Source organism: Ambystoma mexicanum, chromosome 12, assembly GCF_040938575.1.
Source record: "Ambystoma mexicanum isolate Mex_15411 chromosome 12, UKY_AmexF1_1, whole genome shotgun sequence".
NCBI lineage: Eukaryota > Metazoa > Chordata > Amphibia > Caudata > Ambystomatidae > Ambystoma > Ambystoma mexicanum.
In genome coordinates this window covers 1,217,575,644-1,218,606,818 of record NC_090936.1, presented here as the reverse complement: position 1 = coordinate 1,218,606,818, position 1,031,175 = coordinate 1,217,575,644, and the positions used below count along the sequence as shown (strand labels likewise).

At 46.7% G+C, this 1,031,175-nt stretch overlaps 1 protein-coding gene across 1 annotated transcript; it reads left to right on the top strand.

Annotated features, from left to right (window-relative positions):
• The first annotated feature begins 117,980 nt into the window (after positions 1-117,980).
• Positions 117,981-1,010,180, top strand: LOC138514393 (sodium-coupled monocarboxylate transporter 1-like). Its single transcript, XM_069629875.1, has 15 exons — positions 117,981-118,331; positions 271,449-271,514; positions 294,126-294,177; positions 401,901-401,968; positions 511,850-512,004; positions 539,595-539,735; positions 597,696-597,825; positions 661,965-662,053; positions 663,110-663,222; positions 663,311-663,378; positions 765,483-765,569; positions 892,458-892,660; positions 919,532-919,635; positions 1,008,430-1,008,524; positions 1,009,338-1,010,180. The coding sequence occupies exons 1-15, from the start codon at positions 117,981-117,983 to the stop codon at positions 1,009,467-1,009,469; spliced, it is 1,854 nt and encodes a 617-aa protein (XP_069485976.1). The 3' UTR covers positions 1,009,470-1,010,180.
• Positions 1,010,181-1,031,175: the final 20,995 nt, after the last annotated feature.

Here is a 1,031,175-nt window from a genome sequence, read left to right as displayed (position 1 = left end):
ATCCCAAACGTGCCTTGGGATAACCAGTGGCGTAACACAAGATGTGGGGGCCCCCCTGCAAGCCATGCTGACTCCCCCAACTCAGCAACAATCAAGGGTCACGCCACACTCTGGACCAGCCTAGATTATCACACTTGCGCAATACGCACAAACGTGCTGCTGAACGGATATGCCGCACACTGCACTAGGAGAAAGATATACATATGTCTTTTAATATAACATACAGCACACTGTCTCAGAAAAATTGGCTAAAAAGCCAGAGTGTTTGCAATTGTTTTGTAGGGTAACACCAATCCAATAGGTGCAAGTCACCAACAGAGCACAGGAACATTAAAGCTTTGCTATTAAAAATGCCATGCCACAATGAAATCATGTCCAACTGGCTGCACAAGGTAGACCAGTGTCGACATGTAATAACAATATAGTAAAGCTTGCCAGGCCACATTTAGACATATCTAGACTGGTTGCACCAAAATGGCAGTCGAAGCAATAACACTCATCAAGAATAGAACACACACATTCAAGCCTGTGTCTCTGTGGCCTCTAACAACACGGCCAAACGCTTTAAAATCTGAAAAGAACTGGGCAATCCTGTTGAGGTCTTTACATCTCCTGTTCCCTCCCAGGCCCTCTGTATGGCTCTGTCATCTCACTTCTCTGCTAAAACTCAGGACATCCTGTCCTCCATCTCCTCTTCCTCTCCCTCTTCCTCTCTCGGCCCCCTTTGGCCATCTCTACCTCTCTTCCTCCTTTCTCCTCTTTCTCTCCGACAACACCTGACGAGGTTTCTAGACAAGTCCGATCTATGAAAGTGTCATCCAAACAGGTGCTCTCCTGCTCCACCAGAACCATCAAGAACCATATTGACACCCTCGCTCCAGCCTTGACCGATTTCTGATCTCTTTCCCCTCTCCCGTTAAGCACTCCCTTATGCACCCACTCCTCAAGAAGCTTTCTGCCAATCCTGCCTGCCCGACAAACTATCGCCCAATCTCCATTACCCCTTTCCTGGGCAAACTGTTGAAAAAGCTTGCCATCTCCCAGCTTACTCTCCACACGGAATCTGTTGGTTGTCTCCATGACCATCAGTCTGGCTTCAGTGCCAGAGACACGGAAACTGCTCTCCTGAACACCTGTGTAGTTCTGCTCTCTAACCTTGATTCCAGCATTCCTTCTGTCCTCATCCTCCTTGATCTTTCCTGTGCTTTCGACGCGGTCAACCATGCCATCCTGATCAATCCTGATCAATCGACTCCATGAGAACCTGGGCATCACGGATCAGGCCCTTGAGTGGCTGACTTCATTCCTCTTGGACTGCCCCTCCCAGGTCCAACTTGGTCCCTTTCTCCCCGCTCCATCCTCTCACTCTGGTTTTTCAACCTCTATGTGGCCCCTTTGACCCACCTGATCTCTACATTCTCCTCTAACTTTCAGTGTTATGCGGATGACACTCCGCTTTCCTTCAGGCTCCCCTCAGACTCCTCTCATCTCTCGCTCATTCCCGACTGTCTATCCGCGATTCAGGATTGGTGTGCCTCCAACTATCTCTGCCTTAATGTCAGTAAGCTGGAGATCCTTCTCATTTGGACTCCTGTCCCTGCTTTCCCTCTCTCACTCTGGCTGCCCGCCTTGGGCCCTCTTCCTTCGCCTTCCTGTGAGGCAAACAACAATGGTGTCATCTTTGACTCCACTCTCTTTCTCTCCTCACATCTCAAACGTCACCAAGAAGTCCCACTACCAGCTGCTCCTCCTCAAAGGGACTCTTTCCTTTCTCACTTTCCCCCAGAAGCTCACTGTCTGCAGAGCCCTGGTTCTCTCTAGGTTGGACTACTGCAACAGCCTCTTTCTCAATCTGCCATCCTCTACTATCCAGCCCCTGCAACTAATCCAGAAAAGGACTGCAAGACTTATCCTTGGCCTCAAGCACAGGGATCGTATCTCTCCAGCCCCGAAATCTCTCCACTGGCTCCCAGTTGCTGCAAGTATCAAGTTCAAGACCCTTTGCATTGTCCACAAGGCTTTCTGGGCCCAGGGCCCGCACTACATCCAACGCTCTCTTCCAAAATATCTTCCTTCTCAAGACCTTCGCTCAGCTACCTACAACTCTCTAAGGGTTAGACGCTTCTCCAGGAAGAGAGTGGGGGGTAGATCTCTCTCCTCTACAGGTGCCTCCCTCTGTAATAGCCTCCCTGCCCCTCTCAAGCTTTAGCAGACCACCTGAAGTTCTGGTAGCAGCTCAAAACTTTCCTCTTCTCCTCTGCTTTCTCCATCTCCCTCCCCTGCTGACCTACCTGTCTGCTGTACCGACTGGTTGCTTGGCTACCCTCAGAGTCTCACTGAGCCGAGACTCTTTCTTGATCAGTCACCATTGCACTGCCTCTGGTCCTACCATGCACTTAGGGGCTGTAACTGTAACCCTACAGTCCCTTGTTCTCCTTGCACTACCCAGAGGTGTCTTGCACTGACAGCACTTACTCAGAGCATTGCTGCCCTGTTTTTCCCCTCCCCCTTGCACTTCCCCCGTTCCTTTCCCCTTGCGCTTCTCGTTATCGCACTTGCACGATCTAAATGACACCAGGCCTAGTAAGATCGTTTGTCTTGTCCTCCCTCTATCTTCCATCCCTTGTCTTGTCGCGCTGTGGGATGTATTTACCCATGCATCCGAGCCCTACCTCAAAACTGTGCAGTACTGACATGAAAACATCATGATGGCCAGAGCTTCCCAGAAAATGCACAGGGAAATGCATGAAGAATAGGCTGCCACTCATTTTTTGCCGATGTTATGGGCACAGAAGGACACTGCCTAAAACCACCAGTGGACTACCCACACAGTAGTCTGAAACCATTGGGAGTGACAATGCTGATTGCCAAAAGCAAACCCATAACTGTTGGGAATTCATTTTCTTAAATCCCAAAAAGGGGTGCAGTACCAGTACTCACCACTATCAGAAAGCCGGCGTTTTAAAACCACCAGATTTTACTTTTTTGTAGAAAACTGAATAAATGAACCCAAAACAGGCCAAAGAAAGACTTACTGAGAGGTGGATCCAATGTAAAGTTATATTCTGAAGTGACTTGAAGGTTTATAACAAGACTGGCTGAGCTGTGGATTTCAGCAGTTTAAGTAAATTTGGACTGAAAGACACTACAAATCTAAATGTTTAAAAGAAATGAGTGACCTACTTTGAGTGTCACATAGGTTGCAATTGTTTAAATGTCATAGTTTTAAACTTAGAATCAGCATTCTAGCTGCATATGTGAAAATGTTTAGTTTTATTTGAATGCAGAAACTGGGGAACAAAAAGTGACATTTTATCTGAAACTTGGCTTAAGGAACTGAATTCTGCCTGGCAACTACCCGCATCAGGAGTGAAACTTGAGTCACAGCTGTGTTCCCAGGCCTATCTGCCTTTTGCTGGCCACACTAAGGATATGCCATCTCTCTGATAATTGAATTAAGGGGAGCCCCACAGAATACAGGAGCTCTGAACAAAGCCCTGTCCTGACTCAGGCAAATGTTTTATTGGCGGGAGTCGTAAATGGAGCTTCCTCTTGGCAGAAGCTGGGAGGGGCAGGGTCTCTGAGCTTGGCAGAAACTGGAAAGACTGGTTTCTGTACCATGTGACATGAAAAGACACACCTCTATAGCCAGAATATGGTTTTAGAAAAAGATGAATAACTCATAGAGCGGACTTGTGAAAATTTTATAAATGACACCATAATTCTTGTGATTTTTCTGCCCACATTTTAAGAGGTTTTTAGAACCGGTGGCATGTTCAGGGGGGTTTTAGCGGAAAAGAGGATATTACTCAAAATGTGTGCATGTGAAAAATCTGACACTTCATCAACTAATGTCCATACTCCTTGCGCACATGTGTGTAAATTTGGGGTAATGTCCGGGATTGCAAACCAGTTAAAAAGTGCAAAATATCGCTATTTCTGAATGCAAGCCCCCAGGAAGAGCAGAGTTTGAACAGGGTATACCTCCTGTGATATGTGATGGGTGCATGTAATTTCAAACCACTGTGTAGCTATGAAATATGTATTTGGTTCAAATCTAGATTTGTGTGCAAGTTGACAGGAGGAGTGGACTTTCTGCAGGCTGTAAAATGACATCACTCTGACACAACTTAGCTCCCCCAATCAGGGGAGAAATGAAAGCTTGGCCAATGATAAGTGGAGAGGGGCTGGCTAGTGATGCTGCTCACACACACCCATTTTCAAAACACATAAAAGCAGAGAGACAGGACAGATAGGGACCTTCAAATCCATTTGCAGCTGGAAGCTCTGCCGGGAAAATCCATACTTTACCTCCATCAACTTCAGAGACCCAGACCAGACCAGCAGAGTAGAGCTGACCTGTTAGCAGAACCAGAGAGAGCTGACCCAGATCACTGTGAAGTGCAGAGTCCAGTCTAAAACCTGACCAGATCCGTGGCGAGGCCCATTTCACTCAAGAATATAGTGTGAGTACCTAGAAAACTGTGCAGAACCAATCTCTTAGTTAAAATAATATAATCCAAGCTATTTTAATCTAAGTAGAACTGCCTCCTGTCACCTGTCATTTGTAAAGCTGTCACCTGTCATTTTCTAGTTGCAAGCTGCACTTGTCTTTTTGAACTTTAAAATTTCAAATCTGAAAAACGACCTTTATTCAATCGCTCATATCTCCGCGACCGTTTGTGCTAGAGACTTGCAGTAACTTTCATCTGGAAGCTGAGATCCTAGGCTTTCCTAGGACCTCAAAACGATATTGCTACCCCAGCCAGGGGTACTACCAAAAGAAGGGATAGCTACCCTTCCGGGGATCAGCCCAGGGGAGAAAACAGGGCCCGTATCAGCCTGAGCGGGTTTCCCAGCTAGAGCGCCAGGTCCAAAATATGGCACGGGATCTGGGTCAAATACTGAGGGCTCAGCAGAACCCTCAGATCGGCATGCCGGCGCAGAACGCACCCAACTTTGGACCTGGTGCTCCAGAACAATGACGGGGGCAGCACCCCGATAACACACCGGTTCCCAGGGAGGAGGCACAAGGGGAAGGGGGGTGTAAAGCCTTGGAGGAAGCTTCCTTCCTCACTTGTAAACAGCCCCTGGAAACCCAGGAACCGGAAACAAAATCTCTTGCCCCTGAAAGTCTGCCTCCTAAGGAGCAGAGGGGGGGTAGGAGAAACAAAAGACCCAAACAGACACAGTTTGAGGAGGAGGTACAGATCTTCCAATTTGAGGTAGAGGGATCCTCAGAGGATCCTGGGAAAAGGATCTTCTCCTTCAGAGAGGGGGGGAACTCCTCCCAAAGAAAAATGGGTCCCTAGGGATGCAAGTCCAGACTGGGGAGATGTGGAGACTGAGCTACCGCCGCCCACCATCTCATCCCAGAACCAACAGCAAGAAAATCCCCTGGTTCAAACCCATCCTGGTGACTGCCTCCAAAAAGGGGGGGGCGGCCCAGAACTGGAGCCAGGGGAACCCACAATGGCTCTGATCTCCAGTTGCCAACTTTTTCTTTCAGATTCCCAAGGCTCTCCACAGAATTCTGCCCAAATCTCTTCGCTAGCGATGTCCAAAACCAGAAAATTAGCCCACCAGTTGTCCAAAAATGTACATTATCTGTGCCCCCTTGAGGAGAAGGAGGGAAGATACTATGCCCCGGTACAAGTACAGGGGCAGGGTACAATTTTGGCACTGGTGGACACTGGATCTCAAGCTACCCTTCTGTCCAGAAGGGCCTTTGACGAACTGAATGCAGGAAGGGGAGAGAATTACCAAATTCCTCTCACCTCTCTTCCTGGACAACTCCAGAACTTTGACGGGAAGGAAATTCCCGTTGAGGGGACTGCAGATTTGGACATTAAAATTGGGCGACACAAGTTGAAACACCCGGTCATAGTAGTGACTCCAGAGGGCACCTCTTGTTTACTGGGGAATGACCTCCTGAGGAGGTTGTCACCCTTAATAGATTGCGTAAACAAGGTCCTCTGGACCCAGACTAGCCGACCCATAAAATTAAAACAGAGTGTCAACCATGTTAGTTTAAACGGCACCTGCCACATGGTTGAACAAAAATCTGACCAAGTAGAATTTCACTTCCAGAACAGCCAAATTCCTGACGTGACAGTAATAGCAGTAGGACAACAGACTGGTGATGGGGGGTCCTCTCTATTTCTGAAAATCAACCTTCCTTCCAGTTTAAGGTGGTATTCCACACTGGAAGGAAACACCCTGAAATTCTTTACTAATCCACAATCAGAAACTCCCACTCCTATAGTCCAGAAAGATGTGAAATCAGCTCAGAGCCTGGCTGAGATTCAGCAAATTGGAGAGCAGTTGTTCATCCCTGTTCAGTTAAATGATGGGAAGGACTCTGTTCTCGCTCGAGTGTGTGTGAACAACGGTAAGAGCTTCATCAGCGAAGCCATGTTTTGCCAACTCCCAAAAGATCCAGCCATTCCCACCTTCAAACTGATAGACAAATGGGAAATGGACCTGGAAGCACCTAATTCCAAACATCTCCTGCCAAGCAGGTGTATGCTCAAAATCTCCATTGGCAACAAGAGCATAGTCCATAATTGTTGGGTCGTGCGAGACGTCACTGCCGCCTTTTACTTAGGCAGTGACATTCTCAATCGCTTTGCCATTAGTTTGGACCTAATAAACTTCAAAGCTTGGTCCCGATTAGCGGATAATCCCATGGGCTTTGATGATCCAGAAAAAGCATTTAGGTCAGCTCAATTGCTACCTTATGCAGTTGAAATTCAGATTAAAGAGGAAGTCACCATCCCAGAAAGGACCCGACAATTCTCCCTGGAAGTGAAAGTTAAAAGGGGACAAGAGTTGAAAAACCCTGATGCTTACATACATCTAAACGCTTCTCTCCAACAGCAAGGGTTGGGGGTAAACCCAACTCCATTAGTCAACATAGAACATGACACCATTCCAATAGAGGTGGATAACAGCGACTTAAAGAGTATTACTCTAGCCGCAGGCACCATTATTGGAATGGCGGTTGATGACCGACATTTCTCCATTGATCTTGGAAATGAACTGTTAGGACCAATCCCCAAGGACTGCATTGACAGTGACAGTGAGGACCATACAACACCAGACAGGATTTTTACCCGGCATGGGGGGAACTTCCTGGTGTACACTTCCTGCCCCTATGGTAAGGAAGATGTGACTTGTGACTTCAGGAGGGATGAGGTGATTTTCCAGGTGCATGAGGGCTGCCTTTCCCACCTGAAGCCTCCAGTCCAAATCAGCACTCTGACCAGGGACTTCTCCACCCAGCTGGAGGAGGCCGCTGAAATAGCCAAACCAGAAGTCTTTCCAGGCTTCAGGCAGATGGTGGAAGAGAGAGTCAACCTAGCTGATGCCTGTGTGACTCTGGAACAAAAGCAAAAGTTGAAACAAGTTTTCTTGGATTTCCGAGATCTCTTTGCGGTAGACTCATATGACTGTGGTCGCACCGACATCCACACAAAACAATCCCCACGGACCCTGGCATGACTCCTGTGTTTGTGAAGCAATATCGCTTGCCTCTCGCATCAATGGAGTCCCTTACTGAAATAATTAAGAACCTTGAGTCCCGGGGAATAATCCGTCCAGTCCACAGCACCTTCAATAATCCGGTGCTGGGAATATTGAAGCCGAACGGCCAGTGGAGACTCTGCGCTGACCTCAGGGAGCTCAACAAACGGGTCCATACTTCCCGATGGCCTCTGCCCTACATTGACCAAGGGCTGGCCCAGATCCAGGGGTCACAGGTATTCACAGCAATAGACCTGACCAATGGATACTGGACTGTGCCTGTCAGCAGGGAGGACCAATACAAGCTGGCTTTTACCTTTGGGGGCCAGCAGTATACATGGACCCGGACTCCCTTCGGATACCTCAACTCCGGCAATGAATTCAACATTTTTCTACATAAGGCCATGCCCGACCTGGGTGCGAGGGGTAACCTGGCTTATGTAGATGATGTCCTCATCAAAAGTTCATCTGTGGAGGAACACATAGCGGAGATCCGTTATGTTCTGACCCAGTTGAGGGCCGCCGGAGCAAAACTTTCCTTTCAGAAAGCACAGTGGTGTAGAACCCGTGTTAATTTCTTGGGGCATGAGATTACTCCTCAGGGTCTCTGTCCCCAGGAAAAGAAAGTGGAAGCACTTCAGAAATTGAAAGACCCCACAACTCTGCGGGAACTAAGGAGCCTCCTTGGACTGACTAATTACAGCAGAAAGTTCATTGAGGGCTACGCAGAGATCACCAGACCCCTGATTCATCTCCTGAAGGGGGGGGTCAAGTGGGAATGGGGTCCAGAACAATCCGAGGCAGTAAGACAACTCAAAAGAAGCCTCTCACAAGCGCCTTGCCTAGCTTACCCTGTCAGAAACAAGGAGTTCTTCCTGGAGACGGGGTTCTCTAATACGTGCTTGACGGCAGTATTATACCAAAAGCATGACAAGGTCAATAAAGTAATCTCCTATGCGAGCAAAACTTTATCCTCTGTGGAGGAAAAATTCAACGATTGTGAGAAGGCACTCCTGGCAACGGTGTGGGCATTGAAGAATTACCGCCCGTTTATCCAGGGGGAACACATCATAGTGGAGACTCCACACCAGCCTCTGCAATATCTCCAAAGTGACAGAATCCGGGCCGGAAATGTGAGTAATTCCCGAATTACTTCCTGGATTCTGTCAATGCAAGGCTTTCCTGTGGAGGTCAGATATGGCCAAAACAAGAAGAGTCCCCTCGCGCAAGGTCTGGCTGACTTGCATGATTGTGCCAGAGAAAACTGTCTCGAGGACAAAAGTCTAAAAATCAAGGACAACACGGAGGCATACCTTAATTCCCCACACAAAGTCTTTGAAGAGGACAAGTGTGAGGGAATGCCCACTGTCTATGTGGATGGATGCTCTTACCATGTTGACAACGGGGAGAAAGAACTGGTGGCTGGCGTAGGGAATGCATGGGTGAATGAGTCCCCAGAACCCTCCGCTGGATACAAAATTGGTCCCCGAAGTAGTCAGGTGGCAGAATTGATGGCTGTGCATCAGGCCATCCTCACTGCTGTCCAGCATCAACTCCACGAACTGGTCATAATCACAGATTCGGATTATGTACGGAACGGGTTCGTGGAGCACCTGGTTAATTGGAAAGCCAGAGGCATGTTATGTGCTAACAACAAACCCTTGAAACATGGGAAGTTGATCCAAAACATTGATGATCTGGTCACCTCGAATGAGATGACCATCCACTGGAAAAAGATCAAGGGTCATTCCAAAGTAGAGGGACCAGACAAAACTGGAAATGACTTAGCTGATCAGCTGGCCAAAACCGGGGCCATCCAAGGGGGTCTAATTGAGATTGAGTCCCTGTTGGGGGAAATCCAGGTCACTGCTATCACTAGGTCCCAGACAAATGCTCACAACGACCTTTCAATTGCACAATGGAGTAAGGAGACCCCTGATGCTGATTTAATTACCGCTCAGAAGGGGGATCCAATAATTGGTAAATTTTACCAACACCTTGAGGACCCTGAGAACTTTCCCCTGACGGATACCGATTACATTGGGAAAGAGGACCTAAGAGTGTTGATGAAATGTCCAAAAATGTTCCGAATCCAAGACGGTTTGCTGGTAAGGAAATCCAAAGCTGGCCACGATCAGTGGGTGGTTCCTACCTCATTCCGAAGCCTGATGTTAAGTCATGCCCATGATGCGGCCACCGCCGGTCATAGGGGGTTTCACACAACATTGGAAATCTTAAGAGAGGTTGCATACTGGCCACACATGGGGCAGGACCTCGACCAATACTTGAAGGGGTGTCTTGTGTGTACACAATTTCAGCCATCATCCCTCACGCACCGCGCGCCTCTCCAAAAGAGGGGGATGACACTGCCATGGTCAGATTTACAAATCGACTTTGTAGGCCCCGTGATTCGCTCGGCTAGGGGGAATAAGTACATGTTGACTGTGACATGCTTGTTTACCAAGTGGGTGGAATGTCTCCCAGCCCCAAATTGCAAGGCAGAAACGGCAGCTGCCTTGATGATTAACCACATCTTTTCCCGTTTTGGTCTACCTCAAAGGATTGAGTCAGACAGAGGTATCCACTTCACCAGTGAAGTGATGACAAAGATGTGGGAGATACTGGGGGTCAAGAGAAAGCTACACATTGCTTACAGGCCAGCTTCTTCTGGGGCAGTGGAGAGATATAACCGAACCATTGTGAGCATCTTAAAAAAGTTTGTGGCAGATTCTGGGCCAAGTTGGGATATCCGATTACCTCTGGTCCTAATGGCCATCAGATCTACCCCTTCATCTGCAACCAAAATGTCACCATTTGAGTTGGGCGCAAGATGGTTCTTCCGCAGCATTTGCTCTACAGGACCCAAGAGCAGACACTGATAAATGCCTCCACTACTCATGAGTATGTGGAGAATTTAAGGAAACACCTCCAACATGCTTTTGCTTATGCTCAGCGGAATCTAGAAAGATCAGCTGATAGCATGAAGACCCACTATGACCTGAAAACTTCCAGGAAGGAATATCAGGTGGGGGACCGGGTCTATCTATACAACTTCCAAAGGAACCAGGCCACGCAGCGCAAATTTTTGCCTACATGGAAGGGACCCTTTGAGATCATCGACAAGATCTCCCCTGTGGCCTACAAAATCCACATCCCCAAAGGTCCTTTGGCAGAGGGGGAAGACAAGTGGGTCCACATAAACCAGTTGAAATGTTGCCATCCCAGGCACACTCTGCAACAACTGGAGGAATCCTCTGGAATCCTAGCGGGTACTGTCCCAGACTAATTCAGTTCCAACCATAAAACATACCACATCTAGTCTCTAAAATATTGTGATTTGCATGAAACTGTCTCTTAGTTATACTGTTTTTTTTTCAAAATAAGAATGTAATGTTTCGTTATGATGAAATGCATATGCTGCCCCACTATATCAATGGTGGGGGAAAAATGTCTATGGATAGGTATTGCCGCTCTTCCTTTGTCGTCCTAGGAGAAAGAAAACCTGGAGACGGGCCAAGGAGGACGATCCGGAGACCGGGAGCAGAGACGCAATGGGCCCGGGGTACCGCCCAATATTCCCATCAGGATCGGCGAGGAGAACCGATCGATCAGTACCGGATGGAGGAAAAGATGCTGAACTGTGCCATCTACCGGAAGAAGATGAGAACTACATCCCAGATCTTGCGGGTCCCACCAGTGAAGGATCAGATGGCCACCGCAAGAAGGGGGGCTTGTGGGATGTATTTACCCATGCATCCGAGCCCTACCTCAAAACTGTGCAGTACTGACATGAAAACATCATGATGGCCAGAGCTTCCCAGAAAATGCACAGGGAAATGCATGAAGAATAGGCTGCCACTAATTTTTTGCCGATGTTATGGGCACAGAAGGACACTGCCTAAAACCACCAGTGGACTACCCACACAGTAGTCTGACACCATTGGTAGTGACAATGCTGATTGCCAAAAGCAAACCCATAACTGTTGGGAATTCATTTTCTTAAATCCCAAAAAGGGGTGCAGTACCAGTACTCACCACTATCAGAAAGCCGGCGTTTTAAAACCACCAGATTTTACTTTTTTGTAGAAAACTGAATAAATGAACCCAAAACAGGCCAAAGAAAGACTTACTGAGAGGTGGATCCAATGTAAAGTTATATTCTGAAGTGACTTGAAGGTTTATAACAAGACTGGCTGAGCTGTGGATTTCAGCAGTTTAAGTAAATTTGGACTGAAAGACACTACAAATCTAAATGTTTAAAAGAAATGAGTGACCTACTTTGAGTGTCACATAGGTTGCAATTGTTTAAATGTCATAGTTTTAAACTTAGAATCAGCATTCTAGCTGCATATGTGAAAATGTTTAGTTTTATTTGAATGCAGAAACTGGGGAACAAAAAGTGACATTTTATCTGAAACTTGGCTTAAGGAACTGAATTCTGCCTGGCAACTACCCCCATCAGGAGTGAAACTTGAGTCACAGCTGTGTTCCCAGGCCTATCTGCCTTTTGCTGGCCACACTAAGGATATGCCATCTCTCTGATAATTGAATTAAGGGGAGCCCCACAGAATACAGGAGCTCTGAACAAAGCCCTGTCCTGACTCAGGCAAATGTTTTATTGGCGGGAGTCGTAAATGGAGCTTCCTCTTGGCAGAAGCTGGGAGGGGCAGGGTCTCTGAGCTTGGCAGAAACTGGAAAGACTGGTTTCTGTACCATGTGACATGAAAAGACACACCTCTATAGCCAGAATATGGTTTTAGAAAAAGATGAATAACTCATAGAGCGGACTTGTGAAAATTTTATAAATCACACCATAATTCTTGTGATTTTTCTGCCCACATTTTAAGAGGTTTTTAGAACCGGTGGCATGTTCAGGGGGGTTTTAGCGGAAAAGAGGATATTACTCAAAATGTGTGCATGTGAAAAATCTGACACTTCATCAACTAATGTCCATACTCCTTGCGCACATGTGTGTAAATTTGGGGTAATGTCCGGGATTGCAAACCAGTTAAAAAGTGCAAAATATCGCTATTTCTGAATGCAAGCCCCCAGGAAGAGCAGAGTTTGAACAGGGTATACCTCCTGTGATATGTGATGGGTGCATGTAATTTCAAACCACTGTGTAGCTATGAAATATGTATTTGGTTCAAATCTAGATTTGTGTGCAAGTTGACAGGAGGAGTGGACTTTCTGCAGGCTGTAAAATGACATCACTCTGACACAACTTAGCTCCCCCAATCGGGGGAGAAATGAAAGCTTGGCCAATGATAAGTGGAGAGGGGCTGGCTAGTGATGCTGCTCACACACACCCATTTTCAAAACACATAAAAGCAGAGAGACAGGACAGATAGGGACCTTCAAATCCATTTGCAGCTGGAAGCTCTGCCGGGAAAATCCATACTTTACCTCCATCAACTTCAGAGACCCAGACCAGACCAGCAGAGTAGAGCTGACCGGTTAGCAGAACCAGAGAGAGCTGACCCAGATCACTGTGAAGTGCAGAGTCCAGTCTAAAACCTGACCAGATCCGTGGCGAGGCCCATTTCACTCAAGAATATAGTGTGAGTACCTAGAAAACTGTGCAGAACCAATCTCTTAGTTAAAATAATATAATCCAAGCTATTTTAATCTAAGTAGAACTGCCTCCTAACTGTCACCTGTCATTTGTAAAGCTGTCACCTGTCATTTTCTAGTTGCAAGCTGCACTTGTCTTTTTGAACTTTAAAATTTCAAATCTGAAAAACGACCTTTATTCAATCGCTCATATCTCCGCGACCGTTTGTGCTAGAGACTTGCAGTAACTTTCATCTGGAAGCTGAGATCCTAGGCTTTCCTAGGACCCCAAAGCGATATTGCTAGCCCTTGTAGTTCCTCTGTAATCGTGCCAGACGCATTCGCGAATTTTGCCGCGATTTGAAAATTTCTCCACTTGCAAAAAGATAGCTGCTTTTGCTTTCCTCTGAAAAAAATCGTTTGCCTCATAAAAACTATCCCTGCATCACTGCTAGAGTGAGCCTGAGCTAATAGTAACTTGATTTCACTCACCCTGAACCTCCTAGAGGGAATTAAAAGCATTTTAGCATATTTTTTTTCTTCATTGCCAGCACATTTAAAAGCATTTGGGCCTGTGTTTTCAACTTCTGTAGTCTAAGTTGCTGGGTGAACTGAATCACATTTGATTGCATTTCTGAGAACTGTGTGCTTCCCTCCATTTCCTTGCATTGCATAAAAGGGGGGGGGTGAATTGTACAAGAAAGTGATTACATTGTTTTTGCTGAAATCCTATCAAGTTATTTTCTGTACTGCATTTCATTCCACATTGCATCCATTGGAAACCATAAAAGTATTGTTGCTATCTTATCCATTTCATGTCAACTCCTTAGTGATTATCAAGAAGTGTGCTAGTGCCAGATTCTCCGTTGTTAATCTTTATCATATCAGATTAAGTGTGATATTCAATTATTAATTTATTATAAAGCGTGATATAATATATATTGTTTAAGTTATCAAATAAACCTTTAAACTTGCAAAACAGAACTACTTCTTGGCTCAGTGGGGTCAGGGGGATTCCAAGGGAGGGGTGTTATATAGGGGTAGTCATCCAGAACGCATGAACTGGACATAAAGATATATCAATAAGGGTTTTCATTCAGTATTCTAGACTAGGCGTTGACTTGGCTGTAGTGCTGAATTGAATCCTCTTACAGCGCCTAGAAACACTTGTGTGCAGGTGCGTTATAAATGATTTATATCATATCATTTGATCACAGATGCCCAGAAAAATATACAATGCTGCATTAAGAAACGGTTGACTGGCAGCACCCAAATGGCAGTCTAGCCAGGTAATTCACTTAGCAGGACTGCTTTATCATAAATGCCCCATTAAAAAAAGTCATACCAAACTGAGGAATGACTAGACTGGCTGCACCAAAATGCCTCTATAGCCACTAATACCACATATCATGCCTGCTTAGCCTGGACATGGGCAGCCATTATAATTTGTCGAATAATCCTGCCCCCCACCACTCATCCCCTCTCCCTCCCACCCCAACCTCCAAAATCAGCTCCTTGGCCCAGAATTACCTCCACGTCCCTCTTCCTTGCCCCAGAGTTTACAGTTGAGGCTCCTTGCCTCATAGGTAAGTATTGGGATGAGGAAGAGTGGGACTAGGAGTAATGAAGATTACAGGTAGCTAAATCAGGCATTACTTCCATGTACCTCTACCTCATCCCAGTACTTGTGTATGAGGCAGAGTGCCTTACACACAAGTACTGTCTCATACACACGGGGACAAGGAAGAATAGGGCTAGGAGTAATGAAGATTACCAATAAGTAATCCAGGCATTAAACACAAGTATTGGTGCAACACCATTGAGTTGACTGGGATGCAGCACTCCCCCCCCCCCCTGAAATGTTGGGCTATGTTGACCAGACCTGGCTGACCTTCAGCAGTTGCCGGACAGAACAGGACACAGATGTTAAAGGCACCTGGGTTTCTCTGTTAACAAGAACCCACCAATTACTAACATAAACAATTCACTGTTAGTACCTGCATTCAAATGCCAAATGTTTTAGGCAATTGAAATCGTGATGTGGGTTTAATACTTGCATGCCAGGGGAGTGATTGGAAGGGTAGAGAGGGAACTGGAGACCACTCATTCTCACAGCAGTCCATAAGTGGGTGCTTTAAACCTTAAAGGAGAGAGTTAACTGCGTGTAACATTGAAGCTGCACTAGAATAGTCTCATAAAAATACATAAAGAAATTAGATGACCCAAACAAATAAGTTTGCCCCTCCCCCACCGCCCATGAAGTTGGCACCCCTCCCAACATTTGAAGGGTTAGCCCCCGAAATGTAGGTTTTGTTGCGCCCCTGAACGCAAGCACACACACCATTCACCATATACACACACGCACACCCAGCCATCCACACATTTAAGTGTGCACCCTTTCACCATACAGGCACACCCAGGCAGCCACCCATAAAATTACGTGTGCACCCTTTCACCATACAGGCACACCCAGGCAGCCACCCATAAAATTACGTGTGCACCCTTTCACCATACAGGCACACCCAGGCAGCCACCCGTATATTAAAGTGTGCACCCTTTCACCATACACTCGCACACGCACACATCATGGGGTTGAGGGGAGCCCTAACACTTAAAAAAGAAATTGGGCCTCATTACAATTATGCCGGACTGTAAACAATGGTGCTGGTAAACTCACCTGCACTGTTTCCGGTCCGGCATATTACAGCTCTGCGGGCGGTTGCCGTCCTGCCCGGCAGGTCAGACCTGCCGGGCAGAACGGCACCCACCCGCATAATTTTCACGGAAGGACTGGCACCGTTATTAACGGTGCCGGTGCTTCTATGGTCCCCATTCCCATAGAGTCCGAAAGGACTTTATGGAAATGGGGACTTACCATTTGCCGGCGCCTGACTTCCCAGACCGCCGTGGCTGTAATCCCCCGGTGTTACCGGGAAGTTGGGCGCCGGTAAATCATTACGGGTCTGGCAGCAACCTGCTGGTAGCAATGGCATGGTTCCCGCCAAACCCGTAATGAGGCCCATCGTTTCTTTTTGAAGTCACTCTGACTTCATAAAGAAATTATTTCTCTTACAGAAATAATTTCTTTATAAATGCAGAGGGAATTCAAAAAGAAAAAAAAAACATTTTTGTTGCAAATTTTTTTTTTTTTTTTTTTAAAGTCTAGAAGTGGGGACCCCTCCCAGAATATGTGCTGGCGGGGCCCCCCGCAACGCGGGGGCTGCGGGGGCCCCTGTTACACCAGTGGGGATAACCAGGGGGAGAGCTTTCCTCTTCCTGGAACTCTCTGTCCTCACCTCTATGGCAGTGGACCTTGAAATAGACTGTATCCCCAACAGATTTCCAGGAGAATTGTTCTTTTCTTGAAGTCCAAAGATGAATCAACTAAAAGATGGGGTTCCTTCCCTTTTAAACGCAAAATGTTACAGGGGATCGCTCCAATCCAAGCCTGTTGCTACGGCTCACGTTATGACTGCTGTAACAAGTGTCCTTTTCCTTCTGACATCTTAACTGGATGGCTTTGTCTACAGGAAGTGGAGAAGTACAGGAAGTTGTAGGAAGCCCTAGCAGGCACCAAGATGGTAGAACTTCTTCCCCATTTCTCCCCCTCCTCCCCTGGTCTACCCTTGCATCTGAGCTTCTCCAACTCCATCCCTTCCTGTGTCTGCTGTGTTATATCAGGTCTGCCTCTGAATTACTGATGGCCAAGGAACCTTGCAGGGGTCTTTCCTGTGCCCTGGGAGGAAAGCGTTGGCCTTCCTCCAGGGGGATCAAAAGAGCAGCTTCCAGGGCTTTCTCCCACATGCTGGAGACACACAGGCCATATGGCTAATACATATCAGCCCTGTCCGAGCCGAGGTACTGTTGACACCGATATGATATCCAAATGTTCTGGCTGTAACATTGTGTGACCCCAGTAGCCATCATGCCCTAATCATGTACGACTTATATTTACAATTTAACGTGCAACCATGCTGACTAGGATAAACAACTATTATAGTTTTAATCAGTAGTGTAAATGATTAAAATCCACCTCTGTCTATTGGACCTGTAGGTTTCAGCAACTGTCAGGAATGTGCAGGTGACCTTTGAACCTGCGCCAGCTGCCGCTAGGGATGCCAGAAAAGGCACATGGGTGAACTATAATTTTTCCATGGAGAATTATGAAAGGGGGGTCTCATTAGAAAGCCTCCCTTTCAGAAACAGAATTACCCATATCATTTTATTACTTAAAAATCAAAAAGGCTAAGCCTTTTACACAGTCGCAGGCAGCATTCTGAAATAGAAAGTCTTCCAATTTTACTAGATGAGCATAGCTATCTATGTCCTATAAGAGGGTATCGGGTAATAATGTTGTGGGTAAAACAAATTGCTGCATACATGCTGTGGTTTGACCCGGTAAAGGTGTACCCCAGTATATCCTTTAAAGGGAGCGGGGGCTGCAGGGGTGTCCCCCGCTACCCTTAAATGGTATCATGGGTCCGGGGTTGCGGGGATGTCCCCCGCATCCTTTACATGATTGTGGCGGTAAAACCACAGCATTTTTGCCCTGATATTTTGTATTCACAGCCATTTTTGCTGTGATTGTAAGACATGGAACCCTATAAGAGTCCGCAAAATTGTTCTTCCTCTCACAGAGATTTACCTTCCTGCAAGAGGTCTCTTATGCAGGGGCATATTACTCTGCATGACCTAACTGACTAACTCAGCACTACTTCTTAGGAATTCTTAACGTTTGTCCATAGGCATTTCCCATAGAAACACACCATGCGGTCACCTCTCCTTAACTCTGATAAAAAAAACATATGCACCCGAGTCTAATATTTTATCAGCAATGTTGTCAGACGATAGAGTGTAAATACTCTCTGTCTTGTAAAACTTGTGAATTCCACCTGCAAACTACGCTATGCAGACGTCATTCACAGTGGATGCCTTTGGAATATCTCTGCTTTTAGTGGGTGGTACGTGCAGGCGGATTCCGTAGGAATCCATCAGTTAAACACAGGTGGATATACATTCTGGCTTTAACCATTCACTATATCAAGGCACAGAAGGAATCCACAGCGGAAAGGTTATTCCTGCGTTGTGTGCCTTTTGCACCTTCAAAGGAAATCAATGTGTCCCAAAGTGTAAAAGTGAGGCGTAAAAGACTTATGCTGTGCATTTACCCCTCTCGCTTGCACTGTTGGGACTTTGGAAATGAGGCCAGCATTTTAAATCCATTCTCTTTTGCAAACTGCCCCCCACTGAGCCCTCTGGCCCTCCAAACAGCGCGATTCCAGCACCACTTCCACACCATCCTTGTGCCCTTTGAAGAACTCCCCTCACTTCCATCCAACCTCCCATGCTCACCTGTCACTCAAAGTCCACAGGCACCCAACCCCCCGTACCTCTCCTCAACCTGTCTCAACCACCCCGAATGTTCCTACCACAGCCACCAGCCTTCCGGGCACTCATGACCGCCAAGCTCCCTCTATGATGAGCATCACGAAAACCACCTCCCCTCACTAAGTCAAATGCATCCTTTTTAACGTCAGCTCTGTAGCAAGAAACAGACACAGCATCTTTGACCTATCCTCTGACAAGCCCAACCTCATTTCTATCACCGAAACCTGGTTCTAAGATGACTTTGCGCCAGTAGCACCCAAAGCCTTCCCCCCTGGCTTCACGCTCATCGCCCACAACAGACCCTCGAGAGGTGGCAGAGTCGCAGTCCTCTTCAATCCTCATTTCTCCGTCTCACTCGTCGAATCGCAAACATGCATCGCATCCTGTGAATCCTGACCTAGCCGAAGCCCTGATTCTTCATCCCCCTGCATCGCTGCCCCCCGATAGACCGATAACCGTCGATTCCTTCGACTCCTGGCTTAAAGATGCCCTAATTACTCTCACCCCCTCCCGCCCCGCATCCTCACGGAAAGGACCGTCACCCAAATGGTTCACGCCCCACATGAGGAATTCCAATAAACAAAATTACTCTCTTGAACGCAAATGGCGAGCATCTAAAACAGACCTCAGCAGATCCATGTCCGCCCAGTACCACTGTAACTACAAATCCGAAAGGCCAAAAAAGCCTATTACAATAAACAAATTCTCAACTGTAGTACCCACAGCAAATAACTCCACATGACCATATCAGAATTTGTGAAACCCCTGTGCACCTCTACCCAATCCACCCCCACACAATCTCTCTGCGACTCCCTCTACCTACATTTCAACAACACTGCACTTGACAGGACGGCAACCCTTAACACCAAACTCTCCTTCCTCTCCCCCTTCCCATTACCGACCCCTCCTGATCCCATTGCCCCTACTCCCAATTTCCCTACGTTCAACTCCTTCAAACCCATCTCCTGAGACAAGCTCCTTGACCTACTATCTGCCAGCAAACCCTCCGGTCGCCCCTTGACCCCTGCCATGCCTCTGTCCTGAAAGAAATATTCTCGTCTATCCGCGCAGGAGAACATGCGAGAGCCATACTAAACGATTCCCTCACCTCTCGCATCTTCCCGGATACCTTCAAAATAGCGCATGTCAAGCCACTTCTAAAAAAGGCATCCCTTGACCAACTAGACCCCAAGAATTACAACGCACTCTCCAACACCAGATTTCTCACAAAACACATTGACCGGACAGCATACTTCCAGCTCAACTCCTTTGTAGAATCCAACTGTCTCCTCGATCCCACACAATCAGGCTTCAGATTGCGACATGGTACAGAAACCACTCTGATCTCGATCTGGGATGATCTCAAGGTCACTGAGGACTCCAAAGTCTGCGCTGCACTGATTCTCCTCGATCTCTCTGCTTCCTTTGACACAGTTAACCACTCAATCCTCCTTGACCGCCTTCACGCCCTAGGAATCCGTGGCACTGCCCTCAAATGAATTGCCTCCTTCCTCAGCAACAGGAAACAAATAACTCTCCTCTCCCCTTTTGTCTCAACTTCTAGCTCGGTGACGACTGGAGCACCCCAAGGCGCATGCCTATCTGCTCTCCTGTTCAACCTCTATATGACCACTCTACCTGGAATCATCTGCATGTACAACATCTCCTGTTACAACTATGCTGACGATACCCAAATTATCCTAAGAATTCCCAAGTCAAGAACCAACCCCCATTCCGACATTGAAGCTTGTCTCCACAATATTGACCGCTGGATGACAATAAACCACCTAGTTTTGAACCCTGACAAAACTGAAATCATGGTGTGTGACAATACTGCCCTTCTGCCACATCCGCTCCCATCGCCCCCGTCCCTCAGCCCCCCCACCCGACATAGTGAGAAACGTAGGCTGCACCATGGACTCTGGCCTAACCCTCTTCCGTCAGATCAACAACATGTCAAAATGCTGTCACTACCACCTCAAACTTCTCAGACGCATTTTTCCCTACCACTCCTTCCCGAACAGACTTGCCACAGTTATGTCTATTGTGATGCCGAGACTGGACTATGCCAACTCCCTATACCTAGGTGCTCCTGCATACCAACTCAACAAACTCCAAACAGCCCAAAATGCTGCCGCAAAACTACTCCTGGTCCTGGATCTAAGACCACATCTCTCCAGCTCTCCGGACCCTCCACTGGCTCCCAGTCGGACGAAGGGCCACCTTCAAGACCCTATGTATCACTCACCGAGCAGTGCACAAGACCGGCCCAATTTACCTTCAAGAAAAGATAAAACCCTACCTCCCATCTCGCACCCTAAGATCGAGCACTGCCCTCCTTCTAGTGATTCCAACTTCTAACGCTGTCAGGACAGGAGGTTCCGCTTTCTCAACCTTGGCCCCAACTCTGTGCAACTCACTCCCCCCACATATTTGACACACCCAAGACTATATGACCTTCCGCAAATCTCTAAAAACGTGGCTCTTCCCGTAATACTGACCACAACCAACTGAGGCGACGGTGCCCTCGCAACCCGATGACAGATTCTCAATGAGTTCCCGAACAATGACGCCACTAAATACGCTTATGAAATCGAAATTATGCAAACGCACGCTTGAAATCCAGAAAAGCAAACTCTTTAGATCATAACTCTGCAGAAACACTCACCTCCCATATCACTATGTTTACTCTCTACTCTACAGCAACACACATTTAAAGTGCAGCTACACCTCTCGATCAATTTCAGCCTAGCTGCTCACATACGATCATTACCTCATGAACACCTCATCATTCGAATAAAACACAGCTATATCCCATGACATACCGGCTTAGCTGCACACATAAGCATCGTACACAGGCCTAACGCAGCCAGAACCCAGTCTTGGTGTCCAACCGCCAAACTGCACACATTCAACTGATAACAATATCACCACACCTAATGCTAGAACTCCATCAGCTGCACAGATAACTGGTGCACCCAAGCACCCTGTGACACATTACTCTCTAAACTGACATGGACTACGGTCCCAGAGGGCATTCAACCTACCAGCACTTTGAGGTCATACCAATGATATACAGAGCGCTATATAAATGCCAAATAACATAACATGTTAGGCTCGAGAGCTGTTAAATTGCATTCAAATGAGAAGACAAATAGTGGAATTTATTGGGGTAGGATGGGGCAAATATTGACATGACAATGCGTAACACCAGGCACACTAAATCCATCAAAGAAACATCTGGATATGCATTATGTTTCAGGAAACAGCTGTTACTTTCTTGGTGGTGTACCTCTTACCTGGGTATGAACCAAACTCCCAGCAACAGTGGCCGGACCTGTTAACCAACACCTTACATACCACAAATAAGGTTAAATCCTGCGGGGCTGACAGAAACAGTGCTTTCACTGGCAGGCGGAAGAGCCAGCGGCCTCATTCAAGGCCTCTATAAGGCCTACAGCCCCGTTTGCCCCTTCCCATAGCACCACCGTTGTCGAGAGCGCAGGAGCTCCCACACTCTTCAGGATCCAGCCTCGTGGGCATCGTGGACATCGCCGACCACCAGGACCCCAGCATCGACGAAGGAATTCTCCCCTGCCCTGCATGGGCATCAGCCTGCACGCCGTGCCTGTGTAGCGTACCAGGATCCCCTTATTTGTGTGCCTCTAGCTGCATTCGGGACCGCACGCGCCGACAAATTAGGATTCCAAAATGTCAGGCACGATGCGGCCTGAAAACGAGGCTATGCATCTGCCTGGTTACTTAGCAACTAGTGTTTGTGTTTGATATCAACACTCACTTCCGCCGGCAGGCGGAAGTGCCGGCGGCCTCATTCAAGGCCTCTATAAGGCCTACAGCCCTGTTTGCCCCTGCTCGCTCCGGGAGCACCCAACCCTGCTACCCGATATCCTTGCCTCATCTACCGGATATATCAGCCCGCAGAACATTGGCAATGCGACACGACCGACCGGTCTCTCAAGTACTGATGTGCTAATCCATGCGAGTACATGCATTGGCCACATCATTGCTACTACACCTTTATCGGTGGGAACATTGCAAAGCTGATTACTGTACAGTATTAGGTCTCCTGCATATATGCTCCGTGTTACATTTGCTAGACCCACCTTACCTGTATGCAAGCTTGCACCTATATATAATTTTACCATGTGTGGTATTTGCTTAGCTCCCACTGTCTAGCACCAGGTTTCTATGCACCCCATTGTGTCAGAACTGCTAGATTCACGCTGCCACTTACGCTAGTTGCCCTATAACTTCAGCATGTGTGGTATTTGCTTAGCTCCCACAGTATAGCACCAGGTTTCTATGCACTCTATTGTGTCAGATCTGCTAGACTCACGTATGCAAATAGACGGCAGCTTCACACTGCATAATTCCTAACTAGCTCCACGTACACAATGTATCTCCCACTGCCTCACACTGTTCTTAGTAGAACACTTTTATATATTATCAGTCTACAGGATCTTACTATGCTACTAAATTCACTTCCACTTGCGCCGGCGCATAACTTCCTTAAACAGGTTGACATGATCACTACACCCTGCACTGTATTACAGAGAAACCTCAAATTACGTGCCAGACTCCCAAGGCTCTATGACCCTTTATCCAAATGAGTCCAAAGCAATGCTACTATTAGTCTGCGCAACACTAGCCACTCCCAGCACCCTCTTCAACTTAACAGCAGACTCTTCCGAGAGCCTATCCTCGCCCCAAAAGGCAATCATAAAACTCAGCCATCACTCTTGAAACCAGTACAGTCTGGGATAAAGTGTGCACTTATAAACGCCCGCTTTATGGTAGCCCACGCAACAAATATAGCCGACTTACTACATAATGAAGATTTAGACTTCCTAGCTGTTACCAAATCCTGGTTGCCCCCGGCAGCTGGTCCAGCAATTATGCTAGCCTTATCTGACGATTATACCCTTCTAAGACTTGATCGTACCACCTCTCGAGTTGGAGGTCTAGCCATAATAGCCAAAACTAATCTAACATTGAAACTTTCTCCACCCCACAACACAGGCTCATGTGAATCCCTAACTGCCAAGTTAACCTTATCTAATACGCAGTCTGTATCTATTCACCTCATATCCCAACATCCTGGCCCTCTAGGATCCTTTGAAGAGGACATAACAAACATCCTATCAAATAATCTCAAGAACTCCTCCCAAAGCATCATATTAGGAGACTTTAACCTTGGTCTCAGCGACCCTCTAGTTGCTAATGTCACTCTAATTAATAACACCCTGGAGGAACTAGGCTTTACCCAGAAGATCACAGATCCCACCCACATCAAAGGTAGAGCCCTTGATTGGTTAGCTGTGCATAATTGCCCAATTATGGTCTCTTCTATTATGCCACAGCCTTGGTCTGATCACTACTCTATCGCGTTCTCATTAGAGGCTGTATTACACTCGCAACCTGACAGCATTGCTCCAGCTGTCCCGACCAGAAACAAAAGAAACATTACTCCTGAAAACCTTATCCCTTTGATCCTACCTACTCTTAACGCCATTTCGGACCACACAGATCCTTCCACTATGGTAGACTTGTACAATAAAGTAATTCTTTCATCCCTTGATGCCATAGCACCACTGAAGATGAGAAAGAGTAAACCCTGCAAACGTGAATACCTGGTTCTCTCCCCACCTTAAGGCTATCAGACAGGAGAAACGACGTTGTGAAAAAATCTGGAGGTCAGATCCCTCAGAAAATAATAAAAAAAACCTGAGCAAACTAGCTTCCCAGTATAAAAAAGAAATCATCCTTGCTAAACAAACCTCCTATAACCTTCGAATTTCTCAAGCCAAATCCAACACCAAAGAGCTTTTTGCAATTCTGAAAGAGGTAGAATCCCCTGTCCAGACACCTGACTCTTGCCTCAAGTTTAAAAATTGGTGCACAGGTTTACAAAATGCTCTATCTAATAAAATTACCTCCTTGCAAACCAAGATTAGCAATAAAAAAAGACTCCTTTCTCTCCATCTCCAAATCTAGCAACACTAGCTCCTCACAATCCATCCTGACGCCTCCACCTGCGCTTATCCCCCACTTTAACCTTCTTAAAGTATCCACCAAAGAGGTTGAAAAAGTCATTCTTAATCTCAAACCCTCGAATTGCCATGGGGACGTATGCCCTGCACAATTGATAAAAGATGCAGCTCGTGAACTTTCACCGTTTATTACCAAACTAATCAACGCATCCTTTACGTCAGGCACCATACCCAACAATTTGAAACAATCTTGGGTGCTCCCACTCCTTAAAAAACCTAATCTAGATCCCTCCATGCCCACCAACTACCATCCCATCACCACAGTGCCGTTCCTACTCAAAATCCTTGATAAAATAGCGTACTGACAAATCCAACACTACCTTAAACACAACCACCTTCTAGGAGTCCGACAGTCAGGCTTCAGACCCCAGCACAGAACTGAGACTGCGCTTATAGATCTTCAGGCACAGACAGATGAGCTGAGAGACGAGGGTAGGACAGCATTACTGCTACTTCTTGACCTCTCAGCTGCATTCGATCTGGTCGACCATGAGATCCTCTGCAATCACTTACAGTCGGCAGCCCACTTCTCCCAAGAGGCAGCCGACTGGATTCAATCCTTTCTTAACAACCGCACTATGCAAGTCTTCTCCCCACTAGCAGCTGCTGACCCTGCGCCCATTACCTGCGGCGTGCCACATGGCTCTTGTGTCTCCCCTACACTGTACAACATTTTCAAGAAAGCCCTTTTCGATGATCTCGATGGTCTGGGTATCACCTACACTAACTATGCTGATGATACCCAGATCCTCATCCCGCTGACGGGGGATTATGACAAGGATTTGGCCTTTGTAAATAGAGTGTACCTCATCATCCAGGCATGGATGGCTTCTCATGGTCTATGCCTGAATGATGACAAAACAGAACTCCTCGTCCTAGGCACCACACCTAACCTTAATAAACTAGGCCAAAACTACTCTTCTTTTGTAATTGACAATAACAACATCGCTGTAGCCAAAGAGGTTAAAACCCTCGGCTTCTATTTAGACTCCACACTCACCTTCAAAAAACAAGTCAATGCCGTGGCATCCGCCACATCCTATACATGCAAACCTATTAGAGCAGCCAAACCGTTCCTTTCACCGAATAACTGTATCACTTTAGCCAGAGCGCTGATCCTGTCCAAGCTGGACTATTGTAACGCTCTCTATGTAGGCAGTAATAAATACATCATGACCAAAATTCACATTTTACAAAATAATGCTTTAACAGCAGCCCTTAACATCCCGAAGAAAGCCCACATCTCAGAGACTAGAAGATCGGTCAACTGGCTCTCAACGAAAGACAACATTTTCCTTAAATCTGTCTCTCCGACTCACAAATGCCTGCACCAAGCTGCCCCTCAATACTTGATAATGAGATTCACTAGACCGGTTTCCTCCCGCGCTTCTAGAAAGGCCAACTCTAACCTCCTTCTAGTGCCAAGATTCAAACGTACCACGTGTGGAAGTAACAGCTTTCCTGTTAAAGCAGCACAATTTTGGAACTCGCTACCACCATCCCTCAGGGAAGACCTTCCCTACCTACAATTCAGATCCAATACCATCCTCTGGATCAAAGAGCATGACACTTAATGCACGTCCTTGCTGCGCTACACTATAAATATTGTAAATTGTCTATAAATTGTGTATAGCCACCGATCCTCTATGTTTAGACATGTTATATAACCTGTAAACTATGTATATCTCCTTGTAACTATAACTTGCTGTATCGGTTCTCAATATTTTTGATGTCTCCAGCAATGTAACCTCAGCTGGATTCCATCTATTGTGCTCTCTGTAACCTAAACTTTACAATCCTCTCGTTTCTTTTGCGCCCTGCTACCCCTGGGTTAGGTGTGCACTACAAATAATAAAACAAACAAACAAACAAACTGGTATGGTTCACCTGTGTCTTCTTGCGCGATTGCTTTCCGGGGTCGTTTCCTTTGTGAGATTTCTGCTTAGTGTGGGTTTTATGGAGGAATGTGCGAGCCGCCCCAGATACCACCCTGCCTGGTAGCAGAAAACCCAGGCCAAGTCCCCCCTCGGAGAACTGACAAAAGAAGTAGGAAAAACCTTCCAAGGAAGGAAAAAACCTGTGTGTTGATAGCCAGAACAACGATCCTTGAATAGCAGTCAGCCGATGTGCCAAACAACAAATAGCAATCACAGAAGGGCAGGAGTCAGGATCCAATAGAACGGAGGAAGGCAACAGAAGGGAAAGGAGTCAGAAGTATTGAAAGGAGTAAGGTAACGATCAATGTACTGAAGCGCTGAGCCGGACACGGAATGTACCAGCTTTGAGACGCAGCAAGCTCCAGTCAGCGTCTGAATTAGTATTCGCAGGATTCCGAGCCGATGAGGGAGGTCTGAGGACTAGACTGCACAATCCGCTTCCTGGAGGATAAATGGAGCGCCATATTGGTGGTCAAAATGGTAACCGTGATCGGAGATTCCATGAAGACCATAAGGACCATGGTCGGTAAGGTATGACAGAGGCAACAGTTTATGATTCAACCAGGACATCAGTTTAGTTCTTTCACAGAGAACCTACATTTTGAATCCGTGTCTCCTAACTCACCCACAATGATGGATATGCAGAACACCTAATGTTGACCGTGGCATCAAGTTCTGGGTCTGACCGCTTGATAATGCTGAGTTATTAGTCTTACCAAATAAGAGCTAATTACAACAAAATGGAAAATCTGACAAGACAATCCCCACAAGTTCAAAGAAGAAGGTGAACCAGGTCAACCTCCACCAGATCTTTGACCAAAGGACTCTCGAACACCTGTCTTCTCAGCGTCCCCCAAAAAACAAAGAGTCTTTCCACCAGGAAAGGTTTCACTCCCCACTGGTGTTGAGGAGTTTCCAAAAAACTAGACAATGCAGATTGCTGCTCCAAACAGACCCCATTACATCAATGTTCTAGATCAAAAGACGGGGTGGACTACATAGTATTCCACCCAGTCTTTTGATGTAGAACACTGATGTAATGGGGTCTGTTTGGAGCAGCAACCTGTAACCTGGGGTCCAGGGAAGGAAAGCTTTGAGGGCATAGCAGGTTCTGCTGATTTTGGGCATTCCACTAATTGTTGAGCATGAGAGGATCCATTGCTGCTTCCCACTCATAAAGCGAGGAGTTTTTCATTATTGAGGTGCATTCCAGCTCCCGAGAGGGGACTCCTGAGCTCATTGAACCACAACTCCACGTCCTCCCTGACCAACAGAGGAAATAGAGAGGATGGGTGTGTGGGAGGAGGTGCTAGTGGTAACATTTTCTGACATTTACTATGGTCTAAGAATTGCTGGAAATTCCATACAAGTGTTAAGGAAGGATGTGATTATCCTCCCGCACTGGACTACTGTGACTGCAACAGACACTCACATTTTGGGCATAGGGTTGGGCGAGCAGCAAATCTGGTAAAAGCTTTTTCTTTGTTTCTTTGCGACTTTCTGCGCTACAATATAAGTCTTGACGTTCCTTTCGGACCCGAGATCCAAAAGGCCTACATGGAGTGTGATTGCTCCCCTAGGACTCGGGTATTGAGATGGCAGTACCAGCATGGTTCTTGATCTTAGTCAATCATCAGTGAAGCTATGAAATAGCTGTAGGCGATAAGATGGCAAGCCTAACCCCTTATCTTGTTCACACAGAAGTCATTTCTTAGACAAGGGTTCATTACTCCTCTGGGTGGACTCGTAAATCGTGTACCACAATTGTAAGCCATAATGATGGTAATTGGTAAACTTGGAATTCTCCGCATGTGGTGCGATTTGACGTATGCGCAGTAAGAGGTTTGTTGCTGCATCACTGGTGTTGGGCAACCTTTCCTTTATGGTGTGCCGAAACACCTCCGAGACTAGGGCACTGGGCTTGGAGGACCATTGTTTAGACTCCAAGAAGACTCCAGAGGAATTCCTAGAAGGACCAGCCAGGATGTTAGCTGGGAGTATGTTCTCAGCCATTAGGCCACTTTCATACTACCTAGGCAGAACCTCAGGTCGTGACCCAGCGCCAGGCCCAAAGGACACCTTGGCACTAATGCCAGACTTCAGACTACAAGTCACCCCAGAGTCTCTCTTGTTTAGCTTTTGGGCACACCTGGAACTGAACATCCTGTCCTATTGCCCAATCTGTTGGCAACTGATCACTGAGTTGAAAGGCATCTGTGAAAATAAAGGTTTACTTGTCTGGCTCGTGCTTTCCACAAAGGTCTTGAAGTCTCCTGGAGCAGGTTAGTGCATAGCTCATTGGGCTAAGGAGCCCAGCGTGGCTCCAGCCCAGACACTCAAGACAAGAGTGATGGGGGTCGCTCACGCGATAGGCACTTTTTGCATTCCTACATGCGGTGCATGCAGTGTTGAGCTGGGTGGGGGGACTTGAGAAGAAGACTGGAGGGTAGTGCTGAATCCATACGGAAAGAGGGCGTGGGCGCGTTCCGTCATGGGCCCTGGTGCGTTGTTCAAAATGCATGCTGCCAAATAGAGTGCTCCGGTCTCGCCCTCTTCCAGGGAGTGAAGTCCAAAATGTATCGAGGAAAGGGGGTAGAATATAGAAGAACGAAGGTAGCTGATTTTATTGACTAAGTGTGACAGAATCCCATCTGGTGAGCGTGTGATAGCCCGAGGTTTTCGTTTTTCATTGTATAACATGTTGTGGGTAATTCTGATTCTGAAATTGATTTTGCTGATACGGGGCCTCATTACGACCCTGGCGCTAAGTGTTTAACGGCGCCGTAAAAGGCTGTGGCGCCGTTAAACACTTAGCGCCTGATTACAAGGTCCCTTTGCGGGACCCGACCTTAACGGCTGGTTTTACCAGCCGTTAAAGTAGGGACCCGTAAAGGGACCTTGGTGCTAAGTACGGTACCGCAATTTGCGGTACCGTACTTAGCGCCTTCCCTATTCCCATTGAGCCCTATGGGGCAAAAATGGGAATGGGGAAGGGCAATGGTGGAAGGGGGAATTACCGCCCCGCCAACCTTGTAATGGGGTGGTAACTCCCCCTTTCTCCATGGCGGAGGCGGTAAGTTACCGGCATGGACCATGGTGCTATTAGCACTATGGTCCTCCGCCTGGTTTGTAATGAGGCCCATAGCATCCTGTTACCCTCAGCAACAGCCCTGTAGCGGCACAGAGCAGTTTCAAGGGTCTCATGTACATTCCTGACAGCCGCTGTAACACAAGGTTCCTGCTGTCAGAGGTGCCTTTTCAACTGTCTGATTTAAATTCTAATAATCCTAGTCAGCCTATAAATATAAAACATTTAGGAAACAGCTGAAAACCACGCTATTCAAGTAAGATACCCCTTATCACTTACTATTCTGTGCTCATGTCGAGCCTGGTCCTCGCTTTTCTTACTGTCTGTCCTATCATTCTTCTGTCCTAGTGTCTTTGTCGCGCCCTGATGCCTGCGGGCTTTTGGCGCGTTATAAATATATAAATAAATAAAATAAAATAAGACCTGCCTTGTTTGTCATGGTGACTGCTACGATCACACAATGATATAGTACCAGCAATATGATACATGCTAGTGTCAGCTCTGTGAGTAGGGCCCAGACATGACAGGACTGATGCAGGTTACTGTCTGGCCTGACTGCCTTCATGGCGACAATGGCCAGTAAGCTGCCCTTTGATCCACCTACGGGGAGAGCAATACTTTCCAGCCAAGGCCCAAGAACATTCCCCAGGAGATTGCCTGGGAACTAGCGCTTCAAAGGCAGCACTGACATAACTAAGCCACTCTCACACCAAGGTGCTGACCACTAGAGTCCCTTTGAAGCCAGCAGGCATGGGCAGGCAGCAGGGTTAGAGTAGAAAGAAGGGGAAAGGGGACTTTCTGACCTCCCCTATTTCCTGCAGACAAGGCACCCTTAGTATGATATAATGAGGCAAATGGCACTTGCTACAACCACCTGGTTTTAACCCTTTGCAGCAGGCTTGTTTTGATCCAAATCCTCTGTGACATTTTGTCTTTAAAAATAAGCGTGCACCCCTCCTATTTTGATTTATCTTAGGACTCCAACAAGAACAATACAGATTAATTATACCCCTATTAGGAGCATAGCTTGCTCCAAAGGTGCAGCTTGGAATCCTTTTTCAACACCTCAAGGTGTCTTCGAGCCAGATCGACTGCACTCAGTGCACTTTGAGCAGCCACAGGAATGGTGGTGATGCTTTTGGCACTCTACGAACCTTAAAACCACTTGCTGCATTTTGAGCCATCCAGGTGCCGGCTCGACCCATTGAAGCATGCTGGGCTTGACACTCGTCAGAGCAACTTACTAGAGTGCTGATTCAACTGCAGAACAATCGTCTCACCACAGACTCGACTGCTGCCATGAAGTACTGGAAGTCATTGTCGACCCATTGCAAGTCCACACCTTCAAACCCATTTTATGGCAACTGTCAGTGGGACTGCGCCAATGTCTTAAATCTGGCTCTGGCTTAGCAGCTGCAGAGCACCAAAAACAAGAATAAAGGTACTGTGAAGAGTCCCCGTGCCGCTGGCCCTCTTTCTGGCACCATAGTGACTTTTAAGCCCAAACCATTCTACCTTTTTCTTCAAAGACAAATCCTTGAACAGTGACATTGTTGCCAATCTGCTGCCTAAACACCCCTGCTTATCAACATACCACACAAGCCTCCTAGTGTTTTCTAAGTAGTTTGTTTGCATTTTATGTTATAGGACCTTGATGGGGAATTATTTTATTTGGGACCATTGTACTAAAGTTGTTTGGGTAGCTACAGTCATCAGCTCACCCCCCTCCCCTGACAATATGGCCTGCCCTGGCCTGTGCTACCAAACAAGGCAAAGGAGGCGTACCTTTCGTGCTGTGCCCGTTTTACCTTTATGATTGGGATCACTGCTGGTTTAGTAGTACTGTGGGGCTGAGAAGGCGATTTAGACACTACTCATCCCTGTACTCCAGCAAAGCTCTATGCTCCTATCCTATGGCTGCCTTCGCTTGCAATTCATGTTTAGCCATTCAGGAAAACCTGAGTTTTCGGATGAAAAGCCACCCTTTTGATATCTTCTTTGGTGAGACTCTTCGGACTAGCGCAGATTCTTTGGTCTAGCGCTGTGATACCTCGCTTTGGTAACCAATATCACAATAAAGGAAGAAAAAAAATAAGGAAAAAAGATAGCTAAGAAAGTCTGCTATCTCTCCACCTTATCCTAAATCAGCACCCAGCCAATCATTAAGTTCTAAGGATGGGCCTCATGTCTCAGTGTAAGCCAGGTTTCTCAGCTGGCTTGACTGTTGGCCTCTCGCTTCGCACCCCCTAGTGGGGCTCACCCGCCAGCTCCTTCTTTTCTGCTGCGAAGCATCCCACTGTATTCTCATTTGCAGTTATTCTGAACATACCTGTATAGCAGCCACGTTACCCTCAGCACGGCTGTAACTCTCCTTTTTTCTGTCTACCACCAATGAAAGAGAAAAGGGACCTGTTGGTTCCCGAACAGGTTCCCTTTTTTCTGTACTCAGCCGGATTGTATTAATAGCTTCTTTTTACCCTTTTGGATGAGGTTGGTGCCAGGGCTTTAAGTGGGCTGGGGTCAGCCAGGGAATAGCCTTGGCAGTATATCCAAAATGTGCTTCTGAGACATGGCTCTCCCCAACTAGTCCTAGAAGCGCAACCTCCTTAGGCAGGAGCATGGCCAAAGGGCTGCCTGTGGGGTCGGGGCTTCTGATTTTAAAAAACGAGGTGGGGTCACCAGAACGTATGATAGCAGTGCCACTGCCTCTACTTGCGTTTCTTAATCAAAGGCACTGAGCCTTTTAACCAGGTTAAGGGGCTGCCTGAGGGGACTGGCATCTCATACGAATAAACAAAAACAGAGGCTTCTTGCGGTAGTCGGAGCCTGTGGATAAGAGATAAAAGGAGAAGCAGGGTGCACCAGAAGGAATGATAGCAGTGCGTCCCTCCCCTCCTTCTGCTTGGTTCCCCCTGCCTGCGAGCAAAGCAATTGCCAGGCCCCCCTCCAACACTTTCCCCTGTGCTTAGGTCAACCTTCTCCCCCGCACCCAAATCTTCCTCTCACCTAAAGCACTGGTTGTTGCACAAGGAGCATACCCTTTCCCCAAAATGAAAGGTGCGAATAGCAATAATGACTGCAGTTGTGAGCTGCATTCGGTGGTAAGTGCTCTGCCCACCTTTGCTAATGCTCTAGCATCGCACAGGCCTATTCATTTAGGCAGGTGGCTGCTATCACTTGCTATCACTTGGTTGGGCCCGTCACCATTGGCATTATTGCCTAATTGTTCCCTTTTGCATCTGGCTAGAGAGGTAGAATTCTCTTCTCTTGAAAGAGATTTTGAAACCGGGAAGAGAAATACACGAGCTTCAGCACAGCACAGAAATACACAGCTTCAAGCACAGAACACAGCTTTTATGTGGATGATTTGATGGATGGCGAGGCATGGATGCAAGGTATGCAGTGTGTGGTATGTGAAAGGAATCTCCTCACAGCGGCCATGTTAGAATCAGGCACTTGTAATTACATGGTGTGCAGCATACTGCAGTTCCTGACTCGAAGATGGCCGCCACCGCTTATGATTGCTGATCTGATCTTCCTTCCTGCTCGGGCCCCTGGCCTGCAGTACAGTGCCATACGACCCAGGACACAGATAACGAGCACTGGCAATGCTGGAGACAGAGCTGCTTCTAAAGGCCAATGCTGTTAGCTCTGTCACACTGTCTGAACCTCCACTCTGCAACGGGGCACAGGCAGAAATAGTAGTGAAGACACTGCCGGAGTCGGGCCTCAGACAGTGTCTCCTGCCTTTCTTCCCACCATAGTTACGGCCTGGGGTGGGGGGTGGGGTTATTAATGCCCATGAATCAAAAACAGGCAGATAGCTGTATGCCTGATGGGAGTCCTTAATATTTAGCACTGCCCGGCCGCAAGGTGCTGGTGACATTACTAAAATACACTGACTAATACTGGCTAATGGGGGCTCTATTACCTATATGGACCCAGGGGCTATACATATGCTGCTTTGTGGGAGCCATTATGATTTGTGTTTCCCGATGGTGATCCTTATCAGCTTTACCGCCTAGCAGGCCTTATCTTTGCTGTCCAATGGTGGGGGTTATTGCCTATACTACCCAAGGAGGCATTACCTGGTGAGGGCGATTACTATGATCCTGGGCAATGGAGGCCATGCTTATAGTGCCACGTTGGGACCGTACTATCTAAATGTACACGGCCTAAAGTGGGCCATTGTTTAGTTTACTTGCTAATGGGGACCCAGTGGGGACTCAGTTGTGTAATGGGGGTGCTTTTTTCCTATTTCTGCTTTGGCTGTACCGCTTTGTGATGGTAATTATGTCCTATACATACAGAGCAAATAGAACCTGCCAGGGCAGGTGGGGGGAGGTCTAAATGGGTTCCTTTATGAATGCTACTCGTGTGCGCCTGCGTGGATGTCTGTGTCTGCATGTCCAGGATGGCACTCTGTCAAGAGTGGCACAGGGCTGCCAGGTAGGGTTTGGGTGGCTGTGCTGATGTAAGGTGACAGATAAGTACACACACAGCAGGAAACTCAACAAGAAAGAAAAGTAGGCAACAGTAGTTGTGAACAGAAAGGGGCAGGAAATACAAAGATACAATCAAACTGGATTCCCTCTTGGGGTGTATGCAGAAATGGAAAAGAGTGTTCCACGGACCTTTGGAAACTCCAGCCTTCTGCACAGATTACTATTACAGGGGCCCACTCTGTCTGCTCATGGCTGGGAACAGCTGTGGGTGTCTGTAACACAGAAAACGCGACAAGGGAAGGGGCAGAGGTTGCCTGCCGGAAACCAACAGTCAAGCTATGTACAAAGGATCAACATAAGAGACAAGAGAGACAAGAACAGAAATAACCAGGGAAAAGGAAGTCTAAGAGAAATCTAGCAGAAGGGAATGAAGGAAAAAACAGTACAATAGAAATGGGTAAGGGGAGGACAGAGGATTCAAGGAAGAGAAGGACAGGGATCAAGAACAAGTGGTTGCAAACAAGGAAGAGAGCAAGGGAGCAGCAGCCAGGAAATAGGGGGGGGCTGCAAACAAGGAAGCAGGGCTGCAGTAACAGATGGCACAAGGTGCAGAAAAACTGTAGTGGATTGCAGGCAGAGGACTGTAGTAGGCTGCAAGGCAGAGAGTCCAGAGGAGCAGGACTGAGAGCTGTAGTAGGCGGCAGACAGAGAGCCCAGAGGAGTAGGGCAGCAAGGAGCAAACCCAAAGGAGCAGGGCGTCGAGGCAGGGAGACCAGAGGGTCAGGGCTGAAAGCAGAAGAGAGTAGCAGGCTGCAAGGCAGGGAGCCCAGCAGAGCAGAGCAGCAAGGAGCGAGCTCAGAGGAGCAGAGCAGCGAGGCAGGGAGCCTGGAAGGATATGGCTGTAGGCAGCGGAGTGTAACAGGCTGCAAGGCAGGAAGCCCAGAGGAGCAGGACTGTGAGGCAGGGAGCCCAAAAGGCTAGGGCTGTAGGCAGCAGAGTGTAGCAGCCTGCAAGGCATGAAGCCCAGAGGAGCAGGACTGTGAGGCAGGGAGCCCAAAAGGCTAAGGCTGTAGGCAGCAGAGTGTAGAAGGCTGTAAGGCAGGGAGCCCAGAGGACCAGGGGTGTAGGCAGCGGAGGATTGCAGGCTGCAAGGCAGGGAGCCCAGAGGAGCAGGGCAGCGAGGCAGGGAGCCCGGAAGGCTAGGGCTGTAGGCAGCAGAGTGTAGCAGGCTGCAAGGCAGGCAGCCCCGAAAGAGCACTGGATCAAAGCAGGAAAATGCAGGAGCAGGAGGAACAGCATTCAAATTAGAGTCACAAGGCAAAAAGGGGCTGGGAGGACTCTTGATGCAAGAGACTGAGCTCCTGCAGGCAGCTGCTTAAATACAGCCCTGCCCTGAACTGAGGCAGGCTGATTGGCAGCACCTGGAGCAGTACACCTGAAGGTAATCTGCCTCCTCCCTCTCTGGACCTGAGATGGTGGAAGCAGCACTGATCACTAGGGCTTCTGGGGATTGTGGTTCCAATACTGATGAATGGGAATAGCCAGGAATAGATAACTGTAGCAAGGTGCATTATGGTATATGTAGTTAGCTGAATTAAATAAGAAAGCACCAAAATCGCGCAACTGGGAATTAAGGACCAAAGTGTGAATAGGGGTTGTTCAAAGAGTATTATGAAGATAAATGAATAACAAATAGTCCATGATGGTTGCCAATGTGTGCGCCAGTGGCGCAGGCATGACACTGCATTGGTTCCTTTTTCTGGGTATGTGCATGCACTGGACAAAGGTCAGACCTATTGCACTTGTTGCTGGTTGCTGTAAGAATGCCAAACCCTGTAATGGCTCTCAATGGGATAACTGAGACATCTGAATCAGCACGTCTGTACTTGCAGACGGGTGCATACACAGAACTTGGCGAGCGAGCTTGCAGACAAGCTTCTACTCAGGTGTGATGCTGGGGCCCTTTGTGGAAGGCCTCACTGCGGAGGTGCAAATAACAAGACAATAGGCCTCATTACAAGGGTGGCGGCCACAGTATGAATGCACCGGCACCGTTCATACCGTGCCACCACATTACGAGTTCTGCTTGTGGGTTCCTGACAGCCCGCCAGGTCTTACCTGGTGGGCTGTGCGGCACCCGCGAGCAGAACTCGTGATTGCACCGGCACTGTTATCAACGGTGCCGGTGCAACCATGCTCCCCAATGGGGCAGAATGGGGATTGTGAGCCCGGCATTACCGCCACCCGCGAATGGGCAATTACCAGCCCACTCATCTCGTAATGGGCCGGAAATTGCCCAATCACAGGAGGCAGTGCCGGTGGCGAGCATGGCGGTAGCCGTGCCTGCCATACAGGCACGGCTACCGCCATGCTCATAAGTAGGCCCAATCACTCAGTGTACATTGCTGGAGGAAAGGCCCTTGGTGGGCTTTCTCCCTTCTCCTTATTGGCTCGGTCACATGGGCCGTCACAGCCACACTCCCTGGTCACCTGACCATCACATCAGGAAGTACCTCTCTGTCATCAACTTTCTTGGTCATACAGGGGGATTCTTTGTAAATATCAGGAGTTGTTAAAAGTCTTTTATCAAGATTATTGGCAATTTATAAAGCTAACACTCTGCTCCATAATTGTGCAGTACCTACACAACAGAAGCATTTCTAGGGTTCCTAAAAGTCAGAGGATTCTGTGAGATCATGACTATTGTCTGTGTTAGGGGCGTTTTTCTAAAGTCCACTTGAGGTAAGACTTCATAAAACTATACTTACAGAGCTGTGCTGACGTGACGTGACGGCTTCTGCGAGGTGCGGCCTGACGGTCCTTTTGGAATCCCAGGTCCTTTACTCTAACCGGAAACTCGGCGGAAACACTGCGAGGGAACCAGAGGCGGAACGGCCGCTAGGTCGCGAGAGGCTGAGAACGAGAGGCTGCAACAGACGTCCAGTGTAAGGACGCGAGCGGCTGAGTGTGGCTGAGAGTGAGAGTCGGCATGCGTAGCGGGGCTGACCCCCGCGGATTCTCGCGGATTCCAGCGGATTCCCGCTGACCCAGGGACACATCAGGCACATAGTGACACGGTAAGCCTGCTCTACCGACGATTGTGCACAGAGGGGAGGCGTTACCTATAGATTAATAATACTCTGTATTAAAACGCATAGAGGCCTATGGTGCAGTGAGCCATTATTAAAGCGGGCCACTGGTGGGATCTCTTCTTTCTTCCCTGAATACTGCACAGTACTGGTGCACAGGTGGGAGTGCTCAGAGACAACGAGAGGCACCGGCGGGGGAGACAGCGGGGGGGTAAATCCCCTTGGAACCCATTTGACCCAATAGACACCTTGGTGCACACAGCTGGGGGGTGGCTAGTAAACACTACCCCCTTTCAGCCCAGTGTGAGTTTACTGGAAGAGGCTCCTGCAGGCATCTCGCTTTTATTTAAACAGCGAGGTGTGTTTTGAGCTAGGACCCAGATAACTGAACTGGGGCTTAGCCGTAACAATGCAACGAGGGAAAAGAGCTCCCCATTCTATCTACAATCTACGGAAAATTAAGGCTAAACCTATGAAGGAAAATAAAGTGACCAAAAAGAAAGAAGACAAGATCAAGAAGAATAATGGGGCCCAAGGAGCGATCACCGATTTCTTTACAGCAAATCCTCCCCTTGAAATAAACTCTACTATCAACGAGGAAACGGTGGTACCTGTGTCAATCAGTAATATCACCCTAAACACCACTAACTTTGATGATATAGATAACAACTCGCTGCTTGACCTCTGTTTAGACATACAGAGAGGTATGCTATCTCAGATCCCCCAGAAGGTATCTAGCAGTACAATATCACCCAAGGTTAATCCCAACACACTCATAGAGAAGCAAACATCTGAGGGTAACGTCAGTCGTCTGTCCGCTTCTCCAAATCTAGCGATGGCATCTATGGAGGACGAACCTGAAAACGAGGTTGAAGATGATAAAAATCTACATCCAAGTACAACTGCGATAGCCGAGTTACAATCCTCGGTGGCCTCCCTCCAATTCGCACTTAAAATACTTCTGCAAATGTCAGGACGTATCCTGACAAACACTAATACAATCACCTGGGCGTTAGAACACAAGGATCCTCTCCATGAAGATGCAGAGAAAAATCTATCTGACGCTGTACACTTTGTAGAAGAATCTGAAGAGCTTGAAGTCCCGCTTGAAGTAGTGGGGGAAGCCGCTACGCCTTATGGGAACTCCCCGGAGGGGGAAACACCCTCAGTATCCGCTAAGGATCCGGAGCCCACACTAAGTCCCGGGGATATCTCATCTCTTACTCGGAAACAACGCAGATTGGCCAAGAAGGCACTTAAAAACAAGAAAGCAATTAAGAGTGACATTACTTCCACTGTTGAGCCATTGAAGGCCCCGGCAACTCGCTCCAAAAAAGCGAGGAAAAGACAAGGACGGGCAGCAGCCCGAGCGGCGGAAACTAAGGGTCCGCTCTCAGGATGGTTAGTGCCGGGAGAAAAATCTATAGTGGAGGAGCCTGAAGATACCTTTCTGGGGGACCCCGAGTTGTATCCTGACTCCAGCTTCCACGTAGGTCCAGAAGAATTGTCAGAAATAGGAGCAGTAGTAGAACCATCTGAGCCTATACGGAATGCCCCAAAAAATACAGTGGAGGAGAGCAACAAGAACCGCATCTGCTTCATTAAGAATCTGTATCCTAGTGGCAAAAACCCCTGGCTGTCACGCTCTGAGTTCCTAACTAGACTCCATTACATACCTCAACTCAGAGTTTTGAAGTCTGACGACTTCTTGTTTATTGAACCTTTACAGGTACCTAATTCACATGTCTCGGCCATACACTGTACCTTCCTGGCCTCTGCGCATCTAATCAGAAACTTTAAGGAAGAATTGAGGGCTGTAGACATTGACATAGATGTGGATCCGCAGGAGAGGGACCCTCATGACGATTCTGAGGTCACGGCTACACCGGCACCAGTCGCCATCGAAGCCAAGTCCGTAGCAGCTGAACATTCTGCCTTGGCCGAAATACAGCTTGCACTCCAACAACTCCTGGCATCCTTCCCCCGAGTACTTCAGAACCACTGATGTTTCTCTTTAATTTCTTGGAACTGTCGAGGTTTTACGCATCTCTTGAGGCCCGAGGGTTCAGTTGCTTTACTGTCTAAACACAGCTGCATCTGCCTTCAGGAAACTTGGTCCTCTGATCCTCTATTCCTCGACGGTTTTGTCACATATCAGTCATTTGCAAAAAGGGGTGACAAGGGTCGCCCATTTGGGGGATTACTTACAGGGGTTGTGAATACAGTGATATCACGAAAGATAAAGTGCAAAGCTGAGGACTACCTATTAGCGGTAGAGATTGATTACGTAAATGAAGGTGATCTGTGTAGATTCTTACTGTTAAATCTCTATAATCCACCAGGTGCCGTGATAAGTGAATCCTTACAAGAAGCAATTCAGGATATACTGTCTTATTGGGCACTTAGGCCTGGAAATGCTGCAGTAGTGGTGATGGGGGATTTTAATTGCCATATGACAGGCGACCTCCTAATATCCCCTAATCCTGATCTTAGTGAAAGATGTGTGATGATGCATGGTAGAAGGGAGGGGGAAGGTTTAGGCTGGTTACAACTGTTCGACTCCTGGGACCTTAGTATGATCAATGGTCGCACACTTGGAGACCGACCCGGGAAACATACTTGGACTAATGGCAAATCGTGCAGCACATTGGACTACATCTTTATGTGTCCCGAGTTGCAGTCTAGAGTAATGGACATGACTGTAACGCATAACACATGGAGCGACCATGCGCTGCTCCTTTGCTCTCTTCGTCTCCCCACTTCCTCTATCTCTCATTCTAATATCGGAAACATACAAACCAATTGCTCTGGTACCAGAATAATTTGGTCAGAGAAGAATATAATGATGGCCTCTGAAGCTCTCAAATCAGCTGATGCACGGGTCCTTCCTCACTTCGAACATATGACATCGAACGACATAGAGGATTGGATTCGGGGTTTTACTGGCCTACATGCTACAACAAAAACTAGGTGCATGTTAAAGCCCAAGGGCAGAATTCCCTACTATAATAAGGGTATTCGGGATGCTAAGAGAGCATACAGAGCGGAGATAAGGGGGTTTAGGAGCATGAACATGGTGGGAGAGGACTATTATGAGAAAGTTAGAAAAGCGAAATCCAGATATAGAGCCTGTGTTAAGAGCATAAAAATGTCAGAAAGGAACAACAGACATCAAAGGCTCATACAAACTATCTGTACCAGAAACTCTCGTAATATATGGTCACTCCTAAACGAGAACAGAGAGGAGGTTAAGGGACCATTAGCTAATCCAATAGGCGAAGAAACATGGATAACATTCCTTTTAGGGCGAAATTTGGAAGAAGATGAGACCACTAAGATAACACTAGAGAAGGTTCCCTTTCCCCCGCCTTTTGATGTCTCTTCTGAGGCCATCTATAAGAAAATGGTTGCTCTTAAGGCCTCCAGAGCCCCTGGCCCTAACGGGTTGGCAAATGTAGTCATAAAGAACTACCCTGCATTCTGGGCTTACCTCTTCTCTATTCTCTTCAAGAAGATCCTAGACCAGGGGATTATTCCCAGCTCTTGGCAAACGGCTATTCTGATACCTGTGTTTAAAAACGGTGGCCGCACAGACCCTAATAACTATAGGCTCCTTTCTATGCTGGACATCACTGGTAAACTTTTTGCGGCATTACTGCTCAATGAGCTACAGAAATGGGTGGAACATACTAACATCCTCAGTAGGTTCCAATGTGGCTTCCGGCGTGACTATTCCACCTCCCATAACCTTTGTGTGATGGATATGCTACGCACATGCGCACTCAGTAAGGGACAGCCCCCGCTATATGCGTTATATATAGATTTCAGGGCTGCGTTCGACACTATACCTAGAGCAAGGTTATGGATGAAGTTGGAAAAAATGGGTTGTCCGCCGGGCCTATTATATTACCTTAGACAATTACATCATAATACTTCCGCCTGCCTCAGACTAAATCAGGAAGGCAGTATGACTAAACAGGTGATCCAGAATAGGGGGGTAAAGCAGGGATGCGTAACTGCTCCCCTTATTTACAATTTATATGTACACGACATCCCTGCAGCATTGGCGGAGACAAACAATTGCCCCCCAAAAATTGGTGAGGCTCCCTGTAGTGTCTTAGCATATGCTGATGACCTGGTCATATTTGATAACACCATAGCCGGACTGAGGCGTTCAGCGGTTACTCTGTGGGATTATGCTAAGACTAATGGCTTGTCTATAAACCTAGACAAAACAAAGGTACTTAGATTCACCAGGAGAAGAGTCTCCAGAGTGAACCTATGGGTATATAACAATAATATACTCTATGCTCCATCCTATAGATACCTTGGAGTAGATATTGAGCCACTGGGTGATTATGCCCTGTGCAGGCAAGGGCGCATAACCAGGGCTATGCAAGTAATAGCATTAATATCATCTTTCACAAATAAGCAGGGTGGCTTTACCTTATGGGGGACAAGACAGCTATATATTCAAGTGTTTGCGCCCATGATTATCTATGGCCTGGAGACTCTTCTCTCTACTGACCTCGCCTGGCTGCAAGTAATAGAGGGCAAATTTTGGCGCCGGATACTCGGCTTACCCCCTAGTGTCCCTATGGCCTTGATTAGGCTCGAACTCGGCCTGCCCTCTCTTAAAGCATTAGTACTTAAGAGGAGAGCAGGATTTTATTTGAAAATGAAGGGTGGCACTTCCAACCAATTATTGGTGGTGATACATCAAGAAGTGAGTAAAAAACATTCCTCCTCCCCCCTCCTGAAAGAAATGACCAAATTTCTTACGAACATAGGCTGGATGCATAGAGAGGAAACAGTCTCTAAGGAGGTGCTAATAGCACTTGGTAAAAAGGTGGATATGTGGGATTGGCTAGAGAACTTCTCACATTTAAGTAGCCTAAATTCCTACCACTTCATTAAATATAGATTATATACCTTAATGCAACCACAAGCATATTTATATCTCTGCCCCACCAAAAGGCTTAGACGGTTCATTATTCTGTTCCGAATGGAGCAACTACCTACCTTTTATAACATAGGAGTCAGAGAAAAAATTGCACCTTGTGACAGAGTTTGCCGTATATGCAAATCTCCTGGATGTGTGGAAACAGCTAAGCATCTGCTAACGGAGTGCTTAATGTTGGAACAGCCAATACTTAAATATCTTAGGGAATTCGTACACGACCCACTTAACATACGTAGAACCTCCTTCTGGCGCTATTGCACAAATACCAACAATATGCACCTGTTTATTGCATTGTACAATGTGTGGCAACAGATCGAAAAACATCTGGGTCCTTTACTCTGATCTGAAATGTCTGATCATGGTGGGCTAAAAGATTGCCGATGCTGTATGTGCTGGATAAGCATGCTATTTTTTTAAAGCACCCTTACTTGATGGAACTCTATATCTATGGCATCTTTTGGTTAGGATAGCTGTGGGTGAGAGATGTAATGTCCGTATTTACGGTACTGACTCGGGAAACATAACGGTTAAAGATCTGTTATAATGAAGTCCTATCATTTTATCTTATTCTCATTTTAAAGAAATTATGTCTGATGTTTTAATATATATAGATTCACATATATCTGTTGTTAGGTTGATATTCCATATGTTATATGGTATATTGTATGATTTGATTTCTTATTTTATGACTTGCTCTTTATTTTTGTTAATGTATGTAATGTATATTATGTGTAAAGTTTTGAATTCATTTTCAAATCTATATCACATTAAAGTTAAATTAAATTAAAACTATCCCAATGGTATGCAGGTCCCTACTACTCAGGAACCTTGGTAGAGTGGCAGAGCAGTCAGGCTTATCATAGGAGGAAGATGTGAGCTGCAGGTAAGTACACTGAACCCAGTTAGTACAGTAGTCCAAAGAAACAATAGCATTTATTATATTTACACAAGAAAGTAAGGAATATACTTGGATCAACTGACCAACACACTTAGGATTACTTATAAATACTTTTCAAAGGCCATTGCGTCAATGGTAGTTGCTCACGGTTACAATTGTTACTGAGTTTGATAAAGTCTTTTAGGAAGGAACATGGTTGGTTAGTGCTATAGTAGCAGAGCTTAATATTCTAGAGGCACTTTATTGACAAACTAAAGCTTTGAAAGTCCAATTCCTAACTAGATGCAAAAGTCAGTTTGGGGAGGGCTCAAATTCTTACGAAGCAGTAGAACAGCAAACGTTTCTTAGGATACTTTTAGTCTCTAGGAAAAGATACTTGAAGAGTTAACACAACAATGAAGACCCTGACAAAGGACTCACTAAAGGGACGTAAGCTGGCAGCTTGGGTCAAAGGTTAGAGTGGACACTCTGGACACCTCTTTGTGCATTCCAAGTCTCTGGAGCGAATTCTTGGATCAAGGTAAGCAATATTTTCACCCCCACAGTACCTAAGGTTAGAAGAAAAGTTTGTGGCTGGATTCTCCTCTGTGCAGCAGCAACAGACCCGGTCTCTGGATTACTCGGTCTGGTGACAAGAAGACGTTCTCTGGTGGGGAGGTCTCAGCAGCAGTCTCGACAGAAATGACCCTTGGCATGGATTTGGTCAGTTTATTTGGTCAGTATGTGGTTTTGGTGCCTTTTTGTCAGCACCAACAAAAGACAGTACTCGCCCGGTCATCTTCTTCGATTCCTGGAGTCCTGCACTCTGGTGAGGGGACTTGGATGAATCAGATTGTGTCTCTGGAGGTTCACCTGGTGCTCAGCAAAGACTTGGACAGATTCCGCTTTGCAAAGCCGATGCACTTCAAATGGGTCAGAGGTCTCCTGCTATTCGCGGTATGCAGCTCTGGAGAGGCACAGCAGCTCGGAAGATGGCTCAGTTTGTATGTTGTATCAGGGCCGGTATGTCCCACTAGCCAAATGGAAGGAGTTGTCCTCTCCAGAGCTCCTCTGTCAAGTAGAAATCGGGGTCAGGACAGCAGTGGTCGCTTCACAGTGATTCAAAGGATCTGCAAGCGCCTCTGGTCGTCTTCTTCTTCGGTTACTTCAGTTTCCAGTGGTCGACTTGCCTTTCACCCCAGGAACCTCCCATTTTATTCAATTTCACCACACACTCCTCTGAAATTTCTCTCCGCAGTTTATAGAAAGGGGCGGGTAGCCGTCCAATCAGGACAGCCAGCCTCCCACTCGGCACTGGTTCCATTCAGGCACTCAGGTAGACAAAGGGCAGGGGAGTGAAAAAAATCCTTCCCCACTTCCTGCCTGCCAAGACCCTCTGGAGCCTAGACGGGGACACCCAAGGGTTCCTGCCAAAGGCAAAACACACACACACAGACCTCCCACTCCCAGAATGGTAAAGGAAGAGCTAACAAAGAACAGCCACGCTAGAAATGGCAAAAGAAGAAAGGGGCCCCAATAGCTGATAGAACACATCCACTGACACCAGCTATATCTAGAAGGTTGTCTATGAGACTAAAAGGTCACAGGCGCAGAGAGAAGGGGATACTAGGTATCCGCTTAGCACTACACATGCGGTGGTGTGTGCTAATCTATCATTGTATAACGTTTTAGGAAGAATACAAAGTATCCCTCTATCCTTAAGAACTCTAGTTACCTAAGGATAGGAAAATAATCTCAAAGGAGGACCCAAGGGGTCCCCAGCAGCACGACACATAAGGTGCAGTGTGCTGCAAAAGGTAAACACAGATGCCTTAAAATAGATATGGAGGAAAAACTCCATATCAGGTAAACTCCATAAGAAAGTTAAAACACAGAGAACAGAGCTCTGAAAGTCTGAGCAAATAAGAATGAAGGAGTGAAAAAAGGCTCCACTCATTTAGGATAAAAAGAAAAAGGTCCAGAGTCCAGCAAAAAGTGCTGGGGGTCTCACTAGGAGAGGGGATGAAGCACAATAATGATGCATCTCACTAACAGTCTGTGCAGTGGCAGGAGGGCTCAGTCTGGAATAGTTTGTTCCCAGATGAAACGTATAAAGGCAATTCTAGCTTTTAAGAAGAAGGCGACTCTTGCGGAGGTAACTCCTTCATTATCCTCCTTATCATCTGTCTCTTCTTTGACATCATGTGACGAGGAACACACAGAGCTTTGATGTAAGCAAAAGGAATGTCGTCAAGGTCGTGGTAACTGAACTCATCAAGCATCTGAGCTTTAACATCAAGTTTCCTGATCCAGCGGTTCCTTTCACTTGCCATAACCATAATAGAAGGCGGGAACCATCCTCGCTATTAGTGGATGTGGTGCTGAGAGAAGACGATCATTTGCGGAAGAGGCATGTTTCTAAATGTATTATAAAAATGTGTGACCTGGAAGGTTCCGGCGTCATGTTGGCCTTGTCAGTCCAAATGGATCCCACTCTGCTGGAGTTAGTGATCGCAACTGATCGAATAGTGGAATCTACTTTGAAGAATGCTCTCATTGGATCCCGTATTGCTTTAAAATGTGAGGCCTATGTTGCGTATACTGCAAATTCCATCTTAAAAGAGGTATACTATGGCTGGTCGATCCTAGATGAAACGTGGGATTACCCAGTGTGAAGGCGTATTGAAGCAAGACACAGACAACAGACTTAAGATGCAAACAAAGATATGTATTACCTTAAATGTCAGGATGGTAGAAAGCCTAACTTGCCCTATGCTAAAATGGTATTTCCCTAACTGAACAAAACTAAGGAAAGTCTGAGTCAACTTAAAAGTCTCTGTGTCCAAAACCTATGCTTGCCCTCACAACTAATGCCAAACAGTGTGTAGGGATGTCAATAAACAAAGAAATGGTGATCAACACAAAGTTCTGAGCTGCTTCCAGCTCTCAGCTTCTTCTTCAGCTCCCCTTCCCCAAGTTCAAGAAAGTTCAACAAAATCTCAAAATTACCTCTCACGATACACACAGTCATCAGGGTTCCCTTCCCCAAGTTAAATGCAGTATCGTTTAAAGAAAAATAGTCTCGAAGCATTGGCTCAAGACAACAGGTTTAATGACTCACGTCTCAGGGCTGCGTTCCCGAAGACTTCAGCTCCGCAAGTTATACTTATTTCAATCTTTCAAACAAAAGGTTTAACACAACTTGAGGTCATTCCTGGATTGCCTTTTCCAGCCACTGGCAGTGCCCCTTCTTGGTTTTATTCCATAATGTCTTTTGGGTCTCACAGTTCAGAGCTCACTGGTCTAGGCGCAGTTGTCAAGACCACAGAGTTGTGCAACCAGGATCCCTCTCTTTGTTGGCCTCTTGGCTTTATGTCTAATATTTACACTTCTCTGGCTCCTCCTCAGTAGCCTCCTGGCTCTGCCAAGGTATGTCACACACTTCTTGCCAGTCTTTGGCCTTGCTGCACTGCACTGTTTTATAATGTTTACTTTGCAGTGGTCCTACTCCTGTCCCACATTTCTATGGCACTCTTTCACACTGGAGTATTTTCTTATGTGTTGTTATATGGGCACTTTCCATTTGGCTGTCTTTTATTACTTGCTTTGCCCATAAAGTGTCACTTAATTTTATATTTCACAAGCTTAATTGTGGGATTCCGCTCGGTATTCACCAGATATTCAATGTGCTTACTGGGTAAGTTTCATTCACTTCGATGTTTAGCAAATGTTTAATATGCTTATTTTAAAGTTCCCATTTGGTTCAGTATTCAGTATGCATCTAGCATATTTAATTTCAAGTTTTTCCTTCAGTTCGGTAAAGTATTATCTCTTTGCCTCCTGCTAGGAATGCCCCCGGCTGCTGAGTGCCACTCCTGACACTCAACTGTCTTCGGCGATGTGCCTCGGCGGCTCGCGCTACCTCTTCCAGCCTCGCCGTTTGGCAGGCCAGCTGCTACGAGACTGACTGCTCGGCTGCCTTTGACGGGACGCAGAAAGTGTCCTGCTCCCTCCGATGCTCCCGCAGCTCCGGCTGCAGGTTTCTCGCCACAGTGGGTCCTGCTCCTGCAAAGGCCTAATGGCCCAACATGACTTGGGCATAATAGGCTTTCTGGACTTCGGGCCAGTGTCCTGGCTATTCCTCAGGTCCCACCACAGCTGCCTCTTCCGAAAGCGGTTTCCTGCTGGTCTCCTTCCCACAGGTCTCCCTGTTTCTCCTGTTGCTGCACATTGGGTCTCCCTTTATACACCTGCAACCCTTTCACAGGTTGTAAATTCCGAGCCAATAGAATGTATTCATTATATGTGCCCGAGTCTTGGACTACCCAAGATGGCCTACCATCAGATGTGAATATGCTATCTCTAGGACCACCCATTTATGACTCTTAGGGACCACGAACTGGCTTTTTACCAGACCTTCCGAAGTGGTATCTCCCATATAAAGAAGCCAGTTTTTCAAAAAGAAAAAGGGTCTCCCTTTCTCACGACCCTCAGGCTTTGATACTATTTGTAAAAATGCTTCAGCTAACAGGGGGTCATTTCTTTGAGCGAAGGTCAATTCTGGAATTGTCTCAGGCTCTTGCTCTGTAGGTTTTCTGGGTTCAGATTTGGAATGGCCCTGAGATGTCCTATCAGCCTCTGCAAAGCCTGAAGTCTCCCTGTCTGTGCTTTCCTCCCCAGATTATACTTAAACCTAGGGAATACTGCTTTCTCAAGCACCCCCTGAGAAACATTATCTCCTTGGTGAATTTGGAATATGTCCTTTCCATGTGGATGTGTAGCAATATCTTAACATCACCTCGAAAGTCTGGATCTATCACTCCCGCTAATAAATTAATTCCAAATCTCCATGCCAACCCTGACCTGGGTGCTAGTCTAATGTAAGTATCATGGGGTGGAATCAATATCAAATCAGTGGGTATCAATCCTCTTTACCTGGAGGAATTGTCTCATCCCTCCTACTACATATATCAAACCCACTAGAGCCCTTGGTAGCTACTAAGGGGTCTGATGCTCTGGCACTTAGTTTTTCAAATTTTAGGGTTCCCCAATTTGTATCAGTTGAGCTGCATCCCACCTCTGACACCATTTGTGAAAGCATCCTGCAGCAAGACAAAGACAACAGACTTAAGATTCAAACAAAATATATTCATTAACTTAAATATGAGGATGGTAGAAGGCCTCATTTTCTAAAATGGGATTTCCCTACTTGAACGAAAATAAGGAAAGTCTGAGTCAAAGAGTTCAACTTAAAAGTCTGTCTGTGTCCAAAACCTATGCTTGCCCTTACAACTAAAGCTTAACAATGTGTAGGGATATCAATAATCAAATAAATGGTGATCAACACAAAGTTCTAAGCTGCTTCCAGCTCTCAGCTTCTTCTTCAGCTCCCCTTCCCCAAGTTCAAGAAAGTACCACAAAAGTCTCAGACTTATCTCTCTCCCACTCAAGGCAATACAGTTCCATACAATCTTCTGGGTTCACTTCCCCAAGTTCCAAGTAGTATAGTTCAAAGGAAAATGATCTCAAAGCTTTGCTCTCAAGACAACAGGGGTAATGCCTCACTTCTCAGGACTTCCTTCCCCAAGACTTCACCTCCGCCAGTTATACTTATTTCCATCTGTCAAACAAAAGGTTTAACACAACTTGAGGTCAGCTTGTCCATATTCCTGGATTGCCTCATTCAGTCACTGGTAGTGCCCCTTCTTGGTTTCATTCCACAATGTCTTTTGGTTCTCACACTTCAGGGCTCACTGGTCTAGGCGCAGTTGTCAGACCACACGGTCCTCCCATCACAGGTTGCGCAACCAGGATCCCTCTCTTTGTTGATTGTTGGCCTCTTGGCTTTATGTATAATATTTACACTTCTCTGGCTTCTCTTTGGTAGCCTCCTGGCTCTGCCAGATTATGTCACAAACCTCTTTCCAGTCTTTGGCCTTGCCGCACTGCACCGCACTGGTCTTACTCCTGTCCGCCTTTCTATGGCACTCTTTCACACTGGTGTATTTTCTTACGTGTTGTTGTTATACGGGCACTTTCCCTTCGGCTGTCTTTTATTACTTGCTTTGCCCATAAAGCTTCACTTAATTTTATATTCACAAGCTTAATTGTGAGATTTCATTCCGCTCAGTATTCACCAGATATTCAATGCGCTTAATGATTAAGTTTCATTCAGTTCGATGTTTAACAAATGTTCAATATGCTTAATTTCAAGTTCCCATTTGGTTCGGTATTCAATATGTATCTAGCATGTTTAATTTCAGGTTTTCCCTTCAGTTCGGTAAAACATTACCTCTTTGCCACTCGCTAGGAATGCCCCACGGCTGCCGAGTGCCCCTCTTGACACTCACCAGTCTTTGGCGGTGTTCCTCAGCAGCTCCCGCTCTCTCTTCCAGCCTCACAGGTTGGCGGTCCAGCTGCTATAAACCCTGCTCCCACTTAGGGGCTTTTCTTTGCCTCACTGACTGCTCCGCTGCATTCAACAGGATGCGGACAGCGTCCTGCTCCCTCCAATGCTTCCACATCTCTGGCTGCAGGTTTCTCACCACCGAGGCTCCCGCTCCTGCAAAGACCCTTGGGCTTACCAGGCTTTCTGAGCTCCTGTCTGGCGTCTTGGCTATTCCACAAGTCCCACCACAGCTGCCTCTTCTGAAAACGAGTCTCCTGCTGGCCTCCTTCCCACAGGTTTCCCTGTTTCTCCTGTTGTTGCACATTGTGTCTCCCTTTATACACCTGCAACCCTTTGACAGGTTTCAGGTATGGATTTCCAACTTAACATGCCTGACCTTCACTACACTTTACAGGCATCTTCCTCGTCCCAGTACTAATGTGGTGACATGGCCTAGTGTGCATTACTCTAAGTCTCCTCTTCCTCGTCCCAGTACTAATGTGGTGACATGGCCTAGTGTGCATTACTCTAAGTCTCCTCTTCCTCGTCTCAGTACTGTAATGTGTCACATGTTGGAAAATGAGCGGAGCTGCCTTATAATAGCCCTTAAAGGTCGGGGGAGGGTTATGTGTGTCGTCAATGGGAAAAGGGGGAACCATGTCTCGACCAATTGGCACTCCACTTCCAATCCTCAAGGTCCCTCCACCCAGGTGATCCTCCCTCGCTTCTTCACCCCCAGGGTCAGGATTAAAAGTGATGGCGTTTCCCTGGCCACCTGCGTTGAGGATCCAAGGTGAGTAGGAGTGAGACTACAGCCACCATATAAAGGAGAAGATTGAGTGGATGTTGGGCAAAGTATTCCATAAGATAAGGGCCATGGCTTTGCTTTAGGTCTGTCAGTGGTCTTTGTAATGTGTGTGTGTAGGACTGTAAGACTGTAGTATTCTGAAAATGCCCTAGTTTGGTAAGCAGCTGTATGGTGAGTAGATGGTGAATAAATTGAGGATGTCATGAGGAGGGCTTCTGAGCCTGCCGAGTCTACCCATAACAGAATGGAGGCCAGGGTTCTAGCCAGGTGAGCAACTCATCAACTGGACAAAGACTTCATAAACTTAGTGACCTCTTAATCAAATGATTGCTCGGGTTTGATCTATTTCATCAATGTTATTCTGAATGCATTCAGTAAAGAGTATTGTAAACACCTAAATTATTATTTATTGTTTTAATTTGTCACCGGATTTATTTTTCCAGCTGTGATTTAATCTATTCTCATATTATTTTTGGTGTGGTCAATAAGCGCAGGAACTGCTGAATGTGTTCAGTAGTTTATGTTTTTATGGATGCACTGCTGTCTTTACAGTATGTATTGTTATTAAGGTATTAATTAATTCTTGTTGTAATAGCATACAATGTAATGTAATTTCATTACTGTACTGCCAGTGTGAGGTACAGAACCATCAGGGCATCAAGGGGTCTGAATTATGGGTCTGTCACAGCTTTATTTCGTTATTTACTTTTAGAGCACTAATGTCGCACAATGCACAAGAGTTATTGGCATGTACTACATACAACACATGCATCCTGAGCTTGCGATGGCAGATGGGCAGAAACCCCATACTGTACACAGAAATAATCTGTACTTCTGGATGAGCCCTCCTCCTCCAGGTTCCTATCTGCTCCACCAATGTCATATTGTCCTATATGGCGGTCTCTACTCTTTATTTTTTTGTTTTGTTTTAATGTATCCGCTAGTCATTGCTACAGTGAATGATGGCAGTAAACAGTACATCTAACTAACTCCGAGTTATGGTGGCTATAGTCATTATTTCTTGTTTTTATGAGAAACAGTGTAGTGTGAAAACATTACTGTACTGTTGAGGGGGACAACAAAGACATACTGTACTGAGGGCACTACTGAGTGTACTGTGTTTTGTTTCATTTATTTCGTCTTTTAATGTTTTCTGTTTTTTTGGATGTTTTTATCAATTCACAATTGCTTTGGGGGTACAGAAGATGAGCATAGGATGCCAGTGTATGTGCTCAGGGTTTTGCAGTTATATATTTTTTATTGGTTTTATTTATTTCCTGGTCTTATTGACATTCCATGATAGTGTGCGAAGGCTGTGGGAAAGGGATCCCATACTGGATACAGGAACAATCTATAGTTCTTGATGAACTCCCACCCACCCCCCTACGGCACCAGCTTCATCAATACACAATGTATTTAGATAGAGGCCCCACCCCTTAAATTCATGTTCTTTTCATTTGTTTTTTAAAATATTTAATGTGTTTAGCTCACAAGGAACCTTTCACATCACGTTAAATTAAAAACAAATATAAACATGAACAAATACAAAACAGTTAAACATGACCTCAATTAATAGAATAAAATACAGTAGATGTTAAAAAAAGCAATAATTGAACTTAAGACAACTCTAAAATCAGAATTATTTCAACTACAGTCCACATTTGATATTGAGCACAATCTGCAGATGTGTTAAGTCAGAATTCAAACAATAAAACCCAAAGGTTTTAGACTTAATTTCATTATAATCACAAACACATTTTTCCAGATTAGACATATAAACATGTCCCAATTTCATACATCTAGTCAAAACATGGCAAAAACATGTCTAGGGGTCTCAAGTATACGAGCAAGTTTACAAATCCCACAAGATATCATGTTAGGAGATAGGCCCAACCTAGGCCCAATAATTGAGAGGACCTGGAGTTGATGTGTGCGTAATTTCAATATTAGCCATCTGAATTTTCAAGCCAGACATTCCAACATATAGCGAAAGGATACAGAAGTATCACGATCAGTGGATCACTGAGATAAAGGGAGACAGGGTTACACCAATTTGGCCAGAAGGAGAATCATTTGACAAAAGAGTGTTGGACCTAGTATCAAAACATTTTCTAGCGCGATACAAAGGGAAACAGTTACAGAACCGGAGAGAAGTGTTAGATTTATGGCGAATGTTTGAGGAAGTTTCCCCCACGGTAGAGGTAGGTACAAACAGAATGACGGAAAAGCAGAAAAACCCTGAAGAAGTAGGTGGGACACCAAAAGGGGAATGCTCAACAACTACAACCGAAAACGAAGTAACAAAAATCTATCCCTTAATGACTAGGCCAGCGGTAGGGTTTAGTGAACCCCTGTATATACCACCCACCGCCACTGCCCAGAGCGGGGCAAAAGCCCCCGAACCTCCACCATATGACAAAGGAGGCCTGTATGGCCCCACGGGTGCACCTCCTGTGGACATAGCACGTTTTACAGGTGATTTGAACCGTCAGTTAGCACACGCACAAATGGAAATAACACGGTTAAGAGCTTTATGTGACAAAGGGCAAATGCTGCCAGGGGGAGGGGAGGTACCCCCACTGTCACTGGCCGATCTCACACCCCGATAGGGGCAGCAAGCAATGCAACCCCAGCAGCCTCGGTATCAGGGCAGTCTATAGTATCGCAAGGGACGTCATCACAACAGAGGCAAGAACAAGAGTGGCAGTCAGGACAGTTCCTGTTCCAATTGAATAACAAGCCAGTGAGAATTATACACCCAGATACACCGGAGAGTCAACAAAGTGGAGACCAGAGTGGAAGACCAGGAAGTGAACCCAAGGAAAACTGGGAGGATAATAACGAGTTAGAGTCAGAAATAGAAGAAATATGGGACGACTTAGATGAATACGAAGAGGCAGCTGCCGCGGAGGGATCCCCACTGCCAAACCACCGTTACCCAGACACACTATCGCCACCATTATGGCAAGGTAGATTAAGACAACGAACAGGGAGGATAGGAAACATATTAGTAAGTAAAGCAAAAAAAGGGAAGACAAGCAGAACAGGAAAGAAACAAAAACTACAAATGCCACTGATACATAAAGGAGCAGGTAGGCCAAATTACATTCCGTGGGCCCAAATGGACAAAACTAACCTGTTAAAACTCCTCCCCTCGCTGACGGGAGGGGCAGGTAAGTGGATACATGTATTTGAGAAGAACACGGCAGGCGTGCCGTTAGCTATAGGTGATGTAAAAAGTCTATTCGTTTCAGCAATCGGGGACCAAGCAGACACAATCTGGGAAAGGGCAGGGTTCCCGGGAGTAACGATGAGCTGTGACCGACACAATGGATCACCATTTAAAAATGTTCGAGCACAAGACGTTCCAGATTTACATGCAGTGATGCAGTGTACAATGGAGGAGAACGAGGATCCTGCGCAATTCATTTTGCGAGTGCAAGATTTATGGAGAAACGAAACTGGTACGGCATGGAATCAATCAACAGCTTTATTCTATTTTATCATTAAAAAGGGGTTGCCGAAAGAGGTGCAGAAGGCCTTGGACAAAATAGCTGGGATTGAAGCCAAAGGGTGGCCTGAAATTCAGAGCATAATTGTACACCACTGGAGGAGGATCAAAGAGAAGGAAAAGGAGGTCACGCAAAAGAGGCTGGCAGACGAAGCAAAATTAGTACAGACGAAATTAGTGAAGGTTGCTGCCATTACTGCCAGTGCAACAGCAGACAAAGGAAACGAAGGAGAGGAAAACGCGGAAGGAAGGCCCGTTGGGAGAGCAGCACAGTGGGTTGGAGAAGACCATGGACAGTGGAACGGAGAGGAACAACAATGCCAAGGATCGCAGTGGCAGAACAAGCTGGCCCAAGGAAGAGGTGGGTACCGTGGGCAAAGGGGAGGATACGGAGGAATGGGAAACAGAGGGTACGGTGGGCAAGGACCAAGGGGAGGACAACAGGGGTCATGTTGGAATTGTGGAAGATGGGGACATTATTCACGAGATTGTAGAATGCGACCATCAGGGTATTTTCAACAGCAACAACAACAGCCCATGAACAATGAACAGGGGTGGGGCTGCCCACACCCAGGTAGCCCTTATGGAGCTCCAATGGGGTGGGGGGACAACAGGATCAATACTGCTATGACCCCCAAATGCAACAGAGACAGCCAGCCCCACCACAGCAGCAGCAACAGCAGCAGCAGCCACAACTGCAAAACGCACTATAGCCCATGGCGAGACAAAACCCAGTAGGGAACATAAACAATAACCCTTTTGCAGCAGCTGCAAACGGTGCTCCTGCACCATACCGCAGCGTAACGGTCGTGGGCGACAACGTTTTTTCAATGCCAGGTCAGCAAAGATACCAAGACTAGAACAGCCCACAGGGAGCACTTGCGTGTCCAGTCCTATCCACCACACAAAGTGCGAACAAGGAACCACTAGTGGCGGCAGATATAGGAAACAAGCAGTTTATCTTTATGGTAGACTCTAGAGCAGAAAAATCATGCCTCACAGAAGGGCGGTTTCAGCTCTCGGGAAGAAATTTGGAGACGCAGGGGTTCTCTGGGGCTATTTTAAAAGTTCCTTATACAAAAGATCTTGATGTAACAGTGGGGGGAAAAACAGTGCGTGCACCCTTATTGTACTACGAAGACGCGCCAATCAATTTGATGGGACGAGACCTACTCAGTAAGCTAAACATGACTATAGCCTTTACTGAAAGAGGAATAGTGTGCTCGATGCCAGGGGTATGCCCCGTATGAGCACTCTTGATAATAAGTACGATTACAAAGGAAGTTGCAGTTAGAGGGATTCCCATTGACATGGACATGTTCGTCTATGGAATACAGCTATTAGCCCGAGTAGTGCCTGAAATAACACAAAAAGAGTGGAGAATACCATCCGATTTCATATTCTGCCCAATCACACCAACAGATGTAGTGCCAGGCACAATTACGTCTATAGACATTGAGACAGTTTAAGTTTCCAACAAACGATTGTGGCCATAGGCCTGGACACGCAGGGACGCGAGTGGAGAAGTGTGCTATGCATAGAGCCAAACATAATGCTAAAAGATATTACTGATGAAGAATTGTTTACTGATTACGAAGGTGATGGAGAAATAATAATGGAAATAAGCATACCATGTGACATTATGATTCAATACAGAGAAATACACACCCCACTCATGGCTAACATAAAGGCCCCACTGACAATATTTGAAGAAGACATGGCCAGGGTAGCACCTGAAATTTGGACTACAGGGCCACAGGATGTAGGATAGTTGCATGAGGTAACTCCCATAAAAATAAAACTGAAACCAGGTGCCCTCCCACCCAGAGTGAAACAATACCCAATATCCAAAGAAGCAGAGGAAGGTATTAGAGAAACAGTGAATGCGCTCCTAAGCCAAGGTATCTTAGTGCCATCAACTTCCCCATGCAACACAGCGATTTTTCCAATTAAGAAAGCGAAAGGAGGGGTGTGGAGAATGGTCCAGGACCTCTGCCCACTCAATGACGTCATCCAAAAAGAGTTCCCATTAGTGCCTAACCCGGCATCAATATTGTGCAGTATACCAAAAGAGGCAACTTGCTTCACTGTCATTGATTTGAAAAATGCCTTTTTCTCTGTGCCACTCGCACCAGAGTCGCAGTACCTCACAGCCTTTACATTAGGAAACAGCAGATATGAACAACGCAGACTCCTACAGGGGTATTGCAAGAGCCCAAGCATTTTTAACAGAGTACTACGAGAAGACATCGGCAACATAGATGTAGGGAGCACCATTATACAGTACGTAGACGATTTACTCGTCTGCAGCAAAACAGAAGAAGAGTGTAGAGAAGACTCGATAACACTGCTTAACATATTGGCTGCCAAGGGATACAAGGTGGACAAAGGAAAGTTACAATACTGTCTTGCAGACGTTGTATATCTCGACCAGCAAATATCTAAAGATGGAAAAAGAATACTACCAGACAGAGCAGCTGCCATTCGACACATTAACATACCGAAAACAGTGAAGGACATGCAGAAATTTCCTGGCATATGTAACTATTGCTGAGCGTGGATCCTCGATTACGCAGCGTACACCCGGCCAATGCTACAAGCACTAAAAGAAGCACAAAAGAACAGAGCCCTAATAAAATGGACACAGGAGACAATTGCTCAATTCTCATGATTAAAAGACCTTATTTCAGACGCCCCAGTACTTGCAAATCCAGATTATGAAAGGGAATTTTTCCTGTTTTCACACAGCAATGGAACATTGATGACAGCAGTATTGGCACAAAAGACATCACTAGGCCACAAACCATTAGCATACTACAGTGGAATATTGGACCCAGTAATGCAGGGACATTTCGCTTGCGAACAGGCCCTCGCTGCAGCAGCCTTTGCCATTGAGAAAAGTGCCACGATCGTAATGGGATGTTCAGTGACGCTATATGCGAAACATTCGTTATTTGCTATCTTGGAAAGATCAAAATCTACCTTCACAACACAGAGAGCCTCTGCTTATGAAATAATATTATCAAGTCCAAATGTACATGTGGTCTGATGCAAAACAGTGAACCCAGCTACCTTTATTACAGAGCCTTGCACAACTGAGGATTTACAGGAACACGATTGTAGTACATACGAGGGAGAGGGCGATGACATTCCCAAAGCAAGCGAAAACGCCCTTACAGAAGGTGAAATGTATTTCATAGACAGGTCAGCATCCATAAATTCAGAGACAGGAGAAAAACATGTGGGGATGGCGGTAGTACGCATGGAAGAAGACACATACGAAGTGATTGTGCAAAAACGCCTCCCATCACATTACTCTGCACAAGCAGCCGAACTGACTGCGCTAATCAGCGCGTTACACACAGCCAAAGGTTGTGCCGTGACCATATATTCAGATTCAGCTTATGTTACCACCACAGTTCACTCAGGGCTATCACGTTGGCGAAGGAGAGGGTTCAGAAGAGCAGACGGGTCTCCTGTACAACATGCCACGTTGCTAAATGAACTAATAGGAGCTTTAGCAGAACCATCGGTAATAGCGGTGGTTAAATGCCAAGCCCATACCCATAACACAGACGCTGTCTCATTGGGGAACGCGGCAGCCGACGCGGCAGCGAAAGAAGCCTCGTACTTCAATAAGACACCAACATCCGAGTACATTGTAAAAACAACCACAGCAGAACAACCAGCAGATGCATACAATAACACGCCCATAGCACAATTGATAGAACTCCAGAGAAGAGCCCCACCGGAAGAGCTGGAGTTGTGGGGCAAACAAGGGTGTAAGCAATCATCCACAGATCTCATTTGGAGACAGGAAACGACAGGCAAAGTAGTGATGCCCGTAGAATTATTAGAAGTAGCATTCCAACAACTGCATTTCCCCGCTCACTTTGCAAAACAACACATTGGCCCTCATTACGACCCTGCCGGAATACGAAAAACGATGGCGGAAATGTAACACCGCCATCGAATACCGCCCGTTGCGATCATGACCCGTCACCGTAAAGTACGATGCCATTAGCGACACTGTAGTGAACGCCAACGCTAACTGCACCAAGTACGCGCACGCGCGCCTTGCAAAACCGTAATTTCTGCCATGGCGCAACGGTACGCGAATGCTGACCCCAGCGGACATTCACTTAACGCCATCAAGCATGGCGGAAAGTACCATTCCGCCATGGCGAGAACTACGGCATCGCGAACCAACCGTAAATGGCCCTACTGAGTGCCTGTACTCCACTCCCTGGCCACATTGCACAACTCCTCGTAGGCGCAATGTAGTCACACCATGCAACCAGTGAAATGTACAAGTCACCCATGCATGCCAATGAACAAATGCATGCAGGGGCCCCAAGTGCCCTGTGAGTGGCCATCCACATTTGGCAAGACACCATTGCCGTACTGATGCAGCACAGGCATCTGAAGGTGCAAGTACACCAAAATGAACTGAAAATCCCATGAGACAAAACAACAACAGTCCCCCATCGCTTGCCACCAGTGTAAATCAACATTCAAAGCAGTAACCTGAGGGAGACTGCACCAGCCCTGTACACTTGCCAGTAGTCAAACCAACCATCAGCATAAGCACGTACCACACAACTGTACCCAGAAGCCGGAACCCAATGCAGATCACCTCACAATACATCGCGCCACAAATCGGAATATGCCACATTACTAGCAAAGAATAACGCTACACGGTTAATATCTGAATATAAATTTAATGCACATCAAAATCACCAAGCCCATACAGCCATTTGAACATAAACTCCCAAATGATCATCATTACTGTGGGCTGCATCCGCAATAAATGACCAGCTTCCCCTTGTGTGACGCCCTGTACCTTCATGGTACACAGGGGCTACATCAACGTCCAAAAAGGCAACATGGAAGCGCCTAGGACCGCAGGGCCGTCCCATGAAGTAGGCACTAGTCCAGCTGGAAGGTAGGTATGTTGCTCCTAGCCACCAGTACTGCGTAAGGGCATGTGGCCCATTGGCGATCGTCCCATAAGATCGTAATGGTGCTCCACTGATCAACTCGAAGCTGCAGGTGTCGAGTGTAGAAGCCATCTGCAGGAGTGGCGTACAGATGGCAGCGGCAGAAGGGGAGGAGATACCTGTCACCCAAATGAAAAAAATAATAGTATGGCCATCCGAACTTCATATGTATTACTCACTTCATTCAACACACCAAACCTACAACCATATGCATGCTAGCCCACTCATAAGGATCAACTGCACCCAAAAATCACTTGCGAATCATAACGACATGAATCGAGGTGAATACACTATTACAAACGAGTGTCTGTGTGCATGCGCCTGTCAGAACAGGATCCATCAGATGGGATTATCAACGTGCATAGACACAAGTGATTGAAGGCGCGTCGAGACAGGGAGGGTTCAACAAGGGCAGACAGACGATGGTCCCACTATGGCAGCCTTGCATCACATAACGCAGGGGAAGGGGATAGATTCCAAATAGCCATGTACATGGCAGACTCCCAATTAAAACATCTGTCCATGCATCCATTCATCATTCCCTCATCCCGGTATGAAAACGCCTGAATATTTACTCACATAACATTCGAAATTTCCATTGAGTCTGTGCGTAATGCAGCCTTCAAAATCCACTGTGCTCCTGCCCGGATTTCTTGTGTAGTGAAGTTACATGTATTTTGGAACGTCCTGCCTTATCGTCCACTACGCTATTGCGCATCCCATTCAAATCATATCAACCATTGCATTCCCATCATGGGCCCTGTCCCAAGGACATTCAACAATAGAACGTTATATTTCCAGTCAGACCTGTGGGCGTCTCCACGCCGCTAGTTGAAAACCGAAAGCGCTGTCCTTCGAATTCCTAATTTGCAACATCACGTCGAAAAGGCATCTGTGAACGCTTGTATTCACAAATACATCTATGTAGTGCGGCTGTGTGTGAAAATGGTAACTGGCCTCAATCACTAATGGGACTCCCCGCCCGTCGGTGAACGTCGGTACAGTGCTGCATGAGGGTCCACCGTTGATCGAGCACTACATTCCACTGACCCTTCACAAGTCTGCCCGCGAATGCAAATATAGTATGTGAAACAATGGGACCATAGCAGAATTAACATATAAACCAATATTTCACTGCCATCGGGATTAAAAACATGAATGTAAATGCAAGATGCCATGCGTCGAATTGCAGCGTCGTGTGTGGGACGTGCTCGCACGAAAGGCATTGCAGCTGACACAGGTGGAATGAATCACCACAGGTGAAGGCTATACAGCCTGAAAACACATAAATTGCACACCCAACCCCCTCCCCCAACCACACCCACTCCAGAATGCTACCGGCAGGACTAGCGATGTTGGGCCTGGGGGACCTGATTGCACTGCAAGTACTCCAACTTCAAGAAGAAGACGAACGCCAACTACTACAACAACCGGCCGCACAGAGGAGACGCAGGAGGAGGAGGAGGAGGGCAAGGCATGGCCAGCAAGCCCCACCAGCACAGCCACTACCACCACGCAGGCAGCCCGCAATCCCACGCCTCCGAGCTAATCCGTTCAACCTCACAGCTGAGCAGATCCACACCCTCTACCGTTTGGACCGGGACACCATAACCGCCATTGTCAACATGACACACGCTGACCTTGTCAGCATGATAGATAGCCCAACCGCCATCCCACCCCTACTGAAGGTGGTGTCTGTACTCCACTTCCTGGCCACAGGCACCTACCAGCACACAGTCGGACAGTTGCATGGCATTTCACAGCCACTATTTTCACGGACACTATTCCAAGTGCTTGATGCCCTCCTGAAGCACTCAGACGACTACATCACTCTACCACGCTCGGAGCAGGAGATTACAAACACAAAAGTGGGATTCCATGCACTTGGCGGCATACCGGGTTGCATTGGTGCCATCGACTGCACCCATGTGGAATTGGTTGTCCCACATGCCATGGAGGTCCAGTACCGCAACCGGAAACAATATCATTCTATCAATGTACAAATGGTGTGTGACTCCAACAGGATCTTTACACATTGTTGTGCCCGATTTCCAGGATCAACCCATGATTCTATGGTCTTGCGGAACTCTAGAATACCACGCTACATGGAGCGACACGCAGGGCACCGATCCTGGCTACTCGGTGAGTCTCATTCAATGCATGAGTATGTGGGGTAGGTGATGCGTGAATGACCTGGCAGGAAGGGGGGGGATGCGTACGTAGCAATGACATTCCACAAACATCCTTTGTTGTCCACATACAGGTGATGCCGGGTATCCACTGAAGAGATGGCTCCTTACACCAATCCGGAACCCACAGGACCAGCATGAGGAGGACTACAACCATGCCCACTCACGTACCCGTGTGGTCATAGAACAGGCATTCGGCCTACTGAAGGCTCGTTTCCGCTGCCTCAGCAGGTCTGGCGGGGCACTCCTGTACCGCCATGAGAAGGTTGCAAAGATGGTCATGGCATGTGTCATGCTACACAACATGTGCGTACGTAGGAATGTGGCCATGCCCCTCGACGCAGAACTGCAAGCACCTGAAGATGGTCATGATGAGGGTGGGGATGTGGCAGCACCTCAAGGGGTCCGCGAGGCACAGGAGGCCCGTGAATTACGTCAGAATCTCATAGATGCATGCTTCTAGCACTCACGCCTGGTGGCTGTTACATGGACACGGGACTTGTGGCACTGTGTGTGTCTGGAACATGCACAATGTGGCCTGTACGCCAAGATAGGCCTCGTACACAAAGATCAATGTCCACACATCTCATTGGATGAATATGAAGAATTGTATTGCAGATGTGAAATGACATTACACACCCAATCGACCCGCCACCCAATGAAGCCCAACACACCCCCTCCACCCTCCTACCTCCCCCCCGAACACCAGTGTCCAAAGACGCTCATTGTCAGTGGGCAGACGCTATTGCAAGCCCCCTCTCCGGGTATCAGGGGCACCCCTGCCTGTGGAGCGCCGGGTCCTCCCAGATCTACGTTGGGGGCTGCCCTGGACGGAACTTGCAACGGATGATGTCTCTGCCTGCTCACGTCCATGCATGTCCCTAAGGGTTTGTGAGAGCTCAGTGAGCACACGGCGCACAGCGGCAAGTTCACCACATACGTCTTTGGACGTCGCATGCAGTTCCCCCCTCAGGCTCTCGGTGCTTCTCTCCATTTGTCCCCTCAGGCTCTCGGTACTTCGCTCCATTTCTGCCCTAAGTGTCTCGGTACTTCGCTCCATTTCTGCCCTAAGTGTCTCAGTAGATGTTTCAATGGCTGCCTTGGAACCCCCACATTCAGCAGCATGCTCCTTGAGGAGCGTGGCCAGTTGCTGCTGTTGCACAATCATCTGCTCGAGGGACTGTTGCCTCTGCTGGGCCATGCCCATTTGCGGTGGTGTCACAGAGGGGCTGGACGCCTCATGTTGCCTTGCCACAGGCCTTGTGGGGGTTTGCCAGTCGTCGTCTTGTGGGTGCCCCTGCGTGGTTTCCTCATGGTGTACGGGATGATACAAACAGGGGGATTGAGACAGGTCATGGATGGGTCCTACTTCGACAGCACCGTTTTCTGTGTCGGAGCATGCTGGCATGAATGCAGTGTCACCTATGGTGCTGCTGCCACCAGAAGCAGTGCCTTCTGTGGCATCCATTGGGGGGACCTGTGGTGCTGCTGTTGTGGACATGCTGGCTGCTGGGGTGCCTGTTGGAGTCCCCTCCAGTGTGCTGCCACTCGATTTGTGCTGCTGCCGTGTCTTGATCCGTGCAGCTGAGGTGGAGGGTCTTTGGCCGTTGGTCTTGGCCCTCTTTGCAGGTGTGCTGGTAGGGGTGTCCTGAAGCTCGTCGTTTGAATCGGACCCTGTGGTGGAGTAAAGGAGGGCGAGCGTTATTTATGGGTCTGTGGTAATTGTAATGGCAATGTGTCACATGCATTGGGGTGGTACCTGCGGGTGATTTGGGTCAGGGCCTTGGAGGTGGTCTCATTTTTGTGTGGATTGGGGATGCAGTTATTTTGCAGTCTGCAGTTAGGGTGTGCATGCTGCACATGTAGAGTGTGTGTTTGGGATTTTTAATTATTTATGTATTTAATCTGACTTTTAAAGGGCGCTGTCATGGCAATGTATGTGGTCGTTCTCCTGGACATGTGTTTCTATTGCACTATGGGGACACATGGTACTTCACATGGTTGGTAATTGTGGATTTAGCATAGTTTTATTTGGCCCACCTACCTGATTCTTCGGATGTCTGCACTCCTTTCTCCATCCCTCCGACTCCCTCTATGTTCTCCATTCCAATGGTGGAGGCACAGATTTCTTCCCAGGGTGTCAACTTGATGGGTGATTCCGATCCTCCCCCGGTAGCTGTGGCAATGTTCCGGTTGGCAGAGAGTATGCTCCGGACGCGTATCCGTAGGTCGTCCCATCGCTTTCTGCATTGCTGTGGGTTGCGGGGTGCGGTCCCCAGCGCACTTACCCGCTGTGCCACCAGGGCCCATATGGCCTTCTTGTTCGCAAGTGCCGTCCTCGTCAATTGCGTCGAGAAGACGACGGCAGCATTCTCCTGGAGGGTCTCTGTGAGCACGGTGAGTTCCTCATGGGAGAAGTGGACCTGCCGCTTGCGATCGCACGCTTTTTTAGCTACTTTTCCCATATTTATTTTTTTAAATGGGGTGGCTGACGGGTTGGGATGTGTCTCAGGGTCGGTTTTTCAATGGTTGTGTTGGGATTCGGGTTTTATGGGTGTACGGCGTGCTGTTTCCCGTTCCGGCCCCATGTTTTTACTTCCGTTTCCGTATATTTACGGTGACCGTAGTTTGCGCTGACCGGTCATTACGGTGACCCATGAGATGGGTGGCGGAATTGCACCTAGGGCGGCGTACGACGGCGGTAAGGGGCGTTTTGGGGTCATTTCCACCGTCGCGGACTTTGCACTTCCGCCATGGCGTAATGCTCGTGCCCGATGGGTCGGAATCAGCCGCACTTTACTCCATCGTGCAGTGGCGGAAACGGTGTTTGCGCTATGGCGGTCATGTCAGTTACTTTCCGCCAGGGTCGTAATGAGGGCCATTGCCTCAGATATCCAAGAGGGTTGGTTTGTTCCTAATCTACATGAATACTTGACTAAGTTTGTGATTGAATGTACTACATGCCAAACTTACAATTCAGGAATGACATTGCGAACTCTGCGTGGCACTTTGCCACGCCCTACAGGTCCATTTAGAGAACTACATATCGATTACGCCGATATGGGAGAAAGATGTAACGGAGCAAGACACTTGATTGTGGTGGTATGCCCTTTTTCACGGTGGGTGGAAGCGGGCCCCTGTCCCCATCCTGATGCAAAATGTGCTGCCAAGTTCCTTGTGCGAGATGTATTCTCACGGTGGGGAATCTGTGACGTGATCCGTTCAGACAATGGCACGCACTTTGTAAATGACCTCTTCGAAGTGACCTCCCTACTGGGGGTGAAACACAAATTATGTTCGATTTATCATCCAATGGCCAATGGAGTTGTGGAGAGGATCAACGGGCTGCTTAAAAGCAATTTATCGAAATTATGCAGCACGTTGAAAAAAAAGTGGGTATATTGTCTGCCCCTAGCACTGTTCCAACTCAGAAACCAACCATGCAAGGACCATCATTTAAGCCCGCACGAAATCGTGACAGGAAGGAGAATGCACACACCGCTCTCCCCTGTTAGGAGAGTGTCTGATGCGCACAGGGCTGCCACAGTGCTGGGACAAGAATTTAAGGAATACCTCACACAGCTAACGCGCGCAGTACGCAGCATAGCAAAACAAATTGTTTCACCATTTACTGAAGATGTAGCAACAGACACCTCAATGCCGACAGCAGACAGCCCAGAGGGGCCTTTAATGCCAGGGGAGCAAATTCTCATTAGAAACTTTGTGAGGAGGTGGAATTCACCAAGATTTCATGGTCCATATACAGTGGTGTACAGCACCCCAACTGCAGTCAAGGTCACAGGGTTGAAATACTGGGTGCACCTCTCAGACGTAAGAAGGGCACACAGTGTTACACCTCCCCAAAATGAAACTGACTGTGTGGATGCCATCACTGGCACAGGTTGATATGATGACAATTGCAACTTAAGACAGGGAAAGGATAGGGGAAAAGCAAAGGTTTTATATATTTTTGTCTCTCTCTCTCTCTCTCTCTTTTTTTCCTTTTCTTTTCATATAAATCGTGTTGTTTTTTCTATTTTTTCCTAATCTATTCAATGATGAAATGAAAAGGAATTGTTACATGCCTAACTGAGTAAAGAAATGAAAAAGAAATGAATAATTGCAATTATTTTTCTTTTCATATGACTTAACGAATTCGTCTCGCCCACATAGGTTCAACATGAGACAATGCGACGAAATGGCTGAGCAAGCTGAAATGTTAGATAGAAATAGGGATGCCACTAGGGCCAGTAGATTAAATAATTTGGAATGTGTTAGAAAATATGCTGCAATATTATTTGCAATAATGATGTTTTATCTTATTTGGTATAATGTTGTTTTATATGTGGCAAATGAAATGAACAAAGGGGGGAGCGGAAATTATATGACAAAACCAGGGTCTAAACTAATATGGACTGAAGCAACGGCTATTTTGAAGGACACTTATAACATTGAATTGAATGATAAAAATATAACATTGCCCCTTTTACAATTGCACATAAACGAAACTGCTATTCCATTATTGAATAATACTGGAGCCAAGGAAGTAGGGCTTGGATGGAATGTAAATGATGATTACTATTGGTTAACTGATTCCAGAAATACAAGCATGCGTACACACCCTGCACCAGAAACCACTACTGAATACACACATGTCACAATAAACAACATAGATGAAGCATGGTCTAGAATATTCCCGCTGCAATATTCACTAGTTGGTACCCAATTAAAAAACAGAAGGAGGGGAAAAAGGGGGGTGGGAAAAAACAGATACGATATTTATCATAACTTGGGGTTAGATGAAATAGAGGACACCCGACACCCTGATCAATCCAACAAATGGTATTCAGACATGAGCACCGCAGCAAAGCAAGCAAGTAACGAAAGTTGTTACGTTTGCTCACTTTTTCCTCACGCAACTGGAACCCCAAAAATGTTAATCCCACAGGAAGTACCCTTGTCTGAGGCCCAATGTTTGATTCATCTGATGCTGTGTAGAATAAAAAAGACATTTCAAGCACACACAGTCACTATTGGAAGACAACAAGGAGTAATCTGCCTCCAGGAGCCATTTTTCATTATAAAAGGCACAAGATATGCAGATGACAAGTGGCATGATGAAACGATCGAATGCAAAGAAAGCTGAGGGGCTTCGAGGGCTGCCAGATGAAACATACGAATGGGCAAAAGAAACGTGCATCCCCATCTGGACACAGCATATCACCAAGCTGACATGGGTCACACCCCTGGAGAGACCCATAAAGATCCAAAAGGAAATACCGCACAAACTTTGCTTCCATGGAGCAGGGAAGGTGAATATGGGAACCGTGCGGCAGTGCAATAAGACTTTAATAATGCCAGTCATGAAAAAAGGCACTGCTGCATTAATGGACATATACTGGATCTGTGGCAAACGAGCTTACCTGCATCTCCCAGCATCCTGGAGGGGATCTTGTGCCCTAGCCACACTTCACTCAGCACTAATGGTGATACCAGAGAGCCACGTCCAGTTTACAGCAAGGCCTTCGGCTGACACATCGACAGCAGGGCAATTGGCTGAACCATCGACAGCGCCCGATGAGACAATCACAGAGCCCCCAGCATACGAACTATTGTCAGAAGAAACTTTGAAAACCAAGTTGTCACGCAGCAAAAGATCCAATAATATTTCGGCCAAATCGTCAGAACTCCTTGCTAAAATCCCACAACAGTATAAACTTTTCTCATCTGCAGAAACATTCTTTGCATCGTTCCTAGTACCAGGCGTTCAAGCAAGGGCAAATGCGAAATGGCTGCAGATAACACGCTGGGAGCTCATCCAGCTGGCCAACGACACTGAAGAAGGATTCAACATCATAAAAATAGAGCTCCGTGCACTGCGCCTGATGACGATGCAAAACAGATATGTCTTAGATCTTATCACAGCAATGGACGGTGGTGTTTGCAAAAAAATTGGGGGGGCGTGTTGCACGTTCGTACCAACTTCCGATGCTGATAACGGGACACTGTCACATGTGATAACAGCAGTGCATAATTTAGGAGAAAGAATGAGAGCAGAAGGTGGAGTAGACAACACCAAATGGTTCGACGATCTGTTCAGCTGGATACCATCATGGGTGAACATTGCAGCGAAGATACTCATTCCCATTATAGTCTTTCTTCTCCTAATATTCTGTGTGTGCCAACTGGGACTAAGATGCTGTGAAAATAATATGCCTAATTCAGCAATGATGATGGCAATAGTGGGCTGACAGACAACGGTGGCTACCATGATAGATGCCCAAGTACAAACCGGAGAATACACCAAACCACAGTATAGGATGATTGCCCTCTATAGACAGTATGGGGACGTGGTCGATAATCTACATTACACTACCATTAGAGAACCAAAAAACTTGCTGTGGTATAACGAGGTATGGATAGATTTAGATGGGGATGGTGGGATATACTTAATGGTCACCCCCGAAGAATATGCAAGAAGGGGTAACATCTTAAGAAGTGTGTGTAAAGCATGGATGCCAATAAAGGGTACACATGCTTGGGATGAGGCTGTGGCTGAAGCTGAGCGCTACCGAACGGAGAACGGAAAGAACGAGATAAAGTAGTTTGTTACTTTAGATGTAATGAAAGGGGGGAATGTATGGGAGCGAGAGTTCCTCAGGCCCCCTCGCGTCGTACGCTCCTTAGTACAAAGCTTGGACCACGTGCCTCCGGTAGTGGAATTGCCCCTTGCCCTTATGTAAAGTTAACTACGGTTGACTACTGCATAGATGGGACTACTGAGCAGGACACGGGGGAATCCATCTTTTGTGCCCCTTTTCCACTCCATCTTGGGTAAACAGGCCTCACTGCGATAGTACAGCAATGCTCAGCTCCCCTTTCCACCGCAGCAGCCAAGGACAGAGACACACACACAAGGCGCGCAGGCAGCTGGCTGGCCCCCACACTTGCACTCCCCCTGCGAAGGAAAGCTCTGCGCTTCCATTCTCACGCTGAAGCTGGAGAAAGTTGCAACAATCAATATGCTACAGTTTTCTTCCTCTGAGATCACTGTTCGTCTGAGAACTGGCATGTGAACCAAGATGAGCTAAGCACATTCTGCTCAATTCGTCCTCATAAACGTGCAAGCCACCCACCCCCATTAGAACAATGTATTGCCATCCTGACCCTGTTCCCCCTGTAAGGTATTTCTTTCAAGTGCCAGACCCTCGCCTGTGCTGCGAAACCCACCCAACACACCCACTACTAACCTTAAGCATTTTTATTATTATATATGCTTTTACTTGCACTAATGAATTTGAAACCTAGAAAGAAATGCGAAACATAGTCTGATTCTTTTGCATGCACAATAAAGGTCAAGGCCTTCAATTAAAGCCACGAATGACCCAATTGTACTGACCATAATCATTGTGTGTAACTATGTAGAAATGTGACAAGTAGCATAAAATGTTTTAAATAATTTGTCATTTAGTATGCAACAATACTAGCTTAGGTAGTGACCGGACCCTGACCTGCATGAAGCACAAGATGTTTGACGTCCGTCAGCTACTCAGCCAATCAGGAGGAAGAGATGCTACCCACACCTACAGCACCACACCGTCTGGCCAATTGGGTCCATTTAGTATTTTTTTTGTTAGAGTTACTTTAACTAATATAAATGTTGGCATTGATGTAAATGAGTTAGAGTTTTTTGGGTTATTTCCTAGCTGGAGAAATAAACCATCCTTTGAACTCTTGCAGCCGGGTCTCAGTGCCTCTTTCCCCGACAAGGGGTTTTGCCTGTTATTTTATTTCTTTTTCTCTCACACGTAGTAAGACGGGGAAAGGCACCTACATTCTTTCTAGAGAGGGGCGCCTGCTACCTTTTTTGTATTTTTTCTAGGAACTTGGGGTTGGTCACCCTAAATTAGCTGGGGGAGCTCACTGTGCTCAGAGAGGCACAGCTCCACCTCACTGATGAGGCCCAACAAGGCTGAAACATGTGTATGGGGTTGCTGTCGGTACTCTTGTTCAAAGGAGGTTTGCCCGGCATTTCAGTGCTGGTCTGCCCTTGTGGGCCGAACAAAGACTGATATGCAAAGGGCTATTCCTCCTTTGTGTACAGTACAGTGAGCAAAAAGCGATGGCTGTGGACTCTAAAAGTGGGGAACAGCCACAGAACAGGTAATCATACCATGGTCTTTCTAGAGGAGGGCGCCTACTACCCTTTTTGTAAATCCCGCTAAGGGTGGGAACATTCGGGAGGACCTTCCAGGGGAGGATTTACCTCTTGGGGATGGAGACGTTCATTCTGTGATTCCCCTTCCATCATCAAGCCCCAAGCTACCCACCACAGTCTTATAACATTCTTCATAGTTGATAATACCAAGGAACTATTCATACCAGTAGACGGTAGACATTCTCCTGGTTGGCAAATTGGACCCTAGAGTAAAAGACAAACTAAAACCTTGCAAGTCATTGTTGTAACCGAGTCAGGGGAAGGTATACATTCTCTTGGTGTCCCGATTTGAATTCTAAGTGTTTAGTGTTGGAAGGTTAAACGCTTTTGTTAATTAGGAGGAGGGAGTCATCATCCTGAATATTATTTAGAGATTTTCTGTGAGTAGTGATAGGGCTAGATCAGAAAGTTTGGTCGGAGGACAGATTTATTAGTTATGATATGATATGATATGGCCTTCATAACATGCCTGTACACAAGTGTTTCTAGTGTACGGACATTGTGACTAGACTGACCCGAGATTTTTGTTCATTAGGTAGGGGAATCCGTCTAGCGTTAAGGATAGTTAGGTTTTCTTTTCTTATGAATACATTTCACTTCGAATCATGCTACCTGTGTGGCCAAATCCTGCTTCTGTACCTTGTCACAGTCATGTTAGTGAGATCTCCCACTACATGGTTACCTAATGCTGCGAGTCCTCTGGTTCCCCTGTACCCATATCCTCTAGGGATTTGGATCACTGGGTGCTGATGGTGCCCTGGGTGCCAACATTCCCTGGTCACCTACTGCTTTGTGTCCCCTGGTACTGTGGTTCCATATGCCCACCGTGATGTCACTGGTTACCCAGTGTGAATTGTTAAGCATTTTTGTATACATCATTATATTGGTTTATGCAGACATTACACGCTAATCTAATAATCCTAATTATGCAATCCCACTCCACAATTTAGGGCAATGAACAGGCAGTGAGTTATTCAAAAAATCGAAATGTATTTTACATACTTAAATCACTTTTAGACAACTGGGTCTCTGGAGCCCATTACAATATGATATGTAAAAACCAACATAAAATGAAATGTTACCTGCCTATATGAATCTCACTATTATAAGCCTGCAAAGTCACTCACTTTCAATCAGAAAAACCTCCATTTAAATCCGCTGTATTCTAATAAACATTACACATACAAGACAAGTATGATGCTGGCACAATTAGCATCACTGACATTGATGAAAATATCTATTGCACCATCTCCCCTGTATGTATGCAACCCTTCAGTATGCATACAAGTCGTAACAGAGGTTAAAATGCAATGTGACACTGCTCTATTACTTCCAGCTCTTGAGTTTCAAACAATATAGTCTGAATACATTTCTAACATGGCAGAATGAAGGAACACATTATATATTCTCACAGTGATTGGAATACACCTTTTTCTGTAATTACATATTTATATATGCTATTATGCTATTCACACTGGAAAGACACATGAAGAAATCAGAGTATAACTTTTGATTAAATGGCTTGCAGTATTTGATGAAAAATAACTACTTAAATGCTGGGCATGGCTTTGACATGTAGCATGGTTAATTCTGGAAACACTTTAAACCTTACGTTCTTTTCTGCTCATGGCTACATTTCAAACGTACACATTCTGTGCTTAATGTCTTTGGGCTTAGGATTTCACACACAGAATGGGTAGATTTAGCCAAGGAGGCTTGTATACTTCACAACACATATTCAAGATGGGCATTTATGGAATTACATTTCTGTGGGTTGCACAATGGCAGAAATAAATATGTTAATGTTCATTGTAATTATAAAGTGTGACTTTGAAAATGATTTACTTGGTCTTGCGCAGGAACGCAGTGGGCTCACCACTTCCTCCACCAGGTCTCCCAGGGCTGGATTGAAACACAACTCTGGGGGCCCAGTGAAGGGAATGGGGATGCTCCTTTTCTGCCTCCTCCTCTTCCCCAGGATGTGTAATAGTCTCCAAAATGTTTGTTGACGCCCAAGTCTTGTGCAGGCTCCGAGGACGTTTGTCCAGATTACTGTGGGCAGAAAACAACACTAGAGAGATATACCCCAGGCTGGTCTCTTCCTCCCCCCTGCCTTTCCCCCAGGTGAGTGTTGCTGAGATGATCAACTTTTGCTTAATACACTGTGACTTTGAAATACCAAGCACGGTTGTGGCGGCACTCTCTTGTTCTTGCTGACAGATTTTTCCCCAACAGCTGTGATTATTAGATACCAAGGCTTGAGCCTCAATACCCCATCCTCTGAAGTTGCGTGTGCAATAGTGGGTTGGATTTCTTCGTGGTCTGTGTGGACTTGTCACAGTAAGGCTGATTTCACAGGGTGTTCACTGTGATGGGCCACGGGTAGCGGTCAAAAGGGTTTGCAGTGGTGTCAGTGAATCGGTTATCAAGGATGTTAATGTGGACATGGAGAACAGAAATACTGCCACAGGTACAGGGTTTGAGCTGGGAGGACGGGAGCTGGCACCCTATGGTAGTGCTGAGTATGCTTCTTTGCCTATAGAAGTGTCAGGGGATATGATAACAGGAGTAGGATATGAAGAGGAATGGGAATCGGATGTCGAGCAGGCAGAGCAGGATGTAATCACCCTACCTCCCGCTCCAGGAGCAGCAACAGTGAGTACACCATGGAGTTTTAGGATGCGCCAGGGTACTCGCATGGCAGTAGCTAGTGGCGGGGGAGAACGGGAGAAGACCCAGAAAGAGCGGGTGTAACTCGTTACTCCAGAAGGGCCAGAGAAGAGCGTATTATGTCCTGTGGACACACATGGACCGGAATAACTTGATGAAGACACTCCCGTCGCTCACTGCAGGGGCGGGAAGTGGATTTGTGGACTGGAGAAACATAACGCTGGTGTCATGTTGGCCATAGGGGATATAAAAAGCCTATTCACGGCTCTGATGGAGGAGCGGTCAGACAAGCTTTGGAGCAGAGCAGGGTATCTGGGAGTTCAGTTGGATACAAATACCCACGATGGAGCAGCTTTGAATAATTACAGGGCACTGGTATGGGAGGCCGTGCGGATTATGTATCCCAATATGGCAGATATAAAATCTATTTTAACAATAATTTTGAAATTGGATGATGAACTTGCCGCACACATCAAGTAAATTCAGGAGAAGTGGAGGGCAGATATGGGAGAAGCATGGGACAAGAGTGTGGCAATGTTCTACCACATGCTAATTCAGGGGAAGTGGAGGGCAGAGATGAGAGAAGAGAGGGACAAGAGTGTGGCAATTTTCTACCACATGCTAAAGAAGGGACTACCCAAGGAAGTTCAGCACAATTTAGATAAGGTGGTAGGGATAGAGGCCAAGACATAGCCAGAAAGCCAGGCGCACATTGGGATTTCTGGATTCATTGGGGCAAAACAGGGTTGTACACTGGCCCCTATACTCTTCCACTTGTATGTGTGTGATGTGGAGAGATTATGGCAGGGTCCCTCTATCGTGCCTACTAAGATGGGTAACACTAGGCTGGAATGGATGGCCTTTTCGGATTATTTCATCCTGCTTGACAGAACTCTGCAAGGCCTAAGAAGGAAAATGCAGCTATTTTCCAACTACGCCTTGGCTAATAATCTCTTGCCCGATGTGTCTAAATAGAAGATTTTGGTTTTCTTGAGGGGAATCAAGTTGCAGACTCGAACATGGGCGATGGGCCCGGAAAGTGTGGACCAGGTCAAGGCCGTCACCTACTTAGGCTGTAACCTCACCAATAGGGTTAGCATTGAATTTTGTAGAAGCATCCTCTTTGATAAAACAACAAAATTGGTATCTCAACTCAAATTTTTGAAGCTCAGACGATGTAAATTCTCCTCGCTCCCCTTGAGGTGTTACTATCTGTCTAAATTCGAACCTATTGGGGTTACAGAGGTAGATCTTGTGCAGCGCCTGGGGATTGTCAAGAGGAGCTTCTTCAGGACTGACTGGGTGGAGACTGCGGACTGTATTGCTTCATACTCAACCTATGTGGAGTACTCTAACTTTTTCCATTTGAGAGAATGCATACCATTATATCTTCAATGCATTCCTTGTGCAACTACTCGCATGACGTATATGTGTTTCAGGCTAAATCAATTCCCCACATACGAGAGGATTAAGCATTGGAAGGACTTCTCATTGCTGTTTACCGCTGATTGTTCTAACTATATTTGTAGATTTTGTGGAGTCAAGGACTCCACCGGAACTCTGAGACACCTAGTCACTGTGTGTTCCTACTTTGACTACAAACGGCTAAAGTGTTTCAAGGATAACATTGGCAACAACAAAGATGTGTATATGAACCTCCTCTGGTGCAGAAGTATGTCGGATACTAATATCTCTTTGATTTTAGCCTTCAACTTCTTCTTAAAGTCTGTTACAATTGAATTGGTAAAAAATAATCCGAAAAATGTGTGATGTTATGAAGGGGTATGTGTTTAAAATGTGAATTCTGAATTCTTATTTTATTTCTTTTAGTTTTAATAGTTTTACGAGTTATAATTGTTTTAGTCTTTTTGTACCATTTATGTTTTGTAAGGTTTTCCGTAAACTGTGAATGCAACAATTAAAAAAATACAAAAATTAAAAAAGGCATTTTTGTAAAAGGAGGAAGGCAGTGGCCAAGATTGTTCAGAAGAAATAGGCAAAGATTTGTTTGGATGGGGCAGTAATTACTAATTCCATGGAGGGACAGCAGGGGAAAAAGGGATAACAGTGACATGGTTAATTGGGTTTGACACAGGGGTGGATGGATGGGTATGGCCGGGTCCAAGGCAAATGAGAGGGTTTCCAAGGTATAGGGGAGGATTTCCACAAGGAAGTGGGACATTTGGCAGCTTCAGAGGAATGGGCCCCAGCTTAATGGGCCAAATGGAATTAATTATGGAGGGTTCTATGGGATTCAGTGTTGGTCATGCAGGAGGTAGGGGCATGTGTCACGAGATTGTCGAGACAGGTCACAGTATTTTAACATGGATGCTTGTTAGGCAGAATCCCGTGCAGTGCCCTTAGGGACCACTACACGCAATTAAGACTACAAGTGGCAATACAAGTTTTTATTAGTACAAGCCTGTACTACTATGTTAAAGTGGTAGCAGTAGCATAGCAGCCAGGCTTATCTCAAGAGTATATGAGCAGTAGCAGAGATTACACAAAAGGACCACAATTACTGTGACTCAAGAAAACACTGACTCAAGGTTTCAGGTAAAAAATATAAGTACATTTATTTTTAAACCGTTTGTTATAAACACGACACATCTATTAATTCAAAACCACACGTAAAATATACTACAACCAACCAATTCACTTTGTAGGGTATAACTTCCAGGTAAGTACCCTCTGTTTTAACGGACCGGTGTTGTGAAACAAAAGACGTTACCGGGAATACAGTTGCGATCACTTTAGTAATGACAGTTCGGTCTTACTAAAGAAACGTGTATCCACGGCAAGAAATGTTACCGGGGCAAAAACACACTTAGCACCTGAGATACCCAGAGAGAGTTGGGGGCAAAAATCATAGGCAATACTTTTGTCAAGGCAGACAGAATCAGAGAACACTCATAGACAGAAATTCAAGAGTCAATAGGCCGGAGCCAGTGTCAAGTGAAACCAGGTTCCTGTTGTCGAGGATCACTCTGTCGGACAGTTCACGATTCAACGTAGCCAGGAGTACTTAGGTGTTAATGGAGAAAGTAAACGTTATAAGAAGGAGGGAAGATAAGGGCAAGCCTTGCAGGAGGAGAAAAAGGGATTCACCTGATTTCCTCAAGCAGAACACAGTACCTTACTCAATGAAGGAGCTGGTGCCATGGCAGTTGTTCCTGGTAGTTTCCTGCAGACCCACGGTTCCTGGAGCTTCGGCAAGAAGGAGGACATCTGGAGGGGTCTGCACCACACAGGGCTGAAGCCAGGAGCAACAACGGTGAATAAAAGGTGTGCTCCTTAAAAACAGGAGAGGCTCTTCAGATGGCTACCTGGACCATTACAACAGGGTGGAGTGATTTCGACCACGAAGAGGATCCTCTGGCTGTAGAAGATGAGCTGGTTATCCCCACCAGGCACAAGGGAAGAAGACTCCGGACTGGATCTTCTTTAGTCGTCGAAGGGCAGATAGCTTAGGACTGCAGCAGGGCTTCACCAGGATGGGATAGTTGCAGCAGCCGACTTCTTCTCTGCTTCTCTTCGGTTCCTTGTAGTTCCAGTGGCGACACTGACCTCTAGAGTCCTGCCTTTTATGCAAAGATCCCCCATTTACACAGCCTGGCTGTCAATCACACAGCAGGGGGGTTGTCCAGCCTGGACAACCACCTCAGCCAATCATGGCAAAGTGCGATTTGGGTTTCCTAGCATAGCCTGTGCAGGGGGTGACTATACCCCTCCCTCACATTCAGCCCACCTCGACACCAAGGCACCTAGAGGAGGGCTTCTTGGCAGAAGCCCGTCAAAAGACAGTGAACAAAGAAGGCAAACCTGGCTTGCCCCGCAAAGTAATACACTAGAAGGACTTAAGAAATGGCGAATAAACCCGACCGGAGCCAAAAGAAAGTGTATTTAGTCAAGCAAGTTCGAGGCTAATATAATAGCCTAAAACAATACCACGTTTATATAGTATAATCGCGGTAGAAAAGTTAGGGTAGATACCACTGCCATCAGCCAAGTCTAAATGTTAAAAGAGCGAAACAATGCTCTAGGAAGTACAGATAAAAAGGGCTAAGGATTAACCCTTTCCAGTACTCCATGGAAGATGGGAGTACTGGGTCTGTGGTTAAATGACTAAGTAAAGTTAATGGCAACTTTACCCTTTTCTGGGGACAGTAGTCATCCTCAGAAATGGAGTCAGTGGGAAGTCTAAAAGACAACCCTGTGCCACTGCACTGAAGGTGCTGTGTAACGCACAAAAGAAGGGGGCTACTGAAGTGGTGTACTCCAGAGTCCACAATCACAAAAACAGGTAGAAGACACATGGCAAAACATGAGTAGGAGTGGGGGAAAGCTCACACTCTTACCAAGTGGAAAAAAGTAACCCCAGAACTCCAGCAAAGCTGCTGGGGGACTCACTAGGTAAGGGAAATTAGCCATTGGATGAGAATTATCCATAACACTCGCACCCCAGATTAAGGGACAGGAGGATTTAATCCAGTCCTGGATGGTTCTCATACCGCTAGTCGGTTACAACCATCCTAGAGAGACCATCAGCATTTTGGTGGTGACTTCCTGCTCTGTGCTCAATGGAAAAATCAAATCCTTGCAGGCAGATTGACCATCTGAGTAACTTTGGGTTTTCCCCTTTTATTTGCATCAGCCATCTCAAGGGTTGGTGGCCAGTCTGAATAATGAAGGTAGATCCATACAAGTATGGTCTAAACCTCTTCAGTGACCACACAATAGCAAAACATTCACGTTCTATTGTTGCCCATCTTGTCTCAGGATCCTTTAACTTCCTGCTGATGAAACAAATGGGGTGTTCCCTACCTTTCTCATTCAGTTGACTAAGGACTGCACCTATACCTACATTAGAAGCATCAGTTTGTACAATGAAGGGTTGGGGATAGTCAGGAGCTCTTAGTTTTGTATTAAATTCTCTGGTTAGCGTATTTGAATTACTAAGGACGGAAGTGCAAACACAGTCGGGTACGTTTTCTGGAATTAACATAGAAGGTGGGGTTGTGTGAGTCCACAATGGTCGACCTCAGCTGCTTACTAAATTCATCGATCTGTAAGGACTTGGGTCTCCTAAAGTAAGTAAGCCGCAACCAATCTTCTATGTGCAAGGAGATTAAGTCCCACCTGGTAGTCCTCGAACAGGAATTACTTTCAACGATATCTGAAATAAGAAACACATTGAGAGAGGCCAGGACGGTGGATCATTCAAACGTGGTAGGTGCATTGGAAATTATCCCCCTGGACGACACCCCTTTTTTGCAATCGACACTTGAAGAATGTATAAGGTTAGTCCAGTCCAGGGAGGCCACCTTGGGGACGCCGGAAAAGAGGTTAAATGATGTGAGGCCAAACTCAGCTGAAGATTTGGGACAAGTCCCTGCCCTTGACTTACCTTCGGTGATTACTCCATGGCCCGTGGTCTTAAAGAATTCACTAGCAGCCATTGAAGTATAAGGTCAGGGGAAGGTAAAAGAAAAAGTAAAGAAGAAAAAGGACGCCCAACAAAGAAAATAAATTCCTAAGGCTCTTCCCCACCCTCAGCCCCAGAAACCCAAGAACATTAAACAGATGAAGCAAAAATGTTTGGGCAAAAGCCATTTCTTCAACACCCTGAATAAAGTCGCCAGTAGGGTCATAACAGATGTACCAAATCAATCTTTTGCTCAGCAAGTGGACATGATTTAAGATAACGTAGGCACAAGTGCTGACTCTGGATGTGAACCATCCCAAAGGCAAAAAGATCAGCTTAGCTCTAAAATTATTAAAATCAGTTTGGGTTTACAAACAGAAAATCCAGACAAAGCAAAGAAGACCCCCTTACGCCTGGCCCCAATCTTTCTTAAAGAGAAAGCCAGGCTGGCCCAAGAGCGGAGAAGTATGGATAAAATCTGCCCGGTCCCAAACATAGTTACCATCAAAACGTCAGACATCTTGAAGGGGAAAGATGTTGGAGGGGCCAGGACCACTGCGGACGAAGACCCACAGACCCAGGAGGCGACAAGTATGCATTCTCTGAAAGAGCCCCGGGTTAAAGGAGAAGACCAATTGGTCGGGTAGGATACAAGTCCCTTTGCCATACCTAGAATCTGGCTGAAGAGAATCGACCCATTCCAGGGAAATGCCAGCCTGAACAGGGGAAAAATTTTGGCTGTAACCAGACAAATTCCAGATTTATTTCTACTTTCTTCCCATGATATCGATCGAATAGGTTTTCCGTATGATCAGATTACTAATGTAGTGGAGGTGGTGATGAAATCCCAATTGGGAGTGAGGGCCATGTTGAATTCAGTAAAAGAATTCAACGATCTCTGCCTAGAAATATCAGCTACATTGCCTCCAATTTTATGGAATCAAAAATCAGGGACTACCAATACTAAACTGAAGGGAAGAGGAGAGTCTCGTGACAGAGAAAGCCAGGTGGATGCCAGAGAAGTCATGAAGTGGGTGGTGTAACGCTCACTTTGTATCCACAGGGACGCCACCCAACTGGTCCGGAGCGCTTCTGGGACGGATTCACCTCCCCCAGGGACTCGCGCTGCCGTGGGCTTATTCTGGAAGACAGGAGTTCAGTTTTAGCCACAATCACCATCTCTCGGGGCCCACCTCCCAAGTGCTCCCGTTGCGACCCGCTTGGAGCCTCTTTCACCTTGAATTTTGATAAGGTGCGCTCTCCGTCCTGCCGCTCGGTGCAGGGGCGTGTCGTGGCTGGGCACCTTTCCGCCGAGTTACTTCACTGGAGTGGGCCCGGGAGTCCAGGCCGGCTGCGACTCCACTCTTGAGGTAAGTCTTTAGTTTTAAAGAATGAGTGTCCACAATTGTTGTTGCCCTGTTGACCTTCTCCTTCTCTCGTTGGTGCAGAAGGGGTGATGGAGACATAGAGCTGATGGAGAGGGCAGTGCTCGAAAAGGAGAAGGTAAGACAATGCGCAAGGCGCAGCGCTATGAGCGTCTTTGAATAAGGCTAACCTGTGCTATCCTTCCTTGCAGGTCGCCGAGAAGTTCCTGGAAGAAATGCGGCCAGATGGAAGCGGAGCATAGAATGGAAGATGTCCGGCGGCAGTGAATTTCCAGGAGAACTTTGGTAAGTAAGCGGAGTCTGGAGGTGATGGAATCGGAAGACGAACGCTTACTAATTGTCCTCTTCTTGTCTCTCCTCTCTAGGATGTTGCTAGCGGAAGAAGACGAATTCCAGGGAAGATTCAGGAGTGGTCAAGGAACTGGATGCAGAACAGGTAAGGAAGAATAACAGTGTTCTTCTTCTCCCTGAAGATGCAGGCCAAGGATGCTACGAGCAGGTCTTGGTGAACGTCACACTGCAAGTGCAGAACAACGTGAAGCGCCTGCCTCAGCTTGGGCGTGGCTTAAATAGCCAGCAGGTATCCCAGGTGCCTCCAGGGCAGACCATGCCCTGGAGGCACCTTGTGGGGGCAGCCATGTTGGTCCATTCCCCAATGGAAACTCCACCTGCCATATGTATGGCTCCAGGACAGCCGAGAGGGGCATGATTGTGCCCTTGGGGGCTTGCAGGAATACTGTGGCGAGGGCCAGAGGCCCTGAGTTCCCAGGCCAGGGGTTAAGATTTTGACAGCGGTCGATGGATGTGCAAGGAAGGAACAGGGAGGCGATAAAAATAAAATGGGCATTGCTACCTGAAATCCTCATTGAGATTTTCCTGAAGCTGAATGGCGTGGAAGAGTTCCTTTGGCGGAGGGAAATGTGAAACTTGCGTGTTGGAATACGTCATGCTGTTGTTCCTTTAAAATTGAAAACATTAGGAAATACATCTTTCAAGACCATTATTTGATCCTATTACAGGAGACCTGGTTGAGGAAGCTCTTTAAATTGGATGGTTTCACAACTTTAAATCAGTTACCAACCAATGTCAATGGGAGAAGGCCCTCGGGGGGAGGGGAGGTGCTAGTGGTCGCCGTTCAGTTAGCAACCAATGTGAATGGGGGAAGGCCCTCGGGGGGAGGGGAGGTGCTAGTGGTCGCCGTTCAGTTAGCAACCAATGTGAATGGGAGAAGGCCCTCGGGGGGAGGGGAGGTGCTAGTGGTCGCCGTTCAGTTAGCAACCAATGTGAATGGGGGAAGGCCCTCGGGGGGAGGGGAGGTGCTAGTGGTCGCCGTTCAGTTAGCAACCAATGTGAATGGGGGGAGGGGAGGTGCTAGTGGTCGCCGTTCGTAACATCCTGGTAAAGACTATTTAAAAACTTCTTTAAAAAAGGCTTGGCATTCTGTCAGTTAGAATCTGTTTTTCTGCTCACTTTACGTGTACATCTTTATTTATTTAATGTTTGCTTGTTTGGCGCTTATGCAATCAGAATATAATGTTTGAAAGCACCCACAGGGCAGGGAGGGAGGGTGAGAAAATACAATTATAACACAATATTAAGAGCAGAGAGGGAAGAGGCGGAGGGATGAACCCACTATGCCTTCTGAGTATTCAGAACTTGCAAGTGCAGAAAGGAAGAAGGAAGAGGGGGTAAGTCTGGGGCGTCCAAGCTTGAGCCTGAGCCATGGAACACCCTCCAATGCTAGGAATGCTGAGTGCTACACGGCCTGGGCAGCGAGAGGTGTAAGTGAGAGTCTCCAGAGTGGAAGGTGTGCAAATGCAAAGTGCTCTGGATAGACAGGAGCTGGGAAGAATTGGTGTGGGAGGTCAAGGCCCTGAAGGTCAAGGTCAAGGCCCCGAATATGCATAAGGGCCAAGGACACCAATACAGCAACTGTGGGATTAGAAGAGGGGAGAAGGAGGGAAGAAGGAGGAAAATAGGAAAATCTTAAGGAGCTTCCGGAATTTGAGAAGATCCTGCTCAAGGCGCAAGGAGAGGGGAATGCTATTCCAAAGGAGGGAGACTGCAGAGGAAAGAGAGCAACCCCCTGCGCTCTGTTTAGAAAAATGCTTTACACACAAGAAGTTGGTGCCGGGGAGCAAAGGGGTCTACAGGGAGATTATTAAGTGAAATAAAGTCGAGTGTGCTCACCTGGCCCAGACAGCCTTGTGGATTCTGCAGAGGGATTTGAATGTAATCCGTGCAGCAACCGGGAACAAGTGCACACTCTTTAGTGCAGAAGAGATTCGATCCCTGGGCTTAAGGCAAAGGATACGTCTTGCTGCCCTATTCTGGATAAGCTGAAGGAGTCGCAGAGCGGAAGAAGGCAGATTCAGGAGGAGGCTGTTACAGTAGTCAAGTCTAGAGAGAACCAGGGCTTGAGTCACATTGAGCCTCTGAAGGAAAGTGAGAAAAGATAGAATTCCTTTGAGAAGGAAGAGCTGATAGTTGGACTTCTTGACAATGTCCCGAGTGTGAGGGAGAAAGGTGCGAGAGGAGTCGAAAATGACTACAAGATTTCTGGCTTCAGTTGAAGGTGTAGGGAAGAGCCCAAGGAGGAAGGCCAGAGTGAGGGGAAGAAGGAGGGAGAAGGGGTCCAAATGGGCCAGTTTTACTGGCGTCAAGGCAGAGATCATTGGAGGCGCACCAGGACTGGATAGCAGATAGGCAGTCAGGGATGATGGAGGGTGAGAGGGTCAGCAGGGAGTCTGAGGAAAAGTTGTGTGTCATCTGCATAACACTGGAAGTTGGAGGAGAAGGTGGAGATGAGGCGTGCAAGGAGAGCAAGGTAGATGTTATAGAGCCAGGGGGAGAGTATAGAGCCCTCTGGGAAACCATAGGCGAAAATGGAAGTAGGAGAGGAGAAAACGCCCAGGATGACTTCGGAAGAGCAGTTAGTGAGGAAATAACACAGCCAAACCAGTGCCCGGTCCAAGATACCAAGTGTATCTTGGAGCCTTTGTATGAGGATGGAATGGTTAACTGTGTCAAATGCAGAGGAATGATTGAGAAGGATTAGGACAGTTGGGGAATTGGAATCCAGAGATGCGAGCAGTTTTTCACGGGTGTTCAGAAGAGCAGTTTCTGTGTCTCTGGATGCTCGGAATCCAGATTGAAAGTCGTGGAGGCCACCAACAAGTTCTGTGTGAGGGTTAAGTTGGGGCAAGGCTGGCTTCTCAACTAGCATCCCCTGGAAGGGGGTGATGGAGATAGGGCGATAGCTGGCAGGGCAGGTAGGGTCAGAGGAAAGTTTCTTCTGGAGTGGGTGCACAAGGGAGTGCTTGGGGGAGGGGAAGATCCAGTGATAAAAGAGTGATTACAGAAATCCGCGCGAGCAGGGCCAAGAGAGACGACGTTATCCTGGATGCTCCTGGATGAGCAAGGGGAGACCTGTTTAGAAGAGACCTTCATGGAGCAGAAAACTCTGGTAACTTCCTCAGGTGTGACCCGAGAGAAGGAGGAAAAGAAGGAAGGAGAGGGGAGAGGTGTGTGTGAGAGGGGGGGTGAAGGATGGGTTGTTAGGGAGAGTAGAGACGGTGGTCAGAATGTCCAGAGCTTTGGTGGCAAAGTGTGAGGCCAGTGCATTGCAAAGGGCCTGGGATGGATATGGGGAGGAGGAGACTGCAGAGGGGTTAGCTAGTTCCCTGCAGATTTTGAAAAGTTCAGCAGAGTTATTGGATGCGCCTAGGACCCGTGCCTGAATGTGGACTCTTTTCTTAGCACAGATGGCGAGTCTGTATTGTCTTGTAATGACTGGATTGAAACTAGGGTGTCGTTCGTAAATATTAAACGTTTTGAGAACTTCCCAGTAAATGATAAACACCCAGGCTACCTGTTACCCTATCTAAGAAGGTTCCTGAACCCAAGATGGAGGGCAAACCTTCTGAAAATCAGGAATAAGGGTCGGTTGATGAATAGCATGTGCAGTCTTGTGCAATCTCTGTGACGCGGGTGTTCAACAAAATATGAAACATCTATTAATATCGTGCTCACGGCACAATCAAGTAATGGGTTAATCATTTCTCCCGCTTTGTCTATAATGTTGACTGGTTACACTCTGATGAATTCTGGAACCGAATGTCAGCGAGCGGGGAAAGAAACTTTCCTATCTTTGGAAGTTTTTAGATTTTTGGAGAAAATTGAGCCAACAATTAAGGTCTGATGATTAGTTCAAATAGTTGATTAAGTTGGGGCATTCTTTTTTATTTCACTCGTTGGTGGTAGTGTTCATTTCTCCTTGCTCTTCCTTCTTTTACTTTTAAAAATGATCAACTGAATGTAAATGTGTATTTTAAGTATGACTGATTTGATTAACTGATGTATACATGTATCTTTTTTAATGTATTGTGAAAAGTCATATGTTGACTAAACACGAAAACAACAACAAAAGAAATGTCTGAGGATGCAGTAGGCCTCCTGGTGATGAGGTGGGCCATGCCCTCCTTTACCGGTGCTGTGGGTCCCATGTGATGCTATGGGCAGACCATTTCCTCGTCATCAGGCGCTGAGGGGCACAGCATACCACTGCCCTCTTGTGCTGTGGGTCGCTGATATCTGGTGGTGTGCAAAGCGCTTCAAAGTAGGAAGGGAAAAAGGGAATACAGTCGTCATTCTTAGGCCTTGAAGTTTCCGAATAATGTAACAAAAAATAACGAGCATAGTAGGCCTGAGGCATTTCTATTAGTGCAAGTGCATGACAGGAGGGAATGAGAGAAGGGGGAGGAAGGGAAAGAGCATACAATCAATAAACTACTGAACTATGCTTAACGACTTGTCAGATAGGGCAAGTGCATGACAAATACTGGGCAGAGAAGGGGCGGAGTAGGACATCCAGAACAATAAACTATTGTACTTGGCCTGGCGACATTTCGAATTGATTGGTGGTTGGTCATCACTAATGAGCATATGCACAAGTGTTTCAGGTTCAAACAAGCTAGGGAGGGGAGGCAGAGGGAGGACAGGACAAACGATCTTGCAAGGCCCAGTATTTTTGTTTTTTATTGTTCTTGGTTGAATAATCAACCTTTAACAACTATATTTAAAAATCACATTAAAATAATATAGTAGAAAGAAAATAAAAATAAAAAAAAGGTTTAAGTAATACACATCAACATCCAACTCATAATTTTGATGCGCAAATTGTAACTCAAAAAAAGTGAATGAGGCAGCAACTGAATGTCCTAACACATGATAGAACCGTGGCAGCCTCGATCCAGAAACAAAAAATCCGTCAATATCATCGAAAGTGGACACAGCATTACAAAAAGGTCCTTATCCGGAAGGATGCAGAAACCATGCTGTCCACATTGAAAAATAAGAACACAGCGGAGATGTGGAAAATAATTAACAACTCGGAAATAGAGCAAGATTCTTTGTCTATGACGCCTATAGCACCAGTGAAATGGATTGCCCATTTCAACTCCTTTTTAGATAAAAGTGAACATCCATCCTTAGTGCTAAAACCAGCTGGTATCTAATAGATACGTCTAGTGAAGCTATTGTGGAACTCGTTAATAGGTTATCAACTTCAGGAGCCTGCGGTCCAGGCGGCCTTAGCAATACAATGTTAAAAGCTGATGCTGCCCAATGGGCGAACTTTCTTTCAATTTTGTTCAGTTACATCGTTAAGGTCAATCAAATTCCACCATCATGGAAGAAATACATTATAGTCCCTATTCATAAGAAGGGTGATCCAGCGGAACCTATAAATTATCGTCCCAGAGCGTTGCTTGACGCCCCCGGCAAGATCTTTGCCACTCTCATTCTTAAAGCATTAAGCTACTGGGCAAAAAAATCTGATCACACAGACATATGGCAAGCAGGATTTGTTCCTGGAATCGGGACTGGTCTTAACATATTCATCCTCAACCTACTGAAGAGCAGAACTGAACGAAATATGAATTATATAATCTATGTTGCATTCATTGATTTGACGCAAGCATTTGACAGTATATCTTGACCATGACTTTGGGCAAAATTACTACAGTGGAAATGTCCCCAATCCATACTAGCTCCAATTCAAGCATTTCATCAAAACACCACGGTACAAATATACGACTTAACAAAACAGGGTTGCTGACAAAATCCATACCAACTAATAAAGGACTGAAGCAGGGGTGCCCCATGGCATCTGAACTATTCAATCCTTTCACTTCAGGTGTCGGCATTACCTTCCAGAACATCACACACTTTCCACCATCAATAGCTACTACGAAAGTGAACGGCCCCATGTATGCTGATGATGTGGTCCTCATAGACCAAACACCTCAGTAGGCCTTCAACGACAATTGAATGCCCTTCATAATCATCATTAAATAACGAATGGCCTCACAATTAACCCAAAAAAATCAGCCATATTACCCTTGGGTTTGCGACATCATCAAATAAAAGCCAAAAGCCTGAGTTGGCCGTTACTGGGAACAAATATTCCAGTTCATCTATTTAGGAGTCTGCTTGAACTGAAGCAAAATAGATGCACCGAGACAACAGGCTTTGATCAAGAAAACAGCAAACTTGGCAAATGTGGCTAAAATCTTGATAAAAAAGTATTGTAACTTCAGCCTCGTACCGTTGATCCATTTCTATGCAGCCAAAGTTATCCCGATTCTAACGTAAGGGGAAGAGACCTCATTCAACTTTGAAGTAAACAACTGGTCCCTACTGGAAGGACGTTGTTGGAAAACAGTGTTGAGACTTCCAAAAGGAACCCTGATACAATCAATAAGAATGGAGCTGGGTCTGACATCTTTAGCAGTAATTGCGGAATGGAAGATGCTTGCCTTTTACAGAAAATGCAAAGATGATCAGCCAAAAGGAGGTTTTTTTTATACCTAAAAGAGGCACTAGTAACTCGATCAGAGCCGATATTGAATGAATGGGAACAAAAGTGTCTGACCATTATACATTCCTTACAGGAAACTAATGACACTTTAAAGAATAATCCGGATAAAATCAAAAGGAAACTTTACTCATTGGATTGGTTTAAAACCGAAGATGAAAGACGCAAGTATAAGGGATACGGTAAACTATGGGAAGTCAGTCAAAAACCACATTCAATCCCAAACTACAGGGACGTCATTTGGGGGTCACCAGAGGTCGCAATTGCGACCTCTGAGGTCTCCCTTGCGACCTCTAGAAAAAAAAGAGGAAAAAAAAGTTTTTTTTTTTGTGTGTAATGTAAGCTCATGGGCTGTGACACAAGTCTAACACTTTCAGCACTGACCCTAAATAAGAAAGATTAGGAATACCAAATAATGTGTCTTTCTGGAATTCTATACAATAATTGCTAGACTCACTTTATTTCAGCACACTTCAGCGGGTGAGTCACTGATTTAGTCTGGTCTTAAACGCCTCAACTCAGCCTTTAATCCTTCTGAGCTCGATATATGAGTACCAACACAGGTTGGGTGATATTAGGTGTATATTTTTTCTATATAAAGCGCTTAAGCGTCGATGCTATATAATAACACATTATCATTTGGTGGTGGACGTCTGCTTGCATTCACAGTAATTTAGTAATATGGGCCTATATACACTGATGTTAACGATACATATGGCGATCCAATCTTGTATGAAATGTACATCACATTATAGCGATATCGTAACCCTATTTTTCGTAGTGTACAATGCTATGTGATAGCACTTCCTGTTTTGTTAACGGGTGAAAGGTCGCGTTCCATCGCATCCCATGATATAACTTCCGGGTGGGGTCAAATGACATCACTTCCTGTGATGTCACCAGGGGTCAAGGGTCGTGTGATGTCACTTCTGCTACCCCTGGCATTTTGGTGAAATGACATCCCTGCCAAACTACTTGAAAATATTTCCTCATTGGTTTTTCAGAGATCAGTTTCTACGATTTAAATTAAACCTGATCCAAACTAGAGAAACTGCTTAGTTTAAAATTGTACAAGCAGGGCCACAGAAATGTTGTATATGTAACGAAGAAAAATCTGTTGAAAGCGCACAACATCTGATAATGTACTGTCCAGCCTTTGAGAGTCAGAGAACAGTGATAACAGTACATTATCAGATGTGTGATGTCATTAAAAAGTATGGATACAGATCAAAGGACATATGGTGGAAAATGCTATTAGCCAATGAGAAGACACCCATAACCTTAGCATTGGTTAAATTGTTAATCATCATACAGAGTCATTTTGCCAAATCGAATTAGAGAAAACCTTTGTACTTTGCATGCTATTGATGTAATGTTGAGTTTTTTGTATACATTTTACATTTATGTGTAGTTTGAATATGTGATCAAAGGCTGTCTAATGAATAACCATAAAATCAATTTAAATAATAAAGAAAAAGGTAATTAACCCAAAAATATTCTCAATCATGATAATTGTCATTTCATTGGTACACGGATCATGTCATTCATTTCGTTGTGTCAACCTATTTACAATTCATGAGATACCAATATGTTCTAAAAAACTGATTGTTTCTATAATCAGCGGGGTAGTGTCAACACTGGTTCTTGCGAAGACTATGAATACCTCCGCCCCCAATTACCGTTCAGGGAGAGAGTATGTCACTCACTGAGCAGTCATTGAGGCCACAGGTGGCTGGAACAAAGCACCGGGTCCCCAGATAGCTGCAATGGAAAACAGGGGTTATGAGCTAACGGTGGTCGGTCAAAATGTCGAAAATAAAAAGTCGAAAGACAAAAATGTCGAATTCCTCTTTTATTAATTATATATTTATTTTGGGGTCCGGGAATAAAAAAAAATGGTTAAAACAAAAATAAAATGTAAAAAGGGGGTTGGGGGGGAACCCCCCACATTTCGAAAAAAAAACGTCATAAAAAAAATGAGACTTTTTTTTTTACCTTTTTTTTCGACATTTTGACTTTCAACCTTTTTGTTTTCAATTTTATCACTATAAACCTATGAGCTAACACTATATAATGTCTACTTGTATAAAATACTGAAACAGAGGACACTGACACCTACCGTGTGATTGGCTGGGGAGTGCTTACGTGTGGTGTGAATAGGCCGAGTGCCTGCTGTACCCACTTGTGTGGTGCTGTGGTGGAATAGATGGTTGCCCAGCAGTATGGAATACCTGAGTTTGAATGGAACCAGATGCAAGGAAGAGGGTGGTACTGAGCAGGTTTTCCCAGGTGTGTGAGAGCGAGTCCGGGACACAGAGGTTGTCCTCTAGCAAGGAACTAGATGCGGAATGAAAGGCAATCCAGTAAGTCTGTGTTGCGAAAGACTAGGTCAAATTCCGTAAAGACAAAGTCCATGAAACTGTAACAAACGCTGTAAGCCGATGATCAAACGCAGCTGTGAAGCACCGAAATGCGTTTCCAGCGTTTCTTTATACGGTCGCCATGGAGACATGATCACATGACCGTGTTCCTTGCACGTGATCATAGAAATGTGTCCTCTTAAAGTGGCCCAGTTTCCAGGGCAACCACCAATCACGGCACAGGTGAGACCATCTGGAACGGCGCTGCCGCAATGAAGCAGTCACTTGCAATCGAAGACGGGGATGGCCATTTGCATTCCAGCCTCCCCGTAGCAGCCGCGGGAGAAAGCCCTGCATACCACATGAGTGCGGTGTAACAGAGATGTCATGTTGTTTTTTTAGTACAGTAATGGGGAGTGCTGGCTGACTAGCACGGGGGCGATGTGTAACAGATAGTCTCACCTCTAAAAAGTCACACCCATCATTTTTCTTCAGGTGGTTGTTTAAAGTTTTCATAGTATTTACAAAACCATTCTTGCCTTATTAATGTCAGCTGTAGGCAGTCTATGAGCAAGTGTTTTAGTGGCTCTGTGTGTCTGTTACAGAATCTACATAACCTCAGTTCTTTAACACTCTTAGTTCTACTACACAGCACTTTTTTTGTTGGCCATAGGTTCATTCTAATTTTGAACAACTGCTTTCTAATCTTTGGTGAGGGAAAGCAATTTCAATATTTAGCCAGTACATTCAAGGCTCTGGTTTCTTGGACACTGGTGTAGTTTTGAAAGGCCTTCTAAATATGGTGTTGGGTGTCCTGACCCACGTTTGGACTATTATGCTACAACATTTGGTGCTGTGGCTTAGAAAATCCAAGATGGCCAAAAAGCCCACATGTGCGCCAGAATCCAGGAGAACCACGCAGTTTGTGCGCACACCAAAATGGTTACCTAACTTGCCAACCACCAGTGTAAAGAAAGATCTTTGTTAACAAAATCCACTGTTACTGATGTCAAAAAGTTGCTGAAATCGTGGCTCATCGGACCACTTTAAAGATTCAACCCTTTTGTGGGGTTCCACATAACCATTTTACTGTAAGGAGCCCCATCAAAACAATGTTAAGCAAGGATTATTTACTACCATGTAAGAACCATTCCTGTTTGGAATGCATTAATCCAAGAAAGATCCCAAAAATGGATGCAGTACCAACAAAATCCTCAAGGCGGCGCTAGCGGTCTAAACTCTGACAGGAGAACTGAGTGCAGTTGCTGACAAAGGGATTTGACTCAGCTGACTTCAAAGGCTGCATTTTAATTAAAAATTAGCCACCTGCTGTTCCCAGAGGCCTGAAGCCTGGGAAACCCTCTCACCTCCAGAGATTCACACCAGGAGTTAGAATCTCACATGACCTCTTAATTGATAGAAGGCAGACTGGCTGGGAGCCTCCTGGAGACCACACAATAGGCTCTTGCAATTGAATAGGATATGTTGATTTTGACTGTTTCCTGCCTGCCAGAAGACACATGTGACTGACCCACCCAAGTCTTGGAGCCGGACTCCAACACTCTGAGAACTGAGTTGAAAGCAAAATATATATTTTACAGAAACACTGATAACTCTTTGTAATCAAATGACAGGAATGTATAACTTTGAGAGCCTTCATTTAAAAAATGTACCTTCAATTCAAGCCCAAACTCCAATTTGTGTGATGTTCTGGGGCAAAACCCTGCTATTTATGTATACTACAGACTCTGTGTTTAAGCTAGGGACATGGTAATTTACTGGAGTATGTATGGACAGGCCGTGTACATGTGTACAAATCTGGAGAAAAATCTGATGTTGCAAAACCACTAAAAAGCACAAAATATTGCCATTTTTGAACGCAAGCCCCCAGGAAGAGCAGAGTTGGAACAGGGGATACCTCATGTGATATGTGATGGGTGCATGTAATTTTAAACAACTGTGTACCTGTGCAAATATGTCTTTAGGTCAAATACAGATTGTGTGTAAAGTTGACAGGGGTGGGTTCTCTGTATCATAAACAGACCTCATCATGATGACACTTCATTTCATTCCCCCAATCAAGGGGAAGAGGAGGAAGTGGCCAATGACAAGTGGAGAGGGGTAGGGCCTAGAAAGCTAGCCTCTCCACCCACTGTCAAAACACATAAAAGCAGACAGTCAGGACAGATAGGGACATTCAGTTCCATTTGCTGCAACGCGCTCTGCCGGACCACACAACATCCAGAAGATACTAGATTCAACACTTAGACTTTAAAACTCCAAAGAACTTGATTCAGAACTCAAAGCAAGGGCCTAAACCCACAAACTGAGAACTCTTCTCAGTGGGCCTCAGCATCCAGCAAACCTAACAGCGATAGCAGCATCCAGGAGCCGTGCAGATCAGCGCTGGGTCCAGAGAAAGCTGTGCAGAAAGATCCAGAAGCAGTGCTGTACCCAGAGAAAGCACAGCAGTATCCAGAACCAGAGGCAGAGCAGAGCTGACCCAGACCGCTGTTCGCAGAACCAGAGAGCTGACCCAGACCGCTGTGCGCAGAGACCGTCCGTGGCGAGTGAAGAAAACCTGACCAGATCCGTGGCTAGGCCCATTCTATTTCTAAATATATTGTGAGTACCTAGCAGAACTGTGCAGAACCAATCTCTTAGTTAAAATAATATAATTCAATCTATTTTAATCTAACCAGAACTGTCTCCTAACTGTCACCTGTCATTTGCAAAGCTGTCACCTGTCATTTCTAGTTGCTAGCTGTAACTTGTCACTTTGAACTTTTAAAATTTCAAATCTGAAAAACGACCTTTACCATATCGCTCATATCTCCGTGACCGTTTGTCTTAGAGACTTGCAGTAACTTTCCTCTGAAAGCTGGGAATCTTGGCTTTTCAACGAACCTAGATTTCCTATTCCCTATACTTTTGCCGCAATCGCGAAAAACGCACCCGCAAATTTTACCGCGATTTGCAAATTTCTCCACGTGTGAAAACAGCAGCTTCCTTGCTTTCATTTGCCAAAAATTCGTTTAACCTGCTGTCATGATCTCTGCTTCCAAAAGGTCAGGGTTTTCCCAACTCCCTTGGAAGCAGATCCATAACCCAGGTTCCGAGTGCCAACCAGTCCCAATTGGGACCTTTTGGACCCAGTCCTGGCGCCAGTGGCACTAGGCTCATAAATATGCCCAGTCCCAGCGCTGGAAGCGCCGGGCTCATAATGCTTGGGTGGACTTACCTGCAGCAGACCATGCTGCTTACTTGCCTGCCAGTTGAGCCTCTGATCCTCTTCTGTTTGGAACTACTTTTCCTGTTGGGTGGGGCAGGAGCCACTCCCTAGATTCAGAACACTGGAACTCTTCTGGAAAGCAGGAACTCTTTTCTTACCTAGGCGTGGCTGTGGAAGGAGACACCTAAGCACTACAGGAGGCTATTTAAACCACACCCGATGGATGAATCTTGCTTTGCGTTATTCTGCATCCTCTGCAGCAGAACGCTCATCGTGTCTTCTGCATCTGATCTTGGGCCTAAGGAAAAAGGCTTACCATCCTGAATCCAGTCTTCAGCAACACCTATAAAGACAAGAAAGAACAGGTTAGCATTACGGGCTTCAGTGACAGCTCTTCACTTACCTGGTCCATCGGCTGTCACCAACGCCTCGCGCTGCATTCCGGCATCTGAAAGACAAAGGCTTACCTACTCTTCGTGCGCTCCGGAGGTCTTCACACTGCATTCCGGCATCTGAAAGACAAAAGCTTACCAACTCTTCGCACGCTCCGGCGCTGCAACCCGCATCTGAAAGACAAAACAAGGTGCGTTTAAAGACATTTACATTGGGGAACTTTAATACTCACGTGCCATTACTCCTTTCCCCATCCAACCCAGTGGGTATTCCGGCACCCTGCAGCCGCTCCGAACTTGTACCTGCAAAATAAAAAGACAGTTAGAGCGCATCGTGAAGCAGGCAACAAGCGCTTACTTACGTGCTTCCAGGCGCTTCTATTCATCACACGGGCTCCATCTTCAACTCACTTCAGCCCGTCATCCGCCATCGCCGGAACCCTGCAAAACAAGAAACATCATTACTAAAGACTTTAAAGACATTAGAATTACTTGAAACTTACCGTTCGTGCAGTAAACGACGGACAGCAGTCCTCTGAAGTCAAGAGGCCTGCTCCCCTTATCTAGTGAAGAAACTGGTTACAGCACCCTGCCCCGAGGCAGATGGAGAGCACGGCGTTCACTTACCTAAGGTGAGAGCGTTAACCTTTGGGGTTCTACAGGAGAAGAGAAAGGGAAGAAGAGAGAGACATTCAATAACCCAGTTCCTTAATCCCATATTTTCTATCTGCAGACATCTTACCCTTCAAGTCAGACATACAGTGCACAGAGGTCCAGCCCAAAGAGCCAGCCGTGTGTTACACATCACCTTTGAAGATACGGTATACGCCCAGTCAAGACCGGCGCCTCTACGGGAATCAGGTGAGCGTTACAGAACGCAAAGCCTACCACAAAACTCCCGTCCAGGCGCTATGGAAACCTTGGATACCGACCAGCTAGCCCAGTTACTTGGGGAACTAAGGGCAGAAGTGCATGCAGCCCGTCAGGAAACGAACGCTCTATAACTGATTATTTCCAAGGAGCGAACAGATGATCTCGCTAGACAATTGCTACAGTCACAAGCCGGACAGACCCCGTTACCCGCATCTGGGGGAAATCTTCCTTCTACATCCTCTATGAATCCAGTGCAGATCAACCTACCTGGGAATGTACCTCTGGCTCCGCCCGAACGATTTTCTGGTGACCCAAAGAGGTTTGCAGTATTTATCAATCAGTGCCGGTTGCATTTCTTATGCCAGCCAGCAGCCTTTCCAACTGATCAAGCTAAAGTAGCTTTCATGCTTTCGTACCTTAGTGGCAATGCGGCAGACTGGTCGATCCCTCTAGTAAATCAAGATGATCCGGTCCTCCATGATTTTCAAGCTTTTCAGCTCAGTATGGAAAAACTGTTCGCAAGACATTCACAGGGGCAGGCCTTGGACAATGTGCTTCTTTCGTTGCGACAAGGTAATCAAGACCTTTTGGCTTATATTGCGTCTTTCAACAGACTGATAGTGGAAACTCAATGGCCTGAGGACAAAAGGATTACGCTGTTTTATAGAGGTCTACGTGTAGAGCTCAAAGATGTGTTAGCCCAAGTAGTGAATCCCCACACAAGATTGTTCGGACTATATAGACTTAGTCGTTCAAATAGATCACAGACTGCAGAACAGGAAGGCCGATCGTTCCAAGTTTGATGCTCGAGTATTTTCCAAACCGCCAACTCCTTCCAAAGGAGTAGACTCCGGGGAACCCATGCAAATAGGGGGTCTGAAAGGTCCTCTAACACAAAAGCAGCGGGAAAGGAGAAAACAGTTGCAATTATGCCTCTATTGCGGAAACTCAGGGCACTTTCTTCGAGACTGTCCGGTGAAACCTGCCAAGAAGGCAGTGGGAGCTGCAGTTACCAAAGTTACAAACTCTGAGCAGGGAAACGACCTCGCCCGACAAGAATAGAGGTCCTCTTGCCGAGCATGAAAACCAGTTCCGTGACCTCGCATTTCGTGATACCTATGGTCCTCATTAGCCCTGATAATCCGGATCGATTACATGCAATTGAAGCTTACGTCGACAGCGGTGCCATCGGCAATTATGTGGATCATGAAATGGTTTTGAGGATGAATCTAACTCTTTGTCCCAAGGCTGTAAAGGACGTCATTACTACGGTGGATGGTACGGAGATAGCCTCCGGGCCAGTAACGCATACCACTCAAGAGGTGACGCTAGTAAGTCAAGATGGACACCATGAGAAGATCGTGTTCGATGTGATCAAGGCCCCTCAGTTTCAGATTATTCTAGGAATACCTTGGTTAGAGAAACACAATCCCCTGATCGATTGGCGAGCAAGAACGGTCCAGTTTCCAGAATGTGTCTCTACTTGTCACCCTCCACCTGGTGTTGCACTGGCAGCAATTTCTTCAGAGACTCCCCAGTTACCTCCAGAATACCTAGAATACCAAGATGTTTTCCGGAAGGATCAGGCTAACTCTCTACCTCCTCATAGGTCTTATGACTGCCAGATAGACCTGATACCTGGATCTACTCCTCCTTGTAGTAGAATTTATGCCCTCACCGAGCCTGAGAACCTTCATCTTCGACAATACCTGGATCAATACCTGGCAAATGGGTTTATTCGTCCTTCCAAGTCCCCTGCTTCTTCAGCTTTGTTCTTCATTCCAAAAAATGAAGGAGACCTTAGAACTTGTATAGATTATCGCTCCCTGAACCAGATCACCGTTAAGAATAGATATCCGTTACCTTTGATCCCTGAACTCCTGGACCAAGTCAGAAAAGCATGCATATATACAAAGCTGGATCTTAGAGGAGCTTACCACTTGGTACGAGGAAAAGAGGGCGATGAATGGAAGACAGCCTTCCGCACCAAGTATGGGCTATTTGAATATCAGGTCATGCCCTTCGGACTTTGCAATGCCCCGGCCGCCTTTCAATATTTTATGAACGATATCCTCAGAGAGCTCATAGATGTGTGTGTTGTTGTTTACATTGACGACATCCTCGTTTATTCTTCATCGGAATCTGAACATCGGAAACACGTGAAAATGGTCCTCGAAAGATTGCGTCAACACAAACTTTTCGCTAAGTTGGAAAAATGTGTTTTCAACGTGACTGAAGTTGAATTCTTGGGATTCATATTATCACCTGGCGGAGTGCGTATGGATTCAAAGAAGGTCGATGCAGTTCTCAAATGGCCATCACCATCCTCCGTAAAAGGTGTGCAAAGCATGTTAGGCTTCGCTAACTTTTACCGCAGGTTTATCCCCGAATTCTCTCGAATAGTCCAGCCCATCACTGCCTTGTTAAAGAAAAACAAACGTTTTGAATGGTCTACCGAGGCGGAACAAGCTTTCCAGGATTTGAAGACTAAATTTATCTCTGCACCAATCTTAAAACACCCTCGCCCCGAACTCCCCTACATCGTGGAAACTGATGCTTCAAGCCTTGCCATGGGGGCAGTTCTATCACAAAAGGACCCGGTAACCAATCTGTTGCATCCCGTGGCATTTTGGTTCCGCAAATTCTCGCCTCCTGAAATCAATTACACGATTACTGACAAGGAACTTCTGGCTATCAAGTCTGCCTTTAAGGCTTGGCGGCATTATCTGCTGGGGGCCCGACACACCGTTACTGTGATTACGGATCACCGAAACCTGCAATATTTGAAAACCGCAAAAGCCCAATCCTCTAGACAACTCCGTTGGGCATTATTCTTTGCCGAGTTTGACTTCATAATTACCTATCGACCTGGTACAAAGAACGGTAAAGCTGATGCCCTTTCTCGGATGGGAGTGGAAGAACACTTGATCAACCCTAAACCTGTACCAATCATTCCCGAACAAAGAATTCTGGGTGTAATCGCCACAGAATCCATAGAGGAAGTTAAGGATAAAGCCAGGCAACTTGTAACTCCAGCAGACATACAGAATTGGCATCTGCAGGGAAAGGACTTTGCAGTAAAGGACAACTTATTGTATTTCCAAGAACGATTATACCTACCCAGCACAGATTTACAGAAAAAAGTAATCTCTTGTTATCACGATTCTTTAATGGAAGGACATCCCAGTATGGCCAAGACCTCAGAAAAGATCAAGCGCTACTTCTGGTGGCCGTCTTGGAAAAAAGATATCAGAGACTTTATAATGTCCTGTGGAGTATGCGCCCAAAACAAGAGTCAAAAGGAAAGACCAGCAGGCCTCTTACGCCCTATTGACATCCCACCTCGCCCTTGGCATACGCTTTCTATGGACTTCATCACCGATCTACCTCCATGCTCTGGATACAATACGATTCTAGTAATCGTGGACTTATTCTCCAAGATGGCGCATTTCATTCCGCTCAAAGGCTTGCCAACAGCAGCAACTCTGGCCCGAGAATTTCTCGAAAACATCGTCCGACTGCACGGTTTTCCTTCGGTTCTAATTTAGGATCGAGGTAGTCAATTTATTTCTCATTTTTGGTGAAGTTGCTGTCGGTCGGCTCAAATTGATGTGAGACTATCGACCAGTCACCACCCTCAGACCGACGGACAAACCGAGAGGACCAATCACACTCTGGAACAGTATTTACGCTGCATGCTGCAACAAACTGAAAAAACTTGGAAAGACATCCTTTGGATAGCCGAATATGCCTACAATAAATCTGTCCATTCGGGAACTGGGAAAACCCCGTTTTTTCTTTTGTACGGCAGTCACCCTCGAACCTCGGAGTTGGATCCCCTCCAAGATCTTGAAACACCAGCAGTAGACTACCTGCATTCTACAATCACCCAAGCCTTTAAGGAAGCTGTTTCTCACCTTCAAAGGGCTAAAGAACAATACAAGAAAGGAGCAGATCAACATCGGAAGGAAGCCCCTCAATATCAAGTAGGGGATCAAGTCTGGTTATCCACCAAATATCTACCTCTAAAAGGGCCACGCACATTCAACCCAAGATACCTTGGTCCCTATTCCATCACTACCATAGTAAACCCAGTAGCGGTCAAGTTGGACTTGCCCCCGCACATGAAGATACATCCGGTCTTCCACGTCTCTCTATTAAAACCTGTGCAACCTCAAACCCGACTAACTAAATCTCCAAAACCTATCCTAGTTGATGGAGAACTCGAGTTTGAAGTCAAAAGCATTCTGGACTCCAAGATCTCCAAATCTAAACTATTTTACCTAATTGACTGGAAAGGCTACGGCCCCCAAGAGAGATCCTGGGAACCTGCTGAATATGTCCACGCTCCTCGCCTAATCAAAAGATTTCACCGAACATTTCCTGACAAGCCAAAACCCCCGGAGAAGCCCGGTTTGGGAGGGGCCTTGAGGGGGGGTACTGTCATGATCTCTGCTTCCAAAAGGTCAGGGTTTTCCCAACCCCCTTGGAAGCAGATCCATAACCCAGGTTCCGAGTGCCAACCAGTCCCAATTGGGACCTTTTGGACCCAGTCCTGGCGCCAGTGGCACCAGGCTCATAAATATGCCCAGTCCCAGCGCTGGAAGCGCCGCGCTCATAATGCTTGGGTGGACTTACCTGCAGCAGACCATGCTGCTTACTTGCCTGCCAGTTGAGCCTCTGATCCTCTTCTGTTTGGAACTACTTTTCCTGTTGGGTGGGGCAGGAGCCACTCCCTAGATTCAGAACACTGGAACTCTTCTGGAAAGCAGGAACTCTTTTCTTACCTAGGCGTGGCTGTGGAAGGAGACATCTAAGCACTACAGGAGGCTATTTAAACCACACCCGATGGATGAATCTTGCTTTGCGTTATTCTGCATCCTTTGCAGCAGAACGCTCATCGTGTCTTCTGCATCTGATCCTGGGCCTAAGGAAAAAGGCTTACCATCCTGAATCCAGTCTTCAGCAACACCTATAAAGACAATAAAGAACAGGTTAGCATTACGGGCTTCAGTGACAGCTCTTCACTTACCTGGTCCATCGGCTGTCACCAACGCCTCGCGCTGCATTCCGGCATCTGAAAGACAAAGGCTTACCTACTCTTCGTGCGCTCCGGAGGTCTTCGGCGCTGCATCCCGCATCTGAAAGACAAAACAAGGTGCGTTTAAAGACATTGGGGAACTTTAATACTCACGTGCCATTACTCATTTCCCCATCTAACCCAGTGGGTATTCCGGCACCCTGCAGCCGCTCCGAACTTGTACCTGCAAAATAAAAAGACAGTTAGAGCGCATCGTGAAGCAGGCAACAAGCGCTTACTTACGTGCTTCCAGGTGCTTCTATTCATCACACGGGCTCCATCTTCAACTCACTTCAGCCCGTCATCCGCCATCGCCGGAACCCTGCAAAACAAGAAACATCATTACTAAAGACTTTAAAGACATTAGAATTACTCGAAACTTACCGTTCGTGCAGTAAACGACGGACAGCAGTCCTCTGAAGTCAAGAGGCCTGCTCCCCTTATCTAGTGAAGAAACTGGTTACAGCACCCTGCCCCGAGGCAGATGGAGAGCACGGCGTTCACTTACCTAAGGTGAGAGCGTTAACCTTTGGGGTTCTACAGGAGAAGAGAAAGGGAAGAAGAGAGAGACATTCAATAACCCAGTTCCTTAATCCCATATTTTCTATCTGCAGACATCTTACCCTTCAAGTCAGACATACAGTGCACAGAGGTCCAGCCCAAAGAGCCAGCCGTGTGTTACACATCACCTTTGAAGATACGGTATACGCCCAGTCAAGACCGGCGCCTCTACGATAATCAGGTGAGCGTTACACCTGCCAATCATTCCTAGAACATTGCTAAAGTAAGCCTGAACTAATTTAAACCAACTAATCCTCAACCTGAACCTCCAGAGGGAATTAAAATCATTTTAGCACATTTTCCAATATATTGCTATCACATTTAAAAGCATTTTGAGCCTGTGTAAAACTCATATCTATTCTCCTCTAAGCTTGCTGGGAAACTGGAACTCTGTATTACATTGTGATTGTATACCTGAACCGTGTGCTCTTCCTTCCATCTCCTTACATTGTATAGGGGGGGTGAATTGCCACAAAGGGAAAGTGATTACCTTGTCTTTTGTGAAACCATATCAGTTTATCTTCTATACTGCATTTCATTCATTCAACCTTGCATTTCCTTGAACCCTATAAAGCATTCTCTACCACATTATTCTTCTGTCCCTATTTACCAGTGTGCTACCTTATCCATTTCATGTCAACTCCTTAGTGATTATAAAGAAGTGTGCTAGTGCCAGATTCTCCGTTGTTAATCTTTATCATATCAGATTAAGTGTGATATTCAATTATTAATTTATTATAAAGTGTGATATATATATATATTGTTTAAATTATCAAATAAACCTTTTAAACTTGCAAAACAGAACTACTTCTTGGCTCAGTGGGGTCAGGGGGATTCCAAGAGAGGGGTGTTATATAGGGGTAGTCATCCAGAATGCATGAACTGGACGTGAAGATATATCAATAAGGGTTTCCATTCAGTATCCCAGACTAGGCATTGACTTAGCTGTAGCATTGAATTGAATGCTCTTACAATGGCACTCTTGAATAGTATTGCACCAATATGCCCTGTATAGTTTCTGCTTAGCCATCGTGGGTGTGCTTATCAGCATTTCCAATGCTATGCCTGCAATATTTAGCCAGTTTAAAGGAATGGTTCGGTCAAAAAATTGTATTGCCCCTCGCTCGATTTTAGAAAAATTTCCTATGGACCTTACCGAGTTTTTGCCCATTAAACGCACGCGAAAACAGGCATCAGGGAGCTGCCATTTTGTGATAATCCTATCATTTCCCTCATCGCCCTGGCTGACCTGCTTTTGCGGCACTAAATCATATCCCCCGCCCCTGAGCCTGTCATCAGCAGACGCGTACTGCCCATTTTACAACGCCAAAGCACGTCTCGTGTCAACATTCGCTGCACTTCAGCTAATGATGTGTCGCCATGGAAATGGCAGGACGCCTCTTTCCTCAATAAGTATAAACAGACCGTTTCACAACACACAGCAGCAGATTTTCGATTCCATTCCTCTCTCTGTGTTACTTTGAGTATTCTGTGACTCGTTTCTGTGCTCTGGTCAGCTACCTTCGTTGCTTGAAGCCCGTGTGAACAGATACCAGTACCACCGCTATAAATTATTTTAGTTTGTTTAACACACAATGGCTACAATAATGCCCTACATGTACGAGCCCGAGTATACTGAAGAAGAACTACTGGAAAGGGAAACACGCGAAAACGATGGGTCTTTGGACGGCATTTGGGAGGACGATTCAACAGCTGAAGAGCCTGGACCTAGTCGCATGGACGGTGTTTCCACCTGGTGCACATGCAATCGGTGCGAGCTAATGGCAACCGAGGACGAGAACTGCTGCTGCTGTGAAAACTCGGGATGCTTGGCCTACATTTCCGAAGGCGAGCCACGACCGCAATGCATCACCGAGCTGCCAGACTTCAGGGCAGCCTGCCTCACACGGTCCGTGTTGAGGATAATGATGGTGCTTATGCACAAACTTCGCGCAACTGTTCGTCCTCGTAATCCGAGTAACGAGTAAGTGTACTGTGCTTGTGATGCCACTACTATATCATGGTCGTCTCCTATATCCAAAATTACATATACATATCAATGTAACGCACGAAAGTCGTTCAATAGTGTGCAGTGTCTAGATAGCATTTGTCCAAGCAGAATGCCATTAGTTACAAGAATTGTCATTGACAACAAACGTTTAATCAACTTATCTTGGTCATTTAAAAACAGTTTGTTTCATTCCTTTTCACAGGTGGAACAGGCTGGTGGCCTATCGTTCCTATACATGGTGGCTTCACGGGAGGCTTGGACACTGCGTTCGAAGAGTGATACCCGCCTGTGCCGTTCGTGCCATAAGAGAAATGTTCCCGAGTGACAGCGGTCAGTACAGGGGTTTTTCTCTCGCTGTGCTGCAACCTGACCTGTACAATGTTTAAAGTCTTGTATTTTTGTGTCATCAAAAAACAAAACAAAATAAAACACCACATATATTTTAACAACGGTTGTTTCCATTTTTTTAATGAATCAAGTGTGTCTCCATTCAAGGATGGACATCAGACATCTGTGCTCGGAATGGGTGAAGGTCAGGTCGCTGTGAAGCAGGGTGGTCACTATCTATCTAAGCTAACATAACATATTCTCGATAATGCATGCACTAAATAACACTTGTTCAAAGTCTTTCAGTAGGTATGTCTCTATAAAAGTCACACATATATCTATACTAATAATTACCATTGGATTATACAGGCCTTAGGGCCTTAACCACTATAATACACTATTTGAAGTGTGGATCTGTGCTCATAAGAATCTCCGATATGTGGCATTTGTTATTGATAGGCAACGATATACTGCAGTAGGGGTCTAATGTTATTTGGGGATCTGCTACGTGGGCATCATGGCGTGGTCAGTGGTCTGGCACATGAAGAGAATACCTTGCAGGGACACAGGGTCAGAATGGCAGTAAGTTTCCACTGGCGAGGGTGCGTGGGCAAGGACACGTTTGTAGAGATGAACGAGCTATGTGCTTGGTTCAGGCTGGTTCACATGCAGGACCGTGATCTCAGAGGAAGAGTGATGTGTTACATTTATTAGCTGTTGCAAATACCTCTGGAGTTTTCCAGTCAGAGTGGGAACGAGGGTGTGGGTCATGTGCTCTGCGCACTGTACTATCACAGTGAGGCCTGCTCACCAAGATGGAGTGGAAAGGGGGTACAAAAATGGATGCCCCGTGTCCTGCTCAGTGTTCCCATCTACGCAAATGTCATCCAAAGTTAACATCACATAAGGGCAAGGGGCGAACCCACTACTGGAGGCACTTGGTACGAGTTTCTACTGAGAAGTAAAGGATGAGAGGGGCCTGATGGCCCCTCGCTCCCACACACTTGCCTGCACACCCTAGGCCCATCCATCCCACCCCCTCTATCAAAGGCGGTTCGCACCCGGGGATGAGCGCTGGCATGGGGGGCTGTCACGGGCGCAAACGGCCAAGGTGCCAAACAGCATGTACACTTCAAAAGGTATCCCACGCCCAGGGGCCATCACTCACATGGCCTCCTCAGACCCCGTGTCTCCAGGCAGCCTCTCCTGAGGCAGGCCGCCCCCCTGCAAGTGTGTCTCCATTCAGCAGTCTTCCTGTGCCTTATCTGCATGCCCCAGGCCCATCCATCCCACCCCCTCTATCAAAGGCGGTTCGCACCCAGGGATGAGCGCTGGCATGGGGGGCTGTCATGGGCGCAAACGGCCAAGGTGCCAAACAGCATGTACACTTCAAAAGGTATCCCACCCCCAGGGGCCATCACTCACATGGCCTCCCCAGACCCTGTGTCTCCAGGCAGGCCTCCCCTGAGGCAGGCCGCCCCCCTGCAAACCACATAATACCACGACATACACAAATCATTCATTCACAAACACACCCCTGTTTCTAATACTTTATAAACCACTTGATATGTCTCATGAGAACATCTTTGTGCTTTGCAAGTCAACTACTGAACCTTCTACCTGAGAAGCACTGAGATCTATGCTAATCCGCTCGTCGTCATGCTATCTGTGACCGCTCCGAGTAAACTCGTCAGTATGCCACCTGTGGCCATCCACCTGTTCTCCTGCAACATACTGCTCGGCCTGCTGAATCCAACTGTTTGTTGGTCAAGGTAAGGCCATGTATCCCAGTCATATTTCGGTCATTTTTACATTTCTATCTATTTGTGATTACAGTACCCAATTGAGCTATGTTCATTGGTCTCATTGATATTGACTTGAGTTTCAATTGTTATGCTATCAATAGATCTACTTATTTTCATCTGTGTCAATTGTCATCGAATTGCATCCTTCGGGGGTCCAGTCTATAATGTAAGCATGTTTCCTTTTCGTGCAAGACAGAACATCCAAGGGACGAGTCACGTGTTCAGAGTTTAGTCACATAATTTAAAAAATGTCTGTAACTTATGCAAATACTAAGCTGCACATGATGAACTGGTATAGTTCCGGCGACCAAAACAAACCTTGCATTGAGCATGGTATGGTTCATTTACTTTTTTATGACATTTTTATTCATCAAGGTTTTATAATAATCTTGATATTTACTTTTCAGATTCATCAACAATGCCTGCCTGTTCGATTAGCGGTTGCCCTTCGAAGACCCATGCGAAATCTGAAGGCACTACAATGCATGTATTCCCGAAAACTGTTGATCGAATAAGAGAATGGGTCAGACATTGCGGATATCCACTGGATGAGCTGGAAAGTAGAGTCCAACAAGTCTTTGAGGACAAGAGGGGTGATCGATACCGCATCTGCAGCCGGCACATTTCCTTGGACATGTACACCACATCTTGGGTAACAAAGAAGAATAAATGGTGATCGACACGAAAATTGCTTGCAAACGCTATTCCCACTCTATTTGTCCACATTCCGCCACTGGTGAGTCAAGGGTCCGTTTTTAGCTTTAGGCCTTGCGGTAGTGTGTAGGTAGCCGAATGGATTCATTGATATTTTAGGTGTTGTTTCCAATTTGTAATACCTTCGACATTGATATGTGTGTATAGCTTTTTGAATAATGACATTTATCAATATATTATTTTTAGATTTCATAACCCACAAACCGAATCTATATATGGGCACAGGGAACTGTGCTATATTGTGCATTACTCAAGTATTCTGTCTCCTTAAATGGCAATTTTAAATATTGGCATTTCATTATCAAACAATAATTTACCTTTACAACTTCTTGACCATCCCTTGAATCTGAAGCAAGAGCATTCTACTTCCGTGACGTGCTCGCAGTTATCAACCACTTCTAGCGCTTATCAGGTAATCATACTTGGCTATTCCGCTACAGACTTGTTTTATGCATGTCAAGTAATAGTTTTTATGTATCGTGTGATTATTTTACCAATTGTTTGGTTAGTGCTTTCCAATTGACATACACCTTAGTTGTCGTCCCCTGGTGTTTGTTTTCAGTTATAATTAGTGTTATCCATACTAATGCAAGTACTGTCTTTCAGGGAGATACTGAAGCGCCCACCACATTGACAACAGCCCTAGATGTTCTTCAGCAGCACGAGGTATGGATACTGACAGCTCAATTGACTGAGATCATCAGGACTGGAACACTTGTCGTTTGATTGTTCTACACCATGTTTCATTCGTGGTTAGCCATTGATATGTACCTGTGCAATCGACCCCAAGCGTGTGATGTGTTTTCAATATTGTAATCCTTACTAATGCAAATACTATGTTTCAGGCAGTTGTTGAATCGACAACCCACGCACTTGATGCGGAGCCTGACATTCAAGTAATTCCAGGGGAAGCGGGACCATGCGGATACAAATCGGCGCAACAGCTTTCGGAAGTGCGCACCACATTGACAACAGCCCTAGATATTCTTCAGCGGCACGAGGTATGGATACTGACAGCTCCATCGAGCGTGATCATATAACGTGATTCCATTTGCTATACTTTCTTCCCTATTAACGCAAGTACTGTGTTTCAGGGAGACGATGGAGCTTCCACTACAATCACAAGATCCCATTTAGATGATGCAGATGTAAAGAAATCGGAGAAATAAGTCGATTAAATCTGATCATATTTAAATATTCCTTGATTCTTTTAGACAATGCAACATTTGTGGTTATCTCTTTATATGTACCTGTGCAGTCGACCCCAAGTGTGTGTTATGTTTACAATATTGAAAACCATACTAACGCAAGTACTGTGTTTCAGGGAGTTGCTGATGCCTCCTCTTCAATACAATCATTCGTGGCAGTCCATGCAGAGCCAGAGGTATGGATACTGACAGCTCCATCGAACTAGGTCATCAGAGCTCGAAACTTGTCGTTTGATTGTTCCACACAATGTTTAAATCGTGTTTGGCTATTGAGATGTACATGTGTGTTCGTCCTCACGTGTGTTTTATGCTAACAATATTTTGATACACAGTAATGAAAATAATATGTGTCAGGGAGTCGATGGAGCCTCATTCCATGCTGTCTATGCGGATACAGAAAATATAGTCGTTGCAGCGCAAGAGGAAGGGGAGACATGCGGATACGTATCGGAGCAACAGCGTGCAGATGTTGAAGGTCGAGTCAAAAAAGTTGCAAAGAAAAGAAACAAAAATAAGGTTAGTTACAAACAGTTCATGACTTTAGAAATATTTTTGTGCTTGGGGCTATTTTATGTTTTTTTCCATTCAATTGTACTATACTTTGTCTTGTGTTTAAACTGAACATCCCTTTTCCAATCTGTCCTCTAGTTACCTGTGGGTCTACGAACTATACATACACAGACAGTGAAGCGAATGAGAGATGTTGTTTGCCATACCATTTACACTATGGAGGCTATGGAGGAACTATTAATTCAGACGCGGCGTGTTGAGACTCGGGATGCTCATGTCCAATGTACAGAAAATGAAATGAGTGTGTCCGGAGAATTCGGCAAAGTTGTATTGGACCATTGCTACAGTACGACCGCACCACCGCAACAACATGATACTGGATGTATTGAAGATAGCTCTGAAGTCGCAGATCAATTCACACAATCTACACCCGCCAAAAAATTGCCACCAAAAAAGCTGTCGACATTGTTGTGGTCTCCCATCAATGTTGAAGTAGCAGATGTTGAAATGACAGAGAATGAACCAGCAGCAGCATCCACCGACGCATCAGAACTTGATAGCAGCGATATTTCTTTCAAATGTGGTGATATGTCCTCAACGTCACAGGCCGAAACAACTTTGACGCAGGATGACAGTCTAATGAAAGAGGGCAAAAACATGGTATTCGACAGTTCATTGATGGATATTATAAATATGCTGAAATGTGGGCATTCCGTCAGAGGGAAAGTATGTGGGAAGCCATTGATTCATGTGACTCGTCAAAAACAAGGCAGTAACGTCACAATACATGCCGCCTGTACATTACATCATACGTTTTCATGGTCTGCACAACCGATGCTGGGGAAACTGCCAGCAGGCAATCTACTGTGTGCAACTGCATTACTTTTTAGTGGCTCCAGTTTTAGAAAGTTAGAGTCTTTCTTTCAATTTGTGGGACTCCATTTCATTTAAAAAACACAGTACTACAAATACCAACGTGATTATCTGTTTCCGGCCATTAGTGATGCTTGAAAAATTGAACAATTGTCTCTAGCAAGTACATTCGAAGGCAAACGATTCAGGCTAGCCGGCGATGGATAGTGCGACAGCCCTGGAGTTTCTGCCAAGTACTGCACCTACCACTTTCAGGACATGGATAGTAAGAAAATTGTGAGTTCGGTGGTCGTACAGGTGTCCCAATGTACATCCTCAGTGGCCATGGAGAAACTAGGATTTATAAAATCATTGGAATATCTACAATTGAGGGGAATGCACATCGACCTCATAGCCACTGACAGACACGTTTCAATTGCCAAGACAATGAGAGAGCAGTTCCCACATATTAAACATCAATTTGACGTATGGCATCTTGCTAAATCAATCAATAAGAAAATCTCGGCTGTAGGGAAAAAAAAAGGTTTGGAAAGTATTTCAGAGTGGTCCCAGTCTATCAGCAACCATCTTTGGTGGAGCTCCAAAACTTGTGAGGGGTCAGTGGAAATACTACTTGAAAAATGGCGATCACTGATGCACCACTGTACCAACGTGCACCGCTGGTCAGAAAACCTACATTTCCACCAATGTGAACATGGGCCTTTGTCCCCAGTGGAGGCACGGAAGAAGAAGTGGTTGAATCCATCTTCACCGACACACAAAGCCATTGAGAAGATTGTTTTCGATAAAACTCTATCAAGAGATTTGAGGGGACTGAGAGAATTCTGTCACACAGGAGGTTTGGAGGTTTTCCACAATATGTGCCTAAAGTACAGGCCAAAGCGCTTGCATTTCAGCATTCAGGGCATGAGACATAGGACTCTACTAGCGGTCTTGGCCCATAACGAGAATCTCGGCCGTGAACAATATAGGACTAAGGGTAATGTAAGGATGCCTCGCTACACTAAGGCCTTTTCAAAAAGAAGTAAGCAATGGGTGATCAAACCAGTCTATGAGGAAATGGAGTTCGACTTTGTCAGAAGCCTTATTGTTGCTGTATTAGAGAAGCACAGATATGGAATTTTGAACGTTTCTGTGCAGAGCATTGATCCATTGCCACCCAACATTGCCACTATGCCATGTCCACCCAAAGGAGAGCTGGTTGTGAAGTATAAATCCAGCTTTAAATAATTATAATACGATTGTCTTTTTGTAAATAAATGTTATTGTACAGTGTGCATACAAAGTACGCTAACCCTAACCCCTATCTTCACCATCCTGGGTGCCGAACAACCTGGGTGTCATCTTTGAATTCTCTCTCTTTTCACCTCATATTGCTGACCTTGTCTATATGTGTATGTATATATTTTTGTTGATGTAACTAATTTTCGCAAATCTCTTGTAAATGCTGTACACTGTTAACCAAGGGGAGGCTTGCGTATTGCAAATAAAACAAACAAACAATAAATCTCACTTTCAACTCAACTCCTCGGGTACTTTATACTTTCCCTGACCTTCCCCAAAAAATTAAAAGTCTCAATAGTTATGGTTCTTTGGGGCTTCAAAGCTCGCAGACAACGAGGACAAAATTGGGGGCCTTAGAACGCGCCAAGAGAAGCCAGTTCGCATTTGCACATTGAGGCGCACTACATAGATGGATTCGAAACTTCAAGTTCTCACAGATGGCTTTACTACTAAGGTCAGCGGCTTTGATTTTCAGCTCGCGCCCGAAGAAGCCCACAACTCGCACTGTCAGTATAAGGTTCTATTGTTTTTTGACCTTGAGAGACAGGGACTATGCCGAAAGAACTTCATTTGAAGGGGGAGGGGGGAGCAATAACGTAAGAGACGATAAGGCAGAACATTCTGAAACTAGACCGAGTTTCATGTTAGTTCAGTATATGAAAAATCGTTGTCAAGAGCACAGTGGGATTTACGGACTGCATTAAGCAGAGACACAATGGAAATTGCAAATATAATGTAAGTAACTCTTTAGACACTTTTATACCGGAATGAAGAATTAATGAATGGATGCATGAATAAATGAATGAATCAAGAGCTTTGAAAACGTTTATGGGATCGTCCTTGTAGCGGGGACATGGGCATGCAGGTCCACATTCCACACGCATGTAGACAAAAAGTCGTTTCTCATTGTGTACTAACCTCGATTTATTTTGTTACTTTTCACATTGATTTTAGAGCCGAACATACTCCATTGCACTATCCTTGAAAGCAAATAGTTTCAGCTCGGCCGTAATAAATAAAATGAATAATATTAATAAAGATCGGCTGGCGAGACTAATTATAAATTGTATGGTTTCAAAACAGGTATATCCTTCCCTTTTGCTACTGCCACCAGTTTCAGACAGCGGCAGATGTTTTTTTTAACCGCCAGCTGCAGCTTAATGTAAACAACTGCACAATCCTGATGATTTTATGGGACGATAGTCAAGGGCCCATATGCCCTTACGCGGTACTAGCGGCTAGAAGCAACATATCAACCTTTACCCTGGCCTAGTGCCTACTTGATGGAACAGTCTTGCGGTTCAACGTGCGACAAAAGTGCTTCTTTTAACAAAAACCAACACCCTGTGTACCATAAAGGAACAGCGCATGACTCAAGATAAACTTTTACAGATTTGCGGATAGAGATAAAAGAAAATAAATGGCTTTCGGAGTTCATATGGCAATTGCTGAATATTCTATAAACATAAATGTACTTTACCAAATGTACCGTGTTGCTGTTTGATTTTAAAGTACAGTTTCATATTCCGAATTGTGGCGCGCTGTGTTGTGAGATGGTCTGTGTTGGTTTCCGGGTTCTGTGTGGAGTCGCGTAGAAGACGACTGGGCGCATTTGCCTACGCAGCACAGAAACGTCACGGAGAGAGGCGGGGAATATGAATGTTTTGATAATGTCAGGCTCAGGGGCGGGGGATATGATTTAGTGCCGCAGAAGCAGGTCAGCCAGGGCGATGGGGCAAGTGATAGGATTATCACAAAATGGCAGCTCCCTGGTGCCTGTTTTCGCGTGCGTTTAATGGACGAAAACTCAGGTAAGGTCCATAGGAAATTTTTCTAAAATCGAGTTACTTAGGCTTAAAAACACATGGCCGACCCGTAGGGGCAATAACAAATTTTGACCGAACCATTCCTTTAAGCATTTTTTGTTCCAGACCACTAACAATCCCCCATTCCGGACCTTTAACACCTGTCATAGAATCAGGAGTATGGAGTCACTCTTAGCCATAATAATCTTTCTAAAAAAAGCCCAAAATGTCAATTTTAAAGCTACCAATAAAGAGGCTACACTAATCCTAGTTAGTGGCGATTAATCTGTATCAGGGTGCCTCTCGGTAGTCCCAATACTCTTCTCCAAAACAGTCCCTTTAATGTATTCCAAAAACTCTGAACACAACAACATTTTTCCTTCCACTCCATATGCCGTGATAGGGACCACCTTTTGTTTATAGAAGGTCAGTAATGGAGCATATGAGAAGCAACCAAACCTTTTCTGCATTAGTAACGCTAGAGATGCCGCTGTAGTCATTTCTCGTTTCAGATAGTTCTTATAAGGGATTTCTGATCCTGATACATTTAATAGACAACCAAGTATCGATACTCCAGGACCCTTTCCAGAAGCATATTATCAACCTTCACCATCGTCATTTTTGTTCTAGTGGTTTGTTTAGGGGCTAGGCACATTACCTTTGTTTTTGTAGCGTTTTTTTAAGGCCGTTCTCTTGGCAGTATGTTTCCAGCCCAAGTAACTGTTTTTCAAGTTCCACCGGCGTCTGATCAATCAGGACCAGATCATCCGCATACAGGAGCCATTGAATTACATGGGTTCCTATCTTCGGTGGCAATGACCTTCCGTTTTTCAAGTAGGCACCAATATCTGCTAAATATAGGTTATACAGGGCCTGGGTTAGCATACACCCCTTTTTCAAGCCTCTTGCCATTGGAATAATTTAGACAGCAGCCCGTGGCGATTTAGCCTTGCCTGTATTGAGGTGTTATGTTAATGTTAAAGGATATTTGTACCGCGCACTATCACCACCGGAGTGGACCCCTGGCGCTCTGGCGGTTCTGGAAAAAAAAGGGAAGGGAGGGGTCAGTTAGTGGGGATAAGCTGGAAAAGTGCAAGAGAGCAGTGATGTGCTGTTGGCAGCCTCCGCCCGGTGGGTCCGTTGGCTGAGCTTGGGGTGTTTTACGGTCAGTAGTCGTCGTGTGCTGTTGTGCAAGTCTATGGCCCTCATTCTGACTCAGGCGTTAAGGGGTTTACGGCGCCGTAAACGGCGCCGACCCTTAACGCCTGATTACAAGGTTCCCTTTGCGGGATGGCTTTTAACGGCTGCTTTTTTGCAGCCGTTAAAATCCATGCCGCAAAGGGACCTTGGCGATAATTACGGCACCGTAATTTACGGTGCCGTAATTATCGCCTTTCCCCATTCCCATTATGCCCTATGGGGCGAAAATGGGAATGGGGAAAGGTAAAATGGGAAATGGGGATTTACCGCCCCACTCACCTTGGAATGGGGCGTTAAACCCGCCAACCACCATGGCGTAAACGTAGTTTACGCCATGGTGGTAAGGGTACGACCCAGGCGGTAACTTACCGCCTGGGTCGAAATGAGGGCCTATGTGTGGTTTGTTTTGTTGTTGCGGTGTAGTGAAGTTTGTGCGGATTATTGTGTTGTAGTCTTGTGGTTGGGTTTGGTTGGAGTTTTAGAGGTGATTGCAGAAGGGTGAAATTGTTAGTGGATTGGTTAATTGGCATTGCTATACTTGTGATTATGCCTAAGTGTGATGCTTGCTATCATTCACTGTTCTATCTGAGTGTGGCACTTGCTAATCTTCAATAACCTATCTAGATGTGTGGCAGGCTAATGGTCACGATTCGGTCTAAGTGTGGCGCATGCTAACATTCACATTTCTATCGAGATGTGACGCAGTCTAAAGTTAAGAATTCCATCGAAGTGTGGTGCATGCTGATAAAGGCCCTTTATTAAATTAAGTAAATGAGGGGGGCAGCCCCATTTTTCTAGTTTCTTCCAAAGCATAACCCTGTCGACCGAGTGGAAAGCTGCTTTGAAGTCCACAAGTGCTAAATGAATGGGCTGATCAGTGTTTTTCACTTGTTGTTTAAGAAGGTCTAAGGAGGCCAAATTAATATTAGTGCCTAGTCCCGCCACAAACTCTGACTGGAAGGTATCCATTATGCCTTCGCCCCTAACCCAAGTCGCTAGTTTGTTTAAAATCAGTCTCGCAAATATTGCAGCTGAGATATCCAGAAGTGCTATCCGGCGATAGTTTTGTGGTTCGGTCCGTGGGCCTTTTTTGTAAATTGTAACTATCACTGATTTCTTCCAAGAGAGCGGTATGTTTCTCTCCCTGAGAACTAGATGGAACATATCGAATAGTAGGTCAGCCCATTGCTCCGGATGGGCCTTCAGCATACCGTTTGACAGCCCATCCAGGCCAGGAGCTCAGGATGTAGAAAGTTGCACAATAATTCTCAGTACTTCGTCTCTATCGAATGGAAGAGGCCATAATTTGTTCATTATGGTTAGCTTGGTTGTATCTCTGTGAGTTATGATTGTGAGAGCGTATAGATCTTGGAAGTGGTCTCTCCAGGTTTCCTCCCATGTCGCTGCACTCTTCTTATTCGGGAAAGCTTTCATCATGCATTCTGCATCTCTCTGTAACATTAAGGGTTTATGTGCACAAAGCCAATTTTAAAAATTTTCGCTTAAGGGTTTTGATTTTTTTTCCATCTTTCTACTGGGTCCCTAAATTCTAGACACAAGATTTCCTGGCTAAGTTCCTTTGTTTTCTCTGCCACCTGTACATCACAAGCATGGGTAAACTTCCTTGCTTTGGTCATTCTCCCTGGTCCTTTTATCAGGAATTGACCCAGGATTAGTGGATTGTCCTACTAATTGCTGGTTCAATAATTCCAACGTGGACGGTGTCCATTTAAATCATTTTCTCACAGAAGAGACCTACAGGTTTGCTACATAAGTATGTCTCATACAGTGAGAACTTGAGACAGCTCCGCTGGTCGAGACCAAATCATGATCACTGCTGTTCTGAGGGATCACTATCAAGTCCTGTATTGAATCAAGCAGCCCTCTGGAGACAAAAACTTAATCCAGAATGGCTGCCGGATTCCCCCTGGACTAGGTTGCTCTAGGCGGCATATCACCATTTTGAGAGTCATTTACCATTAGCAAGTCTCTAGATTCCATTAAATCAAGCCATGCCATGGATCTTTCTCTCTTGGCACCTTTCCTCTCTGCCAAGCAGGAAATATTATAAATCTCCCATTATAATGATTTCTTCAATTGGAGTATCTAGCATACACATGTCCAGTAATCTATTAACTGCCCTCAAGAATGCATATGTATTTATCCCCAGGGGGTTCCAATATAAACTAATGATACCCCACGAGACACCCGTTCTACTGTTCAGGATGTCCCAGTCAAGTCTAGTTGGCTGGGAAAATATATTGGGGGCGGCACATTGTGACAATGTCAGACCTTGATCCTTTCTGTATGCAGTAATTAATCCCGCCATTGGTCTACCACGTTCTTCCTTAGTGGCCTGTACTGCGGCAAGAGTGTACCCGTCCATAATGATCTCTTCTTGCAGCCAGGTCTCCTGCATGCAGACGATATCTAAATCACTCTAGGCTTTGTTTCCTTCTCGCCAGAGGTGTGGATTACCTCTCGTGTTGCAAGATCCCATCCGTATGTCGGTTGTGATAGTTCCCATTTCTTGCTAATCCTCCCCGTCCCCCCTTGCAGCACCTCCCAAGATCCCTGGGAGCCAAACCCAATCTCTGAACTCTTCAGGTTGTTGCATTACTAGGATGTATTCAATGGCCTTGGGTAACCTTGTGTGCATGTTATCTTTAGTGGTAAATGTTGGAATACTTGTGTGCATTCTTGCTTCTGAAATATAGGAACAGCAAATCCTCTTACCAATTGCTTCTCCCTCTCAGCTATCTCAAAGATCACACAGCCGAATGATCGTAATAAAGGTCCCACCTCCATGATTATAGTCTTTTTTTTAAAAACACTTTTAATTTGTATTTTTCATAACAACAAAAAGATAAAACGGAAAAGTTCAACATTACCCTGCCCCTTCCTTGTTCTTGTTCTCAGTTTAATCCGACGAGGCCTCCTCTCACTTCTCCATAACCTCATGATAAATGGAACTTCTTGTCCTCCGACCCCTCTGAGAGAAATCTCAGCCTTGTCATACAATCCCTTCCCCCTTCCTCAACCTCCGCTCTGTACTACTCCCACAGCTAACATCTCCTGGCTGTTTCAGGTCATTGTATTTTGATAGGTTATTCAGCAGTTGACCCCAGTGTACTGCTACTCCCTCCCCTTCTACATCAGTACCCGCTCACTGCAGTATCACCAGTTCGACAATCCCCCATCTGCGGGCATCTGCCTGCCACATTGTAATTGCCAGTCCCTGTAGGTGTTTCCACCCAATAGCGACCTGGCATTGGCTAATATCAGTAGCAATCGTATCATCTTATTCTGTATTTTTTGTGTTTATTGCTCCCTGGGAGGGTCTCCCAAATGCATATTCTCGGGTTGCATTCCAATTTAGTCCCCTACAATTTGTTCACCCCCTTAACCTCTTTGCCCCAGCGTATAAAAGTGTTTCCCCACACATACGTCCAGGCGTCAGGTAGCGCTCCGCACGCCCAGCTTCTCCTCCAGAAACGCTACCCTAGAAACAACGTTACACATATAAGGAGCATGTTTATTGTATTTTTTTCTTTTAAAAAACAAGCTTTCGCAGTACCGGACACCCTTGATGGCTGTTCCTAAGACTGTACAGGTTAGAAAAGTCTCTCTGCATTAAACGGGCGATATGGTTTCTAAAAATCACGGGTCCTGGCAGTCGTAAATACTTCATTTCTTTCTCAGGCTTGCGACACGTTTGTATTTCCTGGATTGTTTTTGTTAACAGACCCCCCATACTAGCATGTACACGCATACCCAATGGTTTTATAAACACAGTTAAGCATATGATAATTGTTATTTGACTTCAACATATCGCCCGTATTGCTACAGATTTATCATTTGAGAGTAAACAATCATGAGCATCCGGCTGAGGGTATCCGCATTTATGCCCTTCACACCAGCAGTAATAGTCACGCTTCAACCATGTTTTCGCAACCGATGCCACAAAAGCTTGAACCGTTACAGTCTCCAAAAGGGTTATATTTTCTTCCTCATCAGAACTTTCAAAACGTTTCAAAGTATTGCATTTCTTACACGTATCACTGTCTGGGAATGCTTTCAAACCTTTTTGAACAGCACACGCAATAATAATTGACTACGTTAAATGCATTGGTCAGGCCCACCGCGCCGTCACGCATATCTGGCGTTTTTTGCAATTCAAAAAAGAAAAAAGTTTAACTCTTGAACATATATTTTCACAGGTTTTTCACACACACACGTCATCATACTTCATTACTTACCATAGAACAAGTTTCAGAACCAGCATCTTCCAGCAAAGAGGCGCTAGTTACGTCCATAAACAACGTGTCTTCATCGGATGCTGTGTCTAACGCCGGGCTCATTGCGGCCTCTGGAAACAGCTGTTCTAAAACATTCATATCCTCATACGGGGACTCCTTAAGAGCCTTAACAGCCTCATCCATATCTACGTAGTCTGCATCGGTGTAGGGGCCATCTACACCAGAGTCGATGATCCCAGGCTGGCTTTCCCACGTCTTATCCATAGCCATTGCGTCATCAGGGGCCCCATTGATGGCTAGCGCCGGTGCCGGCAGACTTTCAGGGCTGTAGTATTTTTGAATGGTTTTCAAATCCTCAGCCTCTGTATTGTCCTTAGAGTAGTAGCTCTAGTGCTTCATAATTCCCGGTATTGCGGTCTTTGAGTTTTCAGGTTTTTTTTCCAAGGCTTCAGGAACGGCTTGTACATCCCCCAATACTCATCTGTATATATACACCCTACACGCCACACCCCCTAAATATGGCCACCGCTCAGACATCATCTCCAGACGCCCCACACTTCTAAACCCAATGCCACACTTCCGGGTCTTTGTAGGGGCCCCCACTGGGGCATCCCCGGATGTCACCCACAAAGATCCGGAGGGGTGGGGGACATACAGTGGAATACCCCTTGGGGCCCCTAGGGACTCCAGGCTTTGAGGGGACCTTCCTGCTAGCCCCCATGATGCCACATCCGGTAGGGCACCCCCGCTAGGGACCAAGTTCCTGTCAAACACACCTACAGCACTTCTGGGTTGGGATTTTTGTCCAGACTGAACTTCCAGTGCAACCCCTATGAGGTCACGCCCCGGAAGTGACATCATAGGGACCGGATAGCCCACCCTAAGGGGGCGTGGAAACCTGTCAAGCCTAGTTTGATGATTAAAGGTATGATGCTTTACTATTCATCTACCCCTAAATTTCTGTTTGGCGAAGCGGCTCACCTGCAGAGAGTTGGAGAGGCCAGGCAAAGGTCTCTAAAAGGGGACTATTTAGGAAGAGAGCGTTGTAGGTAATGCGGGCCCCGGCCCTGCAAAGCCTTGTGGACTATGCAGGGGGACTTGAACTTGATTATTGCAGCTACAGGGAGCCATTAGAGGGATTTCAGTGCGGCCAAATGCGGTCCCTGGGCTTGAGGCCAAGAATAAGTCTTGCGGTTCTGTTCTGGATAAGTTGAAGAGGTTGGAGAGTAGAAGTAGGAATATTGAGAAAGAGACTGTTGCAGTAGTCGAGTCTGGGGAGAAACAGGGCTCTGGAGACAGTGAGCCTCTGGGGGAAAGTGAGAAAAGGCAGAACACCTCTGAGGAGGTGCAGCTGGTAGTGGAACATTTTGCAGATGCTGCTATGGTGGGTACAGCACGATGGTGTGGTACCCCATTTCCTTGCACCAGGTGCTGAGGGGTAGACCACACCATTGTGCTCTTGTGCTGTGGGTTTCTGTGTGCGGGTGAGGGGGGGGGCTGGTAGGGTTGGTGCCTTGAGTATTTTGCCACCTTATGCGAATCCGGGGTAACACACGCACATTATAGAAGTATTTGAATGTAACTACATTTTAATCTAGGACTGAGCTTCCTGTAGCACATGGTCGTTATTCTAGTGTTTGCATTGATGCGCTACAGCAAGGTGATCCTGCAACGGATGAACGTTAAACAGATGTCATTTTTGGAATGTATGCTGTGTGTCTATATGCCCCGGGGTGCATGGTCTACCAGTGATGAACTGGCGCCTGTGCCCAGCCCTGCTAGCTTTGCGGGTCCCTAGTGCCGTGGCAGCGTCGGAAGCAATGTGAGCCAGGTTGGTGTTTTACACATGGTGGTGCTGTGGTGCCGCGCGTGCCCTGGGGGTGGCAACGGGGACGTGTCTGCCTGCCTGCCCACTCACACTCTGCCAGTTTCATTCGGCCCTTGTGCTGGAGTGCCCACGCACTGTTTTCTCGTGTGCATGTGTGTTGCACCACTGTTGAGCTGTTGCCATTTTAAGCACCCACACCCCCTTTTCCTCTGAGGGTGTAGCTCTTTCTGTGGTGTCCTGGTGCTTTGGGGCTATAATGAGCACGCGCTGTCAGACCCGCCCCACAAAGCTATGGGTGTCTCTCCGGTCTCGTTCACTACCCCTGCTCTGAGCGGGCGCTGATGCTGCAGCATGGAGGGGGGGGGGGTGCAGTTTTGCCGTGCCCTTTGCTGTGCACACGTACTCCCACATCCCGCTCAGACCCACCCCTCAGTACCCTCGTGCCGCAGAACTCATTTCCTGAGCCTCTGGGCGCTATGTTGCCGCGTTGCCAAAGGGGTGTTCAGTGGCCGCTGTAAATGTCCCCCATGCTATGTGAGTGTGCCTGGGGTGGGGGGCAGGTCTGCTGTGCCAGTGATGCGCACACGCCCTCCTGCTGCACTGAGCGCACGGGCTCCCCTCCCCGCTCAAGTGTCGGAGGCCGAGGGCTGAGTTGCCCAACCAGGACTCAGGAGCCCCTCCCCTGCCAGCATCTAATCGCTCGCCTCTCTCCCCTCAATATAAAGCGCCGCCCTCAGAGGTTCAGGGAACTGCTCAGGTGAGAGCCACGGCTGCCCACTTCTGCTGCCTCTGAACCTCTGATCCCTCCGCAGCCCCACTCTGACAGGTGCTGGATGGGGCTCCCCCAGACCCTTGGGCTCGCCCCATACTCTTGAGCCCCCCTTTCTCAAAACCTTTGCCTCCCTCGCTCCACGCGTGTATACTTTCTGTAGCCCTGTGCAGCCGGACACGGGGTGGTACCTGTGTTTTGCCCCAGGGGGTCTCCCCGACACCGGAGCCCCCTTTTCCCCCTCACCCCCGTCTCTATTACCCTCTCAGTCGACCAATTCCAGGTCAAGTCTTTCCATCTTTCCTTCTTCGGCTCAAGGCTTCCGTCCATTTCTTTTAAAATGTTCAATATTCTGATTTTTCTCTCATGAAATGTTACTCCGTTTCCTCTCCACACCTGCCTTTTATAGTTTCCATCCTCTTTTCATTTCTCTCCTTAACCTATCTTACAAACTTCTGCTGTTTCCGTTCTTCTCTTTTATTGTTAATATTTATCAGTTTCAAACTATTTTCCAACCCTCCTAAGTCACCCAGTTGTTTGTTTCTGATTTCATTTTCCTTTCATTGTGTATATCCCTTCTCAATATTCCAAACTTATTTTCCTTTCTGCCCCTACCCTTACCGTACACTTCCTCTGCCTGCATACGCCCACTCTCTTGTTGCCCCCTGCCTGACTACCAAGAGCCTGCCTGTGTTCTCCCCCCGTCCCCACCCAGGGCCCATCCATCTCTCTTCTTGCACTGGTTTGCCCCTCTAGAACTTACCTTCCTCCCCAGGCTCCTCCTCACTTTCTGCCCTTGTTGGCCTGCCTTGCCCAGCCCACCTCCCAGGCTCCATCTCAGGTTCTCAGGTTCTGCCCTTGCTGGCCTGCCTTGCCCCAGCCCACCCCCCCCAGGCTCCTCCTCACTTTCTGCCCTTGTTGGCCTGCCTTGCCCAGCCCACCTCCCCAGGCTCCATCTCAGGTTCTCAGGTTCTGCCCTTGCTGGCCTGCCTTGCCCAGCCCACCTCCCCAGGCTCCATCTCAGGTTCTGCCCTTGCAGGCCTGCCTTGCCCCAGCCCACCTCCCCAGGCTCCATCTCAGGTTCTGCCCTTGCTGGCCTCTCTTGCCCCAGCCCACCTCCCCAGGCTCCATCTGTGTTCCTGCCCTTGTTGGTCTCTCTTGCTCCAGCCCACCTCCCCAGGCTCCATCAGTGTTCCTGCCCTTGTTGGTCTCTCTTGCTCCAGGCTCCATCTCTGTCCCTGCCCTTGTTGGTCTCTCTTGCCCCAGCCCACCTCCACAGGCTCCATCTGTGTTCCTGCCCTTGTTGGTCTCTCGTGCCCCAGGCTCCACCTCTGTCCCTGCCCTTGTGGGTCTCTCTTACCCCTGACCAGCTCCCCATCTTCACCCCATATTGCTTCAAGCTATTGGTTGCTTCTCAGGACCGTGTCTGACTCCCCGGTCCCACCACTCTCGTCCTTCTCCTGCCTCGCTTCCTGCGATCAGTATGGGCGCTCCGGGCAACAGTGTGAATTTTGTCGTCTGGGACTACCTGATCTTTGCCCTTGTGTTGGTCATCTCGGTCCTCATTGGTGTCTACTACGCCTTTGCCGGTGGCGGACAGAAGACCTCCAAGGACTTCCTGATGGGTGGCCGCAGACTGACGGCCGTACCCGTAGCCGTGTCCCTCACCGCCAGCTTCATGTCAGCAGTGACAGTGCTGGGGACGCCAGCAGAGGTCTACCGCTACGGCGCCATGTTCAGCCTCTTCGCCATCTCCTATGCACTGGTGGTGCTCATCACCTCTGAGGTCTATCTGCCCGTCTTCTACAGGCTGGGCATCACCAGCACTTACGAGGTGAGTGGGGCCAAGAGGGCAGCCACGTGGGACAAGGTGGAGGAGGAGAAAGCCCATTTCTGAGTTCTCATATTTTAAGGAACGCAACAATATTTGTTGGAAAAAACACTGCCATGTTAGAGGTGTTAGTTTAGCTGCTTCAAGGAGGACTGTTTCGGGACAGATGCAGAGAAATGATCTGAAAAGGAAGGAGGGCTGGGAGGGCTTAGTGGGATAGAGAGGGAAAGCGTTAGAGAGCTTTGATGTGCTGTTTCTAGCTCTAGTGTGGAACAAACCGTCATTGTGTGCTGGGTTTGTTTTTAGTTGGCACAGGTTAGGTGGTGTTTATTGTATGAGTGTGTGACTATTTGTGTGCAATTGGTTTAGGTTTCTGTAGTGTGGTATGTTTAGTTGGGTGTTGCTAAGTGTGTGCATTTTGTGGTGGTTTTAGGTTTCTACTGCAGTAGAGATATGTGTGTGTTTTGTATGGTGTTTGAGGGTGAGTATGCAGGATATTGGAACGTTTTTAGTAGGGTTAGTGATGTTTGTAGTCTATGCCATTCTGTGCACTGGTTATGTTGGTCTGGCAGGGTTCATATTCTTTTATGGTCGTTTGTGTTGAAATTCTTAAATAAATAAATACATTCTTCAATATTTTGTTGGGGTATCCAGGTTTCGGTTAATTAGGTTTCGGTTGTTTTGGGTGTTTCTCTTGTGTTGGCTGTTCCCCTTTGTTTCCCTTTGACAGTGTTTCCTGTTTAGCTCTGTTATTTAAAGAGCCATGTTTTTTTTAAATCAATTTACTGAATTTTAGGTGGTCTGCTGTTGTTTGTATTTCCTTGGGGAGTGAGCTCCAAAGTTTTGTTGAGATTCAGGAGGATTCAGATCCACCAAATTTCCGCTTTGAGTATTATTTTGATTTGAGACGAATGTCATTGCTGGACCTTACTGTTCGGTTTGGTTTGTAGATGGGAGAGTTTCTCTGTATGAATTCTGCTTCTTGGTCATGGATTGCTCTGTGAGTTGTGCAGAATGTTTTAAAGAAAATTATCTTTTTGACTGGTAGCCAATGCAGGGTTCTCAGGGCTGGTGTGTTCTCTCTTAGAGAGTCTAAGGAGTAGTCTTACTGCTGTGTTCTGTATACGCTGTAGTTTTTTGGCAAGGTAGTCCGGGATTCCGAGATAAACGCTGTTGGCGTAGTCTATTCTTGACATGACATGGGCGATGACAGCGAGTGTTCTATGTGTGAAGGTGAAGAAAGGTAGTCTCTGATCGTGTGTAGGCGGACAAAGCCCTTCTTTACTACTGTGTTAACTTGCGGTTTGAGAGTTAAGTAATTGTCCATTAAAATACCTAGGTTGTGGAGCACTTTGGAAGGTTCCAGCTGATTTCCCATTTCAGTAGGTCATGGAATGTGGTGTTGGTTTGGCGGGTCACTGGGCATGATCATGATTTCTGTTTTGTCCGAGTTGAGTTTAAGGCTGTTGGTACTCATCCAATGGTCAATTTCTGTGAGGCAGATGATAAGGCTTGGGTCTTGTTCTCCACTAGTGTCGATTTGGAAGATGATTTGTGTGTCATTTGCGTAGTTGTAGCAAGTGAGACCATGGGCTTCATTACGAGGTTGGCGGTAACCTGCCAGTGCTACCCATACCACTGAATCTAGTGCCTGACATCCCGGTGTCACCGGGATATTACAAGTCACAGAGGTGCTGGAAGTCAGGTGCCGGATTTAGTAACTCCCCAATCCCATAGAGTCCAATAGGACTCTATGGGAGAGGGGAGATGGAAGCACCGGCACCGTTACTAACGGTGCTTCCATGGCAAGTCTGCCTACCGGGGCCGATGAGCCCGGCAGGTCAGACCTGTCGGGTGTAGCGGCCCTAGCAGGCAGACTCGTAGTGTGGCGGTCTAGAAACAAGGGTCCCGGTAAGCTTACCAGCACCCTTGTTTCCAGACCGCCACACTTGTAATGAGGCCCCATGTCTTTTGATGAGGTTGATGAGAGGGGTCATGAAATGTTGAAGAGCAGTGGTGAGAGTGATGAGCCTTGTGGAACTCCAGAGGCTGTCGTGCAGGGTGCTGAGTTGAAGCATTTAGCCAAGTTGTTTCTGTTCTTTCTGCTCGGAAGGATATTAACCATAGTAACGCGTTGCTGATTCCTATTTCTTCGAGTCTTTTGATGAGTGTTTCATGGTTGGCTGTGTCAAAGGCTGCTCATAGATCTAGTAATATTAGTGCCGATGTGACGCTGGCGTCTGTGTTGGTTTTTAGATTACCGCATATAGATAGGAATGGTGTTTCCATTCCTCTCATGGGCCTGAAGCTGACTTGTCCCTGGTCTAGAATAGTATCCGATTGTTTGCAACATGTTCCAGGATTTGTTCGTAAACATACTGCGTAGTAATTTACTTCTTACGGTTACTGTAGATAGGTGTTTGTGGAAGAGGGAGGGGAAAAGGCGTAGGAAAGGAGGTGGCTAAAGTGGTGTTGGAGGACTCCAATTAAAAGTAAAAAATCAAAGAAATCAAACTCAAAGTCAATTACTACAAAGCAATTTATTTTGATGAAACAACATAGAACCGGATATGAGGTTCTTGGGCAAAAGAATGAATGGCCTTGCAGAATGTAATGGGTGGATATTTTTTGGGGGGAAAAACAAAGTCTGGTAGAGGGCAACACACCACACCTTTGAGGCAGAATTGGCAGCCTCAGAAGGATGCATGCCACTGGGTGGGAGCACAGACTGGCATCATAAAAAGAGGGGTTCTTCATCCATTTAGGGAGAAGGCAAGGCCATAGGAACTAAAGAGTGGGAAGTGGGGTGAATGGTGGTCTTGCAGAGTGCAGAACATGTGCAATTTCGGGTTTCGGGATATTGTATTTTAAGAGGGAGCAATTAAGAAAGGACACAAGCAATGTCTGGAAAAGGCGGAAAGTTATGAGGAAGGACAAAACCAGGAGGGGACGTTTTTAGGTATAAACGAATTACGTTTAAAGCAACATAAATGTATTTTCTGGGGAATAGTTGAAATTGTGTGAAGACAAGCCCATTGTAAAGGAAAAGATATGGGTTCTTTTGGGAGTAAAGCCATTTTGAGAAGAAGAAATACTCTTTCCGGGCACACTAAGGTCATTGCAAGGGGTATGAGTCTCTATAGGGGAAGAAGGGAGGAGTATTTGGGTAGAGAAGCAGTGCCATGTGGAGAAAGGCGATCCATTTTGGAAGAAAGACACTTTGGAGTCGTGCGTTTTGTTGGAGAAGTTCAGATATTTTGGGCACAAGGACTTTTTCAGGGAGCAAGAAGCAAATTTCAGTTGACTTAAGCTACTTAATTAGAAAATCTTTTTAATTTTGTATAATCGATGTTTTTAGTGACTAACTGGTATTCTTGACTATTAGTTGGAAATATTTATAGAAGATATTTTTGAAGGTGGAGGAGTTTTGAGGTGGAAATAATACATTTCAAAGGAAAAGAGGCACCAAGCAACCCTTGAGTAAGGCACCTTTACATAAAAGATTGCTCTTATGTAAATGCAGCTTGATTGAATGACGTACGCTGGGTGGCAAAGGTTTAAGAGTAGGAACATAAACCCGGGTCTGGCACTGGAGAATATTACAGTATTTCTTAACATTGAGAGCCTGAGGGCAGTATTTACATATTAACATGGCCAGTTGGTTTGGATAGAAGGGTGGGGAGTTGATTCAAAAATGGTTATTTAAGGACCAATGGATATACGAAAAGTAAACGAGAAGCATTTTAAAGAGGCATTCAGGTTATTTGTAAACTAAGATATTAAAGAGAGGGAAAGACATTTAAGAGAACAATTCTTTTGAAGGAGAGAGGGCAGGGGAGCGGCTGGTGTTTTGAAAATAAAAGGAAGGCCATTTTGTGGGAAAAGAAGTACATTTTGAAGGAGGTAGATGGGCACGATACATATTTGAGAAAGTGGCATCTTTTAGGAGGGAACAAGAATGATTTTCAAAACAAGAAACACAGTAGATTTGAAAGACCTTCTTATGTCGACGTAGTGGCACTTTTTAGGCCTCCAAAGCATAACCATCTAAAGTTGATTTATAAAACCCTCTTTGCGAAACGCAGTCACTTTGCAGTACCACAATGGAACCCATAAGCATTGGGGGTGTGGGCGACGGCTCACGGGGGTGGAAGTATATTTTATGTTATGTTATGAAGCTTTTATTCTGCGCTAAACACCACTGCAGTGTATGAATGATGTAGAGGCACAGGTCACATATTTGAAGAGAAGGAATAGGATTTCGCGTGGGAGGAACTTGTCTGGATGTTGGTTTCATGGGAGAAAAAAGAACACTTTAAAGTGGAGGGAAAGCCCTTATAAAATATAAAAACATTCAACAATTGAATGTATTAAATAGAGCCTTTCTACCGCTCATCCACCTCAGCTCCCCAGCGTGATTTAACATCAGAGATTTAAGTGAGTAGGGCCTGAATATACTGTAATTTCTAAGCAGGATCTAAATTCATATCTTCTGAGAAAACCAGCTTTGCATCACTTCAGTAATTAGAGTGAGACAATGGAAAAGCAGAAGGAACTGATATTTAGTAAGAGAGGAATGTGCGATGCTTGTCCTGTAGACCCGAACCTTACTATGTTCTGGGAAGAAGTAGCAGAGAATAGAAGGCCATTATAGTGCCATGTATTATTAGGTTAGTAGTTGCTGCTCCCTTACATCTTAAAAGTACAGCACTACACATTGGCTGCTATGCTGTTGTTTCACAGGTAGTCTAAAGGTTTATCGATTCAATTTGGTTGAGTTGACGAATTACACTCACAAATATTTGTTTTGGTTACTTAAGAAACGTTACAAAATTTTGCGAGAAAAACAATTATTTCATAAAACAAAGATAAAACAAAAACAAGACTATAATTTCATAAGAACATTAGATGGGTTTCCAAGTCATTCTGAAAACCACAAAATCAACAAGGTGTATGATCCTGAGATAGGCCACCTCTAATAGATATAATTTCATTGGTGGGCAATACATTAAAACTAAAACGCATACAATCATTTATCTTTTTGTTAGGAAAGCATTTAAAATAAAATTCAAAGCAACCGAATTCCTTTTCTGGTGATATGATCTGACCATAAAGACGTAATTTTATGTCATAATTAGCGATAGCCCAATCATGTTTACAAATAATCTTTTTAACTGATTGGTTAGGTCAATAATGTATAACCTGAAATTCCAAAATTATTCAGTGTCGAAAGGCACTCTTGATGCAGTTCATAAACATATCCAACCTTCATACTACCATCTCTCACCTCAAAAGACCATATAAATTCTTTGCAGAATTAACAAAGAATTTCCTGAAAAGGCACACGAGTATGGAGGCAGCCATGGAGCTACCATGGAGCTATTAGCTCCATGGCTGCCTCCATACCCGGCTCCATTACTGGGCTCCTGCAGTGGGGATTTACCGGTTTCCTCCGACATAGGAGGACCCGGTAAGGCCTCCTTGCAGGAACTCATCACCATTCCCATTTGAGCCCCCATAGGGCTCAATGGGAATGGGGAGTGAGGTAACAACGAGCACATTACAAGTGTCCCGTTGTTGCCTCCCTCTTCCCCTCGCGGGACCCGGAAAAGACGTCTGGTTTTAGCAGACGTCTGATCTGGGTCCCGTGATGGGAACCTAGTAATCGGCGCTTCCGTAACAAAGGGGGCCGGACCCATACCGGCCCCCTTCATTACGGGAGCGCCAGCCTTATAATGAGGCCCACAGTCTCCTCCACTGTACTAGACTTTTTAATGACTGTAGTCCAGGTTCGTAGCATATTGCAGAGCAAATACCACACTTCGGGATAAAATACAGCAGTGAGCGCCAAATCGGGGCTTCACAGGAACCTAATTTATGAATTATCCGATTCGGAAATAGTTCAAGTCCGCAAAACAACCTAGGTATTACTTTTGCTGTATAGAATTTTAATACAGGTTCAATAGAAAATAGACCTTCATATTATTTTCTCTCAAATAGTTCCTGTAAAAAAAGTAGTAGGATTAGAGATAATTGGAAAACCCAAGTATATCATGCTTGTTTTTACTTGTAATTTGATCCGATTAAGAGACCATACGAATTTCATTTTGTTAGATTTAACTTTTCTCATCTTTAGAATGAGTGTTGGTTTAGGGTGAATACAAAAGTTATTCACTTTAGTGTGTTGATTGAAAGCCTCGATCAGCCTTTGAAGCCCTATATGGGTTTGATCAAATGGGTTAAAATCATCTGTATAGGCAGCCCAGGTGATTTTCAAACCACCAATGTTTGGCGCAACAAGGCTCCTAATAGTGCTCACCCAACATCAGAAACAAAGATTAAATAAACATGGTGCAAATATGCATAAAACACGAGAGTAATAGGCGATACCAGGAATATTTGAATACTGTGACCTGGCCTGCATAGAGCATAGAAAAGATTAACATTGAAGGTCAGAGTACTGTAGTGTTTATGTGGTGAGTCCCAGTGCAATACACCTGTCTACATAATCATCATAGCTTCACAATGCAAGAAACATCTATGAAAAAACGTGTCTTTCAAAAAACCAAATCCTGAGATGAAACAAATTCAACCCAGTAGACACTCAATCACAATTCAATATTTTTTATTAACATGTATAGAACAAATCATTGTAAAAAACTGATCTCAAAATTATAAAAACATACATCAATGTAAGTATCAATAAATTCGTTAATCCATCAAATTCATAATTGGACTGATAAAATACATCATTCCCATCTAAAACCACAACAAACCACACTCCAACCATACTACATTCATACTCAAACAATCCATCAAATCACTCAATTATAACAAATATTTCATCAATAAAAACAAACATGCTAAAACACAACTATACAATTTCTAGTCCATTATTAATATGAACCGTGAGTTTAACACAGCTAAGCCAGTCTCTTGTTTATATGGTCTAATCTGACTCAAGCTGATATCAATTAAAACTGTTTACAAATAACAGTACACTCCCCAACCCGACATGTTTCTTTCTGTACAAATCTTGGTTAACAGAAATTCTTCAAGGGCACTATGGTCCAGCAAGGTCGAGTGGAATGTAGATGGAAAAAGAGAATGTGTCTACTACACCAGCACGGCTCACATAAAAATAAACATGAAAACACAACATCAATCAGGCTGGATGCTTAAGTTTCTAGATTGATCATTACTACCACCGCACCATAAATGAACAGGGTGTAGAAAAAAGGATATCAATACTGCCCATCTGCCTCTACCACTAGGGAAAACATGTGAACCGTGGTCCGGAACCATGATAGAAACACCATGTTAGTTGGTATATCCAAAGTATTACCACCATCACCAACACCTCGTGACATTTTGGGACTTCCAGAACCACCGAGGTCGTACCTCTGAAAGAGGTAGAACCTATCATGACCCAATTGTGTACCATGCATGAGAAAAAGGAAGATCTGTAAATGGGGTCATTTCAGACCAAACACTCACAATCGATCTTCTGTAACTTTGTCGATTAATGCCACTGGCGTATACCAACCCCAGTGGTACACAATCACCGGAGAGAAAAAAGTGCCCGACACTTAATTAAGTAGAGGAGCCCCATCTCGTAGGCTCTGTATATGTGTCACGGCAACTTCTAGCCCACCTGCAAATACAGAGGCGGAAGATAACCAGTTAACAAGCATTACGGAACTATAAGGCAAAAGACATCTATTCTGCCGCACAATCACGTAATGTCTTTGAGAGAAGTCTATATAGGTATTCTCCATTCGTGGTGACAACACCCGACATAAACAAGTTTTCCACGAGAACATACACATGTCACCCAGGCTTACCTTAATCACAAAGGTCTGTCACTATCCGGCATATGCACATGTAACGACTGCATCCTAGCAGGTATCTCCCCGTGAGACATCAACAGAAACGTCATCTGTGTCAGTCGTAACCATAATGTTTAACATTACTGTAGGGGAGAAAGAGAAGTAACAAGGACAAATTAATGGACCGAATCACCACTATAGAGTGATCAATTCATTTACACGAGGCATCCATACATATAGAAGGTGCACCATGCGTATTCAAAACAAGGCAACTCGTGGAATCGGAAACAGCTGACCCGTCCCCACCCGGGCGCAAACAAGGGACAGTGCAAAAATAGCAAACTATTGTCCAACGCGCGGGATAGAAATACAAGTACCCCCTAATGTTGTCAACATCGTGAAAAGGGACTACAGACTGGTGACAAGAACACAGGATAGTTCTGCCAGTGTCCCCCTAATGCTGTCAACAACGTGAACGGGAACCATAGCAGAAGCCCTTTTTACCTTAGTGACTCCCGAGCGTGCAACGTTGGTAGTCGTAAAAGTCAAATCAGCCGGCACGTCCAAAGGTCAGGCTCAACAATTCCGGGTAATATACGTGCTCGCCTAAACACGTAGCAGGCACGTAACATCAGGTGTCATTAAAATACACGCCCCTCAATCTCCGTGCGAACTCCACACCCGTCCTTAATAATGAAACATATTATTATCAGCTTCATATCAAGGATAAAGTAAGTAGAGCCCGTTACATTCAATCAAAAGAATTGTTATGATTGAATGCAAAAATTACTACATCAAAGTAGGCGTGACCCTGCGTTAATGCTAACACAAGAGTACCCACACGTCAATACATCAGGAACAAAACTCCCCAGACACACGGTTACTCGAGAGATGAAATGTGTCTTGCCACTGACCTGGCCATATTAAAGAAAAAATATCTCGGACATCAGCTGGAAAACGCTATATGCCCAAATTGTTTCTCACGATTAAGGCTCTGATCATGAGGTGGTCTCAAATGTGAAGCACCATAGGCTAAAAATTCCAAATCTATTGCCTCATTTAAACCAACCACATGGCTTTTACTCCTCCTCCCTGGATAGAGTTTGTTTGTCCACAGAAATGTTATTAGTGACCACAATCTTCTTAAGTACTGTCATGATTCCGCATTATGAAATGCCCTACCATGGGTGCTGTCAAATTCCTTAATCTGATGTTCACTGATGCGGACTTTGATTTTCCGTTCTGTTTTCCCGATATATATTTTATGGCAGGGACACCAGATAGCATATATAACAAAGCTCGAATTGAAATTCGAGAACCCTCTTTGCTCCCAAAGTCTAGGAAGCCCAATATCAACCTCAGTGGTTCGTTTAGTAAGGGGACAACAGACACACATGCCACAAGGGGCGTGTCCTCTCAATTTTGGTAACCGAATATGCATAACCCATTAGATGCCCCAATTGGCCATGTCAAAATTCCTTAGTTATTTAGCCGTACTTGGATAGCCGAATCATCATGTAAATAAATGAATATACTAACTAGGCCTCCTGGTAATCCCAAATGTATTCCATAGGGCCTCATTATGACCCAGGCGGTAAGTTAACCGCCTGGGTCGTACCTTTACCGCCATGGCGTAAACTACGTTTACGTCATGGTGGTTGGCGGACTTACCGCCCCATTCCGAGGTTGGCGGGGCGGTAAGTCCCCATTAACCCATTTACCCTTCCCCATTCCCATTTTTGCCCCATAGGGCATAATGGGAGTGGGGAAGGCGTTAATTACGCCACCGTAAATTACGGTGGCGTAATTAACAACATGGTCCCTTAGCGCCATGGATTTTAACACCTGCTAAAAGCAGGTGTTAAATCCTCCATGGCGCTAAGGGACCTCGGAATCAGGCGGTAAGGGTCGGCGCTGTTTACGCCGCCGTAAACCCCTTACCGCCTGGGTCCTAATGAGGCCCATAGTGTTGATCGATCCACCATATCAAAGACCATTAACAGATCCATAAAGGCTACATAAATTACAGTAGATTTCTCTGTCCATGCCAAGCGCTGAGGTTACATAACAAAATACCCCCACAGTCTGTGCCAATTGACTTTCTAAAGCCCAACTGAAACTGGTCAAGTATGTTATTAGTATTACACCATTCATCTATATGTTGAAGCAATAAAGAGACAAATATTTTTGAGTCAGCATCCATAATGGCAATTGGACGATAATTCAATGGCGAAACCCTATCAACCTTTTTGTATACAAGGATGACATAGGCAGTATTCCAAGAGGAAGGAGTTGATTTAGAACCCACAATGTCCATAACTGTCAGACTTCGGCTCCACCTCCCCCTTCTCCTCACCTGAATCTTCTGATACTGAGTCCTTTACCGTAGTCCGGATTCGGGGACGTTCCTTCTTCTTGGTAGAGATAAGATCCTTAGGTGTTCTAACCTTCTTATCGTGCAAGTAAGGTCTGGCCCCTCCGGAGGCCACCTTGGCAGTAGTGGAAACCTGCCGTGGGGGGCTCCCAGTGGGCCAGCCTCGGTGCCCAAGGGAAAAAGCCGGAACGGCAGAAAAAACCCTTGAATGAAGATCTGCAGGCAAGGTAAGGAGTGGTTCCTAAGGCAAGGTATAAGGCAGGTACTCCCAGGCTGAAATGATGAAGATTCAGGAATGATGGATCGAAAAGCGAGGGCTTTCTCCAAAGTCAGGACACTGTAGAATGTCTGGAGTGCCAGATGCCTCGGACACAGAAACTGATAGGAGCCGCAAGCGGTATAAGGCACAGGAAGGTAACAACGAGAAGTAGAGCGCGAAAGGCTTCGCTGGCAGAGAACTGGTTAACCGGAAGGCTAAGAGAGGAGCGGAACGCGAAAGGGATCGCGAGCAGAGAAAGGTTTCAGGAAGGCAGAGCGAGGAGCAGAGTGCGAAGGGTTTCGCAAGCGGGGAAAAAGTCAACAGAAAGTAAGCAAGGAGCGGAGCGCAAAAGGGATCGCGAGCGGAGAAAAAGGTATCAGGAAGGCCGAGCGAGGAGCAGAGTGCGAAGGGTTTCACAAGTGGAGAAAAAGTAAACAGAGAGGTAAGCAAGGAGCGGAGCGCGAAAGGGATCGCGAGCGGAGAAAAAGGTATCAGGAAGGCCGAGCGAGGAGCAGAGTGCGAAGGGTTTCGCAAGCGGAGAAAAAGTAAACAGAGAGGTAAGCAAGGAGCGGAGCGCGAAAGGGATCGCGAGCGGAGAAAAAGGTATCAGGAAGGCAGAGCGAGGAGCAGAGTGCAAAGGGTTTCGCAAGCGGAGAAAAAGTAAACAGAGAGGTAAGCAAGGAGCGGAGCGCGAAAGGGATCGCGAGCAGAGAAAGGCAGAACTCAGATAGTCGGTTACGAAAACCAAGTAGACAAAAACACAGAGCGGACAGAAGGAGAAAAAACAAGCTCACGCCGAAAACGAGAGCGTGAAGGAAAACTCGGAAAGAAAGTTACGAGCAACTCTGAGCGCTGGTAGAAGTGTAGGCAATACACAGATACAACGCGCCGAGCTGGAGGCGGGGCCTAGATTTATAGTGGAGGCAGCCATGATGGGTGAGGACTAGAGCGTCCATCGATCCCACAGCTTCCACCCTCGATTCCTGACAGTATACCCCCTCTTCCTTGGGGGTCCCCCCGGCTTGCCTGGGTGAAAACGATGGAACCTTTTCACAAGATGAGGAGCATGTATGTGGTAGTCAGGCTCCCAGGTTCTCTCCTCCTTAGGATAGCCCCTCCAATGTACCAGGCACTGTAACCTGCCCTTACGATACCGGGAATCGATCAAACGAGCCACCTCGTACTCGTCCGGGGCAGGATCAACCTTAGGGCGTCCCTTATGAACAGGCCTCTGAAATGGGTCTTCCTTGTACGCCTTGAGAAGAGAAGTGTGAAAGACAGGGTGAACCCTCTTGAGGGAATCCGGGAGTTTAAGTTTGAAAGCCACCGGATTGATCTGTTGAACTATGGGAAAGGGTCCTAGAAATCTAGAAGAAAACTTCCCCTTGTGAATCCATCTCGGAAGAAATCTGGTTGACAGCCATACCAATTGTCCCACCTTCCAGTCGGGGTTTGAGCGTCTGCTCCTGTCTGCCCACTTCTTCTGGGCATTCTGGCTGGCTAGATGAGCTTTCTTGGCTGTCTCCTGTACCTCGTGCAGATCTCTGAGAGCCTCATCTAAGGCCGGAACCTTGGTCGATAGTGTATTAACCCAGGGTAGATGGTGTGGGTTGAAACCGTATGTACAAAAGAACGGACTCATCTGTATGGTGGTGTGAATTGCATTGTTATAAGCAAACTCGGCCTGGGAGAGAAATTCAAACCACCTCTCTTGCTGTGGACTACAGAAACACCTAAGGTACTGTTCCAAGCTGGCATTGAGTCTTTCCGTTTGGCCGTTGCTTTGGGGGTGATAGCCCGAGGAGAGAGCCCTATGGATTCCCAGAACCCGACAGAGAGTGGCCCAGAATTTTGAGGTGAATTGGGAACCACGATCAGAGACTATAGTCCTAGGCAAACCATGCAGGCGGACTACGTCACGGAGGAAGACGGTAGCTGTCTCTGAAGCCGAAGGCAGTTGCTGAAAGGCTGAAAAGTGTGCCAACTTGCTGTAGGAGTCACAAGTGACCATAATTACAGTCATACCAGAAGACACCGGAAGATCCACAATGTAATCCATGGATATATGTTCCCAGGGGCGATTTTCTAGAGGAGGCTGTTGCAACAAACCTATTGGCCTACCAGTCTGATACTTGTTTGCAGCACAAACAGAGCAAGTAGAGACGTATTGACTCTCGTCCTTTCTTAGCGTTGGCCACCAGAAACCCCTACTTAATAAGTCATATGTCTTTCTGATGCCAGGATGACCTGTCAAGGGTAAATCATGGCACCAGGAAAGAACCATTCTTTGAAGCTTCTTGGTGGGAACATAAAGCGCCTCCTCATGGTACAATCCATCCTTCCCCTTGGTGATAGTAGGCGTGAGCTCTGGGCAACTCTGATACAGGGGTATAAGCTCCTTGAGAAAAGTGGTCGTGGAGGCCAAAATCCTGAGCTTGGGGAGAACAAAGTCATGCCCTTGATATAATCCTGACACCTCCCCCTTACTTCGGGATAAGGCATCAGCCTTCTTGTTCTCCGTCCCAGGAATGTAAGTTATCACAAAGTCATACTGTAGAAAGAAATAGGCCCATCGGGCATGACGGGCATTGGTGCATTCCATTTGCTGGAGTACCCTGAGATTTCTGTGATCGGTGCGAATCAAGAAGCTATGAGCAGCTCCCTGTAGGAGATGACGCCATTCCTGACAAGCTAGCTTGATGGCTAGTAGCTCTCTTTCCAATACGGAATAGTTCCGTTCGCTACATGTTAAGGTCTTGGAAAAATAAGCTACAGGATGCTCAAGATCGGCCTCAGATTCTTGGAGGAGTATGGCTCCCACTGCTCCAATGGAGGCGTCAGTTTCCATGATGAACCCGTCTTGTCTGGTCAGGTTGGATCAGGATGGGAGCCGTGGAGAATCTTTCTTTAAGGAGTTGGAAAGCCTTCTGAGGTTCTCCTTCAAAAGAAAACCATACTCCCTTCTTAAGTAGAGAGGTAAGGGGGAGCACAGTTTGTGAGAAGTTGGGGATGAAACGCCGATAAAAATTGGCTAACCCCAGAAAACTCTGTAGCTCCTTTATGTTTCCGGGTTCCTTCCAATCGTGAATGGCCTTAACCTTTCTTGCGTCCATTTCGATCCCTTCTTGAGAAAGGATGAACCCAAGGTAGGACACAGAAGTAGCTTCAAACTGACATTTTTCGGGCTTGACCAACAACTGATGGGTAAGGAGTCTTCTCAACACCTTCTTGACCTGTGCTCTGTGTTCATCAAGGGATTTGGAGTAGACGAGGATGTCGTTTAGGTAGACCACCACGGATAGGTATAACATGTCAGCAAACACCTTGTCCATATACCTCTGGAAAACTGCCGGGGCATTGACAAGACCGAACGGCATGACTCTATACTCGTACAAGCCGAACGGAGTGCGAAAGGCGGTCTTCCATTCGTCCCCCTCCTTGATCCTAAGGAGGTGATAGGCCCCTCTTAGATCTAACTTGGTGAAAGACCTAGCCCCTTGAACCGCCTCCAGGATGTCTCGTATCAGGGGCATGGGGTACCTATCCGTTATAGTGATCTTATTAAGGCCTCTGAAGTCTATGCATGGGCGCAACTCATCCGAATCCTTCTTGGGGATAAAAAACAATGATGCACCGCAGGATGACTTGGATTCCTGAATCAGCCCGTTCTTTAAATTAGCGTCCAGATATTCTTTGAGGGCCCTTCGTTCCGGAATGGACAGGGGATACATCCTTCCGAAAGGCACGATAGAATCAGGCACCAGGTTGATAGAGCAGTCCTCTGCCCTGTGTGGGGGTAGCTGCTTGGGGAGAGTATCCAGAAAGACTTCGGTGTATTCATGGTATTGGGGCGGAACTGTTGCTACGATTAAGGAGCCAGGAGCTTCGGGACCTTCCCCAGTCACCACCATAGCCGCAGCCGTAATCAGACAGTTTGATTTGCAGAATTGGGAGTCGATGCACACCTTGTTGGCAGACCAATCGATAAGAGGATTATGTCTCCTCAACCAAGGTATTCCCAGAACTAAAGGAAAATGTGCTGCACGTATCTGGTCGAACACCAGGAGTTCTTGGTGATTGCCCACTCTCATCTGCAATGGAATCGACTCCCACAGGATAGGACCCGAAGAAAGAGGTACACCATCAACGCCCTCAACAGGTATGGGTCTGGACTTGGGTCTGGTAGCGACTAGGTTCTCCTTAGCCCAGTCAAGGTCCATGAAGTTACCCCCTGCACCACAATCCAACATTGCCAGTACCTCTACTGATGTTGCTTCCGATAACTTCACGTGGACCTTGAAAACCAGTAAACTATTGTCTTCGCCCTCTTCTAGGGTTCTTGAGTGGTTGCAAGGGTAACTGGCAGGTCCCCCGAGACTTCCCTTGCAGCAGCCCGGGGGTGGAAGTTTTCCTTCTTCCTAGGAGGAACTTCTGGACAGTTTCTCAACAGGTGTTTAGAGGATCCACAATACATGCACAATCCCGCCTCTCGGCGCCGTCTCCTTTCTTCAGGAGTCAGAGGTCCACGAGCTGCTCCGATCTGCATTGACTCTTCGGTGGACGATATCGGTCTCTGGACTGGAGTCTGGGAGGGCAGGCCTATCGTCTGTGAGGTTCCCCGTGGGCGTCTCCTTTCTTGTCTGCGTTCATGCAGCCTGAACTCGATCTGGAGAGACAAGGTCATCAAGTCACGAAATGACTGTGGTCTGGCTATCCTCGCAAGCTCATCCTTGATCTCGTCCTGAAGTCCTCTTCTGAAGATCGTCTGTTGAGCCGAGTCCGGCCAGTCCGCCTCTGCAGCCAGTCTGAGGAAGCGTGAGATATATGTTTGCACGTCTGTATTTCCTTGACGAACATCAAGAATGGCTTCTAATGAGGAGTATAAAACCTCAGGTCTATCAAATCTATCCTTAAAGGCTGTCACAAACTGATCGTAGACATTCAGGGATGGATCATCATTGGAGACCAGTGGAGTTGCCCATGATAAGGCATTTCCAGAGAGATTGGCAATTATGAATCCGACCTTGGCACGGCTAGTCTCATATGCATGAGGCCTGAATGTGAAGTATACTTTACAGGCGTCCAGGAAATCCTTGAGACCTCCTGGATGACCATCATACTTGCCGAATGAGAGAGGCATCGTGGGTAGGTCTCCGTGGTCATCTCGACGCAATACTACTTGTTGGCGAAGGACTATGTTTTCAGCCCTTAGGGATTGTACTTCAGCTGTCAGGTTCTGTATAGCCGCTACGAGTTCCTGGTATTGTTCCAATGATGCCATGATTGTAGTTGGGCGTTGTAAGCTGTCAGACTTCGGCTCCACCTCCCCCTTCTCCTCACCTGAATCTTCTGATACTGAGTCCTTTACCGTAGTCCGGATTCGGGGACGTTCCTTCTTCTTGGTAGAGATAAAATCCTTAGGTGTTCTAACCTTCTTATTGTGCAAGTAAGGTCTGGCCCCTCCGGAGGCCACCTTGGCAGTAGTGGAAACCTGCCGTGGGGGGCTCCCAGTGGGCCAGCCTCGGTGCCCAAGGGAAAAAGCCGGAATGGCAGAAAAAACCCTTGAATGAAGATCTGCAGGCAAGGTAAGGAGTGGTTCCTAAGGCAAGGTATAAGGGAGGTACTCCCAGGCTGAAATGATGAAGATTCAGGAATGATGGATCGAAAAGCGAGGGCTTTCTCCAAAGTCAGGACACTGTAGAATGTCTGGAGTGCCAGATGCCTCGGACACAGAAACTGATAGGAGCCGCAAGCGGTATAAGGCACAGGAAGGTAACAACGAGAAGTAGAGTGCGAAAGGTTTCGCTGGCAGAGAACTGGTTAACCAGAAGGCTAAGAGAGGAGCGGAATGTGAAAGGGATCGCGAGCAGAGAAAGGTTTCAGGAAGGCAGAGCGAGGAGCAGAGTGCGAAGGGTTTCGCAAGCGGGGAAAAAGTCAACAGAAAGGAAGCAAGGAGCGGAGCGCGAAAGGGATCGCGAGCGGAGAAAAAGGTATCAGGAAGGCCGAGCGAGGAGCACAGTGCGAAGGGTTTCGCAAGCGGAGAAAAAGTAAACAGAGAGGTAAGCAAGGAGCGGAGCGCGAAAGGGATCGCGAGCGGAGAAAAAGGTATCAGGAAGGCCGAGCGAGGAGCAGAGTGCGAAGGGTTTCGCAAGCGGAGAAAAAGTAAACAGAGAGGTAAGCAAGGAGCGGAGCGCGAAAGGGATCGCGAGCGGAGAAAAAGGTATCAGGAAGGCAGAGCGAGGAGCAGAGTGCGAAGGGTTTCGCAAGCGGAGAAAAAGTAAACAGAGAGGTAAGCAAGGAGCGGAGCGCGAAAGGGATCGCGAGCGGAGAAAAAGGTATCAGGAAGGCCGAGCGAGGAGCAGAGTGCGAAGGGTTTCGCAAGCGGAGAAAAAGTAAACAGAGAGGTAAGCAAGGAGCGGAGCGCGAAAGGGATCGCGAGCGGAGAAAAAGGTATCAGGAAGGCAGAGCGAGGAGCAGAGTGCGAAGGGTTTCGCAAGCGGAGAAAAAGTAAACAGAGAGGTAAGCAAGGAGCGGAGCGCGAAAGGGATCGCGAGCAGAGTAAGGCAGAACTCAGATAGTCGGTTACGAAAACCAGGTAGACAAAAACACAGAGCGGACAGAAGGAGAAAAAACAAGCTCACGCCGAAAACGAGAGCGTGAAGGAAAACTCAGAAAGAAAGTTACGAGCAACTCTGAGCGCTGCTAGAAGTGTAGGCAATACACAGATACAACGCGCCGAGCTGGAGGCGGGGCCTAGATTTATAGTGGAGGCAGCCATGATGGGTGAGGACTAGAGCGTCCATCGATCCCACAGCTTCCACCCTCGATTCCTGACAATAACCAGCACATAAAGCACTTTAGACCATAAATCGTGATTCTGTTTAAAAAAAAACATTCGTCAATTGATTTTGTCCACCCACATGAGAAGCCTTAGCAATTAATCTCTCAATATCTTACACTGATATTGACAAGGACCAGTAATGCAATCAAAAAGCCAAAAAGAGCGCGCCCAAGGCCTATATATCTCCTTAAAGTGATTACACCAACTACGCTAAGAAATAAGATTGGTTTGGGCCGATATGTGTTAATTCCCCAATCCATTAATAATTGTCAAAAAATTGTGGGTATTCTGGTTGGTCCTTCATGGCCAGCAACAATGATTCGCCATCCCTCTGATACATCAGATTTCAATGAGATTTAAGCTAGTTTTTAAAATGTTGTTTCAATGTATGGATAGCCCTGAATTTGTCAATCATACTGATTGATGCTTTATTTACATGTCAAATCTGTTTGCGTATATATTTATTCTTTTCTTGGAGTTGTCAATCAAACTTATGTGCATGTCTGGATAACTTAATTTTTTTACGGCTCACATTAAGCAAATTGCCAAAGACTGTTTTCAAATAAGGATTTAAGGTTTTTGAAGAATACATGCACAGCTTTGTCTCCAAGGGAAAACTCTCAAAGTCCTTTAGCATGTCAATGTTAAATTTCACTTTGTTGCCATTGTTCCAGATGAATCAATTACCTCTTACGTTAGTGATAACTGGTACAGAATAAAGTTGAGGTACTTGTTCCACCTTTTCACAATGGTATTACAAAGTCAACATACCATGGTCACTACAATTATTAGGAATGATTTTAAAATGTATAACAGAATCATGCAAACCTTTTGAGAGAAATATATAATCAACGGTAGAAGTTGCGTAATGACCAATGTACCATTGCCTTCCACGTTGTCTACCGCCCTCCTGGACTGAGCACTGACTTCCAGGAAGCCATAATCCACTCGCTTTCAGACAATCTAAAAAGCTCATCTAAAGTTATCCTCATAGGTGACTTCAACCTCGGCCTCAATGTTTCTAAGGATTCTCACGCCACTGCCCTCAATAAAGCATTCTCCAATCTTGGGTTCTCCCAATCTATCTCCAGGCCCACCCACTCTAAAGGGCAGACGCTAGACTGGGTTGCTCACCACAACTGCATCCTAGAGTTCAAAGACATCTCCCCTATCCCATGGTCTGACCACCATTGCCTCAATTTTGAGATCACCACATCTAAAGGGCCTTCCAGGCCAGCGATCCCGCTACTGGCCGCACTCACCAGAAGCTCTCGGAAGCTCACAAAGGAGAACCTCACTAAACATCTCCTGGTACCTGCATTATTGCCTCCCTTCTCCAATGATCCAAATGTACTCGCCAATGACTTCAAGAGAGTCATCACCATGGCCGTGGACACTGTAGCCCCACACCCTCAAAAAAGCAAAAAATGTAAAGCATGTGAACGCCCGGTTCTCCCAGGAGCTCTTACAGTTATGTTCCAAAAAAAGAGCTGCACTCTGCGTTGCGTGGAAGAATAACCCCAAAGACACCACCAGAGCAGCTTTCAAGGCCCTATCCACAGAATATAAAACGCCATCATTAAGGCTAAGGCGTCCTCCTTCAACGCTAGAATTATGCATACCAAGTCAGGTACCAAATAAATCTTCACCATCTTTAGAGAGCTGGAGACCCCTGCCTACCCTCCTCCCACTCTCCTAAAAGAAAAAGCCTGGTGTAACAAAATTCAGTCCGCCATGTTGGATAAATTGGACTCTCTTCACGCCAAGATCCTTGCACACCAAAAGGCACTTAACAACCGTATAACCAAAATCCATGGCTCCCCAGCTCCATCAGCTGACACCTGCCAATCCCCTCTGTTTCAGTTTAAGGACATGACTGAAACCGAAGTCGCTGCCCTCCTTAGATCCAGTAAAGAACTTAGAACTGTAAAGGGGACGTCTGCCCAGCTCAGGTGATCAAGGACTGTGCCCCTTCCCTTGTCCCCTTCATCACCGCCTTCATTAACACCTTGTTCAAGTCTGGCCATGTTCCAGCTGAGCTCAAGGAAGTGTGGGTTTGTCCGCTCCTCATAAAACCTTCCCTATACCCATCGGTCCCAGGGAATTATAGGCCCATTACCACTGTCCCTTTTTTACTAAAAATCCTGGACAAAGCAGCTTACCTGCAAGTACAAACATTTCTTGGAGAAAACCATCTACTTGGTCTTCGGCAATCAGGCTTCAGGTCAAGACATGGCACCGAAACGGCTCTTCTGGAGCTCAAGAATCAGATGGATGACCTCAGAGATGCAGGCAAACCTGCTCTACTCCTCCTTCTGGACCTATTAGCTGCCTTCGATCTGGTGGATCATAAGACCCTCTGCCACCATCTTGCCACCGCAGCCAACTTCCCCCCTGCTGCCTGCAATTGGATACATTCTTTCCTGCAGGAAAGAGCAATGAAGGTCTTCTCCGACTCTTCCTGCGCTGACCCGAGCATCATCCAATGTGGCGTCCCACAGGGATCGTGCATCACCCCAACCCTTTACAACCACTTCACGAGGTCGCTGTTCAAGATCCTTGACACCCTGGGCATCTCATACACGAACTATGCTGATGACACCCAGGTACTTATCCCCCTCTCGGGAGATTACATGTCCGACCTGAACACGCTCGATTCCATCTACTCTATGATCCAATCTTGGATGCCAGAAAACTGGTTATGCCTCAACAGCAAGAAAACTGAGCTTCTGCTGATTGGATCCCCGTCCACCTTGGGCAAGCTGGACCAGCAATACAATTCCTTCACCATAGATAACATTCCTATCCCCGTCTCCCAAACGGTCAAGACCCTGGGTGTATACATGGACCCGAACTTGAACATGAATAGGCACGTCAATGCCATTGCATCCTCCTCAGCCTATTACTCCAAACTTCTCAACGCAATAAGACCGTTCCTCTCCCAACAGAATTGCCTCACCATCGCCTGGGCAATAATTGTCTCAAGATTGGACTACTGCAATGCCCTTCTAATAGGGACGTCAGGAAAAAACCTTGCTAAACTTCAACTAGTCCAAAACAATGCCCTTATGGCAGCCACTGGACTATCACGTAGGGACCACATCTCTGACCTTAGGCGTCATGCCCACTGGCTTCCGGTTAAGGAAAGAATCATCTTCAAAACTCTTGCCCTCACGCACAAATGTCTCCACGATCAGGCCCCCCAGTATCTCGTCCAGAGATTCTCTAAACCCTGTGCATCCAGGCCATCCAGAGTGCCCTACTCCGACTTCATCACTGTGCCAAAAACCCGCAGAGTGAGTGCTGGTGGCACCAGCTTCCCCACCATGGCAGCCACCCTCTGGAAATCCCTTCCACCGCACACCAGACAAATTGACTCTCACAATGTCTTTCGCAAGGCCATCAAAACTAGCCTCTTCAAATAAATGTGCCTGTTTTTTGTTCCGCAACCTAGGACCTCTGCCTATGTAACACTCTATTTATGTCTAAGAACACTTCTGGGGCCGCTTTTTTGTAACCCTTAATCAAGCCTTCCTACGCACCGCTTACAGCGCCTCAATGCCCGCGGGCTGGTGCGCTTTACAAATGTAAAAAATAAATAAATACATTATTTCATATCCATCGAATAGCAAGCATGCTACCAGCTACATCTCTTGAAGAACAATTATGGGCAAAGTTTGTAGGTAATCACAGAGGGACATATCAGTACATACATGGTTGAATCCTCTAGCATTCCACAAGAGAAAGGATAGTTGGCCGTCTACGCTAAAGATGACTCTTAAGGTCTTTCATTTGCAGAATAGCCTCTCTCAGAAGGAGAGAGGCTATTCGCGCCTTGAAACACTTATAGGTGCGTTATAAAAGCCATATCATATCACATCGGAGACAAAGCCAACCATCACCAATTAGTTTCCTCTTTGTTAATTTAGAAGGACTTCATACAACATTTGCGACGAGATGACAAGCCACACATGATTGTATCTCATCGGGTGCATAAAGTCAAACAATTTAATATCTTTTGATGTAATTTATCTGAGAGCAGGAATCTCACTAAATAATGCCAATACCCGAGTTCTATTTAAAGAATTAGGTCCATCTTCCTCAAACATGTAGTGTAGCATTAAACTGGGTTCTTCTGGAAATATCGGGTCGCTGAATTGGGAAACCAATGACAACAGGGAGATTATGTACATAAATTCAGTTGGGTCGCTTTAAATTACTCTGCCAGTGTTCGCCCTCTGCTATGTTATTAAATCTTTCGGTCATAAGAGCATTGCCCTGCCTATGTTCACCCTCTGATATGTTTTTAAATCTTTCTGTCAGAAGATCACTGCCCTCCTTTGCAATAGCAAGCCTATCAAGTTCTCACAATATAGTCATAGATTCCAAAGTATTTAAACCACTAGGTCTAGTATTGGGTAAAGCATTGGTGTTACCTCTGCCCAAAAGTATCTTATCCTCCAACAAATGTTCTCGCTCTATTACATTAACATCATGGGCGGCCTTTGAGCTTTATTCACAATTTGATCTTTTCTGACGGTCATAGTAAGGCTTCCAATTTGGTTACCCTGCACCAGAATGCATGATCCTGAATTACCTGGATCCAGTATGTTCTTCACTATCTCTCTAATAGCCTCTTTCGTTAAGATACAGGGGGCCTCATTACGGGTCCGGCGGTAACCGTGCCTGTGGTAGGACCAGTCAAAAATGACCAGCGCCTGACTTCCAGGTGCCACCGGGGTATTACAAGTCCGGCGGCTGAGAAGTCAGGCCCCTGTAATTCTGTTAAACCCCATTCCCATAGAGTCCACAGGACTCTATGGGATTGGGGACATGGAAGCACCGGCACTGTTGTTAACCACCTCTATCCCTCTATGGACCCAGTCCTCTCTCCCCTCCCCTCCCCCATAGCCTCCAGATGTAGTGGCATATTAAGTTCATTAGAAATTACATTATCCGATGCACGCAATAGATTAAAAAAGAACCTGCTTATTCCCTGTAGTGAGTGTAGAAATCAGAATTAAGTGTTCCCTGGTTAATAGAGCCAGGGATGAAGAAATCTCTTTTAAAGATTCCTTATGAATTCTCGACTCTCTGTGCATAACACCTCTTGCAATGTATGGATCGCAGAGGAAAGAGCTTGGCTCGGAGAGAGCTGACCTCCAACTGAGCCACATCGAGGCACGTCGGTCTTCCCCAGATTCTTCCTGACAATGTTCAGAAAGCAGAAGGAGAGAGACTTTGCCGGTCCAAAAAATGGGGGGAGTTTTAGGAAGAGCTATCCAGAGAATCTAGATTAAATCCCCTTTCTAAAATGTCCTTTCCCAAAATTTGATTCTGAATCTCTCGAGGTAAAGAGGCCGATTCATGGAATAATTAGCGCGGCGCAAGTGGGCAAAAACGTGCGAATCGCAGTGGAATAGCGAAAATCGCAGTGAACGTGCGAAAATCGCACGAAAAGCAGCGCACGTCGATTCATGGAAGGCCGTGCGCGAGAAAACCAGCGGATGTGCGAAAAAAAAGTGCGCGGCGCACGTTGGCGCACGTTGGCGCACAGGCCATCTAACAGCGTGCGCCAGGTCACAGCGAAAATCGCACAGGCCACAGCGAAATTCGCACATAGCGCGGCGCACGCAATAAAAGTAGACGGAACACGGGCGTAACACTCGGAATGGGGAACAACTTGCCAAAACGTGGGCGTCACGGGGGAAGTACAGGGCACAAGTGCGCGGAACGCCCACACGCTCGCCTACAACACGTATTCATGGAATAGAATAGGGGAAAAAAGCGCACGCTCAAACCAGCGCACAGGCACAAACACGACCGCCACAAGAAAGGAGGCGGTAGCGTCTCTGCGGCTGTAAGAAATGTGCGCCAAAAGGTGCGCCAACAAATAGCACCTATATACTGCCATGATGAATGTCCCATACTGTGGCCCTCCAGGAAAAATGACGTGCAAAGGGGTACCCACAAACACGGACACCCGCTGACAAAAAATACGTGTGCATGTATACCGGGGTGCGCGGGAAGTGTCACACGCGATTTGCAGGGTACGTGCATCACAGGGGTTCGCGTGAAGTTATTCACACGATCGGGCCTGGGGGAGCGGGCTACGTGTATTACAGGGGTTCGCGTGAAGTTCCTCACGCGATCGGGCCTGGGGGAGCGGGCTACGTGTATTACAGGGGTTCGCGTGAAGTTCCTCACGCGATCGGGCCTGGGGGAGCGGGCTACGTGTATTACAGGGGTTTGCGTGAAGTTCCTCACGCGATCGGGCCTGGGGGAGCGGGCTACGTGTATTTCAGGGGTTCGCGTGAAGTTCCACACGCGATCGGGCCTGGGGGAGCGGGCTACGTGTATTACAGGGGTTCGCGTGAAGTTCCACACGCGATCGGGCCTGGGGGAGCGGGCTACGTGTATTACAGGGGTTCGCGTGAAGTTCCTCACGCGATCGGGCCTGGGGGAGCGTGCTACGTGTATTTCAGGGGTTCGCGTGAAGTTTCACACGCGAATAGCCTGGGCGCGTGTATTTCAGGGGTGCGCGGGAAGTTTTACACGCGATTTCTGCACGGTACGTGTATTTCAGGGGTTCGCGTGAAGTTTCACACGCGAATAGACTGGGCGCGTGTATTTCAGGGGTGCGCGGGAAGTTTTACACGTGATTTCTGCATGGTACGTGTATTTCAGGGGTTCGCGTGAAGTTTCACACGCGAATAGCCTGGGCGCGTGAATTTGAGGGGTGCGCGGGAAGTTCCTCACGCGATCGGGCCTGGGGGAGCGGGCTACGTGTATTACAGGGGTTCGCGGGAAGTTCCACACGCGAATAGCCTGTGCGCGTGTATTTCAGGGGTTTGCGGGAAGTTCCACACGCGAATAGCCTGGGCGCGTGTATTTCAGGGGTGCGCGGGAAGTTCCACACGCGAATAGGCTGGGCGCGTGTATTTCAGGGGTGCGCGGGAAGTTCCACACGCGAATAGCCTGGGCGCGTGAATTTGAGGGGTGCGCGGGAAGTTCCTCACGCGATCGGGCCTGGGTGAGCGGGCTACGTGTATTACAGGGGTTCGCGGGAAGTTCCACACGCGAATAGCCTGGGCGCGTGTATTTCAGGGGTTCGCGGGAAGTTCCACACGCGAATAGCCTGGGCGCGTGTATTTCAGGGGTGCGCGGGAAGTTCCACACGCGAATAGGCTGGGCGCGTGTATTTCAGGGGTGCGCGGGAAGTTCCACACGCGAATAGCCTGGGCGCGTGTATTTCAGGGGTTCGCGGGAAGTTCCACACGCGAATAGCCTGGGCGCGTGAATTTGAGGGGTGCGCGGGAAGTTCCACACGCGAATAGCCTGGGCGCGTGTATTTCAGGGGTGCGCGGGGAGTTCCACACGCGAATAGCCTGGGCCCGTGTATTTCAGGGGTGCGCGGGAAGTTCCACACGCGAATAGCCTGGGCGCGTGTATATCAGGGGTGCGCGGGAAGTTTTACACGCGAATAGCCTGGGCGCGTGTATTTCAGGGGTGCGCGGGAAGTTTTACACGCGAATAGCCTGGGCGCGTGTATTTCAGGGGTGCGCGGGAAGTTTTACACGCGATTTCTGCACGGTACGTGTATTTCAGGGGTGCCGGGGAGTCCCACATGTGATTTGACAGTGTGGGTCCTCCCAGGTGTACCCTGTACACCCTCCACGGCCCCTGCAGGCAGCCCACACCACAGGGGACTACCCTGCATCCCTGGTCATGTCCCGCAGGCAGCCCACCCAACATGGGCATGCCCCCCAGCAAAGGCACATGTCTCCTTGAACTAATGAACACCAACACATGTCCCCTTGCACCCCCACCCCCCAGCACTGTGGGGCACATGCCAGCAGTCCCCCACCCATGACCAACTCATGTCCCCCACCACCCCCACCCCCCAGCACTGTGGGGCACCTGCCAGTAGGCCCCCACCCATGTCCAACTCATGTCTCCCACCACCCCCACCCCCCAGCCACCAGGGTCACCCTCCACCAGGGCCCCACTCATGTCTCCGACCACCCCCACCCCCCAGCACTGTGGGGCACCTGCCAGCAGGCCCCCACCCATGTCCAACTCATGTCTCCCACCACCCCCACCCCCCAGCACTGTGGGGCACCTGCCAGTAGGCCCCCACCCATGTCCAACTCATGTCTCCCACCACCCCCACCCCCCAGCACTGTGGGGCACCTGCCAGCAGGCCCCCACCCATGTCCAACTCATGTCTCCCACCACCCCCACACCCCAGCACTGTGGGGCACCTGCCAGCAGGCCCCCACCCATGTCCAACTCATGTCTCCCACCACCCCCACCCCCCAGCCACCAGGGTCACCCTCCACCAGGGCCCCACTCATGTCTCCCACCACCCCCACCCCCCAGCAGTGCAGGGTCACCCTCCACCAGGGCCCCACTCATGTCTCCCACCACCCCCACCCCCCAGCACTGTGGGGCACCTGCCAGCAGGCCCCCACCCATGTCCAACTCATGTCTCCCACCACCCCCACACCCCAGCACTGTGGGGCACCTGCCAGCAGGCCCCCACCCATGTCCAACTCATGTCTCCCACCACCCCCACCCCCCAGCCACCAGGGTCACCCTCCACCAGGGCCCCACTCATGTCTCCCACCACCCCCACCCCCCAGCAGTGCAGGGTCACCCTCCACCAGGGCCCCACTCATGTCTCCCACCACCCCCACCCCCCAGCACTGTGGGGCACCTGCCAGCAGGCCCCCACCCATGTCCAACTCATGTCTCCCACCACCCCCACACCCCAGCACTGTGGGGCACCTGCCAGCAGGCCCCCACCCATGTCCAACTCATGTCTCCCACCACCCCCACCCCCCAGCCACCAGGGTCACCCTCCACCAGGGCCCCACACATGTCTCCCACCACCCCCACCCCCCAGCAGTGCAGGGTCACCCTTCACCAGGGCCCCACTCATGTCTCCCACCACCCCCACCCCCCAGCACTGTGGGGCACCTGCCAGCAGGCCCCCACCCATGTCCAACTCATGTCCCCCACCACCCCCACCCCCCAGCACTGTGGGGCACCTGCCAGTAGGCCCCCACCCATGTCCAACTCATGTCTCCCACCACCCCCACCCCCCAGCCACCAGGGTCACCCTCCACCAGGGCCCCACTCATGTCTCCCACCACCCCCACCCCCCAGCACTGTGGGGCACCTGCCAGTAGGCCCCCACCCATGTCCAACTCATGTCTCCCACCACCCCCACCCCCCAGCACTGTGGGGCACCTGCCAGCAGGCCCCCACCCATGTCCAACTCATGTCTCCCACCACCCCCACCCCCCAGCACTGTGGGGCACCTGCCAGCAGGCCCCCACCCATATCCAACTCATGTCTCCCACCACCCCCACCCCCCAGCCACCAGGGTCACCCTCCACCAGGGCCCCACTCATGTCTCCCACCACCCCCACCCCCCAGCAGTGCAGGGTCACCCTCCACCAGGGCCCCACTCATGTCTCCCACCACCCCCACCCCCCAGCACTGTGGGGCACCTGCCAGCAGGCCCCCACCCATGTCCAACTCATGTCTCCCACCACCCCCACACCCCAGCACTGTGGGGCACCTGCCAGCAGGCCCCCACCCATGTCCAACTCATGTCTCCCACCACCCCCACCCCCCAGCCACCAGGGTCACCCTCCACCAGGCCCCCACTCATGTCCCCTATCACCCCCACCCCCCAGCCACCAGGGTCACCCTCCACCAGGCCCCCACTCATGTCTCCCATCACCCCCACACCCCAGCAGTGCAGGGTCACCCTCCACCAGGCCCCCACTCATGTCTCCCACCACCCCCACCCCCCAGCAGTGCAGGCTCAACCTCCACCAGGCCCCCACTCATGTCCCCCTGCACCCCCACCCCCCTGCCACCATGTGCAGCCCCCACCAGGTCCTCACAATCCCCAATCATGTGCGTAATGGTCAGCCTCCACAGCCAAAAAGACCTACCAAGTAACCCATTCACCCACATGGAAATGGAAATCACATGTTACACCCCCAATGTACATGAAGCAAATGAACCCATGTCCGTCACACACATATTTTCAAATTGAATGGGAAAACACACAACATGACATGCATGAAACCAATGAGATGAAACCACACAGTGAACAATGTAAAAAAAAATGTATTGAAAAAAATACAAATGCCAAAGAAAGAAAACTAACTACAATGTAAATGTGAAAAAATAAGCTGCATGTCCGCATAAAAACACAAATCTAGAAAATCAAATCAAAAAAATTATGTCCAAAGTGAAATGTAAAAACTCTCCATGCAACAAAGAACTATGTACAAAAATAACAAGGGTCCATCATCACAACTGAACTAAGGAAACCTCCTAAAAAACCTACCTAAATATCAACTATATACAAAAAGTGGAGCAGTGTCCGTCGACTCCAAATAATAATAAGAACGAAAGGAAACCTAAAACTAAAGAACTATATACAAAGGCGGCGGGCAAGTCCAGCGGCTCACTCTGTGGTGTTCCGGGCCAGGGCATCATCGAACTCCTGTTCGATGTCCCGGAGGCGGTCCAGTTCCATGGCCCCGAGGGTCCGCAGGGACGACGCCGTGTCCTCCTCCAACCCCCTGCGGATTGCCTCGAGGCACTCGGCCCGCCTCAGGGCCCTCCGCATGGAGTTCTCCGCCCTGACCATTGTGAGCCGCGCCTCTTCCGCCCGCCGCCGCTCCGCACCTATGGCGTGGCCCAACCGCTGCCACACGGAAGACACTCTCTGTCCTGGGTCCTCCTGCCCTCCGGCCGATGCCTGCCCCTCCGATGTCGAAGGCCCCGAGCCTTCATGGCTCCCACCATCTTGCTGCTGCTGCTGCTCTGCCTCTGCCCGTGCACTGCCTCCTGCTGCCTGCACATCCTCCGCCGGCTGGGGTGCACCTGTTGATGTGGCCACCCCTGCTGGACGTCCGACTCCCGACTGTGGCAGGGATGCCTCCTCCACCAGCCTGGCCGCACTGTCAGAGGCAGCTCCACAGGGCACCCAGGTGACTGATGGGTGGGAAGATGGCACAGAGGACGACTGGCGCGTAGGGGGTCCAGTTGAGGAGGGGGTCGGAGCAAGCCCCATCAGACAGCGGAATCCGGCCTGGGTGACCTGTCCCAGCAGGCTGACGTGGTCAACGAGCCATTCGAGATGACGTGCAGTCTCTCCATGAAAAGACTGCAGGTCACCTCGCATGGCCCGTTGACGCAACGCCACACCAGCCAGGACAGGCTCAACCCGGTCCTGGATGGCCACGTCCGCAGGCAGAGGAAGGCCAGTTGACGTCAGCTCATCCCCTGCCTGAAAACGGGTCTGGACGTAGGCATCCCTGCTGGTGCAAGATGATGCAGGGACAGGATCGGGGACAGGATTGCACACAGGCACCTCTGCGGCCGCCTGTGCTGCCTCCTGTCCCTGGTCCTGGACTGCACCACTAGCACCAGTGGGATCCCCACCTCCAGACCCTGTCTCTGGTGCTTGCGCGGCCCCCTCCTCCACCAAACCCCCCACCAACCTGGATGACTCTGTGCCATCTTCCCCTGTTGGGCCCTGTGGGGTCCCAGCTGCCCCTTCTGCTGCCGAGGAGTCCAACTGCAACCTCCGCCTCTTGGACCTCCCCCCGGCAGCTGCGGCCTGGGACGCGGCACCGGACTCCTCACTCCCCGACGAGATGACAACACGGGAGGGGAGCCGGGCCTTGCGTCTCCGGCTGGCGGTCGGATCCCCGCCGCTGTGCTCCACAGCACCTTCTCCGCCCTCTTCATCAGTTGACGCTGCAGACAGGGAGAAACAAAACACAGGCATCAGGGCACTGTACAATGGACACATACACGCATGACAGTTGCACATGAGTGGCATTGGCAAACCTCAGACATGTCATCACAATCCTCAACACACATGTCATTGCAACTGGCACACATGAGCCATACCACAGCCATATCGCAACTGCCACCACCATCCCCATACATACAACAGCATCAGCAGCCAAAGGGGAGCCATACATCACATGCAACACAGGAAGTGCACCACACATGTACACACACCACCACACTTGCATGCATGTCTACACCTCTGCCAAGTGTCGCACTGTTCAGACGGGCATCCATGTCACATCTGCCAATCAGGCTTCCACATACCGCTGTCACATGCATCCATGTAGCATCACTGTTGCACCTTTGACAAATACACACACATGCACATGTACACAGTGCTCATACATGCAGCCGAAAACAACATACATGCCTGACATCACGGACATGTCTACTTACATACACATTCATCCAAACATGTGTGCACGCACAACTGCATTTGCCATGCAAGCCCACACACACAAGCACCATCCATGTCTCACACATTACAGCCCTCGCATGTGTCAGCCCCACGGCCCTGTACACCCCCACCCATACTCCACCCCATACAAACAGATGTGCAACTGGCACAATGGGGAATGATCACCACACGCCCTGCTCACAACCAGGATGCATGTACACTCACCGCTCGACTCCAGACGGCTCTGCTTCTCTAGGACCTGGACGTGGAGCGCTGGGGATATGCGTTCCAGGACCCCCATCTGTTCTTCCGACAAGTGGCCCCGGCGCCCCTTGGCATCCGCTGCCTTCAAGAGGCGCCGGGCCTTGTTCAGGGTCCTGGACCTGAAGTCCTCCCAGCGCTTCCTGACATGTTGTAAGTCCCGGACTGCCACCCCCTCCGCGTTGATGGCAGTCACGATGTCTGTCCAGATCCGAGTCCGTCCTTCCTTGTCGGCGCGGGAACTTCCAAAGAGGGCATCATACTGCCCCAGGACTTGCTCCACCAGGACACCAACTTCGGTGGGACTGAAGCTGGTGCCCCTCTGCCTCTCTGGCCGGGGTTGTCAGTGGTCACAGATGGTGTTAGCCCCGACATGACAACCCCAGAGGCAGGAGTGGGTGGGCAACTGGGTCCTGGGGCTGGGCTGTGGAGCGATGGAATTCCAGTCGGGAGTCTTCTGTTCCAGCAGGGGTGGTCACAGCAACAGCACCCCTGGCTGATGTGCAGGCAGCAAATGGCAGTGCACGTGGGCAGCAGGCAGTCAGGCAGCAGCAGATAGCAGGTGGGAGCGTGCTCGGGGCTCTGGGGGGCAGTAATTCGGCCTTCTGGGCAGGAGCGTGGTCTCCCGTGTGCTCACGCGTGGCCAGCTTGGTACGGAGTGAATTGGCACGTGAAAATCCTGCACGTCAGCGTGAAAACCGAGGAAAGGCCCTTAGCGCGTAAGCGCGTCAGCACGCATACGCGATTCCATTGGACCAAAGGCCCTCAGCGCGTAAGCGCGTCTGTGACGTGACCCGCACGGGTGTTTCCCACACAGCACGTGATGACAGAGCACACGTGGAAAGACTGCACGTCAGAGTCTCATTGCGTGTGATTGGTGGAAATGGCCGTACACCGGGATACAGGTGCGCTGACGTACTTGCGTGTGTAAGTGTCCGCGCACACCTCATATACACGTACATAGGCCAATCGCGTGTACACGCACTTTTGTCCAATTACACGCGATGAGACTCTGACGTGCAGTCTTTCCACGTGTGCTCTGTCATCACGTGCTGTGTGGGAAACACCCGTGCGGGTCACGTCACAGACGCGCTTATGCGCTGAGGGCCTTTGGTCCAATGGAATCGCGTATGCGTGCTGACGCGCTTACGCGCTAAGGGCCTTTCCTCGGTTTTCACGCTGACGTGCAGGATTTTCACGTGCCAATTCACTCCGTACCAAGCTGGCCACGCGTGAGCACACGGGAGACCACGCTCCTGCCCAGAAGGCCGAATTACTGCCCCCCAGAGCCCCGAGCACGCTCCCACCTGCTATCTGCTGCTGCCTGACTGCCTGCTGCCCACGTGCACTGCCATTTGCTGCCTGCACATCAGCCAGGGGTGCTGTTGCTGTGACCACCCCTGCTGGAACAGAAGACTCCCGACTGGAATTCCATCGCTCCACAGCCCAGCCCCAGGACCCAGTTGCCCACCCACTCCTGCCTCTGGGGTTGTCATGTCGGGGCTAACACCATCTGTGACCACTGACAACCCCCGGCCAGAGAGGCAGAGGGGCACCAGCTTCAGTGCCACCGAAGTTGGTGTCCTGGTGGAGCAAGTCCTGGGGCAGTATGATGCCCTCTTTGGAAGTTCCCGCGCCGACAAGGAAGGACGGACTCGGATCTGGACAGACATCGTGACTGCCATCAACGCGGAGGGGGTGGCAGTCCGGGACTTACAACATGTCAGGAAGCGCTGGGAGGACTTCAGGTCCAGGACCCTGAACAAGGCCCGGCGCCTCTTGAAGGCAGCGGATGCCAAGGGGCGCCGGGGCCACTTGTCGGAAGAACAGATGGGGGTCCTGGAACGCATATCCCCAGCGCTCCACGTCCAGGTCCTAGAGAAGCAGAGCCGTCTGGAGTCGAGCGGTGAGTGTACATGCATCCTGGTTGTGAGCAGGGCGTGTGGTGATCATTCCCCATTGTGCCAGTTGCACATCTGTTTGTATGGGGTGGAGTATGGGTGGGGGTGTACAGGGCCGTGGGGCTGACACATGCGAGGGCTGTAATGTGTGAGACATGGATGGTGCTTGTGTGTGTGGGCTTGCATGGCAAATGCAGTTGTGCGTGCACACATGTTTGGATGAATGTGTATGTAAGTAGACATGTCCGTGATGTCAGGCATGTATGTTGTTTTTGGCTGCATGTATGAGCACTGTGTACATGTGCATGTGTGTGTATTTGTCAAAGGTGCAACAGTGATGCTACATGGATGCATGTGACAGCGGTATGTGGAAGCCTGATTGGCAGATGTGACATGGATGCCCGTCTGAACAGTGCGACACTTGGCAGAGGTGTAGACATGCATGCAAGTGTGGTGGTGTGTGTACATGTGTGGTGCACTTCCTGTGTTGCATGTGATGTATGGCTCCCCTTTGGCTGCTGATGCTGTTGTATGTGTGGGGATGGTGGTGGCAGTTGCGATATGGCTGTGGTATGGTTCATGTGTGCCAGTTGCAATGACATGTGTGTTGGGGATTGTGATGGCATGTCTGAGGTTTGCCAATGCCACTCATGTACAACTGTCATGTGTGTATGTGTCCATTGTACAGTGCCCTGATGCCTGTGTTTTGTTTCTCCCTGTCTGCAGCGTCAACTGATGAAGAGGGCGGAGAAGGTGCTGTGGAGCACAGCGGCGGGGATCCGACCGCCAGCCGGAGACGCAAGGCCCGGCTCCCCTCCCGTGTTGTCATCTCGTCGGGGAGTGAGGAGTCCGGTGCCGCGTCCCAGGCCGCAGCTGCCGGGGGGAGGTCCAAGAGGCGGAGGTTGCAGTTGGACTCCTCGGCAGCAGAAGGGGCTGCTGGGACCCCACAGGGCCCAACAGGGGAAGATGGCACAGAGTCATCCAGGTTGGTGGGGGGTCTGGTGGAGGAGGAGGCCGTGCAAGCACCAGAGACGGGGTCTGGAGGTGGGGATCCCACTGGTGCTAGTGGTGCAGTCCAGGACCAGGGACAGGAGGCAGCACAGGCGGCCGCGGAGGTGCCTGTGTGCAATCCTGTCCCCGATCCTGTCCCTGCATCATCTTGCACCAGCAGGGATGCCTACGTCCAGACCCGTTTTCAGGCAGGGGATGAGCTGACGTCAACTGGCCTTCCTCTGCCTGCGGACGTGGCTATCCAGGTCCGGGTTGAGCCTGTCCTGGCTGGTGTGGCGTTGCGTCAACGGGCCATGCGAGGTGACCTGCAGTCTTTTCATGGAGAGACTGCACGTCATCTCGAATGGCTCGTTGACCACGTCAGCCTGCTGGGACAGGTCACCCAGACCGGATTCCTCCGTCTGATGGGGTTTGTTCCGACCCCCTCCTCAACTGGACCCCCTACACGCCAGTCGTCCTCTGTGCCATCTTCCCACCCATCAGTCACCTGGGTGCCCTGTGGAGCTGCCTCTGACAGTGCGGCCAGGCTGGTGGAGGAGGCATCTCTGCCACAGTCGGGAGTCGGACGTCCAGCAGGGGTGGCCACATCAACAACTGCACCCCAGCCGGCGGAGGATGTGCAGGCAGCAGGAGGCAGTGCACGGGCAGAGGCAGAGCAGCAGCAGCAGCAAGATGGTGGGAGCCATGAAGGCTCGGGGCCTTCGACATCGGAGGGGCAGGCATCGGCCGGAGGGCAGGAGGACCCAGGACAGAGAGTGTCTTCCGTGTGGCAGCGGTTGGGCCACGCCATAGGTGCGGAGCGGCGGCGGGCGGAAGAGGCGCGGCTCACAATGGTCAGGGCGGAGAACTCCATGCGGAGGGCCCTGAGGCGGGCCGAGTGCCTCGAGGCAATCCGCAGGGGGTTGGAGGAGGACACGGCGTCGTCCCTGCGGACCCTCGGGGCCATGGAACTGGACCGCCTCCGGGACATCGAACAGGAGTTCGATGATGCCCTGGCCCGGAACACCACAGAGTGAGCCGCTGGACTTGCCCGCCGCCTTTGTATATAGTTCTTTAGTTTTAGGTTTCCTTTGTTTTTTCTTATGATTTGGAGTCGACGGACACTGCTCCACTTTTTGTATATAGTTGATATTTAGGTAGGTTTTTTAGGAGGTTTCCTTAGTTCTGTTGTGATGATGGACCCTTGTTATTTTTGTACATAGTTCTTTGTTGCACGGAGAGTTTTGACATTTCACTTTGGACAACATTTTTTGGATTAGATTTTCTAGTTTTGTGTTTTTATGCGGACATGCAGCTTCTTTTTTCACATTTACATTGTAGTTAGTTTTCTTTCTTTAGCATTCGTATTTTTTTCTAATACATTTTTTTTTACATTGTTCACTGTGTGGTTTCATCTCATTGGTTTCATGCATGTCATGTTGTGTGTTTTCCCATTCAATTGGAATATATGTGTGTGACGGACATGGGTTCATTTGCTTCATGAACATTGGGGGTGTAACATGTGATTTCCATTTCCATGTGGGTGAATGGGTTACTTGGTAGGGCTTTTTGGCTGTGGAGGCTGACCAATACGCACATTGTGAGGACCTGGTGGGGGCTGCACATGGTGGCAGGGGGGTGGGGGTGGTGGGAGACATGAGTGGGGGCCTGGTGGAGGGTGACCCTGGTGGCTGGGGGGTGGGGGTGATAGGGGACATGAGTGGGGGCCTGGTGGAGGCTGCCCCTGCACTGCTGGGGGGTGGGGGTGGTGGGAGACATGAGTGGGGGCCTGGTGGAGGGTGCCCCTGCACTGCTGGGGGGTGGGGGTGGTGGGAGACATGAGTGGGGGCCTGGTGGAGGGTGCCCCTGCACTGCTGGGGGGTGGGGGTGGTGGGAGACATGAGTGGGGGCCTGGTGGAGGGTGACCCTGCACTGCTGGGGGGTGGGGGTGGTGGGAGACATGAGTGGGGGCCTGGTGGAGGGTGCCCCTGGTGGCTGGGGGGTGGGGGTGGTGGGAGACATGAGTGGGGGCCTGGTGGAGGGTGCCCCAGCACTGCTGGGGGGTGGGGGTGGTGGGAGACATGAGTGGGGGCCTGGTGGAGGGTGCCCCTGGTGGCTGGGGGGTGGGGGTGGTGGGAGACATGAGTGGGGGCCTGGTGGAGGGTGCCCCTGGTGGCGGGGGGGTGGGGGTGATAGGGGACATGAGTGGGGGCCTGGTGGAGGCTGCCCCTGCACTGCTGGGGGGTGGGGGTGGTGGGAGACATGAGTGGGGGCCTGGTGGAGGGTGCCCCTGCACTGCTGGGGGGTGGGGGTGGTGGGAGACATGAGTGGGGGCCTGGTGGAGGGTGCCCCTGCACTGCTGGGGGGTGGGGGTGGTGGGAGACATGAGTGGGGGCCTGGTGGAGGGTGACCCTGCACTGCTGGGGGGTGGGGGTGGTGGGAGACATGAGTGGGGGCCTGGTGGAGGGTGCCCCTGGTGGCTGGGGGGTGGGGGTGGTGGGAGACATGAGTGGGGGCCTGGTGGAGGGTGCCCCAGCACTGCTGGGGGGTGGGGGTGGTGGGAGACATGAGTGGGGGCCTGGTGGAGGGTGCCCCTGGTGGCTGGGGGGTGGGGGTGGTGGGAGACATGAGTGGGGGCCTGGTGGAGGGTGCCCCTGCACTGCTGGGGGGTGGGGGTGGTGGGAGACATGAGTGGGGGCCTGGTGGAGGGTGCCCCAGCACTGCTGGGGGGTGGGGGTGGTGGGAGACATGAGTGGGGGCCTGGTGGAGGGTGCCCCTGGTGGCTGGGGGGTGGGGGTGGTGGGAGACATGAGTGGGGGCCTGGTGGAGGGTGCCCCTGGTGGCTGGGGGGTGGGGGTGGTGGGAGACATGAGTGGGGGCCTGGTGGAGGGTGCCCCAGCACTGCTGGGGGGTGGGGGTGGTGGGAGACATGAGTGGGGGCCTGGTGGAGGGTGCCCCTGGTGGCTGGGGGGTGGGGGTGGTGGGAGACATGAGTGGGGGCCTGGTGGAGGGTGCCCCTGGTGGCTGGGGGGTGGGGGTGGTGGGAGACATGAGTGGGGGCCTGGTGGAGGGTGCCCCTGCACTGCTGGGGGGTGGGGGTGGTGGGAGACATGAGTGGGGGCCTGGTGGAGGGTGCCCCTGCACTGCTGGGGGGTGGGGGTGGTGGGAGACATGAGTGGGGGCCTGGTGGAGGGTGACCCTGGGGGGTGGGGGTGGTGGGAGACATGAGTGGGGGCCTGGTGGAGGGTGCCCCTGCACTGCTGGGGGGTGGGGGTGGTGGGAGACATGAGTGGGGGCCTGGTGGAGGGTGACCCTGCACTGCTGGGGGGTGGGGGTGGTGGGAGACATGAGTGGGGGCCTGGTGGAGGGTGCCCCTGGTGGCTGGGGGGTGGGGGTGGTGGGAGACATGAGTGGGGGCCTGGTGGAGGGTGCCCCTGGTGGCTGGGGGGTGGGGGTGGTGGGAGACATGAGTGGGGGCCTGGTGGAGGGTGCCCCTGCACTGCTGGGGGGTGGGGGTGGTGGGAGACATGAGTGGGGGCCTGGTGGAGGGTGCCCCTGCACTGCTGGGGGGTGGGGGTGGTGGGAGACATGAGTGGGGGCCTGGTGGAGGGTGACCCTGGGGGGTGGGGGTGGTGGGAGACATGAGTGGGGGCCTGGTGGAGGGTGCCCCTGCACTGCTGGGGGGTGGGGGTGGTGGGAGACATGAGTGGGGGCCTGGTGGAGGGTGACCCTGCACTGCTGGGGGGTGGGGGTGGTGGGAGACATGAGTGGGGGCCTGGTGGAGGGTGCCCCTGGTGGCTGGGGGGTGGGGGTGGTGGGAGACATGAGTGGGGGCCTGGTGGAGGGTGCCCCAGCACTGCTGGGGGGTGGGGGTGGTGGGAGACATGAGTGGGGGCCTGGTGGAGGGTGCCCCTGGTGGCTGGGGGGTGGGGGTGGTGGGAGACATGAGTGGGGGCCTGGTGGAGGGTGCCCCTGGTGGCTGGGGGGTGGGGGTGGTGGGAGACATGAGTGGGGGCCTGGTGGAGGGTGCCCCAGCACTGCTGGGGGGTGGGGGTGGTGGGAGACATGAGTGGGGGCCTGGTGGAGGGTGCCCCTGGTGGCTGGGGGGTGGGGGTGGTGGGAGACATGAGTGGGGGCCTGGTGGAGGGTGCCCCTGGTGGCTGGGGGGTGGGGGTGGTGGGAGACATGAGTGGGGGCCTGGTGGAGGGTGCCCCTGCACTGCTGGGGGGTGTGGGTGGTGGGAGACATATGTGGGGGCCTGGTGGAGGGTGCCCCTGGTGGCGGGGGGGTGGGGGTGATAGGGGACATGAGTGGGGGCCTGGTGGAGGGTGCCCCTGGTGGCTGGGGGGTGGGGGTGGTGGGAGACATGAGTGGGGGCCTGGTGGAGGGTGCCCCTGCACTGCTGGGGGGTGGGGGTGCAGGGGGACATGAGCAGGTGTGCAGGGTAGTCCCCTGTTTTGTGGGCTGCCTGCAGGGGCTGTGGAGGGTGTACAGGGAACACCTGTGAGGACCCACCCAGCCTAATTGCGTGTGATAATTCCCGCACACCCCTGTAATACACGTACCAAGCCAAATCGCGTGTGATAATTCCCACGCACCCCTGTAATACACGTACCTGGCCAAATCGCATGTGAAACTTCCCGCATACCCCTGTAATACACGTACCCTGGCCAATCGCGTGTTGAACTTCCCGCGTACCCCTGTAATACACGTACCCTGGCCAATCGCGTGTTAAACTTCCCGCGTACCCCTGTAATATACGTACCCTGGCTAATCGCGTGTATAACTTCACGCGTACCCCTGTAATACACGTACCCTGGCCAATCGCGTGTTAAACTTCCCGCGTACCCCTGTAATACACGTACCCTGGCCAATCGCGTGTTAAACTTCCCGCGTACCCCTGTAATACACGTACCCTGGCTAATCGCGTGTTAAACTTCCCGCGTACCCCTGTAATACACTTACCCTGGCTAATCGCGTGTTAAACTTCCCGCGTACCCCTGTAATACACGTACCCTGGCCAATCGCGTGTTAAACTTCCCGCGTACCCCTGTAATACACGTACCCTGGCTAATCGCGTGTATGACTTCACGTGTACCCCTGTAATACACTTACACTGGCTAATCGCGTGTTAAACTTCCCGCGTACCCCTTTGATACACGTACCCTGGCCAATCGCGTGTTAAACTTCCCGCGTACCCCTGTAATACACGTACCCTGGCCAATCGCGTGTTAAACTTCCCGCGTACCCCTGTAATACACGTACCCTGGCCAATCGCGTGTTAAACTTCCCGCGTACCCCTGTAATACACGTACCCTGGCTAATCGCGTGTATAACTTCACGTGTACCCCTGTAATACACTTACCCTGGCTAATCGCGTGTTAAACTTCCCGCGTACCCCTGTAATACACGTACCCTGGCCAATCGCGTGTTAAACTTCCCGCGTACCCCTGTAATACACGTACCCTGGCCAATCGCGTGTTAAACTTCCCGCGTACCCCTGTAATACACGTAACCTGGCCAATCGCGTGTTAAACTTCCCGCGTACCCCTGTAATACACGTACCCTGGCTAATCGCGTGTATGACTTCACGTGTACCCCTGTAATACACTTACCCTGGCTAATCGCGTGTATGACTTCACGTGTACCCCTGATATGCACGTTACCCGCTTTGCGTTCCTTGTTTGGCTGCCCTGTAAACTGGTCCAGGGTTAGCGCAGCCCTTTGCGATGATTTAGCGATTTTGCTGGCTTTTCCTTGCGCGAGGGCGTTCTTGGGGGCGTTACTGGCGCTGCTGCAGGGTCGCTGCGATACTCTGCGCCACGGCTGGTTTGGGAGCATGAAATCCATGAATACGCTGTGCGCGGAAATCGGTTTTAGCGCACGTGCCTGGCGCAGTCAATCGCACGCGGACACTCTGCGCCAGCCGCTTGCGACACTTTTCTGCGAAATTCTATGAATTACCCTGAAAGTCTCTAGTTCTACTAGCGATGGAGGCAAACTAGTATTCATATTAGGCCGAGGGATGTTGATATCATTCTCTTCACATAAATTGGTCTTTACAGAACTTCCCATCACAGCCATATTGTAAGTTTCAACTGGAGAAGGGGGTAGAGGTAGCACTAAAGCGTGCAACATACTACTCAAAAATATGAGTGGCACAGTACTATGTCTTTCTTAGACAAATGTACTTTCTCTTTTGTCCTCATCATGTATATGCATGTGTGTGTTTGGGTGTCTAGGAGGAGGCAAGCGGGTGGGAGGGGGTGTAGCATGTAGCATAGGGAAGGAGGAATGCGCCCCCCCCCCGCCCCACATAACAACAAAAAGAAACAGGTTGCATTTAGGTTATTTAATAACATAATAATTTAACATTTTATGGGATCTGTTTTCGAAATGTTCCCTGTAAATATAACCTAATTATACTCAACTGCTTCACTGTTTGCAATGTGCAGAGAAAGAGTTTGGCACAGTGTTAGTCCAGTTCTAAAATAAAACTAAATTCAATATTTGATACCTTTTGTTGGACTTATGGAAAATATTATGTCGAGATGATTGTTCCATTAGCTTTCAAAGTCCCAGAGACTTCAACTTCGGATGGTGGTCACACCATAAATGAGTAACAAAGAAAATCACAAACAGAGCTTGGCATTCATTTTACATAGAAAGAAGAAGAAAAAAAAAGACAAGGGATTCTCTTACTTTCATTTCCGGCTTCAGGAAAAATGTATGCAGGGAACTCAGCCCTGCATGCCGCCTCATTCAAAGGGCCATACAATTAGGAAGGAACAGACGCATATGAAAACATGAGAAGCAGTTCTCCTCGATCAGAAAATACATTTCAAGCAGAGGCATGTTATCCACAAAACGTCCTGCATGTAGTGTGTAATTGAAGTGAACAATGTCTAGGAGCCAGGTAAGATTCTCCAACAAAAGTATGTATTTTCATAAAAGAATGAAGCCCTCCTGATGTAGCTGGATCTCAGCCCCAAGAGGTTGGCTCACACATATATACAGTACATTGGAACCTTCTCGAGATTCCATATCTCCAAGGAGATTACATAACAAATTTGTTGTGATTTGCTACAGACATGGCAGCAACAGCAAGATGCAACTTTAAACAAGGGGTGAAGACACAACATGTTTACCTGTGTAGTTGTAATAAGAGTCATAACATGTTTGTTTGTCAGAGTTACCAAACTGTGTATGCTCAGACATGGAAATGGCATCATAACATGTTTATGTGCAAGAGCTGCCCACCACAATGTACATATCCCATCTAACAGCTATCAATGCCCATACAAGGTGAATATGTATATTATCTTAATGCATGGCACTAAACTTTTCATAAACTAAAAATAAAATAGTAGGAGGATATAACAGTAATGTGTCCAAACAACATTTAAGCATGAGAAGTCTAATAGGTGACAGTCAGTATTATGCGGAGAAACATTCCACATTAGATTCAAAGACACATCATTTGGGAAAGAAATGATATGCTTTTTCGCAGCATCCCTGCACAGTCGAAGGTTGTTCACATGTGCAGTGGTCTTACGTTTCCAATGTGTCAACCTGCCTCACGTTTATGTGTATTAGCACCTTCCTGGCAGCCAGAGGCAAAAAATCGGTTACAGTGATTGTAATGCCAAACCGGAGTAAGAAAGGTACTCTGCATCAGCGTGTTGGGACTAAAACAGTGTCAGAGGTTAGTGCAAGATTGTGCTCCTCCATGCGGTGCTAGGGTCGCATAATAGGCTACCAGAGTTAATTAGGCCTACTTGTATGCATATGGTGGAACCAATACAGAAATGTCCCCTACGCTCTTAAAGGGATGGTCTAGTAAAACATTTTATTTAAAAAATAGATAGGTCACATAAAAAAAAATATACTAGCATCCTCCGTTTTAAAACTTCCTATGTAAAATTATGAGCTATTCAAGCTCAAAATTCGAAAAAGCAAGCACAGGGGCGCCGCCATTTTGTGAAATGGAGGCCCCCCTGTGCTGGCTTTTGCTTTTGCAGCACTAATGAAGGAAAAGCCAGCCAGCTGTAGTAAACAAAGTCTACCGCTGGGTGGCTTTCCCTTCATTAGTGCCGGGACTCGGAGGACGCGGACTGGAGACCAGAGCAGGAAAGCTGCAGCTGAATCTCGGTAAGTGCTATTTATTTTTTTTACAAAAAATAAGCACTAGCTGCGTTTTTTTTTTCTACGTTTTCCGGGCTGGAGGAGCCCGGAAAACTTAGAAATAAAACCGCAGCTTCAAAAACGTTGTATTTATGTTTGCGGTCGCTTTTGAAGCGACCGCAAACATAAATAAAATGTTATTGTGTTGGAAAACGCTGCGGTTTTAAAACCGCAGCGTTTTCCAACACAACCGCGTGTGTTTCTGCCTGCTGTGGCTATCACTTTGGGTCTCCGGTGCTCCGGAGACCCAAAGTGAAAGCCACAGCAGGCAGAAACACACGCGGTTATGTTTACATGCCGCGTAGTGTTTCTACCTGCAGCTGATTTCCCATTTGGGGCTCTCGGGCTCCCCGTAGTCAGGAGAGAACAAAAGGAGGGCGAGGAAGAGATGAACAAGTTACTTACCCATGGTAACGTTCTTTCAACTGGATGTTCCTCCCGCGTGTTCCCCATCTTATGATATTTCTAAATCCAGCTTCAGCTGCTTCGGAAATTGTTTCCAGCAGAGGGCGCTGTCGACTCGATGTCCCTCGGAGGCCTCCATCTTGATGTCAACGTCATCGATGGTATAAAGTGCGCACAGTGACCATTGGCTTCAGTTCCGTTTTTTACATCTATAGGCTATCCTACACCCGACAGTTACTCCTCCTGAAAGAGCGAAAATTGCAATCACCTGGAAAATTATACAGCGGGGCAGGTTGGGAGGGGCAATGAGGAATACGTGGGAGGCACATCCAGTCGAAAGAATGTTACCATGGGTAAGTAACTCGTTCTTAGAATGGATTGTGTCCTCCTGCGTATTGCTCAAAACTAAAGCAGTCTATGAATTCTTGGAGGAGGGAGTCAGAATGTTCAGACTCATGATAATTTAGGAGTTTCCTTATAGCTCTGTGTGCACAGAATGTAGCACTGCCTTTCCAAATAAAGCTTCCCGGCTTGAGGAAGAGTCCAGATTATAGTGTTTGGTAAAGGTGTGTACGGAAGAATATGTGGCTGCCGCACAAATATCTTTAATTGGGAAACCCCTATGTAAGGCATAGGAGATAGCCATGCCCCTGGTTGAATAAGCTCTAAGACCCTGCAATGATCCTTTCCAGCCAATCTGTAGCATTCAGATATTCCTAAAATGATGAATCTTGATAATGTTTGTTTCGAAATTGCCAAACCCAACGTGTGGGCCATGTAGCCTACAAACAACTGGTCATCCTGTCTTACTTTCGACATCCTGTAGATGTAGAAACTAAGTGCACGCCTAGGATCAAGCCTCTGCAACCTCTCCTCTTCCATTCCAGGATGAGGATGAGGAGGAGGATAAAATGAAGGTAACATTATTTTCTGAGTTAAATGGAACTCAGACACAATCTTAGGTAAGAAGGTAGGTTTAACCTCAAGGACCACTCTGTCCTTATAGAAGATGGTATAAGGAGGCTTGCATGACAAGGCCTAAAGTTCACTCACCTTTCGGGCTGATGTGATGGCCACTAAAAGGATGGTCTTGAAAGTTAATGACCTTAAAGGACAGGAATGGATAGGCTCAAAAGGAGCACACATTAAAAATGTCAACACCAAGTTGAGGTCCCAAATTGGGACAGGAGGAAATGTATTTGTCAGTACTTTTAAGAATTGTATAACTAGTGGGATCTTGAAGAAAGATACCTCTTCAGAGGAGCACTTTAAAAATAGAAAGCGCTGCCAGATACCCCTTAATGGTACCAACCTGGAGCCCCAGATTGGCCCGGTGTAATCATGAATGATAACACCACGGGTGCACTGCATGTAAAAGGATCCTCATCTTATCCCTGCACCAGCTGCAGAATTTGTCCCAGCGGCAGCGGTACAAGGATTTTGTTGCTTGTCTTCTGGCTGAAAGCAAAATCTCCATTACGCCGTCCGGAAAGGTCCCAATCCTTGTATCTCAACCTCTCAGAAACCATGCATGAAGGTTGAGTGTCTTGACCTCTGGATGGAGAACCCCGACCCTCCTCTCTCTCTTTCGAGAGAGAGAAGGTCCTCTCTTTGTGGAAGAAGTATAGGAACGCAATACGGAGCAATTAGGATCATGGATTGCCTGAATCTCCTCAACCTTCTGATGACTTGATGAATGACAGGGACTGGAGGAAACGCGTATAGGAGTGGAAACTCCCAGTAAACCATCAACGCATCCCCTAGAGCTCCTCTTGGGGGAAAATTCCCTTCAGCAGTACAGCTAGCACTTTCGGTTGACACTGGTCGGGCACAGATGCACTTGAGGGGTTCCCCAAAGGGTGAAGATCTCTTGAAGGACTTCCTGAGCTAGTTCCCACTCGTGAGAGACTGTGCTCTGCCTGCTCAGAGCCTCTGCCGCCGTGTTCTTCTCTCCGGCTCGGTGAATTGCCGATAGAGAGATTCCTTCTCGTATTGCCCAGAACCATAGCTGCATTGCCTCTCTGCACAGTGATAGTGACCCTACTCCTCCTCTTTTGTTGAGGTAGTACATGGCCACTGTGTTGTCCATCATTATCAAGACATTCTTTCCCTGCACAGAGGGCAGAAAGGCCTTCAGCGCTAGTCTGATTGCCCTCAGCTCTAAATGGTTGATATGAGGTTTAAAAAAATGAAATTCTATTGTGTTTTTGTTACATTTCTTCAATTATACAGAAGATAAAAAATAATTAAACACTCATTCTATTTGTCCCAAGAAGACACATAAGAATGCATACAGCCATAAAATTGATTTAACCAAGTTTCCCCACATAAGCCTGAACCAGAACATATCAGTCAGTAGCCCTTCGCCCAGATAGCACAGCTGCGCCTGCCTAAGACCAGTGCCGGTCAGAATTATATGTTTTAGAGTTTCGACAGTATTAGACTTACAAAATCTACAGTTGTTGTGAATTATTGACCTATCCCTCTTTATCCTCCTTTCCAAGGTTGTAAACTGGTTTAAACGGAAACGCAAGTAAATGGCTCGAATCTTAGGGCAAGGGAATAAGTACACATACATAAGATTAATCCCTCACTTTCTTCTAATCCTTTCACAGTCTTTGTAAAGCCCTAAATTGCTGAATAAATTAGCGGTTTCTGCCCAATCCGCCATGAATAATTTCTGCTTAACAACTCCCGGCACCTCCCTTAGCTCTTCCGGGGAGGAGCCTATCCGAGTGAGTATATCGCACATACTGTGCTTGAACTGAGTCAAGGTAATAGCTGATTGCATTTTTGATGATTAACCCAGAGGTTGATATAGCGAGTTAGTCGGTGGGCTCAGCATTTTTGCATATTCAGCAAATTTTTTCCATAAGGCTCTCGCTGCCAGGGAGATAAGTCCCAACTCGTCTATGAGCACAGCATTTGGCACAGAATTGTTCAAGCCCAACGTTTTATTCCACAATTACCCCAGTAAGATATTAAGCGCAGCACCCAAGTCGAAAGGGACAATGCCCACACCATAAAGAACTACAGGTTTGATGTTTTGAAGGTAGAATCTAATCTAATCAAGGGCCAGGGCGTAGCGACATAGTTGGGGAAAACATTAGTTTCATTTTGGCCAATAGAATGGTAAAGCTCTCTTTAAAGAGGGTGATCCAGGACCCTCTGGAAAGGTGATTTGTGAGATTAAATCACAGGTCCCTCATGCGACCCTTGATATAGGCTGGTCTCCCACCTTCCAGCAGTAAGTCTTGGGACTTTTCTTAGTGGAACAAATAACCACCTTGGATTTTTGCCTATTAACTTGGAGGTTATTTTGTACCGCGTAGTGGAAGAAAAGTTGAAGTTTCCTGTGGAGGCTGATAGGTGTTATTTCAAATAGAATAATACCAATACAAAACTAAGATGCAAATTTCTACCGGATTGGTGTTACCCTCCTCCATAGGGCTGCAATGTCCGACACATATAAATTAAAAGAGGGTCGGTGTAAAACACACAACCCTGCCTCAGCCCCACAAAGGTAAGTACTGGGGTCGAAGTTTTCCCATCCCTCGTCAACCTAACCCTCAGAGACGACTCCCTGTGCAGTGCTGCCAAAATATGCACAATCTTCAGGAGGACCTTCCAATCGAGGAGCTTTCTCCAAAGAATCTCTCTGCTAACCGTGTCGAAGGCGCTGGACATATCAATAGACGCCATATGGACTGTGCCCACCACCCCCTTTTTAACAGCCGCAGAGGTTGATATGTAGTTTGGACTCCGATGGAGACCAACAACCGCTGATTGTCGGATCGTTGGCATGTGCTCCCCACCCTATGAGTGAGGCATCCGTTAGTACTCCGGCAATGGCAGCCAAAAAGGTTCTCACTTCAGAATGTTGTCCTCGCAAGCCCGCTACAGGAGATCCTGTGCAACCCTGCTTGGAACCTGAAGGAGGTCTGACATCCTGCCTGAGAATTGAGACCATTGAGTCCTGAGAGCCCACTGGAGCGATCTCATTCTCAAGTGCGCCTCTGGCACCAGAAAAATGCAGGATGCCATGAGGCTGAGGAACCTCAGAAAGTCAAAGGCGGGGAGACGCTGGGGACTTTGGAATTTGGTGACCATCTGCAGAATGTCTTAAGCCCTCACTTCTGGTTGCAAGGCTTTTCCCAGGGATGCATCCAGGACTGTTCCAATGAATTGGAGCCTTTGAGATGTTATAATGTGGGACTTCTTGAAGTTGAGGTAGAAGCCCAGTCCATGGAGAGAATGACAGGTGTAGCTGAGATGTTCTGGGGCCTGTTTGGGGGAACTGGCCCTGCTCAGCCAATCGTCAAGGTAGGGGTAGACATGAATACACCCTCTCCTGAGACTCGCTGCCACCACCGCCATCAACTTGGTGAAAACCCTCGGAGCGAACGTCAGCCCAAATGGCAGAACTCGAAATTGATAATAAGAACCACGAACGGCAAACCTCAGGTACCTTCTGTGCTTGAGATGGATCAGCACATGAAAGTAAGAACCCTGAGGTCCAATGATACCATCCAGTCCTGAAGCTGGAGGGTCTGAAGGATCTGAGAGGTTAACCATCTTAAACCTGTCCTTCCTGAGGAATTTGTTTAAGTCTCTTAAGTCCAAATGGGTCTCAATCCTCTGTCCTTCTTGGGAACTAGGAAGTACGGGGAGTACCGACTCTTGTTCCTCTCCACTACAGGTACTGGTTCTACAGCACCTTTCTCTAGCAGGGTCAAGATTTCCTGCATGAGGAGCAGATCTGGAACTTTGAAAGAGCTGTTCCCCGGTGGATAACTGTGAGGCTTTTTTAGAAAGGGAAGGCAGTAACCCTGGGCAACTGTTTCCAATGCCCATGCATCTGAGGTAATGCCTTGCCATTCTTCCAGATGCAGTGAGAGTCTGCCTCCCACGGGGCCTTGTGAGCTAAGGCCTCAAAGAGGTTTTGTGGCAGCTGAGGCAGTGGCTGATGGTAAAGTGGCCACTACCTGGGCGGTCTTAGTACCTCTACCCTATCCATCACGGGGGGAATCTTTTTTGACCTCTTTGATTTGACAGTCCTCTCCCCCTTCAAACCGAGGAGTAAAAGAGAAAGGACCTACACCTCCAAGATGTCCCAGTGGGGCGGTTTTGTGGCTGTCTAATAGCAGCACCAAGGGATGTGGCTGCGGCTTCGGAGGTCTAGAGCTTCTCCAGCTCTCCTCAGCCCTGCTACCAAATAAATGTGTGCTGTCAAAGGGCATGTTAAGAAGTCTGGATTGAACATCTGAAGAAAGATTTTCTCCAGACTTTCCGAACCAGATTTTCTTAACCAGGTAAATCTCACATTACTGTACTAGCCGCCTTTGACCTGCTGATACTGTCAGCAGTGTCAAGACCTGTCTGGAGGGATTTGCACATCGCGTCCTTCCCATCCTTGACTAGATTTAAAAATCCGTCTCTTTCGTCCCCTTCAGCCACCATCGTTATACATTCCCAAATTGCATAAGCGAGCCTGTCCAACGTGCATGTAGCATTCACCGACTTTAAGTCCATACTCCCCACAGAGAAAACTTTCTTGGCCAAAGCGTTGTAACGCTTGCCATCTCTGTCTGGGGGAATAGTTGGGCATGCATTTTGTTTTGAGGTGGATGTGGCAGCCTGCACTCCCAAACTTTCAGCAGTCAGATGTTTCTTCAGATAACTGGGGTCACTAGTGGACGCCCTGTATTTAGGAATTAACTCTGGCGTCTCCCAATTGGTATTAACCCGCCTTTGCAGAGCCACATCATGAAAGGGAAGAATAGGATCCTCCTGGGCTCCTCTATCCAGGATAGCTGTAAGATCATCCTGCTCATATATTGGTGTGGATCATTTCCACCACATGTATTCCAACACCCTGGACATTAAAGGTCTGTAAGACCCAACTGCATGGTCAGTAGGATCAGGTCTCCCAAATTCTAATTCTGGGGACGTATCTAGTCCACTTGCATTTTGCAGGGACTCCTGTACACCTTTAATGCTTGATTCCTCCGAAATCAAGGGTTGAGGGACCCCAGGTGTTCCATATTTCAGGCCAAAGGGACGTGAATCATCAGAGGAATGTTCTACCTCCTCATAAATAGAAGAAAGTGATTTAAAAAAATACTTTCTTGGTAGTGGTGTGTATGACTTTTCAGTAATCCTCGATTGCGTTGATGGTGGTGCTGAGATTTGACCCCATCGATGTTGAGGGTTTCAACGCTTTCGGAGTGGAGGACTTTTTAGGGCCCAACGAGGAGGCTTTCGGCGGAAATGGCGTTGATGACTTCTACCTTGAAGGAGATTTTTTTCTCGACTTGAGGAATCCTTCGACCGCTCTCTGGGAGATATTTCCTTGCCTCCTGGGCCCGAGGGCGCACAGGTTTTGCCCTTATTTGTCGGATTTTGCGACCTGGGCATGGCTTCCATGAGTCTTTGAGGGGATCAAGGCCGCATTCTGGAATACTTTCATCATTTTTGCTCTGAAATTTTCCCTTGAGAGGCTGATTTCATCTGGCATTTGACCCGTTCTGGGGAGGAACTCAATGACGATGAAGACGGCGACCTACTGGACGCCCTGTATTTGGATGTTAGTTTTTTATTTACTGCCGAAATAAATTTGGGTGTCTCCCAATTGGTATTTACCCACCTTTGCAGAGCCACATGAAAGGGAAGAATAGGATCCTCCTCGGCTCCTCTATCCAGGATATCTGTAAGATCATCCTGCTCATATATTGGTGTGGGTCTTTTCCACCACATGTATTCCACCACCCTGGACTTTAAATGTGTATAAGACCCACCTGCATGGTCAGTAGGAACAGGTCTCCCAAATTGTAATTCTGGGGACGTATCTAGTCCACTTGCATTTTGCAGGGATTCCTCTAAACCTTTAATGCTTGATTCCTCTGAGATCCAGGGTTGAGGGACCCCAGGTATTCCATATTGCAGGCCAAAGGGACATGAATCATCAGAGGAATGTTCTACCTCCTCATAAATAGGAGAAAGTGATAAAAAAACTCCTTTCTTGGTAGTGGTGTGTATGACTTTTCAGTAATCCTCGATGGCGTTGATGGTGGTGCTGAGATTTGACCTTATCGACGTCAAGGGTTTTGACGCTTTCGGTGTCAAGGATTTTTTAGGGCCCAACGAGGAGTCTTTTGACGGCAATGATGACTTCTTCCTCGAAGGAGATTTTTTTCTCCACTCGAGGGATCCTTCGACCGATCTCTGGGAGATTTTTCCTTGCCTCCTGGGCCCGAGGGCACACAGGTTTTGCCCTTATTTGTCGAGTTTTGCGACCTGGGCATGGCTTCCATGAGTCTTCGAGGGGATCAAGGCCGCATTCTGGAATACTTTCATCATTTTTACTCTGAAATTTTCCCCGGAGAGGCTGATTTCATCGGGTATTTGACCCGTTCTGGGGAGGAACTCAATGACGATAAAGACGGCGACCTATAGTGCCTTTGATGATAAGTGGTGAGAACCACTGCGTGATCTTGATCTTTTTGTCTTCGTTCAACGAGGAGAAACATTTCTCGACTCGTCTGAAGATTGTCTTTTCGACAGAGTTTTCGATGGGGATTTAGAACTACCTGCTGCTCGTTTTCCTCTTTGCTCTTTCAGGGCTTTTGCCGTCATTGACAGGCAGGCCTTACAGTCAAAGGTAGCCTGAGAGGAAACCAGGCACCATAGACACACCCTATGGGGGTCCGTAAGGGACATCTTTGCCCTACAGTCTTGGCACTTCTTAAACCCCGATCTCGGAGTTGATGAAGCTGATGATGACGGCATTTGTAATATTTTTATTGAATATTCTCGTAGGGAACCGAAGTGCACCATATCCAAAGTGATAGCTTTCGAAGAAAAACAGAATTGAAGCCAACGGTAGCTGCGCGCTATTTATACTATTGATGACGTCGGCCATCGAGATGGAGGCTTCCGAGGGACATCGAGTCAACAGACATCGACACGCAGTGCCCTCTGCTGGAAAAAAACTTTGAAGCAGCTTCAGCTGGATATGGAAATATCATAACATGAGGAATACGTGGGAGGACACAATCCATTCGAAAGTCTGTTTGGCTGGGAAGTAGAGGAGAACAGGGCGCCAAGAGCTGAAGCGTAGAGAGTGAAGAGAAGTGGACCAGGAACAGACCCTGGGGTACTCCAGCCGTAAGGGAGTTGAGTGGGGAGGAAAGGTTGTTCCAGAACACCTGAAAGTGTCTAGGGGCAAGGTATGAAGCAAACCAATCAAGGGCCTGATGCCAAGGATAGTATAGTGAGAAGGTCAGAATGGTCGAAAGCAGCAGAGAGGTCAAGAAGAATAAAATAAGATGAACAGTTTAATGGCGTACAGAACAGATGAAGTTGCTAACATTGAAGAGAGCTGTCTCAGTAGAATGCAGAGGTCAGAAGCCAGATTGAATAGGGTCTGGGATGTTGTGAGTATCAAGGAACTCAGTGAGTCCATTGAAAATTGATTGCTATAGGATTTTTTAATAGTGTGGTAGGAGGCAGACAGGACTAAAGTTGGCAGGACAATTAGATTTGAGACCACGTTTCTTATGGAGAGGGATGACTAGCTGATTTATAGGATGAGGGTAACAGCATTATCAAGGGAGGAGATGAAGAGGAAAATAAGATGTGGAGCAACACTGGGAGGTGCGTGCTTCAAAATGTGTGGGTACAGTGGGAGCACAGGAAGAGTTAGCCACGAGGAGTAAGGCAAGAATCTCATCAGCGTTGGTCGGGTAAAGGAAGACATAGTAGCCGGTGAGGAGGGTAGGATTGTTCGATAAAAGTGAACAGGAGGAGGAGATAAAAGTTAAGTCGCGAAGGTACTGCAAATATTTGAAATAATAGTAGCAAAGTAAAGAGCAAGAATATTTGTAGAAAGAGTGGATGAGTTGGAAAAGGGTTTAGGAGGTGAGAGAATTGAGTTGAAGGATTTCTGGTGGCGACTGGGTTTAGAGGATTGAGATGAAATAAGATAGAGAGAGAGAAGTCACGTTTGGCAGAGCCAAGAGCAGAGCAGTACTTTTGAAAAGCAGTGAGGTAAAGTTAGAGATCTGAGGAGTGTCTTGACTAGTACCAGGTGCAAAGCTTTACCCACATTGTTGTTTTCACGGTGTGGATAAGAGGTCTAATCCAAGGCCACGAAGGGGAGGATTTATGATTAAATATGGAAAGAGAGTAGTGGGAGGAGAAGGGTGCATAGAGAGCAGTGTTACAGTTAGTGAAGGCTTCTTCAGTGGATGGAAAGGTGAGTTCAGCATAGGAGGAGAGACAGATGAGTAGGTCAGATTGTTAGTCAGGGATTTTGGAGAAAGGAATCCTGTGCTTGGTAACAGTAGTATTATATGGAGAGGGTGAGGACAAAGCAGGAGTGGAAATTGAGTCCAAGATGAGAGTGTTCGAAGGGAGAAGGAGTGGTGGAGGTTAGAGGCAAAGAGTTGAGAGGAGATGAGAAAAAGGTTGAGGGATTTCCTTTTGAATGGGTGAGCAGAGAGTGGACAGAAGAGGGTGATGTAATGAACAAGCACCAAAGTTCCTTTCTTATCAGGATTTTCACATTCACAAGTTCTCGGTTCCACTGTTCACCATGAGTCTCCCTCCATCAGGCTCAGACCCCCTTTAACACAATGTTCACAATTGGTCTCTCTCGTTAGGGTTCGGAGCCCTTTAACAAAATGGTCACAATTGTTCTCCCTCATTCGTGCTCGGACCATGGATCCCCCTCGTGCGGGCTCGGACCCCTTAAGCGCAATGTTCACAATTGGTCTCCCTTGTTCAGGGAGGGACCACTTTAACACAATGTTCACAATTGGTCTCCCTCATTCGGGTTTGGATCATGTCATCTCACTTTCTAAGCTTTCCTCTTTGTATCAGAAATCACAGGACCACTTTGATTCACTTCATTTCTCATTCTCATCTTTTACTTTTGCTTCTGCCACTTCTTGGCTGGGTACACTCACAGTGCTGGCCCACTCTGTCACTGGTATTGTATGTTCCTCTGTTAAAGTTCAAACATCCATCAGCAATTAAGCTTTCCTAGCGTCTTCATATGTGTTACTAATGTTCGTTCTTGTGCTTTTTATACAATGTTGCCGCTTGCAACCTAGACTTCAACACAGACAAGTCTGGCATTGGTCTGGCCAACTCACCGGCTGTGTTGATCTCTCTTGTGCTGCTTTGATCCTGGAGCCCAGGACGGTACCACATCGGCTGTTGCTCCTCCCCGACTCAGTCAGCCATGCAAGAGGGTCCCGGGTATCTCCGACACACAATTCAGGATTCTTCAGCCTGGTTCCCTGGCCTTACGCTTTTTAATCTGAAGGATTCTAGAAAGTAACGGTTTCTCATCGGAAAGGTCAAGGGATCTCCCTCCTTGCGCACCCTTCTTGGCATGCCGCCTTTCTCCTCTCGTTCAGCTGCCATCTGGAAAACTATGTTCCTTAGTGTGCTTTGCCTCGCTCAGAGTGTGCTCTCGTGCTCCGCCTTTTATCTGTGTGGTGAAGCTTAATGGAAGTCAGGTGTGAGTGGTTACTAGTAATTGCCTGATCTTGTTAATTCTATAAAACTATGGTATGATTAAGCAGTTGTTACCAAAGGTTTCAACTCGCTCACCTTGACAAGTCGAAGAATCCAATATGGAAGAGGCAAATGCGGCTGTGAAGGTTCCCCTGAGGCAATCCTGGCCCCCCACGACCTAGAAATAGAATTACAAGGGGAGAGGACAGGACCGCCAGGGAAACCCTCTAATGGGAAGAAAACCCTGGACGAGGCTGGAGTCTCGAGGTTCAGGCGGGTGTGGAGGTGAAGATGTTCCTGAGGTGTGGTAGAAAACTGATGTCCTCTGGGAGGCTTCTTCTGGATGCACGAAAGGAAAACAAGAAGAGGATGAGGATGGAAATGAGAGTTGGATGTTTAGTAAAGGGCAGAAGGAGGATCCTCTCACCTTATTAGAGTCTAGAAAGGCTTAGACTTGACGAGATGGGTACTCGAAAGGTTTGCAGGTAGGCAACAGGAACTCTATAAGAACAGACAGGTAAGTACTTTGATCGGAACAAAGAAAGGGGAGTTCAAAGGAAACAGGGCTTACCCTCGCGGGTTTCTGGGAGGAAAGAAAGCCGGAGAGACTTCTCTTGAATCGGCTGGGTAATGTTGGATAAGCTGGGCTGATCTGCACTCACAAGGAACAGGGGCTGAGTAGAGCAACTGTAGAAAAAGACTGAGAGACAAAGAATTCAGAGGAGTATGAAAAGATTAGTATGAAATATTCTGCAAGTAGGCAAGAAAAGCAATAACGAACTCACGGAGCTTCAGTAGCAGAAGCGACGCAAAGATCCGTAGGCTTCGAGTACGGAAATAGGGTCACGTGAGCGGTCTGCGGCGTTTCGCAGGGACGTGGGAAGACTGAACTGCTGCTGTCCGCTCAAAGGTCCCTATGGGCGTCCATCTTGGAACTGCTTCTCCAAAGGATACCACTCAAGCGGGTACGTGTACCGTACAATCGGGTATGGGACCATAGTGACCATCTACGGTCATGTGTAACAGATCTTAGTAGTGGGACATGTCAGGTACAATGCTCGGGTGTGAGTCTGTTTTCTCCCAGAGCGGGTTGTCTGTGTGAAAGTGTTCGTGAAGGGAAAGGGGGAGGGAGGATAACGTTCCCAAATATGCTACCGGGTAGGATGGGGTAAAGATGTTACAGGGAGGGGGATACTGCATCTAACCATCAGGTCTCCCATTTCCCGAAGACCCCTCACCCAGGTGATCCTCCCGCACTGGTCCACCTCCAGGAACTGGATCTAAAAGTGATGGACATGTACTAGACACCTGGATGACAGATCTCTGTGGACTATCGGGTGAGACACCTTCTGGTTTCTCACAGAAAGCTGGGGTTGGAGTAGGTTTTGTGATTGGGGAGAGTAGTGGAGCGAGATGATAGGGATGGGAAGAGAGTTGAGATGGTTCTGAGTGGGGGATAGTGCAGAGAGAAGTAGAAGGAAAAGAAGGATAGCAATAGAATTGAATGATGATGGCAAAACTGAGAAGCAATACTAATGGGTATTTACAGACAAGTAGCAGGACACATCAAGCAAAGGCTCATTGGCAAGAGGCTGAGGGAAGGAGGCGGCGAGATGGCCCATTATTTCAATGCCCTTAACTGAAGACGCTATGGGCTGGATACCCATATGGAGCTACTAAACTATGTGGCAGGGAAATGTCACCTTAGGGTGACCGCCGCTTTCGGCTCCACGACCCCAGCCATGTGATCTGAGACCAGTGCCCCCAATTAGGGGTTAGAATGGAGGAAAATCCATGGGAAACCTGGAGCAGTGCTGGCTTGGAGCAGTAGTTGTTGCTGGGCTCTCCGATGGGCAAAGTCACCATAAGATGTATGCCACTTTTTGCTCTGGGACCCCGGTCATATAATCTGAGATCAGTGTCCCTGATTGGTGGTTAGACTGGAGGCGGGTTCCTGGGAAAGCTTTGAATCTAATATTTTGGAATTTCCCTGCAACAGCATCCTAATGTTTTCATACCGTGTTCCAAATGTTAGACTTGTTGCTTAAGTGTTTGGAAACATTTCATATTACATGCAAAACATTGTGTGAATAACATGGCCCTGCTTGAAATGTATTTTCTGAGTGATGCAAGCTGCTTCTCAGTGTTTGAGTTTGTGTCTTTTCCTTTTTAATGTTATGGGGCCTCATTAGGAGTTTGGAGGCAGCCATGTAAGGGCATGGCTGCCTCCAAACTCGGGTCTGGGTTCCCTGAATGGGGAAATACCGGGCCATTCCGACCTTGGTGTGCCCAGTATTTCCCCATTCAGGGAACCCGGACCATCCCCATTCCCATTCGAGCCCCCATAGGGCTCAATGGGAATGGGGAGGGAGCTAACAACGGGCTCGTCAATAACGGGCCTGTTGTTAGCTCCCTGGTCCCCTCGCGGGACCAGCAAAGGACATCTGGTCTGACCAGATGTCCAGAGCGGGTCCCGCGAAGGAACCTCGTAATAGGGCGGTATGGGTTTAACGGTGCTGGTACCTTTTAATGACGCCGTTAAACCCATACCGCCAGGGTCCTAATGAGGCCCATGGTCCTTTAGATAAAGGAAGGAGGTACCGGACCTCAGAGACACTAAGTCATATACACAAATATTTTCAATAAAAAATATTTTAATGTTTAAGTTAAAAAGAAGCTAACAGCTCATGCTTCTTAACATAAAGTGCATCACCAACCACACAAAATCAAGATCCACATTTACACAACTATGAGATCAAATTACAGCAAACAAAAAGTCATCAAAAAGAACAAATCACACCGCATACATGTGAAAATACATAATGCCACCTATTAAACAGAAATTCAATTAAGAAACTAATTCATACAAGAAAAAGCAAACTCATACAGGAAAAAACACAAGTCAAATTGATGTTTGATGTTACAAGATACACCTCATTACATGCATGTATTCCGTACAACACCCTATATGTTTCTGTCCCTAGTAATAAATGCTGAACATTCATCAGGGGTAAAAAACAAAATTGTAATGATCACCCAACATTGGGGTGGAATTGACATTCTCTATAACAAACCAAATTCAAAATTGAATTGACTTTTGAACATTGTAGAGTAACAACTTCTGGCACATTCTCAATTTAATTATTTTGGAAAACTCTTCAATTGTTCCATATTACATTGAATAGTAGGAGTGCACCCTGTATTAATTAAAATCCAAAATGATGTGAATTAAAACAACCCTTTTTGCAGAGGTTGCTCCTTATGTCCAAATTACTTTAGTTGTGCTGATTCAAGCAGACAAACCATGCTGGATTCCTATAGAGCCATGATGGGGATAGAACCAAATTTAATTTTTAGGGGGCGGCTAACAGGATCATTATTGTCCAACATAATAACACAACCTTAATTCAACATACTAAAAAGGAATTAGGACACAAATTGATTGCATGATTTCCATAACCCGGTTGCCAAATTACCAGCAGGGCTACAACTGAAAAAACATACATTGTACCAAACAATAGTCTTCCAGAACTTTGAGGAGCACTAAATATACAGAATCGCACATGTCACATGCTCCAATGGGGTTCTTACCATTCTACAATTGTCCTGCTCCTCCCATATGCCCATTTCCTAGTGTGGCATTTCATTTTCTAAAAAAATATCTTGGCGTCTACGGTCAGTCAAAATGTCCACCCCTTGAAGGACGTCAGGAAAAAACATGATGACGTCATGGCGTGGTGTCTGTGTCAATGCTGCTGCCATTTTGGAATGCTCCAAAGTACAAAACATAAAATAATAAAATGTGGCCATGTTACTAGCTTTACTAAAATTAATTCAACATCTAATGAACGAATTAGGAAACCATCATATGAAAAATGACAGTGATGCAAGATTAAAACATTATTCCTGTGTTCTGTAAATATAGACATAGGAAAGGAATAAATAACCCAACTGTGGGTATCCACATCCATGACAATGTAATTGGAACGGGTTTGGGTAACACACACCTTATTTCAAGATGAGTGAATATAGATTCAAAGATAGTAAATTCATTCAAGGATGCAGGGACGGAAAAGCAGCTCTGGCACAAAAAGTCGCTGAACTACTAACAAGACATAAAGTGACCTCAGTTGGTAGACACGTCCGTCCCCTGCACACCCTCTAAACTGGCCACAGGACCAATCAAAACGTATTAATTTAATGAGTGATACCTGATGATGGATCAACCTTCCGACAGATGACTACTGAGATTGCATTCAGTGCATTCAAAATAGTACAATTTAATGCAACATTGATGATATACAAAGTGTATAGTTTAAACAACAAACAAATATATAATTTTCACAACATAAAGTATACAAATTCAGATTTAAAAGAGCTCAGCACATTTCAGTATTTTTATTCCCTTAATCAGGAGCAAATGAATTAGGATTCAATCATATGTACAATCTTCATTCTCCAATTAAATCTACAAAACAAATTAAAGACTAATGTCAGCTATTAAGTGTGAGTGTTATGCGGTCAATCATGTATCCAAAAGAGGACCAGCAACTAACTTGGGTCTGAGTAGGTAAATCACCTTGTTTTGAATGAAGTGTGTTATATTGTAAATAGTTCATCTTGTATATAGTTCATGCTTGACATAAGTGACAGTGATGTAACACCATTACAAATGGAACACTGCAATTTAATGTCATAGGAACTTAGAGGCTTAACATGTTTTATGTTAGAATCTGTTGTCAGTTATGTGTCTCACCAGTGAGGGGAGCTGCAGCCTATCCTGAGCTTTTAATAAAGACCCTGTTACCTTCCTCCTGAGTGTGGATTATTGGACTACAATAGGTGTGCTCGGGTACACCCAGTTTCTAAAGAGTGCAGCGCTCAGCTTCAAGGGAGGGATATACATCAGTGTGATGTCCAGTGCGTACTCCATTAGATGACAAGTCATGTAGTTTGTAGTGTTAGTCAATGACCTGTATCAGTCATCTATTGTAGAAAAGGTCCCCCTATCAAATATGCTGACTGCAGACTAGTAATAGAAAGAAGGTAGCAATATTCTGCATGAAATGTCATGTCATAAGGTAATGATTCAGGTAACTTTCCATATGGCATTTAAATACATTCCACACCCGGACTATTGGACCCATTGTGACCTAAATTGCAATACAGATGTCAATTATTAACCGGTGTCTATAAACTTAACAGCTGCGATATGCATAGTAATCGAGCTTTAAGAGCATCTGTACAGATACGTTCGCATTTAGCCCACTGTTGCCTCTAAGTTTAATAGAATATCCTCTGACATGCTTGTTACCTACGAGTGAGACTAGAGGGTGTACCATAGGTACTGTGTATGATCGATTGTATGATGCCACACTTGTCTGGTCTGTGTTTATTCCAGAAGCAATACAATAATCAAGAGTTTACATTACACATGGCATAAAACTCCATAATCCACTTATATTGCTAAGTAATTGTAATATAATATCAACTGTCGGTGGAGATTGGTGTCAGTTGGGTATAACCATATCTTCTACACTATGAATAACATTCCAATGTCTCATAATCAATCAATAGTTTATGTTGAACAAGGACCAATAACAACCATGGCTTTCAGCAGTCTAATGCCATGGATTAGTTACTGTTGGTATATCGTAATTCAAATAAGATGTCCATGGTTCATGTATGCTAGATCAACTAGGTTTCAAGTTTCACAGAAAAGGTGTCAGGGAGAATTCCTCATTCAATCCCATTGGGGCCATTGAATCAAGTCTATGGATCAAGATAATTTTTCTTTTAGCTAGATGGGTGTTCCTCTTGGTAGATGTCTAATGATTTTGAGAACAACGTATCTCAGTTGTGCTATCAAGTGTCTCATGTCTGTGAAGTGTCTGGCCACTGGGGATTTCTGATTGCAAGGTCTAATGTTTGATTTGTGTTTCGTAATTCTTTCTTTGATCTTACGGGTAGTCTGCCCAACATATATTTTCCACAAGGACATATCAGCCCATAAATCAGATGTTTCGAATGGCAGGTGGCAAACAGTTTTAGATCAATCTTTTGACCGGTCTGGGGGTGTCTTATGTGGTCACCTTTTTGAATATTACAATGGCTACAATGTAGGCCTGGAAAGGTCCCATGTTTAGGTTTACCCAGAACTGTTTGTTTCAGCCATCATTAGGTTATCTCTGAGGTTCCTACCCCAAGTGTTTGCTATCCTAGGTGCTTTTGGGAAATGTTTGCACAGTTGAGGGTCCAATCTTGTTATTTTCCAATTCTTCTTTAAGATGCAATGCATCTGTCGACTCTGCTTGGAGTATTTCATAAGATGTACAAATGGTGATCCAGTTTACCATACTTGCAGCGCAGGACGATTCTTTCTAGTCTGTGCTAGGCATCTCCTCTTAGCTTTGTCCAATTTGGTGTCGGGATAGCCTGCTGGCTTTAAATCTGTTGGACATGTCTGTAGTGGCTTCCTGGTAGGTTTATTCTTCTGAAACAATTCTCTGAATTCTCATATACTGACTCAATGGTAAGTTGTTCTTCAAGTGATCAGGATGATAGCTGGCGTAGTGTAATGTGTTGCTCACATTGGTGGGATTTTAATAAATGGACGTGGTGAGTTTATTGTCGCAAGGTGTTATAAGGACATTGAGGAAGTGAGTGTGTGGTGTTGCGATCTCCATTGTGAACTTGGTCCTTGGATGCTGTTCCTTAAAATATTGCAAACATGTGAACAGTTCCCCTTTGGGGCCCTTCTAAATGCTAAAGATAACATTAATGTATCTGTTCCACATCCTGTGTTTGGTCTTCCATATTGGGTGTTCTAGTATGTGTTCCATTTCAAATTTGGAATCTCACAAAACGGGATAGACGGCTAAGGTCAAGGCTCAGAGTACTACTGAGAAACTGAGTTGCACTGAAATAAAGAGGGCGCTACCCTGAAACTCACCCACGCCATCAAAACTGAGGCAGGGAGAAGCCAGCACGCAAATAAGCAGTTACGATACTGCAAACACGTCACTAAAAGGACTTGAAGCCAAAAACAACACAAGTCAGAGTGTGTTCTCAGACGTCCCAAATATTATTGTGTGGACAACAGATCAGAAGATCTACCACTGGGGAATTGAAATTGAGTTTCCTGATTATATTGCTTTGTCCTGAAGATGGCCCAAGAATTGAATTGAGTGGCAGCCTTTGAGAGGGTGTAGTACACGCAAGAAGGGCCGAAACATATGTCGACCAACTAGGGAACCTAAAATGTTTTTCCCTATCTCTTTTGCATAGCTAAATGACTGTTCTGTTATCTAAGAAAAGCAAGACTAAGTTACAACCATTATTGAAGAAAATTGTTGTATGAAAGTGGTGAATATTGAATATGAAGTAAATGATTACATGTTTTCTTTCCAATGTTTAAAAAAAAAGGGAAAATAAAGAGAATTGTTAAAAAATGTTTTTGATATAGAGAAGTGTCAAAGCGGCATTGGGTGGTCAATCTACCAAATGACTCAGTAGATCCCGATCCTCCTGCCTGTTGTGCAAAAGGGACCTCTGGAGAGGGCTAGTCGATCTGTCTTTTCCCAGTGTTCTCACCGTATGACTCTCCCCATAGTACAGATTCGACCCCCCGTCAATAAAAATAGGGGAGTACCCAATTATTGTATATCCCATTTCAAATACATACATAAATAGATTGGCGTATGCCGGGGCCATCGATGAGCCCATTGAGGTACCAGATATTTGAAGATAATAGTTTTTTTTTCTACGAAAGTAGTTGTTCTATAGGTTTGGCTAACTCTGAAGTGAAGACTTTGATGGGAAATAATCTTCCTGTAGTGGGGCGCATTCTAAGGCATCCAGACCATCGGTATGGGGGGTGGATCTGTACAAACTTTGTACATCTAGGGTAAACAATGTCCAATCGTGGTTGAAGTTAGTATTGGCTTCCAATATGTTGAAGAAGTGGGCGGTGCCTCTTCGATAAGTGGTAGTCTTCTGTACGATGGGTTGGAGCAATTTGTCAACATATCTGGCTAGAGGATCAAAGATGCTGTTGGTGGCAGCCACTATCGTTCTTAAAGGTGGTGTATTACGATTCTTAAGAATTTTGGGAAGATCATAAAACACGGGCATTACTGGAAATGTATTTGTCAAATAGTACTTAGTTCTGTCGTTTATCCAACCTTCCTCCAACGCATTAAGTAGAACCTTTTCAATGATAGGTTTAATGATGTTCGTGGGATCCTGATCCAGCAGTAAGTAGGTGTCTTTACCATTGAGGAGCGTTGTGCAGCTCTGGCTATACAACTCAGCCTCATTACCACTTTGGAGGTAGCCATGGCGCTATTGGCACCAGGGCTGCCTCCAAAACCGTGTCCGGGGTCCCTGAATGGGTAATTACCGGGCCATTCCGAGTTTGGAGGGCCTGGTAATTCCTCCTTCAGGGAACCCGGGCCCGGTCCTTCCCCATTCCCATTTGAGCCCCCATAGCGCTCAATGGGAATGGGGATGGAGCTAACAACAGGCCCACTCATAATGGGCCCGTTGTTAGCTCCCTGGTTCCCTCGAGGAACCTTCTATGGACGTCTGGATAAACCAGACGTCCACAGCGGGTCCCGCGAGGGAACCTCGTAATATTGCGGAGTGGGTTTAACGGCGCCGGCACCATTACCAGCGCCGTTAAACCCATTCCGCAATAGTTGTAATGAGGCCCACTATCCATGATCACAATCGCACCAACCTTTTCGTTAGCCTATTGTCTTAATAGTTTGTGGTGGTGTCTCCTTAAATTGTGTGCTCAATATCAAAATACTTTATTGATATAAGATCTTATATCATGGAGTTCTCAAACAATTCAAGCGCTGTGTTCTTGACATTCAGGTTAAATGTGCTCTTTGATTTCATCTCTAAATACTCAAATGTTTTCGGTCTTTCCTCAATTGGTGGTACAGAGTCAAAGAACACCTTAAGTCTAATTTCCTGTGTGAGCTTGGCTATGTTGATTTATTTCTCAAAGAGCAAAGTGTTATTTGTTGGTACAAAGGACAGGCCTAAGTGCAGCAGGTGCATTTCGGAATTAGAGAGAGTCCTATTTTAAATATTGACAACTAAATTCCCAAAACACGTTGAGCTCTTTTAAATCTGAATTTGTATACTTTATGTTGTGAAAATGAAAAATAATGTGTTGTTTAAACTATACACTTTGTATATAATCAATGTTGCATTAAATTGTACTATTTTGAATGCACTGAGTGAAATCTCATTACTGAAAAAAATATAGTCATCCGTAGGAAGATTGATCCATCATCAGGTATCACTCATTACATTCATACGTTTTCATTGGTCCTGTGGCCAGTTTAGAGAGTGTGCAGGGGATGGGAGTGCCCACCAAGTGAGGACACTTTATGTCTTGTTGGTATTCGCATCCATGGCAACAGATGTAGTCAATTCAATTGCACCAGTGGTGGATCACTGATAATTCCACAAACCTTATTGCTAATGAGCTACTCTATATTGGGCCACTCAATATTTTCATTTAGACCCGCTAAATTACTTTTGGTCAGGTAGATTAACTTCTATACCATAGTTATAAGCTTATTATTCATAGAACCCTGATCCTCACTTCTGCCAGATGACCCTCCCGGGTAAACGGCAGAATTGGGTTGGTACAGCAGCTGTTGTGGTATCAGCCTTGACTTCAGGATCAAAGCCGCAAAGGATGAAAAAGAATTAATACAGCCGGTGAGTTGATGAAAGCAATGAAAATATGGTCTGTGTTAAATGAAACTTGATAGCAACAGTATCCAAAAAATTAAGGTTGCGCGTGTGCCGATAAGACGTGAGAGAAAGCAAAGCACTGTAAACAACTGTAAATGAAAGATAAAAAGTAACACAGTGGTCCAGCGAAAGAAGATTGCCCAATCGAAAGTCTCTGTGAAATGTTTGATGCCGTAGAAGTGGCAGGAAGAGAAATAAACGGAGATGCAAGATTTGAACTGTTGTTAGGTTTGATTTCGGCAGAGGGAAACCTGGATGTGAGAGATATCTTTGAACTTTAAAATAAGTACTGTGCTCAAAACTACATTTACCAAGAGGCCTTGGTGTAGGAGCTAAATAAAGTGACGTTTGAGGAAAGAAGGTCAAAGTGGTCATGCCGAGGTAAGAGCAAAAGCCTTGCAGTTTCGAAAGTCTTCGACAGCGTAAGGAAAGTGAAAGGAGGCTGGACCCCAATGGAGGAAAGCCTATGAAGGTTTGATTGAAGCTTGGGGAAGGGAACCCACACACATTTTGATTAAAAGGTTTGAGCCTGGGGGAGGGACACCTCTACTGAATTGTGGTAACCAGAAGGAAACAAACTTTTGTTGAACTGTATTACAAGCTAAAAGGTGACCTGGACTGGAGTAAGAGAAAGTCGAGAAGTCCAGCCCATAAACTAGTGACATTTCGTGGAAGGCCAAGTGCGCCCTGGTACACGTAACAAACTGCATCCTTGTGTCCAAAGCCAGAGTGTGTCGAAAGATCCAAGTGTGCCACCTTACCCTGTGCTACAAAAAACGGGGAAGGGAGTTTACTCAGCCATACTGACATTTCTACACTGATTTTCCTTTTTGCAATACAAATTCCCTTTACACATTTATTGTATTAGGACGAAGGCAGGCATTAGGGTTATGAGTTTAGGCCATTTTACCTTGACTAAGGACTGACAAGGACTGTATTTACATTTTGTTTGATGGTCAAAAACACTCACATCTTAGTTATAGGGCATCAATAAAGGTTTTGAAACTTGCAGCTCTTGTGTCAGTATCTACGTGTGATACCATGCCTCCCTCACATATAGTGTCAAGAGTGGAATATGACTCACTTGAAACACGTTGGGGAACCCTAACATTTTTTAAACTTAGTAACCAAGCCTCAGTCCCCACTACCACCACAAACGAATCTATCGGCTTTCATATATGCAGCACTAGAGAGGCTACCATTACTCCAGGGAAAAGCGGACTGATTCCCACTGACTTAGTTCTAATACCCCCCTCTGGTTGTTACTTTAGGCTAGCACTAAAATCTGGTTTAGCCTGGAAATATGGACTGGATGTACTTGCAGGAGTTATAGATCCAGATTTAGGAGAGGCATAAGAGTACTCTTGTAAATCATGGAGAAACCCCTTTTGAGATACGTCCTGGGGACAAGATTGCAAGGGGAATTCTGGAGAAAGCTTTATTTCCCTGTATTGAGGAAGAGATAGAGCCTGAGGAAACTGAGAGAGGTAATTTAGGTTTTGGGGAGGCCGATGAGAAACTTCAAATCAGAGCCAAAGTGGAAGATGAACCCACCATCCTTCCAGACTTAGCCTTCGCCCAACAAAAAGACCCAATACTGGCAATTCCCAAAACCCATCGGAAAATTGTGTTAGAAATTGCACATTCTCATTTGACAGGGGGACACTTAGGACAGTCCAAGACCCAAGCTCACATTAGTGGAAAATTCTATTGGCCGGGGATACATGCTGATATAAAAAACTTTGTTCCAACATGTGAGATATGTCAAAAGACCACTTCGTATTTTCCTCTACCTGCCCCTTTAAATCCACTACCAATAATTGAAGTTCCCTTCTCCTGAATCGGGATGGATATAATCTGACTATTAGAAATTTCTAAATTGGGCAACAAATTTGTTCTTGTGATAGTTGATTACACCACTAGGAATCCAGGCACCTTTTCCATGAGAAATAACACCACTCAGCAAACCTTTAAGCATTTGCTACCATTCTTTTCTAGAGTTGGATTCACCAATGAAATTCTAACTGACCAGGGGACCAATTTCATGAGTAAGCTTGTATTTGTATTTGTTTATTTGTATTGTGCAACCTGCCCAAAGGCATCAGGGTGCATGTTTGGAAAGGTAGTTACAGAAAAGTGTTACATAGATAGGTACAAAATTACATTATATAAACATATTTACAACAAGAGTAAGAACAAGGATCAGAGATATTGCAAGGACTGGCAGAAAGGTCAAATATACAGTGGGTGGCCTGTTTGCAGGTGACCGCTGCATGAATTACAAGGCGGAGGTCAGTACATCCTGTTCGTGAAGCCACCATTTAGTTTTGTTTTTGAAGGATTGGATGGCTGGAACGTTCCAAAGATCATTGGGTAGGGAATTCCACAATTTAGCAGCCAGGACTGGGAAACTTGAGCCCCTAGCTGTCTGAAGCTTGAAACTAGGGATCGTTAGTGTGTGCGCCTGTGCAGATCTCAGTGGTCTAGATGCTGTATGTTGTGTGAAGCGCGAGGACAGGTAAGTAGGTGCAGCATTGTTTTGTGCCTTGTGTGTTAGAACAAGTGTTTTGAGTGAGATGCGGAGTGTAATGGGTAGCCAGTGTAGGTTGCGCCTGTTGGAGGAGATGTGTGTGCGCCTGGGGATATTGAGAGCAGCCCTAATGGCATTGTTTTGGGTAACCTGAAGTTTATGAAGGTTTCTTTGACTCATCCCTAAGTAAAGGGCATTACAATAGTCAATTTTCGACATGATGAGGGTTCTGGTTAGGATCAGGCAGTTGTCCGTAGTCAGGAAGAGGCGGCACGCTGTGATGAGTTTACACGTGTACAGTGAAGCTGAGGCTACTAAATTTGGTTTGTTTATTGAGAGAGAGAGTGGAGTCTAGGTAGATTCCAAGTGTTTTCGTGACGTTGGTGACTTTGATAACATTCCCATCAATAATGAAGGAGTTATATTTAGGGTCAAGTTTCGTGAGTTTGGGCTGAGAGCCTAGGATGAGTAACTCAGTTTTCTCATCATTAAGGCAGAGCCCTTGGTGTGCCATCCAGGCCTGGATGACTGAGTAGACTGAGTTGAGTGCGTTGACATCGGTTACATAGTCGCCAGTGATAGGGATGACTATCTAGGTGTCGTCCGCATAATGCTTATGGTATGAAGGAATTGCTACATATTACAACCTTAAGAACTTTGGTGTACCACCCCAAAAAGGTTGGATTGGTAGAAAGATTTAATAAGACCCTCAAGACGATTCTAAGAAAGTTAGTAGATGAGGATGGGAAAGATTTGGATCGCATGATCCCCTGAGCCCTGTTTGCGGTGAGAAAGCGCCCCTCAAGCATCTACTGGGTGCTACGAATTATTGTATGGTAGAGAACCAAGCAATGTCTTAGACATACTCAGGGAAACCTGGGAAGAAAGGGAAGAAGCACCAATAACTCCTTCACATGTTGCAGTTTGCTCTAGTATTTCATAGGGCCATGCCATTTTGAAACAAGCTTATTTTCAGAGTAAAAGAACCAGAACCTTCTGAACTACTGAAAATAAACTAAGATTTACCTTTTTATCTACCTTTCTAAATCTACCTGCCTCTACTCTCCGCCCTCTGCAACTAATCCAGAACAGGACTGTGAGACTTGTCCTTGGCCTCAAGCCCTGGGATCATATCTCTCCAGCTCTGAAATCTCTCCACTGGCTCCCAGTGGATGCAAGGATTAAATTCAAAACCCTGTGCATTGTCCACAAGGCTTTCTGGGGCCTGGGTCCAAAATACCTTCAGCTATCCCTCTGCAAATACCTCCCCTCTCAAGCTCTTCGCTCCTCTACCTCCAACTCACTCAGGGTCAGTCGTTTTTCTAAGAAAAGAGCTGGGGGTAGATCTCTGTCTTCGGCTGGGGACTCCCTCTGGAACAGCCTCCCTGCCACTCTAAAACTTGAGGAGAACCATCTCCGGTTCCGGAAGCACCTCAAGACCTTCCTCTTTTCTTCCACCTTCACTCCCCCTCTCCCCTGCTGATCTGTTCTCTCTTGGCACCGTGCACCTGGCCACCCTCTGTCTTTTGGGCCCAGGTACCTGCTCATCCTGCCACCCTCCCGCACTGCCTCCAGGCCACCCCTTGCACCGGGGTCTGTATCTGTACCCATAGAGCCCCCCTTTTTCTTCCTGCATTTATCAGACCTACCCTGTCTGCTGCCTTAAAACTAGCACTTGAAAATTGATGGCTGCATTACCACTGTTTGTTGTCTTTATTATTTATTTATTGTTATTTATCTGTTTCTCCTCTGCTTCGCACTTTCCACCTCTCCCACCTTCCATGCAATTTTCCCCTTCCCACTCTCCCATGCACTTGCGCGTTCTCAATGTCACTGGGCCTAGTAAGATCGCTGTTTTGTTCTCCCTTGTTCAATCAATCAATCAATAGGGCCATGCCATTTTGAAACAAGCTTATTTTCAGAGTAAAATAACCAGAACCTTCTGAACTACTGAAAATGATCTAAGATTTACCTTTTTATCATAGGAAAGTTTGTGTTGTTTTTTTTAGCTTTTCCTATAAGAGTATGAACTAGAGTCTGACTAGGTTCATGTGCTCTCCTAACCTAGTAGCTGTCTGTGAAACTACATTTACCAAGATGCGTCGGTGTAGGAGAGAAAAAGTGACGTTTGAGGAAAGAAGTTAGAAGTGGTCATGCCGAGGTAAGAGCAAAAGCCTTGCAGTTTCGAAAGTCTTTGACAGCGGAAGGAAAGTGAAAGGAGGCTTGAGCCCAATGGATGGAAGCCTATGAAGGTGTGATTGAAACTTGGGGAAGAGAACCCCCACACATTGTGATTGAAAGGTTTGAGCCCGGCGGAGGGAAACCTGCGCAGAATTGTGGCAACCAGAAGGAAACAAACTTTTGTTGAACTGTATTAAAAGCTAAAAGGTGACCTAGGCTGCAGTGAGAGAAAGCTGAGAGGTCCAGCCCATACACTAGTGACTTTACGTGGAAGGCCAAGTGGGCCCTGCTACACGAAACAAACTGCATCCTTGTGTCCGAAGCCAGTGTGTGTCGCAGGATCCAAGTGTGCTACCTTACCCCATGTTACAAAACGCGGGGAAGAGAGTTTACTCAGCCATGCTGACATTTCTGTTGAACACTGATTTTACTTTTGCATTACACATTCCCTGTACTCATTTATTGCGTTAGGACAAGGGCAGGCATTAGGTTTATTAGTATAGGCCATTTTACTTTGACTAAGGACAAACTAGAACTGTATTTTCTTTTTGTTTGATGGTCGAAAATACTCTCATCTTAGTTATAGGGCAAGATAGGAGTTTTCCAACCCCTTTTAAACTATCAATAAAGGTTTTGAAACTTGCAGCTCTCGTGTCAGTTGCTACTTGTGATACCATGACTCCCTCACAGGAGGGATGCAGAGGTCATGGTTTCATATGGGGTTCACCTCTATTTTATCCCCTTTGTGAAAGGTATATTATGGGTATGTAATCATGGGAGACCTGTCTGCTAAGTCCGGTAAAGGGAATTCTGGGATAAGTATGCATGTGTCCTACTCATAAACTCACCCACCCATAATATTTAGATGGAATATCAGGAAGATTGGGAGTGTGTTTAAGGTTGCTTTGGGAAACAATGGAGGGGACATTATCTCAATATCATGGGATCTTTAGTGAGATTTGCAATGCATAATGTTGCCAGTGTACTGAGGCAGTGTTAATTCTGGAATTTGTAGTGCTATTTGCTGTCCTTCATGCAGTAGAGTTCATCCTGGGACACGTAGTCCTGTTGGAGGGTGAGCCCTCTATAATGTGGCAGCGGAGTGGTATGTGGTATGTAATCCTGCAGGGCATTCTGCCCCAAGTAAAACAGATGGAATTATAATATCTGTACCACGGAAAGAACTTCTGAACTGAGTGGACCAAAATGCATTCTGCCACTTGTCAGCTTTTTTGGTTTGAAACTTCGGAGAATGTGTATTTTTGGACATGTGGTGAGAAGTGCAGTGTTTGGCTTATAGTTTCCTGGAAGCATCATTACTGTGTAAGGGAAAGTGTGTTAACAGAAATGTAATTCTGTAGGTGCTTTGATACTGGGTAGGGTTAATTCACATTCATTGACATGAAGTCCTATGTATAGTGGTTGACAGGCGGCATGAGCACTGTGGTACTGGTGACACGAGGTCCTGTGTACTGTGGGGCCATGCACAGTGTGGGACTCTTGTGACATGAAGTCCTGGGTATAGTGGGGGGCGCCATGTGCAATGTGGTACTCTTGTGACATAAGGTCCTTTGTATAGATCATCCGTGGGGGGCATTCGCACAGTGGGATTCATGTCAAGAGGTCCTCTGTATAGTGAGGCCGTTTTTGCACTGTAAAACAACAGGGGGTCTGGGAGTCTCTCTACCAGCACGAACACAGCCCAATGACCTGTTCTTGGGTGGATGGCCCCTGGGAGAGACTCTATCAAGTCTTTAGCTCACTGTCCCTTTCACAGAGAAGACATTTCCTGCATATCAGTCTTTGTCCTGCCCAGGGGCAGTCCAGCACCGACATGCTAGGCAATTCTACTCTGCTCTGAACAAGAGTACCAACAGCAACCCCATACACGTGTTTCAGCCTTGTTGGCCACCCACCCAAGAACAGATCAGTGGGCCGTGTTCGTGCTGGTAGAGAGACTCCCAGACCCCCCTTTGTTTTGCATATGAAGTGACTTTGGTTCTCACCCTAAGTTACCAGAGGAATCCAGACATGAATCCCTTGCTCACTGTTCTCAGAGAGGCACAGCTCCACCTCACTGATGATGCCCAACAAGGCGGAAACACGTGTATGGTGTTGCTGTTGGTACTCTTGATCAGAGAAGAATTGCCTAGCATTTCGGTGCTGGACTGCCCCTGGGCAGGACAAAGACTGATATGCAGGGACATTTCTCCTCTGTGAAATGGACAGTAAGCTAAAGACTTGGTTGAGACTCTCCCAGGGGCCATCCACCCATGAACAGGTCAATGGGCCAAGTTCGTGCTGGTAGAGAGACTCCCAGACCCCCCTTTGTTTTGCATATTAAGTGACTTTGGGTCTCACCCTAAGTAACAAGGGGAATTCAGACGTGGACCCCTTGCTCACTGTTCTCAGAGAGGCACAGCTCCACCTCACTGATGATGCCCAACAAGGCTGAAACACGTGTATGGGGTTACTGTTGGTACTCTTGTTCAGAGAAGAATCGCCTAGCATTTCGGTGCTGGACTACCCCTGGGCAGGAGAAAGACTGATATGCAGTGATATTTCTCCTCTGTGAAAGGGACAGTAAGCTAAAGACTTGGTTGAGACTCTCCCAGGGGTCATCCACCCATGAAGAGGTCAATAGGCCGTGTTCGTGCTGGTAGAGAGACTCCCAGATGCCCCTTTGTTTTGCATATTAAGTGACTTTGGGTCTCACCCTAAATTACCAGGGGAATCCAGACATGGACCCCTTGCTCACTGTTCTCAGAGAGGCACAGCTCCACCTTACTGATGATGCCCAACAAGGCTGAAGCCACGTATATGTGTCACTCACCGTACAGGGGTGGCCTGGATTGGTGACTACGTCTGTATGGTTGGTGATCTGCTTTAAGAGCTCGGTTGGAGCCTCCACCCGAGCCTCCTCTCTGTGAGGGATTAAGATCTTTTTATTGATATGGCCCTCTACTGGTGAACAGTACAAAGGACCCGATCACTCAAAAGAGCGGGGAGAACACACTGCCACGGTACCAGCTGCAAGGAAAAAAGAGACCATGAGTAACGGGTGACAGGTAAGTTGACATAAGCTACAGTCTCGTTCTGGTGTATATCTGATAAGTCCCCCCCCCCTGATTAGTGACTAGAAACACATAGGCGCCTTCCGACCTAATGATACAAAACAAAAGAAATAACAACGTTGTAACCTGGAATAATAACTCTTGATGGAGTACCCAAAAAGGAGGATGTCAGATCTTACCAATGAATGTACTGGCTCAAGTTCCAGGGGAACAACGACAGGTATAAAATAAGAAAAAAGGGAATTAGTAATTAGTAGGGAAACTAGACCCGGGCGGCACGAGGAGCGCTCTAGTTCCGGGTTGGTGCACGATCAGCGTAGCATCCCTAGTGCACGTAGTAACAATCAACAGGATGAATGCCAGTACAGGTTGCAGATGGGAAGTTAGGATGGGCAGTCCAATTGCAGAAATAAATGAGTCACTAATAGGCGAGTGGAGTATTCACCTCTAAAATAAAGGAAAAGGAACACTCACATTACCGGAAGACCTCAGATCCTGAGGATGGGTGGCGTATTGCTGGAGGTGAGTGATCTCACAGCTGTTGATAAATGAAGATAACAATTGTCAATATCCACAGTCTGGTACACGAGCTGGTGCTCCAGACACAAATCGTAATGTTGTTTAGTCCGTGAGAGTAGCCAAGGGTCTGGTACACAGGCTGGGATGCCAATAACAAAATTGTAATCAAAAGCAGTATGTGGGGGTAGGAGGGTCTGGTACACGGGTCTGGACGCCAAGGACAAAATCGTAATCTAACTCAGTCCGTGGGGAGTAACAAGAGGTCTGGTACACGAGCTGAAGTGCCAGGAACAGAATCGCAATGCAGGGAAGTCTGTAAACGAAAGCAGGAGTCATTTAACACAGAAAGCAGGGAAGACGTGACTTTGAGGAGTAACTTCAAATCGAAGCAGCGAGGAAAGTTTCACAGCTGCTTAAGCAGGCGGAGTTTCTCCATCAAGGAAAACGTCTGACTGGAAGCGTAGGTCAACTGACACAGGCATTGCAGCTTGGGAGATGTAGTCCTAATAAAGTCACCTGCTATCTAGTGCCGCCGAAGACACCATCTAGCAAAAAAAAGGAGCAACCAAACGGCACACACCGTACGGATTGGCCACAGTTCTGTGCGCAGTCCCGCGGCGCCCACAAGAGTATCCATCCAGGAGCACAGGGAAGCCGAACCGCCGCTTGCGCACAGGGTGAAGTGTGACAGCATGGGGTTGCTGTTGGTACTCTTGTTCAGAGAAGAATTGCCTAGCATTTCGGTGCTGAACTGCCCCTGGGCAGGACAAAGACTGATATGCAGGGATATTTCTCCTCTGTGAAAGGGACAGTGAGCCAAAGACTTTGGTGAGACTCTCCCAGGGGCCATCCAACCAAGAGCAGGTCAATGGGCCGTGTTCGTGCTGGTAGAGAGACTCACAGTCCCCCCTTTGTTTTGCATATTAAGTGACTTTGGGTCTCACCCTAAGTTACCAGGGGAATCCAGACGCAGACCCCTTGCTCACTGTTCTCAGAGAGGCACAGCTCCACCTCACTGATGATGCCCAACAAGGCTGAAACACGTGTATGGGGTTGCTGTTGGTACTCTTGTTCAGAGAAGAATTGCCTAGCATTTCAGTGCTGGACTGGCCCTGAGCAGGACAAAGTCTGATATGCAGGGATATTTCTCCTCTGTGAAAGGGACAGTGAGCTAAAGACTTGGTTGAGACTCTCCCAGGGGCCATCCACCCAAGAACAGGTCAATGGGCCGTGTTCGTGCTGGTAGAGAGACTCCCAGACCCCCCTATGTTTTGCAGCTTTTGCACTGTGGCACTCATGTCAAGAGGTCCTGTCTATAGTGGGGGGCATGTGTGGTACTCTTGTGACATGAGGTCCTGTGTAAAGTGGGGGGGGGCATGTGCACTGTGGTACTCTTCTGGCATGAAGTCCTGTGTTTAGTGGGGGGGCATGTTCACTCTGGTACTCCTGCGACATAAGGTCCTGTGTATAGATCATCCAGGGGGAGCATTTGCACGGTGGTACCCATGTCAAGAGGTCATGTGTATAGTGAGGCGGCATTTGCACTGTGGCACTCATGTCAAGAGGTCCTGTCTATAGTGGGGGGCAAGCGCACTGTGGTACTCTTGTGACATGAAGTCCTGGTTATAGTGGGGGCATCATATACACTGTGGTACTCTTGTGGCAAGAGGTCCTGTGTATAGTGGGGGGCATCATGTGCACTGTGGTGCTCTTGTGACATGAAGTACTGGGTATAGTGTTGGAGTGACACATGCATTATGATACTCTTGTGACATGAGGCCCTGTGTGTAGTGGGGTACATGCACACTCTGGTACTTTTGTGACCTAAGGTCCTTTGTATAGTGCATCTAGGGAGAGGGGGCATTGGCACTGTGGCACTTGTGTCAAGCGCTCCTGTGTTTAGTGGCGACCATTCGCATTGTGGTACTTATATCAAGATCAAGAGGTCCTGTGTATAGTGGGGGCGAGGGGCATGCACACTGTGGTTACCCTTTTGTATTTGTATTTGTTTTATTTGTATAGCGCAAACCAGGCCCGGAGGCTACCGAGCGCATATCTTAGCAGCAGTGGTTACATAATATTAGGACATTTCAGGTTACATTTAAATTGACATGGTAATCAAACACATTGGTAGTTTGTACAGAGATACATATGTAATCAAGTATTTAGAGTGCAGCTTGGTCATCAGATGAGACTAGCCAATGTTTGGCTTTGTGTTTGAAAAGATTCAGAGAAGGAAGGTTTCTGATGGTAGGGGGGACAGAGTTCCACAATTTGGCTGCCAAAACTGGGAAGCTGGATCCACCGGCTATTTGGAGCTCGTATCTAGGGTTCATTAGGCTCTGGTTAAGGGTAGATTTTAGAGATCGAGATGGGGTATACTGCATGAACCGTGGGGAGAGGTAGATGGGGGCAGGTTATTCATGCATTTGTAGGTCAGGAAAAGTGATTTTAAAGAGATCCTTTGGGTGACTGACAGCCAGTGAAGGTTCTTCCTGGTTTCCGTGATGTGGGCTGATCTGGGGATATTAAGGGCTGCTCTGATGGCGTTGTTTTGTATGACCTGGAATTTGTCTAAGTTGCCTTGGTTAGTGCCTTGGTACAGTGCATTACAGTAGTCCAGTTTGGACATGACCAAAGTCCTGGCAAGGATAGTACAGTTATGAGTGGAAAGAAAAGGGCGGCATGCTGTGATCAGCTTGCAGGTGTAAGCAGCCGCAACTGCATTCGTTTGTCTGTGGAGGGAGAGAGTGGAATCGAGGTAGATTCCGAGCGTTTTAGTGTCTTTGGAAACTTTTATGGAGTTTCTGTCAATATTAAAGGAGCTGAACAATGGGTTCAGCTTGTTAAGTCTTTGCTGTGTGCCTAGGATGAGGAGCTCTGTCTTGTCGTCATTGAGACAGAGCTCATGTTGAGCCATCCAGGTTTGGATGACGAAGTATATGTCATTTAAGGATTTTGAGTCTACCGTGTAATCGCCAGTGATGAGGATAAGCATCTGGGTGTCATCGGCATAGTTGGTGTAAGTGACACCCAGATAGTCAAGCACATCAAACAGGGGTTTAGTGAAAATATTATAGAGGGTAGGGGATACGCACGATCCTTGGGGGACCTCGCAAGGGACTGGCGCAGGGTCGGCAGCGGCGGTAGGGGAGAATACCCTCATCTGTCTGTTATTTTGACGTCCTGGGTACAGTGAGGAGGGGGCATCATGTGTACTGTAGTACTCTTGTGGCACGAGGTCCTGCATATATTGGGTGGGCGTCATGTGCACTGTGGTACTCTTGCGGCATGAGGTCCTGTGTATAGTGGGGGGCGTAATTTGCAATGTGGTACTCTTGTGACATGAGGTCCTGTGTATAGTGGAGGTGGGGCATGTGCACTCGGGTATTCTTGCAACATAAGGTCCTCTGTAAGATCATCTGGAAGGAGCATTTGCACTGTGGTACTCGTGTCAACGGGTCCTGTGTAAAGGTGGGGGGAGGCATTCGCACTGTGGTAGTCGTGTCAAGAGGTCCTGTGTTTAGAGGGCGGCCATTCGCATTGTGGTACTCATATCAAGATCAAAAGGTCCTGTGTATAGTGGGGGGCATGCACACTGTGGTACCATTTTGACATAAAGTCCTGGCTATAGTGGGGAGGGGGCGTCATGTGCATTGTGGTACTCTTGTGGCATGAGGCCCTGCGTATGGTGGGGAGCATCATGTGCATTTTGGTACTCTTGTGCCATGAGGTCCTGTGTATAGTGGGGGCATTTGCACTGAGGTACTTGTGCCAAGAAGTCCTAGGTATAGGTCGGGGGAGGCATTTGCACTGTGGTACTCGTGTCAAGAGGTCCTGTGTATAGTATGGGGCATTCACACTCTGGTACTTGTGCCAAGAGGTCCTGTGTATAGTGGGGAGCATTTGCACTGTAGTACTCATGTCAAGTGGTCCACTGTATAGTGGGGGCATACATACTGTGGTACGCTTGTGACATGAAGTCCTGGGCATAGTGAGGGGCTTGCACACTATGGTACTCGTGTGACAAGAAGTCCTGTGTATAGTGGCGGGGGGCATATGCACTATTGTGCTCTTGTGACATGAAGACCTGTGTATTGTCGGGGTGAAGGCATGCACACTGTGGTACCCTTGTGACACTACAGGACCCTGTGTTTGACTTAATGGTCAAAGGTTCCATTCCCTGCAGGTTTCCTCAGCCCTTCATCCTCCTGAGGTTGATAAAATGATTACCATTAGGTTGGGTAAAAATAAACATCTGTTATCTGTCAATAGCGCCAAGATACCCATCTGGGGGTGAACGTGTGCCCTACAAATACACCTGCTATGTCATGAGGTCCTGTGTATAGTGGTGGCGGGACATGTGCACTATGGTACTTTTGTGACATGATGTCCCGCATATAGTGGGGGGGCATGCACACTGTGGTTCTCTTGTGACATGACTTCTTGTGTATAGATGGTCGGCATTCAGGTTTCGGACTCCTTTAACACAATGTTCACAATTGGTCTCCCTCGTTCGGACTCGGACCATGTAATCTCACTTTCTAAGCTTTCCTCTTTGTATCAAAAATCGAAGACTTTCGATTGTGCAATGGATTTTGCTTAAACTTTCGCAGGACGACTTCGATTCACTTAATTTCTCATTCTCATCTGTTACTTTCACTTCTGTCATTTCTTGGCTGGATACCCCACAGAGACCTTCAATTGAGCACACTTGCGGTGCCGGACAACTCTGTCATTGGTATTGTATCTTTCTCTGTTAAAGTTCAAACAGCCATCGGCAATTAAGCTTTCCTCGCGTCTTTCATCACACGCGTTACTAATCTTTGTTCTTGCACTCTTTATACAATGTTGTCACTTGCAACTGAAGGCACGCCCCTCAACGCTCACACCAGAGAGAATACAACCCCCTAGGGAAGAAAGGCCAAAGTCGATCTTGTAATGATAACAAGTTTTAATCTCAAATGCAGATGAGAGCAACCGCGAAGAACTCTGCTGCCAAGAACGTTCTGCCGAAAAGAGGTACAATCAGAAACTTTTAAAGGTACACAGCGTCATAATGGTGCAACAACATACAGTAAGAACCTGATAGGCTGATTGGATGGACCCGATACATGTTCCACTTTTACCCAATAAGGGGTGCCAGTCTATTGGTCCCAGCCCAGTTCGTCCATCTTCCATCACGTGGGTGCTGTGGGGATCATCTTCTTCTCCCGTCGAAGGACAGAAAACAAATTAATTATGCTCCTACTACACAACATATTTTTATCAATCATACTGTGCACTTGGCAGGCCTTAAGACGGACACAAAGGAGTTTCTGGGGCACTCTAACCTTCACACACACATTTCCCTCCCTCCCCTCCGTGCCATCCGGCTCCAAGGTCTCCACCATCGCTTTAAACTATAATGTATCCGTCCCAGCACCTTACAATACAAATCACACGATTGTCGCTTCACCAATAGGCCCTGTCCGTCCTCTTTGGGGTTGTGGTCAAAGGGCACCTGGTGCCATGGAATTGTGGGATCTTAAAGTTTAGTCAGTTATATGGGCTATAACTCGTGGTCACCCGGGAATGGGCCAGGTCATGCTTTGGCCAGTGTGAGATAACTGCACACCAGGCGCTCTGATTGCGACCTTGTAGGGCGCATTCCTCTTGGGTAAAAAACACATCTTTGCAACACTTTTGGAACAATGAATAGATGTTGTGGCGGTTGGTGGTGTGAGCTGTCCTCATGGGATCTGGGGCATGACTGGGAATTTTTGTGGTCTCGCGAATTTTGACCTAGTGCATGCAATGCTGCATTTACTGTGCAGGCCTTCCCTTCTGCCTATGATTACTAATATCTATGCAAAATAGCGATGCTGCTCGCGCCTTGGGTCACACCATGTAATTAGACTTTATTTGGTTATATTAAAATGCGGTCTTGTTAAACGGGAAGGCATCCCTCTCACTGTTCCCCCTCCTCCCGGGCCCATCATAGTGCCTCGAATGCATCTTGCCTCACCTTAAAGCACCTAAGGGGGTGGGACGGGGCTGTCCCCTTCCCAACACAACCTTGACTTCAACACAGAACGGTCTTGCATCGGTCTCCCCAACTCACTGGCTGTGTTGAGCTCTCTGGCACTGCTTAGATCCTGGAGTCAAGGACGGTACCATGGTGGCTTCTGCTCCTCCATGAGTCAGTCAGCCATGCAGGAGGGCCCTGGGTATCTCTGACGCACAATGCAGGATTCTTCAGTCTGGTTTCCTGGCCTTATGCTTTTTAATCTGAATGATTCTGGAAAGTAACAGTTTCTCGCTGGAAAGGTCAAGGGTATCTCGCTCCTTGCGCACCCTTCTTGGTTTGCTGTCTTTCTCCCCTTGTTCAGATGCCATCTGGAAAACGCTGTTCCTTTGTGTGCTTTGCTTCGCTCCGAGTGTGCCCTCGTGCTCTGCCTTTTATCTCTGTGTCGACACCAGCCCAAATTCAAGATAATTGTTTAGGCACCTAAGTAACAAATACACAGGTGCACACACCTCCCCAAAAGTAGGCTTTTAATTGGCCAATAAAAGCTCAAAGTCACGTGCATTTTCTCAAGGTAAAAGCATAAGGTGTATATTCATCCGAGTCAAAATCAAAGCAAAAGACCACTGTTCCGAGTAACGGATTTCCATTTTTAGAGGTATATTTGCACTTTAAGGTTTTTTGCACATGGTGATTATGGCAATATTGCATATCTAGGCATGGTTGAATAGCCATTTTGGATTGCAGGTAAATAAACAGTACTTGCAATTACTTGCACAATGATGCAAATGTTCACATTTGATGCTTGATTATTCCACATTGTTCGATCTATGCCATGTTGCACATTTTGTCTATGTATTTCTAGAATGTCATTTTTTTATGTGTCGTTGCTTTAGACTTTATTTAATAAATTAATATTACATTGATTCATTCGCCTGGACAAATCGATTGTTCCTTTTTCAAGCTCCAGTGGTTATTTCATTAATTTTAAATAATATTAGAACAATTGTAACGTTACTCGTGAGACACCATCTTGCGCAGATTGTTATCCTTCCCTTCCCCAGGTGTCTACGAAGCAAGGGGAGTACCCATGCATAGGTTTTCACTAAGCAAAAGAGTGCAGTACAAGCATCATAAAGAGTAGCAAAAAGTTGTGTTTCTTTACTGCTAATACTGCGCAGAGAACAGTGTAAATGGACACAGAGCACTGGAAAGCGAAAGAGCAGTGATCCTTGCAGGGCAGGATAGAGGAGCAGGTATTGTGGTGGATGTTGGCACCGTGAACCTCTCAAAGATGGTCCCTTCTTAGGGTTTCTCAATTAAGTATAACGTCTCAGATGCCCAACCGCATCTCCTGACTTCCTCTGGTGCAACTTTGCGAAAACCAGACCCAAGGAGACCACTGCCTAAATACTCACAGGCCACAACTGGATTCAGTTATTTGTTATTGAGATATGTATATAGGGCAGACCTGGTCATGGGGGTAGAGGACATCAACGCGTTCTACATAGCAAGGGAGGGAGGATGCCTTGCTAACACGTGCTGGATTAAAGATGGTGTTGGAGGGCTGGATTGCCCGGAAAGAACGCAAGGACACCAGCATGGAATTTGTATACCTTCTTTATTCGATAACATGGAGTAACTGCCAAAAACCCGGGTGCCTCCTCCCATGCCCGATGTCACTTCCTTCAGTGACGCTTCCCTTACAGGGGGCTACCTTAAAGGGGCAGTCACCCACAACAACACCCCCGGACAAATGTTCTTGCAACAACTTTAACTTAACTGTCTGACGTGCTGTCAACATTCCTCCACTAACCTGGGAGGCCTCTTGATGCTTCTCTGGGGTCTTCCTCGGTGCTCCGGGTGTGAGCCGCCATCAGCGTCTCCATCAGGGTTTGGTTGACGTAGAACCTGTGGTCCGAGGGGGACCCATGCGTCATCATGAGTGTCTACGTAGTTCGGGTCTGGGTCGTCAGGTGGTGGCCTTTCTTCCGCTCCGCTCGTGACATGTTTGAACCGGGAACTGAACCGGGAACTGTTCCGAGTCACTTCTTTTTCTCCATTTGCGGCTGTTATCATGGTTCCTTTTATGGCAACGACTTGTAGTGACTCAGGTGAGAATTGAGGGTCTGTCTTCTTGGTTACGACTTGCTGTAACCACACTTTGTCTCCTTTTTGAAATTCCTTTGTTTGCGCTCTCCTCCTTCTGTCGGTCTGTTCCCGTGCCTTTTCTTTTGTTTCTTCATCTCGTCTGATGACTTCCTGGTCTGCCTTGGGCCGCATTGTGGGATTATTGACCAGCCTGGTCTTGACTTGGTATTTCACCCTAAGTTCTGCTGGGGTTCTGTTGGTGGCCTCATGAGGCGTATTTCGATAATCTCTCAGCATTCTGCATAGCGCTTGATGCGGGTCAGTCCCTTCTATGCATGCCCTTTGTATGGTCTTTTTGATAGACACCATAAATCTTTCTGCCATGCCATTAGCTTGAAGTCATCTTGGTGTTACTCTTTTGTGGCGGAATCCCATGTATTTTTTGCGAACACTCCAAATTCATGTCCACTGAAGGGTGCTCCGTTATCTGATTTTATCGTGTCTGGTATTCCCCACTCGCTGAAAACCTCATCAAACGTGGCAGCGACATGGGAAAATGCTGTAGACTTGACATGTTTGACTATAGGAAACCTGTGTTCCTATAGAACCTGAGTGTTCATCGATGAATAGCAGTAAGTAGTCTCCTTCCTCCCGTGGTCCATAGAAGTCAACTGCGACTCTTTCCCATGGATGCTCAGGAATTGTGGTGACTCTGAGCGGCACTGTGGGTCCTGGTTTTCCGGTGCACTGGCATACTGTGCAGTTCTTGACCCACCGGTCGACCATATCGTCCATGAAGGGGAACCAGACGTTGCACCTCAAATGTCTTTTCGTGTTCTCCACCCCTCTATGGCCTTTATGGGCAGTTTTGATGACCTCTGCTCTCAGTGTAGTTGGAATGACAATCTTGCAACCCCGTAGTAAAACGGACTTGTCCTGGACTGCTAGTTCGGAATGTACTCTGGCCAGCCTCTCGATCTCATCTCTGCACGCCCCCTGGTGTCTGTGAACCGCTCTGCGGAAGTCTTTCCATTTGTTATTTTCTGTCAAGCTGATTGCCAGCGCCATGGACGGATCTGCTGCTGACGCTGCGGCGATGGCATCAATGGAAATAGCAGGGGGTAGCGCGTTGGCAGTGACATAGCTGATGTATTCCGAATCACCTGGCCTTGGTGTTGGACTGCCAACCGGGTGCCTGGAGAGGTAGTCTGCGGGATTGTTCTCTCCTCCCGGTCGGTGGATGATGTCAAAATCGTACTCTTATAGGCGGATACCCCACCGTTCGATCCTTGGGGGCATCTTTGTCCGTGGATTGCCAAATAGCGATAGTAAGGCTTGATGATCTGTGATTAAGGTGAATTTCTTTCCGATGATGAAATTATGAAAGTGTTCACATGCTCAGACGGCCGCCAAACTTTCTTTCTCCGCCTGGGAGTATGTGGATTCCTGGGGAGCTAGGGCTCTGCTGGCATATGCAACCATGTGCCTCGGATGAGTGTCTTGTCCACTGGTTTGGACAAGGATGGCACCTAGACCCACCGGACTGGCGTCTACAACTATTTCAGTGTGCCACTCAGGGTCGAAGTAGGCTAGTTTTCTGGCTTCCGTCAAGGAGTGTTTGATGGTGTCGAACAGGTGTCTGAGGGGCTCATTTATGGTTGCAAAGTGCGGAATTTAGCGAGCACAATATCCAGCCATTCCTAGAAACGATCTGACATCGGCAACTTGAGTAGGTTTTCCTAGATGAAATATTGTCAAAACTTTGTCGGGGTCTGAGGTCATTCCGTCCGCTGAAAAGATGTGGCCAAAGAATTTCAGTTTGGCCTTACTGAAACTCACTTCTCAATGTTGAGGGTTAGCCCGGCTTCCTGTACGGCCCTGTATGCGGCTCGGAGAGCCTCATCGTGTTCGTTGCGTAACTTTCCAAAGACTAGGATGTCGTCACTATAGTTGAGAGTCCCTTTTATGGGTCGTATGATCTGTTGAATAGTCTCATGAAAAATTTCAGCGGCCGAGGAGATCCCGAAGTTTAACTGCTTGTAGCGGAATAGTCCATCATGTGATGCAAACGTGGTGATTGGTCGGGACTCGGGGTGAAGCACAAGTTTGTGGTACCCTTGATTCAGATCCAACTTAGAAAAGAGTACAGATTTGTTCAATTGGACGATCATGTCCTCGATCTTTGGCCCCGTGTGACACTCTCGCTGTATGGCCGTATTAGCTACCCTCATGTCCACGCACAGCCGTAGCCGGTAACCTTCTTTTGGGACAATTACAAGGGGGGAGACCCATGGTGTAGGGCCAGTGGCTGGTTCAATAATGTCATCATGTAGCAGTTGGTTCAGTTCCTTTGAGACTGCCTCCTGTAGGTGGAACCCGACCCTGCGCGGGTATGTGGGACTGGGCGGATTGCCGGGTCTATGTGCAGTTTTATCGGTGAGCCCTTCTTCTGCCTAAGCCTTGACACAGTTGTGGAAATTCTTTGACAATCTCCTCCTTTGTGACGGTGGTGGTGACGGGAGGTTCCAGGTTCATGTTGTATACTTGCCCTTGTATTCTGATCTGAGGCTCTGACAACTCAATGACCTCTCTGTCTTGGACCGGAATATTGATTAATCCTAAGCATGACGCTGTTTTGTAGTTTAGCAAGCATCGCCCTTTTGTGGGGCTCCTGATGACATGAATGACGGTGTTGGCCGACTTGTCACCAAACGTGAGTCGTCTCCTGAAGAAGCCTACACTGTGCAGAGGGGCATCTGCTCCCCATTGATAAATCTTGGAGGTTGTTGGGGTTAGTGTGGGTTTGCTGTGAAGTAGTTGGAATTCTTTCTCACCCATTATGTTAACCGTTGCTCCCGAGTCAATCAGGAAACAAAATTGTTTGTTGCAGATGTCTATTTGTATTCTGGGTGCCTCCTGTGCCGCCTCCTCCTCGTCCATAATGAGGTTTACAAATTCATCTTGGGCATACAGATCATAGTGGTCAGCTTCATACTCAAGATTTCCTTCTACTTGTCGCCCCGGCGGTGGGCCGTCATACTCATCACGCAGTTGCATGTTTGTTTCCTGTGTCACATATTCTGGATTGTCGTCCTCCGGATATATTTCTTACACCACTCACACGTATCTTCTCGGCCCTTGCTGTTAGGGGCGTGACTGGTGAGACTGATTCGGAAATATTCTTTGGACAGTTCTGTAATGCGGGGCTGCACCCATGCGTGGTGTGGGAAACGGTCTCCCTTCCCTGCACACGGACTGAAAGTGTCCTTCCCTGCCACAGTTGCCACATTTTTGGGAAAGAGCAGGGCAAGACCCGGCATGTGGAAACGCCATCCCACATCTGTAACATTGTTTTTGCATGTGTGGGGTAAATGTGTTGTTCGAATTGCTGTTTCTGTCGTTGCCCTTGAGGTTGCCTGCATGGATCGCTGCAATGATGTCACATGTCCTGTTTGTTGACTGCATTGCTTGTCATGAGTGTAGCTTGTTTCTCCACTCTCTCAAGTAATCTTGCCATCTCACTCACTTCTTCAATGGTGACAGGTTTTTTTAGCAGTTGTTTCTGTAGTGCTGTTGACACACACCCCTCAATTACTCTGAGTCGAATTGCCTCATCTAGCGAGATTGCATCAAATTGGCAGTGCGCGCCTTTGACTCGGAGCCTCGTGATGAATTCGTCCACCGTTTCGTTGCTGCGCTGCATGCACTGGTTGAAGACATATGTTTCACAGTCCCTATTGGGGCAATGACAAGGCGTTTGTTCAAAGCTGTGATCAGGCTTGCAAAGTCAGTGATTTCTGCTGGTGGAATAGTTTTGATTAATGTCTTTATTTCGGTACCTGCCGTGTTGATAAACATGCTGCACAGGCGTGGGGAGGTTTCTTCCCCTGTGGCATCTATGAAATTGTTGAAATCCTCGAGCCATTCCACCCACCTTGCTCCTTTGTCACCTTGTGGGGTCATGGAGAAAGGAGGAGGCATGCACCATGCTGTGGCAGTGGACCTCATAACAGTTGGTGCTGGTTGAGAGCTGGAGGTTGCTTGGTCAACCGATGTACTCATCGTTTGTTCAGTTTTTTTTTTCACTTAGCACTTATTTTGTGATTGGTTTGGTCCTGGTTTTCTTCAGCTGGTGGTTCAGCCAGTGTAATCTGGATGCCGTGTGTGGCGCCTGTCCTAGTTGTGCCCCTTCGGTCAGGGCTTGAGGCTGAAGCCACTTGCTGGCAAAGGCTGGCGGTGGGGTCACCCCAGGTATTCCCTTTGAGGGTTTTAGGAGCTTGCCGGTGGCAGGAATCACTCACGTGTTTTCTGTTGGTCCCCAGGGAAGTACTGGGAAGAGGAAGAATAGAAACAAAGAAAAACATTTTTTTTTTCAGGCGGGCCCCACGAGTGCCCGCGTGTGGGTTTCAGTGGTGTGGAGCTTTGCGTAGACACGATGGGACCACACGTGTCTTCTTGGGATGAAAGAGTCCGGACACGGTGGGATCGCACGTGTCCACACGATGGAATCGCACATGTTTGGAGGAGGAGGAGTCCGAGTGCGTCGCCGGCTGGAGGAGACTGGAGGACCGTAGGCCAGTGGGATCACTGGCGTCTGTGAGCGGACACACGTGGTGGGATCACCGGTGTGCGCGCAAGGAGGACCGCTGGTGGGACGTGCCTCGTTGCCAGTTGTTGGAGGGCTGGATAGCCCAGAAAGAACGCAAGGACACCAGCGTGGAATTTGTATACCTACTTTATTCGATAACATGGAGTAGCTGCCGAAAACACGGGCACCTCCTCCCATGCCTGACGTCACTTCCTTCAGTGAGGCTTCCCTTACAGGGGGCTGCCTTAAAAGAGCAGTCACCCACAACAGATGGCCACTAGGATATGCACAAAGGTCACAAAGGTGACGTATAAGGGTGCAACAATTGTTTAGTGGAAGGGGGTGGTGGGCAGGGGTTTGGACGGTGAAGAAGGGGTTTAATTGATAATTGGTTGGCTGGATTTTACACAAGGTAGAATGAATGGTCTGTCCCATAATAGTGGGGGGAAGGCAATGCTGATCTGGGATAAAAGGAGGACCATTCACTTGGCATCATGAAAAAGGCAATATGTACCTGGAATGAAAGGAGGGCCATTCATTTGGTAGCATAAGAAAGATCAAATGTATCTGGGGTGGAAGGAGGAGGCATTCCATTGGTAGCATAAGAAAGTCAATATGAACCTGTGTTGAAAGGAGGGTCGTTCTCTTAGTAGCATGGGAAACTTAATATGGGCCTGAGATGAAAGGAGAACCATTCTCTTAATAGCACAAGAAAGATCAAATGTATCTATGGTGAAAGGATGCATGTGCAATTGGTAGCATAAGAAAGTCAATAGGTATCTGGGATGAAAGGAGGGTAATTCGATTGGTCTTGGGTAGATCCCTCACAAGTTGAGGGCTCATCCCTGACATTGGGGCACCACGACTTCGAAAATTCTCATTCTGGCAGGGCTGGCTCAATCATTCATCTTTCCGAAGTTGATAAGCGTAGAGCCATTAAATAAACCCGGCAAAAATTAGAGCGCCCAAAGGAGGGAGGAAACTGGTATGAAATGCTATATACAAACCTGTCAGCATGAAAAAGATAATACATATCTGGAATGAAAGGAGGGCAATTCTCTGAATAGCACGAGAAAAGTAACATGCATCTGGGATGAAAGAAGGGCAATTATCTGAGTAGAACGGGAAAGGTAATATGCATCTGTGGTAAAATGAGGGAAATTATTTAGATAGCATGAGAAGGGTAATATGCATCTGGGATGAAAGGAGGGCAATTCTCTGAGTAGAACGGGAAAGGTAATATGCATCTGTGGTAAAATGAGGGCAATTATTTAGACAGCATGAGAAGGGTAATATGCATCTGGGATGAAAGGAGGGCAATTCTCTGAGTAGAACGGGAAAGGTAATATGCATCTGTGGTAAAATGAGGGCAATTATTTAGATAGCATGAGAAGGGTAATATGCATCTGGGATGAAAGGAGGGCAATTCTCTGAGTAGCACGAGAAATGTAATATGCATCTGGGATGAAAGGAGGGCAATTCTCTAAGCAGCACGGGAAAAGTAATATGCATCTTGGATGAAAGGAGGGCAATTCTCTGAGTAGCACGAGAACAGTAATATGCATCTGGGATGAAAGAAGTGCAAATCTCTGAGTAGAACGGGAAAAGTAATATGCACCCGGGATGAAAGGAGGGCAATCCTCTGAGCAGCATGGGAAAAGTAATATGCATTTGGGATGAAAGAAGGGCAATTCTCTGAGTAGAACGTGAATAGTAATATGCACCCGGGATGAAAGGAGGGCAATCCTCTGAGCAGCACGGGAAAAGTAATATACATCTGGGATGAAAGGAGGCCAATTCTCTGAGTAGAACGGGAAAAGTAACATGCATCTGGGATGAAAGGAGGGCAATTCTCTGAGTAGAAAAGGAAAAGTAACATGCATCTGGGATGAAAGGAGGACAATTCTCTAGGTAGCATGAGAAAAGTAATATGCATCTGGGATGAAAGGAAGGCAATTCACTGAGTAGAAAGGGAAAAGTAATATGCATCTGGGATGAAAGGAGGGAAATTCTCTGAGCAGCAAGAGAAATGTAATATGCATCTGGGATGAAAGGAGGGCAATTCTCTGATCAGCACGGGAATAGTAATATGCTTCTTGGATGAAAGGAGGGCAATTCTCTGAGTAGAACGGGAAAAGTAATATGCATTTGTGATGATAGGAGGGCAATTCTCTGAGTAGAATGGGAAAAGTAATATGCATCTGGGATGAAAGGAGGGCAAGTCTCTGAGTAGAACGGGAAAAGTAATATGCATCTTGGATGAAAGGAGGGCAATTCTCTGGGTAGCATGAGAAAAGTAATATGGATCTGGGATGAAAGGAGGGCAATTCTCTCAGTAGAATGGGAAAAGTAACATGCATCTGGGATGAAAGGAGGACAATTCTCTGAGTAGCACGGGTAAAGTAATATGCATCTGGGATGAAAGGAGGGCAATTCTCTGAGTAGAACGGGAAAAGTAATATGCATCTTGGATGAAAGGAGGGCAATTCTCTCAATAGAATGGAAAAAGTAACATGCATCTGGGATGAAAGGAGGGCAATTCTCTAGGCATCCCAAGAAAACTAATATGCATCCGGGATGAAAGGAGGGCAATTCTCTGAGTAGCACGGGAAAAGTAATATGTGTCTGGGATGAAAGGAGGACAATTCTCCGAGTAGCACAGGAAAAGTAATATGCATCTGGGATGAAAAGAGGGCCATTCTCTGAGGAGCACAAGAAAGGTAATATGCATCTGGGATGAAAGGAGGGAAATTCTCGGAGTAGCACAGGAAAAGTAATATGCATCTGGGATGAAAGGAAGGCAATTTTCTCGGTAGCACGAGAAAAGTAATATGCATCTGGGATGAAAGGAGGGCGATTCTCTAGGTAGCCCGAGAAAAGTAATATGTATCTTGGATGAAAGGAAGGCAATTCTCTTAGTCGCACGAGAAAAGTAATATGCATCTGGGATGAAAGGAGGTCGATTCTCTAGGTAGCACGAGAAAAGCAACATGCATCTGGAATGAAAGGAGGGCAATTCTCTCAGTAGAATGGGAAAAGTAACATGCATCTGGGATGAAAAGAGGGCAATTCTCAGAGTAGCACAGGAAAAGTAATATGCATCTGGGATGAAAGGAGGGCAATTCTCTAGGCAGCACGAGAAAAGTAATATGCATCTGGGATGAAAGGAGGGCAATTCTCCGAGAAGCACGGTAAAACTAATATGTGTCTGGGATGAAAAGAGGGCAATTCTCCGAGTAGTACGGGAAAAGTTATATGCATCTGGGATGAAAAGAGGGCAATTTTCGGAGTAGCACGGGAAAAGTAATATGCATCTGGGATGAAAGGAGGGCAATTCTCCAAGTAGAATGGGAAAAGTAATATGCATCTGGGATGAAAGGAGGGCAATTCTCTGAAAGGAGGGCAATTCTCTGAGTAGCACGAGAAAAGTAATATGCATCTGGGATGAAAGGAGGGCAATTCTCTAGGTAGCACGAGAAAAGTAATATGCATCTGCGATGAAAGGAGAGCAATTCTCTGAGGAGCACAAGAAAAGTAATATGATCGGGGATGAAAAGAGGACAATTCTCGGAGTAGCACGGGAAACGTACTATGCATCTGGGATGAAAGGAAGGCAATTCTCTCATTAGCACGAGAAAAGTAATATGCATCTGGGATGAAAAAAGGGTGATTCTCTAGGTAGCCCGAGAAAAGTAATATGCATCTTGGATGAAAGGAAGGCAATTCTCTCGGTAGCACGAGAAAAGTAATATGCATCTGGGATGAAAGGAGGACGATTCTCTGGGTGGCACGAGAAAAGCAGCACGCATCTGGAATGAAAGGAGGGCAATTCTCTAGGTGGCACAAGAAAGGTAATATGCATCTGTGGTGAAAGGAGGGCAATTCTCTGAGTAGAACGGGAAAAGTAATATGCATCTGGAATGAAAGGAGGGCAATTATCTGAGTAGCACGAGAAAAGTGATATGCTTCTGGGATGAAAGGAGGGCAATTCCCTGAGTAGAATGGGAAAAGTAATATGCATCTGGGATGAAAGGAGGGAAATTCTCTAGGTAGCATGAGAAAAGTAATATGCATCTTGGATGAAAGGAGGGCAATTCTCTGAGTAGAATGGGAAAAGTAATATGCATCTGGGATGAAAGGAGGGCAATTCTCTAAGTAGCACGAGAAAAGTAATATGCATCTGGGATGAAAGGAGGGCAATTCTCTGAGTAGAACAGGAAAAGTAATATGCATCGGGGATGAAAGGAGGGCAATTCTCCGAGTAGCACGGGAAAAGTAATATGCATCTGAGATGAAAGGAGGGCAATTCTCTGAGTAGAACGGGAAAAGTAACATGCATCTGGGATGAAAGGAGGGCCATTCTCTGAGGAGCATGAGAACATTAATATGCATCTGGGATGAAAGGAGGGCAATGCTCTAGGTATCACGAGAAAAGTAATATGCATCTGGGATGAAAGGAGGGCAATTCTCTGAGGAGCACGAGAAAGGTAATATGCATCTGGGATGAACGGAGGGCAATTCTCTGAGTAGAATGGGAAAAGTAATATGCATCTGGGACAAAAGGAGGGCAATTCTCTGAGTAGAACGAGAAAGGTAATATGTATCTGGGATGAAAGTAGGGAAATTCTCTGAGTAGAACGGGAAAAGTAATATGCATCTGGGATAAAAGGAGGGCAATTCTCTGAGTAGAACAGGAAAAATAATATGCATCTGGGATGAAAGGAGGGCAATTCTCTGAGTCGCACAAGAAAGGTAATATGCATCTGGGGTAAAAGGAGGGCAATTCTCGGAGTAAAACGGGAAAAGTAATATGCATCTGGGATGAAAGGAGGGCAATTCTCTAGGTAGCATGAGAAAAGTAACATGCATCTGGGATGAAAGGAGGGCAATTCTCTGAGTAGCACTGGAAAAGTAATATGCATCTGGGATGAAAGGAGGGCAATTCTCTGAGTAGCACTGGAAAAGTAATATGCATCTGGGATGAAAGAAGGGCAATTCTCCGGGTAGCACGAGAAAAGTAATATGCATCTGGTATGAAAGGAGGGCAATTCTCTAGGAAGGACGAGAAAAATAACATGCATCTGGAATGAAAGGAGGACAATTCTCTAGGTAACACAAGAAAGGTAATATGCATATGTGGTGAAAGGAGGCCCATTCTCTGAGTATAACTGGAAAAGTATTATGCATCTGGGATGAAAGGAGGGCAATTCTCTGAGTAGCACAAGAAAGGTAATATGCATCTGAGGTAAAAGGAGGTCAATTCTCGGAGTAGAACAGGAAATGTAATATACATCTTGGATGAAAGCAGGGCAATTCTCTAGGTAGCATGGGAAAGGTAATATGCATCTGGGATGAAAGGAGGGCAATTCTCTCGGAAGCACGAGAAAAGTAATATGCATCTCGCATGAAAGGAGGGCAATTCTCTAGGAAGGATGAGAAAAATAACATGCATCTGGAATGAAAGGAGGGCAATTCTCTAGGTAACACAAGAAAGGTAATATGCATCTGTGGTGAAAGGAAGGCCATTCTCTGAGTAGAACAGGAAAAGTAATATGCATCTGGGATGGAAGGAGGTCAATTCTCTGAGTAGAATGGGAAAAGTAATATGCATCTGGGATGAAAGGAGGGCAATTTTCTAGGTAGCACAAGAAAAGTAATATGCATCTGGGATGAAAGGAGGACAATTCTCGGAGTAGCACGGGAAACGTACTATGCATCTGGGATGAAAGGAAGGCAATTCTCTCATTAGCATTTTCTGAGTAGCACGAGAAATGTAATATGAATCTGGAGTGAAAGGGGGGCCATTCTTTGGTAGGCACGAGAAAGGTAATGTGTATCTGGGATGAAAAGAGGATAACACATCAAAAATAATATGCTACTTACAGACAAGTTCGGAGTCTTGTGAGCTTCAAACTATTTCTATGTATTCCTTAGTTGTCCAGTGAAGCAGCCCCAGTTCCTCCAGCTTCTCAGTCTTCCTTTTCAAATCTCTCTCTACAATCTCCCTTTCACATTCTTCTCTTTCAGGTTCTATATCCTTGGGATGCATGCACGTTTTACCAGTGCCCACTATATAACACACCTCCTTCCCTTTTTTATTTATTTGTTTTGGTTTTTCCCCAAAAACCTATACAAAATATTGGTTAAGAACAGTTGCATATTTTTAAGCACAATTAGATAATAATTCCAAATTCACAAAGAAGATAAAAAAATAAAAATGATAGTAAGAAACAAATGATTTCCCATACAAGGAAAAATAAATAAGCACAACATTTACTTTCCAATTAATAAACCCTCCAACAACAATACAATTTAGAACGCTTTTTCCACTCTTCAAACCCAAATTCAAATATAATTAAATATCTAAGATACATAATGGAAAAAGTTTAAAAGAATACAAAAAAAAATGTTTCAACCCCTGAGATTAGGAAAAAAAGAGTTACGTCAAAGAAGTTAGACGCTTCAGTTGGACTAGCCCGCAAACGTCTGACAAGAACCTAATCACAGCAATCTTGAGGGCCACTCAGGTTCCACGCATCATGTCCCACCATAATGAATCTAAATGGACTCTCTCAGTATTAGCGACAAATTTACCAAAACTAAAAATGCGTTTAGCGCTAATTATATCACATTCTGGAAGCAAATGTCTAAGAGTTTCTTTATCTTTTTCACTTTTGCAGAATCGACAGGACACAAGTCCTCGAGACAAAACATTCAATCTTAATCTCATATAAGCGTTTCGCCACTCTCTGTCCGGGAAGCGTCGCAAGTAGGACTCAGGTGTGCCCACACGCTTATAGTTTGATACCAGTTGGTGATATAGTTTGGAGTTTATTCCAGTGTCCATTGTATCGGCCCAGTCTGAAAATTGGAGTAAACGTTTAACTCTGATAGGATTCTGTAGAAGAATACCCCTGCTCAGTCCAACTTTTTCTAAAGAAATTTGGCATGTGGCACCCAAATCATACATAGATTGGGATTCCTGGGTCCAGTGTCTTAGCCTAGTTCCCAGGACAGAATATTAGCTATTTCCCGCCTCCATGATAAGTTTCCTATAAAGGGGAAGGCGCCACCATTCAACTAGGCTGGCAACGGCCTAAAGGCCCAATTCAGCCAGTGGAATACACTTTGGGGCACACAATAATATAGCTCTCCAAATATGAGCTTCTAGTATAAACCGAGCAATCTTCAGCTTAGCAGGAATCAGCTCCAAGCCATAGCACAATTTTGGAATAACTTTTAGCTTGTAGAAACGTTAGAGAGGGGATAGAGAATATTTAAAAAAATTCCGTCAACTTTCCTCATTTGTGCTATCAAATAACCAGTCTTCTCCAATAGATGGTTCTGAAGATGACTTTTCTTGGGATTGTCGAAGAATGGAAAACCCAAGTAGCATATTGATGCTCGTAATGCCAACTTTTCGTTATTCAGAAACCAGCGATAAGCAGTCGGCTTTTTCCAATTACTTAAAAGCATGATCACTGTTTTCTTAGCGTTAATTACAAGACCATTAGAGCAGGTATATATGGAGAAGGACATTATTAGATGCTGCAATCCTATAGGGCTACAATCTATGGCAAGAAATTGTCAGCATAAGCACACCAATTTGACTTGATTCACTCTCTCTTAGGGGAGATAAAAGAGGCGTTATCCAAGTAAACTCCGACATCAGACACATACAAATTAAAAAGGGCTGGAGCAAAAATAAAACCCTGCCGTAATCCGTTCATGGTTTTGATCGGGAAGGAGAGGAAACCTTAATTATTTAGGTGGACCTGTACTAAAGAGCCTCTGTGCAAATGAATTAAGGCGGCTAAGATACCAGCCGGGATCCCTAGAGACAATAGTTTGGACCATAAGACAGTTCGATCTACAAGGTCAAAGGCTAGGGACAGATCCATAGCTGCAATACATACCGGGGCGGCCGCTTTTTTCCAGGCCTTCTCCTGTAGTAGTGCAACCATTAGTCCGCCCGCCTCTGTCTTCAGCCCCTTTCTGAAACCGAACTGATTATTAGAGAGGTTAGAATTATGTTCAGACCATTCCTCAAGTTGTTTCAGTACGAGTCTGGTGAATATTTTCGAGTTGGCATCGAGCAGGGCGATTGGAACGATAATTTAGTGGTAGGTTTCTGTCCCCTTTTTTGTACACTGGCACTATGTAGAACAGGTGCCAGGTGGATGGAATGTGTCTAAATTTAACAATGTCAGAAAATAATAATGCTAGGGCTTTGGCCCATATTTCGGGGTTAGCCTTCAGTATGACATTGGCCAGACGATTCAGTCCGGTGGCTCTAGACGAACTAGACTATTGAATTTGATGTATAATCTTGGATACTGAAAATTTGCAATTCCATTGATGGTTCCTGATAGAATCACCAATTTCGAATGTCAGGTCTCTTGTTATAGGCTGCCAAAATGGCCATCCCAAGCTTCCTCTGAGATGCTGTTAGGTAGAGCTGATACTTGGGAAGACTCTTTGGCATTTATCAGGCGCCAGAATTGGCAGGACGAGTCATCTTTCAATGATTCTAACATAGATTCATTGTCTGCCTGAAGCATATTTCTCCTATGGCCCTTCAGCCATTATTCAGTCTTTGTTTCTGTTTCCAAATTCCTGCCCTCTTGGATTCCTAGGGGAGGCCACTATGAAGAAGCCTTCTCACCTCCCTATTACAATAATTTTTGTGTAACTTAACCAAATTGTCATAGACATGGGGATGGGTGACTCTAGATGGTTGCATGACCCCGCCTTAAATATATTTAGAAATCAGCCCATCTACATACAATGGGAATTTAGAGTGTGTAAAGATGGAACGCCTCATCTCTAATGACTTACTATGAAATTCGGGAAAAAGAAACATATTAAGTTTGGTCACATTGCCATCATGCCAAGTGATTCTGGAGCAATTTGACTCAATATTCAAAGGAAAAAAGCGACGTGTTGGGGTACCCAGGTCGACTCGTATCGCCACTACCAGAATGCGGTGATCACTCAAGGGAGAAGCCTTTATAGTAAATGAGTGAAAAGCATGAAAGAGGCGTTGAGACATAAAGATATGGTCAATTATTGAACACTGGCAACCATCTGTCCATGTATGGGGATCCAAATCAGCCCCCAGAGTAGAATTTACAGAGGATAAGCCCCAGTTCAGGAAGTGAGTATACCATATTTGTCCATGCAGTCTCTTCGTAGTACATCCCGGGGGTCCCCCAATTATCAGAATTTTTTCCCCCTCTTGTATCGAAGTTAGATTCCCCAAGTCCGGCTCTTGCTGCAGGGCCGATGAGGATGAAGACGGGATATCATCGTTTAAATCTTCCATTACCACTATATGCAACCCTCTATACTTTAGCGTCAGCTCCATAATCAACCCATTGATCTTCTCAATGGTCTCCAGCAGATTTAAAGCAGGATTCCAATATATATTTAAGAGGAGGATATGAAGAGGGGAACTGAGTGACCTAGCCTCCACGACAACTGCCAGAACACAAGGGGGAAGGCCAAAGCTATCCAGTATGTGGAGGCCCTCAACGTTCCTAATGGCGGTCAATAGGCTGCCCGATGGGCGACCCTTAGCACCTCTCTTCGCCAGCTCATAGCGTGAGTCAAACACATCCAGATGATACGAGGAAGTCATCCAAGTTTCCTGGATGCAAATAATACTACATTTCGTTAATCTTGCGCATAAATCAGAAGAGGAGGTCAAATGGGCATGGCCTGGAGAATTCCAGGATAATAACAAAACATCAGAATGATGGTTAAAGATTTTGCTTTAAAGTTTTCAGCTGGGAGATGGATTCACTGAGTGTTAGCGCATACCATCTCCAGCTGGAATCCTCTTCTGGGTTTAGTTCACGGTGAGAGGAACTGAGCATAGATCCACTCTGTGCATGCGTGTCATTAAGGGTTCCTCTAGCTATCATGCCCTGATTAAGCGGATTCATTTTGGGGATAACAATCAGAAGGTCACAGCCAAGACGATTAAGTTGTTGGGTTTCTGAAAGAATAGCATCGTAGACAGAGCGAGAATTGAATACCAGACATACATGGTCGTGATGGTCCGGGTGAATAAAATCCACCAATTTTATGTCAGCAGAGGATAAAAGCCTCAGGGAATCTCATTTTTTAAGACTAAAACACGCCCTCTACTTAGGGAAGGGGTCAACCATAGTCAAACAAAAAATATAAGATGACCCCGGGGTTTTCCGGCTAACAAGGTTGCCTCCACTGGACAGATTTAAAGTTGCTGTGCAATACGGAGTTAGGAACCTTCCCATGTGAATCCATCGGGAATTGCACCCCAGACATTCCCCCATTATGACTAGTGTCTGAGCAGTTTGCACCGGGCCCAAAGGTGCATTAGACGGCTGTGTGGCGGCCCATGCACTCGAGACCCCCTCTTCCCTCCGATGGGCCTCATTGCACTGGATAGGAGCCTTAACTGACCTGATGGACAGGGGTCCGTCCGACTGACTTAAGCGATGGTCCATCATCTGAGCCACTGTCGTTTTGATGAAAGCTTCCAAAGTGGGGTTTTTGAAAAGATGTTCACCTTGCTACACCTCTGTTAATTTTAGGGGAGTAGCCGGGCCTGGACGTGACTCGGGTAGATTTAATACTGTAGCTCTCGGCAGAGAGTGGGGTAAATCAACCCGACCAGTCATACCCCCAGTGTTGGCAAGCGGGAATGTTGTCTCATTCCGGCCCAGGTATGAGGGTAGATTTAATACCATAACTCTCAGCAAAGAGTGGGGTAAATCTACCCGATCTATGGCACCCTCAATGTTGGCGAGCTGCAAAGTTGTCTCGTTCTGGCTCTGGTCCGAGGGTTGCAATGCGGGATCCCTATCCGGTCCGGACAAATCCTCTGCTATGACTAAGGGATCTATTTCAATCACAGAGTTTTCGCCTATACTTTTATCGGGGAAGGGTGGAGATTCGAGTTTGTTTAATGGGTTTCTTAGAGAAAGGTTGGTACATGGCTCTTACTTCTGTGCGTTCTTCAGAGTCCTGATTCACGTCAGTAGACTGTTCATTAACCCTCAAATGATTCAAATTTTTTTTAGAATGTTTTTATTTTTTATTTTTTTTGGTTCCTTTGTGGCACATTTCTTCAGAAAGGGTATTTTTTGCTGGATAACCATTTCCTCTATCGATGATGCAATCCTCCTCGAGGTCAATGTCTAAACCATGACTAAGAGTATCATATCACTAACCAACACTTCTTCCCTTATTAATGTTCGCCAAGAATTTCGCGTGGGTTTATTCAGTCCTTTACCCATAAAGGATTTTTGGTTCCGTGACTGTTTTTTGTTCCTTTTTTTTGTGGAGCCAGGGAGAAACTCTCCGACATCCCAATCGGTCATTGTAGCGAATTTGCACATGGAGCAGTTTCCACACTTATAGAAGCCCACTGGTTTGTTGCTGGTGAGCCAGTTGCCATCAGTTATTGTAATAGGCGCCATGAATGATGGGCTAAGGATGTTTTTGAGTGTTTTGGCCTTGGTATAGGTTAGGATTGGCTTGTCTGGGATCCATGCCTTGATATCTTCATCTATTGATAAGATATGCCAATGTCTCTTCAGAATCTTCTGTACTTCACAAAAGCATCAGCCTCATTCTGGTCACACTTGGAACTAACTAAAGAATTTCTGGAATTCTCACTGAGCAATACAATCTTCCTATTTGACCAACAATACTACAGGCAAACAAAAGGCATAGCCATGGGTGCAATATATGCACCTTCAATGGCCAACTTATTTATGCACCATTATGAACAAGTACACGCCTTCACCAACCATGACTTCAACAAACTAATCCACACTTGGATGCGATTCATTGACGACATCCTGATGATCTGGCGTGGTACAGATGAAGAACTTGAAACATTCAAACGCTATTTGAATGAAAACAATTTTGGGATTGAACTAACGGGAACCTCAAGTAAGGTGAGCATTGACTTCCTGGATATCACTATCACGCCAGCTGGCACAGAACTAATGACCTCAATTTATAGGAAACCGACAGAAGTCAACTCAGTCTTGCATGCATCCAGCTGCCACAAAAGATCTGTAATCAATAATATCCCTAAAGGAGAATTCCTCCGAGCCAAAAGGGACTGCAGCACCCGGCCATCATATGGAAACTAATGTGCAACACTTAGGAGACGCTTTAATGAGAGAGGATACCCGGACTAATCAATACAAGCAGCCATAGCCATGGCTAACAGTAGAGAACGCAGCTGGCTTCTGACTCCAAAGGTACCCACCAGTAAACGGGTAACAAATGACAGCCCAATAAGATACATTACCCAGTTCTGCAGTGATAGCCATCAAGTACAGAAGATTCTGAAGAGACATTGGCATATCTTATCAATAGATGAAGATATCAAGGCATGGATCCCAGACAAGCCAATCCTGACCTATACCAAGGCCAGAACACTCAAAAACATCCTAAGCCCATCATTCATGGCGCCTATTACAATAACTGATGGCAACTGGCTCACCAGCAACAAACCAGTGGGCTTCTATAAGTGTGGAAACTGCTCCATGTGCAAATTCGCTATAACAACCAAGACTTTGACTTTTAGTACCAGTGACACACATTCAATCAGAGAATACATCAACTGTAGATCCAAATTTGTGGTTTATGCTATTTTCCATGTGTTTCTTTAAATCAGCTGCACATAAACCTGTGAGAGTTTCTGCCGACACATGCATTATGGATACAATTGTGGTAACTTTCTTCCATGTACCAATCCTGATCAGGCTCGGTCTGGGTAATTTCCCTACATTCTTTTTTTACCCTGTGACGTAAACCATGACAGGTCCCATCCAGCGGGACGGACATTTTAGACCAATCACACTGCTTGATTAACCAACCAATCTGCGCCATGCTCTTATAAATTCCCCTAAGTAGGGCTGACCCACAGCACACGGATTCCCGAGAACGCTCGCACGCAACGAACACGCCGGACCCGGCCAATGGTAAAAATCCCATCAGATGCCCCCTCTTAGACATCCCTCCCCGGCCTCCTGCCCAATTGCTACTACCTAGCACCCCACCTCTCCCATTGATATGTATCTAACTTCGGCCACTCGTCCATGGGTCCCATCCCTGCTGAGAACCCTATCTATCTACTTTTCAGATCGGCTATCCAGCCCCCCTGTCGCCCTTATCTGGGAGGACCAGCTTACAGCAATTGAAGTCCACCCCTTAATTCAATTGGGTAAGACTCCACTTCCTCTACAATTACCCAACTAGGCTGTTTTACCAAATTCTTTTGGCCCTTGACTCTACTAATTGACTCTCCTTTTTCCTTTGTCTCCCTTGGTACATTGTCTCTTACTCTGTCTCAATTGACTTCACACTGTAACTATACATCTTGTCATGCCTAAATGTAACCATCAATTGCTATATGTTCTGCCCTGTCATTCACCCCGTCACCACGGGTTTTGCTAATTACCAATCTGCTATCAGAATGTGCTTCCTTTCTTCATGACTGGAACAAATTATTAAATACATGCATATTGAATGTAATATATATGTTATAAATAAACAATGGGTATCACCATGTAACTTCACGGTGCACATCATAGTATCACCAAATCACAGCCTTGAAAAAGACTTAGGTTGAAACGTGCGTCGGCTGTGCAGCGAGTTACCATGTCAAAAACTTGTCATTCATTTCTACAATGATTTTTTTTTGGTGCCAACTAACCAAAAATAAACAAATTAATGACTATGACCTGACTGGACCAAATAATTGATCTAATCGCTCAACAAGCGACCATTGGGCCACCATACCCTACCAGCGCCCAACTGATCCAGAGTTTGTCATCCCCACGAATATAGGATAATTTGCCTCTACCGCCTGCAAGCCGGCAAACAGGCCAACAGGCACTCCTGAGGCACTCTGTGTGGCATGCGCGCAGTGGCGCGCAGCCTGGGGTATTTATGTTGCAGGGAGGAGCTGGTGGGCGTGGTTAGAGTAGGCAGCTAAAGAAAGATAAAGAATAAGTAAAGATAAGATTTAAATTATAGAAATGCCACCAAAGCAGTTTAGAAGTAAATTAAAGTCCTTAAAAACGTACTCCCAACAATAAAAGTCAAGTATAACAGCAGGATGATCCAAGGTTAGAAGTCAGGTCACTAGCAGCGTATCAGGCCAACAGGCACTCCCGAGGCACTCCTTGTGGCGCGCGCGCAGTGGTGCACTTTCCGGGGTATTTATGTTGCAGGGAGGAGCTGGTGGGCGTAGTTGGAGTAGACAGTCCCACGAATAAAAGTCCAGTATAACATCAGGATGATCCAAGGTTAGAAGGCAGGTCACTGGCAGCATATCAGGCCAACAGGCACTCACGAGGCACTCTTTGTGGCACATGCGCAGTGGTGCACGTCCCGGGGTATTTATGTTGCAGGGAGGAGCTGGTGGGCGTAGTTAGAGTAGAAGTTCCCAACAATAAAAGTCCAGTATAACAGCAGGATGATCCAAGGTTAGAAGGCAGGTCACTGGCAGCATATCAGGCCAACAGGCACTCCCGAGGCACTCTTTGTGGCACGCGCGCAGTGGTCCACGTCCCGGGGTATTTATGTTGCAGGGAGGAGCTGGTGGGCATAGTTAGAGTAGACAGTCCCAACAATAAAAGTCCAGTATAACAGCAGAATGATTCAAGGTTAGAAGGCAGGTCACTGGTAACATATTAGGCCAACAGGCACTCCCGAGGCACTCTTTGTGGCATGCGCGCAGTGGTACACGTCCCGGGGTATTTATGTTGCAGGGAGGAGCTGGCTGGCGTAGTTAGAGTAGGCAGTCCCAACAATAATAGTCCAGTATAACAGCAGGATGATCCAAGGTTATAAGGCAGGTCACTGGCAGCGTATCATGCCAACAGGCACTCCCGAGGCACCTCCTTCCCTTATTCGAATTAACACCAATGACGCGCATCCTCACACACCTACTGCAGACCTTCCCCCACCATGCTCTGGCAGCAACGCCACCCTTTCTCTGTTCCATATCTCCCCATTCCCCAACCTCACTGAACATTTAGATCTTCTTTGACCAGACAAGGCTTTGAAAACACTGAATTCCCTTTGTTTGCATGTCTCCCCAATTTCACCTTCACTAGTGCCTCTTTTGGCCTGTGCACATGCATTTTCTCTTATGGTATCTCTGCTTTGCTTTTTGTTGACCCTCCATAATTTTCATCCTCACCACTTCATCCCGCACCTCTACTTTTCCCTTACAGTAGTTTCAACCAACCCTGATTGAACCTAGTGTTAGCTTATCCCCTTCGAAGCACTTTGAATGGCGACACTCCGGTGGTATGATGTGGTGCCAATCTGTATTGAAAAACGTTCTCCATCACAGCACGTACCCAATCTCCACCTGTCGCCATGGCCAGTCTGACTACATCCATCTATTAAACCTCTCCACTGTAGCGTTTCCCTTTAGATTGTTTAGGGCTTTTGCCGCATGCTGCACACCATTCTCTCGCAAGAACTCTTCCATTTCCCTCGCCATAAACTGTGGACCATTGGAACCCCACCTCACGCAATGCCAGTTCCTGCAACGTCTACTTCGGAGCTTTGAAGCTCTTCACCTGTGTATAAGTGCTTTACAAATAAACAATTACAATTACTTCGGCCTACCTGGTCCTGTAGTGAGTGTAGGGAAGGGGACACGATCTTGCCGCACCCCCAAGCGCTTTAGAATAAGGCACAGGCAGTCACAGGTAATGTAAGTGATCAGGGGGGAGGGGAGGTGCCCTCCAATGCTTCTACATGATTACAGTATTGCATGTTTTGTAGATGTAGTGCACATGCGGGAATAGCAGCCATCTTAGATATTAGCAGCCAAATTGGAACACAAAGGCCTAGGACGTGAACATGAGCAAGGAATAGCCCAGAACGAGAGTGGAAGACCTTTGAGAGATGCCGTGCTGTCTAGGAGCGAGTGAAGTGTGTGAGTTGGTATGACCTCGGCTTTCCCCCTGGGCCCATCTGCTTGTACCAGGTACATTGCTACATAGAGTTTGGTTGTTTCGTTTGCAATATGAGTGCCACTTGGCCGCCTTCTGACAGATGACGACTGCAGCATTGGCCATGTGGAAGAAGATGGACGGACGGGGCTGGGACCGATGGCCGATGGGGAGCACTTGCAAGTGGGTCTAGGTCACCTGGCCTAAGCCCCGCCAACCTGGTACCTTCCTCGTTGCTGCTCTTTTTCCCCACTTAGCAAGCCCCGCCCACCTGGTGCCTTCCTGGGTGCCGCTCTTTTTCCCTACTTAAGGAGCCTCTAGTCTCTTTTCCTTTGCAGATGGGGAGCAGGTGCAAGTGGGTCTAGGTCACCTGGTTTAAGCCCCACCCACCTGATGCCTTCCTGGTTGCCGCTCTTTTTCCCTACTTAAGGAGCCCTCCACCCTCTTTTCCTTTGTAATTGGGGAGTAGGTGCATGTGGGTCTAGGTCACTTGGCCTAAGACCCGAGCCACCTGGTGCCTTCCTGGTTATCGCTCTTTTTCCCCACTTAGCAAGCTCCGCCCACCTGACACCTTCCTGGTTGCCGCTCTTTTTCCCTACTTAAGGAGCCCTCCAGCCTCTTTTACTTTGCAGATGGGGAGCAGGTGCAAGTGGGTTTAGGTCACATGGCCTAAGCCCCGTCTACCTGGTGCCTTCCTGGTTGCCGCTCTTTTTCCCTACTTAAGGAGCCCTCCAGCCTCTTTTACTTTGCAGATGGGGAGCAGGTGCAAGTGGCCCCAGGTCACCTGGCCTAAGCACTGCCCCTTCCTTCCTGCTCTTAACTCTTAGATCCAGGGTGTTTCTCGCCCGGGCGTCCCAAACGAAGGGCAGACAAAGAAAAGGGCAATACCTGTTTGGACCTGTTCAGACCAGGAGAACCCAGGGCCCGACCCCCTGCTCAGTCAGCAGGTAAGCATGCACCAACATGTGTTTACTCTCTCTGTCCCCACAGGCTATCCCCACACCCTCTGGTCCCCCCGTGATGTTCCCTAGTGTCCCCCTTCTGGCACACAGGTGTTTCCTGTTTTGCTTGATTCTTCTAGCCTGCTCCCCTTTCCCCCTCCAGCCTACTTCTGCAGGAGTCTGTCACCATCACCGTCCTGTGGCCAATGCTGGATTTGACTTTTATGGACTTCATTGATTTACAGTGTGTCACCCTTTCTCAACTCTCATGCTGGACTTCCTTTGCATCTTGTACTCATGGTGGCCCTGAATCATGCTGTTCCCATCGTCATCTTGTTTTCTGGCTTACAACATTATGTGTTAATACTGACTTCTGCAATTGTATTCGCTCTCCCTTCTTGCTTCTTGTTAGGGACAATTCTCATTCTATGGCTAATTTCCCTTACCTATAGAGCCCCCAGCAGCTTTGCTGGATTTGAAGGGTTTGTTTTTTTCTCCTGCTAAGAGTGTGACTCTTTTTCCCACTCTTAGGCATATTTGCTATGTGTTTTCTAGGCTATTTTTTGTGTTTAATGTCTACGGGGTTTATCTCACCCTCATAGAAACCATCTTTATTCACATGTGTTACACAGCACCCTCCATGCAGTGACACAGGGGTGTCGTAGTGACCCCCAAACATAGACTCCATACCCTGGGACTGACTACTGTCTCCCAGGGCATGTAAAGTCCCCATTGACTTTACTAGTCAATCTTTATGAACAAAACCAGTACAACCCATCTTACTATGGAGGTACTGACAAGGGTTAATAGTTTTTCCCTGGTGTTTATTTTCGAGAGGGTGCCGTACAGTCCCTCTCTCAAAAGTTTCTGGCTGGTGGCAGTGGTTGCTACCAAAAATATTGGACCGCGAATATTTCCCTATGGGATTTTCCCATTGTTCGAGGCTACCACATTTAATGACAGCCTCTAACATACCGCCGGTTTATTCTTATATTAACTTTACTCTGGTAGGTTTCATTTGCCAGAACTTTTCTATAAATTCTTTCTCGTGTCTTTCTCTAAGATCCTAACCCAGGTCGGGGATCCTTTGTTCGTCCTTTTGGCAGGCTTCTGCCAAGAAGCCCTCCTTTCGGCGCCACTGATTATGGGGTGGAACCACTGTGTGGGAGGGGGAGTAGGACCCCTGGACAGGGTTGCCTCAGCAACCCATGTCACACTCTGCCCTGATAGGCTGGAGGGTCTCCCGCCAGGATGACCACTCCACTGTGTGAGTGACAGCTAGGCTATATGAAGGGGAATCTTTTTGCATAAAAGCAGGGTCCTGAGGACTGGAAGAGCAAGACGTCACCACTGGAACTAAGAAGCCGCAGAGGAGAGAAGCCAAAGACATCTGCACCAACTGAACCACCAGTGAAGCCCTGCTGCAGCGTCTCACCACCTTTCTCCACACGACGTGAGAAGATCTTCACCTGCAAGAGCCTTCTTCCCTTGAGCTCATGGGCGTAGGACATGGGGGGGACAGGGTGGACAAATCCACCCCACAATTTAAGTGGGGGGATGTAATGTAATTTATCCCCCCCAGAATATGTGTTTGGTGTCGTGCAGGTATCTGTTTTTGAAGTGGGGGGAGGGGATGTTTACTATGTAAGATGCCCTCTCCCCCCTTGGCCCACCAAGGCATGGGGGCAATATCCTGGGAGCAGATGGGTGAACATCGGCCCCCAGGGAAGGGGGCAAAAAAAAAAAAAAAGATTTAAAAAACAAGGTTTTGGCTGGGGTAGGTGCGGTTGGGACCACTAGCCATCAGGGATTTTTGCAAGGGGGTGCCCCCCCCACCCTAAGTGGATGGGGGCACCTTATGTAGCCCTCCCTGGGGGCAGATTTCTGCCTCTAGGAAGGGGTACATGAGATGCCCTCCATCCATTTGGGGTGGGGGGAGGGGCCACTGCAAATATTGGCAGAGCCACCCCTCCCAAGTCTGGGGCAGTACGTTTTGCCACCCTCCTGGGGGCAGATGGTCACACACATGTGCCCATCTGCCCCTAGGGAAGGGCAAAACAAAAATATATATATAACTTGTTTTGGGGGCGGGGGGCCCAGGGGCGGGGGGGCCACTAGACCACTAGGATTGTTTGTGTTTGAAAGGGGCATGGCCCTCACCCCCACCCTAAGTGGATGAGGGGGTGCCTTATGTAGCCCTCCCTGGCGGCAGATTTCTGCCCCTAGGAAGGGGCACATGAGATGCCCCCATCCATTGGGGTGAGGGGAGTGGCCACTGGAAATATTGGCAGAGCCACCCTGCCCCCCAAGCCTGGGGCAGTATGTTTTGCCACCTCTGTGGGGGCAGATGGTCACACACATGTGCCATCTGCCCCTAGGGAAGTGAAAAACTAAAATATATATATTATAACTTGTTTTGTGTGGGGGACCACTAGACCACCAGCATTTTTTGTGTTTGAAAGGGGGGTGGCCCTCTCCCCCACCCTAAGTGGATGAGGGCACCTTGCGTAGCCTTCCCTGGGGGCAGATTTCTGCCCCTAGGAAGGGGTACATGAGATGCCCCATCCATTTGGGGTGGAGGGGAGGCCACTACAAATATTGGCAGAGCCACCCCTCCGAAGCCTGGGGCAGTATGTTTTGACCCCCCCACCTAGGGGCAGAGGGCCACACACATGTGCCCATCTGCCCCTAGGAAAGGGGCAAAACAAAAATAAAACCAATTATAACTTGTTTTGTGTGGGTGTGGGGGGCCATTGAACCACCATGGATGTTTTTAGTGGAAAGGGGAGGGCCCTCTCCCCCCACCCCCAATGGATGGGGGGCATCTCATGTAGCCCTCCCTGGGGCAGATTGCTAGTATAATCTTCCCCTAGGAAAGAGGCAAAACAAAAACAAAAACAAAAATAAAAGAAAAGATAACTTGTTTTGGGTGGGGGGGGGTCACTAAACCACCACGGATGTTTTTAGTGGAAATGGGGGTGCCCATTGGTGTCTTCATTTCGGAAATGCATGGGGTTCTCCGTTTTCCTTGGTGGCTTCGACACCCTAGGCCCAAATCTGTAGGTTGTCCACATGAGCAGAATCTGCTTTGCCGAAAGGCTTGGGGTGATCAGTGGGTTAGCCTTTTCCCTTTGCGCCGAGGTAGGTGCATCCACACATGTGAGGTACCGTTTTGTCGGGACACCTGTGGGAACGCGGGAAGGTAGGACATCTGTTGTGGGCGGCGTGTTTTCGGTGGGTGGGCAGAGGGAAATATCTTGGTGGAAAAAAACACAATTTTCAGACATTTCACTGTGGCCACCAACTGAAACACGCTACCAACAACACATGTCCTACCATCATGCGTTCCCACAGGTGTCCCGACAAAAACGGTACCTCACATGTGTGGGTGCACCTAACTTGGCGCAAAGGGAAAAGGCTAACCAACTGGTAACCCCAAGCCTTTCGGCAGAGCAGATTGCTCATGTGAACAACATACAGATTTGGGCCTAAGGTGTCGAAACCACCAAGGAAAACAGGGAACCCTATGCATTTCCAAAAAGAGGACACCCGTGGGAATCCACAGAGGTCTGACTTGTGCAAATCACCCCAGAATGTATTACCCATAACCCCGGCAAAATCTGAAATTTGGTGAAAAAACTACAATTTTCAAACATTTCCCTCTTGCCACCCACCGAAACACGCCGCCAACACCACATGTCCTACCTTCCCGCGTTCCCACAGGTGTCCCGATGTAAACGGTACCTCACATGTGTGGGTGCACCTACCTGGGCACAAAAGGAAAAGGCTAAACCACTGGTAACCCCCAAAAGGTTTGAGGAGACAACCTACAGATTTGGGCCTAGGGTGTAGAAGCCACAAAGGAAAACAGGGTACCCCATGCATTTCCGAAAAGAAAACACCCGTGGGAATCCACAGAGGTTTGACTTGATTGTCTGGGATTGTGTGTAATAAATTCTGGGGCGATTCAAAGTGAAAATTTTGTTTTTTCCACTAAATTTCAGACTTTGTCAGGGATTGTGGATCATAAATTATGGGGCGATTTGCGCAAGTCCGACCTCTGTGGATTCCCAGGGGTGTCTACTTTTCGGAAATGCATGGGGTTCCCTATTTTCCTTCGTGGCTTCGACGCCCTAGGTCCAAATCTGTAGGTTGTCCACATGAGCAAAATTTCTGAAAATCTGCTGTGCCGAAAAGCTTGGGGTTACCAGTGTTTTAGGCTTTTCCATTTCCACCCAGGTAGGTGCACCCACACATGTGAGGTACACCTGTGGGAATGCAGGAAGGTAGGCCATGTGTTGTTGGCTGCATGTTTCGGTGGGTGACCAGAGTGAAATGTACGGAAATTGTAGGGTTTTTTTCAGTCATTTTCCTGATTTACCCACAAACTATGGAATCTTTCCCTACATAGTTGTTGCCTGACCTGTGCAAATCACCCCTTCCTAAACTTGGAATATTGTCTACTTTTCAGAAATGTATGACTTTCTGGCTTTCCATTCAGCTTTCCTACCCTTTTCTTCCAGTCCGTCCATGCATGTCCTATTGGACAAAAACCGCCAAAATCGCCTACCTCTCACAAAAAGGCTGATTAGCATATCAAAATATGTTATTTTGGTTTCCCCTCAATCTGTTCATGAAAGCCTGGAAAATGGCGAATCCAGCACAGCAAACCATTTGTTCCTAGCTCTTACAAGGAAAACACCACAGGCTTCTTTGTACAACATTTTATTGGCATTTTCTGAAAAAACCCCAACTGTTCTCCTTTTTGGTTATTTTCTCTCACCCCCCTACAGCAAACTAGGATACCTGGGTGGTGTTACGACCGCCTACATGTGGGAAAAAAGAGGCCAACTTTGGCAGAGATATCTCTTCTAGCAAAGAAGTTACAAGGGATTGAATGGCAACATACCGAAATCACCAAAAAAGGCCTTAGCACTGGGGGGAAAACACCCATGGCAGTTAAGGGGTTAAGAAGGTAAAGCCCCAGAGGAGATATCATTTGTAAGGTAGCTCAGTTAGTTAATTCTCCAAATGCAGATTGTGCACAGGAATATGTAACACCTGCTTTCAGCAAGTGGCTTAATCTTCCGGTGGGATAATAGGCAGAGTGAATGCATTCAGCTTTCGATGCAACACAGCATTTTCCAGGTCAATTGGTTCAGAAAAAGGGGTGGAAAACACTATTACTATTGCTTTTTCTAATTGGCCAGATTGTTGTGCATTTTCTGGGTGGAGTTCGGGAGCCGAGTGGACACACCAGGACCCCCTGTATTTCCCGCTCCACCAGACAAATGCGGCCTTACTGCCAGCATGGATTCTCATGCTGGAAATAGGGAAAGGGATTCCTCTGCGATCTGCTTGGAAATGAAACCTGGTAAAAGCGGGCAGAGTCCAGAGGAAGCCATTGTCAATTCCGCCAGCAATCGCTAATTGCGTGAGGTATTTACACTCTTCCAAAGTGGAAAAGCAATGTGATTTCACCTACCTTTTACGGTAAAATCTTCCATTTTGTGGCGGAAAGGTAAAAATGTGCGCCAATGGAAGTTTTCCACTCCATGCAGTTTACTTTGCGCCTTGATGCTTAGGGGTTTTGCGTGATGCTACACATGTAATAAATAAATAAATACATTTAACATGACCCCAGATAAATGCCAATTCATGATCAGAATGAGTGAGCATGGCATGTCGCTGGTAAGTGGGTGTCCTGTGCTTCTTGAGTGCGTTGGCAAATTCCCTTAATTGCCATCTCGCGTTAAGCAGGTTCTGAAACCCATCAGTGTGGATTGCGCAATAATAAGTCGACAGAGGTATTTCAAATGGCCAATTTCGCTCTTTGGGTGACATTGTCAAAGTGGGAGAATGTTGCCCAGCATGTGCCACTTTCTCTGCGGGGTGAATTGTGCCCACCCCGAGGATGAAGTGTGAAAAACCCACAAGGGCACTGTGCCCTGCTCTTTCTGTGTGTGTCTTCCCCACAGGGCGACAGATGCCGACTCAGACATGGGTAAGTGTCAGGTGGCAAGTCTGTACCCTAGTTGATGTGGCAAAGGATTCCAGGCTGATAACATTAGTAGCATTGAGTTACATGCCACCTGACAGGTATTTGTGATAAAGTTGCAAGGCAGAGCTGTTAGTGGGCTAAAGCAGGAGGCAAAGTCTGCCCACCCTCAAAGGGTACGTACAACCAAAAATAATAGGCCCCTCCCCCATCATGGCTGTAGGGGTCAGGCTCCAAAACAGGGCAAGAATGCCCTCCAATCATCCATGCCCACGAGTAGGGTACCCCTCGTGCTCCAGGAACCCTGTTGAGCAACCTCTGTGCTTTCCACATGATACTAACGTTATTTAAAGCCAGAGGTCTAAAAGGTAGTTGCTTAATTGCAGCTGGAAATTAGCTCCTGGCGTGATCAAAATGTCTTAACCAAGTGTGACATCATCCCCTTCCTTTATAAGCAATATGTGTGCTCTTGCGTTTCTTCATCCACTGAATTACTGTTAGAAACAAAGGCAAGAGTTGTGTCTCTTGTGTAGGCATTAGGAAGGCAGTTGCCAGCCTCTGGCATAATATGCCCATGTTCTTCCAATATTGGCTAGCTGTTGCCCTCTTGTGGCCAGGTAGAACCAACATGGCAGTGACTAGCAAATGCCTTTCCCCTGTAGACAGAAAAGCTGAAATAAGAGGCCAATTCAAGACACGGAACAAACAGAAGTTAAGACAGACTGCAGCTGCCTTTTGCTTTGTTAGGGAGAATTTGTTGAGTGTTCAAGCAAGGAGGTATGTATTAAGCAAGCAAGCAGTGAGACAAGGGAGAGGCAAAGAAAGGCCAGAGGGGCTCTTTGAAAAATGTAACAGGGCAGTGGACCCATGCTCTGCCGTCCTAGTAACATATGAGAGAATCAAATAGATCAGGCTTTGCAGCAAATGTTAAACGAGAAAGGAACAGGGTCCAGCTCTGCATTCAGAATAACAAAGGCAAAGAAAGGCTAGGCTCTGAAGCCAGCATGAGATGGAATAAGAGGGACCAGACTCATTGTGAGAGGCTGGGCCGGCCATCGCAGGGGCGCTAGAGGGGCAGCCCACATAGCGGGCTGCCCCTCTGGCCACCCCCTGGGTCCATATACACCCCACCTACTAGGCATCCCCCTGGTCTGACATATCCGGCCGTGGACCTGGGGAGTGCTTATAAGGGGGTGGGCTTGCGATGGCTCATCCTCCTTGTTTGCTGTACCCTCCCCCCGGGAGGACAGTCAAAGCAGCAACATCACACACCTGGTCCCTCTACTCCCATAACAGGGCTTACTCAGAGTTACAAACAAGATTTCCTCTTTCTTTGAAACCCTCATCTTTCCATTCCAAGAGACACACACGTCTTCTTGCCCCTCACAAAAAAAGTAGCAACTTGCAGTTGGTAGAAAAGGCTTCAACTCCTTTATTTGGCAGGAGTCTACTTACAGGTGATCTGCCTCTTAAAGAGCTGGCGTCCTAGCTGTGGCCCACTGGAAGTAATTATTTCCTCTCTCTTACCATGAGCTCATAGTCAGATGAAAAATCCAGAAATGCAACATACTAAGACATGTTCTTTGCTGCTGCATCCTTTAATTTTCTTCTGTTTTCTTTTCTTCTTTTCCCTTGTTTTATACAGTGAAATTTGTAATTTAATACGTACTGCTATTTTAATTCTAATTTTGTGAAAAGTTGAGTTCTTTGACTAAAACACAATAAATAAATAAATAAATAAATAAATAAAGCAAAGTCCCCAAGATGTCCCCTTCCCCCCCAGATTTTATGTGTCTCCTACGCCCCTGCTTGAGCTGGTGGGGCCACCAGTTTGCCAATCGCCTTCCTGGACCTGCCTTGGTCGAAACGCCAGTGCCCTGCACTCGGAGACTGGATAGCCAGGCACCCGTCCACCCGGACCGCGATTTAAAGGAGCGTACCTTTTATTTGTTTGGCAGCACCGCGGCTGGTTTTATCCCTGGGCAGTGCAGTAACTCGAACCTTCCTCCACGACGAGAGTATCTCTTCCTCTGCTGGATCTCCGGAACTGCAGGAACTGCCAGGAACATCCGCCACCGCCGGAGCCTCTTCTACATTTTAAGGTACTCTGTTCCGCCAGGCCTCCCTTTTCGTTTGGTAGCGCTAAAGCTGTTTGAAATCCTTTACCTACCTGCTGGGTTGGCCGCCCCTATCATCTAACATTGTCTTTCACCTTCTGCATTCACCTTTTTGAATCGTTTAACAAAGACTTGACTGCAGCTACGAGAAAATGTTTGCTGCTGGGCTCTTTGCCCTGTACCACTGACTCTGGCACAGGCCTATTGACTCTGGTTGAATCTGTTATAACTGCCTTCTCTAGAATGCTTCTCAACTAGAACTGTGTTGGTGCACCTAACTCTTATAATCACCCTTTCCTTCCCACTTTAAAAACTTGTGAAGTGCCATTTTGCTCGGTTTTCACCTAAGTATTATACATGCCAAAGTACTGCCTTGCCTAAACTTGTTCACAACCTTATTGGGAAGTGTTGCTAGGGTGCCTAAGAGTATATTCCTGTATAATTTGTTCTTTCCCTCGCTTGTGAGAAATTGCTAGAGTGCCATTTGTGTTTGGTTTTCACTGTGCCGTTTTGCTCAGTTTTCACTCCTGTTCAAACTTGTCTACAATTTAACCAGGGAGTTGTGTATACTTTTCTTGACCGATTTTAACTTGCTTTAATAACTGTGATTTATGTGTTGAACTAGAAGTGTGTAAAATAAATATATATATTCTTTTTAATACAAAGCTTTGGTCAGTGTTTCCTTGTACCATAGTGCTGTAGCCCTATTGTGTAAACCCTGAATACTGCTCATCTCTCTCTTGAGGTAAGTCTGACTGCTTAGCCACAGCTACCAACTAAATCTTTGTGGTACAGACTGATGCCAAAGGGGATTTATTGCTCATACCTGTAGTCTTAAGCTTCTGTAGTGCTCCCTAAAGGAACTGCACAGGATTCTGCCTAACACTTCTCCACTCTTTTTGACTGCTTACTATCTGTTTTCTCCTCATCTCCATGTCTCCCTTTTCCTATCACCAATCCTCCACCCCTTTATTTTTCTATGCACTTTATCAGAATTGTCCCTGGACCTAATATGATAGCAACCTCGCCTGCCTCCTTCCCCCTCCCCTTACTTGTTACCCCCCACCCCCTCCAGCACTATCTGAAATGTCATCAGCCCTAGTACGATAGTCACTTGTTTTGTTGCTCCCCTCTTTTTCTGCACCCCTCTCCCTCACCTTTTGTTTTCTCCGGCTCTTCCAGAAATGTTGTCAGGCCTAGTATGGCAGTCGCCTGGCTGTTTCCATTTCCTTCCCACTCTCCCCCTCCCTTCCTTATCTCTGTCTTAGCTCTTGCACTATCTGAAATGTCAGTACGATAGTTAATTTCACATCCTTACTGTTCATGGCCTGTAAGAATGTCATTGCATTTTCCCTTGCCTTGAAGCGCTTTGAAACACATTGTGTATAGGCGCTATATAAATAAACTATCATATCATATTCCCTATGCAGCAGGTAACCTATGTGTAGGGTCACACCAACCAGCCGCACAGATTTCTACTGTATGTAATAATGTCACTGATGACGCTGCGCACCTTCATAATGTGTTGATACTGCGGATTTTGCCAGAAGGTTCCATGGCAGCAGAGTTCTTTGTTGGCGATTCTTTTCCTTTTGTATGGAAGCAAACCTTGTTATCCTTGCAATAGGTGTATTGGGCCTTTTTTCCTAGTGGATCATCGTCTAGGGGCTTTCCCACATTTGATGGCCCCAACACGATCCCAGCGACCCCCACGACTATGGAGGCTTCCATGTTGCTTCTCTAAAGGGAGCACGCCCACTTGCAGTGACCAGTCCCAACCGCGCAATCCGCAGAGGTGTGCAGGCCATTATTGGGATCCCGTGACGGAGGAGCTCTAGAGAACTTGCTGACGTGAGTACACCCGTTGCGAGGGATAACAATGAGGGGTAGAGTGCGTGGGGGAATGCAGTGCGCATGAGTGAAAGTAAAGTGTGGTGGGGCCACGTGGCGAGAGTTAGTTTTTTATTATTATTTTTTGATAATTTAAGAGGATTTTACAGAGGAAAAACAGGAGTGTAAACAGGAGTGTAAACAGGAGTGTAGACAGGAGTGTAGACAGGAGTGTAGAGAGCCTTTCAGAGTGAGGGAGCATGATGGTGCCACTTGTTTTGTAATAAGGATAGGAGGCATATAATTGGAGGGCTCGATGGAAGTAGTGGTTGTTGTTTTAGGTGAAAGGGTTCACAAGGGGAGACAGAGAGGCGGGGACCGTGGACTGGTAGTGACTTTTGTGATAAAAGTGTGCAAAGCGCATATTTGTAAAGGTTGGGATTTTGGGGCACGCAAATTGCGAAGATGGGAGTCGGGGTACCATTGGAATACATGTATAATGCATTATCATTGTACAGAGACAACATTGAGAAACATCACAAACAATGGGGGATAGAGAAACAAGGGGAGGGTGCACCGCTCCAGGCTAGATCAGTGCACCCACAATAGAGGGATCCTGGACCACATGAGTATGTTTTTAACTGCTAAGTATAAAGGTAAACAACTTCAAAAGAGAAAAGAGATATTGGAACTGTGGAAGATGATAGAGGATGTGGAGGACCCTGAAGTGAGTGGAACTCCGAATACTGAAGGGACTGCCCTAGATACAACGGGCTTCATTACGAGTCCGGCGGTAACCCTGTAGGTGCTACGGGCGGGTTGCCGCCTGACTCGTGACATTCATTTTATGGGCACCTAGCTTGCCAGTGCCACCGGGACATTACAAGTCCCATCAGACCGGCAAGCTAGGTGCCTGTAAATGTTGTTCTCACAGTGCTGGTGCTTCCGTGACAAGTCTGCCTACCGTGGCCGCTGCGCCCGGCAGGGGCAGACCTGTCAGGCGCAGCGGCCCCGGCAGTCAAACTTGTAATTTGCCAGTCTGGAAACAAGGTTGCTGGTGAGTTTACCAGCACCCTTGTTTCCAGACTGGCAAAGTCGTAATGAGGCCCAATGTGTGTGACAACACCGGGAATTGGGACTGCGCCCCCACACACAGGGCTTTACCCACTTACCACTCACCCAGCTACAGGATATACAAACCCGACATATGTGCCTATTCTGGCTACTGCCCCACCTCCCTACATACCAACACCAAGTGCTATCCCGCCCCAGAACATTAAGGTAAGGAAGGAGCAGGAAGAAGCATTGGAGGCTACAAAGGTAGAATTGGCTCGACTGAGAGCAACTCAGGAGGGAGGAGGAAAGGAGGGGAGTGGGTTGGATGAATAGAGAGCAGGAGACAATATTTTTAGATTAGTTAGTATGGCCATAAAAGATGAGCATATTGAGAAGGAGGGAGTTGGGATATGGGACGGTGAGGTCCGACAGGGACACATATCGAGAGTTGAGAGAAGACGAATCGGATACTGATGAAATGGAGGACGATGATGGGGATGCGCAACAGGGGCCGAAAATTACACCACAGTTTGAAAGTTAGTGGGGACCGCGGTTAAGAAATAGGCTTGGTAAGGTGGCGGTAGCAAGGAAAAGGGAAGTGTTGGACGTAAAGAAGGGAGGAGTGCAGGTACCCAGATGCCGCCGTTGCATAAAGGCCTACGCAGAACACACTATGTTCCCTGGGCACAAATGTGTAAGAATAATATGATCAAGCAGCTCTCGCCACTTACTTCCGGGGCTGGAAAATTGATCTATGCCTTCGAAAAACAGACAGCACGGATTCACTTAGCTGTTGGGTATATGAAACGTTTGCTTGTTGCAATAGTGGGGGACCCAGCTGGAGACGTGTGGGTCAAGGCAGGGTATCCGGGGTAAAACTAGATGATGAACACACAGTGGCGTGCCCTTTAACAATATCAGGGCGCAGGTGTGGGCCGCGCTGCAGCAAACTTACTCTGACACACCAGACCTGCAGTCTATCATGCAGTATACCCTGGGGGATGATGAGGACCCTGCGCTATACATTAAGGTTCAGGAGATGCAGCATGCAGAGACAGAGGACTAGTGGGACCGATCAGTTCCTCTTTTTTAATTTGAAATTAAAAGGCGCATGCCCAAGGAAGTTCAGAAGGAGTTAGACAAAATAGTGGGCTTTGAAATGAGCGGGTGTGCCGAGATTCAAACAATAATAATACACCATTGTAAGAGAATAAAAGAGGGAGAAAAAGAAACGGGCCAGAGGCTGCAGGCTGAGGAAGCGATACTAGTACAGAAAAAGCTAGCAAAAATATCAGTAGAAGGTGCGTTCTCAGCAAGTGCACAAACAGAGGTGGCAAAGCAGAGCTTGGCGCGTCCAGAGGTGAGAATGGCAGCATTTTGGCCAGGAGGACAAGGACAGTGTGGAGGTGGACCACAGTACCCCCACCCGAAATGGCATCAAAGGTCAGCAGCGCGGGGGGGGGCGGGTTCACTGTAGGAGCAGGCAGAAGGCGAGATGTAACCCATATAAAAACTATTTCCGACTGCCCCAGCCCCAAGGCTAACCTCCATACCCTATGAGATACATCAGGCCTATACTCAACTGCCACCACGACCCAGGTGTACAAATGCAACATCCACAAGTGACACAACCATTAATACCCCAAAAAAAATACCATGTACGGGAGTAGCGTGCCAACAACCGACGCAGTGCCAATTGGCACCATCGTACCCTACCGAGGGGTGAACGTGGTGGGAAACAAATCTTTCACGTTCCCCTAGAACCAAAACATACCCTGGCTAGGACATCCCACAGAGAACTCTTGCTTGCCCAGTCATGTCCATGACAGTCCACCCTAATGAGGAACCCTTGGTGGGCGCTGAGATAGGTAACAAGCAATTCATCTTTATGATTGATACAGGTGCCACTGAATCATGCATCAGTGAGGGAAACTTATCATTATGAGGTGAACCTCTTGACACACATGGCTTCTCTGGGGCTGTTGATAAAGTTCCCTACACAAAAGAACTTGACATCAAAATAGGATGAAAAAAGGTGCATGCACCTTTGTTGTATTCTGAGAGTTCCCCTATAAATGTGTTGGGTCGAGACCTCTTGATAAACTGAACATAACAATCTCCTTTACAGACACGGAGTAGTGTGTGCCAACTCAGGCATGTGTGTCATAAGAGCAATGATCATAATACATGCAAGGGGAGGAGAGGTAGTTGTTTGCGCTGTTCCTGTGGACCCAGATCTGTTTGTGTATGGTATAACAGTGCTTCTTGAGGCAGTGCACAGAGCCTCACGGCTCCTACTAGAAATTGTTCTACTTTAGAAACACAACCCCAGTTGGAATTCTCCACTGATATAGATCAGAAACCAGGCCAGGAGTCACAGGGGCCTTTCAACTTTTCCTCTTTGTCAAATAGTGAAGTGACTGATTTGTTGGAAGGTATGCTTCCAACCAGTTGTCCCGGGGATCTCCTTCCATCAAAAATCATTTTGGACAATAGAGATATGTTTATGCCTTTTTTTCAGAAGGTTTATTAATGCTTCTTATGCGCAGGGTATTGTTCTGGTGGCTATTAAAGATGTAGTTGTGACACCACTACTGAAGAAACTGGGTTTAGATCCTAAAGATTATACTAACCTTGGGCCAATAACAAATACCCCTTTTCTATTGAGAATGATCGGTAAAATGGCCGCTGTTCAGATTCAGCATCATTTGGAGGCCATGGGGCTCCTTCATAAGAAGCAATATGGTTTCCGTACATCTTATGGAACCAAGAGTGCTCTTCTCGATCTGCGTACCCACATGTTGGCTGCCTTGGAAAGGAGTGGGCCAGGCTTGCTGATATTATTGTATCTATCAGCAGCTTTTGACCTTTTAGATCATAAACGGTTGTTAAAGACATTGATTCACACAGGTCGATTCTCTGATGAAGCCACTGTATGGATGGAGTCCTTTCTTTGTGGTCGCAACTCCAGGGTATGTTGGGGGATGCGACATCTGATCCTGCTCCAATTTTCTGCGGAGTTCCACAGGGGGCCGGTTTATCTCCGTCTTTGTTCAAACTCTACATCAAGCCCCTATGTGTTGAAATAGAAACATTGGGGGTCTTTTTTGCAAATTATCCTGATGATTTCCAGTTAGCCATGGATCTGAGTGGAAATAACGAAGTAGAACAGGAGAATTTGGACAAAATCTACAATCTTATTAGAGTGGATGACCTCAAATTGGTTATGCTTAAATGCATCCAAGACTGAACCTATGGAATATGGATCAAAACAGGTCAGAGAAAAATTGGGCCCGGTTTATAAGAGTTTTAATATAGATGGGGGCTGCATCTCTGTCGTTGACAAAGTTAAAACCTTGGGCACCGATATGGAGGCTTTGCTAAAGGCGGATGCGCATGTCAATTATGTTGTTAAAAATTCAAACTACTACTTGAGGGTTCTGAGACAAGTCTGCCCCCTGATAACCCAGAAAAAGCGCAAGAAATTAGTCCGAGCCATTGTCTTACCCAGATTAGATTATTGCAACTCCCTAATAGGTGGGTCAAGCAAGAACTGTTTAGGTAAGCTTCAAAAAATCCAAAACGATGCCGTCTGAGCAATTTTAAATATTTCTTGGAGGGATCGGTATCAGGAGCACATAGAGAACTTCACTGGCTCCCTGTCGCTGCCAGAATCCAGTTTAAGATATTAATTTACACTGGGCCATAAATATCTGCCTTACTATCCCACGCTTCAAGAGAAGTAGGGGAAAAGGTTGATCTTACCCCTTCCTGATGGCTCAAGCCTGGAATGAACTACCTGAATGTCTGCGGAAAGAAAAGTATCATCTTGCTTTCGGGAAGAATCTGAAAACTAGATTATTTGCTTAGGTAGGCTCTCTGTTTTTTTCTCTCTCTTCTCTGGTTTTGTTTTGTTTTGTTTCTATGTAGCACTCTGATGCTATGGGCTTTGGCGCTTAATACATAAATAAGTATACAAAAATAGAAATCAACAAGGCTTGTTGGCGAGTGCCTTTTGAATGTATTTTTCAGCCTGTGGTGTCCCCTGAATTGGTGGCAGGAACAATATTGTCCCTAGATTTGCATGGTGTGGTGGTATCAGCTACATGGATTGTTGTAATTGGAACAGACTCAGAGGGGTAAAGTGGCACCCAGTGCTGTGTATTGACCCAAAAATGCCTCTTAGAGAAGTAACTGATGCAAACTTATTTGAAGACAAACCAGATGTTGGCGAGATTGTCCTAGCAATTTCTATTCCTTGTGACATTATGGTGCAATATCGAAAAGTGCAATGTCCTCTGATGGCTCTGGTAGCACTGCCCCCATTCACTGAGGCTGACCTAGAACAGGTCCCTCAAAGGCTGTGGACCACGAATGCTCACGATGTTAGGCTTTACAAGGAGTGTCCCCGGTTCGAATAACATTCAAGCCAGGCGCTGTGTTGCTCTGGGTGAGGTAGTATCCCTTGTCAAGAGAGGCAGAGAAAGGGATACGGAACACCATTGTTGCCCTACTAAATCAGGGGATAATTGTACCTTCTACCTTCCATTGCAACACAGCTATATACCCGATTAAGAAGGCAGGAGCTGGCGAATGATTCAGGATTTGCACTCTCAAAATGACATTGTACAGACAGAATTTCTAGTGGTTCAGAACTCTGCGTCAATACATTGTTAACATCCCAAAGAGGGGGCCCACTTTACTGTGATGTATCTTAAGAACATCTTCTTTTCTGTTCCCTTGCACTCCTATTCATAGTACCTCACCGTGTTTATGCATGGGGGGTGTGCTTTGCACACACAAGACTGCCTCAATGTACTGCAAGTCCCCAAGCATTTTTAACAGAATATTACACGCTGATTTAGGCAATATTCAGGTGCCCAGTACCATTATTCAATATGTCGATGATTTACTAGTGTGCAGTGTCAGCGAGCACCAGTGCAGGAAGGACTCCATAACACTCCTACAACCTCTGGCCCACAAGGGATATAAGGTTGATTGGACGAACAGTACTGCCTGCAGGAGGTAATGTACTTGGGTCAATTAATAACTGTGAATGGCAAGAGAATTCCCGACCGTGCCGCCTAAGTGTGTGCTATGCCACAGTCCAAAACAGTGAAGGAAATGCAAACGTTTTTGGGGGTATGCAATTAATGTGGGGTGGATACTTGATCATGCAGCATACACAAGACCTGTGGCAAGGCCTCAAGGAAGCTCAGAAAGGTGACAACAAAATAGTGTGAACAGAGGAAATGTGGTGTATTTCAATGACTGTAAGGAGGTAATTTCCACTACACTAGTGTTAGCAAACCCAGTTCTACCTATTTTCTCACGGACAACTGATGACTGCGGTATCAACACAGAAAGGCTTGATGCACCACAATCCATTGGCCTATTACAGTGGTATCCTAGATTCAGTGATGCAGGGCCAATTTGGCTGTGAGCAAGCACTTGCTGCTGTGGCATTTGCGAGTTCAACTATTGTTATGGGATGTTCTGTAACACTGTATGTTGAGCACGCAATTTTTGCCATTCTAGAATGCTCCAAACCCACACTGACCACGCAACAAGCGTCTGCATATGAAATTATCTTATTGAGTGCAAACATTTGCATTGTATGATGCAAAACTGTTAACCCAGCTACGTTTTTGACAGAAATGTGTTCTGAGGGTGAGTCATTGCTAACCCATGACTGTGTAACTTTTGAGGGAGAAGAAGGCGACATCCCACAGGCACATGATAAGCCACTTGAGGGGTATGTCCTCTTCGTTGACGGGTCAGCAACAATTGAGCAGGACACAGGTCTACGGCACCCTGGGGCAGCAGTGGTCCATCTAGTGGATGCGTAATGCAAAACGCTAGGGCAGAAGAGATTAGCAAATCATTTCTCGGCTCAAGCTGCCAAGCTCATATCGCCTATTGAAGCGCGACAAGTGTCCCAAGGTTGCCACGTGAACATTTACTCCAATTCAGCATACGTCACCACCACAATGCATGCTGACCTTGCGCAGTGGAAGAGGAGGGGATTCGGGAGAGCTGGTGGATGCCCTGTGCAACATGCTGCATTATTGCATAAACTCATTCACTCACTATCCCAAATCTCTGTAGTGGCACTCGTAAAAAATACACCACCCACACTAATAACACAGACGAGGTCTCACTCGGGAATGCTGCCGTAGATGCAGCAGTGAAAACGGCGGCATATCTTCTAGTGCCACAAGTTTCAGAGTACCCTGTGCTAACACCCAACACTGACCAGTTGCCACCATCTAAAAATGTCTTACTAATTGCAGAGATAATTGAGTTGCAGTGATGAGCGCCACAAGAGGAAAAATAACTTTGTGTGAAAAGAGGGTGTCGATTTTGGTGGAGAAATTTAGCAGCTATTTTCCTCCCTAACGAAGGCAATAAAATGTGTCTCCTGACAGATTGCGCCTCACAGGACAGAGGAAACAACCAGCACTGCAATGGACACACCAGCAACGCCACGTCCTTTGCAGTTGTTCCCCGGCAACTGAATTTATGTAAAGAATTTTGTACGCCGGTGGAAGCAACCCAGATATAACGGCTGCTTTCCTGTTGTTTACGCCACTCCCCCTGTAGTTGCCCAAAACATCCACACAATGCTGCTACACATTACATTTTCACAGGAAATGCACTCTTGCAGTCCCACATATTCTTCTCTTTCTCTATTTTACCTCTCTCTTCTCACTCTTTCTTTCTCTCTCTCTCTCTCTCTCTCTCTCTCTAACTCTCTTAGCCTCTGTTTCTATTGTTCCATTTCTCTCTCATCCTTTCCTCAATCTCTTGTGATAAAAATTCCTTTTTAGGTGTTTTTTGCGTTGGAACCGACTGACTCTACTGATTCCATCTATACTAGGAAAAGTAATGTGTATGGTTTTATGGTGTTATGTCAACAACAACTATCTCCTCCACCCACAACAATCGGGTTTCAGGACAGCCCACAGTACAGAATCTGCGCGATTAGACCTGCAGACAGAAATGTTGGGTATCCTTGATAGAGGCAAAACAGGTTTGCTGATCTTATTAGACCTCTCAGCAGCCTTCGATCTGCTTGATCATCAAAGGCTCCGAGAGGCCGTAGAACTTTCGGGAAATTGCTCACAAGAGGCCATAGATTGGGTGTCATCCTTCCTGCAGGATAGGCAATGTAAGATCATTTGGGGCGAACACGCCTCGCCAATCAAACCAGTGGACTGTGGAGTTCCACAGGGAGCTAGCTTCTCCCCTCTATTGTTCAATCTATACGTGCGCTGCTTATGCACACTGTTGACCCAACTAGGCATATTCTTTACTAACTTCACCGACGATACCCAACAGGTCTTTGAACTTAGTGGAGATTACGGGCAGGATAGTGAAAAACTTACATCAATATACAACATCATTGGATGCTGGATGAAGGCTAATTGGGTGTGCCTAAATGGTACCAAAACTGAGCTAATGATCATTGGATCTCCCAGTGCTAGATAAAAGCTGAGCTCAACATACTCCTCATTCAACATTAAAAAGACACAAATCACAATATCAGAAAAAGTCAAGACGCAAGGCATCTACTTACAGGCATCACTGGGAGCAGAGGCCCACATAGCCTACCTTAAAAGAAACTATAAATACCATCAAAAACTACTAATAAAATCAGACCTTTGCTAAACCAGCAAAATAGTACCACCAGAGCCACAATTCTCTCCCGATTAGACTATGGTAACTCCCTACTCCTGGGCGCAAATAACAAATACTTGAAGCAATGCCAAGTGATCCAGAATAATGCCATAAGAACCATCACTGGCAAACCAAGAAGAGAGCACATCACAAATGACAGAAGAGATCTACATTGGCTGGCTGTAGAGGAGCGAATTATCTTCAAATCACTCATGCTGGTCCATCGATCCTTATTCGGAAAAGCCCCTACATACCACAAAAAACAATTTAAGTGGCACGAGCCAAGCCGCAATCTTAGATCAACTAATAAAGGCCTCCTCCAAGTGATGCCAGCAAAAAAGGCAAGAGGACTAGGTAGGGCTTTCACGACCAGAGGAGTTCTAAAATGGAACAAACTGCCATCGACACTGAGACTGGAAACAAACTATCTATGCTTCAGGAAAAACTTAAAACCCTCCTGTTTAAGTAGACATCATTATGCTCTAGTACACCCACTGCATCAATCACAAACGGACACTCTATGGGCCTCATTACGAGTATGGCGGTAGCTAGGCTGCTTTTAGCGGCATGGCTACCCCCATACAGGGTACCGGGTCCGGGTACCTTGAATGGGGAAATACCAGACCAATGGGAATAGGGAGGATGCTAACAACGGCCCCATTAATGACAGGCCCGTTTTTAGCATCCTGGACTGCTCGCAGGTCCCGATAAAGACGTCTGGTTTTACCAGATGTCCTTAGCGGGACCCGCGAGCAGACCTCGTAATGAGGCAGTAGGGTTAGCGGCACCGGCAGCTCTACCGGCGCTGTTAAACCTCTACCGCCTTCCGCGTAATGAGGCCCTTACCGCCTTACTACGAGGTCCCTTTGCGGGTAGGTACTTCAATGCCTGCTGTTTAGCAGGCGTTAAAAACCAACCCGCAAAGGGACCAGGGTGCTAATTACGGTACCGCAATTTGTGGCACCGTAATTAGCACCTTCCCCATTCCCATTATGCCCTATGGGGCAAAAATGGGAATGGGGAAGGGCAATGGGGGAAGGGGGAATTACCGCCCCGGCAACCTTGGAATAGGGCGGTAATTCCCCTTTCCACCAAGGCGGTGCCGGTATTTTACCGGCATGGACCAAGGTGCTAATAGCACCTTGGTCCTCCGCCTACCGTGTAATGAGGCCCTATGTGTGGTTAATACCACTGTCTCGTTGCCTGAATTTGTCTGTCCTGTCTTCCTGTAACGCGCTCTGATGCTTGAGGGCTGCAGCGCTATAAATAAATAAATAAATAAATAAATAAATAAATAAATGACAAGGTTTTTTATTCATATTTATGTGCACTGCACTATATAGCTGGACAAGTTTGGTCTAGGCACATGTTTGAGTTCTGCTTTTACATGAGGGGGCATATAAAAGAGGGGGGAGTATACAAATTAATGCTACCATTAATGGGTCTATTCAAAATGTAAATTCGACCAAAAGTACATGCACACACGTGTTCCCATTTCTTTTTACACACAACACTGTGGCCACAGATCCCCATGTTAATGAACAAGTGTAACAGTGCTGCTGATGACTAATATGTTTTCTACACAACACCTTCTGATCTCACCAGGTCCTTTACAAATGTATATAACATATCTTTAGCATGTACAAAGAGGCAACTTGGGAAATATAGATAAGACAAATATCACGGGCATGTTCTAGATTCAATAGAAGATGTACATCATCCGGAATTCTCAAATAGTTGGTTCGTGGACACAAGCTTGTGGGAAAGGGGAGAGTGAATGGAAGTTGTTATGTTTGTTCGCTGATACCACACGCATCAGGAGCACTCAAGGTATTAATACCACAAGGATTACAAATTGTAGAGAATCAATGCAAAGTATGCGAATAGAAACTAGGGATCCTGAGCTATGGCAATGATATGATATGGCATTTATAACGCGCCTGTACACAAGTGTTTCAAGGCGCGACGAGGCAAGGGAGGGGGAACAAAGGGAAGACAGACAGCGATCCAACTAGGCCAGGTGACATTCAGGTCGCGCAAGTGCATGGGAAGGGGAAAGGTGGAAAGTGCAGGGGAGAAGTGGGAAGGGATAGTGCAGTAACATGGGATAATAGAATAAATAACAATAAGTAAAGGTACGGCCAGCTGGTGGCAAGTGCAAGGGTAAGTGCAGGCATCAGTGTCAAGTGCAGGTAGTGGGACTGAAGGGATACAGAAAACAGTCCCCAAGTGCGGGGGTTGCCAGGAAGGCAGTGTAGGTGTGTGATTGGCGAGCGAGGGGACCTGAGCCAGAGATCAGAGGGCGGCCAGGTAACCAATGCAGTTTAAGTTTCAGGCAGGGATTCAGCAGAGGAGAGGGGGAGAAAAAAGGAGAAGCAAAGAGAAAGGTTTTGAGGTGAGGCAGGGAGGCTGTTCCAGAGGGAGGCCCCAGCCAAAGAAAGAGATCTACCACCAACTTGTTGCTTGGAGAAGCGACTGACCCTGAGGGAGTTGGTGGTGGATGAGCGAAGAGCTCGAGAAAGAAGATATTTAGGAAGAGAGAGTTGAAGGTATTGAGGCCCCAGAAAGCCTTGTGGACAATGCATAGGATTTTGAACTTAATCCTCGCAGGCACTGGGAGCCAGTGCAGAGATTTCAGTCCTGGAGAGATAAGATCCCCGGGCTTGAGTCCAAGGACAAGTTTCGCAGTCCTGTTTTGGATGAGTTGCAGAGGGCGGAGAGTAGACGCAGGAAGATTTAGAAAGAGGCTGTTGGAATAGTCCAGCCTAGAGAGAACCAGAGCTCTGGAGACACTGAGCTTCTGAGGGAAGGAGAGGAAAGGCAGAATACCTCTGAGGAGGTGCAGCTGGTAGTGTGACTTCTTAGAGACGTCAGAGATGTGGGGAGAGAAGGAGAGTGTGGAGTTGAAGATGACCCCCAGGTTTTAGCCTCACAGATGGGAGCAGAAAGAGGGTCAAGAGAGGCTGACCAGAGACTGACAGGAAAGGAGAGAGTGGGTGTGCCGATGAGGAGAATCTCGTTCTTACTGGCATTAAGGCAGAGATTATTGGTAGCACACCACTCCTGGATAGCACACAGTCAGAGATGAGAGAGGGAGAGGAGGTGGCTGAGGGTAGCCTGAAAATGAGCTGAGTGTCATCCGGATGTGAGCTCTCTTCTTGGTGAGCACAGAGAGCTGGTGTTGCCTTTGGAGCAGGCGGCAGGCCAGTTTGTCAGAGGATGTACATGAAGCGCGCCATTTTCTCTCAGCCATCCTGCACTTGCGTTTAAGGGTGACAAGGTCTGAGTTGTACCAGGCGTTGCACTGGCTTTGGGCTTCAGGCGGATCCTCATGACAGGGGCAAGAGTATCAAGAGTATCAGATATAGCAGAGTGGAGCATGGAAAGGGCTGTGTCGGGTGTGAGTCAGCCAAAGGGGAAGGAGGGGGTGAGAAAGTGGCGGCAAAAGCCTCAAATGACAAGCGCTTCATGGGTCGGATGACTGAGAAGGTGGTTGGCAGTGATGGAGTTGGCTTGGCCTGAGGGGTAGAGAGGGTGAGCTGGGAGGAAAGGAGAAAGTGATCACTCCAGGAGAGAGGAGTGGTGAGAGGGACAGAAAGGGGAAGGTCTGAGGAGATCAGAACATCCAGAGTTTGCCCTGCAGAGTGAGTCGGGCCAGAGGGGAGAGTAGAGGGTGAGAGAGAGTCGCAAAGGTCACGAAAGAGTCCAGAGGAAGAACAGGAGGCATCCAGGTGGATGTTGAAGTCTCCAAGAAGGAGGAGTTGCGTGGTCAAGACCAGGAGTGAAGAGGAAAGGTCCGCCCACTCAGAGAGGAAGGAGGAGATCTGACCAGGTGGCCGATAGATGGTGACCACAGTGAGGGAATGGCTAGAAGAGAGAGATATCCTGCAGACGAGGCATTTGGATGAGGTGTAGGCCTGCGGAGGGATGACAGAGGCAGGAATCCACTCGGGGAAGATCAGGGCTACCCCCCCTCTGGAACGGTTGGGCGGGGGGCGGAGAAGATCTTGTAGCCGTCAGTGAGGAGAGTGTCAAAGCTTGTGACAAGCTGGCCATAAACCATGTCTCGGTGAGACCGAGGACATCGAGGTCAAGTTCCTCCAGAAGGCGGCAGATGTCAGAAGAGGGTTTGACATCTGAGCAAGAGTTAATAGTGGCAATATGGAGAAGGTTGCCGCGCTTGAAAGACTTCTGGGGAGGGTACAAATCAGAGGTACGTCCTGCGGAAGTGTAGAAGAAGCCAGAGGGGGGACAGAAAGGGAAGGAGCAGCGGGCAAGGTGGCCAAGGAGGAGGCGGCAGCAGGGGGAGGCGAGGAGGATGTGGAGGGGGGAGAGGGGACAGCAGGAGAAGAAAGGAAATTGATGAGGCGCGGGAAGCGTTTATCGAAGAGGAGATGATTGGCCTGGGGGCCTTGGACCAAGACGGTACCATTCACATAAACATTAATGATGACCTTTAGAGGAGTGGAAGGAAGCCTCCCACCGGATGCCACTATTAATGGGAGAGGAGGCGAAGGGAGAGAGCACAGAGACCATATGTAGGGTCCATAGGTCTGGAGAGGGAACGACAAAGAGGATGTCTGTGAAAGTTTGCCTGGAGGAGGCACTGGTATAGGTGTCATCGATAGGGAGGCCTGGGTTGGAGACCAGGATGCCCTTTTTAAACTTCTTCCTGCCAGATTTAGTGAGGAGAGCAGGATAGTCGATAGAGAAGCAGTTAGAAAAGATAGGAGAGACAGAGAGCACCATAGAGTAGGTAGGGAGAGGGAGAAGGGGAAGGTAGAGGGGAGGGGAGAACACTAGGAAAGGACACAGGGCACAGTGCAAGCAGATGAGACAGAGAGAGGCGAGACAAATTGAGCAACAAGACGACAGACGTTCAGATGTAAAAGATTATCACAATGCAATTTTTAAAACAGGAGAAAGCACACCTGAGTTTGAGAGTCTTGAATAGAGGGAAAAAGGGCCTAAGTTTCACAATGCAATTTTAAACACTTACAGAATGCAATTTTAAAACAGGAGAAAGCACACCTGAGTTTGAGAGTCAGCTAGGTGGACAGGGGTAGACAGGGAAGCGTACAGGTCAACCCTGGTAGAAGGCTGGCAACTGGCTACCCCTGTGGACACTTGCAGACACAGCCAGGAGCCACCTCTGTGGGAGCTGCCCTTAGCCGCAGGGGCTGCCGGGCAGAGGGCTGCCCAGGGAAGGTGGAAGATGGAATGGAATGACCAATCAGGGTGGTGGGCGGTCCGGGAGGCGGGAGGGAGGGGAAGAGAGCCAAGGGGAACCAGGAAGGGAAGCAAGAAGCAACGGGGAAGGGGAGCACCAGAAATAGAGCAAAATCAATGAACAAAGGACCAAAGGAGTCTCACCGGCAGTCTCCTGCTCAGCCAGGTGGAAAATGTACTCAAATTCCTAAAAGCCTTCAGTGTTTATGGAGGCTATACCTGAACTTATGAGGAGTAAAGTACATGGACAGCAGATCGCAAGAGTTGTGCAGCAGGAGGGGTACTGGGATTCGGAGATGAAGTGTTGGCCCAAGTGAATAAAGTATGTGCAGTATTCTGGAATTAAAACATCGCAAAACTAATGTGGATTGAAGCAGTAAAAGTGAAGTAGCAAGAGACTCATGAAGTGGGTTTTTACAATGAAGGAACTGTTTTCGTAGGGGCCAATCTAAGATGCACTAAGATATTGTTCATTCCAGACATCAGAAAAGGCACAGCTGCAGTAATGGACTACTACTGGGTGTGTGGACAGCAGGCATTCTTGCACCTCCTGCCATCATGGAGGGGCTACAGCTCACTGGCCACGTTGCACTCAGCGATTCTCAAGATCCCTGAAGAACACCATGCAGTGGGATCGAAAACCTTGCCTGCCCCAACCCCAGCTACAATGAAGCAAACTGGAAACCCGGTGCAGTCCCCCATATTCCGTGTCTTACCAGAGAAAGAAAGGAACAGCAAATTGCACAGAAATAGAAGATCAAATGACCTGTATCAAGACTGAAAGAAATACCCAACGAATATAGACTGTTTAGTAAAAAAGAAACATTTTTCACATCTCTACTACTGCCTGGTGTCCAAACAGCCACGAATGCCAAGTGGCTCCAAATTGTGAGATGGGAAGTCGTACAGCTGTCAAACGACACATAGCAAGGCCTCAACTCAATCACAGTCAAGATGCGTGCCATAAGATTGATGACCCTCCAGAATAGATATGTGCTTGACCTGCTCACAGCGATTAAAGGAGGGGTATGCCGCAAAATAGGCAATTCTTGCTGCACCTTTGTTCCTCTGATGCAGAGAATGGCTTCTTGACACAAATAATAGGGGCACAGCACACCCTTGGACAGCACATGCAAACTGAAGTTGGCATACAAGAGGATGACTGGTTTGACAGCCTTTTTACATGGGCATAATCCTGGATGAGGGTGATCGTGAAACTACTGGTTCCCGTCATCGTGTTCGTGTTGGTCCTTTTCTGCACCTGCCAGCTGGGACTTCGATATTGTGCCAAAGCAGGACCTAGCAGTGCCATGATGATGGTTTCAATTGGGCTATCAAATGCACCTTGCGGTACAAAAGACAGTGCTGTCCAGTCAGATGACCCAAACAAACCACTCATGGTGATAATAGAGCAGCGCTTACACCCTCCTGGCACTATCACTATACCCCCACCTGACCCGAGCATTATACCGACCATTGGGTTGATTTAGCAGGGAATTGGGGTTGTATATAAATGACTTGTACCCCCGTGGAGTATGCCCAGTCTGGCCAGAGTTTGTGTCATGTATGTAGAACGTTGGTTCCAAAGGAGGGATCACCACCTTATTTGGAGGCTGAAAGGTTGGAGGAGGAATGCTGGTGAGGGACAAATGAAGGTGGGAGTTTGTTAATATATACTTAACAATAGGGGGAATGCTGGGATGGGACACGATCTAGCGCTTTAGAATAAGGCACAGGCCATCACTGGTAATGTAAGAGACCAGGAGGATGCCCTTAAAGGCATCTATACTATTACAGTATTGCATGTTTTGTAGGTGCAGTGCACATGTGAGAATAGCAGCCATGTTGGAACACAAACCTTAAACGTAGCACGGCAGCCAGCATCTCAGGCATAGGCCGCAGATATGAGCACGGAATAGGTTGTATCCTGGGCACTGATGAGAAAGGCCATAGCTACATGGCTGTCTGTTCAGCGCCCTTAAGCCTCCGGGTCAGCGGCAGCGCTATATATGTTATTAAAGTAACTATACAGATCCATAAACCCTTCATTGTCCTGAAATGCATCATAAACCTGCTACATATGTTATTAAAGTAACTACACAGATCCATAAACCCTTCATTGTCCCCATCATAAAACTGCTGGACCCTCGATTGATCAAAAAGATCAACACTTCCAGGCTACGTGATTTGTGCTGCAAGGTGAAGGAAGGGATGACATTATAGCCCAGAATGAGGGTGGAAGACCGTGGAGAGATGCCGGCCTGTCTGTGAGCGAGTGAAGTGTGTGAGTTAGTATGACCTTGGCTTTCCCCCTGGGCCCGTCTGCTTGTAGCGTGTGCATTGTTACATAGAGATAGATGTGTTGTTTAGTTTGCAATATGAGTTCCACTATGCCGCCTTCTGACAACATATAACCATGCACAAGAGCACATGGTAATCGCTCAGACTCAGACTGCACCTAAGCTCAGTGAACGGTGCAAACCGAACTGAAGCTGCCAACAGAACATCATATCTCACTTTCCTATTCCCACTGCACCCTACTAACCACTCCCACCGCCTCCCTGTTTCACACCGTCTTTTTTCAGATCCACCAAAGCACCAGGGGACCACTCGGGTGGTGATAGAGTCCGGTACAAGTAAACTTTAACATTAGCAGATGACGACTGCAGCATCACGTGGAAGAAGATCGACGGACGGGGCTGGGACAAATGCCCTTTCATCCCCTTTAGAGCAGGTAACCTATGTGTAGGGTCACACCAACCAGCCATGCGGGTTTATACTGTATGTAATGATGTCACTGATGATGCTGCACACCTTCATAATGTGTTGCTCCTGCAGATTTTGCCAGAACATTCTGCGACAGCAGAATTCTGTGTTGACGCTTTTTCCTTTTGTATGGAATTAAAGTTTGTCATCCTTGCAAGTGGTGCATTGGGCCTTTTTCCCTGGTGGGTTATATTTTTTCAGGTGTCAGCGTCTAAGGGGCTTTACTACATGAGTTAGGTTATGTGGCCATGGACGCCGTGCAGGGAATGCCTCAGGGGAGTCGGGTTCGCTGTGTAGGGCTTCTGCACACGTCGGGCACAGAGTTAGAGGACCACTCCAGTAAGGACTGCCTGGGGGTGCTGTGTCTTCTCCGTTCACCTCGTCACCAGTATTATGTTCCCTACTTACAGACAAGTCAGGAGGTCTGTACGCTTTAAACAGTTTCTCTTAATATCTCAGTTGTCCAGTACAGCAGCCCCAACTCTATATTCAGGTTCCATATTCATGGCCTGCATGAACATTCTGGTATTGTCCACCATGTAACACAGGACATTTCTCTGAGTATCAGGAGAAAGGTACTATGCACCTGGCATGAAATGAAGGCAATTCTTTAATTAGCACAAGACAGCTAATATGCATCTGGCATAAAGGAGGGCAATTCTCTGAGTAGCATGAGACAGCTAATATACCAGAAGTGCCTGAAAGTGCCTATTTTCGCCTGTTGCTCCAGAGAACTGGATGTTTTGTTATAATTAACTGTTAGGGAGAATTCTCCTTTATGGCTAATTTCCCTCACCTAGTGAGTCCCCAGCAGCTTTGCTGGACTTCTGGAGTTTATTTCTTTCCACTTGGTAAGAGTGTGAGCTTTTCCCCCACTCTTACCTATGTTTTGCCATGTGTATTTCCCTGGTTTTGTGATTGTGGACTCTGAAGTACACCACTTCAGTAGCCCCTTCTTTGTGTGTGTCACCCAGCACCTTCTGTGCAGTGGCACAGGGTTGTCTTTGAGACTTCCCCCGAATCCATTTCTGAGGCGACTACCGACCCCCAGAAAAGGGTAAAGTTACCATTAACTTTACTTAGTCAATCTACCACAGATCCAGTTCACCCGATCTTCCATGGAGTACTGGAAAGGGTTAATTCGTATCCCTTTTTATCTGTACCTCCTAGAGCATTGTTTCGCTCTTTTAGCATTTAGACTTGGCTGGTGGCAGTGGTATCTACCCTAACCTTTCTACCGCGATTATATTAGATAAACGTGGTATTGTTCTTGGCGATTATATTAGCCTCGAACATAAACCTGCTTGACCAAATTGTCTTTCTTTTGGCTCTGGTTGGGTTTATTCGCCATTTCTTTTTGTTAAAGTCCTTCTTGTGTTTTACTTTGCGTGGCAAACTAGGTTCGCCTTCTTTGTTCACTCTTCTACTCAGAAGCCCTCCACCAGGTGCCTGGGTGTCTAGGTGGGATGAATGTGAGGGAGGGGTGTAGTCACCCCCTACACAGGGTATCCTAGGAAACCCAAGTCACACTTTGCCGTGATTGGCTGAGGTGGTTGTCCGGGCTGGACAACCCCCCTGCTGGGTGATTGACAGCCAGGCTGTGTGAATGGTGGTTTTGCGCATAAAAGGCAGGTCTCTTGGGCTAGAAGTCAGAGAGTCACCAATGGAACTACAAGGAAACGAAGAGAAGCGGAGAGAACGACAGCTGCTGCAACTATCCCGTCCCAGTGAAGCCCTGCTGCAGTCCTGAGCTATCTACCCTTCAACGACTAAGAGAAGATCCAGTCCGGAGTCTTCTTCCCTTAAGCCTGGTGGGGATAACCAGCTCATATTCCAAAGCCAGAGGATCCTCTTCCTTGGTCGAAATCGCTGCACACAGCTGTTGTGGTCCGGGTAGCCATTTGAAGAGCCTCTCCTGTTTTTAAGGAGCGCACCTTTTATTCGTTGTCACTGCTGCCGGCTTCATCCCTGTGTGGTGTAGACCCCCTTCAGACGTCCTCCTTCACAACGAAGCTCCAGGAATCGTGGGTCTGCAGGAAACCAACAGGAACAACTGCCAGGGCACCAGCTGCACCATTGGAATAAGGTACTGTGTTCTGCTTGAGGAAACTGGGTGAAACTCTTTCCTTCATCTCCAAGGCTTGCCCTTGTCTTCCCTCCTTCTTATAACCTTTGCTTCCGAACATTGACAATATCGAAGTACTTTTGGCTACGTTGAATCGTGAACTGTCTGGCTGTGTGATCTTCGGCAACAGGCCCCCGGTGTCACTTGACCCTGGCTCCGGCCCTTTGAATTTTGAACTCCTGTCTTTGAGTGTTTCTTGATTCTGCCTGCCTAACCAAAATATTGCCTGTGATTTTTGCCTCAAACTCCCTCTGGGTATCTCAGGTGCTAAGTGTGTTTTTGCTCCGGTAGCATTTCATGCCACGGATACTCGTTTTTTTAGTACACCGAACTGTCAAAAAGTGATCGCAATCGTGTTCGCGGTAACGTGTTTTGTGCCCAACACCGGTTCATTCAAACACAGGGTACTTACCTTGAGACTTACTGTACAAAGTGAATTGGTTAATTGTAGTATATTTAACGTGTGGTTTTTGTTAAAGTTTAATAGAAGTGTTGTGTTTATAACAAATGGTTTAAAAAAAATGTTCTACCTGAAACCTTGAGTCAGTGTTTGCTTAAGTCACAGTCATTGTGGTCCCTTTATGTAATCTCTGCTACTGCTCATATACTCTTGAGATAAGCCTGGCTGCTCCGCCACTGCTACCACTCTGACATAGTGGTACAGGCTTGTACCAAAGGTAAAACTTGTATTGCCACCTGTAGTCTTAATTGTGTGTAGTGGTCCCTAAGGGCACTGCACAGGATTCTGCCTAACACTGGTGTACAGCGGTGAGGATTTGGAAGTAGAGTGATTACACTTAGAGTGCTGCTATTGCTTGGGTTCAACTAACCGCAAGGCTAACACCACCAATTCTATTTAACTAAGAAATCATGTCAAATATGTAAAGCTACACTGAAGAGGGTCTCTTGAACTACACTGCTGAGGCTTTGAAAACCATGTGTAGGGAGAGGAGTCTCTCTGGTAAAGGAATGAAATCTGAACTGGTTGCAAAGTTAATGGGAAAAAGTCTGGAGAGTGGGTCAGAAGGACCTTCCACTCCAGCATATGTGGATTTTGATGTTTCTGAGAGTGTTAATTGTGGAGAAGTAGGTGAGTCCTTGTTAGGAAACCCTACAACTCCTTTGCCCGCTCAGAATGCACAACCTCTGTCCACAGGGACCGCCACAGGTCCTACACTTACTCCTGAGTTTATTGTACTTGAGAAAATGAGACTTGAATTGGAAGTGAAACGTATTGATGCACAAACTTCCATGAAACATCAAGAGTTAAGGCTCAGAGAACTGGAGCTAAACCATGAACTAGAAATGAAGAAACTGCCTCTAGAAAATGCTTCTCTCCCAGAGTCTTCTAGGTCTTCCAGCTCTAAGAGACCCTGTATGCCAAAGGAAATTATTGGTATGTATGAGACTAAACTTGATGTTTTGGATTGGTTAGCAATGTTTGAGTACAATCATGGGACTCAAGGTATCTCAGGGAATCAGTTGATTGCTTGGCTTTTCTCTAGGCTCCCCCCTGTTGCAAGTGATGCTGTAATGGAGTTGGGGAGGTGGAAAAACAGGGTTATGAGTGTGTGAAACTAGCATTAATAGCTAGGTTTGGGAAGACCCCTTCCCAGTATCTTAAGAGGTTTAGAAACCTCAGAAAGCATGATGGTACCCCTTGGGCTACCTGGGTGTGTGAATGTTTGATAAACTTAAATGGTTGGGTTAAGGGTTACAAAGTGAACACTTATGAAGGTTTGAGGAATCTTGTAATGTTGGAGTCTATTTTGATGTCTGCTCTCCTGAGCTTAGACAGCACTTGGCTGATTCAAATGAGATAGATCCCAAGAAGCTAGCTAAGGCTGCTGACTTATGGGTTGCCAACAGGGCTACTCACAAGGATTCTGGGGCTACTCAGAAGAAGGATGAGGGGAAGCAGCCAAAGAAAGACAACAAAGAGCATTCCAATAATTCCAATCCAAAAGAGGGCCCCAAACATAACCAGGGTAAACCACAAGGTAAACCGAATCGGGCTAGTGTACCACCTGGTTCCACGCCAGATGGAGGTCAGAGCAAACCCCCATTCCAGAGAGCGTTTGGGAAATGCTTTGTTTGTGGGTTACCTGGCCATATGAAAGGAGATCCCAAGTGGAAGGGTAAACCTTCAGGGATCAACACTGTCTCCTTAGCCTTCTCCCAGGTGGATGAAGTACCTATGACCAGTGGAAACTTTCAGCTATTAGCTGATGAGCCCATGAGAGTCTCAGCTAGTATTTCTTTAGTGTCCTTGGGTCTTTGAGAACAACAGAACTTAGATGTCTATAACTCAATCCCAGATAATACTAAAGAGTATTACAAAGCTAGTGTTCTTGTGAATGGTCAGGAGACCCCTGCCACCCGATACACTGGAGCCAGCATAACTGTGGTTGATGAATGTTTTTTCAAGGCGGAGGATGTTGCTAAGGCACCCAAACACCTAACCAAGGTAGCTGGAAGCCCTGTGCAAATGGTTCCCCAGTTACCAGCTCTCAGCCAGTGTAATGACATGACTGTCAGGATACCTGTAAGTGTGCAAAATAATGTACCTGGGAGAGTCCTGTTGGGTAATGACCTTAAAACTCTTGGAGTTGTGTCTAGTACCCCCAGGCCCCTCAGCAGAAGGAAGCAGGAGCTCACAAGGTCTGCAAGGGAGAGAACCTTAAGAGGCTCTCCTGGGGACATGATAGAGGAAACTATCACCCCAAGTCCACAGGACTTACTTACTGCCATTGCAGGACAAGAAAAGACAAAGGGGAAACCTAAGTCTGCCAGCAAGAAACCAGCAAGCACTCCTGTGCCCAGAAGGACATCTCAGAGACTGTCCAAAGCCATGCCTGTGACTCCCACACCACCTGAGGCTGAGTGTGAGGTTCAACCCTGTGTGGTCAAAATAGATACTGAGGAATCAGATCTAGAAGAGGATCTTACCTTGGTAGGAGATCTTGACCCTGTTGACCATCCTGAGCTGCAGTCTTTACTGGCAGAAGGTGGACCCAACAGGGAGGATTTCAGTAAGGGACAAAGAGAGTGTCCTACCTTGGAAGGTCTTCGCCAACAGGAAGTATAGGTTACACTGGGAGGATGTCCTCTTCTACAGTGAACCAACTGAGTCAACCCCTGGAGGCTAAAAAAGACTTGTAGTACCTCTAGTGAACCGACTCCAGTTTCTGCAGTTAGCTCATGGGGTACCTTTGGCTGGTCACTTAAGTTTTAAGAAGACCAAAGAAAGGTTATCTCTGCACTTCTACTGGTCTAAGATGGGTACAGAAGTAGACAAATTCTGCAGAAGCTGCTACACTTGCCAAACCTCTGGCAAGAGTGGGTCCAGGAATGTGGCACCCTTAGTGCCTCTCCCAGTGGTGGGAATTCCTTTTGAGAGGGTTGGGATTGACATTGTTGGTCCTCTTGACCCTCCCACATCTTCAGGCAACAGGTTCATCCTGGTTGTAGTGGACCATGCCACTAGATTTCCTGAAGCTATACCTATGAGGACCGTTACGGCTCCGGCTGTGGCTAAGGCCCTACTTGGTATTTTTATCAGGGTAGGTTGTCCTAAGGAGGTGATCTCTGACAGGGGATCACATTTTATGTCCCACTACATGCAAACCATGTGGAAAACCTGTGGAGTCACATACAAGTTCTCAGCTGCCTACCACCCCCAAACCAATGGACTGGTAGAGAGGTTTAACAGAAATATGAAGAGCATGATAGGTGCTTTAGAAGAACCCTTTAGAAGAAAGTGGGACCTTCTATTGCCATGCCTTCTCTTTGCATATAGAGAAGTCCCTCAGGAGGGAGTAGGATTCAGTCCCTTCGAACGTTTCTATGGCCATCCAGTCAGAGGTCCATTGGCCCTGATTAAGGAGGGTTTGGAGAGTGCTCCTTCCCCCAAGCCAGTCAGAGTGACTGACTATGTGATAGGTCTCCGGAGGAGAATGTCACACATGATGGCAGAGGCAAGTGATAACCTGAGGGCTGGTCAAGCTCTGGTCAAACATTGGCATGACCAGAAGGCTAACATGGTTGAGTTTACTCAAGACCAGTTTGTTCTCGTTATGGTCCCAACAAGGCAGAGGGCCTTGCAGTACAAATGGATAGAGCCCTTCAAGGTTGTGGGTAAACTTAGAGAGGTGAACTATCTGGTGGATTTAGGCAATCCTAAGGAGGCTCCCAGAGTCTTTCACACCAACCGTTTAAAGGCTTATGTCTCTAGACCTGACATAGGAGCTCTGCTTCTAGCTTCAGCTCAGGAGGAGGAGGAGAGTGAACCTCTGCCTGACCTCCTCAGAGGCTTACCTTTAGATGAGCAAGTGGAAGGAGTTAATCTCTCTTCCAGTCTCATATCTGACCAGCAGGATGAGTGCAAGTTACTGTTGAATCAGTTTGCCTCCCTGTTCTCACTTTCACCAGGCTTGACCCCTTGGGGCCAGCATGACATACACACGTGACTGTTTGCCTGTCAAAAGCAGGAGGTACAAAAAGTCAGACAATATCAGATCCCACATAAAGAATGAAGTTAACAAAATGCTTGAACTCGGGGTTATAGAGCCCTCTACTAGCCCAGTTGTGCTTGTACCAAAGGCAGGATCCAAGGAGTTGAGATTCTGTGTGGACTATAGAGCTCTAAATGCAGTCACCACGACTGATGCCCATCCTTTGCCTAGGACAGATGAGCTGGTGGACAAACTTGGTGCAGCCAAGTACCTCAGCACATTTGACCTAATGTCAGGCTATTGGCAAATAGCCCTGACAGACCATGCCAAGGAGAAAACTGCATTCTCCACCCCAGCTGGCCTCTACCAATTCAAGGTAATGCCTTTTGGATTAAAGAATGCACCTGCTACATTTCAGAGGATGGTCAATCAAGTTCTGAATGGGATGGAGGACTTCTGCATGGCATACTTGGATGACATTGCAGTGTTCAGCCCTACATGGAAAGAACATGTTGAACACCTAGGTTATGTATTGCAGGCTCTGGAACAGGCCCATCTGACCATAAAGCAAGCAAATGTCAAATTGGTCAGAGTTCAGTGGTCTACCTTGGACATGAGGTAGGAGGAGGTGAAATAAGGCCATTGCCTAGCCAAGTACAAGCTGTACAAAACTGGGCCACCCCTGCTACTCAAACCCAAGTGAGAGCCTTCCTATGTCTCACTGGGTACTAAAGTAACTTCATAGAGAACTATGGGACCATAGCTTCTCCCTTGAATGTCATCTCCTCTCTCAAATTTCCTAAAACGGTCAGGCGGAATGAGGAGTACAATCAAGCCTTTGAAGGTCTAAAGAAAGCCCTTTGTCAAGCTCCGGTCCTAAGAGCTCCTGGCTATCACCAACACTTCATTGTACAAACTGATGCTTCTCATGTAGGTATAGGTGCAGTCCTTAGTCAACTGGAAGGGAAAAGTAGGGAACACCCCATTTGTATCATCAGCAGGAAGTTAAAGGATCCTGAAACAAGGTGGGCAACAATAGAAAGAGAATGCTTTGCTATTGTGTGGTCACTGAAGAGGTTTAGACCATACTTGTATGGATCTACCTTCATCATTCAGACTGACCACCAACCCTTGAGATGGCTGATGCAAATGAAAGGGGAAAACCCAAAGTTACTCAGATGGTCAATCTGCCTGCAAGGATTTGATTTTTCCATTGACCACAGAGCAGGAAGTCACCACCAAAATGCTGATGGTCTCTCTGGATGTTTGTAACCGACTAGAGGTATGCGGTCCATCCAGGAGTGGATTAAATCCTTCTGTCCCTTAGTCTGGGGGGGGCAGTGTTAGGGAGAATTCTCATTTATGGCTAATTTCCCTCACCTAGTGAGTCCCCCAGCAGCTTTGCTGGACCTCTGGAGTTTATTTTTTTCCACTTGGTAAGAGTGTGAGCTTTTCCCCCACCCTTACCTATGTTTTGCCATGTGTATTTCCCTGTTTTTGTGATTGTGGACCCTGAAGTACACCACTTCAGTAGCCCCCTTCTTTGTGTGTGTCACCCAGCACCTTCTGTGCAGTGGCACAGGGTTGTTTGAGACTTCCCCCCGACTCCATTTCTGAGGCGACTACCGTCCGCCAGAAAAGGGTAAAGTTACCATTAACTTTACTTAGTCAATCTACCACAGATCCAGTACACTCCATCTTCAATGGAGTACTGGAAAGGGTTAATTCGTATCCCTTTTTATCTGTACCTCCTAGAGCATTGTTTCGCTCTTTTAACATTTAGACTTGGCTGGTGGCAGTGGTATCTACCCTAACTTTTCTACCGCAATTATATTAGATAAACATGGTATTGTTCTTGGCTATTATATTAGCCTCGAACATAAACCCGCTTGACCAAATTGTCTTTCTTTTGGCTCCGGTTGGGTTTATTCGCCATTTCTTTTTGTTAAAGTCCTTCTTGTGTTTTACTTTGCGCTGTAAACTAGGTTCGCCTTCTTTGTTCACCGTCTTTTGGCAGGCTTCTGCTCAAAAGCCCTCCACCAGGCACCTGGGTGTCTAGGTGGGCTGAATGTGAGGGAGGGGTGTAGTCACCCCCTGCACAGGGTATCCTAGGAAACCCAAGTCGCACTTTGCCATGATTGGCTGAGGTGGTTGTCCGGGCTGGACAACCCCCCTGCTGGGTGATTGACAGCCAGGCTGTGTGAATGGGGGTTTTGCGCATAAAAGGCAGGTCTCTTGGGCTAGAAGTCAGAGAGTCGCCACTGGAACTACAAGGAACCGAAGAGAAGCAGAGAGAACGACGGCTGCTGCAACTATCCCGTCCCGGTGAAGCCCTGCTGCAGTCCTGAGCTATCTACCCTTCAACGACTAAGAGAAGATCCAGTCCGGAGTCTTCTTCCCTTGAGCCTGGTGGGGATAACCAGCTCATCTTCCACAGCCAGAGGATCCTCTTCCTTGGTCGAAATCGCTGCACACAGCTGTTGTGGTCCGGGTAGCCATTTGAAGAGCCTCCCCTATTTTTAAGGAGCACACCTTTTATTCGTTGTTGCTGCTGCCGGCTTCATCCCTGTGTGGTGCAGACCCCCTTCAGACGTCCTCCTTCACAACGAAGCTCCAGGAATCTTGGGTCTGCAGTAAACCAACAAGAACAACTGCCAGGACACCAGCTGCACCATTGGAATAAGGTACTGTGTTCTGCTTGAGGAAACTGGGTGAAACCCTTTCCTTCATCTCCAAGGCTTATCCTTGTCTTCCCTCCTTCTTATAACTTTTGCTTCCGAACATTGACAATATCGAAGTACTTTTGGCTACGTTGAATCATGAACTGTCTGACTGTGTGATCTTCGGCAACAGGCCCCCGGTGTCACTTGACCCTGGCTCCGGCCCTTTGACTTTTGAACTCCTGTCTCTGAGTGTTTCTCGATTCTGTCTGCCTAACCAAAATATTGCCTGTAATTTTTGCCTCCAACTCCCTCTGGGTATCTCAGGTGCTAAGTGTGTTTTTGCCCCGGTAGCATTTCATGGCACGGATACGCGTTTATTTAGTAGACCGAACTGTCAAAAAGTGATCGCAATCGTGTTTGCGGTAACGTGTTTTGTGCCCAACACAGGTTCATTCAAACACAGGGTACTTACCTCGAGACTTACTGTACAAAGTGAATTGGTTAGTTGTAGGGTATTTAACATGTGGTTTTTGTTTAAGTTTAATAGAAGTGTTGTGTTTATAGTGAATGGTTTAAAAATAAATGTACTTATATTTTTCTACCTGAAACCTTGAGTCAGTGTTTGCTTGAGTCACAGTAATTGTGGTCCCTTTGTGTAATCTCTGCTGCTGCTCATATACTCTTGAGATATGCCTGGCTGCTCTGCCACTGCTACCACTCTGACATAGCTGACATAGCGGTACAGGCTTATACCAAAGGTAAAACTTGTATTGCCACCTGTAGTCTTAATTTTGTGTAGTGGTCCCTAAGGGCACTGCACAGGCTTCTGCCTAACATTAACAAAAGGGGGGAATGCGGGGAAGGGACACGATTTTCCCACACCCCAAAGCGCTTTAGAATAAGGCACAGGTAGGTAGCCCTCGTCCCATGGCCTTGCAGGGCACATTCTTCCCATTGTGTGAAGTTTGGCAACATTTTAGGACAATGAAGGGTTTGTGGATCTGTGTAGTTACTTTAATAACATATATAGTGCTGCCGCTGACCCGGAGGCTTAAGGCCGCTGACCCAGTGGCTTATGGGCGCTGAACAGACAGCCATGTAGCTATTGCCTTTCCCATCAGTGCCCAGGATACAACCTATTCCGTGCTCATGTCTGCGGCCTATGCCTGGGCTGCTGGCTGCTGTGCTACGTTTAAGGTTTGTGTTCCAATATGGCTGCTAATAGCTAAAATGGCTGCTATTCTCACATGTGCACTGCACCTACAACCTAAACAGTTAGTCACTAAACATATAGACAAAGCTATTTAACATTTGGACATAAGATTCAATTGTAATAGGACATGATCAAGGTCTTTAACAAAATCGGAATATACACATGTGGTTGATCACTAACACTCTAAATTCAATGAATTCAAAAAAATTAACAGTTGCTATTTGAATTGAAACATTTGTGGTACACAATAGGTAATCCCATCTTTGGACAGTGTTTAACATTCCTAAATGGTCACAGTGATAGGTGAAGTACTTTAAACGTTCTTTAACCAACAAGGGACACAACGAGATGAGATGTTCTAATGTCTCAACCGCCTCAGTGGACAAACAAAACCGACAAATGTTTGCTCCCTCTGGAATGAGTCTGCGTTTAGCCAAAGTGTCACTAGTATACCACAAATTAAAATGCAAGCCTAGTATACCAGTGCGTATGTGGGGAGACAGGAATTTGAGCAGATAAGGTTCCAGTGTGCCAACGCTTTTATGTTTAAACCTCTGGATGGAAGCATGTTTATAGCGTAAGCATTCAACTCTAGTGTTGATCCAGTCACTGCGATAAATTATGGACTTGGCATTGTCGGTGTTGGTTACCAAAACATTAATAGTCACCTCGGCTCTCAAAAGAATGCAAAAGATGCCCTTTTACCAGCATTTGACAAAATTATGATTTGTTGCAAATATATAGTTTGACAAGTAGTTCACGATATTATCATCACAAGTTGATATCAAACATCTCCGGAGGAGGGCACAGAACTTCCATTGGTATTGTGCATGTAATTAAACCAACCCCAGTTCATAACGTACCCATGACCCTGGGACGCATTGAGGGAGACACAAAACTGCTTACCAAAATTTTGCTTCAAGTTTGTCTAGTGTCGGCTTAGACCACACTGATTGAGATTCAAGACCATATAGAATGCAAGGGGTCACTTTTTGTTTCCAGTATATTACAGCAGGTTTCAGGGTAAACTTGCCATAGCGATGCAATATGGTTTTAGTTTGTGAAATTGCTGTGGCTAATTTCTGATTCACAAATTCGAGATGACCTTTAGATGCGACAGTACCCTCAAATATCATGCCCAAATAAGTATAATTTGGAACTACTAACAGTTTATTTAGTTTGATTGTCCAATGAAAACTTGATTTATTCGCTGAATAAACTACGATTTGTTTTTTTTTTGTGTTAATTCTTAGCTCATTTTGCTCTATATAGATGTTAAAATTATAGAGCAGGCCACGTAAACCACTGGGGTTTTTTGAAATGAGAACCAAATCATCGGCATACATGAGAGTATATATGGGATGTTATTTACTTTCGGTGAATCTGAAGGTACCGCCGAAAAAATATGTCTGACATGTAAGAAGTAATTATTATTATTTATTTAATGTGTTATAGTTTAGTTAATAAACTTTACACAGCAAATAATAATTAATAGACTTTACACATAACAAATAATCATTAAACAAGGAGTAGTTCTAGAATCTGCTAATATAACATAACATAACATAGGATAATAACAACACCATAAAGTAGCAATGAATATCAATGAATTTAAAGAAATACAAAATTAAAATACCAATCTTACCTTACCTAAAACCTAAAACATGTCCAAAGTGTCACCTTAGCTAATAGGAGTAGAGAATTAACATAAATTAGCAACACTTTTCAGAGTATCATGACATTGTAGTACTCATGGAGCCACAAACTTCGCTGTTCCTTGGCATTGACAAAGTCAAGAGTTGAAATATGAATAGGAATATTCAGATCTTAGTGCCCAGTATTTTCTCTATCCTAAGCCAGATGTTGTATAGGGCAGTAAAGACTCAAATACTTTCTGAATGTACACAATGATGCCAAAATCATGAGTATACTTCCCAATATGGTGATGAATTACGTCAATCATACTTATTGTGTTAATACATGTTGAGCTGTTTCCAATGTATTGTCTGCTTTACACAATTGGCAGATACGTTGTTCCACCAGAGTCCGCTCTCTTCTGTCTGTGACCATTAAGGGCGGAAGTTGGTCCATTCTTAAGAGGAGTATGAAACATCGCAGTCTTTTGGAAGGGCACAGGTTGAGGTAGTTTTGCTGTTTCATAAATGAATAGAGCCTAAATTGTACAAATTCATAGCTTTTCGAAGAACTAAGGTGGGCAAAGTTTTCCAACCAGTCCCACATTTCAATATGCTTGTGAAGAGCCATATGTGCCTGCTTAGAGTAACCCCCTTCTCGCCAAGACCATGCTACATCTGCAAGATGTTTTAACATTTTAACAGCAGGTGAGAGGGGATTTTGCTTCTTACATATTTCCTGGTTAATTGTTGTCAGTAGAGGATTCGTTGTACTACTATGCATTTTCAAAAATAGCCCAGACCTCTTTTCCATGACAATAGCTTTTAATGAAGGTATTCCCAATTCCAGACGTAAAATGCCCATTGGAATACCAGATGCTAGGCCCAATACCCGCCACCAAAATCTCCCCTCTATGACCTGAAGCCAGCTGAGATCTAGATCAAATAACGCCTCTAGCCCATAGGTTATTATGGGGATGAACACTTGCAGATAAAGTTGGCGTGAGCCCCATAATGTAAAGCCTCCTTGTTTGTTTGTGAAGCTCACAATTAACGCTGTGACCTGCGCTGCGCGCGTGCTCCGAGAATTTTTGCATGCCACGTATTCCCCACTGGGCTCAAAATCAATACCCAAATAACGATATTGTGGCGCATATGGGATTATGATATTGCCCACCATGAGGTTAACGTGTGATACTCTTTTCTTGGTAAATTGCAGAACCTTCATTTTATCGAGATTAATGGTGAGACCATTACATTTAGCGTAGTCCCACAATGGTGTGGCCGATCTGCGCAGACCACTTATCGTATGATCAAAAATGACCAAGTCGCCTGCGTACGCCAGGACAGAGCAAACCGTCTCTCCAATTTTAGGAGGGCAATTGGATGCGGCAGTTATAGCCACCGGTATGTCGGGGACATAAAGATTGTATATCAGAGGGGCAGTCACACAGCCCTGTTTCACCGCCCTGTTCTGCTGCACTTTATCAGTCAGATGTCCCTCTTGGTCTAGTTTCAGCCTGACTGGGGTGTTATGGTGCAGCAGTCTAAGGTAATACAGAATGCCAGCGGGGCAACCTAGGGCAGTAAGTTTAGACCAAAGACGTTCTCTTGGGACTGTATCAAAAGCTGCTTTGAAATCTATGTAAAAAGCATATACCGGTGGTTCACCTTTACTGCGGGCCCTAGTTCTCAACAGATTCATGACCATCAGATTATGACTCATCGAATAGCCTTTCCTAAATCCACATTGGAATTTGGATAAAATATCGGCCTCGAGAACCCATGATTGGAGCTCCTTCTGCAATAGGGAGGCAAACAATTTGCCTGTTGTATCCAGCATGGAGAGCAGCCGATAGTTATTAGGATCTAACCGGTTACCCTTTTTGAATACAGGTATCAATACTGCCGTCTGCCATGAACTTGGTATTGACCCCTGTGCCATAATCTTCTCAAACAGTATTGCCAACAATCTCGCCCAAAACTCGGGCTGATTTTTGATAACTATGTTGGCTAGACCGTTAGGTCCAGGTGCTCTGGAGGATTTAAGTGTCTTTATCTTATTAATTATGGCCAAGTAAGATATATCAAAGGGTATAGTGGGTGTCAAGGCTATCTGAGGACAGGTCTCTTCTTTCTGTAATGTAGTATTAGGTTTCTTTAGGAAGTTTACCCATTCCTCAGCTTTAATCGGGTTAACCAATTGGCCCTTAACTCGCTCCCTGGCACTTCATCAGGAAGTGACCAGATGCTACGCACATTTTTTGAGCAGATGGTCTGGATTAATTTCTGGTGAGCCAAGGTTTTTTCAGTAAATCTTATATTTTTGATGGTAGCTCTATACTTGTTTTTAATTTTCCTCGCAATCACACCTAATTCTTCAGATGAACCCAGCTTTTTCTTGCTGAAACGCAGTTCCCTTCTCAGGTACCTCTTGGCATCTCTAATCTTTTTGTTAAATAGGGGGAGCCTTCCCTCAGGTCTCTTCATACTCATAGTAGGAACTGAGGCATGTGAACAAGAAAAGACCTTTATCCAGTTTTCTATTGATTCAATGGACATGTAGTTGAAATCGGGTAAGTTGGGCCATTTGTCAGTCTCAAGTGCTAATGTGGCCTGGTTATGTTCTTGGTCGACCATCTTATATTAGTCCCTGCTTTGTTTACATATACTGTACCCACATTGCTCTTATCAAGTACTCTCTGTCGGATATTTAATACACATCGGAGTGCAGAATGATCGCTCCATTTGTTTAATGATACAATCATATTGTCAACCACAAGGAGCATTTTAGGGCACATGAATATGTAATAGAGTGTACTACAATACGACCCATTAGACCAAGTGTATTTCCCGGGGTTATCACTTATAGTATAACCATTCAACGTTTCGAAATCCCATTCATCAAATAATTGGCGCCAACATGGCCACTCCAAGTCAGATTTAATGTGGATCAACAGACGTTTCTCTCTTAGCTTAGGATTTTGTGGGTGCATCCCTCCCTCAGCAGGCATGCAACAATTAAAATGGCCCACAACAATAACCGCTCTATTTCCAGGTAGAACAGACCATGAGGCTAATAGCTCATGAAGGGCTTCTTGGAGTGGTTCGCTTATCAAGGCGTGAGGAGGATTATATATATTTATTAATAAGAATGTCCCCCTGTTATCCTTTAGATCATACTCGACCTCAACTGTGAGCATATTGCTATCTTGATTACATGGTTCCGCCTCGAAATCAGCAAGCTAGCCACTCCTATAAGAAGCCCTCCATATGGTCTACCTTTCTCACCCCTTTTAGCAAAGGATTGATAGTTCGTATAACCATCAAGTAGAAGGATGTCCATTGCCCATGTCTCTTGCAGGCATATTAGATTATGTTTCACAACAAAGTTTACAGATCCGTCCGGAGCCAGCAGATGTGCAAATCCTCTACAGTTTCAAGACAACAATGACAAATTTCAATGTTTAGGTAACACCTCCGGGAGAGATTCCCGCTAGCCATTTTAGGACCAGCTGGACATCTGTAACTTCTACTTTCTTTCCCTTAGGGATCAAGGGGCACACCACCGAATTGTCCGATCCACCTCTTCCCTCATATTCGGTGCTAGGGTCAACTTCGTCCGAGTCTGCATCAATTTCAACATCCACAACCCACAGCTCCTCACAATATTTCCTGATCAACTGTGCGGTGGAAAGAAATTTACAGTGTAGGGCGGAAACACAGGGATTAGGGCCTTTTAGTGGCTCCACAAACTGAAAATCATCGGACTTTAGAACATGTAATTCCGGGACGGGGTGTAGATGGATTCCCCCTCTGGCACGCACCTCCTTGGCCGCACCGTGGCCACACCAGCTCCTGTTCGAGCGCCCAGAGTCTCGATCAGCGTTCAGCCTATTCGAGTAAAGGACCCACAGGGATCCAGAGAACAACAGAACAACAGACAGTCAAGCCGCACTGCCTCTAGAAACTCCTTGAAGCCACTTCCAACAGTCAGAAGTAACTGAAAATAGCCGAAGCGAGCAAGCAACCCTGTTTGAGACCCCGTGCCGTAGGAATTGATGAAGACAGCAGACCCTCAATAGTTAACCAAATATGAATCGATGTTTGTGAATGTAACAAGTAAATATTTTCTAGCAATGTGTGAGGACAGTTATCTCTTTTGAGTTTGGATGATAGTAGGGGTCTGGAGATAGCATCGAAAGCAGTATGCAGGTCAACAAATGCAAAAAATACTGGTTGTTATAGTATTTGGCATTGGGTTTTTATAGCACTAAGGCAAAGCAAGTTTATGTTAGTACCCATACCTTCCAGAAACCCAGTCTGGAAAGGGTCTCGTCTATTGGTAATCTTTATCCACCTGTTAAATTCACGCAAGATCAACTTCGTGAAGAGTTTTCCTGGCGCATCTAAAAGTGCAATAGGTCTATAATTATGCGAGTCCGCACAGTCACCCTTCTTCTGGATCGGCACAATTTTAGACTTTTTCCAGGATATGGGGAAGATACGCAAAGATATAACCTGTTGAAAAAGACTATTCAAGATCTCCACCCACATAGCTGGGTTTGCTTTAAACATGGAGTTGCTAAGCCCATCAGGGCCCATCGCCCTAGAGGGGCTAATTTTCTTAATGTATTCTTCAATAATAGAAAGAGAACATTCAATAATCCACTCTGCAGTATGCTGTAGTGGTGGAGTGAGATCAGAGAAGGCAATGTCCGTGGCCACCGTTATGGCGTGGTCCGACGCCACCTGCAAGATCTCCTGGGCCTCAGCCCTCTTGTCGTCTGGGAGGAAGTACAGCAGGGGAGCGATCTTAAACCACCACTCCCTGTCGTAGTGGGCCATAATCGCTAGGCTGTTGGCCGCCTTAATTGTCGTCGCTGCCGACGAGATGACTCGTCGTCCCATGGCGTCCAGTTTCAGCCCCTCACCGTCCGGTTGGGAGGTCAAAGTTGAAGCTGTCGCCCCCGCCGCTTTCTTCTTGGCCGCCGCCGAGACGACCGAATCCGGGGTCGGCTGCACCCTAAGGCACAAAGGGCGGAATCCGGGACCCGGTACTTCTTCTCGTATCGGTCCCTCTTGGCAGGCGTCGTGGAAGGGTTCTTCAGGGGAGACGAGAGACAGCCCTTCGTCCCACATGTCGTCAAGTAACGGGACCGAGAGGACCGTCTTTCTCCTGGCCTCACGCCATTGATAGAGGAAGCCTTCCTTCTTCTGTTCTTCTGGGCAGAGCTGGAAAGGCTTGTATGCCCTGAGAATCATGGCATGGAAAGAGCCAATTTCGTCGGGCGGGGAGGCCAGAGGAGGTGGTGATGGCAGGCCCATCCTGTCGTCACCACCGTCGTCATCCGTCCCTGTCGTGGCCGTATCCATTCACAAATCCTCCGTAGGATCAGGGGAAGGCGATGAAGGCTGAGAGGGCCACGAAGACTGGAAGGGCAGGGGTGGATAACTCTCCTCCGCTTGCCTGGAGGGCGTCCTGACAGTCCCGGTTCTGCTGGGTCGTCCGTCGGGGGTAAGGGTAACCTTGTCCTTATCTCCGTACATAAGGCCTGGATTGCCATCAATATGATCCCCAAGTTGTCCTGAGGCTCGGGCACAGGCCGCGACGGGCGCAACGGTTGGGGGGTGGAGTCCTCCTCCTCCACGGGCTCGTCGGCGGCCTCCTCGGGATTCCTCCCGTGGGAACGGACCTCCTCGAACCTCTTGCTGAGGACCTTTACGACTCCAACCAGCTCCTCTTCAGAGGTTGAATCCGTGTCCGTGATGGCCACACCCCCCTCTTTTTCCACCGGGGTTCTCACGGGGGTCTTATCGATGGGCTGAAAAGAGGATTCCCTCCGCGGTGGCAGGGAAACTCTGGGCCCCGAGGTCGCCTCCACTGGGGTAGCCTCCACAGGCTTCGCCAGGGCCGTCACAACTCCCTTGATAGAGGCCTTAGCCGGGTGAATCAGGCCTTCACCACCTTGGGCGTGCTTGAGGCCTTCACCTTGGGGGGAGGGTCACCGCCTCGCTCCCCCTCGGCTGACTCCTTTGAGATCGACCGGGACCTCTCCAGAAGCTTACCCGGGTTCTCTCTTCCCTGAGCCAGAGCGTTGGCTCGTGGTTGATGGCGTCGGTGAAAGTGCGCCCTGCCTGGCAGCCGAGGAGTCCGACCCTTCGGCGCTCACGGTGCCCGCGGACTCGCAGGGCTTTGCCTTCTGTTGGGCCCCCGTCGCCGGGGCGCCCTCACAGGATTTAGAAGACCGTTCAGACTTCTTCTTCTTCTCACCTGCTGGGCCCTTCTCCAGCCAGCTGGCGAGGCTGATCCGACGATCCCTCATAGTCTGTTCCGACAAGTTCTTGCAAAACGCACAGTCCTTCTCCACATGCGTTTTGTCTTTGTGAAGGCAGTAGAGACATCTCGAATGCTCATACTCCTTGAAAACATTCTGTAATCCGCATCCAGGGCAGTTCCTGAACAGCTTGGATCCGGGCGTCGAGCTTCCCTTGTCCTGGGTCATGTCCACGAGGTAGGCCTCAGATCCTCCAAGAAGCGTAACTCGACAAAACTTCGCCCTTGAGGGGCGTAGAAAATTCCGAAACGGGTCCCCATTGATTGGAAGTAGAAATGGTGGAGCTTGAGGCTCGATTGACCGAAATAATGAGATTAAACTCTTTGAAAAAAAACGCAAAACGCAGTAAAAGCTTGAGAGCTATAGCATGAGGACTCCCAACACTTGAACGTGCGGTAAAAATCTGAGGATGGCTGCCAGGGGAGGGGCTTAGGGAGAGGGCAGTCATTGGCTGGGGGCAGTATGACCCAGAGTCCAGTTATTGGTTACTACTAAGAAAGACAGATCAGAAACGAAACTGATACTGATTTTTTCTTTACCGAGGATTCCCAGCCTGATGACGGGTAATATTCATGAGCATGTGAATCCATGCCAGACCCCATGCTGGGGAATGAGTAAACTGGGCTAGTGAACAGACATTTGGATGTTATTATTGATGAGAAACAAGTTTTGAAGAGCCATAAGGTTCGGTTTAGACCGGCAGAAGCAGGTTTTGGCATTATTGACTACTAAATCCTGACAATGCAATAGTTGGGGGGTGGGGTCACGTTACCAACTGATTCTTAATGACAACATGTTGTGGTCACTATGCTTTTGCGGTATAACGTCAAAAGATTGTATGTTTCCACTCAAAGTCGAGTGGACATATATGTAGTCAATATTGCTACTCACCGTCTCCCTATGCCAGGTTGAACGAGCTGGTCTATCACCTTCCATCGAGTCATTGACCATGTGAAAATTCCTCTCGCTCATGAAAGTAGACCAGCGATGGACTTTTAGGAAGTTGGATTTATTTTTCTGAGACAATCAAGGTTGAGATCTCCAACTATGATCGTATCAGTAATACCTGAAGTGGTGATCACTAAGTCAAGTAATCTTGTGAGGCCCGCATAGAAAGCCTCATCGTGAGTCCAAGGGGATTACGATACAAGTTGATGAGAGCAATCCTATGTGGTGGACACGAGACCTTGACTAACTGTAGGTAGGCCGATTCCGAATCCCATGGCAGGATCAAAAGGCCTTTTCTCATGTTAACTCCAACCAAAAGGCCTGAGGGTGGCCTTCCTTTGGTTCCGGTAATAGCAGGGATCAGCATGACTTCATAATTGTTCCATACAGGTATGTGCGTAAGCCAAGTTTTTTGGAGTGCTATAACATCATACTCCAAGGGGAAACTGCGAATGGATGTCTGTAGATGCGAATGACCACGTGTGTTCCAACTAGCAATGGAAAATGATGAACCGGGGGACTGTACTGATGGTTATGACGTAGAAGAGTTTGGTCGCTGCACTGAAATACCAACGGGGCGACTCAGATAGGTGTTAGCGGGGATCTTGAATTCAGACGAGCGGGGTCTTGCGTAATCAATAAACCCATGCTGAAGAGTTGCATTTTAGCTCTCCATATAGTATTGAGAACGACCCCAGATGGGATCCAGAGTCTTACCACCGATCATGTGGAGTCTGATATAACTTCGATTTGTTCGATGTCGATCATGTGGAGTCTGATATAACTTCGATTTGTTCGATGTCACCAGAGGTGATATCTTCTAGTTCAACTACCTCAGAGAAGATATTAAGGACACTACGCCTATTCAAATCGTATGCTTCGAAGGCACCTTCTCTGCATTTTAGGATAAGCGAGTGGCAACTTGAGTGTTGTTCAGTATGTCGAGAGACAGATGTGGGCCACTGATTTAGTCTAGATGGGTAAGGTACACTTGTCCCATTTTTTTATGGGCTGCTCAACACTGTTCATGCATATTTCTGAAGGAGCATCACAATCTCGTGCATGGATTAGAGAACTTGGCCTTAAAGCAGCTGGTAACTGCGTAGTGGCATCATTCGGTAAAAGCCAATGTTGCAATTGAAGATCTTTGTGCATTGGAGCAGGTTTTTTTTTCCTTTGCTTCTAACTGGAAACGTTGGAATAGATAAGTGTCTACTGCTTGTCTCATATGATCAAGAGTAGCAGCCGAAACTAGATCATATTCTGGATCTGGGAGAACGTTAAGTTTTGGTGGCATGAGAGGCAATGTGATATTTTTATTACGTGAACTAGGAAGTTGGTTGTTCTCGGCACGCACAATCAAGGTCTCGTATTAAATCATTTAACGGTGGATAAGAGACAGGTAAGACGGGATCATCAACCTCGACCGATGAGGGACCTAGTGACGAGGCAGTGACCTGCGTCATGGGCAAAGGAGGTGTTGGAGTCACAGCGCCTGCCTCATTAAAAGGAAGTTGGACTGTTTCTGGTTCCTCAGGGCTTTTATCTTGGCAAGAGGTAGATTTAACAACCTGGAAAAACGTCTGCAAGGTATCCTTGCGTGGTCTAGCATTTAAATTGTTTTTCAAGGTCATAACCACAATGGCATCCACTTGCTTATTTTTTTCTTTTTTTTTTCTTAGTCTTTGTATCTGGGCAGGCCAACCTGGCATTTTTTACCTGAGGTTGAATTGATAGCGGGACCATAGCATTGCAGTCCTGAGCGCTAGATAGATCTGGGACGCTAATCCAGGAGTCATGCTCCTCTGACACCCTGGGAGTAGGTTCTGCATGCAAACTATTGGTGATAATGTTCGGAAAGGCAGACAGAACTGACAGAACAATGCGAGGGGAGGCCGAGGTGGAGCGTATCATCATAACTGATACATTGTCGCTCGGCACACATTCTTCAATCCTCACTTTTTTAACAGCTGAGTCAAGGTGGTGCAAATGGGCTTCTAGCCAAACAATCAAAGTCTGAACTAAATCTTTTCCACGACATGAAAACATGTCGGAAATATATGGATACAAAGGCTTCACCTGCTTAAAGGGCTAGCAGGGTCCTTCCAAGCCTTCTGGTATGTGTAGCACGAAGCACAGTCAGGCAGCAAAAATAGCACCGGGGGAGCACGCAGCCAAGCGGCACTTCACCACGGTACTTTCACACGAGTGCGCGCATCAAATCACAAGTAATCATGAAATTGATCTGGACACAAAGAGAGGACCTCCTCTATATTGGTTTTACCCCACATATATTTAAAAATGAAGACGAAGCATCTAGTTTCTTGGAAACCTCACTGTTGAGTGGAGAAGTCATTGGAGGTAGTCAAGAGAGGGTAGGCAATCCCTATATTAATGAAGATATTTTGAGACAACTAAATTCATTTATTGACGTAGTTAAGGGACTGACAGGGCTGGAACCGCTGACGACTAAGCCTGCAACCCTGCAAGGAGCTCCATCGGTTTAGCAGTGAAACAAGACTTACCATTATCTCATGGAACTCTTGTGGATTGAATAACTTTAAGAAATGGTTTAGTCAATTAGAAAAAAAACTAGATTCTTGATGTTATATTTCTCCAGGAGACTATGTGTATAGCTCCATGTGTAATAGAGGGCTATACATCATGTGTACAGCTAGCAAAACGAGGAATATTAGAGCGCCCTGTAGGTGCGTTGACTATATGAATTAATGTTGCTTGTCAAGCATCTGCCACTGTGATTTACACATCTGATCATATTTTGGTAGTGGATTTGTATGTTTGTTTAGATGCTAAGACTTGCCTGTTGCTAGTATGTATTTATTGGAATAAGAACGTTATTTAATCCATTTACAAGATATTCTAAATTTAATATTTGAGGATGCATTGTCCCTTAACCCTGCTACAAAAATATTTGTAGGAGGTGACTTTAACGCTTGGTGTTATGTGTCGCCTGATGACTGTAGAGTACAAAAAGGAATTTATGCAACCCGGGCCATACAAAATGGGTAGAAATTGATAGATTTTTTCCTTGTATGGGATGTACAAATGGTAAAAATAGGAGAGGGTCCTCTTCAATACACTTGGTTTTGAGGTATTACCACCTCGGTCATTGACTATTTTTTTGTATCCTCTGAATTGTATTTCTATCCTGAGCCAGTCTCTATTTTAGCTCTGGCGCTTAGTGACCACTTGGCTATACCATTGGTTATACATGTTTTCCCATAACAAAGCTAAGGAAGATCTAAAGATGTGTTTGGTGGAATCAGACCGCCATTTACTAACTGTAAGATGGGCTCCTATAACCTGTGCGCGATTCCTTAGAAGTATTGGGTCTGATCCTGAGATCGGCCGGGTTATTATGTGTAAGGGGCACTCACCATTGGAAACAGAAGAATGTCTCGATCGACCTATTCAATTCCACTTAAAAAGTGTGATTTTGGCATCCAATGGGAGCAAACCAGTACATAAACCCTGTCGACACTATTATAATCTTGCACTTGCACATATTAAAAGAGAATAAAACAACTCTGTCAGACAAATATTGTGGCTAATGCACCCCTTGTCAGTGATCCAAGAGCAAATGACAGTTATTAAACAAGCCTATAAAAATAAAATTAAGTACTTAAGGAAATCACTTGCAATTGCTGATAACCAACAAATGATTTAACAACTTCTAAAGCATGATACCAGACAGGTATGGGCAACGTTACGTACGCTCACCTCCAATTTGGAAAGATCAAATGAACCAGCTATTTCTGCTGAGGTGTGGACTACATATATACAAAATAAATACTGTCTCCCGAACAGATTTGACTCGCACAGTAAAGTGATGGCTGAAATAGAGAAGTGTAAAATGTCCCCTTGGACTATCGAGGACATAAGTGATGCAATTCACAGAATGAAGAACTCTAAAGCCCCAGGGCCCGATGGGCTACCAGCAATGCCTACACAAAGCAGATCCAGAGCCTTGGGCTGAAATACTGACAGTGAAGTTTCATACCATCTATAGATGCAGAATGATTCCAATCTCTTGGCATTCTGCTATCATTATACCTCTGTACAAAAAGGGTCCTCCTAATTGTCCAGTAACCTTTAGACCCATCGCCCTTACTGATGTGTCGTCCACATTTTTTCCCTTCTGCTCCTACAGCAAATGCAGTCCTTCATAGATCAACATAATGTATTGTCCCACTATTAAGTGGGATTTCGTAAACAAATTGGATGTCCCTTGAATGCGACTATCCTCAAACATTTACAAGCTCAAACCCAACAGTCTAAAATAGGGCCTGTGTACATGGCAGCCATAGAGTTAACAGCAGCTTTTGACAGCGTAATCAGAGCTGTACTTTGGGAGAAAATAATTGGAATAGGATTTCCTAAAAACTTGGTTGCAATGATTGCGAAACTTCATCAGAACACCAGTTACAGGATCTGACTTAATCGCGAGGGAGCGCTCACTGCTTCCATAGCTACTGCAATTGGGGTTAAGCAGGACTGCAACATGGCGGCCGTCTTGTTGAATCTCTATCTATTGGACCTAGATGAGGCTTGGAGTAATTTAATACTCCATCCTGCAAAACTAGGCTCATTAAAGCTCAACTGGATCGCTTTTACTGACGACTTATTATTTCTTTTGGGCCTCAGCATAAATTGGTCCAATTTGCTGTGTTTGCCTCTAAACATAAGTTGGAGGTAAACCCTACCAAATCAAATATTATTATATTTGCCGATGGTAAGCGCAAAGTGATCAAATGTGGGTGGATGCTCAATGGTGTTTCAGTCGCTTATCCTCCCAATATTCGATATTTGGGTTATACCCTTACTGATGGGTATTCTATTAAGATGGGGAAGGGGTTGTTAAACTGTAAATGAAAACCGCTCACATCGCAAATGAAAATAATCATGCGCAAATATTGTATCTTCTCTCTCCTTCCCTTAATTCAATTCTACCTTCTTAAAGTGGAACCCATCATTTTAAATTGCCTAGACATATGTGGAAGTGAGATTGATGTCCATCTAGATGTTCTCCAGGGTTGCCTTAGGAAAACTGTGCTGGGCCTTGCCCTATCTATCCCCAACCCTATCGTATGCCATGAGCTGAGAGTGCTCCCACTATCAGTAAAAAGAAACTAGCGGTTGCTGATGAATTATACTACAATAATGAATCCACAGAAATCCTCATTATATGAGGATCTTCAGCGGATGGTAAAAGAGCACAAAGTCCCGTCTATGGAAAAATCGTGTACCAAACTGAATGCCATGCAAGATGATATCGATGTTAGTATAGAGGATTTATGTAATCATTTACCCCAGTTGTAAATAAAAAAAAATCATGATTTCCACTGGTGTATCCTCTTGGACAAAGTAGGGATTTAACAGTCATTTGCAGAATATGGCGCTTATCGTCGTAAATGGGGTGATATACCCATGTATCAAATTAAATTTCCATGCCATATTGCAAGAAGAATGTACCTACGTTTTAAACTTAATCAATTCCCAACTCTAGATAAGATCAAACATTGGAAAATATTAGGCGGGGTTAACACTACTGGCACATGTCAATTCACTAATAATTGTAATAGCAAAGAATCCTGGAAGCATCTAGTGATATACTGTCCACACTTTGAGAGGGAAAGACGTAGGATACTGGGGCCATATCTTGCTGATGAAGGAATGTTTACGTGAGATTTAATATGGAATCGAGGTATGTGGGGAAATTCTAAGCATTGTCGAACTCCTCTATCTAATAGATGAGAATATATCGGCGGAATAGAATATGGACATAATCGCTTATATTCCGCCATAATAGAACATGGCGGAATATAAAGCGATTTGATTAAATCAAAGATTGATGGTGCGATATATGAGAGTAGGGATTGCATTTATAACATGGTTTAAATATGTAAATAAGGAAGAAATATTGTTATTGAAAAAAGGAATTGATTTTATTTGCTCTAGACGCATAGAAATTACTTTAATGAACTGAATTAATAAATATAAGTGGAAGCTCACTTAAGAAAAAAAATGATGGCAATGTTTGTATGTGTTAAATTAATAGATATGGAATAATACATTGATTTTAAATTGATTTTAAAGGGTTATAAAGATTAGAGAGGTATAACCCAAAGTGTATTAAATGTTGGTTTTATGTAAAAGATCTTATGGTTAGATCAGATAATGGTGTGTGTTTTAGATTAAATTTATGATGTTAAAGTAAGATGCATGTAATTTTTGTAAAGGTTTTTAAATGAGATAAACCAAATACAATAAACTATATGTATATATACATCTGGCATGAAAGGAGAGCAATTCTCCTGGTAGGATGATGAGGGTATGTGTATTTGGAATTAACATAAAATGAGTAGACATGGGCACCCCACATCCACAATGCACAGTGACCCCACTCAAGGCAGTTTGAAAGCCTGCCATTCACCAGGCTACCTCACATCTGCTACCAGCATTGAGGGTGCTTGGCTTGGCATGTCTATCTGCATGTTAGGCAGTTACTCAATAAAACTGCCCCCAGGTCTGCCTGACGTCATATACAGCTCTGTGATGCCAACACAAGGAGGACATCTAAAGCGGGGGCATTAGAGGTGCACAAGTCTGTCCACTTGTACCCGCAGCGTCATTTCCCCTGGCTCACTGCTGTGCTGCTATTGTGAATCACCAGTACCTGTCATTACCTCCTCTTAATGGCAGAACACTTGGTACCGTTCTATGCGGTATGTGAACGGCGCTTGCTGAATCACTCAGCCATCCACTCATTTATGCAATTAGTCACCTGTCCACTCACTCATCAGTCTCCACGTCACTCACCCACCCAATTACTCATTCATTTATTAATGGTCACTCATTCTGTCCCTCACATACTCATGCAGTTGGTCACCCACCCTCTCACTCACTTACCCATCACTCAGTTACCTTCCTGGTCATACCAGATTATTTCCACAACTCTTTTCCCAGTCTTAAAGTCTTGCAGGAGAACATGGGTCAACGCTTGTCACTGGGAGGCCAATGTTGTCAATGAGGGGCCAGTATAGTGGTTGTGTTTCTATTATACTCACTAATAGGCCAGTATTGCCATTGAGAAGCAGTATTTTCATGGAGATGCCAGTATTGACTCTGATAGGCTAGTATAGTCAAGGATAGGTCAGTACTGTTTCTGAAAAGCCAGTATTACCACCAAAGGAACAATAGTGCCACCGACAGACCAGTATTGTCGCCAGGAGGCTAGTACTGCCACTGATCGTCCAGCAGCATCACTAAGAGGCTGCTAGCGTACCTTCAGTTGTGAGTTGGGTTTATTTCACAAACATGGCTGTAGTGAGGATGGCCTGGCACACCAGTGTGCACTCACTGCTCTTCTCATAGTGAGCAGTGTAACACACCAATGTACAAGGAGAGAATGTGCCAGTGTATAAAAATGGTGTTATCTTAAGTGCATATATAGACTTGCGTGGAGTATACTAATGTCAACCTATGTTTGCTTCTTTATAGTACTTGGAACTCCGCTTTAACAAGTACGTGCGCCTCCTGGGGACAATCCTCTATATGTTACTAACCGTGAGTATTTCAGGTCACCTTCTTCTCCCACAAGTGTGATTGTTATAACTATTTTAATAATCCAAAACATTTAGAAAACAAAGGCGTGCAATACGGGCCATCTAAGGTGCGTGACCTCTAGAACCAAGGAATGCAGCACTCATGAGACACCCTGAAATGACAGGTGGTCACATGACAGGTGATAGGAGCTCAGCATACTGCAACCCCTCCAACCTTTGGTAGTACACAGAGAGCTTGAAGGCTTTGTCCTGACAGCGGCGATTTTGTAGAATGTGCCAGGCTGCCGGAATGGTGGGAAATGCTTTCTATAGCCAAATGTTTGCACTCACTCTTCCACATATCAAGATCACCGCAGATTCCAAACATGTTTCTACAGGTCGCGTTCTCAGTGTTATCTAACTTTCATCAATCATTTCACTTTTAGGAATGCCTTGCACATTTCCTAGCCACTTTCCATCTGCAGCTTGTATGTCGCTTAAATGACCAGCTGCATCCCTCCCATTTCTTAGACTCACTTACTGGACATGTATTGACTCACCTGCCAACTTGACGTTCTGCAGGCGTCACTGAGGCTGAGCAAAACACACATTAGCCACAAATGTTTGCTGAATAATAAGTGTCATGAAATGAAAGACTACTAAGGGGATGATACAGATGAACAAATAAGAATTATATATGCTTACTCAGCTGGTTAAATTATATGGAGGCTAAAGAAAGTAAAAATGTAAATTAATAAATAGGAAAAATGATGCTCTCAACTTGTCTATTGTACTTGCACTAAAATTGCATTATTAAAAAGGCCACTTCTAAGTGCAAGAGGAATCCTGTTCCCTGTCCTTCCCTACTGGGGGTGGATTGCCAGGCCCTGCAACAGAAATGCTCACATTTTTGGGGGATATTGACATAGAAAAATTGAAGTAGCCTAGAACATCATCCCTATCCAGAAGAGGTATCAGTTTCATGCATGGAGCTCTCCTTGGATGCCAGCCATGACCCACCCACAGAAAGATCCTTCTTGAGGGCTTTTAAGGGCTGTAGGCTGGGAAAAAAATTAAATTCCTGCTGCCATCTTGTTTTCCCTATTGCAGTAACATGTTTCCAGAAAATGCCAAATATGCCTTGCTCGGTGCACACCTTTGGTGATGTCACCTCTGCACCCATGCATGACAAAATGTATCCCTGAAAATGCAAGATATGGAAGTTTAAACACATTTTAGGTGACTGCAGACAGAGTGTTTCTGCTTTTGAAAGCAGTTAGCAAATTAGTGAAAAGCATGCCTTCAAGAAGCCAAGTAGCCCAAAGCGGAACCCATGTCCGATTGGGAAACCTCGATACCATACTTGTGGAAAGCATATACTGTAGGTTGAGCAGGGTATTTATACAATAGGTAAAGATTGTGCCCGGGAAGTAGATTAGTTTTACATTGAACTCAGGAGTTGCTGTCGTCACACTCTTGCCCAATAAGACCACCCCGCATGAACACTCTGTCTCAGACATGGGTCCAAGTGCATTTCTGGAAAGTTCTCCGACCCCCAAGCCGTGCAAAATAGGCGCTAACATGCTTTTGTCAGGCGCTATATGACAAGTGCAAGAGTACGTCTGTCTTCTACAGATTACTTTCAAAATATACAGTATGGGTTGGTGACAGGATCTAAACAAGATCTCAGTACCTGGGGTCTCAGTATCTGGGGTCTCGCAGCCACATGCAATACCGTTTAATCCAGTGGTCTTCAAACTTGTTTTATGCCAAGTTCTCCCTTGAGTAGAAATATTGTTTCTGGGCCCTCTCAGCCCCTACACCCCCCCCCCCACAAGCCATAAATGCTTATATTTCCTATCAAAAAAAGTCTCTGTAATCTCATTTTAAAGAGCTTGGAGCCCCCTCACTGGTCATGCTTTGGGCCACCAGAGGGGGGCGGCCTCCCAGTATGAAGACCACTGGATCTGTGTGCTAGACCAGTGTGGTCTACCCACATTTCCTGAAACAGCATGGTCAACAGGTAGGATTCTGTAAACCTCCACTGACCCATGCGTACCCATGGCTGCCCCTTATGCTTTCCTTACCTTATATGAGCCAAGCCCCGTCGCCAGTTCTCGGCTTCCTGTCTCACCCACCTCACCACCTCTGGTTAAATTGTGCTTTTAATATCCACAAATTTCAACAACGTAACTTTAAAAAATATATATTTTTCATTATATGGTTAAAACATTCAACCTTTAATAATGATAAAATAAGCAATTCATGTAACAATAAGAGTAACATTCATGTGAATGCAGAAAAGGACTATTGTGAAATCTTAAAACAATGATTAAATTGAGTAAATAAGTAAATTGGCATCTTATTAAAGGAGTTTATACAAATTGGATCAGAAATGAATTCTCAAATTCATTGTCAAGACTCATTATCAAACATTCAACATCTAAGCTCGTCATAAAACATCAGCCTCAATTAATTGTCAAAAGGACCATTTTAAATTTCATCATCAGAATTCATCATAGAGATTCGTCCTCATGAGGACCATCATTCAGTACTGTTGTGTGGGTTCAGTGAATTTATTAAACCAACTACAGCAATGACTATGGAGGTGGTCCTCCCAGCCAAACAGGACTGGCAGAATATGTCTGTGTCAACAATGGAGCTTGTATGCACAAATCTCCTGAAACAAAGTTTCATGAGCCCTCAGTTACTCAATGCCTGAGAGTTTCACTTGAATCTAAAGTATTGCAATAGTGACAAGTAATCTGTTCAGGAGGTATGATGCCATATCTGGCAAGAATTAGCTCAGTGAGCAGCAAGTTCGATCGAAATTGTAGAAATATGGCTCTTGTTAATTTGTCCAGATAGATACTTAACAAAGGTGCTAAAATGCCCAACTTCTTATAATCAGTACACAGATGAGGCAATGAAGAGTAAGAGTGTGTAGAGTCCATATTTTTTATCCAGTCATGGTTATACAAAGAAGCCTTTGCCTTCAATGGATTCTGCACTAAGTCTTCAAAGGAGCAATTGATGGCATGTAGATTAACAGTGCATCTTTCTGACATGGTGCAAATTCAGGCACAACCTTGATCCTGTAGGATTTTGTTTTGATCTATGAGCAAGTATCCCTCAATTGGACATAGAATCTTTCGGAACAGCGATAACACTCTCCAATCTGCTCTAGCTTGCAATGAAACAATGCCAAATTCATACCTTACTGCCTCTATTGGCAGAGAATTTGGGAGTCTTAATGTTTTTCTCCATATGAGTGCCTGTAGAGTTGACAGGCAAATCGTCACATTAGTGGGATAGATTTCAATGCCAATTTTGCCCTCATAGAATGCAATTGCAGGTTTTAGGGAGTATTTGCAATATTTCTGTTCAACCCTTATTAATTGGGAAGAAAGAGCATGAACACGATCCGTATACCATTGTTTTAGGTTCCCTATACAGGGCTTTGAATTGATTACAAAAAGTATCAAGACTAACGCTCCCATTGTATTATGCCAATAAACATTTAGGATAAGAATATTCATTAATCCCCTGTAATCACACTGAATATGGGTTGCCAAAATTCCAAAACACAGCACAGGTCACCCAGTTATTGATATGGTGGGGGAGGAACGAACACCTATAATTAGGCCGCCAAAGGGGCGACTAAGCGTACCTCGCCGGGTGAGGTGACATGTGAGATGATAGCCATCCATTCCAAGCGGCTCCAGTAACCAGGTCTCCTGGAGAACGATCAATGAAGATTTTTGCAATTTACGTCCAAGTTCGACATTGGTTAGTAAGTGGCTATGACTTCTTGTGTTCCATGAAATTAAGTGTAATACTGATATGAAGGCTTTGTTAGAAGCACAAAGAATTCATTTGTGTTGTGAGGCTTTTAGTAGCAGGAACAATTATTAGTCTGCTCAGACATGTGCATGATTTGGTATAGACATTGTATTTCAGCCCTTGGAATAGAGTCCACTGCCACATCACAAGACTTAGAATTATACTCACAGGATTGTTTGTATTGAGAAATATCAAATCCGAATGCTCTAAAGTGTTCCCTTTCTTTCATTATGTGTTCCAACACAAATTTTGATTTAAGAAAAACAATGGAGGAAGTCTACTCTTTGGAGATCATTAGATGTAATTTCAGAGAGACTCGGTATTGCAGAAGAGTTGTTCATTTAAGTATTACAGATTGATTTTCAGGTAATAAACCTTCAAACTGTATGGCATATGGATATTCCTCCAAGGTGTTTTTCACATTAGGCAAGTCTTTGTGTTAATTCAAAAGAAGCTCACTCCTTCTAAGAGCATCAGAACCTAATGGAACTCGAATTTTGGTGCTATTTTGTTATGATTTGATAGGTTATTGATAACACGCTTAATACCAAGAGGTTTCTAAGCCTGGACCCGGGAATCGAACCTGTGTTGCTTTGCGTTGTCTTGTTTCCAAGGCAAGCACGTTGCCCCCTGAGCTATCCTCCCGAGACAATCTGTCACTGCCCTCCACAATCTGTGGTGAGCAGGCAGATTTTGTGCCCAATGCCATGCTCATTTTTTGAGGTATATGCCCAGTGGGTGGCTGACACGAGGCAGTGCAGAATGTGGCTATGCCATGTGTAGTCATTGTATTATTATTGACTGTAAGGCTATTCTTCAGATAATGGGTTTTCCCCGGTCCACCATTGACCCACTAGTGGATTGAGGTGCAGTAGTGGTTTTAGGTGCCTTCATGTGTGGGGATTTTATCGAATTCGTGGATACAGCGGATTTTGTCAAGGCAGCTTTTACTGCAGGTTGATCTAGAAAAGTAGAATTCAATGTTTCGATGAACGGTTAGGGATTTTTTGGGGGTTCTTTTGTTCTTGGTTTTCCGCTGTAGCTGATTTGTGTTTACATTGGATCTTTTCCATGTATATTGGAGGTTATAATGGGTGGAGAGGAAACATGCCCAACAGAGTCGATTTCAATAACAATAAGGGAATGCATAGAGGTGCAGGTTACTTCTGCGTCAGAGTCGGAATCTATGGTTGTGTTGTGTGTTGTTTTACAAGGCGGTTCTTTGCTCACAGCCTGTGTGGCATGTATCCTGTCTCTATGAGATTGCATCGAAGGCTTTTCGAAGGCAGAACTATTCACTCGAGATCTTTCCACATGCAGGCATTCATTTGAAAAGCTAGCACGCTTAGCCACACCTCCCCACCTTAAATTACCCTTATTGGACATTTGCTCAACCTCTGATATTAAAGTGTCGGAAAAGAAATTCCTTGGCTGCAATATGCAATTTTATATTGTCACATTTGAACAGTAACGATTCCAAAGCCACAGAGTTAGCTTTAACTTCTGTTTTTAGGCCTTCATAAAGAGAGGCAAGTACTTGATTGATCTCAAGTATGGTTTACTTGGATGGAATGTTCCATCTAAAGTTAGTTGTTGTGCAGAGACGACTTGGTTGGACTGATGCTGGTGGAGAATCAAAAAAGGAGTCCGTACCGGACTTGGAGTTGGTTATATAGTCTGGAGGAGAGTCTACAAGCTATCCTCCACAAAATCCATATTATCCCCCATACCTGGGAATTTTCTCATTGGGATTTGTGAGTTTCCTGAGGTATCAACAAGGGCAGTATCTTATTTCCAGATTTAACTTTTCCCTTGAGGTAAGAAAAGAAGTAATCACGTTGTCTTTGTTGATCCCAGTAGATGTTTGTTTTTTGATAATGCAAAATACAGTTTCTGCTGCATCAATATATTGAATTGGGGAAGGGACAAATGTATTGCCGCCGACGTGTTTCATCGGAAATATAGCGGGGTTTGTCTTTCTGATGCACCAAGGTTTCTCCACTTCGTGGTTCACACATTGTGGTAAGTGTTGCTGCCGCTATTCAACCGACGTGATGAAGTTACGTATTGTGATAAGAGGGAGAGGTAAAATATGAAGGAAAACTTTTTGTAGATTCACACAAAAGATAAAAAATAAGTAGGAAAGGGAGGGCCATGAGCCAGACCTCTGTGCTGACACTCCCAAACCACCTATAAAAAAGAGAAGGTTAGAAAAGTGGAAGGGCTGTGAGCTCTACTCCCGCGCTCACTCTCCCTAGCCACCTACGTTTTTTTTTATTGGTTTTACAACACCATACAGGTGATTAATATTTGCGAATACAGCTTGCGCTCTTAACAATGCCTTGAATGGCGGCGGTTTCATTTCATGCAAAACTCTCAGTGCACCTGTCCCAACATTCCCGCCCCCACCCCCTTAACTATATGTGCTCCTCTAATAACAGTGTCGCTGAGGTATCCTGGAAGATGTGCTTGAATGTCTCTACTGGTGGTCTCTGCTTGCCTCCTTGGGATGTTGTGCGATGCTCTTGCAAGAGGGTCTATTCCCCCTCCCCATTTATCTCTCTTTTTGACCTGGATATGTGGGTCGACGATTTCCCAGAACCTGGTCCCTCTGATCGGGTTGTGCATTAACTGTCTCTTGAATACCGTTCTTTCAAACTGCCATGTTTTTGAGAGAAGTGTGGCCCGCTCTGCAGCTGCCGATGGTGGTTTGGCCTTCCAATGGATGACCAGGAGCTTTTGTGCTGTGAACAGTATGAGACTAGTGTGTCTGCGTGCCATTCACCCGTGTCTGCTCCAATTAGCATTACCTCGGGTGTGAAGGCGAAATCCGCCCCATCAATGTCTGTGACTTGTTTGTGCACAGCGCACCAGAAGGGGGTGATGGCCGGGCAGTTTCCACATTATGTGACCCATTGTACCCAGCGTTTAGCGGCGTCTCCAGCATCCTGCTGTGGGGGCTATCCCAATCTTATGTAGTTTTGCCAGGGTGTAGTAAGGTCGCTGCAGTATTTTGTATTGGGTTTCCCTGTTTTTAAGATTCAAGGAGACTAACGGTATTACGGAAAAGTATTCGAGGATGTCTGGTATACCAATTTGGACTCTTAAATCCTCGGACCATGTCATCGCTAGGGCGTGGTTTCTACTAAGGTTGTTGGGGATTGCCATTATTTAGAAGGTGCGGAGGTGTGGGAAAGTATTTATATGCTGTTCCATCACCTTCTCCCATGGGGCTGGGGTTAGGAGGTGAGAGTCCTGCATCTTGTGGGTATGTATCGTGGCCTGTATAGTATGGTATAGGAGCCAGTTCCCCTGCTCGAGACCTAAAATCGTGCGTGCCGCTTGGAACTGCAGTAGTGTCCCCTCCTCGCTAATGCCCATCAGCCATATATTTGGCCATTCCTGGTCTTGTTTACGATTTGCTTTCTGTGGTAGCTCGTGCGATAATATTGCCCATAGGCTACACCATATCGGTGCATTCTGGATTGGCATCCCCTGTGTGGCCCGTAGTTTGTGCCATTGGTTGATCGTTGGCCCTAAAATTGGGGGTATGGCCATAGTTTCAACTGGGGAGAGCGGTTTCAGGAGGGCCATCTCCATCGCCCGCCAGCTGGAGTCGTCCGATGTGTCAAGCCAGCGCTTCATCCAGCAGACCTGGGTCGCTTGATGGTAGCTTTTCAGTTCCCGCCTTCTTCCCCTTCCAAACAAATTTAGCCATAGCTTTGTCTAGATCCTGCATCATTTTAGGCATCGGGCTGACTGGTACCATCATGGCTATATATATTAGTTTGGGGAATTAATTAATTTTCAATGCGCTTATCCTCCCTGTCAGGGAAAGGGCTAGATCCTCCCATCTGCCCAGATCCAGACAGATATTCTTTATGGTCTGTGGGTAATTTAGGTCTCGGACATCGTCCAGTGAGGCACTTACGTTTATAACTAAGTATATGATGTGGTGCGTTTGGAGTGTGAATAGGGCTACCCCCCGGGATCCCATGGGATGTCTCGTCAGAGGGGCATGAGTCGGACTTGCTCCAATTTCTTTTATAACCCGCCATCGGGCCAACCTCTTGTAGTATTGTTTGAATGTACGGAAGAGATGTGGGGCTGTTTCTCACGTAAAGCAGCATGTCATCCGCCTAGAGGAACCCAGTCCAGCCTTCGCCTGGGGGGAGTTTAATCGCTATCCGCTCTATGGAGAGGGCATAGAGCAGGGGCAAGAGTGGGCACCCCTGGTGTGTGCCCGACTGTAGATCAAATGCAGGGGAGGTTATGCTGCTGGTGACTACCGAGGCGGTCAGGCCTGTGTATAGTAGTTTGATCAGTTGGACTAGGTGAGGGGGGAAACCGTATAGGGGTAGGACCCTAAATATAAATTCCAACTGTACCTTGTCGAATGCCTTTTCTGCGTCAAATGCCAATATAATATCCTCTCGGCCTCTATCCCTGGCTATCAAGTGTAACAGTCTTTGGATGTTGTTGCTTGAATTTCTGTTGCGGATGAAACCCGTCTGATCTTTATGTATTATGAATGGGAGGCTATTTTCAATACGCCGTGCCAGGCATTTCGCCAATATTTTGGTGTCTGCATTTATCAAAGAGGTAGGCATGTATGAGCCACAAAGTTCAGGGTCCCTCCCGCCCTTGTGAAAAACTTCCATATTTGCTGTGAGCAATCATTGAGAGATACAGCCTTGTTGAATAGCTCCTCGAGTCTGAGTGCTAGCTCGTCTCCTACGCTTTTATAGAAATCTATGGGGATCCCATCTGGGCAGGATGCTTTTCCGCCGGAGAGTGCAGCTATTGACTTGAGATCTCTGCCGCCGTGATACGGGCGTCTAGTGCAGCCCTATGGTGGCTGGGATCGTTGGAATCTCTATGGAGTTCAAGAATTATTCCATGTCCTGAGCTGTGCAGGCGTCTGATGCTGTATATAGAACTTCATAGAATTCAGTGAATCAGGCATTGATATGGTCGTCGCAGACCACTAAGTTACCTGCTGTATCCCTGATAGAAGCAATCGTTTGCACGGCTTGTCTCTGCTAGTGCCATCATCTGCAGCAGCCTGTCGCTCTCTAAGTAATACGCTTGTGACCAGCTGGTATACGACTTCTGGGCCCTTTCTGCAGTTATTTGTCTGATCTTTACCCTCTGTTTTTTTAGCTCAGGCCCCATTTGTTTGTTTCTGGATTCTTTATGGCACCTTTCAACGGTTCTGAGTTCTTCGGTCAGCCGGGTTTCGGCCTCCCCCCATGTTTTTCTTTTGTGCGCCCAGCACGAGATGCATTGTCCCTGCGTGAAGGCTTTAAATGCTTCCCAACATGCACATGTTGTGTAGGTCTGCACCAGGTTAAGTTCCCGAAACCCGTCAATGTTGTCAGCGAGCCGATCTATAAGATCAGGGTATTGTAGGATGCACAGATTTATACGCCATGCGGGCGGTCTGTGTATAGTGTCTGGGAGGGTGATATGCAGCAGGACCGGGGCATGATCAGATAGTGTGGTCGGAAGGATTGTGAATTCTGTGATTATGTGGAATGTGTTGGCTGGGGTTAACCAGTAGTCTAGTCGGGAGTAACTATAGTGCGGATGCGAGCATGGGCGCATGCTGCAAATGTATGTGTGGAAAAGGATGGGCTGGCACTAGTAGGGGTGTACTTATTTAGCAGTGTTATAGGGTTTTGGTGGATTAGGCCCTGGGCAAGTATATATCTGCCCTCCTTATCGGCGCCTGTGCATTTGATCTGGAATGGGATCCGCCTGTTAATGAGGATGGATACACCCTGCTTTCCGTGATGTGGCGAGTTAATTGCTGCACCAACCCACCCCCGTTGCAGTTTATCTGACTCTGTTTTCCCCAGGTGGGTTTCCTGGAGGAACACTATATTCCCCTGGAGATCCCCCATGTTGTTGAGCATTCACCTTCATTTGATGGGGTGGCCCAGCCCTTGGATGTTGAGTATCACTAAGGTGATTTGGATCATTATGTGTTTTCTTGGACTGGGCTGAGGCAGAATCTGATCTAGGCACGCTGAGGTGATTATGTGGAAGCGTCAGTAGAGTTAAAGCACAACCTTTGTTCAATCCCCAGAGCATTATTCAAACCAGGCTCGAACATGAGCCTAACCTAAAACGTGAACCAAAACCAAAACTTAAAACCATAACATTGGGTTAGCCTGCAAAACGGCCTATGCCCAATACATGGGGGTTAGGGGGGCCTGCCCGTGGGTTGGCTCCTTTCCCCACATGCCGGGCCCCTCTTGGGGCACTCATCACCGCCATATGCTCCCGTAGAGGCGCTGGGCTGCCTCAGATGGCTTGGAGCTTGCTGCTGATTAGTCCGGTCTTCTATCAAGTGTTGGTCATATGAAGGTATGGTCCTTGCGTTGAGTGTCCGGATCAAGGGTTTTTTCGTGTGGTTTTTGTAGTTATGTGCACAGAGAGATATCTTTTGCGGATTGGTGGTGCAGCCCAACCCATTGGTTACAGTTCGCTATGTCCTGCGGTTTGGTTCCCAACCTTTTGGTCTTCTGCCTTTGTGCCACTTTCCATTCACTTGTTACCTCTCTTGGCTGGTCGAGGGGTGGTAATCCGATCTGTGGGCCTCTGGTGGCTTCTTTAGAAAGTCAGAGGTGAGTATAACATGTTGCTAGAGGAAGCACCATGCCATTTCCTGGTCATCAAATGAGTGCCATTGTTTATCTAACTGGATGCACCATGTTGCTGGGAATTTTAGGTAGTGTCTGTGGTCTAAGGATTTCAGTGCCTCTAAAATCGTGTTGAAGCTCTTGCATCATCTGGAGACTTCCATTGAGTAGTCATTGTAAATCCTTATTTCTGCCTCTCTGACTCGGATGGGGCCCGCGATTCTGTAGGCTTTTGAAATGATCATCTTGTGCTGGAAATTGCAGAGGCGCATGTTTATGATCCTGGGGCGCTCGTTTGGTGGCGGTTTTGTTACTGGTGCCCCGTGTACCAGCTCAATGGTGAGATCTCACACGTTGTCTATACGCAGAGTGTCACGAAGGAAGTCATATACATACGCTTCTAGGTTCGTTCCCTCAGCATTCTCAGGAAGACCGACCACACTCAGATTATTTCGTCGGGATAGATTTTCCTGGTCATCGAGTTTCTCCACCAATCTTTGCACCTCACAGATGGCCCCGTCCAAGTCTGTCGCCATGGTTGTCTGGTTGTCTTCGATTGCACTGATTCGCTGTTCATTGCCTGTTACTCTCTCCGCCTGGGCGGCCTGGCGGGTCTGAATGTCTTGTAGGTCTTGTTTAATGTCCAGCGTGGTTGAGTTTGTCTCTTGGGTCCATTGACCAATTATCCTAATTTCTGCCAGTATGGACTGGAGCTGCGATTGGACATCCATCTCTATTTTATTCCGGTTGTATCTTCTTGGCAGGCTGTGTTGCGTGGCTCAGGAGGGGGCCACCAGAGCTGGGACTTGATCTCTCTGTTGAATACTCCTCCGGCTGTCCTTTCTGTACAGATCTTGGTGCGCCTTTCCCCAGTGTGAGGCAGAGGGTTCTGCGCGCTTGGTCTCAGCCTTAATGCACAGGAAGATTGTTTGTTGTAGCTGAGTCATGCCTGAGCTCCTGTGGGCAGGTGTGGATTTTACCCAGGGGTCAGCATGTGTTTGGGGTTCCTGCGGCAGTAGAGGATGCTCCCGCCGTTCGAGGGCATTTGCGCTCTGTGTGCAGGCTGTCTTTCATTGTCGGGCGCACTTGCACCTGGTGTGTGCATGGAATTCCTATGGGTTGTGGGTCTGCTGCTGGCACCCCCTGTCATTCAGATCTTGTTCGTGCGGCAAGCTCGCCCAGTGGTGTTCCCCTGGTTTTCCAGGGGGAGAGACAGAGGGGGCTCTTCTGTACTGCCTTTGGGGGGTGAAGCACCTTATTGGGTGTGATAGCGCCTCTGGGCGCTTTTCAGCGTAGTTTTTGTGCACAGTGTTGTGTTCCTCCAGGGGTTATGCCCATGCTGGATCCGTGTGGCTTGCGGGGGGCGTCCCCTCCGTTCCGGGTTGCTGCGCTTGGAATTGTGCCCTATTCTGGTGGGGTATGGCTTCCACTGAGACCCCCTGACTGTAAGAGCTTATCCCTGCGCATGTTGGGGGGGTGTTGCACCTTGATGAGTGTGGGGCCACTGTTAGATGCCCACTGGCGTTGTCCGTGTGCAGGGCTGGCCCGTTTTCCGTTTGTTAACCCACCCTTATAGTGCCGTGTCGGCTGATGTCTTTGGCCTCTGGAGGGGGGGGGAGTGGGGTCTATTTTGGGGCCTGCACTGTGTTAGCTGGCTTGAGTTCTCTGGCACACTGTTAGCGCTGCCTGAGGTTGCTGCTCCCCCCGGCTTGGTCCCTGGTCTCCCCCCGCCACCTCACACTTACTTGAACTAATGCTCTTCTGGGGCGCAGACTGATCCCTTCCGGACCTCTTTTTACTCCTTGCTGCTCTGGAGTGTGGTATGTCTCACCCGCATAGACTGGGCTTCCCGGTCGGTGCCCTGTGCAAATGCGCTCACCTCACACGCTCTGCTGGGCTCTGATCTTGAGGTGCTGTGTCTCCCCCTGTCCTGCTGAGCTTGGCTGGCTTGCGTGGGCAGCTGCAATGCTGCCGGATACTTGCTGCAGGTGTACTGTTGGGAGCCGCCTGCCATGGACATCCGGCAGGCGCCCCGGGTGCTGATACCTTCAGCACACGACAGACCCAGTGCCTGTGGGGTTGGGGGCCTGCCCTGGACATCCGGCAGGCCCCTTGGCGCTATGGAACATCAGCACCATCGGGGGTGGGGGCACAGCCGGCCAGGCCCCTGACCATGCGGATCTCTGCCACCGTCCTGGCACGAGTGTCCCATGGCATCTGGGCCTGCAGGCCTGTACCTCTCACGTGTAGGCCCATCTTAAAAGGGCAATACACGGGGGAGGGACACATCCCCTTAAAGGGGCAACACACACCAGAGGGTCCACTACGCCACATCCCTCCTTTTTCATAATGAACAAACAACTAATAATACAATTTAACTAATTTTCCCCCCACCTGTTACAGAATGACATTACTTCAGATGCGGAGAGCCAACTTCACACAGGATATGCTCTTGGCACATGTATGGTCACACTTTCTTATCTTCATATCACCTACCAACCCATCACCCTCCGGTGACGGTCACAGGGGTACACCCCCGGTGGATGGTTGCCAGTTGTACCGCACATTACAAACCCTATATTAACCTGGGGTACAGAATTGCCGACATTGCATGACGCTCACGGATGACCATCGGTACCTGCAGGAAAACAGCTTCACAGCACTGTCTTTTTCTGAGACCACTCTAGGCATGTAAATACTATGCAGGTTCACAGCATCAGAACACATGCTTACAGAGTCCTCTTAAAGCAAAGGGAGGACTGCAGGAGACCAGTTCACTTTCCATTAGTGTCCGTTCCGGAGTTGCTCCCCCGGGTCCAGGTCCATTGATGGTACAGTTCAAGGCTGGGAAAGCCGCGCCTGGAGGGTACCAGGGGCCACATCAGCAGTCACTTGATGTTGTGGGCAGGGTAGCGAGACACAGATCGCAAGGCATCCAGGCTGTTCCCCGTAACGTTGACAGCATTGGTGTGGGGGCCAGGACTGCATGGTTTGATTGGTCAGACGCAAGTTGTTGGTTTGGCTCAGGGGGCCGGCAGGAATCGGCTCCAATCCCACGTTAGCCTCGTCCTTCGATGGCATGGCATGCAGGGTGACATTAGTGGCAGGCAATCAGGGTGTCATAGTGTCAGGGTTCCCAAGCCACCTCTTGAGGTAGGAGATAGTTGTTGTTGGGGCCACACCAGTCCTTGCCAGCCCCTCCAGGCTGGACGATAGGCCAGTTGATGCCCCAGCTCGGGGTTGGCAAGAATCGCACCCGGGGCCACACTGGCCTGGTCTATGGATGGTGAGCCCAGCATGGCGCACACCAGTGGTAGGGTGTTGAGGCCACTTCTCATGCAGACTGGGCAACACCAGTGGCAGGATATCAAAACCACCATCTGCCTTGTATCTTTCAAGCAGACAAAAGTCTTGATGAGCCGAAATGACAGGACACACAGACCTTGTCTTCTGGCAGCCGCATGCATGTATCCCATTGCAACCCGACGAACTGACTGCCCGTAGTCGGTGCAAAGTATGCTGGGAAGAGCGCACACTCTTCGCCAATGAAAAATGTGCCATGGGGCGAACAGGTGAAAATGTCCCACCCACATTTCTCTGTCTCCGAAAGTTATCCCAGCTCATCACCTCTTTCTCAGAGCCACAGGCCACCCGAAGAGCCAGATATCACCCTGTGGCCTCAGACATCTTGGGGCTCGGAGCCTGTGGTTGCCTTCCTTCAATCACTGGTGCTCTTTCCTTGGCTTGCTTGTCAGAGGACGCTGTAGTGCTTACTCTGCCCGTGCTAACTGTTGGGGGTGTGCAGCCTCTCCTTTTCGACTCATCAGCGGCTCCAGACTTTATTATATCCCCCCCCAAGCCCCCTGCAGTTCCTGCAGAGCGACTGCCTGGTGCCTGGAAGTCCACAGCCTGTATATCGGCGGCACCCCTATTTCCCTAGGCAGTCTCACAGGAGCATTATGTGTGCACAGCTTTGGGGCTTTCACGTGGTTCGCTCTCATCTCACTGGAAAGTTCCATTTCGAGGGCCCCAGCGGGGGACTTACCGGTTCTCTTTTCCGACAGGTCCTTGTCAGCTGGGCAGTTGTCATTGCTCGTGTCAGGAAGGGTGTCGTCCTGCAAACCCCTCTCCTTGCACAGACTCGACTTCTCCTAACTGAAAGGACGGTGACTTTCTTGGGGCGTGGCCTCCCTGTCCCCTCTCCAGGCCGCCCCATGAATTGGAGTGGGTGTCTTTCCATCTGATGCAGTGCCTGCAAGGAGCCAGCCTTGAGCCCGGGTGAACGGCGTGTTGGTGCAGAGGTTCACTACCCTGACCGTGCCAGTGTGGGCAGAAGCTGGGTGCAGCGGGTGTTTCCCTGCACCTGTTTCAGGGCCCCCATGTTTGCTTCCTTCTGGATGAGGCACTTGGCAGCCCGCTCCACATTGGCACAGTGCCTTCATTGGAAAAACTCTTTGTTGGCCCAGTCATCTGAACGTCCTTCCTTGGTCTCGGGGCCCAGCTCCTCGGGATATGTGCAGCAGGGGTACACCCTCTTCTTCCGGACGTGGCAGATCAGGCACCCGAACATTCCCATGAAGAAACAATACCAGGACCACCAGGAAGTGCATGCGACTGCCCTTTTCCTCGAAACTCTGACAGGGCGTCTTAGACATGCACTTCTATTTTGCAGTAACCACCATGGGAGTGCGCCCAGCGCACACCCTGTACTATTGCTCCTTCCGCACACAAGCCCTGGCAGCCATGTATGTTGCTTTATTTCCCATCATTTCGTCTCACTACTTGCTCCGACCCTGGACTTGACTCGACTCGACACGGAACTGCGAATGAATATCACTGCCGGCAGCCCGCTCTTAAAGCGGCTGGGGCTGCAGGTACAGCTGGAGGCGGGCAGCCTCTTCTTCTTCTTCTTAATTATCGGAGGCGTGGGCGGACCCACGCAGGCGCTTCCCCATCCTATAGGATGATGTGCACCGTACCCACTAATTATTATTTAGCTCCATTTAAACTCACAACTCCTCCCACCTCCCCGTCTGCCTCACAAAATCCAACGTCACACTACTCCTCCTCCTGCCTCTCTCCCCATCACCTCCCAGCAAAGCCCTCCCGCTCAGCTCAGCCACACCCAACGCAGTCAACCGAACCCTCATCAATTCTCTCTCTGCAACATGCTTCTCACACCCAATCAAAAAATGTCCCACCGTTTCAGGCACCCCACACACCGCACAGTCCCTTGATTCACGCTTCCCTATTCGAAATAGACAGTCATTCAGCCCCACATGACCTATCCTCAACCGATTCAGCATCACCTCCTCCCCCCTCCTCCATTCTGAACTCCCTGCATCCACTTTCACCGACACTTTCCCACGAACACCGAGCATCCACCTGCCCTTCACCCCACTTACCCACCTCTCCTGCCACTCATCCAGGACCCGTCTCACCATCACAGCCTTCACCTCATCCACACTCAAAGGTAACCTCACATCAACTGCTCCCCGCCTCATACCCTCACCCGCTGCCAGATCCACCAACTCATTTCCCAAAATGCCACTGTGACTGGGAACCCACGCCAACTCCAAATCCATACCCCCGCGCACACACCGATCAATCTTCATCCTAATGTCCAAAATCACACCCTTCCTATCACCATCCCCTGCCACAATCGCCTGCAACCCACTCAATGAATCCGAGAACAGCACCACTTTCTCATACCCCAACTCACACAGCCTATCAATCGCCAATGCAATCACCACCAACTCAGCCGTACAAATAGACACATCATTCGTCAGTCGTCCTACTTTATACTCCCCAATGCTTTCTAGATAATACGCCATACCCACTCTCCCAGACACAGGATCCTTTGAACCATCCGTAAACACCTTGTATCCTTCCTTTCCTGCCACATACTCCTGACCCAAAGCTTTGATCTCACCCCGCATACCTCTCTTCTTCGACACCACATTCGCCAACTCCAAACACACCTTTGGAGATCTCATCATCCACCTCGGCCTTCTCTCCAAATCCGTATCTGTCACAATCATCAAATCACCCACACCCCAGTGCACTCACTTCTCCCACATGTGAAACCCAAAAGTGCCCCCCTTCCTCCTCCACCGATCCCTGTAATAGTCAAACCTCCAATCATACTTCAAACATTCACGCACCGGATGAGCCACATTCTTCGCACTGCACTTCACCCACCATCTCATATAGAAGCTGCTTTATTCTTTTGTTAGGGGAGGGCAATCGGACCCTCCTCCTTTCTCCTTCATGCTGGCTGGCCTCCCCCTGCAGCTTTAGAGGAAGGGGGGGGTGGGTGGCGGTCCCTCCCCTCCATGTTTCGGGCTTCAGTTGGGACAGACGCACTGCTTCTCTTCTTGTTCCACACGGGAGCATCTCATTCACCGGCAGAGTCGCACTGTGACAAGAAATAGGCCCGGACACCCAAATAAAAGTGGCCCACCCCTTGCCTTGCCTCAAAAAAGTGGCCCACCCTCACCTCACGACCCTTGACCTCTGACATCACCAGAAGTGATGTCATTTGACTCCACCCCAAAGTGACATCCCGGGAAGCGATGAAACACGACCTTTCAGCCCTTCACAAAACAGGCAGTGGCATTCAAGAGCATTGTTCCTAAGTACACTACGAAAAATATGGTTATGATTTCACTAATGTGATATACATTTCATACAGGAATGGATCACCATATGTATCATTAATATCTGTGTGTTTAGATCCATATTGTCAAATTACTGTGAATACAAGCAGACGTCCAAGGCCAAATGATAATATGTTATTGTATAGCACTTACGCTTAAGCTCTTTTTTTATAGAACAAATATGCATACAATATCACCCAACCTGTGTTGGTACTCATTTAAGCATACAACATCACCCAACCTGTGTTAGTACTCATTTATAGACCTAAGAAGGATGAAAGGCTGAGATGGCCTTGCTGAGATTTGAACCTGCAGATCACACACACATCGTAGCAGCTATCGCTCAACCCACTGAGCTATCATGTCGGCTATAGCAAGATGAGCAATTATTCTGTAGTGGATACCATTAAACTGGTAACTGAGATTTAACAGCAGACAAGTTAAGTTCATCTGCAGCTCTGGTGCAAAGTTGCCCGCATGTCAAGCCTGCATGCATCTACTTTCAGGCTTCAGAGGTTGGCAAAATAAGGAAAGCAGCGCACTCACAGGACATCCCACACTCCGAGCCCTCGTTACCTCATACAGGCAAACAAACATCCTGAACAGCATGCCAGGAATATGGGAAAGATAGACACATTACAACAAAGCATTCATTGTGGCACAATGAAGTCACTGGCCACTTGATGTGCTGTGGTCAAATATTTCTACACTGTACAGAAGCTTTCAGGCACAAGGATTTTGTCAACTGACCAAGGACATAGAGATGGAATCTCTTGTGGCGATTGTAACAGAGACAACGGCAGAAAAGAAACCATGCTATTACTGCAACTTGCGAAAGGAAAAATACATAGTCCAAAATGGATGCTTATTCTACTCTAAAATTGGTCGGTCGTTTATCACTAATATCACTAATACATGTTTATCACTAATACAACAGCATAGCAACTCCAGGGGACACTGTGGCCCCTGGAGTGGTGGCACAGTGACAGCTGCCGGCCCGGCGGCGGCCCCGGCCCCTCAACTTTGCATGCTGCAGCAGCATGCGAATGAAGCATGCATCATAATTTATGATGCATTCAAATAAATCATCAAAGCAAGGTAACCTGTGTTACCTTGCTTTGATGAATTATGCTGTTGCAGGTGGGTTTTTTTAAAAAATAAATTATAATTTTTTTCAAAATGTCTTTTTCTTTCCAAATTTTTTTTTTCCAAAGCAGCCCAGGAGTTGGCAGAAACCAGCCCCCACTCCCCAGGGACGATATTGGCCCAGCCATGGGCCGAAAGGCCGAGGGTCCAATCCGACCCTGTTCACCGGAGCATCTCATTTTCACTTTCCTGCTCTGCATCGGAGCATCTGAATTTCACTTTCTCTTCACGGCCCCGGTGGATGCCGCATAGGGACTATGGGCAGTTGCCGCCCGGCGGCACGAGCACCCCCTTCAGAGGGCCGCGGCAGGGGAACAATCGCTGGCAGGGCTGGCTCTGCTTTTGGAGGCACAGATGCCGCTCCTCCTCCTCTCTTTCTGGCAAAACACCACAGGGTGTGTGCCTCACCGCGGGGCAGCCCGGGCCTACATCGCCCATGCCGGCGGTGAGGCGCAGGCCACGCTGGACCCGCGGTGGGGTCAAACGCTCCTCTTTCCCCCCACCCCCCACCACTTACTGGCAGCAAGGGAGGGCCACGTGGACATCAGTGCCATCGGGGGTGGGGGCACAGCCGGCCAGGCCCCTGACCATGCGGATCTCTGCCACCGTCCTGGCACGAGAGTCCCACGGCCTGTACCTCCCACGTGTAGGCCTGCGGCCTAAATCATTAAATGAGACACGGACTTCGACCATCCTCTTCTTGAGTCTGGAGCCGTTCTCCCGCACGTCAGTGTTTGTTCTTCTTCTTGCTGATAGATTTTTATCCATCAGCGGTGATTTTTGGATAGCAAGGCTTGAGCCTCATTACTCCATCTTCTCGGGTTCAGTATGTAGTCGTGGGTTTGTATTCTTCTTGTTCTGTGTGGTCTTGTCACAGTAGGGCTGGTTTCACAGGGTCTTCGCAGTGATGGGCCGCGGGTAGCGGTCGAAGGGGTTTGCAGTGGTGGCAGTGAGTCTTCTGATCCAGTCTTTGGCAGTAGTTCTTACTCAGCTTCGCTAGATGTTCGTCCAACATTTCGATGTCCAGGTCTCTGTGAAGGTCTACTATCCTTGTGAAGATTGGAGCTCCAGACGATATCCGCAGGGCCTTGTTCTGGACTATCTGAAGACTCTTCTGGTGTCGCTCATGGCAGGTCATCCATGCTGGGGAGGCATACGTCAGGGTTGGTCTGATGATCGCCTTGTAGACGTTGATCTTTGTCCGGAGGGGCATGGACTTGCTCTTCAGGAGTGGGTACAGAGCTGCCATCTTTCCTGTTGCCTTCTGCTGAGTATTCTCGATGTGGCTTTCCCAGTTGAGTTTGCTGTCCAGGGTCACACAGAGGTAGCGGCTGCTGCTCTCCCATTGGATGGTCTCCCTGTTGAGGCTGATGTGTGGGTGCTCCTTGATCTTCTTTCTGGTGAACAGCGTTGCGGTTGTCTTGCTGGTGTTGAGTTCTATCCGCCAGTCGCTGTACCACGTCGCAATGGTATCCAGTGAAGCTTGCAGGTTCTTCGCCACTTCCTTTTCGCTGAATGACTGGGAGATGACTGCAACATCGTCTGCATACAGCGCCAGGTTGGTCTTGTGGAGATCTGTCAGGATGTCGTTGGTGAAGAGGTTGAACAGGAAGGGTCCGAGGTTCGATCCCTGTGGCACGCCTGCTCGGATGGGATGTGATGAGGACATCTCAGACCGCATGGCGACATGGAAGGTGCGGCTTCCCAGGTAGCTTGCAATCGTCTTCACCAGGTAGTTCGGAAATCCCAGGCCAATCATCTTGTGCAGCAGTCCCTTGTGCCAGACTCAGTCGAATGCTTTGGCGACATCCAAGAAGACGATTCCCGTGGACTTCTTGATGTTGAATCCGTGGCTGATGGTGTCCACCACTCTCAGTAGCTGATGAGTCGTTGCATGCTCCTTTCGAAATCCAAACTGTTCCTTTGCCAGTAGATTTCTTTCGGAGGTGAAGTCGCTGAGTCGAGCGAGGAGGACCTTCTCCAGGAGCTTCGATAATCCAGAGAGCAGGCTGATGGGGCGGTAGTTCGCTCGATCCCTCAGTAGGTTGCTGGCCTTTGGGAAAAGGATGACCCTTGCTTCTTTCCAGGAACTCGACGAAGTCATGGCCCATCTTAAAAGGGCAATACACAGGGGAGGGACACATCCCCTTAAAGGGGCAACACACACCAGAGGGTCCAGTACACCACACGTACCGTCCACAGGGCTGGTGCTGGCTGGGGTGCTAGAGCTCCTCTCTGCTTCTGCCCCAACTCTCTAGCGCCCCCCAAGCCACCTATGTTTTAAAAAAGAATCTGCATATGAGAGATGGGAGGGCTATGAACATGGATTCCACTCCCACAATCCCAAACCATCGACACTTTAACAGAAATGATGCGTGCAACAGGAGGAGGGGCAATATGAAAGGTTCAGCAAGTTCCGTTGTGCGTGTGTTTAAAATGGCGTGCAGAGGAATATAGGAGCAGGGCCGTTGCTAGGGGGGGGCTAACGGGGCTATAGCCCCTGATCTTTTGGTTGTAGCCCCGGATAGAATCTCAGGAGCTACAGCCAAAAGACTAGCTAGCCCCCAGTCCCAACAGTTCCAACATCAGCTTAGCCCCGGGTCTTTTCCAGACCTAGCAACTCCCCTGTATAGGAGGATGAATAGAATACACGCTGGCTTGTAGTGATCACACTCTTTAACCTTTTATGATGAGGCAAATGTGCAAAGACACCACAGCATTTTCTGGTGTTGAGATTCCCAGTCGTATTAATAAGAGGTCAAGAATCATTTGCACATAGTCGATAGCTTTGTAGTCTTTGTGAGTCTCGAGACAAGAGAGATTTAAATAGACAAGAAAACGTTTGATTACATTAGAGGCTCGACAGAAGGACAATAATACAAAAGCATAACATAGAGATACATTACACAATCAGTCAAAAAAAGGAACAGCAGGACAAGAAAAAGGTGCAAAAACCTGCAGAACCAAATAAGAAATCTGTTCACAATAATTCTTAGCTTGGTATGTGGGGACATGTTCTGCAAATTTATATTTTTGCTCAAAAACAAGGGTAAACTCCTTAATCCACATCCAATAACAAGGCCGTCTGTGTTTTCTAGGGAGCACCAATTATCAATCTGTACCTCTGAAGAACTCTCAAATCTTGGGTTCTAACACAATCACGGCCCACTCTTTGATGCAGCCAGGCTAGCCTCCTTGGACTCATATTCCCTAGGCTTATCAACATTGGTAAGGGTGGATTGGACTAGAACGTGGGCGCTTCATAAAACAAAGCCTAACGTACTCAGTAGGCCTGATTTACAACACGTTTTTCAACAGAGTTTTCAAATGAAAAAGGCTTATGTTAATCAGGACCAGTATCTGTCTATTCAGCCGATAGCCTAGAGACACGCTGTCTCCACTTCTACAGTCCATGAGGCCTACGGAGATGTGTGTGCTTTATAAAACTCTACAACAACACAGGATAACTCCAGTCTGTTCCTCCTCCACGAGTAGGACCACCTTTCTGAGGGTGTCCTCACCTCAGGAATTCAACCACAATAAAAGAACCGTTGATAGCTCACTGGTTTACTCACTCACTCATTCATTCAACCTCGCAATGGTACGGAAATGACTGCAGCAAATCCAGCCTAGGCACAATTGCGGGAAGCAAAGTCCTGATCTGATCCCTATGAAGGGCTGTTAAATTGTGCAAATGTTCAGTGTGATTACAGCAGAGGTAGTGGGCAGCCATTTTGACAACTGGTCAAGCTCACTCTACAGATAATCATTTCTTTCATACTAAATGGACGCTGAAGCAGCACCACCTGAGAGGTGACCCACCTCCTTTAATCCTGACTTTTGGTATCTGGAAAAATGACTATGAGCCTATTGTTTCTTTAGACCTTCTTATTTAAAACCTTCTACCACATTCCGGGACTTTTTAGGCATTCTAGACAAAGCTTGATTGTGTTAACTCTATTTCATGTAAACAGTAGCAGTTGATTGCCATGTAATCATTTACAAACTCTCTTCTATTGATGTACATAATATACTGACTCACCTTATAATGTGATACTTAACACTTGGGTCCACACACTCTCCACTCCCCAACTTGAGACTAGGCGATCAGCTCCTCCTTGTTTCCTCCCCCAGTTGCTTGTAGATCCCTTCCTGCTAAATTGCCTGCGCTCCCCCTCTCTGTTGTTAGCTCCCCGCTTGCCTGTATTGATCCTTAGCGATCTGCTTCCCTCGCTGTGTACTTGTTCTATGACTTCTAAAGCGCTCTGCTGCTCACTGCAGCTAGGAACACACTCAATAAATGCAATAATACACATTTCCTGTTTTTCTTTTTTCCAGATCGTATACACAGGAATTGTCATTTACGCTCCGGCTCTGGCGCTGAACCAAGGTGAGCATTGATTGTCAGGGACACAGGTGAAGAGCTAGTGTTGAAAAACAGTTACAAAAGGCTTTGTGCCCTGAGGGGATCACAGAGTCTGAGCCAACGATGAATACAGTTTCTACGCTGTCATCTCAGGTGCTAAGTTCCCCTTTTTTTCGGATCCAAACTCAACTGGTGGTTCATAGACCTCTTCTAATGTGCTTAATACCGGGGTTTCAATTCTAGCAGGTAAGAAAAGCGTGGGACAGGTACATACAAATGATTTGTCCAGAATCAAACACTTTTGATGATGTGTTGATACAGTGAGTATCATTGACTTGGTTAACAATATCAACTGAGGCTTAATTCACCGAAGCCCCTTCGACATCGATGGTGCAGGTGTGTAGATTGGACAACGTGAATGCACAGTTCCATGTGCCCATATGCCCGTGTTGTGCGGGGCATGAGCATTTCTATTTTATTTTCACACTTCCACATTGCAAGTGGAGATGGGAATGTTATGTTATGTTACTATTCTTTTGTACTGCACTGAACCACCATTGTGGAAGTTACAAAATGCCCATGATCTTGGTAATTAAAATATCCACGGTTCCCTGAATCGATTAGAGTGGTCGAGGAATATGGAAAAGTAGTAGAGCTCAAAGTTAATAAGGAAACATACTTTATTTTTCTGCTTAGAGAAGTGACAGATTCGGAATGGGTCCAAGGCAACTGGGGCATGCTGATAAGTCAAGATCACATATCTAGGAGGTTTGGATTACTAGGGACCTCATCCGACTATATGAGGAAAACAGCCAGCCCATATGGAAGATGGTGAAAGAGGGTTTAACACGCTGGAAAACCTCGGCTTTCTCCTGGCCGGGGAGGCTAACAACAGTGGAAGTGTGCCTCAGTGTGAGGGGAGACCTGTGAACAGAGACATTCAGATGGCAGAAGAGAGATGGGAGGTTGAAGTCACTAATTACAATGAAGTGGTGTTCGGGATGGAGAGAGTCAATTAGCTGGGAGAGGTGGTCAAAGAATTGGCCTACCGGACGTGGGTGGTTGTAGAGAGAGAGAGATAATATGTATGCCGTAGGGAGGGGTCAGTTATTGTGGGGATAGTGTATTTGGAAGAGGGAGAACTAGCAGGAGATAGGGGAGTAGCAAAGATAGGTAGATGAAAACAGTCCTGCACCACAACCCCTGCCAGTGAGGCGGGGAGAGTGGGTGCGGGTGTAGGCAGGGATGAAGATCAGCCGGTTTGCACACTCAGAAGAAGACATTCTTGGTAATGAGGTCAAGAGAAGGAGAATGAGAAAGGAAGAAGTCAGAGGTAAAGGAGGTTTTATTACAGACTGTGCATTCCAAACAGCAATAGAGAGTGGGATGTAGAAGCATAGCGACATTGAGTCTGAGAAATAGAGAGGCGATGGGGGTATATGTGAAAAGAGGAAGTCTTATGAAAGACGGGATTGGAGTAGGTTTTGTGACTGGAGAGAGGAGTGGAGCGAGAAGAGGGGTGGCGTCGAGGAGAAGAGATGATAGGAATGGGAAGAGAGTCGAGATGGTTCTGACTGGAGGAGAGTGCAGAGAGAAGTACAAGGGAAAGGAAGCTAGCATGAGAATTGCATGGTGTGAATGAGGCTCAGAAGAAGCAATAATGGGTCCTTAGAGACAGGTAGCAGGACACAGCAAAGAAAAGGCTCATAGATGATAGGAAGAAGGCTGGGAAATTGCCCGCTGCTTTAACACCCTTAACTGAAGACACCCATGGGCTGGACTCCCATATGGAGCTACTAAACTATGTGGCATGGCAAAGTCATCTTAAGATGACTGCTGCTTTCAGCTCCAGCAACCCAGTCCTGTGATCTGGGACAGGCATCCACAGTTGGTGGCTAGAATTGAGGCAGATCCATGGGAAACTTGGAGCAGTGCTGGCTGCGAGCAGGAGTTGTTGCTGGGCTCTCCGGTGGGCAAAGTCACCTTAAAATGTCTGCCGCTTTTAGCTCCGGGACCTTTTAAGACCAGTGCCCTCAATTAGTGTTTAGAATGGAGGCAGGTCTTAGGGAACGCTGGGAGCAGTTCTGTCTGGGAGCAGGAGTGGTTGCTTGAGGTGGAAAGAGCTTTCAAAGATGGCCGTTTTGGGGTCAGAGGTCACCTGAGCAGCCCCTATATCGAGTTATGACATTGTGGCTGGTGAGATTACACAATTATACAGACACAAGAATTGGATGTAATATTATTGTCTGCTCATTGATAAGTGACCCATTCATGGCAAGGGCTGATATGCAGGCACCTTGCATGGGTTTATCCACTACCACCAGGTTGGGTCCAGCCCAAGAAGTCTCCCCTTTGGGCCTTCAGGGGCCAAGAATCCTTGTGGAAAAGTCCCTGGGAATGGGTGCTTCAAGGATAGCCCTGTCATGACAATGGCCAAATTACACCAGGGTGAAGATTACTGGAGTCCTCTTTCAGTAGGCAGACACAGTGGAAGGGGATGGTGTTAGACCAGCACAAAGCATTCGCACAATCTTGGATTTTGTTATAACTCTCAAACTTGCTGTTCTCCCTCCCCACTTCCTACAGACAAGCCACTCTGGGTATGTAATCAGAAAGCAAAGAACAATTGTTACAACTGCCAGGCTTGTACCCTTTACAATGACTATGAACCAATCCGTTGTAGCATTTTGCCTGTTGAACCATATTTGGAACACTTTTGATGGAGAATTCACATGGAACCTGGTTGGGAGTGCAGTTTGCCAGAGAGGTGAAGACATGGGACCTCTTGTCCAAAACCATCCCAGGGTAGTATTTGGGTTGAAACTGATGTGTGCACAAGGTCTCCTGCAAGTGAGTTACCTGCAAAACGTTCTGGCTGGGAAGAGCAGAAGAAAGGACTCACTTTGCTCCAGAGACCCTTTCGAGCCTTCTCGATACTGACTTGAACCATTGAAGCGCAATCAGGCATTTTAACAAAGTTACTCACCATAGTGACTACCTTACTCCTAGTCCATAGTCCCCTTTCCTCCATACTTTTGTGACATTCCATCCTTCGGGACGGGACCAGAGCACTTTTGAAGCATCAAAAACTACTTTTTGACCTTTTATTTTTAGTAAATAAAGGTTAGGTGCAAACACTGGAGAAGGTTTGTCCAAGGGTCAGTCCTCTGGCGGCTCTGCTGCACCCCTCCCACCTGCCTGCCAGTTAAGTCAATATTTCTAACACCATCGGAGTGCTGGGGGTTTATGCACTGTCCCCGGGAAATGTTCTGCATAGTCGAAAAAGGGGGAGCAGGTGTGGTGAAATTTCCCCATGTTGTTCACAGCTGTATCCCAGTATTTTGCCCACCACATTGAGATTACTGGACCCTCTGGGGATTTCCAATGGCTTTCGATGGTGATCTTTGCCGCCGTGAGGAGGTGGGTGTCCGGTTTGCAGGACCTCCCCATTCCCTGTGTCACCTAATAGGACAATTCCTGGATCCCAAGGGATCGTGAGGACTGTGATTTGTTTAGTGAGTTCCAACCCTTCCTGCCAAAATGTGTCCGTTTTCGGGCATGACCACCATAAGTGACAAAGCGAGGCTACAGCTCCACAACCTCTCCAGCAGGATGGCGATATTGCTGGGCTGCCTCGGTTCAGAATTTACAGGGTAAAGTACCTTCTGTACCATACCTTTATGGAGCCCTCTCTATTCGTGAAGCATCTAGAACGTTTGTGTGTACGGGCCCATATCCGGCTCCAGTCCTCCTCCCACAGTGCTCTGCCCAAGTCCCTTTCCCATTTGAGCATGTGTTTCTCCTTCCTAGCTGTGCTCGCCTTGTCTAAAAGCTTATAAAGAGTGGAGATCTTTCCCTCGGGGCAAAGGTGGTTGGGTGTGTACTAGAGCCTTGAGTTCCCTGCCTCCTTTCAGTTTTGTATTATGCTGTGACATCCAGTGTCTAAGTTGCGTGTATCTGAATCTCTCAGCTTCTGTGACGTGAAACTTTTCCTTACATTCTTTCAAAGAGAGGGAGATTGCGTTATTGAAGAAATCCGCGATCCGATTTAGGCCACCTACTTTCCACTCAAGGAACCCTGCTGCATTCAGCCCACGCGTGAACTCGGGGTGGCCACAGACTGGAGAGAGGGGTCCTAAGGAGCCCCTGGCCCGCCAGCGGCTAGCTGCCTTCTGCCAGCTCTGTATCGTGTTCATAGTGGCGGCTAGAGGGCTTAAGATGGGGAAGTGCGGATGGTGGGACCGGGCTTCGAGCCCCCTCTATTTGCTTCCAGCGCAGTGGATTCACTATTTCCTGCCTTGTGAAGGCGTGAGACAACTGGGCTGCAAGGCGGTATCTGGTAATGTGTGGGACCCCTAGGTCACCAATGGGTGTTCCGCAGAGCATGGCCCTTTTGGCTACTCTTGGCTTTTTCCCTGCTCAGATATATTTTAGCATCTCCCTTTGCAGGGCTTCGAGTTCCTTCGTGGGGACTGTTACAGACAATGAGAGACAGTGATGTAGAAGCCTGGGGACTAAGTTCATTTTAAGGGCTGTGATTCTCCCAACCCAGGAGGTCTGACTTTAGTTCCATGAACAGATTTGGGAAGTTAACTTGGTGTACCTTGACAATTCTATTTGGGATTTGTATGACCAGGTAGGTGATATGGCTCCCCACCCATGGGATTGGCCCGCAGCCTTCAAGTGTTTCCCGCTGTCTGCTGGACACGTTTACCCCTAGGGCACGGGACTTGAAAAGTTTACCTTGAAGCCTGAGTCCTCACCAGCCGATGTTTCAGCCACGACACACAGCCCCTGAATGGTTGGGTTAGAGTGAATCATAGCGGCAAACGGCTCCATTGATAGGGAAAAAATGAGTGGGGATAAGGGGCACCTCTGGCGGGTGCCTTGTGTAATCAGCAGCTTCTGTGAGCGAAGACCATTCACTCTTAGGCTCGTGCTCAGAGAATGGTAGTTAGCCAAGACCCATTTTGTAAATTTAGGGCCGAAACTGAAGTGTGTCAGGATTTTACCCACATAGCCCCAGTCAAGTAAATCAAATGCTTTATGCGGGTCCAGTGAGATGACAGCCAGTTCCGTTCCATCTCTGCTGGCGCATTCTATTAGATTGTGAATGCGTCTGATATTGTCATGTGTAATGCGGCCTGGGATAAACCCTGATTGGTCTGGGTGAATCTGCTTGGATAAGATTTCGCTAGCTGGGTTGCTAAAACCTTGGAGAATTATTCATTAACGTGATTGATTGATACGAGCCATAGAGCTCCGGGTCTTTACCCGGTTTTGGGATCATCACAGTTAGGGAATCCTCAATTTTCGGTGTTATGCAACCTGACTCCGCGAAGGAGTTAAACAGGGTTAACAGGTGTTGGGAAAGAGTGTGGGAAAATGTTTTATAGAATCGTGTGGTAAACCTATCCGGGCCTGGGGCTGCGTTTTTTAGAGAGGCTATCGCCTCTGATATTTCCTCAAGCGAGGTAGGGGCTTCAAGGTGGTCAGTTAATTCTTGCCAGGTTTTCTTCCTGGGGAGCCGATGCCAAGTATTGCTGTTGCCCGGTGCCTATGATAGGGAGCTCCGTATTTACTGCCCTATGGTGTTCCATCATCGCTAATAACTAGTTCCCTTCCATCACCCAGAGTGCTCCATTCGCTCCCCGTAGTAGACAAGTGTTATTCCAGGAGTGTATTTTTTTCAGTTTATAAACCAAAAGCAGATTTGCTTTATTGCTATTCGTGTAGTAAAATTGTTTCGTATATGACAGGGCTCGGGCTGATTTGTTGGCTAGGTGCATTTCTAGTTTCGATTGAGCCTTTCTGAGGTCTCCTCACGATTTCTTGGATTGGGTGCTTTTATGTATTTTTTCTAGCTCAGTTAACCTCTTTTCAAGCTGTAATTGCTGCATTGTCCTTAGTCTATTGCAAGGCCGTGCTTTAGCTATTAGTTCACCTCTTATCACTGCTGTCATGGCGTCCCAGGTAGAGGGTGCCCTTGCATAGAGTGCTAGCAATGTCCTCCCTAATTACTGGGTCCTGCAGAAGGAAATCTTGTAGCTTCCGCGGTTTCGCAGCACCGCCCGAATACTAGCGAGCACCAGTGCGAAATCTGAGATGATTCTAGATAATATATCCACTCGCTCCAGGCATGAAAACACTATGCTAGACATGAGAATCAGGTCGATTCTTGATATGAACATGTGAATAAAACGTATAGTCAAGTGCCTTATTGTTAAATAATCTTGAGATGTCTACAACCTCCATTTGCTTGAGGAATTCAGCGAATCCCACTCCTCTTGCATAATCCTCATGTGTGGGCGTTTAGAGTTTTATCGTTGTCTGGGTTCGGAACTAGGTTGAAGTCCCCTCCTATCATGAGACAACCCTTGGTAAACGCTACTATGTCTGGGGTGATAGTGTTTAGTAAACCAACTTACGTGCTGCTCAGGCAACAAATAGAAGCAAATGTGAGGGGCTGCTGGTATAAATACCCTTTGACCAGGATGTACCTTCCCAAGGGATCCCTCTGTACCTTAACCCTTGTGAGCATCACATCCTCACTGAATAGAATCACTACCTCTCTTTTCTTTTCCCCAGCCGTGCCAAAGAAGCTTTCAAGAAACCTCTTAGATTTCACTCGCTTTTCGTCTAGGGCGAGGAGGAGGGTCTCTTGGAGACAATGTCCGCCTCCAGTTCCGTCAGCGCTTCGCCGGGAAATTAAGGCCTTGTACATTCCATGTCACCATAAACTGATCTTTATCAGGGTCGCCAGCCATAGGTGGGTAATAGTAGGTTAAGTGTACTCCCCATGGATGTTTTTCTCCACTGCGGGCACCAGTTGAGCTGATACAAATTGCTAGCTAAGTAATGTCCCTCAACGTATGTTGTTAACTGATTTCCTGCAATCTCGAACCCACTCCCCTATTTTATCCCTCCCCCGAACCAAAAGTAAAATAACAAGCAGCTAAGCATAGCTTGTGCGCATTGGGGCTACTAGAACCAGCCCCGGCAAACAAACTTAACCGTGTTAAGAACAAATCCTTTAGGCGGCATCCCTTTGTCCTGGGCTCTGGATCCCCCTCGCACAGCACCAGGAGACTGTGGTGGAGAACTTTAAGTAAAGCTTGCCCGAGGCCTCATTATCTGTCTCATTTAGTGTCCTGTTTCCTGCAGCCGGAGAGTTAGTTAATGCAGCTCAGACCCATCCCATTGTGGGAACACGTCCGTGCGACCCCAGGCATGGATAGTGGATTCAAGACTCAGAAGCTTTTTTGTCTCTGTGAGGGGGACCGTTTGGCTTCTGTCTTCTGTTTACCTTTGTCCCGGGCGCTGTGGGCTTCTCCTTCATATTCCGGGGCGCTGTTGGCTCTTCTTCGCTCCACTCATAAGTGGCTGCTGGATTCAACAGCTTCTCTGCTTCTTTCATGGTTCGGATTCGCCAGTGTCTGCCCTAGGCTGTGAAGAGTAGTGCTGTGGGGAAGCCCCATCTCCCTCAGCCATTCGGTTGCTGGTTTTAGGCTTTTTCTTTTCATCAGTGTGGTGGAAGCTAGGTCTTGATACATGGCTACCGACACGTCACTGAACTAGAACTGGGCGGAGTCTCTGGCCTTTCTCATCAGTTCCTCCTTAATTGTATAGAAATGTACCCTTGCTAGGATGTCTGGTGGAGAAGGTAGGGATTGCCTCGTTTGTGTGCAGTGCACCCAGTCCAGCTCCATAGGGGCATCGTCGGGGAGAGTCAGCGGTTCTCGAAAGAGGACCTGGACAAAACTGTGAAGGTCAGACTCGGGGACTCAAGATGGTATGCACCTCAAGCGGACGTTGTTATGACAGGATCGGTTTTTGGCATCCTCTTGCTTTAGTTCCAGCGCCTCGCATCTGGCTTCAAGTGCCACGATCTTGTCACACCTTCACCGATCTCCTAGATCTGTCCGCACAGTGCTAATTCCACATCTGCCGTTCTGCTTTCAACCTCCTCCAGTCTTATCAAGGCCTGTGATCTTATTCAAGAGCTCCTCCGTGCCTTTTTGGTATTCTCTGGTCACGGCTACTAAGAGGTCCTACAAGTCGGATTTGGTAACGGACTGCATTTGTGGCTCTGTGGCTGATGCGGCTGCACCTACGTGTATCAGAGCCTCCACTTGCTCCCCTTTCTTGACTTTCTCTGCTGCACCCGCTGTTAGTAGAGGGGAGATGTCTGTGTATTTGGTGGCCTTTGTGGATTTAGCCATGTTGCTTTATGGTGGGGGGAGCGTTATCCCCTGCCAGATAGCGAGTCTAAAAGGTTACGGCTGACCCCCAGGGGAGCATGGGAGAAATACAGCTACATTCTTACAGGTCCTTGAAACAGTTAACAATGTGAAGAATAACTGTCATCATCAGCCTGAGGGCATTTCAGGTAGTGCAGGTGCAATGAACAATTAGGAGGAAAGGAGTGGATGAAGGCATCCCTGGATGAGACATTTGTATTACACCAGCAGTATGTTCCCAGCTCCAATTAAGTTATTAACTACACAAGGCTTTGTAGTAAACATCCCTAAGTCAGTGGCTTTATCTAAACCAGAACTGGCACTTTATGTGCCCTTTATAGTTCAGTCTAGTGTTTTTTTTTAAAGGAATAGGTTATGGCGTAAAATGAATCTGCGGCCCGCGTGGCATCCAGCCACCAAAAACCCATGAAAGTTGCTAAAATAGCCCAAATAACATGATGCTGTGTCGCAAGGCAAGATGCCACGCACCCTGGCACCAGCTCCCACTACAGGACAGGTCAGAGGTGAATATATACCTCATTTAAGGTTAGTCCTGACTTCAGACCTAGGCTGCAGGTAGGATTGAGTGAAAAGGGAGTTGATGCAGGAACAGCCTGCTGTGACTGTCTCTTACTGGAGAGGAACCAGACAGGAGCGCAGATGACACTGGGGCAGTGGGAGAGCGCCAAGCCCGAGCCCATGTTCCCTCTAATAAATCCTCTCCATGCCGACCTGCACCTGGGAGAGGGGGCCACTTTGTGTATTATTGGGCCCAATCAATGTGCAGACATGTATGGTGTAGTGTATTTATCTGCAATTATTTCAACAAACGACTTCTAATCGTCCTCGTGCAGGCCTCGTGAGCATGGACCAAGCCTTAGAAGAAGACGCATTCGTGACTGCACCCTTTATCTAGGAATATGAGGCGAGACACCATTCTTCCTTCTACAAATCTCCCCTCTGTACCCTTCACTACTCCACATTCTCGTCTGCTGTACACCCCTTTCTCCCAAGTCCCTTCCCTGCACCCCACACCAAGTCACTCCTCTGACACACTGCCCTCTACACTTTCTCACTTGTCTGTACTTCTCTCTCATTTGCAAAACCCAAACCACCTCCTATGCCATTTCTGCCCTACACCACTCTCCCTGTGTTCTGGTCTTTCCTTCACCCCTCTCTCACCTGCACACACTGGTCACCCTGTGCTACAAACCATTCCCATTTTTCATCTGCACTCCGTTCTTATTCCCATCTCTCCCCTCCCTTGCTCCTCTCTTTTTCTGTCCTCTGCACCCTTTCTACCCTTTTTCACTTTGCAGTCCCACACTCTACTGCACCCCAGTCCCTCACTTCCCATTCCCCCATAGCCAGCACCCCGCAACTCTCATCTATACTTACTCAGCACTTTCTCCTCAGTCTTCAGAGCACCCTCGATATCCTGGCTTACATTTCACAGGTTTTCTCTTACGCGCCGTGCATGACCAACCACTCCATATAGCTTCTCAGAATAAGCTGGAACAGGCATGCCAGATCCATGACCTTAAAAGGGCCCATTGATACCTGCAAGCATTAGCTCTTAAGAAATAGTCAGGAGCATGGATATTTTGAAGGGTGGACAGATACAGAAGTCACTAAATCCACATACTGCCAAGGCTCTACCCCTAAAATCTGATTGCACTGCAACCACTCAAGTATGCTAACAGAAACAGCCAAGCTGAATAAAACAGGGTGAAGCTTAGCCAAGACGAAGATTAGCGCTTGATTTCTTTTAAGAGATGCGCAGGATACGCACCAACAAATGGTTTATTTTGGGCAGGGACAGAGTTCAGGTCTGTGCTGGTAATAGTTTGTTTTTATAGAATATAATAACACTTTGGTCATAGCGCTTCATGCAATATGCTTTCAGCTTCTAGGCAATGTAATAACAGGTATTATTACCCTCATTTGAACAGCACTGAATTTATGAAAGGTTAAGTCGACCCTGCTGCTGCTTGGTTTGAACTAGAGAAATGCAGGTAGCCCTCATGTCAGAGACCAAGCTTTAAGTGTGGTACCATCCAAACTTCAAGCAGGTGTGAGTTGGTGGGAAGAGGTGGAGGGGTGTGCCTTAAGTGAAGCCTACTGATATTTGAGTATACAGTGTTTTCCATTGCCTACCTTAGACATTACTTTGGAAAAGAGCACACATTCCACGTAGCGGCCCTTCTTGAGATTGGCTCATCCTCATTTTACTTTATATGGTTTCATGAGGATTTCGTATACAATGTCAGGCTGATATCTCAGGGAGTGTCTGCACTTTGCAAGCCAGGCCTGGGGTACAGGGACATCTTGGGGCAAATCCAGTCTCGCCAGATTGTGTGATCCTGGACGAATCGTGTGAACCCCCCCCCACTGTGCATTATTTTCTATATATGTTTACTTGGGATCACCTAGAAGTGACTCAGTTGGCAGTGTACACTATAAAGAAATGCCTCAATCGTGAATGTTCTAACAGAGTTTCTTGTTGCTCCATGTATGCTAAGCAGGTTGAGTGAGTGTAACTGGGGGACCGGGTCTCATTTTGGGAAGCAGTTATAGGTACATATAATTTGTAATGTTTTTTTGCAGAGCAACGTATCAGGTGCAGTCAGCGTGATCCAACTCTAAGGAAATAAACTAGAAACAATCTCAAAGTAACCTGACGGTTTAAGGGCACTAGTGTAGTACAAGCAGCAAAAATAATCATCACGCCCTTCTCCTTAAAAAAGGCAATAAATAATATATTAAACAGTGTTGTGGCATTTGTATAGAAACTGCAAGTACATGTCAATATATACCGGCTGCTATTGTGCACCCTTCATCCGCTGCTGTATAGGTGATTCGTGTTTAGATACTGTATATCTGACATTGGCACACTGAATTCACCCCAAATAAATCCACTGCCAACATCAGATATACAGTTTATAAACATGTGTGGCACGTTGCAAACTGATCAGGGAATCCTGGCCTCTTAAGGTTTAATTGAAACATCAAGAGGCTAGGATTCCCTGATCAGTTTTGCAATGCGCTGCGCGCGTGTTTAGAAACTATATCTGACATTGGCACAGCCGCACATTCCCTCCAATAAATCCTCCCCATTCCGCCCTGCACCTGGGAGGGGAGGGGAGGGCACTTGACTGACTTATCTTATGGTAGCTGCTGCCTGCTCTGCTTGTTCTCGCTCTGTCTCCCTTGATAACACACACGCTGTCATGAGCACAGAGTCACTGCAGCATGCGTCGCTGCCTGGCTTCTCCTTCGTTCTGAAAACCAAAGGCTGAGGCTGCGCTGCAGTGCACTGCGCAGGCAGGGCACGTGCAGTTTGTTTGTTCCCCAGCATGGGCACATTCATTATGCGCAGGCGCGGGGCAGCAGCAGAAGTTGCAGACAGTCAGTCTACTGTAAGCTTGCAAAAGTAAAAGTAGACTCTACTTTAACTTTTGCAAGCTTACATGACAACTGCATCCTGCAGTGCAGGCTGCAGTCGTATTTTACAACAGGGACACAAATAATCTGGAGGGATAAAAGCTATTATATCCCCCCACTTAAAATTGTGGGGGGGATTTGTCCGCCCAGTCACCCCATGTCCTATGCCCATGGTAATATCCCTCCCCTTGCTCCCACAAGGGAACAAGTTCTACCGCTCTGAGGTTCAGAAGTTTCTGTACCTCGGCTCTGAGGGAGGGAGAGCCAGTCTGTTGAAGAGGAGGGCGAGGTTTGAGGGACGGGCAAGCGGAAGCCAGCTCGGGCGACGGACAAAACACATCGGTCTTCTGTGAGAGCCTGCCACGCCTCCAGATGAGACGATATACATCCTCCCACCGGAGTCTCGTGTGACCGATGGAAAACATAATTGGACCTCCTGTTACAGACGAGGAGGCTGATGACCGAGAGAAAAACCAGCCACTTTGCCTTTGCTGCTTGCGTCGAGACCCACCAGAGGAACCTTCTGCTCGGCATGCTCAAAGCTCCTGGTAATCTCTAAATCGTGAGAAGGACCTTGTCTGGGACCTCGATCTCTGTATATAGGCCGCCTTAGCTGGACCGACCAAGATTTATCGTCAGCGTGCTTGCCTTTGTTTTGTTGAGTTCCTCATTAGTGGAGGAATAGAAAAGCTCTTTCCCTTCAAAGGGGGCGTTGAGTACCTTTACAGAACCTCTTTCAAGAACTTTGTTGCATGCAGCCACGCTTGGTGGGAAACGTCTGTTCCAACCATAAGGCCCAGAGCGGACGTATCTACATGATGGGCCGTGGCCTCCAACAGGTCCTGAGCCAGAACTCTGGCATTGGATAGGCCTTCTTTAAAATCTTCCAGCCTGTCCTGTGGGATGCAATCCTGGAATTCCGAAAGCTCTCTCCACAGGTTGAGGTTTGCTGCTGCAAGAATGACCTCAGTATTCGCTAGATGCAGCAGAAGACCTGCATTTGAAAAAAAAAAGTTCTGATGCCATCAAGAATGTTGTCCTCCTTGGACAAGATCTGAGAGGCAGCCGTGGAGGATGTTTAGGAAGGCTTAACCTGGAGCGTAGCTGCTGCCACAACCTTGATGAAGGGAGCAGACATGCAGTCAAGGGTATGTCCTCTGTTGAGTGGAACTTGTAGCGAGCGTCTATTTTCCTATTTATATGTTCCCGATATGAGGTTTCTCCCAGACCTTACGAACTGCAGCTAACACACCTTTTTGAAGAAAAATACCTATGCGCTCCTGTGCAGTACACCTCCTCTCACCTGATGAGCCTACGCTGCTGTGCTCTGACGGAGAGAGAGTTGCAGCAGAGACAGGAGTGCCACCGATGTTCCAGGCCCAAGCACTCCAGACAGAGATAATGGAGATCCGCCCTCGTGAAGCGATGCTCGCACAAAGAGCAGGACACAAATCCCTGATGCTTTACATAGACAGAGGTGAAGAAGACCGTGGAACAGTAGCAGGAAGATGAAGGACAAGTGGAGAAGAAGTCTTAGTTACTTACCTGTAACTGTATTTGTCCAGTATCTTTCATAGATTCACATGCTGGAATATTCCCCGTCGTCAGACTGAGAATCCTCAGTAATTTAAAAAAAAAAAAAAAATATATATATATATATATATATATATATACAAACTTTTTCTCATGGGAAAAGGCAATAAGGATTGCCCATTATCTCTAATAAGACATTGACTTGTGTAGTCCCTCCACCTCACTTTGGTCCTTTATGACCCCAACCAATGAGGTGGCAGGGCTTAAGCTCCAACCCAGGCAGCCACCTTCAGATTTTGAGCCGTATAGTGACTGCATATATGATGACTGCTGGGACTTGGCACAGCCTCTTGGGAGGCGGGAGGGCACATGTGAAACTAAGAAAGCTACCAATGCTGGAGAAATACAGTTACAGGGAAGTAACTAAGACTTCTCCAGCATTGAATCTTTCATAGATTCCCATGCTTGAATAGAATACTAAGCAGTTAAGCATGCCATAAATGGATACACGTTGTAGGATAAACAACAGTATCCATAGAGTATAGCAACTTCATTTAAGTGACATATACACAGGGATGGCGGGAGAAATAGGCTGCTCCTACCTTAAACAAGCAGGTGGCGGAGGACCGCCTGCCCAACAGCTGATTCCCTGTTGGTGTCTTCTATTAAGCAGTAATGCTTGGCAAGTGTGTGTAGCGTGCTCCAGGTAGCCGCTCTACATATGTCTTTTATCACCATTCTTGCGTGGAAAGCGACAGACGCTGCTCTAACTCTGGTGGAGTGGGCTGTCGGAGGTCCAGGGTGCGGGTCACCCTTGGACTGATGGCAATGGCAGATTCAATTTGTCACCCAGCGCGAGAGACCTTTTTGGAAATGCACTGTCCATTAGTGTGACCTGTGAATGCCACAAACAGTCTTGGAGAGGTACAGAACTCTTTGATTCTTTGCATGTAGAACTTCAGAACTTAGGCGATATCTAATGAGTTACGCGCGCGTTCTGCCATTGTAGTGTGGTTACTGAAGAATGTAGGAAGTACAATATGCTCTGAGATTGTCATTTCAGAGACTACCTTAAGTAAGAAAAGGGGATGTGTTCTGAGAATGACACGGTCCTTCTGGAATATGGTGAAAGGAGGTTCCGTTGAGAGAGCCTGGAGTTCGCTGATTCTTCTAGCTGATGTCATGGTTACTAAAAAAGAAACCTTCCAGGATAGGAAGGAACCTTAGGTCAAATCTATGGATGGTTTTATAGGGTCCCTCCATGAGAGCAGACAAAACTGTGTTTAAGCTCCAAACGGGTACCGGTTTTGGCATTGGCAGGAGCATACGTAGTAACCCCTTGAGGAAGACTTTGACTGCTGGATCAGTGACTAACGAAGCTTGATTAGTAGGGTTTGTTGTATATGCTGATATGGCTCACAGGTGTACTTTAATGGAGGACAAGGAGAGTCCAGTTTTTGCCAGATGTAACAAATATTGTAACAGTTGCTCCACCGATGTTGTAAGAGGATCTATATGTGAAGCCTCACACCATGTAGTGAAGCAGTTCCACTTTTTGACGTATGTGGTCCGGGTGGATTGTGCCCGAGGCGCTCTAATAATGTCCCAACATTCCAAAGGTAATGTAAGGTTTGCTAACTTTCGCTGTTCAGGAGCCATGAATGAGTGACAGGCTTGCTGGATTGGGGTGGAGAACCTTGTAGTTCTGCCTTGTCGACAATCGTTGATGTGTTCTGAGGCGAATGGGTGTCTCTTGGGAGAGGAGCTGGAGGGTCGGGTCCCAAGCTTGGCGAGCCCACTCTGGAGCAATGAGGATCATCTGAAATGGTTGCTCTTTCATCCTGCGCAGCACATGTGCTATCAAAAGGGTTGATGGGAATACGTACAGGAACCGCCCCGTCCAAGTCTTTGAGAATGCGTCCTCCAGTGATTGGGCCTCCGGGTTTCTCTAGTGACGAAGATGGGGCATTTTGTGTTGCAGCTGGTGGCGAAGAGATCGATCCCCAACTGCGGAAGATTCGCTGTGTTTCTTCTTTGTCTAATTCCCACTCGTGGGATGCCAAGTAATCCCGGCTTAATTTCTCAGCTAGGACATAGTCTATTCCTGGCAGGTGTTCTGCTTTCAACTGGACCTTGTATTGCAACGCCCATGCCCAGAGTTTCTGTGCTTCGCTGGATAGGATCTTGTACCTCCCTGTTTGTTGGTGTAGTGCATGGAGGTTGCATTGCCCGTCTGTATCGTGACTTCCTGTCCTGCTAGTACGGGTAGGAAGTCTTTTAGTGCCCAGCAGATTGCTTTGAGCTCCAGGATGTTGATGTGGAGTCGAGGCTCTTGGGTTGACCATGTGCTGTTTGTTTGGAGTTCTGCTAGGTACGCTTCCCATCCCTGATAGGGATGCATCTGTCCTGAGGAGAAGTGTCAATGTGGGTGTCTGAAATGGCATCCCTTGTGTTAGATTTTGTGGAGTTCCCCACCAGTGAAGTGCTTTGTGAAATGCTGGTGGAAGTTGAACGACATCTTCCCATGACCCGTAGGCTTGAGCCCATTGGTGGTCTAGGGTCTTCTGTATTGCTGTCACCCTTAGTCTGCCGTTGGGTATGAGGTATATACACGAGGACATCATGCCCAGGAGCGTCTTGAAGCAATGTACCATGGCTGTGGCATTGTAGAGAGGGCACAAGATTAGTTTTAGCATTGTGGATATTCTGTCTGCGGAAGGTCACTGTCAGATATCCTTAAGCACGACTCCTTGTTGACCCGTTGTGAAGAAAATATTTCTTCCTATCAATGTGTCTCTCAGGGGTACACAAGGACAGACTGAGAGACTAATTGATCGGAAGATGATGATGTAGAGTCGTTGGTATCGGGAGAGTTGTGCGGACCTCAGGCTTCACGACAGAAGAGACATCCAGTAACCTTCCAACAACTGCAGAAGACGACAACTGATTAACAACCACATATACCCTCTCTCTGACAAGGATGAAAATGCTCAACCCCAACAGGTAAATACCTTCCAACAACTTGCATGAGACGGGCTTGACCCAAAAGTGTTCACACAAGACTATCCTCTAGACTGTTGGATTCTGGAGACCATAGAAAGAAAATATGCAATCAGTACCAGATAGCGAGAAACAGAGAATGGTAAGGAAGGTAAGGTATCTTACCCTGGTTCTCTAGAGGTTGTTGTTTCCGATGTAACCCCTTCCAGTCTTCCGCTGCATCCGTGTGAAGTTTATCCTCCGCTGGTCCAGAGGGCACGAAGGTTTCGAGGCAGTCTTTAATCCATCACCCAGCCTATTCCCGCCGGCACGAGGACGCCTATGGGGTGCTCAGGAAGTCTCTAGTCCAGCACCAAGCCTATTCCCGCCGGCACGAGGACGCCTATGACGCCTAAGCCTACCCAGGAAGGGAGGACAGGAAAACAGAGGAAAGGGAAAAGGAAGGAACAAAAGGGGAAAAAGGCAGGAGGTCTCCAAACCTCCCAGGTCCAAACTCTACTAAACCAGAATCACTAGGCAAGAATATCCATAGAACAATCCGAGGTCAATAAACAAACATCAAAATCCAAGCAAGAGAAAAGCCACTGTCAAGAAACGATCAGAAGCAGCGAGTAACTGGCGCCGGATGGTTAAGTACCCAAACTACCGGCAACAAGACGATCACATGACCCAGTACGTGCACTATCAGGTGGAAGACTACGCACCCACTGACGTAACCTCCAAGGCATCTTCCACGCAAAGCGTCGGAAATGCAGTTTCCGATGAACACGACTGCACCGAGCAACACGTGGAGAACCCGACTCCGCCCCCTGTCCGTCCTTCGATCGTAAAAGACGCTTCTGTCTACGGGAGGACAGAGTAACTGGGGGGGGACCACGAGACCTGAAGCGTTTTCTGACAGTCACACTCTGGGGATGCATGTATTTATTTCTGCTCCTAGGAAGAGTGCTGTTTGGGACGGTACTGGGCAGGACTTGGTTTTGTTGATGGAAAACCTAGTGTTTTGAGTAAATTCGTTGTCTTTGCGACCGCTATTTTTGTGAGGTTGTTCAAGTGTGCTTTTATTAGCCAGTCGTCTAGGTATGGAAAAACCTTCATTCCTGTGCGTCTGAGGTTCGCTGCCACTGGTGCTAGGCATTTGGTAAAGACTCTTGGGGCCAACTTTAGGCCGAAAGGGGGGACGCAGAATTGAAAATGCGCATTTCCCACTGCGAACCTGAGTTAACTCCTGTGTGCTGGGTGGATGGGATATTGAAGTATGCATCTTCCAAATCGAAGGTTGCTAGAAAGTCGTCCTTGTTTAGCCATGGTAGCACATTTTGAAGGGACGTCATTTTGAATTTGATGCGCTTGACAAACTTGTTTAGCGCCCTTAAGTCTAATTTTGGTCGTCACTGACCGTTCTTTTTCTTGATTGGGAAAGAACGAGAGTAGAAACCTCTTCCAATTTGGTTTACTAGTACTATGACTGCTTTTTGCCACAGCTTGTGAATTTCCATTTTTAGATGTTTCAGCAAATGCATTTTGATGGGTAGTGGTGGAAGAGAGGGATATTGGTCTAAGAATTCGATAGTTTGTCCCTCGCATATGACTTGCAGCACCCACTTGTCTGATGTAATGTCTTGCCAACTGTGGAAGTGTTGGTTTATTCGTCCTCCCACTGGAGTGAAGTGGGGGGTGTGCACATGGATTGTCAGTTTTGTTTAGACTGGGGTTTCGAGTGGCCCGAACCATGTCTGCCTCTTTGAGAGTTGTATCTGGCGGTGGATTGTTCATATTTATTTTCTTGATACGCACTGTTGTGTGTTCTTTGGTTGTACGACAACCTGCTGTATCCCCTATATCTCGCGGATGAGCCGCAAAGAGACTGAAAGGGGCGGCGATCTTTCCCCTTGTCCTTTAGCAAGCTAATAGCTATGCCTATGTCAGTGTCTGATTTAATACCCTTTAAATGGTCGTCAATTATGTTGCCAAATAGATATTATCCGTCGAAGGGCATATCCAAGATTTGCGCCTGTACCTTTGGTCTAAAATTGGTCGCCTTCATCCAGGCCTGCCTTCTAAGAACTGTCCCATGGCCCATTTGTCGAAAACGTGATTCGGCAACATCAACAGCTGCGTCGATCATGTGAACCGAGGTGGCTTCCCCATCAGCTATTATTGATTTTGCCTCCTTCTGGAATTCTGCCGGCAGATGTTTGGCTAGTTTTGACATACGTAGCCAGAGCTCCCTGTCAAATCGACCTGTCATAGCTAAGGCATTAGCTGCGCTGATAGTTAGAGATACCAATGACAAGACCTTTCTGCCCATGGCCTCCAGTTTGCGGCCTTCTTTGTCTTGTGGGGCTGTTAGTGGTGATGAGGGGTTTGTCAACTTCTTTCGCGCCACGACAGTGATGACTGAATCGGGTTTGGTGTGTCCGCTTAGGCATATGGGGAACCGTATCCAGAACCTTACATTTCTTTTCTGGGCGCGATACCAAGGCGGGTGTCGATAGAGGGTTAGGGAGAATCCTTACCCCTGCATCCCAAATCGTGTCCAACAGCGGGATAGCTGTGACAGGGCTTCTTTGTTTATCTCTGTGCTCGTAGAGCACTGATTTCTTTTCCTCTGAAGTCACTTGTAATTGGAAAAGATCTGCTGCCTTGGCAATACGGTGTGGAAGGATACTAAGAAACAATATGGAAGGGTAGAGGCGGGTCTGTTAGGTTAGGCATGACTGAAAGGGTGATTACTTCCAGTGGTTAAAAATAAATTTAATCATTAAGAGTTTCAACATTAAATCGCATACATGAAATTTCACTAAAAATATTTAGAGACCAACACTTCAATTGGCTTCTCATTGGTAAAACAAATTTCTCAAATGACCACGTATGTGGCCAGGGTAACTTAACAATATCAGTTGTACATTCAGTTGTATCCTAGTTATCAAGCATTTTGAAATAACATAGGGTTTTCACATAAACTTCTTTAGTTATTTGCATCTGGTTGAACACTGTCTTCAAAATAGACAATACATTTTCTCATCATGTTTCAGTTCGCAAAAATGGTGTTAAATCCGGAACATTCATCAGGAGAGAAACCCTGGTTCATGTACAAGTGTTTAGACTACGCTGGGATCTGAGTGGAGGGGCCAGCGAGGAATTTGTTCTCTTCCTTGCCCTATTTTTGGTGTGATAAGAGGGCCAGACCAAGCGTAATTGCTGGATGTAGGACTTCTGCATATCCTTCCTTGTGCCTCTCAACTGGAGGATCAGTGGCCTGATTCTGAAATGTGGGGCGAGCGGATGCAGCGGGTGTCTGTCTAGAGACCATAGCCTTTAGTCCAAAAGGGCACAGCCCGTGATTTTGGGGTGGATCTTGTTGCTAGGTAACGCGCGGTTGGTGGAGCTTATCCTCGGGTCCCGCATGCGGCTCGCGGTCATCGTCGCTGCTCCCTTTTTCATGATACGTGAACAGGGACAAGGTCTCCTTCTGTACGCCGAGAGCAGCTGAGGCTGCTAGTGAAGTCTGCGTCTCCCTCTGTTAGCAACCGTAATCACGCTAACGCCTATGGTTGCTAACAGAGGGAGACTTGCAGTTATAGGAACAAAACCATTGTTTTACTGGGTACGTATTTGGACTAACCCTAATCTAAGTAGGTATCTATCAGTCCTGAAAAATCTGATGTGCGTCAATGGTTCAGGTTCGCTCCCATGGTTCAGGTTTGTGCGTCTAGAGTATGAGAGGTTGCATTTCACAAATCTGTCTAGCTGCCCAGAGGCTATGAATACTAGTACCAAAGAACTAGTTAAATCATTAACTCCTGAGTCTAGGTATAGCCTAATGCAGCAGGGTTGCATGAAGCTTAGCACCGTCCCCATATATCTAAGTACCAAGCCAGGCTACGAGGCTTCACTGGACGTGATTAGACCTGGGTATGTACATGCCCTCTTCATTGATTTACAAACTAATACTCTGAAAGTTGCCTCCTTCACCACCAAATGGAAAGCCTCCAAAGATCTGAGGTGCCCGATGTGTGGTGTTGTAGCAGAGACAGTCACCCATTTGTTATTTTTTGTGCTCGTTTCACAGACCTGTGGAAGAAATACCTTCTCACAGTGTTTAGGTTAAAACAAATCAGGAGTACACGCTTGGCATTGGAATTTCATCAGACCACAAGTGACCTAAATGATGTGTTCTTTATCTTGAAATATTTACACCCAACATGGTTGACAAGATCAAAGTTGGTATAACCGGGGGCTATCTGTTTTGATCATTTTATTGCTTTGCGTATTCGTATATGTCACTTTGTTTAGATACATGGGAATAGATTGAACAGATTTTTAACTGATAATGTATTAAGAATGATGTTTAATTATCTAAATTATTAGTTTGAGATGTTATCTGCCTGTTTTATGAATGCAAATTGGTGCTTTTATGACAATTGCCGAATAAAGCTATGCAAACAGAAACAGACAGGATTTGCCATAGAAAAAGACGTGTCACCCACATTCTTGTAGGCTACAATAGCCGATAAATAAGTGCGACAGGAGTCGACTGAGATACCAGATGATGCCAGATGTTAGACGAAGAACAGAAAGTCATTCAAGCTGCTGGAGAGTGGGTAGATGCCTTTTTCCAACACCCAATGAGAGAACCTGGTCCATTTACTCTGGGATTGCGACCGTGTGGACTGTTTTCTTTAATATAAAACATCGCTGCCGAGCTGTCTGTATCAGGACAGACATCATCCAGTTGTTTGGCAGGAACGTTCGTAGTGCATAAAAGATGGCCCAGATGTTCCAAAACATGTATGTGATGTGTCTTTTCCTGGCAGGACCACAGACTGTGGGCATTTAGGTTCCTAAGGTGGCTCCCCACCCAGGGAGGGACGAATCGGTCACTATAACAACCTCCATCGGTGTCTCCTGTAAGGTGACACCCTATTAATATTATAATTGTTCTTTTATAACGTACTTAATACCAGAGATTGGTTTCTAAGCGCAGGATCGGGATTCAAACCTGTGTTGTGCTGCGTTGTCTTGCTTCCAAGACATATGCGCTGCCCCTGAGCTATCCCCCCTCACCATATAACAGGGTTGTCTGGTCTGCCCACCATTGTAGGTCGTGACAAAGAGATTCAGGAATCACAATGTGCTACGACTGTTTGTCCGTTGCTTGTGACCATGAGCTGCTGAGATCGAGGTGCAGGCATGGGGAATGCAGAGTACGCACGCAGCCATCAGGCCCAACAACCTGTGGTGCCACCATGATGTGGTCGTTTCCTTGGAAAGAAACCGTGACATTTCACTGTCAGGTGAATATCCGTCATACACTGGGTAGAGGGGAATATTTTTCCTAGATTCGAATCTCACACAAACCCCAGAAATGTAAGCTTCTGAGCAGGGGTCAGTGAATATTTGTTGAAGTTGACCGAGAACCCCAGATTGGTCTGAACAGGGTAGAGACCAGGATGGTAGTCGCAACCGATGGCTGCTGCCTGAGGACACTGGGAGAAGTCCGTCCTTGAGGTATGGATATACGTGGATCCCCTTGAGTTATAAGGAGCTGGCTCAGGGCTCGAAATTGAGATTGGATATTGGAGTGTGATGGGGTGGCTCGCCACAAAGAAGCATGCTGACGCCATATATAGTTTAAGGGTGTTTATTAAAATTCCTTACAGATGGGATAGTCGTATCTCTTGGGTTAATGGGTGGGTCTAACAGGGCTTGGGATATTTGGCACTAGGGCTGGCCCTCTCTCTCTGGTGTACCCCGGCCTTCTCCCCGTCTCTCTAATCCAGACGTCGCTCTATTGCCTTCTGGCCTAATGGTGTTCTCCCTAAATTGTTGGCTACCTGACTTCTTAGGGATTTTCTAACTTTCCCTCTCCTATCCCCGCTTAGTAGTCTCTGGGAATAGGGAATGGTGCCTTCTTTCGGCCCACTTCAAGCTCAACCTTTCACACCTTCTTGTACCTGACCCTTTGCTATACCGGCCTTTTAAGTTGTTCTCCTCCCACCATGTCACTGTCCCTCCAACCTCTCACTCCTACTATACCTCTAATACTCACACCCTTCTCCACTCTCACAGAAACACTCCATAGACCCCCTCCTTAACAATAGCTACTGCACTCTAATCGCTCTCGCCTCCACTGGTCTCTCGGACGTCCTCCACCGCCTCCTGTCCTCACCCAACTAACCCACACCTACACACTCACACACACACTCCTTAAATACCCCAACCCCTCTCAGGATTGCATAGTCATCCTGTCCAATCACTTACCTAGCTCCAGGTGGGGAACAGGGGATGGCCATTGGAGGGCTTAAAAGCGCTGGTAAGTCCCGCCCCATTCCAACAGAGACCCTGCTAGAGTCCAGGGTCGTTATGCTGCTCAAGGCCTGAAGGGCCTTTTAAAATAACAATTACATCCCTGGTGGTATAGTGGCCAAAGGCCTCTGTGGTGCCTTTATTTATTCATAAAATGTCCCTGGTGGGCTAGTGGAGGATTTTCCAGGTCAGGCTCCAGCTGACCCTGTCAGGGCCTCATTGCTAGCGTTGTCACAGGTGCTAAAACGTGCTCCTGGTTATCCATCATTAACCAGTGACCAGAAGCAACCACTGGAAAATCAGGAGCTAGTACACTGTGTCCTACAAATCTAACTGCCACATAAGATAGAAAAACCTTAGCTATTATTTATGACCCCTTATGCTTTAAATGTTGTATAGCTGTGTCCTAATGTTTATTCAAAGATTGTCTCAAATACACAGAGTTAAATTCACATTGGTGTGTTTGTTGCATCAGTTGGCCTAGGGAGCCAAAAGTAGCTCCTGTTAGCTGTTGGTGGCTAGCTAATCAGGCTCTTCTAAGCTACAAGCAGGAGCCATACAGCTCCAAGTTCCCCTTAATTTTGAATCCCGTGGCTACAGTGCTCATAGGTTTGGTAAACATCCTCTGTGCTGCATGGAGGCCAAATGGCAGGGCCTGATACTGGTAGTGGTGACTGCCAATTGAAAATCAGAGGACCCTCTGATGGGGAGGCCACATTGACACATGCAGGTAGGCAACCTCTAGGTCTACAGCGCAAAACCAATTGTTGCTTTGAACTTAGCTCAGGATTTGTGCTGGTGTAATCATCTTGAACCTCTCATTGGGGCAGATGGAGGTTGAAGGAAGAGAGATGCAGGATTGACTGAAGGCCAGTCTGGTTCTTCTTGGGGATCGAGAAGATCACTAATAAAACCCTAGACCTCTCTCGTTGGGGGAAACAGGTCCTATAGCTTGCATGGAGTGCACCTTGACGATTTCCTGAAGAAGGGGGGCTGAACCAATTAGGATCATGGGAGTGGAGACAGGAGGAAGAGGAGGAAGACTGAGGCAGAGCCCCTTGAACACTGCTGAAAGAATCTAGGGATATTGCATCATTTGGCACCAGCTGCTCAGATGCAAAGATAGCATGCAGCCGACAAGCTCATTGTGGACCCACTCCTGAAGATAACTGCTTTTTTGGGTCAGTAGGATCCCCGCCTGTGTGGCTAGTGAAGAACTCTTTGGAGGAGGATCTTAGCTGCTTTCTTTTCTGACTGGTGGGGGAGCAATCTCTATTCCTCTGATTCCTATCATTGTATCACTGAAAGCTGCCAAAGGACTTCTGTCTAGAGTCTCTGGTGATGAAGGGCTCCTGAAAGGGCCGCTGGCTAGTCTTGGGGAGAACCACCAGTGATTTGGCTGTTTGAGTAGAGGCCTTGTGTTTAAGTTCCTCAGCAGTACATGAATGGAACAGGTCTTGATCGTCAAAGGGGAGATTGATTATGTGATCTTGCACCTCTTGCGTGAACTTTGAGGCATGCATCCAAGCTACTCGTCTCATATCAGCTGTCATGATGCCTACCCCCGGAGCACCAGGCCAGGCCCAGCACCCCCGGGAGCAGGCATCATGCCCCCGGGTAAAAGCCCAGCGGCCCCTTATAGGGGCTCTTTGGTCTGTGTCCTGGCGCCTTTGGCGCCAGGCTCATGTTGGACATCAGTCCTGGCGCCATAGGCGCCAGTCTCATAAAGGCAAGTGTTTGGTGCACTTACCTGATGCAGACCATGCTGCATACTCACCTGATGCAGACCATGCTGCATGAAGACCCAAGCCAAATGAGGCTTAGGAGGGACTATTTTACTGAAGGGACTATTTTGTTACTTGGGTGGGGCTGTGGAAGAATACTTACCTAGGACTTCTTCCAAGGCTATTTAAGCCACGCCCGGACAGCCACACGTGCTTCGCGTTTTCTGCATCCCAGCAGCTGAACGCTCACCGTGTCTGCTCCTGCACCTGGACTCCAGCCACGCCCGCCTCGAACCTGGAACACCTGTAAGGAAAGAAGAGAAGAGAAAGGTGAAAACCAAGAACTTATTCAAACTTCTTACCTGCATCTGGAATCTTCACGCCAGCATTCTTGAAGAAAGACTTCCATTTAAAAGCATTGTGTTGCTCGCTGCAGCACCGTGCTTCACTCACCTGTCCTTGAGACATCTCCCGGCTCCATCGCGGCTGTCAGCACCGGTCGCCACATCTCTGCACCTAGGAGAGAGAAGAAGAGACAAAAGGTGAGCAGAGGGAACACAGGAGGAAAGCCGAATTTTCAGCCATAATACTTACCGGCTTTTCTTGGTGAGCCATTCCACATTTCGGGTCGGCGCCGCTTCGTTGGCAGGTACCGCACCCCGGCCCCTATGGGGAAAGGACAAAAGACATTACTGGGGAATTATAAAGACATTTAGAGGGGTCGCCCTCATCACTAACTCACCTGATTTTACCATTGGCAATTTAACCCCTCAACGCATCGCCTTCGTTCTGCACCTGAAATAAAGGACAGATCACAGGTTAGGAAGACAACATAAAAATAGGCTCACACTTGAACTTTTGAATCTTCATACTTACAGTGTATCGCTCAGAAAAGTCAAGTGGATTTTGCCAGCGCCATTCTGAAAACCAGTGAAGTAACTGGACGAACGCGCGCTCCTGCACCAGAAGCAGGATGGAGAGTTCATCCTTCCAAACCATAAGGTGAGCTTAAACCGGGGGTTTTGGAGGAAGTCAGAGAAGAAACAAGGGGGAAAGGGGAGAGCAAGCACACTATTCTGCAGACAGTTAATCCCCTTTCTCATCTGCAGAAGGATATTCCTACGGGCCAGACAAGCAAGATTTGGGGGTCCTGTTCAATCGGTGGTCCGAGTTCTGCGCATCACGCTTGAAGAGGCCACAGCAACCCAGACTAGACCAGCACCTCCGTGGGAGCCAGGTGAGCGTTACATCAGCACTCACCGCCATTCCGCGGCTAGATGTGTCAATGTGGTGAAGAGAAGACTCAAGCAAGTCTCATGCCACAGTTCTGATCTCAACCAGGCCAGACTTGAAAGCGTGTTCCCTGCTTACTGGCAAGTAAGGCAGGAAATCTGCCAGCTCTCTCCAGAGCTTCTGGTTACCTGCTGCTAACAGGGCAACTGTGTTGGCCTGATTCAGGTGAAAAGTGGCGTTGGAGTAAACCTTCTTCCCATAGGCCTAGAGAAGCTTGACTTTCTTGCTCTGAAGGGCTGTGGACAACGCTGTGGCACCTGAACCTGAAGGTTTCATGAACAGCAATGCTGATGCCATCACAGAAGAGTGAGTCTGTGGTTGGGAGGCTAGGCACAGCTTTTCTGAAGGAAGGGACCGGTATCTGGCTTCCAGCTTTTTATTGGTAGGCTGAGGGGAATGAGGCGCTTCTCCCTGAGCTTAAAGGCTTCTGTTTTAATGTAATTCTTTCTGCAATGGCACCTCAGATCTGTTTGAAGAGTGGAGGGCCAATACCTCAGACAGCACACCGGCCTCTGGAAGTGGTTCTTTCAGTTGGGGACCACCCACGAATTCAGCCAGACCTGACATCCTCTCATGAAAGGCCTTCGCGGATCTTTGTCTCTCAATAGGGGTTGTTAGAAACCTGAGCGTTTCTCCCAGGCTATTCCTGGGGATCCTTTGTTCAGTTGGCCAGGGGAGGGCCATCGCTCTTGGATCCCAACCTTGGGGGCGGAGGAACATGGAAGGGATCTTTGGGAACCATAGGAGGCATGCCCTTGGGCAAGACATGGTATTCCTCCCGTTCCGATACACGCCTACCTGACATCCCCTCAGTTGTCATGGGATATTATCAGCCGAGTCCCATCATACCCCAGTACCTTTCTGTAAGAAAAAGGAGACCACGAACAGGGAAAATAGAAGCATCTATTAAATCACAAGAACCCAATATAAAATGCATTCACCAACCACAATACATTTAACCCCTTCATCCTGACAAAAACCTACATGGTTGTTCCAGGATCCCTCGGAAAAACTACAACTCCCACAATCCCTACTTCCACTCTAGAAGTCCAACTACTGGGACGAAGAGGAGACAGGTGGGAGTCAGGAGGATTGCCCATGGGAATCAATGCACAATGGATTCTTATCAAGCAAATTCTTTAATGTGATATAGTATGAAAAATAAATTCAAACTTTACACATATATCAATAAACATTAAAAATGAAAATCTTACATATAAAATCTTGCATCTAAACTCATCCTACCAATATTTAACACCACATACGACACAAATCTGAAATCTAAAAATCCAAACAAGAGGGGTGGGAATTGTGGTAGGGGATCAAGATAAACATAATTGCTGATACAACCTTCATATTATTCAAAACTAGTATTTGGACAGCTATGTCAAGTATAAAAAGCCTCTACAGATCGTTACCCAAACGTCAATGATAGAGTTTGCTCATTTTCCCACTTCATGTTCTATCTGTTGCCAGACATTATACAGGGCTATGAATAGATGCATGTTTGATGTATTAGTGCAATAGCGCCAAAACATAAGTTTGGGTATAGATAGCGGATCATGCACAAATTCTCCCAGATAGTGGACAATAGTCTTCTTGATTGCTCTACATTGCGTTAATACATGTCTTGTCGTCTCCAGACATACAGGAGATTTGCACACTCGGCATATTCGCTCTGCTGCAGGTATGTTTTCCCTTACTCCTATTCTGGATAGGGTGGGCAGTTGTTCCAGTCTGAATAAGATGATGAAACGGCGGAGTCTTCTAGTAGGACATAGGAGAAGATAGTCCTGTGGTTTCATGAACTTGTATACTCTGTAAGTCACAAAATGATAGGATTTGAGGGATTCCAAGTGGGCAAAGTTCTCTAGCCAATCCCATAGGTCTACCTTTTTCCTCAGGGCATTTAGCATATCTTTGGTGACAGTTGCCTCTCTGTGCATCCAGCCAATTTCATTAAGAAATGTACCCATATCTTTGTATAGGGATGCAGTGGTAGATTTTTTGTCTAATTCCTGATGGAGTGTCCCTAATAGGGCATTAGGGGAACCACTTGTCATTTTAAGGTAGAAGCCAGCTCTTCTTTTTAGTACCATGGCCCTGAGTGAAGGAAGACCTAGCTCTAGTCTTATCAGAGCCATAGGAACCCCCGGTGGTAGTCCCAGCATACGTCGCCAGAACTTTCCTTCCAGTACTTGTAACCATGCCAGATTCAACGTCAGCAGTGATTCCAGGCCATAAATGACCATTGGGGCGAAGACTTGCATGTAGAGATGGCGAGTTCCCCACATAGTAAAGCCCCCTTGCTTGTTGGTAAAGGATGCTATAAGCGAGATCACTTGGAGGGCCCTGTTGTTCCGATCCTGTTTGCAAAGTGTGTAATCGCCTAGGGGCTCTATCTCCACTCCAAGATAGCGATAAGAAGGGGCATACATAATTATCTGTTCATGTACTATCAGGTTCACACGAGTTGTTCTTTTCTTAGTGAATCTTAATACGTTGGTCTTCTGCAGGTTGATGGTCAAACCATTAAGCTTGGCATATTCCCAAAGGACATGTGCAGAGCGTCTGAGGCCGCCAATAGAGTTATCTAGTACTACCAGATCGTCTGCATATGCCAGGACCACGCACTTTTCCCCACCAAGTTTTGGAGGACAATTATTTGCCTCCGCTAGTGTCGCAGGAATATCATGTACATACAGATTATATATGAGGGGGGCTGTTACACAGCCTTGCTTCACCCCTCTATTTTGAATAACCTTATCGGTTGAGTGCCCCTCCAAGTTAAGTCGAAGGCTCACCATGGTATCTCGATGTAGTAGTTTGAGATAATATAACAAACCTATAGGGCAACCCAATGCTTCTAATTTATTCCAAAGCCTGGCTCAAGGAATTGAATCAAAAGCGGCCTTGAAATCAATGAACAGAGCATACAATGGTGGCTGATCTTTGCTGAGTGCTCTCGTGCGTAGTATGTCCATTACAAGAAGATTATGTGCTGTCGAGAACTCCCATCTAAAGCCACATTGAAATCTGCTAAGTATTTGCTTAGCTTCCACCCATTTATGCAGTTCGCTAAGCAAAAGGGAAGCAAAAAGTTTACCCGACACATCCAGCATCGATAAAAGTCTGTAGTTGTTAGGGTCAGTGCGGTTACCTTTTTTATACACCGGGATCAGGATCGCCGTTTGCCAGGTTTGGGGGATTTCTCCCCCTGCAAATACCTTATTGAAGACTATAGAGAATAGTTCTGCCCAGAAGGCCGGGTTACTTTTTACAACCACGTTCGCCAACCCATTTGGGCCAGGGGCTCTGGAGGACTTGAGAATCATAATTTTGTTGAGTATTGCCTCCGAAGAAATATCAAATAATTGAGACATCGATGGTTTTTCCGTGGTCCTATTTGCCGACTCCTCTTCTTCCATATTATGGTCTAGTAGGAATTTTTCCCAGACTTTCTTGTTTATTGGGTTAGTCATTGCGCCTTTGACCTTGGTTCTATTTTCATTCAATAACACCCATATGCTTCTCGAGTTTCTGGAGCAGATAGTTTTGACCAAACGTTGGTAGCCAGTATTCTTCTCTATCGCCTTAATACCTCTCACCTCCGACCTATAACAGTTTTTGATTGATCTTAATTTCTGTTGATGTCGAATTACCGTGATATTCTGATCTTTTAGGCTGCGTATCTTTCTTCTCATTTCTCTTTTAGCATCTCTAATTTTCCTATTATAGGGAAGTGGCACTTTTCCCTCTTGTATGACATAATTCTTTTTGGTTGCTGCATGTAGGCCTGAGAATCTGGATATCCACTCTTCAATTTCATTGGCGGACATAGTGTGAAAGTCTCGCCCACTGTCCTCCAAGGCGCCCTTTAGTGTTTCTGTGGCCGCTCTGACATTCTTTTCAGACCAAACTATTCTGGTTCCTGTGCAGTTAGTTGCAATACTTCCAATGTTTATCTTGGGAGTGTCAGGATACTGAGTCCTGAATGAGCACAGTACTGCCGCATGATCACTCCAGCTATTGGGCTTTACCCACATATCAGCCACTCTTGTCTGCATAAGGGGGCACATGAATACATAGTCCAAAGTACTTCTTGAAGATCCGTTAGACCAAGTGTGTGTCCCCGGCCTGTCACTCATGGTGCGGCCGTTGATCATCGCCAGGTCCCAAGACTCAAATAATTGCAGCCAACCCAGACCTTCCTTTTCTCTTTTCCCATGGGTCATTTTACATCTAGTACTCAGGGCAGGATTAGTAGATATACTAGTTTTATCTTCCATATGACAGTTAAAGTCCCCCATTACCATCACTGCGGTGTTGTTTGATCCTAGTGACCAGGAAGACAGTAGATCCTGTATGGCTTCTTGCAAGGACTCTCTTATACCTGCACCAGGAGGATTGTAGAGGTTAATAAGCAATAGCTTACCACTTCCCTCTTCTTGAGGGTACGTCACTTCTACTGCCAATAATTGGTCCTCCGCTCGGCAACGGATTTTCTGCGACAGCATGGTATTAGAAACTCCCGTAAGTAGACCCCCAAAAGGACGTCCTATACTTCCCCTCTGTGCCAGTGATTGATAAACAACATATCCATCCAATAGAAGGGGTTCCCGAGCCCAAGTCTCTTGTAGGCAGATGAAGGTATGTTGGAGCAAAAGATCAGACGAACCCTCTGCCCTCAATAGATGGGAGAAGCCTCTACAATTCCATGATAGTAATGATAGGCTTCAATGCTTATGCACCAACTGCGGAAGTGACTCCAATAGAGCCTTGATTGCTTGTTGTACTTCAGCTAATAGTGGATTCTCCTCTGTCACCTGACCGGGGGCATTTTCAGCGTTCGCTATTTCAATTGGGGTTTCAGGCATTGCTGTTGGGTCTTTCTCTTGTAGATCCACATCTATGGCAATGTCTACTGCTTTCAGCTCTTCCTCATATTTCCTTAAGAGTTGTGCAGTGTTCAAGAACACACAGTGTAGGGCAGAAACGTTGGGATTCGGGCCCGTTAAAGGCTCGATGAATAAGAAATCCTCTGATTTTAATACACGGAGTTGAGGTATATGGTATAACCTAGTCAATAACTCTGATCGTGCCAGCCAGGAGTGGCTGTCCCTTGGATATAAGTTCTTTATAAGGCAAATACGATTCATGTGGTTATCCGAGGCCTCCTTCGTTTTCTCTATAGGTATAGGCTCCGATGGTTCTCTTACTGGGGTCTCAGGCAGCGTTATCATACTTAGTTCGCATTCTATTTCAGTGATCTCCCCGGTAGTAGGGTCAGGGTCCTCCTCATTTTGTTTCTCTTTAGGTTTCAACCAATCTTCCAAAGGACCTTTTTTCCCTGCCGTCCTCGCAGCTGCTCTCATCATCCTTTTCCGGGCTTTTTTAGATCGAGTTTCGATCGCAGGGCCATTGCTCCCCGTATGAGGCACCAGGCCAACTTTGGGAGGCTTATTTTTGCGTGCCTTTTTTGCCAGCCTTTGCTGTTTCCGTGTTAACGGGGCCTGTGGACTGTCATTCTGCTCCCAATCTATTTCCTCAGCGGGGGCTTCTTCATTCGAGATATTAAGCTCCGGTTCCTCCATACCCACACTCGCCTCTCTTTCGTCTGTCTTTCCTTCCATCTCCTTGCCAATTTGTATAGCCTCTGCTAGGTTTTCTTCCACGTCCTCTTGCGGTGAGTTCTTCATTTCCAATGCCAATACAATGGCATCGGAGTTTGCCAAGATACGGCCTGTCATCTGCAGCAGTATTTTTAGGGCAAATTGGAGGGCCCCCACCGACGTTTGTAGCTCAGCAAGTTGAATGGGTCCGGCTGCCGATCCCTTATCCCCCATAGTCTCCTCATCTGACTCGTCCTCCATCGAGACCATTACCAAATTCGGGGAGGCAGATAGGCGTTCACGGTGGCCTGCTGCATTGTGCTCCTCCGTTGTAGTGTTCTGCTGTTGTCATTCTGGATCGGGGAGCCACTAGAGATGATCTGTGGGGTAAGTGGTTGCATTCCCCTCTGTATTGTGAGGCACAGGTCCAAGAGGGAATTGTTGTCAATATCGTCATAATTTGAAGAGTTATTAGACTGACTTACTCTGGACACTTGCGCCGGCTCCTCATTCAGCACAGGTTCTTCATCAATTATGGTGGAGTTTATCTTAGGGGGTGGGTTCACCGGGAAAAACTCCGTGATGGCACCATACACTACTGGGAGCTCATATTTAGTGTTCTTCCTGCGTTTGGCCCCTTTTTTTTCGGCTCCATAGGCTCTTTCTGAACTTTTGCTTGTACCTTGTTCCTTAGATTGTAGATTGAGTGCAAGGCTCTTTTCCCCCGCTGCATGCCTAATGTGCAGGCCCCCTTTAATGTTTAGGGAGAGTCCCGGGGTTTGTCTGTTGCACCAAACTGCTCCGTTTATGGCAGACAGGAAGTGGATATAACGCAGTTCAAGGAGTGTTAGGACTCACATCTGCGCCCAGGCGACCGGAGAATATTAGCTGCCCAGTCCAGGGTACTGCTCTGTTATTATCACAGAGGCAGCTCCTTCGATGGACTCTCCTGAGGAAGTGATCCCTTCGGTCCCTTCGGTCTATGCCCAGCGAACCGTATTAGGTAACCCCGTCTCTCCCCTCAGCCCAATGGCCACTTCAATTGCTTGCGCCTTGCTAGGCGCGACGCCACCTTTCACCGGAGGTATCAGTTCCAGTGTTGTGCGCTGGGTACTGCAGAGGCTTCTTTATGCTTCTTTGCTAGGAGCCCTCTTTCTCCCCCCGGATATCACCAATACCTTAGGTAGGAGGTTGTCTCAGCACCAGGGGCAAATCACTGTGCTCACAGGCCACGATTTTCGCGGGGCGCCCTGCAGAGCGCTGAGTCGCTCACACGCTCCGTCTGAGCTCCGTCTGAGCACCCGGTGCCGTGTTCCCAGTACTCACTGGCGCAGCACGGGCTACTGCCGTCCCAGCCCTCCTTGTGGTACTCTGGCTCGTGTGTCCGCACTGCCCAGGGACCCAGGGACCAAGGCAGCCCACAGTACTTACTTTTAGTCTCACAGTGTACCCACGGACCACTGTCGTATCCGACCGCCCCACAGAGCACAGGTTCACACGGCTTGCTCGCCTCCTCGCTCGCTCGCTCGCGGCTCACTCGCCTCGCCTCGTTTGCTAGAGGAAAGGACCCACAGACGTGTCAAGCCGCACCTCTTCCCCTTCCACTTCTCTGAGGCCTCTTCTGACACTCCAGAATAGTAGCAGAATAGTTATGGGCAGTGTTCATGTTGTCGCAATAATGAGATCAGGCAGAGTCAGGCAGGGAGGGGAAATTACTTATACCTGACTCCAATCAACTCTTTAAAAGAGTATAAAAGGTCAGACACCCAGACACATGGGAAGCGAAGCTGTGGGACAGAGCGAGGCCAGAGGCAAGAAGGAATAGGGCTGAAAGAGCTGCTGAAATTACAGAAGTGGAGTGCAGAAAGCTGTGGAGAGGCTACGAGAAAGCCAGGCGAAAGACCCTCATTCCTAAAGGGCAGCTGGGAAGCCTTGATGAGAGGTCCGCCTCCCTTCCACCAACAGGTGTAACTGAGAAGGTCCGATAAATTGCAGAAGCTGATAAGCCTTGAAAGATAAAGTGAGCAATCGGCAAAACAACTGGTGGCTTTTCTGAGAAGGAAGAAGAAAGGCCTGGTTGTGTTACTTTGAATGAAACTGTAACACAAGGTTGCGCGTAATACGACAACCGCGTTCTATGAAAGGAGAATTCTTAAAGAGACAGTGGAACAATGCATCAGAGTGTCATGCTGTTTTGATGATGGCACAATCGAATGCCTCTGAGGAAATATATTGTTGAGTTGTTGAGCTGTTGAAATTGCGGTACTGTATGAATTTAGATTTTACAGTTCCTAATACTGGAAGTCATGTTCAAAGCCCTAAAGGAGAAGGGATCAAGGAACTGTGATATTGTGGACGAAGCTTGTGCCCGATCGAGGGAAGTTTACAAGTCAAGTGTGAAACAAAGTGAGGAAAAGCTCACGTCCAACCGAGTGGAGCCTATAAAGGCCGGCTGAGGGAAACCGGAACTCGACCCGACGGAGGGGAGTATGAAACTGAACTGCATTTTGAGAATGATGCCAAACTACAAGTACCAGCAAGCATAGTGAGAAATTCAGCGAATCTGACATCGAAGTGGTCAGGCATAGGCGGAAGTCGCATATATGCCATATCGAAAGTCTTCGACATCAAAACAACTTGGAGAAGGGAGTAAAACCTCAAGTAAGTCGCAAGAAACTGTGATTTATTGTTTAAGCTGTTTTCCGAGCCAAGAACGTTGTACTCAGGAAAGGAGAAGTAAAATGCGAAAGACTGAACTTTGGTATATTAATTTGATCTGTTGCAAAAAGCCTGATTTTGAACTTTTGAGAAGCTTACGTTAGAACTTTAGAGAAAAACCTAATTTTCAATATTGAGAGCAGTATATTTCTGACACTGGAAAATCTGTTGAACTGACCCAACAAGCCAGAGTGTGTCTCGCTACAGGAAGCTGTGCTGACCTAGCCCTGGTATCCCAGAGACTCGTTTTGCCCAGGTTGAAATCGCGGGAAGGGAGTTGACATCCTGATTCTTTTGTTGAACACTCCACCCATTTAATTTTTAATACATTTCCCTTGCACCTCTTGTATTAGGCATAGGGCAGGCATGAGGTTTATTTTTTCTGCTTTAACTCGACTAACTAGGAATGCTTTGTTTTGTTTATGGTTGAGATTACTCCCAGATTAGATTTAGGGCAAGATACGAAAGTCTCCAACCCCTTGTCTAGAAAATAAAGGTTTTGAAACTTGTACACTTGTGTCTGAGCCTAACCTTTGGTACCATGACTTCCTCACAGGGGAACCACAGCCTTTGGGTCCTCCAATGTTGGCACAGACTGTGGCGGCACTGGGGGCGGTATTGCTGGTTATGTTGGCGAGATTGGACTGAGGTGTGGCAGTGGCGGTGCCTGGGTGCCACTGGGGACAGTGGCAACAGCCATGGAAGAGATGTCGCTGGCGGTGCAGAAGGAGCAGGCTTAAGCATGAGCTCAATTATTAGCCCCTTAAAGTATTCTGTAATAGCCCCCGATTTCATAATAGTTTGAAACTTATCAAAATCCCTGTCTTCTTGGGCAGCCATTGCAGAAGACGAGGTTGTAGGAGTCTAAGCGCGGGGTGCAGATATCCTATTGAGTAGTGCTGCATGGACCCAGTAAGGCTGTGCGCGACAATCAACAAGGATAAGGAAGTGGCGGGGTACGCTTCCCAGTGATGGGAAGGGCCCAAACACCTCAGACAGAGGCTATGGGCATCTGACAAAGGAAAAGTCTTGCTGCAAAAGGCGCAGGAACGTAATTCTCACCGGAATGCGCAGGTATGACTGTGAGTTAGGCTAGCATGCAGCAAAGAAAAAAAGATTATGGAAGTAGCGAAAAGAAGAAAAATCTGTTGCAGCAGGTACAAGATGTCCAGTCCCAGCGAGCGGTAAAAAGGACTGCGGTGTACGAGGCATACGGCCGGAGTCAGGGAGGGCGGGCACACCCGGCACGCCCTGCGTGCATTCATTTAAAAGGTACGTTTTTATATGCGGTGCAAAAAAGGCGCTGGTCCCGTCCCTGTGGCACGAGGTATCCCATCAATATGGAGGCAAGGGGACGGGATGTAGGAGTATTGTATTGATTGCTTCTGTTACACTCGCCGAAAGAGTACAGTCTGATTTCTGCCTTTGCTGCCCTAAGGGGCCAGGACGTTACACTCAGTACCTCTGACTTAGTGCCTAGAGCTTAGCCAGGCAAAATAAAAGACTGTGGGGCACCAGAGCATTCAACACCTAAAGGATGTTTTCTATCTGGGGACATAACACATAGGAAGGACGATAATCAGTGCTGGCCTAATGGAGGAGGCCATCATCAGTGGGGAATGTTTGTGGTGCAATTCCATTCAATACTGCAAGACCACAGGATTATATGGGTATCTTACGTCTTCTGGATATATCACAAATTATATACTTGAGTAAGATGCACTTTATTTCTCTTATTTTTATTTGAATGTATCTCACTATGTTCATCTACAGATCTGCATGCAAAATTATCCAACATCTGTACATTGTCCAATGCTTCCAAATATTATAAATATATACAATAACATTCAAACCAAGATAAAGTGATAAGAGAAAAAAGAAAAGGCAGACAGGAGAAAAACAAGCTTCACCCAATAACCAATATGTGCTTAAAATAATTGGCGATAGTACTTCCTATAATTATAATAAATCTGGAACAAGAACACTTATCTATTAAAAAAAAATTGCAGACACCTAATGACTGTTCAAATGTCATTTTTCTTGCACCCAACATGTTTCTGTAACAATGCTGTAGATGCAGACATTCTTCAGGGAACGTCATGTCGTAATCTCTCTTATATAATGTGTTCAGCGATGAAACAACTTTAATTATTCTATTTCGATTTCAACTCCTATCATTGATGTCATTCATCTACATTCAGATGTAATTTGTGCAGAATTCTTCATGTAGTAATCACTCAAAACATGTAGACGGATCCTCAAGCAGCAGCACTGGTTGAATCTTATATCTTTCAATGTATGGACCTGCTTCCTCAACGTGCTTCATCCGTGCAGGAACCTCTGCCATCTTTCCTGTGTACAGTGAACCGGTGAAGAACAGAATTCACTGGATGTCTGACAAGGTTCGGGACACTATCAAGCAGGGCGCTTCTAAGATGTTGGGTTACTGAGCCATTCGATAGCCCATGGCTTGCCCTGTGGTGCTGATTTCTAAACCATCCAGACGATTAAGACTGAAGCCCACTTTGTGTGCACTGCAGTGGGCTCAATTCAGTGACCAAGACAGATGCACAACCCATACCTCGTGCATATACACGCATTGACAAGTTAGGTGCTACCTAATGCATGAGTACCTTTGACCAGGTCGGTTACTCCTCTCTCAACTCCTCAAGCCATCCACTGTTTATAGTCCATTGCACCCCATTTACCCATTCCTGGTAGCAGGTGCATACCCTCAGACACCAAACACCGCTTTTTTTTCGGACTGTTTCCTCCACCCCTTCGCACTAATCAACTTCATTAACACTCCCCTCTGTGATAACCCACAACTCCTTAAATTAAACAAAGCTCCTTCTTTGTGGACATCAGAACTCCATACCATTGATTTGGATATGACCAATAACACCAATAGCTTCCATTCACATTGGGTGTAAATTTAAATAATGTCAGCCTTTGGAAACCCAGCAGCTATGTGCTTTCCTTCTCTTTAGCCCACACCATATACCAACAGAAACTGCATGTTTTTTTACGATTCGTGTTTCTACTACTAAGTCACCCCTCATCCATTCCGCATTGCCGACTTGTGCAGTTCATGTTTTCCAGATTATCTGCTACGATGTTACACAGAATCTCAGGGATTTTGACATTTTCCACAGTTATTGATTCACAATTATTCTTTACCCTCAACTAGCAAAGCTTCACATCCATTTTAAATTTTAAAATGGTACCTCTAGACATCAGAACTCCTTGCTGGTGTTCGGATAACATTCACATGTGTCCCTGTCTCTCGCTTACCGATGCATTGACTGCATTGGGGATTTTATCAGTAAAACTGCAGTCCAAATTCGGGACTCTTTATATTAGCAAGAAACTCCCTAGAGCCTTAACGTCAAGCACCTTAAAGGGTTTCAGCCACATTTTCTTCCTGCACAAAGGCGCTCTCGCTCTGTTGCACTATTCGGCCATCATTCCCGTCACACATGTAGACTTCACGTTTAAGAGCAGTTCAAAGGGTGTACAGTTATTGAGTACTGTGAGACCCGTGGCAAGTGCCAATGCTCTAGACCAGGGGTTGCTCCTGGCAATCGCTGTTTCCTCCCTGTCTATTGCTCATCTTCATTGGCGTTCCTGCATATTTTGCCCAAAGGAAAATGGCACTTTAAACCCTCTTCTAACATCATCACATGTAGTTGCCTGATCACATATTAACTATTCCTACATCATAATTAAGAACTTTGTGAGTTAAAATCCACTGCTAATTGTGCCATACTTTTCAAAGGCCATAAGCTTATTTTACTTGGGGACATATTGCCGAGAATGGCTGCCAAGTAAGGTGCACTGCAACAGCACTGCTGATTCAAGGTAAGAGTTCTGCTCAATATCTATACCGTTTGAGGGCATATCTTTCACAGTGCACATATGCTGCATGTAATACGGCGCCCCGTAACTTATAGCTGAGTCACATGTGGTCCGGCTGTCACATCATCTCTATCAGGTGCATAAACATTGCATATAAATGTATTTACAAGAACGGGAGGATGCATCAGGGGCAATGCATTTGTCTTGAAAACAAGACCACACGGAGAAGCACAGGTTTGATACCCAGTCACCAGCTTACAGGCCGGAGTCCACCATGAACCGTGTTATAAACAAATACACTGCATGTTAAGAATAGTAGAGCCATCAATTGTAGACAGTTGCCCTAGGGGTTCATACACTTCTCACTCCCGGTATATCCCTCTTATAGCGCTGCACCCCATAACATACAGCTGAGCCCAACAAAAAATTTGGCCCAGCAATCAAATAATTTCTTTCACCTTCAGTGGAACAATTTGCATCTTCTCTACCCACTCTTCACCATGGCCCTTTCCTTGAACAATTTGAAGTCTATAAATGTGCCAAAGAAAGTCACTTGGACACCTGCCTGCCAAACCGCTGTCGATGGAAGTCAACAAGGCAATAATCCACCGTACCACAGAGGAAACATCCCACAGACTAATAGAAAAAAAGCTGCGGGGCAGTCCCTCTAAGACTGGAGTCCTACTGGACACAGCCCCTGGTAACTTGATCTTGACGGTCAGGAGCTGCAGAAGGGATAACACCTATAGAAAGTGATGACGAAGTAAAGAATTGAGTAAACTTTCTTAAGCGAAGAGAAGAGTGCACGTGTGAAGAGCACTGCACAAAATGCAAGCAGTTCAATAACTGAATAGATGCAGCAACGCAAGTAGACTAAGTGATCATAGAAGCTGGCTCTACATAGTGAATAGACTGCAGGCGGAGCCGCCATTATATAGAAGCTGGACATCGGTGTCATAAATTTAGTAAGCTCAGACCCATGGAGAAGGAAGGCTGAGAACTGTGTCGCTGTAAGAATTAGCTGAGATCGTGAAAATGAATGGCCAAGCTGACTGGCCTGGTGTCAAGGCTAAAGGCAGCCAAGACTGGTTATCTATTCTTGAAGGTGGCAAACGTGCAAAGCTGAATCATCCCTTGGTAAGGTGCAAAGAAAGAACACCATGCGTGCCAAGTTTTATTCTTTTAAAACATTTAAATGCTGCAAAATAGTCCAAATTAAGGTCTCCTGTCACGTGAGCCAAGGATGGAAATGGAGTTAAGCTTGGAGTTCTAGAAAAACGATACTCCCTTATTCCCAGAGACAAGATTACACTGCAAGGCCAAGTTCAAAGATAATCTTCATGGCAGAAGGCATGGGTGATGAGAGAATTTGGGCTAATTGGGTGGGGAGGTGAAATCGAGTCCACCTCCTGGCACCTGGTATTGACCTTACGTACTGCTAAGTGAACCGAAGGTTCCAGACATGGCACGAGTGTGCCAACCAATTGTAGAGAGCCATATAATGAAGGGCCTTATAGTATGAGAGCCAATGGTATACCGTGTCTTTAATAATGTTGAATATGACTTGCACTAGAGGTAGGCACAAATTGTCCACCTGACAGTAGATATCCTATCACAAGGCAACCCCTTATTGAAAGTATACTTAGCTGTTCCCTTGAGCGTATCGCAATCCCTATGAGGTTTCTCTTATTTGCCACGTAGTATGACGTTACGTATGACACATTTTTACTAGATAACTGTGATTTTTTTTGTAAAGTACGCTGAGAGCTCGAGTGAACGTCCGTTGATGTCCGTTACAGTTATTCTGTATCCCATCCATTGCATGCGTGTTGCCAAAAGGGTTCTAAGCTCACGTGGTAGCACTGTGAATGTTTCAAAAAGAGCCAAACAATTTCTGCTCCAGAGTTTCTGACGATCTGGCATCCTCTAACATTAGCCGGAAGATCACAGGGTTTCCTGTGGAGAGCAGCCGAATAGAAATAATCTTGCAAGAAGAAACGAGACGGTGCGCAGGTCCCCCTTTGACATATTCTCTGCCCGGTTTCCACAGGCGCTCTGTGGATGGAAGGCAAAGTGGTCGGTTGGAGGAGGAGACGATACCGAAGGCCTCAAGTCGATTAATGAACGAATGTTGAGTAGACTAAGAAGATTGGCAAATTAAGGGGATGCGATTGTGATAAATTTTAAGTAACAGGAAATATTGTGTGAAGAAGAGATAGCACCTAGAGTCCTAAACTCAAGAGAGTTTCAAAAGGAGACATCTCAAATCCCGACAAAAAAATATAACGCACTAACAGGTATGTGTAAAGTGACGTCTCAAACCCTGCACAGGGTCTTAAGAAAAGGCAAAGGAAAAGAAAAAGTGTGATCTCAAGTTTTTTATTAATGTGTAAAGTCGACTAGTCTATGTGCTGTTTGTTGAGTAGGAATATCGAAGAACGATAGAAGTTGTGAAGTAATTGAGAAAAGAATTAAGGAGCGCGCACCTGCAAGTGGACGCGAGTGGGCTGTTGGGCTGGTGCTCTGCTGCTCCCTCTGTTCATCCGGTCTTGCATCGGCAAGAGGAATCCTTGCTGGGAGCCGAAACCCAGCGAAAAATGCTGTGTAAACTAGTCAAGGACTGACTTCAATGTTTACGCCTCTGTAGGCATCCCGCCCTCCCCCACCTCCCAGCAAGCCCACAAGTACTGGCGTGCCTATGCACCCGCACGCGCACCTGCATGTGGACGCGAGTGGGCTGTTGGGCTGGTGCTCTGCTGCTCCCTCTGTTCATCCGGTCTTGCATCGGCAAGAGGAATCCTTGCTGGGAGCCGAAACACAGCGAAAAATGCTGTGTAAACTAGTCAAGGACTGACTTCAATTTTTACGCCTCTGTAGGCATCCCGCCCCGCCCCCACCTCCCAGCAAGCCCACAAGTACTGGCGTGCCTACGCACCCGCAAGCGCACCTGCAAGTGGGATGTTGGGCTGTTTGGTGTGGAGGTGTGGCGGCGCCAGAAGTTATATTAAGTTTACTTATTGGAGTAAGTTGCCACTGTAATGTGTCATTTGGCATGAATTGAAAGTGGCTTATTGCTCTTAACTGTTCTTGTTATGCTGTAATTCGTCTACTTGGGTGTTAAAGCGGAATGTTGAACAAAATTGGTCAGCACTAGCGCTCAGCTTGTATTGTGTATGAAATGACTGAGCACTGACGCTCTGTAGTAAGGATAATTGGGTTACTTTTCCTTCTGTGCTCACAATCGACCCAGTTACTGTCCAGTGCTCGTTCACCGCAGTGTGTTACTGGGTCTGAATTATAAGTGGCTAGCACTAGAGTTTAGTTTGCATTATGCAGGTAATGACAGAGCACTAATCCTCTGCACCAGGGAAAACCAGGATACTTTTGCTTTTGTGCCTCTCACTGACTCAGCTACTGTTTAGTGCTTGATCTGTTATGGTATTGCAAGAGCATAATTTTCCCCTTTTAAAATCTCCACAGTTAAGGATGGTAGGCAGCTTAGGCAGAGGTAAGCTTCTCTCAAGATCAACATCACGACACGAAATGAATACTTCTGTCCCCATTCAGTATCATGCCTCCAGTGTCACACAGAGCCCTCCAATTGCACAGTACTCAGAGCGGAACATGGACTCCACTTTGATGCCGTACAGCCAACAAGCCTTGGCAGTAGAACCAAACGATAGTATCTGTACACAAATTAATCCAACAATTGCGTTGTTACATGCTCATTGTGGATCACATAATTCTCGACTATTTGCCAATCTCTCTCAAATTGGCAATAGGGAACCAATAGATGTCTGCAATAGGGGGCCTGATTTGGGGTCTAGAGAACCTGGCACTGACTGTGTCTCTGATGTGTCAATACTGGCCCCAGCCATACAAATGGAATGGGGAACCACTGCCGCATCCCCTTGGGGGCAGCTTCTCCCGGACTAATGCTACCATCAGAGGTTGAAGAAATCTGTTACATAACTTGCCAGGGGTGTCAGTAGGAGAGATCCACTCAAATTATGGCAGATCACACTCACCAAGGGGTGAGAAGCCTAAAACTGGCTCCCCTTCACTAGGTAACCAAGTGCTCCCTGAAGGGTCTGACAGCTAAGGTGGGGGCATAACAATGTAGGTACAGACCCGATCCCTATTATACACAAGCAGGAGCCATCAGGATCTCATTCCAGCAGCTCTGAACCTTATGCACAAGCTAAGCCTGGTGCCCATTCATTGCCGGTGATGTCTAGGATCTTGAATCTTCTTGACAAAGGCCATGAGCAAACACACTTATGGCTAGATAACATCAAATCACTAATTCATGAGAACACTGCAAAACTATGTAAATTGGAGGGCATTTTGTTGGCACAAACTAAGTTTCAAGCTGAAAAACTCTTGATTCGGGATGCCCTTACTGAAAATGTAAGGGTGATGACAGCCAAGACAGTCATCAACAATACCACGCAAACTGTTGATGACTGTGATTGGTGTTAAGAAGGATTTCTGAACTCTGACCTGGAGGGGCAGAGGTTCAGAAGGCCAACCTAGTTTCTTGGAACAGGGTAACCTCTGGACAAGCCAGACCAATCAGGGTAGCTATGGCAGGCGGTCAAGACTAAGGGCCTCATTATAAGTCTTGCGCTCCCCTTCATTACGGGAGCACCGATTACGAGCTTCCCATCGCGGGACCTGTATCGCACGCCTGGTAAAACCAGGCATGCTTTCTGGGTCCTGCGAGGGGCAGAGGGTGGCAATAACGGGCCAGATGTAATCTGCCCGTTATTACCTCCCTCCCCAATCCCATTGAGCCCTACGGGGGCTCAAATGGGAATGGGGATGGGTTCCTGCAAGGTGGACTTACCGGGTCCTCCTATGTCGGAGTAACCCGCTAAGTCCCCATTGCAGGAACCCGGTAATGGAGCCCGAAAGGGAGGCAGCCATGGAGCTAATAGCTCCATGGCTACCTCCAAACTCGTAATGAGGCGTCTCAGGAGGGGTGAGGGTGACTGAAAGACCTCAGTGAGCACTTTTGAACCCTTGAACTCCCGGAATGAAGGGGGCCGGTGTCCAGGCCCCTTTATTCGGGAGCGCGTATTACGAGGTTCCCTTCACGGGACGAGGGAGGTAATAACGGGCCAGATGTAATCTGCCCGTTATTACCTCCCTCCCCATTCCCATTGATCCCTATGGGGGCTCAAATGGGAATGGGTTCCTGCAAGGAGGAATTACCGGGTCCTCCTATGTTGGAATGACCCAGTTATTCCTCATTGCAGGAACCCGGTAAAGGAGCCCGGTTTGGAGGCAGCCATGGAGCTAATAGCTCCATGGCTACCTCCAAACTCGTAATGAGGTCAGTGAGCACACAAAGCAAGGACACTTAGGGCCTCATTACACGGTAGGCGGTGAACCATGGCGCTATTAGCGCCATGGCTCATGCCGGTAAAATACCGGCACCGCCTTGGTGGAAAGGGGATTTACCGCCCCATTCCAAGGTTGGAGGGGCGGTAAATCCCCCTTCCACCATTGCCCTTCCCCATTCCCATTTCTGCCCCATAGGGCTCTATGGGAATGGGGAAGGCGCTAATTACAGCACCGCAATTTTGCGGTGCCGTAATTAGCTCAGAGGTCCCTTTGCGGGTTGGATTTTAACGCCTGCAAAAAGCAGGCGTTAAATCCCCCAACCCGCAAAGGGACCTCGTAGTAAGGCGGTAAGGATTTACCGGTACCGGTATTTTACCGGTACCGGTAAATCCTTACCACCATCCGTGTAATGAGGCCCTTAAAAATTACTCCAGACAGGTGTTATAATAGACACATTTATTACAAGGCCTTTGTAACATAGACCATAGCAATTACGACCCTGGCGGAAAACCATGGTGCTATTAGCACCATGGTCCATGCCGGTAACTTACCGACTCCGCCATGGACAAAGGGGGAATTACCACCCCATTACAAGGTTGGTGGGGCGGTAATTCCCCCTTCCTCCATGGCCCTTCCCCATTCCCATTTTTGCCCCATAGGGCTCAATGGGAATGGGGAAGGCGGTAAGTACGGTGCCACAAATTGCAGCACCGTACTTAGCACCAAGGTCCCTTTGCGGGTCCCTACTTTAACGGCTGGTGGGTCGGGTCCCGCAAAGGGACCTCGTAATTGGGCGCTAATGGGTTAACGGCGCCGCAGCCTTTTACGGTGCCGTTAACCCATTGTAACGCTCACCTGATTCCCGTAGAGGCGCCGGTCTTGACTGGGCGTATACTGTATCTTCAAAGGTGATGTGTAACACACGGCTGGCTCTTTGGGCTGGACCTCTGTGCACTGTATGTCTGACTCGAGGGGTAAGATGTCTGCAGATAGAAAATATGGGATTAAGGAACTGGGTTATTGAATGTCTCTCTGTTCTTCCCTTTCTCTTCTCCTGTAGAACCCCAAAGGTTAACACTCTCACCTTAGGTAAGTGAACGCCGTGCTCTCCATCTGCCTCGGGGCAGGGTGCTGTAACCAGTTTCTTCACTGGATAAGGGGAGCAGGCCTCTTGACTTCAGAGGACTGCTGTCCGTCGTTTACTGCACGAACGGTACGTTTCGAGTAATTCTAATGTCTTTAAAGTCTTTAGTAATGATGTTTCTTGTTTTGCAGGGTTCCGGCGATGGCGGATGACGGGCTGAAGTGAGTTGAAGATGGAGCCCGTGTGATGAATAGAAGCGCCTGGAAGCACGTAAGTAAGCGCTTGTTGCCTGCTTCACGATGCGCTCTAACTGTCTTTTTATTTTGCAGGTACAAGTTCGGAGCGGCTGCAGGGTGCCGGAATACCCACTGGGTTAGATGTGGAAAGGAGTAATGGCACGTGAGTATTAAAGTTCCCCAATGTCTTTAAACGCACCTTGTTTTGTCTTTCAGATGCGGGATGCAGCGCCGAAGGCCTCCGGAGCGTGCGAAGAGTTGGTAAGCTTTTGTCTTTCAGATGCCGGAATGCAGTGTGAAGACCTCCGGAGCGCACGAAGAGTAGGTAAGCCTTTGTCTTTCAGATGCCGGAATGCAGCGCGAGGCGTTGGTGACAGCCGATGGACCAGGTAAGTGAAGAGCTGTCACTGAAGCCCGTAATGCTAACCTGTTCTTTCTTGTCTTTATAGGTGTTGCTGAAGACTGGATTCAGGATGGTAAGCCTTTTTCCTTAGGCCCAGGATCAGATGCAGAAGACACGATGAGCGTTCTGCTGCAGAGGATGCAGAATAACGCAAAGCAAGATTCATCCATCGGGTGTGGTTTAAATAGCCTCCTGTAGTGCTTAGTTGTCTCATTCCACAGCCACGCCTAGGTAAGAAAAGAGTTCCTGCTTTCCAGAAGAGTTCCAGTGTTCTGAATCTAGGGAGTGGCTCCTGCCCCACCCAACAGGAAAAGTAGTTCCAAACAGAAGAGGATCAGAGGCTCAACTGGCAGGCAAGTAAGCAGCATGGTCTGCTGCAGGTAAGTCCACCCAAGCATTATGAGCCCGGCGCTTCCAGCGCTGGGACTGGGCATATTTATGAGCCTGGTGCCACTGGCGCCAGGACTGGGTCCAAAAGGTCCCAATTGGGACTGGTTGGCACTCGGAACCTGGGTTATGGATCTGCTTCCAAGGGAGTTGGGAAAACCCTGACCTTTTGGAAGCAGAGATCATGACAGTACCCCCCCTCAAGGCCCCTCCCAAACCGGGCTTCTCTGGGGGTTTTGGCTTGTCAGGAAATGTTCGGTGAAATCTTTTGATTAGGCGAGGAGCGTGGACATATTCAGCAGGTTCCCAGGATCTCTCTTGGGGGCCGTAGCCTTTCCAGTCAATTAGGTAAAATAGTTTAGATTTGGAGATCTTGGAGTCCAGAATGCTTTTGACTTCAAACTCGAGTTCTCCATCAACTAGGATAGGTTTTGGAGATTTAGTTAGTCGGGTTTGAGGTTGCACGGGTTTTAATAGAGAGACGTGGAAGACCGGATGTATCTTCATGTGCGGGGGCAAGTCCAACTTGACCGCTACTGGGTTTACTATGGTAGTGATGGAATAGGGACCAAGGTATCTTGGGTTGAATGTGCGTGGCCCTTTTAGAGGTAGATATTTGGTGGATAACCAGACTTGATCCCCTCCTTGATATTGAGGGGCTTCCTTCCGATGTTGATCTGCTCCTTTCTTGTATTGTTCTTTAGCCCTTTGAAGGTGAGGAACAGCTTCCTTAAAGGCTTGGGTGATTGTAGAATGCAGGTAGTCTACTGCTGGTGTTTCAAGATCTTGGAGGGGATCCAACTCTGAGGTTCGAGGGTGACTGCCGTACAAAAGAAAAAACGGGGTTTTCCCAGTTCCCGAATGGACAGAGTTATTGTAGGCATATTCGGCTATCCATAGGATGTCTTTCCAAGTTTTTTCAGTTTGTTGCAGCATGCAGCGTAAATACTGTTCCAGAGTTTGATTGGTCCTCTCGGTTTGTCCGTCGGTCTGAGGGTGGTGACTGGTCGATAGTCTCACATCAATTTGAGCCGACTGACAGCAACTTCGCCAAAAATGAGAAATAAATTGACTACCTCGATCCGAAATTAGAACCGAAGGAAAACCGTGCAGTCGGACGATGTTTTCGAGAAATTCTCGGGCCAGAGTTGCTGCTGTTGGCAAGCCTTTGAGCGGAATGAAATGCGCCATCTTGGAGAATAAGTCCACGATTACTAGAATTGTATTGTATCCGGAGCATGGAGGTAGATCGGTGATGAAGTCCATAGAAAGCGTATGCCAAGGGCGAGGTGGGATGTCAATAGGGCGTAAGAGGCCTGCTGGTCTTTCCTTTTGACTCTTGTTTTGGGCGCATACTCCACAGGACATTATAAAGTCTCTGATATCTTTTTTCCAAGACGGCCACCAGCCAGAAGTAGCGCTTGATCTTTTCTGAGGTCTTGGCCATACCGGGATGTCCTTCCATTAAAGAATCGTGATAACAAGAGATTACTTTTTTCTGTAAATCTGTGCTGGGTAGGTATAATCGTTCTTGGAAATACAATAAGTTGTCCTTTACTGCAAAGTCCTTTCCCTGCAGATGCCAATTCTGTATGTCTGCTGGAGTTACAAGTTGCCTGGCTTTATCCTTAACTTCCTCTATGGATTCTGTGGCGATTACACCCAGAATTCTTTGTTCGGGAATGATTGGTACAGGTTTAGGGTTGATCAAGTGTTCTTCCACTCCCATCCGAGAAAGGGCATCAGCTTTACCGTTCTTTGTACCAGGTCGATAGGTAATTATGAAGTCAAACTCGGCAAAGAATAATGCCCAACGGAGTTGTCTAGAGGATTGGGCTTTTGCGGTTTTCAAATATTGCAGGTTTCGGTGATCCGTAATCACAGTAACGGTGTGTCGGGCCCCCAGCAGATAATGCCGCCAAGCCTTAAAGGCAGACTTGATAGCCAGAAGTTCCTTGTCAGTAATCGTGTAATTGATTTCAGGAGGCGAGAATTTGCGTGACCAAAATGCCACGGGATGCAACTGATTGGTTACCGGGTCCTTTTGTGATCGAACTGCCCCCATGGCAAGGCTTGAAGCATCAGTTTCCACGATGTAGGGGAGTTCGGGGCGAGGGTGTTTTAAGATTGGTGCAGAGATAAATTTAGTCTTCAAATCCTGGAAAGCTTGTTCCGCCTCGGTAGACCATTCAAAACGTTTGTTTTTCTTTAACAAGGCAGTGATGGGCTGGACTATTCGAGAGAATTTGGGGATAAACCTGCGGTAAAAGTTAGCGAAGCCTAACATGCTTTGCACACCTTTTACGGAGGATGGTGATGGCCATTTGAGAACTGCATCGACCTTCTTTGAATCCATACGCACTCCGCCAGGTGATAATATGAATCCCAAGAATTCAACTTCAGTCACGTTGAAAACACATTTTTCCAACTTAGCGAAAAGTTTGTGTTGACGCAATCTTTCGAGGACCATTTTCACGTGTTTCCGATGTTCAGATTCTGATGAAGAATAAACGAGGATGTCGTCAATGTAAACAACAACACACACATCTATGAGCTCTCTGAGGACATCGTTCATAAAATATTGAAAGGCGGCCAGGGCATTGCAAAGTCCGAAGGGCATGACCTGATAATCAAATAGCCCATACTTGGTGCGGAAGGCCCTCTTCCATTCATCGCCCTCTTTTACTCGTACCAAGTGGTAAGCTCCTCTAAGATCCAGCTTTGTATATATGCATGCTTTTCTGACTTGGTCCAGGAGTTCAGGGATCAAAGGTAACGGATATCTATTCTTAACGGTGATCTGGTTCAGGGAGCGATAATCTATACAAGTTCTAAGGTCTCCTTCCTTTTTTGGAACGAAGAACAAAGCTGAAGAAGCAGGGGACTTGGAAGGATGAATAAACCCATTTGCCAGGTATTGATCCAGGTATTGTCGAAGGTGAAGGTTCTCAGGCTCGGTGAGGGCATAAATTCTACTACAAGGAGGAGTAGATCCAGGTATCAGGTCTATCTGGCAGTCATAAGACCTATGAGGAGGTAGAGAGTTAGCCTGATCCTTCCGGAAAACATCTTGGTATTCTAGGTATTCGGGAGGTAACTGGGGAGTCTCTGAAGAAATTGCTGCCAGTGCAACACCAGGTGGAGGGTGACAAGTACAGACACATTGTGGAAACTGGACCGTTCTTGCTCGCCAATCGATCAGAGGATTGTGTTTCTCTAACCAAGGTATTCCTAGAATAATCTGAAACTGAGGGGCCTTGATCACATCGAACACGATCTTCTCATGGTGTCCATCTTGACTTACTAGCGTCACCTCTTGAGTGGTATGCGTTACTGGCCCGGAGGCTATCTCCGTACCATCCACCGTAGTAATGACGTCCTTTACAGCCTTGGGGCAAAGAGTTAGATTCATCCTCAAAACCATTTCATGATCCACATAATTGCCGATGGCACCGCTGTCGACGTAAGCTTCAATTGCATGTAATCGATCCGGATTATCAGGGCTAATGAGGACCATAGGTATCACGAAATGCGAGGTCACGGAACTGGTTTTCAGGCTCGGCAAGAGGACCTCTATTCTTGTCGGGCGAGGTTGTTTCCCTGCTCAGAGTTTGTAACTTTGGTAACTGCAGCTCCTACTGCCTTCTTGGCAGGTTTCACCGGACAGTCTCGAAGAAAGTGCCCTGAGTTTCCGCAATAGAGGCATAATTGCAACTGTTTTCTCCTTTCCCGCTCCTTTTGTGTTAGAGGACCTTTCAGACCCCCTATTTGCATGGGTTCCCCGGAGTCTACTCCTTTGGAAGGAGTTGGCGGTTTGGAAAATACTCGAGCATCAAACTTGGAACGATCGGCCTTCCTGTTCTGCAGTCTGTGATCTATTTGAACGACTAAGTCTATATAGTCCGAACAATCTTGTGGGGGATTCACTACTTGGGCTAGCACATCTTTGAGCTCTCCACGTAGACCTCTATAAAACAGCGTAATCCTTTTGTCCTCAGGCCATTGAGTTTCCACTATCAGTCTGTTGAAAGACGCAATATAAGCCAAAAGGTCTTGATTACCTTGTCGCAACAAAAGAAGCTCATTGTCCAAGGCCTGCCCCTGTGAATGTCTTGCAAACAGTTTTTCCATACTGAGCTGAAAAGCTTGAAAATCATGGAGGACCGGATCATCTTGATTTACTAGAGGGATCGACCAGTCTGCCGCATTGCCACTAAGGTACGAAAGCTACTTTAGCTTGATCAGTTGGGAAGGCTGCTGGCCGGCATAAGAAATGCAACCGGCACTGATTGATAAATACTGCAAACCTCTTTGGGTCACCAGAAAATCGTTCGGGCGGAGCCAGAGGTACATTCCCAGGTAGGTTGATCTGCACTGGATTCATAGAGGATGTAGAAGGAAGATTTCCCCCAGATGCGGGTAACGGGGTCTGTCCGGCTTGTGACTGTAGCAATTGTCTAGCGAGATCATCTGTTCGCTCCTTGGAAATAATCAGTTCCCTTCTTAGAGCGTTCGTTTCCTGACGGGCTGCATGCACTTCTGCCCTTAGTTCCCCAAGTAACTGGGCTAGCTGGTCGGTATCCGAGGTTTCCATAGCGCCTGGACGGGAGTTTTGTGGTAGGCTTTGCGTTCTGTAACGCTCACCTGATTCCCGTAGAGGCGCCGGTCTTGACTGGGCGTATACCGTATCTTCAAAGGTGATGTGTAACTTACGGCTGGCTCTTTGGGCTGGACCTCTGTGCACTGTATGTCTGACTCTAGGGGTAAGATGTCTGCAGATAGAAAATATGGGATTAAGGAACTGGGTTATTGAATGTCTCTCTCTTCTTCCCTTTCTCTTCTCCTGTAGAACCCCAAAGGTTAACGTTCTCACCTTAGGTAAGTGAACGCCGTGCTCTCCATCTGCCTCGGGGCAGGGTGCTGTAACCAGTTTCTTCACTGGATAAGGGGAGCAGGCCTCTTGACTTCAGAGGACTGCTGTCCGTCGTTTACTGCACGAACGGTACGTTTCGAGTAATTCTAATGTCTTTAAAGTCTTTAGTAATGATGTTTCTTGTTTTGCAGGGTTCCGGCGATGGTGGATGACGGGCTGAAGTGAGTTGAAGATGGAGCCCGTGTGATGAATAGAAGCGCCTGGAAGCACGTAAGTAAGCGCTTGTTGCCTGCTTCACAATGCGCTCTAACTGTCTTTTTATTTTGCAGGTACAAGTTCGGAGCGGCTGCAGGGTGCCGGAATACCCACTGGGTTAGATGTGGAAAGGAGTAATGGCACGTGAGTATTAAAGTTCCCCAATGTCTTTAAACGCACCTTGTTTTGTCTTTCAGATGCGGGATGCAGCGCCGAAGGCCTCCGGAGCGTGCGAAGAGTTGGTAAGCTTTTGTCTTTCAGATGCCGGAATGCAGTGTGAAGACCTCCGGAGCGCACGAAGAGTAGGTAAGCCTTTGTCTTTCAGATGCCGGAATGCAGCGCGAGGCGTTGGTGACAGCCGATGGACCAGGTAAGTGAAGAGCTGTCACTGAAGACCGTAATGCTAACCTGTTCTTTCTTGTCTTTATAGGTGTTGCTGAAGACTGGATTCAGGATGGTAAGCCTTTTTCCTTAGGCCCAGGATCAGATGCAGAAGACACGATGAGCGTTCTGCTGCAGAGGATGCAGAATAACGCAAAGCAAGATTCATCCATCGGGTGTGGTTTAAATAGCCTCCTGTAGTGCTTAGGTGTCGCCTTCCACAGCCACGCCTAGGTAAGAAAAGAGTTCCTGCTTTCCAGAAGAGTTCCAGTGTTCTGAATCTAGGGAGTGGCTCCTGCCCCACCCAACAGGAAAAGTAGTTCCAAACAGAAGAGGATCAGAGGCTCAACTGGCAGGCAAGTAAGCAGCATGGTCTGCTGCAGGTAAGTCCACCCAAGCATTATGAGCCCGGCGCTTCCAGCGCTGGGACTGGGCATATTTATGAGCCTGGTGCCACTGGCGCCAGGACTGGGTCCAAAAGGTCCCAATTGGGACTGGTTGGCACTCGGAACCTGGGTTATGGATCTGCTTCCAAGGGAGTTGGGAAAACCCTGACCTTTTGGAAGCAGAGATCATGACACCCATTAGCGCCAGGGTCGTAATGAGGCCCAAAATATATACAAGACCAATGGGGTGTAAGGGGTTACAAGCACGAAATATGTAGACCACCTAGATGGGGAGGAAAACAGGCAGTGCAAGCACTCTTTAGACCCAGTTCCACATCAAGAATACACCTACCTAAGAGGCAGTCGAAGCCCTATGAAGTGAGGAGCCTTATGCTCAATAGTACATGCACGCGCTTGTGCCAATGGACAAAATAGGGTCTCTTCAAGGGTCTCTAGCAGCTCAGGAAGGTGGATAAGGCGATGAAGAACAAGTTCCCACTATTCAAGCAGGACCTGCAGTTTGTGAGCGCGGGATGGAGTCGCTATTTCGCAATTGTTGTGGAAAGAAAAGGGGCCCTCAGGGGTCACTCATGCATAAAAATGGGCTCCTGCGCTAGGGGCCACCGGTTGGGGTAAGGACTACTCACTGGTCCCCGACGCAGGCAGACTCAAACTTCGCCAGTACAGTCCACTTCGCTGGCAGGTTCGAATGCGACAATCAGGACGTCTCGACACTGTGTAGTTCCCGAGATGCAGAGAGGATTCCCAAACGGGACAGTGGCGATTTCTCCACTCCTGGTGGAGGAATCAGCCCAATTCCACAGCAGCAGGCTTCAGGGGCAAGGGGGTCACAGATGCAGCGAACTTGCACTGGTTGTTGCCCCAGCAGGGCAACACGGTAACCGTGTTTACTCCGGTCCAGGCGCACTTGTCTCACTTCAGACCTGGAAACGCCAACTGTACGAAATTCGGTGTGAGGGTGCCGTGGACACAGAGCTAGCAGTATAGCAAGTTTCGAGAGCCTCTTCGAAACGGCATCGGTGACAGAGCAAAGGTCCCGTGTAAGCTGGTCAGCCCACCTGGTCGGCCCAGGGACACTTCCGAAGAGGCTTACTTGCAGGGTTTGATGAAGGTGCAGAGAATAATTGATCCCACTATTCCAAGGGGTCGAAGCGTCTTCGCAGACCTTCTAGGACGATCACATGCAGAGGGGTCCCACGGGACGACAGCAGGCTCAGGGTGCCAAACCTTCCAGCGGGTCACCAGCTGTTCCTTAACTCGGCTTCTTGTTGCAGGATACTTAGCTCCTTATCCCTTGTTCGGTGTGAACTCAGGAGATCGACATGGTAGTGGTGTTTTCAGCCTCCTCTTATCCAAAGCTCCCTTCGCGCCAAAAAGGAGAGGACCCAATGGGAGATCTGCTCACAAACACTCACTCCATACGTGGATCAATCATGGACCACAGTGGTCCCAGTCATTCAGGACACTCTCCAGACTCTCTGGCACCCAGGATGTGCATTGGGAACAGACATCCCAGCCCACATCCTGGAGGCACACACAAGGCATGCAGAAGCCCACAAAAGCATTAGGTTTCGCTGGAAAGTGCATGAGCAAATAAGAACTGACCCGGGTCGACTCGACCTGGGGAAGGTGAAGGGGCAAGATGGCCAAAGGACAGGACACAGAACCTTGTGGCATGGCCATTTTGGAGCCAGGCCACCTATTTGTGCCAAACGCGATAAAAGCAGTTAACATGGCAAGAAAGGGTTAAAAATATAAGAAAACGATAGCTGTCCATGACACATCTGCACATTTAAAAAAAAGTCCAGCGAGAGTTTCTAGGGCCTTTGGAAATTACTAGAGACCCAAGTGTGCTGTAAGGTAAGTTAGATTGCACAGTTGTTACATGTTGCACAAAAGCTGCAACATGAGGAAAAGGACTAAGGGAAACAAAGTCTCCCAGTACTGACTGTCTTAAGGGCATGTCAGTTTCCCCATAAAAAGTGAACGAAAGCCCAGAGGAGTGCAGGTGAGGGCTGCGTTTCTCTGGCAAAGTCAGTCAATGGTGTTAAAACAGCAGCAAAATGTTTGGGGGTTGACACATGGAGGGAAAATTACATACAAATATGAAATCTTGCCTAACACTCGCCCTCCCCAGACTAAGGACAGGGGGAACTAATCCACCCCTGGATGAGTTTCTTGTTCAGGTCAGTTAAACATTGTGGACAACCCATCAGCATTGCTATGTTGGACACCTGGCCTATGCTCAATAGTGAAGTCAAAGCCTTGCAGACTTATGAACCACCTAAGCAACTTTGGATTCTCTCCCTTCATGTTCATTAGCCACTTTAAGGGTTTATGGTCAGTTTGCACAGTGAAGTGGGTCCCATAGAGGTAGGGCCTCAGCTTCCTAAGGGCCCACACAACAGAGAAACATTCTTTCTCTACTTTGGACCATCTGAGCTCTCTGTCCTTAAGCTGGCAACTACTGAAGCCAATAGGGTGTTCCTTACCCTTCTCATCTACTTGTGATAGTACAGCTCCTATCCCAGTGTCAGAGGCATCTGTCTGCACAATAAAAGGTCTTTGGTAATCAGGGGCCCTGCGACAGGGGTCTGGCACAAGGAGTCTTTTAAGCCATTGAAGGCCTTCTCACACTCTTCAGTCCAAGTTACCTTCTTGGGTTTCTTAGGAGTAGTGAGAGCAGTCAGAGGGGCAGCTATGGTACCATAGTCTGCCATGAAATTTCGGTAGTACCCAGTGAGTCCTAAGAAGGCTCTCACTTGGGTCTGTGTGGTGGGGGTAGGCCAGTCTTGTACTGTTTGTACTTTACTGGGAAGAGGCTGTATCCTCCCTCCACCTACTTCATGTCCAAGGTAAACCCTTGATCCTTGTCCAATCTGGCCCTTACTGGCCTTTATGGTCAAGTGGGCTTTCTGAAGAGCCTGTAACACAATCCCAAGGTGTTTCACATGGCCTTCCCAGGTGGCACTGAAAACTGCTATATCATCCAGATATGCAAGACATAATTCATCCAACCCATTCAACACATGATTCACAATACTCTGGAAAGTGGCAAGTGCATTCTTTAACCCAAAAGGCATTACCCTGAACTGGTAAAGGCCCTCTGGAGTTGAGAAAGCTGTCTTCTCCTTGGCATGTTCTGCAAGGGCTATTTGCCAATAGCCTGCAGTGAGGTCAAACGTGCTGAGGTACTTGGAGGCACCCAAGGTATCCACCAGCTCATCTGTTGTAGGCAAGGGGTGTGCATCTGTCTTGGTGACAGCCTTCAGAGCCCTGTAATCCACACAGAACCTCAATTCAGAAGTACCTGCCTTTGGAACCAAAACCACAGGGCTGGACAAGGACTACTAGAGGGTTCAATCACCCCAAGATCCAACATTTTGTTGACCTCTGTCTTAATGTAAGACCTTACTTTGTCTAACATTCTGTATCCCCTACTTTTGGTAGGTACACTGTCTCCTGTGTCTGTTATGTTTGCACCAAGGTGTCAAACCAGGGGACTGTGAAAACAGGGGGGGGAATTGCCTAAGCAAACTTTTCACCTCAGCCTGCTGATCAGAAGTCAGGTGATTGGCCACTCGGACACCCTCAAAGGAGCTATCTGAAGGACTACTTTGGAATAGGTCAGGAAGAGGTTCAGACTCCTCTTCCTCAACATCTGAAGCCAATAGCAGTGCTGCGATTTCAACTCTTGGGATGAAAGCCTTCAGGCTATTTACATGGAAAACCTTTGGAGCCTGTCCAGGCCTTCCAAGGTCCACTAAATAGTTGACCTCACCCAGTGACTCCACCACTGTGTAAGGGTCTGACCATTTGTCCTGTAAAGTCCTAGGCCTTATGGGGTTCATGATCAGGACTTTCTGATCAGGTGTGAAGTTGATGAGGGAAGTTTGCTGGTCATACCAATGTTTCACCAGAGCTTGTCCTGCCTTCATCTTGTCACTAGCCAGACCCATCAGGAGTACCATCCTTTTTCTGAGCCCTAGCACATAGTCTACTACGTTGGTAGTAATGGGGGGAGTGGGCATCTCCCATCCCTCCTTGACTCTGGCTAAGGGTCCCCTTACAGGGTGACCAAACAGTAGTTCAAAGGGGCTGAAGCCAACACCCTCTTGTGGTACCTCTCTGTAGGCAAACAGTAAGCATGGTAATAGAAGATCCCATTTTCTTCTTTGAGGTTCTTCCAGAGCCCCAATCATACTTTTCAAGGTCCTGTTAAACCTTTCCACCAGACCATTGGTCTGGTGTGGTATGCAGAGGAAAACTTATAGGTGATCCCACATTCCTTCCACATAGTCTGCATATACTTCGACATAAAGGTGCTGCTTCTGTCAGACACAACTTCTTTAGGGAAGCCAACCCTAGTAAAAATGCCAAGTAAAGCTTTTGCAATTGACTTGGCAGTCACAGTTTTTAATGGGATGGCCTCAGGATACCTGGTGGCATGGTCGACCAGCACAAGGATAAACCTATTGCCTGATGATGTTTGAGGGTCAAGGGGACCAACAATGTCGATCCCTACCCTTTCAAATTGTACCCCAACAACTGGGATTGGTACCAATGGAGCTTGGATTGTTGAGCTACTCTTACCAGATAACTGGCAGGAGGCACAACTCCTGCAGTGACTTTCTACTTGCATCCTCATCTTAGGCCAGTAGATGTGCATGGATAACCTTTGCTTGGTCCTCTTAATACCAAGGTGACCAGCAAGAGGCATTTCATGTGCCAGCTGCAGGAGGAAGGGTCTTACAGCAAGGGGAACCACCAACCTCCTATGGTCTCCTTCTGTAGACTCTGTAGGCTCACTATACAGGAGCCCACCTTCCCAATACATCCAATGCTTCCCAGGAGGTTCACCCTCAAGCTGGGAGCAGGCCTGTCTCCTTAGGCCCTCCAGAGATGGGCACTCACGTTGGCCTTTACTGAATTCTTCCCTGTCAGGACCACCTTCTACTAACAAATCTTTTAGTTCAGCATCACCACCTCCTCGTCAGGTCCTGGTGATTGACCAACTACCCCCACCTCAGTGATAGGTGAGTTAGGGGAATATTTTCTTTCCCTCTTTTTGATTTTCTGACTCCTTTAGCCTTGGGTTTCCGCTTTGGCTGGGGCAGAGCATTGGTCTTGGCCAGTACTGCCCTTGTTTGAGACCTTGTGCAGGGTCTTTCAGCTGTATCTCCCACAAGCCCTAAAGCTCTGAGATCGTTGCCCAACAAGACCTTTCCTGGGATACTCCTCTGTATGCTCACTGGAATCCTGACTGCTGTACCATTGATAGTAAGATTTACAGGTATTACAGGGAACATGAGAAGTGGGCCATCAGGCAACTTAGTGGGCATCAGAGTAGCTCTGGCAACTTGCTCTGGGTCTACCAAGGTAGAATCCACTACAGTTCGACTGCACCCACTATCCTTAAGAGCTGGAGTATCTACTCCATTGATCAGCACACTGTCTTTAAAGTAGTGCTTGGTGTTATCTGGAATCCTAGCATAAGCCTCTGAGACTTTAGGCTCCCAGGAACCCAGGGAAACTAAAACTACCTCAGTTTCTCTCCCACTGGGGCAGGAGTCTGAGGAGAAGGATGCTCCTGTAATCTTTTCTTCCTCATAGGAGGAGTAGGCCAGATTAGCAGAGTGGACCCCCAAGGTTTTGACCTTACATCTGGGATCCCCCTTCACGTGGTCAGTTGCTCCACAAGCAAAACAAGATCCACTGGGTCTCTTTACATAGGGAGGCTTACTATAACCAGAGTTCTGTTTTGGAGGCTGACCTCCACTACCCTGTGAGTTCTCTTGTGTCTTACCCTTAGTTTTCTTTTTGTGGCCCTTATCGGAGGAAGATTTATCAGTTCCCCACCGTCCTTATCTTTGGACTTTTTCCCTTCCTCCTGCTTACCAGGATGAGTCTTGTCCTTATGGGACACTCTATGTGACACCCACAAATCTGCTACAATGGCTAGCTTCTTAGGATCTATCTCATTTGAATCAGCCAAATGCTGCTTAAGCTCAGGGGACGAAGATGCAAAAATATGTTCCAGCATGACAAGACTTATCATACCTTCAAAGGTAGAAACTTTATAACCTTCGACCCAGCCAGTCAAGTTCTTTAAGGATTCAGTTACATAAGATACCCAAGTACCACCTTCTTTTTTCTTGTACTCTCTGAATATTTTTAAGTATTGGGCAGGAGTATTTCCAAACTTTAAGATGAGAGTTTGCTTCAACATTGCAAAATCTGCTATCTCAGCTTTCGACATTTCCATAATGGCACTGCAGCCAGAATGGGGCAGTCTGCTAAGTAACCAGGCAATTTTATCAGCATTGTCAACTTGTAGAACTTCACATGCATACTCAAAGGTATTCAGCCAGTCCATAATGTCATTCTTTTCCTCATACACACCGAGCAGATCTTGTGGAAACCTTGGATGAGAGGAGGCCCCAGACCCATGTCCAAGACCCTTGGATCCATTGGCAACTTGAAGCTTGGCCAATTCCAACTGGTGATCCCTGTCGTTCTGTTCTTCTGCCTGCTCTATCTTCAGTTTGTCCATGTGAAATTCAAGCTCCTTCTGCCTAAACAGAAGCTCTTGCTTCTTGAATTCAAGCATGGCCTCACCTTCAGCACTGGCAGAGGAAACATTAGACATTACATCTTCCAAATCCTCATGCACCCTGGAGACCAGTGCAGCGAAATAACTACTAGTTCTGCCAGTGGGCGCAGCCCCACCTCCTTCTGCACTGTCCTCAGAAGCTATGGCACTAAGCTGAGCTTCTTGCCAGTCCATGATTCTTTGGATCATTTCCATTTTTGTGCCTTGAGCAGAGACACCTCTCTCAGCACACATCTTTCTCAATGTTTCAGATTTAGAAGCATTTAAAGTTAACACGGTACTTGTTTCCATATTGTTAGATAGGACTATGGCTTTTTTCCAGTTATACTACAACAATTCACTATGTGTCCTGGTAGGAATAACTTGAAATGCCTTCACTAGTATGCAACAAGAAGGATTTCTGAAGTCTGTTCTGGAGGAGCAGAGGTTCAGAAGGCCAGCCTAGTTTCTTGGAACAGGGTAACCTCTGGACAAGCCAGACCCATCAGGGTAGCTATGGCAGGCGGTCAAGACTAAGGGCCTCATTACACGGTAGGCGGTAAGGGTTTCCCGGTATTGTACCGGTAAACCCTTACCGCTTTACTACGAGGTCCCTTTGCGGGTTGGAGAATTTAAGGCCTGCTTTTTGCAGGCGTTAAAAACCAACCCGCAAAGGGATCACGGAGCTAATTACGGTACCGCAATTTGCGGTGCCGTAATTAGCACCTTCCCCATTCCCATTATGCCCTATGGGGCAAAAATGGGAATGGGGAAGGGCAATGGGGAAAGGGGGAATTACCGCCCCACCAACCTTAGAATAGGGCGGTAATTCCCCTTTCCACCAAGGCGGTGCTGGTATTTTACCGGCGTGGACCAAGGTGCTAATAGCACCTTGGTCCACCGCCATCTGTGTAATGAGGCCCTAAGTCTCAGGAGGGGTGAGGGTGACTGAAGGACCTCAATGAGCATACAAAGCAAGGACACTTACAAATATTTTGGGATGGGTGAGTGATTCTAAGAAAATTGGGTAACAAAGAACTAACCGCTCATTCTTGTTCAATACATTTCCTGGATCATAACTAAGCTATTATGGGATCATAGAAGGGATCTTGGTGTGAGGGTTCTTTCGCTTTGCCTATTCAAATCATTTGAAGAGGCTAACAAATTCCTAGAAGAGCAACTACATATCCCTATGTCTAGCACTGATACATTGACGAATACTCAGAACTGCTCGACGACAAACAATGAGGGTATCACACACATTCCTGCTCTAGTAGCAGCTCCTCAAACATTGCCTGGTTGGCTCCATTGCACTCTGCAATAGTGGAAATAACAAAAGATAATAAACAGTCTTAATACCAAGCACTAACAATTGTATCATGAAATTGCTGTGGATATTTTCTTTTTTTTTTTAAATTTAGTTTCGTTTATTCATTTATATGATGCGCACCAGACCCAGGGGTATCAGGGCGGAAGCAGTACAGACAGTGCGAAGCTTAATTAACAGGTTACAAAGTTACACACAGATAATATAATACAGAATAATGCATAGAGAAGGCATAACTGGTACATAGGTGTGCTCTACAAACGTATGTAGACATGGCAAATATATAAGGAAAATATACACAGGCATGTTCCTGATTAGTTATCATTAGCCTTGTGCCAGGTGATGTAACTGAGTCTGAACCTGGGGTAGGATTGATCTGCCCCGAGATGGCGAGGTAGGGAGTTCCAGATTTGAGCCGCTTTGACCTGGAAGCTATTCCCCCCGATCATGGATAATCTGAATGTCGAAATGTTAATGCAGTTGGCATTGGTAAGTCTAGTGGGTCTCGTAGAAATTCTTCTTTGGACTCTGTTTACAAGGTAACTGGGGGCAGACCATGTTTATTTGGTTTATTACAAATCTTTAAAAAAAAAAAAAACAGAATGTTCATCTGATACAAACGAAAATCTTGCATATTTTACAGGGGTACTAAAAAAGGAAGACTACGTATTATACAACACCTCATTCATAGTACTGAGAATGGACCGAGACGAGGCCATAGACAACAATTTACACCACCATCATAGTAATCCATGGTCAGTTGCGGTTGATGTTAGGATCCACTGTGTCGATTTCCACTGCCTCCTCAACGCAGTCCAAGCGTTTGACCATGGATTCTAAGAAAAAGGTTAGAGTTCCGATTAGTTTTCGATCAGTCGGGTCAAACATTATCTGCCACCAGTCTTTCGCACATATAGTTGGTCTCTCGGTCATGACTTTCGCAAAGTGGCGTTTTCTTTCCTTAGTGAGGGCGACGCAGAATAGGACGAGGTGTTTTAGGGTTTCTTTCGAGTCACTGCATAGTCTACATTGGTCTGATATTGATTTGTCTGTTGACCATAAGTTTGTTCTTTCTCTCGTTTTGAACATGTTCATACGAAACATCATGTATAGTCTTCTTCTTACATCAGGAAAAAGTTTCCATGGAGTATGTATCTCATTTAGTCCTCGTTTTTCACAAGGGACCTCTTGCATGAGTTTGTAGGATCGTCTGAGGTCACAAGTCTCACACCAATCTCTTCTCCATAGTTTTTTTTTACTTGGCCAGGTTTGTTATGCAGCCTATCAATGTCTGTGTCTAGTTCCGTGAGCAAGATTTTACAGTGTTGCGCCCATAGGTACAGCACAGAACTCTTGTTGTTTTCTCAAGGATTTTTGAGGATTTTCAACTGAAGAGTGAGGTCTTGTAAGGTCATTTTACGAAACAACACAAGTGTGTTCCAGGTCACTCTTGCATTGATAGATATTAAGCTCAGTTCATATCTTATACACAATGACAGTGTACTTCTTGGTAGGCCAAGAACTTTGGGCCAGAAGTTGTTTTCTAACGTGTTCCACAGATCAGCTGAACAGCCCAGGGCACACTCTGCGCCATAAGTTAATGCCGGAGTCGCTTTTTGTTTGAAAAAAGCCAAGACGGGGAGTAAAGAGTACAGGCCATATTTTTTATTTAGGACCATCGCCTGGGTGGTCAGTTGTAGACACTTCAGTTTGGTGGCTTCGACCCATGGTGCGTCGTTCAAGCTAGAACTGATCTTCATCCCCAGGTATTTCGTATGTGCTATAGAGTGTAGCTGTGTTTTCTCTATATGCCATTTAAAGGTTGATCGCTTAAGATTTTTTTTTTTTGCCCACGTAAATCCCTCAACACAAGTATTTCAGATTTGGCTATGTTTATGCTCAAGGCGTTATCCTTGACGTATCGTTCCAGTGCTGTCAGTTTCTGTTGAAGGCTGACTGGTGTTAAATCTAGCAGAATTAAGTCATCTGCGTAGAGTAGATGACTTACGTGTGAACTGTTAATTTTGGGTGAAAAGGAACCCCCGCTGTTAATTGTTTGATCGATATCAAAGAGGAATAGGTTGAAGATGATAGCTGCAAGTGGGCACCCTTGCTTAACTCCGCATTGTGTTGGAATTGGGGCGGAGAGTTTCCCCAGTCGATCAAGACGTATTCTGATTTCAGTCTTGGTGTGCAGATCTTTTATGGCAGCAAGAAGGCTCAGGGGACATTTTCACTTGATGAGTTTTGCCCATAGCAGTTCACGGTCAATACTATTGAAGGCTTGGGATAAATCAAATACAGCAAGGTAAATCTTGGTCCCAGTTCTCATTGCTTCCATTTTCAAAATATTGACGATGAGCAAGTTCCGGCTACAGCCTACTCCTTTTACGAAACCAGTTTTGTCTCTGGTCAATGAAGTTGTTCCGCAAGGTCCATTTTAACAATTTATCTTTCAGCAAGGTCGCATATACCTTGCTCAAGACGTCAAGCAGTGCAATCGGACGGTAGACTTTGGGGTTTGATCTATTGCCCTTTTTGAAAACCAGTACAATGATTGCACTCTTCCATGATGTTGGTGTGACGCGATCTGTCGTGATTTTCTTAAACAAGGAGGAGGCGGGGCCTGTCGAGCACACGTGAGTGGTCACGTGACTCTATCCCCGCATAAATTGCCGGCTTATCCGCCCGAGCGGTGTCTGTTTTTTAAATTGGAAGGTGCATTGGAATCTATCTGCCATTGACTCTGAGCCTAGCAGCACTGCGAGCCGAGCTCTTGCTGCCTGCCCTGCTTCCTGGAGGAGGCGGGGCCTGTCGAGCACACGTGAGTGGTCACGTGACTCTATCCCCGCATAAATTGCTGGCTTATCCGCCCGAGCAGTGTCTGTTTTTTAAATTGGAAGGTGCATTGGAATCTATCTGCCATTGACTCTGAGCCTAGCAGCACTGCGAGCCGAGCTCTTGCTGCCTGCCCTGCTTCCTGGAGGAGGCGGGGCCTGTCGAGCACACGTGAGTGGTCACGTGACTCTATCCCCGCATAAATTGCCGGCTTATCCACCCTTGCGGCGTTAAGCCCTGGAGGAAGTAAGGGCTGGAGACGCTGTTATGCTGTTTGGCTGTGATCTGTGAGTGATCTGGATTGAAGCCCTCAGCTGCTAACTGCACTTATACGTATACGAATAGTTCTCAGGGTTTGGGGTGGAGAGTCGGACTCTGGCAGCTCCACAAGCTATCGGGCGTTCCCTTCCCTGAAAACTGAACAGCTGTCAGAGACCATTCGGATGAATGACATTGCTTTTTACCAAATCCACCCTTTCTAATTGAAATATTAATCCAAGTGCTTATCTGGGTGGCGTATTAAATGCGCCGACGCTTTTACTACCTTAGATCTAACAAGCTGGCGGCAGCTCAATCTTCTTCCCCACCTCTTGCTTCCCAGAAAAGGAGTAATGGGCAGTACACCGCGTCCACAAGCGGCTTCAGCTTCCCGAGTTCCTAAAATTACAAGATCTAAAACTACAGTAGCGTCCCGCGATATACAGGAGATGCTTGCCATTATGGGCAAAGATAAAAGGGCCTGTAGCAGTGATTTGTCCGGTAATTGTGCTATGCCTGATATTCCAACTTCTATAATACAGCCTAAACCCAAGCGCTCTATTTCAGATATAACTATGCTGAAGGATAGTGAAATTCCAATACAACTGGTTCCTTTGACAGATCCCTATACTGATCTGAGAAAACCACCATGTGACAAAGATACACAGGCTACAAAAGAAGTGAGCACACAGTTGCCGCAGAGTGATCATTTTATGCCCACTAGTAAACCTTTAGTTACATCTGGGCAAAATGGTTTATTAACTTCTGCTGCTTCGTGTATTTCTTCTATGTGTGGTACACCTTTTAATCCTACGATTATAGTATTGGCTGATGAGTCTATAAAGGATCAAGACGAACTTAATCACTGTTCTAATTCATCCTTTGTTGACAACAATGTGGCGCCTGAGGCAAACTATGAATTACCAGAAATCTCCCACATATACTCTGATGATGAGAAACATATGTCCGTATCCTCATATATAGCGCATACCCCCAGACGGTCTCATATCATGCCGAAACCCATTCTTTCTCCTTACATGAACTTGCCTTCTTTGCCCCCTCCATCTACTGCATGTTTGTCTTCTACAATACTAATTGAAACCACCTTGCATGCTATGAATTTGGCTATATCATCATTGTTTAAATTATGTGAGACCTTGGATGAAAAACTTAAAATTCAGGATAAACAACTTACTAAATTAATTAGATGGCAATCACAGCTACGTCTACAACAGTTGAAAACAATAAATGACACTGCTCCCATTTCTCCCAAAAAATTAAAGTTATCTCCTGCTAAATTATTACAGCAGAAAGCAACCAATGATTCTCCATTTAATCAATTGGAGAAACCAAAATTGATCATGGAAAATACGGCTACATCTGTAAAATTTACCCTTCACACATTTCCACATATTATTCGAGAACTTCATTCCCCTGTTGAGAAGTGTGCTCTTGTATGTCCACTAACGAATACTGTGTTGCCCTCACCATCAGTGAATGTACTACAACCTTCTAAAGATCTATTCACAATTTTTTCGGGTGTTATCCCGGCTAAACAGACTCATACAAGCCCCTTAGGAAAGAAAACAAAAAATCAACCAAAGCAGCATATTCCCTCCTCGATCGCCAAATCATTCTTGAAAGGGCTAAAACCACCTGCCAAAAATAAAATGACTATAGCAGCCAAAGCAGTACGGGATAAATATGTAAAAATCGCTGCCGAGAAAAACCAAAAAGGGCTTGGAAATGTACAACCTTCAGCTGAACACTCACCCCTAAATAATATTGTGGCCTTGATTGACCATGATTCTGCTATAATCGATAATCACCCGACATTAATCACTGCTCCAAGAGTGAAGGATCCATTGGATACTGAATTGTGTTTAAAACGTTCAGAGCTGCGTAAAGAAATAGACCTGTATTTAGAAGCTAAAAGCTCTAAACTTCCCCCAGCTGAATCTAACTTTAGTGATGGAGCTAAAATTAAAGATAGTGCTCTTCCTCAAATTGGAGCCAATAAGCCATCTCAACTTAGATTACCCTTTACAATAAAATCGGTACCACAGCTGCCTTCTCTTCCTTCCTCGGCATTTGCGAACAAAATGGATCAATGTAATGTATCCTCCATGCCTCTAACCTTAGATTGTATCATAGCTTCAGCCATTGAACAATACATGTTAAAATATCACCAGACTTCTGATAATAGTGCTGTTACATGTGACGAAGGCGGGCAGAAATTACCCTCATCTATTGCTACTTCGAATCTAAACCAAACTGTATTTGCTGCCTCTAATTTAAAGCAAATTCCTTTTGCCTTTACTGAACAGGTAAGCTCCCATGCGATACTTACCTCGAATTCGGAAAGTACTCTAAATAGACAGAAAAAAACAGATGTAAAAAAAAATCTCCATTCAATAATTATTAAATGTAGACCTTTGCCATATCATTCATATGATTTGAATCGTGCTAGCCTCTTAGCCATTTTTGGAGATATATATGCATTGGAGGATATTAACTCTGGTGATATTGAACAAGTTGAATTCTTAAATAATAACGACCTGTCTTTAGTGCGAATCTGGCTCCGCTCAAGAGTGGTTTTAAATACTCTTTGGGCCGCTCGCGCAGCCTTGTGGGATCTGGGTTTTGAGCTTGCCATTGACCATCAAAGAAGCTCTGCTATTTCAGTCCCATATAAAGATGCACAAATACCATTGGTTGCCTCTACTAAAGCGGATTCGAGTGGTTCACAATGTAAACAACAGTGTAAATGTCGGTGTTCTACCTCTCAAGATTAGTGTCTCCCCTAGTAAGCATCTTTCATTATTAAGCTGGAATACTAGAGGCTTCAAACATCTTTTCTCTGACGCTGCCATTAAACTAAGAGTACAATTTTATATTATTACAGGAAACATGGCTAACTAACTGCCCGTCGTGGGATGGTTATTATCCCATCGTAAATCCTGCTATTTCTGCTATTAAAGGTCGACCAATGTCTGGTTTGTTAATGATGCTGAAAACAAATCCATCCATGAGTGTTATCTCACATGAAATCTTGACCCCGTATATCCAGTTAGCTCAACTATCCATTGACGACTGTCAGTATTCTTTGATTAACACATATTGGAATCCAGTCGCTCTCTCCACTGATTCCTATTTACGCTCTCTTGAGCGCTTATGGGAAAAAATATATCAATACAAGAAACAAATGCATATAATTTTAGCGGGAGATCTAAATCTCCATTGTTTAAATAATAGTAAAGTATTATCTGACGATCGAGTACGAAGCTGGAATGCGTTTATACAATCGAAAGATATGTTCATGGTAAATGGATCATTTCCTGAGGACTCCCCTCCCCATCCGACATGGAAAAGAGGTAGTTCTGTGGCTACTATTGATTTCATTTATGTTAGCCGTTCCTTGTTCTATCTCCTAAAAGGGTTCCAGGTTCTGCCATCTTCAGTTAGTGATCATAATATGTTACATCTCCACTGGCCACTGAACTCCACTGATCAAAGAATTGTTCCACTTGTGACCTCTATAACAATGGAAGGTACTATTGATGTAAATCCTGGTCGAAACCGCATACGATGGACCAGTACCAAACTATTGCATTTTACAGATTGTCTTAAAACATCAAGTAAAACCTCGCTAAACCACGGGAATTCTGATATTGACTACACAAAACTAATGTATCAATTAGCCGGTTCGACTAAGACAACAAGATCTTCGGTTGCAGCACATTCTTATAGTCAAGATATGCAGAAAGCGAAAGCTCTATTTCGAAAAAATAAGAAAGCGACTCAATCTTTACCAGTAGATCAGCGCTTAGTTGCTCTTAAAGCAATTAAAACTAAACATAGGAATTGGAGAAGAACTTATCGTTCTCTATTATACCAGAAAGATGGTGAGGCAATGTTGGTTAAAATGTTGACAAAAAACGCTGCAGGATGTTGGTCATTAATATCAGACACATATAACACCACTCAATGTCAAATGCAGACTAATGATGTTGCTTCCTCCATATGGATCTCCCATTTTGCTGGTCTTTATGCTCTTCTCCTTTCTATTAATTGCGTATTTCCTGTAAAACTTGAAGGATCCTTCTCAATAGATTTTACAATGGACGATATTCTTTATCTTATCCACAAAGCAAGTAGATCTCGTGCTCCAGGCCCTGATGGGCTTTCTAATGCCATGCTAAAAGAATTTCCGTATTTATGGGCCACCATCCTGTTTGAAATCTTCTCTCAAGTTGTAATTACCCAAAAGATCCCTAAATCGTGGTGTACTTCATTGATCGTACCCATTTATAAAAAAGGTGATAGACAAAACCCCGCAAATTATAGGCCAATCGCCCTTTTAGATGTTCCAGGGAAAATCTTTGCATCACTAATTCTAAGAGATCTCCAACAATGGATCAACTCATCAAACATGAGAGACAGGTTTCAGACAGGATTTGTAGCTGGTAAGGGAACAGCTATAAATATCGTCTCCTTGACTGCAATCAAGGCACTCTGCTGTCAGCAAAGGCAACCGTTATTCATTGCCTTTGTTGACTTCAAGGAAGCATTTGACTCTATAGACCGCAATCTAATGCTGCATAAATTGCTGTTATTGGGCTGCCCTTATTCATTGGTCAAGTTAATATCTATCTTTCATGAAAATACATCAGTTCATATTCGTCTTACTCGTGATGGGATACTAACCCCTCCCATTTTAACATATCGAGGACTGAAGCAGGGATGCATCTTGGCAGCTACACTATTCAACCTATTCATCCTTGATATGGGTGAAAAATTTCCGAATGTTGACTCTGATGCTCCCAAACTAGACCAAGAACAGATACCATGGATCCTTTATGCAGACGATCTTGTCCTATTGTCAAAAACTCCGGCAGGTTTGCAACGTTTGATTAATGGGTTATCGGAGTATACTGTAGAAAATGCCATGACTATAAACTTAATGAAAACTCAAATTATGATGTGCCAAAATCGTAAAATGACAAAACACTTTCAATTTAAGTGGTATATAAAAAAGGAGCAAATTTTCTTAACTTCAACATATAAATACTTGGGTATTATGATCAGCCAGGGCAACAATGATAAAGTGTTTCAAAAAGAACTTGAATTGAAACTGCAAACCTTAATCTCCCAATCTAGGGCTATTTTATATAAGTTTGGAAAGTTTACGTGCAACCATATAATATCATTTTATTCCATGAAAGTAAAACCCATTATCTCGTATGGCTCTGAAGCTGTATCGATGCTGCCCCGTTCAGTGTGGGATCGATTAGAAGGTAAATACTGGCGCTCAATTTTTAATTTGCCTACCTGTGTCCCCATTGCAATGATTTGTTTTGAATTAGGGCTGCTATCGCTATACAGTACTATTGCATGGAAATTGATAGCTTTGATGAGAAAATGCATCCTGTCACTACAATGTGTAGATATATCCTGTATCTTGGGTAAATATTTATTATATTCAGATCATCAATATCCAAAATGCTGGTTAAATACAGCTATAAATATCCTTTCTGATGCAGACATCACTTTAGATACTTTAATTCATAATCCAACGCAAGCTAAAATTAAACTATATCGGCAAGATTGGATATATACCTTGGAAAAATGTTCCCACTCTAAACACTGGAACACTGCCCAGTTTGGCCACAAAAAATTTAGAGTTGTAGAATCTTATATTTTAAAATATCCATCTCCAAAATTTAGAGATGACTATATTCGTTTTCGTCTAAATTTGTGGCATACAAAGGATATTTTATTTAGGCGAAAACTAATTGATGCCAGTGAGAACATCTGTCGATTTTGTAAGGATCCTGCAATCGCAGAAACGTTGAAACATATCATCGTCTATTGTCCTGCATTATATGCTATACGTTGTAAATACTATCTTCATTGCTTTAGAGCGCAAATTGTAACTGATATGGAAGAATTATGGCTATTGATTTTCGGTACAAAGAGAATGTCAATTAGATTAGCTACAACAGGCTTTTTAAATGAATTATACCCAAAGTAATTGTGAATGCTTTTATGAGGGAACGGCGATGGAAGGGAAGGAAAGAAAGACAAAAGAGGGAAAAAAGGAAAAAAAAGAATGCTGCTGCTACTAAGGTCTTTTATACATTGGGTGTCAAGTGTAAAATTTTGAAACGTGTTATATATTGATGAATTGAATTGATCTGTTATGTTTATGATATGTTTTTATTCATTGTGTAATTGTTGAAAGGTTGTTTTTTACAGCCAAACAATAAATAAATAAAAAAAGGTAAAATAAAAGTCAGCCCAGATTTGAGGGTTTTCTTTGAGCTTAAAGTTAGTAAGTCCGTCAGGACCAGGAGCTCGTGAAGTACCTAAGTTGTTAATCGTCTCCAAGATGTCTTCTTTTGAGAACGTCATATCCCAATGTTCTAAAGAGGGAAAAGCCAAGTCTGGTGTGGTTCCTTTTTTCATGTGCAGTGCCTTGTAATGAGTTAACCAGGCATTTTCAGTGACCATATTGGCTTGAAGAGCAGTTTGAGAGCCTGAAAGGTTATTTATAAGACTCCAAAACTCGTGTGTGTTATTGCTTCCCATTTTTGCCAGCATGACTTCGGCGTCTGTTTGCATCATCACAGTTTTGTGTAGTTTAAGCCAGTTTTTATAGGCTTGTTTTATGTTTTGAATCTTCTTGGCATTTTCATAAGTGTAACATCTTCTACATGCTCTGATATCACCTCTCATCTTTCATTTTTTCTTGAGGACCTCTAAGTCAAAAACGTGAGGGTATTTGAAACAGCGATTTTTGAGCCATTGTTTTCTTTTGTTGTAGTTTTTCATGTTGTGTTGGTATTCAAGTTGGGTTTTGTCCTCTTGATAGGCATCGTTTATTCCTTTCGTCTCTGCTTCCGTCAGACATAGTCGGACCCGGCTTGACTCTACGACTATGTCATGCGACCATATCTCGGATTCTTTCCATGCCGGTACAGCAATTGAGACCGTCACTAAGTTGTGGTCACTTTCAGTCATATGGTTAACTTGTAGTTTTCGCACATTGATTTGCACGGTCTTGGAAATAGTCCAGAACAGATTCCTGTGATTCTCTCTTCCACGTTGCTCTGGGAGGTATGTCACCTATAGTGTTCCCGTTCAACATATACATGTTTCTGCTCTCCATTTCTGATGACCATTGTTGCGCCACTTTCAACAGGACAGGGATGTTCAGATTTGTTGATGTTACATCCATGCAGGTTATGTTTAGATCCCCACATAACAAGATTTTTGCTGCCCCATCTTCTTCATAGATGGAGTCAATGATGTTTGTTATTTGATCAATAAAGTCAGGTGCTGAAGTGGCTTTATGTTGCCAATATAGATTGATGACATATAGATGATCCTTTTTCCAGCTACAAGAATATGCGGACTGCAACAGTGTCGCCTGGATGTATGAGGTGTGTTTATGGGTTTCAGTAATCTTATAGCCCAAGCTTTTATGTACTAGGGTCATGAGACCAGCCATCGGTCTGCCCATTGATTTTTTGATGGCAGGGTTGAAGGCTATTTCAAAACCGTCTAAGACTGGACATGTTGTTAGCCAGGTTTCCTGGGCGCACATGATGTCAAGGTTTTCTAACCAGTTTGGTTGTTGCAGGTGCACGTGTCCAAGAGTGTTCCAGCAACCTATATTGGTATGGACCTTGGTATTCGATTTTAGGCGTTAACTTTGATGTTGTTCAGTCAAGGCTGTCGCAAGCCAACTCCAGTCTTTAGTGCGTCCGTCAGGCGGACCAGAACTTGCTGTTTTTGCGTTGGTCACAGGCAAACTAATATTTTGGGCAAAGGTGATTTTGATTTGTTCGTTGGGGCGCAACAAGGTTGTTTTAGTTTGGGAAGTAGATCTTTTGGCTGGTGCCATTGTCAGTCTGAAAACCCAAACCCCTAACCGCCGTGTTGCCCCCCCTTTGGGCAAGCACGCTCCGGTCTTCAGACAAACTTTGACAATCTGACAACCTCCTATTGGGGGTGTGGATCACTATACCCCCCCTTTGACTGCATTCATATCAGGCCCTATGTGCAAAGGTACCATGCAGTAACTATGTAAGCCTCTAAGGTTTCTAATGTAAGCCTGTGCTGCAAGTGAGTGGTTCTAATGCAATATAATGCAAGTGCTAGCATCCATCACCTTCATGGACAAATCCACACCATCAAATCCACACCATCCACGCTCTAGACAATCCCTGTTTAGTTTCCCCTTCACCCAAACCTGTGTGTGTGTGTGTGTCCTTATAAATCAATTTAAGCCTAGGCCAAACCCATACTTCCCATTCTGTTGTCAATCAGCCAGTGGCAGGGCTCAAGACTGCCAATTGCCAAGCTCTCGATCTCATCAAGGCCCATCAGTCTGCTGCACCAAGCACCATCTCCAGCCAACTCTCTCTCTGTGGCTCTCCCGATCTCTCTGGCCAACTCCCGATCTCTCGTGCAGTCCCCCAACTCTTCTGTCTCTCACAACTCTTCCGAACTCCTCTTTCCCCCTCTTTCTCCAGCCCTCCTGGTTATAGTCTCCAATGACGCACAGAATGTCTATGAATGTCTCTTTTGGCGTATTGCAAAATGCCTGCCTGTCTCCTTGCGTGTTACTTGTCTCGGCATGTCCTGTTACTTCGTGTCAAAGTGACATTGGAACATCATATCTTTCTTTCATGGCCTTCCGAGTATGTTGCGAAATACATCATCTATTCACTGTTTCTCCATTCTCTCCACTGTAGGCTTCACTCTGTATTACAAAAAGCTCTTAGGCCCCGTTCCTAAAGCACCTCTTCTGTGTGAAAAGGCTTCCCTCTCTCCTGTCTACCCACTTCCTTGGCGCAGCCCCCACCTTTGCAGTCTCTCTGCGAAGTACACCAGCCAAGCTGATAAGCTTCCCTCTCGGACAAGGGTTCATGTTATCTGTGTATGTCTGCCAATGTTTACAAACAGTGTACCATAACATTTCTTCCGCACTGAGCAACTTCTGTTTTCTCCATCAAAAAATGGCTCATAGGCCTCGTGTCTCATTCTGAATTCTTCCTAGTGTTTACTGCAAATCTCTCGCAATGCAAACACTAACTAAATGCAAAACTCATTCTAGGTGCATACTCAATCATACATACATACATACATACATACATACATACATGTGTGTCAATCATATCTCTAAATGTGTCTCTACAAAGCATAACAATGTGTGAATGGCTTTACGTGCATTTCAAATATGCCAGTGTGTGTAGTGCAAGCAATGCATTTTCTCTCTCAGCCTAAGTGCTATTTCTAATGCAAACATAAATACAGCATATCATGGTGAGTATATGTTGTCTCTCTAAAACACTACATGGCACTTCAAATATGTGCAAGTGGAGGCAATATCATTCTAAAAGCATATTGCAAATGCATACAAAGGTGACAGTCTAATATGTGGACAGTGTCTACTTGAGCAATGTACTATGGATAACTAAACAGAATGCAATAATGGAATGATTCCATTGCAAAGAGTAATGATTGGGTAATGGTGATTCTAACAGATACTAATGATGAGTCTAACGATAACAATACCAGGCTCCTCATTTTATCAGATTCACACCATGTCTTGTCGTTTCCCCAGGTGATCCACACGGGCCGATTCTGTTGGACCAAGATCAATGCTTTGTGCCGTACTTTTGTGAGTGATTATGTTCTTTTTCACTTAAGCCGTGGCCATTCTTTCAGGGTTTGTCGTTGCATCATATTTCTTTAGGTATGTTTCTGTGATGTCAAAACCCATTGAGATCAAAACTGGAGCGTCTTCCAACAGTGTGTTGCATACAATTCTCGAGTCAATATGAAGCCTCACCATGTCGTGCCGTTCGTTATTATGAAAGTCAACGACTTTTATGTCGTTTGTCTCAATCATTCTTAGTGAAGGTACATAGTGGAGGAGCCGTGGTACATTTTTACGGTTGAGAACTAGGGTGTCATCATTATGTTCAATGCGTTCCAGCACCAGACAATATTTAGAATGTGGTTTGCCATTCACACCAGTGTTACAGTTATTTGTCACAGGTCCACAAGTCGGCCTTTCTGAAGCTTTTTTATGTACACTTCGCTCAAGTTCGTTCAATTCTGTTGGAAAATTCGTTGTTTTTTGGATGCTTGGCGCAGTCCATTTGCTGACAAGGATAGATAGGTTGTTCGCGAGTTTGAATTCTTTGGCTAGCTTATCACGTTTCTGGCACATCGTCAGAAATAACTGACTTGTGGGGCCGGGCAAGGGATCTTCAGCTATAGGCACCGGTGCAAGTGCAGACCCTTGCACACCTTCCTGGTCCAAGAGACAGGGGTGCAGTGACCGGCAATATGACTTCCAATGGAGTAGGAGCAGTCGGTTGGACAATAGGCGCTTCGAGTTCCGCTTCTCGTCATACGTTGACAAGTCAAGTAAATTGACAGAGTTTTCAGAGTTAGTGGTTAGTGGATTTGCTTCTTCGGATTGTTTCCAGACTGCCGCTTCGGATTCTTTTGGGACTCCACTCTCATTTGGTCCTCGCGTAAGATCAACAATAGCTCCACCTTTGTGGACTGTGTTCTTAGTCTGGTCTGAGACTGTCGCCGCCTGTAGGTTCATGTATACGGCTTTGATGTTCCGCAAGAACTTTCTTGAGTTGTTTGCCATTCTTGTAGTTTTAGTTTTGACGTTTTTGGATTTCTTTGACTGAACCACTTTCAAGCCACCCTGTGTTGACCCCTGACTAAGTTTGAAATTAAATATCGGGAAAGCAACAGGGTTGGGGCGTCTGGTGTCACGTGCTTGGTCAAGGCCTGTTTCAAGATTTGATGTGTCTCCGCATATGTAATTACAACGTCTGTCGAAGTGCCCTTTTTGACTTTTCTGCATGGAGTTTTGATGTGCAACTCAGTATGGCAGGCATTGAGCCTTGCGTTGCAGTTATGTGGTTTTAGAAGACCAAGGGCCTCATTACAAATCAGGCGGTCCGGGAATAACGGTGGCGGTAAACCCGCCGCCACCGTTGTTTCCGGACCACCTGATCCCGACTCCTGCAGGCGGGAGGTGATATTCCCGCCAGGTTTGACCTGGCGGGTTTAACACCGCCCGCCTGCAGGCGGACGAGGAAACACCGGCAGCATTACGAGATGCTGCCGGTGTTTCCATGATCCCCATTCCCATTGAGTCCTATAGGACTCAATGGGAATGGGGATTAACACCATTCCGCCTCTGTGATTCCCGGAAAACTGGGGTTGTAATGCCCCGGTAATTCCGGGAATCACGGAGGCGGAATGGTAATACGAGTCCGGTGGTAACCAGGCGGTTTTACCACCTCGGTTACCGCCGGACTCGTAATGAGGCCCCAAGAGTCTCTTTCGCAACTTCTGCCAATAATATTTTGTCATCACTGTTGTTCCGTTTTTGATCTGCAAGCGCAGCTAGTGAGTGGTCAATTTTATTGTTCGAGTCATGAATCAACTGTTTAAACAGGTTATTATCGTTTTCTAGGTTCGTCATTTTTGAGTTCATAAGGGCGACCAAGGTACTCAAGTCATTTACATTGTCTTGAGAAATGGGCAAATCGTCATTGACATAGACGAAATCAAGGTCGGTTGTATGTCTTGAATGAGTTTTTTGACGATCGCTTCGTGAAGGAGGGAGGTGGCAGACCTGGAACAATGCGTCGTATTTTGTAAGCACCTTATTTTGGGAAAGTCTCTTTCAATGATGGATGAGTCACTCGAGGAGGCGTCTGATGATGATTCATTAGAGTGGAACTGTCGAGTTTTTTTGGTATAGAGGTGGCGACACTTTTCAGTGTCGTTGCTGGAATCGGATTAAGCTCAGGAGTTTGTAGAGACTGTTTCTTTGGAACTCTTTGTTGTGAGCAATTCATTCCGGTAGAGTCACTGTCCTCAAGCCACCGACCCTTGCCAGTAGCACCCAGGCAGTTGATACTTGTTAATTTTCTGATTTTCTCCTCAGCATTTTGGGCATCGTTAGATTTGTTCCGGTCTGGGAGTTTTTTTCTCGATTCTTGATTTATTTAAGTTTGTTAGGTTTTGTAGTAGTTTGTTTACTACGTCCAGCAAGTTTTTCCTTATGGGCGTTTCTAAGGCAGGTGGGTGTTCTAGGTTCCCAGTAGGCGTCAAACTAGGAATTGCTAGTACAGAACCCAAGGAACTGGTACTCAACCCATGTTTTCTCGCTGCAGGATGTAGCTCAGCAAAGACTGGTTTTGAGGAGAGCTCATGGAGGTGAGTCTGTGTTGTTATAGGAGAGACAGGCGGGGCGGCAGACACCGGCCCTTTTGTGTAGAGAAACACGTCATCCAAGCCCATTTGGGTTTGCCTGCTTTTGTTTTCAGTGGGAAACTCACACGTAGATTGGGGGCCCACAGACAGTGCCAGATCAGACAGCAGATATACCCCTACTGAGCGCACCCCCAAAAAACAGGCAGCGTTTGTCTCCGCAGGCTCGTTGCATGGCTTGTGCTGGTTTTTCTCGGTTTCAGTTATGTGGACGGACGTGCAAGAGTTGTTTTGGCTTTCGTTTGGGGTAGGTGTGGCGCTAGTATCACAAAAGTCTTTAAAAGCGGGCATCCCGCTAAATGTCGGTGTTTCCGATGCAGAAAAGAACACTGAGGTTGAAATAGAGGCCACATTAGCCACGTTATGGACATATGCCGTAACGTCCAGTTGGTGTGCAGCCAATACAAGCCATGCCAGCACACGCAGCATGGGATCTTCAGCCTGAAAGAGAGACAAGGAACAGTTCCGCGTCAGTCTTTGTTTGAGACCAGTGTTTGGACATGACATGGGCCGTTCTCGGCATCGTCAGATGTCACGCAGGCCTCATCCCCGCCCCCGGTTTGGATTGTTTTAGAGCAGTCATTACTTGCGGAGGGGGCGAAGGGGCGCTGACTCGAGGGTCAGTGTACAGTTTGGCAAAGAATTGGAGGCACACATACATTGATGGCATTAGACAAAGGATGCTGTTTCTGCACAATGGACATCTCCGGCTGTAGTAAGGAGCCCTCGTTAGTGGGAGTGATACCATTCCGCATGAAAACAAAGTAATTTCCCAAGACAGTGGCCCCAGCACTTACTTGAGGAATTAGGATGGCACCATCCGCATCTATGTAGTCGTCTATGGCGTCAGGACCGGCAGATCCCTTCCGCAGCTGCAAGCGTGTATATGGTTGTGTGAGCAGTCTCGTCTTTGACGCGTGGTGGATTGCAGGTTTAGGGCGCATTTCTGTCTTCTTCCAGGGGACCACTTCCTCCATGCTTCTCAGAGACTCCCAAGACTCCAAAACTCAGCTGACTCCGCATTCGCTCCATGAGAGTCAGGGTCTTTGTAGCCAACAGCAACAGAGAAGCTCCGCCTCCAGGCAAAGCAATGGAGCAGCCATTCAGGATTCAGGGAACGTTCTCCAGCACACAGCACTCCAAGACTCAGCTGACTCCTCTGCTGTGGATATACCAATCTTTACTCCTGGTCAACATCGGATTATAAAGTTTAGCTTCCCTCAATTCTATTGGTGCAGGAAACAATGTGCACAAAACCAGTTGAAATCGATGGTTATACCACCTATTATGTCCTTGCAATTCAAGGTGTTATGGGTAGACCTAGGAGCGGTCTGGCCATTTTAGTGAACAATTCTGTGGACCACAAGTCGTTCCTTTTTTCATGCAGCAAGGACATATTGGCTATTGAATACTGTTAAAATTCCAGTTCTCTGGCACCCTATCTAATAGTGTGTATATACTAAAATCCATCGAACTCAAGCTTTGATTAATTCTTTGAACAATTAGACTCTTTATTTGAGGCCGCCCTTGAAAGGAACTTTTAATATTAGTTTGTAATTGGGGGAAACTTTAACTCGGCATGTCAATATCTTATGACTCCTTCGCAATTAAGTCGCCCCTGGGGAGCTTATCCCATGGCAATACAGAGAGGTAAACGTTTAATGGATTATATGACGGAATGGGTACAACACATGGTCGAATTCGATAGTGACTCTTACTCTGAAACATGGATGCGTGGAACTGCATCGTCCTATTTGGACAATTTTTTTGTTTCAGTAGCCCTTTCGAGGCCGGTTGACACGGTTCATATTAGAAAGAGTCACAGTAGTGACCATTATCCTATACAAATGCAGATCCAGTCTGAGGCAACAAACTTAGAAGTAGACCCTTTATTGGCTCAGGCTCAGACTGAACGCATCTCATTATCAATACACTGGCACCCTAGGATTTGTAGGGAACTAACCTACTTAGTCAATAGGGACTCCTGGCGTATTTATGATGATATGAACTCGACAATCACTCTCTTTCAAATAGAAGTCTGGAACACTATGATCATTAAAAGTCATCTTCACTCTCTGATACACAGGCAGAATAATGGATCGGCGTGTCATCGATACATCTTCAACATAGCCCGACTCAAACGTGAAAAAAATCATTTAATCAGGCAAACTTTACAACTCAAATTGAGTCGGAATGAACACAATCTAATTAAACATAACATTTCCACAAAATATTGCTTCATGATTAAAGGTGAGGTGCAGAAGATGCATCTAAAAGACAGTAAAAAAACACTCGAAACAACACAATGTATTTTCTGCTTTATCGGCAGAATGTTGGGAGAAACAATTAAGTAAGAAATTCAATCCGCCAATCCAGCATTAAGCCTGTAATTCAGGGATGACTAATTTATGTCTATCTAAACAGTATAGTTTAGTAAATGACATCATTTGGGCTATTGATCAACTCAATACATCTAAGGCAGCTTTTCCAGACAGCATCCCGGCATGCATTTTGAAGTCAGATTCCCATTTTTGGTCAGAAATCCTGTATTCTAAATTTGATCCGATTCTTAATACTAATATCATTCCTGAGTCCTGGCAAATTACCATTATTATTCTGATCTTTAAGAAGGGAGATCACCAGGACACAGCAAAAGATCACCCTAATGGACGCTTGTGCGAAGGTGTTCTCTATTCTTCTTAGAAAATACCTTGATGAGTATATCTAAGAAAAGGACATCCATTCTAAATTCCAAGTAGGTTTTCGACGAAGAATAGGAACCTCGTTAAATGCCTTTTTGATCGCTCAGGTCCTTGAACAGTCAAAAATATCTCACGCTGGCCCACGGTATATTGCTGCGTTAGATCTTTCTTCTGCATTTGATTCAGTCATTAGCAAACTACTATGGACCAAGATGCTCGTATTGGGTATCCCACTCCGTTGAGTACAACTGATTGCATTACTGCATGTCAATACTACTTATCAAGTACGAATCAACAAGGTTGGTGCTCTCTCCGCACAAATATCTATAACTCCGGGACTTAAACAAGAGTGCAACCTTGCTGCTGCGCTTTGTAATTTATATATTTGTAATATGGATCATCTGTGGGCAAATCCCTCGATGTACTCGGCTAGATTGGGTAGCTGCAGACTGTCATGGCTCTGCTTTGCGGATGACATTTTTCTATTCGACTGGACTCCCTCAGGTCTACAGATGAAATTAAACAAATTCCAGGAATACGCCAATCAACACAATTTGCAGGCTAATTCTGCAAAATCGAAAATAATCGTCTTGTCAAATGGGAAACAACTAAAAATAAACTGTTGGTATCTATCTGGCAACCAAATGAAAATTGCTAATACTATAACATACCTTGGTTACTCTCTATCGGATACAAATTCAGTCAAAATATGAGTGACACAGCTAAAAGACAAAGCTTGACCTTTGGCAGTACAGATGAAACTCATTCTTAAAAGATACTATTGTCAATCATTGAATTTTATAGAGCAAAGGTCGAACCTATACTTTTGTACGGGTTGATCTATGCTTACTCAACCTAGATAACAGCTTAGATTGTATTCAGTCTCAGCTGTGGGAACATACCTTAGGACTGGCAGCGGCTGTTTCGCAGTTGATTGTCAGACATGAACTGGGGTTATCTTCCCTGCCATCTAGGCTGGTATGGCATAGACTAATAACATATGCCAAAATTCTTGGTCCAGCCTGTAACTCCCTGTACCAGGACATTAACAACACTCTTCAAGAGGGTCTTCCTAAGTCACTAAAACACTTCACAGGATCAATGAATAAAATCTTAGCACAGATTGACTCATCAAGTGATGATCTACGATTAGGTCTCCCTAGTGTAAAACGTGAATTGGATGAGTGTGACTGGATCAAAACTATTGAGCAGAATAATTCTTACAAAACTTATACAGCGTATGCTCCATTCTTTAGAAAAAGAATGGATCTCTCGGCATACATTATTAAATTATCTTGTAATAAATCCAGAAATAACTATGAGGTTCAAATTAAATCAATTTCTCACCTGTGAGCGTGTTGCAAATTGGCACACGTCATCTCTATCGGAATTTGATAGTCGATTCTGTGTAAAGGACTCCGTAGCTGAAACCTTGAAACATTTGGTTATATATTGCCTGTATTTTGAGATTGACAGGAGAATTACCTAGGTTTGTTCAACCCAGCAGAAAATGAAATATCCAGACAATCGTTTTGGATGAGATGTATGCAGGGAGCCAACCGAAGTTTGGTATTGTCCTTAACGAAACTACTTTATAAGATTGAGGAGCCCTGTGTGTGGTTAATCAGACCATGGCTATGTGATCGATTATATTCCATCTGAATGCCTTATGCAAAGTATATTGCATTATTCTATGCAACTGACACCTAATAAGGCATATGAGCACATATCATTTGCTGAAAGCGTTTGCCGTGAATATAGGCGACCTGAGATATAAATTTGATGTATCATGTTCCTCTATAAAGTAGGTGAATATATATATTGAGTAGGTGAAGTGTTGTACTACATGCCTAAGCAGCCAGGCTACAGATTTGTTTATATGCTTCTTGAAAATGATATAGCAATACTAATATTCCGACCTGACATTGTTAACTAATGGCCTTCACAAGAAAAACAGGTGCTTATAATTTGGTAAAGAAATAATTTGTAACAACTGAATGTATCTAATGTTTATATTACCTTTTTGATAATAGAGGTTGTGATTTTATCATCTTTATTAGCTCTTTTTTATGTTGTGTATTATGATGAAATACATGAAATTATGTCAAATGAAAAACTTTGGAAACAAGCTAAAGCATTTTTCTTTTAAATAAAAAAAGAAAGAAAAATGAAGGAGCTATAGTAACTTCCTAGTGAAGAGATTGGCACCAATCTAGAGGTAGAGGTAAGCTAATTGTAAAATTAGAGGCGTGAGCAGCGACTGTTGGTGCACGCGCATATTTATTGTTTTATAGACGATGAAAAAGTGATAATCTAAGCAAAGTATAACATTTATTTTATAAAGTCTGGTAAGTATTGACCGTCAATTGAGACTTGTCATCATGGGATACACTTTTCTCATGCATTTATGTAAGACACTGCCAAAGCACATGCCCAAGCTCAAACGGTATAGTGCAGAATGGGTGAAAGGCACGGCAGATAAGATGTCCATGCCGTGGCCACAAGGGGCTCGCTGTCAAAAGCGGTAATGCAACACATGACCACATAAGCAGGAGGGGGGAGCATGTGAGCCCCTGAAGGAAGCCTGCAGTTAGACAAAGGTGTAAGATGGTCGGCTTTGGAACAACCTAAGTAAAGGACGCCAGATCCCATACCATATCTAGAGCATACCCGAAGATGATTGTATAGTGAGAAGGGAGAATCACTGGCATATGTGAGCAGGTTAAGATTGCTACCATCAAGGAGATGGACAGGGATGATTGTCCCTGCTATAGATAGACTAACGATGGGACCCGACTGCGGGTTAGGGTTAACACAGTTCCCCCTATTGGAAAAAGGGGGAGCAACACCACAGTATATTCCATGGCCACAGATGGACAAGGATAATTTAAGATGCAAGAGCTTGAGTTTGACTTCGGGCGTTGGGAAATGAATATACGAGTTAGAAAAAATGACAGGAGGAAATACATTGGCCATAGGGACATTAAGGGTCTCCTGGCAGCTATTCTTGGAGAAAGGGCTGATGACATATGGTGGAGAGCAGGGTATTCAAGTGTGACAGCACAAAACACAGTGCACGACGGAGCGCTGTTTAATAATTGCAGAGCAGATGTGTGGAGGGCACTCAGGGTGCAGTATCCGGATACCTCAGATATGGGTGCAATTATGACACGTAAAATGAAGGAAGATCAAGTCCCTATTGCTTACATTCAGGAAATTCAAGAGAAATGGCAACTTGAAACTCGCGAATGGGAATGCAGGAAGCAGTGGGTACATTGCAAGCAAATAATCAATGCCTGATGGAGCAAGGTGGATATGGGTTTGTACCAACGAGGCTTAGGTATGGGCTATAGAGGAAGAGATGATTCCAAAATAATCAAGGTGGATTTCAGAATGCACAGAATGAGAACCAGAGCACCCAGGGAGGATATAACCAAGGGGGACTTGTCAGACGAGCACCCCCAATATGTTGGACCTGTGGGAGCCAAGGGAATGTACAGAATGGTCAATTCTCAAGAGGGGGAGAGCTTATCCTCCACCATATAGCACACAAGCGAGTGGAGGGTATGCCCAAGAGCAGACAGTGTATCAGACACAAGCGCTGCAAGTGCAGCAGGTAAAGCAACCAGAGTGCATGCAAATGATTCCACCACAAGGGCAGTCGCAACAAGCCCCCCGTGCAGACACATTAGTATGCAAACACAAGACATGTGTTGACACCCATAATAGGAAGTGTCACTGTGGTAGGAGGAAATCCTTTCACAGGGATGAGCCTGTACCCACAGTATGACAGCTCACAGGGTGACCTGATGTGTTCAGTACTATCTGTGACACCAGACCCCCAAGGGTCGATGTGACGATAGGAGGCAAAGTTTTTTCTTTTCTAGTAGACACTGGGGCTACTCGTTCATGTATACGAGAGGTAAAATATCCAATGTCAGGAATTGCCATGAATGCTCAAGGCTTCTCTGGAGCTACAAGTCGAGTTCCTTTTACTGATGAATTAGCAGTCTCTATAGGAGAGTGTGACATTTCTGTTCCTTTGTTATATTCACGACACACACCAGTTAACATTTTAGGAAGAGAGTTGATGACAAAACTTAACATGACAATTTCATTCACTGATCAAGGAATAGTGTGCTCCACTCCAGGAATACACTATTTAAACGTGAGTGAATGTTTATTGGCGTTCACAGGGCAAGTGTCTCTGTGAGGAATTCCAGTAGATCCAGAGGTTTTTCTATATGGTGTGAGCATTCTACTGACATGGCTACCTGGCCTAGTGGGAAAAATTGGGAGGATAACTGATGAGTATGTGTTCAGGACACAGATACCTATGGACGAAGAGGCGGACAGTCTATGTCTGTAGAATTAGAAGCAACCATAGTACACAGGGAAATGGCGATGCTCGAAGGAATGGACGATGAGGGTAGACCATGGAGAACAGTAATAGCTCTCGAAGAAGGGTACAGTTTGACTGACATCACTGATGACGATATGTTTAGGGAAGACTGAACAGACGATGAGGTAGTGTTCTTTATGAGCATCACATACCGGAAAAAGATTAGAGAAAAGGGAAGTCCCACAGCGAATGACGATAATGCGGCAGCATACAGCATATTTTCACAAAGACTTGGAGAAGGTGCCAAGCGTCCTTTGGACCACAGGCCCTCATGACGTGGGGCTATTGAAGGGAATAGGGGAAGTCAAAATAAAGCTGAAGCCAAGGGCAATTTTACCTCAAGCAAGACAGTACCCCATGTCTCGAGCAGCGGATTAGGGAATATTTCAGACTATTTCGGCACTGATTAAACAAGGTATTCTGGTGCCAAGAGAATTGTGTAATACCGCAGTGTATCCGATCAAAAAATCGAAGGGAGGGTCGTGGAGATTTATACAAGATATGAGACCGATTAACCAGATTGTAGATGCAGAATTTCCTCTAGTTCCTAACCCGGCAACAATACTATGTAGTATTCCAGTGGAAGCTTGATATTTCACAGTGATCGATTTGAAGAATGTGTTTTTCCTCGATCCAGTTGCACAAAGACTCGCAAGACTTAACTTCCTTTACGTTTCACAAAACTCGATTGAAATATACTCGTTTTCCCCAGGTGTACTGTGAGTCCCCATCAATCTTTAACAGAGTCCTACAGATGGATTCAGGCAATATTGATCTTAAGAGTGTGGTGATACAGTACATAGAGGACATTTTAATTTGTAGCACCACAGAAGATGAGTGCAGGCAAGACTCTATTCAGTTGATTACTATTCTAGCAGACAAAGGATAGAAGGTAGATAAGGAGAAGTCACAGTACTGCCAAGAAGAGGTGTTATGCATAGGGCAGTTGATCTCACATGAAGGAAAGAAGGTGACGCCTGAAAGAGCTGAGGCAATTATGAAAACCGCAAAGCCAAATACAGTGAAACAAATGGAACAGTTTCTGGGGCTATGCAACTATGTTAGAGCCTGGGTGTTTGATTACAGTTCATACACAAGACCCCTTTTGCAAGCTTTAAACCAAGCACAAGTCGATAAAGTAAAAATAGAGTGGACTGAAGAAATGGAGGAAGGGTTTGAGGAACCGAAAAAAGCTATTTGTACAACCCCTGTTTTGGGAATTCCTAACTCTGCCAAGGAATTTAATTTGTTTTTGCACCCAAATGGCACAGTCATGACAGCAGTGCTTACACAGAGGACCACATTGGGGTACAGGCCTCTAGCATATTACAGTGGGATTTTAGACCCCATGAAAGGACAACTTCCTTGCGAACAGTCATTGACAGCTGACGCGTTCGCAATTGAGAAGTCTGCATATATTGTCTTGGCATGCTGTATGACTCTCTTCGTAGAGAACGCTCTGTTTGCCATTTTAGAGAGACCCAAGGGTAGATTGACATCCCAAAGAGCTTCATCTTATGGGGGTAATGATTTTGAATCCAACGATTATAATTGTGAAATGCAAAATAGTGAATCCTGCAACGTTTGTAGCTGAGCCAATAGCAGACGGCGATCATGTGCATGACTGTGCACATTATGTTGAATTTTATGATATACCCCGTGTGAAAGAAAATACTTTGTCAGGAGGGGAGATTTTCTTTATTTATGGTTCTTCGAAAATGTATCAAACTAGTGGGGAGAGGCATTCAGGAGCAGCGGTAGTGAGACACAAATTAAATGGAGGATTTGAAGTTGTAGCAAGTGCAAGGCTACCGTCTCACTTTTCAGCACAAGCAGCATCATTGGTAGCACTTAATGTCGCGCTCGAAAAACACAAAGGGCAGGTAGTGACATGTACAGTGACTCTGCCTATGTGACGTCAACCGTACACGTAGGGCTAGCACGTTGGAAAAGGTGGGGCTACCTCCGTGTGGACGACACTACAGTGCTGCACGTATTTTTATTGGACTGGCTTATTAAGGCACTGCAACTCCCAGTGGCCATAGCGATCATTAAAAGCGCAGACCACACTAAGCGAACAGATTTTACCTCTTGCGTGAACGAAGCAGCAGACGTCGAAGCAAAAAGGGTTGCAGACATTTTGAGTTTCGATACTCTAAGTGTTAAAGAAAAGGTAGTCACAACCATGTTGATAAAAGAAGGGTTTAATAAATTATCAATAACCCAATTAGTGGAGATTCAAGGAAGTGCACCGCAGGATGAGCAGGAATTATGGAAACAGGGGTCGGGGGTGGTGTTCTTTATCCCCCACTGAAGCATTATAGCGACAAGATAGCACTGGAAAGCCATTGATGCCAGTAGCGTTATTAAAGGTCGTGCTTGAACAGCTGCATTACCCAGCACATGTAACTAGGGAAAGTCTTGCTGCTAAGATTGCAGAAGACTGGTTCATTCCAGATGCGCTAGAAAACGTTGCACTATTTATAGTGAACTTCATCGTGTGTCAAATGTTTACTGCTGGCCATACACTGAGACCAATTCGATGGGTAATACCTCGACTGAATGGACTGTTTCAGCATTTACATATTGACTATGTCGATATGCTGCTGGTGTGTAATGGATATAGGTATCTATTAGTGGTGGTGTGTCCCTTCTCCAGGTGGATCGAGTGAGGTCCGTGTACACACCCTGATGCCACTTGTGCAGCGAAGATATTAGTATGTGAAGTCTTCCCAATATGGGGTGTGTGTGAGGTGCTGAGAAATGATAATGGGCCACATTTTGTGAATGAGGTGTTTGAACAGATAGAGCTCCTTTTGAATACTAAACACAAGTTTTATTCTGCTTATCACCCACAAGCAAACAGGCTATGTGAGAGACCCAATGACCTCCATAAAGAAAGGATTACCAAGATTAAATTGACTTTGACCAAAGGATGCCTATATTGCCTATCCTTCGCTTTGTATGTTCTTCTGAATCAGACTGGTTCAGACCCCCAACTCACCCCTCACAAAATAGTAACAGGGGGACGCATGAGAGCGCCCCTTATACTTCCGTCTAGAAGTAGAAGTGATGCCCAGAGTGCAGCTAAAATGTTAGATGAGGAATTAAATGACTATTTGACATGTATGACCTCTAGCATCACTCTCATTTTAGATCAAGTCAAGCGTCAGGGGGGTCGGTCTCAGAACACAGATGAAGACAATTCAACAACCAGCAAAAATGAACTTCTATCAGCACCCAAGCTATATGTTGGTGATTTGATTTTAATAAGGAACTTTACCCGAAAGTGGCAAGAGCCACGTTTTAATGGCCACTTATGCTTTGAAAATATAACCACCTCAGCTGTGAAGGTCCAAGGAAGGCGTGCTTGGCTTCACTTAGGAGATGTGCAGGTTTATAAAGGTGAGACCTACCCTCCTACTGTTGCCGATCCAGCAGCAAGACAAGAAGAAGAACTTCAGCATGTGCAGACTCAATCGATGACCAAGAAGAAAGATGATAAGGCGACCAGCTGCTAATGCAGATTTGCATTTGAACTGTGATTCGAACAGACACTCCTTATAGATATTTTAGTAAGAGTGCAGAAACTTACTGAGAATCTCAGGAATTTCGGAACTGCATTCACGTCTCAAAGTCATGCCTAAACGTCAGTTCTTCATCAGAAATTGGAAACAAGCTCAGCATCCAGATTCATTTCTTGGTGCATACCTGTTCTAAGTAATTAACCATATGGTTCTCACAGACAGTGATGTGCATAGGCTTGTGCTTGCTGTTTTTGTATTTATCATTTGAGCTTATCCTGCTCTTGTCAGAAGAGACGTTGATATTTGCACTTTTTTACAGGAATCTAAAAATGGCCCTGTGATTAGAAGGCTGCTAATTGCGATCATTGAACAGATATTGCAACTGCAGGTGTAAAATATTTTGGTAAAGTGCATTAAAAATGAGAAAGATAGAAGTTGGTACGATTCTAGAGAATGAACATGTGCAGCCAGCACCAGGATGGCGTGAAAGATGGATGTATATGGTCTTGTGCATTGTATATTCCTGTACAATAACTCTTTTTGTCTTTCTGTTTCTCCTCTTTCATACTCTCTATTAAACTGTTACTTCTGCTAAGACAAAGGCCCTTATAGTTCTCCCCACTATAAAAACTGCATTTGATTCACTTCATGGTCATTATACAAACCTTGCATATGGGAAATATAGGAGAAATGCAGTGGAAGATAGCGAGGGGATACATGCCTATCTAGACAATGCAGCACATTTGGGTAATAACATGTGGTATCAGCACATAAGAATGGTGGGAGAGAGAGCATCTAAGGAGAGTTGCTACGTCTGTGCTCTAATACCCTATACCTTGAATACAGTACGAACCTTCCTCTCTAGAGAAGCTTCAGAACATGATGCCAGGTCCTTGTTCATCTTGCAACATGTATTATTAGAGGACAATTCCAAGGAGTTTGGACGACCTTACAATGGCGATCGAAATGGTCCTTTCCATTCCAGGATGACTATATCAAGACTACACAGTTGTAAAAGCAACCTGTATGGAAGAGCAAGATGTTTATGTATCCAGCAACAGCACAGGAAGAGGCAGTCATTAAAGAGATGAAGAGCATGGACTGCCCTGATAGAACAGAAATAGCGGGATCGCCTGGATATTGGGAGCAAACTCAAGTCTTAGTCTATGGACGAGTGAAATCCAAGAAGGGATGGGAAGAGGGACTGATGTCCTGTGCAGCTCATCTTCTGAAGCCAGAATATGTGCAAGAGTTGCAGAGAGTGAACGATGGATGTTTGAAGTCATGGGCCAAACATGCCAAACTACTGACATGGGTAGAAGATGAAAGAGGTCCTATGGTTGTGATCCCATTGGCAAATGTGACATTGTGCTTCAGAGACATGGAAAGAATCATGTGGGAGATAACAAAGACTGCAAAACTACAGTTGACATTGTTAGGCAGAATCCTGTGCAGTTCCCCTAGGGAGCACTACACAAGATTAAGACTACAGGTATGAGCAATAAATCCCCTTTGGTATCAGTCTGTACCACAAAGATTTAGTTGGTAGCTGTGGCTAAGCAGTCAGACTTATCTCAAGAGGGAGATGAGCAGTATTCAGGGTTTACACAATAGGATTTCAGTACTATGGTACAAGGAAACACTGACCAAAGCTTTGTATTAAAAAGAATATATATATTTATTTTACACACTTCTAGTTCAACACATAAATCACAGTTATTAAAGCAAGTTAAAATCGGTCAAGAAAAGTATACACAACTCCCTGGTTAAATTGTAGACAAGATTGAGCAAGAGTGAAAACTGAGCAAACCGGAACAGTGAAAACCAAACACAAATGGCACTCTACCAATTTCTCACAAGGGACGGAAAGAACAAGTTATACAGAAATATATTCTTAGGCACCCTAGCAACACTTCCCAATAAATTTGTGAACTAGTTTAGGCAAGGCAGTACTTTAGCATGTAGAATACTTAAATGAAAAGCGAGCAAAATGGCACTTCACAAGTTTTAAAAGTGGGAAGAAAAAGGTTGTCATAAGAATTAGGTGCACCAACACAGTTCTAGTTGAAAAGCAATCTAGAGAAGGCAGTTTTAACAGATTCAGCCAGAGTCAATAGGCCTGTGCCAGAGTCAGTGGTAGCAACATGTTTCACACATGTGCTCACACACCCCAAAATAGCGTACCACAGACTCAAACATTCCGACGCTTCACAATCCAGCAACACCCCAAGGCACAATGCCCACAAATTACGCGATGACCCATGACAAAATGGAGATCAAAAAGTCACAATACATATCATCTCTGGGTGTAGTCCATGAATTGCCGGTGATCTGAAACAAAACAAGGAATAACAAATGCATAAAATGCATACACCTCTCACTAAAGTCCTTGAATTCTCAGATGACCTGTAATAAAATGAGGATTAAACAGTTGCATAACATCTATGAATAAAGTCCTTCAATTACACGATGACCTGTAACACAATGAGGATTAAACAGTTGTATAACATCTCTCAATATATTCCTTGAATTACCAGGTGACCTGTGAAAGAGCATCGTCAACCGATTTTGCGGTAACTGCAAAACATATACATTTCTAAAAACCCACAGTAGTCAACATTTTGAGAACTAACAGAGGCCACGACATGTAACCATTTTTCAGGATCTGATTCTACCTCCCCTTTCTCCTCACCTGACTCTCCTGAGGTGGATTCTTGACGGCCGGTTTCTGTCTTCTGGAGTCTCTTTTTAATCCTTGTACCCTTGTCCTTGGGTGCTCGAACCTTCTTTTCGTGCAGGTAAGGTCTAGCCCCTCCGGAGGCCACCTTGACAGAGGCAAAGACCTGTCCTAGGGGAACCCCAGGGGGCCAGCCTCCAATCTAGGGAAAAAGCACGAGGCAGAAAAAACCCTAGTTCATAGATGGTCTTGATGATGGGTCGAAGAGATGGCACAGATGCTCAGCAGCTCTTGTTGTGGATCCAGAGAGGTGGAATACAATCCAATGGTAAACTAGATAAACTTCGCAGAGGTGAGCGAAGACTGGGGGTACAGAATCACGTAAGAAGGGAGCTGCCGAGCTGGCAGTGGACGAAAGGCAGCAGAAAAGAATAGTGAACACGGTGCGAAGAACTGGCACTGCGTTCAAAAGGTAGGAAGTTGAACCAAAACTGCTGGCTGATAGGAAGGCGCTCTAAGCAAACGAAAGTATTGTTGACAGTACAGAGCAACAGCAACAAGGTAGAATGTGAAAGTAAACTGGGGAGGCAAAAGTAGGAAAACGGAAACACAGAAAAAAGGATAGATAGGTAAGAGAGGAAAGGAAACGAGCGTAGTACAGGCTTGCTACGGGAGGGCTGTAGAAGGAGCAGGAAGCACGGAACTAAGATACGAGTAAGCAGCACTCGGAGCGTTGAATGAAACAGCAACAGATACAACGCGCCGAGCAGGGGGGCGGAGACTGCCTTTAAAGGCACCGCGCCATGTTGGATGAGGACTAGAAAGATCCTCGGGGTCGGAACTTACATCGACTCCAGAATTTCCAATCCTGGTTCCTGACACCATTCAGCCCAGCAGACCATTCACGCACTATTCAGAACACTCAGACTGAAGGCCTCACATCACCTCTACCCAAAACAACTTAGTACTCCCTATTATAACACGTCAAATCCCTGAAGAATCGCAGGAAGTCAGGATCGAGCTCCTCCAAGACCATCATTAAGGTGGCCGCTGACCTCCATAGAATTCCCCACAAGACCTGCAGTGTCGCCAAGTTTCCTCCCAAAGAGCATCCAACTCATGTAATGCACCGAGACAGCAGTTACATAATGCAACACCCCTGTCGCAATAGTCGCAACATCTCATAGCGTGCCCACTTCTGCCCATGGTTGGGCACCCCCAACTTCCATTTGCAGTATCTTTTCCTTCACTTCCAGATGCTGCTGAGAAATTCCTTCATGCTGCCCAGAAGCCCCTTCCTGCCAAACATCAAAGTCACCCCAAGGACCACTTGATCCTTTTCCCGTGCTGCAGAGCGCCCTGCAACAGTCTGAAATGAAACTGTGTCAACATTTCCTTTCCGCTTGCCAAGCAGCGCGACCTTCCCTTCATTCGAAAAAAGAACCTGCACAGCGCTCTGTGCACGCACTGTAACCATTGACACCCCCTCCGACGTCATCACAATACTCCAAACTTCACAATGTCCAGAGCTGCTTAAACCAATTGCCCAAACAGCTCTGTGTACACACTACTTGTACCGACAGGAACACTTCCTGCCCTTCCAATAGTCCCTGATGGCTATGCGAAATGCCCCTGTTGATTACGCTGCTGTCAACACGCTGGCCACACCGAAGGACCCCCAGGGTGTCACCAACCCTCAGTACACTAAGGTATCAGAAGTCCGTAATACTGACTTGTGCTTTACCTAGTTCAGAGCACACACTCTTAACGCAGTGTCTCTGTTACTTTACCCTGCCTGAAGACAAAACGCTCCTTCAGGCAACAGGACTTCAAAACTGCGTTCAAGTCCCAGGCGCCCGTCAAATCCCCAACACAGGATAAGGGCTGTTCGCTCACCTGGAACCCCAGGGGGTGGGGGGGGGTTGGTGGATGTCTCCTCCGTGCACGCTCTGCTCTCCGGCCAGCGGCAACCTTAGACCGAACATCCTCACCGTCCTCTGAAGGCTGACTGCTGCTGCCTGCAATTAGTCCTATTGTACTTTCCAGCTCCAATTACTCACACCGTTGTGGGCCGTTATCTATGTGCAAGAACCATCCTCGTCGCCAAATGTAAAGATGTGAGTTGCACACATGAGTCAGAGGTTCTGATGGTCTGAGCACTTTTAACAGTAAATTGTGCTGAGTACAGAAGTAACTCATAAGTCAGAAAGAGCGTAGAGACATCCATCAGCCCCACTTTCAGCTGGCCATAATCAACGGTCACAAAAGGACCCCCCCACACAACATTCCACCCCCACATAAGGTTCCAAACAGATGACCTCACTAACACAGACCTGAACCATTATGTCATTAAAGGAAGATCTCTACACAGTCTTGTTTTTTTTGTTAATACTTTATTAACAGAAGGAACAGAATCTGGTTTTAGCAAGTTCTCCATTACTCTTACTCTGAAGGCTGCAAGAAATGGCAATACAGCTTCTCTAACTGTCCCACTGTCTAGGATATCAGTGAGGTCATCAGTCTCCACAGCAGCCGCAGGTCTGGACCATCCCAGATATTCAGCTACCTTACCAATTACTGTCCTGTAAGAGGGATCAGTATAGCCAGATATTTCAGGCTTCCCAAACTCTGTCTCTGGAGATGTTTCCCTGCTACTGGTTTCCTTTAATGTCTCCACAAGATTCTGCATCTTGGATTCATCCGAAATTAATTCCTCTGGAACATTTGGTGATCCTTAGTCATAACCAAAAGGGGGCTGATTTTCTTCCTCCTCATCATCTTCAATGATTGAAACCATTTGCCTAAAGAAATCAGGTCTAGGAATGGGTTGGAAGAATTTAGGATCATCAGGTATAGACTTTACAGCCTTCAAGAGCAAAGAATGCTCCGACGAAGTAGAAGGCGTGGAAGGCTTCGACAACTTATTATTTATTTTTTTTTTAATTTGATTTAATTGTACAAACATTTTTTTCGAAGAGAAAAACAAAAAAAAAAAGGTCCAATGTTCCAAGTCGCCGGTTATTGTCCTTTTCCGGTGTTGCAAAACCGGCCCTTGTGATTCCCTTACATAATCCTAGTTCTATCATAGGCTCGGATCTGTTATGACTCTTCTTTATGTGATTTATTTAATCCATAATGAGCCTTCTCAATGTTCCCTTTGATTAATGGGCAGCTCAAATTTTTGAGAGAGGACACTAACATTTTCACATTTCTAATGACTTTTCCTTCTGTAAGAATGAGGCAGGAGGAATGATTTTTAGAAATAAAAATAGCCCTTTATTCAGGAAAAACCAAAATAAAGTAGAACAGGTCTTCAGTTCAATCTTCTTGTCTTTCCTCTGTATGGATGCACAGGCAGCCTCCTTGATTTAATCCTCATAGGCCCAGAGAGTCTCCGGTGTGGCTCTCTCTCTCTCAGCTCGGATGTTCTGAAAGAAATCAGATGGAACACACACATTCCCTTTTCAGTTTCTTCCTTAAATAGGGGACAGAGGGTTCTTGACCAATCAGAGGGGACATGCAGGTTAAGTCTATAAATATCCCCATAAGCCCCGCCCCCTTCCTCTCTGAACAAAGGTTGCCAAGCTGTCTCCTTCCCTGTTCCAGTTACTTCCCCTTTCCCCGGGCTGCTAGCGTTCCGAATATCAGGTAAGTTCAATGTTTGTATGCATAAGCGGGGTGCGGGTACCAAGTCTGTGTCTTTTTCCCCATATGTTCCTATGTCTTCAGTGTTGGTAATAAACGGACGCCAGAGACGCCGGTTGCTTTCCACATGGTATTGTGTCCCTGTTACTGCCTTCTCAACCCCCTCCCAACTGCATTCGCTGCCTGGGTGGTCTGCTTGTTTTGTGGCTGGGACCTGTCCTTTTTCATGTCCGGAAACTTGGGCTCCGGCTTGCGGCTGGCGTTTATTTTAGCCTCTGCCTCGCGGCCGTTGTCGAGCGTAGCGCCGGCCTCGCGGCTGTTACTTAACGCCGCGCCGGCCTTGCGGCCGGCATTCCCCACATCCTCGCGGCCAGCACTCCAGTCGGCCCCGGCTTCAGCCTCGGCTTCCTCGCGGCCGGCATTGCACACAGCCTCGCAGCCGCGGCCAGCACTCCAGTCGGCCCCGGCTTCAGCCTCAGCTTCCTCGCGGCCGGCATCGCACACAGCCTCGCGGCCCCGGCCAGCACTCCAGCCAGCCCCGGCTTCAGTCTTTACATGTTTACACCTTCATTTAAGGCTAACCGCAATTCGGCCAAGCCGAGACTTCCTGGTGTTGGGTTTATTTTGACATCAGCTCAATGTTTTTAAAGAAAGATGCCACCGCTATCACACTTTTGGTGTCTTCTCCTTTATTAAAGGCCGCCCACCAGTTATCCTTCGTTAAAGTAGTGAAGGATTGCATTATTTTTCCTAGAAAAACAGATCTTGCAGTCTGGGTTCCTTCGCATTCCAGGAGGAGTGTCGACTCGTTTCAACTGTCTCTACAGATTTGCAATATCTGCACTTTTCAGTTGATTTAGCCGGAATCTCAGGCATGTTCTACCCAGACTTTTGTCCGGGAACTTTTTCAAGTAGCTTCTGATATCATATCGTTTTTTTGGTACTGTTGGGAAATCTTTCGTCAACTTATATGATCTTGCTGTATCTTCTGTCCCAATCCAGTCCGTTTCAAAACGTTTTTTAGATATTTTATCTGGATTTGCTTCAAGTGTTTCTTCCGAGACATTTAGTTCTTCCAGAAGGCCTAGGTTTCTCAGCTTCCAATCTTTCAATGCGTGAATTTTGCCAATTATCATTTCTTTGTTCACCAGCTCTAATGCTTTTGGTCTGTTCTCCAGTTGGACCTTTCGGTATAGCATTAGCATGTCTTTGTATAGGATCGATGGAACCACATTCGATTTATAGAAGTTGATTGCAGCCAATAACGAAAATTTCCCATACTTTTTGTCTACCATCCTTGCTTGGGTCGTTAAAGTTTTCATCTTTGTCCATAGAAGATTTTGCATTGAAGTTTCCACACCACTGGTGCACATCATGACACCCAGATATTTAAAGTAATTTACTGTTTCCAGTTTTTCACCTTCAGCGAACCAATTTGGTTTGTTATGTCTCTTCTTTCTATTGCCTTCCCAGGACATAATCTTGTTTTTTTCGGGATTCAGCCTTAAATTGTTTAACTTTAGATATGCGATCACGTTTGAGAGCTGTCTTTGCAGGCCAATTGGTGTGTTATCAAGCAAAATGATATTGTCTGCGTATAACAGGCGCAATATTTTTGCGCCGCCAATAGTTGGGGGGGGGAAGTTTTTTATTTCCTTCTCATAGTCTGCGTATTCAGGGATATACACGTTATACAGTGCAGGAGCCAGAGGGCATCCCTGTTTCACTCCTCTAAAGGTATATATTTCCTTCAACAGCAATCCATCTTGCCCAAGCCTTACTTTGATCGACCTATCCTGGTATAGAGTTTGGATCGGGCCCATAATGGCGACAGGGCATTTCATGGCTTCCAGCTTTTCCCACAATAGATCCCTGTTGACCTGGTCAAACGCCTGGACCAGGTCAACAAATGCCATATATAGAGGGTGTCCGGTCTGCCTAGCCTTGGCTTTGATTGTTGTCAACATCAGTATGTTAGTCGATGTTCCTGCATTCTTTACGAATCCTGTCTGAAATGGATCGCCAAGAGTTTCTGCTTTTAGCCAGGCTTGAAATGCTTCAAAGGCGAGCCCGCCGAAAATTCTCCCGATGACGTCCAGTAAGGATATAAGGCGGTAATGGCAAGGATCCTCTCGATTTCCATGTTTAAAAATTGGGACCACTATAGCTTTTCTCAATGAAGCAGGTATAATTTGTTCCTGGTTACAGTTCTTGAAGATATTACTGATCAGGGGGGCCCATGTATCCTGATGTTGCTTCAAATCACTATTCGAGATCCCATCAGGTACTGGGGCCCTGGAATTATTACATTTTTTGATTTTCATTAGGATGTCTTCTTCCTTTGTTGTGATGTTCCATGTCGACTCCGTTCCCCTTTTCTTTTTTTGCAGACTACATCTCTCCCTCACTGGCAGAGGTGCACATAAGTTAGCAAAATGGGACATCCAAGTCGCTTCTCCTACACCATTTTGTAGTGCGTTATTACAGGACGTCATGGTGCCCTTTATTAGCGTCCAGAACTCTTTTGATTTTTTTCCACATAGTGTTTTTAACATTAGTTCCGAGTCTGCCTGGTATAGAGAATACCTCTTTTGTATTATCCAGGATTTGTAATTCCTATTAGCGTTTTTCCATTGTTCTTGCGTCAGTTGTGTTCCTGATCTGTTTGCTATCCGTTTTAATTTTCGTAGTGTTCTTCTTCTTGCTACTAGTTCCCGATTATAAGTATGGAGATGGTTCTTTGGGATCTCCTTGATTTTATTAGTCGTCTTTATATATTTTTTTAGCAAGAGTGTGTAGTCCACCAACTGCGCTGTATTTTTTGTTGTACTGTCTTTAACTGTCATTATGGTAGAGCACTTTTCCGCAATTTGCTTAATCGCGTTCTCCGTCAATTTTAACCTGGAGCCTTTACTGTTCACAACCAGTTCATGATTAAAAACCTGTTGGGGTTTCTGTGGATTGGTACATCTTGTGTGTTGTAAATTATGGTTGCTGTTTAAAGTCCTTACCATAGCAAAACTGACCGTCAGTCCCAGCAACTCCTTGGACACATATGTATGGTCAATTGTTCCTGATTGATCTGCTCTTTGCCAAGAAGGGATCTTCAAATTTTTGTCTGTTCGTAACCAGTGGAGATTATGAAGGTCTCTTGATCCTAAAATTTTTTCGAGGTTCTCACCTCGTTTCAAAATCGGTGCAGATTTCGGTAGGTGTGACCATTGATTTCCAATGTCCTTACATACGCCATTGAAATCCCCTGTGATTATTATCTGGTTATAGGCTTGGTTTTTGGCAGCTTCATCTAAAATGCTGATAATATTTTCCAGGTATTGTTCATCCGCACTTGTTTCCGGGTTCCAGTAGGTGTTAATTAGTAATATCTTTTCTGCCTTTTCAATACACATTATATCTGTGTATTTCCAGGATATTATTAGAACTTGAAATTGGTCAGGAGAATCCATCTGGTCCGTCACCTCCATGCCACTGCCTGCCCTTACTGCTGTAAGTAGGCTGGCAGTAGGACGCCCCATCGGTCCCTGTTTCGCTGGTATGGCGAATGTTGAGTATCCATCCATCTTAGGTTTATGTACTAACCATGTTTCCTGGAGACATAATAAGTCCCATTGTCCAAGGTTAACATCACTTTTCGCAGTTAGGTGAGTGAAACCTCTCGTGTTCCAAGAGGCCATATCTATGAAGGATTTTTCCCTTGTTGATAAGACACATACTTTTAAGAGTTGGTCATCCTGCAAGATCTGTTTTGGCCTTTGTAATTGCTAATTTTGTTTCTTTGTATGCGTGTCTGAGGATTTCCATGACCAGTGCGGTGGTGATCTCCTCAGAATTTCTAAAGGACGATTGAGCATACATCTTTTATCGTTTTCTGGTCTGCCCTCTGTTCTTGAAATATATAACTGATCTTCAGCCGATTTAGTGCTGTATTTTTCCCAGAAGGATGACCCATCTCCTCGATGTCCTTGTAGGGTTGTGCTCGTCTTCTCCTCAGAATCTTCTAAATGTCTTTGCGGATGTTCAGTCCAATCATTTCTCTTGTAGGGCGATTCTTCTCTCCCCCTTGTTCTTTGTGGATTTTCCTTTTCTTTTTCCCTATTTGTTAACTGCTTTTGATTTTGATCATATCCATTTTTCCCCAATCTCGTCCTTGAATTTTCTCTTTGAGTTTTTTCTCGGATTTGATTTACCTTTTTTTTTTTTTAAACTTCATCCAGTTTCGCCGTAAGAATCTGCAGTTCTCGCAAGTCATATCCTAGAATATTGAGATTTATTGCTTCTTGCTGGAGCATCGCTCTTACAACTACTGACTTGATGTGTAAGTACGAGCAGTCATTTCTCCCTGTTTTGCAAGGTTCTACCATCCATAGATCTTGATATTGTATGTATCGTAACCTTGGTATCTTTTTTTTATTTTTTTTTTTTATTGTTGTATGATTAGTTTACATAAAACCTTATACAACATAAAGTGCATTACAAACAAATGGAAAAATACATTTCATTTTATGAACAGATATACAAATACAACTATCTATATATAAAAAAATGTCAACACATTTATCAGCCTTTAAAATCGTTCCCAGACATAAAATCAAATTCCATACGTATTATATACAGTTTACATTTCATATACCGTAGATCATTTCATATACCATAGGTCCACTCTAGTCTCTACTCATTGAATTCCTTATTTTTTGCTTCCAGTTCCTCCTGAATATTAAGTAGGAGTGAATTCAATGGTTGGATTAGGGAGATATTTGCACCCCAAATGCAGCGACTCCAGAACAGATTCTTCGACATTTCCCAATCCCCATCAAATCTGTCTGTAACGTAGAGAGATCTTTTATTCCCAAAATTGGTGCATGTCAGGAGAAGGTGCCTAAGTGTTTCTGTCATGTCAGTCGCTCCACAAAATCGACATGAGACACTTTTAGAATTTTCCTTCAACCCTTTTTCTTTATGGGTCCAATGGTAAATTCTTTCTAGGGTGGGCATCTGGTTTAGTCTGAAGCGCATAAATGTGGTTCTCGCCCTCTGGCAAGGAAATCTTTGGATATATAGAGGAATCGATTCCCTTGCATGCAAAAATTTAGCATACTCCTTGTAGGTAACATGGGACTCAATATCATTTACTGTGTCTACCCAGTCTGACCTAAATAAAGATTTTTTGACTTATCCCGGTCGTTGAATCAGATCGTCTAAACAAAGTCCCAGCGATTCCAACAGAGAGAACATTCTATCGCTAAAACTCTTGATAGATAGCACCGCCCCCGTTTTGACTACCTTATTCAACATCTCATATAAGGTGTTTATCGGAGGATCATGTATTTTTCTAAAAGAGGAGAGTTGCCTCCACAAGTATCTGGCTTTAAGTGATATGAGACCTAACTCGTGCCGAATAATGGAATTGGGGACTGCCCTAGAAAGGGGGACAGTTTCCCCTGGATCACATTTAGGTAGGAACTCAAGTCCTTTGTACAAATGTCCAAACCGTACAAAAGAACCGGTTCACATTTCGCAAGATAGAAGCGTCTAATAGGCAGAAGCGAAAATTTACAGACCTTTGCCCTCAGAAATTTTATCTGATTCTTTAGTTTAGCTGTTTTATCCCCAAGATTCAATTTCCACATTTTTAGGCTTGATTGGTTGGAAAAATTATAACCTAGATAGGTTATGGCCTGAACCTGTTCCACCGAGTTATCTCCCATCTTCCAGATACATGGTTTGACAACTCTCTTCCTAGAAATTACAATTGTTCGGGATTTCGAAGCGTTGGGGGAAAGATTATTCGCCAGTGCATAGTAAAAAATATCCATCCTTCTGCGAAGGCCTCTCGGGGTACGATCAAAAAGGATAAAGTCGTCTGCAAAGGCCATCCACTCGATAGCCAAGCTACCCAACCTGACCGGAGCAATGGAAGGGCCCTGCCACATGTCCTCCACATCACTAACGTACAGGTTAAAGAGCGTGGGTGCAAGGGAGCAGCCCTGCTTGACCCCAACCTCAGTATCAACAGCATCAGATAGGGAACCTTCTTGTGATAAACGTACCCTGACAGATGTATTCCTATGTAAAAGAGCCAAGATTTGGACAATCTTGCGTGGAATATTCATAGCTAACAATTCTGTCCACAATCTTGCTCTAATAACCCCATCAAAGGCATTAGAGAGGTCCAGGGAAGCCATGTATACATCTCCCATTTTAGTTTGATGAACTGTATCTCTTAGATGAGCCAAAATCATCCCATTCAGGTCGGTTCCCAAGCCCTCTCTGAAACCAACCTGGAATTTACTATAGCAAGCCTTCCCTCTAATAACCTTGTTAAGGTCCCTCAAAAGCAAAATACCAAAGACTTTGCTCGCTGCATCTAACAGTGCTATAGGCCTGTAGTTCTGTGGATTTAGGATGTCCCCTTTTTTGTAGATAGGAATTATGATGCTCTGTGACCAGGTTTTAGGGATGGAATGATATTTAAATACATCATCGAATATGGGTTTGAGTAACTTAGCCCACATTTCCGGGGCCGACTTTATAACAAAAGGGGGAATACCATCAGGGCCCGGTGCTCTAGAAGATTTAAGCTTATTGATGGCCCATTTAATATCCTCTATATCCCACAAACACTCGCCTACAACCGGAGGGCCTAAGTTCACCTCCTGTTCCCTAGAGAGATTAGAGGGTAGAGCGAACTTTTCCTTATAGAAGAGAGTCCACACATCCGCTTGAATGGGGCAGTCTAATTTATCTTTAGCAGGCGTGAGTATGGAGTTGATGGTAGACCAAAATTTGACCTCTCTGCCCTTGCATAGATTATACATCATCAGTTGATGTGTTTCATGATAATGATCCATTCTGAGAGACTTGATAAAGTTTTTGTAGTTCTGAATTATTTTTTTCTTTCTCAGCCTAAGTTCCGAGAGAGGAATAGACGCTTTATTCAAGGCTTTGATTTCCCTATATTTAGTACGCTTGGCGTTTTGAATTCTGGGATCAGCCGCCCGCACCCTCGGTTTCCGCACCCCCAGATCTCTGGCCCTACTAATTTTATAGACACATGACAAAATAATATTATAGTAGGAACCTCCCAACTCAATGTCATCCCCCCTGATAATTTGAAGCTGCACCTTGGACAAATTATCCAACACCAAGGTATTAAATTTCTTAATTATTTTCTTATTCCAAGTAACCCTTCTCCCATTGTTTCCCACCTCTAAACCCTGCAACATGGGATTGATATAAATACCCATGTCGGGGATGGAGAGAGAAAAACATAAGGGAACGTGATCACTGAACTCGACCTCCATAAGTGACAGTTTTCCACAAGCTTGCTTCCAGCCATTAGATACATAAAAGAAATCAATCCTAGAGCTATTACTACCTCTTTTCCAAGTATGTTTAGGAAGATTCCAATCTAAGGCATGGTCTAAAAGACCCAAATCCCAATTATCTAAATAATTATCCCACCTTATACCTCTTTTTGTAGTCGTACTCAGAAGTCTAGGTAATACCCCTCTTTCGTTGAGCACCGCACCCTCGGCACAAGCTGAATTAAAATCGCCTCCCAAAATAATGCGATTTCCAAACCCTTTCTCAAACCAACTTCCCAAGATCATATCTAGAGAGTCCTCCACTTCCTCAATGTCTACTTTTAGCGGATTCCAGTAGAGGTTCAAGAGGAGTATCGGCTCTAAATTATTCTCCCTAGAAAGCATAATAGCCAGAAGCCAGTTACTCCTAAATATCACCTCACCTACGAACCCCAAGTTACGATCGATGGCAATAATCAGGCCTCCGCTGGGTCTGCCCTGCTGACCCCTAGTAGCTACTGAAGAAAAAGTATAGAAACCTTCTATGTGCATATCTGACAGCATCATAGTTTCCTGTAAGAAATAGATACGGGGGCGTACATAATTTTCCCTTTTATTCAGAAACGTGTTGAGATTGATTCCCCCACAAGAATTCCAAGAGATCACCTCAATCTCTATATAGTTAGGAACACCCCTTATCTTGTCTAAATGTTTCCAAGGTTTTGAGTGCCGGTTGTAGCCATGACCAATCCTGATTATTATTCAGGAGGCTTGAAATCAGTGCCAACCCTGGACCCAAATTTTCTAATTTATTATTATCACGTTGAGCAGTTTGTTTGTTTTGGATATTATTCGGTTCCTGATATTCAAGAAAGTTATTGGCCTCTTTATTATCTGCTAATGAGAGTAGATCGTAGCCCAAAGAATTAAGGTTTTTTTCTTGGGCACGCACCATATCTGCTACCATTACCGAATGAAAACAAATTACCATTCTGTGATTATTGCAGTTAGGAAGAGATATGGCATCTATATCATCTGTTGTTATAGCTCGTAGCACAGGGCTCTTTTTAAACAGATTTAAGAGATGAGTTCTGTTCAAGTTAACCTGTGAGTCTGTTATATTATTGTTAATCCAACCCACTATTTTCCCTGTACAGAGCTTAGTAGGGGCCTGAATCGCAGTAGATTGCTTCGTTGTGTGATCTACTCCAGAAGTGATCATAGAAGTCCCTTTAGAATGAACCCCCCCATCATTTAGTTTAAGGGTTTCTAACCATGGAGAATTTAGGGAAGACTGCTAATTATCCTTATTCTCCTTTCCAAAAATGAATGTAGCTGGCGAAATATGCGAAAATTGCATGAATCCGGATGGGTTTATACCCTTCCAAGTTAACGATTCTAAACCTTCTCCAGCTTGTATTTTACCATTCAAAATCCTCCTCTGCAGAGGGGTAGAAGCGTGGTAGCGAACTACCCTTTTAGTACCAATAAAACTTTGTTGGAGGCATTCTTCATCTGTAAGGTCCTGTCTAAATTCTGGTATGTCCCTATGAACCCCCTTAAATTCGGAATCTGCTAACTCCATATCCCTATTGCTAGGAGCTACGACATCGGACACTACGAGGTCGGTAGAAGAGGAGCCCCTCTGACCCCCTTCAGCACTAAAAATAGAATTTTCTTTAGTCTTACCCACAGCTAAAATAGGGTTAGGCATATTTCCCGTAGAATTTATGTGCGCAGGTGCCTCACTCAGCCTCCCGGAGCCAGGTTGAACCTCTACTATTATAGGTGCTTGGTTCTCAACAGTTTGAAACCCACTTCTAAGTGCGGGCATGTTAGAAGTAAAAGCACAGATACTATGTTACTTACAGAGGGGAGGACAGCTCGCAGCCTCTAGGTATTAATAATAATATCTCCGAAATGGCTATGAGTGAAATCAATAAAAACAATAGCTGGGAACAAAAGATATGCGGTTAAAGGAGTATATAATGCTTGTCAATTACTTTTAAAATCAGTGTCACATATACTTTTTTTTTTTTTATACGTATGGATTTATACGTGATATAGAAGCATCACCTTGGGAACGCCCGATGGCTTGAGGAGCAGCCAGAGTCCGTCTCTCCTCCCCAGTGTCCAGCTAAGAGCAACAGATGACCCCTGTTGATTCTTCTTAGTAAGACCCAGCCGGACTTCCTGCGCCACCCCGAGCCAAACAGCAGCAAAACAGTGCAGCTAAAGATAGACTGCATCGCCCTTTACTCCGCGGACGGGCTTAACGCCGCAAGGGTGGTTTGGGCTGGTCTATGAGGCTGCACAAAGTCACGTGATTGCCCACGTGATCGCCGGTTGGCTCCGCCTCCTCCCGGAAGCGAGCGTGCCTCGGCAAGAGCCCTCCGTGGCTCGCAGTGCCAAGGATAATGTTTCCCCAGATGAACGTTCTTTCTGGAATAGCAGCTCTCTTCTCCTACAACAGAATACACCGCAAGGGCGGTTTGGGCTGGTCTATGAGGCTGCACAAAGTCACGTGATTGCCCACGTGATCGCCGGTTGGCTCCGCCTCCTCCCGGAAGCGAGCGTGCCTCGGCAAGAGCCCTCCGTGGCTCGCAGTGCCAAGGATAATGTTTCCCCAGATGAACGTTCTTTCTGGAATAGCAGCTCTCTTCTCCTACAACAGAATACACCGCAAGGGCGGTTTGGGCTGGTCTATGAGGCTGCACAAAGTCACGTGATTGCCCACGTGATCGCCGGTTGGCTCCGCCTCCTCCCGGAAGCGAGCGTGCCTCGGCAAGAGCCCTCCGTGGCTCGCAGTGCCAAGGATAATGTTTCCCCAGATGAACGTTCTTTCTGGAATAGCAGCTCTCTTCTCCTACAACAGAATACACCGCAAGGGCGGTTTGGGCTGGTCTATGAGGCTGCACAAAGTCACGTGATTGCCCACGTGATCGCCGGTTGGCTCCGCCTCCTCCCGGAAGCGAGCGTGCCTCGGCAAGAGCCCTCCGTGGCTCGCAGTGCCAAGGATAATGTTTCCCCAGATGAACGTTCTTTCTGGAATAGCAGCTCTCTTCTCCTACAACAGAACCTTGGTATCTGAACCTTGGTATCTGTTTAAATGGTTTGATGATAGTATTCCTATTTAAAATCAGGTCGTCTTTCGCCCTTTTTTTGCGTTCAAGACGAAATATACAGGAGCTTTTTATTCTTAGCGATTGGGGTTTTTCTTTATGCTCTTTTTTGGGGTCCATTGCCTTCGCTCGTTACACTTCATTCGTCTGCGACATTTAAGTGGCGAGTCTCTTGTAGAGTTATTCCTTGACTTGTCTCTAGGTGGAGTAACCGATGCGTCCTTCTTCTGCTCCCCTTTATTCCCTTCACCTCCTTTTTGTGCTGGTAGATGTTTTTCTATCAGCTTGCATTCCTCAGGGGTTAGTTTATTCTTACCTATTTTGATAGACCTTTCTTCTTGATTCTTTACTTCCTTTTCTTTTGGCATGACTTGAGCCTTTTGAACCGCTAAGGGCTCCTTTTCTATGATGCAGACCTTCTTCTTAGGTTCCAACTCCATCTTGGTAAGATCCAGTATTACTGCTTTTCTTTTGAATCTTGGAGATGCATTATTTTCTGTTTCATATTCATCAACTGTGTATACACTCCATTCACTTATGTCACTTTCTGAGTTTATTGTGTCATCTGCTGGTTGACTACAGTTAGTGATGGTTTTGTTTATTTTCTTATTGTCTTTTGACTCTGTGAAGGTTTTCTTTCTTATTTGTTTGGACTGGCCATTAAAGCTCTCAGCACTTAATGGAGCCTGTTGGTTACTCAAAATTGATTTGTGATTGTTAAATATTCCAAATGTGAAGTTGGATTTGTTTCCTGTCTCTTTCGCTTTTATCGTCTGTTTCATAACCACTTTTTCTTTCTGCTGTTTTAACTGTTTGTTCTTTGTTTCCAACAACACTTGAGTCTCATTTTCTGACGTTTTAGTGTTTTCTTTTGCTTCTTTAGAGTCCAGACTTTCTGTGCCCTCTATTTCTTTCGTCCTGTCCAAATCAGAGTTCAGAGATACAGGCTTCCCATTCAGATTCTCTCTTGGTTCCTCATTTTGTTTTTTGAGTTGCTCATCTTTCGCTACTATATATCGTTCTAGATAGCTTAATTTAGTGTTCATCAGAGCAGTCAGTGAGGTCTGATCCCTTGCTGTGTCATTTACAGCCTTGTATAGCTTAGTGAAGGGTGCTAAAGCGATGGTTATCGTCGACATTATGGACATTAAATCCATTTTTTGTGGTGTGTCTTTGCTCAGTGTTGAAATGACATCACTGCATCTTCTACTTGAAACTGGTGTACTGAGTGATGGAGGTGTTTTAATTTGCAGGGGTCTAATGTTTTTGTTTAATTTTTTTGCAGTTGGATCCTTTTCATCATTTTTGATAAGGTTTATATCCGTCTGTATCCCAACTGAGGCTCTTTTTAATGGATTCGGCTCAATTGATGGGACTATTGTCTGAGTTTCGACTGACATTCTTTTTGTTGCCATCTGATCTATTAATAGTTGTATCGTTTGGGTGCTAGTGGCAGTTGTTTCGGGTCTCAGTCTCTCGCCATCACATATTTGTGATAAACGTATGGTGTATGGAGTCTATTTTTCACTGGATGGTCCCTGTGGAAGCGAGGCTTTCTTAAAATGCCATCTAACACGTATAGCTGGGTTCCTCCATCCTAACAGGCAGCTCGACATCCTGACCTCGAGTGCTCTCTAGCTCTTTGCTTAATGGGCTATCGTAATCATCTGTGTGTAGAACGCTGTTTAGTAAGTCCCCATCCGAGATTTCTTCCTCTGTATGCGTTCCCTTTAAATCTTTCAGACCAAAATAGATTTTTATGCAGTCTGCCTTTGCCAGATTTAGCAGAGACGTTTTATAGGCAGACTTTTTCTTTTGGCCTTTGAATTTAGACAAATTGATCAGTGGTATTTTACAAGACTGCTGCTTTTGAATTTTCCTTCCTTTTTTCTCTCTCGAGCCCTTATCACTTTTCAAGGGGGTACGTCCCTTGACTAGTTGGTCTATAGGGTTACACTTCATGAAATTTACATCCTTATATGGACTTCTCTGTGTTTCGGTAGTCGGGTCATCTCCTCCACTTTGCTTTTTTACCCCAAACGTCTTGTCAGTTATTGGATTCGGCTCTCCCATTTCATCCGTCTTATTATTCAGAAGCTGATGAAGACAATCATATAGGGCCGTATTTGGGGTTCCTGCTATATCATCTGCATTTATGATTTCATATGTAGATGTTTTTTATCTGATGATTCATCCGTACTTAATGATGATTTACTTAAGTTTCTTAGCCTCCGGATTGGGTTTTGCATGGGAGTTGAGTGCATTTCCACTACAATCTCCAAGTTTTAGTAAGGTATCCTGCTTTGATCCGGAAGTCCATTAGCATTTGAGGGAGCAACCATAATATCGCACTTTTCCAAAGATTGTTCTGTTTGTGCTACTGATTGAGCCGTCTGCATGCTTCTTTCCAACCAGCACCTCATCTTCCACCGTCTGTGGCTTTTGCCGCATTTCCTTCAGGCATAGCCCGCCACTGCCAGCATCGAGTGCGGGCGGGGACTCATTGATCGTCTCTCCTCCACCTCCACTGTTATTTCATCGGGTAGTTTGTTTATTTGTACTTCACCCGTAATTTCGCTGGTCACTTCGATAGGCGGTGCTGTAGATGACAAATTTCTGGCATCTGTCTCCGCGAATGGGTTTATCAGATCATTAGCAGATTGTTCCGCTGGTTTCTCCTCTGTGGGAGCCTCTGTAGGAGTTGCTCCACAGTTCGTGTCCATTTCCCATATCTGCACTGTTCTTACTCCGATATTGCCCTTTGAGGCGCTTCTCAGTAATGGCCCCTCATTCCCCGACCTCCCCACTCCTATTTCCTCCGGACCCAGCAGGGACTCTATGGGTCACGCGAGAGACTATCTCTCTTTGCGGCAGGCTATTTTATTTTTGATTGCAACGGGTCCTTCGTTGGGGCCTTCAGGAGCCACAGCGCCCTCTTTGATTTTGCAGCCGGTATGTCTCGGATCCGAAGTATTCTGCCTTGCGGTGACGCCGGAAGCAAAGGTATGTCAACTAGTAAGGGTGTGGGTGCAGGGGAGGGAGGAAGGGGGGAGGGATTGAAACGATGCCGAAGCAGTCCTACCTTCCTCTGCATCCTCACGGGTCGGCGCTTCCGAGGGATTCTGCATTTCAAGGCGGCTTCCATCGTTTTCCCTCATGAGTGACACCTCCATGGCGCCTACCTCACCCTCTTTCGAAGGAAGGTGATTATCCTCGTGGTCAGTAGCATACGGAGCCGTCTCCGAGTCCACATCCGATACCGCTCCAGCTTGGGTTCTCGGATTATCGGGAGCATTCAAGGTCTCTCTTGGCGAGGAGGGGCTCATCCTCAACCCTGGCTCCCCTGGCCCACATGGTCTACGTAGTCTGTCTTCACTCTGTTGCCGCGCTCCGCCCAGATTTGAGTTTCTTTCGTATTGCGCTCCTCCAGTGACAAACAGCCGCCCAACAGTCAGCGCCCTTTACCCCGTCAGGCTTAACGCTGCAAGGGTGGTTGAGGCTGTGTTTTATGCTGCAGAGTGGTCACGTGATCAGTCACGTGGCAGCAAACGAGCTCTGCCTCCTCCTGGAAGCGAGCGTTGGTCAATTGCAGCCTTTGGCACCTCACTGTGCTGGATTACAATCAGGTAAGTATTCGTATTCAATTGAAAAAAAGTCCTCTACAGCTTCTGGAGCTTCGACAACTTATTTGAAATTTTCGATGAATGTGTCGACAGTTTAAGTGGCTTTGAAGGCTCTATATGTATTACATGCCTTGAAGGTTCAGGCGATGAACATAAATGTTTCGATACCTTCGAAGAAGGATTTGATGTCGTTAGTGAATGTTTCGAGGTAACAGACACAGGCTTCTTCTTGTGCGTTGTGGAAGATTCCTTCGACTTATGTCGAGTAACCTCTCTTTCCGGGCTCTGAGGTGCGTGAGAAGGGGACAGACGAGACTCCCTACAGGTCTTGATAGACGCTGAGGGGTGGCCACTTTTCTCAGACTCCTTTAGAGGAACACTCGGAGGAGCAGGCTTTTTAAAAATGTCTAACATTATTAAACAGATGTTTTCTAACTCCACTGGAGTCAAGTTGTTTTTTGGAAAATAAACTCTTTCTCAAGAGGAAGACGAAGACAACGAGGACCTGCAATGCCGTTTCTTACCTTTCTTGTGGGAAGAGGACAAGCGTTGTGAACGCAACCTCGAACGTCTATGTTTAGAACGTTTTATTACAGGAGAGAGATCTCTCGAGTCAGAGGATGATTTCCTTTTCGATGGGGTAAGGGCCAGGGATGCAGGGGAGGGCTTACCTGCATCAAGCTTCCCCTTCCTTTCCTGAAAGGCCTTAGCAGTCATCGATTGACACAAGCCACAGTCGTCGACCTTGTGGCCCGATCCAAAGCACCAAAGACAAACGCGGTGAGGTTCTGTGATAGACATCTTGGCCCCACAGTCGGGACACCGCTTGAAGCCCTCTTCGGTGTGGAGGCCATATCGAACTAAATGCAATTGAAATCACTGAGGCGAGTAGCTATGAAGCACGCAGCAATGCAGAGAAAGCGGAACTGAGGTAATGGTAAGCAGGCGTGCTATATATATCAGCGTCGACGTCACGAGGGACACTATGGAGACAGTCGAGGACCAAAATACAATGATGCTCGACCTTATGAAAAAAAATTCCAAAGCAAGTTGCAAGTAGGCTTGAATATCAAAGATGAGGAATACGTGGGAGGACACAATACATTCGAGATATATGTTGTATACACTGGGCTGCAGTGACATTTTCCTTCTGTTCCTACAGAAATTACAATTGTATTTCTTTATTTATGGTTATTCCTTTATTTCAGCCAATGTCAATCCAGGTGTCGAGGTGCTGTTCAGTAGATGATTCTGTAACAATCTTCATCATGTACTAAACATAGAAACACAAGCACATGCTCTACCCGTCCTGGCTTCATTGCAGTTATGCTTTTGTGTGCATACCTGGATGAAAATGAAGACTAGCAAATTGCGGCTCTTGGCACCGTAATACTATGACTCACATGCATGCTTACAATCTATAGACATAACGCAGTATCTTCCACAGACACAGCCTTTAGCACACTGGCATTTAATATGGGCACAGGCAGCATGAACATGTTTTATAGTGGCTATACTGGAATATAATCTTCATTGCCCCATCCCTCCTTCTCATCTCAGTTGTTGTCATGCTGTTCCTTGTATGACGTTGAGGAAGCTGATGTTGAGCCCTATTGGAAGTAATCATTACTGCTCCCTTCCTCTTCCTCGTCTCAGTCATTGACATACTGGCCCTTGTGTGATATTGGGGAATACTTGAAGTAGACTTGGCAAGTGGTTGAGGAAGAATGTTACAATATGCCATCAGGGCGTAAGAAAGGGAAGGAACATCCCTACAAGGGAATGGGGGGTATGTGACTTTCTCCAATGATGTTGTGTCATCCCCTCAAGGATCACCTCCCCTATGTGGTTCTCCCTCATATAGCCGCCCCCAGAGTCAGGATCAGGTAGAGGCTGCCATCCTCTCGCCACATGGGGGAGGCTAGCCCCGGGAAAGGAGTGACGGCATCATCAGATTCATCACACCCCCAAATCTCCTTTGATTGTTTCGGGTTCGGTTGCTAGCTTGCTCATGTGAACTCAGCAAAATCATTAATGCTCCGCCGAATGAACATTCACAAGCCGCCACCTCACTGCATAAAACTAGGCCCCGCGTCCAGGTCACTGGGTTGCATTGCACAAGACTGGCTCGCCTTTCATCTTCAGTGGTGGAAAAAATTAGAATCATTGAGTTAGGCAGTTGTAAAACACTGGGGCCTCAATGTTTAAATGAAACATGTTTTTCTTTTCTTTGTGCTGTGGGCAGACTGTGTAACCATGCTTTTTCGCTCTTGTTTCAGTGACAGAGTTCAATTTGTGGGGTTCAGTGGTCGCAACTGGTGTGGTGTGCACCGCCTACTGCACGCTGGTATGTATGAGGTTCACACTATGAAAACAAAACCTGGGCATTTACCGGGCATTCATGTTTTTTAGGACCCCTTCTCCTGTTTATGATACATTTTTACATGAGATCCAGGGATAAAGGCTCGAATTGGGACCCCTGACATGAAAAAATGATAGGGTTGATGCGTCAGAGGTGGTTGACTGCATGAAGAGTGCTCTAAGAATATGGGCCTGCACTCTAGGCGCTAACAGCAAAGCGTGAAATTGTGTACTTGGAACATAAATTCTGCCCACCAAAAGAGTGGGATAGGACTAGAGAAAGACAGCCCTGTGGGAACACTGGGCAATTTCCTGACACGCCCATTGCTGTAACAGGCAGAAGGCACAGAGGCAGTAACATGTCAGATCTCTGGGGGAATTGGACAATGTCTCAGGAGGATGAGGCCTCCAAGAAAAGGTATTTAGGACTGGGGAAGAGTCAGGAGCATGGCAGGTCCAAAGGGAGACTGGAAGATTTTCTAACAAACCATAGTTTTCTGAATGGCTGGCAGCACTTGAGAAGAGTCAGCCACTCTGCTCCAAACATTTTGGCCTTCCAAAGGTACTTGTTGGAAAATCCTTCCTAATAGGTCAGTCCACACCTGGATGTGTTGTCGGGGGACAGCTTTGGCTTTTCCTGGTTAAAAGTTCCCTTCTTGGGAAAATCTAGTGTGTTGATGGAAGGGCAATCATTTTGTAAAAAAAAACATGTGAAAAACTCAATTCAAGGAAAAAAGGTTGAATGTAAGTGATGTCTTTCAAGGGCAGTTGCAGTCGCACACTCCAGAGCATGGAAAGAAGAGACAGCAAACAGGTTTATTAATACCTGGGGAGGACTTTTCTGCCAATCAGGTGGCTGGAAACAAGGCTGGAAAATGCCAGTGTCGGCCTGTGTTCCAGCAACCACCTGAGCCGCCTCCCAGGGTGCCGCCATCTTCTTTCCTCGCATCGGCATGTCAGCCTCAGTCCATCCCATAGCCACTTACCTCTGGCCCCAACATCATCCTCAACATCCCCCTTCCACACTCACCTGCAGAGCCGGCTCCGGTTGACATGCTCGTCCCCCTGTCATTGCCAGGCTGCTACAATGGAACTACAATAGCAGCAGCCATTTTCTTTTTATCTTTTTTTAGGGGAGAAGGGGCAAGTGATTGCAACCCATCCCCTGTGAAAAAAAGCAGGTCAACTATTCACACCCCCAGACCGTACGTCGCCCTACACAGGGGTGATGGCTATATTCATACAAAGAGGGACAACTGCTGCAGAAGGCAAAGTGTTCTGCTCTCATTCACCTCCCAAACACCCTTGGCAGCCCTAGTCTTCCAATGCAAGAGCCCTTGGAAAGTGGTTTCTACCATTTACACATAAAGATAATCCTGCTACTGGCAAGATGGAAGAGGTTATCACACCTCCACTGAATCGGCACCTCTTCCCCCAACCCCTCCGACTCCGGTCCATTCACCACCTCAAGCTGACCAGGCTTGCCGCTAAAACCCCCACTCATACTGGCAGGTTTGGGGACTTTTTCTAACCTCCCCATATTCCACATACTTTTATCACTCACTTGGGCCTTGGCACCCCTTGCTTGTGTCACTCGCAGACATGAAGACTATTTACCCACCCTCCCCAGACAAAGGGCATTGGGCAGCTGAATTCAGACCCAACTTCTGGGGTTTTATGTTTCTATCATGTGCTGCCTTGTGAGAATCATACACAATGTTCTGCTTCTTTGATACTCTTTTCCTCACTTCTAAATCAATCAACCTCATCCCAGTCGCTTACCGAACAGCCACCATAGTTTTGACTTGCCCCCGTAACTCTTCTTCCATGGCGTTGAAAGAGATCAACCTGTGGTGGAATATGGTCTAGTGCAAAAGCACCACAACATTTGCCTCCTGCCTGCTCCCACAGCTCGCCCATACTGAAACAAGGCTGCAATGCCTGCACGAGGGCCCTGTTAAATCTTTCAACTCGTCCATTGGTGGTGGCAAGATGTGGTGAAGTCATAGCATGCTGTGTTCCACATCCCAACCCCTTCCATTTCCCAGGAACAGCACTGCACTCCATTATCAGTGAAGAAACATGATCACATTTTCTTTGGTGGGGGCATCTAGAGGCCACTCGCGTCACTTTGTTATAATCTACTAGCATTACCCCATAGCACCTCTGTTGAGGCAGATCATCTATGTGGGGCAGCAGGTCCATCCCGAATGTGTACCACACACTCCTGTGACAGGGTCACAGGCTTGACCTTATCAAAGAGGAGTGATGACCTCTCCCAATCTGGGACAGGCAGCCTAACTAATCAGTTTCCAGAGCCAAATCTGCCCCAGAGGCGGTTTGAGGGAGTTGGGACTGCGCCAGTCTCCTACTGCCCTAACAGTGTATTAATATTGGTACCATTATCTCAACCACAATCCTTTGCAGCCTCCCTTCTGGCTAGGCTCCTTTCTTTCTCTTGCAGGGATACCAAGCCCAGAAGACCCCAGGCGGCTCCAGAGAAGACTCTGACTGGAACACCAGAAGAAGATGGAACATCTCACAGCATTCCCTAAGATCAATCAGTACCCACACATTCAATCAATTACCATGCCAGAAGAAAAAGAAAACTATTGTGGTAGACCTGGACAACAAGAATGGACATTTTTCAACACACTCAGCAACCGTCGGAAAGACAACAAAGGGGTGGGTTGGTAGATCCTTTTGAAATCTGCCATGTACTGACCCAACACCCTGGGGAAATGAAATTGTTAAATAGGCCACAGAGGGCAGGTGACTGTACTAGCCAGCGGGATGCAAGGGGGAGGATGGAGGCAGAATCGTCTGGGCTATAAAAGCCCAGCACATCAGAGTATGGACAAAAGGTTTTCGGAGGAGGTCAAGGGCACAAGTAGACGATCAAAAGACCAGGCACTGGAAAGGGGACCAAGATGAAAAGTATTGTGGAGAGTGTGGGGGTGGTGGGAAAGTGTGCAGGTTAGGTGCTATGTGAGAGAAATATGCCAATTAGAGTGGATGAGTCTGAGAGAAAGAGGGTGTGAGAGAGTGACAGATAGATAGGAAAGGACGTGTGAGAATACAAGGAGAGGGGAGACGGTAGAAGTGTGTGAAGGTGGAAGAGAGCGATAAGATCGGAGCATGGTGGAAGTAGGTGCCATGTAAGCAGAGGAAAAAGGAGAGTGAGTAGAAGGAGGAGAGAATGAGAGAAGGGGAGAAGGCAGTGTGAAGGAGAAGTAGGAACAAGTTCGATCCGACAGGGAGAAAGGAGAGAGATGGAGAAGGAGGGGGAAAATAAGATCAATAAAGCTTATAAAAAAAAGCCAAACAGATGGCTTGACAAGATTTGCTCACACCAAAACAGAGGAAGAAGGATTCTGTAAAAGAGGAAATCAGAATGATAACAAGATGTAGTCATGATAATACCGTTCCTGTCATTCACTACTGTCATCGCTCTTGTCATGTCCAGATTAGACTCTGCCAATAGCTTATATCTGGGCATGCTTGAACGACTTCTAAAAAACTCCAACATATACAAAATGCAGTAGCCAGACTGCTCCTTAAAATAACACAAAGAGAACACATCACACCAAAGCTGAAAATGCTACACTAGCTACCTATCAAACAATAAATCAAGTTCAAATCCATGTGCATAACCCACAGAGCAATCCACAACCAAGGGGCAGAATTCCTTAATTCGGGTAGAACATCACACAACAAGGCCACTCAGATCCAGCAGCGACATCCGTTTGGAACCAAAACCATTCATCAAAAGAAAACTCAGAGGATCCTCCTTCTCTCACCTCACATCAAAAACCTGGAACAAACTACCAAAGAACATACGTAAATCAAGAGACCACCTACACTTCAGGAAACTTCTCAAATCCTGGCTCTTCATCCCATAACTAGAAAGAATGTCTATAGGGGCAATACGCAGCAGAACAATGCTGAGAGAAGAAACCTATCCCCTATTCCCTAAGCCTTCGACCCTCAACAGAAGTAAGGGATATACCAATTTACAACATATCCATTTACCAATTGAAAGTTTTGATAACCAGAATCATAATCCGTGCAACACAGGCTCTTGGAATACTGGACTCCGATCTAGATTAACCAAACTTTTTGAACCCCTTGCCAGATCTCTGCCATTGGCCAACATAAAAACTAACCTACCCATTAGCCAAAATACTACAAGGGCTAACCCCATTCTCAATAAGCCATGTCTCCACGTCACCACCAAGCACCATACTGCCTACCATCCAAAGAAAGTAGATTCTATTACTACCCTCACCCCTGCCACAGCACCCCTCTCCCATCCTCTCAAAGGAGCTTTAATAAACGCTAGGTCCCTGGTCGCTCATGCCACAGAGATTGCCGACCTGGTTCTGGCAGAAAACCTTGACTTTCTCGCCATTACAGAGTCATGATTGCACGAAGCGGCAGGCCCTGTGCTCTTGCTAGCAGTCCCTGACGGATATACAATACTTAGACAGGACAGAGATAAGGCACGAGGTGGAGGTATTGCCATTATCTCCAAATCCAGCCTCTCTATGAGACTCGCTCCTTCCCAAGTTACCCAATCCTGTGAAGTCCTCACACCTAAACTTCGATTAGTCAACTCCCAGATCCTTACTATTCATCTAATCCATAGACCCTCCCTGGCCTCATTGGGACTTTTGAGGAGGACATCTATACCATACTCTCCAACAATCTTAAAACCACCTCACAATTACTACTTTTAGGTGATTTCAACCTGGGCTTCAACAACCCACTGGATAAACACGCCACATCCATGGCCAACATCCTGTTTGAACTCGGCCTAACCCAAAAAATCAGCGTACCTACTCATAACAAAGGGAGAACCCTTGACTGGGTGGCTGATTACAACTGCACCGCTAACATCACCTCCATCTCCCCGCAACTTTGGACGGACCACTCCCTCCTGTCTTTTGCGCTTACGACTACTAGACCACTTCCCCTAGTTGCCCCCACTGCCCCACCTTGCCTAACGAGGAACTAAAAGAATATTATGGTGGACAAACTTATCCCTGCTATTCTCCCCACCCTCAACTCGCTTGCAGACAATTTAGATCCAGGAACACTTGTTAATGAGTATAATAAAATCATGCTAACCTCGCTTGATATTATTGCCACAGTCAAACTTAGATCAAGCAAGCCCAAAACCCACCTGAACAAGTGGTTCAGCCCACAGCTAAAGAATTCACGACAAAAAATAAGGAACTGCGAAACCTCCTGGAGATCACTCCCTTCAGAAGCTTACAAAATCAAACTGATCGAAATCTCATCCCAATACAAAAAGGAAATTTGCCTGGCCAAACGTAATTCCTACAACAAACGTATCTCTCAATCTAACTCCAGTATGAAGGAATTGTTCACAATCCTAAAGGAATTAGATTCTTCTAACCCCACACCTGAAATTTGTACTAAAAACAAAACCTGGTGCTCCAACAGGCACTCTCCAATAAAGTAACTACCCTCCAAAATAAACCAGCAAAAAAAAAAAAGCATCCTTAAACTCTCTATCACCGCCCAATAATACAACTCCTGACCTCCCCCCTAAGGAAACGATATCTGACACCGCCCCTGCCCGTTTCAACTTCACTAAAACCTCCACTCTTGAGGTAGAAAAAGTTATTTCACTTAAGCCATCTAATTGCTAGGGCGACCTCTGCCCAGTCCAGCTTACAAAGGATGCAGCGAGAGAACTTGCCCCTTTTATCTCCACACTTATCAATGCCTCATTTGCATCTGGCACCATCCCCACCAACCTCAAACAATCATGGGTGCTCCCACTGCTAAAAAAGCAAACCCTCGACCCACTTATACCAACCAACTACTGTCCTATTACGACAGTACCCTTTCTGTTAAAAATACTTGACAAGGTTGCTTACCTTCAAATCCAAAAATATCTGGAACTTCACCAACTCTTAGGAGCTTGACAATCAGGTTTCCGCCCCCAACATGGAACGGAGACTGCCCTTATCAACCTTAAGACCCAGGTCGATGAGCTAAGGGACAAGGGGAAAATAGCCCTCATTCTACTCATTGACCTCTCGGCTGCATTTGACCTTGTGGACCACAAGGTCTTATGCAGCCATCTAGACTCAGCCGCCCACTTCTCCAAAGAGGCCATAGTCTGGATCGAGTGTTTCTTAAGTGACAGGACCATGAGGATCTTCTCCGCCTCAGCAGCGGCAGACCCCATCCCTATCACTTGTGGGGTGCCCCTGGGCTCTTGTGTCTCCCCTACATTGTACAACATATTCACTAAGCCCCGTTTTGACGATCTGGACCATCTTGGTATCACCTACACCAAATATGCAGATGATACACAGATTATCCTCCCACTTTCTGGGGATTACGTTAAGGATTTGGCCTTGGTGAATAGAGTGTACCTCATCATCCAGGCATGGATGGCGACCCACGGTCTAAGCCTGAATGATGATAAAACTGAGCTCATCATCTTGGGTACTCCCACCAACCTCAATAAACTAGGCCAGGATTACTCATCTTTCATAATCGATGGTAACCTCATCAAAGTGGCCAAGGAGGTGAAGACCCTTGGTTTCTACCTCGATTCCAATCTCTCCTTTACCAAACAAGTGAACTTCATGGCCTCTGCCACCGCCTACACTTGTAAGCTTATTAGAACCGGCAAACCCTTTCTCTCCGACGACAGCTGCATTAACCTGGCCAGAGCCCATATCCTCTCTAGCCTAGATTATTGTAATGCCCTCTACATTGGTGCCAATAAATCGATCATCCAGATGATCCAAAGCCGCCAAAATAATGCCCTCAGAGTGGCCCTCGGTGTGGCTAGAAGAACCCATATATCTGAGATTAGGCGTCAAAACAATTGGCTCTCGACCTACAACAAAATCCAGCTAAAAACCACGTCCCTTCCCCATAAAGCCCTGAACAACGCTGCCTCCAGTTATCTCACGGATAGATTCTGCAGAAGATCCTCCATCAGACCCATGAGACTAGTTAACACCAACTGCCTCACCATCCCTAGATTTAAGCTTTCAAAGGTTGGTGGCTGCAGCTTCCCTGTCAAAGCGGCCCAATTTTGTAACTCCCTGCCTCCTTCAATTAGAGAAGATCAATCTTACCTAAACTTTAGACTTAACTACATCAACTGGCTCAAGTCTACCAATCACTAGGCCCGCTCGCGCCCCTTCCTGCTATACTGACCAGCCAAATGACCCACGGCTAACACACAGCTTGCCGGTTTTCGCTTGTTCCTCAATGTACTTACTGACTTATACTTGTTTACTGTACCTGTATATGCTCCTCTGTGTATTTATTGACTTATACTTGTTTCTGTACTTGTACTAAATCTGCTCATCATGTGTAACTTCTTGTAATCTAAGCCTTGTATATCCTTGTATCTTCTGCGCCCTGATACCTTCGGGTCTGGGCAATGCTGCATGGGCATCCCACAAGCGAGGCAGGGTAACTGCTGTTACCATCGGCAGCTGGGAGAGGGGCAGCCCCAACCCCCCGCGCCTGCTCCTCTCCTTCCCCCCAGCTACGGAGACACGCAGTCTCGGCAGCACAAAAGCCACGGAAGGGTAAGGTGCGAAGAGTCATCGCAACCTTCCCCCAAACAGCAAGGTGCTAAGCGCCATAAGGAAACAACCATCAGGCATGGCCCAGGTTCAAAGATCTGCCCCCACCAGGGGGTCAGACAGTCGGCTATCCAGCCGGGGGCTGCGACAACAGCGGCCCCCACCACATACACAACAAAGACCCAGGGCCTCCCTGGGTCTTATAAACGAGAGCAGCATGCTTAGAGTAAACACAATCTGTTTGTGGACCCTGAATAGGGACCCAAGCAAACCGGAGGATCACTGTTTACTCAGTGTCTTCCAAATCTTCTTGCTTCTTTAGCAATTCTTGAAGTTCGCTGTACATTGCAGTGTCTTTTCCTTCCTGAACATTGTACTGTTCAAAGCAATTGCAAAACTGCTTTAATGAAGGAAGAAGCGGCAACCGAACGGCCAGCGCGGACGCTGTCAACTTCAGCAGTTTTTGGCATAGAACGAGAAGCGAGCGGCGAGTGTGTCCAAATACAACAAACAAAGACGCGTGCTGCGGAATCATCCCCAAAACCAGTGCGAGCGAAGGAGAAGCGGCACTCGAACAACACGGCGTGGACGGCTTCCGATTCAACACTTTACAGGTGAGCCACCGCGCTGGGGCTACGAGGGAGGAAAAATAGACATTTATGTCCAAAAGAGATACATTTTATCATGTGGACCGGAACCCCCGCGTTATACGGCAGACGGGGCAGGATAACGCAAGCCAATTCTAAACTGGGCAGAGTCAAAAACCAGCTTGGGAGCTCGTCTTTGCTTGACAGCAACGCAGAGCTGCGAACACATTTTCAAACTCGGCGGGCCCAAAGACTGCAGATTTAAAATAATTTCTGTAATATTGCAGGGCGATCGCACAGCAAAACCAATTATTTAAATCCAGTAAATCAAGCCTGGGGGCTGCCCAAGTTTCTGAAACCCGGGCAAAGAAGGCACCAGTCAACAGTTACCAACCACAGGCAACAAATAGAACAGGGGCAAAGAATTCGCCGATAACAATGGTTTAACTCCATGATAAAAAACCCTTTTTCTTTTTCCTATAGCAGACATAGAAAAACATGGGACCCAAACGGAAAACACAGGCACCCCCAACACCGGCGCAGAAGCCCAAATCACCACAATTGCTAGCAGCCATTGAAGCGGCAGAGCACTACGGATGGGCATGGGTTAGAGAAAACATGTACGGCCTACCCAGGGAAGGAATTACCAGCCCACCTAGCCAGGAGGAGGTTCCTGCACCATTGAAAAAGAGAAAAATATCCGAAGACGCCAAAAAAGGTACCAAAGAATTGTCAAAATTATGCGAGAATATAGCAGAATTGCAGCAACTAATGGTAGAAATAAGGGGGTAACAGACGCCGCCAGCAAGGGATCCTGGGGCCTCAAACCCCCCCATCACAATAGAGCCTACTATAATGGTTGCCAATCCACCCGTAACACCACCTATAGCAACTCCGCAACAACAAGTACAGCAGTTGCCAATAGCAGCCACAGCTATAAATGCAACAGCCTCCACAACTCCAGCAACTAATCCAACAGGTGCCCTAAAAGCATGGACAACGCCAGGCGCAACCAACATAGGCACGACAGGGACACCCGGCAGCAATACAACTGACATTATATCAATCTGTAATTCGCAAGTAGAACAAAAAATGAAATCTTTCTAAACAGAGATATTAAATAGATACAAAAGATGCCTGGCATGGAACATTGATACCACAATCAAAGAAGCCATATGGGCCAAAGAATTTATAGAAATCTTTTCCCTAATAGAAGCCCAGCGCAAAGGGAAAGACGCTTTCAGAGACCCCACCAAAAAAATAGAAGAAAAAGCGATTGCCAGAAACGCCCAGGTCGAAAAAAACTGGAACAACTGGTTACAGGCTTTTGCCATTTTAGCAACAATATATGAAGAAAAAATCCCCATGGATGGTAGGAAGATCTGGGCATACGTTGATAAAATAAGGGAACTAAAGGTAACACAGAGGGGGAAGACATGGCTTGCATACGACATCAGATTTAGGAGGAGCATGTCAGAAAGGCCGGCCACTGAGTGGGATAAAGTCCAGAACGGTTTATACACCCTCAACGCCGAACCTCCCCAGGAAGAAGATACCGTGCATTCTTCTTTCAAAAATAGCAAAAATTTGCAAGTAAGCAAATCCCATGACAACGATAGATCCATAAAAGGGGAACAGCCCTTTCGGAGGAACCAGCCTGGGGGCGGCTAAAAATAATGCCCACGGACAGAACAAACAGCAGGCTGTCAAATCCAACATCCCATGCAAAAATTTTGGGAAAAACCAGTGTACATGGGGCAAATAATGCTGGTACAAACACGCCTGCACAAACAGCAACGGCGACCATGCAATAAGCTATTGCACCAGACTACCAGCCAAGAACGAATGATACCCCAATTTTGGAGCCAGGGCGAACGCCCATCAACCCGGGCAATTTTAGGGACGCTCTAACCAGCTACCCAGACACAGAAACCAGCAGGATAATATCGCAGGGTTTCACCAAAGGGTTTTTTTTTATCCCATTTAAGGGCACTGTGTCACAAAACATCCCGATGAACCTAAGGTCAGCCAGGGATAACCCCCATATAATAGAAACCAAAATCAAGAAAGAACTACAACTGGGCAGGGTAGCAGGTCCCTGGGACGCTATGCCTCTAAAGGACCATTTAATATCTCCACTAGGCCTTGTCCCCAAAAAAGGGCCCGGAAAAATGAGACTAATCCATCACCTTTCCTACCCAAAAGGCCAGTCTCTAAACAATGGCATCCCACACACAGAATCCGCTGTATCTTACACGCATTTCCAAGAGGCGGTAAGGCTCATACAAGAGTGCGGCAGAAACGCCTTGATGGCTAAACTGGACATCGAATCTGCTTTCAGACTCTTGCCCGTCCACCCAGAGTCACAACAGTGGCTAGGTTTTACTTTTAACAACAAATTCTACGTAGATAGATGCCTTCCCATGGGGTGCGCAGTATCCTGTGCACTATTTGAGCAATTCAGTTCCTTTTTTCATTGGGCTTTCCTAAAGCAGAGACCAGGGACAAAAATAGTGCATTACCTAGACGATTTCATGGTCATAGGGCCACCAAACTCTGAGGAATGCGGCCAGGCGTTAACAAATGGGGAATTCTCCTAGCGGGGGAAAAAACCACCAAACCAGACACAAACATAACCTTTCTGGGCGTCGAAATAGACTCGGCAAAGGGGCTCTGCAGAATCCCCGAAACAAAAATATCAGAACTCCTGGCTAAAATCCAAAACCTGATAAAGAGAGAAAAGGGGACTGTAAAGGAAATACAATCCTTAGCAGGCAGCCTCAATTTCACATCCAAAATAATACCTCAAGGGAGGATATTCTCCAGAAGCCTGGAGTTCAAAACCAAATCACTCACCAAACCACACTTGCATATCCGGCTAGGCAGAGAGGTGAAACAGGACCTGGAAACATAGGGAAAATTCCTCAGAGATTTCAACGGGTCTTTACTTTGGCGAACACCTTTAAATACCCGGTCAAACAGGGTCCTATGCACCGACGCAGCTGGGAGCAAGGGGTTTGGAGCCATACTAGACTCCGAATGGGTGTCAGGACACTGACCCAATTCATGGCAAACAGCAGGGTGGACAAGAAACATCACCTTACTAGAAATATTCCCCATCTGGCTAACATTACACATCTGGGTCAGGCGACTAGCGAATACGGAACTTTTGATTTGGTGCGACAACATGGCTGTAGAGGGCTCCATAAACAGAAGGTCTATGAAATGCCCTTTAGTACTAAAAGTATTACGAGCCATTACAACAGTCACACTACAAGTAAACGTTGCACTCAAAGCGAAGCACATTTCAGGGGCAGATAATAACATTGCTGATGCCTTATCTCGCTTCCAGTGGACAAGATTCCGAGAGCTAGTGCCGCACGCCCAAGAACAGATGACGCCAATACCAGCAGAATGCTGGGCAATAATGGGAAGACAAGAATAACGGCATCAACGCCAACGCCAGAGAGCACAGAGCACAGGCCGGGATGCCCAACGAAAACCAGGCACTTCTAAAACGGGTGCCAACAACACATTGGCATCAACGCCAGCACCAGAGAGTGCAGGCCGGGATGACCAATACAAAGCAGGCACAACAACAACGGGTGCCAACAACCTCACAGGCTTCCTAACAAAGATGGCAGAGATGGCGGTGGCAAGCACCACACAACACAGTACAGTAAGTGTTTGCAAACAGTATTCAAAGCCACAGGTTTAAACCACCTAGAACTAATAACGATTAAAGATATAGAAGTATTCTTAAAATGGGCCCGGGAACAAGGTTTCAAAAGGGATTGGGCTAAAAGACACCTGGTGACAATCTCATACTTTACGAAAATTTGGGGCGATTCAGACCCCACCCAGAACACACTCATTTCTTATGCAATGAAGGGATGGGGCAGATTGGAGGGGCTGCAAGTGGACACCCGCCGACCCCTTGATTTCACCAAACTGGTACAGATAGCAAGCCATTTGGAAGCCATATGTTGGCACCCTTACGAGATAATGTTATTTAAAACAGCCTTTTTCCTAGCCTACTTCGGGGCTTTCCGGGTAGGAGAACTCATCGCTTCCAGCACCAAGGCCACAAACGGATGGACATGGCAGGCGACCCCCAACAATGGCGACGAGGAGTAAAGGCCCGTGGCGTGGTGAGGAGCTGCCCCTCCCTCGCTCGCCTGGGCGAGACGGCGAGCGGTGTGGGTCTGCGCCCCCACTCCGTGTGGAGCGAGGTTGCCCCGCGGCGTCAGCCGCCACATCAAGGAGCTGGTGCTCCCCTCCTGTCGGAGGGAGGTGAGTTGCCCGCCCGCCCCCCGTTGAAGGCGGCATCGATCGTGTGGGGAGGAGGGTGAGCAGCCCCTCCTCACCCGGAGGCCGCACAACATCGGGCGGCTCGGTGCACGCAGCATCAGCCACGCTGCGAATTGGAGAGCGGCCTCGGCCGCACGAAAATGGTAAGCGGCATCGGCCGCGTGAGCACTGCCCCCCCCCAGCTACAAGAAGAACGGGTATCTGAGCCCGCGATGGAGGGGAGGTGCGCCCCCCCCCCGCAATGAAGATGGGAAGCGATATCCACCGCGGAGGGGGAGGGGCGGCGATTTTGTTAAAAAAAAAAAAAAAAAAATTTTGCAAAAGTAAGAATCTTTTGCCAGCGGCAGCCCATCAAGAGTGACGGAAAAAAAAAAAAAAAAAATTCCTGCAATGAGGAGAACGGCGCTGGCCCTGCAAGACTGGGCTATCCAGGGGTGAGTGCTGGTGTGCCTCACCCTGGAGCTGATCAGTAACACAAGTGTAAGCGGTGGGGTACACACCTGGTGGCGTTCCGCTGCAAAGAGACGAGGAAGGCGGCGTGCGGCATCCATCGCCGCACACGAGGGAGCAGGAGCCGCATCAAAGCAGCAGCATGTGGCATACATCGCCACGAAACGAGAACCCAATGCGGGAATAATGCCAGTTGGCTTCCCGGCCGCGGCCCTCTGAGGAGGGTGCTCGTGCGGCCGGGGTATTTTGTCTCGCTCGCAGCCATCCCCGCCCACCCCCTCTCGGATGCAGCATCTCCCGACACCAGAGAGAAGGTCAACGTGGCCGCAGCCGCAAGGTGGAGGAGCGGCAGGCCATTGCCGCAGGGAGGGGATGCGCTCAGCATGTCTCCGGCTTAGCCGCGGCCCTCTGAAGAGGGTGCTCGTGTGGCTGGGGGCAAAGCATGCCGGCACCCTGCCGCAGGAAAGGGTGCTGTGCCCCTAAGGGGACGAGATGAGCCGCCGCAGCCATGGAGGGTGGTAAGGAATCGCACCTCCTGAATGGTCTCCCACCAGAAGCATGCCCGCAACAAAGTAGAGAAGTGTTGGCCGCCCCCACCCCAATGGAGACTTGCAGAGCGGCATCTGCTGCGAAGAGATAGGCTGTGTCACCCAAAAGGAACTGGGGCGCCCGCTGCCCCAAGAAAGGATACGGGACCTCCCCCTGGAGAATACGCCTCCGGCTGCCCCGGGTTGAAAATATCGGGCAGCCGATGCTATCGGCAGAGGAAAGTGACCGTGAGAGGCTTCTGCTGCCAGAAAAGAGGTAGCCGACCTGCAAATCCTGCGGCACCTGCCGCAGGGAAAGGGAGAATGCGTTCGGGCTCACTTGCTGCCTGGGCTAACTGGAGGGGTGGATAGAAGACCCGCTGGCCCCCAGGGAAGGAAGTACTGGCGGTGCTGCCGCAAGTTAATAAAGAACTCTCCACCCGGGGAGAGGGATGCTGCGTGTCTGTGGGCAGGCCAGGGGAGGTGACTGCCCAGCCTGCCTGGGGGGCGGAGGCACCAGATGTCGGCAGCCTCTTTGAGCCGGCTGCTGGAGCCCTGCAGACGGTGAAGTCACCAGGCTCCATGTCGGAGCAACGAGGAAACGTGATAAAGTGCTCCATATCTCACGTTTGGTCACAATGCCTCGGGACACAGTGGGACTGGCCTGAAACCAGCGTAATACGCAGGATCAGTGGATCGGCTGTGTCAGGGATACCCTGTTAAAGGGATGATGACCCCAGTAAGGGCTGAAGGCAAATAGCCTTTGATGAGCCCGGGCTGTGGTGGTGACAGAGGACAATGCTGTACCCAGGGGTCTGGTGTCGATGTTTCCGGACAACAGAAGGTGTGGCAGAGCTACCCACAACATACGTGAGCATGCATTGGTTGCCACATCATGTGGTGGAGGACAGAGAGGGTTCTCTCTACCCAAACATGCGGGTGCGTTGCCTGGGAACCGGTACACTCCGGCAGTGAAGAAACAGCAGTCCCCTGCCCGTACATTCCTGCAGTCGGGTAGTGGGTTCACGACGATGTAGTTGGAGGTTGTCATGAGCCACCACGTGAGGGCCGGCTGTCGGCTGGCCATTGGAGACGACAGTGTGTGCGTTGACTCTGACCGTGCTCGTATCTCCCTCGAACACCTGGTGAGAAAGCAAACAAAATGGTGGAAATAAAGACATCGGAGAATAACTCAACGCCTCAGCCTTCCCAATGCGCAAAACAGTACCGACTGATGGATGGTAAGCACCACGTCCAGCATGCCCGTTCAGTGCTCATTGCAGAAAAGTGAACAATCGCACAGCACCACAACAATACGTGAATATAATCCCCTGGAGCAGTGCTATCAGGAAAGCAGCACACCCTGTCCCACACGCCACCTGGCCTGCCTTACCAGTGGCCTAGACTGCTTGCCATAGATGATACACTGGTCACCTGACACTAACATTCCCCAGCATGCCATCCGGTCGGGAGTACAGGCCAACGTGGGTTTCGGGGAGGTACTTGCCGGCCCTTCCCCTGGGGTCCACCAAAAACCGAGGTCTGACTAACGAACACGGGTGGCCCTGGCACCCGCCGCGGGGAAGTGGTTCACTGGACAACGGCGTGGGTTGAATCTCAGCATGAACTTTCGTGCGCCCTCCTGCGCCACTGGAGGAAAGAGACACTCCTGACTGGGGAACATCGTGAAGAGGGGGGTGAACGATGTCCTGTCACCTTGTGCATGATCTATGGCACCATCCCCATCTACAGTGCATGGAGCAGCTAGGACGCCCTGCGACCTGCGTCTCGCTGCCCTGCCCATAACATCACGGGACTAGCCAATGTGACCCCTGGCAGCGACCAGGTGCGGCGTTGACAACTGTGAACTGGACCAAGAGGGATTCGAATTTGGGGAAGTAACTCCTGCACGGACTGCCCATAACATCAAGGGTTTAGGCCGATGTGGCCCCTGACACCGCCTGTCAGGTGCGGCTTTGCCGGTGGTGAACTGTGTCATCAAGGGACCTGGATTTGGGAGGTGACTCCGGAACGGACGTTGATGGAAGACGAACTGGCCTCCCGCAGTCCTGCAAGTGCTTAAAGTGGACTCAGAAGTATTGTGTATTTTGATGCGGTGAACCTGGTTAGTAAATGCATGCCTGAGGTGGTCTCCGTAAAGAAAATCAGCATGAAGCTGTGATCCCGCAGTTGCTAGGTGTCCGTGTAGTGCCAGCTGCCAACCGGGGGGGGGTTTGTTTCAGTGGTTGCCTCTCCGAACCCCAGGTTAATAAAGGGTTTTGTAAACTGTGGGAGAACTGCCTACATTCCACCGGCAGCTCATCCACCGCGACTGTAACCCGCGGTGCATGTTTAGAATTGGTTTTGCATGTGTTATGTCGGTAACGATTTTGAGTTAGCTAGGCATGTGTCAGTGATGTATTGTAGTATGTGGGCGTCCCGCAAGGTTTGACTTGAGAGGTAGTTTGTCGTTCTGTAATAGGTGGGACGCATGTATGTTTTATTCACGTTTGTTGTTTATTATGAAAAAGGAGGAGTGTTGTGGGTGACCCTCCTACGTGCATTGCCCCTTTAAGGGGATGTGTCCCTCCCACGTGTATTGCCCATTTAAGATGGGCCATGACCGTGTCATGGCCCTTGTGAATAAAAGGAGCTCCTGCAGGCACGTGAGACAGAACGGCTGCAGACTCCGTGGAAGGTTGGTCTGAGTCCGTGTCTCCTTTACTGATGTAGGCCGGAGGCTACACGGGGCGGCACAGGCCTGCAGGCCCTGTTGCCATGGGACCCTCGTGCCAGGACGGTGGCAGAGGTCCGCATGGTCAGGAGCCTGGCAGGCTGTGTCCCCCACCCGATGGCGCTGACGTCCCCTAGTGCCACGGGGCCTGCCGGATGGACATGGCAGGCCCCGAACTCCCACAGGCGCTGGGCCTGTTCGGTGCTGTGAGGAAGCAGCACCCCGGGGTCGCCTGCCGGATGGACATGGCAGGCGACCCCCAACAGTTTTCAGGACAGGCAGATGGGCAGAAGAGACTAAAGATGGGCCACCTTTCAGAAACACCATTACGTCATGGTGGGGATACAGAGGCCTACGTTGGGCGGACGTCCACAAAACATTAGCGGAACTGTCACGACTCGCTCCCTTCGCTCCCGTTCCCACCATTTGGGGGCATGATTTGGGGTTTATTCCCCACTGGACTTTTCCTCCGAACTTTATGCTACAGTGCTGTGATGATTTGGGAGCGCTAAATCCCTATTTTCCCAGCTACTTCCCTTCCGGATCCATTCCAGGTTTTTGGCAGCCAGCATGCTTCTTTAACCAAATGACTATGTTTCCCGGAATGCCTTGGCTCACTGCTTCACCTCCTGCTTCCCAGAATGCCTGGCTCACTGCTTCATCTCCTCTCTGGCAGCCAGCATGTTACTTAAATCAAATGACTATGTTTCCCAGAATGCCTTGGCTCACTGCTTCACCTCCTGCTTCCCAGAATGCCTGGCTCACTGCTTCGTCTCCTCCCTTGCAGCACAAGGCTGGGTGGAGGATAGGCAACACCTGTGGCTGCAGGTGCAGCAGGCAGCACGCCTGAGGGGTGTGCTCGTTTAGCAGCTTTAAAAGCCTCAGTCTTACTTCAGTCCAGCGCTGGTCATCGTTTGCAGTGTTCCTGTTTTTGACTAGTCCCTGGTTCCTTGCCTTTGTACCTACTTCCTTGTTCCTGTTTTCTTGTTTCCTCCGCCCTGAATTTCGGATTCATGAGCTAATTGATTTCTGCTCCCTTGATTTCCCTTTTTGTCTTCCTCTGTTTGCAGGCAGCAATTCTCAGTGCTTTCCCCTTTTAGATGCAGCCCAGTTTGTCTGTGTTCTATATTTCTTTGACTCTGTCCTTTGCTGCTGTTACCCATTTGCCTTAGCCTTCCTCTTAGTTTAGTCTCCTGTCTTTTCCTTGGAGGGGTAGGGAGAAGTTTACATAGGTTATTTCGTTTTTCCCTGCTCCTGATCCTTACTTTCTAGGGGATCCATTCCATGTTTTCCACTGCACTTCTGCATTTATTTTCCCTTTGATTATTAGGTGTGGTGTGCGGTAGTAGCTAGCTCCTGTGTGAATGCTTATGTTTTCCTCACTATTTTGTAGACACTATTCCCACTTAGGTATTTAGTTTTCCTTCCATTGCTGTTCTAGCCTTTCGGGGTCCCAGTTTCTTCAACAGGATTCGTGGGCTAGCTGACATTCAAGAGGTTCATCTCGTCCTCGTGAGTACAGTTCTTAAGTTCCCTTCTGTAATACCATCAAGAGTGTTAGTACACAGATCCTGTCATTGCTTGCCCTCCACGTGGGTTTAGCGCCGTCAGTACCTGTAACAGCAATTGGGGGTAAGGCGCTTGCCGACTTTCCTCGCGGTCAGGTGCTTACCCCACATCCCTTTTCATATATTGGTTTTGATGTCACACTCTATTTGCACTCCTGGGTTCTAGCATACCTGAGTCGTAGTTCCTGGGTGCACATTTCCCTTGCCATATTCGCTGCCTTTGTGCTCGCCTGACTAATCCTGACAGTATGACCAGCCCAAAATTCCCATTGAATATGGCAAATTTAAGAAAGAAAGGCAGCAAGGCCTCTAACAAGTTTGTACAGAAAGCTTCCCCTACATTTACCTGTGACAATCAAATCACTAGTCCTGACTTAAATGAACTCCTTGTCACGAATGGGCATTTACGTGCAAAGTATTTTTCCCATAGGATGGCACATCCTACATGGCCTGATCCTAGTTCTATCTTTGGTTTTGATCCCGATTCTATGTCAGCACAAGCCTTAGCCGCAGAAAACAACACACTGTTAGACTTATTATACGGGAGTACCTCTGTTGTTGAACCCCATGATTCCAGTTGTGCTTCACCTCAGATAGAACAGTTTCATGATACCAACATAAAGAATGGAGGGGTTTCTTACATAACTTCTGTTTTCTACCCTCAGTCTAACGCATACTCCGTTGCACAGGTACATACTGTAGTCCCTAATGCCAAGAGGTCTAATGTCAATAGTTTGTTTAAGGGAAACACAGACCAAGTTGGAAAGATAAACTATAAAACACAGAACCTGCAGGCAGTAGAGGACAATGTACAATCGATGCACATCCAGATTGCTAGTGCAGGATCCAGCCCTGATGCCACTATGCTTCCCCCTGTGCCTACTGATAGTGATGTACAGTTAATGCAGGGCATGCTAAGAGCTAAACTTGAGGAGTTAAGACAAGAACTCATTTCTGTACAAGAGGAAAATAAAACCTTACACTCTTTACTGAATGCACCTCAGACTTTATCTGTTGACGTGGAGGAAGTGAACACAGTTCAGCCCCTGAGTGCAGAGACTTTGGTAAACCATGATATTTGTCGATATGTTAGATCTATTGGGAGTGAAGGTCTTTCGTCTAGCACAGCGCTTAATCTAGGCACAGGTTCTAACATTTGTTCCGCTGTTTATCAGGGATTGCAGTTAGCTGAAGAGTTACAAGCCACTCCTTTACCAAAAATACCCTGTGTAGCAGTTTGTCATAATTCTGAACTAGCACACATACAAGCTTCTGATTTCCAAACACAATCCACAATGGTGGCATACACAGATTCAGTCACTACCGTAGGCTTAGGCCCTGCTCTTGATACAGCTGCTGAGACTGAAGTAGATGTTAAAGCTGATGTGGAAAACAATGTTACCTCTGGGTTCACTCTTCCTTCTGCCACTTCTGATCAATACGAATAGTCAGAGACAGTACAGATTTCATGTTCTGAGGGACTCATTCCACAGTATACTGAACCAAAGAACCGTCAGGCGGTTCCTGAACTGTTGATTGATAATCTGCCTCTTTCAGAAGCTAAAACAGAGGAATGGACAATAGACGAAATCCTGATTAACAGAGACTTTACTATGGTGATTCCACTGATTGATTTTGACTTCTACAAAGAAAAAGACTCTGTGTCACCCACTAAAGAAAGGGACTGCAAGGGTACAGCTCAGTCTTTGGTTACTGGTGCCAAGGAGTCTACTGCCCTAAAGGTGCCCTTCATTCCTGAACCACCGATGGGTCTGTCAACTTCTGAGACTTCTGTCTGTCCTCCTACAACCATTGACTCTTCTATGATTCAATCTACAGCCCTGCAGTCATCTTTGGCACACCTGTCTTCAACCAATGAACCGCTGCCATGTCTGCCATTTACTCAAGAGCCAGTCCCAAAGACCTGGACATGCTTGTATCCAGCAACCGAGATTGCTCCAGCTTGCATGCCTTCAGCCTTAAGGTTTCCCCTGACCTGCCTGTCTTCAGCTACAGTGACTCATCCTGCAGATCTTCCTTCAGCTTTAGAGCCTCCGGTAGTCCATCAAAAGAGCATGTCTTCAGTCCCGGAGTATACTGAGTATTTGCCTTCAGTTCATGAGACGCCTGTATCCTGCATAGCCTCGCTGCCAATATCAGAGGTATACCTGTCTACACCATCTGATTCTGCTGTATTTTCTTCTGCTCCAGCGATTCCTCCTGAATCCCAACCATTTACAGTCGATGAACGTCTAGCCTGCCTTTCTTTTGCTTCAGGAGGAGCACCAGAATGCCTGCCTTTCCCACAAGACGATTCTCCCAACTGCTTCACTTTAGCATCAGAACCTCCTAAAGATGCAGCATCAGAGTTTGAGACTTTTGCCAGCTCCCGCTTCAGAGTCATCAAGCTGGACCAAGTGGTGAGTCAGAACCACTCGCTTGGGTGTGCACAAGGGGTGGTGCAGACCGGCGTATTACCTACAGGACTTGTGCAACAGAATTCCGCCAAGAAGCACCAGTCGGGTGCTAGTAGCCAAAGGAAGGGAATGACTGCTGCAGTTCAAGATGTGTCTGTTATTGCTCCTTCTGCGAGTCTGCCTGAAATACCAAGTACTGCGTCTATCACTCCTATCAGGATGCCAAACATCCCTGCTGTGGTATCCCACGTGAAACAAAGTGGCTACACGACTGTCACCAGGAGTACTAGCCTTGTACAGCCCATTGGACTCCCAGGTCTCCAAGGCGTAGAACATGTGCAGTCAAACCTTAGTCACTTTCAACCACAAGCCTTTTCCCAGATGGATGACAGAAGGAAATCTGAACCTCTACCTCAGCCACCACCTTCTCTAATGGCTGAGCATAAACCTTTCCTGAAGCCAGCATTTTCCTCACCTCCCGCATGTCCACTCTCGGCAGAAAGGCTAACAGAGCTTCTACCATTGCCTAAGGCATGTTGCACCAGCCTGCCTCTCTCCTCAAAGACTTATAAGGGTCCACTCCCAGTGACTGAGCTTCCTGGACCTTTCTGCTTCTGGTCCTGCAAGTCCTTCATGCCTTTCTTCGAACCATGACTCTCTTCCTCACCAGAAGCCACCGTTTCCATCAGTACCACCTCCAAAGACAAAGCACTCCTATCATGGAAGTCCATCTGCCTTTGCCCACAGGCCACCATTTGCATCAGTGCCACCTCCAAAGAAAAAGCACTCCCATCATGGAAAGAAGATGTCTCGTGCGGGTGGCGGGCACCCGAAGCCGGCCGTAGGAGGGGGTATACTGTCACGACTCGCTCCCTTCGCTCCCGTTCCCACCATTTGGGGGCATGATTTGGGGTTTATTCCCCACTGGACTTTTCCTCCGAACTTTATGCTACAGTGCTGTGATGATTTGGGAGCGCTAAATCCCTATTTTCCCAGCTACTTCCCTTCCGGATCCATTCCAGGTTTTTGGCAGCCAGCATGCTTCTTTAACCAAATGACTATGTTTCCCGGAATGCCTTGGCTCACTGCTTCACCTCCTGCTTCCCAGAATGCCTGGCTCACTGCTTCATCTCCTCTCTGGCAGCCAGCATGTTACTTAAATCAAATGACTATGTTTCCCAGAATGCCTTGGCTCACTGCTTCACCTCCTGCTTCCCAGAATGCCTGGCTCACTGCTTCGTCTCCTCCCTTGCAGCACAAGGCTGGGTGGAGGATAGGCAACACCTGTGGCTGCAGGTGCAGCAGGCAGCACGCCTGAGGGGTGTGCTCGTTTAGCAGCTTTAAAAGCCTCAGTCTTACTTCAGTCCAGCGCTGGTCATCGTTTGCAGTGTTCCTGTTTTTGACTAGTCCCTGGTTCCTTGCCTTTGTACCTACTTCCTTGTTCCTGTTTTCTTGTTTCCTCCGCCCTGAATTTTGGATTCATGAGCTAATTGATTTCTGCTCCCTTGATTTCCCTTTTTGTCTACCTCTGTTTGCAGGCAGCAATTCTCAGTGCTTTCCCCTTTTAGGTGCAGCCCAGTTTGTCTGTGTTCTATATTTCTTTGACTCTGTCCTTTGCTGCTGTTACCCATTTGCCTTAGCCTTCCTCTTAGTTTAGTCTCCTGTCTTTTCCTTGGAGGGGTAGGGAGAAGTTTGCATAGGTTATTTCGTTTTTCCCTGCTCCTGATCCTTACTTTCTAGGGGATCCATTCCATGTTTTCCACTGCACTTCTGCATTTATTTTCCCTTTGATTATTAGGTGTGGTGTGCGGTAGTAGCTAGCTCCTGTGTGAATGCTTATGTTTTCCTCACTATTTTGTAGACACTATTCCCACTTAGGTATTTAGTTTTCCTTCCATTGCTGTTCTAGCCTTTCGGGGTCCCAGTTTCTTCAACAGGATTCGTGGGCTAGCTGACATTCAAGAGGTTCATCTCGTCCTCGTGAGTACAGTTCTTAAGTTCCCTTCTGTAATACCATCAAGAGTGTTAGTACACAGATCCTGTCATTGCTTGCCCTCCACGTGGGTTTAGCGCCGTCAGTACCTGTAACAGCAATTGGGGGTAAGGCGCTTGCCGACTTTCCTCGCGGTCAGGTGCTTACCCCACATCCCTTTTCATATATTGGTTTTGATGTCACACTCTATTTGCACTCCTGGGTTCTAGCATACCTGAGTCGTAGTTCCTGGGTGCACATTTCCCTTGCCATATTCGCTGCCTTTGTACTCGCCTGACTAATCCTGACAGGAACTGGTGGCATACAGGGACCCACCAGAATTCCTGATCATACACCTAGGGGGCAACGACCTAGTCAACACAGCTAGATGCACCCTATGCGAAGAAATGTGCTCCTCCCTAGCAGGCATTTCGCACAACTGGAGGGGTACCGAAATATGTTTCTCAGTCATCTTACCAAGAAAGAAATGGCTAGGAGCCAACTGCTACAAATCTATAGACATATCCAGAAGAAAACTGAACAGGACTATAGAGAGATTCTGTATGACTAGAGGACTGGGTTTCATAAAACACCCAGCCATTACACTAGGCAACCCAGACCTTTTTCTCGACGACGGCACCCATCTGTCTAGCCAGGGCATGGAGCATTTTTTTCGGGAAATCAATACAACTCTTGCTCACAGGGGCTGTCTCTAGGGCATACTCTTGGGGGAACATGGCCAGCCGGGAACCTGCCCGTGTGTGGCGGCACGGGTCCGAGGGGGTAACCTCAGGAACCGGTGCCCAAAAGTATGATACCATCATGATATGTGATATTGTTATTGTCATAACCCATATCTGTACAATAAAATCCTACGGCCTTTTTATTGCCAACACTTGAAACAAGTTGTGAGCCTATCATCACGGGTGAGGGTTCGGGGTTCGGCCATTACTAATGCATGCATATGGGTTCAGCAGTTATGGCGTGCACTACAAATGAATAAACAAACAAACAAACAAATACCAAGAACGACCACCGATCAATCGAGAAGGAAGGTAAGGATGTCCCATCATTAACACCTTGGCCCACAGTGTAATCACAGTCAGCAATAAACCACTGATAGTATCTAGCGCCAGTATCAGTGTGGGGGATAATGCTCGCCCAACCGGGTGTAATAAGCTCAAATAACATAGCTGGGAACCAGCCGCGCCACCGCCCGAGAACCTAGACAGCCGGGAAAGGAAAGAGAAAGACTACACCTACCCGTATGAGGACCGTATACATAGAACAAGAATTTCAAGGATTAAGAGACATAACCCTCTAACCCAAAGCTCAAATTTCTGCATACTTAACTCACGCAAAAACCCACAAAACCACTTCTCGAACAGAAAACCGCACGCACTTCACCACACTGCAACAACAAACAATCAACACATAAATTGCACCAACAGCACACGAGGACTTGCATCGATCCGATATTCACACCCAAGCTCAGCGCACAGTGAAAACCGAACTGAAGCTGCCAACAGGACACCACCTTCTCACTTTCCTACGCTCTCTTCACCCCACTAACCCACCCCCACCTGCTTGTTTGCAGATCCGCCTGAGCGTCTGGGTACCAATTCCGTTGGTGACGGTGCACTATATAAATACCTTTAACATTAACTTCCAATGCTTCCTTGAATAAATTGGAGACAAAACGTATGTAAAAAGCTGAACTGCCTTAGAAACAAGCAGCTTTCGGATGCCTCCACCCTGAGACAGAAAATTAACATTTTCATGGGACTAAAAAGTGGGACTTGATCATTGATTCCAAATTCAAATTTTTTACACAGTTTCAATATGTTGGTGGCTGACATATGCCATTTTTACCAATTTTTTCAACATATATTTTCTTTCCCATACCATAGGAGGACTATTAAGAGACCATGGTGTATTTTTGTTAGGTTCGCCTTTTAATCGTGTCTGTGCTGGTGACACACTGAGCTTAAGGTGGTATTGAGTCTCAACATAGTGTGCAAATATAACTTGTGTTGCCCCTCATACATTTCTGGGCAGGATAAGTGGATCCATCAAAGCACAGAGAAGGGTGATTGGAAGATTGTGCAAGAGGATTTGAAATGTTTTACCTGATATCTTTTTTGATCCATAGCTCTACGTCACTTTTAAGCTATTGTTAGTTCACTAGCCATAGGCACGGTAGACTTTTTGGCAGTTAACCTCACCTGTCCCCTGGCTTGCCAATCCGCGGCATCATGAATGTGAGTGCGAGTTTGTGTTTTATTCGGCCACAATGGCTACATACACACTGTGATTGGTAGTAGGTAGTTTTAGCATTTTAGCAAAGTAGGATGCTGGATATCTGCTCCAGTACTTTAGTGCTAATATTAGGAACTATATATTGCTTGACTATTTTATTTGTAATGCTCATATAGTATCTCTGCAAGAGAATGCCTGACCATACATGGTAAACAAGCGAGTGGGGGCATTATTAATGCGTTAGCGTTTCCGAGTATAAAAGGCTCTATATTGCTAAGTGCAAACACTTGTTGGCTTTGTGATAAAACTGTAGGAAGACACTGATAACATCCAAGGTTTATCAAACAAGGGCAATAATCATTGATACATAGATTCACCCAAAAGGAGGGCCCCAAGACAATATTGCTATCCAATAGTAAGCCTGTCAGTTATTCCGGGGTAGTAGTTTCTCTCGAGTGTTGCGATTAAGACTTTCTCTTTTGCTACTGGAGTCTGGCCTTTGTTTCTACCTGTAAGGAGGAGGAGTCCGCCACTTTTAAGACATCACTCAGGAGTAGAGCGAGCTGAGTGTGTTGAGTGTTGCTGGTGTTGGCGGTGGTGGCAGGAGCAGGAGACTCACTCTGTAAGTACTGCGACACAAGTCTTTCATATTGTGAGAGCCGCGGCCCAGAGATTTTCCAAGTAAAATACACGGGTGATATTTCAGTGTGACATCGCATTTCTGCACAGCAAAACCTCTTGGCCCGCTTCCCTCTCCCCTTTGTCCTCCATTTCTAGCCGCCACATTTGCTGCACTTACGATTTCCCACGGATGACCGGGAAAACTATGAGTAAATTGGCTAGGAAACGTCTACCCCCAAAATAATATACCAGCAACATGATCGCGTGCAGGTGAGCTTAATCCATCCCTGTAACAGACGTGGGAACTGTACCGTCTGTGGAGGAGCTAGGCTCTGAGATTCAAACCGTGCTACCATTCGTGCATGTATTCATCGTGAAGATGGCCCCCAGTACGGAGGAACTCATACGTGCTGGGGCAGTTCCCAAGGACCCCCCTGCACTTATCGTCTCAGATCAGACTCGCACTGAAGTTGGCAGCAATTGCAACCACTCCTTGCTGCCTCGAGCTATGCTATACTCTGCACACGTCTGTACAGCCTGCTTTTCTGCTGGCGCAACTTGCAGTGGAGCTTGTAAATTCCCCAGTTATGCCGCCACCCCCGCCTTCTCTGCACTCCTCAGTGTCTTCACCCACCTGCCTGCAGTAATCGCCAACCAGCGACCTGTTACTGCTTCATTGCCCAAACTATCATCTGCCCCGGAGCTGGACCCACAGACCGAGGGAGCTGATCTTTGCATATCAAGCGCTAACTCAAATGGACACAACAATATCATCTACCCCCGGAGATGGACCCACAGACCGAGGGAGCTGATCTTTGCATATCAAGCGCTAACTCAAATGGACACAATAATATCATCTACCCCCGGAGCTGGACCCACAGACCGAGGGAGCTGATCTTTGCGTATCAAGCGCTAACTCAAATGGACACAACAATATCATCTACCCCCGGAGCTGCACCCACAGACCGAGTATCAAGCGCTAACTCAAATGGACACAACAATATCATCTACCCCCGGAGCTGGACCCACAGACCGAGGGAGCTGATCTTTGCATATCAAGCGCTAACTCAAATGGACACAACAATATCATCTACCCCCGGAGCTGGACCCACAGACCGAGGGAGCTGATCTTTGCGTATCAAGCGCGAACTCAAATGGACACAACAATATCATCTACCCCCGGAGCTGGACCCACAGACCGAGGGAGCTGATCTTTGCATATCAAGTTCTTACTCAAATGGACACAACAATATCATCTACCCCCGGAGCTGGACCGACAGACCGAGTATCAAGCGCTAACTCAAATGGACACAACAATATCATCTACCCCCGGAGCTGCACCCACAGACCGAGTATCAAGCGCTAACTCAAATGGACACAACAATATCATCTACCCCCGGAGCTGGACCCACAGACCGAGGGAGCTGATCTTTGCGTATCAAGCGCTAACTCAAATGGACACAACAATATCATCTACCCCCGGAGCTGCACCCACAGACCGAGTATCAAGCGCTAACTCAAATGGACACAACAATATCATCTACCCCCGCAGCTGGACCCACAGATCGAGGGAGCTGATCTTTGCATATCAAGCGCTAACTCAAATGGACACAATAATATCATCTACCCCCGGAGCTGGACCTACAGACCGAGGGAGCTGATCTTTGCGTATCAAGCGCTAACTCAAATGGACACATTAATATCATCTACCCCCGGAGCTGCACCCACAGACCGAGTATCAAGCGCTAACTCAAATGGACACAACAATATCATCTACCCCCGGAGCTGCACCCACAGACCGAATATCAAGCGCTAACTCAAATGGACACAACAATATCATCTACCCCCGGAGCTGCACCCACAGACCGAGTATCAAGCGCTAACTCAAATGGACACAACAATATCATCTACCCCCAGAGCTGCACCCACAGACCGAGTATCAAGCGCTAACTCAAATGGACACAACAATATCATCTACCCCCGGAGCTGCACCCACAGACCGAGTATCAAGCGCTAACTCAAATGGACACAACAATATCATCTACCCCCGGAGCTGGACCCACAGACCGAGGGAGCTGATCTTTGCGTATCAAGCGCTAACTCAAATGGACACAACAATATCATCTACCCCCGGAGCTGGACCCACAGACCGAGTATCAAGCGCTAACTCAAATGGACACAACAATATCATCTACCCCCGGAGCTGCACCCACAGACCGAGGGAGCTGATCTTTGCGTATCAAGCGCTAACTCAAATGGACACAACAATATCATCTACCCCCGGAGCTGCACCCACAGACCGAGGGAGCTGATCTTTGCATATCAAGCGCTAACTCAAATGGACACAACAATATCATCTACCCCGGAGCTGCACCCATAGACCGAGTATCAAGCGCTAACTCAAATGGACACAACAAAATCATATACCCCCGGAGCTGGACCCACAGACCGAGGGAGCTGATCTTTGCATATCAAGCGCTAACTCAAATGGACACAACAATATCATCTACCCCCGGAGCTGGACCCACAGACCGAGGGAGCTGATCTTTGCGTATCAAGCGCTAACTCAAATGGACACAACAATATCATCTATCCCCGGAGCTGGACCCACAGACCGAGGGAGCTGATCTTTGCATATCAAGCGCTAACTCAAATGGACACAACAATATCATCTACCCCCGGAGCTGGACCCACAGACCGAGTATCAAGCGCTAACTCAAATGGACACAACAATGTCATCTACCCCCGGAGCTGGACCCACAGACCGAGGGAGCTGATCTTTGCATATCAAGCGCTAACTCAAATGGACACAACAATATCATCTACCCCCGGAGCTGGACCCACAGACCGAGTATCAAGCGCTAACTCAAATGGACACAACAATATCATCTACTCCCGGAGCTGCACCCACAGACCGAGTATCAAGCGCTAACTCAAATGGACACAACAATATCATCTACCCCCGGAGCTGGACCCACAGACCGAGGGAGCTGATCTTTGCATATCAAGCGCTAACTCAAATGGACACAACAATATCATCTACCCCCGGAGCTGGACCCACAGACCGAGGGAGCTGATCTTTGCGTATCAAGCGCTAACTCAAATGGACACAACAATATCATCTACCCCCGGAGCTGGACCCACAGACCGAGGGAGCTGATCTTTGCATATCAAGCGCTAACTCAAATGGACACAACAATATCATCTACCCCCGGAGCTGGACCCACAGACCGAGGGAACTGATCTTTGCGTATCAAGCGCTAACTCAAATGGACACAACAATATCATCTACCCCCGGAGCTGGACCCACAGACCGAGGGAACTGATCTTTGCGTAACAAGCACTAACTCAAATGGACACAACAATATCATCTACCCCCGGAGCTGGACCCGCAGACCGAGTATCAAGCACTAACTCAAATGGACACAACAATATCATCTACCCCCGGAGCTGGATCCACAGACCGAGGGAACTGACCTTTGCGTATCAAGCGCTAACTCAAATGGACACAACAATATCATCTACCCCCGGAGCTGGACCCACAGACCGAGGGAACTGTTCTTTGCATATCAAGCGCTAACTCAAATGGACACAACAATATCATCTACCCTGGAACTGGATCCACAGACCGAGGGAGCTGATCTTTGCATATCAAGCGCTAACTCAAATGGACACACCAATATCATCTACCCCCGGAGCTGGACCCACAGACCGAGGGAACTGATCTTTGCATATCAAGCGCTAACTCAAATGGACACAACAATATCATCTACCCCCGGAGCTGCACCCACAGACCGAGTATCAAGCGCTAACTTAAATGGACACAACAATATCATCTACCCCCGGAGCTGCACCCACAGACCGAGTATCAAGCGCTAACTCAAATGGACACAACAATATCATCTACCCCCGGAGCTGCACCCACAGACCGAGTATCAAGCGCTAACTCAAATGGACACAACAATATCATCTACCCCCGGAGCTGGGCCCACAGACCGAGTATCAAGCGCTAACTCAAATGGACACAACAATATCATCTACCCCCGGAGCTGGACCCACAGACCGAGGGAGCTGATCTTTGCGTATCAAGCGCTAACTCAAATGGACACAACAATATCATCTACCCCCGGAGCTGGACCCACAGACCGAGTATCAAGCGCTAACTCAAATGGACACAACAATATCATCTACCCCCGGAGCTGCACCCACAGACCGAGGGAGCTGATCTTTGCATATCAAGCGCTAACTCAAATGGACACAACAATATCATCTACCCCCGGAGCTGCACCCACAGACCGAGGGAGCTGATCTTTGCATATCAAGCGCTAACTCAAATGGACACAACAATATCATCTACCCCCGAGCTGCACCCACAGACCGAGTATCAAGCGCTAACTCAAATGGACACAACAATATCATCTACCCCCGGAGCTGGACCCACAGACCTAGGGAGCTGATCTTTGCATATCAAGCGCTAACTCAAATGGACACAACAATATCATCTACCCCCGGAGCTGGACCCACAGACCGAGGGAGCTGATCTTTGCATATCAAGCGCTAACTCAAATGGACACAACAATATCATCTACCCCCGGAGCTGGACCCACAGACCGAGTATCAAGCGCTAACTCAAATGGACACAACAATATCATCTACCCCCGGAGCTGGACCCATAGGCCGAGGGAGCTGATCTTTGCATATCAAGCGCTAACTCAAATGGACACAACAATATCATCTACCCCCGGAGCTGGACCCACAGACCGAGTATCAAGCGCTAACTCAAATGGCAACAACAATATCATCTACCCCCGGAGCTGCACCCACAGACGGAGTATCAAGCGCTAACTCAAATGGACACAACAATATCATCTACCCCTGGAGCTGGACCCACAGACCGAGGGAGCTGATCTTTGCATATCAAGCGCTAACTCAAATGGACACAACAATATCATCTACCCCCGGAGCTGGACCCACAGACCGAGGGAGCTGATCTTTGCGTATCAAGCGCTAACTCAAATGGACACAACAATATCATCTACCCCCGGAGCTGGACCCACAGACCGAGGGAGCTGATCTTTGCATATCAAGCGCTAACTCAAATGGACACAACAATATCATCTACCCCCGGAGCTGGACCCACAGACCGAGGGAACTGATCTTTGCGTATCAAGCGCTAAATCAAATGGACAGAACAATATCATCTACCCCCGGAGCTGGACCCACAGACCGAGGGGACTGATCTTTGCGTAACAAGCACTAACTCAAATGGACACAACAATATCATCTACCCCCGGAGCTGGACCCGCAGACCGAGTATCAAGCGCTAACTCAAATGGACACAACAATATCATCTACCCCCGGAGCTGGACCCACAGACCGAGGGAACTGACCTTTGCGTATCAAGCGCTAACTCAAATGGACACAACAATATCATCTACCCCCGGAGCTGGACCCACAGACCGAGGGAACTGATCTTTGCATATCAAGCGCTAACTCAAATGGACACAACAATATCATCTACCCTGGAACTGGACCCACAGACCGAGGGAGCTGATCTTTGCATATCAAGCGCTAACTCAAATGGACACAACAATATCATCTACCCCCGGAGCTGGACCCACAGACCGAGGGAACTGATCTTTGCGTATCAAGCGCTAACTCAAATGGACACAACAATATTATCTACCCCCGGAGCTGGACCCACAGACCGAGTATCAAGCGCTAACTCAAATGGACACAACAATATCATCTACCCCCGGAGCTGCACCCACAGACCGAGGGAGCTGATCTTTGCATATCAAGCGCTAACTCAAATGGACACAACAATATCATCTACCCCCGGAGCTGCACCCACAGACCGAGGGAGCTGATCTTTGCATATCAAGCGCTAACTCAAATGGACACAACAATATCATCTACCCCCGGAGCTGCACCCACAGACCGAGTATCAAGCGCTAACTCAAATGGACACAACAATATCATCTACCCCCGGAGCTGGACCCACAGACCGAGGGAGCTGATCTTTGCATATCAAGCGCTAACTCAAATGGACACAACAATATCATCTACCCCCGGAGCTGGACCCACAGACCGAGGGAGCTGATCTTTGCGTATCAAGCGCGAACTCAAATGGACACAACAATATCATCTACCCCCGGAGCTGGACCCACAGACCGAGGGAGCTGATCTTTGCATATCAAGTTCTTACTCAAATGGACACAACAATATCATCTACCCCCGGAGCTGGACCCACAGACCGAGTATCAAGCGCTAACTCAAATGGACACAACAATATCATCTACCCCCGGAGCTGCACCCACAGACCGAGTATCAAGCGCGAACTCAAATGGACACAACAATATCATCTACCCCCGGAGCTGGACCCACAGACCGAGGGAGCTGATCTTTGCATATCAAGTTCTTACTCAAATGGACACAACAATATCATCTACCCCCGGAGCTGGACCCACAGACCGAGTATCAAGCGCTAACTCAAATGGACACAACAATATCATCTACCCCCGGAGCTGCACCCACAGACCGAGTATCAAGCGCTAACTCAAATGGACACAACAATATCATCTACCCCCGGAGCTGGACCCACAGACCGAGGGAGCTGATCTTTGCATATCAAGCGCTAACTCAAATGGACACAAAAATATCATCTACCCCCGGAGCTGGACCCACAGACCGAGGGAGCTGATCTTTGCGTATCAAGCGCTAACTCAAATGGACACAACAATATCATCTACCCCCGGAGCTGGACCCACAGACCGAGGGAGCTGATCTTTGCATATCAAGCGCTAACTCAAATGGACACAACAATATCATCTACCCCCGGAGCTGGACCCACAGACCGAGGGAACTGATCTTTGCGTAACAAGCACTAACTCAAATGGACACAACAATATCATCTACCCCCGGAGCTGGACCCACAGACTGAGTATCAAGCGCTAACTCAAATGGACACAACAATATCATCTACCCCCGGAGCTGGACCCACAGACCGAGGGAACTGACCTTTGCGTATCAAGCGCTAACTCAAATGGACACAACAATATCATCTACCCCCGGAGCTGGACCCACAGACCGAGGGAACTGATCTTTGCATATCAAGCGCTAACTCAAATGGACACAACAATATCATCTACCCTGGAACTGGACCCACAGACCGAGGGAACTGATCTTTGCATATCAAGCGCTAACTCAAATGGACACAACAGTATCATCTACCCCCGGAGCTGGACCCACAGACCGAGGGAACTGATCTTTGCATATCAAGCGCTAACTCAAATGGACACAACAATATCATCTACCCCCGGAGCTGGACCCACAGACCGAGGGAACTGATCTTTGCATATCAAGCGCTAAACAAATGGACACAACAATATCATCTACCCCCGGAGCTGGACCCATAGACCGAGGGAACTGATCTTTGCATATCAAGCGCTAACTCAAATGGACACAACAATATCATCTACCCTGGAACTGGACCCACAGACCGAGGGAGCTGATCTTTGCATATCAAGCGCTAACTCAAATGGACACAACAATATCATCTACCCCCGGAGCTGGACCCACAGACCGAGGGAGCTGATCTTTGCGCAGCAACCAGAATATCAAGCGCTAACTCAAATGGACACAACAATATCATCTACCCCCGAGCTGGACCCACAGACCATGTATCAAGCGCTAACTCAAATGGACACAACAATATCATCTACCCCCGGAGCTGGACCCACAGACCGAGGGAACTGATCTTTGCGTATCAAGCGCTAACTGAAATGAACACAACAATATCATCTACCCCCGGAGCTGGACCCACAGACCGAGGGAACTAATCTTTGCGTATCAAGCGCTAACTCAAATGGACACAACAATATCATCTACCCCCGGAGCTGGACCCACAGACCGAGGGAACTGATCTTTGCGTATCAAGCGCTAACTCAAATGGACACAACAATATCATCTACACCCGGAGCTGGACCCACAGACCGAGGGAACTGATCTTTGCGTATCAAGCGCTAACTCAAATGGACACAACAATATCATCTACCCCCGGACCTGGACCCACAGACCGAGGGAACTGATCTTTGCGTATCAAGCGCTAACTCAAATGGACACAACAATATCATCTACCCCCGGAGCTGCACCCACAGACCGAGTATCAAGCGCTAACTCAAATGGACACAACAATATAATCTACCCCCGGAGCTGCACCCACAGACCGAGTATCAAGCGCTAACTCAAATGGACACAACAATATCATCTACCCCCGGAGCTGGACCCACAGACCGAGGGAGCTGATCTTTGCGTATCAAGCGCTAACTCAAATGGACACAACAATATTATCTACCCCCGGAGCTGGACCCACAGACCGAGTATCAAGCGCTAACTCAAATGGACACAACAATATCATCTACCCCCGGAGCTGCACCCACAGACCAAGGGAGCTGATCTTTGCGTATCAAGCGCTAACTCAAATGGACACAACAATATAATCTACCCCCGGAGCTGCACCCACAGACCGAGTATCAAGCGCTAACTCAAATGGACACAACAATATCATCTACCCCCGGAGCTGGACCCACAGACCGAGGGAGCTGATCTTTGCATATCAAGCGCTAACTCAAATGGACACAACAATATCATCTACTCCCGGAGCTGGACCCACAGACCGAGGGAGCTGATCTTTGCGTATCAAGCGCGAACTCAAATGGACACAACAATATCATCTACCCCCGGAGCTGGACCCACAGACCGAGGGAGCTGATCTTTGCATATCAAGCGCTAACTCAAATGGACACAACAATATCATCTACCCCCGGAGCTGGACCCACAGACCGAGTATCAAGCGCTACCTCAAATGGACACAACAATATCATCTACCCCCGGAGCTGGACCCACAGACCGAGGGAGCTGATCTTTGCATATCAAGTGCTAACTCAAATGGACACAACAATATCATCTACCCCCGGAGCTGGACCCACAGACCGAGTATCAAGCGCTAACTCAAATGGACACAACAACATCATCTACCCCCGGAGCTGCACCCACAGACCGAGTATCAAGCGCTAACTCAAATGGACACAACAATATCATCTACCCCCGGAGCTGGACCCACAGACCGAGGGAGCTGATCTTTGCATATCAAGCACTAACTCAAATGGACACAACAATATCATCTACCCCCGGAGCTGGACCCACAGACCGAGGGAGCTGATCTTTGCGTATCAAGCGCTAACTCAAATGGACACAACAATATCATCTACCCCCGGAGCTGGACCCACAGACCGAGGGAGCTGATCTTTGCATATCAAGCGCTAACTCAAATGGACACAACAATATCATCTACCCCCGGAGCTGGACCCACAGACCGAGGGAACTGATCTTTGCGTAACAAGCACTAACTCAAATGGACACAACAATATCATCTACCCCCGGAGCTGGACCCACAGACTGAGTATCAAGCGCTAACTCAAATGGACACAACAATATCATCTACCCCCGGAGCTGGACCCACAGACCGAGGGAACTGACCTTTGCGTATCAAGCGCTAACTCAAATGGACACAACAATATCATCTACCCCCGGAGCTGGACCCACAGACCGAGGCAACTGATCTTTGCATATCAAGCGCTAACTCAAATGGACACAACAATATCATCTACCCTGGAACTGGACCCACAGACCGAGGGAGCTGATCTTTGCATATCAAGCGCTAACTCAAATGGACACAACAATATCATCTACCCCCGGAGCTGGACCCACAGACCGAGGGAACTGATCTTTGCATATCAAGCGCTAACTCAAATGGACACAACAGTATCATCTACCCCCGGAGCTGGACCCACAGACCGAGGGAACTGATCTTTGCGTATCAAGCGCTAACTCAAATGGACACAACAATATCATCTACCCCCGGAGCTGGACCCACAGACCGAGGGAACTGATCTTTGCGTATCAAGCGCTAACTGAAATGGACACAACAATATCATCTACCCCCGGAGCTGGACCCACAGACCGAGGGAACTGATCTTTGCGTATCAAGCGCTAACTCAAATGGACACAACAATATCATCTACCCCCGGAGCTGGACCCACAGACCGAGGGAACTGATCTTTGCGTATCAAGCGCTAACTCAAATGGACACAACAATATCATCCACCCCCGGAGCTGGACCCACAGACCGAGGGAACTGATCTTTGCGTATCAAGCGCTAACTCAAATGGACACAACAATATCATCTACCCCCGGAGCTGGACCCACAGACCGAGGGAACTGATCTTTGCGTATCAAGCGCTAACTCAAATGGACACAACAATATCATCTACCCCCGGAGCTGGACCCACAGACCGAGGGAACTGATCTTTGCGTATCAAGCACTAACTCAAATGGACACAACAATATCATCTACCCCCGGAGCTGGACCCACAGACCGAGGGAACTGATCTTTGCGTATCAAGCGCTAACTCAAATGGACACAACAATATCATCCACCCCCGGAGCTGGACCCACAGACCGAGGGAACTGATCTTTGCGTATCAAGCGCTAACTCAAATGGACACAACAATATCATCTACCCCCGGACCTGGACCCACAGACCGAGGGAACTGATCTTTGCATATCAAGCTCTAACTCAAATGGACAGAACAATATGATCTACCCCCGGAGCTGGACCCACAGACCGAGGGAACTGATCTTTGCATATCAAGCGCTAACTCAAATGGACACAACAATATCATCTACCCCCGGAGCTGGACCCACAGACCGAGGGAACTGATCTTTGCATATCAAGCGCTAACTCAAATGGACACAACAATATCATCTACCCCCGGAGCTGGACCCACAGACCGAGGGAACTGATCTTTGCATATCAAGCGCTAACTCAAATGGACACAACAATATCATCTACCCTGGAACTGGACCCACAGACCGAGGGAGCTGATCTTTGCATATCAAGCGCTAACTCAAATGGACACAACAATATCATCTACCCCCGGAGCTGGACCCACAGACCGAGGGAGCTGATCTTTGCGCAGCAACCAGAATATCAAGCGCTAACTCAAATGGACACAACAATATCATCTACCCCCGAGCTGGACCCACAGACCGAGTATCAAGCGCTAACTCAAATGGACACAACAATATCATCTACCCCCGGAGCTGGACCCACAGACCGAGGGAACTGATCTTTGCGTATCAAGCGCTAACTGAAATGGACACAACAATATCATCTACCCCCGGAGCTGGACCCACAGACCGAGGGAACTGATCTTTGCGTATCAAGCGCTAACTCAAATGGACACAACAATATCATCTACCCCCGGAGCTGGACCCACAGACCGAGGGAACTGATCTTTGCGTATCAAGCGCTAACTCAAATGGACACAACAATATCATCCACCCCCGGAGCTGGACCCACAGACCGAGGGAACTGATCTTTGCGTATCAAGCGCTAACTCAAATGGACACAACAATATCATCTACCCCCGGACCTGGACCCACAGACCGAGGGAACTGATCTTTGCATATCAAGCTCTAACTCAAATGGACACAACAATATGATCTACCCCCGGAGCTGGACCCACAGACCGAGGGAACTGATCTTTGCATATCAAGCGCTAACTCAAATGGACACAACAATATCATCTACCCCCGGAGCTGGACCCACAGACCGAGGGAACTGATCTTTGCATATCAAGCGCTAACTCAAATGGACACAACAATATCATCTATCCCCGGAGCTGGACCCACAGACCGAGGGAACTGATCTTTGCGCAGCAACCAGAATATCAAGCGCTAACTCAAATGGACACAACAATATCATCTACCCCCGGAGCTGGACCCACAGACCGAGGGAACTGATCTTTGCGCAGCAACCAGAATATCAAGCGCTAACTCAAATGGACACAACAATATCATCTACCCCCGGAGCTGGACCCACAGACCGAGGGAACTGATCTTTGCATATCAAGCGCTAACTCAAATGGACACAACAATATCATCTACCCCCGGAGCTGGACCCACAGACCGAGGGAACTGATCTTTGTGCAGCAACCAGAATATCAAGCGCTAACTCAAATGGACACAACAATATCATCTACCCCCGGAGCTGGACCCACAGACCGAGGGAACTGATCTTTGCGCAGCAACCAGAATATCAAGCGCTAACTCAAATGGACACAACAATATCATCTACCCCCGGAGCTGGACCCACAGACCGAGGGAACTGATCTTTGCATATCAAGCGCTAACTCAAATGGACACAACAATATCATCTACCCCCGGAGCTGGACCCACAGACCGAGGGAACTGATCTTTGCATATCAAACGCTAACTCAAATGGACACAACAATATCATCTACCCCCGGAGCTGGACCCACAGACCGAGTATCAAGCGCTAACTCAAATGGACAAAACAATATCATCTGCCCCGGAGCTGGACCCACAGACGAGGGAGCTGATCTTTGCATATCAAGCGCTAACTCAAATGGACAGAACAATATCATCTACCCCCGGAGCTGGACCCACAGACAGAGGGAACTGACCTTTGCGTATCAAGAGCTAACTCAAATGGACACAACAATATCATCTACCCCCGGAGCTGGACACACAGACCGAGGGAACTGATCTTTGCGTATCAAGCGCTAACTCAAATGGACACAACAATATCATCTACCCCCGGAGCTGGACCCACAGACCGAGTATCAAGCGCTAACTCAAATGGACACAACAATATCATCTACCCCGGAGCTGGACCCACAGACAGAGGGAACTGACCTTTGCGTATCAAGAGCTAACTCAAATGGACACAACAATATCATCTACCCCCGGAGCTGGACACACAGACCGAGGGAACTGATCTTTGCGTATCAAGCGCTAACTCAAATGGACACAACAATATCATCTACCCCCAGAGCTGGACCCACAGACCGAGTATCAAGCGCTAACTCAAATGGACACAACAATATCATCTACCCCGGAGCTGGACCCACAGACCGAGGGAACTGACCTTTGCGTATCAAGCGCTAACTCAAATGGACACAACAATATCATCTACCCCCGGAGCTGGACCCACAGACCGAGGGAACTGATCTTTGCATATCAAGCGCTAACTCAAATGGACACAACAATATCATCTACCCTGGAACTGGACCCACAGACCGAGGGAACTGATCTTTGTATATCAAGCGCTAACTCAAATGGACACAACAATATCATCTACCCCCGGAGCTGGACCCACAGAGCGAGTATCAAGCGCTAACTCAAATGGACACAACAATATCATCTGCCCCGGAGCTGGACCCACAGACGAGGGAGCTGATCTTTGCATATCAAGCGCTAACTCAAATGGACACAACAATATCATCTACCCCCGGAGCTGGACCCACAGACAGAGGGAACTGACCTTTGCGTATCAAGAGCTAACTCAAATGGACACAACAATATCATCTACCCCGGAGCTGGACCCACAGACCGAGGGAACTGACCTTTGCGTATCAAGCGCTAACTCAAATGGACACAACAATATCATCTACCCCCGGAGCTGGACCCACAGACCGAGGGAACTGATCTTTGCATATCAAGCGCTAACTCAAATGGACACAACAATATCATCTACCCTGGAACTGGACCCACAGACCGAGGGAACTGATCTTTGCATATCAAGCGCTAACTCAAATGGACACAACAATATCATCTACCCCCGGAGCTGGACCCACAGGCCGAGTATCAAGCGCTAACTCAAATGGACACAAAATATCATCTGCCCCGGAGCTGGACCCACAGACGAGGGAGCTGATCTTTGCATATCAAGCGCTAACTCAAATGGACACAACAATATCATCTACCCCCGGAGCTGGACCCACAGACAGAGGGAACTGACCTTTGCGTATCAAGAGCTAACTCAAATGGACACAACAATATCATCTACCCCCGGAGCTGGACCCACAGACCGAGGGAACAGATCTTTGCGTATCAAGCGCTAACTCAAATGGACACAACAATATCATCTACCCCCGGAGCTGGACTCACAGACCGAGTATCAAGCGCTAACTCAAATGGACACAACAATATCATCTACCCCCGGAGCTGGACCCACAGACTGAGGGAACTGACCTTTGCATATCAAGCGCTAACTCAAATGGACACAACAATATCATCTACCCCCGGAGCTGGACCCACAGACCAAGGGAGCTGATCTTTGCATATCAAGCGCTAACTCAAATGGACACAACAATATCATCTACCCCCGGAGCTGGACCCACAGACCGAGGGAACTGATCTTTGCATATCAAGCGCTAACTCAAATGGACACAACAATATCATCTACCCCCGGAGCTGGACCCACAGACCGAGGGAACTGATCTTTGCATATCAAGCGCTAACTCAAATGGACACAACAATATCATCTACCCCCGGAGCTGGACCCACAGACCGAGGGAACTGATCTTTGCGCAGCAACCAGAATATCAAGCGCTAACTCAAATGGACACAACAATATCATCTACCCCCGGAGCTGGACCCACAGACCGAGGGAACTGATCTTTGCGCAGCAACCAGAATATCAAGCGCTAACTCAAATGGACACAACAATATCATCTACCCCCGGAGCTGGACCCACAGACCGAGGGAACTGATCTTTGCATATCAAGCGCTAACTCAAATGGACACAACAATATCATCTACCCCCGGAGCTGGACCCACAGACCGAGGGAACTGATCTTTGCGCAGCAACCAGAATATCAAGCGCTAACTCAAATGGACACAACAATATCATCTACCCCCGGAGCTGGACCCACAGACCGAGGGAACTGATCTTTGCGCAGCAACCAGAATATCAAGCGCTAACTCAAATGGACACAACAATATCATCTACCCCCGGAGCTGGACCCACAGACCGAGGGAACTGATTTTTGCATATCAAGCGCAAACTCAAATGGACACAACAATATCATCTACCCCCGGAGCTGGACCCACAGACCGAGGGAACTGATCTTTGCATATCAAGCGCTAACTCAAATGGACACAACAATATCATCTACCCCCGGAGCTGGACCCACAGACCGAGTATCAAGCGCTAACTCAAATGGACACAACAATATCATCTGCCCCGGAGCTGGACCCACAGACGAGGGAGCTGATCTTTGCATATCAAGTGCTAACTCAAATGGACACAACAATATCATCTACCCCCGGAGCTGGACCCACAGACAGAGGGAACTGACCTTTGCGTATCAAGAGCTAACTCAAATGGACACAACAATATCATCTATCCCCGGAGCTGGACCCACAGACCGAGGGAACTGATCTTTGCGTATCAAGCGCTAACTCAAATGGACACAACAATATCATCTACCCCCGGAGCTGGACCCACAGACCGAGTATCAAGCGCTAACTCAAATGGACACAACAATATCATCTACCCCCGGAGCTGGACCCACAGACCGAGGGAACTGACCTTTGCGTATCAAGCGCTAACTCAAATGGACACAACAATATCATCTACCCCCGGAGCTGGACCCACAGACCGAGGGAACTGATCTTTGCATATCAAGCGCTAACTCAAATGGACACAACAATATCATCTACCCTGGAACTGGACCCACAGACCGAGGGAGCTGATCTTTGCATATCAAGCGCTAACTCAAATGGACACAACAATATCATCTACCCCCGGAGCTGGACCCACAGACCGAGGGAACTGATCTTTGCATATCAAGCGCTAACTCAAATGGACACAACAATATCATCTACCCCCGGAGCTGGACCCACAGACCGAGGGAACTGATCTTTGCATATCAAGCGCTAACTCAAATGGACACAACAATATCATCTACCCCCGGAGCTGGACCCACAGACCGAGGGAACTGATCTTTGCATATCAAGCGCTAACTCAAATGGACACAACAATATCATCTACCCCCGGAGCTGGACCCACAGACCGAGGGAACTGATCTTTGCATATCAAGCGCTAACTCAAATGGACACAACAATATCATCTACCCCCGGAGCTGGACCCACAGACCAAGGGAGCTGATCTTTGCATATCAAGCGCTAACTCAAATGGACACAACAATATCATCTACCCCCGGAGCTGGACCCACAGACCGAGGGAGCTGATCTTTGCATATCAAGCGCTAACTCAAATGGACACAACAATATTATCTACTCCCGGAGCTGGACCCACAGACCGAGGGAGCTGATCTTTGCATATCACGCGCTAACTCAAATGGACACAACAATATCATCTACCCCCGGAGCTGGACCCACAGACCGAGGGAACTGATCTTTGCATATCAAGCGCTAACTCAAATGGACACAACAATATCATATACCCCCGGAGCTGGACCCACAGACCGAGAGAACTGATCTTTGCATATCAAGCGCTAACTCAAATGGACACAACAATATCTACCCCCGGAGCTGGACCCACAGACCAAGGGAGCTGATCTTTGCATATCAAGCGCTAACTCAAATGGACACAACAATATCATCTACCCCCGGAGCTGGACCCACAGACCGAGGGAGCTGATCTTTGCATATCAAGCGCTAACTCAAATGGACACAACAATATTATCTACTCCCGGAGCTGGACCCACAGACCGAGGGAGCTGATCTTTGCATATCACGCGCTAACTCCAATGGACACAACAATATCATCTACCCCCGGAGCTGGACCCACAGACCGAGGGAACTGGTCTTTGCATATCAAGCGCTAACTCAAATGGACACAACAATATCATATACCCCCGGAGCTGGACCCACAGACCGAGGGAACTGATCTTTGCATATCAAGCGCTAACTCAAATGGACACAACAATATCATCTACCCCCGGAGCTGGACCCACAGACCGAGGGAGCTGATCTTTGCATATCAAGCGCTAACTCAAATGGACACAACAATATCATATACCCCCGGAGCTGTACCCACAGACCGAGGGAACTGATCTTTGCATATCAAGCGCTAACTCAAATGGACACAACAATATCATCTACCCCCGGAGCTGGACCCACAGACCGAGGGAGCTGATCTTTGCGCAGCAACCAGAATATCAAGCGCTAACTCAAATGGACACAACAATATCATCTGCCCCAGAGCTGGACCCACAGACCAAGGGAACTGATCTTTACGTATTAAGCGCTAACTCAAATGGACACAACAATATCATCTACCCCCGGAGCTGGACCCACAGACCGAGGGAACTGATCTTTGCGCAGCAACCAGAATATCAAGCGCTAACTCAAATGGACACAATAATATGGGAAATGTCGACGAAAGTGGTCCACTGCAGTTTGCAGTCAAAATCTCATTAAAGGTTTGTGACACGATCCTTCAAGAACTCTATTTACAAAGCACCATTATTCACTGGGTAGCTGAGCGTGTAAAAGCAAATTCTGTTGGGGAGGTTAAAATCCCCTCCCCCTGTGGTGGAGCAGGCCAAAGCTAAGCCTGACAGGGCTGGTAATTATGAAAAAGCTACAGCTCTGCTCCCAGAATCGGCAAAGAATAATTGTGTCAGAGATCAATCGCCTCGTTTAGAGGAACATGACCCAGCTAAAGTGTCTACTACTTTCCAAAGTAGAATAAAAAGGAGACTGGCTAAACGCAGACTACAAGCGCAAAAGAAACTTAACAACCAACCCAAACCGGCCGAACTACCTCCCGCCGTTAGTTTGTGTCGAGAGGAACCCTTAAATTCCACTATAGACTCAGAGACCCGCCCCACCCAGCGGAAGGAGGAAGGCCCCTGCCCCGGTTATTGGGGTGCCTCCTCCATTCCCTTGGGGTCTCCGTTCGTCACCTTCACTATATATTCAGAGACCCGCCCCTAGACACGAAAATCAAGCAAGAAAGAATCGAGACGCCCAAGACGATCACAAACGGACGGTGGGATATTGACCAGTTGGTTGTTAAAGGACAAAAAGTCTGCTTAAGTAGCTGAAATATCCGTTGATGACACTGGAATCTCATGCAAACTCTTGCCAGGTGCTACCAGTAAGCCTACTGGTGCTGTAGCAGACGGGGCAATGGTGTACGAGAACCCCAAACGGATTCAAATCACTAGCAATCCCAAGGAAACCTTAACTACCATCCCCGATGACCAACTCTTTGTTGAACCTTTAAAGATTACAGTTACAATGGCCAGCCCTGGTAAATCGTGGTGAGCTCTTCCGCATTCTGCATAGGACACCTCACTTAAGAGTGTTGAACTCGATCGATTTTGATTTTGTGGAACCCTTGCAAAATGTCAGCTGTAAGATATCTCGTATACATTGTGAATTGCCTGAAATTGCCCAATTAATACGAGCACAGAAGTCTATGGGCCTCATTCCGAGTACGGCGCTAACCAATGGCGCTATTAACGCCTTGGTTGACGCCGTACCCGGACCGGCAGCGCCTTGGTGGATGGCGGAATTACCGCCCCATTCCAAGGTTGGCGGGCGGTAATTCCCCAATCCCCATTTACCCTTCCCCATTCCCATTCTTGCCCCATAGGGCATAATGGGAGTGAGGAAGGCGTTAATTACGCCACCGTAAATTACGGTGGCGTAATTAACATCAAGGTCCCTTAGCGCCATGGATTTTAACACCTGCTAAAAGCAGGTGTTAAAACCTCCATGGCGCAAAGGGAACTCGGAGTATGGCGGTAAGGGATTACCGCCACCGCTCTCGTTAGCGGTGGCCGCTATCCCTTACCGCCATACTCGGAATGAGGCCCTATGTTTAAAAGCATGGATGCATATTAGATAAAAAACATAACTGAAGAGGGGCCTGTCGGGTGCTGTGTGAAATGTAATGAGTGTCTTAATACAGATATGTGAGGAAGACCAACAGCCACAACCCCCCTTCCACCTGTGAATCTTGAAAATGAAAAGGGTTGGGCATGGCTGAAAGGTATTTTCCGCACTGAGATTCTTGAGCCAAAGTGAAATATTCGTGTCGCTTGTTGGAATACTAGAGGGAATTCGCACTTGTTGGGGCAAACTGTATCTGTTAAGCTGCTAACACAGTACGATCTTAGTTTGCAAAGGTAGCGGGCGCCCATCTCTCGACAGAACAAGGCCTGATAACCTGTTCAGTGGTTATTAACCACTTGAGAGTTCGCAGCCACTGATTTTTCTCACTGTGCCTTTCACGGATGGGAAATATCCATTTGCATATCAGTCTTTGTCCTGCCCAGGGGCAGTCCAGCACCGAAATGCAATGGCAATTCCAACCTGAACGAGAGTACCACCAGCAACCCCATACACGTGTTTCACCCTTGTTGGGGATCATCAGTGAGGTGAAGCTGATGCCTCTCTAAGCACAGTGAGAGGAAGACCACGTCTGGTTGCCCCCAGGAGACCTAGGGTTACCAATCCCAGGTTCCTTAAATTTAGTTTGCAAAGGTAGCGGGCGCCCCTCTCTCGACAGAACAAGGCCTGATAACCTGTTCAGTGGTTATTAACCACTTGAGAGTTCGCAGCCACTGCTTTTACTCACTGTGCCTTTCACAGATGGGAAATATCCATTTGCATATCAGTCTTTGTCCTGCCCAGGGGCAGTCCAGCACCGAAATGCAATGGCAATTCCAACCTGAACGAGAGTACCACCAGCAACCCCATACACGTGTTTCACCCTTGTTGGGGATCATCAGTGAGGTGAAGCTGATGCCTCTCTAAGCACAGTGAGAGGGAGACCACAGTGAGAGGGAGACCACGTCTGGTTGCCCCCAGGAGACCTAGGGTTACCAATCCCAGTACGATCTTATACTGCTCCAGGGGTCATGGTTGGCTCTGCCAATAGTGATAGATGTTTTCCATGCTTACTATGTCCTATCTGATAGAGGCCTTTTAATTGGTGTCTCTAACGCCTTTAAATCTAAAATCATACCCTCCTCCAGTCCATCACATAATGTATTACGATTATTACGTTTATGTCCCCCCCCCCCTTCTGGTTTATTGGATTTGATTCACAAAGCCATTGGGGAAATCCTCAAAAACGTTCTAAGCTGAAGTGTAATGCGACGGACTAAGGGAAATGAGAAGAGAAGGAGCTGGCTGGGGTTCTTGAAAGAATGGGATCTGGCCCTAATGAATGGCAGGGTCATTGGGAGATGTCCCAGGTCAGTTCACTTGGAGTGACAAACGCTCCAGGACCACCTTGGATTACTTTTTTGGTAAATATGTGGCCGTGGACTGGATCCGGGAGCTTAGGGCGACCCCAGAAGCATCTAGTGCCCACACAGTTTTGTCATATAGACATAGAGGTGTTTGAGAGCAATTGGAAAATAAGCAGGGGCCTAGTCAGGAACCACACAGGAAATCGCATTTATTGGTCTGTGGAGAATCTCCACAGAGTGTCAAGAGGTGCATTTAACGTTAACGCGCTCCAATACGATCTGGAAGGCTTGGCTGATTGGTCCCTTGATGATTTTCAAAACTGGATAAAAGAGTTGGCAGAGAGTATGGGGTAATCGCCTGGCCATCCCTGTGAATGGCCACGCAAAGACCTTTGATATTAGGTGGGATGATAACCCGTGAATTTTCAACAAGATATGGTGGAATTCTTTCCACATGACAATAATGACCACGTTTAGGATATGTGACTTGAACTCATGCCCTATTTGTTTTGAGAAAGGCTCTTGTGAAGCCAAAACACGTGTACATTTTAGGGCACCACACCATGTTTTGCTTTTGTCACAATTTACTTTCAAATACAATTTCTCTGAAAAAGAAATCTAAAACGTGTGGCACAGTTATTGTGTTGGAAAACACCCTTTATGCAACTAACCACGGAGGTAAGGGTTTTGGTTCCTCCGTGACCTTCCATACCAAGGCGCCGCGTCCTTACGGAAGTGGCATGAGGTTGCAGGCATAAGAAGTTCTCCCCCGGCCTAACCCCTCAAATTGGCCACAGTACATTAAGAAGGGTGATCAGATTAATCCAGTGCTCTAAGCAGACACGCCCGAGTTATTAAGCCTGGTGCGGCGGGGGAAAAATAGATATAGGAACTGGCTCAAGCGCTGCGGCTTGACTATTAAGAATGCTCAATGACAGCAAATACTGGGTGCCCTGAAGACTAGGAACTTGCACAGTATTTGGCAAATCCTTTTGCAAGGACAAGGTAAAGGGCACCTCATAGGGGAAGTGTGGGAGGAGTTTTTAAAAACAGGTAACAACAAAGTTAATGTGTTGGTTTCTGTGGACCCAGACCCAGGGTGCGAGTGGCCAGTAATACTTACTTACAATTCACGGGTAGAAGCTATTACTAAACTAAACAGCTCACAGGCTCCCGGCCCAAATGGGCTGTCCAATTTGATTCTGAAGACCTCCCGTGGCACCTGGGCCTCGCTTCTCTTGGTCTTGTTCAAGAAAATTGGTGTTCTGCATAAGATACCGACTTCTTGGCAGCAGTCTGTGTTGGCCCCTATTTATAAAAAGGGGGACAGGAACCTCGCGGACAATTATAGGCTGGTGTCAATGTTGGACGTCACGGGAAAACGGTATGGTTCACTGTTGTTGGGTGAACTTCAGAGATGGTTGGAGGCAGCAGGGGGGCTCTACCAATATCAAGCGGGTTTCCGGCTTGGCTCCGCAACTGTGCACAGTATTATGTTCTTAGACACTTTGCTAAAAGGTCGGCCTGTAAAGATAGTCCATCATTTGTGGACTTTAAGGCCGCATTCGATGGCTGAACGTTTCTACCATTGGGTCCCCCGCACCGTTGTTCGCTATAATGGAATCGGGGATGGTGGGGGTGAGCCCCGCATCCAACACAAAAACTTTTTTGAAAAAAGGAAAAAAAGAAAAGGGCACTGCGTGCCGACTCCCAGCCACGGAAGTGAAGGGAGCTGCCGCTGCAGGGAGTCGGCGGCACACATCGAAGTGTGCCACCAAAAGGTAAGCAAGAGGGTCGGGGGAGCAGGGTCTGTGAAGGGCATTTAGCTGTGGGGTGATTATTTTGAATACGAACATTCCGAATTCAACATTTTCGTATTCAAAATGTTTGTATTAGAAATAATCACGTACATCCGCGTTCGACCGGGTAGACCGTGATAGAGTGTGGTCTAAGTTGCGAATACTTGGATGTCCTGAATGGGTAATAAATGCTATCAGTCTTTTCCATTATAATAACCTTACTAGAGTGAATTTGGATAAAGAGGGAAGTATGTCCGGGACAATAAGTATAAATAGGGGAGTCAAGCAAGGATGCTTGCTGGCTCCCCTAGTGTATAATTTGTACATTACTGACATGCCTGCTCGCCTTCTACAGAGCTCTAATTGCCCCCCAAAAATGGAGAGGAAACAAATAGGGTGCATGTTGTATGCTGATGGTTTGGTTCTATATGGCCATACGCTTAGTAGGATGAACACCACGATAAATTAACTTTACGACTACGTGCAGGAAAGCTCTCTCACTGTAAATCTCTCCAAGAATAAATGTATGTTAATTTTAAAATAACAGTGTATAAAACAGCTCTGAACACTAAATTGGGTGTGATTGACTACGTGGGTAGTCATGTATATTTGGGTCTTGAAGTGAATAACAGAAATAACTATGATGAAATCGTAGAGTCCAAAACAAGGAAAGCAAGCCCGCGAAGGCTTCTCCTATGGAAATTCGTTAACAACACCGTAGGATATACAATCCAGGGCGTCTTGACTTTTTATATGCAATGCTATTGCCCCATGATATTATATGGGTTGGAGGCCATAGCGATGAGAGATGTTAGTTGATTGGAGGGCAGGTTTTGGCATAGGGCTCTTAATCTGACAACATCGTGCTTTGTGGAATATCTATGGCTTGAATTGATATGATATGATATGGCATTTGTAACGCGCCTATGCACAAGTGTTTCAAGGCGCGACGAGGCAGGGGGGGGGGACAAGGGGAGAACAGACAACGATCCTACTAGGCCAGGTGTCATTCAGATCGTGCAAGTTCAAGGGTAGGGGGACTGGGAAAAGTGCCAAGGGGAAGGGGAGAGGGGAAGTGCAGTACATGGTTAGTAGAATACAAGATAAGTAATGGGGCCAGCTGGTGGCAAGTGCAAGGAGAGTGCAGCACATGGTTAGTAGAATACAAGATAAATAATAGGGCCAGCTGTTGGCAGGTGCAAGGTAAGTGCCGGGAGAAGGGGCTAGGATACAGAGACAATCCCGTACTGCAGGTAGGCAGTGCAGGGAAGAGTGGCAGGGCCAAGGACCGAGATCGTTGAGTGGCCAGTTGCAGATTCAGTGCAGGTTCAGTGATTTTAGCAGGGGGGAGAGGGAGAGAAAGCGGAGGCAAAGAGGAAGGTTTTGAGGTGCTTCCGGAACCGGAGATGGTTCTCCTCAAGTTTCAGGGAGGCAGGAAGGCTGTTCCAGAGGGAGGCCCCTGCTGCGGAGAGAGATCTACCCCCAGCTCGTTGCTTGGAGAAGCGGCTGACCCTGAGGTAGTTGGAGGTGGATGTGTGAAGAGCTCGAGAAGGCAGATATTTAGGAAGAGAGAGTTGAAGGTATTTTGGCCCAAGGCCCCAGAAGGCCTTGTGGACAATGCAGAGGGTTTTGAACTTAATCCTCGCAGCCACAGGGAGCCAGTGTAGCGATTTCAGTCCTGGAGAGATACAGCCCCTGGGCTTGAGGCCAAGGACAGGTCTTGCAGTCCTGTTCTGGATGAGTTGCAAAGGGCGGAGAGTAGAGGCAGGCATATTTAGATAGAGGCTGTTACAGTAGTCCAGCTTCGAGAGAACCAGGGCTCTGGAGACAGTGAGCTTCTGGGGGAAGGAGAGGAAGGGAAGAATACCTCTGAGGAGGTGCAGCTGGTAGTGTGACTTCTTAGAGACGTCAGATATGTGAGGAGAGAAAGAGAGTGTGGAGTCGAAGATGACCCCGAGGTTTTTTGCCTTGCAGGTAGGAGCAGGAAGAGGGCCAAGGGAGGCCGGCCAGAGAGCTGCAGGGAAGGAGGGAGTGGGTGTGCCGATAAGTAGAATCTCAGTCTTACTGGCATTAAGGCAGAGGTCGTTGGCGGCACACCATTCCTGGATAGCAGAAAGACAGTCGGAGATGAGGGAAGGGGAAGAGGAGGCCGAGGGTAGCCTGAAAATGAGCTGGGTATCATCAATTGGGCATTGTATGTATTACATGGCCACGGTAGTGGCCATGTAGTTATGGTTAAGTTGCTGTTTCCATAGGAAGAGCACTTTTTGGGTGGCTTATAACTTCGCTCCCCCTGGACGAATCCACACCAAACTTTGCAAAAAAAAGTACATGGCCCACTCTGAATTTTCTTGCAAAGTTTGGTGAGGTTTGATCCAGGGGGGGGCAAAGTTATAGGGGGGGTCCCAAATTTGTTTTTTTTCCCATAGACTGAATGGGGAAAAAAACTTTGCTCATGCTTACAGCTCAAACCGCTGGACGGATTTTCACCAAATTTGGACTGGTTGGACCAAAGTTGCTTGGTGAAAATCCGTCCAGTAGTTTGAGTACCCCCACCCCCGCTCATGCCCCGTGTCTCCCTCGTGTTACCCCCACCCCCTGCTCATGCCCCGTGTCCCCCTCCTGTACCCCCCACCCCCTGCTCATGCCCTGTTCCCCCCACCCCCCGCTCATTCCCCGTGTCTCCCTCGTGTTACCCCCACCCCCCACTCATGCCCCGTGTCTCCCTCCTGTTGCCCCCCACCCCCGCTCATGCCCTGTGTCTCCCCTGTTCCCCCCCCCACCCGCGGCTCATGCCCCGTGTCTCCCCTGTGCCTCCCTACCCCCCGCTCATGCCCCGTGTCTCCCTCCTTTTCCTCCCACCCCCTGCTCATGCCCCGTGTCTCCCCTGTTCCCCCCACCCCCTGCTCATTGTCTCTCTTGTTCCCCCCTACCCCCCGCGTCTCCCTCCTTTTCACTCCACCCCCTGCTCATGCCCCTTGTCTCCTCTGTTCCCCCCACCTCCTGCTCAAGCCCCATCTCTCTCTCCTGTTGCCCCCCCACCCCCTGCTCATGCCCCGTGTCTCCCTCCTGTTGCCCCCCACCCCTGCTCATGCCCCGTGTCTCCCCTGTTCCCCCCCACCCCCGCTCATGCCCCTTGACTCTCTCTTGTTCCCCCCACCCCCCGCTCATGCCCCGTGTCTCCCTCCTGTTGCTCCCCACCCCCGCTCATGCCCCGTGTCTCTCTTCTGTTACCCCCCGCTCATGCCCCGTGTCTCCCTCCTGTTCCCCTCACCCCCTGCTCATGCCCCATGTCTCCCTCGTCTTGCCCCCCACCCCCCGCCCATGCCCCGTGTCTCCCTTGTGTTACCCCCCACCCCCGCTCATGCCCCGTGTGTGCCCTGTCCCCCCCCCCGCTCATTCCCTGTTGTGTTCTCTTTATACACCCCGCCTTCCCTTTCCATGGTGGCCATCTTGGTAAAAGATTTTCCTTCCTACACCGGGGGCGTCCCGGTTTGGGAAGAAAAACTTTTTTTTTTACCACCCGGGGTTCCCACTTTGAGGACCTAAGATGCTAGTGGTCTTCATCTATTGAAAAGGATGTTATGGTGACGTTGCACTAATAAAAACATATGAAATGCAGTAAAAAAAAAGTGTTACAGGGATGTTATGGTTAAGTTGCACTAATAAAAACCTATGAAATTCAATGAAAAACTTGGTTAAAGGGACGTTATGGTTAAGTTGCACTAATAAAAACCTATGAAATTCAATGAAAAAACATTGGTAAAGGGACGTTATGGTTAAGTTGCGCTACTAAAAACCTATGAAATTCAGTGAAAAAACGTTGTTAAAGGGACGTTATGGTTCCAAGTAAAACCGGAAAACCCTTGAAATTCGCCAGTTATGGTAAGCTAAGCAACCATAACTCGCGCCACCACCGTGCATTGCTAAGACTAACACCCACGACATCAAAGATGACATCACAAATGTCATTGATGACATCACTGATGACATCACATGTCTGGCTCACTCTTTTTTCTTTTGCTGACATATCTAGGCCACATGGTTTTCTTCAGTAACAGTCAGAAACTAAGAATGTTATTTTATTTGTAGACATATCCTTCTAGTAGGTTCTTACAGTAATTCCCTTAGAGTACAGTCACATCATATGAAATATATACATACGGGAAGACACAAGCTTGAAAGACAGCAATCCTTTTTGTGCATAAAGATAATCAATAGACTTATCAGCACTTTCTGATAGTTCTGTTGTTTTTTTATGGCTGTGCTTTCCCTGTATATGGTCATATTTGTGTACATTGTACTCACACTACTTTCCTTAGGGTCCAATCACACCAAGTGATACATATACATAGGGTAAATAGCAGCTTTGAAACAGAGCAATCATTTATTTGCATGAAAATAATCAGTTAAGTTATGAATTGTTTCTGCTACTACTTGTGCTTTTTTGTTAACTTCACTTTCCCTGTACATACCCATATTGGTATGTGTTCTTGTCTCTTTGGCCCTCATTACGACCCTGGCGGAGGTCCATGGTGCAATTTGCACCATGGACCATGGCGCAGAGCTGCCAACACCGCCATGGGGGTTGGCGGACTTACCGCCCCATTCCGAGGTTGGCGGGGCGGTAAGTCCCCAATCCCCATTTACCCTTCCCCATTCCCATTTTTGCCCCATAGGGTATAATGGGAGTGGGGAAGGCGTTAATTACGCCACCGTAAATTACGGTGGCGTAATTAACAACAAGTCCCGTAGCGCCATGGATTTTTCCGCCTGCAAAAAGCAGGCGTAAAAATCACCATGGCGCTACGGAATGTCGTAGTCTGGCGGAGAGGTACGCCATGCATTACGCTGGCGTAAACCCCTCTCCGCCAGGGTCGTAATGAGGGCCTTTGTCTTTTGTCTATAGTAATGTAATTATGTTATACATGGGTTTTATTAGCTACTTATTACATATTTCACAGTACACAAAAATCTATTAAGAAAACAATTATCATTTCATTATTCAACATATTAACATTATGAATATTATACCTTCATCTTGTACGCTGCACACAATGCTATGTTTCTGCATGAGTATCTTAGTATACTAGATAGAACCCCATAATAGAATGCTATTTATATCAAATTGTGGGGATTGACAAACTGTGGACCTGTAGGCGCTGGTGGGATTGGATAGTCCGGTATTTGTTAGTATGGCAGCTTTGTCAGGTAATGGATGAGTCGGGTTTGTTTAGTGTTAGACAAGTGGTTAGTTTTATTTCTTTAGTTATTCAGCACTAATGAAATACAATCACAGACATAGAGGTGCCAGTTTTAACATATGACACTTAACACAGCCGACGCGCGTTTCAACCTTAGTCTTTTTCAAGGCCAATTGAGTTTTTTTCCGAGCTTCAAGAAAGGTGAACTGGTCCTACCCAGTAAGGTGCCAGTGGGCTGGATAGCCGTTTCTGAGTGCTGAATAACTAAAGAAATAAAACTAACCACTTGTCTAACACTAAACAAACCCGACTCATCCATTACCTGACAAAGCTGCCATACTAACAAATACCTGACTATCCAATCCCACCAGCGCCTACAGGTCCACAGTTTGTCAAACCTCACAATTTGTCTTCACAATCAGGAACCCTGGAGTTGGTTCCTTGACAAACCAGGACTCAGGCTGCAGGTTTGACAAAGGAATTAAACTAACCAGAAGTGCGCAGGAGTGAGGGAGTTCCGCTTTTCAAAAACTCCACCCATGCTCAAGCTATTTATATCAATGCATCGTTCAATGCACTAATTAGGGTATGATATTTATTGCAATGATCCTTGACACATTTTTCGCAACATTATAATAAGAATCCCTTGTACACATATTTCATGAAAAGTACGTACACATGTGATGTCATCAGTGATGTCATCAATGACATTTGTGATGTCATCTTTGATGTTGTGGTTGTTAGTCTTAGCAGTGCACGGTGGTGGCGCGAGTTATGGTTGCTTAGTTTACCATAACTGGCGAATTTCAAGGGGTTTTCGGTTTTACTTGGAACCATAACGTCCCTTTAACAAAGTTTTTTCACTGAATTTCATAGGTTTTTAGTAGCGCAACTTAACCATAACGTCCCTTTAACCACGTTTTTTCATTGATAGTATATATAGTTAAGTACCCATGTGCTTAAAAGGAGAGGGGCTTTACATATAAAATCTAAAATGTCACCTGTATGCCCTTTATTGAACATACTGGGCACGAGTTGTGGAAATGATGGAACAACTAGTGGGAATAATTTTCAATTCCTAAATTTGTCTTTTTTTTGGTACAGTACACTGGACGTCTTGTCCACAGTCCTGGTATATTTCTTATGGCGTAAAAGCATCCTTTTTTAGAAAGGCTAAAATCTGGAACTGGACTAAAAATGACACCCACCTGAACACTCTAAACAATTATAGTGCCGTTACTCGTGTATCCTGAGACCTATCTCCTTTTAAGTACTAGCCATGCTGTATTGCATTTTATGTTGAGATTATAAATCAATTTACTCCCACTATTAACAAGTAAAGGGGCACAATTGGGCATCGCCAAAGAAAAGAGGCTGTGTTGGATCTGTAAATCAAATGTACACCTGGAATCTGCAAGGCAAGTATTGTCAGAATGTAGTGCTCTTGCGTTGGTTTACATGTGTCTATTGGGCAGTAGAGTACACAGTTATAAATCCATTAGATCTGACCCGTTCTGGATCTACTGCCTAAACAATGACTCAATAAAAATGAATATTGCACTTTATTCAGTCTAGAAAGTACTGGAAAAGTGGCTGGTAGCATACCATCCTGGGCAATAGGCAGTGGTTGTTTTTGATTCGAATGGGTAGAGTTGCTGCTGAGGATATAGTCCTGTCAATAGACAGTGCCACGAGCCTCATTCGAAATAGGTTTTAGAGTAGATGAAATTGGGGTTTTGGCTGACCATCTTTCCAAAGGCATGCATTGATGATTAGGTTTTGAGGTGCTTCTGTAATTCTTTTATTTATACTCTTGAAACGAATCACAGTTTTACCAAATATGATCCATGGTCATAAAAAGTGATCCATCAAAATGGGTTGATTTTCCTTTGCATTCTATCTAAAAGGGTTTGCCAGGAAAGAACTATTCCCATATCTTGGCTGACGTCCATTTTGATACCAATGTTTAAAGCTGGATCTCGACTTATTCCTGGTAATTACAGAATTCTCTCCATTTTGGACACCACTAGTAAACTCTTTACTGCCATTGTACTTGACCATTTGCAGAGCTGGGTGGACACTAACAACCTACTACACCCACTTCAATCTGGATTTCGTAAAGGTTGCAGTACCACCCACAATATTTGCATCCTTGCTATTATCACGCAGGCAAAACAACCACTTAATCCCTCCATCTATGTTACCTTCGTAGATTTCAGCTCTGTGTTCAACAAAGTCAATCGCATGCGACTTTGGAAGATCTTGGCTGACCTGAAAAGCCCCAAATGGCTCCTCGAGATCATCATGAAACTATATACCAACAACGTAGCTCGTATGAGATTGGATAACGATGGCCATCTATCTGACCCTATAAAGATTAACAAGGGTGTCAAGCAGGGCTGTATGCTTGCAGCACTCTTGTTTAATCTTTATATTGCTCAACTGATAAGTTGCTTGGAAAGCTGTGCTAGATTCTCCGTGAGCTCTAGACAAGCCAAGATCACTGCTCTTCTATATGCAGATGATCTGGTTGTTATTGAACATACATTTGCAGGCATGAAGCTTTTGTTAGAGGAACTGGGATGTTTTACTGACAATCTGGACATGAACATGAATATCAATAAAACCAAAATTATGTTATTCTCTAGAAAAAGAGTGAATCGCCCCAAAATGTCTCTTAGTTGGGGCACTATTGAATATGTCTCTCTGTATAAATATTTGGTTGTAGAAATTGATTGTGGTAAAGGTTATTTTAGATTAATAATCAAAAAGATTCGCCAGGCGAAACAAATTACTATGCTGATTCGCAGCTTTGTCTTTAATTATGCTGGGTATTCCTTGCGAGGTATCTTAATGCTTTATTCTCAAAGGCTTATACCGGTAGTTGCCTTTGGTCTTGAAGCACTGACGATTAAAAATCTCGAATGGCTGAATCGAATTGAAAGCTACTTTGGCGTACTGTACTACGTCTCCCTCGTTCATGCCCAATACAGTACATCCGCACAGAAATGGGCCTGACCTCTTTGAAGCGCATTATCCTACAACAATGTGGTCTTTTCGTCTTGAAAGCTTTATAGTATCCTGAGAGCATGATTCAAAGCATTATTGCAACTGATATCATGCATATTCAGGACAAGAAAAAGCTTAATGTCTATGACTCGGAATGTAGAGATCTCTTCAATGACTTGAATTGGACTATTGGCATGTCTAGAGGTGGGTGTTTTCAAGCTACTAAGTATGCCTTCAAAGAAAAACTACATAAGATTGACTGGAGTAGAAATTTTGATTATATGAGTAGCCTACATAATGGTCAATATCTTGAGGGCATTGTATATTCATATTTAAAGCCCCAAATATATTTAATCAGATGCCCTAGCCCTGCAGTTCGCCAGTTTAGACTCTTAATGCAAATCAATCAATTACCTGTGAGAGCTAGATCCGGTTCTCAGTGAAAACTTGATACTAATCAGTGATTTTGTAGGCTGTGTAACAACCTAGAATCTCTTGAAACCATGAGACACAGCCTCACAGAATGCCCTAAGCTTGAGAACTAGTACCACAACCTGTACGATCAATATGTACATTGTCACTCCACTATAGCCTCTATTCACTTTTGGCAATTTTGTTTAAACTCTCCAATGAACTCTTTGCACATTGTACTTTACAAGATTTGGTCTGTGGTTGAATTGAAGTGGAACATCATATAGTAAAAATCTGATTTTTGATTGTCTAAATTCAGGATTATGTGAATGATAAGTACTTTTTAAAACATGACCAGAGTGTGCTATTATAACTGAAACAATGAATTTTATAGATACGAATGAAGATTGTGATGTTTTCACTTTTTCATTTAACTATATTATGTATGTTTTACGAAATGTGCACATAGGAATCTAACAAAATTAGTTAAATCTATATGAACGTATCTCTTATATAGGAATTATTTTATGATGAATGTATGATTATTATGTATTTTGTCGTTGTGTGAATAAGTTATTTGTTTATACAGTTGTTAAAGTCCTATGAATTAAAATACAACTATAATGATAAATAAACAATTAGGATCAAATGGATAAAAAGTGTTATTGTTTTTTATTCATCTTCTATTTTATCTTTCATTTTATCTGCATTTCTATTATATGGTAAAGATTCATGGGATTGTGTTTGTATTAGTAGATTTGATGAAGTTTTGATTGAACTATAAACAAATAATAATAAATAAAAAAACGAAAGCGCAGAGACGCAACTTTCTCCAGAGCCTTGCTTCGGGTACAGCACCAGTCCCTGCAGCAAAACCTGCCACATTCCGAGGAGGGTATTCAGACAGCCTTTGGGGTGGAGGTTAGGCTCTGACATGCAGGCTATGGTAAGAATCATGACAGAGTGAGAGGTTTGATGAGTAAGTGGCTGACATGGAAAACATATGAGCAAGCTAAAGAAGTGTGAATCTTAGAAACATGTGTCAACTCTATGCCTCCTTACAGCCAGAATGTATGTTGTTTACAAGCCCTCCTTGAAGAAGATGTTCATACTGCCAAAGCTTACCAAAGAGCAATGTATTCCTGAGGTCTACCTGTCGGTCCTAAAAAAGTCAGGGAACCAGAATATACATGCTGAACAAGAGAGGGAGGCCTAGCTATAAAAGGATTCATTTCTATATTGATCATCAACTTCGAAAGGAAAGCAGGACTCCCCATTCCAGAAGACAAGTTTAAATCACAACCAGTTCCTTGCCTGAAAATGGGAATCCATGTCTTTGCATGTGGCAAACCTTGCCCTGAAACAAAATAGAAAGACGTCAATGGAAAGTGGGAATTCTTAATTCCAGAACCTCAGGAAGAGGAACTATCAAACCCAAAACTGAAGAGGAACCAGATGTCTCAGAGCACATTCCAGACATATTTCAATAAGACAAGGAGCTTCCAGACACACCGGGCACACCATCCTGGAATGTACACTCCATTGGGGAGACAGACACAAAGTTCCACCTTCCCTTATTGATCTAGGGGAGATCAGAGATGGACCTGGTGGAGTCATCTAACAGCTGTTCGGGCCGACCCAGAGGAACAAGAAGAAGGAATTCCAGCACCCTTCTCTTGGGATGTATGTGTTCATGATGACATGGACCTCTACCCCCCAGACCCACAATGTGATTTATCTGTTGTGGCAAACAACTGAAATGCCTGTCATGGTAATGCCTGATCTATCTGAAGAGTTACTTACAATTGGGAAATAATTTCCCCAATACAAACAGTGTCTGAAAGCCTTCCATCTCTGAGAGAGAGAACAAAAGAAAGTCCCCACTCAGGTATATCGGAAAGAAAAAGAGGAAGGGGCTTTGGGGAAAAGGGTGGAGATAAGTGATAGAGTCAAGCGAAGGACTACTGGCTTGTGATCCGTCTTGAGTGTGAAACTAGCACCCCAAAGATACTGTCGGAAAACTTTTACACCCCAGACACAGGCTAACGTTTCGCTCTCTATCGCTGAGTAATTAAGCTCAACAGTTTTAAGGGCACTAGAAGCATAAGCCACATTCACTTCCATGCCACCCTTGATTTGAAAAAGAACTGTCCCCAACCCACAGGCACTGGCATCAACTATCAATAGAGACAGATTTATCGGATCAGAGGCGTGCAGTGCTGGTGTCAACCCAATCTGTTTTTCAATTATCAAAACAAAGAGTGGTTCTGTTAATCTTACCACGTAAAAACGGCTCCTTTCTGAAACAGCAGAACACATTTGTAGTAATATTCACAGTGATCAATTAATGATCTGATCTCATCTCCTCTGGCGCAGGGGCATCTCTCATGGTTCAATAAAATCTGCTTAGATTTTACTCACTGCGTTGATGTGACATTACTTGGGTAATTTACCTCCTTTGAAAAATTTACATTTGTGTCTCTTTAACTGCATGTTATTTTCTTGTAGTATCATTAACACTTTTTCCATGACTGTCTTATGTTCTTCAATTATGAGGGCATATATGAGGAAATCCTCCATGAAACACACCACCTCTTTGGTTTCTCCTAGTTTTTTGTACATAATAATAATAATAATAATAATAATTAGGCTTTTATATAGCGCTACAAACCCTCAGGTATCTGAGCGCTGCTTATTATTACCCACGGTGTGTGGTGCTCATTTATCGACCTCGGAAGGATGAAAGGCTGAGTTTGGCCCCGCCGGGATTCGAACCTGCGTTAACAGGCTCTGCACGGGTGTCAAAGCGGGCGCTCTACTCGCTGTGCCACTTGACCATCATCTTTGCAATTACTCCATAATGAGGTTGCTCAGTGTTAGGCAGAATCCTGTGCAGTTCCCTTATGAAGCACTACAGAAGATTAAGTCTACGGGTATATGCAATAAATCCCCTTTGGTATCAGTCTGTACCGCAAAGATTCGGTAGCTGTTGCTAAGCAGTCAGACTTATCTCAAGATGGAGATGAGCAGTATTCAGGGTTTACACAATAGGACTACAATACTATGCAGCAAGGAAACACTGACCAAAGCTTGGTATCAAAAAGAATATATGTATTTTACACACTCTGATGTTCACACACAAATCACTATCCTTAAAGTAAGTTAAAACAGTCTTGAAAAGTACACACAACTCCCTATTTAAATTGTAGACAAGTTTGAGCAAGATTGAAAACTGAGCAAAACGGCACAGTGTAAACTAAGCAGAAATGGCACTCTAACAATTTCTTCAGAGGGAGGGAAAGAACAAGTTATACAGGGTTAGACTCCTAAACACACCAGCAACACTTCCCAATTGGATTATGAACAAGTTAAGCAAGGCAGTAGTTTAGCATCAGCAATACTGTGGTGAAAACCGAGCAAATTGGCACTTCACCAATACCTACACAGAAGGAAAGGTGGTTATAAGAGGTTTAGGTGCACCAACACATTTCTTGACGAGAAACAATCTAGAGAAGGCAGTTGTAACACATTTAGCCAGAGTCGAGAGGCTTGTGCCAGAGTCAGTGGTACAAGGCAAAGTGTCTAGGTTCAAAATGTTCTAGTAGCTGCAGTCAAGTCTTTGTTAAACGATTGAAAAGGCGGTTGCAGGACGTTGAAAGATAATGTTAGACAAAAAGGCAGCCAGCCCAGAAGGTAAGTAAAGGATTTAAAACACATTTAGCAGTACCCAACGAAATGGGAAGGCCTGCCGGAACAATGTACCTTAAAAGTGGAAAAGGCTCCTGCGGTGGCGGTAGTTCCTGGCAGTTCCTGCAGTTCAGGAGATCCAGCAGAGGAAGAGAGGCTCTCGTCGTGGAGGAAGGTTCGAGTTACTACACTTCCCAAGGATGAAACCAGCCGCGGTGCTGCCAAAACGGAATAAAAGGTACGCTCCTTTAAATCGCTGTCATGGTGGAAGGGTGCCTGGCTATCCGGTCTCCTAGTGCTTGGCACTGGCGATTCGACCAAGGCAGGTCCTGGAAGGCGATTGGTGAACTGGTTGACCCCACAAGCTCAAGGGAAGAAGACTTTTGCAGGTGAAGATCTTCTCGAGTCGTTGGAGAAAAGTGGTGAGAATCTGCAGCAGGGCTTCACCGGTGGTTCAGTCGTTGCAGGTGTCTTTGATTTCTCTTCTCTTCGGCTTCTTAGTTCCAGTGGCGACGTCTTGTCCTCCAGTCCTCAGGACCCTGCTTTTATGTAGCAAGACCACCATTCATACAACCTAGCTGTCACTCACACAGTGGGGTGGCTATCCTGGCGGGATAACCCCCCAGCCTATCAGGGCAGAGTACGACTTGGGTTGCCTAGGTAACCCTGTCCAGGCTGCCTATTCCCAACCCTCCCCCACACATCCTGTCTACCCCAGACTCAGTGGCTGCGAAAGGAGGGCTTCTGCGCAGAAGCCTGCCAAAAGGACGACAAAGGATCCCTGACCTGGGTTAGGATTTCAGAGAAAGACACGAGAAAGAAATATTATTAAAGTTCTGGCAATAAAAACCTACCAAAGTAAAGTCAATATTAAAATAAACCAGAGGTATGTTAGAGGCTGTCAGTAAAAGTGGTAGGCTCGAACAATGGGAAAATCCCATAGGAACATTTTTCGCGGTCGAATAATTATGGTAGTAACCACTGCCACCAGCCAGAAACTTTGGAGAGAGGGACTGTATGGTACCCCCTCGAAATTCAACACCAGGGAAAACTATTAACCCTTTCCAGTACTTCCATAGTAAGATGGGTTGTACTGGTTTTGTTCATATCTATTGACTGGTAAAGCCAATGCTAACTTTACATGCCCTGGGAGACAGTAGTCAGTCCCAGGGTATGGAGTCTGTTTGGGGGTCGCTATGACACCCCTGTGTTACTGCACTGTGGGGGCTGTGTAACACACATGTAAACAGATGATACCTATGAGGGTGAGAAAAACCCCATAGACCATAAGCCCAAAAATAGCCTAAAACACACATCCGCAATCTGTCTAAGAGTGGGGAAAAAAGGGTCTCACTCTAAGCAAGAGAAAAAAATAAACCCTTCAAATCCAGCAAAGCTGCAGGGGGACTCTATAGGTAAGTGAAATTAGCCTTAGAAGATAATTCTCCCTAACACCCCCCCCCCAGACTAAGGGACGGGAGGATCTAATCCACTCCTGGATGATTCTCTTACCTCTATTCGGTTAAAAACATCCTAGAGAGACCATCAGCATTTTGGTGGTGACATCCTGACCTGTGCTCAAAGGTTTTCCTTTGTAAGCTAAATGACCTACAACCCCTTTCTGGTACATCTTTCTTATTTAAGGTATAAGGGAGCTGATCTAACAGTCCCCTTGAAGTTGCAACAACTTCTGAACCCAAAATATTTTTTCTCAAGGGGTCCTTAAGAAGGATTCCCTTAGATCTAGAAGGGCCTCCATGGTTCCTCACCACCCCTCTTTCAAGAGCAGGTTGGGTCTCAGGCATCTTGGTTGGAGGGTCAGAGGTCAAGCCAAGTACAGGCTTCCTCTTCTTCTGAGATCTGGTTTTACCTGGTGGAGGAGTTTCTTTCCTAACACTAGGTTTTTCTTTGGCGTCTTCAGTAGAAGAGTCCACAGCCTTAAGGTTTTTAGCCTTGGGTCTATTGTTCCTGGATTCCCACCAGCTTTGAGAATTACCAGTTCTCACGGGCATAGAGAGGGGTCCAATCTGTCTATCCACCTCTTCCTCAGAATTGGGGGGGAGTCAAAGACTTTATAATTGGATGGTCAATGGTGGAGCATGGTTGTGGCTCCCATTTCCCTAACATTCTAGCCTCAGATTTCCCTGTGTTAGAGGTCAACTTACTAACATCAGGGCTTTCAGTGGGTGTCTCAGTAGAGGTTCCCACAGGCTCAGAGTGGTCCCTTAAGGTGGCCTCTCTAGCCAATTTGGTTTGGTTCTGCTTCTCCATACTGGGAGGCCTGGGGGTACTGGATACTACTCCTAGAGTTTTTAGATAATTCCCCAACAGGACTCTCCCAGGCACCTCAGTCTGAACACTGACAGGAATCCTCATTGTCATGTTATTGCACTGAATGAGGGCTGGTAGAATAGGAACCAACTGGACAGGGCCTCCAGAATGTCTAGTGGGACCTTTGGGTGCCTTAGCAACATCCTCAGGTTTGAAAAAGCTTTCATCCACTACTGTTCTGCTGGCCCCAGTGTCTCTCCTGGCAGGAGTATCCTGGCCATTGACAAGAACACTGTCCATGTATATACTTTAGAGTTTTCTGGAAGGGAGTCATACACAGCCCTATTCTGTTTGCTAACCAGACCCATGGACTCTAAGGATACAGTTGCTTGAAGACCCAACGGTTCTTCAGCAAACAATTAATAATGGGCACTAGCCATTTGTACTTCCTCCTTAGGAGCGAAGGCAAAGGAGACTGTGCTATTCTCTGCAGGTTTATCCTTGAATCTGGGATCACCCTTTACATGGTCAGTAGACCCACAAACATAGCATTTTCCAAATGCTCTCAGGAATGGGGGTTTCTGCTGACCTACCTCTGGTTGTGCCCCACAGGGTTCACTAGCCGTATTTGGTTTCCCAGGTGGCTTACCCTGGCTATTTTGTTGTTTGTGGCCCTCTTTGGAAGGTATTAGAATTCCCTTGGTTCTCTTTTGGTGGCTGCTTCCACTCATTCTTCTTCTGAGTTGCCCCAGATTCCTTGTGAGTAGCCCTGTTGGCAACCCACAAGTCAGCAGCCTTAGCTAGCTTCTTGGAATCTAGTTCTTCTGAATCAGCCAAGTGTTGTCTGAGCTCAGGAGAGCAGGCATCATAGATAGACTCCAACATGACAAGATTTCTCATTCCTTCATATAAGTGTTCACTCTGTAACCCTTAATGCATCCCTCTAAGTTTTCCAAACATTCATTCACCCAAGTAGCCCAAGGGGTACTACCATGCTTATCATGCTTTTCGAGGGTCCTAAACCTCTTAAGGTACTGGGAAGGTGTCTTCCCAAATCTAGCTATCAAAGCTAGTTTTACACATTCATAATCCATCCTATCCACTGTTAGGGATAATTCTCATTCAATGGCTAAGTTCCCTTTCCTAGTGAGTCCCTCAGCAGCTTTGATGGATTTCTGGAGTTCTATTTTTTCCACCTGGTAAGAGTGTGAGCTTTTTCCCCACACTTACCTGTGATTTGCCATGTGTATTTCTACTGTTTTTGTGATTGTGTTCTCTGGAGTACACCACTTCAGTAGCCCCTTCAGTGCAGTAACACAGGGCTGTCTCTTAGACTTCCCACCGACTCCATTTTCTGGGGCTGACTACTGTCCACCAGAAAAGGGTAAAGTTGCCATTAACTTTACATAGTCACTTTTAACCACGGATCAGGTACACCCCATCTTATATGAGTATTGGAAAGGGTTCATTCTTAGTCCTTTTTTCTGTGCCTCTTGGAGCATTGTTTCGCTCCCTTAACATTAAGACTTGGCTGGTGGCAGTGGTATCTACCCTAATTTTCCTACAGCAATTATATTACAAAACGTGGTATTGTTTTAGGCTATTTTAGTAGCCTCGAACTTTAAACCTGCTAGCTCAAATACTCTTTATTTCGGCTCCGGTTGGGTTTAATCGCCATTTCTTTTTGTTAACATCCTTCTTGGGTCTTTCTTTGCGCTGCAACCAGGTTTGCCTCCTTTGTTCGCTGACCTTTGGCAGGCTTCTGACTAGAAGCCCTCCTTTAGCGTCTGGGTGTCTAGGTGGGCTGAATGTGAGGGAGGGGTGTAGTCACCCCCTGCACAGGGTCTCCTTGGAGACCCAAGTCGCACTTTGTGTTGATTGGCTAAAGTGGTTGTCCAGGCTGGACAACCCCCCTGCTGAGTGATTGACAGCCAGGCTGTGTGAATGGGGGATTTTGGCATAAAAGGCAGGAATCTTGGGCTAGAAGTCAGAGTCACCACTGGAACTGCAAGGAACCGAAGAGAAGCGGAGAAGAAGACGGCTGCTGCAACCCTGAGTCCCGGTGAAGCCCTGCTGCAGTCCTAAACTTCAACGACAAGAGAAGATCCAGTCCGGAGTCGTCTTTCCTTGAGCCTGGGGGGATCAACCAGCTCGCCTTTTCTTCAGTCAGAGAATCTTCTCCTGGGTCGAAATCACTGCTGTGCTGTAGTGGTCCGGATAGCCATCAGAAGAGCACTCTACTGATTTTAAAGGACCGCACCTTTTGTTCATCGTTGTCTTTTTCGCTGCTGCTGGCCTCATCCCTGGGTAGTGCAGATCGCTCCAGACGTCCTCCTTCCTGTCCCCACGACTGAAGCCGCAGGAACCGTGAGTCTGCAGGAACTACCAGGAACAACTGCCGTGGCACCAGCTTTTCACCAACGGAATAAGGTACTGTGCACATTTGGTCGGTCTCTCCGTCTGACCAGCCGGAATCAGGGTGAACTCCACAAAGATTTGTTCTTTCTTCCCTCCGTCTTATAACTTTTCCTTCCATTTGACAATCTTTACGAACTCTTGGCATCTCGAATCTCGAACTGTTCAACGTGTGATCTTCGGCAACTGAGCATCTGCTCCATTGACACTGGCGCAGGCCTATTGACTTTAATCTGTATCTTTCAACAAGTCCTCTAGTCTCCTTGCCTTGAAAAAGTATTGCCTTTGATTTTTATTCACTTTTCCCTTGTTTGAAATTCTTAAGTACAAAGTGTGTTTTAACTTTGTAGGCATTTCTATCCGCGGGCACGCGTTAGTATCGCAACACCGGTCTTTCAAATCCTAATGTACTCGAATTTACTGGAACAAGTGGAATTGGTTGTGTGTAGTGTATTTTACGGGTGGTTTCGAATTTATAGAAGTGTTGTGTTTATAACAGATGGTTTAAAAATAAATGTACTTTTATTTTTTTACCTGAAACCTTGAGTCAGTGTTTGCTTGAGTCACAGTAATTGTGGTCCCTTTGTGTAATCTCTGCTACTGCTCATATACTCTTGAGATAAGCCTGGCTGCTCCGCCACTGCTACAACTCTGACATAGTAGTACAGGCTTGTACCAAAGGTAAAACTTGTATTGCCACCTGTAGTTTTAATTGTGTGTAGTGGTCCCTAAGGGCACTGCACAGGATTCTGCCTAACATCCACCTCCCCCAACTCCATTACCACATCAGATGCAATAGAGGGGAGCCTAGAGAATAACCAGGGGATCAACTGATTCCCTGTGATATCCTGGAGCCCATGATTGTATTCAAACATAGCTAACCAATCTAACACATCCAACTTAGGTTCATACATACCAACAATCTCTTTAGGCATCCAGGGTCTTTTTGGACTGGAGGATCTAGAGGATTCGGGGAGAGAAGCATTTTCTAAAGACAATGGGCCTCATTACAAATCGCCCAGTATGGAAACAACGGTGGCGGTAAACGCGCCGCCACCGTTGTTTCCATGCCGGGCGATTACAACTCCTGCAGGCGGGAGGTGATGTTCCCGCCAGGTCTGACCTGGCGGGTTTAACACCGCCCGTCTGCAGGCGGACGAGGAAACACCAGCAGCATTACGAGATGCTGCCGTTGTTTCCATGATCCCCATTCCCATCGAGTCCCATAGGACTCGATGGGAATGGGGATTAACACCATTCCGCCTCCGTGATTCCCGGAAAACCGGGGTTGTAATGCCCCGGTAATTCCGGGAATCACGGAGGTGATATGGTAATACGAGTCCGGCGGTAACCAGGCGGTTTTACAGCCGCGGTTACTGCCGGACTCGTAATGAGGCCCAATTTATTCATCTCTAGCTCATGGTTGAGCTCCATTTCTTTGAGCCTTAGTTCTTGATGTTTCTGTTCAGTTTGAGCACTAATTCTTTTGAATTCAAGTTCAAGCCTCATTTTTTCTACAGTAATCAAATCAGGACTTAATGTGGGACCTGACAATGGTCCAGTATCCACAGGTTGAGGCCTTTGAGCAGGTAGATGTCCAGTGGGGGCTATATTGTCATCCTCCACTTCCTCATCTGTTTCAACAATAACACCATCAACATTATCATCCTCAATGTTTGCTACATTTGCTGGAGGAGTAGGCACTACAGCTCCACTCTCCAGACTTTGATTTTCTAACAATCTTTCTATCAACTCTGATTTCTTGCCTTTGACAGGAAGACTTTTCTGTGTGCACATATCCCTTAAATAATCAGCAGTATTTACAAGGAGGGTCTCCTGGCAATAGCTTTCCATACTTGACTTTTTAAAATTAACTTTTAGTGATTGTTAAGCCTTGTGGTTAATTGAACCAAGGTACTAGCAGCACTCTAAAATGTAAATCCAATACTTTTATCCTCACCGCTGTACACCAGTGTTAGGCAGAATCCTGTGCAGTTCCCTTAGGGAGCACTACAGAAGATTAAGACTACAGGTATATGCAATAAATCCCCTTTGGTATCAGTCTGTACCACAAAGATTTAGTTGGTAGCTGTGGCTAAGCAGTCAGACTCATCTCAAGAGGGAGATGAGCAGTATTCAGGGTTTACACAATAGGACTACAATACTATGGAGCAAGGAAACACTGACCAAAGCTTGGTATCAAAAAGAATATATATATTTATTTACACACTCTGATGTTCACGCACAAATCACTATCCTTAAAGTAAGTTAAAACAGTCTTGAAAAGTATACACAACTCCCTATTTAAATTGTAGACAAGTTTGAGCAAGAGTGAAAACTGAGCAAAACGGCACAGTGAAAACCAAGCAGAAATGGCACCCTCTTCGGAGGGAGGGAAAGAACAAGTTATACAGGATTAGAATCCTAAACACACCAGCAACACTTCCCAATTGGATTGTGAACAAGCTAAGCAAGGCAGTACTTTAGCATCAGCAATACTTTGGTGTAAACCGAGCACAATGGCACTTCAGCAATATATAAAAGGGAAGGAAAAGTGGTTATAAGAGGTTTAGGTGCACCAACACATTTCTTGAAGAGAAAAAACATGTTGTCTCAGGACAGGGTGGGAGGCCCTACACCCATGCCCACAAACTCTGAATTTAGCGGCCTGGCTCCTGAGGTCATAGAGTTTGCGCACCTTCAGCTCCCTCAGAGATGCATGGACATTCTCAGGGAAGCTAGAAAACCTAACACCCACTATTGCTATTCCAGCAAATGGAAACGGTTTGTCATCTGGTGTGATACCAAGGGCGTCAATCCCATTGATTGCTCACCCACACACATTGGGCCTCATTACGACCCTGGCGCTAAGTGAAAAACGATGGCGGTAAATGGTTACCGCCATCGTTTTCCGCTAGGTCCAATCATGACCCGTGACCGTTAACTACGATGCCATTAGCTGCATCGTAGTTAACGCTGCCGCTAACTGTGCCCAGGGCGCGCGCACGCGACTTCCCACACCGTACTTAGCGCCATGGCGGTAAGGTACGCGAATGCCGACCCAAGCGGGCAAGCACCTAACGCCATCACCCAGCCCGTTAAGTACCTTACCGCCATGGTGCTAATTACGCCATCGCGAACCAACCGTAAATGGCCATGTAAAGTGAATGCAGCTGCCACAGGTGCACAGAAACAGCACAGGTGAAGGCAATACAGACTCAGAAAGTACAAAAAGAGCACACCCCACCCCTTCCCACACCCAGTCACACTCCACAATGATACCAATACGACTAGCAATGTTGGGGCTGGAGGACCCGATAGCAATGCAAGTGTTACAACAGCAACAACAACAACAGGCAGCACAGAGGAGACGCAGGAGGAGAAGGAGGGCAAGGCAGGCCCAGCAAGCCCCACCAGCACAGCCAGTGCCACCACGCAGGCAGCCCCCAATCCCACGCATCAGAGCCAATCCATTCAACCTCAGATCCAGATCCACACCCTGTACCGTTTGGACCGGGACACCATCACCGCCATGGTAGACTTGACACACAACAACATCGTCAGCATGATAGAAACTCCAACCGCCATCCCACCCCGACTGAAGGTAGTGTCTGTACTCCACTTCCTGGCCACAGGCACCTACCAGCACACAGTGGGGCACTTGCATGGCATTTCACAACCATTATTCTCACGAACACTCATCCAAGTGTTCGATGCCCTCCTCAAGCACACAGACGACCACATCTCATTACCACGGACTGCACAGGAGATTACAAACACCAAAGTGGGTTTCCATGCACTAGCCGGCATACCTGGTTGCATTGGTGCCATCGACTGCACCCATGTGGAATTGGTGGTTCCACGTGCCATGGAGGTACCGTACCGCAACCGGAAACAGTTCCACTCAATCAACGTGCAAATGGTCTGTGACTCCAACAAGATCATCACACATTGTTGTGCCCGATTCCCCGGATCAACCCATGATTCTATGGTCCTGAGGAACTCCACAATACCACGCTACATGGAGCGACATGCAGGCCCAAGATCCTGGCTACTCGGTGAGTCCAATGTCATGACCATGGAAATGTGAAGTGGGTAGGTGAATGACGTACCAATGCATACTCCACCTGGCTGAAAGGGGGGGAATGATGCATACTCCACCTGGCTGAAAGGGGGGGAATGATGCATACTCCACCTGGCTGAAAGGGGGGGGGGATGATGCATACTCCACCTGGCTGAAAGGGGGGGGAATGATGCACACTCCACCTGGCTGTGAGTAGCAGAGAGAACGGAGACAGATGATACCCTAAAGCAACCCAAACTCCACCCAACACCAGTAAAGCCAATACCCAATGTATGCAGCCCTACCATGTGAATGAAGTTGTGTCCCAACCATGACACAACCATCTGCAAGTGCATTCTACCAATTCAGACCACATTGTCAACAATGAAATGCACCTACATGCACGTCACTAAACACCATCAACCGATAGGCCTGTCCCCCATAACTGCCCACGAAGGAGGCACATGACGGACAGAAACATCAACACACCATTACACAGACAGGAATGTGCCCCTGCCCCCTGACGCAGAACTGCAACCACCTGACGATGAGGATGAGGAGGGTGCAGATGGGGCGGCACCTCATGGAGGAGGCGATGCACAGGAGGGGCGTGAATTGCGTCAAAATATCATCGACCACTGCTTCTAGCACACACGGCTGGTGTGTATCACATGGAGACTGCACTTGGGGCACTGTGTGTCTCTGGGACATGCACACTGTGGACTGTACACCAATAAAGCACACATATGCAATGAAAATGTCCACACATTTCATTTCGGAAAAGGAAAAGGAAAAAGTGTATTTCAATCATAAATTGTCGTGACACACCCCCTGCACACCCCAACACACCCCCTCCCACCTCCCCCCTCCCCCCTGCACACCCCAACACACCCCATGTAAGTGTCTACAGATGCCTGTGACAGTGGCCACAGGCTGTTACGAGCCCCCTCTCCCGGCCCCCGGGGCACCCCTGGCTGTGGAGCGCAGCTTCCGTCCGGAACGTCGGACGGGGCTGCTCTGTGCAGAACTGGCAGCGGAGGATGTCCCTGCCTGCTCCCGTGCATGCACGTCCTGTAGGTTGTGGGAGAGCTCAGTGAACACACGACGCAACCCGGCAAGTTCGCCACAAATGTCCCTTGACATGGCCTGCATAGCATCCCTCAGGGTGGCAGTGCTCTGCGCAATTTCGGCCCTTAGGGTCTCTGTGGCCTGTTCAATGGTTGCCCATGCCCAGTGCTGGTGGTGTGATGGAGGGGCTGCTCCCCTCCTGTGGAATGAGAACTGGGCATGGGGTAGAAGGCCACTCCTCTTCCTCTGTGTGCCCCTGTGTGTGATCCTCATGGGGGCTGGCATTTGACAAACAGGGGGAATGTAGAAGGTCAGTGGGGCTTTTGACTTCGTGCTCCTCAATGTCAGAGTCTGAACATGCAGCAATTGCAGCTGTTTCACCCATGTTGCTGCTGGCCGCAGACCCGGTGCCTTCTGTGGCAGGCAATGTTGGTACAGGTGGTGGTGCTGCTGCTGCTGGCCTGCTGCCTACTGGGGTGCTTGCCGGTGGGCCGTCCGGTTTGCTTGCAGTGGATTCTGCTTGTTATGGTGTCTGCCTCACTGCAGCTGAGGTTGAGGGTGCGGGGATGGTATTCTTGGCCTTCTTGGCTCTTTTCGTCGCAGGGGTGTCCTGGTCTTCGGGTGTGATTCTGTGCCTGTGGTGGAGCAAAGGAGGGAGGGCGTTATTGATGGGTCTGCGGACTTTGGAATGACAATGATTGACATGATTCTGGTCAGTAGATGAGGCAGATTTCAGGCAGGGCCATGCAGGTTGTCTCCTTTTTGTGTGGAATGTGGATGGAGGTATGTGGGTGCCAGCAGTGTATACAGGGTGGAGCTCGCATGTGGCTGTGGGCAGTGTCCAGCTAATGTGTTGCATTTACACTCTAGGGCAACATTGTGCTACACATGAATGGACTGCAGTGACTATGGCATGTCTTGTTTGAGGCACCTACCTTCATCGCCTGATGTCGGAACTCCCCTTTCCATCCCTCCGACGCCTTCAATGCCTTCCATGCCAATCGTGGTTGCATATATTTCCTCCCACGGTTGGAGTTTCAGTGGGGATTCCGAACCTCCACCGGTACCCAGGGCAAGGTTGCGGTTCGCAGAGATGACGGCTCTGACCCGTATGCGAAGGTCATCCCAACGCTTCCTGCACTGCTGTGGGGTGCGGGGTACGTCCCCACCGCGCTGACACGCTCGGCCACCAGGGCCCATATGGCCTTCTTTTTTGCTATCGCCGGCCTGGTCATTTCCGGCGAGAAAACAACAGCTGCATTGTCTTGCAGGGTCTCCGCAAGCATGCAGAGTTCCTCCCGGGTAAATCTTTCCTGGTGCTGGCGGTCACATGCCTTCTTAACAACTTTAGGCATTTTTGGGTGGTTGAATGGGTGGGTGATGGGTTGGGACAGGTGTCAGGGTTGGATCTGGTGTTGTTCGGAAGGATGGCAATGGATTGTGTTTTTAAAGATGGCCGACGTGCTGTTTCCCGTTCCGCCGCAATGACGCTATTTCCGGTTCTGCTTTTTACGGTGACCGCTAATTATGGCCACCGCTAATTACGGTGGCCGCTACTTACGGTGGCGGAACTGCACCTTGCTCGCCCTACGATGCCGGTAGGGGCCCTTTTCGCCATGGCGTTATTTACATTACCGCCATGGCGTAATGCTCGTGCGCGATGGGTCTTAATGTGGCGCTCTTTACGCCATCGGCCCACGGCGTAAATGCTCATTACGCCATGGCGGTAATGTCAGCAGATTACCGCCTGGGTCGTAATGAGGCCCACTGTGCTGTACCTAACCCATTTGTTGGACACAGGGTTGGTCTTCAATTCCCTAAAAGTTCATCTGGCTGCTCTTTCAGCCTACACCACGTCCCAACAAAAGGTGTTGTGGCAGAAGATACCGGTGATTAAGGCCTTTATGCAAGGGGTTAAGAGGATTTATCCTCCCATTTCTCACCAAGCTCCTGGATGGGATCTAAATGTGGTTTTAACCAGGCTCATGGGATCTCCCTTTGAGCCAATGCATAAAGCAAGTCTAAAAGACCTTACTTACAAGGCGGCCTTCCTAGTGGCTATCACTTCTATTAGAAGGGTTAGCGAACTACAGGCCCTTTCTGTTCTAGATTTTTTGTTACTGTCCACAGAGATAAGGTAGTTCTGTGCACTCGCCCCAGATTTCCACCTAAATTCATCTCGAAGTTCCATATGAACCAATCGATCGAACTGCCTACCCTTTTCCAGAACCCCACTAGCATGTCCGATAGAAGCCTACACACACTAGTTATGCGTAGGGCAGTCATGTTCTACCTGGAAAGAACTAAACCGCTGAGGAAAACAAACCAATTTTTCATTTCAGTAGCGGCTGGTAGAGAAGGGGATCCTGTCTCTAAATCAGCTATCTCAAGGTGGATTGTCAAATGCATCACACTGTTACGCTCTTGCTAAGAGAGAACTGCCCTTAAAGCCTAGAGCACGCTCTACTCGGGGCACTGGGGCTTCCATAGCATTCATTGCAAATGTTCCCCTAGAGTCCATTTGCAAAGTGGCAACCTGGAGTTCTGTACACACCTTTACAAAACACTATTGCCTAGACACTCTAGGTCTGATTCTATGACAAGACAGGAGCCTCGCATTATGCTTATCTTTCTTTATTTGCTGCCACATCAGCACTTTAAAACTTTAACTTTAATACTGCACAGTTCTGCTTTTACTAAACAGTAGTTAAGGAAAACGAAAATGGGCTAGTTTAAATGTTCAGTCTTTACTTCCATGTGTCCACTGAAATCGCCAATGAACTACAAGTCCCATGAGAACTCGGGCCTCTGGTAGTCTAAGGCTGTGCCCGCTGCACCTGTCAGAGGGAAGCCCCCTGTAAAAGAACCCTTCTGCCCAGGTCCGTTCCTCTTTCTTTTTGCTGCCTGAGATAAGTGACATAATTTCTTCATTACTTATAAGAGTGAATGCTTGACAGGAATAGTATTGTATAAGATTTAGACATGTAAGCATTAGCATTACACCGTAGAATCCGCGTGCGCAAGATATCCCTGTATTTCTCCTCAGAGTTTACCGAAGCGCGAGAGTGCGCAGCATGTAATTTTCAGTCTGTGTGTGTTTCTTCAAAGCGTACACGTTTATGAAGAGCTAGCGGGGCCGAGCCCCACGCTCTCTATATTCATTACGGCACCGACAAATGCGGCGGCCATTAGGACCCAGGAGAGCGGGGTCTACCCATATGTCCCAGCTTCCCCTGGGAGTATGGCTTCCGCTCGTATTGCGATTTTAAACGTGAACGAGGGAAGTACATTACCCAGAGCTCCGAATTAGTTTAGAAAAAAAAAAAATAAAAAAAAAAATATTGAGGACATTATACATCGCGCGAAGCGATTTACAAACACACGCTAAAACAATCCTCAACACGTGTGTAAAAGTCTTCAGAGCCTTCATCTGCTGACTTCCACGCAGTTGGCCCTGCCAACACCAAGGATATGGCTCAATTTGGCACCCCCACTAACACTCCATCCACTTCTCCAGAGTGGAGCCAGGAAGAGTGGGAAGAAGATCCTTCCCACCAAGAAGCAGACTTGTCACATAGCTTTAAGAAATTACTGGGAGACTCCTTGAAGCAGGCTGTCTCGCAAGGGGTGCAACCTATTACAAAGAGACTGGAGACTCTGGAAATGATAATGGCTTAGCAGCAGAAACAAATCACAGCCAAGAAAAGGCAGGCTAGTAGCCCTGATGAAGGAATGACAGCAGGACACCCCCAAAAAGGGGTTGAGAAGAAGGGGTGTAAAGTAGCCCGGAAGAGCAAGCACTCTTTGACTCCCCCGGACAACATTGAAAGGGTTAACGCTGTTCCCCAATTGACAGGCGACCCTGTCGCCAGGCTTAAAGAAGCCTTTCTGGCAAAAAACAGAGATGGCCAGGATAGACCCCCTGCCCCAGGGGTGTACAATTTAGGGGAAGACGACGAGCGCTATTCGCCCGACGATGAAGGAGGTGAGGAAGAAGACGACATCAGTAAAGATGTAGAAGACCCCCAGAACATGGATTACGCGGCAGACATGTTCGACCCTGAAGCTATCTGGCACCCTAAGTCGTCGGAATGGGTACCCTCCTCGAGAGTTGCTTTATACATGGCTCAGCACATTAGAAAGCCACTAGGGAGGGAGGTACGGTCCAGGATGAGATCTGAGTGCCCTAGACCAGAATAAGCTGACGGAGACGCCAGACCTGGACCCCAAGATGGTTACGTTTGTGACCAAAACAACTCAAGACGTCAGGAAAGGAATGGACCGTGCCTGGAGGGGATGTCAGGACAAGCTGCTAGATATTTCGGGTCCGCTAGCTGAAATTATGGACCTTGCTGAAAAATCAAAAGATGCAGGCACTCCAGTACACGCAACTGTCCTGGGAAACTGGGCGCAAAGAGCTGTATGCCTCTTGGGCAACGTGAATTGTGCCATGTCTTCAGTAAGAAGAAGAGGAATCTTACTAAAGATAGACAATAAATTAAGTGACCTAGCCACCTACGAGGCAGGTGAAGGCCCAGACTTCCATCAGGAAAATCTTTCCGGGACAAATTATTGCCGGGACCGGACGACATAGGGGTCGCTCGTCCAGTCGCTATAACTCTCAGCGAAGACCCCAGAATCAACACGCCCAGTACTGGGACTCTAGACAACAAGACTCCTTCTTCCCAGCTAGATCGAGGTTCCCTAGAGGCCGTAGAGGAAGAGGATCTTACAGACAACCAGGGGCCACTGCCGGTGAGTACAGCAAGCCAGCGTGTGGGAGGAAAGTTGGGCTTTATGATTTCGCATCTCTCCGGGAATGCATTAACCTGGGCTACGCCCTTAGTTTATTCTGGAGATGCCCTCCTGGATGATTATCGTGGGTTCGTACGGGCTCTAAAGACCATGTTTGACCGCCCAGAACAGGTTTACAGTGCCCAAGAACATCTATTGGATTTCCAACAAGGGTCCCAGGACATGCTTACCTATGTAACACGCTTTATGCAACTGGCCCATGAAGCAGATTGGTCTCCGCAGGCCTGTTTTACTCTATTCCGGAGAGGACTAAACAAAGAAATAAAAAACGAGTGAGCCAGGGTAGCTCGCCCAGGTTCCTTCCAGGCCCTTATGGACCTCTCTTTACAAATAGACTTTCGAATCCAGGAAAGGAAGGCAGAAAAGAAGAAAACAAAGATGCCTTACCAAAAGGCCTCTATAGAATCTCCCTCTAAACCCAAGCCCACTCCTGCCCCGACCACAGACCCTGAACCCATGCAACTGGGGGCCTTCCGCGGACCCATATCCCTGCAAGAAAGATTGCGACGGTTTCACACCGGGCTGTGTATGTACTGTGCCTCAGATAAACATCTTGTGAGAGAATGTCCTTTGGCCCCTCCACGGTGTTCGGAAAACGCCAGCTCCCGATCCTAGATGGAGCACAGCTTCTGGAGAGAGATGTTTGCTCCACATCTATTCCATCCTTGAACTCTCCTGGACAAAACAATCTTGTGATCTTGCAGGCCTTTCTATCGACGTCCAGAAAGAAACTTACCCCATTCTGGCATTAGTGGATTGTGAAGCAATGGGGATTTTTATAGATCAGGATTGGGTCACTACCCACCACATTCCATATGAAACTCGAGACATCATGCAACCTGTAGAGGCCATCGATGGACAACCTCTCTCTTCAGGACCAATCACCCTGCAAACCAAAGAGATCCAGCTCTCGATAAACCATCATCAAGAGATGATCAAGTTTGACATCATAAAGTCTGCCCATTATCCAATGGTACTGGGTATGCCCTGGTTACAGAAGCACAACCCATACATCAACTGGGCAGCAGGATCCTTGTTTCTTGGCTCCGAACATTGCATGTCTCACTGCCTATCCCTGGATTCCTCGTCAAGATCCTGTGAAGGTACGCTGAAAGACCAGCAAGGCCCACTCACGGTCTCAAATATTATTCATGTCCCCAGAGCCTATCAGGACTACACTGATGTGTTTTTAACTGCCATAGTTCAAGCCCTACCCCCTCACAGACCTGAAGACTGCGCTATCAATACTGAACCCTCAGCAGTGATTCCCTTTGGAAGGATGTTCATCCTATCAGAACCAGAGAAAAGGGCCCTCCAAGAATACTTGGATACCAACCTAGCAAATGGCACCATACGACCATCCAAATCCCCAGTGGGATTACCTTCCTTTTCGGAGATAGTTCAACCGATCATTACATTGTTGAAGAAGGATACTCCCTTCCTCTGGACCGCAGCCCAAGATGAAGCGTTCCAACGTTTGAAGTCGGAATTTACACAAGTCCCCATCTTGGCTCAACCTGACATTGATCGACCTTTCCTAGTGGAGACTGATGCCTCTAACTACGCCATCGGAGCAGTCTTAAAGCAGGAATTCGAGGACAAGTTAGAACACCCCATCGCTTATCTCTCGCGAACCCTAACTCCTAGAGAGACCCATTATTCTGTTCTGGAAAAGGAATTGTTGGCCATGCGTGAAGCCTTCACAGAGTGGCGTCATCTACTCCTGGGAGCTAAACATCCTGTTCAGGTCCGTACGGATCATCGGAATCTCCCAGTCCTACAATCCATGGAATGTAGGAATAGTCGTCAAGCCCGTTGGGCCTTCTTCTTTGCCCAGTACCAGTTCCAAATCCATCATGTACCCGGAACACACAACATAATTGCTGACGCCTTATCCCGACGTCCCGACTACGAAACTCTTGAAGATCGATCCTTCCCAAAGATGTTTCCCCATACAATTGTCGTAGCTCAAGCAATCACTCTCCTGGAAGACATTCGGATTCCAACCCAGTCCACTTAGATCTAGAAGGAATTTACTGGGAAGAATCGATGGAATCTTAAAACCAAGGACAGGTATTTGTTCAAGGACAATGGCCTGGTCATTCCCACACAGAGACTGCGGCAAAGGATTATACGCCTCTGTCATGATACCTTTCATTCAGGGCATCATGGCATTACCAGCACTCAGTTTAATACAAAGACAGTTTTGGTGGCCAAAAATGAAACTTGACGTCCAGCAGTTCATCCCAGCCTGTGCAGTCTGCAATCAAAACACGCATGATAACAAGAGGCCAGTGGGTCTCCTACTCCAACTAAGGCTACCAACAAGGCCCTGGGAATTTATTGCTACAGACTTTATTGTGGAACTACCACCTTCCAGGGGATACACAACTATCATGGTTACCATTGATTTATTCACTCACATGGCTCATTTTACACCCTTGTATAAATTACCATCTTCCTCAGAACTTGCTGGAATCTTCCTAGAACACATATTCCGACTTCATGGACTCCTTTCCAAGATCATATCAGACAGAGGTCCTCAATACATATCTCAATCCTGGAAACACTTTTGCCGTATACTAGGAATCCAACGTGCCCTCTCCTCAGGTCATCATCCACAGACCAACCGAGCTACAGAACGTGTGAACCAAACCCTGGAGCAGTATCTTCATTGTTTCACCACCAAGGTCCAGGACGATTGGTCTCTTTTAATACCTGTGGCTGAATTCGCCTACAAAAATTCGGATCACTCGGCTGTCAAGACCAGCCCCTTCTTCTGCAGCCAAGGATTCCACCCTTTGGTTCTACCATCCCTTCCCCCACATCCTACACCAGTTCCTACAGTCGACTCCTGGATTGAAACCCTCATCAACGTACACAAGGAAGCCAAAGAACACCTTGAAAGGGCCCAAGCTAACACCGAGCACTATGCGGACTGCAAAAAAAGACCAGGACCTTCCTATTCAGTGGGTGATAAGGTCTGACTATCCTCGAAACTACTGCCTCGACACTTACGACCTAATAAGTTGGCTCCTCAGTACTATGGCCCTTTTTCCATAAAGGAAATCATTAACCCAGTGGCCTTCCAACTCAAATTACCAGACTCCTGGAAGAGGATCCACCCAGTGTTTCACACATCTCTAATGAAACCATACACCCAGACCTCCCGGTCTGCTCCAAGATCTACCCCTGTGGTTGTCGACGACCAGCTAGAATACGAAGTGTCCCGAATATGTGACTCCAGGTACAGACGTGGTCAGCTACAGTATCTGGTGGAGTGGAAAGGCTATCCACCCAGTGAACCCACCTGGGAACCGGTCTCAAACCTAAACGCCCCCAGGCTACTTCAAAGGTGCCACCTTATACACCCGGGCAAACCCGGAGGAACAGGCTTTCGGAGGAGGCATGCTGTCATGAACCATCGGACGTGTCCTTTCTGGACTTCCTGTCCCTGACCCATAGGGGCTTGCACTCAGCAGTACTCCCAACATGGCCGCCGAACGCGGAATACTGTTTACCAGTTTCCGCGCCGTACGCATTACGTTCTATAAAGCGGACACGCCCCCGCGGCCCTGCGCGTCTCAATGCTACCGCTTGCCATGGCTAGACGTGTGCTGCCGTAGTTCGCTTGTATTTTTCCTTTGATTCCTGGTTCCCGGTTCCCCTAAATTCCTCCTCCTTCATTCCCCCTCCTTTTTGTCCTCCTTGCATCCCGGATCTCCGTGCACTCGTCTTCCGTGTGCACTCTTCGCTGTTTCCTGGATTTCCTCAGACTTCCCGGACATCTAAACGTTCCCAGGACTCGGAACGCTGAACGCACGTGGGAACCCGAGGACTTGCACACTGGGTTGTACAAGACCCGAACTCTATGAAAGAGGACTCCATCGAAGAACTCCAACAAACAACAAAGACAGGTGAGAAGGGGGGAAACCTGTGACACCCCCCCTTTTCTGACACAATCACTTTCACATATTACTAAGGGCGACACTCAAGCCATTAACCTGACATATCCCAACACCAGGGTCAGGCAAAGTCAGGCAATTGACCAGTCCCGCACACACCTGACAGCCCTTTCCCTTCCCCACAGGGATAAAAGGTGAAGCACAAGAGCACAAGACGAGCAAGGCAGACCACACATCCAGAGAGCTAACTCAGCACAGCAGTTCAAGAGGAGGAGAAAAACGGCGCATACCGAGAGGTTGACAAGGAGAATAGCGACCTAGCCCTTTCCGACCAAGGCTCCTGAAACCTCTGCAGAAGGAATTGTAAGACCACAGAAAATAGCCAGCGTGCATTGCAACATATGTCAATGGTAAGCGAGACCCTCCTGTGGTGATAACCGAGCCAGGAAGAGACACTTGTCTCCGTGGTACCTACCTTGACTCCAAAGAGAAAGAAACCCAAGCGGTTCATCACAGCCGGTGAGTCGTGGGGAGAGTCGATAAGAAACCGAAATAGGTTGAACAAAAAGTAGCAAACAGCTAATTGAACTGTCCAAAGCATAATAAGTGATTGTTGAAACTACCATAACCAGAAGGCCTTGGGAAAGGCGAGAAGGTGGTCAAAGTGGTCATACAGGGAACTTTTAAAATCCTCTGTGCAGTCGAAAGATGATTGTGAAGCTAAGGGAAATGAATTTTGCATTGTAAGAGTTGAATGAGAAAGACAGGTTTGGCAAGGGTGAACCCAAAAGAGGGATGCCAATAAAGAGAGGGCGAATTCTAAAGTCCCGAAATACAGTGTGTTGACAAGAGTGAACCCGACCGAGGGATGTCCAGAGTGAACTGTTCAGAAGGACATTAAGATTTGTGAATATCGCAGAAGAGATTGTTGAAACGTTTACTTTGAACCTTCCAGGCCCTCGAAAACCAGAAAACGTAGCTATCAGAGGTCCTGGTATTATTAAGGAACTTTCTAGGGATCTGCACCCGGACGAGGGGGATTCAAGGGTGAAAGACATCACCCAATGTGCAAGCAGAAAATAACTTTTGTTCATTGTGTAAATATATCAGGCCCACGGTGGAAAGACTTTTTGTAGAAAAGAAACTTGACCACCGAAGCCCCTGATTGCTGAGAGCGGAACTGTTAGCACGTGCTGGGAATGCTCGAGCGTGTGCTGTGCTCAAAAATCCTACCTTATCCCGTGCTGAAAATTTGGGGAAGGGAGACCGCATGTACCGCATCCTGACTTATTATTTGTGAAAGCTTCCTTCTTTCTTATGAACATTATCCCACCCTTTTTTTTAGTATTTAGCGTATGGATTGGCAATAGGTTTTTTAGTATACGCCCTTTTATTTGACAAAGACACCACTAGCACTGCCTTATTATTGTTTGATGGTCGAAGCTTGCTCCCATCCTAGATTTAGATTAGGCATTTTTTCAATCTACCTATGCAGTTTAATAAACACCCTTGAACTGTGATCACTTGTGTCTGTCTTTACTGTTGCCACCATGAGTTCCTTACTTATGGTGTCAGGAATGGGATGTGACTCAATTGAAACAAATTGGGGAACCCTAGATTTTAAAAAAATGTGTCAAAGAGCCTCTAACCCTTCCATCGCCACCAAGGAATCAATAGGGTTTGATATCTGCAGTAGCGGGGTAGCTATAAACACTCCTGGGAAAAGAGGAATGATTCCTACGGACTTGGTCCTGATACCCCCTCTGGGGTGTTACATACAATTGGCCCCAAAATCTGGCCTAGTGTGGAAGTTAGGGATAGACGTCTTAGCAGGCGTTATTGATCCTGACTTCCGGGGAGATGTGAAGGTTCTCTTACAGAGATCCCTTTTGAGATACGTTGAGGTGATAAAATTGGCCAGGGAATTTTAGAAAGGGCGCTATTCCCTCAGTTTAAAGAAAGAAAACCAGATAAAACAGACAGAGACAACATAGGCTTTGGGGAAGCTGATAAATCTCTCAATATCGAAGAGAAAAAGGGAGAAGAGCCCACCATCTATCCCAACCTAGCCTTCACCCAGCGAAATGATCCAACTCTCGCTGAAGCTTTTCTACAAGCAATCCAAGAAGGAGAAGGCTTAGAAAAGGGAAGTCCCTTTTTCTTCTTAAAACAAGGATTGCTTTATAGAAGAAAACCGGAAGGTCTAGTAAAAACACAATTGATAATACCTAGGAGCCACTGAAAGGTTGTACTGGAGATTTTCCCAAATGCCCACCGGGAATGTGGGAATGCACAATCTAAAACCCAGGCACATATTAGTGGGAAGTTTTACTGGCCAGGTATATAGGCGGATATCAAAATATTCAACCAAACATGCGAAATCTGTCAAAAGACCAGCCCATACATCTCATTACCAGCCTAAACCCATTACCAATCATAGAAATCTGCTCTTCAAGAATCGGCATGGATATAATTGGTCCTCTTGTGAAAATGCATCCATTTTGTGTTGTTCTGTGATAGCCTAAGCGCACACATTGAAGTACGGCGTTCAGACTCCATTTTGGTTTCTTTGCTCACTTGCTGGGTTTTCATGTCGCATGCAGAAAATGATCGCAGCCTGAAGGCTGGTGGACGTGTTTCTGCAAAGGAATGCTTAGCTAACGGAATTTGCCAGCTCGAGCGGTGTACATGCCGGCATGAACAGAGATAAAGGGTAGTCTATATATCTTTCTGTCTCTTGCCGTTCAGAGCTAATTGTGCGACCAATGATTAGTAAACATGATGTACCATGCACATTCCAGGTAGGGATAATTGAACTACTGAGGCAAATGTGAAGTGCCCTTCTGATAGAAGGAAAACATAGATAAGATACACCGCCAGGAATGTCTCCTTGCCCTGAAACAGGATGAACCTCACTCGTCTGAGACAGTAAATTGTACAGACATAACAGAGAGCGAGTATGCATGTGTTGCCATGGATAATGCCCCGTTATGCAGGTCGTAAACCATCAGTAATTACCACTGCCAATGCCGCTCTGAACTGTATAAAGAGGCTAAATGGCCGCCCTGTAAATTGCTCAATTTCTCTATGACTGCTTGCAGGCATAGCTGAACCTGAGAGCACTGGAAGTGAAATTAAACTCTTGTTATATATTTGTGTTTGTGACTGGTGTTCTTCATTTATTTGTGCTAATTCATTTTGGGATTAACAAATGGCTCCCAGACCGTGGAGCTTCTTTGGATGACGACCCATCACTTTCCGAGAATGACATGGATGGACTTGGACCAGTGAGTATCGGGTGCCCTTGCTAGGAGACGGCGTTACTCGCAGTCTGCTACTCATGATCTACATCCATTGCTTCGCCCAGAGGTCATCACGGCGAGAGTCACGGACCTTATGCAGCGACTGTGTTTCGCTTTTTGGGAGACCACCAGATACGAAGGGGTTCGATTGAATTGATGGGGGATTGATTTCGTTTTGATCAGGTGAGTTTGTTTCAAACTGGAATTGTTTGGATATTTGTTTGGATAAAATATTTAGCGCAAAATATTTGCCAGGTAATAAATCATTGTTTTTGAAAGTATGCCTGGTTTTAGTAAGTTGTCGACTTGTTAGGCAACGCTTTGTTGCAAGAGAAGACAGAAAAATGGTTTAGAATATAGTCAGTCGCCACGGCTGGAAGGGTCACCTGCCTACGAGATGTACATTAAGTATGGGTTAGGAGCTATAGTCTTTAACAGTATTTGGCACCACCAGAGCAGACATGAAGCGGATCTGCAGTGCCCATCATTGGGAAGTTTTGAACTGACTAGAATACAGAACTTAGAGTCAGTATTATTGAGGAAGAAAGCTAGGCCTGCCGCTTTTGACGCAGTTAGGGACTGGCGCAAAGAACCCCCCCAACGCCTCAAAAGTAGGGAGAAATTTGCACGCAGACATATTACCCAAGCTGAAAAGGCTTTGGTGCACGATCAAAAGAAACGAGATGAGGCTATAAGGGTAATGGATAGAGGATTCCAATTGGGGGTACAGAAATTATAACCATCATTTGATATACTCATCAAAAGAATTGCATGCATCTGATGCATTAATGAACAAACTACTAAAGAGTTTTACCACACCAAAAACGATTAGTGAAGAGGTGCGCATCTGCACGAGAGACACACTCAGATGGATTTCAGACGCCTCTATCTCTCCTATCAACATTCATGACACTTTTAGCCAATATTCTCCCACCATTCAAAGAAAAGTATTACTGGTTATGGTTGAATATTTGCAAGACAAAAGCCTCAAGAATAAATTATGCTATCCTGCAGATATTATGGTAATATACAAACACACGTTTTCTAATGACTCTCTGCTAGCCTCATTGTCTCTTGACCTACCTTTGCTCCTTAATAAACGATCTGAGATTACTATTGCACAGCTACCCATGAGAGAAGTTCCTCCTACTGTTGCGCCCCAGAGAGGAAGCAGGCGTTAACGGTGCGGCTGCAACAGTTACCCCTGCACACTGTATGTCGCAATCCATGCATGTCCCTTTTTCAATGCAAGAAGTAAATACTCAGTCCATCCCTGACATCAGAAAGAACCCCACATGGTTCTATAAAGAAATAGAGTCTGTATTGAACTCGTCGGTTTTCACTTCAGGGGACATAGACTTGTTGTTTCCTGTCATCTTGCCGGCAGATTTATGGAAACAGGTTAGGTCCGTGGACGATGCACCAGTTATGGGCGATACAGGGGCTGCACTCGAAATAGCAGATAGGTCAAGAAAAGCTGGCGAGAAACCTCCACGGGAAACATATTGATATTACCGAATCACATTGTAACCAAACTCAAGACCTTTGTGCGAGAGAAAATAATAAATTGGGATAAATTAACAGCATGCATGCAAGGGAAGACACAGGGAGCCACAGAGTATTTTAATAGGTTTGAGCAAGTGTTTTCGGATTTCAGTGGTCAGGATTTGAGCTCTGAACCAGGAAGGAGATTGTTCGCTGATACATTTGTACGTTGGCTATTGACCGACATTCAGTCTCCAATCACGGCTTCTGAAAGTGCATGGCCGACTAAGTCGCAATCCGAAATTCTACATATAGCTCAGTATTATGAGAATAGTGTGAACAATGAGAAAGAGAAGATTGAAAAGAAAAAGGTTGACTTAGACTAGGGTGCTCTTGCAGCAAATTGCAAGAGGACCATGCGGAGGGAATGCTCAACAGAGAGGACAGTTTACCCCACAAATAGGGACTGTGAATGTAAATCAATGTGCCTATTGTAAACTGGAGGGCACAGTGTCCGATCCTCCAACAGAAGGCAAATGGAATGCCCGGTAGAAGATTGAGAACACGTAGCAATGGCATGCAAGGGCAAAATAGAAATCAGTTTCCCAGCACCAGCAATATGACAACAATGCGGGGAATCAAGATGGGCAACAGAATACTATGAGTGCAAACATTTTTGAAAATGCTACACACACATATTTTTCTGAAGACTTTACATCCGATGACATTTTGTTTCGCTAGGACAGCCCGAAGTAGGATCTGGAACCTACTCCTATCCCTGTAGGCTAGAAAGGACCCTACGTAAAATAAAAGTAGGGGATAGGGCACATACTTTCCTGGTGGACACGGGAGCGCAAAAATGCTCTATTGACCATTCAAAGGTTGTTAGGCAGAATCATATGCAGTACCCTTTGGGAACACCACACACAATTAAGACTACAAGTGACAGTACAAATTCACCTTTGGTACAAGCCTGTACTACACAGTAAAGTGGTAGCGATGGCTGAGCAGCCAGTCTTATCTCAAGAGTAAAGTGAGCAGTACCAGAAGTTACACAAAGGACAGCAATTGCTATGGTTCAAAGAAACACTGACTCAAGGGTTCTGAGTAAAAGAATATACATTTATTCACACCATCAGTTATTAAAACAATTCACTAAAGTAAAGCAGCAGAAAAATCACACTCCTAATACAATACATGCCACCCAATATATTCTGGACAAGTTAAGCTCTAAAATGAAGTGTGAGCAAAATGACACTCCAGCAATTTAAAAGGGAGGGAAAGGCAAAGTTATACAAAAATCAAGCAGCAACAACAAGTAAGTAAGCAGGGCAATCTAGAAAAGGCTACTACGTTGAGGAAATCAAATCAATAGGCCTAAACCAAGTCAATGGAACAGAGTATTTGCAGAGGATCACACAGTTCAGAGTTGTTCACGGTTAAGTCTTTGCCAAGAATTCGAAATTAAGTTGGTTGGAAGAAACATTATTTAAAAGAGTAGAGAAGGACAAGCCCTCGGATTGGTGAAAGATTTCAAACACTTTCACAGAGGTCAGACGGAACAAACGACCGGATTCGAACAGTACCTTAATTGAAGAAGAATGCTATAGCTGCGGCAGTAATTCCTGGCAGTTCCTGCAGGCTCACGGTTCCTGAAGCGGCTGTCGGACTGACATGAAGGAGGAAGACTGGAGGGTCCTGCTCTGCACAGGGAAGAAGCCAGCAATGGAGCAAAGCAACAAATAAAAATCCTTAAAAGCACAAAGGGGGTCTCTCACGCTGGCTATCCGGTTCACTGTGGCACAGCACATTCGACCAGGCTGAAGAGGGAGGTCCAGGGGCTTTGCAAGCCTTTTGTCCCACCAGGGTCAAGGGGAGAAGACTCTTTGCAGATCTTCCCTGTCGTTGAAGTGTAGGAGATTCATCACCTGCAGCAGGGCTTCACCGGGAGGTTCAGTTGTTGCAGTAGTCCTCTTCCTTCAGCTTCTCTTCGGTTCTCTCGATCCAGTGGCGACTCTGCCTTCCAAGTCCAGAGACCTGCTTTTTATGCAGTTGTTCCCCCCCCTTCACACAGCCTGGCTGTCAATCACACAGCAGGGTGGCTGTCCTTGCCGGACTGTCACCTAGCCAATCAAACCATAGTGTGACTTGGGTCTCCAAGGAGACCTTGTGCAGGGGGCCTAAAACTCCTCCCTCACATTCAGCCCACCTAGACTTTCAGGCGCCTAAGGAGGGCTTCTGAGCAGAAGCCCGCCAAAGGACAGCGAACAAAGGAACCAAACCTGGTTTGGCACGTACAGTAAAACACAAGAAAGACCTTTACAAAAAGAAATGGCGAATAAACCCAGCGGGAACCGAAATAAAAGTAAAAAGGTCCAGCGGGTTTAAGTTCGAGGCTACTAACTTAGCCCAAAACAGTACCAAGGCTATTTTCATAGTCCACGGTAGGGAAAAACTGGTAGATACCATTGCCACCAGCCAAATCTTAAAGAAAGGGGAACAAAATAATGTTCCATGAGAAACAAACAAAAAGGGATAACTATTAACCCTTTTCAGTACTCTATGAAAGATAGTTTGTACTGGGTCTGTGAATATTAAAAAACTAATAAAGTCAATGGTAACTTTACATGTTCTGGGAGACAGTAGGCAGTCCCAGAAAATTGAGTTTTAATGTGGAAAGTCTGAAAAAGACAACCCTGTGTCACTGCACTAAAGGTGCTGTGTTACACACAATAAAAAGATGATGCCTATGGAGTAGGTGAGTCTCCACAGTCCATGAACACATACAATGTACAACACACAGCCAAAAACACATGCAAGAGTGGGAAAAAAAGACTCACACTCTTACCAGGTGAAAGAAATAAATCCTAGAAATCCAGCAAAGCTGCTGAGGGATTCAGTAGGTAAGGGAAATTAACCATTCTGGAGAATTCTCCTTAACAAACGTTCCAGATATTCACCTGTCAGGGCAACAAAGTATATCAGTAGGGTTCTCTGGTACCCCAGTAGTAAGCCCGGTCTCTAAACAGGTGCCGATTTCTTTAGGGCCATTCACTGACTCATGTCCAATTTTATTAACAACCAACTGCGTCAAAAATCTGCTGGGATTGAATTTATTAAAAAAATTGCATGCATTGATTTACTGCTCTCTGGATGGAGTATACTTGACTATTTCTCCCCAGCAGAATTCCACCTCACAATTCATGGCTTTGACTTTACCCAGTGAATTACACCAGGTACCTACAAATCTATGGGCGATGAACGACAATGATGTAGGCATTCTGATGTTGAACCAGTGCACATAATTTTAAAATCCCGTGTTACATTGCCTTGTATTCCGCAATATAGAGTTTCAGTTGATGTTGAGCAAGCACTTAAAAGTATTGTCTCCGATTTGATGCATCAAGGTGTAATAGAAGAAATCACTGGTAGCACGTGTAATAGCCCTGTTTAGCCTGTTTATAGGAAGGGTGACTTTATAAGAAGGGTGACAATGCTTTACCCTACCATTTTGTTATTGATCTTCGAGTGATTAACAAGGTAGTAGCACCAGTTTCCCATTGTTCCCAACATCATTCTGACTATGATTCCTGCAACGGCTATGCATTTCTCAGTCGTTGACTTGAAAAATGCATTTTTTTGCATCCCTATTCACCCAGATAGCAGGTATTTGTTTGCTTTTTCCCTTGGGTGGTCGTTCCTTTACTTTCACACGAATACCGCAAGGATACACTGAGAATCCTAGCATTTACAGTAGGGCCCTCAAGGAACAATTAGATAAGCTGCAATTACCTTCCACTTGAACACTCGTGCAATACATTGATTACTTGCTTATCGCTGCAGATTCAGAAAGCGCTGGTAAGGAGGGTACTATTTTATTACTGAAGCATCTAGCTGACAATGGTCATAAAGCATCTTTAAAGAAATGTCAGTATTGTCAACAGGAGGTCGCCTATTTAGGCTATCTTCTGTCGAATGAGGGAAAGTGCCTTGCGCCTGAAAGGATGCAAAGCATCTCTGATATGGCGATACCAAATACACAGAACAAGGTTAGGGCTTTTATCGGAATGGCTTACTATTGCAGGCAATGGATTCCAAATTTCTCGCTCCTGATTAAGCCTTTGTTGGCATTGACAAGAAAAGACGTACCGTTACCTCTACCTTGGTAAACAGATTATCCAAACGCTTTTGATCTGCTCAAAACTGCTCCATGGTCTGCACCAGTATTGGGCACACCAAATTATAGCAAGGAATTTGTCCTATTTGTGCATGCAAGAGACGGTTGCACTTAGGCTGTTTTGATACAGGAACATGGAGGAAGGAACTGGCCATGCAGCTATTATTCCTCCACGTTAGACCCTGTTGCATGTGCTTTGCCGAAATGTCTCAAGGCTGTGGCCACTGCTGCCACCTCAGTAAAACAAAGTGAAGGCATGGTTTTCGGTCACTGCTTAACCGTGATGGTGCCTCACTCGGCAGATGTACTACAGAATAGAATGCAAACTCAGCATCTTACGTCTGCCCGGCTCATGAGATACAAGTTTATTCTATTTGCACCCCACATCAAAATTAAGAGATGCTGCTATTTGAATCCGGACGAACTTTTACCTCCTGTAAATGCAAACAGTACTAATGACACAACCCATGATTGTCTCTATGTTACTGAACAAGACTCCAAAGGGAGGATTGATTTAAGCGACACACCCTTGCCATCCCCAGACGGGGAAATATTTTGCGATGGTTCTTGTTTCAAACTCCCAGATGGCACTTCTACCGCTGTCTATGCAATCATCACCTTAGACGCAATTATCGAGAGCAGTAGAATTCCTCACAACTCTGCACAGGCTGCAGAAATAATTGCTTTAACTAGAGTGTGTGAGATATCCCAGGGGCTTAGAGTAAATGTTTATGCTGACAGTCAGCACGCCTTTGGAGTAGCTCACAAGCTTGGGAGACTATGGGCCGAGGGGATTTTTAACATCCCATGGTACGAAAATTCAACATGGTCCTTTAATAGTGCAACTATTATCAGCACTGGCTCTCCCTAAACAACTAGCCATGATGAAATGCGCAGAACACCAGAGAGTGACTGACGATATTGTGAGAGGGAACGCATTCGCAGACAAAATAGCCAAGCAAACTGCCACAGACATACAATCAAGAATGTATGTGTTGGACTCTGCTAGGTGGGTTGCTGAGACTGGAATGATGGAAGAGGGCATTAGTAGCATGAAAGAAATTCAGGTCAAAGCCACAGCAGAGGAAATTGAACTATGGGGTTCTGGCCCAGCAAGGTTGGGTAATGAGGGTTGTTGGGTTGATCATGATAAACAAATATGGATGATGCCCAACGCTTAAGTAACAGCCGTAGTTACTATGGCACATGGGCCAGCTCACATCAGTGCCAAAGGTATTCGTAAACATTAGACCCAGTATGGAGTAATGACAATATTCCTAAAATGGCAGAGCGACTAGTTCAGAATTGTATGATCTGTCTACAACACAACATTGAGAAGGGAACACCAGCACCTAAGGGTCGTTTTGGACCTCCTTCCATGCCATTTGAAGTGATTCATTTTGATTTCATTGAGATGGAACGCTGCTAAAACTAAAAATATGTGTTAGTAGTGATATGTGCATTTAGCAAATGGGTTGAGGCTTTGCCTTTGAAGGATAATACTGCCATGACCACCGCAAAAATCATGTAAAATGAATACTTCCCTAGATTTGGGTTACCTCGAGTAATATGGTCCGACAATGGACCTCATTTTATTGCTGCTATCATACTACAGGTATGTGAGGAGCTACAGATTAAGAACAAATCCATTCCGCAAGACATCCTCAGAGTGCCGGTTGAATTGAATGCCACAACGGCATCCTTAAGAACAAGCTAGCGAAGGTGTGTGAACATAGCAAACTGAAATAGCCCGATGCCCTACCATTAGCTCTGTTAGTGATATTGATATTTTATTTCTATCGCGCTCGTACACAAGTGTTTCAGAGCGCGACAAGGCAAGGGAGGAGAACAGGGGAGAACAAAACAGAAATCTTACTAGGCCCAGTAACATTGAGAACGTGCAAGTGCATGGGAGAGGTGGAGGGGAAAAGTGCATGGAAGGGGGGAGAAGTGGAAAGTGCGAAGCAGAGGAGAAACAGATAGATAAATAACAATAAATAAATAATAAAGGCAACAAACAGTGGTAGTGCAGCCAGCAATTTGCAAGTGCTAGGTTAAAGGCAGCAGACAGAGTAGGTCTGATAAGTGCAGGAAGAAATACGGGGGGCTGTATGGGTACAGATACAGACCCCAGTGCATGGGGGGGCCCAGAGGCAGTGCGGGTGGGTGGTGGGGTGAGCAGGTACCTGGGCCCGGAGGACAGAGGGTGGCCAGGTGCATGGTGCGAAGAGAGAACAGATCAGCAGGGGAGAGGGGGAGCGAAGGCAGAAGAAAAGAGGAAGGTCTTGAGGTGCTTCCGGAACCGGAGATGGTTCTCCTCAAGTTTTAGAGTGGCAGGGAGACTGTTCCAGAGGGAGGCCCCAGCCGAAGACAGAGATCTACCCCCAGCTCGTTTCTTTGAAAAACGACAGACCCTGAGAGAGTTAGAGGTAGAGGAGCGAAGAGCTCGAGAGGGGAGGTATTTGCGGAGGGATAGCTGAATGTATTTTGAACCCAGGCCCCAGAAAGCCTTGGGGAGAATGCAGATGGTTTTGAATTTAATCCTTGCATCCAGTGGGAGCCAATGGGGAGATTTCAGAGCTGGAGAGATATGATCCCAGGGCTTGAGGCCAAGGACAAGTCTCGCAGTCCTGTTCTGGATTAGTTGCAGAAGGCGGAGAGTAGAGGCAGTTATCTATGAGAACCACTGCCCAGGCAAAAACAGGACCTTCTCCCTATGAAATAGTGATGGGGAGACCTGCTAATATATGAAACGCATCTACACCTAAAAAGTTGTCTGACATTGAATACCCTTTATTGGCTTTTAACTGGGACCAGTTGACTCAAAATTTCCTTTTGACTCACCAACAGGTTTGTGCATCACTGCACGATAAATATGAGGGTCCTGGTCATCGCATTTGACCTGGTGATCACGTCCTCGTGAAAGATTTTGAGCGGATGTCCAGTCTTGCTGCTCGTTGGAAAGGTCCCTATCTGGTGCTAGTGGCCACTCAGATGGCTGTTTGAGTGGACGGGAAGAAGCACTGGATTCATGCAGCGCACCAAAAAACGAGTGCCTTTGCCCTACGATAAGTGGGTAAAGGAGCGGGAAGGAGACCCTGAAACCAAGTGTGTCCCTTTCAGTGACGACACATGTTCTGATCCTGAGCCTAAGCAGCCTGATTAATCACCACTTTCTCCACTTTCTTTGGATACTGATCCTTTGTTCACGAATCACTCTGTGCCTAGAGTGACCAGGTATAACCTTCGACCACGGAAATAGCTAGAGGATGACATTTTGTAGGTAGGAAAGTGTGGTAAGGATACTGCACCCATAAGAAACCAACGTTATTCCCTCTATTCCCCCCAAAGACGCTTGCTGGAAGGTAGAGGGGGGCTGGGAAAAGAAGTCTACAAACAAGATTGGCCACGTGGTCAGGTGCCACCCACACATGAATGTATAGAGCCTCTTACAGTGAGGCATCTTAACAGACACTGAAAGACAATTGGCCTCATTACAAGTTTGGCAGTCCGGAAACAACGGTGCCGGTAAGCTTACCGGTGCCGTTGTTTCAGGACCGCCAAACTACAAGTCTGCTGGCGGGTGCCGTTCCGCACGCCAGGTCTGACCATGGCGGGGGGAACAGCACCAGCCAGCAGACCTTTACGGAAGCACTGGCACCGTTATTAACTGATTTACCGGACCGCCTGGGCTGTAATACCCTAGTTATTCCGGTAAGTCAGGTGCTGGTAAATCATTACAGGTCCAGCGGCTACCTGCCAGTTTTTCCGGCATGGTTACCTCCGGACTCGTAATGAGGCCCTATGCCTCTGTTAGGGGCACATAAAAGTGAGGACATGGAAAATATTGCCAATGGAGAGTCCACGTCTAAAGGACTGTGGTCCACCAGGGACAAATGTATAATCATGATTATTCTAGTATTTATAATGCTCATATTGATACCTGTGTTATGGTTTGTGGAATTTAGGAAAGCTTACATCCTCTCAGCATACTGTTGCCTACGGTCAGTACCATTACCTTGTATCCTTTCCATATACACTCACATACCCTCTGCCCCCTTGATCCCGAACACCGAGATGGGTCTCTCAACAACACCCTCATACGTATTATGAATGATAAACATGCGCTCCTAAACAGGACAAATTGCTGGGTATGTTCTCACCTCCCACAACACGGTGAGAAAGGTTTAAGTTGGTACATATATCCACTCCCATTATCAACTGCTTGTTATGCTTATTTTAGGGCTCGTTTTTTTTGGTAACTAGAATGATAGTACCACTGGTAACTTTGATGGGACCAACATCAATGAATTTGATCAACAGGTATTGCTGCCTATAGGATGCTCTTTCTTTGCTAATAAAAGCACAACCAATGTCGACTCTACCAAGAATAAAGATAAAAGATCTAGACCCTATCAATCGATGATCTCATTCTGGATGTCACCAGTAGGAAATAGGAAGCAACTCCCCCATCCTACACCATCAACTATGATTCTGCTACAGTACCATTTTGTTTACATAAAGAGGGTTCTCGTTATATGGGTACATATGACAAATGTATGCACATTGCGACTTTGATAAATGAGACAAGGCCCTTATACATTGGAGGATCCATTTACTTTGTTGTGGGAAACGAGCATATCCCTAGTTATCCAAGGATTGGCAGGGAACATGTTATTTGGGGATACTGTTGCCAGGAGTGTATGTCACCTCAACTGCAGACATATTGAAACATCGCCTTAGGAGGGGGATCAATGATGACACAGGTCTCCAGATATTAGGAGATGTAGCAAAAAAAACATTCCTTTTTGGGGACAAATAATAAACTCTCGAGATATTAGGAGGTTGACCAGAATATTAAGAGTATTAGAGAAAACTATTAATGAAACTACCAACATAATATGACGTTAGATCAAAGAGCTATTAGACTAGTTGCTCTTCTAAATATAATGGTTTTAGATGTCATGTTAGCTGAACATGGAGGAGTTTGAAAAATGGTCGGATCAGCATGTTGCGTTTATATTCCTGACTCCTCCCCTACTGTGTTTTAGGCTATCAAAAGATTAGATACACTGGGTTCTGAAATGCATTTCAATGAAGGTAATTGGGACATTGGAACATGGGCTTGGAATGTGTTTAGGGCCTGGGGTTGGAAGATATTCTCTGCACTTGCCAATTTCATTGGAATAGTGTTGTTTTGTTGCTGCAGCAAACAGTGTCTGCCGGTTCTAAATTCTATATTAGGTAACTGCTGCTCTAGAGCTCTGGAGAAACTGACACCTGTACCTTATCCTTCTATTGATGTGACAAATGCCATGATCATTCAGGATGTAGAAATTATACAATTTATGGCTATCGATATATGCGATGATGATGATGTATGACTTCAATGTGTTAGCATAGCCTAAAGTAGGGTTTGTGAAAATGCCTCAATGTTGTGTTATTCTGTGTTAGCATAAGCGCATACATTGAAGTATGGCCTCCAGACTCCATTTTGGTATCTTTGCTCACTTGCTGGGTTTTCATGTTGCTTGCAGAAATGATCGCAGCCTGAAGGCTGGTGGACGTGTTCCTGCAAAGGAATGCTTAGCTAATGGAATGTACCAGCTTCAAGTGTTGTACATGCCAGCACAAACTGAGATAAAGGGTAGTCTATATATCTTTCTGTCTCTTGCCTTTTGGAGCTAATTGCGCGACCATTGTTTAGGAAACATGATGTACCTCGCACATTCTAGGTAGGGATAATTGAACTACTGAGGCAAATGTGAAGTGCACTTCTTGTAGAAGGCGAACATAGATAAGATACGCCGCTAGGAATGTATCCTTGCCCTGAGAACAGGATGACCCTCACTGCTCTGAGACAGTACATTTTACAGACGTGACGTAGAGCGAGTATGCATGTGTTGCCATGGAAATGCCCCTGTTACGCTGGTCGTAAACCATCAGTAATTACCACAGCAGATGCCGCTCTGAACTGTATAAAGAGGCTAACTGGCCACCCTGTAAATTGCTCAATTTCTCTATGACTGCTCGCAGACATAGCTGAACCTGAGATCAGCTTGAAGCGAAAATAAACTCTTGTTATATATTTGTGTTCATGACTGGTGTTCTTCATTTATTTGCAGTAATTCATTTTGGGACTAACACTCTAGGAACATCCCGATTTGGCAATAAGTATGTCCTTGTGATTGTGCAGCTAGATATCCAAAGGCCTTCCCGATGCAAAATAATACCACATGGCAGATCCGTAAACATCTTCTACTGTATTTCTCCAGAGTCAGTTTTCACAAAGAAATACTAACAGACCAGGGTTCAAATTTTATGAGTAAGCCTATGGCCGAATTCAAAGAGCTACTCCACATTACCACTCTACGAACTTCGGTGTACCATCCCCAAACTGATGGTCTGGTAGGAAGATTAAATAAAACCCTAAAACTGATTTTACAGAAACTGGTAGACAAGGACGGGAAAGACTGGGATTGAATGACCCCATGGGAACTATTTGCAGTGAAGAAAACCCCCAAGGTTCCACTGGGTTCTCTCCCTTCGAGCTGCTCTATGGTAGAGAGCCCAGAGATGTCCTGGACATGCTCTGGGAGACCTGGGAAGAGAGGAGGCTCACATTCCCGTCTCACAAACCGCCACCAGAATGTGAGAACACATGAAATTGGTCAGAGACTTGGTTTGTACACAAATGGAAAAAGCCCAGAGCCAACAAAAAGTCACTTATGACAAAAAGTCAACGTAAGATCATTTTCCATAGTACATAAAGTACTAGTCCTCTTACCCACTTGTCTCCAAGTGGCACAGACCTTATGAAATTATAGAGAGAACAGGAATCTGTACTTACAAAGTAGCCCAACCGGAGAGAAAACATAAAATCCATTTATATACCGGTAATCTCTTGAAAGAGTGGAAAGAGAACCCATCAGCCCGGAGAGATAACTTTGAATTAATCTCTCCCGAGCTATCTATCCAACAACAAGAAGATTTAAAAGACATGGAAGACTTATTTCTTGATGTATTCTCAGAAAACCCAGGAAGAGTAAAAGGCACATACCACTATATTATAATGAATTACATGAATTACAATTCAAATTATAATTTTTATATCATGAATAGTAAAACTGCAAGACAATCTGGCTCACATAATTAAGATCAACTACCTAAATATAGCAATCAACTGATGGATTCATCAATCCTTTGCATAGTTACTCTCTTGATCGTGCTACTTCCAATACTCAAACATCCAGTTGCCTCTTGGTAGAGATTATCCTCTAATACCCCGTAGCCTATAAAGGGCAAATTGTACAACTTTGTTCTCAGTATTAAAGCAATATGTCCAAAATTAGTCTGATTTTATAGATTCGTAACAATGTACAAATCTACCTAGTTTAACCATAATAATGGATCCTAATCCTAAACACTCAGTAAACAAGTGCTTAGCAGTCCCCAATGAGATCTTATTTTTACAAATACGACAAGTTTGGGCAAGACGTGGAATATTGTACCTAGCCCCATATATAGCTATTAGTGGCAGCTGGTTAATCCTTCCTTTCATTAAAAATGATCTAAGAGCAGGACTCAGGCATCATAAAATATACCTTTGTGTCTTAAGGTAGACATGTGTTACATCTCGCACATGTGGGAAATAAGACTGTATAGATGTTCATAATTCTCTGTTTTGTCCCATTGTTGTACTTTCTTTTTAAATATCCGCCTCAATGTGGCGAGACTAGTGCCCCGCCTAAAATCAAGAATCCAAGCAATCCTTTCAAAACATTTTGCCATACAGTTAGTAAAATCATTACCTTTACCTTTACACACAGAACCCGCTGTAGAGGCCTACAAAGACAATAATTCACATTTCGGGTTAGTGTTTTTTTCCAAATACAGCAAACCCTGCATTATTAAGGCCTGACCTTTTAAAGATGTCAGGCCAAGCTCAAGCCTAATATACTCGATGGACGTAGAGCGTGGCAGACCAAGAATTCTTTTCCAAAAGTATCCTTCGATTCTGTCCAGCCATCGCAAGTCCTCCATGGCCAACGCATCAAGGCCATAGAGAACCATTGTGCATAGGCATTGTGTATACATTGTAAGTATCCCTTCCAGGGAATACCCCGCAGTCTGATATGCAAATTTACCAATTAAATTGACAAGTCTTTTAGCCTTGAGGCTTTTAGTTTCCTTTATGTAGCAGTAAGTTCTCGATGGACACATTTCCATACCTAGATATGGGTATTTTATGACCCTTTCTAACACACCAAGACTGGTAGTAAGGACTGGACATTTTTGTTTTTTTATATCCCACAACCATAACCTTGTTTTTGGCCATGTTTATAGCCAATTCGTTTGTCACTGCGACCAATTTCTCAAACATTGCTTTTACTCCAGAGAACGTGCAGATGAAAAGTACAAGATCACCAGTGTACAGCATACATGATACGGAACGCCCCCCGACCTTAGGGCAACAACCAATGGTCTGGTTAAAGATTAAAGATAGGTCCGCCGTAAATATGCTGTACAACAGCGGTGCCAGGGTACATCCCTGTTTAACGCCCACACATGTATATACAGGAGATGTAGGTCCACCCCGGTCATCCAGCCTTATCTGTACTGATGTATCAAAGTGCAAACCTTTTAAGATGGTCAACAGCCAACTTAGACATCCCCAAAGCTCAATATTTGCCGACAGCTTCTCCCGACATACCCCATCGAAGGCCGTCCAGAAGTCCACAAAGATGGAATACAAAGCGGCCCCCCGGTAGTAGAGGCCTCCCTGTAGAGCATATCTGTCACTCTTATATTATGGGATGTGCAACATCCTGGCCTAAACCCGGTTTGTGCAAAACTCAGAATGTTTGCTTCGTCTACCCAGCGCTGTAACACATCCAATACAAAGGATGCAAAAATCTTCCCTGTAGAATCAGAGGAGCCTATAATTAACAGGCAAAATAATCTCACCCTTTTTATAGACAGGCACCCATAACACCTGTTTCCATGATCTTGGTATTCTCTGAGATCTTTAAGCCCATGGTCCTCTCCTATCGTATTGGTCACTAAATCTGACCGTTCCTGGAGATTCTGCATAGACTTCCATCAATATAATGCCATCTCGGACTTGATGCATATCCCATGCCCCGCATTGATGATTTAATTGATAAACTTGGAGCAGCCACCTTTCTATCTATTCAAGATTTAACAAAAGGGTACTGGCAGATAAGGAAAAAAACATGTTCTCGACGCCTCTAGGAGTATTTCAATTTAAAGTCCTGCTTTTTGGCTTACACAGTGCGCCAACCACCTTCCAACACCTCATGGATCCCATTTTACAACCATTCTCTGATTTCTGTGGAGCTTACATTAACAATATTGTCATTTATAGTAAGACCTGGGAGGATCATCTCTTTACCATCATCAAAGTCCTCAGAAAATCTGGCCTAACTGCAAACCTAGGCTTCTTCGTAGGGAATGGGAATGGGAATGCGAATCTACAGCCCCAACATGAGAAGATAAAAGCTGTCTTAGATACACCAACCCCTGAGACCAAAAGCGATCTTGGGGCTTTTATCGGGTTAATAGGATATTACTGGGTTAATAGGATATTATTCGGATATTATTTGTATAAAACAGCCCGGCTAACAGATAAACTTAAAAATGCTGAACCCCACAAATTTCATTGGAACGAAGAGGATAAGATATGCTACAACACCCTGAAACAAACTCTGTGCCAAAACCCGATCTTAAAGGTAGTTGAATTTTCTAAAGAGTTCATTTTACAAATGGATACCTCTCTTACAGGGTTAGGAGCAGCCCTATCCCAGGATTGCGATGGATTGGAACACCCCATACTATTCACCAGCCGCACACTGTTCACACGGGCAAAACATTATTCTGTGTTAGAGCTAGAGGCCGTGGCCATCAAATGGGCCATAATCCATCTTAGATACTACCTCTTAGGACGGAAATTTACACTCGTCACAGATGACTCACCCCTAGGTTGGATTAGCCGACAAAGAGTCTAACCCTCGGGTCATGGGATGGTTTCTAGACATACAACCATACATTGGAACACCGAAAAAGGAAAAGACCAGGGAAATGTAGATTTTTCTTTCCCGGTTCCCCTGTGAAACAAATTTGGCTAGATCGCATGGAGGAAGGTTATGTGAGAAACCTGAAGGTGTCTCCCTGACTACTTCCCCAGGGTCTGTCATCCAGGTGGCCGGGACACGGCCATCACTATTGAATCCAGTTCCTGGGGATGGACCACTGCAGGAGGATCACCTGGATGGGAGGTCCTCAGGAGTAGAGGTGGGACACCGACGGGTGAGACGCGGTATCGCCCTTCTTATGACAACTTTTTCCTAACCTACCACATAGGATACACAAACACTTTACCCCGCCCCCTTTTCTGACGACAACACTTTTGCATATTACGAAGGACGACGGACTAACACTCGAGCAATTTACCTGACGTGTCCCAACACCAGGGTCAGGCAAAGTCAGGCAAATGACCAGAACCGCACACACCTGACGGCCGTTTCCCTTCCCCACAGGGATAAAAGGTGGAGCACAAGAGCACAAGACATGCAAGGCAGACCGCATTTCCAAAGAGCTAACTCAGCACAACAGTTCAAGAGGAGTAGAAAGACGGCGCATATCGAGCAACCTTGCCCTTTCCGACCAAGGCCAGTGAAACCTCCAGAGAAGGAGTCGCAAGAGAAAGAAAACCAAGCGGTTCATCATAGCCAGTGAGTCGAGGAGAGAGTCGATAAGAAACCGAACTGTATTGAACAAAAAGTAGCAAACGGCTTATTGAACTGTATAAGCATCAAAAGCGATTGTTGAAACTACCATGACTAGAAGGCCTTGGGAAAGGCGAGAAGGGGTCAAAGTGGTCATACAGGGGTCTTGTAAAATCCTCTGTACAGTCGAAGGTCTTTGACCGACAGATAATTGTGAAGCTAAGGCAAATGAATCCTGCATCGTAAGAGTTGAATGAGAAAGACAAGATTGGCAAGAGTGAACCCGAAAGAGGGATGCTGATAAAGAGAGGGCGAAGTCTAAAGTCCCGAAATACAGCGTTTTGAGAAGAGTTCAACAGGACATTAAGATTCGTGAATATCGCACAAGAGATTGCTGAAAGTTATACTTTGAACCTGTCAGGCCCTCGAAAGCAAGAAAACATAGCTATCAGAGGTCCTGCTATCATTAAGGAACTTTCTAGGGATCTGCGCTTGGAAGAGGGCGATCCAATGGTGAAAGGCATCATCCAACGTGCAAGCAGAAAATTACTTTTGTTTATTATTTCTAATACATCAGGCCCACGGTGGCAAGAGACTTTTTGTAGAAAAGAGACTTAAGCACTGAAGGCCCTGATTGCTGAGAGCGTAATTATTAGCTTGTGCTGGGAAAGCTCGAGCGTGTGCTGCGCTCCAAAATCCTACCTTATCCCGTTCTGAAAACATGGGCAAAGGAGACCCCAAGTACTGCATTCTGACTTATTATTTGTGAACACTTCCTTCTTTCTTATGAACATTATCCCACACTTTTTGTATTTAGCATAAGCATTGGCAATAGGTTTTTTAGTATACGCCCTTTTATTTGACAAAGACACCATTAGGACTGCCTTATTATTGTTTGATTGCCAAAGCTTGCTCCCATATTAGATTTAGGTTTAGATTGGGTGTTTTTACAACCTGCATTTACAGTTTAATAAACACCCTTGAACTGTGATCACTTGTGTCTGTCTTTACTGTTGCCAACATGAGTTCCTTACACTCCTGAATGGCATTTGCAAGACTAAAGGCACAAATCAGGAGAGGTCCTGTCTCTCTCATATTTGCTCTTGCTACCTTGTAACTTATTCACATAGCCTAAAACTGCTTGGTGGATCTTTGAGATGCTGATGTGCAAATGCCATTCGCAAAGATTTACTCCCGGCATCAATCGATTTGCAATATCACAAAAAAGAGGAAGATACTGTATATCTCTACTGTGAGTGTCTATAATCCTCGGGAAGAACTAAGCTTTTCCCTGTTAAAGAGGAAAAATATCCCTAGAAAGTGGTGATGAGTCACCTAGCTAAAAAGGGAAAGAAACATTCTTGCCACTAAACTCGTTAAAAAAAAACTCTATTTCCTAAACCTACCACCTGTGCCATTATTGAAATGCAAGACACTATTTAACTAAACCTGCCACTGGAATCCAAGTCAAAACTTCGGTCGGACCCGTTGCTACAGTAGAATACAATAAAAGTATGGTTATTTGTTGTTTTTAGATACAAACAGGGATTAAGCCAATTTTATTCTACCCTCAGTTTCAATACAAAAACACAATTTTGTTAGAGCATCTCACTTATTAAAGGATATTCCCCATGGTGTGGTGGACCAGTTCCTGCAACAAAGTTAGTAGACTGCATTCTTCAGGACCAGAGAACACTGTCAGTGGTTTTGTTTCATTCCGATCGCAGTCTAATGAATTCTGAAAACGTCCATGCCTCCTCTAGGCTGAGACGAGGCCAATAAATGGATCCTGTCAACAGGGGGACAGGAACCCCTCTCAGCCAGGGGTGGCAGGCCTACCAGGCTTAATGCAAAGCCAGTCCTACTCCTGAGATGGATGTTAAAAGCAGAAAAGGTCCCAATTCCTGCCCCCCCCCCTCCATGTGCTAATCTCTATGTGTACAGAACCCTGCCTCCAGCTTTGCCTCTATGTGCATATGCTTGCCAATACCCTTCTACCATTTTAGATGCTGGCACACAAGGAAAAATAAGAGCCAGGAAGCGAGGAAAGCAGATAGAAGAAATGGAAGCAATCGCCCGCCCAAACATAACCCAAGCACCGCTGAGAACCGACGACCGTGGCGGACCGGTTACCAAGAGTGAGGCGCCAACTCCAGCCATGCAGCAGCAAAAGCAGCTACATCACTGCATACAGCAGCTGCGCAGCAAACGGGACTGGTGAAGGTTGCAGTCGGCACTGCATCAGGAAAGCACCCTACTAGGCCACCATGGATTTTGTAGGAGAATGTGCCTCGGACTTAGCCTGGGTTTTACCGATAATGCAACTCAGGAGAAGAATTTTGCCATTGACTGTCCTTCACCTCCAGATCTCCCAAGCGCAAGCTTACACAGAAGAAAGTGGGCAGGGCTAAGATCTGCTTTGAAGCGTTTCTTTACAGCTATGAGCCCGAGATTGGTTAGGGCCAGCGGATCAACCCCCACCAGGGACAGGAAACAGCAAGGGTGGGTGAATCGGGAAAGGACAGAGGAGGTGGTGGGTGGCGACCAAGAGACCAGCAGGAGGGCGGAGGGTGCAGCACATGCTGAGGAAGAGTGTTGGAGCAGGTGAGGCATTGGCTTAGTGATAGTGGTTCTGTGGTGTGAGTGTACGTGTCTGCGAGACGTGTAGAAAGTACAGTGAGCAGCGCGTATGTGAGAACACTGGTAATTAGGGCAAGTAGTGTAACTGAGTAGTAGTGGGAGGAAGAGTGGTAGTGTTAGTAGAGTAGGAGAAATAGGGAGACAAACGACAGTTAACATCAAAGGGTGGAAGCAGGAGAGAGGAGAACTGAAACATTGGAGTGACAGGAACTTGATGGGGAAGAGACAGGGGAGGAAAATGTAGAGTAGAAGGGAAAGTGAAAGTGGCCTTGGTAAATCTTAACTAGAAGCTGCAATGCAGAGCATCCTAACTTTCCCCATTAGGATACTGACCCATGGTGGGAGGAGGGAAAGATAGGATGTCCCTGAGGGAGATAGCAAGCCTGCTTTCAGGAAGAGCACTAACCAGGGACTACCAACACCTGCGTTAGGTGGAGGCTCATGGGAAGGTGAGAAAGAAGGGCAGCCATAGGCACCAGAAAGAAAATAACCAAATCCCTTGAACTGTCCTCGAGAGTCAGTGTTTTCTGAGCGATTTACGCCCCAATCTATCTTCATCTTCTGGGTTCGATTTTCCATCCAATTCACCAGTTCACGCTGGCGTTCTGTGTGTTCATCCCCCCACCATGGCAATATCCTTTAATCAGTGAAATGCCCAAACGAAATAGTTTTTTTTTATATAGTTTTGAGGCTATGCATACTCAACTGAGAGTAGAATAAAATTGGCTTCATCCACACTTGAATGTCTAAACAATTGATAATCATACTTTTAAAAGTATTCCACTTCAGCAGAGGTTCAGACTGAGGTTTTTGCTTGCACCACAATAACCGTGAAGGCCGTAGATTTAGCTAAATAAGTAAGTTCTGTGTTAGGAATGAATCAATCCCTTTTAGATAGGCTGCACCATCACTGATTTTTAGGGCTATATTTTCTCTGTTACCGGAAAAGCTTAGTCCTTCCAGAGAATTATAGACAGTGATGAAGCACAGGAGGAACCCTACGTGTCTTCCTCTTATAGGGGAAGAATTGTCTACTACCAAGGGCCCTCCTTCAGTGAATTGCTCCTGTGCAATCAGGCCCTATGTGTTTAGTGGGGGTCGTTTTACTTCAACATTTTAAAGGTTGAATTAGCACAGATGTATGATTTGTACTTTAACATTAACAATATCAAGGTTCGTCATGGCTTGGGCAGCCATGGAGTAGGACGTGCTTCCAGTGTAGCTCCGCAGGATACGACAGATGATCCGTAAAAACTACCTTTGAAAGTGCGCCATTGGTTCCAGAATTGATCACACAAGCATGGGAATGTATGCTTTGCTCATTGTATAAAGATCGAGAGAATCGTAAGCGGGAGTCTGGTGGAATTGCTCGACGAACGACGGCGGCTGTTCGGTCCATTGTCACACAAGATGGCCGACAACAAAGGGAACGAAACTAGGGTACCCGAAGAGGACGAATAGAGGCGGCGCCACTGGGGAAGAATGACAATGGCGAGGTGAAGACGGAACAAAACCCCTGGGGGCTGTGGACCTTGGGTCGTGAAGGCCGGGTGCTGGCCCGGACGGTAGGGGCCCGAGGGCAGCAGAGGTGTGAAAATGCAGGCCGCACCACGACCAGCACGAGAAGCGCTCGCTCGGCATTGAACTAGTAGCGGTGAGAGGAGGTGGAGGTTGCGACTGCCTGGAGACCACCGCAACAGTCGGTAAAGAGCGGAAATTACGGTTGGGGAGACACTCGGTCGTTGAATCGTAATAGGGAGACCCAATGAAAGCCGGAAAATGGTGGCGTGAGGGGCCGTGGGTAAGAATAAGAACAAACAACCCACGATGGATGTTTTTGCGAAAACACAACAGTCTCCTGCGGCCATCGCAACCAAAGGGCCGATGGCACAGGCTGAGGGCGCCACAGTGGCTGATAATCATCAGAGTTTAGAAGCCATTACGGAGCTGAAGGAATCTTGGGCGGTTGCGATGTTGGACCTACGCACTTCCCTGGAGGCTAAAATTGAAGCAGTGGGCATCGAAGTCTCCCTGCTGAGACAAGATGTCAGGGGACTGGCGGAACGCACAAGCAGCCTGGAGGGCGCAGTGAAATCTAACACGGACACCAGCACCAACAATACAAAGGAGATCCATGTCCTTAAGCAACAGGTGGCCAACTTGGAGTCTCGAGCAGAAGAAGCAGAAGGGAGAGCGAGGAGAAACAATATTCGTGTGGTGGGTTTGCCGGAAGGTGAAGAGGGCCAGGACCCGACCGATTACATTGAGAACTTACTCCTACAAGGAATCGGGGCCGGTACACTCTCGCAGGGATTTGTGGTGGACCGCGCACATAGAGCACTCATGCGGAAGCCAAAACCAGGGGCTCCTCCACGAGCGATAATTGCCAAAATACTGAACTACAAAGACCGTGAAAAAATACTGGAGTTTTTTCAGAAAGGCGGAACAATCGAGAGGGCCTCGAGCACTATCATGGCATACCCAGATTACACTATGCTGGTCCAAAGGCAGCGGTACAGCTATGTAACTATCAAACGGAGGCTGCGGGCGGCTGGGATAAAATATATGCTGCTGTACCCTGCGAAATTGAAGGTCGTGCATAAGAGCAAAATGCATTTTTTTGACACTCCGGAAGAAGCAACAACATGGTTGGATCTGCAGGGCTGCCCGGATCAAGACACGGAAGAGACACAAAATGGACGTGAAAAATGACCCAGGTACGGTACGCATACTGCTATGGCGGCGAGCGAACATCCCAAGGGCGCCTAGGCGAAGGCTGAGAACGATGGGCCTGGCTGTAGGAGGCTGATATTCGATAACATATTGCTGATTGTGAGAGACTTGATGGACTGGAATATAGTGGCGGTTACATATATTTAAACTGTATAGCAATGTGTCATTCTTCGATGTGCTATTGGAGCGGCATGGTGGAAGCACCCTAACCCCAGAATTGTAGTTGTAGTAGGTTGGCCACTAGGGCGGCCTCAACCTGCGGAGCTTCGAGTACAGGCGAAAGCTGGAAAGAGCTAGATGCGGGAGAGCCTGAGACCCAGGGATGGAGCTGGGTAACAGTTGGGGGGTGGGGGTGGAGTGTTGGGGAAGGGATGGGAGGCGGGGGGGAGAGGGAGTGGGACATTTGGTGTGTTTTTGGTTAAAGGGGTTTTAGAAGGAGATGCGAGCCTATATAGATTGGAATGGAACTCAAAGTTACACTGCACCTGGGGGGGAGGGAATGGGATCATACCAGGCCATGGGGGACCTTATAATACTCACATGGAATGTGGGGGGGCTTAATAGCTACTTAAAAAGGAACAAGGTTATGCTGTATCTGCGCAGGCAGAAAATAGATATTGCATTGCTGCAAGAAACCCACCTTACACGTGAGAGGATGGACACGATTGCTGGAAAGTGGAAGGTGGTGTTGGTGGGCTCTTCGTACTCGGCCTACGCAAGAGGAGTACTTATATGGGTGGCGTCATATGTCCCGTTTCTGCGGTTGCAAGTGGTGGCTGAGACGGACGGGAGGATGGTTATGCTGAGGGGATTGATAGAGAACAGGGAGATAAGTATTGTTAACACGTACGCCCCGAACCAGAACACGGCGGCGTACATTAGGACACTGAGTGCGAACCTGAGCATGTGTGTGGGAAGCGTGGTGATCTGGGGAGGGGACTTCAACTGCGTATTGAACCCGGGGGTGGATAGATCGGACGGGAAATTGGATAAACCGGCCCTTGCAGCCAGGGCGCTACAGACACTGCTTGATGACTTTGGGTTGGAAGATGCATGGAGAGTGTGGCACCCTGGGGAAAGGCAATATTCGCATTATTCTGCCCCACAGCAGTTATCAACAAGGCTGGACTATGTCTTCGCATCACCTGAAATGATTGCGCAGATTGCACACATAGAGTACAGGGCCACGGTCCTCTCGGACCACTCGCCCCTGATTCTTGCATGGCAATACTGCCCCCGAGGGCGAGGATCCCGACATGGCGTCTACGAGCGGAGGCGTTGAGAGACCCCTTCTTTAGAGAGGATTTGCAGGAGGAGATAGTAAACTATTTTGAAACCAACACTGGGAGTGTGGCCTCGGCGGGGACATTATGGGAGGCCTTCAAAGTTGTCATGTGGGGGGCGGCCATGGCGAAATCCAAGGGCCTACAGGGTGGGGTTTCGGCTGAACTGAGGGAGACGGAAGCAAAATTGGAAGAGGCCTTAAAAGCCGGTGACGATACAGCAGAGAAACTAGATTTGATACTTAAGCTGCAGCAAAAATGTGCAGATTACTGGGAGAGCGAGACCCCCAGAGCCACAATTAGAACTATAGAGAGGGAAGATGGTAGCGTAGAGGACACCCAGGAGGGAGTTAATCAAGCGTTTGTGGATTATTATGAAGTGTTATATGGGGAAGATGGGGAAAGTAGCCGTGTAATGATAGAAGAAACGCTTGATGATATGGGGCTGCCCAAGATAAGCGAGGAAGAAACCGAGGAAAAAGACTCCCCGATTACCCTGGAAGAACTGGGGGAGGTGGTGAGGCAGTTGCCTACTAGTAAGACCCCGTGGACATATGGGCTCCCAAGTGAATTTTACAAGGTATAAATAGAAGAGGTCCTCCCCCCCGCTGCTAGAAATGATAAACAAGGCGTTTGAGACGGGCCGCTTACCGGAGTCACTGAGAGAGGCTGTCATAGTACCTCTCCCTAAACCAAATAAACCTGGGCGTAGCTGTGGTTCCTTCAGACCTGTGTCAATGCTGAACCAAGACAGCAAGATATTAACTGCAGTCTTGGTGAATAGACTGAAAAGGGTCATTGGTAAGCTAATACATCCAGATCAAACGGATATGTCCCCCATAGAAACATCACCAATAATCATAGGCGACTCCAGAGGATCATTGAATTTGGCAGTGGAAGTGAGGAGGAAATGGCAATCGCGTCCTTGGATGCGATCAAGGCCTTTGACTCCGTCAAGTGGCCGTGGCTGCTGGCGGCCCTGAAACACTATGGGTTAGGGCCTGTCTATGTAAGGTGGGCGAAGATTTTGTATAGTGAACCGCTGGCCAGAGTAAAGACAGGATCTGTGATATCAGACTGATGGCAGCTTAGTAGGGGTACTAGACAAGGATGCCCGTGGTCTCCTATGCTCTACATACTGGCCCTGGAGCCTCTCGCGATCTATCTGAGGCAACAATATGACACCATAGGCATCGAGGCGAACGGGGAGCGGCATTTGATCTCCCTATATGCGGACGACATGCTGCTGGATGTGCAGTTTCCAGAGGAGAACCTCCAGTACATTTTGGAAGTGCTTGGGAGATACGCTGTGTTATCCGGCATAGCGGTGAACCCCCAGAAGTCTAGTCTGTTCCCGTTGGGGGGTATATAGGGGTTCCAGTGGAGAGGTTACCGGGTATACAGGTACCGTGGGCGGTTAGTACTTTTCGGTACCTTGGGATAGATATATATCACACCGTGGGGGAGGAGCATAGGTGTAATACAGAGGTGGCAATACAAAAAATTGAGAAATGCATGCGGTTTTGTGCAAAGCTGCCTTTGGCGATGATGGGGCAGGGAGCGATGCTAAAGATGGTGGTCCTGCCGAGGCTCCTACATTACTTCGGGAATATTCCGTACCTGATTCCTAAAGGGTTCTTTACCAAACTGAATAGCATGTGTAGGGACTTTTTGTGGCATGGCACGCGAAACAGAGTGCCGTTATGGAAGCTTCAGAACTTCCATGACAAAGGGGGAATAAAGCTACCCAACTACGAGGCGTACTATGTGGCGAGCCAGTTGCAGTATGTTGCCAAATGGCTATCTGATGAAGAGACCTCTGAACTTAGGCTCTTTGGGCGTGATTGTGCACCTTTTTATTTGAAAGAAGTTATGTGGGCACGCAGGGCGGAAATGGTGGGGTGCCCTAAAATGATGCTACTAGGGTGGAAGGTGTGGCGCAGGGCATGCCAAATGATGGGGGACTCGTCCCCATGCTCGCCGCATATGCCATTGGTTGTATTGACAGGGGCAGACGCTCAGCTGCGACTGATACTCCGGACCCACTGGGAGCCGGCTGGGGTGGCAACGATGGGGGATATTTGGCAGGGGGGCTCTTGTGCCACTTTTGAGGTGCTGCGGGAAGAAGCTGGGTTGCACGAAGGCCAGTACATTACGTATCACAGAATGGTACAGAGGATTAAGAGAACATGGCCCGAAACTGTGCTGGAGGAAGAATTGAACGCTACCATAGACGTGATATATGATATAGCTGAGGGGGGCCATGAGATTTCCAGGCTGTATGAGATGTTGATGTCTAAAGTGGGGAAGGAGGTCACGCAGCTTAGAATGGACTGGGAAACGGAGGTCGGGGCCCAAATGGGAGATGGGATGTGGGAACGGGTGCAAAGGTATCATAAGAAGGTGTCTAGAAACACAAGGCTGAAACAGATACAGCTTTACATAACACACAGGGCTTATATGACGCCTTGGAGGATATCGAGGTTCGAGAATGCAGGTCGGCAAGCATGCCCGAAGTGTGACGAAGAGAACGCGAGCATAGTGCATATGTGTTGGTCATGCCCGATCATAGAGAGGTTCTGCAGGGGAGTAAAAGAGAAACTAGAAGGAAGAGGGGTCAAGATAGTAGTGGATACGGTGTGGGCCTGTCTGCTGGGGGGGTAACCCCAGACCACAGAAACTCAGGCATGTAAGCAAACTAAGGGACCTGGCTTATGTGCTTGCAAAAAGGATTGCCATGGGATAGAAGTCATGCCACGTGCTGAGGATAGAAGTGTGGAGGAAAGACTTGCAAAAATGGGCAGAAGCCGAAACCATGGCATGGCAAGAAGCGTGTAGCAACGGGGGGGAGGAGGAGAATGAGTCCCTGATGGCCTGAAAATCACTGATAGCCGGGCTGTTTGGGTCATTAGATAACCCGACTGAGCCTGTGGAGGAGGAGACCGAACCACAGGGTGTGAAAACTGATGGTTCAATGAAATAGACTAGCAAGGGGGGTGGGGTAGAGGGGGTAGTGGATAGGAATTGATAAACAAGTTTAATGAAGCTGTTGGAACATGCACTGTTTGTTTGGTTTTATTGTTTGTTTGTAAAATTTAATAAAAACTTTAAAAAAAATCAATATCAAGGTTCCTAAATCTCATTTTCTATTTTGATTTGCTCTGTTTAAAAATCACACTTGAAATACTTTGACTGGAGAAGGTCACTGCTCGTGACACTGTGTCCCTTGAACTGGGTCCACGATGAGTCCACACTGTGTCAAAGGAAGGGTTGCAGATGAATGCAGAGCCAGCAACAGAGCTCTTTAAAAGTGATTGAATCAAAATCTACGTTTTTTGCATTCATTGTTATTTTGGCTATTTCTTGTGCGCAAGCCTGCTTCGGGAAGAAATGGAGTTCTATACATTAGTAGGGGTTACGAGTATACAATAGATAACTACCAGGGGGAACAGTCCTTAGTGATGCAGGATATGACCCAAGCAGCCCTGGTGATGGTACTCCAGGTAGGGGCATTCATTAGCGTTGTGTGAGAAACCTGAAGGTGTCTCACCCGCTAGTCCCTGGGGATCTGTCATCCAGCTGTCTATGACACGGCCATCGCTATTGGATCCAGTTCTTGGGGGTGGACCAGTACGGAAGGATCACCTGGATGGGGGGTCTTCAGAGAGTGGAAGTGGAACACCTTTCCCTGTAACAACTTTTCCCCATCCTACCAGGTAGGATACCTGGAAGCTCAATCCCCCTCCCCTTTCCCGACACAAACACTTTCTCACAGACAGTTCATCGTGAGCGACAAAGGACTAACACCAGAGCCGTTTACCTAACAAGTACCAACACAAGGGTCAGGCAGAGTCAGGCAATTATTGATAATTACACACACACACATGACTGCCAGCACACTTCCCCACACGGATAAAAGGCGGGGCATGACAGCACACTCTGAGCAAGGCAAAATGCGTGCGGAAGCAGCAATTCCAGTTTAAACCGAGGAGAAAGGCGGCTAGACCAGAGAGGGCTGAAAGGACAGAACCACAATTCACCTTTTCAGAGAAAGACCACGACTTTCAAGAGGCCTTGAGGAAAAGAAATATAAGACCGGAATTACAGCTCAACAAGAGTGCAGTGTGTGTGGAAGGTACACAGGGCCCTCCCGCTTTGAGAGCCAAGGTGGGGAGAAGCAGTTGCCTCTGTGGTACTGTCCTTGGCGCTGACAACAAAGCGCCAGTGAATTCAGCACAGCCGGTGAATCAGAGAGACTAATAGCAGGTCGGACTGTGTTATTCTGAAGGTTACAAGTGGCAACATTGTATGAGGAAAGATGACTCGTATGTGAATGAACTTTATGAAACCGAAATAGGTACCAAATACAGATTGATCCGGCGCCACCTCGGTGCTCACTCGAAGTGCTCTGTTTGGTATCCAACTGAGCGTGTGAGAATCATGGATCGGTGAAATCGAAGTGATCCTGCAGCAGGTCAAGCTAAATCCTTTGCAAATTCGAAAGTCTTCCATAATTTATGAACTGAAATTGGTCTGAGCCCGGCTGAAAAAGACTAATTGTATAAAAGGGGATCTGAGCCCAGAAGAGGGGCATCCGGGATGAACCGTGAATCACACGAGAAAATATTGCCGCAGCAAACATGAACCCAGCTGAGGGATGCCTGCGAACAAAAATTGGTCTGAGCCCGGCTAGGGAGCTAATTGTATAGGAGAAGGATCTGAGCCCGCAAGAGGGGGATCCAGCGTGGAGACTGAATCGCCCGACTAGAATATTTGGAAAGGAACTTTTTGCATTGCTTTTGGTACATCAGGCACTCTGAATCAAGAGACTTTGAACGTAAGAGACTTGGGCACAAAAGGCCCTGACGTTGGTAAAAGAAGAAGCCCAAGAGTGTGCTATGCTTGAGTGAACCGCCTTGTCCCGTGCTAAAAACGTGGGGAAGGGAGGCCAACGGCCTAATCATCCCGACTTATCATTTTGTGAACACTTCTTTCTTTTTCATGAAAATTTGCCCACACTATTTGTAAAAGTAGAGGTAAGGATAGGCAATAGTTTTTTTTTTAGTATAGGCCCTTTTATGTTGACAAGACTCCACTAGGACTGCATTATTATTATTGGCTGGTCATAGCTTGCACCCATCTTAGATTTAGGTTTAGATCGGCGTTTTTCACACAATTGATAAAGTTCAATAAACACCCTTGAACTGTGGTCACTTGTGTCTGTCTTACTTTGATACCATGCCTTCATTACAGCGGGAACAAACTCCAGTATTCCTGTATCAAATGCTTTCTATTAAATTATTTTTTGCAAGTTTTGCCATTTCCCACCATAAACAAGCTGCTTCTTGGTGCCCAAAGGAAAATGGGGTGTGGGTGGCAGCAGATGGTTCACAGTCCTTGAATCCAGTTTTTGCATTTTTTGCACGTTTCTCTAGATATCATCAGTCGTGAAAACATGGGAAATTCCACTGGTGAAATGAAAATGACAAAGAAGAAAGCCAATAGGCACATTTAGACACCATTACCTTGTTCGAAGGACGTTCAGCTGATGTCCAAATACCCCAATACCAGCAACACATTTCCTGCTTAATAAGACTAGAGAAAGATGAACAAGATCATTTTATTAACAGTATTTTTTTAATGAAAATAAGAAGTGCACATGAAATCAAGCATATGTAGGATTCCTCACACGTTTCTTGTTCTCCACAGGGCGGTCTCAAGGCGATCGTCTGGACGGACGTTTTCCAGTTTGGAATAATGGTCGCTGGATTCGTCTGCATCGTAATCCGGGCTGTCGTGGTTCAGGGAGGAATCCAAGTTATTCTAAACGACTCCTACCACGGAGGAAGATTAAACTTCTGGGAGTAAGGTTTTCAGATTATGTATTCCTCCATAGAAGCATAGCTGTAAAAAAATAAATGTGAATACATTGCAATTTCTCTGAAAGTGTCTCAACGTTATCAGGTAATATTATCCCCATGTATATGGTCGCCATTTTTCAGCGATATTTTTGTATGGCGAGATTTTTGTGGCGACATTATTACATGGAACCGTCTCAACAGAGGAGGCAGATATAGTAAGTACATGAGGAGAAACAGACAAATACCAGCAAATTAATGCACTCAAATATTCTGTAAATGGAGTGTGTGCAAGCGCAGTAGCACTATTGTGCGTTGCTGTGTAAGATTGTGGTACTGCTATAATTTCTAAAAGCACTTGGCTCTCCCGCAAAGCTTCCCACGAGTACTACAATCTGCTCCTCGCTACCATAATGATTCCTGGCTTTCAACATCACCCATAAAAGCGCTCTGAGACTCAGGCGGTGGGGCTGCTTTTCACAGCCAACATTACACTGCTTTACACCTCAATTAAGTTTGATATTATATGATATGACATTTATAACGTGCCTATACACAAGTATTTCAAGGCACAACGAGGCAGGGGAGGGGAAACAGAGGGAGGACAAAGACAGAATATTGGGCCTCATTACGAGGTTGGAGGTAACCTTGCCGGTTTTACCGGCAAGGCTACCCCCATACCGGCATGAAAATCCGGCACCAGCGAATGGGCAATTACCGGGGTATCCCGGCCCTGCCGGACCCGGTAATTGCCCTTTCGCGGGTGCCAGTGCCGGGATATCCCCATCCCCATTCCCATATCAGCCCCATAGGGTTCAATGGGAATGGGGATGCCCCTAGCACGGGTACTGTTCATAACGGTGCAGGTGCTACAGGCTTTCTGTGCTCGCGGGTGCCTTTAATTCCACCAGGGCAGACATGGCAGAATGAAAGGCATCCGCAAGCACAACTAGGAGTTTGCCGGCTCGGTGACAACAGTACCGGCAAGCATACCGTTACCGTTGTTACCGGACCGGCAACCTCGTATCAAAGCCCAATGATCTAACTAGGCCTAGTGACATTGAGATTGCACAAGTGCAGGGGAGGGGGTAGGGGAAAGCTGCAAGGGGGAGGGAAGGTTGGGAAAGTGCCAGACATGGGATCAAAAACAAGTAGTGCGGCCAGCAGATGCCAAGTGCAGGTGTTAAGTACAGGTGTCTAATAGGTGCAGGTAAGGGGACTGTAGTGTTGGAGATACAGACCACAAGTGCAGGGGTTGCCAGGAGGTAGTGCAGGAGTGCAACTGGGCGGGCAGGGACCTGGGCCCAAATTCAGAGGGTAACCAGGTGGCCCTTGCAGTATCAGACAGGAGATCAGCAGGGAAGAGGAAGAGAGAAGGCAGAAGCAAAGAGATAGGTCTTGAGGTGCTTCCGGAACTGGAGATGGTTCTGCTCAAGTTTCAGAGAGGCATGGAGGCTGCTCCGGAGGGAGGCCCATCAGAGGAGATAGATCTGCCCCCAACTCTCTGCTTGGAAAGGTGTCTGAGCGTCAAGGAGCTGGAGGTGGAGGAGAGATGATCTCTGGTAGGAAGATATTTCCGAAGAGAGTTGGAGATATTTTGGTCCCAGGCCCCAGAAGGACCTGGGGACAATGCAGAGGGTCTTGAACTTGATCCTTGCAGCCACTGGGAGCCAATTGAGAGATTGCAGGGCTGGAGAGATACGATCCCTGGGCTTGAGGCCAAGGACAAGTCTTGCAGTCCTGTTCTGGATGAGTTGTAAATGACAGAGAGTAGAAGCAGGACGATTTAAAAAGAGGCTGTTGCAGTAATCCAGCCTAGAGAGAAACAGAGCTCTGGGGACAGTGAGCTTCTGGGGGAAGGTCAGGAAAGGACAAATACCTCTGAGGAGGTGCAGCTGGTAGTTTGGCTTCTTAGAGACGTCAGATATGTGAGGAGAGAATGAGAGTGTGGAGTCAAAGATGACCCCGAGGTTCTTAGCCTCACAGGTGGGAGCAGGAAGAGGGCCAAGAGTGGCCGGCCAGAGAGTGACAGGAAAAGAAGGTGCAGGTCTGCCGATGAGGAGGATCTCCACTTTACTGGCATTAAGGCAGAGATCATTGGCGGCACACCAATCCTGGATTGCAGACAGACAATCCATGATGACGGAGCGAGAAGGGGCAGCAGAGGGGAGCCTGAAAGCGAGCTGAGTGTCATCAACATAGCACTGAAAGTTGGAGCAGAGAGCAGCAATGCCGTGGGCGAGAGGTTCCAGGTATTGGTTGAACAGCTAGGGAGAAAGGTTAGACCCCTGGGGAACACCACAGGTAGATAGTGAGATTGAGGAGACGAAAGACCCAAGTTGGACCTGGGAATGTCGGTCCAAGAGGAAAGAGGTCAGCCATGCCAGGGCCTGATCAGTGATACCCAGGTTATCACGGAGCAGGTTGAGCAGGATGGCATGGGTGACTGTGTCAAAAGCAGAAGAGAGATTGAGTAAGATGAGGACAGAGGGGTGATTAGCATCAAGGTTAGAGAGCAGGTCTTCCCAGAGGTTCAGGAGACCTGTTTCCGTGCCTCGGGCTGCTCTGAAGCCAGACTGAATGTCATGGAGACAACTAACAGATACTGTGTGATGATTAAGCTAGGAGATGGCCAGCTTTTCAAATAGTTTGCCCAGGAAAGGAGTAATGGAGATCAGGTGATAGTGAGCCGGATAGGAGGGGTCGGCTGAGGGTTTCTTGAGAAGGGGGTGCACAAGAGAGTGCTCCAGAGGGAAGGGAAGGTTCCAGTGGTGAAAGAGTGATTGCAGAAGTTGGCCAAACCTGGAGAGACAGTGTCAATGTGGTCCTTGATGGTTTTAGAAGAACAGGGAAAAACCTGTTTTGACAAGACTTTCATAGATCAGACTTGTCTAGAAACCTCGTCAGGGGTGAGCAGAGGAAAGGAAGAGCAGGGAAGATGAGAGGTGGTCGCGGGGAGGACAGAGGTAGAGGAGAAGATAGAGGGAGAAGGAGTAGAGGAGCAGAGGGTGGACAGGATGTCCTGGGTCTTAGAGATGAAATGAGAGGCTAGGGCCTTGCAGAGGGCAATATGAGGGGACAGGAGAGGTAGCGACTGCCGCAGGATTGGCCAGCTCCTTGCAGATTTTAAAGAGTTTGGCCGAGTTGTTTTATGCCGCAGAGACACAGGCTTGGATGTGAGCTCTCTTCTTGGTGAGGACAGAGTCGGTAATGCCTTTGGAGCAGGCGGCAGGCCAGTTTGTCAGAGGATGCACAAGATGCCAACCATTTCCTTTCAGCCACCCTACACTTACGTTTAAGGGTGTTGAGGTCTCAGTCATACAAGGACTTACCCTTGGCTTTGAGCTTCAAGCCGATCCTCATGACAGGGGCAAGTACATCAAGAGTATCGGAGATAGAAGAGTGGAGCTTGGAATGGGCTGTGTCAGGATGTGAGTCAGCCAGAGGTGCAGGAGGGGGAGAGAAAGTGGCGGCGAAGGCCTCAAATGACACACGCTTCATGGGTCGGATGACCGAGAAGGTGGGTGGCAGGGTGTCCAGTTAAAGGATCGGTTACAAAAGGTTTGAATCCAAAAGGTGAGAGTCAATAGGATCGAAAACCAAAGGTTCGAATATTTTTTTAAATTATATATTTTTTTTAGGTTTCCGTGTAGGTAAAAAAAGTGTTTTTTACCACAACAACAGGGGTTGTGGGGGGGAGAAATAAAAGAAAAAAATACATTTCAAACCTTTTATTTTCGGTACTTTTTATTCAAACCTATTGTAATTCGAACCTTTTGATTCAAACCTTTGACCTATAACCGGGTGGCAGTTTGGGGGTTGGCTCGGCCTTGAGGAGTATGGAGAGAGAGATGAGAGGAGAGGAAAAAGTGGTCACTCGAGGAGAGAGGAGTGGTGCGAGGATTAGAGAGGGGGAGGTCTGAGGAGATCAGAAAATCCAGGGTGTGCCCTACAGTGTGAGTCGGGCCAAAGGGAAGAATAGAGAGAGAGAGTCGCAGAGGGCACAAAAGAGTCCAGAGGAGCGGGTACAGGAAGCATCCAGATGGATGTTGAGGTCTCCAAGGAGGAGGAGTTGAGTGGTTGAGGCCAGGAGGGAGAAGGAGAGGTCCGTCCACTCGGAGAAGAAGGAGGTTATCAGACCAGCTGGCCGGTAAATAGTAGCCAAATTGAGCGAGCGGCCAGGAGAGAGAGAATGCTTGCAGACAAGGCATTCAAAGGGGGAGTAGGCCTGCATAGGAATAATAGAGGCAGGAATCCACTCCGAGAATATCGAGGATAGACCCCAACCAGAATGGTTGGATCTGGGCGCGGAGAGGATCTTGTAGCCATCTGGACGTAGAGTGCCAAAACTCATGACAGAACTGGCCGTGAACCATGTCAGACGGCAGATGTCAGAGGAGTGTTTGACAGCTGAGCGAGAGTTGTGCATGGTAATGTGGAGAAGGTTTCCATCCTTGAAAGACTTCCGGGGAGGGGTAGAAATCAGAGGTACTCCCTGCGCAAGTGTAGAAGGAGAGTACGGAGGAGTGGGCAAGGTAGCCAAGGAGGAGGATGAGGGTGCCAGAGAGGTGGCAGAGGAAGGCGGCAAGGAAGCCGAAGAAGGGAGAAAAGGGACAGCAGGAGAGGAAAGGAAATTGATAAGGCACACAAAGCTATAAAAGAGGAAGAGGTTGGCCTAAGCACCTTGGACCTAGATGGTGCGATTCAGGTAAACAGTAATGATGACCTTAGAGGAGTGGAAGGGGTTCGGGAGGGCCTAGCATCGGATGCCACCATTAATGGGAGAGGACAAGAAAGGAGAGAGCAGAGAAACCATACGAGGAGTCCATAGGTCTTGTGAGGGAACGACAAAGAGGATGTTGTTGAGTATCTGTCTGAAGGAAGCGCTGGTATAGGTGTCAGCGATAGGGAGGGCTGGGTTGGGGACCAGGATATCCTTTTTGAACTTCTTCCTACCAGACTTAGTGAGAAGAGAGGAGAAACAGTTAGAGAACATAGGAGAAACAGAGAGCACCATAGAGGATGCAGAGGCGGGTGAAAGAGGAGAGAGGAAGAGGGGGATAGTGAGGAGTGGGAGAACGGTAAGAGGGGAGACACTGGAGACGTACACAAGGGGAGGGGGTGCAAGCAGACAGAACAGGTTAGAAATAAATAAACTAATTTCATGAAGGGCTCAAAGGAAGAAGAGAAGAGTAATCAAGTATAAGTGAAAACAAAACCAGTTAACATAGTAGGAACAAGGGGACCTGAAAGGAAAAAAGGACACTGCGGGGGAACAACCAGGCAGAGCAGGGGCAGGAGAGAATGAAGATCAGGGGGAACCTAAGGAGAATCGTGGAAAAAAATGAAAAATTAAACCCATTAAGAAGTAGACAATACTGTATATGGCAAGAACTGTGTATGGCAATACGGTATATGGTAAAAAACGTATATGGCAATACGGTATATGGCAAGAACGAGGGTACCTGAAAGAAAAGGACAGAACAGGGAACAACCAGGCTGAGCTACGACTAGATATTTTATATGGCAATACTGTATATAGCAAGAACTGTGTATGGCAATACTATGGGGGTCATTACGACCCAGGAGGTAACCATGGCGCTAGTAGCAACATGGTTGCTGCCGGTATTTTACCGATTCTGCCATGGTGAATGATGGAATTACCGCCCCATTCCAAGGTTGGCGGGGCGGTAATTCCCCATTCACCATTGGCCCTTCCCCATCCCATTTTTGCCCCCATAGGGCTCAATGGAAATGGGGAAGGCGGTAGTTACGGTACCGCAAGTTGCGGTACCGTAAATACCTCCAAGGTCCCTTTGCGGGTACTATCCTTAACGGCTGGTAAACGCAAAGGGACCTCGTAATTAGGCGGAAAGGGGTTAACGGCACCCCCACCTTTTACGGTGCCGTTAACCGCTTACCGCCTGGGTCGTAATGAGGCCCAATATATGGTAAAACTTTATATGGCAATACTGTATATTTCAAGAACGAGGGAACCTGAAAGAAAAGGACAGAACAGGGAACAACCAGGCAGAGCTAGGATTAGATAAATGAGAAGTGATCAAAGGGAACCTATGGAGAAGAGTGAGAAAACAGATGGAGGTAGGCAGTACACGTAACAATAGACAGGAAATCAAATCAGAAACAGGAACAGTGAAATAAGTGAAGGGGCCCAGAAGAAAACAAGATCAACACAGCGTAGCAAAAGGGTCGCTTAATATGGTACAGCCATTGCTCATTCCTACAAAAGTACCAGGTGACCAGGCTATCGGCCAGCTGTACATGGGATTTCTCTACCTACAGAATTTTAGAAACATTTCTCCTATTAGAATATGGGGGGTCATTACGAGTTTGCCGGTATCCTGGCGGTAATTTTGGTGGGGTACCAGCAAACTGACCATACCGTTTTTGTCGCCTGATATTCCGGAGTTACTGGGATATTACAGGTGGTGGAAAGGGCGGTAAATCCCCATTTCATGGTGTCCCATGAGATTCCATGGAGGGGATTGCGGATATTTCCAGGACCGGTAACACCAATGCCGGAAATACCGGCTGTTTTCTGCCAGTTGGGTCCTCTTAGCTGGAGGTACATCAGTGAATCAACACTGGAAAACTTGTAGTTTTCCAGTCCACGAAAATTGCTGGTCACTGGATTACCAGCAATTTTACTGGCAGTTAAGTTTTTGAATATTTGACATGTTGACATATTTTATGATTTTATTTTGTTCATGTTCAGGGTGTAGCTTATTTTTCCTTGTGTTCAAAGTGTAGTTTATTTGTGTTCAGAATGTAGTTTTTTTAACTTATGTTCAGTTAGTATGTTTTCTTATTCTGAGTGTAGTTCTTTGCTTATGTTCAGAGTATAGTTGTCTTTAATTTATGTTTAAAGTGTACATCACCTCTTATAAAAACTGCGACTAAGTTTCAATGCAATCAAGCTATCAAACAATCAAGCTATTTATACAGATACAGACCACAAGTGCAGGGGTTGCCAGGAGGCAGTGCAGGAGTGCAACTGGGCTGGCAGGGACCTGGGCACGAAATTCAGAGGGTGACCAGGTGGTCAGTGCAGCATCAGACAGGATATCAGCAGGGGAGAGGAAGAGAGAAGGCAGAAGCAAAGAGATAGGTCTTGAGGTGCTTCCGGAACTGGAGATGGTTCTGCTCAAGTTTCAGAGAGGCAGGGAGGCTGCTCCAGAGGGAGGCCCATCAGAGGAAATAGATCTGCCCCCAACTCTCTGCTTGGAAAGGTGTCTGACCGTCAAGGAGTTGGAGGTGGAGGAGAGATGATCTCGGGTAGGAAGATATTTCCGAAGAGAGAGTTGGAGATATTTCGGTCCCAGGCCCCAGAAGGACTTGGGGACAATGCAGAGGGTCTTGAACTTGATCATTGCAGCCTCTGGGAGCCAATGGAGAGATTGCAGGGCTGGAGAGATTTGATCCCTGGGCTTGAGGCCATGGACAAGTCTCACAGTCCTGTTCTGGATGAGTTGTAAATGACGGAGAGTAGAAGCAGCACGATTTAAAAAGAGGCTGTTGCAGTAGTCCAGCCAAGAGAGAAACAGAGCTCTGGGGATAGTGAGCTTCTGGGGGAAGGTGAGGAACTGACGAATACCTCTGAGGAGGTGCAGCTGGTAGTTTGGCTTCTTAGAGACGTCAGATATGTGAGGAGAGAAGGAGAGTGTGGAGTCGAAGATGACCCTGAGGTTCTTAGCCTCACAGGTGGGAGCAGGAAGAGGGCTAAGAGTGGCCGGTCAGAGAGTGACAGGAAAGGAAGGTGCAGGTGTGCCGATGAGGAGGATCTCCATCTTACTGGCATTAAGGCAGAGATCATTGGCGGCACACCACTCCTGGATTGCAGACAGACAATCCAGGATGAGGGAGGGAGAAGAGGTGGCAGAGGGGAGCCTAAAAGTGAGCTGATTGTCATCAGCATAGCGTTTAAAGTTGGAGCAGAGAGCTGCAATGCAGTGTGCGACAGGTGCCAGGTATTGGTTGAACAGCTAGGGAGAAAGGTTAGACCCCTTGGTAACACCACAGGTAGGGGGTGAGACTGAGGATGAGAAGGACCCAAGATGGACCTGGGAGGGTCGGTCCAAGAGGAAAGAGGACAGCCAGGCCAGGGCCTGATCAGTGACGCCCAGGTCATCACGGAGCAGGTTGAGCAGGATGGCATGGTTGACTGTGTCAAAAGCGGAAGAGAGATTGAGTAAGATGCGGACAGAGTGGTGATTATCATCAAGGTGTAACGCTCACCTGATTCTCGCAGAGGCGCCGGTCTTGACTGGGCGACTACCGTATCTTCAAAGGTGATGTGTAGCACCCGGTTGGCTCTTTGGGCTGGACCTCTGTGCACTGTATGCCTGACTTCAAGAGTAAGATGTCTGCAGACAGAAAATATGGGATTAATGAACTGGGGTTATTGGAGTGTCCCTATCTCTTCCCTTTTTTGCTCTCCTGTAGACCCCCAAAGGTTAACGCTCTCACCTTAGGTAAGTGAATGCCGAGCTCTCCATCTGCCTCGGGGCAGGGTGCTGTAACCAGTTTCTTCACTGGATAAGGGGAGCAGGCCTCTTGACTTCAGAGGACTGCTGTCCGTCGTTTACTGCACGAACGGTAAGTTTCGAGTAATTCTATTGTCTTTAAAGTCTTTAGCAATGATGTCTCTTGTTTTGCAGGTTCCGGCGATGGCGGATGACGGGCTGAAGTGAGTTGAAGATGGAGTCCGTATGATGAATAGAAGCGCTTGGAAGCACGTAAGTAAGCGCTTGTTGCCTGCTTCACGATGCGCTCTAACTGTCTTTTATTTTGCAGGTACGAGTTCGGAGCGGCTGCAGGGTGCCGGAATACCCACTGGGGTTGATGTGGAAAGGAGTAATGGCACGTGAGTATCAAAGTTCCCCAATGTCTTTAAACGCACCTTGTTTTGTCTTTCAGATGCAGGATGCAGCGCCGAAGGCCTCCGGAGCGTGCGAAGAGTCGGTAAGCTTTTGTCTTTCAGATGCCGGAATGCTAACCTGTTCTTTCTTGTCTTTATAGGTGTTGCTGAAGACTGGATTCAGGATGGTAAGCCTTTTTCCTTAGGCCCAGGATCCGATGCAGAAGACACGATGAGCGTTCTGCTGCAGAGGATGCAGAATAACGCAAAGCAAGATTCATCCACCGAGTGTGGTTTAAATAGCCTCCTGTAGTGCTTAGGTGTCTCCTTCCACAGCCACGCCTAGGTAAGAAAAGAGTTCCTGCTTTCCAGAAGAGTTCCAGTGTTCTGAATCTAGGGAGTGACTCCTGCCCCACCCAACAGGAAAAGTAGTTCCAAACAGAAGAGGATCAGAGGCTCAGCTGGCAGGCAAGTAAGCAGCATGGTCTGCTGCAGGTAAGTCCACCCAAGCATCATGAGCCCGGCGCTTCCAGCGCTGGGACTGGGCACATTTATGAGCCTGGTGCCACTGGCGCCAGGACTGGGTCCAAAAGGTCCCAATTGGGACTGGTTGGCCCTCGGAACCTGGGTTATGGATCTGCTTCCAAGGGAGTTGGGAAAACCCTGACCTTTTGGAAGCAGAGATCATGACAGTACCTCCCCTCAAGGCCCCTCCCAAACCGGGCTTCTCCGGGGGTTTTGGCTTGTCAGGAAATGTTCGGTGAAATCTTTTGATTAGGCGAGGAGCGTGGACATATTCAGCAGGTTCCCAGGATCTCTCTTGGGGGCCGTAGCCTTTCCAGTCAATTAGGTAAAATAGTTTAGATTTGGAGATCTTGGAGTCCAGAATGCTTTTGACTTCAAACTCGAGTTCTCCATCAACTAGGATGGTTTTTGGAGATTTAGTTAGTCGGGTTTGAGGTTGCACGGGTTTTAATAGAGAGACGTGGAAGACCGGATGTATCTTCATGTGAGGGGGCAAGTCCAACTTGACCGCTACTGGGTTTATTATGGTAGTGATGGAATAGGGACCAAGGTATCTTGGGTTGAATGTGCGTGGCCCTTTTAGAGGTAGATATTTGGTGGATAACCAGACTTGATCCCCTACTTGATAGTGAGGGGCTTCCTTCCGATGTTGATCTGCTCCTTTCTTGTATTGTTCTTTATCCCTTTGAAGGTGAGAAACAGCTTCCTTAAAGGCTTGGGTGATTGTAGAATGCAGGTAGTCTACTGCTGGTGTTTCAAGATCTTGGAGGGGATCCAACTCCGAGGTTCGAGGGTGACTGCCGTACAAAAGAAAAAACGGGGTTTTCCCAGTTCCCGAATGGACAGAGTTATTGTAGGCATATTCGGCTATCCAAAGGATGTCTTTCCAAGTTTTTTCAGTTTGTTGCAGCATGCAGCGTAAATACTGTTCCAGAGTTTGATTGGTCCTCTCGGTTTGTCCGTCGGTCTGAGGGTGGTGACTGGTCGATAGTCTCACATCAATTTGAGCCGACCGACAGCAACTTCGCCAAAAATGAGAAATAAATTGACTACCTCGATCCGAAATTAGAACCGAAGGAAAACCGTGTAGTCGGACGATGTTTTCGAGAAATTCTCGGGCCAGAGTTGCTGCTGTTGGCAAGCCTTTGAGCGGAATGAAATGCGCCATCTTGGAGAATAAGTCCACGATTACTAGAATCGTATTGTATCCGGAGCATGGAGGTAGATCGGTGATGAAGTCCATAGAAAGCGTATACCAAGTGCGAGGTGGGATGTCAATAGGGCGTAAGAGGCCTGCAGGTCTTTCCTTTTGACTCTTGTTTTGGGCGCATACTCCACAAGACATTATAAAGTCTCTAATATCTTTTTTCCAAGACGGCCACCAGAAGTAGCGCTTGATCTTTTCTGAGGTCTTGGCCATACCGGGATGACCTTCCATTAAAGAATCGTGATAACAGGAGATTACTTTTTTCTGTAAATCTGTGCTGGGAGGTATAATCGTTCTTGGAAATACAATAAGTTGTCCTTTACTGCAAAGTCCTTTCCCTGCAGATGCCAATTCTGTATGTCTGCTGGAGTTACAAGTTGCCTGGCTTTATCCTTAACTTCCTCTATGGATTCTGTGGTGATTACACCCAGAATTCTTAGTTCGGGAATGATTGGTACAGGTTTAGGGTTGATCAAGTGTTCTTCCACTCCCATCCGAGAAAGGGCATCAGCTTTACCGTTCTTTGTACCAGGTCGATAGGTAATTATGAAGTCAAACTCGGCAAAGAATAATGCCCAACGGAGTTGTCTAGAGGATTGGGCTTTTGCGGTTTTCAAATATTGCAGGTTTCGGTGATCCGTAATCACAGTAACGGTGTGTCGGGCCCCCAGCAGATAATGCCGCCAAGCCTTAAAGGCAGACTTGATAGCCAGAAGTTCCTTGTCAGTAATCGTGTAATTGATTTCAGGAGGCGAGAATTTGCGGGACCAAAATGCCACGGGATGCAACTGATTGGTTACCGGGTCCTTTTGTGATAGAACTGCCCCCATGGCAAGGCTTGAAGCATCAGTTTCCACGATGTAGGGGAGCTCGGGGCGAGGGTGTTTTAAGATTGGAGCAGAGATAAATTTAGTCTTCAAATCCTGGAAAGCTTGTTCCGCCTCGGTAGACCATTCAAAACGTTTGTTTTTCTTTAACAAGGCAGTGATGGGCTGGACTATTCGAGAGAATTCGGGGATAAACCTGCGGTAAAAGTTAGCGAAGCCTAACATGCTTTGCACACCTTTTACGGAGGATGGTGATGGCCATTTGAGAACTGCATCGACCTTCTTTGAATCCATACGTACTCCGCCAGGTGATAATATGAATCCCAAGAATTCAACTTCAGTCACGTTGAAAACACATTTTTCCAACTTAGCGAAAAGTTTGTGTTGACGCAATCTTTCGAGGACCATTTTCACGTGTTTCCGATGTTCAGATTCCGATGAAGAATAAACGAGGATGTCGTCAATGTAAACAACAACACACACATCTATGAGCTCTCTGAGGACATCGTTCATAAAATATTGAAAGGCGGCCGGGGCATTGCAAAGTCCGAAGGTCATGACCTGATATTCAAATAGCCCATACTTGGTGCGGAAGGCAGTCTTCCATTCATCGCCCTCTTTTACTCGTACCAAGTGGTAAGCTCCTCTAAGATCCAGCTTTGTATATATGCATGCTTTTCTGACTTGGTCCAGGAGTTCAGGGATCAAAGGTAACGGATATCTATTCTTAACGGTGATCTGGTTCAGGGAGCGATAATCGATACAAGTTCTAAGGTCTCCTTCCTTTTTTGGAACGAAGAACAAAGCTGAAGAAGCAGGGGACTTGGAAGGACGAATAAACCCATTCGCCAGGTATTGATCCAGGTATTGTCGAAGGTGAAGGTTCTCAGGCTCGGTGAGGGCATAAATTCTACTACAAGGAGGAGTAGATCCAGGTATCAGGTCTATCTGGCAGTCATAAGACCTATGAGGAGGTAGAGTGTTAGCCTGATCCTTCTGGAAAACATCTTGGTATTCAAGGTATTCGGGAGGTAACTGGGGAGTCTCTGAAGAAATTGCTGCCAGTGCAACACCAGGTGAAGGGTGACAAGTAGAGACACATTCTGAAACTGGACCGTTCTTGCTCGCCAATCGATCAGAGGATTGTGTTTCTCTAACCAAGGTATTCCTAGAATAATCTGAAACTGAGGGGCCTTGATCACATCGAACACGATCTTCTCATGGTGTCCATCTTGACTTACTAGCGTCACCTCTTGAGTGGTATGCGTTACTGGCCCGGAGGCTATCTCCGTACCATCCACTGTAGTAATGACGTCCTTTACAGCCTTGGGACAAAGAGTTAGATTCATCCTCAAAACCATTTCATGATCCACATAATTGCCGATGGCACCGCTGTCGACGTAAGCTTCAATTGCATGTAATCGATCCGGATTATCAGGGCTAATGAGGACCATAGGTATCACGAAATGCGAGGTTACGGAACTGGTTTTCACGCTCGGCAAGAGGACCTCTATTCTTGTCGGGCGAGGTTGTTTCCCTGCTCAGAGTTTGTAACTTTGGTAACTGCAGCTCCTACTGCCTTCTTGGCAGGTTTCACCGGACAGTCTCGAAGAAAGTGCCCTGAGTTTCCGCAATATAGGCATAATTGCAACTGTTTTCTCCTTTCCCGCTCCTTTTGTGTTAGAGGACCTTTCAGACCCCCGATTTGCATGGGTTCCCAGGAGTCTACTCCTTTGGAAGGAGTTGGCGGTTTGGAAAATACTCGAGCATCAAACTTGGAACGGTCGGCCTTCCTGTTCTGCAGTCTATGATCTATTTGAACGACCAAGTCTATATAATTCAAACAGTCTTGTGGGGGATTCACTACTTGCGCTAAAACGTCTTTGAGCTCTCCACGTAGACCTCTGTAAAACAGCGTAATCCTTTTGTCCTCAGGCCATTGAGTTTCCACTATTAGTCTATTGAAAGATGCAATATAAGCCAAAAGGTCTTGATTACCCTGTCGCAACGAAAGAAGCTCATTGTCCAAGGCCTGCCCCTGTGAATGTCTTGCGAACAGTTTTTCCATACTAAGCTGAAAGGCTTGAAAATCATGGAGAACCGGATCATCTTGATTAACTAGAGGGATCGACCAGTCTGCCGCATTGCCACTAAGGTACGAAAGTACAAAAGCTACTTTAGCTTGATCAGTTGGAAAGGCTGCTGGCCGGCATAAGAAGTGCAACCGGCACTGATTGATAAATACTGCAAACCTCTTTGGGTCACCAGAAAATCGTTCGGGCGGAGCCAGAGGTACATTCCCAGGTAGGTTGATCTGCACTGGATTCATAGAGGATGTTGAAGGAAGATTTGCCCCTGATGCGGGTAACGGGGTTTGTCCGGCTTGTGACTGTAGCAATTGTCTAGCAAGACCGTCTGTTCTCTCCTTGGAAATAATTAGTTCCCTTCTTAGAGCATTCGTTTCCTGATGAGCTGCATGCACTTCTGCCCTTAGTTCCCCAAGTAACCGGGCTAGATGGTCAGTATCCGAGGTTTCCATAGCGCCTGGGCGAGAGTTTTGCGGTAGGCTTTGCGTTCTGTAACGCTCACCTGATTCTCGCAGAGGCGCCGGTCTTGACTGGGCGACTACCGTATCTTCAAAGGTGATGTGTAGCACCCGGTTGGCTCTTTGGGCTGGACCTCTGTGCACTGTATGCCTGACTTCAAGAGTAAGAGGTCTGCAGACAGAAAATATGGGATTAATGAACTGGGGTTATTGGGGTGTCCCTATCTCTTCCCTTTTTTGCTCTCCTGTAGACCCCCAAAGGTTAACGCTCTCACCTTAGGTAAGTGAATGCCGAGCTCTCCATCTGCCTCGGGGCAGGGTGCTGTAACCAGTTTCTTCACTGGATCGGTAGCGCAGGCCTCTTGACTTCAGAGGACTGCTGTCCGTTGTTTACTGCACAAACGGTAAGTTTCGAGTAATTCTATTGTCTTTAAAGTCTTTAGCAATGATGTCTCTTGTTTTGCAGGTTCCGGCGATGGCGGATGACGGGCTGAAGTGAGTTGAAGATGGAGTCCGTATGATGAATGGAAGCGCTTGGAAGCACGTAAGTAAGCGCTTGTTGCCTGCTTCACGATGCGCTCTAACTGTCTTTTATTTTGCAGGTATGAGTTCGGAGCGGCTGCAGGGTGCCGGAATACCCACTGGGGTTGATGTGGAAAGGAGTAATGGCACGTGAGTATCAAAGTTCCCCAATGTCTTTAAACGCACCTTGTTTTGTCTTTCAGATGCAGGATGCAGCGCCGAAGGCCTCCGGAGCGTGCGAAGAGTCGGTAAGCTTTTGTCTTTCAGATGCCGGAATGCAGTGTGAAGACCTCCGGAGCGCACGAAGAGTAGGTAAGCCTTTGTCTTTCAGATGCCGGAATGCTAACCTGTTCTTTCTTGTCTTTATAGGTGTTGCTGAAGACTGGATTCAGGATGGTAAGCCTTTTTCCTTAGGCCCAGGATCCGATGCAGAAGACACGATGAGCGTTCTGCTGCAGAGGATGCAGAATAACGCAAAGCAAGATTCATCCACCGGGTGTGGTTTAAATAGCCTCCTGTAGTGCTTAGGTGTCTCCTTCCACAGCCACGCCTAGGTAAGAAAAGAGTTCCTGCTTTCCAGAAGAGTTCCAGTGTTCTGAATCTAGGGAGTGGCTCCTGCCCCACCCAACAGGAAAAGTAGTTCCAAACAGAAGAGGATCAGAGGCTCAGCTGGCAGGCAAGTAAGCAGCATGGTCTGCTGCAGGTAAGTCCACCCAAGCATCATGAGCCCGGCGCTTCCAGCGCTGGGACTGGGCACATTTATGAGCCTGGTGCCACTGGCGCCAGGACTGGGTCCAAAAGGTCCCAATTGGGACTGGTTGGCCCTCGGAACCTGGGTTATGGATCTGCTTCCAAGGGAGTTGGGAAAACCCTGACATTTTGGAAGCAGAGATCATGACACAAGGTTAGAGAGCAGGTCTTCACGGAGGTTCAGGACAGCAGTTTCCGTGCTTCTGGCTGCTCTGAAGCCAGACTGATGGTCATGGAGACAACTAACAGATTCTGTGTGACGATTAAGCTGGGAGATGGCCAGCTTTTCAAATAGTTTGCCCAGGAAAGGAGTAATGGAGATCGGGTGATAGTTTGGCAGATAGGAGGGGTCGGCTGAGGGTTTCTTGAGAAGGGGGTGCACAAGAGAGTGCTCTAGAGGAAAGGGAAGGTTCCAGTGGCGAAAGAGTGATTGCAGAAGTTGACCAAACCTGGAGAGACAGTGTCAATGTGGTCCTTGATGGTTTTAGAAGAACAGGGAAAAACCTGTTTTGACAAGACTTTCATAGATCAGACTTGTCTAGAAACCTCGTCAGGGGTGAACAGAGGAAAGGCAGAGCAGGGAAGATGAGAGGTGGTCGCGGGGAGGACAGAGGTAGAGGAGAAGGTAGAGGGAGAAGGAGTAGAGGAGCAGAGGGTGGACAGAATGTCTTGGGTTTTAGAGATGAAATGAGAGGCTAGGGCCTTGCAGAGGGCCTGAGAGGGGACAGGAGAGGTAGAGACTGCAGCACGATTGGCCAGCTCCTTGCAGATTTTAAAGAGTTTGGCCAAGTTGTTTGATGCCGCAGAGAGACAGGCTTGAATGTGAGCTTTCTTCTTGGTGAGGACAGAGTCAGTAATGCCTTTGGAGCAGGCGGCAGGCCAGTTTGTCAGAGGATGCAAAAGATGCAAACCATTTCCTTTCAGCCACCCTACACTTACGTTTAAGGGTGTTGAGGTCTCAGTCATACAAGGACTTACCCTTGGCTTTGGGCTTCAAGCGGATCCTCATGACAGGGGCAAGTACATCAAGAGTATCAGAGATAGAAGAGTGCAGCCTGGAATGGGCCATTGTTGGGGAGAATTCTCATTTATGGCTAATTTCCCTCAACTAGTGAGTCCACCAGCAGCTTTGCTGGACTTCTGGAGTTTATTCTTTTACACTTGGTAAGAGTGTGAGCATTTCCCCACTCTTACCTGTGTTTTGGCAAGTATATTTCTCTGTTTTTGTGATTGTGGACTCTGTAGTACACCACTTCAGTAGCCCCCTTCTTTTGTGTGTCACACAGAACCTTCAGTGCAGTGACACAGGGTTGTCTTTAAGACTTCTGCCCGACTCCATTTCTGAGGCTGACTACAGTCCCCCAGAAAAGGGTAAAGTTGCCATTAACTTTACTTAGTCAATTTACCACAGAACCAGTACGCCCCACCTTCCGTGGAGTACTGTGGAGGGTTACTTCATATCCCTCTGAATCTGTACCTCATAGATCATTGTTTCGCTGTTTTAACATTTAGACTTGGCTGGTGGCAGTGGTATCTCACCTACCTTTTCTACCGCGATTATATTAGATAAACGCGGCATTGTTTTAGGCTATTATATTAGCCTCGAACATAAACCCGCTTGACCAAATTGTCTTTCTCTTGGCTCCGGTTGGGTTTATTCGCCATTTCTTTTTGTTAAAGTCCTTCTTGTGTTTTACTTTGAGCGGCAAACTAGGTTTGCCTTCTTTGTTCACCGTCTTTTGGTGGGCTTCTGCTCAGAAGCCCTCCACCAGGCACCTGGGTGTCTAGGTGGGCTGAATGTGAGGGAGGGGTGTAGTCACCCCCTGCACAGGGTATCCTAGGAAACCCAAGTCACACTTTGCCATGATTGGCTGAGGTGGTTGTCCAGGCTGGACAACCCCCCTGCAGGGTGATTGACAGCCAGGCTGTGTGAATGGGGGTTTTGTGCATAAAAGGTCTCTTGGGCTAGAAGTCAGAGTCGCCACTGGAACTGCAAGGAACCGGAGAGAAGCAGAGAGAACGACGACTGCTGCAACTACCCCGTCTCGGTGAAGCCCTGCTGCAGTCCTGAGCTATCTACCCTTCGACGACTAGAGAAATCCGTCCGGAGTCTTCTTCCCTTGAGCCTGGTGGGGATAACCAGCTCATCTTCCACAGCCAGAGGATCCTCTTCCTTGGTCGAAATCGCTGCACACTACTTTAGTGGTCCGCATAGCCATCTGAAGAGCCTCTCCTGTTTTTAAGGAGCACACCTTTTAATTGCGTCGCTGCTGCCGGCTTCATCCCTGTGTGGTGCATACCCCCTTCAGACGTCCTCCTTCACAATGAATCCCCAGGAACCGTGGGCCTGCGGGAAACCAACAGGAACAACTGCCAGGGTACAAGCTGCACCATTGGAATAAGGTACTGTGTTCTGCTTGAAGAAACAGGGTGAACCCCCTTTTCTTCACCTCCAAGGCTTGCCCTTGTCTTCCCTCCTTCTTATGACATTTGCTTCCAAACATTGACAATATCGAAGTACTCTTGGCTATGTTGAATCGTGAACTGTCTGACTGTGTGATCTTTGGCAACAGGTCCTCGGAGTCACTTAACCCTGGCTCCGACCCTTTGATTCTTGAACTCCTGTCTCTGAGTGTTTCTCGATTCTGTCTGCCTAACCAAAATATTGCCTGTGATATTTGCCTCCAACTCCCTCTGGGTATCTCAGGTGCTAAGTGTGTTTTTGCCCCGGTTGCATTTCATGTCACGGATGGATACGCGTTTATTTAGTAGACCGAACTGTCAAAAAGTGATTGCAGTCGTATTCATGGTAACGTGTTTTGTTCGTAACACCGGTCCATTCAAACACAGGGTACTTACCTTGAGATTTACTGTACAAAGTGAATTGGTTAGTTGTAGTATATTTTACGTGTGGTTTGTGTTTGAGTTTAATAGAAGTGTTGTGTTTATAACAAATGGTTTAAAAATAAATTTACTTTTATTTTTTTACCCGAAACCTTGAGTCAGTGTTTGCTTGAGTCACAGTAATTGTGGTCCCTTTTGTGTAATCTCTGCTACTGCTCATATACTCTTGAGATAAGCCTGGCTGATCCGCCACTGCTACCACTCTGACATAGTAGTGCAGGCTTGTACCAAAGGTAAACCTTGTATTGCCAACTGTAGTCTTAATTGTGTGTAGTGGTCCCTAAGGGCACTGCACAGGATTCTGCCTAACAGCTGTGTCAGGAAGTGAGTCAGCTAGAGGTGCAGGACGGGGAGAGAAAGTGGCGGCGAAGGCCTCAAATGACACACGCTTCATGGGTCGGATGACCGAGAAGGTGGGTGGCAGTGTGGGGGTTGGCGAGCATAGACAAAGAGAGATGAGAGGAGAGGAGAAAGTGGTCACTCCAGGAGAGAGGAGTGATGAGAGGATTAGAGAGGGGGCGGTCTGAGGAGATCAGAACATGTAGGGTGTGCCCTGCAGTGTGAGTCGGGCCATAGGGAAGAATAGAGTCGCAGGTCACAAAAGAGTCCAAAGGAGGGGGGACAGGAAGCATCCAGGTGGATGTTGAGGTCTCCAAGGAGGAGGAGTTGAGTGGTTGAGGCCAGGAGGGAGAAGGAGAGGTCCATCCACTCGGAGAGAAAGGAAGTTATCTGACCAGGTGGCTGGTAGATAGTAGCGACAGTGAGCGAGCGGCCAGGAGAGAGAGAACGCCTGCAGACAAGGCATTCAAAGGAGGAATAGGCCTGAATAGGCATAATAGAGGCAGGAATACACTCTGAGATGATCAAGGATACACCCCTACCAGAATGGTTGGATCTGGGCGCGGAGAGGATCTTGTAGCCATCGGGAAGGAGAGTGTCAAAACTCATGACAGAACTGGCCATTAACCATGTCAGACGGCAGATGTCAGAGGAGTGTTTGACAGCTGAGCGAGAGTTGAGAGTGGCAATGTGGAGAAGGTTTCCATCTTTGAAAGACTTCCAGGGAGGGGTACAAATCAGAGGTACTCCCTGCGCAAGTGTAAAAGGAGAGGACAGAGGAGTGGGCAAGGTAGCCAAGGAGGAGGATGAGGGTGCCAGAGAGGTGGCAGAGGAAGGAGGCAAGGAAGCCGAAGAAGGGGGAAAAGGGACAGCAGGAGAGGAAAGGAAATTGATAAGGCACACAAAGCTATAAAAGAGGAGGAGGTTGGCCTGAGGGCCTTGGACAAAGATGGTGCCATTCAGGTAAACATTAATGATGACCTTAGAGGAGTGGAAGGGGGCCGGGAGGGCCTCCCGCCGGATGCCACCATTAATGGGAGAGGAAGAGAAAGGTGAGAGAGCACAGAGACCATATGAGGTGTCTATAGGTCTGGCGAGGGAACGACAAAGCGGATGTCGGTGAGGGTTTGTCTGAAGGAAGCGCTGGTATTGGTATCAGCGATAGGGAGGCCTGGGTTGTAGACCAGGATATCCTTTTTGAACTTCTTCCTACCAGACTTAGTGAGAAGAGCAGGAGAAACAGAGAGCACCATAGAGGATGCAGAGGTGGGTGAAAGAGGAGAGAGGAAGAGGGGGGAGGTGAGGAGTGGGAGAACGGTAAGGGGGGAGACACTGAATACATACACAAGTGAAACAAAAACCAGTTAACAGAGTAAGAACGAGGGGACCTGAAAGGAAAAAAGGACACTGCGGGGGAACAACCAGGCAGAGTAGGGGCAGGAGAGAATGAAGATCAGGGAGAACCTAAGGAGAAGCATGAAAATAAAACAACAAATAAACCCATAAAGAAGTAGGCAATACTGTTTATGGTGAAAGTGAGCGTCCCCCAAAAATGCATTTAAGACTCCCCAATGAGAGTCAGAAAAAGACACACCCCAGGAGGGAATGAGACCAAGACCAAGTGCGGGTGAAGTCAAAAGGTAAATGTTTATCTAAACCAAAATAGGGCAAGCAGAGAACTCTGCAAACTCCGAGAGTGCTCTGCCAAACATCAGAAAACATTCACATGTTGTTACAAAACCACGTCACCTATGACATGGGAGCTAGGTATTACATGAGTCGATGAGATTGGGCAAAGGGGACAGGCACTATAGGATGTGTAGGGTCGAAGCTTCAGGATTGGTGAGGCTCCGCCTGGCGTCGTGGTGATGCTTGGAGGTCAGCTGGCATCTCGGCTGCACTAACATTTGCCCTTGTGGCCACACATACACATTCAGTGTTAACTTCTGCTTCATAATGCCCTGTAAATCCTACAAGTCGTTATTCTAACATCACAAAGGAAATGGCACATAACTCAAGGTGTGTGTGTTTCATCATCATACAATACTATACAATGACTGGACCGCTTCACGGGTTCAGGTGGCTTACCAGGGGGCACATTTCAGGGATACCTCCATCACTCTTCTACGTTAGATCTTAGTGGAGGACATCTTTATAGCATGTTAGTACAAGAGTAGATATATGGTCACCATGGTCAGTCGGGGTGGGGGTGAGCTGGGATAGTACCTGGTCAGAGGGCACATAGCTAATACATCACAAGGCGGTGGGATGAGTGAGGCTTGTTGCTCAAATTTCTTTAACATGAGTCTGGGGACTTGTGGGAGCAGGCTCAGGGGAAGGGTGAGGGGTTACATTTGTAGATCACATCAATAGTGAAACAAAAGCCTTTATATGGCAGCCTGGCCTGAGGAGGGAGGAAGATGGGGGCTGAGTGCGTGGCGCTGCAGGAGAGGGGAGAGAAGACCCTGTGGGTTGTTGGGCCGTATCTCGTACATGTTGCGGGGTGTATAGATGGATCATACAAAAGAGCTAGAAATAGGTAGTGTGTATATGAGTTCATTAAATAGTGTACAAAGTTGTGCTCACAATTTAGGGTACAAGGTTCAGTGCTCTGAGGTGACACAAAATTATACATAGAACACCATGTACATATGTCACACTTCATAACAATATATTGTAATACTGATTGGATATGTTAGGGATCGTACATAATATTGGGAAATGATTATCTACATGTATATTGCTGTCATACATTGCATCGTGTAGTTTGTACCTAAGACATAATACGTGGCCAACAGCGAGAGACCCAGACATCCAATTTAAAACCTTGTATGCAGTTGGAGTTGGCCGAGGGTTGCCTTATTTCATTATATAAAATCAATCTCTTGACGCATACCCACAGTGAATAGATGGATTTATAATCTTTCCAGAAGGATTAGCTGCATGGGTAAAACAGAATAGCACACAGGCTTGGCATATCCATCTGGTACTTCAAACGGGGAGCAGGGTTGGGGGGTTTTCCACAGCAAATGTCATTAATGTAGGGTCTGCAAGGGGTCGGGACAAGTTTACCGAGATAGCTTGTTTTTCTCAAACCCCAGCTTCGGCCCGGTCATTTGCAGGTCAATGATGGACAGCGGAAGGCGAAAGATACAGTGTTTGTCATTTAACTTGTTCGCGCCTAGTCTTCCGTGGGAACAGGCCGGCTGCAGGGATGCCGAGAGAAGGAGGGCGAGGAGAGATCTGCGCCTCTGTGCGCGATCTGGAGGGGAGAGCTGCAGCCCTGCAGGTCGCTCGTGTTAATGAGGCCTAAGTTGTCATATACAAATTGGAGTCTAAGTGTGGCACAAACTGAGGTTTGATATCGTTCTTTGGGCTGAGTGCTGCAGCCATATGGGTCGACCCGAAGCCATCCTGCATCCCTGGCCACAGGCGCAAGGATGGCTGCTGGACGAATCATAGTCCACACGTGGGTGAGAATGGAGGGGAGGAGGGTCATGAAGACCTTTCCTTCCATACATTGGCAAGAACGAGGGGACCTGAAAGAAAAGGACACAACGGGGAACAACAAGGCAGAGCCAGGACTAGATATTGTATATGGCAATACTATATATGGCAAGAACTGTGTATGGCAATATGGTATATGGCAAAACTGAATATATGCCAATAATTCATATGGCAAGAACGAGGGAACCTGAAAGAAAAGGACAGAACTGGGAACAACCAGGCCAAGTTACGACTAGATATTTTATATGGCAGTACTGTATATTGCAATACTGTATATGGCAAAACTGTATATGGCAATACTGTATATGGCAAGAATGAGGGAACCTGAAAGAAAAGGACAGAACAGGGAACAACCAGGCAGTGCTAGGATTAGATAAATGAGAAGTGATCAAAGGGAACCTATGGAGAAGAGTGAGAAAACAGATGGAGATAGGCAGTACACGTAACAATAGTCAGGAAAGCAAAACAGAAACAGGAACAGTGAAATAAGTGAAGGGGCCCAGAAGAAAACAAGAGCAACACAGCGTAGCAACAGGGTCGCTTAATATGGTACAGCCATCGCTCATTGCTACAAAAGTACCAGGTGACCAGGCTATCGGCCAGCTGTATATGGGAATTCTCTACCTACATAATTTTAGAAACATTTTTCCTATTAGAATATGGGGGTCATTACGAGTTTGCCGGTATCCTGCCGGTAATTTTGGTGGGGTACCAGCAAACTGACCATACCGTTTCTGTCGCCTGATATTCCGGAGTTACTGGGATATTACAGGTGGTGGAAAGGGCGGTAAATCCCCATTCCATGGTGTCCCATGAGACTCCATGGAGGGGATTGCTGATATTTCCAGGACTGGTAACACCAGTGCCGGAAATACTGGCTGTTGTCTGCCAGTGGGGTACTCTTAGCTGGAGGTACATCAGTGAACCACCACCGGAAAACTTGTAGTTTGCCAGTCCGGTAAAATTGCTGTTCACTGGATTACCAGTAATTTTACTGGCAGTTATGTCTTTGAATATTTGACATGTTGACATATTTTATGATTTGATTTTGTTCATGTTCAGGGTGTAGCTTATTTTTCTTTGTGTTCAGAGTGTAGTTTATTTGCGTTCAGAATGTAGTTTTTTTTAACTTATGTTCAGTTAGTATGTTTTCTTATTCTGAGTGTAGTTCTTTGCTTATGTTTAGAGTACAGTTGTCTTTAATTTATGTTTAAAGTGTACATCACCTCTTATAAAAACTGCGACAAAGTTTCAATGCAATCAAGCTATCAAGCAATCAAGCTATTTATATTCAATCACTCATCGTCCCCGTCAACCCCCTGCCTGTCCTGTGTGACAAGGCCAATACCCTGGTCTTGTCAAGGAGGAATAAGTGCCCCTCTCCACAGCAGGTTGGAGGTACAGGGGAGAATCCAGAGACAGCTCTCACCCTTAGAACAGGATCTGTTAAGTAAGCCCCAATTCCTGTTCACCCCCTTGAGCCACCATATTTTTGTGCAGACAACTCAAACCTTGCCTCTAATATCAGATACTTGCCATTGTCTTTCTATTGCATTTAGAGACAAGTAAGAAACATCATCGGTACATAAACCCAGAGAAAATAACCAAATGAACCATAGACTACAGGGAGCACCAGTTAAAAGGGAAGCAGCAACATTGACTCGGACATGTCTCTGAAGCTGCTGTAATCCATGACGGGGAGAAAGAAAGCCTCATAGAGAGGCCATCTCCATACCCAACAGACAAGAGGAACTCGCTGAGCCGTTGAGCGACACTGGCAAGCGCCCACAACAACCAAAACCAGGGGGAAAAAGTGGAGAAGTACCCACCATCCCACAGAGAAGGTATCTTGGGGAGTCACGGAACAGGGTCATGGGACACAAGCACAAACAATTGTCTTCCCAGCCGTCATCTCCCTTATGCGCCAGACCATCATGGAAACAGTAGCAGGGGCTTAGCCCACTACTTGCAACCTTTCACTTCAAACACACACAGACATCTCAGGTGGGGAAGATTAGTCCTGATTGGCCGGGGAGCGACATCCAATCCTGGCAGAGGGAGAGGAATATTGTGACGAAATTACACACTTTTACAAACCAACAGTGATATCAATCATAAAGGTAAAACAGGCACAGTAAAGAGAACAACCTCCTTTGCCTTTAGTGGTAACATGAGCCGAGGGAATGCTATACTCTCAGAAGGGGTGTGACTGTGATCCAGTAGCAACCCAAACAGCAAAGTGCAACAGTCCAAAATAAATGCATGTCCAATCAAGGTTTTATAAACATTTATACACTTTAATTAAACACAAATCAACAAATAACTATTAAAAACACTATATAAAAACCCAAGCCTGTAGCGAGAAGAGAGAATATACAAAAGATAGAAAGATACAGCCCCCTGGCTAATGAAACACTAGTGGAAAGGAAATACGCAACCACAATACATTTAAAAGATATGCCTTTCAGTGAAAAATGTTGCAAAAGTGTCCTAACCAGTATCTAGGGCGCAAAGATGGATCAGGGGTAGGTATGGGTCAATAGTAGTTTTTGCTGTTCTTAAACTGTTCGGCTGCATTGTACCGGGCTTCGAGAAGTGCTGTATTCTGGGTCGGTCCAGGTTCTGGGTGTGGTGAGTTGTGCTGGATTAAGCAGTAAGCAGGCATCTAGTCGGTTAGAATGGGGAGCGAGGTGCAGCTTGAGTCGATCGTTTGGGCCATGCGGTTCAGATTACTCACCTGGGTCAGATCATGAGTCAAGACGGTTCGAGACGTCAGCAATGGCTAGTTTGGGTTGGCGTGTGTCGCGATGCTCCAGTGGTTCGAAACGCTGTTTCAATGAAGTGGCTTTAGTGATCTGACGCAGACGTAGAGGCAGCGGTTTGGGTTGATCTGAAGCAACAAGCAGGTTGCTCAAGCTCCACTTGGCTCAAAGCAGCGGCGAGCCGGATTGACTGGTGCGATGTAGCAGTAGTTCAAAGGAGTGCCAAAAGCAGTCACAGCAAGTCCCTCTGGTCTGAGTGCAATGAACATAGTTCATATGCGTTGTGACCGAGGCCCACTGCAGGGTCTCTAGGACAGGGTGACTCCTCTCAGGTTTCACCAGGTTTCGCTCTCCCAGCCTAGGGAGGTTTGGTACAGAGTGGCAGGTCCTGGTTCTAAGCAAGAGTCACCTCCAATCTGCCCAGGGAGTGGGTAGCGAGCAGAGGTTGCCACTGCTTTCGAAGCATCCTCCTTCACCTTAATAGCTGAGGGATTTTGAAAGGTCAACTCTCTCAAAAGTGGAACAAATGAATTCTTCCTTATTTCTTGAAGAGCCAAAGGTAATCAAGGAAGGAGTGAATACCCCTTCTTTCACAGGCAAAAGCCCATAGGTGGCTGGACAAAAGCAAGCCTGCTTTAAGGGTTTCAATGTCTGTTCTTGAGACAAGTGGTGTTTTCCTTCTGACATCAGATTCAAAGTGGAGGGGACAGGCAGGTATGGCAAATCTGTGATATTCCTCCCTTAAAGGTTCTTTGCTGTAATGAGAAACATACTTCCATTGATCCTGGAGTTGTGGGATCAGCAGCACGCTTAAACATAGACACAGGTTGCATGCAGGTTTCAAAGTGCTATCATTAACATCTACTCCATATAGGTAGAACATATTTTGGGTATTGGTTTTCAGGTTATGGAGGCAATGTAGGTGAGATATTAGCTGGAGAGTGCAAGTGGTACTGCTGTGTGAGTGTACATGTTTGTGTAGCAAGTATGGAGAGAAAGATTAGTGTAAGGAGTGCTTGAGAAGCGCATTATACGGAGTGAAAGGAGCGTTAATGAGTAGTACTGTGGAGGAGGGAGTAGTGGTGTGGACGAGCAAGTGGTGATGTGCAGGAGAGAGGTAAGAACCTGAAGAAGGTTGCGGTAGAGTAGTGCTGGGAAGACTATTATCAAAGGGAGGGGCCAAGAACTAGGAGGAGTGAGAACATTGAAGGGACAGGAGAATGGTGAGAGGAGTGAGATGGTGTCAATAAGAGAAAAGAGTAGGAAAAGGAGAGGTGGAGTGAGCATGTAAGACACAGCATGACTCAAACAGGCTATTTCTTAGGCACATTCCCAAAATTCCAGCAGAAGACTCCTCACTGGATACTGTAGGGAAAGTTAGAGGGAGTTTATCGAGATAACACATTCTGCCCTGAGGTCCTCACCACTAGCAGAAGATGGAAATAGACAGGAGTCAATGGTCTGTATCTACTAAACTGGGGTCAGGGGTGCCAGGAATCGAGGTGGAGGATTGAAACAAGATGACAGAGGAGGACTGGCTTGGGGCCCACAAGAACATCGAATAAAACCCTTGAACTGCCCTGCAGACTGGGTGTGATTCTTGTGCCATCTGTGATACCTGCTCTATTAAAAGATTAATTCATTACACCTATATTGTAATTTTAAAACCCTTGTGCATCAATGAAAAAGACAATTATTTTCAATAATGAGATCTTGAATGGCGCTCATATTCAAGTTCCATGTAATTTGATGGCGGGGACCCGTTATGTTTACATTTGAATGCAAACGGGTCCCCGTTGCCAAACGTTTGTAACTTGTACGACGGAGTGCAAAAGGGGGGGGGGGGGCTGTATGCTGCCTTCTGCCTTCCCCATCTGCACTCCACCGTGCAAATTGAGTAAACACTGCCTGCTATGTACGCATGGCAGGTGGCTATTACAATTGATCCCCATTGAGTCTGCTTTCTTTTTGCTTGTGCAAAAAGCCTGCAGACTCCATACGGATCCCCAGCATTTGCACCGGAATGAAAATGCATGCCGGCCCAAATGCTGGAGTATTTGTATGGCGGAGAAGAAGGAGGCAGTGGAAATGTAAGTCACGTTCTGCTCCTCCTCTCCGCCATAAAAATCCATGAAAATGGGCTGTGGCAGTAATCTACAGCGTAAATTACTTACACACAGCTTTTATGCTGTAGATACCCGCCACAGCCCTTTTATGCATTTAGTTGGCAGAAAAAATGGGTGTGTCATGTGTTGTCAATATAATCCAATCACATCAAAGTTCATCTTTAAATAAATTCAATGGGCCTCATTACGAGTGCGGCAGAAACCAGACGGTTTTTCTGGTTCGGTTACCGCCGGACTCTTATTACCATTCCGCCTCCGTGACTCACGGAATTACCAGGGCATTACGACCCTGGTGTCCCAGGAATTCTGGAGGCAGAATTCGGTAAATCCCCATTCTCGTCCGAAAGGACTCAACGGGAATGAGGAAGTGGAAATACCGGCACCATCTCGTGATGGTGCTGGTGTTTCCACGTCCGCCTGCTGGGGGGTGGTGTTAAACCCACCAGGTCAGGCCTGGCGGGAACATCACCTCCCGCCTGCAGGACTCGAGATCACCCGGTATGGAAATAACGGTGGCGGCGGGTTTACCGCCACTGTTATTTCCGGAACGCCCGACCCGTAATGAGGCCCAATGTCTCATACTGGATCTTATCACAAGGGTCAATGCCAATGTGAGCGCTTACATTGCTCTTCCGTTTAGTTATTCAATGTCTGGCTTTCAGTAAAGCTCCTCTGTAATTCCTGCCTTTTTTTTCTCTTTCTAGTTTTAACCCAAATCCTTTGCAAAGGCACTCCTTCTGGACCATCCTAATAGGTGGGACCTTTGTCTGGACTGGCATCTACGGCATTAACCAGTCCCAAGTCCAGAGATACAACGCCTGTAAATCCAGGTTTCAGGCAAAAATGTAAGTGTTTGGGGCCCATGTTCCATCACATGTTTTGTAAAGCTTTTACATCTTCGAATTGGTTCCAGGTATGAACAGGATTCCATATCATAAACTGTGTTTATTTGCAGCTGTGCATTACAAAGTGGTGAACAAGGGGTGCAGTGGGGATGAAGGGGATGATCAAATGTCCCGAGTACATCTAATGATACAAGGATTTCTGCTCTTAGATCATCGCTAGGGGGATCTTGGTCAAAAGTCACGAAGGCACACTTGGTGGATCAATGTCCTCCTCTGTGTGTCTGATCTCAGCTTAGAAGAAAAGTGGTATTTTGTCTCTCACCAATTAAGATTAAACGCTAGGTGGGTGAACGTGACACTGGAGATGCAACACGTCCTCTGTATCTTTGCACGTTTCGGTGGAGGGGTGGTGGGACAGTTTTTTAAACGCTAACGTTGTTGCCCTTCCAAATCTGAATTCATTATGATAATTATATAAAATAATGGCAATTATTGAGAGGACACCCACGTTGAGAGCACCTCCTCGATACTGCATGCATGCTCAACATTTCAGAGACAAATGCTTATCCTTTATGTTCCCATTTCAACATCTCGTTCTCATCTGGTCACATATATCCCTAGTTGCTTTTGGTTGATGACCGTTTATTCAGTTTAGTGTGTTCAACTGGTGTGCTTTTCTGGAATGTCACTAAAGCCGCTAATACCATGAAGACATCCTTGTTGACCCAAGAAAAAACTTGCTGGGAACTCTTTGACAGCCTCTCAAGGACTATATGGTCTCGACACATCCTTGTTAGTTAAACTAGTCAATGCATGAGAAGAACAAGTTACTTACCCCTGGTAACGTTCTTTCGACTGGATGTTCCTCCCACGTATTCCTCATCTTTGATATACACTATCCAGCTTCACCTGCTTCGGAAAAAGATTTCGGCAGAGGGCGCTGTGCGTGTACTGAACGTTACCAGGGGTAAGTAACTTGTTCTTCAAATGGATTGTGTACTCCCACGTATTCCTCATCTTTGATAGACTCCCAAAGCAGTGTTTTTTTTGGTCAATTTAAATGTCAATGGTTTCCATGAACCGAACAGAGGACAGCCTTTCCAAAACCTCCATCCTGACCGAGAGAAGATTCAAGGCAGCAATGCTTCATTAACGTGTGTATAGTAGGCCACATAGCTGCATCACAAAGGTTTTTGATTGGGACACCCCTTTGCAAAGCCATAGAGGTAGCTATGCCCCGGGTGGAATGGGCCCTTAAGCCTTCTGGAGGATCCTTGCCTGCCAGCCTGTAGCATTCTGAAATTGCCACAATGATCCATCTGGATAAGGTCTGCTTTGTCCCAGCCTGACCCAGTTTGTGACCTGTATAGCCTATAAAAAGCTGATGATCAATACAAAGTTTGGATAATCTAGATATGTAGAAGCTTAGAGCTCTACGTGGATCCAATCTGTGTAACCTCTCCTCCTCAAGCCAGGATGATGTGAAGCATAGAAAGTCGGAAAAACAATATTCGGTCCTACATTAAAATCCAAAATGATTTTTGGTAAAAATGAAGGCTTAACCCTTAGAACAATCTTATCCTTGTGGAAAATAGTAAAGGATGGCTTGGATGATAGTGCCTGCAATTCACTCACTCTACGGGCTGAAGTTAATGTAACCAAGAGAATGGTTTTAAATGTTAGCAACCTTAATGGACATGAATGTAGAGGGTCAAAGGGTGCACACATAAGGAATTTTAATACCAGATTAAGGTCCCAAACTGGAACCTGGAAAGGAGATGGGGGAAACACATTGGTGAGTCCCTTCAGAAATTATGTTACCAGTGGGATCTTGAAGTATGAAGATTCCTCTGATGAGCGCTTAAAGATGGATAGCGCTGCCAACTAGCCCTTAATTGTACCAACCTGAAGCACCACATTGGCTAACTATAGTAGAAAAGATAACACTTCTGGTGTTTTGCATAGTAGAAGGTCTACATTCTTATCCTTGCACCAGCTGCAGAATTTGTTCCAAAGGCAACGGTACAAGGACTTTGTTGCTGGCCTTCTAGCCGAAAGCAAATTCTCCATTACATCATCCGGAAGGAGCCCAATCCGTATATCTCAGCCTCTCAGAAACCACGCGCAAAGGCTGAGTGACTTGACCTCTGGATGGAGAAACCGACCCACCTCTCGCGAGAGACGGTCCGCTCCTTGTGGAAGACGTATTGGAGGGGAGATGGACATGTACAGAGGTCCGGGTACCACGTCATCCTGGCCCAATCCGGGGCAATTAAGATCATGTGTTTCCCGAACTTTCTCAATTTCCTGATCACATGAGGAATGACGGGGACTGGAGGAAACGCATACATGAGTGGAAATTCCCAGTCCACCACAAAAATGTCTCTTAGAGCTCCTCTTGGGGGAAATTCCTTGGAGCAGTATAGTTCGCACTTCCGGTTGACAATGGTCGCGTACAGATCCTCTTGCAGGGTTCCCCAAATGGTGAAGATCTCTTGAAGGACTTCCTGAGCTAGTTCCCACTCGTGGGAGACTGTGCGCTGCCTGCTCAGAGCATCCGCCGCAGTGTTCTCCTCTCCGGATCGCTGAACTGCCGATAGGGAGATTCATTTTTGAATTGCCCAGTACCAGAGATGCATTGACTCTGCACAGTGGTAGTGACCCTACACCTCCTCTCTTGTTGAGGTAGTACATGGCCACTGTGTTGGCTGTCATTATCAGGAGATTCTTTCCCGTACAGAGGGCAGAAAAGCCTTCAGCGCAAGTCTGATTGCTTTCAGCTCTAAAAGAAAGACTGATGTGTAGTTTGGACTCCGATGGAGACCAATGACTGCTGATTGTCAGATCGTTGGCGTGGGCTCCCCAACCCATGAGTGAGGCGTCCATCACTACTGTTTTCTCCATTCATGATGCCAAAAAGGTTCTCCCTTCAGAATATTGTCCTCGGAGGCCCACCAGAGGAGATCCTGTGCAACCTTGCTTGGAACCTGGAGTAGGTCTGACATGTTGCCTGAGAATTGTGACCATTGTGTTATGAGTGTCCACTGACCGGATCTCATTCTCAGGCGAGCCTCTGGCACCAGAAAAATGCAGGATGCCATGCGGCCGAGCAACCTCAAAAAATTGAAGGCCGGGAGACGCTGGGCAGTCTGAAATTTGGAGACCATCTGCAGAATGTCTTGAGCCCTCACCTCGGGTGACACGCTCTTCCCCAAGGATGTATCCAGTACAGCCCAGATGAACTGGAGCTTTTGAGAAAGCGTCATATGGGACTTCTTGTAATTGAGGGAGAAGCCCAGTCTGTGAAGAGAGTGGCAGGTGACGTTGAGATGATCCAGAACTTGTTCGGGAGAACGCGCCCTGATTAGCCAATCGTCCAGATAGGGGTAAACTTGAATCCCCCCTCTCCTGAGACTCGCTGCCACCACCGCCATCAGCTTGGTGAAAACCCTTGGGGCGGAGGTCAGCCCAAAAGGCAGAACTCAAAACTGATAATGAGAACTGCCAACGGCGAACCTCAGGTACTTTCTGTGCTTGAGATGGTTTGGCACATGAAAGTAAGCATCCTGAAGGTCCACTGACACCATCCAATCCTGGAGTTGGAGGGCCTGAAGGATCTGAGAGAGTGTGACCATCTTGAGTTTTTCTTTCCTGAGGAACTTGTTCAAGTTTCTCAAGTCCAAGTTGGGTCTCAGTCCTCTGTCTTTCTTGGGTATTAGGAAATATGGAGAGTACATCCCTTGTTCCTCTCCGTTACATGTACTGGTTCTATAGCGCCTTCATCTAGCAGGGTCAAAATTTCCTGCACAAGGTGCGGATCTGAAACTCTCAAAGAGTGGCTCCCCGGCGGATGGTTCTGAGGTCTCTGAATGAAGGGGAGGCAGTAACCTTGGGCTATGGTTTCCAATGCCCAAGCATCCGAAGCAATGACTCGCCATTCTTTCAGATGCTGAGACAGTCTGCCTCCCACTGGTGTTTGGTGACTCAAGACCTCAGAGAGGTTTTGATGCAGCTGATGCAGTGGCTGTTGGTAGGGATGCCTCTGCTTGAGCGGTGTTTGCACCTATCCCTCGTCCACCACAAGGGAATCTTCTTTGGCCTCGTTGACCAGCCATTCTTCTCACTCTTCCAACTGAGGAGTAGTAGTGAAAAGATCTACCCCTTCAAGGCTGTCCAATGGGGCGAAAGGGCTGAGGCTGCCTAATAGCAGTACCCAAGGATTTGGCTGCCGCCTTCAAGGTCTGCAACTTCTCAAGGCTTTCGTTAGCCTTGTTGCCAAAAAGGTGAGAACTGTCAAATGGCATGTTAAGGAGTCTGGACTGCACATCCAGCACAAATCCTGACTTCCTCAACCACGCAAATCTGCGTATTACGGTGCTAGTTGCCATGGCTCTGCTAATGCTGTCAGAAGAATACAGACCTGACTGAAGAGACTCGCACATGGCTTCTTCGCCGTCTCTAACAATAACAAGAACCTGTCTCTTTCCTCCCCATCGGAAATGTGCTCTGCCGCATGGAAATACAGTCCCATAGAATGACTGAGAATTTCGATAGGGCACATGTAGAGGTGGCTGATTTAAGAGCCATGCTCCCTGCAGAAAGTACCTTCCTTGCCCATGCGTCTACTCTCTTGTCACCTCTGGAGGGATAGTTGGATAAGCTGCCTACTTTGAAGTTGCGGTAGCTGCCTGTACCAGAGTCTCTGGAGTAGGGTGTTTTGATAAGTAGTTGGGGTCACTACTAGATGGGCATTTATTTGTTGTCAAGTTTTTGTTTACTGCCAGTTTAGACTCTGGCATTTCCCAATTTGCTGCAATTTTTTCATGGTCCTACTAGGCCTTGTGGCATTCAGACGTGCAAGTGCAGTGAGGAGAAGAGCATGAGATAGGGAGGGAGGGGGGATAGTTGAGTGGGCAAGTGCTGGTGGAAGGCCCGGGAGCGAAGTGCTAACGGTAGATGACTCTCACCCTGACACAGCCTTCTTCACGCTCCACTCTTCTATATCTGATACTCTTGATATCCTTGCCCCTGTCATGAGAATCCGGCTGAAGCCCAAAGCCAAGTGTAACTCCTGGTATGACTCCGACCTCGTCACCCTAAAATGCAAGTGCAGGGTGGCCGAGAGGAAATAGCTTGCCTCATGTTCATCCTCTGACAAACTGGCCTGCCGCCTGCTGCAAAGGCAATACCGGCTCTCCGTCCTCACCAAGAAGAGGGCTCATATCCAAGCCTGTGTCTCTGCGGCATCTAACAACTCGGCTGAACTCTTTAAAATCTGCAAGGAACTGGCCAATCCTGCTGCAGTCTCTACCTCTCCTGTCCCTTCCCAGGCCCTCTGCACGGCACTGGCTTCTCACTTCACTTCTAAAACTCAGGACATCCTGTCCTCACTCTCCTCCTATCGCCTCCCTCACTCTATTCCCTGCTCTCCCACTGGCCCTTCTGCAGCCACCCCCATCCCTCCTTCTCTGCCTTTCCGCTTTTTTCTGCAGATGTGGTTTCTAGACAAGTCCGATCTATGAAAATCTTGTCGAAGCAGGTTCACCCCTGCTCCTTCAAAACTATCAAGGACCACATCAACTCACTGGCTCCTGCCCTTGCTGACTTCTGCAATCACTCCTTCACCACTGGAGTCTTCCCATCCCCCTGAAGCACTCCCTTGTGCACCCTCTTCTTAAGAAACCCTCGGCCGACCCCTCCTGCCCAGCTAACTATTGCCCAATCTCCATCCGTCCCTTTCTGGGCAAGCACCTAGAGACACTGGCCATCTCCCAGCTTAATCTCCACACTGAATCTGTTGGTTGTCTGCATGACCATCAGTCTGGCTTCAGAGCTGCCAGAACCACGGAAACTGCTCTCCTGAACATCCGTGAAGACTTGCTCTCCAACCCTGACTCCAACACCCCTTGCGTCCTCATCTTGCTTGATCTCTCTTCTGCCTTCGACACTGTCAACCATGCCATCCTGCTCAACCGTCTCCATGATAACCCGGGTATCACTGGTCAGGCTCTGGCGTGGCTGACATCTTTCCTCTTCGACCTTCCTCTCCAATATCTTTATCTCTACCTGTGGTGTCCCCCAGGGGTCTAACCTCTCTCTGTGGCTTTTCAACCAATACCTGGCGCTCCTTGCGCACTGCATCGCCGCTCTCTGCCCCAACTTTCATTGCTATGCGGATGATACTCAGCTCATTTTCAGGCTATCCTCAGCCTCCTCCTCTCCTTCCCTCATCTCTGATTGTCTGTCTGCCATCCATGAGTGGTGCGCCGCCAACGACCTCTGTCTTAATGCCAGTAAGACAGAGATTCTACTCATCGGCACACCCGCTCCCTCCTTCCCTGCAGCTCTCTGGCCGGCCTCTCTTGGCCCTCTTCCTGCTCCCACCTGTAAAGCAAAAAACCTCAGAGTCATCTTCGACTCCACACTCTCCTTCTCTCCGCACATCTCCGACATCTCTAAGAAGTCACACTACCAGCTGCACCTCCTCAGAGATATACTTCCTTTCCTCTCCTTCCCCCAGTAGCTCACTGTCTCCAGAGCCCTGGTTCTCTCTAAGCTGGACTGTTGCAACAGCCTCTATCTAAATCTGCCTACCTCTACTCTCCTCCCTCTGCAACTGATCCAGAACAGGACTGCAAGCCCTGTCCTTGGCCTCAAGCCTTGGGATCGTATCTCTCCAGTACTGAAATCTCTTCAATGGCTCCCAATGGCTACGAGGATTAAGTTCAAATCCCTCTGCATTGTCCACAAGGCCTTCTGGGGCCTGGGCCCACAATACCTTTAACTATCTCTTCCTAAATATCTTCCTTCTTGAGCTCTTCGCTCATCCGCATCCAACTCCCTCAGGGTTAGTCGCTTCTCCAAGCAACGAGTTGGTGGTAGATCTCTCGCTTCGGCAGGGGCCTCCCTCTGGAACAGCCTTCCTGCCTCCCTGAAACTTGAGGAGAACCATCTCCGGTACCGGAAGCACCTCAAAACCTTTCTCTTTGCCTCTGCTTTCTCTCCCCCTCTCCCTTGCTAAATTCCTGGCAGAAACGTCACTGGTTACTTGGTTACCCTTTCTGATTCTCGGGCCCGTGCCACGCCAGTTGCCCACTCACCTCCACTGCCTCCCTGGCAACCTCTGCAACTGTGGACTGTTTTCTGTATCCCTACAGTCCACCTACCGGCACTTATGTCTGCACTTACCTTGCACTTGCCACCAGTGGCCGTTTTTATTTATCTTATTTATTCTACTATCCCATGTACTGCACTTTCCCCTCTCCCTTCCCCTCGCACTTTTCCATTTCCCCCTCCCCATGCACTTGCGCGATCTGAATGACACCTGGCTTAGTAGGATCGTTGTTTCGGTTTTCCCTCTGTTCCCCCTCCCTTGCCTCGTCGCGCCATGAAACACTTGTGTATAGGCGCGTCATAAATGCTATATCATATCATATCATATCAAGCTAAGGAGAAGAACCTCAGGCTAAGTACTAGTGCAGGCGACTCTCAAGCCTGGAATCCTGTGAGAATCATGAGGATCAGGCCACCAGTCACAGCAGCAGTGGGAACATTAGCAGGGAAGGGAACAGCAGAGTTTTCATCAGTTTCCGAAACTTGAGGAGGTCCGGCTCAAGTCTGAGAGGGGCAGGGAGGCTGTTCCAAAGGGAGGTGCCAGCTAAGGAGAGAGACCGGCCCCCACTCTTTGCTTGGTCAGTTTGACAGTTAAAGAGTTGGAGTTTAGAGGAGTGTAAGAGTCTAGTAGGGGAGAATTTAGTGAGGGAATGTTGGAGATAGCATGGTCCCATGTCCCAGAAGGCATTGTGGATGATGCAGAGGGTCTTCACTTTGATCCTTTCAGCCACTCTTGGTTTATAAAGCCCTTTGACTTTATTCTGGTGTCAGTACTTGTGTGTTCCCTCAGCCTTTGTACAGTTCATCCATAACGTCATCTGGCAAAGTCCACTCCTTGTATTTCAGACTCTAGGCAGACAAGCATGAAGGTTCAGGCGGCTGAGGTTTGGATGGAGGACTCACCCTTCTGACTGGCTGAGCAGGTCCACTCTCGATGAAAGGGGTCAAGAAGGGCAAATGGACATGTCTAGAAGCTCTGGGTACCACATTCTCCCGGCCCAGTCTGGAGCAATCAAAATCAACATGGGCCCAAACAGGTGCAGCCTGCTAAGAACCACCAGAATGACAGGTATTGACGCTTTGAGTCCAACTTCATCTTCAATGCATTCCCTAGAACTCCCTGCCAATCAAATTCCCAGGAGCAGAACAACTCACATTTCTACTCATGGGAGTCCAAAGTGTATTTGCTCAAGGCATCTGCTATGATGGTCTCTGACCTCGCTAGATGGGCTGCTGTCACAGACAAATTCTTCTCCAGAGCCCAGAATCACAGTCACATTGCTTCTCTGTATACAGGCAAGGACCCCACAACAGCTCTCTTGTTGAGGTATGCATGGCCATTGTGTTGTCCATCAGATCCAGTACACATTAGCCTCACATTGAGGGGAGAAAGGCAACCAGGCAACCAGGGACAACCTGATTGCTCTCAGTCCGTTCAAACTGATGCGTTCCTGAGCCTCTCTGAGAGACCATGACTGCTGTCATTTGGGCCAGGTCTGTCGAAGCAATTCCCCTTTCAGTAAGTTGTCTCACAAAGCCCACCCCATGAGGTTGCGAGATACCTTGCTCGAGACACACAGAGGTCTGACATGCTTCCCTGAAACTGAGACAACTCACAACTGAGAAGCCACTGGAGCGACCTCATGCACAAGTGAACCTCTGAGACTACAACAATGGAGGAAGTCCTGAGAACCAGTAAGCACTGGAAGGCTAAGGTCGGAACCATCTCCTGGGATTTGAAGACTTCAATCATCTTTAAGATGTCACAACTTGATCCTTAGGAGGAAAAGTGCAAGTGCCTGGGACCGCACCGATAAATCCGAGGGACTGGGATGGCAAAATAAGGTACTTCTTGAAGTTCAGGGCAAAGTCCAAACTGTGCTACAGGCTGCACATGTGGTACAGATGTGTTGACTCCTGGTTGGTGGAGGAAGCGCAATAGAGCCAGTCGTCCAGGTAGGGAACAACTTGTACACCCTCCCTCCTAAGGGGAGCTGCAACCCCTGCATGCAATATAGTGAAGAGCCTGGGTGCAGAAGGAAGACAGAATGACAGGATCTTGAATTGGTAGTGGGACCCCACAAGGAATCTCAGGTACTTCCTGTGCTTGAGGTGTATCGGGACATTGATTGAAGGTGTCCAGACGATCCGGGGAGTTTGACAACTCTTGCAGGTCAGTGGCCTAGGGACCTTGGCCTGAGTGACCATCTTTAACTTGTACTTGCGCATGTACAGGTTTAGGAGCCTCAATTCCAGGATGGGATGCAGGTCCCCATCCCTCTTTTGTGCTGGAAAGTGAAGGGAAACTAGCCCCTGCCTTGTTTTGAGCATGGCACCAGTTCTATGGCACCCTTGGCAAGAAGCTGACTAATGTCTTTCAACAGAAGAGGGTCCGAAGGAAAAGAGTGGCTGCTAGAATCGTTACGAGGGACATTGAGCAAAGGGGAGACAGTAACATTGATGCAGGAGCAGTAAGGCCCAAGCATCTGACATCACAGTCTCCTTCACAGGGGTTTTACACAGGGCCTGTAGAGGGCACTGCCGAAGTGGAAATGTTTCCTCTCTGAGCGCCATGGCATTTTACCCTTAAGGGAAGGTGTGGCTGATGCTTGCTGTTTACCGGATGCTATCTGATGGGCATAGGAGGGAGAGGGGTGAAAGCCCTTCCCTATATTGGTGGACATTGGAGACTGTTGGACCATCACACCCTGGGACTTTCCCATGGCTTTGGAAGGCTGGAACTTCTGCGGAGTCAGCCTTTGCTACAAAACAAATGGCGTTTTGCCTGCATGTCTGGAGTGAACCCTGAGGTCTGTATCCAGGCGTGCCTCTTCATGACTGCTCCATTGGCCATGCATGGCATGCGCCACAGAGTCTGCTGTATCAAGACTCAACTGCAACATCTGGCAGGCTGCCTCCATGCCATCTTGTTGGGGAGAATTCTCCAGAATGGCTAATTTCCCTTACCTACTGAGTCCCTCAGCAGCTTTGCTGGATTTCTAGGATTTATTTTTTTCACCTGGTAAGAGTGTGAACCCTTTATCCCACTCTTACATGTGTTTTGCTCTGTGTATTTTACATTTTGATGTGTTCTTGGACTGTGAGCTTCACCTGTTCCATAGGCATCATCTTTTTACTGTGTGTTACACAGCACCTTCAGCGCGGTGACACAGGGTTGTCTTTTAGACTTCCCAACTCTGACTCCATTTTCTGGGACTGACTACGGTCTCCCAGAACATGTAAAGTTGCCATTGACTTTATTTGTTTCTTTAAATCCACAAACCCAGTGCAACCTATCTTACATAGAGTACTGGAAGGGTTAATACTTATCCCTTTTTGTCTGTTTCTCTTGGAGTAATGTTTCGCTCCCTTTTCATCAAGACTTGGCTGGTGGCAGTGGTAACTACCCTATTTTCCCTACCGCGTTATCTTAAAATAACCTTGGTATTGTTTTAGGCTATCTTGGTAGTCTCAAACTTAAACCCGCTAGACCATATACTTTTTTATACGGTTCTGGCTGGGTTTATCTGCCATTTCTTTTTGAAAATGTCTTTCTCGTGTTTTACTCTGCACGTCAAACCAGGTTTGGTTCCTTTGTTTACCGTCCCTTCGTGGGCTTCTACACAGAAGCCCTCCTTAGGCGCCTGGAAGTCTGGGTAGGCAGGATGTGAGGGAGAGGTTTTAGGACCCCTGCCATGGGTTCCCTTGGTAACCCAAGTCGCACTCCTGTTTGATTGGCTAGGTGACTGTCCCGCCAGGACAGCCACCCAGCCGTGTGATTGACAGCCAGGCTGTGTGAATGGGGGAAAACTGCATAAAAAGCAGGTCTCTTGGGATTGGAAGTCAGAGTCGCCACTGGAACGATAGAACTGACGAGGAGCTGACAGAAGAGGACCCCTACAATGAGTGAACCGCCCGGTGAAGCCCTGCTGCAGGTCCGAATCTTCAGATTCCAATGACAGAGAAGATCGACCAGGAATCTTCTTCCCCTGAGCTGGTGGGACCAACCAGTCCGCCCAAACTACAAGCCAGGACCCCTCCTCTGGTCGAATTTGCTGTACAGAGCTACAGTGAACCGGATAGCCACGAAAGTCGGACCCTGCTTGGGTTTTAAGGAGCGCACCTTTTATTTTGTGTCAGTCCGACAGTTGCTTCAGGAACCGTGAGCCTGCAGGACCTGCCAGGAACATCCGCCTCAGCTACAGCTTCTTCTCCATTTAAGGTACTGTGCAAATCCGGTTGTTCGTTTCGACCAGCCGTGGCAAAGGAATGTGAAACCTTTCGCCAAACCGAAGGCTTGTCCTTCTCTACTCTTTAAACTAACTTTTCTGCCGACCAACTTCGTCCGGAACTCTTGGCAAAGACTTAACCGTGAACTACCCTGAACTGTGTGATCTTGAGCAAAAGACTTTTTGTCCTATTGACTTTGGCCCTAAGCCTTTTTGATTTGATTCCATCACCGTAGTTCCTCTTTCTAGATTGCCCTGCTTACTTGCGCCTTTGTCTTTCCCTCCCTTTTTAAATTGCTGGAGTGCCATTTTGCTCACACTTCATTTTGAGCTAACTTGTCCAGAATCTATTGAGAGTTGTGTGGTGTATTAAGAGTGTGATTTTTCAGCTGCTTTACTTTAGTGAAATGTTTTACAACTGATGTGTAAATAAATGTATATTCTTTTACTCAGAAGCCTTGAGTCAGTGTTTGTTTGAATAATAGTAATTGCTGTCCTTTGTGTAACTATTGATACTGCTCACTTTACTCTTGATATAAGTCTGGCTGCTCAGCCAATCGCTACCACTTTACTGTGGAGTACAGGCTTGTACCAAAGGTGAATTTGTACTGTCACTTGTAGTCTTAATTGTGTGTGCTGCATATAATTCTGCCTAACACATCTTAACCCAGGGCGGCAACACCCTCCTTTATTTTTATTTTTTTTGTTTTATTTTTATTTGTTTGAAACAAACATAAAACCATCATCTAGCGTGCAGATTTAAGATAATTAAGAATTCCGCCAAAGAGAACAAAAGGGAATGTGCATGCCATAATTTTCGAAACAGGTAGTAGCAAGAAATGGTTTCGGTGGACGCTACATTATATGGCCATTGCCACGGCCATTTCGAGTCGTTCCGACTGTTTAAATTCTAAGTTAGCTTCTGTCTTTAATAGTTTTTTCACCATTGATTCCAAGAAGAAGTTAGACTACGATCCGAGTCTTGAAAAAGTTCTCTCTTCCACTCGTCGATGGACAGCAATGGTTTTGCCAATATGAACCTTCTGAAATGCTTTTTGCGTTCTAGTCTCAGATTGGCGCATGTTAACGTTAGATGTTTCAAAGTTTCGATATCTTCTCCGCATAGTCGACATGATAGAGAGCTTAAGCCAGCAGCATCCCATATACTCAGATTTTCTCGAGTGGGAAATTGATTGAGGCGATATTTCATGAAAATCGCTCTAGGATTTTTGTCTGGAAATTTTTGTAGGTATGGCTGAATCTCATTCAGTTTTCTCTCTCCATTAGGTATCAACTTCATAATTCTGTGTTTTTTACACGTGTCACTAGTATCAATCCAGTCTTGGGTCCAGAGCAATGATTTAACCTTGTTTGGATTTTCTTGTAGCAGACTTTTATCCGCTCCTATGTCACTTAGGATTTTTTCGCAACGTTGAACCCACATTGAAAGGACAGTGTCACCAAGCTCCTTGGATGGATCTTTTAAGATCTTATATTGTAATTGTGGCTTCTCTGCGGATGCTTTGCGATATTCATTTAACGTGTTCCACGTAATCCTCCCATTAATGGATAGGAGACTAAGCTTATATCTTATGCAGGCAGTTGGCACGCCTGGAGGTAATCGCAATACCTTGGACCAAAAAGAGTGTTCCATTGAGACCCACACTTCCTCAGGGCATCCAAAAGCCCTGTCGGCTCCATGGATGAAGGCCGGGATGACCTTCATCTTATAAAAGGCAACGACAGGTTTTAATGAGTGTATCCCATATTTCATGTTCACGATGCGAGCTTGCGCTGTCAGTTGCTTGCCTTTGGTCTTGACTTTTTCCACCCACGGGGGGTCATTGATACTCGAGCTCAACAACATACCTAGATACATTGATTGTTTTTTTAGCTCGATCGTGCCTTCACCCAATTTCCAAGTTAACTTTTTTTTTTCCAGCAAGTTCTTTGTTCTTTTGTAGGTCTTGCAGGATTAGTATTTCTGATTTTTGCATGTTCACATTTAGACCGTTTCGTTGGATGTATTGATCTAGGATGCCAAGTTTGTGTTGCAGACCTATTGGAGTCAAGTGCAAAAGGACTAGGTCGTCCGCTTACAGTAACCATTCAACATCTTTTCTGTTAACTTTTGGCGGGAAAATATTTGCGTTTTTATATGCATCACCCAGGTCTGAGATTAATAGATTGAAGATAATCGAAGCCAGAGGGCAACCTTGTTTTACTCCTCAATATGTTTTTATAGGAATAGATAAGGTGCCCCTTTTATCCAACCTTATTTTGATCTCAGTGTTGGTGTGTAATGCTTTTATTGCTAGTAGTAAGCTGTTTGGGCATTTCCAATCTAACATTATCTTCCAAAGTAGTTCTCTATCAATACTGTCAAATGCTTGTGACCGGTCCACAAATGCAAGATAGATCTTTTTGTTCCTTTTTATTGCATTCGTTTTAAGTATGTTCAACAGAAGGAGATTAATGCCACAGCCTACACCTTTAACGAAGCCTGCTTGGCGGCAGTCCAAATGCTTTGAATCTTGAATCCACTTGAGAAGTTGTTTCTGTAGTTGGGTTGCAAATATTTTACCCAGCAGGTCTAATAAGGCAATTGGCCGGTAGTTTTTAGGTTCCGCTCTGTTGCCTTTTTTAAAGATTGGGATAACAATCGCAGTTTTCCAGCTAGTTGGTATTTTGCCTTCATTGGCGATTGCAGCAAACAGTTTGACTAGAAAACTGGCCCATTCTTCAGGGTTTTGTTTAAGTATACCATCCGGTCCTGGTGCCCTTGAAGATGAGCTTCGTTGGATGCTCAGTAGAATGTCCTCTCTGTCGAAATGGAGGTCCCATTTTGCAAGCTGAGGCAGTGGAGGGTCAATGGTGGTGCTTTTTTTCTCGTACACTGAATTATAGTGTTTGATCCAGTCTCTTTCACACACCATACTTAGTTGGATTGCGTCTTGGTTGCAATCGATGTCGTTTATTAACTTCCAGTACTCTGAAAACGTTTTATTATTGAGGCTGGCAAGCATTGATTCGCTATCATTTTGGCACATAATTGCTTTGTGGGAGATTTGCCAGTTTTTGTATTTTTGTTTGCTGTTTTTGTTCGCCTGCTTTTGTTGTTCTACTTTGAGGTTTCTGTGTTGCCTCAATTCTTTTCGAAGTTGTTGCTTTCTTTCGAGGACTTGTTTGTCAAAATGGTGTTTCGGTTGGAAGGATGGTCTTCTCATTCCTTTATCTGTAATCATGAACTGTTCCAGAAGGCAGTTATATTCAACTCTCATTTCTGTCACGTCAGTTACATACTTATCATAAGATTCTGTTAGAATTTTAACTTCCTGGGGCTTTATTCTTAGCCGAGATCTATTAGGCTCAGCTGTAACTTGATTGTTCCATTGCTGAGGCTTCTTAGTGTTTGCCATCTGTAACGATAATGTGAGTTGGCTGTGATCACTGTTTGAGTCAGCTGTGATTTGTAGTGACACAGCTCGTTGTTGTAAATTATCTGATATGAAGAAGTAGTTAGTCTATGGTAGAAGACTGATTCATGCTTCTCCAAGTTTTCTCTGGAGGAATATCGCCTGTGATGATTCCGTTCACGACGGTGACGTTTCTTTCCTCAAGATCGGCACACCATTTTATAGCCAAATTTTGTAATGGATTTTTAGGTCCAGTGGCCTTTTTGGACTCATTCACCTAGTCTAGATTGAGATCACCACAGCAGATAATGTTCGGATTTTGGTAGACACTATTTATTTCATCGATTAGGTCACACACCATTTTTATAAATTTGTGTCTTCCTGCATTTTTGTGGTGCCAATAAAGATTGATAATGTGAATTTGATTTGTGATTTTATTCATCTTATTTTTGGTTCTATGGAGTGAAGACCAGGCACATGGTGCAATAGTCGTAATACGTTGTTCCTGTTTAATGTTAGGCCATCCTTTGTGTCCAAGATTCGTTCGAGAATCAAAACATGTCTTCCAGGTTTTTTGTGTTTCTCACTTCGCTGACTATTTTTTTGGCTTGAGTATCTACTTGTTCCATAATTTCTGGTGAAAGTTGTTTTTATTGTGAGATCCCTCTGGCAAGATTGTCTCGAGGAGTCACGAGATGGAATATGGAGCCCGTGGGTTTCAACGGCATCCTTCCCCTTCACAACATCCGGTGAGGGTTTTAGGGAGTTTCTGTCGTATGGGGTTTTGATCACTCCACTTAATGCTCCTTGCCGCTTTCTTTCCTCGTCCATAGTCTCGAACTTGGCCTCTTGATGTATTATGTTTGGGGCTTTAGTGTCATCCATGGGGAGTATTAGTTGGCAGATTCTTCTGCATTTTGTCAAATCTTGAGTGAATTTTGCCGCTTGCTTATCATCAGACTGTGCTACAGTGGGTTTCGCACAGTTTTCTACTGCTTGCTCATCGTTATCTTCATAACTAACAAGATTCTTCTTCATATGTGGATAAGTTGAGAAGCTCGCTCTGTGAACTTTCCGCACTTTCATCCACAATTATTGTTTCGTGGGTAGTTGTCTTTTCATTTGGTTTTGGCAGATCTTTCTTATGACTTTCGCTAGTCTGTTCTGTATTTACGAATACATTTACTGCCTTCAAATTTCTAAGGAATTTCCTTGAGCCCAAATTGTTTTGTTTCCTTTTGCATTTTTTGATTTTTTTTTTCCAGGGCTTGATTTGAGTTGGACAGGTTCGGCTTTTGGAATATGTCATAAGTTTTGTCCTTACTTGAATTTTGGTCAGATAGGTTTCCAGTGCTGGAGCCAAGACAGCCGACTCCATTTTCCAAGGTTGGTGGAGGCGTATCGATCCCGGTTGGTTCCTTGGGGGCGCTCAAGGTCTTTTCCTTTTCACGCTGATCAAGAGGAGTTGGGTTGGCCTGGAGACCCTGCAAAATGGCATCACCTGACCCTATGATGTCATCAGCATTGGCTGATGTAGTTGGGAGCACCTCAGTTGGAAGTGTATTACAGGTGCCGGCTGCAATCTTCTTCTTTTCAAGATGGTTAGAATTGTTTGGTTTCAACAGTGCGGGGTGAGCTGTGTGGTCATCAGGCACAGGAGTGGGGGATGGGCAAGAGGCAGGGGGCCAATGGGCCAGAGTAGGACAGGGATCTTTTGCGTTGGCCGACTCAATGACGTGCACTTCGTCTGGCTGGGCTTGCGCCACTTCCTTGCCTAATTGCCTGAGGGTGATGGTATTGAGCACGCAGTAGATCTCTCAAGTTGTTGGATCAGTCCATCATTGATTGGCTTTTTGTTTGACACTGACTTCGGTGGCAGGTGCGGGGTTGAGATTGCGACTAATTCTGCTTCATCTCTTCTCGATTTTTGACTTTGTTTCATTAGTCCCAAGGCTTCTCTTGTCACCTCAGCTAGAACTCTCTTGTCCTCGATATTGATTCGCTTTTGATATACTAAGTCCTTCAACAACTGAACTATTCTTTGGATATTTCCCCATAATTTGGCAGTTGCAAAGACTCCTTGAGGATCGACCAAAGGCATTTTTGAGTTCATCAGGGAAGACAGAGTTGACAGATCTTTTATACTCTCGTTGATTTGCTCATACATCTTGAGCATGGGAGCCATCGCTATTGTCAGTGAGGACACGACAAACGGTCTTAGGTCATTTAGCGCATCCTTGATTAGTTTCTGAATGTGAGCGTCTCTCATGCTTTGGTTTGATGGCGCTCTGTTGAGCATACGTTTAGGTTTTCAATCATTCCGTTGTTTCTCTGGTGAATTCGATATAGATTCATCATTGCTGGATGACTCTGACCTCTCCTCTGTGCTCAATGTGACAGTATCCTTAGATGGAGTGCTCCCCCCCTGGTTGTTAGAATTTGATTTTGGGGGAGAGCTCTTGGCCTGGCTCTGTTCTGTGAGCATTCGAAAGGAGGTGACAAGCTTGAGGCGACACGTCTTCTTTTTCTAGCACCCATTGGCCAGTGATTCCACAGAGTGGATTCTTTAACCGGAAACAATGGTAATTGCTGTGGTCTCCAGGGCTCATTTTTGGGATCCTCCATGTTAGATTTCAACTCACTCGAGGCAGATGGTTTAGAAGTTAGTGACCCTTTTAAATTCTGTTAAGTCCAGCAACAGTTTGTTCACAATGGCCAACAAATTTCGCCTTTTGGCCGGAGACTGCGAAGTTTGTCTCGGTGTGTTGTTCTTTAAGGGGGATGATGGATCTACATTCCCCTGTGAAGTAAAGCTCACCACCTCATCTTGGCATAAGGCGTCTTTGTGTTTTGCCGGATTTTCCAGCAATGATTTTTTCATTTCAGTGTTTGCATCTGGCACTTCCAATAATAACAGGTCTTCAATGACCTCCTTGTCGTTTTCAAATAGCTCTGGGATGTGCGTGGGTAAAGCTGTGTCTGACCCGTAGCAATTGTAAGCACTCGCGGGGCCTCTTGGGGAAGCCATTGCACACTCTAACCAAGCACCTGTGCTCTCAGATGTCAGGCGCCTGTCCCTGGGCACCGACACCCCAGATTCTGTTTCTGCAACTAGACTGGATGCCTGCGCAGGACGCGCAGCCAACACTCGCAGCTGCGGCAGAAAAGTCACAGAAGCATCTCCTTCAGAGGCCGCGGGGGGAATGTCTGCCCTCCCCCACGAGGTCTGTTCGCTTTGATCACTTTGAACGCGGCCAGCTGAAGCAACAACCTCAGCTTCCGCTCCTGCACACCAGCAGCCGGTCGCGGCAGCAATCCACCCTCTTGCAGCACTCAACACACCCGCCCCCACAGGTGAGAGCTCATTAGAAAACATAAGCTCACAGTTTTTTGGTGTAAAATGAGTTTGGGGTGAGTCAGCAATAGTATGTGGCATGTGTGAGCTCTCACACATGTTGGCAAACATATCCGCATAGCTTACAGTGGACTTAATTGTTAGATGTCGTGGTAGGGAAATTATACGAGGGGCAGGGGAAGAGATGCCCCATGCTTTTCTTACTTGGGGAGCCCCAGAGGCCGCTTCTGGCCGGTTCATGGTGTCTGACGTCTTCACGGACTCTCCTCGCTCAGTACGTCGCAGTTGTAGATGTGTTAGCGGGTGATGGATTATACGCTGTGGAAACTTCTCACGATTCATGCTGAACAGGCGCTGGGCGGACTGAAAGGTGCCTCACAAGCATCGTGAGCCTCAAGAGACTCACGAGACTCTGCACCGACTCTGCACCATTTCGCGGATTGCAGGGGTTTTTATGTAATCCAGACCCCTCACAGATGCTGAAGATAGAAAGAGGACAAAGCAATCCACTAGCAGTAGCTCCAGGAAACAGAGTGTCAGAGACTCACGAGACTCTGCACCGACTCTGCACCATTTTGCGGATTGCTGGGGTTTTTATGTAATCCAGACCCCTCACAGATGCTGAAGATAGAAAGAGGACAAAGCAATCCACTAGCAGTAGCTCCAGGAAACAGTGTCAGAGACTCACGAGACTCTGCACCGACTCTGCACCATTTCGCGGATTGCTGGGGTTTTTATGTAATCCAGACCCCTCACAGATGCTGAAGATAGAAAGAGGACAAAGCAATCCACTAGCAGTAGCTCCAGGAAACAGTGTCAGAGACTCACGAGACTCTGCACCGACTCTGCACCAACTATTTTACAAAGCAGCAAGTATTGTGCACCCTCAGTGACCACAGTCCAAAGGCTGAAATAAAACCTGGCCAGAGTGCAAGAAGCTTTCACTACCCTCAGGGCAAGGCTACTTATGGTGAACACCTTGCATCCCCATGATCTCGCGCTCCCTTTCCGGCAGGCCTACGTGGGAAAAGATGACGTATTAAGGTTGGCTGTTGCAGCCATTACCACAAAGCTCTATGGGAGGCATGTATGAAAAGAAAGGCCAGATCTGAGGGTGCCTGACGGTGCTTCTCCCAGGCCTTCAACACCAGGGACTCCACTTCCGGGTCAAAGGGCTGCAGGATCTTTCTATGTGGACGCTTCTACAGAATGTCTGCAAGCTCACAATGAATTTTCAGTCTGGAACGAGCCGTCAAGCTGGGTGTATCCACAACCCTATCATCATCTTCTGTAATAAAGCGTGAGGCTTCCTCGGAGTCAGCGCTAGGAGAACCTCTAGCTCCGGTGTGGTATTGAGACTGCTGCCTTCTTGAAAGTTAGAGTCCAGTTCATGCAAATGCTCAAACCGGCTTAAAATTCCTCTAGGAAGTCTCAATCCTCTGGAACACATGGTTGCCAGCCCAAAAGGGATAGGGTCATCTTCTTCATTGAAGAGCTCCAAGATCTCCAACAACAAGCTTGCACATAGGAAGCGGGGCATACAAAGTCGACACCAACGCTGAGGAACCAACGTTGTTTGCTCAATGCAAGAGGGTGGAGCAATCCAACGTCATATTGAATCTGAGTCCATGGATCCCAGATCCTTTATCCAAAATCCTTAGCCCTTAGATCCAGTACTGAGCCCTTAGGCATGTGGTCTCATGAGGGTGCCCTGCTGGCTTTTCCAAGTGCTGTGGGCCCCGTTGGTGAAGCCGGTGCTGACATTGAAGCTGCTGAAGCCAGGATCTTTGCGAAGATGTCAAGCATCTTCAACTTGACATCTCCCCATTCCTCCGGAGTAGAAGATTGGGTAGGAAATGGAGCCAAATCCTCAGAGGAGTCTCTTGAATGTTGGCTCGTCTTTTTTGATGTAGACAAAGAATGACACTTGAGCTACTCGGAGAAAGAGACATTTTACAATACTTTTTATCCTTCTGTGACAGGAAGTGGTCTTCAGTTCTTCAGGAGGGAGTTTGGGTGCATGCATTGGCGTGACCCACAATTCTGTGGGTTGTGATTCTCCTCCAAGCAGTATACAAGGTATTGTACGAATTTAACGAGTTTAAAAGTCCGACCCCACCAAAAGACCTAAAACACACATCACGAAAAGTTCAGACTACCAAAAGTCTGAACATTTTTCGTGTTGTGTTTAGGTGTTTCGGTGGGGTCGGACCTGGTGTTAGGGGGTTGTTCTGCACAACACCCTGTTCACTACAGTGAGCGGGGGTTGCGGGGGACTCCCCCCACCAGCCCCTGCCAAATGAAAAAACAAAAAAAGCGGCTCTGGGAGTGTACCCCGCAATACCCTGCTCACTATGCTATACAGTATAGTGAGCGGGGTGTTGCGGGGGACAACCCCGCAGCACACACGAGGAAAGAGGGAAAAGAAAAAAAGGTGGGCTGCGGGGGTGTCCCCCGCAACACCCCGCTCACTATACTTTGCAGTATAGTGAGCAGGGATTGCGGGGGAAACCCCTGCAGCTTCCAAAAAAAAAAGAAAAAAGAAAAGGACCCTGCGGCACTGGTTCCCGATCACAGAAGTGAAAGGGAACTGGCGCCGCAGAGACATAGCACGTCTTCGAAGGTAAGTAGGGTGGGGATATGTTGGGGGCGTGGCTGGAGTGGGGGGTGTCTTGTGGGTGTGGGTGGGTGTGTAGGGGTTTTAAATGTGTGTTCACATGGGAAATGTACACACCTTTTGTGGTTCGTACATTTCACAGGCAAACTTTTCCTTCGCAGACTTTTCCGCGACGGAAAAATCACGCAGAACTGTACACAAACATTCTGTTGGGGTCAGAGAAAGATATCGATCTCCAAAATCCACGCATGACTTGAAGAATCTTGCGGGGTTATGCATGATGCAGAAGAGCTAGATGTTTAAGCAGCATTCCCATAGCGTGCATAGTGTGTGGGGAAAAAAAGACCAGAAGTCACGGCGCCTCTATATATACAGACCCCAACGTCATCTCCGTTGAGGGCGTGTAGAGGGGTTGCGCAGAGCTGACATGGAACAATGCTGCACCCTCTGGTGGCGAAAACATATTCGGAGACCGCTACAATGGGGATAAAATATCCAATAGAAACTCTATTTTAGTTAATGACATACTGGTCCTGGGGTGCCCACAGACTCTAAATCAGCTCTAAGCCTGTCACAGATGGCCTTAAGAACACCTCAACTCCCAAAGACAGTTCAAAGGTTTTTTTATTAAGAACTTCAATAGGGTCCAACTAAGGGTAATTCCTCTCTCTATCTCTCGTCTTCCCCGGGTCTCCCTCCACCCTATCCCAGACTTCCTGAAATAGTAAGATGGCCACCAGAGATTTGTAACCCTTAATTTGTATAGTCTGTGTGACTAGGTGGGATCTTCTAGGTGGAGCTTATCCTGGGGTCCAACAAGAATAATGACCACAAGGATTGGTGCCGTCTGATTCACTCATGTCTAACTCACCTTCTCCACTGACACCCATATACTCCTCACAGATGCTCTTTCCTTCTTTTTCTTCTTTCTACTCTGCTCCATTCTCTTCCTCTTACTCTCATCCTTCTCTCGCTCTCATTTCCTCTCTGGTGTTCTTCCACCTCACGACTATACCTATTCTCCGTCTCCTCTCTACTACTCTCTGCTTCCTCTCCACTCCTTCTCCACTATTCTCCACTCCCACTACACTCTCCTATCTACTCCCACTACTCTCTACTCTCCATTCCCATCAATCTGTACTTCCACTACTGTCTACTCCCCACAACTCTCTACTATCCAATCCACACAACTCTCTGCTCTCCACTCCACCCCACAGCTCCTTCTCCCAGTCACCCTCCTTTCACTCTTAATCACCTTGCTCACTCAACCTTACTTAATCCTCTAACCTTTAACTTCACCTCGCTCCCTGACCAAACACAAGCTCACACACCCAACTACCACTTTCTCGCAGTAACCAATACCTCACCTTGCACAGGCTATCTGTAATTTTCTTCCATGCTCCACTCCACCATTCTTCTTCCACCTGGTCTCTTGGTCTGTCATTTCCCCCCTTGACTTCACCCGAACAATCCACACCCCCCCACTCCTCCCGTGACATTTCATTCTCTCCCTCTCCCTTCCATTGGCCATCACGCTTAGCTGGCTCCCTGGGCAAATTTCCGCCTTGCATTTTCCCTCAGGCCGCATTACGGAGATGGGAAATTATAAAGCACCCTATAAGCTCAGCCCCCTTTGTGAACACGGGTCCGCTGTTGTCTCACTTCGAGCAAAGTCGATTTAAGAGCTTGTTTTCAGTGGAAGTTAAAAGTCCTGACTTCCTGTCGCTGCAAGCAAAGTTCTGCTTGCTGGATGTTTCCTGGTAGGTTGTCGGTACCTCTCTTCCAAATGAAGAGGGATAATACTGGCCAGCATTGGAGAAGGTAGGTATGGGGTGAATGCAAGTGTTACTCTGAAACTCTATCCAGGCACATGTAGAGGGGTAGAGACTGGGGCCCTCCCAACCCCTTCATCCTGCCTCTGAAGCAGGACCAGCTCTGGCAAACACCCTGGTAGGCCTCCTGCCCCCCTTGAACCTAGGGCAACCTAGAACTGTGACAAGGTCTGCAATCCGACCCTGTGCAGTGCTTGGTGACTTTGGGCTACTCAGGTGGCAAATACTGGTTGCACACATCAAAGACACCGCAATAACTATTTCATAAAGTTATTTACATGTAAACTGCATTACATATTACTTAGCTTCACAACAGAACACATTGGACCTCATTATGACTCTGGTGGTAGCTGTGCCGGTAAAACCGGCATGTCCGCTGCCGGAGTCATTTTCTTTCTGGCACCGGGAATGGGCAATTACCGGGTCATTACAGTCCCGACAGACCCAGTAATTGCCCATTCCTGGGCACGGGAAAATATTCGTCCCCATTCCCATGTGAGTCCCATTGGACTCACTGGGAATGGGGAGGTGGGATGCACCAGCACCATTCGTGAATGGTGCCGGTGCATCCGACATGCTCTGCTCGCGGGTGCCAGTCCGGCCCCAAGGTCAGATCCGGTGGGCTGACAGGCACCCGCGAGCAGAACTGGTAGTTTGCCGGTCCGGTAACAACAGTGCTGGTAGCTTACCAGCACTGCTGTTACCGGACCGGTAAATTTGTAATGAGGCATGCCTGCCCTGGCGGGCGGACCGGCACCCGCGAGCAGAGCATGTCGGATGCACCGGCACCATTCACAAATGGTGCTAGTGCATCCTACCTCCCCATTCTCATAGGACTCAATGGGAATGGGGACGAATATTTGCCGGTGCTCGGGAATGGGCAATTACTGGGTCTGCGGGACTGTAATGCCGCAGTAATTGCCCATTCCCCGGTGCCTGGAAAAAAAATGACTCCAGCGGCAGCCATACCGGTTTTACCGGCACGGCTACCGCCAGAGGCATAATGAGGCCCATTGTCTGGCTATTCTCTCATTGAAGGCCTTAACTACCCTGCTCCAAGCTTAAGTGTTTTGCCTTGTCTGCTTAGCACCGTTTACCACAAGCTGAGTCATGCATATCTGAGAGAAGCCCTTTGCCTAGGTCTTTACAATAATTTGAACACAGTGCTGAGAAAAGCCTGCGCAAAACCTGACAGGGCATTACACTGTACACGGGACTCTCAAGGGACACCATTATTTCACTATGCTTTGAAGTCCCTGCATGGAAGACGAAGCTGAGTGGGTATCTGGATAGCAGACTTTACCCTAAAGTCATCTGTGGTGCACATCAAGCATTTAAAACTGTCTCGCTTTGACACCCTGTGCAGGGAATGTTCCACAGACGGCGTGCTGTCAGGTGATGTCTGCTAGAAGAAATTCTCTGCCCTATTTGGTGAACGCATTCCCTGTTTTAAACCTGCGTTTGTACGTCCAGAGGTTGCATTAATGCCAAATGTTTTGTCTTTGTGCCTTTCTGTCCCATCCCCTTTACTCCTTATGAATGGGATGTCGTTCTCAGGATGGGGGTGACAGCCTAAATTTATAGAAGAAGGGACCCATGGCCTAGGAGCGAGGTAGTTACTGGGGTGAGTAACTTGTACTTAAATAGTCATTTTTCTTCAAACTTAGCCAACTAGAGTTAGCCTCAAGATGCGATGCTCTTGACATAAGGTTGGCTGGAACAGACTTAAGGCTACTTTAATATCGGCACCCAATGAAGGTACATTTAAGCCTTTCACTTTGGTTAGAAATATATTACTAATTAATTAAATGTGCCAAGACCAAAGGTGAATTAAACTTAAATAGCACGCAACGCTCATATATATTGCATCTACAAATCAATGAAGTGTTAAATCCAAGAAACCAATGCATAATGAGCTCTAAGGCGACTAGAACCTTAACACAACCAGCTAACCCAATGTGTATTATAATCCAAAGTGAAAGGAACTTTGGGAGATGAGCTTTAAAAGGTGAACTTAAACGAACTGCCTTTTAAATCCAAGACATTTTTGTTGTGCAAAGACTAGCCACGTACAGAGGGTGCAAGAGTGGCGCAGAACATTAAGAACATTGAGAAACACTATCATATCAATACATCTTGGGGAAGGGAAACCTGAGGTTTGAACTGCTTATTGACTTGAGGACAGAGCTTCAGGATATTTTGTGTTTTGAACTGTGTTTTGGAACTTGGGGAAGGGAACCCCCCCCCTGACTCCCCGAGTACTGGTTAATCCTATATTATTTTGGAATTTAAGGCGAGCCTAAGAAATTTGTTAGAACTGCTTTATACTTAGGGAAGAGAGCTGAAAGAAAGCGGCAATCTGGACAAAGCTCCAACTTTATGTTGAACACTATTTTTATATGATATGATATGATATGGCATTTGTAACGCGCCTATACACAGGTGTTTCAAGGCGCGACGAGGCAGGGAGGGGAGGAACAAGGGGAGACAAAACAAACGATCCTACTAGGCCAGGTGTCATTCAGATCGCGCAAGTGCAGGGGTGGGGGAGGGGGGAAAAGTGCAAGGGGAAGGGGAGGGGGGGAAGTGCAGTAAAGGTAAGTGGCGTAAGTAATAAATAAAAAAGGGCCAGCTAGTGGCAAGTGCAAGGTAAGTGCAGAGCAAGTGCTGGGGAAGGGGGGGGGCTGTAGGGATACAGAGACAGTCCCGTAGTGCAGAGGGGTTCCAGGGGATCAGTGACTGGGACCAGGACCGAAGGCAGTTTAGAGTGGTCAAGTTGCAGGATCAGTGCAGTTTAGTGAAGAATTTAATTAGCTGTTCAGCAGGGGAGAGGGAGAGAGAAAGCAGAAGCAAAGAGGAAGGTTTTGAGGTGCTTCCGGAGCCGGAGGTGGTTCTCCTCAAGTTTCAGGGAGGCAGGAAGGCTGTTCCAGAGGGAGGCCCCTGCCGCGGAGAGAGATCTACCCCCAGCTCGTTGCTTCGAGAAGCGGCTGACCATGAGGGAGTTGGAGGCGGATGAGCGAAGGGCTCGGGGAGGAAGATATTTGGGAAGAGAGAGTTGAAGGTATTTAGGACCCAGGCCCCAGAAGGCCTTGTGGACAATGCAGAGGGTTTTGAACTTTATCCTCGCAGCCACTGGGAGCCAGTGTAGAGATTTCAGTCCTGGAGAGATACGGTCCCTGGGCTTGACGCCAAGGACAAGTCTCGCAGTTCTGTTCTGGATGAGTTGCAGAGGGCGGAGAGTGGAGGCAGGCAGATTAAGATAGAGGCTGTTACAGTAATCCAGCTTCGAGAGAACCAGGGCTCGGGAGACAGTGAGCTTCTGGGGGAAGGAGAGGAAGGGAAGAATACCTCTGAGGAGGTGCAGCTGGTAGTGTGACCTCTTGGCGACGTCAGAAATATGAGGAGAGAAGGAGAGTGTGGAGTCGAAGTTGACCCCAAGGTTTTTTGCCTTGCAGGTAGGAGCAGGGAGGGGGCCAAGGGAGGCAGGCCAGAGAGCTGCAGGGAAGGAGGGAGTGGGAGTACCGATGAGTAGAATCTCAGTCTTACTGGCATTAAGGCAGAGGTCATTGGCGGCACACCATTCTTGGATAGCAGACAGACAGTCAGAGATGAGGGAAGGAGAGGGGGAGGCTGAGGGTAGCCTGAAAATGAGCTGGGTATCGTCCGCATAGCACTGGAAATTAGGGCAGAGAGCGGCGATGCAGTGGGCAAGGAGAGCCAGATACTGGTTGAACAGCCAGGGAGAGAGATTAGATCCCTGGGGGACACCACAGGTGGAGAAAAAGATGTCGGAGAGGAAGGACCCCAGTTGGACCTGGGAGGGTCGATTTGAAAGGAAAGAGGTCAGCCACGCCAGAGCCTGACCAGTGATACCCAGGTTTTCCCGGAGACGGTTGAGCAGGATGGCATGGTTGACAGTGTCAAAGGCAGAGGAGAGATCGAGCAGAATGAGAACACACGGAGTGTTGGAATCGAGGTTCAGGAGCAGGTCTTCACGGATGTTCAGAAGAGCAGTTTCCGTGCTTCTGGCAGCTCTGAAGCCAGATTGATGGTCATGAAGACTACCAACAGATTCAGCATGGAGGTTAAGCTGGGAGATGGCCAGTTTCTCCAGGAGCTTGCCCAGGAAGGGAGTGATGGAGATAGGGCGATAGTTAGCCGGGCAGGAGGGGTCGGAAGAGGGTTTCTTGAGAAGAGGGTGCACAAGGGAGTGCTTGAGGGGGGAAGGGAAGACTCCAGAGGCGAAGGAGTGGTTGCAAAAGTCAGCCAGGGCAGGAGCCAGGGAGTCGATGTGGTCCTTGATAGTTTTGGAGGAACAGGGGTGAACCTGTTTAGACGAGACTTTCATTGATCGGACTTGTCTGGAAACCTCGTCAGCAGAGAAGGGTGGAAAGGCAGAGAAAGAGGGAGGAGGGTTGACCGCAGAAGGGCCAGAGGAAGAGCCGGGTAGGGGGGGAGGGAGGTGAGAGGAGGAGAGCGAGGACAGGATGTCCTGAGTTTTAGAGATGAAGTGAGAGGCCAGTGCAGAGGGCCTGGGAGAGGACAGGAGAGGTAGAGACTGCAACAGGGTTGGCCAGCTCCTTGCAGATTTTAAAGAGTTCGGCGGAGTTGTTTGATGCCGCAGAGATGCGGGCTTGGATAAGGGCTCTCTTCTTGGTGAGAACGGAGAGCCGGTACTGCCTTTGAAGCAGGCGGCAGGCCAGTTTGTCAGAGGATGAACATGAAGCACGCCATTTCCTCTCAGCAACCCTGCACTTGCGTTTTAGGGTGACGAGATCCGAGTCATACCAGGAGTTACATTTGGCTTTGGGCTTCAGGCGGATTCTCATGACGGGGGCAAGGATATCAAGAGTAGCAGATATAGCAGAGTGGAGCATGGAGAGGGCTGTGTCAGGGTGGGAGTCAGCGGAAGGGGCGGGGGGGAGAGAAGGTAGCAGCAAAAGCCTCAACTGACACACGCTTCATGGGTCGGATGACCGAGAAGGTGGGTGGCAGTGAAGAGGGTGGCTTTGCCTGAGGGGTAGGGAGGGTGAGGTGGGAGGATAGGAGAAAGTGATTGCTCCAGGAGAGAGGAGTGGAGAGAGGGACAGAGAGGGGAAGGTCAGAAGAGATCAGAGCATCAAGAGTGTGCCCAGCAGAGTGAGTAGGCCCAGACGGGAGAATAGAGAGTGAGAGAGAGTCGCAGAGGTCACGAAAGAGACAAGTGGGGGGACTGGAGGCATCAAGGTGGATGTTGAAGTCGCCAAGAAGGAGGAGTTGAGTGGTTGAGGACAAGAGTGAGGAGGAGAGGTCAGCCCACTCAGAGAGGAAGGAGGAAATTTGATCAGGTGGCCGATAGATAGTAGCCACGGTAAGGGAATGGCTAGGAGAGAGAGAGAGTCGGCAGACAAGACATTCAAAAGAGGAGTAGGTCTGAGTGGGAGTGACAGTGGCAGGAATCCACTCAGGGAAGATAAGGGCAACACCACCCACTGCACGGTTAGGCCTGGGCATGGAGAGGATCTTGTAACCGTCAGGTAGGAGTGTGTCAAAGCTGGTGGCAGAGCAGGCTGTGAACCAAGTCTCAGTGAGACAGAGGACGTCGAGGTCCAGTTCCTCAAGAAGGTGACAGATATCGGAGGAGTGCTTGATGGCAGAGCGAGTGTTTAGAGTGGCAATGTGGAGAAGGCTGCCATCCTTGAAGAACTTCCGGGGAGGGGTACAGATCAGAGGTACGCCCTGCGGAGGTATTGAGGAAGGAGGTGAAGAAGGAGCACGAGAGGGGGCAGGGAGGGAGGGTAGAGGCAAGGTAGCCAAGGATAGAGGAGGGGGGACAGCAGGAGAGGGGAGGAAGTTGATGAGGTGTGGGAAGCGTCTATCGAAGAGGTGAAGGTTGGCCTGGGGGCCTTGGACCAAGATGGTCCCATTAGCGTAGACATTAATGATGGCCTTAGAGGAGCGGAAGGGGGCCAATAGGACATCCCAACGGGGGCCACCATTAATGGGAGAGGAGGAGAAAGGAGAGAGCACAGAGACCATATGAAGGGTCCATAGGTTGGGCGAAGGCACGAAAAAGAGGATGTCAGTGAGAGTTTCCTTAGAGCAGGCATTAGTGTAGGTGTCAGCGATAGGGAGGCCTGGGTTGGAGACCAGGATGTCCTTTTTAAACTTTTTCCTACCAGATTTAGTGAGGAGAGCAGGATAGTCGATGGAGAAGCAGTTAGAGAAGATAGGTGAGACAGAGAGCACCATGGAGTAGGAGGGAGGGGGGGGAGACAGACGAAACGAGAGCACGCAGACAGGAAGTGGGCGGCAAGCACACGTTACCACAATTAGAGCAAACAAACAGTAAAGCGTATTAGGTACCGGGCCACCTAAATTTGAGAATCCTGCGAGGGGAGAAATAGCACCATAGTTTACCTCAACTGTGTGTACGGTGAGGCAAGGCCCCGTGTGCGGATGTAACCAGGAGTGGAGGGGAGGGCCGGGGAGCAGGAACAGGTGGAACTGGCGACTGGCGTCCCCTGCGGACACCTGCAGACACACAGGGAGCCGCACTATAGGAGTCGCCCTTGGCCTGGGGCCCTTAGCCGCGGGGGCTGCCGGGCAGAGGGCTGCCCAGGAGGGGGGAGGTTATAGGCAGAGGGAGAGGAAGGGGGGGGGTGTGGGCGGGCAGGGAGGCGGGGAGGGAGAGGAAGAACCAGGAAGTGGGAGGGGGAGCAGGAGCAGGCCCAAATAACGCGCTAGGAGCGCGACTACAATTAAAACAAAAAATAAAATTTACACAACTCACGGAGGCCCAGGCAGGGCTTCCAAGGCCTGCAGTACCCCTCAGGCCACCGGCGACCGCTCTCCGCGCTCAGCTGGAGAAAAGAAGCGAGCGGGGGAACGGCCGTCGAGTAGGCCAGAGGGGAGGCAGGCAACAGCCAATCAGAGGGGGGGGTGGGCGGGCAGGGAGGCGGGGAGGGAGAGGAAGAACCAGGAAGTGGGAGGGGGAGCAGGAGCAGGCCCAAACAACGCGCTAGGAGCGCGACTACAATTAAAACAAAAAATAAAACTTACACAACTCACGGAGGCCCAGGCAGGGCTTCCAAGGCCTGCAGTACCCCTCAGGCCACCGGCGACCGCTCTCCGCGCTCAGCTGGAGAAAAGAAGCGAGCGGGGGAACGGCCGTCGAGTAGGCCAGAGGGGAGGCAGGCAACAGCCAATCAGAGGGGGGGGTGGGCGGGCAGGGAGGCGGGGAGGGAGAGGAAGAACCAGGAAGTGGGAGGGGGAGCAGGAGCAGGCCCAAACAACGCGCTAGGAGCGCGACTACAATTAAAACAAAAAATAAAATTTACACAACTCACGGAGGCCCAGGCAGGGCTTCCAAGGCCTGCAGTACCCCTCAGGCCACCGGCGACCGCTCTCCGCGCTCAGCTGGAGAAAAGAAGCGAGCGGGGGAACGGCCGTCGAGTAGGCCAGAAGGGAGGCAGGCAACAGCCAATCAGAGGGGGGGGTGGGCGGACAGGGAGGCGGGGAGGGAGAGGAAGAACCAGGAAGTGGGAAGGGGAGCAGGAGCAGGCCCAAACAACGCGCTAGGAGCGCGACTACAATTAAAACAAAAAATAAAATGTACACAACTCACGGAGGCCCAGGCAGGGCTTCCAAGGCCTGCAGTACCCCTCAGGCCACCGGCGACCGCTCTCCGCGCTCAGCTGGAGAAAAGAAGCGAGCGGGGGAACGGCCGTCGAGTAGGCCAGAGGGGAGGCAGGCAACAGCCAATCAGAGGGGGGGGTGGGCGGACAGGGAGGCGGGGAGGGAGAGGAAGAACCAGGAAGTGGGAGGGGGAGCAGGAGCAGGCCCAAACAACGCGCTAGGAGCGCGACTACAATTAAAACAAAAAATAAAATTTACACAACTCACGGAGGCCCAGGCAGGGCTTCCAAGGCCTGCAGTTGGTTGCTGACATCCCTACATGTTGTATAACATTAGGTCTGAGGGAAAGTATAGGTTTTTGACACAAGTTGGAGAACCCAAAAATCTGAGAAGTTTAATTCCTAGAGCATCAGACCCCTCGGCAGCCACTAAAGGCTCTAACAGGTTCGACATTTGTAGTAGTAGGGATGAAATCATTCCCCCAAGAGAAAAGAGATTGATACCTACTCACTTGATAGCGATTCTCTACCTCCCCCCCGATACATATATTAGACAAGCTCCCAAGTCAGGATTAGCATGGAGATTTGGGATTGATGTCTTGGCAGGGATAATAGATCCAGACTTCCGAGGTGATGTTAAGGTTTTACTACAAAACCATGAGAATGATCCATTTCAGATCCACCAAGGAAATATGATTTTTCAGGGGTTGCTTGAAAAAGCCTTATTCCCTAGGCTTAAAGAAACATCTGGGGAGGGAAGCACCGGTAGGGGAACTAGGGGCATTGGAGAGGCTGATGAGACATCTGGCAACCCTCCCATAACTGAGGTTAAGACCCATAGAAGAAGAGCCTGAGACACTCCCTGATTTGGGGAGGAAGGATAGCCCAGGAGCAATGCATTTGTCTTACATGCAAGAAAATGCAGCACAACACAAGTTAGAAACCACTCACTGGTATTAAGTGTGTTATAAAAGAACAATTAAAATTATAATTACAATAATTTTGCTTTCGCCCAGAGGAATTATCCCTTAGTGGTTCAGCCATTCTTACAGGTCGTTTCAGGAACCCGAGGGTCGTGAGAAAGGGGACCCTTCTTTTTTTTATCTGGGCTTCTTTATAGAGGGAATAACACTGCGGATGGCCTAGTAAAGGTGCAGTTGGTAATCCCCAGAGCCATAAGTGTGTGATATTCGAAATAGTCAATTTCCATCTGAGGGGAGCATCTGGGGCAGTTTAAGACTCAAGCAAGCACAAAAAGCTAATAAGTTCTATTGGCCTAGAATTTTACACTGATATTAAAATCACCTATCCCTATATCAGACTGCGACCCTGTCCTGCCTTACACATTCCACTTCCCACTGCAATCCTTGTATATGACTCTGTGAACAAATGCATATTGTAATTTATTCTCATCCTACTTTTTGATGACTCTACGAATATGTATATATTGTAATTTATTCTTATCCCACTTTTTGACTTGCTATAATACTCTATGCCTGTACATTTTGCTGTAATACACTATACCTCTATATTTAGTAACCCTGTAAGCCTTGCATTTTCTTACTGCTGCACCCTGCTACCCCCTGGTCTGGTGCGCATAAAAACTAAATAAAACAAACTGACAAAACAATAAATAAATAAAACCTTTATTCAGGCATGCTCAGTCTGCCTGAAAATTAGCACTCATATGCCACCACCAGCTCGCTTAAATCCATTACCGATCATTGAGGTTCCATTTTCCCAGATTGGTATGTATATTGAGGGACCCCTGGAGAATTCAAAATTGTGAAATAAATATATCGTAGTCATTGTAGACTATGCCACCAGTTATTCAGAAGCCTTCCCTTTAAGAGCCAACAGATCTTAAAACATTGAGTTCCTTTTTTCTCTAAAGAGGGGTTTCCGAAGGAGATCCTAACGGATCAGCCTCCCACTTTCATGAGCAAGCTTATGGGGGGAAGTCAAAGGACTATTACACATTGCCACCTTTAGAACATCAGTGTATCATCCCCAAACAGATGGTCTTGTAGAAAGATTCAACAAACTGCTTAAGACCATACTGCAAACGTTAGTTGAACTCACTGGTAAGAACTAGGATCAGATGATCCTTAGACGTTGTTTGTGGTTCGAAAAAACCCTCAGGCCTCCAGAGGCTTTTCCCACCCAGATGCCAATGGTATCGTGGAGCCGTTTTATGAGGATGGAGTGGTTGGCCATATCAAATACAGAGGAGAGATCAAGTAGAATGGGAACAGCTGGAGAGTTAGAGTCAAGAGATGCAAACAGTTCTTAACCTGTGTTCAGGAGAGCAGTGTCCGTGCCTCTGGATGCTCGGATTCCAGATTGATGGTTGTGTAGGCAACCAACAAGCTCAGTATGCCCGGCCAGTTGGGGATAGACCAGCTTCTCCAAGAACTTCCCAAAGAAGGGAGTGATGGAGATGGGGCGGTAGTTAGCCAGACACAAGGGGTCGGCAGAGGGTGTTTTCAGAAGGGGGTGCACAAATGTGTACTTGAGGGAAGAGGGGAAAGACCCAGTAGCAAAAGAGTGATTGCAGAAATCAGCAAGTACAGTGGCAAGGTAGTCGATATTGTCCATAATAGTTCTGGAAGAGCAGGGGCAGACCTGTTTCAAGGAGACCTTCATTGAGCAGCCAATTCTAGTGACCTTGTTGGATGTGATAGGAGTGAAGGAGGAGAGAAAGACAGAGGGAGGATGGGTGGCCATAGGTGGCAAGGGGGTGGGAGGATGGGAGGGGAGAAGGAAGAGAGTGCTCAGGATGTGTCAGGATTCCATGCTACATTTCCAGATTACCAAAGACACATTACCTTAGAAAACATTCATTAAGGAGATTCATGTAAATATTCATTTTTAGTTTCTACAATTACATATTTTAGTAGAAGTTGTTGTTGAGAGATGTTTGGGTTTTGGATCTGGTTTGAACATGATTATATATGTAAGTTTCCTTAATGATATTATATGCAGGAAGTGTCTATTTCCCCAAGCCAAGATGGAGTTTCCTTGCAACAACAATGATTGGAGGAGAAGTGTTGTGAGATAGTTTGGAACACTTGCAAAAGTTTTAAACTGCCTTTCATTCCAGTTTCCTTAGAGGAAGGTGGCAGTTTTGCTAGCTCAAAAAATATTTTAGTAAAAGAAATCCATAGAAACCTTTTTGAAAGAAGATAATCAAAAAAGAAGAATTTACAACAGCGGATTCCAGAAAGAAGAAGTCATTACTAATAACAAAAACTATTTACAGATGAAGCAAGCTAAGTTCTCATATGAATTATAGTTATATGTTTTTGTCAGATGAACTGAATTAATCTTCTAGTTTCAATGCAAGAAGAAGTTTAATTTTCAAAGGAACAAAGAAACTGTAATTAATCTGCTTTAAAAAGAACGTTCTCCTGTGTGCGTGTTCGCGCATGTTATGTTTAGAGAGAGCGAATGTATTATCCGTACTTGCGGCTGGATGTACAGTTAGACATAGACGCGTGTTCTTTTAGTATCTCTTTAATCTATTTACTGATTTACTGGCGTGCAGAATATTTTTTATTGTTTAATAATATAGTAATGTTAGCTCACTCGTCATTCAACTGAACTTTAGAGGAAAGGACCCGCTTGCGTGTGTACGCGTCCTGAGAGTCGTGTTCTTAAATACTTCCTTATTTCACAAAGTGCATGGTGCGTCGTGTTCATCTTTACTTCCTGATTGTGCGGTTGATCGTGATCATCTCTATTTCCTGATTGCGTGAAGCGTCAGGCTCGTCTGATCAGCTGGAAATAAACACGTCCAGAGCGTCGTGTTTGTTTATTTTTCTGCAGTGCGTCAGGTGTCTTCAAGAATCGCAAACAAAAGTAAAAGCAGTTTCATTTTTTCTTCAAAAGAGCACGTTTAAGTAAGTAGTTATTTTCTTTCCTTTTGAACTTTAAATATTTTAGTAGTTATTGCAATACATTTTTTGTATATATATTTTAAAAAAAAATTCCTGCAAAGAAAGCAGTAGTTTAACAACAAAAAGACTTTAGATTAAGAAATATCCTCAGAAAGTTTTGGATTATTATCAGCAAGCAAGATGAATACAATATAACTACATAAATACTGAGCCAAGTGAAATACAAAGAATTCTAAGAAGTTAAGAAAAAGGAAAAGACTTATTAAAGATTTAAAGAATATTAATTTACAAGTAAATAGAAGCCTATCAGCAATCAAGCATGGGCTACAGGTATTATGGACGTGGGTGGTAAATCATATCTATAGTGGTAGTTTAGAATATAGAACAGAGTAAATATTAATCTGTGTACACTTGTGTTTAGATTTTCACAGACACTGATGAATCATCCATCAATCCAGTTCCAGTGGACTTGCTTCCTTGAGAGCCAGTGAAGATCTGCATTTGTTATTTTCTCCATTCCCCTTTCCCCTTGGGTTTGCCAGCTTGGTAGTTATTTCTATTAAGAGATTATTGAGCAGGCATACTTAGGGGGTCTGGTGGGCCAGCATCACTCCTGCAGGAAGATTCAAGACTGGACCTGACAGGAAGTCCTGTGTTTTTACAGTGAAGTGAGTGGCCAATGCATTGTAGAGCGTCTGAGAGGGGAAGAGGCGAGGTGAAGGTGAAAGTTCCTTGCAGATTTTAAAGAGTTCAGCTATGTTGTTGGAAGCACCAGAGATCCGTGCATGGATCTGGGCCCTTTTCCTGGAACAGATGGAAAGTCGGTATTGTCTTTGGAGAAGAGGACAGGCCAGTTTGTCAGAGGGTGAGCTTGTAGTCTGCCAATTCCGTTCTGCAGCTCTGCACTTGCTTTGCAAGGTTGCAAGTTCAGAGTCCTTAAAGGCATGTTTGCATGTTTGAGATGGATCCTCATTACTGGGGAAAGATTGTCGAGAGTGTTAGTGATGGCAAGATGGAGGTTGCTGAGAGCGGAGTCAGAGGTAGAGTCTGCGGTGGGCAGAGGGGGGAATGAAGGTGGATGTGAAGGCAGCAGCTGACACTCGTTTCATCGGGCGGATGTCCATGAACAAGGTTGGCAGAGCTGGGGGAGATGCAGTCGGGTGGCAGAGAGGACCCAGGTGGGAGGAGAGGAAGTAGTGGTCTGACCAAGAGAGTGGGTGGTGAGTGGTGGGAGAGCAACAGATCATTGTGGATCAAGACATCGAGAGTGTGTCCAGCTGCGTGGGTAGGACCAGAGGGGTGAATTTAGAGGGAGAGCAGGGTGCAGATGTCATGGAAGAGAGTAGATGCTGTGAATGATGAGTCAATATGAATGTTGAAGTCATCCAGGAGAAGGAGTTTAGAGGTAGATGTGAGGAGAGAAGAGGAGAAATCAGCCGATCCTGAGAGAAATAGGGTGATAAAGCCAGGTGACATGTAGATAGTGGCAATGGTCAGGGAGGAAGTGGGAGAGATGACTAGCTTGCAGACCAGGCTCTCGAAGTAGGTGTATGGCTGGGTGGGTATGAGGGAAGAAGGGACCCACTCAGGGAAGATCAGGGCAACCACACCGCCAGCACGGTTAGGGAGGGCTTGGAGATGATCTTGTAGCCATCAGGGAGAAGGGAGTCAAAAGCAGTGACTGAGCTGGCCTTGAACCATGTCTCGGTCAGAGCGAGGATATCGAGGTCAAGGTCAAGGAGGAGGCAGATGTCGGCAGAGTGTTTGATAGCAGAGCGAGCATTACGCATGGCTAGATGCAGCCGGTCGCTACGTTTGAAGGTTTTTTGATGAGGGGCACAGGGGTGGTACACCAGTCAGAGGAGGGGGGGCAAACGCCGGTCAAAGAGGAGGAGTTTGGGTTGAGGACCCTGAACCATGATAGTGCCATTGCGATAAACATTAATGATACACCTGGATGACGATAAGCCACCAAGAGTACTTCCCATCTAGTGCCACCATTTATTGGTGAGGATGTGTGAGGAGAGAGAGTAGAGATAAGATAAGGAGTCCAAAGATCTGGAAAGGGGACAGAAAAGAGGATATCAGTGACAAGTGACCAGTTCACCAAGGACAATGACTAGAGACCAGATGTCGGTACTCTTGCAAACCCAAAACCTGCAAGGCCGGATCTCCTCATTGAGGGTGACCTTTCTCTTAATACACCCCTCTGTTTGTTCAAGTAAATACAAACAAAGGTGTAATTCAAACAAAAGCGCAAAGAATAAATACCACCAGGTATGCGCTGGGCTGTGAAAAAAAGGACAGGTCTTACTGTCGGTACGGTATTGTTGGTTTGAAATGCAAGGAATAAAGTCCACACTAACCTCATAGCGTGGGGTTCAATCGATTATTCAATGGGTCATCTGGTGGCAAAAAAAGGCTCTGTTCTCACTATAGACAGAAGAGAGTAACAAACTGGCTGGATAAATTAATGGAGGTGTAGTCCCTTGGTAGTGGAGGCCTTACCTACATAGATACAGAGAGTAGCTCCTCTGCAACTGTTGAGTGGACAAGGCAGCAATTCCAAAGCAATCCAAAGAGAAGACGAGCATAGAATTAGAGATGAGGGAAAGGGGTTTGAAGGGTTAGTAGGGACCTAATCCCGGGCGGCACAAGGATGCACTAACACTGGTGTGGTGCACAGATTTCAAAATCAGCGGAGCTTCCTCAGTCCAGTGTACTACACAACCTTCCAGGGTACAGCAGGCAAGTATCCAAGGCTCAAAGAACCAGAAGTCCTGATACACACAGGGCAATCCAAAGGCAATCCAATAAACATCAATAGGAAGGAGACGCCGTAATATGGTATCTACGGAGTGGGTGCATGTCATGGGACATATTCAACACAGTATCCTCCCCCAGGACCCAGGCACCCCTCTGGAAGCATGGAACTGAGCCAATAACAAGGAGGCATGAATATTCCCAACCAGTTCCCATGTTCTATCCTCAGGGCCATGGCCTTTCCAGTCCACAAGGTAGTAGCGAAAGCCACCACAAATTTTCATGTCCAATATACGTTACCTTCATATTCGTTGCCCCCTTGCACCACAATAGGAGACGGATGAGGCTGCAAGCTAGTAGTAGGGGAGAAATACTTCAAAAGGGAGTCATGAAAAACTGCATGTATATGCCAATGCGAAGGAAGATCCAGAAGCACCGTGACCGGATTCAGGACACAAGCAATAATGTAAGGACAGGTATAGCGAGGCAGGAACTTCTTCTTGCTGGCTATCTTAAAATTTTTGGTCGATAACCACACTCTCATTCCCACCTGGTACACTGGAGCAGGGGTACGATGAGCATCCACAAATCGTTTAGTCCGACTCCGTGCCTGATCAAGTTGGTCTCTGACTTCGCCGTGCAACAATGTTAGATCACGTACACAAGTACGAGCTGCCGGATTATCAGCGGGCAGAGATGGGTCGAACAGAATGGATCTGGGATGTTCGCCATAGAGAACGTAAAAAGGAGAAGAACAGGTTGAAGAGTGAACAGAATTGTTATAGGCAAATTCGGCAGTGAATAGGACAGACAACCAATTGTCCTGGTATTGAAGACAAAGGCAGCTAAGATACTGCTCCAAAGTGGCATTCAACCTCTCCGTCTGTCTGTCGGTTTGGGGATGATAGGCACTAGACTATCGGTCTTTAATATGGAAAGATGAAGTCAATGCCTTCCAGAAATGGGAGGTGAATGGATTCACCCTATTGGAGACAATAATCAAAGGCAATCCAAAGAAACGGAAAAAGATCAGCCAATGCGGGGGCAGGAGGAACATCGTGAGATGGGACAAAGATAGCCATTTTGGGAAAATAGTCAATAACCACCAATATGGTGTCAAGGTTCTGTATCCGGGGTAGCTCCACTATGAAGTCTATGGATATCATGTGCCAAGGCCTATGAGGAACTGGAAGGTGATGCAACAAGCTTACAGGGTTGCAGTTGCTAAATTTACAATAGTGCACAGATCACGCATGAGGAAATATATTCCACCACATCACGTGACGTAGAGGCCCACCAGCACCATATACGTAAGGGTTCCACTGTTTTCTTCCTCCCAGGATGAATACCAATGAGGGAGTTGTGACACCATTGTAAGGCACTCCGACGTGTTTCTTCCCTGGGTATGTAGATTCTTTCCTGGATGTAGGGTAAACCATTCATCATGTTGGCGTTTAAACCGGCAGTTCAGTCGGATTTTTAGTATCGACTCCCTGAGTGTTGCTTGTGGAGTACAACCAAAGGCTATTTAATGGGGTAGTAGAAGTGACTGTTCCACCTTTCCAGAAGCTGACGGTTTTCCTAATCATGAAAGGGCATCTGCCTTGGAATGTAGCAGAGCAGGCCGAAATATGATAGTGAAATCAAATAAGGAAAAGAAAGAGTGCCAACAAGGTTGCCTGGCTCTCACGCACTTGACGGTCTTGAGAGCCAAAAGATTGCGATGGACGGTGTACACAGTGACTGAATGACGGGCACCCAAAGGTGATGCCTCCATTCAGTGAATGCATCCTTAATAGCCAGGAGCTCACTTTCAGTGACAGTATAATTCTGCTAGGAAGGAGTGAGTTTTTGCAGGAATAGAATGCAACTGGGTGTGTTTCGCTGGTTCCAGGGCAGATTTGAGACAAGATTGCCCCAATTGCCACACTCAAGGCATCTGCTTCGACCAGAAATGGATGTTGCAGGGTCTGGATGCTGCAGCACTGGTGCAGATGGAAAGCTGACCCAAGTGTATCGAATGCTTCCTGAGCGGCGGTGTTCCATATGAATGCCACTTTGGTACTGCTAAGTGCAGTCAAAGGTGCAGTGATAGAAGAAAATGAACACACAATCCTTCTATAGATATTGGCGAAACTAAGGAAACACTGCAGGGATTTAACTGAATCCGGGACTGGCCAGTTCAGTATGGCCTTAACCTTGGACCAATTCATTTGACTCCCTTGTTTGTCAGATCATATCCCAAGAACTTACCCACAGTTGTGTTGAAAACACACTTTTCAGCTTTGGCGAATAGGTGATGTGCCCTCAACTGCTGTTAAACAGAACAAACATGTACTACATGTTGGTCATAGGAAGGTGAGTAGATCAAAATGTCATTTAGATAGACAAGGACATAGTGATCCTGCATGTCTTGGAAGACATAATTCATGAAATATTGAAATGTCGCTGGGGCGTTACATAGTCCAAAGGGCATTATGAGATATTCAAACAGGACGTAACCTGTTTTGAATTCCGTTTTCCACTCGTCTCCATCTCGTATGCTAATCAGATTGTACGCCCCTCGCAGATCCAGTTTCATGAATATCACAGAAGAACCTAATAGGTCTAGCAGAATGGAGATGAGTGGTAACACATACTGTTTTTTATGATGATGGTGTTGAGAGCCCTCTAGTCTATACATGCGCTTATGTCACCCTCCTCTTTGGGTACAAAGATTAAAGGAGAGGCAGGTGGTGATTTGGAAGGGCGAATTAGTCCAATTGCTAACGCCTTCTCTATGTATTCTTTTAACACCTCATAATCCTTGATGGTAAGCGAATACACCCGACCACTGGAAACTTTGGACCCGGGAACTAGGTCTATGGGACAATCATAAAGCCGATGAGGAGGTAGTTGTTCCGCCTTCCCCTTATTAAAGACATCTGAAAATGATTGATAGACACTGGGGATACTGTCATCCGGTTTTGAGGAAATAGCTCCAATTAAAGGCACTGTCTCAAGATTGGGTTTACAAGGGGTGTGCCTCATTATGGTATCAGGATTTGTAAAATGTGCATCGCATGGTTCTGATGAAAACAGAACATCATGTTTTTCCCAATACATCTGGGGATTGTGCGTCTGTAGCCAAGGTAAGCCAAGAATTACTCAGTATTGAGGTGATGCGATGAGATCAAAGGAAATGTGTTCATGATGCCCTGTAGTAGTGGAGATTCGTATAAGGTCAGTTTGTTCAGTTACCAGTCCTGAAACAAGAGCTGTGCCGTCTACGGCGTTGAAAATGTCAGGGTTTTGTTTCGTAATGAAAGGCATTCCTGAGTCTGGGCATAGTGAATATCCATGTAATTACCCGTAGCAACCAAGTCTATCACGGCACAGGCTTGCAAAGATTTGTCATTAGGCAATAGGGACAGGACAGGTAAATATTCTGGAGAGAAAGCTGGTATGAATCAGGAGTCCAAATGATCACCACTCGGCAGAGGGAATATGTCTACGGCTGAGTTTTGGCGTTTCTGTGTTTTCAGACAGGTCTTTTTGAGCAATTGCGCAAATAATGATCTGCGGAACCACAATACATGGAAAGGTTGGCCTTACGCCAGTGTTCTCTTTCAGCAGTGTATAGGGGACCAACGACAGCCTCTATCTGCATGGGCTCAGTATCTTTGGTGTTCAGAGATGAATTAGGTTTTGGGGCTGAAGGGAGTAGTGGCATCCTTTCGCCTTTTCTCTCTGCTTTCCAAGCATCGATTTGCAGGACTAGATCTAAGAGTTCAGGTGCCACAAGTACCGTAGCCAGGGAATCCTTCATGTCATCTGACAGTCCCTTCTTGTCCTTCGGCCAACCGGTTTCGGCAGCTAATTGTTTGAACCTGGCAAGGTATGAAAGCAATGGTGTATCGCATTGCTTAAGGTTGAGGAATTCTAAATCCATAGCTTGAGTTTTGTAACGAGTATCAAAGACTCGATTCATTGCCGTGATCAAGTTGTCACATACATAAAGAACATAGCTATATGAATAACATAGCTATATGTTTCTAGTAGTGGATTAGCCCAGGCGGCGGCAATGCCTCCAAGGTACGAAAGAACGAGGTACCGAGGTAACAAGACCAGTCCCTATGTGACCCTTTCTGTGGCTTCTCCCAACACCCCTGAAGACTCTCGCCTTATGGTGGTTGCCATATAGCTCAGAATACAGGATCAAACGATAGATTCCCTAGCGCTCCTCGACTGTGGAACAGCCGGGAACTTTGTGGACACCATTTGGGCCAAGAAGGTCAGTCTACATTGCATAGAGAGGAAGGCAAACCAGAAGGTTGAAGGGGTGGGTGGTGAACACCTTAGCTCTGGTCTGATCACACACACCACCAAAGCCCTCCAAGTTACAGTCCTACAGCACTCGGAAATGATCAGGTTCAATATTATTCGCTCAGCCCACTTCCCAGTTATACTTGGGATATCGTGGCTCCGCAAGCATAACCTGACTATCGACTGGACCCAGAACCAACTTAGCTTCAATTCCGCCTTCTATCAAAAGAACTGCCTCCGAAGAGCTGGGTACAAACCAGTGAAGGCGATCACCGTCACAGATCCTGTAGGGGTACACTGTCTGCCGGTGGAACTCTTGGACTTTAAGGAAGTCTTCGTGGACAGGATTCCATTTGACCTGCCTCCACACTGACCCGAAGACTGCACCATCGACCTAGTCCCTGGAGCTCTGGTGCCCTTCGGACGGATGTACTCTCTCTCATAAAGGGAAAAAGAAGGCTCTCCCAGAGTATTTGGATGCTAACCTCACCAACAAACTGATTCAACCGTTTCGTTCTCCGGCCGGTGCCTCGCTTTTTTATACCCAAGAGAGATTCTCTTGTGATGAGACAATGCATAGACTTTCAAGGACTAAATAAAGTAACCATCTGGGATCGCTATCCGATGCCTTTCATATCTGACATCCTCGAAGCCGTCCAGGGGGTGACTGTTTTTTCCAAACTCGATCTCAGGACTGCTTATCATCTTCTCCACGTCCGCGCAGGAGATGAATGGAAAACAGCTTTCCGGACTCTGTACAGCCACTATGAATATAAGGTTATGCCGTTTGGACTAGTCAAGTCCCCGGTGATTTCTCAAAGATTCATGGATCGGCTATTCTCAGACTTGTTCCACTCTACGATCATATATTTGGACAATATACTTGTCTTTTCTACCACTCTGCAGCCCCACCAAACCCACTTGCGGGAAGTCCTCCACAGACTACAGACCCACCATCTCCTGGTCAAACCTGAAAAATAATGCGTGTTTGGGGCATCTTCAATTGCTTACTTAGGGTTTATCCTCTCTGGCCAGGTGATAATGATGGATCCTAAAAAAGTCTCTGCATTCTCGAGTGGCCTACCCCCAATTCAGTAAAGGAAGTCCAGAGATTCTTAAGCCTGGCAAACTTCTATCGTGAGTTTATCCCAGAGTTTTCCAGTATTGTGTTGCCGATTACGAGTCTACTTAAGAAGACAGCTACACCATTTCAATGGACTGACGCAGCTGGGGTAGGCTTAGCGCAGCTCAAGATTTGCTTTTGTTCTGCTCCCATACTCCGCCAACCCGATCAAACTCTGCCATTCATTGTGGAAGCAGATGCTTCCTCTGCCACTGTGGGGGCCGCTCTATTACAGGAACACGATGGAGTCCAGCACCTTGGTGCATACCTCTCGGAAACCCTCACTACAAGTCAGGCAAATTATTCGGTTATTGAAAAGGAACTGCTGGCCATGAAACTGGCAAGTGAGGAGTGGCGGCATCTGCTCCAAAGAGGGGCTCATCCTTTTCTCATACGCACTGATCACAAAAACCTGAAGGTACTCCAACAGATGGAGTGTGCTATTTCCCGTCAGTCTAGGAGGGCACATTTTTTTATCCCAATATGACTTCTCCATCACCTACCTGCCAGGTAGTCTCAATACGCTGGCCGATGCCCTCTTGCGCCGCAATTCTCACAAGAGATGCCCCGACTCCTCACCTGAATGTCTGTTCCCCAGCAACAGGATTGTGTCATTGGTCTCCTTGTTTCTTCAGGACGTCAAGGAAGTGACTCTCCGGGGTCCCGCGATCAGACATAACATCCTCTGGGACGAAGTCAAAGAGGACGGCCTGCTCTTTGTTAACCAGTGGTTGTACGTTCCCAGCAAAGGTTTGCAGCTATCTGTTATGTCATGGTGTCATGACAACCACACCGCTGGTCATAGTTGTAAGAGGTGTACTTTGGATCTGCTGAGGCGTTCTTTCTATTAGCTGGGTATGTCTACCGACATCGAGGCTTGTCCCATTTGCGCACGGAGCAAACATCACACCTAAAAGCCCATCAGACTAATAGAACATGGTCCACTGCCATCCTGGCCTTGGAGCAACATATCTACGGATTTGATTGTGGAACTCCCTCACTCACAAGGCTGTTTTTGTATTATGGTTACTGTGGACTCCTTTTCCAAACTAGTGCAATTCTCTCCTCTATCTGGGATTCCTTCGGCCTCCAAGATGGCCGAGATCTGCATTCGGGATGTATTCCATCTTCATGGAATGCCAGAGAAAATAGTGTTGGACAGAGGAAGCCAGTAAACTTCCAAGTTTTGGAAAGCCCCCTGTGAGAGACAATGGATGGTCCGGGCTCTCTCTTCCGGGTTCCACCCACAGACCAACGGCCAGACTGAGCGCCTCAACTGTACTCTTGAACAGTATTTACGTTGTTTTACCAATCAGCAACAGGATAACTGAGTGTCTCTTTTACCCACTGCAGAATTTGCATACAACAACTCCCTGCACTCTGCATTAGGCATGAGCCCCTTCTTCTGCACGTATGGACTCCATCCCTGTAGTATCCTGATACCATCTATTGAGGACACTCTAGCTCAGATCATGGAAGCCCACAAGACCGCGGGACTAAGTCTGCGAAACAGCAGAAAAACTACACAAGCCGATCGGCACCGTGTGGACGGTCCTGCTTGGGAGGTCAGTTCTAAGGTCTGGCTGTCCACAAAATACCTACCCTGTTGGGTTTGCCCCTCCAAGTTGTCTCCCCGTTTTCTGGGACCTTACGATATCCTGTCAAGATAAACCCTGTGGCCTTTCAACTCAGACTTCCCAGGAGCTTGAGAAGCATCCACCCTGTGTTCCATTCTTCCCTTTTGCGCCCAGTTGAGCCTGACGCTGCAGGTCGCCCAGTTCTGCGCAATCGCACCAAGCTCGTACAGGAACCCAAGGAGTTTGAGGTGGCCCAGATTTGTGACTCCCGGTTTCGCAGAGGGCTAGAGGAATACTTGGTGCGTTGGAAGGGCTATCCCTCATCAGAGAATTCCTGGGAGCCTGAATCGTTTGCGCATGCCCTGTTCTTACTCCACACATTTCACAGAGCACACCGGGGAAACCGGGAAGACTCCGGCAGAAGAGGGGGCATACTGTCACATGTCCTGGTGGTTGGCGCTTCTGGAGTCAATAGTCAATGGAGGACTTGCCTCCATTGATCCACGCCGTCACGTCTTTTGCTCCGCATCTAGCGCAGTCTAGTTGTTTCCAACATGGTCGACCGCCGGTAAGTTCTTACTCTACCCCCTCCCAGCGGCCGGCGCGTTGCATCCCAATTTGCTTTCTCCTTTGGGTCCCAACGCTTGTTTTCCGCATTCGGCTTGTTGCCAGCTATCCTTTCTTCTGGTCTCTACCAGCTTCCTCCTTACCAGCCTCCTCCCCGCTTGTGGCAGGCTCTCTCCCCTGCTTGCGGCTTTGGGTTCTGCTTGGGCCTCCTCTCTGCTCTCTCTCTCTCTCCCTCCCCCTGCTCTGCTTTCTCTCAGCTCTCATCTCTCTTGGCTCGCTCCGTTCCTTTTCCGGTTTTCCACCTGGGCTCCCTCTAGTTTCCCAGCTCTGCCATTGGGACTGCTCCGGTATGCGTATCTCTCTCTCCGCTGTCCTAGCCTTCCGGAGCGGTACTGCCTGTTACCTGGGGAACTCAACTGTTGATTCATGCTCTGTTGATCTCCCCGGTTCCTCCTTCCAGAAGCCAGACCAGGATCCGTACCTTTCTCCAGTGCCATTCATTGCACGAACGTCGCTTCCGGACACCTGGATTTACTCCGCTGCTTCTCCTCGCCATCACCAGTCAGGGTTTTTTTGTGCCTAGGAGGCTTTTTCTCCTTATTACTTGGTTATCCCGGAAGCAAGGTTACTGGCCTGTCTATACCTCACGGCCATAGTGGCTTCCTTTCGTGGCAGACCGTACCTGCATTAAAAAAAAGGATTGCCGAGCGCAAGGAAGGAAGAAAGCGCCGTCTCCAAGCTCCAGCTCTCCAGGTGAGGAGGAGGGGGTGTTAGGCAGAAACCTGTGCAGTTCCCTTAGGGACCACTGCAAAAAGTTTAGGACTACAGGAGTAAGCAGAAGACCCAATTGGTAGCAGTCTGCACCACCCAGATTTACCTGGTAGCTGTGGCTGAGCAGTCAGACTTCTCTCAAGAAGAGTTAGGCAGTATATAGAGTATACACAATAGTACTAAAAATACAGTACTAAAAGTACAGTAGAACAAGCAAACACTGACCAGAGCTTTGGTATAAAAGTATATAATTATTTATTTAAAAACACACTTATGAAAATACACTGGCACTAATTTATCAAGCAAGTTCAAACACAGTCACTATAAGTATATACACCTCTCTACTTAATTATTCGACAAGTCTAGGTTAAGACACCACTTATTTAGCAAAACAGATGTGAGCGCGTAACCGTAGATGGCACTCCAATAATTTGTTTAAAAAGGGAGAGAAAAGGCAGAGTAGGAAAATAACACATTACCAACACTTTTAAGAAACCACAGCAAGTCAAGAAAGGCAGGGTCTACTGTAGAACAAAAGGTTCATAGGCCAGGCCCACTCTTGGAGAGAGCAAGTTGGAATGTGCCCAAGATCACACAGTGGAAATGCACTCAAAGTCTTTGCAGAAAAGTCAAAAGAGGTTGGATCAGTTCAGAAAGGCAAAGTTATCAGGTCTGAGATCAACCCAGTTAGAAAGTCAAGGATTTACGGGACACCTTGGACAATCTGTTGCAAGGGAGACCAGGCGGGACACAGTACCTGAAATGGCGAGAAAGCTCCAGCGGTGGCAGTTGTTCCTGGCAGCGGGTGGAAGTCGTGGCTTCGACCAGGGGAAGAGATGATCTCAACGAGGACGAAAGCTGGAGGTCGTTGCACTGCCAGGGAAGAAACCACCCGCGGAGTTCCCGATTAAAAGGTACAACCCTTTTATTCACGGTAGTGGTGAAGCGTGGCTATCTGGCCGCCGGGGTGCTTGGCACGGGTGATTCGACCACGAGACGTCCAGGAAGGCGAAAAAGGCGAACTGGTTGGTCCCACCAGCTCAAAGGGAAGAAGACTCTCCTGGAAGAAGATCTCCTCTGTCGTCAGGGAAGTGGTGAGTTCGTACAGCAGGGCTCCACCGGTGGTGTCGTCGTTGTAGATGGCTCAGCTTCTCCCCTCTTCGGATTCTTTAGGTCCTGTGGCGACTCCTGAAGTTCAAGTCCCCAAAGCCCTGCTTTTATGCAGAAAAACCCCATTCAACAGCCTAGCTGTCGCTCAAACATGCTAAGTGGTGAGCCAGGCGGCTCACCACTGGGCCAATCACACAAGAGTGCGACTTGAGTTGTCAAGGCAACTCAGTCCAGGGTGCCTACTCCCCCTCCCACACATCCTGTAGACCCCAGACAGAGTGGCACCATTTGGAGGGCTTCTATCGAGAAGCCCGCCAAAAAGTGGAACAAAGGGCTCGACTTGGGTTAGAGTTTCAAAGGCGAACACAAACGCCATTTTAAAACCGAGTCCTGGCAAAAAGACCCAACCGGGGAATAAATATTAAAAATAACCCGGCGGTATCTTTAACATTGCACCAAAAAGTGGTGCGTTTAAAATGAATGGGAAAATCCCATAGGAAATATTCGGGGGGAATATTTTGTGTGGTATCCACTGCCACCAGCCAGAAACTCGACAAGGGGGGACTGGACAGTACCCCCTTGGAAAACAGACCCAGGGGCAATCGAATTACCCCTACCAGTACTTCCACAATATGATGGTTTGTACTGGTTCTGTTCACAATTTGAGACTAGTAAAGCCAATGGTGACTTTACATGCCCTGGGAGACAGTAGTTAGTCCCAGGGTATGGAGTCTATGTTTGGGGGTCACTATGACACCCCTGTGTTACTGCACTGAGGGTGCTGTGTAACACACATATCAAAAACACATGAAGCCCTATGGAGTAAAAGACCCCATAGCCCATAAAACACATTCACAGTCAAAGGACATTCTCAAATCATGCCTAAGAGTGGGAGAAAAAGAGTCTCACACTTAGCAGGTGAAAAAAATAAACCCCAAAAATCCAGCAAAGCTGCTGGGGGACTCACTAGGTTTGGGAAATTAGCCTTACCAGAGAATTCTCCCTAACAGGAGAACTCCTTTGACACAGACACAGAGCCTACCGGAGTTGACATTGACAGTCTGGTGAAAAAAAAGGCTCTGTTTTCACTATAGACAGAAGAGATAAACATAAACTGGCTGGATAAATTAATGGAGGTGTAGTTCCTAGGTAGTGGAGACCTTACTATATAGATAGAGTAGCTCTGTAACTGTTTAGCGGACAAAGTAGCGATTCCTAAGCAATCCACAGAGAAGACGAGCATGGAATTCGAGGAAAAGGAAAAGGAAAAGGAAAAGTGGTTAGAAGGGTTAGTAGGGACCTATCCCTGGGCGGCACAAGGACACACTAACGACAGCGTGGTGCACAGATTTAGAAATCAGCACAGCATCCTCAGTACAGTGCACTACACAGCCTTCCAGGGTACAGCAGGCAAGTATCAAAGTCACAAAGAACCAGAAGTCACGATACACACAGGACAATCCAAAGGCAATCCAATAAACATCAACAGTTTGTTACCGGGTAATCAGAAGAGATAGAATAAGCAGAATCGAAATCCAGAGGCAGTCCGTAACGTAGAAAAAGGGTCAAAACAGATTAAAAAACTAGAGACACCGAAAACAGGAAACACAGGTACTCACTTCAATCAGAAGTACCAGCGCCATTGTCAGGCAGTTCTTTATGGAGTCAGGGAAAAGGATGCTGCGTGTTGACTTTGCGTCCCAATGTCGGGTAACCATAGTGATTTTCTTGTCCGTCATAGGAACGCGGCCGCTACAGCGCAATGCCTATGTGTGTAGCATCTGCTAAGGTGCCATGACAACTGCCAACGCCGCAGGAAAGTAGATGCCATGATATGGTGTCTACGGAGTGGGCGCTTGTCATGGGCCATATTCATGACAGTCTGGAAGTTGCACTGATGTAGGTGTCTGCAATGGGTAGACCAGGGTTGGTGGTCAATAAGTCTTTTTTGAACTTTTTTCTTCCAGACTTCATGAGAGAGGAAAGATAGATGATAGAATAGCAGTTAAAGTAGATAGGGGAGATGGTGAGTGCCATAGGGGTGGTGGAGAGATAAGGATAGTAGCTAGATGACTGCACAGCAGCAATAAACTCACCAGGCGGCCCAGTAGTCAAAAGTGAGTAAATGGATGCAATAGAAACACCTGAACCCCAAGAATGAGGGGGTCAGGTTTTTTTAAAACTTTTATTTATTGAGCTTGGCAGCACAGGAACAGGCAACAGGTGAGCACCATACAAGGCAGATACAGTACAGAAGCAGTGTGAGTAATACAGATACACAGAGTCAGTTTACAACTTGATTATTCACATAGGGGGCATATACAGAGTGGGTGCGGGACTGGAGAACAGCAGTTCAGGAGGGGGAACGGGGAGGATGAGGGGAGGGGGCTGGAGATGTGGTGTCTGACGCAGAGTCCATAGAAGACATATAGGATCGAAACATGAGCCAAATATCTCTGGGTCTTGAGTGAGTTGGTTGTAGCAGAGCCCAGGATCCTTCAGTGTCTGAGGCCCATGTGACCGCCCTGAGCCACTGCGCATGAGTAGGTGGTATAGGCCGAAGCCAGCAGAGCAGAACGGACCGTACTGCGAGTAGCATGCAGAGGCCAGCCAGTTTTTTGGAGTCTCTGCGAAGTTCGGGGAAGTCATGGAAAAGACATCTCATTGGGGATGGAGTGATAGGATGCCCAAGGATAGTTGACATGGTAGAGCATAACAAATTCCAGAACTGGGCGAGGCGGGGCAAGACCAGATCATGTGAACATAGTCAGCATTATCATAGCCACACCTGGGACATCTGGGGGAGTGGTCATTAAACATGTGGTGAAGTCTGTTCGGGGTATAGTGATATCTATGGAGTACCTTAAACTGAATTAGTTTGAATCGGGAGTTGAAGGATACCCCGTGTATGCGTGCACACATACAGACCCAACGTTCGTCGGTCATCTCCATCCCCAGATCGTCTTCCCACATGTGTTTCAGTTTGGTGAATAGGGCGGTCGTTCTGGATTGAACAATGGTATACAGTCTAGACACTTTACCCCTCGTGGGCGTGGGGGAGGTTGGCTACGCAATTGCAGGGTCGTCTGGTGGTATCGCTGGAAAAGTGGGGTATTTACGTTTAAGGGTTTTTCGGAGGGATGAGTACTGGAGCCATATAGACGGTTTCTGTCTCAGGGACAATGGGAGGTCTGGCCATTCAATGAAGTTACCCTGTTCAAAGATGTCTCGGATCAGCTCATATCCAGCCTCGGCCCATCGGCGCACTATGAGCGGTGGTACATGTGGGACCCCCGGAAGGAAGTTCCAAAGTGGGAGGTTACCATTGAAGGGGTGGGCGGTGCCTAGTAATTTCCATGTCTTAGTTAGGGACAGGGACGTGCAAGCCACCGGGTCAAGTGAATCCAGGATTTTCGGCATGGGTTTAATAACTAGGGAGCGAATGTTCCGGTCGATAACCCTCAATTTTTCGAGCCTGACATGTGGTGGAGGGTCCACCGTGTTGAACCAATGTGAAGTGAATTGGACTTTTGCTACCAGCCAGTATCTGACGGAATCAGGAGCACCGAAGCCACCGCCCCCCATTGGGGTGGTCAAGGTCCTACGTTTAAGCCATACCGCACCTGAGTGCCACAAAAAAGCGTTAATCGTGTGAGTTAATGTACAGAAGAACCCTTCACCTGGCCACTGGGGGATGTTGGTGAATCTGTACAGAAGTTGGGGCAGCACTATCATCTTTAGTATCCCTATTCTGCCTGCGAGAGAAATCGGTAGTCTACTCCAGCCTAGTGCCTTTGCAAGGCTCGTAAGGTATTTTTGATAGTTCTCTTCAAATACCAATTCAAAGTGGCAAGCTACTTCTGACTGGGCCCATGCAAACCCAAGGGTGTCGGGGGCGGGGGGTTGGGGTGTGCAGTCTGTGAGCGGGAAAAGGGTGGATTTAGAGCAATTCAGTTTGAGACCGGAGATGTTTCCAAAGTGGATAACGTCTTCCATTATCGGAGCTAAATTGGTGGAAGGAGAGCGAATGAAGAGAAGTGCATCATCGGCATACAGGGACACTATATCGGACTGGCCTGCAGTTCGCAAGCCTTTGTGTGTATGGGATTGGCGTAATATGTCTGCGAATGGTTCAATCGCTATGGCAAAGATCAGGGGAGAGAATGGGCAGCCCTGCCTCGTCCCTCTAGCAATCTGGAAAAGGGGAGAGCATCGGTCCTCAGTGCGGACCCTGGCAACTGGGTCGGAGTATAGCAGTCTAACCCAGGAGTAAAAACAGGGGCCGAATTTGCACTTTTTTCGAGAACCCGCCAGAGGTACCTCCAAGACAGAGTTGAATGCTTTTTGCATATCGAGTGTGGCGGCTACTGCATGAACATTTGTGTTTATCCTACTCATTATGTTGGAAGAGGCTCCTCCGGTTCAAGGAGGTGGAGCGTCCTGGAATAAAGCCAGCTTGGTCAGGATGAGTAATGTGCGGCATGTAGGGGGCCAGGCGTAGAGCTAATAGTTTGGTGTAGATTTTAGCATCACAATTGATGAGTGAAAGTGGACGGTATGAGCCGCATTGTGTGGGGGGTTTGCCAGGTTTAAGTAAGACGGTTATTGTGGCTTCACAGAGAGAAGGGGGGAATTTGCCCGTCTCAACTGATTCCTCCCAGAGGGCTATTAGGTGGGGAAGTAGGAGCAGTTTGTATCGTTTGTAAAATTCTATCGGGATGCCATCCGAGCCTGGGGATTTCCCTGAAGAGAGTGAGTCTATAGCGTCTGAGAATTCCTCGGGAGTAAATGGGGTCTCGAGCGAGCCAATGATTTCGCGGGAGAGAATCGAGAGGGGGAGGCTATCTAGGTAGGAGTCAATCTCCAATGTCGGGGCATTGTCTGCGTTGGTATACAGGGATTCGTAGAAGTAAAGGAATTCAGAGTTAATATCTTGCAGTGAGATGGCTAGGGAGCCATCAGGTCTTTCCACCCCAGGGATATGTGGGGCACCAAGTTCGCGACGGAGAAGCCTAGTCAGGAAGTGGCCTGGATGCTCTCCCTTCCCATATTTCCTAGCAAGGCCAGGGCTGTCCAAGAATTTCAGCTCGCGGTCCACCAGAGAGCGGAACGTGTCGAGTTCCGAGCCTATTGATGGTAGGGCTTCAAGGGTTTGGTGTAGCGAGCATTGGGCCTCCAGGGTCGACAGTGTGGCCTCACTCTCCGCGATATCCCTTCAAATTGTTTTGAGGATGCCATTTTCCTTGGAGAGTGCTATGCCCCTAATGTAGGCTTTAAAAGATTCCCAGAGGGTGGCCTGCGAGGATACCGAGTTGGTGTTTATCTCAAAGAACTCTTCAATGGCCGTCTCTAATTCGGAGCTAAAGACAGGGTCAAGCAGAGATTGAGGTTTCATTCTCCAGTGTTTAGTCCGATCGCGGTCAGGGCCCCAGAAAAGGGTAATAGTCACTGGTGAATAGTCAGAGAGGGTTCTGGGAAGGATCATTAGATGAGTTACGTTCCTTTTCAGTATGTCAGACACTAGCCATCTGTCAATTCGGGAATAGGAATCATGTACCGATGAGTAGGAGTGGGAGTTGGGATAGAGGAGCCTCCATGCATCTACAAGTGCAAGTCGGGGGAGGGATGATAGCATAGTGTAGGCTGCTTTGGCGAGTTGGCAGGGTCTGGAGCCGGATCTATCTAGGTCTACGTCGAATATTGTATTAAAGTCACCCCTCCAGAGGATTAGTATTAAAGGGAAGCTGTCAAGGAGGGACGTGAGATGTAAATAAAATTCTGGATCATCAATGTTGGGCCCGTAGACATTTAGTAGAACCACCTCCTTGTTCTGCAGGGTACCATGGAGAAACACATATCTGCACTGAGGGCCGATATGTGAGGATATGGAATCAAACTTAAGGCTCTTGTGAATTAGGCTCATGACCCCACGGCTTTGGGTAGAGTAATTAGTGAAGTATCTTTGGGGGCCCCACATTTTGGCGAACTTTTCACAGTGTTCAGTGCAAGCATGTGTCTCTTGCAGAAAAAGGATTTTGACCCCGTGACGTTCAGACTGAAGCTTTAGTTGTCTCATTTTCTTGTAGTTACCTAGTCCCCACACATTCCAACTCATAAAAGTCAAGTTATCCTCGGTTGACAGTGAAGAGGTATTTGTTGAGGATCAGTGTTTATCGGAGTGGTGACCCCGGTGGCCGATGGATCGATCAAGCAGCACTGTAATACCATTGGTTCAATACTGCCTCGCACTCAACCTCCCCTGTGAACGCCAAGCCTTTTTTAACATAACCCCCAACATAACCCCACACCCCACCCACGTCCCTCCCCCAAACAGAGGAATGATAACCCGTACCCTTCTAACCAAATCCAAACCAATGGCATCAACGCCGGCGGGCCTGCGAACTGGCCTGGCAGCGATGCTCCGAGCTTGGGGCAATTTGAGGATAGACATGGTGTCTGACAATGAAATCGTGAGTAACTTAGGTAGGATATTATGTAGTTGGGCCCAACGTGACCACATGATAGTTAAACAATTCACTCAGAGTTAGGAGGATCAACCTCCCAGACTACTAGAACATAAGGGTATCTTGAACTGGCAACACCCAGTAAGCAGCGTAACAGAAGTGAATAGGTGCTGCAGGAGGGGGTCAGCCTGGGAAATGTTCGTCGATGATCCTGGAGGCCTCCTCTGGGATCGTGAAAGAATACACCTGGTTGGAGTGTTCAATCCGTAGCTTGGCAGGGTATAGCATGCATGGCGTATTTGATTCCCAGGTCTCTCAGTCTCTTTTTCACCGCCAGAAAGATCTTGCGCCCCCTTTGAACAGCCACTGAAAAGTCGGGATATAGATGAATTCTGGAGTTTCCCGGTAGCAGTTCGCCTTTTGCTCTTACTGAGGAGGGCATCTCGATGGCGGAAATTCAGAACCCTGGCTATAATAGGGCGTGGAGGTGCGCCAGGCTTGGATTTGGCTGTTAGGGCATGGTGGGCTCTCTCTATCGCAAACTGGGGAAACTGGGGAGATAGCTTTGGAGAGTCTAAGAGCGCCAGTAGTATACGTTCAAGATAGTTCTCCATAGGTTCCTTGACACCGTCCTTGGGAACTCTGATAATTCGAAGGTTATTTTGCCTCGAGCGGGATTCAAGGTCCTCATTCTTTTTCTTGACCTCGAGGACCCGGTTGGAGAGCGAGGAGACCTCCGCGCGAAGGGAACCCAAGTCATCCTCGGTGACGCTCACCCTCGTCTCGATCTCCGTCACCCGGCCGTCGGTCTTCTCAATATGGGCTTTAATGGAGGATATAGTGCCATTCATATCATCGAGTTTCGAGTGAAGTGTGGTGAAGCCCTCGCGGATGTATTCCATCATTCTATGGGAATCAGTAGGATCAGAGGATGTTGAGTTGGTCGGCGCCTGTTCCGTAGTCTCCTTGGCTGATCATGACGGTGTTTTCGCAAACATATTGATGGAGCACTGTTTTTTCCCTGCTCCTTTGAACATGGTACCAACAGGTGGTGAGCCCACAGAGCCGGGCCCACAGGAGGGGGATCTAGAAGGGCCGAAAGAATGGCGCAACACTGGTAGGGAGCATAAGGTGTCCCGCAGCACCTGACTGTGTTATAGGAGTTCAGTACGCCGGGGGATGAGGGGGCGAGGGATTTCCAGTGAGAAGTCTCCAACCAGAGCTGGGTAGGTGGACCAATCCGATAGTTAAGTGAATGTGTTAGGTGCTTATTAAGTGAGCGCTCTAGAAGGCGCTGTCTTCAATGTTTCTGCTCAGTGTCTGAGAGAGGCGGGCAATAAATGGTCAGAGGAGCGTGTGATCCGCAATTATATTTGTCCAGGGGCGGTTGAGCGAGACCAGAGGAAGGCTTATGGTGCCCCAGCGGAGAGCGGGAAGTGGTCCGGTGGAATGGAGAGGATACACAGCAGGTGCCCTGCGCAGGGGTGGAGAGGCAATCACCAGGGATGGCGCTGTGCCACGGCAGATGCAGTGATGGGCGATGTTGGTCAACCCCTGCCTCACAAGGACTTGAAGGTAGTGATGAATGATGTGTATCAGACATGTGAGGGTCCAGGAAGTCCAGTCACAGGCGCCAGGCCCCGCGCATCCACCACAGCGCGGGCCCATGGGGCCAGTTATCCTGGGGTAGTCAGCCCAAACGTGAGTAGTAAGCCCACTATGTAGGTGGGGGCAGGCAATCCAGGTCCCCCGTTTCTCCCACCCGGTGCACTCAGAAGACTGCGCCCAAGGGTTAGACTCCCACCGGTCACGGTACCCAGGGGCCCAGGAGGGGGTGGTAGTGGTGGCTGTGTCCCGAGATAGGGGGGGCAGACCAGCCCAAAGGGGGAGAGCCCAGGGACCTACCGCCACCGTCAGAGGAGTTGCGCGGTGCCTGAAGGCGAATGTCACAGCGGGACAGCCGGGGGTCGAAGTGTTGACTACGTCTCCTCACACAGCACGCCTCCCTGGAAGGGCGGCGGAGCAGAAGCTCAACGTCCAGGTTCCGTTTCAGTGGGCAGGAGCGGGGGCCGGCAGAGACGCAGGCACGGTGAGCGGCATCTCTGCCCAGGTCTCGATGGATGCCGGAGTGACGCGGGAGGAGCCCCAGTGGAGCGGGCGCGGCGCCCCTCCCCATGCCAGGCCTTGGATCCCCGGGATCTCCGGACGGCGCTGCCAGAGAGGGGGAGCAGATCGGGGCCATGAGGTGTCTCTGCAGAGCTTCGGAGGGCCATATCTCGGTCCGCGGGTTGATTTGTGTCCCCGCACTCGGCCAGGATCTGGTGTGGTGCCCCACCAGCAGGTACCGTCAAGTGGACCCAGGACAGTCAGCAAACCAGGGCAGGATGCAAGGATGAATGTGCCATCAGCGCGGAGCTCCCAAATAGGTGGCCATTTTCAGCCAGTGCAACAGCGCCCCCCGGGGTCAGGTTTTTAAATACACAAAAGCACAGCCATGCAATGCACAATGGGGCTGAAGAGTTATTACAGACACACCATGATTCAAATTTCCCAAAAAGCACAGAAATGCAATCCACAATGGGGGTGAAGAGTTGTTACAGACACACCAGCATTCGAATTTCACCAAAAGCACAGAAATGCAATGCACAATGGGGGTGAAGAGTTGTTACAAACAAACCAGGATTCGAATTTCACCAAAAACACAGAGATGCAATGCAAAATGGGGCTGAAGAGTTGTTACAAACACCCAGGATTCAATTTTCACCAAAGGCACAGAAATGCAATGCACAATGGGGCTGAAGAGTTGTTACAAGCACACCAGGTTTCAAATTCCACCAGAGCACAGAAATGCATTACAGAGAGCGGAATAGTAAGGCATGGAAAAGACAGAATGGTATAGGCACACCTTGGTTCACCAGTTGCGTGAGTCAGTAAGAAGGCATAACAAAGTCCAAGACATCACTCACATCTACTCTAGGTGGGAGAAAGCCCCAGAGGCACAAGCTATTGGGCTGTTTGGCTGCATGCTGGATAGCTGTTCCATGATGCTGCAGCTGGTAGAGCATGAAGAGCTCTGAGGTAGTGGGTAGGCCTCCAAGCTCTCAGGGCCCGGACAGGCTCAGTCAGAGGCCTTAGGTGTGGGCCTTTGGGGGTGGGCGGGCTTTTTTGACTGCCGGCTTCCGTGATTGGCTCTTAGAGAGTGGCACTGGCCAATCAGAGAAGTAGCTGGGAAGCAAGGCATGCACACATGTGTAGGCAAATATGGCGGCCATAATAGAAGGTGAGCACAAAGGATCAGAGCTCAACCAGCCCAACTGGGCTTCTGCAGAAATGTTGCCCTGATAAATCAAAGCAGGCAAAAAGCACTGAAGATTCTAAAGAAATTAAGCTTTACCATTTAATAAAACACAGCCTGTGCCAAGTCCAAAAGTGAATGAACCTTAAATTGCACGCAATGCTCATATATATTGAATCTACAAATCAATTAAGTTTTAAATCCAAGAAACCAATGCATAATGAACTCTAAAGTGAATAGAACTTTAACAAAACCAGCTAACCCATTGTGTATTATAAGGTATTGTACGAAAAATTACAGACTATAAAAGTACGACCCCACCAAAAGACCTAAAAGACAAACTACCAAAAGTTCGAACTTTTCGTGGTATGTGTATAGGTGTTTATGGTGGGGTCGGACTTGGGGCTGGAGGGGTGTCCCCCGCAACACCCCGCTCACTATGCTATACAGTATAGTGAGCGGAATGTTGCGGGGGACACCCCCGCAGCACACCTGAGAACATTTTTTAAAAAACAGGGGCTGCGGGGGAATCCCCTGCAGCTGCCTGGAAAAAAAAGAACAAAAAAGGACCCTGCAGCGCTGGTTCCTGATCACGGAAGTGAAAGGGAACTGGCGCTGCAGGGACTCAGCACATCTTCAAAGGTAAGTAGGGTGGGGGTATGTTGGGGGTGTGTGTTGGGGTGTGGGTGGGGATGTGTTGTGGGTGTGTTGTGGGTGTTGGTGGGGGGTGAGTTTGTAGGGGTTTTTAATGTATGTTCGCATGGGAAATGTACAAACCTTTTGTGGTTCGTACATGTCTTATGCAAACTTTTCTGTTGCTGACTTTTCCGCGACGGAAAATTCACGCAGATCCATATTATAATCCAAAGTGAAAGGAACTTTGGAAGATGAGCTTTAAAAGGTGAACTTAAAAGAACTTCCATATTCAACCAAAACATTCTTGTTGTGAAAATACTAGCCACGTACAGCGGGTGCAAGTGTGGCGCAGAACATTAAGAACATTGGGAAACACGATCATATCAATACACCTTGGGGAAGGAAAACCTGAGGTTTGAACTGCTTATTGACATGACAACGAAGCCTCAGGATATTTTGTGTTTTGGAACTTGGGGAAGGGAACACCCGAGTACTGGTTAATCCTATATTATTTTGGAACTTAAGGCAATCCTAATATTTTTGGTAGAGCTACTTTATCTTACATTTATTACATTTATAACGCACACCAAAAGACCCAGAGGCATACAGGTGCAAGCACAAAATCAATGAACAAAAACAAACAACCAAAAAACATTAAAACAATCAAACATAAAAGTGGTAGGCTTCTGCAGTGAGGTGCACTGTAGGGTCAGCAATCCCGTTGTAGAGTGGTAAATTAGTATTCAGAGAAGCTTTAAACTGCTGCCCAATCCAGGAAAGGACATTCGCCAAATGTTTAGGATGCCGACGCAAGCAAAGGGATCTTCAGGACCGGTGTTGGGTATAACCAGGATAATTATCTAGCCATATTTCATTATCTTGTATAATTCATTTATGTCCTCCAGTAGAGCTGGTCTTGCATTCACTTAATTATATATGCCTGAATTGACAGAGAACAGTAGCTTTAGGCATTTAAAAGGCACATTTTGATAAGGAAATGTGTTTTTGCTTCATCAATACTGTAGGACATTGTAAGGACCAGCAAAATGTCGGTCTAAAATAGGTACCAAACTCTTAGGAGTGACCCCCTATTGATAAGGGACAACCTATGTGGTTTGGAAACAAGTACAAAAAATCGTGAATAGTCTATGTTGATCTTGTAAAAGGTGAGAGGTGAAAAAAGGTGCGTGCCAGCACGTGCAGCGTGAGTGGCGAGATTGTCACGCCTCTTGATTCCTACATGTCACTGACAGTTTTTTCTTGCACTCTCAGGTCACTGTATTTGAATCTCATTGGACTCTGGGTCATCCTCGCCTGCGCTGTATTTTCAGGGCTTGCCATGTACTCTACCTACCGAGACTGCGACCCGTGGAGGGCAAACCTTGTGTCAGCCCCAGATCAGGTGAGCTGTTAATTGCGACCATTACTTTTGGCTGACACAAATATGAGTCTGTCGTATGGGGGATTTATGCCTTTTACGTGTGCTTTTTAATCTGTTGCTAAACCGCTCCAGATAGTGATCAAACAAATGATAGCCCTCTCCACATTTGTGTACAGTGCAAAATATCTTTTCCTAGCAGTCTTCAATTCCCTCCTCCAAGACCACCTAATTCCCTCTTGGACAACCCCTCAACTGTCTCTTAGGCTCCAATAACTTCACCAATAGCACAGGGGCTCCTCATTTGTTTTGGACTACAACTCCCATGATCCCACACCTTCACCTTGTAGCACAGAGGTCTGCAATGTGCAAATCCCCACTTGCTTTGGGCTACAGCTCCAATGACCTCTCACCTCTGACTATGCTGGCTATGGGTGATAGGAGCAGGTTTAGGCCAAACCATCTGGAGAACCAAAGTTTGTAGATCCCTGCTGTAGCAGAACACTATTGGGTTCGGTTAGCGACAGTGATGACATTAATCAGCACCATGGAGCAATGTCACTTTCAGTGAGGTTAAAAATTAAAAATCAGCAAATGAACTCATTGCATTTGCTTATGAAAAGAACATATTTAGCAACAACCTACCAATTTGTACTGCACCAATCAGTTTTCACTGTTCCTTTACACTTCACTGATCTGAATGTTTTGTAAGCCTGTGAATGATCAGAGGTCGTACTGCCCTTGTCTTTGTTTGGAGGCTCGAAGAAGGGGCTCTGCTTGCGGTTTGCACCTCAAGCCTAATGCATACCTTTGTTATGTTACAGAATTCCATAAAAGTAGGCCAGGGTAAACTTCACCTTCTCTAATTATAGATCAGCTAAGTACGTTACAAAAACTGGAACAAGAGAAAAGGTCCACCCCTAACTCACGTGGACAAACACAGGGCACACTTATGTCTGACAGACGTCAGTGAATGTTGCATCAATTTTAAAGCAAAAATAATATTTTATTTTATTTAATTTTAGTTGCTTTCCTTCAAGACAACTATCTCTACTGAATTTGACATTTGTAACCTAAAATGGTTAACATTTGACATACACTTTGTATGCGTAAATACATTGTGCATAACATAAGCAAAGAAATTCAGCAATGTACAATCATTATGAGCAAACATAAAGATTTATGACATTAACATTATCTCAGTAAAAAATGAGATTCAAATTCTCACAAAACAAATGTACGGCGCGTTTCGGGACTAGCCCTTCTTCAGGTACAATTTTCAAGCTTTACTTTTCCTGTAGTTTAGAATAAAGATAAGAAAATATAGGGCTTGTGTTCAGTTGAAGAGTATATGTTGGATTTCGACAACAACCATTAAAGAATTCAAAAAATACACAACTGACCTGTGTTCATAGGGTGCCAATGATAACTGGACCAAATTAAGCAGGATCTAATGGCTGATAAGGTCTTCTAGAGGTTAGTTTATATATCAGACTGATACCTAGTAGAGAAATACATATTTACAAAAGCTAATCATGAGTCTTATATGTGCATAAACCGCGAGTGGGACCAAGTCGCTCTACAAAAGCTCTGGGTCCCACTCCATGGTTATTTCATCTGATTTTTACAAAAACATAACATTCGGCTCACCGTGTTACTATGTGATAGTTGATTCAGTATGGAGATTTCAGTGCAAAAAGCATAATTTGCAAATTTCGGCTACATCTCAATGATGGTATTGTCCATGTTTGCCTTCCGATATTATCCACAACACCCCTCTGTGAATGGTGACAGTGAATATTGATTACAATATTATCTCAACCGATCCTAGCTTGTATTAAGGCTACTTCGCCGTGCAGTTGTAACCGTTTAATATACGGCAAACTTACTTGTGTTTCTTGATATCCCGCAGACGACTAGGAGTGAAAATCGTCTTCGTGGCGTGTTCACGATGTAACAGTAGATGTACCACTGTCTAATCAAGCCCAGAGGGACCCCGTTTGTTCTTCCTTGTTACCGCACTCTTTCACGTAATTCTTTCGTATCCGGAGAAGACGCCCGAGTGTTTTCGCTGTCCATTTGAGTAACGTTGTTAGCTGGGCAACCGTGAGGGTAGTTGAGTAATTAAAACCTAACTGCAAACCCTGTCAATGCAGGGCGCCATTTTGGAGTGTCATGCCGCATAACGCAACTCAATGTGTTGTAGATGTTCGATTGCATTAATCTTAATAACAAACACACTGAATTCGAGATTGTAAATTGCTGTAACCTAATACTCCAAACTGGTAAGATTATATTCACAATAGTGGTTCTATAGTTTCAAATGTATGCCATTCATTGATTTACAGATGACAGCTCATGTCCCAATCAACGTTCATTCCTTTTGGGTACATTGATTCTGATTTGTCAATCCAGTATAGTTCACGCTGTAACAGAGTTTTTGCCAGATTGCCACCTCTCCTAGGTAGAGTTACCTGCTCCAAAATTATAAATTTAATTTGGGCAATAGTGTACGTTACAAAAACTGGCCTGCAACATTTGGTTCTCCAGACGCTTTGGACTCCTGTTGCCATCAGTCACATCCAGCTTAATCAATGCGGAGGGAACATGGGACCTATACTCCACATCATCAGCAGAGCTGCAGGCCGCAGACCCCTGTGCTGGAGCGTTGAAATGCAAGTGCCACCCCGAGCAAGTCCCAGCGGAAATTGGTATTGCTCTTGCATTGCTGCTCTATACATCAAAATGACCCCCACTTCTCAGTGCTCACTAATTCCTTGATTACAAATTCTCACTTTCAATCATTATATTCAGATGCTTCATTGCTATCTCAGAAATATACAACAGTAACAAACATATATTTGAAAAATGTAAATAAAAACACTATTACTCACTACACATAATGCTGTGTTCCTTACAAATACAGTTTTGCGACGATAATCCTTCAAAATGTGCGGTAACATATTTAACCAAATACTGAAATTGGACACAGTGAGCCATAACACCTCACGCCACTTTCAGTGTCAGTGGAAGAGGTCCCTGGCTGGAGTGTGCCATGTCATAAAATCCGTTACACAGTGGGGAACCATTTGCCGGGATTGAGATAATTGTTTCCACCCGTGACAGCTTAACACAGCAGGCTAACCCAGAAAAGGTAGTGATACTCTTAGTGGTTAGAAAACTGTGTTACACTGTAAAAGCGCCACCCCAAAACCTATAACCTCGGTATCAGGCCTGTGTGTAAAAATAAAGTACAGTTAACACTAAACTGCGCAAGAGCAAGGTACAGACTTGTTCTTGCATCCATAATTAAATTAAGGAAGAACACTTTTCATAATGGCCACAGTGGAGATTAACATGGCTAGGCAGCACTTTCTGTCCAAACTATTCACTAGAGGGGAATGGCCAGAACAGGAGCAGGAAGCCTGGATATCCAGCATGATGCTACAGGTCACCTCCACAAGCATGGATGTGTGGCAGGACAGTGGCCTGTTACATCAAGCCCTGACTGAGTTTTATATGACTCAGAATAGCAAAGAGGAGCAGCTTAAAATGGCCCAGCTCACTGCGTACATATATTTCTACCTGTCAGTTATGGCAGAAAAATACCAAGAAAGTATAACTTCTGCACAAAACCAGTCGGACCTCTTAAGTCAAACCCAGAGTGAATTAAAGCAGGTAGAAGAAAAATTGCGAGAGCCAAAATTCTGAGGTAGAATTAGGAAACCTTATAAAACAGTTAAAAGAAGAGTTGACAGTACAGCAACTAACTAATTCAGAACAGGAGGCCCAACCAGCTACATTAAAAGAAGAGTGTCAGGAAAAGGTTGAGTCGCTGAAAGAGAATCAACAAAAATTAAAGCAACAAATAACCTACAATAGAACCTGCTTAGAGGACATGGATGCTCTACAAAAACAGATTGAGAAATTGGACAAGGAGAATATGAGTTAGGCGCCATAAAGCAACAGAGGGATGCCCTGGCTGAACAGCGGGGCACCCTGTATCAGAAAAAAGAAGCCCTATACCAGGAAGTGTGCACATTAAAAACAGACCTACAGAAAAGAGAGTCAGACCTCCGGGAACTGACTGAACTAAAAGTAGAATATAAAAATATAATGGGGCAGATGAGGCAAGTAGAAGGTGATCTAGAAGAGACCACCCAAGCCAAAGATGTGCAGAGACAGGATATTCATCACTTGCAACAAAAATGGCCTGAGTGTTCCCAAGCAATACAAGAGGTCCAGAAAAGAAATGCGGCCCTTTGTGATGAGAACAGGGGACTCCAGAGCCAGGTAGCAGTACAAGGGAAGGTAATAGAGGTAAGTCAAGCCCTGATAGCAGAGCACAAGGCTCAGGCCGTTGCCTGCGTCAGGAGATAAGGGCTGAGAAGGAGAAACTTGAGGTGTTAGAAAAAGAGCAAGTTAGGTTGAATCAAAACTTGAGGGACCCCGAACAAGTAGAGAGGGACAGGGCCATCCCTGATCACAGTGTGATGCCCTCTGTACTAAGGACTTCAAACCCATTTACCACCTTGTATGGGCAAGGCACTGCTGACTTAATGTCCACCAGTTCACAAGAACCGGGAACCATGAGGCAGGCAGACTCAAGTAGGCCCAGCATGATTGAGCAGGCAGGCCACCGGCCATCAGAGATTGATGGACAGGCATCCCTGTTCAAGTCCAAAAATGTCATGGCTGATGCATCTGACCAGGAAGACTCCTATGAGGAGACAATCAGGGAGCTAGACTTGAAGAAACATCATCTACAAAGGGACCATTTGGTTCGCATTGCAGAGACAAAAGAGCATGAATTGAGGCCCCAAAAGAGTATTCTGAAAACCTCCACCCAATCAGGGAGAAGGGGGGAGTTCTCCACCAACCCTGGAAGCAGGGAGGTGGCGAACTCCTCCCATCCCCCCATAAAAAGAAGACTACTCTCCTATGCAAAAGAGGGAGTCCAGGGGGAGTGACCCAGAGAGCCCAAAGAACAACAGGGGAGAAGAGAGTAGGCCCTGTCATTCTGGGAGAGACTCCGGAGCTCAAAGAATCAGGGAGTGACTAGAGAATAATGAGGGGACCTCAAATAGCAGCATCTCTGAGTCTGAGTGCAAATGGACTCAGGTGCGGTGGCCAAGAAGGCTGCCAAGCAAAAGAAGACTCTGGTGAAAAACTGTTATGCCAGGGTTGGTCTTCAGAATCAATTAAGAAAGTGTAAGTAGAATATCGGCAATCAGAATGATGTGAGTCACTAACCTGATACAGAAGTGTCAGCTAGATGCTGTGACAATGAGCCGCTACAGATCGATGGATCCGGATCTTGGACTTTTAAAGCATTTGTAAGCGACGTCCTCTTGCTGTGCTGGGTGATTCTCAGTTAAACTGACTCCCAACTGCAATATAACACAGAATTGTAAGTGAAATCTATCCCATTTTCTCACTAAGGGCAAATAAAGTAGAGCCTTACCCGAGTAGGGAGCTCGTGAGGTCTTAATCGGTATGTAAGCACTGATAGCAGCTTTGTCTGAGACAGTTCACACCAGCAGTCTCTTTACGCACAAACCAAGCAAGAACAGGAAATGAAGGCTAGAATACAATGAAAAAGACCTACAGAAAGGGGGCAATCCTAATATGGATTATGAAATTCCTCCCTCCTGCTCCTAGAGCTGTTTGATTATGTACCGATTCAGAGGGAAGGTAGTTTCTGAAGAGCGGGAATGTGAGGATCCTGCTGTTGTCTTATGGGAATTGAAGTCTTAAGATAGGGAAGCAGCCTGTGTGAACAGAAACCGTGGAACTTGGACGAGCCGCAAACGGATGCCAGCGGGTTCGCGGTGTAGAAGCGATCAGCGCTGGCTGCTGGTAACTGGAAAAACTGTGGCTGTATGCGTGGACAATCTAGAAGAGTAGCAATGCGAAGCTGCATTGAATCTTCTGCCGGATAAGCTTTCCTCGAAGTCGGGGGCATGGCCTGCAGTGGGGGCTGTACGGGATGTTGCAGCACAGCTAGAAAGCTACCAGGAGCACTTGGCGCTATCTTCGAAGAGGACTCACTCCAAACCGCACAATGCTGGCGGCTGGAGACCTGGGTACCAATGAGAAGATGAATCACTGTTAAAGTATGCCCCCACTTAGGAGGGCACACCCCTGGTTTGCCCGGGTGCAGGCGGTGGACAGCCAGTATCAGGCGCGAGGCATTAACTGCCGTAGTGGGCTCCCAAGTGCACTCCGCAGGTGAATAGCCCATCCAGTCGATGAGATATTGCAGTACCCTTCTGTGGTATCGTGAATCGCATATCTCCTGAACCTCATACTCCGGTCCGGTAGACCTGAGAACCGGAGGTGGTTGGGTGGTAACCTTAGAATGGAATTGGTTACATCAGGTTTCAATTGGGTGCATGCAAGACCAGGAATCAGGAAGGTGGAGTTGAAAGGCTGAAGAACCTATCTGGCCTAGAACCTGGAAAGGGGCCAAGTATCTTGGTGACAACTTGGACGGAACCAAATGACGTGGTAAGAACCGAGATGCCAACCAAACGTGGTCCCCTACTTTGATTCATGGTGCAGGTCTTCGGTGTAGATCAGCGCATTGTTTATGTCTCTCTTGTGCCTTTTGCAGGGTAACACAGGCTGTCTTATGGCCTTGCTGGATGTCATTTATTAGCATGTCAATTTCAGGAAACTGAGTTGTCGGTGGAACCAAGGTGGGGTAAGACGAGGGATGATATCCATATGTACAGAAGAATGGACTAGTATTGAGGGAAGAATGATAGGAGTCATCATAGGCGTACTCAGCAATGGGCAATATATTTTCCAGGTGTCCTGAGCCACCGATACATAACATTGGAGGTAGCCTTCAAGTGTTTGATTCAAGCGCTCAGTCTGGCCATTAGATTGTGGGTGATACCCAGAGCTGAGGGCCCGAGAGATGCCAAGAAGAGAACACATTTGTTTCCAGTAGCAGGAAGTGTATTGAGATCTGCGGTCTGATATGATGACTTCAGGCAGACCGTGGAGGGAGAAGATCCGTTCTATGAAAAGCCCGGCCATGTGAGCCGCAATAGGGATTTTTGGTAATGATATGAAGTGTGCCAGTTTGGTAAATTAGTCAATGGTAACCATAATGGCAGAACAGCCCCCTGATGGTGGTAGGTCAAAGATGAAATCGGTGGAAATGATTTGCCATGGTTTGGTGGGAATCTGCATCTTGACCAGCTTGCCAATAGGAGATGTACGTGGTATATTGGACTGAAGGCACACAGCACATAAGACAATGTATTCCTGGATGTCATTGTCCATTGAAGGCCACCAGAAATGCTGGTGGACTAATTACTGTGTTCTAGCAAGGCCCCGGTGTCTTGCTGTATGAGTCATGACATAAATGAAGTACTTCCTTCTGTAAATTTCTAGTAGGAATGTATACCTTCTGACCGTGGAAGAAACATCCAAATCCTTTAGTTAGCTGGTGATGTTTGAGAATTGAGGCTTGTTGAGTCTCCAAATGAGTTGAGTGTTTCTTGATTCGAGACAAAAGGTCAGACACTACCTGGATGACTATGGCTCTTGAAAACATAGGTTCGGATTGGAACTGAGTGTAAGGTGCCTGGTCCTGCTGTAATAATGCGTCTGCTCGCAAGTTGGTCTGTCCAGGAATAAATGAGAAAGTGATCCGGTAAGGGAAAATAAATGTGCCCAGTGAGCCTGTCTGCTGTTAAGGGTATGGGCATATTGCACAGCATGCAGGTTATGGTGATCAGTTCTGACTTCGATTGGGAATTTGGCTCCCAGCAAGAGATGACGCCATTCCTCGAAGGCCCTTTTAATGGCTAACAGTTCCTTTTCCAGGACGATGTAATTCAACTCCGCAGGAGCGAGGGTCTTGGAAAGGTATGCAACCAGGCGTTCCTGATCATGGGCATCTGTTTGCAGTAGAACTGCCCGCAAGGTGTGTTGTGATGCATCAGATTTGATGAGGAATCTGCGGGTTTGGTCGGGGGTGACGAGAGCAAGAGCACTGGTGAATCACTTCTTAAGCCTATTAAAGGCCTGCTGGGTATCAGATGACCAATGAAAAGGGACCCCTTTCTTCAGCAAGGCCATCATTGGTTTGGTAAGAGTGGAAAAATGTGGGACGAAGCAATGACAGAAATTGGAGAACCCTATGAAGCGTTGGATGTCCTTCAAAGAAGAAGGCGTGGACCAATCCAGGACGGCTGTAATCTTCTCTGGATCCATGGTTATTCCGTCTGTTGATAACACTTACCCTAGGTAAACCACTCTAGGTTGATCGAAGACACATTTTTCCAGTTTACAGAATAAGCGATTCTGTTGTAAACGTCGGAGGACCTCACTAACATGTCTCACATGATCTTCAGAGGAGGAAGAATAGATCATATATCGTCAAGGTAAACTATGACGTAGTGTAACATGATATCAGCAAAAAGATGGTCCATAAAATGTTGAAAGACGGCAGGGGCGTTCGACAGACCGAACTGCATGACCCGGTATTGATAGTGACCGAATGGGGTGAGGAAAGCCGTCTTCCATTCGTTGCCTTGTCTTTTTCTAATTAAATGGTAGACCCCACGAAGATCCAGCTTGGTGTAAATCCTGGCCCCATTTACTGCCTCTAAGATGTCTGGTATGAGAGGCATAGGGTATGTGTCGGGTACTGTGATTTTATTCAAACCGCGAAAGTCGATGCACGGACGGAGCTCTGAAGTGTTCCTCTTTGGGACAAAGAAGAGTGAAGCTGCTGCTGGGGATGTTGATTCAGTGATCAGACCATTTTTTAGATTAGTCTTTAAGAACTTCCATCTCTTTGGCTGACAAAATGTACATCCGTCCGAATGGTAACAGTTGGTCTGGTACAAGGTCTATTGCACAGTCGTCCCGCCTATGGGGTGGTAGCTCTGTATACTCAGTGTTGGAAAATACTTCCTGATACTGTTTGTAGGGCTCGGGTATCTCGGTTATTGAGTTGAGTGTGGTCACCACTTTGAGACGGGAGTCTTTGTTAGTGTTTGACGAAGGTATTAGTTCACCATCCCCGGCTCCTATGCAATGTCTCAAACAGTGTTCAGAACCTAAAAAGAACGATCCTGCGGACCAATTAATAAAAGGGTTATGTACCCTCAACCAGGGTAACCCCAGGATTACGGGATAATGATCTGCCTTAATTATGTCCAGTATTAATGTCTCATGATGTGAGCCGATCTTCATTTCTAATGGACCAGTCTGGTCTCGTATGGGACCGGACACCAGGGGACTACCGTCAACACTTTAGACGAGAATGCAGATAGACTTAGTATATCGGGAGATCCCATGTGAGCAGGCCCATTGATCATCTACGAAGTTCTCTGCAGCACCACTATCAACTAGTGCTGGGATGTTATGTATGTGTGTATGACTGTCAATGGCAAATGACACCAAAAGTACTAGCATGGCCGTGTCAGAAAGTTTAGTGTCCACAAAGGAATGTTGAATTATTGAGGAACCTTTGACTTGGGGTTCCCAAACCGTGGTTCCTCCTACGGTCGGGTACTAGTGTTTCCCGACCTGCGTGTGGGAGCGATGGGACATTCTTTTACTGTGTGGGTATTTGCGCCACAGTACATACAAAGGCCTAGCGTCCTCCTTCTGGTTCGTTCTTCCGCGGACAAAGGCCCGCGGGCGGACCCTAGCTGCATAGGCTTGTCCATAACTGTAGCTCGACCTGCAGATGGTGTAGGCTCGGGAGGAAATCTAGATCTCCAACCCCTCTGCCTTTCAACCCGCCTCTCTTGCATTCTCTAGTCCAATTGCTCACAAGCACAATGAACTCTGTTAAATTAGAAGGGCGAGGCACCCGGGATACCTTGTCCTTGAGACTCTCAGAAAGACCTCTCCTGAAGATTGTCATTAAAGCATCATCTGGCCAGGCCGTCTCACTGGCCATCTGTTTGAACCGCGTTATATAAGTGAGAATGTCTTGGTTCCCTTGCTTCAGATCTAACAGATGTTCCTGGGTAGCCAACCCAAGTTCCTGCCTTCCAAACATTGTTCGTAGACTGTTACAGAAGGCTTGATCGAAATCAAGAATGGGGTTATTTGTTCTAACTGGGGACGTCGCCCATGCTAGGGCTGGGCCTGTCATTTTAGAAATCATGTATCCTACGCAGTGAAGGAAAATATGTCCCCTTGAAGGCAAACTGAACCGTGCATGAATCTATGAATTCCTTGACTTTGTGGAGATTCCCGTTGAAACGACCCCTGGGCAATGGTCTTGGAGGGACCTCTGAACAATGAGGAGAACCCCACCCCTGCTGTCTTAGTGCAGCGTCACCTCCCCAGTCAGGGACTGTACAGCTGGAAACAGCTGTTGCACTTGCTGGTCCATTCCTGTGAGTATCAAACACCTGATTGCCGGGTACCCTATTAATGCTTAGACTTTGCTATCTGTTATCTTCAGAATCAATTAAGGAAGTGTAAATAGAGTATCGGCAATCAGAATGAGAGTCACTGGATTCTAGAACTGTCAGCTCCAGGGATAGCCCTATGCTCCATGCTGACTCCCTGACTTTTGAAAATATCTGTGCCAGGCACCCCAGAGGCAACCCAGCCAGCCAAGAGACAGAAGAGACATGAACAGGAAGACAAAGGGTAAGCAGAGAAGATAAACTTGTGGAATTGCTGAGCAAAATGACAGTGGACATTGCAGAAATAAAGACGGCCCTTTTTAAATCAGAGGAAAAATTTGAAGCAGTTGTCAAGAGAGGATTCAACTGAGACACATTTGACTACTGTAGATGAGAGGACTCTAAGGCTGATAGACCAGGTGAGAGATTTAAAAATTATAAATGAAAAGATCTCTCTAAAACTATCTGAGCAGGAGCATTTTTCACAGAGAAATAATCTTCGCTTTGCTGGCTTTCCAGAAAAAGCAGAAAAAGGTAATGCCACTGACATTCTGCAAAAGACATTGCCAAAAATGCTGAATTTAGATTCATCAATTGCATTGGCAATAGAGAGGGCACACCAAGCCCTGCCTAGGTGAGAGACCAAGACATCTTATTGTAAAATTGCTGAGGTTCCCAGTAAAAGAACTTGCTCTGAAGAAAGCTTGTGATTTGAAAGATCTTGCCTGGGGAGGCATTAAGATAATGGTATTCGTGGATTTAAGTAGAGATGTGTTGGAGAAGAGGCGTGCATTTGATAAAGCAAAGATAAAAACTTGTGAAAAGAAATGTAAATATTATATGATCTACCCTGCCACCTTCAGAATTGTGGTCGATGGAAGGTATGTCTTCTGACTTGGGAAATGTGAGCAAGAATAAGAAAAAGGGGAGATCTGGTTTATTATAATTCAGGCATTGTAATTGTTGGCTGAACATGGATTTATTTTTGCTTTTTTTTACTAAGGGGAACTTGCATCTATTTGCTTAAATTAAGGTTCTTTTCCTTTTCATTTTCCTTTATTAAAAATAAATAAAAACAGTGTATGACTTCATTCATGGTCTTTAGATGGCTGCCGGAGAAGTTCTGTTTATTTAAACTGATTAGAATTCTGCCTTTGCAATGGAAAACAAACCTACTGCATTATTGCAAGAAATACAGTAAAGTACCTACAGCAAGCGGAAATACGTGGCGTAATGTAAGGACGTGAACTGAAAGGCGGAGAGTGAAGTCGGGAGCGATGAGCGGCGATGCCACGCGCGGATTGAAACCGGCAGAAACACAGATGACACGTTCTAAGCGAAACGAAACTCCGGTGAACATTGGGCTTCTGTGCCCCCCCCACCCCCAGCCCGCACTCCTTGGCGCTCGCTGCTCCGTCTCCTGGTGGCCCTAGCACCCACGCACCCACTATTTAGATTACAGGAGAGGGCCAGTGTCCCCTAGATGAAGTGGACTGATCTCCCCCCACCTCAGCTGATCGGATGATTCGATAGATGGTTAAAGGATGTGTTAGGAGCTGGAGGAGGGGAGGGGGGGTCAAGGAGGGGTGCAGAGAATGAGGAAACAATGTCAAAAACATGATAAAATGCCTGAACAGCAGCTGTGCCCAATGTTAGGCTCACATGGATACCTCACAATAAGATTAATGTCCGATTGCACGTAAAAAAAACCTACGACGCATGTATGTGGGATGGCACCTCATGATGTCTAATATATGAAATAACCATGAGAACGTTATAATGTAATGTCATGATGGGTGAAATACCGGTACTATGTCACAACATGACTTGATTGATGGCTCGAACTACTACATTATTAGTGTTTGGATTTCAAAATGCAAATGATAGGCTGGCAACAGCAACAATTACATGCTGTGTACATTGGGTGCCCCAATAGAATGTGGCATGATGTTAAGGAACATGGTTTCAAAAATGCAAAACAATATACAATGTAATTGCAAGAGCTACTTAGCCAAGGTTGAACCACAAGCTAAACGGCTACTTAATTTAATTTATTATTAATGTGTTACAGCTTATTATAAGCTTTTCACATAACATAAGAAATTACATTCTAACAAAAGAAAAAACAGTTAGTCATAAAAGTAAATACTGACATATAAAAAAAAGATAATAACATAAAAAGCAAATTTAGGAAAAATGAACACAAAGAAGAGAAAAAATAGAAAGATAAAAAGAGATTAAAAAGAGGATATAAACATTTTAAAAGTATAAAGTGAGATAAATTACATTCAGAGTTCCGAATTAAAAGAATATACACATGTATTCATAGCCCACCAATAGATGAGTATTGATGCCTTTACCTATTGAAGACTACCAGTCCAAATAAGTATTGCTGATGGGAAAGTTATAGAGACTTTTATCCTAATAGAAACTTTCCCATAATAAAAAAGGTGACCATCCATGAGTTAACAGTTCGCTATATGTTTATGCCCAATAATTTCTCGATAATCGTCCAAACATTATACACAGCAATGTATAACTTCATTCCGTTTCCCCTTGCATTAACAGCTCTTTGCCAGAATTCGTTACTACCAACATGTTCCATATTGTGCACAAAATCTATGTAAAGTGGTGTATAGACCTTTGTCATAGCGACACACCTGGTAAGAACATGTTTGCCCGTTTCTGATTTCGTTTTGTCCTTACATAGCCTGCAAAAACGTTCGGGTAAGGGGAGATTGTTCTTAATCCCAGTTATGGCTAACACAGGCAACTGATTGATCCTTAATAAAAGAATAAAACGACGTAGCCGTGGCGAAGGGCATAGATTCAGATAAGGCATCGGCTTCTTGAGAGTGTAATTCATGAATTGCACGAATTTATAGCGCTTTAGATTTTCCAAATGTGCAAAGTTACTAATCCAATCGTGCAATTCAGCTTTCTTGGTTAACGCTCTCAGTACAGGAATAGAGACCTCTTGTTGTTTTTGGGTCCAACCGATCTCATCAAGATATTTAACGATGTTCTTTTTCATAAAAGGATATGAGGATGGTTTGTTAATTTCGCAATGAATCGCCACTAACAATAAATTGGCTGTGTCCGGTGTTGCTTTTAGATATAGTTCGGCTCTCTTCCTGAGTACAAGAGACTTCCAGGAAGTGAGACCGAGCTCTAATCTAAGAATGGCCATTGGGATGCAACCCGGGAGACCGAGTATTTTTTTCCAGAATTTTCCTTCGAGGATTTGAAGCCAGTCTAGTTCTATCATTTGCAGTGCCTCCAGGCCGTATATTATCATTGGTGTTAAGACCTGTAGGTATAGTTGGCGTGCTGCCCAGATGGTATAGCCACAGTAAGTTGTAGAAAAGCGATGAATAAGTGCTGTTACTTGGGTAGCTCTTGTAGTTCTAATTTGTTTACAGATGGTATATTGCCCCTTGTGCTCAATCTCGACACCCAGGTATCTATAATAAGGGGTGTATTCGATTGCCGTCCCATATATGTTTAGACCTGTTCTAGCTATCTTCTTGGAGCTGAACATTACCATCTGTGTTTTATTTAGGTTGATAGCCAGCCCATTGACTTGAGTATAGGTCCATAATGCCTCAGCTGATCTACGAATACCGCTGATAGTATGGTCCAAGATAACTAAATCGTCAGCGTATGCTAGCACTACACAGTGGGTAGAGCCAATCTTAGGGGGGCAGTTGTTTTCCAATGATAGCGCTTTAGGTATATCATGAACAAACAGGTTATACAGTATGGGGGCCGTAACACATCCTTGTTTTACACCACAGTTTTGGTTGATCTTGCTGGTCATATTCCCTTTTGCATCCAGCTTCAGGGAAACTGTGGTATTGTGGTGCAATAACTTAAGATAATATAGTATTGCTTTAGGGCATCCCAGTTTTTCAAGTTTGGCCCAGAGTAGTTCCCTGGGGACTAGATCAAAGGCGGACTTAAAATCTATGAACAAGGCATATAGAGGAGGGTTACCTGATGTTCTAGCCTTGTTACAGAGAATGTCCATTACTACCAAGTTATGTGTGGTGGAATATCCGCTTCTAAATCCACATTGGAAGCAATCAAGGATCTTTTCTTTGTCTGCCCATATTTGAAGTTCCTGAAGAAGATATGCTGCAAATAGCTTACCCGTACAGTCCAACATTGAAAGTAGACGGTAATTTCCAGGATCCGAGCGGTCACCTCTCTTGTATACAGGAATCAAGATTGCCGTCTGCCAGGATTCTGGAATTTTGCCTTCCTTCAAAATCTTTTCAAAGAGGATCTTGAGTACCTCTGCCCAGTATTCCGGGTTGCTCTTTAATACTACATTTGCTAAGCCGTTGGGTCCCGGAGCTCTTGAAGATTTGAGCTTGTTTATCCTGGTAGTCAGAGATTCAACAGACACTTTGAAAGGGAACAATGGAGGATCCTGGGGCATCCTCTCCTGTATCTTTACCTGGTCCGTATCGTTCCGGGTTTTCAAGAATTCCTCCCATTGGCTAATGCCAATTGAGTTAGTTAAGGGGATGCTGGTGTCGCCCCGAGCCATGCTCAGTAGACCCCATATAGTTCGGGAGTTACCCGTACATAACGTTTGGACTGTTGTTTGCCATTTGAGCAATTTTATTGCATAGCGTTTCGATTTTAGCCATGTTCTATAGGCATTTTTTAGCTTCTTACTTAGACTTAGGTAGTTGTGGAGTGTAGTAGAAGCTTTACGTAATTTCCTCAGGTCAGCTCTTAAGGATCGTTTGGCATCTCTGATTTCAATATCAAATATATTAGTGGTCTTGGTCTCAGGGGCCCGCATAATTGTTTTAGTCGCTGCATAGGTGTTTGAGAATGCTGCAATCCATTCTTCGATCTCCTGGCTGGTCATGGCCAAGAGTTCTATATGGCAGAGATTAGGATAGTTAATTGTATATTCTATGGCTCGTTTAATATTAATGTCAGACCATCGTATCTTGGAGAGAGCGTGATTCGTCTTCAGCTCACCAATAGGTTTATACGGTGTAAATTGAGTGATGTGCTTGAAACGGCTACTGCAAAACAATATTCTGTTTTTGAAAGTGCGGCGAGATATGAGTTCAAATAGATGTTGTTTTTGACCTTGGCCTGGGAAAACTTGAAACTACTTTTTTGCACATCTTAAGCAATAGCGGGTATTGTGGTCTACCCATGTTTCATGTTGTTCTTGCTTATTTGGAGAGGTGCTGCGCATTGTTTCGGTCTCCAGCAGGTACAACGGCTAAAGCTGAGGCCCCAAACGGTCCTGTAATGTGCAAAGAAAATAAGGGGTGGCAAGATTGAGAACTACTACTTGGAGAGATATGAATTTCAATAACGCCATTGCCTTTAAATTCAGAGATGCCCGAGTTTGGAGTCGTGGTGTGCACGGCGGCGAATGTTATGGCTTAAACGGAAAACATACTATAAGGTGACAATAAAGATTACCCCTGCTAACTGTGCAGGGAGTATTAATTCTATTAAAGACTAGGAGGCGAGCATTATGCTTCAACTTCTTTATTTACTACCCTTCAGCAGTTTCAACAAACTATATCAAAAAACAACAGATAAATGTCCATATGACTTTCACTTTTAAAACTACAAATCCCAAAGTCTCTGTAGTCCATATCTCTCCAGCTCAACTATGACCACATCCTGTCCCTGAGCTTCTCCTCTCTTTTACGTGCTCTGAATGTCCTGTAACCAAAACGTTCTCGTCCCGCCAACTGAGCAAGGACTTCTTAAACTCCACCACAATAACTTCACAATTGCTGAACTCTCGCCTTCTTTCCTAGTCCATCCCCTCAATTGTTCTTCTGCTCTTCCCCTAAGGAAAACATAAACATAACATCAGGGTGGAATCTAGTTTGTCATCATATCTATACACAACTTACATACAATATGATTATCAAATAGTCGTGGGTGGGAACTAATGCTCGCCTCCTAGTCTTTAATAGAATTAATACTCCCTTTATTCTATGACAAGACTGGAGGCGAGCATTATGCTTGTTCAAAGCTGGCCCACCACTGCACTCGCTAAACTCTCAGTTGGTTTAAAATAAAATTCCCTGAAGGTACGATCAGTCGCCCAGTCTGCTGCTGCCATAATATCTTTCAAAGGAACCCCTGTCCTATATGCTTTGGACGCCATGGCCCCTCTCACTGAATGCGCCCCATACTGCTGCAAATCAATACCTGCTGCTAGCATTACTTCCCTGACCCATCTCGCTATGGTAGCCGTCTTCACCGCCTGAAAAGGCTTCCTGCACGCTATTAGCAACTGATTCGTACTTGACGCTCTATTCTCCGCCGTCCTGGCCTCGTATTCTTTGATGCAACTAGCTACGCACCATTATTTGGAAAATAGAGATAGTGCACTGTGGCTGTGCTCGATTTAGTCCTCTGTACCACCACAAAGGTCACTCCTTCTGGCCCAAAAGTCCTTCTATTAACTTCTAATGCTTTAATATCCGATACTCTCTTACAGGATATGAGACACAACAGCATCGCTAGTTTGCCCGATAGCTGTTTGAGAGACAAATATCTATTACTCAGCCAGCTTTCTAATAATCTCAATACTCTCGTCACGTCCCATAATACTGTATATTTGGGGGCCGGTGGCGCTTTAAACTTAGCCCCTCTAATGAGCCTACAGACTGCTGGGTGTTCGCCTGCTGGCACTCCTTCAATCGGTACGTGACCTGCGGAAATCGCTGATCTGTACACTCATATAGTGCGAAATGCTTTCCCATCTTGCAACAGCTGTGCTAGAAAGTTTAGTATGGCTACTACAGGTGCAGAAATGGGATGAAAACCTCTCCCTCTACACTAATTCGTCCACCTGGCCCAAGCCGCGTTGTTGCACCTCCTAGTTGATGGAGCCCAGGATTTGGCAATAAGTTCCGCCGCCTGCATCGAAATGCCTGGCAGTTCCCATCGTCGCCTGATATCCTGCACGCAATGAGCGGGAGTGTCCCTCTCACTCTCAGAGGATGACACTGCCCAGCTGGGTCCATGAGCAGTCGCTCTCCTTCCGGGACGACTCTTGGCAGATCTATCAAACGTTCTATCAGCGTCGGGAACCACACCTGAGCTTTCCACAAAGGTGCTACTAGTACCAGCTCTGCTCTCTCCCTCCGACACTTCGCCAGGACTCTGCTCAGCATCATAAACGGAGGGAATGCGTAATGCGTACCGCCTGCCCATTCTTACAGGAATGCGTCCATACCTTTTGCGTCGTCTGGATCTAACCTCCAGCTGAAACAGCTGGGTATCTGAGCGTTGAGGCGAGACGCAAACAGATCTGTGTGTAACGGACCCCATTTCCGATCCAAAATCTGAAACACTGCTGGATCCAGCCTCCAATCGCTGGAGTCCGTGAGGTACTGAGAGTTCCAATCTGCTACTACATTCAGTGCTCCGGGCAAGTACTCCGCTGTCACAGAAGTCCCTGTCCTCAGGCAGTAATGCCAGAAGTCCTTCGCTAGCTCGGCTAGCATCCTGGACTTCGTCCCTCCTAAGTGGTTTATATAACGAACTGCCGAAATGTTGTCCATCTTTAGCAGGACACAAGACTTCACTTTGTCTCTTGTGAACGTCTTTATCGCGAAAGAGCCTGCTAGAAGCTCTAGGCAGTTTATCTGCAGGCTCAGCTCCTCTGCACTCCATTTTCCTCCGGTCTGCAATTCTCCGCACCAAGCTCCCCATCCTAGACGACTGGTGTCCGACTCTATCACGAGGTCCGGCCGATCCCTGAATATGGCACGCCCATTCCAGGCGTCCTTATTCTGCAACCACCATTCCAGTTCCGTGATAGATTCCTGATCTAGCGGTATCGATTGATGATATCTCAACCCTTGTTGCAGGTGTCTTATCTTCAATCTTTGTAAGGCTCGATAGTGTAAGGGACCTGGAAAATTGGCTTGTATGGAGGCTGCTAGAAGGCCCACTATTCTCGCTAGAACTCTCAGAGAAATCACTTTTTTCGCCAAGCATGCTCTGATATCTCTCTTGATATCTCGTATCTTCCTTGCTGGCAGCTCCAGGGTGGCTTTCCTCGTATCCAGGACGAATCCGAGGAAATCCAACCTCTGCGCTGGCTTTGTATCTGACTTCTCCATGTTTACTAGAAACCCTAGTGACTGCAACAGGTCTAGTACCCACTTTGTCTGATATTCCAGCGCCTCTCGATCTTCTGCCAGAAGCAACAGATCGTCCAAGTATATAATCAGCCGGATCCCTTTCTCTCGGATGGCTGCGGCAACTGGTTTCATCAGTTTCGTCAATGCCAAGGCGCTGACGCAAGCCCGAAAGGCATTGTCCTAAATTGCCAGAACTGTCCTTTCAAGCGAAAAGCCAGAATTCTCCTGAAATGCTCCTGCACCGGAACCGTAAGGTAGGCATCCTTCAGGTCTAACCTGGTCAGCCAGTCCCTCTCTCTCAGGGAGTCTCTGAGCTGATGGATCCCTTCCATCTTGAAATGATGGTAGACTATCCACCCGTTCAATTCTTTAAATTTATTACTGGGCGTGCTTTCTCCTTCCTGTGAACGAGGAACATGTTGCTGAGGAAACTCGGCACCTTTCTATGGCTCTTTTCTTCACTAAATGCTCTAATTCGGTATTGAGAGCTGCTTGCTCCGCTTTCGCTAGGTGCGGGCGCTGGGGAATTCTGGTCTGCACTGGGTCCTGAATAAACTCTAGCTGCAGACCTCTGACGGTTTGCAAAATCCAGGCATCGCTGGAAAGCGCACGCCAGCTTTCCCAGAACATACTTGTCCTCCCTCCCACTGGAGGGTAAGTTATCACTCTTACCTGGTGTAAACCCCTGGCCACGTCCGAAACCTCTTCCTCGTCGCCCTCTGGTATTGCGACCTCTGGCTGGGAAGAACGTGTTTTGTTGCCTGTTCTCCCAGTACTGGGCTCTGCGACTCGGGGGTCTTCTACCTCCTTGTTGGCAACCGGTCGAGTGACCCCTGTAATGACCGGTCCCGGCAAAAACTCTCTGTGGGAAGATCTTACGTATGGATGCTTGCACTTTCTCCAGCGAAGTGTATGTGCCTACAAAGCGGCCCATTTCCTTCCCGAATGTCTCACCAAACAAGAGACCTTGAGCTGCCTCACCGGCCTCGTAGGATGCTAGGTCACTGAGCTTTGAGTCTATCTTTAGAAGCAGCCCTCTTCTTCTCTCGGAGACTATGACGCAGTTCGCGTTCCCTAGGAGGCAAACAGCCCTTTGCGCCCAACCTGCTAGGGCCTCTAGGTCCACCTCTTTGCCTGTGTCCCTCGCCCTTTCTGCTAAATCCATGATCTTAGCGAGAGGGCCGGCCAGGTCCAGGACCTTCTCCTGGCAACTTTTCCAAGATCTATCTATCCCTTTACGGGGGTCCTTATTGGTCTTTGAGACAAAGGTGAGCATTTTGGGGTCCAATTCGTGGGCTTCCGCCACCTTCCCCGGCAAGTCTGGTCGGGGGCATTCCGCTCGGAGACGCTGTCTCACTTCCTTATCTAAAGCTTTTCTCAGCCTGGCTGACATATATTGAGCCACTCTCGGAGAAGGCTGCCAGTCGTAAGACCTCGGATTCCTAATGGTATCTGGGTCAAACATATCGTCCTGCTCTTCCTCGAGGTGCTTTTCTTTGCGGATCTTTTGTCCCCCACTGGACTTCGCCCATTCTTCCTCGACTGATTCCTCCGGCTCTTGAGGGGTTAGGTCCCCTTCCTCTGGCTCCTCTTCCAAGCGTGGGTCATCATCTCCTTCATTTTCTTCCCCAGGAGAGGGGGTCATGAGGTCCGGCACGGCCTGACGCTGCAAAAATGCTTTCTTAAGCTTCGCGAAGGCGTCGGCGACCTCCGGGGCCTTATTTTCCGCCCCATCCGTAGGGCCCTGGGGGTCTGCTTAGGCTTTTCTCTTGCGGGCCTGAATACTCCCCTTAGACCCTGCTCCTGAGGGTTCAATGGGCAAGCTGCGAGTCCTCTTGGTGCTTTCTTTAGGCTGATGAAGCATTGCTTCTAGTGTCTCCAGCCTTTCCTGTAAGGGTCTCACCCCTTGAGCCACTGCATCTACTAGGGAATTCCCCAGCACCTCCTTGAAACTGGCAGCCAAGTCGAGGGACTGCTCCTCCTCACTCCATTCGAATTCTGACATAAGGGGTGCTGCGTGCCTTAGTACCTGTGTGAATGTGTCTTCGCTGCCCACTTCCTAGTAGATGCTTTCCAGAGTTCAATACTCTCCTTGTATATATCTATATATCAATTTTTTAGTTTTTTTTTTATCTGTGGCTGCACCGGACTTCTTAAGTTATTGTGCCTGTGGTGGCTTAATATCACACACTGTCTGCAGGGAGGCTCAGCCTTGTGTGTGTGTGCCTGCTGCTGGCACTGTCCTTATGTGAGCTAATGCTGCTCACTTTCTCCTTTAGCCTCTCTCCTGAGGCCGCTTATCTGTGCATGGAACGCTTTCCGTGCTCGGTGAGATTCAGCTACCAAAGCTGTAATCATGCGCGCTCTCATATAACGCTGCCGGTGCCTCGGTCCGCGTCGAAAAGTAAATGCGGTGCGGGCTCTCGGCAAGCTCCGCCCCCGCGATGGAGGGGGGGAGAGCTCTGCGTCAGCCTTTCGGCTGTATGCGCTCAGCGCCTGGCTCCGCCTGCACAAGGGAGGGGGCCCGCGCCTCAGCAAGTCCACTCTACCCCTCCAGGGGTGTCCAAGGCCGCCATCGGAGCTCCTGCTATTCTCTATATGAAATCCGAGAATCCTCGGTCAATCCGAATGTCAGTCGACGCGCCTTCCCCACTCTTACTCCGTTTAACGAGCTAGCTGAAGCTACGCTTGCGCTCAGTCACTAAGCTCACTTAATCTGTGCCAAATAAAAACTATAAGGGTATCCTAAATCAAAACATCTCTAGAGTATATGTTACTGCAATAAAAATACACATTAGCTGGGAGGTAATGAGAATGTGACTTTTCTGCGTGAAGAGCAGTAAAAGAAGAGGAGGAGCTCAGGGACAGGATGAGGTCATAGCTGAGCTGGAGAGATATGGACTACAGAGACTTTGGGATTTGTAGTTTTAAAAGTGAAAGTCATATGGACATTTCTCTGTTGTTGTTTGATATAGTTTGTTGAAACTGCTGAACGGTAGTATTTAAAGAAGTTCAAGCATAATGCTCGCCTCCAGTCTTGTCATAGAATGTAAAGTTTTGTGAATGGAACAACAATAAATCTAATTCATTGTAAAAAGGAGTAGAAGACAATTAGTTAATACTGGGAGTTTTGAAGGAAACTGAACAGAAGAGATATGTATATAAAGGAAATGCACCTTCAAAAATTGCTGAGATTATTTGCATGACTTTTGCCATATAAAACATAGTATATTGACTGCAGGGAATATTGGTTGGAATCTCTATTCAGGATTGGAAATATATGAAATACAGCTTGAATGCAGACTTTGAAGATTGCGGAGTACCATGGGAACTTTATTGAATTCAAAATGGGGAAATATATATTCAGGAATTGATGAATTTGGGATTAATATGTTTACAGGAGATAAGATTACACTAATGTGCATGGGTAGTGTTTTCATGTGTTATGTTGAGAACATCCTTGGGTAGTTGGTGGGTCATGAATGTAGATATTACAATTGCGATTATACTGAGGTATGGGGTGCAATAAGGAGGAATGCACGTGGGCCAAATGATAATCGTATTAAATATTAAGGCAGATTTTGGAAAATGATATATTATGTTTGCATGGTTGGGGGATTAACATTTGATGCTGCAAATACTAATATTTACGGGCACATGGTAGTTAATGAGGTGCATAACAATATGTCTACTAGTGGATTTCAGAGGTGCGACTTGATGCTGATGCTTGAGGAATGTCAAATGTCACTCCTTTGTACGCAGGCTGACTTTTGATGCTGCAAAAATTATGTCTATTAAGACACATTCTATGGTAAACACAGGTACTAGGCCTGGGATTATTACTCATGGAGAAGGAGAAATGCCAATTATAATTTATTTTGGAACTTCGATAGTAATGACAGTAATGATTGGTGAGAGTTCCTTAGAGGACCAAAGCTAAAAGGGGAGGGGTAGATGTACTTGAAATGTTGCATTGACAGGATTGCCTCCACTGATTTTTTAAATTGCAAAGACAGCTATTGGCGACCAAATGCAAATGACTGGGTCAAGGAGAGGATTGCATGCTACGGGTGGTGTGAACCTATGATGGGTAGAATAGTTGAGTATATGGTGTATGTGGTCATGGTATTAAAGGGTGGTGTATGGAAGGAGGAGAATTTGTAGATTTTGAGCTAAAATGCAAGTACAATAGTTAAAGATAATATATTGTGTTTTGGGAGAGGAAGGATTTTATGAGTAATGTGGGAAGGGTTTAGGTATTGGGATAATAAGTTAGGATGGGTATTGATGATTAACATGTGAGTTTTATGAGTATGGGATTACTGGTGAGTATGGTTCAGAATACAGTGTTCCTTGTATATATGCAAGCTCATTTTAAGTCTTGTGGGTATCAGACCTTATATAATATAAAATATTTAAGATTTGTAAATGTTTGTCTATGTGTGAGTTTTTTGTTAGTGTATTGTTTATTGTTCTCTTGTCCTTTTTCTTGCCTCAATCTCGCTCTCGGGATTGAAATATGGATCAGCTTGGTATATTGGATGTGGTATGTTTGTTCATGTAATGTTACAGTAATTTAGCTCGGAGAACTGTGATATGGATTCGTTAACTTTTATTTCATGGAATGTGAAAGGAATGGGCTGTGCTATTAAAAGACGGAAGGTTATGGCAAGAATCTGGAGAGGTAGAGGAGATATAGACTTCATGCAGGAGACTCATTTCAATGAGCAGATTGGATACTATTTAACTAGTTCTAAATATCCACAGGTAATTTCAAATTATTATGACTCTAGGTCCAGAGGTGTAAATGTAAAGACTGGAGGGGGATGTCTGCACTTCTATTCTCTATATATGAGAGGAGAGGCACAGAGGACCCCAGCCAAGATTCTCTATAGGGTAGCACTGGTCGAGCAATCAAGGCCTAGCTTCTCAGGAGGTGATGCAGGCTGGTTCCTAAGTACAGTGTAGTCCCCAAGCCCCCACAAAGGAATGTCCACAAACTGTATTAGTTAAAACACAGTCTTTATATAATTCATATTCAAGGTTACGTACACTATCACAATAGCTCACTTTGTGCTCAGAAGATCTGCAATGGCAAATATATACAGTTCTAAAGTGGTACCACAATTATTTGCAGATCTCATTAAAGTGCATCAACTGTACTCTGGTTAAATGTCACACAGATCAAATTAATAAAGGAAACCAACAATAGACATAGAGGGAAAGCAGTTGGTTAGAACAATTGGCAGAATACTGGCCTCTACCGTTAAACACAGTTCTGTGTGGAGATCCCCCACCTGGGCAACCTGTAAAGCAAAGATGTATCACAAGCCCAGTCCATATATTGTTCCATAAGTCTTATTTCCTTCTATAATGGTTCTACCACCCCAATGTACCTGGAATAGCATAGTTCGACGATGGGTCGTTGACGGATCCTTCTTGAGCGGCTCCCTTTAAACCAGGAGCCACGGATTGACGAGATCCCACGAAGGAAATGAACTCGACGGCGAGGCGGCAGCTTCGGTCCCAGCGGTGCTCATCGACGACGATACAAAGACGCCCTGCAAGGAGGAGGCGTGCGGGGCACCTCGATGACGATAGTTCTGGACCACAAAGAGATGATGAAGAACTGTGGCCTAGCAAGGGCGTCGAGTCGTCCAGCGTCTCTATGATCGTTGGGTGGCGGGAAACCTACCGGCGGATGCTCCTCGGCGCATCGACGGCCTGTCCTTCTCCAGTGGGATAAGGCGGGCGGCGGTGTGGACGAGCGCATCTGTGAATCAAAAGTCTTAGGCAAAGGAGCGTGCGGCTCCAGTCGTCGGCGGCACGGCGTCAAGTGGTCCCCGTGTCTGGGCAACACAACTTCGACGGGCCTCCAGCGGTTACACAAACCTGCGAACCCTGGTCGACGGCAATGGACTTCGACGACGTCGATGTCTGGGTGCTTCACTTCGTTCTCCTCGGCGGTCCCTTTCTCTGGTCGGTAGCCTTTCGAGGGACTGACTTCCAGGGAGATTCGGCGAAGGTTAGCGGTGCTCGATGGTCCCTTGGAGCACGGGAAGAGGGCGCCTAACCAGGTCCTTTCTGGATCAGTCCTTGGAGACACAGCAGCTTTGAGGTTGGTGAAGAAGAGCAACAGCAATTCTTCTCTTCCAGCTGGGCTTCAAGGTCAAGCTTCAGTTTCACTCCAGTTACTCTTCGTAGTTTGGCCTTCAGCTTCTGAACAATTTCCAGTGGTGAGAGGTCCCCAGATATACTATTCTGTCTCTCATCCACACTGCTGGGTCAAACTCAGCAGCCAATCATACAGAAGGGCATTCATGCAGTCAGTCAGCCAATCAGGCATAAAGTGCATTCAGACCATACTCCTCCCTCTCAGACACTCACAACAAGGAATGTGTATTGGGACAAGTACACAGCCATTCAACACTACACACTGCATTTATACCAGTTTCGGGCAGGACTGTCTCAGTCATTGTGTCAAAGACCAGAAACCAGACATCCACAACAAGAAGTGCATATTGGTCACACACTCCATTCACCCAAGTCCCACCCACAGGGTATACCCACAACATACAGTCACTGTGAAGGCTCCAGCCAGTCTGGCCTGGACTTCACAACAACACCATGTATGGAACTTCCACCCAACAGCCAGTCAGGGGGAAGGGACAGAGTCAGGGCTTCCCAGGACTTTGGGAAAACAAGGTAACAGGCAATAGAAAGCAAGAGGCCACAGGGGCCATTTTGTTTCCTATCAGGAATCAACTGATTCCAATGGCGGGGCCTGGGTATCCCAAAATGGAGGATACTCAGAGCCCCTGTCAAATTCAGCATTGAGCTGCCACCAGCCCATACCCTGCTCTGTGGGCCACACACAGGTGACCAAATACATACACTAGGGGCACAGGGTTGCACCCCCACCCATGGGTGCCATAAGGGTATCCTATGGGTCTGTACACCAAACCAAAAACAGGAAGAGTTGCACTACCAGGAGTCCCACATGGACTCCTGGGCAGAAAATACAGAACACAAATGAAAAAGGACTACAGGACAAGGACAGGGAGGCCCTGTCCCTCCAATGCATTTCCAGCATCACAGTAGGTATAATGTTCAGGAAATGGCTACTGATAAAAACAGAGAAGATAATAAAAGATGAGGAAGGTCGTATTCTATTGATTGATGTACTATAGGAAGATAACTGTAGGGACGGTCTATGCTCCATGCACTCCGAATGTGCAGTTTTTCAGTGAGTTGAATACTCTCCTAAATGAAATGGAAGGTGAAACAGTAATTCTGGGGGTTGATTTCAATGTGGTGATGAACAGCAAATTAGATCGGAGATCGGATTGTAGGTATAGTAGAGAAAAAGTTAATGAGGAGTTAAGGCAATTCGCATTCAAATATGGACTTGTTGATGTCTGGCGGGAACTTCACCATGGGGAATATGAATATTCGTTTTACTCTCCAGTCAATTATGGGGGATCTGACTGATGAATCTCAGATGGGTTTGACTCCAGGAAGGTTTGGTTATGATAACATAAGGACGGTGTTAAATGTTATAGGAGTACATTATGGAAAAGATTCAAATGGAATTATAGGCTTTTTTGACACTGAAAAAGCCTTTGATAGGGTTAATTGGAAGTTCCTGGAACACACACTATTGAGAATGGGGTTTGGTCCAGTATTTATGAAAATGATTGATTGTATAAAGCTAAAGTGTTTGCTAACAGGCTAGTCTCTGGGTGCTTTCCCCTGTCTAAAGGCACGCGGCAAGGGTGTCCCTTGTCGCCATTATTGTTTAACTTGGCATTAGAACCGTTGGCAGCATACATCAGACAATGTGAGGCGATTAAAGGTCTTTGTGTTGGGAATACAGAGTTTAAAATATTGTCTTATGCAGATGATATGCTGGTTCTACTATCTAATCCAGACATATGTGGTTCTGTGCTGAAGGAAATGTTTGAGGAAGTGGGGAAACTGTCGGGACACAAAGTAAAGTGGGCCAAAATGGACACTTTTCCTCTATCAAGGACTTGTGATAAAGGCATTTTAAAATCATGGAATTGTAGATGGTCCCCTGGGGGTGTTAAATATTTCGGTATACACATAATTGGTGATTTGAATAAAATCGATCAACATAATTTGGATAAGGCAATAGATAAACTTTCACTCTCCATTAAAAGGTGGGAAAGATTGAACTTAAATTTATGGGCAAAAGTCAATGCAATTAAAATGGTTCTATTGCCTAAAATATTATATAATATCCAGTCAATTCCATTATTGATTTGTTAAAAAACAGTTAGTGAAAATTGATAAACTTTTTCAATCTTTCTTTTGGGGCATGGGAAAAAGACCTCGAATTCTGAAATATATATTAATGCAAAAAGTTGAAGAGGGTGGGTTTGGCTACCCGACTTGGTGAAGTACTATAAAGCTTTTTTGCTCAAGAAGAGCTCATTTTATTTTAAAGAAGAAAGCTTTAGGGGACCAATTTAGCTACGCATGGAAAAAGAAAAGTGTGCACCATATCATCTGGATAGCCTCTATACAAGGCTGGGACACCACAGTTACAGAAAATGATAACGGAGAGGAAAAACCCAAGTTGGACCTGGAAGGGTCTATCAGAGAGGAACGAGGTCAGCCAGGCTAAGGCCTGATCAGTGATACCCAGGTCATCATGGAGACGATTGAGCAGGATGGCATGGTTGACAGTGTCAAAGGCAGAAGAGAGATCAAGCAGGATGAGGACGCAAGGGGTATTAGAGTCAAGGTTGGAGAGCAGGTCTTCACGGATGTTCAGGAGAGCAGTTTCCATGCTTCTAGAAGCTCTTAAGCCAAACTGATGGTCATGAAGACAACCCACAGATTCATTGTGGAGATTAAGCTGGGTGAAGGCCAGTTTCTCCAGGAACTTGCCCAGGAAGGGAGTGATGGAGATTGGGCGATAGTTAGCCGGGCAGGAGGGGTCGGCAGAGGATTTCTTAAGAAGAGGGTGCACAAGGGAGTGCTTCAGAGGGGATGGGAAGACTCCAGTGGTGAAAGAATGATTGCAGAAATCAGCCAGGGCAGGAGCCAGGGATTCAATGTGGTCCTTGATGGTTTTGGAGGAACAGGGGTGGTAGATCTCTTTCTTCGTCTGGTGCCTCCCTCTGGATCAGCCTCCCAGCCTCCCTTAAACTTGAGGAGAACCATCTTCAGTCCCGGAAGCACCTCAAAGCCCTTCTCTTTGCTTCTGCCTTTTCTCAGTCTCTCCTCTACTGACCTCCTTGCTGTTACCCTCTGATCTAGGGCCCAGGTTTCCTCCCCCGCCAGTGTCACACACCTGCACTGCCCGCCTGGCAACCCCCGCACTTGGGACTGTTTCTGTATCCCTACAGTTCCCTTACCAGCCCTTGGTACCTATTGTTTGCACTTACCCAGGCACTTGCCACCAGCTGGCCATTACTTACTAATTGTTTTATCCATTCCGATCTACTGCACTGTCCCTGCCCCCTTTCCACGCACTTGCACGATCGTAATGACACCTGGCCTAGTAGGATCGTTGTCTGTCCTCTCTTTATTCCCCTCCCTTGCCTAATCGCGCCTTGAAACACTTGTGTATAGGCACGTTATAAATGCCATATCATATCATATCATACAATGGGGAAAATGACAAATAAGAAATTAAAATTGCAGCCAATAGTGTCGACCTGACAGGTTTTGTGGTCATGGTTTAAGGAAAATTGACAAAACTATGGTTTTAGCCAAGATGCGTCTATTTGGCACAATGAGGCATTGCAATTCAATAATAGGTGCTTAAATTGGCAGAGATGGGTCACAAATGGAATATTGAATCTAAGTGATCTACTAGATGGTAAACGACTATTACAAGTTGAGAAATTACAAAGAAAGTACAATCTAGGTAAAAGGCAACATAGCAAGTATATGGATTTAATTTCACTAATTAATCAAAGAATGCGTATGGCAGGTGATTTGCTAGGGAATAAACCAGAGATTTGTAAACTACTGATAGGAGTATAATGTGCGTACTTACATGAATTTCATGCCCATGTAAATTGGGCATGTTGAAGCTTGGAATAAACTGAAGGATACATGGTCGGCTGATGTTAATGTGGTCCTTTCAGACTAGGATTGGAAAGATGTTCTTAGTATAAGTATGAATTTGGGTATAGATATACATTTACGTTTGATTAGACAGAAAATAGTTGGTAGAGTATATTGGACACCAGTTAAGATGCACAAATTGACGTTGAGGACAGATGAATTATGCTGTAGCTGTGGAAGTGACAGAGGTACTCTTTTGCATTTACTTTGGAGCTAGAGAGAGAGTAGTAAGAGGTGTTTTCTTTTTTCTATTTGTTGTCTTTGTGTGGTCTAATGTGTTAGTGTATGTTATGGATATTGTATAACATTTTGCTATTGCATAGGGAGATAATAGCTTGCTGTATTTAGGGATAGGAGTAGTGTTAATTTGGATACTGTTTGATGGGGTATTAATAAGATGTTATTGATGAGTTAACTTTGTTTGTACAATCTTCTTGCAACCTCTGTGATGAAACTATGTTTTGTTTATAAACTAATAAAAAGATTTTACAAAAAAAAAGAATGAGAGTCACTAACCTGATTCAGAAGTGTCAGCAAGATGCTGTGAGAATTCACCTGGCCGCCTCTCTGCCCTCCTTTAGGTAATTCGGAACAAAGAGACGTTTCCAGGGAAACCCTGGTGGGGAAGAAAATCCTTGAATGAGCCGCTAGAGATCGATGGATCCGGATCTTGGATCTTTAAAGCATTTGCAAGCGGCATCCTCTTGCTGTGCTGGATGATTCTCAGTTAAACTGACTCCCAACTGCAATATAACACCGAATTGTAAGTCAAATCTATCCCAGTTTTTCACTAAGGGCAAATAAAATAGAGCCTTAGTCTAGTACGGAGCTCGTGAGGACTAAATCGGTATGGAAGCACTGATAGCAGCTTTGTCTGAGATAGTTCGCACCAGTAGTCTCTTCACGCACGAACCAAGCAAGAACAGGAAATAAAGGATAGAATACAATGAAAAAGACCTACAGAAAGGAGGCAATCCTAATATGGATTATGAAATTCTCCCTATGCTCCAAGAGCTGTTTGATTACGTACCAATTCAGCGGAACATAGTTTCTCAAGAGCAGGAATGTGAGGATCCTGCTATTGTCTTATGGGAATTGAAGTCTTAAGATAGGAAAGCGGCCTGTTTGAACAGAAACCGTGGAACAGATGTCAGCGGGTATGCGGTGTAGAAGCGATCAGCGCTGGCTGCTGGTAACCGCAAAAACTGTGGCTGTATTCGTGGACAATCTAGAAGAGTAGCAACGCGAAGCTGCGTTGAATCTTCTGCCAGAAAAGCTTTCCTCAAAGTCGGGGGTGTGGCCTGCAGCACAGGCTGTACGGGATGTTGCTGCACAGCTAAAAAGCTACCCGGAGCACTTGGTGCCATCTTGCAAGAGGACTCACTCCAAACAGCAAAATGCTGGCCGCTGGAGACCTGGGTACCAATGAGAAGATGAATCACTGTTACAAATACCCCATTAAACAGATTAACGCTATTAGAAGTTTCATGACTTTGTACCATTCCGATCTACTGCACTGTCCCTGCCCCCTTTCCACGCACTTGCACGATCGTAATGACACCTGGCCTAGTAGGATCGTTGTCTGTCCTCTCTTTATTCCCCTCCCTTGCCTAATCGCGCCTTGAAACACTTGTGTATAGGCACGTTATAAATGCCATATCATATCATATCATACAATGGGGAAAATGACAAATAAGAAATTAAAATTGCAGCCAATAGTGTCGACCTGACAGGTTTTGTGGTCATGGTTTAAGGAAAATTGACAAAACTATGGTTTTAGCCAAGATGCGTCTATTTGGCACAATGAGGCATTGCAATTCAATAATAGGTGCTTAAATTGGCAGAGATGGGTCACAAATGGAATATTGAATCTAAGTGATCTACTAGATGGTAAACGACTATTACAAGTTGAGAAATTACAAAGAAAGTACAATCTAGGTAAAAGGCAACATAGCAAGTATATGGATTTAATTTCACTAATTAATCAAAGAATGCGTATGGCAGGTGATTCGCTAGGGAATAAACCAGAGATTTGTAAACTACTGATAGGAGTATAATGTGCGTACTTACATGAATTTCATGCCCATGTAAATTGGGCATGTTGAAGCTTGGAATAAACTGAAGGATACATGGTCGGCTGATGTTAATGTGGTCCTTTCAGACTAGGATTGGAAAGATGTTCTTAGCATAAGTATGAATTTGGGTATAGATATACATTTACGTTTGATTAGACAGAAAATAGTTGGTAGAGTATATTGGACACCAGTTAAGATGCACAAATTGACGTTGAGGACAGATGAATTATGCTGTAGCTGTGGAAGTGACAGAGGTACTCTTTTGCATTTACTTTGGAGCTAGAGAGAGAGTAGTAAGAGGTGTTTTCTTTTTTCTATTTGTTGTCTTTGTGTGGTCTAATGTGTTAGTGTATGTTATGGATATTGTATAACATTTTGCTATTGCATAGGGAGATAATAGCTTGCTGTATTTAGGGATAGGAGTAGTGTTAATTTGGATACTGTTTGATGGGGTATTAATAAGATGTTATTGATGAGTTAACTTTGTTTGTACAATCTTCTTGCAACCTCTGTGATGAAACTATGTTTTGTTTATAAACTAATAAAAAGATTTTACAAAAAAAAAGAATGAGAGTCACTAACCTGATTCAGAAGTGTCAGCAAGATGCTGTGAGAATTCACCTGGCCGCCTCTCTGCCCTCCTTTAGGTAATTCGGAACAAAGAGACGTTTCCAGGGAAACCCTGGTGGGGAAGAAAATCCTTGAATGAGCCGCTAGAGATCGATGGATCCGGATCTTGGATCTTTAAAGCATTTGCAAGCGGCATCCTCTTGCTGTGCTGGATGATTCTCAGTTAAACTGACTCCCAACTGCAATATAACACCGAATTGTAAGTCAAATCTATCCCAGTTTTTCACTAAGGGCAAATAAAATAGAGCCTTAGTCTAGTACGGAGCTCGTGAGGACTAAATCGGTATGGAAGCACTGATAGCAGCTTTGTCTGAGATAGTTCGCACCAGTAGTCTCTTCACGCACGAACCAAGCAAGAACAGGAAATAAAGGATAGAATACAATGAAAAAGACCTACAGAAAGGAGGCAATCCTAATATGGATTATGAAATTCTCCCTATGCTCCAAGAGCTGTTTGATTACGTACCAATTCAGCGGAACATAGTTTCTCAAGAGCAGGAATGTGAGGATCCTGCTATTGTCTTATGGGAATTGAAGTCTTAAGATAGGAAAGCGGCCTGTTTGAACAGAAACCGTGGAACAGATGTCAGCGGGTATGCGGTGTAGAAGCGATCAGCGCTGGCTGCTGGTAACCGCAAAAACTGTGGCTGTATTCGTGGACAATCTAGAAGAGTAGCAACGCGAAGCTGCGTTGAATCTTCTGCCAGAAAAGCTTTCCTCAAAGTCGGGGGTGTGGCCTGCAGCACAGGCTGTACGGGATGTTGCTGCACAGCTAAAAAGCTACCCGGAGCACTTGGTGCCATCTTGCAAGAGGACTCACTCCAAACAGCAAAATGCTGGCCGCTGGAGACCTGGGTACCAATGAGAAGATGAATCACTGTTACAAATACCCCATTAAACAGATTAACACTATTAGAAGTTTCATGACTTTGTACCACAAAAAATGCCAAAAACTTTCGGTCTGGGAGCATCTGAAGCTATACGAACAGATGATGACATCTTTTGACATTAAAAATCATCAGAATTGTATAGAATGTGCAAAATGGACGTTCTCTCCAGAGTACTCTAGCTTCTTTGCTGGACTGGAGGATCAAAACCATTCAAGGTGGTCCACTTACAAGGCAGTCATCTTGAAGCCCTTCTCCACACAGAAACCCCCAGGAGGCCCGTAAGGTGGCCTACAACCTGCAGTGTGGAGAGGATCAGGCCCCAAGAGAATTTGTTCAGGAATTAAAGCGGGCATTTGCGCAAATGACTAGGTGGGTGCGCACGAATAGTAGGGAATTTTTAAATACCTATTTTCACGCACTCGCAAAATACATCAAGACCCAGTTGGTAAGAGTTTTCCATGATGACAGGACCTTGGACTGGATAATAAAGCAGGCACGTGGGGGAGGGTCCAATCAGGTGAGTATGGCCCCACAGAGCTTCCCCCCTCAGGTGGGCAGTAATCTCCCAAATCCTGGTTTAAGTTTCTTTGCCAGGTACCCTCAAAATCCCAACATCCAGGATAACCCTCCTTACTCACCCCGCTTTCAGGAGTCCAGATCATCAAATCTGGGAGAGGGGAGGCCAAGGGTGGAGGGCTACCATGGAAACCCTCAGTATCCAGGTTACTCCGGGAGAAGGCATAGTTACCCTTCCCGAGAACAACCCGGATTTGACAAAAGACACCCATACCAGCCAGAGCGGGTGTCCCAACTGGAGTGCCAGGTCCAGATCCTAACTCAGGGTCTGAGCCGCATGTTGAGGGCTCAGCAGAACCCCCAGATGAAATTGGCGGTCCAGAATAACTCAAACCAAGGGTCTGGCAACCCGGAACAATGACGAGGAGAGAACCCCGATTACCAACCGGCTCCAGAGGAGGAGGCACGGGAGGAAGGGCGATGCAAAGCCCTAGAGGAAGCTTCCTTCCTCACCCGTGAAAAGCCCCTAGACACCCCAGAACTGGAACATAAATCTCCTGCCCCCAAAAATCTGCAACCCAGGGAACAGAGGGTGGGTAGGAGAAACAAAGAGACCAAGAAAACACATTTTGTGGAGGAAATCAGTGTCCCCCAGTTTGGAGGGGAAGAATCCTTGGAGGATTCTGGGAAGAAAGTCTTCTCCTTCAGGGGCGGGGGAATTCCCCCCAAAGAAAAGTGGGTCCCAAGAGACCATAACCCCGACTGGGTAAAGGTGGGGACTGGATCAAAATTGCCCATCCCTGAACCCCAGAAATGTCATCCTGTGAATGTAACAATAACAGAGGGCTCCTCCTCACAAACCGGTTCTAGTGACAGTCTCCAGGAAAAGGGGGCCAGCACAGAATCAAGGGAAAAAGGGGATTCCAAAATCCCATCTATTTCAGGATGCCAAATTTCCTTTACAGATTCCCAAACTCTGACACAGAAAACTGTCCAAAACCTCACTGTGACGGAGTCCAAAATATAGAAATTAACCACCCAGCTTGCCCAATATGACCATTTCCTTTACCCCTTGGAGGAGAAAGAAGGTAGCTTCTATGCCCCCATCCGAGTGCAAGGGAAGAACAAGTTACTTACCAACTGTAACATTCTTTCGACTGGATGTTCCTCCCACGTACTGCTCATCTTAGATATCTTGTCTCCCAGCTTTGCTGCTTCTGAAACAAAAATTCACTTGAGTGCGCTGTGCTCGAAGCCACAGAGTCGTCGTCACTTGAGGGCTGCTGTCGAGCGTTGACATCTCCGCAGTATAAAGGGCTCGAGCCGCGCCCGTTAGCTCAGTTCTGTTTTTACGGTGTTAATGGTTGCATCAGTTGATCAGGCTTTCAAAGACCTCTGGCTCTTAAGGAAGTTCGAATGCAACTGGCGTTAACTGTACAGAGGGGTAGGTTGGGAGGGTCAATGAGGAATACGTGGGACGAACATCCAGTCAAAAGAACCTTACAGTTGGTAAGTAACTTGTTCTTCGAATGGATTGTGTCCTCCCACGTATTCCTTATCTTAGATAGGCTCCCAAAGCAGTAAGAATTTGGAGGAGTAGTACCAGAGATTCAATCATGGACTGAATGAAGGATGGCTTTTGCAAAGAGGCCTCCTTGATATGATGTAGAGTCCAAGCAGTAATGTTTTACAAAAGTGTTAATTGCCGCCGCACAAATATCCTGCACCGGAACACCCCTCTGAAGAGCCATAGATGTTGCCATGCCCCTGGTTGAACGAGCCCTTACCCCATCTGGAGGCTCCTTTCCAGCACTCAGGGATTGCCAAAATTATACATCTGGATAGAGTCTGTTTAGACACTCCCAGGCCCAATTTCTGTCCAGTATATCCAACACACAGTTGGTCCCTTTGTCAGAAATTCGCTAGTCTAGAAATATAGAAACTGAGAGCCCTTTTTGGGTCCAGTCTGTGCAATCTCTCCTCCTCTTTATTTGCGTGTGGAGGAGGGTAAAAAGAGGATAAGGTAATTTTCTGTGACAAGTGGAAATTAGAGACTATTTTAGGTAAGAAGGATGGTTTGACCTTTAGGATGACCTTGTCCTTATGGGAAATGGTGTGAGGAGGCTTACAAGAGAGTGCCTGTAACTCACTCACCCTGCGGGCTGATATTATAGCCACTAGCAAAATTGTTTTCAAAGTGAGGAGCCTTAACGGGCAAGAATGTAAAGGCTCAAAGGGGACACACATGAGAAATATTAAAACTAAATTTAAATCTCAGATGGGTACCTGAAAAGGTGTGGAGGGTACACATCTGTCAGTCCTTTTAGAAACTGGGTAACTAAGGGCATTTTAAAATAAGAAACCTCTTCAGAGGAGCGCTTGAAAATAGATAGCGCTGCTAAGTATACTTTTTTAGTGCCAACTTGGAGCACCAAATTGGCCAAGTGTGATAGAAAAGAGAGTACCATAGGGCTAATACATAGAAAAGGGTCCACATTCTTGTCCTTGCACCAGTTACTAAACCTCTTCCAACGACACCGGTACAAAGACTTCATTGCTTGCCGAAAGCAAAATCTCCATGACGTCATCTGGGAGGTCCCAATCCTTATACCTCAGCCTCTCAGAAGCCATGCGTGAAGGCTGAGAGTTTTGACCTCTGAATGGAGAACCTGACCTTCCCTTTGCGAGAGGAGATCCTCTCTTTGCGGAAGACGGATCGGAGGGCAGATGGACATGTCCAGAAGGTCCGGGTACCACGTTCTCCTGGCCCAATCCGGGACAATTTGAATAATGGTTTTCCTGAACTTCCTCAACTTCCTGATTACATGAGGAATGACAGGGTCTGGAGGAAACGTGAACAGCAGCAGAAAATTCCAGTCCACCACGAACGCGTCTCCTAGAGCTCCTCTCGGGGGGAATTCCATTGAGCAGTACAGATCGCACTGCCTGTTGACACTGGTCGTGAACAGATCCACTTGAGGGGTTCCCCAAAGGGCAAAGATCTCTTGAAAGACTACCTGAGCAGGTTCCCACTCGTGGGAGACTGTGCTCTGCCTGCTCAGAGCATCCACTGCTGTGTTCTTCACCCCGGCTAGGTGCACTGCCGATAGAGTGCCTCCTTCTTGCATCGCCCAGAACCAGAACTGCATTGCTTCTCTGCACAGTGGAAGCGGCCCTACTCCTCCTTCCTTGTTGAGGTAGTACATGCCCACTTTGTTGTCCGTCATTATCAGGACATTCTTTCCCCGTACCGAGGGCAGAAAGGCCTACAACACTAGTCTGATTGCCCTCAGCTCCAACAGGTTCATGTGTAGTTTGGACTCCGATGGAGACCAACGACTGCTTATTTTCAGACCGTTGGTATGGGCTCCCCACCCCGTGAGTGAGGCACCCGTCACTACTGTTGTCTCCGGGCAAGGTTGCCAAAAGGTCTCTCCTCTGAGGATAATGTCCCTGCAAGCCCACCATAGAAGGTCTTGGGTCACTTGACTGGAACTTGCAAAAGATCTGCCATATCCCCTGAAAATTGGGACCATTGAGTCCTCAGGGCCCATTAAAGGGTTCTCATCCTCAATTTGGCATCTGGCAGCAGAAAAATGCAGGATGCTATGAGGCCAAGCAACCTCAGAAAATCGAAGGCCGGCAGATGTTGGGCATTCTGAAACTTTACCATCTGCAGAATGTCGTGAGCTCTCTCCTCGGGAGGCGAGGCTTTGCCCAAGGAAGAATCCAGGACTGCTCTGATGAATTGGAGTCTTTGGCGTGGAATTATTTGTGACTTCTTGTAATTGAGGGAGAAGCCCAGTCTGTGCAAGAAGTGGCAGGTCAGGGACAGATGTTCCCGGGCTCGTTCGGGTGAACTCGCTCTGATTAACCAGTCGTCCAGGTAAGGCTAGACGTGAATTCCCCCCCCCCCCTCCTGAGACTCGCTGCCACCACAGCCATCAGCTTGGTGAAAACCTTTGGGGTGGAGGGCAGCCCAAATGGCAGAACTCGAAACTGATAGTGAGAACCGCCAACCGTGAATCTCAGGTACTTTCTGTGCTTGAGATGGATCAGCACATGGAAGTAAGCATCCTGAAGGTCCAATTAAACCAGCCAGTCCTGAAGTTGAAGAGCCTGAAGGATCTGAGAAAGGGTCACCATCTTGAACTTGTCCTTCCTGAGGAATTTGTTAAAATTTCTTATGTCCAGGATGGGTCTCAATCCTCCGTCCTTCTTGGGAATGAGAAAATAAGGGGAGTACCAATCCTTGTTCTTCTCCGCTACAGGTGCATGTTGTATTGCACCTTTCTCTAGCAGGACTAAAATCTCATGCACAAGGAGCGGGTCTGGAATTTTTACAGAATTGGTTGCCGGTGGATGATCTTGAGGTCTTTGTTGAAAAGGAAGGCAGTAACCATGGGTCACTATCTCTAGCACCCAGGCATCTAACGTAATGCCCCGCCATTCGTTCAGATACCGAGTGCCTCCCACCGGGGTCTTGTGGGTCAAGACCTCAGAGTGGATTTGCAGCAGCTATAGCTGTGGCTGGGGAGGTAGTAAACACTGCAGGGGCTGATCTAGCACCTTTCCCTCTTCCACTACGAGGGGGTTTTCTCTATTGACCTCTTTTACTGGCCTGTCCCTTCACTCTTCCAAAAGAGGAGTAGAAACGAAAGGGACGGCTTCTCAAGGAAGATGACTCTGCGTAGGAGTGTTGCTGAGGCTGCCTTATAGTGGCGCTGAGTGATTTAGCTGCCTCTTTAGAGGCCTGCAGCTTCTCCAAGCTCTCATCCGCCTTGCTGCCGAACAGCCTTAAGCCGTCAAAGGGCATATTGAGTAACCTGGATTGCACGTCAGGTGTAAAAACAGATTTCTTCAGCCATGCAAATCTGCGTAGGACCGTGCTAGATGCCATGGACCTGCTTACACTATCAGCAGTGTCCAATCTTGACTGGAGGCATTCCTCCATAGCCTCCTTTCCATCTCTTATTATTGCCAGGAAACCCTCCCGTTCTTCGCCCTCCGGGATGTGTTCAGCCGCTGATGTCATACAGTCCCACAGGGTGTATGTAAACCTTGCCAGAGTGCAAGTTACATTCGTAGATTTAAGGGCCATGCTGCCCGAAGATAAGACTTTCCGGGCCCAAGCATCAACTTTTTTGTCATCCCTATCAGGTGGTACCGAAGGGTAAGCTGACTGTCTAGTGGAGGTTGCAGCTTGTACCACCAAGCTTTCTGGCGAGTGATGCTTTGACAAGTACTCAGGATCTGATGAGGATGGTCTGTACTTCCCCATAAACCTTTTATTTACTGCAGGCCCAGAGTCTGGGGTTTCCCAAGTTGCCGTCACCCTTTTTTGCAATGCCCTATGGAAAGGGAGGACAGGGTCCCTTTGAGGTCCCTCATTAAGGATATCTGTCATGTCGTCTTGGTCAAACCTTGGGGAAGCGGTTTTCCATCCCATGAAGTCAATGACTCTTCCCATTAGGTTTCTATACCCAGAGTCTGCATGATCTGCTACTTCTCAAACTTTACTTCAGAGGAAGTATCTAGGACACTGGCTGTCTGAAGGCAATCATAAAGATCAACCATTTTAGAGTTTGGGTCTATCAACTCCTTAGGAACCTCTTTAGTTCCAAATCTAACCCCAGCTGAAGTAACATCCTCTTCAGAGGATTGCTCCTCGTAAATAGAGGACATAGACCTAAAAAAACTTGCCTGGGTTGTGGATGGAAGGTCTTCTGTGGTGAAAAGGCTGGCATTGATCTAGGCTTCGACAAAGGTGTCGATTTTGGCATCGGAATTAAAGAATGCCTCGACAAAGGTGTCGAATGTGTCAATGATATAGACGCTGACTTCGACGGTTTCGAAGGAGGCTTTGACATCGTTGAGGGAGGCCTCGACACCGTCGAGGGAGGTATCAACGCCATCTTCGACTGCAGCCTCGACGTTGTCATTGAAGGCTGCGTCGAGTCGATATTCGACTTCGATGTGGATGCCATTTTTTCAGCACTCACCCCCGTTTTATGCACCTGTGGTTTCACTCTTTTTTCATGAGGTGTCAGAGAGCTTCCCCTCGATGAAACCATCGACTTTTTCGGATCTCGCGTGCCTGGTCTTTGATCTCCCTCTGTCACTCTTGGAGTGGGCAGGGGCATGATCTTCACATGGAAGGGGTCTGAGCCGCATTCTTGGAATTCTTTAGCATCAAAGCCCTGAAGGCCTCTCATTTCGATCTCCTCGACCCATGTCGAGACTTTCCGCTCGACCCTCTCGAATCTTTGTCTTTTTGGAGACTTAGAAGATTCCTCCCCCACCGCCAGCTTACTTTTCCGTTCCTTAGGAGCCTTATTGGCCATAGACTGACAGGAACGACATTCGTCGACCCGATGGTCAGGGCCCAAACACCAAAGGCAAATACGATGGGGGTAGGTAAACAACATCTTTTTTCCACACTTTTGACATTTTTTAAAACCCATCTTGGGTGTGGATGGAGTCGATGAAGAGGACATTTCGTCAAAAAAAACTGATGCACCGTTTTGCTACACGTAACCGAGCTCGGAAAAACTGAACTGAGCTAAAGGGTGCGGTCCGAGCCCTTTATACTACGGATGACTTCGACGCTAGATGGCGGCCCTCGAGGGACTACGACTCCGCGGCTTCGAGCACAGCGCCTTCTGGTGAAAAATGTTTTCCAAAGCAGCAAATCTGGGAGACAAGAGGAATACGTGGGAGGACACAATCCATTCAAAATGCGCATTTTTAGGACTGGTGGACACTGGATCCAAAGCCACTCTTCTGTCCAAAAGGGCATTTAATCAGCTAAATTCAGGAAGGGGGGGGGAGACACCAGATCCCTCTCACCCCTCTTCCTGGACAACTCCAAAACTTCAACAGGAATGAAATTCCTGTCAAGGGGACTGCGGATCTGGAGATTAAAATTGGGCGACATAAGGTGAAACATCTAGTTATAGTCGTGACTCCAGAGGGGACACCCTGTCTATTGGGGAATTATATCCTTCGGAGGTTGTCTCCCCTAATAGACTGTGTGAACAAGGTCCTCTGGACTCAGGCTAACGGGCCAATAAAATTAAAACAGATCGCCAACTATGTCAGTTTAAATGGCACATGGTTCAACAGCGATCTGACCAAACTGAGTTCCATTTTCAAAACAATCAAATACCTGACATTACTGTAATTGCTGTAGGACAACAAACTGGTGATGGGAACTCCTCTCCATTCCTGATAATCAACCTTCCTTCCAGTTTCAAGTGGCATTACCCACTGGAAGGAGATACCTTGAAATGTTATACCGATTCACAATTTGAAAATCCAAGGCCTGTAGTAGAAAGTGATGAAAAACCATCTCAAGGCGTGGCTGAGGTTCAGAAAATGGGTGAACAGCCGTTCCTCCCCATTCAGGTAAATGATGGGGGGTGAGCCTGTTCTCGCCAGAGTAGCCCTGAATAGTGAAGAAAGCTTAATCAGCAAAGCGTTATTCAGGAAACTCCCAAAAGATCAGACCATTCCCACTGTTGAGTCAGTTTATCAGTGGGTGTGGGGCCTGGAAATTCCCTGTTCCAACCATCTTCTGCTTAGCAGTTGTATGCTAAAAATGTCTATCTCTGGTAAAAGCATAGAGCATAATTGTTGGGTCGTGCAAGGTGTTCCCTTTGCCTTCTACTTAGGCAGTAACATTATCAACCGATTTGCAATTAATTTGGATCTCAGTAATTGCCAAGCCCGGTCCCAACTGGAGGGTAACCCCAAGGGTCTTGACAATCCTAAAGAAATCCTTCCGGTCAGCCCCATTGCTACCGTAAGTTTAAAATTGCAGAGGAGGTCACCATCCCAGGTCTGGCCCTACAAGATCCGCATCCCCACAGGAGGGCTGTCAGAAGAGAAATGGGTCCACATCAATCCGTTAAAAAGTTGTCACCCCAGACACACTCTGCAGCTGATTGATGAGTCAAAGGAAAATCAAGCGGGGGAGACCTCTGAAGAATGAGAAGAAAGGATCAGAAAAAGCAGAGGCAAGTATTTCGATGTACATCTATATTTATATAACAGGGAGCATTTTTCTTTATTGTTATTGTAAAAATGAAAAAGATGTTTTGAAAGTCAAATGGTGTCCTAAAACCTGTTTTTTATCCATCTTCTATTAGATGATTAACTCCATTACCCCCTAGACTGGTGAGGACATCCCCGGGGACCTGGAAGGAAAGGAAGGAAAGAGGGTGCCGCTCCATACCCTCCAACATAAAGACGGAAGAGGTGCCGTTCCCAGATGAAGAAGAACTCCACCAAATGAAACCCACTCCGTCCATCTCTTCCTCAAGAAGAAGTCACAGAAGAGCGGTGGGGGGAAGGGGGGATTCTGTGGGGTACATTTAGGCCCACAACAGAAATCCCTTTACCTCAAAACTGCATTTTCATATTTCACCAAAAAACAGCTGTGCTTTCTTTCCCTGGCACATGTGTGGCAAACACTGAACACAAGAATGCCACAAAAAGAAGCACTCTGCATTGTTTTACCTCCATCTAAATCATCTGGAAATGACCTACATGCAGAACGTCACCACATTTGCTGTTCTGTTTTCTGAATACTAAAGCTGCACACATGACATTCAAGACGGCATTGCAATTTGCTCTTGGTTTCATTTTACAACATCACAAAGTTGTGCTCTTCATGAAAATCCACCTTGGCATGTTTAACTTCTGCTGAGTACCAAGAAGTGAAGCAATACGTTTCCAGACAGCTGATGTACTGGGAAATCACTTTAAAGGCAAAGAATTTAGATTTCCACCGAAACACGGCTTGCATTTTCATTTGCCAATAAACCATCGCACACAAACTGCATTGAATGAAAGAAACAATGGAGTGTTTCTTTCTCAGGTCAATTTCAAAGAAATGATTGGCACTATATCTCTGTGTCCAGAACCGGACCATGGGCCTCATTACGAGATTGGCAGCCGTGCCGGCCAAACTCGTGAATTTACTGGACGAACAGGGGCATTCCGACTCTGGCAGACCCTATCCATCCCCATTGCCGGGTGCCGGAATTCATTACTCCCCATTTCCATGGGAATGGGGAGGTTGGATGCACCGGTACCATTCATGAATGGTGCCGGTGCATCCGACGTGTTGTGCTCACGGGTGCCGGTCTGCCCGCCAGGTCAGACCTGGTGAGCAGAAAGGCACCCGCGAGCACAACTCTGAGTTTGCCGGTCCAGAAACAATGGTACCGGCAAGCTTACAGGTACCGTTGTTTCCGGACTGGCAATCTCGTAATGAGCCCCCATATTTGTAAAAGCACTACAGAAGGTTAATGAACAAGAAACTGTGTGTTGTAGAAACCGCGTTGGTAAGCTCAAAATTAACTGAAATAAACACACGTGTGAATTTGCTCTTCTAAAAATCAGGGAAATTCTGTTTAAAAGTAAGATGATAAATGACAATGTTGCTTGCATAGAAACAGCATTGTATATGTGGGGGCGGGGGGTTGCAGTGACATGGCAATCTAAAATATACATTATATTTATTCCCAAAAAGACTTGGTTTCTGTTGAAAGAAAGAAAAAACAACAACTTTGAACCAGCAGAACAGGTTTGGCCTAGGCACTCACTTCAAAGGTGCTCTGCTCCCCATGGGAAAAGAATTACCTCCACAAGTGGACCAGCCCCCATGAGCATATGAAAGGGCCAAAGTGTGGAAGTTTGCGTCCTCGTCAGATGGCTGGCAGCCGTGCCAGAATGAACAAAGGAGGCCAGTTGGGCTGGGCATAAACGTAAGGTGCGATTTCCTCAAGCACCCCTCTGAAGGGGCAACTGCCAAAAACTTCAAAAGACATAATAAAAGCTCTTTGTTGCCAGCCAAGCTTGGCAGAGACAGTTTCTGTGGGGGTTTTGGGGACCGCCCACATCTGTGACGAATTTACCCCATTGACTGTTGTACATTAAGATATTTGTTTCAGCACCCCAAATAAGCAAGAATTCGATATTTTGCCAGTATTTCATGTACATTTTAAACAAGCACAATGAGACCATGTGCATCTTTCTGGCATGTGGTGAACTGGAATGGCAGGAGAAATGCATTTCTGGGTGAAGCATAAATGGCACAGACATTAAACTTGGGGATACTATGCCAAACACTAGTATGCATATGTGTAGCCATTTGCACAATTTTAGATGTTATGTTTCTCCTGAAAATGGTGAAATTGTGCAAGCGGGCTAGGCAACATCACACAGAATTGGCGTTTGAACTGGCCAATTCCTTGTGAAATATGGAATCTGCATATCTGCTTTTTATGATGTGACTAGTGGAAATATGAAGTTTTTCCATAACTTATTTTTGTTAAAAGTAACTTTTGGGAGACAAAGAAAGTCATAGAATCACACACCTAAAATGATGTCAGTTCCTCTGAACCAATCAGCCTGGAGGGAGGTGGGGACACCAGTAGCCTGGCCTATATCGGTAGAGGGGCAAGTCCAGAGTACTTCCGTCCAGCTTGTAAAATTCTCTGGTGTCACTTTGCCTATATAAGCAGGAGACAGGGAAACGTTAGGGACAGCAACTGAAAACCAGACCCCAAGATCCAGGAAAGCAGAGATACATCCCACTATCCAGATTCAAAAACTCAAAAACCAGATCCAGAGGCAGCTGATCTAGATCCAGGCAGAACCACCCCTCCAGACCCAGCCATACCCAATAATCCATAGAGAAAAGAGGAAAGGCAGCTGATCCATCCCGCTGTCCACAGTGACCAGACCTTGCCCAGCTCATCCCCTAAAGGAGAGCACAGCTGTCCCATTGACCAGCTCTCTTGGCCAAGCTGTCCCAGCGACCAGAACCTTGGCCCCGCTGTCCAGAGACCTCGCTGGCTGTCCAAGTTCCCAAACTCAAGCTTATCTTGTAAGTATCATATCACCCAGCCCCCAAAAACAGCATATCCTGCTCTTTTAATTTTGCATCCCATAAAAAAAATCCTATTGAAAATCCCAAATTGCTAGTATCATCTGTTCATCTTTTTCATAGAAGAATCTGTGTTAGTCTATGCCCGCTAGCACATTCCTTTTGTTTTTCTTTCAGTTATCTGTGTAAATCTCTAGTACCATTTTGAAATAAATTAATTAATTACCCTATAAGGAGGTACGCAGTGCGAGCTGGTTAAAATTCAAAATAAACCACCTTGCACGTAGTGTCTTCCATTAATAATACAGTCATTAAAATATAGCCTCAGTAGAACCAGTCTTTGTGCAACAAAAACCGAATTTGCCCATTTATAGCGCTTTTCTTTAAAATCTGACTTGTATTTCCAATAAAAAAAACACATCCCATCATCCTATTAAGATTATTCCTTACCCCTCAGCATCCTACTTGTTATGTGCCTTTGTTTCTCATCCCAAAAATCAATTTCCGATTTTGCCAGCTAAGCCCCTTTTCTTAGCTGAGTGTCATTTTTAAATCTGTGTGAAAAATGAATTGCAATTCTGCCGCGTGTGTTTCCTGCTGCTGTGTTTTCCTCCCAAAATCGATGTTCTCACCTGTGTTCATGTCGCTTTGGTGCTCAGCTCAGTAGTCTGTAAGCTTCCTTGTCTCTTAAGTGCAGCCACAGAAATTTCTGTCCTTGCTATCCTCCTGCAACTGTAACTGATAGTCAAGTAACAAGTCAAATCAGAGTATGCCATTTTTCTCATTTGAGGTTTTTCATTTTCGTTTCTGGCCTCCTATCCTGGGGTGGTGGGCTGAATCTTAAATCTAATTTTCCCTCTTCTTTCTGACTCCATGACACTGCTTTCCATCCACACAGAATTTAGTCAGCATGTGTTTGGGGGAAGTGTTGCAGGGGGAGTACATAATCTATGTGCCATTGGTGATTGTGGAAAAAAGTGATTTTGTTTCCATTTCTATTAAAGGTTACGTAGATGATGTTAGAAAGTAGAATTAACTGTATTATAAAGTTTGCATTTGTATTTCCACACTGTGGTGGCTGCTGCCCTAATTTTGGTTGCTCTGATTTTTCATTGAATTCTAAAAAAACTAAAAATATTTTATTGTTACACACCAGCCTGCTTCATGGTCCATTGCGACACAGGGTATTTGTCAAGGTGGGTGTGAGATGGGTTGGGGCCTATCAAACCAAGAATCCAGGAATCTAATCAAATAAAAATAAAGCATTTTTATTGTGCGCAACCTTCAGTGTCAGTGAAGGAGGTCCCTGGCTGGAGTGTGCTGTGTCATAAAATCTGTTACAAATCCCTAGAGTTCCTTTCGATTTCGGTATCACATGCCAGCCACCAATAGTTGCTCCTTATTGTACGCTTGGTCTTTACTATTCCTTGATGACCTTCATGTCCCAGATGTATCATTTTCTCCCTTGTTCCTTCCTGGGGCACCAGTTTGTCGCCTTTTATGAGAACACCATCTTGAATACACAGTTCATCTCTAACGTTTCAGAACCCTTCCATTCCTGATGTGTGCCGTTTCTTTCTTTAGTCCACCTCCCATTAAATCTCTGATGATTGTACACATCTTAGTATCTTTTGTCATTTCTTCATGCCATTCCTATTTTGAAATCGATGGTTCAGAAACTTTGCAAATTACTTATTGATCCTCATATTCACACTTGGCTTTTTCATTCGTCGTCATTCGTGATAAGCAATCTGCGGCAAGGTTTCTCACTCTGGAATGTACGTTACTATGAAATCAAATTCCTGTAATCTGGACACACATTTTATCCTGCCTGATAATTTATCCAGGCCCTTTGTAGAAAATACCAGTAGTTTGTGATCTGTATGCAACTCAAATCTAGTTCCCCAGACGAAACTCCTACATTTATCTGCATCCCACTTGATGGCCAAAGCTTCTTTCTCTTTAGTCACATTGGCCTTCCCTGGACCCCTTTAACAGCCGCGATGCAAATGCTATTACTTGTTCTTTTCTTTCATCAATTTGTGTAAAAACTGCTCCCAATCCAACATTACTTGCATCCATTTTGATCACTGTATGTCTGCCCCTCTTGTAGCTTTGTAAAGCTGGCCTTACTTCTAACGCTCTCTTTATGTACTGAAATTCGCCCTCCAACTTGTCATCCCATGCAAATTTCTTGTTTATTTTCATCACTTCTCTCACAACAACAGAGTGATCAGCAAATCCTCTAATACATTTTGAATAGTATTTTGTCATGCCTAACCATTTTCTCACCTGTTCTTTGCAATATGGTGTGACCAAGTGTTCTATTGCACCAACCAGATCCTTTTTTGGTGAGATCCCTTCTTTAGAGAGCACATGTCCCAAATATTCAATCTCCTTCCTGTTGATCTTTGATTTCTCTTTACTGAGTGTCATTCCCACATCATGCACCTTCTTCAGAATGTTCTCTAATCTTCTATCATGCTCCTCGTTGCTCTCAGCATACACTAGAAAATCACCTTGATAACACCCTCTTCTCCATCAAAAATATCCTCAACATAATCTTTTGAAACACAGAACGGCATCCTGGAATATTGAAAGAGCCTTTGTGGAGTAATAAATGCAGTCAGATGCCTGGATTCCTTGTGCAATTTAACTTGATGTTTGGCTGATGTAAGGTTGAGTATCGAAAACACCCTTGCTGGACCCATTATTGAAATCAGTCTTATATATTTGGTCAAGTATGCCTTTATGGAATCACACTTTTGTTGAGTTCCCCAAGATCAACGTAAACTGACTTTTCCCGAGCTTTTCCTCACTACAACTAAAGGTGACACCCATTCAAATGCATCGATACTCTCTATGATTCCCTGTTCTTTCAGCTACTTCAACTCCAACTTAACTTCATCTCTCATTGGTATCGGAATACTGCGTAGTTTCGGTGCAACTAGTTTATATCCTTGTTTGAGTAGTATGCAATGTGTGAACCCTTTCAAGCAGCCTATTTCATATTTAAATACTTCAGTTTGTACTTTTTTATGGCTCTCTTTGTACTCTCAATCATAAAAAAGGACTGCACTGCAGTCAGATTCAGCCGTACCTTCGACAACCTCTGGTGTGTCCAACTCAGAAGCGAAGATACCGCTTCTTTGAGACATATACCCGTACTTCAGCTTGTCTTTCTTTAAAGCCCAAGGTTGCTTTGAACCAACCAATCAATTCAATCGTTGCTCCACCATAAGCTCTTAGATTAATATCCACTTCATATAAGTACTTGGGTCCAATTCTTTTCCACTCCACTTCAGGGATCAGTGTATTGTTGGCCCCTAAATCAACCATCATTACCACAGGCACGCCTTTAACCTGGATAGAGATTTTTGGACTGTTGAGATCTCCTTCCTCACTTCCCACTGCGGAAACGCACTCTTCACCCTTATCACTGTCTTCATTTCCAATCCAATTCGTGAAGGAATTCTTGTTCCCGCAGCACCTAGTCAGATGCCCCCTCCCATTGCAAATTCTGCAGATTATACTGAGCACAGGACAGATCAGACTATTGGCCAAATAGAAGGGACTGTCACACTCCCTGGTATCACTGCTCCATCTCCTTCTCACACCCTGCTTACCAATAACTGCGATTAATTACCTACTGGGTGTTTGCAATGTACTAGCTGGGGCAGTTCTTAATGTAAACTCTTTCACTCTGCCTTTTATCATCTGCACACATTTCTCAGTATGTTCACCCTCCTTGACCATTGGTAGGACCATCTCCAGGGGCGGCTCATCCTCCTCCCAGAGTTTCTCTCACACTTTACTGCTGCTGCATTCAAACTCAAACTGATTTCGCAATCTCTCCTCCAACTGTTGATTAAATTTGCACATCCTGGCCAATTTCCACAGGGCCGTCATGTAATGTTCAGCATTCTCTCCCTCCTCCTGTATTTGTCTCCCAAACGTATATCGTTCTAGAATAGGACTCATCTTTTATTTGCAGTGTTTGCTCATTTCATTTTCTTTATAGCTTACTCATATTCATTCATATCCTGACTTTAATCAGCCATTAATTCAGGAAGGTCTTCAAATTTCTCTTGGTCAGCTGGACCCAAGCAATGTAGAAATAAGGATTTTTTTCTTTCCACAATATAATTTGTGCCACACACTACATTAGCATAATGTTTGAATGCCTTTAGCCATCTCTTCCACGGCAAAGTAGTTTTGCCGACTTCAGGTAGAAACATTGCTGGTGGGAATACGCTATGCATAGCCATGTCTCCTGCACCCCTTTGGGTGAATACGCTATGCATAGCCATGTCTCCTGCACCCCTTTGGGTGAATACGCTATGCATAGCCATGTCTCCTGCACCCCTTTGGGTGAATGTTGTGCTGTGTGCCAGTACAGCTTTACTTTTTTTTCTGTTCTGCTCTCTGTTCAATTCTGTATAGTCTTGTCCTATAGTATTGCTCTCTCTCTCTCTCTCTCTCTATATATATATAAAATAAATATTTGTATGTGTATTTTGTTTATTTAAATATATGGTGCAGATTGAGCCCACTGAAAGATGTGGGTAGATCAAAACCCAAGAGAAAAAAAAAGTTTTTTTTGTATTAATGGGATGAGGAGGAAGCTCTACTGAAGCCTATTCCTTATGCTGGTACAGTCCAGAGGGCCTGACTATGTAAAATGGCTGTCCGCGACATGAGCGACCCTCACAGTGCCGGGTCCTTTTTTCTAATCTTCACCTTTCGTTTTCCAGAGGCGCAGGGCCTCCAAGATCACAAGGCAGCCTTAAACACAGATGCTGCACCCGTTGCTCTTGCCTAGTTTGCTTGATGCAGATTAATGCAGACAGTCTCTGCTTACTGGATGCCGGGCCATGGGTGTTGACCACTGCAAACCTGGTAAAGTTTCCTCGTCGCAAATTGCAGTGTTGGACAAGGACATGCACGCGTTGCGTGATTGTACTTATAAATATTTATTTATATTAAGTATTAACATAGGTATATGTGGTAAGTAAAAGGGATATGAATCTCAGCGCTCCACTTCCTTCATCCTCCCTTGAACCGTCCTTGTGTTCTCCTCCCCCAGTCACTCCATTCTGGAATCTTAATGTGTCCCTGCATTCTACAGGCACGATACTGCAGTAATGTACCATTGACATATAAAAGGGGAAGCTGGCCTTACCCCTTGCAGTCTTTATATTGGGTACAGTTTTAAAGAAGTGTGTGTTTGGAGGTACATTTCAAGTCCGTACGCACATATCTATGCGCGCTTCACCTGTCAGATGAAGGCTTGTGCACAACCGTTCACCCAACCCTATTACAACTTTCAAGCACACACAACATACAATAAAAGCATCCAATCATTTTAGAAAAAGCCTGCCCATGTAGCACTTAGGCTTAGCTTTAATCAGAAATATAGATATTCTTACATACGCCTACATTACTTGGTTACAGCAGTTTATCATAGTATTTATTAGAAATTAACATAATCGCGATCACACAATTTGGGAATGACAAATCGTCATACATTACAGTGCCTCTTTGACAGTTCAAGTATTCGCTGTAATCAACGTTATGACAGTCATTTTGTTTTGCTCTGCTTCTGTGGTGCACACACTGAAAAGGCACACCCAAAGCGCCGAGAAACCAAAACATGTGAGGCAGGAGAAATCAGAGTGCATGGTGGTGTGGGTGCCAAAGGCAGGGGCTTAGGAGACACATAAAACCTTGGGGACTTTGCTTTTGTATATGAGGGAAGTCCCCAAGGTGGACTTGAGGGAAGTGACGGCCAGAAGGTCTCCAGCAAAGCGCTCATTGTAAGTCCCAGAACAAATGTAATATAGAAAGGAATATATTGCCATGCTGTAGGTGCTGACTGGCAAAATGGGGGGTCAATGTCAACTGAAAGTTCGAGGCCCCTTTTAAATGAAATGGTTGAAGGGCCCCTATGCTGCTCCTGGGGGACCACCTTGTTTTTCCCGTTTTACCCACTTGGCCGTTAACTTGTACCAGCCTGAAGCCCTTGACTTAAGTTTTGTCAATCATGAGGGGAGAAGTTCCCTGTTCTTTTCTTTCAATATGTTGCCATCATTATGTTGCCATGTACATTTTGCTGCCTCAACTCCCATTAAGGGGGTGTTACAGGTCCAATGCTTTGTTTCTAATGTTCAGTGCAAGGGGTCAGAGGAATGTATGTTTGTAGTGATTTAGGAAGGCAGAATGCTAATTTTTCAGGCAGGTTTGGTTACTATTAGGTGATGTCAGGTCGCTAGGTGGTTATACAGAGTATTAGGGGGTGTTTTTCTCCCCTAACATCCCTCTACCTATGCAATTCCGTTACCCTAACCCTCCTCCCGGTTTCCCTACCTTCCCCTACCCATCCACAACCTCTCCCTAATTCCTCCTTCTGCCATTGGCTGCCATGTGGTCACCTCTAATTTCTATCATCAGGAACCCATACCAACCACGGTGGGAGGGTTAAACATTCGGCCCCCCGAGTCGTGCACCCCTGCATTAAAGGTTGGAGCCACTAATATGCAACTCCTTTTGGGGGATGCCTGCGATGTTGGCCATATGGTTTCCTCTGTACTCGTCAGAAGATGCTTTGGTATTACATTCATAACACAGCTCCCAAAATGCGTGCAGTTAATTTACATCAGTGCTTAAAAATACACAGTGCAGCCCCTAATTACGTAGAGATCTGGCCATTGCCATATATGTGAGACACGGCTGCCTCTTCAGAGTTTGCGCTTTGCTCGTTTGCTGGCACTGTTCGCCAACCTTTCCATTTAGGAAAAGTGGCTTTCTTCCAACTAAGCTAGAGCTGTGCATTTATAATGGAATTGCCCACCAACAAAACGCTGCCAATTATATAATTCTGCGTTATAACATGGCATGTCATTTACCGCAGGTCAGCCGACCAGGCCCTAACATGGAAGCTTCAGCCCCCCCTGCATGTGCCCCCCCCCGCTGACCTGGCCCTAACATGGAAGCTTGAGCCCCCCCTGCATGTGCCCCGCCCCGCTGACCTGGCCCTAACATGGAAGCTTGAGCCCCCCCACATGCACCCTCCGCCTGACCATGCCCTAACATGGAAGCTTCAGCCTCCCACATGCACCCCCCAACCGACCAGGCCCTAACATGGAATGGAAGCTTCAGCCCCTGCATGCACCCCGCGATCGACCAAGCCATAACATGGAAGCTTCAGCCCCCCACATGCACACCCCGCCGATCAGGCCCTAACATGGAATCTTCAGCCCCCCAGATCCACCCTGTGCACAGCATTGTCTCCCTTATGTGACTCTGGGAATGTACATGACAGGTTGTTGGGTGTTAAAGAGGGCTGGGGGCCATAGACGTGTATACTGAGATCTGGGTAGACGATACACCTAAAGTTGTAGTGAATAATCGTTCCTCCTACACTAGGCCACATTTAAAGTATCAAACTGCAAATATGTTTCAGGTTACTTTTGACACACGTGCATGCATTTACATTTGATTAACTTCTGCTGCCTCCAAAAGCATTTTGAATCGGGAAACAGAAGTGCTGATGCGTCCCGTTGGTTTTCATTGCTTTTCTGCACAGAGTGCTGAGGTCAGTGATGGGGCAACATTTGTTGGGAAGGAGGGAAATCAAGGGGGTGGGGGCAAGGGGCTACATACTCCAGAACATCCCGGAGATGTTCATGACATTCTGAGGGCATACCTCTTTGCAATATGGGGATTGCAGTCTCTTATTCAAAATGGGAAAAGCAAAACCACAAGCCCCAGAACGCAGATGAAAAATGGGACTGGATGGGCAACTCACAGAGGATCTGGCGGCTTCTGACATGTGATGCAGACGCATTGAGCCGCCTTGTATGACAGTAGGAGAAAGGGCCCATCATTTGATGGGGACAGGGTATGCAATACCGGAGTAAGGCAGAACTGGACTAAGGCAATGTGTGCCATGCAGTAGTGCCCTGAGACTCAAACCCTGGCACTAGGCTGACCAGGCAATGCTCACTTTTTCCATTTTCAGCACCTTATATGAGTTGTGTATGAGAACCCCAGTAATGATGTTAAAGGCTACGAGGGCCCCTTTGCGTGGCTTTCACGTGGCCTGGTAATCTCCTGGAATGCTATGGGGGCCCGGCCCTGCAGAATTATCTAGTACGTCTGCCAGGTGCATAGCAGGAGGGTCCTCCTTATTGGAAAGATACGAGTGACTTAAGAAGAGGCAGGGTTGGGTTGCTAGGGTGCATAGGGTCCAAGGAGCAGGGGGGTCCTTGAGGGCGAGGAGCCCCAGAGCGCTGTCGGAAGAGGACACCACCTCCTGCCGTGTGTGTCAGGGGCCCTGGTGTTATATAGCCACATGCTCCAGGGGAGACGTCAGCGGTATGGGAGGGACATTATGCGTGCCACCAGGGAAAAGTACAGAAGCCCTGGGTGTCGCTTGGATTGAACAACACGTTTTGCAGCGTGTTTATCTCCGATCCATACCACTTCCAGGCCCGTTTCTTGGCTAAACCGGCCGGCCCAGGGGCACTGCCATTGCCTTTGCGGGTGCTATTGGTCTGGAGGACTGGAGCCAAGGGAACCTGACGCACCCCCTCACAACATCACACACTCAGTCACGCTGTGCCCCTTCGTCCAGTCACTCACACAACATCACACACACACAACCACTACTACTCAGTCACTTACCTCAGCTAGCTCCAGCTCGAGTCGAGTCTCTCTCTAGTCTCCCACTGCCTCACCTCGATAATCAAACGCCGTCACAGAGTTCTCTGCACGTGTCGCTGCCTGCCTGGCTGCTCCACTTCACTCTGGCCTCTGGACAAACGCAGGCTGAGGCTGCGCAGCAGTGCACTGCACAGGGACACGTGCAGTTTGTTCCCTGGCCCAGGCACGTACCAAATGTGCAGGTGGGTGGCACAAAGCGAGCAGAAGTACTTTAAGCCTGAGGTCTACAGAACTTGTACTTTTGCACGCTGACGGCTGCAGCCTGCAGAAGCATAATTACACGCTGCACGTTTTTACACGCTGCATGCACAACACTTACATATTCTACTTAGATATTCTGGGGGGATGAATGCCATTATACCCCCCGACTTAAAATTGGGAGGTTTGTCCCCCCTGTCCCCCCATGTCCTACACCCGTGTGCGTGTGTGAGTGTATGGTGAAAGAGTGCAAACAAATGTATGGGTGGCTGGGTATGCATGTGTGCGTGTACGGTGAAAGGAAGCACACTTAAATGTATGGGTGGCTGGGTGTGCCTGTATGGTGAAAGGGTGCACCCTTAAATGTACGGGTGGCTGCCTGGGTGTGCCTGTACGGTGAAAGAGTGCACTCTTAAATATATGGATGACTGGGTGTGCGTGTGTATATATGGTGAATGGTCTGTGCTTGTGTTCAGGGGCGCAACAAAACCTACATTTCGGGGGCTAACTTTTCAAATGCTGGGAAAGGCACTAACTTCACGTGTGGTGGGGAGGGGCAAACTTATTTGTGTGGGGCATCTAACTTCTTTACGCATTTTAATGAGACTATTCTAGTGCAGCTTCAATGTTACAAGCAGTTAACTCTCTCCTTTAAGGGTGAAAGCTCCCACTTATGGACTGCTGTGAGAATGAGTGGTCTCCTGTTCCCTCTCTACCCTTCCAATCAATCTCCTGGCATGCAAGTACCAAACCCACATCACAATTTCAATTGCTTAAAATATTTGGCATTTGAATGCAGGTACAAACAGTGAAATGCTGTACATTAGGGCCGGGACCTTGTTAAAGGCAAACCCAGGTGCCGTTTAACATCCGTGTCCTTTTCTGTCTGGCAACTGCTCTATAGGTCAGCCAGGTGAAGTCAACATAGCCCACAATTTCAGTGGGGGTGGGTGGGAGTGCTGCAGCCCAGTCAGCTCAATGGTGTTGCACCACTACTTGTGTTTAATGCCTTGATTAATTATTGGTAATCTTCTTTACACCTAGCCCTAGTCTTCCTCATCCCATCCATTACTGAGTATGAGGCAGTACTTGTGTATGAGGCACTATGCCTCATACACAAGTACTGGGATAAAGTAGAGGTACATGAAGGTAATGCCTGATTTAGCTACCGGCAATCTTCATTACTCCTAGTCCCACTCTTCCTCCAGTACTTATCAGTGAGGCAAGGAGCCTCATACGTAAGCACTGGGACAAGGAAGAGGGACAGAGTTAATTCTGGGCCAATGAGCTGATTTTGGAGGTTGGGGTAGGGGATGGGAGGGAGAAGGGATGTGTGAGGGGGTGGGGTTGTGCACTAAATCATAATGGTCGTCCATGTCCATGCTAAGCAGGCATGATATCTGGTATTAGTGGCTAGAGAGGCATTTTGGTGCAGCCAGTCTAGTAATTCCTCAGCTTGGTATGACTTTTTTAAACTGGGCATTTCTGATAAAGCAGTCCTGCTAAGTGTAATTACCTGGCTAGACTGGCATTTGGGTTCTGCCAATCTAGCCGTTTCTTACTGTGGCACTGTATATTTTTCTGGGCATCTGTGATAAAATGATATGTTATGATAAGTCATATAACGCGCCTGTACACAAGTGTTTTTAGGCACGACAAGACAAGAGAAGGAAAACTGAGGGAGGACAATACAAATTATCTTACTAAGCCTTGTGTCATTCAGATCGTGCAAGAGCGAGAAGGAGAAGTGCAAGGTGAAAGTGAGGGGGGAAGTGCAAGGGAGAGGGGAGGGGAAAGCAGGGCAGCAATGCTCTGAGTAAGTGCAGCTAGGGCAGCGCGGCTCTGGGTAGTGCAAGGAGAACGAGGGACTGTAGGGTTACAGTGACAGCCCCTAGGTTCGTGGGAGGCTCGGAGGCAGTGCAAGGGTGACTGATCAAGAAAGAGCCTGGACTCAGTGAGAGGGTAGCCATGCAACCAGTTGGTACTGCGGACAGGTAGGTCAGCATGGGAGGAGAGAGAAAGCAGAGGAGAAGAGGAACGTTTTGAGCTGCTTCCAGAACTTCAGGTTGTCCGGCTCAAGTTTGGGAGGATCAGGGAGGCCATTCCAGAGGGAGGCACCTGCAGGGGAGAAGGATCTACCCCCCGAATCTCTGCCTGGAGAAGCATCTAACCCTTAGGGCTCGAGAAGGAAGGTATTTTGGAAGATAGCGTTGGATGTAGTGCGAATCCCAGCCACAGAAAGCCTTGTGGAAAATGAAAAGGGTCTTGAACTTGATCCTTGCAGCTACTGAGAGCCAGTGGAGAGCTTTCATGGCTGGAGAGATAAAGTCCCTGGGCTTGAGGCCAAGGATAAGTCTTGCAGTCCTGTTCTGGATTAGTTGCAGAGGGTGGAGAGTAGAGGAAGGCAGATTGAGAAAGTGGCTGTTGCAGTAGTACAGCCTAGAGAGAACCAGAGCTCTGGAGACAGTGAGCTTCTGGGGGAAAGTGAGAAATGATGGAGTCCCTTTGAGGAGGTGCAGCTGGTAGTGGGACTTCTTGGCGACGTTTGAGATGTGAGGAGAGAAAGAGAGAGTGGAATTGAAGATGACTCCAGGAATGAGCGAGAGAGGAGAGTAGGCTGAGGGGAGCCTGAAGGAAAGCTGAGTGTCATCCGCATAACACTGTAAATTACAGGAGAAGGTAAAGATCAGGTGGGTCAAAGGGGCCAAGTAGAGGTTGAAAAACCAGGGTGAGAGGATAGAGCCCTGGAGAACGCCACATGTAGAGAGAGGTGGCGGAGTGAAAGGGACAAAGTTGGACCTGGGAGGGGCTGTCCAAGAGGAAGGGGGTCAGCCACTCCAGGGCCTCATCCATGATGCCCAGGTTCTCACAGAGTCAATTGATCAGGATGGCATGGTTGACCGTGTCGAAAGCAGAGGAAAGTTCCAGGATGATGAGGACAGTGTTAGGACACGTACCTGGAAGGCTGCGGGTCGCTACGTTCCTTGGCAGCTCTATTCCAGGTATCGGATCAGTGGGAGGGACACTCTCCGATGCCCCAATCAGCTGTTTGGTCCAGGCTACGGGCGCACGTGTGAGCCGCGGACCAAGGCGATCAAAGGCTTGCGCTTCAAGCCTCGTTCTCGCCCCGGAAGGACCGCGGCGCATGCGCGGTTCTCTTCGCGCTCCAAGCCTCGGTTTCGTACCGCGGCTGTAAATAGCGATCTGGTGCAGGAACGAATCGCGTCTTAACGCGGTTCATTCCTGACTCACCGTTGTTTCGCTGCCGGCTCCTGTTGGACTCTGCAGCCTTGCTTCTCTTCTCTGCCTGGATTCCAGCCCTTCCTTTTGTCTGGTCTTCATGTTTCCACTACCAGACTCTCCAGTTTTGCCCGCCTGGGTCCCTGCTTTCCTGCCAGGCCATCCTGCCTTTCAGCCAGGTTCTCCAGTATTTCCCACCTGGCCCTCTGCCTTCTGTTGCTTGGTTTCCCTGCCTGGTTCCCTCCTTTTGCCTGGAATCCCCGCTTCCCAGATTGGCTACCTACTCCTTGCCTGGCCTCCCTGTTGTTCCCTTGCTGCTTTTCCCTTGGTTCATCCCTTTGAGGTTCCCTGAGGTCTATCTGCCCGCCTACTTGGTGTCCCTATTTTTGTTGCCTTGCTGGGGTACCAGTCTTCTTGCCTGCTCCAATTTAACCTCAGCATCTTCCGGATTTGCCTGGGCCTGGACTCTCTCTGACAACTTGGCTACCCATCCTTCTTCAGCCTGCAAAATGACTGTTGCTTGGAATTCCATTGAACTAAGTGTGTCTGGCTCTCCCGGCGATCTTCTGAGCTCTCCCCCGTGGGCCATTCTACTGAGCTCTCACCTCCCAGGACTTCTCGACCTCCTTGTTGCCCGTCTCGCCTGTGCCAGCTACAGCGACCAAGGTCACTACAAGAAGAAGATCTTTGGTGCTGGGGGGTGGCCCCCGTCCATTCCTGTACTATCAGGACGGGGCTGAGGCCGCTTCCTTGTAATATATTCTCTACTGGTTTATCCGAATTTCAGACTGGCTTCCCCAACGCGGACATCATCCGGAAACAGAGGTACGTCCAAGTTGCGAGACGTACACCTTAACAGATTAAGACGCCTTACCACCAGTTCAGATTCTGAGATGGATGAAACCGAAGAATTAAGAAACGAAATCAGAGCCCTACGTGCTGAGATGTCAGCCCTACGTCAAGAGAATCTTACCCTGCAGCAAGTAGTGGCACATGGGGCTAGCTCAGTCATCTCTGCAGAGTCTGTAATGGCTCAGACTAGTCCAGTTAAGTTTGATGGTGATCCTCGCCGAGTGGCCGAATTTTGTAACCATTGCAGGATCCATTTTTTGTGTCGTCCAACGCATTTCAATCAAGACAAGGCCAAGATTGGATATATCTTGGGAAACTTAGTTGGAAATGCATTGGCCTGGGCAACCCCGCTGGTGGTAGCCAAGAGTCCCATTCTCGAAGATTTTGTGGCTTTTGAGAAAGCATTCTTGGAAGTATTTCAATCACCAAACCTTGCGGCTACCGCTCAGAACCAACTTATGGACTTAAAACAGGGGTCAACCGATATTATTTCCTACATCAGTCGGTTCTGGCAATTGGCCACCGATTCTCAATGGCCCGAGGTTACCCAGAAGACACTCTTCCGAAGGGGTTTAAGAGAAGAGTACAAGGATGAGCTACTTCATATTCCAGAGCCAGATACCTTACAGTCTCTCCAAGAACAGGTCTTACGAATCGATCACAGGCTGGCCGAGAGAAGAAATGAGAGACGGAGTTCGGAGAAAACACTTCCTCGATTCCTGAATCTTCCATCCAAAGCATCGGGTTCCACCGAATCGGCGCCAGAACCGATGCAACTCGAAGCGTCAGAGGCCCCTTATCGGAGGCGGAGAAGAAAAGAAGAAGAGATCTCAGGTTGTGTCTGTATTGTGGGGCCTCAGGACATTACCTCAGTACCTGCCCGCTTCGACCACTCCGAAAGTCGGAAAACTAAATGGCCTGTCGTATGTAGGGAAGGCTACGTCAGGCCCCTCCCTTTTCCAGACCTTCCAGTGAAGACACAGGAGAGACAGCCAATGCAGCCTGTGGTCCTCATGGCTCTGCCTATTAAAGTTTCTTGGTCGGATAACAAACCAGTTGAAGTGTTAGGCTTGTTGGATTGCGGAGCTTCTGGTAATTATATTGATGTCGATTTTGTGGCCAGAAATGGAATCACCTTGCTTGAAAAGAAGCGCATCTCAATGGTGGAGGTAATCGATGGGACTCCTCTGTCTTCAGGCCCTGTTCACCAACATACTGAAACCTTGCATCTACAGATTGAAGGGCATAGTGAACAGATTTCACTTGATGTAATTAAGACACCTACGTACCCCATAATTTTGGGGTTACCTTGGTTGTTGCATCACAATCCTAACATTAATTGGGAGACTAGAACGTTGGTATTCTGTTCTGATCGTTGCTCTAAGGAATGCTGTATTTGTGATCCCATTCAAACAACTGCCTCCGCTTCAACACAGACCGATGAGGAGAACAGAACCAGTCTATATTCTGTTGTCTCAATTCCATCTGAGTACACTGAATTTCAAGAAGTTTTCTCTGAACCTAGTGATATTCCTTTACCTCCTCACAGATCATTGGACTGCACCATAGACCTGTTAGCAGATTCAGAGATTCCGCATGGTAAAGTGTATTCCTTGACGTCCCAAGAGAGGGAGGTACTACGAGAATATCTGCAGGAATGTCTTCAGAAGGGTTATATCGCACCTTCAAATTCTCCCGCCGGGTTTCCATTATTCTTTGTCAAGAAGAAGGAGGGTACCTTACGGCCTTGCGTCGACTATTGACAGCTGAATGATATCACCAGAAAGGATAGATACCCGCTCCCTTTGATTCGCACTATTATGGAATCCTTGCACAAAGCCCGAGTGTTTACCAAGCTCGATTTACGAGGGGTTTACCATTTGGTGCGCATAAAGCCTGGAGATGAATGGAAGACAGCATTCAAGACACCATTGGGCCATTATGAATATCGGGTGATGCCTTTTGGCCTATGTAATGCCCCCTCTGTCTTCCAGCGTCTGATGGATCATATATTCGCTGATTTAATCGGAGTTTCTGTATGGGTGTACTTGGATGACATCCTGGTTTTCTCTGAAGACTTGAAGGAACACACTACTCAAGTGAGAGAGGTCCTTAAGCGACTACAACAGAACCATCTATATGCAAAACCAGAAAAGTGTCTGTTTCATCAGGATCACATCGAATTTCTTGGATACGTGATCAGTGCCTCCGGGATAAATATGGATCCGGCAAAGGTCCGTGCTATCTTGGAATGGAAGACTCCCAAGGACCGACGTTCTCTCCAACGCTTTCTCGGTTTCGCCAACTTCTATTGCTGTTTTATACCGGCTTTTTCTAAGGTGACTGCTCCACTGTCCAGTTTGACCAGTACCAAGAAGAGTTTTGAGTGAGGATTGGAAGCCTCGACTTCTTTTCAACAGTTAAAGGAGGCCTTCAGCACCTCCCCGATACTCTGTCATCCCCGGGAGGATAGACCGTTCATAGTAGAGACTGATGCCTCCGACTTTGCGATTGGGGCTGTTTTGTTACAACATGATCCCAGATTGAACATGGAATTCCCATTAGCATATTATTCCAGGAAACTCTCGGCCAGTGAACGGAATTATCCGGTTATTGAAAAGGAACTTCTGGCCGTCAAGACCGCTTTTGAAGAATGGCGTAACCACCTTCTAGGGGGCCGGTTTCCGGTGGAGGTACGCACTGACTACCGCAATCTACAATTTCTACGATCTCTTCAATGTAGGACTTCTCGGCAGGCCCGTTGGGCTTTCTTTTTCTCACCTTTTGATTATTTCAACATCACCTATGTACCGAACTCTCGGAATGTGAAAGCAGATGCATTGTCTCGATCCCTTGAGGATGACATCAAACATGAAGGCAGAGATCAGCCAGTGCTGGCCCCGAAACATTTCCTTCTGGCCTTGGTACCATTCTTACAGAGAGTAGCCCAAGAAACGTCAGTGGATTCCAAACGGTCTGGTTTGCTAACACATCCACAAGTGCGTGAGAAAGATGGCCTGCTGCTCTTCCAAAATAGATTATACTTACCTACTGAAGCTCTACGTAAAGCTATATTGCATGGTTTACATGATTCCAAGGTTGGGGGACACCGAGGAGTTCGATCTTCACAAGAAGTGATAGCGCACCAATTCTGGTGGCCTGGTTGGGCGACTCAGGTCAAGCAGTACGTAGAATCCTGTCCCACCTGTGCCCAAGTCAAGACTCCCCGCAGAAAACCTTTGGGCTTATTACATCCTACTGAAAGGCCACCTTATCCGTGGCATACACTCGCCACAGTTTTTATTGTGGACCTACCAAGTTCCGAAGGCAACACATGTATCATGGTGGTGGTGGACTGTTTCACCAAGACGGCCCATTTTATTCCCTTTGAGAAGATACCAACAGCAACTCAGATGGCTAACACTTTCTTACAAAACATCTTTCGCCTGCATGGGTTACCAGAGAAGATTATTTCGGATCAGGGCTCTCAGTTTATCTCAGCTTTTTGGGGCCAGCTGTGTCGACATCTGGGAATTCATCGAGCCTTTAGTTCTGGTCATCACCCTCAAACTAATGGGCAGACTGAGAGGACGAATCAGACTTTGGAACAGTATCTGCGATGTTTCACAAACGCATCTCAATCTAATTGGGCCTCCCACCTTGTGTTGGCCGAAGTGGCCTACAACAATTCTGTCCATTCAGCAACCGGATTCAGTCCCTTTTACTGTTCTTCTGGACTTCACCCCAAGCTGCTGCCTCTCTCTCCTGTTCAACCCAGTCCAGTCCCGTCCGCGGATCAGTTGGTTGCCGAGATTCAGTCCCTCCACCTTCGGGAAGCTGGTACCCTAGCTCAGGCACAAGAATACATGAGCAAGACTGCCGATAAACATCGGAGTCCTGCGCCTCAATTTCTAGTGGGAGATTGGGTGTGGCTATCTTCTAAGAATTTACCGGCCCGTAACTTACCATTGAAATTGGCTCCTAGATTTCTTGGTCCCTTCCAAATAATCAGACGGGTTTCTCCGGTGGCCTTCAAATTGGCCCTTCCTGCGTCCTGGCGTGTTCATCCAGTATTCCACGTTTCCTTGTTGAAGGCCTATCGCCCCGACCCTTATGGTTGTTCCCCTTCACGTCCAGCACCCATTGAGGTTGAGGGTACGCCAGAATTTAAAGTTCAAGAAACATGTGATTCCCGTTACCTTAGGGGGAGATTGCAATTCTTAGTCGATTGGAAGGGTTACCCTGTCTGTGATCGCACTTGGGAACCTGTGGGTAATGTCCATGCTCCTCGTTTAGTGAGAGAGTTTTATCGCCGTCATCCCTGGAAACCTGGGGCTCCTGGCCTTTCTGGATGGGGTTATGGTGTTAGGACACGTACCTGGAAGGCTGCGGGTCGCTACGTTCCTTGGCAGCTCTATTCCAGGTATCGGATCAGTGGGAGGGAGACTCTCCGACGCCCCAATCAGCTGTTTGGTCCAGGCTACGGGCGCACGCGTGAGCCGTCGACCAAGGCGATTGAAGGCTTGCGCTTCAAGCCTCATTCTCGCCCCGGAAGGACCGCGGCGCATGCGCGGTTCTCTTCGCGCTCCAAGCCTCGGTTTCGTACCGCGACTGTAAATAGCGATCTGGTGCAGGAACGAATCGTGTCTTAACGCGGTTCGTTCCTGACTCACCGTTGTTTCGCCGCCGGCTCCTGTTGGACTCTGCAGCCTTGCTTCTCTTCTCTGCCTGGATTCCAGCCCTTCCTTTTGTCTGGTCTTCTTGTTTCCACTACCAGACTCTCCAGTTTTGCCCGCCTGGGTCCCTGCTTTCATGCCAGGCCATCCTGCCTTTCAGCCTGGTTCTCCAGTATTTCCCACCGGACCCTCTGCCTTCTGTTGCTTGGTTTCCCTGCCTGGTTCCCTCCTTTTGCCTGGAATCCCCGCTTCCCAGATTGGCTACCTACTCCTTGCCTGGCCTCCCTGTTGTTCCCTTGCTGCTTTTCCCTTGGTTCAATCCTTTGAGGTTCCCTGAGGTCTATCTGCCCGCCTACTTGGTGTCCCTATTTTTGTTGCCTTGCTGGGGTACCAGTCTTCTTGCCTGCTCCAATTTAACCTCAACATCTTCCGGATTTGCCTGGGCCTGGACTCTCTCTGACAACTTGGCTACCCATCCTTCCACAGCCTGCAAATTGACTGTTGCTTGGAATTCCATTGAACTAAGTGTGTCTGGCTCTCCCGGCGATCTTCTGAGCTCTCCCCCCTGGGCCATTCTACTGAGCTCTCACCTCCCAGGACTTCTCGACCTCCTTGTTGCCCGTCTCGCCTGTGCCAGCTACAGCAACCAAGGTCACTACAAGAAGAAGATCTTTGGTGCTGGGGGGTGGCCCCCGTCCATTCCTGTACTATCAGGACGGGGCTGAGGCTGCTTCCTTGTACCATATTCTCTACTGGTTTATCCAAATTTCAGACTGGCTTCCCCAACGCAGACATCATCCGGAAACAGAGGTACGTCCAAGTTGCGAGACGTACACCTTAACAGACAGAAGGAATGCTGGAATCAAGGTTAGAGATCAGATCTTCACAGGTGTTCAGGAGAGCCGTTTCCATGCCTCTGGCAGCTCTTAAGCCAGACTGATGGTCATGGAGACAACCAACAAATTCAGTGTGGAGAGTAAGCTGGCAGATGGCCAGCTTTTCCAAGAATTTGGGAGAGGGGAATGTTCCAGTGGCAAAAGAATGATTACAGAAATCGGCCCAGGCTGGATCAAGGGTGTCAATGTAGTCCTTGATGGTTCTGGAGGAGCAGGCGTGCACCTGTTTCGACGACACTTCCATAGATGGGACTTGTCTAGAAACCTCGTCAGGTGTTAGAGATAAAGAGGAGAAAGGAGGAGGAGAGGGAGAGATGGCCAAAGGGGGCTGAGAGAGGAAGAGGGAGAGGAAGAGGAGATAGTGGACAGGATGTCCTGAGTTTTAGCAGAGAAGCGAGAGGCCAAAGCCGTACAGAGGGCCTGTTGAGGGAACAGGAGAGGTAGAAACCGCAACAGGATTGGCCAGTTCCTTGCAGAGTTTAAAGAGTTTGGCTGTGTTGTTAGAGGCCGCAGAGACGCAGGCTTGAATGTGTGCTCTCTTCTTGATGAGTCTTATTGCTTTGACTGGCATTCTGGTGCAACCAGTCTAGGCATGTCTAAATGTGGCCTGGCATGCTTTACTGTAATGTTATTACGTGTCTACACTGGTCTACATTGTGCAGCCAGTGGGACATGTTTTCAATGTGGCATGGCATTTTTAATAGCAAAGCATTAATGTTCATGTGCACTGTTGGTGACTTGCATGTTTTGGATTGCAGTTACCCTACACAACAATAGCAAACACTATGGCTTTTTAGTAAATTTTTCTGAGACAGTGTGCTGTATATTGCATTAAAACACATATGTATATCTTTCTCCTAGTGCAGTGTGCGGCATAACCCTTCAGCAGCACGTTTGTGCGTATTGCGCAAGCGTGGTAATCTAGGGTGGCCCAGAGTGTGGCGCGACTCGTGATTTGTTGCCGAGTTGGGGGGGAGGGGACCTCAGCATGGCTTGCAGGCGGGCCCCCAGAGCTTGTGTTACGCCACTGAATTTACACGTGGCAACCATTCATTGTCTGACATAACAGGCTGCGACGAAATCAGAATGCTTGTAAACATTGTGAAATTTTTCCCTTTCCCTGCAAGCTCCGAAACGTTGCCATATCCTTCCGTTATTTATGTGTTCTTCCCTTAGCTGGATACATTCCTTAACACTCATCTCCTCTCGAGCCTCACCAACAGTTGACTCTTCATTCCTGCCCTCCAATTATTCTCATTATCATTTTTGCATTATTTGATGTACTACTGTTTTCTTAATCTAAAATACACGCTTCGGTGAAAGAGCTTTATAAATCCCAATGCATACACATACAACACAAATAAAGCTGCATGCTGTGTGCAACAATTCCTAGAAGCAGGAGATCAGATCATGTACTTTCTTTCAGGCTTGATAGGGAGTTTGCTTTAGGCCTGCATTATGCTGCATGCTAGTAATTGAAGGCCTCCATTCAGGATCAGGGAACATAAATGTAACACTTATACTGATTTTGCTCAGCATGTTACTGTAATGATTTATATATTGTCTGGTTGGTGTGTTAAGTGACTCGTACACGCTACTCTACATGAAATGGAGTGTTATTTTATCCATGTGTTTTTTTTTAGAAATTGTTACTCTTGCGTACCATGGCTCTGTTCATGACCCAGCAGCCATGGCTGTGACCACTCCCTCTTCTTATACCAACACAGGCAGTGGAATCAAGATGAAACCTTTTCTATTTCTGAAACTAATTGCCATACGTGGGTATTTTTAAATTTGTGGAAAGGGAGACGGCAGAGAAACATGTTTGAACAGTGGTGATAGCATACCTTTCTGTATTAAGCATGTAACACTTTCTTTGTCAAGGAAAATTATTTTACAATATTTTGGACTCTTGCAGCTCCTCCCCTACTTTGCAATGGACATCTTGCAGAGTTATCCTGGACTTCCAGGGCTGTTTGTCGCTTGCGTCTACTGTGGAACTTTAAGGTATTGTAGTGTCTTTAAGGTGACACGTCACAATGTTGAATGCAAAATAAAGTAGGTCAAAGTAAAGAGTTCAAAATATCCAATGTGCTAAAATAAGAAGTTGAAATGAAGTCCGCAAATAAAGAAGTGGCTTGGATAGTAGTTCACTAAAAGCCAGCGACACGTGAATTAAAGTGAGGGGGTTTCTTTTCATAAATGCTGCACCAACTAAGCTATTTGGCCAAAAATAATTGAGCAAAATGGTAAACACAATTATTTTACATAAAAACCCAAGCGATGACTATGGGTCAAAACTATTGCAGCAGGTGCGATGTATTTGATGGACATGTCATATGTTGCCTTTGGGTTACTATGACGTCGATATTATGACAGGGAACCAACATGGACTGCCTGCAGTGTGCTGTCACATAACAGCTGTGCAGTGCTGGGGAAGTGTCTTTGGTCAGGGATCCTGGCTTACAGTCCTGGATCCACTCGGCGGTGACCCTATTTTTGGTGTGGATTACCACCATCGTTGCCGGTCCTATTTGACTGTGGCGCTAATTGCGATGCAATTACACTGGTGCCATTTCTACTGCTGGCTCTAAACCAGTGCAGAAGATTTGACAGAGGAGAGCTATTCTGCTCTTCCGTAATCAGCGGTATTTGACCTCTTGGTGAAGTTCCTATTAACCACGTACAGTTGTGTTGCCAACCTCTACGGCAGGGCTCTGTAACCTTTGGCCCTCCAGATGTTTTGGAGCATAGTACTCCGCAGCTTTAGCCAGTGTAGTCAATGGCAGGGACTCATGGGAGTCATAGTTCAAAGCACTTTGCAGACCCCCTGCTCTAACGAATAAGGCTAAGGATGTCACCCGTCCAATATCAATATAATGACTACCTTTACGATGGGTGATTGCAATAAAGAAGCCGCCAGACTCTGGTGTCGAGTGCGATACAATATTAATATGAGTGATTTTTAGCGTACAAGACAGCTACTCAAGATATATAAAAAAAGACACTTTAACTGTTCCATTTGGCAGGAAATTGAAACGCATCTTATTTTGTGCCCCACAGCACCGTCTCCTCCAGCATCAACGGTTTGGCGGCGGTAACGGTCGAGGATCTTATCAAACCATATTGCAAATCTCTGAGTGAAGCGCAGCTGTCTTGGATTTCCAAAGGAATGAGTAAGTGCAATGTTGCTACTTTGTATCCGTTCTAGGCGCTTTTGGCGCAGGAACCCCGCCACTGACGCTTCACTTGTTGCTTGTCTAGGTCTGGGATATGGTGCTGTGTGCATTGCCATGGCTGCGTTGGCGTCCCTCATGGGTGGACTGCTTCAGGTACAGTAACCTTTTGTTAATGATTTGTCACGACATGTCGTGAACAAGATACATTGTATACAATATGATTGCATTTAACTCTAAAGCCCTCATGTAATCCTTGTTAGGACTAGCCGGGTGACATTGTTCGGGCTAACAGCCAATCAGGAAGCTTGGAATTCACAACGTACCTCCTGATATGCAGGATGCCGCCATTTTCTCTCCTGAGATGCCACCTGCCTTTACTCTGGCACCCCACAGCACTTCTCTTCACCCCTTCCCTGCGCACGCAACAATCACCTATGGCCCTCTTTCATAGTAGGCCCAGTCCACACTGTTGTAAAAGGAGAAAGGGGCCCTTGTTACTTTGGACAACATACCAGGGTGTTATTTGCTATAACGCTCTCAACAGGTGCTTTACCTTATGTTAAGATATAATTCGAAACTCTGACCTGGTGGACAGAAGGTTAGGAGGCCACCCTAGTTTGGTGGAACACGAGAACCTTCTGGTCAAACCAGACCAATCTACAGTCGCTTGGCAGGAGTTCAAGTCTAAGCATCAGGAGGGGTGAGAGTGATCGGAAGCCCTCAATGAGCACACACAGTAAAACATAGACAGATGTATATCAAAAATACATTTATTATAGTCCTTTATAACAAAAGACGAATAAACCACAGTAATAATAAAACAGTTACCACACACGCTTTTCACCATGTAACATATATACAAAATGTGTTTGGCCCAATGCCTATGAAAGGGGAGAAAGTAACCACAACCCGTCACAAAAGAGTTCAGTTCAACACAGATATCACATTCAGCAGTTCTTCGAAGTCAATCCCTATCTTATGCAGTCCAGCCCTAAGAAGTGAGGCGCCTTATGCTCAAATGTGTGTAAAGCAAAAAGCTGGTTCTCTTCAGGGAGCTACTGCTGTTCAGAAAGGGGGTTGAGGCGGTGAAGAATGAACCCCTAATCCTTGAGGAGGGTCTACCTTTGCAGATAGAGCGACTTTCGGAGTTCGGAAATAGCTGGGGAGCGCAGGCTAGCCCAGCTAAGGTGAGTATCTTTTCAGGGATTCTCGTGCGTAAAACAGATGGATGTGCCGGGGGGCCACCGGTAAGTGATGCAAGTACTCACCAACCCTCGACACAGTCTGGGCCAAACTTTGCCAGTCTAGTCCAGTTCCTGAGTAGGTTTCATCCCTGCAGTTACAAGTCACTCCGGCTCTCAGCACCTGGGGGATGGGATGATTGTCTGTGGAGGCACAGTAGCCTTTCCAGAGCTTTCGAAGAAAGGAGAAGGATAGTTTGGGTGCAGGACGTCTCAGGACATGGTGGGGTAGGTCTGCAGGCATTTACGACAGTCACTGCAGCGGGGTGACACAGGGACCGCAAATGCTTGGGGCATGGCGCACTCTCCTAAATCGCGACCCAGAGTAGCCAGGGAACGTGTTTTGGTGGGAGAGGGCCCAGGAAGAAAGCGATGCCCAAGGTCTCAAGTCTCAACTCGGGACGGCAGCTCTCCTGTATGATATCCCGGGTTCGAGCTGGTCAGTTCACTGGATGGCTCAGGAACACTTCCGAAGTGGCAGAGAGGGAAAGCTGGAGGGGCAGAGAATAGTTGGTCCCACTACTCCAAAGGGTCCAAGCGCCCTTGCAGGCCTTCTGGGTAGGATACAAAAGCAGGGGTCTGAAGGGACAACAGCGGGGCCAGGGTGCCAAACCTTCCAGCACGTCTCCGGCAGTTCCACAAGTCTGCTCTTTCATTCAGGATACTTGGTTCCTTCTGTAGTTCGGTGTGACCTTCAGGTGGTTGACCTGGAATGGATGCACAGCCTCTTCTCTTATCCAAGATTTGTTTCGCGCTCAAATCTGGGATAGCCAATGGAAGATCTGCACTCATGCATGCACGCCAGGCGTGGGCCACTCGTGGCCCGCAGTGGTACCAGTCATTCAGGCCTACCAGCCATACTGACACCAGTAGTGTGGATTGGGACCAGACAGTCCCAACCCTCTTCCTGGGCACTAGCACCTGTGACATGCAAGAGCCAGCGAAAGATGCGGTTTTCACGGGAGGCTGCATGCCCAAATAAGGAATACCCGGGTCTCTCGTCCTGGGTGAAGACAAAAGGACAAAATGGCCAAAGGACAGAAAAAAGTCTTTGTGGCATGCTCATTTTTGGCATTGGCCACAGTCTTGCGGTAAATTCGGTATGGCCCATAACAACGAACTAAAAATAATTTAAAAGTAAACTGCTGCCACCAGTTCATCCTAGGCACTTTTGTACAAACACCAACACATCCTTAGAGGGTGGCTAGGGCCCCTATGCGCTGTACTGTAAGGTACTTGGCACATAGATGAAAGGTTACCAAGAAATGGCAACATAGTCGAAGACTAAGGGAAACACAGTTTCCCAGTACTGACCGCCTGAAGGACGTGTCAGTTTCCCCATAATAAATGAGCAAAAGTCCAGAGGAGCGCAGCTGATGGCAGGTTAGGTAAGACAAACAAAAGCAAAAAGTTTGTGGGTTCCAAACATAGAGGGTAAATTGCACCTAAGGGCATCTTTCCTAACACCTTATGGTAACAATTCCAGGAGCCGTGTTAAATATCCACTAGCCTATAAAGCCCTCAACTAATACGGTTATTGCATAAATGTAGCATTTTGTGGCAGGGACTAACCAATGACAATAGCCACAGGCCCACACCTAGCTTGCAGGCCTTAATCTCAGACATTGGACCATAAACAGGGTGAGGAAAAAGTACAAGTGTTATTGATTGGTAGGACAAGGCTAATATCCTGGCCTTGTCAAAGAGGGCTCCAAGTACTGTCCCCCATTATGCCAGCCTGTTTTTACGCAGTTCACAATTGTCTCACAGACTACCTCCAGTAACTCATGCTTGACAGTCCCTTTCAGTTTGTTTCAGACCCAAGAAATGTATAGTGTAGGATGTACCACAGCAGATGAGACTGAGGCCCATTAGAATGATTACCATGCCATCCGCGATCCACCAGCTACAGAAGCCCAAAACCTGCATTAAAGAAATCAACCCTTTGGACATATATTATATGGAATCCCGAGCCTGTGAAGAGAGAGCACCGTGATCAAGCTGAATGTGGTACCCAGCGCTATGAGAGACACACTGACATCAGCTGTCTGTCCCCTACACCACCGGGGACTAAAACCAGGGTTACAAGTCCCACTGAATATATAATCAACGGTTGGGGCAGAATGCAAATAGCGCACAAACATGAACTTGATCATTCAGCCATTCGGGCAGTCATTAGTGTGCCACAGCGAACCCGAGTGGGAGAAGTGGGCTGGGCTCAGGCCCCTATTTGTAATCTGGCCTGCATCCAACATATCCCAGGAGGAGATGGGTCCCGAGACAGAGAGCCACCTAGATGAACAAGTTACTTACCCCTGGTTACGTTCTTTCGACTGGATGTTCCTTCCACGTATTCCTTATTTTATGATATTTCCAACATCCAGCTCAGCTGCTTCGGAAATTCTTTCCAGCAGAGGGCGCTGCGCGTCAATGCCTGTCGACTCGATGTCCCTCGGAGGCCTCTGACTTGATGTCGACGTCACCGAAGGTACATATAGCGCGCGCAGCATCTGTTGGCTTCAGTTCCGTTTTTACGAATGTAGGATTTATCGCATATCTGACAGTTTCACCTCGTGAGAGAGCGCAGACTGCAATAGCAAAGGAAATTCTACTGCGGGGTAGGTTGGGAGTGCGATAAGGAATACATGGGAGGAATATCCAGTCAAAAGAACATTACCAGGGGAAAGTAACTTGTTCTTCAAATGGATTGTGTGCTCCCACGTATTCCTTATTTTATGATAGGCTGCCAAAGGAGTCCTAGTATTCCTGGAGGTAGGAGTCAACATTTATCATGACAATTTAGGAGATCTCATAGGTCTGTGTGCACAGAATGCAACATTGCCTTTCCAAATAAGCCTTCCGGGCTTGAAGAAGAATCCAAACTGTAATGGTTGGTGAAAGTGTTTACGGACGACCATGTGGCAGCCGCACACATTTCTTTAATTGGGACTCCCCTCTGTAATGCAGAGGAAGTAGCCATGCCCCTGGTCGAATGAGCCCAAAGGCCCTCTGGAGGATCTTTTCCTGCCCTTTTCCTGCCAGCCTGTAGCATTCAGAAATTGCCATTATTATCCATCTGGATAAGGTCTGTTTAGTGATTGCCATACCCAACTTGTGGCCTGTGTAACCAAGAAATAGTTGGTCATCTTGTCTTAGTCTTGGCCATTCTGCTGATATAGAAACTTAGTGCACGTTTAGGTTCAAGCCTGTGTAGTCTCTCCTCTTCCTTTGCAGGGTACAGAGGAGGGTAAAATGATGATAATGTTAGTTTCTGAGTCAGATGGAATTCAATTTTGGGTAAAAAGGTGGGTTTCACCTTGTCTTTATAGAAAACAGTGTATGGAGGCTTGCAGGATAAAGCCTGAAGTTCACTCACCCTTCGGGCAGATTTAATGGCCACTAAAAAGATGGATTATAATGTTAGCAACCTCAAAGGACAGGAGTGCATAGGCTTGAAAGGAGCACATATCATACATTTCAACACCAAGTTGAGATCCCAAACCGGGACTTGAAAAGGGATCGGAGGGAAAACATTTGTCAATCCTTTTAGGAATTGTATTATTAGAGACATTTTGAAGTAAGATACCTCCTCAGAAGTGTGTTTGAATATAGAAAGCTCTACAAGATATCCTTTAATAGTACCAATTAGCTAGGGGTAACAGAAAAGAGAGGTCCCAATCCTTGTATCTCAGCCTCTCAGAAATCATGGTTGAAGACTGAGTTTCATGACCTCTGGATGGAGAACCCAATGATCCTCTCGCGAGAGAAGGTCCTCTCTTTGTGGAAGATGTATTGGAGGGCAGATGGACATGCCCAGATGGTCCAGGTACCACGTCCTCCTGGCCCAATCCAGGACAATTAGGATCATGTGTTTCCCGAACTTTCGCAACCTCCTGAGGAATGACAGGCACTGGAGGAAACACGTATAGGAGTGGAAACTCCCACTCCACTACGAACGCGTCTCCTAGAGCTCCTCTTTGGGGAAATTCCCTGGAACAGGACAGTTCGCACTTCAGGTTTACACTGGTCTTGAACAGGTCAACTTGACGGGGTTCCCCAAAGGGTGAAAATCTCTTGAAGGACTCCCTGAGCTAGTTCCCACTCGTGGGAGACTGTGCTCTGCTGGCTCAGGGAGTTTGCCGCTGTATTCTCTTTTCCGGCTAGGTGAACTGTCGATAGAGAAATTACTTCTTGAATTTCCCAGAGCCAGAGCTGCATTGCCTCTCTGCACAGTGGTAGTGACCTCAAACCTCCTCTCTTGTGGAGGTAGTACATGGCCACTGTGTTGTCCATCATTATCAGGATGTTCTTCCCCTGCACAGAGGGCAGAAAGACCTTCAGTGCTCGTCTGATTGCCCTCAACTGTGTAGTTTGGACTCCGATGGAGACCAATGACCGATGACTGTCAGCTCAGGAGGATAGTTTAGGGGCAACGTGCTCGCCTTGGAAGCAAGACGAGATGGAGCAACACAGGTTTGATCCCTGGGTCCGCACTTAGAAACCTCTGGGAATTGAGCCTGTTATAAATAACATATCATATCATATCGTTGGCGTGGGCTCCCAAAACTGTGAGTGAGGCATCCGTCGCTACAGTTATCTCCAGCCATGGCTGTCAAAAAGATTCTCCCTTGAGAATATTGTCCTTGCAAGCCCACCATAAAAGGTCTTGAGCAACTCTGCTCGGGACTTGCAGAAGATCTGACATATTCCCTAAAAACTGGGACCACTGAGTCCTGAGGGCCATTGAATGGATTTCATTCTCAATCTGGCCTCTGGCACCAGAAAAATGCAGGATGCCATGAGGCCGAGCAACCTCAGAAAATCGTAGGCCAGTAGATGCTGGGCATTTTGGAATTTTGTCACCATCTGCAGATGATATGTTGAGCTCTCACCTCAGGAGGCAAGGCTTTCCCAGAGGAAGTATCCAAGAACGCCCGATAAACTGGAGCTTTTGAGATGGTAACATATTAGACTTCTTGTAATTGAGGGAGAAGCCCAGTTGGTGAAGGAAGTGGCAGGTGATCCTCAGATGTACCCGGGTCTGTTCGGGTGAATGAGCCCTGATTAACCAATCGTCCAGGTATGTGTAGATATGAACCCCCCCTCTCCTGAGACTCGCTGCCACCACCGCCATCATTTTGGTGAAAACCTTCGGGCGGAGGTCAGCCCTAATGGCAGAACTCAAAACTGATAATGAGAGCTGCCAACCGCGAACCTCAGGTACTTTCTGTGCTTGAGATGGATTGGCGTTGGAGAGCCTGAAGGATATGAAAAAGTGTGACCATCTTGAACTTGTCCTTCCTGAGGAACTTGTTCAAGTTTCTGAAGTCCAAGATGGGTTTCAGTCCTCCGTCCTTCTTGGGGATGAGAAAATAAGGGCAATACCAACCCTTGTTCCTCTCCGCTACAGGTACATGTTCTATTGCACCTTTCTCCAGCAGGGTTGGTATCTCCTGAAGAAGGAGCGGATCTGGAATTTTGACAGAGCTGGCTCCCGGTGGATGATCCTGAAGCCTCTTTTGATAAGGAAGGCAGTAACCTTGGGATACAGTTTCCAGTGCCCAACATCTGAAGTAATGCCCCGACATTCGTTCAGATGCTGAGAGATTCTGCCTCCCACCATGGGTCAAGGCCTCAGAGTGGCTTAGAGGCGGCTGCAGCAGCGGCTGGGGTAAAAGATTCTGCTGCTGAGGCTGATTTAGCACTCCTTTCTCGTCCACCATGAGGGAATTTCCTTTGTCCTTTTTGTACAGCCTGTCCTTTTCCTCTATCAAAAGAGGAGTAGTAACGAAGAGAACGACCTCTCCAGGAAGATGAGCCCCAATAAGGTTGCTGAGGTTGCCGAATGGAGGCGCTAAAAGACTTAGGCGCTGCTCTGGATGTCTGCAGCTTCTCCAAGCTTTCGTCCGCCTTGCTGCCGAACAACCTCGAGCCGTCGAAAGGCATGTTGAGAAGCCTGGCCTGCACATCCAGTGCAAACCCCGACTTTCTCAACCACACAAATTTGTGCAGTACTGTGCTTTCAGCCATGGATCTGCTGATGCTGTCAGCAGTATCCAGCCCTGCTTGGAGACACTCCCCCATCGCCTCCTTGCCATCCTTTACCATATTCAGAAAGTCTTCCCTTTCTTCACCTTCTGGAATATGTTCAGCCGCTTCTTTAATACAGTCCCACAGGGTATGGGTAAACCTGGCTAGGGTACAGGTGACATTCATGAACTTTAGGGCCATACTGCCCGAGGTGAACACCTTGCAGGCCCAAGGGTCCACTTTCTTATCCTCTCTATCTGGGGGAATATAGGGATAGGATGACTGTCCGGAAGCAGTCGCAGCCTGGATCACCAAGCTCTCAGGTGTAGGGTGTTTCCTGAGATAATCAGGGTCGCTGGATGATGGTCTATACTTTCTGATAAAGCTCATATTAATAGCTGAACCAGACTCAGGAGTCTCCCAGTTAGCCTCTACTTTCCTTTGTAGGGCCATATAGAATGGTAGAACTGGGTCTTTTTGCTGACCCTGATCTAGGATGTCTGTCATACCATCCTGCTCGAAGGTTGGTGAGGCCCTATTCCAACCCATGTATTCCGTCACCCTGTTCATAAGGTTCCTGTACCCTGAATCAGTGTGTTCTGAAGGGTCAGGTTTTGCAAACTCCAACTCTGGTGACATATCAAGGCCACTGGCAGAGTCAAGGGAGTCGCAGAGGTATTTCAACTTTGACTCAGGGCGAAGTACTTCCTCAGGCACTTCTATAGAGCCATATTTGACTCCTAACGGAAAGCTATCCCCTTCAGAGGCACTTTCCTCTTCAAAAATAGAGGACATTCACTTAAAAAAAGTCAGACCTCGGTACAGGCCTGTAGATTGTTTCATGTACCGGAATTTGCCTTGAGGGATTCGAAGGAATCATCGAAGGCGTCGACGGTTTCTTCGATGAAGATACCTTTGACTTTGGCGTCGAAGCGATCAGCGCTGATGAAGTCGTTGATAGTCTTGACGTTTTATGTTTCACTGACGGAACGGTGTATTACCTTGATTCCAGGGTCAAAGCCTTCGACGTATTGGTGTCGGGTCGAGAATGTTGAGTCTCCCACTTACTACTTGCCGAAGTAGTTCTTGACCTGCCTGCATCGTCCAAAGGAGCGACCGGGGTCTTACTCTTGCAAGGCTCTTTTGATGGGGTCTAAAAGCATTCCACTTGCTGGGGGAATTTGACCTAGTCGGATATCGTATAACCTCCGTGGAGGTGTCCGATGACGAAGACGGAGACCTGTGACGTCTCTTCTACTCGATCAAGACCTCTTCAGAAGTTTATGCTGAGTGGAGTCGCTGGACTCCCTCTATTTTTTGTATTTCTTCGAAGAGCCCTTGAAGCTTCCTGCCCCACCGCCAATTTACCTTTTTGTTCGCAAAGAGCTTTTTCAGTCATAGACAGACAGGAGCCACAGTCGTCGGTTTGATGGTCTTTACCCGGACACCAAAGGCAAACACTGAAGATCTGTGATGGACATTTGTGCCCCACAGTCATGACACTTTGTAAAACCCGACATAGGGGTCGAATGGGTAACAGAAGGGGACATTTTTTCTCGAGGAAAAAACGAAGCGTGCTGTTGTCTCGATGCGAAGCTCGGAAAAATGGAACAGAAGCCAACGGGCGCGGCACAAGTTATTTGTACTGCAAGTGACGTCAACATTCCACGGCGGCCCTCGAGGGACATTGACGCTACAGCCTCGTGCACAGCGCCCTCTGCCGAAAAAATTGTTTCCGAAGCAGCAAAGCTGGCGAGATACGACTATCACAGATGAGGAATACATGGGAGGACACAATCCATTTGAAAGTAGCATTTGCTAATTTTAGTGCCATGCTCCCTGCACTAAATACTCTCTTTCCCAAAGAGTCAATTCTTTTATCCTCTTTATCTGCCAGAGAAGAAGGATAAGCTCCAGCTTTTGTTGTTGTAACATATCTCTGTTGGCCTTAAAACCATAAAAGCATTTTAACGTCACAATCATATAAAACATATTAGCACCAATAATCCTTTAAATACATATCAATTTAGCACCCAGCTCATTTCATATTCTAACACAAATAGAGATGTTTAAAACTTTTTTAAAAGCAACATTATTTCACACTATAGTTCATCAATGATAACATGATTTCCGATCAGACTCTAGCTTTGCACTTTTACTCTTTGAAGTCAGGCTCCATGTAAGTACTTAGAGACAAAATAAACTGAATTTAGGTCTGCAGTACTTTTACAAACCGTAACTGCTAATTCGTCGTTCCAATATCCCTGAGGCAGATTAGCGGCAGCAAATAGTATTACGTCAGTCTACTGTACACTGGGCAGAATAACAAGAAATGTGTTATAGATTCCTCCAGGTTCACGCACACTTTTCATTGTACATCTGTTGTGTTTCACCATCTTGCTGTAAGAACTGCCACTTTCAGGGTATTATTGCGCAGTTGGACATATGCGTGGACCACCCAATCCAAATAAGATTCAAAGCCTTCTAATTGCTTAGACATTATGTATAGGGCACCCGTTCTTAATTCAACACACGCCCTCTTCATTTTCCTAATGGAGGCTTCATGGCACTTTGTCTTAGCCAACATCTTTGAGCTAGGTGGCAACCCCTCTGGGTTAGCCCATATGCTGATCAAGTTCAGTTCCTCGAAGCACTTTTGAATGGACCTAAACCATATGAGCGTGCCAGAACCAGTAACGCTCTGTAATTCTGCAAGCACATCTCAGTACTTCACTAGTTCTGGCGTACTCCACATTCTGATCCAGTATTGTAGTGGCTTATTTACTAGTACTTCACTGACAGGCTTCAAATCGCATTCCCAGCACAGGCTGGCCATAGGGGCGCCCTTGGATTGCATGACTATACACCGTAATAAATAGTTGTCAACTACATTTAGTGCAGGAGTTTTGCAATATTACCACAGCTCAGCCCTGAACGAGGCAGCTGCCCAACACTGGGCTTTGTACAATTTTTGCACTGGGGAGATAGCACCCATGCGATGCCTATTATAGTAACTGCAAATCCCACAGCTATACTTTTCCAGGGTTTCCGTGGCCTTTGCAAGATGGGCCGTCCATGTAAGGTTGTTAATAAACCTGATCCCTAGGTAATCGTAGTGACATGCTTGCTCTAATTCGTACTCATCCACCAAAACCTGCAATTTGGTCTTTTTACAACTTTTCCTTTCAAATACTAACACCTTTGTTTTTTCCAGGTTAAGCGTCATTGAAAGCTCTTTACATTTCTTGATGAAATCCCTCAAATTATGACACAACCCCATCGGGGTGGTGGACAAAAGAACAGCGTCATCTGCATAAAACAATACTGGGAATTTGTTGTTACCAAGCCTGGGGCAATGTAGAGCGGAGACCAACAGTTCCTATATTATAGCGTTAATATACAAACAAAAAAGGAGGGGGCCAACACACACCCCTGGCAGACCCCCCTCTATACAGCAAAGGAATCTGTGAGCTCACTGTCTAATCCCCATCTCACTGATGCCCTATTATAGGAGTAACGGTTCTGAATAGCAGCCAATAAAGGCCCGGGAACACCCTTCTCCCTCAGCACAGACCACAGTTTGCAGTGGGAAATGCTGCTGAACGCTGTATGCAGATCTATAAATAAGGCATAGACTCTAACTTGTTGGAAAGAAACATGTTTAGCCAGTATTACATTCAACCTGACACATTGGTCTATCATGCTTATACAACAGAAAAACCCAGCTTGCAGGTGATTAATAATGCTGTTCTCTAGAGCCCAATCTTGTAGGCGGGTCAACAGCATTTTTGCATACACTTTGCCCACTGCATCCAAAAGCGATATGGGCTGCAGCTTTAGAAAAAACTGTTGCTGCTTGAACATCCATGCTTTCTGGTGTGGGGTGCCTGTTCAGAAAAGCAGAGTCTACAGAACCAGTTCTGTATTTTTTTGTTAACAATTTGTTAACAGATGGAACCGAATGTGGCTTTAGGCAATTTTCCATGACACTCACCCTTAAGGCTGCATGAAATGGTAACACAGCCTCCTTAACTGGACCACTGTCTAAGATATCCGTGAGTATCTGCGGGTTTAGACCACCCCAGATACTCAGCCACTTTTTAATGAAGGATCAGCATAACCAGTTACTGCTGGGTTACCAATTACAGCTCTGGGTTACCCATAACAGTTTTTGGTGATGTTTCCCAGATGCTGGTTTCTTTAAGAGTTTCTACTAGATTTTGCATCTTAGACTCTTCAGAAATCAGTTGTTCTGTAACATTTGGTGTTCCATACTCATTCCCAAAAGGGGGCTGATCCTCCACTTCATCTTCCTTGAAAATAGAACCCATTCGCCTGAAGAAATTAGGTCGAGGAATAGGTTTAAATGACTTGGTTGGGTCAGCCATAGGTTTTACAGTCTTCGCGAGCACTGAATGCTCTGATGAAGTTGAAGGCGTCGAAGGTTTCAACGACCTTCCCGAAGCAGTCAGTGAATGAGCCGACAGTTTAAAATGCTTTGATGGCTGGAGATGGATGAAATGCCTCGAAGGTTCAGGAGATGAACACAGCGGCTTTGATACCTTTGAAGAAGGCTTCAATTCGGAAGATGACGGCTGAGAGGGGGTAGGCATAGAATTTTTCTTGTGCGTCGAAGAAGACTCTTTCGATTTGTGTCGAGGAGTCTGTCTTCCCGGGCCTTGAGGCAAGCGAGAAGGAGACACACAAGACTCTCTACTAGTCTTGCCAGATCCCAAGAGGTGGCTCCTTTTCTTTGACTCCTTTAGAGAGGCACTCAGAGGAGCTTGCCTTTGGAAAACTTCAAAGAGAATGTTTCTAATTCCGCAGGAGTCAAGTTCTTTTTTGGGAATTTAATTGTTTCAGGAGAGGAAGACAACAGGACCTCGATCGTCTTTGATGTTCAGGACATTTTCTAACGGGGAAACCACCCTTGATTTGGAGGATCATTTTCTTTTATATGGGGTAACGGCTGGGTATTTGAGAGAGGGCATACCTGCATCGCGTCTCCCCTTCCTTTCCTGTAAGGCCTTGAAAGTCATGGTTTTACATGAGACATTGTCCACCTTGTGGCCCGGCCCCAAGCACCACAGAAAGACACTGTGAGGATCTGTGATAAACATTTTTGCCCCACAGTCTGTACAACGCTTAAAGCCTGTAATCGGTGTCGAGGACATATTTGAAGAATATTGATTGAAGATAAATGTAATCGGAAATTTGGCGAGGCGAGTAGCTCCGAAGCACGCAGCAAAGCGGAAAAAATTGAACTGAGATAACGCTGTTGCAGTTTCATGTGTATCTAGGATAGTTAATTGAGATTTGTTAAAGGCTACTTTAGTGTTGTTTTGTGTCTAGTGTAAAACATTTTAAATGTGCATACATGTAGCAACATAGAATTATGTGAATATAATATGAGAGCACATTGTGCAACTTAGCACAGTGAGATTTACAAATACGAACGTTTTCATATGCGGTTGTACACACATACATAAAAATAGACAAAAATGCTTGTTCGGGGCACTGGCTGGGCATGAGATTGGCAGGGTGACAGCTGAATGGCTATTTGGAGCTAAAATAGAATGGCCTGGGGTTTCCACCTTGGTAATTGTTAAGCAAATAGCCGGAAAAGCATCTGCAACCTGGCACGGTCAGTCTAGAGGTAGTAGCTACAATTGTAACAGGGTGACTGGATGCAGAAATGACCACGGTCCTATGAGAAGGTTACCAGGAAAAAGATTATAATAGAAATAGAGGCCACATGAATTGAACTGATGGCCGTGCACGATGGAAAAGGGTGTCAGAGTGCATGGGGAAATTAGTTTGTGCCCAATCCCCAACCCCATTGTTAGCTCTCCGGAGCCTTGTAACAAAAGTGTCCATACATAAACCATGCGTGTCAGATTTAGCGTTGCAGGGCCGTGACCAAGTGAAAGCTGTACTACAAATGTATTGTATGTCATGTTAGGAATAGGTGTCTTACAGGCAGAAACCTAAGAAGAGGGTTGGGCTTGTATTTGCAATGTCATGAACATTGTATAGTCAAGTGGATGGTGCCACAGTGGAAGGCAGCCAATAGGATTGTGGAGATTAGATTTCCTTGAATAGGCCAACCTATTTGTATTTTGGCTAATGACTTGTAAGGGAACTTGAGAAACATGTGCGATTGTGTTAAGTGTTCTGGAAGTCTTAGTTACTTACCTGTAACTGTATTTCTCCAGCATTGGTATCTTTCAAAGATTCACATGCTTGAATATTCCCTGTCGTCAGACTGGGAATCCTCTGTGATCAAAATAATTATTAACATTTTTTTAATATACATCCATTATTCCATAGAGAATGCATGTAAATACCCCATTGTGGGCTATGAGCCATTCTATTGTGTAGTCCCTCCATCTCACTTTGATCCTTTATGGCCCCAACCAAAGAGGTGGCAGGGCTTAAACTCCGCCCCAGTCAGCCATCCTCAGATTTTGAACCGCAGGAACTACAGTATGATGGGTGCTGAGCGTAGGAGCAGCCTCTCGGGGGAGGCGGGTGGGCACATGTGAATCTATGAAAGATACCAATGCTGGAGAAATACAGTTACAGGTAAGTAACTAAGACTTCTCCAGAATTGAATCTTTCATAGATTCAGATGCTTGAATAGAATACTAAGCAGTTAAAACATTCCACCATCATATATATTAGCATGAATGCAGAACAAAACATTTCTTCCAAACCTTTACCATACAGCAACACCACGGTTACATACTCAGGGAAAGGTGGGAAAAAAGGCTGGTCCTACCTTATGCAAAAAGGTGGTGGAGCACTGCCTGTCCAACTGCTGATTCTTTGTTGGTATCCTCTGCCAGGCAGTAGTGCTTAGAGAATGTGTGCAGGGTGCTTCAGGTGGCGGCTCTGCATATGTCCTTCAAGGCTACCCCTGCGTGAAACGCTACTGAAGCCGCTCTCCCTCTGGTCGAGTGCACCAAAGGGGGCCTGGTGAGGGGGTCGCCCTTTGCTTGATGACAGTGGGCGATACATAGAGAGACCCAACGTGCCAGATCTTGTTTGGAGATATGCTGACCTTTTGTGCGACCAGAAAAGGCTATGAACAGTCTGTTTGAGGAGCGGAACTCCTTAGTCCTCTGTAAGTATAATTTCAAAACTCTAGCCACATCTAGAGAATGCAATGCTCTTTCTGCCTCCGAGGTATGGTCCTGAAAGAAAGACGGCAGGACAATACGCTCTGTGAGTGTCATTTTCGATAAGACCTTGGGAAGGAATTTATGATGTGTTCTCAAAATGACGCAGTCCTTCTGAAACAAAGTAAAAGGAGGTTCTGAAGAGAAAGCTTGCAATTCACTGATCCTCCTGGCCGATGTAATGGCTATCAAAAAGGCCGTTTTCCAAGATAAGAATTTCATGTCACATCTGTGAATGGGCTCGAAAGGGGGTTCCATGAGAGCTGTTAGTACGGTGTTTATACTCCAGTTAGGGACTGGTGAGGGCGTATGAGGGTAAGTATGCATCAACCCCTTCAGGAAGGCCTTGACAGCCGGAAGAGAGAGCAATGATTGTGTTTCTGGAGTCGTTGTGTATGCTGATATGGCCGATAGGTGAACTTTGATAGAGGATAGTAAGAGCCCTGCCTTAGCCGAATGCAATAAGTACGGTAGTACCTGTTCTACCAACGCTGTAAGTGAGTTATTGTAGACGTTTCACACCACTTAGAGAAGCAAGTCCATTCCTGGATGTAGGTGATTCTCGTAGAGGGGGCTCTAGAGGCTCTGATTATGTCCCAGCAGTCTGCAGGGAGATTCAGATTCATAAGTTTACGCTGCTCAGGAACCAAGCCATGAGAAAGAGGATCGCTGGGTCGTGGTGAAGGACTTTGTGGTTCTGTTGCGTCAATAGGTATTGATGCGCTTTGAGGCGAATTGGAGGTCATCGGGATAGATGCTGTAGAGTCGGGTACCAGATCTGTCGCACCCAGTCCGGGGCTATTAGGATCATAGAGCAATTCTGCTCCTTCATTCTGCGTAGAATTCTCGCTGAGAGTGGAATTGGGGGAAAGGTATACAGGAATGTACCTGTCCAGCCCACGGAGAAGGCATCTCCTGCTGACTGATGTTCCGGGTACCTAGAGGCGAATTCTTGGCATTTCCTGTTGGCTCTGGTGGCAAAGAGGTCGATCTGTGGATGGCCCCATATGGAGAAAATCCGCTGGACTTCCTTTTCGTCTAGCTCCCATTCGTGAGATGACGTGTACTCCCTGCTCTGTTTGTCCGCTAGGACACTGTCCACTCCCGGGAGATGTTCTGCCCTGATTTGGACTCTGTGGTGTAAGGTCCATGCCCATAGCAGTTGAGCTTCTTGTGACAAGACCTCTGATTTCGTGCCCCCTTGCTTGTTCGTGTAGTGCATGTAGGTTGTATTGTCTGTCTGGACAGTCAGTACCTATCCAGCTACTACTGGAAGGAAGGCTTTCAGAGTCCACTGTATCGCCTTGAGCTCTAAGACATTGATGTGGAGCTGTGATTCCTGGTCTGACCAAGTCCCTTTTGTTTGGAGGTCCGCCAGGTGAGCTCCCCAGCCCGAAAGGGACGCATCTGTCCTTAAGAGAAGAGTAGATGTTGGTGTCTAGAATGGTATTCCTTGTAGCAGGTTCCGCTGAGTATTCCACCACCGAAGTGCCTTGTGTATTGTCGTGGGTATTTGGACTACATCCTCCCATGAACCTATAGCTTGCTTCCATTGGTGGTACAGGGCCTCCTGGACTGGTCTCATGCGAAGTCTGCAATTTGGTATGAGAAATATACATGAGGACATCATGCCCAGGAGGGATTTGAAAGAGCGTACTGTGGTTGTCCCTTTTTCTAGGAACCATGAGGTCGAGCGGAGGATAGCTGTTACTCTGTCTGCCGATGGTTTTACCGTGGGAATGCTGGTGTCGAACTTGGCCTCCAGGAAGAGAACTGTCTTGCTGGGTACTGGGCAGGATTTTATGTTGTTTATCGAAAAACCTAACGCTTTTAGGAGTTTTATAGTTTTCATAACTGCCAAGCGAGCGTGACTGGAGGAGCTCACCCTTATCAACCAGTCGTCCAAATATGGAAAGAATTCCGTTCCCATACTTCGGAGTTTTGCTGCTACGGGCGCCAGACATTTGGTAAACACTCTCTGTGCTGATTTTAGCCCGAACGGCAGCACCCGGAATTGGAAATGCAGGTCTCTACAGCAAACCTGAGGAACTGTCTGTGGGCAGGATGAATTGGAATGTGAAAATATGCGTCCTCCAAGTCCAGAGTGGCTAGGAAGTCGTTTCTGTTTAGGCACAGTAGGACGCCTTGCAGGGATATCATTTTGAATTTGATGCGTTTGATGTATTTGTTGAGTGCTCTCATGTCTAATATGGGTCTCCACTGGCCGTTCTTCTTCTTGATCAGAAAGAAATGGGAGTAGAAACCTTTTCCCTTTTGAGGGTAAAGAACTGGTTCTATTGCTGCTTTGTGCAGTCATTTTTTAACTTTGGATATGACGTGCCGTAGCATGTGCACTTTGCGAGGGGTGGGAGCAAGGGATGGAGGTTGGTCTAGGAATTCTATGGTGTGACCCTCGCGGACCACCTGTAACACCCACTTGTCCGATGTTATCGAATGCCAGCATTGAACAAATTGGCTTACTCTTCCCCCCACAGGTGTGTAACATTGAGGGGGAAGATCCGACCTGTCAATTTTGTTTGTTCTGGGCTTTACCTTGGGTAGAGCCGCGCCTTCCTCTATGGGAGTACTTGTTGGAGGATTGGTATCTATTGCCCTGGAATGTGTTTCCTTGCGTCATTTGACCATAGGAAGAATGATTATATCCTCTGTCTTTCGACGATGAGCCTCGAAAAGGGCGATAAGACCTACGGTCTCTATATTTTTCCTTTAAGGAACTGATGGCTCGAGCTGTGTCCGTGTCCGTCTTTATTCCTTTTAGGTGGTCATCGACCTTCTTACCAAATAACTCTTGCCCATCGAAGGGCATGTCCAATATTTGTGCTTGCACCTCAGGTCTGAAATTCGTGGCTTTCATCCAGGCCTGTCTCCTTAGTACAGTGCCGTGGGCCATCTGCCTGAATCCTGACTCAGTCACATGGACTGCAGCGTTGATCATGCGATCTGAAGTAGCTTCTCTGTCTGCAATGATTGCCTTGGCTTCTTCCTGGAGATCCGCAGGTAGATGTTTGGTCAGCTTGGACATGCAAAGCCAAAGCTTGCGGTCAAACCTAGCTGTCATGGCTAGCGCGTTGACCGCTTAATAGTGAGAGATGCTGAAAGACACTTTTCAACCCATGGCATCCAACTTACGACCTTCCTTGTCTGGTGGTGCTGACAGTGGTGATGAACGGTTGGCTAACTTCATTCCGGCCGCTACAGATATAACAGAGTTTGGCTTAGTATGACCCCTTAGACAAAGCGGTGCTGAGTCTGGTGCCTTGTATTTCTTTTCAGGTCTTGAAACCAGAGCAGGTGTGGATAATGGCGTGGCCAGTATCTTCGACCCAGACTCCCATGTGGTGTCGAGAAGAGGAATGGTGGTAACCGTTCTTCTGCGCTTGTCCCTGTGCTCATAAAGCACTGACTTCTTCTTTATCGATGTAACTTGTAATTTGAACAAGTCTGCAGCTTTTCCGATAATAGTATGAAACAATACTAAATCGTCCGGTGGTGAAGAATCACCTGGGGAGTCTTTCTTTCTGGGCTTCTCAACTATATAACCGTCCCATTCGCTGGGAGCATCAAGCTCCTGTGTGATCTCCCCTTCCTCAGGGTCCTGAACGGGTCCTCTTGCCAATCCGAGACTGACACAGACGAAGGCACCATAGTTGGATCTTGAACTGGAGATCACGGTCTATGTGATGATGCTGGAGATGGGACCCTTGTCGGTGAAGCACTGAGTGTTCTGCTCCTGGATCTACGTGGAGGCTCAGGCGATCATGCTCTTTTCTGTGGTCTACTCCTGGAAGGGGAGTGTCTTGGTGTACTATGTCGAGGTGAGATATCCCTGTGGGGGGTTCTCGACTCCTTCTGCACAGATGACCTATTCTTTTCTTCTTGACATCTGTTGAATTCCTCGATGATCCTTCGCATCGATTCCATGAGCACAGGGTCATAAGGATTGGCAACGACCTCAGTAGATGGTTGCCAGGGAGGACTGTTTTCCTTGGGGGTGAGAAAAGGTTGCTCACCAAGAAAATCTGTGTCTGAGAACTCCTCTCGAAGAATGATGTCAGGGAGTTCGGTCATCTCTTTTAATGGAGATAATTGTGCTCCAACTGGTCCAGGATCTTCTGAAACAGGAGGCGTTGCTCCCTTAGGCTTGGGGAGACTGCTCACATTGGACGGTTTATCCGTGATATCCAAGATGGGCATTTTGGGCCCTATTTCTTCCATAGACGAAGAAGTTTGCAGTGTCGTTGACGGTGCTTTCGTCGACGGTGGCTTTGTGGAGGACGGCTTAGTCGACGGTGGTTTCGTGGACGCAGACTTTGAAGATGGTTAATGACCCTTATCCGTCGACGAGAGCTTTGTGGACGAGAGCTTTGCCGATGAGTGATGAGCTTCCTTCGTCGACAACTGTTTCGTAGAAGTTGACCTCGACGACAAGGATTTGGTCGTGGACGATGAGTCTTGGAGTGTCGTCGTCGATGAGGGTTTCGTCGACGGCGGCTTAGTCGTCAGTGGGTCTCTATCTTTACTGCCGCTCATAGACAGCTTCTCAGTGGATGACCCCCCCAACCCCTGGTTTTTTAAAAACGCCTCCTTACCTTTGGAGGTGGTTTTTTCTTCAAGATGTTGTATCTTGTGGCCTCCAGAGAATCAGTGTGTAACCTTGCCACTTACAAAATATCCACACTTTATGAATCTGAGGTTTAGTTGTGTGCTAGATAACGACAATACAAGCAATGGAATCTATTGCGAATGGTAAATTGATCGGGTGAGCTGAGAGGCTCTCCAGAGTGCTTGTGAAGTCAGGGAGTTAGACTTTGAGGATAGGTCTAGGGCTGAGCTGATAGCTGCCCTGGTGGACTACCAACTGATTGTGAAACTCTTGATGATAGGGGGTGTTGTAAAGTGCTTGTTGTGTATGAGTGGCCTGAGAGAATGTTATATATGTCACTGTGGAATGTTTGGGTGCAAGTGTCTGTGAAGATTCTAGTTTGAGTCAGTTGGGGACTTTTCAGCCTGGGTGATTGGACCCAGTGGTTTCCCTATGTAAGGTGGTCAGGGCAGGAGCCCCCTCTCACCCATCGCCCCACGGCAGCATCTCCGACGCCGACCAGATGACTGATGCCATTTACTGATCGTCACGTCTTCTCTCTGGTGAGGCCCCGCTGAATCCAGCCTTATCAGCCATTATCTACCCACCCATGCATCTGGCGCACTTCCCGAGGTGGCCTGCCGCATTTGCACATCCCTAGCTGTTCACGCGATCGCAATCGCTTTATCTCTGCTAATTTTCAAAAAACAAAATGCCGGGCGCATTGTGGCGCAAGATCGAGGCTGGACGTCATATCGTTGTCAAGCAACGCATTTAAATATATTGTGGAAACATCCGCCAGTAGGCGGAAGAAGCCGGCCCGACAAAGGCTAGAATAAGGACCTGTTTGCCACAGGGGGCAAAGAAACTATCCCTAACATTCGGCAGAACGCAGGTAACACCGTTCTCATTTATGACTCTATGCCTTTTGCTGAACGCTAGTACGTCTTGCGTAACCGCCGCTCTAACATAAGTAGTACATCATTCCTAAATGAGGAGAGAAGTGTCCCCCCTTTCCCAGATACAGTGCTTTGATTACCATTTATATGCTCACAATTCCTACAACGTTTGACGCTACTGCCACGTTAATGCTGTTAATGACTTCCAACTGCACAGCTTGATTCTTTATTGCTGTGTGTCCCATGGATTACCCATAACTCTTGCATACTATCTTTACTGCCTCCCAATGATCCATATACCGCATAACATGCCTGTTAGCAATCTATCGCTCCATTATTGGCACCTAGCACAACCTTGCCCATATTAGTAGTTTAGCACCATACCCTAGGCACCTTGGCCCACGGAGGGTGTTGGAGCATACTTGTTTGTCTATACAGTATAGTCCGACATATCAGTTGCCTAATGCTGCCTCAAAGTATCTACACTAGCCGTTGTATAGTACTATGTATGATATCTGAGCATATATTGTTTTTCTGTATAGCATAATCCTGCATATCAGCTGCCCAGTGCTGCCTCAGTGTATCTACACTAGTTGATGTATGGTGCTCTGTATACATACTTGTTACTGTATCGAACTTGGCTTTGCACAGTCCTGTATACTAGCAACCCAATGCTGCAATCATTTATATGACACCTATACTCGCTCAGCACCTCCTTACTAGAGCACCTCCCATGCTCCCCTGCTCGGCACAGTCTGGCATATTAGTAGCCAAGCAACCTTGGCTGTACCTAAACACACTGTTACTTGAGCGCCTTCCCTCTTATCTGTGCACCAAATATTATCTCATGCTATGTAATCGAGATTATCTTCACATTATGATTATCACCATCCTTAACATCAGCGCCGTAGGCACACTACTCTTACTAAATATACTAATGTGCACTGTTAGACCTTCCACCATCTACTACCATGCTCCCCTGAACTTGAACAACCCCATAATGTTCACAGACCCCTTCCCCAGCCTATCCCAACTCAGCAACCCAACCCAGGGTTTACCCCTAAGCATTCCCTGTAATATAGTCGCTAGGAATGCTAGACTCCGATCCAGACTGGCCAAATTATTTGACCCTTGGCCAGACTTACACTCTCCCCCGACCTCAAAAGAACTCATACCCCCTCCAGCCAAAACACCACAAGTGCCAAACCCTGTAACCATTGGGTGCTTCCACCCAATACGATACAATCCAAGAGCGTAGCCACCAAACTCCCTCCTAGATCTGCCTTAAATCACCCCATCCCTCCACTCAAAGGTGCACTAATAAACGTTAGATCTCTGGTTGTGCATGCCACAGAGATCGCGGATCTGATTCTGTCAGAAAATCTTGACCTTCTTGCTATAACCAAGTCATGGCTACACGCCGCAGCAGGCCCCATGCTCATGCTAGCAGTTCCTGACGGCTACTCGATTCTAAGACAGGATAGACATGAAGCACGAGGCGGAGGCATTGCCATCATCTTTAAATCCAGTTTATCCTTGTGATTAGCCCCCTCCCATGACGTCCAATCCTGCGAAGCCCTTACAGCTAAACTACCTCTAGCTAACTCCCAGACCCTTACCATCCATCTTATTTATAGACCCCCTGCCCCATCGGGACCTTTGAAGAGGATATTTCCACCATTCTCTCGAACAACCTCAAAAACACATCACAAGTACTCCTACTAGGCGACTTCAACCTGGGCTTCAATGATCTACTTGATAAACATGCCATTACAACTGCCAACATCTTGTCAGACTAGGCCTCACCCAAAGAATCAACTCACCCACCCACAACAAAGGGAGAATACTTGATTGGGTGGCAGACAATAACTGTATCGCCAACATAACCTCTATCTCCCCACAAGCCTGGTTTGACCATTTCCTCTTGTCTTTTACACTTATCACCACCAGACTCTCCACCACAATTAGTCCCTCCGCCCCACCCACCTTAACCAGGAATAAAAAGAATGTTACTGCGATAAACTCATTCCTCTTATTCTGCCTACCCTCAACTCTCTACCAGACAATTCAGATCCTGAATCGCTTGTCGATGAGTATAATAAAATCAGGACAACCACGCTAGACCCCATTGCCCCGCTCAAATTGAGACATAGCAAGCCTAAAGCTCATTTGAACAAATGGTTTACCCCATATCTAAAAGACCTACGGCTAAAAAAAAGAAGCTGCAAAGCTTCTTGGAAACTTCTTCCTTCAGAAGAAAACAGAATCAAACTCACCATGATCTCATCCCTCTACAAAAAAGAAATCTGCTTTGCCAAACGCGAACCTTATAACAATCGCATCTCTCAAGCCAATTCCAGTATGAAATAATTATTTACGATTCTAAAAGAACTAGAGACCCCAACCCCCCCCGCCAGATACTTGCACCAAAGATCAAATCTGGTGCTCTGACATACAGCAGGTGCTATCTAATAAACTTCAAATTTTCTAAAACCTCTATTCTTGAGCTGGAAAAAGTCATACTATCACTGAAACCCTCTAATTGTCAGGGCGACCTCTGCCCAGCCCAGCTTATCAAGGATGCAGCTAGAGACCAAACTCCCTTTATATCTAAGCTCATCAATGCCTCATTCATGACTGGCACTATCCCCAGTAACCTCAAAGAATCGGGGGTGCTCCCACTGTAAAAAAAAGAAACCCTAGACCCATTGATATCAACAAACTACCGGCCTATCACAACAGTACCTTTTCTTTTAAAAATCTTGGATAAGGTTGTATATCTACAAATTCAGAAACACCTGGAACTACACCACCTTTTGGGAGCTCCCCAATCAGGCTTCCGCCCCCAACACGGAACAGAAACTGCCCTCATTGACCCGAAGGCCCAAGTCGACGAGCTAAGGGACAAGGGGAAATCAGCCCTCCTCCTCGACCTTTCGGCTGCATTTGATCTTGTGGATCATAAGGTCTTATGCAGCCATCTAGACTCGCCCGTACATTTCTCTAAGGAGGCCATAGTCTGGATTGGGTCATTTTTAAGCAACTGGATCATGAGGATTTTTTCCCCCTCAGCAGCCACAGACCCCATCCCTATTACGTGTGGAGTACCCCAGGGTTCTTGTGTCTCTCCCACCTTGTACAACATATTCACTAAGCCCCTTGTCAATGATCTGGACCTTCTTGGTATCACCTACACCAACTATGCAGATGATATTCAGATTCTCCTCCCACTTTCTGGGGATAACGACAAGGATTTGGCCTTGGTGAATAGAGTTTACCTCATCATCAGGCATGGATGGCAACTTACGGTCTATATCTGAATGATGACAAAACAGAGCTCATCATCCTGGGCACCCCCACTAACCTAAAGAAAAATAGGCCATGAATATTCCTCCTTCATAATTAATGGCAACCTCATCAAAGTTGCCAATGAGGTAAAAACCCTAGGCTTTTACCTCGACCCAACTCTCACCTTCACTAAACACGATTATGCCATGGCTTCTGCCACCGCTTACACTTGTAAACTCATCAGAACCGTCAAACCATTTCTATCCAATAACAGCTGAATCATCCTGGCCAGAGACCTCATCCTATCCAGACTGGACTATTGCAACGCCCTCTACATCGGTTGCAACAAATATATATTTTAAAAGAATCCAAACCCTCCAAAACAACGCCCTCAGAGCTGCCCTTGGCATAACCAGGAGAGATCATAAATCCGAGATTAGGCGACAAAACAATTGGCTTTCTTCCTATGACAAAATCCAGCTGAAAATTGCTTTGCTTACTCACAAACTACGGAACAATGCTGCTCCTAGTTATCTCTCTGAGAGATTCCTCAGAAGGACCTCCTCTAGACCTTCTAGATCAATCAACACCAACTTCCTCACTATTGCTAAGGTTGGTGGCGGCAGCTTTCCTGTCGAAGCGGCCCAGCTTTGGAATTCCTTGCCACCTTCAATCCGGGCTGATCAATCATACCAAAACTTCAGACACAAATGCATTAACTGGCTGAAGACAACAGACCAATAAGGTCTGCCTCTTCATCACATTGCACATTGACTCTTAAAATGTTGCTCTCAGATCTTAGATATTATGTTATTGCCTGTCTTCCCATCTCTGTATTGTGTTGACATGTAACTTGTGACCTGCTGCCCGACTATGTTCCATATTTGCCTTGTATAATTTATTTCTGTAACCTAAGCTGTGAACTTCATTGTAACTTCTGCGCCCTGATACCTCTGGATCCGGTGTGCAATACAAATAAATTAACAAACAAACAGTTTAAGAGACTTACAAGAAGTGTCAGGAATGTTGAGTGTTGGTAATGGTGAGCCAGCGCCATAATGTGTGGGGAGCCAATGTTAAGGCTGGAGGTGATGTTTCAGGAATTTCAGGTTATCAGTTATGTGGAATTATTATGAAATGTGTTACGATTAACCAATGTTGAGGTTTTACAGGAATGTGGGTGCCTTGCATCTAAGGACTTTAGGAGTTAGACTTTTAGTGAAACTGGAGCAGCATTACACCACGTGATATTTGGAGTTGTTTTAATGTGTAAGTTAGTGTATGTTTGGCAGCCAAAATGTGTATTTATATGAAGTGTAGGTATGTCATTGCGTACATGCTCAATGTGAAGGTTGTGTGCATGGAGTGTGTGAAGAGTAAGAAATTCTCTTTCAAGTATGCACTATTTTGTTACGGATATTGGTAGGTCATATTCTGGGTGCCTGGTGTTAGCACTAAGGTAAGAGTAGGACAATTTCTTTATCACTGATGTTTCTGCAGGACTCAGTAGATATGTTTGTGGGTAAACACATGCTATGGTTTAGAGTTGTGGTTAGGGTATTCATTGGTGTACGCATGTTTGATCTGTAGCTGGATCTTAAAGTGTAGGGAGGGTAGCGCCTTCCAATGTTAAGAGAAGTGTTTCGGTGGAGGGTAGTGCCTTTCACATTAAAGAGAGGTGTTTTGTTGTAGGGCGGGTAGCGCCTTCCAGGTTGGAGAAGAAGAGTTTTAGTACGGAGGGTAGCGCCTTTCATATTGAAGTGAAGAATTGTGTTTTGTAGGGAGGGTAGCGCCTTCCATGGTTAAGAGAAGTGTTTGTTGTAGGGAGGGTAGCACCTTCCAGGGTTAAAAGAGGTATTTTATTTTTGGAGGGTACCGCCTTCCACATTAAGAGGAGTGTTTTGTAGGGAGGGTAGTGCTTTCCATGACAACTCTGTATTTTATGTGACTTTGTTCCATCTGCTATTTGGGCACAGGAAGATGTTCAAGTATTTATCGGGTGATGGTCGATGTTCCTGGCCAGCATGTTGAGTCTGTTGGTGAGTGGAAGTGCACTTTGTTTTGTGTATGCGCCCCATCTAGGATATGTGGGGGTGTGAGTGTGGTTGATGTTTATTTTATTGTGTCAGCAGCCCTGTCTGCCGGAGTTGGTGTCCTCTCAATTGGTAATGCAGTTTCATGGATACAGATGTGGCGACCTATTGGCCTATTCAGAGGCCTGTGGCATTGCTCTGGGGTGGCAGTGTGGAGGTCCGTCTGTGGCAAGGATGGACGGAAGGTGTATGGTTTTGTTATTGATGGCAGAGGAATGTAGATTGGTTGCCTGTGAAGCGGCTGGTGTGTACTTTAGTATGGCAGGCTAGATGCCCATTCATAGTAGGAGTGGGCGGGCAGAGTAATTGTTATGTTATGAGGGGTTTTACATAAGACTGTAGGGTATAGGATTTTTTGACACTCTGTGTAGGAGGTTTTGGGTGTTTGGTTGGGTGCACCTTTGTCTGGTAGGGTCATGGGAGAGGTATGAGAGTTGTGTGATTGTTGTTCCCTGTCTGCAGTATGTAGGTGTGTTAAATTATGTTCATCCTTTAACAGAAGGAGATGTGCTGTATAGTGCATGTTGTGTATGAGTGGCTTGAGAGGATGTCATATATGTCACTGTGGAATGTTGGGGTGCAAGTGTCTGTGAAGGTTCTGGTTTGAGTCAGTTGGGGACTTGTCAACCTGGATGATGGGACCCAGTGGTTTCCCTATGTAACATCTTAAGAGACTTACAATAAAGCTGTGTGTGAAGAACCTACAAGAAGTGTCAGGAACCAGCATTGTTACAGTGGGGTACAACCAGTGAGGTCCCTGCCCCTGGGGTTGTTACTGAATCTGTTTCTGGGAGTGCCACCATTCCTGCTACATCTATTCCGAAACCCAGCCCTGTTTCTTCAGGGGATTCCTTGGAACTTGAATTATTGAGGATGAAATTGGAATATAAGAAGATGGAAATGGAAGCTGAACCTAAGAAAGAGGAGTTGGCACAGCAAGTGATCCTTAAGGACAGATCTTGTACTGAAGGATAGAGATTTCGTACTCAAAGACAAGGATACTGAATGTCAGAGAATCCGGCTAGAGACTTCAGCGAAACCAGTTGAGATTGTCAGGCTACCCTGCCACCAAGTTTATGAAAGATTTGGTTGGTGTGTATGCAGAGGGTTCCGATATCCTCCAATGGATTGAAGCGTTTGAAATGGCTTGTGGAAACCATGATGTTGACAAAAGAGATTGGGCTGAGTGTTTGTTAAGCAGAGTGCCTCGGACTGGATATGACTGTATTCTGAAACTGTGTTTGGAGGAAAGGGGTCAGTATGAGTGCATGAAGTCTGCTTTGATTGCCAAGTTTGGCAAGACACCGAACCAATACCTTAAAAAGGTTCAGGGAATTTAAGAAACAAGAGAACGTGTCTTGGATTGACTGGGTGAGTGCTGCACCCATGAACATGATGGGGTGGATTGATGGTTACAAAGTGAAAACGTTTGTTGAATTGTCACACCTTTTGTTTTTTGAACATTTTTCGGAAGCCTGTTCACAGGAGCTGCGTCAGTATGTTGCTGACCTGAACATTTTAGATCCCTTTAAACTGGCCAGGCTGGCTGAAAAGTGGGTCTCACACCAGGTGTCCCCTAAGGATCCCAGTGGGAAGGACAAGGACAAAGAAAAGGGGGCCTCTCAGAAGTGTGATGAGTCCCAAAAGCAGTCACAGTCAAGTAAACCATAACCTTCCTCTCCTAAGACCCAAAAATCTAGTTTGGATAAGTCCTATGTGGGTGGGAGTAAGAATAGTGGCCTGCCTGCTGCAAAGCAGGGTCCCAGTGGCTCCAGTACCGTACACTGCATCCCTGGCACTTGTTGGGACTGTGGGGGTCTGGACCACAAAAAGGGTGACACAAAGTGTAAAGGTAAGGCACTTGGAGTTCAGGCTGTCAGCCTGACCTACCCTTACTCCGTACTTGAGGTGGAGGCCACCGTCCTCCCCTCCTCTAAAGAAATCACATTTGGTGCTCCTGTAGAGATTTCCCTAGTGTGCCTTGGGGCCTGGGACCAGTACGCAGAAGTACTGGCTACAATCCAACAGAATACCCATAGATTTTTGAGAAGTGTCCTCCTGAATGGCCAGCCATCTACTGGTTCGGGAGACACTGGGGCAAGCATAACAGTGGTGGACAGGACCCTGCTCGGGGCAGAGGACTATGTAGGTGCTCCTCTGAGAAGTACCAGGTTAGCTGGTGGGCCTCCCAAATTATCGCGTGTAGCCTTAGTCACGATCGTGATTGGAGACAAGACAGCAAAGCTTCCTGTCCTGGTTCAGGACAACGTACCTGCTAACATTTTGTTAGGCAATGATCTAGTGGAGTTGGGGTTGATCTCGGACGGTCTCCCCCTGACTGCTGCTGCATTCACTAGGTCACAGGTAACACCGGGTCTGACTGAGTGTCAGGTACCCAAGCCGGCGGGGAAAACCCAGGCATGAAGACGGAAGAGTAAGAAGGCCAACTCGGCGAAGGGGGCTCCTTCTCTTCCTTCTGCTTCAGCAGCACCCTCTGGGATTCATGCTCCGGACGGCTGGGTCCAGTGGTAAACCCGAACTCAACTCCTGAGGGAGAAGAGCCAGAAGACCCTCCTGCGGGAGAGGTACTCAATCCAGAGGACCACCACGACCTACAATGCCTGCTGGCTGAAGGGGGGACCTCTAGGGGCGACTTCTGTAAGGGACAGAGAGAGTGCCACTCTCCTGAGGGTCTGAGGAAACAGGCCCAGGCACAAGGAGAAGTGCCTAGGACCTTCAGGATTTATTGGGAGGGTGAGCCCCTTTGCAGTGAGCCCACTAAGCCTGAACCTGGTGCCCTTGAGAGGTTGGTGGTACCCCATGTTTACAGGCCCTTCCTACTGCAGTTGGTGCATGAGGTGCCCCTGGCTGGTCATCCTGGTACCAAGAAGACTAAGCAGAGGCTCTCTGCACATTTCTACTAGCCCCAGATGGGAGTAGAAGTGGAGTCCCACTGCAAGACCTGCCCCACTTGTCAGTTGTCTGGCAAGACTGGAGGTAGTGTCATTGCCCCACTGCAGCCGTTTCCAGTGGCTGACACACCATTTGAGAGGGTGGGCATCGACATTGTCGGTCCCCTTGACCCTCCCACTTCGGGTGGACATCGGTTTATCCTGGTCCTGGTAGATCATGCCATCAGGTACCCCGAGGCTATACCCCTTCAGACTGTTACTGCCAAGGTGGTTGCCTGGGCGCTCCTGGGCATTTTTACCAGAGTTGGATTCCCTAAGGCGGTTGTCTCTGACAGAGGATCCAACTTCATGTCGAGTTACATTAAAGCAATGTGGAAAGAGTGTGGAGTAACCTACATGTTTTCCACCTTCTACCATCCCAGACCAATGGTCTGGTTGAGAGATTTAACAAAACTCTCAAGGGCATGCTGGGTGAATTGGAAGAGCCCCTAAGTAGGAAATGGGATCTCCTCCTAACATGCTTGCTGTTCGCTTAAGGAGAAGTACCTCAAGAGGGTGTTGGTTTCAGCCCCTTTGAGTTGCTCTTTGGACATCCTGTGAGGGGGCCCCTTGCCTTGATCAGAGAAGGTTTGAAAGCCACCCCTCCAGGTCCTACCAAGCAAGTGAGGGTACTATGTGTCAGGCCGGTTTATAGTGAATATGTCGAATGCAAAAATGTCGAAAATAATGATGCAGAAAAACAAAATTTGGAATGTTTTTTTTTTTAATAGGGGGGTTCCCCCCAACCCCCTGTTTTTTTTTAAATTTACAATATATTTTTACTAACTAAACCAAAAAAAAAACAAATAAAAAAAAAACATTCACATTTTTTTTCGGCATTATTTATTTCGACATTTTTGCATTCGACCAAATATTTTCGACATTATAACTGGATACCTGTTAGGCCTCAGACAGAGGATGACACAGATGATGGGCAAGGCGACAGCGAATCTTAAGGCTAGCCAGGAATTGAATAAGTACTGGCATGATCTTAAAGCATCACAAGTGGATTGGACTTCAGAACAGAAGCTCCTTGTGATGGAGCATACCAAGCCTCGAGCATTGGCAGACAAATAGACTGGACCCTTCAGGATAATCTCCAAGATGGGCAAAGTCAATTATCTTGTTGACATAGGGGGTAGTCGCTCATGTATTCCACATCAACAGGCTCAAGCCTTTCCACAGGCGAGCAGAGGTCTCATGTCTCTTGCTAGCTTCAGAGCAAGAAGAGGATGAGAATGAGCCCCTTCCTGATTTGCTGCATAGCAACCCTCAGGATGGCTCAGTGGAGGGAGTGCATCTCTCTCCCGATCTGACGACAGAGCAGCAGAGGGCCTGCAGGGCTTTGCTCCGGCAGTATGCCCCTCTGTTCTCACTGACGCCAGGCCTCACCCCGTGGTGCAGGAACGGAATTGACACAGGTGACAGTGTGCCTGTCAAAATCAGGTGCTACCATATGTCGGATACAGTTAAGAACCACATCCAGCCTGAGGTCACCAAGATGTTGGATCTGGGTGTTATTGAACCCTCAACCAGTCCCTGGTCCAGTCCAGTGGTCCTTGTCCCCAAGGCAAGTTACCAGGCAGGTACCAAGGATTGGTGGCTCTGTGTAGACTACCGAGGAATCAATGCCGTCACCAAAACTGACGAGAACCCATTGCCCAGGGCTGATGAGCTTGTGGACACCATAGGTGCTGCCAAATTTGTGAGCACCTTTGACTTTACCTCAGGCTATTGGCAAATCGCACTGACGAACCATGCCAAGGAAAATACTGCATTCTTGATAGCTGAGGGGCTCTACCAGTTTAGAGTCATGCCTTTTGGGTCGAAGAACGCACCTGCCACCTTCCAAAGATTAGTCAACCATGTACTCAGTGGGCTGGAGGCCTTTTGTGTGGCCTACCTAGACAACATTGCTGTCTACAGTTCCACCTGGGAAGAGCATTTGACTCATTTGGATAAGGTGTTGCAGGCCTTGAAAAAGGCTACCCTCACTATCAAGGCCACCAAGTGCCATATAACTCAAAGGAAAGTCACGTATCTTGGTCCAACCTCTCCCACTACTCAAACCCAGATGAGAGCCTTTTTGGGCCTCACTGGGTATTACCGCAACTTCATGGCGGACTATGGAACCATAGCTGCCCCTCTGACAGCTCTGACTTCGCCCAAAAAATGGAGGAAGGTTAATTGGACGTAACACTGTCAGAAGGCTTTTATTGGCTTGAAGGAAAGTTTGTGTAGGGCACCTGTGTTGTGTGCGCCTGATTACAGCAAACCCTTTATCGTTCAAACTGATGCCTGCGACACCGGAATTGGAACTGTCTTGTCCCAGTTAGATGACAAAGGAAGAGAACATCAGATCATATTCATCAGTAGACAACTCAAGGGTAGACAAACTATGTGGGCTACTGTTGGAAAGGAATGTTTTAACATAGTTTGGAGCCTTAGGTGTTAACCTAGAAAACACCCTACCATAGCATAGATGGTATATTATGTTGGCCAAAAACCAACCGCATCATATGTCTAGCATCGCCAGTACAGAATCGTCAGCATAACCATAGAGCGTCCATTTTGTACCAACAGAATTTGCCATTTTGCAATTTTGCTTTCTCTTGCTTTTCTGTTCTAACGAAGTGGATTCTATTTCGTTCTGCCCATGCACAGAGCAAGGCCACAAGTTACATGCTGAGAGACTAGCCCAGACAGCAATACACTGTTTTCCTCCCTCACAAGTCCTTGAAAGTAAGCAGAAAGGCATTTAATCACCAAGCAGGTGCCAGCTAGTCTAGCTGAAACGGCAGAAACTGTAGGAATAGACAGTTAATGGCTTGAATTATACTCTCCTTCACGGCCCCCCTTTCCTGGGCCCCTTTAGATCGTGCCGACCTCTAGCTCACAAATAGAAACCAAGAGATAGCAGGGCTCGGAATGTGTCTCTCCTACGAACACAGCTCGCTCACAGAACAAGAGCATTATGTTCTCTGTAACAAAGAAAAGTGTCTGCGCCTTCGCAGATTGCAACTGTTGCTGAATAAATGTCTTAGAAGGCGTCATTCTCGTCATAATTGTCAATCACCGAACCCTTGCTAATGAAGATACATTAAGGGCGGTTTTTGATGTGTCTCTAACTGATAATATGATGGTCTTTTTGTATATATGTGACTGTTGTAAAATATTCATTGTCTTGCGTCTCACGAGGTCTGGGTAACACACGTTGCGGGAGGTGAGATCCAGTCGGCCGACTGAGATTATTTGCTTTGCAATAGACCCTAGATTTTGTGAATTGAACCTCGTGACTGGCGTATCAGTTCGTGTGTGGTGATTGTGCCTTGTTTCCATGCACGAGGGTCCCCCAGGGGCCCATCAAACAATTGTGCCTGAATAGGGACCCTCCCCCACTTGCTCCATCATGTATGTTGAAATTTAAAGAAGGTGGAAAAAACGAATCGAGGACGAGGCCGTCGAGCCGGGAACGAGAGCTGTTCGGGACGCCCCTGTGAAAGTGATGAGAGACTCCTTTGCAGATCTGTACACAACCGGTCCCTGATCGGCGCGTCCGGCGAGAGAGCAAGAAGGCGAGGGTCCCGAAACGAGGCAGATTGAGCCAGATAAGCAGACACAGCAATCCTCGGTTGCATCTATATATGGACGAATTGCGTCTTGAGAGACAAACTGATTGATCAGGTGAGTCGTGCCCCGATTCTTAATAGCCCTGATATTGGTTGAGAGTTGCTCTTGCAAGATCAAACGTCCAGGGTAAGGTACGAATAAGATCAAAAATGCCTCGGAAATTGTCTTCCTGTCTAGTGGGATCTTTCCACTGCGGTAGACAATCTTTGGAAACTGGCCAGGCTGCGCCACCCCTAGGGTCAGCAGCGTTTGAGATGTATGTGAAGTATGGAATAGGGACAATAATGTTTTGTGAAATTTGGCATAGGCAGACCAGACACGTAGAAGATTTGCAATGGCCAAAAAATGGGAGTTTTGAGATGGCGCGAATAGAGCATTTGGAATCAGTATTGCTGTGCAAGAAAGCACGCCCTGCGACATTTGACGTCATTAGAGACTGGAGGAAGGAAGCTAACCTCCGCTTAAGAAGCAGAGAGAAACATGCGCGTAGGCACAAATCTAACGCAGATGGAGCGCTAGAACAGGAAGAAAAAGAGTGGGATGAGCAAATTAGAAAGGCAGACAGGAGTCTCCAATTAGGCGCAGACAAAATATATCATCAACAAGAGTTGCATGCATCAGATGAACTAATCAATAAGATTTTAAATGAGAAAAGACAAGAACGCCCTAAAAGTAAAACTGACATAATTGCACCAGTGCCCATTGCTCAGCTTCAGCCCCACCCCACCCTCGCTTCTCAGCCTCAGTTACAGCCTCAGTTACCACTCCCTCTTCCAGTTGTTCCATCTGCACCAGCCCCTCCTGAGCACGTGATCCCACTCCCCCCTCCACCTACCAAGCTTGAATCCACAGCTATCAGAGAAGACAGTATGGGAGGAGCAGGGCCTGCACAAAGCGTGTACGCTAGAATAACACATAGTGCGGTCAGCAAGGAGAGAAGGAAGGAGTTGAAAGAACATGCAGAAATATATATCGAAGGAAATGATGAGGCCTCGACGCTGGGGTCGATGTATGATTATAAGAAGCTCAGTGAAAAAAAGGTATTGTTAGAATGCATGGGAGAATATCTTATGGAGAAAGGGAAGCAATTAACTGGTATGGTGCCACTGCAGAAGTTGCAGGATTTGAATGCATTTTCACGTATAAGAGAAAGTGACTCAGAGATGAAGGAACACGTGGACATGCTTTTTGAGTTTAAAAATGAACTTGATGAATTGTATTCAGAGATGTTTTCTGTTCCTGGGTTTCGGTACAAAGAGGTAAGAAGAGGGAGACAAGAGACAGCACCATATGTACAACAGCAATTTTTTCCACCATCAAAACAGGTTAGTGAAGAAATTAAAATATGCACACGAGAGGCGCTTAGATGGATTACAGATGCTAGCATCCCTACAATGGAGGTGCATGATACATTTGATCAGTATACATTAGGGATGCAAAGAAAGGCATTGCAGGTAATGGTTGAATATTTGCAAGATAGATATGTAGAGAAAAAGCAGTGCTGCCCACCCGAAATAATGGCAGTGTACAAAAGAGCGTTTTCACTGGATACTGGAGAGACTGCCCTATCCCTTGATCTAGCTATAGTGCTTCATAAGAGAGAGGAAGAAGGAAGAGCGAGTGCGATATTTCCCATGAGGGAGGTCCCACCCACTTTTGTGCCGAAAGTAGAAATTCCTGCCGCAGATGGGCAACCAGCGCAGGTGACAGAAGCGCATTATACAGCACAATATGTACATGTCCCTTTCTCCAGACAAGAGGTGAATAATATAAAACAAACAATCCCTGATATAAGAAAGAATCTGGTGTGATTCTATAAAGAAATGAAATCATATTTGAAATCGGCAATTTTTAATATGAACGATATTGACCTATTATTCCCTATAATTCTCCCAGCAGATATATGGAAGCAAATTAGGAATATCGATGATCATGAAAGTTTGGGTGCTACATGGGAGAATATTAATAAAAGAGGATGCAGACAGAAAAGCAGGCGAAAAACCATTGTCAAATATGTCAGCGTTAATGGCACGAATAGTACAGAAATTGAAGGATATAGTACCTGAAAGAAGAATTATATGGGACAAACTAACTGCATGTGTGCAAGGCAAAGATGAGTTGGCTACAGACTATTTCAATAGATTTGAATAAGTGTTTACAGATTTTGGTGGACAAGATTTAAGCACTGAACCGGGAAAAAGACTATTTGTTGACAAATATGTGAGAGGGTTGTTACCTCAAATCCAAAATTTGATAATGACATCTGAAAGTGCATGGCAAGCAAAATCACAGAGTGAGGTATTACACATGACCCAATACTATGAAAATAGAGTAAATACAGTAAATGAAAAAAGAGGTAAAAGATAGAGTGAATCTAAAAACAAGAGTGTTACTACAGCAGGTAGCGAATCATAATAGGGGTAGAGGAAATACACAAGGGAGGGGGGGGAGAAGGAATTACTCCAACATGCATGAAGGTCCACTTGGACTAAATCAATGTGCATATTGTAGGGAAGAGGGTCATTGGCGAGCACAGTGTCCACATTTGCAGAATAGAAATGGGAATGGCCAGAGAAGACAGAACAGAGGTCACCCGGGAGCACAGGAGCAGAATAGAAACAATAGTACACAAAAAATCAGAATTATCAAGGAAATAGCAACTAGAATCAGTACCAAAATCAGAATCAGCAGAAAGGAGTAGGGGATGGAAATGTTTTTGATACTCAATCAAATACATACTATTCCGGTGACTATACATCAGATGATGTATTGTTGCGCTAGGACAGCCCAAGACAGGGGTCGGAACCAGTATGTATTCCCGTTGACCAGAAAGGACCCTACGTAGAAATTAAAGTTGGGAATAAGGAGCACATTTTTCTAGTGTACACAGGTGCACAGAAGTGCTCAATAGACCACCACTTGGTTCCAGATATACCACTGTCAGGGCAAAAGAACATTTCAGTAGGGTTCGCAGGCACCCCAGTAATTAGTCCCATGTCACAGTCAGTACCAATCACACTAGGACCATTCACTGAGTCTTGCCCATTCCTGTTGACACAGAATTGTGGAGAGAATCTATTAGGTTTAAACTTGTTGAAGAAACTAAGTGCGGTTATTCATTGTTCTCCTGACGGAGTGTTTTTGACGATCTCACCACAAAAAATGCCAGTGTCCCAATTCCTGTCCAAACCCTTGCCAACAGAGTTAAGTAAGGTACCGACTTGCATATGGGCGATGAATGATAATGATGTTGGTTGTTTGAAAATAGAGCTGGTGAGAGTTGTTTTGAAAGGAGGAGTAACATTACCACGTATTCCCCAGTATAAAATTTCGGTGGAAGGAGAGAAAGCATTGTCTCAGATTTGGTTAAAAGAAACGTAATTGAAGAGATTACTGGTAGCACTTGTAACAATCCCATTCTTCCAGTTTATAAGAAAGGAGGTAATGAAATACTGTTCAGTTTTATAATTGATTTACGCGCATTGAATAAAGTAGTTGATCCCCAGTTTCCGTTGGTCCCAGACGTCACTAACATTTTGACAATGATTCCAGCTTCGGCTTCATATTTTGGTGTAGTCGATCTTAAGAATGCATTTTTTAGCATTCCAGTACACCCAGATAGCAGATACCTATTTGCTTTCACACCAGGATGACGTTCTTTCACATTCACACAAATTCCACAAGGTTACACTGAGAGCCCAAGTATTTATAGCAGAGCATTAAAAGAACAACTAGACATGCTAGAGCTATCAACGGGATGTATCCTATTGCAGTATATTGATGACTTGTTAATGGCTGCTGATACAGAAGACATTTGCAAAGAGGGAACTGCCATGTTGTTGACACACTTAGCATTGCATGGTCATAAAGCGTATTTAAAAAAATTTCAATATTGTCGAAAGGAGGTGGCCTATTTGAGCTACCTACTTTCGAAAGAGGGGAGAAGACTGACACCAGAAAGAAGAGAGAGTATCCCTGGTATGCCTATTCCAAAGACACAGAAAGGAGTCAGAGCCATAATAGGCATGGCTTCATACTGCCGGCAGTGGATAGCAAATTTTGCTATTGTGCTCAGCTCGTTTTGGGCACACCAAATTATGAAAAAGTGTTTTAGTTATTTGTGCATGAGAATGGGGGCTGTGCGCTCGCTGTTTTGACACAGGAACAAGGAGGAAGAAATGGACCATGCAGTTATTTTTCTTCTGTGCTGGACCCTGCAGCATGCGCTTTGCCACATTGTTTGCGAGCTGTTGCTGCAGCTGCCACGTCAGTAAAACAAACCGAAGGGATGGTGTTGGGGCACACCTTAATTTTGATGGTGCCACACGCAATAGACGTTCTCTTAAACAGAACGCAGACACAACACCTCACATCAGCTAGATTGACTAGATATGAAATTGTCCTGTTTGCACCACATATTCAAATCCAGAGGAGTTGCGCTTTGAATCCTGCAGAATTAATGCCCCCTGCCAATGAAGAAGTGGGTGAGAATGAATCACCTCCCCATGATTGTTTAATGGTTACTGAAGAAGAAACAAAAGGAAGAATTGATCTAATAGAAACCCTACAGAAAGAGCCAGACGGAGAACTGTTTTGTGATGGTTCCTGTTTCAAATTACCTGATGGCACGTCAACTGCTACCTATGCTATCACGACACTAAAGAGTATTGTAGAGAGCAAAACGATTCCATACAATTCAGCGCAGGCAGCAGAGATAATAGCATTGACAAGAGCATGTGAAATTTCAGAAAATCTGAATGTAAACATATATACTGACAGTCAGTATGCATTCGGGGTGGTGCACAATGTTGGCCGACTCTGGGCTGAGAGGGGTTTCCTAACATCACATGGAACTAGAATCCAACATGGCCCTTTGATAGCGCGATTGCGGTCTGCACTTACGTGTCCAAAGTGACTGGCAATAATGAAATGCAAGGCGCATAAGAAAATAACATGTAAGGTGGGAGAAGGAAACGCATTTGCAGTCAAAATTGCAAAACAAACTGCCACTGATTTACGCACGAAAATGTTGATAGTACAGAAAGAAGAAGTGCCCTGCATGATAGAAATTGGGATTGCCACAGTCAAAGAGATGCAGGCGGATGCAACTGCTGATGAAGAAAAAGGGCGGGCTAAGGGCTCTGCAGAATTAGAATTAGAAGGTTGCTGGGTGGACAAGGAAAGTAGAAAGTGGACGCTGCCCAACTCCTACGTAACTGCAATGGTCACCATGGCCCACAGACCCACACACATATGCCCGAAAAAGATGGTTCAGCATCTGGCTACAGTATGGCAGAACGCGCACATATGAAAAAATGCGGAGACTAGTTCAGAATTGTATGACATGTTTGCAACACAATATTGGAAGAGGAACAGCTACTCCAACAGGTAGTTTTGGCCCCCCCCTCTATGCCCTTTGAGGTGATCCATTTTGATTTCATAGAAAGGTAAAGATGTCAGAACCTAAAATACAGCCTGGTGGTAGTATGTGCGTTCATTAAATGGGTGGAAGCATACCCGCTAAAGGACTGCACAGCCATGAGCATGGCTAAAGTGATGTTAAAAGAATACTTTTCCCGATTCGGCCTGCCACGCGTCATATGGATTATAACGGCCTGCATTTTGTTGCCGCCGTGATATTACAGATTTGTGCAGGCCTTCAGATTGATAAACGATTCCATTGTGCCAGACACCCAATGAGTGCTGGGCTTATTGAACGCCAGAACGGCATATTGAAAAATAAGATTAGCAAGATATGTTCAGGGAGCAAGCTGAAATGGACAGATGCATTGCCTTTAGCTTTGTTGTGCATGCGCACATCTGTGCAAGCAAGGACTGGACTCTCCCCACACGAGATCATGATGGGGAGACCTGCTAATGTTTGGTGTGCGCCGCAACCCAGGCGCTTGAGTGAAGTCGAATACCCTGTGCTTAGTACATATTGTAACATTTTAATACAGAAGCTTCGTTTGATTCATCAACTGGTGCAGGAGGCTCTCCTGTCAGATATACCGGCCCGGGGCATTGTCTGCAGCCTGGCGACTGGATCCTAATAAACAACTTTGAGAGGAAATCATCACTTGCGCCAAGATGGCGTGGGCCTCACCAGGTACGCCTGGCAACACAAACCGCAGTCCGTGTGGACGGTCCTAAGGCATGGATCCATGCAACCCACACAAAAAGATTTTCATCGCCATTGAAAGAACTGCCTGATCCAGACGACCAGGAAGAAACAGCCGCCTCCGACTCGAAGGACACCATTGCCAGTTCTCTGCCACAAATTCTGCCTGAGCCTGAGAGAAAGCCTGAGAGGATTGCTAAAAAGGAGAAAGGGCTAGGTGTGCCCCAACTTTGCCCACCTGAGCCGCATCGCCACAGGCTGACACAAAGCCTGCATCATCACTATTTATTGATCACACAGTACCTGGAGCAATACGGTACAACCTACGTTCTCAAAAGCGGAAGTGATCTGATCTTCGTGTTTCATTTTGTTGCCTCTATTCCCATCACTGATGAAGTGGGAATCGGAGGCCTAGGGAAGTGGAGCGTGGGGGTTGTACCAATCAGGCAGCTCTGGAACGCGGCTTCCCGGTACTATCTTTGAAAATAAAAATCCATTTGTTGATCACCCCGTGCGAACGAGCGGGACGCATATGGTATGAATGCAATTGATGTTTGCTCTGGAGTCTTTTGAGCAATGTGCAGGAGCACGATAATCTTCCCTTACGCTTAGCAATCCAGGCTGTCGAGAACTGGCCTAAACACTTTGTTAACTTTTTTTCGAACTTGCTGATATTTCAACGAGTGCGGCTGTGAGAAGTATTCACGACGAACATTGTTGGAGAAGAAGAGTCAAGCATGATGCCCATACCTTCTTCTGCCCCTTCCTGCACCAACGCTGATGATGTAATAAATATAGAGGCTATAAAATTGCCTAGAAACAGTTGCCGAAAAAGATGTATGTTTATTGTTACAACATTTCTGTGCATTGTGAGTATACTTGCACTAGTATCGGTAGTCCCCGTATTATGGTATTTGGAGGAAATACATGCATTAGGTGCATTTTTGCCTATTAGTAATGCCTCTGTCACCGAAAGCCCGGTCCATGTCATCTCTTATACTCTGTCCCCAATGGAAGAAAGACACACGGAAGGTTATGGAAATAACATGTTACTTTTGATAATGAACATGACACATTCAATCCTGAACAGAAGCAACTGTTGGGTGTGAACGCATTTACCGCAACATGGTGGAAAGGGAATGGGTTGGTATGTACAGCCATTGCCGCTTAGTTCAGCATGTTATGCATCATTAAGTGCACTATTTTATGGGAAATGCAATAAGAGTGAAACGGGTCGATTAGATAGGACGGACAAGGATGAATTTGAAAAAGTGGTAATGGAACCTGTAGGTTGCTCCATATTTAACAGAGCAAGAGTGATAAAACCAGTAGTAACGCCACGAGACAGACTGTATGTGCCCCTCGTATACAATAAGTTACAGTCCTCGCTCTGTTCCATTTTGCTTGCGAAAGAAAGGCTCCTATTCAGTAGGGACATTCAATCGGTGCATGAATATTGCAGTACTCGAGAGAGAGGAAGAACCAGTATATGTAGGTGATCCCGTCTATTTCATATGTCGGGAAAAAGCTTATCCCTGGTTGCCTAGAAATTGGGGAGGTACTTGTTACTTAGGGATCCTTTTGCCGGGGGTATTCCTTTCAAAAACGTCAGACATAGCAATATTATCCAGATCAAGGCCACAACAGGATGAGGAAGCAGGATTTATTGCAGAAGATAAAGCAAAATCATTTATACCATTTTGGGGTCAAGCAATAAATTCGTATAAAATAAGACAATTGTCCAGAATCTTGGAAAAAACAATAAATGGAACAACGGATATATTGTATAATATGACTCTGGAAGAGAAGGCAATGAGATTAATGACACTTCAAAATAGAATGGCTCTTGACATAGTTTCGGCTGACCGTGGAGGAGTTTGTAAAATCATCGGGTTAGCGTGCTGCGTGTTTGTAAGTGACTCCTCCCCTACGATTTTTGAGGCAATAAAGAAGTTACACATCCTGAGCTCTGACCTCCACCCCCCGGCAGGTGGTTGGGAACTGAACATAAGTTCCTGGTTTTGGGAGTTATTACGCTCATGGGGATGGAAATTAGTTGCAATTTTAGCAGCAGTCCTCGGAATCTTCCTAATATGTTGTTGTTGCATACACTGTCTACCAAATAATTTGCACTGAAATAAGTGATGAATGCATACACATGGTGACACAAAAAAGAACTCCCAAAATGAATACGAATACGAATCACGAAATGCAAACTATGAAAGAATTCATGTCCATTAATATTGATGATGACGATGACAATTACAGCAGTATGCATAATTCAGAATCAGACATGGTCAGAGGAAGACGCAATGTATGGTTGATGCGTTTGGCCTATGGCCAAGAGGAGGGTTTGTTGGTCTAGAAAATACCCTAGCATAGCATAGACGGTATATTATGTTGGCCGAAAACCAACCGCATCATATGTCTAGCATCGCCAGTACAGAATCATCAGCATAACCATAGAGCGTCCATTTTGTACCAACAGAATTCGCCATTTTGCAATTTTGCTTTCTCTTGCTTTTCTGTTCTAACGCTTTGCTAAAGTGGATTCTATTTCGTTCTGCCCATGCACAGAGCAAGGCCACAAGTTACATGCTGAGAGACTAGCCCAGACAGCAATACACTGTTTTCCTCCCTCACAAGTCCTTGAAAGTAAGCAGAAAGGCATTTAATCACCAAGCAGGTGCCAGCTAGTCTCGCTGAAATGGCAGAAACTGTAGGAATAGACAGTTAATGGCTTGAATTATACTCGTCTTCACGGCTCCCCTTTCCTGGGCCCCTTTAGATCGAGCTGACCTCTAGCTCACAAATAGAAACCAAGAGATAGCAGGGCTCAGAATGTGTCTCTCCTACGAACACAGCTTGCTTGCAGAACAAGAGCATTATGTTCTCTGTAACAAAGAAAAGTGTCTGCGCCTTCGTAGATTGCAACTGTTGCTGAATAAATGTCTTAGAAGGCGTCATTCTCGTCATAATTGTCAATCACCGAACCCTTGCTAAGGAAGATACATTCGGGGCGGTTTTTGATGTGTCTCTAACTGATAATATGATGGTCTTTTTGTGTATATGTGACTGTTGTAAAATATTCATTGTCTTGCGTCTCACGAGGTCTGGGTAACACACGTTGCGGGACGTGAGATCCGGTCGGCCGACTGAGACTATTTGCTTTGCAATAAACCCTAGATTTTGGGAATTGAACCGCGTGTCTGCAGTATTAGTTCGTGTGTGGTGATTGTGCCTTGTTTCCATGCATGAGGGTACCCCAGGGGCCTGTCATAGGCGTTTTAGGCCCTGCCTTACGGGGTCTACCTTCGAGGTCCAAACAGCCCATTAGCCCTTAAAATGGCTTATGCAGATGAAGGGTGAATACCCCAAACTGCTCAGGTGGTCCATTAGCCTGCAAGGCTAGACTTCATCATTGAGCATAGACCAGGGAAGAGTCATGATAATGCAGATGGCCTTTTCAGAAGGTATGTTGACCATCTGGATGAGTGTGTCAATCTCGTGGGAGATTAGACCACCCTAACCTCAGTCTGAGGGGGGGTGACTGTGATGCTGGAAATACATCGGAGTGACGGGGCCACCGTAACCTTGTCCTTTATTCCTTTTTATCATGTGTTCTGTCTTGTTTTCCGCGCAGGAGTTCATGTGGAACTCCTGGCGGTGCGGCTCTTCCTCTTTTTGGTTTGGTGAACAGACCCATGGGATACTCTTATGGTACCCATGGGTGGGAGTACAACCCTGTACTCCTAGTGTATGTGTTTGGGCACCTGTGTGTGGCCCACAGGGCAGGCTACAGGCTGGTGGCAGCTCTGTGCTGAACTGACCGGTGCCCTGAGTGTCCTCCATTTGGGATACCCACGGCCTGTCATTGGAATCAGTGGGTTCCTGATGGGAGACAAGAAGGGCTACGTGGCCTTTTGCTTTCCATCGCCTGTTACCTTGTTTTCCCGAAGTCTCGGGAAGCTCTGACTCTGTCCCTTCCCCTGACTGGCTGTTGAGTGGAAGTTCCATATATGGTATTGTGGGGAAGTCCAGGCCAGACTGGCTGGAGCCTTCTCAATGACTTTATGTTGTGGGTACGCCGGTGGGGTGGGACCTTGGTGAATGGAGTGTGTGACGAATACGCATTTCATGTTATGGGTGTCTAGTATATGGTGTGTGACACAATGACTGAGACAGCCCTGCCCGAAACTGGCATGAATGCAGTGTGGTTGTCTGAGTGTGACCCTGCAGAGTGAATGAGAGACCAAAGGTATATCTGGAGACCTCTTACTGATGGAAATCGTTCAGAAGCTGAAGTCGAAATTGATGCTTAACCTTGAGGCCTGCTGGAAGAAGAATAATTGCTGCTTCTGTCCTTTGCTAATCTGAAAGCTGCGTCACCGTCAAGGAACTGATCCAAGAGAGGACCTGGCGAGGAGACCTCTTCCCGATCTATGAGGGACCATCGTGCACCAGCTAATCTTCACCAAGGCTCCGTGGAAATCAGACCCTCGAAAAGGTGGCCACCGGAGATGGGGACCACCTAGAAGACTGAAGTGCAGCGCCCGACATTGAAGTCCACCGCCGAACGAGGTACCGCTGTAATCTCGTCGACCAGAGCCGCAACACTCCTTTGCCAAAGAACACTTTCAATCAAGGACTCCCTTGCTCGTCACCGTGGACCGCTTTCCTCCTGCAGGAGAAAGTCAAGGTCGTCATCGACAGAGTAGAATCCGCCGTTGGGTTTCCTGCCACCCGAAGACCTCAAAGACGCCAAAGAGGATCCGGAAATGAGCGTGGTCGAGCCCTGATCGCCGACGACCCGACACCCTTGAGGGCATACAGTTCTTCATTTGCTTCCCTTTGCGGCACCGAACACTCGTCATCGAGGTGCACCACATGCCTCACCGTTGCAGGATGTTTTCGACTAACCATCAACAAGCAACGCAAGGACCAAAGCTGCTGCCTCGATGACAGTGTTCACCTTTTCATCATGGAATCGCGACGATCCGTGGCTCCTGCCTTAAAGAGAGTTCACTCAAGAAGGGCCCGTCGACGAACCATCGAAGAAACTCTACGAAACCAGGTACATTGGGGATGTAGAACCTTTAGAAGGAATCCAGACTATATTGAGCATATCTGGACTGGGCTTGTCAATACGCTTTGTTTACAGGTTTCCCAGGTTGCGGGATCCTCACACAAAACTGTCTCTAGGTAGACGGGAGTCAGTATTCTGCCATTGCTTAACTTACCTTGCTTTCTTTCTGTGGTCTATCATTGATTCATCTTACAATCTGATTCGTATGACATTTGAGCTGTTAGCAGTTGATGCATTTCAAAGTAATCGATAGTTAAGAGTGGTACCACGTAGACCTATACATGTTTGCCATTATATTATTGCCAAAGTACAAAGGATGTTATTGTGATTGTGTATATAACTTGAACCTTATTTATATAAAGAGCTGTGTTTTCACTAACATAGTGTGGACATTCCTTCGTGGGTGTTCGTGGACTATGCTGTGCTAAAGAACCAGCCCACATCACCTCCTGAGAGCTTAAGACTTGATTGCTCATCCATAGCTACCCTATAGAGAATGTTGGCTGGGGTGCCCTGTGCTTCAACTCTGCCATATAGAGATCAGGAGTACAGATAACCCCCCTCCAGTCTTTACAAGAAGCAAGAAGGAAAATATGCCCAAAGCTGAAGCCACAGTACGGAAAGTATACCAAATCATACTGGAAAGCAAACTGAGTAGAAGTACAGAAGCCATCCTGCAAAGAAGAAGTAAAGCATTGAGGAGAGACGCCAACCCGGTGATGCAATCCTGAACCCAGGAAGGTAACGGGAAGAGTGGGAGAACTGGGTAGAGGGGCGGCTGTAACGAGTGGCTATACCCTAGCTGGTGAATTAATAAGAAGAGTGAGATTAACCCTGGATGCATTATACTGATCGCAGGGAAGAAGTCAAGAAACCAAGCTAGTGTCATAGAAAAAGAAGCACATATACAAGAGAGAAAGACTGTTTTCTGAAAGGAACAAGACACAGAAGAAGGGGTCAATATCCCTGACAAGGAAAATGTAAGGAAACCAAGAGGGACACAAAACAGGACGTAGAAAAGTCCTATAAGAGAACTGGATGAACTGGTGAAGAAGATAGCAGACCACTATTTGAATATTCCATATTGAAAGGAACATTTCATTGGGAGGTCCTCTTTCCACGCAAGAAGGAAGTCTGCGACTGGCGGCCTGGTCCCTCATGAATATCACAGGCTACCAAGCCCTCTACCCAGTCGACACCAGCCCCTGGTGGCTGTGCATCCCAGTCCTGGGATGATACCACCCAAGCACTTGGTCAGTGGCCTCATCCCTGGCACCCCTTGGCACTTCCATCCTGGGCTCCCACCAGCACTTTCCCTTACCTCCTCCCCCCTCCTCTCCTACCTTCCCTATCCCCACACTTCTCTTCACTGCACTCGCAAGTCCAAATGTCACAAGGCCTAGAAGGACCACGATTGTGTATTTACTGTTTGCATTGTTATTTACTCTCCTTGATCCCCCACACTTTGCCTTGTGGCACCTTGAAGCACCATTGGTTCTATAGGCACCTGAAAAATGCTCAATAAATAAATAATTAAGTAATTCTCCTGGTCCTTAATTGTTTAGTCTTAGTGGCAGGGTCAGAACAGATTAGTGTTGGACACAGGACAGATCCTTGTTTGGACTTTCACACCGATGGCAAGGACTCTAGTTTTAGTTCCGTTAGGTAGAGCAGCACTGAGGTTAGGGAGAGATAGGCCTTTTCTCTTTACTTTGAATAAACACAATATCTAGAATGACAAACTCTGATCCGTCTCATCCTTCTGAACCGCCAGGTATCCGGCATTAACCAGTGAGCAGGATCTCCCACTGGGGAGTAATAATCAAGAAAATTGACCTTGGCGAGAAGGTTGGAAGAATAATGCTATCATAGACTGTTCATATACAAAATAAGTGTATTCGAAAATATTTTTAAAAAAACAATACTGTTTGCCAAAGAAGTCACAATAAATCTCTCAAATTTGACGTCAGCAATTTCATTCCACCATACATACACATTCTCAATCACACACATCCAATGTCCACGATAACATACAAATGGGTAATCTCTTATATGAGACCTTCTTAAAAAACACAAATGGTATTTTAATTCTTCACACCCAGAAAGGACTAACAGCTTATTAACAAAGTCTACATATGTTTCAGTCGGTATAGGCGGCTTTCCCGATTAGCCTAGCGATTACTCTGACCTTCTTCAGGACATGGGAGGGGCGTAGATGTCGCCTCATCCTTACAACATAGTAAAATAGAAGATGTCTTTGAACCAGAATTTCTCCAGGCATTATTGATGGAGGAAAAATGAACTATGGATTGAATCCTAAAGGCTGCAGTGCTGTATTCCGAATATAGAGGAGCTTCTTTCCGTGCGGTCTAGGCTACCAATGTAGCTCGGTGTCCACTTCTCGTGGTTACCCTTCTTGAATGTCACACCCATGCATCCCATTTGTATGCATAGAATCAGCAAAACTTTGTTGCAGTGTTGCGAAGTCTGATGAAAAGCGGACAAAATATCCCACAGTTCTAGGACTACTTTGGCACCCAGTTCTTCCAAAGCACTCCTCTTAATTCTGCCGTCTCCTCGCCTGTCACATTCGTCTCTGCGATGCTTAGACCGCTGGAGGACCTTTGATGTTACAGGTACCATTTTATTATATATCTACCACTGGGGAACCAGGAGTTATTAAATAACATGCCCCAAATCTAACTACAACATAAGATGCAATTTTGCTTCTTTTTTATGGCCCCTTATGCTTAAAATGTCATATAGATGTATCCTAATGCTTATTTATAGACTGTCTCAAATGTAAAGAGTTACATTCACATCTGTGTATTGGTTTAGCATCAGTTGGCCTGGGGAGCCAAAAGAGCTCCTGGTAGCTGTTCGTGCCAAGCTAACTAAGCTACATGCAGGAGCCAATTAGCTCCCAGCTCCCCCCAATTTCAAACCCTGAGCTGAAAAAAGGGGTTTGGAAAGTGGCACTAGGGCCAGGCATCTCTCTTACTTACCCTAAGATTAAGTTCTCTTCACATTTGAGAATCAAACGTATAGCAAAGTGTTGAAGAAATTATGAGGGAAGGTCAAAGGGCCCAGAGAAACGCCCTGTGATGGAAGCCCCTGTGAGAAATATCACCTGAACTGGAGCCACAATGTGCTTAATTGAACTTTGATTTGATCGTGGATTTAATACTGTGGAACAAGCATAGTGGTTTACCTAACTCTCACTTGCGGGGGCAATAGTTAATGTTGCATGGAAGGGGAGAAGAGAGGTGGGCCTGGGGTTGTTTGAGATTACAACCCCGAATGGCGGTGGAGGACATTACCAGTATTGCTTAGGTAAGGGTTGGGGTGCTATCAAGGCCAGTTCCTCGCTGCTGGGTTAACCAATCTGATTTTACCAATATGAAGTTTGATTTTTATCTTATTATTGGATGTTGATAGCCTTGTGTTTTTTGTTATTTTCTTTCAGGGTCTGGTGCACCTCTTTGGGGTGAAGGGTGGGAGGGAATGTGGAATCTCAAGAGTCTTCTAATGGTCTTAGTGATGTGAAGGTGAAGAGCCCAATGGCCAGAGAGTGGTGAAGCTCAATGTTAGAGGTCTCAACTTGTCCATTAAGCGCAAATCGCTACTCATGAGGCTCCCTACGATGAAAGCATCAAATACCTTTCTTCAGGAAATGCATTTGCTCATGGGGTGATGAGGAGAGGCTGCTCAACAAGCTATTTCACATCAGATACTTTGCATCGAGAGGGACAAAGAATAGAGGGGTGGCCATTCTCTGTGGGAGGGAAACTCCCTTTCATAAATGAGCAATAATGAGAGAGCCAGACGGTAGAATATTGATGATTAAGGGAACTCTATGGGGTTGTATTTATACACTTAAATCTCTTTATTCGCCTAATGATAATTAAGATGTGTTCTTCGCAGACTAAATGCCCAGGTTGGGACAGTTCTGCAGGGAAATCATAATGGGGGGATTTCAACAGTGTCTTTGACCCACTCATGGATAAGACACGGTCATGACTTTTCTGTAGAAACCAGTGAGGCCCAAAAACTCTCTCCTAGGTTTGAGTAGTGGGGATCTCCCAGTCCTGTATAGTTTGTACCTTGCTGAGGAGAGGTTGGATCTGACCCCCTCATACCTCATGGTCAAAGTAAGTGATCTTCCCCTGTGATATCTGGCACTGGGTGGCCTTGATAGTGAGGTTGGCCCTCTTCATGTTCTGCAACAACTGATCCAAGTGAGTCAAATGATCTTCCCATGTGGAACTCTAGACAGCAATGCCAACCAGGTAGGCTACACCGAAGGCCTCCAGTCTACTTAGAGCATTGTTGACCAACCTTTGGAAGATGGTAGGGACAATCTTCCATCCGAATGGCATGACCCAAAATTGGTAGAGCCCATCAGAAATTGAGAAAGCCATTTTCACCTTGGCCTGGTCAGTCAGAGCTACTTGCCAATAGCCTGATGTGAGGTCAAAGGTGCCTACAACTTTGGCAGCACCTATGGTGTCAACAAGCTCAACAGCCTTGGGCAATGGGTAAGCATCAGTCTTGGTGAGTGCATTGATTCCCCTGTAGTCCGCACATAACCTCCAATCCTTGGCACCTGCCTGGGAACATGCCTTGGGGACAAGGATTACTGGGCTGGACCATGAACTGGTTGAGGGTTCAATGACACCCACATCCACTATCTTGGCGACCTCTGCCTGGATGTGGTTCTTTACAAGGGCTGGCATCCTGTAGCCTCTGCTTTTGACAGGCACACTGTCACCAATGTCAATTTCATGCCTGCACCATGGAATGAGGCCTGGTGTCAGTCAGACCACCAGGCTGTCAGAACAGTCAGCTGCGAAGGAAGTACACGAGACCGGAGCATCTGTGCACGCGAAGCAAGCTTGCTGGTCGCCCATGCGGCGGAATTTGACATAATCTTGAAAAGCTTGATGATTGGTTTGTCCCGTAATAGTTGTGATGTCTCTCAAGTAACTGCGTTAAGACAGCGGACGCATCGATACCCTTCACGTCTCGAACAAGCAAGCATCAGCCAATGTCATTAAGGCAAGGCGGCTCCTCCAAATCGTGGGGTACCAGTATAAGTACTCCCCCTACGTTCGGGCTACTGTCGCCTTCAAACTAGCATAAAGCGATACTTGATAGCTACATAAGAAAGAAATATATGTTCATTGGTGATTAGAATATAGTCCCTCTGAATTACTCAAGTTTCATGAGAATCTTCTCATACCGGCTACGGAAATTCCATAAAATAGGCTGGGGTTACAAGACAGTATTATTACTGAATAGAAGAAATCCACATATCCTGAAGAAGGCCCGAAACACCAAAATTTTGAAGTGCCATAAAGTAGCTCACCCTCCCAATAAATCTTGAATGACAAATGCACTTCATCTTGTGCCTGGGCCTGGCTTTGCACGACCCTCAGGAGAGTGGCACTAGAGAGTGGCACTCTCTTTGACCCTTACAAACATCCCCATTAGAGGGCCCACCTCCAGTCAACAGGCACTGAAGAGCAGGGTGATCCTCTGGGTTTAGTTCCTCTCGCTGAGGGGGGTCCTCAGGCTTTGCTCCTTCACGAGTTGAGTCTCGGGTCAGCACTGAGTCCAGATTCTCAGGAGCTTTGGCCACAGTGTGCACTGCTAAAGCAGCAGGTAGAGAAGGGACCCCCTATAGAGAGGTGGCCTTCTTGCTCTTCCTTCTTACCATGGCTTTCCCCTTTGGCATGTGTTACTGACTATCAGTCAGACCCTGTCTGGCCTGTGACCTTATAACTGCAGCAGCAGCCAGGGGTAGCCCTTCAGAGGCCAACCCCAAATCAGCTAGGACATTTCCCAACAGCATATTGCCATGTACAATTATAGGCAATGTGGTTGTCTTGTCATCAATCTGGATGGCGACTAAGGCTACAGGGGCTAAGTTTGGCAGGCCCGCCAGCTAAACTGGTAGTTCTCAAAGGAGCACCTACAGACTCCTCCGGCCTCAGCAGGGTCATGTCCACCACTGTCATTCTAGCCCGAGTGTATCTCAAACCAGTGGAAGGATGGCCATTAATGAGGACACTTCTCATAACTTTCTGGGCATTCAGTGGGATAGTAGCCAGTACCTCCGAGTACTGATCCCAGGCCCCAGGGAAACTAAGGCAATCTCCACAGGAGCACCAAAGGTGATTCCTGGAGAGGAGGTGAGGACAGTGGCCTTCACCTCAGGCACAGAGTTAAGGCGGGTCAGGCTGACAGCATAGACTCCAAGTGCATTCTCTGTACACTTAGGGTCACCCTTCCTATAATCCTTGGCCCCACACCCCCAGCAAGTACTTGGTGTGTGAAGAACTGTGTAAGGATCACTGTGAGTCTGCTTTACAGCAAGAGGACCACTGCTCTTGCTCCCACCCCATGAGAACTATCCTCAATAGAATGTAGGCACTTAGATTCAGAAAAATGCTAAAACAACAAGCAGAGATAATTCAACAAATGTTTTCACCTTGTATCCATCAACCGGCCCCATCATGTTCATATGGGAAGCACTCACCCAGTCAACCCAGGACACACTCTAATTTCTTATGTTGCCTGAACTCTTTAAGATACTGGGTAGGTGCCTTGCCAAACTGTCAATCAAAGCAGCTTTCATACACTCAGACTGGCCTCACTCTTCCACACTCAGCTTCAGAATACAGTCATAACCAGTCTGAGGTACTCTGCTTAATAAACACTTAGCCCAATCAAGCCATTTCAAATGCTTCTATCCATTGGAGGATATCGGAGCCCTCCAAATACAGACCAACCAAATCTTTCATAAACTTGGTAGCAGGAGACCTGACACTCTCAACTGATTTGGCTGAAGTTTCCACCTTAGCTTTCCCTAGCTGGAGTCTTAAACATTCTGTCTTTGAGTACAAGATCTATTTCTTTGAGAATAACTTGCTGTGCAAACTCCTCTTTCTTCAACTCAGCTTCAGTCTCTAACTTTAAAAAAATGTTTTTATTGATTTACAGAAAAAACAAAAACCTTTAGCAATTCTTTTTCCACCATCCACCCCCAGCATTCTTCATATTACACATATACTGTGGTATATCACATTTTTCCACATTTAAAAAAGCACAGTAGAGCAAAGGCACCTTTTTCCCTTTTTGGAAAATAATCCTAGGTAGTTACCCTTCATTACTTTTTTTATTTTTTTTTATTTTTTATTTTAATTGTAACAATTAGTTTATATATAAACTTCAATTACAATATAAAGAAAATCCAGCTTTCACATAGAGTAGCACAAAAGACAGCCACAGAATGAAACAAAACACAAACATTCTTGGCATCAACCTGAATATAGAAAACAATTTCAGGTTAAGGCATTTTGTCTCTCAGATTATGTTCCAAAAACTCACATACTGCACATGTGAGAGGTACATTGAGTCCAGATAAAATCCAATACCACCATTTCTCCATGTCTTCATCTAACGGAGCAAAGATTCCAAGGTGGCGATTTCTTGACTGCGTCAATTCATGACACTCTCTGATCAGATGTTTCACTGATTCAACAGATTGTTCGCAGAACCTGCAAAGGTTATTTTTGATGTTAACGACTCTTCGACCTCCATTGGATCTCCTTAGTTGTGTATGCATTTAATCGCAGTCTCATAAATTGGTTGCAATGTTTCCTTGAGGGAAATTTTAGAAGATATCTAGGCAGACGTTCTAAACTGTTTATTACAGGCCCCAAGTAAATCGACAATGTCAACGGATTTCTTTGTTCAAGATTTTGAATCCAGTTCCATTTTCTTAGTTTCTGTTTAGCAATTTGGGGCATTGCCATGAGTGTTTCCCACTTTATGTCTGCAAACTCTAGGATCATTTTTAGTCTGAGGAACCAATTTTGCAGAATACTGCAGTATTGCTTTTGCCCTGCCGCTGAAAAGATTTGGTATGCCTGAACCTCTAGCGACATCTTGCGTAACATAGCCAGCGAACAACTATGTTATGCATTGATTCGATACCCAATTCGTACCTTATGGAAATCATTGACACGCCTTTGGAAGCTTGAGGATGCGTCTCCAAAACAATCCTTCAAGGGTTGTCCACAGATGATAGTCTAGATTCCAGCCGGCCTCGGCCCCAAATGTGATCGACGGGATCACTTTATGAGTATAGAAAGTTAATACAGGTTTTAGGGTGAACTTCCCGTATTCAGCATGAAGCTTTGCCCCTTGCAGCGAGAAGGTCATCATACGTTGTTTGAGATCAGACATCCATTCATGTTCTCTAATTGAAGTATTGAATAGGATGCCTAAATATCGAACAGTTGGTACGTGTTGTATCTGAGTTTCTGCAAGTTTTCATCTGAAATTTTTAGTTAGTCTCTTTGAGGTGTTTCCAATTGACATGATCTTTGTCTTCTCCACATTGATTTGCAGAGAGTTGTCGCTTAGATACTTTTCTAAAGCCAATAAGAGTCTTTGAAGGCCAATTGGTGTTGAGTACATTAAGACAATATCATCTGCATATATTGTCCAGCTGACATTTTGGCTGTTTATCTTTGGATGAAAGCATTGTATCTGAGAGAAGGCTTCTGAAACATCTGATATAAATAATTTGAATAGAAGGGCAGCCAAGGGCCATCCCTGTTTGACTCCCTTATTGGTAATTATCTTGTCCGTGAGCTCATCAGCTTCGTTTATTCGCACTCTGATCAAGGTTTCTTTATGAAGGGCCATTATTGGCTGTAATAAATCAAGCGGACACGACCACATCTTCAATTTTGCCCACAATTTTGATTGGTCGAGTGAGTCAAATGCTTGGTTCATGTCTATAAATGCGATAAAAACATTTTTGCCTTTTTGTAAGGCTTCTAATTTCAGCAAATTCAATATAGTCAGATTTACTTCTGTTACAACACCCTTGGTGAAACCGGTCTGACGAATATCGAAGTGGCCAGAAGTAATAGCCCACATTGACAGCTTCTGCTGTAAAAAGGATGCATAAATCTTACCCACAATGTCCAATAAGGCAATTGGACGGTAGTTCGCCGGGTCGTCCCGGCAGCCTTTTTTGAAGATAGAAACTATGATGGCAGAGATCCAAGATTCAGGGATCAACTTTGTAATAGCTATCACACGGAACAGATGATAGATGAAAGTTGTCCAATGCTCATTTTTTGCTTTTAATATGACGTTGGTAAGGCCATCAGGTCCAGCCGCTTAAGAGTTTTTTAAATGTTTAATTGTTGCTGATAAGTCCTCTCTCAATTCGATTACATTCCAGGAATGGATGGCTACGGGCGTTTCATCGTTCTTCTGTATTATGTTGATTTCAAAGACCTTAGCAAAGTGTTTTTCCCAACTAGCCTTTGAAATACCCTGATGGGTCTTTGCTTTCTGGAATATAGCTTTGTTGTTTATGATATTCCATACTTCCTTTGTCTGATGACAAATAATTAGCTTTAGGATTCGCTCTCCTCGCTCTTGGTCTCTCATGATTGTGAAACATTTCAACCAATTACGGTACTTCGCCTTAAGGTGTTTCATTTGCTTAGACTTATTTGGATCTGAGCCTTTTTTTTAATTTTCTCATATCGCGTTTCAATTGGGTTTTTTTTGGGACACCAGTGCACTAAATTCATATTTCTTTATATATGTGCAACTGTTTGGATGCTTGAACTTTGTTTGAAAGTCTGCAAGCAGAGCAGTATAGTTTAATTTGTCGAGTGGCGCCACGTCATCAGAAGACATCATTTCATTTAATCTATTCATCTGATTATTATTTATTTTTAGTCGATTGCCTCTTTGATTTACTTCGACTGATTGAGTGAAGTGGTCTTCATTTGTTGACGAAAACTAGTTCGAGCGGATTGTGATCGCTAAGTGTTGATTTTAGGATCTTCAGCTGTACGATCTCATTTAGCATAGTATTTGTGACGCTCACCTGACTCCCACGGAGGCGCTGGCCTGGTTCGCGCTGCTGTGACCTCTTCTAAGGTGATGCGCAGGGTTCGGAAGACGGACTGGACCGGGCCCCCAAATCTGGCTTGTCTGGCTCGCAGAAGTATCCTTCTGTAGGCAAAAATAGGGGATTAACTGTCTGCGGGGTAATGCAATCGAACTCCCACTTTCCCCTCTCACCCTCCTCGAAACCCTTCTGTGATTCCTCGTAGCGTCTCACCTTAGGGTCTGGAAGGACGAGCTCTCCATCCTGCTTCTGATGCAGGGGCGTGTTGGTATCCAGTTACTTCACTGGATTTTCGGATTGGTGAGAACCAAACTTGCTTGGCTTCCAGGTAAGTTTTTTGATAAGAGGTTCCCCTTGTGTCCATGCATTAATGTACTAATGCTAGTGTCTTTTTCCCCATAGGGGCTGGGGTACGGAATGCCGGGGAACAGGCACCGACCCGAGATGAGAGGTGAAATCCTTGTAGAAATCAGGTAAGTCTTTAATGAGCGTTTTTTGGTAATGTCTTTTCATTCGCTCATTAACGCTGATGTCTTTTTGTTTCCCCTTAGGGGCCGGGGTCCGGAAATGCCAGGATGCGGCGCGGACCCGAAATGAAGAGGGAATGAATCAACTGGTAAGTCTAAACATGGAGATTTAGCTTTCCCTATTCCCTTCTCTCTCTCACCTTTTGTTCTGGTCTTTTTCTCCCTAGGCGCTGGGGCGTGACTGCGAATCCGGATGATCGCTGCTGAACATGGAGGCGCCCTGAAAAGGTGAGTGGAATGCGGCGCTGCAGCGATCGACGCGATGAGCTTTTAAATAAAAGTCTTCCTTTTCAGGATTGTCGGCGAGATGTCTCCGGGATGCGGATTTAGCAGGTAAGGACTTTTCCTTCTTCTGTTCTCTTCTTCTCTTCCTTTGCAGGTGATCCAGGATGCTGGCAGGCGTGGCAGAAGTCAGGATGCAGGAGCAGACATGGTGCGCGTCCAGCTGCTAGATGCAGAACAACGAGAAGCACGTGTGGCTGTTCGGGTGGGGTTTAAATAGCCTTGGAAGACGTTCCAGGTATATATCCTTCCTCCAATCAGGTATGTATCCTTCCCCGACCACGCCCGGATGGTAAATTAGTCCCACAGGTAAAGTAGTTCCTTTCAGGCCTCAAGGAGGCCGGGATCCTGCAGCATGGTCTGCATCAGGTAAGTGCACCCAAGCACTCCCATAATGAGCCTGGCGCCTATGTCGCCAGGACTGATGTCTTTTATGAGCCTGGCGCCATAGGCGCCAGGACACTGTCCAAAGGGCCCCTACATGGGGTTGCTGGGTCCTTCCTTGGAGACTGGATGCCCGCTTTCGGGGACGCAGGGCTTGAACCAGCTCCCCGGGAGCGGGCATCATGACAGCACTCCCCCCCAAGGCCCCTCCCAAGGTTGTTCCCTCCGGGGGTTTTGGTTTGTCTGGGAAGAGTCGGTGGAATTTCCTGACTAATCGAGGTGCATGCACATGGTCGCTGGGTTCCCACGACCTCTCCTGAGGTCCGTACCCCTTCCAATCAATTAGGTAGAACAGTTTTGACCTAAACATTTTTGAGTCTAAAATGTTCTTCACTTCGAATTCGGGCTCCCCGTCTATTAGAATAGGTTCTGGAGGTTTGAGTAGTCGGGTTCCGGGTACCACTGGTTTCAGAAGTGACACATGAAAAACAGGGTGAATTCGCATACTAGCTGGTAAATCAAGTTTAACAGCCACTGGGTTATTTATTGCCGTAATAGAATAAGGTCCCAGATATTTTGGGTTAAACGTTCGAGGCCCTTTGAGTGGTAAATGTCTGGTAGCTAACCACACTTGATCCCCAATCTGATACGGAGGTGCTTCACTCCGATGTAGATCAGCATTCTCCTTGTATTTTCTCTTGGCTTGTTGTAAATACGTAGTTGCCTCTTTGAAGGCTTGGGTAATTGTAGAATGCAGATGTTCTACTGCAGGCAATCCAAGATTCTGTGGTGAGTCAAGGTTTGAGGTTCGAGGGTGATGCCCAAACAAAGTATAAAAAGGACTGTGGCCAGTTCCAGAGTGTACCGAATTATTATATGCGTATTCGGCTATCCAAAGAATGTCTTTCCAGTTGCTTTCAGATTGCTGTAACATACACCGTAAGTACTGCTCAAGGGTCTGATTTGTCCTCTCGGTCTGACCATCGGTCTGAGGGTGGTGACTGGTCGATAATCTTACGTCGATCTGCGCCATTTGACAACATTTGCGCCAGAAGTGGGAAATGAATTGGCTTCCCCGGTCAGAGATTAGCATAGATGGGAATCCATATAGCCGAACAATATTTTCGAGGAATTCTTTGGCTAGGACAGAAGCAGAAGGTAAACCTTTCAAAGGAATAAAGTGGGCCATTTTGGAAAACAAATCCACAATTACCAGAATAGTATTGTACCCCAAACAAGGAGGCAGGTCCGTAATAAAATCCATTGATAGGGTGTGCCAGGGTGCTGGCGGTATGTCTAGAGGTTGAAGGAGACCGGCTGGTCTTTTCTTTTGACTTTTATTTTGGGCGCAAACACCACAGGACATCACAAAAGATTTAACATCTTTTTGCCAAGAGGGCCACCAAAATTGTCGTTTCACCTTTTCCTCTGTCTTGGCAATACCGGGGTGTCCCTCTATTAATGTATCATGATAACCGGAAATAACTAGTTCGTGTAATTCCTTATGTGGCAGGAATAAGCGTCCTTGGAAATAAGGTAAACCATTATCTGTGGTAAAGTCTGATCCCTTTTGTATCCAATCCTGTAAGGTTGTAGGGTCCAGGAGTTGTTTCACTCTTGCTTGAATGTCTTCAAGCGTCTGTAACGAAGTCATACCTAGAATCCTCTGTTCGGGAATTATCGGTACTGGTTCTGAGTTTGTATCAGATTCTCCCATTCCAATTCGGGATAAGGCGTCTGCTTTGCCATTCTTGCAGCCAGGTCGATAGGTAATCACGAAATCCAATTCAGCGAAAAACAAAGCCCATCGGAGCTGCCGTGATGACTGAGCCTTGGCGGTTTTCAAATACTGTAAATTCCGGTGATCAGTGATCACTGTTATGGTATGTCGAGCTCCAAGCAGATAATGCCGCCAGGCTTTAAAAGCAGACTTAATGGCTAACAGTTCTTTGTCTGTGATTGCATAATTAACCTCGGGTGCCGAGAATTTTCTGGACCAAAATGCTACAGGATGCAGTTGGTTGGTTTCGGGATCTCTTTGGGACAGGACAGCTCCCATGGCTAGGCTGGATGCATCAGTCTCGACGACATAAGGGAGATCTGGACGCGGGTGTTTCAATATAGGTGCAAAGGTTAACTTAGCTTTTAAATCCTGAAAGGCCTGCTCGGCTTCTTCAGACCATTCAAAACGTTTATTTTTCCTCAAGAGTGCAGTAATGGGTTGTACCACGCGTGAAAATTCCGGGATAAACCTGCGATAGAAATTGGCAAAGCCGAGCATGCTTTGAACCCCTTTTACAGAGCTAGGTGATGGCCATTTGAGGATGGCATCCACTTTTCTTGAGTCCATTCGGACTCCTTTGGGTGTCAGGAATGAAACCTAGAAACTCGACTTCTGTGGTATGGAAAACACATTTCTCCAATTTAGCAAATAGTTTGTGTTGGCGCAGTTTTTCAAGTACTGCCCTGACGTGTTTTCTGTGATCAGATTCCGAAGAGGAGTACACCAGAATGTCATCGATATATACGACAACACAAACATCGATGAGTTCCCGAAGGACATCATTCATGAAGTATTGGAAGGCAGCCGGCGCGTTACACAATCCGAAAGGCATCACCTGGTACTCGAATAATCCGTATTTAGTACGGAAGGCAGTTTTCCATTCGTCGCCTTCTTTAACTCGTACCAGATGATAAGCCCCCTGGAGATCTAACTTGGTGTATATGCAAGCGTCCTTCACCTGGTCAAGGAGTTCAGGGATCAGAGGCAGAGGATAACGGTTTTTAACCGTTATATGGTTCAATGCGCGGTAATCGATACAAGTTCTAAGGTCGCCTTCTTTTTTGGGCACGAAGAACAAAGCCGAGGATGCCGGGGACTTTGAAGGGGGAATAAAACCATTAGCTAGGTATTGATCCAAATATTGTCTCAAATGCAGATTCTCAGGTTCGTTAAGGGCATAAATCCTGCTACAAAGGGGTTGTGCACCGGGCACCAGATCGATTTGGCAATCGTACGATCTGTGAGGAGGTAACGTGTTGGCCTGTTCCTTTTGGAAGACGTCCTGAAAGTCTTGGTATTCCGGAGGTAGTTGCATGGAGGCAGAGGTTACAGATGCTAGATTAATCTTCAGGTTTTCTGGGTAGCAGGTTTGTGTACAATCCGGGAAGGTTATTCTCTTAGCTCGCCAATCAATTCGAGGATTATGTGTCTCTAACCAAGGGATTCCAAGAATAACCTGAAACTGTGGAGCCTTGATTACATCAAACACAACACCCTCCCGATGGCCGTCGGGACCAATAAGAGTCACCTCAGTAGTGGAATGTGTTACCGGTCCAGAGGCAATTTCAGTTCCATCGACTGTGGTGATGACATCTTTGCTGGTTTTAGGACGGAGAGGGAGGTTAATCCTAGAGACCAATTCACGATCCACATAGTTTCCAATAGCCCCACTATCGATGTATGCCTTTATTGCAAGCAACCGCTTAGGCTGTTCTGGATCTACGAGAACCATTGGCACAATGAAATGCGAGGTCTGAGAGGTAGTTTTCAAGCTCGGCAAGCGGACCCCTACACTTGTCGGGCGGAGTCGTTTCCCGAAACAGAGTCTTCATGGTTTTTAATCAGCGGCTCCTACCGCCTCTCGGGGCGGTTTTGCCGGGCAATCTCGTAGAAAGTGTCCAGAATTCCCACAATAAAGACATAATTTTAACTGCCGCCTCCTTTCACGTTCCTTTTGAGTTAAGGGTCCTTTAACCCCTCCAATTTGCATAGGCTCAGAGACATCAACTCCCTTGGGATTAGCATGGGTCTTGACCAACACCCGGGTCTCAAACCTGGACCGATCTGCTTTTCTGTTTTGAAGTCTGTGATCCAATTGGACCACTAAGTCTATATACTCTGTGCATTCTTGGGGCGGATTTACAACTTGGGCCAAGACATCTTTAAGTTCTCCGCGTAGGCCTCGATAAAACAAGGTGACTCTTTTATCCTCTTGCCATCCCGTTTCCACAATTAGTCTATTAAAGGTTGCAATATAGGATAGGAGGTCCTGATTGCCCTATCGCAGGGATAGAAGTTCATCATCCAGAGCCTGCCCCTGAGAGTGTCGAGCAAATAACCTTTCCATGCTTGCTTGAAACCTTTGAAAATCACGGAGAATCGGGTCATCTTGAGTAACCAGTGGAACTGACCAATCGGCAGCGCAGCCGCTGAGATATGACAATACAACGGCTACCTTGGTCTGATCATTAGGGAAGGCCCCAGGTCTGCATAGGAAGTGCAAACGACACTGATTCATGAATACGGCGAATCGTTTGGGGTCCCCAGCAAAGCGTTCGGGTGGGGCCAGCGGCATGTTTCCAGGTAGATTAATCTGCACAGGGTTACTGGAAACCACAGAAGCGGGGTTCCCTCCGGAACCGGGTAGAGGAGTTTGCCCAGCTTGACCTTGCAGAAGCTGTCTGGCCAGGTCATCAGTTCTTTCCTTTGATATTATTAATTCCCTCCTGAGGGCATTAGTCTCTTGACGAGCGGCATGTACTTCGGCCTGTAATTCCCCCAGTAATTGGGCCAACTGATCAGTCTCAGAACTTTCCATAGCGCCTGGGTGGGAATTTGTAGGAAGGCTTCGCGTTCTGTGACGCTCACCTGACTCCCACGGAGGCGTTGGCCTGGTTCGCGCTGCTGTGACCTCTTCTAAGGTGATGCGCAGGGTTCGGAAGACGGACTGGACCGGGCCCCCACATCTGGCTTGTCTGGCTCGCAGAAGTATCCTTCTGTAGGCGAAAATAGGGGATTAACTGTCTGTGGGGTAATGCAATCGACCTCCCACTTTCCCCTCTCACCCTCCTCGAAACCCTTCTGTGATTCCTCGTAGCGTCTCACCTTAGGGTCTGGAAGGACGAGCTCTCCATCCTGCTTCTGATGCAGGGGCGCGTTGGTATCCAGTTACTTCACTGGATTTTCAGATTGGTGAGAACCAAACTTGCTTGGCTTCCAGGTAAGTTTTTTGATAAGAGGTTCCCCTTGTGTCCATGCATTAATGTACTAATGCTAGTGTCTTTTTCCCCATAGTGGCCGGGGTACGGAATGCCGGGGAACAGGCACCGACCCGAGATGAGAGGTGAAATCCTTGTAGAAATCAGGTAAGTCTTTAATGAGCGTTTTTTGGTAATGTCTTTTCATTCGCTCATTAATGCTGATGTCTTTTTTTTACCCTTAGGGGCCGGGGTCCGGAAATGCCAGGATGCGGCGCGGACCCCAAATGAAGAGGGAATGAATCAACTGGTAAGTCTTAACATGGAGATTTAGCTTTCCTTATTCCCTTCTCTCTCTCACCTTTTGTTCTGGTCTTTTTCTCCCTAGGCGCTGAGGCGTGACTGCGAATCCGGATGATCGCTGCTGAACATGGAGGCGCCCTGAAAAGGTGATTGGAATGCGGCGCTGCAGCGATCGACGTGATGAACTTTTAAATAAAAGTCTTCCTTTTCAGGATTGTCGGCGAGATGTCTCCGGGATGCGGACTTAGCAGGTAAGGACTTTTCCTTCTTCTGTTCTCTTCTTCTCTTCCTTTGCAGGTGATCCAGGATGCTGGCAGGCGTGGCAGAAGTCAGGATGCAGGAGCAGACACGGTGAGCATCCAGCTGCTAGATGCAGAACAACGCGAAGCACGTGTGGCTGTTCGGGTGGGGTTTAAATAGCCTTGGAAGAAGTTCCAGGTATGTATCCTTCCTCCAATCAGGTATGTATCCTTCCCCGACCACGCCCGGATGTTAAATTAGTCCCACAGGTAAAGTAGTTCCTTTCAGGCCTCAAGGAGGCCGGGATCCTGCAGCATGGTCTGCATCAGGTAAGTGCACCCAAGCACTCCCATAATGAGCCTGGCGCCTATGGCGCCAGGACTGATGTCTTTTATGAGCCTGGCGCCATAGGCGCCAGGACACTGTCCAAAGGGCCCCTATATGGGGTTGCTGGGTCCTTCCTTGGGGACTGGATGTCCGCTTTCGGGGACGCAGGGCTTGAACCAGCTCCCCGGGAGCGGGCATCATGACAGTATTTGAGGCCCAAAAGTAATCAATGATTTTTTCACTGCCATCACGCTGCCATGTATAGTTTGGAGGACAATCTCCTTTAGTTTGACCATTCAACATATGACAGTTTCTGGCGGTCATTGCTGACTGAAATTGATAGCCTCTACAAGTAGTAAATGTTTAATACTTGTGTTTTACCATAGTCCTGTGGTCATCAAACCACGAGAAATTCAAATCGCCACACACGATCACTTGTAGATCAGAAAACAGTTCCATACCATCGTCGATCAGTTTTGTTATCGATTGTATGAAATGACCTGAGGAGATCATCACTGTGTTCCAATAAGAATTAATCAGCAGTAGATGTTTGAGTGTTGCATTAGAATCACCTTTGTTCTGAAGAGTTGTCCCCTGCACAAACAGATTAGGGGAGGAAGAATGTAAATGCTCCCATCCAGAGGCATTGTTTATCATAGTCAATAGCCCAGAGAACAGTCAACCAAACTGATTTTTCCTAGCCGGATTCAAAAACATCGAGTACCCATCCCTAGAGGGCACCTACCGCAACCAAGTCTCCTGGAGGCATACTGCAAAATTGTTTTCCAGAGAAACTTCAAAATTCTGGGAAAAATGCCGAAAACCTCTAGTGTTCCATGATAATAACACATTGACATCTTCCTTGATAGTTTGCGATAGCTAAGCTCTATGTGGAGAGTTTTGTGAAACAAATTTAAGGGGGGCTTTTTGATCACCAACTGTACCCTCTTTTATATTAAATTGTTTCCTTAGAGCTTCTCATCTGTGTTCATGCGTTAGATCTCGGTCATATAGCACTGCTTTTGCACTTACTTCTCTCAGTTGTTTGGCTTCTATTATTAGGTCAAAACCATTCGACAGCAGTTCGTCTTTTGCTGTAAGTAATGTATTTACAACTGCCTGAGAGTTGATGTGCAAGTAGACCATGTCCAGAGAGTCCTCATAGATGTATTCCACAATGGCTATATCATTGGAAGTTATCGTTCGTAGAGATGGAAAGTTATGTAGCAACCGCATCACATTTCTGCGATTTAGATTGACCTCATTCTCATCCGAGAAGATATTTAAAATTAAAAATAAGGCAGAAACGTCCCGTTTCATTTTGGTTTAAAAATGTCCATAATCAATCCAACTACAGAGAAAGTCAATGCTTGCTTATCTTCTAGGCGAATCATCACCACCATTCATCTATCGTTAGGGAGTCTGCTTCCTTGATCTACTTTCCCATGTGGCGGGATCTCTGGTTCTTCAAACCGTCACAACGCACTACCAAATGCTTCATAGTTTCAACACGATCTTAGAAACCACAATATCTACAGGCCATATCGGAATTCTCTATTTTCTTTCTAGCTCTTAAGATGTTCTTTTTGGGGAATAGATTTAGGCGCATTCTCATAAATTGCTCCCGGTATTTTCTGCATAGGAACTTAATCAAATATTTCGGTATTGGTTTTAGGGCTCTGCTTTCTCCATTGTACTCTTTCATTAGTGTATATGCGTTCCTATTTGTCTGGGTTATGTTCCAGTCCTCACCATAAACCTTTACGCTTGACGTGACCCAGATTGGCAACTAAATCTTCCATAGTTGCGTTTAAGTGGGCCAAGCATAAGGCCCATTTATCTTTCCAATAGTCCAGCGGCCATTCTGAGCTTTTTCCTTGTACAGTCCCCAATATATATGGGGGTGGGGGCCAGAATCCGCTATAAGTGATGTACGGAATAGAGTTAACGACTTCCATAGACTTACTGCATACATGCAGTACAAACCCAATTCGAAACAATTAAGGCGAGTGGCAGCCCCTTCGGCTGTCTCAGGCCCCTTTTCAAAAGTAAGCCTTCGAGAGCACCCCATGTTTCCCAGGGCAGGTTAAGAGTTGCCTCGCCCCAGTATGTTAGAATCGGGATGACCTTCATGTTGTAAAAGGTTACAACTGGTATCATTGAAAATTCTCCATATCTATTGTGGAGAACAGATCCTTGGAATGCCAGATTTTTTTCTTTTGCTCGTAGATTCTGGGCCCAAGGGGATTCAATTATGCTCTGATTTAAACCCACTCCAAGGTAGATAATATTATCAGTTTTCTCTAGGGGTTCTTTCCCCGTCTGCCATTTAAAGTTGGTCTATTGACCTGCGTCCGGCCACCTGCGTTGTTGATCATTATCCTTGATTTTCTTGGGTTTACACGCAGGGTATTTTTCTCCATATAGGTTTCCAAATTTGCCAGTCTTCTTTGTAGGCCTATAGGAGTTTTATCCAGCAGGATGAGATCATCTGAGTATAACACCCAAGGTATTGGGCATCCGTTTATTCTTGACAGGAAAGCTCTTACCCTTGCTTGATGTTCTGACATGTCAGATGTGTACAAATTAAACAAAATCGGGGCCAAGGAGCAGCCCTGTTTAAGTCTCCGGTACGTCATAATTTCTCTAGTCAGTCCCCCCTGCATGTTCATACGCACTTGCATGGAGATTCCTGAGGGGAGCGCCATGATGGATTTTTCCCACAATTTTTCGCTACCGATCCCATCGAATGCCTGCTCCAGGTCGACAAATCCTACATAGATTTGAGTTGTTTCCCTCATTGGCTGCAATTTCAGAAGGTTCATCAGAAACAGATTTACTGAAGTGCCCGCTCCCTTCACAAATCTTGCCTAACGTGGGTCCATTATCTTAGCTTCCCAGCCCACTTCGTCAAGTGCTCCAATATCAAATATGCAAACAGCTTTCTCAAAGTGTCAAGGAGGCCGATAAGGCAGCAATTCTTTGTATTTGTCCTGTCGCCCTTCTTGAAAACCGGCAAGGTTATTGCCTTCTTCCATGACAGTGGCACTTTCTTTTTCTTCATTACCAGCTGGAAAAGATCATGGGCAAGCTCTGCCCATTGTTCAGGATTATTTTGTCTTAGAATGCTGTAAGTAAGGCCGTCTGGGCACAGGCATCTGGAAGTGCTTAACTTTGCAATTAGACTTAAAATGTCATTTCTTTCAAATTTCCATGACCACTGGCCACAATCATTGGGGCCCATCATATTTTCCCCTGCTGCATCTAAGCCAAAAATGGATTGGAAATGTTCCACCCAGGTTTCTTCAGACACCCCGTCAACTGTACTGCATCCTGGGTTGCACCCGAGCATTAATTCCCACATCAATTGGGATTTTTTTCTACTTAAGGTTTTTAGCATTAATTCTGATTCGAACTGGTGTCTTAAATGTTTAAATGGTATTTGCCAATTTTTATATTGTTGTTTCCTTTGTTTTAATTTATGTTCTCTAATTACTCCTGGCAGTTCCTTCAGTTCTCTGATATCTCGTCTGAATTGCTTTCTAGCCTTCACCAATTCATTATTACAGCTAGATTTGTGGGAGTTCTTCAGGGTCCCATGACCCACTTTTCTCACCACAAATTGAGCTAATAAGGGAGTGTTTTCCAGTTTGCTTTTAAACTCGGAATATCCTACGCACTGTGGTGATTGGTAGTCTATTTCTACCTTCTGATACAGACATTCTGATGTTACTTATCCCGGTTTCAACTACAGGGACTCTTTTCCAACTCAATGTTAATAGGGAGTGGTCACTAGACCTCACTCTCATGATCGACAGGGAATTCACTTCCTGCTGGACATTTGAGGATATAAAGATGTAATCCCAAGACACTCTTAGCTTTACCATTGTGCCACGTATGCTTAGCAGGGATGTCACCCTTTTGTTTGTCCATTCAGCAAGTTCATATCCCTGGCTTCCATTTCCATCAACCATCTACTTGCCCTAACACATGAATCATACCCATGTTTTTTGTTGTTGTTCGGCTCGGATAGCCTAGGGTCATTACCACAACGTCTTGTGTCCAGATCTCCGTACAGTATTGTATAGACTGGGTTACTTGCTGCTCTTGTTGCATTAATCAGGTCAGTAATACAAGATACAAAGTCTAACTCCTTCACCTTTGTGGAAACCCAGTATAGATTCAGTAGTTGAACCGACTTTATCTGCCCCTCGCCAGGTTCCCCAATTTCCAGCATTAACATTTGGACCCAGGCGTTTGGGTTATAATGTTCAACAACACGTACATTTTTACTAATTTTAATTAATATCAGCAGGCCCGAATGTGGTCTGCCCTTGGGTCCCTTTATGGCCGGGTTTAGGAAACATTGAAAGCCGTCACATAGAGGTAGTTCTCTCAGCCAGCATTCTTGGAGGCACAGGATGCCAAGAGTCTTAAGATCCAATTCAGTGTTTGTAAACAGGTGGTGGAAGCCCCTGGTCTTCCAATATCCCAAATGCAACTCCTCCACAGTCTTTACAGTCTCACATTATGCGTTATTTTCATTTGACAGTGCTCCAGGTAGCCCAGCCCAGTCCAGTGAGGGTTCAAACTGTTGGTTTATTTTTCGGGGCTCATTCCTCAAAGTGGCGAAGGTGACAGTCAGACCATCCAGGTCCTTAGCTTTCAAGCCCCGAGTTTGTTCTATGAAGGTGTTTTGGAAGGGGGCATGACATTCTGATGTTACTTATCCCGGTTTCAACTACAGGGACTAATTTCCAACTCAATGTTAATAGTGAGTGGTCACTAGACCTCATTCTCATGATCGGCAGGGAATTCACTTCCTGCTGGACATTTGAGGATACAAAGATGTAATCCCAAGACACTCTTAGGTGTTTTGGAAGTGGGGCATGCTATCTATGTGATTTGGAAGATTGATTTCATCCACCTTTCTTGGTAGTGTTCCTTTTTTTGAATGGGGGTGGTTTGCCCATGTCATTGCCGCTCTGTGCTCCTGCCTGGGTTGGTCGATTTCTTTTCAGTCAAACCCGAGTGGTCTAAGCATTTCGGCCGCTTCACATACAATATTTTTGATAAATGTTGTCCTAAGGTGCAGGAGGTACCAATCCATTTGCATTTCCTTAACAAATTCCATCACCAAGATGTCATCTGATGAAATCGCATGCAAGGGCGGAAGATGATGAAGCAGCGTCATGACGTTTCTTCGGTTTAAGATTAGGTTCTCTTTGCAGTGGAGTACACATTCTAGTGATAGAATCAGATCATTATTTGGTGGGGATGGTATTTGGGGTTACACCCTTGGTGACTCGTTTGTTTTTCTCAGCCCCTTGTTTGGTTTGCTCCACTCCCTAACCTTGTAGTTTTCATCGGCCAACTTTCTTTTTTCATCCATGGTTATGAATTTTACACCTCTTTGTTGATTTGGTTTTAATTCCAACTGTGCTCTGTCTGCCACTGGAGAGAGAGTACAGTTTGATTCTTTCTACACCAATGTTATCCGATTGAGTTTCTGGTTCTTCATCAATTGTTCCTACTAAATACACACCGAGTATTCCAGGATTGACTCTTCGTGGGGCTCATGCGTTTCAGAGGTGCAGATGCTGCACACTCTCTTGTGCTCTGCTAATTGTTTTTTTTCCTCCTCTTCTTTTTCCCCATGGCAGTTAGACTTCTTATCATCAGATGTAATTTTTGGAGCGGCAGTGGAGATTTCAGGTTTCTGAGGAAATGTTTAGCTGGATTGCATTTCAAGCCTCTCAAAGCAGGCTTGTTTTTAGATTTTTTCCCACTCTCCTGTAATTTTTTCCCACTATTAGCGATTGCTCCTTTAATTTAAAAAAAAAATGTTTTCCCTTGTAGGTGCCGTCTTCTGTTTTACTAATTTGGTCATTACTGTATCAGAATCAGGGTTTGTTCGCCGGTCCTGACTGTCTAGTTCTGATGTTGCATCAGTTCAGTGCTCTCCCATTCTTCAATCACCTTGATGGGCCAGCCACTGCATGCTTGCACGCGTTCTTCAGTGATGTCCGATTCTGGCCTTTTTGGGGTGGGGGGCATTGCTCGTGGAGGCTTTCTGCTTGTTTTGGTTTTTTTTTTCGTGAGGTTTTTCATTGGGGAGGTAGGAGGCTGGGGGCACCGTCTGTTTTGATTCGGTGAGGTTCCTTCTCCAACCGCAGAGCCTTCAGGCACTGTTTGAGTTGCGTGCCTAAGGTGTCTAATGTTTGATGATTCTTTTTGTCGATCAGTTCCGCCCTTGCAAGATCACATAATCAGTTTTGCCATTGCAGAGACTGTTCTGCTTCTCTGTATAGGCGTGCCTGCACGGCCGTAGTGAAGCATTCCAGAAAGTATGTTTAGAGTGCACCATCGCTAGTAATGTGGCCTGTTCTTTGTAGTTCTCGTTCATTGTTTCGTAAAGTTTCATGAACGGGGCAAGGGAGATAGACAAGGCCGACATTATGGAGCCCTGGAGTTGAGCCATGAGGTTTTTATTTCTCAAATTCTCTACAGGGGACATATTACATAAGAATACAGATTTGAGTAGAGGTGAGGTAGTAAAGTTCGACGATGACGGGGAAGGATCCTCTCTTTGGGAGTCGTTGTCGTCTTCTCTATAGGATGAGGTCGAGTGGGTGTTTTTTTGTTTATAAACACCTCTTCTTGGCTGGCTCTATTTGAGAACAGGTTCTTTTCACTCCTATATGGTTGTTCATGACTTTCTTGTGGAGCTGACTCATTCATTTCAGGCAATCTAGTTGGTAGTGCCTCCCTTCTGTTCTGCTCATGCTGGATATGAGTAGCGGCTTGCGAGGGGCTTGCGAGGAAGAAAGTGGGCTGTAGATACCTCTTTGGGCTTTCCGGTCCAAGTTGTCTAGAATGGCTGCAATGTCTTTTGACAACAGAAGCACCAACAGGGAAGTAAAGGATCCACTATTCCCACCCACTTTCAACATACCACTAATGTTTTTGACCTTGGTGGCCCTTACACTCGTTCCGTACTTTTTGGAGAAGTGCAAGGCCACTTTATTTTTTCATCATTCTCTCTGTTTCCCCCAAGTATTTGTCCTCTCTGCTTGATTCTAAAACGTCCTCAGTCGGAGTCTGCTTACAGAGCCCCCTGTTCTAGACGTTTAGGGGTCGTCGCACCATCCTCATAGGGAGCAGGTAGTAGTTGTCTAATTCCCACCTCATCCAGCTGTAGAGATTTTTCTGCTGCAGTCAAGATTTCCTTTTCAGCAAGAAGTATTTCATGGTCTGTTAGATCAGCCAGCTTTTGGCTTTGAGACCTTTCAAAAGCAGTGGATTCAGCCAGCTCCACTCATGTCAGTTTCCTTAGGTTATAGTCCTTGTTTGCTTCAGGACCAAGAACCGGTTCTGATATCACCATCCATCGGGGAGGGCATTACACCCTGCGCTTTTAGCTTGCTCCTCATATGGGAGCCCATCAGGAGCCCGCGGGAGCCCTTCAGAATGGTAGAAGAGTACCAGCGGTATCAGTGAGGTTTCCGGGGAAGAGACCTGGTCCAATGCAGTTGCAGACCCTTCAGGATGGTAGGGGTATTTCTGGCAATATCAATTTGGCGTCCAGTGGAGAGACCGGCTCAAGGGCAGGGAGCCTGCAGTCAACGACCTTTGAAGGAGTTAGAAAGGTGCCAGGCAGAATCTATTTGGCATCTAGGGAAGAGACCGTCTCAAAGGCAGAGAGCCCGCAGTCACCGGCCCTTCTAGCTGGTAGACGAATGCCTGGTGGTGTCAATTAGTATTCAGGGAAGGGGTCGGGTCGAAGGCAGGCAGTCTGCTGACAACAGCACTTCAGGATGTTCTTAGGGTCTTAGGAGATATTTTCAGGAGAGTGGCAATTGTTCAATATAGTGTCCAGTGTACACGGGGAGATGCAGTGGGTTGGCATGTTCTTAGGGGACGGGAACAGGGTTCGGGGCTCACCAACACGGTCCCTCCCAGGTTATTTATCCTCCTCACCTTTAATCTTCAGCGTAGTACTGTAGACAGTCGCAGTTCTTATTTGGGCAGTCCTCTATCTAGCTCGAGTCCGTTATAGACGTGGGAGGTGGAGGACCAGGGTAAAGATAACTCCAGTCGGCCAGTCAGCCTCGACAGGCCACACAGACTGCATCGACTGCTACTCTTTGCCGCTCCGTGGGTAGCCAGAGTTGTTAAGCAAAGTTCACTCAAGTTCCGCCTCCAGCAACAGTAGATAGAGTTGACAGACTACAGCCAGTAAAAAAAGAATAGAGTATCTGCACCGATTGCTACTCTTTGCTACGCTGCTACTTTTTGTATTCAAAGGCTAATTTCATCCTCAATACCACAAGTTCCAGGGAATCCCCCTGAGAAGCAATGCTGGGTTTTGGAATGGAAGTGATAGGAGAGGTAGCAATCCCATTGGTGGCACCTGTGACTTCAACACGGGCAAGGTCCCCATAAGAGCCCTCCCCACTTTCATCACCAGTATCACAATCTGCCTATTACATTCTCAAGGGCAGTTCTAAGCTCCGCCCTAGTCTTCTCCTCAAAGTCTATTCCTCTCAACTAACAAGCCCTCTGGAGAGCTTCAAAGCTCATCCTAGCCAATTTACCATTTGCAATAGGTTCCATTGTTTGTAGTGATGTTTTTCTAGTATATACCACTAAACCCTAACTTAATAAAAGTGTGGATATGTTGTAGTAGCAAAGTTAAACACTGTGTCTTAAAACCAGTGATCCCACTGCTCTGCAACCAGTGTAAAGACTGGATGGGAGTATCTGTATTTCTGCACCCTATACAGTTGGGTTAGAGGCCCAGAGCAACCCAGCCAAGGTTCTCTATATGGTAGAATGGATGAGCAACCAATGGCCGAGACTCAAGGGATGCAGGCTTGTTCTTAATTAAAGTGAATTCCCAACCTCCCACAAAGGAATGTGTCCACACACTAAGGTATGTTCTAACATAGTCCTTTTATTACCATCAAGGTTTAGATAAATAAGGTTCAAGTAAATATACACATCGATAAATAACACATGTGTTGTACTCAGGCAACACTATCCTAATAATGATAAATATATACACATTTATGTGGTACAACAATATACTTCAGATTCAATTCAAAATACACCAACTGCTGGCAGTTATTAAAAGCATAGGAATCATAAAGCATGGGTTAATGCATAGACATGACTGTAGAAAGGCAGGTTAGATTAGGAACATTGGCAGGATGCTTTCTTTAAAGTAGAGAGACAATCCAATGTGAGGATCCCCCAACCTGGGCAACCTCTAAGGGAAAAGGTAAGGTGTACTTTACCTTGTCTATTACAGCCCAGTCCAAATATGTTAAATAATGCTGTGCTTCTTTTCTACGGGACGCACTACCCCAACGTATCTGGGAAGCCGCCACAGAAGAACAAGATCTAAGACGAATCGGGACCCCTGGAGGATTCCTGAAGGGGGAAGATGCTCTTCTTCATCACATAACCATGGGTGCCTTGGCAGGCCAAGTGGTGGAGTTTCTTGGCCTTATTCAACGAGACCTCTCGAGGATGGACCCCCTTTGGAAGGAGGAGTCGCTCCGATGTCAAGAAAAAAGAAGGACCAAGCAGTGTTGGAAAGGCAGCAGTTTTCTTTTTTAAAAACATTTGTATTGATTTTTCAAACATACAAACACCACAATGTACACTTTTAATAATCTCAAGCAAACGCAAAAAAACCCAACAACAACTTCCCCTCCCAACACCCAACTCCCCTACACTCCCCTGGGCCTACTCCACACGTCCTATTGTGGTCTCTCCTACACCTCTGCCACTGCTGTAGCGGCCACGGCTTCTCCTATGTGCTCTCCTCAGTGCCTAGTACTGATGTAGTCATGTCAGCCACTAGCGGTGTCCACATATCCACGCCTCTCACCCCTGGTTCCTCCTCTCTGCTGGACGCTTCCAGCCACACTACTATTTCCGCATTGGCCAATTTTAACAGATCCCCCCACCATATTCGTGCTACCCGTCTTGCCAATGCTTTCCATCACATTGCAATCCTCCGTTTCGCTAAATTATACGCTAAATCCTTCAACTTGCTTACATGTTTTGCTCGCTTGGGTCTCGGGAAGCACCCCAGCAGGCATGCTTTCGGAGAATCTATGTCTAACGTGATTCCAGCCTTTGCCAACAGCTGTGCCACCTCCCTCCAGAATCTGCTAACTTCCACGCAGGCCCAAAACCTATGCACCAGGTTGGCGTTTCTCTCCCCACATTTCGGGCACGCCTGGTCCCCCAACTATTGAAATCTGGCTATTTTGAATGGGGTCAGGTATGCCCCATGTGTCACATACAGCTGAATCTGCTGGAGTCTGGCGTTTCTCAATAACTTCTTATGATATCTTTTCACTCTGTCCCACTCCCCATCTGACAGTGGTGTTCCCAGGTCCGCATCCCACCTCTCTCGGACTTGATCTATTTTTCCACCCACTGCCATCAATAACTCATATATGCGTGAGACCTTATGTCCCCCCTCTGATACATCATAAAAGGACTCTATCACCCTATTTGGCAGCATTTGCGTGTCAGGGTCTGGCCATTTCAGTTTGAAGCCCGCTAACAACCTAGTGTGTGTGATGTACTGGTCCCTGTATATCCCAGCAATTTCTACGGAAAGGCAGCAGTTTCGGTCTTCGCAGTGGCATCCGTTGACGGGTAATTACTCCGACTGTGGATGTCCCATGAAGATGAAATTTGCTGTGGACCTTTGCAAGGCCTGGCTGAAGAATATAAGACCCCTGGTGGCCTTAGATGACTTTCAGTGGTGACGGGTGCCGTGGCAGAAATAGGTGTCAGGTTTCGGGATTTCACAATTTACCGCCTTTTGGTTCTTCAAAGCTGCAGCCGCAGCACAGAGCTCTGGATGCTTCTGGCAACCTAGACAGGACCACTGGACTGGACTACAGACTCTCACCAAGTCTGGACACTCGGTACGTCGTCTTTGGATTTTGGTAGCGGGAAAACCACTGGCGGACACTCCATTGAAGGCAGCGACCCTGGACCTTCTCCAGTGTGGACATGTCATGGTAGGGATGCCACATGAAGTATTCTTCAGAGATTTTGAACTTTGGCGGCTCTGGTTGTCAAGCAGCACTATGCCAGGGTTCCCCTCTTCTGGGCGATACTCAGGAACCTGGCTTCCAGCGGTTACCAACAATCCTTTGGACCTTGGCCAACACAGATAAACCTCTTGGCTTCAAGAGGTTCAGGCACTCCACTTATGGACCCACGAAGATCCCTTCTCTGGATGGCAGGCACACAGGACTGGCTTCCAGGACACTTCAGGTGAAGAGCAGCAGTTGCACGATGATCTCTGGTTCTGTCCTTGAGTCAGCACAGCAGCTTTGGGATTGTTTGAAGACTTGCAGCCACAGATTTCTTCCTCCAACTGGACTCCAGGATGCAAGCTGAAGATGACTTCAGGTTTCTTGTTACAGCTTCTGACAAGGAGATGAGTGTATACTAAACACTCTTCATTCCCTCAGGCTGAGCCAGGCTCAGCCAGCCAATCACACAAAGGTGCATCCTGGCTAGGATGAAAGACATACAGCTCCCATTGAATCCACTTGCGCTAGTTCTGGGCAGTGATGAAAGGAAGGGCTATACCCTCTATCGGGGCATGGGCATCTTTGATTACTCAACTATTGAATGCAGCCAGCTAGACAATAGCAGTTTTGGAAGTCCCCTGAGGGTCCACTCATAGCCTGCTGGTGGATAGATATATGGGAAACACTCTCCATGGAGAAGATTTTGACGATCCTGTCTGATACTTATACCAAGTACTTAGCGACATGGGCTCCATTTATAGAACCTGTTAAAGACAGGGAACAGGTACACCACAGACCCCAACTTGTCCGGAATTCTGCTCTCCTCTGAAACAATGGGGCCAATACAGTGTCAACAAAGGTCCTAACATCCTTAGAGAGAGCTGACACGTGGAGAGAGAAACAGACATTTAAATGCCTTGTAAGAATGTTCTCCCCTCCCTCCCGACGCTCAGACCAAATGTTTTGATTTTGATTTGGATATTATTTGGATAATTTCTTTAGCTTTGTTCATTTAGATTTATCTTAAGTATTGTGATTTTGATATGTTACACTTATCAATCTGTTTCGATTATTTGGAAAATTAAAATTGAAAAAAAAGCTTGATGAAAAAAAAAAGTGTACCACCGTAGCCAAGTGTGATGCTGGAAATGCATCGGAGGGACAGTGCCTCCGTATCCTTGTCCTGTATGCCTTTATCATGTATGTTCTGTCTTGTTTTCAGCGCAGGAGCTCATGTGGGACTCCTGGCAGTGCGGCTCTTCCTCTTTTTGGTTTGGTGAACAGACCCTTGGGATACCCTTATGGCACCTGTGGGTGGGAGTACAACCCTGTACTCCTAGTGTATGTTTTTGGGCACCTGTGTGTGGCCCACAGAGCAGGGTATGGGCTGGTGGCAGCTCTGTGCTGAATTGACAAGTGCCCTGAGTATCCTCCTTTTTGCAATTCCCAGGCCCCGACATTGGAATCAGTGGATTCCTGATGGGAGACAAATGGCCCCCGTGGCCTCTTGCTTCCATTGCCTGTTACTTTGTTTCCCGAAGTCCCGGGAAGCCCTGACTCTGTCCCTTCCCCTGACTGGCTGTTGGGTGGAAGATCCATATATGGTGTTGTCGGGAAGTCCAGGTCAGACTGGCTGGAGCCTTCCAAATGACTGTATGTTGTGGGTACGCCCATAGTGTGGGACTTTGGTGAATGGAGTGTGCGACGAATACGCATTTCATGTTATGGATGTCTGGTTTCTGGTGTATGACACAATGACTGAGACAGCCATGCCCGAAACTGGCATGACTGCAGTGTGGAGCAGCAGAGTGAATGAGAGACCAACAGTATATCTGGGGCCCTCTTTGATTGAAATCGTTCAGAAGCTGAAGTCAAAACGTGATAGTTAACTTTGAGACCCGCTGGAAGAAGAGGATTTGCTGCTGCTGTCCTTTGCTAATCTGAAAGCTGCATGACTGTCAAGGAACTGATCCGTGAGAGGACCTGGCTAGGAGACGTCTTGCCGTGCTATGAGGGGCCATTGTGCACCAGCTAATCTTCACCAAGGCTCCCTGGAGTTCAGACCCTCGAAAGGCTGCCGACCGGAGAAGGGGATTGCCGAGGAATCTGAAGTGAAGCGCCCGGACGTTGAAGTCCACTGTCGACCGTGGTACCCCTGTAATCTCGTCAACCGGAGCCGCAACACTCCATTGCCTAAGACACTGTGAATCAAGGACTCCCTTGCTCATCACCGTTGACCGCTTTTGTCCTACCGGAGAAAGTCAAGGTCGCTGATGGAGAATCCGCCCGTGGGTTCCCCCACCCAAAGACCTCAAAGACTCCAAAGAAGATTCAGAAGCCAGCGTGATCGAGTCCCGATCGCCAACACCAGACGCCGACTACTAACGCCCTTGCTGGGAACAAGCCTCTGCTAAACAATATATGGACTTGGCTTGTCAGTATATCTTATTTACAGGTTGCCCGGGGGGGTGGGTCCTCACACAGAACAGTGTCGGGTGGTAGCGACCTCGTATTCTGCCAATTGTTTAACTGCTTGTTTCTCTCCTCTGTCTGGTGTGGGTTCACTTTGCTATTAGACTTGTATGTTATCACAACTGCCGCCAGTTGCTACATTTTAAAGGAGTCAAGAGTGAATCATGGTACCACAGAGATATTGTATATATTTATCATTATAGAATTGCCAGAGCACAAAGTGTATTATTGTATGTGTACATAACATGTACCTTATTTATATAAAGAGCTGCGTTATCACTAACATAGTGTGTGGACATCCTGTGTGGGTGCTTGGGGACTACACTGTACTTAAGAACCAGCCCGCATCACCTCCTGAGAGCTTAGGCCTTGATTGCTTGCCTGCGTTTACCTTATAGAGAATCTTGGCTGGGGTCCTCTGTGCTTCTACTCTGCCATATAGAGGGCAGGAGTACAGAAACCCCCCTCCAGCCTTTACACCAAGGCACCCGGAACCGGTAATTAGTGCTACTACTTGGTAACCCTACTGTCTAGCACTGCCTATTCTGAGGACTCCCTGAAACAGGATACGTAACTCCCTCAAGGACTTTCTAAATCATAACGGTTAGTTCTAATAGGGGTATGTTGATCTTCCAGACCTCTTTATCTCTTTCCTACACTGCTCTCCTCTTTCCAACTCCACCCACCTTCTGTCCTCCCTATGTCTTCCACTTCTATCTCTCTGCTGTTATTCTCTCTCCATCCACCTATTTGCACCCTTTGAGGTTACAATCTTCTTTCGTACCACTCTTGCCTTTACTGCTACACCAACTCCTCCACAATATTATTCTCCTTACACCTACTACTAACTATGACCACAAATCCCCTCCCACTACTCTCTTCCCACTACCACCCCTACACTCCTTCCAATACTTCCCCTACTCTCCTTCCACTACTACCACTACTGCGCTCTGCACTTCTACCACTCTCCCTTCTCCACACTAATGCTACTCTCCCCACACTACCACTACTGCGCTCTGCACTTCTACCACTCTCCCTTCTCCACACTACTGCTACTCTCCCCACACTACCACTACTGCTCTCTGCACTTCTACCACTCTCCCTTCTCCACACTACTGCGACTCACCCCACACTACCCATGGTCTTGCACTCTGCCCACTGCTCTCCTACACCCTTTTCCTCACACCCCACCCCTACACATTTCTCTCCCAGCCTCACTAGCTCCTAACACTCATGCCTTCTTACACTCCCTACTGCTACGTCTCTCTCACCCCTTCTGTACACCCTCCTCCCAGTTCCTAGAAAACAATGCACTAGACTTCACACAACTGATAGCACTCTCTCAAATACATTATATCAGGTTAGCTCCAAAATCAACTCTCCAACACTCCACTCCACCGCCCGTCATCCACCTGGTATCTCAGACCTCCTACAGCTCCTGTGGCCTCACTGGTAGAACCCACACTCTGCCTTTCTTGCGGTCTGCTTTTTAAAGTACAGGGCAGGTGCTTCTGTACCTTTCTCCCCCTCCATTTGGCTCGTGCAGCAATCAGTGCCTCTCTTTGCCCCAGGACCCAGGCGAGAGGCTTTAAGGAAACCCTTTAAACTCCTCCTCCTTTTCCAGAACAGTTTTCCAGAGAGTTTGAGGGGTTTTCTTGTCATGCTAGGGCTTTAAAGGATTTTGGTACGTTTTCTGGTTTCCTGGGTTGCAGTTCATCTGGGAGGTCCTCCTGTTGTTTCTCACTTGGGTGGATTCAGGTTTGGGTCTTCTCTGCTTCTCACAAGGGATTATGTTAGTTGCAGTTCTAAAACACAAACAAGAGAACTGTGAACTGTTGGGGAGGCACTAAAATACTAGTCGCATCAGCTTTGAGATTTGCAGTACATGAGGTGGAGAGGTTTCGGGGACTAGGGTGCCCCCAATTCCCAGTTGACATATGTGGGGCAGGGCTACTTCTGACCTTTGTTTTAATGAGCTTTCGGCCCCAGGTTGAGGCCGCCACCCCCTTGCTTGACAGTGTCATGTCCCAGACCTTGTCACAATATTGAAGAAGTGAAATCACCTTGTTGGGTTCAATGTATTTTGTTGAGCCCCTTCTGTTTTGGGATGGATTTTACTTTTACAATATTTTGTGCAGTATCACCAATTTGTAGAGTAGTCGTCATGCATCCTCTCACTTACGATTTTAAAATTGTAGTTAATTACATTGTCTGTTTAAAATTAGGCTTGGAAAACATGTAAATTCCTTGTATGAACCGTGTTTAATAATGGGTACACAATGTCCTAAAGGCGACGAGAGCATGTTACCAACCATAAAATATTGTAAGCATTTACTCTGATAAAGATATATATTTTTTAAATGTTCCTTTTGTGACATTTTAATCTACATCACAACTGAATGCATTCTATTTTGTATCCTATATCCATATCGTTGGCGTAAATTTAATCTGCAGAATATTATAAAAGAAATTTACAGTATAATTCATGACACTAAGGGATACCGGCCGCGCTAATAGCGATACCGCCAACGGGTCCAGTGCTATTAGCGCCGGATCACTGGTTTGGCGGAACGGGAATTCCCCATTGGGCCCATTTGGGAATTCCCTTTTCCCCATTAGGCCAAATGGGGAATTGTCAGCGCGACTACCATCGGCGGTATTACTGCACAGTAGCTGTGCTGAAAATCAGCATATTTGAGGCAGATTTACCCCCAGCAGAAAGCTGGGGGTAAATCGTGCCAAGCCCGTGATTTGGCAGACTCTTAAACGCGGAGGTAATTGTGTTACCACCGCATTTAAGGGTTACCACCAATCTCGTGATGACCCCCTTAACGGTAAAGGTGCCAGTTTTGTTGGTGGTGCAGCCCAGCATGTTAGAAGATCATTTCACATTGGCGCAGGTTTGAATCAGAGTCAGGCTGGGTATTTAAATTGCAGGATTTGAAATTGCGAGGAGCTGTTTAGATCTCGCTTCCTCCCTATTCCTCGCTAGGAGAACCTGATTATCTTAAAACCAACAGTTACCAGGAGATATTTTGGGCTCACTGGGCAAACTGGTGACTTACAAAACATGCATATGTGACATTAACTTTGATACTTTGAGAATGTAAATAAAGAAGAATTTGGAAACATCTAGATACATTTAAATATAATGCATCATATATAATAGGCACAAAATTAAAGTGTACATCTCACATGGAAGTAAGCTTTGCAGTGCATTGTGCATCGCTTCTGGCTCTCCAGCAGTAGCTCCTGCGTACTGGGTGATGCCTGACCCACCCTGTTTCGCTACCAAAGCATATTGCTGGGATCACTTTCTGGAGGTAGAAAGTCGTCACTGGTTGAAGGGAGAATTTCCCATAGTTTAAATGCAATTTGCGTCCTTGCAAAGCAAACATTCGCATACGCGAGATGATTTCATTTGTCCAACTCCATTCTCTGATTGATACATTGAATGAAACACCCAGATATTGGATGGCTTCTGTTCTTAATAGTATTTCCTTATCGATATGCCAGTTGAACCTCGCTTTTCTTGAGTTGTTTTTTGGTCCAAAAAACATCACTTGAGATTTATTTACATTTATCATTAAATGATTTGCCGTTAGGTAGGATTGCAGTGCTACCAGTGATCATTGTAGGCCTATTTCGGTACTATCAAGCAACACTATGTCATCCGCGTAGATTATATGCGTTACATGCGTGCCATTGATTTTCGGAGGAAAGCACCTTGTTAGTAAAAAGGCTTCGGGTAAATCTGAAATGAAAAGTTTGAACAGTAAGGCTGCAAGCGGTCAGCCCTGCTTCACACCCTGTGTGGTTTTTATTTCGTCAGTTAGGTCTCCTTCTGCATTTAGATGTACGCGGATGCTGGTTTTGGCATGTAATGCCATCAGTGGGGCAAGTAAGTCATTTGGACATCCCCACATCTTTAATTTTTGCCACAGCAAGTTCCGGTATATACAGTCAAAGGCTTGCTTTAAATCAATAAATGCTAAAAACAACCTTTTTTTTTGTTTTATTGCGTTTAGTTTAGCCAGGTTTAGCAATACCAAATTAAGTTCCACGTCGACTCCTTTGGTGAACCCGGTTTGTCTCGCGTCATAGATCTTATTCAGTTTTGCACATCTTGCAATTTTCTCTTGGAGAATTGAGGCAAAAATCTTCCCCATAGTGTCGAGCAACGCTATGGGGCGGTAATTTGCTGGGTCGTCTTTGTTTCCTCTTTTAAACACTGGAACGATTATTGCGTTTGTCCAGGAATAAGGAATTTTAGATGTGTGGGCAATCTGATCGAATAGCACCTTGATGAAGTTTGCCCAGCTTGCTTGATTTGTTTTTAACATGACGTTAGATACTCCATCGGGGCCAGCGTCGCGTGATGACTTTAACTTTTGCATTGCGTGTATAATGTTCTCAAGTGATTCTTTTACATCCCAGTTACACTCTTCTATTTTTAATTTTGGAGTAGTGTCATCACCATTGTTGTTAAAGACTGCGCCATAGTGAAGTCTTCAAGAGGCTGCGTTCACACCATTTGCTAGATAATTGAGTTGAGTCAAACAGCCATTATTTATTATCTTCCATATGTTGGAACTGTCTTTTTGGATTAGGAGGCGCAGCATTAGTTCCGCTTGTTCCTGTTTTCAAATGATTTTAAAGGATTTCAGCAAGTTCCGATAATATTTACGCCTGGTGGCTAGTTGTTGTGGTAAGTTAATCCCTCCGATAGATTTTAGTTTTTTTAAGTCACTAGTGAGTAGTTTTTTCGCTTCGCTTAATTCTGGACTAAAAGGATGGGTGTGGTCTCTGATCGTTTTCTTGTTTGTTTTTCTGTGCTGATCCAGGAGAGGAGTATATTCTGTATATAGATTTGTAGAACAAGCCTCCATAAAGGCCAAAGTCATGATATCAATTTGCTTGTTATTTATTCTTAAACGGCTTTGAGAAGTGTTAATGTCCAATTGAGTAGGGTAGCTTTGATGCGTTGATGTAGGGCCCATATACCAAGATAAGATAAGTGGATTGTGATCGCTATTAGACACTTTTCTTACTTGTAGGTCAGAAATCAAAGCATGCAAATTCTCAGATACCCATATGTAGTCTAAAGTTTTGGATAGGTCATCACGTTGCCACGTTGCTGCAACTGGAATATCTCCTTTTGTGCAGCCATTCAACAGCACACAATTACGGGATGATATTTCGTATGTCCATTTCATGCTACGATCAGAACCTTCGGATGGAATCACTTGCGTGTCGTCCAGATTGGGCTGATTGGATTTATTGAACCAAGAAAAGTTTAGATCACCGCAGATTAATATGAATGGCACAGCAAATGATGCATAGCAACTGTCTATTTGGGTGGTTACTGACCGCAGATAGTCATCATCAGTGATCATTGCGGGATTCCAATAGGTGTTTACCAACAGCAAGTGTTGTTTTTCTTCTATTCCTTGTAGAGTATGGGAAGACGCTTCAAGGGTAATTGCTTGAACAAATCAATTTGGATTCTGGATGCCGATTACTTCCCATCCTGACGAATTTTTTATCATGGCAAGAAGACCGGAGAAAGGCCGTCCCAGTTTGTTTTTTCCAGCCTCATTTAGATATGTAGTATAGCCATCACAGGAGGGCGTCTTTCTAAGCCAGGTTTCCTGAAAACAAATAAACAAGCTTTTGATGTCATGAGCTCTTCCTTCGTGAAATAGATGGGCGAAGCCTCTGGTATTCCATGATGTTAATAATTGGGTCACGTGCCAAGACCCTGCCTCATCCTATGTGTTGTTTCTTCGTCTATTTGCGTCAGAGACCTGTGTCGTTTGTTGTTTAAGTTGGTTTCTCAGATCTTCCCTTCTTGTAGCAGATGTCTTTTGACATTGGCCAATTCCGTGTGTCGATTTAGTAAGGACTAGAGGTTCTATCGCAGTGGTTAGATTAAAGCCATAGAACAATAAGTCATCTTTCGCATCAAGAATTGGGCGCGCTACTGTTTTAGACCGCATATGCAAGATTACCCAATCTGATCTTAATTCGTTTTTATATTCTACGATACTGATATCGTCGGATCGGATGTTCCTCAAGGCAGGTATGTTGTGCAGCAATCTCATCACGTTGGCTCTGTTGAGGTTTATTTCGTTTTTATCTTCAAGTATGTTTTCGAGCTCCAGTTTATACAGACTCCCTATAGATAATGTCTGTTGATCAACTCTGCATTGAGTGCCATGTTGATTTAGATTTTTTGTTTGGGCCTTTGTATATTTCGGGTTTAGTTTCAGTAACGATTTTTCAGGCACTCTCTGGGACTTGCTCTTTATTTCTGTCTTATTCATACCAAACATGTCCCGCCGTTTTTCAGCTTCTTTTGGCCATAACCCAACAGGGCCTAAAGGATAGCGATCCGAATGTACATCTCTTTCTTCTCCAGTAGATGGTTTTGAACTGACCCATTCTCTTTCTGACAAGTCGCGCGCTTTAGAGACATCGTCGGTTTCTTGCTCGTCATCTACTGAGTAGGTTGATAAATCACAAAGTTCAATTGATCCTTCTATGGATTGGTCAACTGATGGACTGATGTCATCTCTTCTGCGTTTGGTGGATATTTCATTGTTATCTGTGAGGCGAACTGCTCCCGCCATGACAGTTTCTTGGGCGTCAGGTTTTTTTGGCGCAACAGAGGTTTTTGGTGCCACTGGCCGCGGCGGTGTGATCAAGTTTCTTATGAATTTTTTTTTTCCTCGTTAGTTCGTGGACGTTTTGGAGCCGGACCTCTCTTTACAATTTTCAAGGCATTGATTTGTTTTGCCTTCAATTTATCTGTTGTTTTTACGGTTTGTATTGTTTTCGCTGTACCTGAGAAAATGTCAAAGGAGATTTTCTTCTCTATTAGTACTGCTTGATTCGCCAGTGTAATCTGTGATGTAGGGAGCACTTCAAATTGCCCTGCTCCAACTATCACATCTGATGCCTCTTTCCTTATGGTAGGCCTTCGTTGAACATCGGTCGAGGTAGAGGAGCCCGCTGTACTGTTTACTTTGATGGTAGATTCCACGACAGAGGGCAGGGCTTTCTCGAGAGGGATGGTTTTCTCATTCTTGTTTACAGTTTTTGCACCGCTGATCTCAGTATCTATGAGATTTTTCTCAGGATCGTTTGATTGCATCCGTAGGTGATCACAGCTCCTTTGTTGCGTAGGCATCAGCCCATGATCAGAAAGGCACCGACTGCCGGCTACAGACTCTCTCGTTAAATAGCTGAGTGGTTGTACAGCAACATTATGTCTAAGCCACTTTGTGCACTCTTCTAGGGCTTCAGCGAGATCTAATTTTTCATGTGCCTCCCTTCGTGTGATTTCGTTTAAACGAGAGTGCCATTGATGAGTTGATGCAGCTTCAAGGTCCAAACGATTGCTTAAGTATTCGTTGCCTTTTTCCAGTGTCAACAGTTTATTGTTTAACGCTGCCAAGATAGAATTTTGGTCGCGTACAGATTCGTTTAATGTCTCATATAATTTCATAAATGGCATTAATGCTATTGAGGTGGACGCTAAGACATTATCTGAATTCCAGCCGCGATAGAGATGTTTCCTTTGCAATTCATGTAGTTTTCGTGACCTTTACTTTCGTTTGATTCTAATGGTCCATTTTCTGTCGAGTTGTTTGCAATTTGATCGGCATTGTAGTCATCATGTTTTTCATTCTCCGTTTTTTCTGCCGATTTTTTCGTTGGTGGTCATCAGATGCATCCAGGTTTACTATGGGACCAGAGTGTGATGGAGTTAGCATTTTTTGAGAAGTATGTTTTGCTTCTTTGCGAAGAGTGCTCGCCTTGCAACCAGGAGTTAGCACGTTGACATTGTTAGTTGAGAAGCTTTCGTTTAAGCATTCACGCATTAGATTAAAGTCTGATTTGAGTCGGGCAGTTAGCCGTGCTTCACGCGCGGCAACGTCGAAAGACATGGATGTGTTCGCCTTAGGTATCAGCTGTGATTTTAACTTGGGCATTTTATTCTCGGACATAGCCTAAGCATCTGACGATACATAGTTTTTAACGTCATTTGGTGCACGTCCAACCACCTTGTTTGCAGTACATGTTGATGCTTGTGTTGTTACATACAGTTGGGAAGCTCCTTTTTGAATGTGAAGCCTCGTGTCAGACGGTTTGGCCATTTTTTGAGAGTCCCATGTACTGGTTTAGCCTTGCTGCCTCTCAGTATTTTTTAACATAGCATCGGACTGCATGATGCTAGTTTGTTTTTCGGGAGATTTTAGGCTTCCGACTGATGGAGACCGCAATGCCAATAAATCAGCATCGGTAATGTCAAATGAGAAGGTCTCAGAGGCGTCTAAATATGCTGTTGTTGGAAGCTCCAGCAGATCGATTAACACGATTTCAGGGAGAACAGGCAAGCGTGTTGTATATTCAGTCCCGCTGTTTACTGAATGCTCAGTTTGAGCTTCTAAAGTTTTTGGAACATTTGGTTCGGACGCCGGGTTCTTTACAAGCTGCACTGGAGATTTTTCAGTTTGGCGAAAAGCTGCTTCAGATTTAGTGCCAATGCAGACGATTTGATTTTTATAGTTCGCCTCGAGGCAGGCCGATGCAAGAGGGATGTCGGCGGCTTCGACTTCGGCTGCATCGACCCCCCCGCTCCCGCTTCCGCCTCTGCCGCGACTACAGCCTCAACCACGGCTAACCCGGCTAACCCGGGCTGCGTGGTTGCCGTTGATGGTGGCAATACAACGGTCGATGACAGTGTCTGTCTGACGGGTGATGCAATTTGTATCATACTGGGAGACCCATCGGCTCCGTACGGAGTCCCTGATTGTGTTTCCACTGCTGAGCAGTCAAAGGCACGCAAATCTACTTTCTGAGGCAACACGTTAGATGTAAGGCGAAGTTCATTTGGCTTACCTCGCTCCATTTTAGAATTTTGTTTCTGCAGACGATTTCGCGTGTGTGCCCCCACACCTAAGGTCTCCTCGCCTGAGGGCAGTTCCATCTGACCAGGCACCAGACGCCGATCAGCCTCGAACGCTCGAACGCTCTAAGGCGCACTGAGGCGGACTGGGTAGACTGGACTCACTGCCGGACTCAGCGCCGCGCTCTGCGCGGTGAGGCAGTATTTGTAGTAAACACTGAAAGGGGACTCCAAACGCCGGATTCAGTCGCTGCAGCTCCTCTTAGAAAAGTTCAACCGAAGCAACCAGAGTTCTGGGCAGACTGGACTCACTGCCGGACTCCGTGCCGCGCTCCGCGCGGTGAGGCTGTATTTGTAGTAAACACTGAAAGGGGACTCCAAACGCCGGATTCAGTCGCTGCAGCTCCTCTTAGAAAAGTTCAACTGAAGCAACCAGAGTTCTGGGCAGACTGGACTCACTGCCGGACTCCGCGCCGCGCTCCGCGCGGTGAGGCAGTATTTGTAGTAAACACTGAAAGGGGACTCCAAACGCCGGATTCAGTCGCTGTAGCTCCTCTTAGAAAAGTTCAACCGAAGCAACCAGAGTTCTGGGCAGACTGGACTCACTGCCGGACTCCGCCTAAAGTAGGCCAGTCTTGCCAGTGTGGTGGGTCGGAAGAAGAAGTCAGACTCTTTGAGGACATATCCAAATAAAAATTTTGGATTTCTTTATTTTACTGTATTTTGGTTCATACAAGTGCAACCTTAAAAGGTTATGACAAATTCTCAAATCTTTAAACATCCTAAAACATAAAACATCTCAATTTGATCAAAATATGCATTTGATTAATTATAAAATGTCTGTATAAATTACTACCAAGATTTAAGCACTAAAATACAATTACAAACAAAGAAACAGAAGTTGAATGCACCTCCAGACACCTCATCCACAGATGTTAACTTTCTGTTTGATTCAAATGATGCCGAATATCCTTAAAATACATCACATAGAGTCAAATTAAATGTGGACAAATGATCAACCGATGTTTCAAAGTTTCCTTTGCAGTCATCGCATGACAGAGCCCGCACTTACGCATTCGGTGCAATCAAACCACGTCTTAGTTCCTGCAAAATCGTAGAAATTCCATCTGCGCACCTGGACTGCGCAGCAATCTCAAGTAGGGAGGGAGTATAACCATCAATTTATATTTCTGCTTTAGGTGAGATAACGAAGCAAAACCATGATAGGCATCCACAGAGCAAACCAATCGTACTGATATAAAGCACCCTTCACCGTGCACACTAAGCCCTCTACAAGTAAATTAATATCAGACTTAATATTCATACAACATTCAGCACATTTTGCTATCTCTTTTTCATTCATACGAGTCCTGGCCGTGGCAAGTACCTCATAAAGCACATTTTCTGGGGGGATTTTTACCTCAATAGATCATAGTCCAAGTTCATATTGGATGGCAATCATGGGTACAGCTTTGGGAATGTGTAGCACCTTAGGCCAAATACTGCTTTCAAGCTTGAGAAAATACACCAAAATAGACCTAAGGCTACAAACACTCTATATCATAAATTAGCTTGGGGATAACCTTAGACTCATAATAATCCAGCAAGGGAATCAAGGTACATTTTCCTTGATGCAAGTACAAATCACCACGCCACAGTAAGAAAATAAATGCAGACTGACACCCCCAATGTAGGCCAGTTTAGCCATGTAATAACTTTATCATGTTTACTTTACCCTTGAGGCCTAGTAAAAAAAGCCATGCCACAGTAAGAAGAACAAGTTACTTACCAACTGTAACGTTCTTTCGATTGGATGTTCCTCCCACGTTTTCCTCATCTTATGATATTGTATTTCCCAGCTTTGCTGCTGCGGAAAAGAAATGTCACCACCAGAGGGCGCTGTGCACAAAAGCTGCAGAGTCGTAGTCCCTCGAGGGCCTCTGTCGAGCGTCAACGTCATCCACTGAATAAAGGGCTCGAGCAGCACCCGTTACCTCAGTTCTGTTTTTACGGTGTTCATGGTTGCATCAGCTGATCAGGTTTTAAGTCCTCAGGCTTTTAAGGACGTTAGAGTGCAACTGCCGTAAACTGTACGGAGGGGCAGGTTAAGAGGATCGATGAGGAATAAGTGGGAGTAACATCCAATTGAAATAACGTTACAGTTGGTAAGTAACTTGTTCTTCGAATGGATTGTGTCCTCCCACGTATTCCTCATTTTATGATATACTCCCATAACAGTGGTAATTTTGGAGGTGGGAGTGCTAGAAATTTTAATTATGGACTGAATGAAGGACAGCTTTTGCAAATAGTCCTCCTTGATATGAAGTAGCGTCCAAGCAGTAATGCTTCCCAAAGGTGTGCATTGACGACCAGGTGGCCGCAGCACAAATATCCTGCACCGGGACACCCCTCTGAAGAGCCGTGTAGGTTGCCATGCTTCTAGTTGAATAAGCCCTTAATCCATCTGGAGGCTCTTTTCCAGCCAATTTATTGCTAGAATTATCCATCTGGATAGAGTTTGTTTAGATACTCAAAGCCCCAATTTGTGTCCATTATACCCAACAAATAGTCACATTGTCGAATATTTTCCAGTCTGGAAATGTAGAAACTGAGAGCCCTTTTTGGGTCCAGTCCATGCCACCTTTCCTCTTCCTTACTAGCGTGAGGAGGAGGATAAAAAGAAGGTAAGGTAATTTATTGTGACAGATGGAAATCAGAAACTATCTTAGGCAAGAAAGATGGTTGACTTTTAGAATAACTTTGTCCCTATGGAAAATGGTGTGAGGAGGCTTACAAGACAGTGCCTGCAACTCACTTACCCTGCGGGCTGATGTTCTAGCCACCAACAGAATTGTTTTAAGAGTGAGAAGTCTTAATGGGCAAGAATGTAAAGCTTTGAAAGGAGCACACATGATAAATGTTAAGACTAAATTCAAACCCAAATAGGCACCTGAAAAGGTGTCGGGGTATACACATTTGTTAGCCCTTTCAATAATTGAATTACTAAGGGCATTTTAAAATAGGACACCTCTTCGGAGGAATGCTTAAAGATAGATAGCGCTGCCAGATATCCCTTTATAGTACCAACCTGGAGCCCCAAATTGGCTAAGTGTAAGAGAAAAGAAAGTACTTTTGGAGTATTACAAAGGAATGGGTCCACATTCTTATCCCTGCACCAGTTACTGAACTTGTTCCAACAACACCGGTATAGGGATTTTGTTGTTGGCCTTCTGGTCATCAGGGAGGTCCCAATCCTTATATCTCAGCCTCTCAGAAACCATACGTGAAGGCTGAGTGTCTTGACCTCTGGATGGAGAACTCGACCTTCCTCATGCGAGAGAAGATCCTCTCTTTGTGGAAGACGTATTGGAGGGCAGATGGACATGTCCAGAAGGTCCGGGTACCAGGTCCTCCTGGCCCAATCCGGGGCAATTAGGATCATGTTTTTCCTGAACTTTCTCAACCTCCTGATGACTTGAGGAATCAAGGGGACAGGAGGAAATGCGTACAGCAGTGGAACTATCCAGTCCACTAAAAACGTGTCCCCTAGAGCTTCTCTTAGGGGAAATTCCCTTGAGCAGTACAGTTCGCACTTCCGGTTGGCACCGGTCGCGAACAGATCCACTTGAGGGGTTCCACAAAGGGCAAAGATTCCTAGAATGACTTCCTGAGCTAATACTCATTCGTGGGAGGGAGACTGTGCTCCGCCTGCTCAGAGCGTCCGCCGCCGTGTTTAGCTCTCCGGCCTTTGCCTCTCTGCACAGTGGGAGTGATCCTACACCTCCTCTTTTGTTGAGGTAGTACATGGCCACTGTGTTGTCCGTCATTAGTAGGACATTCTTTCCCTGTACAGAGGGCAGAAAGGCCTTCAGCGCTAGTCTGAGTGTCCTCAGCTCCAAAAGGTTGATGTGTAGTTTGGACTCCGATGGAGACCAACGACCGCTGATTGTCAGATCGTTGGTGTGGGCTCCCCACCCCATGAGTGAGGCGTCCGTCACTACCGTTATCTCCGGCCATGCTTGCCAAAACTGTTCCACCTTGAGGATATTATCCTTGCAAGCCCACCATAGGAGATCTTGCAGAAGATCTGACATCTCCCCTGAAAATTGGGACCATTGAGTCCTGAGGGCCCATTGAAGGGATCTCATCTTCAATCTGGCCTCTGGCACCAGAAAAATACAGGATGCCATGAGACCTAGCAACCTTAGAAAGTCGAATGCTGGTAGATGTTGGCCTTTTGAAACTTCGTTACCATCTGCAGAATGTGGTGAGCTCTCTCCTCGGGAGGCAAGGCTTTCCCTGAGGAAGTATCCAGGACTGCTCCAATGAATTGGAGTCTTTGGCTTGGAATCATTTGTGACTTCTTGTAATTGAGGGAGAAGCACAGTCTGTGTAAGAAGTGGCAGGTCAAGGCCAGATGTTCCTGGGCTCGTTTGGGTGAACATGCCCTGATCAACCAATCGTCCAGGTGAGGGTAGACATGAATCCCCCTTCTTCTGATACTCGCTGCCACCACTGCCAACAGTTTGATGAAAACCCTCGGGCGGAGGTCAGCCCAAATGGTAGAACCCAAAACTGATACTGAGAACCACCAATTGCGAACCTCAGGTACTTTCTGTGCTTGAGATGGATTGGAACATGAAAGTAAGCATCCTGAACGTCCAATGAAACCAGCCAGTCCTGAAGCTGAAGAGCCTGAAGGATCTGAGAAAGAGTTACCATCTTGAACTTGTCCTTCCTGAGGAATTTGTTCAAATTTCTCAAGTCCAAGATGGGTCTCAATCCTCTGTCCTTTTTGGGGATGAGAAAATAAGGGGAGTACCAACCCTTGTTCCTTTCCGCTACAGGTACATGTTCTATTGCACCTTTCTCTAGCAGGGTTAAAATCTCCTGGTCAAGGAGCGGGTCTGGAATGTTTACAGAATTGGCTTCAGGTGGGTGATCTTGAGGTCTTTGATGAAAAGGAAGGCAGTAACCATGGGTCACTATCTCTAGTGCCCAGGCATCTGACGTAATGCCCCGCCTTTCCTCCAGATACCAAGTGATTCTGCTTCCCACCAGGGTCTTGTGGGTAAAGACCTCAAAGTGTCTTTGAAGCGACTGCAGCACTGGCTGAGGAGGTAGTAGCCGCTGCTGAGGCTGATCTAGCACCTCTCCCTTTTCCACCACGAAAGGGTTTTTTCTGTTGGCCTCTGACTGGCCTGCCTCCACCCTTTTCCAAAAGAGGAGTAGAAACAAAAGGGGCGACTCTTCCAGGAAGATGAGCCTCCGTAAGGGTGTTGTTGAGGCTGTTTTAAAGCTGCACTAAGTGATTTTGCTGCCGCTTTTGAGGTCTGCAGCTTTTCCACGCTCTCGTCCGCCTTGCTGCCAAACAACCTCAAGCCGTCAAAGGGCATATTAAGTAATCTAGATTGCACATCAGGTGCAAAGCCAGATTTCCTTAGCCATGCAAACCTGCATAGGACCGTGCTAGATACCATGGACCTGCTTACACTATCAGCAGTGTCCAGTCCTGACTGAAGGCATTCCTCCATAGCCTCTTTACCATCCTTCACTGTAGCCAGGAAACCATCCCGTTCCTCACCTTCCGGGATGCGTTCAGCCGATGATGTCATGCAGTCCCACAGGGTATAAGTAAATCTTGCTAAAGTGCAAGAGACATTAGTTGATTTAAGGGCCATGCTGCCCAAAAAAAAAGCTTTCCGGGCCCAAGCCTCAACTTTTTTATCATCCCTGTCTGGTGGTATTTTTTTGTTTTGTTGATAAAACATTGTTTATTATCATTTGATTACAACATAAACAAAACAACCAATACCAAAAAGGGAGGAACAAGTAAAAGACGAGGCAATTACATCCACTGGGCCGGCCCGGCCCACCTTACAATAATAACTGTCTTGCATCACCATCCTCATGGAGTACGGTCACGATTCACCTTATAAGTGTTCAGGGTGATGTCCCCGGAGTCCGTATACCTCAGGGCCCTGCCTCCTCCCATGCCGCCCATATTTTGGAGGCCTTATTGGGACAGCCTCTTGCTGTATAAATCCTCCTTTCAATCATAGCACATGTGTCCATGTCCAATGCCCATTCCTCCAGTGTCGGAGAGTCCGGGGCTCCCCACTTCTGTGCAATATTGCGCTTGATTAGGGCTGCTGCCGTATGCAATAGCAATTCTTCCCGTTTGTTCAGTTCGTGCTCCCCCGGTGCTCCCAGGATTAGGACCTTCGGGTCCATGTCTTTAGTTTTGGAGAGTATCCGAGTCAGTTCCCGACAGCAGGCTTCCCAGAAAGTACGGCTCTGGGGACAGGACCACAGGATGTGAAAGAAGGTCCCCTCCTCACTCCCGCACCTGAGGCAGTTCAAGTGCGTTGCTTTCCCCCACCCAAACATAGCAGTTCTGGGATAATACACTCTATGCAGTATTTTCAGTTGCACCAGTCTAAGTCTCGAGGAAATGGCAGCTTCTCGTGGGTGCATTAGTACCCGGATCCATTCCTAAGGGTCGATCTCCCCTACATCTATTTCCCACTTGGCCTTTAGATTGGTCAACTCAGGGGTTGCGAAGTAAGTGATGGTGTTGTAAAGAATGGATATGCATTTGGAGGGGATATATTCGGGTAAAATGTTGCGTTCTAGAGGCGAACATTCCAGGATATTGTCCTCTGTCGATATATGGACTCTCAGGGCATGGGACATTTGCATATGATGGTATCTCTCATTGTCTGGGAGCTGGAACCTGCATTGTAGGTCCGCGAACGGGGCAAGATTCCCATCTTTCAAGACGTCCCCCACCCTCTGGATCCCAGCCCTCACCCAGCACGGCCAGGGATTGAGCTTCGCAATTTCTTTCAGGTTGGCGTTACGCCACAGGGGTTGCGCCGCTGATAGTCTGTCCCCCACCCCACAAACTTCTGGACGCTCCTTCAAGTTGTAATGATCTGTGCCTTCATTGTTAGTGGGGAAGATCTGGGGGGGGGTTTGGTACAGTAGTTGCAATGGGTCGGTGTCGTGCATAGTTCCTACCTCGGCTTTTATATTGGGTAATTCCCGGTCTCCATGCATAAGGTCATTAACCACCACCAATTGGGAGGCCCAGTAGTAGGTCCGAAGGCGGGGCACTCTGATCCCACCCTCCCAGCCAGATCGACCTCTGGAGTGTAGCCAGAGCTATGCGTGCTTGTCCTCCGCCCCATAGGAGCTCCGTGAGGAGGGTCTCCACCCGGGCAAATTCCGCCCCCGAGATCTGAAGCGGGGCGTTTTGAAGGACGTAAAGGAATCGCGGGAGGGCTAACATTTTAAAAAGGGCAGCTCTACCCATGAGGGTCAGAGGGAGAAGCTTCCAGTGTTGTACATCGTTGGAGAATCGATCCATGATCGGTTTAAGATTGGCATGGTATAACTGGTAAGATCTGTTGTTATCCAGATCCCAAGATATTGAAAGCCAGTTTGTTCTATGTGGTATGGACAGTCAGGTGGATCAGGCTGACCCCTAGCCTTCAACGGGAAGAAGACCGATTTCTTCCAATTGACCCTTAGACCGCTAAATTCTCTGTATTGAACAAGCATCCGGGTCACCACGGGGCAGGTTCGGACAGGATCTCCCAGGTAAATCAGGAGGTCGTCCGCGTATAGGGATATCCGGTCCTCGTGTCCCTCTGGCCACCCGAATCCTATCCAGGATGTGCTCTGGTGAAGCCATATGGCCAACGGTTCTATCGCAAGAACGAAGAGAAGGGGGGAAAGCGGTAAACCCTGTCTTGTACCCCTGCCCAGTCAGAAAGAGCGAGAGGTCCACCCATTCACCCTGACCTCCGCCCGGAGATTTGTATACAGCACCCATCCCAGGAATCCCTCCCCCTGTCTGGTGGTATTGATGGGTAAGCTGATTGCCTAGTGGAGGTTGCAGCTTGAACCACTAGACTTTCAGGGGAGGGATGTTTAGATAAATATTCTGGATCTGATAAAGATGGCCTGTATTTTGGTACAAATTTCTTGTTTACTGCTGAAATAGAATCAGGAGTATTCCAATTTACCACCACCCTCTTTTGAAGTGCTTTGTGGAATGGAAGAACAGGATCCTTTAGAGGACCTTTACTCAGGGTGTCCGTCATGTCATCCTGATCGAAATCTGGGGAAGCTGCCTGCCAACCCATAAAATCAATTAGCCGTCCCATCAGATTCCTATAACTAGGATCAGCATGATCTGTAGGGTCTGGTCTTTCAAAATCCACTTCAGGTGATGTGTCTAGGCCGCAGGCATTTTGGAGACAGTCATAAAGATCTGTTATTTTGGAATTTGGGTCCACTAGCTCTTCAGGGACCTCTCTGGCTCCAAACCTAACTCCAGCTGAAGTGACATCCTCTTCAGAGGAGTGTTCTTCAAAAATGGATGACATGGATCTCAAAAATTCCTGTCTGGTTTGAGGATGGAAAGCTTTTTCAGGTAAAGAGGGTGGTATCGACTTAGTCATGAGTAATGGCGTTGACTTGGGTATCGGGATTAATTAATGTCTCGATAAAGGCGTCGATAAAGAAGACGCTGGCTTCGATGTTTTCGAAGGCAGCTTCGATACTGTCGAAAAGGCTTCCATACAGTCGAAAGCTTCAACGCTATTTTCATCAGGTGGTTTTGACACAGTAGTCGTCGACCATGAGGCAACCTCGAGGGGGCAACTTCGAGGTCTTCTGGTCCGCTTTCTCAAATATTTTAAGCATCAAAGCCATAAAGGCCTCCCATTTTTCTGGGGAATCGTGCTTAGATGGATACGTTACTCTCCTCTCAGAAGAGGAAGAAGACCTGTGACGTCGCTTTTTTGTGTTCTTAGTGAAAGACAAGGAGGATTTCCCCAAGCGACTCTTTGATCTCTACCTCCTCGACTCATGTCGAGATTTTCGACTAGATTCATCCGAATCTCTTTGTCTTTTAGAAGACTTGTAAGTTTCCTCCCCCACAGCCAGCTTACCTCTACGTTCCCTAAGAGCCTTATTGGACATGGCCTGACAGGAACTGCACTCATCAACCCGATGGTCTGGGCTGAGGCACCAAAGGCAATTCTGATGGGGGTCGGTTATTGACTTTTTCCTACCACACTTTTGACATTTTTTTAACCCTGTCTTGGGTGTGGTGGGAGTAGATGACAAGGACATCGTTCGAAGAAAATTCTGATGTGCCGTTCTTAACAAGAAGCAGTTGCGTCGGAAAAACGGAACTGAGGTAACGGGCGCTGCTCGGTCCCTTTATACAACATATGACGTCGACAGAGGCCCTCGAGGGACTACAACTCCGTGGCTTCGAGCACAGCACCCTCTGGTGGTGAAAAGTTTCCTTTGCGGTAATGTCATGACAGAATCCACACTTTACACATTCAGGGCAATCAAACCAAGTTTTGTAAAATGTCTTTAGTGGGAAACAAGTTCCAGCGAAATCGTGCACCCCCGAGCTAGCTTCCAATAAACGCTCTATCAGATACCCACTGAAATGGTGGCGCAAAAACCATAACCCGGGAATCCTTACCAACCTAAAATCTCTCAGCGCAAACCGTAGGATTCGGATTACCGAGCCCAAATCTGCTTACTACTCTTCCACCATTGTGGCATCCTTTAACAGGGGCAAAGCCTTCTTTGAAGTAGCAAAGCATTGTACCAAATCCTCAGCCGAACCCGAGGTACCTGCAACACAGGAAAAATGCAACAGAATCAACATTTGTATTGCAAAAATAGAATTAATCTGAGAGACCATTGAGTCAACCTCTCACAGCATTTGCATTCCCTGGCCCCCGGCACACACACTGCCCCTCAAACAACCTCTTTCGAAAATACCAATCCTAGATCCAGTTGACTTGGCTAACTACAGGCCCATTATGAACCTCCTGTTTATTGGCAAAATCTTGGGAAAAGTAGTTGCTTCACAATTACTCGCCAGAATCGATCAACTCCACCTCCTAAATGGCTATCAGTCAGGGTTCCGCCCCAAGTGTAGCATCGAGACAGCCACCATCCAGGTGGAGGATGATGCCCTCCAAATCATGGATAAGGGTGACACATACCCCCTCGTACTGCTTGATCTCTCAGTTGCCTTCAACACAGTCAACAACCACCTCATTCTCTCCCTCCTTGTTGACAGGCTAGGACTCTCTGGCATTGTCCTGAATTGGTTTACCTCCTGCCTCTCAGGCAGACACCAGGCTGTCCAGATGAACTTGTTGCATTCTAACTGACTCCAGGGCCCCTGCGGAGTCCCCCAAGTCTTCATCCTGTCACCAATCCTTTTTAACCGTTAGATGGAGCCTCTGGGCACTCTCCTCAAAGATCCCAATACAGCCAACCACCAGAACATAATTAGTCTGCGCAATTACCTAGACATCATCCAGACCTGGATGTAGACCAGTTACCTCAAAATCAACCCATCCAAGACAGAATCCGCCCTCATCATTCTGTAAAAAACAACTTGTCCACCAATGGCTCAATGACATGCGCCTACAAGGATTTGATCCACAACTCTCAGGCTCAGCAAAATCCTCAGGCATCACTATTGACAGCGGCCTGTCCTTCCAGAAACACAAAGCCAAGAAGGCCCAAATAGCCTGGCTCAGAATCTCTACCCTTCGCAAAACCAAACCCTTCATCCCGCTGCAGGCCTTCTGGACAGTAGTGCAGGACCTGGCAGTCTCACACATTGACGGGGAAATGCTCTCCTGGCATGGCTCCCAGAGGTTCAGTTGGCTCTCCTAAAAGCAGTTCACCGTGCTGCAGCATGTCATATTACGGGTGCACAGAAATGTGACCAAATCACCCACATCCTACGCGAACTACATTTGCTTTCACTCCAGGATACTGTTTAAGACTGCATGCATCATCCACAAAGCAGTCATGAGTAGCCCACCAACATATCTGGCGGATAAACTCCACATATCTGGCGGCACACACTCCTCATGCAGCACATCCACCAACCGGCTTGAGAACACTACTTGTCCGCAAAGAGATGGCCCGCAAACAATCTTTCTCTTGTCATGCACCCACCCTCTGGAACTCTATCTCGGAGTCGGCTCAGAATGCCCCCACAATTCCCCAAATTCACAAATCTCTCAAAACATGGTTCTTTCAACAACACCTGACCAAGGACTAATTCCAATGGACACACGTACCGATGCACAGACCCCACAGTACTGTGCTACTGTTAAAAGATGCCAGTCCAAATATAAATATAGTTTTTTATCCTTGCATCTTGTTGTTCATGTAGTATTTTCCATTTGTTGTTAGGTTCTGGTTGGGAACCTTCATAGGCTTTCCATCCAGGATTATTCAATTTCCTTTTTTTCTCAGCTTTATGCAATACCAATTACATAGGTGCATATTAAGTAACTCTTCGTGAGTTCCTTGTCTCGTATTCTGTTTCCCCGGTGCCTGCCCACTTCTAAAGTTCTCCCTGGTACCTCTCTGCAGGCTGGGGAACGTTGTGGGCTCTTGCTTTCACTCTGGTGCTCTTCTCGGGTACTGGGTTTCTCCTCCCTTTTCTTCGTCGCGCCCTAGTGTCCGGCTGTCCTTCCTCCATATGCAGAGTGGGTGATTGGGAAGCTGCTCGCATTCCCAATGACTCTTGCATTCTGCGTGCTCGCGGGTCTCCCGTTTATATGTGTATTACATTTATGAAGCGCCCAGATTCAGAGTTAACACAATACTTGTACAGAAGCAGGTAAGGACCAAGACATTGTAACAGAGGGTGCTGATGCAACAATTAGTCATATTTGTTTAACAACCAGGTTTTTACCAGTTTCCTGAAGTCTGGGGAGGCGGGTTCATTTATGATGTTGGGGGTTGGGAGGAGTTCCAGAGTACAGGTGCAGTGATGCAGAAGCTGGAGCCACCAGCTTGCTTGTTTTTTAATCTAGGAGTTAGTAGTGCGAGGCTATATGATGAGCGGAGGGCACTCACAGCGGGCTTGATGGAGATACAGTTGTCATGCTAGGATGGGGCATCGTTGCAGATGCAGAAGTGGGTGATTGTCAGAATTTAGACCTCAATGCCCTCTTTGATGAGGGACCAGTGGGAGCCTCATTTGGCAGCTGAGAGAACTTTGTATTGTAATAGTTGGAGTTTGCAGAGGTTCGTGGTTGACATGCCGGTAAGTAGAGCATTACAGTGGTCTAGTTTGCTACCTATGATGGCTCTAGCGAGAGTTAGGCAATTATCCGGTGATAGGAATTGTCTGCTGATGGTGATGAATTTGGACGTATGGGCTGTGAAGGACGCAAGGGCATTGATGTGTTTGGACATGTTGAATTTTACATCTAGGTGGACACCAAGAGTTTTTACATATTCCGAGACCGGGATAGTGTTACTGTCAATGGTGAAAGTGGAGAATGCGGTGTCCAGCTTCTTGAGTCGATGGGGGGAGCCAACTGTGAGGAGTTTGGATTTGGTGTCATTGAGGCCGGGGTTGTAGCCAGCCATCCAGTTCCGGATGACGCTATATATCCGATTGACGGTGTCAGCATTTGGGAGTAGGTACTTTTTCAGAAGGAGGAGGACCTGGGTGTCAATTAGTGTATGGGATGCCCCGAGTGTCCAGGGGATCGAAGAGAGGTTTAGTGTAGGTGTTGCAGAGGGTGGGGGAAATGCGGGAGCCTTGTGGGACACCGCGTGGAAATAGAATGTGATCAATGGCTGCATCGCCAGCAATAACTCTCGGTGTGCGTTCGCTAAGTTAGGACTTGATCTAAGTGGTTTCCTCCTTGGAGAAGTAGAACTTTGAGGATAGGTGCTAACAAAGCATACCATGATCGACGAGGTCGAATGCTGCAGAGAGGTCAAGCAGGATAGCGAGGTTGCCTGAATCTCGAGCGTTGTCTAGTTGGATCTTTAGGTCAAGGAGTGCTCTTTCCGTGCTATGCTTGGGTCGAAATCCGGATTATCGCGACCCAAGCAGGTGGTGTTTCTCAAGGAATGGTTCGATCTGGGAGTATACCATGAGAGACAGTATTTCGAGGAGGAAGGGTGCCGTGGTAATAGGGCAGTAATTAGCAGAGAAGGAGTGATCTAGGGAGGGGTGTGAACCACGCCTCTTTGAGGCAGATGGGGACATAGTTGGTGGAGAATGAGGCACTGATGTAGTTAGTGATAATTGGGGGAGGTCCTGTGCACAGTTTGTCAATATGAGATGTGTAGGTATCAACCTTTGCAACTAGAGGGCTTCAGAAGCTGGATTGTGCTACGGACTAGTAAGAATTGAAAGGGCTGTGGGGTGGGTTGTTCGGTGAGCGAGGAGGGAGTCGGACTGCTGGTGGAGGGGGGTTTGATGGCAGACTGGATTCTTTTAGCAGCAATTCTTTCTTTCAATCTGTCGATTTTGTTAGAAAGGATGACTTGGATGGTCGTGCACTAGGGTTTGTCTTTGCAGATCTGGGAGTGGGGGGACAGGGTACTCAAGCTCTTTAAGAATGGTGAAGAGCTCTTTGGCGTTGGAGTTAGCCTCAGAGATTCTCGTTTTGTAGGAGTTGGCTTTTGTAACTATCAGTGTGTTTTTGTAGGTTTCACTAAGGTGGTGAAGGCCTCCTGGTTAGCTGGGGTAGAGTTCTTTCTCCATGAATGTTCTAGGGCTAATTTGTGTTCGCGGAGTGAGATAAGTTCTTCTGGGCACCAGGGGTTGGTGGTTTTACCTAGTTTGGGAATTTTAGATTTGAAAGGGCAAACTGGATAGCACGGTTGTAGTGGGTGACTAACAACTGAGGATCGTCGCTGTTGGGCTTTTAGGATGTAAGTAGGTTCTGTAAAGTGAGGGTTAGAGTTTCTTTGGGGAGCCTTCATATGTTGCGAGCCAGTATAGGGAAGGGCGGTATAGTGTGGTTGGTAGAGGAGTGTGGATGCGAGACTAGGAACTCGATCAGAAGATGGTCGCACCAGGGTAGGGTGCTGATACTGGTGACAACTAAACTGATATTGAGTGTCATAATCCAGCCTAGGATGCAGCCTTTCTTGTGGGTGGGGAGGCAAACTGTTGGACAACATTCATCTCTGCGAGAGAGTTAGCTAGGGTGATGGCTTTGGAGTCAAGTTGGTCATTGAAGCCCAGGTTAAAATCGCCCAGAAGAATGAGTTTAGTGGCAGGTTTGATGAAAGAGGTACTGAGTAGGGAGATGTCGGATTTGGGGAACTTTGCGAGTTGGGGTGAGAGTAAAGTAGAAGTAAGTTTATGGTAGTCTGATTATTGAGGGATAGTTTGGTAAGTCAGATTTCGAAACCTGGCAGTGGTGGGATAGACATTTCCCTGAAGGAAAGGGTGGATTTGGTGATAATGGCATCCCCGCCGCCTGGTTTGATGAGGCGGCCTGATCTGAGGATGGTATAGCCTGGGGGAATGGCGAAGGAGAGGGACGAGCCAGCTGCAGAATAGAGCCTATATTCAATGATCGCGAGCAAGCCAGGGTAATTATCTTCGATCAGATCGTGGATGTGGGTGGCATAAGCGCATAGTGAGTGGGCATTAGTCATAGTACCCTTAAGCGGTGGATGTCAGAGGGTTTAGAGGAACTGTTGGGGCAGTGTGTACTCTTAGAACTGGGTGTTGGGTGGATGTGCATAGGCATGGTGTGGGGTGTGCGTGTGGACGAGGGGATGGGGTAGTGCGAGATGATAGTATGACGAGTATGACTGCTCCTGTGGCGGGAGTGTGGCCGATGATGAGGAGGGGAGCTGCTGAAATAGTTCAGGAGCGTAGATTAGCTGTTCTTGTTAGTCAATGGGTGTAAGGTAGGATTGTGAGGCAGGGTAGGAGAAGTGCTGGATAGATGAGAGAGGTGTGTGGTGGAGGGGGTAAGAAGAAAGTAGGGTTTGGAATGGGAGGTTTGGCGTGAGGGGTGAAGGTAGAGGGGACTGGGGTACCAGTGGTGTTAGAGGGGGGGGGTCGCCCTTGTGTGGTGGAGGCAGCGGTGGAGCCCTGAAGCCAGTCAGGTGATTGATGTGAAGGGATGGGAGAAAGTATATTGGTGGGGGAAGGAGGGTGGACTGTGATCAAGTCGAGTGGCATGAACAGAGCACAGAGAGCAGCAGTGCAAGGTATCTGCAAGCTTAGCTTGAGTAATGAGGTGCAGCATGGAAGGTTGTAGGCTGCCGGTGGTTAGAAGATGGAGACAGATTGATTAAGCGTTGCAGATGTGTTCAAGATGGAGGTCTACGTGTTAGGCAGATGCTAACGAGTGCTGCGGCATGGGCAGGGGTTGATTGGCTACCATAATCACTCAGACAGGCATCACCAGGGGCCTTAAGTGGGGGAATTTGGTGAGAGCCGGCATTGCTTGCTGGCGGAAGTCGATAATCAAGGCCGGATGGCCAATCAAGGGAGCCCGATGGGGAGGTTCGGTACAGGGCTTGAGCGCTAGCTTGCGCAATGGGTGCAGAAGGGGTTGCAGAGGCAGCGGCCATCTTCAGATGGAGCAGATGTTCTACGACGCTCTGGCAATGCCCAGAGGGTTTCCAAGCATGGTGGAAGCAACCAATGGAGAGGATGCATCCTGATGTGTCTCGGTGGTCATCGGGTGGAAGCAGGGCCAGACAGGCATCATCAGGGGCCTTCTCGGCTTCCCTGTACACAGACTTTGCAGCTTGAAAGCAGCTCACATTTCCAGTTACCTTCTTGGATGGTCTCAACGTGTTTGGTTGGACAACCTGCCCACCACGATAGAGACATCGTCTTGCTACCACCTGCTTAAGGGCTCTGCTTTCCTGCAGTACAACAGTTCTCCCGTAGTTGGAAACGCCAGTTCTCATGTGTCTCACTCTCGCATTCAGCCGCTCTTCGAAAGTCACGAGCTCCGTGACTATTTTCTGGCCCGCCTCCTCCAGGTCAAATAATCACTGCATTTTACTGTGCATCAAGGGTAAAGCAAAAAAAAGAATGCCATGCCATCAGTAGACCCCCTAAATTTTGCAGAGTCACTCCTCGTTCATACCCAACCTGTCAAACATCACTTTCACCCGTTTATTCATACATCATTTAAACTCCATGCATACACGCATACATAAGAACAAACACACAAACATACATGCGCACACACATATTTTAAGTAAAAAACCCATCTACCCTACCTACTCATTCCCTCAGCATGACCCGTGCCGCCATGGAAGACCGGAAGGCCCGCCTCCACTATGTGAACATACTGACTGACAGGAGAGTACACCTCACTGGTCAGTCAACATGTTATGCTGTTTGGAGAGGAGACGGGCCAGACTTCTGACAGCTCACTAGCCTCCCATTATTGCATGCTACGTTTTGATGCAAAGCCTATGGGGCTCTGCATACAAAATAGAAATGCGTAGCTGGGTACATGCCCCAAGTCTGAGGCAGGTAGACCATTACCCTATTCATATAAATAAGTTATCAAAAAAGGGGGGGGGCAGAAATTAGAAAAGCACACAACACAACACTTTAGAAATACTTAGCAAGGCAGGAAAGTCAAAGTCTACTGGTGAGCCAAAAGTTCAGAGGCCCGGCTCCCTCTTAGAGAGAGTGGGACACAAATGTGCCCAGGATCACACAGTTTAAAAGTCTTGAAAAGTCTTGCAGAGAGTTTAAAAAGGCAGGGGTTCAGCTCAGAAAAGTTCAGTTAGCCAGCCTAGGGTCAACCCAAGAGGTAAGTGGAGGATTTACGAGACACCCCACACAGACCGTTGCAAGGGAGGCCAGGCGGACACAGTACCTTGAAAGTGGAGAGGATCCTCCAGCGGGGGCAGTTGTTCCTGGCAGCGGGTGCAAGTTGCAGCGTCGTCCAGAGGAAGAGAAGATCTCGACGTGGAGGACAGCTGAAGGTCGTTGCACTGCCAGGGACGAAACCAGCCGCGGAGTTCTCTGGTTAAAAGGTACTACCCTTTTATTTGCGGTTGTGGTAAAACGTGGTATCCTGGTTGCCGGGGTGCTTGGTACAGGCAAGGCGGCCATGAGATGATCCGGGAAGGCGAAAAGGCGGGCAAACTGGTTATACCCACCAGTCAAAGGAAGAAGACTCTTCGGGCTGAAGATCTCCTCTGTCGTTGGAAGAAGTGGTGAGTCGGTTCAGCAGGGCTCCACCGGTGGTGCCGGCGTTGCAGGTCGGCTCAGCTTCTCCCTCTTCGGATTCTTTGGTCCTGTGGCGACGTCTGAAGTCCCAGTCCACAAAGCCCTGCTTTTATGCAGAAAACCCCCATTCACCAGTCCTAGCTGTCAATCAAACATGCTAAGTGGTGAGCCGGGCGGCTCACCACTGGGCCAATCATACAACAGTGCGACTTGAGTTGCCAAGGAAACTCAGTCCAGGGTGCCTAAACCCCCCTCCCACACATCCTGTGTACCCAGACAGAGTGGCACCACTTTTGGAGGCTTCTGTGCAGAAGCCCGCCAAAAGTGGAACAAAGGGCTCGACTTGGGTTTGGAGTTACAGAGGCGAACACAATTGCCATTTTAAAACCGAGTCCTGGGAAAAAGACCCAACCGGGGAATAAATATTAAATAAATAACCCGGCGGTATCTTTAACATTGCACCAAAAAGTGGTGCGTTTAAAATGAATGGGAAAATCCCATAGAGAATATTCTTAAGGAATATTTTGTGTGGTAACCACTGCCACCATCCAGAAACTCGACAAGGGGGGACTGCACAGTGCCCCCTTGAAAACAGACCCATGGGTAATCTAATTAACCCCTTCCAGTACGTCCACAATAGGATGGTTTGTACTAGTTCTGTTAGTAAATTTAGGTCTAGTAAAGCCAATGGTGACTTTACATGCCTGGGAGACAGTAGTCAGTCCCAGGGTATGGAGTCTATGTTTGGGGGTCACTATGACACCCCTGTGTTACTGCACTGAGGGTGCTGTGTAACACACATCCCAAAACCACATGAAGCCCTATGGAGTAAAAGACCCCATAGCCCATAAAACACATTACAAAGTCAAAGGATATCTCAAATCATGTCTAAGAGTGGGAGAACAAGAGTCTCACTCTTAGCAGGAGAATAAAATAATCCCCAAAAATCCAGCAAAGATGCTTGGGGACTCATTAGGTTTGGGAAATTAGCCTTAAGAGAGAATTCTCCTTAACAGGGGTACTTACCTCAGTATCTTTAGCTTTGCTCTTCTCAGTTGAGACTTTCAGTAGCTACTTTTGTTAGAGTTGATTCCAGCTCTGCTCTCCACAAATGTAACAGCTTGTGACCCAACAGTGATTTTCTACAAAACTCTCTAACTTTGTGCAAGACTTTTATTAACTACGAAGTGCCTCAGCTCCATAGACTGTGCTCCAATTAACTTTGGCTGTCCTGACTCCCTGCAGACTCTTCTAGTCCATTGACTTTGATATTGTCTGTCCCTCAGATGTGATAACTTGTGTTTGGACTGTTATTGCTGGGAAAGGTTTTGTCTAGACTTCATTGGAATATTTAAATATACTCACATGCCCTGTGAACCAGTATAACCTTTTTGTTCCTTTAACCTTCCCTTTCTGCAACCTCAGAATCTGCAAAGTGTACTACTGATATATAAATGCCATTACTGTCCTTGTGAATGAAGTCACCTCTGGGTGTAGGAAGTGTGTAAAAAGATTCTCTTTAGAGTATCTACTAAACTTATGCTGATTCTGGAAAAGTATTTTAAAGTGTATTTGATTGTTACATATCTTGCCCTTTTCAAAAACGCTCATTTAAAAATTGATGGTAAATAAATAAATAACTATTTATAACTGAAACCTTGAGTGTAAGTGTTACTTGGCTACTTATATTTGCGAATTGCATTGCTACAGCTCACATGTACCCCTCTTGAGATGGGCCTGGCTGCTCAGTCACACTACCAACTTGTGTAGAACAGCCCTATACCAAAAGGTGGGTTACCTAATACCAAGCAGACAAGTGTTGTGTAGTCTCACACAGTGTTACTACATCAATTGGAAAAGTGACCCAGTCACAATTGAATTCCATTTGTGACAGACTGGTTGAGTAGTACCGAAAAGTGAGTATTTTGGTCAAATGTGTTGCAAATTTTGCATTTTAAAGAATATGTGTTCAGTAACAGTGGTCAAAAGAAGTAGCCACATATTGCACTTCTGGCATGGCTTTATCTCCCTGCGGGCCGGTCCGAGCCTTTAGCCCACACCTTGGAAAGTGACTTCTACTGCTGTGCACCTGACCTCTGGAGTAGCGTAAGAATGCATCTCAGCTGCACTTCAGAAGTAACTGGGGTCCCTGCACTTGAAAGAACACCTCGTTGCCCAGAGCCCCTTACGCTTGGTCTTCCCTTGTCCTTTTCTCTCTGTATTCTTCATTTGTTTGGACAGCAGCTGTGACCTGCTAGCCAGGCTCACTCTCCATAAATCCTAATGTGCTAACATCTCCTGCTTTTCAGCCTGTTTGCTGAGCGCTCTATGGTAATTCCAGGGTGCCACCAGCAGGTGCCACCTAGTGGTGACAGATGGCTCCTGCAAGCACTAAACCTGGCACCAATGAGAGAGGCAGAAGGGAGTGGCGAGGACTGGCCAATAGGAGCGTAGGAAATCCATGCACTTGTTCTGATTCAATTGAAAGGCTTTGGGAGAGACCACCCTGAGTACCGACCCCTTCAGCCACTAGACGATTGCACTTTTTACAGACGCTCTCATAACCTATTTGTGAACATTCCTTTTTATCACTGTCAATAATTGAATATTAATCAATGTCTTTGATTCCCCCTGCAGGCGGCATACTCCCTTTTTGGCATTATCGGTGGCCCCCTGCTGGGGATCTTCTCCCTGGGGATTCTGTTCTCTTTTGCAACTTCAACAGTAAGTAGAAACAACAGACGCATTGAACTAAATTAAATGTATGTGGTTTTCAACAAATGGGACCCATTGCTTTCTTAAAATTATTTTTTATTTTTTTTAAACAGAAATGTGTCATTTGAACTTTGTCGATTTTCTTCACAATATAAAGAAAAAATAATGAACAGTACAGTTTTTGAACAAAGGAGCCCATATAGTTCTATTTATTTCACATAGTTATGTTTTTTGGTGAGCACAAACTGATATATAGATATTGATTTACTAACTTGTATGTCCAAAGTGCAAAAGCATGATGAAAAATGGGTGCCATTTGCACATGCAGAGTTTCTTAAGGGCTATTTGCGTCTCACCTATTAGTGCTAGGTGTGCAAATTGAGTTCAGTCTGCCCGTGCCCTCGAGACGCAACATGGATGTGAGAGTGGTCGAAGTGAGCGGGAGCGGTCAGGAGCGGTGTTCCACCACTATTACTGTTTACTGCCAACAGCTGGATTTTGCACAATTTTCAATATTCCGGCACTATTCTTCATGAAGTTAAAGCACACTTCTCCACTGTACCACCCGATATCAGTGACAGCTAAACTGAAATCTATTTCAACTCAATTGGCTGTCAACCAGCATGACTGCACCCCTTGAGAAAGGTGCTGCACGTTGCTCCTTTCCTTCCTACTCTGTCCCCCTCCAGTGTCAAGGTTGCACAACTTTTTTGGTACACTTCTATCACTGGGTGAGGGTGTGTGTTGAAGCGCATCCCGAAAGAGGTATGAGCTCAGAACAGCAATCTCTGATTCCGCCTTTTTCTTGCGCCTATGTTTTGCACTACATCTCCCATCAGACCTAGCCAGCATAGACAATGGTGAGGGGGGCTCATTAGTTTTAGTGCTAAACACCTTGCGAGTCCGTGCCCCCATGCAGCTCATTTGCTGAAGTTGCCAATCTACGGACGCTCCGCGTTACCGAGGAACTCCCTATTAGTCCCCTCCCACAGTCCCTCCCACCCTCACGACCTCCAATTCAAGGCCATTCTTTAATCTGCTCTGCAAGGTTTTCTGTCTCTGCGCAGGATTCCTCCACTTGGTCAAGGACTTTGATCCTATGAGGTACAGGTGCTATTTGTGTTAATTTTAGGGGTACATGAAGAAATGCTCCCAATACCAGGAGCTGGGGGGAGTGAATTTGTTACAGTTAATACAAATCCGTGACAACATTGTGTAGAGCAAATGTGTATATATTTTGGTATGGTGTATTTCTACCCGTTTAAAAGTTACAAAATCGTGAATAAGTGTCAGGAGTGTTCATGTGTGGAGGTTCCCAGCGCTACACTTTGTTCCTCCTGTTGCTCCAGAGAGTATTTTGTTGCTGCCTATTCAGCTTTTGAGGATAAGGAGGGGCCAAGCTTCAAATACTCACTCACGACGCAGAGCGTCGCAGAGTGTCAGGAGTGTTTCCTGTGTGGAGGTTCCCAGCGCTACACTTTGTCCCTCCTGTTGCTCCAGAGAGTCTTTTGTTGCTGCAGACAAGGCTACAGACATGGCGAGGCGAGGACTGTTACGTCTGACAAGACTCCCTCTTGTGGATAAACAGGGGAAAAGAAAGCCTGTGAAAGAGGAAGCAGCCAAGGTAAGCATCACCCAATGTACCCCCTGTGATCCTGCGCTTACTTTTCCTCGAGCAGCAGGACCAGAGAAACGTTGCACCAATCCTCGCCCCAATCCCCCTCAAGACTCACATTCAGAGGCCTGCACTACTAACTAGTAGTAAGGCGTTCCCACTTTCCTTGCCTTGCCCCTTATATCCTCCAAACTATAATCTGATCGAAGCAGAAATTCCAACGACATTGGATTGCTCAGTCCCGCGGCTCTGGCTGGCCGCGTGATGCGGGCAGCCGATATTTGGCTGTGGTCACCTGGAGCTATGCATAAACATCCTTGCGCTGGAGATGCAACTTGCACTTTGATACTATTGTCCACTCCACAAGCGCAAAATGTTTGGCAAGGTGTACAATGCTTACTTGATGATAAGTCTCCTATACGTGAAGATATAAGCACCACGCTGAGTACATTCAAGGAGATGGAAAAGGAAACATGAAATCACACGGCCACCAATACAACATTGTCCCAGCAGGACTGGGAGAAGGAATAAGTGCTCATCCCCGGCCGCTATGAAGACGTTGAGCTGGAGACATTGGCACATGTAGTGTAGTAAGCGACTGAGTATGGCGAGAGAACGCGTATGCGTCAAACGAACGAGAAATAAGAGCGAGAAAACGAGTACACAAAACAGATAAGTACATTGGACGGAAGAGTGAACGGAGCTGACGAATGCAGAACTGACAAAGTGGCGGATGAGCATCTGATGCGAATGAGTGCATAACAGATGAGCCTGGAGAGCGGGTGAACGCACGAAACAAATGAATGAATGGACCAGAACGCATGATTATGCTAGATGGAGGAGTACGCTATACGGATGAACCCGCTGACCCGATGAATAGAGCACAAGAGCAGATGAGAAACAAAACACATCGCACGGACCGGACCTGACCCCTGTGGATTGCGTGATGTGCAGTCTTTGATGTGGAACGCAAGGAACCGTTGTAAGAGCATACTTCATTTCACACCCCACGCTTACTCTCTCCTTACACCACCACTCAAGTAGAACACAGAGATACTATGACACCATTCGGTATAACTGTTCTCATATCAACATCCACCACTCACTCCCCATCACTCTAAATAAACATTGCTGGTTTCCCACCCCCAGCCAAGCGTTCTCGTCAGGTCTAACGCTGCCTCAATCGGACTGGATAACTCCCGCCAGACCGAACACATACTCCTGATTCCTCAACCACCACACCTATCGCTAGGAAGCAGCTACCACAAAAATGCCGCACCAGCTGCACACATACCTGGTGCGCACACGCACCTTTGACCCTCTCTAATCTCTCCACTGACCAGAACCTCGGTTCCCAAGGGCGTTCAACCTACCAGCGCCTTCAGACCATACCAATGGTATATAAGGCGCTATATAAATGCAAAATAACAATAACAATAACATGGCATAAGCATTTGGCCACCAGTGAATTCGACAGTTCTTAGACCTGTGCAGACCTTGGAACAATTTCAGGAACCAGCATTTGTCTTGCCCCCATATTGCATGTCCAATCTTTGTCCGCAGACCATAACGCATGAGGTGGCAAATGGATCTGAAGACCTTGGAGGGGCACCCAGTCATGGAGGAATTTCGCTAGCAGTGGCTGACAAATTGCTCCGAGACCTAACAAAAATAACTACCCAAGTGAGTCTCAACAGAGCAGATAAGGTAATGAAGCCAGCAACTATGTTCCAAGATGAAACCGTGGTGTGTGATAGAAACAGCACAACCATAAACAACAGATCACACAAGCGTAGGAGAGTGGAATCCAGCTCCTCTCCCAGCATTAGCTGCTTACAACGTAGAGCAAGTGCGCATCATCAAGAAGACACAGGACTCCATAAAGCTGCAAAATTCACCCCAGAAAGTGCAGTTGTGCACCGAGGTCATCAGTCAACTTCTGAAGAGTCTTCCTCTGATTCGTCATTCATACAGCGGGACTCCCCAAAAGTGAGAAGGCATGTGTCTAATCGAAATCCAGTTGGTACATCCGAAAGTCTAAGTCCAAAGAAAATCATGGAACAAGTTGTGCATGAGCTAAGCACTAACATCATGTCAGCACCAACGATAGCATTAGCTCCTTTCTTAAAGATGCACGAGCATATCAACGAAAATTATAAAGATCAAAGCAAAATGACAGCAATTATGCATTCTAAGCTCATCAACATTGAAACAGCAATGAATGGGTTTAGAACAAAACCAGCTGATGACAAAGAGAGATCTGACTTAACACACAAATCGATCCTAGAGCATCTAAAAAGTAACGCGAGGACAAAAGGCTATTGGCAGAAGTCGCCCGAGAGGCCCTATTACTACTAAAAATAAACAAAAAAGCATATAATGTAGAAGTAAATATCGGAGCTACCAGCCATAGACTTCAGGGAGAAGCCAAATCCATAATTCTCCAAAAGAATAAAGTAGATACCCAAAAAGAGATGACACAAATAACACCTGAGGAAACAAGAAGCCCACACAATCATGGCTTGGTTCCGCAAACTGGAGGCCACTCAAGTCTGAACACAGAAGATCCACGACACAAAAATAGTGAAACCAACAAAGTGTCCTCAAATCACAAACGTAGCTTAACAACAAATTGAGGGGCCGTCGACCAGACCACCTACTTCTACTGACGCAGAAGGTATTGTAGCAAATCCAACCAACCCGCATGCAGCGGCAAAGTCCCTGACCAAACAAGGTGACTGTAACTATTCAATCGTTCAGCCTGGCAAAGCAGTCAGTCAGATTGATAGGGAGGCCATATTTAATCAGACTAAGAAACCTAAAAATCAACCCAAAGGAAAGAAATTCAAATCCAAAAGTTGCAAATTTATTTTGCAAAATATCAAGTCCTTTTCTGCTGAAATAGAACCAAAGAATGCGGTCTTGAAGACGACCACATCTACAAATCGACACAAAAACCCACAAGAACAATCAGAGCAAAAAAAGGCAGACCGCTCGACCTGCTTGACAAACATGTCGCTTGATGACATGTCCCTGCTGATATATGATATTTCATTTATATTGCGCTCGTACACAAGTGTTTCAGAGCGCGAGTTTAATTTTCTGTTAAATTTAATAACATACGACACGGATCTCGAAGATGCGACTACTCAAGTTCAAACTGATTCACTTGAAATAATATACGATGATGATTCAGAAAAAGATGATGTAAAGAGCAAGAGGAGACGCTCAGAGTAGATGTTCAACTGCCTAAATGTACCGCAAAGCGAAAACAACAAATCGCCGGGCGGAGTTAGAAAACCATACCAAAGAACAACCCACGTCAAATTTCTTCACTTTAGCAGAAAAGAGGGAGAAAATAGAAGCAATGAGCCTCAAAGAACACCCCCTGGACAAAAATCTGCCATATGATCTAAAGACCGTATAGAGATGGGCCATTATTTGACTTAGATCACTCAGGTCGAGGCCAAAAACTATCTCCTGAGCCCCACTCTCTGAGTCGCAACAACTTGAAAGGTGATGCGACGATGAGAGATCAAGGAATCCGAAGGAACATCACTGATAAAACAAGCATTATCTCTAAACCTCTTGCCAATCATCAACTAACATCGGAACGTATATTATCAGTCAATGATGGACTGATACTAAACCGTAAAAATGCATCATGGTTGTTGCATCATGTTTCAAGTTTACGAGCAATTGAGTTGGATGACATTGCCATGGTAGAATTCACAGGAAGACCGCAACACGATCGTGTGCGATTGCACATTGACTCTAGAATGATCTGCGATCTATTGATGGGTGCGGCACCATCACTACTACCCTTGGTATTTGACATTATGGAAGTCCATGAAGGCTTAACGCTTAGTAAAATATCAGAAAACACAAAAGTAATGAAGAACAGACAAGCCAAGACGAAAGTAGAAGATCCCCTGAGTGGAAGGGGCGTCAAATCTCGAGCCCAATAATAACAAAGGCGGTAACCAACTACACACAGCGGAATCTGGAAATTAACATGATGAAATGCAACAGCTGTGAGGGACACGAAGCACCTTTAAAAATAACGCCCAAGTGTACTAATAACGACAATGCGAGAAATAGAACAGAGGCGAACTCAACGAGAATGCATTCAAAGGAAGGAACTTGGAGTTCGCTAGCCAGAGCCCTGTGTCTTAACATCAGCTAATGCCAAGAACCGAGTAAGGTTTTAACTTTAACACACTTATCTGGCTCGTGGAATACCCGTGGATTTTCACATTTATTTGACAACAATACTTGTGACCTGGACTGTTTTCACATCCTTTGCTTTCAGGAAAATCCACTCCACCCATCGCCGAAGCCTATGAAATAACAATGAATCTGGCAATAAAAGGAAAGAAAGGGCTCCCAATGGCAGGCCTGCTTACATTAATAAAAAAGAAAAGTGGATTTCCTGCCATTACTTCGAAAAATCCAAGCCCTTACATCCAACTCACTGTAATTGAAACAACTCAAGAGCTTAAAAGCTGCGGTCAATCGGATCAACATCTTGAACCTTTATTGGCAACATAAAGCAGCTGGCACCCAAAGCTATATTGACTAAATAACTACCTTAATTGATTGCCTGAAATCCTGGGATGAGAGCTTGAATGTGTAGCGACTTACACATCAACTGTCTAACACCAGGACAGCACAGCCGAAAACAAAGATACTAAATCTGAGATAAGTAAGAGCATGGCTAATATATGGATGGAAGAAATGGAGGCAAGAGACATGCCCGTCCTCAATGGGCATGTACGAGGTGACATTCCGCCTCGAGCCACGTGGAAAAGAGAAAGTCAGGTATCCATACTGGATTATTTCTTCGTATCCGAAAGACTGGCGCAAAAAGTTGCCTCGTTACAAGTCATACCAAGGCAGCAGAGCGACCACAATTTAGTGGAAATAACATACCACGGTCAGTCATCATCAACACACAAATTGTGGAAATCCTCATTGACAGTGGAGCCAGGCAGAAATAGACTATGCTTAAATGCCACCAAAGTGAATAATATCACGAGAGAATATCGAAATGATCTAAGCAATGGAAACATCATCAAAGTCGACTACCGCTTGCTGCTAGACCCACATGTAAAAATACAGCAGTGTTGGCAAAGATGTGGCTTCCAAGAAAACATGCATTTGACATAGAAATATCACCAAGGAAAAGAGAACTACGAAAAAAAATTAGATCAATTGCAAAGCTTCCCAACACAGATACAACTGTGCTGAAGAAGAATTTGCCTTCTGTGACGTGTACTTCTATAGTTGAGAAGAGTAAGCAGGCACTAAACCACCGCCCGCTTGCATAGTCGAGTAGATTTTATGAAGGATGGCGGTTGGGACATGGAGAGCTGTTGTCATGGTACGATGATGGTGTGGTAGAAATCGTTGTGGGATGTGACTATAGACGCGCATTTCGGAGAAGAGCATTTGGTAAAGAGCAGTTATTGCAGCAGGAGGCTGCGTCTTCATTCTGCCGGCTCTGAACGTGGCTTTGAACTACTGTTCGGGACCGTTGTGAACATTGTGAAGATTGCGAACATTGGGGAGATATTTCTCTTTTTTTGGCCACCATTTGGAAACTTCACTAAGTGCTTGTAATCCCGCCCTCCCCCCCCAGAAACCTATTTACTGCTTTTGCAAATGCGTGTATTTCGGAGAAGAGCATTTGGTAAAGAGCAGTTGATGCGGGTGCTGGTAGGGAGCGTGGAGTCTTAATATATCCAAGCCTGATAAGGTTTTCGAATGATTATTTAATGAATTATATTTTATTGTATTTTAAGTTCATTTTTTTTTTTTTTTAGCAAAGTGAATCTATTTATTTTTTCATTTTCATTATTTTATCTTGTTGTCTTTCCTTGCCTTTACACGTTACTGTCAAAAAGGGAAAGAACCACGTTATAATCTTTGGTATATAAAATGGCGAACACCTACACCTTGATGTCAAGCATGCCGCCATTAAAAGATATAACTAAAATATTTGCAAACACAAAAGTAACACCTAAACGCTCAAGCCATCACATTAACCTCACCCAGAGCCTTGGTTCGAACCAGAAAGCCCGTATAACATTCTCCACAGCTGGAGCCGTCAATGCCATACAGCGGTTCTATTCTGCAGAACCTTGCGCGACTAATGAGTTACTTCCAGATAGGTTAGAGGGAGCTTTATCGCCAGACTCCATAATTAAAGCTGGCTTTGAAATGGAAACAGTTTATTCAGCCCTTTGCCACTAATGAAAGTCTCCAAAATACTTTACAAGCAATGAACATGGCCATTTTTTTCTGTAGTCAAACTATATGAATACGTTGATGCGAAAATGACAAGGCAAATTGACATGTTATCCCAAATATTACAGTGGCAAAAGAGCTGTGGCACTGGTGCGAGTGAAAATAATGGAGGAGGACACCCGTGTCCAAGTTGCCAAAGGAAATTAAAGGTATCATAAAAGATGTTTTTTGCATAGATGATATAACCCAAATAGGGGATATATTTAACCCCACACCGACTTAGCCTGCCAAGAACAAGAGGTAGACAAAAAAAAGAAAAAGGTCAGATAGACTCTGGAGAAATAGATTTAGAGGAAATTATTGAACAGAACCCAGTACAAACATCTAATGGGGAAAACAGACAACCGGTTGTGATCACAAAACAATTGATAACACCTGATTTGACCCTGGCGAGCAAGGCGAATACTTACGTTATGTTCTCTAAAGTCAAAGTCCAAATTGTCAAATAAAATTCAAATACACAAAAAAACGAAAAACACGGAAGTGCCCAAACCAAGGAATAAAAGTAGTACACTCCAGTTTGTAAAAAAAAAATATTTTGCCTAAAGCTTCCACTCAAATAGCACGAAATGCTGTTGTAAGTAAATACACCAAAATGCAAAAAAGAAGACGTGATTCAGGCTCAGCCTCGACTAACTCTGCACAGGAATGTACATCTGGCACAGTCATGAAATATCAATCCTTGGATGACTTAGTCAGGGTGGTAGAACTGTGCAAAAGCGCTGACACAGCAAGCATGACATCAGGCATGGTTCAACTTGAAGGAAATCAAAACCCAATGCATTGTCCCGGGTCAAGCTTGAATTTGGCAAAAACCGACTATGATGAGAGTACAGTGAATCCCAGAAATAAGCTTCAAGAGATCGGGTGTCCTGATGTTCGTGAAGTGCAAAACAGTTTGAAATCGACACTCGAACAAAAGCGAGAAGACATAGCTAGGTCTCGTGAGTATTACATGACCAGCCCAAATGCATCAGCAATCGAAAATAAAAATAGCGTTTTGAGAAAATGTCAAGGCGCCCCCTTAATGACACATATTCACAAAAAGTGTTACTTCCTAATATTGGGGGAAAGAGCAGGAAGAAATTAGACAGATAAATAAAAAAACAATGAAAACAAGCACAAACCGAGCCTGCCACCATTTAATAATGCAATGTAGAGGTGGCCAATTTGGTGAATATGATCTGAACAGGACATCAGTGCTTAACATTTTGAACAAAATCCCCAAAGTAGAAGACATATGTTCTTGTGACCTGGATTTGATAGAATGTATAGATAACCATAGATGTGACATTGTAAAACTATGAATGTCCTCTGGGGTGGTGATGAATATGATTTGGTACGCAGGTACGCTTACCCATGGGCTTCATAGTTGACAAAGTTGTCAATCCAGACTTGGAGAAACATCCACAACGTCTGACTTCCAACCATATATTTAGTGCTAATGAAACCTTAAGTAACGGCTTGGAATTGAATAATAAGGATTTGCATATAGATGGTCAATTGCAAGGGTCTGCTTATAGCAGCCACCAAATCAGACAACAAGATAACTTTCAGAATCTTAAATTTATCTGCCATCAAAATACCTTAATTGGGCAGAACCCCAATAGTAACAGAAATTAACAACGAGAGAATAGGGAAAGTGGGACATGCTCCCTCGCCTCGTGGAATACGCGAGGACATAAGCATTTAACATTTAGTCATAACAATCAGTTGAATAATTATGACATTTTGGCATTCCAAGAAGTTTGGTTAACGTCCCCCCCTATATGGAATGCACACCACATTGTCCTTTTACCCGCTAAATTACCAGTGAGGGGAAGGCCTATGGCTGACCTTATGATGGTGGTCGAAAAGGCAATCAACCTAGAACTTTCTTCATGGTTCTCTCCCAACATGTTTATTCAACTAGTTAGAATAAAAACCCAACATGGGCTAACGGCATTGATCAACACATACTGGAATCATGCAGGAATCTCAGAGGAAGACTTCTTGAGAGATTTCGAGCTAACACGGGAGCGTGTTTATGATGACAAAGAGGTTTGCCACATAATTATAGTAGGAGATTTAAACATCAAATGTATAACTCAGTCTCCACAAAAACAGCCCAAGGCCACACTACAATGGTCCGCCTTAAAGAAAGAGAAGCAAATGGTGATGGCCAATGGGGCAGTTAGTGAAGATAACCCGCCTAGGTGCACGTGGCAGAGGGGTAATCAATCTGCCCTCATAGACTATATATATGTCACTCGGAATCTCCTTGACAAAATAAAAACCTTCCAGGAATTAGATTAATCTACCAGTGATCATAAATCACTTGAATTAGTATGGACCAGAGAGATGAGTACCAGTTTTGTCTATAAATCAAACATGACTAATGCTATAGCCACACACTCTCGGAATGGGCTGCGGTGGAATCCTTTATCTTTGGGTGATTTTCAAATCATCTAACCAATCTATTTAGATCAGGAGACCAAGATATTATGACTCCAAGTGGCATGTATGTGACTCTTCTGGAAAAATACCATCAGAAAGGGGGATAACATAAATTAAACAACACTTCTCACATTCATACCTACGATCCAGAAGTTGTCAAAAGGAAAGCACAAGTCAGAGCGCATAGGCACTTTGAATTAAAGTACAGAACATCTAAGACCCAGGAAAATAAGAAACATTTGCAAACAAAATATAAGAACTGGATAAGGGTCAGGAAGGCCAATATGTATCATCGAGATTCACAAAATATGTTGCGCTCCCTTGCATATAAGAGCTCTGCCTTGATCTGGGGACTCCTAAATCAGGCTCAAGGTCAAAGCCAACTAGGAGTACAGATCAACGCAGTCCCAGAAGAGGTATGGGTCATGTATTATAGAACCCTGTATGCAATTATGAATTTTCCTCATTCTACAAATGGGAAAGTGGATAGGGAACAACTATTCATTAACTTTGAATGGGATGACATCTTACAGTACATAAGCAAGCTGCGTATGTCCAGGCCCCCTGGCCTGGATGGCTTGTCGAACCTAATGATAAAGACGCATCCCGAATCCTGGGCTTACATTCTAGTGATAATATATAATCAAATGTTTCAATCTGGCCAAGTTCCATCATCTTGGTTACAATCTATAGTTGTACCTTTATATAAAAAGGGAGACCGGCAACTGCCAGAAAGCTATTCTGGATGTCCCGGGGAAAATGTTTGTGCGCATAATCCTTAAATACTTCACAACCTGGGTCAAAGTAATGAAACTAGCAGATTCTTTCCAAACTGGGTTTGTGGCGGGGTTAGGAACTACTGTGAATCTCATGACCATGCATGCCATTAAGCTTCTTGAAAAAGAGAGACGTCAGGCACTTTATATGGCCTTTATAGATTTCAAAGCTGCCTTCGACTCTGTCGAGGGAATTGCGGTGGGACAAGTTAAGAAAAGGAGTATGCCCAGCCCCCATATTATACCGGATCAAACAATTGCATACAAACACAAGAATACAAGTGAGATTGTCATTGAATGGAAACCTAACAGTCCCAATAATGACCCATCGTGGGTTAAAACAAGGGTGCATTCTTGCATCAGCAGTTTTTAACTTCTTTGTATCAGACATGAGGTATACTTCTGAAGAAATTAAATCTGATCCACCAAGACTTAATGGACATTGCATCCCCTGGCTGTTTTATGCTGTTTTATGCTGTTTTATGCTGATGATCTTGTGCTGTTGGCTAAGACACCCAGGGGATTGCAGATCCTACTGAAGCAACTGAATACATAGGTGGAGAAAAATGATTTAACAATCAACAAGGAGAAAAGTAAAATCGTAATTAACTCCAATTCGTTACAGAACACAATTGTAGAAATTGTCCACGAATATAAGTACTTGGGGCTCAACTCAAATGACCATCCGTCTGACACATCTCATTACGAAGAACTTAGGAAGAAAGCTAAAACTGCTTCCTCCCAGGCACGTATAATTATGGGCCAGTACGGAAAATGTTCCTTACTACCGGCATTGCAATTTTATAAGCAAAAAGTTACACCGACATTACTATACAGAACCAAACCCAGAAAATGGAGAGATGACAACTTTTAGGGCAAAACTAGAGGGGATTTACTGGAGAAGTGTATTAATGCTACCACAAAGTCAATCAGTAGACTCCATTAGATATGAACTGGGCCTGTTATCGCTTGGTATGGGATACAAATGGAAAATGGTCGCATTTTACAAGAAATGTTTGTTAACAGCAAATGACAAATCAATTATGAATGTTGTTGCAAAACATGTGTTGAATCCCTCAAGTAAACAGATGTGTATATGGTTGATGAAAGTCCAGCAAGTCTTAAAAGATGTGAATGTATCCAACCACATGCTGGAAACAAATCCGGACAGAGTGAACAAAAAGATCTATCAATGAGACTGGATTATAAACAGAGAAACTTGCATGAAGTCCAAACGATTTCAAGAGTATAATCAATCATGCAAGAAATTAAACATTGTAGAATCCTATCTGGTGAAATTCCCTATGCCAGCGCAAGATATCAATACCTAAGATTTCGGTTGGGCATCTGTCATACTAAAGAACTATCTCATAAATGGGGAATAGCAGAAGATGGTGATGTGTCCTGTCGGTTTTGCAAAGATAAAGCTAGTGTCAAAACACTTACTAACTGAATGTAACAAACTAGTTGGTTTTAGAAAAAAGTACTTCTTTCATCTACTTGATTTAATTGATTTTTGATTTTGAATTATTTATAACGCGCTCTGAACGGACTGAACCGTATCATTATCCTCATTGAACAGCCAATATAATGTGTAAAATGTTAATCAATTGTACTTTAACATCATTGAGATTGGCAGTGAAACAGTTTCTTAATGAACTGAATTTGGTAAATACGCATGAGTCAAATCTGTAGAACGCTGAATCACACTAAAGCCTATTGTTTGATTAATTCATTTTTAGTTTAGTATGGCAGCATTGTAATGGAAAAACACGTAAAGTACAAATGCATGTATGATAATATTGGGGTAACAATTATGTAATCATGGTGAATGATAGATTGTTTTTTCCCTTTTTTTATTATTATTTTTACTCCTTGTTCAAATGTAAATGTAAAATGTAAAATGTAATTGAAATGAATTGTTTTGGAAAAATATATTTATAATTTTTGAAAGGTTGATTTTATCAGCCAATTCAAAATAAATAAAATAAAAATAAAAAAAAGAAGAAATTCAAACAAAAATAAAAAAATCGGCTAATTTCTCACAAACATATAATGGACCAACGAGACGCGGAAGATAAAATGAGAACCCTGTCAAATTTCAACTCAAGATACTTTTGGAAACTCATCAACAACACAAGTGCCCCACAATAAGCAATTCAGAGTAACATGGTATCTGAAAATCAGTGGGGGAACCACTACAACGAGTTATATAAAAAGAAAGGACACTCACAAAATCCTATCCTACCTCATATAGATAAGTGGGGCATCCCGTTTGACAAGGATGATATTCTAACAAAAATCATACATGTTAGTTCGTCCAGAGCCCCCGGCCGAGATGGAATTACCAACCAAATGTGAAAAGAAAATCCTGGTGAGTGGGCCGAGTTTTGTATGTCCCCTTTCTCTTGAATAACAGACTAAAAAGAAATTCTGGATTCGTGGAAAAAGTGCAATTGTTGTTCCGATTTTCAAGAAAGGAATACGATCTGATCTGAAACATTATCGCACGATTGCACTTCTCGACATTGTGGGCAAAATATTCGTCTCGCAAACTCAATCAAAAACGACAATGGCAAATGGCAGAGCTCAGACTTGTGCATCGTTGTTGCTTTGCCGTGCCGTGCATACAGACAGGAGTCTGTTTTCCATATCTTTTGAGTGTACAAGAGCTCCATTGCAGGCAGAGCTTTGGCGGAGTGAGCAGAGTGTTTTGGTGTTTGGTGGGTTGGCGTCCAGCGGTCGACCTATTTTCTCCCCTGCTAAGGGGTTACCACAGCGCAGTGGGTGATCGCACTAAATGAACAAGGTACTTGTGTGCTTCTTGCATATTACAAATAAATCACATAAAGTCCAACGTCCAATTTGCATCTCTTCTTACGTCTAAGCACGTATTACACCTGTGCAATTGCGTTACTGGTAATAATTGTTGGGCAGAACTGCGACGCAATCTGCCTGTGACAATACGTTACCCCTGGATCTTTAAACACATACAGGTCCTCACTCTCCCTGCCTCCACCTATACGTAGCTGTCGCTCTATTTTTCCTTGTGGAGACTGCAGGGTTACTGAACACTTTGATCTTTGTGGTTTTTGACGTCATGTCGGAAAGTGACCAGGATGGGGCAGAGTGGTCTCGCCTACACTTAACCAGGAGCATCAACACTGTCCAGTGGCTAACGTAGAGGGCATTAACGATCATATTGCTGTGGAACGTAATATGGATCAGGAGACTCGGTACGATTTACCTGCTCTGCCTTCCTGCGAAGTTCCACACTTATGCCCGCTGGATGTACGGGTCGAAGTTGTTGCGCAAACTCTTTCTTCTTGTAACATCTTGGAGCACTACCAGGATGGTGTGTCTTCAGACTGTCTTAGTTAAAGGTCCACTAAAACTCCTGCAAAGGAAAACAATACTTTGCCCTTAACTTCATCTGAGGTTGGAGGAAATCGGGACAGAATTTCAACTTCACAGACTGTTGAACCTTCTAATCACTTGCCTCTTGCCAGTCGTGGAGGACTCCAAGATCAGGAGATGAGGGTGTAAAGTCCACCCTCTTGAAACCCTACACCTTTGGTACATTAAAACAACTTAAGCCAAACAAACAGTCTTCGTCAACAGTAGGACCTTCAATTAGGAAGCCAAGAGGCCTAACTCCAATTCTGGCTACTTCTAAACAATCGTTTTTCTACACCCGCCTACGACGGGTGGAATCTTAATTGGTGTAACTAGCCCTGTGGACAAAAATTCTATCTCTGGTTCCCCTGATTTTTTAGATCGGGTAAAAGACATTCATGGCTCTCCTGCAGCAGCAAAGACGAGAGCACTGAAGGAAAACGAAGACCCTCAAATTCAACCTTTATTGAATTTATCCTTTGCTCCCAGGTCGTCTGAAACTCCTATAGCAGGCATTGGAAACTTGGGCGCTCCATCTCGGGGAAGGTTTCAGGAAACTGGGTTGGAAGTTTCACCTAAAGTTCATCCGGATAATGAAATACCCCAAAAAAATGTAATTAAACCAAATGGAAGAGCTTTATACAACTCAAGTTTGGCTACCGCCCAGCAGGAAGTGTGTGGGGTAGATTGTACTACCCAGGCACTTAAACGTAGGCGGCTGACTTAATGCTCAGAAGACTTATATACCTCTGAAAACTATTGCATAACAGATGAAGACCTATTACTTGACCTTGCCGCCGCACAGATAGAGAAGCAAGCAACCAATTTTCCAATTATAGAGGCTAATATGATTGCGGCTTTCTCTATCATAATGGCGCCATTTATGAAGCTGTACGAAGGGGTGGCTGATCAAATTTGAGACCAAAACACCCTTCTAGCTATGAATCATTCGAAAACTATCTACATTGAAGGCTACATTACAGCGTTAAAGGAGAACGAGGACAAAAGTCTTGAAAGGATTACCTCGTTATTAAGGAACACTCTTGAGCCTCTTATGAAAGAAAAGGATAACAGGAGGCCTTCATTGTTAATAAGTCAGAGGACGATTCCTTTGCTTTCGACGGTTAACAACGCAATCCTGCTTCTGGGAAGATCTGACAAGAAACTGCAAACTTTGCAAGACCCTTCTGAGAATACAAGTCAAATGAGTCTAGCTGCCTTAAAGCATCTAGCAATCACGGTGGTTCTAATGAGGCCTCAAAAAACAGCTGCTTAAGTGCCTCAATGTCTAAAAAAGCCCCAATTACACCTGATCACTCGAATGAAATTGTCATGAGAGATCCTGCACAGAATCGAGAGGGGGTTCCTACACCTGTAGTCGTTCCTGACCCTCAGGTTACTACATTTTATGGAATTTTTAATAAAATACTGGATCCTTCTTCCAAAGTAGGTGTAAATCGTGGCACCAACCCTCCTAAAAGCCTCACCTCAAGGAAAGATCTGGCGCTCCCCGTTAAAAGCAACCGCAAAGTCTTTGCCATCTAGACACATACAAAGACCACAATTAGTGAAGAATCTTAAGAACTTCGAAGGCCCCTCAAATCACCAAGGAACTATAAAGAATAATAAAATGTTGATAATCCTCAGTTAGAGCTTCTCATGTGATTCTATGGATGAATCAGGTGTAAGCATATCTTCGGAGGATGGGCCGCTTGAACCTCAGGCTAGAAATGAGCCTACGGCGAAAGTCAGAGATGACGACAAACTACGTCCTCAAGAAACATCTATCTCTTTCGACGACCTAATGAACCTCTCCACTTACTCAGATGAATGGGATGAGGTTTTTTCAGCAAACGACCAGGAAAAATATCCATTGGGGGAGCCACCAGGGGGCGCCGATATGTACAGACGTCTCTAAGCCAGTCTCCTCCATGAGGGCCGATATAAGGGTCTGAGCCCCTCCATATACTCCTTGAAGTGAGATCCTGCCCCCCCCAGAGTGCCCTAAAGTGACATAGACCGATTGGGGAGCAACTCCGTTCCTCTGGAGTGCTGGCAAAGCTGAGTTTGGAGCCCCTGAACGGAGAGCGGGAGGCCGTAGAATCACGATCCAGCCATGTTTTCCTGAGGTACAGCCCCAGGGACAGGAGCTAGCTGGTGAACCCGTGTGGCATGGAGTCCGGATTGTGGTGAATCTCTGGCTGGGTGCGGGTCAGGGAGGGACCCCCCACAAAGTGCTGCCTCCCACCGCGGGAGAGGTCACCCCAGAAGAGGAATAGCCCCACTGGAGCCAAAGGCGGAGGGGAACGACACCCCGGAGGACCCTGGCGGGGTCATGGCCCACGCCCGCAGCCCAACATCGGAGCCTCCCTGCCCTACCTGGTAGCTCCCTTAGGCCAGGGGGGCCGAGACCTCGCCTGTGCACCCCCGCCGCTCAGGGCTGCCCGAACCGCCGTTATGGTCCCAGAAGCTGTGCTAGCGGACTGAACGACGGTCTCCGGGCGGTGAAACAGCTCGGATCCGAGAGGCGACCGACTCACCTGACAGAGGGGATTGATGAGCCGAGCAGTCGAGGAGTGCTAGGGCTATATTGGGGCTCTGCGAGACTGCCGCAACCAACAACACCTTGCGGGAGCCGAGGATGTGTTATTGCCGCAACGGGTCCTGGGCGTTCGACGAAGCAGTGAGCCCCAGAAGCCATTTTCTTCCCTTTGCTCTCCCCATCCACCCGACAACACGATCAGCACTGATCTTCTCTGGAGTGAATGGAGACTCTGATGGCAACGGAGGGAGTCGAAGTGCAACCCTTTACTCTGTAATCAGTAAGGTGAGCCCCTGCCTCAAGCCCCTTATCAAGGTGATCACAGTCTAAGCGCTACGTGGATTAAGACTCTAGTGAGCGGACATTCCCAGTGGGGGTACGGGACACCTGGGTAGCCGCGGTGCCCCCCCCCCCCCCCGCAGAGCCACATAACACCACCTGGCCCAACTAGAGCACGTTGCTCAGCATAACCCAGCTCACGCTGCTGGAGGGAAGCCTCTGAGCCAGCGTAATACAGATGTCCCTCGCTTTTCTCCCAATGAAGCCCCATTGTTGTGAAAGTGTGATAGCTTGCGGTGCAGCCCCTTAACCCTGGTATAAAGCGACCAAAGGGTGGTGCTTCTTGCCTTCCTGGTACTGGGTGCCCCCAGGGTTCCACGCCAGGGCTGCTCAACATTAAAAGTCCACAATCATCACCGGAAGAATCTGTAGTGTGGCCCTGAGCGAGTGTTGTCTGAACCAAAGTTGCATCGATCAGCGAGCACTCCAGGATCCAGAACTCTGATGAAAGCATTGCACGGCTTCAGGGCGCCGCAGCTATCGGGTGGTGGGGGGTTTGTGTGAGGAGTACATCGCCCCCCGGCAAAAGGCGTGGGCCCCTCGCTTTACTGTTGCTAGCCGTCGGGGCAGCCTTCACCAGAGCACTCACGTGGAGGTTTTCGATCACTGAGCCCCGCAGGGAGAGGTAACTGATCAGTTTCATATACGTGGGAGGCCACAGTCCATATCCAAGGCCGCTCATTAACTCTTCACTGTTTTAACTGTCTTAGTGAACTTTGGCACAATATTACCTTTTAAGGACTCAATACTCCGTTGGTCTAGCGCAAGGGGCGCCTCCTTGTGGCCCCCGTTGCCACCTGGCTTCACGCAAGTTGGGGAGAGTGCGCACGTGTTAGTGCTCAGGTGAGCAATCTGAAATCCTGTGAAGAACCCTACACTAGTCTTTGTGTGAGATGTGCATGGAAGTGTAAAGGGGAGTAGAGTTGCAGAGAACTGAAGGGCGGTTCGAACCTCCAGCATAGTGGCCACTCCTAGGTCGCTACCCAGCCCGCTCTAACGCAGTCCAAATGGCCACATAAACGGGTGAATAGAAGCAAGCTATACTGCCGAGGCCCTAGAGCCACGTAGTCACCCTGAGCCCCCCTCCCCGGTCCCCCTCTTGACTTGACTAGGCCCCCCTGGCCCCGGTCAAGGTCGGGTTCTTGAGTCTCTCCCAGATGGACTTGGCCCAGTCACTGAAAAAGTTTCGACATCCTTCGATGACCACAATGGAAGCGGCCCCCACGCAACCAGGTGCAGTGAACGCTTAATCTGTGAACCAGTGTATGATGGCCCTCCTTGAGGAAATCCGTGGCTTTAGGGCTGATATTGGAAGAAGGCTGGATTCCTTAAATAAGAAGGTAGACTCTGTGGAAGAGCATGTTCAGGCCCTAGAGGGGAACCAATCTTCCGTCGACATACTAGAAACTCAAATAGACATGCGTCTTGTGGAGCTGGAGAGACGAGAGGAGAAGTCCTCCCTAAAGCTTGATGACCTTGAAAACGGAACGGCGGAGTAACTTGCGTTTCTTAGGGATTCCGGAGCAGGACAGTGAAACGCAATCTGATATGGTGAGAGTGGTCAAGGAGGTGATCAGTAAACTGTTTGAGGATGCCAACACCACCGAGCCGACCATTGATAGGGGCCACAGAACGGGTGCCCTATCCAGAGGACCCAGGTCAATCTTAGTGAGGTTCCACTATTACGCAGAAAAGAGCAAGATCCTGGAGTTAGCTCGGAAGAAAGGTCTGATAGTTTTGGAAGGAGCAAAGGTTTCAATTGATCAGGACCTGTCTGCCCTCACCCTGGCGAGGAGACACCCTTGTGGCCCTCTTACAAAATGGCTCCAGCCTAAGGGCGTCTGCTACAGGTAGGGCCACCCTTCCTCCCTCTCTTTTAAGCACAAGGGCTATAAATACTCCCTAGTCACTGAGGATGACATTCAGTGAGTGATCCGGGAGCTTCTGGGTGAATCCTCCCAGGAAAGCAGCCAGGAGACCAGGGAAAAGGGAGTAGAGAGCTCTCGAAAACCCATTGCGAGGTCCAGCGAGGCCTCGGAAAGGCGTCGGGTTCGTGGTCACAGAAAATTCAGAAGGGTGGTCCCGCCCTTCCCTAAACTCCTCAATGATTGAGCAAGTCTTGGTAGCCTGTAGTTGCGACATTAAAGAGGGCATGGATCTTGCTCAGTAGACACAGTGATTTTGCTTTGTTAAACTATGCTTGAGGGTCGGGGGAGGTGCCAGTCTCATTGGCTGGGAGATGGCTGTGTCGTTTCCCTGAGAGAGGAAGCGGGATGGTGCGGGGAGGGAGACGGATGCCTCATCTGACATTTAAGAGTTCCTTGCCGAAGCGATCGCTGTGTGGGGGGCTTGGGAGGAATCTGGCTTCTAATCAAAAGATATGCCTTTATCTTTTCAAGGAGGAAAGAACTACTGTTGAGTCTTTTTTGCCTGTGTCAGAGAATGGGGGAATGGGGGCTCGGTATAATATGGTTTTATTGCTGAGCGCTGCCCTAGTGGAGGCAGGTAGTGGTGGCCTGGTTGGACGGCATCTTATATGTTGCAGGAAGTCCAGGCGTTCAGGAGTGGGTGTTCGGGTTAAGTTGGGGAGTTGTTTTTTGTTACTTTGGGGTCATTGTTGGTTGAAAATGCCGGTCAGGTGACTGAATCCATTGAGAACCTCTTCCTTTGTGAATCGCTCGGAATGGCCTGCCCAGGGGATAAAGTCAGGGTGTATCGCCCCCCTTACAGGGCCTTTCAGAATGATTTGCTTGTTCAATGGTTGATGCTCTATTTTCGCTGACATTGGGTTCGCTAAATGTCTGGGGGCTGAATTCCCGACTGAGATCCCTGGTGATGAAAGAGCTTGATAGGTTGAAATTGCACTTTTTGTTTTTGCAGGAAACTCACTGGGCAAGGGGAGGGAGATGGTGCTCAGATCCAAGTCCATCCAGGAGGTCTTCCAGGCCTCTGCCCCGACCAAGAGAATTGGGGTAGCAATAGTAGTGTCCCTCAAAGACCACTTCATTTCGAGAGCTCATCGAGCAGGCCCAAATGGTAGATTCCTGAGGGTGAAGGGGGAGATCAGGGGGAGGAACGTGACCCTGGTGTGTATTTCTGACCCCAATGAAGCTCAGGACCAATTTTGGGATGGGACAAAAACAAAGACCATGGGATTTGCAGAGGGGCTATTCCTGGTAGGGGGGGATTTCAACATGGTTCTCCACCCTGAATTGGACAGAAAGTCTCTCCGCCCTTACACAGACCTACAGGCTGAGAGGAGATTGGCCTCATCGTTCCACACAACGAATGAGGCATTGGGTATGCTGGACTCGCACTCGACGCGTCAGTGCCAAAATCCACTCTTCACATTTTTTTCCAATCCGCACTCATCTTTCTCTAGGATTGATTATCTCTTGCTTGACAAAGCCTTGTGTGAGAGTATCACAGGGTTCTGGGTGGAGTTGATTCTGTGGTCTGACCACGATTTGGTCCATGTCCAAGTGGGTATCTCCTCAGGCCCCCATATGTCCACAAGGTGGACGTGTAATGATCTTCTGTTGAGGGATAGAGAGACCGCCCAGACCCTCCTCACGAATATTGAGGAATTCTTTGAGCTCAACGACAACGGAGAGGTGGGGAGGCGGGAGTGTGGGAGGCCTTTAAGGCTACGATCTGAGGGGTCTTGATAGGGTTGGGGGCTGCAAGGAAGCCAGTGAGATGCAGGGAGGAGAAGGCTCTCAGAGACAAAATAAGCGAGATACAGCCAGATCCCAAATGTTTCCGGGTAAATGGGCTGAACTTCAACAATTTAAGGCAAAACTAGCCACCCTTATGATTGGGCAAACTGAGAGAAAACTGTCTCTCCTCAAACAAAGATATATGGAGAAGGCGGATAAAATTCTGGCTTGGAGATTACGTGAACTTAAGAGCAGTAGAAGGGTGGACGCGGTGCATCTCCCGGGGGGCGAAAGATGCCTCGATGACCCGGGGATAGCAGAGCAATTCTGATTATTCTACGAGCACCTCTACACATCAGAGTGCTCAGGGGAGGGTCCGGAGGCTGATAAGTTTCTTGACTCTCTTCCAATCCCCGCCTCCCTCCGGAGAATGCAGGCCCCCTAGAGAGGCCCATCACGCCCCAGGAGGTAGTGGATACTATTGGCTGTATGAAGGGGGGTACCACTCCTGGCGATGACGGCTTCACAGTCCTTTTTTACAAGTCATTTGGCTCCACCCTGGCCCCATTCTTGGCCAAATTATTCAATGCGGTCCTGGACTCAGGGACCGTTCCCCAGTCCATGTTAACAGCCCGTATAGTGGTTATCCTAAAAGAGGAGAAGGATCCGTTGAGTTGCCAATCTTATCGCCCCATTTGGTTATTGAATACCAATGTGAAGGTCTTGGCGAAACTACTTGCAAATAGGATGGCCTAGCATCTCCCTTCACTCGTCCATGGAGACCAGGTTGGGTTTATCCCTGGGAGGCAGGGATCTGATGATATTTGGAAAACCCTAGATCTGGTGCACGAGACGAGCAGTAACAACATGCAAGCATACCTTTTGTCGTTGGATTCTGAAAAGGCCTTTGACCGTGTGGAGTGGTCCTATATGGGCAAAGTCTTGCAGAGGATGCTTTTAGGTTAAATATTCCGTGGGTGCGTCTCTGCTTTGTATAATGGTCTGTCAGCCAGGGTGAGAGTCTCTGCCCTATTCTCCCTTTCTCGTGGTATCCGGCAGGGATGCCCTTTGTCTCCCCTCATATACGCTCTCGCAATGGAGCCACTCGCTATAGCCATAAAACAGCACCAAGGGATCACCAGGGTTAGTTGCGGGGATCTAGATTTTAAGCTATCATTATTTGCGGATGACATTCTGCTCTATATAACCAACTTGGACCAATCCCTTCCGAGCCTCTTGAGCCTGATCCAATCATTTGGGGCCTTCTCTGGCTTGAAAATTAATATGTCACAATCATCCCTCATGCAATGGGGGCAGTAGACGGGCTAATTGAAGGGAAATACTTTGTTGGAGGTATTAAGGTTGAGCGCGTGGGTACACCCTACCTGGGGGTTATGTTTCCGAGGGAGTTGGGTAACCTTTTTGAGCTTAACTTCTCCTCTATTCTCTCCAAGATACGTTCAGACCTTCAGCGGTGGTCCCCACTGACGCTTTCTTTGTTCGGGCGCATTGAATCCCTAAAAATGAACATCCTGCCCCGCCTTTTGTACCTTTTTTCCGCCCTCCATACTATAGTGCCAGACTCATTTTTTAAATCCTTGTAATCCATGGCGGTGCGTTTTGTCTGGAATGGGAAAAGGCCAAGAGTCAAATTTGCCACCCTGACTCTTCCGACGTCTCAAGGGGGCTTTGGGCTCCCGGACTTCCGCCAGTACTACAAAGCTGCTCAATTAAGGGTCATGTTGGAACATATGAAGGATGAAATGCGAACCTACTGGTCATATGCAGCGGATACCCACACACACCCCAAGAAAGTGAGGGACCTCCTGTGGGCCCCGACCAAGGATCGCTGTGACAGGGTCAGAAATCACCCGACGTTGTCGGTCTTGTGGTCCCTATGGAGGTAAGACAAGTCCAATGCTCCCCTTTCTTCTTGGCCTTCTCTGCTGTCTTCCTTATGGGGGCCCCCTCTTGATCTGGGGAAGAGAGGTTTCAGAGACTCCCAGAGGTGGTCTGACATGGGTTTGGAACGAGCCGCTCAGCTATTCCAGAATGGCATATTTATTGAGTACCCCGCCTTAGCGAAAAGCATGGGGGGAGCACCCGATCTCTATCTTTGACTTCCTCCGAATAAAGGGGCTCCTGACTAGCCCCAAGTGGGGCATGAACCTCGCTTGCCCTCTCAAACTCCTGGAGAGAATGTTAGTGGAGGCTACCTCGAGAAGAGGGTCCCTTTCCAAACTATTCAAAATTCTAATCACAGCCCAACTCGAGGGCAGACAGGGATTTAAGCAGTTCTTGGAGGAGAAGTGGGGTGAGACTTTGGAAGAGAATACCTGGTCTAAGCTCTTTGGGGTGCTCCTGTCGGGTTCCCTCTACACGGCGGCCATGGAGAACAATTTCAAAATCCTCCACACTGGCATCTCCCCCCTTAGAGGTTATCCAAAATGTTTCGTTGTACCCCCCCCCCTCTGTCCTCGGGAGTGTGGCCAAAGGGGTTCCTGGTATCACTTGTGGTGGGATTGCCCCTCTATCCAGAACTTCTGGTTGGAGCTCCTGACCTGGATTAAAGAAGTAGTGGGTCTCTCACTCCCCTTGTGCTCTATCGACCTCCTATTTGGGTTCCCCTCTCCTTCCCTGGAGTCAAGTGTCTATCCCAGGGTTAGACATAGAAAGATAAACTCTCTGACCTCTGATAGCCGCCAAAAGGTAAAAGTGTCCTCTCGTGCACCCGTGGCTACGTTGGACCAGGCTCCAAAGAGAGTACCTCAATTAAAGAACTTACCTGTTGAATTTAAATCTTTGGAACAAAAAAGCAGAGACTTAAATAGAAAACCTTCTTGGGGAGATAACAAAGCAAGTTACCACCAGCCAGCATCTATTGATCCAAAATCTTCATATGTGGATTGCCTGAGTATGGGCTCAAAGAAGAGAAGCGACGGTAAGACTTCTTTGATCCTTGAAAGAATTCTACATCTAAGGGATGATTCATTCCTTAACAGAGCAAATGTTCTGAGGCTCTTTCAAAGTATTCCAGCTTTAACTCGTATTCAATCTAAGGACATCAATCTCATCGAATTTCCAAATAAACAAAAGAAAGGCACAGTGATCTTGCATCTTTGTTCCAAAGAAGTCAAAAGCTTACTTATAGGAAAATTTCACCAACTAACCCGTAGAGGATTTTCAATTCGAGACCACAGTAGCCCCCCATTAAAAAGTGCTGACAACTTTACTGACTCAAGATTGCACCTGTTGAAATGCCCGAGTCGACAACAGAGTATTGCACTCACGAGAAATTTGCCTCTGCCTTTGCTAAAAAAACCTGAGATTCGTGGTAGACAATTCAAACTGCAAGAACACAAGGAAATCTCGAATTGGCAAGCAGTCAAAGACACACAAAGCTAGATGGGATTGGCTAGCTGGTGCATTGGCACAAAAATCCTAATGTCTTCAGAACGGGGACAATGAGCAACCAAAAGACATTTCCCTAGCCTGTTGGAATACTAGGGGCTACAGACATTTATTTGGAGAAGGAAAAGGCCTTTTGAGTTTATAGATATGGTGTGTCTCCAGGAAACATGGCTAAGGGAACCCCCACTACTCAAAGTCTTTACATCTCACTTAAACCCTGCCATAAAAGGCCTGATAGGTCGACCTATGGCCGGCTTACTATTTCTACTGAACGATGACCGTAGCCTCAAGGTAATATGGGTGAAAAACCTGTCTCCTTTTATCCAGATTGTTTTGCTCGATAAAAAATCTTCCAACGAGTACCACAGGAGGTTGGTTAATTTTCAGTCTCTACTGGAACTCGCATTCGGATATGGCTAAGAACTTTACTGAGCAAGTGACGGGTGAAATTGACAATTTAAGAGCTTCTAAATCAGATTTGAAAATTATAATTTGTGGTGACCTCAACATGCATTGCTTTGGTAAAGATAGAATTCTGGTTACACATACTACACCCAATATGGACGAAGCTACTCTACGGGTTGGAAATGGAGAAAGGAACTCAGTACTGGAAACATTGAGATCCTAAATGGCTGTACGATGGGTGATATCCCCCCGAATGAAACGTGGAAAAGGGGGCCTGAAAGGCAGATCCTGAACTATTTCTTCATATCAGACAACTACAAGCCTTATATAAATCGCTTGTAGTTAAACCAACAGATTCAATCGATCATAATCTTCTAATTCTAGAAATGGAAGGTCCTTCCCACTACAAAACCCAATCCAGGCTTAATAATCTAACAGTACCTCCTGGTAGAAATGGACTTAGACTAACACCGAACAACACCATGGCCCTAAGAGAGGCTTTTGATGTGTCCCCTTCAAGAGTAGACCTCGACTACCCACATTTATTTTGTCTATATGGAGAATTTTTTTTTTTCTTTTTTTTTTAAACGGCATTTGGACATCAACCTAAATTTGATCTTGTGGTTTTTGAAAGAAAAAAGCAGCTAAACAAATTAAAATGAGGATGGCAGAAAAAGCCTTCTAACAAGTACCTAGTAGCTTTCAAAAAAGGGAAACACACCTATAAAAACTGGTTAAAATGGCACAAACATCTTATAATCCAGAAGGATGCAGAATACATGCTCCAGTTAATAGCTGCAAAAAACTTGGGTGAGATCTGGAGGATCTTGAATTCTATGGAGGCGCCACAACAATCCCTGCAAGCAAACGCCATCTCAGCAGCGGATTGGATAATTCATTTTAGTAATCTCTTTTCAAGCAATATCATGGTTAATACCGATACTGATGTCGATGGTACGCCAGGTCACTCCAGGACTTTCGACACAAGCAGGGATAGCATCTTGAATTTGATTAAATCTTCAAGTTCTTCTACAGCTGGTGGCCCAGACGGTCTAACAAATATGTCTCTGAAGAAACATCCAGAAGAATGGGCATCCTTCATGCATCTTTTGTTTGAAACTATAAAGCTACGGAGGGAAATACCAACTTCATGGAGATCATCTGTTATAGTCCCCATCTTCAAGAAGGGCGATAGGTCCTCACCAGGAAATTATAGACCTATCACCCTCCTTGATGCTATGGGGAAGATATTTGCAGCCCTGATTTTGAAGCAATTGACAAATTGTCTATGTGAAACTAAACATCGAGACCCGTGGCAGTCAGGCTTTGAAAGGGGTGTCAGAACTTCTTTGAATCTGTTTCTTATAAACCTGTTGAAATTAAGATCTACACAGAGAAACAACAAGAAACTGTACTTGGCATCAGTCGACTTATCTAGGGCATTTGATTCTGTCAACCGTAAAACCCTTTGGAACAAATTAAAAGCTTGGGGTTGCCCTAGTGATATCTTGGAAGCCAGAAAGTGTCTCCATACCCAAACTACGGTGCACATAAGATTGAATAATGCAGGATATTTGACTGATCCAATTATCACCTCCATTGGTTTAAAACAAGGTTTCCTTCTAGCACCTGCAATCTTTAACCTATATATTGCGGATATAGAAGATGCATTTAAGGATATCCGATGTTTCCCTCTCATAATCAATGCAACACAGGTCAATAGATTGCTATATGCAGACGACTTAATCATAATGGACGAAACAACTATAGGGCTGCAGCGACAGTTGGACGCACTATCCAGGTTCTTGGCTGCAAATGATTTAAAGGTAAACTCTACTAAATCAAGCGTACTGATTTCTGGCAGGAAATCTGGGATTAAAAGGAAAGGCGGTTTTTGGTTTATTGAAGGATCAAAGATACCAGTGATAACCCAAATGACATACTTGTGAGTATCAATAAATGACAGTGCCGTAGATGTCCATCGTGAGGTGGAGTTGAAGAGTAAAATGAAATGCCTGGCTGTCCAGGCCAAGATCATTAAAAGGCGCTTTTGTAAATTCACACTCGCCCTTGTCATTATCTTTGACAGCATTAAAGTAATGCCTATACTGACGTACGATTATGAAAGTTCCTAATCTCTGCCTTGGAAAATCTGGAACATACTGGAATGCTTATTTTGGAGATACGTCTAATCTTTACCTAAATCCATGCCAGTCTCTATCATTAGAAGAGAGTTGGGCCTAACATCCTTATATATAAAAACAGTTTGGAAGAGCCTCTCCTTCTATCGAAAATGTTTGTTACCACCAATAGAAGGAGGGTTTACAATATTAAATCAGGCGATCAGTGCTGGATGCGACTGCTTTTTGGTGGAATGGGGCCTCAAATGTATGGGAACTTTAAGTAACTTTGGGGGAAACAACCAGTCACTAATAGAAAATCCTGATAGTGTTAAGAAGGCTTTATTTGATCAAAATTGGATTGATACACTGTATGCTGTATTAGAATAAAAAGTTATCTGGTAAATATTGTACTGAAAACAGAAGTCGAGGAACAACTTTACTCTATCTTCAAAAATTCCTGTCAGTCTCTGCCCGCTCTCAACTCCTGAGAATGAGATTGAATTTATTACTAAACAAGGAGTTACTTGAGGCTAGGAAACCAGCGGCTATCAGGGACTACCGCTGTAGACTATGCTCTCCTCCATATGAATCTCTTAAACATCTTATCATGAATTGTTCAGGAATCAAGGACGCAAGAACACATTTGATCAAATATTTGACAACTACAGCACACTCACTCAGTCGGATATGTGGTCCTATTTAATACAAGGGACCAGAACGTCAGTGACTTTTGCTTTGTTGGAATTTGTTAGGATTATATTTGCAAAAATTGAATCAACAGCAATTTCTTAGATTCTGTTTAGAAAGTATTTGATCTTGACGAAAGCCTTATTTGCATTTGACAAAGTTTTACCTGAATAACTTTCTTTTACTTTCTTTGTTGATGTTGTTTTTCTGTTTCTTTCATCTTTAAATATTGATGGATTTATATAAAAGAGCTGAAAGGTTTCAATTGGAAACTAGATTCTAATAATAATTCTAAAAAATGACAGCTTGGATTAAATCATCAAAACACTACGACCCTAGACAAAGAGGCTTTGTAAAGGGAGTGGGATGTGGGCTCAACTTTCTCCTAATTAACCTGTTAAAAATAAAAGCAATTCGACAAGGAGTGAAAATCCATCTGGCTTTCAGAGATTTAGCTCACGCTTTTGACAGTATTGATAGGGAGCTGTTCTGGACGAAACTACAAAGATGGAATTGCCCAATAAGCCTTATCATGGTGATCAAAGAATTACACTCCAACACTAAAATAAGAATACGCCTTGACCAATCAGGCTCGTTATCTGCTCTGATTAAAACCTACAGAGGAGTCAAACAGGGATGTCCATTTGCGTCCCTCCTCTTCAATCTCTTTATATCTGATATTGGTGAGACTCTAGCAAGCGTCATTGCGCTTCCACTGAAAAAATCAATGGAGAACACCTGGGTTAGATGATGTATGCTGACGATCTTGTGCTGTTAGATGTAACACCAATCGGCTTGAAACAGAAATTACATCTACTGGAAAAATATGTAGAAGTTAATGGCTTGAACATCAATGCCATTTAGGATCTCAAATTAGAAATTCTAACACTGCAAAACATAAAAGGAAGGAGAAATAACAACAAAAAGAAGTTCTGACGACTCCACAAAATACCTAGGGATGTGGATCAATTCTAGCATCAATGATTCCCCCAGGGTGAAAATCCTAAAGGCAAAAAACAAGCAATTAACAGCGCAAGGATTTATCATCAATACAAGAGTCTGCAAAGTTTTGTTGAAAGCAGTCATATCTTTCTACAAACAAAAGGTGGTCCCTGCCTTAATCCATGGAGCAGATTGTGCATTGGGATGCCCTTGGACCTTGTGGTCATCCTTGGAAAACAACTTTTGGTGAGCAGTCTTGCATTTAACAAAAGGTGTGCTGACAGTCAAATATGAGTTGGGATTGATCTCAATAAATGCTAGAGTAACATGGAGCATGCTGTCACTCTACAGAAAAACTGTGATGACAGCCCCCCACAATTTAACATCCTGCGCCAACAGCGCAGCCTCTTTAATTAACCTATACTCAAAGAGTGGGTTGCGCGCTGCGAAGAAATACTGGTGGAGCTCAATAAAAACAGTCAAATCCTGAGGCTGTAAAAAAGAATCTTTGGCGCTGATTTCTGACCGATACCGTAGACTCAAACATAAACGGTTTCAAAACATGTGTACTGAGTCAAATCTATGAATAAACTACCAAAATACTCAGAGAAATTTTCAAACCAACATCATAGGAACCTCTATATGCAATTCCGATTTAATCTATTTCCGACGAAAGACATTTTGGAAAATCGGAAAAAGAGCCCATTCAAAGACAACAAGCGTAGATTCTGCAATAATATAGCAGACACATTAAAACATCTAACGTTGTTCTGCCCAGCAATAAGATCATTGAGAACGAGACATTTGGGACTTCTCATAGCAGAAAGACTGCTACTAGGCAGAGCAGAATGGTGGCAATTACCCTGCAACAGAGTGAATACCAAGTTAACATTTCTATTAACCACCTACTTGGACCAAATATCCAAGTTATTAGCAATATCAACTGACAATCTTCAAATGCAAAGATAAGGACCGAACATAAACAATTGATGGAGAATGATGGGGAGATCACATCATAAGAAACGCAAGATCTACAGAAAGCTGGGAATGATATGAAAAGTAATTCAATACGCGATTTTTAAAAAGTTTGTAACAAACTAATACAATTAAATAAATAAATAACAAATAAGTGTCACTATTCTAAAATTGCATATTTGGAAAAAATCAGCAGATTTGTTGAAATCGAGGAAACATACCAGAATCCCCTAAATATGCTTTTGGGTCTGACTCACCCTAGGCAGGAATGAAGAACACGGAAGACAGATTTAAGGCTTTGCATTTACTGAGTTGAGCCATAGAGGCATAAAAAGCATTGGGTCCTAGAATATCTAAGAGTTGAGCAATTGGAAAGTTAAATGATCTCACTTGCAGAATGTCTGCTCTGTTGGGGACAGGGCACCACAAATAATCGTTACCACTTCCTAAAGGGATTGCCTTTATTTTTTTCAGTTTTAAGTGCTCTGCCATTTTTGTTTGCTAAATCAGAGCATCTCCCACGACATTATGTGTTTTGTGACAGTCCTAAAGGCAGTTCAGCCATCGCATCATCCCTATAATGGATGACCGCATAGTAGTAAAGCTAGGTGGCTCCTCATCATTTCTATACACAATGTTACAGACAATCACCAGCGCTACATAGGAGTGCAAATGTGCTGTCCACTAAGACAGTAAGACAGAATATCACTGTCGCTACAAAGGATATAGAGATAATCTAAGCGTTAAGATGTTGTACGCTAAAACAGTAAGACTCAGAATTAATCCCATCACTGTGGCTACACAGGATATAGAGATAAAGTAAGCGCTAAGGTGTTGAACATTAATACAGTTTGTTTGTTTATTATTTGTAATGCGCAATCGTACCCTCGGATAACAGTGCGCAGAATTTACAAGGGATTGCGAAACTTGGTTACAACAAAGAACAAAATATACAACAAGTGATAACACCACGAATATATACATAAGTACAAGAGGGCATCATAGGTACAGTAAACAGGCGTTTGATGGGTTAGTCGGAGGGCTGTGATAGGGGGCTTACGTTTTCAACCATGAGATGACCTTAGCTCAGAAGTTCTGATAGTGCAGATCCATTCAGAGGGGTGGTGGGAGGGAGTTCCACAGATTGGCAGCTTTGACTGGGAAGCTATTACCCCCTATGGTGGAACGTTTAAAGTTGGGGACAGATAGGTAGTCTTTATATAATGTTCTCGTTGGTCTTAGAGAGGTCTGTCTATGGAATCTGTCCATGAGATAGATAGGGGCAGCATTATTGAGTGATTTGTGCGTTAGTGAGGCAGTCTTTAGGAGAATTTTGTCATTGACAGAGAGCCAGTTGCACTGTTGATTAAATCCTGTAATATGCTCTCTTCTTGAGATGCCCAGTGCCGCCCTGAGGGTGTTATTCTGGAGGGTTTGGAGTTTGCTAGTAGTGGTTTTGGTGGACCCAAGATAGAGAGCATTGCAGTAGTCCAAACGGGATAGTATGAGGGCTCTGGCAAGTGTCAGGCAACTTGAATCAGACAGGAAGTGTTTGGCTGCACGGATCAATTTGCTGGTGTAGGCTGATGATGAGGCTAGGGATTTTACCTGTCTGTGGAATGAGAAGGTGGAGTCCAAGTAAAAGCCTAAGGTTTCGACCTCGTGTCCCACCTTAAGGCAGTTGCCATCAATCATAAAGGAGCAGTAGTCAGAACCCAGTTTCTTCAAACTGGTGGTAGTGCCTAAAATTATAAGTTCAGTTTTATCATCATTCAGGCATAGTCCATGTGTGGCCATCCATGCCTGGATGATGATGTACACTCTATTTACCAAGGCCAAATCCTTTCCATAATCTCCAGAAAGCGGAAGGAGGATCTGGGTATAATCCGCGTAGTTGGTGTAGGTGATACCGAGATGATCCAGATCATCGAAAAGGGGCTTGGTAAATATATTGTACAGGGTGGGAGAGACACAGGAGCCCTGTGGTACGCCTCAGGTGATGGGAATGGGGTCTGCTGCAGCTGTGGGTGAAAAGACCCTCATAGTTCTGCCTTTGAGGAATGAACGAATCCATGTGATGGCCTCAGCAGAGAAGTGGGCTGATGTATGTAAATGGGTGCATAGGACGGAGTGGTCGACTAGGTCGAATGCTGCGGAGAGGTCTAGAAGGAGGAGTAGGGCGGCTTGGCCATTATCTCTGAGCTTGTCAATCTGGGCTTTAAGGTCGATGAGGGCAGTCTCGGTCCCATGTTGGGGACGGAAGCCTGATTGCCTGGCTCCGAGTAGATGGTGTTCTTCTAGATGCTTTTGAATTTGCACGTATGTGACCTTATCCAATATTTTTAGAAGAAAGGGCACAGTTGTTATAGGCCTATAGTTTGTGGGTATGGTTGGGTCGAGTGTCGGTTTTTTTAGTAATGGCAACACCCAAGATTGTTTTAGGTTTGTGGGGATGGAGCCAGTAGAGACTGAGGCGTTGATTCATTTTCTAATGATAGGGGAGAGGTTCCGGGCAGCATCTTTGATAAGCTGTACATGGCACAGATCGCCCTGACAGTTGGAGGGTTTTAGTGACAGGATGATTTTTTCAACTTCAAGTATAGTGACTTTAGAGAATTTGAAGAAAATGGTTTCCCTTGAAGTGGGCTTCTCAGGTGATTTGGGGGTAGGAGTGTCATTCAGGGAAGCTTTTTTGCAGGACATTTTATTTTGTAGAGTGGTGATCTTGTTAGCTACGGCCTTTTGAATTTCTGAGCACCAATTTGTATCTTTGATACAAGTATCCGGAGGTGCAATAGGAGTTTCTACTTCTTTCAGGATAACAAATAGTTCCTTTATGTTAGATTTTGCTTGGTCTATGCGGGAGTCAAAGGAAGATTGTTTGGCAAGATAGATTTCTTTTTTGTATAGGGTTGCTAGTTTAGTTAATTTAAGTTTGTTGGGTGCTGAGGGGTGTTTTTTACAAGTGCCTTCGCAATTTCTTTTTTGCTGTCTTACATTTTTGAGGAATGGAGTATACCATTTGTTCAGATGTGTTTTGGGCTTGCTTGATCTGAATTTGAGGGGAGTGATTAAATCCAGTGAGGTGGACATGATTTTATTATATTCGTCGACCAGGGTCTCCGGGTTCAGGTTGTCATGGAGTGTGTTTAGTGTGGGAAGTAGGTTCGGGATGAATCTTTCCATGGTAATGCTCTTTTTATTTCTCATGAGAGTCGGTGGGGCTCTGCTGATGGGTGGGGGTCGGTTAGTAGATAGTGTGAGCGAAACCAAGTAATGGTCAGTCCAGGCTAATGGTGAGATGTCGGTAATATTAGCTCTACAGTTATAGTCAGCCACCCAACAAGTGTTCTGCCTTTGGCGTGTGTGGGTTCTGTACATCGTTGGGTGAATCCTAAGTCGGAGAGAGTACTGAGTATGGAAGAGGCATTTTGGTCTTCTGGGTCATTGTATCCCAGGTTGAAGTCTCCAAGGATGAGTACTTGGGTGGAACTTTTAAGGTTGCAAGATAATATAGCATTGATATCTTCGTCGAAGGTGCCTATTGGGCCTGGTGGACGATATATAAGGTGTATGTTGAGGGTTTGGGTTGTGGTAAGGGGAACTTTAACAGAGAGTGATTCACATGAGGGGAGATTTATAGTGGTTACCATTCTCATGGTGAGATTGCATTTGTGTATAATAGCAATGCCCCTTCCTCTAGAGTTGGGTCGGTCGTATCTCAAGATAGTGTAATTATCTGGGATGGAAAGCATGAGCATTGGACCTGCTGCCGGGTGTAACCAGGTCTCTGTAATGGCTAAGAAGTCAAGGTCTTCTTAGAGAATCAGATCTGTGATTTCTGTTGCATGAGCTACTAACGATCTAGCATTGATCAAGGCTCCCTTGATTTGGGGGCTTGTGGAGGTAGTGATAGAGGTTGTGGATTTGGGTGTGAGGTTAGGGTTCTGGGATGCTTTCGGTTTGAGAGCCGGGGAGCTGGGCCGATAACTCATAGTTCTGAGTGGAGTGGGCAAAGAGCGGGCAAGGGGCTTGTAAATTTTTGCTAATCTGGCTCTAAGTCCTAAATTCCTGTCAATGATGGAGCGGGGGAGGCTGGTAGGTGATAGTGACTGTGTGTTACAAGTAAGAAGTAAGACTGAGAATACATCCAAACACTGTGGCTACAGAGGATATAGAAATAATGAAAACGCTAAGGTGTTGTAAACTGAATTGAATCCATCACTGTTGCTATACAGGATATAGAGATAATGTAAGCCCTAAGGTGTTGTACACTAAGACAGTAAGGGGCTCATCAGGAGTCTGGCGGTATTCCGGTACAAATTCCGTGAAGCTGAATTAGCGTTACCGTCGGGATCTGTGGTGCAATTAGCACAAAGTGGAAATGCACTCCGCACTCCGATGGTAACTCTAATTCTGGCTGGCGGAATAAGTTTTGAAACAAGGCCCTCTGCCGAAATAGTGCGACAGCTGGCCCTCTGTTGGCGCTAATGGCACCGGTGCAAAATGCGCCGGCGGAAATAGCATCATCGCTGGAACTGGAAGCATGGTGGCGGCCATCTTTAAATCCACTCAGAATCCACTCTGAATCCCCACTTCCTGAAGCCATCCGACCCCAAAATCGCCCTGGAAGCCGTGATTTAGTGAGGGAGAGCTAGTAGTCATCACAGATGAGGTGTTGGACACTGCAAGGAGCTTTATGGGAGCAGGCTCAGGAAGACCTTGAGCCAGCGTAAAACCTCCATCTGGCTGGCAGTAAACCAGAAGTTAACAGCAGTTGGTATGGTCCCCCGGGACAGAGAAGACTGCCGCAAAAGATGGAATGACCTAAGGGTCAGGGTGCAGGGACTCCTCTCACAACACCGGCAGGAGGCCATGGCGACAAGAGGCGGAACCACCAAGCCCTTTGTCCTCACACCATGGGAGGAGAAGTTCAGCAGCATACTTGACATGGAAGGTATAGAGGGAGTCGGCGGAGTGGAGGCGGGTGCCAGCAGGCAGGAGGTTAGTTATCCCCCCACCAATTCACACAGCAAATGGCCATCCATTAATGTTAGCCATGGCATAAATGCAGTAATGGACAGGGACACATGCCAGCAGGCCCAGTAGCTGGCCCGGGCAATCAGGGTGAACTGATGGGGTGCCACATCAGATCCCCTCCACAGCAGCCTGGCGGGATGGCACCAAGTGCAACCCTGAGCGGTTGTGGACAGTGCAGGTGTGGTAAGTGGAAAATAAAGTGCAATGCATCCCACTCCCATACTGGCACTCTGCGTACCAGCAGGATTGTGGCGTGTGAGTATCCATGACACAGCCCAGTTGGCCAGCCCCATGCTGGCATGGCAGCTGAGCCAAACACAAAACAAGACAGAGCACTGCTGATGGCTGCACATCAGCATCCCATTGAGCCATGGCAATGCCATAGAGGAAGCCACTATACCTACTCCCACAAGGCGTGCAGTGCCAGGACATGAACACATACGGCCGTCCCATGTGCTTGACCATGAGAGCATGCCACAACATGGAATACTGAGTCAGCTGCCCCTGGATGGACATCCTGCCTTGACTGCACACATGCCAAAGGCCACCTGGCCATGGGTCACACACACATAGCTGCAACCATTCCTACAATGCTGTGGGCACAAGCACCAGCCCCTGAACAAACATACCCATCTGGCCACATGGGTCGAGTGTCACTCTGAACAATAGCATATGTGACTTGCATGCCAGACCACGTGAACGCAGCATACCATTGGTCCCTTACAGACACTTAGGCAGCTCAGGAAGAGTCCGAGGAGGATGGGGAGTTGGGGCATTGGTGACTGATGCCTCCAGGGCCTCAACGTCCACTACTACCCCTGAAGGGCGGACACATGCATTGCTGAAGCACAAGTCCCACCATGCCACACCTGGCACCAGCAAGACCAAACCTGCTGGTGCCAGCGCCAACCCCACTTGCCACCAGGAGCACCACCACACCAAGTGCTCCCACACAGCCAGCTGCAGTGGCTGTAACGGAGGACACACCTGCTGGCAGGTGTGCTGATGGCTCCCAGGGAGGGACCCAGCCAACAGCAACAGTTTGCTCTAGGACCACACAGCCCTGACAGCATGTATCACCGCCAGCGGGCCCAGGCACCCGAGGGTGACATGGATACCCCCTCATATAGGTCTCTGGGCATCAGTCCTGCCTCACTGCGGAGCCCCCAACTCATTCCCCACCCAATACCGAGCCACTCCATCCTTCAGAGGCTGGACGACATGGAGAGGTAGCAATTTGAAATGGACGCCATTGCCAACACTCCAGGCCATACGTGACTGTATTCAGGGTGCAACTCGCAGGATTGTACGTTCCATGGAGTGCAACCAGGCACAGGTGGCTGAAACAATTGCAGACACCGGTAAGACTGAGAATGAATTCAATCACTGTCGCCACACAGGATATACCAGGATATACAGTTCATCTAAGTGATAAGGTGGGAGACAGTAAGACAGAGAATGAATCCAATTAGCGTTGCTACACAGGATATAGATGTATCAGGGGTCCTCCACGAGCAAAAAGACATCAGAAGTAATCCAAATAGGAGCGTACAACAAACAAGAAGTAACGCTGCTTATTACAGCTCGGCAAGCACAAATCAAACAGCACGGTGGAACAGAACTGGTTGATCGGAGCTAACAATGACCACTGTCGTCAGGCATTTTATACGGTTAAGGGTTTTTTGCATAATCAAAAACAGTAGCTATTAATATTCCCACTCCGCCCCAAGAATTCCTTGTTTCTTTATTTGTAATATGACATTGTGCTGACCTCTGGGACTTTATTAACCTGCAATTGTTCAGCACACATAGAAAGAGACACAAGACATCCTGAGGCTGTGGGAAGGGAAGGGAAGCATTCACTCGGCATCCGACCAGTGACATCATTTGTGGGTCACCAGGGGTCGCACCTGCGACCCCCGAGATCTCCCTTGCTACCCCAAAAAAATAAAATATATATTTTATTCATTTTTTTAGATTTGTTTTATTTTTGAGTGAAGCTCCTGGGCTGTGGCCAGTGCCACGTGGCTCTTTTGTTTCCATGAGGCTGGCTTTCTTGTTCAGGCCTCTTAAAAAAAACAAGGGGTTCCACAAATGTAACACTTCGAGCAGAAACCCTAAATAAGATCGAATTGGAATAACAAATCATTTGTCTTTCTGGAATTCTATACAATAATTGCTAGAATCATCAAAGGTTTATTTCAGGCACACTTCAGGGGGTGAGTCACTGATTTAGTCTGTTCTTAAACACCTCAAATTCATAATGCAGACAAAAAGTTACAAAAAGCATTTAGGAGTAGAATAAGCATTGATATCGGACTATGCATTTTGCTTTTTGTAAGTTGCAGTTATAGCATGTTTTTTCGGCTGTTGTCTGTGTTGCGATCATCATAAGACATTCTCAGGCCGATTCATGGAATAATTAGCGCGGTGCAAGTGGCCAAAAACGTGCGAATCGCAGTGGAATAGAGAAAATCGCAGTGCAAGTGCGAAAATCGCACGAAAAGCAGCGCACATCGATTCATGGAAGGCCGTGCGCGAGAAAACCATCGGATGTGCGATAAAAAAGTGCGCGGCGCACGTTGGCACACAGGCCATCTAACTGCGTGCGCCAGGTCACAGCGAAAATCGCACAGGCCACAGCAAAAATCGCACATAGCGCGGCGCACGCAACAAAAGTAGGCGGAACACGGGGCGTAACACTCGGAATGGGGAACAACTTGCCAAAATGTGGGCGTCACGGGGGAAGTACAGGGTACAAGTGCGCGGAACGCCCACACGCTCGCCTACAACACGTATTCATGGAATAGAATAGGGCAAAAAAGCGCACGTTCAAACCAGCGCACAGGCACAAACACGACCGCCACAAGAAAGCAGGCGGTAGCATCTCTGCGCCTGTAAGAAATGTGCGCCAAAAGGTGCGCCAACAAATAGCACCTATATACAGCCATGATGAATGTCCTATACTGTGGCCCTCCAGGACAAATGACGTGCAAAGGGGTACCCACAAACACGGACACCCGCTGACAAAAAATACGTGTGCGTGTATACCGGGGTGCGCGGGAAGTCTCACACGCGATTTGTCAGGGTACGTGGATTTCAGGGGTGCGCGGGAAGTTCCACACGCGATTTGTCAGGGTACGTGGATTTCAGGGGTGCGCGGGAAGTTCCACATGCGATTTGGCCGGGTACGTGGATTTCAGGGGTGCGCGGGAAGTACCACACGCGATTTGTCAGGGTACGTGGATTGCAGGGGTGCACGGGAAGTTCCACACGCGATTTGTCAGGGTACGTGGATTTCAGGGGTGCGCGGGAAGTTCCACACGCGATTTGGCCGTGTACGTGGATTTCAGGGGTGCGCGGGAAGTTCCACACGCGATTTGGCCGGGTACATGGATTTCAGGGGTGTACGGGAAGTTCCACACGCGATTTGTCAGGGTACGTGGATTTCAGGGGTGCGCGGGAAGTTCCACACGCGATTTGGCCGTGTACGTGGATTTCAGGGGTGTGCGGGAAGTTCCACACGCGATTTGGCTGGGCACGTGTATGACAGGGGTACGCGGGAAATTCTACACGCGATTTGGCTGTGTGCTCCCAGGTATTCCCTGTACACCCTGCACCCCCAGCATCCAGGGGCACCCTCCACCAGGCCCCCACTCATGTCTCCCACCACCCCCACCCCCCAGCATCCAGGGGCACCCTCCACCAGGCCCCCACCCATGTGTCCCACCACCCCCACCCCCCAGCAGTGCAGGGGCAGCCTCCACCAGGCCCCCACCCATGTATCCCACCACCCCCACCCTCCAGCATCCAGAGGCACCCTCCACCAGGCCCCCACCCATGTGTCCCACCACCCCCACCCCCCAGCCACCAGGGGCAGCCTCCACCAGGCCCCCACCCATGTCTCCCACTACCCCCACCCCCCAGCAGCGCAGGGGCAGCCTCCACCAGGCCCCCACCCATGTCTCCCACCACCCCCACCCCCCAGCATCCAGGGGCAGCCTCCACCAGGCCCCCACCCATGTCTCCCACCACCCCCACCCCCCAGCATCCAGGGGCACCCTCCACCAGGCCCCCACTCATGTCTCCCACCACCCCCACCCCCCAGCAGTGCAGGGGCAGCCTCCACCAGGTCCCCACTCATGTCCCCTATCACCCCCACCCCCAGCAGTGCAGGGGCACCCTCCACCAGGCCCCCACCCATGTCTCCCACCACCCCCACCCCCCAGCCACCAGGGGCAGCCTACACCAGGCCCCCACTCATGTCTCCCACCACCCCCAACCCCCAGCCACCAGGGGCAGCCTCCACCAGGCCCCCACTCATGTCCCCTATCACCCCCACCCCCCAGCAGTGCAGGGGCAACCTCCACCAGGCCCCCACCCATGTCTCCCACCACCCCCACCCCCCAGCCACCAGGGGCAGCCTCCACCAGGCCCCCACCCATGTCTCCCACCACCCCCACCCCCCAGCATCCAGGGGCACCCTCCACCAGGCCCCCACCCATGTCTCCCACCACCCCCACCCCCCAGCCACCAGGGGCAGCCTCCACCAGGCCCCCACTCATGTCTCCCACCACCCCCACCCCCAGCAGTGCAGGGGCACCCTCCACCAGGCCCCCACCCATGTCCCCTATCACCCCCACCCCCCAGCCACCAGGGGCAGCCTCCACCAGGCCCCCACCCATGTCTCCCACCACCCCCACCCCCCAGCATTCAGGGGCACCCTCCACCAGGCCCCCACTCATGTCTCCCACCACCCCCACCCCCCAGCAGTGCAGGGGCTGCCTCCACCAGGCCCCCACTCATGTCCCCTATCACCCCCACCCCCCAGCAGTGCAGGGGCACCCTCCACCAGGCCCCCACCCATGTCTCCCACCACCCCCAACCCCCAGCCACCAGGGGCAGCCTTCACCAGGCCCCCACTCATGTCCCCTATCACCCCCACCCCCCAGCAGTGCAGGGGCACCCTCCACCAGGCCCCCACCCATGTCTCCCACCACCCCCACCCCCCAGCCACCAGGGGCAGCCTCCACCAGCCCCCCACCCATGTCTCCCACCACCCCCACCCCCCAGCATCCAGGAGCACCCTCCACCAGGCCCCCACCCATGTCTCCCACCACCCCCACCCCCCAGCCACCAGGGGCAGCCTCCACCAGGCCCCCACTCATGTCTCCCACCACCCCCACCCCCCAGCAGTGCAGGGGCACCCTCCACCAGGCCCCCACCCATGTCCCCTATCACCCCCACCCCCCAGCCACCAGGGGCAGCCTACACCAGGCCCCCACTCATGTCTCCCACCACCCCCACCCCCAGCAGTGCAGGGGCACCCTCCACCAGGCCCCCACTCATGTCTCCCACCACCCCCACCCCCCAGCATCCAGGGGCACCCTCCACCAGGCCCCCACTCATGTCTCCCACCACCCCCACCCCCCAGCAGTGCAGGGGCACCCTCCACCAGGCCCCCACCCATGTCCCCTATCACCCCCACCCCCCAGCAGTGCAGGGGCACCCTCCACCAGGCCCCCACTCATGTCTCCCACCACCCCCACCCCCCAGCCACCAGGGGCAGCCTACACCAGGCCCCCACTCATGTCTCCCACCACCCCCACCCCCCAGCAGTGCAGGGGCACCCTCCACCAGGCCCCCACTCATGTCTCCCACCACCCCCACCCCCCAGCATCCAGGGGCACCCTCCACCAGGCCCCCACTCATGTCTCCCACCACCCCCACCCCCCAGCCACCAGGGGCAGCCTCCACCAGGCCCCCACTCATGTCTCACACCACCCACACCCCCCAGCAGTGCAGGGGCACCCTCCACCAGGCCCCCACCCATGTCCCCTATCACCCCCACCCCCCAGCAGTGCAGGGGCACCCTCCACCAGGCCCCCACTCATGTCTCCCACCACCCCCACCACCCAGCCACCAGGGGCAGCCTACACCAGGCCCCCACTCATGTCTCCCACCACCCACACCCCCCAGCAGTGCAGGGGCAGCCTCCACCAGGCCCCCACCCATGTCTCCCACCACCCCCACCCCCCAGCATCCAGGGGCACCCTCCACCAGGCCCCCACTCATGTCTCCCACCACCCCCACCCCCCAGCAGTGCAGGGGCACCCTCCACCAGGCCCCCACCCATGTCTCCCACCACCCCCACCCCCCAGCCACCAGGGGCAGCCTACACCAGGCCCCCACTCATGTCTCCCACCACCCCCACCCCCAGCATCCAGGGGCACCCTCCACCAGGCCCCCACTCATGTCTCCCACCACCCCCACCCCCCAGCCACCAGGGGCACCCTCCACCAGGCCCCCACCCATGTCCCCCTGCACCCAGGTCCTCACAATCACCAACCATGTGCGTAATGGTCAGCCTCCACAGCCAAAAGGCCCTACCAAGTAACCCATTCACCCACATGGAAATGGAAATTACATGTTACACCCCCAACGTACATAAAGCAAATGAACCCATGTCTGTCACACACAATGGTTGCAAATGAATTGGAAAACACCCAACATGACATGCATGAAACCAATGAGATGATACCACACAGTGAAGTATGAAAACAAAATTGTATTAAAAAAATATGAATGCAAATGAAATGAAACAAACTACAATGCCAATGAAAAAAAGAAAAGGTGCATGTCCGTCCAAAAAAATTAAAAACACCAAATCCAAAAAAAATGTACTTCAAAGTCACATTAAAAATGAAATCAATCCGACAGAAAAAAAAAAATCCAAACACCATTGCTCCATGGAGAAGAAATAAAAAATTAAAAAATAAAACAATCCAATGAAGAACTATGTACAAAATATCCAAGGGTCCATGAGCCCAACTGAACAAAGGAAACCTACAAAAAACCCTAACAAAAATGCAACTATATACAAAAAGTGGAGCTGTGTCCGTCGACTCCAAATCATAAGAATAAACAAATGAAACCTAAAACTAAAGAACTATATACAAAGGAGGTGGGCAAGTCCAGCGGCTCACTCCGGGCCAGGGCATCATCAAACTCCTCGTCTATGTCCCGGAGGCGGTCCTGTTCCATGGCCCCGAGGGTCCGCAGGGAAGACGCCATCTGCTCCTCCAACCCCCTGCGGATTGCCTCGAGGCACTCGGCCCGCCTCAGGGCCCTCCGCATGGAGTTCTCCGCCCTGACCATCGTGAGCCGCTCCTCTTCCGCCCGCCGCCGCTCCGCACCTATCTGCTGGCCCAACCGCAGCCACACGGAAGACACTTCCTGTCCTGGGTCCTCCTGCCCTCCGGCCGATGCCTGCCTCTCCGATGTTGATGGCCCCGAGCCATGATGCCTCCCACGTTGACTCTGCTGCTGCCTCCGACGCAACTGCCTCTGCCAGCACGACGGCATCCAGGCTGATGGAATCCACCGACGCCGTCGTGCACGTGCCCTGCCTGATGATGCCGGCACATCCTCCATCTGCTGGGGTACAGTTGCTGTGGTGTCCACCCCTGCTTGACCTCCGACTCCTGACTGTGGCAGGGATGGGATGCCCACCGAGCTGGTTGCATAGGTCAGGGCAGGTCCACAGGGGGCCCTGGTGGCATCTGGGCCGGAAGACGGCAAGGAGAACGACCGGCGTACGGCCTCCACAGAGGAGGAGAGGGCCGCGAGATTGGCCGACACATGCAGGAAACCCCCGAACATGGAAGATCCCAATTGGGCCACGTCGGCACGGTGCTCTTCGTGATGATGTGCGTGCTCCTCCCAGGAAGCACGCACATCATCACGAATTGCACCTGCGCGCATCGCAACCCCAATCAGGACCTTCTCCATACGGACACGGGTCCCCTCGTCCGCAGGTGGAGGGGAGTCAGGTGACATGTACATCCCCTTTACCTGCGGACGGGCCTGGGACGGGCATCCCTGCTGGTGCATGGTGGTGCACCCACAGGGTCAGGGACAGCGACATGCACAGGCCCATCCACGGTGACCTGTGCTGCCTCCTGCCCCTGGCCCTGGACTGCACCACTTGCACCAGCAGGGATGCCCCCACCAGGCCCCATGTGTGCCCCTGTGACGGCCTCCTCCTCCTCTGTGGAAACCACCAACCTGGATGGCTCCTCACCGTCTTCCACCTTACCAGGCCCCTGTGGGGGCTCACCCACCCCTTCCGCTGCAGCCGTGGGGGCATCCCCGCCGCCTTGCTCCACAGCGCCGTCTCCGCCCTCTTCTACACTAGCCGCTGCGTAGAGGGAGACAAAGAACACAAGCATCAGGGTACTGTACAATGGTCCCCTAGACAGGAAGCAATAGCAGATGAGTACCACTGTCAAAGTACACTTCCATCATGTCCCTCCACAACACATGGGTCAGTCCAGGCAAAACACACACAGTAACAGGCATGGTGCATGCCATGGACATTTCCATACATGTCCAATGGACTCTTGAAACATACAATGATATGGAACTCACATGCATCATGGGTCATGCCTATCACATGCACACACTTCACCTCAGTCACATCCATCTGGCCCCATACACCCCAAACACAGCGGATACAAGGGTAACTAGGCTGCATCAGTGAATCTGTGCATTGTCACACACATGTGTCATGCATCCATGGCATGCACAAGTCACAGACACGCAGGTCAGGCACACAGACATGGCTACCATATATGTACCTGGCATCAGCACCCATCCCTCACCCCCACCCATGTCCAGGAACAGAGACTGGCATGCTCTCATGTTCAAAATCTGCATAGGGCTCCCCATGTGGCATTTAAACACATGCAACAACCATGTGGTTCACACATCACTGGTCGCACATGCATTACCATGATGTCCCTGCACACATACATGCATACATGGCCTATGTCACACATACAGGCAAGTATCAGAGAACCAGCACACCGCAACATGCCCTGTCTCACACAGCAATGCTTGGACACTTACCGCTCAACTCCAGACGGGTCTCCCTCTCAAGGATCTGGGCGTGGAGCGCTGGGCGTACGCGTTCCAGGACCCTCATCTGGATGGAACTCATGCGGCCCCGGCCCCCCTCCACGAGGCGCCGGGCCTTCACGAGGATCCTGGACCTCAAGTCCTCCGAGCGCTTCTTGATCTTCTGGACGTCGCGGGTTGCCACCCCCTCCGCGTTGATGGCAACCACACAGTCGGCCCAGATCCTCTCCCGTCCTTCTTTGCTGGCACGGGACGATCCAAAGAGGGCATCATACTGCCCCAGGACATGCTCCACCAGGACACCAACTTCGGTGGCAGTGAAGCTGGTGCCCCTCTGCCCCTCTGGCCTGGGGTTGCCACTGGTGCCAGATGTGGAAGTGCCCGACATGGCAACCCCAGAGGCAGGTGTGGGTGGGCAACTGGGTCCTGGGGCTGGGCTGTGGAGCGATGTAATCCCAGTCGGGAGTCTTCAGTTCCAGCAGGGGTGGACACAGCAACTGGACCCCTGCAGATGGCTGATGTGCAGGCACCAAATGGCAGGGCACGGTGGCAGCAGGCAGGCAGGCAGGCAGCAGCAGATGGCACGTGGGAGGCTGCTCGGGGCACTGGGGGGCAGTAATTCGGCCTTCTGGGCAGGAGCGTGGTCTTCCGTGTGTTTTCGCGTGGCCAGCTTGATACAGAGTGATTTGGCACGTGAAAATCCTGCACGTCAGCGTGAAATTCGAGGAAAGGCCCTTAGCGCGTAAGCGCGTCAGCACGCATACGCGATTCTTTTGGACCGAAGGCCCTCAGCGCGTAAGCGCGTCTGTGACGTGACCCGCACGGGTGTTTCCCACACAGCACGTGATGACGGAGCACACGTGGAAAGACTGCACGTCAGAGTGTCATCGCGTGTAATTGGACAGCACGTCAGAGTGTCATCGCGTGTAATTGGACAAAAGTGCGCGTACACGCGATTGGCCTATGTACGTGTATTTCAGGGGTGCGCAGGCACTTACACACGCAAGTACGTCAGCGCACCTGTATCCCGGGGTGCGCAGGAATTTCCACACGCTATTGGACTGGGTACTGGATTTCAGGTGTGCGCGGGTCACACGCTCGCCTACAACACGCGCAACGCATACATTTGCGTGCTAACAAAATAACAAGCTCAGACCCAGGATGAACATACCGTTCCTAGCAGCAGTGGCCGTGGGCTACCAAAGGAGGAGGAGGAGGATAGTCAGGGCCAGAATATTCACACCCAGAACCAGCCTTTTCGGGATACCTGATGACCAGGTGTATGGGAGGTACAGGTTTCCACCACACATAATACTGGACCTGGTGAGTGAGTGGGAGGATGACCTCACATCACCCACCCTGTGCTCCCAAGCACTCAGCCCTCTGGAGAAGGTCCTCAATGTACTGCACTTCTTAGCCACTGGATCATTTCAGCGGACAAGTGCCATAGTGGGTGGGGTATCACAGGCCACCCAGTCACGCTGCCTACACCAGGTCTTGAACATCATCACTGCACGCCCATCAGTCCGCAGGCACATATACCTGCCCAGAACACCTGCAGAAAGGCATGCTGCCGCCCTGGATTTTTACTGTGTGGCACGATTCCCCAAAGTGCTAGGTGACATCGACTGCACCCATGTGGCTCTACGTCCCCCCAGGGCATCAGAGCACATCTATAGGAACCGCAAGCACTGGCATTCCATCAACGTGCAGGTAGTATGTAATGACAAGGGAATCATCACCTCAGTATATGCCAACTATCCCGGGTCCACCCACGACAGCTTCATTTACCGAATGTTCACCCTAAGCCGGGACCTAGAAGCTGGGCGGCATGGCGATACATGGCTGCTTGGTGAGTATGAATGCCACTGCACATGCATGCATGTCAGATACTGAGCAAGGTCACAACCCCACCAATGAGACCAATCACCACCTCCACAGGGGACAGTGCCTACCCTCTCAGCCCCCACATGATGACACCAATTCGGAACCCCACCACGCCACCCGAGGTAAGATATAACACAGCCCACATTACAACCCGGGGCATAGTGGAGCGCACATTCGGAGTGCTAAAGTCACGCTTTCGCTCCCTTGACCGTTCTGGCGGGCAGCTGTTATACGCTCCCCCAGTAGTGTGCAGGATCATAGTGGCAGCATGTGTCCTGCACAACGTTGCAACACGCCGGGGCCTGGCCGTGGACATGGTGGTGGCCCCACATCCCCAACCACATGCACAGCCGCTGCGCATGGGAGGGGAAAGGGCACGGGGGGAGGCAGCCCGTACACAGCTAGTGGCTAATTACTTCACATAGAAATAACACCCCTGTGGAGTGGACACTGCCCTGGCACATTCCATCTGACAATCAATGATGACTCAACCTGACACTGATCCTGAATGTCTGGAGAATCAACCGTGAAAACCATATCAGCCTGAGATTGTTCACCTGGAAGTGTTACAATGTGTGCATCCCTACCCACACAGACACCACCAATGCAGTTTTGTGAAGAAACACATTCAAGCAGCTAAAATGAATACCCACTTGCAAAATGCAACAAGAGGACAGTGCCATGTCAGCCAACCCATCCCCAGCACCGCCACACGACACACCGTGCCATGTCATGCTATTTGCAGGTAAACAAAGTAATCCCCATAACATGATACAAGTGTCACAATGTACAGTGTCCCTAATTGAAACTTGCAACACCTGAAATGCTCACAGTAATGCAGGACCAACAACAAACTTGAGCAGGTACTACCATTAACATAACATCACAAATGTAATAAATTAGTAGTCTCACCACCTGGAAATGCCTGCACTCCCACCACTTCCAACTGTACAGTGTTGGCGCCATGTAGAGTTGTAGGTGCACTGCTGCCAACATGGACCCCATCTCCAAACTAGAGGGCCTTGTGTAGACATGAGGAAGGGACCTGCAAATTGGGAGGTAGACACAGATGATGAGTTACACATCAATGCAACATGCAGTGTACAACACAACAGCAATATGCACTAGGAATGTATACACAGTATTCACTAGACTACCCACACATGTAGTGGGAGTCCAATGTCACCATGTACGTCAATGTCACTTGGGCACACCCTTTGCAAGCCCATGGAAACGGGAAGCAGGAGGGGTGTGTGTGACTCAAACCCAAGCATCTGAACCAAATACATGACAAGCCTGCATGTGCCCAGCCACAATGCAGCGTATGCCCACAGGAACCACGGAAGGCAACAAATTGTCCCAATAAAATTGGGAAAAATAAAAATAAAAATAAATCAAAAATGGCCATTGATGGGCCCGGGGGGGTTGGGGAGGCCACCCAGGAGGTCCGAGGACAGGGTGCACACCAAACCCACCTGTGTGGATCCTGGGGAAAAAAAACACCTCCATGGGCTCATGGCCCACACGGCTACCCTATTGTGGGAGTATCACTGCTGTCGCTATTATCACCCTGTGCAGCTGCATCCGGAGGTGGTTGCACTATGGGAGGCAGCCCACGCAAGGCCCTAGTCTGCTCCTCCATGGCTGCAAGCATGCGGGTGTGGTAGGTCTCGTTCTGGAGGATGAGTGTGCGGAGGTCCCCATGCAACAACTCACGGGATGCCCGGACCTCTGCCCTCGTTGCCTGCATCTCAGCTGAGAGCGTACGGGTGAGACGCTCCAGCTGCTGTTCTGTCCTTTGGTGCGTTGAAGCCTCAAGCTCAACAAGAGTCGTCCTGAGGTGAAGGAGCTCCTGCCTCAGGGCTTCCCTGTGGCACTGGGACTCTATGGAGATGGCCTCCTGCAGAGTCGCCAGTGCCGCCCGCCTGTCCATGTTGGACGCCAACATGTCCTCCCTGTGTGACTGGCAGATGGAGACGGTTGCCTGCTGTAGTCGCTCCATCAGCCTTTCAGGGGGGACAATGGAAGTGGCCACCCTATCCATGGCCTGAGCCATCATCTCGGATGATGCTGCCTGTTGGGTTGCCATACCGTAAATGGATTGCTCCCATGCGGTATTGCCAGGTGGCGTACGGCCACCACGTCGGCGGGCACCACACCTGTCTGGGGCAAGGCGAACTGCGCCTTGCTGTGCCGGCACTGCCTGAGGCTGCAGGACTGCATTCCCCCTCTGATCTGCTGGCCCAGGAACAGGATCAGATGTCGCGGAGTGTGACCCTGCATCCGTAACCACCAAAGGCGTAGCTGCCAACACTGACATCCCCATTGAGGGTTCTGACCCTGGTGCAGGTGGGTGGGACAGAACAGAATCCCTCCCTGGAACACTCACCTGCGACGGCACGTAGGACTCATCATCCGAATCAACACCTGAGTACAGCTCGGGGGAGGTGCAGCCAGAGACACCCCTTGAGAGCACGACCTGCAGCACTTGTGGGTTCTCACCCACCACTACACCACGTCCCTCACTGGTGGTTGGTCGGCCCTCGGACCCCTCCTGGATCTCCACCATCTCCACAACCCCAGCAGTATCAGGTGCGTCTTCCCCTGCAAAGACATAAAAACAAAGAAATGGAAACAGGCATTAGCACCATGGCACACAATGAGGGCTGAGAAGCAAGAGAACCAGTACTTGATTGACACATGTCCCACATGACTAAACCCCTCCCATGCATGCATATGAAGGGCAGGTAAATGGCACACACTGATGACACCAAGATGGAAGATGAACACATTTTCTGCATGCTGCCTGGCAGTGGCATCACACATTGGCCTGTGATTGCCAGGTGAAACACACATGCCATCACACAGATGGCATGTACCATTGCTATTGAGTGAAGATGGAGACAGGGCAGCACCTATTCATTCAGTCCAGTTCCCGCATGTAATAGCTTTTCTAATTCAAACAGATCAGATTTTTCACCTGGAGCTGCCAGTCCAAAATGGTCCAATTGCACAGGGACATGTGTGAACAAATGATATCCAGGTAACAAAGTCACTCCACTTTACCATAGCCATGTCAGACATGTGACTAGAGGACTGAGAAATGCCTAGTAAAAGTGGTGGAATGCAAACAATCTGCCTGAATGAACAGAGAAAAATAAGCAACAATGTTGTGGCAAGGTGACACTTCAAGGGCAACTGGCGTGCTGTTGGGCTAGATGTCTACTGTTGGCAGAAGGGATACTGCTATGGCCAAATGCAGCTGCGCAGGATGTATTGCATGAAGCACATGGCTGACCCATACGACTCAGGCGCACACACTCTCACCTGGCACACAAACAGAAGCCCTCACACACACACCATGCACATGGATATGACACACATGCATGTGCACTCACCGGACAATGCCTCGTAATCAGGCAGATCTCCCACGCCTTGGATCTGTTCCTCCGTGACGTAGGTCCCAGCGACTGACTCATGTGGAGTGAGTTCCATGTCCACTACTGGAGACCCACCTCCAGTCACTAGAGTTGCGTCATGACTTGAGGCCAGCTTATTCTTTGCCCTGCGCTTTAGGTCATTCCAGCGCTTATAGCAATCATTGGCTGTGCGCCTCACGATTCCAAGGGCACTTACGATGTCCGCAACGGTCTGCCAGTGTGCCTGGCGTTGTGCAGGTGTGGTCTTGGATCCTGCAACAATGACCATCTCGATATCATGTCCGGACACATACTTGACAAGTGCATTCAGTTCGTCATCCGTGAAGCTGGGCTTCCTTGACGGGCCGGGCTGTGTAGCCGTGTCTGGGGCATCAGCCTGTGCCGGACGAGCACTCTTCCTCTTCCGCTTGGAAGGTGGTGGTGATCCTGAGTGTCCTGCGCCGCTCTGGACACTAGGGGCAGGAGCCCTGGTGGACTCTGTATCAGGAGTGTGGGATTGCACACTCAGCATGGGAGTTGGTGCAGGCATTGGCTCAAGTGTAATGGTGTCAGGGGGAATGTCAGCAGGATGGACTAGGACCGACACTGTCCTGGCTGGGTGTGTGAGAGCTGGGGTGGATGGAGCCGCAGCTGCCCCTGCAGCCTCTCCGCCCTGCCTACTTGGGGCAGCAGATGACCTTGCTGCCCCAGATCCACGTGGCATGATGACATCAACGTGCACCAGCGCACGTGTCATAGGCCTGCTGACCTGGAAGTCAGCCATGGAGTCAGCCAGGTCTGGTGCCACAATGGGCTGGTCCAACAAGGGCTGAGCATGGATGGTGTCAGCCACATCAGCCTCAACGGGAGGGGGGGGGGATTATGGGTGCCCTTGACTGGTCCTCCACACATGGGGGGACAGGCTCACCCTGCAAGTAACGACCACGTCCCCTACCGGATCCATCACGGCCACCACTTGTGGCTCTTACACCTTTGCCACCCTTACGGAATCCTCGCCTCCCAGCCATGGCACTGATGTTAATGTGCGTATGGGAGTGGCTGTAAACTATTGTCCTGGGCAATTGGGGGTCAAAGGGGTTGGGCACCAGATGGTAATTGTACCCTAGTGCTCTAGCAAGGCTGAATGTAACCCCTGGGGAAAGATGACGGGTCACGCTACGCACAGGAGGCCCAAAAAAGGGAGATGACGTGCACGCAACCCCTCCTAGACCACGTGTGCAGAAAGAAAAACCTGCACTACGCTGTGGCACCCAGTAACACAAGAATGAACGTATGCGTGTCACACGCAGCCTAGAATGACCTCTGAAGGGGTAGGCTACACACGGGGCAAGCACAGATGTTAGATACGTGCGTGACTCACCTTCTGCCAGGTAAAAGAGCGTGAAAAAGGAGCGGGTTTGGTTGGCAACTCCCCCGCCAAAAGAAGATTTGTACGCTGTCTGAGGAGACAGGACAACAGTAGAAGGGAATACTGTTTGAGGGAACAGGCCCAGGTAAACCAGTAAAAGAGAAAAAAGAGAAAAAGCTGTCAGAGGTAACAGGGAGTACGAACTTAAAACGCCGTGAAGTAAATCGCGTGTGAAATGACAAGAAGTACAGAATTCACCCACTCGCTCTCCACGAAAAGCACGTACAAGGAAATGGTGTTCTACATGTACCTTTTATGCAGGCCCACACGTCCAGCGTCACTTACGCGGCGTGTACGCGCTAGGGCCATTTCCACCAATTACACGCTTTGTCACTTCTGCGTGTAGGGCCATTTCCACCAATTACACGCTTTGTCACTTCTGCGTGTAGGGCCATTTTCACCAATTACACACTTTGTCACTTCTGCGTGTAGGTCCATTTTCACCAATTACACGCTTTGTCACTGCCGCGTGTACGCGCTAGGCCCATTCCCACCAATTACACGCTTTGACACTCGGGCGTGTCTTTCATTTTTTTCACACACAACATTTTCCAACGTGTGCCCAATTCAACGTGCACGTGACTTCATAGACGCGCATACGCTGGCGACGCGTTTACACGCTAAGGGCCTTTCCTCGAATTACACGCAGACGTGTTGGATTTTCACGTGCCAAATCACTCCGTATCAAGCTGGCCACGCGTTCACACACGGAAGACCACGCTCCTGCCCAGAAGGCCAAATTACTTCCCCCCAGAGCCCTGAGCACGCTCCCACCTGCCATCTGCTGCTGCCTGACTGCCTGCTGTCCACGTGCCCTGCCATTTGCTGCCTGCACATCAGCCAGGGGTGCTGTTGCTGTGACCACCCCTGCTGGAACCGAAGACTCCCGACTGATTTTCCATCGCCCCACAGCCCAGCCCCAGGACCCAGTTGCCCACCCACTCCTGCCTCTGGGGTTGCCATGTCGGGCACTGCAACATCTGGCACCAGTGGCAACCCCTGGCCAAGGAGGCAGAGGGGCACCAGCTTCACTGCCACCGAAGTTGGTGTCCTGGTGGAGCATGTCCTGGGGCAGTATGATGCCCTCTTCGGAAGGTTGCGCGCCGACAAGGAAGGACGGACTCGGATCTGGATGGACATCGTGACTGCCATCAACGCGGAGGAGGTGGCAGTCCGCGACTACTAACGTGTCAGGAAGCGCTGGGAGGACTTCAGGTCCAGGACCCTCAACAAGGCCCGGCGCCTCCTGAAGGCAGCGGATGCTAAGGGGCGCCGGGGCCACTTGTCGGAAGATCAGATGAGGGTCCTGGAACGCATATCCCCAGCGCTCCACATCCAGGTCCTTGAGAAGCAGACCCATCTGGAGTCGAGCGGTAAGTGTACATGCATACTGATTGTAAGCTGTGCGTGTGGTGGTGTGCCAGGAGTGTGCAGGTTGAACATGTATTTTTATGTGGCCAAGTAGGGGGGGTGTACAGGGCCGTGAGGGTGACACATGCGAGGGGTCTCATGTGTGACACATGGATGGTGCTTGTGTGTGTGGGCTTGCATGGCACAGGATGTGGAGGAATGATTGTCAGGTGTGACATGGATGTCGATCAAAACACTGCGACAGTTGGCGGAGGTGTACACATGCATGCAAGTTTGGTGTTGTGTGTGCATGTGTAGTGTACTCCCTATGTTGCATGTGATGTGTGGATGACCTTTGGCTGCTCATGCTGTTGTATGTGAATGGATGGTGCTGGCTGTTGCATTATGGCTGTGGTATGGCTCATGTGTGCAAGTTGAAATGACATGTGTGTTGGGGATTGTGATGCCATGTCTGAGGTTTACCAATTCCACTCATGTATAACTGTCATGTGTGTATGAGTCCATTTTACAGTGCCCTGATGCCTGTGTTTTCTTTCTCCCTGTCTGCAGCGTCAACTGATGAAGAGGGCGGAGAAGGTGCTGTGGAGCACAGCGGCAGGGGTCGCACCACCAGCCGGAGACGCAAGGCCCGGATCCCCTCCCAGGTTGTGATCTTGTCGGGGAGTGAGGAGTCCGGTGCCGCGTCCCAGGCCGCAGCTGCCGAGGGGAGGTCCAAGAGGCGGAGGTTGGAGTTGGACTCCTCGGCAGCAGAAGGGGCAGCTGGGACCCCACAGGGCCCAACGGGGGAAGATGGCACGGAGTCATCCAGGTTGGTGGGAGGTTTGATGGAGGAGGAGGCCGTGCATGCGACAGTGGCGGGGTCTGGAGGTGGGGATTCCACTGGTGCTAGTGGTGCAGTGCAGGATCAGGGACAGGAGGCAGCACAGGCCGCCGCTGAGGTGCCTGTGTGCAATCCTGTCCCTGCTCCTGTCACTGCATCATCTTGCACCAGCGGGGATGCCTACCTCCAGACCCGTTCTCAGGGAGAGGATTGGCTTACGACACCTGGCCTTCCACTCCCTGCGGATGTGGCTATCCTGCACCAGGTTGTGCCTGTCCAGGGTGGGGTGGCGTTGCGTCAACGGGCCATGCGAGCTGACCTGCAGTCTTTTCATGATGAGTCTGCACGTCTTCTCGCATGGCTCGTTGACGGCGTTGACCCACTGGGACAGCTCACCAGGGCTGGATTCCTCCGTTTCCTGGACCTTGTTCCGACCCCCTTCTCCACAGAACCCCCTATGCCCCAGTCGTCCTCCATGCCATCTTCCCACCCATGTGTCACCTGGGTGCCCTGTGGAGCTGCCTCCGAACGTGCGGCCAGGCTGGTGGACAACAGATCCCTGCCACAGTCGGAAGTCGGACGTCCAGCAGGGGTGGCCACGTCAACGACTGCACCCCAGCTGGAGGAGGATGTGCAGGCACCATCGGACAGGGCACATGGATAGCAGCAGCTGCAGCAGCAGGAGGCTGTAGGTGGGAGCCACGATAGCTCGGGGCCTTCAACATTGGAGGGGCAGGCATTGGCCGGAGGACAGGAGGACCCTGGACGGGAAGTGTCTTCCGTGTGGCAGCGGTTGGGCCACGCCATAGATGCGGAGCGGCGGCAGGCAGAAGAGGCGCGGCTCACGATGGTCAGGGCGGAGAACTCCATGCGGAGGGCCCTGAGGCGGGCCGAGTGCCTCGAGGCAATCCGCAGGGAGTTGGAGGTGAACATGTCGGCGTCCCTGCGGACCCTCGGGGCCATGGAACAGGACCGCCTCCGGGACATAGACGAGGAGTTCGATGATGCCCTGGCCCGGAACACCACTAAGTGAGCCGCTGGACTGGCCCGCCGCCATTGTATATAGTTATTTAGTGATAGGTTTCCTTTGCAGTTTATTTCTCCTTGAGTCGACGGACACTGCTCCACCTTTTGTATATAGTTCCATTTTAGATAGGTTTTTTGGTAGGTTTCATTTCTTCTCTTGGGATGATGGACCCTGAATACTTTGTACATAGTTGGACTTTGGATTTGGATATTTTTTTAACTATGAATATTTTTTGCCATGGAGCAATGGTTTTCTATTTCTTTTTTACCTTCATTTACTTTTCATGGACTTGAACTTTGGAAGATATTTTTTCGTATTGTCATTTATTGATTTCATTTTGAAAAGAGACAGCCTGCTTAATTTTTTAATTATTTTACTTGTGTATTTTGGTTGATTTTGATAGCCATTGCTGTTGTTTTTAATAGATTATTTTGATTTTTTCATTCTTCAATGTGTGGTTTCATCTCATTGTTTTCATGCATGTCATGATATGGGTTTTCAGGTTCCCTTGCAACCATTGTGTGTGTGTGAGACACATGTGTTGATTTACATTGTTTCCATTGGAGTAGTATCATGGGCACATGTAATACTTGGTTGTGTCTTTGGGCTGTGGTGTCTGGCCATGAGGCACATGCTTGAGGATTGTCAGGGCCTGTGGGCAGGGGGACATGAGTGGGGGCCCCTGGTGGAGGCTGCCCCTGGTGGCTGGGGGGTGGGGGTGGTGCTATGACATGAGCGGGGGCCTGGTGGAGGGTGCCCCTGCACTGCTGGGGGGTGGGGGTGGTGGGAGACATGGGTGGGGGCCTGGTGGAGGGTGCCCCTGGTGTCTGGGGGGTGGGGGTGGTGGGAGACATGGGTGGGGGCCTGGTGGAGGCTGCCCCTGGTGGCAGGGGGGTGGGGGTGATAGGGGACATGAGTGGGGGCCTGGTGGAGGCTGCCCCTGCACTGCTGGGGGGTGGGGGTGGTGGGAGACATGGGTGGGGGCCTGGTGGAGGGTGCCCCTGGTGGCTGGGGGGTGGGGGTGGTGGGAGACATGGGTGGGGGCCTGGTGGAGGGTGCCCCTGGTGGCTGGGGGGTGGGAGTGGTGGGAGACATGGGTGGGAGCCAGGTGGAGGCTGCCCCTGGTGGCGGGGGGGGGGGTGGGGGTGATAGGGGACATGAGTGGGGGCCTGGTGGAGGCTGCCCCTGCACTGCTGGGGGGTGGGGGTGGTGGGAGACATGGGTGGGGGCCTGGTGGAGGGTGCCCCTGGTGGCTGGGGGGTGGGGGTGGTGGGAGACATGGGTGGGGGCCTGGTGGAGGGTGCCCCTGCACTGCTGGGGGGTGGGGGTGGTGGGAGACATGAGTGGGGGCCTGGTGGAGGGTGCCCCTGGTGGCTGGGGGGTGGTGGTGGTGGGAGACATGGGTGGGGGCCTGGTGGAGGCTGCCCCTGGTGGCGGGGGGGTGGGGGTGATAGGGGACATGAGTGGGGGCCTGGTGGAGGCTGCCCCTGCACTGCTGGGGGGTGGGGGCGGTGGGAGACATGGGTGGGGGCCTGGTGGAGGGTGCCCCTGGTGGCTGGGGGTGGTGGGAGACATGGGTGGGGGCCTGGTGGAGGGTGCCCCTGGTGGCTGGGGGGTGGGGGTGGTGGTAGACATGAGTGGGGGCCTGGTGGAGGCTGCCCCTGCACTGCTGGGGGGTAGGGGTGGCGGTAGACATGAGTGGGGGCCTGGTGGAGGCTGCCCCTGCACTGCTGGGGGGTGGGGGTGGTGGGAGACATGAGTGGGGGCCTGGTGGAGGGTGCCCCTGGTGGCTGGGGGGTGGGGGAGGTGGTAGACATGAGTGGGGGCCTGGTGGAGGCTGCCCCTTCACTGCTGGGGGATGGGGGTGGTGGTAGACATGAGTGGGGGCCTGGTGGAGGCTGCCCCTGCACTGCCTTGGGTGGGGGTGGTGGTAGACGTGAGTGGGGGCCTGGTGGAGGCTGCCCCTGCACTGCTGGGGGGTGGGGGTGGTGGGAGACATGAGTGGGGGCCTGGTGGAGGGTGCCCCTGGTGGCTGGGGGTGGGGGTGGTGGAAGACATGAGTGGGGGCCTGGTGGAGGGTGCCCCTGGTGGCTGGGGGGTGGGGGTGGTGGTAGACATGAGTGGGGGCCTGGTGGAGGCTGCCCTGCACTGCTGGGGGGTGGGGGTGGTGGGAGACATGAGTGGGGGCCTGGTGGAGGGTGCCCCTGGTGGCTGGGGGGTGGGGGTGGTGGGAGACATGGGTGGGGGCCTGGTGGAGGCTACCCCTGCACTGCTGGGGGGTGGGGGTGCAGGGGGACATGAGCAGGTGTGCAGGGTAGTCCCCTGTTTTGTGGGCTGCCTGCAGGGGCCGTGGAGGGTGTAGAGGGAACACCTGTGAGGACCCACCCAGCCTAATCGCGTGTGTAACTTCCCACGCACCCCTGTAATACACGTACCAAGCCAAATTGCGTGTGACAATTCCCGCGCACCCCTGTAATACACGTACCTGGCCAAATCGCATGTGAGAATTCCCGCGCACCCCTGTAATACACGTACCCAGCCGAATCGCGTGTAAAACTTCCCGTGTACCCCTGTAATACACGTACCCAGCCAAATCGCGTGTGATAATTCCCGCGTACCCCTGTGATACACGTGCCTTGGCTAATCGCGTGTAAAACTTCACGCGTACCCCTGTAATACACGTACCCTGGCCAATCGCGAGTTAAACTTCCCGCGTACCCCTGTAATACACGTACCCTGGCTAATCACGTGTATAACTTCACGCGTACCCCTGATATGCACGTTACCCGCTTTGCGTTCCTTGTTTGGCAGCCCTGTAAACTGGTCCAGGGTTAGCGCAGCCCTTTGCGATGATTTTGCGATTTTGATGCCTTTTCCTTGCGTGAGGGCGTTCTTGGGGGCGTTACTGGCGCTGCTGCAGGGTCGCTGCGATACTCTGCGCCACGGCTGGTTTGGGAGCCTAAAATCCATGAATACGCTGTGCGCGGAAATCGGTTTTAGCGCACGTGCCTGGCGCAGACAATCGCACGCGGACACTCTGCGCCAGCCGCTTGCGACACTTCTCTGCGAAATTCTATGAATTACCCTGTCTATCTCTGTGTCCTTGGTCACTTGACAAAATCCTTGTGCCTAAAAGTTTGTCTACAGTGTAGAAATGTTTGACAATGGCCCTTGATTTCATTGTGCCACATTTAATGCTTTTTTGTAATGTGTCTATCTTTCCTATCTCCATGGCATGCTGTTCAGGATGTTTGTTTGCATATATGAGATAAGGAGAGCCCAGATTATGGGATGCTGTGTGAGTGCCTGCTTTCCCTGTGATACTCTAAATTCTTTAATACACGATGAACCCTCCCAATGGTATGTATTTTGCCAACCTCTGATGCCTGAAAAGTAGATCCACGCAGGATTGACATGTGGCCAACTTTGCACCAGAACTCCAGATGTAATGGCCTGCTGTTAAATCTCAGTTACCAGTTTAATGGTATCCACTACAGAGTGTAATTTGCTTTCTCACTTTGAGGACATTCAGACATGGGTTATAGGTCAAAGGATCGATTCAAAAGGATCGAATGGTCAAAGGATCGATTCAAAAGGACCGAAAACAACCGGATCGAAAAATAATGTAATTATTTTTACATTTTTTTTTGGGGGGGGGGTCCCCCCCTAACCCCTGTTTTTGTGGTTTACCTATACAAAAACCGGAAGAAAAAAAATATATAATTAAAAAAAAAATGTGATCCTTTTGTTTTTGGCCCTATTGCGTCGACCCTATTGCGTTCGATCCTTTTGTTGTCGACCCTTTGACCGCACACCTCAGACATGTAATTGCTCATTGTACTATAGCTGGTAAAATAGCTATAGCCGGTAAGATAGCTCATTGGGTTGAGCGCTCGCTGCTGCAATGTGTGTGTAATCTGCAGGTTGAAGGTTCCAATCCGGCAATGCCAACTCATCCTTCTGAAATTGATAAATGAGTACCAACACAGCTTGGCTGATATTGTTTGTATAGTTGTTCTATATAAAGTGCTTAAGCATAAGAGCTATTTAATAACACATAATTATCATTTGGCCTTGGACGTCTTCATACATTCACAGTAATTTGGTAATATGGCCCTATGCACACTATTAACGATACATATGGTTATCCATTTTTGTATGAAATGTATGGGATACATTACTCCCCGTAATCGTATTTCTGATGCTTGGATCTGCTTAAATTCACATGCTGTGCATAGGCCGACATCTAGTGGAAGCTGCAGAGTATTACAGTTGTTGTATTCGAAACTCAAAAAGGGACGTCGACAGGGCATGCCAGTAACACTATCTCTATTGTAACGTCCACTGTACCCATGGTCCTGCTGCGGAGTATTACAGTTGTTGTTTTCGAAACTCAAAAAGGGACGTCGCCAGGGCGTGCCAATAATACTATCCCTAGTGTGACGTCCACTGTACCCATGGTCCTTCACGCGTCAAGGTCCCTCAGATTGTTATTTTTCTGACATGAGTTAGCATGAAGTGTAGCATGAGTATTGTTGTATCCAAGCAGATACGTATCAGACAGGCTCATAAGCATCCATGCGCCTTCTCTTGGCAGGGAGGAAGGGTGGGCGCATGTGAATCTAAGCAGATACAAGCACCAGAAATACGATTACGGCGAGTAATGTATCCCTTCTGAGGCTTGTGGTATCTGCTTAGATCACATGCTGTGCATAACCATATTTTTTGTAGTGTACTTAGGAACAATGCTATGTGATGTCTCTTCCTGTTTTTTCAAGGGGTGACAGGTCGTGTTCCATCGCTTCCTGTGATGTCACTTTGGGGGGTGGTCAAATGAGATCCCTTCCTGTGATGTCATCAGAGGTCAAGGGTTGTGTGATATCACTTCCGCTACCCGTGGCATTCTGGGGAAATGACGTTTCTGCATCTGACCAATGAGGTGCCCCGCGAGCATCAGTGAGAACACAATTTACTTGTTACCTTTCAGGGACACCAAAACTCACCTTCTGATTGATTCCTTCCTGCATCAACCCCTCGTCCCGCATCCTTCTTCCCAGGCCCACCTGCCAAAGAGCAATTTGAAACTGTTGACCACACTGCATCAGTGCCTCTCCGAATGTGTTTTAATGACTTTAATTCTCCATGGTCCTGGCCCGCGCCTGAACGCCTGGCTCTCTGACCTTATATATATCCGCTGGTGCCTGTTTCCAGTGAATACTGTCTCCCGAGGTGAGTCAGCTGGCATAATACTTCCCTCTCCCCATTTCCCGCAGAGTGCTCATGCATTTTATTCTGGCCTGTCAGTGTTATATCAGTGTTAAACCCACGTGATTTACATATCTGTGGTTCTCACCTTATAATGGCGGTTAGGGGGTCTTCCCCCGTGTTAGGTTACCCTAGTTATCTCATTCTCATATCCCACACTCCTGAAGCCCCTTCATTCCCCCCACCCCCTTTGGTAGCCCCCAATCGATCTTGTCCCTGGACTTCTCGAGCTGCATGTGTGCCTTAGACACCTTAATTACAGCTGTCGATGATATGCTATCCCTCTAGGGGTGCCCCACCCCTCTCCCATCACTCCTGTGTCTGATAGTTACGCCCCCCTTGGCAGCGCTCTAGCAGCACCTTTACTGCATAGAGATGATGTAAGCGCTAAGGTGTTGTACACTCACTGACAGTAGGACTGAGAATAAATCCAATCGGGCAAAAGGAGTCATTTTTTATTTTAATGTGTGCATGTTTCTCATTACTAGCTTTTTTGAGAAGGGGTGAGATTCATCCAGTTATGAGTGCAGACGGGGTAGTGCTATGCGAGAGATAGTGCTATGCAGGAGTTGATGATGTTGAGCTTGTGGGGAGCTAGGGTGATGCGGCATGAGGTGGGCATGCATTATCTAGGAAGAGTGCATTAAGGGTGAGGGTGTCTGTGTGCAAGGGATAGAAAGAGTCCCATTTATTGGTATGTTTGGGAGCGGGTTTTGGGAGTGGGAGAGCAGAGTGGAGGGGTTGCCTGATGTTCTGTATTTTGAAGTTCGAGCAGCCCTTGAGAGAGTTGCATACTGCAGTGGATGGGGTGTTGAAGGTATGGATGCTGGTTTGAAGATGTATTTGACAATGTTGAATAGTTTCTGTGTACAACTGGTGGTGGATTGGCGTTCTTGGAGGTAATGGGTGGCTTTGGCCTTGCATAATGACTGTTTTTCTATTGTTGCAGCAGTGTTTGAGTGGTGTTCTGGTGGCGTTATAGGTTCTTGGGGAACTGTTGAAACATGCTTAATCTTGTGGCAGTGGTTTTTTGTGTGTTTTGAGGGGGACAATTTTGTTGAGTTATGGTGATTGTGTTATAATTGTTGAGGAGAATTTTTTTATTTATTTTCTTTTTTTTTTAAGCGCTCACACAGCCCGCGGGCATCGAGGCGCTGTTATAAGAATTGTTTTTTAGTTGCGTAATTGTTTTTTGTCTTAGTTGTGTATTTATAATGCGCTTAAATACCCAGAGGTGACTAAGCGCTGACCCGGGGATCAAACGTGTGTTGCTTCGTGTCGTCTTGCTTTCAAGGCGAACATGTTGCCGCGGAGCTATCCTCCCGGGACTGAAGGGATGTGTGTTTGGGGAAGTGGAGAGTGGTGAGTGGTGCTAAGGCTGTGCGTGTAATGTGTTTGATTTGTCTGGATGAATGAGATGTGTGGCAGGTGCAGGGTTCTGTGTGGTAGAGTGAGTGCAAAGGGGGCTGCTAAGTGGCCTGACCACGACATCCAGATTCGATTTTCCACAGACATGATTTTTGCTTGAAATAAAAAAGGTCCAGGGTGTTGCTAGCTGTGAGTGTGGGGTAGGAGATGAGTTGTGTGAGGTCATGTGTCACATTATTTGCACCTTCTCCAGAAGAATAGAATTACTTGTCTCAGGGGATTAGTTCTCCCTTTGTCTCCATGTCCAGGAGTGTCACCCGACATTTCACTTCCAGGTGGAACATGGCAGCGTGTGCATGTTTCCAGTCACATTGTCCTCAGGTGAGGGGTTTCGGCCTCCAACCCCCATGACACCTTCTGCTCCAAATAAGCAGTCCAGTGTCTGAGCTTGTTTAGACCAGCCGGTTCCATTATACTAGAGCATCCAATTGCCCCAGTCACGCAAGGCAGGCCAAATGTCCAGAGTCAGCAAATTGAGCACTGTAATGAATCAGGAGTAAGACTTGGATGTAGAAACATTGTAATGGTTGTTATAAACTATCAGGAATTACTGACTGCCCTACAGTATTGACCACAGGGTCTGCAATGTCCTCCTCCTCATTTGATATGTAGGGTTCCCCCAAAGTACCTTCCTCCTCCTCACCTGATGTAGAAGAGTAGTGGGTTCTCCTTCGTCGTGGTGTTTGCCCTTGAGACTTCTTTTTGGAGAGCAGATATGGTCTGCCTCGAAAAGAAGCCACCGTGAATCTCTACAGAGAAAACTCACGATGACCCCCTCCCACGACAGCAAGTTGTTAACAGGGGAAAAAGCCTTCGAGGCACAAAAAACCCCACGAATATGGAGGATGACTCTTGAAGCAGGTCCGTAGAAGTGTGGAGTATACTGAAGCAGGATCCATGGAATAACTCCAAGATGACACGATGGAGGTCACAGGAATAACAGTAGCAGCGTAAGTGGACGCTGCGGAGTAGGAATCGCACGGGGAAACAAACAGGAGAAGCAGCCAGCGGGGTTGAATCCAGGATGGAAGCAGGAAGCGAGGAAAGGGGGAGAGCAAGAGAGAGAGAGAGCTGGAAGGTACGGGAGGGGGAAGTCGTAGAGTAGAATAATACAACAGAGCGCACGCAACAAACAGGAATGCAAAATGCAACGCGCCGACCCGCCGAGATTCGAATGGTGAAATACTCGGCGGGCAGCCATGTTGGAAAAACATTAGACTGCGCCGTACGTTGGAACAAAAACGTGGTGGAACAGTCTAATGGCGACGGAACTTCCACCTTCGCCAAACCCTCCAGGCGCCAGTGGTCGTGACATAAACTTTTATTATAGTAGAAAAAGGGTTGGAGAAGGACCTATCTCGCCCTAAAACTATGGGCCTCATCATGAGTTGGGCAGCCTCCCGGCGGTAATACCGCTGGAATACCACCCAATGCAAATAGCTCTACCGCAACTCAGTCCGGTGCATTGTGCGCTGGATCACAGGTTGCAGGGTGTCAGTAAATCCCCATTGGGTCCGTAGGACCTAATGGGTTTGGAGAGCGCTATTACCATCGGCGGTAATTGCGCTGGCGGTAATAGCACCAAAAACGACCCACAAATGGTTATTTTACCTACAGCAAAAAGCTGGAGATGAAAATTCCATTTTCCGCCCAATTCGTGATTTGGCCAGCCCTTAAATGCAGCGGTAATACTGTTAAAGCCGCATTTAAGGGCTCAGACCAAACTCGTGATGAGGTTCTATGAGAGGTTTCCGTGCCTTCAACGAAACTATAGGATATCAGTATGCATCTATGAAGCATCGACTAAGGTTAGGCCCTTAAACGGTAATCTCCTTTTGTTTCAATCATTTGTTCTTTGTACTTTGTGTGTCTTTATTGAAGCTGTCTCAATTTGTTCTGTTGTAGATAAGTGGTGTGGAAAGTATGTGTGCCAAGGAGTGCACTGGATACAATTCCATCAATAACCTTGTTGCTGTGTCCTGATGAAGGCCTGTGTAAAGAGAATTGTGAGACACCTTGGATGAGTAGACTCCTTGTAATGGGCTGAAACACATGTGCCAATTTATAATTTTTCCCTATTGAGTGGCTTTTCATCTATGGGTGGATAGAGTTAAATTATCCAAGGAGAATATACACACCCACCTCGTACATAAGGATGTTTTGGTGTGTAGCCGAACCACCACCTCACTTCGACCATTTATCGGGTATCAGATATGCATTGACTGTCCAAATTCATCAGCGGTAGTGATATCAAGATACACCAAAGGATGCTTGGCTATTCTGTCTATGTGCCTCCTTCAAATTGTCTTTCAGACATTATTGTAAAAAATAAATTGTATAAGCATTGTGAAGCATGTGCATGTTTCACTGGTTTTTAATCACATATTTGCACTTTTGACTATTTTCTGTTCAAATGCATTCTTTCTTTGATTATAAACATTGTTGTTTTTAAATTCAATAGTGATATTAAGGGGGTAATTCATAGATTTCATCGCAGGGGCAGCGCAGGCGAGCAGTACAGAGAAGGAGTGTGCGCCAGCGTGCGCCAGCGTGCGCCAGCCGTGTGTGCTAAACAGCATTCTGGCGCACCACGTATTCATGGAATTTCCAAGCCATTTTGAGCGCTGGCGCAGTGAACATCCCGCAGCGCCAGTTACGCCCCCAGGAACGCTCCTTGCACAAGGAAAAGGCATTGAAATCCCCAATGCAGCGCAAAGGGCCGCGCTAACCCTGCACCAACTTACAGGGCCGGTACACTGTAATCGCGTGAAAATACTACGCGTACCCCGCTCACGGCAGCCAAAAGCATGAAAATGTACTGGCGCACCCCTCGGAAAACGCATACCCCGCTCGCGCCAGGTAAATTGCGTAGAAAAACCCCCTTGTGGCGTGGGCCGCCTGTGGGGCATGCCCAGGGTGGATGGCCTGCCTGCGGGGCATGGGGAGGATGAGTGGGCTGCCTGTGGGGCATGCCCAGGGTGGATGGGGTGTATGCGTGTATTTCGGGGATGCGCAGGAAGTTTCACGTGCGATAGACCTTGATCGAGTGGGGAACGTGTATTTCGGGGGTTCGCGGGAAGTTTTACACGCGATAGGCCTTGTGCGAGTGGGGTACGTGTGTTTGGGAGGTGCGCAGGAAGTTTCACACGCGATACTCCAGGCGAGAGCGGGGTACGTGTATTTAGGGGGTACGCAGGGAGTTTCAGACGCGATAGGGCTTGTGCAAGCAAGGTATGTGTATTTAAGGGGGTACGTGGGAAGTTTCACATGCGATATTCCTGGCGAGAGCGGGGTACGTGTATTTGGGGGTATGCGGGAAGTTTTATACGCGATAGTCCTGGCAAGAGCGGGGTACGTGTATTTCGGGGGTACGCGGGGAGTTTCACACGCGACAGGCCTTGGGTGAGCAGGGTACGTGTATTTGAGGGGTGTGCAGGAAGTTTCACAGGCGATGGTCGTGGCAAGAGCGGGGTATGTGTATTTTTGGGGGTACGCAGGGAGTTTCAAACGCGACATGCCTTGGGCGAGCGGGGTACGTGTGTTTCGAGGGTGCGCGGGAAGTTTCACATGCAACAGGCCTTGGCCAAGCGGGGTACGTGTATTTTTGGGAGTAACAGGGGAGTTTCACATGCGATTGGCTTTGGCGAGAGCGGGGTATGTTTATTTGGGGGGTACGCAGGGAGTTTCACACGAGACAGGCCTTGGGAGAGCGGGGTACGTGTATTTCAGGGGTGCGCGGGAAGTTTCACACGCGACAGGCCTTGGGTGAGCGGGGTATGTGTATTTGGGGGTACGCGGGAAGTTTCACACGCGATAGTCCTGGCGAGAGCGGGGTACGTGTATTTCGGGGGTGCGCGGGAAGTTCCACACGCGACAGGCCTTGGGCGAGCGGGGTACATGTATTTCGGCGGTACGTGGGGAGTTAAACACGCGATAGGTGTTGCGAGAGCAGGGTACGTGTATTTCGGGGGTACGCAGGGAGTTTCATACGCGACAGGCCTTGGGCGAGCGGGGTATGTGTATTTCGGGGGTGCGTGGGAAGTTTCACACGCAACAGGCCTTGGGCGAGCAGGGTACATGTATTTCGGGGGTACACAGGGAATTTCACACGCGATAGGCTTTGGCCGAGCGGGGTACATGTATTTGGGATGTGTGTGGGAAGTTTCACACGCGATAGTGTTGGTGAGAGCGGGGTACGTTTATTTGTGGGGTATGCGGGGAGCTTCACACGCGATAATCCTGGCGAGAGCGGGGTATGTGTATTTGGGGGGTACACAGGAAGTTTCACACACGATAGTCCTGGCGAGAGCGGGGTACGTGTATTTCGGGGGTACGCAGGAAGTTTCACACGCGATAGTCCTGGCGAGAGCAGGGTACGTGTATTTCGGGGGTGCGCGGGAAGTTTCACACGCGATACTCCAGGCGAGAGCGGGTTAGGTGTATTTGGGGGTATTCGGGGAGTTTCACACGCGACAGGGCTTGTGCGAGCGGGGTACATGTATTTGGAGGGTACGCGGGAAGTTTTACACGCGATAGTCCTGGCGAGAGCGGGGTATGTGTATTTCGGGGGTACGCCGGGAGTTTCACATGCGACATGCTTTGGGCGAGCGGGGTACGTGTATTTCAGGGGTGCGTGAGAAGTTTCACACGCAACAGGCCTTGGGCGAGCGGGGTACGTGTATTTCGGGAGTACACGGGGAGTTTCACACGCGACAGGCCTTGGGCGAGTGGGGTACATGTATTTCAGGGGTGCGCGGGAAGTTTCACACGCGACAGGCCTTGGGCGAGTGGGGTACGTGTATTTCGGGGGTTACGCGGGAAGTTTCAAACGCAATAGTCCTGGCGAGAGCAGGGTACTTGTATTTCAGGGATACACAGGGAGTTTCACACGCGACAGGCCTTGGGTGAGCGGGGTACGTGTATTTCGGGGGTGCGCAGGTAGTTTCACACGTGACAGGCCTTGGGCGAGCAGGGTACGTGTATTTTAGGGGTACACAGGGAGTTTCACACGTAATAGGCCTTGGGGCAAGCGGGGTACGTGTATTTGGGGGGTGTGCAGGAAGTTTCACACGCAATAGTCCTGGTGAGAGTGGGGTACATGTATTTGGGGGGTACGTGGAAAGTTTCACATGCGATTGTCCTGGCGAGAGCGGGGTACGTGTATTTCGGGGGGTGTGGAAAGTTTCACACGCGACAGGCCTTGGGCGAGCGGGGTACGTGTATTTCGGGGGTGCGCAGGAAGTTTCACACACGACAGGCCTTGGGCGACCGGGGTACGTGTATTGTGGGGGTGCGCGGGCAGTTACACACATGACAGGCCTTGGGCGAGCGGGGTATGTGTATTTCGGGGGTGCGTGGGGAGTTGCACACGCGACTGGCCTTGGGCAAGCAGTGTACATGTATTTCGGTGGTGCGCAGGAAGCTTTACACGCGATTTGGCATTGTGGTCCCTCCCAGGTGTGCGGTTTCCCCCCTCCCCATGCCCTGCAGGCAGCCCACACCACAGGGGACTACCCTACAACCCTCACCATGCCCTGCAGGCAGCCCACATGGCACCATGCACTTGTGAGCGCACTTGTGAGCACCGACTCATGTCCCCCAACCACCCACCCACCATTGACGGGCACCTGCCAGCAGGCCCCGACTAAGGTCCAACCCACCATTGACGGGCACCTGCCAGCAGTCCCCGACTCAGGTCCCCCCACCCAACACGTCATCACGATCCACACTCATGGCCCTTATGGCCACCCAAATCCCACCCCACAGTCCAAACACCCAACCAAGCATTCCATCCTCTCCATATTGAAATCCCCAGACATACACAATGGGGGCACGTGAATGAGAAAACCCACATTGTGACATGCACGAAACCATTAAGATAATACCACACAAATGAAGTATGAAATAAAAATGTATTATATACAAAATTAACCAGGTTACTCACTGTAGTGACCACCTTACTCCTAGTCCATAGTCCCCTTTCCTCCATACTTATGGGACATCTCTCCGTCCTGTGGGACGGGACCGGAGCACTTTGTAAAAAGCATCATAAATTTTGAAAAAATGTTGTCCTTCCTCTCTTTCTTGCGCGTGGCCGGGCACGCGGCCGTAACCCCACCCGCCTTGGCTCAGCCCCGCGCATCAGTCCTTTTCTATCGCCAGGTCTAAGACCTATTAGCAATAACAGAGGAACTTTATTAGAGGGGACAGCGGGCGGGCATATAGAGGAAAGGGGACTATGGACTAGGAGTAAGGGGGTCACTACGATGAGTAACCTGGTTATACTCCTACGCCCCGTCCCCTTTCCTCCATACCTATGAGAGATTCCCAAGCACTCCTTACAGGAACTACGGGTGGATGGAAATACCCCTTACTGAAACAGGTTCTTCAGCACAGTCTGACCAAACTGAGCATCAGCTCTTGAGCTCATGTCAAGACAATAATGCTTACAAAAAGCAGATGGGGAGTCCCAAGAAGCTGCCCTAGCGATGGACTGCCAGGGGACATTTTTCTGAAAAGCAACAGCGGCTGCTTACCCCGCACCAGGTATGCATGAATACCTTTAGGAGGTTTCAGCCCTTGGACGGTGAAAGCCACCGTAATGCAGGCGGCGATCAACCGAGAAATAGTCGCCTTAGATGCCTGCTTACCCTGAGGGTTACCAAAAGTCGCAAACAGTTGAGAAGAACTCCTAAACTCTGAAGTTCTGTCCAGATAGAACTTAAGAGCCCTTCTGACATCGAGACAATGCAGAACCCTTTCTGCCTCTGAGGTAGGGTTCGGAAAAAAGACCGGCAGGGAGATCGACTGATTCAGATGGAATTCAGATACCACCTTCGGCATGAAAGCAGGATTCGTCCGTAGGACTACCTTATCCTTTTGAAAGAACAAAAAGGGATGCTCCACTGACAAGGCCTGGAGCTCACTCACCCGCCTTGCTAACGTAACAGCGACCAAAAAGGACACTTTCCAGGACAGGTACTTGAGGTCCACCGTGGCCATTGGCTTGAAAGGCTTATGACACGACGCCGTCAGAACTACATTTAGATCCCACGACTGGTGCGGACTACGAATTGGAGGATAGAGGCGTGTCAAGCCTGCAAAATGCCTCTTAACCACTGGGTTACTCAGAGAGTAAGAGCATTGGTCCGTAGAAAGGTAAGCGGAAACCGCTGAAAGGTAAGTTCTGCATGACAGAAGGATACAAAGGACGAAACAGTGTCAACTGTAGCCCTCCTTGGGTCCAACTGCCTGTTTAAACACCAATGACAGAACCTGAGCCATTTTCTTCTGTACTGGGACCTAGTCGAGGGTTTTCTGGCTGCCTGGATAATATGCATGTTATCCGCAGACAAGTTATGATGTTCTAAAGACTTGAACTCAGGCACCATGCCGCCAAGCTGAGCGATTGTGGGGAGGGGTGCCACATCTGCTGTTCCCCCTGATGAAGATATCCATTGCTGCAACACAGCCGGAGCCGGAGCTCCTCTCGCAAACTGTAGGAGCAGTGCCTGGCCAGGAGACAACCCTACACATGTAGGTAGGCAATTCTGCCTAGCGTTGATCCGCCTGGAAGGCCTGGAAGGCTGTTGCATTATTTATTGAAAAATCTCCCCGACTCATCTGAGCACCTTTATATTTCGCCAGAATAATTAATGAGCGCCCAATGCCACCCGTTCTCCACTGTGCCTGTCTGCCGCACCTTGGAGCGTATCTCCGCCATTGAGGACCACAAGGAGATTTGCCATTCGAAAATGGCCGGCTGCAAATTTGTTCCCGAGTTTCCACATGAGGAAACACTGTGAGGCCAGACCCACACACTGATTGGCCTACAGTCCCTATTTCTGGCCAATGACAAGCCGGCAGGCGATTTAGCCGGCCCAACTCCAAAGGCACACTGCCTAGGCTTCCCCCTGTCGTGAGCCTGTCAGGAGCCGGAAAGTGCAGAGTGCCAGGACCCCTTGCTCCTCCTGGGACCCATCTATAACATCCTGCTTATGCATGCACCTATATCAGGGTAAGCAGTTTACCAGTGCTTATGCTCAAACTGTTACTGCAACCTTTGTTGCACTGTCTACGCCGCCAGACTGTTGTCTATACTGCTGCAAAGAATTGTTTAAAAGCCACTCTTTTCTGCTGCTTGTGCCCTGGACATTGACACTTATGCACTGTTGTCCGGCCTCACAGTTGTCTGACCTCCTACGGGCTCTCATACCGCATTACGTATGCACTGTTTACATGGACATATAATGACATTCTTACTAGCACGCTTTCCTATCGGTGTTGCACCATATACTGCCTACACTTACATAGCCTACACTCACACTCAGCAGGTATGATACTGGCTCTTATGGTAGCAACCTGTGCTGAGCTGTGTAATGCATCTTTGATTTTCGGGCCCACCTCAGCCTATATGGTGTATCAACTAGATCATCTTGTCTAGCCTGAATTATTCAAAATGCTCATCTGGGCTAGCCAAGGTATAATTGCCTGCTTCATTCACCACGGTTCCATAGCGAATTATTATCCTGCCAACTTTATATCTACACTATAGCACTACTGCCATGCAGATCACTGTAATGCTATGTTTGAGTTGTATTGCTGCTGCTCCCACTCTATTAGAGCAATTCTACGCGACCACTGGAAACAACACTATTGCCAGCTGCCTTAGCTTTTGCTGCCTGCATATTGCTCTTCGCCTAACCTATGATTGTCAGACCTAGATAGACCTGCTACTACACTGGCTCCTACTTGTCTGCATAGTGTTTTGTGCCTAATCTATGATTGTCAGACCTAGATAGACCTGTTTCCACACTGGCTCCTACTTGTCTGCATAGTGTTTTGTGCCTAATCTATGATTGTCAGACCTAGATAGACCTGTTACCACACTGGCTCCTACTAGTCTGCATAGTGTTTTCTGCCTATTCTATGACTGTCAAACCTAGACAGACCCCGTGGCCATACTAGTATTTACCTGCCTGTATAATTGTTTTTAGCCTAATCTGCAATTGCACTTGACTCTGCCTTTGCTGCTCATAGCATATCTGTACCTGTCTAGTCAGCCCATGTCCAGTACCATGCCTAATCTGCATATGTCTAAGCCATTGTAGTTTACAGTACAATCGCACGTGCCCAGTCCACCCAACTCTTAGTACACTATCTAAACTACACATGTCCATGTAAGGCCAGGTCCTAGACTAACTTGTATACTTAGTTACTCATTGCCCACTACTATAATGAAAACCTCCCAAAAGTATTTAGTATACTTTGCATTGAGCCTCCTTACTATCATGGCACTGGCATCCACTGCCTCTTACCCACCTAAAGATAGAAACATGATTCTAAGGGCTAGACTGTCCTATCTACATGAACCATCATCTTACTGCACATTTAGGGGCTATACCAACCTAACTAACCCAATGAACAAACGCTCACAACACCCCAAGTCCGCTCCTCCACCCCTAGGCGCCTCACCTACCAAGCGGGTAATATCTCAAGTAGCTACTTAAACTAAAAAGATACAACCACCCATTACCACACTAACTAGCTCCCTCTCGCTAACCGGATCCCTCATTAATGCTAGATCTATGGTAGCCCACGCCACCGAGATCTCAGATACCCTAACCAATGAGAATCTAGACCTGCTGTTCATAACTGAAACTTGGCTCCATGAGGCTGCTGGCCCTGCTATTATGTTAGCAATACCAGACGGCTACCAAATGTTAAGAGCTGACAGACCCAATACCAAAGTAGGTGGCTTAGCTATTATCCACAAAGCCAACCTACCTATCAGACTAGTCACTACCACGCCATCTCAGTCCTGTGACCTTCTCACTGCCAAACTCCAACTCTCATATAACCGTACTCTCACTATCTATGTGATCTACAGACCACCTGGACCACTAGGAACTTTCGAGGATGACCTAACTAGTATCCTGACTAACAATACAAAAGATCACGCGCAAATCTTACTATTAGGAGACCTCAACCTTGGCTTTAATGACTGTAATGACAAACATGCCGCATCTATCGCCACACTACTGCATGATTATGGATTAACGCAAAAAGTCACTAGCCCCACACACTCTAAAGGTAGGACTCTAGACTGGGTCGCTGACTCGAACTGCAACATCAGTATCACCAGTATAACTCCTCAAATATGGACAGACCACCATTTAATCTCATTCTCTGGCTCACTTGACCTTACCCACCCCAAACCTATAATTATGGCCCCCCTCTCCCCACTAGAAGTAAAAAAGACATTACAGTAGAACAACTCCTTCCACACCTCCTCCCCACCCTTAGCAATATAGACAATATCACAGACCCAACCTTACTTGTGGAAACCTATAATAGCACTATGACCAAGGCACTAGACCTGATCGCCCCCACCAAAATTCGTAAAGGCAAACAACTTCCACACTTGAATAACTGGTTCACACCTCAATTGAAAGACCTCAGAACTCAAAAAAGAAAATTGCAATCAATCTGGCGACAGTCGCCTACTGAGGAGAACAAAATTAAGTTAGCTACCCACGCCAAACAGTACAAAAAGGAAATGATTAACACTAAAAAGAATACTTACAATGACAGAATAGCTAAAGCTAAATCTGACACTAAGGAATTATTCTCCATCCTCCGGGAAATGGAATCACCCATTCCGCAAACTGATAAAACTCCCAAAAACAAGCTCTGGTGCACTAATATTCAAAATGCCCTTGCAGGAAAAATGAGCTCCCTTCAAACTAAAATTGCAACCAAAAAAGCCCCATTGCTATTGCCAGTGGAGCCTACTCCTATGGCACAGCCTTCCCTAAACCAGACTAATAACACTCCTCACCCTTTTAGCTTCAAACAAATAACTATACTAGAGACAGAAAAAATTATACTCTCTCTAAAGCCTTCTAATTGTATAGGAGATAACTGCCCCGCCCAAATCATAAAAGATGCTGCGAGAGACCTAGCGCCCTTCATCTCCAAACTGATTAACGCCTCCTTTAAAACGAACCTAGTGCCCAATAACCTTAAACAGTCTTGGGTCCTACCTTTGCTAAAAAAACAAACCCTCGACCCCTCCATCCCGACTAATTACAGACCCATCACTACTGTCCCATTCCTACTCAAAATTATCGACAGGGTAGCCTACTTGCAAATTCAGGACTACCTTGAAACCAACAACCTTCTAGGCTCACGACAATCCGGCTTCCGCCCCCTTCACGGCACTGAAACATCCCTGATTGACCTTAACACTCAAATTGACGAGTTGAAGGATAATGGAAAATCAGCTATGCTACTCCTCCTTGGCCTCTCGGCAGCCTTTGACCTGGGAGATCATGCAGTATTATGCAATCACCTTGGCTGTGCTGCCCACTTTTCAAGTGATGCCATAACCTGGGTACAATCCTTCCTTGCTAACCGGACAATGAGAGGCTTCTCCCCCCTCTAGCAGCTGCTGACCCCATCCAAGTCTCCTGCGGTGTCCCCCAGGAATCATGTGTGTCTCCTACTATGTACAACATCTTTACCAAACCTTTGTTTGACAAGTTGGATAGACTGGGTGTCATCTACACTAACTACGCAGATGACACTCAGATCCTCATCCCCCTTTCGGGTAACTTCCTGGAAGACTCAGCCTTGGTAAATAAGATATATCTCCTCATTCAGGCATGGATGGCATCCCACGGCCTCTGCCTGAATGATGACAAAACAGAGATTCTGATCCTCGGCACAGAGACAGCGATTAAAAAACTTGACCCGAATTATGCCTCGTTTAACATTGACAACAGTGTCATCAAAGTGATGCCTGCAGTCAAAACCCTGGGGGTTTATCTGGACTCAGCACTCACTCTCAAGAAACAAATGAATTCCCTAGCTTCCTGCACAGCCTATACTTTTAAACTGATCTGAGCATGCAGGCCATTCCTAACAGAGGCCAGCTGTATTACCTTAGCTAATGCACTTATCATATCCAGATTGGACTACTGCAATGCACTATATGCGGGATCTAACAAGTATATCCTTAACAAACTCCAAACACTCCAAAATAACACTCTTAGAGTAGACTTAAACATTCCTAACAGAGCCCATGTCTCTACTTCCAGAAGGAACATCCACTGGCTAAAAATTTAAGACAGAATTACCCTCAAAATTCTCTCGCTCACGTCCAAAGGCCTTGACAATATAGCTCCTCCCTACCTAGCAAATAGAATTAACAAGCGAATCTCAAACCGCCCCACAAGAATGACTAACGCTTATACACTGATGGTGCCTAGATACAAAAAGAGTACACCTGGCGGCGCAGGTTTTCCAGTCATAGCAGCCCAAACATGGAATAAACTCCCCTTAGAACTTAGAAAGGACCAACCTTATCTAAGTTTCAGGCGCAAGATTCTTTCATGGATACGATCGATTGACATCTAACGTAATCACACTCTCTCACCAGAACCACTCATCCTGAGTGTCACCCCCCCAACGATGCCCTTGTTAAACATGACCTCCCATAGGGATTTCCGACTACTACTGCTAGTATCTAGGAATCTCACTGGATATTTCCGGGACTACAAAACTGTGGCTGATTGTTACTTAGTACTTTATGCTCCTAACACCTGGCACTAATTGTATAAGCATACTCAGACTGTAACACAGCTGAACTGTCCCACTGCCTATTCTGTTTTCCATTGTAACTAAGTTCTCAAGTATCCTTGTAATGCTTGCACCCGGCTACCTGCGGGTTTGGTTTTGCGCTATATCAAATAAACAAACAAACAAGAAGATCGGGGGTCACTGGGAACCTGATCGGCAGATACCCCGACAGGTGTTGGAGTTCTGAGAACCAAAACCTGGCTGCCCACCACGGGGCTATGAGTAGAAGGGAACAGTTCACTGAGTTCTTCAGCTTCCAAATTGCGCGGTGAACTAGAGGCAGAGGTGGGAAGGCGTAAGCTCTCATGTTGTGCCATGGAATCTCAACAGCATCCCCCAGAGAGGAGGCTCCTAGCCCCCCTCTGGAGGCATACTGAGGAAGCTTCTTGTTTACCGCCGTAGCAAAGAGGTCCACCTCCGGTGTGCCCCAACACAAGAAAATCCATGAGAGGACCTCGCCTTCAACTCCCACTCGTAGCTGACCACTGTCCGCCGGCTGAGGGCATCCGCTGTGACATTCAGCTGGCCCGGAATGTGCACTGCAAGCAGCCAAACACCATGAAGCACAGCCCACTCCCAAATCTGGATGGACAGGTCCACGAGAGGGGGAGACTTGGTTCCCCCTTGCTTGTTGATGTAATACATCGACACCACATTGTCCGTGCATGTGCGGACCACCTTGTTGGCTATGATCGGTCTGAACGCCCTGAGTGCTAGGAAGATCGCCAGAAGCTCTAAATAATTTATGTGGAGGAGCTTGTCCTGAGGCGACCAGAGATCCGAGACCTGAAGAGGATCTAACTTTGCACCCCACCCCAGGAGGGAGGAGTCCGTTGTGATCGTCACCGTAGGGGCTGGGTCCTGGAACCCCGCACCCACCTGCAGGTTGCTGAGAGATGACCACCATTCCAGGTCCACTCACATGGAAGCGGAATCATTATCAGCTTGTAATCCGGGTCCACAGCCTGACGCCAAGAACCCAGAAGAGCCATCTGGGTCCGCCTCATCTTGAGACAAGCAAGAGGAAGAGCCAACACGCACGAGGCCATGAGGCCCAGAAGCCTCTGGAACCACCAGGCCGACATGCTCTCCGACTGCGCAAACATGTGACACGTGGCTAACAGATCCGCCATTCTGTCCCCGGTCAGGTACACTCTGCAGTCGATCGCGTTCCAGCGAAAACCAGGAAAATCAAGTCCTGCAAGACCGTCATGGAAGATTTCCGCCAGTTCACCGACAGCTCAAGATGGAACAGGAGCTGAAGGAGAGACTGAAGATTGCCCACTGCTTTCAATGGGCAAGGACTGCATAAGAGCCAGTCGTCCAAATACGGATACACATGGATACCCTGCAGACGAAGATAGGCCGCAATCCTTGACATCATCTTCGTGAAGACACGCGGCGCAGAGCTGTGGCCGAAAGGAAGCACTCGAAACTAGAAGTGCTCCTCTCCCAAAGAGAAACAGAGATATCTCCTGTCTAGATTCCAAATAAGAATATGCATATACGCATCCTGAAGATCGACCACGCTGAGCCAATCGCCCATCTGCAAGGAGGACCGTATCTGGCCGGGCGTGATCATCTTGAATTTCTCTTGGGGTAGGAAAAGACTGAAATGGGAAAGCTCTAGGATGGTGCGCAGGCCAGCCTGGTTGGGTTTGGGCACCGTAAACAGCCGGGAGTAGAAGCCCTCCCTTCGCTCGCCAAGGGGAATGGGTTCTACAGCTCTGAGGTCCAGAAGTTTCTGAACCTCGGCTCTGAGGGAGGGCGAGCACGACAGCTGAAAAGGAGGGTTGAAGGGTGGAGTAGGGGTAAGCGGAAGCCCACCTGAGTGACTGACAAGACCCACCTGTCTTCAGTGATGGTCTGCCACGCCTCCCAATGAGACGCAATGCGTCCTCCCACCCGGGTCTCGTGCGAGCGCGGAGAACCCTCATTTTGTAGGTTTTTTCGGTGGTGTTGCCACCTGAACCCGAGGAGGAGACTGAGGAGCGGGAGAAAAACCGAGTCCGTTGTTGCCTCCAGCGGTTATTCCTCGAAGGGGTATCCACTCTCCGGTCCGGTCTAAGAAGCCCCTAAAGCCAGAGGAGGGTCGACTTTGGGACAACGGTCTCTGAGTTTTGAAAGGGGTCTTAACAAGGACCGGCAAGGACTTAGCTGTCTGAGTGCTATCCTTCGTCCTGGTCAGCTCTACATCTGTTGTAGAATGAAAGAGCTCCTTACCATCGAACGGAAGGTCCAACACCTTGTCCTGCACCTCTTTTGAGAATTTGGTGGCATGCAGCCATGCCTGTCGTGAGGTATTAACCCCCAGCAAAATGCCCCAAGCTGAGGTGTCCACGTGATGAGCCGCAGCCTCCAGGAGATCCTGGGCCAAGACGCTGGCGTCAGATAATCCCGCTTTAAAGTCTTCCAGCTTCTCGACCGGGATGAACTCCTCAAACTCCGACAGACGTTTCCACAGCCGCATATTAGCCCCCGCTAACACCATTTCGGCATTGGCCTGCCTGAGCTGCAAGGCCGAGTTGGCGAAAATCTTTCTCCCAAAGGAGTCAAGGAGCTTATCCTCCTTTCCCAGAATCTGAGTAGCCGTCGTGGAAGAGGATGCTGCAGGCCTGGGCTGCAAAGTGGCCGCAGCCACCACTGTGGAGGAGGGGGGAGGACAAGACGACAGGGCCACCTCTTCCGAAGAATTCAGCCTATATTGCGCGTCAATTTTCTTATTGACAAAGAAAAGTCCAGAGTGTGGCTTTTCCCAGACTCTGCGGACCTCGGCCAGAACGTTGTTCTGCAAGAGCAGGCCGGTATGCTCCAAAGAAGACAGGATGAACGCCCCAGAAAGCACGCCCTCCTGCGGAGCGGGTGCCTCGGGCACGGGACATCGAAGAAGCACATCATGTCCAGTACCCGGTCATGAAAAGCCCTAATAGAGCGGGGCAGGTCCCTGTTGTCCTGATCGCCTTGCATGTCATGCGACAAGTCAGGATCCTGCTGAACCGTGTCGGCCGCTGCCTTGTCCATGGGGGACAATGGGTGGCAAAGGCGGAAGAGTCGGTGAAGGCACCGTAGGCAAGGGAGGCGTGGGCGGAACCACCGGAGGAACGGGTGGAGCTGGAGGCGCTGGCGGACATATCTCCCTAAAGAGCCCTTTGAAATATTCCCTCATGGGGTCGGTACGCATAAGCGTCTGAAATTTGCCGAAAAAGGCATCCCCCAGGGACTGTTTTAGAACCAGAGGAGGCCTGTCATGAGGAGGATAATCCCAGGGACGTAACGGGGAAGGGTGCCACACCGGTCCCTGCACTGACGTATCCACATAAATCAAAGGTGCCGACCCTGCAGGCAACGAAACAATGTGCGGAAGGGGCATCCGAGCGTTCCAATCATAAATTGGCTGATAAGGATGCGCACAAGGAACTCTATGTTCACCCACGGAACCAAGCCCTACACCTGAAGCCGATGGCGTAGTTGTAGGGGTAGCACCCAAAATGGCCGCCGCGGTCGTGGCGGGAACGGGCGCCATTTTGTTATCACCTGAGGGGAACTGCGGCACGTGAGGAAGTGAGGCAGGGGTCCCAGTCGATGGATCAAGGGTCTTAACTTGAGCCTTAACATAAGGAACCTCGGCTGAGCCGGTACTATGTGGCCTGGAATGTTTCTGCGACATACCAATGACCAAATTAGCCTCCCCAGGAAGGACCTCGGCACTGCCGGTAAAAGAAGAACTTTCCTTCTTTGCCCCCTCAACAGATCTGGCGTCACCACAAGAGCGGGAACAGTGAGAAACAACCTTCACCGATAAGACCTTGCCAGTTCTCTCAGAAATGTTGGTAACTTTAGCCTCTGTGCGAGGGACCTCGGTCCCAGGTCCGGTAACAGCTTTACTGGCGTGGGCCTCGAACATCCGTTCGGTGACACCAAGCCCCGCCGAGGCCTCAGGGTGAACCCTGGTCTTATTTTTGAGGGAAGCCGACAGAGGGGCCTCAGAGCAAGCTCCGGTACCACACAACTCAGTAGAACTGGGTCTACAAGCAGCCCCCACATGAGGGGCCTCGGAGTGTACTATCCACACCCTCGGAGAAAACTCTGGCATAATTATTAGGCCCAATGGGCACCTCAGGGCGAACTCCGGGGACAGAGCGATCAACGCCCCTCCCGGCCCGGGAGGAACCCGGAAAGGTGTCTCCCGGCCGGGGTGCTCCGAAAAGTAAAGAACTTACTGGGCGTCTCTTCTTTTTGTCGATGAACGCTTGAAAATGCGAAGGAGGAGTTCATCAAAAAACTCCTCCCACCGCTCCAATCGACGCTGAAGAGCCTGGACCGAAAGGGAATCACAGTAAAAACAGGAGTCCCAACGGTGATCCGGTCCCAAACACCCTAAACAAAGAGGATGGGGATACACCCTTGCGAAGCGTCAGTGACACGATGAACAATCTGGAAAGTCTAGTTTGAACGACATAGACAGACTAGTACATGATCACTAGCGAGAGCCAGAGAGGAAAAAAGGAAAAAAATCTTCCGCGGATGCAAGTGCATCCAGTCCCGAACTAGCGGAGAAACAGACTGGTGGGCTGTTAGGGAGAATTCTCAATTATGGCTAATTTCCCTCACCTATTGAGTCCCCTAGCAGCTTTGCTGGACTTCTGGAGTTTCTTTTTTTCCACCTGGTGAGAGTGAGAGCTTTTTCCCCACTCTTACCTGTGTTTTGCTATGTGTTTCCATCTGTTTTTGTGATGGTGGACTCTGAAGTACACCACTTCAGTAGCCCCCTTCTTTGTGTGTGTCACACAGCACCTTCAGTGCCGTGGCACAGGGTTATCTTTGAGACTTCCCTCAACTCCATTTCTGAGGTGACTACTGTCCCCCAGAAAAGGGTAAAGATACCATTAACTTTACTTAGTTAATCTACCACAGATCCAGTACACCACATCTTCCATGGAGTACTGGAAAGGGTTAACTCGTATCCCTTTTTATCTGTACCTCCTAGAGCATTGTTTCGCTCTTTTAACATTAAGACTTGGCTGGTGGCAGTGGTATCTACCCTAACTTTTCTACCGCGATTATGTTAGATAAACGTGGTACTGTTCTTGCCTATTATATTAGCCTCGAACATAAACCCGCTTGACCAAATCGTCTTTCTTTTGGCTCTGGTTCGGTTTATTCACCATTTCTTTTTGTTAAAGTCCTTCTTGTGTTTTACTTTGCGCGGCAAACTAGGTTCGCCTTCTTTGTTCACTGTCTTTTGGCGGGCTTCTGCCCAGAAGCCCTCCTCAAGGCACCTGGGTGTCTAGGTAGGCTGAATGTGAGGGAGGGGTGTAGTCACCCCCTGCACAGGGTATCCTAGGAAACCCAAGTCGCACTTTGTCATGATTGGCCAGGGTAGTTGTCCGGGCTGGACAACCCCCCTGCTGGGTGATTGACAGCCAAGCTGTGTGAATGGGGTTTTGCACATAAAAGGCAGGTCTCTTGGGCTAGAAGTCAGAGAGTGCCACTGGAACTACAAGGAACCGAAGAGAAGCAGAGAGAATGATGGCTGCTGCAACTACCACGTCCCGGTGAAGCCCTGCTGCTGTCCTGAGCTATCTGTCCTTCGACTCAGAGAAGATCCAGTCCGGAGTCTTCTTCCCTTGAGCTTGGTGGGGATAACCAGCTCATCTTCTACAGCCAGAGGATCCTCTTCCGTGGTCGAAATCGCTGCACACTGCTGTAGGGGTCCGGATAGCCACCTGAAGAGCCTCTCCTGTTTTTAAGGAGCACACCTTTTATTCTGCGTCGCTGCTACCGGCCTCATCCCTGTGTGGTGCAGACCCCCTTCAGATGTCCTCCTTCTCGACGAAGCTCCAGGAATCGTGGGATCTGCGGGAAACCAACAGGAACAACTGCCAGGGCACCAGCTGCACCGTTGGAACAAGGTACTGTGTTTTGTTGAGGAAACTGGGTGAATCCCTTTTTCTTCATTTCCAAGGCTTGACCTTGTCTTCCCTCCTTCTTATAACTTTTGCTTCCGAACATTGACAATATCGAAGTACTTTTGGGTCCGTTGAATCGTGAACTGTTAGACCGTGTGATCTTCGGCAACTGGTCCCGGTGTCTTTCGACCCTGGCTCCGGCCCTTTGACTTTTGAACTCCCGTGTCTCTATGTGTTTCTTGATTCTGTCTGCCTAACCAAAATATTGCCTGTGATTTTTGCTCCAACTCCCTCTGGGTATCTCAAGTGCAAGTGTGTTTTTGCCCCGGTAGCATTTCATGTCACGGATACACGTTTGTTTAGTAGACCGAACTGTCAAAAAGTGATCTCATTCATATCCGCGGTTACGTGTTTTTGTGCCTAACACCGGTTCATTCCAACACAGGGTACTTACCTTGAGACTTACTGTACAAAGTGAATTGATTACTTGTAGTATATTTAATGTGTGGTTTTTATTGAAGTTTAATAGAAGTGGTGTGTTTATAACAAATGGTTTAAAAATAAATGTACTTATAATTTTTTACCTGAAACCATGAGTCAGCGTTCACTTGAGTCACAGTAATTGTGGTCCCTTTGTGTAATCTCTGCTACTGCTCATATACTCTTGAGATAAGCCTGGCTGCTCTGCCACTGCTACCACTATGACATAGTAGTACAGGCTTGTACCAAAGGTAAAACTTGTATCACCACCTGTAATCTTAATTGTGTGTAGTGGTCCCTAAGAGCACTGCACAGGATTCTGCCTAACCTGGGCGATGCGCTTGGCGAAGTCAAGGTGGGCGGGGTTACTGCCGCGTGCCAGGCCCCGCGCAAGAAAGAGAGGAAGGACAACATTTTAGCAAAATTTTGGATGCTTTTTACAAAGTGCTCCGGTCCCGTCCCACAGGACGGAGAGATATCCTAGAAGAATGGAGGAAAGGGGACCATTGCTCCATGGTAAAAAAAAATCAATGAAGTCAAATCCAGTCCTGGGTCTTACCAGAGTGTTTCGTTACACTGCCAGCGGCCACCTTTCCTGGGCAAAATATCTCAGTCAATGTCAGCCGTGACCATATCGAGATCTGACCAAGAGATCGGGACGATATCCGACCTTATTGTAGCATTATACATTTCCTCTGATAGATATATCCTAGTAAAGGTATTATGTGGGGTGCAGTAGAAAGTGTACCCCTGCTCTCCTGGGTGAAGTTGCTGCCATATATCTCTCAACCATATATATCAAACAGGTTTACAACCTCACTGCACCCCTTCGGTGGGATTCCTCATTTCAATTTTCCCTGCCTTCATGTCCGGGTTGGGGTCCGCCCACAGATTGAAATCACCCCCAAGTAGGATGCGTCCACTGGCCTCTAACATAATTTTGGGGACTGTCTTGGCTGGGAATCTAGCTTGTCCCATATTGGAGGTGTATATGGTTGTAAATGGGATGTTTACCTTTCCCACAGTGCCTGCCACAAATAGAGCTTGCCCCTCAACATCTCCCCATGTCTTGGCGATCGTAAAGCTGAGCCCCTTCCTGGTGAGTATCCCCGCTCCTCCTCTTCTCAGTGTGCCGGATCCCCAGAATTCCATCCCTGTCCGCGTCCCCAGGAGTTTCCGTTCCTCTCCCTTAGCAAACTTTGTTTCCTGAAGAAAGAGGATGTCCAGTTTCCCCCTGTGAAATTCCCGATATACTAAGGATCTTTTTGTCCGGCAATTAAGGCCTTTAACATTTAATGTTCCCACCCTGAGGAGGTCTCCTACCTGTTGATCTATATCAGCCGCCATTTATTATCATGCATTATAGAGGATACTTCAGCAATAATTGACACCTTCTCGAGATGTCGATCAACCATGTGTGTACCCTTACAAGTCTCAGCGAAGATTCTGTTCCTGACCCACTTCCCTTCACCCCTCCTGCTCCCCTTTCCCCCCTCTGTGTCTTCCATCCCTAGTTGATGGTGTCCAATCGGGATCAGTTGGAAAAAATTGACTCGACGTCGGACCACCGGTGGGAACCGTTACCTCACGGTCCGCCTTCAAAAAAAACAATTTCAATAACATTTGAGACCCCTTCCCGTTGAACCCCCCTTCCCGTCCCCCGGAACAAAACAAACTCTTTGGACAACGGGCAGTACTTAGGGAAATAGGACACCAGAGGGGGGAAAGGACGAAAGAGAACACCTGTGTGGAGCCGGAAGGCGGCTGATCTAGAAAAAATCCCCGGGGAGGAAGTTGAAAATAGACTGGCAGGCATTGATACCAATCTGACCTGTGAGGAATTTTTCAGTAAAGGGGCAGACCTGATAAAGGACATTTGTGACAAATTTGCACCACTTAAACTTAAGTTTGTCAAAAACTCCAAAATCTGGTTCAATCCAGCATTGAGCCTAATGCGTAAAGAAGTACGCCAGGCTAATCAAATCTGGAGGGCCTCTAAATCAGAGGCAGACGGCGAGGATTCGCCAAAGGCAATATAAAAATGCCATCTTCACAGCAAAAAAAGACTTTCTCCATGAAGAAATTAAGGCGGCAGACAATCAGTCGAAGGCTTTATTTGTCGTAGTATCTAGGTTTAGGAATCCTAAATGCATGTCAATACCGACAGCGAATTCCCAGGAACAGGCCAATAAGTTTAACAACTTTTTTGAACAAAAAGTCACAGATATTAACATTAATGAAGTACTGGAAGCAGAAGAATGGGGTGATGCAGGAGAAGAGAAATTAGAAACAGTAAAACTGGAAACTGGGGAGCTCTTCAGTTTCTAGCCTAATGAACAGGAAACCATTCAGGCTCTAATACTCCAATTAAAACCGACCAAAGATCTAGCATTTCCTATGCCAGCCTATACTGCTATCAGTCTGGCTTCCAATCTTACCCCATTTATAACAACTTCTGTGAATAAATCACTTACAGAAGGCTATGTTCCTTGTGCACTCAAGAGTGCACTGGTAAAACCCTTACTGAAAAAAACAAATTTAGATGCTAAGATACTTGAAAACTATCGCCCGGTAGACTACTTATGTTGGCCCACTAAAATCCTGGAGAAAATAGTCTGTAATAAATTCCAACAGTTTGTGGACGGTAAAGACATACTGGATGAACACCAATCAGGATTTTGCCCTAATCATGGAACAGAGTCGGCTCTGTTAGCAATCCAGGATGATCTACTGGAAGCAGCAGATAGGGGAAGCAACTCGATATTGTTGATGTTCGACCTATCTGCAGCATTTGATACAATCAACCACAAGACGGTCCTTCAATGGATTAAAAACATCGGAAGAGCAGACAAAGTGGTGGTAGGCTGGTTTGACTCCTTTTTACAGGATAGAACACAGCGGGTAACTCTGGGAGCATTTCTCTGAGAATTAATATAACTGAGGTGTGGAGTCCCTCAGGGGTCAGCACTCTCTCCTCTGATCTTTAATTTATACATTCGACCACTATTTGATATCTTGAGGAGACACGGCTTATAATTTCACTCATATGCAGACGACACACAGATTTATGTGGAGACAGACAATCTGTCGGAGGCATTTGAGATGATAGACCGGTGCATGCAAGATGTAAAAAAGTGGATGGCCTACAATCAATTACAACTTAATGCAGGCAAAACAGAAATAATTCTGTTTAAATCAGAGAAGAAAAATAGAGAGGAAGATACAAACTATAATCCGCAAATCCTGGGAGTGAGCATTCCATTCTCGAGGAAAGTGAAAAATCTCGGGTGCACCTGGCAAGAAAATCTGCCCAGTGAAGCCCAGACAGGGGCAAAAGTAAAATCAGTATATTATTCCCTGCGACTGCTCAGAAATGTGCTCCCTTTCTTAACATCTCAAGATCTTCCAGTAGTGGTGGGAGCTTTGGTTAACTCCCACCTTGACTACTGTAACAGTCTTCTGACAGGGATCCCGAGGAAACAAATGCTAAGACTGCAGCGGGCCCAGAATGCGGCCGTTAGGCTAATAGCTCACCTGGGCAAAAGAAATCATGTGTCCACAGCCAGGAAAAAGGTTGCAATGGCTGATGGTGGAAGATCGTATTAAAGTTAAGGTGGCATGCCTGGTGTACAAGTGCTATCACAAACTTACAACCCGATATTTGAACACCAGAATTCGACACTACTACCCAACCAGAGTACTTCGCTCAGAAGATAAACTATTGGTATGTGTTCCAAGGACAAAATGCATCTCAAAAGGTGACAGAAGGTTCTCTGTATTTGGGCCCAAGCTCTGGAACCAGCTGCCCCTTAGCATCCTCTCATGCACCACTCTGGAAAGATTTAGAAAGGAACTCAAAACCTTCCTATTTAAATGATCCTACTTTCTTAGGGTCGTCGCTACTTCAGACTTGCCACAGTGATATGTTCAACCCTTTAGTTAACATCTGCGCCCGAATGCAGTTATCTGCCTGGTGCGCCTAAGAAATGAATCAAAATCAAAATAAAAAATTGGAAGGATACATGATTTCTCATGGGACATCGTCGCCTATTGTCGGCAAGTCGCTCATTCTCCCTTAAGGGAGGAGCATCCCGCCAGGCAGTGGTTTCTCTGTATTCAAACACAAAGCGGCTCGGATCACTCATGGCAGTTCGAGCCGTCTGTCCTTATGTCTTGGTAATCGATGTGCTGGGTCCCCTCCAGCCAATCGCCTTCTTCATTTATCTCCTTCGGGTGTTACATTGCCTCGTCTGTATTTCCTCAATCCCTTAACTCTCTTTCTTCGTGGGCCTTGGAGTTCCCAATGTCTCCCATTCCATCCTACTTCCTCCTGTTCTTCACCTTCCGGACGCTGTTCCAGAAGGTCAGCAATGCAGTCACGAATCTCCCTTTCAGATTTCAGTCGGATCTTCCTACCTCCGTGTTCAAAAGAGAGGGAGAAAGGGTAGCCCCACCTGTATAGAGTTCCTCGTTCCTTGAGCCATTTTGTAAGGGGAGCACACATTTGCCTTAGTGCCAGGGTCAATGACGATAGGTCCTGGAAGATAGTGATCTGCGCTCCTCCAAGGGTGAGTGAGTCTCTGGTCATGGCTTTTTCGAGAATCCTAGCTTTATCCTGATAGCTGTGAAACCTGGCAAGGACGGATCTAGGATCAGCCGCAGGCCTACCGGCTCTATGTATCCGCTCCGTTTTTGGCTCATCGATCTCTTCATCCGCTACCAGTATTTTAATAATATCATGTATCGTTTTCCTAAGGTCCCCTTCTGTTTCGCCCTCACGCTCGGGGATGCCAAAAAAGCGCAAGTTGTTTCTTCTTTCTCGATTTTCCAAATCATACATTTTTAATCAAAGTTCATCTGGGTTTCGAGGGTATCTATGGAGGCCTGATTGTTTCCAACACCTTGAAGTCTCTCTTCAATCTTGTCCATGCGCTGTGCCATCTTATCTATTTTTCCACCAATGTTGGCTCCCGTGGTCTTTATCTCATTTAGGAGAGCAGCAATGTCCCTTTTTGTCGCCGCTGCTTCTGTCCCAGAGGTATCCATGATCACCGAATTTGTGGCGTCAGTGGCGAGTAATGGTGGGGAATAAGCGTACTGGGTTAGTTTCAATTTAGAGTCCATATAATGTCTGTTGCACCAGAGGAGGCACACGCCCCATTGCCGGGGGCCCTACCCTCTGTATCCATAATTTACGCGATGGCCCCAAAGTGATTCCAGGGGTAGTTAGGCACTTTGCGTGTCTATGTGGACCAAAGGGTGATTGACAGTGTATTATTCTTTCCGAGAGTATCTCCACTGTTCCAGTAGGCAGTGTTAAAACTAGTGCGGGTCGTCTGAGACACTGTATGGATGTCACCCGGTCACCGGGCGTGGCGCCAGCCTCTCATAAACTGTGTTTCCCCTTCCCTGTGTAGCATGTTTAGGAAGAGTCTCGGCATCTCCACTTGTATGGGGGTCATGGACTGTGGTTCCTCGTCCGCAGGTGGGTGGATTAGATGTCTCCAGGCTGGTTCCAGGAGTAGGGGGCCAAGGTGTGGGTTCAACCAGAGAAGCACTGTGGCTTCAAGCACCAATTCGGTGTGGTGCTCCGTTCCTACTTCAAAGTTGGGCGGTGCCAGGCAAGATGGTGGGGTGGCAAGTATACTTGGAAGGATTATCTCGGACTCCTGGGTGCCTTTACTTCCTAAGAGAGGATCACTGTGTCTCCCTGGCGACCCAGCGGATGTGGACCTTGTGTTCGTGACCGTTGAGTCATGGGCTATTGAGGTGATGTATCCGCGTGTGGGATATGGCTCACCACATCTCACTGTTCATTCTCCCCCTCACTGATGCAGGAGAGAGGGGATCTGTGTGCGCTCAGGGCAAAGGGGTCAACAGGTGTGCCTCCAAGTCACATATAAGCCTGTCAACTGTATCTCAGATATTGAGTAAGCGGACCTAGACCACATGCGCCACTTTCGGTGTTGTGTTAAAGAGTCCCACAGTAGCTGATCTATTCTTATAGGCGCCTCACCAGATCCTCCCAAGCGACACTCTCTGTCAGCTTGGTGCAGCGTTTTTAATACAAACAGGGATCACACAAAGTAATCAGCTCCACAGCCTGTAGTGTTTGCCCTTCCGTGGTGGGGGCTGGTGGCAACCACTTTCTGTATGTCATGGTGGGGGTGTGCGGTTTGCCTACCATGCCCACAGCATTGCGCCTGCAATCCGGCGTGGGTTATTCAGAAGAAGCTCCTTACTAGATGGTGCCCAGCCCGTGATCCTCCAGGCCGCGCGTCCTCACAGGGGCGGACTGTTCCATTGGGCGGACCGGTAGAACATCAGTGTCCGCCATCCCTTGACGGGAGCCGCACTGTGTCCAAGCAAGACCAGAGGGGAGCCCCAGGCGGTCTCTCAGTGCGGGAGGTGGAACGTAAAGCGAAGAGCTGCTACGGCGCTCACGACCAGGGTCGCTGGAGCACACCACTCCTAATCTTGTTCTGTGTGTCTTTGTGCGCTCCGGAGTCGCAGTAGATCACCAACTGGCTATGCTATGCTAATAATGCGACCGAAGCCTCATAGCCTGTCGGCAAAGTCCCATTACGCAATGGCCGGCCGCAATAAGGACTCCTTGCAGCTCAACGTCTGTCAGTTCTAGTTTCACTTTGAAGCAGGGATGGCATCCGCCGTCATTCTCGTTACTCGAAGATTTTGACAGCTTTCCTTGTCCGATTCTTTCCAGGTTTTCTGCAAGGTGAGGGGGGGCACCTTCCCACAGCCCTGGGTCGATTTTCACACGTGGGGGGGTCCAGAAGTGGGGGCTCAAGCCTCTTCACGGACCTCAGAAGTAGAGCTCACAAGAAGGAAGAGCTCATCCATGCGCCCCCTGGTGGCCAATTGCTCTACTTATTGGTTTTGATGCTAAAGGAGCGAAGGCTTGGGGAAGGAACCATGAGAAGCTTGGAATGGAACTGTGTATATTTCTCTTGATTGTGTTTAGGAACTTGGAAGAGCTAAAGCTTGGGGAAGGGAATCCCAAGGAACTTAAGATATTTGAAAGTGAAAGACGGCAACAAGGACTATGGAGAAGGTCTGATGAAAAGCCATTGATTTCTTTTGATTTTGGCATTTATGTAAGCGCATATCCCAAAGGAACCTGGCAGCAAGCTGCATGTAGGCGCAGATGTAGAAAATGATGATAACCTAGAAGCCAGTCAATTCAAGATATTACACACACAGATAGGTTTTTAAGTGTTTACGGAAAACCGTTAGAGAATCTAATTGACAAAGATGTATCGGCAAAGAGTTTCAAGCCCGGGGACCTGTGACAGCAAAGCATTGAACACCCCAGATAGTGGTTCTAGAAGGAGGGACCACCAGCAAACATTTGTCCATTGAGTGCAATAAACAAGAAGGTTTATACTTTCTGATCTTCAACTCTAAATAAGCAGGGGCGAGATCATGGACACATTTAAAAACTATACACAGTAGCTTAAACTGTACTCATTCCTGTATTGTGAGCTAGTGAAGGCTCCTCCGAAAACCTGAAACAGCATCTCTACGAGACAGTGAAAAAATCAGACGTACTGCAGAATTCTGGATCACCTGCAACCGTTGGAATTGGTGTTTGGGCAAACCAGTCAGCAGAGCGTTGTAGTAGTCAAGTTTGGTGTTCACGAGGGTGCCCACCACGATAGGGCGATCCTTCTCAGAGATCACTGCAAGCAGTGGTAATGTAAGGGAGGAAGGGACGTTTGGGCCCCCCTACATTCCGGGCAAAGTCTATGGAATCCTCACACAATGATTGGAACTGTACCTCGACCAAGCTCCAATGGCGGGTGCATGGTAACCACTGGATGACGCATATCCAATGTTTCTCACAGACCCCAGGGACTCCATTTTGTAAGCAAACACAACTCAATTTTTTACTAGGCCGCAAAACCCCCTGAGGCCAATCTGCATCTCTCCCCTGTCCAGCACCGCGCACAGTTAGCTCAATCACCCCCCTCCCTCTTCCCCACTGTCTGCGCCGTGACTGTCCTGTTCTCACGGAAGCTTGGCCGCAAAGTGTTGCAAGTTGACACTGTGTCTCTCTTCTTCCTCCGAGATCACTGCCCTGTGTGTGACCGGGCTGAAGCCTGGCTCATGAAACCATCCGTCTCCACAAACCTGCCCCAGTTCCAACAACCCCCATTGTTAAGAGGGCAGTAACATTGTTACTGTCCGCCTGAACTTTAAACTTCCCATTTCTTTCATGTAGCAGGTGTAAAACCCCAAGCCACGGGCCTCCCTCAGTTTCCCACAATATAACTAATCCAGAGCAATCATATATTCCCCATGTACTAACAAATTCCGACACCCCTGTTTGATCCTCGAGGCATTGGGCAAATATGACCTACAAGGGTCGCGCTAAGATAAGGCACCTGGACCTCCGCACCTCTGCCCTACTTTGATGCAGGTCAGGAACATATGCCTAGTGCTGCAATTTATAGTTGACAATGTGTATGATGAATCTTGCGTGTCTTATTAAATCTTGCATGCCCATGATCATTGTGAAGTATTAGCTTACAATTATAACTATGTGGAGCCGGCTTGACCCTTCGCCCCTCCCTGATGAGCCCAGCTGCCCCACATGCCTCAAGAAGCAACAGGTTCAACCCCAGCCAACCCAGCACCAGCATAACTCAACAAAGTACAATGTCTTGTCCGATTACCCAATGAAATGTATTCACGTACCCCCGTGTAGTACACGCCGTAGATGACGCGTTTTGGATATATATTGTGACTTATCTGTAATGTTGGCAGAGCGTTCTCGGAGTAGCAGAGTTCTTTGCATACCCCATTTTATCTTTATAGAAAGAATACCTTTACTCACTTGCAATCTCTCCTGGTCTCATTCCCGACTGGGGTGTGTCCATCAGCGTCTATTTCTTTGGACTATTTTAATTGCATTGTTGGGCGTGACCACTTTCGGTTTTAACAGCTTCATCTGATTGTAACAATATTTCACTATCTGATTCGCCTGTAGATTGCCCTTAATGTTGGATTGTCAGATAACACCAAGATTTTTCACTGTCTGCGAATAGTCCATAGTTTGCCCAAACAAGGTCGGGCATGGTATTGTTGAGTTAACTAATTTTTGTGAAGCTGACCACCCCACACCTGGTGGGAAAGTCACCTGAAACTAACCTTGGGTTCCTTTTTTCTGTTGAACCACTATTTTTCCTTTTTTAAGGAATTCCTAGCATATTTTTGTAAAGAGTGAGGGCAAACATAGGTTTAGACACAGACATATTATTGTCTTGGACTTTCAGACATCAGTTAAGCAAACCACTTCTTTAGAGTTAGGGCCAGTTAGGCATTACACCAACCCAGGAACCTTAGCAAATAAGGGTTTTGAAACTTTGAGTCTGTGTGTCTCTCTTGATACCATGCCCATCTCACATATGGTGTCAGAGTGGGATGCTGTTCAACTGATAAAAGTTGAGAACCCACTCTGATTATAGTGTTTACACCCAGCGGGGATAAAATCATTGTACAGGTAGGAGATCAGGAACGAGTCGCAGTAATAAAACAGTTTATTCTGGGCAAGACCAACATCCCGCTTAATCATCAAGACCTATACTTTCAGGATCAACTCCTACTTGATACTCTTCCTCTGTCTAGGCACCACCTCAGGTAGTGGGACCACCTTATTCTGAAAGTCAGATATCCCGATACATATATTAGACATAGTGGGTTGGGAGCTGCACTTGTGAAGAAGGGTTTGGTAGCCATAGACCTTCCCATTGTTTCAGCAAGAACCCCCTTTATCATCCAGAACAACTACCGGGGAGTCAAAAGGGTTCAGAACAGGAATCTGACACCAGCTTTGAATGGTTTATGGGTTCTTTTTCGGGAGAGAAGTCAGAAAAATCTATTACTCTACCCACAACTATGGCCGCCCTGGAGGAGCTGTTAACCCGTTTAGCGGACCTTCAAATTGAGGCAGAAAAACAGTTTCAGGAAGGGTTGGACAGGTTGATAGTGGTACAAGTGTAGCCTAATATCCCACAAGGAGTACTACAACCTTATGAAGGAGAGGATCTAGGAATCTTTTTTCTAAACTTTGATAGATAGCCACATCATTTCAGTGGAGTGATGATCTCTCAAGGGTGGGCAGTCATAATTTCGAAAAAAAAATGTCGACAGACAAAAATGTCGACAAAAAAATGTCGAAAAAAAAAATGTCGACTTTCGTTTTTTTAAATTATATATTTATTTTAGGAGTTCGGGAGTTAAAAAAAAGGGAAAAATTAAAAAAAAAATTAAAAAAGGGGGGTTGGGGGAACACCCCCATTTAAAAAAATAAATGCATTGAAAAAAAAAGTCGACATTTTTTTTTTCGACATTTTTTTTTCGAAATTTTGACTTTCGACATTTTTGTTGTCGAAATTATCACTATAAACCGATCTCAAGATCTGCCACTTAGGATCCCTTCTCAAAGGTGAACTTCAAACATCTTATCAGCTGCTGAATTTCCCCAGAACAGCTTCCTTTCTTGAGATCAAGGATGCCTTCTTGCAAAGGGTGGGACAAGCCTGTAACCTTTATCGCCATGAATTACCAACATTTTAAACTGAGCCCTGGAGAGACACATATTGAACTGGGAGAAAGAATAAAAAACACCCTCTCCCTATGGTTAAGAGGCAATACATTGACTGAAGTGCTTGACAAATTAATCACAGAACAGTTTGTACATTCTTTACCGCCATCTCTTCAAAGGGCAGTGTTACAGCTTAATAAACAGACTCTCACCCTTGCAATTGAAACTGCTCAAAATCATGCAGAGGCAAACCAACATTTTCTATCCCTATACCGGAGTGATGAAAAAAAGTAGGGTTGAGGGACTACCCGTCCCCATCCCTCCACATAGGATAACACAGGAACCTTTATAAGAACTAGGGAACCTTACCCCCGAGATAGATCAGATGAAAGACCAGAGTTCTGAGTCAAAGAGAAAATACAAAGAGAAGAGAACAAACCAAGCAGGCCCATGGCACTTGTTTGTTTCTCTTGTAAAGAGCCCGGACATATAGCTTGGAACTGCCCCCAAAACTGAAAGGAAGAACCGATGGAAATCGGACATTTGATAGATGAGGAGTGGGAAGAGCAGGGAGAAGAGATAGAAACAAGAAGTGCATGTTACTTTGACATCCCCAATGCATTTACCCATGAACCTATCATAGTCAATGGGATGGCAGTACAGGCCCTTACTGATTCAGGCAAAAGGCAGACCGCAATAAGATCTGACTTGGTCCCCCTTGATAACATCAAACAAGGGAAAAGGGTTTGAATCGCCTGTGTGCATGTGTCCTGAATGATACAGACCTGGCCTTCTGTAATCATGCATACATGGCACCAAGGCTGGAAAAAAGAAAAGGGTTATGATTCATATAACCAAACTCCCCTTTGCAACTCCCCTCCTCGGTACTGTTTAGAATGTTGTAGTAGTGCAGGAGTGTTTGGATCTCGGAGCTTGCAGAGCTGTATAAGGGTGAGATAGACTTTCCCATTTTCCTCCTCATTCCATTTGTCTCTCCTCTGCTAATTCCACAGTTGCTGAAACGGTGTCCTGGGCCCTTGTGCATCCTCGGGGCCCTGACCTCCCATACCAATTCTGCCCAGCTCCTGTCTATCGATGGCACTTGCATCTGCACTCCCTCTGCCCTGGAGGGTCGCACTTACACCTCCGGTGGCCCCGTCCGTTTAGCACTCAACATTCCTACCACTTCATCTGTGCCTCACCCATGAACTTAGACTCCTCAGCACTTACCCCCTCTTCCCTCTTCCTTGCTGCACTTGCACATTCTGAATACTCGGCATAGTAGGTTCGTCCCTTCTACCTTTTCCCCCCTGCTGCTCTTAAATACTGTGGTTTTTAAGGTATTCTCCAACCCTTGCTCCCTCCCAGTGGGCGCTTTGAAACAGTATTTTCTTATTGTATAAGCGCCTTACAAGCAAACAATAAATAAAATAAATAGAAATTAAGGAGAAGATTAGCGCCTGATTGATACAATGCCGCTCCCTCTTGATTCCCCTTTGGTTTGGTGTTTACCTGCAAATGGGAGATCAGTCCGCTATAGAGGTGACCATCCAATCCATAAGGAAATGCATTGGGTTTAATTTGAATCATCAAGCATGACAGAACACTACAGTAGAACAGAAACTGGGATTTCATTGTATTACTAAGGAGGAGGCAGTTCGGAAAGTAAATAGCCTGGAGGGAACACACTGAAGACAGCGTGATTTTCTTTGCGGGCGATCCCCACTCCCTGAGTGCTTAGAAGGGAAGCACAATAATGCAAGCGCTAAATAACTACAGAAATATCCTGGTACAAATGCGGGAATCCTTCCGGAGTATGGAGAGGAAAGAAAGCGTAGAAGCCTTGCAGTAACAGCGGATAACCGCTGCAGCCGGATTACAAGAAGCGTTCATCCAAACGCCGTTGTCTAAAGAAGTGGAATACCAATCCACTTCCTGTGACTCTGGAAGTGGACTGGAAATAGAAAACCTGCCATTACTAAGTGGTGAAAATATAACGGGCACCTATGTAGGTCTGTATCTCTGGGTCCACCATGGCTGCCACAATCGACCTGGCAGGCGGGAAGTTCTTCCCATAATTTGAGGGGGCCTGCCTTTCCTTGCTTGGATGATGTAAATGAACACTTTGAATCAACCGGGGAGATTAGACGTCTTTGGCTAAAACCCATGTTCTATCTTCCGGACCGTACCCCACCCAGTCAATCAGATACTGGATGGAATTCCTCCAGACACGTGAATCCATTATCTTCTTGACTTGGTAGACCTCATGTGAATCTACTGCTGGAAGCCTGGTAGATGGTGATCACTGTATTTGAGAGTGTACGGCAGTTTTGAGTAGGCACACATGAAAAACGGGGTGTGTTCGATAGTTCAATGGTAACTGTAGTTTCACAGCCACAGGATTGATAACTTAGTTGATCATGAATGGTCCCACATATCGCGGTTTGAACTTCCGTGGGAATTTAGGAATGTTGAGATTGACTGTGGCTAGCCATACACTGTCGTCCACCTTATACAAAGGTGCGTCTGTTCTTTTCCGATCTGCGTGTTTTTTGATGGCATCTTGGGCATGTTTGAGTTGTGTTGAGGCTTTCTGAAATCCTTGTTGTAAGGACATGATATGATATCATACGGAATTTATAACACGGCTATACACAAGTGTTTCAAGGCGCGACGAGGCAAGGCAGGGAGAACAGTGGGAAGACAAAAACAACGATCTTACTAGGCCAGGTGACGATCGTGCAAGTGCAGGGCAGAGGGGAAAGGGAAAAGTGCGGGTGGGAAGGGGGGAGGGGCAGTGCAATACATATGATCAATAGTAAAAAAGATAAATAAAATAATAGATAAAAAGTGCGGCCAGCTTGTGGCAAGTTCAGGGGTAAGTGCAGACATCAAGTGTCAAGAGCTGGTAGGGGACTGTAGGGATACAGAAACAGCCCCCAAGTGCAGGGGTTGCCCGGGAGGCAGAGCAGGCATGCAACTGGTGGGGGAGGGGACTTGGGCCCGAGATCAGCGGGTAGCCAGGTGACCAGTACAGTTTTAGTCAGGAGTTCAGCAGGGGAGAGGAGGAGAGAAAGCAGAAGCAAAGGGGAAGGTCTTGAGATGCTCCCAGAACCAGAGATGGTTCTCCTCAGGTTTCAGGGAGGCAGGGAGGCTGTTCCAGAGGGAGGCCCCTGCAGAAGATAGAGATCTACCACCAACTCGTTGCTTGGAGAAGCGACTGACCCTGAGGGAGCTGGAGGCGGATGAGCAAAGAGCTCGAGAAAGAAAATATTTAGGAAGAGAGAGAAGGTATTGAGGCCTCAGGCCGCAGAAGGCCTTGTGGATAATGCAGAGGGGTTTGAACTTAATCCTCACAGCTACTGGAAGCCAGTGCAGAGATTTCCATCCTGGAGAGATACGATCCCTGGGCTTGAGGCCAAGGACAAGTCTTGCAGTCCTGTTCTGAGTGAGTTGCAGAGGGCGGAGAGTAGAAGCAGTCAGATTTAGAAACAGGCTGTTGCTGTAGTCCAGCCTAGAGAGAACCAGAGCTCTGGAGACAGTGGGGGTCATTACGACCTTGGCGGTAAGGGGTTAACGGCGCTGTAATGGTGCCGGAGCCGTCAACCCCTTACCGCCCCATTACGAGTCTGCTCGCGGAACCCGCAAACCGCGCCTGGTAAAACCAGGTGCCCTTAGTGGGTCCCGCTAGCAGACCAGGGGCCTAACAACGGGCCCGTTATTATCGGCCCGTTGTTAGCTCCCTTCCCATTCCCATTGAGCCCTATGGGGGCTCGAATGGAAATGGGGATGTGCCGGGTCCGGGTTCCTTGAATGAGGAATTACCAGATCCTCCAAGGTTGGAATGGCCTGGTAATTCCTTATTCAAGGAACCCGGACCCGGTACCCTGTAAGGGGGAAACCATGCCGCAAATTGCGGCATTGTTACCTCCAAGGTCGTAATGACCCCAAGTGAGCTTGTGGGGGAAGGAGAGGAAAAGAAGCATACATCTGAGGAGGTGCAGTTGGTAGTGTGACTTCTTAGAGATGTCAGAGATATGAGGAGGGAAGGAGAGTGTGGAGTCAAAGATGATCCTGAGGTTTTTAGCCTCACAGTTGGGAGCAGGAAGAGGGCCAAGAGAGGCCGGCAATGATCGTGAGCTGCCGGAATGGGAGTGGGAACGAGGAAGGATGAAAGGAGTATCTGCCAAGGAGACGTGATGAGCGTCATTGTATACGAACTCGGCCAAAGGTAGCAGGGCAACCCAATTGTCGTTGTAGAGAGGGGCATAACAACGTAAATATTTTCCTATGACCTGTTTACTCTCTCATTTTAACCGTCGCTCTGAGGGCGGTATGCGGTTGAAAAACGTACTTCGACTCCCAACAGATGACTGGTTTCTCTCCAAAAGTGTGACACAAATTGAGCTCCTCTATCAGTGACAATGGTTTTAGGCAATAAATGTAGTCGGAGCACGTGTCTTATAAAAAGCTGGGCTAATCCGAGAGCTGAGGGTATTTTTGGCAACGCTATGAAGTGAGCCATCTTTGTGAATCTGTTAACTATGGTCAATATTGTGGTTTGACTTTGCACCTTGGGAAGGTCTGTGATGAAATCCATCCAACAATCCTTTCAGGGACCCAGGGGTCTTGGTAAGGGTTGAAGTAGACCCATCATCTTCTGATGGAGGTTTTTTGACCCGGAGCAAACTCCACATCCTTGGATGTAGTCGGGGGCATCCTGAGACCAACCTTTCCACCATACATATCTTTCTACCTTCTTTTGGGTCTTTAGTATACCAAAATGTCCAGCACTAGTGTCGTCATGGCACCATTGAAGAAAACAGGTCTGAATGGCAGTGGTGGGTAACCAGAATCTTTTCCCATGAAGCAATAGTCCTTGTTTTTCCTGATGTATGAGATTTTCTTCAAGGAAATGTTTTTTCTTAGACTCATTGTACTCTCGGGAAAGATATTCTTCATACTCTTCTATTCTAGTCTGTAAGGTAGAGAGGATTTGTGACGGAGACACAAACGGGAGACCTGTTTTTTTTTCCCCAAAGGACCGGATATCTGCAAGAGAGGGCCTCCACTTATGTGTTTTGGGTGCTGGCTGTACAGGTGACCTGGAAGTTTAATCGAGAGAAGAAGTGAATCCATCTATTCTGTTGTTGATTTATGGATCGAGCAGTACATAGGAAATCCAGATTATGATTGTCTGTGATCACAAGGATGGGGTGGATGGCGGGCCTCATTACGAGTTTGGAGTCAGCCATGGAGCTATTAGCTCCATGGCTGCCTCCAAACCGGGCTCCATTACCGGGTCCTGCAATGGGGACTTACCGGGTCATCCCGACATAGGAGGACCTGGTAAGTCCTCCTTGCAGGAAGCATTCCCCATTCCCATTTGAGCCCCCATATGGTTCAATGGGAATGGGGAGGGAGGTAACAACGGGCACATTACAAGTGTCACGATAAGGCACGAGTACGGCTATGTACAGGTGACGTTATAATGACTTAAGTATGTTTTAATCTGCTCTTGTTTGAGAAGCCAGTTTTTTATCTTCTTTCTGAAGCAGAAGAAGGAAGGTACGTCCCTGAGATGTGTAGGTAGTGAGTTCCAAAGTTTAGGAGCTTGCATGGGGAAGCTGCTGCCCCCAGGTTTCTGGAGGATGAATATTGGGATTCCTAGACAGTTCTGGAGGGTTGCTCTAGTGGTGCGGCAGGAAGTGTACTTTGATATTTTGCAAGTCAGGTATTTGGGCGCAAGGTTAGCCAAGCATTTATGAGTGAGTCCTAGTACCTTACTAGAGATTCTGCTCATCATGGATAGCCATTGGAGGTTCCGTCTGGTGGCAGAGATGTGGTGCGATCTGGGAATGTTGCGGGCAGCTCGGATGGCATTATTTTGGAGTGTTTGTAGTTTAAATTCTTTTTGAAAGTGCCTAGATAAAGAGCGTTACAATAATCAAGTTGAGAGAGAATGAGAGCTCTAGCCAGAGTCATGCAGTTTGCAGGTGTCAAAAACGGTCAGCTAGAGTTTATTAATTTGCATGTGTAGGCGGTGGCCGATGCAGTTGTGTTGGCCTGTCTGTTCAGTGTTAAGGAGGAGTCCAGATAGAATCCCAAGATTTTGTCTTCTTTGGAAACCTTTATGATATTACTGTCAATGTTGAAGGCTTTGAAATTGTTGTCCAGTTTGTTGAGTTTATTTTGGGAGCCGATGAGGAGTAGTTCCGTTTGGTCATCGTTGAGGCAGAGGCCATGTGTGGCAATCCATGCCTGGATGACAAGATATATTTGTTTAGTAGTTTGGAGTCTAGGTCGTAGTTCCCAGTGACGGGAATGAGTATTTAGGTGTCATCTGCACCATTTGTGCAGGTGACACCCAAATGGTCGAGGTCGTCGAACAATAGCTTAATAAATATATTATAAAGCGTTGGTGAAACACAGGAGCCTTGAGGAACTCCGCAGGTCACCTCCGCTGGGTCTGCAGATGCCTTAGGTGAGAAGACCCTCATTGTCCTCTGAGTCAAGAATGATTGTATCCAGGTAATGGCTTTGTGGCAGAAATGGGCAGCGGTTGACAATTGAGAGCAGAGTACCTCATGATTGACTAAATCGAAGGCGGACGATAAGTCAAGTAGTAGCAGGATGGACATGTTGCCTTTATCAATGTGTTCATCCATTTGTGTCTTATGGTCTATTAAGGCTGTTTCAGTACCATGTCTAGGTCTGAACCCTGATTGTTGTAGGCCGAGTAGGTTATGGTTTTCTAGGTGTGCCTGAATCTGGATGTATGCGGCTCGGTCAAGGATTTTCAGCAGGAATCGTACCGTTGTGATGGGGCGGTAGTTGTGGGTATGTTTTGGTCAGGTTGGGTTTTTTCAATAGAGGGAGGGTTTTTTTCAACAGGCATCTTTAGGATTGGTTGGGACAGCGCAGGTCCTGAAAGAGTTGTTTATGAAGGTAGTTATAAACGGGGCTAGGTCTTAAGCTGCTTTCTGGATGATATTAGGCGGGCAGATGTCTCCTTTACATCTGGAGGGTTTGAGGCTGATGAATAATTTTTTGACCTCTGAGGTTGAGAGTGGGGTGAATTGGAATTGGTTGTCAGGTACCGCTGCAGTAGGCTGACAGGGTTTCAGAGGAGATACTCAGTTTTTTAGTTTCAATTTTGGTTTGGACCAGCGATATCTTGTTGATAAGGGCATTTTGGATGTCAGTACACCATGATTTGTCTCTGGAACAGGTTTCAGTGGGTGGAGCAGGAGATTCAAGCTCTCTGAGTATAGTGAAAAGTTCCCTAGAGCTAGATCTTGCGTTATAAATTCTTTTGTATTCGCTAGAGGTTTTTTGGAAAGCGTCTTTATTCGAGGTAGTGGGGAGGATTTTCCAGGTGGTTTCCGCTCGTCCTTTGGTATCACGCAGTGATTTTAGGTTAGGGGGGAACCACGAGTTGAGGTGGGCTCAGGGTTTAGCTTTGCACATCTTCAAAGGTGGTATGGTGTCAATGGTGTGTTTGAAGGTAGAACTGTATAGTTCAACTAGGGAAGATGCGTCAGCAGTAGTGTTAGTGAAGTTGAGGATAGCTTTTATTAGGGGTAGTACTTTCTCTAATGTGATGTTTTTGATATTTCTGGAAAAGGTGGGTGGTGCAAGTGTTCTGGTGCGGTTGGAGGGTGTGTTGGCCTGGAGGTTGAATGATACGATATGATGGTCCGACCAGGCACAGGGTATGTTAGAAAGTATCGAAGTCTGGCAATTTAAGTCCGCAATCCAATCAAGGATTCTACCTTTGTTGTGTGTAGGCATGGTATTCCGGTGTGAGAAGACAAGTTCTAAAATTGAGTTGGCTACTAGTGAGGCAGCTGTGTCAGTGGTGTCATAGAGGCCTAAGTTGAAGTTGCCCAGCAGCAGTATTTGAGAATTAGGTTTGGTGTCAGCGGACAGGAATAGCTAGATGTCCTCATCAAATGTGGATAAAGGGCCTGGGGGGTATGTATAACAAATACATTTTTAACGTGCTTGTGGCAGAGAGGGCACATTTCATGGAAAGGAGTTCAGCAGAGGCGAAGTGTTGTTTCGGGAGGGCTCTGAGGTTGAGGTGATTCTTGGAGATAACGGCCACTCCTCCTTTGGTGGATTCTCAGTCTAGTCTGGTAATCGAGTAGTTGTTAGGGATTGCTAAGTAGAGAGAAGGACCAGCGGCAGCATGTAGCCAGGTCTCAGTAATTGCTAGTAGGGCTAGGTCATTGGATGTGATGAGATCAGCAATGTCCAGGTCATGTGCCACAAGGTAAGGACTTCCTAGTAAGCATGACTATAGGGCAGAGTGTATGCGAGCAGGGTACGATAGACTTCAGTGGGCAGTCGCCGGGCACAATGGCTGTAGCATCAGTAAAAACAGAGGTACAAGGTACGGTGGCAATGCTAACCTTTTGTCACCTTTTGTCACCTTTTGAGAAACAATGGTTCTAGCGCCATTGAGTCTGACCAGCCACCCAGAGGCAATGAGCCATCGACCTCTGGAGCAGGCCCCGTGCAACCTTTTTAATGAGAGCTCCCATGATGGGGGGTTGGTTTTTTGGTTTGCTGGATACTGTGGAGTTATGGTGGGTAATATTGGGGATGGATAAGGCAGATGGTGGTTTGGTTACTTTGATCTTCTTCCAGGTGGGTTTGGAATTAGCAGTAGGTCTAGATGATAGGGGTGTGATTGAATTTGCAGGAATCTAGAGCCTAGTCTGAGGTTTCTAGTTGATGTACTGCAAGGGTTATTGGGAACCCATCCTGTGTAAGTGTTTCTGTGTCGGATGGATGAGGCTGGATGGAGTATTGATGCTGGTTAAGATAGAACTCCGAGCGTTGGTGTCGGGGAGATATGCAGCTGGCCATGGTTGTAAGGATGTTGTAGATGGTATGGTATCGTGGTGGGGTAGTGAAGTGGACATCCTGAGGGAGATGCTCCGTTTGCTAGGTGGCATGGTGCCAAAGTATGTCGGTTGCATCGTTATGCAGTTATTCAGTCTGCATAAGGTGCTGGCGTCAAGGGTGGGCATCACAATGTATGGTAGTGCTATGATGGTTAGAATATATAGAATGATGGGTAAGGACTTCCTGGTAAGCATGACTATAGGGCAGAGTGTATGCGAGCAGGGTACGATAGACTTGAGTGGGCAGTCGCCGGGCACAATGGCTGTAGCATCAGTAAAAACAGAGGTACAAGGTACGGTGGCAATGCTAACCTTTTGTCACCTTTTGTCACCTTTTCAGAAACAATGGTTCTAGCGCCATTGAGTCTGACCAGCCACCCAGAGGCAATGAGCCATCGACCTCTGGAGCAGGCCCCGTGCAACCTCAACAGATTTTTTAGGGGTCACAGAAGAAGGAGGAGCAGAGCTTGACAGCGATACAATCAAAGAGAATATGGGTTCAGTACTAGTCAGTGGAACAACCGGCAGGATCAACAACAGAATTGGTGACCACAGTGTTCAATTCATCAAATCATGATGAAATTAGTGTGTTGCAAAAAGGTTTGTCCCCATTTGTAAAGCAGATAGACTTCATACCGAAATTGAGTTGAGGAGGTTCTTTCGGGGGATCAGGCTTCAGTATTTTTTTAGAAACTCATTTGAGTTTAGAGAAAAAAGTGTGTCCGGCTTCAAACCACCCTCGACATTTGTACCACTTATGTGAACTATCAGTCATGAAATACTTGCTTTTGAGAATACAGTTCTCCCCACTCTTGATTCTCTTTTGACTACTGAGAATACAAGGAGGGATAACTTGACCGTAGGTGAAAGATTTCATTATCCAACCTCCAAATGTTTAAAGGGTTTATAATAAAGCCAGCTGACAAAGGAGGAGGCATTGTTCTTTGGCCCCGAAAACAATACAGGACAGAGGCTGTACATCTTTTGAACAACCATTATATACTCTTACACACAGATCCCACAGAGCAGCTTTGTGAAGAAATCAACGGTCTAACCGCCTTTGCTGAAAATAAACGGTAGATCGATTTAGACGAAAAAGCTCTTTTGAATAAAGCAAATCCTGTAACCCCAGCTTTTTACATCTTGCCAAAAGTCCACAAATATGTTCTATCACCACTAGGTCGTCCCATTGTTTCAGCTGCCAGTTCTTTATTGGAACCTCTTTCCATGCATGCAGATCATTTCCTGAAACCTTTTGTAGGACACATAAAAACATATATCAAGGACACAACTGACATCATTAACGTTCTTGCCGATGTCAAAATGGCTCCCACGGATCTATGTGTAAAATTAGACGTGGAAGCAATCTATACGAGCATCCCCCAAGAAGCTAGCCTTGATGTTATTAAAGAGTTCTTTAAATGTCGTAGTGAGTCATGCAAAGTTCCCACTGAGTTCATCTTAGAATGTACTCGGATATCCCTGAGAGAAAATCTTTTTCTTTTTGAAGATTCTTTATTTAAACAAGTGCAAGGGACCGGTATGGGGGCAACGCTTGTCCCAGACAGTGCTAACATTTACGTGGATAACTTTGAGACCCATTTCATTTCTGACTATCAGAATCCTTATAAATCATCGACTGCATGTTGGTTTAGATACATCAGTGACGTGGTGATGATATGGAGATACACGCATGAAAGTTTAAAAAGTGTCTTTACCTGGCTTAATAACCAAAACACTCACATTTTACGATGACAGTGGATGAGCATTCTATTCCATTTCTAGATCTCATCCTTCTTAAAACGTTTACAGGGGAGATTCCCTCCTCGCACTTCCATAAACCCACCGATAAAAGCACCCTAATACAATTAGCAAGTTTGCATCCAAAGGCCTTAAAAGAAAACCTCCCGTGTGGTCAATGTATTCGAATTAGGAGAAATTGCACCACCGAGGAGGAATTTAAAAAACATGCACAAGTGCTTCAAGAAAGATTGTGACATGGAGGTATCCCCCACCCCCTGAATTATTAAGACTGCGAAGAAAAGGGCTCAACATCTGCAGAGAGAGACATGTCTAACGAAAAAAGAAAAATAATTAACTATCCAGATGACATGTGTAACCACATATAGTCCACTGAGCACCGCCTGAGAAAGGAGATATTAAAACTGTGGCACATTTAGATAACAGCAGACTTTAATTAAAAAAAAACAGATTTGATTTCAAAAGGTATATGAACATTAGACAACAACTGTTTCACGCCTACGAGAAAACAAAAATTGACCTTCCCGACTATCACTAGTGTATAGGGGTTACCGCCGGTGATAGGGCATTTCAATTGTGGGAAGTGTTCTGTCTGTTGTTTCACTCAAAACATCAAATCCATTAATCTCTATGGCCTGAATAGGGAGTTAAGAGATCATACCAACTGCGGTACTAAATGGGTGGTATACAACATTAAGTGTCCATGCTCTTTGATCTTTGTTGGGAAAACTACTCTGGAAATCTGTCAAAGGATTTGTGAACATCACTCTTGCATTAAGAGTAAAGTGCAAGATAAATCATTGGTAGAACATTACAATGCAATGAACCATAAAAACACTGAGTTGTTTTGGTTCATCATTCAGATGGTTAAATCGCGCCTGCAGGCGGTGACAGAGATAAGACCCTCGCACAGATCGAAGAGAAATGGATAAGGTGTTTAGATACCGTGCAAAATGGCCTGAACACCCATATTGAAGGGAAGGGTCAGTCCTGATGTTCTAAGAGACCATGGCATTTTTACTGTGTCTTTAAGAGCGTTGTGCCACCAACCTGTGCCACAGTGTTCTATGTAAATTGTGGACTGTTGAATGAATTTCAGATGGATATCCAGTTTTCGGTCTGTTATATGGAACAGTGAAAAGTGATAGGATTTGTGCGGTCAGTCCTTCCTGTTTTCCACTTCAGATGATGAACGAGTGGAGTTTTAATCATCAGTTCCACCTGTAAAAATAGGGTGCTCACCCACAAGTTGGGTAGGTGTGACTATGTGTGATAAATTCTGTTTTGAAAGCCATTTTACCAAGATGAAAAATATGTATTCCATTTGTTAGCATTAACACAGCTTGCGTACATGAAGTACAGGTTTTTCTTTGCTGTATTCACATACCTGTAATGTGCTATTCAGCAGCTAGGTTTGGCCTCCATTTCGAGATGGCAGCCAGGAAAACTATACTTCTGTGAATATAACATGTGCCGGCTTGTTCAGGGCTGATTCACGTGATTGTATAGGGAAAAAGCCCAATATGGGGGCCCTCATTCACCTGATTGTCAGTAGCAATAACAGTTGTGCAGAGCGTAAACACTCGAGCATGTCTGCACTGCCTTTCGTGGCAGTGTTACTCACATGCACAGCGAGATAGGATTGTTTTCCTGCTTCTGATGAGCCGGTATGTTCAACAACACTGAGGCGGTCATACTTTTGTTGAAACGCAGGCATTTAGCTGCACAATGTTATCTTGTTTTGGCCACAGAATGGTGTTTGCCAGAGGAGCATGGTGGTGCTTACAAATCAGTAACATGCAGCATTTTCTGCAGGATAGGTGAATATATCTCCTGAAGTAAATGTTTTTCGAGGAGCCATCACTACATATGTTTTTGAATTAGATCCTTGATCCTAAATGAAGGCACAGTGATAGGTGAGCTATGTGTATGTTTTGAAGTAAAGAGTGTTCTTGATCTCTGACAGGGTGTCCTACTCAGAGTGATTACATGTAGAATTATTGTGCAATTCATTTGCAGATTGGGCAGTGAAAACACCTGATGTAAGGGGTGTCCAGCAGAACATTGTAAAAAATGAACCAGTTTCTGACTTGAGTTCACTATTGAAAACACTTATGAATGTGAACTTTGGACGAGTAATATTGTGCAATTGCAATCTGATGATTAATTGATAAATTGCAGATTCATTTTTTATATTCAATGAAATGGGATGTGTCTCTACAGGAATTATATGATTTGTGTCTTTGAAGGATGCGCAATGTGAACACCTATACAAAATAAGACACGTGTTAATAAAGTTGAAATAAAAGAAAATAAGAATGTACGCTTTGCTGGCCTGTTTCTATTTATGTAGCATCGACTAAGGTTAGTCCTTACACGGTCATCTCCTTTTGTTTCAATAATTTGACCTTAGTACGTATTATTGAAGCTGTCTCAATTTGTTCTGTTGTAGATAATTGTTTTGTAAACTATGTGTGCCAAGGAGTGCACTGGATACAATTCCATCGCTAACTTTGTTGCTGTGTCCTGATCAAGGCCTGTGTAAAGAGAATTGGAAGACACCTTGAATGAGTGGACTTCTTGTTATGGGCCGAAACACAGTGTCAACATTGTTTAATTTTTACGATTTAGTGGCTTTTCATCCATGGGTGGATAGAGTTAAGTTATCGAAGGGGAATATACGCACCCACCTCGTAAATAAGGACATTTTGGTGTGTAGCCGAACCAACACCTCAAATCATTTTTTGGGTATCAGATATACATTGAATGTCCAAATGCATCAGAGATAGTGATATCAAGAGACACCCAGGGATGCCTGGCTGTTCTGTCTATGTCCCTCCTTCAAATTGTCATTCAGACATTGTATAAGCATTGTAAAGCACGTGCACTTTTCTCTGGTTTTCATTCACATATTTGCACTTTTGACTATTTTCTGTTCAAATGGTCTCTTGTTTTGATTATATGCCTTGTTGTTTTTAAATGCAAATGTGATATTAAATACATTTGTTAAAAATGTTTGGTTGAAGATGCTGGGTACGTGACGAATATGTTGAAACAATAGGGAGGATTTTGACCTGATTACATTCAATTTGGGCGAAAAGGTGGAATGTTGATGTATAGATGTTTTTGAGAGGGCTAGGTCGCCTACCCACTTGTCTACTGATTGTGGTATACTCTCCTGCCAGGACTTCACAACAAGTTACTTTTCCTCTCAGGTGCGGGTCTCCAGAATCACCTTCACAATGTCCCATACATATAGTTGGTTGCGGTTCCCAAACCCACACAGTGCCTGGTTTACTCTCCTGCCAGGACATTTCATACTGTTTTTCACAACGTAGAAGAGTTTCAGGCTTGCACACTTTACTAGGCAACAGCCTTGTCCATGCCCTTTTCATCAATTGAGTCAACGACCCTCCACCTTCTTGTTCGTCATTTTCACTCTTTGTCACCGGGCTTTCCACCCGCTTTAGCAGACTTCTTAACCTTCCCCACAGTGTGCGGCATTCGCACTGAAGCGTACAATGTCCCGCTTTTCCCTCTTGGGCTCACCGGTTTGTTTTGGCTTCTCTGGCATTTTTTGCATCGTCCTGCGGTTGCTGTGGCTTACCGGCGGCTCGGTACAGTTTGCCTGGTCTCCTGCGTCCGACAGCTTTTGTGCTGCCCTAGACCACACCACGGCAGACCTTTTCTCTTCTCAGCTTCGTACAGCATTTCCAGCAGCCTTCCAGTGTCGGGCAGCACTCTGCTTGCTTTCCTGCTTCCGGCTAGCTTTGCGTGCAGCGATGTTCTCTGTGGGGCATCTCTCTTCCTGCTGCTTCCTCCATTCCCAAAGCAGACGTGTATTTAAAAAGCCCTATTCTATGTAGCTCGAGCCAATAATTAGAACGCAGTGTAGGTTTCCTGGCTCTAGTAATCTTCATCACTTCGGTCTTAATTTCTCGTCTCAGTACTTTAGTATAATTTGGCAGAAGGTACCCGAATGTCAGTATGAGATGGCTGGTACCGGTTCAATACCACAATAAGCTATAACAGTCTGTGAACTTCGAGGTGGGGGGGCTATACCCAGAATGGAAAGGTGGGTGCCACATTTCTTGCGACCAGTCTCTCTCCCTCTCATGAGGATCTTCTCCCCCCATATGATCCTCCCTCAGGCAGCACCCCCAGGGTCAGGGTCAGGTAGAGGCTGCCCTTCCCTGACCATATGGGAAGAGAATGTCCCCAGAGAAGGAGTGATGATATTGCTGCATTCATCAAAGCACGTATGTGCAATTCATGTGGTAGCAACCAACAACTCCTGGTGCCTATAGAGACAGGGGTTACCCTAGCAAACCAAAGTCCACTGAAATTGTTTTTTAATACACTTTATTTGTGTGTGAACATTATATGAATACACCCACAGTTCCTAAAAATGCATAAAAAGGTCTGGGAGCCCCTCTAACGAGCACAAACACGGCCAAATAACCTGTTCTATGGGAAGGTACCCACGCGGGAGGGTCTACAACCACGTTTTAGCTCGCTGTACCTTTCACAGAGGAGAAATAACCATTTGCATATCAGTCGTCGTCCCACCCACAAGGGCAGTCCAGCACCAAAATGCTAGGCAATTCTCCTCTGAACAAGAGTACCAACAGCAAATCAAGACACGTGTTTCGGCTTAGTTGGGCCGATCAGTGAGGTGAAGCTGTGCCTCTCTAAGCACAGTGAGCAAGTGGACCACGTCTGGATTTCCCTGGGTAAATTAGGGTGACACCCAAAGTTCCTAAAAATGCGCAAAAAGGTCAGGGAGCGCCTCTACTGAGATCTCGGTGTTTCCTTAGTTTTGCTGTCAGTAGTCGGTTTGACTCGTTTCCCATAATGTCGAATATTTCTTTGGTTCTCAAGGTTGTTTGGGCTGAGTGATCAGCTAAATGTAGTTCAAGTTGGGCTCTTGCTATTTGAGTGCTCCTTTGCCTATTTAGGGTTTCCCTCATATATTTTGACATGGTTCTTTATGTCGCTTTTCCCTTGTTTTCAAAAACCTTGATGTTTGACTAATGAATTCTCCTTGTATGACTATTTTGCAAGCATCCCAGAGTGTACCCCAGTCAACTTGGTCTAGCGTGTTTTCTTGAAAACAGTTAATGAGGAAGTCTTTTATATGTGATCTAATACCAGGGTCCCGTAATACAATATTGTGTAAAGTCCATGGGAATGGGGATTAACGAAATTGCTGACGCCTGACTTCCCCGCTGCCGGACTTGGAATAGCCCAGTGGCACAGGGAAGTCAGGCGCTGGTAATTAATTCTGAGTCCGTCGGCAACCCGCTGGTAGCACTGGTAGGGTTACCACCAGACTCGGAATGAGGCCCCATGTCCTTTCTTGAAAAGCTTTAGTGTACCTGAGAATAGAAAGTATGTTCGTTCTCGGTCTGATTGAAAAATCTCCAGGTCTCGATTAATGTTGGTTACATATATCCATTCTTGTTGACCGGGAGGTTTTGTCTAAATTAAAGTTTAAGATGCTATTAAAATCTCCCCTGATTACTATATCCCACTCAATAAAGAAGCTTAGTTGGCCTAGAAGGTCTTTAAAACAAAAAAGGATTTTGGTGTTGGTTGCATATATAAATATCAATGTCATGAAGTGATCGTTAAATAGACCCTTCGCCATTAAGTATCTGCCATTAGTATCTCTTTGGAGTACCTGTTTTGGAAGTTATTTTGTTTGCTAATTATTATGACACCTCCTCTCCTTTTCGAGCTGCTAGTAGCGTGAACATTGTGTGGGGAATGATCTACACATTATCCTTCTGTGATCGTCTGTGAGAAGATGCGTCTCTTGTAGGAATGCAACCATAGTGTTAATTTTGTGTAATCTGCAGACTATTGAATTCCTTTTGGGTGGCGGGTTCAGACATTGACCATTCAAGATCAGTTGATTTCAGGTTTTCTTATTTTTATTTATCAGCTTGATTTGTGTACCATGTTCTAAGGGGACTCTTTTTCAGTAGTTGGGCTTCCTTTATCCCTTCTCCCTCTGTGTTCTAGCTCGCCTAGGTTGGCATGAAAAAAACAAAACTGGGGTAAACTGATATCTTAATTAAATGATAACTTTCCTCTAGCCTCTGTGTCACAATTATGACATTAACTTTGGTGTGTCCATCAAATCGGACCCTCCCCCATGATCCCACTTTTCCATTGAACTCTTAATGCCTCTAAATAGTCCTACATTTGTTTTCCTTAGCAATTTCATGTTTTCAGCTATATTTTTTGAACCATACTGTTACGCTCACCTGGCTCCCACAGGGGCGTCGGTCGGACCCGGACTGCTGCGGCCTCCACCCACGTGATGCGTAGTGCAGCGATGACTGACTGGATCTGCCCTCCAATTCTTGTCTGCTTGACCCGTAGAAATATTCTCCTACAAGTGGAGAGATGGATTTAGCCACTTGTGGATTCAAGTGATAGCACCCCCACTGTCCTGCCCTCTAATCACCTCTGAAGTGCCCTCTCAGCAATCTCACGTTATATTCTTGAAGGATGAGCCCTCCATCCTGCGAAGTACGCAGGGGTGCGTTGATGACCAGTTACTTCACTGGCCTGAAGATAGTGGAAGAGTTGTAGACGAATCCTGACTCCAAAAGGTCCTGGCGAAGAGCCGTAAGTATATAGTTCGTAAGAGTTCATAATGTCTGGAATTCACTCCTGTCCAATTCCTCTTTTATCTTGCAGTTTTGACCCAATAAGAAGATTGACAGCTGAAAGCGCTCCGGTAAAAGTCTGTGTTACCCAACACTGTCCGGTAAAAAATGCCAAGGGTTAAACTTGCTGCTTTCTCCTTTTCTCACAGGTGCGGCATAAGAAGATGTGGTGTGCTGATGAATAATACCTCCGGCGGTAAAATCAGGTAAGCATATGGCGACTAAAGAGATAGTCTCTGTCTGTTCTCTCTGCTCACCTTGTTGTTTCTTGTCCCCCTTAGGTGCCGGAATTCGGCGATGTAAAGATGGAGACAGCGCCGGATCGAAGAGATGCTGTGTGGAACGGTGAGTATGGCGCGGCGCAGCTGCTGGCGATGCGACGCGTTTAAAACAAAGTCTTTCCTCAGGTTTGAAGATGCGATGAATCCGGGATCAGGTAAGAAATCGGGTAATACTCTTGTTCTAACCTTTGCTTCTTTCCTCTTTCTAGGTGCTCCAGGTTCGAAGTGGGCGTGGCAGAAGGCTGGATGCTGCTGCTGGCACGGTGAATGTTACGCTGCTGGATGCAGAATAACGCGAAGCGTGTGCTGCTCTTCGGGCGTGGTTTAAATAGCCTCCAAAGTAGTCCCAGGTAGGTATTCCTCCCCGACCACACCCGAGTAACAAAATAGTCCCTAAGGTAAAGTAGTCCCTTCCAGGCCTCACATGGGGTTGGATCTTCTTGCAGCATGGTCTGCATCAGGTAAGTGTGCACTTATGAGCCTGGCGCTTATGGCGCCAGGACTGATGTCCCATATGAACCTGGCGCCATTGGTGCCAGTACTGAACCCAGACAGCCCTTGGCAGGGGTTGCTGGGTTTTCTGAAGGCAAAATGATGCCTGCTCCCGGGGCTGATGGACGTGGTCTGGATGCCCGGGAGTATGCATCATGACAGCACTCCCCCTCAAGGCCCCTCCTAAAGTCGTTCTTCCCCTTGGTCCTGGTTTGTCTGGGAAGTCCCGATGGAATCTCTTCACTAATCAAGGTGCATGAACGTGGTCACTAGGCTCCCATGACCTTTCCTGTGGCACGTAACCTTTCCAATCGATTAAGTAAAAAAGTTTTGATTTAACCACCTTGGAGTCCAGGATGTTTTTCACCTCGAATTCAGGTTCACCATCTATCAAGATAGGATCTGGTGGTTTGGTTAATCTTGTTCCTGGTTGAACTGGTTTTAAAAGTGAAACATGAAAGACAGGATGAATTCGCATATTGGAGGGTAATTCCAGTTTGACGGCCACCGGGTTGATAATGGCCTTAATGGTGTAAGGTCCTAAATATCTAGGATTAAAAGTCCGAGTTCCTTTGAGAGGTATGTGTTTTGTAGCTAGCCAAACTTGATCTCCAATTTGGTACTGTGGAGTTTCACTTCTATGTAGATCAGCATTTTTCTTGTATTTCTCTTTTGCTTGCTTCAAATGTTCTGGTGCTTCCTTGAAGGCTTGTGTAATAGTAGAATGCAAATGACTAACCGCAGGCATTTCTAAGTGCTGAGGCGAATCGAGTTCTGAGGTTCGAGGGTGGTGTCCATATATGGTATAAAAGGGGCTTTTTCCGGTTCCTGAATGTACAGAGTTATTGTATGCATATTCGGAAATCCATAAAATATCTTTCCAATTACTTTTGGTCTGGTGAAGCATGCAACGTAGGTACTGTTCAAGGGTCTGGTTGGTCCTCTCCGTCTGACCATCGGTCTGGGGATGGTGACTGGTTGATAACCTTACGTCGATTTGCGCCAATTGGCAACATTTCTTCCATAAATGTGGAATGAATTGACTACCTCGGTCAGAGACCAATACGGAAGGAAACCCATGTATTCGAACAATGTTTTCGAGGAACTCCTTGGCCAGAATTGAAGCAGAAGGTAATCCCTTCAAAGGAATAAAGTGGGCCATCTTGGAAAAAAGATCCACGATAACTAGAATGGTGTTAAATCCATTACATGGGGGTAGATCTGTAATGAAGTCTAAAGACAAGGTGTGCCATGGTGTAGGTGGAATATCCAAAGGTTGTAAAAGGCCAGCTGGTTTATTCTTCTGACTTTTGTTTTGGGCGCAAATGCCGCAAGACATCACAAATGACTTTATATCTTTTCGCCAGGAGGGCCACCAGAATTGTCTCTAAATTTTAGCTTCGGTTTTTGCGATACCTGGGTGACCTTCCATCAGGGTATCTTGATGATTGGAGATGACAAGTTCCTGTAATTCCTTGTGTGGTAGTCCTTGATAGTAGGGTAGATCATTGATGACTGAGTAATCCGGGCCTTTCTTTACTCAGTCCTGCAGAGCTGCTGGATCAAAGAGTTGTTGGATTTTTAAATGAATTTCTTCTAGTGTCTGTAAAGTAGTTATGCCAAGAATTCTTTGTTCAGAAATTATAGGCACCGGCTCCGGGTTCGCATATGCTGCTTCCATTGCTATTCGGGATAAGGCATCTGCCTTGCCATTTTTACAGCCTGGTCGATAAGTGATCACAAAATCGAATTCGCCAAAGAACAATGCCCATCGAAGTTGGTGCGATGATTGGGCTTTGGCTGTTTTTAGATACTGCAAGTTCCGGTGATCGGTGATTACAGCAATGGTATGCCTGGCACCGAGAAGATAGTGTCGCCAAGCCTTAAAGGCGGATTTGATGGCTAATAACTCTCTATCAGTAACCGCATAGTTTAACTCGGGTGCCGAGAACTTTCTGGACCAAAATGCCACTGGGTGGAGTTGACCAGCTTCAGGATCCTTCTGGGACAGGACAGCTCCCATGGCTAAACTGGATGCATCAGTTTCCACTATGTATGGAAGCTCTGGGCGTGGATGTCCTAAGACAGGCGCAGACGTGAATTTCGCTTTCAGCTCTTGGAAGGCCTTTTCAGCCTCTTCGGTCCACAAGAAGCGTTTGTTCTTTCGCAAAAGTGCTGTGATGGGATGTACAACATGAGAGGAGTCCGGAATGAATCTGCGGTAGAAATTGGCAAATCCGAGAATGCTTTGTACCCCTTTAACTGAACTAGGTGATGGCCACTTAAGAATTGCTTCCACCTTTCGTGAGTCCATTCTGATTCCTTTTGGAGTCAGGATAAAACCAAGGAATTCAACTTCCGTAACACGAAAAACACATTTTTCCAATTTTGCATATAACTTGTGCTGGCGTAGTTTCTCAAGGACTGCCCGTACGTGCTTAACATGGTCTGATTCTGAGGAGGAGTACACTAGAATATCGTCTATGTATACGACAACACAGACGTCAATGAGTTCACGAAGGACATCGTTCATAAAATACTGGAAGGCTGCTGGTGCATTGCACAACCCGAAGGGCATCACCTGATACTCAAATAATCCGTACTTGGTGCGAAAGGCCGTCTTCCATTCGTCGCCTTTCTTTACACGTACCAGATGATATGCCCCTCGGAGATCTAACTTGGTGTAGATACAAGTATCCTTCACTTGGTCTAGTAGTTCAGGGATCAGAGGCAACAGGTATCGGTTCTTAACAGTTATCTGGTTCAATGTGCGGTAGTCTATGCACGTTCTGAGGTCACCTTCCTTTTTGGGTACGAAGAACAAAGCTGAAGATGCAGGGGACTGGGATGGGTGAATAAAGCCATTGGCAAGGTACTGGTCTAAGTATTGTCGTAGGTGAATGTTCTCAGGTTCCGTAAGGGCATAGATCCTGCTACAAGGGGGTTGTGCACCGGGTATGAGGTCGATTTGACAATCGTACGATCTGTGAGGAGGTAAGGTGTTTGCCTGTTCCTTTTGGAAGACATCCTGGAATTCTTGGTATTCTGGAGGTAGTTGCATGACTGCTGTGGTCACTGTGGCCAGGCCTGCGTTCTGATTTTTCTTTGGGTAACAGGTTTGTGCACAATCCAGGAAGGTTATTCTCTTCTCTCGCCAATCAATACAAGGATTATATGTTTCCAACCAAGGTATCCCCAGTATTATTTGGAACTGTGGCGCTTTGATTAGATAAAACACAATAGTCTCTCGATGCCCATCCTGAACCAATAGTGTCATCTCTGCGGTGGAGTGAGTAACAGGTCCAGATGCAATTTCAGTTCCATCGACTGTGGTGATGACATCTGAGGTGGTTTTTCAGCAGAGAGGTAGATTCATCCTGAAATCCAATTCATAGTCCACACAGTTTCCTATGGCCCCGCTATCAATGTATGCCCTTACTGCGTGCATACGCGATGGCTGCCCTGGATCTATGAGGACCATTGGTATGATGAAATGCGAGGTCTGAGTATCCTTCTTCAAGCTCGGCAAGCGGACCTCTACGCTTGTCGGGCGTGGTCGTTTGCCGAGTCTGACTCCATATGGCTTTTATCAGCAGCTCCTACCACCTTCTTGGGTGGTTTTACAGGGCAATCCCGTAGAAAATGTCCAGAAGTTCCACAATATAGACACAATTGCATTTGCCGTCTCCTTTCTCTTTCCTTCTTGGTTAGGGGTCCTTTAACCCCTCCGATTTGCATGGGTTCTGAAGCATCTGCTCCTTTGGGGTTAGCGTGTGTTTTGACCAACACCCGATTCTCAAACTTGGCTCGATCAGCCTTTCTGTTCTGAAGTCTGTGATCTAACTGGACCACTAAGTCTATATATTCAGCGCAGTCTTGAGGTGGGTTCACGACTTGAGCCAAGACATCCTTGAGTTCTCCTCGAAGCCCTCGATGAAATAACGTGTTTCGTTTTTCTTCAGGCCATTCGGTTTCCACCACCAATCTATTGAAGGTTGCGATATAGGTTAGCAGATCCTGGTTACCCTGTCATAAGGATAAGAGTTTGTTATCCAGGGCTTGTGCCTGTGAATGTCTGGCGAATAGTCTTTCCATGCTCATTTGAAACCCTGAAAATCCCGGAGAAGAGGGTCATCCTGGTTGACTAGCGAAATGGACCAATCCGCTGCGCTGCCACTGAGATATGATAATACAAAGGCAACTTTAGCTTGGTCGTTTGGAAAGGCTCCCGGTCTGCATAAAAAGTGCAAGCGGCATTGGTTCATGAACACGGCGAACCTCTTGGGGTCCCCAGGAAAGCGTTCGGGTGGAGCTAACGGAATATTTCCTGGTAAAATCACTTGCACAGGATTGCTTGATGAAACTGGGGCTGGATTCCCCCCAAACCCAGGTAGGGGTGTTTGTCCAGCTTGGTTTTGCAGCAGTTGTCTGGCGAGATCATCTGTGCGCTCCTTCGATACAATTAGTTCTCTTCTGAGGGCATTAGTCTCTTGGCGAGCGGCGTGCACTTCCGCCCTAAGTTCCCCCAATAGTTGATCCAGTTGGTCGGTTTCTGAAGTTTCCATGACGCCCGGGTGGGGATTTGTAGATAGGCTTCGCGTTCTGTTATGCTCACCTGGCTCCCACAGGGGCGTCGGTCGGACCCGGACTGCTGCGGCCTCCACCCCTGTGATGAGTAGTGCAGCGATGACAGACTGGATCTGCCCTCCAATTCTTGTCTGCTTGACGCGTAGAAATATTCTCCTACAAGTGGAGAGATGGATTTAGCCACTTGTGGATTCAAGTGATAGCACCCCCACTGTCCTCCCCTCTAATCACCTCTGAAGTGCCCTCTCAGCAATCTCACCTTATATTCTTGAAGGATGAGCCTTCCATCCTGCGAAGTACGCAGGGGCGCGTTGATGACCAGTTACTTCACTGGCCTGAAGATATTGGAAGAGTTATAGACGAATCCTGACTCCAAAAGGTCCTGGCGAAGAGCCATAAGTATATAGTTCGTAAGAGTTCAAAATGTCTGTAATTCACTCCTGTCCAATTCCTCTTTTATCTTGCAGTTTTGACCCAATAAGAAGATTGACAGCTGAAAGCGCTCCGGTAAAAGTCTGTGTTACCCAACACTGGGCCTCATCACGACTTCGGCGGTAACCCTTAAATCCGGCAGTAGCACTATTACCGCCGGATTTAAGGGTCCGCCGAATCAGGGCTTCGGCGGATTTCGCCCCAGCTCTGAGCTGGGGGGAAATCCGCCGAAAATTCGCACCATTACCGCCGGCGGGAAATCCACCGGCGGTATTAGCGCGAAGATTCCCCATTGAGCCCAATGGGGAATGGGGCATTCCCGAATGGGCTCATTGGGGAATGGGGACTTACATTACCGCCGAACTCGTGATCCGGCGCTAGTAGCGCTGGGGAGTTCGGCGGTAGGGCTAATACCGCCCGCGCTAATAGCGTTAGCGTTACCGCCCAAGTCGTGATGAGGCCCACTGTCCGGTAAATAATGCCAAGGGTTAAACTTGCTGCTTTCTCCTTTTCTCACAGGTGCCCGCATAAGAAGATGTGGCGTGCTGATGAATAATACCTCTGGCGGTAAAATCAGGTAAGCATATGGTGGCTAAAGAGATTGTCTCTGTCTGTTTTCTCTGCTCACCTTGTTGTTTCTTGTCCCCCTTAGGTGCCGAAATTCGGTGATGTGAAGATGGAGACAGCGCCGGATCGAAGAGATGCTGCGTGGAACGGTGAGTATGGCGCGGCGCTGCTGCTGGCGATGCAACGCATTTAAAACAAAGTCTTTCCTCAGGTTTGAAGACACAATGAATCCGGGATCAGGTTAGAAATCAGGTAATACTCTTGTTCTAACCTTTGCTTCTTTCCTTCTTTCTAGGTGCTCCAGGTTCGAAGTGGGCGTGGCAGAAGGCTGGATGCTGCTGCTGGCACGGTGAACGTTACGCTGCTGGATGCAGAATAACGCGAAGCGTGTGCTGCTCTTCGGGCGTGGTTTAAATAGCCCCCAAAGTAGTCCCAGGTAGGTATTCCTCCCCGACCACACCCGAGTAAAAAAATAGTCCCTAAGGTAAAGTAGTCCCTTCCAGGCCTCACATGGGCTTGGATCTTCTTGCAGCATGGTCTGCATCAGGTAAGTGTGCACTTATGAGCCTGGCGCCATTGGCGCCAGGAATGAACCCAGACAACCCCTAGCAGGTGTTGCTGGGTTTTCTCAAGGCAACATGATGCCTGCTCCCGGGGCTGATGGACGTGGTCTAGATGCCCGGGGGATGCATCATGACACATACTCCCTTTTTCGCTAATTGACTAGTCACTCAGGAGGGTCCATCCCCCACCCTTTTTTATTTCCCCCAATTTAGTACTCCCTCATTCGTGGTCTTCTCTTCCAGTATTTTGGGTGCCCTTCTTTGTTTTGGTGGCCTTTTGGTAAACTTTCCTTCAGGACTCCTCCTTCATATTAGTCTAGACGTCTTCATCTTCTGTTTCTAGTTGGATGGCGCTTGCAACGTCTATTCTGTCTCCCCTCAGTCGTGGTTTTCTCTTTTTCTTAACCTGTCTCTGTCCAGGATCTCTATATTCTCTTTTCTTTGGTAATGTTGATCTTCTCAGTTTTGTCACTTATTCCTTTGTGATGGAATATGGTTGCTTCCCGCATTGGAATAGCAGTCTACAGGGATAGCCCCATCTGTAGCTGATATTCTTTGCTCTAAGCCATCCCGTGACCATGCAGACGTTCTTTCTTTTGACCAGTGTCGACTGTGCTTGGTCTTAGAATAATATGATCGAGACATCTAAAAAAATGAATGGTTTGGGCATCTCTTGCAGGAGAGAGGAGTTTCTTTCATTCTAAAGTAGAGTACCCTAGTTAGCACGTCCAGGATTATCTTATTATTCTTTTGGAAGGATGAGTATACTCTATGTGAGGGATCACGATTCATGTCTGCTGTCTCTGGTAATTACAATATGTTCCGTAATAGCTCTTAAAAACAGGCTTCCAACTTTGCGTCTCTGACATGAGTGGGAACTCCCCTGACCATTATGTTATTTTGTCGGGACCTATTCTCAAGTTCTTCCTGTTTTGTGCAGATTATTTCTATCTGGATTTTGAAGTTTTAAATTCTGTTAGCCAGTTCCGATTCTGTGTGCAGAGAGAGTTCCCTACTTCGTCAACTCTTTTCTCGACCGCAAGTCCAGACTATTCATGGTCTGCTATTGATTTGGTTAGTTCAGTGGTGCTGATTTAAATTTCCTTTGTTATTTGCAATATTAATTGCTGTATCTCTTTTATGTCCGCCAGTGTCTCATCCTTATCAGAATCCTCATTGGTTGCATACACCCTGGCAGTAGCTTGGGTGTTTGTCTTCTTTCCACTACCCTGTACTCCCATAAGTGTCTTGATGTCTGTAGTTTGGGAAATCTTCTGTTTTCCAGAGGGCTTTGACATTTTTGTACTGTTCCCTTGCCGATTTCTGTTTTTAAGGCGCCATTTAGGCCCCTTAGTCTGCTTAAAGCTTTGCCGGTACTTGATATTCCCTTCCTCTGATAGCCGGGAGGCTGGTGTAAGGCGGCGGTTGAAGGGCTGAGTCTCAGAGGTATTATGTGTGTACTAAGCTCTGTATCATCGCAGATGTTCCTCTTCGGCGTGTGTGTCTGTGTTGCAAGGGATCCCTGCGTTTTGCTTATTGGGCTCTATAACTGTCTTTTCTGCTGTGCCCCTTCCTTTCGATCGGAATCCCTTCCTCAACCGCTACCTTCTGAGTCTGATTCTCACTCTTCGACGCGTCTTCATTGTCTCATCTGGCCATCAACGGCTGGCTTTGAGGTAAGAAGTGTTTGGCTGGCTCTGCTACTGCTGCCTCTGAGTTGGGCTCTCCGCCTTTTATTTTTACCCCAGTGGTCAGTTGTTCTGCTTCCCTGGCACGATTGTCAGTGATCAACACGGCTAACTCAGTTGGTTCGGCTATCTTCTTGTCACCTCTCGAGGGCCAATGTCGTCAATAGTTTGAAAATTAATTCTGGTCCACCTAGTCTGCTGGCATCGTTATTTAGGCAGCGCTTCTGTGGTGAGGTTAGGCTATCTCATCTCCACTGGCTTTGCATTTTCTCATGAAGCCAGGCGCCATCTTTTTTCCCCAGCCGTTACCTCCTTGCAGTCTTAGATCCTAAGATTCTAATGCTAGGTGGCTTTGTTTTTCCTAGGGAAGTTCTGACTTCAATTTCATATTTTTGTTTCATTGTAGGAATCCTAGGTTGGGGTGATTTAGGGGGTTTCAGGCTAGGTCACCTCAGAGCTCACCAGAGAACGGACACCATTCCTCGTTGCGTGGCCACGTGACCTCAAAGTCCAATAAGATTTAAGGAAAAATAATACAATACGAGCACAGAGGTGACAATAATGAGGTGGTGAAGAAGAGGCTGATTGCATCGGCCCTCCCCGTTTCGGTGTTACAGACATGAACGGTGCACATCGCTTCTAGCATCTACTCCCGACCACTATACAGAAAAAGTGACAGACGCCACTCACTGAGGCAGTCCTACAGACCCTAACCAGATGACGTCACTGAGGCAATAAACCTGCAGGCGATGGGACAACTGAATGAGCTGTAATCATGAAAGAGACACATGATGTCATGGCTGAGGCTAGCACACGTAGGTGCATTAGAACACAACGCACATATCCATCCAAGCACAACGATACACAAACACTAGGTCAAATTGCACTCAGACACAAAGAATACGCTTTCATCCACTAGGGTAGAAATGCAAGGCGCACGAGGAGACACATAAAGCTTGCTCAATTTAAAACTCAACTAAAATGAGTGGCCATTTTGAAGGCATCATGAAGAAGGACACAGACAACGGATTGAAATTTCAACTCACACACGTTTATTAACTTAAATGTCAGGATGGTATAAGGCCTATCTTGCCCTATGCTAAGGTGGGATTTCCCTACTTAAAGAAAACTAAGGAACGTCTGAATCAGGGAGTTCAACTGAAGTATCTGTCTGTGTCCAAAACCTATACTTACCCATACAACTAACTCTGTACAATGTGTTGGGATATCAACAACCAAAAGAAAACAGTGTTTAACCCAAAGTTCTGAGCTTCTTCCAGCTTTTCAACCCCCTTCACCAAGTGTGAAATAGTTTCATAAGAGAAGTACTGGGGTTCCCTTCCCCAAGTTCAAAATAGTTCACAATGGAAGCACTGGGGTTCCCTTACCCAAGTTCAAAATAATTCACACCAGAAGCACTGGGGTTCCGTTCCCCAAGTTCAAAATAATTCACACCAGAAGCACTGGGGTTCCCTTCCCCGTGTTCAAAATAGTTCACAATAGAAGCACTGGGATTCCCTTCCCCAAGTTCAAAATAATTCACACCAGAAGCACTGGGGTTCCCTTCCCCATGTTCAAAATAGTTCACAATAGAAGCACTGGGGTTCCCTTCCCCAAGTTCAAAATAATTCACACCAGAAGCACTGGGGTTCCCTTCCCCATGTTCAAAATAGTTCACAATAGAAGCACTGGGATTCCCTTCCCCAAGTTCAAAATAATTCACACCAGAAGCACTGGGGTTCCCTTCCCCATGTTCAAAATAGTTCACAATAGAAGCACTGGGGTTCCCTTCCCCAAGTTCAAAATAATTCACACCAGAAGCACTGGGGTTCCCTTCCCCATGTTCAAAATAGTTCACAATAGAAGCACTGGGATTCCCTTCCCCAAGTTCAAAATAATTCACACCAGAAGCACTGGGGTTCCCTTCCCCATGTTCAAAATAGTTCACAATAGAAGCACTGGTATTCCCTTCCCCAAGTTCAAAATAATTCACACCAGAAGCACTGGGGTTCCCTTCCCCATGTTCAAAATAGTTCACAATAGAAGCACTGGGGTTCCCTTCCCCAAGTTCAAAATAATGCACACCAGAAGCACTGGGGTTCCCTTCCCCGTGTTCAAAATAGTTCACAATAGAAGCACTGGGTTCCCTTCCCCAAGTTCAAAATAGTTCACAATAGAAGCACTGGGGTTCCCTTCCCCAAGTTCAAAATAGTTCACAATAGAAGCACTGGGGTTTTCTTCCCCAAGTTCAAAATAGTTCACACCAGAAGCACAATTTCAGTTTTTTTTCCTTCCATTGATTGATTTGCATAAGGCCAATTCGATGTTAAAATAGGTGTATATGTTTTATGAAGTTGAGCGATAGAGATTCTTCTTGTTGACACCATTGAAATGTCTATTTTACAGATTGGAACCTTTCAGAACTGCTCATTCTCTTTCCTCAAGGTGCACAGTTCCTTTAACACTTTAAGTGATTGTTAATTTAATTAACAGTTTCAGACAGTGAATTTCGAGAATGTGTTCCGCTCCTTTCAGACACACGCGACCACTCCGTTACACTGTATGCTTTCACAATCACTGGTTCCTTCCCAGCACTCGCAGTCAGTTTCACATCGGGTTCCTGATCTCTGAAACTCACTGGCTTCCTCTGCAGACTCCCTGCATATCGTGCTGGCCTCACTTCAACTGATTGCCTCCAGGGTTTCCTCCTCTGCCCCTGAGACACTCATGCTCTCTCGCCTCGAGAACCAGCACTCTGCCTCTTCATTAGAAGGCCGGCCCTTCAGTATGCCACCTTCTCTTGCCTTGCAGTTGCGCCCGAGAACTCCTGTTCTCACTCCCTCCCAATTCGGACTGCCACCCTCTGGTATTCCGATCCATGGCACACGGCAGCTCTGTATCCAACGGCTCCCAGCAGTGCCTCATCTTTCCCTCCCTCTCTGTGCTCTTTTGGTTTCCCACCTTTTATAGATCTGTGGTTTGTAAATTAGTTCTCTCTTTCAATTGCCTGACTATAGTCTATTAGTGAGACATGCCTGGCCTTTGTAGTGGCATTCCTCATCAATCAGTGACCACCACTAACATATGATCGAGTGGTACAGGACCCATCCACAGTACCTCAGTTCCATCATGCCAGTACACACCCAGCCACATCACAGAAACGTAAGCCTTTACCAGCGGACCATACCACCAATGGCATTGTGCCTCAGTCATATGGGGGTAGGCGTTGCCGGACATGTACATGGTGACATCAAGTAGTCGAAAGCATGAATAGCAATCCACTGTATATCATGAAGCACATAAGGGAAATGTGTCTTTATGCACTGTACATGCATAGTCAATTGTCTTTTGCAACACACCCATCAGATGTGAGTACATCATGGACCTTTTCACTTCATTTGTGTGAGTGCTGTATCTGATGGAAAGGTCCCTAAAACGTGAACGGCACCCCCGCCCACCCCTCCTTCCCCCCACCATGAATCATCCCTAAGTACACTTACCTGGGTATTACTATAAGGAAATGTCAAGTGCAGTCATGAACAATCTGTGGCATGTGACCATGAACATTGTACATGCAGTGCACACAAGGAATGACCAATATATTCACAAGTCCACTGTCTATTGCTCCCGTGCAAGTGATGCTGGGTAAGGGTATCCCCTGAAGCCGTGGCTCCTGACACCCATCAAGCAACCAGTCAACAGGCATGAAGAGGACTACAACCGTGCACACGCGCGCACTCGTGTCACGATTGAGCAGACTTTTGGGCTGTTGAAGGCCTGGTTTCGCTGCCTCAGCAAGTCGGGTGGAGCACTCATATACGGCCTTAGAAGGTGGGCAAGATAGTGTTGGTATGTGCCATGCTGCACAACATGTGCATCCGGCGCAATGTATCCCTGCCCCCTGATATGGACCTGATGCCACCTGAAGATGAGGATGAGAATGGGGAAGATGCTGCAAATCGCCCACGGCACAACCAGAATGAAGGACGTGCAGCACACCAAAATTTGCACAATACTTTTGATGGACTGGGAAACACAAGGCACTGGGAATGGGGGACACTGGACACTGGGAATGGGGAACACTGGGCACTGTAAAAAATTAAATTGATACACACTCAAGAAGCAATGTCCAGTCATGTGTTTTTCTTATGCACACCAGCTGTATTAATTAGATGAGAACTATGTACATTTAACATGAATGAACGCGCACTTCTATCCCAGAATATTCAACACACTACCCCCACCCCACCCCAAAAACCCCAGCCCCTACCCCCACACACCAACACTCCAGCACCCCCGCACCCCCACACCCCACCACCCCAACACCCCACCACCCCCACCCCCACTGCCCCCACTGCAACTACAATTCGACTCCCTCCTGAAATGCACAGGTGAGTCTAACTACTAATGCCCCATTTTCGGAGGGGGGCGGTTGAGGGTCTGTGCGGCGCCAACAACGCAGTGACCGATGCACCGGGCTTATCTGCATCGAACTTGCTGGGGTGGTGCTTGATGATGGAGCGGGTTGTGGGTCTGTGTGTGCATTCCTCTGTTCGGCCATGGCAGCAACCAACTGGATGACAGCCTGGGTCATGGCTGCCATCCCTTCCTGCATTCGCCGGACCACGTGGTACACAGCCCGGCTGACTACCCGAGCATTATCCTGCAGGGCTTCCTGCATGGCCCGGCGTGTGGCTTCACCGTCTGCCACATGCTGCCTGACCATGTCCTGCATAGCCAGCTATCGCTTCTCCATGCGGGTCAGCCGCCCCTCCAGGACACTGATGTTTGGTGGTGCAGGTGGCTGCACGGGAGGTGGTGTGTGTGTTCCCCCGGGGCTGTATAGAGCTTCATCCATGTCATCCACTGAGCTATAGCCACCTGAGCCATGTTCCGGTGAGTACTGTGGGGTAGGCAGCATGGGTGGGGTGTTTTCCAGGTCTTCATGCGTGCTGTTGCCTGCAGTGTCTGTAACCTCCTCCTCCACCTTCTCCTCGTCCTCCGCACTGTGTTGTGCAGATTGGGCCACCTCACCCAGATCACTAGTTACTGTTGATTGTGGCTCCTCAACGTCACTGGCCACTGGGGATACCACCTCTTCCACCTGAGGTGGTTCCTGTGGCCAAGAAGTGTTGTTTTGGTGAGGGGCTTTGTGCCAGGGGTGCCTTTTGGCTGGTGTGCTTTGCTGCCAGCAGTGGGTGTTTGCTGGGGTGCCTTTCTGGGTGTCTGTTGTTGCTGCTCGGCCTGCTGGCCAGCCTGTGAGTCCTCTTGGCTGGGGGCTGTGGCGTGGAAGCTGTGGGATGCTTCTGTCCTGCCCTTGATGTTGAAGGCCGCTGGCTGGAGGCGTTGTCATCACCTCGGCTCTGACATGCAGCGGCTTTCTTGGGTGTTGGGGGGTGTTTTGACTCGCTGTCTGATCCTGTGCCTGTGGGGGACAGTGAGGCAGGGCATCAGTCAAGGGTCATCGTACATCCTACATATATCAATGCTGGTACATTCCGAGTCCTGTGCATTCTCGTGGATATGTTGGAGGGGCAGGCATGGTGCTTACAGGAGTTGGGGGGGGGGTGCAGTGTTTGAGCATCCTTCTGGTGCAGCCATGTTGTGCATGGTCATGGTGGTGGGTCCAGTGTGCAATCGGCAGTGGTGATGTGTGCACCGTGCCATGGGATGGCACAGTGGTCAGGCCTGCATCTGTACTGGGATGTATATGTGTGTGTGTGCATGCAGATGGTGCATGTGTTGGCAATTGGGGACTTAAGTGAGTTGTGTCAGTGGGGTTTGTTGGGTGTGTTCGTGGCAGGGACATCGAGGTTCTGTAGGGGGTGACTTTAGGTGGGAGGTGATGGGGCATGTATTTGCTCTCATCTACTTGCCATTTGGACTTTGCAATTGAAGTTGGGGTTGAAGGTGTGTGACTTTGGAATTAGGCTCAGGGTCAGTCACCGTCATCGGCCGATGTTGGAACTCCCATTTCTGCGTGACCAACACCCTCAATTGCCTCCATGTCCATCACCGTGCTGCACGTCTCCTCCCATGGTGCAAGCTTTATTGGGGTGGGTGCTCCTCCTCCTGTGGCCAGCCCGTGGCTGTGATTCGCAAAGAGGATGTTGCGGACCCGCAGCCGCAGATCATCCCACCGCTTTCTGCAGTCACGTACGCTGCAGGGTATTGTCCCCACCGCAGAGACCTTTTGCGCCACCTCCTGCTACACAGCTTTCTTGCGCATTTTTTGTCCCCGGCACAGGTCTGCACTGAAAACGATGTCAACCTGTTCCACCAGGGTATCTGCTAGCATATTCAGTTCCACGTCGCTGAACCTTGACTTTCGCTGACGCACTGTGCCTTTCCTCATAGCCATGTTCCTCTGCTTGCTTCCACACTGGCCAGTTCTATGGTCCAGGTGCTGTAGGCTGAGGATTGCAGTGGATGTCGGTGTCGAGGGTTTTGGGGCCATTACCGGCATGCCGGAATGCGCCTGCACGCTGACTCGGAATCTACCCTGGATTCCGGTAGCAGTGCTACACGGACACGGTAACACTGGCATGCCGGTAATTTGATTTTTGTACCCGCAAACTCGTAATGAGGCCCAATGAGTTTTAAATACATCAATTTGCAGAGACAATCATGGGGTGGATACATTAAATTGGGTTCAAACAAGAACATTACACAAAAACGAGAGCAAGACAGGAAAAAACAATAAACAATAAATGAAATAAAAGTAAGAGACAATTTTAAATAAAGCATCAGTGAACAGCAGACCTTGGTAAACACTACATCTAGTTCACAGTATTTCTTCTTACAACTGTCTAAATCATATTAAGCAACTCTCGGCCATTTATAACAGAATTGTGGTATACAGAACTAATATATAGAATGGCACCTTCAATCTCAGTACCTGTTCATACCTGGCATAAATACTAACATTGATGTGTGTCAGATGACACCGTGTAAACGGCAAACGCGAATCCCCATGTCCAGTGGATGGCGGTTGCGAACTCCAACCTAGATGAAAAATAAAAATGTGTCCTATTAACTAGTGCTGCACCCTAGCGCCCCTCACTCTAGTGTGCTGTTGCTAGTGGCCCCTTCTCATATTGCACACTCTCTAATTATAACATCATACCTGTTTCATACGCGTGTAGCTTTCAGTGTCTCTCAGCGTTTGCTGCCGGAGGGGAAAGCTCGGGCAGGCGTGTGATGTAGGCACATATCACTGCATTCATCCAGTAGCTCTTAAATGTATCTTGTATCTATCTACGGACCAGCCAGGAGTTGGAAAGTTCCCAATCTGCGCGTATTTCATACTGTAGGGAGATTGCTAATTATGCACACACTAAATCTGTAACCAAAGATAAAGACCCAGGGACAGTCCACATACTTAGTAGGAAAAGTGAAAGAATGACAAATAAAGGGTATATACCTTCACGCAATTAAAAACCACCTAAAAACTAACCAGGAATAAAAATTGAAGCATACATTGTACTCTTAATGATCATTGCTAACACCAGACTATATCTGTGCAGAGCTTCAAATGTGGTAATTATTCAGACCCAGCCGAATATCCACCCGAAAAAGATAAAAACAAATTTAAAAACAAGGAAACTCGCATGCAAACATCATGCAAATACATATGCAATTGTGTGTATAGAACACACAAAGATCGTGTTCATAGGAAACAGTGTAAATTCATTTCTTCGTTCGTGCCGTTAGGCACCAAGGATTCCAGTCTGTGAACCCAAAACGCCTCTCTTTGCGCTCTTCTCCTTGCAATGTCGCATCAGAGTTCTTTTGTGTTGAGAACCTCTAGGGCTTGGCATTTCATTTGCACAATGCTGTGACCATGATCAATGAAATGCTGTGCCACTGATAAATGCTGATTGTTGGTTCTTAAGCACGATTTGGGCTAGTTCCATCTAAATTTCGCCCTTCTTTTGGTCTCTCCAACGTAGTATATGCCATAAGGGACATTCTCAGTAGATACTTTCACCTGTGCAGGGATCAAAGACATACAGACCCTTTATTACGCTGCCCTTCTTTTCTGTTCTGTTACTCATGGGTGCCTCATCTCTAGTGCTAACTAGCATGTCCCTCAGATTCTCGCTCCTCTGATACGCAAGCACTGTTGGTTCAGGGAATAAGTCTTTGGTTCTGCCATCATTCCTCAGTATGCCCCAATGCTTATTGACAATTTGTTTCACCTTATAACTTTGTAGACAAAATTTAGACACAAACACTAACAGTGGAGTGACTTTTTTGGGTCTTTTTTGGAGTAAAGTCGCTCTGGATAGGCTCAAGGTTTTCTCTACGGCTATGTCCAGATCATTCCTCGGGTAACCTCTGTCTTTGAATTTTTTCACCATTTTGTTGAACTCAATTTGGCATTCATACGGACCACTAACAATTCTTTTAATTCTTAGTAGTTGCCCATACGGCAGATTTTTCAACGTGTTTGGAGGATGGAACCAAGGAAAACTGCCACGAATGGCACAAGGACGCAAAAAAGAAAAAGGTAAATTAATGCAGGGATGGTCCCGGGTGGCACGAGGATGATACTAAGAGAGACACATTCAGCAGTAGGAGTTCCAATCAGGCAGGACATAACCGATGATCACAGGAAATCAACAAGGTAATCAAAGAAAGCACGCTGAGTCAAAACCAAGGAACAGTCAATATAGGCGCCAGAGCAAAGGGTAATATAAAGGCAAATCCAGGGGATGGCCAGGTCAAAACCAAAAGGACATTCAATATAGGGGTCAGAGTGAAGGGAAATCTGTAGGCATATCCAGGTGGAGGGCGGGTTAAGGAGTCTGAGGCAGTGAGGAGGGAATGGAAGGATGGAGCAAAGGGCAAGGATACGTGCAAAGGAAGGAAACTAGACACAAGAGCGGAAGCAAGACTAACCGAAGGTTTGGCTACTTTTTTATCTTCATGCCATTGCACCAGCTTTTATCAATGTTCGCACCAATCCCCCACAACGATGCCTGGTTCCCGTGCAGTACATGTCCTAAGCTGATGATATTATCATCTGTGACCTCACCATGATAAGGTTGCAGCGGGGACTGGGTGCAGTGCAGTAACAGACTTAGACCTGTCTATAAATGTGCAAAAACAAAATTGATGGTGATGAAAGAAAGGAAAAAAATGTCAATCTCATGGCATTGCATTTGGTTTTAAGGTGGAAAATGTAAGAGTGGAGACCCTACCTTGTTTAAATATTTGAGAGTACCACTACACGATATTCCAAATAAAGCGGAGATATTCTAAAGATGCTATCACAGGTCAGGGGAGCATCGGCCCAATTATGCCTCCTTGATAAACAATTTGGGAAATTCTCGTTTCACCCACTGGTGCAGTGTTACCAGCAACCAATTCTTCCTAAGAGGACTTATGGTGCGCAAACAATAGGGTGTGATTTGGCATGGGCAAATATTGAAGCAGCGGTCTGGAGAAAAACGTTGGCACTCCCACAGGGGGTACGGATCAGCTGTATTAGACTCGAACTGGGCCTGACTTCAATTGAAGCACGTACACATTGGCAACTTTACCAGCTATATTGGAAATTGTTGCGGCCTCCACTGGCTTCATTGTTACTAAAACTCAAGGTAGAACTGGAATTGAACAATTGTAAAGTGCTGTCTTGTGGGCAGGCAAGTGTGTGCATATTTTAGAAGGGTTGGGATGTACTGCTAAAGAGCAACTGGTTTCTCCTGTGACGGTCACATGCAAACTATAAGAATTGAACTGGATTCTAACAAGGACTAGGGTCTCGGAAGACCGTCTATTTTATTGTTCAATTTTTGATAACAGGCATTTTAATGCTCTACCATTGTATCTATGTGAACAAGGTCTAAATTAAATCTGTTTCCAACAAATGAAGTGTCTGGAGCATGGGTAGGAGTTGCTAGACAAAAGAGACTGTGCAGGTTCTGCAAAATAGAGGTGGAGACATTAAGCATATGGTGGTGTCGTGGTCAAGCCTCATATCCCTGAGAAAGCAAATGTTTGCAAGATTCATCAACCATGATGTATTACTTCCGGAAATATATTTATGGACTCAGGTTTTAAACGCCAATGAAATGACAGTATGACAGTTTTAAACTTTATTGAATCTGAAAAATGGTGTACATTTATTGCATGAATTGTATTAGTATTGATGAATGTAATTGTATTTATGATGTGTTGTATTTTTGTTTGTTTGCAAAAGGTTATATATTAACCATAATGCAATGAACATGTGTATTTTGTCGAGCACCGTTCCTCTGTGTCACAAATTAAATTTCTTCCATCCACAAACCACAGTGCAGTGACATGTTGCCACAACAACCTGCAATACGTTCTGGCGCAACTTATGTACGTCTCACGCCGCACGCAAGGTGGTATGGGAGATGTGGTCCCCGACCGCCACAGCAGCCTCCAGGTGTTACCATATAGGCTAAGTGGCGCTGTACGGACTGACAGCGAGACTAGGCGCATTTCATTACAGCATTCTCTGGGAAATTGACGCATTGTTCTGTGAATGCTGCTGATGAAATTCCTCTGACCCCTTGATCCATCGCTTCTGCACCTCCAAGTGAAGAAGGATTATCAAAGGAAATTATAATTTCGCACATTTTGCAACATTTTTCTCATCTCAGTGTTGAAGAATCGGATCTTAGAAGTAGGGCTTTTTAGATTGTCAGAAACCCTGCATGGTCTGTGCTCATTTATAACCTTACCCTAGGCATAACAGGCTGTATATAGTACAGGCGCACAAACACGACCCTCCTTACCTAAGATAAAAGTTGGATGTCAGAATCAAATGCAATAATATTGCTGCATACTTGAGTTTATACTAGCAAACTTAATGTCCTTTATTTATGCACACTCATTTATATATTTCATTTTATCTCACTTTAAAGCACACACAGTCTAAGAAAATTAAGAGCGATTGCAAACTGTTCTTATTGATTTTTTTAAATAACCTTTTGAATGAAGGCAAATGAACGAACAAGCAAATGTTACGTCTCCATTAAAAGTATTGTACATTTGAGCTCCAAGGCCAGCAAAATATGAACTGTTTTATCGCTGTGTCCCGTCCATGAGTACAATTAATTTGACACATTCCTTACAGGGCTCCATCATCGGACTTATTGCAGGGTTGACCGTTTCCTTATGGGTCGGGATTGGATCGCAGATCCATGGACTACTTCCAGAGAGGAGTATGCATTTGGGCCTTTCAACCACCGGGTGCAACTTTAGCACCGAGAGCAACTGGACCTTAACAACGGCAATGCCCGCCATAACAACTCTTACCACAACTGCAGTCTACGAAAGGTAGGTGGCTGTTTATCTGACTTACAGGAAGAGGGTTGGAGGAGGAAATATGGGTACTAAAGGGGATATTAGAGATGGAAAAATATTAGAAAAGATGGGAGTAAAGGAGGGGAAGATGAAGAATTAGATGGACATTAGAATGTAGAGGAGGGCTGTGAGACATAAGTATCTGAAAAGGAAGCTGCATGGTCTGCTCCATTAGAAAATGTTTTAAATGTATGATAGTATCCCTGCTGAAGTTATTTGGCAATCAAAACAGACATCCCAACGGAAATGTGACGTTTTCGAGCAAAGTAGTGGAAGTGAAGTAGATACGCCATCATGATCCCGTATATTTCCTTTGCAAACTTCTATAACCAGAGGTTCAATTTGTTTGTTTGTTTATTTGACAATGTGCGCAAAACCCATGGGTAGCCGGGCGCAACAGTTTACATGAAAACTTAAGCTTGTTACAGTATTTGGCAAGAGTATATACAGCACAATGACAAGAAGAGCATATGTCTATAAAACACAAATGGCAAAGACAAAATATATACAAGAATATATACAAACATATGCCCAGGAGCAGGGCATGTCTTGGGGGTCCAGGCAAGGGTAGGTCGTGGCTGAGGTAGAATTAAGCTAGATGTAAGTCAGGTTATGTGTCATTGGCGCGCAGCCAGTTGATTATCTTGTGCCTGAATTTCGGGTACGGTTGTTCCATTCTAATGTCAAGTGGTAGTTTGTTCCAGCAGTAAGCAGCTTTGACAGGAAAGCTAGTGCCTCCCGTGGTGGAGCGTTTAAACCTTGGGATCTCTAGTTTGGAGGTGTTAGCAGATCTCGCGGGTCGTGTAGAAATGTTCCTGTTGATTTTGTCCGCTAGATACGGGGGGCTAGGTTGTTTAGACTTTTAGATGTGAGGGATGCTGTTTTGAGTAGGATTCTGTCTGTTATTTTTAACCAGTTGGCCTCTTTCCTGAAATTAGTGATGTGCTCTCTGTAGGGGATATTTAGTGCTGCTCTTAGGGCATTATTCTGTAGTCTTTGAAGTTTATCAGTGATATATTTGTTGGTTTCAGAGTACAGGGCATTGCAGTAATCTAACCTAGACATAATAAGGGCGTTAGCTAATGTAATGCAGCTGGTACTGGAGAGGTAAGGTCTAGATACACGGATGAGTTTGCAGGTGTAGGTAGTAGAAGAGGCGAGGGAGTTGACCTGCTTCTTGAGAGTGAGGGAGGAGTCCAGATAGAATCCAAAGGTTTTAACCACAGACATCACCTTGATAGGGTTGTTATCAATGCTAAAGGATGTGTAGTTTGGGCATAGTTTTTGGATGTTTGCTTCAGAGCCTAGAATTAGTAGTTCCGTTTTATCGTCATTCATGCAGAGGACATGTGCGGCCCTCCATGCCTGAATGAGGGTGTTTATCTTGTTCACCAAGTCTGAGTCTGTCTCGTAGTTGCCCGAAAGGGGTATGAGGATCTGGGTGTCATCTGCGTAGTTTGTGTAGATGACACCCAAACCGTCCAACTTGTCAAACAAAGGCTTGGTGAAAATATTATACATGGTGGGGGAGACACAGGATCCTTGTGGGACAACACAGGTTATTTTGAGGGGGTCAGCTGAGTTGGTGGTGGAGAAGACTCGCATGGTGCGATTTGCTAAGAAGGATTGGACCCAAGCTATACCGTCTCCGGTGAAGTTGGCGGCATATTCGAGGTGGTTGCATAAGACTGCATGGTCCACCAAATCAAACGCAGCCGACAAGTCCAGTAAGAGGAGCAGGGCTGTTTTCCCGCTGTCCTTAAGTTCCTCAATTTGTGTCTTGAGGTCTAACAGAGCTGTTTCCATGCCATACAGTGGGCAGAAGCAAGATTGCCATGAACCAAGCAGGTGGTTAGCCTCCAGGTAGTCCTGGATTTGTATGTAGGCAGCTCTGTCTAGGATTTTTAGTAGAAAAGGCACTGTGGTCATTGGTCTGTAGTTGGTGGGGATGGTGGGGTCCAGAGTTTGTTTTTTTAATAAGGGAGGACCCAGGATTCTTTGAGGTTGGTAGGTACCATATTGGATTTAAAGGAAGAGTTTATAAGCTTGGAGATGAAAGGAGGTAGATGCCTGGCTGCGTCCTTTATTAATTGTGCTGGGCAGGAGTCGCCCTTGCAATTTGAAGGTTTGAGGGAGAGTATTATTTTTTCTGTGTCGGTTATGGTGATAGACTTGAATCTAAATGGAACAGTAGTCTTATTCTCCTGAGATTGGGGTATTTGTTGGTCCGGAGGTGGCAGTGTGCGCTTTTTTTTTAGCAATTTTATATTGAAGCGAGGAGATTTTGTTAGCAAGGGCGTTTTGCATATTTGTGCACCAAGCTTTGTTTTTAGGGGCATTGTCTATTGGTTGAATAGGGGATTCCAGCTCGCTGAGGATGGCGGAGAGCTGTTTACTATTGGAATTGGCTTTTGCGATCCTGTCATTAAAGGTGTTCTTAGTTTTGATAATTTCTTTTTTGTATGATTTGGCAAATTCGGTTAGGTTGTTTTTGTTGTGTTCAGTGGGAGAGTGGCGCCAGATGGATTGGGGCTTTCTTTTTTGTAGTCTTAGCGATTTGAGGTGGGGCATAAACCAGGCGTTTAAGTGGGCTTCCTATTTAGCTTTGCGTAATTTGGCTGGAGCAACTGCGCCTAATGCTTTGGTCACAGCATCGTTGAAAGTATTTACCAGGGTATCCGGGTTGTTACTTTCCAGTCCCGATATGGCTGGAAGGAGGAGAGGAATAATGTTTTCAGCCGGCATGTCCTTCTTACTTCTGGTCGGGGGAGGGGGAACCATGTTGTTAAGGAGATCTAGAGTGGCCGAGAATGTTATTAGATAATGATCCATCCATGTTTGTGGAGCAATATCGGTTATACTGATGTTACAGTTCAGTTCCGATAACCAATCGAGGGTCCTACCTTTGATGTGGGTAGGAGAGAGGACTTTTTAATCAAGGCCGTGGTCCTTGAGCAAGGCTGCAACTGAATCTGCGTGTTTATTGTCAGTTTCATTGAAGCCGAGGTTAAAGTCTCCCAGTAGTAGGGTTTGGGAGTGGTCTTTAGTGTTATTGGCTATAAGGCTAGTTAAATCGTCTTCAAAGGTGCCTAGAGGTCCTGGGGGTCTGTATATTAAGTGGATTGAGAGCGTGCGGTTGTTAGAGAGGGGCAATTTGGCTGTAAGTACTTCACAGGATGAGTAGGAGACTAAAGTGGCAGGTCTGATGGGATGTGTAGATTTGCAGATGATGGCTTGTCCGCCGCCTCTGGCATTAGGCCTGTTGGCTCTGAGAATTTGGTATTTATCGGGCACTGCTAGCATTAGTGTTGGTCCTGCAGCCTCGTGGAGCCCGGTTTCAGTTATGGCCAATAGGTCCAAGTTGTCATTGTTTAGGACGTCCGCAATTTCTGCGGCATGGGCCACCATTGATCTCGCGTTGATGGGAGACCCTAAAAGTGTTAGAGAACTATTGGGTTTGCTGGTTTGACAGGTTTTAAGTGATCGGGTATCCATAATTGTGCAGGTTAGAGTGAAAGTTTGATCACCGGTGCGATTGGATTGTTTGAGTGAGCGGCGTAGGTTTTTTGGTTGGGTAGTAGTGCTGGTACTAGTATGTCTGTTGGCGTTATTCTGGTGGTTTCCTACCGGTTCATAGATACTAGGTAGTCTGGACCTGAGTCTCAGGTTTCTATCCTTGGATGGGCTGGTATTGAGAGTGAAGGCCATAATAATAGATATGCCGGTGAGTAGTGTTAGGGTCAAGGTGACTTTCGTGAGGCAAATGGGGGACATTTTCTGACTATGCCAGGAGCATACTGTGAGCTGGCGTCTAGATATTAGGTTAGGTCGTAGATACTTCAGTGATATGCCTGAGTCGTTAATGTCTGGGAGGTATAGTGAACTAGCATTTAGTACCTTTACATTGTAGACATGCAATGGGGGTATTCAAACATACTGAGATCTAGGTTCGACTTTAGCACAGAGTGTTAGGCAGAAACCTGTGCAGTTCCCTTAGGGACCACTGCAAAAAAATTAAGACTACAGGAGTAAGCAGTAAACCCAATTGGTAGCAGTCTGCACCACACAGATTTACCTGGTAGCTGTGGCTGAGCAGTCAGACTTCTCCCAAGAAGAGTTAGGCAGTATATAGAGTATACACAATAGGGCTAAAAATACAGTAGCACAAGCAAACACTGACCAGAGCTTTGGTATAAAAGTATATAATTATTTATTTAAAAACACACTTGTAAAAATACACTGGCACTAATATGTCAAGCAAGTACAAACACAGTTACTATAAGTATATACACCTCCCTAGTTAATTATTCGACAAGTCTAGGCTAAGACACCACTTATTCAGCAAAACAGAGGTGAGGGCGTAACCATAGATGGCACTCCAATAATTTGTTTAAAAAGGGAGAGAAAAGGCAGAATAGGAAAATAACACAGTACCAACACTTTTAAGTAACCACAGCAAGTCGAGAAAGGCAGGGTCTACTGTATAGCAAAAGGTTCATAGGCCAGGCCCACTCTTGGAGAGAGCAAGGCGGAATGTGCCCAAGATCACACAGTGGAAATGCACTCAAAGTCTTTGCAGAAAAGTCAAGAGGTTGGATCAGTTCAGAAAGGTAAAGTTAGCAGGTCCGAGGTCACCCCAGGATAGAGAGTCAAGGATTTATGGGACACCTTGGACAATCTGTTGCAAGGGAGACCAGGCGGGACACAGTACCTGAAATGGTGAGAAAGCTCCAGCAGGGGCAGTTGTTCCTGGCAGCGGGTGCAAGTCGGTGCTTCGTCCAGGGGAAGAGAAAATCTCGACGTTGAGGAAAGCTGGAGGTCGTTGCACTGCCAGGGAAGAAACCAGCCGCGGAGTTTCCTGGTTAAAAGGTACGACCCTTTTATTCGCGGTAGTGGTGAAGCGTGGCTATCCAGCCGCCGGGATGCTTGGCACGGGCGATTCGACCACAAGACGATCCAGAAAGGCGAAAAAAGGCGAACTGGTTGGTCCCACCAGCTCAAAGGGAAGAAGAATCTCCTGGAAGAAGATCTCCTCTGTCGTCAGGGAAGTGGTGAGTTCGTACAGCAGGGCTCCACCGGTGGTGTCGTCGTTGTAGATGGCTCAGCTTCTCCCCTCTTCGGATTCTTTAGGTCCTGTGGCGACTTCTGAAGTTCCAATCCCCAAAGCCCTACTTTTATGCAGCAAAACCCCCATTCATCAGCCTAGCTGTCACTCAAACATGCTAAGTAGTGAGCCAGGGCGTCTCATCACTGGGCCAATCACACAAGAGTGCGACTTGAGTTGCCAAGGCAACTCAGTCCAGGGTGCCTAATCCCCCTCCCACACATCCTGTAGACCCCAGACAGAGTGGTACCATTTGGAGGGCTTCTGTGGAGAAGCCCTCCAAAAAGTGGAACAAAGGGCTAGACTTGGGTTAGAGTTTCAGAGGCAAACACAAACGCCATTTTAAAACCGAGTCCTGGCAAAAAGACCCAACCGGGGAATAAATATTAAATAAATAACCCGGCAGTATCTTTAACATTGCACCAAAAAGTGGTGCGTTTAAAATGAATGGAAAAATCCCATGGGAAATATTCTGGTGGATATTTTGCGTGGTATCCACTGCCACCAGCCAGAAACTCGACAAGGGGGGACTGGACAGTGCCCCCTTGGAAAACAGACCCAGAGGCAATCAAATTACCCCTACCAGTACTTCCACAATATGATGGATTGTACTGGTTCTGTTCACAATTTGAGACTAGTAAAGCCAATGGTGACTTTACATGCCCTGGGAGACAGTAGTCAGTCCCAGGGTATGGAGTCTATGTTTGGGGGTCACTATGACACCCCTGTGTTACTGCACTGAGGGTGCTGTGTAACACACATACCAAAAACACATGTAGCCCTATGGGGGAAAGGAGGACCCCATAGCCCATAAAACACATTACAAAGTCAAAGGACATTCTCAAATCATGCCTAAGAGTGGGAGAAAAAGAGTCTCACTCTTAGCAGGAGAAAAAAAATAAACCCCAAAAATCCAGCAAAGCTGCTTGGGGACTCACCAGGTTTGGGAAATTTGCCTTAACAGAGAATTCTCCCTAACACAGAGACCTAAAGCACTAATGACTGAAAGGTACAAGGATGCAATGAGTATATTCCGGTAAACTGACATCTAGATTCGACTTTAGCACAGAGACCTAAAACACTAGTGACTGGAAAGCAACATTTAGTACATTTTTAGAGCATTTAGGTTGTAAGGGTGCAATGAGGGTATTCAGGCAAACTGACATCTAGATTCGACTTTAGCACAGAGACCTGAAGCACTAATGACTGAAGGGTACAAGAAGGCCAGCGATACTGGTGGCAGTGGGAGGTACATGTGCAAAACAAAATGCAAAGTAGGACTCAGTAATAGGAAAGCCGTGACATGCAGAATCTGAGAGTGAGGTCAAATGCTATATGCACAAGCAATGGGTCAACTAAAATCAATTTTAAGCTACCAAGGCATCTAGGTGAGAAATACGCATCTGAAGGCAGTAGGCAGGCAGATTGCAGTGTTCTGGATGCAATTACTAAATGGCTAGTATTGTCAAGAATCAAGCGGTATCAGCAGACTAAGTGCAGTTCCAGGGGTGCAATGCAGGGAGGGTCGTGGCTATTCGGGATGTAAATTGCTGGCGTGACCGCAAGGTCGGATCATTTTAGACAATAGACATGCGATTTGTAGGGAGAACCATCAGAAGGCAGGGTAATGGCGCACTATCTGGCGTTTCCGATGTGCCCCGAGCATGGCGTAAGAGTAATAGACAGAGAGACAAGAGTCGTGCGCCTCAGTGATAGTGATATGAAGGCTTAGGGGTGACCTGGCGTGGCGAGTTGCACACAGGGGGTCTGGCAGACGGCAGATAGGCTCAAACAGGCATGAATCAGGCTCCAGCCTTGTTTCAGTGGGCCTTGTACGATGTGGGACGCCTCCGCCTGCCGCTGACCAATCCGGTCGAATGTAGGCAAGGCGGCCTATCAGGATCTGGTGCAAGGGTCAGGTTAGGCACTGCAGATTAGGCTGGAAAGAGACAATGGCGAGTGGGCGGCCATCTTTGAGCAATCAGGTACCTCGTGTACCTTGATGGCTTTAAGGTGCAGTTGCAATGAGGTACGCTCGAAATCACGTCGGGCAGGCTGTTAGAGCGTTCGTTTCACAGCGATTCTGCAGATGAAGGTGCTGCAGTAAATATAATCGATTTTTGCACGGAAGCGCATCCAAAATTGGCGCTCACCTAAAAAGCTTCGGGCCCAGGTTGAAACAGAGAATGAATTGCACCAGGTTGCCACAGCCATACACGCTCACAGACCCTATTCCTGATAAAGTCATTTGAACCAGTCCCTGTGCAGCCTCTCTCTCTGCCTGTATCTGGAACAGGCTGGTCCTGGGATTCCATATGAAAGTTTAAAAGGATATGAAACATGTTACACTTGTCAAGCCTGAAGTGAACATACACATGTGTATATAAAGTTGTGTTTGTGACACTACGGTTTAGGTTGCGTGAGACTCTACATAGGAAAAGGAAAACATTTTCCTCTGTAAGCTTTGATCTCGTCCATGTAAAATATTGTATTTCACAAGAAACTATTTTAGCATTTTATTTATACAAGATTATTTAAGCATATTTTGAAAAATCATTAAACATCTGGTCTGTTTTTGGTACCAACACACTGTGACACACAAAGAAACTTAATTCTGCAAAATACTATTTAATACAAACTAAAAATCTATTCTTAGGAAAATATATAAAGCTTTATAAATTGTTTAATATTTTCTTACCAATTCATTTACAAACAGAAATCTAAACACATATTAATTAATAACAAGACAACATACGAACATCTAATACAACAATGTGCAAAAACACAAATGTATATCCTGACTATCATGTCATTCTAATTACAATGACCATCTAAAAGCCAGTCGGTTTTGATGGTAGGCATTTCGCTTTGTAGCCATGTCTTCATCAGTGCGTAAGTACAAAACATAGTCTGCAAAATAATAACAAATATTTCAACCACCAACATGTGAAACATATCTTTGGACAGACTCGGTACCTACACAACATGTGTCAAAATACAACAAGGAGACAAAATATTATTCATGCCAAAAGCAAAAACCAATGTAATGACAGAAAGATCATCTTCATATGATCTCCTAAAAGACATGACATAGACAAATACATTAACCAAGTCGTACCCTAAACCAGAGGTTGCCGCTGAAAACTACCACCACCAACACGAAACAACATTAATCTCTCTCCTGTGAAAGGACATGCCAACATCTCAAGTGCTATTTGCTCAATTGTCCAATGCAGATAATTAATCCACATTAAATCTACCCATTTTAAATGTCTGTCACAAAAAAGCCAAAGTAGTTTATGTGACAAACTGTTACCAGATCTGTGTGTTTTTGTTTTCTTCAGCATGTGCCTGGGGCGGAGGGTTTCCTTTACCAGGTAACCTATTTGTTAAATAAATAAGTACATGTATTTGTTAAACAAACAATGAATGGTATGACGTGTTGTTTTAGAATGTATTATTTTTCTTCTTTCAATACACTTTTATTTAACATACTTTGGGAAATGGCATGAACACAGAAATTGCACTTCATATAAACATAATTGCGGGATTCACAAAATGCCATGTTCCATGCATGTTTTAAAGAACCCTCCATCCTGCGACCCGGTCCCGAAAAACGCGTATTATCGAGTGGTTTCACATGAGCCTTCTTTGCAGAATTCCTGTCTGCTCTTTGGTGCAGGGCACGGCTCTGAGGAGAGTGCAGGCTGGTATTATTGGGACCCCGTGACAGAGGAGTTTGGGTGAACACGCGCAAGTATACCCTTGCAAGTCATAACAAGTAGGGGGCGGTTATATGGGGAAGTGTGAAGGTTGTGAGCACTATGAAAGTGAGGCTGTTGCTGTGGTGGGGATGTGGTTTGTTTTAATTTTTAGTAATATACATTTTTAAAAGAGAATATTAAGGAAAGGAAAGCAGAATGTTAAGGAGCCTTCCCGAGTGAGGGGAGTAGGTGGTACCACTTATATTGTGTAACGGAGGAAAGAGGAAATAAGTAGGAGCCCTGCATAATTAGTGGGCTCGGGAATATTAGTTCTGTTATTTAAGCTTGTTTTGTTTGTGTTTTTATTGTGTAGGCTGGGGTAGGTGGCAGTGTGTTTTGAGTGTGTGGAGTGTGTGGGAAGAAAAAGGGGGGAGTATTTTTAGATTTTTTGACGGGAGAGAGGGATTAAGACTGACTTTTTCAAAGGCGTAAGAGCAGTAAGGCATAAGGATCATTAAAATATTATATGATAGGCTATTTATAACAGGCTTAATACCCAGAGGATTCTAAGTGCGGACCCGGGGATCGAATCTGTGTTGCTCCGTGTCGTCTTGCTTCCAAGGCGAGCACGTTGCCCCTGAGCTATCCTCCCGTACCAATGGGAGGGGAGACAACAATCGAGTATATGTATAAGGCGCTGTCACTATATCGTGACAGGATTGAGAAGTACCACAAGCAATGAGTGGTGGAAACAAGAGGAGGGTGGATGCCCCGCTTGTGGCCAGAGCAGGGCTCCCATAATAGGAGTATAGAGGAACACATGTCCATATTTTTGACAGCCAAATACAATGGGAAACAGTTGCAAAAGAGGAGACTTCACCCCGCCTCAGATCCCCTCCTATTGCTAGCTATCCCAGATCACTACACTATTATCAGACAAGACAGATCCTTATCCAAAGGTGGAGGCGTCGCTGTTATGGCCAAATCCTCACTAGGCCTCAGACAGGTCCCGAACCAAACACTCCCATCCACAGACACCTTTCAATCAAACTGACTTTAACATTACAGCCCATGTGATTTACATACTCCCTGGCCCACACTCTTCCATTGAAGCAGACCTAACACTACTGCTGACCAACAATGTCAAACCAAGCTCGCAAACCCTCCTCCTCTGAGACTTTAACCTTGGTCTCCATGACACCAATGCCAAGAATGCACTAACAATCAGCAACAGCATCACCGAACTAGGCCTCACTCAACGGCTCACACAATCCACGCATTCCAAAGGGAGACAATTAGATTGGATAGCCGACTGCAATTGTAAAACCACCATCACTGCTAACCATCCTCTCGTCTGGACCGACCATCATGCCATCCTCTTCTCCCTTCCAAGAAACACCCCCACTCACGGGAAAACACTACCCCCCCTAGATTAGCCAGAAATACACAGAACATAACAGCCCTCAAGCTACTCCCACAGGTGAACTCTGCTATCGATCCGATCTAGGACCCTACTCTTCTGGTCAACCTCTACAATACCACCCTCCTAAATGCTATCGACAAAATAGCACCGCAAAAGCTTCGCAAAACCAAACCTCTTGCCCACCTAAATACTTGGTTCAACCCACAATTGAGATCATTGCGAAAAATCAGAAGAGCAGCTGAAACGAGCTGGAAAAACTTCCCATCAGCCCCTAACAAAGAAAACTTCATATCAGCCTCAGCCACATACAAATCTGCCATCTTCCTGGCCAAATCTGATTCCTATAATTACCGTATACACATTGCCAAATGCAACACCAAGGAACTATTTAGCATACTTAGAGAGATATAATCCCGAACATCCCCTCCCACATGCACCAAGGATTACATTTGGTGTCAGAACATCCAAAAAGCGTTGTCAGACAAAATTGAGCTTCTACAAAGAAAAATTGAGACCAAAAAATCAAACCTAATGAACAACCTTTCCTCATCTACAATACCCACACCTCTGTCCGACCAAGCCGAATTATTCAAATTCACCCCACTCAGCGTCAAAGAAGTAGAAGAAATTATCCTAAGTCTAAAACCTTCCAGATGCACAGGTGACATTTGCCATGCACCTATCATAAAAGAAAGATCGAAGGAGACCGCCCCATTTATAACCTCTCTAATGAATGCTACATTCAAGTCCCACACTATCCCCGCTAACCTTAAGGACGCCTGGGTTAAGCCACTTCTCAAAAAACCATTCCTCGAACCCAATAATCCCTCGAACTACAGACCAATCACCACGGTACGTTTCCTTCTGAAGACCATCGATAGAGATCATTGATAGAGCAGCCTATTTGCAGATCCAGCACCACTTGGAAAGTAACAATTTGCTAGGGCTACGACAATCTGGATTCCGATCAAAGCAAGGCACAGAAACTGCCCTGATAGATCTAGTAACCCAAATTGAGACTATCAACGACTCTTACTAGATTTATCAGCGACGTTTGACCTCGTCGATCATAAAACCCTCTGTAACCATCTGTCTTCAGCAGCACATTTCTTCAATGATGCTATTGTCTGGATACACTAATTTCTGAACAACAGAATAACCAGCATGTTTGCACCGACTGCTTCGGCATCTCCATCGACTTTCACCTGTGGGGAATCACAAGGCTCTTGTGTCTCCCCCACATTTGACAACATATTCACAAAGCCCCTATTTGACAAACTTGACCAACTAGGTATTTCTTACACTAATTACGCCGACGACACACAAATACTCATACACATCAGAGGCAATCACGACACAGACTCACAACGACTCAATGAAATCTACCTTATCATCCAAGCATGGATGGCACAACACAGTCTTTTTGTCAACGACGACAAGATTGAACTTCTCCTAGTGGGAACCCAAGCTAGAGTCAACAAACTTGACAACAAATTTAACACCTTCAACATTGATGGCAATAGCATCAAAGTCTCAAAAGACGTCAAAACACTAGATATGTACATCGACTCCACTCTCTCACTAGGAAGACAAATCAATGCCACAGCATCTACCACTGCCTACACATGCAACCTCATTAACGCCTGCAGACCCTTCCTGACACCTGTTAACTGTATCACTCTGGCCAGGGTAATTGTACTAACCAAGCTAGACTACTGCAATGCACTATACCTTGGCACTAGTCAACACAATCTACGCAAACTTCAGATCTTTCAAAACAACACAACTAACTTCCCCAGAAAACTGCACATATCAGAGATGAGGCGTAGTGTTCGTTGGCTCTCAATTAACCAAATAATCAAGCTCAAGACTCTTCCCCTCACATTCAAATGCATACATAACCAAGCACCCAAATACCTCTGCGATAAATTCAAACTGAACACCTCAGTGAGAGAAACCAGATCGTCTCATTCCAACTACCTTATCATACCCATGTTCAAACTCCAAAAAGCAAGAGGTAAATGCTTCCCAGTCCTCGCAGCTAAAACCTGGAATGCTCTACCTCCTAACATCAGACTAGAACCCTCCTTCCACAAATTCCATTAAGAGGCCAAAACCTGGCTCACTCTGAATGAAAACTAACCTTCCGCTTGCCTGTCCTTGTACACATCCTACTCCATTGTGAAAGTGATCTCCTCCAACTAGCTCTACTGTGTAAATATCTTGTGTCCCATGTATACTGAATAAACATCCTGCCTGTAAATTGTATAAACTATGTGAATGAATATGCCAGTAACTGTAAATAATGTATCTTTATATGTACCTAAGAAATGTGCCCAGTTGCCTCGGGGCTTGGCGCGCTATATAAATAAATACAATACAATACAAAAGAAATATTAGAACTCTGGAAAATGTTCAGAGATACAGAAGATTCTGAGGGAGGAGGAGCGCAAAATAATAGCACAGACGACTGTTCAGGAAAGACGGGCGGGGCACCAGTGGAGCATGGGGGAATATATCCATTGGCAGCTCGCCCTGCAGTAGCTTATACTAACCTGACTATATGTCCACCACAGCGACAGCCTCACCACTCCCATATGCTTCCACTCCACATGTCCCAGCACATGCTGATAGCAATAAAAGAGACCTAGAAGTTGTATTGGCATTGGCATGAACAGAACTAACCATATTGTGGGCAGCACAGAGTGAAGTAAAGACAAACTAACCAGCAGAGCCAGGGCTAGATGGGTGGAAAACAGGGCACCTTTTGTCCAGAATAGATAGCACAGCCATGAAGAACATGCATATAGAGAAGGAAGGAGAAGGGGGCGAGCGAGCAGGTGGACTGCTTAGGATACGAGAATGTAGGATCTCATAGAGGAGAGGAAGATGGGTGGAGTTCAATTGATGAGTTTGAGGATGATGAGGAAGAGGAGGCAAAGCAAGCGCCTGAACAAACTCCCCGGGTGGAGAGATCAGGCTGGAGATGTGTGGGTAAAAGCAGGATATCCGAGAGTGACCTTGGGGAATGACACATACAATGGAGCATCGTTTAACAAGATTCAGGCACAGATATGGGACGCGCTGCAGCATGAGTTCCCTGACACACCTGACCTACAATGAATGATGCAATGTACTATGGCCGATGACGAAGACCCCTCTCAGTTTATTCTGAAAGTTCAGGAGATGTCGAGAGCGGAGACGGGTGGCTTGTGGGACCACTCAATACATATTTTCTACTTTATTGTTAAAAAGGGCCTGCTAAATGAGGTGCAAAAAACACTAGACAAAATCGTCGGCATCGAGACGAAAAGGGTGGGCCGGAAATGCAGAACATAATAGTACATCATTGTAAGAGGATAAAAGAGCGTGACAAGGAAGCAGAGGAAGCAAAACTAGTACAAAACAAATTAGATAAAATTGCTTTAGAGGTATCGGTATCCACGCCAGTGCAGACTAAGATCGCAGGAAACACCCAAGAGTTTGCATACACTAGAATAGCTGTGGTTTGCCCCGAAGGAGGGCAAGGACAGTGGGACAAGGGTCCACATATCCCTTACCCACCGTGGCAACACAGAGGACAGCAGCGAGGAAGAGGTGGGTTCTGAGGAGCAAGGGGAGGAGGTTTTGGAGGAATGGGTCCAAGAGGGGGAGGAGTGGGGCCCTCACAATGCTTGAACTGTGGGAAGTGGGGGCATTTCTCGAGAGAATGCAGGAGCAGACAAGGGAGAGGGTATAACTACAGCCCATCACCCCAGGCACCCCCACAATGGCCGGCGACCAGAATGACTTCTATACCCTACGAGATACACCAGGCCTAAACACATTTACCCCCACAGGTCCACCAGGGTAACATCACCAAACAGTACAACAGCACACCTTCCAGCAGGGAAGTGTTATAGCCTGTTTAACGGAGCACCAAATGGCATGGTTGCCCCCTTTCGAGATGCAGCCGTGGTGGGGGAAACCCCTTTTCATTTCCCGGGGCAAACACACATCCTGACTAGGACAACCCATAGAGAACTCTTGCCTGTCCGGTCCTGTCAATGACCTCCTACCTTAAAGAGGAACCCTTGGAGGGGGCTGAGACAGGAAATAAGCAATTCAGTTTTATGGATGATTCAGGTGCAGCAAAATCATGCATCAGTGAAGGGGACTTCCCACTATGGGGGAAAAGTCTTGGCACGCACAGCTTCTATGGGGCTGTTTCTACGGTTCCATACACTAAAGAGCTGAACGTAAAGGTGGGAGGGAGAATGGTGCGGGCTCCTTTGTTGTATTCCAAATGTTCTCCTTTCACCCTATTGGGCAGAGACCTGCTCAGCAAGTTGAACATGATGCTCTCATTCACAGATCCCGGCATTGTTTGCGCCATGCCAGGAATGTGCGTAATAAAAGCAATGGTAGTAATACATGCTTTGGTAAGGGAGGTAGTGGTCTGTGGGATTTGGGTAGACCCAGACATGTTTATCTATGCCATAACAGTACTTATGGAGGTGGTGCCACAAATTGCCAAGAGCAGTTGGAGAGTGCTAACAGATTTTATCTTCCGCCCTGTGGTGGTGGGCACAATACTGTCCTTAGACCTTCAAGGATTGTTGGTGTCAGCGAAGAGAGTGGTCGTACTAGGGACAGACAGAGATGGGTGCGAGTGGCGTAGAGTGCTCTGCATTGACCCCACTGTACCTCTGAAGGAGGTGACAGATGCAGAATTGTTTGAAAATGATGAAAATGATGGAGAGATAATACTAGAGATTTGCATCCCCAGCAAAATGATGGTGCACTATCGAAGAGTGCAATGTCCCCTGATGGCTGTTGTGGCTCTGCCCCCCTTCATTGAAGCACACCTGAAATTTGTAGTTGTGGACCACTAATCTGCATGATGTTGGACGTTTACAGGACGTGACCCCAGTACACATAACACTAAAAGTAGGGGCAGTGCTACCCGTGTGCAACAGTACCCATTGTCAAGAGAAGCAGAGGGGGGAATTAGAGACACGATACAGGCCTTACTCGATCAAGGTATAATAGTGCCATCCACATCCTAGTGTAACACAGCTATCTAGCCTGTGAAAAAGTCAACGGGGGGCAATTGGAGGCTGATCCAGGATTAACGCCCCCTAAACGACATGGTGCAGAAGGAATTTCATTTGGTCTCCAACCTCGTCACCATTCTATGTAGTATCCTCAAAAAGGTGACTCCCTTTACAGTGGTGGATCTAAAAATCACCTTCTTTCAATACCTTTGAACCCCGATTTGCAGTATCTTACAGTGTTTACCCATGGCGGAAAGCGCTACGAACACACTCGTTTGCCTCAGGGGTACTGTGAGAGCCCAATAATTTTTTATAGAAAATTGTGCGCTGATTTAGGAAACATTCAATTACCCAATATGATAATCCAGTACATGGACAATTTGCTTGTATGTAGCGACAGTGAGCAGCACTGCCGGAGAGACTTTCACTCTCCTATAATTACTGTCTCAAAAGGGGTACAAGGTTGACATGGCTAAACTACAGTTCTGCCAGAAGGAAGTGCTGTATCTAGGTCAGTTAATATCAGCAAATGGCAAGAGGATCATACCAGATCGAGCTGCATCTGTGCGCACCAACGCCCCCGACCCACCACAGCGAAAGACATGCAAAAATGTTTTTAGGGTTGTGTAACTACTGCAGAGCATGGATTTTAGACTATTCAGCATATACTAGGCCGTTCCTACAGGCCCTCAAGGAAGCACAAAAAAGCGATAACAAAGTCGAATGGGCAGCAGACATGATAAAAAAGTTCAATGATTTAAAGGAAGTGATATCTACTGTTCACTGCTCGCCACCCCAGACTACACACAGGAATTCTTCATATTCTCACATTCTAATGGTCAATTTATGACTGCAATATTGAGCCAGGACAATACAATGGGCCACAAGCCATTGGCCTACTACAGTGTCACGCTAGACTCAGTGATGCAAGGACAGTTTGCCTGTGAGCAAGCACTCAGAAGAAGCTGAGTTTGCAATCGAGAAAAGTTCAACTATCGTGATGCGATGTTCCGTCACTTTGTAGGTGGACATTCAGCGTTTGCCATTCTAGAGAGATCAAAATTGACCATAACCACACAGAGCCTCAGCGTATGAAATTATCCTCAAGCCCAAACATCCATATTGTACGATGCAAAACAGTGATCCCTGCCACCTTTTTAACAGAAATGTATACAGAGGGTTCTTAGCAAGTCATGACTGTGTCACATAGAAAGGGAGGACAATGGCATCCCCAAAGCAAGAGACAGCCCATTGGAGGCAGAGGTTCTCTTTGTTGACAAGTCAGCAACAATTGACCAAGAGACGGGCCAGAGACATACGCGCCTCCTTGGTGCACCTCAAGGGAAGTGAATATAAGACATTCATTATGAAAATATTGTCAATGTACTATTCGGCTCAAGCAGCGGAATTTATAGCGCTCATTGAAGTGCTGCAGGCATCACAAGAGTAAAAGAAGGGACATATTTATTTAACACAACATGTTTGCCCTCAGCAATCTGAAACCCGATCACACAGTCTATCTAACCAAATGCAGGTTATGTCATGTACAAGAAATGTCATGTATCCAGTATTAAAATATCATATTTAATTCATTTGCTAAACAGCACATTTATATGTTAATGTTGATTGGACCTGTTAAAGGTGTATGACTAATACCAGCAATTACTGGAGTTCCTACGTAAATTTGGCACTGTGCCTTTGCCCTAAATAATCCATCTTCTAACTCATGCAGAGACTGTTACATACTGTAGTTGGACTGTTACTGGATAATTGGATGGTGATTAACGATCTGCACCCCGTAGGACCCCTACATTAATGGAGAGATATGTTTTTATTTATTTTTTCCTTATCCTTTTGTTTTTAACATATGGATGAGACCGGAGGAGTGCTTGAGTAGTATTCTTGCTCCTGCAGTGGCTTTACTCACGGGTTGCTGGGGTAGCTACACTGGTTTTGGCGTTGGCGCGGCGTTGTACTGCACGCGATGACGTCATCGCGTCACGTTTTTACACGATGACGTCATCAATGGGCGTACGACCACGGCGCTCTCAATAAATAGAGAAGCTCGCGCTCGCGAGCAGATCAGCAGCAGAATAACAATACTCTGCGGATGGTTTACGGCTGTAGCACTACTAATGGTAAGCTGGGGGACCTAGATGTGGGGAACTGATGGGGTGCTTTATCAGGATTTTTACCTTGATGTATTTACTTGCTAAAAGTGAGTGATGGTACTTAATACATCCTCTTTCTAGGGGAAGACCCTTGCCAGGGAGTACTATAAAATAAAAAAGCATTGGGGCTCAGGAAAATTATTGACAAGACTACAGACCCTAGAATAGTACTTTTTTACAAAAGGTATGACCATTCACATTTGTTTCCTTCTATCTGGATGCTATTTGCAGTTTCGGCACGTTTTTCTGCATTCTGAGAACTTACAGGGTGTCCTATTTCTTGACAGAATACTAACTGCATATTTGACCTGGTTTGGAGGCTGGCTTATGTACTTTGCCCACAAGACAGGAAAATCATTATTGGAATGGAGGTGAGGTGTTACCCCAGTTGGATTGTATGAGGAACGTTCTGAGTTTTGAGAATAGATGTGTGTACTCTCTGATTTGATCATTCATTAATTGCCATTATGATTTGATGAGTACAACAAAGAATGTGTTGATAGGCTTTATATCCCTCCCAAACACTGTGTATAGTGAAGGACAAAATTGTGATTGTCTAAATAAACTTGTACTACATGTAAGAGATTACAAGTTTTAAGCACTAGTATCTTATAGTATATATACTTGATGTATCCTAATGGTGATTAGGACTGGCTGGGTGAAGTAAAAAAAACCTATTATGCCAAGGTAATAATTGTTTTTATATTGTATGTATCCTCAGCTCTAGAAATTGGAACCATAGAGACAAGTCTACAAGAAGCACAAGTCAATTTGTCGCCCCTGAAGAATGTCCAGTTAATAATAAACATCCAGGACAGAAACTTATATAAGTTGGGCTAAGTTGTGATACACAGTAGGAAATAAGAACAATTGAATTAGCTACTGTCTAGAATGTTTAAATGAGTGTATAATTTGAATATGTGTGGAATAATTACCACTTTTATAACATTGAATATTTTGTATGTGATGTAATGAATATTTTTAGTGAATGTTTTTTGATATTTGTGCTGTTTAGCAAATGAATTAAATATGATATTTTAATACTGGATACATGACATTTATTGTACATGACATAACCTGCTTTGGTTAGATAGACTGTGTGATCGGGTTTCAGATTGCTGAGGGCAAACATGTTGTGTTAAATAAATATGTCCCTTCTTTTTGATTAAATTTGAGTATATCCCCACTTGGTAGGAGGGTTTATCACCGTCGTGTGGGGCAACCCGCATATGTATTTAGGCATCACAAGAGTGCCACATGACCATTTATTCTGGCTCAGCATACGTCACGATAGCATTGAATGCTGGTCTATCTCAGTGGGAAAGGAGGGGCTTCCGTAGAGCAGACGGTTCCCCAGTACAACATGCCGCACTGCTAGATACATTGATCTCCACATTGTCCCAACCCTCTGTAGTGGCAGTCATGAAGTGTGCCGCCCACACCAATAACAGATGAAATTTCACTGGGAAACGCTGCTGCGGAGGCAGCAGTTAAAATGGAGGCTTATCTCCTGGTTCCCACACCTGCCGAGTATGCTGTGACCACACCTACAAATAATCCACAGAACACCCAATACACAGCAGTGCCTATTGCACAATTTATTGAATTACAAGACAAAGCAACAAACGAAGAGAAGGAACTATGACTGACTTTTTATGGAGACAGGAGTGTACTGGTGAAGCAGTAATGCCCTAGGAGCTGTTAACGATCACTTTCAACCAACTCCACCACCCATCGCACAGCTCAAAGCAACACATTGCAGCTGACATACAGGAGGACTGGTTTGTGCCCAATATGCAGAAATACCTCACTAACATGATGACACACTGCACCAAGTGTCAAACTTTCAGCACAAACATGACGTTACAAACTTTACGAGGCACTCTGTATACACACCAGACACTGCAGACACGACAATATCCGGCTCCCAACCGGCCAACCGCGGCTGCCTGGAGAACTTATCTACATAAGGAGCTTTGTTTGAAAATGGAATAACCCCAGATTTCATGGTCCCTATGAAGTGGTGTTCTCAACTCCCCTCGCTGTAAAAGTGAAGGGGCTCCACTATTGGATACACCTTGCAGACGTCCACAAGGCACCCCCAAACATTACACAACTGCTGTGAGGGCATCTGACACTGTTCATCTACCCCATCACCAACTACGCAGCCAGATCACAGAATCCCTCCCGACCCCTATCCCATCTGTGCACACTGTGAGAAACCAAAGGGTGTCTTGCCTACTAGTCCCCGGGGATCTCTCTCTCTGGTGGTCAGGGCACAGCCATGGCCTTTGGATCCAGACCGTGGGGGTGGACCAGTGCGGGAGGATCACCTGGGTGAGGTGTCTTCGGTGAGTGTGTGTGAGGCTACTGATGGTGAGCCGCAGTAATCCCCCCCCCCTTCCTGTACACCTGACCCATCCTATTTTATAGGATTCTCCAATGTCCCAACCCCCCCCCCCTTTCTACACAAAAATTGAGCCGAGGAAGAGGGCAACCTTTACATATACCATTGGACATGTCCCGCTAATCGAGGCAGGCAAAGCCAGGCATTAAACTTTAAGTGCATACATCTGATACCAATTAGCTCTCCTCACACGTATAAAAGGCGGAATGTAGAGACACACTCTGAGCAAGGTGGAACACAAGCAGGAGCAGAACTTCCGGGGTGAAGGTGGACCTACTGGAGCAGAGCAACCGACAGAGGGACGAGAGGAAAGGGTAGAGAACCCCAGGAGTTCCCTGCAGGAGGTTGTTGCCTCCAAAAAGCTGCAAAGGATACACAGAGAAGGCCAAATCCCAAACGAGAAGGCTGAATTGTGGTTCAAGGATGCCAGCAACCCTCCCAGATGAACAGCAAAGTTGGGGAAGCGACGGCAACCCTGTGGTACTAACCTTGACTCATGGATGAAATGCAAAGACAAAAAAGAAACACAGACAGCCGGCGAGTTGGCAAGTGACATGAAAGACCAGTGTGTGTTAAAGAAAGATTGAAGTTGCAACAGTAGATTGCACAATTGAAGGATGCATGCGTGTGGATGAGACCCAAAGAAAGGCAGACCTGTGATGAACTTTGAATTCCTCATAGCTGTGAAACCAGTGATACTGAGTAACGGAGTGGTCCGGCGTAAGGAAGTACCCACTCGCAAGTCTCTGTGAAAGGTGAAATATTTTGTTTGAGAAAGTGAATGAACCATAGTAAGCAAAGTGATCAAAATTACCGAGGGAGAAGAGGGGGAGTGTAGAAAAGTGAACGTAGTTGACCTTTTGTGCTTATGACATTGAACTACCCAGACCAAGAGACATTGGGGCAAATAACACAAGAGTGAGCCGAAGGGAAAGTTGAAGTGGTGCTGCGGAGGTCTGTAGCAAAAGCCATGCAGGAAACGCTCTGAGCATGGCTGAGGAGACCGGAAGTGTAATAAGTTAGGGGAAGGGAACCCCTAAGGATGAGAATTGAGCTTGGGGAAGGGAATCCCTGCAAGTGTTACTTTGAAAGGTCCAAGCCCGACTGAGGGATACCAACGTGAACCTTTGCTCTGAAAGGTCCGAGCCCAACTGAGGGGGACCTATGTGAACTTTTTGTTGAGCTGTGTTTTGAAAGCTGGAAAGAGAGACTTTGGTGTGGAAGGCCAGAAGGGGCCTTGATGCACATTTTGAACTGCCTTTACGTTAAGAACCTGAGCCAGAGTGTGTCATCCTGTCTATGCGGGCCGCCTTACTCCATGCTGTTTAACGTGGGGAGGAGAGCTGACTCAGCCACATTTATTCTTTATATTTGTATACTGATTTTCCTTTGTATACATATTCTCCTTTACACACTTTTTGTACAAGAGATAGGGCAGGCAATATGTTTTGTTAGTGTAGGCCATTTTGCTTTGAGGGACTCAACTAGGACTGTTTTATTTATTATTGGATGGTAGAGACCACTCCCATTCTAGCTATTGGGCAAAGTAGGAGTTTTTTCCAAACCCAGAAACTTTAATAAAGGTTTTACAAATTGTACCTTTTTTGTCAGTGTCACACTTGTGATGCAATGCCTCTCTTACAACACGCACAGCTGCTCAAACATAAATATTTTTATAAAAATGTTCTCTCTGTCTCACCCTCTATCTCTTTCCGTCTCTCATCCTTTCTCTCAATCCCCTTCTCTCTCTTTTTTCCCATTTTCTTTTTTCCCTTGTAATTTATATCCTCTACCTTGCCCTATCTTTTTGTGTGCATTTTATTTCCCTTTTGGGTGAGAAGACGATGGAACCAGCAGCTTCAAACACTTCAGTGTATATTAGAAAAGGTGTTAGCTATGAGATTGCTCCCAGATGTTCATATTCATATATGTGTGCCACGCATTTTATTGCAGGAATATTCACCATTTTAATGTTCATGCTGGGAACTAGAGCTGGTGGATCCAGATCCCCTGCAATGTAACAATAATCTGAGCGACATTAATCTGAGCGACATTAAATGCTTGCAGCAACCATATCTGGACTCAAATACATAAACAGATGGCAAGAGACCACACTCAGCTGCATGGCGGAAGGCCTCCTAGGATATGAAGAAGAGCTCCTGGCTCGAGTGGAAGCAACCTGCACACACATTTGGACAGAGCATATTACAAAGATGACATGGATTACAACAATGGAAAAACCAGTGTAAGTGCACCGAGAAGAAACATATGAACTTTGATTCCACAGCGAAGGAACTATTTTTATCGGCTGTAATGAACGCTGCAATAAGACCCTCCTGATTCCAGACCTGAAAAGAGATACAGCGGCAGTGATGGATTATTACTGGGTCTGCGTTCAACAAGCATACTTGCACCTCCTGCCATCATGTAAGCTGGCAACGCTGCATTCAGCACTCTTAGTGATCCCAGAAGAACATTTGCAAGGGGGGCCAATAGCTGATACAGCCCTGACAGTTTCTCCTGTGTTAAAAAAACAGAACTTGTTACCACCTCCAGAGTTTTGCATCCTACCCAGAAGAGGGCAATTAGAGAAGCTGCAGAGGAAGAAGAGATCAAACTACCTATCTAGAGGCTCACCCGCACTGTTTGCTGAAATCCCTGATGAATACAGACTTTTCAGCTCAGCAGAAACGTTCTTCGCTTCGCTATGATTACCCGCCATGCAGGCAGCAGCCAATGCAAAATGGCTCAAAATTTTATACTGGGAACTGGTCCAGTTGGCAAATGACACCGAGCATTCATCATCATAAAGGTCGAGCTGCATGCCCTGAGACTGATGACAATGCAGAATCGCTACATCCTCGATTTGTTGATTGCAATGGAAAGAGGAGTGTGCCAAATATTTGGAGATTCCTGCTGCACATTCGTACCTCCCAAAGACGTTGAGAATGGGTCATTATCTCACATAATTGTGCAGCTGTACATGGTCTAGTAGTCCGCATGAAGAAAGAAGGAGGAATAATGGAAATGACTGGTTTGACGTTGCATTCAATTGGGCCACTTCCTGGCTGGGTGCTATTGTGAAGATGATGGTGCCTGTCATTATGTTCATATTGGTGATCTTCTGCACCTGTCCAATGGGCCTCATGCGTTGTGCCAGAGCAGTGCCTAGTAGCAAAATGATGATGGTGTAAATTGTTGTTTCAATGGTACCTCGCAATAAAAAAGATACAGTGAAGTGAAATACAGACTGACCACCCCATCCCTTGCATGGTCCCCATCCCCTATGGAGACGAAGTAGACAGATTGTATCACACCATTATTTTTCCACCCCTGACCCTGAAAATTACAAGGAAGTATGGGTGGATCTGACAGTTGATGGGGGATGTATTTATATGACATGCACACCTGAGGAATATGCATGGTCAGGGGATAGTTTGCGGTCAGTGTGTAGGGCTTGGATACCTGAAAAGGGAACCCCGCCATATGAGGAGGTGGTTAGAGGGGAAAACGAGCGCATGCATGGGGGGATGTTACTGTAAAAGTAACAAACAGGGGAAATGTTGGGAAGAGAGCAAGCCCATCCCACCCCCCCCAGGCGCTTTAAGGTGAGGTGAGCCCCATTGAAAGAACTCTAATAAACAAGGGGGGCAGAGGGTGTCCTAAAAGTCCCCACATGATCATAATATTGTATGCAATTTAGACATAGTGCACGTGTATAGGCGAACGCCATTTGTGTAGATATTAATACCCATAATCAAAGCACAGGGCCTTACATGCAGTATTTAGTATGTTAGACACAGGCCACGAGCCTGAAGGGGAAATCTGAATAGGCCCTAGGGCTGATGAGAGGCCCACGCCGCCGACTTCCACAGAAAACCTTATTTGTTTTAAGATTGTTGCCAATATGTTTGCTCTAAGAGGAATGTGCCCTGCAAGGCCACAAGACGGAACTGGGTGCCTTGATGTACGTGTTATCACAAACAGGCTGAAGCAGGCCTCCAACCCCCACTCACCTAACTAAGAGTTATAGCCTCTACAACTGCCCTAGTCCTCAGACCCCTGTATTCCAAGATACCAGTTGACCCCAGACCACTGATCATAAACCAATCAACCATAAAGATCTGAGAGTATGGCCGTCCCACCTTTAGTTCATAATGACATGTTTTGTAGTGCAAGGTATAGGGAGGGATACATTATAGTTCAAAAGCGAGGGTGGAAACCATGGGAGCTGATGACGCTAGTGGGAATGAGTGAAGTATGTGTGGGTCCGTTTAACCTTGAAACTCCCCCCTATGCCAGTCCCTGAGCCTGCCAGGTGCTCTGTATAATGATAAGAGTAGCATTGCTCAAAAATGTAGTTAATTGCTTCTTCAGGATTGATTCCTTGGAGACGATGAGCCCAGCAGAACCCACGTGATGGAAGACGTACAGACTGGGCTAGGACCAATGGCCTGGCATCCCCTATGGAGCAGGCCGACCAGCCGCATAGGGTTTCACTGTATAACGATGATGTCACCTATGACGCTGTGTCTGCTTATAGGAGTCTTTCCATGGCAGCAGAGTTCTTTAAAGATGCACCTATTTTTGATGAAATAAATACTTGTTATTCCTGCAACAGTGTCTTGGGCCTCTTTCCCTAGCGGGTTGTATTTTGTCTGGTGTGAGCTTTTAGGGGCATGCCTTCAACAGGACCAAATTGAAATGTGGAGGTACGCATCAATCTTTTTGACCACACAGATCCAGTCTCCCTGTTGAACAGCAAGCTGAACCTTGGCCATAATGGTCATCTAGAATTTCTCTAGCGGGAGATCCAAGTTGAAAGCTCCTAAATCCAGAATGGGGTGCAAGACCGATTTTGACATCATAAATAGCCTGGAGTTAAACCCTTGGCCTCTTTCTGGGAATGGCATATCTTCTGTGGCTTTCCTGTCGATTAGTTTTGAGATTTCAGGCCTCAGAATGGAGATGCAACCTGCATTAGTGGAGGGTGGGAAGGTAGGAAGGGTCAAGGGGCAACCTGAAACCCCTGCTGACTATTGAAATACCCAATGGTCGTAAGTGATGGTCCGTCAGGACTTGATGTGAGGGAAAATTTGCAGCCCTTCCCCACCAGAGTGCCCTATGACCGACACGCACCATCACTTATTGCGCTTCTGGATTGTGGCAGAGGAAGTCCTTGTTGAAGGGGCTTATAGAAAAAACCATTGAGCTGAAGTCATCTGTTGCTTTTTTCTCTGAAGACTTGGAGATCTGTCCTTTTGCCTGTCTTTGCACTCTTGGAAACCACAAAAGCCAGCATAAGATCTTGAATGGGAATCCAGTCTAGAGCTTGTGGTTTGTTTCATTGTAGATGATTAGTTATAAGCAACATGGATTTTGCAATAAAGGTACTTGCTTTCTTTTTTAAAAATTGTCTGTAATATTTTGGAACAAATCAACCACATCAAAGGGAAGATCAAGGACCTCGTCCTGGGCCGTTTTCGTAAATTTAGCAGCATGACTCGATGCATGCCTACAGGCCTCAGTAACTATGGCAACTCCTCTCGATGACGTGTCCATGTGATGCGCATCAGCCTCTAAGCGGTCTGGCACGCTCACTGTAGCATCTCACAGTCACCTTTGAATCTTTCTAGATGCCCAGCTTGGATACATTTTTCAAACACTGTGAGATACTTCCTGAGTCTTCATTTTGCAGCCACCAGTAGAGCCGTTGCTAAGATTGCAGTGCCAAATTGGCCCTTTTACCTAGGGCCTCAGGAGTATGCTCCTTTTTACTCAAAACATTTGAGACAGATACGGATGAAGAAGACGTTCTGGAATCCAGCGTGGCAGCAGTCTCTACCAATAAGGATGCTTGTGGGCAATATCACAGTGAGAGACTCTCTGCCTGCAATAGTCGGTACCTCACATTGAGCTGTTTGTTCGCATTGGTTACTGAATTGGGCTTTGTCCAGATCTTCGTTGCTTCAGCAAGGGTGTTGTTTTGCAGGCCAACTCCTGACCTTTCCGTTGCTCTTATTGAGACGGCTCTTGCAAAGACTCTAGCTTCTGCTTGTGGGGATTCCAGGGAGGGGAATTTCTAAGGAGCCCATCAAATCGATGAGCCTATTGTGGAATGCTCTTGCTTGGAAGGAAATTCGTTATCCTCTTCCTGTGCAGTGTCGTCCTCCTGGTCTGTGGGGTTGGTAGAAAGACCCTTAGAATCAGGTGCTGGTTCAGGGGCAGGAGGAGGCGGCACCGGAGGAGTCTCAACTATTGTGTAAAAGATAAAGAAAAAAGTGTGGGAAAAAAATGCCTGTTGTCGCATACATCTGATCCCGACCGTGTAGAGAAAAGGACTGAGGATGGGCTTTGCAAGTTGGGACCTTTTGCCAAGCATGTGCAGCGCCCTGTGTAGAAATAAAAAAGGGCACCGTTTTTGTGGTGCTACACGCCGGTCCCATCTCGCAGGATGGAATGTCCTAAAAGTATGGAGGAAAAGGGACAGGATGTAGGAGTCTAACAGCTTGCAGCTACCTGTATTGGTAACACAAAGCTGTCACCCTGTGTCCTAAAGAAGATATAGTATTACGATTAGAAGTTGGGTTTTTTCCGATTGGTTAAAAGCCTCCCACATGCTTGACCTTTATTCAGATTGGCCATACATGGTCAGCTACGAAAGTTCCTCTCTGCTGATTGCTAGTTGGTTGCACTTGGCCCGCCCCTGCAACATGTGAAAGATAGTATTCATGGGACAATGCTGGTTGATGAAAGGGGGAAGTGCACTCTCACTGGATCACCCTCCCTTGCCCATGTTTGCTACATGGAAGGGGATTTGCCCCGTTTATTCCTCCACACCACTCAACAACTTACCTGCATGTCACTATTCGCACTATTGGAAATGTGAAGGTAATTTGATGGAGGCTACTAGAGTTCCAATGTTACAGCAGTTCCTGATTTCGAGTAATTCTTCTCTCCGTTAGTAGAGTGCTGACATTTTTTGTTTTTGCATTTCAGGCCTGCTATCGCGGATAACTGGTACTCCGTGTCCTACCTGTACTTCGGCCCCCTTGGGACCTTAGTAACTGTAGCAATAGGCATAATCGCCAGTCTTCTCACAGGTACAGTAAAGGGTCCACTATTCGTCCTTTTCGTTGAATCTGTTTGGTGGTGCATATCAGGATGTCTCAATAACCTTGTACAAAATGGATCAAACTGAGGGTTACAGTTGTGTTATGATTGTGTTTTTGTAAAAAATTTGGAAGGTTTCGCAGATAACGCACAAAAGCTGGTGGTCACTGGATGCAACATGCAAAGTGCTAATTTCCTCATTGTCGTCTGGACAGGTGTGGGGGGTCTACACATGAGCGAGAGGCGTACAAGAGGAAGAGTTGGGACAGCGCAGTGCAGTGGAACGAGTGTGGATAGGGAGAGATAAACAAAAATTCCTACTTGGACTTGCCAAGTGCACTCACCCTCCCTTAGGTCTACAGGCCCCCCGCAAACCTCTGACTCACCAAGGCCAATGGTGCAGAAGTTAATCATGCTGGTTAAAGAAACACTGGATTGGCATGCAGGAAATTGGTCCACAATGAGATGAACTTGGCTGAAGGCAGCAGCAGGGATAGGAAGTATGAGCCTTTTTCTGGATTCATGGCAGGCTGAGGTACCATTTGTAGCTTGCTGTTGCCTAGATGGGGCTGTATTCACTCATTGATAGCTGAGATCATGCAAAGAAACTGTATACTTAACCTCCTGTACCTCGCCAAGACATGTGGAACCAGTGATTTTGAAAAAGACCTGCACTGATTTGAGGGAGTTGATGGCTGTTGGATTAACATGAGTTCAAGAGGCCAAAAACCAAGAAGCCCCTCTCTCGAAAACACCTAATATGAAGGATTAGATGGACAGAAGGTTGGAGTCCAAAGAGCGGAGAGATCTTCTTGAATGGTATTGATGGATTATCAATGACCGGTATTTAGAGTAGAGGGCTAGGATACTTTTGAAGATGACAAAGAAAGAAAGGGGGGGGGACACTGACTACCTCCTACTCCTGCATTTTTTAATGAAAACATTTCCACAACCAAACTTGTACCCAGAAGTTTACAAAGAATTCAGCTTCTTAAAGACTAGACATTATTTGGGCAAAAATGTAGGCCAACAATTTTTGGAACCAACAGGGTAAAATATTTTATTCCCCGTTTATTTTTAGTTCCTGTTTTTTCTCTCTGTTTTATCATACACACATTATTCTCTGTATAAAAGACATATACACATATCTACAAAAAAGACAGGTGTGACATACAACACAATTGTATTAAGCATATTTCTAGGTGTATTCGTTCCCATCGTCTCACAAGAATAGGTAGTATAAAAATACAGTACCACATTATTCAATTTCCACATTTATGCATCAGATTGCTTTTGACACATTCAAAATTTGATTTTTGGGTTGTTCACACCCTATCACCTCTATGGGGCAAACATTTGCAATGGATGATGTTGCAAAGTTATTGTTTCAACAAGGTGTGTTTCGGCCCATATGGCAGGCGAAAAGACAGCATCCATCCTTAGTCTGCTCTTTTATTCATGCCGGGCCTTCACCAGGACGGCAAATTAGTAATATATGGGGGTCTTTTGACTTCTGACCCCAGTCATACTTTTCTTTACTAAAAAACAAGAAGATAAAATCTCTATGAGAGGGGGTGGTCTATGTCTGGTCGTGACATAAGCTCAGTTTTATAGAGCATTCAAGGGTGCTTTCTTCAGTTTCAAGGACTCACCTCAAGTGTTCCCTTTGAGTGGTAAGCAAATGGAGTTCATCCGCTCTCGGAATGTTGGAGGCAGAGCGCCATAGGGTAACTCCTACTGCAGGCATGTAGGAATCAAGACAAAGGGGCCTAATTATTGAAAAGCCTGTGTCCATTCCTTAGGCAAAGGCATTGGTATTAATATTCAGAAAACCGTTGTTGCGGCTGTGTTTTGCGGCTCTCTTAAGGGTGGTGATGCCACACATCTCACTACGCGTGCTTGTATTATCACAATGATCTGACTTACTGTATGACTTACTGTATGACTTACTGTAATTACCAGCCGGACAGCGCAACACTGTTCTCTGTCAGAAGACCGATCGCGGGATCGCGGGCCTGCCTGCACTACCTCCGAACAATATGCTGCACAGATATCATCTACATTTCCTAATATTCATGTATGATCTCATAATGCCTAGTTGTTTCATGTAAACATATATGTCCAGCGCACACAACAAGTAAATTGATCCTAGCCCCTCTTCGCAACCAACATCTTGTTAATCAAAAAGCGCCTTACTGCCCCTTCATAGCACACTGTTTGTACTAAGCTGGTCCTCTTATTCCACTGTGCCTAACTCTGCAGACTGCATCTACCCATTTTCCCTTTAAAAACCCCATAATAGACTATCCCAACCAATGTAAACCGTATTATCCATGTTGGCTCCCCATCCTGATGAACTGCATCTAGCCTATGTGTATGCCCTACTCTGCTGAACGGCATCTAGCCTATGTGTATGCCCTACTCTGCTGAACGGCATCTAGCCTATGTGTATGCCCTATCTTTGCGAACTGCATCTCGCCTATGTGTATGCCCTACTCTTCTGAACTGCATCTAGCCTATGTGTATGCCCTACTCTGCTGAACGGCATCTAGCCTATGTGTATGCCCTACTCTGCTGAACGGCATCTAGCCTATGTGTATGCCCTACTCTGCTGAACGGCATCTAGCCTATGTGTATGCCCTACTCTGCTGAACGGCATCTAGCCTATGTGTATGCCCTACTCTGCTGAACAGCATCTAGCCTATGTGTATGCGCTACTCTGCTGAACTGCATCTAGCCTATGTGTATGCCCTACTCTGCTGAATGGCATCTAGCCTATGTGTATGCCCTACTCTGCTGAATGGCATCTAGCCTATGTGTATGCCCTACTCTGCTGAATGGCATCTAGCCTATGTGTATGCCCTACTCTGCTGAACAGCATCTAGCCTATGTGTATGCCCTACTCTGCTGAACAGCATCTAGCCTATGTGTATGCCCTACTCTGCTGAACGGCATCTAGCCTATGTGTATGCCCTACTCTGCTGAACGGCATCTAGCCTATGTGTATGCCCTACTCTGCTGAACGGCATCTAGCCTATGTGTATGCCCTACTCTGCTGAACGGCATCTAGCCTATGTGTATGCCCTACTCTGCTGAACGGCATCTAGCCTATGTGTATGCCCTACTCTGCTGAACAGCATCTAGCCTATGTGTATGCGCTACTCTGCTGAACTGCATCTAGCCTATGTGTATGCCCTACTCTGCTGAATGGCATCTAGCCTATGTGTATGCCCTACACTGCTGAATGGCATCTAGCCTATGTGTATGCCCTACTCTGCTGAATGGCATCTAGCCTATGTGTATGCCCTACTCTGCTGAACAGCATCTAGCCTATGTGTATGCGCTACTCTGCTGAACTGCATCTAGCCTATGTGTATGTCCTACTCTGCTGAACTGCATCTAGCCTATGTGTATGCCCTATCTTTGCGAACTGCATCTAGCCTATGTGTATGCCCTACTCTGCTGAACAGCATCTAGCCTATGTGTATGCGCTACTCTGCTGAACTGCATCTAGCCTATGTGTATGCCCTACTCTGCTGAACAGCATCTAGCCTATGTGTATGCGCTACTCTGCTGAACTGCATCTAGCCTATGTGTATGCCCTACTCTGCTGAATGGCATCTAGCCTATGTGTATGCCCTACTCTGCTGAACTGTATCTAGCCTATGTGTATGCCCTACTCTGCTGAACTGCACCTAGCCTATGTGTATGCCCTACTCTGCTGAATGGCATCTAGCCTATGTGTATGCCCTACTCTGTTGAACTGCACCTAGCCTATGTGTATGCCCTACTCTGTTGAACTGCATCTAGCCTATGTGTATGCCCTACTCTGCTGAACTGCACCTAGCCTATGTGTATGCCCTACTCTGCTGAACTGCATCTAGCCTATGTGTATGCCCTACTCTGCTGAACTGCACCTAGCCTATGTGTATGCCCTACTCTGTTGAACTGCACCTAGCCTATGTGTATGCCCTACTCTGCTGAATGGCATCTAGCCTATATGTATGCCCTACTCTGCTGAACTGCATCTAGCCTATGTGTATGCCCTACTCTGCTGAACGGCATGTAGCCTATGTGTATGCCCTACTCTGCTGAACTGCATCTAGCCTATGTGTATGCCCTCTCTTTGTGAACTGCATCTAGCCTATGTGTATGCCCTACTCTGCTGAACTGCATCTAGCCTATGTGTATGCCCTACTCTGTTGAACTGCACCTAGCCTATGTGTATGCCCTACTCTGCTGAACGGCATCTAGCCTTTGTGTATGCCCTACTCTGCTGAACTGCATCTAGCCTATGTGTATGCCCTACTCTGCTGAACTGCATCTAGCCTATGTGTATGCCCTATCGTTGCGAACTGCATCTAGCCTATGTGTATGCCCTACTCTGCTGAACTGCATCTAGCCTATGTGTATGCCCTACTCTGCTGAACTGCACCTAGCCTCTGTGTATGCCCTACTCTGCTGAATGGCATCTAGCCTATGTTTATGCCCTACTCTGTTGAACTGCACGTAGCCTATGTGTATGCCCTACTCTGCTGAACGGCATCTAGCCTATGTGTATGCCCTACTCTGCTGAACTGCATCTAGCCTATGTGTATGCCCTACTCTGCTGAACTGCACCTAGCCTATGTGTATGCCCTACTCTGCTGAACGGCATCTAGCTTATGTGTATGCCCTACTCTGCTGAACTGCATCTAGCCTATGTGTATGCCCTACTCTGCTGAACTGCATCTAGCCTATGTGTATGCCCTACTCTGCTGAACTGCACCTAGCCTATGTGTATGCCCTACTCTGCTGAATGGCATCTAGCCTATGTGTATGCCCTACTCTGCTGAACTGCACCTAGCCTATGTGTATGCCCTACTCTGCTGAACTGCATCTAGCCTATGTGTATGCCCTATCGTTGCGAACTGCATCTAGCCTATGTGTATGCCCTACTCTGCTGATCTGCATCTAGCCTATGTGTATGCCCTACTCTGCTGAACTGCACCTAGCCTATGTGTATGCCCTACTCTGCTGAACTGCATCCAGCCTATGTTTGCCCTACACTTCTGAACTGCACCTAGCCTATGTGTATGCCCTACTCTGCTGAACGGCATCTAGCCTATGTGTATGCCCTACTCTGCTGAACTGCATCTAGCCTATGTGTATGCCCTACTCTGTTGAACTGCACCTAGCCTATTTGCATGCCCTACTCTGCTGAACAGCATCTAGCCTATGTGTATGCCCTACTTTGCTGAACTGCATCTAGCCTATGTGTATGCCCTACTCTGCTGAACTGCATCTAGCCTATGTGTATGCCCTACTCTGCTGAACTGCATCTAGCCTATGTGTATGCCCTTTCTTTGCGAACTCATCTAGCCTATGTGTATGCCCTACTCTGCTGAACAGCATCTAGCCTTTGTGTATGCCCTACTCTGCTGAACTGCATCTAGCCTATGTGTATGCCCTATCTTTGCGAACTCATCTAGCCTATGTGTATGCCCTACTCTGCTGAACGGCATCTAGCCTATGTGTATGCCCTACTCTGCTGAACTGCATCTAGCCTATGTTTATGCCCTACTCTGCTGAACTGCACCTAGCCTATGTGTATGCCCTACTCTGATGAACGGCATCTAGCCTATGTGTATGCCCTACTCTGCTGAACTGCACCTAGCCTATGTGTATGCCCTACTCTGATGAACGGCATCTAGCCTATGTGTATGCTCTACTCTGTTGAACTGCACCTAGCATATGTGTGTGCCCTACTCTGCTGAATGGCATCTAGCCTATGTGTATGCCCTACTCTGTTGAACTGCACCTAGCCTATGTGTATGCCATACTCTGCTGAACGGCATCTAGCCTATGTTTATGCCCTACTCTGTTGAACTGCACCTAGCCTATGTGTATGCCCTACTCTGCTGAACGGCATCTAGCCTATGTGTATGCCCTACTCTGCTGATCTGCATCTAGCCTATGTGTATGCCCTACTCTGCTGAACTGCACCTAGCCTATGTGTATGCCCTACTCTGCTGAACTGCATCTAGCCTATGTTTGCCCTACACTTCTGAACTGCACCTAGCCTATGTGTATGCCCTACTCTGCTGAACGGCATCTAGCCTATGTGTATGCCCTACTCTGCTGAACTGCATCTAGCCTATGTGTATGCCCTACTCTGTTGAACTGCACCTAGCCTATTTGCATGCCCTACTCTGCTGAACAGCATCTAGCCTATGTGTATGCCCTACTTTGCTGAACTGCATCTAGCCTATGTGTATGCCCTACTCTGCTGAACTGCATCTAGCCTATGTGTATGCCCTACTCTGCGAACTCATCTAGCCTATGTGTATGCCCTACTCTGCTGAACAGCATCTAGCCTTTGTGTATGCCCTACTCTGCTGAACTGCATCTAGCCTATGTGTATGCCCTATCTTTGCGAACTCATCTAGCCTATGTGTATGCCCTACTCTGCTGAACGGCATCTAGCCTATGTGTATGCCCTACTCTGCTGAACTGCATCTAGCCTATGTTTATGCCCTACTCTGCTGAACTGCACCTAGCCTATGTGTATGCCCTACTCTGATGAACGGCATCTAGCCTATGTGTATGCCCTACTCTGCTGAACTGCACCTAGCCTATGTGTATGCCCTACTCTGATGAACGGCATCTAGCCTATGTGTATGCCCTACTCTGTTGAACTGCACCTAGCATATGTGTGTGCCCTACTCTGCTGAATGGCATCTAGCCTATGTGTATGCCCTACTCTGTTGAACTGCACCTAGCCTATGTGTATGCCATACTCTGCTGAACGGCATCTAGCCTATGTTTATGCCCTACTCTGTTGAACTGCACCTAGCCTATGTGTATGCCCTACTCTGCTGAACGGCATCTAGCCTATGTGTATGCCCTACTCTGCTGAACTACATCTAGCCTATGTGTATGCCCTACTCTACTGAACTGTACCTAGCCTATGTGTATGCCCTACTCTGCTGAACGGCATCTAGCCTATGTGTATGCCCTACTCTGCTGAACTGCATCTAGCCTATGTGTATGCCCTACTCTGCTGAACTGCATCTAGCCTATGTGTATGCCCTACTCTGCTGAACTGCATCTAGCCTATGTGTATGCCCTACTCTGCTGAACTGCACCTACCCTATGTGTATGCCCTACTCTGCTGAACGGCATCTAGCCTATGTGTATGCCCTACTCTGCTGAACTGCATCTAGCCTATGTGTATGCCCTACCCTGCTGAACTGCATCTAGCCTATGTGTATGCGCTACTCTGCTGAACTGCATCTAGCCTATGTGTATGCCCTACTCTGCTGAATGGCATCTAGCCTATGTGTATGCCCTACTCTGCTGAATGGCATCTAGCCTATGTGTATGCCCTACTCTGCTGAACGGCATCTAGCCTATGTGTATGCCCTACTCTGCTGAACGGCATCTAGCCTATGTGTATGCCCTACTCTGCTGAACGGCATCTAGCCTATGTGTATGCCCTACTCTGCTGAACGGCATCTAGCCTATGTGTATGCCCTACTCTGCTGAACGGCATCTAGCCTATGTGTATGCCCTACTCTGCTGAACGGCATCTAGCCTATGTGTATGCCCTACTCTGCTGAACGGCATCTAGCCTATGTGTATGCCCTACTCTGCTGAACAGCATCTAGCCTATGTGTATGCGCTACTCTGCTGAACTGCATCTAGCCTATGTGTATGCCCTACTCTGCTGAATGGCATCTAGCCTATGTGTATGCCCTACACTGCTGAATGGCACCTATCCTATGTGTATGCCCTACTCTGCTGAATGGCATCTAGCCTATGTGTATGCCCTACTCTGCTGAACAGCATCTAGCCTATGTGTATGCGCTACTCTGCTGAACTGCATCTAGCCTATGTGTATGTCCTACTCTGCTGAACTGCATCTAGCCTATGTGTATGCCCTATCTTTGCGAACTGCATCTAGCCTATGTGTATGCCCTACTCTGCTGAACAGCATCTAGCCTATGTGTATGCGCTACTCTTCTGAACTGCATCTAGCCTATGTGTATGCCCTACTCTGTTGAACTGCATCTAGCCTATGTGTATGCCCTACTCTGCTGAACTGCACCTAGCCTATGTGTATGCCCTACTCTGCTGAACTGCATCTAGCCTATGTGTATGCCCTACTCTGCTGAACTGCACCTAGCCTATGTGTATGCCCTACTCTGTTGAACTGCACCTAGCCTATGTGTATGCCCTACTCTGCTGAATGGCATCTAGCCTATGTGTATGCCCTACTCTGCTGAACTGCATCTAGCCTATGTGTATGCCCTACTCTGCTGATCTGCATCTATCCTATGTGTATGCCCTACTCTGCTGAACTGCACCTAGCCTATGTGTATGCCCTACTCTGCTGAACTGCATCTAGCCTATGTTTGCCCTACACTTCTGAACTGCACCTAGCCTATGTGTATGCCCTACTCTGCTGAACGGCATCTAGCCTATGTGTATGCCCTACTCTGCTGAACGGCATCTAGCCTATGTGTATGCCCTACTCTGCTGAACAGCATCTAGCCTATGTGTATGCGCTACTCTGCTGAACTGCATCTAGCCTATGTGTATGCCCTACTCTGCTGAATGGCATCTAGCCTATGTGTATGCCCTACACTGCTGAATGGCATCTAGCCTATGTGTATGCCCTACTCTGCTGAATGGCATCTAGCCTATGTGTATGCCCTACTCTGCTGAACAGCATCTAGCCTATGTGTATGCCCTACTCTGCTGAACTGCATCTAGCCTATGTTTGCCCTACACTTCTGAACTGCACCTAGCCTATGTGTATGCCCTACTCTGCTGAACGGCATCTAGCCTATGTGTATGCCCTACTCTGCTGAACTGCATCTAGCCTATGTGTATGCCCTACTCTGTTGAACTGCACCTAGCCTATTTGCATGCCCTACTCTGCTGAACAGCATCTAGCCTATGTGTATGCCCTACTTTGCTGAACTGCATCTAGCCTATGTGTATGCCCTACTCTGCTGAACTGCATCTAGCCTATGGGTATGCCCTACTCTGCTGAACTGCATCTAGCCTATGTGTATGCCCTATCTTTGCGAACTCATCTAGCCTATGTGTATGCCCTACTCTGCTGAACAGCATCTAGCCTTTGTGTATGCCCTACTCTGCTGAACTGCATCTAGCCTATGTGTATGCCCTATCTTTGCGAACTCATCTAGCCTATGTGTATGCCCTACTCTGCTGAACGGCATCTAGCCTATGTGTATGCCCTACTCTGCTGAACTGCATCTAGCCTATGTTTATGCCCTACTCTGCTGAACTGCACCTAGCCTATGTGTATGCCCTACTCTGATGAACGGCATCTAGCCTATGTGTATGCCCTACTCTGCTGAACTGCACCTAGCCTATGTGTATGCCCTACTCTGATGAACGGCATCTAGCCTATGTGTATGCCCTACTCTGTTGAACTGCACCTAGCATATGTGTGTGCCCTACTCTGCTGAATGGCATCTAGCCTATGTGTATGCCCTACTCTGTTGAACTGCACCTAGCCTATGTGTATGCCATACTCTGCTGAACGGCATCTAGCCTATGTTTATGCCCTACTCTGTTGAACTGCACCTAGCCTATGTGTATGCCCTACTCTGCTGAACGGCATCTAGCCTATGTGTATGCCCTACTCTGCTGAACGGCATCTAGCCTATGTGTATGCCCTACTCTGCTGAACTACATCTAGCCTATGTGTATGCCCTACTCTACTGAACTGTACCTAGCCTATGTGTATGCCCTACTCTGCTGAACTGCATCTAGCCTATGTGTATGCCCTACTCTGCTGAACTGCATCTAGCCTATGTGTATGCCCTACTCTGCTGAACTGCATCTAGCCTATGTGTATGCCCTACTCTGCTGAACTGCACCTACCCTATGTGTATGCCCTACTCTGCTGAACGGCATCTAGCCTATGTGTATGCCCTACTCTGCTGAACTGCATCTAGCCTATGTGTATGCCCTACCCTGCTGAACTGCATCTAGCCTATGTGTATGCGCTACTCTGCTGAACTGCATCTAGCCTATGTGTATGCCCTACTCTGCTGAATGGCATCTAGCCTATGTGTATGCCCTACTCTGCTGAATGGCATCTAGCCTATGTGTATGCCCTACTCTGCTGAACGGCATCTAGCCTATGTGTATGCCCTACTCTGCTGAACGGCATCTAGCCTATGTGTATGCCCTACTCTGCTGAACGGCATCTAGCCTATGTGTATGCCCTACTCTGCTGAACGGCATCTAGCCTATGTGTATGCCCTACTCTGCTGAACGGCATCTAGCCTATGTGTATGCCCTACTCTGCTGAACGGCATCTAGCCTATGTGTATGCCCTACTCTGCTGAACGGCATCTAGCCTATGTGTATGCCCTACTCTGCTGAACAGCATCTAGCCTATGTGTATGCGCTACTCTGCTGAACTGCATCTAGCCTATGTGTATGCCCTACTCTGCTGAATGGCATCTAGCCTATGTGTATGCCCTACACTGCTGAATGGCACCTAGCCTATGTGTATGCCCTACTCTGCTGAATGGCATCTAGCCTATGTGTATGCCCTACTCTGCTGAACAGCATCTAGCCTATGTGTATGCGCTACTCTGCTGAACTGCATCTAGCCTATGTGTATGTCCTACTCTGCTGAACTGCATCTAGCCTATGTGTATGCCCTATCTTTGCGAACTGCATCTAGCCTATGTGTATGCCCTACTCTGCTGAACAGCATCTAGCCTATGTGTATGCGCTACTCTTCTGAACTGCATCTAGCCTATGTGTATGCCCTACTCTGCTGAACAGCATCTAGCCTATGTGTATGCGCTACTCTGCTGAACTGCATCTAGCCTATGTGTATGCCCTACTCTGCTGAATGGCATCTAGCCTATATGTATGCCCTACTCTGCTGAACTGTATCTAGCCTATGTGTATGCCCTACTCTGCTGAACTGCACCTAGCCTATGTGTATGCCCTACTCTGCTGAATGGCATCTAGCCTATGTGTATGCCCTACTCTGTTGAACTGCACCTAGCCTATGTGTATGCCCTACTCTGTTGAACTGCATCTAGCCTATGTGTATGCCCTACTCTGCTGAACTGCACCTAGCCTATGTGTATGCCCTACTCTGCTGAACTGCATCTAGCCTATGTGTATGCCCTACTCTGCTGAACTGCACCTAGCCTATGTGTATGCCCTACTCTGTTGAACTGCACCTAGCCTATGTGTATGCCCTACTCTGCTGAATGGCATCTAGCCTATGTGTATGCCCTACTCTGCTGAACTGCATCTAGCCTATGTGTATGCCCTACTCTGCTGATCTGCATCTAGCCTATGTGTATGCCCTACTCTGCTGAACTGCACCTAGCCTATGTGTATGCCCTACTCTGCTGAACTGCATCTAGCCTATGTTTGCCCTACACTTCTGAACTGCACCTAGCCTATGTGTATGCCCTACTCTGCTGAACGGCATCTAGCCTATGTGTATGCCCTACTCTGCTGAACGGCATCTAGCCTATGTGTATGCCCTACTCTGCTGAACAGCATCTAGCCTATGTGTATGCGCTACTCTGCTGAACTGCATCTAGCCTATGTGTATGCCCTACTCTGCTGAATGGCATCTAGCCTATGTGTATGCCCTACACTGCTGAATGGCATCTAGCCTATGTGTATGCCCTACTCTGCTGAATGGCATCTAGCCTATGTGTATGCCCTACTCTGCTGAACAGCATCTAGCCTATGTGTATGCGCTACTCTGCTGAACTGCATCTAGCCTATGTGTATGTCCTACTCTGCTGAACTGCATCTAGCCTATGTGTATGCCCTATCTTTGCGAACTGCATCTAGCCTATGTGTATGCCCTACTCTGCTGAACAGCATCTAGCCTATGTGTATGCGCTACTCTGCTGAACTGCATCTAGCCTATGTGTATGCCCTACTCTGCTGAACAGCATCTAGCCTATGTGTATGCGCTACTCTGCTGAACTGCATCTAGCCTATGTGTATGCCCTACTCTGCTGAATGGCATCTAGCCTATGTGTATGCCCTACTCTGCTGAACTGTATCTAGCCTATGTGTATGCCCTACTCTGCTGAACTGCACCTAGCCTATGTGTATGCCCTACTCTGCTGAATGGCATCTAGCCTATGTGTATGCCCTACTCTGTTGAACTGCACCTAGCCTATGTGCATGCCCTACTCTGTTGAACTGCATCTAGCCTATGTGTATGCCCTACTCTGCTGAACTGCACCTAGCCTATGTGTATGCCCTACTCTGCTGAACTGCATCTAGCCTATGTGTATGCCCTACTCTGCTGAACTGCACCTAGCCTATGTGTATGCCCTACTCTGTTGAACTGCACCTAGCCTATGTGTATGCCCTACTCTGCTGAATGGCATCTAGCCTATGTGTATGCCCTACTCTGCTGAACTGCATCTAGCCTATGTGTATGCCCTACTCTGCTGAACGGCATGTAGCCTATGTGTATGCCCTACTCTGCTGAACTGCATCTAGCCTATGTGTATGCCCTACTCTGCTGAACTGCATCTAGCCTATGTGTATGCCCTCTCTTTGTGAACTGCATCTAGCCTATGTGTATGCCCTACTCTGCTGAACTGCATCTAGCCTATGTGTATGCCCTACTCTGTTGAACTGCACCTAGCCTATGTGTATGCCCTACTCTGCTGAACGGCATCGAGCCTATGTGTATGCCCTACTCTGCTGAACTGCATCTAGCCTATGTGTATGCCCTACTCTGCTGAACTGCATCTAGCCTATGTGTATGCCCTATCGTTGCGAACTGCATCTAGCCTATGTGTATGCCCTACTCTGCTGAACTGCATCTAGCCTATGTGTATGCCCTACTCTGCTGAACTGCACCTAGCCTCTGTGTATGCCCTACTCTGCTGAATGGCATCTAGCCTATGTTTATGCCCTACTCTGTTGAACTGCACCTAGCCTATGTGTATGCCCTACTCTGTTGAACTGCACCTAGCCTATGTGTATGCCCTACTCTGCTGAATGGCATCTAGCCTATGTGTATGCCCTACTCTGCTGAACTGCATCTAGCCTATGTGTATGCCCTACTCTGCTGAACTGCATCTAGCCTATGTGTATGCCCTACTCTGCTGAATGGCATCTAGCCTATATGTATGCTCTACTCTGCTGAACTGTATCTAGCCTATGTGTATGCCCTACTCTGCTGAACTGCACCTAGCCTATGTGTATGCCCTACTCTGCTGAATGGCATCTAGCCTATGTGTATGCCCTACTCTGTTGAACTGCACCTAGCCTATGTGTATGCCCTACTCTGTTGAACTGCATCTAGCCTATGTGTATGCCCTACTCTGCTGAACTGCACCTAGCCTATGTGTATGCCCTACTCTGCTGAACTGCATCTAGCCTATGTGTATGCCCTACTCTGCTGAACTGCACCTAGCCTATGTGTATGCCCTACTCTGTTGAACTGCACCTAGCCTATGTGTATGCCCTACTCTGCTGAATGGCATCTAGCCTATGTGTATGCCCTACTCTGCTGAACTGCATCTAGCCTATGTGTATGCCCTACTCTGCTGATCTGCATCTAGCCTATGTGTATGCCCTACTCTGCTGAACTGCACCTAGCCTATGTGTATGCCCTACTCTGCTGAACTGCATCTAGCCTATGTTTGCCCTACACTTCTGAACTGCACCTAGCCTATGTGTATGCCCTACTCTGCTGAACGGCATCTAGCCTATGTGTATGCCCTACTCTGCTGAACGGCATCTAGCCTATGTGTATGCCCTACTCTGCTGAACAGCATCTAGCCTATGTGTATGCGCTACTCTGCTGAACTGCATCTAGCCTATGTGTATGCCCTACTCTGCTGAATGGCATCTAGCCTATGTGTATGCCCTACACTGCTGAATGGCATCTAGCCTATGTGTATGCCCTACTCTGCTGAATGGCATCTAGCCTATGTGTATGCCCTACTCTGCTGAACAGCATCTAGCCTATGTGTATGCGCTACTCTGCTGAACTGCATCTAGCCTATGTGTATGTCCTACTCTGCTGAACTGCATCTAGCCTATGTGTATGCCCTATCTTTGCGAACTGCATCTAGCCTATGTGTATGCCCTACTCTGCTGAACAGCATCTAGCCTATGTGTATGCGCTACTCTGCTGAACTGCATCTAGCCTATGTGTATGCCCTACTCTGCTGAACAGCATCTAGCCTATGTGTATGCGCTACTCTGCTGAACTGCATCTAGCCTATGTGTATGCCCTACTCTGCTGAATGGCATCTAGCCTATGTGTATGCCCTACTCTGCTGAACTGTATCTAGCCTATGTGTATGCCCTACTCTGCTGAACTGCACCTAGCCTATGTGTATGCCCTACTCTGCTGAATGGCATCTAGCCTATGTGTATGCCCTACTCTGTTGAACTGCACCTAGCCTATGTGCATGCCCTACTCTGTTGAACTGCATCTAGCCTATGTGTATGCCCTACTCTGCTGAACTGCACCTAGCCTATGTGTATGCCCTACTCTGCTGAACTGCATCTAGCCTATGTGTATGCCCTACTCTGCTGAACTGCACCTAGCCTATGTGTATGCCCTACTCTGTTGAACTGCACCTAGCCTATGTGTATGCCCTACTCTGCTGAATGGCATCTAGCCTATGTGTATGCCCTACTCTGCTGAACTGCATCTAGCCTATGTGTATGCCCTACTCTGCTGAACGGCATGTAGCCTATGTGTATGCCCTACTCTGCTGAACTGCATCTAGCCTATGTGTATGCCCTACTCTGCTGAACTGCATCTAGCCTATGTGTATGCCCTCTCTTTGTGAACTGCATCTAGCCTATGTGTATGCCCTACTCTGCTGAACTGCATCTAGCCTATGTGTATGCCCTACTCTGTTGAACTGCACCTAGCCTATGTGTATGCCCTACTCTGCTGAACGGCATCTAGCCTATGTGTATGCCCTACTCTGCTGAACTGCATCTAGCCTATGTGTATGCCCTACTCTGCTGAACTGCATCTAGCCTATGTGTATGCCCTATCGTTGCGAACTGCATCTAGCCTATGTGTATGCCCTACTCTGCTGAACTGCATCTAGCCTATGTGTATGCCCTACTCTGCTGAACTGCACCTAGCCTCTGTGTATGCCCTACTCTGCTGAATGGCATCTAGCCTATGTTTATGCCCTACTCTGTTGAACTGCACCTAGCCTATGTGTATGCCCTACTCTGCTGAACGGCATCTAGCCTATGTGTATGCCCTACTCTGCTGAACTGCATCTAGCCTATGTGTATGCCCTACTCTGCTGAACTGCACCTAGCCTATGTGTATGCCCTACTCTGCTGAACGGCATCTAGCTTATGTGTATGCCCTACTCTGCTGAACTGCATCTAGCCTATGTGTATGCCCTACTCTGCTGATCTGCATCTAGCCTATGTGTATGCCCTACTCTGCTGAACTGCACCTAGCCTATGTGTATGCCCTACTCTGCTGAACGGCATCTAGCCTATGTGTATGCCCTACTCTGCTGAACTGCACCTAGCCTATGTGTATGCCCTACTCTGCTGAACTGCATCTAGCCTATGTGTATGCCCTATCGTTGCGAACTGCATCTAGCCTATGTGTATGCCCTACTCTGCTGATCTGCATCTAGCCTATGTGTATTCCCTACTCTGCTGAACTGCACCTAGCCTATGTGTATGCCCTACTCTGCTGAACTGCATCTAGCCTATGTTTGCCCTACACTTCTGAACTGCACCTAGCCTATGTGTATGCCCTACTCTGCTGAACGGCATCTAGCCTATGTGTATGCCCTACTCTGCTGAACTGCATCTAGCCTATGTGTATGCCCTACTCTGTTGAACTGCACCTAGCCTATTTGCATGCCCTACTCTGCTGAACAGCATCTAGCCTATGTGTATGCCCTACTTTGCTGAACTGCATCTAGCCTATGTGTATGCCCTACTCTGCTGAACTGCATCTAGCCTATGTGTATGCCCTACTCTGCTGAACTGCATCTAGCCTATGTGTATGCCCTATCTTTGCGAACTCATCTAGCCTATGTGTATGCCCTACTCTGCTGAACAGCATCTAGCCTTTGTGTATGCCCTACTCTGCTGAACTGCATCTAGCCTATGTGTATGCCCTATCTTTGCGAACTCATCTAGCCTATGTGTATGCCCTACTCTGCTGAACGGCATCTAGCCTATGTGTATGCCCTACTCTGCTGAACTGCATCTAGCCTATGTTTATGCCCTACTCTGCAGAACTGCACCTAGCCTATGTGTATGCCCTACTCTGATGAACGGCATCTAGCCTATGTGTATGCCCTACTCTGCTGAACTGCATCTAGCCTATGTGTATGCCCTACTCTGCTGAACGGCATCTAGCCTATGTGTATGCCCTACTCTGCTGAACGGCATCTAGCCTATGTGTATGCCCTACTCTGCTGAACTGCATCTAGCCTATGTGTATGCCCTATCGTTGCGAACTGCATCTAGCCTATGTGTATGCCCTACTCTGCTGAACTGCATCTAGCCTATGTGTATGCCCTACTCTGCTGAACTGCACCTAGCCTATGTGTATGCCCTACTCTGCTGAACTGCATCTAGCCTATGTGTATGCCCTATCGTTGCGAACTGCATCTAGCCTATGTGTATGCCCTACTCTGCTGATCTGCATCTAGCCTATGTGTATGCCCTACTCTGCTGAACTGCACCTAGCCTATGTGTATGCCCTACTCTGCTGAACTGCATCTAGCCTATGTTTGCCCTACACTTCTGAACTGCACCTAGCCTATGTGTATGCCCTACTCTGCTGAACGGCATCTAGCCTATGTGTATGCCCTACTCTGCTGAACTGCATCTAGCCTATGTGTATGCCCTACTCTGTTGAACTGCACCTAGCCTATTTGCATGCCCTACTCTGCTGAACAGCATCTAGCCTATGTGTATGCCCTACTTTGCTGAACTGCATCTAGCCTATGTGTATGCCCTACTCTGCTGAACTGCATCTAGCCTATGTTTATGCCCTACTCTGCTGAACTGCACCTAGCCTATGTGTATGCCCTACTCTGATGAACGGCATCTAGCCTATGTGTATGCCCTACTCTGCTGAACTGCACCTAGCCTATGTGTATGCCCTACTCTGATGAACGGCATCTAGCCTATGTGTATGCTCTACTCTGTTGAACTGCACCTAGCCTATGTGTATGCCCTACTCTGCTGAACGGCATCTAGCCTATGTGTATGCCCTACTCTGCTGATCTGCATCTAGCCTATGTGAATGCCCTACTCTGCTGAACTGCACCTAGCCTATGTGTATGCCCTACTCTGCTGAACTGCATCTAGCCTATGTTTGCCCTACACTTCTGAACTGCACCTAGCCTATGTGTATGCCCTACTCTGCTGAACGGCATCTAGCCTATGTGTATGCCCTACTCTGCTGAACTGCATCTAGCCTATGTGTATGCCCTACTCTGTTGAACTGCACCTAGCCTATTTGCATGCCCTACTCTGCTGAACAGCATCTAGCCTATGTGTATGCCCTACTTTGCTGAACTGCATCTAGCCTATGTGTATGCCCTACTCTGCTGAACTGCATCTAGCCTATGTGTATGCCCTACTCTGCTGAACTGCATCTAGCCTATGTGTATGCCCTATCTTTGCGAACTGCATCTAGCCTATGTGTATGCCCTACTCTGCTGAACTGCATCTAGCCTATGTGTATGCCCTACTCTGCTGAACTGCATCTAGCCTATGTGTATGCCCTACTCTGCTGAACTGCACCTACCCTATGTGTATGCCCTACTCTGCTGAACGGCATCTAGCCTATGTGTATGCCCTACTCTGCTGAACTGCATCTAGCCTATGTGTATGCCCTACTCTGCTTAACGGCATCTAGCCTATGTGTATGCCCTACTCTGCTGAACGGCATCTAGCCTATGTGTATGCCCTACTCTGCTGAACTGCATCTAGCCTATGTGTATGCCCTACTCTGCTGAACGGCATCTAGCCTATGTGTATGCCCTACTCTGCTGAACGGCATCTAGCCTATGTGTATGCCCTACTCTGCTGAACTGCATCTAGCCTATGTGTATGCCCTATCGTTGCGAACTGCATCTAGCCTATGTGTATGCCCTACTCTGCTGAACTGCATCTAGCCTATGTGTATGCCCTACTCTACTGAACTGCACCTAGCCTATGTGTATGCCCTACTCTGCTGAACTGCATCTAGCCTATGTGTATGCCCTATCGTTGCGAACTGCATCTAGCCTATGTGTATGCCCTACTCTGCTGATCTGCATCTAGTCTATGTGTATGCCCTACTCTGCTGAACTGCACCTAGCCTATGTGTATGCCCTACTCTGCTGAACTGCATCTAGCCTATGTTTGCCCTACACTTCTGAACTGCACCTAGCCTATGTGTATGCCCTACTCTGCTGAACGGCATCTAGCCTATGTGTATGCCCTACTCTGCTGAACTGCATCTAGCCTATGTGTATGCCCTACTCTGTTGAACTGCACCTAGCCTATTTGCATGCCCTACTCTGCTGAACAGCATCTAGCCTATGTGTATGCCCTACTTTGCTGAACTGCATCTAGCCTATGTGTATGCCCTACTCTGCTGAACTGCATCTAGCCTATGTGTATGCCCTACTCTGCTGAACTGCATCTAGCCTATGTGTATGCCCTATCTTTGCGAACTCATCTAGCCTATGTGTATGCCCTACTCTGCTGAACAGCATCTAGCCTTTGTGTATGCCCTACTCTGCTGAACTGCATCTAGCCTATGTGTATGCCCTATCTTTGCGAACTCATCTAGCCTATGTGGATGCCCTACTCTGCTGAACGGCATCTAGCCTATGTGTATGCCCTACTCTGCTGAACTGCATCTAGCCTATGTTTATGCCCTACTCTGCTGAACTGCACCTAGCCTATGTGTATGCCCTACTCTGATGAACGGCATCTAGCCTATGTGTATGCCCTACTCTGCTGAACTGCACCTAGCCTATGTGTATGCCCTACTCTGATGAACGGCATCTAGCCTATGTGTATGCTCTACTCTGTTGAACTGCACCTAGCATATGTGTGTGCCCTACTCTGCTGAATGGCATCTAGCCTATGTGTATGCCCTACTCTGTTGAACTGCACCTAGCCTATGTGTATGCCATACTCTGCTGAACGGCATCTAGCCTATGTTTATGCCCTACTCTGTTGAACTGCACCTAGCCTATGTGTATGCCCTACTCTGCTGAACGGCATCTAGCCTATGTGTATGCCCTACTCTGCTGATCTGCATCTAGCCTATGTGTATGCCCTACTCTGCTGAACTGCACCTAGCCTATGTGTATGCCCTACTCTGCTGAACTGCATCTAGCCTATGTTTGCCCTACACTTCTGAACTGCACCTAGCCTATGTGTATGCCCTACTCTGCTGAACGGCATCTAGCCTATGTGTATGCCCTACTCTGCTGAACTGCATCTAGCCTATGTGTATGCCCTACTCTGTTGAACTGCACCTAGCCTATTTGCATGCCCTACTCTGCTGAACAGCATCTAGCCTATGTGTATGCCCTACTTTGCTGAACTGTATCTAGCCTATGTGTATGCCCTACTCTGCTGAACTGCATCTAGCCTATGTGTATGCCCTACTCTGCTGAACTGCATCTAGCCTATGTGTATGCCCTATCTTTGCGAAAACTGCATCTAGCCTATGTGTATGCCCTACTCTGCTGAACTGCATCTAGCCTATGTGTATGCCCTACTCTGCTGAACTGCATCTAGCCTATGTGTATGCCCTACTCTGCTGAACTGCACCTACCCTATGTGTATGCCCTACTCTGCTGAACGGCATCTAGCCTATGTGTATGCCCTACTCTGCTGAACTGCATCTAGCCTATGTGTATGCCCTACTCTGCTTAACGGCATCTAGCCTATGTGTATGCCCTACTCTGCTGAACAGCATCTAGCCTATGTGTATGCCCTACTCTGCTGAACTGCATCTAGCCTATGTGTATGCCCTACTCTGCTGAACGGCATCTAGCCTATGTATATGCCCTACTCTGCTGAACGGCATCTAGCCTATGTGTATGCCCTACTCTGCTGAACTGCATCTAGCCTATGTGTATGCCCTATCGTTGCGAACTGCATCTAGCCTATGTGTATGCCCTACTCTGCTGAACTGCATCTAGCCTATGTGTATGCCCTACTCTGCTGAACTGCACCTAGCCTATGTGTATGCCCTACTCTGCTGAACTGCATCTAGCCTATGTTTGCCCTACACTTCTGAACTGCACCTAGCCTATGTGTATGCCCTACTCTGCTGAACGGCATCTGGCCTATGTGTATGCCCTACTCTGCTGAACTGCATCTAGCCTATGTGTATGCCCTACTCTGTTGAACTGCACCTAGCCTATTTGCATGCCCTACTCTGCTGAATAGCATCTAGCCTATGTGTATGCCCTACTCTGCTGAACTGCATCTAGCCTATGTGTATGCCCTACTCTGCTGAACTGCATCTAGCCTATGTGTATGCCCTATCTTTAGGAACTCATCTAGCCTATGTGTATGCCCTAATCTGCTGAACGGCAGCTAGCCTATGTGTATGCCCTACTCTGCTGAACTGCATCTAGCCTTTGTGTATGCCCTACTCTGCTGAACTGCATCTAGCCTATGTGTATGCCCTATCTTTGCGAACTCACCTAGCCTATGTGTATGCCCCACTCTGCTGAACGGCATCTAGCCTATGTGTATGCCCTACTCTGCTGAACTGCATCTAGCCTATGTGTATGCCCTACTCTGCTGAACTGCACCTAGCCTATGTGTATGCCCTACTCTGCTGAACTGCATCTAGCCTATGTGTATGCCCTATCTTTGCGAACTCACCTAGCCTATGTGTATGCCCCACTCTGCTGAACGGCATCTAGCCTATGTGTATGCCCTACTCTGCTGAACTGCATCTAGCCTATGTGTATGCCCTACTCTGCTGAACGTCATCTAGCCTATGTGTATGCCCTACTCTGCTGAATTGCATCTAGCCTATGTGTATGCCCTAATCTGCTGAACTGCACCTAGCCTATGTGTATGCCCTATCTTTGTGAACTGCATCTAGCCTATGTGTATGCCCTATCCTTGTGAACTGCATCTAGCCTATGTGTATGCCCTATCCTTGTGAACTGCATCTAGCCTATGTGTATGCCCTACTCTGCTGAACTGCGTCTAGCCTATGTGTATGCCCTACTCTGTTGAGCTGCACCTAGCCTATGTGTATGCCCTATCTTTGTGAACTGCATCTAGCCTATGTGTATGCCCTAATCTGCTGAACTGCACCTAGCCTATGTGTATGCCCTATCTTTGTGAACTGCATCTAGCCTATGTGTATGCCCTATCCTTGTGAACTGCATCTACCCTATGTGTATGCCCTACTCTGCTGAACTGCATCTAGCCTATGTGTATGCCCTACTCTGTTGAGCTGCACCTAGCCTATGTGTATGCCCTACTCTGCTAAACGGCATCTAGCCTATGTGTATGCCCTACTCTGCTGAACTGCACCTAGCCTATGTGTATGCCCTACTCTGATGAACGGCATCTAGCCTATGTGTATGCCCTACTCTGCTGAACTGCATCTAGCCTATGTGTATGCCCTACTCTGTTGAGCTGCACCTAGCCTATGTGTATGCCCTACTCTGCTGAACGACATCTAGCCTATGTGTATGCCCTACTCTGCTGAATTGCATCTAGCCTATGTGTATGCCCTACTCTGCTGAACTGCACCTAGCCTATGTGTATGCCCTACTATGCTGAACTGCATCTAGCCTATGTGTATGCCCTATCTTTGCGAACTCACCTAGCCTATGTGTATGCCCCACTCTACTGAACGGCATCTAGCCTATGTGTATGCCCTACTCTGATGAACGGCATCTAGCCTATGTGTATGCCCTACTCTGCTGAACTGCACATAGCCTATGTGTATGCCCTACTCTGCTGAACGTCATCTAGCCTATGTGTATGCCCTACTCTGCTGAATTGCATCTAGCCTATGTGTATGCCCTAATCTGCTGAACTGCACCTAGCCTATGTGTATGCCCTATCTTTGTGAACTGCATCTAGCCTATGTGTATGCCCTATCCTTGTGAACTGCATCTAGCCTATGTGTATGCCCTATCCTTGTGAACTGCATCTAGCCTATGTGTATGCCCTACTCTGCTGAACTGCGTCTAGCCTATGTGTATGCCCTACTCTGTTGAGCTGCACCTAGCCTATGTGTATGCCCTATCTTTGTGAACTGCATCTAGCCTATGTGTATGCCCTAATCTGCTGAACTGCACCTAGCCTATGTGTATGCCCTATCTTTGTGAACTGCATCTAGCCTATGTGTATGCCCTATCCTTGTGAACTGCATCTACCCTATGTGTATGCCCTACTCTGCTGAACTGCATCTAGCCTATGTGTATGCCCTACTCTGTTGAGCTGCACCTAGCCTATGTGTATGCCCTACTCTGCTAAACGGCATCTAGCCTATGTGTATGCCCTACTCTGCTGAACTGCACCTAGCCTATGTGTATGCCCTACTCTGATGAACGGCATCTAGCCTATGTGTATGCCCTACTCTGCTGAACTGCATCTAGCCTATGTGTATGCCCTACTCTGTTGAGCTGCACCTAGCCTATGTGTATGCCCTACTCTGCTGAACGACATCTAGCCTATGTGTATGCCCTACTCTGCTGAATTGCATCTAGCCTATGTGTATGCCCTAATCTGATGAACTGCATCTAGCCTATGTGTATGCCCTATCCTTGTGAACTGCATCTAGCCTATGTGTATGCCCTATCCTTGTGAACTGCATCTAGCTAATGTGTGCATTTATATAATCCCCACTACAGTACTGTAGCCATTGGTATAATACTCTAGGGAGGCCTAACCTGCCTAATAAACCTAGTGGGCCATTACTCACAATGTTCATACGTAGGACCAGCCTCACTAATGTCCTACGATTGCCTTTCTGGATATTTACATATACTATCCTGACATTACAAATCCTAGTGACCATGTCTCGCTTGACAAGTACCGAGCCCCTTCTGACGGCACACCTAGGCGGCCTTAAAGTTAGCCCTTGCCTCAGTGCTCCCTGTATCCTAGAGGCTAGAAACGCCAGACTCCACTCACGCCTTAGTAAATTACATCATCCACTGGCCAGATCACTCCCAGTAATCAACGCTAGAACCAGCCATACTACCCACAAGTCAGCCAACGACACAACTAATAATGCCAACCTCCACTGTGCTTAACCAAATCAAACACTTCCAATAACTCTAAAAGACATCTCCAACAGCCTCCCACCACCACCACACCTGCTCCTCCACTTAAGGAAGCACTAATAAATGCAAGATCATTAGTGGCACATGCCACGGACATTGCCGACTTAATATTAACAAACAACCTAGACTTCCTAGCCATTACGGAGTCATGGCTGCATGATGCAGCAGGACCCCTACTCGCCTTAGCTGTCCCGGATGGTTTTACCATAATCAGACAAGATAGAGTAAATGCGCGGGGTGGAGGAACCGCCATCATCGTTAAATCCAGCCTCTCTATGAGACTTGCCCACACCCATAATACACTCTCCTGCAAAACCCTCACAGCCAAACTCCCTCTTACCAACTCTCAGATATTAACTATCCATCTCATTTACAGACCCCCTGGTCCCATTGGAACATTTGAGGAGGACATTCATACTCTCCTCTCTGAGAATCTCAAAACTACGTCTCAACAACTAGTCTTAGGTGACTTCAACCTGGGCTTCAACGATCCTCTCGACAAGCATGCCACCATCATCACTAATACACTATCTGAACTAGGCCTTTCTCAAAATGTTAGTGAGCCCACTCACATTAAAGGAAGAACCCTCGATTGGGTGGAAGAATACAACTGTACCGCCAATATTACGGCCATCACGCCTTACCCCTGGACTGACCACTCTCTCCTGTCCTTCTCACTCCTCAGCTCTAGACCACTTCTGCCTACCATACCTACCGCTCCCCCCTACCGAACCAGAAACAAAAAAACATAACTAGGGACACAGTGATCCCACACCCCAACTCAAAGACCTTTAAAACTACATGGAGACTTCTCCCATCTACCGCCAACAAAACTAAACTCACAGACATCTCCTCCTAATATAAAAAAGATATCCTCCTCGCAAAACGCGATTCCTACAACAAAAGTATCTTGAGTGCTAACTCTAGCACTAAAGAACTGTTCTCTGTCCTCAAAGAACTGGAATTCCCTATTATCACACCTGAAATCTGCACCAGGGATAAACCGTGGTGCTCTGACATTCAACAGGCCCTCTCGAATAAAGTAACCACCCTTCAAAATAAAATCTCACAAAAAACCAATCACTTAACCACCTACCTAATCCCAAGTTCCGCTTCAAGGATACCTCAGCTAACCCGACCCCCCATTTCTAATTCACCAAAATCTCTATCCTTGAGGCTGAGAAAGTAATCCTCTCACTCAAGCCTTCTAACTGCCAGGGAGACATTTGCCCGGCTCAGCTTATAAAAGATGCTGCAAGAGATCACGCCCCTTTCATTACTAAACTTATTAATGCATCTTTTACATCAGGAACCGTCCCATCCAACCTCAAACAATCCTGGGTGCTCCCCTTACTAAAAAAACAAACATTAGATCCGTTAATACCTAGCAACTATCATCCCATCACAACGGTACCTTTCCTGCTCAAAATCCTTGATAAAGTGGCTTATCTCGATCCAAAAGTTTCTGGAATCTCACAAACTCCTAGGTGCTTGTCAGTCAGGTTTCTGACCCCAACATGGAACAGAGACGGCCCTTATTGACCTGAAAGCACAGGTTGATGAGCTGAGAGACAAAGGGAAAACAGCCTTCCTTCTATTACTAGACCACTCAGCTGCATTCGACCTGGTGGATCACAATGTCCTTTGTAGACACTTAGACATGGCTGCCAACTTCTCTAAAGAGGCTATAACATGGATCGAATCCTTCCTGAGTGATAGAATTATGAGGGCCTTCGCATCCTCTGCGGCAGCGGACCCTATTCCTATCACGTGTGGTGTCCCTCAGGGATCCTGTGTCTCGCCCACCCTGTACAACGTATTTACCAAGCCCCTCTTTGATGATCTGGATCTTCTTGGTATCACCTATGCTAACTATGCAGATGATACCCAGATTCTCCTCCCACTTTCCGAGGATTATGATGAGGATTTGGCCTTGGTGAATAGGGTTTATATCATCATCCAGGCATGGATGGCCACCCATGGTCTATGCCTGAATGATGAAAAAACAGAACTCATTATTCTGGGCACACACTCCAACATAAAAAAAAAACTAGGACAAGATGACACATCATTCATTATTGATGGTAATCTTATTAAGGTAGTGAAGGAGGTAAAAACCCTTGGGTTCTGCCAAGACTCCACCTTCTCTCTAACTAAACAAGCTAATACTCTGGCCTCCGCCACAGCTGACACATGTAAGCTGATTAGAAACGGCAAACCCTTTCTTTCTGATAAGAATTGCATTGTCCTAGCAAGAACCTTGATTCTTTCGAGGATTGACTATTGCAATACATTATATATTGGTGCCAACAAAACTATTACCCAAAAAATCCAGATCCTTCAAAACAATGCCCTCTGAGCGGCACTAGGCGTATCTAAAAGATCCCATATCTCAGCAATAAGGCGCCAAAACAACTGGCTCTCTGCTCTTAAGAAGATCCACTTAAAAACAGCCTCCCTGACACACAAGGCACTGAACAATACCGCCCCCAGCTACCTCATAAATAGAATTCAAAGAAGAACCTCCACTAGACCCACTAGACTCAACAATACTAACTGCATCATTACTCCAAGATTCAGGCTATCCAAGGTTGGAGGCAACAGCTTCCAGGTCAAAGCTGCCCAATTTAGGAACTCTCTACCTAACCATATCAGGGTTGACCAATCTTACCCAAAGTTCCCACTCAGCTACATTAACTGGCTCAAATCGAACGACAGCTAACCGACAAACCATACACGCCCTCTAGCCGGTTCTTAGTCTAGCATCATCACTGTATATTCTTGTACATTTGCTAATATTTACATTACCACTGTATATTTTTGTATATTTGTTAATACTTACATGTTATACCCTTTGGTTACTTGCTTTACCTATTTTATGTACTATAATGTATTTACTGTTTCCCATTATCTGCACAACTATGTAACCTGTGAACTAAGCCTCGCATCAATCTTACTGTTTGCGCCCTGTTACCTCTGGGTCTGGTGCGGACCATATAAATGATTAAACTAAACTAAACTAATTACTCCTGTGTTCGCGTCGGTACTCGTCTGTGTACAGGAAAGACACGTCACATCCGGTTGGAGCTGGTTATGCAATTCTCCCACTCGCGTCTTGCTCATCTAAACCCGGGCTGAAGACTGCGTGAATTTTTTATTTCCGCCCGCTAAGCACATGTGACCATAGTCATGTGACTTACATGGAAATCAGCCGTGCCACAGAGCACGGCATCATAAATGCTAGGCGTGGATCTCTTACTCCTCATTAATATATAAAGCAGTGATATTTTGCTGTTTATTATGAAAAGAAGCATTTTCTCTGTTTCATGCTGGTTTTGGAAAAACGCTATTTCCTATTTCTTCCCTCTTGATTGAAATTAAACTTGCCTTACACACATGATTTGTGTGTCTGAATTATTCATGAATATCTGACGTGGTGCCAACTCTTGATTCATCCTAAAGGCATTGGTGTATTATACAGCCTATATAGGTAGAAACACATTGTGTAATAGTTGTATTTCTTCTGCCCCATTTACATATGTTAACAAGAGCAAAAGAAATGTATACATCATTTCAACTATTCATATCATTGCCTGTCACTAAGACATTACTTAATGTACGCATACCACTGCGTGGGTCTTGACATATGCTGTCCAAAAACATGTACATGTGCCTTTAGGACCCTATTACTTTCAGCAGATATATAGGTAGAGGCATAGGGAAAATAACCACATGAGGGCAAACCACATTAGGGAAAAGACCCAGGGCAAAACAGTAGCATACAAGTTGCAAACTGTCATGGCTTGATGCAGGCCTGATTTGATTGTGTTTTCCCTTGATACTGGACACTTAACATTATTATTGGTCCATAATACACCCAAAATCTGATGTTAGTTCCCATTATTATCTATTCGTGCATGGGTGAATCAGTCAATGGGGGCGTGGGGGATATCTAATAACCTAATCCCACAATTGGTGTCAGCGACCCTCTAATTCGTGTACCTGGTAGGTGTTCCTGTCAAATGTTGCCTTGTAAGCCGGTTTACCCTGCATGGGCCTGTAAATGGCCTAGTTTGGGTTATAACATCACCTCCAATGTTTCTATGTCTGACTTTGCATGGGGGGTATGTGTCAGATAAAGAGGTTCCATTCAATGCATGTGTTCAGACCATTCTTTACAGTATCCAATTTCTGGATCCACCTTTGTTCAAGGCGTCTCAGTGCCAAATCTCTGTCACCGCCACGTTGTTTCTTTGGTACTGTTTGAATGACGAACTATTTTATGTCAGCCTGAGTGTTGTGGTTCACCTGGAAATGTTCTACCAATGGTTTGTCCGCCACTTGATTTTTTACACAAGACCGGTGTTCACAAATACGTTGCTTCACCGGTCTCTTGGTTTTGCCGATATACAGCAAATTACACGGACACTGTATTCCATATATGGCCCAGGAGGTGTTGCAATTTGTGAATTCTGCACAAGACCATTTTATATTTTTCAGGGGGATGATCTTTATGTTGTCAGTAAGAGCACACACAGAGCAATGTCCACATTTGAAGTGCCCTATTGCAGGGGGCAGGCCCCAATGGTTTAGTTGGTCGCTTTTGGTCTTCTTTCCCTTGAAAGTATGAACTAACATTTGTTTCAGGTTTTGTGTTTTCTTGAAGGCGAATCTTCGTTTCTCCAGATTAAAGTCTGAAGTCATAATTAACGCCAATGTTTGACGATCGTCTTCTTAATGATGTTGCTCACAGGGCTATATGTTGTTATACAATTGATTTTGTCTTCTTTTGCCTTAATGTGTTTAGTCAGACATACTTCCCGTGGGGTATATTTGGCCCTTTTCTTTGCATTTTTTGTCGCTTTTCGGGGGTACCCCCGTTGATTCAATCGTTCCGCTAGGTCATTGGCATGTTTTTCAAACTGTTCTTTGGGGCTACAATTCTTTCTGATACAGAGGAATTGTCCATAAGGCAAATTGATATTCAGATTGGTAGGATGGTAGCTTCCGTAATGTAATAAGGTGTGTTTATCTGTAGTTCCCAGTTTCCCTTCTTGGTCTTTCTGGATCATAAGGTCTAGAAATGGTAAATCCTTTTAATCTGCGGTGTTAGGGAGAATACTCCAGAAAGGCTAATTTCCCTTACCTGTTGAGTCCCTCAACAGCCTTGCTGGATTTCTAGGGTTTAAATCTTTTCACCTGGTAAGAGTGTGAGCCTTTTTTCCCCACTCTTACATGTGTTTTGCTGTGTGTTGTACATTGTCTTATGCTCATGGGCTATGGGGTCTCACCCATCCCATAAGCATCATCTTTTTACTGTGTGTCACACAGAACCTTTAGTGCAGTGGCACAGGGTTGTCTTTTTCCGACTTCCCACTTTAAATTCCATTTTCTGGGACTGACTACAGTCTCCCAGAGCATTTAAAGTTACCATTGACTTTATTAGTCTTTTAAAATGTACAGACCCAGTACACCCTATCTTCCAATAGAGTACTGGAGGGGTTAATAGTTATCCCCTTTTGTCTGATTCTCATGGAACATTAGTATGTTCCCCTTTCTCTAAGATTTGGCTGGTGGCAGTGGTATCTACCCTTTTTATTCTACCGCAGACTATGGAAAAAGCCTTTGGTACCGTTAGAGGCTATGGTGGTAGCCTCAAACTCAAACCCGGTAATCCACTTTTATTTAAACTTGGTTCCGGTCGAGTTTGTTCGCCAAATCTTTTTGTAAAAGTCTTTCTAGTGTTTTACTCTGTGTGCCAAACCAGGTATGGTTCCTTTGTTCGCCGTCCTTTGGCGAGCTTCTGCACAGAAGCCCTCCTTAGGCGCATGAGTGTCTGGGTGGGCAGGATGTGAGGGAGGGGTTTGAGGCCCCCTGCACTCTAGTTTGATTGGCTAGGTGTCCGCCCTGCCAGGACAGCCACCCTGCTGTGTGATTGACAGCCAGGCTGTGTGAATGGGGGATTTGGTGAATAAAAAGCCAGTCTCTGGGACTGGAAGGCAGAGTCGCCACTGGAACGAGAGAACCAACGAGAAGCTGAAGGAAGACGACTGCTGCAACTACTGGACACCCGCTGAAGCCCTGCTGCAGGTCCGAATCGCCTGAAACTTCGACGACAGAGGAGATCTGCAAGGAATCTTCTTCCCTTGAGCTTGGGGGGAACAACCAGCTCGCCAAACGGCAGACACCGGTCCTCATCCTGGTCGAATTTGCTGTGCATCGCTGCAGTAGATCGGATAGCCAGGAGGAAGAGAACCAGTTTGGGTTTTAAGGAGCGCACCTTTTATTCGTAGTTTTGATCCGCTGCTGGCTTCTTCCCTGGGCAGTGCCGGACCCTCCAGCCGTCCTTCTTGCCCCGACGACAGGAGCTTCAGGAACCGTGAGCCTGCAGGAACTGCCGGGAACAACTGCCTCAGCTAGAGCATTCTTCTGTTTTAAAGGTACTGTGCAAATTCGGTCGTTCGTTCCATCCGACAAAGTGCGGGAAACCTTTCGCCTCTCCGAGGGCTTGTCCTTCTCTTCTCCTTTAAATAACTTTTCCTCTAACCAACTTAGTTTTGAACTCTTGGCAAAGACTTAACCGCGAGCTACTTTGAACTGTGTGATCCTCTGCAAAGACTCTGAACCATTAACATTGGCCCAGACCTATTGACTTGAATCCTAGTTGTAGTAGCCTTTTCTAGATTGCCCTGCTTATAACTTGTTGGTGTTATTAATTTTTGATAACCTTGGCTTTTCTCCCGTTTAAATTGCTGGAGTGCCATTTTGCTCACACTTCATTTTGAGCTTAACTTGTCCAGAATTGATTGGGTGTTATTGTAGTATATTAAGACAGACTGTGATTTTCTGCTGCTTTATGATAGGGAACTGTTTTATAAATGATGGTGTAAATAAATGTATATTCTTTTACTCAGAAACCTTGAATCAGTGATTGTTACTCCTTTGTGTAATATCTTGTACTGCTCACTTTACTCTTGAGATAAATCTGGCTGCTCAGCCATCACTACCACTTTACTGTGTAGTACAGGCTTGTACCAAAGGTGAAAATGTACTTACACTTATAGTCTTAATTGTGTCTAGTGGTCCCAAAGGGTACTGCATATGATTCTGCCGAACATGCAGACATAGTGAACTTAAGATATATGTCTTGAGTACTAAGCCATGTTTTGAAGGTATCTAATTCTGTTGATGTTCCTCTCCAGATGATGAAAATGTCATCGATATATCGCCAAAGAAAACCTTTCGTGACTTTTTATGACACCTCTAACACTTCAAGTGGCAGCGACTCTGAACAAGGAGGAGACATCAGTGCAGGTGCGCAAAATGCCCCACCCCAATGTTTTTTTCGAGGACGTGGGAAAACACGACAACCAAGACAACCAATGGAATATGGAGTCCGCACCAGACAATGGAGCAATTGCCACAAAGAGATGTGGTAGTACAGATCTTCGATTTAACTGCATATACCCTGCACAAACTGAAGAACAGGTCCTTGCAAAGGGCCTCAGTTTTGTACCGATGTAAGTAGCAGATGATTTTGAGATAGAGATGGAATTAAGGCGTTGTTTTAGAACAGTGAGACTGAAATATATTTTTCACAATAAAGAAGAGTTGGGCAAAAAGAAAGAGAGAACAGAGAGTGTGACAAGACTTAAACCTCCCTCTACTTTCACCCCCCCCCGGCGGCCACTATCAGCCCAGAAATACAAGCCTTCGAAAATAAGGTTCTGAGTGAAATAAAGAAACGAAGTAAGACTAAGAACTATACACAAGATAATTTGACACCAGAAGAGCGACAAGCGATTAAAAATCTCAATAGCAATCCAAATTTTCTGATAAAACCTGCTGATAAGGGCAGAGGTATTGTCCCCTGGGCCCGTTGGGTCCATACTGGAACCACTATCACAGTATGCAGACTTCTTTTTCTCAGGCCTTTTGTACTCAGAATGACATCATACATACAAGATACCACTGAGATGATTAATATCCTCAGCAGCTTGGAAACGGAACACAATGACATCTTGGTAAGCTACGATGTAGAAGCATTATACACAAGTATTCCTCAAACTGCGAGCATCAAAGTCATGAAAATGTATTTAGAAACAAGACCTTATACCATCAACATGGTAACGACCTCATTTATCTTAGAGTGCATTAGACTAGCACTCACTGAGAATTTCTTTCTATTTGAGGAGACACACTTTCAACAGATCCATGGGACAAACATGGGTGCTACATTTGCGCCTGACATTGCGAACTTATATATATTTTTTTAAAACTAATTATATCTATAATGATGCAAATCCTTTTAAGTCTAACATCAAAAACTGGCATCGATATATCGATGACATTTTCGTCATCTGGAGAGGAACATCAACAGAATTAGATACCTTCAAAACATGGCTTAACACTCAAGACATATATCTTAAATTCACTATGTCCTCAGATAAAAAGGAGTTACAATTTCTAGACCTTCTGATCCAGAAAAACCAAGAAGGGAAACTGGGAACAACACTGTACCACAAGCCTACAGATAAAAACACCTTATTACATTAGGGAAGCTACCATCCTACCAATCTGAATATCAATTTGCCTTATTGGCTGACATAAAATGGTTCGTCATTCAAACAGTACCAATGAAACAACGTGGCGGTGACAGAGATTTGGCACTGAGACGCCTTGAACAAAGGTGGATCCAGAAATTGGATACTGTAAAGAATGGTCTGAACACATGCATTGAATGGAACCTCTTTATCTGACACATACCCCCCATGCAAAGTCAGACATAGAAACATTGAAGGTGATGTTATAACCCAACTTAGGCCCCATGCAGGGTGAACCGGATTACAAGGCAACATTTGACAGAAACATCTACCAAGTACACGAATTAGAGGGTTGCTGACATCAATTTTGGGATTAGGTTATTAGATACCCCCCCATTGACTGATTCACCCATGTATAAATAGATAATAATGGGAAGTAACATCAGATTGTGGGTACATTATGGATCAATAGCAATGTTAAGCGTCCAGTATCAAGGAAAAACACAATCAAATCAGGCCTGCATCAAGCCATTACAGTTTGCAATTTATATGTTACTGTTTTGCCCTGGGTCATTTCCCTCATGTGGTTTTCTCTCATGTGGTTATTTTCCCTATGCCTCTACCTACATATCTGCTGAAAGTAATAGGGTCCTAAAGGCACATGTAAATGTACCAGCTACACTTACCACACACAAAGAAAGCTACAGCTGGAGGTCTAGGCTTCTCCTACATTGAACCAAACCTTTGGAACTCTCTCCCGGCTACCCTTAGAGCTGAAACTTCCATCTCTGTCTTCCGCAACAACCTCAAGGCCAGATTCCTCAACTAGCCTTGCCCTGGCATCCTTGATTGTAATATAATACAAATGTATATCTATATTGTAACCTGTACATATATTACCAACCTCTATATAACTATTTTGTACCCTGTATATATATATTGCTAATGACTATGGGCCTCATTACACGGTAGGCGGTAACCATGGCGCTATTAGTGCCATGGTTGCCGCCGGTATTTTACCGTGTCTGCCTTGGTGGATGGCGGAATTACCGCCCTACTCCAAGGTGAGCCGGGGCGGTAATTCCCCATTCACCAAGGCACTTCCCCATTCCCATTTTTGCCCCCATAGGGCATAATGGGAATGGGGAAGGAGCTAATTACGGTACCGCAAATTGCGGTACCGTAATTAGCACCGAGGTCCCTTTGCGGAACCGTACTTTAACGGCTGGTAAAACCAGCTGGTAAAATCATGAATTGATCCCACAGGTCCTCAGCCAATACACTGTTTGAGTGACATCCGCTACTTACTATCCTGTCCCTGCTCTACTCACCACATTGAAGTGAGTCATTGAAACTGAACAAAAAACCCTTGAATGCTCTATAAAATTGAGCTTATGTCACAACCAGACATAGACCACCCCCTCTCATTGAGATTTTATCTTCTTGTTTTTTAGTAAAGAAAAGTATCGCTGGGTTCAGAAGTCAAAAGACCCCCATATATTACTAATTTTTGCCCCAATACTACCTATTGTTGTGATACGATGGGAACGCATACACCTAGAAATATGCTTAATACAATTGTGTTGTATGTCACAACTGTCTTTTTTGTAGATAAGTGTATATTTCTTTTATACAGAGAATAATGTGTGTATGATAAAACAGAGAGAAAAAACAGGAACTAAAAATAAACGGGGAATAAAATATTTTACCCTGTTGGTTCCAAAAATTGCTGGCCTAAATTTTTGCCGAATTATGTCTGCTCTTTAAGAAGCTGAATTCTTTGTAAACTTCTGGATACAAGTTTGGTTGTGGAAATGTTTTCATACAAAATGCAGGAGTAGGAGGTAGTCTGTCCCCCCCCACCCCCTTGTTTTCTTTGTCACTGTTCCTTAACCCTGATGTAACACAGACCTCTCGTAAAAAGAAAAAGATTGGGTTAACCTGTTGTATAGGTACTTTTGAAGATGAGACAGCATCTTTAATTTATTCCTGGATGCAACCGAGAGCCAATGGAGACATTTCAGTGTTTATAGATGGATACCTTCTCAGCCCTAGCAGATGGTTGTGTTTTGGCCCTTTTCTAGTCAGAGAACTTTACGTGATGGGAGGCCTAAATACAGAGCATAACAGTAATCCACCCTTGATCTGTTTAAAGCCCAACATGGCCCGGTTCATATTATGCAAAAAGAAAGCATCATCCAAATTCAAACACTTCCTAGCTGAAAATGTTCATCTCATCCCACCCCCACTATCTTCATCGAAGATGGACCCATTTAATTCTCTCTACCTGGCTATCTCCAGGACCGTGGCCTTATTTGCTGCCTCTCCCAACCCACTCAAGAAACATTCTTCCTGACTGCCTTCCAAAACCTGGTTCAATGAAAGACAAAAAGCTCTGTGGTACGTCAGACATAGGAGATGGACGCAAGACATGTTTAAAGTGTGTTTTATTAAAGAAAACCTCAACTATCCCTATGATGAAGGTTCGCTAGCTTCAAAGAAAATAACATAAAAGTGTCTCACGTAAATTTAGTCCCCTTTCCAAAATATATTCTATCCTTTGCTCACACTATCACTAAAACTAAACAATGTAACTGCTCCTGAGTACGTTGTTTTCGCTGGTTTCGGGTGGCTGGTTTCAGACCCTCACCCACTTCTGTCTTTCGGTTCTCACTCTCTCTTTCCCATAAGCACTGGTTTCAACTCATGAGGTTGTAGTATTTGATATCCCAGTCAGTCTCTCTTTCTATCTAGTCCAATCTGACAATGTCCTTAACTTTCTTAGCCCAAACTGAGTCTTGCAGCCCAAGGCATACATTAGTTTTCAAAAATTGATTAGCAGAGTTTGCTAATGAAATCTTTTTTGATTAGCAAACAGACCCATTTGATTAGCAATCGTGTGCTAATATTGTTAATGTCACGAGAAGTTTCATTTAATACATGAAATAAGCAACAATACAGCAGTTTTGCATACCGCTGAAATAAGATGTTAGTGAGAGGAGTCAGCTAGACCTGCAGGTCGGGGAACTTAGTTTACCTATTCAACCTAAGAGTAATGCAATCTACCCATAGCAACGGAGGACAACACATTTTAAATGTGATTTCTGATTCACGACAAACCCACTTCATGTTTGGAGCACTGCTAACACCCACAGGCCGCCATGCACGGTGAAACCTTTGACATTTTATTTGACATTTACTGCAAACAAAGTAAATGTTAAATAAAAGTTTCAAACATCTCTTGCAAATGCTTCTCTCTCTTCATAAAATCTACTTGACTGTGCGAGTGGTTGAAAAGACTTTGCAAGCCATCGATGAGAGTCTATAAAATGTAGAAGGTTAGCTGCAGGAATGGACACAAATACCTAAGATAAAAAGGCTCTGAAAACAGTTTGGCCAGCTATCTCCTGCAGGTTGCAATATATAATACAATCATAATCATGAAGCAAAGCAAGCTCTGGAGGCCAACTACAGTGTTTGGTATTGCAGTAGATCTGTAGATGTACAGACTGGATGTAACTATTGATCACTGCTTTGCGTAAGCATCTAATTCGCTTTGTGTATTTGTTATGTAGGAGACAAGAATGAGAATAAGCACAGTAGATTGCATTGCAGGCAGAGAACCAGGCAAACTAGGTGGATTATTGTAGTTTGTGGTCATCTCACTTTTAGGGTACCTGCTATAAAGCAACAGGGTGATTATATAGATTGTCAAGGAGAATGGGTTTGTTCATGGGAGCATCAGTTGGAAGATGTATGCAACCTGCAGGTTACAGAACTATGTATACCTTCAAAAGCATTTGATCATGTGATCATGTACATTTTTCGAAAGTGTTCACTTGTCAATATGATGCATCTTTTTAAAAATGTTTTTATTTTCATCGCGTTACAGTTTACATAAAACCTTTAGCAACTACGCAGACTTAACAAAAAGAGAGAGGCAAAGCGGGTGTTCTATTTTCTGGTTCTCCTGCTCATCTTACTTCGTTCTTGGACCCGCTTATCCAAAGTAAACCATCTAGAATCTTTGGTTATCTGCAATGTCGTTCACCGCAAGCTCTTTTTCCAAGGCAGTTCTGTAAAAGTCAACTGTGGCAATTACTGTTGAGCTCTTCAGCCGAAATTGAGGTCAGCAGAAATTTCCACCATACATTTGCTGTTACTGTGTGATAGTCTAGATGGCCAAAGAGTCTTGTCCTTTGTTTTGAAAAATACGAACAGATGGTTAAAAGATGCATCAGAGTTTCTTTCAAGTCAGTTTCCTTGAAGAATCTGCAAGATGGGTTTTTGCTATCAGAGGGATCTCTGGCAGCTAATATTTCTCCCGTGTTGAAGAATGTGGTTCGGAGGACTGGGTCCGGACATCGATTTAGATATGGTTGTATCATACCTAGTTTTTTCATCTCTGCCGCAAGATCAGAGTTTTAGCCGAACTACCTCCGCCATTGTAATGATCCAGTCTCTTTGTCTGAATTTATTTTTCTTTGTTTCAGCCAGGGATTGAAACAACTCTTCCATTTGGCTTCCCAAGTCTTCTAGTGTTTTTGCACACTCTTTGACCCATATCCCAATTTCATGGTTTGTACCATACAGAAGTTCCTGCTGTATCCCCTCAATCATAGACATTTGGGACTGGTTTACAAATTTCGCAAACAGGTTCAGTTTTTTCTACAGAACTGCCGAAAATAGTGAGCATAGGCCTAGTTCTTTCCTGATAACCTGAATCAGTAGTGATCAGGGCAAAGCAAATACTTCTTTCTAAAAACGACCCTCCAATCGGAGCCACCATTTCGACGGTAAGTTAAGAAATACTTCGGATCCATAACTGAACATGGGAATTACCTTTTGATCTGTAGAATTCTAGTATTGGCGTACCTACAGTATTTCCTCGTCCGTATCAAAGCCTGGCTTGCCAAAGCCCTAGTCTTGGTGTTTAGCACATCTACAACTTGGGTCTATATGACGCTGTTTAACATTTTAATTCCCAGATATTTAAATGAGGGGGTGCTTACTATTTCTGTGTTGTTTCGATACGATTTGAATTGTTTCTTTTTGTGATTGTGGCTTCTTTCCATAGTTAAGATTTCTTTTTAGTGTTATTGTCCAAGTTATTTTCGTCCGCATATTTCTGCAAGCCATCCAGCTGGCGTTTTAAGCCTATTTCAGTATAGTCCAACAGGACCAAGTCATTCATGTAGAGTAGGTGGGTCGCTTTCATCTTTAATACTAGAGGGGGGAAGCTTCATATGGAATTCAGGTGCTCTCCGAGGTCAGCGACTTGAAAGCTATAAAGGGCCAGGGCTAAAAGGCCACTCTGTTTTAATCATCTGTGGGTTTGTATTTCCTCACTTAGCAGTTCTGAGGTATTGAGTCGAACTAATATAGAGGTGAAGCCGTAGGCCCTTTTAAGCAAGTTAACGCTCTATGGGATGGATGGGGATGCAGAATTTACTCTTACACCAATAATAAGACCGACTCAGGAAGTTAGCAAATCTTTAGCTGTTTCATTAACAAGTATCTAAAACAGGGAGTACAACAGACGTCAACGGATGTTCGCTCAAATCTCTCTCAAGAGTTCTCTCAAAGCTTTTCATAAAAAATTACATTTATATAGTAAAAATTCGGCATACGTAACATCATACTACGTGGCAAAATAAGAAAACCTATGTGAGACTGTGGTTGGTCTACGGGAACATCTAGGTATACTTTCTATGGGGCTGGAATAGTGATTAGCACTCTAAGGTCAGGTGGACAGCTATGCCCACCCCTAGTGCAAGTCATCTTCGCTGTCATGAAATACACTACATTTCATTGGCTTTCAAACTATAGGGCTCTTTACTACGTGGCCCTCTATGATTGGTTGGCATGCTTGTTCCCTTCTGGAATAGTCCACTCGCTAGCAGCACGCAACCTGGTACCCCAGGTGCTGGAGGGTTGGACTTGACCATGTCTCCCCACCCGATTAGCCCAACATCCATCATCACTCCTACTGTCTGCCATTCAAATTAGTCTTTGAACTCAGCCTTGCAAAGTATCACTGCGCCTGAGAATAGAAGGGAGTGTGAGCATGGTCTTATCTTCAGGTCTCGGTGTAGCTCGCCCCAAGTCTATTTTCATCTGGACCATGTGACAGGAGACCGTGATTTGAGCTCCTTCTTTGCATTTACCACTATTAAATGAATAAAACCTGGCACTTCTTCTCACATTCATTGTATCTTCTTGAATAGATAACCAGTTTCTTGGCTGCCCCAACTCTTGACACTGGGCCAGACAACCTTGATATATGATATGATATGATATGGCATTTGTAACGCGCCTATACACAAGTGTTTCAAGGCGTTCAAGGTTCAAACCTTTCTCGAATCTTCCCTTGTCGTCAGCTGTTTTCTTCAATTGCGTCACACCTTTCAGCTCTTCTGTTCATGGGGTCCTAGTTTGCTAAAATACATTGTGGAACATCCAGATTCTATACACATATATATATTGGCAGCACCGCCTGCAGTCTATTTACTACGTATAGCCAGCCTTCATGATTACTTAGTCTACTTGCTTTTCAGCATCTGTGCAATTATAAAATGGTTTGCATTTTCTTCAGAGCTTTCCACACGTGCAATCTTCATTTCGCCCATGAAATGTTGTTTGATTCTTTACTTCGCCATCAGATTCTATAAGGTTTATATACTCTCTTCATTGGCATCTCTTCTGGGTGCGTCATTTCGGCTTCATGTGATGTCACCAGTCCCCTCTTTCATTTATCTTCACACTTCTTACGGAACTTTCTTTAAAAGACTAATTTCTCTGCGGGTACATCATGTAGGGCTTTCTCAGTGGATACTTTGTTTCAAGGACTCCTCATGGTATAGGGACCAATATTGGCGTAGTGTATGTCGCAATTTTCCAACATATAGGCAAAATGGGGGCGGGACTTTCAGTAGAGGCACTTGGTTCCTCCTATACACGCCACCCTCTGGTTGATTCATCAACCACTCTCTCATCAGTCTTCACATCTAGACATCCTCGTCTGAAAAAGTGCTTCTTCGGAGCCCATATCTTCATTACTCTTTTCAGAGATCCTGCTGATTTCACATGGTCACCAAAATTCATGGTCATGAGATTACATTGTCCATTACAGCTGCAGTAGATCCATCTACCCACATACTTCTTGTGGTTTCTTGGATATAAGAATTTGGTTCTAGGTGCTAGGATACTTTTATATACTTTCTGATTTCTTCATCTGTCAGCTCTTTGGGTCCAAACCCTGACTCGACATCGATCATGATCTTCACTCCTACTGTTTTCTTTGCTGTCTTCTTGTACTGTGTGGTTATTATTCTGATGACACAGAATCCAAACATGATCATCACCAACAGTGCTCTGAGGAGCTTGAAGATGTTCACCATCCATTGTGGAACCCATGAGAAGATTGACACAAACCAGCTGTCATCTGCAATATCTTCTACTTCATCTTCCATCTTGATGTGCAAGTTCATCAGCATCGTTATGGCCTCTGTCAAGGTCCCATTCTCTTCGTCATGAGAAGGTATGATTGTGCAACATGATTCTCCGATTTGGGCACAAACACCTCATTCCGTAGCTGTAATCATGTCCAGGACATATCTATTTTGAAGAGTCATTAGTCTTATGGCTCTTAATTCTCCCTTAATGGCATTGAATCCCTTTAGGGCAGTGATGATCATCTGCAGGAGCTCCCATTTGGTAATCTGTAAACATTTGGCATTTGCCATTGTCTGGATCCCTGGCATGAAGATTGACGCAAATACTACTTAAGTCTGACTGAATAACCTGTGTTTCCACAGAATAGAATCAAAGGCTTCTATTGATTTAGCTGAAAAGTAGTTCTCCTTCTTTGTTCGATTGAAAAATTCAACTGATCTCCTCTTTCTCAAGTGAGCATCTGCTTTTGAAATCTCTCCAATATTCAAGTTAATCTTTGGAATCACCAATGCTGGTACATGGACAATTACTGTAGAACACAGCCCTCATCAGTTCTTGGGCAACTTCATGTAAGTTCTGGATCCACAGGCCCAGTAGTGGTCTATTATCACTACTGTTCCATCCTTCATTCCTGGTAAATCGAAAATTCGACAGCACTGCTGATTCATTCCAACCTTTCTTGTGCCATTATTTTTGAAAAATAGTTCTGCACTGGCTAGAGGCACTATCTGCAGCAGGCCTCCTTTATCATCAACCCATGTCAGCAATTTTGCAATCTTCGGTCATTGATGTTTGCATTCTTTCTCTGCAGTATTTATAACTGGCTCATAGTATCCTGTAAGTGCTGGCGCCTTACACACAACCAGGCCTTCCTCCCATCCATCTGGAGAAAGTACCGTTCCCTTGATTTTCAGATAACCTCTCTCCTTGGATCTTCGTATTTCTTCAAAGTTGTTTCCTTAAAATTGAGTTTTTGTTTATTTCCCATCTGATTCTTGCTCCCTTCATTCCAGGCTGTTTATATCTTATCACATGATCTTTGGTGTGTGCTCACGCTCGTTTCTTCAAATCTTGCACATAATCATCTTCTTGTGGAGCTGTCCACTCGGTTCCCCATACCAAGGATGCTGTTCGACTTTGGAACTGACCTCGCGTATGGCAGAGTGCAAGGTGCGTCAGGCAGTGAGCTTTGTGGGCTTCTACTTCTATAGCTATGCATATCTTGGAATTCTCCAAAGCATAAGGTCCTTTCTCCCAGCTCCAACATGTGCTGATACCACATGTTATTCCCCAAATGTGCTGTACTGGCTAGATAATTATTTAACTCATAATCATCTTCCCTTGTGCTTCCTCTGTGTCTCCCTCTTGCAAGGAGGGTGCGTGCGTAATGCTCCTGAAGTACATCAATAAGGGTCCTTCCTACAGGGGGAATCATAGGAACACCTGTCAGAGAAATAGGGGACCTGACACGTGTCATTGGTGTAGGGATAATCACAAATGGCTTGGGTCTCTCTACAACAGCCAATTCTGCATAAGTCACTGGAGTGCGGAGAATCAAAGGGACTTCTAACTTACTTGGGCCAATGAAGTGTATGGATTAGCAAAATCAGAAAAACAATAATACATGTCGATCACGCATATATTATGCACCAATACATTGATCTCCACCATTTACGATTCTCCACACGTCCTTGAGTTTTTTCACTTTCCGAAGCTGTACCACTTCCAACATTCCTCATTGTGCCTGTGTACCGCTTTAAGGAAGGAAAAAACATTTTTAATCAGGCAACCTTGCTTAATGATCAGGCAGCTGCGGAATCTGTTCAACTATCGCCACAAGTAGCCTCCTAATTGCAGGGCCATTTTTAGGATTTGGCAGAAAAACACGTATATTAGTACTACGCCCAACAAGAGCAGGGTACGCTCGGAGTATGTATACAAAGACAGCGAGAAGTATTCTATGGGCATCTGCATCTGACAGGACCATGGGTTTAACCAAAGAGAAACTCAGTGAGGAATGAATCTGGACCTGTTTGTGCTTCCAGTCATCAAACTCGAACTCTAGATTTGGCATATTTATCACATCAACTCTTTCTAAAGCCCAAATCAAAGATTTCTGTGGCTCGAGAACTTTTTACTTTGCACTCCTTGCTATAATATCTATAAAGAGTGTCCGGGGTGAGCCACAGTGGAAATGCACACTTGCATTTATTTTAGTCAGCAATCTTAGCATCCTTCATCGTCATTGATCGAGTCTGCACGTGCCGAACTTCTTCTTCTTGTCTTGCTTCCGAATCGACAGGTGGGGGTGCGTCGGTCTCACCAGCGTAAGGTTTTACGTTGCCCAAGTGGATCCAGGCGCGTCTCTCTTGGACTTTTACTGCTGAGGGAGTAGTGTTCTCAACAATGTAGGGACCACTAATACGGGTCTTGTGCAACTTCCTTGTGAAGTTACGCACTAGGACTGGATCTCCCACAAACAATCTGGGTACAGAAAATAGTTCTTGACGTCTGGTTGCTGAATGGTCTTCATCTGTGTCCTGAGACCGACCTCCTCATGCGCTTCAGAGGATCTGAAATGACAGAGATACTAGCGGTCATACATGTCAAATAAGCACATAACTCATTTACTAACATTTCTGCAGTCTTCTGGGCATCACTTCTGCTCCTCGATGGAGCAGCCAAGGGCGTTCTCATTTGCATCCCTGTCACTAGCTCGTGGGGTGTGAGGTGGTCTGACCTGGGCTGATTCCTTAATGCATATAATGCAAGGGGCAGGCAATACAGTCATCCCTTCTCCAATGTCAATTTCAATTTTGCAATTCTCTCTTTAAGGAGACTGTTGAGTTTTGCACATACCCCGTTCGCTTGCAGGTGATAAGCAGAAGAAAACATATGTTTTATACTAATAAATAAGCTAATCTGTTCAAATACTTCATTAACAAAATGGGTCCCATTGTCAGATCTCAGCACCTCACATTCTCCCCATCTAGGAAAGACTTCTCGGACTAAAAACGTTGCTTTGATCCACCTAGAAAAGGGAGACACCACCACTATCATATACCTGTATCCACCACATACTTGCAGAATATCAACATAGTCAATATGTAAATGCTGAAAAGGACCGTTAGGTCGAGGAATCACTCCTCTGATCATTCGCAGTGCGTGGCCAGCGGTAAACATTTGACATATGGTGCAATTTACTACATAAAATGCAACATGTTCTAACAGGTTTGGTATGAACCAGTCCTCTGCAATAGCTGCTGCGAGGCTTTCCCTAGTTACATGCGCGGGTTAGTGCAGCAATTCAAGCGCTACCCTTAACAAAGCTACAGGCATCACCGGCTTTCCAGTGCTGTCCTGTCACCACAATGCTTCAGAGGGGGATACAGAACACCCCCTTCGTTTCCATAAGTCTTGCTCTTCCTGTGGTGCACTGCCTTGAACCTCCATCAACTGTATTCTTGACAAATGATTAAACCCTTCATTTACAATCATAGTTTTGACTACTTTCTCCTTTACATCTGGAGTATCAAAACTTGAAATATCTGGTGAATATGCAACCCTTTTGGCCTCTTCGTTTCCGCGAGAGAGAAAGTCAGTTTGCTTAGTATGTGCTGCGCATTTAACTATTGCAATGGTTGCTGGGAGTTGTAGTGCCTTAATAAGCCTGTCCTATAATGCTGCGTGTTGCACTGGAGTGCCATCTGCTCTGAGGTAGCCCCTCCTTTTCCAACGGGATAGCCCTGCGTGCACAGTTGACGTCAGATAGGCGGAATCACTGTACACCGTCACTTCCTGCCCTGCATGTTTCTCCAGTACAACAATAAGCGCCACCAATTCTGCTGCTTGCACCGAAAAGTGAGACCGTAGTCTTGCACTTGCTACAACCTCAAATTCACTGTTGGCTCTGTGCCTTACCACAGCTGAACCTGAACGCCTTTGCCCATCAGTTTGGTCAATTTTTGAAGACCCGTCAATAAAGAGGATCCCCTCTGGCTAACGCATTTTCCTTTACATGTGCGATATCGTCGTAGAACTCTTCGTAATTAGCACAATCATGCACATGCTCACCCTCTGCCACAGGCTCAGCTACAAACGTGGCAGGGTTCACTATTTTATACCTGACTATTTTGATTGCTTGATTCGATATAACTACCTCATATGCGGAAGCCCTCTTGAGATGTCAATGTACCCTTAGGTTTCTCCAAAACGGCAAACAAAGCATGCTCAACAAACAATGGGCCTCATTACGAGGTTGGAGGTAGCCATGGCGCTATTAGCGCCATGGCTGCCTCCAAACTCGTTCCGACTCCGCACTGGTGTATGGAGCAATTACCGGTCCATTCCAAGGTTGGCGGGACCGGTAATTCCCCATTCACCAGGGCCATTCCCCATTCCCATTTGAGCCCCCATAGGGCTCAATGGGAATGGGGAAGGCGCTAATAACGGTACCGCAAATTGCGGTACCGTTATTAGCTCTAGAGTCCCTTTGCGGGTCCCGTCCTTAACGCCTGAAAAAAACAGGCATTAAGGAAGGACCCGCAAAGGGAACTCATAGAAGGGTGGTAAGGGATTACCGGCACCGGTGCCCTTACCGGTGTCGGTAATCCCTTACTGCCCACCTCGTAATGAGGCCCAATGTCATAGAACACCCCATCACAATACTAATAGTCTTCCCTATGGCGAATGCGGCTGCTGCCAGCGAATGGTCGCAAGGAAAGTTCCCTCTAATAACTGGATCTAAAATCCCACTTTGATATGCCAGGGGTTTGTATGCCAATGTAGTCCTCTGTGTAAGCACTGCTGTCATGACTGTCCAGAAACAGAAAGAGTTCCTCATCATAGTTGGGAATTCCTAAAACTGGAGCTGTACACATTGTTTTCTTGAATTCTTCAAACCCTTCCTCTATTTCTTCAGTCCATTCTATTATTTCCTTGTTCACTTGTGCTGTCTTCAGAGCCTCCAAAAGGGGTCTTGTGTAGGAACCATAATCAAATACCCACGCTCTAACATAGTTGCATAATCCCAAAAACTGCTGCATTTGTTTTATCGTGTGCGGTTTTGCTGTTTTCATAATCGCCTCATCTCTTTCAGGTATGACTCTCTTCTCCTCATGTGAGATTAACTAACCTATGTAAAACACCTCTTCTTGACAATATTGCAACTTCCCATTATCCACTTTATATACCTTGTCTGCTAAAATAGTAATTAACTGAATCGAATCTTGCCTGCACTCATCTTCTGTCGAGCTACAAACCAAAATGTCATCTACATACTGCAGCACAACACTTTTTAAATCAATATTACCTAAATCCATCTACAGGACCCTATTAAAGATCAATGGAGACTCGCAGTACGCTTGGGGAAAACAAGTGCTCTTCAGTTTGTTTTGGCGAAACGTAAATAATGTTAAGTGTTGGGGGTCCATATGCAACGGGATTGAGAAAAACGCATTTTTGAAGTCCATCACAGTGAAATATTGTGCCTCTGTGGGGATACTACATAGTATCGTCACTGAATTCGGAACTAAAGGAAACTCTGCCTCTTCAATCTGGTTAATTGGTCTCATGTTCTGAATTAGTCTCCACAACCCTCCTTTCGATTTCTTCTTAGGGTACACCGCGGTATTACACGGTAACTCTGACATCACTAAAACACTTTCTTCCATCAAGGCTCATATAGTCTTAAAAATACCCTCATCCGCCTCTCGAGACAATGGGTACTGTCTTGCTCGAGGTAAAATTGCTCCTGGCTTCAGCTTAATGTTAACCCCCCCTATACCCTTAAATAGGCCTATGTCATAGGGGTCTGTAGTACATAAAGAGTTTGGCACTTTTTCCAAATCTTCATCAAAAAATGCTGTGCGCTGCTGCATTATTACCATTCGCTGTGGGATTTCCCTTTTCTCTATTCTGATCCAATATGTAATACTCATCTCAAATATTACTTCATCTGATGGATCATCTCTAAACAAATTCTCGTCAATGACGTCAGTCGATCTATAGCCTTCTCCAATGGCAATCACTGTTCTCCATGACCTGCCCTTGTAATCTGTTCCTTCGAGCATGGCCAATTCCCCTTGCACTATGGCTGCATTTAACTCTAGGGGAATAGTCTGTTCCCCCTCTTCGTCCTTAGGTAGCTGTGGCCTCAACAAAAACTCATCAGGTATTCTCATAATCACTAAGCCAGGTAGCCATGTCAACAAAATGCGTACCCCATAAAGAAAAATATCTGGCTCTAATGGCGTTCCTCGCAGAGCTATTTGCCCTATAAATGCCAAGATACATTTGCCCACGTTCATATAATGTATCTCTGGCTGGAGTAGAACACACTATGCCTTCATCAGTAAAATAAATCGTCATATTAAGCTTTGTCATTAAATCTCTGCCTAGAATATTAACCAGTGTCTGCCTTGAATAAAATAATATGGAGACTGGTAATTCATCAGTAAAAGGAACTCTACATGTAGCTCCAGAGAAACCTTGCGCATGCGTGGCATTTCCCAACACTGGATATTTTCACTCTGATATACATGAATGAATAGCCCCAGTGTCTACTAAAAAAGAAAAAGATTTGCCTCCTATTGTCACATCATTCCTCGGTTCCTCTTGGGGGTCTGGTGTCACTGATAGTATTGAACTCATCAATTCGCCCTGTGAGCTGTCCTATTGTGGCTACATACTTGTATTTGTATTTTATTGAATTTATATAGCGTTTCAATCCATCCCTATACCTGTAAAAGGACTTCCTCCTCCCATAGTGGCATCCCTACTCTGGGTGTCAGTAACTGTCCCGTCTTTGCATTCTGCTGTATCTGCATGGGTGCGTGCTGTAACTGCCCTTGTGGCGGATTCAATGGTGCTTGCTGTGGCTGTAATGCCTGTTGCATCTGCGGCGCTTGTGCTTGTCACACTGTCTGATCTTGGGCAAAGCCATCCCTAGCATGTGAGCTATATGCTGGAGGATAAGCTGCCCCCCCTTGAGAATTGTCCATTCTGTACATACAACTGGCTTCCATATGTGCACGCGATGTGCCCTGTCATTCCACATGTTTAGCATGCAGGAGGAGCTCTTCTGACTAGCCCCCCTTGGTTGAATCCTCCTTGCACATTCTGATAATCATTCTGTGCATTTTGAATATGGCTTTGATTATTCTGAAAACCACCCCTTCCTCTGTAGCCCATTCCTCTGCCTTGTGGCATAAACCCATTCCCTCCCTGATCCATTTGGCGTTGATTATTCGCCTGCGATTATTTGCTTGCTGCATTCCCAATCCTTCTCTGCTTGTCAGTACTGCCCCTTGTATGGTGCACTTTGACACTTTTTTCTAAACTAACTTGACTTCCTCAAGTTTTCTAGCATCTTCCTTCTTATTTTTCTCTTGTAACAGCCGGCAGTGATGCTATAGTCAACTGTATTTCTGCCCGTGGCTTCGCTTCCATTCCCACTAATTTCTTGAGCTTTCTCTGTGCCTGTTCTGGCAATCCCTGACATAAAATGTGGTAGAATACTGGAACTGATTTTCCCCATGGCTCCCGGGTTTCAAGAGTCCATTGTTCCTGAATACTTTGAATGTAAGCAAGAGGACCTTCATCATCTTTCATCTTACGTGCCATGATTGCACCCATATCGGACGTATCAGGATACTGTACCAGAAGAGCCCTCCAGACATCTGCTCTACAATTGTTGTATGGGGCTCCGTCGTGTGCTGTGTTCTGTGCCGTGACACTTGAATATCCTGCTCTCGTCCAAATGTCATCAGCCCTTTCCCCAAGAATGGCGGCTAGGAGACCCTTAATGTCCCCTATTGCTAGAGTATTTCCCCCTGTCATCTTTTTTAGCTCATAAATCCATTTCTCCACACCCGCCGTTAACTTTGCATCGTAAATTATCCTTATCCATTTGTGGCCTGAGAATATACTGCAGTCTGGCCCCTTCTCAAATAAAGGGAACTTCGTGAACCCAAATCCACAATTGGCTCCCATCGTCTGCCTATCCATATTGGGGACAATGGTTCCTGATCACCTTCTTCCTGGCAATGCCCTCAGCCTGCTCACATATGGTGGGGACTCTCCTTACTCACTATACAAGTGTTCTTTATGTCACTCTGGGCATGCTATAGAATCTGGCGTCCTATCTTTAAGCTGCTCTAGATCAGTCCATCTCACTTCCTTGTCTGTGTGCAGACATCCCTCAGGTCTGCATGCACTTCCTCCCTCCTCCCCACGGAAGGTTTCTCTCTCTCTTAGTCTGACATATCTAGTCCCCAACTAGTATGGCTTTCATACCCATCACCTTTATTTAAAGTCAGCCTGTCTAAGGACAAGGCTCTATGCTCAAGACTGAACGGGTCTCTTTCTTCGCTTTGTGATTGGATGGCTAGGGATTGTTCTCCCTTCCCTCTGCTTCCCAATTTGCTGCTTTCTCTTAAGTCTTGTTAGGTCTTATCGATCCTCTCCCCGATGCTGCCTATGTAAACATTCTCCTCTAGGGTTATCCTAGATAGTCCTGCCATTGCTCCCTGCGACGGGAGGAACTTCTCTATATTGCCCCATGATATTACTGGACTCGGTTCCATTAACTCTTTCTGAATGCGATCAATATCGCGTTCCCATTGTCTTCGTTTTCGCTCTGTTTCTTCGTCTAATTCTCTTTGCTTTCTCGCTTCCTGTCTAATCCTTTCCTCTTCTCTTCTTTTCTCGTCCCTTCTTTCATTCGCTCTATGCTCTTGTTCTTCCCTTCATCTTTGCATTCTTGTTTCCCTTAATTATTGTGCTTCCTCCTCTTCTCTCTTCTTTTGTTGCCTTTCTCGTTCTTCGATTGCTCTCTGCCTGTTATCCTACTTCCTTTGCTCCTCTGCCCTTTCTTCCTTCTTTTGCTATTCTTCCTGATACATCTGTTCTGGTTTTTGTCTATTCTTTCTCTTATGCTCATCTTTTTTCAATCTTTTCTCTCATTCCCTGTCTTTTCTATCTTGTTCGTCTTGATCTTCCCTTTGCCTAACTTCCTCGATACTTTTCCAACAAGCTTGAGAAATATCCGTCCACCCATCCATTCGTTATGCACGAGTGTTACCTCGTCAGCTTTATCCTTTTCTCCTTTCCATCTCTTAATTTCTCGTTCTATGTCTATTGATACATTTGGTCGTTCTCTTTTCTCCTCCTTGTCCTGTAAGATCTTAAAGATCTCCTCCTTTCTTTTAGTCTCTTCTGGACTAACGTCACTGCTGTAGGCAGGTGGTTCATATATCGGATTACTAAATCTTGTCGCCACTTTTAGCTCTTTTAACGGATACAATCCTAAATCTTCTGTACTATTGCCGTTTACTTCGGGCTAGGTAAGGGCAGCAGAAGGCTCAACATCTTCCTCCCTACACTGATTAAGCATTCAATCCTCAGGAGGCAGATCCTCCCGCTCCTCCTGGTACATTTTCCAGAGCTCTAAAATAGCTAACCTCTTTTCCAATTTCTTCCCTGTGCCCACAGCATGCAAGTATGTGGTCATGTGTTGCAAAACCGCCTTTGACAGCGATCCCCCTTGTGGCCATGGCATGAACATTTTGTTTGCTGTGACCTTTACCCACCCCGTACTATACTGGCTGAGTGTAGGTGCATGTTTTGGCAACGTCTTGCACAAATGCATCTGTGGAGTAACATCCCCCATTGTGACAAGCCTCAATTGACTGTCAATACTTACCGTTGATTTGCACAGAATACGTTTCAGAAAAACAACAAATATGAGCGCGCTCCAACACTCGCCGCTCAAAGCCTTTACTTCTAAATGATCTCAATCTATCTGTTCAGTCGGCATCGACAATGACCTAATTTAGAGAACAACTTTTTATCTCTTCTTTAACCTCACAGTTTTATTCTTGTCGCTCTTTGAGATCTCTTTTCAATTACAAAATACACAGACAGACTAGTCGATTTTTCACATATACACCATGGCACTCCTTTTTTCCTAGCCACTAAAATACCCCAATTGGAGTTTGAGTCATTCCCTATCATAAACCTGTTTATGTGCCGCTTAATTACCCCCTTGGGGTTTTGAAATGACTCCTTCTAAACCTGCTTTCAGGTAGGATACTGGGCTCTAGAAAATGCTCCTTGTTTATACTAGACCACCCCCGTTACTTTTCTCTGTTACCACAATCCCATCCCCTAATTTTCCCAGTTCCCTCAATCTACTCACCATTCGTTCTTCAGCTCAAGACCCTTGGTATCGAGACCTCCTCCAATCGACCACCGTCGCCTTCAATCCACTCAGTGCCTTTGGAAACCAGGAGGGATTTCGTCAAAGAGGTACCCGTTCCACCTGTATCAATCTTCTTGGAAGAATTCTATATCGGCCGCTCTCCACAGGAAACTTTGCGATCCACCCGCTAGATGGCAGAGGGTGTCCGATTATCCGAAACTTTTGAGACCTACTAATCGATGTGTCTTTTACAAAACCATACTCCCTCTGCTACCACGTGAACCCATAGGCCCTTTTAAGCGAGGTAGCGCTCTATGGGATGGATGGGGATGCAGATTTTACTCTTACACCAATAATAAGACTGACTCAGGAAGTTGGCAAATCTTTAGCTGTTTTATTAACAGGTATCTAAAACAGGGAGTACAACGGACATCAACGGACGTTGTATCAAATCTCTCTCAAGTGTTCTCTCACAGCATTTCATAAAAAATTACATTTATGTAGTAAAAACTCGTCATACGTAACATCATACTACGTGGCAAAATAAGGAAACCTATGCGAGACTGTGGTTGGTCTATGGGGAACATCTAGGTAAACTTTCTATGGGGATGGAATAGTGATTGGCTCTCTAAGGTCAGGTGGACAGCTATGCCCACCCCTAGTCCAAGTCATCTTCGTTGTCATGAAATACACTACATTTCATTGGCTTCTCAAACTATAGGGCTCTTTACTACGTGGCCCTCTATGATTGGTTGGCACGCTTGTACCCTTCTGTAATATTCCCCTCGCTAGCAGCACACAACCTGGTACCCCAGGCGCTGGATGGTTGGACTTGACCATGCCTCCCCACCCAATTAGCCCAACATCCATCATCACTCCTACTGTCTGCCATTCAAATTAGTCTTTGAACTCAGCCTTGCAAAGTATGCACTGCGCCTGAGAATAGAAGGGAGTGTGAGCATGGTCTTATCTTCAGGTCTCGGTGTAGCTTGCCCAAAGTCTATTTTCATCTGGACCATGTGACAGGAGACCGTGTTTTGAGCTCCTTATTTGCATTTACCACTATTAAATGAATAAAACCTGGCACTTCTAGTGTTTTTCCATTACACCTCAACAGGAGCTTGTCTCGCTTCTCACATTCATTGTATCTTCTCTAATAGATATCCAGTTTCTTGGCTGCCCCAACTCTTGACACTGGGCCAGACAACCTTTCTCGAATCTTCCCTCATCGTCAGCTGTTATCTTCAACTGCGTCACACCTTTCAGCTCTTCTGTTCATGGGGTCCTAGTTTGCTAAAATACGTTGTGGAACATCCAGATTCTATACACTTATATATAATGGCGGCACCGTCTGCAGTCTACTCACTACGTATAGCCAGCCTTCATGATTACTTAGTCTACTTGCGTTTCAGCATCTGTACAATTATAAAATGGTTTGCATTTTCTTCAGAGCTTTCCACACGTGCAATCTTCATTTCGCCCATGAGATGTTGTTTGATTCTTTACTTCGCCATCAGATTCTATAAGCTCTATATACTCTCTTCATTGGCATCTCTTCTGGGTGTGTCATTTCTGCTCATGTGATGTCACCAGTCCCCTCTTTCATTTATCTTCACACTTCTTCCGGAACTTCCTTTAAAAGACTGTCATTCCGGTTTCGACCATATAGGCAAAATGGGGGCGGGACTTGGGTTAGAGGCACTTGGCTCCTCCTCTACAGAGGTGTTAGAGTACAGGCCCTTGATTTGTTCTATGAGGTTCACAGGGCATTCCTTTTTTATCAGTTTGTGCCATAGACGCTTTCTTTTTAGGCTATCGAATGCCTTAGAGGATTCCACGAAGGCCATATGTAGTTTGGTATTTGCTTTCAAGTTCTTGATTTTGAGCAGAGAGATTAAAAAGGCTGGAGGGACAGTCCCTAAGCCTTTTACAAACCACGCCTGGAATCTGTCAAAGAGGAATCTTGATTTGATCCAAATGTTTAAACTTTTCAGTAACAAAGAGGCGTATAGTTTTCCCATAACGTCCAGGAGTACTATTGGCCTATAATTAGAAGGGTCTTATTTTAGCCCACCTTTAAATACAGGGATTACATTTGCAGTGTTCCATGACTGAGGGATCACTTTCTTTGTTAGTAAGTTTTGGATCAATATGTCCAAGAAGTTGGCCCATTACTCCGGGTTTTCCTTATCATCTGGTTTGATATTCCATCTGGGCCCGGGGCTCTGGAAGAGCTAAATCGTTTGATCATAAGGGTCAAGTCTGTCTGGTTGTATGGCAAGAGCCATAAATCCACAGATTTTACGAGTGCTGCTGTCCCAGGTTCCACATCTTTGAATAGGTTGCCATAGAAGTGTACCCAGGCTGCTTCTGTATGCTTGTTGATTGGTAGCTGTGTTAGAATTGACTTTGTGATCGAATCAGAGACCACATCTGGGATGCTGTTTTTTCTTGGAGAGAGGTCAGAATACACTGCGTCATTTTTGCACAAGAACTCTTCTATGGTTTGAGCACCATGCGCTATAGGTAGACTTTACACGTTTGAAGTCGCTTTCCTGTGAGGTTGGTGTCGCGTTCTTCAGGCGTTTTATGAGTTGTCTCATTTCTTTTTTCTTATTTGCAAGATCATTATCAAACACGTTGATTAGTTGTTTTCTGATTAGCATTCTTTTTATTCCTCTTGGTCCTACATGGTACTAATGGGTTTGTATAGTCCGACCTCGAGGAGCCATTGTCAATGTGTTTTTTTCCAATTACTCTGACAAGTTGCCGTGCAGCTTGGTTAATCAAATTAGCATCCATTCTTAGTCTGGTGCCGTTGTTAACCACTTCTACAGGGGTCAGTGTTTTTCTAATGGTTGCTGGATGATTTTTGGCCCAGATTAATCGCATCCAATTGTGGTCGCTTTTCTCAGTTTGGATCACTTCCATGGAAAGTATCTTCATGTTCAATTCTCTAGAGACAAAACATCGAATCATCTATAATCAGTTATCATCTATAACTGAAGAGGATTCTTCTCTCTTCCATGTAGCATGGCACTTTGCATTTTTTTCAAAATAGCAATTTGTCATGTGCAAACCCGACTACAAACCAGTTTGTGGCAGCGCTGGACTTTGCTGCTTAAGAATTCTACCTTCCTTTTGGTCTGGTTGCATGTTTTCAGATAAGGCAGCGTAGGCTATATTGAGGTCTCCGCACAATATGATTTATGAATTTTCGGAGTTATAACCCTCATCGATGGCCTCAGTTATTTGATCCATAATTGTGTTGCTTTCTACATCAGTGTCGTTCCAATAGATGTTAATTAGCAATAAATGGGAAACAAGAGAGAGATTCACCTTTGCTCCAGCGTTTGACTTTTGTAGTTTGGTGTATTGCAGGTACGAATAGCTGGTTTTTGCGTTGGCCTTACTGCTACCCCTCTTATCGCTGGGTTTATCAAGACTGTAAAGCCAGCCAACACTGGCTCTTCCTTTAACCAGGTCTCTTGTAGGCATATGAAGTCCAGGTCATTCCATGGCAGCGCGTTTTGTTCCAATATGTTTATATGGTAGGTTATTTAGATGATAGGTTATTTATATCGTGCTTAATATCCAGAGGTTTCTAAGCGCGGACCTGCGTGCTCCGTGTTGTCTTGCTTCCAAGGCGAGCACGTTGCCGCTGAGCTATGTAAATCCCTGAGAATTCCATGAAATGAGGGAGCATTCCTCAGGGAGTTACATGTAGTTGGTAATTGCTAGTATTTCCCTTTAGTTGCTAGAGTGCCCGGTAGCCAGGCCCAAGCGTCCTCTTGCCTTCTGCATGATGCATCTTCCCTAACAAAATGAATTATAGTTGACATTATGAAATTTAGATACACTAACCTAAACTTTACTGGAGATTATGCAGTGTTTTACAGTATCAATACTGTAGTTATGCATTATGTAACAACTTACATGGAATTGCATAATTGTCTTTTAAAAAAATATAAATTTGACACATAGTCGGCTTTGCCAGACATGATATTGAAAGCTTAATTAAAGTATCATCCCGATTACTTCTGGTTTGCAATTATTTGAAAAAGAAAGACATTTTTGCCTAGCACTCCCACACATGCATTTGGCACTTAAAAGTAGAGATGATTACTGCTGCACTTTCTCTCCTTTAGCACTGGAAGTGAACAGAAAAGAGAGATTGAAGAGGGCACAGAGGACAAGAGAGGAATGCAGGGCGAGCTGTGCTTTAATTCAAGAGGGCAACTTAAATAGCTAACTTTTCTTCACAAGTGCCCATTTGATTAGCAAATCTAGAGAATTATGTTATGCCTTGGAGCCCACTGGTTGCTTCAGTTTCTACCACCCCCTTGGAAGGTACTTTCAGTGTAACCCCTTGCAGGCTATTTCCGGTCTCAGCCCCTGATCGGCTGGCTTCTTCGTTGGGTCATATCTCGCGGGATATGCTTTGTGTTAGCCCTTTGCAGGCTATTCTCAATCTCAGCCCTTTGCAGGCTTGTCTCGCTCTCAGCCCCTCACAGATTAGTCTCACACAGCCCCTCGCAAGCTATCCTCACTCTCAGCCCCTTCCGGGCTATTTTCACTACCAAACCCTCATGGGCGTTCTCAGTGTCTCTCTCTCTGTGCTCCTCTCGCAATGTACCTTTGTTGCTGTGGTGGCGGTGCATATCGGAGGAGGCGGTTTGTTCTGGTGCGGCGGCACTGCAACCCAGGCTTTCTCACAGTTGGTCCCTCCTTCTTGATTCTTCCTGTCAACCGTGGATAGGACTTCAGCATCAGGTTTGCTGGACGCTGTCAAGCAACTCCAGGGGCGGTCGGTTGCCACTCTAGGCTTTCCGTATTCCTCCTGGGCTCGGCAGGACTATGGGCTCTGCGCCTACCATGACTCCAACATGCTCCTGCCTCAAAGTTATTGCGAGGGATATGTTCTCTCCTCTGTGCTTGCTATGATGCAGACTGCTGTGCTTCAGCGACTGGCTGGCCCTATGCCTTCCTGCATGGGCCCGGAGCCTTTTCAGTTCCTTCCTGGAACAAGAGAGGGGACACCATTTGTCCTGGGTTTCACATATCAGCGTCAAAAGACTATGGTCAGAAACCCAGCCCATCCCCTTAATAGGGCCCTGCATATTATGACATGGTTCAACTGCCATATTGTATTTTTTTACCCGTTTTCTATAGCACTAGTTCACCCGAGGGCATCAAAGTGCTGTAATAACATATGATATTACCCACAGAGTGGTATATCCTACAAACACTTGTGAGTCAGTGTGACAGGGAGGTATGGAAGCCTCTCTTCTTGGGAATACCTTGTCCCCTAAGGCGGGAGGGGTCACGCCTAGTGGGATCACACTTGCCCTGTCTCTTAGGGATTGTTTTGCGTAGCAGGCTCAACTCCCTAGTCCCAGAGGGTTGGCTCCCCCTTGTGGAGAAGGAACGAATTCTATGGATGTGTCACAGGTCTCAAAAAGCAATTGCCCAAACTAGAGACTGTTTGGCACAGATGCCAAGACCCAATAAATATAAAGGCATGTTCCAATGCTCACAGTGTATCCCTGCGACTCTAACCTGAAAGAAGTGGGTGGATGCTATATCTTTGAGCAAAGAAAAAAGAGGAACTCCAGGGGGAGGAGAGCAAACAGGTTGTCCCTGGTATCGTGATTTACAGAAAAAACAAATAGACTGGTCACTGCACAAAGATCCCTTAAGCAGAGCTGACACGCAGGGGCGGGGGTGTAGCAAAACAAGGGGGGGTTGAGCGATTAACAATTCCATAATCTCTGTGCAAATGATTAAATCTTCAAATATTTAATCTGGTTAACACTGATTACATCTCATCAAAAATATTTTATTTTTACTTTTGTTCAAAACAATTATATATAAAATGAGATACCTTTAGTAAGAAATCATTACATAACCAACAAAACACAGCACATACCAATTCCCAATTACCCAATAACATACAAATGAATCAGTGGAGCATGATCAACATAAAGTAACACATGTATAACATACATACAAACACAAAATATTACATTTAGATAAATATAATCAATGTAAGAGTGCTCTATTGTAAACTAGAGCGATGTTAATAGCACTCTTTTGTGACCCAACATTTTTCTTTCCCATGTAACATTCAATTTACAGATCGTTCGGGGGAAATTCTTCAGGGGTTTCAGTAATAGGTGGCAGTGTCTTTGTGATTCAAGCTACATACATTTGGAAGACATTTTATTATATTTCTACCGACTTCGTGGGGCTCTGCAGAAGAGGGATAAAAGCAACTGTTTAGTTGTTGCTACAAGGCATGCATGTAGTTACTCATGGCCAGTAATAAATTGCATAGGGCTTATTACTTGCTCTCCTATGCTGCTCAGGCACATACCAGTAGTTTCTAATTTGCCTACTGCAAAGTGGTTGTGGGGACTTAATCCGCCGTACCAGCAGTACCCTATAGGGCTCCAAAAAGATAGATCATACTTCAGTGACACTAGGTCACCTAGTGCAATTGGAAAGTCAACAGTTGCTTTTATCCCTCTTCTGCAGAGCCCCACAAAGTCGGGACAATAAAAAAAGTCTTCCAAATGTATGTAGCTTGAATCACAAAGTCAACAGTTGAAGGATAATGTAAGGGTTGGTATTGCAGACACACCGGCCGAACTTGGTCTTTTCCTTCCTCACCCTTGTGTGTTGTGTTTTTCTCTCTCTCCCTCTGATGTTCCTCTAGACTATCCCCTGTATTGCTCGCCAAGAGTGCACGGACAGTCATTTATCACCAGTGCAGTTGCAGAGCCAATACTTTGAACGCAGGTAGATGACACAATGACTTACAACCACACGCACACTTAAGAGAGTAAGTAGCACTTATACGGCTATTTATTCATAATTAAACATACATAAGCAATAAGTGATAACACAGGAATAAATCACAGATAAATCACAGAAACAATAGTAGGTTAGCAGGAATACATCACCATGGGCGTAACTGAATCCCTCAACTCGCCAGAAGCAGCTGGAAGACCCCGCTAACAGCCAGGCCGAGAGCACAACAGCCCACAGGTTTGTCGGAACAAGGCACCTCCCTCCGACGGAGGTCTTTGTGCTTATCCCACCTGACCGTTGCGGGGTTCCGCATATATGCACTCCTCAAAAAGGGGTGGCAATTTCTCGAACCTTCTGGCAATAGCGCTTGCGCATTGATGAGTGACCGTTGGTTGCCAGCTGCGTCAACCGACAGTAACCCCAAGGAGCAAAGCGCTTCCCTTTCCTAAAAACGCCACGGAAAACAGTTCTATAACTCATCTCAAAACCTTGGCGCAGGCATAGCAAACCACAACAAACCTTGTTATCAGGTACCAGCCGGCACCTGCGGATCTTAGCTTTCCCAGCCCCGTGTCCTTGGCTGAGAAGGCCTGCATTCCAGGCCCAGCAGCGAATAACGTTGAAAACATGTTTTTTCGCAAAGCAAGTGCAGCTTTCCACTGAGGCATGGATAAATATCCAGCATGGCTCTGAATGCCAACAAAATGCACTGCGCACCAGCGCCATGTTTTAGCTCAAGCATCACAATCCACCCTTGGATATTTACTTTCCATAGCCCAGTGGTAGAGGAGCCAGTCTTTGAAACCGACGAAATATTAAAAATAAATTGGGAATGCATTGAATACAACAACAACAAGCTATTATGATAGCTAATTTATTACAAATGCAAGCAAAAGCATAACGCAGTGTACCCCCAATATCAGGAATCCATGAAAATAACCAATCCCACCAATTCCCAGTATGATCTTGGGACACTTGGGAAATTAGGTCCCTCAAACCTCGAATATGACTTTCAATGGATCGTGAATGGTCACTTAGATTGAAACAACACAACGTTACAACGTTGCGTTACAACCTAAATTATGCTTCAATACATAATCAACGGCAGCCCTGTTTTGCAAAGTTGCTTTTCTAATAACTTTGCTATCAAGGAGTAACTCTTCTAATGCTTGAGAAGTATGATTGAGTCCTTTTACTACTAAACATGCTAATTTGATTAAAGATTTGTAACCCCCAGCAGCTAAACCCCAAACTCCCACTAATGAAAGGGTTAATGCTAGAACCTCAGCCTCTGATAGCAAATGCACATGTGAATCACAATCGGGGGATAGACCCACAGACTCGAAAGTTGACCTTTTGCTTTGAGATATTTCTGGGTGTAAAGGGAACATCATTAGTCCTAATCGAGTTAAGGCACATGGACCTCCGGAAATGCTAGCTGGAATATAAGTGTTTGTGATGTTGCCACATGAAAAGATCCATCCGGTTGGAAGTTTTACATGTTTCAGATGACTGGTAGCTATCACTGTATGATTGCAAGACATAGGGCCTCATTACACGGTATGCGGTAAGGGTTTACCGGTACCGGTAAACCCTTACCGCCTTACTACGAGGTCCCTTTGTGGGTTGGTACATTAACGCCTGCTTTTAGCAGGCGTTAAAAAACGAACCCGCAAAGGGACCGGTGTGCTAATTACGGTACCGCAAATTGCGGTACCGTAATTAGCGCCTTCCCCATTCCCATTATGCCCTATGGGGCAAAAATGGGAATGGGGAAGGGCAATGGAGGAAGGAGGAATTACCGCCTTCCCAACCTTGGAATAGGGCGGTAATTCCCCTTTCCTCCAAGGCGGTACCGGTAAATTACCGGCATGAACAATGGCGCTAATAGCGCCATGGTTTACCGCCTACCGTGTAATGAGGCCCATAGTATTATTCACACTGGGACATGTGCTTGGAACTCGTGAACACAATCGCCTCTCGAACACAGTTTGATTTTTCTGTTTGGTTAAATTGAGCTGTTGGCATTTGCCAATTTCTTTTGCATTGCAGGTCATAAAGTAACACACATCGCCTTGAGTTACATTGTAGGTTATAATACGTGTCAAGTTTCTCCATTTGCGATCCGTTTCCTGGCAAAACCTGCAGTACTCCTAGACAGAAAAGGATTGCCTGATATCGGAATGTTGAACCAAAGAGTCATTGTGCATGGCGCCAAAAATGTGCTTTAGAATCGGAACTGGCGTCGGCACCGCTACTAAGCACGTAGTCAGTAAAGCTTCCGCATTAGGGACATCAGTAAGGCAAAAGTGCGTAATGTTGAGCACCTGCTGTGCTGAATATGTCCACATATTCTCCGTTTGGGTGATCATTGGGGAATATTTTCACCGTCCTAAAGACGCCTCTTGCATAGTTGGCATCAATGTTGTTTTCACTTGCACCTGACGTGTTTGCCGCATTCCACGAATCCATGTCTTCGGTCTGGCTGTCTTATCGGCATCAGCATAGGGCTGCTTTTGGACATCATTGCTCATCATCATTGGTTTCCCATGGCTCGTTGGCACAGTTGTGACATTTTTCATTGGTAGCAGCATGCCGTTTGATTCTCCTGAACGGAGCCCATCTAGTCCCACAATCACACCAGCCAGACACAGGATCTACTAGGCAAACCCAGAAAAGAGATATCAGTGTTGAAAATTACTCTTAGGTAACATTTGTCTGCGGGCACATACTGCCATTTCTTTCTACTGGGCTCCATCACTAAGACTACTTGGTCTTTGCCTGATGCAATAACATCTGCGGGCACTGGTGGGCCACTTGGCCTTTCAACCCACACCTTCGCACCCGGTACCATACTGTCTGAAGCGCCAAAACCACGATCCCCACGGGTAGTTAACACTGTGGGAGGCTCCCCCTTTTTAATCATGGACAATTTAACAGGAATAATAATTAGTTGGGCCACCCGATCGCCCTTGTGGATCGGTAGCAATTGGTCCCCACTATTCATCAATATGACTTTGATCTCGCCTTGGTAATCGGCATCAATGACCCCTCCCAACACTTGAACTTCCTTCAATGCTAGGCCAGATCTAGGGGCAATCCGTCCCATATGCTCTGGAGGAATTTGTACTCCAATCCCTGTTTCAATTACAACAATCCCTCTTGGCTCCAATCTGATTTCCTCAGGGGAATGCAAGTCTACCCCTGCTGACTCTGGTGTCACCCGATAGGGAGCTAAAGAACCCGGGGTAATTTCCCAGTACAATAGGGTTTCTCTGACTGAGTTGGGTTGAATCTGTAAAGCAGGAGTCATTAGCTGCATCAAAGGAGTTTCATGATTATTTACAGGCCTATTGTTTAGCACTTGCACCGCATCAAACACACGATCACGCCAGCCTGCCAAACTGCCATCTCCAGATTTGCACAGCTGTTCTTTCAACAAACCATTCATCTGTTCAATTAATCCTGAAGCTGCAGGGTAATAGGGAACGTGGTAGAGCCATTCAATGCTCTTCTCCTGACAATATTCATGAATCAATTTGCCTTTGAAGTGTGACCCATTGTCACTTTAAATCTGCAAAGGCACTCCATAATGCAATGTGATCTGATCTAACAACTTAATGGTGTTCAGTTGTGTGGCACGCTTGCACGGCAAAAGCATCATGTATCCTGAGTATGTATCCACAATAGTGCATGCATACTGACAACCTTTACTGATTGGCAGAGGACCGATATAATCAATCTGCCAAATTTGACCTGGTAACTTTCCTCTTCGCAACGTACCCTGGACAATCTGAGGGATAGGCCTGTGCTATTGGTGTTGGCACACTGGACATTGCAAAATGATTGTTTTCACTACCTCTAAAGGAATACTGATTCCTCGAGCTTGTGCCCACCTGATAGTAGCCTTTTCTCCAAGGTGCCCACATTTCTGAGCCCACTTGGCCAAACCCTCCAAATCGTCTTCCTGAGCCTCCGCATCCACAGATGAAATCTTGGTGTGTTCATCTGCAACAGAATTAAACCAACGTTCTAATGAGTCTGTAGCACAATGTGCATCCACATGATACACAGTGACTTCACTTTGTGATAACATTTCCGCGATATCTTGCCACAGTTCTTTTCCCCACAACTCTTTCGAATGAATCTTCCACCCATTCTTTTGCCAGGTTGGCAGCCACACCGCCAACCCATTCGCCACTGACCATGAATCCGTGTACAAATGACATCGACCAGGGGTCTCTTGTTTCAATGCCTGGTAAACTGTGCAAAGCTCTGCAAACTGACTGCTCTTCCCTTTCCCTGACGTTGTCAAAATCTTTTTTGTCTTGGCATTGTATTACACCGCTTTCCAGTACCGCTCGGTTCCCACATATCGGGCCGAGCCATCTGTAAACCAGGCATGCTCTGTCTGCTCCACGATCAAATCGCCATAAGGTACTCCCCATTTCACGGGAGACTTGCGTTTTTCAGACACTTCCGGTGGTATGTAATCTGAGGGCGGTATGTTGACTACTTGCTCATGTAATTTTGCAACCCCACCCTTTCCTGATTTGGCTTTGTCTTGAATGTACCATTTCTATTTAATTATGCTGGCTTCTTGAGCATGTCCTATTCAATGTGTTTTAGGAGAGCTCAGCACCCATTGCATAATCGGTATCTCTGGCCTCATCAATACATCATGACCCACCGTCATTTGCTCGGTATCAACAAGGGCCCAGTAACATGCCAGCAACTGCTTCTCGAACGGAGTGTATGAGTTACCAGCATCGGGTAACTTACTACTCCAGAACCCCAATGGCACACGTTTCCTGTCCTGTTTCTGCCACACACTCCAGTTAGCTTAATTGTCTTGTGCAGACACATTCAATTCCACTTCGCCTTCCTTCAATGGCCATAAATCAAGCACCTGCTGCACGGTGTCTTTCACCAACTCAAATGCTTTCTGCTGCTCTTCCCCCCACTGAAACTCATATTTCTTTCGTGTCACTTTGTAGAGGGGGGCCAGTATCTGCCCTAAAAGGGGAATGTGCTGTCTCCAAAACACAAACAGCCCTATGAACTGCTGAGCTTGCTTTTTGTTCATTGGAGTGGTGAACTCAAGTATTTTTGTCAGGCCTTCGGCACCATTTCTCGATGCCCATTATGCCACTGAATCCCTAGGAATATCACTGTCTCAGCTGGGCCTTGAATTTTGTTCGGGTTAATCTCCCACACTTCCTTCTTCAATCCTTCCATAATGACTTCTAACTGGTTTTGCACACTGCGCTCATCCTTGCCCTGAATCAAAATATCATCAATGTAGTGAGAGATTTGTATGTCAGGTTTACACGGTATCTTGTCTAAGTGCTCTGCCACCAGCCGGTGACAGATAGTCGGGCTATGTATGTACCCCATAGGTAACCTTGTGAAGGTATACTGACGCCCGCTCCAAGAAAATGCAAACTGCTCTTGGCACTCTTCAGCAATTGGCACAGAGAAAAATGCATTGGCTAAATCTACCACTGCATACCAAGTCCCTTCAAACCTTTGGACATTCTCAATCAAGGTAATGGCATCTGGGACCGCGGGCACTAAGGGAGGAGTGTGTTTATTCAACTCACGGTAATCCACCGTCATCCTCCAAGACCCATCCCCTTTTTTGACAGGCCAGAGAGGGTTTTCCACGCGGTAGTAATAGGGCCTAACACACCCGCCTCTACATACCCTTTGATGGTGTCTGAAATGTCCTTGTGCCCTCCAGGAATGCGGTATAGCTTCATTGCTACCCGCTTGGTTGCCACAGGCACCTGTACTGGGGGCATCTTAAATTTGCCTAGGGTAATGGGTGTGCAGGTCAATGCACTCACCCCAAACTGGTACGTTTTACCTCCAAGTCCCAAAGTCAACCCTTCTAGAATGTCAAAGCCAATTATGTACTCAGGTATCGGGACAGTCAAAACTTGGTATTTCTGCCTATTCAAATTGCCTATTTTCATCTCCACTTCAGTTTGTACTGCGGGGGTCTCCTTTCCCCCTAGACCTGTAATAATAAATTGTCTGCCTTTGAATCATGCTGGATTTCCATGAATCAGAGAGGCCTCCGCCCCGGTGTCTATCGCACCCCTTGCGTATTTCCTGGCCCCCAAAAAATCTTAACATTAACATGGGGCCACCTATCAACTTTTATGCGAGCAGACGCTGCCGGAGCTTGGCCGTAACCCTAGTCAAATTTTGAATGAGTGTAACCCGACTCTGCCTCTAGCATTGCACTCACCACCTTCCTCAAATCAGCGTATGTTGGCTGGTACAGGAAAGGTGTCCCCATAGACCCTTCTTCCTGTTCTTCCTCAGGAGGGGCAGAAGGTGAAGTGTCCCTCTGTGGCTTAGTCACCACCTGTTTCTTAACCTGTTTGTAGCACTCCTTGGCTGCAAGCACACTCTTTTTGTATAGTTCGTACATGACCCTGGTTTCAATGCCATCAATTTCTTCCCGTGGCACCCCATCTTTTAACACGGCCAAAAACATGTCCTTTCTGGACACGCGGGAGTCTCTACTATCCTGCCTCCTGCCTTCAGTTCTTCTCTCACTACGCCCCTCTCTCTCCCGTGGCTTGTCATCACTCATGTCCCACTCCCCTAAATCTGCCAGTTGCCGAATGGCATCCACTACCTCATCAGTGGGTTTGCCCGTCATACCTACGAGCAAAGTCATAATGACACTTTTGTATGCGGGGGGGACAGTTCTGATCACCATATTCCTGGTTGAAACTGAAAGCGGTACGACTCCCATGTGTCCTGGTGCATCTACATGAATTGCCTCTTTCATAGCATGCTCTATGACCTTTTGAATCGCTTCTTTCAAAGTATACCACTTCTTTTCCTCACTGGGCCAGTCTGTGGTAATCGGATACTTGCGATTACATGCCTGGGCTGCTAGTTGCAACAAAGACACCTGTGAAGCTTGCCCATTCTCATCGGAGACGGCCCTGCCCTTAAGACCTCCTGACACTGGTTTCATTTGACAGAGGCAAAAAGCGCAGTGAGTCTGTGGCATCTAACAACAGCCCTGCGGCGCCCCCATCTAGAAATCTCACATCCATGTCAATAAAGGTTCGCCTGACTTTTGCCTCAAACGAGTAATGATTTCCCCAACCTCCTGCTGAGTGGAATCTTCCAGCGTGGTTAAATCCACAACCCCACCTGCAGGATCCTGCGGGTGGGGTCTGGCACACCATCTTCTAACCGGCTTAGCTGCCACTGTCTTTTGCTTACGTTCTGCTTTGGAATCCGACTCGCTTGCCGAGCTGCTCTCTGGGCTTGTTGAGTCAAAAATGTCTCCATCCCACTTATCAGGGTCCCAATCCACACCTGTGGTGGCGATTACAGCTGCCACTTTCCTTTGGTTGACCCCTCCCCGTCTTTTCCTGTACTTATATCGGGCTTCCCTGACTGCTGCCCTCTCTGCAACAGCCTGATATTTATCAGCTTTATCTTTGAAAAGTTTCATTTGAATCTGCTGCATCAACACAATCTGCTTTTCTGCAGCCAACTCTTTTTCTAATCGCAAAATGTTATTTTTCATTTCCACATTTTTTTGATGTATCTTTCGGTAGGCATCCAAGAGAACCCAACCCTGCCTACCCAGCGCAGTGCATTCCTTTCCCCTCTCTACCGAAATCTGTTGTAAACAAGACATTACTTCTGATGGATCAGCGTCTCCCAATCCATCATGCCATGTTTCACTTAGCCCCGTGCCACATGCCCACACCTGGGCCAATTTTTCATATGGGCTTTTAGCCCACCCTGGAATTATAAAATCGGAACATTCACCGCCAGCGGGGACGCTCTTTTTCCTGAACAAACTATTCATCATTACAGTAATGTACAAAACCTCTAAATATATATTTGTTTTTTTCCTTTTCCACACTGCAGTCACTCGTGCAAACATGCACACACAAAAAAAATGGATTAACACAGTCCAACACTCACTGCCAAATAACTTGCTTGCAATGTAAGCAAAGCATATCTGCGTTCAAACAGATTCTTTAATATTTGGAGCAATTCATCATAAATATCCCATCCTCGTCGCCAAAAATGTATTGCTCGCCAGGAGTGCATAGACAGTCATTTATCACCAATGCAGTTGCAGAGCCAATACTTTGAACGCAGGTAGACAACACAATGACTTACAACCACACGCACACTTAGAGAGTAAGTAGCACTTATACGGCTATTTATTCATAATTAAACATACATAAGCAATAAGTGATGACACAGGAATAAATCACAGATAAATCACAGAAAAGATAGTAGGTTAGCAGGAATACATCACCATGGGCGTAACTGAATCCCTCATCTCGCCAGAAGCGGCTGGAAGACCCCGGTAACAGCCAGGCCGAGAGCACAACAGCCCACAGGTATGTCGGAACAAGGCATCCCCCATTCGATTGAGCTCTTTGTGTTTATCCCGCCTGACCGTTGCGGGGTTCCGCATATATGCACTCCTCAAAAAGGGGTGGCAATTTCTCCAACCTTCTGGCAATAGCGCTTGCGCATTGATGAGTGACCGTTGGTTGCGAGCTGGGTCAACCAACAGTAACCCCAAGGAGCAAAGCGCTTCCCTCTCCTAAAAACGCCACGGAAAACAGTTCTATAACTCATTGCGAAACCTTGGCGCAGGCATAGCAAACCACAACAAACCTTGTTATCAGGTAGCAGCCGGCACCTGCGGATCTTAGCTTTCCCAGCGCCATCACCTTGGCTGAGAAGGCCTGCATTCCAGGCCCAGCAGCGAATAACGTTGAAAACATGTTTTTTCGCAAAGCAAGTGCAGCTTTCCACTGAGGCATGGATAAATATCCAGCATGGCTCTGAGTGCACCCAGAATGCACTGCGCACCAGCGCCATGTTTTAGCTCGAGCATCACACTCCCACCCTCCAAGTTTACTCCCTACTATTCTCTCCTTCCTCCACCACACCAATACTACTCCATACCACTATTACTCTGCCCTCTCCACACCAGTACTACTAACCCCTATCCAACTACTACTCCCACTTCAATCACACTTTCTCCATCAGTCACCCTCTTTTAACTTCCATTGTCACCTTCTCATTCACTCCCTACTCTCACTCTCTATTACTCTCACTCACTCACCTTGCATCAACCAGTACCTCATCTTGCACACTTCCGCAATTTTCCACCATGCTCCGCTGCTTTATCCTTCCTCCACCTGATCTCTTGGTCATCCTTCTCCTTGACCTCACCTCATGACCCACACCTTCCGGTGCTCCCTATTATCCCATGCAGTCTCACTACATTTGCTCTCCAGGCCAAATACTGATTATTCTTGTACCCAGGAGATGTTCTGTGCATGAAAACACACAAAAGGGGTCTTAAATCCCTTTCTCATACACGTCAGTCGGTTTCATGCAATGGCAGCCCGCTGCATTCAATGTCTAAGTTCGTGTGAGGGCTTTCTGGCTGGTTTGAGATGCCAGCTTGAGGAGGGAACTGCTTCATGGCCCCCTTGGAGGTGAGTATAATGTCTTATTTATTTATTTATTTATTTATTGTTTATTGTTATGGTTGTCATGAATAATCAACCTTTCAATAACTTGCATATAATATTACATAAAATCATCACTACAAAATGCAAAATACAGACACCAAAAATTGTGCAAATTAGCCATTGTGCAGTCCTGTCTTTAAGATTTGACAATCTTTTAATGCAAGGTCACTATAAAATCAATATTAAGAGGACACATAAGAAAGCGATTGTTATAAAATTGTTTCCATTAAGTTAAAGGCCTTGCTCAAATTATCCCAGGTTCAAGGACATGAGAAACTGTACAATTGCGTTTTTTATCTTCGTTATTCTTGTCTGGAATATTTGCTCAGCTGCAACATGCTCTCCTTGGAAGCAAGACGACACGAAGCAACACAGGTTCGATCCCCGGGTCCGCGCTTAGAAACCTCTGGGTATTAAACGCGTTATAAATAACATATCATATCAATATGTCTGTTGTCATTAATCTAAAATCTTTAAAATAAGGTTTCAAGTATTTAATTTGTTTTCCCACTAAGGCAGGACCTTCAGTGAACAAGTGGTTCAAATGTTCACACTGTTCAATATTGCAGCCAAATCTACACTTGTTATTGCTGTTGAGAATTAATCTTCATCTGGATAAAGTTTCTGTGGTTCGACACAAATTCAATCGAAAGCTTAGGAAAGCATTCCTATATGCTGGGTTTGGATATTTCATTAGCTATGGTTCCAATGTTCGCAGTGTCTTTAGAATAAATGGATTGTCTGCGAACGATTTGTATCTCAAGCATGATTGAACTGCGCATACCCAATCGTATTGCCACAATTTTTGTTTTGCTCTAGTTGGATTTGTTAGTAGCAATCCTGTGAGATATCGGCTGCATTCATGCCCGTGGTAGTTTGCTTCCTCCATTCAGTTGCAAAAGCATGCTTGAGTAAGTTAAATACTTAGCAAGAATGTGAAGCAATGACCTCTGTTTGTTACTTAGGCAGCATTTCCTATACAAGGAGCAGAGATTCCAAACCTCCATGATAAATAGTGACAATAGGCCCAATTCATACCTACGAATGCACATCGTTTGGGACTTTGGTAAGGCAAGTACACGTTTCCAAAAGGAGCCCTCAAGTTTTAGCCAGTGTGTTTCTGCTCTGTAATTTTTAGTTTCGGCTCCATGCTGGACGTGTAGAAAGTTATCAATGGTGAACATGAGAATTTCCCATATTTAGCATTGTTAATTCTCGCTTGGGAAGTTGCTGTTGTTATTTTACTTTTAAGTTCAGTTACATAGGGTTGATCTGTATTGTGGTCATTAATATGAATTCCCAAATATTGATATTCTTTGACGATTTCCAGTCTCTTGCTTTACAAAAGCCAGTTTGAGGAATTTCTTCTAATCACCAATTTGGAATTGCAGTACAGAATTTTTGTTTTGTCTATGTTAATTGTAAGCTGGTTTGCATTGGCATAGACTTCCAGTGCAGTCAACAGTTTTTGTAGGCCTTTAAGTGTTTCGATAAGAGGACGAGATCGTCTGCATAGAATAACCAAGCTATGGGTTTGGTGCCTAGCCTTGGTGGATCTGAGACTACGGCACAGAGCTTTTGTCTCATGTCTGAAATAAAAAAGTTGAAACGTACCGAGGCCAATACACACCCTTGTTTTAAGCGTCAGTAACTTTTGATCAGAACCGATAGTTTGCCCTCGTATGTCAGCCTGGTTTGTAACGTTGTGTCATGTAATTGCTGGATTAACGCTAAAATCAAATATGGGAAGCCTGCTTTACTGAACTTGGCCATTAATAGTTGTCGAAATGCAGAATCTAACGCAGTTTTGAAATCTGTGTACGCCATTTAAATTGGTTGTTTAGTTTGTATACCTTGCATTTTAATAGCAGTTATGGTTGTTAAAGTAATGGTTGCGCCGAGGCCGGCAACAAACCCTGTTTGATGAGGGTCTTGTAAGTGATTACTGGTTATCCATTCATTGAAGTCTCTGAGAACGAATCTAGCAAATAGTTTGCCCAGCACATCAAGTAGGGCTATAGGGCGATTGTTACTTGCTAGTTGGCGGTTGCCCTTTTTGAAGATCTGTATAATTATAGACTTCTGCCAACACGGGGGGATGATCTGAGAATTTATGACTTGTTTGAAAATCGCATAGAATATCTTAGCCCATTGTTCTGGGTGAGCTTTAAGCACAAGATTTGTGAGACCATCAGGCTCTGGCGCTCTAGAAGAACTAAGTTCAGTGATATAAAATGATATGTCATCTTGATCAAAATGTAATGTGATGGAACGAGTCAAGGTCGACGTACTTTGGAGTTCATATTAATCAGTTGAGGTATACAAATTTGTGAAGTGTTGAATCCAAGATTGTTCAGACAATGGATTGATTTGAAGAGGAGTCTGCGTGTTCTTTTGGTTGCAATGGAACGGAGCATCTCCTTGCCATCCTTCTGATACATTAAGGCCTTACTTGATTTTAACCAGTTTCTATAGTGGGTGCTTAGTTGCTTTAGTTTGACAAGTCTTGCTTCTAGTGGAAGATTATACACTATTCTCTTAGATTTGTGAAAGTTAGTTTTCTTTTGATGTAGCACGACTGTTTATGTCTGTATGTTGGTTCATTTGTTTAAATTTAGTCTGCTTGAAGAACTGAAGGGCGGCCACGTAGTGGACATCCGTTTTGGCTAGATGGGATATTGGCTGAATCATATTGGACGTGACAGTTATGGAAATCTGTTAGTTCTGGGGTCAACCGAAAACAATTTTGGCCTCCTGCTACAATTCATTTATTGTTATATTTAGATAGCTTACTAGTTTGGCGGGGTATCTGCTAATTCCATGTCAGAATTAGTTGTTCATGGTCACTGTGGGTTTGTCGTATGACTTCAAAGCGCTATGCAGTGGAAAATAGGGGTCTGTCTATGAAGATCTAGTCTATGATTGCCTCTTGATTTTGTCTCCTCCAAGTGCTGTTCGGTGGTATGTCACCGTCTATAGCTCCGTTTACAATAATTAGCTGTCTAGCAGTCATTCGCGAGGCGCACCTACGTACTAACATTGCGTCACTAGGTGGTGATTTTGACATGCAATGAATGTTCAAATCTCTAACCCAGATAGTAGATGTTATTGTGGGATTTAGCACAATTAAATCTAATATGGTTTGCATAGCCCTAAAAAGGCATCTGCTGTTATGGCTAAATGTTTCAGTATAGATTAACTAGAGCTATTACTCTACAGTGTATTGTTATTCTGGCCAGTTGCATGTAAATATTTGGTTGCACCCATCTTTCGAATTTCACGCCTGTAGATTGTTTTGTAGCTACCAATAGTCCTGCCATTGGTCTGCCATGGAGTTGCTAGTTTGTATTTTGGCAGATAGAACTAGTACTGTGTAATCATCCCAAAATGGGGTTTCAACAAGCCAGATCTCTTGGAGGGCGATGAAGTCATAGTTGCCAAATCCATTTGCTTTAGAGTTCATGAGATGCTTGTCCCCCCCTAGTATTCCAGCTGGCTAATTGATAACACTGAGAATCTTGTGTTTTGAGTTGCTATTCGTTTTTGGAAAGTCAAGAGCGGGAGGAGTATTGCTCATGCCTACTCAGTTGAGTTTGGCGATATTGGTCTAAAGGTTGATGGGAGCATGTGACTGTGATGGCTGGCGGTGGTGACTGTCATGAGGACAGGACGATGGAAGTGTTGGACACGGTGGAAACGCCATTAAATTACCCTTCACGGCACCCTGTGCAGCGTTCTAGCTGTTACGTTCTGTGCGCTTCATATTGAGGTTAGCCACGCCCCCTCCTTGCGTTGCAACTGTTTCCTGTTCCTTCGCTACACTGGTGCCTTTGGTTCCCGTGCCCTCTGTGTATTACCTCCCGTCTGACATTTCTCTTCCATAGTGTCGTGGTTCCTTAGCTCTATTTTTCCGCCTTTGGCGTTACCACTCTCGGTATCTTTTTTCTCTTTATGTGTATTTCCTCTGTTTCCCAGCCGCCGCTCGGCTTTTCACTTTCAGGCAACTCCGCCTCCTTCTCTCGGCATTTTCGTATTGCCTTTCCTCCGGGGCATCGTTACTTTCACCCTACCATTTTCACAGCTCCTTCTAGCTTCTGGCTTTTTCACTGTGCATACTTTCTTTTTCTCCTCATAAACATTTGGGTGATTTCATCGGGATTCTATTTTTTTCTTTTTTATACTTATGGTCTGCTTCTTGGTTTCTATTTAAGTCTCGTCTTTGCAGTATCACGTCTAGCTTCACGGCTACGGGTATGTAGTTTCTTTTGTCTCTCTCCAGTTTTTCCTTACTCCCTACCTTCTGCCGATCCTTTATGAGATGGATGAATGAACCTGGTTTCCCGGCCTTCCTCTGTCGGATGCTACGCTGGACCTGTTACCTGGCACTTACCGGATCCCCTGCTGCAGAACCTCTTGTCCTTATTTCCTCGCAGCGCTTACAATAGCGTACCTCAGTGACGATTTTCTTCCCGGAACTGAAAGATCGTTGGACTTCCATTCAGCCCTGTGCTCATTCGAACAATTCAGGGGTTTTTTCTGCCATTGGCTTTTTCCCCTAACAGGCTGTGCAGTGAATCCTCCGCCTTGGTTGCTGTCTGCCTTCTTACACAACCACTGTGGCGAGTTCCCGGAACAGACCGTATCTCTTCTCTAAAAAAAAAGACTCCGGACCGGACTATGCCATCTGCTGAGGCTGAAATATCTTCCTGCGAATCAGACACCGAATCACAGGTGAGACCCACTATTGACAGATTGCAACGCCCAGTTATGGCCACAGCAGAGCAAGTCCAGGAGTTGATAAATGCGGTACAGAGTCTCTCCCTGGAGATGCAGGGAGTGAAGGCGGAAAATGCCGTGCTCCGACAGCTGGTAACCACCAGAGAACCCCATCTGTCCGACCTACCGCCTTTTTCTCTGGCGGTTGGCAAATTTGACGGAGCACCCAAGAAGGTTAAGGAGTTTTTGGATGCCTGCATGGTCTATTTTACATTCCGGCCAAATACATATGCCTCAGACCGCACTCGAGTGGGATTTCTCATATCGAACATGATTGGGAATGCCCTAGCATGGGCTACTCCGTTGGTCACGTCCAACAATCCGGTCCTACAAGATTACAACGCCTTCACTAACCTGTTACGACAGTCTTTTGAACGCCAGGAGATCGGCTTCTCTGCGGGTGAAGCTATGTTTGACATCAAGCAAGGATCTACGGACCTAATGTCCTACATCTCAGCATTTAAGAGACTGGCAGCCGAAGTGGGTTGGCCCGAGACTGTGCAATATACTGCGTTCAGAAGAGGTCTACATGAAGATCTAAAAGATGAGTTGGCAAGGGTTCCTAGACCAGCTACGCTAGCCGAATTATTTTCTCTGGTTCTTCAAATAGACTATCGTATTATGGAACGTAAGACAGAGAAAAGGAAGGGCCGATCCCAGATATCCCCAGTTCCTGGACCCCCATCCTCGGCACCTCAAACATCCCACCGGGGAGGGGAAGAACCAATGCAAATCAGCACTGCCAGGGGCCCCCTTTCCTCCGTGGAAAGAAACAGAAGAAAAGAAAGAGGCCTTTGCATGTATTGTGCATCAGACGCCCACTTTCTTAGAGACTGCCCGGAAGTACCCCCACGGCGTCGGGGAAACGACGGACCCCGGTTTTAGAAGGAGCCGCTTACCGGGGTGTAGTGAAAGGCTCACCTTGTGCTCAAACTTCAGGAGAAGATCCACATCTTATGGTTTTACAACTCACTCTGCAGTGGAATGATCAACCTAAGAAGAACGCCCTAGCCCTCATTGACAGCGGAGCAGCTGGTAATTTCCTCGACGTAAACTGGGCCACACAAGAAGGCATCTGCTTGGTGAATAAGGAGGAGAAACAAAAGGTGGAAGGAGTGGACGGACGCCCCTTGAGTTCTGGACCCATTGTGCAAGCAGCGACCAACATCCAAGTATGTATTTCACATCACCAGGAAACCCTCGAATTCGATGTTATAAGAGCAGCACATTTTCCTGTAATTCTAGGGATTCCTTGGCTACGCCGACACAATCCAATGATAAACTGGTCCCTCAACACCATAAGGTTTGATTCTGAGTTTTGTGTCCAACATTGTTGTCTCCATAAGCAAAGAGAAAGAGTTGCTGTCTCGTGCCCCTCAGTGGCTTCTGAATCTCTTCAGGTCCATCATATCCATTCAGTATTTCAGGAGTATGCTGACGTATTTGAAGACCGATTACCTAAGGATCTACCCCGACACCGTCCTGAAGACTGTGTCATTGACCTGATTCCGGAGACTTCGGTGCCCTTTGAGCGCATGTTCTCCTTGACCATACCCGAAAAGCAAGCTCTAAGAATCTATTTAGATCAAAACCTACAAAACGGATTGATCCGGCCTTCTAAATCCCCAGCTTGGGCTTCTTTGTTTTTTATTGCCAAAAAGGATACTAGCGAACTGCGTCCTTGCATCGATTATAGAGGACTAAACAAGATCACTGTGAGAGATCGCTACCCAATGCCTTTGATCAAGGACATACTGGAAGCAGTCGAAGGGGCACGCCTGTTTAGTAAACTAGACTTAAGAGGCGCCTATCACCTCTTAAGGGTAAAGAAAGGGGACGAGTGGAAGACGGCTTTCCGTACCCCTTTTGGACTGTTTGAATACAGAGTTATGCCGTTTGGTCTAGTCAATGCCCCGGCAGCCTTCCAGAGGTTTATGGACCATCTATTTGGTGACTTATTGTTTGTTTCAGTAATTGTTTACTTGGACGACATTTTGGTTTTTTCTCGTCACCCTCATCAACATCAGGAACATCTTACCGAGGTTATGAAGCGATTGAGGCGCCATCAACTCTTTGCAAAACCTGAAAAATGTCTTATTGCTGTGTCTTCTGTACACTATCTAGGATTTATCCTATCCGAACAAGGCATTGAAATGGATAAGAAGGTCACGGCTATTCTCGAATGGCCCTCTCCTTCCACTGTAAAAGAAGTACAAGCCTTCTTGGGTCTCTCCAACTTTTATAGAAGGTTCATTCTCAACTTCTCTGAACAAGTACTCCCCATCACGACTCTTCTGAAAAAAAACGTCCCCTTCAGTTGGAATCACACGGCTGAACAAGCGTTTCAAGGATTGAAGAAGGCCTTTTGTTCCGCACCCATTTTAAAACAACCTGATCAAAGAATACCCTTCATTGTTGAAACAGACGCTTCAGCTGGGGCTCTGGGGGCAGTACTCAAACAAAAGTATAACGGGGTGGAACACCCTATTGCCTACCTCTCGCGCACACTAAACCCCAGTGAGTACAATTACTCAGTAATTGAGAAAGAGCTGCAGGCCATTAAAAAGGCATGCTTGGAATGGAGACATCTGCTTCAAGGGTCAAGACACCCATTCGAAATACGTACCGACCATAGCAATCTTAAAGTATTACAACGAATGGCGTGCAGGAATTCCAGACAAGCCCGATGGGCTTATTTCTTTGCTCAATATGATTTTTACATTACCTACCTTCCGGGTAGCAAGAACATATTGGCAGACTGCTTATCTAGAAGTCCTTCTTCTTTCACCAGTCCACCTTTTAAAGGAGAAGGAATGTTCTCAGAAGTTTGATTTGTCCATTCAATCTCAAGGTTTCTTCAGAAAGTCAAAGAAACCTCCGTAGAGGCTCTCAAGCCTCTTCCCAGATGGATAAGAAACAAACTAACCAAGAAAGAAGGAATGTGGTTCCATCTAGGAAGACACTTTGTACCCGATGCCAAACTACAAGAACGAGTCCTTCATTGGGGTCACAACTCTCGGATCGCAGGGCACAAGGGCTTCGCTGCCACATCAGACCTGATCCAACGGATGTTTTGGTGGCCATCCATGCTCTCTAACATCAAACAATTTGTTAATTCTTGTCCTATCTGTGCCAGAAGTAAGGCTATCCTTTCCAAACCGGCGGGGCTACTACTACAACCCAGACTACCAACTACTCCGTGGTCACATGTCTCCACAGATTTTGTAACCGATCTTCCGTTATCACAAGGATACACTGCAATTATGGTTACTGTTGACAGCTTCAGCAAGATGGGTCATTTCACCCCTCTGAAAGGAGTACCTTCGGCTCCGGAGATGGCACAGGTATTTCTCAGAGACGTAATTAGACTCCATGGTATTCCGACTACCATTCTATCTGATCGAGGCTCACAATTCACTTCAACATTCTGGAAGACATTATGTGACCTACTAGGGATTGAAAGAGCTCTCACTTCTGGATACCATCCCCAGTCAAATGGACAAACAGAGCGGCTCAATGCCACCATGGAGCAGTACCTCCGCTGCTTTGTCAATGATCAACAAGACGACTGGGTGCCACTCCTCCCCTTGGCAGAATTCTCTTATAATAATACAGTACACTCAGCTATCAAGATGTCACCCTTCTTCTGCATTTATGGGCAACCTTCAAACCTACCAACGGTGGAATCTCTGTTGGAAAATATCCACAAGACCCAAAAGACAGCTGTTATTAATCTAGAAGAAAGCCGAGCCCGAAATAAACACCAGGCCGACCTACACCGCACCCAAAATCCTAACTGGCAAGTTGGGGATAAGGTCTGGCTCTCTACTAAGTACCTACCCAGATGGACTCATCCATCAAAACTGGCCCCCAAATATCTAGGTCCATATTCCATCACTGCTCAGATTAATTCAGTGGCTTTTCGACTAAAACTTCCTCAGCAACTCAGCCGAATCCATCCAGTATTTCACTCGTCCTTGTTGAAGTCATTTATCCCGGATCTTCACCACCGGAAGAAAAGGTTCCAGATAAAGAGCAGGGAACCTGACCCAGAAGTCTATGAAGTAGACAAGATCCTGGACTCCAGGTATTACAGAGGCAGACTTCAGTACTTGATCCGGTGGAAAGGATACTCTCAGGCTGAAGACTCCTGGGAACCCGTGACCAGTATTTCAGCTCCCAGATGTGTACGGCAGTTTCATGCCCTTCATCCCGGTAAACCCGGGGTAGGTGCCCCTAAAAGGGGGCATACTGTCATGAGGACAGGACGATGGAAGTGTTGGACACGGTGGAAACGCCATTAAATTACCCTTCACGGCACCCTGTGCAGCGTTCTAGCTGTTACGTTCTGTGCGCTTCATATTGAGGTTAGCCACGCCCCCTCCTTGCGTTGCATCTGTTTCCTGTTCCTTCGCTACACTGGTGCCTTTGGTTCCCGTGCCCTCTGTGTATTACCTCCCGTCTGACATTTCTCTTCCATAGTGTCGTGGTTCCTTAGCCCTATTTTTCCGCCTTTGGCGTTACCACTCTCGGTATCTTTTTTCTCTTTATGTGTATTTCCTCCGTTTCCCAGCCGCCACTCGGCTTTTCACTTTCAGGCAACTCCGCCTCCTTCTCTCGGCATTTTCGTATTGCCTTTCCTCCGGGGCATCGTTACTTTCACCCTACCATTTTCACAGCTCCTTCTAGCTTCTGGCTTTTTCACTGTGCATACTTTCTTTTTCTCCTCATAAACATTTGTGTGATTTCATCGGGATTCTATTTTTTTCTTTTTTATACTTATGGTCTGCTTCTTGGTTTCTATTTAAGTCTCGTCTTTGCGGTATCACGTCTAGCTTCACGGCTACGGGTATGTAGTTTCTTTTGTCTCTCTCCAGTTTTTCCTTACTCCCTACCTGCTGCCGATCCTTTATGAGATGGATGAATGAACCTGGTTTCCCGGCCTTCCTCTGTCGGATGCTACGCTGGACCTGTTACCTGGCACTTACCGGATCCCCTGCTGCAGAACCTCTTGTCCTTATTTCCTCGCAGCGCTTACAATAGCGTACCTCAGTGACGATTTTCTTCCCGGAACTGAAAGATCGTTGGACTTCCATTCAGCCCTGTGCTCATTCGAACAATTCAGGGTTTTTTTCTGCCACTGGCTTTTTCCCCTAACAGGCTGTGCAGGGAATCCTCCGCTTTGGTTGCTGTCTGCCTTCTTACACAACCACTGTGGCGAGTTCCCGGAACAGACCGTATCTCTTCTCTAAAAAAAAGACTGCGGACCGGACTACGCCATCTGCTGAGGCTGAAATATCTTCCTGCGAATCAGACACCGAATCACAGGTGAGCCCCACTATTGACAGTGATGTTCTGTTTTTGAGTTGGCCAGAGTGAATCGGTCAGTAGCTCCCTCTTGTTGAATAATTCATGACTCAGGCAAAAGTCTAGGTCATAAAGTGATTGCCTTGCCTGCCAGATTGTATCCACAATCTGGCTGAAGAGAGATCTGAGTCATTGAGAAACTCGACTCAGGTTATATCAAAGGTGGTAAGGTCTTCCAGGCTTGGTATTTCACTGAAAATGTTCAGGTTGCACATCCTATTTAGATCATAAGTGGGATATGGCCTGGCTCGCATTGTATTGTCAGGTTGTGACAATGTTTTGTTGGTCTCATTCGTGGCCAACTTTGAGAGTGAGGGAAGAGGGTTAGATAATGGGTGTTTTTTGTTCACTTGGTCTTCATTACTTGAGTTCATGAGTGTGTATCTTACTTGGTCTTCTTTGGACAGGGGTGAATTCTTGGACGCCTTTTGAGTGTGTTCGTTGACATGTAAATATTGAGCTACTCATTTTGCTATGCTTTCTCTTCTCTGTTCCACAGTCAGACACTCTCTATCTTGACTTTAGCTGTTTTGTGGGCAAGTCTTAAACCTTGGGGCTTCAAAGCCACAGTCGGGCTCAGTACTAGGATTGTGTAATGTCTGGTCTTGAGATGCAATTGCTTGCAGTAGATCATCAAGTGGTTCTTGATTGGAGTTCTTGTGACTAGACTTTTTCAATTTAGTTTCTTTAGTTTTGCTATTAAGGGCTATATTTATGCATGTCTTAGTAATTGCTGCGCTAGCTTTATGGAGTTGCTTCTTAGGTTGCATTAAAGATTGCAGAAATTGTTCTGCGCTCGAGTTATTATGCATTGGAACTGTTCTGATATTCTTACTCTTTTTTGCTTGTTTGGCGGGTTTGGGAGTTCTTATTTAAATTTGAGAAAATAGTAAAATTGGATTTTTTTGTTTCATTGGATATCGACGGATGTGTAAGAGAGGGGTCTTCAGTGCTCTTGGAACCCAGGTCACATCAAGGTGGACTGATTGCCGGTGTTGTGTGACTCTCAGAGCTCAGCAAATCAACCATAGTTAATTGGTTGATAGGGATAAGACCGGGTTTGTCAAGGTCACAGTGCAATACTTTTTCAATCATAATGGTTTAAGCATTTATTTTGCTATTTATTGTTTCATATGAGCCTGTCCGTAGACACAGCGAGGGTTCAATGGTCTTGGCAGTTTCAGATTGTAAGAGTTTTGGAGCATGATGGTGTGCGCATCCATCTTGTTATGTTTTCAATGGTAACAGGGCTGTGTTCATGGCTGCGAGCGTTAGTTCCTGCAGTGGAGTTGTAGCAGGGCCTGTGCTTGATGGCTGCTTGGAACACCGTTTGTTAGCTTGTTTCCTCGGTGTCGGATGTGCGAAGGAAGTAGACGAGGCTGGCGAATTGTTACTAGACGGTTCGCACATGATCAGTGATTGCAAGAGGTTAGAGTGAATGTTTGGGGGCATGAGTGAGGAATAGGGCATCTGGGAGTAAAAGGAGGAATCGGGTACTTAGCAGGGCAGTTATTTGGGTTTGGAGCTTGACTTGCTTCACAAGCTGTCCCAGCAACTTCCTGAAAGCTGTAATCAACATCATGGGGTTTACCGTGTATCATCAGAGAATGCGCAGTCAAAAGACTGCTCTTCACAGCTGCTCGAGTTTGCAATGCTTTTACCGGAGTTCGGCTGGAGCGCGGCCAGTTTTGTAATCTCGATGGCATGGCTGACTTTAATGTGTTTAATGAACGGCAGGTCAAATGAACATTGGCCAACTGGTAAGCTTATATCAGAGTTACCTTTTCAGCAGGAAAAGATGTACTAATAAAATGGCGGGACCTCGCCACTCGCCACACAACAGCACTCCCTGAAGCACTTACTCGGACGTGCGCGCGCTCTGAGAATAAGTGGATTGTGGGTGTGTTGTGGCCTAAATAGATGACAGGACGCTGTAGGGTTTCTAACAGTCTTTATTGACTGGCAACAAGTGGAGAGGTTCTAAGGCGGCCTGGTGGCACGGGGCGCTTACTCACTGTTCAATGCGACCAAGTCCTGTGCTTCCCCAGTTGCTTCACTGTGGATGGGTTGTGCTCACCGGTGGCACGCTGTAAACTCCTAGGGCCCCCATGAAGCCTCCAGTGGCTGTGGTGTTATGCCCTAGGAGCTGTGGTGAGAGTTCTGCAACTCACTCTCCTTCTCATGTAGTCAGGAGCAGCGCTCCTGCACGACCGCTTCAGCTGGCAGGGCGCCAACTCTGAAGCGGGAACGTTTTCCCGCGGAGCGTGGGCTTGCAAGATCCCGTCTCGCGAGATCTCGCGAGAACACGCTCCCGCGATCACGTGATGTCCCCACAGGGTGGCTGTGGGCGGGCTTAGCCTTGCTGAGCTTGAGATGTATTATTTCCGGGCTATTTTTCACCTATAAACAATGAAAAAGCATGAATAGGTAAAGGCAGTAACTGCAATTGCTCTTAGCAGGTCCATAACGAAAGGTACATTTCAGTCCAAGGTCGTACCACAACGTTCTTTCCAAGACAAAAGGATCCAGGAGCCAAACACCCACAACTGCACTTCCTGAAGCACTTACTCGAATCCGCGCGCGCGTGAATAAGCGGATTGTGGGTGGAAGTGGGCAGGGCTTAGCCTCGTTGAGCTTGAAATGTATTATTTCAGTGCTGTTATTCACCACAATGTTCTTTCCAAGACGAAAGGATCCAGGAACCAAACAGCACAACAGCACTTCCTGAAGCACTTACTTTAATGCACGCGCGCAAATGTGTGCGTGCTGAGAATAAGTGGATTGTGGGTGGAAGTGAGCGGGGCTTAGCCTCGTTGAGCTTGAAATTTATTATTTCAGTGCTATTATTCACCACAACGTTCTTTCCAAGACAAAAGGATCCAGGATCCAAACAGCCACAACAGCACTTCCTGAAGCACTTACTCGAATGCGCGCCATGTACAATGTCTCTGTGAGTGATCATTGCTGGAGTGCTTCGTGCACTTGCTATAGCTGGAGTGGTGCTTGTATTGATCATGTGGTGGCATGGCTTGTTCAGGCTACTGCCCGGTTTGCTCTGTGCCTTCAGCATGCCCTTGACTCTCTCTAGGTTGAGTTGCTCGCTGGCTGTTTCAACGCTAGGACTGCTGGTATTTAAAGTCCTACGGAACAAACAAAAGGGAACCGGTCAGAATTGGGCAGCACAGGTATGCGGTGACAGACAGTGCTACTTAATTTAAAAAAATGCAAGCACATGAAGAGGGACAGGGACTGGGACCCTCACATACCCTGCCTCTGGGTCAAGACTGGCTCTGAGAATACCATGTGAGGTCTCTCACCTCAAGCTGAGAGCATTCGCCACCCTTCCTATCAGGGTCAGGGGTCTGACCATGCCATACTGTGTAAGGTAAAAACAGAGGCCTGACCCTGCTAAGAGGGGAGAGAGACCCCTCTCAACCTGGGGCAGCAGGCCTACCACATAATTTCCAAAAGCCTGTCCTGCTCCAGAGATCGGTTTGTGGGAGTTCCCCAGGCTCTGTCTTTTGTACTTGTGCCTGGACGAGCATGTCAAGTACCACTGACTATTCCGCCATTAACCGGTGCGCACAATGCCCACCAGTGTTCTTTCTCTCCTTCCGCAGGACTACATGTACCAGCATGCCTACCGGTGGGGACCCAAATTGGCAGCGCATCAGCAAAAGGCAGAGGCAAGCAGAGTTGCTGAGCAACGCCATGCACATCCAACCAGCAATGCGGACATCAGATCGAGCAGGACACGAACTTCAGAAACGAGTGTGTAGTAGAAAGGGTAGTGGGGAGAGGGGAAGGAGAGTGTAGTGGAGAGCAGTGGGAGGGGAGTGTTGCAGAAGTTAGCAGTCGTACACTGGGGAGGAATCGAGTAGTAGAGAATAGTGGGAGGAGAGAGGAGTAGTGATGAGAGTGTAGTACGGAGTAGTGGGAGGAGAGTGTAGCAGAGAATAGAGGAGAGAGTAGTAGAGAGTAAGACCTATGGGTAGATTTATTGTATTTATTTATTGGTTATTTATAAGGCGCTTGTACAACAAGACAGTGTTTCGAAGCGCAACAAGTCAAAAGGGAAGGGAACCGGGGAGTGAATAAAAAATTGAAAAGCAAACAATGGTCCTCCTATGCCTTGTAACAGTCAGTGCGTGCAAATGCAGCGAGAGAGAAAGGGGGGTGCTATTGAGGTCCTCCAGGGGGTGAAGTGCAAGAGGTGCCTGTTTGGGGGCAACAGGTAAGTGCATAGGCGGAGACGTCCCAAGTGACCAAGTGAAGAGGGAAGTCAAGTGCCCAACAGGTAAGTGCAGGGTGGAGACAATCCACCCAAAGGTGTGTGTGGCCCCAGAGGACATTGCAGGGGGGTGCTGGTGGTGACTGGGCAGGACCACCCGACAGGCGGGTATAGGCCCAGAGGGCAGTGCGGGGTTGGGGGTGCTGGTGGCAATTGGGCAGAAGGCCAGGACCCAATTGGACTACTGAGGGACCGGGCTGCCAATCTCAGTGACAGAGGGGGAGGAAATAACTGGAGGGGGAGAGGGAAGGAGGAGGAGAAGAGAAAGGTCTTGAGTTGTTTTCAGAACTTGAGGTGGTCCTGTTCAAGACCGAGAGGGAGACTGTTCCATAGCTGCCCCCAGCCCTCTGCTTGGAGAAATGTTTGATTAGCAGAGGGTTGGAGCCAGAGGATCGAAGGGATCTGGAAGGAGAGTATTTAGTAAGAGAGCGCTGAAGGTAGCGTGGTCTCTGGCCCCAGACAGCCTTGTGGGTGATGCAAAGGGTCTTGAATTTGTCCTTGCAGAAACCAGAAGCCAGTGGAGAGATTTTAGAGCTGGAGAGAGGTAGTCCCAGGGCTTGGGACCAAGAATAAGTCTTGTAGCCCTATTCTGGATTAGTTGAATAGGACGGAGAGAAGAAAAAGACAAGTTGAGGAAAAGGCTGTTACAGTTATCCAGCACGGAGAGGAGCAGAGCTCTAGTAAAGTTGAGCTTCTGGGGGAAGGTGAGGAGAGGGAGAATGCCACTAACGAGGTGAAGTTGAAAGTGGGCCTTCTTGGCAAGGTCCAAGATGTGAGGAGTAAAGGAATGAGAGAGGAGTCGAAGATGACCCCAAGATTTCGGGCCTCAGTGGAAGGAGAGTGAGGTGAACCCATAGAGGGCCACTAGAGAGCAAGAGAGAGACAGGGAGCAGGTGTCCCAATAGGAAGCATCTCAGACTTACTGGCATTAAGACAGAGATCATTGGAGGTGGACCAAGAATGAATAGCAGCAGGCAGTCAGGGATGATAGAGGAAGAAGGGGAAGAGGAAGAGGAAGAGGGGAGCATGAAGAAGAGTTGTGTGTCATCTGCGTAACACTGGAAATGAGAGACGGCAGAGATCAGGTGAGCAAGAGATGTCAGGTAGATGTTGAAAAGACAAGCTTAGAGGATAGAGCCCTGGGGAGCACCACATGTAGAGAGAGTGGTGGTGGAGCAGAAGGAGCCCAGAATCAGCTGGGAAGGCCGGTCACTGAGGAAGGAGGTCAACAAATCCAGTGCCCGGTCTGAGATACCAAGATTATCTTGGAGCCGCTTTATGAGGATAGAATGGTTAACCATGTCAAAGGCGGAAAAGGTGAAGGAGAATGAGAACAGAAGGAGAGCTAGCGTCAAAATCTCTGAGAAATTCTTCACGGGTATTCAGGAGAGCACTGTGCCTCTGGATGCTCAGAATCCAGATTGATGGTCATGTAAACATGCACCTTCTGCATAAATCGGAGCGCGAGGTCCAGCCTCCCCATGGCCATCTGTATTGCACACCTGGAGGTCGTGCCAGGTTGCTGTTGACGCCTCCATGTGGTAGGAGCACTTGTGCTAATGATTTACTGGACCGTCTGAAAAAAAAAAGAAAAGAAAAACGAAAAAGGAATATATTTTATTTTTGGCCCGAAATACTCTGATTATTGCGCTTTGCCATCGCGCTGCCTGCCATTCGCTCCTGTGCCCACAAGTTGCCTTTCTTGCAGCAATTATTCCATTATCCACGTTGCTGCATGCTGTTCTGCCGACCTTGCAGCATTTTCAAGATGGCCACTGCTTTTTCTTTGTGGTTAAGGTAGTCAGTCCGAACTTCCTTCTTTCTCCTGCACTCTCATTGGCCACTGTGTGCCTGTTCTTGACCAATTGGGGACCGACAGGCTTTAGCCGGCCCCCTCACCAAGGCTCACTGCAAGGATCTGAATCATCCTTCTGCATAAATCGGAGCGCGAGGTCCAGCATCTCTCCCTAGCCATCTGTATTGCACAACTGGAGGTCGTGCCGGGCTGCTGTTGAACCCTCCACGAGGTAGGAGCACTTGGGCTAATGATTTACTGCACCGTCTGAAAAAAAGAAAAATGAAAAAAACAAAAAAGAATATCTTTTATTTTTGCACCAAATTACTCTGATTATTGGCTTTGCCATTGCGCTGCCTGGCATTCTCTCCTGTGCCCACAAGTTGCCTTCTTGCAGCAATTATTCCATTATCCACTTTGCTGCCTGCTTTTCTGCCGATCTCGCTGAACTTCTAAGATGGCTGCCGCCTTTCCTTTGTGGTTAAGGTAGTCAGTCTGAACTTCCTTCTTTCTCCTGCACTCTCATTGGCCACTGTGTGCCTGTTCTTGACCAACTGGGGTCTGGCAGGCTTCAGCTGGCCCCCTCACCAAAGGCCCACTCCTAAGGCCCCTGTCTGCTGCCGGTATGCTGTGAGAGGACTTTCTGCACCCCCACACAGAGGAACTAAGGATGCCTCACCCACACATTTCTGTGGACCTTGAACTACTGTGACTTTTCTCCACCACAGCTATGGGTTACTCTCCCCTACCCTTCACTCTCCTAACCCTCTGTTTTTCCACCCTCTTCCCTTCCCACTCTTTCAGTCAGTGACTTACACCTATTGCCGCCAACTTGAATCCTGCTGTGTTTTTGACTGCTATTGCAATTTTGAATCCTACTGTGTTTTTGCCTGCTAATACAGTTTTGAATCCAGCTGTTTTTGACTGCTACTGCAGTTTTGAATCCTGCTGTGTTTTTGACTGCCACTGCAGTTTTGAATCCTGCTGTGTTTTTGACTGCCACTGCAATTTTGAATCCTGCTGTCTTTTTGACTGCTACTGCGCTTTGAAACACTTGTGTATAGGTGCGTTATAAATGCCATATCATATCATATCATTAGCATACCATACTGCAATTTTGAACCTAGCTGTTGTTTTTGACTGTCACTGCAATTTTGAATTTTGGCTGTGCCATGTGGTTGTACTACTTGCTTTGCTCTTGTACTTGGTTTGGCCCAATGAATGCATTGTGCTACTCTGCCCGCTGTTCCTATCCTGTTCCTACCACCTGATCCCCCTCTCTCTACTTCAACCATGGTGCTCTCTCTTTCTCCTATATTCTCTGTTTCTCCATCAACTAACCCTCCCTCACTAAGTCTGGCAGGAAGAAGTTCAAAAAGGACATTTTGGTCTCTAAGCCTGGTCTCTCTATCGCTGACACTATATCAGCGCTTCCTCCAGACAGACCCTCACTGACGTCCTCTGTGTCGTTCCCTCGCCAGATCTATGGACTCTTCATATGCTCTCTGTGCTCTCTCCTTTCTCCTCCTCTACCATTAATGGTGGCACCCTTTGGGAGGCCCTCCTGGCCCCCTTTGACTCCTCATTAATGTCTACCTGAATGGCACCGTTTTGGTCCAAGGCCCTCAGGCCAACCTCCTCCTCTTTGAGAGGCACTTTCCACACCTCATCAACTTCCTTTCATCTGCTGCCCCTCTCTCCCTTCCCCGGCTCCCTTGCCTCCCCCTTGGCTACCTTGCCCTCTCCTCCTTCCTCTCCTGCCCCCCCCCCTCGGGCTCCTCCTACACCTCCGCAGGGCGTACCTCAAATTTGTACCCCTTCCCAGAAGTCCTTCAAGGATGGCAACCTTCTCAATATTGCCACTCTCAACTCTCGCTCAGCCGTCAAACACTCCTCTGACATCTATTGCCTCCTGGAAGAACTTGACCTCAATGTCCTTGGTCTCACTGAGACATGGATCACGGCAAGCTCTGTCATGAGCTTTGACCCTCTCCTCCCTGATGGCTGTAAAATCCTCTGTGCACCCAGATCCACCCGGTCCGGAGGAGGAGTAGCCCTGATCTTCCCAGAGTGGATTCCTGCCTCTGTCATTCCCATGCAGACCTACTCCTCTTTCAAATGCCTTGTCTGCAGGCTTTCTCTCTCTCCTGGCCACTCTCTCACCGTGGCTACTATCTATTGGCCACCTGTTCAGATCACACCCTTCCTCTCTTAGTGGGCTGACCTCTCCTCCTCCCTCCTGGCCTCAACCACTCAACTCCTACTTCAACATCCATCTGGATACTCCCTGCTCCTCTGCTGGACTCTTTAGTGACCTCTGCGGTTGTCTCTCTTTCTATCTCCCCACTAGCCTGACTCACTCTGCAGGGCACACGCTTGATGTTTTGATCTCCTCTGACCTCCCCCTCTCCATCCCTCTGACCACTCTTCTCTCCTGGAGTGATCACTCCTTCATTCCTTCCCATCTCTCCCTCTCTACCCCTCAGGCCAAGCCAACTCCAACAAGGCCAACTACCTTCTCTGTCATCCGACCCATGAAGTGTGTGTCAGTTGAGGCTTTCGCTGACACTTTCTCTGCCCCTCTTCTTGCTGACTCCCACCCTGACACAGCCCTTTCTATGCTCTACACTTCTATCTCTGATACTCTGGATGTTCTTGCCCATGTCATGAGGATCTGCTTGAAGCCCAAAGCCAAGTGCAACTCTTGGTACGATTCCAACCTAGCTATCCTTAAATGCATGTGTAGGGGTACTGAGAGGAAATGGCATGCTTCCTGTGCATCCTCTGACAAACTGGCCTGCTGCTTGTTCCAAAGGCAATACTGGCTCCTTATCCAAACTAAGAAGAGAGCCCACATCCAAGCCTGCATCTCTGTGGCATATAACAACTCTCGAACCTTTAAAAATGTGCAAGGTGCTGGCCAACCCTGCTGGAATCTCTACCTCTCCTGTCGCCTCCCAGGTCCTCTGCAATGCCCTTGCCTCTCACTTCATCTCTAAAACCCAGGACATCCTCTCTATCCCCTCATCCTTTTCACCTCTTCCCCTTCTGTCTCTGCAAATTCTGACCCTCCTGCAGCCACCCCCTCTCTCTTTCTTCTCCCTCTTTCTCCTCCTTTCCTCTGTTCTCACCTGATGAGGTTTCTAGACAAGTCCGATCTATGAAAGTCTTGTCAAAACAGGTTCTTCCCTGTTCATCTAAAACCATCAGGGACCACATAGACACCCTTGCTCCTACTCTGGCCGACTTCTGCAACCACTCCTTTACCTCCGAAGCCTTCCCCTCCCTACTGAAACACTCTCTTGCGCACCCTCTTCTGAAGAAACCCACAGCCGACCCCTCATGCCCGGCTATTGCCCAATCTCCATCACTCCTTTCCTGGGCAAACTCCTGGAAAAGCTGGCCTTCTCCCAGCTTAATCTCCACACTGACTCTGTTGGCTGTCTCCATAACCATCAGTCTGTCTTTAGAGCCGCCAGAAGCACAGACACTGCTCTTGTGAACATCTGTGAAGACCTGCTCTAACATCCCTTCTGTCCTCATCCTACTCGATCTCTCTTCTGCCTTTGACACGGTCAAACATGACACCCTGCTCAACCGTCTCTGTGATAACCTGAGCATCACCGATCAGGCCCTGGCTTGGCTGACCGCTTTCCATTCTGATCGACCCTCCCAGGTCCAACTTGGATCCTTCCTTTCCTCTAACTCACTTTCAACCTGTGTTGTTCCCCAGGGGTCTAACCTCTCTCCCTGGCTTTTCAACCAATATCTGGCACTCCTTGCCCACCGCATTGCCACTCTCTACTCCAACTTTCAGTGCTATGCGCATGACACTCTGCTCGTGTTCAGGCTTCCCTCTGCCACCTCCTCTCCTTCTCACATCTCTGACTGTCTTTCTGCTATCCAGGAGTGGTGTGCCTCCAATGATCTCTGCCTTAATGCCAGTAAGACGGAGATTCTCCTAATTGGCACACCTGCACTCGCCTTTCCTGTCACTCTCTGGCCTGCCTCCCTTGGCCCATCTCCTGCACCCACCTGTGAAGCTAAGAACCTCGGGGCCATCTTCGACTCTATACTCTCATTTTATCCTCACATCTCTGATGTCCCTAAGAAGTTAAACTACCAACTACACCTCCTCAGAGGTATTCTTCCTTTCCTCTCCTTCCCCCAGAAGCTTACTATTTCTAGAGCTCTGGTTCTCTCCAGGCTGGACTACTGTAGCAGCCTGCTTCTAAATCTGCCTGCTTCTACTTTCCGCCCTCTGCAACTCATCCAGAACAGGACTGCAAGACTTGTCCCTCTCCTCAATCCCTGGGATCGTATCTCTCCAGCCCTGAAATCTCTTCTTTGGCTCCCAGTGGCTGCAAGGATTAAATTCAAGACCATTTGCATTGTCCACAGGGCTTTCTGGGGCCTGGGTCCAAAATACCTTCAACATTCCCTCCCTAAATACCTTCCTACTTGAGCTCTTCGCTCCTCCACCTCCAACTCCCTCAGGGTCAGTCGCTCCTCCAAGCAACAAGTTGGTGGTAGACCTCTTTCCTCAGCAGGGGCCTTCCTCTGGAACAGCCTCCATGCCACTCTGAAACTTGAGGAGAACCATCTCCGGTTCCAGAAGCACCTCAAGACATTCCTCTTTGCTTCTGCCTTGGCTCTCCCTCTCCCCTGCTGATCTGTCTGCTTCGGCACAGTGCACCTGGTTTACCCACTGATTTCGGGCTCAGGTCTATGCCCACCTAGCCACTCGCTTGCACTGCCCCTGGCAACCCTTGCACTTGGGTCTGTATCTGTTGCCCTAGAGTCTCCTTACCTGCACTTACCAGACACTCCATGTCTGCGTTTAAAACCTGCACTTGCCACCTTGCTGGCTGCACTACCTTTTGTTTTGTTGTATCCCGTGCTCAGCACTTTCCATTTCTTGCCTCTCCCTTACACCTTTCCCTCTCCCCTGCACGTGCACGTTCTCCAATGTCACTGGACCTAGTAAGACCGTTGTTTTGTCCTCCCTTGTTCCCCTCCCTTCCCTCGTCGTGCTCTGAAACACTTATATCATAAACAACCAACAAGCTCAGTGTGTTGGGTCAGTTGGGGGAAGACCATCTTCTCCAGGAGTTTCCCAAGGAAGGGTGTAGTAGAGATAGGGCAGTAGTTGGTCTCACACGAGGGGTCGGCTGAAGGCTTTTTAGGCGTGGGTGCACAAAGGAGTGCTTGAGGAAAGAAGCAAAAATGCCAGATGTTAAAGACTGGTTGCAGAAGTCAGCAAGAGCCAGAATGAGGGAGGATATGCTGTCTTTAATGGTTCTGGAAGAACAGGGTGAAACCTGTTTGGATGAGAGCTTCATGGAGAGGTACAGGGGGGTGGTCCACCTGGCAGTGGTGGTGAAGGAGGTGCAGAGAGAGAGGCAAGAGGAGTAGCAGAAGAAGGTAGGTTATTGATGAGGGCCAGCAGGCGCTGGCCAAAGAGAAAAAGATTGGGTTGAGGACCGTGGGCCATGACAGTGCCATTGTGATAGACATTAATGATGCACCTAGAGGATGAGAAGTATGCCATGAGTACTTGCAATCTGGTGCCGCCATTAATTGGTGAAGAGGAAAAAGGGGAGAGGGGAGAGGGGAGAGATCAGATGGGATGTCCATCGGTCTTGAGAGGGGAGGACAGAGAGGACAGAGAAAAGTATATCAGTGATAGTCTGTCAGGAAGTAGCACTAACATAGGTGTCAGCGATAGGTAGGCCAGGAGAAGAGACCAAGAGATCTTCTTTATACTTTTTTTCCAAGACTTTGTGAGAGAGGAGGGATAGGTGATAGAGTAACAGTTAGAATAGATGGGAGACATAGAGAGTGCCATTGAGGTGGAGGAGGAAGATAGTTGGAGAGGCGGCACAATGCACCTGCCAATTCACCAGGCGGCCTGGCAGCCTAAGGAGGCAGGAGGATGCACAGTTGTAAGGCACACCTAGATTTGAATTTCCAGAAAGCACTAAAAACCAGTACAAAATGGAGGATGCACAGTTTTAAGGCACACCTAAATTCGAATTTCCCAAAAAGCACTCCAAAGCAGAACAAAATGGAGGGTGCACAGTTGCAAGGCACACCTAGATTTGAAAGACTAACGAAAAAGAGAGAGGGGAATATCAGAGGCACAGAAGAGGGATTGTGAAGTAGAGAGGGGAGAGACTGTAGGAGAAATATTAGAGAAGAGTATAGGAGGAAAGGAAAAAAAAGGAGACGGCGAGAAGCTCAGGGTGAGGAACAGAAGGACGTGAAAGAAAAGGGAAGGTGGAACCTGGAATTCGGAAGGCACTTAACACAGTTGAAAAGACCATGGAGATTTTGAGAGACACCTGGATAGGATCTAGTGAGGAAATCACATAGGGAGTCAGAAAGAGGTTGTGTTTGCCGTTAGGCTTTCACAACCAGCCAGGAAGAAGTTGAGATAATAGGACTTTCTAATCGCTAGTGGATATCTTTGGGTTTAAGGGCGCCTGCGAGAAAAGCCCAAGGGAGGCGAGAGAGGGATGCCCTTTGTGATCTCGCTTGCAGAACCTTCTCTGTGAGTTGCTGCGTTCTTGAGGCCATCTGTGAAAACCTGTGCCTATATCAAAAATGATTGAACAAAGGCTTCTGTTTCAAATGTTTGGGTTCTGGTTCTTCTGCAGGAGGACGGAAGCAATCTGCGAATCCAGACTTCCTACTGAACAAGCAGGACTTCGACTATATCCACAACTTCATGTCATATTGCAAAGGAAACAAAGTAAGTAATCCATAGCTGTAACAGTGTGTAGGGCAGTACGTGCCATGTCGGTGTATGCAGTCGCAGTATGATCAGTGGTGTTGCATACTTAAGTATTATTGCACAGACCTCTGTACGCTACCTATGGTACTAACCTGCAGGTCTGCAGGACTGGACTTTGCCAAAAGTCAAATACATTTTCTCACAATACATTTCAGATTTCAATTAAGGTAAATGATCACATTCAAGTTGTTCTCTGAACAGCGTCTTGCCTTCTATTCTAGGTCTAGCTGTGTGTTTGTGGAATTACGCAATTAGAAATTGTGAAATTGAGCATGGCTATGAAAAGAGCCTTGGATTTGCAGCAGGTGTGTGTTTTTCTGCTGGTGACGGGGCATCTATTAGAGAAAGCCCACTCCAATTATATTGATAGGATATGATGGTATGAATGGGGCCAGCATCTGAGCTCAACCTTCAACCACCTCTATATTGATTGTATAATGTCTCCAAACATGGCGCACACTAGCTCCAAGAACAGCACTCTGAAGAAGCACATCCAGCTTAGCATTTATTCAGCAAGTATTCCATTAAACGTCACCCACTCACTTTATTGCTATAACTAAAGAATATGCTCTTATAAATGTGTGCTGAAAAGTCAGCAAGTCCTTCTTGTGAAGAAAGAACGCCCCAGGGATTCCCAAGAAGGAATCTGCCACAGATTGGAGGGGGATGTTACTAAATTCAAAGAACCTTCTTGAAGTTTAAGTGATTTAAGTTGACTTGTAAGGAACCATCGTCATTCCACTGAATTCTTTTTTTATTTTCCTATTTTAGACAGAGAACGTGCAAGTTTTAAGGTGGAACCCGTACCCAGTTACTGACAATGGGACTGACAATACTGCCTTCAACAGCTATGAAATGGACATCACAGAAGAACCTGAGAAGGCCAACCGGGTCCCCAAATAGGTCACCTCACCTACCTGATGCTGACTGTCGATGTTCGGTGTTTCACACTAAGATACCAGAAATTAGAGGAAGATGTGCTGGTTGTCCATTAGCACAAGTGCTCCAACTAACATGCAATACTGAAGGGCAACAGCAAAGATGCCAGTAAAGAAGTATTGTAGTGTTTTTTCTCCCCGCCATTGTTATCATTGGTATCTTTCCAAGATATGTCTGAAGCGTGGTGTTGCTGTAAGAAAAAGCCACCCCTGGACAACACATTCAAGTTGTGCTTTTGAAGAATGCAAGTGTATCTGCTAATATGCTGTGCTATAAAGTGTTTCAGAAGAGCATGGCAACATGGACGATAGTAAAGAACAGGTGGGATGCACTTAAATACCAATTTTCACTTTAAACGTAAACTCCAATCTTACAATAGTATGGCAAAAATATTTATGGTGCCCTGGACAGGTCTTTGGCTACAAGGCCTATAAACTAAGTACACTATGGCCAACGAACAACCGAAGAGATGTCCAGCCCCTTTTGTGGGGAATAATCCTCCAGATGTTATTTAATAAACTGATAACATCTGTTTTTGTATGTGTTCTATTAATTTCCAAATGATAAAGAATATGAACACTTGATTAATACTTTCAAAAAATGCTTTCAAAAAAATTATGAACACTTAATAACATATGTTAAATCTCTTCTCAAAAAGGTCTCCAATTTACACAAATATGAATCGGTGAATCGCACCACTTTTTACAGACAATATTACAATGTAATGTAAATAAACAGTTTGAAATCAAACAAGATGGGTCTTCTTCGATTTGCTCCTATAACCACTACGCGTTACGGGTCCATGTATCCCTTCATCAGGGGAGTATATTATCTTCGATAGTCATGTGCCGATCTAGTAAACTGAAAGAAACCAAGAACCCAGTTGGAATGATTAATCAACTCATTGTATACCAGTATAAACAGTATGTATACATAAATATGCTCATTACCCTAATTGCTTATTGTAAATAAAGGATTGGCCAGGTATTGGTGTTACCCTGAAATTATCAACCATCGGGAAACCCCCAAGTAAGCGTTTCTATGAGTTTTAATATTGTGAACATTTATTTCCCCCTCATGGAGTACTATATTGATTAATGTTTAGGTGTTTGGATTCATTTACAGTTTCTTCTTGGTGGCGTGATTTCCCTGAAGAGGGTGGGCTGTGATTACTAATACTAGTGCACTATATTTATGATTCTTTAATAATAGCTGGCAGTGAAACAGAGCGAAATTGGTAACGCAATGCCTCCTGGCAGGTAAAACTGTGCTAGCCCGCTTCTGGAAGTCCCCGGACGGCCCATGCATGGCCCACTGGTGGGGAAAATTATGGAACATCCTGATCGCGGGAAAAGTGACTGCGGCAAGGGCGGGGGTCCTGCACCGCTTCCAGAATGTCTGGGCACCACTGCTGGACTATGACCAGCGATTCCCCGCCTTAATATTTAAACCACTCAACACTCGATGGGCCCTGAAGGATAGGGTGCCCACCTGAGTGGCGAGGGCAGCGGACGAGCCCACTGTGCGAGGGATCTGGGGGAAGGTGTCTGGGGACTGGAGGGGAGAGAGAGAGGGGGGGTATAAACTAAAGTGAACTGTCAAAAGAGTGAAATCCTCATGCAAAGCTGTTTGTAATTTGTCCTGCCTTGGTTTAAAAGAAACATATTTTTTAAAAAAAATAATAGCTGGTAATTTTTGTTTTAGAGTTGATTGCATTTTTTCTGGTTTCAGTTCCTTCATGGTAGCATGCTCTTCATGAAGATACAGGTTAGTAAGAACATTTACTTATCCATATTGTTTTTTACTGGTATGTAATGAATTGAAAATCATTCCAACTGGGTTGTTGGTTTGTTTCCATTTCCTAGATTGACACATGAGTACAGACTATAGAAGACCATATACTCACAAGATGAAGGGATAGATGGTCCTGAAACGGGGAGTGATTATGGGAGTAATTCGAAGAAGAACACTGGAGGTCATTGGAAGAAAAGAACCAAACAGCACTGCTTGCATCACATGACGGTATCAGGTAAAAATGTCCCCATGAAAAAAGTCGTCAGGTTGGGGACTTTTAAAATAAATGCATTCATGATGCACCCTCCAGGCTATCACACACTTTCTCCAAATATTCTAGGACTAGAGGTAATAATATATATTGTTCATATCCAATATTGTTTTATCTTGGAAATGTACTTTTTTATTCTGTTCTTATAAAGTGTATTTTGTAAAGGTTTAAATAAACCATATACAATTAAAAAAAATACATATATATATATATAATTGTACCCCTCCTAGACTATTTGGGGAAAGAATGTTGGTAGCCTGGAAAAAGTTGCTAGAACCTGACGACTTTTTCACAGCAACATTATTACATGGAACCACATGACACGCCGACAACATGAGAGTGAAAAGGTGGATAGGAGGAGACACAGCCTGAGCTGTGCAGATGAGCAACCATCCAGGGATGGCATTCACCCCATACCACATATTAGACCATCAGTTTTTTCCCCTTGTGTGCAAAACCTAAAAAAGCATCAGCCATTTTTACACAAATCTATTTCTGAACATGACGAAATGATAGTTTATACAGGTGATTTCCCAAAATAGGGAAGTCCTTCCTTCCTTTCATGTTGTATAAGTCAATCTGCAAACATGTACATAGTACTACATTATTTTTCTATTACCTTTCATTTGTATAACATTTAGTCTTACTTTAAACATATTTTTTTTAATACTTTATTTAGTTCACGTGTTGAACATAACTTACAGTTGCGTTGTATATTCTGGCATATGACACCGATATAGTTTGACATGGTTTGAGCAGGTCGGTATACAGTATTCAGTCGCTCTCCCCACATCTTGCAGCTATAGGCGGAAGCCTCCCCAGATGTCTCTCAGATAGGCGCCACCTGTTTTTAATGTTGCAAATAGTTTCTCTTTGTGGTTAGCCCATGTGACATCATGGAGCCAATCCATCATCCATGGTGGTTCTATCCGTGTCCATCACATCAAAATGGCACGCTTGGCGACTAGGGGCCTCATTACGACCCTGGCGGTAAGGGGTTAACGCCAGCGTTAGCTGCGCCGACCCCTTACCGCCAACTACGAGGTCCCTTAGCGCCATGGCGCTTTTAACACCTGCTTTTAGCAGGTGTTAAAATCCATGGCGCTAAAGGACCATGTTGTTAATTACGCCACCGTAATTTACGGTGGCGTAATTAACGCCTTCCCCACTCCCATTATGCCCTATGGGGCAAAAATGGGAATGGGGAAGGGTAAATGGGGATTGGGGACTTACCGCCCCGCCGACCTCGGAATGGGGCGGTAAGTCCGCCAACCACCATGGCGTAAACGTAGTTTACGCCATGGTGGTAAAGTCACGGCCCAGGCGGTAACTTACCGCCTGGGTCGTAATGAGGCCCCTAGAGTCCCAAGTTAACCATCTTGCGTTTTACCACATTCAGCTTCCCCATAGCCTAGCACACAGTCTATTGCATTTAGAGAGGGGGGATGCCCTGTTATTTCATCAAGCGCGTGGCTCACTGCCTGCCAGTAGAAACTCAAGAGGGTCATTGCCACAGCAAGTGTAATAAGCGGGCATTCGTGCTTTCACACTTAGAGCGGTTGTGTTCGGTTGTGGGGAATATTCTGGACAGCCCTGCTGGTGTGTGGGTTGTTCTGTCGAGTACTTTAAACTGTATCATTCTATATCTAGAGTTCAAAGACACTTGCTTCGTGAGTCTACAGATTTGTGTCCAGTGTGTCTCAAAGAAGGACGTTGCCAGGTCTTTCGTCCCCCATTTACCTCTGATGTCTATTGTCCTCTGGGCTGTAGCTGATTGCGCAAGCAGACATGGATTTCTTTCCAGTATGGTGCAATGTAATGTTTGTAAGGCTCTGGTGCAAGTCAGGTTCCTGTGGGAACAACGGCCATCTAGATGCCAACGCTGTGCAGATCCGGTGGTACTAGAAACGCTGTAGTGGTGTGTCCCTTGATCATGTCTCACGTTATGAAGTTCCTCTCTACGAACAGGTCCCCCAGTTGCCGAATTCCCACTGGGCTGTAGTGTAGACATTCCCGAAAGTGGCATGTCCCTGCAATATTGAGCAGTGTCTCTGGAGGAGTGTGACATTTTACCCCATGCTTCCTGTGTGGCTCCCACCGGGTCCAGACCGTGTGTGCGGCGGTATTTGTTGCCCACTAATAATTGCAGCAATGTTCCGGAGGTCACTTGCAATTTCTCCAATCTCATGTGTGGCAGCTCTGGGTTTCGATCTTGCCAGTACGTTCCAAAGTGTGTTTGAGCGATTAAGTAATATAGTTCAAAGTCGGGGCCGAGAGCCCACCGGTCTTGTATGATTGTGCTAGGCATTGCCACCTCGCTTTCACTAGACTCCTCCACATGAACATAGAGCACATCCTTACAAGTGCTGAGAAAAAACCCTTCCCGGCCACATCAGCACACTATGAAAGAGGTACAAGAATTTACGGAGAATTGCCATTTTCACTAAGGCTACTCGGACAGCCAGAGATATGGGGCTGCTCCTCCACCTATCCATTTTAACCGCTAGTTTCGCCATTAAGTTGTCATAGTTTGGAGCTTTAGTTAAGGAGCGAGTGCGTGCCACCTCGATAACCAGGTATCGGACACTTTTCAGCGACCAGCATAGACCAAATGTGTCCACTGGTTTCCGGGTGCTGTCAAAGAGAGGGAATATCTAAGATTTGCCACCATTCAAGTGTAACCCAGAGTGTCTGCCGAACTAGACTACCACATTTAGTACACGCTGTAGATACCGGTCTGATTCTCTGACATACAGTAGTATGTCATCTGCATAGAGAGTAATTAGCTCCAGTGTATTCCCGATTTGGAAACCTGCACAGCCAAATCGAGCTTGTATCTGATCAGCGAGGGGTTCTATTATTAAAGCATAGAGCAGGGATGAATGCAGGCACTCCTGTCTGGTGCCTCCTTTTAGTTGAATTGTCAGGGAAAGCACTTCATTTGTGTACACTCTCGCATATGCTTGTGTGTATAACACTTGCGCCCATTTTATGAAGGTCTGGCCAAACCCTTAGTTCACCAGTAGTGATACTCCTGTCCGGTGAATACCAAAAACAGAAGCCATGGAAGAGATGGACCCTTTGGCCACCCTGGTCCGTTTGGTATCCGAACTACGGTCGGATATGACAGCAGCACATGAAGCCTTGCACCACAGAATTGATGGATTGCAACGCTTTCCGTCCCCTCTGACACTGGGTGTTGATATGTCTGGTGCCACTGCTTCAGGTTCCGGTGTCTCTTCGGTCTCCACGTCCGGATTCACTGCAGCCCCTGTTCTCATGGCTACGCAGTTTCCGTTGGCCCCTCCGGAACGCTTCACGGGCGACCCAAAGCAATATTGGACATTTATCAATCAGTGCAAATTGCACTTTCTTTGCCGCCCCACAGCCTTTCCCAACTCTACCACGAAATGGGCTTTTGTCCTCTCACATCTTGGGGGGACAGCAGCAGCCTGGGCCAATCCATTGCTTGAAGCAAATAGCTATGTACTATATGACTGTGATGCTCTTATCACAGCCATGAACAGGGTCTTTGATACCCGTTATAAATCTCAGGCAACGGACCTAGAGTTCCTGAACTTACGTAAGGGTACATCTTCCCTGTTCACTTATGTTACCCGGTTCAACCAGCTCGCTGCTGAGACAGACTGGCCTGAAGAAAAGAAATCAGCAGTGTTGCATAAAGGGTTGCCCGAAGAACTGAAGGACACCCTAGCCACAGTCCCAGTTGTTCCTACCGTATTTGGTGAACAATTGGACTTGGTGTTACAGATAGACGACACAAGAGCTGAAAGGAATGGAGAATGTAAGCCCACCACGCAAATACCTCCTCCCTTGGATTGCGTCAGTCCTTCTACGTCTGCTCCAGAACCCATGCAGGCGGGGGACGTCCGAGTTCCTTTAACCCCTGCGCAGCGGGAACATCGGCGATCACACAACTTATGCATGTATTGCGGATCGGCCGAACATGAATTGAAGGATTGTCCAAAGAAACCCATCAAAAAGGGGGGAAATGCCAAAACCCGGTGATAGAGTCCCTACGCCGGGGGTACATTCTTTGGACTCACACAGGGCAGCCTCCGCTCCTGTCAGCCTGCCAGTGGTTTTTACCATGACCGCTGACACCTCTTTTTCCTCCCTTGCCATTATTGATTCTGGGGCCACCGGTAATAACATGGATTACGATTATGCTGTGAGTAACAACGTACCAGTGCTTGAAAGGGGCCCCTAGGGGTCCCTCGCGTTATGGAAACAAGGCAAATTACCACACACGATAGATATGCCAGACACGAGGTTGTATTCCCAAAAGCTAGGGTTTATTGCAAAGCAAATAGTCTCAGTTGGCCAACTCGGTCTCACGCCCCGCGACGTGTATCTCTAGACCTCGAGGGACGCAAGAGAGCGAATTACGTACATCAGTTACATACATACAAAATGGGCCTCATTACACGGACGACGGTAAGGGTTAACGGTCACCGTTAATGGCAACGGTGACCGTTAACCCTTACCGCCGTACTACGAGGTCCCTTTGTGGGTTGGAGGATTTAACGCCTGCTTCTTGCAGGCGTTAAAATCCAACCCGCTAAGGGACCTCGGAGCTAATTACGGCACCGCAAAATTGCGGTGCCGTAATTAGCGCCTTCCCCATTTCCATAGAGCCCTATGGGGCAGAAATGGGAATGGGGAAGGGCAATGGCGGAAAGGGGATTTACCGCCCCTCCAACCTTGGAATGGGGCGGTAAATCCCCTTTCCGCCAAGGCGGTGCCGGTATTTTACCGGCATGGACCAAGGTGCTAATAGCACCTTGGTCCACCGCCTTCCGTGTAATGAGGCCCAATGCATTTCATACAATCAGCTGTGACATGTTTAACACCGCCCTTTATTGGGTTTCTTTGAACTCGGTTTGATGATGGACAATTTCGACGAATATGACACCTTCAAATATCTATTCTGGCAACAATATGCAACCTTGCAAGTGTAGAGACATCTTTTCTTTGTTGAACAGAACACAGTGCTTCTGTTCTTGTAAGCGAGCTACATACAGCGGAAGAGTCACATTCCAGACCTTGCTATCTTTGAGGTGCTATTTGTGTCCTGGGAGCCGACACGCTCTACAGGGCTTGGGAAAGGGGGGCCGTAAGAAGAGCATAATTCAAGCCTTTAGCTGCTTTATTCTAACATTTTCTACCATATGACGAGACTGGCTGGCAGCTGTGAAATTATTAAATGCCCTGCGGCTCTCCTTCAAGGCTACATTCGGGAGGGAGCTGGGCATTCCTCTCCGGAGCTGCCTACGTTGTGTTTCAACAAACTCCTTATTAGCCTCGCAGCCTTGCGGCCTTGTCCTTTCACGTTCAGACAACAATGTTAACAGTCGAGCAGAATAAGCAAAAATGTGCTGCGAAGCAGTTTGAACAGAAAGCAATGAGCAATCGTTAGAGAACAAAATGGCGATCCTTGTTACATCAAAATGGCCGCTCATTGGTCAAACTCGGAAATCTGTATTTCTGTCGTTATGTACATGAGAGGGTTGGTCTTCGGCCACCAAAATACGTTTGCCGTCAATCATGAGAGGTGTCCATTTTTCTAGACCAACATGCTATCTAAAGCCCAACCCAAGACCGTCCACGCAGTAGACGGCACATCCTTGGTCTCCGGTCTGGTTACCCAAAACACATCTCTTGTCCGGATGCAGACAGAGGAAGGGCATGTGGAGACCCTATCGTTTGACTTGATCAAGGCTCCTCAGTTTCAGGTCATATTGGGGGTTCCTTGGTTACAACACCATAACCCCGCTATCGACTGGGCAAACAGGGTGGTTCAGTTTCCTTCCTCAGTGTGCAATGAAAAGGTTTTTCAGAACACAAGTGTGTGCCCGGAATCCTCATGTAAAGCTTTAGTAGCATCCATGGCAGTCATTGGGGCCATTACTACCACTATACACATTCCTTCCGAATACATCTCCTTCCGGGATGTGTTTGACAAAGGGAGATCACCTACCGCCTCATAGGCCATATGACTGTCCTATTGATCTGGTGCCGGGCTCTAAAATCCATGATGGTAGAGTCTATTCCCTCACTCTACCCGAGGACAAAGTACTGAAGGAGTACATCAACAAATCACTGGTCACTGGGTTCATCAGACCATCAAGGTCTCCTGCAGCGTCTCCTCTCTTTTTCGTCCCAAAGTAGGAAGGAGACCTTCGTCCTTGTATCGATTACAGAGCATTGAACGCTATTACGATAAAGAATCAGTACCCCCTCCTGCTGATTTCGGTCCTTTTGGATCAGCTTGGTTCTTCCGTTATCTTTACCAAATTGGATCTCCGGGGTGCCTACAATCTCGTCCGAATACGTGAAGGGAAGGAGTGGAAGACGGCATTCAAAACCCGGTATGGGCTGTTCGAGTATCTCGTGATGCCGGTCAGACTCTGCAATGACCCAGCCACTTTTCAGGCCTTTATGAATAATCTCTTTCATGACTGTCTTGACCAGTTTGGTGTGGTTTACCTGGACGACATCTTGATATACTCATCTTCCAGTGAACAACACACTGAACACGTACGCTTTGTCCCACAAAGACTCAGGGAAAACCACCTATTTGTCAAAGGTGAGAAGTGTGTATTCAACTCCACCGAGGTGGAACTCCTTGGGTACGACCTTACCAACCGGGGCATCAGAATGAGTTGCTCCAAGGTTAAGGCGGTACTCGAATGGCCTGTCCCTACCTCAACCAAAGACTTACAGCTCCCCTCACGGCTCTGACAATCTCTAAAAAACCATACCAATGGAATGATGAGGCACAGCATGCCTTTGAGGCTTTGAAAGCCGTATTCTCAACCGCTCTGGTGTTACAACACCCAAATCCGTTTTTACCCATTCTGGTGGAGGCTGATGCTTCTGGTTCAGCCATAGGGGTGGTTCTGTCTCAGCGTTGTCCGGATTCAGGGGAGATCCATCCGGTTGCGTATTATTCCAGAAAGCTAACCCAATATGAGCGCAATTACCACATCACGGAAAGGGAACTATTGGCCATCAAGGACGCCTTTTCGGACTGGAGGCACCACTTACTGGGTGCACGTCATCCAGTCACGGTCTTCTCAGACCATCGGAGCCTCCTGGCATTTAAATCAATGAAATGCCTCTCCGCTCGGCAGGCCCGCTGGCATCTCTTCTTTTCTCAGTTCAACTTCACCATCACATACCGACCAGCCCGGCTCAACACATGTGCTGACGCGTTGTCGCGTCTGGCCTGCAACCCGGGCAGTCCCGCACCTGATCGTTCTCTATTGCTGCCTTATAGGGTGGTTTGTGGATGCACACCTCAGCCTTCGCTTCGCGCCCTGGTCTCTGATTGGGTTTCCTCACATGCAGGGGATTGCGTGGCCCTCAACCTCGATGTAGTGCAGGGATTACCATACATTCAAGGTCGTTTGTACTTGCTGCCTGTGGAGGCGCGTCTTTGCGCACTGGAATGGTCTCATGACTCTTTGATGGCGGCCCACCCAGGTCAACAAAGGACTTTGGACTCCCTGCGCCGCTGGGCATGGTGGCCCTCTATGTCTAGGGACGTAATTGACTATTTGGCCTCTTGTTCTGTGTGTTCCCAATGTACAATTTCACGTTCCAAACCTGTGGGTTTATTGCAGCCACTTCCAGTGCCGCACAAGCCATGGTATATGGTTTCTATGGATTTTATAGTGGACCTGCCTCCGGTGGACGGTTTTGATACTGTCTGGGTCGTCATTGACTATTTCACTAAAATGGCACTATTCGTTCCTTGTTTGGGATTGCCTCCAGCACCCGTATTAGCATCTTTGTTCCTCAAGAACGTCTTCCGGTTTTTTGGCCTACCGTCCATTGTGGTGTCTGATCATGGCCCGCAGTTCACATCGCGTTTTTGGAGGGCTTTGACTGCGTCCTTAGCAATCGAGACCGATACAGCACTGCCTATCATCCCCAGACAGATGGGCAGACCGAGAGAGTCAACGCTACACTCGAGCAGTTCCTGCGTTGTCTTTGCTTACGTTTCCAGTCGTCCTGGTTGACGATGCTTCCACCAGCTGAGTTTGCTTATAATAACTCTTTGCACTCGGCTTCTGGTGTATCGCCTTTCTACGCAATGTATGGGCAGCACCCGCGGTCGTTGCCCTTGGATCCTTCTATTTCCATGGACAATACGGCAGCTCAGGCATGCATTTGGGACATCAAGTCCGTCCACATGGCAGTTCCATTGCATCTCCTTAGTGCCCAGAATAGGGCCAAGAAATATGCTGATCGACGTCGGCTCCTGCACCGACATACAAGGTGGGCATGAGGGTCTGGTTGTCTATACGCAACCTGAGAATTCCTGGTAAACGCATGCTTCTGCCCAAATTCGTGGGCCCGTATTCTATCACGAAGGTGGTTAGTCCTGTGGTGGTGCGGCTTTCTCTACCCGCTTCGTGGAAGTTGCATCCGGTTTTTCATGTATGCCTCCTGAAGCCTTGTCCACCTGCTACTCGGTTGCCAGTCTGCCCCACTCCTGTCCAGCTGCAGGGCAATGATGAATACGAAGTGGTGGATATCCTCGACTTCCGACTACGCAGGGGTCGCCCTTTCTATCTGGTTGACTGGAAAGGCTACGGTCCTGAGGACAGGTCTTGGGAGCCGCTGCACAATATTCATTCTCCTAGGCTCCTGCACCGTTTCCATGCGCGCAGGGGGTTGGTGCCGCCTTTGGGGGTGGATGTTGTCACACCTCAACCCCTTTCCACACAGCAACCCTGTGCTTCTTACTTACACCAGGGCAGGCGGTCAAAAGCGACATCTGGCAAAACCATTGCTCTCCGCCGTGGTGTTCGGCATTCTGCAGAGCCGTTTCTGACACAGTGGCGAATGCCATGGAGGCTGGCCACTGCAGCACCATCCGGAATTACTTCAGTCTGTTTCCCATGAAGCCTGAGTGATTCTGTAGTCCATAACTCATTCTTGTGAGCCTTGCGTCACTTGGCTCCGCCTCATCATTGATTTAAGCTGCTGCAGCTTGGAGGACACTGCTTCTGTTTGTATGTTACAGCCGGCGTTTGTAAGCTCCGTCTTCATCGCCTTCTCCCTGAAACTCCTGTGTAACAGATTCCAGTCCATTCAACGGAATTCTGTGCTCCCTCCTCAATTCGGTTTTCTCTGTGTACCGAACCTTCGTTTGACAAAGGACTGCCTGCCTGCTGATTTTGCTGTGTTCTTGCTCGCCCGTGTATCGACCTGATTAAATGTTTAAAGGGCTGGCTGCCTGCTGATTTTCCTGTGTTCTTCCTCGCCCGTGTACCGACTTGATTACCTGCTTAACAGACTGCCTTGCTGCTTTCATTGTGTCCTAAGCACTTTTCGTGTGCTTTCCCAGCGTGTCCTACTTCCGTCCGGTGAGTGAAAAAAAAGTGTTCTATCGCTTTTTTGTTGATTCTGAACTGAATGGTACTGCTCCCAATCTATTAGCACCTCACTTCTTGTGTGTTTTGTATTGGACCCTACATCCTCCTTTCCCATTTGGAATCCACTCCCCTTGGCTCCACTAGTGCGCGCAAGGACGCTTTGCTGTTTAGTGACTCTACCTGGCATTTCCCTATACAAGTGCACATAAGAACGCTTTGCAGTTGTGCACCTACCCGTATCTAGCACGTCCCTCGTGCCGCCCGGGTCTAGCTACCTGACTAACATTCCCGTTTGTTATTTTGTACTGTCGTTGTGTCCAAATCCTGGAGTACAAGCTAACTTTAACCTCCTAAGGGAAGATTCCAGCACGTGGTTGTTTAATCAGGGGACTGTGTTGTTCAGGTACTTTCCTTGTTTGTTGTTACCTACTGGCAGTTTTAATAGCTTCAATTGGTTAAGTGGTTAACCGTGTGTTTTTTCTTGCAGCTGGGTCCGTGGTGGTGCGTTCTCCCCGCTCTTCTGGGTGATCGGTCCCTCTGTCTGGTACAACTTACAGGAGAGGCTCATATGCCTCATTTCCCTCATATAGAGGAGGCTCGGGTGGAGGCTCCAACCCGAGCTCTTCAATTAATCATCCAGTCCCGCTGTCCCGGTCTCCTGTCTTGACTACTCCCATCCGGTGAGTAACAGCGCGGCCCTGTAACTGATCCCCCGCCCCCACCAAAGCCGCAGAGTCATCGGCTGGCGGGCCCAGGACCAACTCACCGAGGAAAGAGCCGCCGTGTTCCGCGCAGCGACCCAAGTGGGACGGAACCCCGGTGGCGGGGAAGGTGAGCGGGAGGCAGCACCGGACCACAGCTGTGGAGATCCGAAAGCGGCGGCAAAATTGGATACAGCGACGCCCGCGGAGAGCCCAGCTGCAAGAAGCTGAACCGGATTGCAGGTACCCGGAGACCCCGACTCACAGATGCGGGGAGGACAAGGCAGAAAGCTTAGCGAGTCAGGGCCATAGTGATTAGCCTCAGATTGGCGTCCCCAGCACATTTTTCTCCCCCCCTTCCCTGGACGCGGCATATGGGAGCATGCACAACACTGCCTCAAATGACTCTGCCCTGTGCCTTGCTGCATCTTTGCACCTGTGCAAGTGGGTGGCCATCATCTCCCGCTTTCAACCTGACCACAAGTACCCTTCAGATAGCAGACTTAAGAGGGCAACCCTGAGGAGACCTGGCACCCTGCTGAGAACGCACACAGAAGCACAACCACTCAGTGGGGAGTCAGGTTGGTGCCCTTGGTGGTTGCTCATACCTTTGCTAGCACCAAGATTCTCGGCTCACGCCCAAACAACTCGGCGGGTGGCAGGAACATTGGGGCTCTACTGGCTGGCTATGCGCCGCCATGAAATAGCCATACTGGCCAAGCAGCTGTGATCCTACTACACCGCCAAAATTTCTCAGTGAGGAAAGCCCGCTCTTGTCATCACGGTTTCACCAGGATAAATGGACAGATAGAGGGCACTATCGAGGACACCCTACTTACCTGACCACTAGCTGCCGCGGTTGATTGCAATCTCAGGAAATCCCAGACTCCTCGGAGGAGCCCAGGCCAGGTAAAAGCAGCCCGGCACGAGAGTGATAGAAACGCGATTGACCAGACGAAGGCACCTATGCTATCGCCTGTGTGGAGCATACTCACTCACAATCCAGAACCTGGGGACTCACTACCCAACACAAGCCGGCGCAACTACCTTACAGACTCGAGTGGACATGTCCCCTTCCAAAAACAAGGCTAAACCATCGATAATGGAATCCTTCTCGGCTGCCAAGCTGAAACTGCAGCAGCAACCAGAAACCTTCAGACAATAGGAGCCACCTCCTGATCCAGACAACACTAAGGACGCCCAGGTACTACAAGCTATAGCAGCCCTCAGGTCGTTTATTGACACTAAAATAGATTAGGTGAAGTCCGACATGCAGCTGATGCGCCAGGACGCTCGCAACCTAGCAGAGAGGGTGTCCACTGCAGAAGCTGGTCTACAAGAAACCGCCGAGACCACATCAGACCTGAAAGCCAGAGTCCAAGAACTGGAGAAAAGAGTGACGTACCTTGAGGCACGATCTGAAGATGCAGAGGGGCGCGCTTGCCGCAACAATGTCCGCATTCTAGGTATTCCGGAAGAGATGGAGGGCCCAAACCCTACTGAATTTGTGGAAACCATGTTACTACAAGAGATCGGCGCCGGCAACCTATCCCAAGGCTTCTCAGTGGAGAGGGCCCACCGATCCCTGCAAAAGCAACTCCCTCCCCTGGATCACACCCACGCCCGATCGCGAAAATCCTAAACCTCCGGGACAGGGAAATTATACTCAGGTACTCGAGAGAAGGAACGGAAATCAAGCGAGGCGATTCCAGAATAGCCATTTACCCGGACTACACCCCGGTAGTATAACGAGCCAGGAACGCTTTCGTGCCTATAAAAGCGAGACTCCGAAAACTTAACCTCAAGTACACGCTGCTGTACCAAATTCGCCTCAAGATGCTCTACAAGGGAAAGGCGATTTTTCTAGAAACACCCACGCCAGCAACCATGTGGCTGGAACATAACAACTTAGCCGGAGACAACGAACCCGTCACCTGAATAAGAAAGGACCAGGGAGGCTGGGAACCTACCAGAATGCACAAGAATGCTTTTAAGAAGTTGCGACAAATCCACTGCACTACAAACTTAATTCCCGGTTCGGACAGCAAGCCCACTGAGTCACAAGTGCACCAACACCCACCCCATAGAAAGTTCAGTGCAGGCCGGTTGCCAGCACTTTCCCCGTGCCAAATCACCTGGACAGGCCCAGATGATCGGGGGGGCACCTGAGCGCCGCCCTCTCGTGGTGGTAGCTGGTGCAGTTGTTTACTGTTAATGTTTGTTTGTCCGCCCACAAAGGCGGGAGTTAGGACAGTTGCGGAAACTCCAGAAGAAACTGAGTGTGGAATGGTAGGATTGATGTCGGGGGAACCAGGGGTGGAGCAGATCCCACCGAACGAGTGGTCAGGGGAATAGCAGCGCAATCCCTCAGAAGCATGGTAAGGGAGGGTGGCTGACCTTGGAACAGGCCCTAATATTAATATGGCAACCCAAGTCACAGTGTTAAACCTGGGATGTCTGGGGTTTAGGCACCTACCTCCGTAGGAACAGAATGAAGTCATACCTAAACAGAAAGCGATTGGGAATAGCCCTACTGCAAGAAACTCATCTGACAAAAGAAGCCATGGCTAAATTACAGGAGTGTTGGGGAGGTCAAGGGTTCAGAGCGGCCTATTCCAAGTTTGCACGTGGGGTGTTCACGTGGATTGGTCCCCAGATTCCCTTTAAGCTGCTCGAGGAGGAATCGGACCCGGAGGGCCGGTATGTGATAGTGCAGAGATGCATAGAACAGGTAGAGGGGTGTCTAGTAAACTTCTGTTTCTCCAATTGCAACATTCCGGCCCATCTAGAGTCGCTGTAAACCAAGATAACCCACCATATGAACAGCTTTTTCATCTGGGGAGGGACTTTAATTGTGTCCGCGACCCGGATCTAGACAGGTCTGCTCCTCCTCTGAACCGCGCAGCAGCGTCCTCCACTGCGCTGAACTCGGCACTAGAAAGACTAGATCTGATGGATGTTTGGAGAGAATTACATTCGGGGAGGCGGGGATACTACTATTACTCATCCCCACATAATCTCTACACCAGGATAGATCACATATTCGCTGGCAGGGAATGTCTTGCCCACGGTGGGCAGTCATAATGTCGACAGTCAAAATGTCGACAGTCAAAATTTCGAAAAATAAATGTCGAAAAAAATAATGTCGACAAACAATAATGTCGACATTTTTTCTATATTTTTTCGAAATTTTGTATTTATTGTATGAATAAATAAATAAATATATATAACTAAAATATGTTGAGTATGAGGGGTGAGGGGTGTGGGGGGGTGGTAGGGGGTCTTGGGTGAGAGGGGTTGGGGGGACATCCCCATAGTAAATGATACTCTTTTTATTTATTTAATTATTGAATAAATAAATAAATAAATAAATATATAATTACTATGTGTTGAGAATGAGGGTGAGAGGGTGGTTGGGTGGGGTGTGGGGGGGTGGCAGGGGGGTGTTGGGCGAGGGGGGGTTGGGGGGACCCCCCCCATAGTAAATTAAACTCTTTTTGGTTATTTATTTATTGAAAAAATAAATAAATAAATATATAATTAGAATGTGTTGAGTATGAGGGGTGAGAGGGTGGTGGCGGGGTGTGGGGGGTGGCAGGGGGGTGTTGGGTGAGGGGGGGTTGGGGGGGACCCCCCCAAATAGTAAATGATACTCTTTTTGGTTATTTATTTATTGAAAAAATAAATAAATAAATAAATATATAATTAGAATGTGTTGAGTATGAGGGGTGGGAGGGTGGTGGTGGGGGGTGTGGAGGGGGTGGCAGGGGGGTGTTGGGTGAGGTGTTGATAGTTCAAAGTGACATTTTCTTTTCTAAAAAATGACTTTTTACATTATAAGTATAGGATGTCGACATTTTTGTTTTCGACATTTTTTTTTCGACATTTTTGTTTGTCGACATTTTTTTTTCGACATTATGACTATAAACCCTTGTCCACATGGACTCGGCACAATATTTAGGGAGATCTATATCCGACCACTCGCCATTACAGGTACAATGGAGTGTGACTGTCCCCAGACCCTCAATCCCAATGTGGAGAATGCCGATCGAGGCTCTGAAAGACCCAGCATTTAAAAACGACCTCCAGGACTCCTTGGAGAAGTATATTGTGGAAAATTAGGGCAGTGTGGATAGGGTGGGCACAGTCTTGGAGGCCCTTAAAGTAGTAATTCGGGGGGAAATCATCGCTAAAGCTGGTGGTATCAGGAAACTATTGCGAAATGAATTAGAGCGGTGGGAGGCTGAAATTAAAAAGCTTGAATCCACCTCCCCCAGCACACAACAAGATGAACAAACACTGCGCCAGCTCTGGAGCAAATGTAGCGACACATGGGGCAGATTGGCCAAGTTTGATTACACGGCCAGAACCACTAGAGCACACGCAGAAGCCGACAGACCGGGCCGCCTGTTGGCCTGGCTCTGTAAAAAGAAGCATCCCAAACACCTCACGACCACATTAAAAGGGGTGGATGGTACCCTATACAAGACACAGCAGGACATTAATGATGCGTTCAAGTTTATTTACACCCAACTTTATTTGCACAACACCCCCATACCACGGCAGCAGATCCTAGACACACTTGAGGAAATTGGGTTACCCAAACTGACAACCACACAAAGAGAAGCCCTGGACGCAGAAATCACGGCTGAGGATATCGCAGAGGCCATAAAATCCCTAGCTACCTCCAAAACCCCAGGCACAGACGGGCTGCCCCCGGAGTTTTACAAAACTTACGAAACATCCCTCACACCATTATTACTCAAAGTGTTTCAGGAAGCTAACAAACTAGGGACCCTGCCCGACAACATGAGGGAAACACTCACTATCCTGATGCTCAAACCCAGAAAGCCAATGGACGAGTGCGATTCCTATCGCCCACTCACAATGCTTAATTATGATGTTAAGATATTGACCACGATACTGGCCTACAGGCTCTCTAGACAGTTTGGCAAGTTAGTACATAGCAATCAAACCGGCTTTATACCTGGCCGTAACACCACAGCAAATCTTTGCCGGCTACAGCACATCATAGCTCAAACTGACCAACATCAGGGCCCTTATGCGCTATTGTCACTGGACGCCATAAAGGCGTTTGACTCCATTGTTAGATTGAAGAATACATGTGGAAACTGTATAAACGTTCAAACAGTTTATTTGTAAGTAAACTCATATACAAGGAGAGAAGCCCCCGGCCAGGAGCAACACAACCGTCCTCTTCTCTATCAGCTCCCTTCTCAACTCTGGAACTTGGAAACTTAAGCCATCTCTGTCATCTGGGTTCTGCTGTAACCAGTTCAGATGCCAGAGATGGAATGCTAGATGGATGGAAGGCCTGTTAGCATAAATGGCACAGGTATAACGACAGAGGTGTTGAATTAGAAAGCATGTGGCCTATCCTAACACCTCATCTCCTTAACCAAAAATGAAATTTTTGCAAACAAAAAAAAAACACAAATATGAGACAAAAATATGACCTAACATAACAGTTGTATGAAACACTTGAGATGCTGTGCAATACCCATTTCCTGTAAATAGAATATAGAATCACAAGGATCACAGCATATGTCCCTCACTCTGTTTTAATTACCATCTATCATTTTTTTCTCGGCTGACCTGCAAAGAGCCACTCTCTCCTTGTTCCAAACACCACCTCCTTTGACTAAGACTGAAGGTCCTAGGTCCTTAACAACTTGTTTGGGCTCAGAAAATAATGAGGCCCCTTTGCGTACCTTGGTGGGAATTTTGACTTTTATCCAATCACCCTCCGCAACCTTGAATTCTCTACAGCAACATTTTTTATCATACCGCTCCTTAGATTTCAACCCCGATTCGAGAATCTTCCCTCTCACATTCTCCAAATCAACTCCTACTAGCTTGGATCTACCCATCCACCCAGGACATATGTCAGAATTAGGCTTCCTTCCTTGTAATACCTCGAACGGAGATACACCTGTAACACTGGGGGGAGCTAGTCCGTATTGGAAAGTCCTTTCCATCACTGCCCTAACCCAATCCCCACCAGTGGCAACTGCAATCCTAACGGAATCCATGAGAGTCCTGTTGAAGCGTTCTACACAGCCATTGCCTTGGGGATGATACAGGGACGTGTTGACTTGTTCTATCCCATTATTGCTCAATAATTCTCTAAAGTCCTTGGGACACCAATTGAGAACCATTGTCACTCAAACATTTCCTGGGAAACCCTTCTCTACAGAATACCTGTTCCATAAATTGTATTATGCTACTGCTAGAAATGTCCCTCAAGACACATACTTCAGGCCATTTTGACAATAGATCCATGGTCACCAACAGGTAACTGTTAATCCACTGTATATATATGTAATTAGAGCTGTTGTAGCACAAATTTTAGCTAAGAATCCACAAGCAGCTCACCTTGGCAATCGATGACTCCAACTGGGAGAACCAAAGCAGATGGGAAGATTTCCCAGTGACAGCCCTGGCCTCTCAGCCCAGGGTAAAGTGACCCAGGTGAGAGGGCAGGACTCCCAGGGAAACCCTCAATGGGAAGACAATCCTGGACGAAGTCCCGCTCGTGCAGATCAGGCTGATGGGAGAAAGTTGGACGTCTCCGACAGGAACCCCCGGGAATCACACAAGACACCTTGTCTGCAGTTATGAGAAGGGAGAAAATAGGGAGCAGGTTAGAGGAGAGCCCAAGGAAAGAAAAGGAAAGAGAGATCACTGGAAATCCTCTCACCCGAAAAGGACTGAGGGAAGAGGACGAGAGTTCGGATCTGGAACCTGGCTAAGTAGAAAAGCTTCGGGAGAATCTGGAAGGATAACAGGAGATGAGAACCAGGTAGAAATACACAAGGGAACCCTAGAGGATGGGAACTTACTCAGATGGGAGACTGGGCAGAACGGGAAACAAATGAGAATTGATCTGCGAAGCTAACTGAGAACGAAACTAGCGAAAGCTGAGGGAAGGATCTGAAGAGGGAAAGTAAACACAGGGTAAGTCGGAACCGCAAGCACAGAGGGAAATGATAGCATGGAGAGAGAGGAGGATTCAAAGGCGAACTCACAGAGTCAAAGGCAGAAGCGACGCAAAGCACTGGCCGCTTCGTTTCCGGATAAAGGATCACGTGATCGGTTGGCCGCACGTCAAAGGAGTGTGCAACAACTAGACCGCAACCAGCCGGTTGAAGAGAATCACAAGCTTCCAACTTGGAGGTGTTAGGAATCAAAGAGCCGCACAAGCGGGTCCGTGCCCATAGAGACCACTTGCGGTGATGTGTAACAGTAACTTTCTCCTTTTCCACTAATATTAAATGGACCCAAGAAGTCTAAAGCAATTTCATCCCACGGTACTCTAGGACACTCTCTCACTTTCATGGGCACTTTCTGTACTCTGAGTCTTACATTTCCTTCAATGCCTTCCATGCAATCTCTGATCTGTTCCTCTATATCTTTGTCAATTCGAGGCCACCAGAACTCAGACCTCACCAAACCCTTTGTCCTGGAAAGACCCAAGTGTCCAACATGAGCCAAATCTATTATTTTATTATTAAAACCCCACAAATCACCACTGTAATGTCTTATATTCCTATCCATGACTAATGTCAATAAACTTTGATAGGTGGAATCCTCACCACTAGCAGTGTCCCAATCATCCTTTTTCAACGCTTCATGTACCTGAAATATCTCAACACTCTCTTCCGAAAGTGAACTACCATCATCATTTCGAGCTTCTCTGTGCACTGATCTGGATAGGGCATCTGCTACAACATTGGTTTCACCACTGACATGAAGCATGGTAAATTGCAAACCTTGAAGGGAAGTTACCCATTTCATGATACGCCTGGATACCCCATCCAAACCACCTCTAGTAAAAATCCCAACTAACGGTTTATGGTCAGTGCAAATCGTGAATTCTCTGCCCCATTGAAACCTTTTAAATGTTTCCACTCCCCAAACACATGCCAGGGCCTCCTTTTCCACAACAGAGTATCTGCCCTCAGGGCCCTTGAGTGACCTGGAGGCAAATGCCACAGTATGTAAGCCCATTTGATCCTCCTGCATGAGTATGGCACCAATACCATAGTCACTAGCATCAACAAAGAGCAAAGTACGCTTCCCTTCCTCAAAAATCCTTAAAATGGGTGCTTCAACAATAGACCTTTTAATTTTCTCAAAATCCTCCCTGCAAAAGTCATTCCATTTGAAAGCAACTCCCTTGCGAGTGAGCATCCTCATGTTCCTCGACATATCTGATAAACCTCTGATGAATTTACCATAAAACTCTACTAAGCCAAGAAAGGATAACACATCCCCCTTAGACTTGGGCGCTTCCATCCGTTTTATAACCTCTATGGCCTCCTCGTTGGGTTTAACACCCTCCACTGAGATTTCATGGCCTAAATAAACCACTTTGTCAGCCTTGAAAATACATTTTTCCAAAGCTATTGTGAGACCTGCTTCTTTCAGTATCTCTTAAGACTCTCTTCAACCGCTCATCATGTTCAACTTCATTGCTCCCACACACCTAAACGTCATCTTGATAACACATGACGCCTCTCTCTCCACCAAGTAATCTGTGCATTATACTTTGGAAGACACTTGCTGCTGAAACCAACCCAAATAGCATGCGAACACATCTGAATAGTCCAATCGGTGTAATAAAGGCCGTGAGATCCCTTGACTCAGCATGTAACTCCACTTGATGGTAGGCTGATTTTAGATCAAGAATGGAAAATACTTTGGAGCCGGATGCTCCCACCAATAGATCATCTATTCTGCGCAAGGGAAATCTGTCGGCTACTGCCATGCTGTTCAAATGCCTGAGTTCGATGCATAATCTCAACGATCCACTAGCTTCCTTGACCACCACTATGGGACTAACCCACTCTGAAACATCTATTCTTTCAATCACTGCATCACTTTCCATCCTTCTTAATTCCTTCTCTATATCTTCTCTTAGAGCTAGGGGAATGGTATGTTATTTAGCAATTTTGGGTATAGCATTTCTTTTCAGTCGGATTTTGTGCACAAACCCCTTCCAACACCCCAGCTTGCTGGGATTGCTATCTAAATGTGATTTGGCAGCGCCCTCACTTCTCACAGACAACAACTGTTCAGGAGGACTTACTTCAAGCCTTATCTTCAATTCGGCTTGGTCACTCCACAAAAGCAGTTCTCCGCCTTTGTTGGCAACATGTATGGTCCCTGTCGATTTCCTATCTTTAAATTGTAGTTCTACCTCAAAGCTCCCTATGATCTCTATAGGTACCTCTCCATACGCATTCGCTCTCACTGTATTTTCCCACAGCGTACAACACTTAAACTTCTCCCTCCATACTTGTATACTTATAAAGGTGTAATCCGCTCCACTATCCATAAGCATAGATACCGGAACCCCTCCAACCAACACAATGGCATATGGCTTTTTCTTTTTTATCTTACCATCAATGGCATTCACTGAAAACACTTCTTCCCTACCATTATCATTGTAGGGATCATCCTCATAATCT

What these genes read in the sequence shown, in the direction of transcription:
- LOC138514393 (XM_069629875.1), top strand. Translation starts at nt 117,981, where the DNA reads ATGGGCGCTCCGGGCAACAGTGTGAATTTTGTCGTCTGGGACTACCTG. An exon ending in TCCTCTATATGTTACTAACC is followed by an intron (nt 271,515 to 294,125) that starts GTGAGTATTTCA and finishes TCTTTTTTCCAG; the next exon opens with ATCGTATACACAGGAATTGT. An exon ending in GGAAGATTAAACTTCTGGGA is followed by an intron (nt 512,005 to 539,594) that starts GTAAGGTTTTCA and finishes TTCTCTTTCTAG; the next exon opens with TTTTAACCCAAATCCTTTGC.